The sequence below is a fragment of the Desmodus rotundus genome, chromosome 8 (genome assembly GCF_022682495.2).
Source record: "Desmodus rotundus isolate HL8 chromosome 8, HLdesRot8A.1, whole genome shotgun sequence".
NCBI lineage: Eukaryota > Metazoa > Chordata > Mammalia > Chiroptera > Phyllostomidae > Desmodus > Desmodus rotundus.
The window spans coordinates 115195883-116349315 of NC_071394.1; the positions used below are offsets into that span (position 1 = coordinate 115195883).

General features: G+C 40.0%; 4 protein-coding genes, 1 long non-coding RNA gene and 2 pseudogenes across 16 annotated transcripts; 3 read left to right on the top strand and 4 right to left on the bottom strand.

The window, feature by feature from the left end:
* Positions 1–18033: 18033 nt before the first annotated feature.
* Positions 18034–668226, top strand: RARB (retinoic acid receptor beta). Of its 4 annotated transcripts, XM_053930256.1 has the most exons (11): positions 18034–18096; positions 47224–47302; positions 211972–212025; positions 316793–317238; positions 538193–538341; positions 577048–577189; positions 638706–638866; positions 653101–653277; positions 664042–664246; positions 665064–665222; positions 666743–668226. In XM_053930256.1, exons 4-11 carry the CDS (start codon positions 317061–317063, stop codon positions 666937–666939), a joined length of 1368 nt encoding a protein of 455 aa, XP_053786231.1. In that variant the 5' UTR covers positions 18034–18096; positions 47224–47302; positions 211972–212025; positions 316793–317060; the 3' UTR covers positions 666940–668226. The 4 variants fall into 4 exon arrangements, with proteins under 4 accessions (XP_053786231.1, XP_024421993.1, XP_053786232.1 ...); XM_024566225.3 differs by lacking the exons at positions 18034–18096; positions 47224–47302; positions 211972–212025 and adding an exon at positions 233867–233886; XM_053930257.1 differs by lacking the exons at positions 18034–18096; positions 47224–47302; positions 211972–212025; positions 316793–317238 and adding an exon at positions 509097–509874.
* A 51-nt stretch (positions 668227–668277) lies between these two features.
* On the bottom strand, positions 668278–734244 carry TOP2B (DNA topoisomerase II beta). Of its 2 annotated transcripts, none has more exons than XM_053930254.2 (36): positions 733561–734244; positions 719919–720074; positions 718950–719040; positions 714428–714491; positions 708977–709122; positions 708448–708545; positions 706972–707184; positions 703825–703998; positions 702331–702432; positions 702111–702248; positions 700075–700213; positions 699592–699749; positions 699313–699438; positions 698204–698314; positions 698018–698123; positions 696634–696743; positions 696206–696298; positions 696000–696114; positions 694499–694620; positions 694153–694301; positions 693071–693302; positions 691349–691483; positions 690510–690710; positions 689310–689505; positions 689074–689165; positions 686054–686209; positions 685824–685907; positions 683008–683202; positions 680095–680239; positions 679714–679881; positions 677500–677704; positions 676524–676603; positions 675308–675418; positions 671892–672014; positions 670267–670361; positions 668278–668769 (listed from the first exon to the last, which is right to left on the bottom strand). In XM_053930254.2, exons 1-36 carry the CDS (start codon positions 733621–733623, stop codon positions 668602–668604), a joined length of 4860 nt encoding a protein of 1619 aa, XP_053786229.1. In that variant the 5' UTR covers positions 733624–734244; the 3' UTR covers positions 668278–668601. The 2 variants fall into 2 exon arrangements, with proteins under 2 accessions (XP_053786229.1, XP_053786228.1); XM_053930253.2 differs by having other exon boundaries at positions 719919–720089.
* A 42215-nt stretch (positions 734245–776459) lies between these two features.
* NGLY1 (N-glycanase 1) lies at positions 776460–822282 on the bottom strand. Of its 2 annotated transcripts, XM_053929644.1 has the most exons (12): positions 821995–822282; positions 813960–814074; positions 808931–809182; positions 801973–802138; positions 796480–796702; positions 793992–794113; positions 792883–793028; positions 790822–790932; positions 789419–789583; positions 784842–785027; positions 777526–777703; positions 776460–777159 (listed from the first exon to the last, which is right to left on the bottom strand). In XM_053929644.1, the coding sequence occupies exons 1-12, from the start codon at positions 822123–822125 to the stop codon at positions 776984–776986; spliced, it is 1971 nt and encodes a 656-aa protein (XP_053785619.1). In that variant the 5' UTR covers positions 822126–822282; the 3' UTR covers positions 776460–776983. The 2 variants fall into 2 exon arrangements, with proteins under 2 accessions (XP_053785619.1, XP_053785620.1); XM_053929645.1 differs by lacking the exon at positions 777526–777703 and having other exon boundaries at positions 821995–822278.
* OXSM (3-oxoacyl-ACP synthase, mitochondrial) lies at positions 821590–831500 on the top strand. 7 transcript variants are annotated; one of them, XM_053929650.2, is made up of 5 exons: positions 821590–822015; positions 822780–822874; positions 828215–828776; positions 829158–829324; positions 831059–831500. In XM_053929650.2, the coding sequence occupies exons 3-5, from the start codon at positions 828345–828347 to the stop codon at positions 831459–831461; spliced, it is 1002 nt and encodes a 333-aa protein (XP_053785625.1). In that variant the 5' UTR covers positions 821590–822015; positions 822780–822874; positions 828215–828344; the 3' UTR covers positions 831462–831500. The 7 variants fall into 7 exon arrangements, with proteins under 7 accessions (XP_053785625.1, XP_053785623.1, XP_053785622.1 ...); XM_053929648.2 differs by adding an exon at positions 827188–827438 and having other exon boundaries at positions 821591–822015; positions 828679–829324; XM_053929647.2 differs by adding an exon at positions 827188–827438 and having other exon boundaries at positions 821592–822015; positions 828215–829324.
* A 29985-nt stretch (positions 831501–861485) lies between these two features.
* LOC128781500 (uncharacterized) lies at positions 861486–865680 on the top strand. The gene is made up of 3 exons (XR_008427482.2): positions 861486–861670; positions 863332–863440; positions 865586–865680. It is a non-coding gene; the product is annotated as an uncharacterized lncRNA (long non-coding RNA).
* Positions 865681–886450: 20770 nt separating this feature from the next.
* LOC112309911 (glyceraldehyde-3-phosphate dehydrogenase-like) lies at positions 886451–887453 on the bottom strand (annotated as a pseudogene).
* A 252384-nt stretch (positions 887454–1139837) lies between these two features.
* LOC112309494 (transcription initiation factor TFIID subunit 12 pseudogene) lies at positions 1139838–1140405 on the bottom strand (annotated as a pseudogene).
* Between the last annotated feature and the right edge of the window lie 13028 nt (positions 1140406–1153433).

The following is a 1153433-nucleotide window of genomic DNA, read 5'->3' on the forward strand; positions in this document are numbered from 1 at the left end:
CACAGGGTGATGGTTGTATCTTTTGGGAACCTGTGATGGGGGAATGCCTGAGTTTCTCAGAGCAGAGTTTGCCATAGAGGTCAAGTCTAGAGCTGGTTGCTTTCCTTCACTTATTGTACTCTAACAGTCAGTGGTCTGTTCAGTTTTTTTTGTTTTTGTTTTTGCCATTGCCTTCGATGAGTGGTCTTCAAATTTGTTTTCAGCTGTGAAGTCCTTTCTTTCAATGGCATTTTGCTTGTAAATTCTGAATGTGAAAGATACTGGGTTGGCCCTAAAGTCCGTATGGTTTCTTCTGTAAAATAAGACACACTTTTCACTTTCACCAATAACCTTATTGATTTGGATATTTTGAGTATGTTGGCTATCTCCTGCTACTGGCTTCTAGGGGTGCTGCTAAACATCTTCCAGTGCATAAGACAGCCCCACAGCAAAGATTTATTTGGCCAAAATGTCAATAGTACCAAGGAACTTTGCAAACCACTTTTGACACGTGTGATCAGTCACAGCACCTTCTCCATATACCACAGAAATCTTTTAAATTTTTTTTGCATTTCAGTTGCATCTGTACCTTTCTTGAAATAATAATGCTTAATATGCCTAAAATGTTATGTAGTTTTCTCTCACCTTCATTATTAAAATGACTGCATAAAAATTCACCAATTTTGATGTTTTTTTAATGCATGCAGATATGACAGTTGTCACAATACAATCTAACAAAAGTGTTTCAGTTGAAGTTATAGACAACTAAGCACTGCTAGAGCCATCGTACAAAAACAAAAATCAAAAACCAAATGAACTTTTTGACCAACCCAAAACAATTGGGGTTGTTCTTTGGGGAGTAGGACAAGATGGGGCTGAAGGACCCAGACACAACTCCTTTGCCCATTCTTGAAGAACTCTGAAGAAGGTAGGGACTCCAAGGGGAATGGTTAGAAGAGCACTGTCTTAGGAGAATAAAAAATACACTATGATCATCTGAGTCCAGTACAGAAGTACCTACAACATTACTTAAGTCCTTGGGTTATCTCTAAGTGACATGTTATCTTTTGGGGTTCGACTCTATCCTCTCAGAATAGATGAGATGTAACCTTAAGCTTGAATTTTTTTTTCTTAAGCTTGAGTTTGTTTTTTCCTACTAAAACAATGAGCCACACTGATATTGAAAAAAATATATATTCAAGTAGTATCCACTCTGCTCTGTTGATAGAATAATTGTTTCCTAGACTCAGAGGAAAAATAGTGTCTTTTCCACCCCTCTCAGATTACTTGCCTCAGAACTTCATTTCTGTCTTTTAAGAGGTAGTTGTTATTGTTATTATTTTTATTTATAAGTACACTTGGAATTTTCAAACCATGTGATGTCACATTAGTGCCTTCCTCAACCCTGTTTCCTTACAAATCTCAATCTATCCCTCTTTGAAAATACATTAGTAGATATCCTACTTCATTTGGCCATGCGTGAGTAGCGGATATCCCATCTCTCTTTTCTTACACTTCAACTCCTACCTCCAATTTTAGGAAATCATATGGGATTACAAGATGAAATATTGACTATAACACTTAACCTTAATATTGATTCTTCAAAAATCACTTGTTCAAAGAGATGGAAAGTTATTTCTTTTATTTTCATTGTTTTTGTTACTGAGAGATTCTTGAAGGGGTGAATCGATTGCTGCTTTTATTTATTTATTTGTTTATCATTTTTATTGTTGTTCAAATACAGTTGTCTCCATTTGCCCACCACGACTTTTCCCCTGCCCCGCCCAGCCCCATCTTCCCCTAATCCTACCCCAATTTGGCTTTGTCCATGGGTCCTTGGTACATGTTCCTTGATGAATTTTATTTTTATTGTTGAATTATTGGTGAAGTATCTGCTACATGCTTTCTATTGCCAAATCGTTCACTTTACTCCAGCGAGCTGCACCGAATCCTTTATGTGGGACTCTTCTAGATTAGCTGAGTGTCCTCACATCACGCTAGTGAACTCTTCCTAGAAAGAGAGGAGAGGAGAAGGGAGAAGAAGAGAGGAGGGGAAAGAGAATGAGCTGGAAATCAGTTCCAAGTTTCACATACACCAAGGGAAGCCAATATTATAAAAATTTCTTCTACCCTGTAGAGTTAACAGTGTCAGTTCAGAAAGATTTTTAAGATTTTATTAATCTCTACAGTAAGAATTGTTTTATTGGTAGTAAATCCATTTCAAGAGTTTGTATCAGAAAAATGTTACCACTAATTGAAATACAGTTGGAAGAAGAAGCAATTTAATGAGCAGTTACACAGTATGCTCAGAGAAAGTATTGAAGAATGAAAAGTCATAGTTCTGTAAGATGGAAAACCTAATAGTGCTTGAAGTATTGGATTGAAAAGCAGGACAGGAGGCCTTAAGTTGTGTGAGCCCTATTATTAGTACTGTGCTAACCACAGAATATGCAACATGATGTGGAACTATATTTGACATGTAAATATTTGACACATTTAACTTTCATTTTATATTGTGGACTTGCACTGTTTGTGTGATGCCTAATATCCAAATACCTTGTAGTTCACAAATAAAAATAATAAACCCCTTAATTCACTTTAGGAAATTATCAAATTCTATTATGTGCAGTTATAGTTGAAACGAAAGCCAAGGGTCTTACCACTCTCTCACTGAAGAGTGGATCCATGAATGAAATAGGACAATATGACTTTCTCTTCACTATTTATTTTCACCAGAGTGACATAAAACCAGAATAAAACACTTGGACCTGATTCATTTCAGTGGCAGCCCGGACGTGACTTCAGTGGTGCTTTCAATATATGTCTTGGAGTCCTTTGACATTCCTCCCTTCAAAAGGCGGGACCTCATTCCTTTCTCCTTGGATGTGGACTGACTCAGGGCTTCCCTTCTAATGAATACAGTGTGTAGGCGGATGTGTAATGTAACTCTGAAAGCTAGGTCATAGAAAGGTTAAAGTTTTCACTTGGTCACGTTCCCAGTGTGTATGTGTGTCTCTGTGTGTTTCTTTCTACCTTTCTTCTTCCCTCCCTCCCTCCCTTCCTACCTTCATTTCTCTTTCCTTTTACAAGGGGGAATCAGCCACCATGGTGTGCAGACATTCAAACAGACCTGGAAGAATACCACATGAAGAATAACTGAAAATCCTGCTAAAAGCTTTCATAGACTTGATGGTCGTAGTGGACCACCTTGGAAGTGAATCCTCCAGCCCAGTTAACTTCAGATGTCTATAGCTGTAACCAGCATGTTGAAGGCAACCTCATGAGAAACCCTGAGCCAGAAATACTCAGCTAAGGTGCTTCCCAATTATTAACCGCTGACACTGTAACAGAACCATGACAATGTTTGTTATCATTTTAAGCTATGACATTTGGGGGTAATCTGTTAAATGGTAATAAATAACTAATAAAGTTGGACTAACCCATGCTACCAATTCTTTCTAAAGTTTCTTTGCTTCTTTTCACTTTTTCAGTCTTCTTCAGTCTTCTCTATAATTCTATAAGTCTCTCCCAACTTCATTCTGATAAACTCAGTTTCAATTGCTTGTTATTAAAGAAGACAACTTTAAAACAGTAGAAGTTATGAACTTAAACCAAAGTAAGAAAAATAATTTTTTAATTTGAGATACTTTAGTTCAACACATTAGTGTATTGTAGATTTTATATTTTAAAACCAGAGTTTTATGTACCTATGAATTTTACAGGTACTCAGCTGGAAGTTTGTACTTTGTCTACTTGGCATTGTGCAAGTCAAGTGTGACTCACCATTGATATATATATATGTCTCTTCATGGATATTCTAAGGTTATGTGGCAGTTCTTTATCATGTATGTTTTTATAATGAATTAGGTGACCTTCAGCTATAAAGAATGTAAGTGTAAGCTTATAAAATGAAATTAAGTGCTTTTTAACCAAAATATATTCATTATAGATTTAATTATCAAATAATTATGTTATTTGATAATGTAATTTATCCACACAAGTGGTTATTTCAGACAAACTTTGAATATCCTGAACTTTAGCATTTACCCTATGATTCTGTGATAATCTTTTTTATTCTTCATCTATTTCTACAAACTGATGGACAATTCAAGGACAAAAAGGAATCAACATAAAATGAAAATGCATACCCATTATTTTAAAGTCAAACAATTTTGTTTAGTATGTTTAAAACAGCAATGTGAGCTGTGCTTTTATACCAAACTCAAGGAAACTTTGATCATTATTTTTTTGTGGTCATTATTTTGTAAACATTGTTTATTGCATTATTCTCTTGCCTTCCTCCTTCTGTGCCTCTTCCTCCTCCTCCTCCTCCTCCTCTCCTCTCTGTCTAAGAAATCATTCCACAGGTCCCACACTGCTCATTTTTTTTTGTATTATTCCCTCTCGATTCTTTAAATGGCATGTATTGAATATTGGTCTCTCTTTGAGCTCAGTAACTTTTTTCTGTTGTTTATCTTCGCTTAAAGCTATCAAGTAAATTTTTAAGAACTTTCAGTTCTACAATTCCCATTTGCTTCATTTCTATTCTGAGATACTCATCTTCTCACTAATCATGACTATATTGTCCTTTAAAATACGACCATATGATCTCACCTATAAGTAGAACCTAATCAGCCAAACAAACAAATGAGCAAAACAGAACCAGAAACTTAGAAATAAAAAGCAACTTGAGAGTGACTAGAGGGGGGAGGAGGGGCTAACAGGGGAAAGAAGAGGAAGAGGCAAAGGAACACCAACAGAGGACTCATGGGCATGGATGAAGGGGGGGATTGACTGTGGGAGTTGGGGTGACGGGGCAGGGGAGAGCAATGGGGAAAAAGGTGGGAATACGTAACTGAACAACAATAAATAAATAAATAAATAAATATTTTTAAAAGCTGCTTTAAAGTCTCTGTCAGCTATATCTAGCATCTGGATATTTGGTATTGATTTTCACAGACTGCTTTTTCTCTCAAATATGGTTCACATTTTTCCATTTTCTTGCTTTTAGTAACTTTTGCTAAGTGCTTGACATTATGGATCATAAATTATAGGAAATCTGAATTACATTGTCTTCCTTAAACAATGCTGATTTTTTTGTGGCTGACAGATAAATTATTGGTGGATATTTTTGTTCTTCTTGGGCTTATATTTATGCTTTTTAAAAAACCTCATTTAGATAAATTCAAATGCCATAAAAGTCACCCTTAAAGTGCACACTGTTGTGGTTGTTAATGTTCACAGAGCTTTGCAACTATCACCATAATTTAATTCAAGAATATTAGAGCTTTATTTAGACTTACTTTAAATTTATGCTAAGACATGTCCTTCACTAAAGCATGGTTCTTATGCTTAGGATATTTCCCTAAAGTCTCAGCTGAGTGATGGATGAAGTCTCTTACTTCGGCTGGGCCTCCGATTAATTCCAGAACTGTATGCCCTCTAGTCTTACCATTTAGCTCTCAGCCCTGGAAAAGCAGTCTTCGCTACTCCTTGTGAAGTCTCACTCTGCACATATGTGGCCCAGCCCTTGGCCAACAGTTCATCCCACATGGGCTTCTGGGACCCCCATCAACAGAGCTTCCTTTCTAAGGCAACATGTCATGTAAATTCCAGATTCCTCAGCAGCTTGGATCCCCAATCTCTTTCTCTTCAGATCAGTGAGACCACCAACCCTGTTAGCTCCTCTTCCTGCCATTAGGGAAGCTGAGGTGAATTGCTGGCTACGAGGCTCATCTCTAATATATATGTATTCTTTCAAGAATGACCCTCTTGTCCAGTCTATTGTTTATTTTATGAAAACAATGACTTCATATATTTTCCAACTTTATAGTTCTTTTTCTGGTGAGAGGGCATGTCTGGTACCAGTTACTTCGCCATGGTTAATAGTTAAAGTTGCTTTCAAATGGATATTTTAAACCAGTTTGCTATAAAATTTCTGGACTTTCTTTTTATTTTTTTGTTCCCAATAAACATTTATTAAATAAAATTAGGCTTATTCCAGATCATGACATTAGAGTGTTAAAAGAAGAATTAAAGCCCTGGACAAGTAGCTCAGTTGATTAGAGCATTATCTCCATATGCCAGCGTTGCAGGTTCAATACCTGGTCAGTGCACATACAAGAATCAACCAATGAATGCAGAAATAAATGGAACAACAAATCTCTCTCTCTCTCTCTCTCTCTCAAAATAAATAGCTAAATAAGCATTAAAGCTCATATAGTTCAATCCTCCATCTGATCATAAGGCTTCCCACTAAATACCAGCATGTACATGTTAATAGGAAAATACAGATAGCTTGTTAGGATGCTTCAAGTAACCCTCCAAAGAAACACACAGAAAACCTAATAACCCCTAGTACATATACACCTGCCATATATACATGATTAAAATAGAGAACTTGAAAATTTTTAATAAAATGGATTGAATCTACCTAAAAAATTGATTAACCTGTAAGTTGTTTCACAATTTAATTAATGTCAATATTTTGTGTTTATAGACATACAAAGATATAGTTATGTCATGAAAACCCTATATATTTATATTTGTATGCTATAGTAAGTATTATATTTTAAAATATTATCTTTCTATAGAGAAAAAAACTCAATTAATTTGATAGTTCAAAAATTACCTCCACGAATTATGGAGTCTACAAATTATGCCTAATTCAGGTAGAGATCTTTGTTCCTAAGGACAGAGTTCAACTTACCAAACCTATTTCCACCAGGACCTTTACTCTCAGTGGAAGAAAGCTCAATAAATGATTTTACCATTAATCTTTCTGTATTTCTAAAATATAGTACAATATACTAAAAATTTAAACCTATACTAAAAGACAGAATGTTGTATCTCGGATATTTTAACGATAAAATTTAAGTCAGAAACAGGTTTCAAAAGTATTTACGATCTGTTTTACAAATTGTAGCTAAGAGCTTTGCACAATTCATCTTCCAGATGTAGACACACTAATGAATTTAAGTGTATTAATTTTCCTGTAGCGTCTACAATTAATTATTGCCTTGGTTTGGCAGTGAAATGTTAAAAGGGGTTCAAAGTCCAAGTGAAATGATTTTTAAGTGCATTGGGAACGATGAGTTATATCCATTTTAACAATGCCAAGTTCTTTTAAAAGCTCCGAGCTGTCAATGTTAAAGTTTTTAAATCAGAATTTTCTTTGATAAATGCCTCCCTGAAACACAGAGAAGTCTAGGATAGGCATTTAACAAACAAGGAAATACATTAGGATAATAAACTTATGAAAAGTGTGATGTTTTAGCATCCTCATTTATAACCAGGGAAATGAAAAATAAAATTAAAATGAAGTATCATTTTCTGTCCAAGAAATTTGTTAAATTTTTTAAAGTTTGATGATACCAATATTGGCAAACACATGAAGCAACGGAAGACTCTCATGCACTTAATCTGGAGCATAAATTGGTATGGTCACTTTGGAAAATGATTGGGCATTTTTTTTTTGTAAATTTGACTAAATACATACCCTACAACCTTGTAAATCCACTTAAAGTTCATACTCTCGGGAAAGTGGTGGATATTAACATCGGGATACATAATGCAGTAACAGATACAACAACATTATTTATGAGAGGCAAAATGTAGGTACTATTCCTTTTCCATCCATGGCATATGCATAAAGAAATTGTGTTATATTACTATATTGGAATATTGTACTACAAAACAACAGAAATAATCAACTGTACTCAAAATGGCATAGGAAAGGCTCACAAATATAATAATGCACGAAAGAAATCAGACTTAAAATAATATATATTGTATATTTACAATCATATAAAATACAAATGAATTCAATTAAACTACATTGTTTAAGGATGCAGGCACAACTGGAACAACTATAGATAAATTTTTTAAAAATGAGTATTGCAGAAGTTAGGAGAGTGATTAACGCCAAGGGGAAGGGCAACGACTGCCATTGGAGAATGGAATGCTGAGGCTTCTGGGTTGCTGGCTGTGTATTATTTCTTGACCAAAATGATATTTACAGTAGTGTTTGCTTTATAATGATTCATTATACTCTATATTTATGTTTTGTGTCATATTCTTAAAATAGGCTATATTTTATAATAAAAATGTCTTTAAATATGTCCAGAAGATTCTATACAAATGACTAGGAACAGGAAAAAAGAAAGGAATAGATAAAAGAGCATTGAAATGTATTATAATTCTTTGTCTGTAAGTAGAATAAAACAATTCAAAATGATTGAAATGATAATTGGTATTATCTTTTAAAAAAAGGATGGCTCCAGGTTAGATTAATATAAGGGCCAAACACTATCATCACGGTTTCTTTCATCTTTTCACTGCATTTTTCATATTATACTATGTGGTTGTTATAGGATGGTGGTCACAAAGGCAGAACAAACACTGCATCACATTTTTTTATTAGTTAGGGGAGCCTTTTTCCACGTGTCTCTTTCATCCCCCTTCACACACATACAGATATTTCCTCTTGACTCATTGACTGAAATTGCATCCTAGCCTCAGGTCTCTCATTCAGGAACTAGGCCACCATCGTTGACTTAAACCAGTTACATTTTTCCCTCTCACCTCCTCTGAAATGAAGTTGCGGGAGAGAATGTGGATAACTGAAATTGAGGTTCTGTTAAATAGAAGGAAGAAGTTGAAATGTTGTCTGCTACAAATTTAAGAATATGGAAAATTTCCCTGAGAATCATAAGACTTGAGATTACTCTGAAGGGTGCTAATCAACATTACTGAAAAGAGCCCATATTCAAGGTTTTTCTGATGTACTTTTGAAAACTTAAATTACCAGCAGGTAAATATCATACTACCCAAAGAGAAAACACAATCAGGTTATATAAGAATCCAAATATTACAAAAGAAGGAGGGACCACTACAGAATTTCTAGGGGAAATATTGCTTATTTCTAATCCTATCCCTGGTTATGCTATTGTTTACAAAGAGGGACAAGAAAAAGAAAAAGACTGTGAGACAAGCATAGACTAATAAATGTAACCACCCCACGAACCTTGGTGAAACAAAATGCCTGAAGAAGATGTTCCTGGTTTTCTAGTCAAGAAAGGGCAACTTAAGTTGAAAAATTCAAAAACTGGGAAAGAGTTGTATTCAAAATAGCACTGAGTAGTGAAATATAAAATTTAGACTCTGTACTATATGGTAAAAGAAGTGGCTCCATAAATATTAATTATTTTAATAATTGTCTTTAATATTGCTTTTAAAATAAATTTTATTTTTAAGAAAGTTTTAGTGTTACAAAAAATTATAATGATAGTACAGAGAGTCCCCATAGACACAGCACCCATTACTCCCTATTGTTAAAATCTTAGTTTAGTATGGTATGTTTGTTACAATTAGTGATCCAATATTGATGCATTATCATGAACTGGAGTCCATGATTCATTCAGATTTCCTTAGTTTTTAACCTAATGTCCTTTTGCTGTTCCAGGATGCCATCCAAGACATCACAATGCATTTAGTTGGTATTTTCTTCGGTCCCTCTTGGCTGTGACAGTTATTCATACTTCCCTTGTTTTTGATAGCTTTGACAGTTTTAAGGAGTGCTGCTTAGGTATTTTGTAGAATGCTGCTCAGCTGGAATGTGATATTTGATTAGACTGGGGCTATGAGCTTTGGGGAGGAAAACCACAGGGGTAAAGTGCCGCTCTAATCACTTCATATCAAGGGTATGTACTATTGTTGGGGGAGGTGATCTAGGACGAGATGTCCAGGTTGATCCATCAGAGGCTCCTCACCACATCCCCTGTCCTGGGAATGTGTGCCTATAGCAGGAACCGTTTCAAGGATGTAGCCTTGATGGGTAAGGTGCTATTGAGTCTATCTGGACTGTATACATGAGTAACCCAGGTAAGGCCTGTATATAAACTCTAAGATTCTGGTGGGTCAATGCAGGGTTCTACTCACCTTGTAGCCACCCCAGACAAGCCTTATCTACAAATTCCCTTGCTTATTAAAACTGCCATCAATCAATCTCAGTGGTCTGTCTCTTCCTCCTGCCTTTTCTTGCCCTCTGGGTATGGGGGCCAGTTTGCAAACCAACAACTATCAATGTGACTTATGACTGTGGATGTTCACTTTGATGACTTTGCTGGGGTTCTCCACAGTACAGTTACTGTTTTTTTTAACCCCTTTCCATACTGCACTCTTTGAAAGTCACTACGAATAGCCTACCCTTTAGAGCGGGTACTTATGCTCCTCCTTCTTGAGGACAGAGTATCTACAGAAGTTATTTAGAAATCTTCTACATGGGATATTTGTCTCTTCTTTCACTGATTTATTAATCTAATCATTTATTTATATTCATATGGTTATATTGTTTTGCATATTTATTTTTATTGTAACCCAATAATTATTTATTTATTGTTCCAATTGCTCTAGCTTTGACCACTGGGAGCTCTTTTCGCTGGTTTCTGTGTCCCTCTGACATAACCTAATGTTATCACACTTCCTTCCTTTCGGGCATGAGAGGATACTCCAGGTTCATCTTTTATATTTTCTGCCCCAGTTTTTTAGCACTTAGTACCAGGAAATATACGTAGCTTTTAAAAAGTCTGTGCTTCTTTTAGAGAATGGAAAAGTTCCCCTCTTTGCCTTGTCAGAAAGTTCCACACTAACATTGTGACTTAATAACCAGAACAATATTAGCTTTCTTTGCTTTTTCATAGTTTTGATAATATACTTTTATTTGAACAGTAATTATTTATGCATTTATCTCTATGCATTCTGTTGTAAGAGATCTCCAATACAGATCGAAACAGATAAACATGTGATATATATAAAACAAATAATAAAATCTCCAAAATTCTACATATCCTCATTGTTCTTTAAGTTAAAAAAATACTGAATTTCAAGGATTATTTTACATTTTAAGGCTTTTTGTTAAACATCAGGATTTGAAATTAGTGTTACCCTTTACAGTCACTTAAAAATGAATATATACAAAAATGATCAGGCTTCATTTAATAAATGGACTTTATTATTTATCAATTACTGGATGAAAAAAGTATTCCCAAATCTAGAAATTTAAAACAAACCAAAAGATTTATCATTCCCCATCATTTCTGAGGGCCAAAACCCCAGGGTAGCCAGGCAGTTCTGGCTCAGGTGGCAGCCAAAGCCGTGGTCATCTTGAGAAGTCCAGGGCTGGAGACTCTACTTCGAAGTTTACTCAGGTGGTTGTAGGCAGGCTTCCGTGCCTAGCTGTCTATTGACCAGAGGCCTCAGTTGCTCACCACATGGGTCTCTCCAGAGGGCAGCTGGTGCCAAACCAGCTTACTTCTACCACAAAGAGAAAGAAAGAGAGCCCAAGACAGAAACCGCAGTGTTTTATAACCTAGTCATGGAAGTGACATATGGCATGCCAACCACCCCACTATCTAATTTTAGACCATTTTCATCACCCAAAATAAGCAACTATAAAAGTTTTTGCTCAGTGAAAGGAACTGTAAAAGAATGAAAATACAAACCGTAGCCTGGAAGAAAATATTTGCAAAAGATATCTGATATTAAAATATACAAAGAACTCTTAAAACTGAATAACAAGAAAACAAACAACTTAATTTAAAAATGGTGGAAAGATCTGAACAGCATCTCATCTAAAGAGATTACAGATGGCAAATAAGCATGTGTCATAGTGATGCTCAACATCACATGTAATCAGGGAACTGCATATTAAAACAACAATAAGATAACCCCCCCCCCATCAGAATGGCCAAAATCAGGTGCACTGACAACATCAATTGCTGGTGAAGATACAGAGCAACAGGAACTCTCATTCATTGCTAGTGTGAATGCAAAATGACACAGCCACTTCAGAAGACAGTTTGGTGGTTTCTTACAAAACTAAACATACTCATCATATGATCCAGCAATTGTACTTCTTGGAATTTACCCAAAGAAGTTATAAACTTATGTCCATGCAAAAACCTGCACACAGATGTTTATAGCAGCCTTCATAATGCCAAAAATTGGAAGTAACCAAATGTCCTTCAGTAGGTGAATGGAGAAATAAACTGTAGTTCATCCAGACAATGGAATTATTCAGTGCTACAAGGAAATGAACTTTCAAACCATGAAAACACATGGAGGAAAAGTAAATGCATCTTCCTACATTAAAGAAGCCAATCTGAAAGGCTACAGACTATGTGATTCCAAGCATATGATATCTTGGAAAAGGCAAAACTGTGGAGATAATGAAAGATCAGAGGTTTCTCAAGGTTAAAAGGGGTGGGAAGGACCACAAAAGATTTTTAGGGTTTTAAAATTATCCTGTGTGATACCAGTATGGTGGATACAGATCATTATACATTTGCCCAGTACTATAAATTGTACAACACTAAGAGTGAACCCCACTGTAACATATGGGCTTTGCATGACAATGATGTGCCAATGTAGGTTTGTCAATTTTAACTAATGTACGACTCTGGTGAGGGCCTTCAATAGTAGGAGAGGCTTTGCGTATGTGGGGAAAGAGTCTATGGGAAGTCTCCATAACTTTTGCTGAATTTTTCTATGAACCAAAAACTACCCTAAAAAGTAAAGTCTAAGTAAAAGAAAAACCAAAAAAAAAGGAAAAAAAACCCACATACCTATTAGCAATCATTCATCATTCATTCATCCACCAGCCCCCCAAAAACCACAAATTTATTTTCTGTCTCCATGGATTTGCCTCTTCTGGGCCTGTCTTATCAACTGAACCATGTAGTATGAGCCCTTTGTGTCTTCTTGATTTAACTCACAATGTTTTGAAAGTTCATCCACATTGCTGCATGTATTAGTACATTGTTCCTTTTCAGGGCTGAATCCCCGCCAGCAGTGTATGAGAGTTCCAATTTTTCTACATCCTCACCAACACTTACTATTGTCCATCATTTTTGTGCTTTGTTGACATTTTTCATATCTTCTTCAGGAAAAAGTCTACTCAAAACCTTTGACAATTTTTAAATTTGTTTTTTATCTTTTTTTCTTGTTGAGTTGTGTTACTTGTATCTTTGGGATGCAAAACCTTATCAGATATATGACTTGCCAGTATTTTCTCCCATTCTATGGGTTGTCTTTTCAATTTTTGGTAGAGTCCTTTGATTCTCAAAGGTATTAGTTTTGATCAAGTCTAATTTACTGATTTTTCTTTTGTACATATGCCTTTAGTGCCATATTTAGAAAACCATTAACTAATTCAAAGTAAAAAATATGTACTTCTGTGTGTTCTTCAAACCGTTTTAGAGTTTTAGTTCTTACATTAAAATCTGTTATCCATTTTGGGTTAATTGTATATGGTATACGGTAGGATCTGACTTCATTCTTTTGCAAATGAATATCCAGTTGTCCCAGTACCATTTGTTGAAAAACTTGTTCTTCATGGAATGTCTTGGCACTCTTGCCAAAAATAAATTGACCATAAATGTACTGATTTATTTCTGGACTCTGTCTTCTGAACCATGAACTTATATGTCTATCCTTATGCCAGTACGACCTGGACTTGATAATTATAGCTTTGTAGTAAGTTTTGAAATAGAAAAGTGGAAGCTCCCTTAACTTGTTCTTCTTCTTGAAGATTGTGTTGACTATTCTGGGTCCCTTGCCTTTCCATGTTAATTTTAGGATTAGCATGTCCATGTGGGCAAAGAAAAAGCAGATGAGGCCATCTGCACACTAAAAAACTAAACGATATTGAAAATTATTTAGTACCATAGGAAAATGCCTACAATTTGACTGTGGTCCATGAGCACACAATTGTATTGCACTCTCATGTGCACAGGTGTGGATTAAAGGTTAAGTAAGCAATTGTTATTAAGAAGATGGGATTATGCATTGTCTTCCTTTTCCTTCCATAATTTTTAATGTCACTTTATAATAAGGAAAATATGCTTGAAATTTTTGAGAAAATAATTTATTTCTGAACTCCCTAAAGCACCTGGCATATTGCATTGCACATAGTAGGCACTTGGTAAATACTTGGAATGAAAAAATTGAGTTAATTTATGTGGCAGGTAGCTCAAAGTTGCTCTTTCAAAACAACTATTTAATCCAGCTAAATTCAACAAGTAAATTTGTGCATGCCATTTCCATGAGTCAATTGTATTAGAAATATAGTACATCCTTCATAATACTTATTTTTCTCTATCAAATAATACTTATTTGTCTCCATAGACTCACATTTTCCCCATCATTGTTACTAATCCCTGGACAACTGAGACTTTAAGAAATAATTTGAAATATCAGGAAAGAAATTTTTTCAAGTGGGCAGGGTGAACTAGAGCTTATGATTTTTTTCAAAAAATTCTATTCTTTGGGAGATTAGTAACTCAGCTCCTCCTGAGATATCAAAATCTAAGATTGTGATCAGTGATCAAACCTTGACAACCTATTACAGTATTCTTGGAAAGCTTTCCTTGGAAAATAATATGACACTAATTGACGTCCTAAAGAATTGTATCAACAGGGGGACACAGTAATTGTGAGATACTTGCAGGTAGTGAGTTGATTTTACCAACGTTAATGAAAGCCAGTGAGGGTTAGTGGGGGACTGAGAGGCAAGTGGAAAACAGCCTATTTGTATGGAATTCTAGTAATACCACAACCCACTCCACTTTTACTTCCATGATTGATGATGCCACTGAAAGCACTCCATGGGATGACTGCACTTTCTTGAATCTGAAACTGTAGACTATTCATTATGCTATATATCTTGTACCATGACCTGATGTTGATGTACACTGTGTTAAATGAATCATGTTTATCACACTCTGTTTTCGCACAGGATGTAGTGTGTATCTTATCTTACGGTCATGGTCCAAGTGGGAAATGGAGCCAGTGAGGTCCAGGAATAGACTTGGATTAGAAGGCAGATTAGGGATCTTTGGGGAGGAAACTTGAGCTGGAATCTCTAGCTGGAACAATGCAGAGCATTCCACATACTGATGAAAACCAACAGCAGGCTCCTGCCATCTGCATGGTGGCAAAATGACAACATCTGCACAACCAGATCCTCCCAGCTTCAGATTATCATCAGAAGAAGGTTCTGATGAATGGCCACACCATTTCCCCAAGTGTTGAACCCGTGGGTATATAATCATAGCCACACATTCTAACCAAAGTAAAAGTAAAGTATATATACAGATATTTGAAATGAAATTACAGATGAAAACTAAGGAGAGGAAACCATCCTATGCATATTTCTAAACTAGTGCTTTACTTTAAAAGAAAGCAAAAATGATTAGACTTATGCGTGGGGTTTAACCACATACAATTATATCATAGCTTTCGCTTTCTGCCTTGCCTTGCTAATATTTCCAACATTTCAGGGCATATGACAATCAGCCAGGATGTGTCCTTGGACAGTGGCGGAGCCTTGCCAGACCACTGCCATCCCGGTGAACAGTGGTATGGAGCCTCACCTAAGGGAGAGGAAGTTACCTGCAGACACAGCACAGGAGGCAGCCAGGAGAAGGAAACAATTCCAATGATTACTGATGTGTTGTACAAAATAAAGTGGATACATGAAACTACTATATCTTTTTTCAAGCCATTGGTTCCAAATGTGTATGTGAAATCTCTCTTCCTTACCAGGGAGAAGACCACTTAACAGATTTCATAACTTCTGGGTCACTTTCAGTTATTCACTTACATGTATTAAAAGTCCACCAAGTTTAAATTTCCAGTTTTATTTCCACTTGAGAGCTCTCTCCCTGATGACAGGCCAGTCTTAAGTATAAGGAGCTATAAAGGGTAGATGGCATGCCTGGCCTGTGCTTGTTTCTCTTACCAAAGCAGCACCTAGGATTCTAGGAGAACTAATGTTTGGTTTTGGGGATATCGTTTCTCCTTCTTTTCCCAAGGCAGAAATCCCTTTTCCTTTGGTCTTAGGGGCTGGGAGGGGCAGAAAGGGGAGGAAGAAATGCTCAGTATTTAGCTGCCCTGTGTGGGTTGTCACAACTCCTCTGGCTAAGATGGGCTGATCATTTATACATTTTCATTCCAGGCAAGCAAAATGCTGGCTCTCACAGGCAACAATGTTACAAGGACACTGTCAGGTTGGCCTATAGCTTACCTCCCCATCATGACTTCAGCTTGTCCCAGCCTCCTCAATGCCCTCACCACCTGACCCATAGGGCATCCTGTAGTCACTTGCTGCTGAGCCTCCCTTTCCCAGTGTTAACCCCTCTTGGGTGGGATTTCAGACACTAGTTCATGCCAGTGGTTCCAAATGGGAAACTCACATATCGAAAGACGAAGTCAGTGCTCAACTCAGATACTCTCAAAGCCCTTTTACTACTTTTGTGTGACACCTCACCTCCTCCAAATTTCTGATTCCATTGCTTTAGAGAGCTAGCTAGCAACCTTGACTTTCCTTTGAGGGACTGCCTTCAAGCCACTGGAGCCTACTGAGGTACCAAGAAGTTTATTTCCCATGGGAGGTTGTTAACTGTCCAGAAAATACACTGTCCAGAAAAGGAAAATGAATGCCTAGCTTTCTTAACTCAGTCCGAGACCATTTAGAGGCTTCACTTAAACTCCCAAGCTCCCCTGCAGAGTCAGGCCAAGCCCTACTTGCCGTGGGACTTCTGGACCCTTGTGTGGCTTTCTCCTTTCCCCTATCCTGCTCTCCAATTCCCTTAGTGGTGTCCCCCAGGAGTGCTTTCATAATCAATCACTTGCAGGATTTCTTAACAAGTCCTCACGTAGGCCCCGTTCCTTATAACCTGATCTAAGAAACCTACACTTGACATGGAGTTGGGTAAGAACAGAGCTGTGCCACCATTGGCCCTGTGATTCCCAATCTACCAGAAAATAGGTGTTCAAAGCCAGAATCGATCCCTGGAGATAGCAGTGGAAGCCAAAGAGCCCTCTCATGTTTTCTACCTGGCAAACAATAATCAGTCCCTCCAGCATTTAATAAGACCTGAAGCTCTGGAAAGTAGAGTAGAAAATTGGGTGGTGTAAGGGGACTGAATGGCTAACATTCGTTTGTTTTTTTAGTTTAAGCCAAGTTGTGTCTTAGGATGTTGAAACAAGAAGCCTGGACAACCGTTGGATAATTACAATGGCCTACATTGGCAGGAGGCAGGATACAGGAGACAGTTCCCCTTGTCTCTGATACATAGCATTTATGAATGAAAGTGCTCAGCATCTCAGTGGCTCTCCTTTCGAACTGGCTCATCCATTACTGGGGTAATGATTTTCCGTCTGGGCAACAGCAAAGCCAAAGGCCTATTACACAGGCAACATAAAGTTAAAAAGACATTATGAATAAAACGTTGGCTCGTGCGGCTTTTGCCAACTCCAGAGAAGATTGCCTGGTGCCGACACGTGTTTATTACACTTAATAATGTTTACATAATTCTTCCTTGAGCTCATTAGAGCTGTCAGATCAGAAGTAAATGTGTTCCCCCCTCTGTTTATCTCTAAAGACTTCGCAGTCAATAAAGCAAGATGAATGGCATCCAGGGTGCAGACACCGTACTCCCCCGGCTTTGCAAACACTGCCAAGTTAAACCCTGGGCCCTGGCGGGCTCCTGGGTTTTAGGATTGCATCTGATCAGCCCCTCAGTTCTTCACCAAAAGAACAGTGCTTCTCCAACTTTAATGTACCCCAGGAGCTTGATAAAATACTCAGTACCCCCGTAGAATCTGATTCAGTTGATCTGGGATGGGGCTCAGAAATCTGCATTAAGAGCAAGCACCTGGCTGATGCTGATGCTGCAGGTGCATGGTCCATACTGGTCCTGTTCTAGAGGGCATTTCCAACCATCTCTTGAGGGGGGTACCCCTTAACAATTCGGGGCATCTTGGCCTATGGGATGCTTCAGAAGCCGCGGCCACGACAGCAGTGGCAGCACCAGGAGCAACTGCAGCTGCCTCATCGCTGCAGCGCGCGCGAAAACCCCACCGGGCCAGCGTGGCTCCGCGCGGTAGTCAGCCAGCGTGGAGGGGCGGGGCCTGGCGCCCGGGGGCGTGGCATGGCGCCCGGAGGCGGGGTTCAGAGAGCCCGGCTCCTGCTGTCTGCTCTCAGCGACGGAGCCGGGGGCTGAGGGCACAGCCAGCGGGCGGCGCGCCGCGGACTCCCAGGCAGCCCGCGGAAAGGTAAAGGCAGGAGAGCGCGCCGGCGGGTCTTCCCGCCCGGCAGCTGCTGTCCAAGTTCCGGAACGTCCCTGGAGCCCTAAACTGTGTCTGGGCGTCCAGGGTATTTGTCTAGCATCCAGGGAACGGCTGCCGAGCCAGGGTTTTGCGTCTATCGCGGCGGGGCCAGGGGCCGGGGGTGTTTGGGGTCTGCAGCCGGAGCCTGCTGCCATCCCAGGACATCCGGAGTCGGAGACAACTTTGAGTAGCCGCCCTCCTCCAAGTTCCCTTTATTGCTATTGTCTTAGCGCCTCCAGTCTGACAGTCTCCCCGGACTCCAGCTTTGTTCTCATCAGGCCAAACCCGCGGTCCCCTAGGGCGTGAACCCGGGAGGCGCTGGCAAGTTGCACCTGCCAGCTGGATCCGCCCAAGCTCCTTTCGAATCCCTGCCAGGTCCAGGGCAATCCTGCGTACATTGGGGCAGTGCACCTCGAGACCGGGTGCCCACGGGGGCAGCGGTCCTCGCCCCATTTCCCTGTGTGGTCTGGGATCCAGACTAGGGCGTCACACCTCTGGGATGCGCGTGATTTGGGGCCGGAGAAAGGAAGAGAAAAAGTTTGGAAGCCTGGGCTGGTGTGAGGGAGCCGGCCGCGCCGGGCTGCACATGGTAACAGTTGAAGACAGTGCTAGGGGCTTGGCGCGGGGCAGAAGGACTGGGACAGAGCCTGCATCTCGGAGGCTGAGGCTCCAAGACGGGATGACCACGGAGATGGGGTGCTCGTTGTGTGCACGTGTTGGCACGAAAAGGCTGTGTGTAATTGCAGAGAAAGATGGGTGAAAAAGGGAACGGAAGGGGAGAGGTGCTAGGGAGATATGTAATCTCAGTACCCGGTGTGCTTTCCCCCCATAGATATTTTGGAAAAGCTATGCAGGAGATGCCTTCTTGTATCTGAACTCCGGAGATGGGGGTGGACGTGGGGGAGGAATAAGTTTTACCCAGCTAGAGCTGGCTTTGGAAGTGAACAGGTGACAGAATACTTCTGTGTGTGTGTGTGTGTGTGTGTATGCACCCGCGTGTGCGCGCGCGCAGCGACGAGGGATGCTGGACCGCCTGCCCAGCGAACCTATTCACCCTGCCCCCTTCCAGTTGGCGACAGCGGTGTGAGTTTTTCTGCCACTCCCTGCCTGAGGCTGGCAGGCGAGAGGCTAAGTGATGGTCTCGGAGTGGAGCAGACAAAAGGGTGCACTTGGACGCCCCTCCGAATGCCAGGCGGCTGGGCTGTGTGTGTGTGTGTGTCTGTCTGGAAGGGATCCCTTTTCTGCCAGCTAGGGAGAAAACACTGGTGGCACAGGGTTGAGTAGTAGAAGCAGGAGAAAGACAGGTGAAGCGGAGCCCAGGAGAAGTAGCCGGGCAGATGGAAGAAGAGAGCAGAGATTTAAAAGCATCTTGCCTGATAAGTGAATTTTAAAGAGGTGTTGCTGGGGGTGGGTGGGGGGTGACTCTGAAGCTAAGACTTGAGAGGACGGGGACGCAGTCAGTTTGATGGATAAAGGTATTTTCGTGAACGATGTTCAAGTGAGTCTGAAACCTTTGCTGAAGTTTATTGCTGGTTTTAGATAATCTCCTTAGACACATCTTTCCAGGATCTACGCCAGAAGTACCTTGTGACTGTCAGAAAGAAGTAAAAGGCTTATATACACAAATAAAATGCAGCTAAAATGAAGTTTAAATGAAGCTTTGAGCAGGATTAAATGGCTTGTGTAACTGCTGAATGTTGCTGAAGTACTGTCAGGGCTATAAAATAGCCAGGCAAAAAATAAAGGGAAAAAAATAATTGTAACAAGAAAATGAAGGCTTTACAAGAATTTCAGTAATGAACACATAACAATTGATGGTATGATGCAGTAATTATTTTCGTATTTACGCCATTAACGATTGTAATTTAACGTTAATGTCCTGGTATTTTATTCCTTCTCATTTGCAGACAAAAGCACATCTGAGACACCATCAGGGAGTAATTTGGTAATATAAAGTCATGAATAGAAAACACTAAACCATGCTCAGAACTCTGACAACATAAAGCGTGAAACAAAATAACCTCATTTGCTGTTTATTATCTGTCTTTATAATTCTGTTTACTATCATTTGCATAAATGAATAGCTAAATTGTATAGTATATCTCCTTTAGGAAAAAAATACTTGATGCTTATAGATATACTGAGGGGAAATTAGCAGGCAGGTAATCCTTACATTAAGCACAAAAAAAGATTTTTAAAAAACTTTGTAGCATTGGAAGCCGTCTGGAAATAATCAGAATACAAATTCAGTCTACCTAGGCATCCTTATTTTACTTAACTTGGTTCAAGTAGTTCTTAACAATATATATGTAAATTAGTCAACAGTCAGACCCTAAACTTCTTTTCTACCTAATCTTAACCAAATCAAACTAAACCACTCCAATATACTCTATTTTGTTTACCTGAAAAACTCTTTTTTTTTCCTAGTCAGACTTTCAAAGGGTAAATTTTCTGAAATTGGGAAGGAAGATGTTTATTGGAGGAATCTCAAAACAAAATTCTTTGAGCAGATACTTAAGTTATTAACATTTAAGACAAGCATCAGAGTTCACACATTTTAAAAGTATTGTGCATGATTTTAACCTTAGGAACTTTTTTAAAGGTGCCTTCCTGATATGATTAATGGGACAATTAATACCTGTATTAAAAGAACTCTGAAGTAATATGCCAGCAAAACATCAGAGCAGAATGTATAGTGGTTGGGAAGAATCAGTCAATCACATGAATGCTTAAAAAAATCCATTTATCTTGCCAGGCACACAAAATATCCCAATGATTGAATGCACCTTTTCCCTTCCATACAAATGCACTGGTCTCATGTGGAACAGCACAATGAAATCAGTATTACCTGAGGATGGATGGATTCCATGTGGGAATAAGGACCTTGTACGTATTTTAAGTGCAGGGCTAAAAATGAGTGACAAGCGAGTTGCTCATTATTGTGGAGACTGGTGATTGTGTGAGATTCGGGCAAGTTCTTTCTTACTGTTTTGCTGTTTTACAAACTTGGGAAATGCAATGGTGTGAGCAAAGTACGTTTTGAATATAGGTTGAAGTATTCCACTCAGCCTTAACAAAAGTCACTATTTCTCGGCATTCTCACAATATTACAAATATTTCAAAAGCTGTCTTTTTCTGTAGTTCTGTTGTTCTTCATACCATTGTTCTATAGAGAAATTCTGTATTTTTTCTTCGTTTTAAAGGCTAAAATCTGACTTTTGGTTAATTAATTTATTTATTCATTTCTGCAACATACTTATTAAGACCCATTATTAACTACCAGATATTGCATTAGGTGCTGGGGATTCAAGGATGAGTTAGACCCATTCCCTGTACTTATAAAGTGAAGGAGACATCATGTGGATAAATAAATGCACTAAAATGTAATAAGTGGCTGTCTATCTTAGGGCCCTGGAATGAGATCAGTTGGGTTCCAGTTTTAGCTCTGCCCTGCCTAGCTGCCAATTTTTAACCTTTCTGAGCCTCAGTTTTCTAATCTGATAAATGGGGAAAAGCAACATCCCTGGATCATAGAGGTGTGAAGGTTGCATCTTCACACACTTTAATATCTTCCACACCCAAACCACACTCTGGATCCCATGCTTCTCAGCATCCCCTATTCATTTCTCTTCTCCACGTCATTAGCAGTTTTCTGGTGAGTCTTGTCTTTATATACGTTATCTCCACTTCCTCTCTCCCTCTCTATCCGGCTTACGCCAACGTGGCTTCTGGCTTCAGTACGTATGGAAACAACTTCAGCAGTAACTATTAATTGGTGAGGTCAGGTGAGCCACAGTCTTACTCAACTTCTTGGAGCGTTCGAAAGAGTTCCTTTTTCTTTATAAGTAGTCTCCTTTTGGCATCAGTAACTTTGGTGGCTTCTGTGACACTGTGCATCCCCAGTTTCCTCGTTTTTCATTATTATTTCTTACTCAGCTCCTCCTTCATTACTCCATCTCTAAATAAACTTTGGATCTTTCCAACCTTGGGGCTTCATCCTGGGCCCTCTCCTTATATCTCCTCCCCATATCCCTCTCTTTAGTATTTCTCATTCTCGTGGTTTTAAATCTTTATATGCTGACTCAATTTATGTCTCCTGTTCATACCTGTCCTCTAAACTCCAGAAACATTTATCCAACTGTCTACTTCTTCATTTGAATATTTCACAAGCATCTACAGCTTCTTACATCAGAAATTAAAATCTATATTGCCACTGTCACCAGCACACTAAATTTATTCTTTCTTCGGTCTTTCTTATTTTGGGAAGTGATACCACCATATACCCAATCATGCAATCCAGAAACTTCACCCTTTACCACCAACATATTTCTTAATTCTTCATCATGTCCCATGTGTCTGGGTAGGTATCTTCCTGATACACATAGGTAGGCCTACCAGTGTTGGTGGTTTATATCTTCATCTGTTCTGATTGGCCAGTGACTTGACCATTCGAGCTGACAAATATGTTTTACTGTTACCCCTGTTTGTATTTATCTGCTTCTGTCCATTTCCATTGTAACTCCCAAAGTCCTAGCCAATATCATCTCTCACCTGGTATTTTTGTCCACACGTGATGGATTTGTGTGTAAATTATTAGTATCTCTACTTAAAGCTAAACTGACTTGCTGAAGTTTACATATTATGTGACATACATTTCATATAATTTAGTACTAAGAAGTTGGACATCAATAAACAGCATCTACCTTTTAAGGATCCCAGTAATTTAATATTAAGAGGTTGAATACTTTTAAAATAAGAATTTGTTTATGGGAGAGGAAATATGCTTGGTTTGCTTCCCCACCAAAACAACAGATTATGGAATTTCAGGCTGTCGACTTTTTGCCAAATTTGGAATACTATGCTTGCATTTAATTTTAGGGAAATGAAGTCAGATAAAGTTCTACCATTAAAGAAAGTTTAATCATAACCTCGAATGGTCTATTTTTTCCTCTTGTATAACAGAATACATTCAATCAAAAAGCTAATCTAGAAATATAATTAAGAGATGGTATCAAGAATATTAAATGTCGGTGTACAGACCTTTTTGACAAATAGTAGCAAATAAAAGCAAAATGATTAGGGTAACATGTATCACCAGCATCAACTCCAGAATGGTTTGTTATTCCAGTCTTCCCCTATTTTGCTAGGAGGCCGATGTTCTTAGCAGAGACATTCTTGAGTACAGTTTACTTGTAGACAATTCATTTGTAAGTTACAAGGTTTTACCTCAACAGGGTAGCAATGACGTACATGTAACCATGAAAACAAGACTCAAGTAGTTTGTCAGTGATGTCATCACCATTTAAAGATAAAGTCAAAACTTCAGTTTTCTAAAGATATAGGCATTTTCATTCACAAAAGAGGTACAGGAATATAAGAAAAAAAATGGTTCAATTGTGAAAGTACTTATATTCCCTGTTAGTCTTATGATGCTGATCCTGGATTTCACCTTCGGATCACATCAAGCTATAGAGGCAGACTATTTGTAACCTTCCGTTCTCCTTTTCCTGAGCTCTCTTCCTTCTTCCTTCTCTCCCACAGTTTGTTTTCTTCTTTCCTCTTCTTTAATTCTTCCTCTTTACTTCTTAACCTTTTGTTATTCCTCCCCTTCTCTCACCCCTGTTCCTCTTCACTGTCTTTCTTCATCATTCTTATGCGAGTAAAAACAAACAACATATAAAGCTCTACCCGAGCTATTGCCCTTGGTGTTACCACTATTCGAGGATTTAATCTACCACCTTGGCCCTGCCTTCACTTCGAACTTATCTCGAGGACCTTAAAATTCTTGCCTCAGTTTTTCCTCTATATCAGCAACTAAACATATAACAGGTGGAAGAAAGGAATTGGCAGAATTACTCTGTGGATTGAATGACCCTTTTCCAATAAGTAGTCTTTGTCACCAGACAATATAAAGGTAGCATGCCTAGTTCCTGAGCTCAGGCACCAGTTTGGAAGATGCATCTCCATCTTCACGGTGATAAGTACAGCAATGGTTTAACCAACGACAATATGCACTGAGCGTTCCCTGTGTGCTAGGCTCTGTGCCAAGTGTGTGATACATGTTATTTTATTTATTCCTCACTCCTGGTAGCCTCATGTTATATATAGACAGGCTATGCTATAAACAGACTAAACAAAGTTAAATTACTTAAGCAAAGGTTGCAGAACTGAAAGTGTGGGAGTGGACACTCAAATTTTCTTTCTTTTTTAAAAGATTATTTATTTATTTATTTATTTATTTATTTATTTATTTATTTTTAGAGAGAGGGGAAGGGAGGGAAAAAGAGAAGAACAGAAACACCAATGTGTGGTTGCCTCTCGCATGCCCTCAACTGGGGTGAGTGGACCTGGACTGCAACCCAGGCATTTGTCCTGACTGGGAATGGAACCAGCGACCCTTTGGTTCGCAGACCTGTGCTTAATCCACTGAGCTCCACCAGCCAGAGCTAGAAACTCAAATTTTTTTAGCTGCTGTACTCTGTACTATAGTAGAGGTATTTCCAGTATCAGCCAGGTTGGATAACTATGACTACATTCATATTTATAGTGAGCTACAACTATACTGAAGCCATACTATTTGCTTTAATAGGACACGTCTCAAAGAAATGATGGGTGTGGAGAGTGGCATGTATTGGCCCTATGGGCTCAAGTTGTATAGGTTATCAGTTGGGTAGATCTTAAGGTTTGAGCCTCCTCAGGAAAGCGTGGTAAAGCCAGCTTAGCACAGTCGCTCTCTCCAATGTGGTCACCAAGGAAGCCTGAAAGTGAGTGGGATAGTCAGTGTGGAATGACCCAGCATCATAGGCTTTGGAAGCGATGGAAGTGGCTCTGGGCACATGTTCTTCTTTCTCTTTCAAGACAATGAGGTTTTAAATTTGGGGGAAAACATGCTATAGATTGTTTTGTATGACAGTGAATGGAATAGACACTGTATTTGAACAGAGGAGAACTAAGATAACATGGTAGGTGAAATGAGCCTTGACCGAGGAAAGAGCAAAACTGGACTCCCTACCCCATAAACTGAGGAAGTTGCAATCCGGTGGGCTCTCTGGGGTTTTTTGCAGTGTCCACTTCATATGATTTTATGCATGGGGAGGGACTGAGGATAAAAGAGAGGACAGTTTACGATGGGTGTTGAGTGTTTTACCAGGGCTTCTAAAAGTAATCCTGTATGCCAACAAAATTCATTTCCAGTTTGAGTTAAATGAGAGCCTGGGCAGTCTAAAAACATGAGTATTCCCACAGCTTCCTGGCTGTGGTCTATGAGGCTCTTCACAGTTTGGTGCCCTGTTAGTCTTCTGGCCCCATTCACTGGCCTCCTGCATTGAATGAATGAATAAGTGAAAGAATGGATTACTCTTGAGTGAATGAGGGACTCTCCAAGGTGCTCAATGGTCTTTGTTGAATAAATGAAGAAGGGGAAGACATTGTTTTAAAGAAGACAGTGGAGAAATTGAGGTTAGACACAAAGGCATAGGAACAATTTGGTGAGTAGATCAACGCAGTTAAAAGCTGTATATCAGAACTGCTGGATGCTGACCTTGAGTTTTTATCATTTCTTTATTTCACAAGTATTTATTGAGATTCTGCTACACACCAGCCACAAATCTAAAGCTGGATGTCTATCAGTGAACAAGAAGTGAATGTCACTGTTCTCTTGTGGCTGATGTCCTGTTAGGAGACATATATTGCAATAAAGTAGACGAAATTATAATTTCAGGTAACAATACGCCCTATGAAGAAAACTTTAGCGAAGAGTTGGGAGAAGGATAATTTTAATGGAAGATTCCACAGCTTCCTGGTATTAAATACTGAATTATGTGGTCATCTGTCCCCATCTCTTCTGTGCTGATCTCAAAGATGAGTATAGCTTAAACAGTCTTGTGTTGAGTGAATGTAATGTTGTCTTTCTTAAGATTTTTGCATTAGTAAAATAAGGCTTCCTTTTAAAATATTATCTGAAAACCAGACTTTGACAAAAGAGAGAAAAGGTCCCGAATTGATGGCTTCTGTGAATGTGCTCTGCATTTAATGTTACACTGTAGCAAGTGTTTCACTGATACAATGGCAATTGTAGTATTCTTTTGATTAATAATTTAATAAAGACATCAAAATTAGTGTAGGAAGCTTTTTTTCTCTTCCCTCACACACCAATACATTCAACATTATAGTTACTTGAGATAATTGTGAAAATTTTAAACTGAAGAGGTTCCGTTTCCATGGGATTTTTACATTACTTACTTAATTTTCTCAGTACCAATTTGGCCTCTTTATTTTCTGGTTTGTGTTAATTCGTGATGGCAGTGATAGAAAATGAATACAGGCTCAAAAATCAATATGATTGGCTTAGAAACATAAGTGATTAATGACGAGTCACACCAACAAAGAAATAATGATTTCTGTGGATGAAGTGTTCAGAGTCTTTCTGATACTACCCTGTGGGTGGGGTCCCTAGTGACCATGGTGCCTGTATTACTATTCCATTACTGCCTTAACAAGTTAACACAAACCTAGTGGCCTAAAACTTCACAAATGTATTATTTAGTAGTTTCTATGGGTAAGAATTCCAGGCAGGCTTGGTTAGGTACTCTGCTTAGAGTCTCACAGAGCTATACAAATCAAGGTCTCGGCCAGCTTGAGCTTTTATCTAGAGAGTCTGGGAAATAACTTGCTTTCTGTCTCATTTAAGTTGTTGGTACTTTTCAGTTCCATGTGGTTATAGGATTGAGCTCCCCATTTCTTTGGTGATTGGCAGCTGAGGGTTGTTCTCAACTTCTAGAGGCATTTCTTGGCTTATGGACCTTTCCACCTTTAAAAACAGCAACAGTAAGTTTAGTCCCTTCATGGTTCAAATATCTCTTCCACCTCCACATCTCTTCTACCTCCAGCCAGAGAAAGTTCTTTGTTTTTTTAAGAGCTTGTGTGATTGGGTTGCACCCAGCCTGATAATTCAGGATAATCTCCTTATTTTAAGGTCAACAGATTAATAATCTTAATTATATCTGCAAAGTCCCTTTCTGCCAAATAAGGAAGCATATTCACAGGCGTGATTACTGAGGGGCCAAAATTTTGCCTGTGCTAGAGCCTGTGAGATCTACTTCCAGGAATATGCTTGTCAACGGACACAGACTGGATGGCAACTAGATTTATTTAGAAACTATAAGGTTTTGAGGAAGTGAAAAGTGGTGTTGTTCTAGTACATTCTGTAACAGAGCCGCCGCAAAGTAAAGACACCTACAATATTAAAACAAAACTCAAATATTGAATTTTGTAAGACATGGCCTCCAAAAGGCAACCTTAAATCCACAAGGAGACTTTCAATCCTGGGGTGCACCATGCAAATGCCTTCAGGCGCGCAGAGTCAAGAAGAGAGGCAGCCTACTTTTATACAGCCAGAGTGCTGGGGACTACGAACGTTAAAGAAGGCAGCCCTGCCTCAGTTCCAGGTGCTTGTTTTGCTCTGCAGCAATTTCAATCCAAAATGACAAATGTCTGACTTGAAATGAAGGTTTAGAAATCTGGATTTTTGCATGAATCTGGGAAATCTGTGTGAAATCTCCAGGTTTTCTTTTTAGGGCCAACTAAATCAAAATTGAACATAATAAGAGTCCCCAAATGTATTTGAGGACTAAATTGAGTATATGGGTTGCCAGTTAGCAATTTATGGTTTTACTCATACTGAGTAAAGTGCATGTTTGAGTAAAAAAAGTATTCAATGTGGTTGAAAATACTGAATTTAGGAGCTGGCATTGACAAAGACATCGAAGTACTCGAATAGAGTAAGACTAGGAAGTTTTTGGCTCTAGCTTCCAGAAGTAACAGTGCCTTCAGTGGCCTACTGTTGTTAACCTGTATTTAAAAACATAAATGAAGAAGATGATTAATGTTATTATGCTGTTTCCCAAGTCTTGAACCTTACACAAGGATCTAAAATATCACTTTTTCTTGGTTTAGACCCTTCAGATTTAAACAAGTAAAAGGGATCAGGATAGAGTGTGATGAACTGAATTAGAAAGAGTGTGGAGGGATAGTTTGGATAATTCAAGCCCAGATCCTGATTGGCACATCACATTTGTCTTTAGAGATAAGGAGAATGCCCCTTAAAAACATACACTGGTTTAAAAGAAGAACTTACTTTACATGATATGAAATGACAGGAAGAGACTGAAAACATGTATTGTACAGATGGAGTCTGAGGTCCATAAAGGTTTTGAAAATGTCTCCAGCTGGGTGGGCACAGGGCATTGGATGGCATAATGGCCTAGAGCACAGCTCTGTGAGTCAAACTAATTGGACCTTGAACTAGGGCTCTACCACTCACCGGACGTGTGACCTTTGGCAAAGTTATTTCACTTCCCTAAGACTCAGTTTTCTCACCTGCAAAATGGAATCATGAACATGTAACCCAGAGGTGGTTGTGAAGATTAAATGGACTGATGCATTTAAAGCACATGGGTTCTCATTGCATGATTCTGGATCTGGGTACCCAGCATTTCATTAACTGCCATCAATTCTCACGCTGTGGATTTAAAAATGACAGGATGTGTGGCTGTCCCTTTTTAAATGAAGCAGTGAAGGCATAAAGGAACAGTGTAGGTTTAGTCAGAACCTGAATCCTGAGTTGATATTTTATCTCTGTGTAGCCTGTTGCTGCCTCAGTTGAAGTGGGTGGAGGGTTCCCCTTTCCCAGAAATTTCTTGCATGCTGTGGTCCCACAGAAAAACTTTTGGATTTTGTGCCTAAGGACCTGGGTACAACTATTACTTTTACAATGTTCCAGCTGAGCCCTGTGAGTGTGGGACATACACCTAAATTCTCTGAGCTCAACATTCCATTTGTATGAAAGAGAAAACCAAGTGGTCTAACTCAAAATGAGCTTGAGAGGATTGTTTGAGGAAATGTATATAAATGTTTTTCATAGATTTGGAATCTAAATTGTCTACTTCCTCTAGCGGGCCATATTCTTCGGTCTGGCATGAGTAAGAGCAAAGAAAAATGTGAAGACGACGCTCGGCAAGCCACTACTGAATCATTTAATAAATGTTTACTGAGCATCTATAACCTCTTTCAGCTCTGCTAGGTTCAGGGGTTAAAAACTAAATAACACACACCAATGACACAGTCCCTAACCCCTCGGAACTCATGTTCGAGCCGGGAAAGATAAACACTGTAATATATGTCGATGCACACCTTGATTCAATTTCTTGCAAAGTATTCTGGAGAGCAATGGGGCAGTAGTGATTTTCTTTGGGGAGACAATCCAGGAAGACATCCTAAATGAGTGATCATTAAAATATTCTTTAGCTTGAGGTCAGCATGCAGGACGTTCTGAAAGACATAAACAATCAACCACACGAACCAAATGTTTCCCTATTTGCTTTCTGGAACTTCAGTTATTATATACTCGATTGAACAATTCCATGGACCTTTTCCCAATTTTTTACCTTAGACCACATTCCTAAAAGTACTATGTAAGATTTCAAAATACAGTTGGATAAAGAAGACTTCACCTGCCACATCCCCAGTGATAACACCAACGTAGATCGGACATAAAAATGCATATACAGACCCTGTTCTTCAGTCACAGCACGTGGCATGTGCTGGTAATGGCTCAGAACTGCTGGCTAGATGAGGGTCACTGTAATCTTCTCAATCTGCTGTAATAAATCAGAAAGTCCCTATTTAATTTAGGATACTCCTGAAGGTGTGTTGCAGTTTTGGTAACTGTAAAATATCATATAATATTTTGATAAGTTCTCTAAGAACTAGATTTCAAAGAAAAAAATTAAAGCAAATGTATTACAACCCCTTACATCAAAACTGAGTATTATGATGTCCATCTCAATCTTTTAGTTGAGTAGAAAAATTAGACCAACAAAAGGCAAGTAAATGACATGATTCTAATCTCAATATCTTTCTTAAGAAATATCTCTAAAATAACAAGTAACAACTAATGAAATGACTCACTATTAATGAAAATATTAGCAAACACATGTCATCATCATAAGCTGGAGTTTTATATATTAATGATAATAGATGTGCAACAGTTTTAGAAAGGATAAAATATGCACATTTTAGAAATTATTATTTAAAATGTATGTATCAATGAGTATATTTTGTGGATTTTACCTCCGTTGTATTTTATATTATTGCATGGAGCTAATAATAAAATTTGTACATGAAAAAACCTATTGAAAGATTACCCCTTTTTATAGTTTTAATATGAAAACACAGAAAATATATTTCTGGATCCTTGTTTTTAATTGATGCAGTCTATTTGGGGGCTCCAAAGGCCTAATGATGCATTAAGAATTCTTCATTTTTGTTGCTTCGATTTTCTATTGAGCAACATTTGTGAGAGTAATAGAGTAAAGTAGTGAGGGAGAAGATTGAGAACTGCCCAAGAATGACTCCAGTTATGTAAATAAGCAAATGATGGGAAATAATTCAGGTTATTTTCATTTTTCGTTCTTATCAGAGATTCATTGTATTTATATATAAAACATGGAAACTATCCCATTATAGATTCAGAGCTATAGTTAGATTAGCATATTAAAAACTACTTTAAAATGAAGTTATTTTTATCATTTTGAGTTCTTTATTTTCCTTATAGAAAAATAAATGCCAGTTGGGCTGCAAATTATAGAGGATTATCTTCTCTCCTTATAAGAGTTAGAAATATGAATTTTTTTTTGAGGAATTTGATTTGGGGGTTGAGGGAGTGATCTTATTAGCACCAGGCTTCCTTGGCCGGTAATCTCACGACTATGGGATATATATTAAATCCTTTTCTATTTATATTCTTTGGCAGGCCATTATTCATTGTTATTGTGGAGATTTTGTTAAGTAATAGTTCTCTTGAGAAATCATGGGTGCTTTTTCGAGGTCACGATTTCCTCCCGTCAGTTAAGAGGGGGCCATACATCCTCTCTTCAGTTAAGAACCCGCTCTATACCCATTTTCTTTAACACATACTTTATTTGTAAGGTTTCTGACACTCCTTTCTTCCGAGAACTTAAGAGTGATATATCACTCTTTATTTTGTGAAGTAAAATTGATTAAAGGAAACAATAAACATAATTCTTTAAGCATGAAACCCAATATATTTTGAATACTTGGCTGAGCTGCCTTGGTGATCGTCATTCATTTGTTCTCCAGGGACTGCTGGGCTGTGCCAAAGGCCTCCCGGTAAACAGTCCTCACAGTATTATTGTTTTGATCCAACGTGGCAAAAATCCATCCCCTTCCACACATGGATACCTGTTCTTTGCTGCCCAGTATTTGCCAGAAGGGGAAAATCAGCTAATTTGGTGGTAGTTTTTTTTTTCTTTCACCCACCTAGAGGTTTTAATGATAGCTTATGTTTTTAAAAATTGGATTAATTCAGCAAGGCTTCTGAGCAGAGAATCACATATTAGATTTTACTGGGTTTGAAGGCCCATGTGACAGTAACTCCCATTACTAAATCTATGGCACTTCAAACAATCTATTTCCAGAGAGATGTTAACCTGAATGGATAAGAGGACAGCATAGGGGAGTGGCTAAAACATGGATCTGAAAAGATAGACAATTTCAAATCTTTGCCTTTACTGCTTATTAGCTGTGGGACCCCAGACAAGTTACTTCATTGCTCTGAATTTTTTCCCTCACCTATAAAAGAGATATAACAGCACCTACCTGTGAGAATTTGTTGAATTTAAATGGACAAAGTACCTGGCATGTAACAGGCTCACTAGAAAGTGAGTTCCATAGACTCATATTCTTCATGGGTACATACAGATTTCCATCAAATATCTACCTCCTACCTGCCCACACAACAGCAAAGCAACACATCAGAGCAGCATGAAAATTAGATAAGCCTATGGCTGCTCTAAATGTGGTCCTAGGGCCAGCAGCATCAGCATCACCTAGGAGCTTGCTAGAAATGCAGACTCTTGGGTCCAACCCCAGACCTGCTGAATCACATCCTGCTTTTTAACAAGGTCTCCAGGTGATCGTGTGCACAGCAAAGTTTGAGGAGCATTGAGATGGGCCACACCATTTTTCTTTTTCTGACAAAGTCGATCTGCTGTACTATTGGTTATTCATTCCTTTTACCCACTCACCTGTTGTTTTGGTGACGTCTGGGGAGAAAGACACGCTCAAGGTATTCTCTCAGTATCTGTATCTCGAGGCAGGTCAATGCACGTGCACTTCCACACACAGCAACGGAACATCCCTCAGCATAGGGCCTGGCACAAGTAGAGCCTCAATAAATGTTTATTGAGTGAAATAAAACAGCCAACAGTCAGACAAGCAGACTCTCCCATCTGTTCTGCAGATGCATAGCAGCCCTAGAAGGGCCTGGAGAGAGATGAATGTGCTTGAGGTCTTTGCCAGGAGGCATTACCCATGCCCAATGGGGAGGAGGGCTTTGCTCGTTGCTGTTCTTGCCAGGAGATCTGCTAAGGTTCTGAAAGCCTGTCAAATGTGTGCAGCCAGAACAAAGGACAGGGGGCTGCCTTTCTTCTCTCTTTGCCCTGCCTGGCAAGGCTGGTGCCACAATGCTTTGGGAGCAGTGATGTTTTGGAGATAGTCTTTCTTGCTTATAAGGGACAAAGGAGTAGGTCCAAGGTTAGGGACATTATGGTCACATTTTCCCACCTCTGTGACAAACTGGGCTAGGTCTTAAAAGTTCTCTTTTGATTTCAGGACTTCAAATTTCTAAGTTGCTGATTCACAGACTGTTAGAGGGTGTGGTTGCAGTGAGGGGAACCTGGGAGCTGATATTGCCCAGAGAAAGATCAGATGGAGAGAGAGAGAGCTCACTGGCTTGAGCACTGAGAGAAACAGGAAACTGTAGGTTCTCAAATGCTTGGGAAATGAATTGTGCTGCATGTCCTTAATCAAATATGGGACTTCCCTGGTCTGTAAAGTTGTGATAAATACATTTATGTGAACTTTGTCCACCTACAGGCAGAGTGTATTTCAGTGAACTTCATGCCAAGGTCCCGAGATGGTTGATATCTGGAGCCTGCCTCCCCAGTGAGTTAGCTGTCTAACCACTCTTCTTTCTCCCTCCTCCCATGACCAGTGTTGACAGAATTGTCATTGGGAGACTTCTTTTGTAGCCACCCCACCTTGTTCTATGACTGCTTTAGCCTTGGAAGTCAGATGAACTTGGAATATCCACTGTCTTTGTTTTTCTCTTCTGCAAACTCCTCCTCCATCTTTGCTGCAATTTTTTTTTTTCCTGTCCATGTATCCAGAGAACAAAACTCTTATTTACCCAGCGTGGCTGATCCCAGATGAGAGTTAAGAGGAAAGCAATCAGATTAACACACATATAAGAGTAAAATGCTACTTAATCCTCGATGGAATCTTTATTCATGAGAATTTGCAACAATCTGAATAACATTTAACTTATCATACAACAGATTAGGGGGGAGAGGGGGTGTTGATCAGTATAGTAGTTTGGCTAATACCAGCTGTGGTAACAGACAAATCTCCACATCTCAGTGGCTCGATGAAGTTAAAGTTTCTGTAATATGTAAGTGACAGTGTCGTTGTGACATGCCTGGACTGAGGAGAAGCAATAGGTCCATGCAGTCATTCAGGGACCCAGGCTAACAAAGGCTCTGCCATCTTTCATGTGTGGTTTCCTGGTTACCCTGGGTATTGGCATCCAGCTGGCAGATGTGGCAAGAGAGAGAGGGTCATGCATGGGAGGTATTTGAGGGGTAGAACTAGAGGAGGAATGCATGACCTCATATTTTGTTAGAAGTGGAATTAGGTAGCCATGCTTAACTGCAAAGGAGGCTGGGAAATGCTGCCTAGTTGGGTGCCCAGGTTGTTGATTATCATGGCTGCTGTACAGGTAGAAACTGCCCTGTTCCTTTTGAGTCTTTCTCCTGCGTCTCCCTAGAGAGGTTACACATTCTCTCTCCTGCGTGAGAGTCAAATTTCTGTGGCAGAAAGCCCCCCCTCCCCCGCCACCTACCTGAAGAACAAGCGTAGAGCCTTGGCATACCACATTTTGACAATTGCCAACAATTAATCCAAACTCAATTTCCTGTATTTCACAAGGATGTTGTGAGAATTAATGGATTATTTGGGGTGATTATCATCCCTTTGATCATTGTCTTCATCCTGTGCTTTTACACTTTACATGTCCAGGCACAGACTTCCACAAAACCTCGGGGAGAGGCAGAGAGCTCTTCATCTCCTGCTGACCACAGGAGGAAGCTGGGATGCACCCCAGTTCAAAGACACATTCTACCTGTGCGGCAGGATCCTTCCTGCATGCAGCACCCTTTCCATTAATACAGTTTTTTTCAAAAAGCTACAATTTCATGGAGAGAAAAGATAAGACAAGAATGATGGTTTAAAGTCTTTCTTATTTCTGTGCTGGCTCTGGAATCGGCCTGCTGGGTGACTTTGGGCGAGTTAATGAGCCACTCTGTCACAATTCCCTAATCTGTGAAACAGGGACTCATCATAGCAGCTACCTACTAGGTTGTTGTGTGCAGTAAATGAGGTAATGGATGTTGTGTTGAAGACACTATCCGGAATGTGACTTGTGCTTCATAGATATTAGTTGTCACTTTTTTTTTTTATTTGCAGGAGACTTGGTATCTAGTTCAAGGAGTACATAGCAAAAATCACAGGTCTTATGTTACTGGCAAAACTAAAGTGGAGGTAGAGAATGTGGCAGTAGCATTGCCTATTTGCAAAAGGGAATACACTGCTGTTTAGTGAGCTACACGGGTGGGAATGAAACCTTCCCAGGAGCCTTGACCAACAGGAACTCTTGCTCAGGCAGGGATTTTGAGGTCCGGCTCCAGGCACTGGCTGTGTCCAGGTGTCCTAACGGGTCTGGGGTGGCTTCCCCTGAGTGGCTGCTTCCCCGGAGAGAGCAGACCTATGTTGCTCGAGCCAGTGTGAATGCTCTTCCCTGTCAGAGACAGAGCTTTCTGTTCTTGCTGTTGAAGGGAAGTTGTTTTATTCATTTGGCCAATAAATCTGCAGAGGTGTGAGTAAATGAACTTCCTTCATTTTTTGTGGTTAAAATTAAAATATGTAAATAAAAGGAAGAGCAGAGCCTTGGTTACAGGCTCAGGTGAGTTAAGCAGTTGTATTTGTGCACAAGATGTAGGTTTAACAGCCCTTAACAATCTCCACATGAAGTGCTTCTAAAACTTTGCTGTGCAAGCAAGTCACTGGCGGCTTCAGGTAAAATACGGAGCCTCATTCAGCAGATCTGCAGTGAGGCCTGAGATTCTGCATTTCTAACAAGCTCCCATGTGATTTGGATGCTGCTCGTCTGGAACCACCCTCTGGGTAGCAAACTAGTACGTTGTTTCATTGTTGGGATTTGGTTCATTGGAGAAAAGGTATGGAATAAAGGGAGGCATTTCTTCCAGAATGGAGAAGCTGGGGGCCTTTAAACAGTAAGTAGTTCTCTAAGTGTGATCCCAGCGAGTCAGTATCAGCATCTTGGGGGAACATATTAGGAATGCAAAATGTGAGCCTACCCCCTCCCCCAGCCCCAAACCTCCTCAATCAGCTAGTCCAAGGGTGGGACCCAGCAGTTTTTGTTAACAAGCCCTGCAGGTGATTCTGACATAGCTGAAGTTTGAGAACCATCGCCCCAGAGGAGCTGACCCTGGCTTCAAAAGGTCTGGTGATGATGAAACTAATTCTCTAGAATGCTTCTGGGCTCCTGGAGTGTGGTGTCTCCTGGTCTCTCTCTGCTCAGTTTCAAGATTCCTTAGGCAGTTATGTCCTGGAGCAGAAGGATTGGGTGTAGAGGAAGATTATTCTTCAGAATTGTAGCTTGTCGTATGGATCTTCCACCCTTGTCTCACTTTCCTTATGTGGGGACCACACAAGACCAAATGTGTCACCAATATAAAGCTTGAGAGATTGTTTCAGGGTGCAGTGATCCCTAAGGGGCTGTGAGTCTCAAGTCTTCCTGTTGGGAACTTCCTTTGGTTGTGGTATTGGCTAAAGAGGGTTAGTAACTGCAGATTTGCCTGAGCCTGAGAGGCTACCCACAGCATGCACTTCTGGTGTTGACACCAGGCTCCAGACAGTGGGTCACCCTAAGTGCAGCCCAGTGCTATTACAGCTTCAATGTGTGAATCACCTGGACGCCTTGTTAAAACACAGGCTCTGACTCAGTACTTCTAGTTTGGAGCTGCATTTCCAACAAACCCCCAGGTGACATCCTGCTGCTGGTCTGTGGACTGCACTTTGACTAGGGGCAAGGCAGCATGTCAGCCTTGGGATACAAAATTGGCCTATGTGCAAACACTCTGGGTTCCCCATAGCCACTTACACTGCAGACGGGCTCCTCTGTCCTGACAAATTCAGAGCAAATTTTAGGACCATCTCCAAGGCATTAGGGTTGTCGTTTTGCCTTTAAATATATAGAATTAATAAATCTCTGCCCTTCTGGGCTGTAGGTTTTTAACCCATCAAACTCAAAAGCTCTTTTAAAAAAAAATTATTCTTTACAAGGAGAGGTGAGTGCTGTTGACCCATGACTAGAACATTCTCAAACCCACTGATTTCTCTGTGTGTGTTTGAGAACTAACTACTGAATGCTTTTTCTTGTTTGGGCTGAGCAGCTGCAGATGACCCGGGATGGTGCTTCTGTCACTTTTGGTCTTGTCTCTGCCTCACCAGTGGTACATTTGTCCTTCGGTTTACAGCTGTGGTTGACCTCAGGGTTTGCTGCTGTTTGCAGTGTTTCTGCTTTTCAGCATAATGAGTTTTGCTTCATCCATATCCGCCTTCACTAATTGCAACACAGCAGCACATTCTATATCCCATCTGTTTCCATGATTGATTGTCTTCTACTTCAGAGTGTCCTAGAGCGTTACTTAAAAAAAAAAAAAAAAGAATCAGGCTTCATTGTGACCTTTAAGATGATCACAACTTGTGTTTGTACCTAGGTATACCAGTCTATGCCTTATGACCACCCAAAGCATAAGAAATCATTTATTTGACGTTGATGATGTGATTTTTCCTTACTCTCCACTCTGGTCAGGCACACCCTAGGCTTTGTTGCCTTGTGACATCTACTTCATTCTGCTAATATACCCCCCAGATCAGCCTTTCTGGCTACATGCCTTATCTGCTCATAGATGAAGTAAGGGTGGAGAGCTCAGGAGTGGCTCTCAAGAAGATGCTGGTCACAGGGCTTTCTGATAATGTGTAAAGTTGTTTGGATGCATAGTTAATTCTTATTATTCATGGTAGTTATGGCCTATAAAGACACCTTGAACCTTAAATTAGTGAATACTGAACACAGTTGCCCTTAGGAGACACATAGGGTTAGGTTTTTGGTCTTTTGGTCACAACATTTTCATCAACTGATCAATACATAACCTTGTTTTATGAATGCTTCTGTACAAAGATGCCTTATCTAATATATATTGTTGAATCATGACATTGAACTCAAGGCCAAAGGCACTGTAACTCATGCCCGAATGAAGCTCATCTAACACACATATTTTTTTCTGTAAGGAACATCACAACGTCTTGCCCTTAAGACCAACAGACAGGTTTTTAGCACTGTGCTTGGGAGCCATTTTAAACAGTGAAATCAGCAAAAAGCACAAACATGTGAAAATTGTGGCACTGAAAAGACCATAAAAGGGACGTTTGTTTATGGTAGGGGAGCTGAAAGGAGAAGGCAGAGTGCCGCCATGTTTGACCTCGGCCGATGTGTGCATCAGGAGACTCCGGTTTTTCACAGCTTTGCGAATATTCACAAGTGATCTTCAGAGCACTGCAAGTATGGATTTGGGGGTTACAGATAAATTTCAGTGAGTAAGCAAGTTCTCAATTAGGGACTCCATGAGTAAAGAAGACTGACTGTATATTGTTACATAACCTGACTTTTAAAAATTTAAGTATAATTGGTATACATATTATATTAGTTTCAGGGGTAGCATACAGTGATTCTACATGTATATGCCCTACAATGTGGTCACCACACTAAGTCTAGTATTGCCATACTCTTGAGAGCTGGCTTTGTTTAGGTTGTGAAAGGACAAAAATTTATTGACTCTACAGTCACTTAGTGGGATGAAACAACTCAGGTATGGAGCAGCTGCTGGAAGCATGTTGGTAGAGGTCTGCCTTTTATATAAACAAAGGTACATCCCCAGGGCCACACCTTCTCCTATACCAGTATCCGAGCTCTCATTTTATGAACAACATGGCAGCAAGCTTTCGTTGGGTATGATGTATATGTCACTGAGTGAATGGATCCCTGTGTTTCAAGTACTTACAATTTCCATGTACAAGGAGGTTCAAATACAACATAGTAAACATTATGTGTCTGATAGATGATATTTGTTTGAAAATTTCAAAATCACCAAGGATTGACTATTTCTTATCTTCTCTTAGACTGCAAGTTCGGCATCTGTCTTTTTACCAAGGTGTCCCAGTACCTAATGTACAGTAGTGACTCAAAAAGTATTTATTGAATGAACATGATAATATTTGAGCTGGTGTCTCAAGGCCTTACTTAGATCAGTTTTTCCAACTCTGTTAAATAACAGAGTATTTACGGGATGTTTACCAAGTGAAATTACACTTCACAAACCAATTGATTGTGTCTCAGGCATATAGACTTCAGCTTTGGTATACTTTACCGTCTCCCCAACATTTTATCATGAAACATTTCAAACATATAGAGAGGTTAGAAGAATTTTATAGTGAATATTCACATAATAGCCACTATCCATATCCTACAATTAACGTGTTATGATCCTTGCTTCATTATATACCTATCCACCCATCCATTTACCCATTCATCAATCCATATTATTTTTTATGCATTTCAAAGTAAATGGATATGTGTACAAATGGATATGGATACAGGGTATGTGTAACATTGATTAGACTTATGTTTTTGATGTGACTTTTAATTTGTTTGGGTAACAATTTCTTTATCTGTAAAATTACAGGGTTGAAAAATATCTATCATCCCTTCAGCTGAAATTTCTGTGGTTTTGTGTGTTGTTAATCCATGGTTTAGTTTAGAGGAAATTAGCGTGTGGGTCAAGTTAAGAATAACCTGTAAATTTTGAACCTTGGATCAGGAAAGTTTTGCTGAAACACACGCATACCCACTCATTTACGAAGTTCCTAAGAGTACTTTCAAGCTACCGCGGTGGAGCTGAGTAGTTGTGACAACCATATGGCCTGCAAAGCCCAATATGTTTACTCTCCGGACATTTACAGAATAAATGTGCTGATCCCTGCTGTAAAGAAATAAAAAATTAGAATGTAGACTGGGAGGAATCTGGAATTAGAAGAATAATTTAAACAACATTGGTGGAGCTGGCAGAGGAGATAGAGACATTCCACCAGAGATTTCACACGTAAGTGTAACTCTAAGTAAGATTCCTTCCTCTAGGTATGCCTTTTCCTGTGTGGGTTTTTGTTTTTTTGTGGGGTTTTTTTTTGCTTTAATTGAAAAAGGGGCATATAGTAGTGATTCAAGGTATATTAGTCAGCTTTTGCTAAAGTAGGCTGTAACAAATTGACCTCAAGTCTCTGTGGCTTTCAACAGCAAATTTACTTTGCCTCCCTAGGTCCCCTTAGGTTCTGCTCTGTGTTGTCTTCTCTGTGGACTCGAGTTGACAGAGCCTCCCCCACCTGGGTCATTGCCAGTCTGGTGATATGGTGGTGGGGGGAGAGAGAGAGAGAGAGACAGAGAGACAGAGAGAGGCTCAGGGCATTAACTGACTCTTAAAACTTCTACTTAAAAGTGACACCTACCACCTTTGGTCACATTTCATTAGACAAAGCAAGTCATATAAGCAAATATGGGTTTAACAGGATGGGTCTGTTTAACACTCCTACTGGGAGAGGAAGCAGATAAAAGTGAACAATAGTACACTCTTCCTCACAGGGGTAACAAGGTCAAGAGATTTTTGTTGTTTAAAAGACTGGCTTCAGTGTGTTTAGAGGCAGAGAGAAGAAACATGCAGAGAGAAGGAAGTGCTTTCTGAATGATAAATGTTCCTTGCTGTTTTTCCTGGAAAGGACAGATTTTCAGCTGGGTAATGTTGAGGTTCTGGGTCTGGGAGTTAGATCTTGGAGTCCATGCTAGCTAAAGTTAAGAATCATCTGGGGAGATAGTTAAAATGCAGATTCTGATCAGTAGGTCGGGGGGGGGGGTGTGTGAAATTCTGCATTTCTAATGAGTTCCCAGGGGATGCTGATACTGCTTGTCTGTGGACCATCCTTTAAGTAGCAACAATCTACATCACCAGATAGTCGAAAATAAAACAGGGAAGTAAGTGTTCATTAGCAAACCATCTGGGTCAACCAGGTAAATATTGAATCCAAAGGGAATAAATGCACCTGTTCTGAAATGCTGAGCATTTCTAGTCAGTGTTTAGAGCATCTCCAAGACAGAAAAGAACAAGACTTTGAGAGAGCAGGGTGCTCTTTTGAATGACAATGAACAGATCAGATGGCATTGGAGTCCTGGGTGGTGGCAGGACAGTGATGGAACAAGAGGTATGGCTAGAGAAGAGTGAGGTACAGATTTTGAGCTGGAGCAGTTCCATCCACTGACATCGGCCATCACCATTCCACCAACAGCCTCTTTGTAATGGAATATGAGCCAGATGAAACATCAATATTCTTCAATCACAGACGGGATGCCAGAAACTGGCAATAAATGTTTTTTGAGCACTCAAACATGAACAGCAGTTGTCAGAATTCACATCTTTAGATAGTAGCAAATGATTCAGTACAGTTAATAAAAACCATTCAGCAAGTTTAAGACTATGAAGTATGTTTCCTTTGAGTTTTGATTGTCATAAATATCTTGCTAGTTAAATCTTCAATAAAAACTACAACTCTGGGACTTGCCATCTGAAGAGAAAATTTCAAGGTGAAATTATTCTCTAGAACTTCAGTACAGTTTCTTCAAAGAAAAATCTGCAGTTTTTTGAAACAGTTGAATTTACTGTTTGTTGATTCCTTTTTTGATGACACTAACAGAAGAGTCTTGGCCATGATTAATAAGGTGAAGCCATGCTTATATTTCAAATATGTCTTCACTTGTGCATGAATAACTCTTATATTTATAAGTTTTGTATCACACACATCTGGCATAGAATTCAGATCCTGCCACCTGCTTGCTAGGATCCCGAGGGCAAATATTTAACCTTTCTGAGCCTTATTTCTTTTTCGTAAACTGGGTGATATCTCATTGTGTTCATGATGGGTTAACAGAAACACAGTTGGCATTGCACAGAGCTGGCCCTCCACAAATGAGTTGTATTTTTATATTTGTGGTACAAATTTGGAATCACTGTTATTTCAACATTTAGAGTGACCCATGTATGGCTGCGTAAAAAAGATGGGCAGTTACAAGTGTTGGAGAAGAAGTAGAGAAATTCGAACTCTCACGTACTGCTGGTGGAATTGTAATAGCCAACAGCCACTTTGGAAAATCAGTTTGGCATTTTCTTACATTGCTACACATAGATTTACCATATGACCCAGAAATTCTACATCTAGGAATCTACCCAAGAGAAATGAAAATATGTCCACATAAAGGCTTGTACACAAATGTTCATAGCAGTATTGTTCATAATATCAAAACAAAACAAATGCTCACGAACTGGTGAATGGCTAAACAAATGATAATAAACCTATACAATGAGTACTGTTTTGCAGTATAAAAGGATGAAGTACTGATACATACTATAGTGTGGATGAACCACAAAACAGTATGCTAAGTGGGAGAAGTCAGGCCCAAAGACCACATATTGTATCATTACATTTATGTAGAATGTCTGTAAAAGGCAAAGCTATAGAGCTAGAGAGTAGAATAGTGTTGACTGGGGCTGCTAGTTGGACACTATCAATGAGCTTGGAGTTTCTCTTTGGGATAATTAAATGTTCTAGATAGTAGCGATAATTGAACAACTCTGTAAGTTTACCAAAAATCATTATACTGTACACTTAACTAGGTGAATGTCATGTAAATTATAAATTTATATTTACATGTGTAAATTATAACTCAATAATGCTGTTTTTTGTAAAGAGTGAATTGTGTACATTTTTTAAAGTTTTGATCATTTCTCTGTCGACTTTTATTGTTGTGAAATGAAGACAATTGGTGAAATGCTTTTGCCCTTTCAGAAATGTGTTGAATTCTCTAAGTTGTCTTGAATGCTTAGGGAAGGCTTGCGTTTTTTCAGGACAGCCCTGAAAAAACTAATCGCCTGCAGGCATGGGCTGGGGATACAACATCTGAAAACAATAGAAAGTCCAGTCAGTAAATGCAAATCAATAACCCTGGCTGATGATTCCACATGAGTAAAAAGAGATTTGTAAGATGGAGTGTCTTCACTTTAGCCATTAAACTTCTCATTCACCAGTTCTTCATTAAGTGCCTGTCTTAAACCGGGCAATTGAATCTGAGATATCAGACATGTCTGAATTATGGAGATCAACTGCTTCATTGTTGGCCTTGGGCACAGGATAAAAGGAACCGAATTTAATATTCCCCCAGAAAATGATGTAAGGCGAGGTCGTCGGCAGCACCTGAAAGATACTATCACAGAACTGCCATAGATGTGGTTGTGGAAGCACACGCACCTTCAAGAAGACACACCGGGTCCCACTGTGTTAAAATGCTAGGGACCTTGCTCAAGCATCAGATTTAAGAACTAAGTGTATGTGTGTGTGTGTGTGAATTCTCCACCTTTACTTTTTGAAAATGGGAAATGCTTGGGAGCTGGTTGTAGTACCATGTAGTTCCATCACAAATACATTAAAAAATGCAGGCACTTGCATTTGACAGCCTGTTTCTTCTGAAGGGCTCTTACTGTGGAGATGCAATCTGAGCCTGCCCACCCCCACCCCCTAGGGCAGACAGGCATGTCTGGGCTAACACAGGAACTTTCATCAGACTTTTTTGGTTGGCAGTAAATGTACTTAGAAGTCAGCAAGAATGGAAGGGGTCTCAAAGTTGCTGCCAAAACAATAAACAAAAACAATTCTTTTTTTTCTCAGTGTATCCTACATGGATCATTGGTGTCAGAATAACTTTTAGGGAGAGGGATCCATTATTAAAAAGTTAGAAACTTGAGGGACTATACTATATCACACTCTGTTGCTAGGGAAGTAGTGAGTAGAGACAAAGTTCCCTGCTTAATGGGGCATTTGTTCTAGTTAATTGTTCTCCTAGTGGGAGCCGTGGACCAACAGCATCTCCTTTACTTGGCTACTTAATTAAAATGTAAATTTTCAGGCCTAACAAAGCAGAAACCTTGGGGGTGCAGTCTGACAGTACACATTTAATAAGTCCTCTAGGTATGGATGCATGCTAGTGTCTGCGAAGCATTCTTCTAGGGCAGAGTTTTTCCGTCTCCGCACTGATGACATTTGGAGCTGGATGATTCTTTGTTGGGGGGAGCTGTCCTGTGCAATGTAGGATTTTTAGCAGCATCCTGGCCTGTACTCATGGAGATGCCAAGTTGCTTCCTAACCCCAGTTGCAACAATAAAAAATGTCTTCAGATGTTGTGAATTGCAGGGTGGAGGGGAGGGCATGGTAATCAACCCACATGAGAATGCGTGCCCTAGGACAAGGCTTTTCAAAATGGTCTACTGACCAATGCTATTAGCATTACTTTAATCAAACTTCTGGGGGTGGGGCTGAGGAATCTGTGTTTTAACAAGTTCTGGTGATTCCGAAAGTGCTAAGGTCTAAGAAGCACCATCCTAGCAATAGGGACAGCCAAGAAACGATGAAATGTATGTGTATATATATACACATAAATCACTCAGAGTGACTGGTGTGCTGAACATAAGATTTGTGGGATGCAGTGTCTTCACTTTGTCCATTAAACTTCACTCTTTGGAAGAATAGGGGAGACAGGGAAGGAGGGCAGTGTGTTCTGGAGAGGGGAGAGTTGCAAGTTTTTAACAATATGGCCATAGAAGGTCTCCCTGAGAAGGTGAGACTCAATCAAAGACTGAAGAAGTGAGTCAAGAGATAACAGGGAGGGATGTTCCAGACATAGAGAAGAGAAAAAGCAAAGGCCCTTGGGCAGTTATATATGTAGCAGATTCAGAGGACATTATGTAGTCCAAGGTGACAGAGTGGAGGGGTCTAGGAAGAAAGTAGTTAGAAAAGAGGTGAGAGCAACAAGGAATGAATGAGTGAACTTACCTGTTTTTGAACTTGACTTCTATTTGTACTGGCTACCTGTCTTTGACTATATTCTGTGGTCTTTTTGGACCTCACTTCCTCTTCTTTAAAGCAGATTAATGCCTGATCCCTATAGGTCTTTTCTGAAAAATAAAATACTTGAATGATGGTAAACTTTCTAGAGGAGATAGTATAATTCATATTTCTGAACTTTTAATGTGTAGCATATTACATTGCTCATAGAACAATGATCAATAAATATTATATGCATTGGAAACAAAACAAAACAAAATCCAGAAAAAGTTAGACCTACCTTATCAGAAGCTCTGTGATAGAGATTGGTAATCTGCATTTATAACAAGTTTCCCCAAGTAATTCTTGAATATGAATACTATTTTGAGAATCTTCATTCTTCTCATATATTTGTATCCTGGTCCCCATTTAATTTTTTGAAGTGTCATAGCAATAGAATTTTCCAGGTATGAATATTAACACACGAGGCTTCCAAGGCCTCAAGGAGAAGCCAAGCTGTAGACCTATCATGGTCTGCTCAGAGGGTTATACTGGGGGGCTTTTAACTTTGGGGTAAGGCTTTCTGGATTGAACATTCAGGAGACTACTCAGAGGAAGTAACTCCTTTTTGGTTTGCTCAAGCCAATCACTAATATTAAGAAATAGAAACACTCCACTCCGATCCTCTGTGTAATGAAAGTAACTCTGAGGTAGATAAGGTATTACGTGCGCCATGATGTCCTTGAAGGTGGTTAAAGTCATCAAAGGAAAAGATTCCTGGTCCCCAATTATTTAAGTTCTTTTTGGTTGTTTGTTTTTGCATTCCCTCAATTCATGTCTCCCTGATGAGTTACTTCTCTGTGTCATTGTGCTTTGCTAACTTAATATGATAACCTCAAAATTTAGTAGCTTCTTTCCTCCTAAGTGCTTGGTGTTTGGGCCATTTTCAACCTTTAAAAATAAACTTATCTTCAACATGTTACTCTTTGGTTATTTTGCTCAACCTGAATTTGCTGTCAGGAACCTCAGGGATTAAGTTTTACCAGGTCTTAAAGGTACAACGATTTGAACTGCTGGGTTTTTCTGCCTAAATTCCCCCCCTGTGAGTTCAAGAGGTCAGACATGGTCTAAGGCAACACTTAAGCAGTCTGTATCCTGAGAAAGCAATTGGATTAGTCGGTTCAATCCCTTTCTTTGTTTTCTTCCACATTGAAATGATGGGGTAGGAGAGTGTCAAGATGAGCTTTAAACTGATTTATTTGGTAGAGAAAATTCACCAAAGCTGTAGAGAAAATGCCTTATCATTATTTAGCGGCGAGCTGTACCTGGTAATTCATGATGATGGCCTAGAGTGAATTAGAAAGCACACAAATAGTTTTGTTCAGTTATACATTATAGGTATTATAAATTAGTTACACTGATCAGTAAGGTACATACACAAGCAATTTAAGGAACTTGAAAATCTAGGACGTTGTCTTTTATTTTGTATTATAACTGGACTACCATTACTTTTAATTACCTCTTATTACAGGCCCATACAACGTAGCACACCTCACATTTCACAGACTGCAGAGGCTTCAGGGTGTTTTGGTTTGTTTTAAACTTTTTAAGAACCATTTCCCAGGATTAGGCAGTACATTGCCACCAAACTTTTCCTCCTCTACTTACCCACCAAGAGGCATTTTGAATTAAAGTTGCTTTTAGGGTTGTCAGAAAATAATATAGGATGCGCAGATAAATGTGAATTTTAGATAATCGACAAATACATTTTTATATATAATATATGTTATATATGTACATATATAATATATGTGTGTATATTATGGAATAGATGTATATACATAATACATATGGGATATTCCATGCACTATTTGGGACATACTTCTATTTGGGACATAATTATGCTAACAGCATATTTGTTGTTTATCTGAAATTCAAATGCAACAGGGTATTCTGTATTTTTATTTGTCAAATCCGGGAACACGAGTTGCATCCCTTTGGTCTAATGCAGGGGTGTCAAACTCATTTTCACTGGGGGCCACATCAGCCTCACCATTGCCTTCAAAGGGCCGAATGTAATTTTAGGACTGTATAAATGTAACTGCTTCTTAACTGTTAAGTGAGAGCTCGGTGCTGCCATCGGGTAGCAACAAGGTGCCAGGCCAGATAAAACAAGGTGGAGGGCTGGATTCGTCCTGAGGGCCTTGGGTTTGTCACCTGTGGTCTAATGCAATCAGATTCAGGAATATCCAGTTGTGATCATTTAACTTCTCTGAGTAAAAGACAGTTTAGAAGGTAAGAATTTAATTTTGGAAGGGAAGCTGGGATGAAAGCCCTTGTCATATTTCCTTAAGACAGCTGAGGCAATATAATTAGCGGTATTTCTCAGTACACCCTAGAGCATGTAAAAAGTTAATAAGCCAAGAAGATCATATCTTTTTTTTTTAAATCTTCATGGGTGTGGATTTTAGCAGAATTTCTATCAAATCTGCTTTCAATTTGCTGTTGAGTCAAAGATCCATGCCAGTGCCATTATAATTTATGTCACCACCTGTGTGAGCTCTTTTGCCTACTAAAGTACCAAAGTTTACACCTGAGCCCAGTTCATACCAAGCTTAGCACAAAGCAGCCTCCCTTCTTCATGTAGTTTTCTCCCTGTGGCGGGTCACAGCTTCAGTGGAGATGTTCCAGTTTGGTTCAAGATTTAGCGAAGGAGCTTGGTGGTTCCTTCTCACTGTGAGAAGAATTAACATGTCACATCATGGAAAGGAGCTATTGTGAGGAAGCAGGCAAAGACTCTAATTAATCACATTTCTTTTAAATTTGTTTTTCTGAGTCGTGCCGTTTAAAACTGCTAAATGAAGGAAATTTCTGTTGCAGGGTTCTGAATGTCACCATAAAGAGACTGTTACCCAACCTTCTCATCTAGAGACCTGTCCTTGGGACCTACGGACAGGAGGTAAGTGTCAGATTTACTCCGTGTAAGCTCCCAATACTCTTATTGGTAATTATGTCGAGCAATTCCCTTTGTAATTGGCCTGATCTGGGTTTTGGAATATTGGTTCCACTTGGTTTGAACCATGAGAATAGTTGCTTGCCAGGAAGAGCTCAGAGGAAAGAACTGATGAGGCTTCCTGTTTTATGCTGAAGTATCTTCTGAAACAAGTAGATCTGGGGTTGGGCAGTTTGTCTCTTTTGGGGGATGGAACCTGAGCTGCTCCTGATAAAGGAAGAATATGGGATCATGGAATTTTGTCTTAGAGCCTCATGGTGTAAGAAAAACTCAGTCCCTTTTTCAACTGTAACACGGTTTTAATAAATACGCATTAGGATGATCTCAGGCGTGCTGCTTTTGTCCTCACCTGGAAGTTAAACAGAATGTTCTAAAGCAGCTCTATCACTTGAGAGGATTTTGGTCTCACACCATCATATTCTGGTAATTCTAAATGGAATTTAGAATTCTAAGTCTTTCTGGGTTAGCCTGTCTTACAAAATCCTATATTCAGCTGATATCATTATGCTTTGCTAAATCATTAAGGTTTCCCAGGGTGAAATATGCAAATACATTAAAACCTAAAACATGTGCTTTATATGCTCTCTGTTGGGAGTAGGGGATTTAGGAGTTTAGAGCAGATATTTGCAAACTTTTCTGTATAGTACCAGATGGTTTCTGTCACAATTACTCAATTCTGCCATTGTGGAAGCAAAGCAGCCCTTGACAATATGTAATGGAACGAGTACGGTGTGTTTCACTAGTACTTTACTCGTGGACATTGAAATCTGAAGTGTACGTTTTCAGGTGTCATGAAGTTTTTCCCCCAGTTAAAAGCTGGGAATAAAAAAAGAGTGCTGGATTTGTTCCACAGGGTGTAGTTTGCCAGCCTCTGTATTAGATCCATAAAACCAGGCAAGTCGTCCTGTGAACCTCTGCTTAGCTTGTACGAGTTGACATTGCAGAGACCTGCTATCGCCCTCATGTTATAGTAATGGTTTCCAGAGAACTGGGCCCAAGTCAGGACTGTTGGTGCCTCCAAGGCTCGGAGAACATATTTCCAGCTGTGCATTATGGGAGAAGGAAGGAGTGTCAAATACAGAACACACTGGGAGCATTTGAATATTGATGTTGTGGGGTCTAGGAACACTCCTCCTGCATCTTGACCATTCCACCGTCCCGGCCTGTGGCCTTTCACCTGCTTCCACCCTCTGGTGGCCTTCTTTTAGCTCTTTAATGAGATAGCAGGACTTGAGGGAGTTGGGAGCTTGGCAGCTTCGTTGCAACAGGTTATATGGCAAAAGGCTTCTTTATATTTTATTTATTGCTTTTCTGTGATTAAAGGGTTTTATTTCAAATACTTGGTAAGGATTCAGGATGTTCCTGTGGATGAACATTCCATAGTATGTTCATAGGATGAACATCAATGTAGGCAAGTCCATGTATAGCAGGGGTGTCAAACTCATTTTCACCAGGGGCCACATCAGCCTCGTGGTTGCCTTCAAAGGGCCGAATGTAATTTTAGGACTGTGGAAATCTAACTACTCCTTGACAGTTAAGCAAGAGCTCGGTGCTGCTGCTGGGTAGAAACAAGGTAGAAGGCTGGATTCGGCCTGCAGGCCTTGTGTTTGCTGCCTGTGACTTCTAGGAAGCTAACAAACCCATGCACTCCCCCTCCTCCCACACCCTTATTCTCTACACACACTTAAATACACAAGTAAATCGGGGCATGATCACAGAAAAAGAGTCTTTACAAAAGAAATAAGTGCAAGCAGTCCTTAAACAATGTTTCCTTAAAATCATCACAAGCTCTCTCTAAATAACACACTCCTAAATATGCTGAAAATAAGCTTATGTTTAAAAATTAAAACATAGTTCCTTCTGTTAGCCAGCAATGTGTTGTGTGACCTCAGATAAGTTATTTCTCCTCTATGTACCTGAGTTTAGTAAAATGAGGAACTGGAACTAAGTGTACAAAGGGCTTCCTATGTACACTTGACTTAGAAAGATGATAGTATAGTACAGAGCCGAGTGAGGTAGATAAGCCTATAGGAATCAGTAGTGGAAGAGCATAATGATGTTATGGAGTAAATTGTGTTCCTCCAAAATTCATTTGTTGAAGTCCCACTCCCCCTCCCACCTCAAAATGTAACCATATTTGGGGTCAGGGCTTTTAAAGAGCCAATAAAAGTTAAACGAGGTCATATGGGTGGGCCCTAATACGATAGGACTGGTGTCCTTACAGGAAGGAGATAACAGGGAGGCTCCAACACAGAAGATGCCATGTGAGGAAAGAGTGAGGAGAAAGCAACAGCTCGGTCGTCCAGCCTCTAGAACTGTGAATAAAATCTCTTTAAGTCATCCAGCCTGTGGTATTTTGTCATGGCAGCCTTAGCAAACTAACACACATATTATAAAGGGATGTGTAAAGGGCACCCTCCCTGAACTGACCTCATGGAGCAGAGGTCCTGGTGTGAACACTGTTCCCTCCCTGCTGCTTGCTCCACCTAACTCGTGGTCAGGAGCGTCTAGTGAGGCTGGACTGGAAAGCTGAGGGGATAGGATGGTGTGGCCCTCCTTGGGAGGAAATGCCCAGTGTTCGGGATGGCAAACTGTGCGGTGATTGTGGAGGGGAGGAGGGGGTTGGAAGTGGGAGAGGGTATAAGGGGGATAAATGATGATGGAAAAAATACACTAAACAATCAGTAAGAAAAAACTTATGAGTGTATTTTTTACATGGGGTAGAGAGAATTCCTAGACTTTAACTTATTTCTTACATATGGAAAATATTTATCACATACCCTTATTGATACAGAGAAGCAGTTCACAAATGTTAATCCAAGGACTCTTTCACACTCTTAAAAGTCAGTGAGGACCTCAAAGACATTTGTATGCTGGTTATAACCATTAATGGTTATCTTGTTAGAAATTAAAACCAAGGAATTTGCTTGTTGATTTATTTAAAATAAGCCTATTACATGTTAACATAAATAACATCATTTATGAAAAATCACTTTCCCAAAGCAAAGAGATTAATGAGAAGCATAGCATTTCCCCACATTTTTTGGAAGTCTCTTTTAGTGTCTGGCTTAATGGAACGTAACTGGATTTGTGTACCGGCCTCTGCGTTCAAGCTGTCCTCAATCCCATTTCGTGACGAGCTCTGGAAAACTGCAGTGTACACATATGCGAGCAGGAGAGTGAAAAAGACAAGCAGTTTTGTGTTGTTAGGAGGTTAGCTTTGAGTTCATGGATGTCCTGCTAGGACGTGCTAGATCCCAGTGTGAGGACCTCTGATGCAGCAGTACCCTAAGGGGTTTATTCCTTCAGTACAATTTGGCCACCTGTCCTATTGTCCAGGCACAAACTTCTCACTGGGATGGCCCTTTTGAAGTCGTGGCCTAAAGACGGTTGTCAAATGAACACTTAAAAATAAGGGGATATGTCAAAATTAGCATTACTTCACAACTTTAAAAAACATGGCTGAATATAAAAGAAGGGAAGAGAAGAACTGTTTCTGGTGGCTTGCATTGCCTGTAGAGTTGGAATGTTTTGTGTGCATGTTTTTTGGGCATTTTTTTGCACTCTGGTTATGGATTTCTGTTTATCTACTAATAGGACTCTATCAGTCGCCAAGTGTTTATTGAATGACACCAGAGGCTGAAGTGATTAAAAAGTAAGGCAGAGAATTACAGGTGTACGGCTTTTCATCTTTCACATGACAGAATGAAGGTCCAAAGGGATCAGATGCGTTGCCCAAGATTACTCAGCTAGGACGTACGGTATTTGAAATAGAAAACAGACCTCCTTTTTGCATTATAGTGTGCTCTACCTGCTTAAGGCTCAAACCAAATATAACTGTGCACTAAATCACAGAACATTGATTCCAAGGGGGGTCATTCAGCTCCATAGACACTCATGAAGACTGGGGTTACTAGAAAGATGTGGGACTTCAGTGAAACTGAGGCAAACTTTGAAGTGCAGAGAGACCAAGTGGGAACAGAAGAATCACAGTGGAAGGATGGACTTGGGGAAAGGCACAGAAAGAGGGTAGTTGGAAAGGAGAGGGCCTGGTGATCATGGAGGGGCCAGGCTGAGGAATAAGGAGAGAGGAGGCTGACTGATGTGGTGTTGGCAGCCACACGCTCTCTGAATCAGGGCCTTCTTTTGGGAGACGTCTCATGTAACGCACGGGCTGCAAATAAATGGCTTATAAAGAGAGCCTTCCTAACAGAGCTTTACAAGGGTTCCACCCACAATTTTGGTCATTTAACTTCATGGATGAACCAACCAAGGGAGCTAACCAGCCACAGATGTTTTGTTTATAGCCAGAGGAGTTCATGTGAGCTTGGTGATGACATTTCCCTGTCTATAAAATGCTGATAGTTAAACAGTGATACTGTGTGAAGCACTTGGAAATCTCTATCTTGAGAGGCAGTTCTTAAGTGTAATGGTTTAATGGTCATTTAGCATGATGGGCCTTCAGAGGGTAATATCATTTGCCTGCCAGTTAAAATGAACACTTCTCCATGGGAAGTCAAAGATCATGTCAGCGTAACGTGGGTTAGGTGAAGGAGAGCGTCAAGAAGTGAGTGCCAAAATAGAGAATAGGGAATAAAATCTCTTCTATGTCTAGCCTGTTCATAAATCCAGTGTAATTAGAGAACACCACCAATTCCCATTAATTGAGGGCAGGTGGGGATATACTCAACTGGTGAAAAGTTTGACTTATCTTTTTTTTTTTTTAAAGAACTGCTGTTTTATTATTTTCTCTCCTTTTCTCCTATCCCCAACATAAAACCTTTCTCATCTTATTTGACAGCCTTACCTCTTACTTTGTTGATAAAAATTGAAGGTACCCAAAGGAAAGTGCCCGAACTCCTTGCCCGCCTGAAACTCCTTGACCTCCTGAAACTTCTGTGTCTCCCCTTTTCCTCCTGTGGTACGTGGGGAAGGGACATGCCTCCTCGTGCTTAAGGCCAGCCCCACACCCTATCCCCCTCGGCTCTTGGTGCCACTCTTTCCCAATTCCTTAGGGACCTCAACACTTCAAGTTCCTCCTCTTTCTCCTATTCTCTTCAATCTGTCTCTACTCCTGGGTTTTTTGGGTTTTTTTGTTTTTGTTTTTGTTTTTTTTGCTCTCACTTAGACAGGTAGGACCATTTTATCAACTTCTGCAGGGCCTGGGACTGACCATAGCCACATCCTCTCCTTCTCTGTTGAGCCCACTGTCCCTCTTGGTCTTTCCTTTTCCTTTGTTATCAATATTGCTGTCCTCTGCATTTCATCCTCAGCCATCTTCCTTGCTCATGCTCGTCATGGGTAGTGTTGTTTGCACCCACCTTTTAAATTAGCATCTTATCCCATCTTTTAATCTGCACCTTCAACCCTGCTGTTTTCTTCAAGCTCCAGAACCTGATAATTAAACTGAAAGTTGGCCATTTATATCCCCAGCTCACCATCTCAACCTCAAGCTTAGTTGTCCCGTCTTTATTGCCAGTCTCTGCGGCTGGCATCAGCATCCTGGGGCAGGGGTCCCAATCCAGCCTGCATGTGGTTTTGTTAATGTTGATTCATTGAACACAATGATGTCCACCTGTTAAGTGTGTTTTAAAGGGGACTATATGGTCTGCAAAGTCTAAAATATACTATCTGGCCCTTTACAGAAGGAGTGTACCAATTGTTGTACCAGAACATCAGGACCATTTGAAGGGCTTGTGAAATCACATTGCTGGCTGCAAGGTTTTGATTTAGAGATTTGAGGTTTTGCATTTCCTAAAAGATGCTGGTTCAGGAACTACCCATTGAACAGACTCTAAGAACAATGTTCTCAGTTACATCGTCATTCACTTCTATCTTCTAAATACATTTAAATCTCTTCTCTCCATCAAATCTATTCACTGAAAAGATTTTTTAGTTATATGTGTCTGTCTATACAACCTGACAAGTTCTCAGCAGCTGCCCTGTACCTACAGGTGTGCTTCATCAATTTGAACAAGTTATGGATCCCAGGTAAAGGAAAAAAGATGAGACCACAGTAGGATGAGCATGCTATTTTTATTTTGTGCCAAGCACTTTGCAGCTTAAGCTCATTGAATTCTCACAATGGCCCAGTGTGGTAGGGACTTTAATCATCCCCATTTTCCAGCTAAGCAAACTGAGATTTGAAGACAGTGTCATGCAGCAGAATAATTATAGAATCAGAATTGGAACCCAAGCAGTCTGGCACCAGAGCCCATACTATACTTAGTCCCTCACAGGCCTTCCCCCAACCCCTGCCTTGTGCTGATATGTTTTTTTGTTATAGTATTACCTTAATATTTACAATTGAAAGCTTAGATAGGCTCTCCTGGACTAACAGTTCCTGTACTACCATGACACCAAACCAAACTGAACACACAGACACAACTCCAAGGACGTTTAAGTTAACATTAAATTGATATGACACACGGTGCTGGTTATTTTACTGAATATTTAATTTGTCTTTTGCAACATGAATTGGTGTCCGTTTGCTGCAGTGAAGTTCTTGTGAATTTGACCTCATTGTGCACCCTGAGGCATCTCATAGCTCTTAATACATTTTCTTTTTCAAACTTTTGTGAAACCTCCACTTTCACACTAAACATGGTCTTTCATCTGAATGTGCTGTAAAAATATCAGGTTGACTTCTTTTTCTCTTACTAAACTGTTTCTATTGTTTATTATTAAATGTATTGGAATAACGTTGGTTAATAACAGTGTATAAGTTTCAGGTGTACAACTGTGTGATACACATCTGTATTCTGTATTGTGTGCTCACCCCCCACCCGAAGCCTATTCCCCCTCCATCACCACGTGTTTGACCCCATTTGCCCTCTTCATGCTCCCCCACAACCCTCCCTCTGTGGCAACCACCATTCTTTTGTCTGTACCTATGAGGTGTTTGTTTGTTTCTTTTTGTTTTATATCTCACATAAGAGTGACAACTATTTCTGGGTAGTATAATTTCTCACCCACACAATCAAAAGGAAAACATTGGCCTTGACTCCCTGAGGGATTCTCGGTGGGTTTTCAGGTGGTGAGCTGCAGACCCCAATCAGAAGGACACTGGCCCCCATGATGAAGTCTAACTCCTAGGTTGATTTCCAAGGCCCTTCACACCCGACCATACCCATCCTTCCTTATTTCACCTCCTGCTACTTTCTTATACTTTGCATTTCATCAATAATAAACTGCTTGCAAGTCTAGGCACTCAATAAACTGTTTCATTCCCTTGGGCCTTTGTACAAACTTTTCCTCTGAATGACTCATTGTTCCAATCTTCAAGTTCATTCTATTCTACTCATCTTTAAAAATCCGCTTTAGCAAAGACTCCTCGTAAACCAATAAACCGACAAACTAGTGACTTGCTGCAGTGCCAGGCAAGGCCCTTGTGAGCCGCCTTCTCTCGCACATCATGGTCTGTGGTAAACTCTATATTGTCACACGACTTGGCTGAGGAATAGGCATCGCGTGGACAGGGAAAACTTACAAAGCCAGGACCAGAGGTGAGACACGAGACTCCCAGCCTCTCCTTAACTGCCGCCTAGACATGCTGCTGGTCACTGTTATCTGCTGGCCTCACAGTGTGGGTTTACGTCCCAAATGAGGAATATTCTTTCCCTGTCACTCTTCCTTTTTCAGGGAAAGCTTGAGGGAGACACCTTCTCAGAGGAGAATAATCAGACGACCTCGCACCAGGCAGATTGAATTTTGGAAGAGCAGTAATGCATAGAGTTCTCTTGGAAAACCAGTTGCCCAGCCCCTGCATACTTTGAAACCGGTGGGAAGTTGCTCTCCCACCTGTGGGGGAAGGGAACATGAGCATGAGGAAGTTGGCCCTTGGTCTTCTACCTGGTAAAGGAGGAGCAGGCTCAATGTCCCTGCATCTCAGTGAGACCTCAGGGACATTTTCAGCTGTGCTCGATCACCCCTCTGCCCTCCTAGTGTTCAGGTCCTGCCAGGTTTGTAGTCGTCCATTAAGTTGAAACATCAACTTTGGAAATTATCTTAGGAAAAATCTACAAAAATAACAAAAGGGAATGGGTAGAGGTTTGGGTAATTTTCATTGATTGCTATTGAAGTCAAGTTGATTACCAGGCACATTTCCAAGTCAAGTGTCAAATAAGGATTCCCCGTTGAGGTGAACTTTGGTGTCTCTTGAAGTGATCCGTATTCTCGACAGTCCTTCCCTACCGAGGAAATTGCAAGTTCATGTCTCTGGATGGGTTGCAGAGAAAATAGGCCTTGATTTTGTGTGGCAGGAACAACCAAATGACAGTAACTGTGCTCAGCCATGTTAGTACTCAAAGTGCAGTCTTTTCACTGCTGATTCAATAAAACAGAATATAATGCTTGTGTTACACGTAGGTGTTAACCTGTTGTCAGGATGTGGAAAATCTAGGTTTTGAGATTGAAATAATTCACTTAATATACAACAAGGGTAAGGCTTTAGAAACATATCTATAACAAATGATGCCAACTTACTTAGATTTTAATTCACCTAGTAGTCTGTTAAGACTTTTAAAAAGTGAATCATTGTCAAAATACTTCATATGTTAACTTCCTATTTTTTGTGAAAAAAATTTGTGGCTACTTTCTCTTTTTGTGAAACAAGAAGTCAACTTTTCATGTTATATCTATCTTTTGTCCAAGGAAATCTGAATAATTCCTAATAAGGTATAGTGTCTAATTCATTTCTGTAGCTATTGTTTTACATGTCTTACATTAAATATGTAATTGAAACCACTAGTTGTAAATAAGCTTGCATAGGTAAGTTTTTTCATAATACTGTTTCTTAAGTTGTTGATATATAAATCCAGTCAACTTGGTCATTTCTGCTCAATATTTTGATATATTGGAAAAAAATTGGCACAGAGTACATGGTTAAAGTTTAGAAGATATGGCTCTTGCACAAACACAAAATTTACTTTAACCAACTAAAACCATGCTTCATAGCCTAAGAAAATTGAGTTTAATGCTTATTTTCTTTTGATTAAATAATTATGCTCAGTGTTTGGAAAATAAAGAAAAAGTATAAAGATGAATCACTCAAAACATTTCAACATATATATATATATAAATGTATTCCCTCTCTCTCCTAAATTAAAATCGTACTATAAGTTGAAAATTTTCTAAGCAAGAACATGTTTCTGTTCATTAAATATTCTTTGAAATTGCGATTAAAAAAACATATCTGCATATAGTCCATTATATAGATAGATGTATGGTAGCATATATTAACCATTTCTTTTCATAGACATTAAAATATTTCTAATTGTTATGTTTCATAAATAAACAACACATGATCACATTCATGTTTATACTGGTTATTACTTTAGGATGTCTTCCTAGAAATTGGAATCACTAGATCACTAAATCAAAAAGGGAGCTTCATTCATATGGATCAGATACTTTTCAGAGGAAGTAGACAAATTTACACTGCTATCAGACTATATGAAAGGAGTTCATTTTACTGCTAAAATACCAGCATGAAATGTTATAATTTTTTAAAAACCTCATTTGGTAAACCATTTATTTTTTGCCTCTGTTTTTTCTATTTGATTCCACAGACGCATCTGCTGACTCAGTAATTACTAAAATTTTATAATGAACTTTAGTTGTTAAGTCAGTCCCTCTCATTACTCTGTGTTTCCAGCACTCTCCTGGCTGCTGACACCCACCTATTTTTTTTTCTCATTTGAAAATTGGAATCACATTTGAATTACAATTATAGTTCAGGGAGAACTGTCATCATTGTGGTGTTGAATTTCCAACCTGGAATAGATTTGTCTTTTTATTCAGCTCTGTGTTTGCCCACCTTTTTTTTTTCTTCCCCCTTTGAACCTGGGGTCTTTACCAAGGTATGCTCTACTGGTTTAGACGTCAGTAATCTTTTTCTCCATTTTAACATCTTAACTTCATTTTGCTCAGTTTCTCTCAGCCTGTTTTTCAAGTAGCTGACCATTTCTTACCATGCTTGTCTGGTTGATGTAGTGTGATTTTATTTCTGTAATAGTTTTGTTTTTCACTGCCATTCTTTTCTGAGCTAGGCTAGCGAAATTTTCCTCTCTTTCTGTGACCTTTAAACTCGTGCATCTCCTCTTTCTAATCTTGTTTCATAGAGGTCCTTTGTTCATTAATTGCTCTGGAATAATTAAGAGTTTTATCTAAGATTTTTATTGTGCTTTGTAAATTAAATTTTCGTAGTTTACATTTTCAGGGCAGTTATAGTTGTGAAAGAATGTACATAGAAGATATGCATATAAAAGATAAAATCATGAATAAAATACTTAAATAATAGACAAAAATAACAAATGTATTTAATGAAAATATAAAATCAGCAATAAAATCATAAATAGTAAAATACATTAACAGAGCCAAACATCCCTTTTCAATACCCATTTTGAGAAAGAGAATGTTGTCATTGCCTTTGAGACCCCTGTGCACCTTTCACTTTCTGTTTCTTTCCCCAGTGGAACCTTAGCACTCGCCGGAGTTTAGTTAACTATCGCCCTGTTTGTGATTCTGTAATTTGTATGTGTGTTGGAATAATGTACTGTGTGTGAGTGTTCTTGTGGCCTTCCATATTCACCATCACTTTGTACCACTGAACTTCTTTATTTTTCCACACTTGCTTGGTGTAATACAGTATCTCGTGATTTCAGTTGGCATTTACCTAATTTACCGATGAGGTTGTGCTTCTTTTCATGTGCAGTGAACATGTGTTTTATCTTTTATGAAACATCTGTGATATTTTTCTGTTTATTTCTAGAAGCCCTTAAATATTCTGCACTCTAATTCCTTATTAATGATATATTTTGCAAATATCTGCTCAGTTTGAAGCGTATTTTATTTTTGTGGAATAAACACAACTTATTTTAATGAATTCTAATTTTATTTTATAATCTATCTTAAGGAACTAAAAATACCCTTATTTTCTTATAAACGTCTTAGTTTTTCCTTTCCTATCATTCACTTGGGCTTGATTTGTCTAACTGGTGTGAAGTAGGATCTTTTTTATTTTTCTGGATATAGAAACCACTTGCTTCAACACTGATTGATTGATCGTCTATCATTATCTCAATGATAAATATCTTTTCTGTCATAAATTTCATTTCTGTGTGTGTGTCTTTCTGGGCTCTTAGTCTCTCCTGTTTTTAAGTTTGTACCAATACTGTTTTGTTTCATCCTTATTTCTTTACACAAAGTCTTGATTTCTGATAGGTTAAGGCTTCTACCTTATACTTCTTTGAGAATGTTTTGGTTTCTTTTTTGCTCTGCTTTTCCTAATAATTTCAGAAGCAGCTTGTCAAGTTCCACGAAAAACTCTGCAGGGATTTTTATTGAAATAGCTTTGGCCGTGCGGATCACTCTAGGCGCAGATACAATTCATGAATATGGTATTACTCTCATTTATTTGACTCCTTAGCATATTACGGAACGCTAATATTCTTCTCCATTGAAGTGACGTAAATTATGCTTGGCTTATAATAGATACATTATTTGTATTTTTTTAATGACTGCTTTGGAGAAATCACATTTTATGCTTGTTTATAGTATATAAATATAATTGACTTTTATAACCAGAAAATTTTAGAAACTCATATTATTTTGAAAATTTGTTTGTCACTTCTTTGAGACCATATTATCTGTGGTTCTCACTCTCTTTTTTCAGTCATTTTGCCCTGTGAGTGTGTGGTGGAGCAGGTGACGGCGGGTGGATGAGGGCATCTCACTGCACTGGCTAAGGTCTCTAGTACAATTTTTAAGAGAGCTTGTGATGGTGGCCGACCCTGTCTTGTTCCAGATTTTTAAGGGACTGATTTAGAAATCAGGGAGTTTGAAATTTTGTGGGTAGTAACCTCATGTTCGGCTAAGGAAATTTACATATACTCTTCATTTTCTATGAATTTTTGTTATGGTACTGATGTTTGCTTTGTCTTTCATTTTGCATTCATCCAGAAAATAATATGGTTTCCTCTTTAAGTCTCTTGCAGAACTGACTGGTGAATTTTTACCCTTTGTCTTTTACCTACCAGGCTCTAAATGGCTCATTCCTTCTTTCTTGACACACTTTTCTCATTTGGCTCTTAAGGATTTTCCTTCACTACCACCTCTCTCCTGGGTTTCCTCTTTGCATTTCAGTTCCTTCGTCTCTCTCTATTCACTGGTTATTCTTTCCTCTGGTCTCTATCCACAGTTCTTGTACTTTTCTCCTTTACCACCCTTTTCATTTCTTGGTGATTTCTAGCTTTTTATGCCCACATCTCCAAGTTTATATCTCCTGCCCAGTCCTCTCTCCCAAACACCAGATTAGGATATCCAGCTGTGCTTAGTGTCACTGCTTGGATGCCTCCCAGATACTCCAGTTAAACAAGTCTAAACTGAACTCTTGATCTCTCTGCCCCATGCCCACCCCTGTTCTATGCATGGTTTCTTGGTGTTTGCTGTTGGTAAATTTATTGAAACAACCAGACCAAAATATTAGACTAACTCTATACTTCTTTCTTTATCCTACACCTCACTTCTAATAAGTTAAGAAATACTAGTAGCTTTTCCTACAAAATATATGTGGAATTTCCCACTCCTCACCATCTCTACTGCTATCACCCTGGTCTCATCCACTGTCATGTTTTGCCTCCTAGCAGGCCTCTGCTTTGTACCCTTGCCCATCTGCAACCTTCAATATGATCATGAGTGTTCCTTTTGGAGAGTAAAGTAGGCCATGATCCTTATCTTAAGTCCTAGAGTGGTTCCCATATAAGTTAGGTAAAAGCCAGAGTCCTCACAGAGGATTGCAAGGAACTGTATGGACCTTCTGCTCCACCCGGCCTCACCACAACCAACATACATGTTACCTCTCTGACCTTCTCTGCTACCGCGGTTATCTGCCTTGCACTCTGTCCCAGCCTCACGGACTTCTTGCCGTGCCTTGAACAGAGTGGTGCCTCCTGCCTTGCAGCCTTTTCTCTAGCTCTTCCTTCTACCTGGAAAGCTCTTCCTTCTACCTGGAAAGCTCTTCCAACCAGTTAGGTATTCACTTAGCTAATGTCTCCTTTAAGTCCTGGCTCAAATCTCACCTTTTCTCTAAAGACTACCCTAACTACCTTACTTAATATTATAAACTATGCATGCATGGACACCCCTTACCCATTCCTATATTGTAGTTCATGCACCATGCTTTACCTTTTTTTCTATAGCACTTTTTTTCCTATCATTCTGTACCAGCCATCAGCAAATTTTCTCTAAGGTCCAGATGTACAAATTTTTTGCTATGTGGACAGTATAATTTCTATTATAGCTACTCAACTCTGCCATTCTGGCATAAAGCTGTCATAGCGTAGATAACATGTAAAAAAAAAAAGTAGTGTAGCTGTGTTCCAATAAAACTTTATTTGCGAAAACAGACCAGAAGCCAAATTTAACCCATGGGCCATTGATTGAATCTTGTTCTACATTTAATTTGTCATATTTATCCTTTTCTAAGGTTTGTATTACCTCTTGCATGAATGATTAGCTTATAAAACCATGTAGGCTTGGCATTTTCTTTGTAGAAATACTTTTTATTCAAGTTCATTAATGGTTTTAGAACCATATAGATAGTCAATTTTTTCTTAAGTAAGTTTTATTAATTTAAAGTGTTCAGAGTTCTTTTTGATCCTCTTACCTCTAGTCATGTCTCCTTTTATTCTAAATATTATTGTTCTTTATTTTCTCGATTAATCATGTCACAGAGATTTTACTTTTTTTTGTCTTTTCAAAGGACCAAAGGGATTTTGTTGGTGCTGTCTATGGTGTAGTTTTATTATTTATCATTTTCTGCTGTTTCTATTTAGTATGTTGTTTATTCATTGGGCTTATGTACTTTTCTGGATAATTAGCTCATAATTATTAGCCTTTTTTTCTACCTAGAATTTACAGCTATGCATTTTTCTTGAATAAGTGATTTTACTTCATCCCACATAATTTGGTATGTGGTATTATCACTTTTGTTTAGCCTCAAATATTTTCTTAATTCTATCACAGTTTTTAAAATATTCATGTTTAAGGATCCACAATATAGTAATTGCTAAAAAATTTTTAACATTGGGAAACAAAAAATACTCACTATATTAACATTATACCAAAACACATTATACTTGGGAAAACAGGATTTTGTCATTTACAGAAACATGATACCAATTAGAAAAGTGGAATTTAGACAGCACCATTTTATCTGTCAAGTATTTATTACTATGAATTGGTGTGAAAATTACAATATATAATCGCATTCCGAGGCATAAACATATTCAGAAGCAACATTTACATAAATTATAAAATCGTAAGTAGCAGGAGGAATATTATTTTATTAACCTTGGGGCTATCTTGGAATATTAATAAGAATATTTAGGACTGAGAGTTAATACTACAAATTGGAATGATGATATATGTCTCTAATAAATACAAATGCATTTGTTCTATCATGTATATTTTTCTGTCACTTTTATTGGCAGTGCCCTGAGTGGGAAAAGTGCTTAATGGGTTGGTATACCTTGTAAAACCTATATAATTTTTAAAAAATTATTTGTTTCAATGTAACTAGAAGTACTTCTTAGTTATGCAGTGTTTCTTAGCCCCTCTCCTTAACCACTTAAATGTAGTACCCCCAAAGGACAAAACATTAAACTCTGAAAAGTTTTGATGCATTTTCTTAAAAATTTGATATTGATCATAATATATTTTATATGATTTGGTGATTATTTTAAAAAATAACTTTACATTTTTTAACATATAAATTTATATAATCTTTCTAAACCTTGATAAAGTCTTAGGGATAGAAAGTTCCGGCCCTGGCTGGTGTAGCTCAGTGGATTGAGTATGGGCTGAAAACCCAAGGGTTGCCGGTTTGATTCCCAGTCAGGGCACATGCCTGGGTTGTGGGCCAGGTCCCTAGTGGCTGCCACGTGAGAGACAACCACACATTGATGTTTCTCTCCTTCTCTTTCTACTTCCCTTCCCCTCTCTCTAAAAATAAAAACTTAAAAAAAAAAAAAAAAGAAAGTTCCAGGTACATTGAACTGTGCTCAGGGTGCTCAGGTGGCTGAAAATAGGATTTATTGAAAGTGTATTAAAAAAAAACAATTATGACTTCAGCCTCCTCTACAAAATCCCTAAGGTTCACTTGTGAGATATTCATCCAGTAAGACTACAAGACCATGGCCAAGATGCCAAGTATAGCCAGGGTTAAATTACCACCCTAAAGGGAGAGCATTTCAGTGAAAATGTACATGGAGAAGAGGAGACTTCTAGGTCTTTTCATGCACCAGTCTCTAAGAACACTGGCACAATGACTTACACCTCTCAGAGGGGAAATAGAAGGTCTCTTAGGAGAAAAATAAAATAAAAGTACAGTGATAATTGAGGTCCTATTAATGAAATGGGCTATCTACCTGTCTACAGGCCTTCAACATGCATGTGTGCTTCTATGAGCCTTTAAATAATGTTATCAGATTTTCCTTTTAAATCATTTTCACAATATGTCATTTACTAGGTATTTTTACAACACAGGCATACACTCAGAACGAGAGGAAAAGAATAACCATTTCTCCATCCAGTGACATAAAGGAAAAATAAAAGTAGTATATGTGCAAGCTTCCAAAATGAGAGCAGTAAAGAGACAAAAAAATGAGTGTTTAGAGGCTATGTTGTTAGCTGCATAAGTGTTTACAATTGTTTTGTACTGGAGAATGAAGTATTTTATCATTACATAATAAATAACCCTCCTCCAACTCAAACTTTTGTCCTAAATTCTCCCTCTTCTGTGTTAACTTTGCCAGCTCAATTTACTTTTTTGTTGGTAGTCTCTTGGTAAGTCTTTTCTCACCATTTTAACTGTTCTGTGGTTTATGTGTGTCCCTCACAAGTAGCACCCAACTAGATTTTGTTTTCAAAATTATCTTCCTGCTTGGCATATTTCCTTCATGCTGCTTTTTTGTTGCTGTTCTCTTTGCTTTCTTCTATCTCCCATTTTAAATGCTTTCCTCGGATATCTGGTAAAAGCCTTGGTTGACTGCTTATGATTGAGAGTGGGAAACAAGCTGACTGGAGGCTCTAAAAGGGTGGCTGGGGCATATCAACGATGATAAGTGCTTTAAGTAGGAATTTGCAATGCCAGCACTATTGACAAATAATTCTTTGTTGTCAGGGGCTGTCCTATATATGGTAGGATGTTGAACCACATCTTAGGCCTCTATGCATTGAATGCCATTAGTATTGCCCAATCGTGATGAGCAAGAATATCTCCAGACATTGCCAAATGTTCCCTGGAGTGGGGTGTTGAGTGTGAAATCCACCTGGTTTAGAGCCACTGCTATTAGTGATCGGCATGTACCATTTGTTGGGGAGCCCCTGGTATCAGGAGTTTTGTGATTCCTCTTGGACTAATGATATTTCCCAGGAACAAACTCTACTATCTCCTGCTGGTAAGTTGAAGACATGCTTGAAAATATTTGTCTGATTCTCCATGTCTTCTCTTTGGTAGAATACCCTTTTTGTTAAGAAACCCCACCTTCCTCTCCCTGGACATGTGCTTAACCAACCCTTGCAATAACATTCTCCAGACCAATGATTGGTTGACAAGTACACATGTGACAGAATTCTGACCAATTAGACCTAAGGGAAAGTCTTCACTGGTGGTGGTGGTAGTAGTAGAGTGTCCAGAAAAGGTTTCCTTGTTACAAAAACACACGGAATACATAGTTTTCTCATCTGATAACTAGTGTTGTGGTTGGTTGTGAATTCTGGAACTTCACACAGCATGGAGGGGAACCCAAAGTTGAGGATATGGCAATTGTGCAACCACTAAATTAACCCACTGTGAAAACAAACTTCAGGTATTTTTTTAACTTAGATTTTATAAATCTCCTTTTTTGAGCCATAAACTGAATCTGGATCTTTAAAAATTGCAACTGAAATCATTTTAATTGATGTTTTCTAAGAATAAGTTGCATTTTAAAGTTATTCACCTCTAATAATTGCATCCTTGTATTTATATCAGCTCTTTGATGCTCAGGTACAAAATGCACATTTACTTGGACGTATGTGAGACCAGACTTTCAATAGCTCTAAGTTGGTATTTTTTTTAGGCCACTAAAGAAATACTTTTAAACTCCAAGGAATAGTGGTCTGGTCTATTAAACACACTTTAAAATACTGTGAAGTGAAAGAATCAAGAAAGAGGGCAAAGCAGGGAAACAATTGTTTTGACATTCTAATTATAAATACATTAGACTCGGTGCAAAAAAAATCATCAAACCATCAGTCTTGACGATGGTTAAGTTAATTCACTTTTTGAAGTTCAATAATTCATCTGCGAAGTGTCAGCAGCTAGGTCTTGTTAATGGTAAGCCTTTCATTCCTGTTAAATCAATTGTAAATAATACAGCCCCTCGGAGAAAAATGATGAAATAAGCATTGATTTCCAAATTGGGTGTTAGATATAGAGCATTAATAAAACACATCGCAAGCAAACAAGTACCTAATATACTCTGATCACTGAAATAATAATCAGAGGGGAAAAATCAATTATTTTTTTGTGTAAGTTGCTAGTATTTTTACCATTCATTTGTATCTATGTATCATTGTATCAAATTTCACATTTTAGACCCTCTGTGGTTAATTTTCATTATTCTCACCAGCAAAACCAATGACTTCTGTGTCGTGTTAGATTTGTTTCTCCTTTCTTCTAAATAGGTAACAAGCATCTGGTCACATAGTGTTTTACTTGCCTGACCCCAATGATTTTGTTTTGTTTAATGCAATACAATCATCATTTACAGCAAGTCACATAAAACATTGCAGAAAAAATGTAACAGCTCTAATAAAACTTTCAAAGGAAAATAAAGCTCTCTAGCAGGTGTCCATAAAAGTGCTTTATGCCCACAAACTCTATTAAATGTTAATGCCAGTGTCCTGTGACTACCACAGATGGAGCCTGGCTGAAAGGAAAATGTGCTTGTGAAACTGTGATTTTCCAGCAAAAGGGGTTGGAAGGGCAATACCGTGTTATCTGTTAGACTGAATTATGAAAGCCATTAGGGGCCCTATTGATTGTGCATTTTATGAAGGACTAGTTTGAGGAAAAGTACACGGATTTTGTAAAGCCATACATGGGACAAGAGAGGAAATAATGAGGGCACAACTTTCCAAAGAGCATCACTAAACTTCTCAAAGGTATATAGCACAAGTTTCATCCAAGGATGTTCTCTAAAGATGAAGTAGCGGTGACACAGTGATGGTAGAAATGGCCTTGGTTTTTCTGTTTTAGTGTTGTTTCCTCACATTTCATTACTAATTGTATTCTCTTAGTCTACTGTGATTTGCTTTTTATTTCTAGATTTTTTGTTTTGCTTTAAAAAATTTTTAAATATATTGGGGCGACATTGGTTTTTAAGATTATATAGGTTTTGAGTGCACAGTTCTATGATACAGCATCTGTATATTGCTTAGTGAGGCCATCAACCAAAGTTAAATTTGCAGATTTCTTTACAGGACCCTTTTGTGAAGTTATTCAAATAATGTTTTAATGTTATCAAGTGGTTAAATACCCTTGAGTGGGATGCAATGTCTTTGACCTCAATAACAGGCTCATTAACTCTTTGTGGGAATCTAATTTTGAAGAATAGATCCAAATGGTCCCTGCATAGTAGTCAAAAATAGAAGATGTTACTCCCAAGAAAGAAAATATAAGCTGAATACACAATGTGAAGTGATTGGCTGTCAAATACAGGGTCTGGCAGAATTCACACCTGCTTGTGCGTGGTTGGTACGGTAATACTATGGGTGTAATAATTTATAGTTTTAATTTGAACATTTCACCTAAAATGTCACATGGTGTGCTTGAGTGTGATATTGTTACATTACAGAATTACATGCTTATGATTTTGTAATACAAAAAGGGTGTTATTTGTGCCAGAACCTGCATAAAAGAACATATTTACAGAATATAAGGAAATAAAATCTGATATCTTTTTCCCAAACTTACATAGAGACCAACTACTGTGTATTCAAAAGTAGAAACCATGATGATTACAGAACTTACATTATACTAGGTGAAGACTTTTTGAAAGATATGGGAAATTTTAGCTGTGAGTAAAGAAGACTCAGACTCAGGTAGTCTACTAGCTGGTCAAGATTCATTGTATTAGGATGGCCATGTAGTTACTTTTCCAAAGGGGGCAGCTTCACCTTCGAGAATAGCAGGGAGATTGTACTAATGATATAAGGCTGGTTCAACAATCGTGTACAAGGACTGCACTGAGCAGACAAATTGTGTGATCATTCTAATTTTTAAAAAGGAGAGTTTGATGGCAGACCTCAAAGTGTTTAAGTAGGTTGAGTATGGGGGGGCAGTGGGGAGAGAGGGAGAGAGGGATTGACATTGGATTCTATATAAGGAAGGAAGGTGTAAGGAACTCTTAGGTGGCTGAAATGGGATGCCTGCCTGCCTTCCCGCCTTTGGGAATTTCCAGTTAGTCAACCGAGTTGCTCAAATAAGATTGGGAGGCCATTTAACATGGAAGTTTTAATGGGAATTTGAGCATCAGAATTATGGCTGGACCAAATGAACTTTAATGTGTTTGCAAACCTTGAGAATCTGTGGGTCTAAATGTTAAATGAAGAGGTCCATGGAGAGCTGTACATTCTATATCACATTGTTTTGAGATCCTTTCATGGAATATATTCCAGAAGGAGTGCAGTCTAGCACGGCCGCACTGGAGCTCTCAATCACTGACAGCAGAACGAACCTCAGCGTTGGTCAGGAACGAGCTGGGCAGAGATCTCAGGATCCTAATGCTGTGTAACAGGACCTGGTGTTAGGATGACTAAACCACAATTGGGTAAGACACAAAACTAAGGTATAGATTGTGGAGACCTTGGACTTGAAAAAACATTCCTTTTGAAGCAGGGTCTGTGACTCCTAGAATGTTCTACTGGACTTTTCGGAAGACAGAATGTTTCAAATAGCCCATCGAACATTCTTGACAGTGAAGATGTATCATACGTGCTTGTAATTGAAGCAATTTGAGCTGTGCAGACACTTTATTAAGTAATGTTATAAAACCGTCCTCTGTATTTGTATGCATTGTATACCACCTACTACTTTACATGTTATACTGTCCTTTCTAGAGTGATTTAGGGGATTTTTGAGGGTGGATCTTGACTTTGTGATTGTAGCCTCATTTGCTGTCATAGATCAAAATCCCTATGCTAGGATACTCGTGACTTTATCCAACAATTCCTTTTGTCCAGCTCAAGTCCCATATTCTCTGCCAACCCTTCCCTGGTAGCTATGGCTAAGGCTGAGCAATCCTGTCTTAACATCTGGTGGCACTTCTTCTCTGCAAGGCAAATTTTAGCATTGAAATATACCTGGTTTTATTTCCCTCTGTTTGTGGCTTGGGTACATGTGGCCCCTCCAACTTGACTGCTCAGCTCTTGCTGGAGGGACTGAGTCACTCTTCGAAGTCCTCCAGGGTGTGGTGCTGGGCTCACTTGATCCTTAATTGAAAAGAGGGGGCTTATAGGAGCCTTGTGATATGCACCTTCCCAGGTAGATGTATCTGTGGATGAAACTTGCTACTCTTAGGGCAGCCTGAACCATAGGGAAAGGCTAGTCTGAAAAGGCAGTGATTGTAAAGGAGATATTCTGTTTATGTTAGTTTTAGGCTGCTTTCCTATATTCAACCTCAGTGTCTGTGATATAAACACCATGTTCTCACAGAAGGTTTCTAATTCTTTTTTAAATGTTTTTTCATCCTTTGGGAGTTTTGAACACAAACAGGCTGACTTTGTAGTTATAGATTCACATTTGAGATTCACATTTTACAAACAATACAGTATTAATAGTTTGAAAAATATTCCCTCCAGAAGAACCATAGATTTCTACTTCTCCGATACCTGCTATTTTGAATTACTGCCATGGAGGCAGGAAAACTGGTGTATTCTGATCACCTGCGGATTTGGGTTTCATAAGTAAGGCTCATCAATTACAAAATGATCTGTGCATAAAGGGGTTGCAAAAGGGCTTAAAGTCACATATCTTCTGTTTACTGGTGTGCATGAGAAAAAATAACTCACGGTGAAAACTTTCTAGGGGCTAGAAAGAAGAGACAAAAGGGTACTTCTAAACAAAGGAAAATACTTTTTCAAGCTACTGTCACAGTGTAAGATTGATATCTATAATATATTAGAAGATATTAGATTGATATCTCCAATATATATATTTGGCTGAGGCCCATTTATTGTAGCATGTTGTTACAGTGTATTAATTCTGGGCAGTGCTTCACGAAAGTGCACGTGGAAACTCACTTCATTAAGTTCCCTTGCTCCCTAATGCTAGGATTAGTAATTACACCTTCTTTGAAGCCTAGAACTGTTTATGAGAGAATAATTATGGTTATGCTTATGGGTAGTATTTATTAAAGGGCTTGTAAATACTTAACTAAGAGACATAGCAGCAACTGAGCAAGATGGTCACTTATAGTGAGGAAGGAAGATAATGTGCAGACCAGCTTCTGGAATAATCTCACACCTCACACAGCTCATCTAGAAATGATGCTCAGTATTATGGTTGCCTGTAGGTTAAGACCTCTTAAAGTTTATGTGATATTTTTCTTTCTCTGAATTTTTTCTTCGTGACCTACTCCTGCTCCTGGCCACTTGGGAGCAGGACATCATTGACTTGCAGCCACTCTGGCCAGCGTTAGTTTTGCCATTGGTGGTATGACAGCCTCGGTGGGGAGGGCAGTGCAGTGGAGACTGAGGCAGTGTACCCCCAAAAGGTTTTATCTGGATCTTGGCCCATATGTGCCATGAGATTGGCTGATCCATCAGCATGATTTGAGTGCCCGTGGCATACATGGTGACTGTTGTTAAGATTACATGACACTCAGGGCTAAATGAACATGGGTCTAAAGTATCAGAGAAACCCACCTTTGTCACATGGAAACACTGGGAGAGCCAGATATGAGCTGTTTCACACGTGATGGGTTGAACGATGGGCTGAATGATGGGCTGTTCTACATAGATATGGAATTGTATTTGTAAAAGCATGATGACAGCCTTGGCCGATGTGGCCCAGTGGACTGAGCACTGGACTGCAAACCAAAGCATCGCCAGTTCAGTTCCCAGTCAGGGCATGTGCGTGGGTTGTGGGCCAGATCCCCAGTAGGGGGCGTTCAAGTGGCAACCACACACTGATGTTTCTCTCCCTCTCTCCCTCCCTCCCCCTCTTTAAAAATAAATAAATAAAATCTGAAAAAAATAAAAGCATGATAACAATAACAAGGAAACAGGTAATAGTAAATTTCTTGAGTACTAGCAAATAACCTCATGTATACCGATTTGTTTAACACCAGAACCCCGTGAAAACTGGGGCTAAAACCGCACAGTAACTTACATGGGTAATAATGGTGATGCTGGGTTTTGAACCCAGGTAATCACAGCTATTTGTTAACAACCATGCATAGTGGCTAAAAGCTAAGTCCCTGTAATCAGCCAAAGCTGGGCTGAAGTGCTGAAAATCTGATACTTAACCCTCAAGCTTTCCCCCCTCCCCCTATCAATCTGTAAACTGAGCATAGTAATAGAATCTAACTCTAACAGTGCTTTCAGAGTTTTGATAACTCTGGCATATAGTAAGTGCTCAGTCAATATTAGCTTAGTATCATTTTAAAATAGTGGAAATGGTGGGACTGTTGATGGGTATAAAACAGCCTGGTGTGTATGTATGAGCACATGTGAGGGGGTGGTTGAAAAAGGGGGGTATGATAGAGTGGGGGATGGTATGTCTGGTTTTGGAATATGTGGTTTAATCCACCCCACGGAGTTACTGTAGCAGGAGTGCGTAGAGAAATTTGCCTCAGGCCTGTGCATCAACTTCCTTCATTTTTCGCAAATTCGCCTCACTTTACATCTGAGAGTCCTGAATCATATTTAACTGGAAAACAGCAACTGTCAATCCAATTTCCTCTTGGTAATATTGTGAATTTCCTTCTCTAATTGGATAATAGAATTACTGAGAATTTTTAAAATAGAAAACGGGACAATCTGCCGAGGACAGGAAGTGATAGCAATGTGCTGAACTACATAAGTGCTCACGGCAAGCAATCTAAGCCACAAAACGTGTGGATTCATCAAGATTCACAGAATGGTGGTCTGTCTTCCTTTGTTTTTACTTCCCGATCTGAGTGCTATTATCACAAACCATCATTATCACCTCTTTTACTGGTTTTGCTTTCCTTGACTAATTCATCCCAGGGCCATTGAATTTCACTGATGAGACAGCTTCACTCATTCAAATATGGGCTTTTCATTGGTGATCCAAAGCAGCAGAGAAAATCTTGACTTTTGCAAAAACCATGTTTTTGCAACCTCCAGTTACGGTGGTGTTTTACATTATTTATTACCTAATATTTGTCAAAGGCATGAAAATCAGCTCAGCAAATAACAGGAGCAAATTGCAATTTTAGTATTTCTAAAGATATTTTTACGTTAATGAAATTATACATACAAGTTGTTGGCAACTTTTTTCTCCTGAAATCTCTGTTCATAAATATTTGCTTAGACTACTTTAAAACTTTCAAACTGTCTCCCTTCTTTCTTTCCCTCTCCAAATGTAGATATTTTTATCCTCATATAGTACACACACACACTCACATTTTTAAAGGTATCTGCAATATGTATACAAATTCTACTTTTTAGAGGCTTTTAGTTTTTTAATATGAGGTCCAAGATATGAAAGGGTTCTGGAAATAAGAAAAGTGTTCCTGTTATTAAAAGAGTTGTTGAGAATTTTTTGGCAGACCATTTTAAAGAAATTACCTTCAGGCTGAAAGTAAGAATATGAAAAAATATTTTAAGTCAAAAGAGTTTCTATGAAAAAAAGCTTAATAATGTCTGAGTAGCACATTCATTATTATAATGTGATCAGTAGCATACACAGTAATTGCATATATAACAACTCTGCATTACCAAGTGAAAATAGTGAAGAATTAGGCCAACTAGATGGGACTGTGGCTTACTGCCATATGTTCTTTTCATTCTTTTTCCAGAGGTTATAACTTTTCTACCATCTAAAAGCTCTAGTCTTTGCCATTGGCCTGCTGGTGCTGTTGATAGCGGCTCAGTGAGAATTGTGGCTCGGAGCCTCAAGCTGTGTGATCTTCTAACTCGTCCAGTTCCCAACCACGCCTGGTGCTGAAGGTCCTTAGACTGGTCTCTCTCGATTACTGATGGGGGATTTCAGGAAACTAAGGACCCACTTGCATGTTGACCAGGCTTTCTGAAACTTGGACTTGTGTTTCTTGGGCAGCACCATGGAGAGATGAGACTTTGTCGTGTGTCTAACTGATGGTAGCTTTGAAATGTGGGCTCCCGTATGATGTAGGCCCTACATCGCAGGGGTGTCAAACTCATTTTCACCGGGGGCCACATCAGCCTTGCAGTTGCCTTCGAAGGGCCAAATGTAATTTTGGGACTGTATAAATGTAACTACTCCTAACAGTTAAGCAAGAGCTCAGCGCTGCTGCCGGGTAGAAACAAGGTGCCAGGACAGATAAAACAAGGATGAAGGCTGGATTTGGACAGCGGGCCTTGTGTTTGCCACCTGTGATGTAGGGGAACCTGGCTGAACAGAGAAATGGGAAGATCTAAGGAATAGTTGGTCTTACACAAATTCACAGACCACACTTTCGGAACCAGTGCGACAGACTGGAGAAGGCTTACTTATCTAAGTGTTAATGTTTAAAATGCACTCATGGATTACTGTAAGATTTGCACATTTTTTCTCTTTTCATATAGTAATTATCTCTGTTCCACCTGCTTTCTACAAGTGGGCTTTTTAAAGGAAGCCAGGAACACTTTAGGGTGGCTGTTGTAAAATACACAGAACGTAACAAGTATTGACAAGGATGAAGAGAAATTAGAATGCTTGTACAATGTAAAAGGGTGCATTTTCATCAGAAGACAGCACGGTAGTTCATCAAAAAAATTAGATGTAGAATTAATATGTGATCCAGCCACTCAACTCCTAGCTATATACACTCCCAATTAAAAGCAGGGACTCAAACAGATGTTTGTGCACGCATGTGCAAAGGAGTATTATTCACAATAGCTGGAAGGTGTAAACAAATGTTTATGGATGAATGGATGGAGAAAGAAAATGTGGTATATTCATAATGGACTATTATTCAGCCTTAAGTAGAAATGCAATTCTACTGTATGCTACAACAGAGATGAATCTTGAGGACACCATACTAAGTCAAATAAGCCAGACAGTAAAACACAAATATTGCATGTTTCCAGTTATATGAGTTGCTTAGGATAGTCAAATTCATAAAAAAGATATAAAGGCCCCATGGATATGGACAACATGGGGGGGATTGACTGTGGGAGTTGGGGGGGATGGGGGGCAAGGGAGAGCAATGAGGGAAAGTTGGGAAAACTGCAACAACACAATAAACAAAATTCATAAAGAGAAACTAAAATAGCGTTACCGGGGTCAGGGGACAGGGGAGAATGGGGAGTTATTACTTAATGTGTACAGTTTATTTAGGATAAAGTTCTGGAAACGGTAGTGGTGATGGTCGTACAGCAGTGTGACCGTGCTTAGTGTCACGAACTGCACACTTGTTAAAATCGTAGGTGTTGTTATGCTTATCTTACCTTCACTGAAAGGGACAGCGAAGAGTGTTGCCCAGACCCTTCCGCTTGTTTATCGCGGTATTTCTGTGCAGCCTACTAGAACGGTCTAGACAGTCCTGCTTGGATGACTGATAAACTTAAAATGTGGCTGTACTTACCGCGACGGTGGAAAAATAAACCTCTACTTTACATACGTCTTATCCCAAAATGTGAGCAGCTATGAAAACGGACCTAGAAAAATACCCTACACGTTGAACTTGCCCCGAAGTTAACCCTTCACTTCCAACCACTGGCGGGGCTTCCGGGAAAACAGCATGTCTGAATTTGTCTGAACGGGAAGCCGTTTTCCATAAGTTTAGTGCGCAGAAAATGGCTGGAAGTCAGAGGCTGTCTGATTTGGCATCGCGGATGTCTGTCTCTGACACTTATGTCTAAATTAGACTGCTGCTAATTAAATAAACGTGTAACGCCAGCATCATGCCCCGTCTCTCGTCCTTCATAAAGCAAGGCCTTGCCAGGTTGGCTAGTTGTCCATATCTATCATTTCATAATTTCTAACCTTAGGCAGAGCTATTTAACTCAGTTAAATGTGACCAAAGTGAACTTTGCTGAACAACCTAATAGTAAAATAAATACAGGGAGTAAAACGCTCAGGGGTGATTTCTGCAACTCGAGTGAGGGCTATTAATTTGGGGCAGCATTGAGGTTTCTTCTCTTTGAAGTATGCTTTGGTGAAGGGGAAGACCGATCCTGACTTTAACCCCGCCGTTCTGTTTGCATAAAACTTTACTACACTGAAGTGGCCTGGTTCATTAATCCTTGCCAATGCTGTAACTATATGCTATAAAAGTATATTACAAGTATAAAACTGTATTTTAAAACTACCAATGATAACATTGTTTATGTAGGTCAAATATTGGGTACAAGATTAATAATTGACAGCTTGATGTGGTGGTCATTCTTTTTCTGGGTCTTCCATTTCCCTTACGGTCGTTCCCCTCTTATTGGAAGGGGACATATTCCAAGACCCCCAGTGGATGCCTAGAACCACATGTATCACCGAACCCTGTATATGTTGTGTTTTTCCTGTACATGCGTATCTTGTTACTAAAAGGAAGCAGTTTATGGCTTCTCTTTGGCCTATCCGAGTGGCTGCCATCACTACTCTTGTGCTTCGGGGCCATTACTAAGTATAAAGGGTTACTTGGACACAAGCACTGTGATGCGGTGACAGTTGATCTGATAACCAAGGCAGCTACTAAGTGACTAGAGAGCAGGGGTGTATACAGTGTGGAGACACTGGGCAAAGGGCTGATTCCCATGCTAGGTGGTATGAGATTTCACCACCCTACTCAGACTAGCATGCAGTTTCAAACTCATGAATTGCTTATTTCTGTAACTTTCTATTTAATATTTCTGGTTGCGGTTGACTGTGGGTAACTGAAACTGCAAAAAAGCAAATTTGTGGATAAGGGGGGACTATTGTATATATTCAATAAAGTCTTAAAATCAGAAGGGACTTTTACCTCCAAAGAACACAAAGTTCTGAGAGGTGTTGTCGAGTTTTTTCTTTGAAGTAGGTGTTGTTTGGTCAAATAACTTTGACGAATGTTGGTTTAAACAAAACTTAAAAAAATTACAGGACTTTTAAGAACCTTTACTTCTAATTTGCATTGTGGATTGACAAGAAGAAATTTGTAGAATATAGTGTTCTAAAACTTACTTCTAAGAGAACAGTTTTATTTTCCCAGAGGCATCTCCTAGAAGTAGGGGATAATAAAAAGGACTTTGAGAATGTTGGTTCAACTTCCTGTATTGGGAAAATAGAGGAAGTAAAAACTTTAGACCTTATAGTTTATTTGAGGTCGTTTGACCTTGAAAATTGATTATATACCACTTTGGAGTGCGGAGGCTTGGGGTTAGGAGTCGAGACCAGAGTTTGAATCCCCACTCTGTTACTGAGCTAGCCGGGCACCCTCAGACATTTCTGTAATTCTGATGATTCATCCCTGGATTGGGGCATTGCTCCCTCCCATACCCAACTGATAGGGTTGTTGCCAGCAGGTGAGGTAATGCTTGTGAAATAGCCATGCAAACCGTGAAGCACAATTACACAGCATTGTTATCATAAGAACGATAAGTACAATGAGACACAAGTTTTGATATTTACTATTTTTGTGATTATATCTAGATACAATATTTTGTATGTCATATGGTTACATAGTGTTATCATGGCAATGTCTAAAAATAACCCTACATATAGAATAAACAATATTGGAAGGCACAGTACCTAAATGTTAACGGTATTTTGTTTTGGTAAGGGTTTTGAGTGAGTACTTTTCAATTTTATATAATAACTGTAGCACACAGCTTTATTTCTCTGGTCAGCTCTACTTATTAGGAATTTCTCCTTCCCCTATGGTAGAAACCCAGATTGGGGCACCTGTGTATAGCTTTCTGCTCCAACATATCAATATTTTATGGTTGTCCTCATTGTTGCAAGATGGCTGCTGTACCACCAGCCACCACAACTGCTTTCTAGGCAGATGGGCAGAGGAAGGGTTGTGCCAACAAAGGAAGGGAGGCCCTTCTCAGTAAAATTCTATTTACAATTTATTTGCTAAAAGTGTTTCATGACCCGCCCCCCCCTTTTGCTTGAGGTGGCTTGGAAATCAAGTATTTAGCATTCTGATCTCTGGCACATATTTCTCAAAGTGTGGTCCTCACATTGGCAGCATCAGTAGCACCTAGGATCTTGTTAGAAATGTAAATTCTCTTTCTCTGCCCTTGATCTTCTGTCAGGACTAGCTACTTAATCTGTACAGTTCACAAAATGTCAAGCCCTTGTTCAATATTAAAAATTTCAAGACAGCAGCGGAGCAACAGCAAAGGTCCCAGGTCCATTAAGTGATCCTAACTTCTGCAACAAATTCTCCATGTGATTCTGAGGCATTCTCAACTTTGAGAACCCCTGAAAGAGATGATTTGGCAGTCTAGAATAGGCGATGATTCTCCGGAGTTTCTAGCTTCTTGAGAAACCTGCTAGGTTCTTTGTAGAAAGATTCAGTCACCACCAATCCATCATGTGAGATGCAGAAGGTTGTATGATTTTTTTTTCCATTGGTGAAAAGCATCTCTTGACATCTGTCTCTCCCTCTCCTTAGGGAGAAAAGCCCAGTGGGAACTGAATGGGACCCAGGGGATCTGCAGCCGGCCAACAGCTGTGGCCAAGGATGAATTCCAGACTAATAAGCTGGGTAGTGTTGCTTTCCTGATAAATGGTCATTTCAAGGGTGTAAAAAAAAAATTTGCAGATGAGCCTTCAATGAAAGTGAAATTAAAGTCATTTATCCCAGATCATTTGGAAATATCAACTCCCTTCTTAAAGAAGGAAAATATAATCAAGCTCCCTCATAAAGATATAAAATATTTAATATGTGACTTCTGCTTTATACCAGCATCACCTCTTAATGGTCCCATTATTTTGTTATGTTTAACTTCAATGAAAAATTTAGGAGGAAGGTTGGGAAAATGCTTAACCCAAATCAGGATTTTTTTTTTCCTTTTGCCTGAAATCTGTGATTACATCATTGGCACATTTATATTGCAAGACACTTTTACGATATAAGCATTTTTTCATTTGGACAGCAACCATAATAAATTGAAATAAAATTCAGTCTTGATTGATGTTGTAAGTGTCATGTACAGGGCAAGTCCCATCTATTAAGTGTGGTTTGCCAGGGCAGCAATAATGGTAGCATTTGAATGTTTTTCTTATTAAGGAGAAAAATGGTCAGGAGCATTGGCATGGTGGACTCCAAGCACTGTGGTAAATGAGAAACGCTTGCAGCATGTGTGACTCCTTCCCTGGCTTTAGGATGGAGGTGGTCAGCAGGCTGCAAGAATTGTTTTTCTTTTTTTCAAAATTAGGGTAAACTATTACAGTTTGCGGAATGAAAGAGAGAGGCTGATTACAACATAATGGAGTGTACCATATTCATCTCTTTGAAATATGACCTCAGCCGGCCTTTTCCATTTTACAATCGATTCTCTCATTCCCTTAATGAACCTTTGCATTCATGAGTCTTCCTTGGAAGTATGCACATGAAGTATTGCTGGAGCAAAGAATAATTGTCTGCCAAGTAAGTAAGAACAAAGTGCCTCTCTTGTCGTTCAGTTCAATAACATTAAAATCTGTTAATGCATCATGTTGGGCACCGTATTGTTTTGCTTAATAATTATCTAATTTGCCAAAGCCTGCTTTAAAAAAATGTTTTTTTGAAAACTGGCACAATAGAGTTGTTTGCCAGGTTCTCTAAAGATGGGATGAGAGGGCTGATGTCACTGCATTTAACGACAGTCTCAGTTCTTAAAACTGTTGCTAAGAGTGTCCAATGTAAGCCAACTGACACAGTCGTTTAGGCAGCAATACTGTGAAAATGATGGTCTAATATGATTATAGGGAAAAGCTGAATGCTTGTAACAAAAAGGAATATATGAAACAATAAATAACGCCTGGGTTTTTGAATAATAACCCATTAATGTAATTGGGGGTGCATGCATACAATATAAATATTGCATCCAGTATTTAAATATTATATAATAGGTTTCACAAAACCCAAGACTTAAATATAATACATTCAAGTTTCATCTTTTGATTTCTTCCCTCTACCAGTAGGAATTAAACTATACTCTGCTAAATACTCTAGGTAGGTGTGTGACTTTGTGTAAACTGGATAAAAATCTTAGTGTAAACTCATGGCAAATAGCGTGTAGAAGGAAAGAAGGGGATTGAACTATGACTGGACTTACCAGCCACAGAGCAATTTCAAAGGCTCTCTCCCTTCTGGGAAGCCAAGGACTGCAAGTGATATAGTGTGTGATGGGCTGTTTAAATTGAGCCAAGGAGTATTAAGGGTGGACACAGATAAAATAAAGTTCTTCCAACAAAGGGGGTGCCTGGTTGGGCAGCTCACTTGGTTATAGTGTCATCCCAATACACCAAGATTGTGGGTTCAATCCCCGGTCAGGGCATAAGTGAGTGGAGCAACAAGTCAATGTCTGTCTGTCTGTCTCTGTCCCCCTTCCTTCTCCCTCTCTAAAAATCAATGAATAAAATTTTTTAAAAAGTAAGCACAATGGCATCAAACACTGTGATGACCAATTCTTAAAAACATATATAAAATATAAACTATATTCGTATCTTATGATAGTGCATAGGTTCCAAATACAAGCAACTTAGTTTCCAGCATATCTGTTAGCTCCTCTCTCTCTCTGTCTCTCTCTCTCTCTCTCTCTCTTTCTCTCTCTAACTCTTCTTGTAATGCCCAGTTCAGCTCCCTTCAGGGAATCTTTTCTGATTGGCAGGAGGAGGGAACAATTGCTCCCTGAGTTCTCACTTCTTGGGAAACTCTCTTAAATTATGCAATCCGTGGGCCTTTATGTATGCTGATATTTTATTGAGCACTTACCAGGTGCTAAGGGTTTACACATATATCTTCATGAACCCCCTAAGCATCCAATGAGATTGGTGTTATTATTATCTGTTTCCCTGAGATAAGTGGCTTGTCCAAGTTCCTGCAGCTGGGAAGTAGCAGATCGAGAATTTTACCACAGACTTCTCTGTCCCCAGAAACTAAAAGCATTGCATCCAAAACACATCTCCTTATTTGTGTTAGGTTTTAGCGTACACCTAACCTGTAAAGCCTTCAGGAGAAGGTAAATCACTAGTATAGAAAGCACACGAATTCCTAAAGAATCACTTTCTGAGCCTCACATCCACCTTCACTTGAAACCATTTCTTCCCTCATTTTACGAAAGAAACACCACTCACCCTCCCGAATCTTGCTCAGGCTCATTGGTAGGACTTTGAGACTTAGATACATTCTGTCGAAGACAATCTGAGATGCTGGAAATGGGTACTTTGGCCTGTGTTGAGAATTTTCTGTTTAAATATATTGTAGAGCATCAACTGGGCATGATGGGAGTATTCAGTAACCTCCCCTTCTTACCTTTGGCATCTCAGAGATGCTCAACTGTCTCTCTGTTTCTGTAAAATAGAGAATGACATGGTGGCCGTAGGAATGTTTGTTGACATGTGTACTTGGATAAAAACTGAAGTCCTATCGTTTCCGGTAAATGTAAGCCTACTTTGATAACAAGAACTGACTTTGCTAATATGGCTATATAGTAGATACTTCACATGAATTACATACACTGTATTATAGGTTTAAAGGTTTTAGTAAAGTTACAGAGCACATAAGATCAAAGTATTCTTTCTATGGGTAAAGTAGTTTTTAAGTTAAAAACATTTAAATTTTTCTAGATCTTTCAAAGTATACTGAGATAAACAAGGTACCTCTAAGCGAAAGAGCCAGAAGCATAGTTAATAGTCATTTGATAATTCTTAGAGAAACCATTTGAGGTGCTTTCAAAGTTTCATGATAAACCAAAGCTTCATATCACTAAAATAAGTTTCTAAAATAATTTTCCTTATGTTTAATAGCTATATGAATTTTTAATCGCCTGTAAGTTCGATAACTGATAATAATTCAATCCAAAAGACATTTTATTTTTCACAGTAGGACAGCCTTTTGACCATAGGAAATAAAATTAAAATGATACATTGGGTGGAGAAGTAGGATGAGACCATAAACATAAAACTATATTACATTAACACAAAATGTTATGTGAAGTAGGTCGCGGGAGCACAGTAACCCTGGTCTGGTAACCGAGTGCTTCTCTGAAACACTCAGTGTGTTGTGTAAATGACACTCATCTCTGGGAGCATTAAATGGTTTGACATACGTGCTTTGTCTTCGTTCACAGTCCTTGGGACCCCCTGGCTGGTTACGCTATCTGCTTTTTCCAGAAGAGGCCAGTAAGGCCAGCGGTGTGCTGGTCGACCTGCCCTGTGACTGAGCCCAAGACGAGGCAGAAGGGAAGGCGCCCAACTCTCCCAATTCTTTTCCAAGCCACATAAGTTTGCTTTAAAAACAAAGAATATAGGGCTAGAAAGTGGACCTAATGTGATTTTTTTAAAGTGGCATAGATTAAGAAACCATGAAAACTACCAATAATGTCAAACTTGAAAAACTGTCAATATATTAAAATGTTAACTGTGCAGCTCTTAAGCTCGGAGAATCCTGTATTAAATCTCTAGGACCTTGAACCTCAAGTAGAATGTATCATGTTTCTGATAAATTTTCAGGTCAGGGCTAGTAAAGGGAGCATGTTTTAAGAAACATCAATACTTTGTATGCGGTAACCTAGAGGAACTTAAATATATTCACCATACGTTTTAAAAGGAGCTTTGAACTCAACTGGAAAAAAAATATTTTACTGCTATAATATGGAATAATTTTAACAAGTCATGTTCTGACATCTCTCTAGGTGTCAAAATCACAAGTCCTAAAAGTTAGAAACATATTTTGGAAGGAATGTTACCACTCTGTGTTTTCCCCAGTCATACTCATAGTCTGCTTAAAAGGCTGGCCTCGGTTTCTACATGTGTCTAATGGAATCAGTCTTTTTCCTTAAAATGGAGGAAAATCAAAATGTTATTTCCCAAAACCAATAGGTGAACTCTTTCCTCTAGCCCTTACTAATGATACAGGGCCTATTGTTGAATAAGGTTTCTGAACTTGACTCCTCTCTAAAGTGGAAAAGATAGCATTGACCTCCTAGGACTGTTTTGAGGATTCAATGATGTGCCAAGTGTGTTCGTCTAAGCCCTCTGAGAAGCAGATAGGATGGGACTGAATGGGCTAGGGTGTTATTAGGGGGGATGCCTGTGAAAGACAAGGGGGAAAGAGCCAGGGAGACGAGGAGGGCCAGAGACTGCAAGCATGCAAGTCTGACCCCAAGGCAAAGGTGGACGGGGGAAGGCTGGGAAAGCTCTAGACCTCAGTGTCGTCTAAGGAAAGCTCAGCACAGCAGCCAGGCCCTGGGACAGTAGCGGTCCCTGTCATTGGAGGTCTGCAGGCAGCGTTCTCCTGGCTGCCGCAATATGTGCAGGTGTCTGCCGTGCTACAGGTACCCTGGTCCGGGTGCGTTGCTTTTCACACTGTTATGGTCATGGCTCATTCTTCCATGGCTTCAGTTTAGTTCTTTTCTTAAGCTATATATACTTCTGTTTACTCCATTAAAAAAAAAAATCCAAGCCTCTGAGGTGCTAACAGAGAACGATCAATCTGCGATGTGTGCATTTCACGGATGGTAGAATGAACAGCCATGTCTTTCCCACACTGGGCCCTAGGTGTTCCTGATTTGGTAGTCTCAGATGTGACTACAATGGTAATAAAAATGAATTTTTTTAAAGACGAAGTCAACTATCTCTCTTGTTTTCTTCATTATCTTAAGGCGAAATCCAGCCTTTTAGCACCACATGAAAATCTCTCTGCTTACTTCATGCATCTGACGACATCTGTTCTCACCCCGTTCATCTTTCTGCTCCATCGATAGTGTTGATGGTGCTCAGCACTGATGGGCTGACTCACACCTATCCTCAGCCCATCCCTTCTGCAACCGCTCTCTGGGGATGGTCAGGTGACATAGTTCTGGTCAGCATGACATCAGGGGAGACTACTGGGGTAAAACTTTTCTCTTTTCTAATTAAAAAAAATAGAGCAGGCGAGCATTTTGTCCTTTGCACCTCCATTCTTTTTCCCACTTGAAACCTGGAGAAGCAGCCATTGTCCTGAGTGAGGCAGCATGGATGAGGAACAATCCACCCCACAGGATGGTAATCACAGGCACTTGGAGAGCTCGCATCCTTGAAAGCATTTACTGCACAGTTGCACCAGCCCAGGGTGCCTCTTTTGAGACTTCTCACATTAATTTGATTAATATCTATTTATACTGTCAGGTTTTCTGTAACAAATGCAGTTTGACTATTTCCCCATAGTCATATTTCACCTCAAAGCACTTAAGGCTTGGTGTTTGAATTGCTGGTTTTCCTGTCTAGACTAGACAAGACAGTGAATTCTCTGGTGACTTTTTTCCTTCAGTTTAGTATGCTCAGAGCATTGAGCTCAGTCCTGGCATATGGAAGGTAAAACCCCAGCGCCCCTCAGAAAATGAATACAACTCAACAAAACCATTAGGCTGAATTATTGAGCTAGTCTATAGGATGAGGATGTAATCTAGGCAGAGAAGATAGACTAGATACCTGAGTATAAAAATAGCCAGGTGCCGAGTATGAGCACAGTCCTGGAAGCCAGAAGGAGCATTGCCATGCCCAAAGAAGTGGAAGAAATTTAGTGGGTAGAGTTGGAAGAAAACAGTGGCAAGTGATGAAGAAGAACAGGAAAGGGTGGGGGGGACCTTGAAGCTTCTGAGAAAAGAAAGTTTGGACCTTATTTAATGGGAAGTGGTAAAACAGCCATTAAACACTCCTTGGAAATGTTCTCTCTGCAATTCTAAACCTGATCGTGGTTTATGTGGGTCACTGGGGAGGAAGGTCTGATACATTTATCACCCTCCCAGAAAAGCCTGGGGATTGGGTGGGATTTCCTTTCCAAATCTAGGACTATACATAAGTCATAAGTACCAAGCATCCTACCTATGCAGTATTACAACGTATTATAAGTCTTTGGGTGATGGACAACTTGGCGAAAAAGAACTGATTCTTGTCTAGGTATTTGGTCTCCTGCAGATATACTTGGTTTTTTATCATGAAAATGGTTTTAAGGCATTTGCTCCCTTAAATTCTTTCTTTAAAAGTTCTCTGCAACAACTTCTTAATCTCTTCATCTTTTTCACCCATTCTGAGGATGTAAAGTACAGCACAGGGAATATAGCCAATAATATTTGCAAAAACTATGTATGGTCTCATATGGCTACGAGAGTTATCGGGATGATAACTTAGTAAGTTATATAATGTCTAATCACTGGGGTGTACACCTGAAACTAATATAATGTATGTCAGCTGTAACTGAAAAATAAAGAAATAACAAAATTGTCTGAAGTTAAAGGTAACCTTTATATAATGTACAGTAGCTAATATACTTCAGTGTTACTTCTTTTGCAAACACCTCTTTTCTTTAAAATATGTAGCAGTATAGTCTACACTAGGAGAGATTGTAGTCGCCATGTGCTCTGTGTATTGAAAGCTAATATATACACAGCTTCAGTCAAGGCAAATCAATGAAGCAAGAAGCTTAGTAATTTGGATCTTCTCGTTGATAAGACTAATTCTAGTATGCAGCTTAATTCAACATAATGAACACAGCTCAGCTGCTTTGGTTTGGAAATGCTTTCCTGAAGAACAGAAATGAGGTCAAATCAAGGACCTCAGTGGGAGGAAGGTAAATTGACTAGATAAACATGAAGGCTTCCGAGCCCTAAAATTCTATAATTCCTGAGAAGTAACCAGTTCTGTAGTGTTTTGGCTAACATGAAAGTTAATTCACTTTGTTTGGAAAATCGAAGGGGAAAAATGAAACAGAAAATACATTGACTGGTACTGGCCTTAATAGACTAACACCATCTTAATTTCTAGTCCTATAAACTCTCACCACTAACATGTCTAGTCAACTCACTATCATTTTAGTAAAACATGAATTTATTTTTCCCAGCTTCTGTGTCTTAACACACATTCTCTACCTTCCCAGGTCCTTCAACAGTCCACGTGCAATCTCCTATCGTGATCTAGCTAAATCCTAATTTTTCCATGAAGTGTTTATTTGCTGGGGACTTCAGCGGAAAAGCACGGTATTAATAATACTAGTATTTGTACTCTTCGTGATAACCCTGGGAAGCAACTTATCATGATGGCCTATTTGTGGAGGAAGAAACTAAGTCTCCAAGAAGTTAAATGCCAATAAGTTGTAGACTTGAACCCAAGTCAGGATTTATGCTACAAATTTTATATTTCATCCCCTGTTACTTGTCTGCCTGTCCCCACAGAAGTGTACTAAGGCCCTAATTTATCCATTCAACAAGTATTTCTGAGCCTCTACTAAATTCTGCTATGATGTGTGTTTCTGTAATAGGAATTAGCACATATACAACTGTTAAATAGAAGAGTGATGTCAATAACATGGCAGTCATTTGGTTTAACGTGAATGTTCACGAACACAGCTAATGCAACAAGCTGTGAAGGAACGTGGTCCCGAGCCCAGTGCCCATTGTCTGCATTCCTTTTTCTCACTCACTGTGGCTATGTGTTTCATCTTGGAAGGATGTATTGTGTTCATCTTCAACTTTTTGCATTTTTGCCTTGCCTCCAAGACTCAGATTTAACTTTTCCTGAAACCTACTTCCGTTAAGATACCCACACCTTTCCTTTTTGTTTGTGAGTTCAAGTCCTTGTGTATATTACAATTTTATTTACCCAGGGATTTATGGAGTCTTTTAATTGTGCCAGTATTTTTATTAAGATTGTTATTTTTGCTTGTGTTCCAATAACAAGGTAAACAAATTCTGAATGGTCTGACCTGACCTGTTTTTGTTCTGATTTTTAATTGTAGTTTTTCAGGGTATAAGGATTTTAATAATGCATGTACCACATCTTCACGCAAATGCCTGTTTTGCTGAGTAACTAATGAATATGCATGAGTGTATGTATGCTCCAAATAAAATGTCTAACTGCCATATATCTTTACCTAAAATATTTATGTCACAAAAATAAAAAAAGAAATGTTGGCTTTCAGTTGTTCTGGCTAGAAATGGAAAAGCTACTATGTGCTAGGTACTTTATCATTGTACCTGATATCATAGCGAAGGTAAATCTGGGTCTTTCTAATCCCCATTTTGCACAAAAGATTTTTTTTATTCCTCCACATTGTTTCCATTTGTTAAAAAGCTAAATGTAGAATTTCACATTTTAAAAATTGTCTACCTATACCTGGAAACTAGGGCAGGGGGAATGCTGGCAAAACTGTTTAATTATTTGCCTTCCTATCAGACTCTCAAGTATGTTTTATAGTTTTTTGCTCAGACGCAGTACCCCCAGCACTAACTCCTTTTACCCCAAACCTCTAATATTCAAAGATAAAAATTTCAAAAATAACCAAATTACTTGTAAAGTATGAGGTACAGAGCGAACATAACAAGCTTTGCATTCTCTCAGGACCCATGGGCATCTGCATTTATGTTTATAAAGGGAAGCTGTGTCACTTAAAATGATGTTAGCTGCTATGACAGATACACCTCTGACCCCCTGAAATCTCAGAGGCTTACTGTAAGAAATGTTTATTTGTCCCTCACATGACAGCCCAACACTGTGCTCTTGGTCTGGCAGCTTTCTCCAAGCTTGATTTCAAAGCCCCCACCTCCTTCTATTTGGTAACCCTACAATTTGCAGTGTGTGTGGATATCAGGCTATCTTGTGAGTCATTTTTAATACAGCCAACCAGAAGTAAAAAAGGCCCTGGAGAGTTGAGAGGGAACACTTTATATGGATACCCCCAAATGGCATACATGCCTGCTACTTCACGATACTGGCTAGACCTCCGTCACGTGGCTACTTCCAACCACAAGGAAGTAGTTTGTGTGCCCAGAAGGGGCAGGGACTACATTTTGTGAGCCCCTAGCCAGTTTCTGCCACAGGGTGGACGTAAGTTCTTTAACAACTCAAGCTTTCCATGTAAAACTATTGCTTCTAGCAGAATACATTTCTCTACGGCAAGCTGTGACAAATGTTATGACTGTAGATTTTATTTTATAGCACCTCTGCTCCATTCCTTCTAAATTGCCTTACTGCGTTTCATTATGGGCACTAATGACGAATTAAGCTGGACTGCTTAATAATTAAAAGTATCGCTAGGATAAAACTATATTTCCTCTTGGAGCAAATCTATGTGGCTTTGTTCACAGCTGCAACATTCCGTGGAAGAGAATTAGAATTCTTTAGAAATGAACAGACCTCTCAGTAAGTGACATGGACAGGCTTGCTTGGTTTGATTGTAAAGGAAAAGAATTTGTGCAAAATACGAAGGGGAGCTTCTTACCAAGATAAACTAAAAATGAGTGGTAAGAACTTTTAAGAACGATTTTGGGAATGCTAGCCCTTGAATGAGCTGACGTGTCTGAAAGAAAACTCTAGGATGCGTATTTGGAGAAAGATGGAGGAAAAATAGTCCCATGAATTGGAATCAAGCATAAGTGTCACCTACTGTCAAAGGGTCACCTAGGTTTTATTTCTTATTTGTTTTTGCCTTACAGTAGTATCATCTTAACACTGTAAAAATTTGAGGAACCTTCCATCCTAGGGTTCCTTCATGGACAGCATCAGAGGATCAATGAATGTATCCAATTAAGGATTAGAATGTATGTCTTTGGAGAATATTTTCTTGAGAAAATAGTCCCTAGCTTTCATTAGATTGTCAAAGCATCCTGATAGTCACCTCAAAGGCTTATACCCTGCTGATGTAAGAAGACTTGATGCTTAAGATTGGTAGAAACAGAGCATGTGGTGACTTTAAAACAATTCAAGTCTCCAGGCGTAGAAAATGACATTACAGAAAGCCAAAATGCAAGAATGTGGCACCTCACAACCATTCTGAGTAACATTTACTCATGTGCATATTCATTAAGTATTATTTGAATGCCTTTTTTATGCTGCATACTGTGCGTAAGCATCCTAATGGGTGAAGGGAGATGAGACGGAGAGGAGATGTAGCTCTGTAGTCTTGTCTAAGAGGTCAAGTGCCGGCATAGACACCCAGGGTTCAAAGCCCACTTCTTCAGTGTATTGTCTGGTGTCTTGGGTGAGTTAGGGAACCTCTCCCTACCTCCATGAGTTCTTCTATAACAGAAAAATTAATGTACCTATTTCTTTGTATTGCGATAAAGGGTAAATCATACACATAATATTTAATAGGTTACCCAATACACAGTAAAATCTCAATAAGTGGTAGGTAATATTTAGTGTCTTTACAGATTGTATCTGTCAAGTGTAAGATGAATTAGTCTCACCATGGGCAGCCCTGTGGGGAGAATGGAAACAGTTATAGTTCAGCTTAACAGAGAATCTTCTAATAATTGTGGAAATGGATGAAAACAGAACCAGGGCACAGGGCAATGAGCTCTACCACTGGGAGTACTTAAGTAGAAGAAGCCACTAATGTCTCAACTCCAGCAAGAGATTTGGAAGATAGTCAAGAAAATTATTTAATTCTGGTATGATATCTTTTAAGAAAGCTTGGTCCATGAATATCTGCAGTGACAATACATGCATAAGGTGGTTATTCTTTAATTAACGGAGGGTTTTCCCACTGGTATTTACTCAATGGACAGATAACTCTGTAGGGAGACAGCAAATATATGAAGTGATGTTTTCTTAATTTTTTTTGGTCAGTGATCATCTGGAGTAGTGAATCCAGAAAAACAATTAATACACACCTATTAACTCAAGGCTAGAGAGAAAAATACAGTTCTGGTAAGAATTTATGCAGTTCTTTCTAGAACAGCAAGGTTGAAATGAAATGAAGTACTATATTAGAAAGTATTATTTACAAAAAGTGGCTTAGTTTTTGTGCCTATCACAGTGGACAGCATTATGTCTGGAATTTCTTTTGTCGAAATAATCATATTTTAAAGTAAAATGATGCACAATCTGAGTCCTGTGAACAGTCAATATAAAACCAAGCCTGTCATTCACATCGGTCCTTATGTTGTCGTATTTTTAACTGTTTTGGAGGAAGAAGTATCAGGATCAATCTTAATGATTGGCTCAGTAATTATAAATTCATAAATAAGCCTAGAAACAACATAAGAGAATAATGGATGTCTAGTCTAAAATAATACTCCACTGACCCACTGACCTTCTGGGGTTACTCACTGTGTCTTAGAAACAGAATAATTGATTGTGGAAATTAGGTCAGCTTTTTAAAGCTCTTTATAATGCTAGTTTGTCTGTTTTGTGCAATGGAAGACATGCACAAGTCAACCAGATATAGAAGGTAGCTACAGCCACAGGGGGATAGATGGGCCCACTAAGGACAGCGCCAACCACACAGGTGATCATGAACTTCATGACGATCATTACACAACGTTACAAAGAGAGGGGATCTGAGATACCATCACCCCACATCCTATATCTCCCCATCCTCTGTATGCCCCAATGTGTTAAAGCTAAGGCATCTGAGGCATAGAATGCTTAAATGATCTACATACCTTAGTGGCAAAGGAAAGACCCTTTCAGGCTCAAATATCTTCACCAGTACCATTTTCCAGAGCCTTCTTGTGGTATCTCTGTGATGAGAAGGGGCTTGGACTACGGGAATATTGCCACTCACCGAAGCTTTAAAGCTTTTGAAGGTTGGGAGATGATGCTACTGAATTATTGGAGGCGTGGTGGGATTGATACCATGCCTTCTCAGATGGACCTCACCCTGCTCATGGGAGGAAGCAAGTAAACTTTCTGGATTTGCCACATAGGGCATCTTATGCCAATTATCTTTAAAATATAATTGGACAGAATGATGTGGTAATCTCAGCACTAACTGCGATGCATTTGTAACATGCATGTTACAAATATGCTTGATTGCTATCAGTTTCTATGACACTTTAGATTTGTTGTCTTGTTTATTAAAGTGGATCTAATACCTTGGCTTTGCATGGAAGACCTAGCTACCATATTGCTTGGCTTTAAAAAGCTGGTTTGAAAGATAGAAGTGGCCATTTAAAACTCTGCACTTAGTAATGCAAAAAAAAAAAAAAAATCTTCCCATAAAAGGCATTTCTGAAGCTCTCATTCATGTTGGCTTTGGATGAGAGATGCTAAAGTTGAAATAAACAAGGACAAACCATTTTGAAAGAAAGTCTCCAAACTGACAATAACCAGAGGGGAGGTGAGAGGGGGTAATGGGGGGAAAAGGAGGAACGGTTTTCAGGAACATGTATAAAGGACACATGGACAAAACCAAAGGGGGGTAGGATCAAGGGAGGGAAATGTGGATGGCTGGGGTGTGGGGGGGAGCAGAGCAGGAAAAATGGAGACAATTGTCCTTGAACAACAATAAAAAATGTGAAAAAAAATTTATAAAATTTAAAAAAGGTCCTAGACCATCCTACCCAATAGAAATGTGATATAAGTCAAATATGTGATTTTTAAATTTTCTAATAGCACCATTAAGAGTAAAGACACTGGTGAAATTTATTTAAAAAATTTTAGTTAACTTAGGATATCCAAAAATATATTGACATGTAATCAATGTTAAAAATTGATTGGTGCATTTTACCTTTTTGGTGCTGTCTTTAAAATGCAAAAACAAAAGCAAACTAAGGAAACAACTAGAACAGGAACAGAACCACAGAAATGGAGGTCACATGGAGGGTTATCAACAGGGGAGTGGGAGGGGGAAGGCAGGGGAAAAGGTACAGAGAATACGTAGCATAAACGGTAGGTAGAAAATAGACAGGGGGAGGGTAAGAATAGTATAGGAAATGTAGAAGCCAAAGAACTTATAAGTATGACCCATGGACATGAACTATAGGGGGGGAATGTGGGAGGGAGGGGGTGGACAGGATGGAGTGGAGTGAAGGGGGGAAATGGGACAACTGTAATAGCATAATCAATAAATATATTTTAAAAAATGCAGTGTGCGTTTTACATTGACAACACATCTTAGTTCTGCGGAGGCACGTTCCCACTGCTCCATAGCCAGTGTGGCTGGCGGCTGTCATAAAGGTTAGGACAGCTCTAGACTAAAGGGCATCATTCCTCAGTTGCTGGGAAATCATGCCTGATCTGTTGGAGCCATTTCAGGCTGAGGAGTCAATGTCCAAATTTTGTTTCAGGAGGGAGCTTCTTAAGCCTCTCAGAATGGGAAAAACATTGTCAGGTGTGAGGTATGTATTTGCCATGCAGCATTGTGTGATATGTGACTTTGGACCTGCTCCAACAGACACGTGAGATCAGATGACTTTCTCAGCCACGGCAAGCTCACCACACAGTATTTCTCTGGAAATGTAGTCAGTTGACCTGGGTCTGTACCAATGCAGGTGACGAAGAAAAGCATTAAGCTGAATGATCAATCTGTAGAGACATCATCCAATAGAAGAAATAGGATTTTGAAGCCAAGAAATGAAGCGTTGATTGCGAAGCTGGCAAGGGAAGCCCTAGTGCCTCAAGGGGGAGGCTGAACAAAAGCAGGCTCAAGGAGCAGCCGGGGAGAAGAGGGTGCAGGCGAGGCTGGAGCAGGGTTACAGCAGTTTCAGAAACAGAAAGCACTCAGAAGCTTTAAGGAGGTTTGTTGATTCTAGTGGACGTGGAGAATTAATTAAAAAAACAGCCTGTCAATATCAGTTTACTTCTGTGTAACGAGAACACAAGCAGAGATGCCTGTTTTTATGTCTGAGCTAGAGAAAAGTTTCCTAGAAAGCAGTGGACACAGTGAACAGGAGAGCCCTCTTTATGATTTGGAGGGTCGTATAGCTTTTACGTCCACTCCAGTTATGGGTGCAGAGAAGAGAAAAGGGAAAGTTGGAAAGAATCATAAGGATCATCAACCTATTCCTCTTCCACCCCTAATGTATCCAAGGCCTCGTAGAAAGGCAGTAGGAGAGTAGGACAGATCTAATCTTGTGTCTCTTGATCCGCGATGTTTTACTCCAGGATCAGGCTGAATCTTGGCGTCCCTTTCAACCCCGGAGGAGCAGATCCTGGTCTCCTGTTTGCAAAGTGTATGCCTGGATCAGTTAAATTACCCACTCTCTCTAGACATATTGTAGAATAATTCTTTTACCTTCTGGGACACCCATGATGTCTGACGTGAGGAATACACATTCCAGGAGAGGGGTGTTTCCCAGAAAGTAACCGATGGCGATGTGGAACAGCTGGAAATTTCCCGTGTTGCTGATGGGGGTGTAAAATGGTACAGTGACTCAGGAAAAAAGTCTTGTGCTTTCTCATAAAATTAAATATACATCTATTTTATGACCCACCAGTGTCATTCCTGTTTACTGTCCAAAACAACTTTACAAGAAGGCAGATAGCAGGGTTTTTTTACTACTCCAAAATGAGAAACAGCCCCCATGTCTATCAACAGGCGAAAACACAAAGTACACCCGTCCAGTGACGTACTGTGCGGCAGCAGCAGCAGCATAAATGTCAGTAATACTCGGAGTGAGGGAAGCACTACACGAGAGTGCATATGAAGAGTACATACTATATAATTCCCTTTGCATGAAGTTAAAGAAGAGGCAGAACTAATTTGGTTAAATAAAACCAGAAGCATGGGTGGTGGAGTTGGGAATTGACTGGAAAAGGTCATGAGGAAAATTGGGGGATGATAAATCTTTTGTGTCTTGATAGAATTTGAGCCAAAGCAGTACGTGAATTTGTTAAAACGTGAGAATGAGTATGTGAATTTTTCAAATGTGTAGCTAAAATTTGTGCATTTCACAGTATGTAAATGTTACCTTAAAAATAAAATAGAATTGAAAACCATTTTGAACTCCAACAAGATACACTTACATTTACTTTGAAATGCACCAGAAAGGTGGACTGATAGATGGCTGCATGGGTGCATAAGTGTGTGATAAAGTGAGTGCAATGTGAAAGTGTTAACAATCACAGAATCCCCATGATCGGTCAATGGGTGTTCACTTACAGTTTTATCAGCTTTTCCGTATTTTGAAAAAGGTCATAAAGTCTTGTGAGAAGAAGAAAATGAAGTTATTTGTAAACTCTGATACATTAATGGAAACAAATTTCTTTAGACTCTTTACCCCACCCCATACACAAAAATTAATTCAAGATGGATCACAACCATAGCTATAAGAACTAACACTATAAACCTTGTGGAAAGGTAACATTTAATGACCTTCAGTTAGCCAGAAGTTTAAATATGATACCAAAAGTATTCACAGAAAAAAAAGGCTGTTAAATGGATTAATTGTTGAAATAATAAATTCAATAATATTTAAAACTTTTATGCTTCAAAAAATTAAGTGAAGAGAACAGATTAGAAGAAAGTGTTACTTGCAACTCAATAATGAGACATCCCAATTTTATATGGGCAAAGGATTTGAATAATCTCTTTGCTGAAGATGTCCACAAAATCACGTTGAATGTCATTTGTCTTCAGGGAAAACCAAAACCCTACTTCACACCTACCAGAACTGTTACAACGAAAAAGACAGCAAGCAGTGATGAGGATGTGAACAATCTGGAACTCTCATTCGCTGCTGATGGAAAAACTAAAGGTTGCAGCTACTTTGGAAGAGTTTGGCATTTTTCCAAGACACTAAATTTAAATTGACCTTGCAGTCCAACAAAGCTACACATGGGATGTTATGCAAGAGAAATGAAATCATAGGTCCATCTAAGGACTTTGAAAGGGAATGCTCTGAGTAGCACTATTTTTTTAAAGATTTTGTTTATGTTTTTGAGATGGGAAGGGAGAGATAAAGAGAGGGAGAGAAACATCAACACGTGGTTGCCTCTTGCATGCCCCCCAACTGGGGACCGAGCCTGTAACCCAGGCATGTGACCTAGACTAGAATCGAACCAGCGACCCTTTGATTCTCAGGCCAGCACTCAACCACTGAGCCACACAAGCCAGGGCAGTAGCATTGTTAATAGGAGCAAAAACTAGAAACAATTCTAATATCCCAAAGGTGAAAGGCTAAACAAATGTGAATATGATTCACCAATGAAAAGAAATAAACTAATACATGCTATGACCTTGTTGAGCCTCAAAAACATTTTCTAAGTGAAGGAGGCCCCAAGACCTCACATTGTAAGTTATAATTTATATGAAATACCTAGAAAAGGCAAATTTATAGAGACAGAAAATAGATAAATGGCTGCCTAGGAAGGAGCAGGGATTGCTGCAAATGACCCAGAGGAGTCTTTAGGGAGTGATGAAAGTGTCCTCAAGCTGAACTGTGGCTATGGTCGTACACTTCTTTAATTTCACTAACAATCACTGAATTGCACACTTGGAACTGGTGAATAAGCGGTTAACAATAGCATGTGAAACTTAAAGATGGATAGAATTTACCAGGGTCTCTCTCAAAGCTTTGATAGTAGAGTTTTGCGGCTATGAGAATGGAATCTCTGCATGATTTTCTTCATCTTTCCTTTGTGAATTCTACAAGTTAACCTCTTTATGATTTACTTTACTCGTCCATAAAACAAGAATAACAATAGCATCTACCTCGTATTAATGCTACAAAAACCAAATTGAATGCACAGTACTTCAGCCCAGCATTTAGCACATTGATAGCTTAATAAATGTCAGCTCTTACTGCTATCGTAATGATGATTGAGGGGAATTGGCCATAAATTCACTGTTTCTCTTTTGGCTCAAAAATCTTAATCACAAAGAAATGTATTTGCCCCAAGGTTTGGTTTTGGGTTTTGTAGATCTTCCCGAAAGAGCCTGAGATGGTATACTTTTCTAGTTTGTTATCTTCTAATCTTATTCTACCTCCCTCTTGGCCATGGTGCCTTTAATTTCTTCTCAGACTTTTTAGTGCCCTCTCTAGCAGCTTCCAATTCCTCCTCATTTGCAGCTTCCTGTGGCACTGCTTAACTCTGTGATCAGCTTCCATACAACTGTGTATAAAAGTCCAAAATAGCTAAATGAGGATCTGAGGTCTTCCTTTACAAAGCAAAAGGCTTGAGGTTCTAACAGGCTTTTGTGATGACTTTGTTAGATGCTCATATGCTTATCTTTTGTAATGTAATTTTTGGTTGACATCAGTGGAGAGAGCATTCTCAGCTGAGAAAAATAACAGGGTACTATTAAACTTTGTTGGGGGCCTGTGGGTCTGGCGAGAGGGTAAGAGTTAAATTTCTGTTCACAGAAATTGGGAGAATGCCAATCATACAAACTGAAGAGACTGAATTTAAGATTATTTGAAAATAAAAAGCAATTTTATTACTCTTCAAGAACGCTAACACTGTGAACTAGCTGTTAACCAAGTGTTTTCATGAAGAGGTCCTGCTGGGACTTCTTTTAATTTGGCAATTAGCAGCACCATTTACATACAAATACAGAATATGCTGAAGCCTTTAAACAGTCCATTCACACCCCAAATTAAGGTTAATATCTGAGCGAAATCTTATTAATCCCATTAATTTGTGAATCTATAATACAACAATAGACTTACAACCAGCTCAAGAAGGATAATCACAGACTTAAAATTGGAAAACGTGGGATCAGCACATGGAAACATTGTATCAAAATGGTGATCTTTCCCGTACCCATTGTCACGTCTAACTTCCTAGGTGCCTCTTAAACATTTCAGCTTCAGCTGTTAGTTTCTATGACCTTATCAATTAATATATTTCAATTTCCTCATTTTTTCTAGATAAAGAACTAAGGAGAAGGTGGTACAACCTTGGGCAAGGTCACAACACGAGAGGCCCCTGCCCTGGACAGGAACTAACTCTTCTTTCCCGACTCCGAATTCCCTTTTCATCCCAATACATTGTGTGGAGTTCTATATCTGGTTATGCCACAGCCCGTTTCCATTCTGTGTTTAGCTGAGAAGGTCATAAACTCCTCCAGGGAGCCAAGTTTCACCCATGGCTCAGCTTTTATCAGTCACCATTAGTCTTGCTCACCTTTGGCAATCGTGGTTTAACGGGGTGCTGCATTTATAGGACATCCCCAAGAGGCAGAGTGAGACAGTCAGTCCTGCTTAGGTGAAACGGTTTGAGTGGCAAGTCAAAAGTCCCCTTCACTCCAAATTATTAGCTCTCTTAAGCCTTCTTGAACATTACTGCCCCTCCTGTGGTCTCTAATTCCCACTATTACAGCCCTGCCTGTAGGTCAGGTGCCTACAGAACCCCAGCAGGTGAAAATGGGTCAAGATGCCCCCTGCCTGTGCTCTAGGGAGCCATTACTACTCAGCTCTAGCTAAGTGCTGTTAGTGTGGCCTGATGGCCAGATTGCTCTATTTTTGAAAAGAAATGGTAAACCCAGATTTCCATATAAAGTCTCCCAATTACTAAATGCTGGAAGAGAATTCTAAAATATTGAAAAACTGAGTATTCCTAGCAATTTTTCAACAGAACCAAAGCCACTATAGCTCACTGAGGCTGTTTGTGACTTCTACGTTACATTCATTATTTCATTCCATACATATATCCTATTGTATATCTGGCGCTGTGTTACATATTTTTACTCTAGAGCTAATAAAAAAAAATGCTGACTTCCCTGGTGTAATGAACTTCTCTGCATCCCTCTGCTCCCTGAAGCTGGGAGTCACTGGAAGTCTGTACCAGCCTTCTCTCTTTTCTTTCCACTTCACACACATTCACCCCTGCGCCAGACTCTGCAGCACAGGCTGTCTTTGGATGGATGAGAATGAAGCATTCCTGTGACCTTGCATCAGCACAGCCACCTCTGGTCTGACTGACCAAGGGCCCATGTTTACCAGAGAGTTTCCTACTTACCTCTTCAGCTCACCCTTTCTTCCTCTGTCTTCCTCATCCTGGCACTCCATCAATGAGGAGGCCCCTGCAGCTCTCGCTTTCAAATCCCTGGGGCCCCTCATCCCCTCTTCCCCCCCCCTCACATAGTCCAATGCAGATTGTATCATTCCTCCCCGGAGAGCTACACCAGCTCTCTTGTCTTCAGTGGTGCCATTCGCCATCTCCCAATTTATCCTCACATTCTACCAATCTGATCTAAGACACACTACCATAGATTTTTTATTTTTTAATTTAGGAGTGGGTTGTTAAAGTTTGAGGTTTGCATTAACTAACTTTGGCTTTTCCTGAGGCTGTTGACTTACAGAAATACTTCTGAACCTAGATCAAGAAGTAAATACAACAGGATCAGAATTTGTGTAGAATAACTCTGCTATTAGTGACCCAGTGCAGCAATTCTTAGGTGATGCCACAGTTCTGAGAAATGGTACATCTCAGATGCCCTGATTCTGGTTTTGATTCGTGCATTGGCTGATTTGGAGATGTCAAATTCAACACAGCCCTCTGTTCCCCGTACAACGTTACTTCTTTCCTCTTAGATCTCAGCCGACAGCCCTGTCCTGTGGTATGTATCCCTGGATTCAGGAGTAGCAGTTGAATCTCTAGTTCTGCAAGCTATGATGCTAGAAGCTAAGTCAAGTTAATTTTGCTAAGGTGCCATTTCCTCATGTATAATGAGAATACTGCTACCTTCTTTGTTACAGGAAAGTATTTTATGAAAGAACTTCTGTGTCATATATTATATATTAAGAACATAGGCTCTAACATTCAACAACCTTGGTTCAAATCCTGGTTCTGCCATTGCTCTCCCTGTAAGCCTGTGAAATGAAGATGCATATGGTTCAATGAAATAGTTTGCTAAGTGCTTAGCACAATGGACTCTACATTAGGGGAGATGATGTTGATGATGTTGGCAATTTTTGGATTTTCTGCTAATTGCATCCTTTATCTGCAGAGAATGGATTATAATGAAAGCTAACTTCTATTAATCACTTATAGTTTTCTAGGTACTGTGTCGGCATTATTAAATCATTCAGTCCTCACATCAAGCCTATGCTGTAGGTGTTTGTAGGAAGTGTCCACTATTCCCATTTTGCAGATGAGAAAACTGAGTTTTATACAAGTCAAATATTTTGTTCAGTCACAAACAGTGTGGAAGAGACTGTGTATACAAATAGTGAGTCTGCCTCTGAATCTACTGCATGAGGCTGCCTGATGGATGTACAAAGAGAAAATGTATAGGAAGTAGATCACATTTGGGTCTGAAATATAGAGACTTGCATTCAAAATGGAAGGACTAACTGCTCATTGCTACAGCTGGCTACTTACAGCTCTGCTGCGAATCTCCTCCTGAAAGGACATGGGAGGGGGGGTGTCTCAGGGTATAAACCCTTAGGGATTCCATGGTCACGATGCCCAGGGATAATGAAACCCTGAGACAACATGAGAAGAATAAATGTATCAGCAAAATAATTGAGTAATTATAAATAAAAAAGGTAACCAACAAAGACTATATTTTTCTTTGTTCTTGGATTTTTTATTTATATCCTGCCAACTTCCAGAATGACTTGTGGCAGGTTACAACAAAAGACACACAAACAATAGAAATGTTCAGACAAGGGTAAAAGGTCAAGAGACTGGGTATTGGAGCTATTCATTTAGCACGTTATTTTCCCAGATGGGAAATCCACTGCAAAACTGAACTAAGATCAGAAGGGTGCTTCATAAATATATAGGTTAATTCTAGCAATATATTTGAAGTGCTAAGATAGCAAACCTCTCCTTATTTCACTATAATGGCCCAGCTTAATTTGTCACCTTTTTTCCCTCCTTTTAAAGCATCGCTGAGACTTTAAGATACTCATTGTGAATTAATTTGGGATTTGGCATAATAACACTAATCATGCTAAAAGAATTCATTTGACAGTAATGCAGTATAATTAGTGATGTACTAAATCCATTGAGATCTACCAATAATTATAGAATCGTTACTTTAAAACCTTATATAGGCATTCCTTTTTTCTTTCTTCTTTTTTTTTTCTATTTTGAATCTGCAGCAACGTGGAGGCAAAGTCTCAGCTCCAACAATTTGCTTTTTGAAATATTGGGTAAAGGCATCAAGATTAAATCCTAGTAGATTGAGCACTAATTTTAGAGGTCCTTTGCTGAGGGCAAGGCATATGAATTGGCTTAAAGAAGACTACTTAAGTCTGAAGATAGGTGGCGAAATTATGTGGAATTATTGGGGTGACTTCAGAAAATAATATGGGACTAAACAGACCTCAAGTTTCATAGCTTATGAAGCTTAAAGACTGGCAGAGGGTGAGGGAATACCTAGAAATTCCTATTTCTAGATTGTGGTAAATGTTTAATCTTTCTTAAAAGTACTAACAGTCAACTTGGAGTGGGAATAGGTAAGTAGGCTGGTGTCTGTGGTTACATATATTAAAATTTTTCAACAGAATGAGATCTTAAAAATCCACAGGTCAAATCACATATTTTACATAGTAGATGAGGACCACTGAGGTTGTATGGCTGGTTCAAGTGCATAGTCTGGTGACTCAGCCACGCAGTACTCCAGCTATCTGTATCCCAGCAACCATAGTCTTCTGGTCTTAGGTGTTTGATAGCTGTAGGAGTTTAGAATCAGCCTTTCTCAGGTACTAGAGAAGTCCCAATATCCTAAAGCACCCTTTGCATCTAGAATAGTAGTAATCATGCACTGTCCTTCAGGAAATTGTAAAAATAGTCATTCACATGATTCTCTGCATTCAATTGAGAAACTGTGGTTGAGGAAGCCTTAGATTCCAGAGCCATCTAATAGAACTTTCTGTGATAATGGGAATGTTCTTTATCTACACTGTCCAATACAGTAGCCACTGGCCACATATGGCTACTAAACATTAGAAATGTGGCTAGCATGACTCAGGAAGTGAATTTTGAATTTAAATTAATTTTAAGTAGAAATACATGTGACTGGTTCCTACCATACCGGGCAGCAAAGCTCTGAATATTTTTTTTCAATCAGTATATAAAACCACATAATGACCATGTGTTGCTAAGGATGATGTACTATTGCATTTGACTATATCAATGTTTTAGTCCCTATTTTGTGTTTTGGGAGGAGCAGAGCAGTGTGCTTTATAGGATATGATTTATAGGAACTGGGTTCAAAATCTAACTCTAGCATTTGGGTCCGATTTAGGTCAGTGTCTTAACTTCTTGCGGAATGATATCCTGACCCTACAGGAATTAGATGAAAAGAAAAGGAGTTAATAGACTACTTAGGACAGTGTCTGGCACATGCAAAATGCTGATGATGGTGAATGTTACTCTTTGATTTCTGCAACTCAGATATGGCTTTTCAAGCCTTAAAAAAATCATGACATTTACTGGCACAGACAATTGAAGCACCGAGGGGAGGGCAGAGTGATGGCATTTGGCCCCAGCAGCAAGGAGTATTTTATCTCTGAAATTGTGCAAACTTGCCAAAGCACAGAGATCATAAAATGCAGACAGACTTTATTTCAGTATTTTCAAAAATTATTCACATTATCTACAGACAATGCCACCCCTTCTCACCAGTTCCTGGACTGAACACTACCACGGTCCCCTGTTCCCTTGACCCAATGTCCTCTTGGCACAGATGGGTCTGTAATAAAAAAGGTCTAATCCTGTGAGGCCCACCTGTCTTTCCCCAGCCCTCTGATATGTACTAATTAGTGAAACAGAAAGTATAACCCTATGACCTTACACTCTACCTCGCATACCCAAAGCACTCAAATACTTAACTGAATACAGAAATTGTGACAGGTTCCACTAACCTATAAATGGTGATGGACTGCTAATATATCGCCATATTTGTTTTAGACAGCTCTTTTTAAAAGAAATCTCATGATGGTATATTGGGAATGCAGCCAGTTATCAATAAAGAGATCTATCTTGACATCTTCATGTGCTGGGGGATCCCTATAATGTGGTCTTTGAATGAAGAGAGTGAGGCAAAAGCAGGAGACATTAGTTTATTAGAAATTAAGTGGAGGGAGAAGGGTAGTAGTAACAATGAGGCAGATTACAGTGAAGGGTGCATGGGTGCATGGAATTGAAGGCAAGTTTTGGAGTATGGTTTATCCTCAGTGGTGGAAACCAAACCTTTTTGTCACAGCAACTAATTGATTCTCTATGACTTGCTATGTTCTGTGGTGCCTTGAATGCAAATGCCAAAGTCCTTGCCTTCAAGTACATGTATGCTAGAGAGACAATACTGACCCACAAATTCATCTGAATTGAGAAATGGAGCAATTATGTGTGGATGGTGTTAAAATATCACTGGAACTGTGAGTAAGTCACCAGGACTTGGTGACTTATGATACAGCTGTTAAACAAGAAGGATGAGTTAGTGGTGAGGGCTTCAAAAGTGTTTGAGTCTGATTGAGAATATGGGGTTGCCAAGGAAGGAGAGGAAGATTAAGAGCTATCTTTGTGGTAAGAATGAGGAATTTGGTTTTAAATATAGCAGGATGGATAAGACAACAGGGCAAACATAGTAAATATGTAGCGCGCTCTTGAAAATCAAAGCCACTGTGTGCTTTTTCTAGGCTGCTCTAAGGACAAATTATACTGTTCAAATAGTTGTATCTTTAGATCAGAATAAATTACCCAAATGAGGCTTAATATGATACTCCCATCACTATCCTATTCTCAAATCAAATGTTTGGCTTAAGAAATTAAGTGAAAAGGCCAGTCTTAATGTTTTCTTGCCATAATTCAGCTGGACTTCTAAACAAGAGCCATTGGAGGTTGATTTCATTAACGTACAGAGTGCACACAAGACTCTTAAAGATGAGATGAATGGACTCCAGTCATGTTTTTATTACGACCGTAACAGGGTGGATTGATCCAGTGATGTTGTTACTCTACCCTCATCCTCAAATCACACTTTTCTTGCAGGATCCTTTGGTTCTTATAACAGCAAATCAAATACTTCATCTGATACCTATGCTATTTTATTAGACTCTTGGATCTGTATCATCTGATACCTATGCTATTTTATTAGACTCTTGGATCTGTACAGAAAAAATTGAAACCTGTAAATGTCTGTGAAGAAACTTATTTATCATTAAATTTATTTATATATAAATCACTTGTTCTTCATTCTCTAATTGAGTCCCAGAGTATGTACAAAGTGAGACAAAAGTAGACTTACAGTTGTTCATATGGAAAATAATACAATAATAGATAAATAATAAGATGAGAATAAACTCTGTGTTTTGTGTACTCATAGTTGTAAACCTACTTTTGCCCCACCCTGTATATACTCCATTGATACTAAATAATAATTTTTAAAAATGCGAATAGGCAATCCTGCAGCCTACTTGGCTTCTACATGGCCATGGGATGCAGTAACCATGACCTTTGGGTTTGGTTAGGGATGTAATAGGTTGAAGGTTCTATGTAACATCTGCTGATTCATTAAGTCTTAAACACTTGAGTGTTTGCAGTAGTTCTGGTAAGAGCTGAAGATGTATGTCCAGAAGCAGGCAAAGGAACCTATAGCTTTGAAAGTATCTGTAACCCAAACCATTTCCTTCCGGAACACAAGGAAATACTGTTACCCATGATTGATCTGTGTATCGTCATATAGACTCATCAATCTCCTTTTCCCCCCTCAGCATATTCTAATCTTGTTAAAGTTTATTTTTTAAGATATTAAGGCTGGTTTTGGTATGCACTCGAATGAGTATGAGTAGGTACTAGAAATTTTGCGTCTTTTTAATACACACTAATGCCAACCTGCAGAGAATAAGATAAAATGTACTCTGCTCTGCAGCAGAAGTGACAAACACACCTGAATGGTCATTTTGTTTTCTGTAATGTAGGTGTATTCCAAAACCAGATCTTCGCCACCTTTGTACAAAATTATTGTGTTATTGTTGGGTCAAATAGGAAAAGTCAAGATCCAGGGCATTACAAATGTTTTTGAACAGAGCACGTTAAGTCAAAGTTCATCCTTATTGACAGTAGAAAAGCAATTTGCGAAGGCAAAACTCACCTTGTGGTAGAATTTTGAAGTTCAAGTGTGTCTGTGCTATTGAAAGTCAGTGGATAAGGAAGAGTCTGTGTCAACTGTCAGTATTTCCATTGGGTATACCATGCCATAAACGAAGGGGTTCATTTCCTCCTTGTCTTATTGCTGGTCTTGGTGGACAGGAATTGGAAGATCAAATGCTTTCTGTATCAGAAGTATGATCCACTTATTACATGCCAGAAATATAGTCCATAATTGTACTAAAGCATAACCCATCTGTTAAGTAACTACACCTTAACTTTCAATGCACCATTAAACACAGTGATAAAAAGGCCTGAGGGCTACAGATAGTTCTTTAACTCTTGAAATGTGGTTTTTTTTTTACTTAAAATAATCTTTTTTCAATTTTAAAGAATTTTTCTTTTAATTATATGATTATTTCCTTTTTTTTCTATAGGCTTAACCATTTTTAATTTAGATTCACTCTTTGAAAATTCTTGTGTTTCTGGTTTTTTCAGAGCTAAGATTCTTCCTCAGCAAAAACAGTTATCTCACTATCTGTTGATGCTTTTCAAGGTCCTTTTCAAAGCCTAGTGAAGTCTACCTGTCTCTCCACCAATAGATAGGTGTGGTTAATTCAGATTCTTACCCCCACGTTCTTGCTCAGGTTTCTTCCAATTATAGGAACGCTTTTTCTTCTTTAGAAATTATCTCTTTGATTTTTTAGAGCCCATGTAGTGATTCTAAATAATCTGATAAACCATGATTTTGTATTAGTCATTCCTAGAAATTGAGTTGGTTTTAGAAATCAGCTATGTACTCAGATTACAACAAAACTTGAAACAGAAAAAATACTCTTACCACCCAGAAATGATCACTATTCATACACTGATCATATTCTCTCCTGGCCTTTAAATGAATACATTGAAATGCTTTATTTTGTTTAGAAAAAGGGCTTTGGAATGACATGATATAATAGCAACGTAAATATTTTTCAACTACTACCTTGCCAAATTTATAATATTCTTTGAAAATAAGATTTAATTTAATTAGAGAACACTAATGTAAATAGAAAGTATTTTCAAATATTTCAAGGGAAAATGGAGTGAGAACAACAGGTCACCAATGGGACCCTCTGAGAGATGAACCCGGTACTGGCCTTACTTAATATTTCAATAAATGATTTGGAAGGTAAGTGCATAGTGAAATCCCTGTGTTTGCACATTACATGAGCTATTCTGATGGATACGGTATAGGAAGATCTCACCATGCTCTGAGAGTAAGCAGAAAGATGACTGATCTTCAATAAAAATGCATTTTAGGGGGAAAACATCATGACTCATAGTTTATAATATGATGGTTTCAAGCTAACACGTATGAAAGAGCATGGAAGAGCAATTTTATGCCGCTGTTGAATATAGGGCCTTAGGCATAAAAGCCAACAAAATGCTGGTCATCATTTATTCATTAAACAAGTAATCTTTAATCTCCTTACATAATTATATACATCATGATAGATTCTGAAAATGTAGGATTAAAAAAACACAGTAATTTAATTTAGCTACATAGCTAAACTCCTATTCTCTCATCTCTCCTTTTTATGCCATTTCTAAGATCTGGTTGTGAGCACTTCTGGAGGAAAAGGAACTTCCAAGCTCTATGTGATACCAACACCTATGTCGTCAGTGTGGCCCAGCTGTCATACCTGGCCAGCGCTGCCACATGCGCCAGTACTACTTCTTTAGATTGACTTCTTAAGAAACATTTTCCTAATTCATGATGAAAATGGTCATTGTGAAGATGTAACTATGAGAATGCTTCCTAATTATGAAAATAATGTGTAGCTATTATAGTATGCTGTTCTTAAGTCTTTCAGTTCCCATTGTTAATAATGATCTGGAACAATATGTTAGTTCAAACAATTAAACTCTAGATATTTTTAGAGAGGGCTATTGACAGCGTTCTGAAATCCATCTTGATATTGAATATTTTAACTTGGATGGGAAATAACAATGATGAGGGTTTTTTTCTTTTTTATAGGTCATAACATCAAAGAACATTCTAACACTCTGAAACCAGAAACCGGTCTATTAAAATAGAATTAATGGCAAGAGGAAGCATGAAGTAAAATTATAACACACAGCTGTCTGAATTTAGGCGGAGTGCAGAGATCTCTCCTTGGAGAGCCATGTGCTAGGGGGTCTTCCCCTTTTATGGTTCTGAATGAAAGGGAAATGGGTAAGAGGTGGGATGCATCTAGGGTGGGAGCTTTGCCATCATTAACTTTGTATCTGTGAGTCCTGCTGGAATTGAAAAATATGGTTGTACTTACAGTCTTAAAATTCTCAGCAAAATTCCCCAAACCAAAGTAGTTTAATTTACAATCATTAAAGAAAGCCAAAAGCCATTCAATAGGTCCTGGAATGTTGCTTTGATATAAAATCCATCAGAGCAGGTGGTTCCTTGTCTTTTTTATTCTTACATTGCCAATGCCTGGTACTTTACAGGAGTTCAGTTAATGCTTGTTTATCTACCACACACTTACATAGTCCCTGCTGTATGCCAGACCCTGTTCAAAATGTTTTTCAGATGTTAACTACTTAATCCTCATAGCAACCCTTACAGCAACCATAAGGGTGAGGAAGGTTAGACACCAAAAATGTTAATATGTTCAAGATCACACGACTTGTAAGTAGTAGAGCTGGGATTCAAACCCAGGCAGCCTGGCTTCACAGCCCATGCTTTAAACTACTTGGCTGTGCCTCAGTGGATTAAAAGCGATTTGGAGAGAGCCAAACTGATTCATATGATTAATGCCTGCCTTCTCCATTCATGTATTTTTAAGCATATACTCAATTATTTTTCTCTCCTGCTAGAAAATCCCTCCACCTTCCAAGCACATAAACTTACACTTCTTAGCATGTCACTTAAGACTTTTCTTAATTTGACCTTATTTTCCACCTTATTTCTCTACTGTTACCACATAGCTTGAGTAAAAGAATCATAAAATATCCCAATGGACTTGAATAGGCTGTTTAATTTTGTACCTCAATTATCTTGACTTCCTTTTGCCCAACCCCAGTTCTGCAGAACAATCAAGACAGCTTAAATGTCACCAGTTCTATGAAGTTTGCAGGGAGTTGTCTAATTTGTCAATATGACCTAGAGTCTAGCATTGTGTCTGGTATAAAGAGACTGATGGGTACCCACAAATGTGCACTTAACAGCTTCTGTAGACTTCAGACATGTCCTTGCACCTGCACCTTGACATGCGTCTGCCTCTGGCATCCCCATAGTCTGTGACATGGATGGTGCCTCCTGGACTTGGGCAGTGCAGACTGCCACAACAGCACAGGGCAACCCTGCTGGTAAGTAGGAGGGTCTCGATAAGGTTTCATAGAATAAGCTGGTCGCTTACCTACTACCACAAGGCCAAGGAGTGTCCAGGCTGACTCTGTCTTTCTATTAGTTATTTGCAGAGTATTGTCCATGTGGTCAGTTTCTAAATTTGTTGCTAAATAGATACAAATTTATGTTTCTAACTTTGTATCTATTTCCACAAAAGTTTATTTAGTAGAACAACTGAGGTGATTCCTAAGTGAATGCCAAGCTGTATCCTTAGATATCTTTGATTTCCACAATAAACAAATTCCTAAATTTTGGAGCCTGCTTGAAAGAAAAAATTTGATCTTTTCACCTAGTCCAAGTACCATACGCCCTGATGAGAAAGAAGTGATGGGCCTTCAACCCAGGATGTCTGAAGTCACTTCCTTGGTTGGCATACAGAGAAAAAAGGAAGGAAGGCAGAAAGTCCCAGCAGTGTCTCAAAGTCATAATTCTAGAATTGGGCTGGGCCTCTCTCCCACTTTTAAAGCCCCAGGATGAGGGGCATAGAAAGATCTAGCAGTGATAGATGCAGTAGCTCTCCTTCGGGTAGTGCCTGATAGAATCTTTAAAGTTGCTAATATCTGTGTTATCTTTTACCACTTTAATCGACATTAAATTCATATTCCATAGTAACTCTAAAGAGCTCATTAAATGTATACTTTAATGTGTTCAAAGTACGTACATAGACGTACATTTACAGATGCACATATGTATCAATTTATGGAATATTTATGTTGTAACTTTTTAGTGACCTCAATGTCTTGTATATATTTATCATGGGCTAACTTTATCAGGTTTATATAACTTGTTGTTTTTAGTAATTGAAAAAATGAGGACAAATAGTATTGTATTTAAGGTATCCAGATATCCAGAGAGACTTTTAATAGAAGTTTGTTATGTGGCTGGAAAAATACTATTTACTAATTAAGCAAGAAACATCCAGTAGAATTAAATCATAATTAATTGGTGCTTCATGTAGGACAACTGCCAGTGACTGACAGAATTCACGAAGGTGCTAATTTCCTAGGAAGCAGGGAGATGCATAATTGAGTTTAAGTTTATTTCCCTATATATGAAGCTATTTAAAAAAAAAGAAAAGCAATGGTAAAATAAAAAGAAAACACTGCAAAACATTTCTTTCATATAATTCTCTGCATCGTTTCAGTCTCTTAAAGGAGAATTGTTGACTTTTGAAGAGAAAGACCAATAACAACAGTATTTCAATATAAATTTTCTTTATAAATCTTCATTAAGATAATGTTTAAAACATTATTAGGAAAGAATATTTTACATCTTTTGCAGTATTTTTCAATTAAATATAATTTCTGAACACTGATAAAGAATTTTTCAAGAAGCCAGTTCAAATAAAACTGGGTTTTCAAATATAGTGTTGCTGGGCTCCTTAAGGACTCCCTCCTTTCACAGTTCTGACACCGAGCAGGGTTCCATCTGCTCAAAGTGTGACCACTTCCAGCCAGGAGAGGCAGTGTGGGCTGATGGTTAGTGTGAGCCGGGACTGCACAGCATGGGCAGCCACAGCTGAGCACATCAACAGCAAACATGAGGAGAACATGCAAGAAACAAATGCTCTAGAAGGCCAGAAACCTTGTCCTTTATAAAATGGCCACTGTAACAATTTTAAAACAATTTATGTAAGAAATAAAACAATATAAGTAAATAGGTTTTTATGATCAATTTTACCACAGTCCCTTTACCGTCTGTTGTTGTATGTGATAAGATGTAATGTAGTGAGAAGGTATCAGACAAATACTAAGGAATAAAATACATTGACATTATAAACTCAAGTAGATATAAAAATGTGTACACTTATATAACTTTGTATTTTCCAATAAAGTAATAAACTGCATATATTCTAATAAGAGAATAGGAACTTTTCTTAGTAACCATGGAACCTTTCGAGAACGTTTTTGTTTTGTTTTGTTTTGTTTTGTTAACCAGACTTCCCAGCTTCTCAATGAAGTTCCCTTTGAAGAGCGTAATGATAAATAATGGAGTGATTTCAATTGTTATTTTGCCAAAAGGTCTTGTCTGAGTTTTTGTGTTCATCGTGACTTGTGAAATTCAGCTGTGTCCTCGGTCCTAGCTGGCCAAAGGAAGAAAGCAAAGCCATTGTGGCTCTCTCTGGAGTGAAAAAATCAAATGCCATGCTTTAATGGTCGTTAGTCTCAAACTGCTTGCCTACCATTCTGGCTCAGAGGTGGAAAAGTTAGTGGCACATCTCAGCCTGAATCAATGTAACCCAGAGATAATCTGGCGGATCTTTCTGGTAAGAGTAGCTGTTTTTAATATATTGTTTGGATGACTTTGAAGATTTAAATTGCCTTTGTCTTTCTCACATCTGCTAGAGGATCATACCATACACTATGAATATCTTATTTTTATTAACTTGTATTTGGTCTTGGTCTATAAATTGTACGTAAATAAGCCTGAAGTCTCTGTTGGTAGAAACTTCTGTCCTTTTGTAATCTAATGCATGAAACTAATAATTTCACACCTCTCCTGCTACAGCTATACTTAGTTTTAGTAAGTGGTCTGGCTGCTTTCATGATCAAAATATGAATAATTTTTCCTGTCATAAATATATCAATTTTAACCTCAAAGAAGATAATGCCTGGTTGTATTTCTATGTTGTTAGGACCAAATACCATTTTATTTCCAAGTTTTTTATTGATGAATTTGCTGCACTGGAAAAAGTTTTTGAGTGCGCTATCATAAAACATAAATGAATTTAGAGCCTATGAATGACGAATAAGATTTATCAAGCAGCAAAAAGCAAACTGGTACATTTAAAAGTTAATGGTATTTTGGAGTACCAAATTACAGTGGGGAGATGACAGAAATATTTTGCAATTTCGAAAAGCACCCTAAAGACTTGAAGTGTTTAACGAACCATATCATGTGGTATTATAATATTGGTTTACATTCCTTTTGGACTATGATTGCATTAGCTTATGTTTTCCAGAGGTGGGTAGTTTTGAAAGGCAGCTGTTTATTAATGTTTTGTCATTTTCTTCATAAAGCTGAGTAATGGGCTGTGGCTGGCTAATTTAATCCATAAGGCACTTTCATACTCTGTTGCAGGTTTTAAACAGAAGTCAAATTGCTTTGGTACATTTAGGTATAGAACAAAGGCATTATGCCATTCTCTATGTATACATCCCACTGAGCTCCAATAGACAAAAAAGAAAAGTAAAATAAAATAGTGCTTAATTCCTTTCTGTCTCTGGTGAGCCAACAAGCCAACAAGCAGAAATAGTCATGCCCCCCCCCCAAAAAAAAAATCCAGCCCTAACTGGTGTGACTCCGTGGGTTGGGTATTGTCCCATACACCAAAGGATAATGATAAAAGTAAAACAAAAAATCAAAAGCCATGGGAAAACATAAAACCCTGGTAACTCATTCTATTCAAACTATTACTTTCTCTCAGGCTTCCTTTTCTTTTAAAGATTTTATTTATTTATTTTTAGAGACAGGGGAAGGGAGGGAGAAAGAGAGGGAGAGAAACATCAATGTGTGGTTGCCTCTTGCACATCCCCAACCTGGAACCTAGCCTACAGTGCAGACATGTGCCCTGACTGGGAATTGAACCAGCAACATTTTGGTTCTCAGGCCAGTGCTCAATCCACTGATCCATACCAGCTGGGACTTTTATTATTTTTAAACCATTTCAACTCTTGATTGTATTGTAGTCTGTTCTGATTTCACAGAAGTGAAATTAATTTTTAAAAATCTGTTAATGTTCTGAAACATTCACACCCCTAATTTTCTAGGCAAATATTTGAAAATTAGGTTTATGCTGATTTCTACAATCCTCAGGATGTGGGAGGTACTGCCATATGTTAGGGTAAGATGACTTACGGTGGGAAATTGGTGGAGTGTTTGCAAGCAGGCCTGGCAGGATGAGGAAATCTTGTTTAGATTCAAAGATTGGATTGTTTGTTTTTACTTTCTTCCATGATTACTCTAATATGGCATAATCATAACTGAATTTCAACAACATAGCAGTCTGTTAGCATATTTTTCTTGCAGGCCTTTTAGAAGAGAGGCCTCTCTGTCTGATTGTTCATTGTTTTTACTCATTTTTTAATCCTTCCTTGATTTCACCACCAACGCATTGGCACAGAGTAGGTGATTTTGCTTTCATAGTTTTCTTGGAGAATTTATAAATTGGAAAATTAATTTGAAGGAACCGGGATGTTTTTTGAAACTTAACTGTTTGGAATCTGCAGTTGCTGAAGAGCCAAAATCTACCTTAAAAATATCCTCTGTGGTCTCAAAATTATATTTTAGAGCCAGTCCTCTAAATTAGTTTCCATAATGTATCATCCCACTGTCTGTTTGTATAGAATATGGTAGAGGTGCAAATATTTGCAGATAGCACCAGAATTTGGAGGTATGTGCTGGTGGTTGGGGTACAGAATCTTTCCCGAGACTCTATTTGTTCTACAAATTAAAACATTGAATAAAGAAGTTTTCTGAATTTTAGGTGTAGAGACCTCGAGCCATACAATAAAAGTATCCCAAGACTATAATCTGTAACATGATTTCATATAGTCTCAGGATACCAACTTCAGGTAATCCTGGTTAAAAAGGCATAGAGCCATGTAGAGGATTAAAATCTCGAACGGCATTTTTCACACCAGCTTACCCCAGAGTCTTAACCAAGGCTGCTAACAATCAGCCCAAATGACTAATTTGATTTTCTACTTCTCTTCCTTTCCCTAATCAGACTTCTGATAGAGGGATTAATTAGCAATAAAGCAACATGAGGAAGAAGGAAAGAAAATGAGGGCATAGATAATCCACAAACTATATATAATCGTGCCTGCATAATCAAAAGTTAACTGTCATTAACATGACATTTGCTTTTAAAGCCAGGCAGAAAATTATGATTTTTTGGCACTAACCTAATCTTTAATTATAGCACAGTACCATTTTTTTTCCTTGTGTTAGTTCAGATAGCTATAAATTATATTAGTCTAGGGCTTTTGTGTCATTTCCTTTCCTTTTCTATGATTTATGTAGTCAGAATACTGACCTATAATTAAGTGTACTTGAGAATGCTCTCCAGTTAATTAAATGCTGTGGAGTGTGCAGGGTGTACTTTGCCAAAATTCCAAAGGGAAAGGCCATCCCTGGGTTAAATATCTGTGAGGAGCCTGGATAAGTCTTCAGTGCTAGTCTGCTTGTTGAAGCTGTCATGAGAAGTAAAAATGAATCTGTTTTGACTATTGTCTATAAAAGAATGTAAGATTCATCTTTTTGTATAACTTAAGGATCTCCCTTCAAAAAGTAATTGTTTCATTTTAGGCATGCCCTGGCTCTTGTTTTGTCACAGAAGATATTAATTAGGTCAGGAAAAAGGCAAATTCTTCCTAGGTATTCTAATCAAAAAGAGTTTCACCAGAGTCGAATTTTGATCAACACTATTGTTGCTCTTTTTCAAGCCCAGATGCAGTACTTTTTGGTATCAGATGAACTCTTCTGATACTGATTTGTAAAATTTAAATTCCTCTATGAAAACCAGCACAGTTGATGAACCTGTTCTCTGCAAAATTAAAAAAGTTAACTCCTCTGAGCCCCCATTTATTTAATACTGGACATTAATTTGTTAGCACATTACAACACATACTATACAAATGCCTTCATGTAACCATACATGAACAAGTATGTTTTGAGTATGATGCTAACACATGTGCATACACACTGAGGAATAATTTATACAGTACAATCCATACACACAAATAGTAGTTTCTGCCATGCTTTTTCCTTATAAGCAAATGTACCCATTTTAAATAAATTTTGATTCTCATCAAAACACGTCTCACATAAGTACATTTTAATTTTGGTATGTAAAGGAGCCCTGGGTATGGCTGTGTAGCGTGAAAGTGAGCACGGAAACTGTTCCCTGTTGACTTCAGTAGAAATGAAATGTCACTGTTGGCGGTAATCTCTACATGTCCCCTTTAAATGGTGGTGGTGGTCTGTGTCTGCTGACGAAGGTGTGGTGCATCGTTTCATCTTTCCATAGTACAAAAGGAGTTTCATTTGACAGTTTCATAGCAAAGAGTCCTTTCTATTCAGCCATGGAAATAATGGGAGCAGCTTTGTGGGTGGGGATTTCTTCATTGGCTCAAAGTCTCAGGACTAAGATACAGATCTGTGATGTTGACAGTGTGGAGAAAGAGATTCAATCTGGAAAAGGAGGAGCTATGCCTTTTGTTTTAAGATCTAAATTAATTCCATTTCCTCTTACTTGTTACCATAGGATAAGGGGATAGAAAGGATTTTATACCATTTTAGTTTTCAAAAGATTATTCAAGTGAAATACCTGGCTAGGCAACAACTTAGATTTCCTCTCTATCTAATTTCTTTACTATGTTTTTTTCCCTCATCTTGCATCTCTACGGCAATATCTCAGAGGGTCCTCTTCTTCAGTTGGACCAAGCTGAGTTCCTGTCCATGCGTATTGTCAGCATAACCAGCCACTCTAACTCACTACATTCTGGGGGAAAGGCATGGGCCATAGGATCTTATTCGGCCATGGGACAGTGATGGGATGTGGGGAAAGCATGGACTCAGGAGTTATAAGGCTCTGGATTTGGAGTCTGATTCTGCTCCTTACTGACATTGTCAACTTGAATAAGTCATTTACCAGTATCTTCTTGGAGTATTGTGCCCTCATCCAATATGTTCTATGTAAGAAATACTGTATAGAAATTCAGGGAGAAAATCAGTATTGGGACCCAGGGAGAGAAGAAGTTTAGTGAGGAATTATCCAAAGTGGAGTTGCCCAAGGTACTTTTAAGAGCAAATCCAGGCAGCATTAAAGTTTAAGTTGGTTATAATCCTATGCTGAAATGGAACCCCCTTCCATTACTATTATCATAGTTTACAGGGGAAAAAAAGGTACTGGCAGTACTTTAGAATGAGAATGAGTTAAAGGGGCTCCAGTCTGTATTAACAGCACCTACAAAGAGAGAACAGGCATAGGTGAAGAATATGGGGTATATGGGGAACATCGTCAGAAGCAGAAAACTAAAGTAACTGATTATTAGGGGAAAGGGAATTTTCCTGAGCATCTGTGGAGATAATTGGACTAACTTTAGATTGCCAATTTTTTCTTATATCAAAGGAAGACACACGGTCAAAGCCAAAGGCGGGGGGGTAGGATGGAGGTGTGAGGTGGGGGGAAAATGGAGACAACTGTACTTGAGCAATGATTAAAAATATAACCAGAGACATTGAAATTAAGAACATTGTAACAATAGCCACAGGGGACTGGGGAGGGGATAGTGGGGAGAGGGGTCTATAGGAGCTACTATAAAGGACACAAGGACAAAATCAAGGGGGAGGGTAGAGGTGGGGGAGGGAGGTGGGACTGGCTGGGGTGGGGTGGAGGGAAGGGGAGAAAATGCAGACAATTGTAACTGAATAAAAATAAATAAATAAATTTTAAAAAATTTAAAAAAAGAGAGAAAGAAATCATTCTTTCTTAAAAGAAAAATATTGTAATGCAAAAATAGGAGTAAACAATCATAGAATAAGTGAATAAAAATAGCTTTATGAAATTCACTATATTGTCCTTAAATTTACTGCACTTTCCTTTCAACTGTTGGACTCTTCATTCCTGGGCCGGGATTTGAGAATCTTAAATCCAGATTGCAATGCCTTCTTTTAAAGCAAGGGATCGATATTTACAGAAAGTGTCTTGCCCAATTCACATGGTTGGGAGGGCCAAAAACTAGGGATAATTCCAAGTTTTAGATTTGTGGTTCTTTCTGTTTCATCAAACTTCTCCATGAGAGAAAAGTGTGACTAATTGAGAACCCAAACTGAAGGATTTCATTTTTTTTTTCCCCAAAGAGAAGATAAACGTTCCATAGCACAGGAATGATTTGGACATATTGATATGGAAATTTTCTTAGGTTGCTTTTTGGTCAGTGCTCCTCTTTTTATAGATATTTTAATTTTAGTCCAGAAAAGTTAAGTGATGTGCTTAATGTCTTACAGCCATTTTGTGGTTTTGAGAAAAAAAGAGATTGAGAATGTACTCAGGTTCCATAACTCCCGATTCATCTAGACATTCATCTATTTTAACACCTCCTAGGTGCAATGGCTGCACTGAGTGCTGAGTAATACAAATAAAACAAACTGCCCAGGCCGGGTGGCTCAGTTGGTTGGAGCATCATATCCTATAGCAAAAGGTTGCAGGTTGGAACCCAATCATAGCACATACCTAGGTTGTGGGTTCAATCCCTGCTTGGGGCATATACGGAAGGCAGCCAATCAATGTTTCTCACTCACATTAATATTTCTCTCCCACACCCACATGGATGTTCCTCTCTCTCTGTCTCTCCCCACCCCTTTCTCTCTGAAATCAATAGACATATCCTCAGGTGAGGATTGAAATAACTAACTAAATAAAAATAAAACAATTTTTTCTTGAACTATGTTTATAATTGTTGGGACTGAGAAGGTACATCCAGAAAGCAATAATTATAGAGGTACTAAACCTTAAATTTAAAATGACCCTTAGGATTTATTTCTTCTAACTCCTATTTGAGATACTTAGATCCTAATCCAATGCACTAATTTGGGATGAACAGACAGATTTGAGGAGTTTTGATGTTAAGAGCCAACAGGACTTGATGGTGAATTAACCATGGGGGCTGAAAGATAGCGAAGTCAAAGATACTCACATGGAGAATTAAGAACTTGGGAGCAGGAGGGCATAGCAGTTGAAAGCATAGACTTTGGAGTTCTCTGTCATTACTACTGAGCGACCTAAGACCGTCGGACCTCAGTTTACTCATTTGTGAAATCCACATAGTCTCAGCATTAGAGGTTTTGTAAAAATCAAGTGCTATTATATTTGTTAAATCTGCGTTACACTGCCTGGCACATAGTACACATTAAGTATTATTACCAAGAGCATTAGTGGTAGTGAATAGTGAGAAAAAAATGAGCTGTATTGGTTTAGGGGATTTCTTTCTCCATTAACTTAGGGATTCAATTTTTGATTTGTGAAAGCTCTGGAACTTGGCTTTATCAGTTAGCATTTTTATTTATGGTATCCTTTATCTATATAAGAGTTTTTTAATTAGAAAGGTTTAAGGAAACAAGGCTTAGATTTGGGCTACCAACTTTTAGAAAGGCCAACAAACATACGGAACAAGGATTCAATAAAAGATGAATTAGAAAGCATCTAATGCAATCCAGGCAAAGAGTGGTCACTGTGGTTTCTACAGTGTTGACTGTGAACTTAGTGAACGATGTCAAGAGGATTTCGGGACTTTATACCTAAATCAGACCACACAAGGGAGAATTCTGTTGGGGTAATCTTAGTGGTTAGCATTAGTTTATAAAATACTTCTGAGTTTACCGGGAGAAATAGTAACCAAAAGCCTCACATAAAACAAACTTCTATTTCCTTTTATTGCACTTGGTGAAGGTTATTAAGAATGTAATTCTTTCTGCTTGCTATGTGATTAGCAGCCAAACCTTTTGGGGGTAAATTTCCATTGCTACGCTCTTGTTATCGCAAATGGAATTTGCATGCCTAATTCTCTTCCCTCCATATTGAATCCATACCCCTTTAGGTCTAACGGCTTGCTAAAAATGATTCCAAATCTCCAGTGTTGATTGTGGGCCATATGTTAGCACTAATTATATAAATGAGACTTGGTAGAAATGTGACATGCTAAGCATTCAGAGCTTAAGGAATTATCTAAATGAATTCTAGCTTGAGTTAGTGCTAGCAGAGGCAAGGAAATGAGGGTGCAGGTTTCGAGCAGATGTTAACAGGTCTGCATAGCTCTTCATTGTCTTTATTTTTCTAACTATAAGGACTGCTGATGGAACATTGTGTCAGAATATTTTAAGGTGCCATTTTCCTCAAAATTGCATTTTGCACTTACAGATGGATCCATTTTCTGAATAAGCAGAGTGGAATGACGGAGTATCAAAGCCTAAAATCTGAAGTCTGGCTGTGAGTTTGAAAACTTCACATCCAGTGGAGTCGCTTGGCATGGTCATTATGGCATTGAGGCCAGGGACTTTTAGAAGGATATTTTATTTCAATATCAAACATTCTTGAATTTTAATTTTCAAAGTGAAAATGAGTGGAGAAAAGAAAAATGGTTCTGATTCAAAACATAAGAGAATAACAATATTGGGAATATCTAAAGCACAGGTGGCAAACACGAGGCCTGCCGGCTGAATCCGGCCCTCCACCTTGTTTAATCTGACCCAGCACCTTGTTTCTACCTGGCAGCAGCGCCAAGCTCCATTCCCCTAGTTAAGGAGTAATTACATTTACACAGTCCTAAAATTACATTCGGCCCTTTGGAGGTAACTGCAAGGCTGATGTGGCCTCTGGTGAAAATGAGTTTGACACCCTGATCTAACATTTCTCTGTGTATATCAGTTAAGGAAGATAGGGCCATGGCATGTACATTAAATGACGCAGTCAGGGGAGCTTTGGGTCCTTATATTGTGTCAAAATAGAACTCCAGATTGCCCACCTTCCCTGGACATGAAGTCTTGGGCCTGTCAATGATTGCCTGTTTCAGAGTCCATTATAAACCTAACTTACATCCTTGTTTCCCTCATTCAGAGACTTCTTGAGATTGGATTGTACTGGTTTAAAAGTGGGGAAAAACCCACAACTGATTGGTAACCAGTCCGCAGTCAGTAAGCATATGTTAAGCATCTCCTCTATCCTGACACATATACCCCACTGTCCTGTCTTCTCACGTGTTTTCCACGGACAAATCCCCTGGAGGATGTAAAAGCTGCCTTTTCTTTCTGGGTCCCCAGCACCAAGGTCAGTGCTTGACACAGAACAAATGTTTACTGAATGAACATTGCTGAAATCGTAGAAATAGCTGACATTTACTGAGAACACACTATGGTTTACGTATTTGACCATTATAGTTTCATTGAATCCATATCGATGTGTTCATAGATGGGTGCTGTGCTTTGTCATTTTGCAAATGTGGAAACTGAGGCTATGGGACATTTAAAAACTTGCCTAAAGGTACACAAGTGAAAGTGATAGAGATGGAATTTGAACCTAGGAATGTGTGACCCTGTTGCTCAGACTTGTAGGGTGTGGGTTCTGAGCATATTCTTAAGGGTTGGTGAGTTTCTTTGAGCGAGTTGTTCTGTATTCTGTATGTTTTATTGAATTGGTAATCCAAGTAAAATGGATCTGACTGTATTTGGGGGCATCTAGATAACTATATCGCGATGGTGTTTACTGTCACGTGAGTGCCAACTAGTGAGTATTACTTTAACTATAAACCATTATTCCTGGAGGAACAGAGGCAGACTGAATATGGTGATAATAATGCATTCGTGCCAATGAAGTCACGGTAACAGTAAGGGGTTTGGAGTGGCTTAAACACAGGGCTGACGTGATAAAACTTAATTTCCACAGAGCACACAGCAATCATGTTGTGACAATACCATAGGAATCGGGCCATCCAAGTTAGGCCACATTCACATGGGGAACAGCAGCACACTCTCGCTAATCTCATATTTTCTATTATGTTGAAGACGTGTGGTTAATTTCATCTCTTTCGTAATCTTTGGTGTTTGGCTTTCCTTTCCTTCTTTTGGTTTTAAGGCTGTAGAGCACTTCAGACACAAGGAACTAACCATTTCATGTTTGTGTATATTTATGTAATAAGTGGGAAGAATGGGGAGGGAGCCCTCGTTTTCTGTTTTTCTTTTCTTTTCCTTTCAAAGGGATCTGTGTACTCTTTGAGGTGAGAGAGAGTATGTCAGCCTTTGGGCATCGTGTGTCACCCAGGGACTGACCTGAAACTAGATCAGGATAACAGGTGTGTGCATGCACGCACACGTGTACTCCTGATGATATTTGTGGACCACAAGTGGTGCAGTGGAAGTTTGAGGGGAATGCTTGACTAGCATTTCCTGGGGCCCAGCTATTTTAGGTTTTAATACAAGCAACAATTAATGAAGCATCTTTCCTCTGCCAGATGATTCTTTCTCTGAGTGTCTTGTTTATTCAATTTCTATTGTTCCTAAGAAAAATAGCTTCTTTGAACCAGTACATTTCCAGAATCTTCCTCTTAGTGACCCTCCTTTGCCAAGAATTCAATGGGAACTCCCTTAGTGTACATTGCAATATCTTTGTATGCTGGCCTCCAGCCACCAGACCAGAAATTTGAACAAAGACCTATTTCTTGTTCTCCTTGACACCTTATGCAATTCCCTGCAGCATTACTTCTCTCCGAAGTCAGTGCTGCATCCACGGGACTTAGGGCTTGTGAGCAATGAGACCAGTTCACAGTAGTTAATATTCTGCTTTCAAACTGACACTAATTTATCCTCGGAAGTTTATCTGCCACTGTTCTCTTTGGAATTCACAGACTCTAGTGCCTCAAGCCATCCTAAAAACATCCCATAATATATTACTTAAGCATAGTTGTAATTCAAGTAGTGGCGTAGTTAGTGGACAATATTTTTTCCAGAGTTGAATGTTATTTTTACTAAAACTCAGCCAGTTCTCCATTATAATTACATAACCAAATCTATTGCTTTTATAAAATAAGGAAGGGGGGCAGTTGGGAATAGTCAGCACATGGTGAAGGGTACTATGCTTTCTTTGCAGAATGTTGTTGCAAATAAGGTTACCCTGCTAACTCTAATGCAGATGTTTTTGCTATAATACAATATATGCAATCTTGGGAAAACTTGGAGTTCTGAAAAAATGACACATTATTAATGGTAAGGCTCATGGGGAAATAGTGTTAGAATGGACCACTCCAAAGGGATGCAGCTTTGTATTCTCAGCATGAATAACCCTAACTAAAAATGACTGGTGCCATAGGAATGCTTAATTTCTTATAAAGAAGTGCCATATATATATATGGAAATTTACCTGTAAAAAAGTGAAAGTGATTTGATGGCAGGGCTAAGGCTGCTGAGTTATTGAGCTCAGATTAGAGGGAGAGAACCACATGATTAGTTTTTCCAGGACAAGGCATGTGGCCAAATTGAGCCAAGAGGAGGAACCCAAGCAAACTATAGTACATTCTTCCACAGCTTCCTGTACTAGAATGCCTTTTGTTCAACTGCTATTATTGACTAAAAATGTTAATGTACTGGAAAAAGTCATATATGAACCTATAAAACTTCTTCCTTAAGCTGATATCATTTTTCTATTTACCAATTCCATAGTGCTAATTTGGGATACAGATGTACCTTTTGTAGCAAAACAGAGTTTATTGGAGTAGTAGAAGGATAACTCACCTGATTGAATCTCGGGCATTTTATGTTTGAAGAAGAGCGTTGCTTCATTTTGAGAAATAGGGCGTGTGTAAATCATGAAGTTGGACTAAAGGGAGCCTTGGGCTATAAGCTGACATCTCCTCTTACACATGGGAACATCTACATCTTTATTTATGATATTTTTATAGCAGCAAGGAAAACTCACATACACAGATAACCTTGAGTGACAGTGGCTTGTGGCAAAGATTCTCCATGTAGTCTAGTAGGGTTTGAGTAGCAGGGTTGGTTTCATTACCCTAATAAATCATTGTCCTTAACAAAGCAATAAGGTTATATGTTATTTTTTCAAAAATGGCTATATAAGAAACACATGTAAGGCACCTTAGCACTACTCTTTGCCCCCTCTAGAATGACATGTATCCAGTTGATGATGCCTTTACCGTAGTCTCAATGAATCCCATGAGCCTCTTCCAGGTGATGACTCCAGGCACCTCTCTCAGGCCAGCGGGAATGAGGGATTATGCCACATTACGGAAGATGCTTGAAAGGGTCTTTGAGGAGGAAACACTGGCATCCCATAGGACTTAGTCTCAATGTGCCCATTGGAGTAGCACTGGTTACAAAAGCTGACTCTTCCGCCCATAGTGATGGAAAGTCCAGGCAGAGGGGATACAGATGTGACCAACATTCTGGGTTCAAATGCTAGCTCCCCCTTTTCCAGCTGGGTGACACTGCTTTCTTCATTTGTAATATATGGAACTTGATCACACATGGTATGGATGAATACAAGCAGAAAAGATGTTTATTTATGTCCATGCTTTCCACTTAGTACCTTTATTTTAGGCCAGGAAATCTCTAGGGCTTCCCCCCACCCCATATTTGCTTCTCTGAGGCTGAAAGAATATTTAAGAGGAAAAAAATACTCTCATGCAGTGATTCAGTGTTACTTAGTCTCTCATCCCGCACTTCTCTCTCCTATCTGCTCCTAGTGCAAAAACGTCTTAGTTGTCACCTCTTCATAGAGCAAGGTCAAGAAACAGACCCAGATTGGGGCCTTCCTACCCCTGGTTACCTCTTGACCCACTTCATCAGCACCTACCATCTTAGGAGACCTCACTGCGCATCCTCCTTGTCTCTTAGAACCATAGTTTTCCAATGTTAAAGCAACAGAACAAGTCACACTCTGGAGGGGGAGTGGAGCTATTCCCTGCTGGTGACCTCAGATGGCAGATGGTGAGCTAGCTGATTGGGGACAGCCATGATTCTCCCAAAGCTCTGTTACAGATGGTGCCAGGGAAGAAAAAAGTATCACCTAATACACACTTTGGTCACAGCTGATGTGGTCACTCCAAACACCTCCCCTAGGGATATGTAAAAATATTTCTCCTTCTCCTCCAGAGAAGATTGTGCAAATAGGTAAAACCCCAATTCACCTCGATGGAAAAAGGTGAATGATAAAGTTGGGGGTCAAATTGGATGAAAGGCAAATTGTCAAAATAACAAACATTATGGCAATTTAAAACAGTAAAGTTTCACATATTTTTGCTCTCTGTAAAGACACGTTACATTAAATATTAAAAACAAAAACACTATCAAATTTGGAAATGAGAATACACACTTCTTGAGTCTATGGTTTGATCTAAAATTTATTTCATTCTTTGATTGTAAGCATTCTTGGCATTTACCCCTGTAGGACATTATTCTAGAGCCCCTGAGATAGAATCCAAGTCCTTTTCAATTTCAACACCAGTTTTTAAATTGGGTGTTTTCTGAATGGGCACAGGATGCGTTTGATTTGTTCCTTTAATTTTTTCCTCCAATATCCAGCAACTGGGTAGAAAATCCTAGCCTCGGTTGGCACAGGTGTGGGAAACTGATTCAAGATTCACCAGCCAGCCATATTTTCTTACCTTTGGAATGCTCCCAAGATCCGAGGGAAGAGGGAAGGGGCAGATTGCAGCGATTGCAACAGTGTGTAACAAAAATATTGTGCCATTGAGATGCTAATGCGGGTGAGCATCACGTTGTAAAATTCACATTGTTAGAAGGCAAGCCTAACCATTTGAATCACATAGACTGATTTTTATGGGAGACCTCTTATTTTATTCTTTGGGTATTTCATTTTCATCCTGTGTTTTCTTTGGAATTAATAGAGCCTCTTAAAAACTGCTGTCTATAAATTTCCTCTCCTACATATGTCTCGAAACAGTTTCATTTCTTCATTTAAAACATTACAGTCATTTCAAAATGCCCTATTTTGTATTTAATTTCACCATCTCATATAAAATACATGTTCTTCACATAATTATGTAAAAATGGGTTTGCAAATGCCCTAGAGATCCATATGATGGGCACATTATAGGATTCTAAGTAATAATAATCTCCTGTTTACATGAGACCTGATTTTCATGCCAGTTTTTACACTTTAATATATCCAGAACACAGCTTTGCTCAAATATGCTAGTTTATTCTGGTCCATGAAATGCACTTGAAATATCACCGATTAGCTTGCCTGGCAGAATGCGCAGCTCCATCTGATGTCTGAGAGGTGAACAGAATGGAGCCAGAGATGGGAATCACTGCTGTCCTGTTTGCTACGAGCAGAGCTAAACAAAGCCCAGCAGGGCAACTGGAAGACCTAAGGCATTGGCAGGAGAGAGGAAGAAGCAGAAAAAAGGGGAAAAAATGGAAAAAAGTAGGGGATTAAGCAAAAGGAAAGGGTTTATATTACTACGTAAATAAGAGCTTGAGCATACCATAGGCAATTAGTACACAGAAAGCACAGTGCACAGAAGTGGTTTTCAAGTGTGTTCCCAGGGCTGTAGCAGCATCACCATCACCTGGAAACTTGTTAGAAATGCAAATGGTCCAGGCTCCTACCCCCATCCCCATACTGAATCAGAAAGGATGGGGACAGAGCCCAAGAATCTGTCTTCACAAGCCCTCCAGATGATTCTGATGTGAACCCATTTGAAAACTCCCCTCTGCTGGAGGGTCCCAACCACATTGGTGCAGCGCGCTGAGAGTTTGAGGTGCTACTCATGTGTGTGGGACAGCAAGCCTGGCGGCAGAAGAGAGAGAGTCAGAGACCTAAAGGACATGTGGGGGAATGGCAGGGCACAGCTAGTAGCGGTACGTGGGAGCAGTTATTCCCCTTGGAGGAAGTGCTTTGAGAGCACCGTGTTTTCAGTGACTCCTAGGGTAACAGATGTCATGACAGCATTAGGACAGTTAAAGGACCATGTGAAAAGCATGGGGGGAGTCTTGTCCAAGGCTGGGGTTAGGTGCTCACTCTCATCGCTCTCCCACTGTGTCATTGCCCAGGCCCAAGTTCATAGTGTCGGCCAAATCCCTAGAAGGTGCAGCAGAGAAGAGGATCCAGGCAGAACACCAGCCCATCCAAAGCGGGGCACAGCACCCTGGGGGACAGAGCGGGGGTCAATGTATGCGAAGCATTAAAGGGTGAAGGGGCCGTGGCCAGCGACAAAGTTGGGTGTCCTAAGTTTAGGACTCATTGGACACCCCAAGGAAGAAAATGTTGTGATTTGGGTCTCGTGAGAATTGAATAAGTGAAGTAAGATGATTGCGGAAGTTTTGGGAGGTAGTATTCCCAGTGACATTTTGGGCCCTATGGGAAATGGGTCGATAACTTCTTGCAGTCCCTATCACAGTGCTGTGGGGCCCATCTTGAGTGCACACGCTCTGGAACAACTGGCTCTGTCCAGTCCAAGACCTGGTCCACCAGCTCGTCAGCAGAAGACCAATAACAACAGCTCCCCAAAAGAAGTAGAAGGTGCAGGAGGAGAGAGGCTTCTCCTTAGGGTGTTCAGTCCTCTTTTGCACATTTATGCATATATTCAGGTTAAACAATTTGTCAATTAAAATTATAGGTAAAGAGGGACTTGACTCATATTTGCTTTCTTGTGAGGAATGCATAATTTCTGCAAATTCAGGAATGGAAAATGTGGTAATACACTTTGGCTGCATGCAATGCATTGCCATTAACTCTGTATTTGGGGGTGGTTATCAAAATATTTTACTGTTTTGCTAGACAGAAACAACCCATTCAGCCTTGTCCATACCTTTCCTTTTGAAAAAGTAACATTTACTTGTCTCAGTGGTTTAAATTTAAATAATGATTAAGGAAATGTTCTGTAAATAATACTTCTTTTATATATCCACAGAAGGAGTTCTCCCCCAAGTTTACAGAATCAAGGCACACACATTTCTTGAGTTTTTTAAAACTTGTTTGATCCTCTCTAGAATTCCTTTCTAGGTTTTCCTTTTCATTTTTAAATATTTTATTTATTTTTTTTAGATAGTGGAAGGGAGGGAGAAAGAGGGAGAGAAACATCAATGTGTAGTTGCCTCTCACACACCCACTAGTGGGGACCTGGCCCGCAACCCAGGCATGTGCTGTAGACTGGTAATCGAACCGGCAACCCTTTGGTTCGCAGGCTGGGACTCAGTTCACTGAGCCACACCAGCCAGGGCTAGGTTTTCCTTTTCTAAAATGGATTCTATTCTCTACTATGACCCAGTCCTAACCACTGCTTCACCCTTTGTTAAGTTCAAATGGCCTCTAGCTCCTGTAAAGGCAAGACTACATGGACTTGGCCCAACCTCAGCCTCCCAGCCTCTAGCACAGTGCCTGCCACAGTAGGTGCTCAATAAACATTCACTAAACCAATGAATTGCTACCAAAGACTGCTCTGTGTACCTGCTTTTTAAAAAATTGTTTTTCAAGTACAGTTTTCTGCCTTTTTCCCCAACCCCAGACCAACACCCCAGCTCTCCCCACCTCCTTCCCATTTCCAACCAACCAACCAAACAAACAAAATATAACCAAAGACACTGAAATTGAGAATAGGCTGACAGTGACCAGAGGGGAGATGGGAGGGAATTTCAAGCGAAAAGGGTGAAGGTTTTGTGTACCTGCTTTTTGAAGTAGTTCTTTCTTCTACTACCTCCTCTTTCCCTCTTCTCCACCCTGTACTGATGGATTCATTACAAAGACATTAAACCCAGTCCTCAATTTCTCCAAATTGTTTATGCAACTCACAGAATTATGTTAAAAGGTAACAAAGCTTCAGGGTGAAACTTTTTCTTTTTCTTTTTTACAGAAGCTGTGTAATTTAGGGATATAATGTAGCTCACAATGCACATTAATTATGAAAGGATATATAGTATATCTGATTGAAACTACTCATTGTGGGGGGTGACCTCCTTTTTGATTATTTAGTGTCAAATGAACTCCATTTAGTTATAGCCCCTTCCAAGGAGAGGCTAATAGGGTGAGCTGGGGTTTGGGGGCATGTAGATGCGTGAAGAAAAGAGTTCATGGGCAAGGTTTCATGAAATTTGAATGTGAAGTGGTATTATGCGTCTCTTTCATTTAAATAACCTAAAATGAGTAATTCACTCCCTAGAACATTTGATAAAAATCCTTGGAAGTTTGCCAGCAGGCACGGTGGGGAAAAGAAATGCATATTCAAAAGTAGAGAAGAAAAAAAACCCAGAAAAATTAGGAAGCAAAAACCTGAAAAAGCAATCTATACCTGAATTATTTTCTAAAATAAATGGAAGCATCTTGGTTAAAATTGTTTTAAAAGGCCAGGGCCTCACTTTACACTGCTAAGCAATGCAGTCTTCAGGGAATACCACCTTTGAAACACCAGTGCACTTAAGAAAGGACCCACGAACACTTTCTTTGCATTGTGTTCACCTCAGGTGACAGATCCCATGAACTGGAAGCTTGGTTCTGGAGTGTCAAAACACCTACATGCAATGGGATGGTTGCCATAGAGATAACTGGATGATAGATAGCTAGATGATAGATAGGCACTGAATAGATAGTAGATAAATGATTTCATGTGTCAGAAGAGGCCTTTGTACCTAGGAAATTACAGATTTTTTTTTCGAAAACAATTCTTCTGTCAAAATCAAAAATAGAACTCTCTTTGCTCTACTCCCACTCTATATGCATTCCCCTACTCTTCCAAAGCTTTTTTCTTATTATCACATTTATGAAGGGTTACGCCCATTCAATTCCTACTTGACTTCTTGTCTAGGAGATTAACTCACTTTAGAGGGTTGAATGTACTACTTGTGCTAGGGGGCAAGAGGGTAGCCAGCTGACCACTAAGGTTTCTTTATTTTACAGTAAATAAGGGCTTCGTTTGTTCTTACTTTGTCCTTTTTTTTTTTTTTTTTGTACTCAGACCAGTTTTTTCCCTTTTTCTAGATCCTTGCTTTTTACTTGTTTCTTTTCCTTTCTTTATCCTTACTTTTGGATTCCTTCCTCACTCTCTTGTTCCCACCTCCCCATTCCCCTGACTTTTCCTGCCTTACTCCATTCGACCTTACTCTTTTTATGGGTACCTCTGTGTATTTTTCTAATTCCAGATGTTCTAACACATTGTGAGTCCACTTGATTCTTAAAATGACAATGGTCAGTTTCAGCAGAGAGAGCTATACATTTAATGAAATTATAGTGAGGTATAGTATCTTGCAAAGCTATTTTAAAATTTGTCATATGCCCACTGGTCCGAATACCCGAAAGGACTTTGTAGAATAAATAGGTAAGAATGTGAGCTCAGTCTATTATTTTCTCTGCACTGTAACCTCTGACAGCCTGAAAAAGCAGACCCCATTTTATGGGCCATTAAATACCAACTGAGTCCTGAATTGTGTTAGGAGCAATCAGGAAGAAATCAGAAGCCCAGGTGCGCTCCTGGGGGAGGCTTTAGAAAAACATGGAACAGACCCAACTCCTTCATTCTGCAGATAAAGAAAAACTGGGGTGCAGAGAGCTTGTATGTGTTCAAAGTTTTGTAACTAATAATTTCAAGAATCTAGAACCTGGGGATTCTGACATGTGATCAAGTGACTGTTGAGTGCACTGTCTTGCAGAAAGAGAGGTGTGTGAGCGATTAGAGAAGAGGGAATCATTACTGCTAATGTAGTGGGATTTGGGGGACCTTCTCCAAGTTAGGGAAAGTGGAGAAAGGAAAGGTTTTTAAGAAAAGAGAGGCACTCCTGTTTATTCCAAGGAGGATGAAAGAAGAAGGGAGACAATGAAGACAATAGAAAAATTTCTGTATCCCAGTCTTAGCATTTGTCAAATGCAGATAACAGTGTTTTCAGTGTAAGTAGTTGCAATCAAATGAAAAAATTTTAAAGGATTTAAATGTAGATGGCTCTCAACTAATAGTAACTATATTTTTGGATTTGTGGACGACTTTCTTTTTAACCAGCCTCATGTGAAGAAGAGTGAACACTCACATCTTAATGGTCTGGAGATGCTGAGGCTGTTTTTCAATATGTTGAAGCTTGTCGAAGGGCAAACTAAGTCTACCAAGCTCTGAAACCTGGTCCCAAGCTGTTTGCTTTCTGTTGTAATCCCAGTAACCATTGGTGGCCTGCCGCTGGACCCAAGGAAGGTAGCATAAAGGTAGGGTGCTATTTGTCAAAAATGATTAACTAATGTTACATGCGTGGAAATATCTGTAACTTGGTCTCAATTCTGATAAAGACCAATATATTGGTTTTCTTAACATTGCAGTGGCTGGTTATGGTCATAAGTCACATAAGAGTTTAAGAAGTGGATGTAGTCAGCTTCCCCAGGAACCAACAGACAGTCAACTAGAATTTGGCACCCAGGAGGTCATTGGAAGATTCCCTGTGGATCTATACCTGTGAGAGAAGGAAGAAAACTGGATCAGAGGGAAGGAGAAATTCGGTACCGTTGCCACAGTTCATAAGGTTCTCAGCAAATCCCTTGATAAGTTATGGAGTTGGGATGGTCTTTTTGAATTATCCAGAACTGAGGTAAAGGTGCTGAATCCTTGTACTCCACCTCAACCCACCCTTAGATGATGGTTGACATTGAACAAGGTGTCTCTCTTTTGCTGAGAGACATTCCAGAAAGGACAGCAGCCACCATTGCAGGCAGCAGGATACTGAGTGCTTCCCTGCGGAAGTGGGATCCGGACAGAACACTACAACCCAACACTAAAGACCAGGCTACTTTCTAGATAGGTTGGAGTGGCTTAACGAGTGTTGGCTTGCTGTTCTCAGGGAACCGAGGGTTATCAGAAAGGGACTAAGGGCCCTGGACACCCAAAGAAAAAATATTATTTCTTCTTCCTTAAGAAGTCTAAAACAAGATCTCTTTCAAGTTTTAACAAAAATTATTTTATATCATTGTAGAGGCTAATTGGAGCATTTGGCTAATAATAGACCCATCAGAGCTGTTAATCTGTGGCATTGGAGAGAACACACTAAATGTTCTCCCAGTTTGCTTCAGCATTCCATTGGGACCGTGACCAATGGCAAAGAAAAAGGTCCTGTGTACACAACCAGAATTGTGAAGAAGGAGAAAAAGACTGGTCTGAGTAGAGCTATGATTACTCACGGAATCTGAGAAAACAAAATTGTTATGCAGATATCATGAGATTTAGAGCTAATCTCTCAGCTTGATTATTTGGAGGTTTCAAACAAAGTTGTTCACTAAATGTGAGAATTTTCCAGACATTTCATTTAAATTTGACCTCATTATATATATATAGATTTAAGACCATAGCTTCAGTATTCCAGCTATAAACTAAGCTGTATTCTTCTCACATATTCATCAAGAGTTTATATCCTCCTAAGAGTTTTTTGTGTTTACTCTCTATTTGTGGGTGTGTGTGAATAGCAATCTGCACATCAGTGCTTTTGGAGTTAGCCCAACTCATTCATCCATTGCATGAACAAAATGAAATCAATGTAAAGCCTTTTGTATGGATGAGTGAAAGTGTGTATAACTATGTGTTGATCTCCAAAGACAATTTGAATAATTCAGCCTCAGCCTTGCTATTCAGACCAACTATTTTTACCAGAAATATTATTAACAATCAACATTTTTTTCGTATGTGATTGATTTGCCTAGTAGCCACTCTTTTAGAAAACTAAAGTGAATGTGGCTGAAACAGCTAAACTCCTCTCCCTCCTCCTGCCTGTACCTAGCAGTAAATACTTGTTGAAACCATTAATACATTCCAATTCTCAGAAAATAGAACCATCTTTGACTCAGTCACCAAAGACAGAAATGTGGGAATTACACTAAAGTTATTCTTCTCTTCTACCTTATATGTGTAATATGTCACCATATACTTCCTGTTCTGTCTTCCAAATACCTCATGTGTGTCGTCTTCATAATTTCTACTTCCTGTGACTTAGTCTGGATCCAATGGTCTCTTACCCACTTACAATGATAGAGAAACTCCTATATCAATGATTGCCCATGTCACCAGCATGAGAATGATCTCACACAAATCCTTCATTGTTTCCCTTCTAACATGCCAAGATCCCTGTGGATCCCTGTGAATGTCAGGGAAGGCTCTTCATGATCTGACCCCTATCTGCCTCACTAGAGTCCCCCACTCTCACGGATACCTGCTCCATGCACCCCAAACACTTTTCCCTATTATCCCATGACACTTCCCCCAGCTAGGCATGCCCTTCATTCCCAGGCCGACAGCTAGTCTTTGTCCAAGGCTCAGCTTCAACATCACCTCCTTTATGACCTGTTTCTCTGACGTCCCCCAGCCCACGTCCCATCCCTGCCAGACTGCTTGCCCCTCTGTGCTTTCATATAGCTGTCAAGACATTGAAATTGTTTAAGAAATATGGTGGTCTCTATACACATCTTTATCTCCAATTAGAAGGCAAATAACAGGCAGAATTATCTGTTCCTCTCTATTTACAGTGTCTAGAATGGGGTTGGCCGCTTCGTCCATGTCCAGAAAGTGTTATCAGTTTAGCTTTTTAGTGAATAAGAATGTTATACATAGTGTTCTTACCTCCTGATTGACAGAAATTTGACTTTTAATTATAAAACACTACAAATCCCTTAGTCACATGAAACATAAGATAAAATTATTTTCTGATCAGGTTAATTAAGTGCTTGGAGTTCTCAGAGCTGTGGATGCAAGTTATTTTTTCTTCCACGCCCTGCAGGAAGAGTAATCTATCAAAAGAAGTCCCTAGTTGGTTCATTGTAGAATTTAATATATAATTTTAAAAAGTACTCTCTGGATGATTTTTCTATGTCTGTTTTTCTGCCAAAATTTTTGTCATCAGTGCTTCAGTTTGTATCTGGCTGTATAAAAAGGAAAGGTACTCAAGGTATCTCAAAGAGCATTTAAGCATGGAGTAGAGGTGGGGAAGTGGGGGGAGACAGGGTCCTAGAATAAGAGCCACTGTGCATTGCTGGCTCAGGGGACGGGAGGACAGTTCTGGACTCAAGGCAGCTCTGGGAATCTCTCATGCTGTATCATTAGTATGACTCAGGCAGTGGATTGGCTGCTCATGGGTAGGTGCCTGTCTGTGGGACGGTCCAGTCACAGATGGACAAAGTGTGGCTGCCTCTGTAACCCATGGTGTGAGCAGAGTAGATACCCTTAGAAAAGAGTGGGTAGGTGGGTAAAAAGGATTTGTGCCTCCAGGGTAGTCACAGGAGCACTTAATCCATAAATGTTCACACCATACATATAGAGTAGATGTAAATAAACCCAAGAAAATAGCGCAATGTAACAAAAAAAGTAGCAAATGAGTTTTCAAAAACTATTATCTTTGTTAATATAATTTGATTGTAGGTTTATATAATATAATTTTTTATTGGTGCTTGTGTTGAACACTTACAACCTGAGGACCAAAACCCCTGAAACTTAACATTCAACTACCATGAGCCAGGACAAGCCAGCTTCAGGACACCACCCACCAGACTCCAGGAGCTCCAACTCGATAGCTTTAGATAGTCAGATTTCTTCACTCTAGCATTCACAGTGAAGGGCGTGAGGTGTTGGACATGTTAAAAACAGCACAGAATGTGAGGAGTATGTGTGCCTTCCCCAGCCAATGTAGAATGTTTCTGCAGCCATCAGGAAGCACGCAGTCAATTTGAGAATTAATAGTTTACTCAAAACTCATTCTCCTTATATGCCCTCTAATAAAGGCAAAGAGAAAACTGCTCTTTCTGTTCTTAATTAGTCATTTGGTTCCTAGACGTCTGCCAAAGCGACCATAAAGGCAATTTAATTAAACAGAAAACAAAGAGCCATTAAAATTCTCTCATACCCTGATTTTTAGAAATGCGTGCTGCTCTCTTTGGGTTTTTTTTCTTTCTTCCTTTTTCTTTTTCATGGCTTGGAGGTTTCTCTGTGGTTTCTTCTAGAACAACAACAGGCAGGGCTAGTTGCATTACACCGTGAGGGGTAAACTTTACTGGGACTGCCACTGTGTGGGCAGCAAAGACGCCAAGCATGTGCTAATTTAAGGGACTTTATAGACTCCTGGAGTTCATAAAATTGAGAATTGCTAGTATGATGTTTCTTGATGCCTGGAGGGATAAAGTCTGCTGACCACGAATGCTTTGGCCATGGATGACCATAAAGTCACTTTCTTGGGCTTGCATTACAATTTGCACCTGGGATTTTTCTAGGCGTATTTTCATTCCAAAAGGGAGTTGGGATTAAAAAACAAGAAAACTAGAGAATAATTTGACAGTGAATTATTTTGTTTATTGTCCTTTAAAAAGGGGGGAATTAGGGTCAAGAAACCAGGGGAATGAGGCAGAGAGGAGAATGCATCGACTCTGTTCCACGCCCTTTATTTACTTGTATATTCATCTTACTTCTCCCCTACCAGAACTCTATAAAATCAGCATTATTGTCTTCACTTCCATAGTCGAAAAAATAGGTACCGAGAGAACCATTAAGCTATGTCTTCCAGACCTGGCACTTGACAGTTCGATTTAGGGATTTGGGTCTCAGTCTATCCATAGACCCCAAGACAGTGGCTAGTCCTCAGAAAAAAAAAAAAGGTACAAACAGTGAATGGTCAATAAATCACAAGAAGAGAAAAGATGGTGCTGAGCATGTTGACACCATTTTCTCTAATTTATCATTCACTGTTTTCCTTTCAGGTGCTTCTAAACCAGAACACTTCCTGATAGTTAGAACGGCATCATAGCCTCCTGTTTTGAAGGGGGGAAACTCATCTATTACTGATCTGGAGTTTTTGGTGCACTGATTTTGAACATTAGAAGATAGAATTTAAAATGTTTTAGATGCTTCTCACGTGCATCACAATGGCTTTTATAAATGTTGAGATGTGTTCCCAGGGAAAACAGTTTTACTCCACCTCCTCCCACCCCACACGAAAGTTTCTTACTGAAAAGATTTTCTCCCAATCTCTGGCGAGTTCCATTCTTTCTTTTCAGTTAACCAGGCATCCTGTCAATTTGTGTGTGTGTGTGTGTGTGTGTGTGTGTGAACCCACGTGTTTTTATATCCACTCTTGGGCTCCAGGGCAGAGCAAGTCAAGTGGGGAAGACAGGGTGTTGGCAGGAGACAACAGGAAACGGGAAGTTGTGGCAGCCTTCCGGATATGCTAAATTTGAATATGCAACCTATTGCTCCTGTTTAAAACGCACTCCAAATAAAATGCGGTGGATGAAATAATCTAATTTCTAACAAAGTAGCTACAATCATAGATTCTTTTAAAAAATACAAAATTGCAAGTTCTGGTTGAGAATTGGGCCTTTTGATTTTTTTTCCATTGAGAGTGTCATGTATTTCTACTCCTCATTTCTACATATTTGGGGGCTTAATACTATACAATTCTTATTAATTTGACCCTCTCTTCCTCTTCTTAAATAAAACTTGGAATAAAATATGTAATTACAAGCACAGTATCCCTTGTCAGGAACATAAAATATGTGTGGTGGGATTGGGGACAATGCAAGATGGGAAAGAGCTAGTTACAGAAAATGACAGTGACAAGTGGTGGAGCCTCGGGGAAGGGGGAAAGGGAGGCAGGGTTTAACTTGTCTTAGGTCTGTTTCCTTATTTGTCCAATTCAGTTAATGCAATGTGTCCTGCAAAAACTATTAAATAAGAGGAGAAATGAGAAAGCATTTTGAAAACTGCAAAGCACTATCTGTGTAAACTACTTTACTATTGTAAATATTAGTGATAAATAGGACCCTAGGGTCTGCGGTGCAATAAATAAATATTTATTGAGCATCTACTGTGCAAGGCACCCTGCTAGGGTAGTTATACAAGAGCTCTAATTTCCCTCTTTTTTTTTTCCCAGACCAGAAACAAATATTGTGTAATGAATAACTGGAAATAACATATTCACATTCTCATTGAAATCTTAACAGAGTAATGGCTTCATCACTCAGGCTGTGGGTATTAACTGATGATGAAATTGATAAATCACATTACAATTGGCCATTTGCTATATCTGAAAGAGTTTGTAAAAGTGGAATTAATTACTCTAGATCAAGCAGTCTACTACTAATAAAGGTAATAACTCATGATTTCTGTGGGACGAGTCATCTGAGACACTACAGGTCATTTGGAAAGATGGATTGAATGAGGCTTACCACGCTGCGAGAAGAAGCGTGGGGCAAGGAGTTCTCGCAATGATAAGGGTATCTGAGGGGGCTGGAAATGAAGCACCAACTCAAAATAGGGGATGACTTGGAGAGTCGGGAAACTGGGACTGCAAGAGGCCAGGTGAGCACCCATAAAGCATCTGACTACATTGGGTTGCATTATCGAGGGTTGAGAGCACCAGGTACTTAATGACAACAAAAGCAAAGCATTTGGTTTCTAAAAGTGTGCATGTTATGAGAAGGATTGAGAGACCTATAACAGACTCTGTTTTATTTAGAGCAGGGGTGTCAAACTCATTTTCACTGGGGGCCACCTCAGCCTCGCAGTTGCCTTGAAAGGGCGAATGTAATTTTCGGACTGTATAAATGTAACTTCTCCTTAACAGTTAAACGAGAGCTCGGGGCTGCTGCTGGGTAGAAACAAGGTGGAGGGCTGGATTCGGCCCACCGGCCTTGTGTTTGCCACCTGTGGTTTACAGTGTCTTTTAAAGGTTATTCTGAGATTAGGGTTTCCTAACTTGGGCACTGTTGGCAATTTGGGCAAAATATTATTTATTGTTGGGGCTATCCTGTGCATTTTTAGAATATTTAGCAACATTCCTGGTCTCTACCCACTAGATGCCATAACAATCAGAAAATATCTGTAAACATTGCTGAATAGCGCCTGGGGACAGGAGGGTATGCTACATGATTACTATCTTGTGTCAGGCACTCCTTTAAGCTCTTTATATCTGTTAAGTCATTAAATATTATAGCTACCATATAAAGTCGATTCTATTATCATTCCCATTTACAGATGAGGAACTAATACACAGAAAGGTTAAGTAACTTGCAGAGGTCACCCAATTATAATTTAAGCCCTTTAGTCTGGCTATAGCGCTCTACAATCTTAGCCATTTATTCATTTTTTTTCTACATAAGTGACTTGCGCCTCCTGGTGAACCATGCATTTTAACACTCTATGAACAACTTCCAGATACTGTAACATTTGTTGTTCGTGTTGCTTCTATTGTTTCAAACAAAGGGAAGTTGTCTTGTTCCATAGAATGGTGGATCTTTCCTTGGCCCCTTGGCTGTCTGAAATGGGGTAAGCTCTGGACAAGTTCCTTTGCAATGTCAAGCAAAGGAATATGTTTATATAAAAGCCAGTGAATTGATGAAAGAGGCTCTCACAGGGGCAAACCACTGGTAACGCATCTATTTCTGTCCTTGTTCAGCTGTGCCGCATCTGAAGCCTTAGCGCCCAACTGGCTTCCCCTCCTTGTTGTCTCGCTCATGGCTTCTTGATCTAGTTTGCCTTCTTGTACTTGCATTGGCCTTACTTTAGCCTCCTCTGAGAATGAGATTATTTTCCATTACATTATGACTATTATTTGCTTAATGAACCAAATTCAAGAAGCAGAATAACTTTTAGAACTAAACCCTCCAAATCCTGAAAAACGTAGCAGCCTTGGAAAATTCACAGCCTTGAAACAAGCTCACCAGTCACACTGACAAGAACCATTCGCTAAGCAGTAAGAGAAGAGGAACGTGTAAGCATGGGCAATGGGACTCCTCCAAAGTCCCACGCACGATTCATGCTCTCAGTCCGTAGAAGTGCCCCCCGGCAGAAAATGCCTAACAAAATTAGGAAACTAGAATAAATGACTCTCTTCTCTTTGGAAAACAATTTATTTAGGCTCAATCAATATTTAATTAATCTTTAAAAAGTTTTCGGGGACAAGTCTAACTGCACTTTTGGAGGAAAAAAAATCACTACTTTCTTTTCAAAACCCTTTTTCTAGTGAATTGTCTTTTATACAGTCTTGACCAGCAGAGGGCTTCCATACCTGACAAATGATCACTGAACAGAACAAAAGGGACTGCGAAAATTTCTTAATATTTTAACATCGTTTTTCTTTTTCATGTGTTTATTTTCCTCCTGTTTTTATCACTAGTCATTTAAAGTTGAGAGTTTGCTAATTACAAAACATTTAATTTTTTTTTGCATATATTGTATAGGGTACAGTAGGGCTTCCTTTGTATGAGGTAAGGTTGGAATAGTAGGAATGTTTTTTTCACTTATTTGATTAGATAAAGGCTGTGCCTAGAGTGATTGATATTTTACAGGCATTTATAAATCAAAGAGTACCTGTTCATTGAGTACCTATCCCTCATTAAGAGATATATCCCCCCTTTTTGTTCCTGCATACATCACATGAAGCATTAGCTTTGGAATACTGTTAGTATTTGCCTCTGGCAACTGTTCTTCGATCTCCCTTTCCGTACCTGGCTGCCAGAGAGGCCTTTATCCGACCACAGCTTTCTGCTTCCCAATTTATATTTTAATCATTTATAACATTCAGAAAACTTCAGATTCTGAAAACACACTAACGATTGTTCAGGGCTGGAGCACAATTATTCTGAACATGCAAAGGGAGTAAGTTCAGGTGGGGTGCAAGCATGTTGACGTTCACAGATGCCCTTCCCATGAGTTGGTGCCCACAACCTGGTAGAGTTGGAAGTGACTGTCAGCCAGTCGGATGAATTCTTCAGTGCAAATGCAGAGATGTGTAGAGGGGACAGCCCAGCAAACTTCTCTCCCCCAGGCCTCCGGCACACCACCCTTGAAGTCCTCCTACAGTAATACCATCCCTGGGTGTTCTCCTTTAAGGCACATCTCTAATAGCAGGTACTTTGTACAGGTTCCTTAGTTATTATCACAGATGTGGGTGCTCATTTTTACTGGTCTCACTTATGAGCTGTTCATAGTGACAGGGAATGCTGACAACTAAAGGTAAAGTGAAGGTGAATCGCTTTGATTCTAAAGACAGAACTGAAATTAAATTCTGGATTTACAGAAACTATGTCTTATGCAATGAATTATCTTTGTTTTTTTATGTTGGTTCACAGACACTCATAACCGTACTCATCTCCAGGCAGGTTATAGGATCTCATGACATCAACATGTATGTTCTCATTTTTTCCACTTTTCTTCGTGTTGAATGTATTTTTGTCAGGTACTTTGTTGGTATCTTTTGAATGCCCAGGAGAGTACAAAAATAAATCCCGAAATTCCAAATCCTGGAGTGGAATGGTCATGCCAAAGGATGAAAAAAAAAAATTAAAACATTTGAATCCAGAAATACTTTCTTTGGAGTCATTTGGGGAAGACTGATGACATATCCATGGAAAAAGTAGTCAACTTTGTCTTTCAGATTTAAGAGTAAAATACGTGGAGCAGAATTTTAAAAATAGTAGATTTGGAATCAGGAATCCGGAGTTTTCTTTAGAGAGAGGCCTATTTTTTGGCCATGAAGAGCACGGGCTCTGGGCCCGTTGGTTGGTTGAAATTTCGGCGTCATCCCAAAGGTCACTGGATGGCCTTGATGGAGTTCCTGTACTCCTCTGTACTTTGGTTTTGTCACATGTGAAATACTGGAAAATTCAGTACCTGCCTCATTGGGTTGTAAGGGTTAATTGAAATAACACGTGTGAAAGGCTTAGAAGGGTTCCTGCTATACAGTAAATCTTCAATAGATCCTTTTTGTTCCCATGATAGTTATCTGCTTCTGTCACTTTTATTGGAGATGTTACCACAGCTGAGTCCCAGTTTCCTCATTCCCCTCTCCCAAATAATAACACCACCTTCTAATCTTATTGGGAAGATTACAGAAGATAATTATGAAAGAATTTGCAGCTGCAGAGCACTGAAGAAAAGTAATGTGGTATTAATGTAGCATTTTTTGTACATGTCTGTGTTTTATATTTGAATAGATACGCTGCATAATATTGGAAGACACTTAGGCCTGGCTAGCTTCACTGCAGGAGATGAGCTGGGAAACTTACTCAGAGAGGTTAAAAATACAGCGGAAGTAACACCTTACTTTGTTATTTTAGATTGTCATTAAAATATTTTTCTTTAGCATTGACCTTTGGCATTTTTGATACTTAATTGCAGAGGCATCCCACTGCAGAAAGTGGGCCGGTATCTGTGATTGAATTTGGGGAAGTCAGAAGGCGAGAGAGGGAGAGTCGGACTGTGTTAGGTCGGCCAGGAGTAATTGAAATTGACTGAGGTGGGGAGTGGGGGAGAGTAGTACCTAATCGCTCAGGAGAAACAGTTTTAGAAAATGAAAGAGGGAGGTGCGTGTCGGTTTAAGACTCGGGGATTTCTCTTCGTATTTGTCTCTATCGCTTGTGCAATATCAGCAGGTGGCTTGCATTTCTGACCAACTCACTCTCTCATTTCCTTAGTGATATTTTATGGTTTCCACACCTCAGTGTGTGTTTTTCTTAGCACACTCCTTGGTCTGATTAAGTACAGGAATGTCAAGGGTCACTTTAGCATTATCTGTGTCTGACCTTGGTTTACACTCGCCTCTCGTCTCTCTGAAGTCACTAACAAAAAGCAGAGCGGTGAAGATGTTGGACAGATGTTTAACAGACCAGGGATGGCTGAAGTCATGGCTAACTCACTTTAAAGAACAACAAAAACAAAATTCAGACTTGGCTATCACCTTTTTTATTATAAATGCTTAAAATATTTCATAGATAACCTTAGTGTAGTTTGGATAATCATTGCATACATTAATTAATAACACCCTACACTCTCCAGCTATGTTGGCCTACACTGTTCCCTGAATTCACTATACATTTTCATTCCTCCATAATTTGCTCATCCCAGGATGCTTTCTATCATGAAAGTCACAAACCAGCTGTCTAGACTCAAAAGGAAACCCATTGATGTGATTCTTTTGCTTTGTGTAGGTTTTTTTTTTTAGTAGAGTTGCACATACTTCAGAAGCAAATGATTTCACATACAGTTATAGATTTCCATCTTATCTTTAAAAATCAGAATATCTGGCAGCTGGCTTGTGATCATCCATAGCAGTGGCCAGAGCTATGTGGTGGCTGTCACCTTTGAGAGGGTACAAAGTCGTTGGTCACAGTTGCCATCACTCCCATTTGCTTTTCTTTCTCTTGGCCAGATTCAATCCTGTAAAGTATCCCTCTCATTCCTGTATGGTTTGGGTTTATGACCTTGAAGTAGAATCCAGATCATCTCTCAATACTTTCTAGGTTTGCTCAAACCTCTGTGTTGCCCTTTGCAAGTGGTTAGAGTAGCATTTGATTTCTTTGATTTGTAAGGAGTTAACTTGGTAAATTGGTCTCATCAATTCACATGGGCATCTTTTCAGGACAGAATCCAACCTCTTCCCATTTCATCTCCAATAGAACCAGTTTCTCCCACATACATGTGTCTTTCAGCATATTTTCCTGGATACAGAATGAAATGGTTGAATGTTAGTAGAGCCTATGAATGAGTTATTACCCTATCACTGGCCTTTATGAGCTCCTCTGCAGTCATGTAATTAAGAAGGCATTCAGTTTGCTTTATAGCACTATCAAAGTTTCCAAAATGAATAAAATAGCTTCATCATTAATAATTTGGATTCGTCATCTTTGACCCTAAGGCATCCTACACTAGAGACTGCAAATATTATTTTAAGCAGTTTAATGGATTACCGGGAGAATAACTAATGGATTAACAGGTCAAATAAATTAATGGGTAAATTGATGTGAACATGTGGTTGAACGACTTTCCAATTGTAATTGTAACTGTAAAAGGCAGACACCCTGAGGGGGGATTAAGCAGTAGCAACAAATGCTGTTATCATTAGAGTTTCCCCCGGAAGTGAGCATAACAGACAGGATGTTTTCTAATGAAACTGTAAAACAATTAGAATAGCCCTTTGGAGATTTGGTGGCTTTTTGTTTATTTGTTTGTTTGTTTATTTGGTTGGTTGGGTTATTTTTTTCCCCTAGTGTACCCAAAAGAAAAAGCTGTGTTTAGAGTGCTAGCCAGTTAAAGTATCACAATTATTATAATTAACCATCTATTCAAGGGGCATAAGATGGACAGAGAAATAGGCAATTAAACATGTGCTCCATAAATATGCATAAATCCAATACCATCTGCCACCTTGTCCAATTTGACTAGTTGTCTTTATATACCTACCACATAAATCAGTTTAAAAGGGTTCCCCTGTAGCAGTGTTTCTATAATGCCCGGGTAAAAGATTTTCATTCTTTGGCTAAGACTATATTTCCCATGTCTCCCATGACAAAAATAAATATCCTTTCCTTTTGGGGCTAGAGAATCCGTTAACTTTGCCGTGTAATAAACCACCTTAGAACTTAATGGCTTACAATAACAACCATTTATTTGGCTCCTGATTCTGCTGTACAGTTCTTCTGGGCTGGGTTAGGCTTGGTTGGTTTTAGCTGGGCTGCCTCCTGGATCTATGGTCCACTGACAGGTCAGCTGGGAGCTGGCTCGTCCCCTAAGGCCTTGCCCATATATCTACTGATTGGTTGGCTATTGGCTGAGTGATGTATCTTTCATTCTCCTGTGGGCTAGCCTGGGTTTGTTCATAAGCAGCAAGAGAGGGCAAGCCTGTTTTAAGTTGTGCCTCACGGTTGCTATTGAAACATTGGCCAAAGCGAGTCACATGGCTAAGCCCAGAGTCAGCATGGAAGCGGACTGACTACCCAGTGTCACGGATACAGGGCAGCAGGAACAAACGAAGGTGATTACACTGATGATTCACGTTCATGTCAATTCTCTCTTATTGCGTGTGAGTCACCTTATATGTGCTAAGCAAGTTTCTGGGTAATTTAAAATATATTTGGATATCATTTTTTTTCTTTACTTTTTTAGAAAGAGAGGAAGGAGAGAGAGTGAGAGAGCAAGCGAGAGAGGGAAATATCGATGTGAGAAAGAAACAGCGAATGGGCTCCCTGACTGGGAATCGAACCTGCCACCTTTGGGTGCACAGGATGACACTCCAGCCAAATGAGCTATACTGATCAGAGCTGCTTTTTTTTTCCCCCCCTAAATAAGGCTTTCTATAATCAATGCATTACCTGTTTAGGCATAGGAAGGGAAAAACTGATTCCTAATTCTGATACAATATCCATTCTGAATAATTTACAAAAAAGTACAAATAAGTCTCTTGAAGTTGTATAAATCTACATATATAAATATTATGTAAATATGAAAAGATCCATAGCATTTTTATGCATGTTTAGTTCCCTCACATTCTCAATTCTGTGGTAAAAAGAATACCACAAAGGTGCCTTCCCCGTGGAGCTGTTGTGAAGACTAAATTAACAGCTTACCATAATGCCCCCCACATAGGAAGCACTCTCTAAATGTTATCAGTGAGGGGCAATATGGAACAGCAGTGATGCCTGGTTCTGCTGTTGTTACTACCGTTAAATTGTGGTAATAATGTCAGTTATAGCATCTTTCCGAGAAGTGAGATTTTGATCATACAAAAGCCACAAATCTATCTATTTAGACCAGCCATTGTCTGTCTGTAATGTGCCTGTCTTTCAGACACGAGACTCAATCTTGGCATAATTGTGCGTAAGTTCTCCCTGGCTCTCATTTATTTACGTGCCATTTCATTTCACCATACCAGAGCATAGATACTCATTATGTCTGTCTCAATACATCAAATTTCCAACTAATTTTGTTTTAAGAAGAGAGAGAGAAAAAGTGGGTTGAATTTCAATTACCATTTCCTCTCTAAGCCCTCTGCGCAATTCCCAATGACTGTGATGAGGCACGAAGTTCTGCTTCAGAGCTTTGGATAATAGGAGATGTGGAGAAGATGTTTCCTCCGAGAATGGCGTGTCCATTTAGAGCATTACAGTTTCATTGTTAAATATAGTCTTAGCTATGCATTTCCTTCCCAGCCAAACCTTCTATGTAGCCGAAGAGCTCGGTCTGTCTACCACACAATGTTCAAAGCTTTCAGTAAAGGTTTTATTGGACCGGACGTTATCCACCATGACTTCACTAAAAAGGAAAAAATAAAACTATTACCCACAACAGGAGTCAGCAAACTTTTTCTGCAAAGGGCCAGATAGTAAATATTCTAGGTTTTGTGGGCTGTCAGGCCTCTGTTGCAAGTCTGCTTCTGTAGCAAAAGCAGCCACAGACAATGGGTAAATGGGTGTAGCTACGTTCCAATAAAACTTTATCAAAACAACCGTGAACCAGATTTGACCCGTGGCCAAGGCTAGCCCACCGGTGACTAAGAAGGAGTGCTAAATCTCTTAAGCAGTCAACAGAGAGAAAAGAGCAGCTATTTTCTCAGAAATTTTTAGTTGTAATTGTTTTTAGTGATAAGGACTAAAACTACCACCAACATCCCTGCTTTCTTCCTGCGTGTGGTGTCCTTCATGAACATTTAAAATAACCCAACAAGAAGACGATTCAGTTTTCTTTATGATTATTCCATTTGGGGATGTCACATTTTGTGTGTGTTTTGGTTATTGTTTTTTGCATTTGGAGATGAGTATTGATTGTGGTGTATTTAACTGAATTTCACAGACCTGCATATTTAAATTTTAAAAAGTGTTGTACCAACATAGTTTTTGATTAAAATAAATTGTCATTAAGTTATTTAAACACACACATGCACAGCACCTTTGCCAGCATCTGACACCTATAAGAAGACAGACATCATTTTAGTTCTCAAAGTAGAGAAGACTTCAAAGATAGTCCTTTGAGTTGGAAAAATAGAGCCTTGTGTATAATGCTGTCTATATTTTCCTTTTGCCATGGAGCAATTCTGGTGCATAAACTTGTATTTCAGGCTGTTCAATCAAGACTGCTATTTCACCTACTCTATCTCCAAGCCAGAATGGGAGACTTCTCAGGAACGGTGGGACTTTCATGTCAACAGAGTAACTTTCCACTGAATGCCTTGCTTACAGACGTGCATGAGAATTGTCTTTATGACTAACTGCTGGTTGCTCTCTTGAGGATTCTGACTAGATCTTCTTAACAATCCCATGAGCTAAGCGTTCAGTAAACAAACTGATACATGAGGAAACTGAGGCTCGGAGCATCTGAGCAACTTGCCTAATTTCATGAAACTCTTCCGTCTAACCTGGGACTTGAACCCACACCTCTCACACCAAGTGGATTTCTTTGGCTACTGCTGTTTCTGTTGCACAGCTGTGATGTGACCCTCCGTACAGGGATTCAGCGCCGAGCTGCACACTCTGTTGCTCACCAGTTTCTCACCGTGGGCGCTACCAGTATCACTGCGCTAATGCTCTGCTATACTCTGCTACTTGGTAGTATGCAGCCCAGGAGACCTGGATACCATTTAAAAAATGGCAACAACGCTCAGAACCTAACAGATGTCACATAAACGGCATCACTGCTGACATCTGTTGAAGGCTGGTGAGGCACTGGCTACCTGGCCAGGTGTCCTCATGCATGAGGTCGTTTATTTTTCACAACAAATCTCTGAGGAAGATATAATTACTATTCGTACTCAGTAGATGAGGAAACTGAAGTTAGTAGTTAGTCCTTTAATCTTTAACTATTTATTTTTCCCTTTGGCTTAGTGTTTGGACTTTAGCTTGCCATTATTTGAAAATTAATGTGAGAAGCCAAATCTTGGACCTATTTTGGATGATAATCATCCTTAGTGTTTGAACTACATTTATAACTCTAATAATAGATGTAGAATAACATTAGTGTTTTAAATCATAAATATACCAATTCTAGTAATTTCTTATGCATCTCGTATTGTAGAATATTTCTTGTAACTCATAGTTCTAGATAATTACAGCCTACTCTTTCGGTGCCAAAATTTAAATTAAACAAAAATAAAGTTCTATTCTAGAAAGCACTCTTACTAAGCGAGGGAGCGCACATCAATTCTTCTACGGAAGTATGATGAAGGAGGTGAACATTAGATCCAAGCAGTGGCTTTAACATGTGGACAAGTAAGGATATTAATCTGACTTTTAATGAACTTTAAAAAATAGCCTAACTCGGGCTTGGTATGATTTGGTCATTTAGTGTATAAGATACATAATTTTACCCTATAAACCTTCTCTATCCAGAGGATCAAAAAATTAGGCAATTTCATGTCAAACATTGAAGTGTTTTCAATATCATGAACAAGGAAATGTAGAAGGCCTGCCTTTGAAACGACGCCCACATGGAGGGGAAGAGTTCAGCAGTAGCTATTTCATTCACTGGCTTTCACTTCTCCTCTTCGGTCCCTGCTTTACGGCCATCACAATATATACACTGGAATGACCTGACCCGACTCAGCGTAGGCCTCCGAAGGAGTGGTGGAGAGACTCTCCTGCTTTTATTCATCATCACTTCTATCACCCCTGGGAAATAATGGGGTTCCCTTCCAGTGAGGCTGTTCATGGAGTCATTGGGCTCCTGATAGAGGCAAGTTAATCAATATATGCATAAACAAATGTATGAGATCCCTCAGTCTTAATTTGGAAACATGTAAGAGATGGCAAATGGGTATCAGCAAATGTTAAGAGTAGAGCTTTTTCTCAGCCACTGTTCCACTAAAAGGAACACTCTCTCTCAACCATCAATATGTTGAAGAGGAGGAAAGCTTTGGAGAGGCTTTCGAGAGAGCTAAAAGCTGTGTGTGCACTCCGCTCTGCACTAACAGAATTTTTTGCAGTGATGGAAATGTTCCATAATGTTTGTTTAGCTTCTAGGGCTGAACTACCCCATAAGGGAGCCGTAAGTCATATAAGGCTAGTGAATGGCCACTTAACATGTGGCTTGTGTGACAGAGGAAGTGACTTTTAAATTTTACTTAATTTTAATTAATCAATTGAATTTACATGAATTCCTGAAATGAATCAAGGATGCTTTTGCACTTCAGTCATAGTGAATAACATAAGGATTTTGGGTTAAAATCTGATGAATATCTGTTGAGTTATTAAAGTTAAAACTTGGCTTTTGTAGTGAGAGGTAACATAGGTTGATAATTCCAGTTCTGTAAACATAATGTTTCTCAGTTAATTCTAGTTGTTATTATTATAATTATTAGTGTTGTTATTACTATAATTAATATTTATTCAAGAAAAGTCTTCTGAGTACCTACTACATGCCAGGCACTGTTCTTGGTGTTGGCGGTGCAACAGAGAAGAAATCAGATAAAATCCCTGACTTCATGTAGCTTACATTCTGGTGAATTATTATTGAATTAAATTCTAATGAGTGGATTTAATGACATGGAAATTTGCTCAAGCTACACTGAGATGTGCCAAAAGAATGTGTGTTTAATTTTTCTATCATTTGACCTTGTGTCCCTCCCCTCCCCCCATCCTATAGGATGAGAGAGAGGAAAGATTTAAAGGCTTAATTTGGTTCTACCCAGCAATTTTGTGTGAGACCAATGCAATAATTTAAAGTTTTGAGGGGTTTTGGGGTGGGGGGGTAACTTAAACTGAGCTTCTTTAGGTAAAAATGCTGAGAGTCTCATCTGTCTGTCTTTTGCTCCTACATTCTTTCACATGGATAAGTAGTAGCTGGGCTACTTCTGGACAGTGGGGAGAGGTGGGGGATCTTGGCTGCACCTGCAGCACTCCTGTGCTGTTCTCTGGGCCCTGGCAGACCTCTGCTGCAGTGGTATCGCCCCTCTGCCTAGTCACTCTGTGCCCTGCTGGCATGGGTGGTCAGATGATACCTGCAGCTGGTAGACTTGTGGCCTGGGCCCTCCCTTAGCATGGTCAGAGCCCAGGTGCTCTTTTTGCTGACTTGGCTCCACCTCTGCTTACCCTGGTTCCACAACGTCCGTAAGATCAGCTGTGACTTTGACCCGGGTAGACCACCTTGCAGCTCTCTGCATAGGGCCACTTTATCCTCCTTATTGTCCCTCCTTCCCGGCTGACCCTTATTCCAAATCTTGGCTGATTTCTACCTCTCTTCTCAGAGTGTGTGAAGGTTTCAGGCTCCCTTCCAAACCACCGAGGGTCTGGTTTAGGAAAGCTAAACTCAGAGTCTCTTTCTGCCTGCACTCCCTGAGCTCCGCAGTTAGCTTGGGTGCAGTCATTCTCCAGGTGGGATTGGGTTCGGGGTAGTCTGGGACCGTCTCTTTCAGAGTCCTGGGTCTGCTGGTTCCCTCCATCCTTGGCTTTGTTTTCTATTTATGTAATGCTTTCTCCTCTGGGCAGAAAAGAATGTAAGAGATGTCAGAGTAAAAATGTTTGAACCTCCTCCCTCTTATCCTCTTGCCTCGATTCTCTAGAGTTGTTAGTGTTTTTGGCCAGCTCCAACTTCCCCTCTGTCAGAGGCTCTTAAGAATAGTTACACCATCCCTGGGGGGGGGCGGTTAGATAGGTGTCAGGGTGTTTTGTGGTTGGAGTACCATCATGACTGGGGGACTCTATGGACATTTGAGGAACATCCTTCAAAGCATTAGAATCCCATCGAGCAACCTATACATCCTGTGTCTACATGACCTTCAAATGTCCTTTGAGGGGTTGGTATAGACAGGAAACCTACTTAAAATTATCTGAGCCTACATTATAATTCCTTCTTACACATCTACACACATATGTTAAATACATACATTGAGTGTTCCAAGAATGTAACAACTGAATCATTGGAAATAGCATCTTACTTTCTTTAGTTTGTAAATTTGCACGCATCGCCATCCATGGCACTCCCAGTCTTTCAGTTGCCAGTTAAACACACGTGTGCTAGTTGGCGTATGTAGCCATCACATCTCTGATGCTATTACACATGGGTGTACACATCTGCCACCCTCCTTATGTCTTCTATTGGAATTGCACCTGAACACTTCTGTACAGAAATATGTATTGCATCATTATCATTATTTTTGTTTATCCTTTATCCTATCGTTAGCAGCTATGGATTTTTTAAACCATGTTTGTAGATGGGTTGTATTTTCCATGAATTATATTTCAGGATATTTTACAAAAGGGGGAACTTTGGTTCTGTCCTACCTCTCTTCCATGACCTCAGCCATGGCTAAATCATACCACGTGGAAGGAAGTGATTAGCTTATAAAATACGAGGGAGGGGGCAGCTCTTCACTTAAGTCTTAACATAAGATACTAAAGAACATGAAATATTCAAAACAATTACAAAAGAAGACACGTAGAAATAGGCAAGGCAATAAAAATAAGCCAAGTAAAAAGCATATGTAATTTCCAATTAATTTCTATTTAGTTTTCATTTTTCATGATTCTCACTAATTCCTCTTTAGGCTGTGATGGAGCCGTTATGTCATTACTCTGTTAGTATCATTATAGATTAATAAAATCATTTGGGAAAGCAATTTGGCTATATAATCCAGAGTCATTACAATGTGCATTACTATTGATTTGGTAATTCTTTCTGAAAATTTAAGCTAAGTCGAGCAAAAGGGAAGAAATAAACCATACAAATGAAGGTGTTCACTGCTGTGTAAAAGTAACCTAAATAGCAAATAACAGGAGGAAGTGTTAATAAATATAAAAGTAATAACAACATAGAAGCAAAACATAAAACAATTAGTATATAAGGTATAGAAATATGTCAGTGACCATTTACTCATTTGTTCTTTTATTCATTTCACTAATATTTATTTATTGCATACTGGTGAGATTCTGGGATTATTAGAAGGGAAAGGAAAAAATATATGTGTGGCAAGGGGCATGTTTTAAAATTCACATAACATCTTTAGCTCAGTAAAATGTAAATTCAGAAAGCAATAGCCTGTAACCTGCTCCTGATGTGAACTCGACTGCTAAGCTCTGAGTGTTCCTGAACAAGTCACTTCTCCCTTCTGAAGCTCAGTTTTCTGACCTGTGAAGTGGAGGGTTTGACTTACAGAATTCAGAGGGTCATCTCATTCACTGACTCTCCAAAAGTCTTACATAAATACTGCTTCTTTCTCCATCGTATCGTAAACTGTCACATCCCGTTAATCACCAATACCGCCAGTGTGGAAGGGGTAAGCATTCTTTTCAAAATAGTATCAGTTAATATTTCTCAATTCATAGTCTTTTACTTGTTTATATTCTAACTTAATACTTAACTGCACATTGTGTGTTGGAATAGATCATAAGAAGTTCCCTTCCTCACCATGAAATTTAATGGGGCATTTAGATTGCATGTGAGCGTCTCAAAACCTGAGAAACAACAACTGGACTTGCGTCATTTGCATCGCTGCTGTGACATTTTGCTTGTGGTTATTTTTTGATGAGAATATTTCCCAACCGAACAATATTATATTTGGGTTAAAATAAGGAGACACTTCATGTGACTTCTCGGCTAAATCGGAAGGGGATAAGCAAACAAACAACAGAAACACCAAGGCTGCAACAGCTCAGTTAATGGGTAATTTTACACAAAGCAATTTTACCTGACAAGTTTTCCTCACACGAAAAAATATATACAAGGATCATCATTCAAGAAATATACGTCAAGGGCTCTTTGGCCTGAATGTCTAGATGAGCGAAAGGTAAAGCATGAATGTTTGGCTGTTGGAAAAAGGGGAGAGGTGGGTCTTTTGTTTCCAGAAATTTTGTTCATTTTTTCCCGTTTTACGAGCCCTGCCTGTTCCAGAGCAGTTCCACATTTTTGTACTTCACACAGTAGCTACAACAGCTGTGTTAATTAAATAGATATGTCACAGCACTGAAGCCAGTGCCTGCTGCCGCGCTGGCAGCCAGGAGCCTCCATGCATGGCAGGCAGAACCCGGCTGCAGTCACACAGTCAGGAAGGACAGGGCAGGCTGCGAGGAGAAAAATGGTCAACGGAGAACAGACTTCGCGCTCATCTGTGTCCATATTAAATATACCATAAAATATTTATGGGATTAAATATGAGCACGCTTTTCTCCCCCGCCTTGGGATATTTGAATATAATTCTAAGAACCATGGGTAAGATCACCTAGAGTGGAGACAAGCTGGCTTTAAGTGCTAAACTATAAATTGTTTGATTATGAACACTATGCGGTGTTGTTCATTGACTCAGGAAATATTTACTGAATGTCTGTGTGTTCCTGCCTTGTGTTGAGCCTGAAAACACAGAGGTGAATGGGGTAGAGCTTAAAAATGATACAGAACATGTTTAATTCTAATCAATATTTCCAGTGTGGTAGAAATGCTAAATATATTATGTGTGTATAATCAATCATTCAATATTACTAACCACATGCCTGATTTTTATCTCATCTACTTACTTCATGAGAAAATCTTTATCATGCGGATTAAGATCCAAGATCAGGAATATGAAAATTATTTTAGAATTATAAAATTAATCCCCACTGTGCAGTTAATTCCTGCCAGGGTTTTACTTTTCCAAAATTAGTGTTGGCTGTTGATTACTTCGGGATGAATGTCCAAATGGGTTTTGTGGTTTTAGTTAAAGAAATATTAATAGTAGTTAATGTTGTGTTGCTGAAATTTAATTTGTCTTCTCTGGATTCTGCTTGCATAATGCTATTTTTTGTTCTAATTGATTCATAAAGATCATTAAACAAGAGAATAAAAACAATTTGTAGTTAATTTCTGGGAGATTGCAGCATGTGTGTTTTATGGTTCAAATAACAGATGTTATTTCGGAGAAGCTAAGCAGTACTGTAACTTCACTGGAAACCAGCCCGGTGATTCACAGGGCAGCCTCCCCAGTCAGCTCCTGAGTGCTCTGCAGTGAACTCCTGCCCTGCGCCTGGCCAGCGGGAAAGCCAGCCTCGCCAGCTTCACCCCTCTGCGGGCCCTTGCGCTTCAGCTCGGCTGAAGAACCCAGAAGGAGCCTATTGAAACCGTGTGGCTTAAGAACATTCACAGTATTCAATTTTGGTCATCCTTCCACTTTCAGAAATCTGATACTCATTTAGGAAAATACAGGTTGGAAAACGCAATGCCTCTCTCCCAAGAAAATTCTGATTTAACAGCCCAGCTTGTAGCACTGTAACTGTTACTAGCCTTCAGGAAGTTGCTTGACTAAATCTTTGGGCTGCGAGTGGAACTACATATTCACAGCACAAAATGCAGAAGAATTTACTAGGGCCGTGCTTTTCAACCTTTTTCATCTGATAACACACGTAAACTAATTACTAAAATTCTGCAGCATAGCAAAGAATATATATATTTGCCGTTCCGACAAAAAATAGGTAAAATGTTGATTCATTCACACTGGCTAGCTATTGTTGTGTTGGCTGTTGTTATTTTTTTAATTTGATGATCGAAGGTCAGTGCCCCTGACTAAATAGTCAGGTATTGCATGTTTTAAAAATTCTTGCAGCACAGTGGTTGAACAGAGCTGCACTGAGGAAAAGAAACCTTTAGCAATCAGCTATGTCCTGTGTGCCCCAATGTGTATCTCAAAATCATCATCCATTCCATTGGTCCCCCTCCACCATTTTTTTTTTTGGAAACATTTCAAGGTAAAGTCTCATACCAACTAAAGCACACAGAAGGGTCAACGGGATGGAAGTCTAACTGGAAAACCCTTTGGCAGCCATGAAAAGGAGACAGCGAAGAAGGCCTTCAGAAGGAAAAATGATGCAGTGTGAAAAATGATGACCCCAGAGGGGCAGATGGGATCTTTATCTTAAATACATACTGCAAGGGGGTGAGAGAAAGGAGGAGAGGCTTCCTCTGATGCGAAACTGTTATGCTATTAACTTGCCTTGGGGCGACATAAGAAATACATTCCATTTTTTAAGGCAAGAGACATATCCCTCCTGAGGGAATGTACTGCACAGCGAAAGGCCAGGTTTTGAGAGAAAAATATATGTAGAGATTATTTAGGTGTAAATCCTGATGGAAAATGGAAAAGAATTTCCAAGTTCAACTCCACGTATTTTTAAATGGGCGAGTTGAAAATAAGGTAATAGATTTGAGTTTTGTCCACACGGCTGACATAAGGCCCCCTCCCTATCTGTGCCCTCCTGCCCCTCACATACACAAACATCCCCAACACAAACATGTGTGTGCATGCACATGCACACACACACATGTTCATAAACACATGGGCTCAAAACCCAAACAAAATATAACAACAACAAAAAATATAGGCCCCGACTCCTCACCTGTTAACATTCATTTTTTAAGAACTTCTGCTCCATTATTTTAGTAAATATTAGAGAACTTGAGAAATTGTCTTTACTTTGGAAGGAACTTGGTTGAGATAGTAGATGTAGTTGTTGCATATGAAATTCTTAACTAAGGTGTTTTAAATGCGATGCTCTTCTCTGGAGTATCCCCCATGGCTACCATGGATCATTGGCATGTTGCTGTTTTAACATCATGATTAATACAACTCTGCTTGTTTACCATACGGGGCAATTGAATTTTTTTAATTTAATTTAATTTTGTTATTATTTTTTTAATTGTTCAAGTACAGTTGTCTCCATTTCCCCCCCAACACTCCTCCCTGCCCAACCATTCCCGCCTCCCACCCTCCATCATACCCCCTTTGGCTTTGTCCATGTGTCCTTTATATATGTTCCTTGATGACCCTTCTCCTATTTTTCCCCATTATTCCTCTCTCCCCTCCCCTGTGGTTACTGTCAGTTTGTTCTTTATTTCAATGTCTCTGGTTATATTTTACTTGCTTGTTTGTTTTGTTGGTTAGGTTCCACTTATAGGTGAGATCATATGGTATTTGTCTTTCACTGCCTGGCTTATTTCACTTAGCATAATACTCTCTAGATCCATCCATGATGCTGCAAAGGGTAGGAGCTCAATGCCATTCTTTGAGGTAAGGAGGTGTGAGTAGGTGTGGACATAGAGGTCCTGAAATGGATAGCTCTCTTCCAATCAAGGTAGAATATGCTTGTGTACTATGTTTTCTAAATTATAAAATATTTCAAATACATGAAAAAATCAAGAAATTTAATATCACCCTCCTTTCTATCAGACTTAATAATCTTTAATTAAAAACACTAAAATTAAAAATTCTACATGTAGTTGAAGATTTGTCCATTCCTGTTTCTTCCTTTTGCTCTGTGACAGAGATGTCCAACCTGCAGCCCATGGGCCGCAGGTGTCCCAGGATGGCTGTGAATGCAGCCCAACACAAAACTGTAAATTTACTTAAAAAACATTGAGCTTTTTTTGTGTGTGATTATGTGTCTGAATGTATTGAATGTGTGTCCCAAAACAACTCTTCTTTTTCCAGTGTGGTCCAGAGACACCAAAAGGTTGGACACCTCTGCCGTGTAGGGAGGTCATCAGCCCTGAAGTTGGAGAGTATCATTTTAGCCCACGCATTCCTGTGTTTGTGCTTTTGTAACACACGCTTCTTTCCTTCAACACTTGGAGTTTGGGTTCTTCCCTTTGGACATTGTACCTTAATACTATTACTTTATACTTTTCTTTTATGGTTTTATTTTTAAAAATTAGGAATTGTGTATTTAATATCTACTTATTGATAGATAGAGATTTAACTCATAGTTTATCTGCTATACAATAGTGACCTATTACAAGATTGAACTGCGATTTTCCTGTTCTCCTGTGGATGGCCACTTACATTGAGTGCTCTCTTATTGTGACATAATTTTGCAGTGCATTTTCTTGTACCTATCTCTTGGACACATGTTACTGCAGTGATAGTCAAACTACTTAAAAATCTGTGCAGCCAAACAACGGGAGTGGATGCCAGCCATAAAAATTGTCACAACTGTAATTAGGTGTGCCAGCTGAACAGCCCTGTGTCCTGGAATAATTCTCAGGGAAACGGTTAGAAGCAGGAATTGTTGTGTCGTAGGGAAGCACTCGACTACTCCATTAAGCTGCTTTTCATCCTTGTGGTACCATTTACTCTTGCCACGACTATGTTAGAGTCCCCACTTTTCTACATCCTCAATTATTGCTCCTGCAAGACATTTCAGTGCTTATATGCTGATCACTTTGACATGTAATCTCTCCTTGATGTTTAATACATATTTTTCTGATTATCAGTGAAGGCGAACATCACTTCATGTTGTTACTAACCGTGCAGATTGCCCCATCTATGAATTACTGATTCATATATATTGCCCTTTTTCTATTTAGGCATGTGTTATTTTGTTCTGTTGAATATTAATTCTTAATGAATCATATGCAAAGCAGATATAGTTGCCCAGTCCACATTTTGATTTCCAATTTTATGTCACTTATTGTCAGATATGTTTGCCACTTTACTATAGTTTAATTTTTAATGTTTTTTTAAAATCTTAACCCAACATCATAAATGTACTTATACATCTAAAATACAAATTTTTGTTTTTATATTTTTTAACCCATCTGGAATTCTTATGTTAGAAAGGGATCTGATTTGCTATATTTTTTACATTTCTCTTATATGCCAAGTTTAAATACATACATAGGTCTTTTCTACTTTCTGTATTCAGTTCTACTTCATCTATTTGTCTAGCTTTGTATCAGTACCACACTGTATTATTATTGCTCTGATATTACACCTTGTTCTTTGGTCAGTTTAGTCGGACCTCATTATTACAGTTCTTCAAAGTTTTCTTACTGTTTCTTGATCCTTTACTCTCCTCTATGAATTTCAATTAATTTGACAGGTACTCAAGAAATCTCTGATAAGATTTTGGTTTGGAACAGCATTGAATTATAGACTAATTTAACATAAGTGTACATCTTTAAACATTGAATCCTTTTATCGGTATTCATCAATGATATAGCATACCTTTCCATTTATTTGAGATTGTTTTCTTTTGTTGATGCAGTAGTGTTTTAAAGTTTGTGATATAAAGGTCTTGGGCATTTTTGTTAGGATTGCTAAATACTTCATGGCTCGTATTGCTGTTGTATATAAGGTTATTTAAAACTCTTGTTCTAATTGGCAGTTTCTACAGTATAGGAATATAATATTCTGTATGTTGGTCTTGTAACCAGCAGCCTTGCTGAATTATCTTTTCTCCAATAGTCTATTGGAAAATTTTCTTGAGTTTCTAAATTGACAGTTATATTGTTATGGACTAAGTGTTTGCAGTCTCTCCAAATTCATGTGTGAAAACACTAACCCCCAATGTGATTACATGAGGAGGTAAGTAAGACTTTTCAAAGGCCATGAGAGTGAGCGTGGGGTCCTCATGAATGGCAAATAGTATCCCCCAGAGAGCTCTCTTGGTCAATTTCTAATTTGATGATTATTTTTCTATTTTATTTATTTTCACTTGTTTTATTTCCTTTGAGTTTATCATAGCATTTCCCCCCGAATTTCTGAGTTGAAAAACAATCTTACTGACTTTTTAGTGTTTCCTATTTCTATTTCTATTACACACACGTAAAGCTGTAAATTTGCCTCTGAATAGCCTGTGAATTATTATCTGTAGTATTTTCATTTTCACTCATATGAAATTTCTAGGATGATGCATTGTTTGATTTATAAAATTTAACTGCATCTTAAGATGTTTCAACATAAGGATATTTTTTGTTCTCTTTTTTGTTATTTATTACCGGTGACATTGTATGTCTAATTTAATTGAAATGACTAATAAATTTATTAGACTATATAACCTTGATATATAGGTATTTGTGGGAACTTTGCAGCCAATTCAGCATACATTTTTAGAACATTTTATGTACTCATCTGAAATGTAGACTTTCTAAGTATTGAATGGTATTCTATATGTATGCATTACATCTTACTTTTTAACTGAGGTTTTAGAATTCTCCTATTCTCATGTTATGTTAATAAAATGCAAACAAGTTCTAAATTATTTTTATTTTGGTCAGCTGTTAATTTTATCACTGCATAGTGGTTTTTATCATTAATATTTTTAACTTCATGGTAGATTTTGTCCAACATCAGTGTAGTTTCCTAAACATTCCTTTGGTTTTCATGCACCTTTTAATTCTAGAGGTTTTACTTTTCAAACTCGCATATTCTTATCTTTTTTCCCTTTTATTGAATTTGTTGGGGTGACACTGGTTAATAAGTTAACTTGTTCTTTGAGAATATTTTTCAATCTTCATTTTTAGCCTTTCAAGAATCATCAACATATGGTACTTACAGATGCTCATAGATGATTTTAGCTCATTGGGTCTAATTCTCTCTCTCTAACTGTTCTCTATCAACTTTCTCTCACAGGGATTCATTTCCTTTTGATTTGTGAGTTTTGTTTTTTCTTTGTTGCCCTGTGCACTCTGGGGCCCTAGGAATTCGACATAAAAAAGTTCTTAAATGCATTTTGTTAGCGTGGGATTTTATGCCTCTAAGTGTAAGCCCCATGCACATGGAGCATAATTATGGCATTTGTATTTTTCACAGATTTTTTCATTTGTCACCACTGAACCCCCTGACTGAAAGTACCTTTCCCTTGCTGCATTTAAAAATGGAGTTTTCTTTGGGAGCTGGGGTTGGATGGGGTAGGAGAGAGCAATGGAGGGACAACTGTAACTCAACAATAAATTTTCTTTTTAAATATAAACTCCAAAGTTCAAAATTAATGGAGTTTTCATAGTATTCCTTTTGTGTTCTGGTGAGCCATGGGAGGGCCTGGGCTTGAATGGACCTTAGGCCACATGTCTGCTTCTTGCTTTTATTATAAGAAGTTATATCTATTTCATCTCCCCTATGTTTCTGGAGGGGACCACTCTAGCTCTACCTTTCTTCTTTAGTTCTGTCTTCTATGGCATTTTATTTATACTTCTTAGAAACTCAGCTTGTTTACACATGTCTGCTTAAACAGACCCATTTTTTTTCTGCCAAACAGCCACATTAATCCAAGGTTCTAATGCTCTTTCAAAAAATCCATTTTTTTCAGATATTGTCATGATATTTCTAAAAACATGAAATGTCCTATTCTTGAAAAATAATATTAATACACACCTACTACATGCTGGTTAACCTGCTAGGAACTTCCACATATATGATTTTATTATATTGTAGGGATCACCTGTGAAGTATTATTCTTATCCTGCAAGTGGGAAAACTTGGACTTAAAGAGATCAAGCACCTTCTTTGTAACACCAGAGCTCTAACTGCCCCAGGAAAAGTGGAATCTTTATCAGTCGAGTTCAAACGTACAATGCACTTTTCTGCGTGGCCTTCAGCTCCTTTAGATTTTCCTTTGCTGTTATTGATAAATAAACAGACTTTATTACTATTCAGAATTATAGAATATATTAGAGATATAAGTTTTTATGTATTTGTTCAATGTTTGTCCCTTAATGTAAAATTAGAGATGTTGTCTTGCATGACTGGGTAACCTGTGGTATTCTGTCAGCCATATTATAAAAACTTACCCTATATCATATGCATAAATGTCTCCAAAAGCCTTTTCTGCCCTATACATTTGTATAAAATTGATTTATTTATTCCCATGAGGCATTAGATTCTCCTAGTGTGCCTGCCAAGTGTTGGGAGAATGCCTCGCCTGACCTTCGTGACAGCATTGAAGGCAACTTCTCCTTGCTCGTAGCCCACATGCAGTGGACGTTGGGCTATGAGGCAGATCCTATTAAGGAATCAAAGCCTACAGATGGGTACTTCTGTACCTGTCTGCTTAAAGTCAGTAGTTCAGGGCATCAAATTGTCAGACACAGGCAGACAAGAAACATGGGTGTTTCTTGGACTGTAGTGTGCAAACTAAGGACCAACAAGAAGATGGCAAAATGAGGATGCTAATAACCGAGGACACTTCTGGTTCTATTGATTAACAACACAACTTAGAGTTGCTTAAGCACAGAGGACTCTATCGGCTCCTGTAGTTAATCTCTCTGAAAGATAGATGGGACTTCAGTCATGGCAGTTTGCCTCTCTCTCACTCCATCTCTTACCTCTTGTGTGAATTTTAGTTTCAGGAACATTCTCTCCATGTGTAGCAAAGATGCCCCTACACAGTTCCAGAATTACTTCTTTTCTTTTTCATTGAATTTATTGGGGTGACATTGGTTCACAAAATCATACAGGTTTCAAGTGTACAACTCAGCAAAAACATCATCATCACACTGCATCATTCTTTGTAGCCTTTGATGCAAGAAAAAGAGAGGGGAGAGACAGGGAGTCAGACCCGTTTTTTTTCTGCCAAACAGCCACATTAATCCAAGAAAATATTTTGACTAGCTCTGCTTGAATCTTGAACTCACTCCTGAGATCTGTAACTAGGGAGAAGGGGTCACACAACCAGTTCAGTGGCAATGGAGATCAGACTTCAAACACTGGAATGACAGACAGACAATTTACACAAGGGGGAAAAAAAAGGTGTTATATTTCCAGAAGAGAGACAGGATGCTGAGAAGTCAAAACAACAGATGTCAACTACAGAATTTCCACTTTCACATGAGTGCGATGATTTAGGGATTCTGGTAGTTTCAAAAATTTAAGGTATTGGTGCTTTACTTATTTCTGGAATATAAATTTTAGACCAGCCCCATGTAATCTCAATGCAAAGTAATACAAGTGTTTCAGGGGGAGAAAAGAAAGAGCAGGTGCAGTAATACCACGGGCACTCTCCAGACACCTCTATGTACTCAATTAGCTATGGGCCAACCCTAGTTTGGTTCATTTCTCTTACAGAAAGAAATCCTCTTCTTTTTGTGGTTTCTTTTATCTGTTTTCAGGGTTATTTCCCCATGGAAATCTTCAGTACTCCCTTGACCTGCAAGTCGGATTTTTAAAAATCAAATCGCCCCTAGCTTTAAAAAAAATTCTGTGTTTTTGACTTTAAACTGGTGAATGTAATTTATTCTATTCACCTGGATTTCATTAAAATTAAAAATGTCTGCTCCATGAAAGGCAGTGTCGGAGACTGAGAAGGCAAGCATCATACTGGGAGAAAATATTTGCAAAAGTCATATCTGGTAAAGGACTGACATTCAAAATATATAAAGAACACTTCAAATTCAATAATAAGAGAATAAACAACTCAATTAAAAAATGGCTAAACATTTTAGCAGGCATCTTACCAAAGAAGATATATATGGCAGCAAATAAGCATATTAAAAAATGCTGTACATTCTATGTCATCAGGAAATGCAAATAAAAACAGTAGTGAGATGCTGCTATACAGAACGGCCGGATCCAGAACACTGACTACACCGAGTCCTGGCAAGAATGTGGAGCAACAGGATTCTCATTTATTGCTGGTACAGCCACTTTGAAAGAGTTGGCAGTTTTTGACAAAACTAACTATATTCTTACCCCATGATCCAGCAACTGTACTCCTTGTTATCTACCCAAAGGAGGTGAAAACTTAGGTCCATTTGGAAACCTGCATGTTTATGTTTATAGCAGCTTTATTCATAATTGCCCAAACTTGGAGACACCGGAAATGCCTTTCAGAAGGTGAATGAGTACATTGTGGCGCATTCAGACAATGGAACAGTATTCAGCACTTAAAAAAGCGAACAATCAAGTGTAAGACAGGAAGAAACCTTAAATGCATACCACTAAGAAGCCAGTCTGAAAGTGCTGCTTGCATACAAAATATATGTCGTTTCTGAACTATGGAGACAGTAAAAATATCAGTGGTTGTTGGGTGGTGGGGGTGGGTCAGGGATGAATAGGAGAAGCACTGAGGATTTTTAGGGGAGTGAAAATACTCTATGTGATTTTATAATCATGAATACATGTAATTATATATTTATCCAAGTGCATAGAATGCACAACACTAAGGGTGAACCCTAAGGTAAACTGTAGACTTCGAGTGATGACGAAGTCTCAATGTTGGGTAGTCAGTTGTAACCCCTGTACTGCTTTGTTGGGCAATGCTGAAGACGGGGAAGGCTATGCAAGTGTGGGGCAGAAGGTATATGGGACATTGCTACATGTTTTTCTCAATTTTTCTTTTAATCTAAAACTTCTCCAAAAAGTCTTTTTAAAAAATCATGGGACAGAAATAATGATAAAGAAGGATTCATTACTTCTGGTTTAATGAAGGCTTGTTCGAAAGGCCTTATATTGGGTCAGCCAAAAAGTTTGGTTAGTTTTTTCCATACAATGACTCTAGAGTGCTTAGTTGTCTTTAACTTCATTGAAACAATTTTGTTAGATTATATTGTGACAGCTGTCATGTCAGCAGGCATTAAAAAACTTACAAAATTGGTGCATCCATTTTAATATTGAAAAAGGGTGAGGAATGTACATTTTCTGCATAGTATGCTTTATTCAAGAAAGGTAAAATTGCAACTGAAATGCAAAAGAAGATTTGGGTGGTGTATGGAGAAGATTCTGTGACTGATCGAATGTGTCGAAAGTGGTTTGCGAAGTTTCTTGGTACTGTTGACATTTTGGCCAACTAATTCTTTGCCGTGGGGCTGTCTTATGCACTGGAAGGTGTTTAGCAGCACCCCTGGCCTCTACCCACTAGAAGCCAATATCAGGAGATAGCCAACATACTCAAAATATCCAAATCAATAAAGTTATTGGTGAAAATGAAAAATGTGTCTTTTATTTTACGGGAAAAATGAAACAGACTTTTTTGGCCAACCCAATGCATTAATCTCAGGCAATGAGATAAAAAAAATAATGGGTTTTGAACATGAATTTTTATTCCTGTCTGTTCATCTCATTGAGACCATTCTTACTCCAGAGGCAGGCATTACAGCATTACACCTTGCAGTTTTGAGTTTTGCTGTTTGAAGCACTTGTTTGATTTATAAATTCACTAAATAGTGAGAATGTTTTTTCCAACAAGGACACACAGTTTTGCGTACTAGAACTCCTCAGGTGGAAGGGGAAGGTCAGTGGTTTAATGTCCTCCATGTAACACCTAGTCATAATCCATAGTGTTTGCACACTCTTACTTTTCAAGTCTTCTGAATAAGAATCATATGACTATTGCAAGGAATCCTGAAAGGAACAGTGGCTTTCAAATCCAGAATTTGATTTATTCTTGAAACTTTAGTGTCTGCCAAGCTCAAAAGATATACCATAAATGCAATGATGCTTAAGAAGGTAGCAATAACACGAAAGGGCTGGGACCTGAATCTCCTCCTGGCTCCAAGGAGGAAGGCAAAGGAGACTGTAGCGTTTGCCCCTGATCTTACCCAAGTTGGTGGGAGCCACTGAGGGTCAACGAATGAATAAAGGATGCACTTCTACATGCGGGACTCAGTGCTAGTTACTGACACCTCACTGGTATTTTTCTGAAAGCAGTTCAGGCATATGGTAGAAAACAAAAATTGGGGGGAAAAAAACTTCAAAAAGTTTCCACGAGTGCTGGTTGTAAGCCTCAAGTGCCCACTGCACAAAAAAAATATTCTGAAAAGTCACATTTTCTCTTGGTTGGTTTAGGGCTGAAAAATGCCTGATCTTTTTTCTGGTTTTAACCCATGAAGCTGTGAGATGTCTGTAATCTGTGTTGTGTCATTGTGGGCGAGAGTGGTCTGGACTTGGGTTCAGATGATCATATGTGAGTCCACACCCTGCCTCACAGCCGGGGGTTGCTTCGGGCTCATCATAGAACCTGAGCCATCGTACCATGCTGACCGTTCTATGCGTAACTCGCCAGGTTTTCATGAATTTGTTAAAATAAGAAAATATGCATATGACCTTCACACAGCTTTAGGTATCTAAAGTGCTCTCTATTCTCATTTTAGTTGAATCTTGAAACCTCATACATAGAAACTTGTATTTGTAGCCCTTACAATAGTAAATTATACACTGATACCTCACCCCACAGGCTGAAACATGGCTCATAAAAGTGTTTTGTTTGACTAATACAGAGGTGTTTTTGAAAAGATTTTATTAATTTATTTCTATTTGGGGGGGAGAAAGAGAGGGAGAGAAACATCGATGTGTGGTTGCCTCTCACATGTCGCCCACTGGGAATGCAGCCTGCAATCCAGGCATGTGCCCTGAGTGAGAATCGAACTGGTGATCCTTTGGTTTGCAGCCCCGTGCTCAATGCACTGAGCCACACCAGCCAGGGCCAGGGTTTTTGTAAGAAGTGTGAATTTGAATGCTTTTGGTTGGGCCATGCACACCTTAGCCATTTTGTTACTTTTGTGTAGAAGCCCACCTTGTGTCCCTCTGACCCTACCCATTCCTCCTACCGGCAGACCCTCTCACTCTGCTGGCAGCACTATCAGTTCGTTTTGCCTACTTTGCTTCAGGAGCTCCACCTCTCAAGTCCTAGCTGTCTCAGCAGCTCTGAACTCTGGTTTGATCTTCTGAGAATGCTGAAAGCTCTCCTCAGTCTGTGTCTCTCCTTCTCTTCTTTTCAGCTCATCAGGGGCACTGTTTAATCTTTGAATATCTGGAATGGAAACTAGATATTGGATAATGGGCTTGCCTCAGTGAGGTTCCTTCTTGATCCCTCAAGTCCTGGCTGCCTTGGTATTTCTCTGATGCCTTGGAACAGAATGATGATGATGATCATCCTCATCCTGAATTTATCCAGCTTTTGGAGACTGTCTGCAAAACGTCTGGCTTGCTGTAGGTGCACCATTTCCAGAAGCCAACCTTTTTATCTCTTTAACCTTGTCTGACTAATACTTTGATTACCAGCCTGACCCTCTAAGCATGTGATACAGCTACTCTCAATGTAATGTAGCCAATGGTAAACAGTTAGGTCATGTGAATAATGCCCTTCCTCCTTTTTATGCTTTCCAATTGTTACTTATCAATTCCAGGTTTTCATGATATGGAACTTTCACTAGGAAATGATAGATCCTAATTGTAGCTAGTAGTATCCTCTTCATTGGTTTTCTCAGGATCTGGTGTTTCTAATAATCTTGAATTTGCTTCAGAGTTAAAAGCAATATGCGTAAAATGAAATCTACTCACCCTCACCCCCCAAACCATCTGACCTGTTAAGAAGTTCCTAATAACAAGGATCAGGAAATTGGATGTAGGGTTTGCCACAATCTGGTGTCCTTGGGCCACTAAATTACCTCCTGGTATATTTGGCTAACTATAAAATAATATCTCTAAAACTTTATAACTTAGGCATTCCACAGCGTGAGTCTCCGAGGGCTTGCCAGCCCCACCACCCCTGACTTTTCTTCAGCAGGTCTCTATTGCCCGTTTTCTGGGATTGTGAGTTGGGATAAGCCTAGTTCTAGAGGCTTAGAAGGGGGATGGGGAGTAGGCTCGTTTGCCTTGTTCTGTCTGGTAAAGGTCAGAGTGGAATGACTGTGGTGTCAGGGGTAGGGGAAGCTGTGGAAGGGAGACCAGCAGGAAGGAAGGGATAATTTAACTGAACCCAATGTGAACCTTGAAGCAGTTCAGTTCAAGGACAGCACTGACGTCAAAGCTGTTTCTTATTTTATGAAAGCCAGGCTGTCTGATGCTAGTAGCCCCTCGTACCTTCTGCCAGTCCAAAGTGCCAGGCCGTGACCCTTTGGCGGGTTGTTTTTTATAACCCTAATTCAGGTAAAGGTTTTCTTAGGCTTACTTACTCCTTTCTTTCTCTTGTAAGATAGGGTTCCCACACTGAGGGCCAAAGGACAGAGGCATAAAGAAAATGTTAAGGATCACATCTGATAAATTTTACTTCCTTACTGCATCAGACTCCACATCTTGAATGACAGACTCCCCTACAGTGATTCTATGCCTGCCCCAAACTGAACTGAAACATTCCTTTCTCTGCCTTGTTTAAACTAATGCAATAAGATTTTTTTAAGTTAATTAAATCAGATTTGAAAGCACTGCCATGACAGTCAATTTTATAGCTGTGCATGCACGAGATTAAAAAAAAGGCTTGAATAATTATAATACACAGTGAACCTGATATGCATGTCAGACTTAGGGAATATGCTCTTTTGCTTTGAATACTGCCTTTTAATTATGTAACATAATATTTCCACTGTTGTAAAGCCTGTGTCCACCACGATGTTTGATACTTTTGTTTTAGGAGCAACAAATTCGTACAGTGATTCAGCTTCGACTAACATTGGGGAATCTTCCCTCTGGTCGCACTGAGCTGGGTGTTTGCATTTAACCCTCAGGGTGCCTCTGTGAGGGAAGTTTATCACGTTGTGTTTTTCTAGAAGAGTGTAATGATGCTCAGGGAGGTTTTGGGATTTGCCCAGAGTCACGATTCTTCTAGGTCCTACTCCTATGACACCCCTCTCAAGCCTTCCCCAGTCTTTCTCTGGTCAGAATGGAATCACTCCTTCCCTTAAACACTTGCAAAATGCTGCCTGTGGCTGTGCTTGATATTTACGCAATTCCGCCTTGTATTATTGTCTTCCCAACCATATCTGTCTCTCCAGACTTCTCCTCTTCACGATGTGTGAGCATCAAGAGCAAGGCTTTGTACCCTTTTCATGTCCTCCCCAATGCTCAGCCTGAGTCACATCTGCTTAAAATGTGACTCTGTTCATGTCTCTTCAGTTGAATCAAGTTTAATCCATATCTATTCAATTACCTTTCATTGATTTCCTCATTCAACAATTACCTATTGAGTACTTACAATGTACCTCGCTAGGTACAAGGCACATAGAAGTAAATGAACCAGTCAGAAAGCCTTGCCTTCATAGAACTTACATTCTACTGAAGAGAAATAAGCAATAAGCAAAATAAACATGTAAATTATGTAGCATCAGATGGTGATAATGCTATAGAGAAAAAAATGGCAAGGGAAAAGTTGAAGGGAGGTTGCACTTTTGAAGAGAGTGGTCAGACCTCTGAGAAGGTAACACGTGAACAAAATCTGAAGAAGGTGAGGGAGTGAGCTGTGTGTACAAACCATTGACATTTATTTTTATTAGTATGAATTTAGAACATTTTAAAGAGTAAAGCCACGCATTGGGGGATCTCTCCTAATTTTACCTACATTTTGTTAATAGTAGACTAGAAAGGACCTTAGGAATTATCTTGGGCTTTCTCTAGCTTTCTCCACTTTGTCGGTAAGGAACCTGAGGCTCCAAGAGGTCAAGTGCACAATTTTTTTTTACTTGACCTTAGATTGACCAATAAAATGTTAGCAGCTCACTGAAAATCCAGTTTGAGCACTAAGAGACAGGCTATTTTTCCATCCATCCATTCCTCCACTTACTCAGATAGCTCTTATCCTGTACCTATTCTAGAAATTAGTGCCTCAAGTATGAAAACAATGTCGAAGAAATAGGTCTGTCCTTGCTAGAATTCATAGTCTATACAGAAGGCCAGCCTCATACCTGGGATTCAAGTCTCTCTAAGGCAAAATATGGGCCACAGTATGAATTCAAATCATGAAAATAATCACTAAGGCATGGAGTTGGTCAGAGCAATGATTCTTACTCCAGTACCTAGAGAGAAGGTCGGCCATGCCAAGGAAAGAGCACAGGAGGCTACCAGGCAAATAAGGCAGGGAAGACTGATGTCTGGACTGGGCAGCCCACACTGAGAAACAGTAACAAACAGTTCCAACATGGTATAAAAATATAGGGTCAGTGGGGAAAATAATAATTAAGCTTCGGTTAGTTTCCTACTTGGACAGAGTAAATGTCTGCACGTCTCTGTGTTCCTGGTTACATCGGTGGAGCTAAACTCCACGCAGGAGATTGAAGCCACTTCAAAAGTATCTTGATGCCTGTGTTCAATATTCCAAGCCGAAATTAATTCTCAACTATCATCTAAATGTAGGAAGTCCACTCTGAGTTTTTGAAGCAGTTTGTTTCTCACTGATAAGAAAGCGGTTCACACCTCTGACAAGCTGAATCACCTGGGAAGTATTTAAAAAGATTCCTTGGTCCCACACCCAGATGTTTTGATTCAGGAGGTCTTGGGTAGGGTAATAGAATGAGTATTTTTAACAAGCTCCACATGAATTCAGATAATTAGACTGGTTCAGAAACGCCCTGGAATGGAAGGCTTCTCCGTGCCCAGGACTGCTAACTGCTCACATCTACATATTAGAAAGTTGAATGATATACTGATTTCAATTTTAACTGTCTTCTTACACACAAAAAGCCTGAAAAGGAAAATGCCCTGTATCAGTGCTTCTGCGGGTTGGCATATTTTGACTTTCTAATGAGTGAGCCTTTAAATGTTGTTTGAGGTGATTTAGAGTTCTTTCTCTCTAGGTAGGAGGAAAAATGAGACCCTCTATCTTATTTCTAGAGAAAAAGTAATCTATGCAAATAGTGATGTGCAAAGTCTGTGGTCATAAAATGGAATAATTTGATTATGTTAGGCTTTATTGTACATAAACAATATGATAGGTACACCTGAAAAATGAGAATAATAAGGTTGAGTCCATAGATCAAATAAGAGATTGATTGTAAGGTGTTTAGTGCAGTTTCTGGTATAGTTAGGATTCATAAATAACAATAATGGCTGGTATTACTTGTTTAAGAATCTCTTTCGTGTCTTCCTCAGGTTGAGAGCTGATTGACCAGACATGTAAAATAATTGGTGTATATGAAGAAAGGATAGATGGGCGTGTGAGGGTCTCAGTCAACGCTTTCATCTAGCAGAGACTTTTACTAGTGCAAACCTGCTGAGCTCTGCTCAACTCCTTGTCCACTGGAATTGACATCATCTTAGGCAGCATATTTTAAACAGGATTTCCTTGAGGAAATAGCCAAGTGGTTACATTAGATTTGGAGTCAAGTTATAGTTTAAGAAAAACTTTGACAAGAAGACCAGAGTTTAATTTTGCTTAAGAATCTCAGAGCTATTTCAGATCCTTAGGTCAATGTTGGAATCACTTCAGTCTCCCTGAAATAGCCCATATAAAAGATGCATTTGATTCTACGTGTTTTCTTTAACCTGCTTGGCACATGCCTAGGCCGTGTGTGCTCTCATCATGTAGGTCTCCAGAACCTGCTCTTGGTTTCACTGAATTCCTGCTGAACCATTGTCCTAATGCCTTCTCTTTTCCCCATTTTTCCTGACCACCTCCTCTTCTGATGTTGTGATTAATGTTTCTGTTTTTATCATGGTCCCGCCACAAAGACCTTCATGCTTGGTCCTCCTCCATGGTCCTCTTTGATCAGAGGTTTGGGCTCCTAACCACAATTTGCCCTCAACTCATTAGTAATATCACAGTCAACCATTCTATGTAAAGAAATACTTATCCAGTTCAAGGCTGGGATAATCAAGCACAATGCAACCTACAGCGTAGAGAGAGCCTTGCTGAATGAAGAAGTGAGGGCTGGAGAAAAGAAAGGCCAAATGCTGTCAAACAGCTTTCTCTTACTCAGGACTTCAAGACTCAAGTGGGAAAAGTAACTGAACTAACTGAACTAGTTCCTTCTCTCTGCTGACAGAGCCTGTCTGTGTCATGCAGGATTGTTTCCATTATAGGTGACAAGAACACCACGAAAACTGGCTTGTGCATAAAAGGGAATGTTTTGACTCAACACTGAACAGTCTAGGATAGCAATAGATTCAGGAATAGTTGATTCAGGCACTTGAATGATATTAGCAGAACTCTGTCACACTTTGTCTCTCTCTCAGCCCTGGGTTGACTCCATTCTCAGGCAGGTTCTCTACTCCTGTGACAAGATGGCAGCCAGCAACTGCAGACTTATATTTTGGACCCCTATCAACTCATGCAGAAACAGAGCGCTTTTTCCTGACTCTTGTGTAGCTCAGGTCTTTGTATGGCATATTTTTCCCCCAAATGGCCTCTGATTCCACATACCCTTTTGCAATATAACATTGTCTCTTCTTCTACCAAGAGGTGGAGACTATTTTCCCACTCCTGGAGACAGGGCTGGTCTCTTTACTTGACTGGACCAGTAGATTGTGCCAGAATTGTGTTATGCCAGTTCTGGCATCATTCAAGGGTCTTAGAAGCTTTTCCTTTCATTCTTCTTCTCCCTTGAACCTCCATGTAAGGAAATTAAGGCTATCCATGTTAAAAGGGAGGCCACCTGGAGGGAGAGGACCTGGAAAATGAGAGAATGTGAACAGAATGGTGTCGGGGAAGAGAACTTAGTTTCCCCAGCTGACAGCCATCACTAAGGCCCCAGTTATGTGAGGGTGTCTATTTTTGACTTTCCAGTTGAGCCCAGATGCCAAGATGCAGCTAAATGAGTAAGTCCAGCCAATGTCACACAGAGTGGAGATGACCTAACCGCACTGAGTTCTACCCAAATTCCTGACCCACAGATTTGTGAGCAATAAAATAGTTACTATTATTAATCACTAAGTTGTGGGATAGTTTGTTATCTAGTAATAGAAGACTGGAATATTCTTTTTATTTTTTTAATATTAACTTATTTAATCCTTAGAACAACCATATTTTTTAAAGACTTTATTTATTTATTTTTAGAGAGAGGAAGGGAGGCAGAAAGAGAAGTAAAGAAACATCAATGTGTGGTTGCCTCTTACATGCCCTTTACTGGGGACCTGGCCTGCAACCCAGACATGTGCCCTGACTGGGAATCAAACTGGTGACCCTTTGGTTCACAGGCCCACACTCAATCCACTGAGCCGCACCAGCCAGGGCTCTTTTTATTTTTTTACTGAGTTATAATTAACATACAAAATTATTAGTTTCAGGGGTGTAACATAATGACTTGATGTTTGTATGTGGTAGAAAACAACCACCACAATAAGACTAGTGACCACCTATCACCATGCAGAGCTATATTATTTTTCTTGTGATGACTACTTTAAGATTTATTCTTTTAGCAAGTTTTAAATATGCAGTACAGTATTGTTGCCTATCGTCACCATGTGGTTTGTAGCATCCTCATAACTTTTTTAAAAATAATGTTTTATTTTTCAATTGCAGTTGGCTTATAATATTTTATTGGGTTCAGGTGTACACATGACTCATTTGTTTCATAGTCGGAATTTTGCCCCTGTAGACTCCCCTCGCCCATTCATCTCACTCCCCGCCTTTCTGTCCTCTAGCAGCCACCGATTTTCCTTCTGTGTCTGCGTTTGACTTTTTTTGTTGGTTTGTTTGGGTTGGACTTGTCTGCTTTCGTTTTTATTCCATATATAAATGAAAGCATATGTTATTTTTCTTTCTCTGTCTAACTTATTTCACTTAGCTTAATACCCTCAAGGTCCATTCCATGTTGTTGCAAATAAAAAGATTCTATTCTTTTTTATGGCTGAGTAATATAGCATGGTATAGGGATATACCTTTTCTTATCCATTCACTCGCAGATGGGCACTTGGGTTGTCTCCATATCATGGTTATACTGTAAATAATTCTGCAATGAGCATGGAGGTGCATATATATAAGTCGATGTTCTCGTTCATTGAGGATAAATATTGGGTTGGCCAAAAAGTTTGTTTAGTTTTTTTTGGTACGATGGCTCTAGTAGTGCATAATTGTCTTTAATTTCATTCAAAACAATTTTGTTAGCTTGTATTGTGACAGCTGTCATATCACTGTGTTAAATATTAAAATTGGTGCATTTTTGTACAGCCATTTTAATATTGAAGATGGAAGAAAACACACATTTTCAGCATATTATGCCTTATTATTTCAAGAAAGGTAAAAATGCAACTGAAATGCAAAAAAAAAAAAGATTTGTGCAATTTGTGGAGAAGATGCTGTGACTTACCAAATGTGTCAGAAATGCTTTGCAAAGTTTCTTGGTACTGTTGACATTGTGGCCAAATCATTCTTTGCTGTGGGGCTGTCTTATGCATTGGAAGGACTTTGTGGCCAACCCAACACCCAGATATGGAATTGCTGGATCATATAGTAGTTCTATTTATAAGTTTTTGAGGAATCTCCAGCTGTTTTACATAGTGACTACACCAAAATAGATTCACACTAGCAGTGTGCAAGGGTTCCCTTATCTCTCCATCCTCACCAACACTTATTTTCTTTTTATGATAGCTGTTCTAACAGGTGTGAGATGATATCTTGTGGTTATCACTTGCATTTCTCTGATGATTAGTGATGTTGAGCATCTTTTCACATGCCTGCCGGGCATCTATCTGTATGTCATCTTTGGAAAAATGCCCTTTTAGGTCCTATGCCATTTTAAAAATAGGTTTGGTTTTCCTTGCTATTGAGTTGTATGAGTTCTTTATATATTTTGGATATTAACCCTAATCACATATATATTTGTGAATATTTTCTTCTGTTCAGTAGGCTGCTTTTTCACTTTATTGATAATTTTCTTTGCTACGCAGATGCTTTTTAGTTTTAGATAGTCTGACTTATTTATTTTTGATTTTGTTACCAAAAAAAGGCCTTTGGAGTCAGATCCAAACAAGGAGCTTACACAGTGTGTTTTCTGCTAGGAATTTTATGGTTTCAGATCTGACATACAAGTCTTTAATAGATTTTGAGTATTCCATTACTCAAAAGTTGGGTATTATTAGAGTTCTTTTATTTTTTAAGTTGGATATTATCATAGGAGTAATTACTCAGACATAACCATCACCTCCCTACTTTTTGGGTTATATTTTCCTAACTTTGTCTATATTACTGTTTTATTAGTCTTTATGGAATTTCTAAAAGATAAAACCACCTTTACTTTTTTTTTTGCATTTTTCTACACACCCAGAGAAAGAAACTTGTTTATTTACAAACAAATTTGAAGTGTTTATAATCAGGACCTTTTCATACTCTGTGTTCTGTTGTCTTGAAAAATCTGACTTTGAGAGGGTGAACATAAGCAAATGGCTTCTATACATAGCATGCTAAAAAACAAAAAATCTGCAGCAAAAATCGGCAGCTATGGTGATATGACTTCACCTCAAAAATACTCCTTAATGCTGACCATGGTGACTTATATTAATTCAAAAAGCACAGAAGGGAATGAAACATGCTTATAGGTTGGCATCTCTTAAACACAAAGGATTTAACTTTTTTTTCATTTTTTTTAGCTCATTCTAAATTTCTTATCATTACAGTGTGTTTCATGGAAAGGTGTGAGAAATACTTTGTGGTGCCCATAATTCCATGTGGGACTCAGCCATTGGTCCATGTTGGTCAGTACTAAATCAATTCTCTCCCCTGTGCTGAAGTCTCTTTAAGATTTGGTTGCTCTTTGCTACCTCTGGGCTGTTCTTGGATATCTTGGATATAGGGAAGTCTCTCTGCTGCTCCTCCATCATCCTGAGAGGTGAGAAATTTCACTATCAATTGGAAAGATTGGAATAAAGGTGAATGTTATCCAAGATAATAACAATTAGGGGCCATGTTCATCTTACTAGAACTTTTTGGTTAAAGGTAGGCTAGTACCGTACTCTGATTTTTTTTTGTCAACATTGGGTTATGGGTTTTCACTTTGAAATAAGTTTTCATAGCAAATTTCTTCTGAAAGTTATTATCTCTACTTTCTCTTGACTAGTACCTAATTTAGTTATCCTTAAATCTGGTCTGTATAAATTCTTGTGCCCCAATCTTTTCCTCCTCCTCCCACTTCCCTCTACTCCCTCTTCCCTTTCTTTTCCCCTTCCTATTCTTCTCCCTTTTCTCCCATCCCTCTTCTTCCTCCTATTTCTTCTTTTTCACCCCATTTCCCCATTCTTCCCTCCATTTTGCCGTTGTCTGTAGCCTAAACTGCCTCTGTTAGAACTATCCTATTCCACCCCCAATCTTCTTGATGGCACTTACGAGTACTAAATATTGATAACAGCTAACCAATCACTAACATTTTATTTATGTCACCTAATTAGATGCCCTAACATCTCTGAGTTCTGAGAAAGAGCATCATTCTCAGAAGACCAAGGCGGAAGTTGCAAGGATTCTCTGACCTAGCCTTAGAAGCCACATAGCATTATTTCACTGCATTTTAGTGGTTACAAGTGAGTCGATAAAGCAAGCCGAGGTTCCAGAAGAAGACAGTTAGTCTCTAAGTCTTGCTGGGGAGTGGTAGGGTCCCATGACAGAAGAGCTCATGGGATGAGGGGGGTTGTTGCTGCCATCCTTGGAATATATAATTTGTCACATCTGTGTTTGGATGCTTAGCCCCATCATTTACCAGCTGACTGTTTTTGTTTTTGTTTTTTGCCCCCTTTCTGGGCCTATGCCCCCAAATGTCTAACATGATAGTTAAACTCAATTATAACTACTTTCTCTTCTGGTTACTAATAGAAAGTCTTTGCTTCCACATAGACCCCATATAACCCAGGTTATATCCTCCCAAAGTTTAAGTAATTCATCATGTAAAAAAAAGTTGGGGGTGAGGGAGAAAAATCTGCCATTTTCATAAATCTACCATCAACATTATTTCAAACATAAAATTTAAAAGGAAACTGAAGGTCACGGTTTCCCTAGAGCATTGGCTTATCTGGAGCATTTTTCCTATAATGTTCTAAGAAAAGCATGCACCTAATAACTATCTTGACTTCAGCTATTTGACTGATCAAATACCTTTGTGTTTAAAGGTGAATATCTATATGACAGGAGATAAGATAGAAACAGGAAGACAGAAAGTTAATATGGTGTCAACTCTAATTCTTTAACTTTTAAGGTAGATAAAAGGTACTTTTAATACGTACTACTAAACTTAGTGCCTTTGAATCAGAGCCAATCACTTCCCTTCTATATGGAAGGTCACCAAGAATCTTCGCAGCCCTTCATATGGAGATAGATCGGAAGTTTTAGAAGGCCTGTGTTTCAGTGTTTAACTGGATGGATGGCATAATTACACCCAGCACAGATGGCTGCAACAGAACAAACATATTGAGCACAGAGCACAGCAGATACAGCCACATCATATTTTCTGCATCTGTAGGCCATCCTAGGTAGGTAACTGCATTGCTATAAAAAATAAGAAGTTATAATACTTCTTCTCAATCTGGCCTCTCAATAACTGGAACCCAGTTGTTGGACTGGCTATCACAGGCTGGAATCAAATATGGCAGTAGATGGGAAGAAAGATAAGTCAGTTTAGAAAGACTATTTTTAAAAATTGTCAAGAATTTTAGTATCTTGACAGTATGTCTCAAAGTCTTAGCAATTGAAGGGTACCTCCTTTATGACAACTGTTTCTGTCTTTGAAGGCTGTCACTAATAATAGACAATTGTATCTTGAAACCTAGGACATAGGAGCAAGTCACATTCATTTAAAAGTTAAGGTGATGCTATTTCATGCAGTTAGAAAAGCCATTGTACGTGAAGTCAAAAAATTGGAAAAGTCTGGCTTTAAGTCTGTGACTCACCTACCTGCTGTCGGTAGTAAGCACCTATTCTGCCCAGGCTGAAGTTCGCTGATAGGTAAAACTCAGTAATTCCTTTCATCTCTTGAGTTCTATTCCCATTAATTGTCCTAAAATAGCAAGTGTTCTTTGTGATTGATGTTATAAGAGACGTACACCAGCACTAGCTTTGGGAGCACATATTTTAAAACTCGTCTCAGTCATTCAGTTATCCCCCTCCTTACCACCTTAGCTCAAGAGTTGATGCTACAGACCCATTTAACAAACCTAAAGACTTGAAGTTAAACATGTTCCCATTTATGATTGGCATAAAAATACAGCCTGTGTAAACCAAGAATAGAAGGAAAAACAGAACTTGCAGGGCTGAGCTAGTTTTCAAGTTAAATGGCTTCAGCTGAGAGAGGACTCATGGGAAATCACCTTTTCAAGGGAGCCATGGAGTTCCCATGTCATACCTCATTTGAACATTTCACTGTAGCAGCCACTGAGCTGTACTGGGCAGAGAGAATTTTATGCCTAGTATTGTTGAATGATTGTTATTTTTGAAAATGGCCTAAAAATGTTGAATCAAATTTAGAACTATATTTGAGTGTAATAGAAACTCAAGAAATAAAGATAAGGCAAAAAAGTCAGCATGATTTTTAGAGAAGCCCTAGGAAGAAAAAAGAAAATAGTATAATATAGTGTAGGAAGGTGAGCACAGAAGGAAATGAGCCATGAGCGTGTGGACGGGGCTGGGTAAGGGTGGGCATATGAAATCCGTTTTGTATATAACGAGGGAACCAGATTCCCTTACTTTTTCTTTGTAGGTTTATAACCATCTAAAAATAATTCTTTGTAGCTCGAGGTTCAGAAAGCTTAATTTGCATTAATATATAATATATGGTGAATGTGAATATCAGAGCTTTTTATCTGAGCCTCTGAGAGGGAAGCACAGACAATAACCAAACCTTGTCACTAGCTCACAAGACAGACAGGTGGGGCATTCATTTCCATTCCCTTTTGCTGCAGGGGGAGGGCGGAGGAGACTGAAGCACAGCTTGATTATTCCCTTGTTCCTTAGGAAGCAACCCAGCAAGGTACTCAAGGAGAAGGACGGTATTTTGGAATGCAGTGTTATACCTAGCTCAGGCTGATGCACACTGAATGGTTAGACTTTCAGCTGACTATAAATTGTGAAGGCTTCTGTGGTGAACCTGGCTTCATAGGCAGCAGGGCAGAACTCAGAATTAGGATTTGGACCGTAAAGAGGCTCCAGGTCACTGTAGACCCTGAGAAAGCTGCCCCAGAGAAGCTACCCACCCATCTCTTGGCACACCCTGGGGAATAGATTACATTTTAAAAAAATATTTTATTTATTTTCAGAGAGGGGGGAAGGGAAGGAGAAAGAGAGGGAGAAAAACATCAATGTGTGGTTGTCTTTTGCATGTCCCCCACTGGGGACGTGGCCCAGGACCCAGGCATATGCCCTGACTGGGAATTGAACCAATGACCCTTTGGTTCACAGCCTGTGCTCAATCCACCGAGCTACACCAGCCAGGGCCCTAGGTCATATTTTTATTTACTGATACCCTGGTGACTCTTTCCAGCCTCCATGCAGCATGGGACCTTTTGTACATGGTTCAATATAGAGGGCATTTTACCTAAAATAAGTCCTCAAAATAAATGGTACAGATTGATACACAAGTCTTTATAAAGCATCTCATGAATAGGATGGTCTCACAGTCACTTTATATTGAACATCCAAGAATCCTGTTTGGAGGAACCAGATTAGCCTTAATACATCCTCCATTAATCCTGGTTTTGAATACCTGTAGGGGCCATGTGAAAAGAATCACTCTTTTAAAAAGAGACAAATTTACATGGTGTTGGATTTCACTGGCTGAAAGGCCTTTGAAGATCGCTTTCAAAAGCCACAGAGCAAGTGCCCGTTTTGTGATCACAAACACTTACAGGATGAGTAAATAAGTAATGAATCCTAAGGTTTTACAAATGAGTGCTTAAGGTTTGACTTAAGTTTTCCAGTAGCATTGTCTTACATGGACTCAAAAAGTCAGATCTCAAATGGAAAGAAAAAAGACTCTGGAAATTCTTAGACCATGAACTTATGCTTCTTTGGGTGGTGGAGACATTTAAAAATGTCTTTGAAGTTTCGATAGTGTTGTTTGAAATGGTGAGGAGCATTATTGCTGAAAGTAGTATTTTACTAGTGTAATAGAATTTTACATCCTAAAGTAAGAAATATCCTAATCCTGTGTTTAAGCATTAAATTCCTAAATGATTCTATGTTCAAAACAGTCTAGAAATTGTTCCTAGTGTTGCCTGATTGGGAAAGTAGAAGACTAATTTATAGTCTTGTCATTTGGAAGTCAGTTTATTACCTATTCTTTCGATTAGACCAAAAGTGCCCTAAGGTGTCTCCTCATAAGTTATGAACCTAATGCATAAGCTGTAAACTCATCAGAACAACCAGATGCTAATGTGGTGAGCAGGAGATGTGGAGTCTGGTGGGGTTGTGGTCCTAAGACTTTAGGAATGGGCGCATATACTTAGACCTATATTTCTCCCAACCAAGAGGAGAGAAATAACATGGATTGTTTATCTGGGTGTTTTTGTTCTCTTGAGGGTATTGGTATCTGGAAAGATACTGAATCCAACTTAACTGCACTCAGTCTTCCACACATGGAACAGAAAGAAGCACAACAAATTGAGAGCCTGTCGTGTTCCAAACACTGTACCGAGTGCCAGAAAATAGTGGGCAGCCAGAGAGACACGAGCCACCTCTTCCCTCAGCCAAAGAGGCGCTCCTCTTACAGAATGAGTCGCAGGCACAGGTCTGTGGCTCCCCAGTTCCACATGTTGGATTAACAAAGCTGGGTTGTATGATCAAGTAACCAGAGAATTATTCCTGGATGTGAAAATGTGCATTCTCGCATTTAATCTTTTTAATTTATGAAATATTTGGTAAATAATGAGTTTGGTGCTGGAGAGTAACGATTATTAAAGGCTGAGATTCGTGACCTCACGGTGCTTCAGTGAGGTCTCTAAAGGGCAACAGAGTGTCGAGCAATGGCACAAACCAAGGTGAAAATCTGAGAGACAGGTGTGGCAAAGGGAAATTGTTTGTTATCTCCTGAACCTAAATAAAGGTTTTGAAAAGTTTTATCCCAGTACAATATATACATAGAAAGTAAACAAATCGTAGATGTCCAGCGTGATGAACTTCATAATGACACAGAACATGACGAGCATCTCAGAAGCCTCACTCTGTCCCCATTTGCCCCAAGGCTAACCAATATCCTGACTTCTAAAGCCACAGCATATTTCTTCTATTTCTTTTTGTTTTTTTCATCTGAATTTGCATTTTATTTAAATTTTTTTATTGTTGTTCAAGTACAGTTGTCTCCATTTTCATTCCCCAAGCCCCCCACCCCACCCTTATATATTAAAGATCACATCATTTGCATTTTTTGTACCAACTTTTTTTGCTCAACATTACCTTTTTGAGATTCATCTATATTATTATATATAAGTTGTGTAGTATTCCATTCTACGTGTATATTTCAACATATACCTCCTAGTATGAATGAGTGATGGTAGAAGTTTCACATTTTCATTGATTATAAATAGTGCTCCTTTGAACATTCTAGCCCACTTTTTTTAGGGAAAAAAGTAAATATTTTGGTGAGTATTTGGAATTGACAAGAATGGAATTACTGGATCAAGGTGTCTATATATTTGTCAGTAGCTGATATTGCCAAAGTGGTTTTCCAAAGCCGCTGTACCATTTCCATTTTCTAGTAGCAAGGTACAAGAGTTTCAGTTCTTCTACATCCTTCCTAGCCCTTGGTACTTTCAGTCAGCCTTCATTTTAACCACTCCATAGTGGTATCACATTGTAGTTTTAGTTGTATTTCCAAAGAGGAAGGGCAGGGAAGGCTCCACTGAATAACTGAAGATTGAGCTGAGGCTTGAAATGGTTAATGGGGAGAGAAGGGGAACAAAGCATTCCATGGAAAGGGAACAACAGCACTGTGCAAAGATCTGGTGGCAGGAGGCAGCAAGGTGAGGAAGAGCTGGTGAAGGGAGCAGACGGCTGGAGCAGAAGGAGAAGGAAGCAGAAGGAGGAGGCAATCAGATGAGATGAGGGTGGATGTGTAAGAAGCCTGATAGACCAGAACTATGGAGGTTCATTGTTTTACTCGAGGCAACAGAAAATCATCATAAGACTCTAGGCAGAGGAGAGAACCCATCAGATTTGCCCTGATTACTCTAGCTGCTTCAAGAAATGCAAATTAGAGGGGAAGGTGGGTGGAAAGGGAGGGAGATAGATCTGGAGAGGCAGCTACTACAGTAGCCCAGAAGGACAGCTCCAGATCTGGAGAAGAGAGGCTTCTTTCTCTGGTTGCATGGCTTGCATGGACCTAGAAGTCCATAATGAGCCTGATGTCACAACTTATATTCCTTTAGGAATATGTCACCTATTCCTCACAACTGTGGGGACCAATGCTTCATGGTAATGTGAGAAAAGTCTGGCCATAATCTTAGCATTGGTCTGGTTAAGGAACCTATAAGGAATCTATTATATAATTTCCAAACCCTTCAACAAGGGATTGATTAATTGACTAACACTGTTAAAATGATGGGTCCATTGTCATGTCTTCATTTACTCAAGTTGAGATGAAAGCTGGCTTTGCCTTCTTACCGATTAAATGATGAGACCAAGAGCTCAGTATGTGTTTATAAGCACTCACAGGGTATACTGATGCAGCCGAGGTTTGCACCAACATAAAGGAAATGTAGATGGCGTGGCTTTGTGACAAAGGGAGCGTGTCCTTCTTGTGGACCAATCAAAACTGGAGACTGAATTTGTAGGCTTTGGGCCACTATTATTAGGGACTTGAGACGAATTTTTGTCTCTGTGATTAGTCATGAGCATATGAGATATATAAATGGGGTGCATTGATGTTTATTTACAATGTAAAAATGAGAAGATAGGGTGGGAGCTCTTAATATGAACTTACCTCGTGTAACCACAGTAGATTGGAATAGCTATTTAAATAGCCCTTCACATGACAACATAATGATCTTGAGAAATTAATTTAGAGTAAATTAAAAAGTAATATTCAGAAATCTCTCTAGATGTGCATGTTTTAGAGATAGAGGATATCTGTGAGTGTGACTGTGTGGATATGTGTGTATGTGTGTGTGTGTGTATGCTATTATGTACTGAAGTTTACCATTACCTCCCTGTTGTTGAGCAGTTCATTGCCTCTCTCCAGACATTGGTTTCTATGCCTTGAAATAAAGGAATTGGCCTGAGATAATCCTTAAGGACTATCAAGCTCTAATGTCTGAACCTTCCGTTATTAATCAACCACGATAACATGCTCTCCAGTGAGCCCTCCGCAACAGCCTAATCCCTTACCCTCAAATTAGAAAATTAAGATGATTAAAACATGCAGGAAAAGTAAGATTTTTGTGGATTTTTCCCCCGCCAAAACAAAACAAAACAAAATAAAGCAAAACCAAGATAGAAATCTCTTGAGTTTCTGAAATGATTGTGTGATTAGTGGAGACAGCCAAAATGAAATGATTTGGTTGATATTATTTATTGACTGTTAGTCAATAAAACTATCAGAGGATACATTGGGAATATTTGGGTGTTTGTTGCCCTAACTTTGAGGCTGTGGAAATGGACTGTGTTGTACTTGTTAATCCATATAAGCTGACATGATAAAAAGTAAAAACATTTGAGAGTAATTAAAGAGACTGTCGTAAACATTTAATTAAGCAACAAATTGTGCCTTTGAGATCAGTTTCTATTTATCTTCTTTGCAGGCAAGAAAAAGGGCCTAAGAGAAGTTTATTATCAACAAAACAACCTAAAATAGTCCCTAAATATTAGAAGAAATAACCTAACAGGCTAGAAAGCCATTAGACAGTGATTTCAGCTGCAGCAAGATAAGAAATTAAATGAAATCCTCAAATTAAAAAAAAGTGGTTAGAGAAAATCATATCTGCCAATAAAAGTTCTAAGCAGTCATATGAGTCAAGACTTGATATTCCTCCTTTGATGTTGCCCTTCTGAAATACAGTAATTATGACATTTTTATCTACATAGTACTTCCAAGATGAACTTTAAGTGTCATTTAATTGTATTCGGATGATAGCAAATGCACATGGGAGTTAAGAGCAAATTATTTCATTACTGAGACCAGTTGGCTTTGGGTCTCAGGGCCTTTCTCCTTGCTACTTGTCTGCAAATTTTTATATCATGTTGAACTTAACCCTATAGGGTTGTGCTAAGTCCTTGATAACCTACCTTTCTGGGCTTGTACTCTTGACCCTGAGTGATTCATTATCTAATTTTGTATATACCCAACTGATTGATGAGATGCGAGGCAGCAAGGCAGCAGAAAGTTAAAGGAGGAACTACATATCTGTGTTGGTTCAGGGGAACCAACACAGATATGCCTAAGGCCAAGCAGAAATTACAAATGAGCAACATGACCTGCGTAAGGGACAGGGACAATCTGGAGAGGGATGAGCTCATCCCATTTTGAGGGATGAGCTGCCAAGGAGGGACATGAGCACAGTGCTGCCTAATCTTCCACGTGTCAAGGAAACCCAGAATCTCAAAGTCCTTAGGGCACTCCCTCAATTTCTAAAGGGTGGGGACTAAGGAAAATTGCAAATGAACATGTGGTGGAGCAAACGGTATTTGTGGCTTCCGTGATACTCATCCGCAATCTTCAGTTTGCTGAAGCCATTTTAAGAAAAATCTGAAGGAGGACCCAAACTACATAGTCAAATTCTATTAAGTTAAATCAGAAGACATTGCCTTTTTTTTTCCCCCAGCAAAAAAAGGAGTCAGATGTCAGCAATTTTTTAGGATTCAACCTAATAGTTATTAGGAATTTGCAATTCCAAAATGAGAATGATAATTCTTTCAGAAATGATGTGCAAGGTAGAGAAATAGAAGAATAAAGTGAGTATAAAGTTTTAACTTCTTAGGGGTAACTGCCTTCTCTGATAAATTTATTTAAAGCTTTGGACCTTCTTAGACACCCTGTGCTTTTGCATAAAGTTGTGAGATATGGGGGAAGGGAGCTCTAAAACACAGAAGTCAAGGATTTCAAGTTAAGTACCTATGTGTGAGCAGGTCCAAATACAAGGTCTGTCCAGAAAAAGTCCAGCCATTGTTAATATAACAAGAACAGTTTGCACAACACTCATGTAAGCTGGCAGCCAAGGAGAGCGGACTGGAATGTGCATGTGTGAACAAAGACAACTTCATTGCACTAGTCGGTGGGGGTGGTAGATGCTGTTGAGTGAGCATGTGTATTTTGTGGCCATCGCATTCAAAGTGACTGAGCCAGGAGAGCAATGGACCTGCATCAAATTTTACATTAAGCTTGAACATTCTTTCCTGGAAACTATTCAGATAATTCAGAAAAGGCCACAGCGATGGGTGACTGGTGATTGGCATCTTCCTCATGACAACACTCCCACTCAAGCAACACGTCTTGTGCAGAGTTTTTTTGATAAAACATCAAATCATCCAGGTGACTCAGCCCCGCTACAGCCCTGGTTTGGTGCCATGTATTTTCTGGCTTTTCCTAAAATTAGTATCACCTTCAAAAGAGAAGAGATTTCAAACCATCAGTGAGATTCAGGAAACTACGACCGGGCAACCGATGGCAACTGGGAGAACTGTGTGAGGTCCCAAGGTGCCTACTTTGAAGGGAACTGAGGCATCGTTGTCCTGTGTACAATGTTTCTTGGATCTTGTATCTCCTTCAGTAAATGTCCCTACTTTTCATAGTACATGACTGTATACCTTCTGGACAGGCCTTGTAAAGTGGTGTATCAGTTTGCTAGGACTTCCATAACAAAACACTATAGACTGGGTGGCTTAAGCAACAGAAAATTATTTTCTCCCGGTTTTGGAGGCTGCAAGTTCAAGATCGAGGTGTTGGTAAATTTGGATTCTTCTGAGGCCTCTCTCTTTAGCTGGCAGATGGCTTCCTTTTCGCTGTATCCTCACATAGCCCCTTTTTTTCTGTGTTTGCACACCCCTAGGGTCCTTTCATGTGTGCAAATTTCCTCCTTGTATAAAGGCCTCGGTCAGATTGCATGAAAGCCCACCAACATGACTTTTTACCATAATTACTTTTTTAAAGACTCTTATCTCAAAATATAGTCACACTCAGAGGTACTGGGAATTAGGGCTAGTGTAAGTTTGGAGAGTGAGGCACAGAGTGCAATTCAGCCCAAGACAAGTAGTGTGCTGGTAAATTGTAAACAAGCGGCTCTCTAGGGGGGAAATCTTTACCTGTAGCGTTTGCCAATTTCTGTGGTGTAAGTGCTCCCAGCATGGCTGATTTCAGATGACCGACGCGACATCACTGAACACAGACTTGGGACATTATATGCCCTAGTGCACTGCCTTGCAGCAATTACACCATCGCCATTCACTACACAAAATAACCTCAAGAGCACAGATGGAAGTAAAATATAGTAAAAGAATTAGGAGGTGAGATTTTTGGCCTTTTTCATCTTTATTATTACTATCATTTGTTTTCGTAAGTTGATATAATTTAATTTTTACTAATGGCTGTGTTGGTTTCACCATCAGCTAGCAAAATTCCTGAAAATTTAGCTAGCTCAATGGGTGCTCAAGAGCCAGGACAAACCAGCTCCAGCCCACCACTGAGTCATGTGAACAGAATTCTATCATTAGGAATGGAAAAGTAGGACAGCTTCCTGTGAAATTATCAAGAGAGAATCTATGGACATGTGGACAGACAAGATTTAGCCAAAAATCAACAGGAAGAATTAAAAATGAATGAATGAGGCCAGAAATGGAATTTGGCAGGGAGAGCTACTTTTAGATGGGCAGTGAATTAGTGGAGCATGATGGGATGAGTAAGCCCTGGGGTCAGGTGACCTGAATTCCTATCCCAAACTTAGCCAACAAGCTGGGTGATTTGGGCAAGAACAGCCTCTCTGAGCCTCAGTTTCCCACTCTCTAAAATGCATCCCCCTCTGTATGATTTCTTGGGGCCTCTCATCTCTAAAATTCACGGCCCTTATCACTTACTATGTAGTCACCAAGCCCTTTTTATTTCTATCTCTATGAGCTAGTTTCAGAAACAATCTAAAGGTCAGGTGTGTTTCTGTACCTTACGTATTTTACAGACACCTGAGAAGATACATTCAATGGAAAGAAAAAAAAAACCTCTATTTATTGTCTGTAATAGTTCTCGAGATTTTTATCAAAAATGATATTTCTTTTTGAAAACTCTTAGGTTTTTTTTTTTTTTCCTTATGGGCCTAGGAAGCAATTACAAGTAACCCATTTACACGTGCATCTGGTTTTGAGTAGGTAGGTGTGTGACCTGTGTCAGAAAAGCAGAGGACCCCGGAGGAAATTTCTGGTGCAGTTGAGTAGTTAAGCCCAAGTGTGTGTTTTATGTTGTGATGGCAACGCGGCAGGGAGCTTCGTGGCTGTGCTCTTGAAAAGATTCTTTTAAAAGAAAAATGAGGATTCCGTGTACTTGAGACCCTCTCTGAAAAAAACAGAGGTCTTCATTGCGTATGGATTTTTTTATTCTTCTGCAAACACACCTTTATAACCATTTTTATACTGCTTTGTAAGTAATTACATGTAGACTAGAAATGAGAATAGCTTACAATATGTTGATCACCCCACCTCCATTATTCTGGGACTTGATCCTAACCCCTGCGCTTTTCAAAATGTGTTCCCTTGTCCAGCCTCATCAGTATCTCCTGGCAGTTTGTTAGAAATACAAATTACCAGGCATCCCTCAGACATGAGAAGGGAGGATCTCTGAGAATGCAGCCCAGCATTTTTGTTTTTGTTTTTGTTTTATGCTTAATCCCTTCACCTTTTTCACCCACTCCCAAACCTCTTCCCCTCTATCAGTATGTTCTCTGTATCTGAGTCTGTTTCTATTTTGTTTGTTATCTTATTTTGTTCATTAGATTCCACAAGTAAGTGAAATCATACGGTATTTTTCCTTCTTTGGCTTGTTTCATTTAGCATACTGCTCTCCAGGTCCATCCATGCTGTCACAAAAAGTAAGATCTGCTTCTTTTTTATGGTTTAGTGTTCCATGTGTAAATGTGTACCACTCAACAACAACAAAAAAAACCCACCAATCTGATTTAAAAAATGGGCAAAGAACCTGAATAGACATTTCTCCATAGAGTATATACAGACGGCCAATAGGCATATGAAAAGATGCTCAATGTCACTAACCATCAGGGAAATGCAAATTAAAACACAATGAGATATCACCTCACACCTGTGAGAACAGCTATCATCAATACATCAACAAACAAATGTCTGCTAGGATGTGGAGAAAAGGGGGTCCTAGTGTAGCATTTGTGTTTTAATAAGGCTTCAGAGTGGCTCTGATGCAGGCTAATTGATAGGATGCTCTCTGGAAAGCCGCAGGGAGTCAGGCTTTCTCTCATTTGTTCATTGCCTTGTTCATCTTTTTAGGCTAGTGGTTCTTTTTTTTAATAATTATTTCATTACATTTGTCCCAATTTTTCTCCTTTGCCATCCTCTGCCAGCCCACAGCTCGCTACCACAGTCAATCCCCACACTGTTGTCCGTGTCCATGGGTCATTCATGTATGTTTTGACTAGTCCCTTCCCCTACTTTCTACCATTATTCCCCTCCCCCTTCCCATAGACTAGTGGTTCTTAAAGACAGGTCCCTGAACTAACAGTCTCAGCATCACTTGGGAACTTGCTAGGAATGGAGCAAATTCTGGGACATCACTCAGACTTAGTCCATTAAGGATTTGGGAGATTGTGGCGTTCAGCAAGAGAGAGAAAGTTATGGCCAAAGCGTAATGTAAAATAATGGACTTGGGTAGCTCCATTGAGACTAAGGAAGGGAAAATATTAGTCTGGCAAAAATACATCAGGTTTGGAGAAAAAGTAGATTGAGAAAGGAAGGAGGAGCAGTGAGAAATAATGATTCTGTGGGTCCAAATATGAGGAGGGACTCAAAAAACAGAATTTATTTATAAAAATAATGATATATTTTTTTCTACATGTTTAAATTTCAGTCACATTGAAGTACTCTCCATTTGGTGGAATACACCTATTGGGATGTTTTTGCACTGCTCAAGAGTTTTTGAACTCATTGATTTTTATGCCTTTTAGTGCTTCTGCTTTTTTTTGTTTCACCTGTTCTGCATTGACAAAACATTTCAGTTTGGGGACTTTTTTCATTTAGGGAAACAAAAAAAAGTTGCTCAGGGCAAGATAGGGTGAATAGGGAGGGTGGGGCATGGGACCACGCCATTTTTCATCAAAAGCTGCTAAACACAGTGCCAGTGCCATGTGAGCAGGTGTGCTCGTAAATCACCCACCATGAAAGGGGAAATGCATTGAAAGAGTCTTCAAAAAGAATTCACTGAAGCCAGACACAGCCTCTCACAACAATGCCCATTGGTATACTGATACAGATGGGCTCCTAGAGCACTCACCTAGTGGGGGAAGCCTGTAGTACAAGGAGCCTGCCCTCCAGAAGAAAATTCCGGTTTGGGGGGTCCCCCTCATATATTGGCATAAAGAGTAGCTGGGAGAGAGGAAACCTGGTCATGTACATGGGAGTCAGAAGTTTGGCTGTGCCACCTCTTCCTGACCATACCGTCCCCCACTGCACCCTGTCCTTACCCCTTTTCTCTTCCAGCTCTGGCCCACTGCGTGTCACCAGCAGAGAAGAGACCAATCATGTTCTTGACACCATCCCAGGGTCAGGGTCACTTCTTATCCTCCAAAGTAAAGCACAGTAGTGCAACATTTTCGGACTGGTCTCCTTACAAAATACTGTCACGCACAGTAGTCTAACTTTAACGTTAGGATGTTTTTTAACCAGATGAAGCTGGTTTGGGTGCTCACAGTTTTTCTACTCATAAAGAGGGCATTTTACAGAACAGGGAGGTATCCTGGGGAAGACCCACGCACAATCTGAAAGCTGTATCTAAAATGCACCACCTCTGGTGCCCAGGGCTTTTCCCCACCAGTATCCTTCCGATTCTCATAAAACTATAGGTCAGTGTTAAGGAACCAAGAGTCACATGACTGATATGTTTCCTCTTCTTAGAAAGAAGCAGCCCCTAGCAAATAAGTAAACAAAACACATAAAGAACTAAAACTCCCAGGATAAGAAATAAATACAATGAATTGGTCTTAAGTTTGGCCCAACTCTGATTTGCATAACTGCTTCAAAACTAGTGACCTGGGAATAAATTCCAAGTGGAAAGTATTTCCAAGTGCCGTTTATGGCCCATGGGAGCCTTTTCCTTGGTCTTCACTGATGAGTCGTCTTAGCTTTTTAAAATGTGTGGCCAGTGGGGAGTTTTCTTTTCTCCATGTGATTCTGACCCATTTCTCAACCACTTCCCTGACACCCTGAAGCACCACTTAGCACTCCAGGAGACCTTGCGTATTAAAGATAATCCTTTGAGAGACCGGGGTCCATAAACCCGTGAATAAGTCACGTGTGGCACAGCGGTGCTGCTTTTCATCTCAGGAATGCGCAATCAGGGTCATGCTACTATTTCATCCAAATGGGAAGAGGAAATTAACATGGGGCACAGCAGAAGGCAGAAATCCTTTAGTTGCATTTAGCTGCCATGGAACACTAGGTCCAAGAAACCGTACCAAAGTGAAAAGATGTGCTTGATGATGTATGAGGCAGGGTTACTGAATTTGGGGACTCGTGGAATATGGTGCCAGGCAAGACAAATCACATCCTTCACTTATAGTGTAGTTGGAAAGCCCTGTATTCCTTTGAGAGACAGATATCTCCTGCCATCAAATTGAGTTTTCAGTGCTAAGAATGGAGTCCTGCAGGGTGATCAAGTAGATTGTATTGCTGGTCAATACCTTTTCTATTATTATGTGACTGGAAAATAATTATTATCTTCGGCTCAAGCCTGTGTGAGATTGAGAAAGATTGCGGAGAGGAAAAATACTACGTTGTTCCCACTTGAATTTTGTATTCTCCCCCAATACATGTTGCAGCCAGCAATGCTAGCTGAAGATTACTTTGTATTATTTCTGAAATCATCACCCTAGAGTAATTTCTTCTGCCTTTTTTATATTATTATTTAGCTAGGTTGGGGATGTGATTTTGAAATTTATAATCAAAGAAAGAGTATTGAATGTATGAATAGGTAATTCCATATTCTTCCATAGGTTTGGTTTCAATTAAAAACTTGATATCTATGGCCTTTTAATCACAATAATGTCAAAGATGTTAAAAGAAATTTTGAGTGGGGAAAACACTCTTGAGGTTTAATTTAGTAAAAGTTTATAATTTGCATTATATTATCTTATTTTCCCTCCTTGTAACCATCAAAAAAAAAAAAAAGAAATTGGGTCCTAGGAAAATTCTGCTTTATTGCAGTAGGAGTACCCAAGGGAACATATGATGTTTCGTCACTTATTTTGAAGATATTCTGCAGCTTTCCAGGAATACTGTAAAGACCGTCAGGCCGTGCTGAAGAGCTGGTTTTTATTTGTCATGTTCTGGAGCTCTCTTGAATTCACTAAATGTGTCTGCCTGGTTCCTATAATCCTCACCTTTACTCACCAGGTGTCAGTAACAACCTCTGCCATTAAGTTGGGACAACCAGAATGTGCCCAGACATTGTCCATGTCCCCTAGGTGACCAGAATTGTTTCTCTTCTCACTCCCCCACCCCATATCCCCCTCTCCCCCACCATCTCACACCGAGAACCACTGGACTAGCACAGTGCTACTTAACACACACAGGTCCATTCTCAGGCTACAAAACCCTTAGGAAACAGACACACCTGAGGCATGCCCTGTTCGGGTTTCATTGTCCTCATCCTAGTCCAGCAAATTCCCAAGGAAAGAGTGCTGGTTGTTTTAATGGAAGGATATGTTATACGTTCCCCCTACCCCAGCCACCTAGAGAATAAAGACATTTTGCTGATATCTGGAGTAGGGAATTTGGGGAGGAGCATGAGTAGGGAGGGAGGATACTAGGGCACAGAGAATGAAGTAGAGACTAGATAGGTACATTGATGTTCCCCACTCTGTTGACCTGCTTTCTCTTACCTAACAGACACTCCCTGACCTGCACACACTATGTAGCAAGCACTCACCGTAGTGACTCAGAAGAGAACTGTCCCCGTAGATATGTGTTTTTATTAGTCATACCTAAAAATGCCAACCTTTTTGTCTTACCACTGTATGAAGTAAGAATAACTAAAAAGGGCAATTGTATTAAGTAATCCCATGCCTTTATATACTTGTTCCAAGCTCTTATTCCAGTTTCAGGGGATTAGTATCAATGCTAAAGAACTAAAAATAAACCAAGAAACCAAAGGCTAGCATGAATAGAATCCACATCGGGAAAACTAAAGTAAGAAAATTAATAAATTTGACTTTTCTAAATATTACATTGTTATAGTTAATAATTTATTATTCCTGGGAGATTTTTGTCCTGATTAAAGCCATTGGAAGGATTTCCTCCCTAAACATCCACACCCTTCTACTAATCTGGTAATCAAGGCAGAACATCAATGAAGCTAAAATTATTTTCTTTCCCTCAAAAACTATTAATGGGGCTACAATTCACAAAGTTGCTAATCGCTTTTCTCTGCTACTAACACTAGCCAATGTTGGCAACAAGAGCCGCCATGGAGATTGCATTGTAAAAGACATATCCGCAATCAGCGAACTGTCTTATTTATCTTGATTACCCCTAGTCTGCATAATGGAGCCTTCCTTTCCACACCTTCCACTACCTAATACAAAAACTGGTAAAACAAAGACAGTAAAAGCTAATGTCCCTATGGGCTATGATCATTAGCAGCAACACTTTTTTCCTCAGAGCCAGTTCCAGTCATTAGTTGAAGTGCTACATAAATGCTAAGTATCCCTTGTTGGTTTATAAAGTTAAGCCCATCCCAGGATGAGATCGGTTTATCGATTGGTCATGTGAATCTGAAGTGAAGCAGAGGTGAGAACGTCAGGCACTATTGAGTATTCAAAAGCAATGTTCACTTTAAACAACAATGACATACCATTACGCCCCTATCAGATCAGCAGGGGCAGAGAAGTTTGATTGTATATATAGCACTGGCCAGGATGTGTGGGAAATGGCCGTTTTATACAATGCTGGAGGAAGTATGGGTTGGTAGAGCACAGATCATGGGTGTTTCCATGGGGAGGGGGAGATACCAGGTGCAGGAATGACAAATGAACTCACCCTTTTTTCTAGCAATTCAGCTTCTGAGAACGTATCCTACAGATTTCACAGAATTTCACACTGGTAAAAGTGCAAGGTGATGTTGAGGTTGCATTGTTTACAATCATACAAAAGAAAACAACTCAACTGTCAAGCATCGAATTCATTACCTTGTGCCATGAAAACAGCATCTTGCAACCAGGTTCTCAAAGAAACCTGTTAAAGTTGAATTGAGAAGTCATGTAGCACACCTCAGCTTAAGTCATTCCTTCAACTCATTTACTCAAATAATTAGTAAATGTCCTATGGTTGCCAGGTATTCACCTAGGTTTTTGCTACTAATTAAATTTGGTTTTTGTTTTTAAAATAGAGAGATGATCTTATGGTGTAGATCATATTAATTGCATTTTTTATTTATTGAGTAAATACCATTAAGAGACTCTGGAGCCTTACCCAAGAGCAAAGGAGCCTTGGTCCCCAGGAACTTGCAAGCAGTGTGGTAGAGACAAAGTAGCAGCCCCTCACTATTGTAAAAGGGTTCAGTCAGGAAAGCAGAGCCCACGGAGAGTCTCTGAGTAAGGGATTCATCACAGGAATTAGATTTTAGCTGTGGGCGGAGCTGGGAAGTATAAGCCTGAAAGAGAGAGATGGTCACTCAGAGAGGATATCAACCAGTAAATCTAAGACACAAGCATCTCCAGTCCCCAAAATGGGGCCACAAAGAAAAGTGAGTAGGAGGACTAAGGGAATCTGTATCTATGCAGCTACCAACTTGTGGGTCCATTGCCAAGTGTCAGTAAGGACGTTGTTGGACAGCCAGGTCAATAGTCAAGTAGAAAAGCTAAGACACTGAGGAGACTAAGGTCAAGTCAGAACCACATCTAAACACCAAGACTTTGTGAAGTAATGGCTGCTGCTTCATTTTATGCCTTCCAGATCTCAGTCAAATTGTTCTTGACCAACTATAACTTGAACCCATACAGGGAGGGGCATTCTGGGAAACAAATTTTGGCTTAGCCAAGTTGGCTCAATACAAAATACCACAATGTGTATTTGTTTGCCTAAGCCTCCTATCTCGTTACTGAAAAACTTTTGTTCCACAAAAGTACATGGAGGTCTCTTCTAGACCTCACCTCATGAGTAAGTGAAGCGTAGACAATTTAAATGCTGCTAAATCTGTATCTCTAGACTACTGATTCTTACGAACTGCGGGTGATGCTGAGGCTATGGGATGCCACCACAGTTAGCAGAACTGAACTTGTGTTGCTCTGAGGTTGTGTTCGAGACCCTCCTCCCTTGCTCACCATGGGGCCCAAGGGTGATGGCTTGGATATAGCTTAGGTCTCTTAGGTGTGGAGTGGTGTGGTTTGAAGTGTGTTCTGCACCATAGCTTATCTTTCACCAAGTAGGTGCAAAATAAATGCTTGCATGGGTGTGGATGAATGAAAACGTGTACAGAGACTCATTTCTCTAGGCAGAGGAAGATGGGTACAAGTTTTTGTTCAATATCACAAAAATTGATGTGAAAAGAGAAAATCTTCGCCAAAATACTGGTAGATTTTTTTTTTTATGTCTGAGCAATGGTGTTGTAGGTCCCCACCAATATCTACCATCTTCTATGCCAGGTACAAAAGAGTCCTTCGTCTTTCCTCCTTCTATTATTTCTTTTACACAGCCAAACATCAAAAATAAAAAGAAGAATGAGACTACATGTATTGCTTTTGACTCATAGAGTGATTATGAACTTTTTAAATCAGTTCCCAGCATTCACAAATGGAATATTTTGCATAAGTATCCAAATGCTCGGTGTTGCTGGGAAATCCAGAAGACCTGGAAGCACTGGTCTGGTATTTCCAGGTGTCAGCTGTGGCTGGCGCTCAGTGGCAGCTGCCCCTTTAGACCAAGTGCCCTTATGATTGTCATGGCCCCCACCACTCTGAATTGTGGCTTGACACACAGGCTGCGTGACCTTTGCCATTTATAATTCCACATGTGACATCATATGTCTTATAAGTAAAGAAGTATTGATAGTTGGTAGCAATAATGCTGCTACAATTTATTTAGCCTTTACCTTGTGCAAGGCACTATGCTAAGTGGTTTAACACCTCATTTTTTAATCTAATTCTCTCAGCCTTACAAGGTAGCTACTATTTCCATTTTATGGATGAAAAACTGAGAATAAGGGAGTTAAAGACCTCTCCTGTGTTAAATCCAAGGAAATGAGGCAGCCTGTGGTTGGTACAGAAAAGTAGAATCTAATTCAAGAGCCTTGGTTCATAAACAGTCAGCAGACTTTTTCTCTAAAGGACCAAATAGTTAATAACTTAATTTCTGCTTTGGTGGCCCAACAGTTTCTGCGGCAGCGATTCAGCTCTGCCCTTGTAAAGTGAACGTAGCCACAGACAATACCTAAGGGAGTGGGTGTGACTGTGTTCCAATAAGGCTTTATTTAGGCCGGCTGTGGCTGGATTTGGCCTATTGGCCGTGGTTGGTGAACCACTGGTCTACACCCAGAGCCTGTGAGCCTCGGTGACTGCAACCACTGAGGGTGGTTATACACTCAGTAACCGAATGGTGAAGTGCCACAGGGGGCAGTGGATGTTGTAACATGGTCCTTCACGTGATTCTATGAAATTGCTGTTTGCAAATATTGGAAAATTCATCGAGTTCAACCTAAGTGCTGCACCAGTCAGTGGATGAAAATTGACTAGTGTTTACTTTTAAATTCTTTATTATTTCTGGTTCCAAATTGAGTTGTTTCTGGCTCCTTTTGTTTTTCAAACACTTGACATGCTAGCCATGGGGGCAAAAAGAAAGGAATGAACACCGAAAGCTACTATGAAACAAGAGCAGCATCATTGCCTGAGGCACATGATTAGATCCCTGGACTGGGGAGCGAACTGAGGTTAAGAAACATTATGAAACACACAGCAAGTCAGACCACTCACCAACCAGTCCACAAGGTAGAACTTGAAGCACGTGCCTATAGCCCCAAAGCACGAGCTGTCTCCACTTTACTGAATACATATCTGGAGTTTCTATTCTGAATTCACCTATCTCCCTGGAAAGAAATGACTAGACCCAGAGGTCATCTTTTCCTTTAAATGTGCACTTTCAAAATATTATTTACTAGGGGCCTAATGTGTGCCAGGCACTGGGAATGTGATGTTGAATATGGTAGAAACACAAATCTGGAGATTACCTTTCGGTGGAGAGAGACAGCAAACGTCTCTAAGTGGCAAAACATGCCAGCCAGCCTCCCGGACCTCAGGCTTCATGCTCACACTGGTACCTGAGTGCATCACCCACAACACGAACTGTCTTTGTGTGGAGGGCTACTTTGGAGAGCATGGGATTGCTGGGATGTCAAAAAGGCGTCGCAACAAGTCACGCAGCCAACGGATTCCCAAGTGTGCTTGTTTGTGTTCAGGGGGTCTGGCCAGATTCTTTGGGTTTCTTTGGCGTTCTGTCCAAGAGCTGCATTCTTCTGCCTTATAAAACTGCGTATTGTCTTCAAACCTGCGGTGCTTGCAAGGCCCTATATGCTGGGTGTCAGGTATGCTCCGTGAAAACGGGGATTTACAAAAGTCTATGTGTGTCATGGTTTTATTTCCCCCGCTCAGAATTACTGCTGGCTCTAAAAGAGTCAAGAACTCAAACTTGCATGAACTCTTCGACACCTCTCCAAATTCAACAAAACTGACATTTATAGCTTCGTTGAAGCGGAGACATGGCATTTGGCTTCAGATTGTTTGGACTGTAGAGTGTCAGTATAAATAGCTTTGATTGACTTTTGTATCGTGCACATCTGGAAGCAATTTATGGCATTCCAGCTAGATTAAAGTGCATTTTCAAGGAATTTCACCAGCTCTTTTTTTTTTTTTCCTGTTGGCCATGGTGAATAAAGTTTCAAAGAAGGTTTAGCTGCTGTTCTTAATGTAGACTGTGGTGAAGTCAAATTCAGGGCAAATGCAGGGTGGGGGGAGCAAGGAGGAGGGAGGTTTGTTTTGCCAAAAGAGCTAAACACAGAAGTGACTTTTCCTCAATTGTTTTGTTCACACTGAAACGTGAGAGAAAACATCGGATACAAGGAAGCTGCTATCACTACACAGAAACCATGAATTAAGTCATTTTTAAAGAGATGAGTGAATTGACTAGGAGAGGTTGAAAGAGCTAGGGATGTGTCACTTGGCTCAACAAACAGGCTGAGAAGAAACATGAGCACTGACTTTTATTTATCAAATACGTGTGTACCGTGGTGTTCACTTAGCCAGTACATATGGAGCACCTACTATGTGTGCCAGGTGCAGGAGAGAGCATGCGGGGATGAGCAGAGATGAAGATGGACTTGCTGCCTTTGTGGAGCTTATACTCTAGTGCAGCGGTCCCCAGGCTTTTTGGCACCAGGGACTGGTTTCATGGAAGACACTTTTTCCATGGATGGGGCAGGGAGATGGGGATGGGGATGGGGATGGTTTTATAGCCTGCCACCAGATGCAGCTTAATTGTCACTTGCCACTCACTGGTAGGGTTTTGATATGAGTCTGCAAGCAGTTGACTTATTATGGTCCCTGTACAGTCAGACCTCTGTGCTAATGATGATCTGTATATGCAGCCTCTCCCCAGCACTAGCATCACCACCTGAGCCCTACTTCAGATCATCAGCATTAGCTTCTCATACAGAGCATGCAACCTAGACCCCTTGTGTGCACAATTCACAGTAGGGTTCACGCTCCTATGAGAATCTAATGCCAGCGCTGATCTGACAGGAGGCAGAGCTCAGGTGGGAATGCAAGCGATGGCGAGCAGCTGTAAATACAGATGAAGCTTCACTCGCCTGGCGCCACTCACCTCCTGCTGTACAGCCTGGTTCCTAATGGGGGTTGGGGACCCCGCTCTAGTGAAGCAGAAAGACATTACATAGTAACCGTCCCCACACATGGTTTCATTACCTTCGTAATCAAACTGCAGTAGAGAAGTATGGGGTGTCCTGAGTGCCTGTGGAGCTAACTTAGCTGGAAGATCAGGAAAGCCTTCCTGGAAGGATGTAAAATTTGACCCAAGATAGAAAGAGTAGTACTTATTGGGGACAATAAGTCCAGAGAGAAGGAACAACATTCTGGGCAAGGGGGTAGCTTCTATTTTCATACCCCAAAAGATGAGAAGGAGGAACCCAGCATTTAGGCATGGGGGGGAAAAAGAAGTTCAAATTGGTTATAAACCTCTTCAGTTTCACTCAGCTATTAACTGTTCTCCCCACCTTAACGCATAATCTACCCTAATGCCATTTCATGCTTTAGCACTAAGGATCTGCATAGGTGAAGGCAAGTCACATGACTTCTCTGGGCCTCAGAATCTCCATTTTTTGATGAGGGAATTTGCCCCCTCCCTATGAGCTGCCATAATGCATAACAAATACAGTGGAAACCCTGCTGTTCCCAATGTTTGGAGATAAAAAATTTCTGATGGAAATTTTGATACTGGCAAGAGCAGTGAAATCCTTGGGGGAAGTGAGAATGTACCCCCAAATCTCCCTGACCTAGATAAGAAAATGAGGTATCCATTATGGAATCAGACGCATAGGCTTGGAGAGCCCGACCCCCCCACGTTGTTAGAGCGACAACAGTAGGTCATTGCGGCCCTCCTTCTTCTTTCTGTTGCTGAAGGAAAGTGATGAAGTGGTGCCAAGAAAGTGGCAAATTGCCCTAAAAATCACATAAAAGTGCAATTTAGCGCACACAGTTCTGCTGAAGAAAACCACCTTTGTTTCATTATTAGCTTCCCAGGGATTTCTTTCCTTGGCTGGCATTTAAGTGTGGAAACTTGTCCTTTTTTTCTTAACATAATGAGACAGTTCTTATGTTTTAAGAACAATAGAAAAAAGCATGAGGAGTGATCGATACATTACTGGAGATTTATTAACTACCCACTGGAGCCTTATTGCCCACCTCTGGGTATGATTTGGACAGACAAGGAGGCATAAACCTCTGTTGTTTTAAGTAAAAATAGAATGAAATCTAATCTCTGAGACCACGGGATGAAAAATGTTCTATTAGGGATTTGCTTTGCCTTTTCCCCCCGTAATTCAGGTTCAGGCTTTGACCTACAGACAAAAGAGGAGCTACTTTGCTTAAAAGGTTTAGAACTAATAGGAAGGTAAACTCTGAAGTTATTTGTTGACATAATTTCTGGCAGTATTTTCCCAGCTCCTGTTTAATTCTCTTTCCACTTGTCTGTACAGGCTTGACAAAAATACATCAAAATAGAGCTGTGCTAATGTGGTCACATCTCATATTTCATGCGCTGTGTGTTTGATATGAGACAAAGCAGGGCGAGGCGGGGGGGAAGTAAGGAGCTAAGAGTGTTGTAGTAGCAGGAAATGGTTGGAGTTGAGACCAAACCTCAATGGAAAATGGGCTACGAATTAAATAAGACAGTGGTGGGGCAGATCAATAAAGCCTTTTTTATTTTGTTGATGGAAAAAAGATGTTCTCTGTAAACCCAGTCAAAGGGAGTTTATAGTTCAAATGATGCCTTCCCCAGTTTATTAACTGTTTTAATTCAACAAATACTAATTAAGTGCCTCTAACGTGGCAAAAATTATGTCAGAGAATGAGCACACAGTAGTGAGGAGACAACCTGTGAGTTCGCATTCTATGTGGATATGGGCATTAACTAAACACACACTGGATACTATCGTTAGCATTGTTTTACACATTATTGAAAGTTATGGAAACCAAAGAAACCATTTGGGGGTGAAAGCTGAGGCCTCAAGGATAGAAATCTCTTTTCTTTGCTTCCTTCATCATGGTTAATTTACAGGTAGAATTTTGGATGTTGGAGATGATTTGGGCACCAAGTCTTGTCCCTGTTAGAAGCTCTCCAGTCTGAAGAAGTCTCAAATATGGACATAGGGATGTCTTTGGAGAGATGTAGGGAAAGTGGAGAATCATTGCCGACTTTTTTGCAAAAGTTAGATGTGGCCACTGGGTGAGTTAATTATACATCGTTTTTAGCTGGATGGAAGACAAAACAGTCTTGTAGCTTGGAGTCAAAATTGAAGACACAATTGCTCACCAGAGGGTTTTACTTGGCTCCTAACAGAGAAATAGAGGTTCGCTGAGAAAGTCAGCCTAATGATGACATTGTCCTCATGTCCTGAGGGTAAACCCTAAAGGCCAGGCCAGGGGCATTTATGGCAGTTTGGGTTGCATGTTCATTTTTATGTGCTGCTCGGAAATGTTGAGGAAGCAGTGAAAAAAATTCTCTCAACAGAGGCAAAATGAAATGGAAAAAAGTGGAGCTGTTTGGGGAGCAAATTAGTCAGTTTGGATGTGTCTGTGGTGCTGGAATCGAGACATGACATTCAGGTCTCTGCTTGGTCTTTTAAAAATCTAATCAGTGGAGACACCATACTTTCAACACACTTGCATCAAGTTGGGACAAGGTGAAGCCAGTGGAAATGTTTTGTGGTTCATAGGAAGATGGAATTCATTACTATGGTTTCTTTTTTTTTCTTTATTTTTTATTGTTGACATTGTTACAGATGTCCCCATTTTCCCTCCTCCTGTCCCCCTCCTCCCAAGCCCAGCTCCTCCTTCCCTCTGGCCATCACCACACTGTTGTCTGTGTCCATGGGTTATACACTTATGTTCTTTGGCCAATCCCTTCATCTTCTTTTATAAAGTCCCTGCTTCCTTATTCCCTTCTTACAGTTGTCAGTCTGTTCCATTTACCCATACCTCTACATCCTGATTGGCCAAATGTGCTGAATCGGTCATTGACATGTTAGACTTTGAAACAAAAATTTGCAGAACACTTTGATGTTACAAAGAACTTTTTCTAGGCCATTGTCTCACAAGATAGTTCCAGTAGTCCCATGAGGTAAATGGGCTGTGGGTCTGAAGTCTGCCTAGTGTCCTGAAAGCCTGGGTTGGGTTCAAAGACAGTTCATTGTTGGAAGGTGAGCTCTTCGAGGGCAGCAATGTTTGACTTTCAGTTCCTGCTGTATCACCAGCACCCACAACAGTGCCTGGCTGGCGTAGAGAAGGAACTCAATAGTCTATTGAATTTATTAAATAATTAAAATTTACTATGAATTTTGCTTGTTCCTCAGAAGTTAAAAATGGTGGGCAATGGAATTATCAGAGGATCTGTATTGTTATTTGATGTTTAAAAACAAAAAAAAAGCCTGGAGATGTTTAAATCTAAGATTGAGTTCTGTTATTAATTGTCTCCAAGGCCTGAGAAATGTCACTTACCCAGCTCTGAGTTCCCCACCTGTGAAATATAAAGTGTCTCTTCCAGCTCGAACATTCCATGCTGAATTAATTTTTCTGCTGATATATTTTCTCCTCAAGGGTTTTTTTCAAGATTGTCATTTAGCACGTAAATATTTAAACCATTTGACATTACCATCAAGAGCTTGCATTTGAAAAGTTCGCAGAGCAAAGTTTGTGAATTTGGACCTCAGGTATATATTCTGTTCTTGCCCCCTAGCCCAAACAACTTGCCTCTTGTACTTAAAGGGAGGAGAGAAAACACTGAGAAGAGGGAGGACATGACAAAATAAAAGGTCTGACCCTTTTCCTTCTGCAAAATATAGATCAGAATTTACGGTCTGACACATGGCTCTCCAGCTAAGTATTCTCCAACTCCCTGCTACTCTCCTCACCTCGAGATTTCTCTTCTAGATTATGGAGTTCTTGAGGACAGAGATTGTGCCCCCTTCATCTATTTGTCCACCCCAACCCAGAATTAGTATGAAACAATAGGTACTTATGGAATAAATAAATGTATAAGTAGTTAAAGGTGGAGATGGTACTGCAGCAGAAATGCACGATTAATGGTTAAAGGTGATCAGGAAAGCAGAGATAATGATAGAGCATCCCCGGGACAGAGGAAGGCAAAATACTGAAAAATACGACTGTCTGAACTAATGATGTAATGAAAGCCTGGCATTTACAAAGCGGCTGCCTCCAAAGGCAGGGCATATAACGTCAGTGAATGAAGGCCACCTCGCCCATCCCCACTTGTAATAACATCAGGAGTGGAAGAGATTATGGGAAAGTGGATGGGACACCCCATTTTAAAGGGAAGTTGAATGCCACTTTGTACCTGCTGATAGATGCTAATATGACAATATTGCCAGACCTTCCCTTTTAAAAAAAGTTAGGATATGTAGCTGTTTGTGTGAAATTTGATTTTTAAGCTTTGGTAGTAACTTATAATATTTTTAAAGCATTGCACGGCCAAAAGAAACCTTTCCAGCCCTATGGGTTTACCAACAGGTCTACTAATTAAAAAGACATGATGCTATGATATTTAGTGAAGGTATTGGGTATGTAGATTAAGTACTGAAGCTGTGTTCAGAACAAGATCCAGCTTCATAGTCCTTTGCTTTGCAGAATGCCATAGTGTCTGCTCTGGCTCTCCCCATAGCCGGTTGATCTGAGCCCTTCCTTACTACTCGAAGATGCCGCTTCATACTCAGCCTAGACAAATGACATCAAGTTAACATCCAGACTTCTGATTTGGTGAGACATCTTTAGATGGAAATGACACTTTGAAGAACTCTGGCTTGTGTCACTTGACAGACACCAAATAATACTTAAAGCAATTATAGCAACATAATCCACTATATAATTAGTTGTTAAATGCCCGTGCCTGCCTCCCATGTGAGCTCCAAGATCATATCTATCTTCTTCATTACCAGGTCCCCATCACCTGATACTTTTTGCTCAATTCTGATGTTGTGTTGCTTGTATAGGAACAGCTTCAGGTGTCCATCATCCAATACCTGTCTTTGCAGATGTAAATGTTGAAAATACAAGAACAGTTTTATGAATTGGATGTGTCTTCATAGTATAACCATGTGATGGTAGGAGAGTGGCCATCAGAGGCCATTGGAGTGAGAGGGTCTTGTAAGCTTAAGCTTCCACATTTTTCTTCCTATAGCCTGATCAATTTTTTGTCTTTTTTTTATGGCCCTAACTCACCAAAACCATGTTTTGACAAATACTTATCTAACATTACTCAAATACATTTCTTTCTTTAATGTTAAACTCACAAGCTGTACTTGTATGACACAATTATTTAGCAGTCACATAAAATGTGTATCTGGTCATTCTTAACAGGCTCATTTATACATGGGCCACATAAAATTTGCATTCTTACACCAGCGACTCATTTATTAATGGTAATAAATACACCCGGCAATGGCCCAAGTACCCTTCAGAGGCTTGTAACCTGAGAATGGTCACAGTAGATGTAAAAGGTAATGCATTTTTTAATAACATTTTTAAAAAATGCTTTCAACAGGACATGGAAGTGAATCAGAAATAAAAAGAGGGAGGGAAGAAGGGAGAGAAGGAGGGAAGGAGGGAAGAAGGAAGAAAATTTGGAGTGATGTATTAATAGATTCAAAAGAATGGCTTTCTCCAGAAAGAAAGCTTATTCCTACCATGGAGTTCAGGGAGGGGGAAGGAAAAGTAGGTGTTACAGATTTTTCCTTAAAACAAACAAACAAACAAGATGGTTTGATAATTTATAATTATCTCAAGATGGTTTCTATCTGAATAGCATATTAGGCTTTCTAACTGAAGGCAGCCTTGAATGTTTTTATGACCATTCCTCCTGGTCCCAAAGATGCAAAGAGGTTTGCCCATGGGTCAGAAAGTATAGGAAACCTCACGACCATGGTAAGAGGTTAGCCATATTAATAAAAGGCAATCAACTCAAGAATATTGGTGAGAATTAATCGCACTTTATTTTGTGGCTCACTGAGGAAACTTGTGGTTGATGCTGTTCAGAGGTGCTTCCCAATGGTTTAATAGAAACCATGTGCCTATGTCAGGCGCTGGGGCGCGAGCCATCCTGGCTGGGGAGCTGATGCTCTGCAGGCCTCTCAGGCTCTCCCTTTTCTTTATTTTTATTAGAATTTCAGTCCAACGAAATCCTCTAAAGTAAATGAAAATGAATCAACAGAAGATAAACGAGTTCAGGGAAGAATTTTAAACACCAAAACCCTTTCAGTCAATTCTTAATAGGCTCTTCTCTTTTCTCTGACCCAAATTCTTCTGTTTAATGCCTCACAGCCCACTCCACCTCATCTTCAAGGACTAATGACAGTTATGATCTCACTTACATGTAAAATCCAAAAAAGTCAAACTCATAGAACCAGAGAGTACAACAGTGGTTGCCAGGGCCTAGGGGTCAGGGCAATGGGGAGATACTGGCCAATGAGTCCGGACTTTTCCTAATGAGCAAGTTCTGGGGACCTAATGTATAGCATGGTAACTATAGTTAATAATACTCTATACTATGAGATTTGCTAAGAAAGTAGATCTTAAATGTTCTGACCACTAAAAAAAAAAGGTAAGTACGTGAAATAATGGAGCAACTTAGTTGTGATAATCATTTCACAGTGTATATATATATTAAATCATCAGTTTATGCACCTTTAAAAAATCACATTACATAATCTAAATATATGCATTTTTTTGGTCAGTCACACAGTAATAAGCTGGGGAAAAAGATATACCAAGGATAAATAACAATTGTAATCTTAGATGTTTGTGTGATTCCCATGTTAGTATCTTCGCCCCAAGTTGGGAAAAACATGAGAAATGGGGCTTGCGTCAACTTGTCTAAGGGTCCAACAGGAACCACACCCAGGTCTCCCCACTGTTGTATGCTCAGTGCCCACTGGTCCACCAAACGCACAGAGACCCCTTATTAACATATTTTAGAATAATGGGAAAAAAAAGGTTGTGTTTTAGATTCTAAGGCTCCAAATAATCCCCAAGGTCTCCCTTAAGAGGCCCTACTGTAGTAATCAGAGCCTAGAATTGGTAAGTCAAGGTTCCACGTGCTTGGGCCCATGATGTGTGGTCGGCACGTGCCTGGCTTGTACTTGAAATGCATGGGGAAGTGAATAAATTGTGTCTCTCTGATTCCCTGTAAATAGTGTCTGGAAAATAGTAGGTAACTACCTTTTTACAAAATGAATAAATAATAAAGTGTCTTTCTGATGGTACTAAAATATTTTCCAACTATGTAAAAGTTCTTTCTCATCACAATGGGATCTAGAGGAAGCAACAGTCTGCCAACTATCTAAGGCAGTCTGGGAATTACCCACACAGCAGTTCTCTCTTCACTCATCTCCGTTATCCTCAGTGAATTCTCTTTTTGCATCTGACCGTTTATAGCTTGAAGGGTTGCCATCAATCTGGTCATCAGAATTCTCTGAGTGTGTTTTTTCTATTTGGAGGCATGGGCTACAACCAATGACTTCCAAAAAACAAAGATCAAAAATCTATAAAGTATAGCTTGGTGCTACCAAGAGGTCTGAGAAGAAGAAGGACGGCAGGTTTGTTTCTAGGACATCACTGGTCTAAACGTTGAGGTAAGCCCTGGTAGAGTGCCTCCTCGCAAAAGCGACTTGCCCAGCTATTGGGTGGAGAAAAGACAGTCTTCTACTTCCAAGGTCAGAAGAGAGAGGGATGTGCTCTACATTTATAGATACATCAGTTAGCTTCCTGGATTTCTTCTCTTTTTCTTCTCTCCCATCATTAACAGAGCTGTGAAAAGATTGGGGTCTAAGATGGAGCAGGAAGATGTTGATCAGGAGGCCCTTCCAAGAGAGAAAGTGAAGTAACTGTTAGTATCTGAGAGGTTTAAGTTCATGGACAGCCTGTTGGCTCCCTTCCAGACATTCAAAGCCAGAGCTGCCTTCCCCCAGGGTCGTGTACTGTTTCTCTGTGTTCACTGTTTGGAGCCTCTGTTTGTGTCCAACTGTCCAAACGACTTCAGTCTTGCTGCATCTACTACAGTGTACAATTTGGTTTATGTACCAGAAGAATCAGACTTGACTGAACAATTTTTCAGATTAATTTTTATAACTGCTATGAAATTTTTAAAAAATGTGAGCTGTGATTCTCTGGAATATAAAATTTATTGCCATGGACTTGAATCAATAATTACTTCAGTAAATTACAAGCATGTTACTAGGTTCAGCTGCCCTAGCGAAGTTTTAGAAATTCCTTAGGTTCAGTATTTTTATTAGTTCTAAAATAAAATTTAATGTGGTCTTATTCTAAAAATGTTTTAATGAATATGAACTATAGAGGACAGTTCTAAAAACAGTTGAATTTATGAATGTGACTTAATATTCTATTATACATTGGAAAACAACTTGATCAGATATAACATCGATTAGACCCAGCTGTTCAATATAGCTTGGCTAACTAAATCTGCATTTCTTTTTCTTAGATATCCGTCATACCCAGGGCATAGGCCAACATTTTGACTTTGTAAATCATGTAGTCTGCCTAGCATGTTAGACTCTAGGCCAGAAAGAGACTTCATGAACTCACCATTCCTGGGGCTGGATGGGAAGTTATAGAAAGAAGAGTCTGGCAAGGCCTGGAGAGAAGACTGTTGTGTCTATTGGTTTCCGAGCATCCCCTAGAAAATATCCGGGGGTGGCCTGATGTGTTCATAGGCCTGTCTGATTTTCTTGCACGTCCCTTTAAAAAAGAAACAAAAGACTCAAAATAGGCAGCATCCCAATGTATTCCCTAACTGAATAGACACTGAGCAACTTTTAGAACATATTGGAGACTTTGACATTCTGGAAGGCAACATTGTCCAAAACAGAGGACTCTGGGCTTCTCCTGGGATATGGAAAAATATTATAATTTCTATTAGTATTTAAGCTTTATCGAAATATAATATGCATTGCTAATGGTTAATATCTTGGTCAACCATACCATATGCATATAGTTTATATTAGGATAAGGGAGAATTTGGAGAACACAGATATCAGGAATGCTTGCTAATTGTTTTTAACAGATGAGATGTGCACTCAGCCACTGCTGTTATGCCTCAAGAACACTTATGTCTTAAGACCCAGCAGGGAGAATATGCCTCATTAACTTATCTCATGCCCAGAGTCTTACAATTTTTTTCCAGATTTATTTGTGGTGTATCATTGTACCACCCATGTCACCAAGAACTCCAGTGTCTCATGTGGTGAAAGATAACATTATTCTAAGTCCTCCTCTATTTTCAAAGAAATCTGGAGGAATTTCAGCCTCGCGCTTTACAGATTACTTACTGAAAAGAGCCCGGGAGTTATTGCTATCCATTGGGTAATTAGGTAGTTCCAAGGAAAATAATAAAACTATTTTGTGCCTGGGAGATTAGAATGGCACACGGTGACTCATATTAGTCAGCTGAGTAATTATGTAATTACAAAAGAAGGGGAAGAAAACCCTTCAGATTGTTTTTCCTAAGAGGCCCTTTTGGAAGTGTTCCAGCCCATCAGGTACTTATGTAATTAGGTCGGGGGCGCAATACATAAAGGAAAGGCTGGCGGGTGGGGGGGAGGTTATTTTTAAAATGTTTATGTAAAAGAACCTGGTAGAAGAAGAAAAAAGGAGCTATTAAAAGATTCACCCAGTCTCCACACATATTATGTAAGGTGCCGTAGCAAACGTTAAGGAACATGGCGTTCCATAGTAACTTGAGGCTCTGTGTACATGGGTAAAATAGAGTGAAGAACTGTGGATATTTTGTGGATATTTTGGAGTAATCACCACTATTTATTAAGCCTATGCTAGGTGCTCTTTTCCAATAGCTGGGTACAATGGTTCTTGTTGTGTTTGTACTATTTCTGCAGAGAAGTAAACTGAGAGGCTCAAAAGATTTGAACCTACATTCTTGGGGTTTCAACACCTGCTCTTCCCACTGCACCATGGTGCCCACCAGCATTTCTGAACTGAATTATGTAGGTTGTTCTGCTTGTATACATTAGTGGTCTCATTATCCATTTCATCTCTTAGCTTCGTAAAAATATTGTCTACACAGTGCAAAATACAGTATTGAAAAATGGCCAACTCAGTGATTTGAACCACTTAAATTATCAGTCTGGATTTCCAGTATCGTTGATCTGAATAGCTATACCTTACAGAGTACTTTGAGCTAAGAAGCTCCACCTCCCCTCACCCATTATACGAGTAATATCCTACTTAAATGTGTTCTGCTTTCCCAGGTTAACACATGTCAGTAAAAGCAGAATGTTGATACTTAACAGAAATGTATTATTATTATATCAAAGGGCTTATTTCATTGTACACGTTTTGCTTATGCATATTCACTCAAGTTGTTTAAAAATGTTTATAACCCTGTCTACATTTCTGAGACATTCTGTATGTGTCGATTAATCTTTGTGGTGGCAGGAAACTGGCAGATTAACTAGCCAACGACACTTCCTCTCAGATTCCTTTACTCTTCATCTGATAGTTGTGTTTCATCCAGCCATGCTTTTTTTTCAGTTTCAGAGGATGAAAAGGATACATCTGCAGAGGAAGAAATTGAGGTCATTTCTTCTCTTCTTAGCTTAGATATACTGATAATTGTGTCTGGTATGGGAATACAACCAGACATAGTTTTCTGCTGACTTGGGAAAGTCTTGTGGGTGAAGCTGGGTTGAAGTAGTTCCACATGAGCAGTGGGACTCCTTAGGGGTGCCTTCCTTAGGGAAGAACTGAGATCCCAGAAACTGGGAGAAAGAGAATAGGTTTGGAAGATCAGGCAAAGGCTCATCGAGAAACGTCCTTCTGACAATTCCAGACAAATGTGTCTTCTTCTGCCACAAATTCTAGTATTTATGTGATTTGACTCAGAATTTTCAAAGGTGCACAAAATATTGATTTAGAGTTTCAAGAATCCCAGCATTGAATTAGGTGGAATATAGACAATTTGGACTGGCAGTTTGTCCTTGTTAATTTCCACCACTCTGACTCTTTTTTCCCCAATTGAGATGCTTGCCGTGAAAAAGCTGGGAGTCTTTCTGGGATAAGCTGAGAGATTCATAAAGGCAAGAGTGGATACTGTGCACATTTAGCTCTGTTGATGTATTTGTCTTTGTACCATGCCTCTTATGAAGTGTTCAGAATTGAAGCATATTATTTTAGCTCAGCATCTTTACATAGGTCAGACTTTTAGATACAAGCTGATGGTGGATTATGGGTAATTTCCTGTGAAATTAATGAACATTTCAGGTATTTGATAGGAGCTGCCTAATTGCTTGAGTCAATTTATTCATTTGACCTATATCTTTGACTCTGAATAGAAAATAAGTAAGATACTATTCCCTCTCTCCAAGACCATAACTGGTTGTGAGTGGTGTCACAAGTTCTATAATCAGGCACATAGAAAGAGAACATAGTTTACTATTTGGGGACAGAAAGCTTCATAGACGAAAGAGCATTTACCCCAGATTTTAAAGACTGAGTAAGAGTGTTCTAGGCAAGTGAAGAAAGGCATGTCCTGTAATCCCCTCTCCTCACTGATTATAGGAACTACTATAAAGGACACATGGACAAAATCAAGGGGGAAGGTGGAGGTGGGGGAGGGAGGGGTGTTCAGCTGGGGTGGGGTGGAGGGATGGGGAGAAAAGGCACACAACTGTAATTGAATAACAATAAAAATTAAAAAAAAAAAAGAAAGGCATGTCAAAGAGGTGGAAAGCATATGCCAAGCTAGTATGGCAAGTTTCTAGACTCACAGAGTTTTATGTGACAACACTTAGATGGTGTGTTGGCATGACTGGAAGAATCAAGCCTAGAAAGCTCTCTGCTCCCCCACCCCATTCCCAGACTGTGACCACGGGGGGGGGGGGGGGCAGGTAGCTTGTTCACCACCACAGGCTTAGCCTTTTCTGAGCACACAAGACATATTTCATGACCTTCACAACTGAAGTCATATTAAGTGACCAATATTTTATACAAGGTTCAGTCCTGAAGAAAGACCGTCACACAAAATACTTTTAAGATAATTATTTACTTCTCAGAAGGCTCATGACCTCAGAAATACTAAAATTATGTTCTGTCACACTTGAGTTAGATGGTTTTGTTTTAGAGGAAAAACGTTCAGTCTGAGAAGCGAAGTTGCTCTACACAACTTCCAATAAACCACAGCAATTCCACGCTCCCCGTGGTGGTCATTTTCCACTTATCAGCAGTTTCCTTCTATTCTATTCTAATATTTCTAATTTGCTTATTCATACCCTTTTAAATTGTTCAATTGTAGAAATCATTTACTGTCATTCAGTTATAGAAGACAAAGATTTAACTCTTTTATAATATATTCATTTGCTCAGTTCTTGACCCTCATTTTCCAATATAGTGAAATCACAATTTTAACTTAATGTTCACTATTACACATATGATTGTGCAAATATTACTTATAGTTGAATATGCCATGTACTAGGATTGCATTTCCTTCGGTCATATAATGTGGCTTGGTTCTTTCTGACCATCCACTTCTCTTTGACACAACTCACAGTTTTATGTGTTAATTCTCTCTGGTCTGCTAACTTTTCCATATGCTTTTCAGCTACTAAACTGTTGTTGCCATCTCTCATCTGCTGTTGTCTCCTCTCCCGTTCTCTTTAACCTTGTGGATTTATGCTTTTGGGAGAAGATAGAGATAAATGTGTATCTTTGATATGGTATGTTTCACAAAAGTAGAATAGGGTTTTGCATGTGAGGCTGCAGACAAGGAAGGAGTCGAATTTTAAGTGAAATGTTTCATCATCTCAGAGGAAAAGCAGGTGTTGAGGTGGAGCAGAGTTTAAACCACTTGTCAGAGATAGTAAGTAACACAGATAAAGTACATGGATGGGGGAGGAATAGGAAGGTTTAATTGTCATGGGGAACATTCTATTTGTAAATGTAAGAGAGGAGGAGTGTTTGCTGTAAAAAGACAGGTCTTGGCCTGAGGGTTATAAGGAAAGAAAAAAAGGAAGCTTGCAAATACTTTCAAAGAACTGTCTAAAGATGCTTCATGCCTAAGAACCAAAGCAGAGTCCAGCCTCTTTGAATCTTAAGTGCACAGAAATCTGAAAAGCAAGAGAGGAGGATAAAGGTATTTGCAAAAAATCAACTTGTAAATCTTTGCAGTAGAGCTACCCTTTGGGAAGAAAAACTAGGCAGCTCTAGGTAAAATATGTCTAGAAGAGGATGATAATAGAGATAGTGTGAGAAGGTGGGACGCTGTGATGGAAGGGTTAGAAATAAGAAGAAGGAAAATGTAAAGCAGCTTAGTGGGTATGGAAAGATTAGGCAAATGCGAGGAAAAAGAAAGAAAAGCACACTCTACAAATTGCCAGTTATAAAAACAGTCACAGAGATGTAAAGCACAGTGCAGGGAAGGAATATAGTCACTAACATTGTAATAACTATGTATGGTGTCAGATGGGTACAAGATTTATCAGGGTGATCACTTATTAAGTTATATAAATGTCTAATCACCATGTTGTACACCTGGAACTAATATAATATTGTGCGTTAACTGTAATTGGAGAACTTTAATAACACACACATATTCTAGAACAGTTGGAAGGTGAGCAGGAGGACTCAAAGGTCAGTCATTCAAATTTGGATAACTACATTAGTAATGGTTGCATTCACAGAAATGGAGAAGTTATTAGAAGCAGACACTGGAGAGGAAATGAGTTGTTTGTGAACATAATAAATGTGAGTTATCAAACCATAGGAAAATATCCAAGAGAATATTGGGAATGTGGATTTAATTTAAGAAAAACCACCAGGGTTAGAAAAGAGAGGGCCTGCAATGGAAATGAGGAGCATCAGTAAATTAGTAAGGCCGTGTTTAACTCAACTGGCCCCACCTCACCCCCAAATTAAAACTACATCAGTGAAAAAAGTGATGTGCTGATTTACACTGTGGTTCATTCTCCTTATCTCAACGTCATCTACCCCTTTTAGTATCTCTGAGACCATTACCAAACCTTTATAATGGAGACTATTAAGTAACTGAGGCAAGCTGGCTACCTTGTGCCTATCTCCTCATGGATAAAATGAGAATAATAACAGCACCCACCCCAAAGAGTTGTTATAAGAAATAGATGAGTTAACATTTGTATAGTGCTTAGAACTGCATCTGGCGTGTGGTGAGTTCAAAAGAGGTGTTACAGCTCTTGCGTGCTTTTGTTTCACTTTTGTCACTGGTGAGGTGATATAGCATCCTTATTTTTGTATTCCTTGCAGTATTATCAAATGTGGCAGTAAATGCTCACTATACCGAACCTTAAGTTGACAGAGAATCATCAATGCCATTTTATATTTGTTTACTAATGCTTGGATTTGTGGGCCACTTTGCCAGACATCACAAAGTGAGTAAGTAGAAAATTCAGATTTAAGTGTAGGCCTTGTAATTTGAAATTCAGTATCCTTCCCCACAAAAGCTAGGTTATTCTATAAATTTCGCTAATTTAGTCCCCCAGGATGTGTTTGTCATTCATGCTATCTGCCCTTTGTAAGACACAGCTTACTGTAGATACGCAGGCTTCAAACAAATAGAGGCTCCTCCTCAGTACGTGCCTCCGTGATCATTAAGGGAGGGAAGGGGGAAGGGGTTTTCGTAACGTTTCACTGGCCAAAGCTAACTGGCTACACCGAACAAACTAGACACAGGACATGACTCTGTGCCTTATATCCTGAGGAGAGAATGTTTGTAAGAAGACCTATTTCTCATCACAATTATGGAAATGAACACAGGAAGCAAACAATTTTATGCGTGATTCCAGAACCTCCACCCTTGGTCATCATATGAACTGCCTCCCAAATTATAGGTTCATGGAGGCTCAGCTTTGAGATACAAAGAAGTACCGTTGCCAGATTTAGCAAATAAAACACCAAGGTAAATTTGAATTTTAGACAAATACTTTTTGAGTATAAGAATATCCCATGCCATAGTTGAGACATGCTGATACCTAGTTACTTGTTATTTATCTGAATTCAAATTTAAGTGGATGTTTTTCCTCATCGTGTGGCAACCCTACAGATGGGCTTTACAGATCTAAAATCTGCAAGGGAATATCTAAGTTCTTTTGGATGGACAACCACACAATAATAGAGAGAAGTTGGTTAGATTATAATTCCAAGTATTCCTGAAGGTTAGCAGGAAGTTCCTTCAGGGAAAAATAACGAAGAGGATTTCGGAGTAACTATTTTACCTTTATCCTAAACCATCTTTTCCTCACACCAAAGGTAGTTCCATGCTCTCCTGTAGAAAAAAGTAGAAATCAGTGGTCTCTTGGGCATAACAAGAAAGAAGAAGCCAGGAGCAGACTAAGCAGAAGCAATGAGATTTCCCTTCCTCTAGGTTGTCTGCACTCGACTTTTATTAGTTATTTTACTGTTTATAGTTTGGGGCATTCCTACTTGATTAGACTGAGTTCAGAGCAGAACATCAAAAGTATTTAAAATTGGGAAGTATCTCTAATAACGAAAGGCAAAAAGAACTGAAGTAGGCTGAAAGTACATACAGTTTCTAACCAAATGAAGGCACATATAATATAGTAAACAGCAACACACCTGGGCCACGTGGGACTGTGGATTATGACAGGATTTGATGGTGATTAACGTAGTAGGTAGCCATTATAGACCCCCCTCCTACACACACACAATTAAGAACTTAAGGACCAGGTGAGATAACACACTTTTGGGCCTGGTTCCTGGACATTCCCTTGGTTATAGGAAAAGAGACCAGACACCTATCAAAACTCTTCCCAACTCTTTGAGTACATAATAAGTTTTGAAATTAATCTCAATCCCTTTACATTATCACATCCAACATCTTGTTCTTAAGAAAAACTGTTACAACTCCCCTTGTTTGAAATGTGGTTACTAACTTGTCTTTCCCTGGACAAGATGGCAAACTTTCTGGGGGTAAGGATGGGGCTTTATTTATATTTACCTTGTTCCTAATGCAAATGCTGCTGCCTTTGCTTAGCAGTTCCGCAGTAAGTGCTTCTGAATTGAGCTGAATCCTTGGCACCAGTCCCTAAAATCCAGATGCGGAGCATTTTGCTGCCATTCCAGCTGGGAGCCAGCTTCAGAAAAGTCAGATGTCCTTTCCTCTAGGAGCCTGTAATCTGTGTAGGGAAACGCTTACAACGGTCTTGAACATGACTTGCAAACAGATAAAAATAAATCCAGTGCCAATAAATACAGCCCGTGCGTTCCATAAATGTTGATAGAGTGCTGATAGGTGAGTTTGGAATCACTTTGCTTTTGGGCGCTAGGCAAAAACTTTCAAAGCTTCTGAAGAGTCCCTAAATCAAGTAGGACGCTGGAGCAAGGTTAGAGTTTGTGGGTGAGACTACTATCTCTCTCCCTCACTGACCTTGCAATGCGGTCTCTAACACAGTGGTCCATGAAGGACCCTCTCTGTAATCATCTTTTGAAATGTCAACTTTGGGATGGAAAACTGATGACATCACAGAGTGCCATGATCTTGTTCTCTCCGCAGAAAGGACTCCAGCTCCTGCTCTGGGCCCGGCACACACCCTTGTCATTATTGCTGAGGAGTTCTCGGCCTAGTCAGGGCAGGGTGGGTGTCCACGTGAACACAGTGCCAGTATCTGATCAGGGATAGAAGCTATGAACAGACACAGGCCGAGGGGAGTTGGTGAACTTGTGTTGGAGAAACTGAAGTAGTTTCATGTGAAAACAGACAAGCCTCTCTTAACCCTAACGCTCATTAATTAATTCATCCATTGGCTTATTTATTCACGCAGACTTTTTTTTTGACAGGGAACACAGCTAAGCACTACACGAAACCTATGGATGAATGGCTTGTCATTTGTAATCTTGAAAAACTGATCATCTAGTAGGGGAGAAAGTCACATGAATACTCTAAGTCAACATAAAGAGAAGAAGGAGCTTGGGAGAGATACAAAGGGGGCAGCTGTGTACTCTTGTATCTGAGGAGACTGCAGCGGCTCTGCCGAGATGACGATCTTTAATGTGAACCCCAAGCGCTGCTTGGTGTATTTGGATGTGTGAGCAGGCAGCTGCTTCAGGTAGAGGGCACAGGATGAGCACAGACAGGGAGGCTAGAAACCCCAGGTATGTGAATAACTTTCTCTTGTCACTTGCACCCAAGGGGAGCAGAAGGTAGTGGTGGTAGCAGCATGAGAAACCTGAGAAACAGGGCCACTGTGGATGCTGAAAGGCCATGGCAAAAGCAGTAGGAGCTGGAGTGCAAACTGTGCCTGCCTAGCCATTTTGCCAAAGGCCAGCTCTGCTTAGGAATCTGAAAAGAAAACTGAGATTATTTATGTACTACCACCAGCAATACATCTAAGGCCAAGAGGAGCTGAGAGTTATTGAGCTAGTTCAAAGCAATCTCGATTATTGAAAATGAATGAAATTGAATTCCACTTCCTACAGAGTCATTTATGGGGAGACAAAAGCAATTAATATTGAAAATAAAATAATTGTGAACTTCTGAACTAAATTACCATGCAGATATAATGTACTGTCTCATCAGTCTTTAAATACTTCATGTATTAAAAAAAAAATTGTAACACCAGTCTCTGAACCAGGGTCCTCTACATCATTAGCATTTATTTATTCTGCTTTTGCCAGAAGGGGATTTTCACGAGTAACAAATTAAAAAATCAGAGTTTCAGAAATATAATTTGAAATTTAACATTCATGACCATGTTGAGGTTTGGGATTTCAGTTTGTGAATTAGTCGTTCCGTTTGATAAAATTTTTTTAACAGCTGAACCTGTAATGTGCTCCATGGTTCATTGATAGCAACAGGAATTTTGCATTTTATTGAAAATTTGACGTTGTCATGGAGTACCTGTTGCCAGGTGCCATGCATGCATTCAATGAATAATGCTGTTGTCAACCTCGGGCATCCTTGTGCAACTGATTTATGTACTGAGGGCCCTTAAAAATCAAAAGTACAATGTATATACAGAGATGTCCATGTATTGTAACTCACACAAGTCCCAACCTGAGTAACTTTGTTTTATGGGAATACTACAAGGTCTCTAGAAGAGTCAGTCATCCATGATGCTTATTTCTTCCCACTTTGGGAAATGGCTTGTGGTGAGGATTAGGAGAACGTAGCTAGGCAGAGTTGGGAGGGTGAGACTAGAAAGAAAAGGAGACGGTATTCAGAAAAGTCTCCTGGAGAGTAACTTAGGTCCTCTCATGCTGGGGAGCTCTGAATTAGCATAGGACATCCTCCACAGTCATTGTAACCAGGGGCAAAGGAGCTGGTGCACGTATACCTCTGACATCTGATGATTCACCCACAAAGAATCACCAGCTTGGCTATTGGGAATGAAAGCCTGTGGGGAGCTGATCTGTGTGGGAAGATGGGAAAGGGGTCTGAGGGAATGTGGGCAGTACCCTGGCAGCATCTGCCACACCAGCCATGTCAAATATTCCGTGATTATCATTATATGTGGCAAGAGAGTTGCATCTTACCAGTCCATGGTGACAGTAAAGAATTCACTATGACTCTCCTGGGAAACATACCCAGTTCTTGGCAATCATCTCAATTCAGTGCTTGACATGCAGGGAAAGGTTTCAAAGGGGCCAAGAGATCAATTTCCTGCTGGGGACAGGCTGGTGGCAGAGGGCTGACACAGGCTAGACACTCTACTATGTTAAGAAAACAAACTGAGAGAGGCACGGTAGATAATGTCATTGTAGAAAGTTTCTGGACATGAAAGTAGCTGGACATGTGGCATCAGGGAAGAGGGGAGCGAGCCTCTGAAGACCAAAGGCATAGGTCCACCTGAAAGAGCTGAAATTCAGTCTTAAAGAGCACTGGCTCAAAAATGTATTTGAGGGCACCATTTGACCTATAGCCTACCAGTTTGCAACGTTGAATGTCTAAAATAAATGACCTTTGTAGGTTCGTAAATATGGTTTGGACACTTAATGAAAACTTTCCAGAATCTAGAAAGGGAGAAGAATGTGGAACCCACTAGATTCTTGCCATCTATTTAAAAGTTGGGACTCTGTCTCAGAAAAACAGCAGGTTCCATTGTAATGAAATCTTCAGTATATAGCCAACGCCTGTTGATTTAATACTTGCATGTATCTCAGGGAATATAAATTAAACTTTTATTTTGGCTGAGAGTTTTGCCATCAGCATTTTGGGAGAAAAGAATTCTTTTAACTATTCAACAAAATATAATGTTGTTCATCTTTAAAAATGAAATGAAATGCTGCCTCTCCTCAAAATTATTAGGGAAAAACATCTCTTTAATGACCAATATCTCACTAAATCCCATGTGCAAAATAATTAAAGGTAGCACTATTTCTTTTTTAAAAAACTTTTTTATTCATTGGTTTTATTTTTCAAGTATATTTTATTGATTATGCTATTATAGTTTTCCCAATTTTCCTCCTTTATCCCCCATCCACCCTGCACCCCCAACCCTCCCAACTCCCCCCTCCTTAGCACTATTTCATAAGCCCTGAAGTAAACCATACCGTTAGTGTATGAGCCTTCATTGTTAAATCTTCACAAAGTTGTATTTTGTAGGGGTGCTGTGTATTCATCCCATGTACCAGGACATCTTTGAGGTTTTCATAGTGATTCACCATCAGTGATCAGGCAGATCATTGAAATGTTAGCTTCTAATCTTTGGGTTGAGTCTTAATGGCCCCACTGCTATATTTAAGCATTATAAATGTTGCTGCTGGAAACTTCCATGGTGTGTCTTTTTTTCCATTCAACATGCAAACCAGGTCCTATTGGCATTTACAGACCAGTAGGGAATAGACATTTTAGGAATCTTTTGCAGTAAAAAATCTTGTATACTGATTGTGACTTAAGATGGATGTTCCATTGTTGAGGAACTTATGGTTATCTCCATAATTTTTCAAATTATATCAAGAATGGGAGTTGGGTTTTGATATCCTAGTTGTTTTTCTCCTCTTAAAGTTTAAAACAAAAATACTTACCTAGGGACTGAATGTTAAGTACTTAATCTCTTAGAAAAATCATAACCAAAAATAGGTACTAAAATAAACTTCAATTAATCTAAGTTGGCTTGCCTCGCTGACTGAATTGGCCAGATAATTGAGTAACTTTCCACTTTACTTTTTGCTTTGAAGACTTGGCATAGGAAGGGCTTACTCATTCTTAGGCCTTATGGGATGAGAACAGCTTCAAAGGAAAAATGAGGACTTCTTTTGTTTCAATTTCTTGACCTTGGAAGTATATTTGTGCTTGCTTTTATATTTTAAGAAGAAAATGACCTTTTGTTCATTCAGGCTCACTGGAGGAAGAGTAGTCCAGATCATGGAGAAAGCTAAGCTATCAATTATTTTAAAAGAAGTAGACTATTTTTACTATGAACAGCATTTTACCATGGACAGTATTTTTACTATGGAGCTTGACCATTAAACTCCTTTTAGTAGGGCTCTTAGAGAAATTGAATGCTTAGATAAGGATGATTGATAAAGAGTTGTTCAAAAAACATATTTCTTACACTATTAATTTGCTTTGGAAGCCTGTCTTTATAGGTGACACAAAGATACAGTTCTGAACACTTAGCATTTTCTATTTTTTTTCCCTGAGTTAAACTATTCCTCTTTGACACCATCCAAACCAATGTTTAATTATGCACTTCCACTTTGCTCAGGTTGTAAAAAATGTCTTTACAGCATGAACTTCCTGCCCATTAACATTCACCTAAATGACACTGGGGTGCTATTTGGTTAATTACATTTGGAGTTCAAAATTTTGATTATGGGTGATTTATCAGAGGTAATCTTTTAAAGGCATAAAATTAAACAATGGGCAATGCAGGTAAAGAAGATTAACTTTCCCTAAATAATCAAGAGAGGTTTTCTTGGTTTTCATAAGTATACTGGATGTCGATATAGCACCCTTTGTTTTCGTGTTTGTTAGAGGGTATGAACTCCATCCATGTCATTATGTTCAGGGACTATTTTGCCAGCCTTGGGTCATTATACGTTACAAGAACAAAATGACTGATCTAATTAATGACTTTTGATTTTAAGATGTTATAAAGCTTAAGTAATTTTTTCTTTTATCTAGTCCATTAAACTATTTAATGTGATATATGCTAAATGAAGCAAAAAGATAAAACTCTTGCCTTCATGGAGTTTGCAGTTGAGTGGTTGGGCAAATCTAACCAAGTAAAAAGTTAATGAATGCAATTCTTACAATTTGTAAAAAAAATGCTTGGAGATTAAAGACCTATTGTCCTGAGACAGAAATGAGAGGGGTATGAAGTGATAGATGGTCTTATGCTTATTTTCCTTATTACTCATTATCATTAATTTTAATTTTCTTTAATACAAATAAATACAGCAATTGATAGTACAACTATTTACTTAGATTCAGTTAAAATTATATACTTACTGAATCACTGAAATGATTGATTCCATAAAGGTCGAGTATATGGGTAGCACACTCTAGACATTGAAGTTGTTTTCACAACTAGAATTTACTGCTCATGAATAATTCTAATGGTAATATAATATGTGAAAATGCAGAAAACTTGAAAATTACCCAAAGACTTACCTATAATTTTTTCACCAAGGGGACTCTGTATTAACATTTTAGCAAGTATCCCCCACTTTCTGAGATGCGTATAAATATTTATACATATGCATTTTTACAAGAAATAGAATCTTACTCTACACATTATTATACAGTCTTTTTCTACTGTTTAGAATGAACATTTTCCCATGACATTTTACATTGTTTTACATTATAATTTTAATGGCTGCATATAATGCCATTGTTGCCTCTTAACCGAGCCGCTATTGTGTCCGTTTCAGTTGTTTCCAGTTTTTCACTTTTATAAATAGTGGGATGCTGACCCTTTTTCTTAATTTTAACTGTTTCCTTAGAGAACACTCCTAAAAGTGGAATTGCTTGGTTTAATTCCTGAGGCTTTGAGTATAGAGTTTCTACCCCTCAAACAAACCATACTGATGTATACACTTAGAGAAATTTAGAGGAACTGGAAACTTCTAGGATATGAGCCTTCTAAAGAGAAATCGAAGGCGATGCTCTTTACAAAAGCTAGTCAACAAGGTACAAATGAGAACATAAATAATAGTATGGGAACCAAACAAGTACTGTTTGGAGAAAACAAACTTGAAATCAGGGAAGAAAATCTTTGTTCCCAAGAATCAGTTTGCTATAATTTCTAATGAGCGATTTCTTTTTAGATTGAGTTACGAAACTATGGTGGTTTCCTGTGATTATTCCCTTGAGGGTATAGCGAACCAACAAGAAAAGTGGGTTGTCTATGAAGACCACGTTCCATTAAAAATGATAAATGGAAAAATTTAAATTGTAGGTTTCTTGAAAACATATTTCCCCATGACTGGTAGTTATTGAAATAAAATAATACTAAGAAAAGTGAGTGCCTATGTTAAATACAGTGACAGAATGTTAGAATTCAAAGGAATTTGATAGGTTGTCTAACCCAGCTCCTCATTTTACAGGTAAAACAGAGCACTGCAGAGATGAAGTGATTTGCCCAAGGACCACCATACCTGGTGAGTAAAGAGATTCGAACAATAAATGTAATGAATATCCTGGGTATAGACAGAAAAGAGCTGGGTTTGAGTTTCCATTATCAGCTGTGGGGAAAAATGCAGAATTTTTGTACTTGAGTAGATGAAGCACTTGAGCAAGGAAAAATTGACCAAATCTCTTGCTACCTTAATAAGACAAAGAATTATATCATGTAGTTGCCATTAAAAGTCCTGTTTTCATATTGTTTGTAAAAATTGGGTAGACATGACTATGCCAAAATGCTCCTGAGGTATCCTGAGGGAAGATGAACACCCTTGGCGTGGCACTTTTGCAATAAAGGGAACACTATAGTTTAATTCATAGTGATTTAAGAAGATGGGAGATTTTTTGAGATGGGAAATCTAATTATAGTGAAAATAAAATTTCATTTACCCATCATTTCCTCCATTATTCATTATACTTTTTTATTGGGAAGATAAGAATATACTAAGAATAGCAAATTACTTGTTAAAGTGTACTAGGAAAAAAATAAGGAAATAATATAATACATCTAAAGTATAAATTTCTCATATTATAATCATATCTTAATTTAATCATCAAGTGAACCTATTGGAGAAGTTCAATTGGTTATTTTAAAAACAGAATTCCTTTAGTAGTTCCAAATAACTTTATTGCTTTCTCTAATTCCTTTGTAATTTAATGTATTTTTTTTAATGACTTGATAACCTTATTTTCTTCCTACTTGGTGTAGTTATACATTCAACTGAATATTTTGAGATTTGAACACAGCTTCCTTCTGTTTTGTTCTGTTGTTGCTGCTTTTTCTTAATTAGGAGCTAGCTTTTCATCCAAATTTAAATGTAAATTGAAATCATTCCATTAATTTTTATTATAGTTTAATACCAATATATTGATTCATTTAGTTTATATTCCAGAAATCAAAGCATTTTATACTAAACTATGGCATACAATTTAGACAGGAAAATTGAGTCAAGTTGTTTTATTCATTTGTGATCATAAATATTGGGTTGGCCAAATAGTTCATTTATTTTTTCCTGTACAATGGCTCTAGTAGTGCTTAGTTGTCTTTAACATCATTCAAAACAATTTTGTTAAATTACATCATGACTGCTGTGATATCAATGTGCATTTCAAAAATTATCAAATTCACAACAGCACAATTTGCAATAGCCAAGTGCTGGAAGCACCCTAGGTGCCCACTGGCAAATGAGTGGATCAATAAACTATGGTACCTGTACACAATGGAATACTACACAGCAGAAAGAAAGAAGGAGCTCCTAACCTTCGCGACAACATGGGTGGAACTGGAGAGCATTATGCTAAGTGAAATAAGCCAGGCAGTGAAAAGCAACTACCATATGCTCTCACCTATAAGTGGAACCTAATTAACAAAACAAAATGACAAGTAAAATATAGCCAGAGACATTGAAATCAACAACAAACTGACAGTAAGCAGAGGGCTGGGGAGAGGAAAATAATGTGGGAAAGAAGGTCAAGGGACATAAATGAACATGAATGAGGGACCCATAGACGGAGCCAAGGGAGGGTGGGATTAAGGGTGGGAGGTGGGTGTTGATAGGGCGGGGGAAAGTGGTGGTGGGAAAACAGAGACAACTGTATTTGAACATCAATTTTAAAAAGTTTAAAAAAATCATCAAAATTGGTGAATTTGTGTGCATTTAATATTGAAGATGGAAGAAAATATGCAACATTTTTGGCATATTATGCTTAATTATTTTGGCATATTATACTTAAGAAAGGTGAAAATGTATGAAAACATACCTAAGAAAAGGTATGTTTGAGTTGAAAGGCAACTCAAACATACACACAAAAAACAAAACGCGATTTTCACAGTGTACAGAGAAGGTCCTGTGACTGACTGAACATTTCAAAAGTGGTTTGTGAAGTTTCTTGGTACTGTTGACATTTTGGCCAAGTAATGCTTTGCTGGAGGGCTCTCTTATGCACTGGATAATGTTCAGCTGCACCCCAGCCTCTACCCACTAGAAGCCAATAGCAGGAGATTACTCACAGACTTGAAATATCCAAATCAATAAAGCTATTGGTGAAAATGAGTATTTTATTTTACAGAAATGAACTTTTTGGCCAACCCAATATGTGAATGTAGTTGCGACATTGTTTGAAAATGAAAAACTTGTCCAATCTGATATGGCAGTGCATATTTTAATAAAACTTAAGTAATTAAAATGTTTTGCACTGCCTTAGAAATGAGGAGATCAGTGGAACAGAATAGGATCTAGAAAGAAATCTAAATACAGAGATTTAATACAGGATAAAAGCGGCATTTCAACTTCATAGGAAAATAATGGTATAGTCAAAAAGTAGTGAAGAAAAAAAAGACAACATAAAAATGCAAAATGTCTTTATGGTAAAAGACAAAGCTAAAGCATTTTTGTCAACGAATATGGACCATATACATGTAGAGGTATTCATAAGAAAAATGTAAATAATTTACTGTAGAAATAGATAAATAACATGTACTGGGTATTCTTCAAGAAATATCAAAACAAAATGGCAAGCAAAATGTAGCCAGAGAAATAGTCAAGAAATATCAAAGGCCGGTAAATAAAATTTAAATTTTTTTCAGTTTTTCAATTATTCAGTTATACTAATTCTACCAAGTACTATAATTGTTAAATTGTTCTAGCACTTAAGTGCATGTAAAAATGTATTTTGTGGTTTTAGAATTGATAATATTGAGCAACTGTGAGGCTATGGGGACATCTGCACTCTCTTTCCTTATGGGTGGGGATGTGAAGTGGAATAATTTTTCTTGGAGTGAGATTGTCAATATCTATTAAAATTCCAATCATAGGCATTGTATGACCCAATTGCCCAGTTTCTCAGAATATACTTATGAGATTATTCAAGTTCATGAGATACATGTTTAAGATGTCCATTGTGCTTTGTTTCTAACAGAAAACAAATAAAATAGAAAACTTGTTAAATAAATCTTGTTTTTGTTAAAAAAAACCAACACTACAGTTTTAAAAAATTCTTGTCTCTGGGTTTGGAATTTGAAGAGTGGGTAGGTTATGTATTTTGTCCTCAATCATTTTTAATATGTTCTGGTTATAGGTGCTTTTAACTTTTTCATTTCATTTTGGAATATATAATTAGCACACTAACATGCAAAACGACAGAAAAGTGAAAGTAGGACAGTAAAAATAGTAGACACAGGGTCCCTCTTATTCTTGTGCTACCAGACTGCAGCCTTAGGTTTTGATGTACAACCTGGAAATGAGGTGTTCGTTAAAAATGCCTGTCTTCAAGGAATTCCACTCCTAGGCATATACCCAAGAGAAATGAGAAGAGATATCTGCTCAGAATTTGTATACACATATTTATAGCAGCATTATCCATCATATCCAAAGTGTGGAAACAACCCAGATTTTTTGCCAATGATGAAGGATAAATAAAATGTGCTTTATCCTTATAATGAACTATTACTATAGTAAAAAGAAATGACATACTAATGCATAGTATAACCTGGCTAAAACATGACTTAAATGAAAGTAGCCAGTCCCAAAGAACATGTTATTCCATTTCTATAAAATGTTTAAGATATGTAAATATCAAAACAGAAAGTAGATTATGGGTTGCCTAGGACTGGGCCTGGGAAGGGGAAGATAAGGAGTTACTACTAATGGGTATGGGATTTCTTCCTGGGAAATAAAAATGTTCTAAAATTAGGTCATGTTGGTGGTTGCACATCTCTGTGAATATACTACAGCCATGGAATTGCACGCTTTAAATGGGTGAACTTTATTGAATATGAGTTATATCTCAAAGATTCTTAAAAACACACAATTTCAACACTAGAAATGAAGAGACTTAGGATATGCAACTCACAAACTTTCCTTTGGTTTTTTAGATAACAAGACAAGAGCCGTGTAAATTAGGATAATTTTCAAAATGGCTTCTTAGGGATAGTTTCTTAGGGATAGGGAATAATCAAGATTATCAGCACGTCAGTAGTCCGGAGTTGATTCTGAAAATGTAACACACCATCTTCATAGTTAGACACGTTTTCCCAGCAAATAAGATCCACAGCAGTGGTTGTAACAGTGATGATTTAAATCATATTAAATCCTACAGTAAGGAAATGATTTTATTCTACTTTCAATTGTCTTCCAAACTTTGGATTCTCCTGATAAGAGAGGTTGCTTCATGGTTTTCTATCTTGGATAGCTTTTTTTTTTTTCCCCCAAGAAAAGACCAGTTCTGAGATCAGTCCTGAGACACAGGGCCATCCTCAGGCCACCCCATCTAATCACACTGTTTTGTTTTCATCCTTTTTGTGTTTATAATTCATCATTTATTTGAGTTAAGTGAAGCTGATTTATCACTTTTAGAGCATTATAACTTGTCATTGTAAACACATTTATTCAAGTAAAATACACAAAAACACATGCTGATCTAAACAAAAGCAATAAGAATGAAAGTTGTTTGCCTTGTTAGGCAAAATTCATGCTGAAGTTCAAAGAACAACTTAAAGACTATAGCAGTCAAAAAACCTTGGCACTATGGGGATCTGCAGACCATTTGGTTCAAGATACTTGTTTGGCAAATGAGGAAACATAGACCGTGGAAGGGTGGGGCCTTGTACAGAGTCACATTGCAGACCCTACTTCAAGCTAAGAGAAGCACTGGTAACTCTTTTTACCTCACATCACTAAGAAGTCATCGCAGGGCATGTGGTTTAGGTCAGCTGAACCAGAATGAACAATTCCTCTGTGACTTAGGAAGACTCAGTTAGGGAAGACTGTGATTACCAAATGCTAAATTATAATCTCCCCTTTTCCGGTTGCAGTTGGGTATTCTTGAGCTTTTGTTGTTGTCAGGGGCAGACAGAGAGTAGAGAGATGGAAATGTGAAAAGGAAGGAGGAGGAGGAAGGGGAAACCGAGCTTGCCTTTTTGTAAAATGCCAAAGCTAATTTCAATGATTGCTTTAGCAATATAACGGTAACCAAGATTAAAGCAAGCAGGCACCCACTTTAGGATATGAGAGCTGGAATTTTAGATTTCATTATAAGATTGCCGTTTCAACAAAATAGTAATATAATGGCAATGGATTTTCATTTTTTCTCTATTTCTGTTGAAATATTCTCATAAATATATACTTAGATACAAAAGAGATCTCTCAATTTCATGAGAGCTCAAGAGCTCTATTTTATTCTTATGCTGACTTATCTCCAAAATATCTTTTTGATGTACAGCTTCAATATCCTTGCCAATGTCCATGTCATCAGCAATGGAAAACAGCATTATTTTTAGGGTTGGTTTTTGGGTTTTTTTTTTTACATTTAGTTGCAGGTTATCAAAAAAGGGGGACAGGGTTCTTCTGCTTAGTGCTCACTGAAACATCCTTGTAACATTACCCAGGGATGTTTATGGATCCTGCAGCTAATTGTTTCAAGAGGGGAGAAAATAGCATCTGTAAAAAAAGACAGCTTTGCCCACTGCTCTTCTTTTTTATCTTTATTGTATTTCTTTCCATTAACATTTAGTCCCCTTATACCCTCCGGCCCCCTGGCCACCACCACACTGTTGTCCCTGGGCGCGAGTCCTTTTTCCTTCCAGTTCAATCCCGCCACACCTAACTTCCCCCTCAATAGCTGCCATCCTGCTTTCCATCTGCTATTATTGAATGAACGTAAGACACAGAGGAGAAAACTAGCACCTTTATATATCATTATTTCTTGTACTACAAGAAAACGTTTTCCCAAATTATGTGTTCGAACACTGAGGTTCTGAGACCACACAGCTGGAAAGTGACAGAGCTCTGCCTCTCTCTAACCAACCACACTCCCAGGTCCACAAATTGGACTGCAGACCAGTTTCCTGCGGGTCAGCCTTCCCAGGCCTCAGAAATGAAATGCTTTACCCACTGAGGCTGTTAACTACAAAGGCACTGATCAAACATCATGATCACTGAGGTTCGTTTAGTTGGAGAATATAGGCGAGCATAAATCGGTTACTTGATTTTAAGTACTATTCTAGAACTTCTTTTTTCCTTTTCCCATTTCTGGAGTTTACGCCTGCATTGCTGTGAAATCTCTTTTATTATTTTATTTATTAAAACCCCTTGCTAAGAATCTGAGATTCACCTGGTTTGCATATAATTTCTTTCTACACCAAATAGTGCTTTAATGAAACTTTAATGCTGAAATATTGGCATTAAGAACTAGTTATTGGCTTAATAACCATGCTTTCCCTCTAGACAGCCCATTTAAAAAGAAATCTGAATATACTTTTATATCCAAGGAATGATGTTAAACTAATGTCATAAAATAAATGAAATCTCTGAAGCACACAAGCAACAGTAGCTATAAATAGTGTTGATAATGTTTTACTGACTCAAGCACCACAGAAGCATTTCCCTAGCTGTGCCACATATTCTAGTGAAGTTTTCTAGTGCTCTGCTCATGATCATGTAACAACCATGACCAAGACATAGACATGAGCAGGACCAGAGTTCATGGCTGCTTTCCTAACCACAGTGGGCAGAGACCAAAAGTTCCTTAAGTAAATGTGTGCTTATCAGAATGCATAGATGATGTTTAGTACCATATCTGAGAATCCAGGATGTGGACAGCTTACATACCCAGCCAAACATATAAAGAAAACCTCAGTGGGAAACCTCATGGATGGAAGGCCTTGGTGGCTATTGGCTCTGACCCTGGAGAAGGAGGATCTCATGGTTATTAGGCACACCTCATGATTTTAACACTTTGGCCCTTGAGATTGCACTATAGAATCACTGTCTTTTACCAACAAAGGAAGATTTTAGTACTGCTTTCCTCTGTGGTCCATTAACTAGTGTAGAAATGTGCTCTTCTCCTACCCCCAACAGAATACAAGCGATGAGCAATCAGACAGTGCCTGCATATAGAATAAGCAGGGTTTTGTCCTGAATGACCCGTGGTTTCCGTATTACTGTAGTGTCTAAACAAGCTGCTGCCTCTCACTTTAAGAGATGTAATATCCCTGTTGTCATTCATTGTGCGAGATGTAATATCCCTGTTGTTTTCCAAGGCTGTCAGATAACAGACAAATTGCCTTTGAATAAACATGTTTTTGATTTCTCTGATGTAATATTCAATTTTCATTTTCACAAGGGGTTGTTTATTTTAATGGTTTGGATTGGTTGACTAGAACATCAGTGTCTAGCACGCATCAGTAAAGATTATAGTCTGAGTTATAATTCAGAAGAGCATATATTGCTATCATATTTATTATCTCCAAATACTTTTCTTTGCTCATTCTTAAAAATCAGGAGAGACAGGCCATTTGAATAAATAATTTTTCTTTGCTTTATTCTTTCCTAAAAGTCACTTAGAAACAAAAGCAATTTGAACAGTACTATTTACTGACGAAAAGTATGTTCTAACTCCTAGAATTCCAACTCCTAGAACTCCTGTTAGTAATTCACGTTCCTCTTTCTCACGGCACTACCCTATATGTGCATGTGCCCTCTCTCTTGCCCTATCAATATATAAAGCAGACTTCAAAAAAAACCCCTTAATTTTTTAAAATCCCCAATTATAAAAGTAGTATGTATACAATGTAGAAAATTCTGATAGTATAGAAAAAGAGAAAAAAAATAAAATCACGTATGTTAAATCCCATATATACTTCTTTTTCGCCATCTTATTGAAACCTCTCAAAATTAAGAGATTACCATCTGAAAAGTAGTTCTATTAATGAACTATCCCAACTCACTTGTTTGGTCATATATCCTGTATTCAGCAGGCCAGGCAGAGTGACCAGCAGCCCCGTATGTGGAATGATGCTACCCACCTTCCCCACAAGCCCCGCCCCAATTCCAGGCAACAGCTGAGCAAATGGTGAACCCCTTCCCACGTGCTAGACACGATGTTAAACACTGAAGACACACTGGCAGGTTTAGACAGACACGTGCTCATTGACTAAGTGCCGCGGCAAGGGTGTGGTTAACCGTGAATGGGTATGATCTGGGAGAGGAAGGCACTTCACATGGGTTGCATAGGAAGAAGTCTGCCTGGACAAAATTAAATGTTCTTAGTTTATTAAAGATAGTGGAAGCCAGAGGTTGAATGGCATTGCCCAAGAGAGTATGGAGGAGAGAAGTAAGCACAGGAAAGAGTCTTGGAGAAATCACAATATGTAATGATTTTCAAGAGGAGATGAGCTTGCAAAAGAGATGGAAAAGAAATGACTGGAGAGGTTGTTGGAAGAACCAGAGTATGTGGTAGGTGGTAGGCACAAGAAGAGAATGTTTCAATTAGAAGAAGCTGTCCACTGGGTCAAATGCTATTTGTTAGGAATGAAGTCTGAAAGGTAGTAGGCTTAGCACCATCAATGTTATTGATGACACTGATGACAGCTATTTTAGGATGTGCTGTAGGTCAGAAAAGCAGACAGGAGTGAATGCAGAGGTACTGGCAAATCTCTAAATGCCTTGTATCACATTTTGACATTTAATATAATTATTTGATGTATGGCCCTGATGTTTCCATTATTTAAAATGTGGATTCCTCATGTGCATTGATTATGCCTTAATTCTGATAGCCCTAGTCATAGTACCATACCTGTTCTATAAAAAGTGTTCAATAAATATTTGAATGAAGAATAAATCTGTCATAAACCTACCTCCCCTATCCTTCCCCTGCCATTTCCTTCTGGTCTTTGATTCCTTCCCTCCCCTGACTTTCTGCATTTGATAGGCTGTCAGATGATAGCAATTCTTCTGCAACATCTATGTTACAATTTTTGGATGTGGACAAATTAACTCTCCTTTCTCCAGAAAATTAAAACTTTAGGTAAGAATTAACATTTAACATATGTAAAGTCCCTCCTCTTCCCTCTCTCTCCTTGTGAGTATGTGTCCCCTGCCTTCCCCGTCACCCCATCTTTCTCCCTTAACTGCACTTCCTTCTCTCCATCTCTCTCCCATCTCTGCCTCTTTCTAAGAATATAAGTGCCATTTTAAACCAGAACATGTAAGTTGGAGAAGTAGGAAAAAATCACTAATCACCACATTTGTCTGATGAAGAGATATTTGCAAGGTAGCTTGAGGAGGGAAAAAAAAATAGATTGACATGAAAACTAAGAACAAAGATTAAAGAGGTAAAATGTGAGAAATACTGAAGATGAAACACAAAGGCTCAGATTCCCGATTGATGAAGATTCTATGAGTCTGCCAACTTCTCTTTTGGTTAATGACAGGAAGAGTAAAATAACAGAAGTTGGGAAATGGGGAATTAGCTGTTGCTTTCTTTGTCTTGTCCACGAGGGTGTTTCAATCCTCAGATACCCATTAACTAAAAGGACCCGACTGAGTTCACATGCCCTGTGGTGCAGTCCCTCAGCACAGAGCACCGTCTGGGCTGCTGCGGGATGAATCTGATTGAGGCAAGAAACGCCATCCATAATGAAGGCCTCATCTATAATGGTGGTGTGCCTTTACCTCCCAGAATGCTCAGGGGAGGAGCGGCTTATCTTCAGGATGGCCAATTCTTTATGGTTAGTATCAGAAATGAGCCTATCCATCAGCCACATGAGACTTTTAAAGGGGCACCAGGGCCATAAACTTTATGAAAAAGGCCAGAGATTGCACTCAGCCCTCAAGCAGATACACAATTACCCTAAACTCAGTTCAGGGCAGGGAGACTAAATCTTCTTTAAAAAAAAAAAAGTGAAGACTTCCATACTCATCACGGCTTTCAGAAGCTAAGAGGTAGGAGATGGCAGTTGTCAGACAAATCTCTCCTCCTGTAGCTATGCAAAGAGAAGAAGAAGAAGAAGGGCAATGAAGAAGGAAAACAAATGGCAGAAAAAGAAAAGAAAAGAAGCAGCTGAGCAGGAATGGGGAGAGGGAAAAAAAGAAGACAGGAGAGAGGTATTTTTGGAGTCTGTAAATACTTGCCTGCTTATGAGATAAACTCATTGATATTGAGGGGTCTTGAAAAATCCCATTGATTTATTCACTGTAGACAGAAGTTAGAGAAAATCTCATTTTCATGTGCTTTCCTTCCTATCACTCAGTTCCCTGGTGACACAGAAAGTAAACCTTTTCTAAGGGCTTCCTCAGACAGTTTGACATTTTGTTGAATTAACTGGCATATATTGTACCAAATTTATCTGCTGCGTCTTTCCAACCAAGCAAGGAATGATTTTATATTGAATAGAGTTCTTAGGGCACCAAGAGGACTCTGGAAACTTCTGAAGTCTGCCTGTCTGCCGCAAATCCCCACGTGGCTCACGGCCTACCTGCCCGGATATAAAATGGCAAGGGCATTCTAAATCTAGTGGGATTTTTCTGTGACACCCTGGGTCAGTCCCCTGAGGCTCCCTGTGTATACACTTTTATAATAATGTATCTGCCAGATTTCGAGAACATCTGAAATATTTGGGAAAAGGTGTAAGAAAGGAAAGTTAGATGAATGATGCGGTATCATTTTGCTGGAACAGCTGAGTCCGTTTTAACCCTTTAAGGGAAAATATTGCCAACATAAATGTTGAATCACAAAATAAAGAGCACATCGTGATGTGGCCTCCATTTAGGGAGCCCATGTCACCCAACTAGATAGTGACTCAGTGAGGCAGAGTTGTGACCTCAGTGACCTAGGACCACTGGAACAGTTTTACAAAGGAGGTGGCTTAAAAGAAGAGAAATTTACCATGTCACAGTTCTGGAGGCTAGAAGTCTAAAACCACGGTGTTGGCAGGGCCGCGCTGAGAGCTGCAGAGGCAAATCCTTCCTTGTGCTCTTCCAGCTTCTGACTGCTGGTCATCTTCGGCTTGCAGCCCGCATAACTGCAATCTCTGCCTTAACCCATTACACGGTGTTCTTGTGTCAGTTTTCACACTATGTCTTCTTATAAAACACCGGGCGTATTAGGTTAGTGGCTCACCCTACTCCACCGTGGTCTCAACTAATGATCTGAAATAAACATAGTTTCAAATAAGGTCACATTTGGGGATTAGGACTTTGAGATTTTTTTTTAAAGGGTGGGGAAACAAACCTGTAACAATGACTGCAAGTCATGTTTGTCTGAAGTCTTAATTGAATAGTCTTAAAGAAACATTTCTAATTTACACTTAACTGGAAATCATTGGTTTCAAAGACTGTGCTAGATGCTGAGTTATGTGAAATGATCAGAAAAAGAACCCCCTCCCCACCAAACGTCCATGCACCGACATGTACCTGAATATAGCAGGATCCCATTATGAAAGATCTTTCAGATAAAGATATAATTATATAAACATCTTTTTTCTTCAAGAATTTATTTGTTTATATTGTTGTTCAGTTACAATTGTCCCCATTTCCCCCTTCTTACTCTCCCCTGCCCTACCCACCCCCATCTCCCCCCAATTCAATCCCCCCCACTGTTGTCTTAAACATCTTACTATAAATAATATACAGGACACAGAAGCTACAGTAGTGATTAATAATAACCGTAGCTAATATTTATATGGCACAAAAATATTTCCAAGTCCAGTTCTAAGTGCTTTACATTTATCTAACCCTCACGACAATTCTCTGTGGTAAGTACAAGGCAGGCTGAGCCCTTTTCTTGTAGAACTTGCATCCTCGAGGTTTGTCTTCAAGCCTCCGTGGGCCTGAGTCACTACACGTGTAGAATGAGATGAAATGAACTCCATGGTGGTTTCCTGCTCTCACTTGTCCAATGTACTAGGATTGTTGTTTCCATTGCCTTGTGGCTGTAGCTTTGGGAAGAGGCCAGCACTGGCGAGTTTTAGCATTTAAAACCTGGCTGGAACGGGTTTCACTGGAGATACTCCTGTGCCCTGGGCTGCTAAGTTGGCATTTACCAGACTGAGTCCACCATGTGTTTGTTCAAAATCTTGAGTGTCACTCACAGAAACGTATACCAAACAGTCACTCAAATATAAGAATTGTGACCATTCTAAAGGAAGCTCCACGCCAGCTAGAATTTTTATCTGTTCACTGCTGTTTCCGTGGCACCCAGAAGAGTAACTGGCCCATTAGGGGATAATATTTGTAGCGTGAATGGATGAGAGCAATCAGCAGGCAATTCCACCCCAAAGCTTGAATCACACCAGGAAGGACAGAGGGTGTTACTGGTTTTGGTAGTTACAAACACTTTATTTTGGCTATAAAATGGAAAATATATATCATGTTACTTCGGATATACTGATCTGAGGCTTTGCCGAAGCAGACCTACACTGGCAAATCAAGCAATGTGCCTTTTCCTCTGTACCCAAACCAACACGGAATAACCCAAGGGCCTTGCCTGACCTAAGTGACAGGCTCACATGTGGCATTTCAGCTTCAAGCTCCTTCATGCCAAAGGATGAAAATAGAAACAGGAAGCTACTGCTTTGCAACTTTAGTTATTTCACCTTCCTTTCAGACCATGAGGTTGCATCCTTTTTGGTGACAATATGACCAGTTGAGTTAGAGGAATAATAATAACCAATTAGGAAATGCTAATGCCTGACATGATTAAAAAACATAAAAGGTTCAGATTAGAAAATATTTCTAATATCAGAAGAAACTCTGATATTACAGTATAAGGAGAGGCAGTGCTGAAATTCACTTTTTAGCCTAAGGCAATAAAACATAAAGGAAACCGTGGGACATTTTGGTTAAGAAACAAAAATTTAAAAAGTTTTCCCAGCGATGCTTAGCTGCATCGTGACATGCAGCTAAGAGACATGATGTCTCAAATGCTCTTGGAATCTGCTATTTTCAAGGTGAATCATGCCGTGTATGAGGTACACTATCTGGAGAATACACGTGAAGCACAGACAGGACAAGCCGTCCTTCTGTTACCTTTGTCCTCTAGATGTTCTCTCAAAAAACTCCCATTTCTGTGTTGACCTTTCCTGGTAAAAGGCTATCTGATGGTTGTTTGCCAAATGCCCCTTGTGGTTTTCTGATCTTCCCCTGTGCCCCTGTTGCCTCAAAAGTTTGCAAGCTGAAATAAGTTTAATTATAGCACCTAGAAAAATAAGTTAGTTTTAGTAATGAAGACATTTTTAATCACACAACTGGCCAGTTTAGCATATCACTACGGAAGAATACGCATGATATTTTTGAAAAAGAGGAGGTAAGGACCCATCCTGGAGAGCCGAGGGCTTCCTTAGGAAGGCCTTGTGCTGTGAAGACCCAGTGCCATTTGTTGGTAAACGAGAGAGTTCACTCTGGAGCCCCGTAGACCAGCAGAACAGCCCGTCATTGGAGTGTGAGCCTAAAAAAAGTCTGAAGTGTGAAATAAAGGATGATCCCGTGCAGAAGTAAGGATCCATCCCTGCGGAGCTGACTTAAACACTTCATAGTTACGATGTTTTGTAACATTCCAAGTTTTCTGTGTTATTTTAAGAGGATTATGGATTTGCAAATGCAAAGAATGGGTCAAATATCATTTGGAGGCCAACATGCTGATATAGGCACTTTTTTTTTAGGAAGTTCAGCAGGTACAGAAATTACTCATAGGATTTAAAAAGGAAGTTTCATCTTTCTTTAATTCAATTTATTGGGGTGACATTGGTTAATAAGATTTATAGGTTTCAAGTATCAAATTCTATGATACATTATCTGTATATTGCATTGTGCCCCCCACCCAAAGTCAAATCTTCCGTCACCATATATCTGACCCCCTTCACGCTTTACTGCCCCCACCTCCCTTCTCTCTGGTAAGCACCATACTCTTGTCTATGTCTATGAGAAAGACAAGACCAACATTCTTATATGTTGGTCTTGTTTGTTCATTTGTTGCTTTCAGTTTATAACCCATATACGAGTGAAATCATATAGTCGTAATGTTTTCTGTTCAACTTATTTCACTTAGCATGATATTCTCAAGATTCATCCATGTTGTCACAAATGGCAATACTTCATCTTTTCTTACGGCTGAGTAGATTCCATTGTATTTACATTCCACATCTTCTTCATCTAATTATGTATCAAAGGATACTTTGGTTGTTTCCGTGTCTTGACCACCATAAATAATGCTGTAACATAGGGGTGCATATATCTTTAAGAATAAATGTCTTCAATTTTAAGGGGTACATATACAGAGGAGGGATTATGGTAACTCTATTATTAACTCTATTATTATATGGGTCATATGGTAACTATTATTAACTTTGTGAGGAATCTCCATACTGTTTTGCACTGTGGCTGTACCAGTTTACATTCCCACCAGCAGTAAATGAGGGTTTCTTTTTCTCCACAACCTCTCCAGCTCTTGTTATTACCGTATTTTTCAGACCATAAGATGCACCTAGGTTTTAGAGGAGGAAAATAGGGGAAAAAATTTTGAAGCAAAAAATGTGGTAAAATATTTAATAACATAAATAACACAATATTTCACCAATGTAAATGTAAGCTACATTTGGACTATAACACACTCACCCATTTTCCTCCCAAATTTGGTGGGGGCGAAAGTGTATCTTTTAGTCCAAAAAATATGGTACCTGTCTTGTACATAATAACCATTCTAACAGGTGTGAGGTGGTATCTCATTATAATCTTGATTTGCATTTCCCTAATAGATAGTAAAGTTGAGAATATTTTCATGTATCTGTTGGCCATTTGTATGTTTCCTTGACAGAAGTATCTGTTGAGGTCCTCTACCCATTTTTTAATTGGACTGTTTGTTTGTTCAGTGTTGAGTTGTGAGTTCTTTACATATTTTGGGTATTAATCCCTCGTCAGAGCTGTTTGCAAATACCTTCCCCCATCTGGTTACTTGCCTTAAAAAGGGAGTTTCACCCTGCACAGCAGTCTTCCCTTATCCATGGTTTTGCTTTCCATAGTTTGCTGACAACTGCAGTCCCAAAATATTAAATGGGAAATACCATAATTAAACAAATCATAAGTTTTAAATTGTGCACCGTTTTGAGTAGCATGATGAAATTTCACGTTGCTTTACTCCATTCCAGCCAGGACACAAATCATCCCTCTGTCAAGCATGTCGATGCTGTGTTCATGACCCCGGTTAGTTGCTTAGTAGCCATCTTGATTCTCAGATCAACTGTCATGATATCTCAGTGCTCGTGTTCTTGTTTTACTTACCAGTGCCCCCAAACGCTAGAATAGTGTTGCTGCCAATTCAGATACTCCAAGAAGCCATAAAGTGCTTCCTTTAAGTGAAAAGTTAAAACTTATCAACTTAATAAGGAAAGAAAAATCATTTTCTGAGGTTGTTAGATCTCTGGTAAGAACAAATCTTCTATCCATGAAATTGTGAAGAGGGAAAAAGAAATTCATGCCAGTTTTGATCCTCTTTTGACATGTCGTCAGAAGGACAAGAGTAGCCTAATGCCAGGTCACAATGCCTACGTCACTCACCTCCCTTCCTCTCATGGGATTGCATCATCTCACGTCATCACAAGAAGGGCGAGTGCCGTAAGATAATGTATTTTGAGAGAGAGAGTACATTTATATAACTTCTATCACAGTATATTTTTATAATTTCTCTAGTTTACTACCACTTATTGTGTCTACTCTCTTACTGTGCCTAATTTAGACATTAAACTTTATCATAAGTATGTATGTGTAGGAAAAAACATAGCATATATAAGGTTCAGTACTACCTGCAGTTTTAGGCATCCACTGGAGGACTCGTTACATATTCCCCAAAGATGTGAGGGTCTACTATGATGACCTTTTCCCTGTCTTTTGAATACTATTGTTCCTTTCTCCTAAAAGAGTGGTAGGAACTACTAAATAATTAAGAGACTCCAGGACAAGAATTCCAAAGTCACATACCTATAGGAACCAGGCAAATGATGGACATATCTCGAATGATCTAGGAGTGATAGAAAGGAAACGCCTGAGGTCTCTAATGAAGCAGAGAAAGTATGCACATTATAAAGGGGCATGAGGACTGATGCTAGGTGAGAATGCGGGACCAAAGGTGCCAAAAGGGGCTGACATTTTTTCCCCTCTTTCAGTGTGGGTGATCACTCAAGTTTAAAATACCACTCAGCTCATCAGATTTTTAATCTTTATCTCAGGAGGTTGTTCCAAGAATCCACCTGAGAACACATGTTCTGAAAGAGAGTGAAGGCCATTTGAAGTAGGTTCCATGGTCATACTAGTTTAAAAAACACTAGGTTAAACAAAGGTAATTGTGTTTCTTCACTGCAGGGCTTTTCAGAACCTTAGATGTGTTACTTGCAAAGTGGACTTCCAAGAGAAAGCTCAGGGTACGTAGCATTTTCCAAACTCATCTGACCCCTTTCTGTGAATATTTCTTCAAAGTACTTTGGAAGAGCAAGTAGTAATTCACTTTGCAGTAAATAATGTGAGTGTAGTTCCTGTAACTGAAAATCCAATGGGACAGTAGATGTTGAAAACAATCAAGTAGCCTGGCTAAAATAATGCCTGTAAGTGACCTTGACAAGTTAGAAACCAGGATTTCAATGTATGGAGCAGAAGTGGGAAACAATTGTGATTTATTTTCATCAGCAACCTTGTGATTAGACTTTCTTATCATTCATAGAGTATTTAGATTTTCAAGTTTTAAGTTGAGAGTGAAACAAGATTAACAAAGGAAATGTATTCTATACACTAATCTATTCCTCAGTATTTGACAAAATCTTGACTTCTGGTATTCATTCAGCAAATATTTCTCACTCACCCATTATGTGTCAGGCAATATGTCAGCTACTGAATCAAGCCTGGAATTAAATTACTGGTTTAGCTAATGCCAGGTTTAACTTATTACCAGGGATGAAATTAAAATGTTTTTAGTTCATAATTTATCAGAATGGAAACCTGCTAACAAAAAAAATGGTGTTTTCTTTTCATAAGTGTTTTTCTGACATTTTAAAAAAGAATACCTTGATCCACAACCATTTACCAAGTCCTAGTAAGACCTGACTTGACTTGCAGTTAGATAGGTAGCTACAAGCAGTGTTTGCTTCCTCATCAGATACTGAAAATCAGAACAATAGCCTGGACAAGTTTCACTTTAGCTGGGACAATAGCTACTGAGAATTAAGAATACCACTGCTATTCCCTGTTAATCCCTAGGAATTCTCCACTTCTCTGTCAATACTGTTCTTTGCCCTTCCTCGCTGTCATTCTGAACCTCCACATATTTATAAATATTAAAGCTCAAATCATATACATATCTTTATAAAGTCATCTTTGACCCTTCCAACCCAAATCCTTCATCCTTGGAAGCCTGCCACTCATATCTGTAATTTTCTTAGGGCTATAATTACTTCCTCCCTTCTTTAAAAAAATAATTCAATAATTTATTCAGTAAGTGTATATGAAGGGCCTATCGTGTTTACTGTACTACTGGCAATGGGAGAGGGAGTGGACGCCAAGGGAAATATGATGATCATCAACCCAACTCTCGTACCCTAGTATGTATTTGAACGTGTCTTTCCTTTCCCTAATTTACACTGTAGGGTCATTGAGTCCAGAATTCCATCTCATCTCATACATGGAGTGTAGTTGCTTGTACACATTTGCCAACCAGTTTACTAAATATGGGTTTGATTCACCCCTATTCCTCAATGTTAGTTTCAGTCCTATAGTCTGATAATGCTTCAGCAAACAAGGCTCATTTTCCTGAAAATAGTATGTCCATTCTGTTTTGAAACACTGTTGACTCCCTCTCTTTATTGCTATAATTTCAATTCCATTTATAGGTAAATACCTCCACCGTTTTTAACCACTAGGCACAAAAAAAGTATCATATCATCTCAGATGCAGATGTGGGGGTTTTTCCAAGGATTCAGCAAGTGCCTGCCATTCGACAAGCAAATTACAACTCAATTAGAGTGTGTTGCCTCCTGTTTTGTCCTACAGTTTGCTAAGCTTGTTTTCCCACGAAGATCCAGCTCTCCTCTCCTATACCCCATCTTTCTCCGTTAATGAAAATCGTCCTTCCATCTCTGTTTATTCTGTAGCCAACAAACTAGTTTCAGTGGCAGCATTATGGTTACAGCCCACAGAAACCTTTTCTGTGCAGTAATTTAGCTGTCAGTCTGGAGGTGGGAAAGCAGCAGAAAGATGGATGCTGAGCCTGGGGCAAGCCTGCACATCTACCCTGCTTGTACCTACTTGGATGTGCACTTATTAAAGTAGATGGGAAAAATGTTTGCCCCAATTTCTCTTGACCATTACTGCATTATAGGGAGGGGAAATATTTCACTGGAACTCTGCTAATTGCTAAGAACCCTCTGTATGGAGGATGGGAATAAAAGGTATAGATCATTTAGTGAGAGAATTGGCCTCAAACACAACTAGACAATCAAATCACTATGACATTTGTTGTAGAATCATCTGATACGGTATTATATCAACACACTGTTTAGGAATTACTTGGCAAGAGAGAAAGCATGAACTTGGGAGCTTCCTGTAGAAGAGCTGGCATGCAAAATTCTAATTCCAGGTCTAACCACTGACTGATGACTATGAGTAGTGAACGGATAAATTACTTCTTACTTTGGTGTGTAGACCAGCGAGTTGTTTATTTGATTGTGCCCTTAGACGTCTGAAAGAGGGTGCAGGAAAGCCCCCCCTCAGCATCAGGTCATCAAAGTTCATTTTTAAAAATTAATTCAGATATAGTTTATTGCTTTGTATTCTCAAAAAATTTATTAGGATAAATCAATACTCTAAGGATTTAAGCCCTCAGTGAAATTAACAAGCCCATAAATCAAACACTCAGTAGTATCTATAGCAGCAGTTAATTTTTAAAGTTGGGGGTATTGTATATGACGTATATGCCTAATTCCAATTACCAGAGTTCTATGTCTTTTTCGGACCCAAATGTGCCCACATGTACTTTTCTTCCCTTGAGGTCTCAAGTGCACACCAAGCTTTACTCTGCCCTAAAATGTCTCAAGCGTGTTTTCCACGAAACAACTCATTGCCGAGATTTGTAGTGAATAAAGGACTCTATGCTGAAGTAGGTTTGAAAAGTTTTCTTAGTATATTCCCATTTTTGGAGTCACCCTGAACATTTACATGTTAAAGTCTTTGTGAAGGTCTTGCAATGAATTAAATCTTTTAAGGTTGTTTTCTTTTTAATTAAAGGAGGTGTTCCCCAAACCTACTAAGCCACTAAAGTTTTTATTCAAGTCAAACCAGTTAGGATGTGGGAGAACAAGAGACCCTCAGTCCTCCTTGAGAAACAGGAAGTTATCTTATGCATGACAGCGTGACTCAGGAGGCAGAGGTTCTGAGGGCGGGATTTCCAGAACACATCTATAGGAGGGCAGCTGTAGATGGACATCATGGTAAGCAAGGACACCATATCTCATCTTTGCTTCTCTCAGTCTTTTAGATATTTGTGTGGAAAAAGAGCAATTTCTGTTGGTCATTGACTGTGTGTCCTCTATAAGGAGCCAACTGTACGTTAGGCCTAAGAAGAATTATATTGTTCTTCCCTATGTGCTCAGAGGAAATATTGATAATTACTGTATTTTTCGGACTATAAGATGCACTGGACCATAAGATGCACCTAGGTTTTAGAGGAGGAAAATAGGGGGAAAAAAACCGTCTCCACCGCTGCCCCCCCCACCCCTGACCACCCCCAGCAAGCCAGGTAAGCTACATTCGGACTATAAGACGCACCCCCATTTTCCTCCCAAATTGGGGGGGGGGCATGCATCTTATAGTCCGAAAAATACAGTAATATGCTTCTCAAATGGAATGTTTTTTTTCTACTTTGTGAAACTATTTCTTATAAACCAAATGTTTTGAAGCAACATTCTTTATACTTCTATCAATCATGGTACCATGTACACACAGTAAAAAACACAGATCTTACATATATAATTTGATGAGTTTTGACCCATGCATGCATATTCGTACATGTATACAAATAATATTCCTATCAAGACATGTTTTTACACTTCCAGAAAGTTCTCTCAATTTGGTAAATCTTGTTTCCTCCCCATTCCAAGGCAACAACTGTTCTTGTTTCTAATGTTATAGGTTAAATTTGTCTGTTCTAAAATTTTATATAAATGAATCTAGCACTTTGTATATATGTTGTAGATTTATCCATGGTGGCGTGTGTTCCAGTAGTTTGTTCTTTTTTACTGCTGAGGAGTATTTCATCATATGACCATATATGAATGGGTTTATTCTGGGAACTCTCTATTCTGTTCTATTGATCTATGTGTCTTTTTTTAATGTCAATACCACACTGCTTTAATTACTATAACTTTGTAATACAGTCTGAAATCAGAAACTGTGATGACTCCAGCTTTGTTCTTCTTTCTCATGATTGCCTTAGCTATTTAGGGTCTTTTGTGAGTCTATATAAATCTTTAGGATTGTTTGTTCTATTTTATGTAAAAAATGGTATTGGAATTTTAATGGAAATAGCATTTTAATGGAGATACATTGCTTAGGGTGGTAAGAATGGACACTTTAACAATGTTAATTCTTCTAATCCCTGAATAAGGAATATCTTTTCATTGATTTGTGTGTTCTTCAGTTTCTTTCATCAATATCTTATAGCTTTAAGTGTACAAGTCCTTTACCTCCTGGGAAAATCTTATTCCTAAATGTTTCATTCTTTTCAATGCAATTGTAAATGGGATAGTTTTTAAACTTCTCTTTTTAATGGTTTATTAGTGTCTAGAAATGCTACTGATATTGTATATTGATATGAATCCTGGCACTTTATTGAACTTGTTTGTTCTAAGTTTTTTGGTACCCTTTAGAGCTTTCTATATATAACATATCATCTGCAAATATACACAATTCTTCCTTTCTGATTTGGATGCTTTATATTTATTTAATTTCTTGCCCAATTTTTCCAGCTAGGATGCCCAGTATTATGTTGAATGAAAGTGTTGAGAGTGGGCATCCTTCCATTATTCCTGATCTTAGAGAAGAAGGTTTCAGGTTTTCTCTGTTAAGGATGATGTTGGCTGTAGGCTTGACCTGTATGTCCTCTATCATGTTGAGGTACATTCCTTCCAAACCCACTTTGCTGAGAGGGTTTTTTTTTAATCATAAATAGATGTTGCATTTTGTCAAATGTTTTTCCTGCATCTATTGAGATTATTGTATAATTTTATCCTTAATTTTGTTATGTGGTGAATCACGTTGATTGATTTGTACATGTTGAACCATTCTGGTATCCTTGGAGTAAATCTCACTTGATCATAGTGTATTATCCTTTTAGTGTTTTGTTGAGTTTGGCTTGCTAATATTTTGTTGAGGATTTCTATATCTATATTCATCAGGAATGTTAGCCTCTATTCTTTTTTTTGGCATTTTCGTCTGGTGAAGGTATCATTGTAAAGGTAGCTTATGAGTTTGGAGACATTTCCTTCTATTTTTTGGAAGAGTTTCAGAAGGATGTGTGTTAATTCTTTAAATATTTGGAAAAATTCCTCAGCAAAACAATCTGCTATATCTTTTGTTGGGAATTTTTCAATCTTCTTACCAGTAATTGGTCTATTCAGATTTTCTATTTCTTCATGATTCAGTCTTGGTAGGTTGCGTGGTTCTAGGCATTTATGTATGCGTTTCTTCTAGTTTGCCCAATTCGTTGACATATAATTCTCCCTAGAAGTCTCATGATTTTTATATTTCTATGGTTATCAGTTATAACATTCCCTCTTTTATTTCTGATTTGATTTATTTGAGTCCTCTCTTTTTTTCCTTGGTGAGTCTATGTAATGATGTGTCTGTTTTATCTTTTCACTAAGCCAGCTCTTAGTTTTACTGGTCTTTTCCATTGTCATGTTAGTCTCTATTATATTTATTTACACCTGATATTTGTTATTTCTTTGTTTATACCAACTTCTTTTTTTCTTAATGCAGGCATTTACTGATGTGAACTTCCCTCTTAGGACTGCTTTGATGGGTCCCGTAAGTTTTGGATGTTTCCTTTTCATTTTCATTTGTCTCAAGACATTTTTGTCTATTTTTCTTTTGATTTCTTTTTGACCCTTTAATTATTCAGTAGAATGTTGTTTAATCTATATGTATTTGTGGTTTCTCCTGTTTACTGCTTATAATTGATTTCTGGTTTCATACTGTTGTGGTCAGAAGAGCTGATTTAATCTTCTTGATTTTACTAAGATACAGGTGGCAAACACAAGGCCCGCAGGCTGAATCCAGCCCTCCACCTTGTTTTATCCGGCCAGCATCTTGTTTCTACCCAGCAGCAGCACTGAGCTCCTTGCCCCTAGTTAAGGAGTAGTTACATTTATACAGTCCTAAAATTACATTCAGCCCTTTGAAGGCAACCACGAGACTGATGTGGCCCCCCGTGAAAATGAGTTTGACACCCCTGTACTAAGACTTATCTTGTTGCCTAACATATAATCTGTCCTGGAGAGTGTTCTGTGTGTGCTGGAGAAGAATGTATGTTCTGAACTTTTGGATAAAATGTTCTGTAAATGTCTGTTAAGTTCATTTGAACTAACATGTCATTGAAGTCCAATATTGCAATATTGATTTTCTGACTGAATGTTGATAGTGGGGTATTGAAGTTCCCTACTACTATTCTATGACTATCTGTTTCACCTTTTAGCTCTGTTAATGTTTGCTTTATATGTTTATGCTCCTGTACTGGGTGCATAAATATTCACAAATGTTATATCCTCTGTTGGATTGGCCCCTTTATAATCGTAGATAGTGACCTTCTTTGTTTTGTATAATGGTCTTTTCTTAAAGTCTTATATTTTGTCTAATATAACTATAGCTACTTCAGCCTTCTTTTTGTTTCCATTTGCTTGAAATATCTTTTTCCATCACTTCATTTTCAATCTCTGAGTTCTTAAAGCTAAAGTGAATTTCCTGTCAGCAGTATATTGTTAGGTCTTGATTTTTATCCTTTCAGCCACACTGTCTTTTGGAGAATCTAGTCCATTTACATATAATCATGAATAGGTTTGGACTTATTGCCATTTTATTAATTGGGGGTTTTTTGGAGGGAGGTTTCTACCTTATAATTCCTTTGTTTCTTTCTTCTTCTCTTGCTCTCTTCCTTTGTAATTTGATGACTTTTTTAATGGTATGCTTCAATTCCTTTTTCTTTATCATTTATGTATATGAGACTTATATGACACATCTTATATTTTTAACAGTCTGTTTTAAGCAGATGACACCTTAAGTTCAAACACATTCTAAAGCTCTGCATTTTTATTGTATTTATCCAAGCTTTATGTTTTTAATATCGCAATTTATCTTTTATCTTGTGTATCCACTACAAAATTATTGTACTTATTTTTACTACTCTTGTCTTTAACCTTCATATTAGATTTATAAGTGATTAACCCACCACTATTAGAACATTAGATTATTCTGAATTCAACTAAACCTTTATGTTTACTTTCACAGTGAGATTTGTACTTTCATATGTTTTCATGTTGTAACATTTCCTCTTTCATTTCTGATTAAGAAGTCTCTTTAACACTTGTTTCAGCTTAAAGAAGTTCCTTTAACATTTCCTATAAGACTGGTCTAATAGTGGTGAATTTCTTCAACTTTTTCTTATTAAAAAAAGTCTTTATCTCTTCTTCAATTCTTAAGGACAACTTTGCTGAGTTGAGTAGTCTTGGTCGGCAGGATTTTTCCCCCATCATTCTGAGTGTATGGTGTCACTTATTTCTGGTCTGCACAGTTTATGCTAGAAAAAAAAATCTGCTTATAGCCTTATTGGGGTTTCCTTAAAAGTACAAGGTTTTTTGCTGCTTTTAAGGTCCTCTGCTTATTTTTAACTTATCACAATTATAATGTGTCTTGGCATGGGTCTCTGGGCTTCCTGGATCTGGATGTCTGTTTCCTTTCCCAGGTTAGGGAAGTTTCCATCCACATGTCTTTGTATAAGTTTTCTGGCCCTTTCTCTTTCTTTCTCCTCTGAGACCTTCTATAATGTGAATATTGGTCTTCTTTTTTAACAGGTTGGGTTTGTTTGTTTTTTTACAGATTTTATTTATTTTGTTTTTAGATAGAAGGGAAGGGAGGGAGAAAGAGAGGGAGAGAAAAAAATCAATGTGTGGTTGCTTCTCGCACATCTCCCACTGGAGACCTGACCCACAACCCAGGCATATGCCCTACTGAGAATTAAACTGGCAACCCTGTGGTTTACAGGCCAGCACTCAATCCACTGAGACACTTTAGCCAGGGCTGGATATTGGTCTTCTTGTTGTTGTCCCATAAGTCTCTTAAGCTATCTCAGCTCTTTTTCTTCCTTCCTTCCTTCCTTCTTTCCTTCCTTCCTTCCTTCCTTCCTTCCTTCCTTCCTTCCTTCCTTCCTTCCTTCCTTCCTTCCTTCCTTCCTTCCTTCTCTTTTTGCAACTCTTCAAGTTGGCTGATTCATTCTTTTGCTTCATCTAGTTAGTTATTGACCCCTCCCCTGAATATTTCAGTACAGTTATTTTATTGTTAAGCTCTGTAATTTCTACTTGGTATTTTCTTATATTTTCTACCTCTTTGTTGAAATTCTCACTTTCTTCAGGCATTGTTCTCCTGACCTCGATGAGTATCCGAGTGTTATTTTCAACTGTTTATCAGGAAAGTCACTCATTTCCATTTTACTAAAGTCTTTTTCTGAGGTTTTATCTTGTTCTTTTGTTTGGAACAGATTCCTCTGTTTCTTCATTTTCCTTGGTTCTCTGTATTGGTTTTCATGCAATAGATAAAACAGTCCAGTCTTGAAGGAGTGGTCTCATGGAGGAGGTGGACCTTACAGGTCAGCCCCAGTCTAACTCTTGGTTGTCTCTCAAACCTTTGTGATTGTCCAGACAGCCTTCTTTGTTCTTAGTGGCTCCCAGTAGTTGAGGGTGTGCTGAGACTTGCCAGTGTCCTTAAGAGGAGAATCTCAGTAAGCCTCTAGATGCAAGCTGATTGGAAGCTACACCCTCAGGCAACAGCTTTCAAGGTGAGCAGACATCTCTCCTTTATGGGAAGACTGAGAGATGCACATTTTTGTCTGCTTCCTGACACTGAACCCTGGTGGGGGGAGGGGGGTTGGATAGTCAGCTGAGAAGTTTCTCTGTGACATTTATTATAAGTATATCCCCAGGTGCCAAGTCTTGAAACTTTTGTTAATCTGAAGATGTCTTTCTGTCACCTTTGTTTTGAAGAATATTTTTATTGAATATAGAATTCCAGGTTGTAAACTGTTTTGTTTGTTTGTTTGTTTGTTTTAATATTTGTATTTTAAAGATGTTGTTCCATTGCCTTCTGGCTTGCATTATTTCTGATAATGAGAGCTGTTATTCTCATCATTATTCTTCTGTATGTAACATATCTTTTCCCCTGTGGCTGCTTTTCTTCCTCGGTATCTTTTGTTTTCAGCATTTAAGATGATGCTTAAGGGTTGGTTTTCCTTGTAATTATTCTTTGTTTTATTTATTTAGCTCCTGGAGTCTTGATAGTTAAAAAATATTTTGGAATAATATTATGGCATATGATTAATGATTTTGTTTTAATGTATTTCTCCAGCCCCAATCTGTCTCCTCTGTATTTGGAGACTTTAGTTACATGCCTGAAAAACCATTTTGTGTTGTCTCATTGAATGCTGAGGCTCTATTTTTTTTCTTTAATCTTCTCTGTACTTTACTTTTAGACATTTTCTATTTATCTTCTTCAAGTTCACTTTTTTTTATTTTGCAATTTTTAATCTGCTATTGATCTCATCCAGTGAGCTTTTCCCTTTAAGATACTGTTTTTCAATTATGGAATTTCCATTTGGTTCTTTTATAATTTGTATTTGCCTTTTGGGATTTGCCACTTGTTACCTCATTATGTCCATGTTTCATTTAAATTATGGAAATTCTTTATAACAACTTTTCAAATCCTTATTTGCTAATTGTAACATCTGTGTCTTGTCTGTATTTCTATATTTTGTTTTATTTTCTCATGGTAATTTATTTCCCTTTTTATTGTCTTTTAATTACTGAATGTATGCTAGGCATGATTAATGTTGTATTATTGGGTGTCTGGGTTATATTATCATCCGTTAAAGATGGCTGGGTTGTATTCTAGTAGGCAATTCAGTAGTGGGAGTTTTAGTTTGCTCTTAGGCTTTGTTGGGACAAATCTAAAGTAGCTCATGCATGTTATAGGTTAGAGTTGCCATTCTTCTAAGGCATGATCTTTGTAAAGTTTCACCTGGGTGATCTTGAGAATCAACAAAGTCTGTCCACTTTGAACAAAATTGAAAAGTTTTAAAGTGCTGTGTGATCTTTGAAATTGTTTATCTCCCCATACCAGTAGGAATTCTATGCCAGATCTCAGTGAGTTTCACCCTTTGGGTGAAAATAGTATTTGGCTAATGATTAAATAATTAATCTCTCTATACAGGACAAATTATTCTCAGATTTTTATGACTAGAAAATTATTCCAGCTTATGAAATACATTTAAAATGGGATACATAAGCTATTCTCTCAGGATTCCTCAGAAACTGAAAGAGAATATAGTTTCTATTATTTCTGACTTTAATTATATTGCTCTTATATTTTTCCTCTTTTTACATTCTATCTGGTTGGGGTTTTAAACATTTGTTTCTAATTCTTTAGATTTTATTTCTATTTTTAATATATACATTTAGTCTAAACTCAAATTGGATTTTGCATCTATTTTGAGTATTTTTTAAAAGTATTTGCCAGCTTTTATTTACCACCATAAATCAATTTAATTTCCTAAATATCAGCATTTTTGCTGCCATTTCACTGACTGCTACAATACATTTTTATATAAGAATCATGACAAATAAGAAATAATTTTTGTACTGTACTTTCATTATAAAAGTATAAGGCAGAGTTTGCAGCCCTTTCAGCTGAACCGACAAATTAAGAGGTTCCATTATTTTGAAGACAGAATAAAGCATGCATCACGTCAAAAGCAGAATACTAAGAGACAATGACTATAACTATGCTACCTGAAGTTCAAAAATACTGGATTGCTATATCAATTGGAATTTATTCTTTAGCAAACATCAGCATCATCAATTTGAAGTATGAAAATAAAGCAGAATTTCTTTTAGAAATGTGGCAGAAGCCAAAAAACAAAACAAAACAAAAACAAATACCAGAATGATTAGGCATCTTGTTAAGAAGTATAAAGTAGACATTCTGTTTAACTTGTTTTCAGGTTTTCTTCTTATTTAATAATGGATCTATTTTTTTTATCCACCATGTCATTGATGGGAAAAGTTTGAATAAATTATTTATGAAGGACTTTCTAGATTTTGGTAAGAACTATGCACAGTGGGATTATTGGTTTAATTCTGTTTAACCACTCTTATATTTCTCTTCTTCCCTTCTTTCCTATTTTCCTTGTTCTAGCCTCTGACATCGCCCCTGCGAAGTGTTTTTTATGCCCTTACTCATTTTATTTATTTTGTTTCTTATTTCCAAAGCACAAAACTAAAAAAAAAAACTTCCTATTTTAAATTTTTTGTTTCTTAGTCTTGACTACATCCTACTTTCTCTCAAATGATGAAATTTAAAAATCTTGGTTTCATTATTTTTTTCACATCTTCGCTTGCTCCTAATCCAGCCCCTCCACAGTTATTCACATTTGTCCCAAATTCAGATTCGTGATCTTCATTCTGACTAAAGAAATCATCTAGACTTAAACTAGAGCTGAAATTTATTTGCAATTGTTATTGCAGTAATCAGGGTAGGCTAAAAAGCTGTAACAGATAGACCAAAATATATAAAGCTTAAACCTGATAAAACTTTACTTCTTGTTTATAACCTACCATGGATTTTTGGGTTGGAGGCAGCTCTCCTCCATGTCATGTTTTAGGAACTTAGTCTCCTTCCATCTTGTGGCTTTTCCATGTCCTATATCCTTGATAAATCAGTATGGTCAATACAGGTTGACCCCTCCAAGTCTCTTGGTAGAAGAGAAAAGAACTCATACCTTTGTCATCAATTAATATTCAACAGAGGAAGCAAGCACATACAATGGGCTAAAGACAGTTTATTCAATATATGGTGTTGGGAAAATTGGACAGATATGTGCAGAAAAATGAAACTAAACCACCTTCTTACACCACAGACAAGAATGAATTAAAAATGGATTAAAGACTTAGATGTTAGACCCAAAACTATAAAAATCATAGAAGAAAACATAGGCAGCAAAATCTTGCACATAGCTCGCAGTACTATTTTATCAGATATAACTCCCCAGGCAAGGAAAACAAAATAAAAAAATAAATAAACAAATGGGACTACATCAAACTAAAAAGTTTTTGCACAGCAAAGGAAAATATCAGCAAAATAAAAAGAATGCAATGAATGGGAGGACATATTTGCCAATATATCTTATAGGGATAAATATATCTCAAAGTTTATAAATAATTTGTAAAATTCAACATCAACAAAAAAAAAAACCAATTAAAAATGGGCAAAGGACCTGAATAGACACTTCTCCAAAGAGGAAATACAGATGGCCAATAGACATATGAAAAGATGCTCAACATCACCAATCATCAGAGAAATACAAGTTAAAACCACAATGAGATACCATCTCACACCTGTCAGAATAGTTATCATCAATAAATCAATAAACAAGTGCTGGCGAGGATGTGGAGAAAAGGGAATCCTAGTGCACTGTTGGTGGGAATGCAGACTGGTGGAGCCACTGTGGAAAGCAGTTTGGAGATACCTCAAATAATTAAAAATGGATCTGCCTCTTGACTTAGTGATCCCACTTCTGGGAATATATCTGAAGGAACCCAAAACAATAATCTCAAAAGAACATAAGCATGCCTGTGTTCATTGCAGTATTACTTACAATCACCAAGATATGGGAGCAGCCCAAATGTCCATCAGTAGATGAGTGGACAGATAAACTATGAGGCATTTACACAATGGAATACTACTTGGTCATAAAAAAGAAGAATGTTTTACTCTTTATAATAGTATGGAAGAACCTAGAGAACATTATGCTAAGTGAAATAAGCCAGTCAGAGAAAGACAAATACCATATGATTTCACTCATATGTGGAATCTAATGGACAAACTGAACTAACAAGCAAAATAGAGAGAGACTCATAGAGAGCAGGATGGCAGCAAAGGAGAAGGGCAAGTAGGAAGCAGAGAGATTGATCAAAAGGACTCACGGACATGCGCAACAGGGTGGTGATTGCTGGGGAGATGGGGTATAAGGGAACTCAATGGTAATGGAAAAAATAAAATAAAATACATTTTTTTAAAGAAAAGTACAGAGGGTCACTCACCTCTTAATAGTCTGGACTTAGAAATGGCCCACATCTTGTCCATTCATATTACACTTTGAATTATAATTAGGCCTGATTTATGCACTTCACTTCTTCAGTTCCTACCAGAAGAATGTGGAATGGGCTATCCACATGAAAGAGCAGTTCTGTTACTAAGACAAAGGAAGCAATAATGGGCAAGATAACTGCAGACGTTCTATATATCTCAAAAGATTTTCCTTCCATATTCATATATCATTTGATTTCATTCCTGCTCAGTTAAGAACATGAGTGGGGCAAGTATGGATATCTTTTCTCAGGAAATGTATTTAAACTATGAAGATTTTGAATCAATTTTGAGTGACTTAAGGAAGATTTTAAAAATTTTTTATCCCAAATATGAGTTTAGTTTTAGTGCTTAAGATCATGCACTCAAATCGTACTTCCTATTTCAAAGCTAGGATCCACCATGCCTTACTTTTGTAACTTTTTAACCATGCAACTTCAGGTAAGTTAGTCTCTCTGCGAGTCAGCTGGTTCTACCATAAAATGGGCAGGAAAATAGTAAAAACTTCATAGGTTTGTTCTGATAAATAAGTAATACACATAAAATTCTCAATAAAAGTTATAACAGTAATGGTGATTGTTATTGGAATTATTTTTTATTCTCTCACTTAAGTGCATACCTGTTTTAAAGTTGTGAGCAATTTCTGGTTATAAAAGAGAAAGCTTTGAACAAATGTTGGATCTTCAGGATTAAAAAAAAAAAACCCTAGAAAACTACAGTGTTATTTATTTAATTTCATGCCTTTTGCACTTGCTTTGCTCCCTGATAGTATTTCTATGTGTTTTCAGAAAAGTCAATATTTTTCTGTTTCTCCTTTTAAAGCAGATTTTTATGTGGGGCATGTAAACAGTATCTGAAACAAGTGAAATTAAATTCTCCAAAGTGTAGGATCAAAATGAAAAGGAATGTATGAGCCTGAAACTCTGGTTCACAGGAAGGTTGCAATTTCACTAGCAACGAAACCAAAAGTAAGTAAAGAGGGAGAGACAGAATGTGTTTGATAGAGATTTCACAGTAGGGATTTAAAGCAAGAGGTCAAATGCATATGGATAAAAACTTTATTTGGCTAAACTTTTGGTGATCTAGGAAGAGCTTCATTGGGTTTTACATTAGGTTATTCACATTTCTCCTTGCTGTTTTCTCAATCAATCCTCCAGTGACTTGATACACCATGTCTAATTCCTCATAAATCAGCTCAACTTTAGAGTGATATTGACAGTGACTTTGCCAACTCCATTGTCTTCTGTCAAGAGTTTTATTCGGCTTCAAAACAATTTGCCGTGAACGCCCTTGTTTGCTTGCCACACTGGTCTTTGTTTCGGCTGAAAACTTTGATTTATAACTGTATGTAATTGATGGCTGTGGGGTAGGGGCACTATAGCTCACGCTCCTCCTCTTTTAATCTAGCTTTGCCTAGAAATCCATGTAGTGGAGCATTCTCAAGGGAACCGGGCTGGGAAATTTTCCATATACCCAATGGGAGGCCATTAATCATGGTGAGGAGCGTGTTTGTGAACGTAAAGAAAACAAAAGTCAGACCACCTCACGATGGCTTATCAAAAGAATAGATGTTAAAGGTAATGTATTCATTGTGAGGCATTTATTTCTTAAGAAAAAAAACAACTGATAAAAAAAAGAGCTGAGCTATTTTGTGAACCAGATGTATTTGCTACTCCAAAAGCAAAATTTGACATTAGTACTTCAAATTATTGATATTGAAAAGCTGCTCCAGAGTCCCTGACAAATTGCTTAGTTGTTGACTGGGAAGCAGTTGAAAGCTCTTTTTAAATAGTACATTTTTTTTCTAACAATGTAAAAAGAAAAAAATACAATTTTTTGTCTTTTGCTAGCTTCATCACAATGTAACTTGTGATACCTGTCCGTCCAGTATTTGCTGAATTTGGGGCCATGTTCTCTCCTCATCCTGCACCCTTTAGGCATCGCTAGTTCCAAAAGAGTCCACAAAATTTTCTCAGTTGCTCATTTCTTTAGGATGCAAACACTGATACTAAGGTTCTGAAAGTCATTAGAGATTCTTCTCAAGGGTTGGGAAGAATAGAGCAAGCCAATTATTTTTTCTTTAATATTCATGTATGAAGATATCAGACTTTGTAATTTATTTTTGGTTTATTTTGCTTTTCCTCCATAAAAATTACCCTGCCAACTAAAGACATTTCATGATATTTCAATAGCCTCCTCAGAAAAACATAAAATATATATATTTGCAAATAAATTATAATGCCAAATTAGAGTAATACATCACTGAATAGAGGAGATTTTAGATGGTTTATTTACACAAAGTATTTTAGTGATTGAGAATGATGATCCAGCAGAGATAAATAAAGGAAGTAACAAAGAAAATCAAAGGGAGCTGTAAGCACTGATGGGGATTGGATCATATCCCACAAAAATATCTCAAATTATGACAAGAGCTATGTTGAAATACTGCTTAATATCAGTTAACTCTATTTGCTAAGTAAACAGCTCTTACCATTGAAGTGGCATATAAAGGGGTCTGAGGCAAGCATGCTGTAGTTCTTTTCTTAATCCACATATTGATGTAAGCATTATTTGAAGTTATTTGTTTTATTTTGCATTGTTTTATCTCAGTGAGATTCAGTAATAGCAAGCCTCTCCTTGGAAGAGAAGCCAAGAACATTTTCAATTTATTTCCTCCTCTTTAAAGGAGTTTGAACTTATGATAAATAGTTCCCATGTGAATGAATGATGCTAAAGTCAGAATGGAAAGAGTACTTTTCATAAACTGTATTCCTTGTTAAATCAGAATCTTTTGAAATTAGGAGAACAGCAGTTCCCAGATGTTGGTACATTAGCACTTGGAGTGCCCACTTAATGACAAAGAATCAATGGACCTTGGAAAACGATCCCTTCTCATTGACCTAATGTGGGATGTTACTTCAATGCAGGTCTACTGATGTGACTTCTCAGAAAAGTATTCATTAACCAAATGACAGAAAGCAGTAATTAAAATCCATAGTTAATCTAAATGAAAGCACAAAATGACACAGACGTGGAACAACTTTGAAGAATTAAAAATCCATTTCCTTGAAAGGGGTGAGAGACAAACTGTGATGTAGCTTTTCAACAGAAAGAACTTGGCACCTTCACATGTCATCAGAAAGACTTTCTTTCAAAATAAACCTTATAGAGATGAGAAGCCTGCACTTCAGTCGTTTTTAGCTCTTTGTTGGGAAAAATAGGATTGGAAGAAAGATGCTAATATGTATAGGATATGTTTAAGCCTCTCCAACTTCCTGATATTTGTTCTGCTCTAACAGCTTTGCATTTCCAAACTAATATTTAACTTGTTTTGCACCAAAAGTTCTGATCTTAAAAGAACTATTTTACTACTTATGTTCAGTGCATAAATTCCCTCTCTTAAAATTAAAAAAAATCTCATCATTTTACTCACAATCTCCTGTACCCTAAAAAAGTTGAAGCTTCTGAAAAAATATCATTCAGGATGTTTCCCATTAAACCGCCTTCCTATTGTCTGATGTCGTCATATGAATGTGGACGTTTTTCCTTAGGGGACAAGATTTTTTATTGGACTTTTGGGATAGAGCCCTTCAATATAGAATCAATAAATCTCCTTTCACTTCCTGTATAAGCTGTTCATATTAGGCAAAAATAAAATATCCGTGGTACTTAGGAGACAAAAATACCCTCCCCCCCAATATAAAGTGGAACATTTTCATCGTAAGCAGAGAAAAATGTCAGAAACAGCCAATATGTACTGAAATGAATAATTGCCGTATGGTGTATCATAACAAGCATCTCTTGTTCAAGCTCACACTCCATTTTTCATGTGGGGGAAAGAGATGGCTTCCTTCAAGAAATGTTTAAAATAATCCATGATCTCCAAAGTACTACATACATATTATTAAAATAAAATATGAAGCCTATTGGCTGTGTTCCAGAAAAGCTGAACTAGGTTAAATGACATAATGAACCGTACTAGCTTTGCATGCAATTCTTTAATTGGGGAATAGATTTTTCTATCACTGTCCCTGGCAGTAGCAGCCATTTGATCCTGAGGCTTGGATTAAATGTTTCATCAGTAGTGCCTATTTAAGGATCTTTGCGGAACAACAAGTCGGTCCCCTGGGCAAGCCCATGTCAACTGCAATAAAGAGATCCGCACAAGTGAGTGAAGGGTATTTTTTTCATAAGATGTTCGGAGACTCGCCTGTGTGCACTGTGCCATCCGGACTGCTTTCTGAGCTTTGAGGGTGCGCTGTCTCCCGATGGCAAAGGTTGGAAGCTGAACTCGGCCTGTCCCTGGGATTTTGTGATTTCTTTAGGAAAATGAATTCTCAAGCTACTGGTCTCTTTCTAAGCACAGGTGAGTCCTTGGCGAAAAGGACAAGCGCACAGACCCTGTGACTTGCCTTTTTCTTCTAGGAAATAGCTGCTTCCTGACCAAATCTGAAACTGGACAGTTCATTGCTTTATGCCTTCGACAAAATCCACCATCTGTTTCACATGGGCTGGATGCAAATTTTATAGACTTCACAATTATCTTGTAGTTTGGTTAGGTTTTTTTTCTCACTTATTCTCCGAGTGGTTGTAGACATAAATGCACGCAGCTAAGAATGACTGGAATATTTGTGGAGTGGGCATTTGTCACATTAAAACAGTTGGATACATTTAAAACCATCCTGGAAATTGAAATCTGAACATCTGTATAAAAAAAAGGCAAACAATAAAATCTGTTGTTGCTGCTATCAATAGCCATGTAAACAGGTTTAATTTGGGCTTTATTTTTCCCTCTGTGATGCTGTGATCATATTGTTGTGGTCTGAATATTCTGCAAGTTATCTCAAAATTGATACAAATGCATCCTGCAATGTGGTTGAATCAGAAGATGTGTGGAGATTTATTCTCGGGATCTGGGGATGTGTTTGGGCATGCTGTTTCACTCAAATTAAGAAACCAATTGCAGCGCAATGTTCTTTTATAGACTTCTAGTATTTGAATAATTGAATGGCTATGCTCTGCCTCACTATAGCTTAAGAGGCATCTTTTCGAGATTGGGGAGACGTGGAAACAAGTGCGTTTACAACCAGGCTCCAGGAATCTGCTGACAGGGCACTTAGGAGAGAGAAGGCGGTCCTGTCGGTTGCCTTGAAAAGTTCACAGAATCTTCATCCCATCTGTTAAGTGAAGGGAAAAAGTATCCAGCCAAAAAGGCTGCAAACTATTGTGATGTTTGAGGTCTTTTGAGAGCAAGATGGCAAAGCAAATACACTGACTGCCTTTCTTCTCTTAGTCTCATTCAGGGCTCTGTTCATTTGTTTGCCTGAGATCTTAAAAATAAGTTTTTAAAAAGGACTCTGTTCTTGAATAAAGTGTCTCTATTCTGCTAATTTGTAGGCAAGGCCATTCCTCCAGAATTTAGAGAAAATGGAAGTAGAAGTGAGTTGTCTCTCACCTTTATGTTTGCTGTTGTTTCTAAGATCTCTTTCCCCCATTGTGAGAGGGAATGCAATAATCTGTCACCCCGAGCCCTATCCCCACGCCACCACCACATGTAGGCTGTTACCTGGAAGTTGTAATCTTGACTCAAATTACATGCTTGCTCTTTTATTTCCTGAAAAGAATGTAAGACAACCTTTACAATTGTGCAGAAGTTTCATAAATACCTTATTTGTAATAAAATATGTCTCTGAGAAGTATGTTGTCATGCTATATAATTGCTATTGGTTATGGGGACATTTTTCCACCGAATGGATTCCCAAACAACAATGTCACCTGAACCTGAATTCTCGGCCTCGAGGGAGGGTGTTTGAAGCAAAGGTCGTTTTTCCTTGTGCCCTTATTCAGCCTCTAATGTTAATTTAGGAGATGGGTAAGAGGGAGCTGTGCCTACAGCTCAGAACAACTACACCACAGTCTTTGCAGCACCACAAATGAGGGAGTAAAGGGATTTTAAATTACAATATTCCAACTGCCATATTCAATTAAATGGCATTCGGTCCTCACTTAGAGCACGTGTGGTTCACAGTGGTATTGACTCGGGATCAGTCTCGTGTCATGGTCACCCCTTGCTATAAACAGGTGGCAAATTAGAATTCCCTTGCTCATAGTGAACATGTTATTCTACATGATCTTTTTGCTCCCTTCTCCACTGGAAGACTAGGCTGTATTCGTTTCCGTTTTAGTTCTGTGATTTAGCACTGCTGAAAGCTCAGGTTTTTTCTCCTTTTATGCAAGTATCTGGACTGGGATAGATTTTTGTTTTGATTTTTTTATCAGTGAAAGGAAGGAGTGATATCTCTCAGGACCTCCTGCGAGCATAGAGATTGTACCACAGCATTATATGGACTAAAATATAGGGCTCTTCCTTGACCAGCATTGGCCTGGAGTTGCATTATCTTTGGAGAACCTTCCTCTTTCTTGCTAAGGCACAGTGAATCATTGATACTCTCATTAGTTTATCAAATGCCTACTCTGTGCTTCCGATGGGTGTATAGAAAGGTTCAGGACAGCTTTTTTCAAATTCTAATATGCATTTCACCTCACCTGGGGGTCTTGTTAAAGAGCAGCTTCTGGTGCAGGAAGTCTGGGGAGGAACCTGATGTTCTTCAGTCCTGAAAAGCACCCAAGTGATATCAGTGCCTCTGGTCTATGGGTAGCAAGGGTATAGGGCACCCTTTGTGAACTTACAGCATATCAGGTTGTATGTGAACTTGCACAAGTAACAGAGGACAAACTGTGAGGCATTATGCTAACATTTATCACTGTACATGTGAATCGCATGCTATGCTAAATGATTATGGGATGGTCTCTGGTCTTTATGATACTCTCCCGCTGGTGTGAGAAACAGGCATATACACCATTTTGCATTGGAGTGTGACAAAAAAAGCTCTGTCCCAAGATGGCAGTGGCACCAAGGGGAGGAAGCAGCTTTGCATGTGTGGATCAAGGAGCCATCACAGAAGTGAGTGACCTTGTCCATCTGGGTCTTAAAGGGCAAGACGGTTCCAAGCTGATGAGGTAGGAAAGTGGCTATTTGAAGGTAAAGGCTATTCGATGGTAGCGTAGAGTGTTTGAGGGAGCTGGCAATTCCTGGGCCAGGGGCTGCACATGAGACAATCAGAAAATACAACACGTGTGTATGTGTGTGTGTGTGTGTGTGTACACATGTATATATGAGTATATATGCCAGGGATGTCACATTTATTAGTTCTAAGTCTTACCACAAACCTGAAAGGAGGTAGTATTTTTCCCCATTTTGCAGATAAATAAACTGAGGCTCAGTGAGATTATGGACACTTTGGTAGTTTGTCAGAGGCTGGGCTGGATTTCAAGCCCAAATCTAGGTGACACCAAAGTCATGTCTTGCCTTCTGCCAAGCTTAGGGAAGTCAGCAGGAGCCAGATCAGGAGCAAACTTACAAACTGCTCTAAGGAAGTTAAAATGGACCCTATGCACCATATGAAACCTTGGAAGACTTTTAAATAGAAAGATGGTATTTGGATTTTTGAAAAATTATTATGGAAGCTGTGTGAAGTGTACATTAAAAGGGCATTGTAAAAAAAAAAGTAATGAGAGATTGATGACTATCAAGCACCCAGAATTGTCAGCCTGTGGGTGAGCTAAGAAAATGTGAACCTCATGAAATTCAAGGAGTTTTCTGGCTAGTCCAGGAGAAAACACAAAACAAAATATCAGATACAAAATCTGACGGTACCCCTGAGTTCAGACTAACCCACCAGTATATATGTACAGTGTCCAGGGAGCAAGCCAGCTTGTAAATGGGTATTGTCCAGACACAGGAGGCAAGCATGGTGGAACTCTGTCATTCTAAATGTAATTCTAAGGACCCTGCTGCCTTAAGACCCAGCCATTGAGTTACTTAGTTAAATCTTCATTCCCAGCAATCGCCTATTGTCTGCTAACGAAGGTCTGTTTGATGCTCTTGTCCCACCTTTCCACTGTTACTTTCGCTAACCTCTCTGAAATATTTCCCAAGGGCATATCAAGGACTGATGACATGTGTAGTACATACAGTCATCAAACATGCCCTAACAGTAATTTCCTGAGCGCCCACTATGTCTTGGGCAGATAGCAAAGTTCTGAACCTCATGTGGAAGACAAGACCACTCTCTTTTCACAGAGGAGGAAACTGCAGTGCAGTGCAGAGCAGTTGAATTCACCTGCTCAGGTCAGAGAGCTATCAGGGTGCCGCCCCAGGCCTTCCAATGTCAAAACCTTTGCATCTTACTCTTGGCAACACTGCTGCCCTGGGCGTGTGCTGTATCTCTAGGCTGCTTCCTAAATTTCAAAACCATTGTACTTGCTTTATATATTTTACTTGCTGTTGATTCTTGAGAGAAAAGTAAAGGGATAGTCATCTTGTTTGATGGATGCAAAAAGAGAGACTAGGGAAATAAAATGATTGTCCCAAGGTTGCGGTTAATAAAAGCTGTTCTTCCTTCTTCTGGCCTCTGGTCTAATGATCTTTCCCTTTGTCTTTAGGCCTCATCCCAAGGTTCAATGGTTCCCAAACACCACTGTGTATTTTAATAATGTGGAGATCTTTGAAATGTACTGATTCCTGGCTTTGAAAAAAAATTGCAGATGCCTGCATAGATATTCTGACTGACTTGGTCTAAAATGCATTGGAATGTACAGAGCTCTCCAGGTGATTCTGAGAGGAAGCAGAGTTTGGGAAACACTGTCGTAGCTTTTGAGACGGCAGGTTTGGGATGGGTTGAGAGCAGAGGTTCTGATAGTGTGGTCTCTGGACCGGCAGCATCAGTACCTGGGGGAACTTATTAGAAATGCAACTTTGTGGACTCTGCACCAGACCTACATATCAGAAACTCTGGGGGTGGAGTCCAGAAATCTGTGTTTTAACAAGCTTTCCAAGTAATTATGATGGAAGCCAACCCCCTTGGCCATACTTCCGCCCAACATGTTTATGATGTGGAACGTGGTGACCAGCTGTCTGCTATTTTTACTGAGGCCAGAGCTCAGGGGAAATATATTTAAACCCAAATGACAGTACAAGGCATTCAGATTTGTATTAAAGATGGATTTCCTGATAGTGTTGGTTGCCAACCGCAGGGATAAAACACTGAGGGAGGATTTTGGAATCTTTCTGGGGGTGGCCAGAGTATTGCACCATCAAAAAGAGAAAGAAATTAAAAAAAGGAAAAGGAAGAAATTGTCCCCTGGAGAAAAATATAAAAGCACTAGTACTGTCATCTGACTTTACTTTAGTCATTTATGGTCCTTCCTTCCTGTGCTTTGAAGTTACTGGCGATGTCTTCTTAACTGGCACCTTTTGTTTTCTCCTGAAACTCTCCATGCTGTTGAAATCTACATCTTCCAAATAGTTCCATGTTTATGGCAAGAAGCAGGGTTCACTGCCTGAGAAGTGAAGGCCTGGGTTATGGATGGCAAAGTGACTTCTCCCCTGCCTTCTTCCCATTACTAGGCTAATTGGCATCATTTCCCTGCAACTGTAATTATTTTTTTTCAAAATTATAATTTTAAGTAAATCAATATATCAGCCAATTTCCCTAATGCCCTTTGTTGCATGTTCATTCAATGTGGCTGGTTTTTGTCATAATTCCCAAGTATTCCCTGCTGAACTTTATTCACTAGATGCTCGGGTTAGGATTATTACCTCTTCAACAATGGTTTGTGAAAGAATTAAGACTCCAGCAGATGGGGTGGGAGAGGTGTTAATGCCATAATTGTTCAAAATGAGAACTTGTATGCAGAGTGGGGACAGGCAGGAAACTATTTTGTATGCAGAGTGGGGACAGGGAGGAAACTTTATGCAAAGGTGGATACCATTGGAAAGTTTGTGGGAAGAGTTGGAGGAAATTGTATCTAAATAGTTCAGAGTCAAAATATTCAGCAGTTTGACATTAATCATTATAAGTCACCAATTATAAGATGCTATATAATATATGCAAAATATTTCTGTATTATTTAGCAAATTATTTATTTTGGTTGTACCATTTTTCAACATGTGTTTTATACATTATACATATTCTGCAAATCACTTGTTTTACTTAGATATTTACCTTGGAGACCTTACCATATCATTACATAAGGGTCCAGCTCATTTCCATTTTTTTTAGACTGCATAGGATTATTTTGTGTAGTTATACCAAATTTTATTTAACCAGACTTATACTGATGAACTTTAACTTTTCTTTTATATTTTTATTATGTTCAATATGGATCACCTTGGCATACTCTTTTGACTCTTTCCACAAGGTACTTAGCAGAGGGATGGCTGGGTCAAAGTGCATACAATTGTAAATTCTCAAAAAAAAAAAAAAAAAAAAAGCCTCTCAACGAGTTTGCCCCAGTCTACAGTCCCACCAGCAGTGTGTGGAGGTCTCTACTTCCCCATATCCTCTTCCACCCTGCATACTTTCAGATCTTTATATTTTGGCTGCTTTATTTGGCAAAAGCCTGTGTCTCTTTGTTTTGATGTGCATTCCTTTAAAATAATTCAGCATAAAAGGTAAACACCAGACATAGAGTTTCAGAGCAAGGTCTGTTGAAAGCCTGACACAGGTCTGCATCTCTTTATTCAGGTCTCTTGGGGCCAGAGCTATTTCACAACTTTAAATTTTTCAGATTTTGAAAGATAATGTAAAGTGATGCCGTGGCTTAGTAGACAACCCAGTCTGGGCCAGTGCTCCCTAAGCAAGCACACCAATACTTCAGCAAAATGTATAGATGTCCCCAGAGAGTGGACTAAGCATCAATGATAAAGATTCTCACATCAGCTCAGGAAAGATTTTTGCAATGAAATAAGTTTGGATCAGATGAGGTCTTGCCTCTAAATCACTTATGAAAAGGAAATTTGGGGATTCAGTTACCTGCGTTTCAGAATTGCCACGAAGGTATGGCAAGCTTATGCAAAGGGGCTTGTTCAAAATTCCAGTTAAGATACCACGAGCTCGTGTGAAAGAAGGGAGTCTCTTCTAGGGTGAGGAGACAGCACAGAGGCAGAATCCTTCACTTGCCTGTGAGGACAGGCTGAGGGTATTGGAACCATGCACAGGTAGCTGAAAGGAGTTGCTAAGAGAGTCTGATTGTTTCCCCTTGTCTTTGTAGTTTTCTTTGGGCGGGAGTATCTTTCCCCCTTCGGGCAATGATTGGCCTGTTGGTCATGAAACAGTTTGAAGAGTTCTGCTAAGGAGAGGATGAGCCCATGAGTACATCACAAAACATCAGAAGTGATGTACAGCATTCTCAGTGTCAGGGAAAATCACCTGCTCCTTCTCGAAACTCCATCACTGAGTCCTCCTGCTGCCTTTTCCATGCTTATAGATGATCACTTAAGTGACCCAAAAGTAAGTATCTTGCTTTAAAGACAAAGATCAGGAAAGACCTTATTCTCTTGATGACTAATAGTCATTGCCTAATCTCCTGCCATCTTCAGTAGGCTTTTAAGAAGCATACTAATTGAGGAGCATCATGAAAGATTTGTCGCCGGGAATAAAAAGGCTGTCCTTGAGCAAGGGGAAGGAGAATAGAACTAAAAACACTACATTTTTAAAGTTAATCCTCACAATAACTCTTCCTAGAGATGAAAACACTTGTCAGTGTCACTCAGCTCAATGAATTTGAACATCACTACCATAAAGCAAGTCCCATGCACTTGATAAAGTCAAGGTCATAAACTAGGATCTTCTTTACTGCCAGGGTGGATGGCAGATCCAAAATTTAAACTCAGAGCAGTCTAGCCTTTTCCACTTTTCCTACCTTTCTGCTTTTGATAAGCTTCATCTGGTCAATGAGATTTCTCTTTTGAGTTTATTGTGTTTGCTTGGAAATGGCTAATAAATTGTATTGGGAAGGACTCTGATCCAGGTCCAGTGATCAATTAAAGGGACAGGAAGGGGTGGTGTGGGAGTCTCAAGGAGGCAAGTGTGCGATACACTTACTGCCCATGGAGTGTGTCATTTTGGAGATCCTTACTATCTCATGATCCGTAAAATGCACACTTGTTTGAAAATACAGGGTCCAGCAGAAGTAACACCTGCTTGAGTGTGGTTGGCAGGGTAATAATATGGGTGTAATAATTTATAGTTTTAATTTGAACATTTCACCTAAAATGTCACATGATGTACTTGAATGTGTTATTGTTATGTTACAGAATCACATACTTATGATTTTGTAATAAAATATTCTGTAATAAAAAAGGGGTGTTATTTGTGCTGGACCCTGTACATCAAAAAGTCTTATTCTGTTTAACATCATTAGTCAGCAGGGAAATTCAAATTAGAATCATAGTGTTATTATACCACATACCTCAGAGGCTAAAATGAAAAACCCAGATAACACTAGGTCACAGTGATGATGTGGGGCAACCAGAACTTCCATATACCGCTGCTGGGAGTGAAAACTGGTATAGCCACTTTGGAAAACTGTCGGTGTCAACTAAACCTGAACGTGCACATGCCCTGTGACCCACTAACTCTATGCCTAGATATAAAAAAACCCCAGAACACTAGCTTATGTTCACCAAAACACATGTATATACAGTTCATACAATACTATTCCTAATAGCTCAAAACTCGAAAATACCCCAAAGCCTGTCAGCATTAGACTGGATAAATAAATTGGAGTATATCCATCACAATGAGATAACTAACGCGTATCAGTGAGAAGGAACAAAGTACAAGCACATACAACAATACGGGTGACGCTCGCTTCCATACCAGTACATACTGCTTGATTCCGGTGTGGAGATAGCGTGTCCGCGAAAGCAGTCTCCAGTGTTGGAAGTGAGGGGAGTGGTTTCCCGGAAAGCGGGGCAGTAATGACTGCAAGCAGGACTTTATTTGTTGGTGGTGTTCTATTTCTTAATCTGAGAGGTGGTCACGTGAGTGGTCAAAATTCATTCAGCCGTACACTTAGAATCTGTGAACTTTTCCATGAGCATGTGTAATTTAATAAATAGCGAAATATGTTTAAAATTCTTCAGGATGAAGGAAAGCTTATTTGAATTCAAGCATTTTTACTCCAAAGGTAAAATATTGTCATAATTGTATGGTGCTCCGAGCTGCAGGATTTTTATTTGGCTCCCTGTAGTTTATTCCACATACAAATGCCCTGCGTCCCACAGAGAACCCGCGCACCGCTGGGCGTTATTCCTCTCCTACCTAATGAGCTTTAGGATGTGCACCGAGGCTTCTCTGAGACCTACTGTAAAAGGGGAAAAAAAGGAAAAAGAAAAAGATAGTAAAACAAGTGCTTTGATAGCACTTTTTAAAAATTCATAACAGGTATAAAAAGAAGTGACAGCTATTTAGTGTGTACATGTGCAAAAAACCAACAAAAACAACAAAATATTTGTGGTGCCATAAAGGGCATCAGTCACATATTTTGCCAAGTAAGACTGTACTGCTGCTTCTAAAATAATAGTCAGAGTCCTTTCCTTGGCATTTTTCTTGTGAATAATGGATTGTCTGTTTATAGACCTGAGTGCATTGGGAGGGAGGGATTGGAAGAATATGATCACCAAATTTGTCCTCTCCTGAAATCTCTCTAGTAAGTAGGGGGAAGCGGCTTCTCTTGCCTGCCTTGCAGTTGGGGTTGTTTCCCGTTCCCAATGTTTTTACTTGTCAGTCTCTTTTTTTCCCTGAGGCCGGCTGGTCTAAATCATAAAAGCACATTTGGTGATATGGCGTTGCTGTTATAAAGCAAATCATATCCACTTTATTGAGTCAGTATCATGAACAAATACCTTCTTTTCTATGCATATCAATTTTAACATAAGAGAAAAATTAAAGCACCCATTTCCCAGTATAGAAATCAAATGTAATCTAAATGCAACCCCCAGGTGGGTTACATAGTAATGTTTGGTAGTATGGCTATTACTAATCGCAGCAGGAAAGCAGCGCAGATGAATCACACGGTTTACAGTACATGCCCCAGAATGACAACAGTGGAAAGATAACTAACATCCAGAATGTGAGCCTACGCCACAACCAGTGAGGATGCGCTCTTGTGATTCACATCAGTAGAAGAGGTTGTTTGTTCCAGTAAATGGGAACATATTAAAAACTGGAGGCTATTTCTAATATTCTGCATTTTATCAAATCTAAACCCCATCAGAGTCTCCTCCAGGATTTATAGTTGTGATGTTTCAAAGGATGGTTTCTCAGATAAACAAATGCACGGTAATGTACCGTCATTTTGAAATTTGTCATTTCATGCAAGTACATTTTCCAGCTAACTAAAGCGTATCCTTTAGGCAGTAGACTTTTTTTTTTTAATGATGACCATGTCAGCTGGAAAGCATTCATAGGCATATTGTAACACTTTTCTGCTTTCTTAAACAGAACTTAGGGAACATGACTTAACTTTTTGATAACTTAGTCATCATTACAGACATCAGCTGTTGCAAGGAGTAATTATCCTGTAATTCCCTCAAAGGCTTTAAGGGTGGATGGAGCTACGGCCCTACACCCAATGGCCTTTGATTGCATTTTTTCTTATATGGTTTATGGGTTCCTTTGCCATCAAGCTATCAGCTGTCAGTTCTTGATGCTATCAGTGAACTTATTAACACATAAATCTTTCTCTTTGTTTCTAGTGTTCTTCCTCTAGTCTAATTTGAACTGTAAGTACATCTATTAGGCTCATTTATGCCACATGTGAAGTATAGAGAGGTTCTGGGTGGAGGCCTGGAGAGGTCTTTCGAAAATAGTTCTATGTGTTATGCTGAGACCAGTTTCTAACACTTTAGTAAGTGCATAAATATTAGCTGACATTATGATTTTTACTATTATTAATGTAATTACTGAAAGTCATGAGTATATTAGTTAAGGTATCAATTTTCAACCTTTTTCATCTCGTGGCACACAAAAACTAATTACTAAAATCCTGCCACACACTAAAAAATATATTTTTTGCCCATCTGTCAAAAAATAGGTATAATTTTTATTTATTCACACTGGACGGCTATTGTTGTGTTGGCTATTGTCATTTTTTTTTCTTATTTGACAATCTAAGGGAAAACCCTGGGTAATGTAGTCTAACTCAGTGCCCAGGAAGAGAGGGGGACGATGGATTTTGATGGATGGATATCAGTCTCTGCTACAGTATTTTTTTAATATAGAAATTTTTAATATAGGAACATGTCTTTGTGATTATTTTTATGGTAGCTGCTGCTGTTGTTACCTCAAATAAGGTAAAACTAACATGGCATTCTACAGTCTTCAGAGGCATGCGTGTCTTATCTTAGTTAATCCTTTCTTCACATCTCTGAGGAACTTGACACATGAAGAAACTCAACCTCTGAGATGCTTGAAATCAGTTAGTAAGTGGAAGAGCCAAGGGCTCAAATTCAGATATTTTAATCCAGCTTTCCTCTCTGTATAAAGCCACCTTTTAGAAATGTTTTAAAAGTACCAATTGCTTTATTTAGAGCAAACTTTGTTTTAAATATTAAGACTTATTACAATGAGAGAATGAAATGCCAGTTGACACGGTAAAGCAGAAAGCTAATCCAATAAATTAGCTTAGTTTAGTCATGGAGTTGCAGCCTCCGAAGGCTAAACTTTTGTGTTATTCTGGAAGAGAAATAGTTTTTGGCTTTTCCCATTTTTAAAGATATTAAATTTCAAAATCTCAGGAAGAAGGAATATTTTGATATTGTAACAGTTTAAGCTGATTAAGCGTTAGTAGTGAGAATCTGTTCTTAATTACCCAACTCAAATTGAATAATCTCAGCATTGCCCCAGGTATCAAAACACCCCATCCTTATTTCTCAGGGAAACAATGGGCTGCATTATTGGTAGGACACAGAGAGCTCCAAATTTAAGTTTACTTTGACATAAATACAGTGTATTTTTACAAATGTGTATGAATTATGTACATTTTTATGAGCTCGACAGAAAGGGAAACAGTGGGACTGGGGAGATATTTCTAACATCTTGGCTCTCCGTCCAGCCTCTGCAGCCTTTCCAAAACTTGGCCGGATTGTTTTCATACCAGTTAAACACTTGTATGGCCATGGCAGCAAGGAAGTCTAGAATTCACAACAAATCCATCTTGTTTTTTCAGATGCAAGCAATCAATCCTAATACTGTTTTGATTTCATTTCCTGAGAGACATAGTTTTATAAAGCTTTCGGAGGACAAGTTAGTAGCGTAATTTTAGGAAGTGCTTCAATTATATTTGAGAGTCAAACTATATTTAATTTTCCTTGTAAATTACCAGCAGCTATTAAGTTCTCTACCATCTTTCTAAGATAACAATTGTATATATTTAAGGTATAAGACATGGTGGCTTGATATACATATACGTAGTGAGATGATTACTACCATCAAGCTAATTAACATCATCTCTTCACAGAGTTGTGTGTGTTGGGAGCACCTGTGATTGACTCTTCTCAAATTTCCAATATTCAGTTAGTATTATTAACTGTAATCATCATGCTGTACCTCATACTCTAGACTTATTCATCCCATGTAACTATAGCTTGGTACCCTTTGACCGACATCTCTCCATTTCCCCCACTTCCCCGCCCGCAGTAACCACCACTCCAGTCTCTGCCTCCACGTATTCCAATTCTTTAGATTCCGCACATAAGTGAGACCATGCACGTTTTTTTTCTTTCTGTGTCTGCTTATTTCACTTTGCACCATGTTCTACTGATTCATCCATGTTGTTGCAAATGTAAGTTATTGTTTTTTAAGGCTGAATAATATTTCATTGTGTGTATATATATGTATTATGTGTAATATATATGTAATATATACCATATTACTTAGCCTCATCTGTCAACACACAAGCTGTTTCTGTACCTTAGCCGTTGTGAATAATGCCGATGAAGATGGAGCATGGATTCTGGCTCTAGGTACTGATTTCATTTCCTTTGACTACAAACCCTGAGGAAGGACTGTGGATCATATGGTAGTTCTATTTGTAGGTTCTTAAGGATCCTCCATATTGTTTGCCATAATGTCTATACCAATTTAATTTACATTCCCACCAACAGCCTACAAGGGTTCCCTTTTCACCACATCCTTGGTAATGCTTGTTATTATTTATTTATTTATCTTGTGGAAATAGCCATCCTAATAGGTGTGAGGTGACATCTCACTGTGGTTTCAATTTGTGCTTCCCCAAACACCGTTCATGTCTGTTTAACCACCAAGAATGCTGTTGACAACTGCAGCCATATTTCTGGTGCTATGGGACTGCTCTCTCCCCACAGCCTAACACACTGCTTTTTTTTTCCCCCCATCATTTCTGACATGTCATGCTCTCTTGTAGGAATTGTCCCCCAAAATAATAATAATAACTGATAGCTCTATAATGTATATAATTTAAGTTTCCTTAACTAAATCATTTCAATTTCCACCAAACTTTATCTTTATTTTTCTTTTATTATGAAAACAAACCTTTGGTTTAGCTGTGATTTGAAGACACGGATTTGCTTTGGTGTTGCTCCTCTCCTTTGGAAGGTCACATACAAACCAACACCCATGATTTTGTGTTAGGTCACAGACTTGTAGGGGGTAGGAATCTGCATGTTTACGTATAACCTAACCTGCCACCCTGTCCATATTGGGTAGCTGTTCAGTGTTTTGACTATGACAGTGCTTTTAAATAAAAGAGAGATCAGACTCTTACAGAAGTCAACAGTTATTTATTAGACATAGGTGATCTTAAGCCAAAATCCATAATTGAGAGTGCACATGATTCTGAGCTAGAAGTTCATCATCCTTTCCATCCACATATCACTGGTGAAAGACCCCACCAAGGCAAGAAGCCACATGGTCCACAGGACAGTAGCCTCAGCATCACCCACATGCTTGTTAAAATGCAGATTCCCGGGCCTCATTTTAGGCCTACTGAATCAGACTCTGCTTTACGTGATCTCTGGGTGATTTGTACGTACTACAGAACCTGAGAAGCACTGATGGAAGAGACATATTGGCCTAGAAGCATTTGAATATTTATGGTTTCCTGATATTGGCAAAAAGTAACCTGTCTATTTTAAAACATAAGCCACATTTTTTTTAAAAACCTAAAAAAAAAAAATTAAAACTAAAGCATAATCCACTTAAACTATTATGCTACAACACTAACAAACTGTGTCAAAATGTGTAACTTAGATCATTTAAAATTTGATATAAAAATTTTAAAAAGACATTTCTTTGCATTACATATTTTCCTAACTGTATTATGGACATTAAAAATAACATTTTTAAAATAAAAGCTCAGGTGTTTTTCCTGGTATATAGGAAATTGATTTTGAATATACTCCTTTTACATAGAGTCAGTCACATCAGGCTGATGGTATAGAATTTATAGGGACTATAAAGTCTTCCTTGTAATTTCTTAGATTCATCCTCAATTTTTTTCCTGAATATTAGGGTACTTTTCTTTTCATCTAGTAAATATCTGCTTCTGTGGTGCTCTTGGTAGGCATTCGGCATCACTGAGAGCCACTTTTTCATGAGCTTTTGTCCTGACTGGCCATTTATTTTCAAACAAATCACATTATAAGGTGATCTGTCACTTCGTTTATTTTTGTTCTGATCGCTTTCTTCTTGTTCTTCTTTCTCACTGAGAATTTCCTTGTGTTGGCCCCCTCATATTTGTATTATCTGAACTGACATGGTCTGATTCCAATTGTTGCAATGAGCAATTAGCTTAGGTCTGCATTCTCTTCAGGATGTCTTCCTGGACTTGGGCACATTCTGTTCCCAGTTTCCCTTGGAAGAGACGGATAAGGAAATTAAATTACTGCTGGGTATGTTTCAGCATCACTGTAAATTTCCTAAATGTCTAAATTTTCATATCTCATTTATTTTGACAACCTGAAAAACCCACTTAGCAATAAATGTACAGTGTAAATATTTTGGGCTTATTTGTTTTCTTATTCGAAGATAAATTCATCTTCCAAATACAAAGGCTAAGACAAAGATAATAGCTTTATTTAGTAGAAAGAGAATAACTTGCATTATTATTATGTTTTTGAACAACTTCCTGCTAATAATTGAGCTGCCCCTTAATTCCCCATGCATTTAGGATTATCAGACCCTGCTTATCTCCCCAGGTCCTTGGGACCTTCTCAGCTAGAGACTGACCCAGGGTTTTACAGTCTTGTCACCCAGTGGGTGACATATAGACAATGGACTTAAGAAGGAATCTTGAATTAAAGGGTGGTAAGTGGAACTCTGGCCACAAAGCTCCCCAGCAACTACCAATGGCCACTGAGGCAGGAAGGAAGGGCACTGAGTGGAGAACAGGAAAGTTTGGTTCTGCTGACAACACCCTTTCTCCCCAGGAAGGCAGAGGCCCAAAGTATGTGTATAAGGGACCTCTCTGGATAGAAAGGTCTGCCCTGTTCCCCTTGAGTTGATGGGTATCATTTCTAGATTTTATGTGTAAAAGAGCATATGAATCAACCCCAAAAGTTTGAGAGATTCAAAGATGGAGTATTAACAACATCTTGTCAACCTACACACCTACTTAGTTTGTTTCTTGGGTATTTCAAATGAATGCAACTTGCATAAACTTTCCTATTTGTGAGGAAGGGTAGGGGTGAGGCAGGGCAATGATGTGTTTAAGCCAGTTGTGATTCAACTCTATTGCAGTCCATCCACTCTATCTCTGTGTGGCTGGGAGAAGTGGAAAACATCACTCTTCATGAAACTTCTGCCTCCCCTAGATCAGAACAGCTTGTGGCGAAATTCCTTTTTACAAAAGAAGGTCCATGTGCCCAAACCAGTCAATTGGAATAGTTGCCATTTTGGGTTGATTATTCTACCACTAAGCGACTCTACTTGCAAGTAACTAAGAGATTTAACTAGTTTGGGAATGCTCTAAAAGTATCCTTGAGTAAAAATAGTTATTTTTACAGAAGTAAAAATGATCAAGCCCATCTTATAGGGATTTTACTTTGTCTGTCGTTGCTTCTAAGATACAAAAGTATAACAAGGAATATAAAGTAAATATTTAAAATCAGCTGTATAGGGTATGAGACGATGGTGGCCAACTAGGTGGAAGCTGAGTTCCCTTGCTCTTGCCCCCAACTCGGATTCTCAGCCGATCTTCCAACATATGACCTGAACATTCCAGTGCTGTCTCTAAAAGCAGGATACAGCTTGCAGTCTATGGCATCTCACAAGTGTTGTTGGCAGCAGCCGTGACATAATTGCCATTTTTGCATGCATGAACATGGTTGTTATTTCTAGTTGTGTGACTAGACAACCATACCTTCTTGACATTTAAGACAGCCATTTAAGGACCATGTGAGGAAGGAAGATTAAGTTATTGTCTAACCATGTTCTGTTGACACCTTCTGGTAAGATCAAGAAAGCTCCAGCATGAAATCTTGACAAAGGATGGTTGGCAGCTTAAATAATGGGGAGCAGCCTTTTCAGAAATGCATCATTATCACAGATTGAATTAAAGAGTGATTTGAAAGGGTTGGACTCTGAGTATAAAGATGTTTTACCAGTACCTTAACCAATATATTAATTCAGCTTTCATTTTTCATGCAAGAGAATGATAAGTGCTAAAAATTTGTCTACCTGAATCTAAAAGAGTCATTTCAGGACATATAAAATATAAAATAAATGGTAAGAAAGCCTTAGATCGCCATTTAATTGTCAGTATTTTTTTGTTGTTGTTCTTTTAGTATTACATTAAAAAAGTGTGATTTAGTGTTGGTGGCATTTTAAATCTATAAAATTCAGTGGCTAGAAAGGGGCAGGCAATACTTTGATGAGTGTGTATACGTCTGTGTACATAAAAGATGATTACTTAATTGAGCTGAACTTATACGCAGAAGAAGTCAGCATTTCTAATTATGCTTAGTATTCTTCAGTTTTTTCATTCTTTAAAATCATTTTTATTTCTATTTAAGGAGCACCCTGATTCTCTCTCACAGACATAATTCTAAGACATGATTCTCTTTCTCTGTGATTCCCCGTACCTCAGACCACCCATGTGTTTGATGTCTTACTGACTGAGTTTACCTGCTTTACTAGCACAGATTCTCTTGGTTCCAAGTCATGGAAGTCACTATAAAAGAGCGCAAGACATCTCACAGAACACAGAGCCTGAGGTGCAGCTGAGTCTGAGAAATCACGATCTATGGCAACCCAGGAGTCCCCTCTGCATTTGCATGTAACAGTTTCCACATGATGAGTGGAGAGATCTCTGAAGATTGACTTTGTCTTTTATAGCCACATCACCCAGGGTGATTGTGGCAGTTGAAGGAATCAACCTAGGAATCATATGCTTGTGTGAATTCTCCTCTATTTTAAGGTGAAAATTTTAGAAGATAGAAAAGGAGTAAGCAACTGTAATTAAGAATGTTAACATAAAAGTAAGAGCAACTTTGCAGGTTGTTTCACTAAATTTGTAAGTTCACTAAAGATATGTTGTACTTAGCCAGGAATCTTGAAATTTGCCTTTTCTAATTTCTGGTGTTTTAATGGTGATTTATGTTATTCTGTCAATCACTGAACCAATATTTATTATGTGCTCATAATGTTCCAGGCACTGGGGTGAGAGCAGAGAACAAAAATGTGTCCTTTTGCTAAGTGTAGCAGGGAAAACAGACTAGCCAATCAATAACTTCACATAAATACAATAATCTGTACTTCCCAAATAATAACTGCTCCTGGAGGCATGTAACAGGGATGTGTAACCAAATCTAAGATGCCAGGAAGCCTGCCAAAAAAAAAAGGGAACATTTAAATTGAGAAGTGAGTAAACATGCCACATGCCAGGAGTTTGGAATAGGGGTACTCCAGGCAAAGGGAACGGCACAAGCAAATGTTCAAAAGAGGGAGAGAGCATTGTACTTTGAAGAAGCAAAAGATATTCCATGGGCTAGATGTAAAGGTGCTCATTCCAGATTTTCCAGGGATTGCACAGGTCTTCTAAGGAATTTGGACCTTATCTTAAAACCAAAGGGAAGCCAGTGGAGGGTTTCCAGCAAGGCTGAATCTCAGAGAATAGTTTGGATCAGGAAACAGCTTAGACACAAGGAAGTAAGACCACTCAAGTTATGGCAGTGGCCCAGAAGGGAGACGCTGTTGTCCTAGACTGATGTAGTGGCAGTGGAGTTATAAGTGAGTGAATCTGCAGCAGAATGAACTGCGGGCATGAGGGAGAAGGAAGAGTCAAGCATGACTTTCATGGTCTCTGGGGTAGTAACTGGATCGTTAGTGGAACCAGTCACCGAGGAAACAAAGCACCAAAAAAAAAAAGAAATTACTTATTTCTACCTTTCTTTGTTCAGAAACTCTTACTAAAATGCATTACTAAAATCTGACCAGAACAACAAAATAAAATAAATAGAAGAAGGAAAGAGACGATGACTGAAGTTTGCGACAGAGTCAGGAATAGAACTAACACGTCACTGGAGTCTGACCTCCTTTGTAGGGAAGGGCCATGCGTTTGACAGTGTTTCAGCAGCCCGAGTGAGGAGGCAAACGTGATTCATAGTGTTCATAAGTGAAATGAAACCAGTTGTTTGCAGAAGCCCCATCCTGCCTGATATTGAGACCAAAGCGAAATTTCTCCAATAAGTCTTTCTAGAAAGACACTGTATAATGTCACAAATGACACCCTCATTGGAAACACAGTGGTAACCTGCATCATCTCTCTCCTACACACTCCCTCAGTATGGGCCAGTACATGCGCTATAACAAAATTAATTGAAAATCAATTCTGTGAAGAAAGACATGTTTCTATCAGGTTCCACCGTATGTGGTCCAGACTGTCACTTTCTGATGGTCTTCCCTTAATCCCCAGATGGAATGCAGAATATCTTTGTCTTACCTTGTGTCTATGGGTAAGTACATTCTTTGTATTTACCTGGATGTTAAAATAGGGAAGAATTTAATTTCTCCACTATTTCTGAGGAACAGATATACTTTTCGGGGAATCCTCCATAAGTGCATCTCTCTCCCAAATATTTAAAAGATGTTGTTGGATTAATAACAAGTTTAAGGCTATATTCTTGGAGAAATTTATGAAGGACAGCTGCCCTGTTTTGCCAGGAAGTGCAAAGGCATGTGCTTTTATGGCCAAGCTAGGGTCAGAATTGATACCCTCTGGTGGAAATCGAGGTGTTTAACTATGAGATATGCCTCAGTAGAAGTGATTTTGCTTAGGATCGGGCCCTAGGAGTAGTCCCAGGTAGCCTAAGGTCCTCCCCAGAAAGTCATTGTGAGTCCATTATAACATAGACATATGGGAAATGAAGGTCCCAAAGTACCCTGTTTTAAGGTACAACTTTAATCTTTATCTCAGAAAAAATTTAAAGCAGCTGTAACTAAATGCCCACTTTGGTCATTAAAAGAAAAAACTCAATAAATAGAGTATCCAGAGAACATCAAGCTTTTCCAGAGTAGGCTGAAAAAAATACATAGTGAAAATTTTAAGTTTCCATTAAAATTTTTTATCAATATTCCAGGTGCTTTAAGCCTAAGTATAGTAAATCTGTATTATCTTTTCCATTACTAAACAAGAATATGGGTAGTTCTGGTATGCAATACTACCAAAGTTAGATTTTAGTGTGAAAGCTGAAATAGGAGATTGCTAGCAGTCCCCTGGGTTTGTCTGTGTTTGGATAAGAGGCTTGCTTCTGCTGTATGGCTATCTGGTCATCTACTAAGAGTGAAGTAGGGCCAGTGCCAGTTAGCAGTCAAGAGAATATGCTTTGATATCACATTTCCTGAGTTCAAATCCATGTTTCTCCATTTGACCTGAGCAAATTACCTAACTTTTTGTATCACAGATATATAATATATGTAACAGCATACAGTCCATGAGTATCTTGTGAGAATCAAACAAGATATTACATGTTTAAAAATCTTGGGATCGTCTTGGGTGCAGACAATGCTCAGTAAACATTGGCTGCTATTGCTGGTCTCAGCTGAATTACATGCACTGACCCAGGCCACCCATCTCACAAACGCAGTCTGCAGGATACAAGGCAGGCAGGTGAATAGGACCAACTCAGCCCAACTCCGCCAGTGGGGCAGCCATCACAAGGACATAAGCCCAGCTACCAAAGGTAAGTTATCTTTAGATTTGAAGACCTGCTTGTTTACTCAGATATAGTAAGTGGCTACTGTAAACCTTCAGATGGACTTTATACTAGAGCTTGTGATGCTTATTAGCTGGTACTTATATCTTATCATTGAAAAGTAATTGAGTATTTACATTTTTTAAAAGAGGAATCTAAGTAGATAAGTTAAATGGGTCAACCTGTGAGACTGTAAACAACTGGAAGACAGAACCAGGGTGGAGGAGAGGAAAAGTGATGATTTGATTAGTATAGAAGAAATAGAGAATTTCAAGCTCCTCCTACCCAGCTTCAAGGAATGCGGTTACAAAGCTGATTCATCATAGAAACTGGTGTTTCTACCTTGATGTACAGGAAAGAAAGAAAACATGAATGGGTGCAAGGAAAGTGATCAGGGAGTTCTGAAATAACCAGAATTCTTAATACCTCCATTAGGGGTTCCAAACTCAAATGAGCCAGGAACCAGACAAGTAATGCACAAAAAACAAACAAACAAAAAAGAGGTTCGGCAGATGTAAGGTAAATGGCAACTGATGCTCAGACTACATGTTAGAGATACAATAGAGAGCAGTGGTGACTGTGGAAATTGGAGATTACATACTCCTTTCAAAAGGCGGCTACTATTCAGATCCAACTGACTGCCACCATAAGGGAGGGTGGGTGAACTATGGCTGTGACTTCCAAGTTGTCAGGAAAAATAGGAAATATAGTCTTTAAAAATTTTAAGATCTCTATTTAAAAGTACTGACCACCGATTGAAATGAAAGACACTCTATGGGTCAACATTAGAGGTCAAAGAAAACACAAAGCATGCCCAATTAAGTGTAGTTTCTGGAACATATAGTTTGTTCACTCCATATAAGATGTGGAGTAAAATGGAAATGCCCTTTGACCCAGCAATTCCGCTGCTGGGATTATACCCTAAGAACACTGAAACACCAATCCAAAAGAACCTGTGCACCCCAATGTTCATAGCAGCACAATTTACAATAGCCAAGAACTGGAAGCAACCTAAGTGCCCATCAGCAAATGAATGGATCAAAAACTATGGTATATTTACACAATGGAATTCTACGCAGCAGAGAGAAAGAAGGAGCTTATACCCTTTGCAACAGCATGGATGGAACTGGAGAGCATTATGCTAAGTGAAATAAGCCAGACGGTGAGGGACAAATACCATATGATCTCACCTTTAACTGGAACATAATCAACAGAAGAAAAAAGCAAACAAAATATAACCAGAGACATTGAAGTTAAGAACAATCTAACAATAGCCAGGGGGGAGTGGGGTGGGGACAGTGAGGAGAGGGGATTATAGGAACTACTATAAAGGACACATGGACAAAATCAAGGGGAAGGGTGGAGGCGGGGGAGGGAGGGGGATTCGGCTGGGGTGGGGTGGAGGGATGGGGTGAAAAGGCACACAACTGTAATTGAATAACAATAAAAATTTTTTTTAAAAAAGATGTGGAGTAAATACATATTAACTAAAGACCTTTTTCAAAAATTTTCAGTCAAAAATGAATCCTATTGTTCAGAAATCTCCAAAGAATTTTGGGAAGTAGCTAAAAAGTACCCAGCAAATTTTATGAAGATAAGTGACCTGACTAGTAAACTTCATAAGCAATATTGGGCTTACAGTGTTGAAAATTTGTATCAAAGATCATCAAACTATTGCCTTTGGCCAAATCTGGCCTACAGCCAAAGTTTTAGCAAAACTTGGCCACACCCATTTATTTACATATTGCCTCTGATTGCTTTCCCAAGGCACTGGCAGAATCTAGACGTCGCAATGCCCTATGGCCCACAAAGCCTAAAACATTTATGAGCAGACCGTGCACAGAAAAATTGACCAACCCTGATCCCAATAAATACATCAACCAAAACGGCGTATATACCTTGAAAAGTACTAAAACAAAAGCGCATGTGTGCACATTCATGTATGCGCATTCCTGTGCTGTGTACAAAGTGCTGGGAGAGCCGGGAGGGGGGAGGAATCGTCGTTTCTGGGAGGTGATGTTGAAGGCTGCTCTGACAAGGTCACATGTGACTAAGTCTTGCAGGACAGGGCAGAGTTCCCCACGTACAGAAAGGAGAACTTTCTGGAATGATCTGTTAGGATCACAGCTAGCAATTTGAGCTTGTGGAAGACTAGGCAAAAAAGTGGTTTTACTGCCAGGAGTAAGTCAGGGAAGCAAGAAAGAATTTTGCCCACCTCCCTTTCAGCTCTCAGAGTCTCTAGGTCCCTATTTAAGTTTATTGAAATAGCCCCTTTGACTTAACATTAATAGTTGAAGAATAATATGACACAACTAATTGACATGTGAACTGCCCAGTAAAGTTGGACAATACATACAGTTCCTAAGAAAAATGTCAAGCACACTAATATAACATTTTTTCTCAGGGATTGATGTTGAAAATAGTGGATATGTGTTTTTGGCTTAGCAAGATTTTTGAATGTAATCTGCAAAAGGAATGTGGATTTATTTTTCCCTAAAAACAGATTGCAAAGAATATGTGCCAAGTGTAATAATACTGTAAATTTTATATTTATTTCAATATCTAACAGCAATGTATACATAGTAAGTACTTAGTAAATATGTACTGAATCAATAAAAAACCTATTCAAAATGATTTATTTACTCAATTCCTACTCATTCTTCAAGATTTATCTATTGAACATTCCAGAATTATCATTTGATGAGACAAGGGACGATAGCACTAGAGGTATTTGGAAGCCATTTGGAAGTTCATCCTACTTTTTGGAGAGTTACATCCAAGACAGTGCTTGTCACATTCTTCCATGCTCTTTCTAGCACATTTTCACTCATCCCTGAAGAAGGTGATAGTGTGCCAGGTAAATCCGTGCCTCATCCTAACTCAGTGTGAGATTCATCTCGCTGTCTGCGGTTTTCTCTATGACTTTCCAAAAAGCCAATAACAAACATTTTCTCATATCTTATTGGCCACAGTATTTCACTCTTGAGACAATCAGAACCAAGGATAACTTTTGAATAATCAGACACAACCCTTTAGTAGAGGTAAGTTCTTCAAACTCTGTCATCAGCATTTAATCAGGGAGGAGTGGGGTGAATGTTAAGCACCCAAGTCCTTTACAGTGTCCTCCACAAAGGAGACATCGTAGAGCTGAGTCCGAGCTCAGTCAGTGTTATGGGCTAAACGGCCTTTCAGAGTCTTTCCCAGCCTCAGCCCACTGATGATTTAGCAAAGAAATTTGTGGAAAGCCAGAGAATACAAATAAATATAATTAAGCTTTCCTTTTTATCTTGAATGCATTCAGTGTCCCCCTTTTAAAGTAAATATACCAAACCCCTTCTGGTACGCTTGCCAGGCAAGTAAAGTACATTAAACTGATGAATACAAAAGAAACCTGATGTTGCTACTCAGGTTTACCATGATCAGTTTATCGGTGACCTCTGGTGACATCAGCAGTGGTGAGGGATGCCCTTTAGTTCTCTGCTTCCCAATGTGTCATTTATGATCTTTACTACTTTATAATAAAAAAGTACACTTAGCAAATTAATAGACATCTGATCCTGTCCTGGGAATTTTGTGGAATGTACATGAGAGTTCTCCTTTACAACTTTTATAGGAATTACAGATCTGGGGATTCAGATTAACTGTCGTAGAATTTTTTTTTCCCCTTTGAAGCAAAATTGACTATTTTAGAAATTTTTCTGAACATTTCTTCCAGTTTCCCTGGGCTGCTCCCTGAGAACCTGTTAAACACATCCAATGAAATGCAGCTTTGAAGTTTTGACCTGGAGACAAGTTTAGATTGAGGGATTTGCTTTCTCTTTCAATTTGATTGATGTTCCTTATTTGCAGACCATAGGTTTTATTAGCCTCCTGTTTGCTGTCAGACTAGCTGTGGCTGTCCCGTAGTCTATGCAGACCAGGACCCGTTCCACTGGGTCACCTCTAAGTTCCTCATGTATTTCCTAAATAGATCAGTCTTTTTTGATTTTTCCTTTGAATTACACTATTCTTGAGGCGACGTCAATAAAAGACAAATGATTTTCATGGGAATTTCGGTACTAATTACTTGCATGTTGGACTTAATCATCTAGCCTTTAGTCACTGATGAAAATCATGTAATTTTCTACTGATTTCCAGGTAGATTTAAATGAGAAAATTGTAAATTAAATAAAGCCATAAAAAGTTTCTAATATTTCATAATTGCTGAATGATTAGGAGAGCTGAGATTCAGGTTCACAGGCCTTAAAAAAATGTTTATTCTCTTCCAGACAAACCTACTTTACCTGGACACACAAGCATTGTCAAGTGAAGAAGTAGACAAATGAAGAAGTTAAAGAAATGAGTTTTAATCAGGACATCTGAAATGAGAAGGGAGGGACCAGTGGAGCCGAGAAGTGATTTGGACAGTTGAACACTTTTGTGTATTCATTCAACAAATATTTATTGTTTGCCTGGAAGGATGCCCCACTAGGCTGCTTGTATACATTGGAGAGCAAATCAGACCAGCCCCTGTTCTCATGAGAAGTAGTCTAAGGGGAAGAAATGGCAAAAGTAAACAAAGACACAAAATAAAATTAGAGCCTGTGTTAAGTACTGTGAAAGGAAGGAACTGGGTTACATGAGCAAACAGCAACAGCAAAAATTGGTGTTTGATTGGATGGACAGGAACGATCTCTCTGAGGAAGGGACATTTAAGCAGTATTGCTAGGTTCAGATATTTAACAACAAGGGGAAGAGAAGACACAATAAATTTAACACTCTATAAGTGGGATTAAATCTCCATAGTTGTGTGTGTGCTAAGTTTTAAGAAAAGTTCACTTCTTTTGTCTTTGAAATTGTCAATGTAAAAACTTCTCAATCAGCAATTTTCAGTAGCTCTGTATGCACGTAATTCAAAAAAAAAAAAAAAAAACCCTAAGTGTCATAGGTGTGCAATAAATACTTGTTGACGCGAATTGAACTTGGTTCTTTCCAAACTTTGATTAACAACCTCTGGGCAAGCAATACACAGGTATCAGCATCATGGCTCTGGAAAACATCTTGATTTAGTTTTTAAACAGATGGTTTTTGCATACAGTTTTCAGGGACTTCTCCAAGAAGGAACCCAGATTTTAAGGAAAGTGTGCTTCTCAGTGAAGTTCCCCTGAACTTCAGTGAGAAATGAGCTCTATATAAATGATCCGATCCTCAGTAGACTCACTGCCTGTTGAAAATGTAGTTGAGTACATAGATTTTTATTATAATTTTTTGCTGCTCTGGTGTGTGTGATATATTGAAGCGTTAGCTCCTTTGCCTTTTTTCATTAAAAACATCATAAAACATTGAGGGGGTCTGTGCAGAAATTGCTATGACCTCTATTTATAATTGAAGAAAGCAATGTTTCCTTTAAAATATGACCAGAGAGCAGTATTCCTGACCACAAGACCCTGAAGTCTGCTAACCAGACTTGTGCAGATTTCCATTCTCTCGTGTGCAATTACTGAAGTGACGGGGAAGTAAGACCAAGGGGAAGAAATCTGGTAAGGAGACTTGAAGCAAACTTATGGGACTTAGCTTTAATAATTTGTTTTCTTGTGTTGTCCCAGTGAAAGTAACATATATTTTTTGAGGTGGCTAAATAAGCATGGTGCCTCTGTATATTTTTTTAAGGATGAGGCCTCCAACCAGCTAGAAGCTTTCTTTGTCACCACATCCCCAACCTTAGTGTGCACAGGAATCCCCAGAGGATGTTGTTGCAAAGGCATTCCAATTCAGGGCCTCTGGAATGGGGACAGAGACTGCTTTCCCCACCAGGTGACTCAGTGCTGCTGTCCCACCACGTAATTTAGTACCCACGCTTTAAGTAACAGGGCCCTGTAACTATCATCTCCAGAAGGTAAGCTACATCCTCTGTCATTCAAACACTAGTTTACAATCTGATGAGCTTCCCCCATGTCCATGTCTTTTGGATGACATATCAGAATCGCTCTGTTGATTTATCAGCAGTTGCTTCTTTCATCTGAGGATTAGTCCCAAAAGCAAAGATAAGGCAAGCCAAACCTTCAGTCATCTTCTTGGTCATTCCTTCTCCTTCACACACCACATTCAATGCATCAGCAAGTCCTGTTGTCTGTCCCTTCATAATACGCGCCCCTGTCCATCCTGTTCTCTCCATCTCCACCATAACCGTTCCAGGCAGATCCACCCACGTCTCTCACCTGGGCTCTAAAAGAGTCCCCTAACTCCTCTGCCTGCTTCCCTTCTTGCCCTAGAGCAGCTAGATGATCTGTGAAGAATATAAATCAAACTATGTCACTCCCTGCTTAAAATCCTCCCACAGCTTCCCCTGTGCTCAGAATAAAACCCAAGCCCATGACCATGGCATAAAAGTGCTACCTGCTCTGACCCTGCAAAGCTCGCTCACCTTGTCCCAGGACCCTGTCCCCGCTGAACCTCACTCCATCTATTCATTGTACACAGCACACCAACTTCTTTCCTACCTTTGAGCTTTGTCCTGGCACTTCCTCCTGTCTCAAAAGCCTTTCCTGGTCCCTTCTGACTCTTCAGGTCACTTCCTCTGAGAGGCCTTCCTCAAGTCCCTTTTTCAATCACTGTGCCTTGTTTCTCTGTATTTCATCTGCCTGCTTTATTTCATTTTTAGCCCTTATTGTCCAAAAATATCTTTTTGTATATCTACTTGTTGATTTTCTGGCTCCCACCACCACACTAGAATATAAGCATCTTGAGGACATGGCATTTAGTAGGCGATGGGGGTGGTATTAAGAGGGATAGAGAGGAGGGAGGGAAGGAAAGGAGGGAGGGAGGGAGGGAGGGAATGGACAGGGAAGGAAAATAATCCTAACTCCTTGGATCAAAGCATTCCCCATTTTTTTCAGTTTGACACTGAGCACTATTAGAAATGACCCCTCTCTCTTATTCTAGGAGAGAGAGAAATTATATGCATAGTGTACAGCTTATAGTTTAAAATATTTTCTTATAAAGAATAGTTCATTTCTATGTTGAGTGTCAGTAACATCATTAACTTTTATTTCCACAAACTCAAATGGGTTGAAAAAAGACACCATTTGGGGAAATTTATGTAAGAATGACACTCGTAATAAAGGGTCCCCACTGTGGATAACGCATTTGTGCTGACAGAGCCCTGGACCTGCTGTGTGAGGACGCAGAGAAAACACTTGCTAAATGGTCACGACAGGCTAGCGTGGGCTGTGGTCATGGAGCAGAATGAGGCTCTCAGGCTCGCTCTTGTGTTTACTCCCTGCCCTTGGCCCCCTTGTGGGGTGTTCTAACCTGCTGACAACTCAAGACCCAGGGAGCAAGGAGCACCCACCTCAGAGTAATTAAGGTGCATCAGATGGTGCAAAGAATGTGCACTTTGGACTCTATCAGTCAGCATCCAAATCGTGGCTCATTACTTAGAAGTCACATAACTTTGAGAAAGTCCCTGAACTTTTCCGAGCCTCCGTACTCTCACCTCTGTCACATGAAAATAAGAAGCAGTTGCGGTGAGGTTTTGAAGTCACGTATGTAAAATAAGTAGGCTTATATTTCTGGGCACGCTGGGGACTATGCAATTCTAGGAGATGGCCTTTGTTTTGCAATTCATGTAAACAGAATCATCATTTCCATTTTATCTATGTAAATAGTTTCCAGGAGCACCGATTCAGAGAAGTAATTTTACATGGAATGTGATATAAAGGACAGCCCTGGCATTACACAGAGAAGCAGGCCCTGGTGAACCAGGCAACCAAACTCCTTTCATTGAAGGCAAATAACTATTCTGGGAGAGTTTTAAGTCAATCACCGAGCACAGAACAAGGGACCTGAGGAAATTTTGAGAGATTTAGGAAAAAAAAATCAAATTAAAAATTACAATAATTAACAATGAAAATGTAACAAATGGGGTAATCAGCAGATTAGAACCTGCTGAGAGTTAGTTAATGAGAAGCTAGAGCTGAAGAAATTATATAATTAGGCTGAGGAAGGCAAAATGATGGAATATAAAGCAGAAATTAAAAGACATGGAGGATAGTGGGAGAAGGTCCGATGTACGTTCTAATGAGAAAGAGGAGTATTTTTTAAAATAGTGCTTAAGCCGTCATATAAATCTAGTGAATTAGAATTTAGTGTTTTGGTAAATTTTTTTTTTCTCCCTTAAGTGTTGCACTAGAGGTATTTCATGCTGTTTTATTGGTTGTAGGGGTTAACTATTCAAGCAGCAGATACATTTAGTGAAAAAGGATTATACCAGTCCTTCCACATTTTTAATTAAATTTTTCCTGTGTATAAATAGTAGAACTCTTGATTTCTGTTTTTGAGTTTTCATACAAAGGGGAACTGGTCTTTTATCATCCTCAATATATATTTGAAAGTTTCAGCTGAGTGTGTCTTTTTGTGGAGAAACAGTTTCAGTTTTCCTGAGCTTCCATTTGTTTAAAACAAAGCCTGGAGTAGAAGTATATAACAGGCGCATTTAGAATTAGACTGTGTAGGTTCTATTTATAGTAAAATAACTAATCTCAGTACTAAGATGAAGTAGATGTAATAGTCCTGGTCTTTGTATTTAAACTTACTCTCACTTTAACCCTCTAATTTGTCTAGATAATAGGCTGGAAAATGTTTAATTATAAATAAAAGACCAGAGTTCTCACTAACTCTTGGCATATAGTTGGTACGTAATAAATGCTTGTTGAGTGACTGAATTCATGACTGCTATAAATTCATTTGAGATCTTAGGGAGATTTAAAAGAAAAAATTTAAATCAAAGCACGTTTTTACATCTGGTTGGATTTGCTGTCTTCCTAAATGTTATAGTGATTATTTTTGGTGTTGGTTACCTACTCTCTTGGCACAAAATGATAGAGGAAGAAAGTGATTCGAATTATTTAGCAATATTTCCTGTCTGTTAAAAATTGATTTTTACAGGATTTTATTTCAGAAGCTCTCCTTTTTATGGCCTTCCCTTCACTGAACTTTCCACAGTCCCCTTCAAGTTTTGATTTGGAAAACCCAGCTTGGAACATCTGCAGGAAGACCCTGTGAAAGGTCTTGTGGAGACTTCACTACCCCAATATGGGGAGCTGTAGGCAAAATGTTCCTGCCCGGGATGTAACCATGACATAGGACAACCGGACACATGCCAGGCCTTTGGGGTGTCTGGCCTATTTTTCTTTTTTTCCAAGTAGGAGAACAAAACATCTGTGTCTTTAGTAGCACCAGTCATTGCTGAGTGCTTTCACACTCTGGGGATGCACCCCCCACCAGTAAAATCTGACAAAACCCTACTAGTCGTTTAAGGCTCAGCTAAAGTGCCACCTACAACATGGAGCTGAACTCTCATTTACGAATGTGTTGTGGCAGGTGGATAACACCTTCTGCGACTAACTTTGACGATTAGAGGTTAAGGATTGTTCTAAGGTGCTGTGTTTCTGCACCACTTTCCCAGCCAGACTGAACATGTGTATTTTGTTTTTTATAAAAGTGTGCCAGATTAGTAATGTCCCGCCTTGTATTTATTCTTTTCTTTCCTGTCTCATGACATACTTTTTCTCTTTTGTTCTTGCTGCCCTGGTATTACATTGCCTATAAGTGTGTGTGTATTTGTTTGTTTGTTTGTTTGTTTTTGCATAAGAGAGAGAGAGAAAATATGGGCATTTGCTTTTTCTGCTACAATCAGCAATGAACATCGTCACCTTTTATAGTTACTGTTATAAATGTCTGGACTTTCTTGCAGTGATTCTAAGAGGCCAGAGTTCTGTCTCACTCATCTTATTTCCCACAGTCCCATCTTTGCATGTAGAAAATGCATGATCTGGAAAGTTTGAGTGAGCAAATTGTTCATCTCTGCTTTCATCTCATACAGCATGTCAGTGTGTCCCAATAGACTTGGAAATCTTTATCATGAATTCTTGTAAACTTCTTGATTTATTGCTGTGAAATCAACTTCTTTGTCTTCGTAAAAGCAAGCCTGAAAGTCAGTTGAGATCTGAGGACACAGACAGAATTAGTCCCAAAAGCTCTGCAAGGTGAGGCATATACAAACTAAGCTCAGTTGGGAGCTAAGTTCACAAGCTTAAAGCCAAGGACAAGAAAAGCCAGTTAAGGCCCATGCCTTCCCCCTGAGCTCGTAACAATTTTGTGTTTAGCCTGAGTTCTTCACTCTTAAACATCAAGTTATTTAGTGACTTGGCTCCTTCTGCAGATATTGCACTAAAAATAAAGGACTTTGGAAAATAATCTCAGCACAGCCTTGTTTCTTTTTAAACATTTTTGATCAGATGTAGGGTTTTATAGTCATATTGTTTGTGAAATGCCTTTTCTGTACATTTTTATCGTGGCAGTGTTTATGTTGCATGTCTAATTAGCTTCAACATACCAGATGAATTGTTTAAACCCGTCTGGCATGCTGTAATTTCTCAAAGTTCCTCATTTGCTAAGAAAAATATATTTGTAAAGGTTTTAGATTTCAGGAATCAAAAAGTCTATGATGGATCCTGTTCACCATAGGAAATATTTTCCGGGGGCCGGTGGGTAGAGGGTAGAATCATTTGCCAGCCTGACCAGTGGGAGAGAAAAGCACTTTTACAATTCTAATTTGAGAATGAGTGCCAAGAACAACATTTCTACCCCTTCCCACTCCCCACCCCTTTCCCAAATTAAGGGAAACAAAACACGGAGCTGAGAAGTTTCTCACTATTACCAGCCCTAGATATGCTTTGGACAGAGTAAGGCAGAGGAGGTTGTGGACTCACAAGAGAAAGGATAGAAAATGAGATTAAGAGTGCAAAATGTGGCGAGGTCAAAGAAGAGGAGAGTTTGAAGCAAAAGGAATAAAAAGCAGGAGTGTAAAGGCTGAGACTCCATCAAGAGTCAAGTGTTGCCTGCTGACACATTTCTCCATCTGGACACATTACACTATCTCAACACAATAAACCTTATTGATAGTCAGTTTTAAAAAATCTTATTGTACCAGTGAAGAGACTCTTAGAGATGGTCTAATCTTAGGTTCTCCTCTTCCACTCCTCAGAAAAGGTTTCAATCTCTTCCTTCTTTCAATCTGTGCTCAAACACAGGTAGTAAATCCCCTCGATACTGAGGGGCTCATAACCACAGGAGACAGGATATTTGTTCTTAATACCACTAATCACTACTATAATTATACACACTAATAGCATATTTGTTATAGCAGTTTACCATTTTGTGCTTTCATAAATATTATTATGCCTGAATATCACAACAGCCCTATGAGATTGCCCAAGGAATTTTAGACTCAACTTGACAAGAAAACTCAGCATCCAAGAATTTTGTGACTTGCCTGTGTGAACGTATGCAATAATAGCAGGAGCTAGCACGTATAGAGTCCTTATTATACGATAGGCATTGTGCTAAGGTGCTTCCCCTTCCTTATTCTATTTAATCCTTCCCAAAATACTAGGAGAGGTACTTTTATGTCCTCATTTAAAAGATGATGAAATTAAAAATCAGGAATGTAAACTCATTGATCGAAGGACTCAGAAGGAAGAAGAAGAAGAAAGAGGGAGAGGGAGAGAGAGAAGGAGGAGAAGGAGTAGGAGAAGCTCAAGGACTTATCCCAGGTACCACACTGATGTTCTGAGCCACTGTTATTACATCTAAGATGTTATTTCTATAAGACACGTTATTTTTTTATGTACCACTAGGAAAGAAAAAATGCTGGCATTAAACTGTGGCTATATGCTTTCTTATCCTTTGAATTTTCATTTTTAATTTATTAAAGTTCTTTTAGACAATGTAGACATAGATTCTTATCATCTATCAGTCTTAACCATATATAAAAGGAAAAGTACAAGTGAAACACGTTGGTCGAGATGTTCCTAAACTTCTGGACATTCAGGGACTGTTCTCGATTTTTTTTTTAATCCAGACTCACCAATTATATCTCTCTAAAGTTATCATACTTTGTTATCAACATTGGTGATACAGTATATCTTAAAAGAGTGCTTCACTATTTTTGTTAGAATTTTTGCCAAACCTCTGGCACCCACTTTGCAAGTTTTGAGATCCACTCGTAGTCAGTGGCAGCTACATCCCAGCAGCACCCTTAAGGGCAGGGCTTGTTGGCAAAAATATTATAAAAGCAACAGTTATGTGGTTTAGAATCAGTGGCATGTGGTTACTGCCTCTTTGGTTTAAAGCAGAGCTGAGAATAAATCCCAGGCATCTCTTAAGTTATCTAAAAGTCAGCCATTCTTTTTCAACTGATTCCCATTTTTTAAGATTATATTTTCTGCAACTACACATAATCCACATGCTTTTTATTTTTCCTACACAGCAGCCTCTTAAGGATTCAAAGAGAGGCAGCATGAAGATATGACAGAGTCGTTGGCAAAGAAGTACACACACACACACACACACATTTCCAAGTAGGAAAGTTGGTCAGCACTGATGAAAAAGAAAGTGGGTATGAACTGGGGTGAGGGACAGGGATGCATTGGTAGAAAGATCATTTCCACTGAAACATTTAAGCAAAGTGAGTATAAAATGTCATCAATGTGTTGACCCAGCTGTGAAGTTAATTAAATATTACAGTCCTGGTTGAACAAAAACAAAAACTGAGATTTCCTGGAGAGTACTGTTGGGGTTTTTTTTGAAGCCATTTTTTCCATGATTTAAAAAAAATCATATCTTTCTCTTTTTTTTCTTGCAACAATTCCTGTAAGTTTTGCTTTTTACTCTTTATATTTTCTGTCTACTTGCAAAGCTAAAGGAGTAAACCAGGTGCCTAACATATTCTTAACCAAACTTCTTTGGTCTCTAGTACTTCACAGATCATTAATTTGGTGAAACTCCTGCTTATAATGAAAGTCAGGAGATCTGGAATCATCTAAACTGTTTTCTGAGCGAACAGAGAAATATTAAATGATATTTAGTAGAATTTTGGAATTCTTTATTATGAAATCTTTTAACTAGTCAAAAACTCACGGGTTTATTAGTGCTACATAGGACATAGTCGATTGAAAGAGTGAGGACACGTGTTCTCAAGTTACCCTGCCTGAGCTTTAGTCCCAGCTTCTGCTGCTTAGCAGCTGTCACCTGGGTTACTTACTCATCTTTTCTGCATCTCTGTTCTCCAAGGCCATCCAGGTACCCCCCTAACAGGTTTGTCGTGAGAATTAAATGAGCTAATACATGTGAAGTGCTGGCACATAGTAGTCAAAGGTATTAGGTAGTATGATAATGTGATAATATGAGTGGATACTCACTGTCAACTAAACTGTTTCCCTGAAAACTTGGTTTTACTTCTACCCAAAAGCAAAATAGTCTACTTTAGGGGCCAAAAAATAATAATAATAACTATACGATCTACATTGGATTAGAATTGAGTGATTTTTAAGAACTGGATTTATGCTTATTTCCCGCCATCATGCCCATCATAGAAGAATCAGAGCGTCACTAGGGATGGATTTGGCCTTAACCATCACTGCCTCCCCCCGGGTCTGAATCACAAAGCCAGCATCACATCTGAGCTTTCTTGCTGTTACACAGACTTTTCCCCATAGCGGGTTTTTACTCTATGAACTTAAAGTTATTAATACTATATAAAGATCAAACTCCATGTTGCCTAAAAGTTAGGCAGGGAGAACTTAGGACAGTCATGATAAAGGCCCTTTGGAAGCCATCATTTCTTTCCTTTTGATAGTCTGCGCTTAATATGCCTAGAAACTTGTTTTCTATAACCCTAAGCATCTCTGTACAGCAACACTTTCTGTGACATTACAGATGTTTTTCACACCATCTGATATAGTAGCCACTGGCCACATGTGCCTATGGAGCACTGAAGATATAGCTGGAGCAATAGGGTTACTGATTTTCTAATTTTAATTACTTCTCATTTAAATAGATACTTATGGCTAGTGACTACCATATTGGACCTTCTACACATCCTTCTTCATATCATTTCTGTTTTCCTGAGAATCATAGAAACAATGCCTCTTACCCAGACACCTAAATTTTAGGAAATGTAAACATCCATTCACTAGCCGGAAAAAAAAATTGAGGTAAGTAGGAAAAGCCTAGAATGACAAATATTAGCCTGTGCTATAAATGATTCTGGGTGATGTCAAAGTGCTGTACTCAACGCTTTGAGGATAGGTTGAGCCACGCTGGGACTCTCACCTAAACAATTGGGCATAAAATAATACAGCCAGGAAGGCCAGAGAAACACATTGATTTCGGTGAGAAGATAAAGCTAAATGGAAGAAAGAAAGAGAGCAAAGACTTTTTTAAAAGCAACTACTGTATTAAGTCATTTTTTTTGAGACAGGCAGTGTATGAAGCACAAATAATATAGGAAATAAAATAGAAAAAGTAGACAGGGGAACCCTAAGAACACATCAGTCTGGGGCTGTTTACCAAGGGGAAAAACGCCATGTAGGGCAAACCTCAGAGGTGGTCCCAGGATCACGGACAATGATCATAATGTTAAAACTAATTCGTCGAGGAAAAGCTTCAGGTATCTCTGAAAAAATTCCTTTTGTGAAGGCAGCGAAGTATAAAACTGTAACTGTTTTATACAACAGTGTTAGAATTTGGGGTTTGGAAGGATAAGCAACATTTGTATGTGGAACTACCGTATTTTTTGGACTATGAGACGCACCGGACCCTAAGATGCACCTAGGTTTTAGAGGAGGAAAATAGGAAAAAAAATTTTTTGAAGCAAAAAAATGTGGTCCTGCTCCTGCCTCCTGTGTCCACCACCGCTGCCCCTCTGCCCAGCGAGCCAGGTAAGCTACATTCAGACTATAAGACGCACCCCCCTTTTCCTTCCAAATTTGGGGGTGGGGTGCATCTTATAGTCAGAAAAAACATGGTGCTCCTTTGTGATCTAACCTTCTTGGGGTCAGCAATCTTCGTTTCTGACCCCTCTTAGAATAGGAGGCATGTGCAGCCTAAAACTCCCGAATATGAAGCATTTCAGGCCCACTTGACCCTCACCGTGCCAGGGGAGTAGACCAGCCCTTGGCAGGCACGTGTCATGACAGAAAGTTTTATCCCAAGGGCTCACTGAAGGCTCCGTTGAAGGACGTAGGTGCTGGTTGAACTGCATGATTAATATTGAGCGACACCTAAGGCCAGCACACCTGTGAATAAGCTGGTTTTGTTATTTATGCTTTTATTTAAAAAATTCCCTTAGATTTAAAATAAAGAGATGACTGTATAAAAATTTATATGTGGTTCCTGTTTGAATGGCTTATTGTGAAAACTTCCCTTGGTTTTCAACCTTAACTAGAACATCTATTTTGTGTTTTGGTAAAATACAACCCACAGAGCATGTTGGATTAATTTATGTCATATATAGCTGAGTTTCTAGATTATTAGATTATTGCCTGAAAATATAATGCATGACTAACTAAATGGCCATAGAGGACCACAATAGAAGCAGCACACAAAGCTGAATAGAGAATGTGCCTCATGTCCCAAATTACCAGTAGCAGTGTGCTGAAATGGGAGAAGGGCATGATTTAATAAACGCGGTAGAACTGGATTTCAGTACTGAAGGATGGGGAGAATTTGGAGATGAAGAGTGAGGGCCCTAGAAGAACCATCACTGCATTAAAAGTTGGGTTCAGGGAATGTTGTGGGAAGGATTAGTGGTGTTCTTATTGGATAGTTCAATGGGGAAATAGAGTGACACATATTCAGCAAGCTGGGATGAGATTGTTAATGGCATTAAATATCGAGCAGATTGCCTGAGATCACAAAATAGCCAGCAATTTCATTGCACCTAAACTGTTGGGGGCGGAGGTGGGAGATGTTAAGCAAGGAGCAGCAGATAGCTTTCCAGACTGTAACCACAGAGGTGCTCAAACACCACTGGGGTGCTTGCAGATGAAGGTGCGGTAGTGTCAGGATTTTTAATGTAGGCTAAAAGCTCTATTATTTTCTTCAAACACCGAACATGTTTTTACCATTTGGAAAGACTTTTTACCATAACTGAGTATGTAAAAGAATGGGCTTATCCAGCCAAAGAAAACAAGCTTTAAGAACTTAAAATTCGAGGAATTTTGAATGCAACTGGAATGCTGATAATTTTGTATTTTTGCACACGCTATAACTTGATGTTGTAAGATAGGTTTTCTGTTTCATTATGAAATGAGTAAAGAATGTGATTTCAGTTTCCTTATCTGTATAAGGCTTGGTAATGTTGAAATTTAGGAATACTGGGTCATGTGTACAATGGGTTTTGGTTTTGTTTGTTTATTAATATTTTACTGTGATTTACAGAAAGCTCAGTGAAATCAGTTAGGTCAGATATGAAGAAAGCAAAACGTTTGATTTTCAGTAGAAAATATTATTTTCCATGTGGATGTTCAAGTTTGAAGAGCTTTATAAATTATAAACACGTTTGTGTTGAATTTGACTGTGAGCCTATATTCCCAGCAGAAATTAATGCCTTACAGGAAGATTTCCCAGACCTGTGAGCGTCTCTTAGCTGCAGCTTTGTTTATTGTCATTAAATGACTGTGGACTTTCATATAGTCATGTGCAGGTCCCACTGACATTTTAAAAATAATTTTGGCCAAAGAGTCCTTCCTTCCTTCTAATCCCAATATCCCTTGTCTTCTCAGCCCTCAGCCCTGACTCAGAGGCTAAACCATTTTGTAAGACTGAAAGGTTAGTTGAGTTTTAAAAAAGGTTTTGCTTTTGAAAGACTGGAGCCCCCTGAAATAGCCATTGTCCACACAGAGGTAAAGGTACTCAAAACATCCTCTTCACCTAAGATCAAACTGGAGATCTCATTCAGGGGAGGCATGGTCAGGCAACTGATGAGATAAAAGACTCTTGCAGAACAAGTCAAAAAGGCTTTGTTTTGACTTCAGATGATATACCTTCGGGTTATAGGGAATTCCAGTCTTCAGGGAGCTACAAGCCTGTCTTTCAAGCTATTCCCCAACATCTGGCATGGCCAAGAGTCAGGAGGTGATTGGAGACTGTTGGGGAATGCTCAGGTTACAGTGCGTAGATGAAAGCAAACATATCCACGAAGAAATTACTAAAAGTTAGCTGTTTATATATCGGGCCCAGGCTCTGATACGTCTTTTAAAAAGCAGTACAATAGTTGAGGGTTTTGGAGTTGTTGTTTTTTTTTTTTTAAGAAAATTCTTCCAGTTTCTTGGTTAAACATTGGTTCAGATAGGACCACTCATTCAGTTCCTGCTCTTGGTTTGTTACACCAAGGTGAACAGGATAACACAAAACAGATGATTACCTAACTTACACTATTTCCCACTATTTCTGTTTAAGCTTTCAGCCCAGTGTTCTAATTAACACTGTAAGTCATCATTCGATGGACTTGAACATAAGGGGATTTTAAAAACAATACTCGTTTCTAAGAAAAAATCAAGGTAGTTTTCAAGTTTATTTTATGTTATAAAATCAGTTATCTGAGGGAACTGTCAGCATAGATATGTTTCTACATTAGTCACTACAGCATTTTTAACTGAGGCCATGTATAAGCAAAAAACCCCCAAATCTATTAGCTACAACCTTGAAGAAATTAAGTATTAGAATTACTAATTAATAAGAGCCCTATATTAAAAAATTGTCTTTTTTATCATATGATTTTGTGTAAGATGGTTGTCTAAGAGAGGCTTCAAAAACACTGTGGACTGAAATCCACAGTATCAGGCAGAAAACTGACAAATGTTCTCAAGGATATTTGCCTTTCCCTGGATAACTGTTGACACGGACAAATAAATATACATTCTGCCAGTATCTGAATTTAACATACCATATATGTAAAGATGGTACAAGTAGAATCAAGTCTAGGGACCTTTGGCTTCTTTTTAGTCTTACTTCGATCTCTAGTAGTTTTTGTTTGGCCCCATTCATTTACTTGCCGGGTGGCCACTCATAGGTGGAACGATCTGCCAGTTTCCGATACTCTTATCCATTGAAATCTGCTTCCCATTGTCTGGGAGTAGCTAAAAGCCAGAGTTAGCCATTCAAATAGAGTCAAAGGGCTATCATTTCAATCTCGTGCTGTTTACTTCTTCCCTCCATATCCCAGTTTAGATGTTTACCAATTTAATCATGAATGGGTTCCCATACTTTTATATTCAAAGGAGAACTTCTAAAAATAAATCATTATTTTCTTAGTAGGGAAGCTTTCTACTCCTAGGAATCCTAAAGTCAGTTCTTTTCTAAGGAATATAAATCAGTTGGATAAATCCAGGTTTTGTAAAATAAAGTTACCCATACATTAAATAAAATGTGTCCCTCACTTAGTGATATGAAAGTCAAGTGAGTGGGGTAGACGTACGTGACAGATCTGGGGTTGTAAGATTGGCCATTGGAAATACTAATACTTCTGACGAGGTCCCCATATAGAGTTCCCTTGGCCTGGCCATCCCAAATGCAGTCTGAGGGCCAGCAGCATGGGCCTCACCTGAGAGCTTGTTTGAGATGCAGAATCTCTGGCTCCAGAACTCCTAGATCAGAGTCTACATTTTAACAAGATCCCCAAGTGGCTGGAATGCACACGCAAGTTGAGACATCCTGCCCTATCGCATTATAAACTAAACCCAACACCAGTTCATTCATCCCTCACAATAATACTATGAGGCAAAACTACAGTCTCTATGCCCTCCCCTCTCTTACTAGAATCCTCTTCCAACGCAAGAAATCAGTGCTAGTTTTCGTTTGTTTTTTAAATAGCCCATCAATAGTGTGTCCGAGTACATGGCCACTTGCCATCAGCATTAGCTTTAGAGAACAGTAACTTTGGGTTAACAGGCAGCTGGTGTTTCTTCCTTCTTCAGAGGGAATCCTGCCTCCGAGAGAGCCTAGAGGAACGAAGAGCAGAGCACAGCAGTCAGCAAACAGGCCGCCATTCATAGCTGGCTTGCTTGTACTTTATTTTATGGCCTGTGGTCAAGATGAGGGAGAAAATGGGGCCACTGAGGAACTGTAGCTGCTTGGTAAACAAATCCAGACTATGCCCATGTCTAGGCCTTTGCAACATGGATGGATCCAACCTCAGAGAATATAATACCTACATGAAATATACATGATTTATAAAAAATGTCATATCAGTGATATGAATCTTCTAGACTATTTTTGAAAGAGGAATTCAATGCTGGGGCAGGCAGAGCAATTGAGTTTTTAGCTGTGGGGCATTTATTCTGGAATATCCACAGATATTAGGTAAATTATCTCTTGCCAGTGAATTTTTTGCTCACTTTGCCATTCTGGAATCTGTACTCACGTGTTCGTTCCCAACTCGCCTAGCAGTCTGTTAGAGGTTACAATTTAGCTAGCAGCTGCTAACACATTGAAGCAAATTAGAAGAGGCAGCTACTAAGCTTCTCTGACAGTGAGGGATGATGAGAAAAGGGACATTGCTGAGCGCTTTAAAATTTGTATTCCTTATGTAAATCCCAACTGGGTTTACCGTTTGTATGCCCTTTTTTCCTCCAACATTTCTAAAACCCTCTAGTATACAACTTAACCAAGCTGTGTAATTATTTTGGCCTAGTATTTAAATTAAGGTCAATGCCACCAGTCCAGTCCACTAACACGGCCTAGATGGGGAGGCTCTGAAAATGTGTGTCACACCAGCTCAGGTTAGAGTTGTGTCACCTGGCCATCCTCATCAAGACACTGTGCTCCTTAACTTGCCTTCTTAACCCAGAGGTGCGCACAGAATGCCTTGTTAGCCTCTGTGGGTCTTTCCCTTTCCTCCATCATAACATTGAACCTGAGCAACCCAGAACTGTCCCACCTGCAGCACTAGGAAACTGTATGCCAGCAGTGTAATTTAGCGGGTGAGTATGCACACATTGGAATTAAACTGCCTGGTTTGAGGTGCTGCCCTGGCCATTGGAATTATATGACTTAAAGTCTTCTTTGAGTCCTCAGTTTCCTGATCAGTTAAATGGGCTGTCGTGAGAGTTCAAGGAAGGCGTATACAGTGCCTGGAACACAGCCTGGTTCTCAGTGGGGAAAGAAACAGGGCCTAAAGCCCAGCAGTCAATCTGGAAACGTTCACTTTCTTTTCCTCCAGTTCTAAATGGGAGAGCCCACATTAGCTCACATTCTACGAAAGATATTCATAACCTTGTAACAGCCAAGGTTCCCAGAAAAGAAGTTTTATTATAGAAACACATTTTCCTTCCTCTTTACCTATCTACCTAGGAAAAATCACCAGTCACTAACAACCTTCAGTTCATACATTCAGCAAAATTTGTTGAGTAGCTACTTGAGCAAGGTTTCTAGTCTCAAGGATTAGATTACTTGCAGAGATGATTTGATATAAATATCTGGGAAGCTAATACACAGTAGAATCTTGTAGGGAACTTAAAAATGGTTCAAACTCGATACAATATGGGTTCAGAGTCAGTAAAAGAGATTTCTGGAAGAAAGTGATATTTGAACTGGGAATTGATGGTGTATTAGAATTTCAACCAGCAGTGATCGGGCAGGGTGTGTCAGATGAACAAAAGGAGGCAAGCCAGCCTTAGCTGGCAGGAAGGAAAGGGAAGATGTTTGGAAAGCAACTAGTAGCCTAGCTTCAACTTCCCTATTTGACTGGGAAAGGGAGTCTGCTGAAGATAGAGCAAGATTTGCTTGTGTCCTTGGAAGAGACGGTATCCTTTACTTTGCTTCTTCACCTTTCTGGGACTTTGTGGCTCTGTGAGAAATGGCAACCCAAGCCTTGGAAGATCCGCTTCCCTTTCTCTCCAGCTTCCATCGTTGTCCAAATCTGGGTGTTCTAGATTGTAAGACCAGCACTAAGGTCTTAGGTCACTGGTTATTGTCTCCACTCATGACCTCACGTGGAGACCATTCAGATGAATGACATCTTCTCCCTTGGCGTATAGAGGAGAGGTTGCTATCCTCTGGGTGAACAGAGACCCACAGTCCTTTCCTGGAATCCCAAGGGAAAAAAGCATTGGGCAAGAGAGTTTTTAGAGTTGGGCTAGGGATGGGTACTATAAGAAAAACTGTTCCCCTCTGGCTGGTGTGGCTCAGTGGAATGAGTGCTGGCCTGTGAACCAAAGGGTCAGGGGTTCAATTACCAATCAGGGCACATACCTGGGTTGTAGGCCAGGTCCCCAGTAGGGGGTGCACAAGAGGCAAATACACATTGATGCTTCTCTCCCTCTCTTTCTCCCTCCCTTCCCCTCTGTCTAAAAATAAATAAATAAAATCTTTAAAAGAAAGAAAGAAAAGAAAAACTGTTCCCACAGTGTAAAGTGGGAAGGGGAAGAGAAGGTGGTCAGCAATGAGTCAGACACCACAGTTCTCTGGTTAAAGAATTTAGATTAAATCTGCAATACACATTTAAAAAAAAAGAAGGGGATGAGGAACGTAATGTAGCAAGACCAAAAATGGAAAAGTTTCATTGACTAAGTTGACTCTTGAAATATCTGAGTACGTGGCATGGTGCCAGATGCTAAGCAGGCTTATCTCAACTGATGTAAACATGAGGTAGACCTAGTGCAGCTCTCCCATTGCTAACTAACACCATTGTCAGCACTACCAACAGCCTGACCTTGTATTTTAAATACCTGGTATGCACTGGTGGCAAATAAAGCTAGAATGTGGTTCCTGCTCAGTACAAGCACGTGGTCAGGTGTATATCTCAAGGCTATATGGGCCAACGAACAATAAGTTAAACCAATGGAGGGGTTTGGGTGGGGTGGTGGGACTCAGGACTCTGCTCACCCTTCCTTTACCTTGTCCAATTAATACTTTGGCATATCATGTGCCTAATTTAGGGATACAAATTAATTAGACCTTTTGTGGGTTTTATCCTTGCATCTGAACTGATATGGGCTCTATTAGTGGCAGATGATCCCGAAACTACCCCAAGGCCCTTTTGCAGGCTGGATTATCTCAGCATATAATTTATATGTTTCAGTTGTTTTCCTGGCTCCCTGTAAAGCAAAATATTGACAATAAAATTGCTATTTTTGTCTTACCAGCCCCCACGAGCTCTTTGTTCCTCTGCATTTAATGGCTGCACGCTTGTCTCTTCCTACCGCTTTGCTGTTCCCCTGACAAACAGCCACAGCCAACAAGGATTCCAGAGTAATGTCTAATCTTTACCAGCAAACTGTCTATCCTGCTGACCCTGTGGAAAACTAGGAGCATATTTAATATATCACGGAACAAATTAAGGGTGTGAGGCTTAATGCCGCCAAGGAAGTGATCATAATGCCATTATGTCTGGGAGCCTTGAGTGATTCTTAGCGCTCCAGCTTACAGAGTTACTCATATTGAACATTGTAAATTTTAAAAAGGAAAAGAAATTGTACAGTTCAGCACTCACCATTTTTTCAGCTTGATAAAAGAGGGAATCCTTTTCAGTCTGACTGCTTCGGTGGACATTAAGCACGAAGGAAGGACATGCAGTGGCTTAGGTTATCCAGATGTCTGTCTGTCCTTTTGACTCACCATTGCTCTTCTTATACCTTGTCGTGGAAGTCACGCCTAAGAGACATCATAATTAAATTAAAAAGGGACATACTGCGGTCTGGAGTCAGACAGCCTGCGTTCAAGTTCTGATCTTGCATCTTGCTAGCTTTGTGACCCTAGATGAGTTTATCAACCTCCCATATCTTCAGTCTTCCTGTTAGTAAAAGGAGGATCAAAGAGTTAATAGATGCAGAGCCCTGAGAACCATGTCTTCTTTTTTTTTTTTTTTTTTTTTTTTAACTTAAACAATAGGAGTTTATTCCCTCAGTTTTGGAGGCTGGAAGTTTGAAATCAAGGTGTTAGCAGGGACACAGTCCCTCTAAAGACTCCAGGGGAGCATCCTAACTTGCCTTTTCTAGCTTCTGGTGGCAGAAAGAGACAGTCCAGGGGGGAGAAGCATGTCTTCTTAATAACCAGAACTTATTGTTATTATTGCAATTTGTGAACTACTCGTAGTCCAGGTGTTCAGTGAGTTCAGGTAAACTTTCTCTGTCAGGAGCCAGCTAGTAAACATCTTCGGCTCTGCGGGCCATGTACGACGTCTGTGGCAGCTGTTCAGCTCTAGGGTACAGCAGAAAGCAGCCACAGAAACCATGTAAAGAAATGGACATGGCTCTGCCCAGCACAGCTCAGTTGGTTGTGCGTCGTTCCGCGAAGTGAAAGGTCACCGGTTTGATTCCCAGTCAGAGCACATGCCTGGGTTGAGGGTTCAGTCAGGGCACATAGTTCAGGCAACCAATTAATATTTCTCTTTCACATTGATGTTTCTGTCCCTGTCTTTCTCTTCCCCTTCTCCTCTCTCTAGAAATAAATAAAATCTTTTAAAAATTAAAAAAGCTAAAGAAATGGGCATGGCTGTATTCCAATAAAACTTAGTTTATGAAATATGCAGAACACAGGGTTGGACATAGTTTGGGTCCCAAATTAATTCCTTTGGCTGTCTCAAGTCTTTCTCCAAGCTGTTGTACTTACATATGGCTTCCACGCTCAAGTCCTTGCCTGTGTCACAGCCACACAGTAGGACTGCCAAAAAAGTTTTTAAAACTACTAATGCTGAGCCGTGTGCTCTGATGTTTTGGGGAAGGGGAAGGCTCTAGTCAGTGTTGTTTCAAGTAGTGCTCCAGGTAATTCTAGTGAGCGGCCAGGGTTGAGAACCACTGATGATAATGTTTATTGGGGCGCTTGTTAAACAAAATAAAGAGATTTCCAGAACTCTGCCTGCAAATTCTGATTTAATTCTGGCTGTGGGCCCAGGAATCTGCATTTTTAACAAGTGCTCCAAGTGTTCATTCATATTATTAGGCAATTTTTGGGAAACTTGCCCTCCCTTCCTTACTCTCTCCATTAAAAATTACTTGTCCTGTAGACTTTCCCCAACACGTAGGCTAAGCGGTCCCTGCCAGGGCAGCATACTGTTCTAAGGAGCAATGGCCACATTTCTAGGAGAGTCACACACAAGCCAAAGGAGTTACTTCCAGAGTAGGAATGAATTTTGAGGTTTGTTCTAGTTTAGACAGTATGGCCATCATGTGATATGAATTTTCTTGGGTGTCTGGTTTCCAGCATGAGAGTCCCAGTGTTATATTTTGAAAAATGTTTACTGTAGCAAGTGGGAAATAGTTTGGAGCCAGAATGGCTTTCCCTTTTTTTAGAGGTGGTGCGGGGGATATGGAGGATAAATAGAAATACAAGAGCTGACATCGGTTTATAAGTGATAGTAGTGTAAACTTGTGTGCAGATGACTCGGGTACTCTATTAGTAACAAAGGAAGTCTGTGGAAATAACTGTTAGTGTGAGATCTGTTTATCTCTTGCCTCTCATCCAAAGTTTTAAAAAATAATAATAAAGGGAGTATAGGTGAGACTCATATCAGGCTTTGAAAATTCTTGTACAGTAGAAATAAAGGGAGTAGTGTGTGTGTTGGAATCTGATACTACAAAATAACGTTGTAATATCAACAGTTTGGGCCAAATTCTTCTTTTCTAGTCAGTACATCAGAGGCAGATGCTGCCCATGGCAACAGCCATGTCAGCCCTCTTCTCCCAAATTGGCTTCCACTAAAGAAGCTAGGAAATTACTTATTTCCCAGCTTCCCCTTCAGCATGGGCTGGTCATGTGCTATTGTTCTGGCCATTGAGACTTATGCAGAAGTCTGCAGAACCCTTTGGAGGAAGTTTTGGTTGTCCTGGTAAAAGCTCTACATACCCTTTTACAACCTCTCACACTTCGTCCTGAACTGACCCTAGTGACCACCTGTTACCATGAGGCAGAAAGGCAACTTGCTAAGAAGGAAGAAAGAAGATAAGGGGCCCTGGGGTCATCAATGATTTCTTTGAGCTACACTCCTTTTCTGATGTGCCTTGTCTCCAGACTGCTGTTTATGTGACATACTCCAACACTTCTACTGCTTAAACCACTCAGAGATTCTGTCACATGCAGCTAAAAGAATTCCTAACTGGGGTATGTAAGCTGCATCTTTGTTGCAGAGGGTGTAATGGTTAAGAGACACTTACACCCTGATATGCTGATGTAAGCCTTCTGAATGAGCCAGCCAGGAAGACCCTTTGCAGGCAGGTTTTAAAAGCAAAAACTGTTCTATCCACGGGCCAGAGGCAGGATTGCTTTCATGAATCGTGGGCAAAAATTTTTAAAGAAAATATAATTGTCAACGAGCAATGGCAACTATTTTACAAAAATAGTTTTTAAATGCTCTTATAGATGACAACCTTGATCTGTTAGAAAATCGTTGGGTCAGAAGGCCTCACTGACTCAGTGAGGTTGGATCAGTGAGAGATGGCGCTTCCAAAGGTCTTTATGGCTCTCTGTACTGGATCTTCTTTTAGTCTGACTTGCAGCAGCCATTCCTACAATATTTAATGAGATGATCACTGATTACTAAGTAATAGCTATGGCTGTTCTTAATTGGAAGCAGCTGATGCAATGGAAAATGCAAGTTCAGATCCTGCTTAAAAATTTTTTTACCTTTGTGAATTTGAGCATGTTATCTAATTTCTTTTTGTCTCAGTTTCTTCATGTGTAAAGTGTAGGTAGTAATTCATTAGCTCTTGGCATTACTGAAAGGTTTGAGCCAAATTACTACATGTAAAAATGCCAGCCACAGAGATTTTACCTTGTAAGTAGCTGCTCAATATTTCCTTTTCTTTTTTAAATCCACGGCTTAGGTGTCTACCCTTGAATAGTTTAGACTCTGAAAGTGAGGGGCTGTGAGCTGCTTCCTCTGCTTTCCTCGCCATTTAATTATCTTCATCATTTTACCATACTTCAGATATTCCTCTCTGTGGCTGGTCTGTCTTCAAAGCTACTGAGTAGTAGAAAGACACCAAATAGGAGTAAAGAATTCATTGTCTTTGGGAATGCTGTGGAGAGGGGCTGACAACCATCTAGTGACATGGCCATCTCATAATCTCTTTGAATTTCAACCAGAAATAACACTCTTGAGCAGAGAAGAAAAAAATTAATTACTACTTGTATGCATTTGGGAGAGCAGTGGGAAATGGGGGTGGGGCACTGAGCAGATGATTTAGTCTGTAGGAAATATATAGAGTGCATGATGATGAAACTTCCACAAGAACAAGTTATAAAACCCTTGAAAAATGTGTCTCTTGACAAATGAATGTTGTCAAAATTACCCTGGAATGTCAAATCACTCAAAGAGGACCATTCATGTGCAGTATGGCGTCTTCAATCCTTTGCAGTAAAGCATGTATATAAATCTATAATCTATAGAATAATACACAGTATAACATAAAGAACACGTATGACAACCACAGATTTAGCAGAAAATGGGACTGTGGACAAGTTACTTCTCTGAGCCACTTTCATTATCTGCTAAGTGGGTTGATGCTCATACACGCACCCCAAGAGCTGCCCGGGAAAACACTTGTATTCATGGTGTTTCATGCTGGGGCTGGAACACAAACTCAGAAAGAGGAAAGACAATCACCATCTAATATTTAAATGGATTATTTTTGTCTCCCACTTAACTGCCCACATTCATAGTCCGCAGTCCATTTATCGTAGTTTAACTGTGCTTGCATCAATGCATGTACACTTCTCTCTCTCTCAATCTCTCTCTCAATCTCTCCCTCATGAAGAAAGTCTCCCTTTGTATATCATTCTTTGCTAGCAATTGTCATACACCTCAAAAGAGTAGGTCAGCACAAGAATGCTGTTTATAAAGTTAATGAAATTTTAACAACCTTGACTGTATTCATAAGCATCAGAACATCATGAGCATCAGAATCTTAAACTTTAGAGCTAAAAAGGCAACTGCCCAACAAAGAGGCTGGTTCATGTGACAGGCAGAAGTGCCGGTCTGGGGCTGTTTTCAGGAGGAAGAGGGCGCCCTGGGGAAGATCGGTCTGGGTGTGCAGCAGCTGCCCTCTGGCCACGACTCTGAGAGCCCCAAGCTTGGAGCCAGCACCCCTCAGCCTGTTTTCCAAATGCTCGTGACTACAGAAATGGCTAGTTCTTGGGTTTCTCCTAGTTCAGATGCTTTAGGTAAGAAGGGGACCATGTACAGACTCCTAGATACTCAGAAAGACAGATGCAAAGAAATCATGACTATCCTGATGTGTGAAAAACTCCAGATAAATAAGAACTTTTCTCCTTGACCCTCCTAAGAAATCCAACCCAGTTTTCTCACAAAGTCATTTGAGAGAACAGTCACAGGTTACATATTAGTGCACTGGTTGTGCAATCAAAATGATTTTTTGGAACAGGATTACACGAGATCAGGAAAGAAATTCCCCGACTTTCAAGGGAATAGAACAGTGTATCACAAAAATAATCAGAAATGCTTAAAGAACGAAGTCTTCCAGTAGTTTAGGAGTAACTACCACAAGGGGCCGGACCTCAGGGAGACCTTCAAGAAAGATGCCCAGACAGCTGTTTACATGGGAACAAATAATGTACAAATCAAACGTCCACTACCCACAAGGAACTTCCTTTTTCCTTTCTTTAAGGCAGGTGTGTGGTATGCGTTGGGTGGGGGCTGAGGCTGACCTACATGATATCTTTTCCATTTGCAGACAGTGGGCAGTTGGCTCAGTGGCTCTCTGTCTATTCTCAGATCTCTTCTAACTGGATTGGCCTGGAAAACCCATTTTGTGTGTTGTCTTTAATGGAGATACAGCTGGTCCACCGCTCATTTCGCCCTACGGCTTCCAATTTGGCAGGCCCGCCATGCAGGTGCTGCGCCTCTGAACTGAAGCTCTGCATTTGGTCGGAGGGGGGAGGATGGCACCTCCTGAAAGTGTTTAGCGTTACCGTTTGGGGTAGGGTTTTTGTCCTGCACAATTACTTTGTTTATACTGACTTCCTTTATGTTTTCCTAAGGCAAATGACAAGGATACCTTTCATACGTAGCCAGCTTTGGGAAAAAAAAAATTCTGCCTTTTCTTGAATCCTTCACAATGGAGAAAGCCCCCCTTATGTCAGGCAGGAAAGGGAAAGACATTAAGTTTCACTTTACCAAAAGGAGATCCTCCAACATCTTGTAATACTTTTCCTTTAAGAGCCTCGTTTCTTCTTCTCCAGCTGCTTTCATCTCTTTGATACATAAGGGTACACTAAGTTGAATCTATAAACAGAACCCGGTAATTAAGAGTAATTGCTTCGGAGATTGGTCCAGACGATTCAACATTATATGCGTGTTCTTCTCAGATATCCATTAGCTGCTAATAAGATACTACAGATGTGCCTGTCTGTTTCCTGTTTCCGTCTATTGTACCTTTATTGCCATATATGGACCAATCGGATGGGCGGAACAATAAGTGGATGTCCTTTTGCTCCCTGAACATGTCTCAAAGGAATGTTTGTTATTAGATTGCTTTTTCTGTTTAGTTTCACATCAGTATGTTAATAAAGAAAACATAACACGGAGAAAGTTTTTGTTGCTTTTCTTCACTTCTGCCACCTAACTGGTTTATTGTTTAATTAAATCCCTTTGTATAAGTTATTTTTTTTAAGTATGTAATGCAAATATGCCTGGGCAATGGGAACAGGGGAAAATTACATCCTTCCTCCCGCTCTCTTGGAAAGAAAGTTTCCATCTAAATGTTTTAAGTACTTAGAAATTCAGCATGAATATCATGTTGCTATATTTGACTGATTTACATTTGACACTTGGTAAAAAGCCTATGAATTATTCATTCCCAAGTGATTCTATAAGCCAGAACACCAGAAATCACATCTCCCATTGGAGTTTATAAAGTAAAATAGTTTAAATACTCTCTAGACATGTGGATATCTATAGAGTTGGTTTTCCCTCTGATTTCAAATTGCTGTGCTTTCTACTTACTTGCCTTTTTATTTTAGGATAACTTAGCCAAAGATCTTACCCTTTTCTACAGTAAGCCTGGTTAATATATTTTTATGGGTATAAAATATTATGTTATAAAGTAGATTCATAATTGGCATTTTTTTTGTTCCTCTTCAGTCCAAAAGAACTTTGTTTTGGTATAAGAATAAAACAACTGAGGGGAAAATAATTATCGACTTCTTCTTTTGCTTATATGGAACTAGAAGTAAGAAGAAGTAAACTACAATTTATTAGATAGAATTAAACACTACACCTAGAGAGGAAAATAAATACATTATTCCATGAAAATGACATAGATATATGGTGCCTATATTCATACGCACACAGACACACACAGACACACTGATACCAACCGGCCTGGTACATTAAAACTGCTTGTAATAGTAAAAGATTCTACGTAGTCACTATATCCTGGAGTTCACAAATATGAGTCTTGGCAGCTAACTTCTCATGGAAATACATGAAAATCATTTAAAATGCTACTTACAGCAATAATGCTTTGACGTATGTGCTCATTAGAATTCATAAACTAAACAAGGTCAGGTGGGGCGCCTGGCTGGATGACACTTCCCAAGAACATTCAAAGCCTCTAAAAATATGTGGGCTGCAGCAGTAATAGGAGCTTTCCCTACACATTATTTTGAGTGGAACCATGACAAACACTTGAGAGCGGACGGGAACTAAATTCCCCCAGGGAAAAGTGCCGGAGCTTTGGATCTGTTGATGGGTGCCCCTCCCTACAACCTGCGTGCATTTTCAGGAGAGCAGAGGCCTCCCGAGTTACCCTTCACCAGGAAGTGTATGCAGCAACTCCACACACACAGGGAGCAGTGAAGGGTTTTGTTTTGAGCGCATCATTCTCAGACTCTTAATGAGAAATTTCCAAACTAGGTTAGTTATCAAAATACCACAAAGAAACTGTCTACCAAAATGTGGTTTAAAATGTTATTCCTCACTGAGAACAGGCAGAGATAATTTCTTCATTAAGTTATTGATACAAAGTATCCTGATTCACATTTTGTAAAATTTTAAAATTTGTTAAGTCTTTTTGTAAATTTTGTAAAATTTTTTGCTGTTAGCAACGAACAGATCGGAAAGTGACAATTCGGTGATGTTATGGTCGAGAAGTCATGCCTTGGATTTTGGGGGGCACTGGGCTGATATAAAACACTAATAATAAAGAGCTATAACTGAATACTGTCCGCGTCTTCTAACTTGTTCTTATAAATGGTTGCTACTGTAGCGGTTAAGAATCTTCTATGTTCAATATTCAGGCAAGTCAAGTGCTATTATGGTCTGGGCACAGGCCCCGGCACTAGCAGAGCATCTGCTAGAAAGAATTTCTGTCTCCAGGGAGTTTAGCATCTCGTGGAGTCAGCAAATTCCAACTTTCTTTGCTCAAAATATTTTGTTGAGTTCTGAAAGGTAGAGACCTGTTGGAGATCGAGAGAAAGAGTAGTCTTAATGGAACTCAAAATATATATTGTACTTCTGTTACATTGGAAATTACCCTCAGAAGAAGTGATGTGTAAAATCTGAACTAATTCATATATAATAAGGTCATCTTTCTCTTGGAAATTCACCATAGAGGATTTGCCCAAAAGGAAAGCTCTAATTGTAGCTATTGGTTAAACTGTTTTGAAGAGACAGCTCTGTTTATGAGAGGGATGAAGATACTAGAGTAATTTAGGAGGGAAAGATCTTTTTTGTGGGGGGGGCTTTGATAATCCCTGGTTGTTTGTCTGCCTTGTCTGAATTATGGATAACTTCTCCTGAGTCAGGATTGAGAGGAGGCATGTAGGGTGCTCACCTCAGGCATACCAAATATAGGGGCACCAAAATAACTCAGCAATCAAGCTGATATTTTAATTCAATTTTTTAAATAAAAATTAATGCAAAGAAATTCATGATACAAAACCACCAAAAACTGAATAACGACTGGTTCACTATTTTCACCCACTGTTTACCTTGACTTTGTCTTGTACCCACCTTGCCCTAAACTCCCAAAACACTTGGTTCATTCCCATCTCCAGGAAGCTTTCACTGTGTGTTATGTGTGTTTGCATTCTTGTCCTGCCAATCACGTGGAGAATAACATCTTACACTTAGGGACAAATCCAGGTCTGTCTTTGACATTTCTCCATTTACCCAGTAGTGGGTACCTAACAGCTACCCACTAAGTCCTTATTAAATCAAAGAGCTGAGCAAATTAGAGTTCAGATCCTGTTGCCATTTACTGAGTCTTCTGAAAACTATTCTCTCTAAAGAGATATGTAAAAGAATTCAGAGACTTTACACTACATGGAAACTTTTGGCATTTGACACCTAGTCTTCGTATGCTTTTCACTTTTATTACATTCACTATAAATTACTTTGTTCTGTAATCATGCTGATCTTTAAGGAGCCTGCTATGTTGTGGCGCATAACTAAATACCTTGTTTTTCCTTCTTCTATAAAACCTTGACTTAGTTTAATATCAGTTGGTGCTAATGAACATATCGGCAGTTATGCTCCCCAGGCGCTTCGAATTCACTCATCCAAAACTGCATTCATCCTGAAACCTGTTGCTCCTTCTCTGCTCTCTGGCTTGATGAAGGGTGCCATTCTTTGCTTGGTTTCTAAAATCACAATTCTGGAGTAAGCCTTGATTCTTTACTCTCCCTTAATGCCCTGCAACCAATCCATATTTGAGTCTGTCCCAATTAATATCCTTTGGATTCATCACAACCACGGCCCAAAGATTCGGGCCCTCTCTGCAGGACCAGTGCAGTAGCTCCTGTGTGGTTCTCCAGCCTCCAGGCTTTGCCACACAATTACAAAGTGGCCTTTGTAATAATGCAAGTCCGATAATATCAGTCTTCTACTTCAAACTCATTAATGACTCACTGGCTGTTACCTTCAGGAAAAGAGTCTGCTCTTCTTAACAATGCTGACTGGTCCTCCCCCGTCTAGTCCCTTCCTTTCCAGTCTCATCTCACACTATTCCCAGCCAGTAACCCTGCATTTTCTCTATTCTGTGTAGAAGCCCCTTTCCTCCAGTTCAGTTGTCTCACTTCCCCACCAGCCCTTGGTTTGCTTAGGTGTCCACCCTCTGTGCCCTCATGATACTGGGCACAACATTCCATTACAGTATGGAGCAACCCTAAAGGTTGTCTTTCCCCTCATGAGGCTGGGAGCTACTTGGGAAGGGGGGAGTGGCATGAGTATGTCTTTTGCTTTTTCACCCCAGCATCCAGTGTAGAACCTAAGCCAGCAATCATGTATTCATGAAACTTGCCCAATCCATTCCATCAATCAATTCATTATATTATTCTCACATCCATTCCCCTCCTTTCCATTCTGTTTGTCACTTCTAGTTTAGACGTGTACCACTTCATTCTCTATAGATATTTTATGTTCCATCTCAACTGGATTATTGCTAGTCCCAAAAATATAATGTCTGTAATCCCTCATCACAACTTGGTGAGTTCCTTTCTGTGTATTTCAGTATTCATCTTCAAGGCCCATTGCTCCATCAAGTCTTTGCTGCTTTCCTACACATGCACGTAATCCCTCGCTTCTTTGAACAGTTCTCTCTCCTCTTACCACACCCCCCAGCACACACGCACTTGATTTGCATCAGATTGCTATAATTCGTGAGCAGTCACCATTTCTTGTTCAACCGTGGACAGGGATTGCTCCTCCCTCTCGCTGTTCCCCTACGGGTCTCGCTCCGTGCTTTGGTCATAGAAGGGGCTCAGAATTGAATTGGAACTGAACTGAATTGAATAAGCTATCCATTTATGAAATAATTTGCTTTAGAGTTGCCAGAATTAAATGGCCGCTCCAGTGGTGATATTACTCTAACTCACTAATATCATTTGATCCACAGAGGAGCTAGTTAATTAAGTAGGTGGAATAAAAAATATAATCAGCTAGAGGAAGAATGTTCTGGCAGGCACCCATATATATTTTTTTTCTGAAAAGCATGATGATCTCTCAGCTATAATTCCTCTCGCTTTCCACCCAAAATAGCAATAGGACTCCTTGCACATGACTGTCGATGGCTGATGTAGGAATACGGGCCATACACCTGCATGCCAGATGTGAGCTAAAGCCCGTGCACTACCCTGGTCCATCTGCAAAGCATACCCCATGCTGGCTCGTTTCTATAGGGAAGGGGGCACTTGTCCCCAGGCTTTTTACATGATAGGTTCCCTGGTGCTTGCCTGTTTTTCTTAACTTAAAACCCCCTTCATTGAATTTCAATGTCTTGGATGACCTTTGCCAACACAGGAGGCCTTAGTCCATTTGCTTATCAGTGAGTGTGCTTTTTCTCTGCATGTTTGATTTTTGCCTGGTGCTGGGGTTTTTTTGTTTTTGTTTTTGACTTATATCACCACTTGAGAAAGGGCTGTTTGGTCTTCCGTAGCCAAACCAGCCACATCAGCATCAACGGTAGTTAATAGCTGACAAGTCCTCAGGATTTCTGTGTGGAGGAGCCTGAAGAGTGTCATCTGATAGTGAATGTAGCTTTAGCCAGAATGAATGGGATTCGATAACGAATGGGCCTGCATTGATGGGCACTGGGGACAGGATAGTCTTTGTGATCTTCTTTGTTGCTGTAAGAATGCCTCTGCAACTGAACCCGACCCATGTCTATGCCAATGTGCTCATAGTTGTGGAATCTCATTCATCTCAACAGAGGCCAGTTAGCCCTGGAATCCCATCTGTTTGAGTGGATGCAGTAAAATGTCATGGAAATGTGGCCATTTATTCACATCACCAGTGAGAGCTTTCTCGCTGTTAATTTCCCTGCATGTTAAGTGACTGCAATTGCACAGACTCTTGCACCAATTTTTTTAAAAAACATGGTGTTTAGAGTTTTTCACTTAATTTTTTATTTTGACTCTTAAGTGTCGACAAAGAGAGAATTAAATAGTTATAAAAACATGTACTGAATCTAAATGGGGATGCTCTCCTCCCTCTACAACAGATTCAAAAAATGCCTCGGCCAGGTTTTTTGAGTCTCTCTTAGCATAAGATGCCCAAGGCTGTGTTTTGGCCCAGAGGAAGTTTGGGGCTGATTTTTTTTTCCTCCTGAAAATAGAGTTTAAGCAATAGAGACACAGGATGAGTCTTAATGAGAACAGGGGTAAAAGAGGTGCTGTCTCTTACAGATTGCTAGAGTGATACAATAGTTAAGAGCCTGTCAGGCCTTCCAGTGAAACCCCTGGCTAGCTGGCCGGCAGAGAAGCTGGAGTCAGTCTGGCTGGAGAGTGCGCCAGGTGCTTCTAAAATCACATGCAGGAGGAAATAAGGACCATTTTCATACACTTGTCATTTCCTGAAGAAATTTCCTAAATTGTTTTTTAAGTCAAGAATTTTGACTCAAAAAAAAAAAAGCACGTATGTTGGATTTGTGTGAACTGAAGCATCTGATATAAGTGGATGGGTAAGTAATATAGGAGACAATAGATTATTTGCCAAAAATAAATGTGGGGAAAAGTGGTTTGTTTTATTTTCGAGTACCTGTGAATATGAACCGGCTTCATCAATCAATCAAACATGCTTAAGGTTATCAGGCAATTTCGTGGACTTGACAATAGCAAGAATAACTAACTAGTGTCTTCTAGGTGCCAGGCACAGTTCTGCGTACTTGGCGCATATTAACTCACTTGGTCCCTGTCACACACCAGTGAGTGAAGTACTGTTGTTATCCCCATTTTATAAATCAGGAAACTGAGGCTCAATAAAAATTAAGATTTTACCCTTTGCCTCTACATTAGCTTTATTAAAAGAACTTGTTTCCTAGAATAAGTGTACCTCCTTATTTGCAGGGTATGAATTCACAAAGCAATGTGCCTACTAGCTTAATTAAACATGCCGGAACGAATGCAGTAGGCTATTGTTTACCCAGATTGTGTCACGGGACACATTCTGAATTGATAACTTTTCCAAAGTGTGGATGTCTTGACTTTGAAAGGATGCAACAGTTGATAAATGGCAGTTTATCCCATAATATAACATTTGCACAATTGAAGTTAAATATTTCAAATATAAAATCCTACCTGAACACATAAACAAGTAAAATACATTACAGCTCATGCCTTAACCAGCCAAGCTGTCAAGATAATGCTACTATATTTTCTTACAAACTTCCTTTTTCATATTTCCAAACTGGAAACTGGGCTACCACAATTTTGCCTGGTGATCACATCATCACTGTACACCATATGTAAAGCCAAACCATGCCACAATATCAGTATGCTGTGATTATTAAGACAGTAATTATTTTAAAATATTATTTTATAAATGAGTGGCTTGCATTCTTACTATGTTACAATCCTTTATAAACTTTGTTATGTATTTAAATGAGTACTATTTGTTTCAAAGATGACCCTTGGAGAAGTTATATACCTGTTTCAGTGGTGGTACTCATGATCAAAGTTTCTTTGGAGCTCTTTTTAACTGTCTTTGTAGCAAGCATTAGTTCATTTAGGAAGGTAGCCACTCTTCATGCTTGGTATAGATTTGCTTTAATAATATAACTTCAGATGGAAGTCTAGTCAGTAGGGTCAGAGAGGATTTAGGAATGAAAAATGGAAGTACTAATACCATCATGAATTAATTATTTTTATATAATAGATGGCTTTATTAGTCAAGCTATAAAATACACTTTGAAATTTCATTTACTTAATTCAATACTAATTTATTTCTCACTGATGTCACAGTCCAATGCAGGTCAATAAGTCTGCTCCACACAGCCATTCAGGGGCCTAGGCTCCTTCTATGTTGTGGCTTTGCTATCGCCTAGGTCATCAGAGTCCTATATCATACCCTGCACATCCAGCCAGGAGCTGAGGAAAAGAGAGAATGTGAAGAATCCCACAGGATGCTTGGGAACCAGGCCCAGAGGTGGCACACAGCATATCCACCCACATTCCACCAGAAAGGGCTCAGTCATGCCCCCTAACTGCAGGGAAGTTGGGAAATATTGTCTAGCCGGGTGACTGGAAGGAAAAGGAAATGGGATTTGGCGAGAAAATAGCAATGTCTCTGCCACGTCAGCTCTAGTGATGTTCTCTTCCAAAAAGGTGTTCCAAAAATGTCCTTAGTAACAGCAGCATGATCTGCCTAAGTTGTTGAGCTGCCTTGAAGTAAGAGTCCTGCTCATATATTCTGGCAGATTTCTTATATTGGTTTTACATTTTATCCATGTTACATACATGTTTCCATTGAGATGAGGAAGACAACACCATTTCAAGATCTGTCAGCTTTGATCAGCACTCCTTTTAGGAGTCTCTCTGACAAACAGAGACAGCGAGCAGACCCCGTGATGGGACTGGGGGCCACCCCACAGAACAGCCAACTTTAGGTGGAAGAAGGTCCTGGGGTACCTTAAAAGGAAATGACCTGTTCCCTAACGTGAGAGACCAAACTTAGTGTTCAAGCGAGGTTAAGTGTTTCATTTTTCTTCTAGGTACTGTCTTTTTCTTATCTCCCAAACAGACTAAGAGAAGATATTTCACACAGGTCTTTATTCGTGGGAAAGAGGTTGCTACTTTTCATTCTTCCACCCCCAAGTCTATGGGAAACTGTAGATACAATAACTAAGACAGGGAAGGGAACCCTTCAGTGATGAAGAGTCAAACAACAAGCACAATGACCACGAAATTTGCTGGTTTTGTCCCAGACTCTCTTGACAAACATGCGCGTGCATGCATGAATCCTCTCTCCCTTTTCCCTCACTGCCTCCATCACACCCGTTTCAGGTTGAATAGCTCTACCCCATATGTCCGGACTCTGGCAAGATCCAGGGAAGTTCTGAGGCTGCAGATAAATAAATGCCTTTGTACAATTTTCCCACGACAGGGCAGAAAGGCAAAAATTGTCAAATAGACTTTTTCAATATTCATTCAGGAATGGTTGTACCTTCCCAGCAAAGATGCCACACTCTCATCTCTTCTCTTCACATCCCTCTGACCCCTGGCCTCTTTTTAAACCCACATCTCTGCAACTGACATCACTGGGCTTCATCTCTGCTTCAGTTTTGTAGGGTATTTCAACAGACAGTGGTGAGCATCTTCGGGTTTCTCTCCCTGACCAATACCACACACTGGGTTTTTCCCTCCGGGAAGAAAAGCTCTATTTTGACAAAACCGGCTCTTGGCTCCAGGATAAGTAATATGTCAAGTCTGTGGTTTATGTTCTTGACTAGATCCTTCAAGACTCAGAGTGGGCTTGTGTATTAGTTTCCTATTGCTGCTATAACAAATGACCACAATATTAGTTGTGTAAAACCACATAAATTTATCCTCTTACAGCCCTGGAGGTCAGAAGCCCAAAATCAGCTCACTGAGCTAAAGTCAAGGTGTCAGCAAAATTGGTTCCTTCTGGTTCTGAAGAGAGAATCTGTTTCCTTGTTTTTTTCAACTTTTAGCACTGACTGTATTCTTTGGCTGTTGGCCCCTTCCTCTACCTTTAAAGCATATTACTCCAAATTTTGTTCCCATCATCAGTTTGCCTTCTCTTCTGTAATCATATCCCCCTTTGCCTCCCCTTTATGAGGATCCTTGTTATTACATTGGGTTACCTGGATCTCCCTATTTCAAGACTCTTAACTCTAATCACATCTGCAAAGTCCCTTTTGCCATATAAGGCAATATCCTCAGGGTCCAGGAATTAGGAGATGGATACTTTGGGGACCACTATTCCATTTATGACAGCTGGTTTAGGGGAGCTTTTTCACAGAGATATCATTCCACATATGCTACAGTCTGATTGGTCGTGTTCCCCCTCCACCAAATGCATATTTTGACATCCTAACCCCCCAAGGTGATGATATTAGGAGATGAGGCCTGTAGTAGGTCATTAGGTCATGAGGGCAGAGCCCTCGTTATTGGGATTGATGCTGTTATAAAAGAGGCCCCAGAGGACTATCTCGTCCCTCCCACCATGAGAGGACACAGCAAGAAGGCACCAGCTGTGAACCAGGAAGAGGACCCCCATCAGAATATGGCCTTGCTGGACCTTGATCTTGGACTCTCCAGCGTCCAGAACTGTGAGAAATAAAGTCAGTTGTTTATACGCTGCCCAGTCTATGGTATTTTGTTATAGCAGCCCTAGCAGACTAGGGCAGTGTCCTGTTCACGTTAATGTAGGACTATCCGTCAGAAGCACCTCCTCCAGACTTCATTCATGGTCTCCACGGGCTCGAATGCGTGCATTTCTCATCATTCTCTTCTGTGCTTTTGCCTCCTCACTCTTCTTAGTACATATTCTTGTGCGTACATCTCTGCAGAACTAGTTTTGTCTGTGTCGGTATCTTGCTCAATTTGTTTTCAAATCATTTAATATTTTAAGTAACAGATGCAAGTTTACTGGCAAAATTCATTCCTGGGAAAATAAAAGTAGGTAAGAGTAGATAAGAACATTAAAAAATACTGAACTTAAGAATTTAAGAAAATATATAAGAGTCAAGAGGAGAGAAAGAGAAGGTTTTTTGAGGTGAGCAGAGGGCAAGAGTCCATGGGGCCTGTGAGTGGTGTGGACCTTGACCTCACCCTGACAATCCCCTTGGAGGTGAGAACCCTTCCGCAGGAAATGGCTCCATGGTGCCCTGGGGAGGATAGAACCGATACCCAGGGCACAGAGGCCAGGACAGGCAGACGTACAGGCCACCCTGGGCTCAGACCTTGGGTACCTATCAGCACAATCTGTGTGGGTTGAAGCCTGAAGAATCTATCCTGATGGTAGGTTGGTTGATTTGTGTACCTATTTCTTTTGTCTAATCATGAAGGTACAATTTTCATAATATAAAAGGTAATGCTTTTAAGATTTGCGATTCAGTGGTTCCTGTTATGGTAACAAAGTTATGCCACCACATCACTGTCTATTTCCAGAATATTTTCATCATGTTAAAAAGCAATTCCCTCCCTTCAGTCACTCCCAGCTCCTCTCTACCCCCAGCCCCTGGCAACCACTAACCTACTTTCTGTCTAGGGATTTGTCTCTTCTGAACACTTCATATAAACGGAATCATATAATTTGTAGCCTTTTATGTCTGGCTTCTTCTACTTAGTGTCATGCTTTCAAGGTTCATCCATGTTGAAGCATGTATCATTAGTATGTATTAGTTCCTATTTATGGCCATGTAATACTCCATTGTATCCATTGTTTATCCATTCATCAATTGATAAACACTTAGGTTGTTTACACTTTTGGGTATTTCGAAGAGTATTGCTATGAATAGTCATGTTTTCACATGGACACTTATTTAGAGTTCTCTTGTGGATATACCCAGGAGTGGAATTCCTGGGTCATATGGTAGCTCTCTCTCTAAGTTTTTAAAGATCTAAAATGTTTTTCAAAGGAGCAGCACCATTTTATATTTTTACCGGCAATGTTGAAGAGTTTTGATTTCTCCTCATCCTCTGCATGCTCGTTATAGTCTGGCCTTTTTTGTATAGCCCACCCCCAAGGTTTTGGTTGCATGAGACCCCACATCCTTTGCATAATCCTGGAAGAGGGAGAAAACCCTGGTAACAACAGACTAAATTCCGCACTGTCTATCAGGATAGGAATTTAGAGTTCAGTCAAACTAGTTTTCAAAAATTACACATTCTTCAACACCTGAAGAAAATGTATTTGTTTATTTGGTCTTGCCTTCCCTCTGTTATGTCATAATTCTAATGTGGTTGCTTCCCAACGTTTTTTCACATTATGCTACACACGTAGTAGTGATATTTGCATATGCCGGCGGTAAACAAAGGAGTCTGCTCAGGGGTGAGTGCGTGGGTGAAGGGTTCTGCCCTACCTCCTCCACCCTCAGGCCCTAACCAGCCACTGGAGGCTGGGGGGTCAAAGACACACGCATATTTCTAACCCATGTTTAGAAAACCAACTGCAAAGCTCTATTCTACTGAATATAGCTATGCCATTTCTTTTGACCTCAGAAGGTGAAGGTAGTGTGAATGAAAAGTATGTATGACTGGAGAGGACCAGAGCTATAGTAAGTAGTCTGGCCGTAGAGCTTGTTCTCAAGGATACAATACACAGAATGATACAGTATTATACACAGTGTGCAAAATAGACACTGATCCCTCTCTGAGAGGGCCCAGTATGAATGGAGTGTGAACCCAGCTGCAATGACTGCAGACAGAGGAGGTCATCAGAAGTATGTCTGGTGATAGTTCCAGATTGCTTATGTGTCCAGATTGACTTAAACAAAAAGCTAGCATCTGGAGGCAAGGGATAACATCCAGCCATTAAGAAGGAGGCAGCTGGCAAGAGCTAGGTAGAGTATCTTGTCTAGAAGGTGCCAGAAAATAAGGGAGGTTGGCCAAGTGACAGGCATCTTGTCCCAGCTGAGAAATTGATGTAAATGAGGGTATTCAAATACCACCCATAGTCCACTGGATATTGGGTAGCAAGAGTATTTAAAAGAAGCACCCTAAGGTGACCTTACCCTGGCACATATAAGCAGGGGAACCAAACATTAGTGCAAGCCCCTGAGTTGATCCGGAGTGGACAGGGTAAACGATGTGTATGATGCCCCGGTGTTCTGAGGCAGCTCTGACAGTTCTGACTCCTTATTAAGGTGAAAACCATGTGACAGCTTAATTTATTTGACCAAAATTCTTGCTCTTTTGTCTTGATTTTGTAAAGGCAAGTGTATAAATTTGTTAAAAATACATTTATAGCTAGACCTCACTTTTTGGAGCAGATTTATCTCCAAAAGTTATAAACATGTTATAATATTAAAATATCAATGAATATTAAATACTTATTGTTTCAATTCACTGCTTGGGGAACCCCATTATTTCTATTATGTAAATTTTCCTTTTGTAAAATGAATAAAGAAGTATGCTGTAAATTTTTTTAAGTAACAGCAGATATGCATACATACTGAGTTTGACTGCAGCAAGGTACGCTTTTTATGCTTTTATAATCTCTATACTAAATTAAAAATTGCAAGAGTCCCAGTTAATCTGGTTTTTTTAGCTCCTTTTCAGCACTGTGCCATTTATGAACGGATGCTTACACATCATACTCGATAACATTATAACAATCTTAAGCTCAGCATGCAAATTGACATTTTTTTTATTCAAGTAAATTTATTTCTTTTCAATATTGAATTTCTTCATTCATGGATATGATATACATCTATATGGGTTTACATTTATGACTTCCAATTCACAATCTTACATGATATTTTCCCTTAATGGTCGTATGCATCTTTATTTATTTATTTATTTATTTAAATAATTATTTTATTGTTGTTCAATAATGGTTGTCTGCATTTTCCCCCCGCCACTCCACCCCCACCCCACCCAAACCCACCTCCCTCCCTTGCTTCCACCCTCCCCCTTGGTTTTGTCCATGTGTCCTTTATAGTAGTTCCTGAAAACCCTTCCCCTCGTTATGCCCTCCCACCTCCCCTCTGTGTTAAATTGTTCTTAATTTCTATGTCTCTGGTTATATTTTGCTTGCTTTTTTTCTTCTGTTGATTATGTTCCAGTTAAAGGTGAGATCATGTGGTATTTGTCCCGCACTGCCTGGCTTATTTCACTTAGCATAATGCTCTACAGTTCCATCCATGCTGTCGCAAAGGGTAGGAGCTCCTTCTTTCTCTCTGCCACATAGTATTCCATTGTGTAAATGTACCATAGTTTTTGATCCATTCATTTACTGATGGGCACTTAGGTTGCTCCCAGCACTTGGCTATTGTAAATTGTGCTGCTATGAACACTGAGGTGCATGGATTCTTTTGGATTGGTGTTTCAGGGTTCTTGGGATATAATCCCAGCAGTGGAATTGCTGGGTCAAAAGGCAGTTCCATTTTTAGTTTTCTGAGGAAATTCCATACTGTTTTCCACAGTGGCTGTACCAGTCTGCATTCCCACCAACAGTCCACTACGGTTCCCTTTTCTCCACATGCTCTCCAGCACTTGTTTGCTGATTTGTTTATGTTGGCCATTCTGACTGGTGTGAAGTGGTATCTCATTGTGGTTTTAATTTGTATCTCTCTGATGGCTAGTGATGCTGAGCATCTTTTCAAATGTCAAATTGACATTTCATCAGAGATCTATTATCTCAGTGAACTTAAGACTGATCTCTTTATCCTTCCATAAAAGGGCATAAGGTTTTTCTGAGCTATGAGGCTTAGTGATACAATTTGGTAGTTTGTTATATATTAATAAAAGAGAAAAATAAGGAAAAATTCAAAACAATTAAACAGTTAAAGATTGAGGCCTCACAAAATTCACAGCACTGCTCTTGACACTAACGCCAACCTTAGAAGTGCAATTCTAGCTACTGTGACCTGTTTTATCTACTTTTCTAAATACCTTGGTTCTATTGTCCTATGTTTCTTGCTCATTTGCTATTCCTCTAGTCTCTTGTCTTCTGCCAACTTCTCTGTATCTTTCCACTTGTATTGCAGTACTCTCTCTGTGTCTTTCTTGGTGTGTTGGGCATTCACAACCAATTCATAGTAAGACTCTGAGAGGATAGATGGGTCACCATCCAATATGGAGATCCCATTGGGAAAACTAATTTTTCTAGACTACATCATGGACCACTCACCAGCCTGTAGATGGCTGATTGTCCCTCGAAAACCAAACTCTAGTCCAGTCATTTTGCTTGGCTTGGCAGGATTCCATGATACAAAGCCTGGAAGCCATTGTACAAGGGGTTGCCTGCTGCTCCTTTTTAAAAAACAAACAGGGGCACCATCAGGTATCTGCTCCAGCACATACTCCATGCATGATGTTTCAGAATCAGGAGGTGTGTGCCATGCAGACACAGCGACGTTGGACTGAATGTTAACTCCCCCCAAATCTGTATTTACATTACTACTCCCATAATTTTTTAAATTAAATCTAAGTTTTATACAGTCTAATGTATATATATTTCTGCTGGTTATTTTCTGAAAGTCATATTTTCACCTTATGTGTCTTTAGCAGATGGAATCTTATAAAAATGGCCTAAAAAGGGATACAGGGATATTTTGTATATGCTTTGAAAAATAGGTCTTTAATGTGCCAAATGACCTCCTCCTGATGCACAGGAGTGATTCCGATTTTACTCTCTGCTCATTCGGCGGTCTAAGGGACTCCTCGGACTGCATTATTCCCTCTAATGACTCTGTTCTGTCTCTTTCATTCCCAAATTAAATTGAAAAGAGGTAAGAAATATCTCTTTTTGGTCAAATTTAAGCTACTCATTGTGGTTTGCCTGGGTCTAAGTTGAACATAATTTCATCGATAATATTTATGTTGAAGAGGGCGCATATAAGAAAGGCTGCAAAACAACCAGGCATGCAAGACTGACTTCCACACAGTAACGTTTCTTTTCTATCAAGAACAGCAGTGAAAGCAACTGACAGGATGTGTGCTGAGTTTGGAATTTTTGCTGAAAACAGGTATTTGGCTGAATGCATTTGAGAAATTTTAAGTGGCGTTACCTGGAACCGGGGCCTTAAATAAGTAGAGAGGTGTGAGCTCAGATAAACTGGGGAAAGAGGACTATGCATGTAGTGCCCATCGAAGCAAAGATTTCCCTACAACAAATTCTAAATCAGCTGAAGAAATACAGGAGAGTTTTTTTCTGTGTTCCATCACAAGAAACTGGAAAATCTATCTTTTGTTCACTTCTGCCCATTTTTTATGTGAGCCACAAGAGTCGTGGTGCCATTAAATTTTAGTAGGAGGAAATGGATACAGCGTTTCGCCCCAGATCTTGTCTGTTTTGTTGCTTGGACCACCTTGGCAGCCAGCACAGTGAGATTAACATTCCTTGCTGTGCAGAAGTGCCTGGTTCCTGTGTCTCAGGGGAAACTCTAACAAGAGTCCTCTCTCCAACGTGCAGTCTTCGAGAAAGTACACTATCAAGTCATCAATGCATTAAATGGCATTTCCAATTATCCAATATGCCTGCAGGTGCATGGCTAAGGCAGGTCCAATGCCATCTTTATTTGTTTAGGAGTAGAAGGTGTTTGACAAAGCCCACGGTATATTCATGACGGCCAGTTGAACATACTTTGTTGTTGTTGTTGTTCAGTTTCAGACTGGAACCAGTACTGTCTTTCTTTTGCCACAAACAGATAACAATTTAGACATTGAATGAATGAGTCATATCTCAGCTGGGGTCTTGAGTGAACCCTTTCCTCTTAGATTAGTCTTTAACTCCCTTTTCTTAAAAGGAATTTAGAGCTGAACAGCATAAGGGATCACTCAGTCTAGGTTTCTCAAACTTACTTGATCACAGGTTACTTTCTTGAAATTTAGTGATTTTCTGTTATAGAAATATAATAGATTGGCACATGTACTTTTCCTTATTCCATCCCAAACATTTACTGAAATGATAGGAAGGAGATGAAAAAGAAGAAACCATTAAAGTTAACAAGAACATGAGAGAAGCTAATTGCAGACAAGCAATGGCAACATTTTTTGAAGATGGAAAGTGGATGGGCAGTGCTGAATACATTAGCAAAGTGCAGAAAGCAGATTGCTAAATGCCTGAAGAGGGAGACACAAGGAGATGCAAGCTGTAGGACTTGGGACAGTCCCAGAGAGTGGAGGCACAAGATACTGGGGGAGGTGGAAGTGATGATTGTGATAGAAAGATGGGTTAAGTTCTGAACAAAGAGCACATACAGCTGCTCCTCCACCTGTTACATTCTGGTGATTACTGCAACCCTGGTTAGGAAAGGTAAGTCTGTTCTTTGAAGATATGAAACTAGAGAGGTTACTGAGTTCTGGAAGCATCAGTGTACAGTGGAGACTGAAAACCGGAGGAAGAAGTGAAATCATTTTTAGATTTTAGTTTTAGAGAGAGGAAGGGAGGGAGAGGGAGAGAAGCATCAATGTGTGGTTGCCTCTCATGTGCCCTTTAGTGGGGACCTGGCCCACAACCCAGGCATGTGCCCTGACTGGGAATCAAACCAGTGACCTTTTGGTTTGCAAGCCCGCACTCAATCCATTGAGCTACACCAGCCAGGGCAAAGACTCCACATTTAATAGTAAGCCCACTGGCAGCCCCAGGCTTATTCCTCCATTCAAATACCAGAAGTCTTTGCAGTAAGCCCTTTTATTTCCTCACCATCCTGGGCAAAATGTTAGAGGATTTCTCAATGAAGTTACCAAAGAACCTGGGGGAGGGAAAATAACTCCCTCTCTACCATTCTATGTTCTAGACCAAAACACCTATAATTAAAGACAGATGAACCAGAGAAAAAAAGTTTATTAAAATGTACATTTGGGTTTATGTTGAAGTTAACCAGAGATAAATGAGTAATTCTAGCAGTGGGTTAGAATTCAGGATTAAATAAATACTTTCTTAATAGGGAAGAGGGTGGGGCCATGGAGCCTCTTAGCAGGGAGTAAATGATTTCTGGGGAAGATGAATGGGCCTTTACCAGAACAGATGGAAGGAATAATCATTTGTGACAAAGTTTCTCTGGGTATAATGTTGACTAGATTCTCCTCTGTGGTCCTGAGTCAGCCTTTGCTGGTTGATGACACTCCCAAGGGAGGAGATTTATGGTAACCGAGTTCCTTTGGGAGGGTCTGTCCTTGGGCAGATTAGTTCAGAGAAAGCCCCTCCCTGCCCTTTGCTGTCGTTGTTTTTTCAAGTACCTCCTCCTCAAAATAATCAATATACTGAAGCAGCATATTTTGGGGTGACATAGTCTGTCTTTCAACCTCAAAATAAAAAGCTTAAAACTAACATTTGGGGAATCCTACAAAGGAGTATCCAAAGTTAGGTCACTTTTTCAAGAAACTCATCCATTTGACAAGGTTTGCTTATGAAAACAAAGCTTGCCACAAGTTTTCCCTTTTCAATATAAATGAACAGGATTATAATTGGGGAAATAATACAGTTGAGAAATGCACATAATGTTAAAGCAAATAAAATGACAGAAAGAAATGAAGAGAAACAGAGTCAGTGCAGAGAGCAGAATGAGACATTAAAATAAAAACTGTTCTTAATATCCTACAAGATATTCAGAGAAGATGATATTCATGGAAAAAGGCAGGATTATAAATAGAGAGGGGGGAAATAATAAAAGCTGGTGGATGTTAAAGATATGATAGCATACATATAAAATTCAGTAGACTAATTGGACGTTAAAGGTGAGGATATCTTGCAGAAAGGAGGACAAAATGGATAAAGAAGTAGGATATAAGAAAATAGAGAATAAAATTAGAGAATCTCTTCAGAAGGTCCACTATCTAATAAGATTTCCAAAAAGAGGGAACAATATATATATTAAAGGTATTGGCAAAAAAAAGCATAAAGTAAAGTTTTCCTGAACAGAAGGACAGGAGTTACCAAATTGAAGACTTCTACCACAATGCAGGAAAAGATCCCTAAGGGACACAGCCCAGATTATGAAAGCTTCCAGAAAAAGGAAAGTGTCACACATGGAGGGAAGGAAATCACAACAGTGTTAGCAATTCCCAGAGTGATGCAGAAAGCTTGAAAAGTGCTGCAACATAGTTTAAAATTTTAATTTAAAAAGTTATTACCAATCCACAACTTTAACCTAACCCAACTATCAAAGAGGTAGGAGGTGTAGCATAAAAATATTTTAATACATACAAAGTCTCAAAAATATTTTCTCCCATGCACCATTTCTGAGAAAGCTTCTAGGGAAAAAAGCCACCAAGAGGAAGACATACACCAAGAAAGTGGAAGACGTGAGACCTAGAAAAGAGAGTTCCCAAAACACAGAAAAGCAGTCACCGAATGTCCTACCAAATTTGACATCTGTGCAGGAGACTAGGAAAGCAGCCAGTCAGCCCTGGGGTGGGAGCAATGTCCCCATTGCAGAACTCATTTATCATATGACATGCCTGGCAAAATTATCATAGAGTCGGGAAAGAATTATTCATAGATACAAGAAAAATCAAATTATATAAACAAAGCAATTATTAACTCCAGGAAAAACCAAAAGTTTTATAAGAAAAGAACTGTAAATAGAGTGTATCATGGCTCAGCTGTAACAATATTTACCTAGTCACAATTATGTAAGTGTAATAATATAAATGATTGAATGATTTTCATTTTTTAAATTGTGATGAAATTATATTGGGAGTAAGAGAGGAGGGAGAATTGTGTATATGTGGGCAAGGGCCTAAGAGAGCTAAATCATATTTACGGTAAAAATCAAGAGGTAGTAAGGAAAATTTCACAAAATTATGAAAAAAAATTCTTTAAGTATGTCACATATAAATGTGTGTAAGTAACAGAAAAGAGCCCAGCTAAAATATTTTCAAATAGTTGCTTATAGGAAGGAGAGCTTAAGGAGGGGGAAGGTAGATTGCTGTTTTTCTTTTAAGAATCTAAGGCAGAATTCAGGAAGCCATGGTCCAAGGGCCAAATTTGGCAGGCTGCTGGTTCTTAAATAATATTTTATTGGACTACAGCCATGCCTACTCATTTATGGATTGGCTGTGGTTGCTTTTGTGCCCTAAGAAGTTGGTAAAGAAAAAAAGCAGAGTTGAGTGGCTGTGACAGAGACTGGACCGCCTGCAATGTAAAACAGTTGCCTGTTTGCAGAAGAAATGTGCCAATCTCAGGTCTAGGGGCAGCGGTACTCAACTTCCAGCTGAACCAGAATCACCTGGGGGCTGGTTAGACCACAGATCTCCGGGCTCACCTAGAATTTCTGATTCTTTAGGTCTACGGTGGGGCCCGAGGAATCTGCGTTTCCAGTAAGTTTTCAGGTGACACTGACGCTGAGGTTCAGGGACTCTGCTTTCAGAGCCACTGGGCTAAAGCAACTATGTGGCTTTTTCTTAACAATCATATGTGTCACGTTTACAAAATAAACTTAAATGTTGAGAAGTAGAAATTTACATGAAAACTTAAGCTGAAATGAATACAAAATCCATCTCCAGTGCCTTAAAGGTGACGTGAAGAGATTAACATGCAATTTTTTAAACCTGACATGGGAACAAAACCATTAACAAATTTAACTGGAGAAAATCGACTGTGTTTTACTGATAATACGACCTCAAAGACGCAAGCATAGATGTTAACAATTTCTGGGACCTCGGCCACTGCGCTGGCAAGCGTCATCGCAGTGACTGGTGAGCAGACCTATCCCTCCGCCTCGCGTCGTTGCCCTGGTTAACAAAGGCTGATGACTGTACAACAACATCAACGGTGCAAACAGTTATTTAAAAATCTTTGCTGTTTTCTGCCCTAAAATATTACTTCCAGCATTTTTTCATTTCATGTCTTCCTGTTAAACGCTTGTTTTCTGAGCAACACGGTTTAAGAAACTAAATTTAAAACCTACTCCTCTTCTGTTGACCCCTTTCACAGATGAAGAAACTGGTACCCAGGACCTGGTGGGATGTCGATCGATGCAAGACCTCCTGACCCTCGTCCCCACTTCCCTCCCCTCGTGTACCCCAGCTCCTGTTTGCTTTGCCATAGGTGAAGGAAAGAACCCTGAGTGAGCCCAAGCTCAAATCAGGCATGAAGGAAAAAAAGCACTGCTAATACCAGGGATCATCGTTTTTGTTTTTTTTTCTAAAAGCCTGAAACAAAGAAAATTCTCTGCTTCCAGGAACAGCCTTAATCAGTCACATATGTGAACGCAGACCCAGCGACTGTTCGGTTTTCCACCAACATAACAGGATTTTCCTGACACATTGATTTCGTTTTTCTTTTGCCTATTATCAATATCCGTAATTATTTTTTAAGATCTTCGGCATGATACCAGACCTTTCAACCAGGCAGGCAGAATGCCAAAAATCCGCAGTGTTTGAAAGCAAAGAGAAATAAAGGATATTGAGGGTAGAAATAGTCCCTGGTTGGTAAAAACAAACAAACAGCTTTAAAAATCTAAGAATTGTGCCCTGCGGGGGTGGGTTTGCTGAACTGTCAGCTCCACCAGTTAATGAGGTCGTTTGTCTAATGGGGATAGAAAAGACCATTTATAACAATGCTGGGCTGTGTGTGTGTGGTTTAAAAATCAAATTGAGTGGAAATGCAGCAAACACTAAATGGTATTGTTTATTTTCTAATTAATTTGCTACAAACTACAAATTTCAAGTGCTAAATATGTTAGATGGTGTGTGATTTTCTTTTTTAGGAGAGAAACAACTGGAAACATTCACCTCTCATAGTCCATTTACTTTCTTTTCATTAGAGAAACAAGCTGTGGTTTGAAAGTTTTTAAAGGACATGGATATTTGGGGTGGGACATCACTTTTGCGTGTTACATAAGCCAACCCGGAATGTGGTCTCCTTTGTAAGGTTCTAGAGTTCCAGGGAGCCTGGGACCATATGGTCAGCTGATGATGTTCATTTCTAATATTAATAGGCCAGGGATTCAAGGCCCTGCAGAGAACGTCATCGAAGGGGAGACAGCCGCTCACACCACGACTGCTCATGGGCTGTTTCCTCTGTGGGGTACGACCAGGACAATGCAGGCACTCAGTATAAGCCCAGCACATCACGGGGGAAAGAGCAGAGATGGGGTACAAGCAGCCAGCTCTGGGTGCAAATTCTGGCTTAGCCACTTTGTGACATTGGGGGCAATCATTTTAAAGTCACTGAGACTTACCATATTTTGCCATGTATAATGCAGACCCACATTTTTGGCCCAAAATTTCAGGAAAAAAATCTCTCATTTTAATTTTTAATTCACTTTTTATTTACTTATATTTAGATACTTCTTTTGTATCATAAAGGAATTTTAAGCACTTATTTTTGAACATATGGTATAAGAACTTTTTATGTAGCAAATAATTCGAGAGTTATACTTTTAACACATAAGTAAGCATAAATGAAAGAATTAAAAACATTTATACAGATATGGAATTAGTACTACCCATGTATAATGCACATCCTTAGTTTTTCCTCAAAAATTTGGGCAAAAAAGTACACATTCTATACAACAAAATACTGGCATTTTTTTTCTCTGAAAAATGAGGATACTAAGAACTGCCTTATGGGCCTGTTCTTAGAGCTAGGCAGCTTAGAGCTCATTAGTGAAGTGCCCGACACGTGGTAAACAAATGAAGTTGTTATGTGTTAGGACATTTTAGGGTTTCTAATAACCAAACTGGCTAACTTCACAAACTGAGGAATCAGTAAGCTTTCATGTGTCTTTGTTCTTACATTTACTACATTCTACCCCTTCTTCTGACCGATGTTTTAGTCCTAATACTCTTTTCCTAGGACTACTGTGATATCTTCTCTTCCCTACCCTGGCCCCAGAGCCTCTTGTCCAATCTAGCAAGCTTGTTCTTGGGAGCACATCATTTGATGGGACAACACAAGTATGTAACAGTGATCTTTTGTTGCCTAGTGTTTCCTATTTACCTAGCCTTTACTTTGTACCAGGTACCATTCTCCTATTACCTCATTTAATGCTCACAACCCCCTCTGAAGTAAATGCTATTATTATCCCAGTTGCTTAGTAAAAACTGACCTATGGAGAGGTGAGGTAATTGTCCAAGGGGCAAAGCCATCATTTGAACATAGGCGGTCTGGCTCTGCAGAATGAAGCTCTGCAACTGGCCTTTATGCTGGTGTTGAGATACTGTTCCTGCTTCGTGCCATGTAGATTTACATCCAGGGCTTGCCATCCAGTGAGCCCCAGAATTTGGAACTAACTTTTACTGCATATTGGTCATCAAGGTCAAGGTAAATCTCTGAAGTTCATAGCCAGCCTACCCTAGAATCTATTTCAGTCTTCTTCCATTGCTCTTCTCAAGGAATTTTAAGTGCCGAGCATCCCTTTGTAGGGGTCAGGGAAGTTTCATCCTCCTGAACAACATGATCTCAATCAGTTTCCAATTAAAACTGGAAACTCCATGAGAGCAGAAAGCACATTGGCATCGTTCCACTCTGCATATCTCTGGTGATTGAATGGATGGACAAATGGACGATGGATGTGTGGATAAATTGATGGAGAGATGGATGGATGGATGGTGTTCTTAAAAGGAAATGTCTACTGTGGACAATAAGGAGTTGATATAAAATATTTCTCTGATCTTTGATGACTGTACGTCTTACTTAGCTTTCATTAGATTATAGTTTTCTCCCAGAATTATATTTATCTTATTGGGTGTGTCATTCCCAATGGCTGCACTAAAATCCAAAGTTCTACATGTGAAATACATAAAATCTTAGAAGCACAGAGGTTAGGACAATATTAATCAATTTTTCTAGAAGAAGCAAGAAAATCATTAATTCATTTATTTATTCAACAAATATTTATTCAGCATCTGTTGCCTGTCTGGTACTCTAATAGGAGCTTAAAACATAGCCTTTAACAAAACAGAAAACCTTTTCCCTCCTGGTGAGTGCATTCTAATAGGGGAAGCAGACAAAAACAAACACTTCCCCTGTGTAATGGATCGAGTTAAGTGCCATGGAGAAAAGTTAAGCTGGGCGAGGATTTTAGGAATAATGGTGAGTCACGATTGCTATTTAATATCAGATAGAGTTATTTTGAAACTGCGTGTAAACTTCATTCCATATTAGAATGTGAATGTTTAAGAAAATTAAAATAGTATAGGGGAACAACAGGAAATTAGGAGACATTAATATTAGAGATTTTTCACATAACTTGATTAAGAGGAAAATATTTTTGATGTGTAAAATATATATACATATTTTCTTTCTTTCAGGATTAGGAGCTCTGGACTTTTAAAGTGATAGCATTTTCCAGCCTGGAAAAAAAAAAAAAGGAAGAGAGGCAACTATAATATAGCGAAATGAGAGGTGGATAAACTGTGTTGGGAAGAAGCGAGGTCATCAGTTGAACTGTCTTGCCTTTGGTCCAGAACACTGCTCAGACTCAAATCTTGCCCTGAATTTGCCACTCCAACGTTGGTTCAAGGCCTGGAGTGATGTGTTCACACCTCAGGGCACCTTTCATTCTGTGAGGCCTGAAACATGACCACCAGCAGCCACGCATGTCCTGTCCCGGCAGTGAGTGGACACATGACTCACTATCCAGCCGCACCCTACCCACTACTCTTCCCACCCGTCATCGGAGGACTTTCCCTGCCTCCTCTCCATGGCCTTCATGGGCACCCTCCTCCAAGTGGATGCAGCACCCCGTCGCCTGCAAGTAAGTACCCCTGGAATGTGCTCTCTTTTCTCTTGGTTGATTGGTTTAATGGACCTGAGAAAGCAAGATGGCTCATCTCCAGGGTGAGTTTTCATTCCTTTGGATGTTGGTTTCTCTTGGACTGGAATTATACCTTTAGTGCTATTGGAAGAAATGTAAAACCAGATAAATGGTGAATTTTAGAATTTGGGCCATTCAAAATTATGCTGACATTTTGCTCAATTTTATAAAATGTAAACACAAAAAGTAACCAGCATATGTGACCAATATACCTGATGAAACTGGCCACTTGATAATGTGAACAGTGAATTAGTAGTTGGTACCGTAAAAATCACTAGTGAGAATCCTGAGTTGAACATCAATTTTGGTTATAAAGTTCCCTTTGATATTCTTATTCATTTCCCAGGTAAATGAATAATTGGTAATAATACCAATTGTTCTCAACTTCCCAGGTACCTTTACTGCCAATCCATATCACATGAGCTTTTTAAATGTCCTTTACCACTTTTGACTCTACTAAGCTGTTTCTTACTTCTGATTCTCTCTAAAAAATGTTGGGTATAAAGTGCAATAGAATAAAAGTAGAGTTAGAATTCTTCAAGACTGTTATGACTTACTCATGGAAAGTATCCTATCATGTGAGTTAAAAGAAAATTTGTATACAGGCAAACTTTGGAGCCAAGCTTTCCCACCTTTTAGAAATAGGTTGCCTGGTTTGGCATCCGGAGATAAAAAGATTGTCTCCACTGTGTGCATCAGGCATCCATGGCAAACATTCCAGAATCTTCCTGGTTCATGGCTCAACAGGAGCACTTCAGAGTTCTTCCTGGTGATTATTTTGCATTTTGCTACTTTAAAAGGAATTCCTCCAAATATTTGCTTGGTACTTAGAAGTTTTTCTTTTGAAATACTGCCTTATTTTTTTTTTCTGAATTGTGATCTTTCTATCCTTTCTGCTACTACATTTTCAGCTCACTGAGAGAAGAGGGTCATCCCACCTAACTAGGATCCCTCAGCTCCTGGTACAATAGTGGGGGAAGGATGTTTGAATGTGTTGGTTGCATGGATGGACAGATGAGCAGATGGATGGACAGACTTTCACTACAGAGATGTTGATGGTCATCACAGTGTTATCATGCCTGATATACATAGACTTGTTTTCCTTCTTGGAATGACCTGACTATACATCTTCCCTTCTGTATTTTAGATTTCTGACCAGAGCATGTGACTTGTAAGTTCTTTTAAAATGCTGAATAACATTCTCCCATGCTTCTCAAGTTCAAATTGAGAGTAGACATAGCCAAAGTAGCTTCTTTGTTATCAGGAGAGATGGAAGGAGTCCCTATAATGAAAATATCATTCACCTAATGCAAATGATATGACGAAGTTACTTTCAGCTAACGCATTAAAGGGGGTTGGTCAATTATTTAATTGACTAAATAATTGTTAAAGCTTTTAAAATTTCACCCAAGAGCATCTGTATCTAATTCCATAGCTCAGCCAGCCTGATGGACACCATGTCTTAAAGCATTTCTTTTCTAAGATTAGAAGTATATTTTGCAAATGTAGCCAAGAAGCTAAGAAAGACATGAGTATTATTCCCATACTGGGTGATCTAACATTACAGATGGCAAAGTCTTAGGTACCTGTAGCCCCTGGATACTCACAAGCAAATCCCAACAACTTTAGGCTCCTTTGGTTACTGACTTTAAGAAAAAAATGCAGAGCACAGTTAGTAGAAGGGCGGGTGAGATCTCTATGCTGGGCTGGCACTCCTGAACACTTCAACAGGTTCTCAATATACAAATGCATCACCCACCTCTTTGCAGGTATTTGAAGGTCAAAGAATTCTGTAGAATAGTACTTGGCAAACTACACAACCTGTAGGCCAAATGCAGCCCACCATCTGTTTCTGTAAATGAAATTTTATTGGAACACGGCCACAGTCATTTGTTTGCATGTTGTCTATGGCTGCTTTGGTGCTACAATGTTAGAGGCCATATAGCCCATAAATCCCCAAACCTTTACTATGTTGTTTTTTTCAAAAAGAACTTTGCTGACCCCAGTTATGAAGGTAAGAGCGCTGAGATAGGAGTCAAATCATCTAGAATCTAATCAGGCTCTGTCTCTAACTGGTGATGTTAGCTTTCTAATTTCTTCCCCCAGTCAGAGCCCCAGAGGCTCAGCCTGTACCCTGAATGAGCTGGCCTATGTCATATCTAGGGCTCCTTTCACCTCTCAGTGTGAGGCTGCTCTTTTAATTTCATAGTTACTAATAAGGCACAGGGTGCTATCACTAGTAGATTAAACTATAAGGCAATTTAATTGCCATTTTTCTAGATCAAAATTGGTCAGACCTTGGAAATGTCATATGATTCACCCTTTGGAAGGAGAGGGTTTGCAGTTCAATAAAAAGGGGGTATACAATTAATGACAGTTTGCTCTGAGGGCCTTAGGGAGAGGGTGCTGAGTAACTGCACTCGAAGGTAGCTGGAGAAGGGGTAGAGAGATGACAAAGTACAGACATTTGAAGCTGGAAACTTTAATATTGGCTTCCTTCAAACACTGGCTAATACACTTTTATTATTTTTAGCTACAGACAAAGCACATGAAAGCCACTCAAATGAAAATTACTGAAAGGAGCCACTGTTACTATTCAGTCTGTAAGTTGGCCCATGAATAGGGAGTTGTCTTTGTTACAGCTTGTGGTTTAGAAAAACCCAGGAACAAGGGTAAGGTCTTAAAAGTTACACACAGACTTTCTCTTGGCTAAAAATAAACTTAAAGTTTTATCCATGTCCTGGGGTTAATTAAGGAGGTAGCCAAATTCTATAAAGTCTCAAAAACTAGCAAAACACATGCTTGGGTGAAAAAGCCAACTAATCTGGAATGCAAAGGGAGCAAACACGTTGGGGAATGATTCATTCCATAATGAGGATCGTGGTGCTGGTGTTACTTTCGTAATCTGTACACATCTAGGTTCTCTTGCCCTGTAACAAGGTTCTTCTAGCATCACATATTATAAAGCCTCAAGAACCTTCTACCTCAAAAGGGAGTGAGAGCAATTTTCATAGTGGCTACTTATGTTACACCCACTTCTTACTCTTCTGTCCATTCACTTCTGATTCTCTGCTCACCTGTCCTCCTCTGAACTCTGTATATTTAACCACTTTTCCTCTATAGTACATATGTCCCCATTCCCACATACAAAGATGTCCTTGACCCCACATATTGGTTATTTAACATCTTTGAATTTCTCTCCCATCAACTGTAAATGTTTTTATTTAAAGAATAGTCTTCTTTAATTATCATAGTCAAGTGTTTTAAGGATGAGGGAGGGTATGCATTAGAAAGCAAAGCTATGCTAGAGAGGGATGGAACCGTATCCTTTCCAAGGACTCTTCAACTCCAGCTGGAGATGGATAGCTCAGATTTTCTCCTCATCCCCCGAGCCATTTGCAGACAAGCAGCCCATGTTTCCTCGGTTGGTGCCAGCGGTGGACCCTGGTGTTCTTCAGCATGAGACTCTTGGCTCGTGGCTTGGCCGTTTGTCACCATTCCCAATTCAGAGGGAAAGACGTGGCCACTTTTCAGAAACTCTGTTCTAAAGGAGGAAAAAGTGATTTTCAGAGGAGAGGTGAACATAAAGCATCTCTTTCGTGCACACATTCTTGTTTGCATTCTGCCTTAATTCATGTATCGTGGAGTCTATAAGCATAGACATCAGGAAACACATAAGAAAAGAGGAAGTTAAAATAAGTAATAAAAAACTTCAATGTATCAAACACCTCCTGGATAATCCACTGAGCATATAATGTATGTCATTCTTAATTGTTTGTAATAACCTCCTAATACTGCTCCCAGGCCGTGAGCAGTAACCCCATTTTACAGATGAAGTCCAGGAGGCTTAGGGAACGCAAAGAGCTTAAATAGCTAGTTACTGTAGGAACCAAATTCCAAGCCCAAATCACAAAGTGCGTGGCTTTCCCTGTGTGTTGAACACTGAGGCCAACTTAACCCCTCAGATTAATTGCACAGGTGCACTATGGGCATCTCCTTTCCATGATGCTTCAGGAAGTCCTTGGAGATGAAGGACATTGAAGGACTTCTCAACCTCTTCAGTTTCACTAACGACTGTAGAAGTAGCTATCATTTTTCATCAAAATGGGGAGAGGAGGGTGGACCCCACTTCAGATGCCTCTGCTTAGCTCTGTCTGGTGAACAGAAAGCTTTTCCCCTCCAGACCAGCGGGACTTCCAGTGAGAGGGAAGCCTGACATGCTATGCCAGGGGACACTCAAAATCTCACGTTCCTGAGCTCTGTGAAAGTTGGACAGCTGTCCGTCTGTCTCTCTTAATGTTCCTTTCATGGCTGCTTGTTCTGTTTTATTGCCGCACGTGTGTTTTTTTATAGGTTGTCGTGAGCTGGAAAATATTGTTGAGTTTTGGCTTCAGAGCCGCTCTCAAAATGATCTCAGTTTAACTTCAGCACCTTAAAATGAGAGTTCTTTAATGATCAGAAAGTGCCCTCCTGTCAAAATAACAAAATGGGCTTTAAAAAGGTCTAAACCTTCTAGAGAGACAAGACCGTGAGTCTTAGAATTATCAACAACAGGACATGAAGTGAGTCTTATTTCTATATCTTATTTTAAGCTAAGAGGAGCCTTGTTACCCAACTTGTTTAAAGTAGCGTGTGCAGCCAGACTGGACATTTTACTCCATGTTAAGAACAATTGGCTCAGAGGTGTTGATCCTATTTTAAATACATGCAGACCATTGTAACTAAAACCAACTCATTAATTCCTGTTATCCATCACCCTTTGCTCTGTGGTCTGGTCTACTTTCTACTGCGAGTTACATTTGTCCTTAAACATACACAGTAACCCCACTGAACAGGGATCACATCTAATTTTAAGATGTCTGAGCTTAGTATATTGTTGGTATTTAATGAATACCAAGTGCGTGTGTGTATGTACATGTCATATGTTATATCCTTCCCATTTTTAAGCCAAATAAAAATAAGGTAAAATAAAATAAAAGAAACTTGTTAGGAATATGAGTAAACTCAAACATAACAATTTAGCTCATTTCATCTGCCTTTGATCATTGGGTACTTTGAAGTTCTGAGGCTTAGGGAAGTAAGTGCTTTTACCTGAATGATTTAGAAATAGAGTTTGCATTTTTGAGGTGATTGAACAGCTCTGGTCGTCTTGCACAGGCCTGGAGCCATGTGTGCATTATATAAGAGTTCATTTCTCAAAGGGTGATATGTATTGATTATTTGTGTACAGTGCCTCTTCCCCCAAAATAAAAGAATCTTTGTGTCTTCTTCGTAATATCGCTACAATTTCCCCAGACTCTCTGGCTGAGCATAGTGGGTAATTCTCTGAATAGTTCCAAAGAGGAACTGGGTTCGTTCTGTTTGTTGAACTTTACCGCAAAGGGATCAAGACTATGTGAACATGAGTTAGAAACAAAAAGATTATTGTTCAATTTTATCAAATTAACTACAATGCCCAAAGGAGAATCTCAGCTCTGGAAGTGTCTTCTTAAATACAAATAGGCTTTCAGTCCACAGAGGATATCATAAAAACAGTAATGGATTTATCTCTAAGTCATCCTGCTAATGATTATTCCTGGGGAGAGCATGTTTGGAAAAATATACAAAGAAGAAGGAGGAGAATGAAGAAAAAAGGGATGGTTTAGAGCTCATATTAATCTTGATATTCTACTAATTAGATAAATTAAACAGAGACATAAAAAATATTTTTACCTTATGAAAATTGAACCTGTGAAAACTGGAATTACCCCAACAGTTGGCTGTGATATGAGAACCTTGATGTGTTCCAAATTTCTCTTGATGAATTCATCCACCTACAGCTCCTGCATATTTCATATGTCCTGTTTTTCCCCTACTGAAGAAAAACCCATTTGGATGAACTTGAGTGATGGGAGATTGACCTCTGCACAGGTGTATGGACATAACAGGTAGAATTGTCACCAGTCGGCCACCCTCTGGGCCGTCTTCAGGATGTATGTCGACTTGTATTCGAGTCACCAATACCACACGTTTTTATCAATCGCATTTGCAGCCCAAACAGTCCTACAATTCTGCATATAGGAGCAAGCATCTCACACTTCCCGATGCCTGAGCATTTACACATTGAAGTAACTATTATTTTATCGTGAATTACTTTGCTTGAATTTATCCTTGATGTTGCAGTCAAGGAATCATATTAACTTCTTTAAAAATATATGTGTAGGTGAACTATATTATCTATAACATTCATTTTGAAATAGGAAAGCAGGTGTCCTAAAATATGTTACTCAAAGAAGCGTGGTCTCCAAAATGTTGAAGATTGCTAGAATGAATGAATAGATGGATGAATACATGAATGAATCAGTGAAAAATAACTGTGTCAAGTAAACTGCTTAGAAAGTAAATGATCTGGTTGTTGAGAGGAGAGGAGGGAAGTTTATAAGTGAAATGCACAGGGAGAGGTTTGCAAAATCAAATCCAATAACTACGGCAGGCATGGCATGGTAGGCATGGCACTGGAATAAGCCGTATGGAGAAGACCCATGGAAGGTAGGAAAGTATTTTAAGTTTCCTATCTTGGATGGCATGTAGGGTTGGCATGGAACTTTCCAGTTTTTGCCTCCATTTCTGGATGTGTAACCCATGTCCCCCAAGGTCATGGACATCAAATGTATTGTTATTCATGAATTTACTCTTCCAACATTTATGTACACTGTGTGTTAGGCATCACACTGGGCACCTTGGGGTCTGTCTGACTTGCTGGGTAAATCCATCGGCGTGATCGTTTTTCACTTGAGCATCATGTTATATTCTGACTCTAAGGAGATGTCATTTTAGGATTTACCAGGAAAACTCATGGGACTATTATGGGTGGGATTGTGTCTCCTCAATAGGTATTGATGTCCTAACCCCCAGTATCTATGAATGTAACTTAGGAATAAGGTCTCCTCAGATGATGAAGTTCAGATGAGGTCAAAAGGGGAAATCTGGACACGGACATAGAAATACAGGAAGAATGCCAATCTAAAGATCGGAGTTACTCAGCTGCCAGACCAAGAATGCCAAAGATTGCTGGCAAACCACCTGAAGCTGGGGGAGAGACGTGGGGCAGATTCTCCCTTACAGCCCTCAAAAGGAGCCCACCCTGCCGGCCCCTTGATTTTTAACTTCTAGCCTCCCAAACGGTTTGCACTACTTCAGTACAGCAGCCCTAAGAAACTAATCAGAATTATAACTGGGGAGTAAACCTTCCTATCCCTGAAGAAGGAAAAACTATACTTTTGATCTCTTGCCCCAATAAAAGCATCTGGTTCTCCACCAACTTTCCCATCATTTTACCCCCACGGTGACTTTCTTTTCCTGTCATATGTGGTCCCTTGGTGTGAACTAGTGAAAAATGTTTTAGGAAAGCTTATTTTCCTTCATAGTCAAGCTCACTTGATTCTGGTGGCTACAAATCCATAGTCATGAATCACAATGTCCATAGTTTTTTAAAATGAGTATTTTCCATTCCTCTAGCTCTCTTTTGGTACTGTCCTCGGGTGTTAAACTCTTCTCCCTTTCTTGACCTCTACATGCATTCTTTAAAATCCATTTTGCTCTTAGTTGTAAAGCCTTTGCCTCAAAAGGCAGCAGGGTTTCCCATCACTGTCATATTGGAGCCTGTGAGATCCTCCAGAAGAATCATTCATATTACACGTTCATATTTCAAGTTCCAGTCACTGAGACATTATTGGTGGCAGTGATCTTATCATTATAATTACTGGTTGGCTCTTATCTTGAATATCACCTTATTGGCTTATGTGGCAGCCCTGGCACCCTTCCTTTAATACTGTGCTCCTTGTCCTTTATACTGAGAACTGTTTTTTCCACACACTTAGTCCCATACTCCATACGTATCCCAGTCTTTACATCCACCCCCTTCAGTGCTCCACATCTGGGAGGTTTTATCAGTGAAGTGAGTCCCTAAGCCACTGTCTTCTTATGTAATAAGATGAATCAAATTTAATAATGTGAAAATCTGCATATATGGAGTTACTTTTTTTCCCCAATTTGTAACTAAAATCTCAAAAAGCTGTTGTACTGATGGAAATGACCGCTTTCCAATGAGGATGTATATTGTTAATTTAGTGATGAGCTATTTCACCTAATGTCTGTAAGCTTTGCAAATGTTTAAACAAAATAAAAATTTGGGCATTTGGGGCAAGGACAGGTTATCTGTGGCCCTGTGAGCACTGATGACAGCAATAAATTATTTAGCCATTATTGCTTGATGAATCCTGAAATGGGGTGCTGTAGGAAGTACTCGACAGGGACTGCCCCTCACTCGGGGAGCTCATAGTGGAAGTCAGATGTGCTAATTAGGAAAGGTTCATCCGGTGGAACCAAAACTGGTGTTAATGCAGATCATTTGGTGGGATGGTGCAGGAGGCTAGGAGATTAGAAATGGGGCAAAACAGACTACTATTTCCAGACCCCAATTTCTGTCCTTGAATAATTTTTTTTACCTCTATGTACTTCAGCTTCCTCCCCTATAAGATAAGGGCAACAATGGTACCTTGAATGGGCTGTGAGGAAATTATCATCAGTTGTTATATGTGAACTACTTACAACAATGTTGTAACTGTAAGAACTCAGCCGTCATTATCATTCTTACCCATGCTTTGTAGTCAGAACCTGTCCACTCAAAAACCTTAGTTGTCACAGGACTGTCATTCTGTCAACTGTTCATTGTAACAATTGCTTCCAAAATGTTCAGGTTGTTCTACATTCACTTTTTCCTATGTCTTAAATGCCTCTATTGGGCACGTGGGAGTTCTCACTTCACAGAGTTTCTGTTCTGCCAAGACTTCAAAATTCCCCAGGAGGTGGTTTTGAATTGGGGTATCGGAAAGGACTCTTGTTCATGAGTATCCTTGCCTGCTGAACGGTTTTGTATTTACCAGAAAGAGTTCACATCCAATGCACGTGTGGTTGCGGTTATCTTTGGCAGGTGAGCTCCCTTCAGAGCCAGGGAACTGAGGCAAAGACTGAACCATCCCCGCTCCTCCTAGGACCTGCAGACTCTGCGGGTCACTTAGTCTCTATAAGCCATCCCTAATAATACTTGATTTAATTTCAGTGATGTTTATAGTAAGGTACATTTCTCAAACCTTATGGTTTTCCTTCTATTAATACAAAGCTACTCTAATGTTTATTCCTTAATGGTTATGAAGTTGACCACTCCACGAAAGGACGCCTGAAGAAAAAAATTAATGATGACATTTCACACAAGTACATAGCACTTTGATGAGGGCCACGTGGTTAAAAGGAAAGCTACCCTTCAGCATATTTAGTGAACCTTCTTTTTATCAGAATGGGTTGATGGAATATTTGACAAAACAGGGATCTCCTTGAGTTCTGATGGCAATCTCTGAGATCTGAAATGAGCTTTACACCATCCTCGAGCCCTGCCCTGATTTCCTGTGGGGAATTTCAGAATTTCTTTTTTCCTCTGTAAGAAATCTTATTCCAGAACCAAAGCCAGAATAACAAATCAAAGGGTGCATATACCACTATCAATACTATTGTTTGGTTCAATTGCGAATCACCTAATAGGTTTCAGTATATACACATCGCTGCAAAGGTTAACATCATCTTTAGTACTTGCCACAATTTTTTAATCCCCTCTTTGAGAACAGAAATAAGGCATGAGTCCCATATTGGGAAGCGCCTTGGAGTCATGGAAAAAGACAAGGCTTGACTCCAGAAATGCAGCAGTCGCATTGCAAACACAACGAACGAAGACAGAATATGTAAGAAGACATAAAGAATGTGTGAAGAACTTTTACAAATCAGAAGAAAAAGACAACCAATCCAAACCAAAATTAGACAGTAGACTTCATTTTGCTAAAAAAGAATTCAAGTGTCCCATATCAACCTCACATTAACAATTAAGGAAATGCAAATCGAGACCATGCAATGCCATGTCATGTCAAATTTGCAAAAATTACGAAGTGTGGTGACAATACCAAGTATTAAAGAGAATGCCACTCAACAGATACTAGGAAATGTATTGTCCCAGAGAGTGTAAATTATTGTAATCACCCTGAACATGGCCTTAGCACTAGTCAGATTTCCTGTGCCCAAGCAATTGGTCTTATAGTACTATCCTAGAGGAATGTTTCAATATGAATACCAGGATCCAGGCTTAAGAATGTTTATGGGGCACTGTTTTAAAGCTGAGAAAAAGTAGATGTCATCCAAATATCTATGAGCAGACAAACACAAAATTACTATGCTATGGTAAATCATAGTGTAGTCACTAAATTCAATAGTATTCATCATTGAAAATTAAATTATAGGCAATGTTATGGATAGATGACGGAAATATAATGTTGAAACTGTAAGACTACATATAGGATGCTAACATTTTTATAAATCTAAAAGAAACATTGTTTAGAAAATATACATTAAAAAGTCAAGAGAATACGAGGATCAAATTCAAGATAATAGATATCTCCTTGGGGTTAAAGGAAATGAGCAAGCAGGTGAGATAGGAAAGGAGCATGTGGGAAATACAGCAGGAGTGTTAGAGAGCCAATTCTTAGATACTCCTTTTACTAATGAACCTAATACCATACATGTATATGTATGTATATGTTACATTTATTTTTGTAGTTATTAAGTGTACATAAAAAGATAAGAAAAACTATGACTACATATATCCTTCATGTGTTAGAAATACACAGGAAATAGAAGAGGAAAAAAATGACAATAGCTTGGAACAGAAAATTCACATATTTAAAAAAAAAGACAAATGGCCAATAAAAAATTTTAGCCTTAACAGTAATTGTACAAATGCAAATTTAAAATGAAGTGCAAATTAAGATTTTATTTCTTCCTCATGAGATGACAAAGATTTAATAGAAAGATCTCACTGTTTTTCAGGCTATGGAGAAAAATACTCATAAACAGCCTTGATGGTGAAAATGAAAATTGATATATATTTTGTGTGGAATAATTTTGGCCTTAAAATATTCATAATGATGACTTTGAATTTTTGCTCTGATAAATTTATTCCTAAGAAGTAAACATTTTAGAATGCTTGGGAGAACACAGACATTAGCCCAGACTTATTTATAATTTTTAAAAATTAAAAAAAAGACTCTAGACAACCTTCCTGGCTAATGAAAAGGGATTGAATAAAATATAAACGGTATGAAAACAATAAGCAGTCCTTTAAAATTTTGTTGGAGAAGTCAATATATTGATATGAAAATGTCCAGTGGGAAAAACAAGTTATAGAATTAGTAGAATTTAGGTTTAGTATTAAAAATACGTAATATTATTCTTTTTTAACTGATATATATTGTATATGTTCAGGGATGTTTATTTGGGTTTGGGGAAAAGTCTGGGTAGCACATTAATAATATTTATGTCTAGGTCATAGCATTATCCACAATGTTTTCTTTATCTCTATTGCTCACTGCGGTATCCTCACAACTTAGTGCTTGGCACATAGTAGGTGCTCACTCAATGTTTGTTGTGTGAATGATACATGAAATAACTTGTGGAATTAGTTAAAATAAAAGAAAGGCTTTTTATTGAGTTAATTCAATTGTATTAAACGGAAATACATATCTTACCTAAATCGGCATTCCTGCCTTCCAAAGGCAAAGTATCTCATTGAAGGTATTCATGTCTGATATCATTTCCAAGGAATTAATCCTTCAGAGGGACATTTGCACTTTGAAATAGTAGCTTTTAAGCTAAGGTCCTGACTGCAGTGGCAGAATTTCCAAGGGGATAATTTTGGAGTGAGAAAGTTATTCTGTCAGCTTCTTCAAAGGTTGTATCACGTGGTGCCCGTGTATGCCAGCACCTCTTCTGCTTAAAGTGACTCCAGATAGGTTCCAATTGTATTAACAGTACTGTCTATAAAAATCATAATTACCACCTATATCAGAAACTGTATCCATTATCTCATTTTTTTGTACAATAAATAGATAAGGTTATTTTTTAAATGAACTTATATATGCTATTTTATTTGGGAATAAAGATCTTATGGCAACTTACAAACTTATATGTACAGCTTTTTGAAATCGTAAAGACATACATTTGGGGATAGAGAAAATAAGTATGGGGAAAATTGATTGGAACCAATTTGAGGACGGTGCATTAAAATGCAGCCTATGAGGTAGATAATAAACGTTGCTCAGATGACCTTTAAAAAAAGCCTATCCCAAGAAGAGAATCAACGTGGTTATATAGTCGATAGGGTTCATAAAATGAAGTCACTCAGCCACCCAGACAAGCATAGATGGCTGTATTGTAAAGCGAATCCTAATGATGTTGTAAATCCAACTCTCTTTATGTACGTTCGTGTTTCTAATAACATCTGCCAATGTAGGCCAGATTAATCATTCCAAAGCTCAGTCCCTGAAAGCAGGTCCCTGCGAGGGTCCCAAACAATGTCTCTGGGTACACAGCTCTCTCACAATCTCAACCTAATCCAAAAATAAATATTAGAGTGTCAAGATAAATAAATGGTCTTCATAGCCTTCAGGCACTTGTCCATAAAAGCTATTTTCCTCAGCCAAGGATTTTTGTAAGCGTTGAGAAGCCATGAATTTGAAGTTATACTCCCTTAACAAGGGCCTGAGGAGCTGAAGGCCTATTTCACCCCTCGAAACAGGGATTTCCCTTACAAAACAATTTTGAATCAGCTCCAACAGACACCAGGCCATGAAAAATGGAGAGCAGCCTGTTATTTATTTTTTCTTTTTTAAAGTGTTTATTGAATTTATTGGGGTGACATAGGTTAATGACCTTATATACATTTCAAGTGCACAGTTCTACAATATATCATCTGTATATTGTATTGTATATTCACCACCCCAAGTCAAGTCTCCTTCCATCACCGTTTATCCCCCCTTTACCCTCTCCTTCCTTCCCCCACCCCTCTTTTCCCCTGGTAATCACCATACTGTTGTCTGTGTCTATGAGACTTTGGGGTTTTTTGCTTAATCCTTTCACCTTTTCCACCTACCCCCTCCAACTCCCCTCCTCTCCAACAGCTGTCAGTGTGTTCTCTATCTTTATAAGTCTGTTTCTATTTTGTTTGTTTAGATTCCACATAGAAGTGAAATCATATAGTATTGTCTTTCTCTGACTGGCTTATTCCACTTAGCATAATAATCTCCAGGGCCATCCATGCTGTGGCAAAGGGTAAGATTTCCTTCTTTTATGGCCAAGTAGTATTTTATTGTGTAAATGTACCATAGTTTTTCTATCCATGCCTCTCCTGATGGGCACTTGGGCTTCTTCAAATTGTGGCTGTTGTAAATAATGCTGCTATGAACATGAGGGTGCATATGTTTTTTTGAATTAGTGTCCCAGTTTTCTTCACATATATTCCCAGACATGGAATTCCTGGGTTGTAAGGCAGTTTCATTTTTAATTCTTTAAGGAAACTCCATATTGTTTTCCACAGTGGCTGCACCAGTCTGCGTTCCCACCAACAGTGCACGAGGATTCCCTTTTCTCCACATCCTTGGTAGCATTTGTGGTTTGTTGATCTATTGATGAGAGCCATTCTGACCAGTGTGAAGTGACATCTCATTGTGGTTTTAATTTTCATTTCTCTGATGATTAGTGACTCTGAGCATCTTTTTAGGTGTCTGTTGGCCTTCTCTGTGTCCTTTGGGGAAGTGGCTATTCATGTCTTTTGCCCATTTTTAATTGGATTTTTTGCTTTTTTGTTGTTGAGTTGTATAAGTTCTTTAAAAATTGTGGCTATTAATGCCTTATCAGATGTGTCATTGGTGAATATGTTCTCCCATTCAGTGCATTTTCTTTTCATTTTGTTGGTGGTTTCATTTACTGTATAAAACTTTTTAGATTGATATAGTCCCATTTGTTCACTTTTTGTTTCCCTTACCTAAGGGGCTATATCAGAAAAAATGTGGCTATGAGAAATATCCAAGATTTTACTGCCTATGTTTTCTTCAAGAATTGTTATGGTCTCTACTCTTACATTTAAGTCTATGATACATTTTTAGTTTGTTCTTGTTTATGGTGTAAGAAGGCAGTCTAGTTTCATTTTTTTGCATGTATCTGTCCAGTTTTCCAAACACCATTTATTGAATAGACTGCCTTTACCCATTATATGCTCTTGCCTCCTTTTTCAAATATAAATTGACCATAAAGACATGGGTTTATTTCTGGTCTCTCTATTCTGTTCCACTGATCCACAGAGGTGGGCAAAAGTAGGTGTACAGTTGTGCATACACAAAGCACAGATTTATTCTTGTGTTATTATTTATTAATTATTATTTATATTACCACTGTAAATCTACTTTGTCCAACCCCTGTGTATATCATTTTTATGGTTAATAGGATCATATAAATTGTAAGTGTAGATTTCTATGATACATGATCACATGTATATTACATTGTGTGCCCACCACCCAAAGTCAAACTGTCTTTGGGCACCATATATTGGGTCCCCTTTACCCGTTATACTCCCCTACTGTTGTTCCTCTGGTAACCACCATACTGCTGTCTTTGTCTATGAGATTGGTTCTGTATCCCACATATTAGCAAAATCATATGGTTCTTAGTGTTTCCGGCTGACTTATTTAACTTAACATAATATTCTCAAGGTCCATGCTGTTTTGATTACTATGGCCTTGCAATATAATTTGGTATCAGGTAGCATGATTCCTTCAACTTTGCTTTTCTTTCTCAAGATTGCTGTGGCTATTTGAGGTCTTTTGTGGTTCCATATGAATTTTTGAAATATTTGTTCTAGTTCTGTGAAATACGTTATTGGAATCTTGATAGGAATTGTGTTGAATCTATAGGTTGCTTTGGGCAGTATGAGCATTTTAATAATGTTAATTCTTCCTATCCAGGAACACAATATATACTTCCATTTGTCTGTATCTTCTTCATTTTCTTTCTTCAGTGTCATAATTTTCCAAGTACAGGTCTTTTACATCCTTGGTTTAACTTATTCCTGGGTTGTTTGGGGGTTTTTTGGGGGAGTGCAATTATAAATGATATTATTTTCTTAATTTCCCTTTCTGATAGTTCATTATAGGTATATAAAAATGCAACTGATTTCTAGATATTTATTTTGTATCCTGCTACTTTACTGAATTCATTTTTCTGTAATTCCCTAAAGGCAACTGGTTTTAGTAGGGGTTATTTTTTGGTGGAATCTTTTAAAAGCATAGACTTGGGGGTCAGAAACACCTCCACTGTGACCCAGCCCTTTGGCCATTGGACAGATTACCTCTCACTGTCCTCTCGGCACTGCTATGCTCAAATTTTATCTTCCTGAAGTAGGGCCAGCATGAGGTCTGAATGAATGGATACTGGGGAGGGACTTTGAATAGAGCCTCACTTAGGCCCAATTTTTCCCTTTGAATGGGCCAGTTTATGAACAAGGAGGCAAAGAGTTGGGGGAAAAGAGGAATATACAGAACTTGAAGATAAAGTAGAAAAAGAAAATAATATCTAGAATTAAGACTCTTTCTCATGGAAGGAAAATGACCTCAACAGAAGCAAATGAATTCAAGGGTGCATTTTCCTCAATCAGATTATTTCTTTGGAAACTGGAGCAATGGTCAGTGAATGTACTCCCAGGCCCCCTTGGCTCTCTCAGCCCCATCTCCCAGACACACACATTCAACAAAAGCACTAACGGGAGGAGTTGGTTTATGTTTCCAAATGATGATGCCAATGATGCTGTCTTGTGTGTGGTCATTAGGGTAGAGATGTGTTGTTTTTATTTGGGAGGAAATATGAAGTATTTCCTAATCTTATGGATCTTGCATTACAGAGCACAGCAGGAGAAGTTTAACTGGCAAGTTCTCTCTGAGATCAGAATGAGCCACATTTTTTTGTGAAATGCTTCAACTGTTCAACTAAAGAATGCATCCTTTAATAGGCAAATGAAAAAGAGACTATTGGGTGATTCCTGGAGGTATGCTTAATTAATTCCAACCTATTAATGATGGCAATTTTCTAGTTTCAAGTGATAAATAATGGTCTTTTCTAAAAGGCATCTCAAAGAGAAAGGATCTTCTTCCCACCCAGATATTTTTTTATCTTTGTCCTTGGCTACTTCTGTCCATTGCTGCTCAGAATGAGCTCACATCAGTAATAGTCATAAATGATTTACAAAAGTAATTCCTGTCTAATCACTTGGGACTGGGAGTTTTTATGTTGTTACCAGATGTGCCATCAAAAAATATCATCTGGTTCAGAAACTTGTGATAAATTGAGTCAGTCAATTAATTCCCTAAAGGCAACTAGTTGGTTTTCATGGATCTGTGCTGGGGTCTACCCATCTTATTTCTATTCTCTATCCACATGAAGAAGACCAATAGAATTCTGTAAATACAAAGTTACTAGAAAGTTGTCTGCATGTATTAAGGACCCTAGCACAACGGCTGTTTTTCTCATGCATTAAAAGGACATTTTAGTCCAATGAAAGGGGTAGGAGGGGACAGTTTGAAAAGACCCAGGCAATCGTATTTCTCATATAGACTCTGTCACTCACAATGCCGGCTCCAGCATTGCACAAATAACTCAGACATTGCCTGTGGGATACTACTCTCCCCTTTTGGATAAAAGCCCCCCTCAGAATTAATGTTGACTTCCTCTGGACCCTCACCACATGAGTTCTATATCAGTAATAAATAATTTGGGGTATTTCACCTTGCAATGTGCTCAGTGGTTTAAACCCATGAAATGGTCATCTAGCTAAGGGAAATCCCACATTATGTCCAACTTCACTTAGGATGATGCCTTTCACCAGGGAGATTCTCACTAATTTTGTTGAATGAAGAAAGAATCCAAAAATGAATCACTATGAATTTTCATTTCAAAGCATATGGGGGAATAAGTGGAAAGATCCTACTGAGCTTTTAAACCAGTTTGCTAGATTGTGTTACAGTCACTAAGCTGAGCAGTAATGAAGTAACTTGCATTGGGGGAAGACTTTAACTTGGTTTATACCATCTGTGCAAGGACTTGAAATGGTACCTCCCAAACCAGGAATTCTATGTTCCTAAATTACAGTCTCTCAGTGGAGATTAAATTATCCAGAATCCAGTGTAACAAGGCACAGTAGTGTGCTTTGATGACAAATTAAATCGTTGGGAAGAAAATTTCCCATGTTGTCTCTGATTACATAGTCAAGGAATCCTGTGAATTTGCTGATGTGTAGGCTTTCCTTTAATGTAAGCAGGCAAGGGAGGGGGGTGGGGGCATGGAGAAAAGAAGGGATGGGGGCAGGAATGTGGAGTCTCTTAGGGGAAGGGACTGAGTGTTGACATAATACAGGGTCACAGCAGTTATTCTGGAAGGGCTTATTTAAACAGCTTTGCAGAAGGGCAACAATGACTGAGATCTTTAAATGTTCAAAAATATAATATTCACTTAATTCTTCATCTTTGGATTTTATAGGATGTAAAGATAGTATTATTGCCCCCAAATGTTGTAAGTATCAGGACAGGAATCAGAAACCTTTTTTGATGCTTTTAAGTCCAATTAAATAATGTCTCATAGCTAAATAATTTATAGATAAAACAGACTGAAAACACTGTAGCCTCTTGGGGTTCCTCATAAGCTAATTATTCTCCAGATTTCTTGCTACCTTTATAAAAGACTTAGATTGGTAGAAATCAGTGTAGCTGTTTCAAAACAATTGGTCAGTCATTTTGTGGAGTTAACTATGTTTTTGGGAATGATACAATAAAGATAGATATTAACCACTACAACTTAGATTATTTTCTCATGTTTATTATTAGATACTATAGCCTGCAGTTTATTTCAACGCATGCATTTACTGAGTAGAAATAGCTCATAAACGTCCCACTATCGAATCATTAGAATGTAATTTATCTGAAATATAACCCTAGAAAATTAAACTATATCTTCCTTACTTTCATTTTGGTCTTGGTCCATAGGCATACATAATTTTGTATCATTGTAGTCGGGAAGCAAAGACCATTTTTACTTATAATTTCTGCTTCTCTTTCTGTTGCAAGTGCACGCTGTTGCTTGGTGCTCTGCTGGATGTTGCTGAAGATATAGCTTGCCATATATTCCACAGTTCCCTTTATGAGCCATTATAGGGGAAAGATCTTTTCTGATTCTATAGCACAAATCATCATGTTTCTAGTGAGAAAAAAGGATTTTATCTCATGACCATGGAGACTCACTCATCTGAAGACCACTTCTCTCTTTCTGCACTGCTTCCAAGAAGGCTTTGCATCACCTTTGTAGTCGGCTTTAAATTCAGGGTTTGTGAGCGATATTTTCCAGGCTTACCTCCCTTCTCACATCACGTCTTCTTTCCTTCAACCAATTTGACTTTTTTAACCAATTTTTTGTTTTTTATTTTGTTTTGTGTATGTTTCTATAATGCACGTATATAATCTTTTATGCAAGAAACTATTTCTTTTATTACTATAATATATGCTTCAGAATTATTTTAATTTCTGTATGATATTTTATGGAGCAGAGGTAAACCACTATATACATCTTTAGCACTTCTGTGGCTTCTATTTTTTCTACTGGTCCTGGAAATTATAACTTTCACATCCAAGGGCTTTCCCCATTTGAAAAACTTTACTGTGGATAAATCTTGAAGAATGAAATGACTTGTTCAAAAGTTTAATGCTGACAACTAATTTCAATTTTGGCCCTGTTTTGAAGGTAGAGAGGAGGATTAATCCATAGTAAATCCGTATTTATAGGTAGAACAAAGTATATAATTATTACTGAAAGTTTACTTGTCACAGGGAGTAATTGGACCCTTACATTCCCGTCTGCTGGGTGACTATGTCATTTTTACATGGAGTTAGGCCAGGATGAGTCTGGGCTTCACAAGTCTGAACACAATGTTAATATTATCCTTGATGAATGAAAGAAAACTTATTGAGTTTAAGGCACATCTACTCAATAATATAATAGGCACTAAAAAGTGAATTTTTAATGTGTGTATAATAAGAATTAAAGCTTTTTAATAAAGAACCTATTATGCTCTGTAGTAACTTAGTATTTAGCAATTCTCTTTATCCATCTGTTTTCCATCAGCGGTTCTCAACTGGGGGGTGGAACTGTCCCCCCAGAAAGCATTTGAAAATATGTAGGAATTTTTTGGTTTGTCGTTTACAGCTCAGGGTTGCCACTGACAACAATGGATGCCAGCCAAGGACGTTCAGCATCTGTATCGGACCAGACAATCTTGTGCCACAAAAGAAAAAAGAAAAAGAAACTGTTCTGCTCAAAATGTCAGTCATCCGCATTGAGTAACAAGTGTCTTTGGGAGCAGGAAATTGACTTGGAGCCTGGTCTATTGTTGACAGACGCTGGGCACCTACTGTGTGCCCAGCACTCTGCTAGGCACTTTGAATATATGTACATCTGGGAATGAAACAACGAGTCAGTCCCTCCTGAAACTTACATTCAAGAAAGAGGCTCTTAATCGATGTTACTTCAGGCCATCTAAAAGGAAAAAGAAATATATAAAACTTTATTTGCCATATCACCGAATAAATAAGCAAAAGGAAACTGAGTTGCAGGGCTGGGGGCCTTGAGTAGCAGCTAACATTCCGAGCAATGGAAAAGCACTACATCAGCCATTCCATCAGCCACCCCTCAGTTTCATTTTGACCATTTGCGCTGAGTTGGGTGTCTCCTTTCTCCACCAATCCCAGCTTCTCCCAAACCCTTGCTTTTATATTCTGCCTAATCCTAGGAAGATTAATTTCCTATAGAATAGAGTCCAGCCCCCCTTTGGTGTTAGATACCGCAAAGGTTGTTCTAGTGTAGAAAGGAGTCTTTCAAAAATTAACTTTCAAGCAAAAAACAAATCCGTTTGCACGGGAGTAAAAATGTAAGAACATTAAAGCATTAAGACCCTAAAAAGTTCAGGAATCACTTCTCTGTTCCATCAAACTGCTATCTGATTGTGCTTTTTATTGTTTTATATGTTTCAATTAACTCAATTGTAATTGCTTGTCAGCATTTTATTCTAAGCAATAAATTTGTCATAAAAAAGAGTAGAAATAATCAAATTTCATTGTTCATCATTTTAGTGTTTATTTCCCTTATCTGTTCATGCAACTTTGGAATATATTCTCTTGCTAGCAGCTGTTGTGTTATGTTTTGCAGGGAGACATTTTAACAATTTCCCTTCTAATTTGTTTTCAGTTTTATATGTAGATTATTGCTTTTGAGAGTAAGAAAGAAAATGATCAGATGGGAAAGGGAAAAGGGAAGTGGAGGAAACTATATAAACCTGTGCACTGTGAACATTTTATATGTTTATATGACTTTTCATACCATATACTTAAACTCAGACTTGAAATATATATCAAAAGTATTTCAAATTATTTATATGATTAACCAGTTAGTAAAATTATTATTTAGCTGTTAATTAAGATGGCTACATTTGTGTATTAAGATAAGACTGTAGGGTGTTGTTGATATCTGTGAACCACAGTGTAAAATTATTATGATAGTTGCTCTGGTCTGAACCTCTGTGAACATGCAGCGGTTCTCCCCAGTTCTCCTGACTTCTCTGTACGGCATGCTCAACGGAGTGTGGTGGGAAATGATACAAATTTATACTAAAGGGCAAATGACTAATACACCACCCACAGATATTTGATTTTACTTTTTTAAGATTTTATTTATTTATTTTAGAGAGGGGAAGTGGGGGAGAAAGAAAGGGAGAGAAACATCAATGTGCGGTTGCCTCTCATGTGCCCCTTGTTGGGGAACCTGGCCTACAACCCAGGCAAGTGCCCTGACTGGGAATCAAGCTGGCGATCTTTTGGTTTGCAATCCAGTGCTCCATACACTGAGCCGCACCAGCCAGGGTGAATATTTTATTTTAATAGAAACATAAGGTTTAACCAAAAAATATTAGAATGTAACTAAAAGTGCATGTTTGGCATGACTCAGCATTTGAAAGCAAGAGAGGTACAAAAAGTCTTTATGACACTACTAAAATCAAATCACACAACTGTGTCCTGTTCACCCTTTAGGTCTTGATAGGAGAATTTCTTTTTCAAATAGTTTCACCGGCAAATACTTGTTTCTTGAGAGCCTACTAATTCCTTGTCAGTCCAGGCCTTATTCTTGAAATCAGATCACTTAAAAATATGCAGTGTCTTATAAACTCAGTTTCTGACACTGATAAAAAGCTTTGTTAGAGTTATTCACGGCTAAGAAAATAGACCTTTAACATTGTTGGATTTGGTTGGTAGGCTTTAGTAATCACATGCTAAAGTAGTATTTTTTAATATGATTCAGACAGTGAAAAAAGCACTTGTGGCATTGATTCAGTTATTTGTAATATCATATTCAGTTCCTGAATTTATTCCAGATAAATTTATCAAATTTCATTCCTGTTATTCCTCTTTCCATCTTTATTTAACTCTCAAGCATTTTCTTTGTACCTTATAAAGTTCAGTGAGTTTAAAATACTTTTAATGAAACAAAGACACATTAAAAATGAACTTGATAGTGAATTTTAGTTCAATGGATTGTATTTCACCATTGACTTATTGTGAAATTATAGCTTCATTCCCAGGATGAAAAAAAAAATGGGACATTAAGTCTAATTAAAATTACATGTAGAAATTTTATGAATCTAATCACATATTTAAAGGAAAAACCATGTTCTGATAAAACATTTGCAGTGCTATATCAAAGTGTAAACAACTTCCATAAAACACCCAAAATGATAGACAACTGAAGTTTATGGAATTGTTAATTTTCAAGATTCAGTGTTTGTGACTATTTAAATCAATTAGTTGGTCAGTGAACTAAAGCCAACAAGGTTGTTGAGGGTTATAGCATTATATTTGCTTCGTTCTGTTTTCTTCAAGTCATTAAAAAATTCTTTATCATGGTCAGCATCTACCTGCAAAGTAGGTTCACAGGTGTACCAGTAATAGAACTTTAAATTTTCATAATCCCTTAAGTATGTAGATGAAATTTTCTCCATGGTGCCTGACTTTCAAGCGGGACATTCTTATGCCTTACTATTATTATATCTCTCAAGGGAGCTATTACAGGCCAGAAAAACTAAAGCATACTTGATGCATCTGTCAGTTTCTCAGTTTGGGTTCCCTTAGAAACAGACTATGAAACAGAGATATGAGTGCAAGTAGTTACATTAGGAGGTCCAGGGAAATTAGGGGCGTTGGGGAATTAAAACAGGTAAAAGAAGGAAGCCAGTGAAGTGTGCACTATTATGCAAATTGCCACGTGGGCAACTGGTGCTGGCTCCCATAGGAAGACTGTGTGCAGAACCTGCATCTTTGAGGTACCCCACCCTAGGGGTAAGCAACTTGGTTCTTTGCTCACTTTCCCACTGACTGAGATTCTCAGGGAAAGATGCTCATTGCCCACTACCTCCTGCTATCACACTCAGAGTGGAAGTGGGCTCAGGTAGCAGAGAGAGCCCTCCCAACAAAGAGATGCAGGTACTGGCAGTTGGGATGCTCTGAAAGGATCAGTGTCGATACGGTGGGCCTGTCTCCCTCAGTGACAGCATCTGCTACATCAGTTAGTGACTCATGGCCACCTAGCCTTTTGATTATCTGAGAAATTTCCTACTGTGTCATTTCCCTGTAAAATGAACAATCAACCCACCACAGATAATTTTAAAACAGAATAGATGCCACCTACCTTCAAGTGCCTTTTCCAATATATCTAATTGCCCGAATGTCTACATACTATGGATGCTAAGATAGCTAAATGTTAGCCCAGCTCCAACTTCCCAGCTCTGACCACAGTCTGTCTCGGATGATCCCTGTCCTTGGTTCCATTGGCCCATGCAGTGTAAGATGCCCCTCTATAATTTAGATTACCCATATCCTTTCTTTATTAAGTTGATATTTTAAGGCTTGTCCAAGTGAAATTTCTACTTCTAAAGGGGAAATCTCTATTGCTCATTCAAGTTTTTACTCCTAAATCATTCCAGTCACATTTTAACTCTCAGGTAAAATGTATAAATCGTTGATGCTTTACAGTGGAGACTTTGCTGGTTGTCACGGAATAATGGGGTCATTCGCCTGGGGATATAGTGCCAGCGCAGGTCTCCTGAGTACGTTTTTATTTTGAGCCTTAACTGAAGAAATCCCTCGGGGTCATCCCCCCCACCATGCCCACCTTCCCCACTCCAGACAGCTTTTCTTCCTAGCTTCACATGTGGCTGAGGAACCATTGAAAGAGAAGCAGATGACCAAATTCTTAGCGTTTGGATGCAGCATAGTAGCACAATGAGACATACAAAAATTATGTTGGGATTCATTTTGTAGATTGAAGGTATCCTAGAACTCTCTCCGTTCTTCCTGAAAAAAATAGGTTAGGGTGAGCATCTCCACAGTGGTAGAGAGCTCTGGAGCCTCGATCACACCTGATAACTTCCAAGAGATGCCGCAAACCCTGGCTCTACCTTTCCTCACCCACATTTCCAACTCACCTAGACTGACAGCTACCCTGAGTGTTGGAATGAATTTTTAGCAACTTTGCAGTAGTCCATCCCAGGCATGGGGCCTGGGACTGTTCTTGCGCTCTTAGCCACTCAAGCATGAGAAAGTGGGTCACTATGAATTTCATAATAGGAAGGGATTTTTGCCCCCGATACCTTTCTTTATCGTGGTTGTTTCCTTCTCCCTGACTAAAGTAGTGTTACATTTTTAGAATCATGAGGTTAAGAAGAGAAGGAGCCTGCAGAATAAATTATGAAGCTCAGTGCCTTTATCCTAATGATGAAGAACATGAGATTGAAAGAGGTCAGTGGTTTGTCCAAGGGTCCTCAGCCGATCTGGGGCACGTACTCACATTTCCTCTTCCCTCTTTTCCAGTTCAGTGTTCTTACCTATTCTGCATAATACTAAGCAAAGCACATATCAAACACATAGAAAAAGCAATTGCTCATTTTTGACAAGTAGTAAATAACTAGTAAATAACTAGTAAAATTACAAAACAAAAGTAAATTAAACGGCCAACATTCCTCTTTCCTCCTACTTCATTTTTTTCTGTACTGCTTAAACCTGTCTGTGTACCAACTCATCTACTTACTTTGTCTTTCTTTTTCTAATAAAATGAACCCTCTAAAAGAATAAGGATATTTGCCTGTTTAATTTGCTGAGGTACTTCAAGCATTTAGAAGAGTACTAAGGTGCTCAGTAAATATTTGTTTGAGTGAATGAATGCAATCCGGACTCTTCATTGGGACAGCGTATTTTACTGTTTTGAATTAAACCCTAAGGAGCCAGAGATCCCTGTTTCTATCAGAGGGAGCGAGTTTTAAAATAGCAGGAAGCTCCTGTTCTAATGTTCTGAAAATCTGAATTAGACTATCAGGATAAATGGTATTTGAAGATCATGGTTCATCGAAAGGCTTGTCCATGTATTGACAGCTAAATACTGATTGATTGCTCAGTTTCAGCTTTATCCCAATTATTTAGTAGAATTTCTACCGCTGACTTTTCAGCCAAGTCACAGGCTGTCATTTTACATTTTTTTATACTTAAAAATTATACAAATAAGGCCCACGTTAGAAGGCCTCAACAAACCTAGGGTGTTATCTCATCCTAAAGAGCAGCACCATTTGGTTTCTTTTAAAAGAACAGTTACTCTGTCGTCCATTACATCCCCAGGAATTATATTATAACTGACGTTAATACCTTTGACTGTCTTCGCGCATTGCCCACTCCTGCCTCTGGCAACCACCAGCTGTTTCTTTCTATGAGTTCAGGTGTGTGTGTGTGTGTTAGATTCTACATTTAAGAGAGGTCATACAATATCTGTCTTTACTTTATTTCATTTAGCATGATGCCCTCAAGCTCCATTCATGAGTTGTCACAAATGGCAGAATTTCCTTCATTCCTGTGGCTGAATAACATTTCATGATGTACATATATTATTACATAGATACATATGGATATACCTATATACCAAATTTTCTTTATCTAACCATCCGTTGATAGATACTTGGGTTGTTTCCATGCCTTAGCTATTTAATGCTTCAGTGAACAGCAGGGTTCAGGTATCTCTTTGTGACTTTGTTTCACTTGGATAAATATCCAGAAGTGGAATTGCTAGATCTAATGGTTTGTTGTTTTTATTTTTAATTTTTAGGCACCTCCATACTGTTTCCCTAAATGGCAGTACCAATTTATACTCCCACCAACAACGCATAAGGGTTCCCTTTTCTTTCCATCAGTGCCAGCACTTGTTGTCCCTTGTCCTTTTGATAATAGCTATTCTAATAGTTGTGGGATGACATCTCTGAGGTTTGGATCTGCATTTCCCTGATGGTTAGCGATGCTGAGCATCTTTACACAAGCCCGTCGGCCCTCTGTGGGCCCTCCTTGGAGAAATGTCTATTCAGACCCTTTCCCCATTTTTAATCAATGTTTTAAACTGTAGGAGCTCTTTTTATTTTTGGAGATTAACCCCTTATCACATACATTATTTGCAAATATTATTCCCACTCCTTAGGTTGTCTTTCCATTTTGTTGATGTTTCCTTTGCTGTCGGGACAGTACCATTCTGTCTTCAAATGTAACACTACTCCCTACCATTTTAAAATTTGTTTTGCTCTTTTTTCTTAGAAAAGAGGCAAAATATCCCATTGCACAATGCATTGGATCCAGCCTTCTAACAGGACATTTTTATCTTCTTTTCCTCATTTGTTTTACAGAAGAAAAGCATTTCCTTTCTTAAACAATGCAGCGGGGTCACACTGAGCCCCTCAGTTCTGGCTGCCCATTCCCAAGCTGCTGAACTTGTACCTTCCCTTTCTTAGCCATTAAGAGAAGGTGACCTGAACACAGGGCCAGTCATCCCCCTAGGAAGTTGCCAACTATTTCATTATCCTTGGAGTTCACAGGAAGGTCTTTCCTCTTATCAAGGAACTCTTTACTTAATAAAGTGGCCCGCACAGAATACGTGAGCAGTGAAGTACCCTGGCTTCAGCCTAACGTTTGAAAACAAACATGCACCACGGCTCCCTGTGTTGGTACGAGGGCTCTAATGCATGTGAGTCCACAGGCCAGCTTAGTTTATACTTGAGTGGCATCTCCCTGTGTCTCCGCCTCTGGACCCCTTCGTCTGTCAGCAGGAGCCCCAGCTGCAAGTAACAGAGTCAGGTTGGTTATGCAGAGATCGCTGGAGACCAGAGACAGCCATTGACTCCTCCCTTTGCTGTTGCTGGCTTACTGCTCCTTCATTTAACTACTCTGTGGGGAAGCGTGAGTGCTTTCTCTGTGCACAGTCACTCCCAGGGTGGGTGTTGAGGGCGCTTTGAAGTTGATTCCCAACAGACACGTTTACAGGTGCAATGAGGACCTGTGATCCTGTGGGGCAGGATGGAATGGTGCTTCTTCTCCACGCAGCCATGATTAACTGAAAGGTTTGCCAAGGTTGCTTTTTTACAGGATTGTGGGTAAATCACGCAGGGGTGTCCATCCTTTTGGCATCTCTGGGCCACACTGGAAGGGGAAGAGTTGTCTTGGACCACACATTAAATACGCAAACACTAATGAAAACTGATGAGCAAAAAAAAGTTTTAAGTAAATTTACAATTTTGTGTTGGGCTGTGTTCTTAGCCATCTCAATCCGCGGGCCACAGGTTGGACACCCCTGCATAGGGTATCTTTGTGAATAGTTCAGACAGGGAACATTCTGGAGGGAGGCTGACCCCACAGATACATGGCTGCAAGAGTGCACTTCAGCCCTTCCGCATCCCTTTAGCTGGATCCCCCCTTTCTGTTGGGAGCCACATTCACAATTGTACTGAGCAGACATATGTTTTTACTTCTCTACTTCTAGCTCTCCTGTTCCCCATCACATCACTTTAAATATTAAAAACAACTTGGTTCTGTGACTTTCAATATGATCCTATTTTAAAATAAAGAGTACTGAGAGCATCTCCCTCCCTTATGTTGGAAGGTCGGTCTCTCTTCAGCATACCTAGCGGACCTTGTACACCTATCCGCCCTGTGGTATAACTGAAAATACTGTGGGGAAGCCTTCACCTGCCATCTTCCTACAGTCAGCTTCGACTTTGAAATTTAGAAAACAGACTCTGTAGCCCTGGGCGGACAGGGCACATGTCTAGGTTGTGGATTTGTTCCCCAGTTGGAGAGCCAATGAGAGGCAACCAATTGATGCTTCTTTCTCATATAACATTTCTCTATCTATCTCTCTCTCTCTCTCTCCCTACCCCTGACCCCTTTCCTTTCTCTCTAAAAGCAACTAAAAAACGTCCTCAGGGGAGGGTTAAAAAAAAACCTCTGTAATAAAAAATAAATTTGATAATCCCATTTATGACATATTATTGTAGACAGCATTCCACTGAAATTAACCCACAGGCGCGCTCAGGTATCTTTTTCCAACATTTGCTCAAGGGCTGCTTCTGCTTTCTAGAGATGAGGTTTCAAAATAGGCTCCATAACTCTCAAGTTATCAGCTTCGCCCAGATAATAATAGAATTAAATACCAGCTAGCAGGTAAGATTTGTGAAGTAAGAAGGCTGAGGGTGGATTTTCAGGTACAGTCTATACTGTTAGTTGATTCTAGAGAGAATATTCCTCACACCTTTCCTCATTCCCACCCAACACACCCAGCACAGTGCTAGGCACAAAGAGTAATCAAATCTGTAGGTTAGTAGGATTATCTCCACCAAGAGTTGGCACCTGGTCGGCAGCCTGCTTTTGTAAACAAGGTTTTGTTGGAGCACATCCATCCCATTGCCTTACGTGTTGTCTGTGAGTGCTTTCTCACTACGGGGTCAGAGGCTGCGAAGAGACCTCAACTGACTCGCAAAGCCTAAAATGTTTTCTCTCTGACCCTTAATAGAAGAAAATTTTCAGACTCCTGTTCTAGGTCTACCACTCAATTAATATTACTTTCTCAATATCAATATGAATTTAGTCTCTGGCCCAGACCATGGTTAACTGTATAACTTTGGCAAATTACCTTTCTACCCTTAGTTTCATCATCTTGTCACCTTGCTAACTCTGAAGAGTGCTAGTTCTTGTGATATGTATTTCAGCCACACACAGGGAGACTATCTCTGAGGTAATGGAGTTCAGTAGCTTTTTTTTTTGCATTTAAAATATATAAATAGATATAAATTTAAATATAAAGATATAACATAAGTATTTGTGTATAATCCTCATGTATTTCTAAGTGTGAAAAATACATAAGACTTACACACAAATACTTGTAGATATCATATATCATAGATCATTTTCACACTGAAAAACACGTAAGTGACTGCAGAAGAAATTTCTCTACTGTAAGCATCCTGAGCCAAATTTTGGCAGGTGTCCTAAAATGCCCCTGCAAGGACATCAGAGATTGAGTGGGCCTGGCACAAGGCACACACTTCCCAAGGGAATTCTAAGACTCAAAGTTCCCATGTTCTGTGCTCTGATGATGAGCCAGTTTCTCTCCGAATATCATTTTCATCTGCGCAGTAACCCTGAAAGGGGAACATTACTGTTCCCGTGTTATACATGTAAAAGCAGAGGCTAAGAGAAGTGAAGCCCCTTTCCCAAGGTCGTGTAGTTAGCCAGGAACAGAGCTGTGACCTTCACCGATTCCCTTTCCATTATCACTCTCTTAACTCCGGGAACATTTGCAGAGGCTCTTTTTGAGGTGCATGTAAACCACACACAACTACAATAGGAATGGAGAGGGAAAGAGACATTGGTGGTTGGCACATAGGTACAATGAATGTGAAATGGGAAATATGCAAAGAAATAAATACCTATCAAATGCAGCTGATTGATTTTGCCCAAGCTTGTCAAGATCCCAGCCAGTCAATCGCAGCTGCTCACAGAGTCATCCGGGGCCCAGACTCCAGGACCCGAGGTTCTGTTTCATTTGGTTTAGGACAAAACCCAGGCAGCAGTGGGTTTGAAATGCTTCCCAGGTGACTCTGCAGCCAGAATCGAGAACCACAGATTGAGATGAAATGCCTTTGTAGACTGAGCAATTAAATCTGAATCATGAATGTAATTTTTTAAAGAAAGCATGAAAATGAAATGAAAGCATCTATGTGAAAGGGCTTGACAAACTGCAAACTGTTCTTCACATGGCACTTTAATGAAGAGACAAATGTAGAACATAATTTATGGAAGTAATTGGACACCTGGTCCACCAGGAGGGGGAGAGGCAGGGCATGGTGAAGGCTACTAAGGAGAGTTGTGTTTATGTGAGGGTTTGAAGCCAGCCTCTCCTGTGACTGGCCCATCACAGCCCCTCTGGCCTTCAGGCTTTGGAAAGGAAACTTGGAAGGAAGAGAGGCCAGTGGTACACATAGGTGGACAAATAAGGCTGCTGGGTCTCAGAGTCAGCGGCATCAGTGTGATTCCCTGGACAGTTCTGCAAACGGAGTCGCTCTGTGCTTTAAGAAAGTAATTCCTTATGTATTTTGATTTGCGTCTCTAGTGTTCGTTAAACCAAACTGGAACTGACAATTTATAAAGACAACAGAACCTTAGAATTTTCATTTTAAATAAGCTGGATTTTAAAAGGATTCTCCCAGAAGTGCATTTTATTCTCTAGGACATGACCTAACTCTTTTAGAGCTCTGAGCCCTAAACTTCCACTTGAAAATATGTGCTTGAAGCAAGTCAGAGAGGAGCAATCACATGCACGCTCATGCAATATATTGAGATATATATATATTTAAACTATTATTGCCCTGACCAGTGTGGCTCAGTTCCTTGGTCATCATCCTGCAAAGCGAAGGGTCACAAGTTCAATTCCCAGTCAGAGCACATGCCTGGGTGGCAGTCCCTGGTCAGGGCATATAGGAGAGTCAACTGATTAGCATTTCTCCCTTTTTCTCCCTCTCTTCCCCTGCTTTAAGAATAAATAGATAAATCTTTTTAAAAAGCTATTACATTTCAAGTAACACAGATGAGTAGCTTAGTTATTAAAGATGAACATCTTTATAATCACCTCCCTGGAAGAACCTAGACTTTGCTCAGTACCCGAGGGGCCCTCCAGCTGCCTCTCCCCAAACACAACCCTCCCACCACACCAGAGAAGAACCACTTTTCTGACTTTATGGTAATCAACTTTTTACTTTTTTTATACTTTTGTCATCCAAGTAATACAAATGCACATCCCCAAACACTAGAGTTAGCATGGCCCTTTTTCAACTTTTAGTATCATTTACTCTATAGTTTTGCCACATAATCCCTTTGTTCCCTCATTGAAATTTATCTGTGGAGGAAACCAGGTCATCTCTTCTGTAGAGTTTGCATATCATCCTTGATGTTGCTGATCGCATTCCCACCGTGTGGTTTAACATCTTTCTTTGGCCTCTGCATTTCTCATAAGTTGACAGTTGAATCTAGAGGCTTAATCACACTCAGAGTTGATAGTTCAGGGGAAGACGTCTTCTTAGGGGATGTGTTCTTCATCAAGAAGTGCACATTGTCTAATTCTCTCTTTGTCTTGGAATAGTTAGTGACTCTCAGGGCTGATATCCCTCACTCGTTATGGGATAAGGGGTGATATTCCAAGTCTCTCATCCTTTCTTCATTTATTTATCCCAATATTTCTACACAGAAAATGTCCCCTCACCTGTTTGATTATCTGGTCATGCAGTGTGTAGAAGAAAAGCAGGATAAATGTTCGAGTGTTGCACTTTATTTAACAACGTTTTCACATAAAGAGATCCCGAGCATCCTCCTAAAAAAGTGGCACATGGATTTTTTTGTATCCTTAGGAAGTCATGAGGAAAACACTTATTTGTTTCACTCTATCATAGTTGTAGTTTATAATCCCTATTAGAGGAACGTTTTCATGGCTACACAGTGGCGCAAACGCTGCTCGTACAGCCCTTCCCCCAGGAGTAATGAAGAGAAGACAAAAGGCGTCTAAAGGTTTCCGTCCCTCTTTCCCCGATCCATGAAAGCCCTATAACCAATGGATACAAGGTGACAGAATGCAGTGAGTCCAGGTTTCAAAGTTACTACTGGGAGACTTGGGCTTACATCTTGGCTCTGTCACTTCCTGGCCGTGTGACCTTGTGTCTGTCCCTAAACCTCTCGGAGACTCCCTTTTCTTTATTTGTAAAGTGGAAGTAATAACATGTGTCACAACTCTGTATATTAATTGAGAATGCACACAGCACTCAGTCCAGTGTCCAGTGCACAGTAGGGGTTTTATCAAGTTCTTTCCCTTGCCTGACCCACCCCGCAAAGCTCTGGGCTTCTGAGTGTAAGAAGCCACCGGTTCCAGGCCCAGCTGGGAGCAAGCCCAGGAGACATGGAAGCACTTGGAGAATGTCATCATCAGTTTGGAAACATGTGCAAAGATTTAAGCCCATCATGCATGTAGTTCTTTTTCTTTCTTTCTTCTTTTTTTTTTTTTACCCTTTCCTCTTTTTTGTTTTCATCTAAAGGAAGCTTTTGTTATTGCCATTCAATAACATTTGTTTTCATTCCCTTTGTTTTCTGAGGAAAGTTAATTGGTTATTGGTAGAAGCCTTTGATTGTAACACAAACCAGCTTCTCCAACCTCACTACAGCACCATGGTCTTCCCAAAGAATGGGACCCCCACTTTCATGTAGTTGGAAGGACCCCAGCTTCTAAGGAGGGCATTTTCTTCTGACTCCATTTCAGAAGGTCTGTGACAATTGTCAGCCTTGAATCCCCCACCCCCTCAAACCTACTCACACACCCTACCTCTCACGTGGCTTTTTACCCCTTTCAAGGCTCATTTAAGCATCTGGTATGCTGTTCTACAGTTCCCCAAGTTGTTCCTTTACACTTGTGAGAGTGTATCATCATAAAATATAAACATGCATAGAAAATGCTATTTATTTTCAAAGAAAAAAATTCTTCTCTCCGGGAAAGCCAAAACCAAATGTACGTAGGCGCGCCCCAACCAGTGCTTCACCCAGCCTCGGTCTCTAGCTGTCCACTGGGAAGGGATGATTCCAGGGCACTCTGCCCTTGTGACGTAAAACTTGATCAACCCTTAGACCTCTTTTTTTTTTTTTTGTATGAGAGAAGCAGGAAGTCATTTGCTAAGGCCTTCCATTGCTGTAGGGTTTGCGTATATCTGTGCAGAGATATTCAAGTTCACTTTCGTCCATGATCCTTGCAATAGTCTTCAGGAAAGCTAAAGAAACACTTCACTTCATATGTTATAAATAGAACATGAGTCTCAGAGAGGGGCTAGGGGTCACAGAGGTGCTAGAGCCAGGACTAACACTCCACCGCCCTTACGTCCCATACGGTGGTCTTTGTGCCACCCCAGCCTGGGTCTCCACTTATCTCAGCACATTACAGGTTCCTACCTTCAAAAGGGCTTGCTCCCCCCATCCAGTGAGATGGCTCCTGGACCCTGCACTTGAACTTCCAGCCGATGCAGACACTTGAATCGTATCACTTCTCTTTTAGTCAACCCATCATGCAAGGGTTCATTTATTCACCTATAAGTATTTATTTAGCACCAGCTATGTGTCAAGCACTATGTCCCTAGTAATAGGAAATCAAGCACCCTCAAGGTGCTTACAGTCAATTAGAAGAGTGATTATATATATATATAATGATTTCTAAAGATCCCTATTAAAATCAGCTTTTAATGATCTTCTCTCTTAAAAGGAAATTGATCAAAGAATTGCCTCTAGGTTTAAAAAGTCCATGTGTATCCATACATTATCCTGTAGTAAAGAGTAAGGAAGTCTGAAGGCATCTTCTTCCTTCTTCTCATTTTCTGACTGCTTTGGGGGAGGGGGGAAAGGAGCGAGTATACACAAAGTTGGGGGATCAGCATTTAACAGCTTTGAGTTATTCTTGGGCCTGAGCCATTTTGTCTTCACTAGTTGAAGTAACACTAATGTGTTGTCTGCGATCCACAATCAACAATTTGGTTTAAAGAGCCTAATGTTGTTCTTGGTGCCAAGACAAGGTCTACAGGGGGCCTGTCCCTTTGCTGTTATATCACACTTGCCAAGGGGCTGTATGGCGCCTTCCTCCACTCCCCACTCCCACACCCCTTTTTATCAGGCTCTTTGGATGAAACACGTTGTGTTGGCTCATGAACCACACACTAAAGGCTTCGGGAAACCCCACTACCTTCGTCAAAGGACTGTCTTCTGGTGTGGTTTTAGAACACGAACATCTGCGCGTTCGCTCTGCCAGCCTCAGGAAGGTTTGTAGGTTCCTACAAAGAGATTCCAGTGTGTTCCTTGAAATGGAAAAGGATAAGCTGGGATCAAAAATAGAAGTAAATCCCTGGCTGGTGTGGCTCAGTTGGTTGGAGCCTTGTCCCGTAGACTGAAAGGTCATGGGTTTGATTCCTGGTCAGGGCATATACCCAAGTTGAGAGTTCGATTCCCAGTCAGGGAGCATATGAGAAGGCAACCAATTGATGTTTCTCTGTCACATCTCTCTCTTTCTGTCTCTCTCTCTATTTCCCCCACCCTTCCTCTCTCTCTAAAAAGAATGGAAAAAAATGTCTTTGGGTGAGGATAACATAATATTTTAAAAATAAAACTGAATCTATATAACGTGGCACACATACCTTGTTTTAAAACTATTATTACTATGCTCAGAGTAAGGCATTTGAGAAAAATGTGTTGATTTGAATTCGTTTTTTTCTATAGACAAGTACTGAATAAGAGTATAGGATTATCTTAAAGAATGCCTCTGTCTCATCTTACATAAAAAATCCACTATTTAACATGTTTCATAAAACCCTCATATGCAGCCATTGATTAAATATTGTAATTGAACTGCCTTTGGACTCTGTTGCCATAACTCGAGTTCAACCAGTCACTTTGACAGCTGTATTTCCCTAACTGCATGGTTCGGCAGACACCAACCAATAGACTATTTTCTTCTGTTTAGAAAAACAGAACAACAATATTTCTGTATGTGAGAATTCATCTTGCAGTCGCTTAGCGCTTATATTTCTAATCAATATTTAACAGTTATCAAAAATCTTTTGATTAGTCTTGTGATTCTTTTGGAAAAAGCAGTATATAAGGGAAAGAGAACTAACAGATCTTGAGGTTACAAGACCCACGTTCAAAAGCTAACACAGCCACTTTTCCCTTATGTGACATTTGACAGTCATGTATTAAACAGGGATGGTCATTCATGGTCTTGGCTATCTAATGGGGTCACTGATACAGGTCAAGTGAGATGAATAAATAGCACTTGCAAAAGCGTAAAGTGATGAATAATGTCAGACATTTTTTAGGTTTTGTTTTCACACTTCACATACACACAGACACATAAGCACTCAACAGCTTTGCAGATCTGCTTTTTTTCGGTTATAATTTATGCTCCACTTCCAAAAAAACTTCTCTGAAGTGTCTTATGAAATGAGATACAGATATAATAGATTCAATCAAACAAGGATGTATGAATAGCAACAAGATAATGAAGGCAAGAGAAATTAGAAAAAACCTACTAACATTGGACATAAAATTTCCTAAGCTTCCTTGCAGTTGAGACAACAGGGAAAGCACACATTTTGCGTGGTCTCTCCAGTGTGATTGAGAGAACCCTTTTATCCTTCCAACGCATCTTCCTTAAAATAGGACCTTTGTTCTTATGGTGCTTCACTTGGTAGAGTGCTGTTGCTGCACATATAACTGATACATTTTTTGTGAATCAGTCTTGCTCAAACCTATTTTAGAATATTGTTAAATAAAAGCCACCTTTCTACTGATATGCCTTCATTTTGAATGAATGGAAAATATCAGTAGAAAAATTTAAGTCATGTGTTTTCATAACATCTTTGTATCACGTGAGGAGCACGCATATGCCTGACATGTCTGCATTTGTATATTCCAGAAATGACCTGAGCTGTGGGTTAGATTCTTATCAAATTCAAATATACCCTTGGGTTCAAGTGGGAGAGGAAAGTTCACCTTATAGATCCATGAAGTCTTACCGGCTGCATCCTTCATTGGACAGAGTCTGGTTTACAGCCATGTGGACGGGAGTTCATTTCCAAGCTTTGGCATTTACTGGGTGGCCTCAAGAAGGTCACTTTGTGTATCTGATGCTTATTTTCTCCATCTGTGCAGTGGGGCCACCAAATCCTACTTGTTGGGTTGCTCTGTTAGAGGTTCAGTATCTGCCATAGACAGCAATGGACACATAACAGTTAATATAGTCCCATTGTCCCTTCTCTACAAATTTTCAGAATCCAGGAATATTTTTCATAACTTATGACAAAAATCTGACCTAACATGAACTGATATGAGGCTACTTATTGTTTTTTTTCTTTTACTATTAAGCAGAACTTTAAAACAAAAGCAGAAATATTTTAAATTAGATTCATTGGGGTAACATTGGTTATCATTGTGTGACTTTCAGACATACAACTTTGCGATACATCTGTATCCTCCATTGTGTGCTCTCCACCCAAAGTCCAGTCTCCCCCCATCATCATATGTTCGGCCCCTTCATCCTCTTGGTCCTCTGCTCACCCTCTGTCCCTGTGGTAACCACCCTTCTGTGATCTGCTTCTGTGAGTTTGCTTGCTTTGTTTTTTTTTATTTGTTGCTTTTTGTTTTATATCCCATGCATGAGTGAAATCATACACTTCTTGTCCTTTTCTGTCTGGCCTATTTCACTTCACATGATACTCTCAAGATCCATCCGTGTTGTTGCAAATGACAATATTTCATCATTTTTAATAGCTGATCAGTATTCCACTGTATATATGTAACCACATCTTCTTTATCCATTCATCCATCGACAGACACTTAGATTGTTCTTCTCTTGGCTATTGCAAATAATGCTGCAATAGACATAGGGCACATATACCTTTATGAATAAGCATTTTCAAATTTTGAGAGTAGATACCCAGGAAAGGGGTTGCTGAGTCATAGGTTAGCTTTATTCTTAGTTTTTTGAGGACCCTCCATATTATTTTCCATAGTGGCTGCTTAAAAGCAGAAATGTGTATGCCTTTGGTTACAGAGTGCTGCCCCACATCCTGTTGGGGATCACGCATAACAAATGGCATATACACTAAATTACCTTCAAAACTCGGAAAAATTCTGAATTCCCAAACACATCTGGCCCCAATGGTTTCAGATAAGGGAGTGGTGACCTATTTTATCACTAGGGGCGTAAATTTCCTCAGTATGTAGCTTGTCAGAATATTTACTGAAAATGAAAATTCTTTCGACTGCATCTCTGACTCACAGTATCTTCCCCAGGCCCCGCCCTGTTCATCCTGAGCTCTTTTGATTTGGTGGGAAGTTGATGCTTTGATAACAGCCCAGTTCCTCCATATGATAGTTGCTCTGAACTGAAATCTGCCTCCCTGTATGTTCTTCTACTTGTCCTGGTTCTGTGAAGCTGAGAAAACAAAAGATAAGCCAGCTCCCTCTTCCAGGTGACTGCCCCCCAAATATTCAAAAAAAGTTATACTCTTATGTAAATCTTCTTTTATACAAACAATCTCACTTCTATAGCCATTTATCTAACCCATTTCCAGCCCTTTTCTAACTATTCTTTATTTGGGGAATTTTCCACTTAACACTTGTTATCTACAATGAACAATATTATGATCTGTGTTTTGAAAACTCTACTTCCAAATATTGATCATCAACATCATCTTAATCTTGCCCCAAACCAGTATCTTCATAGGGCTGAAGTTTTAGGGGCTACATAGGGGCTACAGTGGATGATTCAGACCCAGTTGGGATGCTGATTAAACCCCAGGCAAGTTATATAAACTCTCAGAGCCTCTGTCTCCTTATCTGTACAATGGCGATAATAATGTGAGCTCATTGGTGTAGCTGTAAGGACTAAAAAGGCCGGACAAAAGCTAGCAAGTAATAAATGGTAATTCTTATTATTAAAAGTTTAATAAAGAATCCTCCCCTTCCCCATTATCATTATGTTTTTACTACTTCCTTAGGCCAATACCGGTACTATCAAAATTCCCAACAAGCCTAAGACATTGGTTGGTTTATTTTAGTGTTGAATCCATATGAAGGTAATCTGTCATTGTGAAGATACCATTTGTGTAATAAGCAGTTTCTGACAGTCTTAAGGGGAAGTCACTGTATTTCTCCTCCTTCTTTCCCCTTCTCTTTTCAACTAAATGCAGCTTCCCAGACAATTTGATTGACACAAACACTCAAATCTGTACCTTTCAGGCACCTATTTAGAGATCGGCAGTAGAAATCTGTTTGTTTTTCCAGCGTAAAAACCAAGTAGATTCCAGAGTATCTTGTTTCTCATCTTGAGACTGTGCGTCCTACGTGACTGTTTTCAAGTGTACAGAGTAGAGCCATAAATTGTATTTTTATCAGTGCCAAAAACTTGGTGCCAAAGAACATCTTGACATTACTATTAGCGTATGTTGTATCCTGTAATTAGGCAGAATCGGCTTGTAGATGAGTTCTTCTGAAGACAGAAGAACTCCTTTCATGGGAGTGTAATCGGCATGAGCTATTGCTCTCATTAAGTTTCTTGGCAATACATCACCAGAGTGACCTGTCATTCTAATGATGCATTAGTGTAATTCATCAACAGGGTGAATCCCACTAATAAGGTGTTATTCCAGAGGCAGGGCAATCCAGCACAGAAAGCCTCCAGTGGCAGATGCAGGATGAAACAGCCCAAGGCCCAAGAACCTCTGTGTAATGGATTTCTCCCACCCTTCTTCTTACCCTATGAAGTTTAGCTATTTTTTTTAGCTGTTCAGATCAATGCCCATCTGTCTTCAGACCCTTCCAATTTTTCTATTCAGACTAATTCCAGGATTTTTTACTAGTCTAGAGATAACCAACTTTTATTTCTTTGGGTGCGGGATCGAGCCACTTGGCCCTTTCCTGAACAGTTACACTTTCAGAATATTTAGTTTCATAGCTGATGGCATTAAAGCACTTCTGGAATGCTCTCTGATTCCTACCCTATCTGATTCTAAAGTGGATAAGGAATTTAAAAAAAAAAGACTCATACAATGATGCCACTGCAATAGAAAGAAGGTAGACAATAAAATACAAAAATCAAGGCTTTGCCACTACTAAGTCCTGGAGATTTAATAGGTAGTACAGGGATTATAGACAGTAAAGCTGTATTATAAACATTAAACTTACTAAGAGACTATATCTTAATTGTTCCCACTACTAGAAGAAATGGTCATTATGTGACACAATAGAGATATTGGCTAGCTCTACAATGGCAATCATATTGCAATATAAATCTATCAAATCGATATGCTGTGCACCTTATACTTACACAATGTAATATGTCAATTATATCTCCAAAAATAGTCAAAGACTCTCTACTAAAAAGAGAAATCAAAGCTAATGTAGTTGGTATTATATTTACCTTGGAACTTCCTGGCAGCAAAATCAAAAAGAGATAATGGGTTGAAGGAATGAAAGCCATTTTGTTTGAAAACTTACTTTCTAATTCTAAGAATGTTTTATTTGGATCCATATCTAAGGAAGTGTAAATAATTTAGTGAGCTTTTCCTTCAATAACAATTTCACTAAAAGTGCAGTAGTAGCTTCATAATGCTGTGTTACTCTCATTCTTTGACAAAGTCAAAGATATATTTTATTAGCATATATTCACTTAAGGCATTTATCTAAAAAGGAAGACTAATATGGTTCAACTATGTAATGTATCTTTGAAGTAGAATTAGCAAGCCCATAGGAGTGAATGGAACCATTTCTTTCTCCCATATTTTTCTAATAGAACTTCTCTCCTAAACTGTTTTTAGGAGGTGGATAACAATTCATGATTTTTTAGCTTGATTGAGGTATAATTTACAACAAATAAAATTTACCCTTTGTAAGCATACATCTTGATGAATTTTGGTAATTGTATGTAGTTTTGCAATCACCACCACAATCAAGATATTGAACAACTCCATCACGCTACAAAGTTCCCTCGTGCGTCTTTGTTGTGGACCCCAGCCCCTAAATACCCAGCCCTAGGCAGCCACCGATCTCCCTTCTGTCACTACAATGCGGCCTTTCCTAGAATTCCATGTAAGTGGAATGCACAGGTAGTCTTTTATGTTTGACTTCTTTTTTGTTGCCTCTATGTGGTTGTATATATCCACGTTTATTTCACTTTTATTGCGGAGTGGTATTTCATTAAGATTTATGCTTATAAAAAAGTATAAAAGATATTTAAAATAGTAGCTAGAAGGAATATCCATATGAATGTAATAACAAGCACAGCAGTGGCGATACATATTTTCATTCGGAAAACTAATGCCTTCTATTCCAATACAGTTAATACTTTACAATGGCGAGCTTGAACTCTAGGTGATGGTAAGAACCGTGTTCTCTAGCCGCCATTGTATCTGCAGCATCTAGCCCAGTGCTGGCTTTTACTAGGTGCTTAATAAATCAGCATTAAATGGGTGACTGAAGACATTAATGGATGTTCATCATCCATGCACAACAGTCACGTGAAGAGAGCCGTCCCTCAAGATAAGGAAATAGTAAAATATAAAAATGACAGTCGTTACCACTTATTGAGCACTTATCATAAAAGTGCTTGCAAAGTACGTTGGTACTCTGCACAGATTTCAGGGTCTTTACTGGCGTATTTTTAGCTCGATCACCTGTGCATTTTGAAAACCTTTTTGTTCCAGTATATTTTATCCTGAACTGCCAGTTTTAGGATAATCATCTCAGCCTGTTTATTATGCCCTGTTCTTTTATTTGCCTTAGAACTATTTCTAAATATTTAGTAATTTTCTGAATCATGCACTGACTTAACTTGCAAGAGTTTTTCTAAACATATAAAAGTATAACCAAGGAATGGTATACTTGGAAACGGAAGACCATTCTATGTTAACATAGAATGTTAACACTTAAAGATGATTTAGTCTAATGTCCTCATTTTAACAAAAGAGGAAGCTGAACTCTCAAAAATGACCTACGCTCCCTGCCTGGTGTGGCTCAGTGGATTGAGTGCTGGCCTGTGAACTAAAGGGTCACAGGTTCGATTCCCAGACAGGGCATGTGCTTGGCTTACAGGCCAGGTCTCCAATAGAGGGCATGCAAGAGACAACTACCCATTGATGTTTCTCTCCCTCTTTCCCTTCCCCTCTCTCTAAAAACAAATAAATAAAATATTTTAAAAATTTTTATTAAATGAGCTACCCCCTTTCGCACAATATTCGGTGGTGAGTTTTGTGCAAAGATAAATTTTTAATAGCCTGTGAATCCTAATAAGCAAGCATTTTGTTTGCAAAATTGAACTGAAAACAAAAAGAAGTTCTCTTAGTTTGCCTACTTGTTCATGTTAAAACTTTACTCAGGAGAATTGAGAGTGTACAGTCTGCTATATTGATTGGTATTTTCGAGCAATTTGAGAAAAAAATAGCTTTTACAAGAAGCAGCTACATACCTTGAATAAAAATCCATGCCAAGGCAAGTAAAACAGATTAAAAAAGGCCAAATTCTATACTGAAACAGACTAAACCTCAACTCAACTGGATGTCTCAGCAGGTGACAAAATGTAATGATTGTATGTCTTAACCTAAAACTCTGCCTGACCTTTAAGATGTATTCCCTCTGCCAAATCACTAAATATTCCAGAAATTAGGTTTTCAAGTGGAATGCATTTCAACTGAAATCAGCTCCTGTCATACACCCTATTTATGCAACCTAACGTTCACAAGGATTTAAATTCAGCTGGTAAAACTTTTTTAGATATAGGCCTGTGCAATACCCTGGATTTCATAGATGTAGTGAATCATTAAGATACAACTGGACTTAACAAAGTGTTGGTTTAACAAATCCAGTAAGGTGATACCCCCATCAGTGCTTTAGTTAAAACTAGATAAAACTTACCACTAGATAAAACTCTGGCTTGCTCCACCCATCCATCAGTTCAAAAATTATTTATTAAATACTAAGAGCTGGAGCGCTATAACCCAGGAAGAAGTAATGTTTTCTGATAGCACAAAGGGGAAAACAAAGGGTTTCAATGTGGGAAGGGAATCAGGGAAGACTTCAGGAGAAGGCAGCTTGCGAGCTGGGCCTCATATGAGAAAAAGCATTTTAGTGGGTGAACATCATACAGGTGATTTCTGACAGTGCGAAAGAACCCGATGCGAAAGGCAGTAAGTAGAGGGCCTCCCCCGTGACTTCACTGTGGAAATGGACAAATGCTTTCAAAGGGAGATAGATATACATCACATTTGGTCATGTTGTAATACCAAGCAGATGGAATCCAGCATCATTTAAGATCCTCTACTTTCTGGAACCTTTAAATTTCCGATAATTAATACACCATAACAGAAATGTTGATGCCTCTTAAAATGGGCTGTTAATAGGACAAAATGCTGTGATTTGGCTTTTTTTTTTAAAGCATTACCTGGAACTTTATAATATAATATTCAATTAAAAATAACAAATAATTTTACACGCAGTGTGACAACTAGATCATAGGTGATACACACACACATACACACATACACACACTTTGATAAAGATAACCACCCCACTATTGACAATAGTCATTTCTGATCAATAGGTGATTTTAATTTGCTTCAATAGTATGATATTTTTGGACTTTCAAAAAAGAAAAGTTAGATTTGGACAACCTAATTCCCATTACAAATTCATATGTTGCAAAGTTCTTCAGTCACCTTTCAATTAAGAATGCATTTATTATCCTGAAAACTAGAAATCAGATAAAGTAGTTTTCTCTATATAACAAAGTAATTTTTAAGCCCCTGGTGTTTAAATGTCCATGGATGACTGTAATTGATCAAGGCAGCTGTCGCCTTAGTAGGCAAACTGCCCGCAAGAGCATTCAATTTTATGTGATGCGTGAGGGAAGGAAGAGGTCCATTTTTCTAAATTATTTGCATTCAGATATTTAAAATGTTGTGTTTTCCTTGTTCATTTAGATGACCCACAGAGTTACAAGTATCCTCAATTAAACCTCATGGTTACTCTCTAGAATTGGGCACTTCTATTATGTTATCGGAGTTTATTTTAGTACGTAGTACAAGAAGAGCCCTTACTAAACAAGCAATGGAGCTAGATTACAATTACTTTAAAATAGCAGTGAACTTGCTCTGACTTCAGGATAATTTAGTTTTGGCCCCCAAAAGCTCCATGGTGATGTCTCTTAGGAAACAAAAAGTATTGTGACCCATCTCTTTTGAAAGGGAACTTAAAATAGGCTTTATGATGAATTTCCCCAGCATGTTATAGAGGGCTCTGTACAAGTTTTCTTGTTTTCTCAGAATAAAACCTGCAAACCTGCCAATTCTTATTTTTTCATATCTTTACTGCATGTATGACAGGTGAACAAGTACGACATCTGCCGTGGGACGTGAATTTGATTTTACATTCAACTTGTCTTCGAGCACGTTGGCTGCTGTATGAATTTCTAGTGGGTGCTCAATCAAAAATGATGCCTCTCTTCACTTTTCTGGCAGATTCTCCCAACTTCCATGTCCCTCCTTATCAGACTGCTCTCTAAATCAAACAAAAGGAGACACACTGGAAACTGATCAGCATGGGACAGGTTCAGAAAAGCTGAATGTGGGGACTTTGGAAGGACTTACAGTTATCCATAATGGCACCCCAAGAAGACTTAACTCCATGATCTTTCTCGTGCTTTAGAACATGTCACTGTCAAGACCAATTATGCGATAGCCTGCAACATTTAAACTTACTGTAATTGTTGATTGGCCTGATGAGGTGGTTTGCTTTCATTGACGAGCCCAATTAGTTTCAAACTTTAGTTAATTTTATTCCAGAAACTGACAGTTGGACACTCAACAGATTTTGCCTAAAGAGATTCCCAGTACTGGGAGTGCATTTGCGCAGTTTAAAGGTGGCCGTTTGATAGGTTTATGAGCTCCATGATCAGGTGAATAGTTCTGCTAAAACTACATTTAGAAAACAAAGAAACTTGAGAAAAAATATAAGTCTGAGTATTTTACCCTGAGTTAAAACAGAAGAAATGTTTTCAGCATTATAACTTGTGCAATAAAATCACTCAAATCATCAGCTTGACATTTTGCCTCAGTATGGAAGATACAATATGTACCTATTCAAAAGGGGGATTTATTTTGATATTAATCATAAAAGCACTACAGAAATTTCATACTGTTCATAAGTTTTAATTAAAAGGTGTTTTCTTGTCAATCCTACCCCTTAAAGTTCACAATTAGAATCATATTACACATACACTGCTGCGACAATTTTTTCACTTCTCATAATACAAATATACTCCATGCTGATGTACAGAGGTACTTTTAGAAAGTAACCTTTGGCATCTGACTATAGAAGATAAAGAAAGTAGCTCAATTGTATCTTCTTCCATTTAAAAGTGACTGAAATCTGCATAGAGCATATTAGTTTGTTTTTCTTTTAATAACCAGTAGACATTGCTTCTGTGTCTTCTGGGGGTGAGTGTGGCTATGGGGAAGACTGGGCCGGCCTGATTTTTATGCCTTGTAGCTGATTCATACTTTTTGTCTCAAAACCCTCAGATTTCTTTCTCTATCCTTGCAATTCAAAAACCTCTTCAAAATATATTATGTTACTAATTATCCTGTAACTATGTTTTATGTAAAACTGCAGTGCCCTTGAATCTACAGAAATAGAACTTCCTTTTCATAGGAAATTTTTCTCCTATTATGCCTTGGAGAGTTTTGGGCTTTTGTTTGTTTGGTTGTTTGGTGGGTGGTAGCGAACTTTAAGGGTACTTCATTCTATGCCTGCCATACATGATATAAATAAATTTAATGATTTTTGGTTTCCCCGCACATTTATGCTATTTCCGTATGCTGTCCTTCATGTCATTGCCTCTATTTTTAGCAGAACCCATTCTCCTTCCAGCTGTTCTGATGTGGTTTTCTCTTCTTTAATAATAGTTTTATTGCTTTCTTTCATTCCTTCCCTATCATAGCCAGATTCCTTTTCATCTTTTTAATTATCTCATCTCTTCTTTCATCTCCTATGTTGATTCTTTGACATTCTTCCCGCCTATCAAAGATTTCATGTTTCTTTTTATTTTTTTAAAGTATAGAGGAATATCTGTAGTTTTCTCTACTTCCACTATGCTAAAATGTACTGACTGCTTGTTAGGTACCTTCTTACCTCTTTTTTGGTGGGGCACAGGGAAGCGTGATGGTAACCACGTGCAGGTGTCGTGCTGGACCCTGGTGGGGTGCCAGTCCCCTGTGTGTGACTTTCTGTTTGGTCACCACTAGTAGAAGCAAAAGCATGCACATGGGGGGTAGGCTGAGACTAACGAGGACGCTCTCTCACTCGTGACTCTTCTGCTCTCGAAGAGTATTTTTCTTCTGGAAGAACAAGTCGCTGGGGTGGAGATTAGGCTGACCTATAGTGAAGTTTCCGTACCAAGTTCCAGTTTGTTTCTCATTTATCCTCCTGTCTGCTCTGCTCATCTCATCTCTAGTAAGCTATCTTAACATCACAAGGAGCCAGAAGTCTGCAAGGACCTTTTTTAATGTCCTGCATGTGCTGTCTACTAACTGAGTCCCCTCTCTCCCATGGGAGGGACTACTACCTGGGTCTCTCAGGACCCACTAAGTCACCTTCAGGACAATTTGTAGCCTGCTAGAGAGCTTGGCAAGGATTTATTGGCATTTTTTAAAATCCCAATTTGGAACAAATGTCACTGCCTTGGGCAAAGTATCTTCATAGTCCACTATGACTTGTGCTTATTTGCTAATTTAATGATGAATTCTATTTTTAATTCCTTTTGTTCATTTCCATGAATTTTAGAAAAAAAGGATATGCATACCTTTACTTTATCACCCCTGCGTGAGTTTACTGTGACTTCTCGAAAGTGTACAAATATAAAGATTCCTACACTGAAGTTGATAAATGTAAAAAAGTTTTAAAGTCCTCTCTCAAATCACTACCAGGCAATCATGATTTTCCATGAATTACCATCATTTGCAATGATCTCTACAAATTGGTATCTTTTACTGATACTTGTTCACCTTAATATGTAAGTAAGCACTCTGACCCAGTAATGAGTAGCTGTGTTGTGTAATGGTAAGGAGACATGTGGACCTTTTGCTACTATTTCCCTATTAAAGATAAAGTGATAGACATAGGTCAGTAAAATTTAGTTTTGTGTTGTAAATAGGTGCTTTTTTTATAAAACGCAACTGAATACCTCTCTCCCCCCGTGCACGCATGCGTGCGAATGCACACACCCACGATCCCCAGCAGTCATTGCTAGAAAGCATTAAATTGAGCATTTAAGATTAATTCCCTGGAAGGTCAAAAGGAGAACAGCATGTAGCCAATCCTACCTTCGTGTTCCTTCTTAATGGCTCCGGCACAGTGTGAAAAAGTAAACAGTTGTGACAAGAGATGTAATGGATGAGCTGGGTGTAACAGGTCACCCCAACTGAAGCTCATCCTCTCTTTAAGTGTACTCGGTAATGAAGTGTACTATAGTTTTTCAGACCATCAAAGACTTGTATTGAAAACCATATTTCTGTGTGAGGAAGGAACTTCAGTAAATATATTATGAATGATGGTGCCTAGTGACAGCAAAGGACTAAAAACAAGTAATAAATAGTTTGCTTATCCTGAAGTTCTAGCCTAAGAATCCACAGTACTAAGATCCCCCTTCTCTTTCTACATTCCTACCACTGTTCTCTATTACATGAAAATACATTCTATTCCAAATGGTTTCTTAATAATAATCTGGAGGAATGATCTTATAATTACTGCTCACAGTGAACTTATAGCTCTTTTTTTAATCCAACATACATCATGCCTTTTCATACACTGGGAACATAGAGATACACAGAAAATGAAGTGAGATAGTGGTCCAGCTGTCCCTCCTCCCTTCATGGAATTATAAATAAAAACAGACATTTCCCCCTCCTCCCACTAATTCCCAAATCTCGGGAAGATAGACTGACAGGAATAAGTCAAACTAATGTCCTATTCATCAACATAAATTATTACTCAAACTTGGAGTAGATTATTTCAAAGAAGAGTTCAATTCCTCATTTGAATTGTATTTGCCCAGTAGTCAATTTCTAACAATAATTATCATTCTAGTTCATATTTATTTAGCACTTATTTTGTGTCAGGCACACCAACAGGCATTGTACACATATCACTTAGTTTAATCTTCCCAGACAGGAAGCATTCTTTCCTCCATTGACAGAAAGCTGAGGTCAGCCCAAAATTATAGGACCGAGAGCACAGCCTTTGTCTCTATACTGTGCTATTGCAGCACTGTCCGGCACGGTAGCCACTGGCCACGGGTAACGATGGAGTGCTTGAAATGTGGCTACAGTGAGGAGGGCTGAATTATTTATTTTATTTAAAAGTGAGTAGCCACCGTAGGACTACCATATCAGACAACACAGATCTAAGTGGCCTTCTGTGAGATTAACTTTTTTGTTTTCTGTTATAAAATACTAGATAATCAATGTACTGACCAATAGCTATAATCTCTCAACTCCTGTATTGAAAATCTTATGAAAATAAGAAAATCTTACCAAATTATAGAAGTTGCCTTATAAGTTTGTTTTATTGTTCTCAACTCCTGGGAATATCCCTCTCATATTTAACACCAGTAACCAAAAATAAACTTACATTTTGCTGTTACATTTAAGGGTTATTGCAAAAAGACATTTCAAAGTAAGAACTCAGTACAGCATACATGTGGAAAGATTAACTAGAAGACTGTTTATCGGTAAACGGGGCAGCAAGAAAAAACTCTTGTATAAGAACACAAGAGTTGTAGCTTCTTACCTGACTCATTACTGCACTGGTTCTTCTTTCGAAGCCGCGAAGGCAAGGTCCCTTTGATTACTGGGTCTGTCCCAGCTCATCTGAAGTCAAACCCAGAATTTCTTGTCATCCATATGTCTTCTTTAAATGATTCCCGCTGGGGCCCTGTAGATCGCATTGACAAAAGTCAGGACAACAAGAGAAAATCATGCAAATTTAATTAATATAAGCTTTACATATCATGGGAGCCTTCCCTGAAGGAATGGTTACACCTGAGCCTTTTTAGACTAGGTTTGATGAAGAGTGGAAAGTCCTAGGAAAATGTGATAGATGAAAAGAGGATGTGCTAAGGAGAGTGAACGGGGGTTGGAAACTCAACAAGCCTGTTCACTTGGCTTCCTCTCTGCACCTCTCCATCACTGGAGATGAGGATGCTTTCGAGGGAGGGCACTGCTCACAGCGGGATGTTGAGACTTGCTTCAGGGAAGAAGGGAGAGGTCAGAGAGTTCTTCCTGCATCTGCCATTCCTCAAATTCCTGCAGCTTAAAATATTCATCACACCGAGGCACTATGTTTTGGGGTAGCATATTCAGAATCCTGTCATTTGCATGTGTTCCAGGCGTGCACGTCCTAAGGGTGACCCTAAGTTTATAATGTAGAACTAGTACTGGAAATAACCTATTCCAGCTTTTCGTGACAATTTATGTTGGTAAATAGGGCATTATTTTGATTTATTCTGGTCAGTCTCTCTTCCTGAGATATGAGGACTAATGGGAAAGGGGGGAAATGTCCCGTTTTGTTCAAATCCCATGAAGTAGAGAAGAACAGCTGGACCACTGTCTCATTTCATCTTCTCTGTTATCTTTGTGTTCCTAGTCCCTTCTTCCCTGGGATAGTTCCATACTCTTTGGTCCAGGGAGATGGGTTTCTCCCCCTAAACTCTTGCACATTTCTGAATGACTAATCCCCTATTGGGGTGAAGCAAAAAGAGAAAGAAATGAGGAAATAAATGACAGAATCCCCCCCACACTCCAGACCTCGGGGACCACTTTTGCGGGTTCCTCTGACCGGAGCGTCAGGTGTTTCTCGTGGAGTTCTCTATACCCAAGCCACTGTCCCCATCACCATCAATACAGCTTCAAGACCCAGACTGTCCTCAGAGCGGTGCTGGGTGGCAGGAGGGTAGTGTACCTCCTGTAACCTGTAGCTCACAGAAGCCCTTTTTCTGGTCCTCAGTCATTGCTGCCTGAGCCCATTGCCCAGCTCTGTCGCTCAGGCCACTGGGTTACCCTCAGTAAACCAGAAAATTCAATGTTACAGGTCATTCTCCAAGTTTTGACTTTCCTCCCCTAACTGCCTACATTTGAATATTTACTTCCCAGAGTCCTCAGGGTTGCCTTTTGCATTCTGTCTGGACTCTTTGCTTGTAATATGTAGAAAGAACATCTCTCGCAAATTCACTCCATCTTGGCAAGGACTACAAGTTTTTGCCATCAAATATTACATATAAGCAAAATTTGACTCAGAAGACCAGAAAGAATTCCTCTGGAAGCTGGGCTGAGAATGACAATAGATTCAAAGGTTTAGAGACACTTGGGGTGAATTAGCATATTTCTTCTCACCAAAAAGAGATCGGGTTTATTTTCAGTGTGACCAAAGGTAGAGGATGTTCACTCTTCATTTTAGTTGAAGTTCAGCTCCCTTTTTGCTCTGTGTCTGTAATAGTCATCGTGCTTTTTACTCACTTAAGTTGCAGACAAACATTCCGTAGATGTAATAAGCAAATTGGCTGTTTCGTGTGGTTAACCACTTTTCTATTACTTATTACAGCGCTTGAGTGAGGTTATAAGGTTATAGGGCAGAAAGAAGAAACACACATGCAAATATACACAGGGGGTGGAAATGTTTTGTTATAAAAGTCCTCTGACTATTGTTCACTTTTTCATTTGTGTGTTAAACTAGAAATAGAAAGCCAAGATATTTCTCATGGTACTTGTATCTATGAGTAACAATGCCAAAAAGTACTCCAATACTTATTCAGATACAAGACTTTCCTCACCTCTGTTTTTTCCATTAAATTCAACTCTGGGGTCATATAAATCAAAGATCTCTAGATACCCTATAATATCATCAACCCCAAGTCTACATAGCCTGAGAAAAAAGAACGTGTGAATTATTTCAGGGGAACTTAGTTTTAACTTTACCTTCTCTGGCCTTTCTAGATATCCTTTTTGTGTATTTCCCAGACATATTCAAAGTTCTGATGTATTCATGATGTGGTTATCTCATCATGTAAATGGATGACCTTATAAATATACCTCTGTGGTCTGCTACATTCATTCAACAAATATTAATGGTGCCAAAAACAACATTGATTGTTAGAATTAAACAGTAAGTTAAAACAGTAGATGTGATGGATAGGTGGGCATCCCACCTAATCTTACTTATCGATAGCATTTAAGCTCTAGATAATTTCAAAGACAATGATAGCCTGTTTATTCTCACCTTAAAACAACAGGTGCGTAATTTCTTGCTTTCCATTCCTATGGCCAAATAGTCATCCTACTGACTTTCTAAGAAAAAGTCCTCTTCTAGAAAGTATTTCTTTATATATGGACATTATGTTACTTATAAAGAGAACAGAAGGAAGAGATGGAATGTAAGATCTAAGGAAGGGAGAGAGGGATGGGGGAGGTAGAGAGAGGTAGAGGAGAAGGACAGAGAAGAAGGAAGAGGAAAGGAAGGAGTATTCTTGTTTTCCCTCACTATGTACTTTAAGAAATATGAAAGAGCTGGTGCTTCAAACTTTAATGTTAATACATACATGTGTCATAGAGGAAAATAAATACTAAAGGTTACATCAGTACTCTTCTTCTGATTTGTCAGTGACCCAGCATTTTACATTGCATTTAGTGTTTGGTAGAGGGTATTAGAAAAACAGAACAGAACTCTTCCTCATATAACATTTTTATAAGACTACTATGACTGTTTTTGAAGTTAGATGTTATTTATCTGGAAGATCTCACATCAAAGCTTACAGTTAATATACTTTTTAAATGGAATTTTCATTTAAAACCTCAGAGATTATGAAAATAACATTATTATGCTATTTGTCTGTGCTATTATTCTATGTCTTTACCTAACTGTAAACACAGGTTAATAGGTTTTCAGTTCTGAACTAATCTGACTGTGACCTTTCTACAACTGATACTTTTTCTGTACTTTTGGTCTTGCTTAAAAGAGAATATCTTATGCTATTATCATAATTACCATCTTTCCATTTACTAAAATTCTCTTTTTATCTGAAAAGATTTCCTTTAACAGTTAAAAGCTTTCTTGCATTAATACTTCACAACAGAGGAATTCTATATAGAACAATATCCAGTATTTAGGCCGTCCATTTAGAGAATTTGGTTACTAAAGAACTAAAATGATCTCATAATAAGTCGGTGCCATTTATTAGACAATCTCTGAGGATGGCTTCCCAAAACAACATTATTAAATTCTCTTAAAGTGACCAGAATAGTATTTTAGTAAATATTCTGTTCCTTTTGCCTTTTGTCATTTATTTTCCTCGTTCCACTTATGGCATTTTACTGTATCTTACAGAGGAGAAGAATGTATGCTCTAAATGGTTCTTTGTTTTACATAGGCTGGTAATCTTTGTTTACAAAGGAAACTCCAAAAATAGAATAATGTATAAGCTTTTCCTCAGTAACTAATATATACTCTTAAAAAAAAACAGCTTTATTGAGTTAAAATTCACATAGCATAAAGTTCACAAATTTCAAGTAAACAATAGAATGGATTTTAGTACAACAGAGTCACAAAATTGTGTAACCATCACCACTGTCTAATTCTATACCCACCAGCAGTCACTCTTCACTCCACCTGCCCCTAGCTCCTGGCAATTGATATGCTAATTTCTATCTCTATGGATTTGCCTATTCTGGACTTTTAATACAAAAGGGCTCATAGAATACCTGGTCTTTGTGACCAACCTCTTTTACTTACAATAAACGTATTCAGTGTTTACCCATGTTGTAGCATGTATCAGTATTTCATACCTTTTCGTGACCAAATGCTATCCATTATATAGATACAATGTTTTCTTCATCCATTCTTTAGTTGATGGATATTCGGGTTGGTTCTACTTCTTTACAGTTGTGAACAATGCTGCTATAAATGTTAACATACAAGTTTTTGTGTGAACATATATTTTCAGTTCTCTTGGGTGTATACCTAGGAGCAGAATTGTTGGGCCATATGGTAGCTCTGTGTTTCACTGTTTGAGGAACAAACCTTTTCAAAGCAGCTGCACAATTTCGCATTCCCACTAGCTGTGTATGAGGGTTCCGCTTTCTCCACATTCCCATGAGCACCTCGGCTTGCCTGTCTTTGTGAGTGTAGCCATCCTAGGAGGCATCTCATAGTGGTTTTGATTGGCTTTTCCCTCATGAGTAATCATTCTGGGCATATGTTCCTGTGCTTCTTTGGCTATTTGCATATCTTTTTTGGAAAAGTGCCTATTAAAATAGTTTGGCCATTTTTAATTGGGTTATTTGTCTTTTTGCTGTTGATTTGTAAAAGGTCTTCATATATCCTGAACAAAAATCACTTATCAGATATATGATTTTCACAAATACTTCCTCCCTTTCTTTGGGTTTCTTTTCACCTTTTTGATGGTGTCATTTGAAGCACCAAAGTTTTTAATTTTAATGAAGTCCAATTTGTCTTTTTTTTTCCTTTCTTTGCTTATGATTTTGGTGTCATATCTTAGAAATCATCGCTTTCTTAGAAATCATCCAAGGTCACAAAAATTTATACTTTTGCTTCCTTCTAACAGTTTTCTAGTTTTAGCTCTTACATTATGTCTCTGATCCATTTTCAATTAATTTTTGTATATGGTGTGAGGTAGTGGTCCAAACTCATTCTTTTGAATGTGGATGTCCAGCTGTCTCATCATCCATTTCATAATGGATGAACTTAACCAATCTAGACCAAACAACCTAAGTGTTAAAAACATGTTGCCAAAATAATGTATTCTAAGGAAGATATGGTGAAATGATCTGAAATAAAATGTCAACTTGTTAGTTGGTTGACATGACATCGTGAGACATGTAATGACTCACAGAAAAAGAGGAATATGATGTCCATGTCTCATGAGCATAAATTATGTAAAGGAAAAAGATGTATGTAGCTGATACAGGTCAGCAAAGATATGCATTTATGGTGGAATGGAGATAGTTCATCAGGCCTTTCTACAGCTTAGATCACAGGTGGCAAACACAAGGCTGTGGGCGGAATCCAGCCCTACACCTTGTTTTGTCCGGCCCGGCACCTTGTTTCTACCTGGCAGCAGCGCCAAACTCTCTCTTGCTTAACAGTTAAGGAGTAGTAACATTTATGCAGTCCTAAAATTACATTCGGCCCTTGGAAGGCAACCGTGAGGCTGATGTGGCCCCCGGTGAAAATGAATTTGACATCCCTGGCCTAGATGATAGGCTTCAGGAATATTTCCTCTCTTTGATTTCTCTAGTAGCCTTTACCGAACAGCAGTTCTGCGAAAAAGAAGATTTACATCTCTGGACATAGGCAGCTTCTTAACTTAGTAAATGAGTATCTGAGTTAGTCTTTAGTTTTTTTTTACAAGTTTGGTGATCATTAGTTAATGACCTATGGCCTGCCTGATCACCTCTGAATGAACTAAAGAGTTCCCACTCCTGCTTTTGCAAAGCTAAGAAACTGATGGATGTAACACCAAGACAATGCCATTATTGAAGGCTTCCCTTAGCAGCCAGCTGGTGTTTTCTTCTCTGACAGCTTTCTTTAAAATGCATGACCTAAAAGGGGTCAGTGAAAACATGCTTAAAATATTTAATATCAAGTCATGGTCTTGGGGGTATATGAGTAAGAGGCAGGGAGGGTGCTGGATAATTTGGGTGGTGGGGAGCCGCCTCCTAGGAGTACTTAGAACTAAATCTGGGTAAAAGGAAAGAGCATACAAAAATGAGGTAGGATGCAGCCAAAGACCGTGTGATGGTATTCAGAGATAGTCTAGGCTCTGCCACTAACTGACTTTGTAGCCTGGACGACTTACATGTTTCTAGGATGTTTGGTGGTCTCATCTATAAATTGGGTATATGAATTATTACTTAATTAATTGACATGGAACTTTTAAGGGCCAGCCGGCACCATGCCTGATACCTGGTACAGTCTCAACAAATGTTGGCGTCTTTCTAGTTCTCTCTGTCTCACCTTGGGGTTGCCCTCAGTGTTGGTTGAGAGGTTAACTTTGCTGACTGGTTTAAATTTAGATTTAGTTTTGGGTTAACACCTACCCATTTCTGTCACCAAGAATGAGAATAAAGTGAGTGCCTGGTGAGCTCTCTGAAAAAAAACCTCATTCCCACCTTCACAGACAAATGGGAGTTTTTGCTGGGGATCAGGACTTTGACATTTAATTCCTTGTTGGAACACAAGGTGGGCCCTTGAATCTACAGTTATCTAGCTAGCGGTAGTGATCAGAGATCATTCTTTGTGAAAAAACAATTTCTTTCCCTCACACGTTTAACATCATTATAAATTCTTCATAGGACTCTTTAATTATCTACTTTGTGTCGCTTCTGTGAATTCCCTCCTCTGCCTTTCCCATCCCTCAGCAAGGGTGCAATTACAAATTCACAAAACAATTGAACTTAGAGTTGGAGCAGCATTTCACCCTTGGCAACAGGAATTCTTAATCATTATGCACCTTGTAAGTGAAAAAATGAAAGCTAATATTTTATCTTGAGTAAGTGCCATATAGGTCTCTTATAAAGCTGATAATATGGATACAAAAAGTAATTTTAGATTCTGATTCTAGAGAGATTTTACATTATATTAGAGTGGTTTATGCAGCACAGTTCTGTTTATTAGTTGAGCTAATAAAGTCTAAAGACAACCAGAATCTGGTCTTTTCAATGTACAAGTTTTAAAAAACTAAAAGTGACTCCTTTGTAACTTTGGGCTTAGCAAGTAAAGGCCTCTGTGGATATAGCTCTGTGTGTGTGTGTGTGTGTGCGTGTGTGTGCGTGTGAATTTATAACATTTATTTCCTATAGATTTACTGACTTTTCATTGAGATTTCTTTTTTTGAATTGAGGTCTACTTGAGTTAGGTATACAATGTAGAAATTTATTAAAGGTAAATTTTTCCTTCTAAACTTTTGATTTATTTGTGACTCTCTCTTAACCTATTGTCTAGCTGTCTCTGTGTTTATAAATATTTATATGAAGGATAGTGTTACATGTTGGACTTAGCTCCAAGTCCCTAAATTGCTTCAACCACTAGATAAAAGTATGTGTGCATCTCCACATTAAACCATGTTGTTGTCGTTGTGGTGCGTTACTCAAAAACATTCACCCAACCCTGTTGTGTGCTGACCACTCCACCATGATTGAAGCAAAAGAACCAAAATTCTATAGGAAAGATGTGGACTCCTCCTGCCATCGAGAAAATGCCAGTCTACTTAAAAGTTATGAGCTAATTATACATACATGAAGAACCCACAGAATATGCTATTATCTTTACTTAGCTGTTTTTTCTCCTATTGTCCTTTCAGCTTAGAAAATCCATTTCCCTGTGCTGTACCACTCTTTTTGACGTAATCTCCTAGAATGGAAGAGCCACAATGAGGGAAACTTGTTTAATCATTAAGGAGAAATTAAAGGAATTAAAAAGAAATTAATTAAAGAGGTAGATTCCTCCAAGGATGCCCATGTATTTTTGAAATTTATACCAGAAAAAGTTACTATCTTGGGAAGTGGTTTATAATCAGACTTATAACCATGATTTCAGGATTTTTAAGTAGTTGAGCAAACTTCAGTAGAAATTTATGAACAATGATTCAAAAGACAGCCTTCACAAGAAGGACAGGAGGGTGTCAGAAATGAAATTCTGACTGCAGAGTCAGTGGAGCAGAAAAAATAAAGGAAACTCAGGAAACTAATTTGGCTGCTTAAGGAGTTCTCTGATCAACCCAGATATGAAAATGAAAGATGTGAAAATGTGGGGATATGTAAGAATATCCAAGGATGAAGATAAAAGTGACACAAACAGCCTATTTTTGAGAGGTATTGGGTGGCAGTTTATGGAGTTCTGTCTTAGCCTTGTCTTGTTATCAAGAACTTAGAAGAGGACATTGGCTTTATATTTATCATGTTTGTCCAAGACATCATAAAACCCGAAGTACTATTCCAAACGCTCTTAACAGCCTGGAAAAATAGACCAAATCTTTTAGCAAGGGAAATGTAAATTGATCAATATAAAGTTACACGCTCACATTCGAAAACCATCTGCCCCTCGATGGAATAGGGAATGAATTTACCAGCAGCACTGAAGATGACTGACAGGAAGTTCAGCATGACTAGCAATGTGGTATGTCTGCTTGGTGACTTCATTTGATGCTCGAATGCAGATCAAAGATTGGCTGGTGAGCCACACTTGGAATAGTGTGTTCCATCTGGGTACCACGTTTTCAGGGAAATGTTGCCCGACTGGAATATGTCCAGCACAGAGGACTGTGATAAGAAAGAATAGGGGATTAAAAACATCCTCACAGAAAAACACACGAAGAGGGCATTTAGCCTGGATAAGAGCAGATACTCATGGAGACGTAACAACTAACTGTCTTCGGATTCTTGAAGGGCCGATCTGTGGGAAAGTAATTATGCTCCATCTGCATTTCTAAGAAAGGAGAATCAGGGCAAGAGGGTAAGAACTAAGGTGAGGCAGATTTTGTGGCTGAATGTTGAGAAGAACTTTACAACATCTAAAATTGTCCAGATATAAAGTTAGTGTGATCGGGAGGTCTGTAATATTAGAGATGTTTAAACTGAAGGCCCTGTTTCTAAGTCCCTTCAAGTTCAGCAGTGAGTGCTGCCTCCACTCTCTCTGGGGCGCTGTATGCCCCTCGTTTCAGTTCTCCCAGCCCTTCCTTTCCATCCAACCTCCAATTATCCATCTTGTTCCATGTCTACCTTTTCCAGGTCCCTTATTCTTTCATTTTAGACCCCCTCTGTCCCCTAGGCCCTTATAATACATGTAGTCCTTTAAGTCCATGCCTATGATACCCCTCCTACCACCTAGCTTTTCAATCGGGAAAATTCAACATTTTTCATCAAACCACAAATCAAGGTCTACTCTTGAGGCTAATTTAGTCCATCCCTTATTTGTATTCCACAGCAGTCCCTTCCTGCCTCAGCTATGGCATTTACACACTTATACTGTAAAGATTAATCTACATGGCAGTCTTCCTTATTACATTATGAAGTCAGTAACTGGTATTCATCACTCCATTGTCCTCAGCTCCAGGGCAGTGCCTCGGGACAGACGCTGTTGAATAAATAAAGGTGGAAGAACTGCTGGCAGAGGTCTAATAGGCAGGACTGAGCATTAGATAGAACATTGGACTGAGGAACCTCTGAGGTTCCCTCAAGTACAATGACTACACGTTTCTATGTCGCACTGTCTCTGAAGAAAATTCCAAAGGGAGAGTTTCAAAAACACTTTTAAAAATGGTAACCTCAGTTTTGTGATCCACTCCTTTACTGATGGGCACGTAGGCTATTGTAAATTGCACTGCTATGAAGGGAGATAATGGGGGAAAGAAAGGGAAGAGTCATCAAGGAACATGTATAACAGACCCGTGGACAAAGACAATGGGGGAGGAAGATTGAATGTGGGAGGTGGGGGTGGGTAAGATGGGGGAGAGTAATGGGGGGGAAATGGGGACAAGTTTAACTGAACAACAATTTTAAAAAAAGAAAGAATTTTTTTAAAAAATGGTAACATCATTGCACTAAGTAGCTAGTCACCCTAAGGTGACTGTTTTGGATGCAGAGTTCTTTTGTGATGTTTGCAGTAGAGTCCGGCACGTTGTTTGATGGTCACTTTGGGAATGTTAACGCAGGCAGAATATGTGGCTTCCTAGGGGAATGTTAGTCAGGTTGGAAGCCACTGGGAGGTTTGCTTTGTGAGATGATTCTGACAACCTGATCCAGCAACAGTGAAGAATTAGCCAATACCTCGAAATTGTGACTGTATGTGTTTTTCAGCCATGGCAGTGCCAACCCTGAAGAAGATATTTGGAAACGTATGGCATTTGGGGTTGTCATGGTGTCTAGGGGTGCTCTGGCTTTAGTGGGCCGGGATCAGGGATGCGACCCTACTACTGTATGAGAAACAGCCCGGCAACTGAAGAACTGTCTCACCCCAAATGTCAATAGCCCTCCTCTCAAGAAATAATAATTAAACAGAGGAAATGTATTAATTTGATAATGTGACTTCCTTTCTTCCTCTATTTCTTTTTCAAACCAGTATGAGAAACAGATGTGGTAAAGCACAGTAAATCCATTGAGGAAGAGACATCTTGCTTTCACCAATAATTAGTGTTCTTTTTCCACAATATGGAATTTTTGCTGGAAAGCCGTTGCCCTACCAGAGGCCACATCTCACAACACTCTTTGTATTTAGCTGTGACCATGTGACCAATTCCAATGTGGCTCGTGATATGTAGGCAAAAGTATTGTGTATCACTGTTGGCCTGGTGAATAAAAATCTCCCGTCCAACCCTTACTCTCTTCCTCCCTTTTTCTGCCAATGTCCTGGGCAACCTAAGAAGTAATGTTATGCATGACAGAACTACCTGTAGCCTAGGTGGTTGAGTGACTGCCTGGAGCAGAGCAGTGCACTACCTGTTCCCTTCCAATAGGTGGACTTCACATGAGCAAAAAAATAATCTTCCATTGTGTTAAGCCACTGAGGTTTCAGGTTTATCTGTTACAGCAGCTATTGTTATCTTAATTACTCCATACATTTCCAAACAAATGCTTCAATTAGGATGACTTCTACATATAAAAATATAGACATTAAAGCATTTCTGATTTTTAAAAAATAAAACCTATTTTATTTTATACAGGAACCAAAGCCATCTCCTTTCCCCATAGAGTCAGAGCTCTTGGTCTTTCCCAATAATCAAGAAATTGCAGCCCTTTTCCTGGACAAGTCTAGGGAAGCTTTTCTCGGTCTTTTTCTCTCACACATTCATGTGGGGGCCGGTCAGTGTGGAGCCAGCCTCTCAGCCTTTCTTTTTCTCTCCTCATTTTGTTTTTAGAACTTTTTTCCCTTCTCCTTCCCCCATGGTGTGAGTTCGTGTGTGGCTGGTTTTCTTGGGCACAAGGCCCAGCTGAGTATCAGCTTTGTTTGTTGTTTGTACTGACTCTGTTCTGAGATCAGCCTCTGATACCCAGTGCTCAGAGTTCCTTGGAATAGGGGACCCCATTTGCATTCTTTAAGTCTGGTTGGAAGAAGCAAATGCAAGAACACTAGGACTTTGCAAGGCTTTGTTCACAGTGAAAGCTGAAGTATTTTGTGTAGGATGAGAAATACATAGATACAAGTTTTTGGAGGCTTCATGTTCTGATTTAAGCCAATAAAGAATTCCTAATCTAAAGGAGAAATGTCCCAGATATTTGCCAACCATTTATACATGAACCAAATAACCAAAAAGTTCACTTAATTGGGATTTGTTCACATTCCTTTATATGAGAAAAAATTTAACAAACCTCTGAAGGGAAAAATAGAATCTCCCATAATCCCATGGTAGACAGAGACCCACCAGGCTCTCAATCAGGAGCCAGAGCAGCCATACCCAAGGGAAAATAACAAACTAGAATTGAACCAAGTCTTTCAAACTGACACCTATCTGAACCCAGCTCAGTCCTTGAGTGGACTGGATCAGATCCTCACCTTATCTGCTAGATAAGAGGAAAGAGACCCTGCGTCTTAAACAGAGGGAAGGGGGGCCTGCGTCTTGTGAGAGGTAGCATCTGGAGCTTCCTCCTTCCAATTTTACTAGTATTGATTAGTTTCAATATGTAGGCTGGTTCATTCAGCCTGATCTCACCTGTCTCAGCCTGATCTCACCTGTCTCAGCCTGATCTCAGTCTTGCTGGAGCTGGATGACCTTGGACAAGTTGATTAACTTTGCTAATCCTTGGTCACATTATCTGTTTCATTAGGATGGTGGAATCTACTCATTGGCTTATATATGGCAAAATAAATGAGATATGACATGCTTGGCAGAGCTTGAGGTTAAGAAAGTGGCCTCTGGAGAGTCTTGATTCTATTCTTATTAACTGAGCAAGTCATTTAACCCCTCATGTTTTTATTTTTTTTATCTGTAAAATGGGGCTAGTAATAGTATCTACCTCGTAGGCTCATTATGAGAATTAATGAATTACTTTATGGCAAACAGCCACGGTTTCCCAAATCAGAACTGCCTTTCTCTTCTGACTCTGCCTGATCTCAGACTCCACTACCTCTCACTTGGACCTCTTTCATGGCCTCCTTTCACCTAGCCTGCCCTCTTCAAGCCCATCCTCCATCGTGCTACCCTAGTAATGTTTCCAGAAAACAAAGATGATCTTCTTATTCCCTGTATGGATGAAAACTCACTGAGATCCCCTTTTTTAATAGGTTAAAGACTAGACTTATGGGAAGCTCCCAATAACTGGACCACTGCCAATTTATCAAACCTCATTTTCAAACATTCTACCTCTCAGACTTTGTTCAATGAGTCAATGAAACTGTCACATCTTAGTCTTTTTTAATTCTTGTTTATTCTATCACAGTTGTCCTAATTTTCCCCCTTTTCCCTCTTCCATCCAGCCCACCCACCCCCCAGCTCCCACACTCCATCCCCACACCATTGTTCATGTCCATGTGTCCTTCATATGTGTTTTTGACTAATCCATTCCCCTTCTTTCTACCATTCCTCCCACCCCTTTCCTCTGGAAGCTGTCAGTCTATTCCCTGTTTCTATGTCTCTGGTTCTGTTTTGCTCGTTAGTTTATTTTGTTCGTTAGATCCCTCTTATAAGTGAGATCACGTGGTATTTGTCTTTCACTGAGTGGCTTATTTCACTCAGCATAATTGTCTCCAGTTCCATCCATGTTGTCGCAAAGGGTAGCAGTTCCTTCTTCTTTCTGCTGTGTAGTATTCCACTGTGTAAATGTACCACAGTTTTTCAATCCATTCATCTACTCATGGACACTTGGGCTGTCTCCAACACTTGGTTATTATATACAGTGCTGCCTTGAACATAGAGGTGCATCAGTTCTTTTGAATTTTGAATTCTTAGGGAATCCCAGTGAAATCACTGGATCAAAAGGCAATTCCATTTTTAAAGTTTGGAGGAAATTCCATGCTCCTTTCTTCAGTGGCTGCACCAGTCTGCATTCCCACCAATAGTGTACTAGGGTACGCCTTTCTTCACATCCTCACCAAAGCAACAAAGCAAACTTGTGGTTTGCTGCTTTATTAATGATAGTTATTCTGACAGGTATGAGGTGATATCTCATTGTGGTTTTAATTTGCATCTCTCTGATGGCTAGTGATGTTTAGCATTTTTTTCATATGTTTATAGGCCCTCTGTATGTCCTCCTTGGAGAAGTGTCTGTTCAGGTCCTTTGCCCATTTTTTAATTGGATTGTTTGTCTTCCTGGTGTTCAATCATATGAGTTCTTTATATATTTTGGAGATTAAACCTTTGTCTGATGTGCCATTGGGAAATATGTTCTCCCACACAGTCAGTTCCCTTTCCATTTTGATGCTGGTTTCTTTAGCCGTGCAGAAGCTGTTCGATTTGATGTAGTCCCACATGTTTATTTTTTCCTTTATTTCTAATGGAAGCATGTACCCTGTTCATGGACTGGAAGAATTAACATCATTAAAATGTCCATACTACCCCAAGCAATTTGTAGATTCACGTCTTAGTCTTTATCCAAACTGGATCTTCTGCCCTCACTCTCCACAATTTCTGGTCATCCTCTAATGCTCAGCCATGACCCCTCCCAGAAACTTTTCTTATCCCCATCACTTCTCTCCTTTCCACTCCCAAGTCAGACTCTACATCTTCATTAGTTTTCTGTGTCTTTTGTAACAAGTTACCACACATGTAGTGTTTTAAAACAATGCAAATTTGTTAGCTTACAGTTTTGTGGTCTAAAGTCTTTGTAGGTCTCACTAGACTAAAATCAAGAGTTTCCGCAGAACTTGTCCATTTCCTTAGGCTTTGACTAGGCTCTGTTTCCTTGAATTTTTCAAGTTCTACCAGCCACCAACCTTCCTGGGCTCGTGGTCCCTGTCCTCTAGCTTCAAATCCAGCGATGGATGCTTCAGTCCTTCTCACACAGTATCACTTTCACACACTCTTCCGCTTCCCTCCCCCAGTTTTAAGGATCCTCTGTTTACATTGTACCCACCCAGAAAATCTGAGATAATTTCCCTATTTCAAAGTCAACTGTTTAGCCACTTAATTCCTCTTTGGCATGTATGTAACACAGTCAAAGTTTCTGGTGGCTAGGGCTTCGACGTCTTTAGACAGGCTTTTATTTTGCCTACCATGATGTCTTTCCCATGTTCCTATAAAACTCTATACTTATCTCTAGCATTCCTTATTCATTTTTCCTTATTTTTTGAACAAAAAAATTCCTACATTAAGAACAAATAGTAGACCCTCAGTAAATATTTTTGAAACAATGTAGATAATACAAATACCTAGACGTAACCTAAAATCTCTTTAAGGACCAGCACAGAAGAAGGATTGACCTGTGCTCAGCAAGTACAGGTATTCACATTAATAATTCCATTTCTATGAAAATTGGTCAACCAATTTTGATATTAATAATATAAGTTGCATTACTCTTATTATCATGGCTAAGATTTATGAATCAGACATTGTCCTGGTGTTTTTCCTGTGTTCATTCATTTAGTCTTTATAACATATTCTGGTATAGATGCAGTTACTCTTCCCATTTTGTGAGCGTGGAAACTGAGGCACAAAAGATTGAATAACTTGCCTGTGGTCAGCCAGCACAGTGCACAGTAACTCTGAGTTAACCGCTTTCTTCTGCCAACCCAAACGATCCTTTCTGTGACCAGTCTACACAAATGGGAGGTCACTGTAGTTAATTTGAAATTCTGTTTATTTCTCATGAAACTCAATAGCCTTTAGCCTCACGGATTTAAGGAAAGAACTGAGTGAATTAGCTGGCTCCATTTGGCATTTTTCAGCCAGCCGACTTCTAAGACACATAGGCAATGGGCCTCAAGTGTAAAAATGAGCTGCGTATTATCTTTCAAAGCCACCTTGGTCTTTGGGAAAATCCTTGGGCCTAACCATGAGTCCACACATGATCATTTTGTCAGTTTAATGAGAGTCAGTCCCAGGGGAAGGTTAGCGTGCTGGGGAGGAAAGGCGGAGGGGAGAGGCGCATTAAATCTGCGGTTGCTTACAGCATCTGCCTTTGATGCTGTCTCTGGGGGACACACTGATCACCTCCCCTCGGTCAACAAATTCTATGTCTTCTCAGCAGTTCTGAAGGGGGAGAGGCCTTTAAGGCATTTTGTACTGACAAGCTTATTTCTCTCAGAGCTCTAGAATGTAATAGAAGCCATCAAAGGCAAGGGATATTAGGAGGTGGTTTTGTGCGACGCAACAGAATTCATAAGTTTTCAGGCACCTTTCATACTTTTTCAGCAGTTCAGTTAGTGGCAGGGTAAACTAATAAGATGTATTTGTGAGTTTGGGTACTATTTTTTTTTTTTTAGAGGTTGATTCTGGTTTTTTGCAAACAACTTTGTTTATAAAGCTGACAGTATTTTTCACTGAATTTAAAGTTCTTGCTAAATTGTACTCTGGTTGATCTGTAATCTGAGGAAATGGGGAAGAAAGCGTGGAGTACTCTGAGGTATACTTTGGAGAACCCTGAGGTGAAGGGGGACAGTTTTTGTTCACTCTGTGGATAGGGTGGGCAAGAGCCACTATTTTGTTCTCCACTCTGAGAGAGAGCCTAAGACATCTTGCCAAAAACTTGAATAATGTCATGTGAATTCAGCCTTTCTCCTGGTTTTTTGTTGCTGTCGTCTTCCAAAAGTCCGAGAGAACTCATCGAACAGCTTATTAACAATTAACTTACTCTTAATTACTTTGGAGACAAAACTACATATTGCTTTATTTTATTTTAGTGCAAGCCAATGGAAATGTCTTTTGTGAAATAGAAAATAACATGTTTATGAATTTTTATAAAGTTGAAACATTACGAAAAACATATAATCACGGTAGAAGCTGGGATTCTCCTAGGCTCCGACCTCAAGACGGAGAACAGGTTTGACTATGACTCAGGACTGATTAAGCACCTGTGTTTTCCTCAGACTTTATTTATCGATCATATAATAGAAATTTTGAGCCACTATAATATAATAGGCATTGTGTGGGCATGCTGGTGGCACCGCCATTTGCAATTGTTCACGCGGGGAAGGCCTCTCTTTGGAGACTGAATTGCAGCCTTCAGTCCCTGATGACCTTCAGCAAGTCTCGTCCCCACCTCACACTGCTGCAGCCAATTCTCTTTCCAGAGGATTTCGTTGTCTTTATTTTTAGCCTCTCTCTCTCTCCACGTTCAAACGGTTTTCCTAAGTCTTCCACCTACTTCTTTGACCTGTCTTTATTTGTCACCTCTCGTTCAGTATCCTCTTGTTGCTAAGAATAAAATTCCATGCTTGACAGCAGTGACTGGAAACCAGAAATCCTACAGAACCCTTCCTTTCCTGCACATGACTGCGGGTGTTTTTACCCGATAGCAAACGTACCAGGCTCTTTTTGCAAAGAGATTTTTAATGTTTGGGTATTATTTTTGAAATACAGTCATTTAAATTGTTCAAATGTGGAAGTTATCTGGGTGGGGGTTCATTTTATATGAACTGAAGGGCTATAATTTGTGGTTACTCCAGTATTTGGTTAAATATATAGTAAAAATCAGGCCATTATTTGTAATAATTGCATAGAATTAAGCACTCTTATTTTCCAGTGTTTATGGGTTGAGATATTTATAATTAACAATAGAAATCCACAATGGAAATTTGGCAAATGTATACAAAGTACTGAAACTAATATATTTTCTTAATTTTGATAATTTGTCAAAGTTTTTGTCTTTGGAAGAGGTATGTAAAAATTTTTAATTATCTGTGAGAACATATAATTGAATGGTAAAACTTTTTAAACAAAATTTTACAATACAAAAATCTGTACTTGAACTCACAAACCCTCGTACATGAACCCTGTTTTTCATCTTTTAACAAATCTCAATTATAGATTTCTTTTTTCCTTCTGCATTAGAGAGGATTCGGTGACTATCATTGGTTTTTTGAAAGAGCAAATGTGTCCTGCATTGGAGGGCTCATCATTTGGTGTAGAAGAAATAAATCTTAGGCTCTATCTGGGTTGTACATATGCAGGTAAGCACATATACTATCTCTAATCTAGAGTCAGAAGTGCCTCCCCCCCTGGATAATTCTTTCAGTTCATAACACTTCTGATGCGTGATCGCCCAGAAAACAGAAAAATAATCCAGGTTCTATGTGCTCTACGAAAGCAAATTTATGTTTTCCATGTTATTTCCCCATATACTAGATATAGTATATTACAATACTGGACCCCACCCAAGTCAGTGATTTTTAATAAAGTTCATTGTTAGGTTAGACGATTCAAGGAACAGCAGGGTTAATATATTTCAGTGCCCCCTTTCACTCGGTTCCACTCTCTCTGGCTCCCTTGCTGTTACACAAACCTTCCAGGGAGCCTCTTGCCTCAGGGCCTATGCACTCGCTGTTTACTTTGTCTGAGACGCTCTTTACCTATTGTTCATTTTCTCATTTTGTTCTGGTCTCTTCAAACACCAGCCCCTCCCTGCACCTTAGAAACTCTCTCTCTCTCTCCTCTCTCTCCTCTTTACTCTTCTTCCTACTCCTCACTATTACTTGATACTGAAATTGTTATGCAACCGCACGTTCAATGCCTGTCCCCCCACCACCACTCATTAGAGCGGGGCTTTTGGTCAGTGTGTATACCTGGAACCCAGAATAGTACCTAGCACAGGATAGCCACTCAGTAGATTTTGGAATAAGTGGATGAGGTTAAATATTCTATTCCAGTGCATAAGAATGCTCAATGCCAAGAGTAAGTATGACTCACATTTTTCCCTCTAGTAAACTGTCAAGCCAGGAGAATATGGTGTTTAGGAATATGTTCTTTGGGTATGTTCCAAAATATATCTCATCTTTGGGCTATTCAATAATAGCAAATGATAGCCATATTGCTGAATCACTTCAGAAGAACATAGAATAGTCATAGAGATGAGTCCATGAATCTCTTTAAGTATTCTGAAATGAGAGATCATGAGCAATAACCTATTATTTATTGTCCCTTTAACATGCATGTCCCATAAGGTTCGTCAGTGGATCACTGAGCTGCATCCATCATTGAGAATAGTAATATGTGGTGGTTGAGAACAAGGATTCTGGAGTCTGACTGCCTGAGTTCAAGTCCCACTTCTTCCACTTAATAACTTCATGGGCCTTGGACAAGTTACGTAGCTTTTCCTTAAAAGCTACATAAAGTTAATAAAAGCCTGTTTTCTTAACTATATAATAGGAATATTAACAAAACTTCCTTTGAAGAGCAGGTGTGAAGATCCAACAAGTTGAAACATGTGCACAACTTAGTACAGTGCATAGAACATGGCTAGGGTACAATCATTTTAGGTAAAACAGTAATAATAATTATAAGTGATTAACATGACAATAATAATAATAATAACTACTCATTTAACAGTTATTTTTAAGGACACTATCAGTTTGCTGCTAGGTCCTGGAAAACAGTTTTTTTTAACAAAATGTGTATACTCTGCTTGGCATGAAGAGTGTCATTTTTAAATAGTCAAAGGGCTTCAATGAGATTTTTCCCAAAGAAGATATACAAAGAGCAACAAGCATGTACAAAAATGTTCAACATCGCTAATAGTTAAGGAAATGCAAACCAAAAGCAAAATGAGATACCACCTCATGCCCATTAAGATAATTATTTTTAAAAAAACAACAAAATAAGTGTGTGTGAAGATGTAGAGAAACTGGGATCTTTGTGTGTTGCTGGGAGGAATATAAAACAGTACAGCTACCGTCGAAAACTGTGACAGTTACTCAAAACATTAAAAATAGAATTACCAAATGATCCAGTAATTCCATCTCTGAGTATAAACCCAAAGCACTGAAAACAGAGACTCAAATGGATATTCGTTACACACATGTTCACAGTCACATGAGTCACAATAGCCAAAAGGTAGAAACAACCCAAAGTGTCCATGGACAGATGAATGGGTGAACAAAATATGGTATGTCCATACAATTCAATATTACCTGACACTAAAAAAGAGTGAAATTCTGATACATGCTGCAACATGGATGGAAGTGGAAGACATGACAGTTGACCCTTAAACAATGAAGTCGGGGCACCAACCCCCCATCTGAAAATATGCATATAACTTTTGACTGCCCCAACACTTAAGTCTACTGTTGACCAGAAGACTTACTGAGAACAGTTGATTAACACATATTTTGTATGTTATATGTATTATACGCTATATTCCTTTCCTTATGATATAGTAAGCTAGAGAAAATCATAAGGAAGAAAATTACATTTATAGTACTTTATATATTTATGGGGAAAAATCCATGTATAGGTGGACCCATCAGCAATGCCATGTTGTCAAGGGTCACCTGTACACTAAGTGAAATAAGCCAGACACAAAGTGACAAATATTATGTGATTCCACTTACAGTGAGTACTAGAAGAGTCAAATTCACAGAGACAAAACGTGGAGTGGCGGCTGCCAGAGGCTAGAGGAGGGGAAGGTGGGTGGGAATGAGGGATTTTGTTTAGGGGTGCAGAGTCTCAATCGGGAAGGTGAAGGAGTTCTAGAGAAGGGTGTGGGGACAGCTGCCCCGCAAGGTGGATGCACTTAATGCCGTTGCACCGTACGGGCCCTTTTAAAAGTTAAATACAAAAATACACGTTATGTATATTTTATCACAAAACATTTCTTTAACAAAATGGAATGTGTACATATTGGCTCAAGTTCACCATAAACCTGTAACAAAGAAGGGTTATATGCTGGACTTGACGTTCTGGGAGAGGAATTGGCCATGTTATCCTATACTGTAAATTCACACCTGAATAAAACTTTAGCTTACAAAACATGAAAACATACATCATCCTGTGTTCTCACAGCCCCTTGAGGTAATATTGTTCCTGTACCTGTTGTGTAGATAAGGGAAATGGATCTCAGAAAAACCAAGTTCCCAAGGTTACATTGCTGGTAAGTTTGGTGTCAGGACTTCAACCCCAGCCTTGAGGCACGCGCAGCTGTGCTCTGTCTTCTAAATCAAACCATCCCCTGACCAGATCTTCTTTCACTGCAGAAATGAATCACCTGTTCCACCTTTCAGGGAAATACAAATAAGGCTCATAACAGTGCTGGCAAAGAACCAGGGTTCTCTCATAACATCTGATTCTGCAATAATAAAGTGAGGTTGGTCTGTTATTACAACCACCAAGTATGATGGAATATGGCTTAACTGTACGATTCCTCAATTTTTATTAGTGTAAATCAAGAAACACTGACAAATATTTAAGAATAAGATAAAATACCAAGATAGAGGTGGCAGCAGGTTTGCATTTCCATCAACATGATATGGTTTTTCATATGAAAAATAAAGTGCTAACCAAAAATAACTAACTGGTGGAAAGTCACATAGGACAAGCATACCAACGTCCCAAGAACCTCATTGTAAATGCAGAGCCTTAAAGGGTGTCTGTTTCTTGGACTGAAAGAAGTGATCAGAAAAGTTTAGTGATGTTCTTTGGCCAAGGGCCTTGGCATTAGGAGAGTTTGGTGCTTTCTGTGCTTTTGGGAGAATAAGTTGATGTTGGCACTCAAATAACGTGCCTTTGGAAGAGTTTCCACAGAAAGGTTGTCATTAGCTCCATCGTTCCTGCAACACGACCCTCAAGCTTCTAAGAGCAAGGCGGTTGCTATGAGATCCTTGCTATTCCTAAAACTCATTCTCATCATAGACTTTAATATTCCAAATCAGAAATTTTCTCACTCAACTGAGTAATCTTGTTCACAAAGGGAAACCAAATGCACAAATGCACTTCTAAAAATTAATATTTCCTGTGCCTTCATTGTCACAGACCACTATCCGCTAATGGTATGTTTTTAATGTCCAGTCCTGCTGAGCAAGTTAATGACATGTAGAGAATGAATAGGCAACCACACTGTTTAAAATTAAAATACTTATTCTTGTCATCTGCAAATTCTGTATTGCATACCTGCTTGAAACAATTCTAAGACCTTCTTTTCATTGTCCAATCCAGTGGTCACTAGCCATGTGTGGCTATTTAAATTTGAATATAAAATAATTAAAATAAAGTGAGTTAAAATTCAACTTCTTAATTTTACTTGCAACATTACTCAGTAGCCATGTGACTGGTGGCAACTGTATTAGTGCACATATAGAACATTTTCATCATTGTGGAAAGTTCTATGGACAATTCTATGCTTGCTTTAAAAACTTGTTTAACTTGGGCTGGGTATCATCCTGGTGACATGTTTGGGGTGGGAAAATCCACTGTCGTACGAGCTAAGAACACAGCTGGCATCCACTGGTCGGGGCTGGTATATGGACCAAGATCTCCTATGTGCACCGGTAAGCTGACTTTGCAACTCACCGGTATCTGTCTGACTAACAAACACATTTTGAGGTCAAGATAATATTGCTGGTGTGAGCTCTGCCTTCTCTGTAGCAGAGACCTCAGGTAGGTGATGCCCTGCCTTTGGAAGCTGGGTCTTCTCCAAGATCACTCAGGGACCCCCTTAGGCAGTAATTCTCAGTACAGATTAGAACCACCTGGAGAGCTTTTTAAAAAAGAAAGATGCCTAGGGTACGTCCCCAGAGAGTCTGAATTAATTGCTCTAGTTCATAACCAGGATTTTTAAAATTCCTGCGGATATTTTGGCATGTAATCAGAGCGGAGAACCAATATCCTAAATCCTGTTCCTAGCCCCTCAAGTAGTTTTGTTCTAGACACCTCAGCCCCTGGGTCAACCACAGGTGGCAGGTTAAATAAGAGCACTGGAGAGAGACACAGGAGACTCAGGCTTGACTTCCAGCCCCCCTGTTGACTGGGCGCGGACCGTGGGTGCGTCACTATCCCTCCTGGGCCTCTGTGTGTTCCCCTGTTCAATGAGACCGTTGATCTTCACGCATACCCAAATTCTGTACATCTATGGAATACCATTTCCCACTTAATCTGATCAAACAGAACTCTTCATGTTAACTCATGGGAAGACATATTTTATCTTTTGACATCCCAACTAGTTCATATACATTTTATATACACTGTATGATGATGCTACGCAAGCTTCAAATAGTGTCCTGTGTTTACCCAAACACAGTGTACGGTGGAGAACGGGGTGACCGATACTAAGTAGTTTCAGCCACTGCATTTAGAATCTAGCTGAACATTTAGTGTCTTCTGGGTGGATCCACATGTTGCATTGAGCGTAGAATCATCACTGATGTTTGCATATCTAACAAAGGGCTCTAACTGGCCTCAGTTACTATGCATGAGAAGCTGATGTTTCTTTTTATGCCCAAGTCTTTCCAGCTGCTCACTTATGCAATCATTTCATTTCTTTCTCCAGAAGTTTTTACAACTGTCCTTTAAAATCATCACCTAATGGGCACTGAGGTGTAAATTATATTTACATGACTTTCTAATCTGGTTATGCCTCGAGTTTCTTTCCTCTTGCCTCTTACCGTAGTAGACTGACTGTCTTAGAAGCGGCCTAATACTTCTTGGAATGGGCCCATATCTCATGGTGCAGTTAGAAGTGACATTTCCCTGCTCGGCCCGTCAGAGGCAGTGATGGGATAACACCTTTCAAGGTGACAGTGTGTGTGACAGCAGGCAGAGGGGAAAGTGTGCTCACTGGCAAAGATAAGGAATGTGATATCATTTGGTCTATATGTTTCATCACTGTAACTGCTTATGGTTTCAAATTGCCCATGAATCAACCTGTAAGTGCCTTAGAATAGGAAAGTAGTTACTAGCCGGCACTTGCCTCCACTATTGCAAATATTTCACTTCCTCAGGATCATCCAGTCTCCTCTTATAGTCCGCCACAGAGTGCCTGTGTGACGAGGTGGCATCCTGCTTTTAGAAGGATCCTTTTCTAGCACCTCCAGGATACGGCTGCCATCTTAAGCACAGAGATCAGGCCTCAGCAGCCCGCCCACCGTACTACTCCTGGCCTGCCACGCCCTGCACTGCTTGTCCTGTGTGCCCCACCACGCTGCGAGCGGTAACCCACCCCCCACCCTGGGACACTTCCTACTCTGGGCTTTGCTCGTGTTGTCTGTCTGGGAAAGCCCTGTAGACCGGAGCTGCCCACTAGATACATACTCTGAGCCACCCCTGTATTTTAAACTTTCCCATTACTACATTTTTTTAAAAAGCAGGTGAAATTAATTTCCACAGTATAGTTCCTTTAACCTGGCATATCCAAACACTACTTCAACACGTAGCCAATATAAAAATTAATGAAATACTTTACGTTGCCTTTTCCATACTAAGTCTTCAACATCCAGTGTGTATCTTACACTTACAGCACAACTCTGGACTAGACACATTTCAAGTGCTCACATGTGGCTGGTGGCTACCGGCTGCCCCACTGGATAATGCAGTTCTAGCCCCGCTCCACCCCCTTCTCCAGGTTTATCATCTCATCTTGTGAGTCTCAGATCAGGCCTTGCCTTTGGGAAAACATCTCTGACCTCAGAGGCCTTCAACACACCCATCGTTCAATGCTTCTCAGCCTTTGCTGCACAGGAGAATCACCCAGGACGTTCTTTTTAAAGCCCGAAGACCAGGTCTCCCTACAGATCAGTTAGATCAGAATATTACCGGGAGCCAGGCTGTAGTTTGGGAAGGGGGTGGCTCTTTAACTCCACCAAGTGATTCCAGCCTGCAGCCCCAGCTGGGAACCACCCTAGACTGAGTCACTCAATTACACAACAAAGTACGTATTAGCTGAGCACATTCTGGGTGGGGTGGGGTGTGGAGAAGAAGACAGGAAGTAAGTAAATGCATCATGTGTAAAATGGTTTCCTATAGTTTAAGGAAAAATAAAGCAGGAAAACAACCAAAGCATGAGTGGGATGGCGGGGTGGAGAGGGACGGCTGCTTTACGCAGGGTGGTGAGGGAACAGCAGGGCTGCTGAGATGGCGATAACATGAGCACAGATGGAGCCTGGCTGTCTGGAAGCGGGACCTGAGGCACATCCTGTGTGTATCTGCTGTAATACGGCCGTGAAACAAACAACCCCCAAATCTCAGGGGTTTATAACAGAGGCATTTTTTGTCTGTGGGGCAGCTGGGCTTTGTAGGGCCTTGCAGGGCGTTTCAGGTCTTGGTGAGAGTGAGTGCTGAGCCCGGCTTTGCTCCTCCTGTCTCCTGGTTCTGGGACCAGCAGCTGCCTGTTTACATATCCTTCCCACAGTAATGGCAGAAGTATGAGGAGGGGTGACAGGAAACACTTAAGGCATCTGAAGCCCGAGGCTTGGGACTGGCCCACTGTCACTGCTTACACACATTCCATTGGCCAAGGCAGGTCAATGACCAAGACTGACAGAATGGGGTGGGGAAGGCCCTGGACCCACAGAGACCGCAGCAGGGCAAGGAGGGAAGGAAGAGGTGTGGGTCTGTTCTCAACCCCGCGTACCAAAGGATACTAGCTGGTCAGCTCTGCTTAGAAGCTTAGAAATGTTATTTAAAAACAAAACAAAAAAAGTTCTAAGTGTCTGTCGGCCCCGTACTCTCAAGTCCCCTCCATGGTGCTCTCAGCAACCCTGCATGCTTCCCAGTCACAGCAGTTACCACATTGTACTCGCAGGCCCTCCACGCAGCTCCCTTAAGAACTCAGAGTCCTAAGTCATTCAGTTCAGACTTTTCAGCACCTGGCTCATTGCCTGAACCACCCTGAAGCTGCCCCTCACCCTGTCAGCCACAGGAGGACTCCGTGCTCTGCCCTCTGTGATAATGTGCGCCACCCTCAGAATCATACACGTTCGATATTTCTATGCCCTCTAGCCTAGCTGCCCCACGAGGACAGTAACTAGGCCAACTTTGTTCATGGCTGAATCTCCAATGCCAAGTTCAGTAGCTACAACATCATGGGCTCCTAATTAGTGTTTGTTCAACTGAATGAGATTATCCTAAAGTGAGCAGCAAAGTTAGAGGCCTATAGAGGGTCTCATATGAAACCAGGACACCCCTAGGTTAGTCACTTCCCTCTTCTGTAAAATGAGGTTTGTAATATGAAATTTACGTCATGGGGATGATGTGAGGATTAAATGAGGTAATTCATGTAAAAACCTTAAAATACACTTGTATTGCGAACATTCAAAAAATGGATAGGTAGTCAGTGGAGTGGGAATATAGAAAACAAAATGAAGTGAACTATAATAGCAGGGATCTCATTAGACTCATTCCACATCTCATTTTTCTCCTCTTAATAACTAGAGAGCAAGTTTTAGTAATCCCAGACTGCTTATTAGCTCCTTACAAAGTTTGGGGAACAAAGAGAAAGTGGCAAAAGGTGTGCCCCTCTCATGTCGAAGAGTGGTCAGAGAACTAACTGATAGGGGGGCAACACTTAACCTGGGAAAGGCTAAGGAAAAGCAAAGCCAGCATTTCCTGTTCTACTCTGTGTTGGAAATGCCCCTCTGGATGATTTGCCCAAACTTCAGTACAATTACATTACACACCCTGTGTCAGTGGTACATTAAACAATAAAGGAAGAGGGGTTAGGCCAGTCTTTGGGTCGAAGAGGGAAGATAAGAAGGTCAAGTATCCCAGGAGGCAAGACAGGGAGTGGAGGTTGAGAGATGGGTCAAGATCAAGAATGCTGAGTGGAAATAACCTGGACATAAGCCGTCTGAGACAGACTTCCAAATGTTGGAAAGGTCACTAGACTTACTGCAGACTGTGAGAGACTGGGGGTCAGATCATCTTCGTTGGATATTGGAGGAAAACAGCGATCCCAGAAAACTGGAAAGCCAGAAGACATAGGGGCTATATCAATATTTACTGAGTTATTCCAATTATGATGCAGGTACCTCAATCTTTGAAAAGTTTACAGAGTTTTCTTTTGTATGTTTCCTACCTTTCATTTGATTCTTGCTCTTACCCGTTGTCTTACCCTACTGAAAAATGACACACTTTAACATTCTTTGCTCACTTGCTTGCTCGCCTGCTTATGTGACAAACCAAGGACACGTGCAGAGCCAGAATCCTAGTGCTGTGGCATCTCTCTGCACTCTCCCACCACCCTGGGTCTCGGAATCAGACGTGTTTAAGGGAGAGGAAAAGCAGGGTCGCAGAGAGAAGGAAGATCACTTATCGGCTTAAGGACAAACTTGTTTACTCTTAAACATTTTTTTTTTCCAGAGTCAGCAGAAGCTAGAGTCATCATGCCTACGAAACTGCATTAGCATTTATAGTATAAATAAGAAAAATGAATTTTAGCTGGAGCATGTCCTTACAGAGAGTATAAATCTACTCTCTGGACTGGCGTGCTGGGCAGGAGTTTGATTGGTATATGAGGATGCGTGCTGCACTTGAAAGGTAAGGGAAGCAAGAAATTTGGGAAAGGAGCCAGTGGGGAAATATTACCATGGGAACAATTTAGTCAGAGAGCCATCCCCGCTATTGAAAACTGCTGATACCTGGCTGATGCTGTAGACATTTATTCTGCAATGAAGTTTGGCTTATGGTGGGTTAATAATTAGATACTCTTTGTGTATAGTTCAAGTGAAGGCCACTAGCTATGACTTCACTTTGGCTGGGGTTTCCCTGTAATCCATTTAACAAATTAAAGAGATTACTTTGATTGGTGCCATTATCTCCTATTCTCTTGCGGGTGAACCACTTAACCTGTGCTTAATTGAAAGAGATAGAGAGGGTACAGTAACAAATACAATCAAAAGAAAGGAGCAATAGGATCTGTAGGCCAAACAAATGATCAGCACTGGGCTAACAATAGCAGATTAGAGGTGAGATCAATTAATTAGAAGCTATTGTAGGCGTTGGGTGGTTGCCAAGGTTTCTAATAGCCTAAGCCATCATGCCAGCTCTGTTTAGGAGGATTTTAATGACTGGGAGTTGATGTGGTTATTTCAGTAATTACTTACTTTTATAATTACTTCATTAGAATACTAAATGTATTACTTCAGCAAGGAAGATCTTTATCTCCCCACATATCCAGCCATATTGGAGGCTACATCTTCCCATAGAGAAGTCTCCTGTTTGGAAGAGGCAGTGGTTTGGATAGAGCTATGCTTGCATTGTGTTAATAATTACATATCACGTCCCTGCCCTGTAAGGCCTGGGCCTGGTGTTCAGAGTATAGAGATAAATGAGGCGCTGTGTTCGGGGTGAGTGCAAAGACAAAAGCATCATTTCAATGAAACTTCATAAAGGCTAGGATAAAATTGTGCAAAGGGTAGGTGTGGATCACAGTTTAGTAGAGCAGAGATCATCCTAAATGTTTCGAGCAGAAAGGGATTTAATAGAAGCAATTAGGTACCAGATCCAGACTTCCAGTACCTGACTGGCCTCCTCTCCTCTCCTCTCCTGCCTGGCCCCGCTGCAGCCGCACTGGACTCCTCACTGTTCTTTAAATTCCCCAGTCACATTCCCACTGCCTTTGCCTTTGTTTGGAATGTTCTTCCCTCAGATAGCATGGCCAACTCCCCCTTCCTTCAAATCTTTCCTCAAATGTCAACTTTCAGAGAGTCTTACCCGCACTGCCCTCTTTAAAATTGCTACTCACTTTCACTTTCAGTACTTCGGGTTCCTCTTAAACCGTTTTATTTATTTTTTGTTTGTTTTTCACAGCACTTAATTTTTAAAATACAAAAAATTTACTTCATATGCTTATTCCCACATGCATAGTAGAATGTAATGTCTATAGACGGCATTCTGTGTCTCTTGCTCACGGATGAGCTCCAAGGACCCAAATCCCTGCCTGGAGTGTAGATGGTGTTAGATAAATATTTGCAGGGTGAGTTAGTCGCTTATAGGATCACTGGAAGAGCTGGGGGAGAGGAAGCCAGGACGCTGCCACTAGACTAATGGGTTTAAGGTCATAGCATCATAGGTGTGATTGACAGTTCAGGAAACTAGGCTGCTGTCCTGCCAGTGTGCCGCTGGGACAGCTTACCACTGCAGCCACTCAAGTCTTGGGAGCTTTCTCATCACCCTTCATGGCCAGAGGACTATGGCTTCTGCTTCACTTCCCCCTTCCAAACCTCAAGGAAGATAGTCCAACAAATGTAGAATTTGTTTTCAACTTCTCTAAATAGAAGGAGGTATAATGAAGTCTGGGGACGCCAATCCCACCATCTGCCACAGGACTTTATGGGCGTGTGAAGGAGGGCCACTGTCCACTCTTTCAGATGGGCAGGCGGAGTCTCAGGGTTGCCCAATGTGCTCAAAAGCAAGGTCTCCCAACAAGTCAGTCGCTAAGTCAGGCTAACCCCTAGGCCTCCTCATTCAAAGCCCTTGTTTCACTCCACATCATCTCTTTTGGCTTCTCACAGCAGTGTATGTCTCCCAGGAGGCTTTGCCTTTGCTGGAATTACGGCAGTGACCTGTAGCTTTTGCCAGTGTGGACCAGATCAGAAAGCAAAGTTGGGCTTTTGGAAACTAATCAGAGCCCTGAGTATAGCATCTGAGTATAGAGACTTTTCCGTGGCAGGTTCTCTGCTATTACACCCAGACTACTTAGGTCGAAAAACATTAAATGACCTCCTTCTCTATTTTGGGCCTGACCCCACATGGAAATTCTTCAGTTCCTCTGTTTTTCTGCAGTGGTGTCACATCAGTGTGACAGGAGGCCACATAATTGCTGAAATTAAAGCGTAATACCTGACACCTCAGAGGTGCCTCCCCAGAGTCTGTGAATATTTATGTAATGGAAATGGAGTAAGTATGACCTGACTGGGTCAAACTGACTGTTTCTCTCCCTGACACACCTTGGGAAGAAACAAAGAAATTTGAAGCCGTGAATCGATAAGGTCATCTGCTGTGGGGCTGCTGCACCAAGCAGGATTATGCCATTATCAAGAAAATTCACAAGAAGTATTTCTATGGGGCCAATTTGTGAATGACACCAGGCTAGGGCCCAGTCAAACAGGATTCGAAAATACGGCCTCTAAGTAATTCTCCCATGAGCTTGTCTGAGTGGGCAGGCAGCCTTCTGAAATGACTCCCAGGGATCCCCGCCTCCTGCCATTCACTCCCTGGATAATCCCTTCCCTTTGTGTGTGCAGAGTGGACCTGGTGACTTTCTAATAAATAGCATATGGCAAAAGTGATGGGAAGTCATTTCCAAAATTAGGATGTGAAAGACTGACTTCTGTCCTGTGATGCCCCTCTCTGTCCCTTCTCTCTCTCTCTCTCTCTCTCTCTCTCCCTCTCCCTCTCCCTCTCCCTCTATCATCTCTATCTCTATCTCTATCTCTATCTCTGTCTATCTCTATCATCTCATCACTATGCTTGTTGTGATGAACCTAGCTGCCGTGTTGGAGAGGTCTACATGGCAATCAGCCAATATCCATTGAGGAACTAAGGCCCTCAGTCTCACAGCTCATGAGGCACTAAATCCTGCAAACATACACATGAACTTGAAAGTTGATCCTTCTCCCTTGTGTCCTTAAGATGACTGTAGCCCAATCGACACCTTGATTGCAGCCAGTAAGAAAACCTGAATAGAAAACCTAGCTAAGCCATGCCCAGATTCCTGACCAAAAGAAGCTAAGAGATTACAAATGTTGTTGCTTTAAGCCACTAAGCTGTGAGTAATTTTTTTATACAGTAGTAGTAAATATATTGAGGGAGGCAGCATTCTAATATGTGGGTAGTCAGTGCTCTTTAATTCCTATAAGATGAAAGGTAGAAGAGGGCCTCATGATTCTTAGTAAAACCATTTGGATGTGCATTCAGGAATATTCAGAATTATAAATCAAAATCTTGACTTATGTTTGAATAGTAGTTACATTTACCAAGTGTCCTTAGAGCAGCACTGTGAGATAAGTGGCCCAGTATTCTTTCATGCCTGTGTTTATTCATGTAGTCACTCACTGATTTACCTGTGCATGTCCAGGTAATGTGGAGCCATAATGGAGCTTCCAGTTGTACAGGTGAGAGCAGCATTGCCTCAGTGATCACAATAATGAATGTATGATTAAAACCTGAGGTGAGTTTTCTAATCCTAACACCAACCCATAGAGAGGTGTGATCAGAGAATTCTTCACTGAGGAGGTGATGTGGTGAATAATGAGGAATGAGTTAATGTTAAACAGAATGAATTAACTAGGTGAATTGGGAAAGGAGAAGCATTTTAGCCAAAGGGATTTGTATAAACAAAAGCCAAGTGTTGGGAAGACCCACTGTTTGTTTGATGGGCATGTGGTAGTGATATGATCAGAATAATATTTTGGAAAGATCATTCCAGCTACACTGTGGAAAGCCAATTGGAGGGAAACTTGAGTTGACCTGGGGAGATCAATTAAGATGCTCTCGCAGTAACCCAGGTGAAAGAGGGTGGTGCATGACACTTGGGTGGTGGCTGAGGGCTGGAGGGAGATGAACATCTTGAGTGGACTTTTCACTCAAGGCTTGAGTTCACTCAAGGCTGAGTATGAACTAGGGGTGATGAAGAGGAGGTATTATGACTATCTCCATCTTACAGATGAGGCACTGAGTGTTAGAGAGGGTTGCAAGATGGTAAGTTCCGTTTTAGACAATTGCATATAAGACTAGTCTTTCTCTCTTTTTTGTCTCCATGTGTATATAATCACCAATGCATACATACAAATAAGTACGTCTACACATGCTCAATAATGTGGGTGTACACATGTACACACACACACACATGAACTCAAAATTATTGTTAAAACCCACTTTTCCTGCCCTCACTATTTTTGTGTCCTTTAACTTCTCTATCTCAGCCAAGGGCCATTCTCTAGCTATCTAACCCCATTCAATTAATTGCAAACTTCTGATTCTACTGTTATAATGCCTTCAATATATTCTCTTCTTCCATTTCTACTGCCACCCCTCCAGCACTATTGCAGTAGCCTTTTCATTTTCTCCTCCTCTCCAGCCTCTTTCTTCTCCAATGTGTCTCATGCAACATTACTGGATTGATTTTCTTCAACTACCTCTTTCATCATAACACACTGTTCAAAGACTTCAGTCTCTCCCCACTACGTAAATTTAAAGTCCCACATTCTTACTCTGCCCCTCGGTCCTTCTAGAATCCCTAATTATTTTTCCTTTTGGGGGGGTTGAAGAAAAGTTCCTTATTGTGTATAGGTTTTTGGAGGAATTTTTTAGGTTTAAACACTTTTTTTTCAATTATAGTTGACATTCAATATTATGTTAGTTTCAGGTGTACAATCCACTGTAGTTAGACATTATACAACTAAGAGATCATCCCAATAAATCTTGCACCCAGCTAACCCCATACATAGTTATTATATTATCAACTATATTTCCTGTGCTGTACTTACATCCCTGTGACTATTCTGTAACAATCAATTTGTACTTCTTAATTCCTTCAACTATTTCACCCATCCTCCCAACCTCCCTCCCATTGTCAACTGTCAAAATGTTCTCTCTAACTATGAGTGTGTTTCTGCTCTGCTTATTCATTTATTTTGTTATTTTAGATTCAATTATTGATAGATATGTATTTATTTCTATTTTGTTATTCATATATTTTATCTTTTTTTATTCTTGTCAGAGTAGACCCATTGCCATTTCTTGTAATAGTGTTTTGGTGGAGATAAACTCCTTCAGCTTTTTCTTGTCTGGGAAGCTCTTTCTATGATTCTTAATTTGATTCTAAATAATAGCCTTGCTGGGCAGAGTCATCTTGGTTGTAAGTCCTGACTTTTCATCACTTTAAATATTTCTTGCCAATCCCTTCAGGCCTGCAAAGTTTCTGTTGAGATATCACCTGATGGTCTTATGGGAGTACCCTTGCTTTTCTCTTGTTGCTATTAAGATTCTCTCTTTATCTTTAACCTTTTGCATTTTAATTATGATGTATCTTGGTGTGGGCTTCTTTTGGTTTATCTTGTTTGGGACTCTCTGTACTTCCTGGATTTGTGTGTGTATTTTCTTCACCGGGTTAGGGGAGTTTTCTGTCATTATTTTTTATATAGGTTTCCAATTCTTTGCTCTTTCTCTTCTCCTTCTAGCCCCCCAATAATGTGAATGTTGGCACTCAGGTAGTTGTCCCAGAGGCTCCTTATACTACCCTCATATTTTTGGATTCTTTTTTCTTTTTGCTGTTCTGATTGGGTATTTTCTGCTTCCTTTTCTTCCAAATCTCTGACTTGATTCTCTGGTTCATCTACTCCACTGTTGATTCCCTGAAATGTATTCTTCATTTCATTTCAGTTAATGTATTCTTCATTTCTGACTGGTTCTCTTTTGCTTTCTAATTCCATTTTTATATTTCCTATCTGTTTGTTGAAGTTCTCACTAAGTTCCTCTACTGTTCCCCTAAGTTCATTGAGCATCCTCATAACCACTGTTTTGAACTCTGTAACTAATAGATTGCTTGTCTCCATTTTGTTTAGTTGTTTTTTCTGGACTTTTGTTCTGTTCTTTCATTTGGGACATGCTTCTTTGTTTCCTCATTTTGGCACTCTTCCTGTGTTTGTTTCTATGTGTTAGGTACAGTTGCTATGTCTCCCAGGCTTGGTAGAATGGCCTTATGTAGTAGGTGTCCTGTAGGTCCAGTGACACAGCCTCCCACCTGAACTGGGCACTCCAGGTACACCCTCCTGTTGTAGTTGAACCTTGATTGCTATTGACACATCAGTGCAGGGATTTACCATCAGGCCAATCAGCTACAAGGACTGGCTGCAACCACCATGGAGGATCAGCTGTGCAGGGGCCCACACCATGAAGCATGACTTACTTCAGCAGGGCTCTGGTGCCCAGTGAGTCCACCCCTTGACTGTTTTGCTTGTGGAGGTGGTTGGGTTGTGCTTCAATGTGGTCTGAAGCTGTCCACCAGGTGCACTGGCTCTGGGCCTCCTGGGGGGTGCAGGCCAAGGTCAGCCATCACCTGTGTTCTGCTTGAAGTTACCTGGCATGAGCTACAAAGCTAGCTGCAGATGGCTGCTACTTGTGCTGGTCTTGGAGGTGCCCAGGGGAGGCCAAGCTGTGAACCAAGGCCAGCTGCTGCCAGTGCCAGGTCTGAGGTCACTTAGTGAGAGGTATGGGGCATGCCAAGGGCATGTGCTACTTGTTTGAGAAATTTTAGGAAAGCCTGAAGCATGATCTAAAACAGGCCATTTGTATAGAAAAGCCACTGGAAACAGCTTCAGTGGGCCTGCAATTGGGTGGGGTGGGGCTGCAGGGAGTCGTCAGTGAACAGTGATAGCCAGGTTGATGGAGATTCAGATATGGCACCTGCCTGCCAGTTCTGTGGAAGGAGGGCTCAGAAAAGGAACAGTGGCCTCTGCCATTACTTCTGTCTGGAAGAAAGCTGCCTCTCCAGTTCTCTCTCTCTAATGCCATATAATTCAGTTCCTCCCTGTATGTCTTTGGTGACTTTTGAGCTGTTACCCCAATGTAGGAACTCAAAGTGATTGAGTCCAACTAAGTCCATGTATAAGCCCATTAAGAGGAACATTTGGGACTCCAGACATCTTCTGTCTGGCTCTTTCATAATCCCTCTGGTTTTTACAGCCCGAAGTTATGGAACTTTTCTTCTTGGAACTCTGGGCTGGGGAGCCTAGTGTGGGACTGGGACTCCTCACTCCTCATGGGGGACTTGTGCAGCCACAATATCCCTTCCAATTTTTATCTGCCACACATGGGTGTGGGACCTGCCCATTTGGGGTCTCCGCCCCTTCTACCATTCTTGATGTGGCTTATTTTTCATATCCTTAGTTGTAGGACTTCTGTTCAGCTAGATTTCAGGCAGTTCTGAATGAGGGTTGTCCTGTAGTTTAGTGGTAATTTTGCTGTGGTTGTGAGAGGATATGAGTACCACATTTATCTACAGCACCGTATAGAAAAGAAGCTCCTAATTATTTTTCTCTCTGATTCTTTGCCCCCTCCCCCAATTGGCTTAATCTTTACCAACATCTAGCTGGCCATTTGAACATTTTAATAGTACCTAATAACTGACAGATTGTTTTATTGTATCCACAATAGCCTTACAAGGTTGGTATTTTCACACTTTACAGAAGAGTAAATCAAGGCTCAAAGAGGATAGTCCCCCACAGTGAGTGGCACCTACATTAATTTTCTTTCAATACTTCTCTTTAAATATACCTATGTTTTGACTTAAATATATTTATTTTACAAGAAAATTTATATATCATGGTCACAAATGAAAATATCTCTATCACTTATGATTGTCTCTCTCTGTTAAGGGGAGACTGGAGAGGTGGTAAAGACACATTGCAACTATGAAGATGTTCTCCAGACTATAATTAAATGCAATGAAAGAAGCAATTTGTTTCTCACTCGGTTACTCGGTTTTGTCATTTGCGGTTTTGTACCATGTAAATTAATTCAAATCCTACCAGTGATGCAGATTGTGTGTCTTGTAGAAGAATGCATCATTGAAATGCACATCGTCCTGAGCAAAGTTAACCAACACTGGTGCCATTCCATAGATTCTGGTGTTCTCCTTTCTACAGACAGCAAATGCATCCTTCTTTCTCCACCTGAAATCATTTCTGACATGGTGTTATTTTTCCCATGTACTCTTTATTCCAAGACCCATTTTTTCCCTATGTTTCTATTTATAAGAAAGAGAACGAAGCTAAAATTTTGGAATAAGCAATTTCTCTACAGAGAGTCCCAAGGCTGCACTCATATCAAAGCTAAATAACCTCTCATTCTAAGGGATGTTGGTCCCGCCGGCCAGAACTGAGGTCATTAGCAGGGCAGAAGGAGGAAGTGTGGATGGTAAATGCTTCCATCCATCCTGGTCCACACATAGATAAACATCCTCAGCCTCCTTAGTGTTGGGCCAGCAGCCTTCCCCGGCATCAGGAATCACCTCGCAAATTCCAACTCCTCTGTATGAGTTGAAAATTTTTCAAGGAACTTCCCCTTTGTCAACTGATGAAATGCATGAAAAAACCTTTTGTAAACTACAAAATGTTCTACATAAATGTAATATCTTGTGTATTTCATATTTTTCATTATTTAGTTTCTTTTGAAAATTAAATCCAGGAAGGATGCAAATAGATATCTTGAGAAATAATTGTAGCTTGTGACAGAAACATTCCTCTTACATTTGTTGTTAGCATATTCACTTAGAGCTTGATAAAAGCAGATGTGCCTGTAGGGTTACAAGCTTAGACATTCAATATGCATTAAAAAGTGGGGAGGGGAAAGGAATTTTTTACCATTATATTTTCCATGAAGCTGGTGAACTTTTTAAAGCTAAAATTTATACTTAATAAACACAAAATATTTAGTGCATTCATACAGTGAAAAATATTATGTTTAGTATTAAAAGCAAATGGCCAATATAGCAAAACATTGTCAAAGAAATTCAAGCTGCAAATACTATGAAGCAGTTACAGGAAATTGTCCACTGTGGTTTACAGGCAGTACTGTGTTTAGCAGTCAATTCTGTTTGTGCTGTAGTCCAGGCTTGGGGAGAAAGGAGGGAAATGGCTAAGATGCCCTGGAATATGAAAAATAAATAAACCCGTAGCCACAAAAGAAGTGATGTAGAGAGACTTCGGAACTGAGTTCAAAAGCACACTATAAAGCAATTGATCAATTCTTCCCCTGCTAATCATGCCAGGCTGGAGGTGGGAATTACTGCAAGACTTGGAGCTGATTGAGGCAGAAAGGACACACAATGTGCATTTTCTTTGGTCCAAATCTTCGGTGCAGAATAGTCTCAGAATTTTTACTGCCCCCTGAAATCAAATACCAGCTGTGTGTTCATTCAAATAGCCCATGAGCCCAGGACATGACTCAGGCCAATTTGCATGTATGAGGAACTCTACCCCAGGTGGTATCCATTTGGTGAATGATTACCTGGCCACAGACTGTCTTTCTCCACTGGAAATGCTTCCATTCCTGATCACCACCAGAACTTCCTACAGACAGAAACAGTGAAAGAGGAGAGCCAAGCAAAATCAGCCCAGAGCTGCCATCTTTCAAGAGAATGTGCCATCCTTTGGGGCTGTCCTCCTCTCTTCCTTTTCTCCTCTTTTCTTATGATTGAAATTTCTGCTTTTAACTGGCCCTGCAGAAACTGGAGATACCGATCTTTCCCCACCTGTTCCCTTCTATGCAAGTTCCCATCCATTGGCCATTTTCCAATAGTCCGAGAATCAGAACCCTCCATTATTCCTTGCCCCTCACACCTCACCTGTATTTGGAGGCCTAAAGTTTTGGACTAATAATCCCATGAGCCAAAGGTGATGTTAACTCAGCTTTTGTGTTGCACCATTGCAGCAACACTCTGTGATGTCAAAGTGCACACAGTGGCCTGGAGCAGCAAAGAGGCCTTGTGAGATGTGCCATGTGGCAGGTTGAGCCTAGGTCTAGAGCCAAAGGAAGTTAAATTCAAATACCAGCTCTCTCCCCCTTGGGTTCCCTAGTGTGTCTGACCCTGTTTCCTCACTTGCCAAAGCTGTAAGATACTTCTCACAGGGATGCTGTGAGGCTGACGGGAGAGACGTGTGTAAAGCACTGAGCATGGTAGTGGACTCTTAGCCAATGCTCAGTGAAAATCACTTTATGAACTGCAGGCTATCAAAGAGACAGAGTACCCATATTCCCCATTACTACCAACCATCTCTCAAGCACAGACTTGCCTTTCCAAAAGGCCAGGCTTGTCCACAGATGTCTTTATTGTGTGTTCATGTATGAATTCATGTATGAAAACAAAAACTGAACTACAGGGAGGTTTAGATCAACAGAATGGCATATAATCATTTATTCAACTTTGGCAAAAAAAAAAAAAAAGATTCTGCTCTCCCTAACTCCCAACCACTTGAGATAATTTCACTTGACTTCATTAAGCTTGAAGAATTGCACTTTCCCTTCACCCCTTTCTTCCTCATACTTACTTAGCCTTTACAACTTAAAAGATAATTGCTCTATTAACAAATGTTTATAGCATAATAAAAGAGTGGGAGGGAGGAAAAGGATTTTTTTTTTTTCTGTCTGGGCCATTCCCTTCAGTTTCTTGGAAGTACTGGAGAGCAGTGAAATAAGCCATAAATTATGTTTGGAATTAAACCAAAAGGATCTATTTTTCAGCCACTGGTAAATAGTTCTTAGCCAACAGACTTCAAGACCTTGTGGGGAATGAGGCTACCAGGAATTCCTAGTGGCCGAAAGGACTTCACCGCAACTCTGAGCTGTGAAAAAATCCTGGCTTTACTGGAAATCAGGAAGAGACGCCGGCAGGTACCAGCCAAGGCTGTGGAAATCCCCCTTTGGGTCTTGGAGCTGGGGATTGAGGAGAGCCTTCTGGAGAATTTTCCCTTCTTTGGACTGCTTGATGAATTATTGGGCTATTCAAATAGAATATAACTAACTATGTGTTATGGCCTGAATTGTAGCTCCCTAAAACTCATCTGTTGAATTCCCATCCCCTAGTACCTAAGAATGTGACTGTATTTGGAGATAAAGCCTTTAAAGAGATAATTAAGGTTAAATAAAGTGACGAGGATGGCCCTCAATCCAGTCTAACTGGTGTCCTTATGAGGAGAGATCAGGACATAGACAAGCAGAGGGAACAGACCATGTGGAGACACCCAAAGAAGACAGCCATCCAGAAGCCTTAGAACATGGTTGCCGGATGGAAGGGTGTGTGGGGGGGAATGCGTGGAGAGCTGAAGGGATTAGGAAGTACAAATAGGTAGTTACAGAATAGCCAGGGGGAGGTAAAGTACAATGTGGGAAATGGAGTAGCCAGAGAACTTATATGCATGACCCATGGAGATGAATAATGGTGGGGGGATTGCCTGAGGGAGTGGGGAGTGCTGAGTGGAGGTGGACAAAGAGGAAAAAATTGGGACAACTGTAATAGCATAATCAATGAAATATAATTTAAAAAAGAAAAAAGGAAAAACCCTACCATTACTTGATCTCTGACTTCTAGCTCCCGGAGTGTTGTTTAAGCCTCCCAGTCCTTGGTATTTGGTTATGGTAGCCCTAGCAAATTAATACACTGTGTGTTAAGGGACATGTGCAACATACCCTCCTGACTGGGGAAGAAGAATTCTTTATGGTCTCCCCCCAAACATTCAGAAGGCTTTGTGAGGAGTATCCCTGACACTGGGAAGCTCCACCTGGGTGCATGGTAACCAGGTTCAGGAGTCAGAAGTGACCCTACTCATGCTGTTCACTTCCTTGGAGAGACTGGGCTTTATTGGTTGATAACCATTCTGACTGTCTTGACCTCTAAGACGTTGTTCCCTTTCTAAGGACCTTTGACAGTGAAGAATGCACTTCGCTTTCTGCTCACTCCTCTGCTTCTTTCCTTCTCCTTCCGCCATTCCATCTCCCCCAGAACATCCACTACGGTTTGTCTTTGGCCCAGTGGTAACATTTTCCTTGAGAATTAGATGTGAAATTACCCCAACATCAATGTTTAAGCCCTCGCCTCACCTCTGACCCTAGACTTTCCCATGGCTTGCTCAGGAGGTGAGGGAATGAGGCAAGAGTATTGTTATAAAGAGGCAGTTTCCCTGTACCACAGATCACCTGTGTCACCCTGGGCACGTTCCCCGCTTTCTGTAATACCTCAGTTTTAACTTCTGAGAAATAGAAGGTGGGGGCAAAATTATCTTTAAGACCCTCCCTCCCTCCTCCCCAGCATTAACATGCAATGAATCCAATCCATCTGCTCCACAGAAATATAGACACGTACATCTCTCCCTCAGGTCACGAAGGCACAGCCCACTGTGGAAGATCGCTTCGAATTCAAACATTGAATGCTGCGCAGTCTGTAAAATTACTTAAGCCATAAGCTGCACTTGCAGAAACCAGTCATTAATGGTCCCAAATAGAACAATTAACTCTTCTGCTCGTGTCGGCAAGGGCTGTAAAAAATGCTCGCCCCAAGTCTTGCGTGGGATAATAAGTCATAACTTAAGAGAGATGTGTGAAAATGCTTGGGCCAGATGTTTAATTTTTTTTTCTCTTTTTAAAACACACACAGCTTGTTTGCACACTGCCTTTTACCCAGGGCTGCAGTTTGGCCTCTGAGGATAACTAGGAAAAACCTCTGAGATTGTTAGAGGGGAGCTTCACCTGCCAGTCTGGGCTGCAGCATCTCTATAGCAACCAAACATAAATCAAGGAAATGGCCCCTTTTGTAAGTTGGTTAATAGGCACAACATGCTTCTTTAGAAAATCCAACCATTCTTTCAATAGACTTTGATTGAAAGTCAGCCTTTTCTTCAGACACATTCACATTCACATCTAGTAGCAGCTTGTATGGCTGTCCACGGGCTAATTTATTACCCTTTAAAGATCTGGCAAAGAAAAAATGGCTCTCAGAACAATGTTTACATTCAGAGGCATAAGCACAGAGCCACAAAAGAGCATCCTTTTGTTCTGAACTTGGAATATTAATCTTTAACCTAGGACTTTAACTTTCCTCCCTCCCCACCCCTTATGAGATTCAACAGAACCTCTCCTCTCATTAAAATTTTACCAATTTAATAGGACTTTGTTTTTAATACGTGGGAAGGGGGAGTAAGCCTTCCTTCCATTGTTTTGCCAAACCCTGATAGAGATGAATTGTTTCTCAGACTCCCCGCCCTTGGCTCGGAGAATACTCTGTTTCAGGGACTGCTGCTGGGGAAGTTGGCTCTCTTGGCCCCGATAGGAGAATTGGGCTAATTAACAAAAAGGCAAGGGATGCTCTTCATTCTTCTTCATGAAGCAAGGGAAGGGCCATCAGATGGTAAGTTGGCCCCTCAGACCCCCATCCCACCAACACGTAATTTGGAAATGAATCCAAGAAATGCCTGTCGGGAGCCAGTCCTCCCCAACGTCACAGATATAAAGACAAAGTGGGACACACACTGAGGCCTCCTTTATGTGAGCAGGGTCACATCGCTAAGTAAATGGTGCGCTTTCTCTCAAGGGTGGGGAGGGGCCAAACGCTGGGCCCTGCCTGCCTTTGAGGTAGGGAGAGAGGATGGGGAAAAGCCTACAGAAACAAACCTTTGTAGTTTTTTATTTAAGTAAATCATGAGATAAAAAAAGTCCTTCTAAAACAAGATGGAGCTTGCGTTGCTCTGTGTAACTTCATATCACAGATGGAGTTAGGCAAGAAAAGATTTATATTAATGCCTCCCTCTTTAGCTCTCTTAAATCCTCAGAAACCAGTCTTCAGAAATCAGCCTTTTTGGGAGTTCCCTTCCCTTTGATATGGTCAGCTGTCCCCACTGGCAAGAGGGGGACAGAGGCCTGGTTGCAAAATGTGCATGTGTGAACGTGCCCTTTATTTTAGTAGCACTGTGTTGTGAGGCAAAGTTGTCTCATACCATTCAGGGCTGGCCACTCAGAAACAGCTTTCGCCTTAGCACTAGCCTGAAGATACTTCTGGAATCTGAGAAACTGAAGAGGCCCTGAAAATGCAAACACAGTAAGTAGTGTGTTAGAGATCCCCTCAAGAGTAGAAACAGATCCTAAACATCAGTTGAGTAGTTTTCTTCTCTGCGGCCCGGGGGAAGGAGGGAGGCATGAGTCCCGAAGGTTAGCTATGCTAGTTGTTTATAGCCTGGGTGTGTGGGCATACTACCAGATCAGATCCTCCGTGCATTATTTTCCATCACATGCCTATATCCATGTTTCTGACACACCTTGGAGAGGCTGTACAGTGCATTAGTCAAAACTGTGAGTGAAGGCACTGAATTGTCAGTGTTCAAATCCCAGCTCTGCCCCTTAGCATTTTGGCCACTTCTGAAAGCGACTTCACCTCCCTGCACTCAGTTTCCTCATTTGTAAGATAAAGTCATAATAGCATCTACCTTGTCGAGCTGTTAAGAGGAATTTATCATGTTACAATTAACCACTTAGCCTGGCCAATCATAAGCCCTCAAATGTTAGTTCCTATTACCACTTTCACTGTTTTTGTTACTGTTGATGCTGTTCGTTGTCTTGTTGATATTGTTCACTACAAGAAGAAGGCACATTACATCACCCAACATACAACACAACGTTTTCTAAGTTCAGGTGACATTTTGCAGAACATGGAACAAAAAGAAAGTAATTTCCCAAGACTGAAGCTACTCATTAAGAAAACCCAGAGATAGGAATCAGCTTGCGTCTATGACAATAACTCATCCAATTTGCCTAAAACCATCAAGACCCGGTGTCCTCATCGCTTCCAAAACACCTCAGGCTCAGGAGTTCTGGCTCTGTGTGTGTGTGTGTCTCCTATTTCCTGTCTCCTGTCTGTTCCCTGCACCCAGATGAAGAACTGGTTCTCCCCACCTGTCCTTGCCAGCCTCCCAGGGGCACAGCCTAGTTGCGTTTTTACAATTTAAGCAGAGAACACTGGAGCCCACTTTCACCTCCCAGCCAGGAGGAGCAACTCAGGACTCATTCTCCCTTACCCTGCTCATTTGTTTGGAATCCCTTTGTTCCTTTCAATAAGCCTCTTCAGCTGCAGCCCAAGTATCAAGGAGACAATAACTTCAGAGGAGGTAAGAAGGGACGCTCACCAAAGGATTCATCAAGGAAAATGCAGCCTGTTTCCCAGCAAAGAGCCCCACATCTGTAAAAAAATTTGTGAACAAATCACAACTTGCCCAAAAGATCAAAGGAATTAACAAACTGAAGAGGACTGAGTTGTTTTTTATTTTAAACATGTTTTTGTTATTTTGTCATTATTTAAGAATTACATTTTACACAGGGGTTACTCCCTGAGGAGCACCACGGTCTCATTGGAAAGGGTTAGGTTTCGAAAGAAGCCATGTGAACCACAAGAACTTCAGTGCTTACTGTGTGGCCTTAGTCAAGTCCTTATCTTGAGTTCATCCCAGCTGTCCATCAGTCAGCATTTAGTAAGGAAAAATAAACATCATTTCAAGTATTTCTAACGGGAGGAATTTACCATAACAAATTGTTTGATGGTAGAGCTGAAAGGAGAACTTTGGAAGTTAGGACAACCCGGAGGTTAGCTTCAGCAGGAAGCGGCTTCCACCCCTGAGGCTGAAAGGACAGTAAGAAGAGACGATGCCGTCAGAACCTGAGAACTGGGCAGGTGGGGGGAGCCAGAACCCCAGAGGAGATTCCATCACATCAGGGAAGCCACCTAAGGCGGAGGGAGAGAGGGACTGATGTTCTGGCTTCTCCCCTCTTCTCCCCTCCCCCCATGGTGGGAACTTCCTGGAAGCCAGTTAGCAATATATTATGCTTTCCCAGTCTTTTCCCTCCTGCTCCTGTAAAAATGAAAGGAAAACTCACAAACTGCACTGCTTTGCGCTCATATCCATTCCCTGTCGTGCCCCTGCTCTGCTTGTTACCGGAAGTACCGTGATAATAGTGTTCCAGTGAACCTTCCCTCTGCGATCAGTCCCGTACCCTAACCTCATGGATACCAGAAAGAGTTTCCATGTGGTTTTCTTTAAAGACAGTCTTAATCTGTTAATTTTTCCAAAAAGGACCATATGTAACCTTAAATGGTACACTTATATGTTACCATGTACCATGAAACTCTCTTACACTAGAGAGGCAATACAGGGTAGTGGTTAAGAACAAGATTGCTTAAGTGTTTTGGTTCAAATCCTGGCTGTGTCTGCTGTGTGATGTTGGGTGATTTAACTTCTCTGTTCCTCAGTTTCCTCGTCTATAAAGTGGGATTAAGAATAATCCCAACCCCATAGCATTTTGTTTTAAATCTGCCTAATGTTGAGGACTGTGTTGTAAGTATCAGCTGAAAATTTTCTCAGGCCCTGCCTAAAGTTCTGACATGTCAGTGACCTGCTTTAATTGCCGTGATAAGATGATGAAATGGGATTTTTTTTTTTCTGCCTCAGTTGTGACGAAGGTACCAAAATGCTAGCTATTAGGTACCAACCTAAGGGTGAGGCATACCATCAAAAGCAGGAAGGAACATGCCGAGGACAAGCTCCATGCATCTTCAATCCCATCACCACCAGCAGCCACAGGAGAACTAAGAAGCATCAGGAGGGACAGCAAGAATATGTGGAGGATTCAGGGAAAGGGCAGCTTCAGTTCACATACTAACGGTGTTTCTCAGAAAGCTGTCTTGTTCACCAACTCAGTAAGTATCCATAGATTTCTATAGCAGGGACTTAGGGTCCAGTGGAGTTGATTGTACAAGAAAAGCACATACAAGGATGCATAATCCAACATAACATAATAAACTCCAGGGACAGTCAGACACCAAGAGAAGCCAAACTTGAAACGAGCCTTGAAAGGAGAAATTTAGAAAAGGATCAGAAGACAAACATGTCATGAAATGTTTCAGAAACAACAACAACCACAAAAACATATTCTCACCCACAGTAGAAAATCGGAAGAGCAAGGTAGTGTAGAGAATTCTAAAAAAAGAAGCTGGGAATTGGCTAGTGCTTAAATTGAAATAGCCACATCATTGGAAAAGGGGGTGGAAAGTAAGTTTCCCTTTTTTTAGCTTGTGGACTTCAGGCAAATTTTCATCACCTATTTCATCACCTATAAAACGTTGATTGTAGCTGTTCCTACCTGTCGACTCTCATGTGAAGTTACAATGAGTTTGTACAGGAAAATGCTAGCAAGGCACCTGGCAGGTAGTAAACATCCAAGATTCTTGGTGCAGGTCTTTTAATTATTTGGTGGTATAGATCTAGGGAATTATTCGAGGAAGAGTAAGGTGGGAATGATCCGAATCACTGGGGAATGAAAGCACTCGTTCCACCTGGGACGTTCGACTTACTCCCTGTTCAAATTGTTTTACCCTTTAGTTCAGTGATTCTCAGGGACCCGTGAACCAGACTATGTCAGCATCACTGGCTGTCATTTGGAAGTCCTGTTACACTTGCCTTCTTGCCTGAATCCATAATATGTTTAAGTGAAGAAAACATCTCATTATTATATCATCCCCAGTCCTTCTGGAGAAGATATTTTACAGGAGCAAGGAGATATATCTTCCAATATCATGGGGGGTCCCTGAGGCCCATGGACCAAGCCAGTTCCTGGAGACTCTGAGTTTCACGTAGGGCTCGCATTCCCTGTATTTATGTGGTCAGGATCTGGAGCTTTCAGAGCCAGGCTCTTTATCTGACCTCTGTGACCTTGTAAGAGTTCTACATATATAGATCTTAGGATATTCACACGCCTCTGTGATAGGATACAAAATAATACGTGTCTAAGTAAGTGTATAGCTTTCTGAAGAGAGAGTTCATTACTTTCTCAAATGGTTAAAAACTGGCCTAAGACAGTGAAGGGGAATTAAGGACTAGAATTCCCACTTGTAGAAGAATCAGACTAATAACTAAAACATAGACTATGAGAGAAAGAAAGGAGCTTGTCATCAACTCATCTAAACCTCCAGCCTGCCCCTGCCTACCTCTGACATTATAGTTGAAAAAAACTGAAGCTTCAGAAGCCACTTTTATTTTTCCCAACTACAGTTTACTTTTCATTTTATGTTGGATTTGGACTGGCCAAAGGCTGTCCTGCCTTCTCTACAGAGACATAATATAGTAGGAACTCATCAGAATCGTGGTTGGTCTGTTTTCTTGTAATCTGAGACAGCTCTTATCAAAAACCTGATTTATGAGGAGAAGATAATCATGCAGGAAAAGCAGATCTTTGTGGGGTTTTCCTTTCCTTTAAGATACCAGAACTGCAAAGTATTATATTTTTTCCTTTTGTTCTCTCCCCTATTAAAAGCAAGAGTTGATCCATTTTTTTTCCCCTCATCCTTCTGTCTAGTCTCACGCATGGGATTAATTAGACAAGATGAATCACTGAGAGAACATTTATCTTTATCCAGGAGATTGTTTTCGTCATTTTTTGATGTTGTCCTCGCATTTCCACTTTTTTAGTGGCTTTTTGTAATGACGGATGGCTCCCCTGCTTTGTTACTGCCTGGTGAGGCACGCATTCTCTTACATGCGTGTGTGTACATCTGAGAAACATTAATTTTTAATTTACTCTGTTTACCTTGAGAAACTGCCAGTGGATGATTCAAATATTCCACAGAAAGGGGCTTTTCTTTTTTATTATAGGACAAAGGACAGCTAAGCATATGTTCTTTCTTCAAAGCCGAGGTTTCGGCAGGGGTGGGCAATAGTCTTTATTTGTGCAGCTTACAAAAGGACCATTTTGGCTATGTAAACACTCATATAATTTTATTAAGAGCTGCTACCAGATCTTTTCATCTAGTATAGGCTTAAAAATTAGGCTTAGAGGCAGTAATAAAGAACCAGCATGCACTGTTCCCATGTTCCTTTAATTCAACCGTTCATCGTGTCTCTGTGTCTCAGAATCAAGTCTCAGGACAGGGATTGGTGTAGTGGTAAGTTTAGGCTGGTCTCTGATTCACAGTCCCAGGTGGGACACCAACATTAGGAGTGTGGGCAGTTTTCATCACCTACCTTGGTTTGGGTGCCGCAGGAGGCTGGATGCATGGGGTCTGCTGATTCTAAGGAGGAGCAAAACTTCCCGGCTTCCCAAAGGCTTTCCAATAACTGCTGTACACAACCTGATTCCAGGAGGTGGAGGCTTCTTCAACTTGCCCCAAGTTGTCCAAGAACTACCAGGGGTTTACTCAGACAAAAGGAGTCAGTCCTGATTCCACAGGCCGGGAGAGCACTGGAGAATCGGAGCATGGCCCTGCGGCTGGTGCGGGGCCTTGTATCCAGGCAGCCATGTCTGACGGTGTTAATGTTCACAGCGCATCTAGGGGGACACCCTTCCCATCATAGATATCATGGGCTTGAGCAGCTATCCAAACAGTGTTCTGGCCTGTGGCACTAGGGTGACTTGTTCTACAGAAAAAATCAGTGTATTAGCTCAGTTTTAGGTAATATGAAAGCAGTCGTTATTCGTGCAGCGTTTCCTGGAGAATGGTAGCTAATTGCTTTTGACCTTTCCCTTCAAGACAGGCTTCTTAACATAAATTTGGATGATCGGTCAGCTTTGACAGGGAAAAAAAATATATCTTTATTATCAGTCACTCCTAACTGAAATTTAGGATTATGAATGAAAGCAACCAAATGCAGTACTATTAGCAGCATCTATGATTTTTTTATATCACTTCTAAATTGTTACAATATCTCATAATATTATTCATGCTTATCACTATTCCAAAGTTGTGCTAATTGTTAAAAGCTACCACTAATATATTATTTAATGAGGTAACAAAGAGGAACATATCCCCCATTTTTAAAAATAGTTTAACTCTCTTTTAATAAACTGATTTCCTTCTATATATTTTATATCATGAAACATGATTCTGAAAAGGGGGTTCACAGTCCTAATCGGCCTACTAAGTGTCTGTGGCACCAAAAAAAAATAATTAAAAGATTTTGATAAAGGAAGTTAAAGACTAGGAAATACTAATTCTTTTGTCTCTCCCTTTTAAGACTCATTTGCCCTCTCCCCACAGCTGACTGTGGAAAAGTATCATAATTGTATGAATCCACCTGAATAGTTTGCCTTTCAGTCTAATTGCCATTAAGTATAATTACAGCTACGTGTGGCATTAAATATATATCAAATTGATTTTTACTTCATTTGATGTGATATCAACACCAACCTGTTCATTTCAGCAGTCTTTATAGTTACATAGTTTATGCCTTAGTAAGATATCACATGAAATCACTTGAGAATCACTGCTCAAAATTTAACCTGTGCTTCCATTATCGCTGCTGCATTGTTTCTCGTAGACACTCTCTTATATGACAAAAGATGACACTGTTTTCTACAAAGTATCCTTGCATTATAATTTGTTCAGCACAAACACACGCTTCTCGACGTGGAAAAATGATTAAGATGCTGCAAAATGTGGCACAACTTCTGGATTATGCTCTGTCGAACATGTCCCGGAGATACTCTGATTTTCCACAGAACGTAAAATGCTCTCTGGTGCAAAACACAATCTCTTAATGGCTCCTCATCCCACGTGATCTCCTGGACAGACCATTCACAGAGACCGTCTGGTCTCAGAATCATTCATTTCCTATTCTAGAAGAGAGAATATGACTGTCCAGCTCTGACGTGCTCCTGGGTCCACTCAGGAGGCCAAAGGGACAAGGTCCCACAGTAGCAGCAATCCTGCAGGGACCCCTGTTGCTGGGGTGTCCTCTGAGAAGAATGGAGGGAGCCGACGCTTTCTGTCATGGGGTCATAAAGGCTTAGAAAGGAGAAACTAATGGTTATTCAGGGAAGACAGGACTGACTAGAATGATGCCCGCCTATGAGGGTTGACAGTGCATCCCCTTGGTGGCCCTGATCGATACGGACACCTGAGCAGGAAGACCAAGCTAGTTCTTTCCTCCTTCAGATACATATTCAGGGAACATAAGAGAGCCTTTCACATGCGTGTGTCTGTGTTAGGTAATTTTTATGTACATTGTCTCATTTAATCCTCGGATTTCCCCAGGCTACACCTGCCAATATTTATCTGATGGAATTTCTGATGGAATTTCTTTATAGGATTCTAGTCCTCCCCTTTAATGCTGACTATTTCCGGGAGTCCCCTCCCCACCCACAAAGTAATTTCCTGGCATCTCCTGCAGGTATCTAATATATGCCTGCCAGCTTCCCCCACGTGGGCCATTTTCCTTCTCTTCTGCTTGGTTTCTTAAATGATGGCAGTAGCTGACGTCTCTCCTGTTTCTGAGGCTGCTGTGGGGTGTTTCTCCACCACCACGACCCCAGTGCTGACAAGGGTGTTCTGGAATTGGAGAGTGGAATGGTCGCACAACTTTGTGAGTGTACTTACAAGCACTGAACTGTACGCTTTAAAGAGGTGACTTTTATGTTATGCGAATTCTATCTCCTCTAAACTATTAGAAGAAAAAAGGGAGTTCTCACCAAAGCTGGGCTGCACCTCGCGGAGATCATACTCGGTCCTGTGAGAATCATTCCTCTCATCCTGCACTTCTGTGTTTCGGGTGTTAGCCCACTGCTCTCCACGTCACAGAATTCTTGTGTATGTCAGAGAGAGAGGTTGTGGGGCCGGGGCACTTTTTCAGAATTTGTCTTTACATCCTCATTTCTCAAGTGTGAAGCGGGCTGGTCTAGAAGATAATCTGAATGGCAGGCGCTGTGCTCTCCTTAGAATGACTCTGAGCCTCCACGGTCATGGGAGTCTGTGCATGTTCCCTTCAATTCTTTCCCAGGAGCCGTGCACAGCGACATCGCGTGCACAGCAGTTCCAGCCCCGAAGCCTAGCATACTCACTCAGAAGAACTTCAGTAGATGTCGTCTCCATTTGCAGATGAGAAATCCTGAACTGGGAGAGACTGTGGCCTCAGAAGCAGAGACATTTGACACTGATTCTGTCCTCACAAGTTTGCCACACCTCTTCAACCTGGGGCGAGTGCTTTTAACAATGAACCCCTGTTGACCAACTTTGTCGTAGGACTTTCTGTTCGGTAACAACTATAATAGAGCTAGAGCGTATTTGACAAGCATAGCAAGGCTGAGCTTCAATTACTATTTTTGAGCTAGCTCAAAGAGTGGGTAAAGCAAAAGGCCATGACTGAATACACGCCAAAATGAAGACCCCATCCTGTCTGTATTTAGCTTTTCTCCCCAATCCCCCATGATCTTTAGCAGGGCAGACATTGGCTGGCACGTACCCCACGGTTGAAAACTCATCAAGTAAAAATGACTTCTGCATGGCGGTTGGTGCTCATGGTCTCTCTTCCCTCCATAAACGGGTTCTTTAGATGCTCAGGTTTCCTTCTCTGTGAAACCCTGATACAATAACAACTTACCGCAATCACTGGCAGAATTTCAGCAGAGCTATTTTGAACCCCACAGAGCCCCCGCCAGCCTGGCAGAATGTTTGCATTTTATTTTATTTTGTTTGGTCTTGGATTTTTTCCTTAATTGCAGATTGCAGAGCTCAGGGTTCAAGGATGCAGTGTGACTGTGGGTGGCCCACTGGTTTAACAAGGCCAGGTCCTAGCCAGTACAATCCTGAGGCTGAGTGGTACCTGGAATGAAAAAGAACACAGAACAGCCCCAAAGTTCCAGAAAAACAAGGCATGGCATTTCCCCCTACGTCCATCTCACCTCTGCCACAGGCACTTGGAGACGTGAGGGAAGGCACGTTTAACCCCCTTGACCTCAGGAACATGGGTACATGCACACAACTCCCTTGCTAACCTTAAAGATAAAATAGCCTTAAAATAGGCAAAAGGAACTTGAGTGGTTCTTAAACTTAGCTGCACATTAGACCCACACCGGGAGATTCTGACAATCTTGACACCCAGTCCTCATCCCAGATCAGTTAAATCGGACCATGTGGGGGCACTTGTTTTTAAAACTCCCCAGGTGATTCCAAGACCATGAACTAGGGCTTGGAGCAACTTTACATCTTAGGCAAGATCTACATTCTGATACCCAAGGCAAAAATTGAGAAGAGAAAAAAATTACTCCTGAAAAATCCTTTAAATTGCACGTGAACTAGAGTACAAGTGGCTTTGCATCTATGGCCCCGACCAGTTAATTTAAGTGTAGGTGCTTAACACACTCACAAATGCGCTGCTTATAGTAAATGGCACATATGCAAAATATAAATTTGCCTCATTAATTACATAACCAAAAGCACACATTGTGTTGAATTTAGGTTATTAAAATGCACAGAAAATGTGTTCCACTGTCTAAATGTGGAGTCGAATTGTGTTCCTATAAATGATTAATCTTTAAATTTTGGATGATCCAATACCAATTATAAGATCTGAGAGTTCTCATAACATATCTCTGGTGGTACATTTACAACCATCCAGGGGTTTACAGAATAAAGTGGCCTCTTCTGTGATACACAGATCATGGCTGAACCTAGAAGCCAAGTGTCCAGATGCCCAGCCTATTACTGGGCAGGAGTAAGCCAAGGCCTTTCAAAACCCAGCTGCAAATGACCCATTGAGCCTTATTTTTATTGCTTCTTAGCAAAGCTTCTTGATTCGGTTATGCTAGTCTCCTCTTTACTTGACATGAAATGTTCATTTCATTCCCACACCTTTGTTCAAGCTTTTCCTTCTGGTTTGAATGTCCTTTAAATCCTCTCCACTTGCCCATCTTCTTGAACCTACCCACCTCTCTTCTCCATCCATGAGAATCTACAGTGCTTTATTATTATCTCTTTAGACCACCTAAAATGGTCTGTTTCTTCATTATTCAGCTTGCCTCTCATCTTTGCCATTCTGGACTTCTTCACTGACCTTGATCAATTCCATTTGGAATAATCTTTAGCTCTGTCCTTCTGTCACGCCCAATATCTAACCCTGCCACAAGTCTATGGCCTCCATCTTGAAAGTCATCTGGAATCTAACCAGTGCTTTTCCCACCTCCTCAAGTCCAAGGCTCCATTTCATCCCACCTGGGTCATTGTAATAATCCCCCAGTCATTCTCCCTGCTTCCACTATTGCCCTTCCAGACTGGCTTCCGCATATCACCAGAGCAACCCTTTAGATGTAATCCCAGTCACGTCGCTCCCCTACTCAGAGCTCTCTGATGGCTCTCATCACCCCTCAAATGAAATCCCAAATCCATCAAGTTCTGCCAAGACACACATAACATGTCAAACTTTTTCCGTAGCGTTTTACTACTCACATTCATAATAATAGCTAACATTTAATGAGTGTTTACTCTGTATGAGGCACTGTTCTAAGTCTTTTACGTGTTTTACATGATTGGAAACTGAGGCACAAAGGGGTTACGAGACTTTCACAAAGTACACAGCCAGCAAGTGGTGAGCTGAGATTTAAACCTAGTCCGTGCCCTTGACCGCTGCCCCACCCTGCCTCTAGACAGAGAATACACTAAATTGTGCTGCGGCCACACTGCCAGACCTTCATTTCAATTTCAAATGTTTCAGTGAGGAGCCCAGCACTCTATTTGTTGTTTTATGTTTGCAAGTGTATCCGTATATGACTTTAACTGTTCAAGAAAAGGTTTTAAGGAAGGAAAAAAAAAAATGAAAGGAAAAGAAAAGGCTGGAGCCAGCATTAATTAGGGAAGCCCAAGTTGCTCAGACAGCAACATCCCAGAGCCAAGCTGGAAGCCAAGAAATTTGTTTGAAAAATATGATCCCTCCCAAGCTGAAGATTACGTCAAATATATGGTGATATACCACCCAAAAGGCAAAACCACAGTTTGCTTGTTTAAAGGTTGGCTTGGCTGTGCTCACAGCTGCCCCACAAGCAGCGAGCTGCAGTTCCTGGTCAAGGGTGGAAAAGTTGTCTAGAAAAAGGGAACTGTGGTCCTTTCAGCCCAGAACTTCTGCCTTTAGAAGGATCATCCTTGGTTTGCAAACATCAGGTGGGCCGGCCAGGCTGCTGGCTTTGGTTGTTGCCACACCTGAGTGACAGGGTCCACCACACTCCCCACCTTGTGAGGAGGGAGAAGTCCTGTTTGTTGAGTGGTAGAAGAGCCTGGGCTTCAAGTAGAATTCCCTGAGAAAGAGCATGATATCACCCGTTGGTATGCAATAAAAAACAACAGAGAAGGGTCTTCGGATATCCTGGTAGTGGTGTAACTCAAGTGTGAGAAGCAAAAAGCAATTAGGTGATTGGTTGTTGGAAATACTCAATCAGTCAAGTGATTCAGCCTTTCCAGTACCCACTCTGTTCTGAGTGTCTTTCACTCAGAACAGCTCTTTCTGTTGATTCTGTACTTAAGTGACACTCAGGTGGCCCATCCAGAGCCTTGTAAGTATTTGGGAGAAAGAGTTTCAAAGGCTTAGCCTGGCCCCTCCTCGACTGTATTATAAACAGTTGTTATCTGATTCAATTGAGAACATGGGAAGAAAAGGCCAATTACACATCAGGAAGTATAGCACCCCATTTTTGGTGAAGGGGAGTGAGAAAGCATTGAGTTTCATTGATTGGGTCTCCGTGGCAGGCCGGCCGCCCCCCAGGAAGGCCTGGTATTCCTGTCCTCTCCGTGAACCTGCCTGAAAGGGATACAGGAGTTATTGGGTAATCAGGACTTGTCAGCACCTCGGTTATGCAGGATGGTTCAATCCGATAATGTGAATGGAACCTGTAATAGTGCTGATGAAAAGCACTCCAGTTTCAAAAGGGCCTTGAATGATTTTTTGTTCATTTTCTGTTTACATGTAATGTGTTATTGATGTCATTACCTTATAATACAGCAGCTTGTTTCATAGAAAAACCAGGAATTATTCATTCTTTAAGAAAAAAAAAAAAGACTAAGAAGGGAAAGAAAGAAGGAAAGAAAGAAACCCTGTTACATGAGGAAAATTGCATTCGAATGCGGCAACTGAAACATATTGATTTTCCAGCACCAGACTTTTTAGATTAAAAATGCCAATACTAAATCCTTTCATGACCTATAGTTCATATGAAGTTCGCATGTCATTTACTATTATTCTGAGGGAAGAAAAAAGCTGAATCTTTAATGAAAACATAGTTGGAAAGAATGTCTGCCATCTCTGCAATTTGCATACCATTATAATAATACCTGATTATGAGCTAAACATGCTGATAGCGGGGGGTGGGGGGGTTGAACATTATTCTTAGTTAATCAAAAGCCATTTATTGGTTTTAACTGTCTGCTTGTCTTGGCTTCATCCTTGGTGACGGGCATAGATGTACACACTTTGATTGTCCAGGCCTGTTGAGGTGGCGTGCTAAGCTAACTAGGCTAAGACACATTCCTTCACATGCTACTAGGGTTGGAGACCTACGTCTGGTCTTACTGTGTCCAGGAATCGTTGACAGCGCCTATTAGTTGTTCTTCTTCCAGGTTAGTTAATAACCATAATATGGCCACATAAGTTTCTGGCACAGTCTTGATTTTGTTACATAGTTACTGCCAATCTCAAAAGTCCCTCGGCCAACATGTGAATGTCTCAATGGCATCTCCGGTTGTAGTTTTTCTTTTCTTACAATGTACCATGAGCCAGGTTTGAAAATCAAGCAAAAATATCTTTCCTGAAAACCCACTTTCTTTTACTTTATTCTCCTGTGTTTTCAAGCCATTATCAGAAATATTTGTACTTTCTTCAGAGCTCTCTCTACCCCTCGCTAAGCCAGGGGCTATTGAGTTTCCTTGTCCTTGGACGGGGAGGAGTAGATCTTCTCACACTTTGGCTTCAGTGTCTTCATTACAAGAAGGAGGAGGAGGCACTCATAGGGTGTAGATTTCTTGGATAAGAAGCTTCTCTAGTTAGAATCCTTCTCTGCATCACAGACAGGTGGGCAAACTATGATTCATGAATCAAATCCGACCTGACACCTGCTTTTGTAAATAAAGTTTTATTGGAACACGACTCCCTTCATCTGTTTACATACTGTCTATGGTTGTTTTTGCACTACAATGGCAGAGTGGAGAAGTTGCAATAGAGACTATGGCCAACGACACCTAAAATATTTACTGTCTGGCCCTTGGCAAAAATGTTTGCCAATCTATGCCCTTGGGTATTGTGCTCCTTTGGAATCTCCTCCTGAGTTACGGTGGCCCAGAGTAGGTGCTGCTGCTTCAGAGCTGTGTCCTGGGCAGTAAGCATAAGAGAGGGTGAAATCATGAATTTCAAACCATGGATTTCAGAATGAGGTGAAATCCTAGAGATCACTCAGTCCTATTTCCCAACTGACTGATGTTTGACTACCCTCAATAACACTTCCTGTATTGAGAAAACTATCAAATCCCCAAACATGCCATTCTGAATTTTGATAGTTCTGTTAGGAATTTTTCTTTGTGTAAAATAAAAATCTACCTTCTTAAAGATTCTTTTCATTGGTTATATTCCTCTGCTGTGCAGACATAGAGACATGAAGGAGTCCTCTTCAACACAATAATCATCCAAGTATTGAAAACTATTATTATTTTCTCCCTGAGCATTTCCTTCTTCAACAGGTACTCCAGTTTACTTCCTTTGTTCCTTTTAGGGTAGAGTAGTGAGTCCTTTGCCAATCCAGTTGCATTCCTCTGGACGTATTATTTATCACCATGTGCTAATGCAATATTCCAGCTATGGTTCTACCAATGTGGAGTTAGGTAGAATCATTACCTCCATCATTCTCGCAACTCTATTTCTGTTACTATAAACTAAAATTTAGTTTGCCTTTGGGGAGACCACATCTCACTGTTGATTCAGACTAGGCATGAAATCAAACTGTCTTTGTTGACTCAGGCTGGGTGGCTTAAACAACAGACATGTTTTTCTCATAGTTCTGAAGGTTGGGAAGTCCAAGATCAAGGTGCTGGCAGATTTGATTTCTGATGAGAGCCCACTTCCTGGTTGATAGGCAGCTGCCTTTTTGCTGTGTCCTTGCACGGCCTTTTCATGGTGCATATACATGAAGAGAGAGAGAGACCTCTCTGTCTTCCTCTTCTTACAACGGCACTAATCCCATCACGAGGAGCCCACCCTCATGACCTGATCTAAATCTAATTACCCCAAAGCCCCACCTCCAGTTACCATCACATTGGAAGTTAGGGCTTCACCATATTAATTGGGGGGAGGGGGCATGGGGGGGGGCAAAAGAGACACAAACATTCAGTCCCTAACATCAATTGATATCTTACAAATTATCTTGCTATTTTTCCTACTTTTGTTATTTTTCTACCCCAGTCCTACCTGCCTGAACTGTGACCTTGTTTTTACAATGGAATCTGATTTCTTAACATGTGAGAATTGCTTCTAAACTGGGAAAGACTAAAACAAATGTCTCTAATGCTTTCTCTCTTCATCTATCCATGTGAAGGGTGGCTCCTTTTAGACAATGACTCGTCTCTAACCTTGTTTACTTCAAATGGGAGGGAAGAAACTAAAAGCAAAGATACTTAATGGGAGTCACAAATACTGTTCTACACTCATTTGGGCAATGTAGTAAAATTACCCTTATGGCTGCTTATGTTTGGGGGTGGGACATATGATAAACTCTATCCAGTGAATTGTGAATGTGGAAGTGAGGCATGTCATTTCCAGGCCAAGCATTTACCATATTTTGCCATGTATAATTAGCACTTTTTGCCCAAATTTTTGAGGGAAAAATAAGGATGAGCATTATATACATGGGTAACACTAATTCCATATTTATATAAATGTTTTTAATTCTTTTATTTATGTTTATGTGTTAAAAGTATAACTCTAGAAAGCAATAATGATGTCTGTATACAGAACAATACCCTCAAATACGATAATTGCTTTTGTTTCTAAATACAAATAAATAATTGAATTAAAACAAAAGATTCTTTTCTTGAAAGTCTGGACCATAAACATGGGTGCATGTTGTCCACTGGAGCTCATTATACATGGCAAAATACGGTAAATGCCAGTTCAGAACCCTCTCTGGCATGGTGACCAGCAGCACTGAAGATGGTGGCTGTTTTATCAGTCTGCATCTCAGAGTAAGGTGGCATGGAACAGTCTCCTCCTAAGTCAGGATGGACATAGAACCTGAGTAAGAAATAATCCTTCCATTTTATAGGTGGCTGAGATTTGGGGACTGTTTTTACAACATAGCCTAGCCTGTCTGACTGCGAACCACATTTTCCAAGCAGTCATTCATTCAACATTGGGCAACTCTTGTTTAGTACCTAGTTTGTAAAAAGCACCTGGGCTATCACAGTACCAAAACAACAGTCTGTACCCCTGTAGAAATAGAGGGTTTGATCATTTCATGTAAATGCCACATTAGACCTGGGCTCCTCCAAATACAACGTGGCAGACGGAATGCAGCACATTCAGCCTGCGTGTCTTCAGGTGTGTGATTGTCAGGGAGGACATTAGAGAGGATCCTCAGTCTAAGTAAGGGGTAGTTTCGCCATTTACCTGCTGTATGATTTCGGGCTGACCACTTTGCCTCTCTGGGCCACAGTTTCCTTTACCCACTTCCAATTGTGTTTAAATCCACTCTATACCATTTGTACCAATAGAGTCCAGCATCTACTTGAATGCTTTCAGAAACAGGATGCTCACTGCTTCCCGAGGAAGTGTTACATCCATGAGCACCTGTGTCTGTTTGAATGCTTTTCCTCTGATGCTCTCCAGCCCTGGCAGCCCAGAGATGCAAGCAGTTACACTTGTGGTGAAACTCACAAGGTCAGAATTTGCATGTAAATCAATTTTTTTACTGAGCTACTGTGCCAACCTCTGTGCCAGCCTCTGCCTTGGACTAGCCAGTCTAGAAATGAGAGGAGAAATATACACAATGGCCCTAAACTGAAAGTTTAATGAGACAGGTGAGACTGGCAGTTAGGTACCAGGACACAACATAAGGTGTGACATGCTGGGTCAGAGTGAGGGAAAGGGAGGTGTAATGGGGATGAGGGTGACCAAGGAAGGCTTCACGGAGGGCGTTGGACCTGTGCCCAGCTTGGGAGCCGTGCAGACTGTAGGTAGGTGGAGGATGTGTCACACAGGAGTACAATGTAAGGGAAGGCAAAGAGAGGAGGAATGTGGTGTATTGTGAAAACAGAATGGTGCCTCACCTGGCAAGATCAGACAGTGGGAGTGGGAACCTGATTCTGACCAGCCCTGTGTGGACAATAATTGGAAGAGTCCACTGATATAAATTTTTAAAGGTAAAGTACCAGGCACGCATACTGTCCAGGTCTGTAGTGAAGGATATCTTCATTTCCTTTTCAATCACAAAGGTCTCCCATAACTGGAAAAATAAAAAAAAGAGCTTTGCTGATCTGGGCCTTCTCCACTTACCGCAGATTCTCTCTTTGTTTACAGTTTTTATTTAATTAACAATAGCTACAGTATCAAATTATAGATGTACCTCCCTGGACATTCCTTGTGTTGGTGGCAGATATTGCCACATCAGTATAAATGGGTCAATTGAGGGCTTCCCCCGGGAAGCGGGGGGTGAGGCTTAAGCCTGTCATTGAGCTTCAAGGAAACATTTGGAGAAGGGCAATACGGAAAGGAATACCATTGCCAAATGGGTTCTGTTCTTCATATAAGTGATGGGTTGATTTTGGCTGTCAATGAGAATGGCTTTCCCCAGGGCACATATGCTACATAGACAGATCAGGCTCATGACACAAACTCTCAAAAAACGTCAGGAATGACGGTGGGGGATATGGATACACACACTCAAGCTGCCCTCACCCTGGCTCGCCGTTGACCTCCTCGCTAATTCCGTCTCCTCGTGCAAGCCAGAGAGTTTCCAGTCTCCGAAGACAAATTCAAGTGAAAACAAAAATCGTTACGGTTGTACACGATTAAAAGAAGAAGAAGAAGAAAGAAAGAAAAACAAATTAGGGAGATATGTGAAAAAAATCAATGCTGTGTTTAAATGTAAGTTCAGAGTTGTTTCCTGTGGCGTAAGGGGAAGTGGTTAATGAACTTAGTGAATTCAAGGCAATCATTTTTGAAATGCCAAGGAGGAGGGGGATAGAATCAGAGACAGAAGAAAAATTACTGCGTTATTTTCTGTAAATGAAAAGGAGAAATTTTGGCTAATTAGCTTTTGGAACATTAAGGTCATCATTAAAATAATATACCAACTTTTCTGTAAACCTTGATAGTTTTCAAAACATATTCAAATCTGTTGTTTTTTTTGATTTCCATCACAACCCTGGGAGGTAGGCAGAGCGGGTGTTTTTTTTTAAATCTTCACTTTACAGATGAGAAACTAATATTATGAGAAGTTAAAGGACTCACTCAAGATTATGCAGCTAAAAAGTAATGAAGTCAGAAGTAAAAACAGTTCTTCTAACTCTGGTCTGGCCAAGTATTAAAGAAAAGCAAAGCCTGGGAGTTAATTGTGGGTTTATAAAATGCTATCCACTTAAGAAAGGAGATGGGGCCATGTAATTCAGTGGGCAAGGGCTCACTCTGGAGAAAAATTTCAAGTAGAAGCCTGAGGTCATAATCTAGTAGCAGATGAGCTTGCACAATCTTGGCCCAAACCATATTTATAAAGTTTTTGAATGTTTTAACAACATTGAAAAATCAGGACATTTCACAATAAAATCAAAGTTTTGGTTCTCCTTTTGAAAATCTGCATATCTGTCTCACTGGCTGGTGTTCCCACATAGTCATAATCAGCAAGAGCTTAGGAACCTCTGTCCTTTTCTACAGACATGCCTGCTCCAGTTTACCTCAGTCCCCACCACTCTCTGTTATCCGCAGCCTTGGAGTCCAAAGATATTAGTTGAAATTTCTCAACACACCTGTGCTATTATTTTTCTCCTGCTCAACCACATCACTCATGGGATTCTGCAGGCATTTGAATTTGTGTCCCCAGGTCTGGAGGCAGCCTCCCAGCTGTATCTATGTGAATGTGGGCAGGTTGCTTTCGCTCTTCAAGCTTTCATTTTATTTCATTTTATCATTGATATTTGGGATCTTTTTTTTCTTTCGCCATTAGGTCTTTCTTTGTTGAGTTTCCATCTCACCAGGATAAGGAAACCCACGTGTTTTCCAAGCCTCCCTAGCATCTACGGCACAAGTGAGTGACCCTGTCTCCTCCAATGAAATGGAGATGAACCAGACTTAGATTTCACAGCTAGTGGCTCAGAGGAAAACGTGTGTATGGTTCATTGTGCAAGAGCTACATTGCACCTCTGGGAACAGCTATATCAGATGTGTTAGTGGTACCACGCAAAACCCAGCATCAGCACTTTGGGACTGTGAGCTGGGATGCATGTACTCAGTGTAGGAAGCAGCTGGGCTTCCTGCATTTCCTGGTATGATGTCAGCCATTATCTCTGGTTGTGTAACTTCCACGTCTGGTTTTCTGCCTTCACAAAGAAACTGTGTGCTCCTTAAGTGCTCGCCTTCTGCCCATTGGCTCTCAGATTTATTCCCATCCTTCCACTGTTCTACTCTGTGTCACACAAGGTAACTGCTGTGAAATACATTCCCCCAGCTCCTGTGTCAGCTGGTTTGTAGGGCCTGAGGTTTATGCAATTTGGGAACCCTCTTACATAAAAATAATTCAAAATTATAAACACAGGGTTATATACAAAAGGGAATGTTTTAATTAGGAAAAAATCACAGCACATTAGAAATTTTAAAAATTCACTTAGAATGAGAAAAAACGGAACAAATAAAAAATAAAAAGCTGGAAAAAATAAGATCATATTTTATTAGTTAACTATTGAGGTATGTCTCTCATAATATTTCCCTAGAATCTTTAATTTATACTCTGTTTTTTCTCCCTATGTCAATAATTTTTACAGAAAAAAACAAATATAATTCAGTATGCTGATTGGAATAACTTTATTATTAATTTAGCAAAGTTTTATTCTCAATTTCTTATTAATGTGGTTGTATACATTTCTAGGATCATTGTCAATTGTGGGCAAGCCTCTGTTGAGTTGCTTTCAAGGAAAAGCAGTAAGATTTTAGTGCAGCTTAAGTTTTTTTACAATGTCACCAACCGGTTTCAGTAGTGTCCTCGAGGTAAGGCCTCTGACGTGAAACCAGGTGAAATGGCACAGTGAGCAGGTGTGTTTTACTGCAGGCCACGCTGACACCATGAAAACCCTTTGTCACCTATCTGAGTGTCTGATGGGACATTTAAAGTCATGCAAGATGTAGGAGAATTCTTAGGAGTGTGGGACAGTCTGATGTCTGTGTGCTGTCTAGCACCTCCAGCCTCTGTGTATGAGGGGGGACTCCCCAAAAAACGGAATTATCTTCTGGAGGATGGGCCCCCGTAGTGCAGGCTTCTCCCACTAGGTAAGGAACCCATCTGTATCAGTGGACCAGCTGGCATTACTGTGAGAAGCTGCATTCAGCTTCAGTGAATATTTTTTGAAGACTCTTTCAATGCTTTTGCCCATTTCATGACGGGGGATTTATGAGCACACCTGCCCACACTACACTGTGTTCAGCATATTTTGACCAAAAATGGCATGAGCTCCACGCCCCATCCTCCACATCCACCCAATCTTGCCCCGAGCAGCTTTTTTTTTTCCCCAGATGAAAAAAAAACCCTCAAAGGGAAACATTTTACTGATGTGGAAGAGGTGAAACGAAAACAGCAGAAGCACTGAAAGGCATCAAAATTGACAAGTTCAAAAACTGATTTAAGCAGTGGAAAACTGTCTTACTAGGTGTATGGCATCACACGGGGAGTACTTTGAAGGTGACTGAAGTTTAAACATGTAAAAATAAATGCACAATTTTTTATAAATTCCATTTTGGGGGAGTGGCCCCTCATACTTACTGGTATTAGCACCCTTAACACTTATGGCAAACACAACCAGACTTCACTCTACACAGAAATCAGTGTGAACCACATACATAGATCCCACCAGACACCAACTAAAATCAACTACTCTAACCAGCCCCTAAGTGTGCCCAGGCCACTGTAATGCCACCTAACTTGAGAGAAAGTGTGATGGCAGGGGTGTCAGAATACAAAAGACAGCAGCCATAACCATGAGTTAAAATAACATGGTCTCCAAACTGTGCTCATATGACATGGACACAAATTGCTAGGGCCCTGTCTACACAGTGAGCATCCCTTGAGCTTGGGCCTCACTAACTTCCCTCTCAGTCTCCTGCTTCCAGCTCCCTTTGGCCTAACTGAGCCACTGACAATGGATGGGAAGGCCTTTGTTAACACCATCTCTTCCCTTTATCCCTCCAGCCTTAGGCAGGTAGTGGCTTCCTGCCTGTGTTCATCTCTATCACCATCCCATTCAGTTTTTAGCTCTTACAAAACATTTGTGACTAGTTGCGGTATTAAATTCATTGCACTGGCTCAACTAAAATGAGCTTGTTTTCCTAACTGGTCCCCGATCCATACTCTACTTCTGCATAAAAGAGTAGGCTCAGAAATTTTTGTGTATTTCCAAATTTGGCCTAAAGATTTTGTATAGAGAGATGCCTAATGGCTTCAGTAAACATTTTACATGTGGCCCTTAGTTGAGCCTGCAGGTTAATCTGAGGGCCCCTATATCATATGTCCTTTATATATATTTATATAACTCATATTCTGTCTGTTCATTGAGAGATAGGAAGTGTCATTTCTCTCCACAATTGACAAACATACAAATGGTGACATACTGTATTAGAAGGAAGTCTTAATTATGGGTGAGCATAATTCAGAACCCCAAAAGCACCAGGTAGAATACATGTAATAGGGCCAAATTATTAAAAATGATGCAAAGTGGTATTTATAAATATTTTAAGCCAAGGGATCTAGTGGGATTAGAAGTAGAAGAGAAAATGAAATTTTATTTCATTTGGAAAAGCGTGCCCTGGGGAGAATAATGTATAATGCAGATGTATCAGTGGAAGAGAAAGCCCAGGGTGGTGCTGATGCTGAAGGAAGATTAAAACAGCACAACAAATCTAGGGTCAGCGTTGTCACCAGATGCTGGCAATTCTTAGGAGCATAGCCTAGACTGCGAGGGGATGAGAGACCAGCAAAGTTGGTGTTAGTAGTAAGTGGTGAAAAAGAAAAGACAAAACAGTATACATTGCATTGCAGAGGACTGACAAATGTGACAGTGATGAAATTTTGTGCTTTTTTTTTGTAGTTGAGATATTTTCATTAAAGGGACAACAAAAATTATTCAATCCTAGAGTTAAAAAAGGGATCCTAAGTGCTACCTGGTTAACCCCCTATTGGACAGATAAAGAAATGGGGGCTAGAGAGAATAAATAATTCACGTCAGGTCAGTTAGTCAAAAAAGGTTCTCTTGTTACCCTCAAAATTATACATATGTGTGAACTTACAATTCTATAAATTTTGACTGAGGGAAAACACATAACTAACCATGGCATAACCATTTTTACAAATGGTGTCAAAAAACCACATTTGCATAGATGAAATATTATAATCATTGAAGGTACAGCAGGTCCTCAACGTCATTTCATTTTAACATTGATGACGTGCTGTAGGAACCTAACTCTTGTTTATGCCAATTAACCTGAGTTAAAATTGGTTTTGTTATATGTCATTTTGCTTACAGTCTCAGAACCCATCTACAATGTTACGTGAGGTTAAATGAGCTTGCACAATTAGGGCTGCTTACTGTATCTTGTTACAAAGATAGCTGCTCTTTCTTGTTCTTCATCGTCTCCTTGGTGCCTAGTTTGTGTCTGGCACAGAGAAGGCATTAAAGAGATGTTGGATATTTATTAGTGGAATACTGGTTGATTATTAGATGGCTAGAATGAAAGGAAGGAAGAGAGGGAGGGAGGGAGGGGGAAGGAGGAAAATGTGGGAGGGTAGGTAGAAGGGTAGATGAGTGACCTTCAAGTGGGAAATTTAATCTGGTCTCTAACTTCCTGAGGAAGAACTGACCTTGGCAATTCTGGGCCATGCTATCTCAGATTAAATACAGCAATGAATGTACTTTTTAATAATCTGAAGCAGCAATTACTTCATAGCAGGAGATATAATGAATCTAGTCTCATTTTTAGGATCACTAGACTTGAGATTGCCAAGAGAGAGGCCCAAGAGTGTCAATAGCATGGATAGTAATCATTTGCCTAAATTACAATCAAGACCTCACTATCTGTGACTAAGTGGAGAAATAGCAAATTAGTGGATAATGGGAAGTGTAGAACATAATTGTATTGCTTCTAGATAACCACAGGAAACTGGAGTAGACCAATAAAATATTATCTAGAAGAGATCATTGGGAAACCTCTTTTCATCAGTTGATAAGACTGTAATTATAATCTCAGTTATAAGAGAAAAAATGCCTCCTACGAACTTAAGGATGCTTTTAGACAGTTCTCTAGTATAAAACCCTTCTCCCGGTACTTTATTTACACTACTAATTAGATGTACAATCACTTTTCTTTACGCCACCTGGCCTGTGTATGAATTTTCACAAATTTGGGGTTCATGGAATTAGTCTAATTTCATAAAGTTTCCAGGACACCACTATTGTGGGAAATAAGACACCCTGTTGAATGGTTAACTAGAGATCTGGAACACATGTCACTCAGGAAAAGTTTCATTTGAGCCTGCCTTCCCCCAGTGACGTTTGTCCGTCTCACTAACTAATTGTGTAATTTAAATTGTACATGTCTTTGAAAAAAAACACTAACGAACAGAAAATTAGAGGAAAGTGCCATTTCCTTCTCTCTCTCTGCACAGCCAAGTTCAATCACCGTTGGCACTCAATTCCATTCAGAGTTCACAGCCATCACAATAGCTAGTGCAGTTTTAGGTTAAGCATATTTTATCCATAAATTGCTATATTTGGTTCTTGAGTTATTATTGCAGTTCCTTGGGGTCCATTTAAATCCACCTTATTGTAATAGATTATGGAATATAGTGGCTAATGTGTCTAATGTAAAATAAATAACTATAATGATTTATGATGCGACACTTCAATTTTATTGAACATAAGGATCATTGTACTAAAATGGATGGCGTATTGCTGGTTTAGCATAAAATACTGAATAACATATTCAAGAAAATGAATGGCTCGGCCAGTTCATAATATTCTGCCCCTTCAGCTGAGAGGTCTTTAATAAGCGAGAGTGTCATTACACTTGAAAATGTATGTATAGGTAATCTATTATCTAGAACAATGACAGGGATCTGCTCAAGTCCTTATTAAAGAGGAGACTCTTGAGGGAAAAAATGCAGAGTTCTTTGATCTTCCTGAAAGGATTTCCTCCCAACCACGTGGCAACTGTACCAGTTCTTGGCAAAATTGTGAGTGGTGTCCATGATTGAAAATTATCATTTTGAGACTCTCTCATGACCTACAAGACAGAGGGACTTTTAGGAAGGTTTTGATTATTTTCAATGTTGTCCTTAGGTGATATTCCTAATGTCCTTTTCTCTCTGGGACCATTTACCCACCTTTTGTCCTAACTCTCGCAGTGCCCAGTGTTTATAGGAACTCACACTACGCCTTTACCCCAAACTCCTTCGTGTTTGTGTTTGATACTGAATAACAACGTAGATTTAAGAAGACCTGATTTAGCTATTCATTCTTATTAGCTACAATATTAATGATGGTTTTTAATGATATATTGGGCCAATATATTTGTGTTCTCAGGCCTGGGAGATGACAGGTTTAAATAAATAGTGCAGTTTTACCTTCCAAAAATGGGGGCATATGAGGAATAATAAAATTTACATAAGTGTTTTCATACCCTCTTATCCATGTGATCCTATGTTCCTGCCATCATAGCCCGTGATCCTCCTGGGATATAGTTTGATGACATAGGCAATTCCTACCTAATTACTAAATCTTCATGGAATTATCTTATAGTTTTCATTGCATTCATGGGAAGGAATACTAGCTTTCCTCCTGTGGAGTGACCATGCTGTTCTCACGGGTGAGAGAACTTGAGTATTTGGACCCCAACTGCTGCATTATGGGTAGGACTCTCATAAACACATTATCCATACTCCTCCTCAGCACTTTCTGAGCTGAAGTGCATTCTCCATCCCTCAGCCCAGACAAGCCCCTCTGACCAACCATGACTGAGGAGTGGTCAAGCTAATGATTGAAGGTGTTTCCCTCGCCCCGCCCAGGCCTAAAATCTCAGCTCAACATGATACCATGCGTACATGTCAGTGTTGAGTTCTTTCTCTTCGACAGCAGAGTTCCCCACTGCCTAGAAAGGCCCAGGTCACAATGAGAATGTTATCTGAGGACAAAGCAAACACTGTGTGGAGCTAAGGAGTTTTACATTCCAGAACAGAAAAACAATGTTTACAATAGATTCTGCACTGTGTGGATTTCAGACATTTATTTATTCAGGATACACTCTCAGGCCATTTTTTTTTATTGTTATTGTTTTAAAAAGATGACACGGCCTAGAACTATTCACTGCGGAAAGTAACTAGAGATATCTTGATACCCTAACTTAATTTGGGAGGTCAAAAGCTTTTTGTGTATCAGTCTATTTCTGAAATAGTGTGGATATTTTCTCTGTAATCAGCAACTAAAAGTGATAAGGACCATCTTTTTTGTTAATGGGTATGTTGCTTTTGACCTCTTGATACACCAATCTAGAAAAGACCAAGGCAAGGGGTTCTGAGATACCTCTGATACCAAGAAGTCCCCCAATCTCTAGAACCTGCTAACCTCCAGTTTCTAAACTTTTAGGATTCCTTTACACACATACACAGACACACCTATGCAGTCATCAGAGATTGCCAAGAATTTTTCATAAAGAATATTAGGGCGTTTTCTTTTTTTCCTCACACCTTCACTATGTTTTCTCAAAATACTGTAGTAAATTAAAATGGTTCATAAGATCTTGCCACTGCCCTATAACACCCTGTTTTTTCTGCATTATTCCCTCATACCGCTTCAGTTTGAATTTCTGTCTGATCATCTTTGGGAACTGATCCCACCCTATTAGGACTACAAAAAGGAAGCTCACCGGGGCCAAAACACACAATCTGAAGACTGGCCAGTGAGGGGCCTTTTTGCTCTGACTTCATGATCAATTGACCAACCTTCCTCCCAGTGTTTCCTACATCTCTTCCCTTCTGCCACTGCGTGGTACTGTGCCACCTCCATATTGTTGGGTTTTAAATTGTGCATCATGTCAAATATCTACTTTATTGCTTCTGAATTCTTACGTCTTACTTCTGGTGCCAAAGTAATGTTTAGAATTCAGGTTTTCATTTATGGGTAGAATGAGTGATGTTATAAAAGCACTAAAAGGCCTTTTTCTGAAATCCAGGATTTACAAACATATTTGCACCATTATTATCTGGCTTCTTTCCCGGTACATTCATCCAACTATTTCTTTTTAGTCTTGAAGCGTACAGTGAGATCCTAGTTAAAGCCTCAGTGTTCATCACCTAATCCCTTCAGAACACTTTGATTTACCCAACAGAGAGGATTGTGCCTGGGAAATTTTGAGGTATCCACACAGCATTGATATTAAAAGTGTTCCTTTTTCTGTATATTCTCCTTTTAATTGTGAGCTCTATAAACTCATCAAAGGAACTTTGGGTTTCTTTTTAGGAGCTCTGGTTTTCTAATAGTGTCTGCCTCAATTTAACAGCCAGACCTTTTAGTACTGAGCACCGTAAAAGCCCAGGACAAGTTTGCAAACCATCAAGGCTGTCAAATGCAATTGTCTCTGAGCTAAACAGGACAGATCATCCATTAAAAGTTATGTGTGACACATTTAGGCTTTGGGGACTTTACTAAAATGCTTTGAAACATATAAGGGAAAGCCTTGGGCATTTACTAGGTTGAAGAAGTAATGTATTTGCTTCTTCCAAGTCAAAAGTAACTGAATATTTGTGTTGTGAACTGTATTTTTTTAACCAAAAAAGTTAAAATATCCAGAGATTAAAACTTAACAGAGAGCAAATGAAAAAAATTTAAATGTGTCATCAGTCATTGTGATTCTTGGATAAATGCAAGAAGGATGGTGTTCTTGGGAAGGAGGGCTCAGTGCTACACAGTTGTGACTTCTCCCCAGAGTTCTGCATTCAGTGTGATGCCTTCCAAACCAAACAAGATGTTTGGGGAATTTGTGGACACAGACAGTTGGAAGATGGGTGCGCAGTTGATGTAATGATTCTTAGGTTCATCTGGTGAAATTAAAAATATGCTACTAGTTAAAGAAAAAGAGTTGTAAAAAGAGATGAAGAGGGGACCTCCTTTCCGTGTAATAAAATGCATGATAAGCAATAGCCATCAAAATGGTGAGTTCCTGCTACAGGAGCAGCATGCTGAGTCCAGCAGCACTGGGTCCCGAGGAAGCTCCAGGACACACAGAGTCAGTACAGTGGGTGGCCATTCAAATGAGCGGTGAAAAGATGTACTACTTAAGAACTGTTGCGAGAGAAAACAAAGCAAGCTTCCTACTTCGTTCCTTCAAAAAAAAGAAAAAAGTTCAGATAAACCATAGAGGGCTAAATAATTGTTATGGAGAAAAAAGTTAATACCACAAAATTCTAAAAGAAATCATGGATATAATTTATGCTAAAGATAATTTATACTAAAGAACATCAGGACCTTTCTAAAAGTGACATGAACTGCAGGAACTATAAAGCAGAATATTGGTATATTTGGCCACAAAACAGAAGTGGGCTCTCATCAAAAGTCAGAAAAATAAACTAGTTCGACACATTTTGCAACACATAGGTCAAAAGTCTGGTTTTCTTACCGAGCAAAGTAATTCATTTACATATGAATATACATATACACAGAGAGACACACATATAGGTGCACATATACTATTTTAATTCCTCCCAATATATTCTTAATATTTATGTACCTGGGAAGATACACACCATGGCCTGGAGACAATTTTTTATTTCATTTTGTAGTCTCATTTTTATAATAATACAAGCATGTATTATCTTTATAAACACAAACTAAACCCTGTGATGATACTATGTTTAACTTTTACCCATAAACCCATGACTTGTGGCCTTTTTGGAGACAAGACTCCTTTAAGAATTAGATGAAAGCTGGGGACTGCATCCCGTGAAAAGTACACATAAGTACAGACACCCACAGTACTGCGCGAGTCACGAATTCCTGCTCTGAACAGTTCTTCCGAAGTGAGTTAGTCACAGTTACCACTGCTGCACAGCCACCCCCAAACTTAGTGTCTTCAAACCTGAACCATTTTATTGCTCATGGTTCCGTGGGTCAGAAATTTGGGCAGGACTCAGCAGGAACAGCTTGTCTCTGTTTCAGGTGAGGCTGTCTAAACATTACCGTGGTTGGAGGAGCCATGGAGACCTTACTTATATGTTGGGGCCAAGGTCCAATCTGTGGGCTGGGGCACCTCATGCTCTTCCATGTGGCCTCTCTCTTAGCTACGTGGAGGCTTAGGGCAAAAACAGAAGCCACACAATCTCTGAAGACCTGTCCTGGGCAGTTACAGTATCGTTTTTATCATATTCTATGGGTCAAAGCAGGTCAAAGGGCCAGCCCAGGCTCAAGGTGAGGTGAAATAGACACACAGAGGAAGGAATGGCATAGTCACACTGCAAAAGGTCACATAGGATAGGGTGGGAACTGCTGTGGCCAAGTTTTGAAACAATCTACCACAGTCTGACTCCAAAAATGTGCCAATTTTTCCCCAGAGACAAATTCATCCATTTGTGCCGTAGCATTCATCCTCAACAAAAGTAGTCCTTGAGTGACTGTAATCTTAACAATAACCTACTCAATTTAAATACCCAACGTTTATTCAAAAACCCCAAAATAAGAACGATGACAGTATGCACTGAATAGGAAAGTAGATGCCATAATTTTGGTTGATATATTGTATTTCATCCATTTGATACAAAATATTTTGCCCACAACTTGGCAAACTCTGGTTTGGGAACTCTTCAGAAATCCCAGGCTGCCCTGGATAATCAAGGGTCACACATTTTTATGCTGGATCTCTTATGCCCACACCAAGAGGAAGAACTGGAAGGAAAAAAACACAACCCATGGCCTTAAAATGGATTAATGCGGTGATAAGATTTCAAAATTAAAGTGACTTTATGATCCCAAAGCCTAAGAGGCCTTCCAATTAAATGTGATCAATTCAACCACAAGTTTATCTTCCTTCCAAAATACCACTCAGACTCTCTAGTACCTCACTCTTAAATGACAAGAGACCATCAAGAATCACCAAGCACTTAAGGAAAGCTTCCAATGTAAAATAACAGCAAAAGTAAACAAACAAAAGAGAAACCTAAAAGAAACAGAGATAATAAGGGAAATGGAAGAAAATAATGAAAATTACTAATTTCTAGTCTCAGATAATTTTGAAGATATTGTATGTTCATAAAAGAGCAAGAAACTGAAAAGAAAGAAGAAAGAACAATTGAAAATAAAATTGCTAAAATGAAAAAAGACATTGGATGCAATTTTCTTGTAGTCTCAGCTTTAGCTAAATCCAAGATCAACAGCTTCCAGATCACCTATTTAGTCCACACGAGAGAATGTGAGAGTTTTGCATCCCTCATCATCACCCACCGTAAGCATATGAGAGAGAATGTGAGGAGACTTATGGACAAAGACCAGTAGTGAGCATTTCTTTAGAGTGAGTTACCACTGTGTTCTTCATTCCTCATTTCCTTCTAGGGAAAGGAAATTAACTTACAGAGAAACATTCTAAGGTGTTGCCACATGTCTCCCTAAAATTTGGGGTGGGGGAGGATGGCAGAGTCATTGGTACCTGACTGCCCCGACAGTAGACCAAGGAGAAAGGCCACAGTGAGAGTACACTTCAACCCACGGGGTGCTGACAAAGCTTTGTGCTTCCCACAGGTCACATGTGGAAACTATGGAAAGGAGCAGGAACCGAGTCATCCTGAAAAGGACCCCTAGACAGGTTCAATGTCCCCAATTGTCTATTGAGACAATTGTCTAATTGAGACTATTTTTAATACCTGGAAATGGCCCAAATGTCTTTCAAAGGCAGGAAGAAAAAATGAAAAATAATGTGGTTGACAGACTATGGCATTTAAAAAATAAATAATTTCCTGATTTCAGTCTTTCAAGTTCACCTTTTTTTTCCCCCAATAAACAAATTACATTGTGGTTTCATCATCCTTTAGCATCTCCCGAACAGACCTGTAACTAACTCCTGCTCACTCCCTAGAGTCTCTGTTGAAACTTGGAGACAAGCTGGAAGGTCACAATTAACAGTATGGTGATTGCAGGGGATGGAGGAGGTGGAAGGGATATGGGGGGGATAAATGGTGGTGGAGACTTGACTTGGGGTGGTGAACACACAATACAATGTACAGATGGTGTGTTATGGAATTGCACACCTGAAACCTGCATAATTTTGTTAACAATTTTGTCACCCCAGTAAGTTCAATTAAGAGGGGAAAATGTTAAAGTAAAGGCATTATTAGGCACAGATATTGCAGTGAGAATGATTTTATTAGAAAAAAACATCATTTTATAGAAATTAAAATATTTAATAGGTAGGCTAAATGAGAATATCATTAAACTCTCAAATAAAAAGAGGTAGAGTAATGGAACAAAATTGTAAAATGAGAGGGGGAAAAAAGATTTAGATCAACTCAGAAAGTTTAGCATTTGACTGTTAATAATTCCAGAAAGAGAGAAGAAAAAAATAAATTAGAAGAATTTTTTTATAAGGGGAAAGTTTCCAAGATCTGAAGGACACAAAGTTCCAGACTAAAAGGTCACAATAAATGCTGAGGTAAAGCAATTTAAAAATCAATAAATAAAAAGATACACACCAAGGAATACTACTGGGACATTTCAAAATAACAAATACAAGAGAACTCAAAGTATTCAAAAAAAGGAAAAGAGTCATACTCAAAGTAATTGGAATCAGGACATCAAACTTTCTATTAGCCACATTAAAAAACAGAAAAACATGAAAGCATTATCTTTATAATTCTGAGAGGAAAGGATTTTCAGTCTAGAATTCCACACCTGCCTAAACTTTTAATCCAGTGTAAACGTGGAATAAGAGACATCTTCTGATATGCAAGGTTTCTGAATATTTCTCTTCCTTGCATGCTCTCCTAACCTGATCCTGTAGCTAAATGAGAACAGATAACTAAATACAAAGGATCAATGAAATCGAGTATCCAACACAGGAAGCCAAAAAAGGTAAACAACAGTCAGATGCTGGGAAAGGTTATGTCCCAGGTGACAAACTGAACCATGAGTCTAGAAAGGAGCTCATATTAGATCAAGAGAATGAAACACTCTAAGGAGGAATTCTTTGAAGAGGGGAAAGCAGGAAATTGATATATTATCTGGTCTATTTGACTAATAGAAAGTAATACTAATAATAGGTCATTGGAAAGAAAATTAAAGATACATAGAAAACAAGGCAAAGTTTAAGACAAGCAATTATCAACACATTTGTATTTCGAAATGGAAAGTAATCACAGTATACTGCTTGGCTCTGCAGGAAATGGTACACAGTTCTTAAGATACTGTTTTAACAAAAATTTTATTTGGAATTATAAATATCTTGAATTTATTATTAGAAATATATATTTTAAAATATGGTGAGGAGAATGGTATAAAAGCTAGATCCTCATGTCTCATAAAGGGTATAAATATACAATGTATAAAACTGACATACTAAGAGATATTAATAAAAGCTGTTTGGCAATCTGGAGACCAGAATAAATCACCAAGAGAGATTTAAGGGAAGAAGGTGGGAGTTTAGGGGTATGGGGAGGGAGGTGAAGTTTAATTGTTGTATTCCTTTTGTCACTATTTTTTTTTTAATTCTCACCTGGGGATATATGCATTGATTTTTAGAAAAAGAGGGAGAGAGAGACATTGATCGGCTGTCTCCTGCACGTGACCCGACCAGGGATCAAGCCCGCATCCTAGGTATATGCCTTGACCTGGGATTGAACCCAAAACCTTTTGGTGTTGGGACGATGCTCCAACCAACTGAGCCACCCAGCCAGGGCTGTCACTAGTTTTTTAACTATGTGCATATATTACTTTGACAAAGAAATTAAAAGGACACAAAAGGAAGGATATCCCATATGACTTGATTCCATTCAAGTCCACATTATTTCTTGGTCACCTCCCTTTTTCAAATCAGTGTGAGTTGTGAAGGATGTGATGATAAGAGACAACCGTGTTCCTTTGGGGGTTACTTGGGGAGGGAGAAAAATTGGAATAGTGAAGAGCCTGGGCTCTGGCTAACTGGCCAGCCAACCTCCCCAGGCCTCACTTTCCTCATCTGTAAAATGGGGATAGTAATAGAACAAGCACATTGCATAGGTTTGTTGGGAGGATTTAGTGAGTGGATGTGTATCCAGGGAGTGCTTCAGTTCCTAACACGTACTAACGGCTCAATGAGCGGTCGTTATCAGTATATATATGCAATGCTAGAAAGCCATCCCCAGTGCTTAGGAAGCACAACCCATGGATATTTTCTAAAAAGATAATTCACCGATAAAAATAATCATTAGTTACAGGGCCCTGATCATGAACTGAAAAGCTTTGCAAAAGCAACCCACTGTTCAACAGACTTCCTGAGCCCAGAGTGTTAGTGTGTATTCGCTTGGCTTCTGTCCCCTGCATTTTGCGTGTCAGGCCAGGTTTGTCACTTCATTACCTTCTCTTGGCTCCACTGGTTCCCTCAGTGCTGCCGCCCCTTAAGGTTTCTGCCCAGCGCCACTGCTAACAGCAGTCACCCCATCTTTGGACTGTCGACTGAAAGGCCTCCAAGAGTTGACTTCCTGAGAGGAGCCCTGCTGGAGAACAGATAACCCGGCCAAAGAGCCAGAATCCCACATGTTTACTGTTTGCAAGGGCAGACAAGCAAGTACTGAGCTTCTGCCTCTGAAGACCTTGTCTTTATGTTCTTTGCCGAATTCCTTTCTTGGTATTTTCTCACTTACGTGGCCAGGGAACAGACCAAAGGAAAGCAGAGGAGACAGTGTAAAGCACCCAAACCCAGAAAATTTTGCTGGAGTATGTAGTAATATAGCTATATATAAACTTTCAAAGTCTAATTAATAAACTATTTATTTTAATATTATTTAGCCAATAAACAGAAATTTAAAAAACATGCAAAACATGCTATAATCTTAAGAGGAAAATAGGAAATAAAATTATGTATTCCATCTGATCTTATCTACGTGAGAAGAAAAAAAACCACACTGGAAGGAAATAAGCCAAAATGTTAAGAGAGGTCATTCTGGGTTCAAAGATTATGAATAGTTTTTATTTCCTTCCTTACTCCTTTTTTTCCTTTGTGTTTTTATTTAGAAAGACTATTATTTCATCATGATAAAAATATACATGATTAAAAAATAAGTAGTAATAACCTCTAGATAAATAACACAATTACATTTAATTCCATGAATACTTAAGTACTTATTTTCTGAGATCACATTAGACACATTTAGAATTCAATGCACTTTGTTATTGAAATTCATTTTATTCATTCAGCACTTAGTCTAATAGCATCTTATTATTTCCTCAGTAGATTTTAAACCTCTTGCAGGCAAGAACCAAGTGTTGACTTCTTTGTAACACAAATGCCTGCTCTGTTCTTTTTTTTGTTTTTGTTTTATTATTGTTACTTTTTGGATGTTAAGTGTTTATAAATACTCCAGCTTTGGAGAAGGAGGGCGTAGAATGTTTCTCTCTGCCCACCACTTACGATACTTAGAACAAATTTTCAACAATGACAGGAACTGTTTCGACCAAAGTGGCCAAGTCTCTCTCATTACTCGAAAACTCCACTGAACTGTCCCTAAGTTCAGTGCCAATTACCTAAAGGTTAACATGGCTGAGCAGGACCAGGAGGACTGGAGTTTTTCCAAGAAATGGTCTGTAGCACAACACGTTCGGGACGAGAGGGTGTGATTGGCACCATGGGCCTGCTCGCTTGCAAGGCCCAGAGTGTCCCGTGGCGTACCTCTCAGAGCAGCGTCCTGCTCCGTGGGGCTGAAGGGAGGAAATGGAAATGGCAGGGAAGTAGATGAAGCGGGACAGAGTGCGTACACGCATTCAAACACTGTTTTCAAATCGCCATGGCTACACTGATAAACAGCCCTGCCCTCGCGGAAATCACATTCTGGTGGAGAAACTTCCTTAGATCCCAGTCTGTGGGAATGGGATATCATGGGCAAGGGAGAATGTGTGGAAAGGCGGGGTTGGGAGCTACGAACTAAATCAGAAGAGGCAGGAATTAGACACGCACATTCTGCCCTGTTTTGTATTGAGTTTTAAGTCTTGTTATGTGAACCACCATCACCACTATCCTCACCTCTCCTCCCTCACAGGAAAAAAAAAAGAAAAAATTAGAACATGTTCACTATAGAATCATATGGGAAATCATTCTATGTACCAACAGTAATAAAGAACTTTTTTTTAGGAACACGATTCTCTACTTCAGTACCCTAACCCCCACCACTGTAGTGTAGGAAGCATTTCGTTCTTCAGAGAGAACTTAACAGCATTTATTTGAAAAGCTGCCTCAATCTGACAGAAGGCGAGAACTTTGAGGGGCTATGGCAATAGTAACATTTAACCTCATGTCCCACTCTTGCACCTTCTTCAGTCCCCTCCAGACACTGGATTTCCTGATGTGACTTGAATACACCAGGATCGTTGCCCACCTCCAGGCTTTTGCTTTTCCTGTCTTCCATACCCAGCATGGTTTTCCACCAAATAGTTACCGGTCTCCCTCCCTCCAATTGTTCACTTCCTTGCTCAGGGGTCATCTCCTTAAGGTCCCCCCTGACACCACCCCAGCTAAGATATCTCCACCCACCCCTTACCTGGCTTAACATTTCTTTAGTGTACTTATTATTACCTGAAATTATAAAATAAATATTTCTTTGCTTATTATTTATATGGGTTTTTTCCTAGAATGTAACTTCCATGAGTATAGATTTATTGTTGGCCCTCTTCCTTTCCGCATCCCTAGGGCCTAAAAGAGTAGATAATGCAGTAGATACCCAGTAAATATTTATTGAATGAATAAATGAATGAATTTAATTGAATTGAGTTTAACTACAGAGAATAGTTGAAAGCACCAGAAAATTAGATCAAGAAATTGTAAAAGTGACCTCTACAAATAATTAACACTATGTCTTTCATTGCATCATAGAATTCAGAGTGCAATCATTATTATTGAGCACACACACCCCTCAACAAAGTGCCAAAACAAAGACATTTTCTTGGACCCATGTGCTACATTTTGGTCACATGGATGATATAACCCATCACTTCCAAACCCACCCAACTGCAGCAGGCATGCCCTGGGAGAGCTGGAGATAGCATCTGGAGGCTTTGTTTACCAAGGGGATGCTCTGGTCTGAAGGCTCCTGGCTATTGTTAGACTATTTGTTTTTTTGTGGTTGGAATGTGTGATAGGATTTCAGGGTGGGCTAGTGACTAAATTGAATGGGTGAAGAGAAACAGAGGGATATTCTCCTTGCCACCTTTGTAGAAAGGTGGCTGGGGAAAATACATATTGAATTACCCACTGTCAATTATTGATCCCCTTAGCTGGAATATTTAATCTCTCTAGTTACTTTGACCTAGGGCCAAAAGGCAGCCGCTAGCCTGTTCGGTTCTCCACAAACACTTATCCATAGGGAAGTTCCTAGGAAAAGCCTCGACAAACTGAACTGACCCTTAGAAGTTTTTATGGTTTTCTGAAGGTCCTGGACAACCTAATTATTCTTAATAGGAAAAATCATTCATCTATTCATTCATTTCATTTCATCCAGGAAAGTAAGGCTGATGTTCAGCAGTTTGCGCCAATATAGCTGTACTTGTGATTAAAACATGAAAGTACTTGGGTGCCACTCGGTAAATATTTAACCACCTGAGTCCCCTCCCACAGGGCCACCTGCGTTTCCCCTACAAGAACCCCTCACCCGACCGCCCCCAAAATCTCCAGTAGAAGGTTGTTGCCCGGCACAGCAAGGAGACTTCAGGAACAGGTCTGTGAGAGAATAGCTGTGCTCCATTCTAAGTAGCAGGGCCCATTACCTTCCATATCATAAATATTTGACTATCGCCTTGCCTGAAACTGGAATGACAAGGAAACTTTCATTTGAAAGCTTTATGTCCCTTACTTCATAACAAATCCAGAGAGGAAACTCATCTAATCTGAAAATATTGAACTGGTTTTGAAACACCCTAAAAGAAAAAGTCCTCCAGGACCTAAGTCCATGGCCTTGCCCTACCAAAATAAACTCACACCCTTTGCCAAATTAGAGAGCATTTCTAAGGAAAGGACAGTCTGGTTTTTTAACACGTATACCCACGAGTGCAGCAGGATCTCCTTCTCCGTCCCTCAGTTGCCTCTGGGGCTGGGATGTGGGTCAAATCTATTACATTCCCAGGTGCCATGGCATTGTACTTCCAGAGGACTGGGTCTGAGCACTGGGTCCAACTAGTAATACATATTGCAGTGCTTGGCAGCCTGTTCCTTTTCTGGAAAAGAACTTTGTCCTCGGCACTTTCCACCCAGCACTGCTTGAATCTCGCATAACTCCTGCCACAGCGTCTGCACTGTAATTTAGACAATTTCTCAGAAATAAATTAAGGACAGCCCCACTGTGGAGGTGTCCAGGAGCATCAGACATGCAGGAAATCTTGAAGAGGTTTAAAGACCCCTGCATGCATGTTGGAATAAAAAGAGCTCCAGCCTACTAACCATTGGGAAGGAACGTGTGAAGCAAGGGGGGAACACCTGGGGCAAATGTTGACGTTCAAGTGCAGAGACATGCTGATATTTTTCTTCCTCCAAGAAAGAGTGAGGCGTGTTAGTGCCAGTCTCACTCGTCATGCTGGGCTGACTCCAAAAGATTCTGAATGGCCAATGGCAGGAGAGGAAACGTATTGTAGCACTGGGTTTACCTCACTGCACCATTTCAGTGGTCGTCTTTCCTGTAGGGAGCTTCCCGGGTGAGTTGCTTTCCTCCATCCAATCAATGCTCAACCTCCCAGTTACTCTGAGTTCCAGATGCAGCTCTCTCTCTGTTCTAAGCCCTGTTTTCTTTACATTTGCAAGTTTATTCCTTAGCACATACATGATGAGCCCCCACCATTAAGCTCCCTTGTGTAGACAAAGGAACTAGAACTGCATGTTCTTATCAGTCTTCATGCCTCTGGTTTTATTTTATGAACAGCCTGGACGTGTGAATTCATGTGTGGTTCTGATTAAAAAAGAAAAAGAAAACATTAATTAGAAAGCAAAAGAGTACTTTTTAAAATTGTTCGCTTAAAATGTCTGGCTCCACAAAGCAGGAAAAAATGTATTTTGCCTTCCTTTCAGTTTCCCTGTCCTTGGCAGTTGACTTGGGTAGGCAGGAGATGAACAAGACAGCTTTAGGGGGAAGGTCTGTCTCAGGGAAAAAGGGACAAAAAGGAAGGAGATCAAAAGCCTAGCAAGGAATTTTAGGAGAGATCCCACTTAGGGGAAGATACACACAGAGCTCGAAACCAATGAAAACCAAGCCTCAAGTGATTCAGCAAATAAATATGAAGAATCAAGTCCGGTGGAATTGCCACTTCAGTTGCGGAATCACTGCCATTAGTCATTTGCTGTCAGACTTATCATCAATCATATCTTCTGCTGATATCCTCTTTTTTCATTTTTTATTTTATTGTTGTTCAAGTACAGTAGTCTCCACCTCCTCCCTATAATGCTGTAGGAGCTGAACTGTGAGCTAAATAGGCATTGCCCTTGCCTCTCAATCTGTTTTCATTTGAAAGGACAGGTGGACCACAGGAAAAACCTGATCAAACACTTAAGGTTTGTCTCTACAGCTCAATCAGTATTGCAGTGGAATGAAACAAGAGGATAAATTCAGGGAGACCACGGGTCTTTTCTTATTCGTATTTATACTGTCGCAGCTAGAGCCCAGCCTGTTGCAAAACAGGCCCTCGATGCCTGTGTGTGGACTGGTCAAAAGAAAAAGAAGTACACAGTCTGGGAACATAGATGAATAATCATAATGTGACCCAGGACATCTTCTATCTGTGAAAAAGTAAAATCCCATTATGTGTCCAGACTTCGTGCACACCCTTGTAGTTTGTGAAATAGTGAAGAGAAAGAAAGGTCATCGGATTTACTATTTATTCAGGGTGTGAATCACCGAGAATTTAGCACCTCTTTCGCAGTTACTCCACACTGTAAGAAGAGGAGATTTTAAAAGCTCTTTGAATAAAGCAAGAGGGTTTTAAAAAATTTACCAAAGGAAGAGGTTTGGGTGAAAGATGAACTCTGAATTGTTGAACTCTCCCTCGTGGAGTAACAATCTCCCATTCATCTCCCGAGTCTCTTTTTAAATCAGAGATTCTGAACTGGGGACAGTTTTGCCCCCAGGGAATATTTGTCAGTGTCTAGAGCTATTTGGAGTTGTTGCAACTGGGAGGCAAGAGCTCTTGGAATCTAGTGGGTAGAGGCCAGCGATGCTGCTGAACGCCCTACAGTGCGCAGGGCAGCCCACCGCAACAAGGAATTCTGCAACCCAAAACGTAAGTGGTGCTGGGACTCAGAACCCCTGGTTTCAGTGTACCTTATAGAAGGGTTCCCTGATACACCCCAAACTATGCTAACTTTCTATAAATTCTCATCTCACTTTATACTTTCCCCTCGTAGTATTTATCACAATTATAATTAAATATAATATATTTGTTTCTTCCATTAAAAATGAAGCCTCATAGAAAAAGAAATTACATCTTTTTCACACCTGTACCCTAGCACCTATCACAATGCCTGGCACCTAGTAAAGCCTCAATAAATATTTATTGAATGAATCAACAAATGACTGAGAGTATAACATAAGCAAAATGGATAACTCAAGTTGTTAAGTAGAGCTGTAGTTTCCACAGCCATCTGAAGTGTGTCAGATGGTCTTGGATCGCTCCTGGATTTCAGTTAGAGAAAGTGATGACTCTTTCATCCACGGTGTGAAGGGAAAGTAAAACTAATATTCAAAGTCCTCTGTGTATACACTTTTAATTTATAGACTTACTGCAGTATTTCAGCATTTTAGCTGTCTACCAGTAAAAGAACATGGATATCTACCATGACAAAAAAATCTTTGGAGGTTAAATCAGGATTGATCTTGTGGCAAAAACTTACTGGCTCCCACGATAGCTCTTCAGGTTCATTTTCTTATCCTCTGTTTCCTACAGCCCTGGGACAGGCTCTGGTCAATGGGATAAAAACAAGATCTGGTAAGACAAGGGTTCTGGAAAAGCCTTTGCTTTCCTCATGAAAGGGAGAGGCAAACAGACACCAACCTTATTTCTCCTGGAACCAACAGCAAATTGCCTTCACCTGGGCTGATGGTTCAATGAAAAAGGAACCCATTTTGTTTAAGCCTCTATGGTTAGGTCTTCTCTTACCTGCAGCTGAACACAGTCCAACCTGACAATGCATTCTTCTGTCTTGACAGCTAATCTTTCTCCATGGTCTTTTTAAGGATGCAAGGGCAGAAACAGAGACAGTAGCTAGCACGGCTTGGCCTGGGCTTCAATCTCATCTAAGGCACAAAGTACATAAAGGAATCTGTGGTAGGAGAGATTCCTTTATTTCAATGTGGCATTGAAATGGGGAGTCCAGTCCACATTGTGGTGAGTACAACAAAGAGAGATGCCAGAGTTCACAGTGTTAAGTGGGAAAAAGTCAAATATTCAGGATACAAAGTGTACCTGGCTAACTTCCCATTTACGTTTTGCAGGCCCCCTTTTTTTGGTAGTGAGTGGGTGTTAGAAAATGAGAATTTCAGATGCCAATTTAAAGGGTCTGCATGGGTTGGAAGACCTTCGCATAAAGCATCTGCTCTATAATTGTTGTGAATGAGAGCTTCAGAAGACTTGTCCCTCCTTCTACGGCTCTCTCATTTTCTCCACTAGACTGTGAAAATCCGGGAGGTGAGGGCATGTCTCCTTTTTTTCCATTGATTTTTTTTTTTTTTTTTTGAGAGAGAGAGACATCGATTTGTCATTTTACTTATTTATCCATTCATTGGTTGCTTCTTTTTTGTGCCTTGACCTGGGATCGAACCCACAACCTTGGAGTATCGAGATGACACTATCCAACTGAACTACCCAGCCAGGGCAGAGGGCCATGTGCTCTTGTTGTCAGCGTCTCTGCTCCCAGCAGAGTGCTGTGTCTATAGAACATTCTCAGTCAATATTTCCCCAGTTGAACATTTTATGGCTCTCTGCCTTTCGTCTTTTAAGTGAGTAATCATGAAGAGACCTAGTTAAAGTCTGGAGGAGGAGATGAATTTCATTTCTCCCCCACATCTCTGTTTTATCGCAAGCCGTGTGCCGTGTCTTTCTAAGAGGTGTATGGGGTGCTGCTCTTCAAAACCCATTTTAACTGTGTAACCCGATAGTGACTACCAAATCATTTGCTCACTTGTGGCTTGTGATGAGGGAACAAAGGGGTGTACAGGAAGAAGGGCTCAAGGACAGAAGAGGGGAATTGATAAAATGGAAAATTCAAGCAGACAGAAACACACAGAACTTACGAGAGAAAAGTTTCAGCTTTGTGCCTGCTATGATGGTCTCTAAACGTGTGGCTTTGCGTGGAGCCCAAAGAAAGGGTTTGGGCAAAAGTTTTAAGCTAAGAATGAAGAGTCTGGCGGTGTATTCCAGACACTTCGTCTAATGACTTAGTCACTTTTCCATATCGGTTGCCTCAGGGGTGATGGGCTAATTAATCCCCTCACACCTTCTTGCCTGTGCTCATATTTGAAATGGTTTAGAGGCTCATGTTGCTGGAGAGCTTTTGAGTTATGTTAAGAGGAGCCAAATAACATATGTCTTAAGAAATGGCACTTTTGCGAAAGAGGGTTGTGTTTGTTCATTTTAGTCTGAGGTCCTGAGAATCTTGGGCAAGTTTTCTCATTAACAAATCCAGAACAATTAGTTTCTGAGTAATGTTTATGTCAGAGGGACTTGCTTGCCAGTGGTCGGGTCGATTAACAAAGAAATAAAATAACTTATCAAAATGCATCTGCCGCACACTTGTGCGGAATGTGGGGTGATCGCTGTGTCCAAGTGGTAAACTGAGTCAGGACTGGGCCTACAATGTGGATTTCAAAAGTATTGCGTTTGATATCTGCTGACAAATTTTAAAGTTCAAATAAACAAACACGTGATTTTCCCTTTTGACTGAATTTGAAAGCTCTCCAACGAGAACCCTAAAGCCATAAACACTTACACAGCTTGGCAAGTTCCTAATTATGTAAATACTTCATGAAAATAACTTCAGCCCACAAAGTATTAATGCTATTTGATAAAAATCAGGTTTTGTTTGGTATGTCTTTTGAAGCTAGTGTAACTCCTGGTCATTCTATATGACTATAAAAGCTTTTTGGAATCAAATCCTAATCCCAACATGTTTTTCTTGTTCATTTAAACCTTTTATATACATGTGGGAGCCGGAGACAGTAGAAAGCTTTTAGGGCTTAAGCTTAACTTGTTTGTCCTTCTCATGCATGCCTTCCGAAAAGTACTTGGCATGTTTGTGTTTGTAAGTTAAAATATCCATTTGTGTTCTTAAGTAGTTTCCTTCTTTTACCTTTCAGGCTTGTTTGTTTGGCTTACAAGTATAGACCATCTTCGCATGGGAGAACAGCAAATGCTGAAGATTGGGTTGCTTGACTTACCACCTTATAAAAAAAAGATGTGCGTGTTGATTTGCTACATTAGCCCCTGACTCAGGCTTCCAAAAAGAAAAAGTGTTCCCAGTTCAAACTCAGTAGTATTAATACTCCCAGGAGCATAAAAACCTAAACAAACAGACCTCACCAAAGAGCTTGTCCAGTGCTGCAGGAGTCAAAATTTAACCTCTGGAGTATTTTTAGTTTTGTTTCGAAATGAAGCAACTGAGACTACTGAGCAGAAATTCATAGTATTTTATTTTCCCCCTATGGATAGTTTGTCTAATGTCAATATATTATGTCCATAGCAAAATAGGATTAAGCTACATGGAATTCTTGAAAGGACTAAATTTAAATGGACTTGGGAAAAGCTCAAAAAAATTTTTTTCATGTGTTGAAGCTGCTGTTGAGGCAAGTAAGTATTTGTTTCTCAAAAGGTGATTTTGTGAGATTAACTATATTAGTTAGCTTTTGCTGTATACGAAACACCTCTAAAACTTGTAGCTTAAATCAACCGCTATGTAATAAGCTCATGGTTCTACAAGTCTGCAGTTTCGGGTGGGATCAGATGATTGGTTCTTCTGAGCTGGACTGGGGTTGACTGATCTCAGTTGAGTTTGCACAAGAATTCCACAGTCAGCTTCTGGGTTAGTTGTGGACTCTCTGGTCTAGCATGGCCAAAGCAAGGATAGCTGAGGCCCCTCTCCCTGTGTCCTCTAAGCTGGTTTTGATTCAGATAAAACTTCCACAACTTTTCCATTTATTTTTAATCTGCCCATGTCTCTAAATTCCTTCTGTAATTTCTTTAATCTGTGTCATATTAGAACATCCTCAAGGGTAACATCCTTGGACCTGGTTGCCTGGATTTTCTTGAGACAGGGAATAGAGAGAGAGCCAACATTTCTTTGGACTTATTTTAATAACTTTTAGGGTTATTATATTTGTGTCTTTTATGGCCATCAGCCCCAAATGCTTTCAGGAAGGAAACACAGTCCAAACAAAACTAATTGACTGATTAATCAAATGGTCAAATGATTAAAAATTGATGGTGAAATGAATTAGCATCTTTATTGAATTCAGTGCTTTTTATTTCTCCTTTCCATTTCCTGTATGTCTCGGAGAAGCTCACCAGTCCCTGGCAATTTTGCCCTTAGAAACTTTATTCCATGCCTAACCTGGGGCATCACTTATAAACTGTGCAGCCACTGCAGAATGCGTCCTAGCTGCCCCTCCCCAATTAATCAGGAAACTTGGAGTGACTGATTGCAGCCTCCATCAACACAGGATGTTTTGACACAGCTGTTCAGACAAGAATGTTTGAGGCCCCCTACAAGGCTTGCTGGCATTTTGGGAGAGGGACTCGGCCCAAAGGTCAAGGTTTGAAATCAGCCACTCCTCCCTCATCAAACAGTAACTATTCAAATGTGTTTGGAGCCTCTACCCTGATTTAGACCTCAAGGAGGAGACTATGGGGGCAGGGGCGGGGGAGCAAAATTGATGCCCTACTGGAAGCAAGGTGGTGAGAGCATTGTTCTTTAGTAATCTTCCAAATAGGTCAGTATAACCCGTAATATGTGCTGCAAAGACAGCATTGGAAACACAGGTTTGAGGACCAGGGAAAAGGTTCAATACTGTGGTTGTTGAGAATGAAGGAGCAGTTTAACCAGAAAAACATACCGGATTACCAGATGGTAAAACTGATGTCATGAAGCTCGCATGAATTTCCTTGCATGGGCTCTACTGCCCAAAGGCAGAGCCTCAGAAATTGGCTGATTGGGTATATCCAGGGCCAGGTTCATGCGAGTTGGATGTAGGAAACTGCCAGGGTCTAAGCTAGTTAGTTTAAAGCACGGGCAAGAGAGTTCTGAAATGATGAAATGTAAAATGCAAGCTCACTGATGTCACTGAAAACTGGATGAGGCTTCCCACCCCGGATGGTGCACTTGACCAGTGATCTGGAGCCCATGAAGAGGTACAGAGTTAGCCACCCTGATCAATGGGGTATCCCTTCGAAAGGGGACCATTGCCAGTCAGCTGAAAATGACACTTGGTAATGCTATAAAAAGTTATCAATAGTAAGTAACAGAGAATATTGTCTTTAGGGACACTTAGATTTTTTAATGATGTTACATTTTCTCTATCTCATATATTATTATTTTTTCATAAAGTTCACTTTGTTCAAATTTATTTCTCCAACAGAGTGGCAAGGGAGTCTAAGTTAGCAGTGCAGATGCAGTGGGGAATTATGGGAGTAACAGACCCCTCAGGCGTGTAGATTGCCAGGCCCCGCCCCCAGAGTTTCCTATTCAGTCAGGTTTGGGTAGGGCCCACGAATTTGCATTTCTGACAAGTTCCCGGGTGATGCTGAGTCTGCTGGACAGATCATCTTGAAGACCCCCTGGCTTGTGACCTCTCCCAGAACTTGGGTACATATGACACGGATGTAGTTAAGACTGATTCCATCAAGAAGTGACCTTCCCACTATATTCTTGTTTACATTCTCCATTTATGTCCTAAATTTCCCTACCACCCACTCCATCATCCACCGCCCTGCCCCCACGATGAGGCAGAAAGGGCCCAGAGGACAAGGGAAGGATGGCGCATCCTCTCTGTGAATACAGCTGACAGTTTGCACTACCTGGTGAATTCATAACCTCAGCATGTTTCCCCAGGGTGAATTAATTGCTTTGCTTTTCCTTTTCCTTTGCATAGAGCCAGGCTGATTTGTCCCCTGTTTAGACAAGACTTTCTTGCCAGCACTTTCCGAGGATGGCCAGAGAGTTGCTGCTGTATGAGGTTGATAGTGTTGTCAGGAATTCCAGGGCGGGGTATTGTCACTTCAGTTGGGAAATGTTAACTGAGGTCAATTGCAGTTCAGCTTCCTACCTACAGAGTTATGGCAGGATAAACGCTTGGCCTGCGTGAGAGGAACAGGTCAGCAGAAACGTATTCTTGTCTCCCTAACTGCGTACGTCCCGACTTCTAAGCCTTAAGTCAGAACATATTTTTCCCCATATTTGAGGTCCAGCAATTCACGTCTTCAAATGAAATATTTTAAAATCAAACACACAGATAACAAAACAAAACAAAAAAATCAAAACCAGAAAAAAAAATTTTCCAAGTGAAAATTGTACATAAAAAGTTATTATGTTTACTATCTGAAATTAAAAATCATTGTTTTCGTTCACTAAGAACAAAACTCCCCCCAAATGTAGTGGCTTGGAGCAACTACCATTTTGTTCCTTTGCTCGTGACTCTGCAGTGTGTGCGGTGCTGGGTGGAACAGCTTGTCTCTGCTCCAGGTGGGGTCAGCTGGGGCTCTCGACTGGGGCAAGAGGCTGACTTCCAAGATCGCTTCACTCAGTTCCGTTGACTAGTTGGCGCTGGGGCTGTTGGCTGGCGCCTGGGTTTTCCTCTTTGTGGTCTCACCACGTGGCTAGGTTGGGCTTCTCGCAGCAGGTCGGTCCCAGGGTAGTAGAAGCCCTTATGAAGCACAGCATGCCAAAGCAGAAACTACCAGGCCTTCCTAAGACTGGAGCCTGGACCTGGCACAGGACTCCTTCCATCACATCCTTTTGTTTAAAAGAAGTTATGGGGCCACCCCAAACTGGAGAGGACAGGGCATGAACACCGGGAAGGGGGGTAGGGGTCACCAGGACCATCAAAGTGACTGGATCTTCTACTCCTGCTGCTTGAGAGATCTTCGAGTGCCAAACCACTGTCAGGCACTTCAGCCTAAACAGGGCCAGAGTGTCAATCTCGGGGACGGACACCCGTGCCTCCGAAAGAGGGAAAAGTGGCTTTGACTTTATCTGAGAATTTTCGGAGGGCAAGGACACGTATCTGCTGAACAGGCCTCTCTGTTTAACTTCCCACTGAAACATTCCTCTGGTAACTCTCTTGGCTGCTTTTTTTCCCCCCTCCATAGCACTCACCACTGCCTAACAGCTTACTAAGTAGTTGTTTACTTGGTTATTGTCTGCCTCCCCTCAGTGTAAATGCTGATCAAATGCAAAACTCCCAGGGGAAGACACTCAGTCTCTTTTGCTCTCTGCTGGATGCCCAGCCCTGACAACAGAGCCTGGCACGCAGCAGTCCCTGAAAAAACACCCATTGAATAAATGAATATAGAAATGTCATGTTTGAGAATATGCCTACAAGGCAGACAGGACAACTCCAAAGTAAGTTGTGCTGGTGCAGGGCTATGGCTGGAGCTTGTGTCGCCGCCGTCCGGCTCGGGCTGCGCTCCCCCTTGTTGTGTATGGTGTGTACCTTCTGCTGGTTCCCATAGTGTCATTGTTCAGAGTGTCCGAGGGCATCAATCTTGGGTTTAGAGGGCTTTCTGTGCAGCCTCCGGCTCCTTTATTTGGCCAATTAGGCCTTGTGCTCCTGTTTCCAAATACAGAGGTGAGAGAAACATGAACCTGGCTTTATCTAACTCCTTAGTTTGGAGGAGCAGCCTCTGGTGCAATGCTGTATTATTTCCAATTAAACCTTGGATATCCGCATTCTTGCTAAAACTGGTTAGTGAGCATTAGCTATTCATTCCTAAAAAGAGGCTTAACCAGATAGTTTTTCATTATGTCCTGCCTTTCACTGACATATAGAGAGGGGGGTTGCTTTCTTTCTTCTTTTCTTTCTTTCTCTCCTTTTTGCTGCCTACCATTTTTTTTTTTTTCTGTCTTTGCTTCTTTTCTATAACATCCCCTTGAAATCGGGTGTTTGGGGTTAGAATCCTAGCTTGTGCTCAGTCCTCCTGTCCATTTGTTCTTTTGATTGTTTATCGATCACAGAAAAAGAGATCAGATTTCCTTAATGAATTTTATGTGCTTGCATCTGATTTGGTTATAGGTCACCTGTATCTGTCATTTGTGAAACCTCTTGTTTGAATGGCCAGTCTATTTATTATCTTTTAAGGGGTTTCTTTATCTGAAACCCATTCATTCTGGCGCTCTGCAAAGTGGTCCTCTGAGCTGCGGTTTTCAACCACTTTACCAGCCCAGAAGGCATTTGTGTGTTTTCAAACAAGGCTAAGTAATTGCTTTGAAAAAAGCATTTTAAATGTTTCTGTTGGATTGTGTCCTGGTTATTTCCCTCCACATCTTTTTGTTTTCCCATGTTGCACCCCCCCCACCTCACCCCCATTCCGGGATCTGCTTGTATTCCTCGAGTATGACCACCCTATCCATGGGAGCCTCAGTCTGGCATGGCTGCAAAAGCAGGGCATCTGGCTAAGAGCGTTCTTCCAAAGCACTAACGTGAGTGTTGTTTCTGATTATGATGCCTTTACCCAAATCTGCTATAGCTGTGCATCAGAGTTTTCTGCGGCATTTCAGACCCTGGGCCAGAACACCATGTGTTTTAAATCCAAATAAGAGACCCTTAACGTGCTGTGGAGTTTGCACCCTGTATGCAAACGCCACTCTGCTCTACTAAACCCAGGAACAGCTTCGGGTCTGTGAATCTGGAATTCTGCATGGAGACAGTTCACTTGAGCTCCTGAAAGCAAACCAAGGCCAGGCCATGGCGGGACCTCAACAAGAGACAGAATGTGAACTTCAGGCCCCTTTGGAGTCACCCCAGATTCCTTCTCTCTCTCCCTCCATCTGAATCCCAGTCTTCTGATGTGAATATGTCCCTTGGCTCTTCAAAACTAGAACAAGAAAACAATCCCAGATTCTCTTGGGTTTGGCAACAGTCTTGAAGTCTCTGATAACAAGAGTGTCTCAGAAGCTATATTAAAACTACTTGTTCTTTGTCTTCTCGCATCAGCTTTGGCAAGCAAGTCTGTCTTTCACATCGCTCCTGCCTTAGTTTTGCAGGTTTAACCTGTCCCGATTTTTAAGGAACTCAATGTTTTTCTTTATTGTCTTTTTCTTTCTCTCCTTCTGTCTGGTTCCGATTCACTCACTAATTAGTTTATTGCTCATTTCTGTCAAAACTGACCCATTTAATTATCAGCAGCATAAAATTACCAGGCAGCTCTGAACAGGATCAAGTCCAACTTTACAACTCTCATCCTCCATGATTTACCACATCCACTCCGCAGGTGTACAAAAATCACTTATCACTTCCCACCTTCCTGTTGGCCTGTGTGTATTGTGGGAATAACATTGAACTAGGAGCTGAAAAGTCTTGAACTCTTGACATGAGTGTGTAATGTGTGATGACACCTTTGGGCATTCGCTTACATTCTTTAAGGCTGAGTTTTTCTCATCTGTATGATAGGATCGTGATTAGCCAGCTATTATGGAGTTACTGAATGCTAATTGTGCACTTATTATGTACAAAGTAATAGGAGGCACTTAGAATACAGAAATAAAGGGAAGGTCCTTCCTGCCCTTTAGAGGTGTCACCATCATCACCAGCACGCAGCTAGCTGCCTTTACTTTAACGTTCAGACCCATGAGAACAAGGAGCCCCCAGGTCAACTTGTGGTCTCATTTACCTTTCCCACAGACCAGTGATGCTGCAGTTGGCATCAGCGGTCAGGAAACCTGGCTCTGAATTCCCACGGCGCTTTACTGTCACCCCTGCACAAGCTCTGTTGAACCAGTTGAGTATCACCACACCATCGAATCTGCCGCACAGTGGAGTCTCCATGGAAAGTTGCTTAGATTAATTCATGAATCAATCATGAATGAGTGACTTGAATGAGGAAATTTTACCCTGGACGATTTCAATTGCAAACTGTTTTCACTGGAAACTGATTTTCTCTTAACTTGTGAGACTTAACTGTAAGATTGATATTCTTTGGGGGAAACTACTGCTGAGATTATTTTGTCTTACCCCAAACAGATTCAGTAACATTTGTGAAAAATACTAATTGAAACCAAAACTCACATTATTCCTTGCCTCTCTGATATTGACATTGGAGGTGGCTGAGCATAGGTGGGTATTTTCATACTGCATACCCATAGATAGTACTCCTTTGTCCAGAGGGACATGGGGGACCAGAAAGTTGCTCAAATTAGGCACAGTGGTCTTTGACCAAGTGCAGCAGTAAGCCTAGCCTTCAAATAGTTCTATACCATCATCTCAAACCATCTATGGAATTCCATTAGGCCCTAAATATATCACATGGTTTCTACAGACAGGGAGTTAAGAGGTTTGCGGACCCCATGAAACAGAATGAATAGAATGCAGTACAGCATTTGTCTAGGGGGTACGTTCATGCTCCCCAGCTTTCCTCAGATTCTCAAAGGGATCCACGACCTTCCCTACTCCCACCACCAAAAAGAAAATGTGAAGAATGATTGATTGAGGGATTCTGGTCCACATGGAGAATGTGAGTTCTTAAGACTAACAGACTTTCCCTTTCCCAGAACTGCTATGTAGCAGTAATAAAAATGTAACCCTCAAAACTGCCTGGTGGTAGACTTCAAATCAGACAAGTCTATCGTGTGACTCATGGAAATTTCTCATGCTTTTACATTCAATAATCAGGAAAATCCCATGTAACTTTTTCATGCTTCTGAAGACAGTAATCAGGAAAATCCTTGAGGAGACTGTGGTTTTAAAGGATGCTAAATCAGGTTAAGATCATGTGTACCCTGGCGATATGTTTTTCCACTCTGAAATTTCCTCTTGGGGGTGGTCTGTTCTTATTTCCAAAACTTGTATCAACATCCTCTTAGACCCAGAAGTGTAAGCTACTAATTTATTTTATTTTATGTTATTTTGTACGATGGACAAAAGGAGCTCTCAGGAGCCATGGAAAACCTTCCCATGGTCTAAACAAGCCAGACCATCAGTCCTCATCCTGTGCGTAGGCCTGGAAGCAGAACTCTCTGGTCTCCCCTCAATGCCTGCCTTTCAGCCTCTCAGTGTAAACTGGGCATCCCAGTTGCCTCTTCTGTATGAAATGCCCCAGTCATTCTGGGTTTGCCTTTGTTGCATTTGATGTATTGATAACAGAGTTTTACACACTTAGGAAACTGGAGGTGCTAATACTTGAAAAACAACCTGTGCTTTGCTGCTACTCAACTGTTAAAAGACAAAGGACACACACTAGGCATTTCATGAAGTGGGAGAAGTCGAAGTTTGGACTCAGGTAAATTCACTTGCATTGTTCTTTATCCAGTTCCTCCAGCATAGGCTAACTCATGACCATGAGCACCCACTCTGGATTCAGAACGTCTGGGTTTGAGTCCCAGCTCTATTACCCATAGGTTGTGCAACTTGGGGCAAGTTATAGGGCCTCTCTGTGTATGTAGTCCTCACCTAGAGAATAGAGATACTAATATGCTTACCTGTTAGGGTTTAGAGGAAAATTAAGTATTTTGCAAAGCTCTTCGTATACTGTTTAACACATACAAAGTGCTTCCCACGTATTTTTTAGATAAATTAGATTGTAAAGGGTGATATTGGCATTTGTATCCATCAGGATCAAGCCTGAGAAGACTATTACCACCATTGGACCAGTGGTGGTAATGGTGGGTTTGGTTTCAGGTGTTTTTGTTTGGTTGGTTGGTTTTCTGTATTTTGTTCTTTTGTTTTGTTTTGAATCTTTTCCATCCATCTTTACTGAGGGCAAGGTTCTCCTTGGCTGGCCTCCCCACACTCCAAGGGCTTTCAGATCTGAGATAATCTGATGGAATCCCTGTGTTTTAACCCCTTTGCCACACAATGAGGCACTTCAATCAAAGCCACTTAGCCTCTTCTTGACAGGAGTTTCTTTAGCTGCAGGGGGTTTTTTGTTTGTTTTTTTGGCCTCCCCTCCCCGCCAGTGGTTGACTTCTACTCCTAACCACTGAGCCTGATCCGACCTTTCATTTTAATTATCATTAGTCTGCAGTCAGACTGTCCAAATTAGTTTTGAGAAGAGCCACTTGAAAGTCACCATGGTGTTCGCGACTAAGTATAACCCTCTGTTCGCAGACTTGAACAAAAAAGAAAGCAAGACATTGTGAACACAATACTGTTCAAAACTTCATAATTAGCTAAAGTAGTTTGAATGTAAGAATCACAAGATTCGGTTTAGTCATGCAAATTGTAGCCTAGTGTCTCATGAAATACACTTATGCCAGAACACAGAGAATAATTTTGTTGGCCTTGTAATTGCCTCTTATTTTTTTATGAGATGAATCTATGATAGACTTGGTGATTATTAATTTTTTAAAAACATTAAACAGAAACTCAGAAAATGACTCTTCTTCATTCTTCCAAGTAAAATGTTCAGTGTCATTCTTGGAAAACTCCCTCTTATTGAAAAGAATGTTTTTTATTTGCAAGTTAGTAGCAAAGAGCTCCAGCGAAGAGTACTGGTGGCAACATCTATTTCTTACTGCTGTTTATTCTGGTCACGTGTCATTTTCAGCAGAATAAACGGTGCATTCCAACAATTTTAGTAATTTAGCAGAGCCATTCTGAATCTTTCAAAAGAAGTATTTTTAAAATTTTAGGCTCTTGTAGCCCAGTTTCTTTATCTTTTGGATGAGAAACTTGAGACCCACGTGAGACCCACAGCGCTCACTAATTGAGTGCAGAGTACAAATGCTCATTTTCAGGGAAAGTATAAGAGGGGAACTTTTTAAGTTTACTTTTTGCCTTTTGACATTGTTTTTTATTTACAATAAGTATTCTGAGCATCTTAAAAGTAGTGTGTTTTAAAGAGAACACTGGCTTGATAGTGGTTCACATTAAAGAGAAAATGAAAACCGGGTCTGGATTTTCTGGCAAAATAGATGAGTAAGAAGAAAAGAACTCAAAATTATTACTTCCAATCAATCTACAAGTCTTGGCAATTGAAATATCAAAGTAAATGGAAAGGAGCTTAAACCAGTATTTTTTTAGGGCAAAACAAGAGACACAGAGTTGAATAGGACAGAATCTCAGGACTTTATTGCCCAATAAAGAGAATGAGAAAAGTATTTAGAAAACTATAGTACAAAGAAAACTGAAAGAAAAAATTCATTAGGTGAAAAATGTTTTAGAGGATCAGAGAAGGGATGTAAGCTGTTGGAGGTGGCTCTCCTTAATATCTATAATTGGTGAATAAATCCCACTTGATCATGGTGGATGATCTTTTTGACACATTGGCATATTCGGTTTGCTAATATTTTAGATGAATCCCAAATGTTTATCTCCAGCCGAAACTTCCCCTGGAACACCTGACTCATCGAGCTGCCAACTAGACATCTCCACTTGGATATCTAACTCAGCATATCCAAAGCTGAATTCCTAACCTTACCCCCCACCCCGGAACCTATTCCCTTATAGTTTTCCTCCTCTTGATTGATGGCAAACATCCTTCTAATTGTTCAGGCCACAAACCTTGATGTCATCCTTGTCTCCTTTCTCTCTCAGGCCACATCTGATCTATGAGGAGACCCTATTGATTCTATTTTTAGCATACTATATCCAGACTCTGACAACTTCTCCACTGCTGTCATCCTGGGCCAACCCACCTGCTGTCTCACCTAGATTATTATTAAAGTCACCTACTAGCTACTTTTTCTTGGCACTACCCTTTCCATCCCTTAGAGCTTTTTCTCAACACAACACAAATCAGATCCCATCATTTACTTTTTCTGAATTCTCCTATACTCTCCATTTCTTATAAAACCCTACATAATCAGCAACGCCTCTTAGCTTCATCTCCCATTGCTCTCTCCTTCCCTGGCTTCGCTTCAGCCTTATTGGCCTCTTTGCTGTTCCTCTTACATACTGCGCAGAGTCTCAACCCAGGACCTTTGCGCTGGCATTCCCCTCAATCTGAAATGCTCTTCTCCCAGATGTCCATATGGATCACTCCCTTGCCATCTTCAATGCTTGCTCAAAGGTCATCTTCCTAATAGGGCCTATCGTAACCATTCTATTTAAAATTGAATTTCTTCTCCCACTCCTCCCAACTTCTGATTCTACTTAAAGGCTCATTTTTTTTTCTGTAGAACTTATCTTTTAGCTTACTATATAATTTATATATTTTTTGTTGTTTATTGAGTTATTATCTTCATCTTTCTGCCAGAATATCAGTTCCAAAAGGGTAGGCTCCTCATTTGTTTTGTTCACTGCTGTATCCCATGTGGCTGGAACAGTGCCTGGCACATAGCGGGCTCTCAATAATCATTTGCCAATAAAGGAATAGGTTGACTCCTGGAAGACTTAGGGTGATTTTGAAAAAGGAAGATAGTGAGTACTTTTTAAACAACCTTGGATGACAGACGCCTTGTAAGTCTGGTGCATCCTATGTACCTCCTTCCCAGAGTGATGAACATGTGCAAATGTATACGAAATTTGATATGCACTTCCAGGAGGCTCACATACACCCTGAGACTCATCTGTGAATCCAAGATTAAGGACCTGAGTCCTAGGCAGAAAGAACAGCATAGACAAAGGCTCGGTGGTGGGATTGTGGAGCATGTGTTAGAAGCTCATCAGGAACCATTTGGCTTGAATGTGTAATAAAGGAGAGTAATAGAAGCCAAGTTTGGGCAGCTTGTACAGGGCATGCAATGCCAGGGTAAGGGTTTTTCTGTTTAACATGGAAGGTGATAGGGAGCCACAAGGAGCTGGTAATTTTGCCCTATGTTCGCCTCTAATTCAGTATGAAACTTTGCACAATTTACTTGTGTCTTCAATTTCAGAAATTAATAGAATTTCCCAAAGATTTGCACAATTTACTTGTGTCTTCAATTTCAGAAATTAATAGAATTTCCCAAAGACAATCTCCCTCTTCATAGAAAAGGTATGGCTAGGGACTTCATCACTAGGACAATTAAAATGTACCCATGTCCCTATTAAAACTATTCTAGTTTATAAACTTACTTCCATTACGCTTCTGAGGGCATATCTCGGTTGTATCATTCTACTAGTATCTGATTATTATTGCTGTCATTTGATTCAATGAGAACCAAGTTTTCAATTCGATATTGTCCATCTTATGCTGTGTTTCGATTGTTATTTGGGGGATATCTAGAAGAATCATTGCATCACTAAGAGGCCCTAAAAACCTCTCTGAATGTGGGAATACATAAAGAGACCATCTGGGCTCACAGCTCCTCTCCCAGAATGTCTTCTGTACCTTAAAGAGGGTAAATAAACCATCTGTGTTTTCTGTCCCCCAAATTGAAAATATGTTCTATGTTCCAGTGACAATTGCTGTGTAACAAACCACTTCAAAACCTAGTGGCATAAAGCAACCATTTTATCCTGCTCACAGATTTCGAGTGAAGAATTGGGACAGGGTGCAGCAGGGATGGCTTATCTCTGCTCTACATTATCTAGTCTTGGCTGGAAATACCTGAGGAGCAGGAGTGACGTGAAGGCTGGAGACTGAGATCACATGGAGGCTCACTTAGTCACATGTGTGGCCTGGGCCAGAGGGCTCAAAGGCTGGGATTGTGGGCTGAAGTGTCTAACTTCCCATGTGATTTATGCTTTCTCACAGCATGGAGGCCTCGGGGTAATCAAATTTATGTGGTGGCTACATTGCAACTGTTCTAATAAACAAGGTAGAAACACCATAGCTTTTTATGACCTAACCTTGGAAATCACGTGGCAACACTTCTGCACCTCTGAAATAGCCACACTGGGCCTCCATTCAAGGGGAGGAACAGAGACCAGCCTCTCTATGGGAAGAGAGTCAAAGAGCAGTATGGCTGTTTGTTTGTTTGTTTGTTTGTTTGACACCACACTCTTACAAATATAAGCATCTTTATGGAGCATGTAGAACAGATTCCTTACTACAGACTTTCTCTCTACAGGTGTGAGACTCAACTAGGCTCACCATTTATTCAGTGCATGCACAAAAATGCAATTAAGTCCTACCTGTGTGAAACAAATTGTCAGATTAACAGAAACAACCTCTATCTGGAGGGGCTGTAGCATCTACGTGCTTGCATACCACTAAGATTCCTAGAAGACAGAAGTAACCAGACCCCTGAATATTGAGGTGGGTGCAGGGACATGAGTTGGACAATTAAAAATAAGTAATTTACAGTCACAGTCAAATCACTTATAGCTCACGGACCCTAAACACCTGTCAACTACTCTTGTCAAATGTTTGCCTTGGGGAAGGGCGCTTGTTCTCATGAACCTGTGTTAAGAGTTGTTATATCGTCTACAAGTGCTGGGTGTCTGTGAGTGCGAATGACCTCTCTATGCGGCAGAGAAAATTGGTCTCCAGTGTGAGCATGTCCTAAGCATTATCCTCACCTTTGGAGTGGTGCCTGGGCCTCCCTTTACCTGATGAGGTAATCGGATCGCTCCCAGAGCGGCGAACGTACAGAGAGGCCCATATCGAGCTATTTTTGCCATTTCTGCAGCAGATCCTCAGGATTACAGCAACAGACAGATTTCCTAAGGAAATCTGGATTGAGAGAGGGGAGGGAGAGGATGTCTCTTAAGCAGGCTGCCTGTCTCGTACCCCCTTTATACCAGACAAGGGTTCACACACCATCATTTCCCTCTTGTCAATCTAAACATGTAAAATGAGAGTTCTAAACAGGTTGGACTAATCACCAGGAACAGCAGAAGGTGAACATGCTTATTAACGTTTGCTTGAAAACTGGGTTTTTAACATTGGCATAAAGCATCTTTTTTTTCCCCCCCTGCCATACAGCAGAGAGTTCCAAGCTATGGTAGCATTTGAGCAGTCTCCTTTGACACCCAGTATAATGGCATTAGTCACACTTTGTCATAAGAATTTTCCTTCTGTGTTCTGGTTTTTGCTTGGAACTCCTCCCCCTGAAATAGCAAAAATGAGCACAAGAATGAACGCAGCTTAGCTTACAAGTCAGCATTTCTGCTTCTGCAGCCTTTGGCAAAGCCCCTACCTCAGGGCGGAGCACGTAGTAGGGCCTCTGTAAATGCTGGTGGAATTGCACCAACCCCTTAGCCTAACTAAACCGTGGCCACATTGGGTTTCCTGGGAGAATTTCAGAGGGATCAGGGAGTACTGAAGCAGCCAGGCTGGAGAGGTGGTTTCTCAGCATTGGTCCTTGCGCGGGGCCTTGTGGGAGGTCAGGCTTTCAGGGCTCCTCTGTGAAACGAGAAAATAGGAAGAGATCCGTGCGTTAACCTCAATTTTTTATAACCTTAAATTTCTTCAAACTAAAAGACTTCCCTTTATTCTCAGAATGTTCTTCTGACCTTATTGAGAGGGGGAGTGCATAAAAATCTCTCCATTTATGAAACGGCGATGGCAGGAAATGGTAGTTGTTTCTGCTCTTGAATGTCTTTCTTTGGCAAAATGAAACGTTGGCCACTCTAGCAGACCCCACATTTGTCTGTCGGTTTGCTCTTTTAATCATCCCATGAAATGTAAAGACTTGGCAATTTGTAGATGAGGCAATTGAGGATTTTTACCATGCATTTTTAGAGACACTAAAGAATTCTTTAAATAGTACTGTTGGCAACAAAGTTGATCAATAGCTATACCACCTTATTTGGGAAAAAATAGTATTTATCATTCATATATGCTATAATCTGGATGTTCACAGCACTTATACACAAGCAGACAAGTTCTAAGATGTTTATTGCCGTACATTATTTAAATATGCACACGCTCTCTTTCATAGAGCTAAAGACCAAAAATATATCTGCATACAAATGAAGATAAGGGGGCAATCTGCTTATAAGGGCTTGTTATGTGTTTTCATTGAAAACCTACATCACCCCAAGGCCTTCCTGGTCCTGCAGTCTCAGATGCTGACATATAGACCTGGCCTTGACAGATGAGTTCATTATTTCTTTCTAATTGCAAGCAGATTTCCAGGTGTGTTCATTACATTTTAAATGAAATCTGCCTAATTTTATGTGGAACTAGCCCAGGGATCAGCCCGTGGGATCCATTGCTCCTTTTCTATCCCTGGCTTCTATCTCTTACCTGTAAATCCTAACCAAGGACCTAGATGGACCCCTTTGAGTAATTCCCCCTGTGCAATCCCCTGTCCGTGTGCACCCCTGCAGGAATACAGGCGAGGAAGTTGAGCCACATCATAGGGATATACTCTTGAAAAAGCCCTACTCATGTATTTTAACTACATATTTCATATACTCGTGGCATTTTATGAGTGGATTCTGAAATCTCCCATTATATAATTGTTTTCAGTTGCACAGAGCCTCGCGGAGGGGGGCAGCTAAGTCAACAACATAGTTTCCACTTTTTAACTATGCAGCAGTTTCTTTTGCTTATTCTGATTTTGATGAGCACCTAGATGGTATCTCAGAGAACTGAAAAACAGGGTACAGAGTAATAGTACTGAGAATGTCTCAATGATAAATTGGAAATGGCTAAATGTTGATTTTTAGTAAGGGAACTGAGAGAAAAGGCACCAAGCAAAACAAAACACACACATACACGCATGCATACATGCATGTCTGCATGCTCATGCCATATGTTTAAAAATACACATGAAAAAATACTGCACACTTTCTAATATTTACATACACAGGTAAAAGAGATGTGGAAAAATGGAAGCCATAGCTCTAAGGAGAATAACAGGTTTTGGAGAGAGGTGGTTAAAGGGATACTTTTGCTTTTTCTGTAATCCTCTTTTTAAAAAAGGAGATTGAATTCTGAAATACTTTGTCATTGAAATTAATTAGGAAATATTAAGTTTCAAAGTAGAGTAGCACCAAAAATTAAGCACTATAGTGAAGGTGGGGACTCCAAGCATGGAGATTCCATAGAGGAGTAATTGGTGCAATAAGGGTAGTAAGGTGCTTCAGAAAAAAGTGAGGAACCAGAAAAATGTACATGGGGCCTTGAAATGTGAGCAAGAGTTTTCTGGCTTAACTGGAGTGGGAGAGGTGGAGGAGCAGGCAGGCAAGAGGACCAGCTTAAGCACAAAAGGAGAGTGAACATGAATAATGGCATCTGACTGCGGCCTGGCTTGTGTGCCTGGGAAAACGGGCAGCGTGTGGGAAGCAGTGATGGAACCTGGAGGGGAGACTGGAAAAACCGGTGGGGGCTGCGGCCCAGAGAGCCTTGAGTGACAAGCTGAAGAACTAGATGTGTACTGTGTAGGGACTTCTGCTAGTTACCTGCGGCTACAGAGGAAATTACCAGAAATTGGGTGGCTTAAAACAATAGAAATTTCTTCTCACACAGGTCTGAAGACCAGAAATGTGAAATCCAGCAGGGCCTTGTTTTCTCCGGAGACCCTAGGGGAGAATCCTTCCTTGCTTCTAGCTTTCGATGGCCCCAGGCATTTCTGGGCTAGTAGCGCCCAAATTCCAGTCTCCGCCTCCACCTTCCCATGAACTCTTCCCTCCTGTGTCTCTCTGCACTGTGTCTCATACAAATGCTAGTCATTGAATGTAGGGCCCACCTGCATAATCCAGGAGGATTTCATCTAGAGATCATTAACTGAGTTAAATCTGTAAAGAGCTTTTCTCCAAATAAGGTCATATTCACAGTGCCTTGGAGTTCGGATGTGGACAAGTCCTACTGGAGTAGAGGGAGGGAGCAGGCAGGGGGGACACTCACTCTCCAACCCAATACAGTACTGATGGGGCAAATCATTAAGCAGAGAAGTAATATTATCAGATTTGATTTCTTGGAGGGGTGTACAGGCAAGTCAAGGTGGCATGTTTCTCAAGGAGTGAAAAAGTTTTTGGTCATTGTTAAGAGCAAAGCAGCTTCCATGATTTCTAACATGCTGATTTTTGAAATAACAAACAAATGAAGGAATCTGCAAGCAGACCAGTAAAGGAAAGATTGTGAACATTTTGGGATGAGAAGAGCACTTGTGGGAGGTGCTCATTAAGTCTTTTTGAACAAAGGTCGGTCCTGGAGCAAAAATTATTCTTGCATGTAAGTGCTCCTTATTAAGCCACTCAAAAACACACAAAGCCAGTGAAGCCTTACTGTACAAACATAAAGTTAATTCGTTCAACAAATATTTATAGAGCATTTACTGTGGCTTTGTAGATAAAGGGTGAGAATATTCCCAGCTCTCATGAGCTAACAATCAATACATAAACAGTATACAAACCAGAAAAAATAGCAGAGCAATACATGCAAATGAAAAATAAAATATGGTAGTGTGAGATTGGGTGGTCAGGGACGGCCTTGCTAGAAGGTGGCATTTGACATGGAACCATGGGAAAATCTGGATGATGGACATTTCAGGCTCATAGCAACTATCAGTAACTTGAGGGACAAGCCTAGCCTGTCTGAGGGACGTGGAGAATGGAAAAAAAGGGTATATGATGAGGGACCACATTATTTAATGTCTTGGAGCTCATAGTAAAAAGTATGGATTTTAAATACAAGCTGAAGCCATTGGGTGATTTTAAAGAAGAGCAGGACATGATCTTATTTCCATTTAAATATGGTTTCTCAACCTTGGCATTATTCACATTTAGGACCAGACAATTTTTTGTTTGGGCGCTTTCTTAAAGTAAGAGATTGAGCAGCATCCCTGGCTTCTACCCACTGGATGCCAGTAAAACCCACTTTCCCCAGCTATGCCAACCAAAAGTATCTCCAGACATTGCCAAACGTCCCCTGGGAGACAAAATCACCTCCCGATGAGAACCATTGATTTAAATAAACCACTCTCTGGCTACCATGAGGAGAAATGTTTGTAGGGGAGGTAAGAGTGGAAGCCAACAGGCCAATTAGGAGGCTATATTATGCTCCAGCAAGAGAAGACAGTGGTTTCTAATTGCAGAGAGAGAGAGAAATAAGTAAATTTCAAATCTGTTGGAGGTAGAGCCACAGGATTTACTGGTGGGTTAGAAGTGTGGATGTAAGAGAAAGAGAAGGATCAACGAAGGTTTGTGGCCTGAACAATGGGGTGAATAGTGGTATCTTTTACTGTCATGAGCAAGAATGGTAGAGGACCAAGGCTGGCTGGAGGGCATAGTGTGGGAAGGAAAGTCAGTGTTCTGATTTCTAAAAGTCATGTGGGTTTTTTGCAATATCTATTGGATATCCCAGGGAGAAAAGGAGTCAGGTAGGCTCGTAGATACACAAGTCTAGAGTTCAGGAGAGAGGTCTAGCTAGTGGTACAATTTTTGGAATCTTTCACATTTGGATGGTTTTTAAAGCAATGGTCAAGATGAGATTACAGGGAGGGAGGGAGAGGGGAAGACAAAGGAGGAAGAAAACAGAGAGAGAGGAGAGAGTATAGGAGTAGGGTAGAGAAAAGGGGGTTTCCAGGACTGAGCTTGGGGTCCACCACACTTTGAAGTTCTGTTACAGGAGAAGCCAAAATAAGAAATCAAGAAAGAGGGCCCAGTGAATAAGGATGGTTCAGAAAAACAACGGACACTCTAAGGCACATGAAAAACCTTACACTTTTTAGATGTTGCTTTTGTTGAGCTAGAAAGACAAGGAATGATAAGCAAGTCCCAAAAGTCAGAATGAAAAATCTTAGTAGTGTTGAGAGATCCTAAATATTTCTTCCCTCTAATCATTTTAGCTATGAAGTCTAATGTGTAGACGAGATGTCCAATGTCCTAAAGCATGAAAGAACTAATTGTTTCATATTCTTAGGATCTATTTTTTCATGTATTCTTCTTTTCTAGTAATTGAAAGGGATTTATAGATTCCCTTCTACTCCTATGGCAGGGGATAGACCACATAACCTTTCACAGTTCCTTCTAAATTGAGCTAAATACCCATTAGTGACTCAAACTGTATCCAAATAAAGAAGCCATTTTTCTTGGTTTGATGTCACACCCCAGGTGATAGGAAACAAATAGGCAGGAAAGTAATGAACCAGAAATCAGACTAGCTCACAGAGTAATACCTGTCTGGCTAGAGTACATGGTGAGGGAATCATTGTATATTAATATTTTTTAAAAAGAAAGTGAGGGAGGCTTATGATTACATTAAGTCCTCAGTTATGTTTAATATTTCAAGTCACTAGCAAACAAATTCAAGTTCAAATTGGAATCATACTGAGCCTTGAAAGGCCCAAACAGAGGCACGAATGCAGTGAACGGTCAGAGTAGGAAGTGAGTGGGCACAGCAGGATGTAGAAGTCAGGGACTGGGGTCAGCATCTAGACAACATAGTTGGACACAAAGGTACATGAACACACTATGCTCACACTGTGCGCAAAGGGATAGGGGGAAACAGGAAAGGGGTCCAAGGACTGGGAACAAAAAATCCAGTCTCAGGACCAGTTGTCCCGGGACAGCACTTTGCATCGGGTAAGTTTCCAGCAGGAAACAGGTTGGCTAGTTTAGGAGAATCTAAAGGTGTGAGTAGGGTTCAGAGAGCTCTATGGAGATGAAGAAGGATCCTGGTACTAGCAGTAACAAGGTTTCATTATTATGCCCAGATCCGAAGGGTCCAGAGAGGAAACAGTCACCCGATTTTGCAGAGGGCAGGAGAAGGCCACCCCACTGGAGCTGGGGCCTTCTTAATAGAATGCAGCCAACCTGCTGCCCCCATCTGGGAGGGAGCTAGGAAGTACGCATCTCAGCTTCAGAATCCTGACACCTGCCAATCAATCCTAATACCTGCCAATCAACCAGAAGGCAGAGTAGATGTTAGTTCCTTGGGACAAGAAGAAGAGTGGAGAGTAGATCTAGAGGGGGCCATGGAAGACCTCCCCACAGGCTCCCTCTGGTATGAATGGGTTCAGCCTCACATGTATGTTCTGCTCTTCAGCGGGAACAAGGTTCTCTCTTCAGACGTTAATGATTTTAGCAGAAATTTAGCTAAACTAAGCAATTGTAACCTGGACTTTGCCTAGGAAAGGACTACAGAACCACATCCAGGAAAACTCCACAAAGAAGACTCTAAGATTATTTTGTTTCTCCTTTTTTCCTGAATACCTTTTCCGAAACCCATACCTTTTATTTAGTGCAGGAAGCACTGATTATCTTCCAGGCTGAGAATAGCCTTTGCTGAAAACTTAAAGCAGACGGGAAAAAATCGGGTTGTCAAAAAACTATGAAAAATTACTACTCCAAGGTAGTAGGCACCAAAACTGTTAAGGGATATCTGCCAGGGAGAAAATAAAGCCTGGAAAATGATCCTCCATCAGCATATCTCACTTCTGAAAAATCCTTATCTTCAAACAAGGCCGTAAAATAGGACCCCACACCTAGTAGGCGAGTCAACGCTTTCTCAATGATAATGGTGTATTTCTACCATTGTGTCATTGGAGCTGAATTATCTTGTAATGATGATATATTTTGTGTCTAGAGAACCATGGGTGTTGCAGTCAACATCACAGCCATCAGTTCTCAACTGTTAAGGTTCCTGTACTAAGTGCTATTGTTGTTTTAATACCAGTGGTTACCACCTTCCTGAGGAGCTCTGCAATAATGTGGTGACAGTTGAGTCAGGGAAGGTGATGAGTTTCGGGGGGAGTGGGGGTCCTTTGGCTTCTGACTAATTGTTAGGATTGAATAAGTACCATTTTACACTTCTGATGGCTAAAGGAACTAAATGGGGCCATTATATGTAAGTTAAATAATGAATGCATTTCTTTCCAGCAGGCTTGGATCCTTTTACAATCCATCAGTTCATCAGTGGATTCCACCTAGTAGATGAGAGAATCTGTACAATCCCTTCAAACCATTCACACGTACATAAATGTACGCTGGGGCACATGGACCGTGATCAAAATGTGGTCCTATTTGGGATAAGCTACAAGCATTTAGCCACACCATTTTTTGTTGTTGTTGCTGAGTGAGAATGACGAAAAGCATGGATTCAAAGCCAGACTTCCACCGACCATTTACTAGCTATGTGTCCTTGCGGGGCATTACTGAGCCTCCCTGTGGTTCAATTTCCTCATCTATGAGATGTGGATAAAATTACACCTACGTCTTCGGGATTAATGAGGAGTAAATGAGTTAATCCATGTGAAGCTCTTAAAACCATGGCTGACCCATGGGGAGTACCCTGTAAATGTTAGCTCTTAGAGTATTATTTTATTGCAGGTCTAATGTATTGCACTGTTTATTAAGAAAACCTCAAAGACAAGCTATTATTATTGTGTAGAATCTATTACGTAACATGGTATTTTCCTCACTCCACTTTGGATACCTTACCATTTCTCTACCCACCGCAATACTACCTCCCTGTGAGCCCATTATCAATCACGCCAGAAAAGTGCCTGATGTGTAACACGTAGTAAGGACTCCATTCATTTTTGTGGGATGCGTGTAGTCCAATAAGACAAAAGGCCAAGCAGTCTCAATACGTTATGTTTTATTAGTGTAGAGAACACTGAAAGAAGTTTTTGCCCCTGTAAGTAATTAGAGTCTTATAGCCCCAGATAAAACCGTGTCTTTATATCACCCTATAATCTATGCTTTGCTCTGTAACAGAAGTCCTCCTGGGAGGGTCAACAATACACATGCTGTTCCTGAGTAGTAGATTTTTAAATTTGGAAACAGGCTTCTGCTGACAGATGTATAAAAATGCAAACTACATGTGTAATTCCCTCTCACCCTGACAGCTGTGGGTAGCAGGAAAATACACTGTTTCTTTCCACGTGGCATTAATGGACACTTGAATCTTTCTCCCCAAGTCTACCTGTTGCTGGTGGTATCAGGCTCTCCCAAGCATGGTTCAGCTCAATGCACTTATTTGGGTTTCCCACACCACTAGTGGAAGCAATTCCAACACAAATATTGAAGACGTGCAAATATGAACTTCTGTTTCCTTCTGGAGGAAATGAGAGCTCTCTCAGGGTGTCCTTAGTTAGGCACTGATCCCATTTCCAACCCTGTATGGCCCCCAGAGCCTACCCAGTACACCATGTATAAAACGTGGACTTGGTAGGACCTGGGTGGGCTCAGTTTGCAATAATGAAAAATCCCTTGTTTTTTTTCTGTGTAATCTTCTTTCAATCCATTATGTTGGTTCAATTTTTTTTTTCATTGTTGCTTGGGAAATACTAAGTGATTAATAACCTGTCTTGGTTTTTCTCTTGCTCTCACTGGCTTGTAGAGAAATAATGTGACCTACAAATGTTTGGACAAATAGTACATTGTGTTAATGACAGATTCCGCTCAGACATGCCCCACGCAATTGAGCTTATCAGCACTGAAAGAACAGGTATTCCTGGACTTCGTCTAATCGTCCTTTCTTTGCTTTTCTTGTTAGACCAAATACCAACCATATTGAAAAGGGGGCTGAACAAAACAGGGTTCACAGCTGTGTATTGTTCTGTCTTCCACAGGGCGGACAGAGGGAAAACTGAGCAGATAGGCCTATGTGGGGGTCATATGAACAGTCCTGGCAGAATAGGAACGTTCTTAGGTGCCAGACATGGCATTGTGTGGGTCAGATATTTCTTTAAGTAAAAATTTAAAAACACAATTTCTATAAAGCATGGTAGTAGGAAACAGGGCTTCACAAGCAGATAAAAATTACCAGGCAGAGTTAATTAAGTCATCTTTTATAGTATGTAGTTCCATTTAACAGCGGTGATTAATAATAACTGAAACTCTCTGTGCTGGTTTATACATAAGGTGCGGTTGGGATTTTAGAGTAAAGGAAAAGGGAGGAGACGTAATTTCCAAATTGAGTCATGTTCCCTCGATAAGAAAATTCAAACAACTTAGAGTTCCCCAGGAGAAGCATATGGTTGAAATTTAGAACCCAGCTCTTCCTGTAAGCAGCCTGAGGTGACCTCTGAAAATGGTTCGCTATTCACTTGACCCGGAAAACCCTACAAAATCAAGCAAATCAGAGGTTCAAATTCTTCATGTTCACTTTAAGTACACTCATGAAACTGCCCTGGCCATCAAGGGTACGCATATTTGAAAAGCCGTCTGAAGGATGTCACGTTACAGAAACAACATGTGCCGTTCCGTCGTTACAGTGGTGGAGTCGGTAGCTGTGCCCCGGCCAAACAGTGGGGCCAGACACTGGTTCGGTGGCCCAAAAAGAGTGCTGAGTGTTTGCTGCACATGCTTACAAATGCAGAGAGTGATGCTGAACTTAGGGTTTAGATGTGGATTCTCTGGTCACTGAGCACATCCTGGTGAACAAAGTTCCCAAGGCGCGGCGTCAAACTGACAGAGCCCGTGGGCGGGTTAACCCAGACACGAGCTCTCCCTGCCACGCGGAGATGATCCCACTGAAACAGAGCAGACTGTTCCCAAGCCAGGGAGGAGGTCGCGCGGAAGAAAGAACATCCCAGAAAAAAAAATGAAGCGACAAAAACTTATGGCCCTGGAGTAAATTCAGCATAAAATACATGCTAGTAAACGTTTTTTTAAAAAATGAGAATCCAAATCTTAGAGCTAGCAGAAATCTTTGAGTCACTTCATCCAACCTGCCCATTTTGACAAATGGGGAAAATGAGGCACAAGAGAGTTCCGTCACACTGCCAAGGTCATATGGCTCATCAGAAGCCTAGCAATAACCAGAGCCCCCCTCCCTTTTTTTTTTTTTTAATCTGAGAAGTGTATTTTTCCCACATTGCTGCCCACCACCTCTTCCTACTCACAATTTTTTTTTAATTCCAAAAATATTTGTTAAGCCCATAGTAGACATTTGCTAAGGCACTGAAGTGTGGCAATTTAGATGAGAAAATAGAACGTGAGAGTTCATCACGTTAGCCATCAAAGTTATGTTTTTCATCTGCAAAACAGAGACAGCTGCAAAGCATTTGATCTTAACAATGGCAATTAAAATGAACGTTATTTGAAGTTGCAAAATCACCACATTGCATGAGCACAAGACTCTGGCATGTGTGCACAAGGGCACTCTGCAGATGTCTTCCAGAGACTTAGTTTATGTAGGCACTTTAGGAAACATATGGAACCTGTGGCGTTCCGTGGCGAATGTGGATTTATAGCGCTGCCGTCACACGCCAGAGCAGCTCCTTCTACCCACGGGAGCAGCTCGGGTGGTGAGATGCCTCTGGTCTGTGGATCAGTGTCACACAAGTCCCTTAAGGAAATTTTGTCCACAGTGGTACCTTTGGCTTCATCCTGTCCCCCTGCAATGCATCCTTACTGGGCATTTGATGTCATTTAAACAACCACCTTGTTTAAACTTGACGAAGGATAACTACCACCCAGAAGGCTGCGTGGTTAAGAGAGGAGCCTATATTAGTCTAAATGATCTCTGCTTTTATCACAAACCCAACACAAATATTTTTTCTTTATTTTTCTCCAATGTTTGTATTTAGTATGGATGCTGCTACCCGCTTCCCCTGATTTCTCTCTCCCCCAACTATTTTAAGCACTTGAGTTTAGAGAATGATAGGATGTATGCCGAGTTTCATGAGGACTCTGCTACTAAGTAACTTCAGGCTCTTTAATCTGTAAAATACTGGTAAACGTGTGTTCCTGCTTCCTTACAAAGTAGCATCAGCATCTCATAAAGAAGCTATCAGAAGAGACAGCCAGTGTGAAGGAAAAAAAAGACACACAATACCCCCCTCAAAAAGATCAGGGAGATGCATGCTGAAGCTATGATCATGAATGTAAAATATTCTCTGTATGATGGTGTCTTTCCTAATTATTTAAGATCGCTTGTAGCATTGATTTTATGTAAACACAAAAACACTCAGGAACAGCCAGCTCCTTGCAGGCAACATAAGTTCTAGGGAATTTATTGACCTGTCGTCCGCATGTGTTACTTTACTACCACTTAATGGTCTGTTTAGATAGTCTTGGTGTGTACAAACTCCCCGCTATCAGCTCCAAGCACTGCACATTGACAGGTAGCTGCCACAGAGATAAAATAAGGGACCCCAGGCCAGAGCACATGGGGCATGAAGCCTTCTTTTATTCCAACCAAATGCAGGGTTTTTCTCTGCAGCTGGAATGGGAGATGAGGATTCTCTCTTCCATTTTCTTCTGTTTCTTAAACACCAAAAGCATAGAACAAAGCTAGACTCAAACCTAGCTTTAGATTTTTGTTTCAACTCTTACTGGTGATGAGTCCATGAAAAGAGCAGATCACATCTTTGAGCCTTAGGCTGATCAGCTGTAAGACAGGAAAAATTCAGTACCTGCTTGGCTCCGAAATGTCTTGGAAAATTTTAAGGACAAAATGGGAATAACATGCTATACGAATGCAGGATCAAACAACGCCACATACAAACGCTGTCTCTCTCTCTCTCTCAATTCAAAGTTGTTAGCAAAATAGCTTGGGAAATACAAACAGCTGTTTTCTGCTTTGGGCGAGGCTTAGAGACAAGAGACTAAGGCTCTGTCACTACTTGCAAAGGTTTCCAGTCTAACAGAGGAGGTGCTACGTTCCTCTATGTTTATTGAACATTGTAACATCTCTGAAGTTGAGATCTATCTGAAAACCGGTGGTGTATCATGGTTGAATAAGCAGGCTTTTTGTTTTCTTGGTGGCACATGACATAATGATGCCTCTTTTCTTATACTCAGCAGTGTCTTAGATTCCATGACATTTAGTGATATGGCCTCACAGATAACTCTTCTCTTGGACTGAGGGAGCTGGAGAAAGAGCCCTGGAAGGAAGATGCTAAAAGACTTTGCAGGAAAAGAAACTTCTTTATAAGCTACATGGCTGGAACGTTAACATTGGGTTGGATAGGAAATGGGGGAAAAGATGACAAATTTTGTAAGCATTCCATTTTAAAGTTCAACAATTTCCTATTACATCACAAGAGAAAAGTAAAGAAAAGGATCAGATGAGTAATGGGAAGGAGGTAGCATGAAAGGTAAATGCTGCTCTCCCTCCCACCCCCCACCCTTCGCCCCACCCAATGGAACAGTTCATTTCTAGAGAGGTGCCAGAGTGGTCAGACGCTCCCGTGCAAAACGCAGGCCCTCCAACTAGAGCTGACATCATCCACACTCTTCCCCACACTGTACCCCTTGGGTGAACCCAGCTCTTAATCTAAAACAGAACGTTTGGAGTCTCAGGCTCTGTGACTGGCCTCGGAGGCGACCCCAATTCGATCCCAGGGCAGAGCAAACAGCCTTACTGCAGGTTCAGTTTTTTGCAGGCCTTTGCTTTCAGGAATGCAGTTATGTGGCCATTTCCCTGACCTGCCCCCTGTCATAATGAATCCTTCCTTCCCCTTGAATTATTTCCCCCTTTCCTCTAAAAGATTTATCCTGCATGCCAACCTTTAGTGAAACTTCTTTTGCTCAAGAAAAAATAAACAAGCGACCAGGACTTGAGTGGCCAGAGTTACGACAAAATGAAGTGGCGTTTCCTGTATTTTAAAATATTGCAAAATATTCTAACGATGAAGAAGAATGTTGATATAGCTTAAATGCCCAATTATTATAACTGGAGTTCAAAATCCAATGAACGGCATCACTTGTCTCCCTCCCTCTCTGATTTTCTCCTCCTGCTGTTTCCTGTATTCTCTCCTCTTGACTCGTTTTACTCGGCAACTTTATATTTTTATTTTCTCAGTGTGACATCGACCCCGAGTTTAACTTTTCTGTCATGCATGCTTAGTTTTTTGGATTTTTTTTTCTCCTATAGAATCCTTATTTCCCATGTTTTATTTATCTCGACCTTTCCATCTGGTTATTTTTACCCTTCTTCCTATTGCTTTATTATTTTCTCTTTCCTGTTTATTATTTCTCTTCCTTCATTCAGGTTTCCGTTTTTCTATTTGTCAAGTCATTCCACATCCCTTGTAAAATAATTACTGAATCAAGATACCCCCAAAATGTCAGGGTGTAGGCAAAGGAGAAGCTGTGCTCTGTTATCATTACTAGGTAGTAAAAATAAACTTGACCAAGACTACCATCCGATAATCTTGAGGCCGTTAGCATCACATTTAGGGGAGACTCCCAAGGAGTCCTGTCTTAAAGGAATATTGTCATTTGCCCAGGATAGAAAATGGGGGTGGAAGGGAGAGGCAGGGTCATATATGGTGGCTGTAGCCTCCAGTGCTGGACTTCCTGTGTTCAAACCCCAACCTTTCACGTTACCTGTGTAACCTTAGGAAAATTACTTGTCCAAGCCACATCTGTCAAACAGTGATGATAATATAATACCCCTCTTAAATGAGTCAATACATTTAAGTGGTAGAACCATGCCTGTAACACTGTCATTCTGTAGAAGAATTAATGATTATTTGTCTAAGTTGTTCAAGTTGGTATGGAACATAAGAAAATCCACATTTCGGGAAATACATTTTCTCTTGCCGATGTCCGTCCAGATCAAGTTTGAGAAGGCTTGCAAGTAGTGATTCTCAAAGTTTAGTCCTTGGACCAGCAGCAGCAGCATCTAGGAACCTGTTAGAAATGTACACTCTCAAGCCCTACTACCCTGACCTGCACCCCAGCCGTTGGAATCAGAAACTTCAAGGAGAAAGTCAGAGGATTCAAGGTTTAACAAGCTCTTCAAGTGATTCTGATGGTGCTGAGGTTTGAGAACCATGGCCTGAAGGTAGATACCCTCTCTACTCTAAAGGTGTGTCCAGAAATGGAATAGAGCCATACCCACCTCTGCCCGTCCACCACCAGCAACATGATGAGCCTTTGTGTGGTTCATGGTCATGCTCTTTGGAGCAACTTGAGTAGTGAAGAAGCTATGGGTGTGAGGTAACAATGTGCACACTGGGGAATATTAGCATCATTTCTTTCCACAGTGGTGAGTTACCTATTTCTTTGGATCCAAAGAATAGGACTCCAAAAGTGCATGGTAGATAAAGACAGATCAAAAAAAGAGATGACCCTCATTCTCAAAATAAATCACACTAGACATTCCAGACATACACTTAAATATTAGTGCCTTTCACCTCTTAAAATAATCAGGTCTCCTGGCAATGAATGTATAATGACCTCTGTTGTATGTTTCTAAGTTGTCCATCTTGGGGTATGTTTGGAACCTTTTGAAGTTGACACTATGTAGGTAAAACCACTATGTTCTCCTTAGGGTGCTCCTCGGTGGTTGGAGAACTGCCGCTTTCATGGACATGAACTAGGTAGCCCACCCACAGGTGCATGTGGCATTGCCTATGTCCTGACAAGTAGCAGGTGACTCACTAGCACCTGTGAAACTGTGTGTTGGATTCGGAGGAGGGTCACAGACACCTCTCTTGTTAATTGCAATAAGGAGATACAGCTGACACCTGCTGCTAGAGAAGTCCCCAAATAGACATTAACTCAGAGGCCAGAAGCTTCACCCGTAGGCAGACCTCCCAGAAGTCCTCAGAGAAGAAACAAAGTGAGAACGTCTAGGCTCAAAGGCTCAATGTCCACACTACGATCTTAGACCAACGATTCCTGAATGCATGCTACCAATGCGGTCACTTTGCAAATGCCAATTCCTGTGTTTGGCTAGGATATTACACCTTTATATTTACTTAACCAGCCAGATTGGTTTGGTTATCTCCATCTTATCCATGCAGAAACTGAAATTCAGTGAGGTTATAAGAACAAAAGACACACAACCAGTCATAGAACTGAGGTGAGAGCCCATGACCACTGAATCTCAACCCAGAGTGTGTTCCCCACCCCGACACCATGACCACCCGGCTCCTCTCTGCCAGCCCACAGCATGGCATGGCCTGGAGGTCTTCGGCATGAAAAGACATGGCAGCAGCTCAAGAGGGAGGCCCCTTTTATACTCTAAGAAATGCAAAGTTAATTTCCTTACTAGATTTGGCAGCCCCCATATTGATAGCATCTGCTACCCAATAATTTTCCCAGACTGCATCTTGGTAGAAAGAGGGGCCTGGCAATGTTAGAGAGGATGGCCACCGTTAGTATGTAGCCATGCTATCTAATAGAACTTTTGTTGCTATGGAAACGTTCTGTATCTGTGCAAGCTACTATGGTAGCCACTAGATGAGCAGTTAAATTTTCAATTTTATTTAATATTAATATAGACAACTCAGGACTATTATGTCATTTTGTAGTTGGCTGTCAGGATGGGTTCTACTTGAAAGAAGAAAAAAACAAAAACATAATTTAACCGCTGTCTCCTCAACCTCTCAAAATAAACAAACAAACACACAAAATCCACTTTCTCCCAAATATCCAATATGTCTATTTAGAATGTCCTGGGTACTGTGTGTCCCCAGCAGAGTCCCCATTACTGCATGGCACTTGATAAATTGTCTGGTTGTTACCTGAACAGCCAGTGAAGTGGCTCTCGTGTTCCATCTCTCTCTCTCTCTCTCTCTCTCTCTCTCTCTCTCCTTCTCTCTCTCCTCCCTCCCTCTCTTCCCCCACCATCCTCTCTCTCAAAGTAAGCTTATTTATTATTGTTCCTTCCTATTAACCAACAGGGTGAGATGAGTGTCAGTGAAAAGACAACAAGGAAAGACTTGTCCTCTCTGTTGGGCAGAGGCTCTGTGTTAAGAATTACAACCTGGACTCTTGCTTTTAAAAGTGAAAAGGCGCTCTGGCTGGATGGGCCAGTTAGTTGGAGTGTCACCCCATACACCAAAAAGTCATGGGTTCAATTCCCAGTCAGGGCACACACCTAGATTGCAGGTTCATTGCCCAATTGGGGAACATAGGAGAGGCAACCAATCGATGTTTCTCTATCACATTGATGTTGCTCTCCCTCTGTCTCTCCATTCCTCTCTCTCTAAAATCAGTGAACATGTCTTTGGATGAGGAGTGAGAAAAAAGTGAAAAGGCATAGATGATGATGGTCATGCGCAGTTGTTGGATGACAACATGGTAGAGATTGGGGCAAGGACCAGTTCCTCAGCTTTGTCTTCTCTAAGGCATCAGAGCCCTGGCTCTGTAGTCACACCCCCACACAGGACTGGCTCCCCTTTCTCTGGAATCTTCGCCTGTTCTTTTCTCTGCTAGGAGCTTGCAATGGAAGGAGGCGGGCTGATGTGTAATATATTCTACAGCAGTGAGCTGTGGTTTATTTCATAATACACCGTCCAAACAAGAGCGATTTCAGACAGTCCAGTTTTCTGTATGCTTTTAAAGGTAGAAGACCAGTCAGCCAATTCTTTCCATTCAGAAAGCTTAAGAGGGGGAAAGAAGTAAATTGTTTTCCTAATAAAGTGCACTTCTTTCTTGCATCAGCATACTGATAGTAACAAATCGTGAGGTGCCCGTTACTGGTTCCGCATTACTACCTGCTACAACACCGCAGCTGCAATCTGTTTTGTCTTCATGCATCATAAACGTTTCCCTTTGGGGTCATACACTGAGTAGTACCACGGCCCCAATACATACTTGCAGGCAGAATAAAGTGTGTGCCCTTCCCTCCAGGCTGGTCCCCTGTTTCGTTTCTAGCCTTGTGCTTTGCCATGCCCTCCGTATACATGAGACTGTAGTTACACACATGTACTGGGCATTCCGGAGATGTGCCCTCTCCTCCCACACCAGATGCAGACTCTTTGTCTTGAGTGCCTTTTCCTGATTTCTCCACTTGCCAGAATTTTGAAGAAAGAGAAGCAGGCACCGTACATTTACTTGCTCATTTATAATTCTCATATATGTACTGTCCATCACTGAACAAGACACAGACAATGAGAAGGTGACAGACTAGTTACCTGTGTCCAAATCAGAGCCCCCTGTCACCTGCTAGCTGGGTGACTTTGGGTACTCAACTTAATAAACGTCCTGTGGGAATTCCTGACAGGGCTGCCTCTCGCTGCGATGGGCAGTAGGGGAGGAGGTGACAGCCCTCAGCTGGGCGGAATGGCCAGCACGAAGTACATCCCCAAGTTACTTCCTTCCCCTTTAAAGCTCTGCTTAAATCCCATGTATTCCAAGGACGCCTCCTAAGTCTCCCTGGTTGGAATTCATCTCCCCCTCCCCATCACACCTGTAGCATGTTGCCTGGACTAAAGGAGCACATATTTCTTTCTCTTTTTTACCAGTTATTTGCATAAAATTCAGTCTACTCAACTTGATTTCGAGTTTTTAGAGGAAATGATTTGAGTGTCTATCCTCTCTGTGATGCCTGAATCACTTACATTAGATTCAACATATAACTTTTTGACTGTGCCTTTGAAACAATAGTCAGTCATATGCTGACTTCACCCTTGCCCTGTCCTCCTCCCTGCCCTTCCCTCTACCCAAGAGCTTGAAATGTGGTCCAAATGGGATTACCATCTTCTTAAATCCTCCCTGAATCAGAGCCACGGTTTTTGGTCCAGGGCAAGTATGTGACCCAAAAGGGAACAATCAGAAGTCTTCCCAAAGACCTTCCATATTAGAACCAAGAGAAATGTGAGCTTAGGCCCCCCCTGGTAGACATGAGTCCATCCTTCTGATGAGAGCAAACATGCTGTTGACAGAGGAGAGGGGTGACAGACAGACAGACAGAGGCAGGGAATGGAAACAGACTGACACAGCAAGATCAGTCTTTAAGGCCCTGATGCGGAACCTGGGATTTGGGGAGGGACCCTAGTTTCTGCTTTCCTCAAGATTGTTCGGCATTTCCTTCAGTATTATGAGCTAACCCAGTCCAATAAATGTCCTATTTAGCTTAAGCTGATTCGAGTTGAGTTTTTGTCTCTTGCAACCTTGAAAAGTTCAGAGACTAAAAAAATGAATATGCTATACAGTCTGATAGAGCTGTGCTGGGGGCACAAAAGGGGCGGGGGGTGGGGGGCACAGGACAAGGGCCCCTGACCCAGCTTGGGGAGTCAGATTTGGAGGAAATGTGCAATTAAGCTGACACCTGAAGATGAGTAGGAGTTGGCCAGAGAGGGGAGAAAGAGGGAACAATCTCGGAATGCCTGGAGGCTCATGGTGAGAAATGAGTTTGGGAAGGTTAGCAAGGGACCAGGGGAGGAGGGCCTTGTAAGTCAAGCTAAGAAAGTGGGGTGTCTCCTGATGGCAGGTGGGGCCCTTAAAGGACTTGACACAGAGACATAATAGTTGTTGAGAAGGCTGCTTTTCTGGCTGCACAGTGGAGATTGAAGTCAGGATACCCACTGGGAAGCTGTTAAAAGCATCCAGGCATGAGATGAAGACCTTCTGGATTCTCGTGAGCCTTAGGCATTCAAGCAGGGCTTTCTCTGAGTACATGTGTATGTGGTTTTTTCAGTAGGATTGAAAATTGGGGAGTCAAAGCCACTTTCTCAAAGCTCTCTTTGAGGGGAGCTGTGCCTTCCACTTAAGACTATGAGGAATCTTTGACAAAGGGGCGATTGGCCACTTGCTCCATAGTTCTCCTCCTACGGACTCTACTGAACATGTACAACCTGGGTGTCACCACCCTGGGGCCATCAACTCCTTCCCCACTGCTCAAGATGTGCGGTGTTGCATCTACCCAGAATAGAATGCTTCTCATTTACTTACCTTGCAGCTGTCAAAGCCTGAAATTCCATTCTGTAGGCGTAAGCAGTTTCCCCCCTCCTTCAGCGTGGCTTCATCTCGAGTTTGTTATCTGCCTGCAACAGTGAACAGTGGTGCTACAGTCTCCCTGCCTCTCTCTTACAAGCAACAATTACAGGCCAATCCTGCCCGAGTACAAATGCATCTGTTAGCGGTTGTCACTCTGGAGCCATGTGCTTGGGAACTTTAATAGTTTTTCTGAGAGACCTTCAGTTGAAGAAATGGCTTGGTGATACGCTACGGAAACCCAAAAAGAGAAGACAGTGGTTTAACTCCTTTTGGAGCTGGCAGGGAAGGAGAATTCTGTTTCCTGGGCAGACAAGGGGACACTGGCTTTGGGAAACCTCAGGATTCAATTCCTTATTGAGGAAGATGAATTCAAAAGGAAGATGTAAGGGAAAGTGCTTAGATAAGCTACATTGCATTTCACCCTGGTTGGCCTTATCCCTCTGGCACCTGTGGAGGCAAAACACATTGGCTGGATTGTATCCAGAGGACCGAAGTGGGGAGGACATGAAACAAGAAGGAAAAAACAATTGGTTTCTGGATTGTGCAGACAATCATTCTGGTTTTTGTAGAACTCGTGGTATCTCTTTTGCATTTCCCTACAGTCCCGAGTGTAAACAGGAACGAGATAGGGCCCAGGGCACCTCCCGGCCAGTCCACTGGACAGAGGAGGGCCTTCGCTTTGACATCTGCACGCAGCAGGCCTCTGGGGTGTAAAGTGGCTCACCATCGGGTCCTCTTCCCCATCTCTTTGGGGCTTTTGGCCACACACATAATGAGGTCGCACGTCAGCCATGCCTTTGTTTGACCCCAAATGATGTTCCCACCCTCCTGACAAAGCAGCTTTTGTGGCTTATGTCGAAATAATCACTTGCCCAAAATGATGGCTAGACTCAGAAATATCTCTGCTTTATCCCTAGGGAATGGGGGGGGGGGGGAGTGTTAAATGTTTAACCTGGATTGATGAAGTTTGCTGAAACTATTGGATAAAATAAAAACTTTCCTACAAGCATAAATCACTGGGGAGAATTTTTTCCCCCCTCGCATTGATTTTTGGATTTAGTTAATGATTCCAGCACTGAGAAGGTAAGGCTGGGTGGAAGTTAGAGAAATGGAAAGGCCGCATTAACCTCTAAATTTTACCTATATGTTGATTTTTGACAGTGAAATACTATAATTAACCCAGACTATTTTCCCAAGATTTAATTTTTGCTGATGTTCAAAAGTATTGCAGAAAAGCTGATTCCTAATTATTACATACCGCATTGCATAAATTTCTTCCTAATTAAAAAGCCTCTAAATTCTAAATAATCAATTTATGAAGACTTGGTTTTGAAAAATTAGGCATTTAATTTCTAAAGATTTATTAGTAATTTGAGCTTTAGCTAGTTAATTATGGTTGTAATACTGTTGCAGTCATAGTGGAGATTGATGTAATGATATGATTGCAAATTTATTTTGATATGTCTTCTTTAATATGAGAGAATTACAATATCCTTAGTTTCCAGTCCCTTCTTAATTATGCTTGAAAGCATTAGTTTAATGAAAGATAAGAGGGCTTGATAAGTGTACCATCAGAGTTTATTTGAAAAACTATTTTCAACATGGAACAAACAAATTGATTTTTGCCCTGGCAAAATGAAATTTGCAGTTGGTAATAAATTAGCAGACAGAAATGCCTTAAAATTAAATAGTATTTGATACAGAATGTCCCATTAACCATTGTGACAATTCACAGAGAGCTTAGCATGAGAGAGTAGTTAAAGTGTACAAAGGAAGCCTGCCGACAGAAATGAATAGGACTCAACATAAACAATGATGGCGTTGAAAATATTCACAAATGCACGGGAGAGGTGGGCAGGACTTTTTCCTACTTCCTTCGCCATGTGACTTTCTAGGCATTAGGAAAAAAAGAATCTAGACACTATTTTGGATATCGCCAGCTTTTTCTTTGAAGTTGTCAGGGAAGAGAGATTTTTTGATTTAGTGGTGGAAAAGGCCTCCACGTTGTTTCATTGAACAGAAACACATGAGCCCTCTGGATAAACTGGGCGACAGAAGCGTATTGCTGGTTGCAAGAAGAAAGGACCGGGAAGAGAGTAAAAGCAGTTTCACAGAATGTGTGGAACCAGCTGTGCTCAGAGTGCAACGTGCCAAATTCAAGTTCGCTGAAGGATACGTGTCCGCATGGAAGGAATCTGGAGGGAATTCCTGGGGGAAGCAGCAAAAATTCTTAAGCTGGAGATCTTTCTGATCAAACTCCAGGTATTAGGGTTGACTGGGCGACCTATCAGTGCCTGCCCTTCTTGTTTTACATGGCAACAAGCTTGGCTTTTGTTGCTGTTGTTGTTCTGCTGCTTCTTTAGGGAGAGCCTTGATTTGGATGGCTTTTGTTACCGCTGTGGCTTTTACCGGGCAAGGTCCGTTTGTTTCACTGTTCTAGTTTTTCCACACCACACCGTTCCACACGGCTGTGTAACTTTGACAGAGTTACTAAACATCTCTTAAGCTTGTTTCCTCTTCAATAAAAAAAGGTACCAGTAAGAGAATCAGGTCCATTGTGTTTCAGGGATGATAAAATGTGGTGAACCCTGCTATCCGGCACTAGGCAGCACTAGGAAGCTCGCTAACAGTCTGCAGAGGACCAGACAGAGAACTGAGTGTGTGGTCCATGGGAGGGCTTGGCAGTCTTTATTCACTCATCTTACAAACATTCATTATCCATCCCCTCTGTTTTTGGTATGGCTTATATGCTGTGGACACAGAAGTAAATAGAATGTGTGGATATCTGCCCTCTCAGAATTCACAATTCGATGGATAAGATAATTGTGTATAGAAATCACAGTGGTTGGGTTTGGGTTGCGTGGGACACAGAGAGAAGAGCCTCAGACAGCTTGAAAAGGCCTGAAAGAGAAGATAGTAAACACATGAGTCTGGAATGAAGGCAAACTGGGCGGGGAAGAGTACTGAAGCAGGTAGTACAGCAAGACTAAAGGTGCCTGGACACTAAGAAGGAGCCGTAAGAAATTTGAGTTGGTTGTGGCCAAAGAGGTCAAGCGAGGCCGTTAAGAGTTGAGTCTGAAGGTTGGCGGGGCCCGAGGTTATTTATTGTGTGAAAGACAACCTGTGGGGTGTGAAGTGCCAGACATACCTGTGTATATATGAGTAGACACATTCATTTTTCCTCTTCAAAAAATCGCACAGGCTTTAAAATATGGAGTGGAAGGCTACTTTGTATAGAATAACCAAATGTATATTCTTCCATATTTATCAAGTTTGAGCTTCACAATACTGTATTTTTTGGACCATAAGATGCACCTAGGTTTTAGAGGAGAAAAATAGGAAAAAGAAATTTTGCTGCACTTCCACCTCCCACCCCCCAAGTGAGCCAGGTACACTACATTTGGACTATAAGATGCACCCCCATGTTCCTCCCAAATTGGGGGAGTGCGTCTTATAGTCCAAAAGTACGGTAATTAACATCATCATCAAAGGAAAAAGTAATATAGCTTTAAAAATTACTCTTTGGGCATATTTTATCACATGTACAGTAAACTTATAACCCTCTTCCTTCAGTCAACAAACAATCATTCAGCTCTTAGTCTGTGCCGGGCACTCTGCTAAGCCCCATATGGCTACTATATACTATATTCGTTTGACTTTTCCTAGTCAGTAAAACAGTAATAATTTTGGTAACAATTTTACATTAGATTAGCTCTGTCCTTTAAATTTAAAAAGCCTGATATTGAACTTATTTTAAAAAGTACTTATTGAGTATCCATTCTGTCCCAAATAGGCACAAATACATTTGTTCAGGGGTCAAGTTCTACATCATTATGATGTTTTCTATATTCACGGTCAGGGATTAGAACTAACCACATGGCCTTGCATAATTCATTCAACCACAGTAGGCCTCTCAATTTCCTGATCTAGAAAGGGAGTCCATTTCACAGTTCTTTACCATCTCAAAAACTGTGATTTTTGAAAATGGGTGAGCTCTTTAGGAAAAAAATACACTTCCTTGCATAAGTCTCAAGAGCTGATACATACAAACTTTACCTGGAAGTTTTAACTTTTCATATACTCTTTCACTAGAATTCAGGCTGGTGCCAAGGTAAATCTTTTGGGTGAAAGTTCCCCTAATTTTGAATTTCTGATAGCATACAATTGTACATGAAATTTATTACCATTCCATGTGACTTCATTCACGTGTCCACGCACTAGCTTCTGCTAAAATAAAAAGGCAGAAAAGCTCCGGGTTTGGAGACTGGCTGGAAGGGAGATAGCCAGGCATCTTGCATTCCCCTTTGAGGGGTTAAATAATTGAGACAGGCTCCGCAACTTCGGGTCATGGTTGCGAGGCTGGTCCATCACCATTAACTACAGGAGCCACATAACCACCCTAGATGCTCCCACATCACTCGCATTATTATCGATAAAAGTTACACTACTGTACCAAGGGGACAGAAAGGCCACAATAAGGCTTTTAAAAAGCTATTTAATATATCAGCTTTCACAAAGATAGACGACATCACTAAGACAAAATGAGAAAAGATGTGCCAACTTTACAAAGTATTGGCACTGTTAATCATATTTTGAAATATTGCTGGCATATATCTTGGAAAATACAGCACAGTTGCTGTATTTCCAATGGGAGAGATGACAGTTTTAACGTTAAGATACACTGATAATTTCAAGCCCTTTTTTCTCCCTTATATGGGATAATCTAAAGAAGTAAATTAGGCAACGAGGTAGGTTCCAGGATCTTAAGTGTTAAAATTGAACATTGTATATTCTATCACATTCCATTACAAAGATATCACAAAAATTTTATTCAACAAAAAATGACATACATATGTGTGTGCTATAATGGTATAAAATTATCTACATTAATATATATTTTTACAATAATTTTTAAATAATTTATTTTAATGTTAATTAAAATTTTAATTAATTTATTTTAAAATTAATTAAAATTATTTTAAATTTAAAAATAATTTATAGTTTTTTAAAATAATTAGCTGGGTTCCATTTATACTTCTTCATTTTTGATTTTTAAATATGTCATAAGAAATAAATAAGATGCAAGTGTCAGTAGATTTCAAAGCTTTCCATGTTCATTATTTTGATCTTCCCAATTTTGTGAAGTGGGTAGGGCGCATGCATTTATGATATCATACAATTTTACATAAAATTTATCATTATTCCGTCTGACTTCACTCATGTGTCCACATACTAGTTTCTGCCAAAATAAAAAGGCAGAAAAGCTCCAGGTTTGGGGACTGGATGGAAGGGAGATGGCCGGGCATTTACTGATAAGGAAAATCATGTGAAGTTAGCATCTCGCCCAAGGTCCCCAGATTATGTGTGGCAAAAGCAGGATGTGATCCCTGTTCTGCTGCTGCTCAATTCAGGGCTCTTCTCACTACACCATCCTGGCTTTCTGACAGGAGATCACTTACAGATGGATGGATACACACATAGACACGAACGAGGCGGGTGTGAACTTCATATTCCAGCTCCACGTGTCACTGTGATTCTCACTGAGAAATGGGCTCTACTGAGCCTGCTTGTTTCTGATGAACTTGTCTGTCTCATTTCAGTTAAGACTTTAGGAACAATGGCAGATAGTTTGGGATGCTATTGTCCTTTCTTTCAGATTAAAAGAATCTTGATTTTCTTCAGTGTAGAATCTACCCATTTAAAATATTCCATCGTTTGGCTCCTTTGTTGCAAGGTGTAGCCATGTCTGACATAGTCCGGGCCAACTAAATGGAAAGAAAGTCCCTTAATGAAGCTTCAGAGAAAACTATTTAAATGGGAACAGAATTGTTGGCTTTACTTTTTATCTTATCCCCCTTTATCCTTTTTTCTTTCTACCTGAAACGCAGACAGAATGCTGAAGGGGTAGCAACCAGTTTGCAAGCATGATGATGAAAGCTACATATTTAACTAACAGAGTAGAAAGGTGGAAAAAGCTTGGATCCCCTGGGGCATTGGGGAGCCATTTGTCCCGAGATCTGACTGACTACCTCCAGAATTCTCCTTCTGTGAAAAACATAGGCCCCTGGCTTATTAAGCCATTGTAGCTGCTGTGACTGAACTCAGTCCTGACTGACAGAGTAAAACAAACTAAACATGAAAGAAAAAATTGTTGAATGGAAGCAGAAGAAAATTCAAGGTTTGTCTCTCAGGCAGGGAATATATATAATCAGCAAGTCCCCCGTCAACTATCCATCCCCCACAGGCCATCACCAGGAGGAATGCCTGTGTTAGGGTCTCAGCTGCTGTTTCCGGAGAAGCAAACCTTAGGGTTGCACTTTGTAATTTGCCACTTTATGTCTCTGTTTCATTATTTGCAAAATGGGGATGTTAATAAAACCTACCTTGTAGGATTGTTCTAAAGATCTAGTACATAATGTGCTTAAAATACTGCCAGCCACCCTGGAAGCACACAATAAATACTACCCATTAGTACTATGATCTGAAAAAAGGGGCCAATGATTAACAAATTCTGCGTAGGCAAGAAGAACTGACTGCTAGAGACAAAGACCCTGCTATTCTCCCCTTTCCACAGACAGGACCCCCATAAAGAACATCACTTCCTTCACCCCATCTTTTCCCGCACAAAATATACTAAAAGTATGGAAGTTTGCCTTAGGAATGATCCTGATAGAAAAAAGAAAAAAGTCAAGGAGCCTATAGTGGGTGATTTGAAGGTCCCAGCATAAGTATCAAACATAGTTCTTGTCTCCCGGAGACCCCCACAGTCTGGTGGGTGAGGGAGAAGGGAGCAGCGTGGTCAACAGCGCATGCACTGTGACAGGTCATTCTGCGAGGTGCTCATAAGAAGTAGCACAAGGTTGCAGAGAAACAAGATCTCAATATTTGCCTGAATCTCTCACCAAAGGTTTATTGGTGGTCTTGGACTAAATATTAAAAAGGGTCAAAAAGACAGAATCAGAATGGAACTGAATCAAATGCACCTTAGAAGAGGTCTGCTAGGATGTCAATGCCTCCAGGGTAAAGGTATTACCTCGTTCACTTTAAAACACCAGTACCAATACACACGGCATAAATTTTCCCAGTTGGGTTTCTGATAGTTCTCTGCCTCTGGGATTTTGCTTTGGCAAAACCCACAATTATTCAACAATGCTACTTCTGGCTCTGATGAAGTAGCTGGTAGCAGACCAATGTTCCTAAGAAGAACAAGTCAAAAGGCCAGAGAGTATTAAAACAAAAACCTGTCTGAAGGCATCAGATCTGCCAAGGAATCCAGGACTTGAGGGACCAAGCTCTCTGAGAAAGACCCCAGACTCTTTGACTCTCAGTGATTTTCTCATTCTTAGTTGCCTAAGGCAAGGGGTTAAAAAGCCAAACAAAAGAAAAGCTGCTAAAAAGCAGAGAGGGTTTTTAGAATCTTGTGGTGCTGGAAAGACAAAAATTCAAATTCAGGAGGATAGGCTCTTCTAACATCCTAGGCTCCTCCTGGGACCCCTAAAATACAACACCTTAGGAGCAGGTGAACCCAAAGGAGACAGGACCTAAGAAAGGTAATACTTTCTCTCTGGTCAAATGGACCTTTAATTAGATTAAATATACTTCCCCTACTCTAGATATCTAGATTTACCTTTTACCTGCAGAAAGAGTAAATCCTCTCCAAAGGAAGAAGACATCATCCAGATCCCCTAAGATTTCTTTATACTCAATATTCCTCATTCTATCAAAACTTGTCAAACATGATATGAAACAGGACCACGAAGAAATAGATAATAGAAACAGACCCATAGGTGATCCAGATATCATACATATCTTGAAATAAATGTGATTAGTATATTTAAGAAATACATGGTAGAATGGAGAATTTCACCAGCAAACTAGACTTTATTTAAAAAGAATCAAGTGGAAATTTTGTAATAAAAAAATATATTAACTAACATGAAGCTCTCAGTAGATGAGTTTAATTGCTGATTGGACATAGAAGAATGGAGGGTAAGAGACCTGTAAGAGAGGCTGGGAAGAAATATTCAGAGTAAAGCATAGAGCAGAGCTAAATGGATGAAAAATACAGAGAAGTGACACAGACATATGAAAAATATACATATTTAGATAGGTATATAGATATATAGATATATAGATATAGACAGATACAGATATAGATTTGGATTCCCAGATAGAAAGAAGAGAGATAATGGGACAGAAGCAGTTTTAAGGAGAAAAAGGCCGTGAATTTTCCAAAATTGATGGAAGACATCACTACAGGTTAAAGAATATAATTTGTAGCCCCAAGCTAGATAAAACCCAATTACTCAAAGCCAGTTTCATCCAACACTATTGATTTGTTCATGGTGTAGAAGGAAAACCATGTGCAGCTTCATTGAGTTCCTGTGATTTCGACTGGAGAATGAGATACTAGTGTTAAATTTGACCTCAGCTTTGCCTTTAAACCTGAGTAAACCTAGGAAGATCAGGTTCAAATCAAGTTACCCTGGCTTAACTTTAGAATCAGAACAAAAATTAAAATTTCACCTCTGTGATTTTATTTTTTTTTAATGTGCAATGATGTAAGAGGAAGCTGTGTCCCAAACTATACTGCCATCCTCATAACTTTTTCAGCTTTTTTTGATCAGTTCTGATATTTTCCCGGAAAAATCTTGTCTTCTCTGACATTTGAGTACTGGTATTTAGCACTTTTATTTCAATTCCTTTTTCTGTTAAGAAATCAGCTATCATCTTTATTTTTTTTTTAAGATGCCAAGTTTCACAAGCTGTGAATTCCTTTTTATAAAAAAAAAAATTTTTAACCTTAATTTTTTTCCTGAGAACTTTATAGTTGAAGGGCAAAACTTCCCTAATATGCCCTGGCTGGTGTGGCTCAGTGGTTGAGTGCCAGCCTGTGAACCGGGGGGTCGCCGGTTCAGTTCCCAGTCAGGGCACATGCCTGTGTTGTGGGCCAAGTACCCAGTTGAAGGCATGCAAGATGCAAATGATGAATGTATCTCTCACATGTCAATGTTTCTCTCCCTCTCCTTCTTCCTCCCTTCCCCTTTGTCTAAAAATAAATAAATAAAATCTTTAAAAAAAAAACTTCCCTAATAAATTTTTAGTGAACATTTGAAGATTTTTTTCCTGGACAGGATCCACCTGGAGCCTTTCAAAGGCTGCAGATAAGGCAAAGAAGAGCCCTGTCCTGGAGTATGAAAACTCTTATCTAAAATCGCTCAGGCTTTCACTGCTTGATCTAATTTGACGAAAGCAGGGAGGAGTGATATTTGTCAAAATGTCAATGGATTCTCAGATTGTTTTACATTTTCTCCAGCAATCTTTGCTGCTTCATTCTTTCCAGAGGTCTCTTCTCACCGATGAATAGCCTTGGCAGAGCCCCGATGATTTCCTTCCATATTCATAAGGTGTTGGCTGCTCTCCGTCCCACACACCAGCAGGGTTGGCGTAGCTGGAGCACTGTGTAGCCAACAGTAACATGCTCCTTGGTGGAAAGCTGACTTGCTAACGCTTGTCCCCCTTTCACTCCCTGGAGCCACTGGTTGTTGTTTTTTTGTTCCCCCCCCCAAGAGTTACTGCTCACTAGAGCAAAAGGAGACAAGATGGCTGACTCACTATCCTTTTTTTAAATAAAGAATATGCTTCTAGGGAATGGAGAATTGACTGGGTGTAGAGAACGTACGCAGAAATCTTTATCAACATTCCCTCCTTTTCATTCTCTAGCAGACATTTCGAGCACCTATTATTGGCAAGGTCCCATGCTGGGGGTAAAGATGGGATGGCGGGAGAAGATGACAATGAATTAGGCATGGCCTCTGTAGTTCAACGATTGCCCACAAAGAGAAAGACCTTCATTAATGATACACTAATGTTAGTTACAATGACGTAAAACAAGTGAAGTCTTTCAAAGTTTCTGTCCTGGAAGATCACCCCTCAATCCTCTTCCACACCCATCCTCCAGTTGTTGACTGCTTCTCAAAGACCATAATTTGTTTTCTACATTTTGTCAAGGACCTTAATAGGCCTCACGCTCAGTTGGCACTTGTATTAATTTTTTTCAATCCATGGACAATAAAATCGATTCTATAGGACTAGAGAAAAAAATACAAGGAGTATAATCCTAAATCCCCTAAGGCAAAATCCGAGTCTGGCTAAATGCCATTTGCAGATCAGAGAGGTGGGCTTAGCTTCATTTCTCTGCTTATTCTATGAGACCTGAACCCTTAGAGGCCAAGACTGTAATGTAACCATCCCTTGCTCCCCAGAGAGTAGAACAGAGACCTGGCATCTAGCGGAATGCATAGAAGTCATTGGAAGCATTTCTTTTGTGCCACAAGGCTGACAAGTGGTCTATAGCAATGATCCAAGACAAACCGGCAACCATCACATGCTCACAGAAGTGCTACAAGCATTGCAATGCACCAGGTGCTGAGTTTGGTGCCGTGAAAATACAAACGTACTTAAGATGGAATTTCTTCTCTCACCTGGCTTACAGTGTGGCTGGAGAACGGAGACATGTGCAGAAATGGCCATCATCCAAGGCAGTATGGGAAGAGAAAAAGAAATGGCAGAGTAGACACTCTAGATCTGAATTGCCAAACATATTAGCCACTAGCAATGTGTGGCTATTTCAATTAAATAAAATGAGATAAAATTTAAAATCCTCTTTCTCAGCCACATTTGCTAAATTTCAAATCCCCAATACACACGTGTGGCCAATGGCTTCGGCATCATAGAGCACACATGTATTTCCATCATTGCAGAGAGTTCTGTTGAACATGCTGCTCTAGAAATCCAGAGAGATGAGAAAGTTCTTCTGTTTGGTTGGTCACGGGAGGTTTCACGGCAGGCGTGGGGGAGGAGCCAGCCCTCGGTGGAATGGCGGGACATTCATGAGGAAGGGTAAGACCTTCCAGAGGGAGGCATTGCTTTGCTCGGGCTGCTGTAGCAGAAGATCACAGACTGAGTGGCAACGGGAACTTGTCTCACAGTTCTGAGAGAAGTTCTCACAGTTCTGGAAGTCCAACGTGCAGTTGGACACGCTGCTATTGCCTCTTCACATGGTCATCCCTCTGCGTCTAGGCGCCCCTGGTGTCTCTTTGTCTTATAGGGACATTGGTCATACTGAATTAGGACTCCCCTTAGCAACTTCATTTTAACTCTACACCTTTTTAAAGACCTTCTCTCCAAATATGGTTACATCCTGAGGGGTGTTGAGACTTCAGCATATGAAACAAGATGGGATCATCTACCCTGCAGCCAGATTCGCCACAACAATGAGCAGGGTGACAGAAGCCACAGCCACCACTGTCACACCAGACCCTCATGCTCAAATATTTGCAACTCAGAGTGATAAATAATGAGCTCCTCATTCATGCCAAGGCTTCCTGATGGCTGCCAATCCTCCCCACCAACCCTTTGTTTTGGTGCCTCTAAGTTATCTTCACTTCCCTCTCTCTGCATTTAATGCAGAGTGATTTTTTCAGTCCTGCAAATTTTTCTAGAGTAGACACCATCTTTCGGAAACATCTTTTGTTCTATTTGTATCCCCACACTTTTTGACGGTCACCTAAATGGCTATTTCCACCATGATCTTTTCAGGATATTTCCTACCAGCCACATCCTGTGCTCTTTAAGATGCCTTCAGTGATCCCCTACTGCCTGTGGTCCAGCAGTTGAGGTGTTCCTTACCAGAATCTAATTTTTCAATATCTGCCACAGGTCTCATCACAGATGCACAAGGGGACTGACCAGGCAGTGTGGTAGTCCAAAGGACAGTCTTTTGACTAAAACAGACACAAAATCAAATTCAGAATTCAAATCTCATCTGAGACATGTTAACTGAAACTCAGTTTCCTTGTGTAGAATACTTACCTTGAATGTTGCTGGAGAGATTGCTTAATACATACAAGGTACCTGCTTGAATATGGTATGTGCTCAGTAAAACAGGTGATCATCATCATCCCTGACTCTGCTTTGCATCTTGGAGAACACCGTCTCACCTGCTGGCTGGTACCTCTCCTCTTTGTATGCCTATCTCAGCTCCCCTTATTCAAGCACCTGCCATGAGAATATTCTTGGCTCTCAAGCAGCCCAAGCTGGAAGTCACAGAAAATTAAGCAGCCCTCAACAAAGACAGATGGGAAGTTGATGGTTAAATCTCTGAGCCTTCTTGCCCATCTGGGAGGATAACTCTCAAGTGTATTCTACCCTCTCCCCCAAGACCCCCAGCAGGACTGAACTCCAACTGCCCACAAAGGCAACTTCTCAGTAACACACATGTCCCATCACCATCTCACTTCCCCACTTCCCCACCACTGCTTCCAGGAATTCCCCACCTTAGCTTCATACACTCAAAACCTTCTCTTGATATCTGTTTCTGGGGGAACCCAACTAAGACACAACACGAATGTGTGCCATCTTTCATCACTACACAGAACAGACTCAGTCTCTCACTTCTTCACTCCACAGTAACACCCAACTTAATGGGCTGCAAACAACTGGTGTTCACTCCAGGCAATTGCCACAAGGAATTTGGGAGCTATGGTTCATGTAGCATTTCCAGTGCTACCAGAGGTCTTTTCCCATTACGGAATTGAAGGAAGACTTGCCTGGCTCCACGCAGCAGGCAAAGCAAGCAATGACATGGTAAATGCCACCATGCTTATAAAACAGAACAAGAAAAACTGTGATGCTCAAGAATGAGTGCGCCAGTGAGGCAGGTTCTTTGTGATTACATCTGATGACCTAGGCCCCTGTGGCCACAGTGGCCTGACCCCACTGCTATGAGCTTTCTCCATTCCTGTTACCAGAGAAAAATGTGTAGCTCATGAATATCTTCTACTGACACAACAAAAAAATTTTTTACATTTATTTTCCTGTTGTTTTCCCTAGAGACCATACAACTGACTTTGCTTTTGTCATTGAGCATCTGCTAGTGAAGGCTCTGTGAACCTTCTCCGCCCTCATCCGGTCACACACCATATGCCCTTATCCGCTGGGCTTGCACATCCCCCTGGTTGACAGTCACTGTAAACCTCGGCATGTCTGGAGCATATTTATCATCAGCTCAAGGCCTTACTCAAAATTGTGTTACCTCTGTCGTGCCATGGGGTATAAGAACCTTCTGGAATCAACTTGAATATTTGAGATTCAGAGAGAATGCAAAGTCCCAGAAAATTATTGGCCATTAGACTCTCTAAAGTGGAACTAGGCTTGACGTTTCTCAAGATTAAAAGCACTAAAGAGGTGCGCAGAGTGTAAACTGTACAAAGTTTTGCTTCCTTTATCACAAAGGACTTGGTGGTAGGGCCCCATTCAATCATATGCAGAATTTAAAGTGACCAATCAACCGTGGGCTTCATGTCCAAGCCAGTTGAGCGGTTCCCCCGCATTCACTCTCCAGAAATGTTACTGTTCAAGTCCCCGTGGGTACAGACAGAAAGCTATGTTATTACTCTTAGGCAATGGGGGCTTACTTTCACATTTCAGGAATTCTTTAGCAGGGAGTTGCAGACAAAATAGAAATATTTCTAATTTTGATCCTGGACAGATTCTAAATCAGACACGTGTTTACATCAGAGTTTCTCATTGCTATAGGTCTTGTCCGCCTTTCATGTCTGAGTTCCATTTACAACAATCCAGTTCTTGTTTTCACCCGCTCTCTTGGCGGGTGGTCCATCCATCATTCTCCCGTGGTGAGATTTTATACTCTGGCCAAAACACACCGGGCTGATCCCTCCGTTCTAAAAGTGACTGGTAACGAAACGACTGAGCATGGGCCACCCTGTCGCTCACAGTGGGTTGCTCTTCCTTTGATTTGGCAAACATTTACAAGCTAAGATACAACCGGGTATGCCTGGTCTGCCACTCATGAACTCTCGTTACCTAGCTAATTACTAAATGCTGCTTTTCCAGGTGCCGTCCTCAAACGGTTTCACAAATCTGTCTCCGGTGTTTTCTCTCAAAGTGGCAGCAGAATAAATGCTGAGAGCATATTGCCACATCCTCTAGTTCTCATCTGAACAACACAAGGCAGTTCTTTTTATCCTGGACTTTCAACAGATACCAGCTGACTTGACAAAGAATTATTTAATTCATGCTTGCTTGTCTCTATTTCCTTTGAATCTGGGATCAGTGAACTATCGGAGCCTAGGGGCATGTGTTACCCATATATGGTTGTGACTTGGTTTGTTTCACTCATTTATTCTTTGCTTAATTTGTTTCATGGTCCATTTTAGAATAAACTGAACTTATTCTGAAGTCCTATTGGAAAAAATTGGAGGGGTGTCTAGGCAGCAGTTTGGTAACTAGTGGGTCCTCAGGTTCCCTTACCTATGTTAGTTCACAGGAACCAATGCTTGGTGCATTTACCCAACTCTACGTCTGGCGATGTCGTGTTAGAAGATTCTTCAAACTGGCCACGATCAAAGCATGGACACCATGGACATCAGCAGACACTGCAAATCCGAGCTTCTCCCCCATGGAGAGCCACTTGTTAAATATTTACCAGCACACCATTGGGCAAAGGTCAGCCAGTATTTGGCATAAAAAGTCAAGATCATACAAAAGCCTTTGAAATGTTTCAGAGGCATTGGAGCTGTTTTTCTAAATCAGTGGATCCCAGCCTTTCGCTACCCACTATTTCCTTTATATACTAAATATTTTATAAAACATTGCATGTTATTCTGAAATGAAATTTATTGATAATATAATCTACTTGCTACAAAACATTTTTTAGAAGCCAGCATAATATCCTAATGATAATATAAAGAAAAATGAAAAGCGAGTTACAGTAAATTAAGTTATATTTTAAAATGTAAATGGTTGGGCGTGACTACACTGGAAGACAACATAAGGTAGCCAAATGGTCATGTTTTAGAGCCAGTACAGAAGCACCAGCTACAATGCAGACTGACGGATGGGATACATTTTGACAATTTTGGGTGAATCAATATGGATGCCTGGAATGATAAACAACTCTTGATAAAATTCTGCACAGTACAAAAAAACACACTCTTCCCTCCATCCACAAGGAAATTGCACCTTGAAAGAACAAAGACGTACTAAAACCATGCAAAAAGTGTCTGTGTATATGTATACAAGAAGGAATTTGTCCCTAGGCTCAGGTTAGTATTAACTACATTCTAAAGTCATGTGGGACATTGGTAGCTGTTCTTCATTGTACAGAACAACTGGCATCTCTAGCACCACCCACTAAATGCCAGTAGTTCCCCAGTCAAAGAGGCAACCAAAAATATCTCCCAAAGCAGCCTAAGAATAGTACTGCCCTGGGTGAGAACCGACACATTTTAAATCAAGGCCAAAGAATTGCCCTTGAGGGCCTAGCTTTGTACCTGCTTTGTCTTGATGGGTTGGTATCACAAAGGAGAATTTCTTGGTTGAAAGGACAGTGACACCTGGGCATCCTCACTTGAGAGGAGGTCTCAAGCTACCCAAACTCTCAGCAAATCCAAAAGAGGCAGAGATCATGGGGTGAAACAGCAGGGAGCTCTAGGAAAGGGGCCGTGCTCCTTTCCAGCAGGGTGGTGCGGCAGGAGCCTGGGAACTTGGTGGCTGGGTGAGGAAGGAGGCAGAAGCAGCCAACAGTCGGGAAACGGCAAACTTGAAGTGCAATCACCAATCCTGCTTACGAAATCGTCCGTCATCCAGGAATTGTAGGTGGCATGAGGAACAGTCATGCTGGGGCATTACAGAGCCAGGGACTCCCTGGAAATGACTCTGTAAATGATCTATTCACCCTTGGCTTCTTTAATACGTTGTGGTTAAGGTGCTTCTTGGTGGGGAATTGAGAGCAGACAATTATCTAGAGAAAAATGCATATTTTATATTTCTAGTTTGTCTTCTGCCCCTCATTTCCTTCTTTCTCCTGAATTTAATGTCTTAGATGTTTATCTAAAAGTAAAAAGTATGCCCTGAAATATTGAGACTCTGGTGTTTCTTCATTAGACGTTGCTATTAACCAAGGAAGCTGGTTATATAGATGTTGACATGAGGTTTCACCAAAATGCTCTTTGTACTTTAGAGTTAAATATTCAAAGCTCGTTCTGTAGTGACTTCTAAACTCCCAGCTCCCCTTCCCCCAAGTATTTGAAGTGCTTATGGTCGGAGCGCCTCACCCTCTCAGGATTGTTGACAGAGTGGTTGCTCTCAAGCTTTTTCAATCCAAGGACCAATGGAGAGGGTTTAAAAAACAAAAGACCACAACAACAGAAACAGCTGTGAGTCATCTGTCTCCTTCACTCTTTATTTTTTAAGTAAAGATTTTTGTTGAAATATGAAGTATACAAATCCTAAGCCCACATTTTGAAACTTTTTTATTTTTACAACTGAGTGTGCACATTCAACCACCCCAGATCCAGAAACAAAACCCCAGAGCCCCTGTGTTCCTTGTTCTAGTCACCAGTCCTGACCCAGGGATAACAGGTATTCTGACTTCCAACCGCAGGAGTTAATTAGACCTGTGCTTAAACTCGATATAGAAAGAATCGTAGAGTGATGCTTGTTGTGTGTGTTTCTGGTTTCTTTCACTCAGCACTACGTTTGTGGCATTTATCCATGCTATTGCTTATAGTTGAAGTTCATCTGTTCTCGTTGATGGATAGTATTTTATTGGGTGAATATATCACTTCGTTCATTCTATGACTAATGGATATTTGGGTAATTTTCTCCCTTGAGCTACTATGATTAGTGCTGCTATGATCAGTTTTTTGTACATGAACATACGTGTGCGTTTCCATTGAGTACATATACAGGAATGAAATTACCACGTCCTGGATTTTGAGTATGTCAGATTTCAATAGATATCGCCAAAGGGTTTTCCAAGGAGTTGTGCAAATTTCAGTTCCACCTGGAAGTGTATGAAAACTGAGATTTCTCCACATCTTGGCGTACCCTTGGTATCACTGCTTGTTTTTGTTTGTTTTCACTTTAGCGTTGCTGGTGGGTATGCAGTGGTATTGCATTGTGAGCTTAAGTTTTGTTTCCCAGAAAACCAATGAAATGGAGCACTCTTGCAAACAAGACTAGTTAGCAGTTAGCTGCGATACACTGGTGTGGCCTGCATTTTTATCCTTAGGGTTAGTGTCTCTACTATACAGGTTGTTAAATAGTTCGTTAAATAGTTTTCCGTGGCAGGTTTATTGAGGTATGATCAACATACATTAAACTGTAATACTTAAAGTGTAAAATTTGATAAGTTTTGATGGATGTATACACCCATGAAACCCTCACCATAAGCAAAATAATGAACATATATAACAAAGGAAACCATAAAATGAAAGGGAAACCTGCAAATAGAACAAAATATTTGCAAATCATATATCTGATATGAGGTTAGTATCCAAAATGTATAAAGAACACATGCAACTCAATAGCAAAAAAAATTAACAATCCAATGAAACTATGGGCAGAAGATCTGAACACATATTTTTTTTTTTCAAAGAAGGCATACAGAAGGCCAACAAGTACATGAAAAGCTGCTCAACATCACCACTCATCAGAGAAATAAAAATCAAAACCATACATCTGATAGAATGACTGATATTAAGAGGTAAGAATTAACCAGTATTAGTGAAGATGCGAAGAAAAGGGAACCCTTGTGCCCTTCGGGTGGGAATGGGACTCAGTGCAGCCATTCTGGTCCCTCAAAAATTTACAAATAGAGCTACCACATGATCCAGCAATTCCACTTCTGGGTATTTATCCAAAGGAAAGAAAAAATACTAACTTGAAAAGATATCCACCCCCTCACGTTTACTGCACCCTTATTTACGATAGTCAAGACCTAGGAACAGTCTAAGTGTCCATCGGTGGGTGGATGAAGAGGACGCAGTATATACACCCACAATGAAACATTATGCGACCATAAGAAAAAAGGAATCTTGCCATTTGCAATAACACATATAGAACTTGTAAGCATTATACTAAGTTAAGCAGTCAGACAGAAGAAGACAAATATTGTGTGATCTCATTTATAGGTAAAATCTAAATACACACACACATATATACACACACAAGCTCATAGCTACAGAGAACAGACTGATTGATGGTTACGGGAGGCAGGGGTGGAGGGGATGGAGGTTGAACAAAATGGGTGAGGGTCATCAAAAGGTACAAAAAGTACAGCATAGTGACTGTTGTTGGCGATACTGTATTACATTTGAATGTTGTGAAGGGAGTAAATCTTAAAAGTTTTAATCACAAGAAAAACTGGTAACTAGGTGTGATGCTGTGTATCAACCAGACATTTTAGTGATCATGTCACAATACATACCTAAATCGAATCATGATGTTATACACCTGAAACTAATATAACCTCATATCTCAATTGTACCTCAATTAAAAATAGTAATAATGAACATAGCCACCCCTACCCCAGGAATTTCTGCATGTGCTTTTGTGATCTTGTCCTCCTGTCCATCCCTATTCCCCCAAACCCTGTCTTTAGGCCACCACTGATCTGCTCTCTGCTACTGTGTATTAAATTTCCTAATGTAAGTGAAACCATACATCAAATGCTGTTTTGTGTCTGTCTTCTTTCACTCAGCATAATTATTATGAGATTCATCTACGTCGTAGCACATACCAGTTCATTCCTTTTTATTGCCAAGAGTTTTCCATTGCATGTTTATCAATTCACCTGTTGAGGGACAGTTGGGTTGTTTCCAGAACTTAGCTAGTACAAATAAAGTTGCTAAAGTTGTTATTTGCTAAAAATATGCTTTAACGTTTCGTAAGGAAATATTGAGAAGTGGAATGGCTAGATTATTTAGTAGATGCATGTTTAACTTTTTAAGAAATTTCCAAACCCTTCTGAAAGTGTTTGTGTGACTGTAGACCTCTAGTCGTGGTGTATGAGAGCTTCCATTTCTCTACACGCACACCACTAGGTGTGCTGGTCTTTTTAACCATAGCGATGCTAGCAGAGGTGTGGTAGTATCTCACTGTGGTCTTACTTTGCATTCCCCTGTAACTCACGATATTAAGCACCTTTTCATGAGTTTGTTTGCCATTGTGGTTTGTCTTTGGTGGCATTTCTGTTCGAATCATTTACCCACTGAGGGTGATGCTTGAATTATTATTAAATTTTGAAATGTCTTTATGTACTGTGGGTACAAATTTGTTTTCTAATACATGCTTTTCCTTTCATCTGTTGTTTGCGTTCTCATTCTTTTAGCAGAGTTTGTCAAAGGAAAGACATTTTTAATTGTGATAAAATCCAAATCATCAATTTGCTTTTTATGTGTCATACTTTGGCGTCATATCTATGTAACCTGTGCCCAACCCAAGGTCACAATATTTTCTCCTATTTTTTGTCCAAAAATTGATAGCTTTATGTTTTAATTTTAAGCCCACGGTCCATGCTGGCTGAGTTTTTGCATCTGGTGCGAGCTACGCATCATTGTGTTTATTTGTTTGCCTGTTGCAATGGATATCGAATTGGTCCAGCGCTCTTTTATGAAATGCCTGTCCTTTCTCCTGCTCTGCATATACGTTGACTTCCTTATCAATGAATGAAAAGGATAAGTCTTGTGCCCTGGATTTTATTTTTTAAATGATGTCTTTTAATAATTACTCTCAATTTTATGTTACTTACAGTGAGGCCATTCTAATCTCCTTGAAACAGTAGATTGTTTTTTCTGACAATTTTAAATTTCTATCAAGTTATACATGGCTCTGTTTAATCACTGTCTTCCAAGAAGGGCTATTTGTTTATTCATTCATTTATTTATTCAACAAATATTTATTGAAGGATTACTATGTATAATGTACTATTTATTATCAGGGTAATCACAGTGAACTGGAGTTGCTGCCCTCAAGGAGATAACTTTCTGCTATCAGAGACATACAATAAAGAATTAATGTAGGCCAGGTAGTAAGAATGACTGTGCATTTGAAAACGCAGGGCCAAGGAACAGACAGCGGGGAACAGGACCTAGAGTCCTATTTTAAATGGAGTCATTTGTGTCTCCCTTAAAGCAGCCTAATCATAAAGAAACAGAAGGCAGGGATTGAATAACTCGTGTTGGTATCTAAGCAAGGAGTATTCCAGGCAGAGCAAAAGGAAGCTCAGAAAAGCTGAACGAGTATATTCAGCACGTCTACAAAGTAGCTGCAGAGGGTTTAGGGGGCATTGGAATTGAGAATTTTAGATCTTGAAGAAACTTTCTATTTTATCCAGTCCAAGAGTTGCTGGTCCATTTCATTTCAATGCCAGTTCAGATGGATTTGTTGTGAATGCCTACAGAGTAGGAGTCAGCATTTTATATGTATATAAAGGTCCAAATCATAAATATTTTCAGCTTTGTGGGCCATACCGTCCCTGTGGCAATCCCTCAGTTCTGTTGTTGGTTGAAAGCAGTCATGGGAAATATGTAAACAAATAAATGCACATCTGCTCTTCTCCAATAAAACGGTAACAACAACAGGTGGTGGGCTGGGCTTGGCCTTGTAATCTGCCAACCTCTGGGCTAGTCTGGTGTTGGGCAGCCTTACCCAGATCTTTCAGAGGTATGTGCTAATAATTCTGTCATGGGCTCATAAGAGACACCTCAGTCATGTATTTGCCACCATGAGTCACAACAGCTTCCTCATGTTACTGATCAGACCAGGCAAGTTCTTACACGTTGTTAGTGTTAAGATAGATCTCTGGCCTCCTTACCCCTCCAGATTGGCTACAACTTATGCAGATGACCATAACAGAGCTTTGAGAGCTGCTCCCCTCTTCAAGTTCAGCCTACATGGCTAGAACTGGCCCAAGCCTAGATGGGAGCCTGTCCTAGGAAGCTCCTGGTAATGTTCAGAGTTGGGAGTGAGGCCTTCTTCACAGTTTTGACATACTCTGTCTGTGCCACACAGAAAAACTCCGTTATTTTTCTTTGAATCTGGAACTTGGGTGGGAGTGGATATTAGCCGTATTCTCTGCTACTAACCAGTCCTCCCAGCAAAAAAGGAAAGAAGACCTTGGCCCAACTAGGGAAGAAGAGCAGGTCTCTAACCTTTAGACTTCACAGGGGTTAGGCAATTGCATGAGAAATATTAATATCATCTTCTTTCTTATTTTAAATTAACATATCAAAGGAAATTTGATTAATTAGACTATAGAGACCCCTAAGCTATGATGGCATAAATAAGGTAGAAGTTTATTTTTCTCAATGTAATTGTCTAGAGATAAATAGTCTAGGCTGGCAGGGTAGCGATGCTCCACAAGGACATTCAGGGACTCAGGTTCCTTCCATCTTACTGCTTTGCCTGCTGGGTCCCACAGCATTCCAGCTCGCAGGGAAGGGAAAGGATAGCAAGTAAAATGTGGGAAATCACTTTTTTAAGAAAATGATATATAATGTGCACACAGCACTTCTGATCACATTTTGTTGGTAAAAACACGGTCACACAGGCACTACCTAGCTGCAAAGGGGTCTGGAAAATGTGGTCTCTATCTGGGTAGCCATGTTGCTCAGCTAAAAATCTACTGTGGATTTTTAAAGGGGATTATGAATTCGGAGGAAGGCTAGAGTTGGCAGTTTGCCACAGAATTTATAAAAAGAGGTGAAAGTATTTTCTGTCAGTTGTTACCTAAAGCGTGAATAGTAATGTCTAACATTATATAATACTTTAGAGATATATAAGTTTTTCTCCTACAGTATTTGATTTAATTCTTCCATATTATCTTCCTTTGAAGTAGATAGACATTATCATTTGAAGCAGACATTATCTTCACTCATGAGACGACTAAGTAAGGCTCAGGATTGTGAGGGTACCTAAAGCCACACAGCCACTGAGCGCAAAGCCGGGACTTTACTCCAGGCTCAGAGCTCTGCCATTTCCACCCCCAGCAATTCATTTTTCTTAACACCGGTTCCTCTAAAGGCCTATTTCTTGTCATTCACCGAGTGGAGTATCCCATCAGAGTGGAGGATCTGACACTTTAGTGTGCAGAGTTAAATACCTGAGGACCATGATTAAAATGCAGATTGCTCTGCCCCAAAGCTGGCAATCTTCATTATGTGGCCCCGGGTGGGAAGCCCTAGAATTGGGGTGCTCTGAGAATCATTACAGCAACCTTATATTTTATCATTGCACTTTACTTAAACAGAGAGGGCAATAGTTTCATAGTTCTATTATTTCACTTTGTTGCCCCCCTCATGCTTACACGTTACTTTCAATTTTGAAACTGCTGCCTTCTGAAAAATCTTTCCTACTCTTTTGAAGCATCTCTGATTCAAAACAAAAAAGCAGACAATGACAAAATGTCAAAAACTAATTTTGGAAGCCACCGTGGTACCCTCTCACACGGAGGCTGTCAAAGCCCTTGGTTGAGGTAGAGGTCAAAAAGGTGGATATATATATATATATCCTGCTGTTTGAAAGGAAAGAGAGAATGATTTTCTTCAACAAAAATATTTCTGTTGTATTCATAGTGTGTGTGTGTGATATATGTATAGACAAATCATTGTTTCCCCAACAGAAATTTCAGAGATTTCTATCTGGCCCAATTCCTGCTCAGTCACATTGGCCTTTTTTATTTGTTTTTTTCTCTGTCAGCCCCAGGATGAATTTAAACTCCATTCCCTCTCTGATGGCCTCTGATGTATTTGTGACTCTTTACATCCCTTTTGCTAATAGAAACTAATGGAAATTCCTTGGGGGCCTTCAGCTTTCCCTCAGAGTCACCAACTTTTGTGTTGCTAATAGAACTCAGCTTCATTAGCATTTCAAATCCTGGATGCTCTTAGAAATCAGTGTTAGATCCGAAGGGCACCCGGCCACAACCCGATTATCAAACCTGTTTAATTGAAATTTCCAGTGGTCAGTGACTTTGACTCCACTTCTGCCAGTACAACTCACCAGGAATTCCTTTTCAAGGATTCTACAGAAAGACGCACGCATAATCTAAGAAGCGTTACTTCTGTCCCTCTCCCTACTCTACATCTTGCCTGCCAAAAAGCCATACTCTGTCACCATTTGTGGTTAGATGATGGGTCAGAGCATGAAGAGACAGGTAAATGGATGAGTAAAGGCGTAGATGGACAAGTGAGTAGGTGGATAACTAGAAGTGTGGATGGATAGGTAGATGGGTAAATAGATGGGAGGGTGGATGGGTGGATATCAGGTAGATAAAGGAGTAGGTGGATGGGATTGATGGAATGGGTGGATGGATGGAAGGAAAGATGGATAAGATAGGATAGGATAGATAAAACAAGTCTTCCATCTTGTACAATACCTTTGACATTTTATTAGTCATAATTGTTCTTACCTTCCTGAGGCTAAATACCACCGCTGCAGAAAACAGCAAGTCGTGACATATATTTTCTGCCTCCCACAGGAGCTGCAGGGTGGGGCTTGTCAAATAGCCTGTTGCCATTCTGACTGTCTGCTTTGGAAAGTAAAAGAAACCGTCCTCCCTTATACTGCACACACTCACACACACATGCTTCAGTGCAGTGGTACGTAACCAGGCACACACAGCAAAAGCTCTCGAAGAACTTGCCCTAATTGCAAGTGTCTGGATCCCGCAGCCTGAAAGGTGCATTGACTGCCCTGATGAGGATTCTCTGTACCTGGTAGCAGTAGTGCTTAAGTAGTATTTGAGCTATATGTTCCCAGCTTAATTTTCTCCTCGCAGATGTCCTGCTAATATTTTTAAAGCACTTATATCTCAGGCAATGTGCTAAGTATTTTTCACTTATATCACTTCATTTCACCTTTTCTACAGACCTCTAACATACATATCATTAGTACATCCATTTTTCTGGTGAGGGAATGAAGGCACGTAGAGGTTAAATTACTTGCCGAGGGTCACATGAGTAGAGGGGAGGCTGGGATTCAAGTACAGTCAGTTGACATCCAGACTCATGGTCCTGCGCATGATGTTATACTGCCTCTCTGGCCACTGAGCTGACATTTGAAAGCACCGTGGTCCAATAGAACTTTCTGCTATAATGAAAATATTCTATATTTGTGCTGTCACATGTGACTTTTGAGCCCTTGAAATGCAGCTAGTGTGACTGAGGAACTAAGTTTTTAATTGTATTGGATTTTAATTAATTTAAACAGCAGTTTAAGAGCCCACTAATAGTCTCTGTTGATACGTATGATCTTCCGAAAATGAAGTGTCGAACTAGGAATTAAGTTAGGCGTCTCAGTTATAGACATTATCCATCATTAATAATATTAACACGAGATAATTGCAAATCACTCTGAGAATCCTTTGTGCTTTTTTCCATCCTTGAAAGAGTCTTACTGTTCTTCTAAGTGCTCTGCCAACTGGGTGGCACATCTAATCCTAGCTCATTGGAAAATGCATTGAGATGAGACATTAAAACAGTTCAAGCAGGATAATGCAGGGACGTCATGGGCATGTTGTAGCATGGTGGTGCCATTGGCATCTGTTCTCAAAATCATTGCTAAATTTCCCAGCTCTCAAATACTGACCTTATATATTGGGGTGACTGGGGCACTGATGGAAATAATGGACTTTAAAGCAAGGCTTGGTGGTGGAGAAAAGGAAGCACAGGGGCATTGGGTTCATTGGAGGGACAGAAGGAAGTGGAGAGAGTGAAGTAGGAAGTGGGAAATTATGAGAAAAGAGAGAAGGAGAAGTGATTCTGGATGAAGGAATATAATAAAAGAGCCATGTTACTCATGTGGTACACCAGTTGATACTGGGTGAAGCTTTTAAAGGAGAAGGAAAATTAAAGTGGTAACAAAACTCAAATGTATATAGGTAGGTTTTCTAGGGAAGGAGGCCTGGCAATGTAGAATTTGGTGACATGTTGGTTTAGAACAGAAGTGGACAAACTACAGCCCATGGGTTAACCCCAGTCCACTGATAATTCTTATGAAGTTTTGTTGAATACATCTATGCCCATTCATATATATATATATATATATATATATATGTACATGCATATATATGCATGTATGTATATACATATATACGTGCCCATTCATATATTGTGGGGGAGCTCCACCTGCAGGGTTCCCCTGTCCGCCATGAATGAGAATAAGTCTACCAAGACATGATCTGCTTGGGGAAAAAAGGTGGCTGATCTCTCAAAGGAGAAGGGCCAGGAGTGTTCCTCGACGGGCTTTTATTAGGTTTAATTTTCATAGGAATACAGGGCGTATACATAAAGCTCATCAATCATTCTCAGGCAATAAGGATCAAACAACAGATAACATTCAGAGAACTCTGAAGGCGTATTTTGAGTCAGGGTCAGATAGCTAAAGGGCCATAAAACTTTGGGGAAACAAACTCATTTCCTGTTTGGACCCTTATCATTTAAATTGAGGGTATTAGTAAAATAGGTTTCATAGGATTTTATGCATTCTTTCTTAGGCCTGATTGCCCCAGGGAACCCGCCCTTTCTAGCACAGGGTCACACCTACCTCCAGCATTGTTTCAGGCTTAAGTCAGGCAGGGGAAGTAAGGCAGCCAAGAGATTAAGAGACTTCTTGCAGACAGAATGAGGACTCAGGCTTTGTCAAAGCTGAGGGCGAGGGTCCATCACCCCTTTTTTCTGTAGCCCCGCCCAAGTCCTTCCCTGAGGGTCCCTTTGCAACGGTGCCTGTCTTAGGTCGCCCCTCCTTTGAGGAATCTTACCTGTCATTGGCTAACCGGTCATCCACCCGGGGCCACGCAGGGTGAAGTGAAAGGGGGCAGAGGCAGCACCCCTGCCAGGGAAAATAAGCTTTGTCTCCTAAGTGGCTTATGGTCTGAAGGTCTTTTTACTCAGCCTTAACCATGGGGGATTACAGCTTCTGAAACCAGGCAGGGTGGTTCCCAACAATATATATGTATATATGTATATATAATGTGTGTGTGTGTGTGTATAAAATGTATACATCTGTGGCCTATGGCTCCTTTATACTACAGTAGCAGAGCTGAGCAATTGTAGAAGAAACCATATAACCTGCAAAGCCTAGCATATTTCCTGTGGCCCTATATAGACAAAGTTTATTGCCCCGTGCTTTAGAACAAAAATAGAATACATTTTAGCACAACCACCAGCAGTACTATATTGTATAACCATCAAACTTTAAAATGTACATCATCTTTGACCTGACAATACTGCTCCTAGAATTTTACCTAGCAGATGTGTTGGTATGCATATCCACAGGGCTTCTTAGAGTACTGAAAAACTGGAAACAACCTAAATGTATCGTCACTGGACACTGGTTAAATGAATTACAGCACATTAATGTAAAGAAACACTATTTACCTTAAAAAAATAAATCTCTATGTACTCACTTATTAAGTGAGAAACTTCTGTTTATTATGAAAAGATGACCAAGAAATATTGTTAAATAAAAAACATTGCCGTACAATATGTATTGTTTGATTATATCTGTGTAAAAGCCACAGTCTCCCCAGTGATAAACAGGTATATGCCCAGCACCTAACACAATGATACGCATAATAGGTACTCAGCATTTGATGAGTGAACACATAGAGGAGCTAACTACACATTTGCCCAGAAAGTACCCAGCAATGTACTATGAAAAATAAAGACATTTATTGAAAAAGATACAAGAAACATTGTACATAGGACAATGATGCCTGAATCCCCTTCAGAGTAGGCACCTTGGGACCTCACACAGTTTTCCCAATGACCTCAGCTGCCCCATCAAATTTTCCCGAGTCTCGTTGACAGTCTGCAATCTCTTCCCTTTCAAAGGTGATTTTAGTTCTGAGAAAAGCCAGAAGTCGCAGGGTGCCAAATCTGGGCCGTAGGGGGCCTGAGTCACCTGGGTGATTTGATGTTGTGCCAAAAAAACTCTGCACAAGATGTGATGCATAAGCGATCGTGTTATCGTGATGAAGCTGCCATTTACTAGTGCCCATAGTGAATCGTCTGAACAGTTTCCGACAGCACCCATGCTCACTCAGTGGGGGGCATCTATCACCCTCACTGACTAGTACAGTGAAGTCATCATTGTTCAGTCATGCTCATTCCAGTCCACTCTCCTTGGCTGCCAGGTTACATCAATGCCACACAAACTGTTCTCATTATATTGACAACGGCTGGACTTTTTCTGGACAGACTATATTTTATATATACATATATATGCACACACATACATATATATATACTTTTCACTTTATATCTTCTAGACTAGACTTTCTGAGTTTTTATGAATATGTATTCCTTAAAAAAAATCTAACGTAAAAAAGGGGGGAAGTAAATCAGAGGAAATAACCCAAGGTAAGTCTCCCCCAAGCTGATCGCGGAGATGATGTCCGCAGCAGCGGCTGTCAGCTGAGAAACAGCTGGGAGCTTATTGCTCAGTACTGAGGCCTTCGGGAGGGGATGTATTGAAGTGTCAAGTTGGGACCACCAGAAACCGTTGAGCTTTAAGAAGTTTCTTTATGAGTCATGCTCAGCAAAAGCTGAGAAGTGCTAAAGAAAACAACTCAGAAGTGTGGAAAGAGAGAAGTGTGCCCTTTGTCCTAGAGTGAATGATGTTTTTAGGTAATCAGGTGGGAAGACTTACTTGGAGAAACTGGAAAAAAAACCAGGAAGCTGGGGAGAAAGGAGCCAAATGAAGGAAGGACACAGTGGCCAACACTCAAGGTGAAGTGTTTGAGGGAAAACAAATGCTTCTTGGGGTTCTGAGAGGACCCAGTCTGCAGTGACGCATAGAGCTACCTCGCAAGTTCGTGTTTGGAAAGTGCCTGGGTGTCCTGTGGTATAAGATGCCTGGACGTCAACAGTCCTGGTACAGTAGCAGGCGTTCAGATGGAAGGCCCGGAGCAGTTCCTGTGTGTTGATGAGCGTTAGAACTTCTCCCATCTACTGACACAGAAGCAGCTCTTCCTGGTGGTGTGGCAGCCCTGGGAACAGCCTCCGCACTTGGCTCGTGGCGGCCACACATCTGTGCCTTGGCGTCCCTGCCGAAACAGATATTACTCAGTGCTAACCATTTGTTCTTCTGGCAGAATGGTGGCAAGAGGGATTTATAGATTTATGGTAAAAATAAATAAATATATTTAAAAAAGAAAACATGAAAGAGACAGGTGTGTCTTTTTAAAACAATCAGTATCTGCCTCCCTCCACATGCCCCTCCTGTGCGTGCCTGCACTTTGCATGACTTGTGCCTGGGGTGGATGTGTCTGCGCCTGTAAGAACCACTTTATTTAGACATCACACAAAGCACTTGACCAGTTTTGAACACCGCCGGCTGCAATACTGTTACACAGAGATGCCTGCTCTTTCTTCACAAAACTCTCCAGTTCAAACATGTTTCCAAAGCATGATTCATGGCGCTTCTCTCTGGATTGTCCAGTGGGTAATTGCTGTACACAAACCAGAGAAACAGATGTAGACCCTGAACCCCAGCTATAAATTTTTGTTTTATGATTATGGCTTTCAAATGTGCTGTGTCACACTGACAAATACACAGTTACTCTGAAACAAAATGGCTTTTGGTCTAAAACTTTAGCTTTTTTGTTTGTGGTTGGAAATCCATGTATTTGAGTTTCTTTTATCATGGATCAAACACAGAAAGTACAGGTCTTTTCATTCAATGTCATTTAGGTGATGAAATAAATGTCTTAGGAACTTAACTCTTGTTTATATCAATTAGCCTATGGTAAAATTGGTTTTGTTTTACATCGTTTTGCTTATGGTGGAAATTTTTGACAACATTAAGTGAGGAGATGACATATATCCAAATCTTATTTTATGCTGTAGCAAGAGGATATTTGGGAAAGATTTTTTTCCAACTGTTTGATTAATCTTTAAAAGAGAGGCCAATGATTTCAACTTCATTATCAAGAATTTAGCTAGGCCACTTTTCACCTTCTTCCTAGTCATTAATCTTTATAGTACATGGATATGTATTTAAAGAACTGGTTTGTTTGTGTGTCTTTCCTTAACCTTACTTAAGATGAAAATTTGGAGTAAGAACCAAGTTTTCAAGAAGTATAAGAATTAGAGTTCCTGAAAAAGAAATGAGAAGAAACATGTAGCTACATTGTTGCTTTCTAAATTAATACTTGGATTAAATAATAGTTCTAATAATTGCTTTCAGCATAATTAATTCATGATGAGAAATGATGAATTGACTGAATACTGTTGCATTATAAGAAACCCGTAGTATTCTGCTCACAAAGATTTAAACACTGATTGTTCATCTCAGGGCCCAAGTTTATTTCTCTACAGTTAAGAGGGCCCTAAGGTGATTATAAATTTTAAATTTTCTTAGGCAAAGGAGAAAACACCACATCTCCCAACCCCTACGAAGCACACACTTCATTATTGTCTTTGTATTATGACATTATTTGAGGGAAGAAGTTTGGAAACAGTTGTGTCTCTTTTGAAATGAGGCTGATTCTCTAGCTTAAGAAATAACAGTGAACAGAATTCTGGGGACCCTAACCCCATCCTCATTTCCCTGCAACCAAGGCACCCTACCCTTTGGGACGGTATGGAGTAAGGAAGTGCTATGGCCTGTCCTGGTAGCAGATACCTGTCCACTCACACCTGGCAGAGCTGCCTTGTCTCTCACCTCTTAGCTCCTCCTGCTGTACTTGAAATACAGATGCTTCCTCCTCTCTCCCCAAACAACTGGTCACCCATTTCCAGTATCAGGTACAAAATAAGCCCAGTTTCCAAGGAACTCTGAGGACCTTAAATAAACATTTGGAGCTATAAGTCTCATGGACCACATAGAAATTACCACATAATATGGTGCTTTGTGTATCTTTACAACTATCTTAACGACAGTGTGTTAAATGTTTTGTAAATTTTGCCATGCTCCTTGCTAAACATGTGTGTTTTCTTTGTGTTAAAGGGTTTCCTGTAACACAGCTCTGTTACAAGATGAGGGCCATATAAAAAAGAGAGAGAGAGAGAAAATAACAAATACGTAGATTCAGCAAAATCTCACCCCTTTATCACCCTGAACTTTTCAATAGCAAGAACTGAGCTTGCTGGGCTGAAAATTGTGTTAATGTACCTTCATAAAAGGACCTTCGACTTGGTAAGTGTGCGATGCATACTTTTCCTGTTGCTCCAGGAGTGCCACTTAGCAACTCTGCTAGACAGAGCAGCGGTTCAGTGAGGGGTGGGGTGCCCCCCGACAAGCTTTTTCAAAGCGCGGATGCCAATGCACATTCCAGCACTGTCCACAAAAGGGAGACTGGAGCAGCGTCCTCCCCTGCAAGTGGCCAGGAGGCTGTCCACTTGCCCACCCTGTTTTGTGGGATAATTATGAGTACATATGGGAGAGGTGGTGGAAGGGGAGGGTGTTTTAATTCCTCCCCAGAGTCTCCTCTCTTTGAGGTGCAGTAAGCAAGTTATGCAAAACGGCTGCAGGGTGGATGGGCTCTCTCCTCTTAAAGCTCTCCGTGTGCCTGAGTTTATTTGCAAACATGGCATCTGTCCTTCTCAATGTTTTAAGATTTGGTGAAAAAGCTTCTGCTTCCTCTAGGTAGGGTCAGTGTAGGAAATGCAAAAATATATATATATATATATATTTTTTTTTTTTCCCCCCCTTAAAACTCTTCTAAATAAGTGCCAGACTGGGCAGGGGCTAGTACTGCTGAAAATTGGCCCTCACACTTAACCAGTTTTCAAAATATGTGTTTCATTTGGCGGTGGTGGTGACTGTGTGATCAGAGAGGCCGCCATCATGTTATCGGGGTGCCAGGCTATGGAACCAGGAAAGTAATTTCTGCATTAGACTGGGATTCCAGGGACCTGGGTTCTAGTTAAGATTCTGAGCTGTGTGATCTTGGGCAGGTCTCGGGCTCCCTGGGCTTTTATTTCGCTGGTTGAAAAATAAGCTAATGTTTTTTCAGGATATGTCCTGAATGCCATGGAAGCATGATTTCTTTTTTGTCCTCACCGCAACCCACTGAAGTGGGTAGTAAGTAGTATATCCCCATTTTACAGATGAAAAAGCTGAGGTACATTCATGTCCAGATCACACAAACGAAACTGGGAATCTGGTTCAGCTTGACTCCCACATCCATGCTCCTGAGCACTGTAGGATGCTGGGTCAGCTCAGGACCTGGAATCCTAGATCTCAACTGACTGTGTGTGTTTGGAGCAAGAGTAACTAATCTTGACTACTCCCTATGCTATAGACTTCTATAGACTTGGGAGTTTTTAAAAAGTAACTGAATCCAGAAAGCTGGCTTTTTACTCCAGAGCAAATGCAATGCCTTCAGCCAGGGCTTGCAAGAAGGATAAGGGGGAAAACACTATGAAATGGAAAGTTTCTCATCCCAAGGCTTCCCTGAGGGGTAGCTGTTCTCTATTCTACAGTTTAGGGCTTGCCTGTGCTTTTTCGAGAGTGGAAAAATACATAAGTTACAAGGAATTTAACAGACAGAGAGGCGCACAGAGGAATTTAAAGGGTGGGCTGGGGGCTAGGGGGTGGGCGGGAGGCAAAGGGGGGGCCGCCAGGGGGAACACTCGCTTGCAAACTAAGCGGCTGCAAATAAAAAGGTGAAAAGGGAGAGAAGTTGGCGCCCAGCGTGAGCCAGGAGCGGTGTCCTGGCTCCTCCCCTGCTCGTTTTAAAAGCACTTCTTGCATTGTTTTTAAGGTGAGAAATGGGAAAGAAAGAGCCGGCTTGCACGCTCGCTCGCTGCCTGTCTCTCTGGCTGTCTGCGTTTGCAGGGCTGCTGGGAGTTTCTAAGCTCTGTGAGAATCCTGGGAGTTGGTGATGTCAGACTCGTTGGGTCATTTGAAGGTTAGCAGCCCGGGAAGGGTTCACCGAAAGTTCACTCGCATATATTAGGCAATTCAATCTTTCATTCTGTGTGACAGAAGTAGTAGGAAGTGAGCTGTTCAGAGGCAGGAGGGTCTATTCTTTGCCAAAGGGGGGACCAGAATTCCCCCATGCGAGCTGTTTGAGGACTGGGATGCCGAGGACGCGAGCGAGCCGGGCAGGGCTTGTCTGGGCACCGTCGGGGTAGGATCCGGACTGCAATCGGAAGGCTTTTTGCAGGCATTGGCTTGGAAGGAGAACTTGGGATCTTTCTGGGAACCCCCGCCCCGGCTGGATTGGCCGAGCAAGCCTGGAAAATGGTAAATGATCATTTGGATCAATTACAGGCTTTTAGCTGGCTTGTCTGTCATAATTCATGATTCGGGGCTGGGAAAAAGACCAACAGCCTACGTGCCAAAAAAGGGGCAGAGTTTGATGGAGTTGGGTGGACTTTTCTATGCCATTTGCCTCCACACCTAGAGGATAAGCACTTTCGCAGACATTCGGTGCAGGGGAGATCATGTTTGACTGTATGGATGTTCTGTCAGTGAGTCCTGGGCAAATCCTGGATTTCTACACTGCGAGCCCGTCTTCCTGCATGCTCCAGGAGAAAGCTCTCAAAGCATGCTTCAGTGGATTGACCCAAACCGAATGGCAACATCGGCACACTGCTCAATGTAGGTTTATTTTTTCCCTTCTTCTACCAAGAAAAAAATTAATTGTCTCTCTTGCATGCAATAAAGACATTGGCAACAAACTGCACTGGTAGCAAGACAAAGGATTTAATGATTTAATGCTGAAAGGGTGTAATATGCTGGCGTGTGCATATTGATCCCCTCTGCTGAAAATTTCCTGTGAGATGTTTTCTTCCCAAACAAGCCCTTCCGACCCCCGCTCCTCTCCTCACCAACCTTAGCGTCTCTTGAAAACAGTTTTAAAAATATGTGTGGAGGGGGGGAAAAAGTAGAGGGTGACCCCAGGACTTTGAAACACTCTTCAAGTAAGGCAATTGGGCGCATTGTGCAGTTTTTACTAAGATGTATGCAGAGGGAATTTAACTTTGCTGTTCTTTGGATTAGCTACCGGTTGTGTGTATCAGCCCCTCCCTGTGTGTTTCAGCAGTCCAAAGTAATTAAAATATGACATCTTCCTTGCAAGAAATTTTGCCCGATTGAGATGGCTTGCAGCTCCTGAAGTTCATAAACCACCAGTTAAAGCTGCAGCCTCCAATGTTTTCCTTGCTAAGGAAAAGCAATATTTCTTAGCGTTGACCCTGCTGCCACCTTTCCGAGTCACTTTGTTGCTCTAAGAAGTTGCTGTTTTGCTAGAAAACTACTGGCAATGAACACCCCTTGCGCTGAGCCATCCATTATTTTCCATATCTTGCAATTCAGCCAGGAGCCTGAACGTTGGTTATAGGAAAGGAAATATAAGTGGGGTAGCCCAGTTGTTTTTTTTTTTTTAATTGACTATTTGGTTATCTGCTGCTGACACCATGCCGAGGCACGCATCTGGTCAACAGTAGCCTGGCTACAGGATTGAGAAATGACCAGAAGTCCCAGAAAATCCCACCTTCGGTGGCTGTAGTGGGAGCCTGCAGGATGCATCTTAGCCCTGACAGTGATTTAGATAAATGGTTGGGCTATCTATCAAAATGTTTTTAGTACTTTATTTGACAATTCATTGGAGCATTAGCCTGAAAATGACATTTTAAATCTTTGTTTTCAGAAAGGTCAAAGTTTAACTGGGCGAAATTCAGTTTTCCTAATAACATGGTGGCTTACTTATCTAAGGAGAGAAGAAAACGGAGAGGGGACAATGACAAGATTTAAATTGCCCTCTCTGAAACTTTTCTTAAGGATAACGGCTTGCTTCTTGGGCCAGGAAATCAACAGGTTTGGAGCTGAAAAATCAATAACCATTTGATGCCAACAGTCTGGCTGTCTGACTCAGTATTTCGTAGAGTCATAACCAGGGCAAAAAGAATATCATTTTCAGAAGGCGTCTTAATCCTCAGCTGCTCCCCAAATGCCTTTTCTTTCCTGCTGCTTTTTTTTCTTTCCAGAGAACTCAAAAAAACTTAAGCGTTACAAAGTAATTTTCCAACCCTCTACCAGATCTTTTAGACCTATCCTCTCTAGCAATGAAATATGTGAACAACTTCTCTTGGGATGGCAGGGAACTGGGGTTCTCTCACATTTTTTCTTGTAGGAGAAAGTCCTAATGAAACATTTTTTAAAGAAGGGGAAAAAATATGCTGGAGACTCTGGCATAGAGCTGGTAGACCTAATAGAGCTTTTACAAGCAGACATTCTCCCTTTTGTAATTAACCCTCCAAACATGCCCATTAAGTTGTAGGAGTCCGGGGAAAGGCTTTGTTTGTTCTTGAACAAGTTAAACAAGGGATTTGCCTTATCTAGGAAGAGGAGTGGTAAATGTGTCATTCGCCTAGGGCCAGCCGATAAGCAAGAAGTGTTGATAACAGCAAAGTTCAGCTAATCAAAGAAACTTGCATTAGGAAAAGTAAATAAAGACATTGGACAAAGGGATTTCAGAAATTCCAGTGTCTTATTTTTGTAAGTAGGGCAATTAGTGCGTATTGTGGTCAATTTCACAAGGGTTTGAATCCCAGGCCCCAACTTTGGTTTAAATGAATAAAGTGTAAATATTGCTTATGCCCCATACAGAGCTGCTTTCTCCTCCATAAACCAGTTTATGACTGGTCAGTTTAGGTGTTGAAACGAGTAAGTTTTTAAGCGTAAATAAATATTCCAACAAATGTCTGCCATGCTATGCTTGGTTCAGGGTGACACAGCTACTTAGGAGTTTTTGAATAAAAGGAATCATATTAGGGCTACCATTCTGTAAATAAGAACATAAAAGCCACAACCTTTTCCATTTTCCTTAATGAGTGTTTTGACGAGAAACAGACCTGTTTGTCTCTTAACACAGAGGAAACGGTGGGCAAGGAGGAAAAAAAACATAGTACTAAATTCCAACCAAAACTATTTTTTGTTTTGAGATCCTACTCATTTTTTTTGTGGGGTGTGTGTGTTTAGTAATTAGAGTAAATCTTTTGAACCTAAAACACCAGAAGCTTTTTTTGAGAGGTGTTAGAATGTTCTTTTTATTATCATTTAAAAAAAAATTTTGAAGACAGAAAACTGATATGCCAACCAGCTGCTGCTGGAGTAGGGCCCATGAATTGCTGGTTATAAAAATGCGAAGTCAGGATTAGTGGGCTACTGAGGGAATGTGGTATAAATAATACGATTTAAGACTGCCCCTAGAAGGTATGGAGTCTCCGAGTTTATGTTCAGATGCCTCCTGGATTATCCTGGTTTTAGGCTGCTCCAGATGTTTTCAGCATTAATTGCTCAGTGGGCATAGGATAGGTCCTAATATTTGTGGTTTAAATATAGTTGCTTTCAGTGAAATCATGAGCACTACAACTTCTTGGCCCTTTTCCCTGTCTTCTCCCTACTCAGCACATCAAAAGAGAAAAGAAAAAAAATCTTTTTGAAATAGTATTTTCCCCATTAATGAGAAATAATCGTAAAAAAAACCCAACAAACTGTGGCTATGTGTGAGTAAGAAATGAAGTCAGTCCCCTTCCCAGAGCCCTGGGACCTGAATTTTAAGTATTAAACACTATCTAAATCCTCTCCTAGTGAGATATAAATTGGGGTCAAAGTGGCAAAATCAAAGATACCCTCTGAAAGAGAGACTAAATAAAGACTGACAGCCACCGTATGAATTGAATGGGGTTTTGAATAAATATTTCAGTGAAAAGGCTCAATTGTTTTTCTAAAGTAGGACATAATTTTCTGCTTCTCGGCCACATGACGGTGGTAACTAATACCATCAGAAAGAAGAGAAGAAAAGGGACTTTTTCTTAAATCTCAGAGTGCAGGACAGGGTCGGTTGAAAACAAGTGGGAGATTCACAAAGTTTTCTTCCCTGTAGAAACACGAGATTTACCAAAGTAAGTATTGTCAACATCCAGATAACTTGGTGCTTTGGGTAGGGAGGTGTGGACGGGCAACTTAGAAGAAAAAGTGCGTGAGTTTAAATTTTATCACCAGAAAAGCGTAGATTCCCAAAGTAAAACAAAACAGTAGGAGCAGTAGACATCTGTCCGCTTCAGCTTCGCTTATGGAATTGATTTGGAAACTCTCGTTAGCATTTGATTCTCCAGCCCAAATGCAAAGCTGTTGCGTTGAAACAGGCTTTCTCTCTCTCTCTTTTTCTTAGTAGATAAATGACCAGCATGGCAACTTCTGATGGGTTAGCTGACCTGAATCGGGAGTTTTCTTCTCATTTCTGGAAGCCTGTCTTTGACGATATAACACCCAGTCAGCGTTGTTGTGAACTTTTCTTTACAGCATAAAAGTAAAATAAAGACCTTCTGTACATCAGATATTTATAATTTACTTTCAACATGTTAGGCCCCTGATTTGGCTTGAGAGGGAAAGAAAACCTTACTGTTTTCTCCGTTATCCATTCCACAGGCATCAATAAGGGATTTCAGAAGGGAAATGCGTGATAAATGGTAAAGATGAGAAATTTTGCTCTCAAGGAATTTATAATCTTTAAACCCCCCCCCCAAATTTTTTTTAAAGGCTTGAAATTTTTAGGTAGAAAGTGACTCTCGAGGCAGATGGAGATGTGAAACCAAGATGCAAAATATCAAACTTCAAGTTGCCCAGGACTTATTAAATAATATGTGCCATGTTCATTTTAGAACATCTTAAAAGAATCTTCTGTAGAGTTTGAGTTACATGTAAGTGCCAATAAATTAATCCTTAAATGACATTTTTATACTTTAAATGTTCTAATATAAATTCAGTTAACTATCAATTAAATAGACTGTTTCGGAAATGGGAGTTTTGATGAAGGTTAATCAGAAAACTCTCGGCTAAAAACCTCTCCAAAAGATATTAATATGGAATCTTGCCTTTCAAATTATAGGGTACTTAAGGCAGTCATATATCTCTGATTTTCTAGAATAACCCGCTTTCAAATATACTGCCACAGTTCCCACATAAATCATTGAAATATGCCAGATATTTCAATATTACGACATCTCCTAGGCTGCCCCTTGAACTCAGGAGTGGCACAGTCTGTCTTTGTTTGGATTCTATGGTCAATATAACTAGAGTGCTCACAGCTTCATTTTCCCATTCGTACTGAAGATCTCCTTGTGAATGTGAATTCTGAACGTGAATTCCTTTCGTGGCAAACTGTAGACCTGTAAATAGAAGACATCCCTTGCAAAATGGATTTAAGTATTATGATGATGGTTCTGACTCCAGCGCTTGTGCATGTGTTAGGAGTCAAGAAGGGGAGAGAATTATTGAATTGAATTACTATGAGCGAATCTACAGGGTCCGGCAGAAGGAAGGCTTGCTTGAGTGTGGTTGCTAGGGTAATAATGTGGGTGTAATAATTTATAGTTTTAATTTGAACATTTCACCTAAAATGTCATATGGTGTGCTTGAGTGTGATATATTTTTTTTATGTTACAGAACTACATGCTTAGGATTTTGTAATAAAACAGGGGCGTTATTTGTGCCAGACCCTGTGTATCAGTTCTTCACCAACCTCGTCTTAAAAAGTTGGAATTGGGGTTGAGGGAGAGAGGAGAGCAGAGTTAACTCAGGTTTCAGATTTATCGGTCTTCTGTCTGTAAGTGGCTTGGCCCGAGTACCTCTTGTTAAATAGCAGATGAGATAACCTGTCCCATCTGTAAGATCTAATAACACAACCTTATCAGTCAATATGTTGTCCCGAATTCTTCTCTTCCTTCCCAGCTTCCTTACTGCAACATCAAGAAGCCTGATTCCTGTCCCATCCCATCCCCCGAGACCCCTTTAAATGAATTTTTTAAGAAGTTGCTAAAGTGCTCTCTACCAAGAAAGCAGTAGAGGGTGAGTCTGCAGGTATTATGTTATTTATCCTGAGCTTTCAGAGCTTCTTAGATAGGACTTCAAACAGGCAATGGAACTGCTGACTTGATTTTTCTCCTGCCTCGCAGGGTGGGGAGCTGAAGGGGGGCCAGTTAGATAAGACCCTTGGTCGGCAGCATGATAAGGTGAGGATAACAGGAACTGACATCAGCGGGGCGACCCAGCCTGGCCCAGCGTTTCCTCTCGTCACGGCACTGGGACCCCAGGAGCCTCAGGCTCCCACCCGTAGCAGCTGCTGAGGTGGCCAGCTCAGAGTGGGAGAAGAAAGCTCATGTTAACAGGGGTGATCGTGAGTGACAGTGCCCCGCATTCCCAAAAGGAGATTGCTTTAAACAGAACAAAGAATAACTTGGTGGTGGGGGGCGGGGTGGGAAGTGATTTTAATAAAAACAGATCTAAGATTGTAAGGGCAGTTTAACGTTGTCGTGTCTTAAGTATTTGTTTCCTAGCTGTCAGCGGTTTCCCTCTGATATCTCATGAGAGTCTACCCAGCAGTCACCAAATATTACCACCTATGATTCGTGCCAAGTCTCCATATAGAACAAAATGGGAGGGAAGTCACATTATCAGCGTTAATCCCTCGGACTCCTATTTACTTCTCTAAGCCCCAAGCAGCCGCCCCTATCCGCATCATATGGCAGCATTGTTAAAGCCTTTCCATTTGCCACCAGCCCCACAGATTCTCCTCCCCTCTTTCCGTCTTCCTTTTCTCTTAAACTCAGGTTTTGGTTTTTTTTTTTTTGCAAATATATCTGATTTGAGGTTTGGAGAAGGAGAAATTCAAATGAAAATGTCCTATTTTCGTTTTTCAAGTTCATAGGTTCTCTTCAGTCTACTTTCAAGATTGCTCTTTTTTTAAGTTTTAGTGTTGAAGAGGAGTTAATCTCCTAATTTGATTCAGATTTAGTGAAATGTTGGTTGTTGTTGTCGATCAATTACTGTAATTACTGTTCACCACTGAGGATGAACATTTTACCAAGTCAGGGAAAAAAAAACCCCATAGCTGAATTCAAGATACTGTGATAGAAGGAATGCAGATAAGACCAGATAAGAACTGTACATCAATTAACTGGGAAGAGATATGGGTCACATTTATCATAATTTTTCTCTAATTTGTAAAGCAAATGAAGACCTCCTCCAATAAATCCCTGTTCTCACGAATATTAAAGCTTTCAGGGCGCCAGTACCTTTGTCTTGTCATCAAAGTCCATAATTATAAAAAGGCTGATGATATGAAGGTCATTTTCGCTTCAAAAGATTTTTTAGGATCTGGTCTATTGGAAAGCTTGGGGGTATAATTAACTAAAATGGAAATGGAGGCAAGCGAGATTTAGTTCCTGATGTTTTAATTGAGCTTAGCACTGTCACGTGTTATTGAAGAGAATTCTTAAAGGCAAACATAATTATTTCGTTATGGGCCTCAGAATGCTTTGATTGGCTTTAATGACAAGAAGCCGTATAAAAAGGCATATATTTTAATTAGTCCTCCTTATATTTACATCAGATAAATAACAAATAATTGATGAAAAACAAGACTTTGGAATGGATGATTTCACATAGTGCTCTGGTTACAGTTTAATGATGAAACACTTCTCTGCTTTGCATTTTAATTATCCCAATATTACAGTGGTGGGGCTGCGGAGCTAAAATACTGTTGTTGCCATTTTATTACTCCCCCCCCAAAAAAATCATGATTGATGCCTATGAATTGGAAGCTGAAAAAGGTAGCTAGAACCGCATCTCCGAGGAAGTATATTGCCCGTCCCATTAATTTCACTACATTTTTTTAAATCACTTTTATCTCTCATGCTTCATCTTTTAGGATTAAGATTGTCAAGGGTTTCACATGGGCATTTCTATGGCCACATCTTCTAAATACCTTTCTTTCTCTCTTGCTGCCCGTTTTGAAGACTTGCCTGAAAGTACTTTGCCAAATGTGTCGTGGAAACGCAGAGAGCCATTCTCCATGGTACAAGCCCAGTGTACCTTTGATTTTATATGAAAACCCATTTCACATGATTCATCCCTTTTGGTGTACAGAACACTAATTGTTATTATTGATTTTAAATTCCGTGACCATTACAAGTAACCCAGATGAGTGGCAGATAAAGGGTAATAATCCATGGAGTTCTGGAACTGTTTCATGTTTGTCTGGAGTACTTTATGTGATCAATATTAACTGCCCCATTGAAACTAACTGCTGTATCAAATAACAGTCAATCAAATGAATGTGCTTAGAGATTATTTATTGAAAGCTTTAATTGTTCACTGGGGCCCTGCTTATCAGAGGAAACAAAAGGAACTAGAGATGGGACGAGCAGATTTGGCTTTGCTGGGAAAGTTGGAAGACACCGAGGAATAGGCATCTCTCCGGGAACTGGGCAGGAGTTTCAGAAACCCACGTTGGTCTTCTAGCAGGCAGAAGCTGCATGCACCCTTATAGAGGTTATCCTACCGCCTGTACTCCGGCAGCTCTCTAGAGAAGACGGAATGGTTTTCTTGCCCTGTGAAAAGTTGTCACTCTCAGAGTTGAACTGCTTCTTCTCTGCATGCCCACTCACATCACTACCCTCCCATGTATCACCCCACCTGCAGCCCTTCCCTGCCTGACGGTCTGAGATCATGGAAATAGCCTGACTTGACACGGGATCGATTTCTACACCTGTGAAATGGGAATAGTAATGTCTACATTGCAGGATATGTAGAAAGAGTAGAGATAACCTAATGAGGGTTCTATTCTTGTCCTGCAAACAGACATGGAGACGTCACTGAGTAGACCTTCCGCTCTGTTCCCTGACACCTGTGGCTTATGTGCCTTGGCTAATGGTGAAGTCTTTTTTAGCTGGTATCTCTTTTCCCCAGTGAAATAGTTCCTCTCTGTGTGGCTCATGACTTAGATGACAGTCCTTCCCATTTGTCACAAGTTGGATAGCACTGTGGTCCTGATTCAGTGGCATCCATTTAACCAAACCCCCAGATTTAGTACAAAAGGATTGACTTTTACAAGGGAGCGTTGTCACACTTGAAGTTGTTACAATACGCATCGCCCAAGGATGCTGTCCGGGCGCAGTACATTTTTATTACTCACTGATGGATTAGATCTTGTAGCGTTCCATTCAACACAGGGCTCTTGGGTGCCTGCCATGTTCCAGGCTCCCTGATACGTTCTGGGCGGAGGGTGGGGGGGGTGGCGGGAGGCAGCAGGATGAATCTGGTGCTGTCCCTGCTCTCTCTGGACTCACAATGTACGGGACAAACTTGTGCACACAAGTCCTTGTGATACAGCCCCCTTATGACAAAAAAAAAAAAAACAACACAGAATCTCCTTGGAACTGTGGACTTGAGTTTCATTTTGATAAAAATTAAAACCACTAAGAACCATGGCTGATGCATAAGGTGAGGGATCAAGAGGGTGACACATTTTTGTCACAAGGAGCAGGCTTGAAGCTTTCCTGTGTGTAAGCCTCATAGGTTAATTTCTGAATGTAGTTTACAGAGCAGAGTTCTACACTTATCTTGAGCAATAGAATAAGTGCATACCTTCCAAAAGGGCTTCTTGAAGGCTCTCGTCTGAATGTTTCTGGAGTGTTTGTTAAATAATGTTCTTTGGGGGGGTTGGTCTGATTAGCTTAGGTTTTTCAAACTCACTGATTTCTTTATAATTGTTTCTGAGACGTTTTGTTTGCTATGCAATGAACTTCCCCAAAGCCAAAGGGCCTAACATTGCATTGTCTCATGCTTCTGTGGCTGGACTGGGCTCAGCGGGACAGATCTTCTGTTCCGCCGGATGTCATCTGAGGCTGTGTCATCCAGGGCTAAACTGGGCTGGAGATCCCAGAAGGCTCGCTCCCATGGCAGCCAGTCCGTGTCGTTGGTGGAGAGCTCAGTTGGGGCTGATCACTGGATTCGCTGTGCGTGGCGTGTGCTTCTCACGTGGCCCCCATATTCCGAGAGGGAGCATTCCAGAGGGAGGAAGCGGGTGCTCCCTGTGAAAGGCTGGGTCCAGAGCTGGCATAGAGTCACGTCACCGTATTCTGTTGCAAAGCCACCACGGGGCTAGGCCAGATTCCATGGGTCTACCTCCCAATGGGGGAGGGAGGAAAAATGCGTAGCCATATGTAGTCCACAGTAACAATCATCACAGACGAGCACCTGCCCTATGACAACAACAAATTACTGTCTTCTGACAATGGAAGCCACATTGAAGAACTATTGTGGGATTTTAGTTAGTTTGGTTTCTTTTCTGGCGGGTTGAATACTTAACACAATTCCACTCTAATGACTGGACATCCATTATTATCTGTTAATCTTCACAAACAGTTCTGTGAGGGAAGTATGATTGTCCTCATTTTTCAAAAGAGGAACTTGAGGCTCAGAGAAGGTGAGTAACGTGACCAACGTCACCCAGAGCTGGAGCCCCACCCTCCACTCGCAGTAACTCCCTGAGGGGTCACCTGCTTCCACAGTTTGCTCTGTCATCTCTGTCAGCTGAGCAAAGAATTCCTGAAAAACTTTTTGCATCTGCTAATACCAAGAATGACCATAGAGTGCTTTGGTTTGGGGGCAGTGTGGAAAAGGGAGAGCTGTAAATCCCTTGAGTCCTTCCGATCACATTATTTCTCTAATAGAAGCCACTGCCTTTTAAATTGTACAGGAAAGTATTGAAGCTATTTTACTCTTTTGTTTTGTTCTTTCTGTTTTTTGTTTTGTTTTTTTTTTTCATCCTGTTTGTCGTTGAAGTCTGCACTGGCCTGGCCCTCTATAGCTCACAGGAGTTGGGGTCAGGATTAATTTTGCACCTATTGAGGAATCACAGGAAAGTGAGAAATGAGAAATAAAGTGTTTCCCGTTAATCTGGTTCGCTTGTAACCCTCATGTAGAAATGGGCCCTCATGGTCCCAACTAGCTGGCATCTCTTAGCTAAGCAGCGCAGTTGTGTCTCCTGTTACTTAAAATAGGGGGGGAGGACTTTCTAAGAGATGATGAAGTTGAATCATTATTTTTGTATTTGCCTCCTATTTTAAGTATCTGTTTTGTTTGGAGAGCCCTACACCTCAGAAAACTATTATTATTTAATGAAGTTTACATTAATAATAATGATGTTATGCATAACCCATGGGCACAGACAACGATATGGGGATCGAATTGGGGGGGCGGGCTGGGTGAAGGCAGGCGAAGGGAGGAAGAGCGGGGACAGCTGTAATAGCATGAACAATTAAAAAAAATGATGATGACGATTAGCCTTCTGCACAATGCTCTTATTTTTGTGATTTCAAATATAGTTTAAAGGCAGTATATTGTTTTGGATTTTTATATGCCATATTCTACCTGTTCCTTTTGTTGGAAAGCTAGTTGTTGGATTAGACAGTTCTAAGAAATAGAGACAGATGGGCAGACTGAAGTGAGTTATGAAAGGTCATGTAATGGGTTCTAGGGGAAGTAGATCTACAAGGGGCGGCCACGCGCTACCGTGCGTGCGGACAGCGTGGTACCGCGCGCTGGGGCGCAGCGCGGTGGGGTATGAGCAGCGGGGCACTCCCGGTCCGCTGTGACTGCTGCGGGAGCCAGAGCTCCACGTTGCCACAGTGTTTTCATCTGTAAAGTGGATGCGTCCTGCTCACCCTGCAAGCGTATCGTAGACTTAAATAAGAGAGAGTATTTAAAGTACCCGATGTGTAAAATTCAGTAAGAGATTTTCACCCCCATTGCTTTATTATGAAAAACTTTTTAAATGCAGAAAAGTTGAAAGAATCCTTTAGGGCACACCTGGATACTCTCACCATATCTACCATTCAAGTCAACAGGTTTGTTTTGTGTTGCTACCCGTTTCTCCTCTTTGTGTGTGTTTTATTTGTGTGGGGGGTTTTTGGTTGGGTTCCCTCATTAACCTGGGAGGTCTCTGAGGTCAGATGGTGTATCCTCTACTTCTGCTTTGCCAAGGCTAGTCTAGTAGTACTTGGTGCCCGGTCAGTGCGCAGTTCGCTGTGGCTGAGTCATGGACACGTTCAGGCATACCACCACTTGCTGCGCTGGATATCAACACGGTCCAAACTTTCCACAGTGATGAAAATGACCCGTAATTCTGTGGTGTCCAGGATGGTGGTTGTTAGCTGTGTGTGGTTACTGAGCACTTGAAATGTGGCTAATATATCTGGGGGACTAAATTTTTAATTTTATTTAATATATATTTAAATATATTTAAATAAATATATTTCTATATATTTAGCTGGCCACTGTATGGAAGAATACAGCTCTATATACATCAGCTATTAATATTTTTTAAATATTTGTTCATTCTCTTTATTTCCCTTTTCCTTTAGCCTTTATTCTTCTTTCCTATTACTATTATGGAGCTCTAATTATATCTTTATGTAGCTGGTAAATAGACTGTAGGGGAATGTAAACAGAAAACTGTAGGGTGGTGATTTCAGTCATTGTTTAACTTGCTTTCCTTCTGGGTGGAACTGTTTTTCCTGGGGCCTGGCAAATACTTGGTACTTATTTTGCTAACACTTATTTGGCCAGCTAAAGCAAGATTTTCACCGAATTCCAGTGGGCCAGACTTAATTACATTCTTTGTAGCAATCATATCATGGTTGCATGCAATTTCTAGTTCTGCGCTCCACTCCTGATTGGTTTTCAAATGGACACAGAGTATCTTCCAACATTTTTCAGCTACTCTCAACTTGCCTAAATATCTTAAGCTTCAGGGAGGCAGAGAGGAACAAGCCACACTCTGTGGAAGCCTCTGTATGTGTTCTGGAAAATTCCATGCGCTGCTTCTCCTGCTCATATACATGTGCTCTGTTTTGTAACCCAGTGCCTGGCACACAGTAGGTATTCAAGAAAGACGCTGAAAGTAGTTCAGTGACAACAAACTTGAAATTCAGAACATCACAAGAGGTGTCTGTCTGCTTTTATTTATTTGTATATTTGTGGCTTACTCAAAACACCTGAAGCAAATTTGAGGGGTCTGTCAAAACTTGAAAGGTTCGAGTTAGCTGTTATGACGAGCTATTACAAATGTGTTCGCTGGAAAACTGGCCTAGAACTATAAGAATGGGATATTTCCCTGATCTCTGGCACTTATTTTGATATCCTAGGAATAGGATTTCTAATGCTACTTCTGGCTAAAACGTTGTTGTTCCTCCTGTGCTTTTCTCTGTCTATCCCTAGAAATGGTGTGAAGAAAGTAAATAGAAATAGGACCAAATCAAGATGAACTTTCGATTTTGTCTTTTACCCCCGAATGATTGCAAGTTGTGATTGACTTTTAAAGATGAAATAATCACCATCATCATCATCATTAATATTAAATGCATATTATCTGCTAAGTACGCAAAATGGCTTATGTCATCCAAACTTCACAGCAGCCCAGAGAGGAAGCACTGGTTTCCCTCCACTTAATGGATGAGCGTTCCCAGGCACTGAGGCGGTCAGGTACCCACTTCAGATCTCTTGAGGAGGAGGAAGTGAGTTGGGAGTTCCCCACTCAGCTCTGCATAATGTGGGTTTCCTTCCCCCTGCCAACTTTACAAAGTACACTCCTGTTTTCCTTGTGGGGAGGGGGCAAGAGGAAGGTTGGAAGCCTCAGAACCCACAGAACAATAAAAGGGTTTCCAAGTGAAAGCTGGAAACAATACATTTTTTAAACAAAATGGGCAGTTACTCTAATTGCTGTGCCCCTACTGTTCAATTCCTTTTTATGTTCTAATTCATTAAATTATGTGCACACACAGGCTTATTATTTACAGATGTATGCACTTTTAACTGGCTCGTATGAAACAGATGTTTCAGGAAAGGTAACTGACAGCAAGTGATCTAAACCCTCCTTAGTGGGCATCAAGTGAGTGTTATGGCCCATTATCTGCAGGTCTTTTGCTATTATTTTGAATTGCAGTGTCCAGAGTGGGGAGATGAATTTAATCTCTACCCCGGAGGAACAAATTAAAACACAATGACCCTATAAGGAGACAGCTGCACCTCAAAATATAAGAGGGTGTGTGCAGGTGATAGACAGGTGGTGTTCACATGTGGCCTCAGGTGGGTATGAGTGAGTTTTATAAGCAGTTTGAGGGGGGGGAAAAAGACCCACTGTATTACAGTGCATAGTTTTATTTTTAAAAAGACTTATTCCATCATGTTTTAATCATCACAGTCTTTGAATTCATAGCCAAGCAATTAACATACTCTTTTTTTTTTTTTAAATCCAGAATTTCTTAATTCTTGATTTTTAGGTGGAATGATTCCACTGCTCTTGTAACTCGCAGGAATGCATATAAAGCTTGGACCGTGCGTATGATGTCAAACTGCTACTATCTACCAGATTCTGGAAGAGCTGAGGTGAGCCCTGACCACAGGTTTTTCAGGGCTCCACAATAAATAATCTTGAATTAAGAATAACTATAGAATCGATTGCGGTATCTATTGCCACATAACAGACCGCCCCTGTACTTAGTGGCTTAAAACTTTCCAGGTTCTGTCTCACTTGGGGTCTTTCATGCAGCTGCAGTCAGATGGTGCTGGGGCTGGACGCATCTGCGGATTTGACTAGGCTGGATGTTCAAGATGTCTTCTCCATTAACATGCCTGGTTCCTCAGCTGAGACCGGTGGAACAGCTGGAGGCTGCCTGAGTATCTGTCTCCATATGGTCTCCTCTTGTGATGTGGGCTTCCTCCCAGCATGGTGGTTCCTGGGCTCTTTACACGGCGTGCCCCAAATAAGCATTAAGGGAAACCCAGATGGGAGCCATAAGGCTCCTTAGCATCCAGCCCCATGTGTAAACACAGCGTTACGCTCGCCACCTTCCGTTGAGCAAAAGCAAATCACAGTGGCAGCTTAGGTTCCAGGTAAAGGCCTGCCCAGTGGTGTGGCTCACCGAGCAGGCCGTCCTTGGAGACCGGCTCCCACGCTAACTGGCTGCAGAAACAAGATGCCGTGGCCTGATAAAAATGAACGCGACCAGTTCCAACTGCCAAGTGGGTGGCACTTGTCCGTGGACAGTTATTTCAGGACCTCTTCAGAATATTGGGGAGCAACAATAATCACCCCTCAAAATCACAGTGAGATTGATTGTTTATGAATTCTCAGGACTTGTCCAAACAAACTACAAGGAAGTGGAGCAGAAGGATGGCTGGGACCGGGTCGTTTTGCACGTTGAAAGCTGGAAACCATCACGACTGAAATATAAAATGGGACGTGAAATATTAAGTGGCATATCAGGTTTATTGCATGTATGGCCATGAGAGCGCATTTTATTTTGTCTTACGGAGCTCTCAGAACCCATGTAATGCATTAAAGGTATTAAAGCCCCCATATTCTGCCTGGCTCGAGGCCAGCGACCAAGGCGAGATAAATAATCCCAATAGACAGAATATGGAGGGAGGAATTTTAAAATGTACTTATGATAGACATATTGACCTCCCTAACTAATAAAAATGTATACATGAGGTTAGTTTTGAAGGAAAGGTGCAGACCTTGCACATTTATGGTGTATATAAATATTATATACACTATAGTGATAGCATCCTTAAAATATTTCCCTCGTCTCTGTGACATATGGCTGTCATACTCTGTCTTTACCCTGGAAGCAAAGAAAAGCATGGATTTTATATTAACATGTGCAGTTACTATATGAAGAAATAGTTTTAATATCCTTCGTCATAAAGCAGGGGTCAGAAAACTGAGCCAAATCTAGCCGATAGCCTGTTTTTGTAAATAAAATTTTATTGGAACATGCCACACCTGTTCACTTACATCTTGTCTGTAATTGCTCTTCCCCGACAATGGCAGACCCAAGTGGCTGTGACAGAGACCAACTATATACTTCCCAAAGCCTAAAGTACAGGTCTGTCCAGAAGGTATCCAGCCATGTAACATGAAAAATAGAGACATTTATTGAAGAAGATATAAGAAACATTGTACATAGGACAACGATGCCTCAGTCCCCTTCAAAGTAGGCGCCTTGGGACCTCACACAGTTCTTCCCAATCACCATCAGCTGCTGTGTTGTATTTTCCTGAATCTCATCAACAGTGTGAAATCTCTTCCCTTTCAAAGGTGATTTTAGTTTTGGGAAAAGCCAGAAGTCACAGGGCACCAAATCTGGGCTGTAGCAGGGCTGAGTCACCTGGGTGATTTGATATTTTGCTAAAAAATTCTGCATGAGACATGATGCATGAGTGGGCATGTTGTGATGAAGCTGCCAATCACTAGCTGCCCATAGCTGCAGACTTCTGAATCATCTGAATAGTTTCTGTGGAGGAATGTTCAAGGTTAACCCAAAATTTAATGTAGATTCATTGCTCTGTTCACTCAGTCATTTTGAACACATCGACCACACAGTACACATGCTCACTCAACGTGTATCCCACCCCCAGTTAGTACAGTGAAGTCGTCGTTGTTCACACATGCGCATTCCAGTCCACTCTCCTTGGCTGTCAGGTTACATCGATGTTGTGCAAACAGTTCTTGTTATGTTAACAATGGCTGGACTTTTTCTGGACAGACCTCATACTATCTATCCTTTTATACAAAAAGTTTGCCAAACTTGTCTTAAAACATGAAAAAATTAATAGGATGGCTTAGAATATAAATGAGTGCTTTCTTTCTTGTTTATAATCACCTGTGTGTGGATCCAGGATGTCTATACAGATTTCGTTCTTTTCACTCATGAATTTTTTTCAACCAACATTTATTGCACTCACACTGTGTACCGAGCACTTTTTTAGGCACTGGGTCTTTAAAGGCAAGGCTGCTGAGGCCTCTGTGTATGCAAGTAGTGTGCCAGGTCATGGCAGCCTCGGGCACCCATCCGGTCTTTCTTCCATGTTGGGGCCATTTTTACCATGTGGTATTTTTAGTTGTCCATGTGCGTGGGCCAAGAACAGTGTCTTCTAACCTCCCTGTAACCGAGCATTTAGCACGGTGTCCGGACCTGCCAGGTGCTCAATAAATATTTGTCAACAGCTGGATGTTGGTTGGTAGTCCCTGCCCTGTGCTGCCAGCCTCCCCCCTATTTGGTCCCTCCCAAGGTTTGCCACTCGGGGTTTACAGCAGCTATGGCAAGCTGTCCAATGACAAATCCATGTTGTAAGGAGTTGTTTAAAGAAGCTGTTTCTGAGGCTTCTAGGCATGTGGGTGGGGGGTGGGCCAGGAAAACCATGAGGAGATGGTTGTTGCAGTATTTTAGATCAATGCCCGAGAGGCTGGGAAGGGAGAGTTAAGAGGCAGTGCAATGAGGCAAAGATTACTCAACTTATTTTATTCATATTAGCTTGTACAGAATCTCTTAGGTACATCAGGAGGGCCAACTATTTTGATAGGGAAATGAAAGTGAAGTTCAGGAAATCAAGATATGAGGCTGATGGGTAGGAGAAAGATGAGAAGGTAACACTGAAATTCATCAACACAAGCCTGACCCTCAATACAGGAATGATGATTACTCTGTGTAACAGGCATATGTCAAGTGCTTTACAGTGCTTTATTATTTAATGCTTACAGTCATCTAAAGAGGGATATGCTGTCATTTTATAGAAGGAAAGTTAAGGCTCAGAGAGGTTAAGTAACTTGCCCGAAGTCACACAGCTAGTAAGTAAAAGAGTTAGGATTGAACCCAGGCAGGATGGCTCCAGAGTCCACACTTTGAACCTTTTATCCAAACTTGTTACAAAGATGAAAAGTTCTCTGAAGGAAGGAATACCCCTGAAGACTTGGGCCTTGGGTCCTTCTTATAGTTGGGAGATGGGTAAACATTTCTTTGAATGATTTTTTTTTTCAGTTTTCCTTAGCAATTTTTTTAAGAGCTAAAAATAAAGCACTTTGAGATTCTCATCTTTTTCACATCAGGAAATACTGAGGAATCACTGTTACAAGAGAAAAAAATCAATGTTGTAGTGTTTCTGTAATCTGAACAACTCTATATAGAAACTTAATAATCTTTTAAAATAAAATATCCCCAAGTGTATACTTTTGAACGGATGTGTTCTGCCCAACTGCAGCACTAACAAAATCTTCCTATTAGTCAACTAGAGGGTTTGGTAAGAGTGTTCACTATCTTTCTGCTTCTACTCACTCCTCCCACACACCCTGGACCTCAGGGAAGAGAGTGATTCAGCTCCTCATTTGGGGCATTCCAAACCTGCAGACAGGGACCATTCTCCGCGTTGGTTTCCTTCTTGTGCCAAATGAGCTTTGGTCGAAGGAGTGCATGTGGCCCACTGGGAGAGAGGGAGAACCAGGTTAGCGGTGGGGGAAGTGGCCAGAGTCCCCCACACCCCAGCAGAGCCCAACGCTGGCAGTACTGCTGACCACATTTGGCCCAAGTTGCTGCTCCTCACAGTGTGTAGTCACACGCCCTTGGACCACCGCCAAGGGCCTTCAGAACCTTGGTGTTAGCTGCTGCCATTCTGCCTGCCGGGGGCTGGTTTCTTGGCAGGGAAGATGCAGGAGAGGTTGGAGGGTGTGTGTGTGTGTGTGTGTGTGTGTGTGTGTGTGTGTGTGTGTGTGTGTGTGTGTGTCTTCTAATTCCTGTGTTTGCCTCTGGGGGACTTTCCTACTTTACTGCTCTGACTGGAAAGAAAAAAAGGGCTTTAGTTCTGTCCCCTTAGTTCCTTTTTCAGTTTTCCAGTTTACTTTCGGTCACTATCTTTGAGTAACCATGTGTCTGTTGGACTTCGACACAGTCTATATATTCTCAAACTTGCAGCCAGGGATTTCACCAACCTTTTGCCAAAGAAATGCTGTGTAGTCACAAGAGAGAATGTCATTGTCTTCTCTCCACACCTGGGTCATACCCATTCTCTTGAACCCAAGACCATTTGCCTTCAAATTCCTGCTCAGAAATTCTGTCTGTATGGCCTTCAGCAAGCCACCTAGCCCACTGATGTAGGCTAGCCCATAGTATTGAATGCATACATGTTCCATAACTGGTAGTTATTACTATTGTAAGTTATTATTCAACTAGGCTCTGGCGGTGTTTCTGTCTTCTTCTGAGGTAATATTAGTCAGATTAAGATATGGCTTACCCACCTTTCCAAACACTCTAGTAATGAAGTGTTAGGTATTATTATCGTGTTTTCATAGTTTTGTAGTTCACAGAGTATAAATCCTGCGGTGTGGTAAGCACACTTGTCATCTCCGCTCGCGAGATTAGGAAGCTGAGGCTCCGGAAGGTGAAGGGACTGCTTGGAGGCAGATTAGGAGCTGAGTGAATGCCTTCTGTCTTCTAGGCCTGCGAGGTTGCCACCTCTCCAGCGCTGCAGGAAATTATTTTGTTTGCTGTCCCACTGCTTTGTCCTAAAGTCTCCACACAAGGAGCATCCTTTCCTCCAGATCAGGGCTTTTCAAACTCAGCACTATGTACAATTGGAGACCAGTAATTCTTTCTCGTTGTGTGATGGTGTTGTTTGGAGAGGGGAGTGCGCTCTGATGCATTGTGGTATGTATAGTGACATCCCCCTGGCGTCTACCCCCCTGACAGGCAGTGGAGGCCCCCATTATGACGGCCAAAATGCGCTCAGACACTGCAGAATGTCTCTCGTGGGGGCAAAATCTGTGTTGGTTAGGAACCGCTGCCCTAGATTAAAGAAGTACAAGGGAAATGTGCGTGCGGGGAGGAGTGGAGTCCGGGTTGGCTATCACTTATTAAGCACTTCCCATGTGCCCAGCAAGCTGCAAATATTGCCTACCTTTCGCCAGCTCGCCAACAGGAATTTTAGGAGTGTCTGAAGTGTCCGGAAAAAGACACTAGGGCTCAGAGAAGTAAAGAAAAGCAGCAGAAGAGGGATTCAAGTTCACATCCATGTGGCAGCAAAACCTGTGCCCTCCCATCACTTCCTACACACAATTTTCTGCAGGTTCATGGTGTTTTAGTTCTTTTCTGGAACCAAGAAAACCCACACAGTGAGGATTAAATTGGTTTCAAAGTTATTTTGAGACCACTAATATGCATGTGTACCTGTAAAAAAGCAAATGAAACAAAAAAGGTTCTTTGCAGCAAATGTGACAGGGTAAGCAGAGCCTTATTTGGTTAACAAGGGGTTTGGCTAAATTCTGGTGTAATTGTATTTGAATTTCTTAGACCTCATGTGACAAAGCATATGAGGTGCCAGCCTTATAGAAAAAGTAATGGGGGAGACAAGCATTCCAAAAACTATCTCCCCCATTACTTTTCTATAAGGCTGGCACCAACATGGTTTAAAAATATATTTACAGTACAGAAGCCAAGAATTGTGTATCTGAGACAATATACATTTTAATACTCTTATTTTAATCTACTCTGTGTGCAGGAAATTTGAACAGATAATAGAATGTCATTTATTAGTGCAATAATTGCTTTTTAGAAGTGATGGGAACCCTGATTGGAAGTGGAATATGGAGCTGAATCGTTTGGTGTCGAGATAAACTCTTCAGGGGAACCTTAATGTTGCGATGCAATTAGCTCCATGCACGTGTGATTCCCGAGGCCCCTTCCAGCATTTGTTCAGTTAATACAGTTCCATTTCTGATGCCTCTCAGTTCAGATCATTAATAAGTACTTAGACGGGTCTGCCTGTTAAGTGATTTTAAGGGAGAATTTATTTGAACCTTGTCATAAGCTATCTTAGTATGCCCTAGAAAACAGTGATATAAAGCGTCGTCTGTTAAAACGTCACCCAAAACAACCTATGAGATAATTTTCGACTATATTCCTTGAAGCAAGAAAGCACATTATAAAAATGAAATGTAGGTGTTGAACGTGTCACGGTCCCTTATGAAAATATGACAGCACTTCCCATGGTAAAAGTCAGTCCCAGATATAATTCCTGCTGCTGGCGGGGAGCCCGGGCTGGTGTAGCTACACTACAGTGATTAGTGGATGCTGAGCCTCACTCGCTCGCTCTTTTAAAGGGCCAAACTATCTTGTTTAATTTAACCATGTCTGGGATCATATTGGTGTTTGGAAAATTACAACTGTGAATTAAAAGAAAGGGAGGGACACAATTCTGCCGTTCTCAAATTTGAGTAAATAAGACCATACTCAGTGATGTCTCTAGCAAAGGAAATAAATGAGAGAGATGGAAAAAGAGCAGTTAGAGCTGTGGGTTTTCATGAAATAATGTAGTATATCGCAAGCCATTTAAATCTCTCCTGTGAAGGCAGAGAGGGGTGCTGTCTTTTTAAATGTCCTAATTCTAAGGTGCAGAGTTCCTGGTACCTCCCCTGCCAGTGATTTTGGGAGGGTTAAATGAGTTAATGCATATTAAGCAGTAAGTACAGCCCCAGGCACACAGTAAAGGCTCAGTAAATAGTAGATACTATTAGCTCAGGCTCTTCCGGTACAACTTTGAACCCACTGCCAACTGAAATCTACTGCCAAAATTCCGTGGGAGAGAACGAAGGCTTCTGGTTTCTGGTGAGCATAAACACACACCCAGCTTGCAGATCTTAATATATTAAGTACTTAACAAGGTGGGGCATTTAGTGAGGACCTGTGCAAAAGGGAAGCTCACTGAGTTCCCATGCCAAATTGACTCAGCACAATGTTTGGGATTCTGGGGAGGCGAGGACAGTAACAAGCCATTTTTAAGTCAGAGTGTCTCAACTGTTGTTCATGTGCAGAGGAATTGACGGGATTTTCTTAAAATGCCTATTTCAGCCCTGGCTGGTGTGGCTCAGTGGATTGAGTAACTGCCTGCAAACCAAAGGGTTGCCAGTTCAATTCCCAGTCTAAGGCACATGCCTGGGTTGTGGGCCAGGTCCCCAGTAGGGGGCGCGCAAGAGGCAAGCACACGTTTCTCTCCCTCCCTTCCCCTCTCTAAAAAGAAATTTTTAAATAAATAAATAAATAAATAATCTTTAAAAACATGCCTATTTTGATTGGCAGGCATTTCTGGGTGGAGCTGAGGGCCCGATTTTAAAGAGTTGCCAGGTGATGGTGCTGCTGCCCACCCTGGGCCACCTTTTGCAAAGCAAGCCTTTCTTTAAGGAGTCAAAAAATCAAAGTCTCCCCACTGACCCCGCTTTTGTCCCCTGCCTGTGTTCCGCACCTGTTGCATGTGTGGTCAGAATAGCAGGGATTCTCATAACCCAGCTCCAGCCCTCCGCCAGGATCCCGGTGACCCGGGCAAACACACACTCCTTCAGGGTCACGGGCAGGTTACAGAGTCAGGACTGCCAAAGCCCCACAATGATGTTTTCCTTCTCCCAACACCCCCCACCCCCGCCCCTTCCCTTGCCTGCCCCAAACCTTGGGCTAATCTTGGAGCTGCTTAATAATAGCAAAGCCAGCAGCAGTGTGCGGCAAAGTCCATTTTAAAGCAGAGTTTTTCTTGTTTGGCAATTACCTAATATCAGAATGTGATTCACAGATTTGCAGAACCCACGTGTGTGGAGACAAACCGCTTCTCCAGAAAGTTGATTAAAAGCAGACCCGCTCACAAAGAGGCGACAGGAAAATTAAATGAGCGACAGTATGGAGTTCTTTTGCCCCCACTCTAACGTTTGGAGGCATGTAAATTATGTTTTAATAAAAGGTCTAGAAGTGCGCTCACACACGCATGCGCACACGCACGCAGAGGCGAATCTGGTTCTAATTACTTGTACTTTAGTTGAACTTTGGCGTTTCCTTTGACTTTCTCCCTAATGTATGTGAGCTGTGGGCCTTGCAGTCCTGCAGTGAATCCACAGAAAAAGGGGGAAAAAATCCAGACCAGCTCTCTTTGGTGCCAACAAAAATGAAGCCCAACTGAATGTTTTGACCAAATGCAACACTTTGCTATTCTCCCTTAATTAGCTGAAATTACTCCCTCCCACCGGGTCTGGAGCTCTGGGCTCAAAATTCCCTGGGGGACATGCAGGAAATGCCTTTTGCTTTACAACTCCTTTTTTTCTTTTAAGGCTCAGCTGCCCAGAGAGTGCATTAAAATATTGTCTTAATCATGGAAGGTTCTAGTAAAAAGGCAGGGCTTTCATAATGCAAGATGCCTGCCTCTAATCAGGCCCAACATAAGATCCTGAAATCTGTCAACATGGTTTAGCCAGCAGTAAATTAGTTCTCACAAAGAAAAAAAAATTGTATACTGAGCTCTCTTAAAAATGGTATCTGCTACTTAATCTAACCTTCAGAAAAATGCCAAGCATGTTAGGAATTGTGAAGGGAGCTATTGTTGGAGACTTTCTGTGTGTTTAAATGACACTCAGGTGTGTTGTAACCACAAGGACATTTATCCTGTGTTTTCTCAGGTGAGTGAAGTGTGTAAGTGCCAAGTCCTCTTAACAGGCAACAACGTGAAATTGTTTTTTCTTTTGCATTTTGGGAATGCATTAACCCCCAGAATTGTGGCCGTGGGTAAGAAAGCCGTGGCCCTGGGTGTGCTGCTATTCTATCTTGCAGCATCTCGGGTGGATGGAGATTTTGTTTAGTTTTTTGTTTTGCCTGCAAAGAACCTCTGATTTTGAAGTCCTTCGGAGCAGTGCTTCTCACAATGCCATCTGTGGACCAGAGCCTGTCCCGAAACTGCTGGAGGCCAGTCTGCGAGTGCAGAAATCGAGAGCAAGTGTTTAAAAACTTTTGCAGCAATTGCACAGAGGAAGCTTATGTCTCCTAACACTTTTTCTAAGTTAGAGCTTATGTTTTAGACACATTTTTCTTAATCTTTTTTTTCTAGAGATCTGTTTTACTTATAAATACTTTTCTAGGGATTTGTCTTTATTGAATTTTATCAACTCATGATAGATTTGTAGTGGGATGCTACGAAATGGTCCTTTACCCTAGATAGAACGAAAATTACTAATTTAAAGGAAATGCCTGCCACCCTACCCGCAGGAATTCTGCTGTTGGTTGATGGTCTGGACCACACTTTGAGGAGCATCAATTTAGATGCAAACAAGACCGTAATGAATTTTTATACAAGAAACTGATTCTAGCTTTGCTTTCCTTCGTGGCAGGCATCTCTAGGTTGCAGGGATGAAGGGGTTTAAAATACAGGCTGGAAGCTGGTGTCTGTTTATGCAGGGTTGTGCAGCTTACTGTCTCCTTTTGCCTGTGTGCAGCCCAGAGAAGCCCCCTCAGCACCTCTGGTGCTGACTCTGCTCTGGGCAGGGACCCGTGGAGCCAAGCATCCATCTTACCCCACTAGCAGAAGTTTCTCTGTCTTGGCCATTCCCTGACGAAGCAAAGCAGCCCATCTGGTGAGCAGTTTAGATGCCACATTGGAGGCTGCTGCTTGTCAGCGGTGCAATCACCAAAGAGCACTGAATAAGACAATAAGTAAGCAAGGAAATAAATAAAAGCAGGAGGCAAGAAGCAGATCCTAATTATTCCTCAAAGGCTGCTTCCCCAAACTGAAATCACATCAGGATGGCTGGAGTACAGTGGTTTGATTGAATGACACAAGCCTCTTTCCCCCCTGGGAAGTCTAAAAACTGCTTTTTGGGCCTGCCTGAGATCGCTGAATGAGCTAATACAGGACGCATTGTCTGCTGAGCCGGCAGAGTTTTCCAGCAAAAATTTTATCATTCCATAGACTTATTGTACTTGCTTGGAATAAGGAACAAAATGTTTGAGGCCTCTCAGGGGCATTTGATGAATCTAACTCTAATTTAAAGGGACTAATAGATTATTGATTTAAGCAGGATGACAGTGAACAGATCAATGGCCAAGCACTCTGTAGCTACCTTAAATACCGAAGTGACTGGTGAAAAGGGAGCCAGCAGGCTGCTTGCCTCCCTTGTTTCCCACTGTCTTTACTGGTGGTGGTTGGGATGGGCGGGTGGGCTGGGGAATGAAAGGGGAAGAGGAGCACTAATCAACTTTGCCAAAGTATTTTGCTACATTATCATAAAGGCCAGAGGTTGCATTAAGTAAGGATCTGCTTTTATACTGATGCCATATCCTGGCTTTGATTCCAGAACTGGTTGTGGCATGTTTGTTGAAGACTAGCTTGGGCAGTCTGACTAGATCACGGAGACTTTTTCTTTTCTTTTTGCTTTGCATTATTCTCAGTGTTGCAGGCCACACAGAGGAAATAGAGCCACATATTGCCAACTTTGAGGGTGATATTTGAATACAGATGTAAATCAAATATTTAATGCTTTACTACCCATGGGAAATTTTTTTGAAGATGATTATTTCTTGTCACATGGAAGACTTTTCTGTTTAGATTTGGGTGGGATTCACTTATGGAATTTATAGGATTCAAATTTAACCCACGGTAGAAAGAATCAATTTATCCTTTAAAACACAGACTGGTCATCTCCTCTGGGAAGCCTCCCTTGGTTTCTCTTGGGATGCATAAAGCTTGGAACCTTCTTTGTTATCATAATACCAGTGGTTCCCAAACTGCTGCAATTTGGATTCACCTGGGAATTTTTTTTCCCCCCCAAAACATGATCATGCCTGGCTTTCACTCCCAGACATTCTGGCATAATAGGTCTGGGATATAACCTGTGCATTAGGACATTGAAAACTCCCCAGGTGGTCCTAATAATAGCTAAGTTTGGGAACTACTGTCGCATTCTAATCACTGGTTTACTCTTTATTAGGCCAAACTTGTCAGGGCTAAGGGATTACACCATGCTCTGTCCATGGCATATAACACAGTGCTTGGCATGTTATAGTCACTCAGCAAAAATAAATGATTGAAGATGTGAACACCCATTGCACAGATATGGGAAAGTTCCTAGTTTCACAGGTGAAATCACCCCAGCCTTAATAAAAGTCCAGAGCCCTCACAATTGATGGCTTACAGTAGAACATTTGAATTGATGGCAGCTATTCGGGAAAAGCCTTCTAGATTCATTCATTTGCTATAAATGATTCTCAGCCATAGAAAAAGCCTTTTTCCAACCTCTGTAAAATGTTTTGGGATTTTCGAGGCCTCTCCCTTTTTGTGTACTTTGCCCCGAGTTGCTTGGGTACTAAATCGCCCGCAGTTATGCTTCCTCTCTTTGGGAGGGTGAGATGCTTGAGTACATGTATTTGAAGTGGCATATTTATGGAAATTACCACCCACTTTTGAAATTCAGGGCATAGCTGTGACAGCTGAATCCAGCCCTAACAATTCTATTTACAACTTCCCCAGTCAAGCCAGATTAGCTGTTCTACATGAGCGAGTAGGGCGTTAAAACTCACCCCTCCCCACCACATTGCTTCTGTAGAGAATACAGTGCGGGACGGAGGGATCGAGGTGGGGGGGCAGGGCTCTGTCAGAGTTGTGGGAGCTCTCGGGCGGACATCGAGGCTCACCAGTAGAACCAATCCAAAACTTTTCAGAGGCATTTAGGGGAGGACTCATCTATTGATTTTAGGAGTGTTAATCGACACAGCCTTCTTAGAAGTCAGTTTGTCAACCTGAATTAAAAACTAACAACACACTTTTAAATAACCATACCTTTTGAACAAATAATTCCACTTCTGAGACTGTATCCTAAGAAAATAGAGAGATTAGCTGTAAAGATCTTCATATCACAATGGAATGTTTTGTAGGGAAGTCCTTTTTGACAAGGAAATAAACTCCTGATAGAAAAAGGTGAACAGACTAATCCCAAATAGGATCTACAGTATAATTCAATTTTAGTAATCCTACAAACCAAAAACGTTTATACGCATAGGAAAATGTCTGGACGTTGTGCACGCCAAGGTGACAGCCGTGGTTTTCTCAGGGTGAAAGGGTTGTGGGTGGTCCTGTGTGTGTTTGTTGTCCTAGGTTTTAACAAAGAGCGATCTATTATTTTGTACTTTTAACAAGTACTGTTTTCTTCTTGGTGTCATTGTTACTCATTTGCTTTCAGTGAAGTTGATTGGTGTGAGGAATGCTTTGCATTTACAGCCTGATGTGTGATCTGATAAGCCTTGAGACACCTCAGAGGCCAGCCCATCTGTAGGACACTTGACGGAATTGTGCCAGGCTATCCCGAGCAGGGGCTTTCTCGTCCCAGATCCCTGGGTTCTAACCAGTGAAGACTTGAATAGGTTTATCTACTAGACCTGCGCTACTGTAATGAATTCATTCCAAGATTCTTCTGAATTATAAAAGTACTATAATTATAGTTCATTCTATTCCAAAGGGATCATTAATTACTTTTTAAAGTAAGCAAGTGAGTATATGAAAGCTATTTGATTTCCGATTTTATAATTTATGGACTTAGAGAAGCACTTAGTGTTTGTAACAAAAGAAGAAAAAGTTTATGTATTAATTTAACAAATATTTATTGATTACTTAGCTACTATGTGCCAGGACCTCTTCTGGGCCTGGAACACATTGTAAAGAAGGTAGATAAGTTCTTTGGCCTCATTAAACCCATACTTGAGGGTATGGCAGAGGTATGAAATAAAATTCTACGCAAACTTTCTAAATGTAGAATTAGAGAGTTTTATAGAAAATACAATAAAATAATGGGCTATAGTGTCCAGGAGTGAGGAATGGCATAGGGCATTTTACTTGCAGAAGTCACCTTGGCGAAGGTAACATCTGCTCTAAGATCAAAGAGATGAAAAGGAAGCAGAGAGCTGGAGACCCCAGAATGTCCGGGTAGGAGAAGTGGTTAGTGTTCAATTGCCTTAAGCTGGTGTGAGAGTGTGGCCTATCCAACAGGTAGAATATAGAAGGCAGGTCCTGGGAATCTACCAGTTAGGACAATCACTGCTGTTGCCCTTGGGCCGTATCGTGGAGAGCTGCATAGAACAGAGTAAGGAGCTGAGCTTTGATCTTATTAGTGACTATTGGACAGCTTTAACCAGGTAAGTGAGAGGGATTGCTGTTAATTTTTGGAACAGCTACTTTACTGCTTGTTTGAAGGATGGACTCCAGCGTAGAGGAGTAGGGACAGTGAAGAGGCCACTGCCGTAGCTGAGGTGGATTCCTAGCCTGGTGCGGCAGCAGGTCTGCCAGATGAGGACTGATACAGTGCGTCTGGTGGGTGACTTGGCTGCACCAGCTGGAAGTTTGGCTATAGGACACTTCGGTCCGCAGAATGCCTTAATCTGGGAGACTGTGGGCAGTGGAACAGCTGGAAATTTTATACTCTGGGGAACCTTCTGTATGTTGTCAAGTGATTTGGAGATTGGAAGATTGTGGAACATTATTTGATCACTTTTCGTCACTTCTTTCCGCATAGCCATCATACTTTATAAGCATCTTTGCCTGTGGTAGGAACAGGGCTGGGTCTTGCTTTGACTTTGTACGTAGAGTAAGAAGTGGAGAATACTCGAACATTAAGTCTTATGAATTCCTATTTCCTGTGGAATTTGGGTGGTTAAACAATGAAAGAGAGGAATTTTGTATTTCTAAATCTAGAATAAAGAGCAAGCAACATGTCTCTGGGCCATGATTAGCACAAAGCAGTGCTCCTGAAACATTAATTGTACATTTGGTCTCCTGGGGGGTTTGTTAAAATGTAGATTCTGATTCTATTGAGCTGGGGCCTGGTAACTATGTTTTCAAATAAGTTCTGAAGGGACGCTGATGCTGCGGGTCCAGAGAGCAATCTTTGAGTAGCAGGGGTCTTGCCCCTAGTAGTATTAATGAAGATCGGTTAGGATGCACACCAGAGGCCCTCCCCTAATGCTTGCTGAGGGGCAACTTTGGGCATTTTCTTCAGTTGTCCTCAGGAAATTTGCTTTTGGCTAACTGAGCAACAGGGTCAAACAGGTTATTCCCGAGGCTCTCACTGAATCAGAAGCCAGCAGAAACAGGAGGTAGCGGGAGCCTGGGGTTTGCAGTGTGAGGATCTGAATCTGTGGCTTGGCTGTACCCCTGCCCTATTGGTCTCGGACAAGTCACTGCACGCCTCTGACCTTGTCACTCTCAGGGGTAAAATGGTGGTCAGGTCACCTGCCTCACGATGAAAGAGACATGTGGGATTGCTTTGTAAACTGCCGAGCACCCCTTCTGCATCTGTGTCCCCTCTGCTGTGCCTGCAACGGCGACTGGTTTTGTGGGCCTAACTCTGCTAGTGCTGTCGCTGAATGGGGGGCAGAGGCCTAGGAATTCACTGGTAAACAGAAACAAACTGAAGTCCACTTTCTCTCTTTCTCCATTGTAGCGATTGAAACACAGAGCACCAGCTCTGAGGAACTCGTCCCGAGCCCTCCGTCTCCACTTCCTCCCCCCCGCGTGTACAAACCCTGCTTCGTCTGCCAGGACAAGTCCTCGGGGTACCACTATGGGGTCAGCGCCTGCGAGGGCTGTAAGGTGAGTACCCACGGCTCTGCGCCTGGTGTGCTGTCCTTCTCCCCATGCTCTGTGAAGGCGACCTCCCCAGCCCCAGAAATGGGCTGCTTTGACACCTGTCCCGTCACCTTCAGTCAGTGCGGTGGCCTCGCTTGCATTTAATGGTTGGATTTCTTTCTTATATCTCATTCCTTAAAAACTCAGAAACTTCTGCAAATGATTGATGGGGGCCAAATGCTGTAGGGCCCTTAAAATAACACATAGCAGTCCTTTTCAGGTAGCAAGAGCCTTTTGAAAGAGTTCTGAGAAGCATCATCCTGTTTCTCCTTAAAACATGCCGTCTGGTGTCTCTAGTTTTATTTTATTTTTAAATATGACTGACAAGCCATTGAATCAACTTGCAGAGAATCCAAGGTTGAAATTGGGATTTATCTTCTGGCTGTTTCCTCGGCCCCGTGGCCTTTGAATTACAGTTTGATTTTCAGCCTGTAGGGACTTGCTACTGTGTGCATGTCATAAATTCAGGGGGACTGGGTTTAAAATTCCAGCCTACGGAGTACTGGGGGCTGAACATGTGTCAGAGAGGATATGGCTGCTTTGAATCAAGCTAGACAATTGTTATCGAGTCCAACAGGCTTAATTGAGTGAAAGAGCTTTTTTTTTTTTTTTTTTAAGAGAGAAAAGAAACAAAGAATGACTTCACAGGCAAATCCAACTCATCCATAGATAGTTTTTCAAAGGAACTGTGGCTGTCTTGAGCCAGCCTTTCCCTAGATACACAGCTTCTTTATGTTCTCTCCGATGGGTGTTCAGGTCTGTTGTATTTGGTTTATCGGAGTTAGCACTTGCTGTTTCCGTGTGTGTTGGTTAGGCGCTGTTGTGTACAAACCATCCTAACACCAAGTGGTGAAGAACAGTAACTTTTTATTGGGTTGGCTGAGAAGTCCATTACGTTTTTTTCTGTAAAATAAAAGACACATTTTTCATTTTCACCCATAACTTCATCGATTTGGATATTTTCAGTATGTTGGCTGTGTACCGCTATTGGCTTCTAGTGCGCAGAAGCCGGGGGTGCTGCTAAACATCTTCCAGTGCATAAAACACAAAGAATTATTTGGCCAAAATATCAATAGAACCAAGAAACTTCGCAAGCCACTGTAGACACGTTCGATCGGTCACAGCACCTTCACCATACACTCACAAATCTTTTTTTTTGCATTTCAGTTGCGTTTTTACCTTTCTTGAAATAGAAAGCACAATATGCTAAAAATTTTGCATATTTTCTTCCATCTTCAATACTAAAATGGCTGCACAAAAATTCACCAATTTTGATAAGTTTTTTAAAATGCATGCTGTTATCACAGCTGCCACAATACAGTCTAACTAAATTGTATTGAATGAAGGTAAAGACAACTAAGCACTATAAGCACTATGAGAGCCATCATATGGAAAAGACGCAGCGGACTTTTTGGCCGACCCAATATTTAGCCCACATTTCTCTGGGTCAGCACTTGAGGCCAGGCTCCTTTTGCTGCTTCATCTGGTCTCAGTTGTGCTCCATCACTTATCGCTGGTCAGCTGCAGATTCGTTGGTTGGCTCATCCTCTGGGGGTACTGCCTGTTGGCTGGGGCCCCTCAGCTCAGCTCTCCTCCACGTGTTCTCTCATTCCCATTGGGTGGCCTTGGCTATTTGCGTAGGCAGAAGAGAAAATTGCCAGGAGAGAAAATTGGGGCACACAAGGTCTCTGAAGGCCTAGGCTCAGAAGTGGCACCCTGTCGCTTCTGACACATCATGGTGGCCAAAGCAAGTCATAAGGCCAGTCCATACTCAGGAGGTAGGAACCTAAACTCACCTTTTTAATTCAAGGAGTTGCAAAGTCACATAAGAGGCAGGAATACAGAGGGAGGACATTGAGGATGTTTTTGACATTCCCTCTGTCACACTGCATGTCTAAGTGCCTATGAACACAGAGTGGAGAGGCCTCTAGTTCTGTTGCCCAGCATCTCACACGCAGTCTGTCATACAGCCAGCACTTTAAGGTGGAGGTTGAACAAACACGTGAATGTCACTCAGCCCCTCAACGAAACTACCTTTCCCTTCCTTCGAGTCATTAGAATAAGCATGTATTATTTTACAAGGCAAGACCAGTTTGGGGAAATTCCTGAAAGACTTAGGCACATTTCTCGGCCTCTGGAATTGTGTTGGGTGTTTTAAAGGCATTTGCTTTCCTTCAGTAGTTTCAGACAGAGTGGTCGGGAAAGTTCACACGGCAACCAGTTGGCAGCTGGATGAAAAGCAAAACATTTGTGCGTCTAATTGCTGCTTTATTATTGGTAACCTCTAGATGAATCTAAATTTACCCTGAGGTTTAAGAAGGCTTCAGAATACCGGTTCACTTTGTCCAATATATGAATAGTTTGTTGTATGATATACAAATAATTTTCTAATACTTATTCAAAAGTTAAATGAAAAGACACTCCTTTATTTCTAAACCTTTTAACTCAACTTGTGTCCAGAAATCTCAATGAGGTTTATTACAACTCAGCTTCCCTGCTCCCACCATGTCCTGGGAAAGAAATTACCAAGCGTGTCTCTTATGCGGGTCCCAGGCCCTACATGTGAAGCTGTTTCACAATCTGCTTGGTACATACTGTTTTAATCAGCCCTTTGCTAATTCTCCAAATCTCTTGTTTTAATTTAGGGTTCTGATTCTTTTTAGGAAAAACCCCAACAAAAACAAAACCCACATCAGCACAGGCAACTTTGATGAACTTGGTTAAGCTGTTCCAAGTCATGTTATGATAAATCTTTTTAACAGAGCGATAAGCCCAGTTTAAGGTCAGATGAGCTGGCTGGCTAGTTAGTTGTCAGATTTGAGGAGTTTTGTCTTGTGGGTGGGTCTCTGAAAATGCGAACTGCCTTTTCCCTTTGGTAGAGACTGGTCTGCATTTTTGCTTGCTGGAAAAATACAGCGACAAAATTCACAGAACCAAAAATCGTGAGAATGCCCCCTGAAACAAAATAACTTATTATAATTTCTTAAAATTTCCAACACAATGCTGAATTTATTGTATTAAAAAGTACAAAAAATTAAAACAACCATAGTTCTTCCCTGGAAGAAAACACCCCTACTAACCCTATTTTTCTATGTGTATATGATGTTGCTATTTGTTATTTTTATTTTTTTTTTGTTTTTTACCAAAATAGAATTTTACCTTGCACACTGGTTTTAATTTATTTAATTCATCACCTATTATATAATGAGTGTGTTTCCAGTGTTTCTCTCTCATAGGTAATGCTTTAATGTATAGACTTTAAGTATGTATCTGATTATTTCCTTGGGATAAATTAGTTACAAATAGATACAAATAGAATTTCTAGGTCATTGGCTTTATACAATATTACAGCTTTTGATACAAATTGCCATAATGCCCTCTAGAAAAGGTATATAAATTTAAGCCCTATTATTCTGTAAAAGCTAATCTTACTGGAAACTATCGACTAGGAATTTCTTCCTTGTGGAAATAAGATGAGTCAAGAGACAATTTCTCTTCTGGAATCCTGCCTATATTTAATTTGGTTATACATAATGGGTCCCATGCTTGATACCACTTTGGGCTGCCTAGGCCCCTAGTTGACCTAGAAGAGGTGGCCCATCTTTTGGCTGGAGATCAGAAATCACTCCTCTGAGCTGAGAGTCTCTGCTCTACAGTTGGAACCCAAACAGCACCCAGGTGATAATTTTAAGAAGTAATGGCCTTCTTAAAGAGGTGGCTTCTGCCTCTTATTACCGGGATGAGCTTATTGATTATTGTTTGGGAGAGAGAATCTCTGTCTTTTTAGGAACCAGGTGGCAGTCTCAGGTTCAGAGTTTAATGAACAGGTTGTGGTTCCCCTTTGGGAATGGCCAGTGGCTGCTCTGTTGACACAGCATCACCCTGGAGACCACCCCAGCAACATAACCACTGGACGTGCTAGAGGGGAGTCCTGTTTAGGGGATTTCCAGCTGAGCCATGACAATATTTTGCAGAGGACAAAGAGTATGTAAAATGAACATGTGGTGCGGTTAGCCAGCAAGGTTTAACAATATATAGTAATAAAGCTGATTTTCATGTAAGAAACAGTCTCATTGCTTGTAGCTAGAATTTATACCCCATTTGGGCCTTCATCATACCTTTCCATTTTTGTACCTTTCAAAAAGTACAGAGCCTGGAGTGAATCTTAGCTAGGCACTTGCTAGCATTGTGACGTTGGGAAGGCATTTTTAATTCTATGTCCCCTTCTCTCACTTGGAAAAATGGAGATAATAATACTCACCATTGTCCTGAGGATAAAGTGAATTACTATAAGGCATGGAGAATAATACCTGGCACATACTAAGTGGTGTATGTGCTTGGTTATTGTCTGTATTAGCATTAAATTGCAATGACTTTTGTATACCGTGATGTAACATGAGTTATAATCTTAGTATTCTTTCTTGTAATGTTCTATCAGCAACTCCCTATTCCTTTATATCAAAACGAACACTGTCTCTTTCCTTCAAGACTCAGCTGAAGACCCAACCACTCCATGGAAGCTCCCCTGGTCACTCTAGTAAAAAGGTTGGCAAATTGTTCCTGTAAAGAGCCAGATAGTAAATATTTTAGGCTCTGAAGTCTGTATGGTATGTGTTGCAACTACTCTCAACTCAGTCACTGCAGCGTGAAAGGAGCCATAGACAATATGTCAAAGAATGGGCATGGCTATGTTCCAATAAAACTTTATGTACAAAACCAAGCAGTGGCTCGCTTTTGGCCCTTGGGCCTAGTACTATGACTTCCGCTAAAGCATACAATGGTGCGTTATTTCTTATAATTTCTAAAATTTAGAACTGACAGTCCAGAACTCATGCCAAAGATGGCAGGCCAGCTGGTTCTGGGGGACTGCAGGCTTAGGACTGCAGCTTCCCCTCCCTACCTCTTAGAAGAGTTGTCTAACAAGAGTTGATGTCCATTTGCTCAGGGCTCCATGGTGGGAGTTTCAAGACCACTCTCCCTGTCTGGTATTCGTCCACCTCTTTGTTCTTACTCAGCTCCCACTTCCTTATCTTGCAAAGTCAGAGAAATTAGTTATTTTGTCATAATAACTTCCAAAAGCACCTGACAGCTTATTTTGGACTGGTTTTGGGAATGTATTCTATGAGCTGCTATATTAATTAGCTTTTTCTGCTTAACAAATAACCCAAATGCTTGCTGGCTTAAGACAGTAGACATTCACTATTTGTTATAATTCTGTGTAGGTCTTTTTATCTGGGCGGGCTTGGCTCGGGCCAGGCGGGCTGGGATGGCCTCACTCACGTGGCTGGGACTTTGGCGGGATGACTGTATCCTCTTCCCGTGTTGTTTGTTGTGTGTGCGTTAGCCTAGCCTGGACTTGTCCACATGCTGGCGGATGGGCTCCCATCAGTAAGAGAAGCCATCATCAGTGTGCGAAGCTCTGGTCGCATCGTGTTTATTAATGTCCCATTGGCCAAAGCAGTTACATTGTCAAGTCTACATTCAGTGGGTGGAGGAATGGGCTGCATTCCTTAGGAGGAAAAGTGGCAAGGTCACCCTGACGAAGGGTGAGTGTACCAGAGCTGGCCTTTGATTATATGCTGTCTTCTATTATTCCCGGTTTCATGGGCAAGTCTCTTGGAACATCTGGATTCACCATTCCATCATCTTTCTGCATACATTTATTGAGCACCTACTAAGTATCAAGGCCTGTGCCAGATGCTGGAGACACAACGGTGAACACGATAGATGAGTTCTACTTAGAACTTACCGCCTTATACCGGAGGGCAGATGGTAAACAATTCAAAGTTGGAAGGAAATGAATAGGATGGTCAGGCAAAGAATAATTGCAGGGCACCTGATGTGACAGTGGGTCATTGAGATCTCAGGGCTGAGACGGAACCAGCTGTGTGAATAGGAAGGGGAAGCATTTTAGATCAGAAACTGAACACTGGATTCCGGGGCCATTTCTTCCACTCTGGGCGGTGTCCATGAACTTGCTGGGCCTCTGCAAGTCTGTAAAACAAAAACAAATCCACACGTTTGAACTAAGTGCTGTGCCAAACATGGGAACACCAAAACAGTGAACCCGACAATTGAGCTGGTTTCTTGTTAGGGCTGGCTCACGTGGCATGGGAATCCCCAGTGTTTGCAAGTCTGGGGAGAAGGAAAACACTAACCCAGGCATGTAGGCATTTTGTACCCATACTTTACTTAATTCTCACAGCAGCACAGCAGGGAGTAGGCTTTATAAACCCCATTTTACAGAGGAGGAAACAGGTTCAGAGAAGTTGGGAAACTTGACCGAGGTCACACAGCCTGCCTTGGCTAGGGCTGGCATTGAAATCCCATGCCTGTTGGAAAACACCCCATTGCTTCAGCCACTCTGAAACAGAAGGTGGGAAGCAGTGGTGTGTTATGGTCTAGATTGGGGGTTTCGTTGGGCAGCAAATTAAAAACAAAAGCAGGTAGGAGCCTATGTAAAACAACCCTATTGTTTTGATCATTTCATAAAAGAAATGACATTTTTACAATAAAATGTAAAAAAAAAAAAGCTCACAAGTCAGTCTCTTCCTAAGAAGGGACAGTTAGCAGACAGGACCCACCCATGGGCACGCTCCCAGCCCAACCGGTGCTTTGTCCTTGTTCTCTCTGCTTCACCACTGTTGGGTGGAAACTTCCCATCCATAAGCCAGCATTTGGGAGCCACAGTCCAGCCCACATGGAGGGCCCCTGGGGTGAGGCCGGGTGCCTGCACGATGGCGTGCCTTCTCCGCTGGGGCGCAGAGGAAATGCTTGCTCAAGGTCACGTTGGTAGCCTTCTATTTAAAGCAGCCTTTAGGAGTTTAAACTCCACTAGCCCCCTTGGTCCCTCAGGGCTAATTTTGTCCATTTTCTCATCTGCCTTTGTTTTTCTTGCCTCTGAAGGAGGGAGCCCTCATCTCCATGACAGTGTTCAGCTACTGGTCTGTATTTTTTTGTTTTTTTTTTTTTGTTTTTTTTTTTTCCTGGCACACAACAAGTAGTGTGGTCAGGCAGAAAAAGTTTTGCAATCAGGAAGATGGATGTCTGTACTTAATTTTAGAACTCCTATTAAATACTGTAAATGTGCCTAGTGATTTTATTTGACCAAGGCCATTTCAAATGACATTGTTTTTTGTTTTTAATGGGCGTGGGTAAACATGAACATTATGCTCTGCTTGGAGAACATTCGTGGCTTTGCCCACCCTGAGAGTTGCTTCTGCTTAGGGGCTCGCTGTAGTATCAGGCCCCGAGAACAATATACCATAAGTAAAGGCAATAACGAAAACAAGACATCTGCATGCTGCAGTAGCTGAAACTGAACTACGAAACCTGCCATCAAGTTCATTGTTATAGTCCTCGAACCACAGTTGTAGGTCCCCTTATAGACCCAAAGAGCTATTCTCCTTACTGAAATCAACCAACAATGGAGAATTTATTTATTCTCTCATTCATCAGATATCTATTAAGTACTTTCTATAAGACAGGCTCTAGGTATAGGGCCTAGAAAAGTCTTTTCTTTTTTTTGAAGACAGGCTATTTTATTGCTTAAGTTTTAAATTTCTGAATTGAAAGGAAAAACTTCCCGAGGTCTCATCAGAGTAGACTGTGCTTCGGCTTGTCCTCACGGCCAAGGCTCGTCGCCTCCCGCTCACATTCAGGGAGCATCTTCTTGTGACGTAGTACCGAGGTCGGCTTTTGGGTTGCATTTTAATTTGTGGCTCCATTAACTTGTACAAGAAATGGGGGGCGGGGGAAGAACCTTAGATCACATTGTGTTCAGCTCATGTAACATATTTAAAGGCCTGTAACTGACGTATTCCTTAAGTCTTTACAGTATCACTCTGAGGAGATCTGTTGTTTAATCCCCATTCTACAAAGACAATATCAAAGTTAAAACAAAATTAAATCATATACACAAGATAAAAGGTTTTTATGTTTTTTGTTCCCAACATTGTGTCCCAATGTTTAGAAAGTACATAGAACAGTGCCTGTTAAATAAGAGGTACATAGTAACTATTTAACTTACATATAGATGAATGAATGGGCACGACTATAAACAGTGCACAGGCTTTCTTCTGGTATTCTCATGGTTAGAGTGCTTGATGAGCTCAGAGAATGGGCCTCACCCTCTCTGCCCCATTCCGGGAAAGGCTGTATAACAGAGACAATTTTATAGATAGATGTGTGAGTGTTTTTCAGATGAGGAAGTGGGGAACAGTGTTCCAGGCAAAGGTTGCAGATGAATATGAAAACAAGGGCACTTGAAATATCCTACAACAATTTTGTGGGCAAATGGGAACTCACCCACTCTGTTAACGTGAGTTTTGCATAGCCCTGTGCGGACAATGGGGGATGAGCCAGGCATGAAAGATGCTGGGCCGGGACCATTACCTATCATTTGCTCAGGGAAGCCTTCTCTACACCCCCCAGGCCAGGTCTCTGTTTTTAAATTTTCTACTCTCCTTTGTAGCATTTAACACAACTGTAATTAACTTATTCTTTATGGACTCATTTGTTTGATATCAGCCTTTTTTGTCAGACTATAAACTTCAGGAGGGCTGATGCAGGTCCTTCACCACAGTGTTATTACCTGTGTGTAGCACATACAATGCTCTGCGCATAGTAGGGCCTCAATGCATTAGCGCTTTTATCAGAAATTAGATAAATATATAGTAATTAGCAGAAATACATGACACATAACAAAGCAGATTTAATTACATGGTAATAAATAGCACATAGTAGTATAAGTTGATGTATTCTAATTGTATAGTGAATTACATTTTATTATATAGGATTTGTGATGATATGTTTGTGGAAACTTTTGTGAAATTTTCTAAACAGGCCTTTGGTGGCCGAAGTCCAGCTCATTTTCTTAGTAATTTCTGCTTTCCACCTCAGAGTTAACCCTTTACTGCAAAAGATCTATACTCTTTGAGGTTTTCTATAAGCTAACTGGTAAGGACTAGCAACTGGAATACACGCTAAGAATGCTGTGAGATCTTAGTGATTTAAAGAAAGTAAAAATCTCAACATCTAGAATTTACCTCCAGATTTAGCCACTCGAAACAGCTGAGGTGGCAGTCTGGCTTTTCCTAAGTTAACAGTTCCTACAGGAGAAGAAAATCTCTTTTTTTTTCTTCTGGATAAATGCTGTTCTAAATTAAGAAATCATTTTGGGTTGACAAGACAGGAAAATCTGTCTGTTTGTTTCTTCTGGTGCACAAATAAACAGGAAGTGGAGAGTGAATTCTGAGTTAGCCCGCAGCCCTCTATTTCTGCGTGTATGTGTGGGCCGGATGATAATAGTTTGTTTAAGTTGGTGGTTTTAAGTAGTTTATAAATCTTTTAATAGTTAAAAGTTCATAAATGCTTATTCAGATGCTTACGTTGTTGTTTTAAAATATCAAGACCACTTTCATTAGCTGTTTTTGTTTATTAAACAAGCTGAAAGCCTGTAATTTTTGGTAAAGATTTTACCTTTGATGTACAGTAGAGAAATAATTTTCAGTATTCATAGTTAACCAGTTGATTGGAAAATGGCTCACTTCCCAATGAGGTCTCAAGCCTCTTTCATGAAGTTTTGGTCAATTTTTTTTTAAATCACCAAAATCAACACTTTTCTGATTTAAAGCAAATGAAGAGCAAAATAAGTTACTTTTACAAAATTCCTAGGGACCGACCATCATCTAAAAAAGAATTGTGCCAATGTATTACAATTACACCAAACAAAATAAAAGATGTATTTTCATCAAAGAAATAGAAGTATACTACTTTTGGGGTTTCCTGAGCGTGATATAAATTATGACTAAAAATCATTTCTGTTTAAATAAAATTTACACCATCATAAGTGATGATTTAGTTACTTTTGGGAGGTGAGTGTTTTAGCCATCTCTCTTTCTAAACCTTTTAGTAGAGAAGTTAAATAGAAAGCTTTCAATTCTACTTCTTTTTCCTGGGAGAACTCTTAGAAAGAAGTAATAAGAAGTGGAATGGCCTGAGAAGATCCTCCTGTTTTATCGGCCCCTGTACTTCTCTCCACAAGGACATGGCTGTGGGTCCCTCTTCGTCCCACTGTGTAAGGTGGCCTCTCTCCCCACCTGCGTTAACTGCATAAAACCATAGAAACAAAAATATCTTACATTCCTATTGCCTCTTAGTGTTTCTTAAGTACTTCTCAGATATGGAATTAATTAAATTAGACTCAGCTTTGCCACAGTACAAAAAAGAAAACTCCAAAATGTGCAACGTTTCATACATTGTGAGAATTTATTTCCATCTCACACAACAGTCAAGGCGTGTATTCCTGGCTGGTATTTCACGCGGTGACTGGGAAGTCAGGCTCCTTCCAGTGTTTCAGCTTGGCTCCCACTAGGTCCTTAGCATCTTCTGGAGGAGGAAAGGGATGTGGAGGAGGTAGCATACCTGCTTCTTCAAGCCCGGGGCCTGGAGGGCAGACGTCTTTGGCAATGGCTGCTCACAGGACCAATACCAGTGGCGAAAGATGTCATCTGGCCACGTGCCCAGGTACAGACCTATTATGATAGAAAGAAATAAGGAATTGGGTGAAGCCCTAGCAGTTTCTGCCTTAGGTTCCGTATGGGATCCTCATAACAGTTAGAGAAGTAGGTGGAATCAGTTTTTCCCCTTTATTTCCCAGATGCGGAAGCTAAGAGTTTACAGGACTAAAATCTCCCCTGCATGACCTTGATTTTCCAATCTGATTCTGTTACTGAAATACTTATTGTGGAGACTAACCTGGATGTATTCCTGCACTTATTTTTCCTGAATCGCATGAAACCAAAGTCTGTGATTCTAAACATCTTCATCTTCCTCATAAGTTTTGTTTGCCATCTTGAGAGACCGGGAAGGCCATCCCCAGTGGAGTGAGACCTTTCTCGGGGGTGAGGTTCCGGTGACAGCTCACAGGCAGACATCACTTGTAGCCAGAATGACCCCAGAAAATCCCGTTGGCAAGCAAACAGTTGGAGACTGACATATGTCTCTTATTAAGAGCCACAAAGCCAGTTCCTGCTGCAGCTTTGGAAACACATTGGTGTCCCTTCTGTGGAGCACCAGATGAAACAGTTGTCTTCTATTTTCATGTTGTACCAAAAATACGTGTCCTTATGCCCAAGAATCATACTAGCCCAACATAGCACTCGTGCCATGAAAACCACACATCTTTCTAGACATTTCCTCGTTGCTGAGCTTCTCTTACCATAATAGTTTCTTTGGGATTGGAATTTCTCATGTTCCGTTTATGAGCTGTGTCTTTTTGTTGTTGTTCAGTATTTTTCCACTTCAGAAAGGAGGCTGGATGTGTCATTTGGGTAAGCAGTGCCAGAAATGGGACAATTTTGTTCTGTGGACCCTAGAACTCATCCCTGAAAAAGAGACTAGAGAGAAGAGTTGAAATCTGCGTGCATCCCCGGCCTGCACAATGCTAGCATTGTCTGGGGTGAAGGGGAAAAGCTGGGGTTCTGGCAGCCCTGCCCCATTAGAGCCTTGTTCCTTGTTCCATATTGAAAAGATGACATTCCTTTGCTAGCAACGTCCTGCCCGGATTTCTGGCACCAGTTCTGTGGCCTGCACTGTCGCCTGGGGCATTTTTGTTTGGGTTGGTTTTGTTTTATTTCAAAGCGGCAAAGCGCAGGCTGCCTAAGTGTACAAGGTAGAACTGTTTTTGTGAAGTTTGTCATGCAACTTGTCAGCGCAGTCAGGTGGCCCGTCTGCCAGGGCGTCTGCTTCCCATACACTGGTGTCACAATGTGAGAAGCATACACAATAAATTTAACTCAATAACTTGATCTCAAGTGTTCCAGAGGCAGCTCTTGGGGGTTCACATGGCACCCACCTCCCTCTCAGGATTTCATGTAATGCTTCATTTATAAGAGAGTTTGGTGGATTTGCAAAGTAAATATTCCAATGAGGAAAAGCAAAATCTTCAGTGACTTTCTTAGCTGCTTCTATGGAGGCTTTTTCTGCGCCTGGAAAAAAAAAAATCCTCTGTATTCGTTGCAGCTCTGAACTGGAGAATGTAAAATGCTCTTCCCAGGGTCTTGCGAACCTTAGCGTAAAGAGCGGTAGAAAACTGTAAGGGAAGTGCAGTGAGGGGGAGAAGACTTTGGTTGTATGATGGATTTTCATGGTTAAACAAATTTGATCATTAGAATGATCAAGCAATGTTAGTTCTCCTCTGTGCTTTTGAATCTGAAAATAGCAGCATGCTAAGTATACAACACCACCATTCACACGGGCCTGGAAAGTCCCCCAAATCAGGAAAATTATCCTTATTAGTCAAACCCAGCAGGGATCATCTGACTGCTCCTCGGAGAACTGAAAATTTTAGTTTGGATCTTACTTCTGTATGTCGTACTGAAATTGTAGACGAGCTATGCTATATCTGGAGACTTTGGGCATGTGGCCACACTCTTAGCCAAGAAATACTTTTGAAAGCTGATGATATAATTTATATTACTCCTCATTAACATAAATAACTAGTTATAGGATAATAAAATTGGAGGGCATTTTTTTATATTTATCAGTTTCCGTAGTCCTGTCCTGTTGTGTAAGATGCTTCTTCAACACTGGTACCCTAAATTAACAAACTTATAGTCCCAGTAATTCATAATATCTTTTGATGGCATCTTTTCCATTCAAGTGTATGATATACCAGGTTTGTAATTTCATCAAAAGCACCATGCTAAAATGCTTGAGTAGCTTTCAGTATATTTGTTGTGTTAAATTCTCATAAAGGAAGCCTGAAAAGTACCAGTCCAACATCAGAAATTACGGCACAAGGCATTAGAGATTGAGTCCACTAATTCTGCTTATTCCTCCCAAATGGAATTAAATGTAAATCTCCTCATCTAATACTGTGTTTTGGTCTTAAATGACTATTTCCTGCCTTAGAGTTATGTGGGAAATAATGTTCTATTTAAATGATTATTTGGTGCTAACCCTTGTCTGTTGACCAAAAATTTGAGTCTCAGGCTCATATTGTAATACATATAATGAATTTATTTATGTAAATATTTGTGGTGGGTAGCATCTGCACAAGATTATGAATTACATAACAAAGCTTAAGTGAGTCTAATTGCCACCACCTGATATATTGGGTTTTAAATCCGAACTCCTAATGGAGCCATTTCTTTTGCTGTGCGGACGATGGGATGGTGTCTGTGAGAGCATTCACAGGGCTGTGTCCTGGGCCTGGAAGTATAAGAAACCTCAAAGAGCACTTTGAACTCATGAGTCTGGATGAGATATTCCTTTATTATTTGATTGTGTTTCATCCGTCTTATCTCGTATGAGTTCTGGGCCTCAGAAATAGTATTCCTGTTCTCGACTATGCACACTACCTGCAGGGAGATCACCGAATGAGAGACTGTGACAGTGACCTCCAAGAACTAGGCTTTGCCTGTGTGAGGTCAGGGCTGGTGGGCAGTTGTCACTCTCTGCAGGCTCACTGTGGAAACCGAAGCTATGTTTAAGTTTATGTTTAATGTTTAAGTATCTTAGCATTTAGTATTTCAATAACTTCCTTTCAAATAAAAAAAAAATGCTGAAATTCCTACAAGGACATATAAAACAGTTTAAATTGGGTAGAGAAAATGGCTTATTAGATAGCTTTCAAAGTTTGGTATCTTTATAATACTTGCTGCGTTCCTTCAAGCCTCCAGAGTGCCGTCCGAATGGAGCGGGTAGGTCTTTGGTTCCGAAGCCTCGCTGGGACACAAGCCGCCTCCCTAATCCTGTCCCGAAGCCCCTCTCTGTGTTGGAGCCTCTGTCACTTCCACACCTGATTCACTGATTAAAACAATTTTTATACTGAATACAGAAACGCAGTCATACCATGGGTCTAGAAAGAGAATGGTCAATATTGGTAAACATTGCTAATGTTTTACCCCTTCTGCTCCCAGAATCACCATAAATTGCCCCCCCGACACCCACCCGTACTCATGTGATTATCGATGCAGTTGTCTCACACATGCGGCTGCATCCGTATGCTGTGGAAGGAGAATTCCCTCCCTATCAGTGTCAAACCCTATTGGTTTATGTAAAACCCCTTGGGTAAAAACACTCTTAATTGTCTGTGCCTTCTATTTGATATACCATTCTTTTCTATGCCAAAATTTTTTTTACGAGTTCATAGGATAGATTCAAGAAATAATATGTTCCACCCAAAATTTCCTCTGTGAATGGAATTTGATCATAACATATCTGTAATTTTATTACGTAACGCCCCAAGGAGGTAAAGGACGGCTTCTAACCCTGTGTTTATGTGAGAGACCCATCCTAGGCCTACAGGCTGCCCTTCTCTATATAATCACCATTCTCTCATGTGGCCTATGGAGTCTTTATTGGAACAAAAGGACTGGCAGCCACACCGATGGGCCAGGGTTCCCGTGGTGGAACTTCCATTGGCGTACTTACTACTGTTTGAAATTATTTTATTAATTGTTTATGTATTCACTGGCTTTTGTCTCCCTCTCTCTAGTATATAGTAAGTACCGTGAGAATAGGGGCCATGTAGTCTTGTTCTGTTCTGTGTTTCCAGTACCTACAACAAAGCTCAGCATGATAGGGACATTTAATAAATGTTTGGGGAAGGAATCTATACTAGGTAATATGTGGAAGAGATATGGAAAAACCAAACAGGATTAGAGCATATTTGAGCCCAAGGATTGTGTTAGGTCCAAGTTACCCCAGGGCAGAAGTGAAGGGACAGATAGAGAAGAACATGATTAAGACAGTGTTCGCTGAAAATGTCCTAGGAAAGGAAGAATGACCATGTCAGTAGGCATCGTTATTCATTCTACTTTTATTTTTAGGAGGTGAGTTCTCCTCTGAGCACTCCGAAGTCTGCAGGGGTGTCGACCCCACCTGTGTCGTTGTCCCTTCCCTGCTACTGTTTGCCACACTGCTCGTGGGTGTGGAAGAGGCGATACGAAAACGACATTTGGGCTCAGTTCGCTGCCTGATGAGAGGGCTTGCTGGTGTGTGCCAGGGGTGACTTTTCTTATCAATTATTAAGGTCACTTCTTAGCCTCAAGTTGAACTGGTTTTGAATTTCAAATATTGGTCTTTCCCCGCTTGTCATATTTCACATCAGTGAAATAACAGATGGCTTCTTTTCATTATGAAATGGTAAATCCTATAATTACTAACAAGGACAAGGTATACTGCAGTTTACTGAGAGTTCATGAATACAGTATCTTCTTGCTTTTTTACAGTACCTCTATTATGTAGGTAGGACAGAGGAAGGGGAATCCCTTCTTCCTTATGGTTTAATTTCTAATGTAAGTATCTGAGATAAAAAATATGTAGAGTTAAAATGACCTTTGATCATCCAAACAGTGTGTTCCAGTTACCGTTGCTGCGTAACAAACCATTGTAAATCTTAGAGACACAAAATGCTTTTCATTTTTGCTCACAGGTTCTGTGGGTCGAGAATTTAGATGGGGCACAGTGGGGATGGCTTGCCTCTGCTCTGTGCTGTCTGGGGTCTCACTGAGGAGACTCAACACCGGGCAGTGTCTCAATGTCTAAGAGGTGGAATCATTGGGAAGTGTCTTAAGTTGTGCACCTGGTAGTTGATTCTGCCTATGGATCAGAGTACCTACGTGTAGCTTCTCGATGTAGCTCGGGCTTCCTCACAAAATGGCAGTCTCGGAATCATCCTACTTACCACATGGTGGTTCAGTGGTCCAAAAGCTAAAGTTGTAGAAGACAAGGTGGAAGCCGCATGGCCTTTTATTTCCTTGGAAGACTCAGAGTGTGATTTCTGTCAAATTCGATTGATTAAAGAAGTCACAAAGCCATGTAGGTTCGAGGGGAAGGGACATAGACCCTTTTCTCATTGGGACAGAGGCATGATCACTTTAGAAGAGCCTCTACCAGTGGGAGATACCGTGGTGGCTATCTTTGGAGAATCCCGTCTGCTTCAAACTGGGTTTTGTTTTGCACCAGAGGCTCTTTTAGTTGGCCCCTGGATGAAGTAAGTGGCTTGTCTGTAGGAAACAATATGCACCTGTATGCAGCAGGAAGGCTCATGGCTCGCTTTGCCATACAGGGGGAGCCAAGAGGGACCGAGGGAACCGGGGCTTCCCACCACCAGCCTTGCCCTGCTTTAGGGCGTGCACTCACTGAGTTAAAGGGTGGGGGAGCATTAGGCTACTGCCCACTTTTGAGCTGCTGTGAGTGGGTTCTTGCTTCACAGGTAACTTAAAAAAAAAATGGAATACACGTAGTGTATAGATCATGTCTCTGCCAACAGAGAAGGAAAAAGTAAACCAGAAGGCCCAGTGAGACCCAGTTCTGCCAGCTTCACGGAACCAGACTCCCGGCTGATCTCCCAGGGAGCTAGCCTCAAGTTCAGGCCCCCTACCTTCCTCTGGCTTGTATCAGAGCATGTGATTATGATACTGTTGATTCTAGGCAACCCAGGGAATTTTTACTTTTATGAAATGTGGGTTCTAATCTGAGATGCTCTCTTCCTTTTTCTTCCCCGAGCTCCCTGCCAAGATAGTTATTTATTCCTTTTGGGGCAAGCTATTCCTGTGCATGGGCAGGGTGCTGAACTCCCGAAACTCTCTTTGGCCTCAGTTTGGAAGTTGTCTATGGGCCCTTAATTACACCCTCTGGCAAAAAGAGAAAGAGCACTTGAAACATGCATAAATTCTGTACATAGTTTTGAGGCTGGGCTGCTTAAAAAAATGCTGTCTATCTTCTTGTTTTTTTTTTCTTTGAAGTTGGACTTGAATTTTTATTAAGTACAGCATGTCAAGGGAAGGGCAGTGAGAAAATATGCAGGGGTATTTACTGAAAAATTAGTGAGTCCATCATGGTATGTTCCTCAGTTTTACTGTGGTCAACTGCATTGTGAAATGAGAGGTGTTCTATTGCATTTTAGATGGCTACCTTTAAAAATCTCAGCCTTGCCGTACAATCCATGCCCTTCCCTCCTCTGACCATATATTTTTATTTTCATGTTCTTATGTTTCAGATTAGATTGACCCCACAAGCTATTTATTAATGTGTTCCTATTTAAAATTTAAATAAACAAACAAAAAGACAAGTAAAATGTGCTGAATTTTGTTCAAGTCCTTATAAATAAATACTTGCAGCCATGACTTTTATAGTATTGAATTTTGTGGAATTTAAGGAGAGCCATAGAATGATGGAAGTGTTGCGGGGTGGCCTTTAATTGTTACTGGGTTAGGCAGAGTTGTAAGAGCTCAAAGTCTTCGGGTCTCTTACGGATCCCGAACGTTTCATTGGATTACCACCTACCTAGCCTCTACTATCTATTACAAAGAAAGCTGGATTGTCACCCATCCCAGAATCCACAGGTCATGTTAATCCCACTGGATGTTTCAACCCCTCCCCTACTGGATATTCTGAATGAACAGCCACATGGAGTGGAATAGACTGATTTGGCTTCCTCTTCCTTCTCCTGTTCATGAATTGCTTGCAGTGTGGTGACCAGGAAGCTGGGAAAGAACTTGAACAACCCACAAACTGAACATTATCCCAGAATAACAGGAGTGGTTGCATTTCCTTGGAAAAGAGAGATTGGTGTACGTCACAGGGCTCGGTCTTAATGGGATGGAATATTAGTGGTTCATCCCCTCCGCCTGAGCTGGACTGGGAACTGAGGGGAGGGCTGGCTCCCCTGATTTCTTGAAGAAGCCACTGACACCTAGTTTTGCCTCTTGTAGAATGAGGATAACAACTCATCTGAGCACTAGAATTATTTTGAGGAGGAAACATGGTAGTATATACCCAGTATTTCTTTAGTGAGAAAAGCACTGACCTAGAACTTATTATGTGTCAGACACATATTTTAATTCAGTTAATCTGCACTGCAGCTCTATGCAGAAGGTACTGTAACTGCTACTTTTTCCAAGAGAGGTATAGGACCTGGGCCAAGTCGGTGGGCTCCAGTTTACTTTGCTTTCTCTTTTCCTTTACGAACATGATTCTCCACCTGAGAGGTAAGCCAGGTTAGTTTCAAATAATTGCTAAGGTTACTTTCATCTTTACCATCCTCTGATTCATTACTTCTTGAAAGTATGACCAGGATGCACTCCTGTTTCATATAATTCTAATGGTATAAATCACTCCATATTTTATTCCATTAAATTCAGTTCAGGATAAAAGCATACCAGGTCAGTTTCTGGAAAAAAAAATACCCCCATTGAGAAGCAACCTTTACTTTTTCTGTTTTTGGAGTTGAGAATTTGGGTTCTTTATCAAGATGGCCAGGAGGTAAGTGAATGATGCAGGTAATTGGGCACAGTAGAGAGTGGGGGGGGGGGGTGACAAGGACAGCTGCTATCTTCTCCTCAATTGCCACCCTGTGTCCGTGGCATTCAAGCTTTCGCAGAGCTCAGACTCAACAGGATGGCTTGTTAAACTACAGATGGCTGTGCCCCACCCTCAGGTGGGGCCTAGGGAAAAGCCTGAGAATGTGCATTTCTAGTAAGCTCCCAGATAATGCAAGGTGCCCAGTCCGGGGACCACATTTTGAGTGCTACTGCCCTGTGGGGTGGTGGGACTAGCATTGCCAGTTTTCCAACACTTGAAGTGATTCTCTAGGACTTGAGGACTATGGCTTTTTCAAGGTCTTTTCTGGTTCTCCAGACATTTCACTACTGGAAAACGTTCAGACCATACAATGATTAATCAAGAAAATATTAGGAAGAAACATTAAGCCAATCTCTTTTGTCATTGAAATCTCCTCTACTTTTTAAACGTTGGCAACAAATTTAAGAGTTTTTAAAAGACTGTGAGGGCCACCACAGTAGGAGCCAACATAAACATGTCTTTTGGCTCCCTTCAGCTTGCAGATTAGCAGTTTGCAACTTCTGTTTCAGATGCTAAGAAGATATCATGGATGAGAATGAGAGAGTCAAGTTTTTTTGAATTTCTTCCCTGAGATTAAAAATACTGTGAAAAACTGTCGCTGAAGAAAAGAAAAGCTCATCCAGAAACCCACAGCATAGACTGTCCTTTTAACCTGAAATGCAAACGCATGAACTACTAAAATTAGCAGATCCTTCCCTTGGTTAGGCCTGCGCAGCCTGTGAGTTGTAGTCAGTAGCGAGTGACAGGCACAACTCGACTCCCATGAAAGAGCCTAGAGGGGCAATGTTCCTTTTCATCCTCCCCTTCCTGTACCCGTGGTACCTCCCAGACTATTTTTTTTTGTCTTTTCTCCTCCTACACCTGGCTTGCTTTCCTGATCCCATCTTACTTTCTGTTGCAGCTTCACATGCACCTTTCGCTACTTCCATTTGCGTTGTGAAAGCTACTGTCTGTCTTTATAGGCAGACAAAAATAATTATAGCTAATATCTTTGAGTATTTATGTTTTTAGGCTCTTCATGTGTTAGCTCCTTTAATTGTCATAACAACCTCATGAGATAGAAAATATTCCAGTTCCCATTTTAAAGGCAAGGAAACAAGTCACAGAGAGGTCGAGTGACCTGTGCAGGACCATGCAGTTAATGACAGGCAGAGGTAAGATTTGAACCCGGGCTATCTAGTAGCTGGAGCCAAGCCCACAGCCACTGGAATGCCTCTACAGTAAGGTTTTTGACCCTTGAAAATAGGACCTGGACAGATGAGGAGGCTGAGCACACTGCAGCCCATGGAATCATATCTACTTTCCCTGTATCTCCAAGTAAACATCTGGTTCATTGAACCTTTATCGTAATAAAAATACGGTTGGGCAGAGCTTGCAGGCTAAAACCAGGCTCACTGCTCTTTGACATGCCTGGAGTTGCCTGGTGGGACTCGTAAAGGGTTTATTTGATCAAAAGCTTTACTTGATTTGGCCTTTTTAGTGATAATCATTTGGGTCAAAAACAGAGCATATAGACAACAAAAAACATTTCAGGCGTCACTGCATATGGGACCCACTAGACTAGCGCCGTCCAGTACAAATATAGTGTTAGCTACAAACGTGATTTGGATGGGCAACTTAAAATTTTCTAGTAACCATGTTTTTAAAAAATTAAAAGGAAACAAGTATATTCCAATAATGTATGCATATGTCATCTAATTCAATATCCAAAATATTTCAATAATTAATTGACATCAAACTACTAAGAGATTTACATTATTTTTCATACTTAGTCTTCATAATTTGAAGTTACTTTTACACTTACAACACATCTCAGTTTGAACCAAAGAGATATGGGCATTGCACACAGAGCCAGGCAACCCAATGAGAAAACCCTGAAATGTGAAGAGCAAATGGGGGGAGGAGCACAAGGCAGCGAAGAATCAACAAAGCATCTGGATACAATTGTTTTAAAGAAGTGGTTTTGGAGGAAGATAATGGGAAATTTGGGGGAAATTTTGCTAACCGGTGCAAAGTCTAGTTGAAAAATATATATGTGTTTACTCTTGACTGATTTATTTAGTCAAGTTAATTTTTGTTTGGAGCTAGGAAAAAATTACCCAAACCACAGATGAGGATGTCAGATCATAATGAGAGAGAACTTGGGAGGGAATTGTTTGAGGACCAGAGTTATTCCATTCGAGTGACTTCAGCTTCTTGACCTCTAGAACCTTCTCAGTTTTTCATATCCAAGGAGCATAATACATTTTTAAATCATATTTCTTTTTTTTTTCCCTACCGTTGAAAGAATGTATTATCTTTAGCTCTTACAGAACTTCAGGTTCAGATGGTGCAAATAAAGTATTGGCTTCCTGGACTTTTTTTTTTTTTTTTTTTTTGGTAGCATGGGAAAACAAAAACCAGAGATAAGAGCCAGGGAGACTGGAGAATGTGATTAGGAGTAAAACTTCTCTGGGTGCATCGTGTCAGCAGCACACCCTGTTTTCATTCTCCGTGTTAGTTAATGGCCAGTGCAGAGATGGTGCTGCCGTTTGCTGATAGAGTGCAGTTTAAAATATTTTATCATTAATGTGACAGGGAGTTGGATAAAGAAAATGAAGCGTGATTATAAAATGCTAATTATCGTTCTCAAGTGCATATTGGGCACTCGTGAATATTTGCAGCGTAATTTGCTTTATTTATTATTTCAGTTCAGTTATAAATGTTAATTCAATTGCAGATGGTATGTTGGCAATTTACAGAGCTATAAAGTTATTTGGAAATCCTAATATTTTCTACCAAAATGTTCTGTGAGTGATGGATGAACTAAATTAAAAAGCCCCTGCTTTTTAGAGTTAAATACATTAATTGGCAAGTAGGCTGCAGGGATTTCCTGATCCGTTCTGGCTACATTAACTCCTTAAAGGAAGAGAGGACATGATTTCTAATTTAGAGTGGGAATTTTCTTCATGAGTAAGGGCGAGAGGAAGGAGGTCTCTTTCTTCCACCACCTTCATAATGTTTCTTCGGCTGAGGTTTTCTTCATGTTCTAGTTCATAGCACTGAAGAGACACACTTGAAGTCACATTTTTTTTCTGTACTACATCAACAGTGTCAGAGACAGACCATGGTGTTGGTACTTAGGGTGTATTCGTGTGTGTGCGCGTGTGAGAGAGAGAGAGCAAGAGGGAGAGAAGGAGGGAGGGAGGGAGGGAGGGAGGGAGAGATCATGTCTTCTCCAACTTCACTGAGTACTTAAAAATACACGCGTTTCAGACCAGAGGTTGCCAAACTGCAGCCCACAGGCAAAATCTGGTCTGCCACCTGTTTTTGTACAGCCGAAAGCTAAGAATATTTTTTACACTTTAAAAGCTTGGAAAAAAAATCTTAAATCGACTATTTTATGACACATGAAAATGGGGTAAAATCAAATTCCATGTTCATGAGGAAAGTTTTCGCAGAACACGGCCATGCCCATTCATTTGTGAGTTGTCTGTGGCTGCGTTGCACCCTCCTGGGGCCGAGCTGAGTGTTGGCCACAGAGGCTGAAAGGGTTACCTCTGGCCCTTTACAGAAGGAGGCGGCCAAGCCCTGGAATAGGTGACCTAAGGCAGAGTTTACAAATGGAAGCTTTAGTCTTTAAAAAGCAAAACTTTATTACCAAATGTATCGAATCGTAAGAACTTTGGGGGAACAAATAGGTTCAAAACACAACTCTTCATTTTTGAAAGCCGAGAAGGAGATTGTAAATAAGCCCTAGCTTCCTTCTTTTGTGGCGCTGTGGATAATTAAAAGAAATGATATATATTAGTAATGTAAGTAACTTTGTGCTTCTTGTACGCACAATATCCTCAAAATATTCTCTTTGCCCCCCCAAATAAGGATAAAAGTCAAGATTTTCTTTTATTGTCAAATTAAAAACATAAACTAAGCCACATTCCTGGACTGCTCTATTGGTGTTAACAATTAAGGATTGTCTGCAGAAGTGCAGTAATATCAGGAAATATGGCTACCTTATATAACTCGTTTGGAAAAAATGTCATTCTTTACTAAGAAATACTGTGCTTAATTAATTCTTGCTCCTAGGAGGTCAACTTGGGGCACTCATTATGGCCTTAATTGGTGGTATAAATCCTGAGACCCGAGAGGAAAACACATTGCGTGGTTAGTGGTCTCTGGCCCTTTGGGTGAGCGTGCCCCAGAGCCAGCCCCGTTTTGGAGAGTGACAGCTTCTGGTTCTGATGGCTTCGAGTCTGGCCACACTGATATTGGGATTAAAGGCCAATGTGCAATAAGAAGAGAAATGCAATGACTCGTCCCAGTGTTTTGCATTAAACAGTGTGAGACAACCGACTACCTTCTGACTTGGAAAAATGTGTTTCTTTGAACTCCACTTTTTCATATTAAATTATATTCATTATACAGCCCATCTGGAATCTCCTGCCAGGCCAGAAATCATCTTACAGACATTAGCAAAAGGAAGTTAAATGTAATTTTTAAAAATTGTGTACTTTTCATTTCCATTTATTTCTTTCCCTTTTATTGGAGAAACCAGATGGAAAGGAAGGCAGGAGCCTCTCCCTCACTCTGGTTCCCTTCGGGACCAGAGGCAGAACATTCCTGGCTGCTGCTCCTCTTGAGCACTGACTGGAGGTGATGATGGGGCTGTCTAGATTCCGGGGATAATTGCTGAAAAGGTCAGGAGTTCAGTGTGAAGCTCACACTGGATTGGGGTGCTGAGGTTTGGAGGGCAAGAACAGCGTGGTGACTAGCTTTTGGCTTTCACTGAAGTGGTTTGCCACAAATTAAATTTGACAGTGTGGAAATGAAACTCACACATGTCACATACGATGCAGTTCATTTTTTGTGTTCCAGTATTGCCTTGGTTACTTTGCTGGGTGTTGTCTGTTTGCTGGATTGTAACTCGGGGCAGAAAGGACCCATATTTGCGGAGATGTTGGGCTGTCTTCAACTCTCTTACTGAACCAGACACATCCACAAAAGTTACAGACCTGAGGCTCCTAATGGGGACATGCGAATGTGTGTTTCCTGGTTCAGACGCAGGGAAATCTCAAACGTCAGCACTAGAAGGCGTGTAGAGATAATCTCAAATGTGTGAAATGGAATTGCAAGAGGAGTTCAACAGTCTGCCTGGGGTCCCAAAGCCAACTAACTAGAGGCAGAGAGTAAAAGCAGCCCGCGGTCTTTTGGACTTCCACGTGGGTGCCTTTTTTCTTCCGCCATCCCACCACCCTGGCAGAGGAAGTTTGGCAAACTGAATCATTCCCCCCATGTAGCCCTCCACCCATTCACAGGAGCAAATATTTACTGAAAGCCAGATAAGGGACAGGATTTGGTGCTGAGGATGCAAAAGAGTTAGGACAAGTCTTCCACTTAATGACCTAATCAGAAAAATCTACAGTCACTCTCTGCCTGTACTTTACCATTTATCTGTCAGTTAACTGAAATGAATTCCTGAGTTGCTGTGTTTGGAAGGGGCATTTTAAATTCAGATAATGGGTAGCTACTTCTGGCAACATACTGACATATCCTGTATCTATGGGCATTTCTTGATGATGGTCTTAGGGAGTTAAAAGGGAGGGGAGCGATTAGGGCTCATTTTAAATTTCTAGTACGGAATCTTTGTACCCTATGTATAATTTTATTATAATCAGAGGTGAGTATTTTTCTCATCTAAATATGTTTTCATTGTTCTCAATATTTTCTCTAGATTAGGGCAGGGTCTTCAAGTGCACCCAGAGAGAATCTCATCCGATTGATGTTTTTATGCCTTACAACACACCCGAGATTTGGAGAGCAGACGGAGGAGGATGATCCTCCTTCTCGCTCACACACAATGGCTGCCTTTGTGCCTGGATGGTGACATGAAGTGTCTGCTGTCACCCGTTCCCTCAGCTAAAAGCTTCTTTAAGGAAAGTGGCTCCGTCTCATCGTCACTCATGTTTGACACAGTAATAGACACATCACAAACGTAAAGAGCAACGCCCGGTCTTCCCTTCCTTAGCAGTGTGTTAATGGTATGTCCATAAAATGGGTTACTTTGGCTTTAAATAATAGACCCCATAGCTTCTCTGTTCCTCGGCGTGAGAGGTGGTTTCACATACCACTCTCTACTTTCAACAAAGCAGATAAGGTATCAACACAATTAAAAGTGAAAAATAATCTGTCTGCTGTGCCGGTAGTGAATGCTTACAGAACACACACTGATACAATAGATTTTAAATAATTGATGTCCGGCACTTTATTTTTTTCAATCTGTAAATGAGGACACCTAACGCGGAATGGCCGGCATGATACTCTATCCTTTCCCCCATTAAGATAACAAGATGGGGGCAATGATTCAGAGTGGTATATTTTTGGAGCACAGTGTGTGGATAAAAATTAAAAATTAAAGGAGATGATGCGCTGAAATACTTTGGGTAAGCAAGCTCATAAAAGCCATTTGGAAACCTGAAATTACAAATTAATTCAGACTCTCCTTCTGAGGGGCTCCTAAAAGCCCTTTCCGTTTTCTTGGCAGGATTAAACCGTTACTTTTGTGTCGCTGCCTGGGGTTTTCACAAGGTCTGTTCTAATGCTCGTAAGGTGTGATGCTCAGTCCTAATGTGTCTCTTGCAGACGTCTCTGCCCTGAACCAAGTACACTTCAGATGATCTTAAAAACAAATAGAAATTAATATGTGATTCATTTTATCTTCCCCCTATAGACACGTTAAATCTCACATTCCCGGGATGATGTGATTCACAACTTATTTTCCAGTCCTGAGCCCGTGGGTGATCCATTCCTGAAGGACTGGTCCAGCTGCCGTAGCTCCCCTTGGCAGTAAAAAGCACCACCCCCACAAATCCCCAAAGTCTAGGCACAGGGCTGTTCTGCAGCAACAAAACTGCCAAGCTATTTACGAAAAGCCGTTCAGTCCTTTGGTGGTTAAATGTAGCTTCATGAGGATTTATGGGGGCCCGACTCTTCACACCTGCCTGTGAACGTCTTTTAATTACTCATTGGAGAAAACCCTGGGTAAAAATATCAGTCCTGAAAATGTGTGTGTTCCAAGGAAGAAGGCCAAACACATCCAAGGAAATTTCCAGTCCTGTTTGATCTAAGGAAAAGAATTCCCCAGTTCCACACACAGGCAGATGCTGAAGAGAGACTGAAGTGCTTTTAGATGAGTTCAAAATAAACACACCCACCTAACTGATCTCCTTTGTCCTTCTGGAGAAAATTAGAAGGGTAAATGAAGTGCCTGTGCGATGACCATCTGAAAAGAGCCAAAATAGGATAAAACACCTTCAAAACTCCCAGATGAGGCTTCCTGTCCCCAGGGGCTGGCTCTAATACCCCTTCTTCTGGAGCGGAGTATGACATCAGGCATGGCCATCCGTTAACCAGCCCGACTGGGGCAGCAAAAAGCTCTGGGAAGTAGCCGCCAAGGAGAAAAATGTAATTTTGATACAGGAAATACAAGAAGAACGAACAGCTTTTCACTCAAGATATATGTTTCTTCTGTCTAAAGCCAGCACTTTTGGAAAATGAAGCTAAGAGTTTAAAAATAAGGACTCTGTCAGGAAAAATAAAACAGGTCCCCCTACATCCATTAGGCCGCCTTTAATTGAAAACTGGAGTACAATCTAACTAATTGGCAGGTACCTCTTTTATTACCTCGACCATTTCCACTCCCCGTTCTCTCCAGTGGAATCAAGAGGCTGCCATTGTTTTTAGCATCAGGTATGAAAAGGAAAACAGAGAAGTAATACCTAAAACACTATGTGTATTCTGCCAGATTTTCTCTTATAAAATAGGTATAGAAAGTAGAAAAGTGAAGGTCCTCAAAACAGCAGTAGCTGCCGGAGTATGTTTTTATACAGCAGAGCGTGGTACTTTGGTCGAAGCTGTAATGTGCTAATTGCAGGCAAGTTCACGTTGTTTAAAAGAGCTGTACCTTTTGCTTTGGGGACCTATTTAATTTCAAGTCTTGGCACCGTGCTGACATAATATAGCAACTTAAATTTTAAAGATCAAGAAAGAGGAGCTGTGGGTGAAATTTGAGCTTATTTCTTGCTAATTTGGAATCAGAGAGAAGGAAGGTTGGGATAAATCATGAAGTTAGTATTTCTGTCTGAATTTATGATATTGGAGTTTCACTATTGAAAATATAATTTCCTTTTTCCCTTTCCTTATATTTAAGGAATTTTGCTGGTGGTTATACTTATTGAATTTAGGTTTCTATGTGGACCTTTCATTTCCTCCCTTCCCTTCTACACAGAATCTCCGTATGATTCTTAAAAGGCAAAATAACTTGCAACATGTTATTTTAATTATAAAAACTGCTCATGTTTCATCACAAAGATGATTAAGATACAGCCCTGCCTGCAAAGGACTCTGAGGAAGAATGAGACACAAAGATCAACCGTTGCGATGTTGGAGAATAAATGTAGAATTTACAACAGGGTGTGCTAGAATGGCAGGTCGGGATTCCCAGGTGCCTGCCCCATCTTGGGGGCTACACCTTAGAGCATGAGCCGGCATGAACCAAAGGATAAGGCAGGGAAAGGACTTTTGAGTTATAGGGAACAGAATGTATAAAGGCACAGAGGAGGGAGAGAATTGTCTAGGTTGGGGGGTGCTGTGGAACTTTGAGGGGCAGGTGGGCTCTAAACCATTCTGTGGACTTGGGATAACACATTGTATCAGGTCTTAGCCTGGAGACACCATGGCTTTTCCATACAAGGACAGAATCCATTTTGAAAGCCAGAGCTTAAGCAATATTTTCTCGATAAACTGCTAGCGAGATTTTTGTGCTGTCAGAGCAGAGAAGCAGAAGGCCACATCCAGTAAATGCCCGTGATTTTCCTCGCCTGACTCTTGAAGACTTAACTGTGATTGCCTGACTGGCTTCCCTTCCCCTACCATACTTCCTCTCTGATTTCTTCCTTTTCACTTGAGATTCAGGACGTAACCATGTTTTAAACAAGTGAGAAAAACTCTTGTGAGAAGATTCCAGAATGGCACTGAAAATTAAATTAACTTGGAAGAAGTACAGCAAATTGTGGACAACCATATTTTTCTTTTCTACTTTAAGCCATTTTTAACATCATAAAACAATGCCAAGTACATCATAATTGTTGGTGTCTACGAAGGCCTTTGAATAATGTGATACGCAGTTGCTATGGTGATGTACGTTGTCATCAACCAGCAGTTATGACAGAGCTAAGTCCTGGCTTTGTTCACGGTGAAATGTTGCATACCAAACTTTTAAAAGAGGTTTAAAAATTCATGCTCTTCTGCAGAGTTTAAGTATATATTTGAGCACGTTTTGGCTCCATTTCCTTCTGCTTTCTGCTTACCTTTTTATCCCCTCTTCAATACAGATGAGGATCTTTAATTTGGGTCCAGATGAGATTTAGTAATTAATGTGCAAAGCAGCTGGGGTCTGCTAACTTCTGGGTCGTGGCTTAGGAGCTATTTTGGTGCATTTTCTAAGTAAAATAATTGAGAATTAAAAACACTTAAATGCATTGGCTTCTTGCCCCGTTATATTTAGAGTACTCGTGATAATAAATCGGTAACTATGGGCTTCACCATGGAAGGGCACAAAATAACTGACCCAAGTAATCTAGAAAACAGATGTCTTCAGTTGGTTTAAAGTAAATTCTCAAGACCAGATTTCAAGAAAGCTATGCGGAGTCCAGTGAAATCCATTTTAGTGTTTTTCTGTCTTAAGTTTTTCTTTCTGCCATATCTCAACTCAACTTCTTAAGAAGCGGGGAAGTGGGCCCAAGATACTCTATTTGTAATATTTAACCTGCTGTACAGAATTCTTTTTGGATAACAGATTAACTTCTCAATCTCCCAGTCTTCACTGGATTTCTAATTCACCCTTTTTTAGATGGCTCCCAAGTGGGGATCCGAGGCAGCAGAGAGGTCTGTGAATGAACTTCTGGGCACCCTCCTGAAATTGCACCTCAATATATACGCTATTATGGAGGAAATTTTATGCAATTCTGAAAAAGTTCTTTGTATTCTCCCTGTTCCTCCCAGTCCCCTCCAAAGTCCCTTATACACCTGGGAAATAAAGTCCAGTAGTAGAACATAAATGCCTCCTGAACAGTTTTCTTTTCTGGCCCTTGTTGGGGTCATGGAATTGCTCAGAAGCTTCCAGGGGGTTCCTACGGGGATGGTATGGTTGTGACAGACTTGCTTAATTCTGTCTGTTCACAGTCTTAAAAGTAGCTTCGAGGTCACCAGAGGCAAAGAGAGACTATCCAAGACTTCCACATCCTCACAAAGGAAAAAGGTTGGAAACCTTTGCTATATATACGTGGTATTCTGGAGCCAGGACTGACTTCTTACTTTGAGAACCAGTGCAAAATGAAAATGTTTGCCTCTTGTTCCAACGCTTCAGAATTTCAAGACAGTGGCAGCAGAGCAATAAACCGCGCACAAGGTCCTCCTAAGTACAGGGACCTGAGTGGCGCTGCCTGCTCCTGAAGCTGGCCCTGCCCATAACTGGTCCCTCTACTTTTTTAAAGCAGCCGTTTAACTAATTGTGTTTACTTGCCTTAAGAAACTCTCTAATCCCGAATTTCGTTTTTAGATTATGGGCCACAAAACCTGATGGATTAGCCACCTACCAGTGAAGGGTTATAATAATCAGACCTACATGATAGCTGGTCACTTTAATATATTATTATTTTAAACAAGGTCATGTTTTAGTAAAAAAAAAAAAAAAGAATTTTTTTACCTACATTAGAAGATATTTTATTGAACCAATTAATTGCTCTTACTATCGGTTTTCAGTTTCTATTACCTGGACAGTTGTCCTCTAACGAACACCGTGGCCTGAATGAATTGGCTCCCTGCCCTTCCTGGGATGTCTAAACTTTGGAAGTCTAGACCTCCATCTCTGATGTTGTGAGTTCAGGTTCTCAGTTAAGAACATGGATGGCCTTTTTACTGGTATTCCCAGGGAGTTTTAATTAATTGGGGATTAAAAGGGCTGAGAGCATTGGCCTCTGGGTCTAACAAAGGTTGGGCTCTCAGGGGTTCACCTGACAAAGTCCAGGAAAATGCCGTGACCACACTCTTCCGGAAAGATTAGTTCCCACGGAGATGATGTTTTTGCTAAATCTGTAGTCCTTGCTTTCTTTTGAACCATGTTTCTAGGCATCTCCCAAAATAAAGGCTCGCTTTTTTTTTTTTTTTTTTTTTACGTAGGCAAGAGTGAATGTGCTAAAGAAACTTCTGGTCCAAGAAAGCTGAAAATCCCAAGCCTAAAATATAGGGCCAGATTCAAAGTGAAAGGAGAGAAGAGACAGTCTCCCAGTTAGCAAGCAAGAGGCGCTATAGAATCATGGACCTTATTGAAGCCACGGCTGTTGAATGCCAAAGCACTCCATCTTTACTATTGTCATTCCTGCATCTTTACTGATTCTTAACAGTGGGACCTTGTCCTGGTGAGGACTTTTTTTTTTTTAACAAGAGTAAACAGCTTTAAGCCTCTATCCCTTGGGAAAACTCAACTTCTCAACTTTCTTGTTTGGAGTAGGAATCTCACCTCGTTTTCTTTTTTGTGGCTCCAAGTGTGTCCCCCTCCCTAGCTGGACTCGTTTTGTGCTCTTTGCGGTACATTCGTGCCTACCCTCCCAGGTTAGGCGGAAACTCTCAGTTTGTCATCAGAATAGTAGGCTGTTTTTCTACTTTCTCCCTCCCTCTCACCCATTGTCTTCCAGTGGGGTGAAAAGGTCTTTACTTTTCTCTTTCTCCCTCCCAAATCTTGCTATTAATAACTTTTCAGACATTGTCACGCATAGACTTCCACTCACTCCGGAGGCTGCTTCTTGTTTGTTTAAGGCAACGTGTTTCCTGGTCTGAAAACTGTGTTTCCCAAAGTAGCTGTGATGGGATTATTCCATACTCCTCTCCTACTGGCAGCATCCTTGCTTCTGGTTGGCGATGGGAATCGCAGCTCCGTGCAGACCTGGGGTCGGGCCTCACTGCGCTCCAGCCTTGTGGCCAGGGTGAAGGACTTACTCTACTCGGAAAGCCACCTGGTTATTTTGTGATTGAGATGGGACTGAAATCTTTTCCTTTTAATGACCAAGACAAAGCAACCAAGAGGTTCCTTACTTTCTTTCTCTTCTTTCACTGTGGAAGGAGAAATTACCCTTTTGAACTTTGTATGGGATAGAAATTAACTCTGCAAAAGCCCAGTGCAAACAGATGTGCTTCCCACACTACTTTCTGGGTGATTTTTCTCCTGATCCAATGCTTTTTGTGACTAATATAGTGCCAAGTTGCTTTTTTTCTAACAACAACAAAAAAAAGAAAATAGTTTTTACTTAGTGCCTTTCTTCAAACGATCGTGACACATTCTGCACATGTGAAACCTGGTGTGTTTCTAATGCTAAAAAGCAACTTCCATTCAAAACACTGCATTATGAATTCTCTCAAGCAACCTTATCATTCAATAGGAGTCAACAGGTTGAAACGTCATTTCAGAAATCAAATCTTGGGTGCAGACCACAGTGTGGTAACTGTGGAGGGAGGGAAGGGGAGTAGGTAAGGTGGAAGAGGGTATAGGGGGCATAAATGGTGATGGAAAAAATTTTAAAAAAAGAAATCAAGGATTCTTAGGCTACATTTCTTCCCAGATCTGAGGGCAGGCTAGGGTTTTTAGGTGTTTGTATTGATATCCAGAACTCACTATCTACTTTATTATGTATAAAATAATAGCACGATGAAATCAGAGATCCACAGCTTCCTGGACAATCTTGGCAGAATGTAATTCTGACCCTGTCTCCTGCACGAAAGAGTAAATGCCTCTCCAGTAAATGCCTTGTGTGGCCTTCATGATCTTCCCCAATCTGAACATCGGCCTGAACATCAGCCACAGACATCTGCCCTTCCAGCTGTGTGTGTGTTTGTCTCTCCCTCACACACACACAGACTCTCACAGTCCATCCCCATGGTTCACATCTCTGCCAGCATGGACCACTGGCACTTCCCTGTGCTTTCCCATGACCTCCACTGCTCACCGATAAGGGTAAAAGCCTGCCATTCAAATCTCATCCCTTCTTTAGAGCTGGGATCAAGTGCCAATTCCCTGCTAAGACCTTCGGATTCCTATTGCCTGTACTCAGTAAATATGTTATTTGTGCCAACTATGTGCCAGACACTATCCTGGGTACTTTTAAACTTTCTGCTTTTATTAAAGTTCTTAATACACTGCTTGGTGACATCTGCCACAGAGTGCTCACTTGAGTTATTCTTGGTAGATTGAGAAAGAGCAGAAATCGTTCCTTAAACAGTTGATCCTTGAAGAATATGGGGGTTAGGGGCATCAACCCACCCATGCGGTGGGAAATCTGAGTATAACTTTTGACTCCCCTAAAACTTTTAATAGTCACTGTTGACCAGAAGCCTAGCTGATAACATAAACAGTTGATTGACACATATTTCTTATATCATATGTACTACATGCGGTATTCTTATCATAAAGTAAGCTAGTGAAAAGAAAATGTCATTAAGAAAAGTATAAAGAAGAGAAGATATATCTACAGTACTGTACATATTTATTTTAAAAAATCTGTGTATAAGTGGACCCATGCGGTTCAAACCCACGCTATACAAGGGTCAACTGTACATCTTAGTATGCCCGAGAAAGCCCACCACCTCCACTCCAGTTAATTGGCATTGAAGGAATGAATCAGTATGTGAATGAGTAAATACAGACAGAGATGGCCATCAGAATCATGAGGCTGTCTGCCTGCTCACAATAGTCTGTATCGTTCAGCATTTCAGAACAGTGTTCCATTCTATTTGGGAATCTTTATTTTGAACACATAAAGTATATTGAAAATCATTCCAAAGAAAGCTTTAAGAAAGAGGCTTTGTCAGTAATCGTAGGCACCTTTCATGGGGCACTTGGTACGGTGTTGGACTAGGTGCTGACACTTCCTATGCATTCCCTAGTTGGGTACACTCAGTAATCCCACAGGTAGGTATTTTTATTGTCCCCATTTTACTGATGAGAAAAACTGGGGCCTTAGTGTAACCCACTCAACATCACACAGATAGTAAGTGACAGAGTCAGAGTTCAAGTCCACATGTGCCCAAACTAAAGCCTAATTCTTAATCAGTAAGCCAGTGTCTAAAGTGAGGAAAATCACCCTCTGTGGGAGAGGGTGGAGAATATGATGTGTGATAACATCTGAAAACTGGAAGGTGAAACAGGCTCCATGAATGGAGAAACCGATTACAAGAATTAGAACAATGATTTGAGAGTATTAGCAGAGAGAGTATTGTCCAGCTTAATCTCTTATCAAACTACAAAGGGAGTGACATTAGCCACTTTTATTTTCTCCATGGTCTCTGTAGGTTTGGGATTTGAGACTAGCCCATTAAGAGACTTATGAACTTCAGATTTTCAGGTATAGGAGGGAATATTTAGTCTTACAAGAGACTATGGTTCTTTCTGACTTAGGATGGTTTCTATACTGTAGACAATAGAGGGTTCGTTGGAAGAGTGGTGCTTCCTCCTCTCAAGGGGACACAGAAGTCGTCCGAGGGAGTTTCGGGCACTCCGTGATTAGTGCTAAGGAACGAGCCCTGAACCAGATGGCTCTGATGCATACGTGGCCTTCTCTACCGTGTGAGTGTTTTTTTGTCCCTTTTTAGTTAGACCCTCGTTCTTTGATAGTGAGAGCAGAAGGTCATGAGGTGAGAAAGGGTGGAAAAAATCCACGGTTAGAAAACACTTGACTCGGTTGGTGATGAAGACCCATCTTCTTTTTCTAGGTAATTACAGTGTTAATTGTGCTACTGGCTTTGACTACACAACCAACAGATGGCACGATTAATCGATAGAAGCCATGATTAGACAACCAAAGTCATAGTTAACCAACACAAAAGTCATGGCTAATTCATAGGAGTCATGATTAACCAACAGAAGTTATGATTAACAGCAGAAATCGTAGTTAATCAATACAAACCATGGTTAACCAACAGAAGTCCTGACTGACTAAACTTCATTACAGCGCAAATCAATGGGTCTTTTATTAACCTCAGAGAAATCTGGGTGCTTATTTCCTTTTTTATTTCCTACGTGCCATTTATTCAGTTTTTCCAAAGGCAGTATTTGCATATGCGTAGTACAGTACTACTGCTTGCTTATATTCTTAAGTACAGATAATATTATCCTCAACAAATACATAACTATTGAAGAATTTTTATTAAGGTATAATACATCCAGGACTATCCATCTAGCTTTGGTATAGCTGAGTAGTTTGTGTATTCATTCATTCATTCATTCATTCCATCACCATTTATTTATTGACTATCTACTGTATGTCAGGGTCTGTCCCGGTCCTGGGGATATGTACCGATACAATTTTATTAGGTGTTGAAATATTGAAGTACTTTCCTACCAGTTGTTTAGTAGACATTGCCTTGAGCCTTTCCCTCCCTTTATCCAAGCCCACTGTCTTGAGTCCAGAGAAACCATATTATATATTGCCCCAAGACTCTGTTGGAGCCCACCAATCCACCCAATTTAGTTCTGGGGAGCTGGCCCCCATTTCCGTTCTTTCCCCCTGTCAGGGAGGCCTGAATCCCAGCAAGGAAGATGTCACACTTGGTGGTGGTACCTTGATGTGGAAACACAGGATGCCTATTTAGCTCCCTGGGGCTGTGACCCCTGGCCACGGTCTGGCATTCCCCTATGTTGCCCATGGAACCTCCGAAGTAGGTAGTAGCATTGTTTAATGTTTTCAGTATCATACTTAAATAGTTGTAAGGGGAAGGGAAAACAAAATGCCACTGTGGCCTAGAGGAGGACGCATTCGTGTGTGCTTGTCTGTTGGAGAGGGCTTCCTGGATGAGATGACATACATCTTGAAGACCTGACAGGCGTTTTCTGGATTTACTCAGAAAACGATGTTCCAGGAAAGTGAAACAGTAAAATTGCAGTTTCGGCAACCCAAGACTTGGTGTCAGAAAACCAGAACTGAAAACTTTCTGGAAACTTAACAGCCATGAGCTTACGGGCCAGTCAGCCAGTGTTCCACCTTCAGTCCAGCCACCTGTATTTGCCTGGAGTCCCTCACAGAGGGGGTGTGACGACACAGTTCCAAGATTATATGAAAGCCCTCATACGGTGTCTGTTACGCCCCAGGCTAGTCCCAAGAAATTGCCATTTTGCCCACACAGGTGCAGGATGTCTCTCCTTCCGTAGTCTTTCAGCACCACCTCCTCCATGGCCATTTTCTTTGCCCACAGAAATGCCCTCATTCTCATCTCTGAAGCCATCCCAACTCATCACTCCCTGGTGTGATCACTCATTGGAATCCCAGAAATTTATAGCTGGAGAGGATCTTAGAAATAAGCCACCCAGTCCCCTAGGGCTGTGACTTGCCCAAAGCCACACAGTAGTAATGAAGAGGATGGCAACCCAGCACCTTGACTTCCTCTGTCTTCCTCCCTCCTCTGTCCCCTTGGGCTGCTCTTCTAAATGGGACCAAATCCTTCTTCATTATACAAATCCTGTCCAAAAAGTATCGAGTCATGTACTATGAAAAATAGAGACATTTATTGAAGAAGATACAAGAAACATTGTACATAGAAGAGTGACGCCTCAGTCCCATCATATTTTCCTGAATCTCATCAATGGTCTGAAATCTCCTCCCTTTCAAAGGTGATTTTAGTTTTGGGAAAAGCCAGAAGTCGCAAGGCACCAAATCTGGGCTGTAGGGGGACTGAGTCACCTGGGTGATTTGATGTTTTACCAGAAATCTCTGCACGAGACGTGATACATGAGCGAGCACATTGTCATGATGAAGCTGACAATCACCAGTTGCCCATAGCTGCAGCCTTCTGGATCATCTGCTAGTTTCCTTGGAGGAATGTTCGAGCTTAACACAAAATCTGATGCAGATTCATTGCTCTGCTCGTTCAGTCATTTTGAATGCAATGGCCACACAGCACACATGCTTACTTGACTGCATCTACTGCCCCCACTGACTAGTGCAGTGAAGTCGTCATTGTTCACGCATGCACATTCCAGTCCACTCTCCTTGGCTGGCAGCTTGCGTCGATGCCACACAAACCATTCCCGTTATATTAATAACAATGCCTGCACCTTTTCCGGACAGACCTCATATACTTAGCTTTTCAATCTTTCCTCCTCCAGATGTGTCTGTACCCATCTACTACCATCAAAAACTATCACGCTTGAACACAGTCTGTATAAAGACCATTTTTTAAAATTTTGGGTTGCAGTTTTGTTTCCCAAAGTATGAGGCTCCCAGTTTTAAGTGGGGTGGATTAATGGCTTTAAATCACACTGAATTACATAGTAAGAAACTTGTTCATTTGTCCCTGAATTCTCCCAAGAGAAAGTCTCGGATCAGTACTAATCTGTCCCTAAGGCTTGCTCAGTCCCCTTTTCAGCAAGGAGGCCAGAGGCCGGGGCTCCGAGCCCTCAGCGGATCCAGTGTCCGATGAGAGTGAAGCAACACCTGATTCTGGTTGGGTTTGACTTCCGTTTTATTTTATGAATGCCTTCTCGTATTAACAGTTGGGGCTGGTTTTCCAATTAAGATAGAGTTTAAGCGTTTCCATTTAAATGGTGTTAGATATAAAAAGAGCCAACCTAAACAAACATATTACATGATGAATACTTAGGTGGCATCAGGCTCTGCCCCTACCTCCCCCACACACACTAGGCCTTCAAAGCAGTGGCCCGAGAGAAAGTCTGTTCCATAGTTTTGTGTGACGCTTCACACCTACGAGGGAGAAGGAGAGTTCATACAATGTAAACCTCTTTTTGGCCTCAGAGAGCATTTCTGTTTACCCAACCATGTATAAAAGTACCTCACAGCATCTAGTTTAGTCAGCAAGTATCCTACCTTGGTGGAAATGATTTACTGAAACTTAGACCTTCTCTTGAAATCCAGCCAAAAGTCTGATTTGGAAAACCAAGATGTCCTATTTGGTTTCTCGCCGTCATTGTTACCGAGCCACCCTGCCTGGATGATTAGTGACACATAAAGTTCTCTAATTCTGTCTTCTGTCACCCGCACATCATGAGGGTGTTTTTGCTCCCCTCCACGATCACACACCAAGAATTTGCTGTGTTGGATATTCAGTTCTTAATACACGGAGGTCACCTTTGCCCATAGCTCACTGGCTTCACGTACGCTGAAAAGACCGAGTCTCCCATCGGGTCAGTGTTTTTTTGGCAGGAGCATGGTGGAGTTTCGGTGCAGTGTGTGTGTGCATCCGGCAGCCAAGAGGGTGCTGCAGGGACTTTTTTTGCAGGAAAGGATTGTGTTTTGAGGTGACCACTCTGCACAGATTCTTTGAGGGTTTCGAAGTATTTGTAACCTGTTATTTTAGATTCTGAGCATATTTGTAGCTCCAGCGGTACAAAAATAAACTGTGTTTTCTTGGAAAATGTGTGTGTCTGGGATGTGACAGCCGCGGCAACCTTCAACAAGATCTCCATGCGTTTACAGTTGAAGCATGCCAGTAAAAGTGTGTTTATTTCGACAGTAAAATCCTAGGGTGCCCACGTAAATATCCTAAACAATGAGTGTTACAGGAGCTTTCTTCGCTAATGTGCCTTAGCTTTGAATGTTTTTCGTTCTGGCTCCTGGAGTGTTAATGTACTACCGGGAAAGTTGAACTCAGATGGTGAGTCTTATTTGCTGTTCAACACATGTTAGTGGGATGTTTCTTACATTCAGAAGAATGGTCTCTGATGTAGGTAAATGTTACATCTCAGTTGAGAATGTGAAATTCTTTGCTTTTAACACTCCTAGCAACACTGGGGTTTTTGTTGGGCAGTAGAAGAGAGAAAAGGCAGCAGATATACCCTGCACTCCCTATTCATTCATTCACCTGTGCGTTTAACAAGCCTCACGAGATTATCTGTTGTGTGCAAAGCTGTGTGATAGAAATAGAGAGGACAAAGAGAGGGTCAGGAAACTGTGCTTATGGAGCCAAAAGCCTGCTTTACGTCCTTAGCATTTCACAAAAATCAGGACAAATTGCCTCTTTTGTCAACATATAATTTTCAAAGAGTTAAAAAACAGTAACTCATCCCAATATTCCACAAACACACACTGAAGGCTTACTTAACTCAATAATGAGGGAATCAGTAGGGTAATAAAGCTGGTGCAAAGGAGGATGCCAGGAAAATATCTGAGTAGGTGGACAGGTAGGACCGACGGATGGAATGAAAGGAGAAAAGAATGCTGGAATAAGATTGCAAAGTTAGATACAAAACTGGTTAACGTTGTCCTATATGGCAATACAATAGTAATTTGGGGGATTATATGCCTACCAAGCAGAAATCCTCTGCACCTCTACTAGACAAATATCATTTTGTTATTTTCTAGTCACCTGCAATCCTTAGAGAGTCCGGGCCCAATCAGTGCTAGATAGTAAGGCACAGAAGTTACATTTGTCAAGAGCGTTAGATGACTCAGGCGAATTTGTCACTAGGTGCTGCAGTACAGTGCTGCCCACTAGAACCTTCTGCAGTTATGAAAATATTGTGCACACGTGCTTTGCAATGTGGTGGCCGCCGGCTGTATGTGGCTAGTGCACATGTGAAATGTAGCTAGTGAAAATGAGGAATTGAAATGTTCATTTTATTTAATTTTCATTACCTTTGACTTAAATAGTCTTGTGCAATTAGTGGTTATTATATTGGAAAGACAGCTCTAATATGCCATTAAATGGGTAGTCATTCTTCTGTTTTGTTTTCTGGATAACTTTTTCTTAAACACTTTATAAATTAAATCATATTTTAAGTATTCTAACAGGAGTTAAATATGTAAAAGAACTCAGAGAAGACTCCTTTGAAAAGACCTAATTCTGTCACTAATCAAATAACTGCTTTTGCAAATAGGGTGCCTGTTATATTGAGTTTCTTGAGGGTGGACTCGTTGAAAACCATTCTGGCCAGCAAGGCAACCGCTTATGAAGTTAGCTTATTTGGAGGGAGCCCAACTCTGCATTACGTTTTCCAACTGAATCAGCGTGGTATTAATTTCCTTTAGCAAGATAGTAACAGTCATGTCTACTTTTGATTAAAAGGGGCTCTCTGGTTTGCAAAAAAGGGAGAACTATTAATATTTTACTAGGATTTTAAGGCTTAAATAAGTCACCGTTTCTGCTGCCATCACTTCATTACTCAGGATGAGCAATCAATGCATTGATAAGGCTGGCTGTGATTTCTCTTGAAGCTCAGTCATTTCACTCGGTTTTCTCATCTCGCTTGCTTGCTTACAGGGGTTTTTCCGCAGAAGTATTCAGAAGAACATGATTTACACTTGTCACCGAGATAAGAACTGTGTTATTAATAAAGTCACCAGGAACCGATGCCAGTACTGTCGACTCCAGAAGTGCTTTGAAGTGGGAATGTCCAAAGAATGTAAGTGGAGTCTTAAAATTTTTTTCCTGTTTGCCTTATCTATAAATATGATTTGCTCAGCTTCCAAAATCAAGTCGCGGGGGACGTCAGCATGTGGAATTCAGACATGACACTAATGATATATTGCCAAGAGCAGGTGTAAACAGAGATGACATGAAAATAGAATAACTGTGGGGATTTTTCAGATAAAACTTGAGTGGCAGTTGGTGAAAAGACAGGAGTTGGGTGTCATGGATGGCAGATTTGTATTCCAGAGCAGTTACTAACTCTGTGTATTTCAGAGCCACTAGTAACTCGAACGTGCCACGAAGCCACTCGGAGACTCCACTTCCCATCTTGACAATGGAAATAAAGAGTTTTGCCTGTATTGGTGAGAATAAAATGAGACGAGAGGCATGAATATTGACAGTATGATAGTTTGCCCTTTTTAGTGGGGAGGAAACATAAACTTTTTGTTGTGGAAGAAACATGGAGAAATTTGGCACATTGGCATTTTTCCAAAGTTGACGTAGATTTTTTTCCTCCCTGCCCACCCCCTCTTCCAAACAATTATATGCTTTATTAATGCAAAAAGGAAGATTTTAGTAGATTAAAAATGAGTGGACCATAAACATATGATCATAGGGAATTGAAACAGGCATGCTTTATAGGCAGAGGACAAAAAACTGCATTCTTACATTCTCTCTTCGGTGCTTTCAAATGTAGGCAGTGAGAAATTGACAGGCAGATGGCTTGGTGTGGGCAGGCCTAAGGAAGATGCTGGGGTGTGTGCTGGTGAAGCACTTAATGGGATTGCTGTTGCTCCATTCAGCCTATCACTTGGGGATTTGGTGAAGGCAGACCGTGAGTGGGGCCCTACACTAGCTGCTGTGAGGGGACTCTGGAGATGCCTGAGACATGACCACTGCCTTCTCAGAGTGTGGGACAAAAAGCCAGGCATCTTAGCCACAATCCTGCAGTGGGGTTTAGAGACTTATCTTACAGGTTAAGGGCACTTGGGTTTTGGAACTGGGAAAACGTGGCCATGGAGGAGGAGCCTGCCTGAGGAGGGAAAGCCCAAAGCCCACGCAGCATCACCCTGCAGGGGCTCAGGAAGCAGACGGGCTCTCTGCCGGGAGCTACGACTTGGGGATGTTTCTTGGTGTTCTAACTGTACCCAGAGTTTAACTCACTTTTCTGCCTCCTGGATTTCTACACTTCAGGGGAAATGTCAGGGAAAACATCCTGGGACCAACTCAGTTGACACAAGCCAATTGGCATTTTCTGTGTCGCAGCCACAGTCATGGGTTCATGGTCTGAACGTGTAATGAAGTCCAGTCCAATGAGAATGAATTCAAGACTCAGCCTTATGATCCATGAAAGACAAAAATGGTACATCAGACTTTGTCAAAATTAAAAATGTCTGCTTTCCAGAAGGTACTGTGAAATTAATGAAGAGACAAGCCACAAACTAGGGGAACATATTTGTAAACATCTGATAAAGGACTTGTATCTAGAGTATATAAACCCTCTAAAAATTCAATAATAAGAAAGCAAATAGCCCAATTATAAAAAATAGCCAGTCCCCTTCAAAAAATGCCAAGATTCTGCAAGTAAAGATAGACTGAGGAACTGCTCCAGATTAAAGGAGACATGGCAGCTAAGCGCAATGCATAATCCATATGGAATCCTAGATCAGAGGTAAAATAGCTCCCGAAGGACATTGTTATGACAGTTAGTGAAATTTGAATATGGACTGTAGATTAGAATGTAGCATTGTATCAACTTTAAATTTCCTGACTCTGGTCAGTGGGCTATTATGTAAGAGAATGTCCTTGTTCTCGATGTCTGCAACTGACTCGCCATGGTTCGAGAGGGGTTTGTGTGTGGCAAGACAGAGAAAGAGATAGAGAAAGAAAATGTGGCATAATATTAAGAATTGTGAACATGGAAGAAACATGGAAGAAAGGCATACAGGAATTCTTTGTACTATTCTTGCAACTTTTCAGCAAATGTGAAATTTAATCAAAATAAAATCACCAAACCAAAACAAAAAGACTCATGCTTAGAATATTGGGACAGAAGTGCCCCCTCCCTTCCAATGTACCAGAATAGGAAGCATGTAGCCGTCCTGTATCCCCGAGGGAAGTCCACTGTAGGAAAGAGCAGGCACTGTGGACGAAAGGTTAGACAGACAGACAGAAATCATGCCCTGGATGGCATCACTGAATTGCTAAACCAACCAACCCTGAAACCTCTGCCTCCAGATCTTTTTGTTATATTTGCCAAGAAGTAGCCATTAAGGAAGGCAGCTGGGATTGAAGTCTTGTTCACATTTAGGGTCCTGATGAACAAGAATGGACTGGCTCGTCAGACAAGAAAGCATCCTGCATGTTTCATCTCTTTTGGGAGGGTCTTTTCCCTCTGGATAGTTCCGTCTCTAGATGATGGATCAGTTGATCACGTTTCAGCTATTGAATTCCTTAAAATCAGGAATGTAAAGATAGGAAGCTAATGTTCACTTAGCTCAGGCCCCTCATCCCCCCATTGATGAGAAAGGCATGATATTGACCTGAAACAGCCAGATTATTCATAGGTTCACAGGGGTAAGTGGGACTCACAGGATGATCACCCAATGCTCCACTTTTTGGTCTGCCATTCTGTGGATGGGGATGTCACCCTGTAGTTCTGTGGGAGAATTTCAGCTCAGGCTGAAATTATAAATGAGTAAGCCAGATGTGGACTCAAGGAAAATCAGTACTTTTGCATTTATTTTGTGTGGGCTGGAGACCCATTTCCTGCTTACATTGCTTAAAACCCATATCCTGCTGCTCTGTAAAAACTGGCAGCTTGGTTAGCAATTAAAAAAAATAATGTTTACACCCACAGGAAAACTCTGGTTTCAACCCTCAAGGAACGTATCACCTTAATCAGATTTAAAAATATAGAAACGGGAAGAAAATGGGATCATTATGCCCAAGTACACAAAAATAAATATATTTTCCGTAGAAGGAAATTGAAGGGGGATAAATAAACACTTGGAGTATAGGGACTGAGGCTCTAATAGAATACTTTAAAAGTTGAAAGAGAAGGAAACAGGAAAATATGAGAATCGGTAACCATTTACATCACAATATACGCAACTGAAAAGAACCCAAGAATAATAGACTCGTGGAATGTTAGAACTGAAAAGGGATCTCAGAGATTGATTTTCACTCACCTCTCTCACTTGACACACAAGTACGCTAGGGCCCAGAAAGATGAAACGGGTTTCCCAGCAATCCCCAACTGGCTAAAGATGGACCAAGATTACAGGGCATGCCTGCCACCTCTCCTTTTCATGTTTTGTTTGCAATACCAAGATTAGCAAGATTTGCGTTCAATGCTTGCCATAGGTTGGGACAATTTGTTAGTATGTGTCAGAACTCCTTAGATGCAAGTAACAGAAAACCTGGCTCAAAGTGGCATAAGGTAAAAAAAAATAGAATTAAAAATCAGCACAAGTAACAGTTCAGAGTAACACAGCTGGAACCAAGAGCTCCTGTTCCTTTTCAGGACACGGTTCCTGTTCATCTGTCACAGCTGTTTTTGCTATGTTGGTTTCATTTCCGGGAAGATTTTCCCCAGCTCGAATAAAGAGGACTACCAAGAGCTCCAGGTCGATAGTCTACCCAGCAACGAGAGGGAGACTCCACCAGTGCCTAGGAACCAGTCGTGATTGGCCTCACCTTGGTCACATGCCCCTCTAGGAACACATTGCTTTGGGGGGAGGAGGAGGACATGGGTAGAATACAGTGATGGACTCTGTCTAGATCATGTGCCAGTCCCTGGAAGACAGGACTGAGTTTGACCTCACCCCAGACACATGCGCCGGTAGTGTGGGAGGAAGTGTTCCTCAGTGGGAAATCAGAAAGATGGGAGTAAAAACTACCACGTGTCCCCCAGGGTGGTCATGCAGTGCTCTTCCCCGTAGATTCTCATTCTTTATGGGGCTAGGGTGGGATAGAAAGAAGGAGAGGGAGGGGGTGCGGGGAAAGGAAGAGAAAGAAAGAAACCTAAGAATCATAGTAATAACTAACAGAAGGTGTTTCCTGTGTGCCAGGCACTGAGTTAACCTCTTTAAATGCTTTATCCCATTTGACCCTTACACCAACCCCATGAGGTGGGTTAGTTAAAATCCTTCACCCTGCCCCCCTTTTGGGCAAAAGCAGAAGCTGAGGCACAGATAAGTTGATTAACTTACTCAAGGTAACACAGTAAGGGACTTTGGGCCCAGGTAGTAATATACACTGCATATTGTAAAAAAGAGCTTTTAAAACTCTGAGTTACCTTCTCGACTCTACTTCATTGCCAATGGTTAATAAAACCATAATCTCACTTCTTGCTCTACATTAGAGAGATAAGCCCTGGAAAATCATGTGCAAATTTAATTTTTATAGATCGAATATGGTTTTAAATGTATAGGGAGGGTTACTAATAAAAGAAATCTTGTAGTGTGGCCCATCAGAAAAGCATGAGTATTTCTTCATTCTTCTGTTCTGTAAACGCTGGTTGGTATACCTTCTGCTTTCCAAGGGGGTTTGTAAGGCTAGTGGAGCTCTTTTACAGAAGAATAGCTATTTGTCAGAGCATGGAATTTGAAAGCAGTAACAGCAAGTGAAAAAAATCGATTTTCAGCAGCATTAAAAAGTGGTACAAAAATTTATGAAGAACTTGGGGAGGAGGCAGAGGAAGCAGAATGACTCCAAGTTGAGTGATGAGCTTCTGCTGGTGGGGTGGAAGGAGAGTAACGATGTCAGCACAGGCAAGCATGTGCCCAAGCCCTAAAATAAAAACAAGAACTAAACAAGAGAAACAATAAATGAAAACAAATAAATGGGATTGTGAAAGCAGTGCCTGGACGAGCTTATGATGCAGATGAACAGCTAATGGTCCACGATAAGGAAGGAGAAGGTGTGAGATGGAGTATGGAAAGGCCAACAAAGGCCTTTGAGTCAGTTACAGAAACTCAAGGGAACAGTTCAGGCTGTTAAGCCAAGGATCACCAAATTCTTTTAAGGGCCTAATAGAAAATATTTTTGGCTTTGTGGGCCCTATCATCTCTTTGAACCGCTCAACTCTGATGTAGCCCAGAAGCAGCCATAGGAAATATGTGAAAACGGGTGTGGTTGTATTCCAATAAAACTTTATTTACAAAAGCAGGTAAAGGGCTGGGTTTATCCCAAAGGCCCTAGTTTGTCTACTTCTGCTATAAAGAGGCTCATCCAATGGCCAGGTATGCCAGTTATGGCTGCTCTGTGATCTCATCTCCGGCTTCCACTCTCATTCACTCGTTTCCTACCAATAGACACCCCTGCTTCCAGCTACCCTGGACCACATTTGCCCACGAGCCTCATACTCCCATGATTTTGCAGAGGCTGTTCCCTGGCACATTGGGCTTTCACCTCTTCCTCCTCCTTCAGTGGAGCCCCAGGAGCCTGCTGCAATGTCACCTCCTCTTTGACGCCTCCATTGGACCCCACCCCACAGTCTGGGCAGAGTTATTGACTCTTCCCCGTGTCCCTGTTGTGCTTTGAACACCCCCCCCCCCATGAAGCGCAGGCTTTATTACAGTGTGATTCTACACACACTGCCTCGACTGTGAGCTCCTAAAGGGCAAGCATCCAGCCTTCCTCACTCTGTAGTCCCAGTTAGCTCGATGCTTTGCTCAGTGACATTACGTCAGTCAAGTGGTTAAATGTGGCCGTTTGGAAAGACAACTGAATCCAGCATCTCCCTGGCTTTACTTTCTGAAAAGCTGTCAGACCCAGAACAATTCTGGGTGTGCGTCTATTCAGCTCTCAGTCATGTGCTTCCTTGATCCGGGCCCAGAACAAGTAATTCAACTTCTCTGGGTTTGTGTTTTCTACCAGGATACAAGGAACATCAGGGTTGACAAAGAGCCCAGGCATGATGTGAGAATCGATGCCTTTAATCCTGTTTAGACAACAGAGTCTCTACAGTCTGCTTCCTCTTGCCAGTTCCCTCCCCTGGAAGACATTAGATCCTCTAGTGCATTTGCTATTGAAAACGGTTGAACTGAGCAGGCGTCTTGTGTAACTGCGCGTGGCAAATGCACAGTTACGGTGGACAGGCGAAATGGACAAGTGGTGGCTTTTGGGGGCTCACTCACTTTTGCGAAACAAAGCTTGGCTATCAAGTTGCTCCTGGACAAAAGGAGAGGGTCCAGGGTAGGGTAGACATTGGGGTTGGGAGGCCAACAGGACAAATGGGAGATAAGAATTAGGCCAGAATTAAGACTTGTGTGCCGTGATGAAGGGAAAGTAGTGGGCCCTGGATGCTTCTAACATTTGGCCAGTTCCCATGGTCCTCTGCCCTTCAAGATGGGGTGTCCCCCACCCTGTGTCTGTAACAGAGATACTATGCAAGGTATTGTGGCTGCCTCCCCCACTCTATTTCTTTTCTTTCTGAAAAACCACTGGCCGTTAATTCACAAAGCAACCTCTTCAGATTGCTCTTTGAGCTTATGTGTATGTGACCCGTGCCTTCGCGTGGTGGGCCAAGCATGTCTCGGATTTTGTTTGAGAACACTGTTTAGCGTTTATTTCGCAGCATTTTTTCCTATGACAGTTTCATAAGTGTATTTGTAGAACAGAGCAATTGAATAATCTCTGAATTTAAGAGTCCCTAAGCACTCATTGACACCTTCTCATTTGGGGCATATTGAGCTTAAAAATAGCTTTTTATAAACTCTCTAAATTCCGATTTATACTTTAGACATGAACGTCCCCATGGGTCGATTGGATGGAATGAATGTGCTTTGTACGGATGCTTAGATACTTTCCTGAGAGGTTTCTGTGTTGCTCTGTGTTTCTCTCATTTCCCCTTTAGTGTTCAACTTACATTAAAACAAACCTTTTGGATTAAAGGCACTTAACCTCAGTTAAAATCACTTTTGTTGGTGCACAAATTATATTGATGTGCACATTGCTTCTATGGCCAGATTTTACTGGCTTAATAATGAGGAAATTCATATTGTAGGTTGCCCTGTGTACTTGGGAAATTACATAAAAATCATCATCAGAGCACTTAATGTCTTTCTAATTTTAGTTTATTTCTTCATTTGTTCCCCAGTTGCATTCTAGCCTGATACTACATTTCCGAGGTTCGCTGTGATCATTTTGTTCTGCTCAGCAGAGATGCAGCATTAACCCCCCACATTCCCCTTTTCCCCCAAGAGCCCCCCAAAAGTAAATGAAAGGCTGGAGACTTTACATTTTTATATCTAAAAGTGTCATCAGAGCTTGAAACTGAAAATCTGCTGCCCCTTTCCACTTGCCAAATGTTAATGTTTTCCTGCATCTGTCCGGGAGATTAAAAAAAAAATTCCGTAGGGGCACTGACAGCCCAGTGATGTCACTGCCACTGTGGGACTTGAAGCCCATTAACACTCTGACTGCAAAGGAAGTATTAAAATTCCTTCAGCTTTACTAACACATTTCTCCCTGCAGCCTGTCTCAGGGAAAGGGGGTGCTCAGCACATTCTTACCGTAGGAAAAGGAGGAGTTTCCATCACCCAAAGGCACAGAGCAGAGGAGGGAGCAAAGGGCTTTGGGGTTAGCCTGAGCTGAGTTCCAATCTGACCTGCTCTCTCGTTGCCTTATCTTGGGCAAGATGGTAATTTTGCTCCAAGTGGAAGGAGCTAACCTACAACCTGGGGCTTACCGTGGAAACCTGGCGGGATTGTGTTGTGCACTGGACCGCATGAGGATAAAGCACTTAGCACCGTGCTCGGCACACGGTAGGTGCTAAATAAATGAAAGCTATTCTCTCGGGTTCTTCCTCTAGTGGCGACACAGGCTCTGTCTCTGCTCGTGTTGCTGCTGCCACAGCTGTTTTTTGTTTTTTGTTTTTATTTTAATAATGTCAACCTCCGTCCCCTTTCAGGAGAAAAGTGACGTGCGGAGGATCTATTTGTTCTAAATGGTTTATAACGCCACAGTGTAGGTGGACAGCCCCAATATTAAGTCACAGCATTAAAAATAAAGCTTGAAGGCATCGTTTTCAAAATAAATATCCACCTGCCTCGGCCACTGAAACTGAGAGGCAGATGGTTCATTTGCCCAGAGATGCTGGAACACGTGTAATCAGAGAATGGGACGGGATCCTGGTATCGTGGAACCCAACGCCGGAGGGAAAGCCGAACTGGGGTGTTAGAAAGGACGCCTGGCCCCCTTCCTGCATCAGTTAGCTCAGGGGGAGGCCAGCAGGGTCTCCCTGGCAGTGCCAAACCCACACCAAATTGCCAGGAAGGCAAAGTCTCCCTCCTCACAACATCCTCCTTTGTCCCCCATTTGAGAGGAAGGCTAGGGGGGACATTGGTGATAATGGGACAGTTGGTGGTCACAAAGTGTTTCACCAGCAGCACAGCCTCCCAAGACTTCAGGTCATCCGATGTGGCAGGTAGGACCGGTATCATGTTAGGATGTATTATGATCCTCAGTGTCCTGAGATTCAGAGAGGCCGAGCGACCTGCCTGAAGTCACACTGGCTTAAACCTCAGTCCTAGTGATTCCAGTTCCCAGTATTTACAAATAGAGCTCCCGTGTGCCTTTAGTGCTAAAAACTTTTCAGCATCCTCGCCTGCCTTTGCTCCCAAATCACATATTCTGTCATTTACATACATGATTGGACTTGATACATATACTAGTTTAATACAGTATTTCCCCAAGTGCAAACTGCACATAGCGATGTGCAACATAATTTTAGGGAGGATTGAATTTAACATGGAATAATATCAAATCACGCAGTAATGAAGTTATTCCCTTTTCAGTGTTCAGTCTTTTTATTACCAATGAGAAAAAACCTCAGTTTGATGCCAGAACAGCCTTAATTAATGTCTCTCGAACCTTTGCTAATCCCTCTTTTTTACAGAGAGAGGACAGGCAACTATACCTAGACAACACTAAATTGTATTTATTTCAGAGATGTGCAAACTGTTTTGTTCCGTGGCCGGATGGTCCATATTTCAGGCTTTGCAGGCCGTTTGGTGTTTGTTGCAACTACCTGACTGTGTCTGCTATTGCTTCATGAAAGCTTCATGAATGAATATGGCTTCGTTCCAGTAAGACTTTATTTAAAAAAAAAAAAAAAAAAAACCAACAGGCAATCTACCTGAAAACCCTGTTTATTTTTTGTACCCTTTTCTTTATGGAAAGTAATATGATTTTTTATAGTAGTAATATAAAATTCTCTAAATTTTATTTGAGCAAAAGAAAAATCAATTTAGACAGAAACTGTAAGAGCATGGTTGTCTGAGAGTATGTGAAAAATGGTGAAGGTAGTACAGGAAGAACTGAAGTCCAACCAAATCTGCTTTTCATATGTTAGCTGGCCAAGTATTCTTGTATCTTAACAGAACTAGGGCCGAGTCTGGGGGAGTCTCAGCCCCCAGAGTCTCCCATAGTGCCTCAGTTGCTGCCAGTTTCCCACTGACCTGCCCCTCGTTCCTTCTCCCCTCCTGAGCTCTAAATGACTCGAGGATGGGCAGCTGGGCCTTGCTTTTCTGGGATCTTCAGGGCTTAGTCCTGTCCCGGTACAATGAGGGATTGATGAATGGGCGGAACTGTCAGGATGAGAGTTAAGCATTTAGGTGAGGTGGCAGGAATAGGAGGACCCAAAGAGACCTCAAGTTATACTGGTTATTCCGCCTTCTGAAGCCCGGAGTGGTAGTGTTGTGGCTTGAAGCACAGACTCGAGCGGCAGCCAGGGTTCAATTGCAGCCCACCCTTTGCTGTGTGTGATCTTGGGCAGGTTATTCAGTAACTCTGTGCCTCTGGTTCCTTCTCTAATAATAGGACCCACCACATACAGCTGCTGGGGGGAATAAATGGGTGAATCTATAGTAGAAACTAAAGATATTTCTTAGCTAAGTGTGAGCTCTCGTCACTCTTCCTCCTGCTCTGATAATGCCCCATTCTGTTCTCCTAACAATGGCCTGTTGGATCGTCGATATGGTCCTTAGTGACTCTACAGGACAGCTAATACTCCTTCCGACCCAGTGGTCCATTTACTCAAAAGAAGAGGTACTGTCAAATTTCACATTTGTCCTTGGGGGCTCAGATGCAACGCCCACAGAGCAAAGTGTCAGCTCTGAGCCAAAGGATCCCCTGTTGGGATTCCTGGCCCTTCACCACGTGCAGAATTGCCTCCCAGTGTGTCAGCATGGACAGAGCCCTGCACAGCTGGCTCAGCCTGCCCCAGCCTACCCAGGACCCGGTCCTGCTCCCCAAACGCCCCACGAACCAGCCGCGCTCAGCACGCCCATCGTGTGATGCAGCCTCAGGGTGCGCGTGCTGTTCCCTCTGCACTGCCTCCCTGCTCATCCTGCAAACCATCCGTCTGTCTCCTAAACGCTCCAACACGTTCCTCTGAATTCCTCTCACCTCTCTACACTGTGACATGCTAGTGGCACCTCTACTGGGTGACTTTGAAAGTCAAACTTGTTTTTGAGTCCAAGAGGTAGGTAGGTAGCAGTGTGTGTGTATGTGAGGGGGGCAGAGGGGGGAGAGGGAGAACATATAAGTGTTCTCTGCACTGACTGTGAGCATCTCAAGGGTAGGTACAATCTCATTCTATTCTTATTTGGTTCCTCAACTATAAGGCCAACGCCTTCTACTTAATAGAAATTTCTGGAATGGATTTGGAAAACAGAGTACTTGAGGAGTAGAGATTATAAATCAGGAACTTTCATCGGACCTTCCCAAGAGTAAGGGATTTGAATTATGTCTCAATAATATAAGGAGCCTATTTTTGCCTTTTCTGTTTTGCTGCCTTCCCTAATTTGCACCGTATGAATTCTAGCATGTTACTCCTTTTATGACATGAAGTCTTGACCTTGCTTGTTCCATGGTGGACGTATCCAGAGTGAGCTTGTAGGTAAGTCCTAACAGAGAGGATGCACTTTCTCTAAAACCTGTACACACCTACACATCGTATTTCATCAAATCTATAACTTGTTAAGGCACACCATCATTTCATGTACCACTGAAAAGCAAGAGGCAGCAATTAAACTGAGACACAGTGAAGATTGTCAGGCAAGGTGGCACTTTCATAGAGGGAGAAACCAAATATCAGCCCTGTAACAAGAGGGAGCATCTCACATTCTAGGCTGCACATATTCTATGTTTTCATCTTGGGCTATTTTTTTTTCCATTCTGCTTGAAATAGACATTGATGAAACCTCAGTGCCCAAAGACAATCCCCAGCACAGAGAGTTGGCTGAATAAATATGCAAGTGCTTCTAAAATAGCTGGCAGAGAGCCTTTTGTTTGGAAACAAATGTCTCCTTGAAAATAGCAACCCGAAATTCTCTCGCAGTCCCTGTGTGCTGGGGCGATGAATGTGGCCCTTTAAGTACCTTCTCCAGTGACAGCCATTCTCTGGAAATTGCTCCATAAATCCATGCATAGAGTGCAGTCTGGAATTCGCTCTTCTCGGAGTGGTTTTGAGCACTTAAACCCATCTCCTTTCCCTTTGCCCTCACAAAATACTAACTAGCACAGTTATTTCTTTCATCCTTCTCCCTTTAAAAACTGGAAAACAAAGATTCGCTCAATTATCTGATGAGCTAGATTAATGGAGACAAGCATCCTTTTAGTACTTGGGCCAACTGGAGTGAACACCCTACTTCCTCGGGAGAAGGAATGTTTTTGCCTCAAAGACACCCTTAATTGTGCCAACATTTCACTGCACCAACGGAAAATACCCCCATGATTTAAAAAAAATTATGATTGCTTTATTTCCAAAATGGCTTTAGGACAGGAAGGTGGTTTCGATGTTGGAGAATGCACACCCCCCTGTTTTTTGTGTGTCTGGGTGCCATTTTATAACATCACTGGATCAGACCTATATATTGTATTTTGATTCAGCAACATTGTTTAGACATTAAAATAGAGCTAAAGGATTTCACTGGTGTTTCAAAATGCACCCACTTAGAAGCCAGTCATGATAAGGCCCTTCCACAGGGAAAGATGAAAGTGGCTTCTAGTCAACTCTGTCGACTCAGGGGATTTAATGAGGACAGGAGGGGAATCAAGTGCAAACCGTAATGAGTGAAGGATTCCCATTTTGTGTGCGGAAAGTGTCTGGACAAAATGCTTGAGCAGTTTTGACCTTAAAGGAAACTTGCCTGTGGTGCTCTTGGACTTTGAGCTCTCAGCAATGTGAAGATATTCAGGCTCAGAATTTGCTTTCCACCCCTCACAAATGGATGAAGCCCCGTGAATTATTTGAGGAAGAGAGACCTCGGGACTTCCTTGCACTGGCTCCTGGGGCCGAGCAAGCACTGGGAGGTGGCTTTCCCCACGATCCCCAGGAGGGTGGTGGTATCCAGCTCTCAGAATGCAAGCCCCCATTTTGTTTTCCCAGAGGGCCTTGTGCATGGCTCTGTGTTCCTGAATAATAACCCTGTCCACCAAATTGAAGTGTGGTGCTTTACTCCACCAGAAAGGCGGACATTAAAAGGACCGACAATCCCAAGTGTTGGCAGGATGTGAAGCAACTGGAACTCTTGTACGTGGCTGGTAGAAGTATCAGTGGAGCCAGAGTTTGGAAAACTGGGCAGCAACACTTTCTAAAGCTAAATATATCAATGTGACTCTAATTCCCCTCCTGGGAACATCCTCAAGAGAAGCGAGCACATAGGCCCACCAAAAGATGTATGGAAGAATGTTCACAGCATCTGTATTTCCTAATAGCCCAAAGCTTGAGACAACCCATATGTCATCAGCAGCAAAATGTAGATAAATTGAGACAAATTCAAATAATGGAATATGCATAGCACTAAAAACAAAGGAACCAACTCCTGGTGAATGTGACAGTGTGGCTGAATCTCATACTCATAATGCTGAATGAAAGGACTCAGAATCAAACAGAGCATTCTATATTTTTCCAATTATATAAAGATTAAAAATGAGAAACACTGATCCACATGGTAGAGGTGAGCGTGGTGGTTGACCTCAGGACTTGAAAGGGGCACGTGGGAGCCTTGTGGAGTGCTGGGTTAATGAAGTATGTCCATAACTGTGTACGCTATGCATGTTTTATCTCACTCTAAAAGAAAACAACCAGATTGGATGTGGAAGTGGTGTTGGAGGGGGCCAGGCATGGACATGCCCTCCCGTGCTTGGGGAAGCCTTATCACAGATGAGAAGTATAACATCCTCTCTTTAGAAGGATCCTCTCCCTTTTAACACATTCACATTTCTACGGGAGGTGTTTTTGACCTCTCTGCCTTTTGCCTTTTCATCTGATTTGGACCTTTATCACGTGCATCTTCGAATGCGCCAGGAGCAGCAGCAGCAGCAGCAGCAATGGGATGTTATCCCGGATTCACTCTGAGTTCTCTGAGGATGGTTATGTAATACCTGTAATTGCATCAACCTGCCTAACGAGCTTTCCCTCTGGTGCCATGCCCTGCAAATTAATAGCCCATGGATCCATTTACAGCATGTTGTGTTTTGGAAAACTATTTCAAGCCATCAAATAATAAACAGCTTTAAAAAAAGATAACACAAGATTTGTTATTTTTAAATGATTAATTATCAGTAGTGTCAGTAAATTCCTCTCGAAGATGTCTTGTGGTCAAAATGGGATTTATGAACCTGTGTAGAATCTAGTGTATTAACTAGTTGACTTTCCTTTTTTCTGTAAGTAAAAGGACATCACAGCCTCATGCTGCTTCTTTCCTTAAAGCCAGCAGGACTTCAGACTAGTAAGTCCTCAGACTAAGACTGGTTTAGACACATTGAGCAAAAACTTCGGTAGAACAGAAGACCTGCATTTTTTTACAGCCTCCAGGGGAATTTCTCTGAGGCTGTTCGCACTTAAAGAAAAGGTTCTGCATTTACAGAAAGCTCATCTTAATTTTTAAAAACAATCCAAAGGATTAACAAAACACATTCGGCTAATCGACCTAAGAGTCTGATGAGTGTGCTGAGTGTGCACCCGCCAGGCAAGGGCTTCCCTTTGGTTCTGGCATTCCTGGGAGAACGAAGTCCCGGAGGACTCTGGGTGTCCACAGCTTGGAAACAGCCGCATGGTTCAGGAGAAGCACGGGTTTTTCCAGATTCTGGTGCTGAGGACGAACGGCTCCCAGGGGTCCTTATAAAGTGAGAACTGGGAGATGTCATTTAGGATGTCCTTGACATTTTTCGTTGCTCTTCCTTAGGACATCCTCCCATGTAGTTAAAGCTCATCTGTTTTCCAAACTGGAATAAAAGGGGCATAGAAAATCATAGTGATCTTTATGATCTAGACCTCAAAAGAAGTAACTGTGGATAGGACATTGAAGAGAGCACAATAACGGCGTCATCTCAAAATAAGGGTTGGCTTACCCCGTCATTCCATTTCAAACATTATTATTTAACAGCTTGCTCCTTCAAATATTGTCTCTCCAGGTATCTTCTCAGTTTCTATTTGATTTTCCCTTTTAAGGCAGAAACCAACTATATTTTAGAACATTTGTCTCTTTAGTAAGGTATAATTTACACATCTTAGTGGCACAGACCTTAAATGTACTGTTCTATAAATTTTGATAAATACCTACATTCTTCTAACTACGTTTCCATTCAAGATATTAGAAGGAGATTGTGGAAAAAAAAAAAAAAGAAGGAGATTGTGGGAACCTTCTGTGTTGGAATACTTCCCCATCTTGATTTGGGTGGGGGTTGCAGTTAAGGCAAATCGTTCTGATGTCTATCAGCAGAGATTAGTTTTGCCTTTGAACTTCATATGCTTGGAATCCCGCAATCCACACTCTTGTATCTGGTGTCTTTCACTCATCATTAGGTTTGTAGGATTTTTCCATATTGGTACGTGTGTCGGTTGGTGGTTTGCTCCTGATTTTGCTTACTGGCATTTCATTTACCGAAAGGCAGTTCTCACCTTAGTGGACGTATGGGTCGTTTCCATTCTGGAGCTATGATGAATAACACGGCCATGAACGCAGGCTTCGTAGGTGACGCAGACACTTACTTACCTTAGGTGTGCACTCAAGAGTAGAAATATGGGGTTATAAGGACATGTGTTAAATTTTATTTAAAAAAAAACAAACGGCCAAATGTTTTCCAAAGGGGATATAGACACTTATTTCTCTTGGATATATACTCAGACTTGGAATTACTGGGTCAGAAGGACACATGTGCTTAAGTTTATTAAAACTGGCCTGTTTTCCAAAGCGGTTTACCTACCATTTCACACTCCATCAACAGTGTTTGAAAGTTTCGGTTGCTCCACATCTTTGTCAAGCCTTGGTATTTCGGTCTTTTTAATTTTAGATGTTCTACTCGGTATGAAGTGCTATTTCATTGTGGTTTTCTGTGGTACCTCCATTTCTGTGCAGTTCATATGCGCTACTCAGTGGTTAGGGGCCTTGCAGTCTCAGGTCTAGATACTTCAATAGGGACCCCATCTGATTTCAGCTTTGGACTGAACCTCTTCCTGATGACTAATAATACTGCACCTTTTAAAACTTAACCAAAACTACATCTATTTTTAAATCAGGAAATATGAACAAAACTATGCACAGTTTGATCTCATATTTATAAGAATACAAAGTTTGGAAGTTGCAGCTCAAAATGTCTTGTTATATTCTTTTTTTGAGCTTATCTGTATTTTTATTTTATTATTTTACTTCAGTGCACACTTGTTGCATGGTAAAGAAAAGAAGAAAAGCTATTTTTTAAAAAAGAGGTTCCCCTTAGATTGATTGCGATAGAACTTTTATTTCTCTATTTATCTAACACTCTAGGCTAAGGAACGTTGGGTATTGGCAATGCTTTAAATAGAAATGGTCGAGAAAATAGATTCCACTACTGGTTTGCATTTGTCTGTTTCCCCAGGGAGAAACAAGTCCGTTCCTATACATTCTGACATCTTGATGTGGGAGGATAACATCCGTATTTACCTCAGTTTAATAGACCATAAACCAGGGGTCAGCAAACTTTAGTCTGTGAGCCAAACCTGGCCTGCCGCCTGTTTTTATCAATAAAATTTTATTGGAACATGGCCACATACATTCATTTACATATTATCTATGGCTGCTTCCCTGCTAGAACAACAGAGTTGAGTGCTTGTGACAGAGACCGTATAGCCCGCAAAGCCTGAAATACTTGTTATCTGGCCCTTTACAGAAGGAGTTTGCCAACCCCTGCCATAACCCATTCACTCTCTTTAAATTTTCTCTTTTAATTTAAACACTGGTTACGAGAGTTTAGTTCAATGCCAAACATATGTGCAGTTTGTAACCGTACCTTCATTTCTGTCCAGTTCATATGCGCTACTCAATGGTTATGGGCCTTACAGTCTCAGGTCTTGATAATTCAATAGGGACCCATCTGATTGCAACTTTGGATTGAAAATGCACAAATAAATCCTCTCCTAGCACCACCCCCAAAATCCTTTCATATAAGGTGTGAAAACAATGAAAGGACTTTCTTCTGGGTCGAAATGCAGCTGACTATAAAGCCATGTAACTTTTTTAAACACACACAGATGAGAACTTAAACATCCAATAGATGGCTTTTTCTTCTTTTTTTTAGGTAAGATAAGTAGAGACTGAATAAATGAGCTTGATTTTCTTGTCTAGAAATTGGCTGTGAGAGCTATTTTAGAGGAAGAGAGAAATGCTGTGAGCAGTGGCACCAGAGTTGGAACGGGGGGCATTCAGCGTGACTTCCTTTTGTCTAAATGGTCAGGTTACATTAAATCCCATATGTTATGTATAGTGAAGTGCTTTAACATTTGCATCAACTCACAACCAATTAATCTTCACTTATGCCTTTTACAAACTACCAAAGAGGAAATTAAAGCAAATAATACTTCAATGGACTAGCGTGGTGTCCTGGCCCATTTTAAAGATGGATTCCAGCCCTGGCTGGTGTGGCCCAGCAGGTTGAACACTGGCCTGCAAACGGAAGGGTTGCCGGTTCGATACCTGGTTGGGATACATGCCTGGGTTGTGGACTAGGTTGGGGGTGTATGAGGGGCAATCGATCTGTGTTTCTCCCACACATCGATGTTTCTCTCCTTCTCTTTCTTTCTCCCTCCACTTCTCTCTAAAAATAAGCAAATAAAACCTTTAAAAAAATGAAGATGGACTCCAAGGCAGAAGAAGGGAACCTGCCTTCGTTTTGTAACTTGTAATATGAAGATGTACATTCCTACCCTTCCCACATCTAAGGGAGTTTGTGAGAACAGAAGTATGAAAAAAAAATGAAAGTCCTTTGACAGATCACAGGGCTTGAGAAACAGAAGACAGGACTGAAGCTAATATTACTGGCCAAGGCTGCAGAAGAACCTTTGTCTGGGACTCCCCCACCAGGGCACTACTCTCCTCCTGAAATCCACATCACTCGGGACTTCCCGCATTCACAATGCAGAGCCCCTCTGTGCATACTCTTCTCCCAGTAGAACTCCCCTGACCTGCTTAGCTTTCAGACTTTGCCCATCCTAAAGATGCAGCCGTCTTTCCTAGAATCTAATTATATGGAACCGGGGGTGCTCCAAATACCGCCTCACATCCGATCTCACCATGGAGGTACCTGCTTCAAGGGTGAATCAACATGTGTACTTTGCTGCTACAGGAGCTGACAGTGTCTTCTAAGTTATTTCTGGTGCCTCTTACAGTTTTTAGGGTGTTTGGAAACAAAAAATGAGATCCACTACTGCTTTGGTGCTGCTGGGCTGTTATGCATTGATAAATGGAGAAGAGATTCGTGCAATAGGCGTGAATATAGCCTCTGTAGTTTAACATCATAGCAGCCTGTTAAAAAGCACTGCACTGAGAATCCCTAAGGTGAGACCTGGAGGCTAGCCACGCCCCTAGCCAGCTGAGTGACCCTGTGCAAGTCATTTAACCTCTCTGGGTGCTACTCATCTGTAAAACAAAAGCACTGAGGCGGTGATTGGTAGGATCCCTTCCAGACATCACACAGTCTGAAACAATAGTGTAGCATCCCTTTAATTGGAGTCGGTAAGACCTCTTCACTGAGAATTGTGTTTGCTTCCAGGACACAGTTGCAATGCAGTCTACCATAGTTCAGCCTGCGCTCTGCCGCTCGTAAAGTTTTGGAACATATGATGTACCAGGATTTACTTTTCTCGCTGCCTTTTCTTCATGGGTCGCTTTCTTATGTGGAGAATCTTGGAACGTCCTCCTGTTATAAAAGAGGATCAGCCTTTCAGAGATGAAATATCCAAGACACAAAGAGGTTAATTACCTGGCCCAAGAAAAGATATAAAACACTTCAAGCGGAGCGGTCAGGAGGAGGAGCTATATGCTTGGATGAATGATAAAGAGAAGCAAAGTTGTAAATTTATATTCTACAGTTTCTAGGGACCTAGCATGAATGTATAGATTTAGAAATCGTGAGGAGGCTTGTACTTCCTGTGTCCCTAGACTGTCCTCAGACTGTACTAGGGAAGGGAGGAACCAAGAGACTGGGTGTAAACAACTGCGCAGGAGGCACAGGGACAGGGCATATCTAAGAGTAGATGACAATATATACACCCACCCCCACACCCCCAGACCCAAGCAAAGTGCACTCATTGCTGACTTAAAGTGTTCTTCACTTAGCAGGAAGGTTCTCTTTATAATCCTGTGAAAATGGAAGTTCTCCTGGGAAAGGGAGCAGGTTAAATTACTTTTAGGTTTCATTAGAGGAAAAAGTGTTGGCTGCACTTTGTCAGTACTGTGGAGGAGGAGGAAAGAAGAAAAGCCTGAGGGCACTTTGGGAGGGTCTGTAGCAGCAATGATGGAGGAATACAGGGAAGGGCTGGCCTGGGATCAAGTTCAGCATGGAGGCCCAGCCCTGAGGAAGTGAGAGGTCTGAGGGTCTTCTCAGAGCCCCCCACCCCGGCATCTTTAGTCCTGAGGTGTCCCTGTCCACCCTCCTCGTCCACGTCTGTAACAGACTTAGCTGGGTTTGGGTGTCATGGGTTATGACCCAAGATTCTTGGCTCAGGGTTCTGTACATAGAGCAGGAGACTCAGGCTGGTTGGTCTCCAAGTTCCTGTCCAGGGCCTGGCCCCCGTGGGCACTGGATAAGGCACAGATAAATGCACAATCGGAATCCAGTTTCTGGTCTGCACGTTTATGGTGCTGTCTAGAGAGTTCTCTTGGTCACCAGAAGTCATAGTTAACACATAGAAATAAATGTTGCAATGGGTGACAACTTTGCTCAAAAACCTAGTGCTCAACACATAGTGGTATCATAATAAACAGATGCCCGAAAGCCTGAGAGTATCACTGGTTTCCACTAAGTTGTGCCAACGTGTCAAAAACTTTCTCTCTTTACGTGTGAGATGCTGAGAGACGTCTGCCAGAGGGATGGCTCTCTGCCCTTGTTCCTACTTGATTTCTGGCCTCTTGCAGGATAAATCAAGTCCCTAGAAATAGGAAACCTTTTTTTTTTAGATATAGGATGGGGTGGGGCAATCACTGTTTAAAGGAGGTGTGGGGTAAGTTTTTTTAAAGTGAGTGATCCTTTTATAACCTGAGCGGTCACCTTCAGATAGTTGGATGTTGGCAAGTATCAGGTGAAGCAAGCAAGGGAGATACTAATTTCAAACCCTATTTAAAGACCTAGGAATATAAGATTTGTAGAACTAAAATGAGTTGGCTAATGTCGGTGGCTAGGTGGTTGTGCCAGAAGTATCAGTAGAACCTGGGTGTTCTGATTCTGAGGGGAGTGCATTTATTACCGTATCATCTTGCTCTTGGGAATGCATTTTCATCAGCTGAGCTGAATAAACTACAAATTAGAAGCCTCGAGAAGTCAGGGACCATGTTTGCCCCCATGTACTTAGGCAGTTCCCTCAAAAAAAATCTGCTTAGTAAATGCTTTTTGAACATCATGGGGAAGTAGCTTACCTATCACTTCCCTATTTGAATAAAGAATCAGTCCTTACTCACACTTGCAGAATTGAAACGGGGAAAAAAATAACCATAAAACTTCTGCAGTGATTCTTACAAAGGCTTTTTCTCTTGCACAGGACCTATTAGTAGCATGGCATAATTTTTTAAATGGGCCATTTTTAGTAATAGAAGAAGGAAAAAAAAATCTCTCATTCCCATTCCCATATAAAGTACAATGTGAAAACTGCTTCTTAAAAAGGTACAGCATTACATCCTATGGGCAATGCCTAAGGCTCATGCATTTAATTTTCTGAGGGGTTTCAGTGTTCTGCCCTCAATACAGTATAGGTGGCTCCTTGCAGCTAGGGGGGAATTTGTTTAAAAAGTGAAGGGAATTCTTAATGTTACCTGAGAAGCATTTTGAAGGCAGAGCTAAATGGGGCGCTCCCCTTCCCTCTCCACCATGTGCAGTTGATGCGAACTGCGGCTTTCTGAGGAGTCGGGGCCTGGGCACACACTCACCTGCCAGTTCTAATGGAGTCAGAAAGACACGCAACCAAATCAGAGTGACCTACTTCTGTTACCGGGCACCCGCATAAATGTTCATTTTAAACTAACTCCTTGGAAAATCAGATCGAACAATAACAGCAGAAAGGTCAAGTGAATCAGTACTTTTAAGGTCTCTTTAGTCAAAGTGTTGGCCAGGAAAAAAGATCCAAGGATGATTTAATCAGAACTCTTTTTTTTTCCAGTAAAAATGAGCGTTAGATTTGAAAAGTTATCAGCAGCCTCACTGTTGCCACCATCTTTCCCATCTGGATTGGAATAAAGATGAAGCTTCGAAGTAATTTAGTACAAGTCTTTTTCTTCTAATAAATGTAAGAATTAAAACCACAGATGAACGAACACCTTCAAAAGATGTCCTTGTTCCCTCCCTCCATTTTGATAAGTTTCGCTTTTATGGCTCTGGGAATTCAATCAGAAATTATACTTTATGTGGCACTTTGTAAATTCGCACCCTCAGAAAGTGGACTGACAGCTCTTCAAAAAGTCCACATACTTGTGGTGTTAAACAGGTGGGAAAAACCTCTCAAAAATCTTTCCATCATGGAGGTAAAATTCCAAGGATGCTGGCTTGTCCTATCTATTTGGGGGTAAAACACGCCATGTTTACTTAAAGGCAAAACCAAAATAAACAATATTAAAAGCTTGTGTGATTCTCCCATAAGAGGCGGTGGACAGAAGGGGCAGAGGGAGCCTAGTGTTGAAGTAGTGGACTGGGGATGGGTGCAGACAAGAGGACTAAAGGTGGACATTTGTGTGACACCAAATGGCCTCTTCTCCTGTCCTCAATAGCTAGCTCCTTGAAGTCAGACAATTTGCCTATATTGTCTTTACAGACCCCTCAGAAAACACTTTCTGACTCATGCCTTCACCAGTTCACTCGATTATTCACGTATTTCCTTAGTATTTGCCATTTCTTCTTTCAATGAAAAATATTTGTGGTATGCCTGTTATATGCCAGATGCTGTTTTAGGTGTAGGGAGTCAACATTGAATGTCTCTGATGTCACGGAGCTTCTGTTTAGGGCGGGGGAGAGGGTAGACGGATGTAAGTAATAAACAACTCGACATAATAGATCAGGTGGTCATCACAGCTTAGAACTGTGTTGTAAAATATGGTAGCCAATACTTAATGGCTACTGAGCACTTGAAATAAAAAGAAAAATGTAAGGCAGAGCATTATGGGGCTGATGGGGGTTACTTGGTAAAGGATGGTCAGGGAACATCTATCTGGCAAGGTAACATTTGGGCAAGGACTTAAAGGAAGCAAGGGAGTGAGCCAGGCAAATATGAGGGAAAGAGGGTTCCAGGCAGAGGAATAGCAGGTACAAAGCTCTGTGCCCTTTGCTGAGGGTTGAGTGGTGATGGAAACAAACGCAATCATGGTCCATGCTCTTGGGCCTTTCATTTTACAGCTCAGGTTGGCATTGAACTAGGAAAGCGCACACCAAGCTGTGATAGAAAATAAGTAGGAGGAAGGATTTAGGATTGGCTGATGAGAGAAGACCTCAGTGAGGAGGTATGAAGTCTGAGAAGGAAGTGACTATGCCATAGGGTGGAGAGACCATTAGAGGCAGTGGGGATGGCATAAGGGAAGGTCTTGAGGCAGGAGAAAGTCTGGTTTCTTCTGGGAACCGAAACGGAAGAAGATCAGCGGGGCTGGGTGTAGTGAGAAAGGGGAAGGAGTGGTCTGCTTGGCGAGGAGGCCAGAGGGCGGGTTGGCAGGCTCTGGCAGCCCACTGAAGGAGCTCGACGTTATTCTCAGTATAATGTGGCACCACTGATAAATGATGAACTCTGAGCAGTTTTAAAACATTGACTGCTCAGCGTGGGGGGTGGTTTGGAGAAGGAGCTGGCTGTGGAAGTGGAGGGACCAGTTAAGAAGTCCAGGCAAGCGATGAAGATGGCATGGACTGAGATGGTGGCAGTGAAAAAATAGCATTTGAAAATAAAGAGAAGTGGGTGGATTTTGATGACTAAGTTGGAGATAGAACCAATGTTACATAGCACATAAAACACACATGGAGAATGTTGGAATGGACGGATGAATGGATGGATAGATAGGTAAGGTGGATGGGTGGATGGATGGATGAATTGATGGGTGGCTACTGGTTTTCTGGTCTTCAATACAATTCTGGCAGGCCAATCTCAACCTTTAAAGAGAGTTGGGTGACATACCTTTGAATAGGGCGCTAGTACCTAGAGATGTTCCCCTTCCTTGGGTGGGTCCCTAGATTCCCATGATTCATGACTCATGCTTTTAGTGATGGAGTTTTGCTGGCGAAGGTATATTACTCACCAGTGACCTTGCCAGAAAACCTTATTTGTGGTTAAGTATGCAACTGGTTGTATGTGTGTGCGTGTGTTTACCTGAGAGCAGGGTGTGTGGAGAGCCAGCTTTTGTGGACGCTTGCCGGGGCCAGGCATGTGGTGACTCGTTTGTAGGTGACTTTGTTTAATCCTTAGGACTGTCCCATGAGGCTGACACCACCCAGCCCCTTGTATAGATGAGGAACCTGAAGCTTAGAGAAGCTTGAGGTCACAGCAAGTCAGGGGCAGGAATGATTCTCTCCCTGACCCAAATCGGAACCTTCCTAGTCCACTCTAACTAGCCTGCCCTCCAAATTCTGGCCGTCCATGTAATTCAGTGACTGAAATGTTGCACCTCAGCCCTAAACATTCACTGTTACAGCATCGTTCCTCAGTGAGGCAAAGCCTCCAAGGATTCCTTGCGATCTGCCTGCTGATGTCTACGCAGTGGTGGGCCCTTTGTGACTCGGTTTCCTCTGTAGGGAGACCTGGCTGGGAGACCTCCGATTGAGAGGCACTGAAAACGGTAGTGAAGAGTCATTGCGTGTTTCAAGGATACCAATTCCCTTCAGCACAGCGGTGAAGAAGACTGGGCTTTGAGGTCGCTTAGCTGTGGGTTCAATTCCAAGCCAACCCCACGCTGTCTGTGACCTGGAGTTCCCTTAAGTGCAGAATGGGGCTAAGCCAACCTCAGTAGTCTGTTGTGAGAGGATTTGCTTGTACATGAAGCATTTAGTCCAGATCCTTCCAAGCACGGGGTGAGTGGAACAAAGGACAATTATTATACCCGTATGCCTCACGGCAAGGAGGGGTTTTTTGAGGGTAACTAGATGTTCTTGGCATTCCTCCAGCAAACCTACATGTGATTATTTCTCCTTGAGTGAATAAAAATTAACTGTAGGTAATTATCTTTGCCTCTACAGAACTTGAGAGAAAAAGAAAACAAACAATGCGCTCTGTGAGCCTTAGAAAAAAAGGCCTTTTCCCCCAGTTTTCCTCGCCGTTTGTTTCTGTACCTCAGTCTCTCCTATTCAAAGCATAATGAGTCTGTGTTTGCTCCTGTGACAAGGCCCCCTGGCAAGGCCGGGCGGGAGGCCCGCAGAGCAGATGAGGTGCTCCAGGAGCCGAGCCAGGGCCTTCGGAAAATGCTTGCCAAACACTGATGTTTGACTAATTGGTAATGTCTGGGGACTTGGCACCAGGAGAAAGGAAAGAGGCTGGTGGATTTTGAGGAAGGAAGAACAGACTTGAAGCCAAGTGTCGAGATCCTGGAGAAAGATCCTGGCCCGCATGGAGTCCAAGCAAGTTTGCCACACAGTTTTGAAATGGCCAATTAAACCCCTGAAGGACTGTGCGCCCAGGTTTCCAGCGTTAGCAGTAGGGGCATTGGACTGTGGGAGGGGTGAGGCAGGAATGGGAGCCCGGTCTCAGGTGTGCCCTCTTGAGGCCAGACGACTCCACGCAGCATTGGCCTGCGACCCTGTTCACAGCATTTTAGTGGCACTGAACTAGGGTGGTGGGTCAGGAGGAATCCTGGAACCAGCCCTCCTCTGATGTTGAGCTGTAGTAACTCACCCATTCAGGTGTTTCCCTCTTTCAAGCTCAGTTTCACCTGGAGAAGGAATGGGGAAAGTCTTGCTTTCTACCATGTGATTCAATTCTGGCCCCCTCCGTCCATCAGATAAGATCCTATAAGGTGGAAACTCAAAGCCATCTCTTTCCCTTGCGTCCTCCTGTGAGCTCTAGGCGGACGTGCTCGTCTCACGTCTAGGACCTTCCATATTTCAGCTAGGGAAGCTGGACACGGGCAGCCTGACAGAGGAGATCGGTTCCGACACCTGTAGTTGCCTATCTCCAGCTGGCCACTCGATGTGGAATAGCCTAACGTGTCCACTCCTGAAAGTGGGCCATCAGCTTTTAACAGGCAGGCTTTCTTCTTAGAGTAGAAACACAAAAACTCACTTTATGGAGCATCCTTCTATGAATCTGATGTAACCTTCTCAAACTAGAATTCCCTACCATTCACACCCATCGGCCTTGTCATTCTTGTTTTCTCTTGGTCATAGAGCGGTCTTTCTGAAGCAAAAAAAAAAAAATCCATCCTGACGAAAATTGTTCAATGGGACAATGAAATGAAGAATAATTGGAATATTATTCATAGCTGGTTGGAGGGCGAAGGCTGTAACAGATTTGAAAAACGATGTAGGACTATTTGGTAAAGTGGGAGATGTGTATACATGGTAACCTAGTGTCTTTGTTTCTGCCTTTCTCTCTCTCTCTCTCTCTCTCTCTCTCTCTCTCTCTGTTTGGATGTGTACATATTTCTTTCTCCTAGAAAAATGTGTACAAGAATGTTCCTAGCAACACTATTCAAAATAGCAAAATGCTGGAAACAATTCAAATTTCAACAGCAGTAGAATGCTTAAATAATGTAAATTCAAACAATGAAAAAACTATACAACAATGAAATTGTATAATAGAAAGTATAGATGAATCTTAGGTTTTATTCTAACAGGATTAAGTCACAGAAAAGTATGAATGTTTTCATTTATATGAATTTCAAAACATGCCAAACAAAACAACCTTTTTTTATGGATAGAAATATGGTAAAATCCAAAAGCAAACCAAGGAGATGATAAACACAAAATTTAGAATAGGGTTACTTCTGAAGAATGAGACAGCAGGAAGGGAGAGGGGAGGGCACCCAGGAGATGGAGAAGAAAAACAAGGTGTACTTTCTCTTAAAAGTATGTGATGGAATTTTGGTTGGTGACAGAACTCCTGTATATCTTGATCGTGGTGGTATTTACATGACTATGTATTTTTCAAAAATTCATAGAAATATACACTGTACATGGTGGATTGTATTCTCTGTAAATGATAGCTCAATTGGAAAAAAAAAAACTTGTTAAAGAAAAGTGTATGGTAGGCACACAGGTATTTATTGTATTGTGATTTTTCATACCTTATATGTAATTTTTATTTTCTATAGCTATTCATTCTACTCAAAAAAAGCAATTTTTAAAACCCCTTAATGGCTCACCATTTTCCTCAGGTTAGTGTCAAACTGTCCACGTGGTTGGTAGTCCCTTCATTTTCTCAGCCCCTGCTGGCCTCGCCTGCCTTTTTCCACCCCTGGCTACCCCGTGGACCCCTGCTAACCCATGCACCCCAGCTGCCTTTCCTTTTGCTGTCACTGTGACGACTTTGCTCAACCGTAATCGTCTGTGGGCTGCTCTGTCTCCCACTAGATGAGAGCTGCTTAAGGGTTATATACCCCGTGAACCCCCAGTCTAGCACACGGTCTGATCCCTAACAGGAGTTCAGCAGAGATCTGTGCCGTGTGTTGAGGTGCAGGCACCCCCTTCGATTCTGTAGGAGGAGAAGTACTGGGGAGAAATGGGTTGGGGATAAGAAGTGTAGGTGGTGCTGTTCACTTCAGACTTCCCAGTTCTGCTGTTCATGTACGTGTTCATTCCCCATTGCCGTGACAACATATTACCACGAATTTAGAGATTTGGGACCTTGGCGTTCTGGAAGTCTGAAGTCTGACATGGGTCTCACTGGGCTAAAAGAAAGGTGTCAGCCGGTGTGTGTTCCTTCTGGGGGCTCCAGGGGAGACGGTTACTTGCCTTGTCCAGCTCCTAGAGGCAGCCCACATCCCTTGACTTGTGGTCCTTTTCCATCTTCAAAGCCAGCGTTCTCTGGTTGTGTCTTTCTCACATAGTGTCTCTCTCTGATTCTAACTCTTCTGCCCCCTCTTCCCCATTCAGAGGACTCTTATGATTACCTTGGCCCACCTGGCTTCTCCAGGATAATATCTTTATTTGAAGGTCAGCTGATTAGCAACCTTAATTCCATCTTCAACCTTAATGCCCCTTGCCACATACATATTCACACGGTCTGGGGATTAGGATGTAGACATCGTTGGGGGGTGCATTATTCTGCCTGCCATGTGTAGTAAAGAACTAATGACGTCATCCGCTGCAGTTGAAGAGAGTGACAGCACGTAGCAGATGCCCCCTTCTGGTTTCAGGCTCTCTTTGGACTTATGCTTAGTCTGTGTAACCTAGAAGCGAACCCTGAGACAAGATTTACGTGCAGAGAGTGTCTGGTTTTCTTTTTCTAAATGATCCCTGGAAACACTGGTGGGAAGTGGAGGGAGATAGGGAAGAGCCAACAGCAAAAAAGAGGGTGTTATCAGGGCAGTTGCCCTGGGTGCAAGTGGAGCTTCATCTGGGCACCAAGCATGAGCCTCAGGGTTATTTTCCAAGAGGCATTAATTTTGGTTGAGGTGCATCTCTTGGGGGAATTTACTTCCCAGTCTCTGTGGACTGCTTGCACTCCAGAGGCCAAGAAAACCCCCAGCAAAGAGATGCAAGTGTTGGCAGTTGGAAGTCAGGCCAGAATACACTGAGAAAGTCAAGGCCAAGGGGTACATATATGGGTGGGGCACCAACAATGTCTGTTATACTCGCATTGGAATTTGGAAATCTGAAGATAGTAGGATCCTGGAGCTGAGTAACTAAGTGGGGTCATTTAATGACAGTTCGGGAAACTTCCAACTTCTTTTCAGAAGGCTTCTGGCAGAGACGTCCCCAGGTTCCTTGCAGGAAAGTCCCCAGCCTGTCCCTCCTTCAGCCGAAGGCACTCAGTTTTCTCTTTCCTACATTGATAGATTTTACTTGAGAATAAGAAAAGATACAGACACTTCAAGGAAAAAGGAAAAGGAAGACAACCACTTCCTTGGTCTACAAATTATAAAAATTGTGTGTCAGGAATCTATCCTGCCAGGTAGGAATTTGAGGGAGGCAAAGAAGAGCTTGGTTTAATTTCCCTCGGGGTCTTTGCGGAAGGGACAAGAACAGAAATCTGGATTCAGTTTTGTTGGTAAAAATAATCTTTCCAACCCCCAAAAATGTGAAAAAGCGACATCGTTCAGAATCTTTGGACTTCTTCAGTTCAACACAGGCTGGGAGGGAGGAGTGGGGAAGGGAGATTTTGAGCTGTTTATTTTTAATGAAATGTTTAAGGCTGAAATAATGGTTCTCTATAGCTCTGACATAATTTATTCTACTTTGTGTCAGTTTTCCTGAAGAGTGCAATGCTGTGAGGTGTGAGAGCTGCAAAGGGCTCTCACTGAGTCATGGATTATAATTTACACGGAGAAAGTCTACATATTCCATAATTATGGTGTGCTATGAATTAGTAGAGTAATACTGACTATCTCCAAACCCCTTATTATGGCTTCTCACTTGAAATATGTGTTCAATATACATTTATTCAGCAGTGCTTAAACATGGCAAGTCATAAACACATGCTTTTTGAATCATGTGACTGCATTTTCTTCCTCCTTAAATGTAACATCAGATGTTATTAACAGTAGAAGGGGGAAACAAGAGAGGAGCTGTTAGAAAACAAGTAATATTTTTTATTTTAGAAGAAATTTCTCCTATTTATGATACCGTTTTCCCAAAGCGAAAGAGAGAACAGTACTTAGAGGCTTTTGGTAGTTTCTCTGGAGACAATTTATTTTATTTCTGAAGACCTTTGCCTCTCAAGAGCAATATTATGTTTGAAACCTGCCGTATATTACACGAATATGCTTGACCAACTGATTTGGTTAGCAAATGCTTTCTGGCAAAGATCCAGGAAGAAGATCCAGCTCTCAGATAATTAAGAACATGGCCCCAATGGCTGGAACCTTGAAGAGGCTTCCTTTAACTGCCTCTAAAGTGCGAATTTAACTTCATTCTTTGTGGAGAGTAGCCCAGGCACTGAGCCACAAGATGAGGGGATTCTTCCCAGGGAGTGAATTAAATAGTTTGGAAAGAGACGCATTGCTCCCCGGGATATTTAAAGTTCATTTTAGAGCCGAGCCTCTCCATGTCCAGCACTCCTGGCCCTGCGCCCTATGCATGCAATTTCAGCCTGCTGACACCAGGTGGCAGGCAGTACTGAGGTCGAGCCAGTTGTCCTGTTATGCAGAACCAGGGTTCCCTTCCGTGCAGCTAATGAGTTGAAAGGAATCACAAGAGAAATCTTCATGAAAGGATAACACTTCCTAAAAATACTAGAGAGGCCCCCTCCACTTTTAGATCCAATGGATTCATTGTAAAGGCCATGTCAACGTATGCTAAAAAATATTGAAAAGAATTATTATGTGGTTTTATAGGGTGAACATTATTGTATTTTTGGAAACATCATATGCTTTATATATACCACAAGATGTAACAAGTTCTGGATATATGGTAGTGTTTTACTAATCTTGAATAAGAAATCCCAGATATAAAATAAATGTATTGGAATCAGGAAATAGTAGAATATAGAAAGATTATAATGGTAGTAAAATAAATAAATCTAAAACATCACTGAAACAAACACAAGTCATTAAGATAATGGGCCAAACTTAATGTCCAAAGAGCTGCCTGGCTCATGGTTTGTCATTTCACGAGAGGGTAGAATTGTTTATAATTTTACATCTCGGGCTTCTGGATTCCATGGGTAGTACAAGCGCCCGGAGTGCAGGATACTGTTGGGACATGGCCTGGGGGTAGGAAAGGAGAGGGTAGGTGGCATTTTATATGCCAGCAAATAAAGGAAGTACTCAGCAAAGGATATACCTGAGCTTCTACTTTGTTGCTTTGATCTGCTCGATTATTAGAAGAAACCATAAAACGATCTGATAGAAGGAGCAGAAAGTAACTCATAGGACTCTAGGCCATGCTAAATGAATGAAGACAACCAGTTACAAGGTTTAAGGTAAAGCAGGGACTGTCTGTAATAAAAAAGTTATTAAATTATATAATTGAGAGCATGGTTTAAAGAAAAACGAACTCCTGGGCAAAATCAAGTGTCTTACCTGCTAACACGAACACTTCTGAGTTCATCTTAAATCAAACCCTGGTTTTCTCTCTCTCGGGTGATGACATTGCCTCCCGCTGAATCTCCCGGTGTCTTTGGGGGCTTCTCAGAGGTCCTCCTGAGGGGACCCTCTCAGGTTCCCTCCTCAGGTTTGCCACGTATCCCAACTGAAGAAATGTTTCTGCCATGTGCCCCTTGGAGAAACCCCCAGATTATGTTTCAATCAACTCAGCTCTGACTTCCTCCAGTGTTAAGGGTTTGGTTTATTCTTTCATCACCAATACTTGGAAAGCCTGAGTAGTATTTCGTTGGGGTCAATCCATTGAGTTGGAAACCTATCCTCACCATTTCCTGGCCATAAAACCCTGAGCAAATAACCCACAGCATGTGTAAAATTAGAGTAATAATGGTACCTGCCTCAAAGGTAGGAAAGGTTGGATGGGAGCCTGGAACCTATGTACAGTGCTTGGGTTCTGTGTACCTGGTACACAGTAAGAACTCAATTCAATAAATGGTGGTTATTTTTATTACTATTACTATTATATGTTATTTTTATTACTACTACTACTAATACTACTACTAGCATTATTACTGGGTCTCCCAGCAATACTGGGAATCTGAGGAATGACCAGGGTTCTTAAACTTATTTTTATACTGTAAGTACAGGCAGAGAATGGTCCCTGCTTCGTCAATCCTATAGGAATATCACCTGTGTGTTTCCCACTTTTCCCTTTCCATTAAGGTCTCTGGGTGTGAGCACACACCCAGTGTCCTGGGCCCCTCTGGCACAGTGTTGGCTGAACACACCTGTTTGCATGCAGCCCTTTTTTTGTCAGAGGCCGTGTTTCTTTTCAGAGAAAACGTCATAAATACAGTGTCACGTGTCGCTTAATAATGGGAATGCATTCTGAGAAGCGCATCGCTAGGCGATTTCATTGTTGCGTGAACGTCACCGAGTGCACTGGCACGAATCTGGATGGCATAGCCTTCAACACGCCTAGGCTATGTGGTGTGGTCTGTTGCTCCCACACTACTAGCCTGCATAGCGTGTTCCTGTACCAAACAACACGAGATTAAGTCAAGCACAAGAGAGAACGATGCAATCAAGAGACACGATAAGCATGAGATGGATGAGGCTGCTGTTGATGTAACACGGGCTACTGTTTTTTGTTTTTACAGCACACTGGTTTATGGCCAACATGTTTTTAAGTGGAAAGAGTGCACTCAAAAATAACGTTGAAAATTATAGTATCGTAAATTCATAAACCAGTAACATACTCATTTTTATTATTGTCAAGTGTTATATACCGTACATAATCGTGTGTGCTGCACCGTATACAACTGGCATCCAGTGTGGTTACACCAGCATCCCCACAACCACGTGACTAATGCGGTGGCTTGGGACAGCTGTAGTGTCACTAGGAATTTGTCGGCTCCATTACAGTCCTGTGGGATCACCACTCTATAGGCAGGTCATCGTTGGCCAAGACGTCCTTATGTGGCACATGACTGAATACATCGAACCATGTTTCAAATTTCCATTTTGATTTATGTAAAGTGTCCTTTTGGGATCAGCGCTGAAGAGCTGGTCATCTTTAACTGAGAAAACAGGAAAGTGCAGCCCGGCCAGTGCCCCGAAAACTTGAACGGTCCACATCTGTTGCTGGGGCGGGGATGGGGGTGCCCACTCAGGCCCTCCTCGGGAGGGCCCAGCCATGTCTCTGAAGCCTAAACCATGTTCTCTGTGCCTGCCAATAGGGCGAGTGGAAAGGTCAGAACATCGGCGGGTCTGTGGGAGAAACCACCTAAGCACAGGGCAGATTTATTGTACTAACAGTACGGAGTAGGGGAACGTGAAAGTCGTCATGGGGTCTGAGTTTCCCTGTGGAAGAGAAAAAGCAAGGACGCAGGTTTGGGCTTAATTCAGCCACTGGCCGGGCCAGCTGAGTGTTCTGTTGGCTACTTCACTTCTCAGGGCTTTAGGGTCAATAGCTATAGAACAAGTTGCTCTTTTGGGTTGTTTCTTTACCCATGAGTGTTGATGAGCTCTGAGTTGGAAAGCTCTTGGTCAGGGTCAGTGGTCACTTGCTTGGAGTGATGTTGGAAAGGACTGTATTACCTGGTAGTTAGGCGCATGTCCTAGCTTTTAGCTCCCGGCTCCACTGTGTACTGGCTCTGGACCTCGTATAGAGAACCCCTCCGAGCCCCTATCCCTGACATGCAGGAGGAGGAGAATCCCCACCTCATCGGGTGAAATGACATGAGCTAATATAGAGAAGCGCTAAGAGGAGTACTGGACACAGAAGAAGCCATTCATAAATGTTCGCCAAGGTGAGGAGGCTACTAAAGATGATGGCAGTGATGCCCAGTCCCCTACCCACCCTCACCCCCCACTGCTCAGAACTGTCCTTTTCCAACCTGCTGCTGCACCCTGGTAGAGCTAATGGGGCCACCAAGGAAAGAAACGCATCTCATCTCACTTTAAGGACAAGACGCTAAAGCCAAGAGCAGTTAAGTGTCTTTTCTAAAGTCACACAGCTGCTTAGGGACAAGGCAGGCCACTGTTGTCTGCAGAATTCCAATCTACTGCTAATAACATCTGTCATGCCAAATTCCCACCAGAATAAGGAAGTTTATTTTATTTTTTATTAAGGTAACATTGGTCTATAACAGCAATTTTCAACCAGTGTGCTACAAGAATTTTTAAAACATGCAATGCCTGACTATTTAGCCAGGGGCACTGACCTCTTTTTCCCTTAGATTGTCCAAAAAAAAAAAATTTGACAACAGCCAACACGACAATAACCGTCTGGTGTGAATGAATCAAAATTATACATTTTTTTGGTCATCTCAGCAAAAAATATATTTGTGTGTGTACCACAGAGTTTTAGTAAGTATTTTGTGTGTGCCATGAGCTGAAGAAGGTTGGCAGTCGCTGGTTTATAACGTTATGTAAGATTCAAGTGTACAACATTATAATTCAACATCTGCACGCACTACGTCATGTTCACCACCGAAAGTCTAGTGTCCATCCGTCAGCGTGCCTCTGACCCCCTCCACTCACTCTGCCCTCCCCACGCTCCCCTTCCACCCTGGTAACCACCAACTGTTGGCTGCAGTTCGTTTGTCTTTGTTTTGTTTTGTTTGCTCACTCATTTCTTTCTGTAATATATCCCACACACGAGGGACTAGGAATTTTAAAGTGTAAATGCCCAAGGAGACTTAGCAGGTTTGGTTTCTTCAGGCTTAAGTGGAAGTCAGACTACACCACTTCATTTTACCCACACAGCCAGCTTGTAGCAACACCCGTGGTGTGGGGTGGACGAGATGGCACGGAGGCATTTAGAGGATGGAAAATGTTCCAAGTCAAACCGTTTCTCCCCGAAGTCGAGTGCAAAACAAGATAACATTTGTAGTTTCAAAAACAAATGTGTATATATTTATTGCTGGGCTCCGGTGAGTATGGGAAATTTAGTACATCTAAAAAAAGTTAAACTGCAGTGAAAAATAAAATGCAGACGTGTAGGTGTCCTGAGCATATGCAGCGAGGTGCTTCTGGAAGAAATGTCATCTCAGAATTCCTTGGGTGGATGGAGGCCTAGGGGTGAGGGTGGGGAGGTAAGCGGTGCGGAGTTTCTGGGAGGACGGGGGCGTTGTCATAAGACAAGAACTTTAGAAGCCCTAGAAACAGAAAGTTGGGGAGTTTTCCAGTAAAGTTTTGGATTGAGAAAGAAAAGAAACCTACATTTTGCTAAACAAGATGGCAGATCCAGTTCAGAGAAATTGAGTAAGAGACTGAATTCTAAGAATCAAGAGAAAAACGCATCCAAGACTTCCCTGGGAAGCACCCAGATCAGAACACTGACTCGGGGATAGCTCTGCAGGTTGCCGAGGAAGGGCCTGCTGAGGTTGGAGGCCGGAGCGGGTGTCTTGGAACTGATTCAGGAAAAGACCCCAAACCCACAGGGACAGAGGGAGTTGAAAGTGCGGTCTGGCCTGGTGGGAAAGAAGGGAGGTTGGTCAGGAGAGGCCCACTCACAGAAAAGTGGCTGAAAACAAGAAGCATCTGGAAAGGGCTGTTTAATGCTTTAAACTCATGCCAAGCTAATTGAGTAATGTGAGAGTGTGTTCTTGTACATTATTTCTACTGCGTGTTGTGCCTTCCCCAAGGTTGCCTTTCTCTGCACATCAAGATTGGTTGTAGCTCTGTGTGTGCGCGTGTGTACATGCGCACACGTGGTTTGTGGATGATAGTCTTTATTCCCAGTGCTGTGCACTGACTGATTGGATTTTCACAATTCACTATGTAACATGGCAGAAACCATAATTCCCATCTTGGCGATGTAAGGGCTGTTTGACTGTGGCACTTAATTCCTAACCCCACATTGCTGGATCATGAAGATGCTTCTGAAATGAGAGGAATGCGTGTGCCAGTGTGTATTTCTGAACTGGTGTGTCAGGAGGATCTATCTCTTCTATTCGTCTGGCCTTGAATGGTAATGTCCTTTGACTTAGGAACCCCTTGAAAGCCTGGGATAGACCCCTGCAGGTCCCTAAACCGAGGATGGAAGTTTTACCTGGAATCAAAATGAAGAATCTTGCTGATTTTAACTCCAGACTTTGCCCCAACCCTGATCTCCTACCTTTGCTCTCCTCACAGAGAGCTCACAAGATCTCCATCCGCCTATTTTGTTTCTGCATGGAAGTCAGGAAATCTAGGTCAGCTTATCCACGTAGAAAGTGTTATTTTATTGTGTTAACTCTGTCCAAACCGCTGCCTTGATGTTTTATAGAAACAAAGTCCCTTGTGTCCAGGGCCTTTTCTTTGGAAGTTTTCAGAGGCCTCCAAGTAATCACTTAGATTTAAAATCAACAATTGAAAACCCTTCTTTTTTTAGAAATACTGTTTCCCGGTAACAAGTGTCTGTCTTTTTAACTGTTCTGTCAGACACTAAATCAATTCAGCCGTTTCGATTGTGAAAGGACTTTAAGTGAAATCGCCAGCGCCAGTACATCAGTGTCCAGAAAGATCGCCACATGTCTGACAGAGAGGGAGGCTGCAACCCATTTCATAATTACGGAGTGTCCTTCTTATTCCTGTCATTTGACCCAGTGAACACCATTAAGCCCACACTGGTTATCAAACGAGAAAGGGGTCCTTTTGGTGGCTGAACATCATTTTCAGTTGCATTATCTTCTCATTGGGGCTTTAGATGTCTTACAATTGTGATTTTTTAAAAAATGCCTTCACATTACAGCAATGCTGTTTTTTAATAACACTTTTCAACATTTCAGAGTCCAGCAACTCAGGTAGGGTCTGTGCACCAGAGCCGGGCCCTAAACTGTACCAGACCCAATGACGTAGGTACAGAAATTGAGAGTCGACATTTAGAGACTTTCAGCAATCTGATATTGCTCCAACATCCAAGCAGCATTTCATTTTCTCTGGCAATTCATCTTTATTGTATTTTATAAAAGTATTTGTTTGTTATGGATTAGAAATAGACAAAAAAGAAATTTAAATCCTGGTCCTTTCCCCCAGAAAATTGAGAAAAACTGTTGTTACAGCATCCCTTATCTCATTCGATGCTGCTGACAGCTTCATGAGGGAGAAAGGGATTCAACGTTCAGCCCATTTTACAGATAAATAAACCTGGGCTGAGAGAGGTAAAAAAAAAAACCCTAGCCTGTCACATGTGTGGTTTCACGATCCAGTTCTACTCTGCTAATCGCAGACCATAAGGCAAGCTCATCAGCAAATATTCTTAACCTGTGTACAATTGACCTTGAGTGATCTATGAACAGATACCATTTGAGTTCTCCTCATTCATAAAACCGCTAAGACCCCAAGAGACGGGACAATTTCCTGTGTTTCCAAAAGCAGTTGAAAGATTGTAGCTGCATAGATGCTCAAGGTTTGGAAGAGACCCTGGAGATCCATGCAGCCCCTGGTGTTGATCTGTACAACATACAGCCCGTGTTCCATGGGAGCAATGTGCCACGGTAGACAGCGTTCTATTTGGAGACCGTTAAAGTTCTTTCTGGTCTTGTACCCATCCCGACCTCTCTATCCCACCTGTTGGCCCTAGATCTACCTCCTCAAGGTACTGAGAATAAGTCCCAATACTTGGTCATAGCACATGCCCCTCCTGAATCTTCTTCCTCCAATCCAAGCCTTTAGTCTTTTAATGGGTCCTTGTGTGGTATGGCTGCAATATCCCATCCTCAGTCTCACCGTCCTAACCACACTCTACCTTCTCTTTCATTAATGTCCATCCTGAAATGAGTGCGTCCCTCAAAACTGAACCTAGCATTCCCTCAATCCACACACTATATTCCTTATAATGCAACCTAAGGCTGCATTACCTATTTTGCTGCCACATTGCATTGCTGTCTTATAATAAGATAAAAATGCTCTCTTTTTCCTATGAACATCTTCATTTGACAAGTTATTCTATTTATTGACCCACTCATTTATTAATTGATTAGTTCCTTCTTTCACCCACCATCCAGCCAGGCTTCCATTCATTCAACCAGTGGAATTCTGTAATATCTGCTTCGGAATCTTAATCCTAAAATTTCTTTTAAGAAGAAATCATGGCCAGTGGAAAAGGAAAGCAGTTTAGTCCTTTTAATCTTCCCAGTTAATTTGATCTGGAGCCTCAGTGTCTGGGTGGGCACCAGCACTTTGGTCCACACCCCAGGGTAGGGTGAACCAATTAATGAGATCCCAGCTCGCTGCTGAACTATGGAATATGAGTTATCAGCAAACCCCCAAGGTGGATGCTCCATTGGCTTTAGCGACCTCCCTCATCCTCCTTCCCTTTAAGAATTGCTGATCAGGGAGGTCTCTTTGCTGCGACCTCTGTGACATCTGTTTCCATAACATGCAGATGGTGCATCTGATTATCCCCAGCATGCCAGCCTCTGATGGAATGGTCACTGTGTCCCAGGACCACACCACACAGTTTATGTGGTTTGCCTCAGGGGGCCAGGGATGGAAGAGGAGTGGGAAGGAGACCGTTAACATTGTTTCACATGTTATGGTAAACATGTAGGACTCTTGTTATTAAGAAAAGTAATAATAGAAATGATTAAAGGGAAAGGAAAGAACTTGCCTCTCCTCGCTTGTGGGCTAGGGGTCAGTGAAGAGTGGAGCCCTCCTCCTCAGTGGCTGCCTGGCTGAGTCGTGACTCACTCCTTCCTAACTCCTGCATCTGACCTTTACCCCGGCCATGCTACAGGGGAAAAAAAGCTTTTCCCCAAGTCTACAAATGACCTAATTCAGAGGTCAACAAACCTACAGCCCATGGGCCAAATCGAGCAGATCACCTGTTTTTGTACATGAAGTTTGGTGGGACCACAGCCATCCCATTTGTTTATCCCGATTGCCTGGGGCTGCTTTCCCAACACAACCACAGAACTGAGATGGGGTGGCCCAGAGAGCCTGAAATATTTACTCCCTGGTCCAGCTACGGCAGCCTCCTTCCACCCCTGAATACGCCAGAGCCTGCGGACTTGGTAGTTTCTGTGCCTGGAAAGCTCTTCCCGTCGCTCTCTATGTGGCTCACTGCCTCACCTGCAGGTCTTTTCTCAACTCTGCTCCATCTGCTCGATTTGGCCCATGGGCTGTGAGTTTGGTGACCTCAGAATGAGGTCATGAGTAGCCTTGGGAAAAAGCTTTACAAAGATCAGTTTGCCAACCACTGTCCTACGTTGATGAATCTGTTGATTGAGCCTCCGCAGTGGTCTCACTCCCCCCAGCCTCTTGGCTGCCTTTGGTTCTCATGACTGCGCCCTTCTTGACGAAGTCTTTCTTACCCTGTGGCAGCCGTCCCTCATCATTCCCCCCTTGTCTCTCTGACCGCTCTCTTCCTGTCTTCCATTCTGATGCTTACCTCGACTGTAAACATATACAAGGGCACAGATTTTTGTCTGCTTGTCCACTTCTGTCTCCCAGTGCCCAGAACAGTGCCCGACACATTTGTGTGGTGAATGGACGAATGAGTCTAGCTCTGTCACCTCACAGACAAGTCCTGTTAGACCTCACAGGCGAACAGGTAGGTCCCAGTGACAGTGCACAGAGGAGAGTTTATCCTGGAGTTACAAACTTTTTCCCTTCCACAGCCAAGACCCTGGGCTTCAGGGGGTGCCTTCCGTTTCACTGCCCCCGCACCTGAGCCCTTGTCCCGACTTTATGGCTATGTGTATGGTGAATGAGGCTGTGTTCGTGCTGCTGTAACTCTCCCGCTGCCCACCTCCTCATTCGGCCCGGGCTCCTAGAACCCACACAGGAGAGCGGCTGACATTAGTGAGGGTCCCAGGAAGAAGAAGTAGAACAAATGAGGACTTTATAAAATGGCTCTCTGGCCCCTTTCTCCCCAGCTTCCTGGACCCCTCCGCGACCACCGCCAAGGTAGTAGATGAGGTCTCTGCCATTCACTTTCAAGGAGGTGGCTATTTTTTTCCCTCCAGTTTCTACATAGCTGACTTAGATCATGTTTGTCAAATAAATTGTCATCCAAAGAAGGAAGGAAGGAGGGAGGGAAGGAAAGCAAGGTATAACTTAAGCCTTTCATTGTTAAGGTCAGGGTTGGCAACGAGGGCTCATTGTCTACGCTAGTCCTGATCAGTCAGAAGCGGTTGCCGGGATCTGCGTGGATCACTGTGTTGAGAAGGAGTCTGAGGCTATTTTCTGGTTCAGCTCAGGGGAAAAGAGCTGTAACCAATTAGTGACGTCTGCTGTGGGTGTGAAAGAAGGGGAGTTTGGCTTACAGGCCGCGTTTGTCCATCTCACTTATAGACTTTTACAACAATGTCTGCAAAACCTTCCGAAGAGTTAGTACGTGAGTGGGATGTGAGGCTGCCTGCCTTTGCTGCCAGGGTTTCCTTTTGGATGCATTTTTGGGACCTCTGCCTGTGTCCACGTTAAAAAGAAAAGCATTTTTCACAGGAACTAAGGATATTTGTAATGACCAAAGATGTGCAATATGTGGTCTTTGACTATTTAGAGGTAATCTTTAGTAATTAAGCGACGTTCATTGACTAGGTGTGAAATGCCAGAACAAGGCGTTTCATGCCGGGGTCATTGAAACAGAAGGTGGTTCTCTAGAGAGTGTTGGTGGTGCCCACCAAAACCTCATGTTCCCACGCAGACACTCGCTTGGGACATGGGCTGGACCCAAAGGTGCAGCTGTGAAGTCAAAATGGGGCTTTCCCAGTGGTACCTTTTGCCTCTCTGCAAGGTAACATAAAAGGAAAACTTGAATCTAGACTCAGACAGACCCATTCATTTGTTCATTCATTCATTCATTCATTCATTGCATGAGTACTAAGTGCCAGACAGCGTTCTAGGCCCTGGGCATACAGACAGAAATCCCTACATCATAAAGATGGTATTCTAGTGGGCGGAGACAGACAACAATAGATGGGTAAATAAAGTATCTACTAAGTTAATTCATGATGGGTACTCACGAGAAAAATAAAAGAGGCAAGGGGAAAAACAAGCACAGTGCAGGTACTGCCAGGGCCATGTCTGTTGTTTCAGGGAGGGTAGCTAGGAAGGGCCTCAGCGGGAAGGCACTATTTGAGGAAGGACCTGGAGGTGAGGCAGTGAGCCATGCAGATAGCTCAGGGAAGAGCTTTCCAGGCACAAGAAACTGCAAGTCCACAGGCCCTGGTACATTCAGGGAACAGCAAGCAGGCCACTATAGCTGGACCAGAGTGAGTCACAGGGAGGGTGGGAGGAGACAAAGTCGAAGAGCTAACAGGAGGACGACTGGACAGAAAGATGCAGTTGACATCATTATAATTCCGCTGCACCCCCCAAAAAAGATACATAACCTTGGAAATTTTGACCACACGTCCTCTATTTGGAAGATTAATCTTTAAAGAAACAGCACACGTCATCATCCATCGACAGAGCAGGGACAGCTGTGTTCTGGGGAAGCCAAATGCCTGTCGGTGCCTCCAGGTGTGGAGTTCGAGAATGGTAATAACAGCAATAACAAGGGTTTTCTTTATCATACGATTCCTCTCCTGTGTTTTTTTTGCATTCAAACCACCTGAGAGTGGGTTCTATTTTTCTGCAGAAAGCATTTCCACATATCTTTCACCTTAACTGTTTCTGTATGGTTCTTTTTCCCACCAGAATTTTCTGTGGATATGTATTAGTCAGGGCTGTCAGCCATGAAAAATAGAAACCAACGTGGCCACCTGAAGCAAGGAGGAAACCTATTGGGGTTCGCCCAGGCAGGGGTGTCCAAGCTTTGGGCATCTCTGGGCCACACTGGAAGAAGAGTTGTCTAGGGCCACACATTAAATACACAAACACTAGTGAAAACTGATGAGCAAAAAACAGGTTTTAAGTACGTTTATGATTTTGTGTTGCACCACATTCATAGCCATCCTGGGCCATGTTCGGCCTGCGGGCAAGTGGGTTAGAGACCTCTGGTAGAGGCTACAGACCCAGGTTTTGGAAAGATCTGGAATCCAGTGGCTCAGGGAGGTTGGGAAGGAGGCCTCCTGTGGACAGCATGGCCAGAATGCCACCATTAGAAAGACTGAATCCTGGTCACTTTTCATCTTTCAAATTCTCAGTTGAAAATTGGGTCACCCAGGAAAGAATGACCCATTGTCAGAGATTGGGACCTGTAGCCTTGACTGGACAGAGGAGAGGGTGGAATGATGGCACCTCCTCATCTTCTGTACTAAATAAATGGGACAGGTACCTGGATTTTCCATCCTATCAGAATTACACCCTGTGGGGTAGAGGTACTTCCCCAAAGGAAATTAGGGTGATGGTAAGGAGAAGGAAGAGGTACTACGAACTGCCCCAGTCCCAAACTGCCTCGAATCACTCCAGGGTGCAATCAAGAGTCTCCTATTTCTACTGTAGGATTAAGAAACGCCATTCAGTTCAATTGGGTCTTGATTCATCTAAGAATGGCTCAAGAGTGGTCGAATTTGGTCAAATGACAAAATTGGATGTAATGAAACTTTGCAGCTGTGTGTGCAGACACCTCTGAAAAAGTCATCATCCCTTTGCCTCACCTGTGCCTGCAGCCAACAGGCATTTCCCTGAGTGTGTCTGCAAATAAGCCACATGGTAATAGCTGCACCTGCCATGTCTGCTGTGCTTCCTAAGGGTGCCACCAAGTACTCGCCATCTATTTTCCTACATAATCCTTAGACCTCTGTGAGTTATGTTATTGCCCCTGCTTGCAGCTAAGTCTCAGAAGCTGGACAAGCTCAGTGTTTGCTCCCATAGTCAGTGCTGTGATAGGTCTCGTTCCTAAGCTGTGCTCTTACTCATTAACTCAAGATGGTAACGTTTACATCCACCACTGTATCCCAGCTAGAAGTGTTTTTGTCCCCTGGACGCGTTGGAAAGATCTGGAGGCATTTTTATTACAGCTGAGGTGGCTTCTGGTGGGAGAGGCCAGGAATGCTGCTCAATATCCTGTTGTGCACCGGATGCGGGGACGGGCCCATGACAAAGAATTTCCCAGCCCAAAGTGCCTGTCACGCCCAGGTGGAGAAACCCTGATGTATGTACACACAGATGCACGGTTTGTGACCTCATAACGTGCCCATAGTGTTTGGGGGTCTGATCATGCACAGGAATTAGCTCTTAGCAGATGAAAGTCGCTGTGAGTAGGAATCAGCTGTTAATATTTTCTTAACTGAGTTGCCAGAAAGAAATCTTGTTCCATGTCCCCCCAGTTTCTACTTTCTCTTAACACACATCTTTCAAAAAGGACAAAGGTCACTGTGTCTGCTCAGGCTGAGAAACTGATTAAAACCCTCTGCTTTAGGATGGGCCCTCCCTGAGCATCTCAATAGCTCTACATGGAGAGGCAGCCTGGCAAGTCCACTCCCTCCGGGCGGTAGCTGTTCGCCACGTAAAGCTGAGGTTGGCCAAAGGGGTCACAGCTGTCCTGTAATCAGATTATGTTGCTATATCCGACCACTGGCCATCTGTGGCCCAGTGGGGAACTATTAAGCCAGCAGCACTGACCTAAGTGAGATGGACGACAGCAATGTTCCTTGGGATGGCGGACTGACTGGAAAGATTGTGTAATAGCCCAGCCACCCTGGGTTAGCTGATGGGCTGTTCTGGCAGGAGTGGAACTTGTCTGCTCCCCACACAGATAAGCGAGATTGGAAATGCAAAAGTAACCTCCATCCAGAGAATGTATCCAGTGATCTGCAGAGAACAGCGAGAACCAAGCCTGTGGCCGATGGACCCATGCTTGACACGAGACACTGCCTGTGATTTGGCCATGTATTTCCAAAGCTTTTATGATCCCCTTCCTGAAAGCTATTTTAACAAAATAACAACAATGTATGCAATATAGTATACAAAGATGTTCATTGCAGTATTATATGTGTTAGCAAAAATATGGGTAATGCCATAAAGGAGTATCAAGAAAAGAATGGCTAATAAATTCATTCACCCTTAGAAAGGAATATTGTGCCGCCATTGAGAGCCATTTTTTTCATGGCATGGGGAAATATCCACAATGTTACATTTATATGAAAAAGGTCAGAAATTTGGCTATTCTGTGATGTATAATGGAAAAATATATAAACATGTAAAAAGGAACAGAAAAAATAGAACATTAACAGGGCTTACTTCTGGGACATGGATTAATGATGATTTATATTCTCTCCTTTACAAATGTTACTGTTTTCCGAACTGTCGGCCGTGAGCCTCTTGCTATTTTCAAAAAAGAAAACAGGGGAAATTAGTTGCTGACTCGTTGGGCACAATCATTCCCAAGCGCTGTTCCAATAAATTCACGTTTCAGGCAGTATCTCCATGGGGTCGCTGCCTTCCCCAACCACCACCCACTGCCTTTCTTTGTGGCCTAACTCACTCTGGAATATTTAGATTTTTTATCCCAGCAAAAGCCTATAGCAACTCTGTGGTTGTCATAGTTGCATTAAGTTCACCTGAGCTGTTGGTTTCAAGAAATAGGATATAGGAGCTTTGGGAATTTTGTTCTATTCTCTACATTTTCCAGCTGGCATCCCTTTGCACTCTCCTCTTCAAATAAGATGGTAGTGATGGGTTCTCCTAAAACACATGAGGAAGCTTTCTTTTGTCTGCTTTGTAACCTGTCGCCTAATAAAGGTGCCCTGAGTGGCTCTGGAGTCTGCCTGCAGAGGGTCTTTCAGCCTGCTGTGGTTTGCTTTTATGCCCTCCTCTCCCAAAGCAGAAGCCAGCAAGAACCGGGATTAAGATGGTTTGACATAACTTAGCATGGACCATTCCCCGCATACACACCCCTGTGCACACAGTTGACTAGATGGGCAGCTGCAGCATCAGGGTTTCAGGACCAGACAGGATGTTGCTCTGCCACCTGCTGGTCATCCGCAGCTCCTGCATGGGTAGCTGTGAGGCCACAGATGCGGAGCTGTGCCTGGCATCCCTGCCCAGCACCCAGCCTCCCCTTCCAGAGCCTTCATCAACAGCAAAGATTTATCAGGGGCCCACAATACACAGGACACTGTTCTGGGTGCTAGTGATAGCAGGTGAGGAAGTCCTAAAATTCCTGCCCTCTTACATTCTAGTGGGGGAGAAAGAGAATAAAAAATACAAATAGGGAGACAAAGCTGGAAAAGGGAATAGGATTATTGGAGGTAGGAGGTGCAATTTCTGATGAAGGAGTCAAGGAAAGCCTCATGAGAAGATGACGTCTGAGTAAAGACATGAGAGAGGTGAGGGAAAGAGCCGTGGGGGCATCTGGGAGGAGAGTGCTCTGGGCAGAGGGTGCAGCCAAAGCAAAGGTCCTGGGGTGGGGTCATTCCCCAGTGTGTTTGAAGACCATGAAGGATGCCAGTGTGTGAAGAGGTGAGTAAGTGGCCATAAGACCAGAGATGGAATCAGAGAGGCCACAGGGGCTTGGTACAGACTTGAGCTCTTTCTCCAGGTTGGATGGGGATAAGGGGGTCAGGTCAGGGCAGAAGGGTGACGTGTCTGGGGTTTTAATAGAATCGAGCTGACTATTTATGTTGAGACCAGACTGTAGGCGAAGTAAGCACAGAGGCAGAGAGAACTGTTGGGAGGCTGTGGGAGTTACCCAGCGGAGACGTGGGTGCACTGACCAGATGCGAGTGGTATGGTGGCTGCGGCGGTGGTGGTGGTGGCAGTGGCTTGGTGGCAGTAATCACTGGCCCCCCGTTTTGTCATGAGTCCAGACCCCATTGAGAAGTAGCTGTATGAGCCAGAGGGAGACCAAAATGTCAGCAACTGGTTTCTGAAAGTCACCTTATATTCTGAGCACCTTATCAGTGCTACAGAAAAGCTTGCTTTTGAAAGGAAAAAACCAAAAACCTGCATTTTAAAAAAATAACTGAAGCAATATAGGCTTACTGAAGATAGTTTGAAAAGTACTGAAATTTGTAAAGAAGAAAATACAGGGTCCAGAAGAAGAAAGGCCTGCTTGAGTGTGGTTGGTAGGGTGATAATATGGGTGTAATAATTTATAGTTTTAATTTGAACATCTCACCTAAAATGGCATATGGTGTGCTTGAGTGTGATATTGTTATGTTACAGAATAACATGCTTAGGATTTTGTAATAAAAGATTTTGTAATAAAAAAGGGGCGTTATTTGAACTGGACCCTGTATCAATCACAATTACTCTCTTGTTCCAGTTATAAGTCCTATTAATATTTTGATTTATTTTATTCTCTTTTTTTCCACACGTATTCAAATGCATGTTCAAGTGTTTCTCACCTCCTTGTTTAGTTAAATTTAACATTGTGGATATTTTTCAATGTCATTTAATAGTCTTCAAAAGATTATTTCTAATGGCAAGCATAACACTCATTCCCATAGGTAGGAATTAATTTATATGGCCAGGAGCCTATTGGAAGATGCAGCTTACGTGTGCCGCCCCAAGGGCCTTCCTAACCTTCACCCTTGAATCATTGATGCTTACCCTCCCTGTCACAAGCTGTGTTGCTATCGGGAAGCCTCCTCCTCCCACAGAGCCTGCTTCCGGGAGCTTCTGCATCATGGAGAGAAGGCCCGTGGGCCCTCTCCTGCAGGCGGGCTGGTGTAGAGAAGGCCTGGGAGGGCTTGAACCCAGAACACTAAGTGCCTTCTCTCAGACTCACCAAGACAAGTCCCCCCTTCTCTGTGGAGAAATGAGAAAGTGAGGTGGGGAGGAAGGGCAAGAGCAACCCTCTGCTAAAGCACCAGCACACAGAAGCCCAAGGCCAAAGACACAGAGTTGTCCTTCTACCATTGAGGATGTAACAAGTAATGAATGTCAAGTTCTTGGTCATGGGAACTGTTCAATAAATGTCATCTTCCCCTTTCCTTTACCATTGCCGGAAAAATAGCAAAATTCCATAAAGGAAATATTCACATGTGCCAATCGGAGGGAGCAAGCTGAGTTAGTGGACAGTCGTTCCTGTTTGTGCCAAGCTAGTGAGCCTTCTACATATAGGATGAGTTCAGTAAGTTTTTCTTGGATGTAATTTCGTTAGCCATCCTTGTGACTTGTGTGCATTTGAACACACTCAAGAGAAAAAAGAACCCTAAATTGGCCAGTCTCTTGACCTCAATTGGAGTTCAATAATAGTTTACTGATAAATGAAGGGAGGGATAAATGGAAGAAAGGAAGAGAAGGAAGGAAGTTAGGAAGTAGATGGATTGTAGAAAGGATAAATTAACAATGTGTACTATTTTTCTCTTTCTCTATAAAGATGTGAGGGGAATAATGTTTTTACATAAGCCAATGTCTTTTCTGCTTTTTTTTTCTCATGGAAACTAAAAAGCCCATATGAAAATTCCTTATTTCTGTTGCAAGAAAGTCAGGAGCCACATTATGATCTAAGTAGCATATTTTATCTGTTTGATTTGGGTAGGAAGAGGAAGATGAGTGATTTCCTGGCTTGAATGATGTAAATCTGTCCCCCCCCCAATAAAATATATTGTTATTGCTGTGATTCATTTGACTTTCTTTTTTTCAAGTGGACTATGGTTTGTGTGCAGTGGATAAAGTAATTGGATTGAGTGCTTCTCCCTAGAGACAGAATCAATCACCGTTGTAGAAGATGGTGACATTTTAGAAAGAAACTCTGAGGAAAATGTCATGCTTAAAAAATTAGATTTAAACCCACCAGCTCCAGATTGATTTTTATTACACTCAAATGGATACCCTGATTGATTATCAGTCTTACAGATGTTTAGCACATTTCTCACTTCTCTAATAATCAGAATAATCTAATTTTCAATGTCATTTAATGTACTCTATTCAAGGTTATAATAGATCATATTTCTAATAAAACACAGCAATTATATAATGAATAATACAGGAGGGCCGACATTAAGATTCCCTTGATTTTAAGGCATTGCCAAGGGAAAGCCTTAGATAAGCCCATTCCTTGAAATATGAGGTACATTCTAAGCCTTTGAGTGCATTATAGAGGGCGTTTTTTTCCCTGCTGGTGATCTGAATGGAACTTTGCCAGACTTGACCAAAAAAAAAAAAAAAAAAAATTTCTTGGGAGGAAACAGCATGATTTGAATCCTTTAATATATGTTATTGGTGCACCTGGAGAAAAGTGATAGGTTGCCAGGTTATTTATTGAGTTTCTCCAGTAATTGCTGCTTTCTCCCCATTTTTGATATACATCCCCTGGAGAAATACCATATTTTAGTTCTAAATATTTTTCCAATACCCACTGTAGCAGCAGCTGACGTTACGGATGTTTCAGGGTAAACCACGGGGTATCTAATTTTGAGGAGGTTTGACTATATTTAGAGCTTAATACTAACATGATTAGGCTTACTTGGTGTTTTTTTGTTTGTTTGGTTGGGGTTTTTTTTAAGAGAGGACCTGACTCACCTGGGGAGGTAACTTGTGCTTTTTATATGTGTGGCTTCTGACCAATTCCTGTCCTGTTGAAATCTGGGTTAGTAATTATGAATCCCTCTGTTATGGCTTGCAGCTGAGCGGGGTGATCTGGCATGTGTGAAATGATGTCAAAACCTGGTCCCCCCACAAGCAGTGGCACATCAGGAGCTGTCCCTTTGATGTTGTGCACTTTCGTGGGGGCACCAAGGGGCAGCAGGCAGAACCAAAAGATGAGCTTTCCAGCCTCAGGACATTGAGAGACTAACAAGGCCTCTCCTAAAGTTGGAACCTGGCAGAATGGGAAGTTCAGAAGATCCGAAGCTTCCAGAAGGTCTCAACAAAAGCAAATGATGGGCCAGTACAAGCAGGATGCCACTGAACAGAGATGACTATTGAGTCCTGATTTAGAGTCAGCCAACCCGGTAGTGGAAGGGCAGTCTGGAAAAGACCAGGGCTAAGGATCTAATGGCCACAGGCTTGCTCTGAGCCAGCTCGGGGTAGCAATGTGTCTTTCCTCTTAAGATCCTTGTTAATCAGATCGTGAAAAACCACCATAATGCTCCGTATTTGTGGTCGGTCAGAGCACATTTTGGAACATTATTGTTTCTTGTTCCTGGGACCTCATTTTAAAAGGGAAGTTGTCTAGAACCAAACCTGATCCAAAGCAGATTGACTAGGATGGCGTGAAATCTACAAGCTGTCTGCTCCAAGATAGAATCGAACACACTGGAAATTCACAGGGTGGAGATAATTGATGTAGGGAGAAGATAATTGCTCTAAACTACTTGAGGGGCTATGAGCAACAGAGGGAAGTTTGCTAGCATTTACTGAGTGCCGGATCTTTTTAACACCTCTCCTAGATTATTACCATTCCTTCAGGGGCATGGCAACTAACACGGAGAGAGGCCAGGTGAGCTGCTCAAAGTTACTCATCTCCTGAGCCATTGAGTCGAGATTTAAACCCAGCTCTCGCTCATCCAGCTCTGGTGATCTGTGCCATGCCCAAGACTCCCCACAGACTGATTCTGCATGATCACTAAGGCCCTTTCCAACTGTGAAATGCAGTAGGTCTTCATTCAGGATACATGTTCCAAGTACTCAGGTAAGATGTTAGAGTGGGAATACTTGCTGCTTAAAGTAAGTGTAGGTTGAGAGAGAGAGAGGACCAACCCCTTTGCACTTAAGGTACTTGGCAGCAAAAGCTGCCTACGCTGTTGAAAATGACAGTTCTTGAGGCTGGCTCACCATCCTGCAATTTCCTGGAGCCTGAAGGAAAGGGAGTGTGCGTGTGTGTATCTGTGTGTCTTAAAGGGTTAAGAAGGAGATGGATTCTAATATTAAATAGAAAAATTATCATTGAGAATGTTAGGGACAGGGTGTTAGCAGGGGTAGTACTTAGCGTGAGAGATTCACAGGAATTTTTTTGGTTTTGGTGCCCAGCGAAAGACAATGTGTGAGGACGTTTGTGTGACCAGACAGCCTGTTTTAGCTCTAACAGCACTACTTTTACTTTTTATTGTATTACATGGCACTTTGCTACCTTTTCAGATGAGCTGGTGTCTCGTCTGCAAAGCGTCATTCCAAGAGGGAATGGACTTGAGCAGCAGTCGGTAGACTGAGTGGACCTTGGTGGGTTACATAAGACAAGGAAGAGAGAGGGTGGGTCTGCCACTCTCATGGGACACGAGCTCTGGATGGGCTGTGGTTCCAGATGCCGAGATGACAGCACCAAGGAGGGGCAGTCCTGTAAGGACAGCGAAAGGCCCTGTTAGGAGAGGGTGGGCACAAGGGGCTGAGAGATGTCTAGTGGGCAGTTGGATACACACCTCTGATGCTTAGGAGAAAGGTCTGGGCTGGAGCTGCGGACTCGAGCCTTCTGTGTACATGTGCTTGGTAGTGGGGTTCTCTATACATATCTCAAGAAAATTATTTAATGAGTGAACAAGTAAAGTAACAAACTGCTACTCTAGCTTATCTTTAATTGACAAGCAGCTCTTTTGCCCCAATCTGTGCGACACTTTCTGCCCCCGGATATCTGCAGTACTTGCTCCTCCCCCCCCATCTCTCTCCTCAAACGTCTCCACAGAGGCCTTCTCTGCCTGTACTCCATAACACAACCTCCCCATCCATCTCTCTCCCCTGCATGATTTTTCTTCTTAACACTTACATTATCTGACATCATATTGTATATGTATTTGTTTGCTGTCTGCCTTCCGCAAGAAGAAAGGAAACTCCTTGACGCCGGGACCGTTTACATCCCCAGCACCTGGAACAGTGCCTGGAACATAATGGGTGCTCAGTAAATATTTATAAATTGATTATCACATTTAGAATTGATTGCCTGCAGCTCAGGACTTCATTGTAGGACCTCGCGTTGTTTCTTGGGTGTGAGCTGCCTTCCCACTAGATCTCAAACCCTATCTGATCTTACACCTCCCAAGGTAGGATTGGTAATGAATAGGAGGCCGCAGGGAGGCTGGAATTCTCCACCGTGTTTCGTTCTAGGCATTGCCTTCCTCCCAGCTGGAGCCCTGAGGCTGAGAAGGCATTAGCAGATGTCTTTCTGATGAACAGGAGAGGAAAGCACGTTCGGGGCGTGGGTGTGGATGTCAGAGGGAGGGAAAAGGAAGGGCAGAGGGAAGTGTACTGTGCAGGTCTGGCAGGAACGCCGTGTGTTGCTTCTTGAACTTCTTGTGTTTTTTTTGACTCCTGAGCCGAAGCATTCCCTGGAATAGACGCTCACTCTCTGCTCGTGTCAAACATCCAAGTATGTGGCTGTGCGCTATGCAGAGAATGGTGAAGACGGCTTGCTTGCTTTCCCGAATGACTCTCCCGAGAAATAAATACCTGAGAATTAAAGTTCTGTAGGCCAGAAAGAGTATTTTTTGTGAACTAAATGGGATTTTAGCAATCCTTCACAGACGAGGGCAATTTGGGATGATCTATTTATATTGAGAAACTGATAAGTTCACTCCGGGGAAAGCGAAGTTGGCTACAATTCTGGCCAACACTTCACATGCTGAGACTGACTGGGAGGCTGTGGCTTATTTCTGCTGTTTCATTTTTAACATTTTCTTTCAGTTGCACGTGTGGCCTGAGAGTGACCTCTCCATGGCGTTTGGGGTAGCCAAGGCCAAGTAGAAAAATCCTTTAGTCACAGTCCTCGTTACAGTCTTGTTATAAACACTAATCTTTTTAAAAAGCAAACTGCTATAAAAGTTATTTTATGAACAGTTTATCGTTTGCAGTTAGAACTGGGTTTGCATTCTGGCCCTTCCAGTGACTGGCTATGTGACGTTTAAGGTCCCTTAGCCTCGGTTTTCTCAGGTGCAGATCAGGGAGTGAGAGTACCACCTTGCACTTGCGTTGCCCTGAGAATTAAGTGAGGCGACGTGTGGTGAACACTTAGTACAGCCCTGAAAAGAAGCCCTCCCTCCCCTGAAGGGATGGGTCGGCCATGGTGGCGTGTCCATATTTGCTGTTACCGCCACACCGTAGGTGTGGCTCAGGGAGAAATCACAGAAGTCCTGGTCACACACTGAGCCCTGGTCTGTGGCAGTGTGGGACTCTGAGCTCACCATCTATGTTGACTTCTGATAGTTTTATGGTTTCAGGTCTTAAATTCAAGTCCTCAGTCTGTTTCGAGTTGATTTTTGTGTACGTGTAAGGTAGTGGTCCAGTTTGCTTCTTTTGTACGTGGCTGTCCAGTTGTTTTGTTGTTGTTGTTGTTGTTTAAATGGCATTTACTGAAGAGACTGTCCTTTCCCCATGTAGCGTCTTGGCTCTTTTGTTGTAAATTAATTGACCATGTATGCGTGGGTTTATTTCTGGGCTCTTGGTCCTGTTCCATTGATCTGTGTGTCTGTTTTATGTCAGTACCATGCTGTTCTGATTACTATACTTTGTGCCATAGTTTGAAGTCAGGGAGTGTGATGCCGTCAGCTTTGTTCTTCTCTCTCAATGTTGCTTTGGCCATTGGGAGTCTTGTGGTTTCATAGAAACTTGAGGATTACTTGTTCTATTTATGTGAAAATGCCATTGGAATTTTGATGGGGATTGCATTAAATCTGTAATGTCTTTGGGTGGTATGCACATTTTAACGATATTATTTCCTCTGATCTGTGAGTACAGAATATGAAGTTTGAATTTCCGTAATGGGTCAGAGTTTCTCTGGTCTTTGCATTTCAAAGCCAAGGGCAAAGAGTAGTTAATATTTTCTCATAGGTGATTTGTGATATCCAGGGTGGGCCAGTCATGACATGGATTTATCCTGTGAATTTGAATAATGTGTTTCTTATTTGGTGGTTTGTAGACCGCACTTGAAAAAAGGTTCCCTTCTGTGTGCTTTGCTTCCACGTGGTGTTGCACGCTCACCCACGCTGCACGTGTGCACGCACACACGTCGTGCTATTTCCATGAAAGCAGGGACTTTTAATTTGGCTTCCTGCTGCATCCCAGTGGCTACATCAGTGCCTGACACACAGAGCTCATGACTACAGCTCAGTAATTGCTGGTAGAATGAATAAAATGTTGAGGTCCACCCTGCTGAGTCTACTTCTCATTAAGTCAAAATCGAGAAGACAAGAGCTGGAAAAAACAACACCCAGAGGGACTACGGGTTTGCCATTACTTTGCATGGCTACCATCCCCAACATAAGTGGATCTTCCCTGAGACTGTCTCCAGTCTCTTGTCCTGAGCCTGAGTCCCAGATAGCCAATTGCATACCACACACCCTGGACACCACCTCTTACATGGCACGTGGGCACTGGAATTCCATACAACCTGCTCCTCCTCCTATGTGCCCTCTCCATTCTCCAAGCCAGAAAACAGCTTGTCACCCTTGACCCTCCCCACTGCCTGGCACCCCTGTCCCTTCCTCACAGTCCCACCATAGCTCGGACATCCCTCTTTCCATACTTGAGACTCCCTGCAACCACCTCAGTGATCCCTCCATTCCCTGCCCCCTGCCCCCAATCATTTCTTCACCATGAACAGAGTGACCCTCCTGAAAGGCAACTCTGACAATATCACTGTCACTCCTTCCCCATATGAACTGGAACCCTAGTCTCCTTGGCCAGGTTCACAAGGTGGCGTGAGCTGTGGTCCAGCCTAAACTCTAAATTGTGAGCCCTGGTCCTCTTTTTTGCAGAGGTGCAGAGCTGCCCTGTTGCTTTCGTGCATGCCGTCAGTCTCGCTCTGTCTTCTGCTGGGAAAGCCCTCCCAGCCCTTGGTTAGCCAAAGCCTCCTCTTGCACAGGCAGTTCCTAAGTGAGTGCGTCTTCCAAGATCTCACTGCTCTGCGCTGACCTTCCAGTGAGCCTTCACAAATGAACAATGCCAGATTCCCTGGGAAATGCAGGCAGCCTTTTTGTGTTTGTAAACACGGGTGGTGTCACTGACCTCTCTTACAGGTTTGATTACAGAAAAACACATTTTCAAGGGCCTGGACTCAAGTTTGTTTCCTAGGTTGACTTTTGAAGGGCCTCCTCTTAACCTCCACGCCACCGCCCCGCCCCCAGCCTGGCTTTGCTATTAATGTTCTCATAAAGACACCACTTTCTCTTTGGCCAAAACCAGTGAATTTTGCTCCTTCTTCATTCCTTCTGACGGTCGGCTACATGGGACTCTTGCCCAGGCTGCTCCTGCTTTTTCAAATTCTCTTTATTTCCATTGGTTTCTATGAGTTTTATTATACCAGCATTCCTGTTTACCATTCATCTGCTTCCATCACTGTATTCTCTTCCCTTTTCCACCAACTGCTGGCAACTCCCAAGGATCAGTTTCTGATCTTCTTTTTCCTTCTTTCCTCTCTTTCCTTAGATTGTTCACTCCCTCTCATGATGTCAACAGTCATCTCTAAGGTTTTGACTCTTAAATAATCTAACCCCAGACCTACGTTCTCACCAGATCCTAAGTGCCCTCTCCCTAACAACCTCTGCAATTGCTGTCTGGATTTCTGACTCTTGTCCCCTTGAGACAAGCTCATTTTTCTTCCCCAAACAGGATTCCCTGTTTCCCACCAGCTTCCCCAATTTTCTTCTCTGTCGTGAAACCATCCGTCCCAGTTCCAGTGTTAATATCTTACTGTCCCCCCGAGTCTTTTCCATTCCCCATGTTCAGGGTCAAGTCCAGCAGATTTTTCACTGCAGTGCCTCCCTAATATCTCTTCCTCCTTCGCTCCTCATATACCAATCTAATCATTTCTCCCCGTCGATCCTTAGTCTTCATTTTTTTTTCTAGTCATACCAACAACCTCACTGCCCTGCAAAGGTGGTGCAGTCATTCCTGAAAGCATTTCCTCATATCCCCCACATCCAGAATGTCCTTTCCATCTCTTTCCACCTTCCCAATGACAGATCCTTTAAAGGTCATTCAAAAGCTAACTTTCCTCATGTAGCTATTTTGTTTCCAACCTTTAGGCCTTTGCACACATTGTTCTCTTCATCCAATGTGTTTTCCAGACCTCTAAGCCCCATTCGGTTCAGATATATTTGTTGAGCATCCCTTATGGAAAAGACACTGTGCTATGCACTAAGGATACCTGAGTGAATGAGACCTGGCACACTCCTGGAGGGCATTCAGCTCAAGATTCCTCTCCACTGAGATGGTTTTCATGACTCCCACAGATTGAACTCTCAGCTCCCTCATCTGTGGGTCAGAGTACTATCTCATAACCTACTCCTTAGATTTTTGTATTCCTATTGCTTAAATTAGAGAATGAATATCTCCTTTCTGGTATCATATTCACTGCATGGTAGTTCTTTGTTTAGGTGAGTGCATCTTTTCCTGGAATTCGAGTCTTTTGAACAATAAACTCCTGTTCTTATCTCTGTAACATTCATCACAGTCTCGGGTACAGTGTAAGTACTCAATAACTATTTGAACAGATAGGGAAATAAATAAATGAAGGGACCGGGGGATGGATGGACAGAAAAAAATGATGTGAGAATACAGAGATGGAGAAATGGATGGATAGGTGGATAGACCAATCAGTGGAAGGAAAAATGAGATGGATGGATGGATGGATGGATGGATGGATGGATGGATGGGCAGATGAGCAGATGGGTAGTTGGATGAAGGGACAGAGAGCTGAATGGATGAACAAATGGATAAATGAAAGAATAGACAGATGGACAGGTAAATGAACAGCTGAACAGATGGATGGAATAAATAAACAAATAAATGAATGGATAGATATATGAATAGATGAATGGATAGACAGATGGATGATTAAAAAAAAAAGAAACCCTTGCCATTAAGAGAGACTTTACTGATTATCCCCCCACCCATTGTAGGAAGTAACCTTGAGAGTTAAGCCAGCCTTCAAAAACAGTAAATTTAAATTTATCTATAATTATTAGGAAAGTAGGTTATGGTTAATTGACTAACCATATGCAAGAGCAGGCTAGTATATATCTCATGCATGGATTGCCAATTCTCTAAAAATTAAAATTAATAGAATGCATTTTGAACAAAAGCTATACCGAACAATGTACTTACTTGGCGACTCTGAAAGCCTTAGGAGCGTTAGTGTTTCAAGGTCCCAGTGAGAATCACTGAAGGGTATACAGGCTGACAATACCCATTTAAATGCCTTAAAGTAAGAATTTTTCACTTAAATGAAGTATGTGGTATTAAACACCCACACATTCCCATGCAGACCATTTCTACATGTGATGATTCGGATTTCTAAAATTTATTTGACAATACGCAGAAGGTGCTCTATATTCATATCCTAAACAGGGTATCAGGCCAACACTGGGCCACCGTACAGAAAATCTGTCTGTCTCTCAGATATCTCACTGACAAGTGAATGGCTCAGGCAGAGATTCATCCAGTGTGGCAAACAATACCTGAGAAAGTGGGATCATAACGAGGTGGACATGATCACATCTGTAAAGCCAAGTTCACACGCAATGTCCTGCCATAAGAGATGAACCCACTGAAAGTTGGAAAACTGTCCGGTTTTAATCTTAATCTCTAGTTATATGGCACCAGACTGGATCACTGGTCTTGCCTTGCCTTAGATAAAAATTCTTTCTTCTCTCCCTCATTTTTTTCCCTTTACTTTCTCCTTTCCCTTCATTTCTCTGTTTCCTTTATCCCTTCTTTACTTCATTTCTTTCCACTTTCTTTTCTCTACTGCTGCTTTAGAATTTCACACTTCAAAGCATTTAATGTATATTAAAAACTTATAGATTATATTATATATCATATGTTCTATTTATTTATTTACTTACTTACTTATTTTAATCCTCACTTGAGGCTATGTTTATTGATTTTAAAGAGAGAGGAAGGGGGAGAGAGAGAGCAACATCAACGTGAGAGTGAAACATGAATCTTTGCCTCTGGTGCACACCCTGACCAGGGATCGAACCCTCAGTCTAGCTCTGTGACCTGACTGGGGTTTGAACCCAGCCAGGGTTTTGTGTTTTATTTATTGGGGGGGAAACCATGCTTTATTTGACTCAATGACTTTAGGAGCTGTAGGATTCGATACATGTTTGGTAAATAAACGATTTGGTGTAGGACTTCCATTGTCGTAGTACTATTACACTATGTGCAATGATTTGTTTCTCTAAATGTATATAGGAATCTTGTGTAGGATGGAAAAAAATAATGGCAGCATTTTTCAGATAAAGACACTGAGGTTCGGGGACGTTAGGAGCCTGTCCTGAGTTTCCATAGCAGTAAATGACGGACTAAAATACAGACCCTTGGGAGTTAGTTCCCCCAGTGCCCTTCCCATGTGTGAAAACACATCATTTTTATGTAAACCCACTCCTTACACAGCTTCTACCAGTTAGCCATTGCTAGATGGTAAGCCACCCCAACATTCAGTGGCTTGAAACAATAAGCATTTTTTAAAAGATTTTATTTATTTATTTTTAGAGGGAAAGGAGGGAGAAAGAGAGGGAGAAAAACATCAGTGTTACCTTTCGTGCACACCACACTGGGGACCTGGCTCACAACCCAGGCATGAGCCCTGACTGGGAATCGAACTGGTGAACCTTTGGTTTACAGGCTGGCACTCTATCCACTGGGCCACACCAGCCAGGACAGCATTTTTTATTGTTCAGGAAACCAGGGACCAGCTGGGTTCACTGGGCTGTCTTCATGAGTCTATGGTTCGCTGCAGATTGGGTAGGCAAATCTGCTGATCTTGCCGAATAATCTCCTGGGGTCAGTGACAGCTGGCTCTCAGTTGATCTAGAATGGTCTTGGCTGGGCTCACTGGGCTGTCCTCCGCACGGGCTGTCATGCTGCAGCGGGCTAGCTCAGGCGTGTTCACACACAGTGGTAAGGTTCTCAGGGGCATCAGCAGAAGAGCGCAAAATCTCTGGAGTTCCAGACTTGGAAATGGCACATTACTACCACTGCATTGTAGCTGGGAAAGTCAGTCACAGGCCTTCCAGGTACAAGGGGTGCAGAAGAGTCTCCACCTATTGATGGGAGGATCTGTAAAGTCACAATGCACAGAGCTGCATAGAGGAAGACCAGGAGGATTAGGGCCAGCGCTGCATCTGAGCCGCCACGCAAGCACAGTCCCCATTTCCTGGCACTCCCCTCCTATCCCTCCAGTTCCACAGGGTTTGCCAAGGGTTGTACTCCCCACGGGGAATCACAGAGGCTGCTTAGCAGAAAATTTTCCAAGCTTAGAGAAGTACCTCATTTCTATTTTAAATAGCATGTTCAGAGGGAAAAAATATATAAGAATGTCAAGGAGAACTGCGGTTCATTTTCTAAACATTAATTGGGTTTAGACGAAAGGAGGCATGGAAAACTTCAGCCATTAGAATCATCGTGATCGAGATGGTTGTCAAATATTTGAAAGCCCGTAACTTGCTGTGAAGAATATATGTTACACAGCACAGGGTACAGGGTTCTCTGGCACAGTCCGCTGCTGCGAAGTTTGTTTTGTCATCCCCCCCTCCATCAGATACAGATTTTGAAAGGCTACGATGCCTAATTCATGAAAGAAATATAAAGAGATGTGCCTGTATCTCTGTTCAATCATTTTACCCCAGATATATGGGTCCTTATTTTAAGACTGTTGATTCCTGAATATGAGACTGCCTGTACTCTTATGAAGAAGTTAAAAAGACCCCACGAAACAGTCTTCCTGATACACAAGGGCAGTTTGAACTTTGGCAGAGAGAACTCCAGCTTGACATAACAAAGAATTTCCTGCCCTTGAACATGTTATAGATGTTTGTCACTGAACTCTTCTTTTCTAAACTGGAGGCTTTTAAACACCAGGCAAGTTGATCAGGTGGAAGGCGTGCGAGGCTGCTCCTGATTGAAGTAGAGGGCCAGCCCCTGTGTCTTTCATTTCCAATTTTGGCATTCCATTTTGGGCCATCAGTAAAGACCTTCATCGCAGCTCTGCTCCTGTCAGATAGCTCTACCACAAACACAAAGCCAAGGGTGTACACAGGCACCCCGTTGTGGACGGGATTGAAGGAAAGCCATCATTGAGATGGCTCATTGCTGCCGGGGGCTGTGTAAAGAAATCCTGCCGATTAGGAGGGAAGGCATCCCCGAGGTGGTGTGCAGTCCCTCAGCCACTCCTTGCCACGCTCCTGCTTTGATACATCGTGCAGGAATGTTTAATTTTCCCTCGTGTCTGGAGTTGAACTTATGCTATTTCCTATAATTCATACAAGACTCCTGTCCAAAGACAAGGATTTGTCTCTTGTATCAGCCTCTGAACTCCAAATCTCTCATCTTGCAAGGATGACCACACTGGACCTGCCCCAAAACAAACAGGGCCACGGCAGGGCTGCCCGCACTAGCCAGACAACGGAAGGAAAAAGTATCGGAAATTGTAGGACCGAGGGGACCCTGTCCACTCGAGAGGAGGTGAAACCTCCACATCTAAAAGCAACCAGTGAGAGGAAAGTACGTTGAGAAATGTTTTGAAAGTCGTATTGGTATAATACACCACTTCAGGTAGAAAGACGTATTTGGTGTTTGTATATTCTGGTGTCTCAGCCGTTTTCTCTAAGTGCTTTGAATAACTTTAGAAGCTGAGCTAGGCTGGTAGATCCTTGTTAAACTCCCCAGATGCCACGTCCAGACTATTTGCCCCAAGACTTGCATATTTAATATGCAGTAAAAATTCTAACTATGCTCCACACTCGGTCACTGGCACTGTGAATGCCAGGCCCTCCCTTCCACTTGGCACTTGTGTGGGCCATCACATCGTTTCAAAGTCCTTGCACGTGTGTGACCACACTGCAGGCATGGAGCAGTCCTCCGGGGATGCTATTTTAACAGACACTCGTGGGGCCCCTGCCCTCGGCCTGTTCCCAAAGGCATGTGACTTGTTAGTGACAGGGAAAACTCAGCTGGAACCCCGTTTACTAACCTCCTTTCTCTGTGTGTTTCTTCACACACTTACTAGCATTTACGTGGCAAGTACTGTATTAGGAGAGACCCAGTCTCCACCTTCAAAGAGATGCTGATCCTGTCGTATTAACTCCCCCCAGCCTCACCCAACTTTACAGTGGGAACTACTGTGTCGAATGCTCAAGCGCCAACTCCCAAATCCTGAAATTATGGGAACAGGATGCCTCTCTCCATCGTGGGTCCACCTGGCTTCAAATCCTCCAGTAGTTCATGTGCATAATTAATTCAGACAATGATTTTGAAACTCAGATGGAAATATTTTTGTGTTTTTCTTTTAAGCGTACCTGCCTGTCAGTGATAGGCGCTCTCCCATGCATGGCAGCTAGATAGCCCTGATCCCCAACTCTGGCCCATGATTCTTGCAGTTAGCGAGGAGGTTAAGAATCAAGATGAGCAAATTCCAGACCTTGATATTCAGGCAAGAATAAATAGACCATTATGCTTTCTTTGCTGAGCCGAATATAGACAATTTTATGGACAAAAGCACTGTTGATTGTATTTTCCTATCTTTCTTTCTTTGGCCGTGAAGTTTTTAGTAGTGTTGTTTTCATCTCTTCCTGAATCCAAGTGAAATCCCTACCTTTTGCGTGTTTCCCGCATTGCATTTTTATTGTGTGCATAGAAATCAATATTCCAGATACATGCACAAGTGCACACATTAAAATGAACGTGACTTCATTTATTTCCATGATTAGACATTCAAATAAAAGTGCTGGGGTGTCTGTTTTCATATTCATAGGTCGAGATCCGTACATCAGAGGTATTTGTATAAGTGACACTTTTATTACATTCATTTCATTTGCAATATGATAGTGGATCATAAATACGTTACTTTTATGCCACCAAATCTGATTTGTAGCACTTAGCCCTCACGAGGAGAATACTTGATGTTTTATGGAGCACCTTTCATCCGAGAAGCGCTTTGCCTGCATCGGCCGGCTTCTCCCAGGTGTGTAAATCACGCTCACGACCCTTTGGATGCCCCACCTGCTTTATCCACCTCCTGGCTCCTCCTTTAGGTTGGAGAATGGGGCAGGAGTCCCCTGCAGGCCCAGTGATGAGACCTTCAGTGACTGGAAGACAGAGGCTCAGGTGAGCTCTGCGTTGCCGCGCAGAGGCCCTGACAGCTGACAAAATCCCGCGTTTAGTCACCTGCTCATCTTGTTGTTCACAAAACTGTGTCTGAGCCCCCGTCATGTGTCAGATGCTGTATTAACCCTGGGGACACAGAGACTAGTAAAATACGGCCCTTGCTTTCCAGATATCCACCTGTGAGGAGGGGAGGGCCCTGAGGAACAGTAATTGCCTGCCCACCTCATGATGGTAACAGTACGTGCCCCTTCCCTGCCTCCGATGCGATGCCAAACTCCTTTCCTCAGGGCTCTGTTCTGGAAGGACCGTCGTTACTCTGACGTGACTTTTGGGTTAGCTGAAGAAGAGGGTCATTGGCAGGACCCAGGAAAGGAGGGGGTCCGAGGACCTGCACTGACAGCCCCCTGCGCTTACTCACAAGCCTTCAGGCCGTCGCCTCCCCTCGCACACCCGGACTCCACTTGCATAGAGGGACACAGGGGCGTCTGTACGCCACCCGCTACCCCCTGCCTCCCTCCCTGTCTCCCCTTTGTGCCCTCCCTGCTGTAAACCACGCCACCCTCCCCCTGTATTCCAGACCTGCTGGGAGTGGTCCAGGCATGCAGAGCAGACTGCTTCTACAGTGGGGCTACCTCACACTGTCCATACCCACGCCTTCTAGACCAGGAAATGTTCTGAGCCAAAGAACAGGGTCATTTCAGAGTCCCGGGGAAGACGGTCATCTGGGAGGTTTTGTTTTCTTCTCAAACATTCACTTCCTTCCGAATGAGTCCAAGTGAGGAAAGAACTTGTCAGCTTTGTAAACTTGGGCACGTTAGCCTCTCTGAGGTTCAGTTTCTTCATCTGTAAAGTGGGTTTTAAATTGCCTACCTGGTAAGAGGGTTAAGTGAGATACTGCAGACAGTTCCTATGCATGCTGAAGACGCTCAAGAAATGTGGATTTTTTTTTCCCGGCTGCCCTGCCACCTGGTCAGGTGTGAGCAGCTTATGCAGACACTGCGATTTTTAAGTACCATTCATTTTCCCCCTTTTTTTCTCTTTCCCTCCCGCCCTCCCTCCCTCTCCATTACTGTCTCTTTCCTTTCCCATTTTCTCCTCTCCCATGCCTGCCTTCAATTCCTCCTTCAGCTCTAGCTCCAAGCAGGGCCCTGGATCCTCTCAGTGTAGACCCAGGGGACTGCCAGTTCTCACTCAGGTCACCGGTACTCCCAGGAGGCAGCCCAGGCCCAACCCTCTTAGGGCGGACCGGATTACGCCCCGGGTCATTTTGCAGCACAGATTCCCGGCTCCTGGTGGCACACACAGCCGAGCAGCTCCCGGAGCAGAGCACATGGGCTAGTCTTACCTGTTGGCCTCCCTGGATTTCAGTTTCCTTCCCCAGGAGATCCAGGCCAGAGGCCAGAGCTTTGAGTTACACTCAGATTTGAAGTGATCTGAGAGGCCTGTGCTGTGAAAGGAAGCATGGGCTTCCGCAGCCCCAGGGTCCAGCCCCTGGCTCTGCCTCTCGCTGAGCTCGGTGGGGCCTGCTGAGCCCAAGACACTCATCTGCCGAGGGTCCAAGGGGCCAGACAAGATGTGGAGCCAAGTGGCTGTGGATGAATAAGTGAATGAATGAATGAATGGTTTTCCAGGCCAAGGGTTCAAAATGCATAATTATTATTTTTAAATAACTTTCCAAATAATAAGACATATGATTAATATGAAAATTTAGGAAGCAGAAAAGCAAAGAGATACAAAAACAATAATCCCATTTCTTTAAAAGTGCCAGTCAATGAATTCAGAAAACTAAAAAGCAAAATATCACAACAGAAAGTTTAGCCTGGCCAGCATGGCCCGGATGGTTGGAGCATCGTCCATAACCGGATTCGGTTCCTGGTCAGAGCACATACGTAGGTTGCAGGTTCAGTCCTGGGACCGAGCGCCTTCCATACCTGGTCCGGCCGCGTGCGTGAGGCAACCAGTTGACATTTCTCTCTCACACTGATATTTTTCTCCCTTCCTCTCTCCCTTCCTCTTTCTCTCCAAAAAACAATGAAAAAATGCCCTCAGGTGAGAAAAAAATACCAAAAACAAAATCAAAAAGCTTAGTCTGGAATTACCAATTAAGGTGCCACCAGGGCTTGATTTGGGGACGTTTCCCAGGCCATAATGGTTCCTTGGTAATGCCTTGCAGGCCATCTGCCCTGGAGCCTAGGGGACCATGCTTGGGAAAATTCTCTCTTAAGGACCTGTCCACAGAGAAAGTTCCTCCGAAACGAATAGAGACTGTCAGCCTGCAGGGGCAGCACAAGCGTTCTGTCAGAATTTTGTGGCATGTGCTTACACAGAAAGCCAAATGTCACTCTCTTCCCAGACCTCCTGGCCGCCAAACCTCTTTTCCTAGATGTGTTTACAGCACCTTTTCCTGCTGTTCCTGTTCCCAGTATCAAATGAATGCAAAGCATCAGAAAGCGCAGGCCCAGCCGTCAATGACCCCTGATTTGCCTTCTCTCTCGTTTCCAGCTGTCAGGAATGACAGAAACAAGAAAAAGAAGGAGCCTTCGAAGCAGGAATGCACAGAAAGCTATGAAATGACAGCTGAGCTGGATGATCTCACAGAGAAGATCCGAAAAGCGCACCAGGAAACCTTCCCCTCGCTCTGCCAGCTGGGTAAATACACCACGGTAAGGGACACTCCCCCGCCCCCACCCTGGGCAGCTGGGAGGGTGGGCACCGGTCCTTGTGCCCACGTGCAAACACTTGCACACTCTGTCCTGGGCCAGGAGGGGACGTCCGCCCAAACTCAGCTCGGGGCGTGCACATCAGCTCAGGCGCTGTGCAGTGGCCACCCTCCTCCTCCAGGTAGTAGCCTTTGCACTCTCTGAGTAGACTGGTGTTTCCTCCGATTCAGTCAGGTGTGTGTGCACTCCCCCAAGAAACATGAACTGAGCACGTACTATATGCCAGGCTGTGTGGGAGGCGCTGGCGACATGAATGATTGAGATAAGGTTGCTGCCTGCAGGGACTTAGGGTCTGGTGAAGGAGACAGGTGAAGCCAGTGAGATGTGACTTGGGTCATGTCAGACACCTGTACAAAGCCCACTGGGGCCCCAGAGGGGAAAGGGGTCTATTTTTTAAAAACACTGATCCAACTGTAAGATGCACCCAAGATTATGGGGGATCTCCCCTGGGCCACAGTCTGGCTTTGGGGAGGGTTTGTTTATATCCCCAAAGCCAAGGCCTGGAAAAGCACAAAACAGGTGTGGCCCTCCCCCAGGTAGGTAGGTAGGTGGGTGGGTGGGCCTGCTTTGCTGCCAGTATTCTGCTGTGAATGGCTTTCATTGAAGTTAGAAATAAAGAGTAGAGGGAGGGAGAGGAAGTGGGATCGAAGTAGGAGGCGTGTGTTTCCTGGTCTGGGACAAAACGGTAGAGACATCAGGAGGTACATTAATTTTTTTAAGTGTTTTTTGCATATGTTATGTTCTTTGATGTATATTTCTGATGTGTGGCGCTGAGTAAATATTTGCTGAGTGAGTGAATGAATGAATATAACTAGGAAGTTCTTCTAATCTCTTTAAGTGGCTTATGTTACTTGCCTACATGCTAGTAAACATACTTTTTAAAAAATGCAAATATCGCAGCATTTGCTGGTTTGGTGGCTGGTGCCCTAGAAAGAGAACAGTGTGAAAGGTCACCAACATAAAAAGATGAAATAGTGTTGCCAGACAGAAAAAAGAACGGGGAGAGCCACAGTTGTGAAGTGAGTCTTGGGACACACGCGGTCATGCATTTGGGGGTGGGTGCCCCAGTTCTATCTGTAGAACAGGAATGGGGGCCAGCAGCAGGCCTAGAGGCTTGGCTGTGGAAATTGTTGCCAGAACATGCCAGGGCAGCTTCTCAGGTGAGCAGGAGGCTGCACAGTTGGTGGCAGAAGCTCCTGAAGGGCTGGCGCTGGACTTAGGCCTGCTCGCCAAAGCAAAGACTGTCTCAGGAAACAGAGGAAGAACCTAGAGCAGGGCTTCCCAAACCTCAATGTGCTTACGAAGCACCTGGCATTCCTATGCAATGCAGGTTCTGATTCAGCAGGTCTGAGTGGTGCATTTCTGACAAGCTCCCAGGTGGTGCTGGTGCTGCTGGTACACAGACCGCAGTGTGCATAGCAAAGGCCATGAACCCACTTAGAGGAGTGACCCAGAATGACCTTGGGGGACCCACCCAGACCCTTGGTGTCGGGGAGAAGGGGAGACTCTGGTGTGCCCTACTCTTTAATTGGTGAAGCTGTTGACCAACCTGCCAGGCCGAGGGACTCAGTGGACAAACCCTCATGGAGCCTGGAGAGCAGTGTCCTAGCCCAAAGCAGACACAGAGCAGGACAAGGCTGGATGCCATATGGGAGCTTTCATTTCAATTCAGGACATAAAGCAGGCCTGTGAACCAAGAGGTGGTGGAGAGCAATGCCATATGTCGAGAGCAAGGGCGCTGGAATCCGATGAATGGGGTTTAAACCTGCTCAGTCACCAATCAGCCATGTGACTGCGCCCCAGCGACTTACCTTCCCTCATCCTCATTCTTCCATCTATAAAGTGATAATAGCAAATGGTTAGGAAGATGAAATGAGACAATTCATGCCAAGCTTCTGTGATGGGGCCTGGGCATAGCTACACAGCAGTGTTGTGAGCACACACCCACTTGCTGTGTGTGAACTGGTCACATGCCAGGTGCATCTCGACACTGCAGAGAAGTGAAGTGATCAATAACCAGTGGAGGGAGCATCTCTTTTATTCCCTTTAGAGGTATTTATTGATTGCATACTGTGTTCCAGGCACTGTACTAGGCTAAGTATCAAGGTGAGTGCGTCCTGACCTAAGAACTAGGGAAACTGACTGAGGCGGGGCCACAGGAATGGCCGCAAGGAGAAGAGCAGAGAGAACAGCTGCTTGGGATGGTGGGGTCATGTTAAGGTGAGAGTGAGTGGGAAATGAGAATGGAAAAGCTTTGCAGAGTCTGGAATGCTGACTGAAGAATTTGCATTTTAGTCTGTAAATAATGGAGAGAAATGGACAGTTTGTAATCAGGAGTCTTCATTATTCTTATCACCATTATTATTACAGCTAGTATTTATTGAGCCTTTACTACATGCCAGGGACCATGCTAAGTAGTCTAAATATAGTAATTCTCTTCTCCTTACTCCTTGTGAGGTCTCTGTGGGATGTGCCCTCTTGCCCTTGCAGGACGGAGGAGTAAGCTGAGGCTGAATATTACTTTTCCCAGATTAGGGATGAGGACACTGCGGTGTCAAAGGGCTAAATAACTCTCCCCGTGTCTGCGGTCCACACATGGGACTTGTACAGTCTGACTGCGGAGACAGCCCCCTTAACAGCCACATTGCTCCCAGAATGCCTCAGGAAGGCGCGGTAACAAGGTGGCATGGGAGTCGTTGGGCATCTAGGCAGGAGGGGTGGCTGCTATCCAGGAATAAATCCAACCGTTAGCTCAGAGGAGACGGAGTGAAACAGGTCAGAGTAAGGAGGGCTTCCCGGAAATGCAAACTTTGGAGTCAGGTCACAAGGTAAGAGACATTATATGACAGCCCCGGGGATCATTGGCTACTGTGTCAGGTGCCCCGGTGGGGTATTTCAGTGTGGCCTACTCAGTCACCCAGGCTCTGACTCACCTGGTAACCAGGTGAAATGGTGCCCACTCTAGACTGGAGGAGGGCAGGGAGCCACAAAGCACAGCATTTTCCCCTCCTAGGACACACGTCCCGCTATGGCCTCCGCTTCCCACAGATGGAGCACTCCTTCCCCACAGTCCTCTGCTAGTCAGCACAGCTGCCTCCCACCCCAAAAGCCTCATGGGGGCCTCTACCCCCTTCCCTGCCCCAGCCTCCCTCTGAAATCCTAAAATCGGTAGCCTCTCCATGGAGATGCTCATTAGGCATAGGTGTGATTCCACCTGCTTCCAGGTGGCCTCAGGGGCCGCCTGCCCCGCCTTCTGGGAGGGTGCTGCAGGGTCTGTCCCGGCCCTTGCTAGCTCTCACTGCCATCCCAGTGAACCTGCCTGAAGGCTCACTGTGCGGCAAGGATGCTCCTGGGAGAGGCCCCACTCAATGACCAAGAGAAGCTGGTGCGGGAAGCAGCCCCCTTTTCCCTGGAGCAGGATACCTCTCAGGTATTCTCTAAATCATCTCTAGAGTTCCCCAATAGGGTGGAGCCCAGGTGCCCTCAGGCAGGATCTTCACTGGCCGCCTTCCCTTAGCAGCCCCTGCCCACTCCTCCTCCATGCTTCCTGGTGTCTCTTGCCAAATGGGCTCTTTGCATTCAACTCGTAGTCTCAGGCTCTGCTTCTACCCAAGGCAAGTGGATTCCCCGAGGGCTGCCAGGGCCCCTTCCCGTTCACCCCTCTTTGGGGACAAGACACCATCTATCCCCAGTGAGTGGTGCCCATCATTCTGAGCACTTTGCAGGACTTTCTACACCTCCTGATCTGGGAGGAAAATGGAAATAACTAACAAATGTAACCTCCATCTCATCTCTCAGCACAGGCAGCCCGGCCCCCTTTAGGGGCCCAGAGCCCGTTTGCGGGAGTGACGCTGCTCCCATACAGTCTCTCCTCCGATTTCTCTCGATTTCCACTCTCTGTACACAGACCTGGCTCTGTTTTTATTGTAAGCAACTTCAGATCCTTTTGGGAAGTAGGTGGGGGTATAAATAAGTAACAGCAGCCATAACACATTCTCTGCAAGCTCCTAGTTCCAAGTGGAGCATTTTTATAGAGAGCTTTTTTTAGGTAGGTGATTGCTTCCTCTCCCAGGAAACCTCCTGCCGCCCTCACCAGATTGGCCCTCCTGTCTGATGCCTTGGGCGGAGCAGGCAGAGAGGAATTAGAAAGCCAGCTAGCCGCCCACCTACTGCATTGTGCTTCCCCAGCATGGGTAGACTGGGGATCAATGGTCAGGCCCAGGAGGCGGCAGAATAGGTAAAGGGGGGACAAAAACACATGCCTACCCCCTTCTACACCCAGGCTGGGGCAGGACACTTCAGAGCCAGTCTCCTTGGGAAGATTTCTAACCAGTGACGCCTCCAAAAACAAGGGGTGCGAAGGGCATTTCATGTAGAAAGGTGGGCAGCAGGGGAGCAGATGTTTATACTGAGCTCACTGAAATGGAATGAGGGTGTGAACCAGAGGAAACATCCTGGCTCTGAGGGTGTTTACTCTGCTTCCTTAGGACAAACCCTAGGGACTATGTCGTTTAGGCTTTGGGGCCTCTTACACCCAGGTTCAAATCCTGCCCGTGCTACTTAGGAGTTACGTGACCTTGGAGTCATCCTTGGAGCCTCAGTTCCCTCATCTGTATAATGGGGTTCAAATAGTACCTACATCATGGAGTGGCTGGGATGGTTTAATGAGAAAAGTATCTGGGGCGCCTTGTACAGAAATGTGCAAAATGAGCAGGCCTCCTCCGCCTGTGTGAACGCCTTGTCATTTTTCAGAGCCACGTGCCCAGGTTCTGGAAAAGTAAAGCAGTGGGTGGGAAGGCGAGGGTTCCCCGTGGCACAGCCAGGCTGGGTGGCTGCTTGGGGCTACGTCTGCTCCCGCATCCCGCTGCTCTGCCGTATGCGGCTCTTCATCACCTTGCGGAGCTTGATGGGACATAAGCTGCCCTCTGAGGGGCTCGTGAAGTTGAGCTATGGAGATTTAAAGAGCCCTTAATCTACTCAGAAAAAATGACCACCAACAGAATCCTTCAACCCCTGAAAGACTTTTCAGCAGATGAGCCCTTTAAAAAAGGAAGGATATTGTGAGCGGTTCCAGCCACGTGTGGGCTTGGCTTTCATTTTAGCAGCTAACACTGATCAGCCAGAGAATCAGAATTGGAAACTCGTGTGGTGGGCCTCCCAGGAAAGATGCTCCTGGTGAGGTGGAAGACTGGGGCAGTCACGAGGCCAAGTTCTGACCCCCACCCTGCCACTTCCTTTTCTGACCTTGAACCAGCCCTCACCTCTGTGAATCGGTTTTTTTCCAGTAAACACACCTGCCCTGTCTGTATGCCTTAGACCGTTTTTTCCCTCTCCGACACACATTTACACACGCCGACTACGTCAGTTTCCTGGGAGTGCCACAAACCGGGTGGCTGACGACAACAAAATTTATCATCTCAGAGTTCTGGAAGCTAGAAGTCCAAAAGCAAGTCGTCAGCAGGGCCGTGCTCCCTCTGACGTCTCTAGGAGAGACTCCTTTCTTGTCTCGTAGCTTGTGATGTCACAAACAACTTTTGGCCTTCCTTGGCTTATAGGTGCAGGGCCCACTCCCTCGTCTCCACGTGGCCACCTTCTGCCTGTGCGTCTTCATATGGCCTTCCCTGCGCGCATGTCTGTCTCTGTCCAAATTTTCCCTTTTTATAAAGGGCAGCGTCATACTGGGTTGGGACTCATTCTAATGACTTCATTTTACATCGATTACCTTTGAAAGGACCCTACTTCCAAATAAGGTCACCTTCTGAAGTACTGGGGACTCAACCCATCACACTGACTGAGTGCAGTATGGGGGTGCACAAGGCCATGCCTGCAGCTCTTTTGTGAAGTCTGACTGAAAAATCCAATTTTGTCACTTGTTCTGTGAGCTCCTAGAAACCTCTGGCAGCACACATCCTAAGGCGTCACCCCGTAAAGCCAAAGCCCTCTAGGCACTGGGCTAGGTACCTAGCATCTCACTGAGTGGTGGAAAAAAGGAGAAGACATTCCCAGCCAAGGGAATAGTGTGAGCCTGGCCAGGGGTGTTGCGGGGAGGAGATTGGAGGGGAGGCGGGTGCGAAGTGTGAGGAGACAGGTCAGGGCTAGCTGATGGGCCCTGGTGGGCTGGGGTAAGTGTGTGGATGTCAGCCGGAGAGAGCCGAAGGAGGTTTCTTGTCAGGAGAAGCATGTCAGGAGTGTGGCCCTGGCCGCCTTGTGCCTGGCCAGAAGGCTTTGGCAGGTAGGCAGGGCAGAGCTTTTGTTCTTCCTCAAATGTGCCCCCCAGAGTTCCAGAAGCCATCAGTGCCCCCTCATAGCCGCTGAGACCACCCCCAAATCTAGTGTCACTGACCTCTACCCTCCATCCTACAGCTGGGCCATTCCGAAGGCCATACCCCCGCACTCTATAATATCTCTGAATCTCTGAGATACCAGGAATGCAGGGGCTGCATCTGTCCAGAGGGGCCCCTCCAGGCTCATGTCCCAGCCCAGGAATCATAAACAGAGGGGTCCAGGAGTGCCCTAAAACATTACCTTCAGGGAAGTCCTACAGCATCACCCTGGCTTTTAGCCAGGCTTCTAGGAAACATTTGGAGATCCTTCAAGATCCTCGCTACCGCCCCCTTCCCGTTGCCCAGCACCCTCTCCACCCACAGGCTGCGCCATGCCTTTAAGACATTGCCTGTCTTTCCACTCAGCAGGGTGGCTGCCAAGCTGCCTTTCTCCCCATCTGTTGGAAGCATCCGGTTCTGAGGCCATGTCGTCATAGTGCCTGGAATCTGTTGGTTGACCACAAAGAGATGCTGGCCTGGCACATGACATTCTCTACCTAGCGAAGCTGGGTATCTTTCCGCCACCTCCAGGAAGCATCCAGAACTTCCAGCCAAGAGGGAGATCACAAAGGCTACAACAGGTCTTAGGAGAACGGAAGTTCAGGCCAGGAAGGAGAACACGGGATGACTCAAGCTCGAGAGGGGTGGGGTGCGGTGGGGAGGTGGATGCTGGAGCCTGGCCACCCCCCGTGGATCCTGTGCCCTCCACTGAACCGCTGGGGCATCTTGTACCAGTTACTGAACCTCTCTGGGCTTCAGCCCCCAGTCAGCCAGATGGGATGGCAGCAGTCCCTAGCTCATGAGGGCGTTGCAAGAATGAAAGGGAGTTCATTGGGAAGCACTCAAAACAGTGCCCGGCTGAGGTAAACCCAAGGAAGGGGTTGTTTCATGGGAAACACACACAGTGGAGAAGTGGAATGTGACGGGAACCTTCTGCAGATAGAATCTGAAAGGGCATCAGCCTCTCAGGCTGTTCGAAGGGCGGAAACTTCAGGCCGAGGGAAGAAGGAGGCCACCCCAGTGGATGTGCCCATTTTCCCAGGGAACCTTAACTCTTTCTTCCTTTTAAGAAATGCACGTTCCTCTTTAGTTAAAAAAGAACAAGAAGCAGCCCTGATGAAACCCCTGTAGTGCCCAGCAGCAGCCGCAGGTGGGATTTTGTAGACACTGGTGATGCCACCTGCATTTCTGGGTCTCGTTCTGAGGGTAAGGCCGGTCAGAAAAGCAGCATGTGATGGCAGAGAACCATGTCTGCACAAGAAAGGGATTCCATGGCATGAAAAAATGGCCATTTAATTGGACTCCATAGTGGAGTTGGGCTTTTCAGCTGCTGAAGATGGCCCCAAGGTGGGGAGGGTGGGCCTCAGGGTATGCCCTCCACCAGGGCCCCTGCTGCACAGCATTCTGAGAAGGCAGCTGGGGCTTCTGCCTGGAGCGGGGCTTCCCTCCAGGCTGAATGCAGGATGGCAAGTTTGGGGAAGGCCTGCCTCTCTGCTTTGCCTCTCTGCTTTGCCTCTGCTTCTCCTTAGCTGCCAAAAAGGGCCTTTGCTCAGCACCCCATGTCTTCCTCTCCTCGCCTTCCTCTCCCCCAGTTTCAGAAAGGCTGCAGAAAACCCACACTTTCTCCACGCTCCCTATAACCGCCTTCATTACCAACCAAACCAAGCCATGCTCTAGATCTGCCACAGCTGGAAGATAATATATAAGCCATTTTAAACCTCATGCCTATGAATCCAGCACCTGGCCTAATAAAACACCAGGTTATTTTGTGTTTTATTAACTGCCTCTTCCCTTCAGTTTGCATAATAGTGAGTGAGATTTACATGCTGTTAAGACGGCTGTGCATTATTTTTAATAGAAGGTGCGGCAGGCTTCTCCCTCTTGCCCCGTGTGTGATGAAGTAACCTCATATGATGCTGATGAAGATTTTGTTCACACTTGCTGGGTTGGGGCAATGTCTTTTCTCCCAGATGGATCTTGCATTTTAAAATGATCTCCCGCGGTAGGCTCGCCTCTCTGTCCCTCTCCATCACATCTTCCTCTGAACCGGATAAACTGCCTATTAAATTTAATTACAGCCCGAATGGCACACATCTTGATCTTACGTTCCCCTGAGTGCACGGTATTCCACCAGGTCCTTGAGGAAGGAACGCAATAAATCAGGAAGGTGTCCGCCTGCTCTCCTCAGAGAATGTTGCAGAAGGCAATGTTGGCCACCAGCTTTTTTAGGGCCTCTGTGGCATCCTTTAGGCAAATGTTTCTTTCCATCTTTCCTTGCCAACATTAAAAACAATAGCTAGCTTTACTGACTCCATGAACTGATTTCCACTGAGGTGAGGAACTAAAAATATCCTTTGGCATATATAGTACCCTTAACCAAACTACTCACAGAGGGACCCCCCAAAATTGGAATTTATTTATTAAAAAACTGTGTACTTATTCTTACATGTTTGAACTTCAGTCACCTCCAAAGTACCCTCCATTTGATGCAGTACACCTATCGAGATGTTTTTTCCACTGCTCAAAACAGTTATTGAACTCAATTTTGATGCTTTTTAGTGCCTCTGCAATTTTTTGTTTCACCTCTTCCATATTGTCAAAACATTTCCTTTTGAGGACTTTTCTCCTTTGGTAAAACAAACAAACAAAAAGGTTGCTCAGGGTGAGATCAGGTGAATAGGGAGGGTGGGGCTTGGAGTGCATGCCAATTTTGGTCAAAAACTGCTGAGCACACAGGGCAGTGTGAGTGGGTGCACTCGTAAATCACCCATCATGAAATGGGCAAATGCTTTGAAAAAGTCTTCAAAAAAAAATTCACTGAAGCCAAATCCAGCCTCTCATAACAACACCAGCCGGTACACTGATACAGATGGATTCCTAGAACACTCATCTAGCGGGGGAAGTCTGTACTACAAGGGACCCACCCTCCAGAAGATAATTCCAGATTTTTTTCGAGTCCCCCTCGTGCTTTTGTCAGAGGCCCAGCCTGGGAGCCTTGCCTTTTCTTGGATGCTTTGGTTCTGCCTATGGAGGCAGCAGGGATCCACAGCCCAGGGGAGCCTCACGCTCAACATGTTAGTTGTTCTGCGTCATTTTCAACAAGTAAGGACTGATGAACTTCATTCTCTCATCGATTCACTCAGCAAATGTTTTTTTGAAGCCCTACTGTGTGCTAGGCACTGCTGTGGACGCTGACAATCCAGCAGTGAAAAGTGAGACAAGAAGCCCCTGTGTAGTAAGTGAATGGCGGGGTGTGCAGGGCCATCAGTTCTGGGAACACCAAACAGGAGGGGGCGGCACCGCAGTGCGTGGGTGGAGGGGTCTGCAGTTTTCTTTTGGGGGGAGGTGTGGGGGGCTGAAAGTAAATTCTGTTTAATTACATATTCTTTATCAGTAGTCTTTTACTTTTTCCAATTCTTGAAATGGTTTCTTTTCTTCCTTAAATTCAATACAGGGAATGCCAGTATCTATTGAAAAGTAGAAATTATTATATAACACTAAGGAAAATATACTGTATTTTGCCGTGTATAATGTGCACTGTTTTGCCCAAATTTTTGAGGGAGAAATAAGGATGCGCATTACTCATGGGTATAATGACTACATACCATGGGTATAATACTCTGTGTATCATGCGCACAAAAACGTGGGTGTGCGTGATACACGGCAAACCCTGTGCACAGGCATCATGAGAGCAGAACGACGGATACTGAAAATACAGAAACTAGGCCGCGTATGGTATAATTGAGGATATAAGGCAGTATTACTTTCTTCTCCTGAAAAATGGTATAAATAATTTCTAATGTGTAAAGAGACGTTTTTCAGAAGTCCAAATTACAAATACTGAGAGATGCCCATTCCTTTTTTAAAAAATATAATCTATCCGTTCCTAATTTATGAAGTATCAACCTCAAAATAAATTCAAGTGAACAATATTTTTTAAAAATTCTGCCTGATATACCCAATTTTCATTACTTTAGTGGGCTGTGATAAAAAACATATTTTTGGAAGGAAAATCTATTTTTTTATACCATGTTTATCTTAAACTTCAACAGCTCACTTAATTCTTACATGGTACAGGCAGTAAACCTTAAATGGATGTAGGAAAGTGAGGATGAACAGGAAATGAAGAGAGAGAACACAGAGATTTACATGTACAAAGGACGTTAACTGAGTACTAGGGTTTTTGAAAATTCACATTTATGTTTTCTGTTCTAGTCACTATGAGGGTTCTGTAGTTTTCAGTAGAGTAGCTGGGAGGGAGGCCTTGGAGAAAGTGACATTGAGCAAAGATGTGAAGGAATGAGGGAGGACATTGTACAGGTCCCTGAGGAAGAGCAATCCCAATGGAGGGAACAGCCAGTGCAAAGGCTTGGAGGCAGGCACATTCCCCACCTGTTCAGAGAGAGCCAGGAGACCTGTGTAGCTGGGGTGGGTAAGCCTGGGGAAGAGTGGGAGGAGACAAGTTCCAAGAGCAGGAACCAGATCTGGGAGGGCCTTGCAGGCCATTGAAATGACTTTGACTTTTAGGCTGAGTGACAAGTCATAGGAGATTTTAAGCAACACAGTGACTTGGTCTGACTTGTGTTTTAAAAGGTTTCCTTTAGTCCTTTGGTAAGAATAGTCTGTGAGGAGGCCAGGGTGGGGTGAGGAGGCTGTTACAATGATGCAGGCAGGGGATGATGGTGGCTCAGACTAGGGTGGTGGCAGTGGGGACCTCTTCTGTAAGTCTTGACACATTCTGGGGTGGGGTGGGAGGTGTCATGAAACTCTCAGACCTAAACCATCTTAAGCAATAACTGCACATTAGAATTCTTCCTGTTGCTGGTGATAGAAACCACACTCAGATCAACTTCAATTTAAAAGAAAAACAAAAACAAAAAACCTCCTTGTATGAATCAGGTATGGCTGGATCCAGCAGCTCAGTATATTTAGGACAGGGCCTCTGTTTTTCTCTTCATGGTTCTTCTCGGCTTTCCTCTGAATCAGCTTTGTTGTTAGGAAGGCCTTCTCTACCTGGTGGCCCCTGCAAGCCCCTGGTAAACCCTCACTAACAAAGAACTTTGCTTCCCCAATTGTACCAACAAAAGTCTCAGAACTAAGCCTCATTGGCCAACTCTGGGTTACCTGCTCTCTTCTGATCCAATCACTGCAGCCAGGAGGAGGGACCACTCTGATTAGCCAGACCAGAGTCAAGTGCCCTCCCTGCACTTGAGAGGGCTCTATTGCCCCACCCCAAACCCCAAGGGCTGAGAGGGAAGGAGGAGCAGTCCTCCAAGTGGCTTTGGAGGCAGAACAGAGAGGATGGCAGGAAGACAGAGATGCAAGATGGCCATTGCACTCCGCCCACACCAGCGATCCTGCTGGAGATTTCAGAAAGAAAAGGAAACAAAAACAGTCAAAGCCACTTTCTTGGGTATGTTGGAGTGTGGTTCTAACCAAAAGCTGAGACCTTCAGTAATTTCTGGCAAGTTCTTAGTGGTGGTGTAATTCCTGTGTGTGCTGTGAACGTCCTCTTTACTGATTACATGAAGAAAGATAGGTTGAGGCCTATATTGGGCAGTAGGGTGGGGCCAGTATGGGGACGTTGCTGGCCATGTTACCTCTGCAGGACAGCGGAGAAGACAGTCGTTGCTGTGGAGTGAGCCCCGCCGGCTGTGCTGTGGGCAGGAGGGGTGATGAGGAAAGGGGTCCAACATTGTTCAAACCCCAAGAACATACCAGGCACCATTTGCTTCCTTCCCTCTGGGATCCTACTTATTCTTCCCAGCAGCCTTTGTGGGCAGGTGACATGCATCCCTCTTTACAGATGGGGAGACCGAGGTGTGAAGAGAGGGTATCACATACGGAAGGTCACGTCTGTCAGACAAGTAGGGAAAAAGGCCAGGGGTGGGGATCAGGTAGACCCAGGATCCACTTCCAGCCCTTCCTTGGCAAGTCATCTCGCCTGTCTGAGATGAACGTGCCACATCTTATAGTGACACTAACGGCCTCTTCTTCCTCCTGTGGTTGTGGGGTTCAGGGGTGAGGAGTGAAGACTGGCAGCGGTGGGCGGCCCTGGTAAGGCTCTGAAAGCAACAGGCGCTTCCCCCTAAGCCCACTAAGGGTGAAGGCTGTCTGGTGTGTTCAGCCCTGATACCCCAGGCCCTGGCTGTAAGGAGGTGGGTCAGGAAACATTCAAGGAACAGAGAGAGGTGGAGGAAGGGAGGAAGATGAGTAGGTGAACAAAAGAAGGAGTGTTTGAATGGACGGAGGAACCCAACCGGTAGGTGCAGAGGTTTGGACTGAAATCCACTGGCCTTCTGTTGGAATGAGAGGAAGGGTTCCCCTTGAGTATTCTGTGGCCGTCAGAGACGAGGGACCCTGCAGGCACCTGGTCCCTGGGTCCTGAGTGGAAGCTGCTGAGGGATGAGGAGGCCGGTCCTCCCTAGGAAGCACAGGGAGGGGCAGCTACGGTGCCCAGGAGGGGCCGCTCACGGGCCCCTCTGCACCGTGTACCATTGTGCTGCCCGCACCATGCTGCCTGCACCTGCCTGCAGGGCCTGGCCCTGCCTCTCCGCAGAGGCCTGGGATGGTTGTGGGACAGGGAGCGCCTCATGAGGCGTGCATGTGGCCGTCATAACACTGAGGACCTCTGAGAGCCTAAACTCTGTTGTTGTAGTAGTTTGCTTTTTCTTTAACATTATCAGGTTTTTACCCTTTATTTTATTACATAAAATCGCAAACTTCATGTGAAAGCAGAGAGAATAGAATAACAAACGCCCATGATCCCTGCACAGCCAATCTTGTTTCCCTCACCTCTCCACCCTCGTGCACACTCTACCCATTACGTATTATTTGAAAGAAAATGACAGACACCTTATTTGGTCTGTAAGTATTTTAATGTGCCCTAAATGACAGACACTTCTGCAAACAAATGACATGCTGTCTTACCCCTTCTGATACAAAAATCACACCTCAATATCTCAAATTTCCTCATATACATGTCACAATTTTCCTCACCTGTGTCATTTCCTCACCTATGTCACAAGATGCAGGCCATTTCCATCACTGCACCAAGTCCCGTTGGACAGCGTCGTGCTCAGCTGTCCCCCACCTGGACACCACGGGTCTGCTCTCCGTCACTATAGTTGTGCGGTTTCCGGAATGTCACATGAATGCAGTCACTGTGTGCAGGTTTCTGCACCGGCTTTCTGTCACTGAGCGCGATGCGTCTGTGGTTCGTCCGTGTCACGCGTCTTCATTTGTCGTCACTGCCCCACCACCTGGTTGTATCCCATCAATGAGCGTCTGGGTGGAGTCACTTTTAATCTGTAGGTGTCTCTTTCCATTTCTTTACTCCCCTTGCAATGCAGTTGTTGAAGAAACCAATTCTTTGGTTTTATGGGCTGTCTCGCTTCCTGGGTGTTGACAGTCGTGTCCCCAGCAGTGTAGCTTAGCATGTTCCTCCGTCTCCTGGGTTTCCTGTAGTTGGAGCTAGAGGCTCTCTGTGATTCTGGTTGGGCTGTTTCATAGGTGGGGGTATGTGTTTCCATCAGGACACCCAGATGGCAGGCTGCCTCTTTTTAAGACAAGAGCAACCACTGATGGTCAATGCCTAGAGCCATTAACTCATCCGAGTTATAACATGGTGACTCCTTATTCCTTTCTTTCCTCATGGATTTGCTGGAATAATTGCACAGAGAAATTCCCCTTATCTGTCACTTAAATATCCAGTGGTCCAGGGCAACACTCCGCCATCCCACCAGGAAGCTCCCTGGTCAAGAATGAAGTGCCAGCACATCCACAGGAAATGTGTTCAGTGTCCCGCCTCCCACTGGGCTTCCCCGAAACTGTGGTGTTTTCTCTCCCTCTTAGAATTCCAGTGCTGACCATCGAGTCCGACTGGACCTGGGCCTCTGGGACAAATTCAGTGAACTGGCCACCAAGTGCATTATTAAGATCGTGGAGTTTGCTAAACGTCTGCCAGGCTTCACCAGCTTGACCATCGCGGACCAAATCACCCTGCTGAAGGCCGCCTGCCTGGACATCCTGGTAGGTGCCCTTCGGAACCCAGTTAGGGGTTTGGGGTGGGAGAAGTGGGGACTGAGATGCTTTGAAGATCTCCAGAGGCTTCACTTTCCCCAACCTTTCTTCCTGCCACCTCCTTGGCACACGCGCTCCATCCTCCCCGCCTGCCTCTCAGTTCAGTTGCTCACAGACCAAAGGCTCGGAGACGCCCTGGAGTTGGACAGAACCTTCCAACCCTGCCTACCCAGTGCATGACCTTGGAAAAAAGGTCCAGCCACTCTTGGTCACCAGCCTTCAGTGACAGCTTGCTCACCCATAGCCCCTCCCCACCCCAGATAGCCCTGTGGGTCTTTAAGAGGCCTCCAGGCTAAACGGACTGGAGGTGGCACACAGCAGCCTCGTTCCACCACCCGGCATGAGATCAGGTGGGCTTGCAAAAATCTTTTCCTTCCGTGGGCCTCTGTTTCCCCAGCTGTACAAAGTGGATTCCTGATACCCCTCCACTTCCTGCTGTCCTCCCACTCTGGCTCCTAGGGCTTTGGGATGGGTGAGGACGCTGTCACAACTTGTCCCCTGTGGGTCTCTGCTGGCTGGATGCCCACTGTCCCCCTGGTGGGGGCTCAGGGGTGGTGCAGTCAGTTCTGTCTGGGGCGGTTTTCCTGGGGGAATGGATGCCGACAGGCCTCTGGGGGACAGGGGTGGGAGGCTGGCCCCCAGGGAGACATCAGAAAATAGGGTCGGGAAAATGAGCTCTTGAGGTACTTTAAAAGCATAGGTTTTTCTTTTTATTACGTATTTCATAGCTTTGGGTGTAAACAGTTCTGCAAAGCAAACACAGTTAGTTACACTGTAATTAAACACATACAGCGCCCTGCTCAGGAGGAGGAGGGCCCTGGACAGGGTGGTCATGCAGGAAGCTTGAATGTTTGTGTCTTTCTGCTTGCCAGTGGGATTCGAGGAGGAGTGGTAATGATGACCTGTGGGAGCCAAGAATCTGAGAGTATAAGATGGTATTTTTTCTTCTCATAAAATCAGAGGCTTTGGAATGAACCTGGGAACGTTCAGAAAAAAAACAAAACATAAGAGCAACATCAGTTTGTCCCATTCCCACACCCTGTAGTGTTTGGGAACCTCAGCTCATCTGCACCTCACACAACTCGGTGGGGTTTGCTGGGGTCAGAGATTCAGCCCACTTTACAGAGAAGGAGCTAGAGGCCGGGCGAGTCACCCAACTCAGGTGAGTGCTGGAGCCTAAACTCAAGACTCAAATCTTTGGATTCCAAAACCACGAGAAGTGCAGACAGGAGAGGATAAGATGCAGGGTTTGGTGTGGGAAGTGTGGGCCGCAGGGAGAGAGCCAGCCAGACCACCAGAGATTGTTGTTAAACATGATCTAGTAGATAATCAACTTTTTAATGCTCTACTCACAATGCTTCAAATGTAGCACTCAGTAGACTTTCCCCTAAGCCTCAGAACACCCCCAAGATATTAGTAGAGATGGGAGTAATTACCACATGATTAGAGAGAGGTACCCCAGAGGCCAAGAGTGGCTGAGTGATGGGTGAGGTCACACACAGCTCGTCAATGTCTGCACCAGGGAAGGCTGTGGAATCCTGAGTCCCCTGCAGCCACCCAGCAGGGCCCGGAGCCTTCCAGATGCTCAGGTCCCGACTTTGGCCCTCTGCTCACTTCTCAGTTCTCCTTGGGTCCAGCTGCCAGGTGGTGACAGTGGGTGAGGCCCTTGACTCCAGCCTTTGGGAAAGGTGGAATGAGCGGGACGCTTTGAGATCCTCCAGGGAAGTGTCCTGTTTCCACAACGCTACCTGCTTCATGATCAGGGGACTCAGATCCCCTCTTAAAATCCCCTCCAACTTGCAGCAGCCACCTTCGCACACCTCACATTTACACTGAAGCTGGCGGCACTCCCAGGTTTGCTCATGGAGCCCAGACTCAGCCCTCAGCCCCTTAGTGGAGACAGGGAGACAGGAACTACTACTGTGACCTTTGCCAAGTTACTTAACCTCTCCAAGCCTCGGTTTACCTGTGTATAAAATAGGAATACAAATGAATAAGGCATTAACTATGGCAGTTCCTCAAATGGGCTTAAATACGGTCGTGGATACAAAGGGACATGCAGTAGGTCCCCAGTCAGAGATTCTGAAAGCAGGAACAAAACCAGCAGAAGCCCAGAGAGGGGCAGAGACCTTTTGTAGTCAGTCATATGACACTAAGAAGAAAGAATACTTATTTGTCCCAGACAAGAGCTTGTCTCCACGAATTTGTAGCAAAAGGAATGAATCACAAGATCTTGAAAATACACAACTTCAAAGAGCATCTTTTGGATGAGAATGTCAACTGGCTGAGTGTTCAGAAGAATCTTCTCATCTAAGCCATTGACATATGGGTAGAGTGAGACAGGGAGACCAGAAGAACCAACAGACAGACCCAGGCAGAGGTGATTCTCAGCCCCTAGATGGGAAAGTCGAGGTTGTGCCACACGTTACTAGCTGTGACCCAGTGCCACCCATTCCCAGCCACCAGTACGTTGTGCTGTGTGTGGCCTGTCCTGATGCTCGCCCGTCCGCAGGGCTGGCGCCGTGCTGGGGACACGCACACGCTACCGGAGCAGGTCATTCTGCCAAGGCCCAGGAGGGGGGGCTGGTCTGTAATCACGAGCTGGGAGTCCCTCAGGAAATGTGTCCAAGGGGAAGGGAAGCCTGTAGCCTGTCCTGCCCCTACTCCCTGCCACACTGTCCTCTGAAGGGATTTCCGTCACAGCCTTTGCTGGGTGGGAACCCTCTGCCATGGAGCCCACAGCCAGGCTTCCCTCTCGAGACGGGGGGAAGGGAAGCTGAGGCCCGGCTGTGAATTTCATGATTTCCAACAGGGACCAAGTAGGCAGGAGGTCTCTGCTAAAGTGGGCCCACTTTTCCAAACCATCGCAGGTGGAATTTTACATTCCGTTCCTCACGCAAGGGTTGGGCATCCTCGATTTGTGTTCTGGACAAGAAAGGGGCCCTCAAGGGCGGTCCCTTCACCTGCGTTCTGTCCTGAAGCTTTCCGGCCCACTCCTCTCTTCTCCATCAGTTTCTCCTGCCCTCCTCTCAGTCGCCTCTTCTCTACAGGTAATCAGGGTCAGGTCCCTCTCAACATAAAATCATAGGAAACAACCCTTGAAGCTGTCTGACCCTCTGGTTTCTCTCTTCTCCCTCCCATCTTCTCCCTTCCCTCTACAAACATTCACTAAAGACCTGCTGTGTGTCAGGCACTGCTCTAGGCTCTGATGACAGAGAAGTGAACAAGACAGACCCAACATCCCTGCCCTTGTGGGGTGACCTTCTCCTGTGGGGAGAGGGAAATTAGGCAATGCCTTTTTTAAAATTGATTTCTACAGAGAGGAAGGGGAGGGAGGGAGAGAGGGGTGGAAAGAAAGAGAGAGAAAGAAACGTCAATTCGTTGTTCCACTTATTATTTATGCATTCATTGGTTGCTCTTTGTATATACCCTGACCAGGGATTGAACCTGCAACCTTGGCACATCAGGACAATGCTCCAAGCAACTGAGCTACCCTGCCCAGGGCTAGGCAGTGTCTTAAGTGCTACAAAGAAAAACAGAAGCAGGATCAAGGGGCAGAGCATGACCAAGCTGGGCAGAGTGGTTTCTGTAGCTCAGCTAGGGAAGCCAGTGACCTTTTAAGACACCTGAATGAAGGGACAGAAAGAGCGGGACCCAGTGAAAGGCATGGGTCTGAGAGGTGGGCAAGTAGAAGGGGGTCCTGCAGAGAGTGGAGTTCAAAGGCCCAGGGGTGGGGTGCTGAAGTGGGGGCTCAGGCATTGAGGAACAGTGAGGAGGTGGGTGTGCCGGGAGGGGAACGAGTGAGGGGAGCAGCGGGGCCTTCATCTGAGGGAGAGTGGCACCTCAGTGTCATAAGGAGTCACTGGGTTTTGACCGGAGGTGAGCCGTGGTCTTGCTTTTGTTTCAAGAGTTCTTCGTGCCTTGTCATACGACATGAATTAAGTGTAGGCTGAAGGAAGAAAGCCCCCACACATTTAATGAGCACTTACTATGTGCCGGACCCTAGAGATGCCACAGTGGAAAGGAGAGATGAATCCTTGCCTTCCTGGAATTTGCAGCCCAGCCCTTGAGCCACCCTAGACCTGCTCCTACTTTCACCTTAAACTTGTCTCCTCCCCCTCCCTTCCCCAGCCCAGCTGCCTATCTATCCACCCCGCCTTCGCTCGCCCCAGCTGCTGATCATGGGCCTGAGTGTGGGCTCTGAAGTCAGCTCACCTGGGTTCAGAATCCGGCTCTGGTGCTTCCTAGCTGTGCGGCCTTGGGAAAATGACTTCTCTCTGTGCTTCGATCCCCTCTGCTGAAAACGCAGGAGATAATAGATGCTTCCTTTCAGGGTCTGGGGAGCATGAAGTGAGCAGTGCACAGGGGCTTGAACGGCGTTCAGAGTGTGGTAGACCTCAGCTCCCTTGCACACTATTGTTCCGCCTCGCCACAGCCTCCAGGCTCCAGTTCTGCCCTGCCTGACTTCAAAACGTAGTTTGTGGCTCCTGTAGTCCTGGGGCCCTTGTGACTCTCCAGCCACAAAGGACCATCCCCCCAGCCCCACCTTGCCTTCCCAAAGACTCAGTGGAGACAGGCCCCTGCCTGGAGAGGAGCAAGCTCTGGACTTGGAGCACACAGCACGAGCTCAGGCTTTGGCATTGCCTGTGGCCGGTTGTGCCACCACGAGGACGGCCTGTGTCCCTCTGAGCCTTGGCTTTCTCAGCTGTGGGTGTGGCAGCTACCCCGGCAGTCACTGGAGGTCACTGTGAGGCCATCTGTGTAGTGGTTAAGAGGTGGGGCTCTGGAGCCAGAGTCCCCGGATTCAAATCCCAGCTCTGCCACTTAGAAGCTGTATGAATTTAGGGAAGCTATGTGACTCCTCTAAGCCTCAGTTATGTCTTCGGTGAAATGGGTATAATAGTAACTCCTTCATGAGGCTGTTGGGAGAATTGACTGGGTTAATGTGTGTGGAGCACTTGGTTCCTGGCACATAGAAGGTGCTCCTATAGCTCTGACTGGTGTGGCTCAGTGGATTGAGTGCCAACCTGTGAACCAAAGGGTCGCTGGTTCGGTTCCCAGTGAGGGCACATACTTGGGTTGTGGGCCAGGTCCCCAGTAGGGGCCACGCAAGAGGCAATCACACATTGATGTTTCTCTCCCTCTCTTTTTCCTCCCCTTCCCCTCTCTCTAAAAATAAATCAATTAAATCTTTAAAAGAAAAAAAAAGAAAGTGCTCCCTTAAAGAGCTACATAGATGTCGATACTGGGCGAGCCCAGGTTGTCCTTGGGAGCCGCCCTGAGCTGCGACACACACCTAATCTGGACCTGTGCTCTCCAGTCCCGTGGCCGTGAGCCGCCTCTGGCTGCTGAGCCTCTGACGTGCCCTAAATGCTGTAATTGTAAAAACACACACTTGATTTCCAAGACTGAGTATTTAAAAATGTAAAACATCTCTTTAATGATTTTTATATTGGTTACATGTTGAAACCAAAATATTTTGGATCTAGGCAGTTAAATAAAATAGACTTTTGAGTTTGATTCCACATACTTCTTGTAGCATTTTACGAGAACAGCTCCTGGAGGGCGGGCCTAGGGAGCGGTCCTCCTGCTCCCAGCATGTTTCCTCCTCAGGAAAGGCAGGCTGGTGGCCCGGCCCACTGGGGAGCACACTTTGTTCCCGTGAGCTCATACAATAGGTCCTGTGCGTTGCCCGGGAAGACGGCCGTGCATAGCTCTGGGTGGTGTTGTTGTTGTGATCACGACTTGGACGTTCCCACAAGCACTGGAGGATAAACAGTCCGAGCAGATCAGGATCTGCCCACCAGGTGCCAAACACAATCAGTGCAGAGACTGAAATGGATGAGCAATTTGAGCTTTCTCCTTTGCCTGAAAACTTAGAAGTCCCTGGATGCCCCGCTCAGGGGGTTACCAGGTGGGAGAGATTCTGATGAGGGAACCCAGTTCATTTATTCTGCACAGTTTCATTGGCCACCTGCTGTGTGGATGATGCTGCCCTGTTTGGGAAACAAACAGCAGGGGACAAAGTGACAAAGAGCAGTCTTCTTCTAAGAGCTCATCTTCTCGAGGGTGATGGGTCAATGAGTGCAGAGAGGGCCAGTGCTGTGGAGAAAAGAGAGCAGGATGGGTGGGTGATGGGTCAGGCTGGGGAGTGCTACACAGCAATGAAAAAGAACCGCTGCCACGGGCACTAGCCTGGAAAATCCCACGGATGTGATACAGAGTAGAAGCCAGACTCAAGAGGGAGTGTACTGTGTGATTCCATTCATCTGAAATTCAAGAACAGGCAGGACTCATCTGCAGGAATGGAGGTCAAAGTCCTGGTTACTCTGGGGGAGGAGGTTGGATCCAGAGGAGCTCAGGGAGCCTGTTGGTGCTAGAACCATTCGCATTTTGATCTGGGTGGTGGTGACCCAGGTGTATACTTAGGAGAAGTGCATTCAGCTTCCTGTGAGATGTGTGTTCAAGGCACGTATGTTGTGGTAGTTATTTATTCTGGCATAACCAGTTGCCACCGAATTTAGTAGCCTAAAACCATCATTGTTACTATCTCACACAGTGCCTGGAGGTCAGGAACAGACTTAGCTGGGAGGTTCTGGCTCAGTGGCTCTCACAGGCTGCAGCCACGTCATGGGCAGGGGCTGGTGGGGCTGCTTCCAAGGTAGCGTGTTATGTTTGGCCAGCGAGTGAGTACCGGTTAGCAACACGAGGGCTCAATTCCTTGCCACGTGGCCCTCTGCATGGGGCCGATTGGGTGTCCTCATGATATGTCAGCCAGCTGCCCCTGACACTAGAGATTTAAGAGAGCAAGCAAGAAGGAAGTGGTGACCTTGTCTCCGAAGTCACCACCACTTCCCCCGCATTCTTTCATTAGCATCAAGTCACTGGGTGCAGCCCACGCTCCAGGGGAGGGGAATGAGGCGTCACTCTTTAAAGAGATGAGCAGCAATGAATTTGGGGGCGTATTTTATGATAGACGGGCCTGGGTTTTAGGAAGTGCTGTTCACTGTGCTTTCTGAGCTCTGAGTAGGAAGAGTCAGCTGCGTGAATGTCAGGAGCGCACAGCCGGTGCAGATGCTTCGCAGCAACAGTGAGTTGTTGGAGATTCAGAAAGAGGACCACCACGACCAGAAGTTAATAAGCTGGGGGTGGGGGGAAGTGGAGGGAGGAGGCCAGTGCTGAGGTAGGCAGGGGAGGCCGTAGAAGCCACAGGAAGAAGTCTGGGTTTGGTGGATGTAAAGATGACTATAAGCCATCGGAGGGATTTTAGCAGGGAAGGAGAAGTCTTCTCGGATGAACACTGCGAACAGCATGCTGTGGCTGCAGGAGTGGAAATGGCAGACAGGCTAAGAGGCCCTCACGGAAAGAGAAGCAGTGGTGGATTGGATTAGGTGGTCACAGGGACAGGGAGAGAAGTGGACGAGACCCTGGCTGTGCTGCTGGGACGTCAGGTGCTCAGACCCACCCTCCCAGAGCTGCAGCCTCAGGCAGAGTGCTCCCAGGAAGCGCCCAGAAAGCAGTGGAAAAATACTCAGCTGTCTTTGCACAGGGCAGGAAGTGAGGGCTCTTCTTGCCCGGAGGAGAACCAGCTCTGCCCATCAGCGGGGCTCTGTGTCACCCAGCCTTGCCCGTGCTATTTTTCACCCATCTCGTGGAGTCTGCGTGTTCTTTTCTCCAGATGAAATACCCAGCTTTCAAACAAGGGGCATATTAATCCTGGGGAAGCACTTGCTGCCAGAGCTGTGTGTGAGGAGGGTGCTGCCCGTGGGCTCAGCTGGAGCAGCGCTGGGGCAGAGGTGCCCTGATAAAAGAAGACATTGGCCAGTCTTCCATCTCAGGCCATGCTCCTTCCTCTCTAGAGAGCCCGTTTGTACTTGGTTTTGGTTTTGGAATTTCTACGGAGAGACACAGCTGGTCAAAGTTTAAATGTTTCATCAGAATCCAAATGTCTTTCACCTTTTCAAGAGGAAAACCCTTCTGAGAGAATACGCTGGAGGGGTTTGTGAGCTGCAGTTTGCACTGGGATTTCTAAGTGAGCCATTGCCAGCTCACAGATGTCTTACTCCGGCTTCCTGTTCCTTTCCAAGAAAGGCCCGGTTTTGTTCCTTCTTTCAGGGACAAAGCTCATGCATTCACATATCCACAGTGTGCTGAAGCTGCGGGCTTACTTAGTGCCTATTTGATTCCAAACTGGACGTGTGTCCGGGGGTTTTGTGCCCATAGATAGGGACCATACTGACTTGGCCATCACGAGGTCACTCCGTGTGTAGGCAGCACTTCTTCGTGGTTCTCCCGGTGGTCGAAGGCCTGGCATTAGAGTCCTGCGTTCTGCCCGGCACCATTATTGTGTGGTTTTGAGTACCGCACTTCACCTCCCAGGACTTTCAGGGGGCGGTGAAGCTTATACCCATGACCTCAGGGCTCCTCTGCTGCTCTAATATTGGGAATGGCTTCATACCTTATCCACTACCGAAACGAAGTGCAGCAGGTCAGCCAGGCAGAGGCTCAGAGGAAGTGGCTGGGCTGGCTCAGAGAGCCCTGGGCAAATATCTGAGAGCCAAAAATGACACCCCCCCCCACCAGCCAGCCAATAAAGAGGAGTCTTTGAGATGTTTTGATAATGATTCGCACTCATGATAGGTTGCTTTCTAGTTCACTGTGCCACGTGATCAAGCAATAGGATCATGAAGAGGTTTGAGAACATGCCTTGATTTAGATACGAAGTACCATATTTTGCCATTATGATGTGCACTTTTTTTGCCCAAATTTTTGAGGGAAAAATAAGGATGCACATTAAACATGGGTATAATATCCCTGTGTATAGTGCGCACAGAAATGTGGGTGTGCACGATACATGGCAAAGTATGATACAGTTTGCAGCGTTGTGTTTCCCGGGCACAGGCCATATGCTCCCAGAGCCAGGTACGCCACCGCGAACACCTGTGCAGACTGTGCACTGCACAAAGGCACCCAGCCCAGGGGACAAACGGGCTGATCTCCAAATCAGTGCTGGTCACCTCACTGCAGAGGTTAAGAGCACAGGCACAGACAAAAAAGCACTGGCACTAGTGACAGATAGCAAATCACACCACCAAGGCGTTATGTGACCTAGGGCAAGCTTTTGGGTTTGTTACCCCATCTGTAAAATGGGGTGGTAATAGCCCCTACCTCACAGGTTGATGAGAGAATTAATAATATATAAAAACATGCAGCAGGCTGGCTGGCATGTACTCGGTGATCAGTAAAACATTAGCTTCATTCTCTGCTGGAGGCAGAGAGTGCTACTCATTCATCCTTGTCCTCTCAGGAGATGGCTGTCTTCTACCCAAGAAGACACTGGGGTCAGGGGTTTTTTTATTACCTGAACACCAGCATCTGGAAAACACTGAGCTCCCCAAACCTGCTGGGTCTGTCACTTCTGTCCAGGTGGGATTGATTTCTCCCCGTGCTTCCAGCAGCACCGAGTCTTTTGCAGAGAGAGCAGTCAAGTGCTCCCCGGTTGGCAGGTTCACAGTGGCTGGTGCGGATGTACTTCTGGGTGGGCGAGTGCTCTGGAACGCATGGAGCTCTGTAGCTGGTTGGGCTCCGAAGGGCAGTGGAATGCGAGCGGGGCTGTCTGTATACAGAGAGGCCCTTTGGGATTACCGTGCTCTGAGCGAGCCCCGGAGGCACAGTGCAGTGAGCAGGTGTCTCCTTGGTAGCAGAGGTCCTAGGGTGGCCAGCAGGGCCATATATACAGGGCATGGCAGGTAGGATTGGGAGACTGTGGCAGGGTGACCCAGCTTCTTGCCTGTAGAAATTCTACCCATACATCTTGGCTTTCTTGAAATGCTGCCTCTTCTGCATCAATCTCATCTTGATTCCTCCTGGCTGTATCTGAGCTTTCCTCCTTCTGAACTCCCCAGCTCCCTGCTAGGTCCACCCCTGCTCCTTGTATTATAGTTGTCTGTGGCACTGTGTGACAATATTCACTTTACCAAGTCGTTTGAAAATTGAATGTAGGGCATGTGTAACATTTGACATACACTAGGCATTTAATAAATGGTAGATATTGTCCTTCCCCATCCCCACCCCCCATTTTTGGTAGTCTGTAAGCTCTTAAACAATTAGGAATAGAATTTTACTCATTTTTTTAATCCTCATCCAAGGACATGCTTTTTGATTTTAGAGAGGGGGGAAGGGAGGGAGAAAGAGAGGTACAGAGACATCGATGTGAGAGAGAAACACCTATCTCCATTGCCTCCTCACGTGCCCTGAATGGGGACCAAACCTAGACATGTGCCCTGAGCGGGAATCAAACCTGTGACCTTTCAGTTTATGGGACACTACAGCCAATTGAGCCACACCAGCCAGGGCTTACTCATTATTTTTTATCCCCGGCACCTGGCATAGTGCCTCGGCCATAAGTAGGTACTCGGTAAATGTTTATTTGACTCAGCTAGGTTACTTTTAATCAAACAGGTGTTTCTTGTGTCCCATTTATTATTCCCTAAAATGACCTGAGCCAGCGTTTTGACTTCTGCACTGTTAATGAAAGTTAACAGTGAACTGGAGGAGACATTCAACATCCGAAGGGAGGGCAGAGTGCCCGCTGCGATGCCAGGGCACCTTGGGCATCCTCAGGTTACCTCTGCCCGGACCTGATTGCTGCCGTCAGGACAGGCTGGCTTTGATCATCCAGCAAATCTGGGTTTTGGTTTTGTTTTCTTCTAGATTCTTAGAATTTGCACCAGGTACACCCCAGAACAAGACACCATGACTTTCTCAGATGGCCTTACCCTAAATCGGACTCAGATGCACAATGCTGGATTTGGTCCTCTGACTGACCTTGTGTTCACCTTTGCCAACCAGCTCCTGCCTTTGGAAATGGACGACACAGAAACAGGCCTTCTCAGTGCCATCTGCTTAATCTGTGGAGGTACCAACTACCCAGAACACCCTTGAACTTAACACTTGTCACTTATGGGGAAAACTTCATCTCCATTTTGGAGTTATTGTACTTGGACAAAGATATGTAAATAAAGCCAGACATGCATGCTTGGGGTTTGTTGCATTGTTCCATATTGTTATAAATTAAGTAAATGTATTTGGGATCCTTCTGCTCTGAAATATCAAAATGCTATTGCTCCAATTGCTACCGTTTTTTTTTTTTTTAAAGGTAGGATCCGACTGTTGTAAAATAAACTGCCTAAGGACATTTTAATGGTGGTCTGAGGGACTCACACGTGTTGTTTGCTAACTTAATGGCTGGGAATACAAGTCAGTGGGTTGGCCCCCTACCAGCCTGTAGAGGACTGCGATAAAATAAGACTTTCTTCTTTGTAGTGACCCCTGCCAACTAGCAGGAGGCTGAATCATAAGTGATTAAAAAGTAATGGCTTTAATTAGGGGGCCGATTTACCTGGCTTTCATAAGTGTCCAGCTCAAGGTTTGTTTTAATTCAGTTCAGTAGTGACACCTCCTGGTCATCAGAAGCAACTCTCCCTGGGACAAAAGCAACCAGCCGTCTAAAGGTGCCTTTCCACCAACAAAGGGGACAATCATTTTCAAGTATTACTGCCTAAAGCAGTTGCATGTATCTTCAAATTTGTATATGTGATTGAATCATCAAATGAATGAAGTCATGATATCGTAGGAACAGGGAAGAGGGGAAATGGCAGAAACTCTCTAGCCTGGCAGAAAGAACTCTTTCTGTCCTGATACTAATTGTTTAATACTTTATTTCTGGTATCTAGACCGCCAGGACCTTGAAGAACCAACAAAAGTAGATAAGCTACAAGAACCATTGCTGGAAGCACTAAAAATTTATATCAGAAAGAGACGACCCAGCAAGCCTCACATGTTTCCAAAGATCTTAATGAAAATCACAGATCTCCGCAGCATCAGCGCTAAAGGTATGTCTTCTGAGTCTGTACTGGATTTATGAACTGAAGCTTGCGGTCCCGACCTGGTTGTATTGCTTTTTTTCAACCCTATGTTTTAATTCAGGATGTCTGACATTAGCTGCCATTTTTTGTTGTGTTTTAGAATTTATTTCTCATTGAAATCAAAAGGAATTAAAGTAGTACCTACCCTTAAAGAAAGAAAATCTCAAACTTTTCCCTACTCAATCTTAGTTTATGAGCTTTAAAATTCAGATGACTAAGGATTAGAAAGTCTGTTTTCAAGAGAATGTACTCTGTGACAGGCTTTTTAATTTGCTAGTTTTATACATTTCATTCCAGCTTTCCACACATACTCTGGTTTATGTGAACTTGACTCCAGGTTTTCCTGAACATGCAAACATCAAGAAAGAAATGAATAGTACTTAGGGTAATTGTTATTGGTGAAGTTTCTCTCTCAATCAGTGAGCCACTGCTCTCTGTATATAGGCAGATTTACTTCTGCGGACTTCTAAGCAAAGGAATCCTTGCCTTCCTGAGAGGTATATTCTTTGCCTAGTGATTTTCAGTTTGTGTCAATTTGAGCAATTACAGAAGTGCCTAGAGCCCTACCGCAGTTGAGTGTTAACACAGGGTTTTTTTAGGTAGAGAAAACTCAGTAGCCATCCCTAGTACCAAATGTTGTCATTCACTTTCCCTTCCCCATTAGCATACTCCATTCCTTGATGAGCCAAGGGACCAACTCCACATTTCCAAGTGCTTAGAAGCACAGTAAACTTGCTTGGCATGAATCTCAATCCTTGATCTCCTCAGAGGCTTCCTCAATGAGATGTTGAGCTCATCCCTAGCTCGGATTATAAGTAGTGGCAAAGAGTAGATACCAATGCTTGACTATTGTAATTATGATGCCTTTAATTGTGAAACAGTGAGGCTGTTTAACTTAATATGGTCATTTCCTGTATGTAACTAGACCAGTGCTAATAGAATTTACTGTGGTTATGGAAATATTCTGTGATCTGCATTGTCCAACACAGTAGCCACAAACCACATGTGGCTCTTGAGCACTTGAAATGTGGCTAATGCAATTGAGGCACCATTCTCTTAATTGTATTTAACAAATTTAAATTTAAATAGCACATTGGACGGTGTAGTTTTGCATCAAGTTGATAATTGCCACATTTTTATCACTCAAATCACTTCCTCGGTTTGTTGGGTACTGGTATCTTTCAACTGTCTCATTTTCAAAATATACATTCTTTCTGGTCTTATCAGGAACTTCTTTGTAAAGTAGGTTAAATAAATACATACTGAAACAGAGACATGGAATTATCAAATTTAAACATGTCACCATATCCCTGCGCTTTTCTATAGATAAAGTAAAAATATTTTAATGTTGTAAAATCAGGATAGGTTCTGGGAGGCATTGGTAGCAAGCACAGTTTTTGCCCTTGTTACAGTAGATGAAAGTTGATCCCTAGTTATTCCGTTTAACTCCTTATCTCTACCAGATTTCTATTATCTCTTTTTAAAAGGTGCAGAACGTGTAATTACCTTGAAAATGGAAATTCCTGGATCAATGCCACCTCTCATTCAGGAAATGCTGGAGAATTCTGAAGGACACGAACCCTTGACCCCAAGTTCAAGTGGGAACACAGCTGAGCACAGTCCCAGCATCTCACCCAGCTCAGTGGAAAACAGCGGTGTCAGTCAGTCCCCACTGGTGCAATAAGACACTTCCCAGCCACTTCCAACATTCCCCAGTACCTTCAGTTCCGGGATTTAAAATGCAAGAGAAAAACATTTTTACTGCTGCTTAGTTTTTGGACTGAAAATATATTAAAACTCAAGAAGGACCAAGAAGTTTTCGTATGTATCAATATATACTATACTCCTCATCTGTCTAACTTACCTAGAAATACAAACTTTTTAAATTCTAAAAATCAGCCATTTCATGCAACCAGAAACTACTTAAAAGCTTCTATTTTCCTCTCTGAACACTCAAGATTGCATGGCAAAGACCCAGTCAGAATAATTTACCCCTGGTTAAGTTTCTAAAGACTTTGTACATACAGAAATATGGCTCTGTTCTTTCTATACTGGATGTTTGGTGCTTTCCTTTTGTCTTGCATACTCAAAATAGCCAAGACACCGAGGTTATGACACAGACTACTGTACAGGCCCAGCTACGAAATAACTGTCTTGCCTTCACAGAATAACCAAGACATCAAGGTAAGGAAATGGGACTATTGTACAGAATGACAAGATAAGGCTAAAGATATTCTAATTTAGTTAGTATGGAAGCTTGTCCTTGCTCTTTCTGATGCTCTCAAACTGCATCTTTCATTTCATGTTGCCCAGTAAAAGTATACAAATTCACTGTACTAGCAGAAGAGATTCTGTATCAGTGTAACTGCCAGTTCAGTTAATCAAATGTCATTGTTCAGTTGTTAATGTCACTTTAAATTAAAAGTGGTTTATTACTTGTTTAATGACATAACTACACGATTTTTTAAAAAGATACATTTTTACAGTAATGATAGCCTCCAAGGCAGAAACACTTTTCAGTGTTAAGTTTTTGTTTACCTATTCACAAGCCATTAGGGAAATTTCTTGGTATAATTAACAGGCTGGTCTACCACCTGTACCATGTAACTCTAGTGTCCTTCCTGACTCATGCCTGATATTGGGGTGTTTTCCAGCCTTCTTGATGCCCAGGGGCTAAGAGTAACCCTCAATGGCATGGGCAGAGAATATGCATCCTTCGACCTTGTTCAATCACTATGAAGCAGAGTGAAAGCTGTGGTAGAGTGGTTAACAGACACAAGTGTCAGTTTCTTAGTTATCATTTAAGCACTAGTGGATTTTTTTTTTTTTTGATATATTAGCAAGTCTGTGATGTACTTTCACTGGCTCTGTTTGTACATTGAGATTGTTTAACAATGCTTTCTATGTTCATATACTGTTTACCTTTTTCCATGGAGTCTCCTGGCAAAGAATAAAATATATTTATTTTAAAGATGTGTGGGAGCTTTCACTACACTTTCATTTTCAGTAAAGAGACAGAGAAAACAGTTCCATTTTTAATGTTTAAAGTTCATTTCAAAAAGCAGGTCTGTAGTCTGCAATCATGACAATTAAAATCTGTGCTAACGCACGGCAGTCTATAACAATACTACAGCCAATCAGACAGTACATGACATTTCAATGAGTAAAAAAGAGCATAAAACTGTATGTGTAAGAACAAAATGTTAAAAGGCCTACCACATTAATAAAAATCCATCAATTACATTATCACATTAAAATAAGTCAGATGTACAAAAGTCTGAGACAGAAAAGACAAAAAGACAACACAAGTTATCTGTTGAAAAATGTTTCTGTGCTCTTTGGGCACTTAATTAAACATTGCAAAATCGACATCTTCTTCATCATCAGACTCTGCAAAATATTTTACTTCTTTCCTAGCTCGACCGGTCCGTGGCAGAGAAGGTGGTTCAGAAGTGAAGTCTGATGGGAAGATGTCCACATCTGAATCCTGATCAAAAGATGTTTTCTTCGGTTTCTAGAACATTTTTTTAAACAGTAGATTTAAAACCCCAAAGTTAAGACCAAAGTTAAGAAAAGGGAAAAAAAAAAAGACTACTGTTAAAAAGAGTTTTCATTTCTTATACTTCATTTACATTTGGGAATTATAAATAAATAATGATTCTTTTAAAATTAGAACTATAATGCTAACTTAAGGGTAAGACCAGTTACCTAATCATTTTTATGAAAGGAAAAAGGATTAAGTATAATAATTTGCCACCTTAGTGACCTTGTAATACTTCTTTCTTTCAGAATTTATATATCACTCAGCAAATATGCAGATTAGTAAAACTTCACACTGTAATTTGTAAGTGCCCAAGAGTTTATGAGAGGAAAACAAGATTTAGGCACTGTGGACTGCACACTGTGTTTATAAAATTGCAGAGAAGAGTCACCAAGATGGATCAGAGGTATAGAAAAAGGATGGATGGAAGAGGTCAGTGTGAAAAGCAGCACAAGACTAAAACCACCTGTGTTTGTATTTTTTTAAGTTTTAATGGACTAGACAGAGAAAAAAGGGAGGGACATTTGATATTTTTCATTTGCCTAAAAGATACTGTACTTCTGGAGAAGTGTCAGACTAATTGGGAAAATTAGCTACAGTCAAGTGAATTCAAGTTAAAAAAAAATTAGCCCTGATCAAATAAAGAAATACCCTTTATTTGATATGAAAAAGAAAATATTTCAGACAGGTAGTATAAAATTTCTACCATTCATTAGATGGAATACTCTTAAGTAGGCTAATTTTTACCACCCTTTCATCCAAGAAATAGTCCTGAGTATGTAAATCTAGACTTGGATAATTCCTTAAAATTAGGATCTTTATCCTTATGGGGCCTGTATACGATTAAAGCTATTATAATACACTATATTGGGTTGGCCAAAATGTCCACTTAGGTTTTTTCCCCATAAAATAGAAGACACTTTTTATTTTCACCAATAACTTTATTGATTTGGATATTTTGAGGATGTTGGCTATCTCTTGCTATTGGCTTCTACTGGGTACAGGCCAGGGCTGTTACTTAACACCTTACAATGCATAAGACAGCCACACAACAAAAAGTATTTGACCAAAATGTCAGTAGTACCAAGAAACTGCAAACCACCCTTGACAGATTTGATCAGCCTCAGCACCTTCTCCTTACAGTGTTCAAATCTTTTTTTGCGTTTCAGTTGCATTTTTACCTTTCTTGTAATAAAGCATAATATGCTGAAAATGTCGCTTATTTTCTTTCATCTTCAATATTAATTTTGACAAGTTTTTTTTTTTTTAAATGCACACTTATATGACAGCTGTCACAATACAGTCTAACAAAATGTTTTGAATGAGGTTAAAGACAACAAGCACTACTAGAGACAGCCTATGGGAAAAAAATGAATGAACTTTTTGGCCAACCTAGTAGTAACAAGCAAACTAAACCAGTTACAGATCATCTTAAGCAAATCTGTGCATCACAAAGATGCTCCTGCTTACCTTGCTTGCTGGTTTGGACGTTTTCCTGCCTGGGTTATAATCGCCTTCATTTTCGGAGCCAGATGCTTTCCTTTTCCTTGCCCCTCGACCTTTACCTTAAAATGATACAAAAGAGAGTTTTTTCTCTCCCAAGGTTAAGTGCAATATAAAAAGATAAAAACATTACTTCTTTGGCACGCCCTGATCTCCTAGGTATAGAAACAATTTGGCAGCATCATGTCAGTTCTGGTGTTGACATGACTAAAGCGTATTTCACAAATGTAAACTAACTGGAAGGTCCTCATGAAAAATCTTAATGACCAAACCCCTACCGACCACAGAAAAGAAGAAAACATTTGCATTTTGCACATGTTGTCCTTGGCCCTCAAAAAAAAAAAAAATCTCTTAGAAGAGTGCTTTTTAAATTTTATGTAATGAAAACAAATTTAGTTTCTAATTTGTCATAGACCAATAATTTAAAAAATATAAATTACTAGAAAATATATACATTCTTAACACAAATTATAAAGGTTTAAATCCTTACTCTAAATTTTACTTCTCTCATCACACTCTAGTAACAACCAACTGCAGACCCCACTGGAAGTAGCAGTATCTTAGAATAAAGCCCCCAGTGTTAAACAGGAAATAACTGTCAAACCTATATTCCTTCTCAGACTCAGAATTACCATATGCAGCCTATTTTTCATCTACCTAACTTCTTATTCTCATCACTGGAGGAGGAAGGGGGAAAGGTAATATTTAAATGTTCTCCATTGTACAGTGATTCTAGTGAGTGAAGGGAAATGGAACTAAATTGCAAATCTAAATTTTTTAAAATTCCTTAAGAGCTATGACCAACTAGATTATACTAGTAAGAAAAGACATCCCAGATGACCTTGGGATATCATATTTGATCAAATAAATCAACAAAATGGCACTTCTGTACTTAAAAAGATTTCAAACCATGCACACCGTAAGTACTGACCTCCCCAATCACTAGGATTCTTTCTGCCCTGCTATTCTCCCTTGTTTCCGGGCAGGTCTGTATCTCCTTATCCTAGCCTCCACTTTAAGAAATAAAATAATGCAATGACAATATCTGTCAGCTGAATAAAAGGTTGAACAGCTACCCTTAGAGAAAGTCATGTCTTACATAATTTTTAAAGCGTCTGTAAGTACCTTCTAGACTCCTAAGGCAAGAAGGGGATACCAGAGAGAAGAATAGGTGCTGGTGCCCCAGTGGGGCCCTGAGCACAGCCATTACATTTCCAAGGTCAGCAAAAAGCTCTGACTGAGGATCCTCGGAGCCTCAGCCTACTCCAGTGGGTGTCACACACTCACCTACCTCTTCAATAACTACTTCCAGTGAGGCCTGACCCCTGCATGGGGGTCCTTGAACCATTCCTATTTATGCAAATTACTTACTTAACCTCTTTCTCAATTTCTTGATTTGTAAAACAAAGTGACTAGATTAAATTGCTATACTTCCCTTTGAATTAATTCAGTACTGATTCTTAGATACATGGTTTACTGAGTAGTAAAGCAATTTAAAATAGAATAGGTACCCAGTCTCTCTAAATTCAGTGAGTAAGAGACTAAGTATTTCCCACATGGCATGTTTGGGGTTATACAAAAATAATCCTCACCTTTTGGTGTTGTAGTCTTCTTTGGAATGCCAAATTCTGAATCCGAGTCAGAGTTGATAGTCTCTACTTTCTTCTGTTTGGGGGTTCTCTTGGGCTTAGGGGTTGTATCTGAAGATGGTTTTCCTATTAAGCAAATTTTCATTGCTTAGATCAATGTAATATACTTACCAACAAACCAAGCTGAAGTGAATCCTAATGGAATTTCCTACAGCTGATATGAAACTGAGTAGCATTAAGTAGTAACATAATTTCTCTCCACTTAGTGCTAATGTAAAGGCAAACAATTTCTCACAGATGATAAAATACTTTTTATTTAATTATGCATAATTTGCCTATTGACAATTCAAGTGAGATGTTTTGAATAAGGGACATTAAAATGAATTAAGCAATAACTTTTAAAAAGCGAAAAAAATAAATAAAAAGCGTAAAAATGTAGTATAGTCAAGACAAAAAACATATTTGACATATTAATTATAACCCAAATATAACCACACATTAAGTTCTAACTTTTAAAATATTTTAGAGGAATAACACCATTTTTATGGGACCCTCAAATACAAAGACTAGATATCAATTCACTTTCATTAAGTTGATATTCAGACTTGACACTTTTAGGTGGAAAGAAATACAAAAATTCTAAAAAGAGCAATAGACCCAAAGACCTTTGTTTTGATTAATTTGGTTTTAAAAATAGGCCTTGTTTTTTAGGTTCATTTGCAGTCTATGTGAAAACTGATTATCAATAATCATTTGTGTGATTAGTAAAACCTAACTTAAAAAAATTATTGAATTAACCACAGGCTTTTCTGTTTTAAAAAAAAGACCCACACTAAATCTATGGGAAACATACTCCCAGTCCCAGTGAGATGCTAGAGCTAAATAAGGCCCCTCATTAAAGTGAGAGGAGGAGCCCACGGCTCTTATGGCAGTGGCAGCCACAGATATTGTGGCTTCTCCCCAAGTCTTCATGCTGAAATCGACCACAACAGCCTCAGCCAGTGCAGCTCCTAGCAGAAGTACGGGCTTGCCATAGCAGGGTGTTCTAGGGACTACCTTTTTTCTTTGGAAGAGTTTCCAGGCTTGCAGTGTTAGGTGGCACTTTCAACTCCTTGCACACCATTAAGTGCTGACCTCCCCAATCACTAGGATTCTTTCTGCCCTGCTATTCTCCCTTGTTTCCTGGTAGGTCTGTATCTCCTTATCCTAACCTCCACTTTAAGAAATAAAATAAACACAATGACAATATCTGTCAGCTGCATAAACAAAAGACTTACCCTCAATAAGTTATGTCTTACATATTTTTTATAGCGTCTGTAAGTACTTTCTAGACTCTGAAGGCAAGGAGGGGACACTTAATGCTGGGCAAACATTAAGTCAGATATCTGAGTACTATGAGCGCTCTTTTTGCTGTAAACTTATTGGAGCTACAGAATTTAACTTGCATAATAATTCATGTAATTTGGAGTTAACATACATGATCCCTCAGAAGGACATGATGCATCCTCTCCTTGAAATGGTGTTTTGTGGGAACTGTATTTCTGGAGGAAGGGTGAGGGCTTGCTGGGGTCCCTGAAATAACACCACAGAGGTGTCACCCAGTCAACTGACACAAGGCTAGTTCAGCAACTGGTAAAAACAACCAAATAGGACAGTGGGACAAGCTATCCTTTCTTTTTCATTCTTACCCAAGGATATATTTATTGATTTTAGAGAGAGAGGAAAGGAGAGGGGGAGAGAGAGAAACACTGATTGGTTGCCTCCTGTATGTGCCCAAACTGAGAATCAAACCTGCAACCTAGGTATGTGCCCTCATCGGGGATTGAAACCCACAACCTGGATCAAACCCGCAACCTTTTGGTGTATGGGACGACGCTCCAACCAACTGAGACACCCAGCCAGGGCTATACTCTCCTTTTAGTTAATGCAAAACTGACTCTTTAAGTTAAATAGGAGTGAATAGCTTGACGAAGGAAACAAGTTGATACGTTGAAAGAACTAATAAGGCTGTCAAGTTATCGGGGTTGTTATAAGATGCTAATAAGATCAAAAAAAAGATGGTGAAAGGGAAATTATAGGGCCTGTTTTGATTTGAGTTCCCCAGAAGTAGACCCAGCCTGATCCTACAACAAAGACTCAAGGATTTACTTGGGAAGTAAAGGAAATACAAAAACGAGACAAAGAAAGGGCAGCCAGTAATGGGTAAGTTATATCAAGCCTGTCATCAATGCGGGAGCTTAATCCCATGAGGAGTCTCTTGGAGCCAATATGAAAAACATATCCTAGAGTGGCAAGAGCTCTAAAATATTTGTAGACCAGCTTTCCTCAATCACTGGTAGAAGGTGGCTGAGGGGTGGAAGAATGTTAATATTCCAGCAGAGCAACAAAGAGAAAGTTCTGGGGCAAAGAAATACAGACATTGGCCCATGTACACTGAAGTGGTAAAGGCAAGAGGATGCAGGCAGGGCACCCAATGTGTTGGCTAGAGAGGCTCCTGGAGCCAACCACTATCTCACCACGATCTTAGTACATTCAGAGTAAGTGGGAATGTTTATTGTTGTGTGTCTACAATGGTATTGTCTAGTGTGCATTTTTAAGATCCTGAAGGGACAGTCCATACTATTTGTTTACTTGCTGTGTTAATAGCAATTATCTTTGGAACACAAAGCACTATTACTTACCTCCTTCAAATACACCAAGGTATGTGTATACCTTGGTACTAGTAACAGATCCATGAAGTAACTGAGTGTTTTATAGATAATCTGAGGCTATGGAAAAGAAAGATGCTATCTACATGACTCAAAAAGAAAAAGAGGCCCTGGCTGGTGTGGCTCAGTGGAATGAGCACTGGCCTGAAGACCGAAAGGTTGCCAGTTCAATTCCCAGTCAGGGCACATGCCTGGGTTGTGGGCCAGACCCCCAGTTGGGGGCATGCAAGAGGCAATCAATCAATGTTTCTCTCACACATCGATGCTTTCTCTCCCTCCTTTCCCCTGTCTCAATAAATAGATAAAATCTTTTTCAAAAAAAGAAAAAGAGGAGTCCCAGAAGAACTGACCAATCATTCCACATGAGGAGTTAAGGCATGACCTACATAGGTAATACAATCAGGCTACTAGTAAGATAAAAAATTTGAATCTACTTTACAACCTAACAACTATAGGAGAGCTTTACTGTCTTTAGTATCAATGCATGGACTATTTTATAATTACAGCTTTAAAATGAGGTCTTAAAATCATTTTAATAATCACCTCACATAGTTAGAAAACAAGAGGGATCTCTTATACACATTTATACTTTATAACTATTTTCTAGTGAAGTCCTAGTGCAACTAGTTTCAATTATATAAATTTCCTTGAATGTTAACTATCACTATATGGTTTATGCAATGCTTACAAAAATCAAATATAAGTACATACCCTTTTTAGCAGCTACTGTTTTACTTGGAACTTTATCTGTTTGTTTCAGACCAAATGATGGTGAAAAAACAGAAGCAGAATCTTCTTCATTACTGTCAAATTTAGCTGAATCTAAAATTACAAAGCTTTTTTTCAGTAAAGAGACTGTAAGGACCACTTAATAGTCAATAGTTAAACTTTGATTCTTTTTACTGATGACTTCTCTTTAGCTAGATAATTGATCTTACAAGTTTCTATTTTGTGATCTTACAATCCACAATATACAAACAGCTGAAAATAAAAAATATAACGTTATATTTCAAAAAAATAAACTGTTGTAAAACAGTATAGAAATGCATAGAGTAATGAATTTTTAAGTCTCAAGTGCTAATCATTTAAAAGTTAACTGACCAATTCAAAAATAAATACTGATGATTTATTTTAAATAGATATGAAAAAGCTCTCAATGTGATTACTTTAGTATCAGTATTCATCTTTGTAAGTCAATGTTAAATCATTGAAGATTTATTTAAAAGGCATGTAGGCTTACTTTCACATTCAAATTAATTAAATTAATCAATTCCTCCTTCCATCCCTCCCTCTCTGACACCAAAATAGGGACTCTTAAAATAGCCATGTAACTGTTTTGACATGCTGTCAATATGCATATCTATCTATATACAGAGAGAATGTACCAGATCCATGTATATCTATATGTATGTGTGTGTTAAAAAATTCAAGACAGTCAATTCAATCTAACCAGATTGTTTTGACCTTAAAAATTCCACACACAGAAATATAGGGAATAAAAATATACACCCTGATTACATTTGCTTCTATGAAAGCTTTAGTCTGTCAGCCACTAGGATTTAGTAGAACAAATCTGCATATTGCTACCCTTCTAACTGAAAAAAGAAAAGTCATACATATATTCGCGTTGCCATGAAAATTAGATTTCAACCATCCAAAATTTCTTTCTATATATTTTTTCACTCATTAAAGCACTACCCCACACCCACACTCCCTACACACATACAGAACAGTTAGCATGTGCCTGTCCACCTAAATGCTTCCATAATGCCTATATGACCAAGCAGTTGGGAATCACCTCAGGAAAAGTAAATAAACCTTATTACATTGAGGAAAACGTAAAAAGGCAAGGTATCTACTCATAAAAACATCCTGAAGTTAGCATAGCAATAATATAATAACCAATCAAAAGACTCAATGAGCATACCGTCTTCTGACTTCTGAGAGTATGAAGGAAATGAGAAGAGATTCCCAAAATCCTGACTTTTTTTGTCATGTGAAGATTTTCTATTAGAAAGAAAAATTAAACACCACAATATAATTTAAATATCTGTTTCAACCTTGATAACTTATATATAATATATACTGCAAGATTATAAGCACAGAACAAAATCTTATTCTTTCATTTGTTTCTGTTATGGTAGCCAAAACTTTTTCCTCTCTAATATGCATGAATGTGTGCACATTCACACAGACACCAGACAAACCAATGACTTAATGTAAGAGAATGGGAACTGAGTGAAGGTTCGGTTATTCAAAATATCACTAAATTAAGTTTTATGGGTGATAGAACCATTCCAGAATTTAACATTGGTAAATTATTGGTAAAAATCCAAGGAGAAAGACAAAATCTCCATTAGAGTAGGCAATAATCCTATTTTTGATCCTAGACTGCAAGTGGTAAAATACTTTATAATAGGTGGCAAAATATTTTCTTAAAAAATCTTAAATAGTTCACACATTTCACATCCTACAAGTTAGTGTCCACACTCATCAGAGGCAAGAAAAGTCAATCGAAGCCAAAGCTAAGAAAGAAAACTAAACTTCCCATTTCTAAAGAGTTACTAATTTTTCTCTGAATCAAGGGTTGTCAAACTATGTCTCACAGGCCTCCTGCTTATTTTTGTACATGAAGTTTTACTGGAACACAACTACATTAGTTCTTTTACAATTGTTTATGGCTTTCTCATGGCCTGCAAAACCTAAAATATTTATTATTGAGCCCTTTATGGAAAAAATTTTGCCAACTCATGTTCTAAAGTATAGCAACAGTTACGTAAACACCTGCAACATCAACCAAATTTATTGCTTCATATGGAGGACCTTACCTTGAGTAACAATTTCTTAGAGCCTAATCAACTAACTGCACCATATAACTGAATAGCAGTTGCTTCATTACTTACTCTGGAGTAGCTTTTGATTTGCCTGGTGAAAATGTATATTCATCTTTATCTAGGCCATCTGAAGGAACGTATTCATCATCCCCATCATTTGTTATGGGAGATGCTTTGACTTTCAATTCCTCTAAATCATTATTGTCATCATCATCATCATCAGCATCATCATCCTCTTCTTCTGAGAAATCAAATGTGTATTTAGGCCTCTCAGCTAGGAGAAAAGTGGAAGGATGTTAAAATCCAGCTTTATCCACATGGAATATTATGAGGATAAATATTATTATAATGCATTTGAAAAATATTCCAGCTATCTCTGAAAACACTCAAGAGAAAAAAAAGACAAGCATTTAGAGAATGAAAGCCAACAACTTTAGCCTCAGTTATTCTGATGGTGTTAACACCTATCTTGTACTTCTCAGGAGGCTATGGGGGAATGCTGCATACGTTAGGAAAGTGTAAACTGATGACATTAGTAGCATGTTGCCTGTCAAACCTAAATATTACTCAGGAAAGTAGCCTTATCACCATTGTAAAAGTGAATGAATACAAGGTTTCCCATATCTGCAATCACAAAAGACAGATTTTACGGGTCTTTAGAAAGTGCTAATCTTTCTCTTAACCTTTTGCATAAAAATTATCTTTTATTCATATTAGTTTTACTATAAAATAACAGAGTAATTTTTCAGATGGATGAGAAAATTAGAGGTAAGTCCTCAATATATTAGCAAGACAGTAATTTAATATAATATATAAAAAAGGTACCAACTATGGGGGGAAGGCACACTGGTATAATACAAATAAGTTTTACTATAATTTCTAGCATGTGCTATAAAATAAAATTTTAAGATCATTTGGATGCACCCTGGCTGGTGTAGCTCAGTGGATTGAGCGTGGGCTGCGAAGCAAAGGGTTGCAGGTTCAATTCCCAGTCAGGGCAATTCCCATGCCTGGGTTGCGAGCCAGGTCCTCAGTGGGGGCCATGTGAGAGGCAACTACACATTAATGTTTCTCTCCCTCTCTTTCTCTCTCCCTTCCCCACTCTCTAAAAATAAGTAAAATCTTAAAAAAAAAGATCATTTGGATGCTATTTAAGTTTTTACTTCCAGACACATGGAACAGTTTTGAAGCATTTAATTTTTATGTAAATTAAGTTAGATACCATATTTTTTGGACCATAAGGTTTTAGAAGAGGAAAATAGGGAAAAAAATTTTGAAGCAAAAAATGTGGTAAAATATTTAATAACATCCTTTAAAGGAGAAATCCTGTAGCAAGCCAGGTAAGCTACATTCGGACTATAAGATGCACCCCCATTTTCCTCCAAAATTTAGGGGGGAACGTGTGTCTTATAGTCCAAAAGATATGGTATGTTAAAGATTCACATATATTGTACTACCGATGCACATTATAAAAAGAAATTCAATCACTCTGTGATAGAGAACCAAAGAACTTAAGGCCTGACACATAATTTGAAAAGTATCTCCCAGAGGTAAAACAAACATAATGACATATCATTCATAGTAAGTAAATCAGGACTTAACATTGAGAAGCCTATAAAATAGGACACTGAACAGTTTTTAATTATTTGAAGACTTCAAGTTAATGAAAATTCAGACAGGATCAAATTGCATGATCAATAGTAATATACAATAACAAAATGGGAGGCTACCTCTACGACTGTAGTTATCTAAATAATGCTATGTGCATGGAATCACACCTCTAAAGTAGGGGGATTTCAGATATAAGGGGTAGAAAACTAGACAAAAAACTATGAAGTACTTCTATTGACCTGTCACTCTTGGTATACTACCAAAATACATATTTTGCCCAAAATCTTCAAACTATGGAGGAAATATAAACCAACCTTTGTAATAAACATCAATAAGAAAATGATTTGACTTTGAATAGTGAGCACACAACACAATATAGAGATCAAATATCATAGATATGTACACTTGAAACCTATATAATCTTGTTAATTAATGTCACCCCAATAAATTTAATAAAAATTTTTAAAAAACATTATTCATTTTAGGGAAATTTGTTTTATGACCAACTTTGTTAGAAAAGATCATTCTGTAAAGCAATTTTTTTCTTTGTGAATTGTAACTTCTGGTTTTGTACTTTAGTAACACTGGTAATACTAATAATACTAACTTATATAAGTACTACTAACTTAGTCAAACTATAATATAAAATAAATATAAAATGTATCGCAATACCAGCCGCTCTCCTCAGTAAAGAATCTCTTGGAATAACCACAGGCTCTGTCTCTTCCAAGTCACTTTCTGACTTGGACTCATCATCTGACCAAGGATTCCGTTTCTTCATTTTCTTTGCACCAGGTTTGCCAGATGATGTAGGTGTTTTTCTTTTTCTCACCCTGGTACCTAAAACCAAAAGAACAACAATGAAATATGTACTAATACTTATACAAATGCCATTAGCAAAAACAAAACTGTTATAAAGTTCATTATACAATAACAAATGTTCATGAACGTTGGAGATATTAAACTATTCGAAAAAAACACAGTCAAAAGAATCTAGTAATACCCTGAATATATAGATTTTCACATGAAAAAACCTTTCAAATAAATCCTCACCAGGCTCCTTTTTCTCTCTTTTGGGCTTGGGACCTTTACTGATAGGCACTGACTGGATCAGTGCTTCCTCTCCTGTACCTTCTACTGGTGTTCCACTGAATTCCTCATCAAATTCCACTTTTACTGCTGTGGTATCAAGATCACCCTACACATTAAAAAGAAAATCAAGCCATGAATAATAATAAAAGTTAAATTAACACCGTGTATTTTAGAGCTAGCTTTTCAGCCAATAGATTGCTTCTTCATGCTAGATGAGTAAAAAATAATAAAATGTACTTCTATTGAGGTCTTAACAGATGACTTTGATCCAACCATATTTTATTGTATTTGTAGCAAATGGTATTGCTTACCACTGTAATCTGGTACACACCAGGAGATGACAGCTACTTAAAAGCAACTATAAAAAATAAGAAGGCCACTTCTGATTATCAGACCAGAAGGCCACTTCTGATAGTCAGACCAATAGCTAACTACACCAAAAGGTAGCTGCAAACTAATTTGGTATAGCTCTGGTCTCTATATATTAGAAAAAAATCTTCAGATTATTAACTGAAAATAAGCAACACAGGTCATGTACTGTAGGCATTACAAAACAAAGCCAAGAGAGAAAGAGAGGAGAGAAAGAGAGAACAAGTCATTATAATACAAATAACAAATATAGAGCGAGGTCTAACAGTGACCCATAGGGAGAAGTGAGCAACTCTGCCTAGGGCGGGGTCAGGGAAGACTTCATGAAGGGACCTTTCTGATTGGGTCTTAAAGTAATTACATTTGACAGGTGAGGAGGACAGAAGAACGAGCATCCAAGGCAAAAGACACAGTGGCATGAATCGCCACATTGTTTAGCGAAGTGCAGATAGTCTGCTAGGACTCAAAGCAAGGTGAGAGGAAAGATTAGTCATACAGAAACACAGGAAGGCATGCAGGAGCGAAATCAGTGTACACAGAAATCGATGTGTAATCAGTGGGGAGCCACTAAAGGCTTTTAAGCATTTGTATAATAGGCACACTTATTGGAAATATTGCTCTGCTAGTAAGAGACAAGACTGAGAGGAATAAAGTGAAGAACAGCAGAAGTCATGATTAGATGACCACTTTAAATTATCTCAGAGAAAACAGAATCCCCTAAGACAGTGTCAGTGGGAACCAAAATAAGGAGGTGGATTTTGGAATTGCTTCATAGGCAGCCAACATGATTTAGTTACTGATTAAACTGGAAATTCCCAGGTTTTTGGCCAATGTTACTGATGGGTCTTAGTGCCATTAACTGAGGTAAGGCACAGAGGTGGAAGGAGTAGCTTTTAAATCAGGCTGATAAGTCCAGTTTCAGAAATGCTGAGTTTGAGAGGATTTGGGCACTCAAATAGTATAGTAGCCTGGCACCACTTCCAGTGCAGGCCTATCAGAGTAAAATGTTATTTTCAGTGGTTTAATAGAGGGAGAAAAACTAAATGGGACCAAAGTTTATGTTCCTTCTTCAGTAATGACTTTGTGGTAATCATCTTACTTTTTGTAACATGAAGCATGTGTTTCAGAGAACAGGGATATTTGTCTGGTCCAATGACCTTGGTGATAATAGCCATAACTGAGAGCTCCTTATGGTAAACTTAATTCAACACTGTAAACAGATTTTTGTTACAGATTTTTGTTCTTGTGCTATTTTCAGTTCCTGAATCTATGTAGTAGTTGTAATACAAATATTTGAATAGCTATTTTTGATGTCATACTCTGGCCTCCCCGACCCCCAATGCTGTTACCCATATATTTTAAAAATTAAATAAAAGATTCCTTTCCTCTCCACCAAACTCTGCCTCCAGAGCTTTTACCTGATGGTGGCAAGTGGTAGGAACCCTACTGCTAGGGTTCAGTAATAGCCTGGCACTCCTGAAAACCTTAGGGACATAGATTTAAGAGTCACTGTGTGAGTGGAAAAGGTCTGGGCACGGATGACATTGCTCAAGGGAACTATTGACTATGTAAGGTGTAGAGAACAGTGCTGAGAACTGAACCTGACAAACACCAACTAAGGAGGAGAGAAAACATTTTCCTAAGGAGAAAGCAAGTGCACGTTTAAGTGAACCTGTGTGTGGTAGGGAGCAAGGTAAGATGGAAGTAGTGAGGCCTCAGTTTATCAGAACAGTAGAAGAGAATGATCTCTCTGATATCACAATGCTCCTGTAACTTCTGACTATTAGCTCTGTGCAGAGAACTCTCCAAGCTCTCACTCCAGCTCTTTAGGCTCACTCCCCAAGCTGTAATCAGACTGTCAGACATATCTAACCTGTATATCCCTTGCATTCTAAAATCAACATGCCCAGAAAAATTAGTCTTAGAACATCATGTTTCCTGTTTCCTCAGCTCTGAACAGCATTTTCAATGTTTCCTCCTTCTGGCTAACTCTTGCTCACACCTGCTGGAGGGCAGATGAGTCTCATTCTTTTAAATCCTCAATAGCATGATCAATGTCAATGACAAAGGAATGCTTGATGATTTTTTAAATAACAGTAAAAATAAACAGTAAAATATGATAGCGTATTTTAACAGCCTGACAGACCCTTTCTGCTATAAGACTTTCTTGATTGGTCATACATAGTACTAAAGTTTATATTTTAAAGTTGATGAACATTTTTTTGTTGTTGTTCCTGATTTTAATTTAAAATGCTACTGAGTAGAGTATTTCTCTCTGTCATTTCAAAAATGGAATCAAGTAGGTAGCTCTACATGTGGGTCCTTGGCTAACGTTTTCCTTCTATGGATCAACTGCTCTCATAGTACAAATGACTTCCTATCACAAATGACTGTATTAGAAACAAAATGTAGCATTATTTAAGCACACAGTAAAATTAAAATACATACACACATCATTATGAAGGCAGAGTCTGCCAATGAGCTAAAGCAAGAAATATATCATACCTTTTTCTTCTTCAGCAACTTTTTGCTGGCATCTGCCTTCATGGCAGTAATTTCCGGAACTATTCTCCTCCCATAAGGTGAGGGCATTGTCTCTTCCAATTGAAGTTTCTTCACCTTAGGTTTGCCAACTTTACCTTTTATTGCTTTTCCAGCCATTCCAGCCATTATATCTTCTCGTTCTTGCGCTTCCACTTTCTGAAATATAATTATACAAGGGAGGTGGGGAAAGAACAGGTACACAAACAGTTCATTAGAAAAGACAATCCCTATTTATAAGAAATTAAAACTAATTTTATTCACTTAGTAAGGAATAAAGCTTTCCTTTCAAGTAATCAAAAATAATTGGACAAATAATAATTCTAAATAGAAGACTTGCACTGTAGTCCCAATGCTGTCTAACTAGCTTCTCATTTGTAATACAAGAGCAAAGTAATTGAATGACTTAAATGGCCTCTTCCTATTCTAGTCCTATGCATGCGTTATAGAATCAAGATTTCTGATGATGTGGTATCATCAGAATCCTAATAAATCACACAAAAAGGTACTTCTGTCAAGTATGAAGTTATTCTTTACTACTGCTTTAGCCATATCAGAAAACACGAAAAAAAACTGTTCACAAACAAAGTCAGAAAGCATGAAAATTAAAAGGGCCAATATAGTTAACCAGAGACATTGAAGTTAAGAACAATCTAACAATAGCCAGAGGGGAGTGGGGAGGGGACAGTGGGGAGAGGGGTTTACAGGAACTACTATAAAGGACACATGGACAAAATCAAGGGGGAGGGTGGAGGTGGGGGAGGGAGGTGGGTTCAGCTGGGGTAGGGTGGAGGGATAGGGAGAAAATGCAGACAACTGTAATTGAATAACAATAAAAATTTTAAAAATAATAAATAAAAAAATAAATAAAAGGGCCAATATAGACTGAATAAGGTTATATGTAATAATATTTAAAAATGAGGAAATAATTATAATTGATGTTTAAAATTCTTTATTTACAAAATTATTCCTTCAAATAATTAGCAAGCTTTGAAAGGTATTAAACATGCCATCTTAATCTCCTGAAAAGGTTTTAAGAACTCCTTATAGCATGACATTTTAACAGAAATAACATAAGCTTTGAAATCAGACATCCAGATTTCAATCTTAGCACTACCACTTATTAGTTATAAATCCTCACAAAACAACATCTATAATTCATAAAGAACCTACTATGCCCTAGGCATTAAAAATCACGTGATCCTCATTTTATGGATGAAGAAACTGGGTAAGTAATTGCTCTTAAGCATGATACACTTTTTCTCTAAGCCAGTTACTTAACCTCTCTAAGCTTCAGGACCTTCATGTATTTAACAGGCTAATATTAAATAACCTCTCTCATTTGTGGGGAGGGTAGGAGTCACTCTCAGGATAATAAAGAATGCAGTGCCAACATACAATAAAGATTCAGTTAATTGTATCATTAGACTTTACATGGCATAGTTTAATGAAATTTAAATCTAAATCTTTCTAATGTAAAAAATATACATATCCAGAATAAATAAGCTGTTTGAATCTACTAATTATCAAATAATAAAATAAGGTGGCAAATTAAAAGCGAAACAGTAGATTATTCACTGGTATTGTTTCCAATCATACCTTCTTTTCAATAATAAGGACATTTATTGGCATAACCACAAAAAGTTTTCTATGTCTCATGTTAATGGTCAGTGATCAAATTTAAAGAAATATTAGATTATCATTAATATTAATCAGGAACAATACTTTCCCTTTGAATATGTGATTGGTTAAAACTTAATATAAGTTTTAAATGTATAAGTCAGCAGAATAAAAAGGTCTCAAATTTTAAAAATCTAATTAATTTTCAATAAAAGCAAAGCATAAATCAAGGCATACTTATATTTCTGACAATTGAAAGATCATTAAGAAAACCCAATAAAATATGCCAGAAGTCTGTCTATGGCCATACCACCCTGAATGCACCCAATCTCGTCTAAAATGTGCCAGAAATTTTTCTAAGGCAACTAATATACCACACTCATTTATAATATTTCTCACTCTGACTTAAGTTATGATAATAAAACTAGACCATGTGGACAATAAATTAATGAAACAAATAAAAAGAGCACACACAAAAATAATTATCATATGAGTAACAATAAATAGTAATTACCTTGTGCTAATCAAAATCAGATGCTCATAGTGCTAACATTAATTTAATTCTAAAATTATGAGTTAACTGCACAAAGAACAAATACCCATTTTAGAAAATGTTTACATTTTATATCTTTCTCTACATTTTTTTAAATTAGAATTATACCTGGAGAAAAATAAGCTATATCAAAAAATATTAAAATTTTCTGTTATAAGCCTAAAGAGACTATTCTACTTTCTGAAAAATCAAAGTATCTACATTGTATCATATATATATATATGTATATATATATACACACACACATATATATATACACACATCTCTCTCGTGTATGTGTGTATATATATATGTATATATATATAGCTTTTGGGGGGGAACATTAAATTGAATCATCATTAAGCTAATTTGAAGTCAAGAAATTTTTACTTATGGAAAGTATTAGTATTTAATTTAATCTAATTTTCAACTCCATAGCTTTATACATTCATCTATACCATACACAACCTTCTTTTTAACTTCACAGAAGCTCAGTCATCATGCAGCTCATACACACATTAACCTCACAGAGTTAAAGGAGACTGAGATCATTTAATTGAAAAGAATTTTCATTCTTGTTTCATGAACATTACTTTTCTAAATATGTCTTAACAGCGACTTAACCTACATCCAGTTCTTCAACAAATGCTGCTAAATCTTCTTTCCAAAGATCTGAAGGAGATTTTCTTTTAAGATCATTGACCTCTCGCCCCTATGATAAAAAAGTAGCATGATTTAAATATCTGATAATTTAAAAATGTATAAGTGGTAAATCAAAATACTTATTTTTGAAAAAAGAAAAAAGATATGGACAACACTAAAATAGTGTCAAATTATTTAACCCACAAAAATTCATACTTTTGAATCTCTCTGTTTAATCAGTTCTTCAACTTTTTCCTTAGTAAGAGACCATAAAGACATATTTAAAATATAATTAAAGTCAGGGCCTGAAGGAGTTCCTGAATCAGAGGAACTATCATCATGCTGGTTTTGTGATTCTTCCTCTTCTGCTGCCTGTAAAAAATAATAAACTTTATATTAAAGTCATATATAGCATCAAATCATTGTTGAATTTTATTGAATACTGATATAAAAATTCCACTAATGCTATACTATACTCTTAATGTTACATTTTCACTTGGTGGCATTATTTTAGATTATCTGCAAAATTACCTAAAAGTACATATTTCCTATAAAAAGTTTAAATTTTCTAAAAATGTATAATTAAAGTCTTCAAAAGGAGTGGTATATTCAGTCCCTATTTATCTAGGAATGTGATAAAAAATTAACTGCTCTGCCCAAGCACTGTAAGTCACAAAATGAGAAGATACCACATATTAAAATTAATACAGTGAAACTAATGTCTTATCACTGCATTTTATCAGATTTTTATATTAGTGAATGAACAATTTGAAACCCAAAATAAATATCACTTATGAAAAATTTTTTACAGTTATACTAAATATGCTAAGATATAGCCACTCTGTAAGGATGAATTCTTAATAAAAATTCTCTAAAGCAAGACTAGTCATGTAAGGACTAAGAAACTTCACTTAAGAATTTAAGAGCTGGTGAGTAAGAGTATGAATTATAAGGGCTACTCTAAAATTTGATTTATAAGGTCTTTCTCATAGAAAGAATTGCAATGAGAAATCCTCATGCTAATATATAATTTCAAAATCCAATGAATTAGCAGAAATTGGAGGTGACATCACCTTGAAATTTTTTAAATAACAACAGCCATTACATCTTAATTTAATTGCATCTAAATTGTTTAAGGCACTCAGATAATTTTAAATGACTGAGTTAACCATGACACTCCATAAAACAAAAAGTTCACTTTTGGTAACCAAAAAAGAAAAACTCTACAATTTAATTTAAAATGTTCAGTAAAATAATGTATACATATAAAGTCCAGTTTAAGTAAGTATACTTTAGAAGCAAAAGGATAAAGATAAAAATTGCAAAGCAAAATGCCTCATTACATAAACAAACCTATAAATTCAATTAAGCAACAGTAGCCAAATAAGGAATGCTATAGTTCAGCTGATAGATGATTAATATGTATCTAGATAACCTGTGGTAATTTATAAAATTTTTTAGAATTTAAAAAATTTTACAGTTTTTTAAAAATTCATCATGGAAGAGTGTGTTGCTATGGAATGTTTAGGCTGTTATGGTACTATTAAAATATTATTCGAGTGTCATAAAATTTTAGACCCATACTTTAGAAAGCTATTTGTCCTAGGTTTTGATGATACCCAGAGTATTGTTTGTTAGTGAGCACTTTAAAAATATGTGTAGTTATCATTATTAATATGAAGGTCACTAAGGATACTTTCAGAAATAAAAACTTTTCAAGTTCCAATGGCCAAATTCTACTATGTTTTTGAAAAAACTATAATATACTAATTATATATAACTATCTCTTCTCCAACTCTGCACAATAGGATATGCTTGTAAGGGTAGCTCCTTTTGTTACCTGAACCCCCCAAAAGAGCCCATGAACAATATGCGGAAGACATTTTGATGGTGACGATGAAATTATTAAAACCAAGCACTAGGTTTTACCCATCAAGTCTGTTTTCACCAGAAGGGCATTCTCAAACTCTAAACACATATATTTTAAAACTAAGCACTAGATTTATTCCCTAACTAATTTTTTTTAAGATACAGTTTAAAGCAACAGTGATACAGAAGGGCAAGTAGTTTATAAACTATAATTTTGGGTTTAAGAATGCAATAAAACACATTAAAAGGAAAGCAAAGTGCTTGGATCATCTCAATTCTAAATGCTCCCAACCTCATCCTACGCCTTTCTCCTCAAATAAGAAATAAGTCTATTATCTTAATATACAATTGCAAAATATATAGTTCATTCTAACTTTACTCACTCTAATATATAGCATTCTACTGTCTGTTAAAAATAGAAAAAAGTTATAGTAGTATAAATGAAAGTATTTCAATGTAGTTTGATGAAAAATCTGAAAAACATTATGGTTGAGAACTCATAAATGTAGGGAAGTTTAAAGATTCAGCTCAAGGTATGTCACATAATCATAGTTGTATTTCAAAGATGCTAACATTATCAGTATCATATGTATACAATATTCTAATTAAGAATAAAAAGTTAATCATTTTCAATTTTCTTCCTTTTATACATTTGTGTTCTCAATCACAATGCTGTACTGTCTTTTAAAAATTTTCTCTTAATTATTAATGACAGCAAGAAACTAATTCTTGAGGGGAATCTCAAAGTTTCAATTCACAGAATTAATATTAGTACTTTATGATCTGAAATGGACAATTTAATTAAAACATCAGACTTTTAATCTGAAGTTCCAGGATTTAAATCTCCAGCCAAAGATCTAAGCACAGGACAGAACATAAATGGTGCTCAATAAGTACGATAATGTTGAACATTTTGTCTCTACTCCTCCCAGAATAAACTGAAACTAGATCAAGTGAATGGTGACTGGATACCATGTTGTGCCCATTGACCAGTGTGAAATGATTTATGTGCTACCAGTGTAGTTCCCAGATATATACATGCACCTCACAAAAACCACCACCATAACTGACACCCTTTAATGGCAGGCTCAGAAAAAAGGCCAAGGAGACTGAGCTACCTTCTCACACCTGGAGTCATTTCTCCAGGCCCTGGTTGAGTCACACTGGCACAGTGCTTTGTGGTGGGTGTGCACTGCAAATTCCTGTACTGTATCTGTTCTGTGGATAAACAGAAGACTTCAGTCTCCAAACAGACAACTCAGCACCTTAAGCAGTATTAAATTTAAATTTTAGGGGTTGGGTTTTTGGTTTGTTTTGGAAGTTGCTTTTAAAAGCTTCTCTGAATGTCTTGTTCTGCAAATGATTACCTTTTCTTGTGCTTCTTTCCACGCTTTCACTGGGTCAGATTCATAACCTCTCTGGACTAACATTTGAATCAAATCTTTCTTTGACCTATTCTCTATGTGAGGGAAAAATAAAGTTAGGATCAAGAAAAGAGATTCAATTTGTATTTGTTTATATTCTACTGATAAAAATGTCTTCTATTTAATAAAGACTTTTTCCATTTTAACTAATGTTCAAATTTTTAAAAGTTGCATCTTACCTATAGCAATTTTCCCTTGTATCTTCTCTAAAATGAAACGAGCTTGATTGTTAAGCTTTGTAGATTCTGCTCCCAACATCCCTACAAGCCACTCCTTACGTAAACCATAATAGCTTAACCGTAAATCAAAGAATTCCTTCAAAATGTCTTGCACAGTTTCATACTTCTTCAGACATCCCATATGATCAAAGAGTACCTAGCAAAACAAAGTTTTTGAAGATTATATAAGTCTGTACTTATATTTTTCACTTAAGTGACAGCTACAGTATTTAAATTAATAATACAAGTATATAAACACACACCATTCCTAAAAGCCATTAAACAAAACCAAAACTATTAAGCACATTAATATAAATATTCCTTTGGTGACTTCAGAAAACTGATAAATTCAGCTCTCAAAACCATGAAAATATTTAAAATAGAAATAATTTGGAAAGGTAAAAATAGGTCCTTAAAAAGGGCTCTTATTTAATGTGGCTAGAAAACCACCTAAAATTTTTTTTTCAAACTAAAATTGAACAGTCTATCTTTAAGTTTAAAATCATTAAATTTAAAGTTCTCTCTCCCATATACTCATTTGCCTTTCTTTTTGTTTTTATAACTGTGCTATATTTCACCTAAACTTCCTCAATTTTTTTGGAAGTTTTACTTTCCATCTTTTTTCTCCTTTTTCCAACAGCTTTTCTCGACATATTATGGCACTTTTTTTTACAGATGCTCTACTATTGCTGGATTTTTTCTTTTACTCTTCTTTAAATCTAAAAGCTAACTGGGAATGGAACAAGGGTAATCGTACATATTAACTTTCCACCATCCTCCCCTAATTATAAATAAACACAAATATACAAATTTAATTCAGCAGATTAGAGTTATGAGGGGATAAGTACTCCATAGTTAAAATGCTAATAGAGACAGGCATAAAGCCCATGAAAACTCTGCAACAATCACCTCCATAACTTTTGGTCAGTGCATGTATCCTTTGTGTTCAAGCCCAGATGCACAAGTGCAGAGTTGGGGTTAAGAGTAATGGGTAATGGTAAAGGAAAAGAAATGAAAGTACCTCTAGATTCTACAGCAAATGGACGGGGGCGGAGGGTGCATTCAGACTTACTATAGCCACTCCCATCATGAAACCAATTACAAAAATCCAACTTATGACATGCAAGAAAGGATAAATTAATAGTAAATCTAAACAGTTACCATGGAATTACAAGTAAGAGTAGTTTGAAGTTTAAAAACTTTATGCAATCCAGCAGCTTCTGCTTGTGCTAATTTCTCTTCGGTCATTTTTACCACAAATTTCACAGTTGTATCAGTATGATATTCTTTATAATCAGAAATTAATGCTGGTGTTTTATCTGTTCCATTTAGCATAGGTTCTAAAACCTGTTCTTTGTATACCTATAAAAGATTTAAAAATAAGTAAAGCTTTTCATGACACACACTCATATTCTCATACCCAAGTCATACGACTTTTTAAAAATTCTCGGTTCCTGCGGAGGGTAAAAAAAGGAAATCTCCATCACTGTCATCTCCTGCCCAGTCACTAGAGAAGACAACAGATGGGGATCTCAATAGAGAAAGAACACATACAAAATAATGGTTCTGATCTGCTCATACTCCAAAGGGCAAGGGAAAGGCTGAACATATAAAGACGATAACATCAACTAGAACTGACAAGAGATGACCTGCATACCCCTTTAGATTTGTAATAGCTGATACTGACACGAATTTATTGGCCATATTTACAAGGGCTAAAAACTATTTCTTACACATTACTCTACTCATTCCAAGATAAACAAAGATAGTAATAACTTTAAAAGCTAGCTTAAGTTTATCCTACATTTAGGTAAGTTAAAAAACTTTTAAATTACTAATTGAATATTCAAAGCACAAATTCAACGGAATGGGTCAAAAATGGGAGTTTTTAAACACTATACATACAGACTTAGGGAAAACAAAGATGGAATCATATTCTAATCAGAAAGAACTGTTTAATGCAATCCCTCTTCACAGATGACTCACATACTTATACTAACCTGTGTCCAAGTCCTAACTGGAAGTTCTGTAATCTCTACTGTGTTTCTATCCACCACAAATATTTCACCACTGACTGCATATTGGTTCTGACCAAGTTCTTGGATTGTTCCTTTAAAGTTTTTGTAGTTTGGAAGCTGCAGATAAAAATAAAAATAACTTAAGGCTCTGCTACTGATAGATGAACATGACTGAAACTCATTTCCTTACCCTCAATAGTCCCTCTCCAAATAATCACTCAATTCTGAATTCACAGCTTCTGTTAATGTAATCTAAATAGCCCCCTATCTCAAAACCTTAGCATCATTTTTTCTAGTCTCCCTAGAATATTACTTTTTTTCCCCAGCCTATTGCCTCCATACCTCCTTCTCTCCTAGATTAGTAATGCTTTCAATTCAAACTGATTGGATGATAATTTGAAAGCCTTCCAATCTTTACCCAACCTAACATTCTACCTGTTTTGCCTACCAGGCCACTACCCTTCTTCCACATTTTGCTTGAATATTTTGAATATTCTCACTTTCACTCACTCCATCCATCAGCCCTGACACATATTCAGCTACCCACACCCCATTCATTGATATAAATCTTACTCATTTTTCTTGGCCTAATTACAAGTGCTCTCTCCCTCTTCTAAATTTCTTACTTATTATATCAAAAGAAGTTAAGCATACAACATAGGACATTTCTTCTGGCACACTGAGTGACTATCATTTGTCCCTGTAAACTTCAATTCCAATGTCTTATCTTAATAAGACATTATCTTATTGAAGACAGAGATCACAGTTTTTTACCTCACCACTTAGCACAGTGTCTCAAAGACAGATAGAGCGATAGATAGATTGATCGATCGATCGATCAGGCACACAAGAAGCATGCATTGATCAAATACATGGACTTAAATACTTTTAAATATATCTGAAAGAATTAAAATAAACACTATAATTACAAAGTAGTTTGATGCTTCTGTCACAAATATTTTAAGGTAAAGTATTTAAGAGGAAAACAGATTTTAAATCATATATATAATTTTTGTTTTCTTTTAAAATACAGAAATGAAAATAACTTGGAGAGAAATACATTAAAATATTAAATTTGTCTCTACATGGTGGATTTAAGAAGCATATTTTCCTCTTTGCTTATTTATATCTTCTACAATGAACATGACCATTTCTGTAATAAAAGTAGACCTTTATTTAAGTTTATCATGATAAAAAGAATATTTCCAGATGATTTTGAATCATGTGGAAGAGGAATGGACACTTTTTTGAGAGGTTTTTCTTGGAGAGAGTTTGGGAGAAGAACCCAAAACACAGTTAATGATGTAAGGGCAAAAATAAAAAATATGGGGATACATTAAAATATATACAATGGGTTTTTAAGCATCCTTACAATGCTAATATAATTCAGTAGTTTCAGATCAAATCCTAAAGTTAAATAATTTTGTCATAAAAATATTATTCTCTATATACTTTATGTATATGAAAGCCTGAAATATGAAGTACTTTTAAATTTCAGTATTATCTACCCATTAACCTTATCTTCAGGCTTTTTCCAAAGTTTATATCTTTTATTAAAAGTACATATCAAATTACAGACTAATAAAGTGGTTACTGTCTATAATACAAATGTTTCCATTACTTTTCTAAAATGACTGGACTTTGTAGTTTATACATTATTATTTCTTAAATAAACTATATAAGCAATAAATTATAAATAATTACCATGGGATGAGGATCCAAGCCATCCAGCATTCGTCTGACATTGTTCACAATTTCCCTAGCATCATAGTTGGGTAGTTTACAAGCCCATCCAGTACCAATGCCCTCAGCACCATTTATTAAAACCATGGGAATTATGGGAATATACCACTCAGGCTCCACCCGTTGATTATCATCATAAAGGAATTTAAGCAGGTTGTCATCCACAGCAGGAAAAAGCCGTCTTGCTAAAGGGCTAATGAAAAGGAAAAGAAAGATATGGAGATATGTCATGGTTTTCAGAAATAAAATTTTATACATACTTAAAAACTATATTTCAAAAAGTCTTTTTAAAAGGATGGACCTGGAGAACATTATGCTAGGTGAAATAGCCAGCCAGAGAAAAACAAATACCATATGAACTCACTCACAGATGTAATCTAATGAACTGACAAACAAAATAAAGCCAGAGGCATAAATACATGGAACAGATTGACAGATCTCAGAGGGAAGGGGGGTGAGGGGAACTGGAAGAGATTAGCCCAAGAACCTATATGCATACATGCACAGCCCATGGACACAGACAATGCGGTGAAGGTGGAGGGCCAGGGGCAGAACTGGGTGGAGGGGACAAAGGAGAGGGAAATGGGGAACATCTTGCCTATCCTTACTACCAAATATAGTTTTCTCAGGCACAAAGCCAGAATAAAATAACCCAATTTTACTTCCATACTTATCTACCTAAATTCTTAGTATTGATAAATAACTTTTTAAGAATTTCCTCTTACTCTGACTAAATCACAAAACACATCTTCAGCCTAAAAAGTAAAACTGGGTTATAAAAAATCCTTACATTCATTAGGACTGGTTTCACCAATAATTTATAAAAATGTAGATCAACAAAGTTTGTTCTATTTACTATCAAATAATTCACAACATAAAAATGTAGATCAACAAAGTTTGTTCTATTTACTATCAAATAATTTACAACATTCACCCTCGACAGAATCCACAATACTTCTCCCTAATTACAATTCTATTAAACATTTCATTAGTGCCAATAAACTCCAAATAGAACTTTATATTATTAAATCAGCAACTGTCACCTTAACATGGTGAAAATGTAGCGAGGGCTTGCAGCATCTTTGCCACCATGAAGCCGAGTTCCAAACTGACCAATAGGCTGAAGCAAGTTAATGTTGTTACTTCCCACAAAGTTCTGAGCCAAATTCACAATAGTCATCATTAATGCTTGCTATATAAGAGAAACAGAATATAACATTAATATTCTAATTTTTAACTTTCTATATGTATGCCCTAATTTTCATTAAAATCCAAACCCTCAGTTCTTTTATATTTTCAAAGACCTTATAAAAATACTTTATTATGCTTAATTATCATTCCTCATGCTTGTAAGTATAGTTCTCAACTGATTCCAAACTTAATGCTTACCTCTCCATGATGATAAGCAGACATCTCAGCAACAGATCCAGCCAACTGGGCAACTTTTACCTCACGTTTATCATTCCGTTTGAAACAGGTAAATAAAACTTTTCGTTGGCCGGGTTTAAAGCCTATTTTTAAAAAGAACAATCTTCTTTTAAAAATATTACTTAAAAATAGTTGTAATGTTTCTTATTGACAAAAATGTTCTATATACTCAAGGAAGAAAAGGAAAGATGTATTTAGTTTTTGAAAAATAACTGATTAAAAATAATTGAGATTCTGTAACAAAGTGAGTACAAACTAACATGTTTTCATATCATTTCACTCTACTCCAAAAGTGAAGTACCAATCGCAAGACCACCTTCTGGTCTTAAAGTTAAGTGTTCAGTGGCAGCAAACTCTTGTCATAGGAGATTCCAAACATTCACATGTCCAAAGTGACAGTTATGACTAAAGTAGCAGCAAACCATCAATGAGTCTGAAACTATTATCAGAGCATCACAAATCAGGGATAACCCTTATAAATAAAGATGTATTGTGGTAGTTAAGAATGCAGCATTTAGAATCTGACTAATCTGGATACTGTTCTCAACTAGGCCATTTAACATGTGCCTTTGCACAAATCACTAACCCAGTAAGTCTCAGTGTCCTTATTATTCTAAGAAATAATTACCTTCCTAACAGGGTGATCATAAGGATAACATGAGATAATTCAAGCAAAGCATTCTGCGTCCTTATCATTCTTCTTGCTCTAGACCAATGAACATGGTAATGAACTTTTCAGTGTATGCTAGCTATCGTCATCATCATCGTGGGCCCATATAGCATAGCAGAAACAAGAGGATGATAAACAAGGCCCCTTTCCTTGAGAACTTTATAATCTAATCGAGGAGGCAAAATTAACACAAATAAAATAACAAGCACACAATTATTGGCATAGTAGTTTAGACATCTGAGACCAATTTAGAATGAAACTGAAAAGGGATGTAACTTAAAGCTAGAACTTGATGGACAAGTAGAATCATCTGCTATTAGCTGAAAAACCAAGGAACACAAAGATCAACTAGCTGGAAGTTTTAAAATGAAAATTAAGTTAAGAAGTGCTAGATAGAAAACAAATATCTGCTCTAATTACTAGCTAGCAGACTCTAAAATTTTTTTTCAAGTAAAATAAGTTAAATATAAAGTTGTTTTTAAAATTTAGTCTTTGATAAATAGTTTAGAACTTATCAAAATCCCATTTTACTATTTACTTTAGGAAGTCTGCAATCAACTTGGGGCAAATGCTTTTAAAATCTGCATTAAAGTTAATTTTCCTGAAAAACTCAAAAAGGGTTTTAAAAGATTCCAATTTAGAAATATAAAAGATTTCAGCCCTACCAAAGTATCTCTAAAGCAACTTCAGGATTTTTTAATCTATTACAGGGATCACTTAAAGTACATGAGTTTAAAATATACTTAATAATATACAAAAATGAGAAAGATTTTTAAAATGACAGCTACTTACCATCAACAAGAGAAGGTATAGATCTTTCATTATCTGAGTTTGAGAAGAGAATCAGTTCCTTGTTGATGAAATCATTGTATGTCAAATGCTTTGTTGCTGTACCATATAAAAATTGCTAAGAGAAAAGTTACATAGCAATATTATCATTATCAGTGTATTAGTTTTAGTCTCTTTCTTCCCCCAGATCACCACTCTCTATGACTAACCTCTGGTAATCCATGTAACCTACGCTGTCTCCGATCTTCCATAAAATTTGTTAACCATTCTTTTCTGTCATCAATCTTCTTTTTACTGAATGCCTGAAAGAGTCCAGGAAATGATTTTATATATTAAAAATAAAATAAATTTTACTATAAAATTAAAATTTACAGAGGCAAATAACTAATTAATTTCTGGGAAATTTGTTTCTTCCAATATGTTTTTATTAAAAATACATTTAAACAGAGGTCTTTAAATTAAAGGACTATGAAAACAGGGCATACTCAGGAGGTTGTTGAAGAGGGAACTACTGAAATTAACTAGTTTGGACATTAAAATTCAAGAGCTTTACTACAGAAAAGCCAGACTGGAAAGAAAGGTATAAAAGATAGGGGGATGAATATTAGGACAGATTTTTAAAAATCAGCTTTATTACCAACGTAATGGCAGCATCATCTTCAGGACCAGCATATCTAAACAAGATGCGGTGCCTTTCCATGTCAGCAAAATATTCCTTCGCTTCTTTAGCTGTGCTGGTACCCAACCCTGAACAAATTAAAAAATAAACCAGATACAGAAAGATAAATTCTGTATGATCTCACTTCTAGGTGGGGACTAAAACAGAACTCATGAGTAGAATGGTGGTTGCTAGGTGCTGGGGGGAAGGGGGAACAGGGAAATGTCAGTTATAAGATGTTAAGCTCTAGAGATCTAATAAAAAGCGTGGTACCTATTGTTAATAGTACTATATCGTACACTTGAAAACTGCTGATAGTAGATATTAAATGTTCTCCCCACAAAAAAAGGGGAATTACTATGTGAGGTGATAGATATGTTAGCTAACTTGATAGTGATAATCATTTTACATTGTAAACATATTATCATTATTTTGTACACCTTAAATATATACAATTATTTGTCAGTTATATCTTAACAAAGCTGAAAACATTTTCAAATGAATCATGAACATGAATGGTTGTTTGAAACCATTAGGTGAAAAGCTCATGGATCAAGCTGACAACACCTGTACCTGATCCATATTAGTAAACAAAGAAAGACAAACCATATATTAATGGTTCCTGACATACAACACCACCTATTACTCGTTTTTGCCACATCAATGTAATCCACATCTAATCAAGCCTCCAAAGTATAATACCAGTTAGCAGAGAATAAAGGGCCAGAGGAACACGATACATATTTAATGAAATTATAGGGATACTCAGCAAATTCCAGAATGTGAGAAATTATATGGGACACAAACAATCCAACATTTTGAACAAATAAATTTTAAGAAAAAACATGAAAATAAAAACAATATACTAAGATTAAGAAACTTATCAACCAAATGCAATGTGTGGACCTTGTATGGATCCTGACTCAAAATAAAATGAAGTAAAATAAAATACTATAACATGTTTAATACAAGCAAGAGAGTTTTAACACTGACTGAATGTTTTAGGTTATTAGAGAAAGATATAATAATGGTATTATGGACTTTTTAAATAAATTCTTTAAGTGATACATATTAAAGTATTATAGAAATAATACAATATCTATAAATTATTCCAAACTAATAGAGTGGCAATGAGAAGAGTTTAGATGGAACAAGACTGGCCATGAAATGGTGGTGATTGTTGAAGTACATGGGAAGCCCATTATACTACTCTCCATAAAATTTTCCATTACAAGTATTTAAAAATCAGCAATAGCTATTTTAAAGTCTAAAAGAGACTTCCAAATATTTTATAAATGCTCTAATAGAAATATATTCATGTCAGTAGTAGCTTCACAAAATTTAAACATTTTAAAACACAAACCTTTGTAATATTTTATTTTCCAGGCTTTCTGGTTTTCTATATGTTTTTTCCACTCATCAAATTCAGGAATACTGTAGAAGGAAAGTTCCTGCTTGTTTTTGCTTGCCTTAAATTAATTAAAAAAAAATTAGTTTTTCTGCTACCCTTTAAGACAACAGTATAAAAACATATTAATATAAATAGTACCTTTACAATTGGAGTAATGAACTCTTCAAGAAAACCATGCTTCAAAAGTGATGGCCAATTGTGGTGTATAAAATTAATAAGCAGGCCTTTTATGTGAGATCCATCTTGATCCTAAACAAATGTTATTAAAGAGAGCTATAATAATTTTATGAAATATAATTACTTATATTTCATAAATATAAGTAATTATAACCAAATTTTTAAATGTATGAATGCAGCAATGAGGCAAAATTCCATTCAAATTTTATGACTGCATTTTACAAAACAGTAGATGTTATTCTTTAGATGATCACAATAAAGAATTTTTCTTAAAATCCAAACAAAGAATATAGCTAATGATAGATTGAATCTTCCTATCATTAGATAATATACTATCATTACATCTGTTTTATAGTTTACCCAGATTTCACTAAAAGAATGACTTAAGGATGGAAATACATAAATCATGGTTATAATGTGATTTCCCTGGGCAATGAAAGACAAAAATCTATGGACAGCAGGCATTCACAAGTCTTCTGTTGATACAAAAACTGCAAAATTTTTGCTTAACACTATACAGCATGTTTTTCAGTTGAAAATTTTCTCTACAAAATTTCTCTACAAATTTTCTCTTTAATCAGACTACACAAGAGAAAAGCAGTTGGATGCATATGAAATTTTTCCTTCTTAATTTCCTAGTTCTTTCCTAGTTACTGCCATTTTACTACTCGAGTCCTCCTAGTATTTTGTGCATCCAAAATTATGCCATGATACAGATACAGTAACCATTATCCTATTTATTAATCTTTTATACTTGTAAATTTCATCATTTCCTTCCTACTTATAGGTAGGCTTCAAGCCCATAGTATTACAGTGTGTTCTCCTCTTGTCATATTTATTATATTTTAGAACGTTTTTAAAATAACTAACCAAAAAGATGGTTACCCAATAAATTAGATAACGTAAAATGTATTTCACACAAGCAGTGCCACTAAACAATGTTTTCTTCCCCACTGATGTACAATCACTTTGACTTGTACATCTTGGAGCAAGTCTCATAAAATAAATATCAAAAAGAACAATCTGAAAAAAGATACGAGTTTTAAATATGTGGCCACTTTTAAACCAACCTGATCAGTCATAATCATAATCTTTCCATAGCGTAAAGTTTTCAGAGATTCTGCATCATCATAACTTTTCTTGTACTGTAGACCAACTATTTTAATAATATTGTTTATTTCTGCATTTTCCATGATCTGTACATAAAGGAAGAATTAAAAGTATTTTAAAATGTTGAAATCTACAAAAAGTGAGTCACAATTCATATTTAAAAATTCAACCATTTTAGTAAAGTATGAAAATGTCTTATATATATATGGGAGTATATATATGTATATATGAATACATACTTGTTTATGAGAAGCTTCTCGTACATTAAGAATTTTTCCCCTGAGTGGAAAGACTCCATATCTGTCTCGTCCAATCACACCTAATCCAGACACTGCCAGCGATTTGGCAGAGTCTCCCTCTGTTAGTATCAGTGTACACTCCAGGGAATGTTTGCCACCTGAGAGAAATTTAGAAAAACATATACTCCACATTTCTCGATTTTACCAATAAAAAAAATAAAGCCAGAAAACTTAATAATCACAATGACAGTGAAAAACTGTAAGAATCATCTTACATTATGCTCAGTATAGTTTAAATATTATGTATTTTATTGCATTCTTATTCCCTGAAAATTAGTAATATGTGGTGCAAGTAGCAATTTTAATAAAGTGAAATCCTACTTTGAACATAAAATCCTATAGCCTAACTGTATGTGGAAAATGAGAATTTTCTGTAACTAGATAAATAAAAACTTAAATCTTTTTTCAAAATCTAAATCTTACCAGCATCATTTGCATCATCCAATTTGGGAATACCTTTGATTTTACTGTATTTTACTGATGAACACTTCTTGTTCAGCTGAGTCTGAGCCTTAAATTTCACCCAGTTCAGGATACTTTCTACAATGCCACAGTTAGAAGCCTAAAAATCAAAGAATAATGATATACAAACAATCCAGAAGATCATACACTCAGCTAAAATGAATGTAATACTTGTAATCTGTGCAGTTATAGGGCAAAACAATAATGATGATAATAGTGATACATGCTAGTAAATTTTATCCTAACTACACAGTAAAACTAACTCAGGCAGTTAACTATACTGAAATATGAACACATGAAAAAAGGGTTATTACATATGAAAAATTCTATTATAATAAACCCCATAAAAATATACATAGTTTTTCTTACAAGTTAATTTTGCTCAAATTAACACAGTAAAAGCTGATCCACCCTTGAATTCACCAGTTGGTAAATTCTAGATACTGACATTTCTGATATCTGTCAATACAAAAATGTGAATCCTGAATTTGCTGTGATAAATAAAAAATATTAACATGAAGCAAACATTAGGATAAAGTCAAGAACTTACCAATAGTCCTTATCCTTTAAAAAATTTGGTAATTCAACATTATAAATTGTGTGTCAGTCCCAGTTAATGAACATGTAATAACATGTTTACCCCAAAATAAAAAATTGAAACACCTCCAAGTTAGTTAGTTATTTACTTTTCATCATCCTGGGTAGTTAGATTTTAGGTGTATGGAAGTTTTCTGGAATGTTTAAGATATAAAAAGAGGTGAAGTATATTGCCAAATTCAAACTTAATCTGCCAAAAATGAAAAAGTATAAAATCTAAAATCAAATCAGTTCATGAGACTTTTATGAGGGCAGAAATTTGGGAAAGCATTAACATAGGGTCATTTGTAGTATGAATTGGTAATGATCAGATCCAGAAGGACTATTTCTATAGGCCTTAAGCTACAATTTAAAAACAACATTTGTGCCCTGGCCAGGTGGCTCAATTGGTTGGAGTATTGTCCCATACACCAAAAGGTCTCGGGTTTGATTCCTGGTCAGCACACATACACCTAGGTTGTGGGTTTGATCACCAGTCAAGGTGCATACAGGAGGCAACCGATCAATGTTTCTCACTCACATTGATATTTCTCTTTCTCACTCTCTCTCCCTTTCCTTTCTCTCTAAAATCAGGGTGAGGATTAAAAAAATTGAATTAAAAAAATTGCTTTTGTTTGTGAGAACCTACCTTTGAAATTCTGATAATGGCATTTGGTAAGTATGTTATCACTATCGTAATTATTCCTCCACCAAACTATAAATTTCCAAAGTGGAGGGGCTGTGATTTATTCATCTTTATATTTTCAGTGCAAACATATTTAGAGGAACTTTATATATATTTATTTAATATGTTTGTTGATGGCACTGCTGAATAAGGGAACAGAGGCAAATATTGCTTATTATATACAATAGATTATAAGAAGCTATTAGCAGTAGGCAAGGCTTGATTATAAATCTAAGATTTATTATTTATTTGTATTCTCACCTTGTTTCAGGGAGGTTAAAGAAGACTAAATAAATATGTGCAAAGTAAAATAAAATTTTAAAATATGTAGAATATGAGAATTTTGTTATGTATAGATTACAATTTTTTTAAAAAACTATATAATGGTAAAAATCAGTAGATTAAGTTGAAATGAATAGTAAAGTTGAAATCAGAAGTCCTAAAAGGACTTGAACATATGTTGGGTGGGCAGATATCTGGCTTTATAATGACCAATGCAAAGCCAAAACACAGCTAGTTACATGATTACCTATTTTAATTCTTGGCAAAATAATCAATTGTTTTACAAAACAAAGTTTACCCTTTATTTAACCTTTGAAGTTTGCCGAATTAAGTGTACTCATTTGTACTAAAAATACGCCTAGAGCCACTGTTAATATAAGAAACTAATCACATATGAAATAAATAAAACTACTATACTCTCAACACACTGAAAAATAATACTAATTTTACTCACTGCTTTGAAAAATTTTTCTGATAGCTGGCATTTGGATCCAAAACTTTTGGGCTGCAGAGTCATGTTTTCCTTAGTCTGAGAATCAAAAGTTGGGTTTTCGATAAGGCAATTAATAAAAACCCATATATGGTTTTTTACCTGTTGAAAACATACCAAAAAAAGTCAATACCAAAACTGACATTGCCTAATACTTCAACAGAATATATAAAGTGTCACTTACTTGAAATGGTTTCACTGATACACCAGCTTTGTTCTTTTTCTTGACCACTTCAATCAGTTTACCAACAACTTGATCTACTACATAATCCACATGACGTCCACCCTAAATATAAAAAAAATTAAAAATCTTCTAGAGTTATGGTAGCAAAATACTTATTCATTTTTTCTACAATGATTTTTTAATATTTATAACAACTTTGTGAAATCAGTATTATTAGACCCATTTTCTAGAGTAAGTAGTATTAGTGTCAAAAATAGCAGAGTTGGTATTTAAAAATAAAGTCTCTTTGGCCATAAAGCCAATAGCAAATGTCTTACAAAGTAAAACAATTGGGGAAAAAAAGACATGGGAGTGAGAATGAATACTGACATGGTGGTGGTAATGACACTCACAATATTTAAATTTAGGGACTGTAGCAGCCATTGTCAGTTGTCCATCCAATATCCATTCTCCCCTTTATTGACAACCCCAAATTTCTGTTTTTAACTGGCAATATGCCCAATTACAAAGATTCACCAATCTGGCCTCCTTTGTAGCTAAGAGGTACCCATATGAACCAGTTCTAGCCAAAGATGTTAGTAGAGGTCTACTGGATGGGGCTTCCAAAAAAACTATTGTGTCCCTGATAAAAAGGGAAAGATTTAGTTGGCATATGCATTTGCCCAAACCAATTTTTTCTCCCTGAATCTTAGAAATAGGTCATACAGATGCAGCAGGCAACTAAAAGGCATGAGAATAAAAGCCAGATGCTAAAGATGGAAGAAAGCCAGAGCATAGGTCCCTAATGATGCTGTGGAGTCACAGTGCTAAATTAAGACTGCCTCCCCCCTGAGTCCCTAGACAGAAGAGGAAAAATAAAATCTTTACATGTTTATATCACTGAACATTAGCTTCTATTACATATAATAAAATGCAATCATAATGAGTGGTTTCTGTTGACTAGAGAAAGAGATGCTAGATTATAAAAAAATTGAATATTAAAAATAAAAATGTTAAAACTTGAAAAAGAGTGACAAAATGATAAATCAGTGCTTTAGATTATTCTAGGAATGTAATACTTTATTATGGTGATTGGATAAATTCTTTCAAATGAGGAGAATTTCATTTGATTTTTAAATCCAAAAACAAGAGGATTTAAGCTCCTTAGAGTGGCAGATAATATGTTCCACAATCTGAACCCCAAACATACTCATTTCCTATTAGTCTTTCTTCTACATTCTACACTCAGAACACAGAATAGGATATTTATTCTAAATTTCACAAAATATGAATGTATTAAACTATAAACACTAATACTATAAATTTACTTCTCAATGGATGTAAAATTGTAAGACAGCTATTTCACAGACAATAAGCTTTCATTTTCATAAATTAATTTTGATTTCACCAAAGCAGATTAGGTTTTATTTTTGTTTTTGTTATTGTTGTTTATCTTTTTGCTTTTAATGAAGCATTGTTCTGTCACTGACTTAGAAACAGAATTAGTATACTCACTTTTGTTGTTGCAATACTATTTACAAAGCTGATTTGCTGGAATCCTTTTTCACTCAATGTAAGACAAACATCCCATCTTTCATTTGCAAGTTCATGAATAACTTTCAGGGCCACTCCAGTTTCATCCAATTTGTCTTTCACATAAAGATCTACATAACTGCGGAATCCGTTTACCTATTCATTTAAAAAACAAAAACAATAAACAATCTTATATTGTGAAGTATTATTTAACCCATTTTCCGGGGGTGAATGCCATCAGGTACTCTCATACTTTCATTTCCCCTCATTCACAACAGCTTATTCCGCGGGTTCAAACCTTCATGACTTTCTCTATTCTACTCCTTGATCCCTACCCTTTAAAAAGCAATTCACTTCTTGAGTACTAGATAAATAAAGGTTATGAACGGAAAGTTGGACAGGTAGATTGTAAAATCTTTCAAAAGTTTAAGTTTTTTAAATAACAAAGTAGACTTTCACTTTTAAGTTTAAACACGGGGAGGGTAGGAGGACGGGGAAGGTCCTGCCCTTATAAGAAAAGAGCTGGTCAGACAAACTGATATTTTTTGAACCATCATAAACTGAGATCACAGGACATCTGGCCATCCTGAGTTTGAAGAGAGTCAGGAGTCTGTAGGAGACATAGAACCTAAGCATTTGCTTAACTGGGGCAGACTCTGCCTCATGTCATACAAGGCAGTAGGAATATTAAACCAGAAACTCTGACAAATTGCTATAGGACAAACGTGTTTTAGGATGAGTGTGTGAAGCCCCTGAGGACTTTTCAGTAACCCCAGCAAGTTCTCACAGGAAAGATAGAACCTAATAAGGTTCTCCTGATGGTCTGACTGAGGGAGGGGAACAGCAACCACTGGGAATTCCACCCAGATCCATCTCCCTTACCAAAAACAACAACAACAAAACCCTTACTTTGACGGGGGAAGGATATTGCTGGAGAGTATTGGCAAAATATCACTGTAGCTGGAATAAATTCATTCTGCCCAGCCTTACCCCAGCCCACCCCAAATCATTTAAGTTAATAAAAAAGATTTATTCTGCAGTGCAGGGAGCCTCAAGAATACAGAGTAAGAATTCTGGGGAATAACCTGCTGCAATGAGGGAAAAGAATAAAGGACAAAGGGAAAATCTCTACCTCTAGAGAAGAAACAGAAATACTTGTAAAGGTCAAACCCTTCAGACATAGGCCCACTCTGCACTCCAAAATCTGAGACTTGATCAGACCTAAGAATTTCCCCACAGCCTACCACCATGCTAACAGGCCTCCAATAATAACAGTGGGTTTAAGCTAGAAGAACTGCAAGAGAGATACCCTTTCTGAAGGGCAGCTCAAAAGGAAGGCCCAAACAAAAGAAACAATAACAAAGAAGAATTTAAAGTCTCTGGTGACCATGGCAACAACAAACCTCGACACCAGTAACTACAGCAACAACAAACTGCAAACACATCCCATTCCCTGTATAAACATAAATCCTCATACTAAGGGCTATTTAGTCCATACCTACTAACCTATACATCATAGCTGTTTTTCTACAAAAACTTACAATGCATGCCGTAAGGCAAGAAAAAACACAGTATGAAAAGACAATGCAATCATCAGAATCAAACTCAAATATGTCACAAGTATTTTAACTATCAGGGCATTCAAAATAACTGTGATTCATATGTTAAAGGCTCTAATGAAGAAGTTAGGCAACATGCAACTTCAGGAGAGAGATGGATGCTTTAAAAAAATTCAATGGAAAAGCCAGGAACCAAAAACAGAAGATAGGTTTTCATAAAGAATGTCTTCAGTAGGCTTATCATAAACTTGACACAATAAAGGAAAAATCATTAAAATTAAAAATAGGGCATAAAAAACAGTAATTAAAATACCATTTCAACAACAACAAAAAATAGGGTAACAGAATTTAACCTGTAACACAAAAAGAAAGAATGAATAAAGCAGAGCAAAACATCCAAGAGCTTGGGACAATACCAAATCATATAACATGTGCATAAATGAAATACCTGAAGAACAAGAACAGCACAAAAGAAATACTGAAAGAGATAATAGCCTACATTTTCCAAAATCAGTGACAGACAACAAACACCAAACAGAATAAATGCAAACACACACACACAAAATCCACATACACACCTAAGCATATTATACTCAAAGAAAACAAAGACAAAGAGAAAATCTTCAAGGCAGCCAGAGGAAAATGAAACACCTTACCAACAGAGGAAGAAGGATATGAACTACAGCAGACTTCTCATCAGAAACTATGCAAGCAAGAAAACAACAGAGTGACATCTTTAAGTGTTGAAAGAAAAAATATGTCAACCCATAATTCTGCATCCAGTGAAATTTCTATAGTCTTAGAAAGTGAAGGAAAACAAAGACTCTCTCAGACAAACATAAACTGACTGAATTTACTGACAGCAAAAATACCCTACAAAAATGTTAAAAGAAGATCTCCAAGCAGAAGGAATATAATTAAAATCAGAAACTTAAGTCTACATCAAGAAACTAAGAGCATTGGAAATGGAGTAAATGAAGGTATTATGTTTTTAATTTCTCTAAAAGATAACTGAATGCTAAAATATTAACAACAATGTCACACACTGTGAAAAAATTTCTGCCACCATTTTTTCAAATGTTTATTCTGCCTTATTCTTTCTTCTTCTTCTGGTGTTTATAGCATATGTAAAAGTGAAATGCACAATGGTAATGACACAAGAAAAGGGAGGAAGATACTGAAGATACAACTGTTATAAAGTCCTTTTACTACATATGAAGTGATCAAATTATTTGAAGGTAGACTCAAAGTATTTACAAATGATATTGTAAACCCTAGGACAACTGCTTAAAAAGTTTTAAAAAGAGATTGTAACTAAACAGAGGTGATAAAATGGAATCATTAAAAAATGATCAGTTAAAACCAGAGAAGGCAGAATAAAAACAAAGAATAAATACAATGAATAGAAAACAGGTAGCAAGATATTTTAGTACAAATTCATCAATAATCACTTTAAATTGAGTCACCTAAACATATCAGTTAAAGAGGTTATGGTATTAGATTTTAAAAGATCTAACTGTAAGCCATTCTACAAAACAACAAAGTGGTAACTATTTTAGAAGACACTTACAGGCAATTTCTTTCCATTAAACATGACCTTGACCCCTTTGCATGAACCAGCCAAATCATAAGCTCTTCTGGTCATGAGGGCCACGATGTCCTTATCAAGTTTCTCCATCTTAAATTTGGACAGATCTGGTTGGAATGTTATACAAGTATAATCTTCACCATCAAAATGTTTAATTTTGGCTTCAGAAGTCTTCATCATATTATTCATCCATGTCTTTAAAAGAGAAAATATTCAAATATTTCTATAATGCTTCTAATTTTTATAACAAAAACTCAGCTCATGAAATGCATTTACCACAACTATACACATTTTTCAGCTTCACAACAAACCAAACGAATCTTTGAACCTGATATTAAAGATAAAAAAATTAAATACTATTATAGCAACCTCATATTGAAAATAAGCAAAAGAAACTGCACAACTGTATACACTGTAAATAAAATATCTTAAGTTCTTCAACAAGATTATATAGAATTTTATAAAAGTAAATAGGTATGATGCTTTTCTGAGAAAATTATTTTAGCTTATGTAAAATTTCAAACTATTTTCAAAGGCCTACAAGAGTAAAATAAAATTTTAAAATATGAATTTCACCATTGCTGACATGGCTCAGTGGATTGAGCACCACCTAAGAACTGAAATGTCATTGGTTCAACTCCCAGTCAGGTCACATGCCTGGGTTACAAGCCAGGTCCCCAGTTGGGGGCATGTGAGAGGCAACTGACTGATGTATCTTTCTCCCTCTCTTTCTCCTCCCCTCCCCCTCTCTCTAATAATAAATAAATAACTTTTTTAAAAAAGTATGAATTTCATGAATCAATGAGGAATTTTTCAAACATCCAAAGTGGATACATTTCAATTATCTTTGAGATTCAGGGCACATTCACTGAAGCTTAACTAGGTTAAAAGAAAAGTTTGTTAAATAAAGTGCATTTTGTTTTAAAGAAATAGGAGAAAGGCTTATATAAAATCTCCCAGTTGTTCTAAAGATTTTTTAAAAATATATAATGGCATGCTTAACACTTAAAAATACAAGTATATGTGCATGTATCACTGCAATTTACCTAAGGTTCTATTATCTTAGCAAAGCAACAAAACATTTATTATTTTTATACCACGGAGCTGTGGTCCAGGAAAGGATCCCCTCTCTGCAAGGTGACAAGGAAATGGAAAATCTTTGCCATTACTGACACTTCTGCCCATGAATTCTAGTGGGCATTGTAATGCCTCTGTGTTTGCACAAGCTCTTGGTACAACAATAGCTCCTCTATCAGACAAAAAGCAGCAAACATTACAATAAATCTGCACTAAATGTCCTTGATAGGTTATGCAACTTAAAGCAAAACAACATATAAGGAAATCAGTTTTACCATAGGCTAATTTGACATAAACAAGAGTTAAGTACCTACAGGCATCTCACTAAAAAAACCCAACATGATTATTTTTAAAAAGTAGTTAGACACATTTCTATCATACCTGTTTAAAACTATGTTTGTATTCTTTGCAAGCAGTTTCTACTGTAAACTTTGTACTGAAAATATTACAAAGTTTTGCACCATAACCATTACGACCACCTGTAAGAACAATTAAATGTGAAAGGTTTAATGAAAATGATTTACAGAAAACAGTATAAAAGTAACACAATCAATACCAAAAGACATGGTGTTTATGGGATAACAAACTCACATATACAGGAATCGCACCTTTTACTTTCATCAGCAGTTCCAAACTCAATCTGTCAGCTAGATTAGAGTTCTAGAAGTTCTAACATAAATCAATGTACTATCCGAGTTAAGATTTTAAAGTGTCTGTCAGACTATTATCTATACCACACTTATATATGATAGCTTTCCATAGATATTAGTTATGAAAAGGATTTTTCTCACAACAAAACTTCACAGGTTTCCTCTTCTGTAATATTTTATATAGGAATAATAAGAGTCTTTACATTGAGAACAATTATTTTTTAACAAAAATTTTAATCAGCCATTTAGATTTTCTTTACCTGTTACTTTTTTCTCATCATCATCATAGTTACTGGATGTTAAAAGCTGTCCAAAAATTAATGCAGGAACATAAACTTTCTCTACTTTATGTTCTACTACTGGAATGCCTTTCCCATTATTCCAAATGCTTATAATGTTAGATTCGCTGTAAATAAACAAGCAGAGTTTAGAGCTTAAATAGTTTAAAGACATTGATTTTCATAAAAAGTAAACCAGAATCAACCTGGATAATTATAAGCAAAACACCAGTCATTACTAATTGGAATACAGTTATTCATCTTTTCAGAAAATACTTCGTTGAGGACACACACTTCGATCCCTAGGTTGTAACTTAAATTAGGATCACTAAGATATCTGCAAGTAATAATGCAATATTTCTCAGAAAAAGAAACTCTTCTCAACCTCCCATAAAATAGTAAAAGTAGTGAAGATTTGACAGTAACAAGTCAGCTAGAGAGTCTGTTTTCTTTTCTATCCATTATCCATGATCTTCATGCTTCATTCTACCAGTACACCACCTGTGAACCACAAGCTCTGAAGAGACAGTGGCCACTGTCATTTTCATTTCCCACCTAACTGCTGTAGCAATACAAATGGAAAAAGGATAGACTGCCTGAACTGTATTCCATCTTCAGGTTAAATGTTAGAGGGTTGTTTGTAATGTAGCACTCATTGTCAAAAACTAATTTTAATGGTTTTATAATATGCAGATATTACCAATTTTAGGTCTTTTTAGGTTTTTCTATCATAAAACTTAATACATTTTAGCCCTGAATGATATGGAGCAGAGGATCCTACAGCTAATAGAAACTTGATGTAGGCAGTAGTCTTGAAGGAAAATTTTGTCTACCCTCTGGTTTTAAGTAGTATATACTATGATATCTTTACCCATTTAAGATCCAAAATTTGCAAAGAAACACAGCTTCATAACCAACACAGAACTGGCTTAAAAAGCTACCATTTACCACTCTGATTCAGAATCTCTTAGACACTGTTTCACGCAAACATACACACTTTAATATCTTAATAGTTATTAGAAGTAGTTACTATAACTTAAAAATATTGTTCTAAAAGTCAAAATGAAAATCAAAGATTCAAGAGGAAAATAAATAAATCAAAGTTATTTAAAAACTGACTTTTAATACATTATATTCTTTCCCCAGATCAGCAACCAACTTTTCTTTCCGTCACTTTCCATATAGGTTCAACTCACCTAATCTCGTAAACTCAAATTTTGATATCATTCTTATTTGTATCTCCTGGTCATTCTCTAGAGTCATCAGTCATCAAGACTTATTAGTTCGTCCTACTAGATTCATTTCATATCAGTATCATTTTTCTTCATTCCAAATGCCAGTATATGAATCTAGACAGACTAATTATCACCTAAAATATTAATTATTGCAATAGTCTTCTTGCTAGCCACTCCCTTTAAATATATTCTGCATAATGATGATGGACTTACTATAGCTTTTATAACACTATTTTGCTCCAGAATACATAAGTAGTTCCACCTTTTCTATAAAATCAAGTTTAAAAGTCCATGTTCAAGGCCCATTATCCACATCTCCACTTATATTCAACTATAAGTATTCTGCAACATGCACTATGTTTCCGTCAGGTCAGTTTTATTACGTGACCACATTCACTCCCAATTCTTCCATTTATTTATTGGTCTTTACCTTGACTATAATGTCTTTTTTCCTTTCTTCGTCTAGGCAAATTTTGCCCTAACTTCAAGTTAGTTTATGACTTCAGTTCTCCATTAAGCCTTTTACCCAGCCTTTAACAATGCTTTCCAACCCACCTTATATTGAGATTGGCAAAAAATCTAAATTATTCACTGGGGAACTCAGGATAAAATTAAGTTATCCCACTTGTGGGTAAACACTCTCTATAGAATACACAGCTAAATATTTAGATATCTAACAGTTTCAAATCGTCGGTGGTACTTTCACTGTCTGTCCTTATTTCCAGAGGTAAAAATGGTGGGCATCAGAAATAAGGGCTATACATTGAACTGCTGTTTTAAGACTTCTAAACAGTTCCTATGTTGAGATTAAAACCGATAATTTATGAAGTACCTATTTTCTTCAAAAAACTTCATGAGGCTTAAAACTCATGAAGAATTCGAAGGAAATAAAGAAAAGCAATGAATGAAAAATTATAAATCTAAACATCTCAGAATGACATGAAAGTCAATATACTCATGAAAAAAACATTTAAAACTTTTTTCACTCTATTAGTACATATGCTACTATAATTAAGGTAATCTCTATCACAATTTCAAAAAAGTAGGGTGTAATACCTTCTACATTTAGTATGTCTATATGAGTATGAAATTGGAACATTCTATCAAAGTCATCTCCCTATTACAAAATTTCAATCTATACCACTTTCCAAATCTGGTATTTATTTCTGTAACCTCTAAACAATAATTCAGAAATCTGTAACTGTATTCTTTGCTCCATCAATAATCTTCACAAATATATTAGGAAAAATACTGCATTTAAATGAGCTACAAGTAAAGTTTCAAAATAATTAAAGCTGAAAAGCAACCTGAAAAACAATCTAAATATCCAACATTCATCAACCAGAAAGAGGTTAAATTACAAAATATCAACATAACAGTCATATAAAAAGAATTAAGTAGATCTGTAAGTTAATAAGAAAGGCTGTCCATAATATGTGAAATAAAATAGAAAGATATAAAATAGTATATATAATTCAATTTTTTAAAAAATGTAAATGTTAGTATGAGTGTAATTTTTTTGAAAGTTACAGTTTTAAGAGTTTTAACTCTAAATAAAGAAGATTACTTAAATTAGAGGAAGAGTTAGAACTCTGGTTAATGTGCTTTCCACATTTGCTTGTTTTTAATCAAATAGATTCCAGCAAATAAGTTATTTCAAAACTAACCGTTATGTTATATTATTTAGTAAGTTTTAAGTTTTCCTGTAAAAAGTTGCTTCAAATTCTCCAACTTTCTAAAAAACCTATCCAAATTCTGCATGACATCCTGTGCTAATCTATTTCTATGGCTTCACTTAAATTGTATATGCAACTCAGAGCACTGTGGAAAAAGAGTAAGAGCTCACCTGTGCTGTATATTCTCTACACTTAACTATCAAAATTCAACCTGTCCTTTACACAAAAAGTTCATGTACATACATGCACGAAGAAACATAAAAATCTTTTATACAAACATGTTAAAAAGAATGAAACTGAAAGGATATCAAAACTGTACAGCAGAGAAAACTGGGTCAATGGAATAAATAGCATAACAGTACTTATTCCCATTTCAATACTGTTTTAAAATGACTTCTTAAATTAGAAATCAAACAAGCAAAAATTACATCTCTGACATAAGATTAATTTTAATAAGAATAAGCTTTATTCTGTAATATATGTAGTAAAGGAAAAAATAAGGAATGCCTTTATAGGATGAAAATCACAAAAATGATTAAAATTCAAAAATAAGATAAAAAGAAATAATAAAATATAAGGATCATCAACGTCTCCCAAAATGTTTGCCTAACCATTAAATATATGTGTATTATATACTTCAATTAAAAGCAGAAGAAAGAATCGATAGTTTCTAATCTATAATTTGTAAACAAAAAAAGTAAAGTACAAAAGAAGTGGTAAAAAATATACTACCTTCATTTTTCTTCCTTGGGAGTAGCTGACTATGATTTTTATTTTATATTGAAATAGAAGACCTTTCTAGCAGAAGTAGTTAAAATGGCATAGAGATGAACAAGAAAAAAACTGGTATCTAATTATCATTAAGAATCAAGTAAATTTAGTTATAATTCCATGTCACTCTTATGCCCATATAAAAATGTTTGTTGATTGAAAAGGGAGTTAGAAAGAGAGCAATAAAGGCGCAGAATTATTCTTTGTCCAGAACTTGTAATAAACTTAAGGTAAAGCGTGCAACCAAGAACCATTATTTGGTCCATGGGTGTCCAACCTGCAGCCTCTAGGCCACATGCAGCACAGGATGGCTGTGAATGCAGCCCAACAAAAAATCATAAATTTACTTGAAGCATTATGAGATTTTTTGTGATTACGTGTCACCATGTATTTAATGTGTGGCCCAGGACAACTCTTCTTCTTCTAGTGTGCTGCAGAGACACCAAACAGTTAGACACCCCCGGCACAGTTGTTTTATAGCTTGTTTATTCATCACTTTGTTATAATAGGGTTCTTTGTAAGCTTTTTAAGTCTGTGTTGCTAAAGTGGCCAAAACAATTAAGATAAAAGAACCAAATAATTGCAACCATATTCATCAAGAATGTATGTAAGGAAAATCCTTTCTTCCTTATTTTAAAATCAGAATCTTTCAAATCTGAATTTTAAAAAACACTCGACCTACAAAATATTTAACATTTATTACTCCTTACTAGGCCTCCTAAAACATAATCAATGATATAGTTTTTAACTGATAATTTCTTAAATATGAAATAAAAGTAATCTTGACAGTTAAAATTTTCTTAAAACTATCCTACATTTGTGCTTAGGTTGTAACTTGTAAGTATCCAATATCCCTTGCCATATAAATTCTCAAAAATGTATTCACTATAAAGGATTTAAATATTTAAAAATAAATAAAGAAAAAGAAAAATCAAGAACTTTAACAGCATAGTTATGTGGTGATACTTTCATATAAGAGTTAACTTCATAATATAACCAAATATAAACTGTACTTTTCTTATATCATCAATACTAACCATGCCATCTAAAATCAGATTATTGACAGAAGGCTATGCCTGAATTATTAAATTTTCATCTTACAGAAAAATCTTAAAATCATGCTAAATTACTAATAAAATTATAAAGGATAAAATAAGTATTTTACAAAGGCATGCTAATGAAAGCAGAATAAATGTAACGACTATATTTTTAACCTAAAAATTCGTTATTTTCACTCTCCCTCAGCCCTCAAAAAAATATCACCATAGTAAGATCTAATTAGCTGAACACCTAGTGTATATATATTTTATAATACAAGCAGTTCCTAACTTATAAATGATGTTATAAATAATGACAAAGTTCAAATACAGACCTTGAAAAGTAAATTCAACCTATAATGTAACTGGAATAAAACTGGCCATTGCCCATAGCCTTGATTTCCAAAGCAAAATTAAGAAAGAAAAGATAGAGTAATTACTTCAGTAGCTGAAACAGCATCCACAGCATCAAAGACAAAGAAAAGTGGTCTCCAAGAACTCACATAAGAAAATATTTTGGGGAAAAAGATCATGAATGAGAAAAGAAGTTATAAGAGTATAATGTTCTAGCTAAAAGAAGCAAAAATAACAAGGTCTTAAGCAAAAGGGACACAAAAATGTACTGAATGTATACATAATTCACTTGAGAAGTATTCATAAGTTGGGCACTATGAATAAAACTTAGTATAAAAATTAAACTTGGAATATACTTACGGATCAATAGAAACTTTAATACAGGTCATGTTCTTATCCCTCTGTTTATTGTCAGCTGCATTAACTATAAAATTAAATACATCAATGAGTAATCAAATATAAAGTTATATAAAGAAATGCATGGATGCAAGTGCATGTGCATTACAACTTAATATAAACAGTTACATATGGTAATAGTTAATAAAAGTAATTACTGGTAACTTCTAATACAAAACCTTATTTTCCAAATAATTCCTTAAATTTTATATCATACCAAATAACTGTCATGTCTTCTACCACAAAACAAGAAAGGGGGGCAATTTTGTGACATATGTAAAAACAAATTAAGTAAGAGCAAACATCTGCAGTTTGCAACCCCCTACTCCAGATCCAAATACAAAAAACTGGAAATCATATTTGTATTTTTCAATTACAGCTGACATAAATTATAATATTAGTTTCAGGTGTACAACCCAGTGATTAGACATTACAAAATGTATTAACAGATTGTCCCAATAAATCTCACACCCATCTGACACCATACATCATTATTAGAATAGTACTGACTATATTCCCTATGCTGTACTTTATATCCCCATGACTATTTTGTAACAACTAATTTGTATTCAATACTTCTTAATCCTTTCACCTTTTTCACATTCCCCAAACCCTCTCCTATCTGGCAACCATCAAAATGTTCTCTGTATCTACGAGTCTGCTTCTCTGCTGCTTGTTCGTTTGCTTTTTAGATTCAATTGTTGATATATATTTATTGTCATTTCATTGCTCATATTTTTATCTTTTTTTCTTCTTAAAGATGACCTGATAACATTTTTATAACACTGGTTTGGTGGTGATGAACTCCTTTAGCTTTTTCTTGTCTGGGAAGCTCTTTATCTGTCCTTCAATTCTAAATGATATCTTTGCTGAGTAGAGTAATCTTGATGGTAGGTTCTTGCTTTCCATCACTCTGAATATTCCTTGCCAATCCCAATCCCTTCTGGCCTGTAAAGTTCCTGTTGAGAAATCAGATCAGCTGGCAGTCTTATGGGAACTCCTTATAGGTAACTAACTGCTTTTCTCTTGTTGCTTTTAAGATTCTCTCTTTGATTTTTAACCTTTGGCATTTTAATTATAATGTATCTTGATGTTAGCCTCTTCGGATTCATCTTTTGGACTCGGCACTTCCCAGACTTGTATGTCTGTTTCCTTCACCAGAGTATAGTATTCTGTCATTATGTCTTCAAATAGGGTCTCAATTTCTTGCTGTCTCTCTTCTCCTTCCAGACCCCCATGATGTTAATGTCAGTAACATTAACTTGAAGTTGTCCCAGAGGCTCCTTATACTATCCTCATTTTGGGGGGATTCTTTTTTTTCTTTTTGTTTTGTTTTTACTGTTCTGATTAGGGGGTTTTTTTTGGGGGGGTTGCTTATATTCCAAATCACTGATATGATTCTCATCTTCATCTACTCTACTGTTGATTCCCTATAAATTATTCTTCATTTCAGTTAATGTAGCCTTCATTTCTGACTGGTCCTTTTTTATGCTGTTGAGGTTCTCACTAAGTTCATTGAGCATCCTTATAACCAGTAACTTGAACTCTATATATAGTAGATTGCTTGTCTCCATTTCTTTTCTGGCATTTTGTTCTATTCTTTCATTTGGGACATGTTTCTTTGCTTCATTTTGGTAGCCTCCCTGTGTTTGTTTCTATGTATTAGGTAAAGTTGCTACATCTCTTAAGCTCAGTAAAGTGGCCTTATGTAGTAGGTGTTCTGGAGGACCCAGTGGCACAGCCTTCCCAATTACCCAAGTTAAGCTCTTGAGGTGCACCCCAGTGTGGGCTGTGTACACCCTCTACTTGTAGGAAAGCCTTGATTGTTGTTGGCATGTCAATGAGAGGGATTTATCATCAGGCCAGTCAGCTGCAAGAACTGGCTGTGACCACTGACCACCGTGGAGGATCAGCTGTGCAGGGGCCCACCCCACAAAGCAGGATTTACTTCAGTGGGGCTCTGGTGCCCACTGAGTCCACCCCTTGAGTGTGTCACTTGTGGAGGTGGCTCAGTGTGGTCTGAAGCTGTTTACTGGGTGCACTGGCTGAGAGGCCTCCTGAGAGGTACAGGTCAAGGTCAATCACTACTTGTGTTCTGCCCAGGGCCACCTGGCATAAGCTACAAAACTATCTGCAGATGGCTGCTACTTGTGCTAGGCTTAGAGATGCCCAGGTGAGGCCAGGCTATGAACCAAGGCAGGCTGCTGCTAGTGCCAGGGCTGGGGTCATTAAGCAAGAGGTACAGGACCCACTGAGGCCAGATGCTGCTTGTTTGAGAGATTTTAGGAAAATCTGAAGCAGGGGCCAAGACAGGCCATTTTTATGGAAAAACCACTGGAAACCACATGGATGGGTCCAAAAGTTTTGTGGGGTGGGATCTTATGGAATCACTAGGGCAGGGCAAGCAGTGTGAGCCAGGGGGATGGAGTCTCAGACATGGAGCCTGCCTGCTGGCTCTGTCCGAGGAGAGTTCATCTAAGGAATAATGGCCTTTGCTAGCACTTGTCTCAGAGAAAGCTGCCCCTCAGCTCTTGCCCTGGTGGCGGACAATTCAGTTCCTCTCATTATGTCTCTGGTGCCTTTTGAGCTACGGCCTCAGCATCAGAACTCAAGTGAGTCCAAGTAAGTCCATACATAGGCTCTTTAAGAGGAAATAACTGGGACTCCAGAAGTCTGTCTCACTCAGCCTTAATACCTGTTGGTTTTTACAGCTACAAGTTATGGGAACTTCTCTTCCTGGCACTAAATCCCTGTGCTGAGGGGCCCGGTATGAGGCTGGGACCCCTTGCTCCTCAGGGAGGACCTCAGCAGCCAATATATCCCTCCCTATTTTTTATCCACCACAAGTGGATATGGGACCAATCCATTCTGTGTCTCTGTCCCTCCTACCAGTCTTGAAGTGGCTTCTTCTTTAATTCCCTAGTTGTAGGACTTCTATACAGCCATATTTCAGGTGGTTCTGAATGATGGTTGTTCTGTAGTTTAGCCGTAATTTTGATATCTTAATTATATTTCATCTTGGTAACAAATAACTACTTTCTCTTGATCCCCTTCAATAGTCTAGTGACTTTATAAACAGATTAAACTAAAATCAATGAGTTATGTTTTAATTACAAAGGCAAAGTCTTTAGCATCCTTAGAAATCTTTAAATCCTATACAGTATAATTGATAATATACTTGATATATTAACCACTGCTTCAGTAAATTCGAACACAAGTTAGCTGTCAAACTGCAATTGTAGAACAAATATGATCCTATTAAACACCTAAAAGTAAAATTGAGTAGAAGACAGTTGAGAGACAATAGTAAAAGAAATAAAACATGAGTAATCAGTTTTACTCTCCTCTCCTTGTCACAAAGACCCACTGGAAGAAGCTCAAACCTACACAATTCTGCTGTCTAGGAAACCTCAAGTGGCACTGATGAGGAGGCAGAGCACGGTCTCTAGAATGTCCTTGGCTAAAAACATCTCCAAAGTGCAAGCGTCCCATAGGAGTCAATTAGACTACTGACTTCATTGACATTCAATTAATGATGTGATTTGGAGAGCAAACAGATCATTCAGAACAAAGAATGGGTGTTTTAAAAGATTTTATGTATTTATTTTTAGAAAGGGGAAGGGAGGGAGAAGAGAGGAAGAGAAACATCAATGTGTGGTTGCCTCTTGCCCACCCCCTTCTGGGGACCCGGACTACAACCCAGGCATGTGCCCTGACTGGGAATCGAACCAGCAGCCCTTTGGTTCCCAGGCCGGCAACACTCAATCCACTGAACGACACCAGCCAGGGCATAATAAAGATTGTTAAACTAGACTGCCCAACAAAAATACTGCATTTGTTGGTAAAAACACAATTTTACATATTTCACCTCAAACTCACTGAATCTGCAAGGCTCAGGCTCTGTAATCTCTCTCTTTTTTTTTTAAATCCTCACCTGAGGACATGCTTATTGATTTTAGAGAGAGGGAAAGGAAGGAAGAGGGATAGGGAGAGAAACATCAATGCGAGAGAGGCAAGATCATTGGATTAACTCTTGTATGCACCCCAACCAGGGATGGAACCTACAACCTAGGCATGTGCCCTGACTGGTAACTGAGCCAACAACCTTTTGGTTTACAGGACGAAGCTCCCACCAACTGTGCCACACTGGCCAGGGCTTTAATCTCTATTTTTAAGATGTCTCCCAGGTGACTGGGAAGCAAGCAACTCCCAGATTATTGCATATACACGACTACAGAGCAACTTTGGGATTACTAATCAAATATATCACATTCGTTTTTCAAACGAACAATTAAAACACAAAGATATAATAAGCAGATATGAAAATATTATAGTAAGTTATGCAAATTTTCTGAAGAACATTTATATTCAGCATAAAACAGATATATACCTTTTAAAATTTATATTGTAAGCCTGGCCTTATATATAGGGACATTATAATGATATCAACAGAAATAGATACATCAAATCTTAAGCCAGTACTCACCCAAGATTTCATCAAAGATCTTGTATAAACCTGGCACAAAGGTAACCTCTCTGCAATTCATTCCTACATCTTCATCATACACCCACATTAGCTGCATTGAGAGAAAAATTGTAAAAAACTTATTAAGTAAAAAAGTGTTTAGAATCAATTTTACACAGTATAAATACACATCTGTCCTTTATGATGTAAATACTTAGACTTTCAAAGTAAAAAAATATACTATTTCAGTTACGATCAATATCACTGTATTCACAATCAATTTAAATAACCTCAAAACTGAGAAACTGTTCATTTTGTATTATCTGTATTTTATCCATAAATTTAGCTTTAATATAAGGCACCAATAATTATAAGAAACAGTACTTAAGTAAAATAGAGAAAATAAACTTATAGTACACTTGCACTATAAGCTATATATTTTTCTATTTTATAAGGAGCCCAGATTAAAATAATATGAACACAACATGATTTGGGATTCAAAGAGACCCAGCTTTGAATCCCAGCTCTTCCTATTTGACAGATCTGAGCAAGTTACTTTATGTAAACTCCAATTTCCTCATCTATACAATGGAGATAACAGTATCGACTTCCCAAAATTGTTAAAATTAAACAAGATAATGTATGTAGGCTGAGTCCATAGTAAGTATAAAATAAATCATTAGTATGTATGTATAAATTCTAGAATTTAAAGTAAACCACAGCATGCATGAACTTAATTAAGCACTTTTCTAAAAGTTCATATAGTACCATTTTACCATATACTTCTTACCTTTGATAGTTTTTATCTCCTAGTTTTTTAGGCCCTAGCAAGAAATGAAGATATTTCCACCTCTCTTATATCCTCTATTTTCCTTATGATGACAGAGACATGAAATTATGTACTTATAAAGCATATAATCACAAAAATTGTATTAAAAAGTAGATATAAATATACATCTCCTAATGCCAATGAAGTTTAAAAACAACTACCTGTGTCAATGGCTCCACTGACCCAATGTATGTGTCAGGACGAAGGAGAATGTGTTCAAGTTGTGTCTTTTTCTGATATACTCTCTCAACAGACAACTTCTTTGAAGAATCATTTCTGTTTGCAGTTTCTGACTCTTCTTTTTTTACAGCATTGTTCTGATCAAAAAGAGTCTAAAATTAACCAAAAAATCAAATTTAAATAACCTACCAAGGGGTAAACTAAAATGTTTATGGATACATGTCATAGGTTTTCTTCTTAACAAAATTATCTTTCAGGTTCACTGACTTTCAAGTCCTAAGAGAACAATCTATTTCCTGACAGTCTAGTTCTTTTTATAATACAGTGTGAACCTGCAGTTTCACACTACTATAATGCACAGTCACCAGAACAGCTAGAAGAGCCTATATCTATTCAATCTAGAAATATAAGTATCTCCCATTTCTGTAAGATAATCAAGTTAATTTTTGTAGTCCTCAAAACTACCTAAGGAGTATTAGTTCTGATCAGGTTACTGGTTCACAATGATTGAACCTGACTGGCTGCAAAGGTCCCCAAAACTTGTAGATTAAGTCCCCTGTCATTAACCTACTGAAGATTATAGTAAAGAGTGGGCAAAAGTAACTTACATAGAATAATAACCTATGTAGTTAGTAAACACTGATATAATGGAGAACACTAAACATGGTTTATGAAATCGCAAATTTCACACTTTTGCAGGTCATGCCATAATTGCTTACATATCAGTGATATGTGCCCCTTTATTGAGGCACCCTATGATTTCAGTTTCTCTGCCAGTTCCAAGGAGGCAGAGACAGGTAATCCTGATTCTAACCATTACAGCAGATAAGGCTCCCAAACTCAAATTCCTATAGTCTGGAAATTTCCCCATCTTCTTAATACCATCAGAGAACACCTCTCTCCTTCTGGAATTCCCTAATACTGACAAAGAAGACATCCAACTAAAAGAAAGGTATTATGAGGTCTGAGTTTTTGGAGTCAATAAATAAACAAACTGAACTAACAAGCAAAATAGAGACAGATTCACAGATAGACAGCAGACTGACAGCTCTGGGGAGAGAGGTTAGGGGGTGGAGGGATTGGGCAAAAAGGACTCATGAACATGGACAACAGTGTGGTGATTGCAGGGTGGGGGGAGGTGGGTATAAGGAGGATAAATGGTAATGGAAAAATACAAGAAAAATAAATTTAAAAAATAAAATAAATAAAGTGTTTAAAAACTCGAATATAAGACACAATGAGAAAAATAAAATAACTTCACAGGTCTTTGAACTTTAGTAAAAGTGAAACAATCAGAAGAGAAACAAAGGAAGGGAGAGAGAGAGATTTTGTGCATTTGAACAAGCAGTGTATCACTTCAATTCAGGTTAAAGATAATAGCCATACCATCATCTTTAAAGTTATTATTAAAAAGAATATCATTACATAGCCTTTACATGTATGTTTAAAAATCAAACTATAGAACCTGTTCATAGTCTAAACCAAAACAAGAATTATAACATACAAACCCTATGGAAATTCAAATGTTAATTAAAATCTTCCAATACCATAACTTAAAATTAAAGATGTTTAATATTTCACAATATTAAACAGCATTATAACTCATTTTCTAAATTTTAAATATTTTTATATTCTCTCACTTATAAGTCTACCCATTAACTCTGCTCAGAGTTCATTAAAAATACCATGATTTCACTCATATGTGGAATCTCATGAACAAACTGAACTAACAAGGAAAATAGAGACAGACTCATAACAGAACGACAGATAAGGGGTCAGGGGAGGCTTGGGGGTAGAGGAATTGAGTAAAAAGAAAAAAGGACTCATGGACATGGACAACAGTGTGGTGATTGTGGGGTGGAGGGAGATATAAGGGGACAAAATGAGAATGGAAAAAATATAATAAAACAAATTTTTTTAAAGAGTGAGTATGGTGAGAAGCCTGTGGATTTCCTGGGAAAACTTTTATATTACTTTAAATGTAGTTCATGAACAAACAGCTTCGAGACAAAAAAAAAAAAAGGTTCCCAGAAACACATAATAATAGGTGAAAAATGATGTAGATAATTAAAGAGTCTTGATTGAAACAAACAAAAAAAGGATACCTTTGGACAAAAGAAAATAATTCTGTTTCATAAAGTCTTCATATTGTGTTTCTATCAAAAGTTAGATTATGAACGAGCTGGCCAGAAATATGAACCATATTTTTAAAATACCAGACACTCTCAATATTTCTAATTACGTTCCTTGCTTTTCATGATGAGATGATTAATTTAGAGAAAAAATCTAATGGTGAAAACAAAATAGTTAGAACAAAGATCATAATGACTTTGACCTTAATGATTTTTTTTAAAAAGTGCTTAATGATGATAAATGCAATGGAATCAAAGATGAGTTAACTTCTTACCATAGACTTAGAACTCTGCAATTATTGGCATGAAGATCAGAACTTATAAAACCATCCAAATAAGGGCTTTTTTTCCTATTCAAGGCTACCTCAAAACAAATCCTATCACAAACAAAGCATTTTGAAGATTAGACACAACCAGAGACTCATGTCTCCCTAATTTGGGCTTCCGAATTTGACCCTGATGAGTTACACTGAACTCAAGTAGCATACAGGTATGGAAAAGAGGGGTGAAGGACTCCTAACTCCTTTTTTAAGAATCACAATGTTCTCCACAACCCCTTACTACCAACTGCCACCACTACCTCCAGATGGATACATAAAAATAAGGAATGTCTGCCTTGCACCTACCACCTTCCTATCATGTTCAAAAGTTGTCATTCTTGCTAGGATGTCTCAAAAATCACAGAACATGTGAAATGTAGTTGGCTTTGTCAGATTACTATTTGTAATTTTCTCTAGGAATAATATGGGGTGGGCAAAAGTAGATTTACAGTGATTCACATGGAAAGTAACACAATAATTAATAAATAACAATACAAGAATAAACTCTTGTGTTTCATGCACTCACAGCTGTAAACCTACTTTTGCCAACACCTGTATATAAATAATTAGAAAATAAATGTGACAATATATTTAAAACATTTGATGACAAAATACATTTCCCTAAATATCACATGACAGGTGTTGAAGAAAAAGATGTATCATTCTATTTAAAGTAATGAAAACCATTAAAGAATACATATTATTTACAGAATTTATAATAAACTAGATGTTTTGAGGTCTTCTGTAGATATTTCAAATAAATTCTTAATTATGATATTAAATAATTTCCAAAACTTCACATAAACCTTTAACCTGGATATTTCACTGAGTATTTTTAGTTACTCATAGCAAAAAAAATTTTGTGTTAATTATAAACTCCTATTGCTGTATTTTTTATAAAAACTATATCAAGTATTTTTAAATTATAGTTTATTAAAACTACCCTGTATATTGAACAAAGTTATTAAAAGCTGTATTAAAATGAACCCATTTTCATCAGAAAATAAGTTATATTATATATATGCATAAGAAAATATAAAATATACCCACAGAATGTCAATAAATTAATCTGTGAGAAATAGAAATATTGGTCATTTTCTGATATACACTTTTTAATTTTGTACAATGAACATATATTTTAAAGATTATTAACCTATTTATGTGAAAATGTAATTAAGCTAGGATAAACCTGACGCTTTCTTTTTTCTAGAGGCACTGTTTATACTTTCTTACTACTTCTGCTGTCCCAACTGTCTAACTAGAATCTAGGCAAACAGGAAGTGAAACCCAAATAAACAAGAAAGACTGGCAGCCTTGACAAAGTAGAAAGTAGAAATTAATACTGCCATCAGATTTATCTTACTCTCCCGTTGTCAGCAAATGATAGTTTGCAATGCTCATTAGCTCATGAGCAACAAAGAAAGAAGATTCTCTCGTAAGAGTTCAATAAGCTTTTCTGAAAGAAACCTAGACTAATTGTCTCTTTCAGCTCCTGTTTATTAGCAAGTTGTCCCTGATTAATGGCCAGGCCACTAAAAATGAAAATCTGAGGGTAAAGCAAGGGAGGGCAACTTCCCTTCCCCTTCCTACTCAATGAGATGGTCCCATATCTAGAACAGGTTTGAATACAAACAACCCCATTCTAAGAACAGAGAAATTAAATGAGAAAAACCTTTGATCACATTATTACCACTATCTTTACCTTAAAAAGGGGAGGAGAAGGGGTCAGTCACCCTGAGTATCTTCAGTTTTAACACTGTTACTAATAATATTCAGAAAAAAGATCAAGAAATTAGCCTTAACAAAAACAGACCAGCAAACTCATATGTACAGGTTTATAAAAAGCACACTCGATTGCACAGATGATAAAGGAGACTGATATATATTTGATACCTGCAGAGAATTATGCTCATTTTAAATACTGATAAGAAGGGGTCTTTTGATTCAAAATGATTCAACCTTTTCTTTTTCTTATATGTTCACAATGATATCTTGTACTACAATAATTATACTAGGTATTCCATATTGACTAAATATTAACAATATGTCATTAAAAATAATCAGTTATCAAGAGAATTCCAAGTAAACTTTTATCAAACTAAAGTTAAAAACATATGATTTAAGTTTATTTGTAATTTGTTTACTTGTTGGTCAAATTACCAAACTGTTTATAATTCCGGCACCCAATTACACTGGAATCTAAGAAATCAGGGCAACATTCTCATTGCCAGGTAAATTAAAGGCAATAAAAATGTAAAATAATCCCATATTAAGATACATATTCTCCACATATGTAAAAAAGTTGTTTTAATTCTATTCTTTCTAATTTACACATACGATGATGCCATAACTGACTTTTTCTACAGTTCAAAAGCTGGCTGTCAAGTTAAGCAATACATTATGGGACAGTTAAATTATAACAAAAGCATCAAAATAATATATAAATCTATTTTTAAATATTAATCTACTTTATAGCACTTTTGTAATTCTAACTCCTGGTAGTAAAAGAATATAGATTTCATACTTATCCAAGACTCAACCTTTATCAAGAATACTTCTCAACCCCCAGAAAAGAAAAACATTCCAATAAAACAAACTCCTTATTTTAGAATGAGTATAAACCAAGATTATTTTGTAAAAAGAAAGATTTTTCTTACACAGAGTTGTCACTTAAAATATAGGAATTTGGGGCAATCATCCACAGTTCTTGTTTTTCTATAGAAAAATGAATTGCTGCCAAAGAGGGGAAAGGAGATGGTCTGCCAGTTGGTGCTAAAAATGAACTAAGCCACACACACATTCATATAATCAGCACAACATCTCATCATCCCCAAGCAAACAAGAGTGGGATTAGCAAAAGCTTTAGGAACAAGTCTCCTCTCTTATCTTCTATAGCATCCCTTCACTTTGCATTATCCTCTTGTATCATCTCTTCCCTTTTTCTCCCTAAAGGCTGCCATGCTTGATGTCTATTTTAGCCACATTTCACCTATATAACAACAGAAAGAGTCATTTTATCTACCCACCATTATGGAAACAAAAACTATCCATCTGCCTTCCAAATATGCTCCTCCAGAAATGTCCTCCCTAAGACAGGGACAAGAAGAAGTGTGGATGATGAGGGATACTTAAGATCATAAGAAATGCTAAAATGTCCATTGTGAAAATAAAAAAAATAGACTTTCTATAAAAGGCAGCCAGATCTGAAAAGAAGTAAAGCTATCACTATTTGCAGATGACACGTTATATGTAGAAAATCCTAAAGACTCAACCAAAAAACTATTAGAACTAATCAATGAATTCAGTAAAACTGCAGAATATAATAAGCAATATACAAAAATGTTGTTTCTGTACTTTAACAAACTGTTTGAAAGAAATTAAGAAAACAATCCAATATACAACTGCATCAAAAAGAGTAAAATACCTAGGAATACATTTAACCAAGAAGGTGAATACCTCTGCACTGAAAATTATGAGACACTGATGAAATAAACTGAAGAAGTCATAAATACATGGAAAGGTATTCTATGCTCATGAACTGGAAGAATTAATATTGTTAAAATGTCCATACTACCCAAAGCAATCTACAGATTCAATGCAATCCCTATCAAAATTCCAATGGCATTTTTTCACAGAAATCAAACAAAAATCAACTCAAAATGGATCACAGACTTGAATGTAAGACTTGAAACCACAAAACTCTTAGAAAACATAGATGGTAAGCTCCCTGACATCAGTGTTGGTGGTGATTTTTAGGATCTGACACCAAAAGCAAAGGCAACAATAGCAAAAATAAACAAGTGAGACTACATCAAACAAAAAGCTTATCTCTAAACAGCAGAAGAAACCATCAACAAAATGAAAGGTAAACTATCAAATGGGAGAAAAGATTTGCCAATCATGTATCTGATACATAGCACCAATAAAAACCAATATGATTTAAAAAATGAGCAGAGAATCTGAATATTTTCCAAAAAACATACCGATAGACAACAGGTACATGAAAAGGTTCTGAGCATCACTAAGCACCATGAAAATGCAAATCAAAACCATAATGATAATCACCTCACACCTGTTAGAAGGCTATTATCAACCATGAGGAGGCTCAGCTGGGCATCATACAACAGAGCAAAAGGTCACCAGTTCAAATTTGGTCAGGTTCAAATCCACTTAGGGCATGTACCTGGGTTGTGTGCCTGGTCCCCAGCTGAGGTGTGTGCAAGAGGCAACCAATCTGTGTTTCTTTCTCACATCAGTGTTTCCCTCCTCTCTTTCTCCCTACCTTCCCCTCTCTCTAAATAAATAAATATATATTTATGTGTGTATAAATATATATATATTTTTTAAATACAAGAAATAACAAGTTTGGTGAGGATGTAGAGAAAAGGAAGTACTTGTGCACCATTGGTGGGAATGTAAGTTGGTGCAGCCACTATGAAAACAGTATGAAGACTCTTCTAAAAATTAAAAACAGAACTACCATATGACCCAGTAATCTCACTTCTCAGTATTTATCTGAAGAAAATGAAAACAATAACTCAGAAAGATACACTGTATTTTTCGGACTATAAGACATACTCCCCCCCCCCAAATTTGGGAGGAAAATGGGAGGTGTGTCTTATAGTCCAAATGTAGCTTACCTGGCTCATTGGGGTGGGGGTGGGGGTGGGGGTGGAGCAGGGTCACAGGAGGCAGGAGCAGGACCACATTTTTTGCTTCAAAAATTTTTTTTTCCTATTTTCCTCCTATAAAACCTAGGTATGGTGTGTGTCATATAGTCCAAAAAATACGGCATACACCCCCATGCTCACTGCAGCATTATTTACAATAATCAAGACATGGAAGCAACCTGAACTGTTCATCCATGGATGAATGTATAAAGAAAATGTCACACCCACCCACCCACCCACACACACACACACATACACAAAGTAATATAATTCAGCCATAAAAAAGGAAATCTTGCCATTTGGATGGACCTTGAAGTCATTATGCTAAATAAGTCTGAGAAAAGCAGATACTATATGATTTCACTTACAAAGAATCTAAAATAAACCAAAACAAACACAAAAAAGCAAACTCATATATACAAAGAAGAGACTGAGGGTTGCCAAAGACAGGGGCAGAGGGAAGGGGAAAGGCCGTCAAAATAAGTAAGTCCTGGAGGTATAATGTATAGCATGGTGACTGTAGTTAATAACACTGTATTGTATATGTGAAAGTTGCTGAGAGTGGGTCTTTAAGGTTCTCAATGTGTGGTGATAAATGTTAAACTACAGTTATTATAGTGATTATTGCTCAGTATAAAAGTACACTTTCTCTGAGACAAAAGAAATGAAATAGGTTATCACTGGATTAAAAAAAGGAAAATGGCCCTGGCTAGTATGGCTCAGTGGTCGAGTGCTGGCCTGCGATCCAAATGGTTGCAGATTCGATTGCCGGTCTAGGGCACATGCCAGGGTTACAGGCCAGGTCCCCGGCAGGGGTGTGCGAGAGGCAACCACACATTAATGTTTCTCTTCCTCTTTCTCCCTTCCCTTCTATAAATAAGTAAATAAATAGTCAGAAAATCTTCCTATAAAAAAAAAGAAAAATGTGTGTGTGTATGTACATGTACCCATCTGACAGCTTACTATGTGCCAAGCACTATGGGAATTACATAAATAATCTCAATCCTAGTAAGAGCTCCATAAAGTTGAAACCATTACTATGATTCTCTTGGATGAGGAAACTAAGGTCTGGAGAAGTTAGGTGTTTCCCTAAAGCTAACAAAGCTAGTACTTAAAGAGGCTGAATTATAAAACCAGATGATGTGATTTCATAGCCCATACTTTTAAAGAGCATTATGCTATACAAAATTTATATACCCTGAAAAGGAAATGTACTTCCTAGCTTTTTCACACAGAATGAACTAGGTTAGTAGAAGAGAGATAGGTATGTCCCAAAATGCTTTGTTTATCCTGTCACATTAGGTATAAAAGATGAGTTTAATTTTTAATATTTTCAAATGGGGGAGGGGAAAAGAATAAATGATGGTTAAGAACATAAGCCTGGTTTAAAACCTACCTTTGCCTTAGCCATGCCCTAACAGTTTGTTACCTAATCTCTAGGACCCTATTTCCTTCTCTGCAAATGGAAACAATTAAACGTTTTCTTTAAAATGGGGTCATACTTGTATTAAGATTTAATTTTTTTTTAAAAAAGAGGCTTATTTTTTAAAAAAATATACTTAGTAAAATGTAACTGCTGCTACCATCTAAGTATCAAACAGATCTGAAACGATGAAGGTAAACACACTTCTACTCAGAAAACCTAGCACAATTTATAAAAACTGTTTCTAGGGGGAAGTGGGATAATGGTGGAAAGAAGGGGTAGGGACTAGTCAAAGAATGACCCATGGACAATGGACAACGGTGTGGGGATTGACTCTTTTTGGGGGGGGGTAGGCAGAGGAGGGCAAAGGGGGAAAATTGGGACAACTGTAATAGAATAACAAAAAATTAAAAAATATTTAAAAAAAATAAAATATATGGAATAAAAACTGTTTCTAAAAACTGCTATTATGTTATTTAAGAATGTATCTAAAGAATATTGCTACTTGACCACTTGTCCTGATAATGAAAAAAGAGTTTTCAGGAAGTTAAGTACATACTAACTACCCAATTTGTTAACAATAACAGGTCGGATTATGTATCCAGCTCTTTGCTAGACATCATGAAGCTGCAGTCTCGAAACTTTCTGGCACTGCGGGCCAGCAGGTGGAGCTCAGGCGAGCTTTGCCTGAGGCCTGGTTCCTAACAGGTGGCAGACACACCAGTCCATGGCCCAAGGGTTGGGGACCCCTGCTAAAAAGGATACAAACAAGTAAAATGTATGCTCTCTAACTTCAGGAGTTTATAACCTGTTAAGACAAAAGTATCACACATAAAAATAACATTAAAAAGAAAGACATTTATGTTTTATGATCCATAAGAGTAACAGAAAAAAATGAGTATGAACTGGAGGATAAAAGGTTGGTGAGACTCTCAAGTAGCCTTTGATGAGTAATTAAGATTTAGACTGGTAAAGAGGGGCGAAAGAGGCATTTGTGATGAAAGGTAAGCATGCTAAGGCAAAATGACCAACATAAACATGACGTGCAGGAGACTGTGAACAAATAAATCTAACTATGAGAACTATCCAAAATGTATTTCATTTGGGAGAGCATATAATTTATGAAAAAATTGCCTTTGAAAATCTGTTTGAGCAGTTTAGACTTGCAAAAATGAGCCACTGAAACAATGTTCTTAAAACAAACCTTTAACCCTGGCTGCTGTGGCTCAGTGGATTGAGTGCTGGCCTGGAAACCAAAAGGTCTCTGGTTTGATTCCCAGTCAGGGCACATGCCTGGGTTGTGGGCCAGGTCCTTGGCTGGGGCCATGCTAAAGGCAACCAACCAATGTTTCTCTCCCTCTTTCTCCCTCCCTTCCCTTCTCTCTAAGAATAAATAAATAAAATTTAAATAAAAATAAAAACAAGTCTTTAAACAGTATTTTCATATACAGCCATGTTTCCAGTCAAAAAAAATTTGTTTTATATGTCATAAAATTTTACTTTATAAATACTACAGTTAATTGTGGCTTAATTTTTTTAAAGAGGCATATGTTTTAGATTTAAATATTGAAATATTTACAGATAAAATGATATAATTATAGGATTTGCTTTACTTCAAAATAATGAGAAGGAGAAAGGTGGGTGACCTTGAACTGATGATTGCTGAAGGCTGATGATACAAAGAAAGTCCTTATACTTTTCTGGCCACCACTTTTTTATATGCTGAATATTTTCTATTACAATATTTTTAATCTACTAAATTAGGGTGTTACTGGGAAAAATCAATATTAACATAGTGATTAACTATATTCTTGTATCTTCACAAATTTATTTTTTACAACCATTTAAAGATGATAAATGACTGGAGTAAAATATCCAATAAACTACTAAGGTCTAATAATCAAAGCTTTACAAACTATAAGCTAATTCAAGAAACTCTGCTTTCTTCAGAGAAGCCTTCATAGCTAGCTATTTTAACTCAAAACAGTTTTACTGGATTTATATTTTTCACCTTTTTAAATTTTAGATTCTGCAAATCCAACACAAACCAAATACACTATTAAGAAGTTAATGTTACTCTTAAACCACTTTGCTTTGTGGTTTCAGATATTATAGTGTAAACTTTCGTGCAATGACACTGTTAACACCAAATGTTGGCATCCAACTAAACAGAAGTCAATACGAGCAACACATGGCATTCCCAAAATAATGATATCATACACCAATTCCATTTTTACTTCTTCCTGTTACCCACAAGCAGGTGGCAACATAACACCGATTTCAACACAGCAGACAAAGTTATCCTCCTCAGACACAGATGACCACTACTGCAGCAAACCCCTGAACTCTGTGCAAAGGAATAATTTGCTTTCACCCTGCCTTAAAGATATTTTACATTGTGCATTTTGTGCATTTCTTGAACTTCACCAATATAAACAAACATTTATTAAGACCAGTGCTGTGCCAAATATGTCGTCTCAATTTTCAAAGCAACCTTATTTTACAGATGAGAAAACAAGCTTAAAAACATTAAGTTCCTTGTGCACTCCTGCTGGAGACAGGATCTGAATCTATTGGGTTGGCCAAAAAACCCATTACGTTTTCCCTTAAAATAAAAGACACATTTTTTGTTTTTACCAATAACTTTATTGATTTGGATATTTTGAGTATGTCAGCTATGTCCCACTATTGGCTTCTAGTGGGTAGAGACCAAGGCTGTTGCTAAATATCTTCCAATGCATAAGACAGCCCCACAGCAAAGAATTATTTGGCCAAAATGTCAATAGTACCAAGAAACTTTGCAAACCACTTTTGACACGTTGGACCAGTCTTAGCACCTTCTCCACACACTGCACAAATATTTTTTTGCCTTTCAGTTGCATTTTTACCTTTCTTGAAAAAATAAAGCATAATACACTGATAACACTGCATATTTTCTTCCATCTTCAATATTAAACTGGCTGCAAAAAAATTCACCAATTTTGATAGGTTTTTTTAAAATGCACACTGATATGACAGCTGTCATGATACAATGTAACAAAACTGTTTCAAAAGAACTTAAAGACAACTAAGTACTACTAGAGTCATCATACAGAAAAAACTAAATGAACTTTTTAGCCAACCCAATACATCAATCTGACCTCAAAGTCGATGTTCATAATCATCTCACTTTATCATCTGCCACAAAGTTAAACAAGTCTATGATCAATGATGTATATTATGGACATAATGATGTTTACATAATCTGACTTAAATTTAAAGCATGCATCAAACCTTACAGTAAACCTATGGGGTAATTATCTTTTTAATAAACTAATTCACCAAGAGGATATAATCTATAAATAAAAGATTTTTTCTACTTATTTTACTATATTTCCTATATTAGTAGATTTATAATGGAAAAATCTTTAATCAGTAAATCAATTTCTTTCAAATGAATTTTTCCAATATTGAATGAGACCCTCTAAATTTCACAAAATTTCTTATATAAATGAAAGTTTCTTATTGAGCTTGAAAGAAAAAATGGTCATTTAATTATCGACAAAGTAAAATAGCAGTAAATTAAATACTGCTATCAAATATTGAAGCCAACCAATTCAATCTTGGAGCAACGTTTACCATTATAGAATCAGAGGTCCTCAGAGAAAACACTGATCAGGCCTCCACACTTCCCAATAGTGAATGAGAACCACCTGGCAAACTAATTCCATTTTCAGAAGTCGTTTGATTTTAGTAACAGGGGTAAGGGCCATCAATTTAAAAAATCATTCTTTTTGTGTTTATTCATTCCCCCCTCCCCTAAATGTCCACATGGACCATTAGCTTATGTCAGATGACGTTTCCGTCTCTGGCCTCTCGTCTGTTCATATTACATTATTGGAGTAACATACAAATTTTGGAGATTCAACAGTAAGAACCTGACAAGTAATTTTGCAAAGCACCTTGCCGTACAAACATGAGCGGTCCCAACGTTCCCCTGCTATCAGCAGCAAGCTTTGCACAGGGAGTGCTTGCCAGTACAGCAGAAGGGCTACTCAACTCACGCAAACCTCGGCCAAGCCGAGAGAAAATGAAGAATTAAGTAATCAAAACGCCCGTATGACAGCTTCCTTGTGTGTTCCGAAAAAGGGACGGTCTATCAAAAGTCCCTGGAAAATGAAATGCTTTCTTCTTTTCCTCCTGGGTACCTCGCCGGTCGGCTGAGCTGGGCCTTTCTGTGCAGGAAATGACCCCGAGCTGAACTCCGCGCTGAGCGAGTGAATTATCGATCCGCCGTGGGAACGGGATCTCTCCCGGGCTTCCCTCCACTGCCGCTTCCCAGCAGGAACCGCGCGCCGGGCCCTTTTAACGCCGGGACGAGTCACTTCGGGCGCCCTCCGCGGGGCTCTCCCGTCGGCCCCCGCCCCGGCTCACCTGCGCGGCCGGCGCCGGCGGGCGCTCCCTCCAACAACCCCGCCCCGGCCGACGGCCCTCGGACGCGCAGTCACCGCTGCGAAGCCGCCCCCCGCCCCCGAGCGCGCCCCCCAGTGAAGGAGACTCCCGGAATCTACGTGCGAACTGCTGCAGACACACTCCCCGCCAAACCCATTCTTTGAGAGATCAGAGCGTCAGAAACGGTTGCGTTTTCCACACACACACACGCACACACACACACACACACCTTGCCCGGGGATTTCCTCAAGCCACACTTGCAGAAAGTGCTGCCCCACACAGACACGCGCGCCTACTGCCAGACCCACGCTCTCGTCCCCCGCTGCCCCGGGAGAGTGTGGGGCCGAGGGGGCAGGAGAAAGCAGGGGCCCGGGCCGCGTTCCGGGTCTGCCCCCCAAAGTTCCAAGTGCGCGCGGTGCTCCCGCAGCCCGAGCCTTCCAGGAGGCAAAGAGAAGAAAGGAAAGGGGCGGGCGCGGGGGGATTTCGCCGGGAGAAGCCCCGACCCCGCGCGCGTTCCGAGGACCGGGTTTCCCTCTCCGCCCCGCTCCCACCCCACCCCCTTCCCCCCCCCCGCGGAATGCCTGCCCCGCCGCGGGCCGGGAACAATGCGGCGGCCCGGACCCCCACCCCCGGCGCCCGCCACTCACCACCCAGGTCAGTGCCCCGTTGCCGCTGGCTCCCGCGCCGCCGACGCCGCCCGCCTTGGCCATGACGGGTGCCTCCGCTCACAGGCCCCGAGGCCCCGGCCGCCGCTCCCGCCTCCTCGCGGGCCGTCCGGCCCCGCCGCTCCGCGCCGACCGCTCCACTCGCCGTGCTCTCAGCGGCGCCGCCCCCCGCGCCCCATCGCCGAGACCCGGGGACGACGCGCCACCGACACCACCGAGGAGGCCGCGCCGCCCGCCGCCCTCAAACTCGAGGCGCGGCGTTCGCGTCGCCCGGGCCTAGCGCCGTCGCTGAGGGAAAGGCGGAGGAGGAAGCGGGAGGACGCCGGCAGCAGCCGAGCAGCAGCGGTTCCTCCTCCTCGCCCTCCTGCGGGCGCCTCCGCCAGCGGGGCCGAGGTCCGGAGGTGCAAGCGGCGAGCTCGGCCCGGAAGCCCGAGGACGCAGAGGCGCCTTGTCCTTCCTCACGCTCCGTGAAGGCCGGCTGCTCGCGGCCCCGGAGTTGCCGCCTGCCGCTGCTGCCTCGAAGGCGGCCTTCGTAGGCCGTGCTGCAGCCCTGACTTCCTCAGACCGACAGGGACAATAAACAGAGCCTCCGCCGCCGCGGTCGCCTCCCTCTTGTCCGGCATAACACCGCACACACACACTCGCACACCGGGGAGGGAGGGCGCGGCGGACGCCCCCGCTGTCAGTCAGCGCCCCGTCGCCCAATCGGGGCCTTGTCGCCCAGGCTCTTGGCCAATCCCAAAATTCCAGGCCCCCTGAGGGGCGGGACCCGAGGGGGAAACGTCATTTCGGGTAGCAACCGAAGGGAAGATTTAGGGTTTTTTGTTTGTGTGTGTGTGTGTGTGTGTGTGCGCGCGCCTGTGGATTTTCCATTTGAAGGGAGATCGGGGGCTGCTGTCAAGGGTCATTTGAGGGCGGCGAAGGGAAAGGGTCGAATTCGCGTCGGGTCGATTGTAATCCTCCAAGCGTGCTGTTTACTCTAAGACCTGCCCACGTAGCCGAGGCTTGTCTTTGCCCGGGGCCGCTGGGGGTGGGGTGACAGGAAGAAGCTCGGGGCCGTCCCAAAGGGAAAGTATTTTTAAAGAGCAGTTGTAAACCACAAACAAGACGTTGTAGATCACTGATGCCAGGAGAGCCGTGTGACCCCGGCCTCCCCAAGGCCCCGAGTGGACGCTGCTGCCGAAAGAATGCTTTGCTCAGACCTTCCCCTCCTCCGTCCCCTTCCTCCCTCTTCCTCCCTTCATGCTCAAAAGGGACACGGTCAGTTTCAAGAAAACTGCATTTAAAGAACTTAAATGATGAGAGGCACACCGAGAACGTTCCAGAGAAAGAATGCAGGTTGGGTTGAGGGGTCTGTTTCTGCTCTTTGTTGACCTTTCTCTCTGCTCTGAGCAATGCGGAAATGTCAGTGTCAGTTTTTCTTCTCATCGGTCCAGCACTGTGCCTGGCTCGGTCTGAGGGGGTATGTCTGATATTTTAAATTGCTTTCGGTGGAATTTTAAATGCCCACTAAGGAATAATGTGAATATATTCGCATTAAAGCTTTCTAAGAACAAAAATTACCCACACAGTCACACCAAAGTCTTTGGCAGATGGAAGATGGCTTTACTTCATCCTGCTTTTCAATGTAATTTCATTCAACAAGTATTTATCGGGCGCACACTCTGTGTCCCTGTGCCAGGCTCTGCGATGGGTTCAAAAAAAAAAAAACAAGGCCTCTGATTTCAAATCATTTTTAATCTGGTCTGCTGGGCAGACTAAAAAGAGAGTTAACTGTCAACGGAATGAGTACTTGAGGACGGGAAGTGCCATCGACTGGTTGTGACAAGAGAGCTTTTAAAAAAAAAAAAAAACAAATGAAAAACCTACTGCTGCTTTGTGAAAAGGTGTTTTTGTGAACTTCTCTTCTAACTGTGCATTTCCTCTCCGGGGAAAACAAAAATGTCTACGGTCACATCTTTCAACTGCCTTCTGAGTCCAGAGAGATGGGGAACTCTAAAACATGGAAATAATTTAAACATAGTTTTTCTTAATTAGCTCTCTAGTGGCCATGTAATTTGGGCGTATTTGGAGCTTTGGTTCAGAACAGTGAGGTCTTTCTTCACCTTGAACTTGAGGTGTAAGCTTGTAAAATCAAGACACACCAGGGGCTAATCTGCACTCTGAACCCGACTAACTAAGTATCTGTGCCTGTTATTTAACTTCTCTGAGCCTCTGTTTGTGCCTTGTTAAAGTGGGGATTTTTGCTATTGTACCTACTGTGACTTTACATCTTCAAAGTACACATATTTTATAAGTTTGAAAAGGAGTAAATAATTTTAAAGGCTGTGAGGTTTTTTTTATAAAGATATATGCTTTAAATAAAAGCCAAGCCATAAAATGTATAACTGTCTCATTTTTAACTTTATTTTTCAAAGATCTTCTGCCTCAGATTTTGAAGTGATAAAGTATATGCAGAGTCAAATAAGTTAATTAATGAAAATCATGGTTATTTTTTCACTTGTCTCATAGGTGAGGCACTGAATCTGTTAGCTTTCTGAATAGAAGACAGGCTAGTAGTAATTGTAGCTGGTTTTATTCTTGTGAAAATACTTACCTAACAGAAAGACACATAAAAGTTGTTGAATATGTGGATGTGCAGATCAGCAGTTTAAAGCAGAGATTTGTGATGAAGAGAAGAAGGTATCTAGATCAAAAGCATCTCTTACGGTGGAATGTGCCAGGTTTCTCTACCTAAGCTATCATTATTTTTCTTTTGTAACTCATACAGAGGTGAGTGAGGTTTACAGTTGCAAGTATGTGAAACACAGTTTATTCTTGTATTATTTATTAATTATTGTATTATTAGTATTATAACTGTGAACCTACTTTTGCCTACCCCTGTAAGTAATATATTCCTACCAAAAAAAAAATAAAAATCTCAGCTCCTGAAAAAACTGTTGATCTTTTGAACTATGTGCAGCAGACTGAATATATCTGTGGTAAAATTGGTCGTACTCATCTTAAGCACAGTTTTCCCTTCTGGGGTTTTGTCAAATAATTATCATTTACACAGTAATTATAGCAATCATTGCCACATTAAAAAAGCTTCCATATCAGGTTTGTCTTGTTTGGAATACTATTTTATTCATATGTGTATATATTATATTTAAAGATAGTTATTACCCCATAGCAACACCAGCCAAAATGAAAAATTATAAAAATCAAAGTTAATCCTATGAATTGTAAAAATAAATTCCTTTATTTAATCAAGTTTTCTGAGTAGCTTCCATGAAAGCTTATCCTAACAACTTTAGAATTTTTATTTTTAAATCTTATGTTTCCCTATTGTTGCAATCAAAAAAGTATTTATTGTGCCTAGTATGTGTTAGGTACTCAGGAACTAGGAATTTTTAAAAGTGTTGAAATTAGGTCTCTGCCTTGACTTTACAACTTGACTTACATATTTTTGAGCTAATCTTTTTAAGCCAAAAGCAGGTTCATATTTATTCATTTGCTATTTAATAACTGTTTTACCTGATGAGTCACACCTGTCATTATAATTTATACACAGTAGGTAATTTAATCAATAAAAATTGTCTAAACTATAATGGCAAAGTTTCAATAAAGTTTTCAATCAAATCATATATTATTCCATCATTGAGATTCACTTGAGGCCTGGGGACCAAACTTTAGTGAGCATTTAAATAAGATAACATTTGAATTCAGAGTTCAATGTCTGCACTTTTACCTCTCACTCTCACTGTGTTAGTTGTTATGGATCCTTAATGTACGTGGTGTACAAAGTTGCTAGGCTGAGAAGTAGAAAAACTAGTCTATTAGCTCAATAAATGATTGTCCAGGTAATGATTATTAAATGTTTTCCATGTAATGTAGTTGGTTATATTTCTTTTTTCTTTAAGAACTTATTTTTATTTATTTTTAGAGAAGGGGGAAGGGAAGGACAAAGAGAGGGAGCGAAACATCAATAGGTTGCCTCTTGCTTGCACCCCAACCAGGGACTAGCCTGAGACCCAGGCATGTGCCCTGACCGGAATCAACCAGCAACCTTTCACTTTGCAAGACGATGCCCAAACAACTAAACCACACAGGTCAGGGCTGGAAATATGTCTTTAGATGTGTCTGAAGGGAGGAAAGAAAACTAGTGTCAAGTTTGGGGTGTAAGTATTTATATAGTAAATACTGTAATGGATTATTAACTCTGATTTTTGTGACTATTTAATCGTTCTAAATATTTTGTGAGTATATTTTTACTTATATAATAAAGGCATCTAAGCACCAAAGGTAACGTGCGTGTTATGGATGAGTGAAGGCATCGATAAACACCACATTTCTGCATATTAGCACCACTGGGAAGACATAAAGGCCGAAGGTCTTCAGTTTCTACCTATAATAAGTATGGATGTTTGTTTTGTTTGACTTTTTTTGGTCTAGAGAAGTTTGTTTTGATTGGTTTTGGCCAAGTAAGCTATGGTGATTCTCTGATACTGTTTCTAACGACTTCCACAGATAGATGGAATATTTCACTTATTTTAGATGATATAGATCAGCAGTAAGTCAGGATAAGTCAGCCGTCCCCCTCCCCCTTGTTGAAAATAAGCAACGAAAACTTATTTCTCGCAGTCCTGGAGGCTGCCATCAGGGTGCCGGCCTGGCCAAGTTCTGGCGAGGGCCCTCTTTCAGGTTGCAGACTGCCTACTTCTCATCGTATCCTCACGTGGCAGAAAGAGGCTGGAATGCTCCCTAGGAGAGCTCTTAACTGTACTGAATTATATGTCCTGGAGAATATAATTAGCATATGCCTTAGTTTAAAAGGCTGTTTTTGACCTCTGAAAGGGTCTAATATTAGGTTTGGGCTTTGGAAGAAGCGTTTTGTTGTAGGAAAACCCAGCTTTGAAGGACATTAGATGCCATCATTCACTTAACCTTCACCAATAGATTCTAGCATGTGGGTTACTAAATTGTATTTGAAGTTTCTGGTTGCCCAGAGTCATCTGATTGTTTCTCAGTAGGTTTATAAGACTCAGATCTAAAGGATCTAAAGAAATAAGATAGCAGCGACTTTTCTAACTAAACCGTTTCCATTTCAGAAGAGCTGGGAACTCTAAAGCTTGAGTTGCCAAGTTATTTTCATTCTGTACTATATTTAAAAATTTAATGGGGAAAGGGAAGCCCAGGAAGTGTGAGAAATATTTACAAAAGAAGAATCTAAGATGTGAAGCCTTCAAGTTAGAGGGGTTTCTGAAACAGAACCGAAAAGGTATCTGCAAGTTATCTAAGGTGATAATTAAAAATCTGAACTTTGAAAAGCTGCATCTCTGTACCAATGAAAAACAAAAATGCACTTGTTCCTATTTCCATAACAGTTAAGCACAGATTAGCCCAGATATCTCACATAACACTAGCTGAGATGTCTTATGTACTATCTTTGTCTATAAGCTTTCTTCCTTACTTTGAGAGGCCTGTTTGATTATGGAAAGTTCCAGAAGAAGGCCCAAGAATGCTGATTCTTCAAGGAATATATCTTTAGTTTAAATGGCGTTTGAGAAAGTAAAAGGCCAGCCTGTTCATGTAAATGGTATATTACATAGCACTAGCTAATCCCAGAAAGAACCTGGAACATAGGAGTTCAATAAATAATGGCTCATAGAATGAATTGCAAACATATCGAGATGTTCCTTGCAGTGAAACATCTCACCCACCACCCGTGATGGTGCTGAAACGTGGCCAGGATCCTTGTCTTTTGTTTTTTCAAGTGTTCTTGGTTGATCTTTATCGGTTAACAGATTATCAAGAATGGGTGGAAGCATTCTACCAATTTAGGAATATAAATCAAGATGATATGAGGAAGGAAAAAAGAAGACAGGTTATGGTATGAAGAGAAAGAATGGGAGGAGAGGGGGCAGACAGGGAGCTAACGAAAGCATTTAATCCCGTGAAACGGAGTGGAGAAAGTAAATGCATTCTGCTGTGGAAGTAGTCAGCTGCAGCCTTCCCCATGCTTACTATCCATTTCATGAAGAAGGAAAAACCCACTTACTAAGAACCTCGCTATCTGTTTGTTACAGTACCAGGCAGGTGCTTTCATACTTATTAGCTTAATTACCCCTAAGAGAGGAATTATCATTCTTATTCCATGGGAATAAAATTCATATTCCAAGGAAGTGAAAACTCAGAAAGTCACAGCTGACTGCTTGGTGGACCTGAAATCCAAACCCAAGTTTCTCTTACTCCAAACCACACCCATTTGTCGCACTGACAAGTTGGCTAACATACTTGGCAATACAGCATATTTGGCAACGTGTTAGAAACTTGGCAACAGCGGTGAATAATTCCGGCCATCAGTAAAACTCTTCGGTGGTTAATTTTATTGTTGAACTATGATGACATGCATCTACAATTTGTATGACTAACTAGAAGTTCTCTTTGAAACCAGCCTGAATCTGCTTTTCTCACGTCATTAAAAAAATAAGTTGCTTTTTGGAGACAAAGTATCATTTAAAAAAAAAAACTGCAGATCCTGGGTCATCTCTCTAGCTATATGCATTATACTCTAAATCCAGTGTTATGATAGAAGACTCTCAAAGAGCTAACTTTTAACTGTAAGAGGAAAACCACAGAAGTGCCATGGGATTGGATTCTTGGATTCACATTTTGAGTACCTAAAAATTCACAGTAGAAGATACTTAAAGCAGCATTAAAAATTCTCAAAGTTTTCAGTCCTATAGGGAGAACTTGTTTGTAGACATTTTTTTTGGCTGTTTGTAATCTATTTTTATGGATTATATTTTGGCACCTCCCATTCCAGCATTTTGCAAATTATGTCTCAATATACTAATTCCTTGAGATATAAATGTTTATTTTGGAAATTATTACACCCAGACACCATGCATGCTGTTTATTGTAGACTGCCCATGCATAAAGGGTTCATAAAACACATTAACATTTTAAGTCTTTGAGCACTCCTGCAAAAAAACAAATCAAACTTGTTTAGCTTTGAAACTCTATTTTCAGGGACATCTCTTAACATCCTTGGAACTTATATTTTAATGAAAACACTTTGATGGACACTGCCACTTTTTATATTGTTTCTATTATTATAACATGTTTACTTTATAAGTTTAGAGAGTATACATAATCCATTATGATGTAAAACTCACTATATGGTTCAAATGTAACAGTGCAGACTTGAATATGGAGGCATGCATAACCTTCCTCTTAGAAATCCAGAGGAGCTGTAATTTCAAAATTTTGTGCAATTACATTAAATCATAATAATACAAAAAAAAGAAAGTATACATAAATATAAAGCAAAGAACAAAATGACCCACAATTCCACCACTCAGATAATTGCTATTAACAGTTTGGTGAATATCTTTCTATTCCTTTTGTAAATATACAAAAACACATACTTTTTAAAAAGGAAGCAATAGCTCTAGTAAGTGATTTAAAATTTTAAAATGAGCCGATCCCAGCAGAATGGCTAAAATTAAAATCCCAACTGTTGATGAGGATGTAGAGCAACAGAAATTCTCATTTTTGCTGGTACTGTGTAGCCTAGTAATGTCATTTTGGAAAACTGTTCCATAGTATCTACTAAAGTGAAACACCCACAATAAAATATGAACCAAAAATCCCATTCCTAGGCACATACAAATAGAAATGCAAGCTTATATGTACCAAAGACATACACAAGAATGTACATAGCAACACTATTGCCATAGTCCCAGACATCCAAACGCCCATCAATGATAGAATGAATATATTGTATGTACATATAGTGGAATATTGTTCAGCAGAGAAAGTGATCTGTTACACCTAACATGTATAAATTTCACAATATTATGTTAAGCTAAAGGAGTCAAATAGAAAAGAATATACACTGTATGATTCCCTTTACATAAAATTTAGAAACAGGCAAAACTAATCTATGATGTTAGAAGTCAGGATGTGGTTACCTGCAGGAGGAAGATTCTGGGTGCTGATAACTTCTAGTTTTTGAACTAGGTGGTTCAAATGTATGATATGATTATAATATATGATATTATATAATATATAATATGATTATATTTGTTTTGAAAATTCATCCAGCTGTATACTTTTCAATTTTACATTTTTCTGTATGGATATAATGCTTCAATTCAAAAGTTTACTTTTTAAAAAATGCTGTATTACCAACACCTGACAGAAATAAGGATGAGAAAAGACAGGTTCCTTGGTGCCGCTGAGTTGATCAGCAGAGAAAGTGATCTGTTACACCTAAGATGTATGAATTTCACAATATTATGTTAAGCTAAAGGAGTCAAATAGAAAAGAATATAGCTGTATCTGTATAGAAAAGAATATACACTGTACGTAATTTAGAAGATTTATACTCTGAATGTGAAGTGGTAGGAACACCGTTACCAGTTTATTTCACGTATGTTTTCTTTTTTAGGCGCGCACAAAATGGTAAGATTGAAGAGTCCTCTCAGTAAGCACCAAATGAAACTCCAGTGATAAAAAAAGACTGCTGCCACACTGAAGCTCTGCGAAATCATTAATGAAACCTTTTAATTATTACATTTACCTGTATACCTTCACTTCCTGAACTAAATTCCTCAATTTTCAAGAAGAAAAAGTATATAATTTTCCTAACAAAAAACAGTAATTATAACTATTATTTATTGGCACTTACTACATGTTGACACTGTGCTAACACTTGCATTATTTACTATGATACAAGAACTGTGTGAGTTAAGAATTTATTTGCAAAAGTTTTTCAAATTATAAATGTAATACCTTCTGGTTGTAAAAACCCAATAAAAAATGTGTCCAGAAAGAAATGCAAGCATTCTTTAACATGTTTTTTTCCCTATAAATGTCACTGATCAAAAGGTTGGTATGTATTCTTCCAGACCTTTTATACAGTATTTTTGTGGAAATACACACAAGCACACAGATGAGAAGTCAGCAATTAAGGAGATCAGATGAACACATCTGAGTTCCTTTACTTTAACTCTATTTCCTAGAAATCTTTCTATGTCTGTGCATAAATCTATTTCAGTATTTTAATGACTGCAGTGATGATTTAACCATTTCACTATAAATAGGCACCCAACTGTGAACACTACTGATTTTGGGACTGGATAATTCTTTAAAGAGCTGTCCTATGCACTGTGGGATGCTTGCAGCATTCCTGGCCTCTACCCACTAGAATCCAGTAGCATACCACCTCTCCCCACCCACCTGCCTACCCACCTCCATTGTGTCCAGATATTTTGTCCCCTGAAAAACAAAATATTTACCTCCCACCACCATCAGCGTGTACTCTAATGAACAAAATAAACAAAAAAGCAACAATGTAGAAACAGACTCATAGATACAGAGAACATGTCAGCTGTCAGAGGGGGAAGGACTAGGAGGGCAGGCTAAAAAAGGTGAAGGGATTCAGCAGAAACAAAGCGAAACAAATCAAAAAACTCATAAACAGACAATAGTATGGCAATTACCAGAGGGGTTGGAAGGTGGGGGAGGTAGGAGGGGATGAAAGGGGAGTAAATGGTGATGGAAGGGAACTTATTGGGGTGGCGAACACAATATACTGATGTATTACAGAATTGTACCCCTGAAACCTAGATAATTTTATTAACCAACATCACCCCCCAAATTCAATTAAGATAAAGAACCACTGGTATAGAAGGATGTTTATGTTAATTTCGACAATGTAAAAGGGACTCACTGAACATCTTGGTATTGATTATAAATTGCATTTTAGAGATGAAAAAACCGAGGTCAGAAAAGTTGGTCTGCTCAAGGCCCCATTGCTATCAGTAGTAAAAGTGAGGCATGAATTTAGTTCTTTTCCTCCAGAGTTTGTAATTTTATCTCCTTTCTAATTCTTTAATTTTACTGCCCAGCAGGTTGTTTTAGAGACCACTCCAAGGAAGACGGTCAGAACAGTGAACATCACCACCTGTTGAGTGTAACATGAATAACTATTAAAGATATCTTAACTCAGACAAAGATCCTTCAGCTTCTTCTGATAGAGCCAGGAGTGAAAACTTCTCAGCTTTCTAAAGATGTCGGTAGCAGAACAAGCCATTTATAAGAAACATTTAAACTGAACAAAATTTTGTGAATTTTTTTTAATCCTCACCCAAGGATACATTTTTTTTATTGATTTTAGGGAGAGGAAGCAGGGAATGGGAGAGAGAGGGGAGAGAGAGAGAAATCCATCGTTTGCCTTCCTTACATGTCCAGACTGGGAACCAAACCTGCAGCCCAGCTATGCGCCTTGACCAGGTATCAAATCTGCAACATTTTGGTGCATGGGACTTCACTCCAAACAACTGAGCCACACTTGCTAGGGCCAAAATTATATAAATTTTTTATCAGGTAGCTAATGTATTATCAGCACAGTTAATGTATTAAACTATGATGTAGTATACTAACAACTAACCCAGTTTATATTAGTAATAGGTCCAAGGTCAGGGTTTTAGCTCTTCATGGGCCAAGTAGTTTTGCTATCATCATCATTAAAGGTTTCAGGTATGTATCCAGCTCCTACGGCACACAGTATAGCACCTTACCAGTCTTTTATCCTCCAGATTCCATCCTCAATGCTGAGCAGACATCTTATAACCCAAAACAATTAATAACAAAGCCAATCAAACAACCCAGGGAGGGTGAAACAAATTCAAAATTAATATAGCTGTTAATAATGATTACTTACTATGTACCAAGGATTTGAATCAGCTGTTATTTGATTCACTAATATTTGAACATCTATTATGTGCCAGATGTTGCTACAGATATAGGAGTAAACTAGAGGCACAGCACATGCCTCTATGAAAGTATATGAAAGACATTAAGTAACTAGTTGTTTAAATAACTGTGATGAGTGGGAGGGAAGCATAACAAGGTAGAGACATAGGGGAAGGCTTTCCTATGAAGATACGTTGAGCTCTGAGATGGAGTGTAAATATTAACCTTCAAGAGTAGCAACAGCACGAAGCTCCCAGGCAGGACGGGTCATGGTATATAGCTGAGGACGTGAGAGAAGACAACTGTGGCTAAGGTCAGATCAAGCAGGGCATATTGGGTCACGTTAAGGACTTTTATCTTTAGTCCTAAAAAGTCCATGGAACAGCAGTGAAGGATTTTTAAGCAGTGAAGGGTCGTGATTACACTCAAGAGTTTCCTATTCTATTTGCTCTGATATTACTATTATCTCGTTCTCACAGAACTGGAAATCAGAGACCAAGTCTTAGAAGTGAAACTAACGTGCCCGCTACATAAATTATCTCACTACGAGAACAATGAAGTAAAGAGGGTCAGGGTTATTGCTGTCTCCCTCTTACTAAGTAATGGCTCCTTTACGGTATTATCCTTAAATTTATTGGGGATTATGGAACCTCTGGTTAAACAGTGTGAACCAAGGCCTTGAAAACTTAGCAGAGGATATGGTACTATTGATTCTCTGCTTCTATTTTGTTCTTTAATTCTCCTACCTGTAAAATGAGAAGATTCCTTCTGATGGCTATTCTGGTGAGGAGTAATATGATGAATGGAAGAGTGATTGCTAACAGAGTTATCAGAACAAAAATTTCCCAGTGATTCTAATACTGAGTCCAGGCAACCACCATTTATTGGCTGTCAGTTTAAAAATCAGTCTCCCTGAATACATCATCCATACATTCGCTGCTTTCGTAGATGACTGGTGGTGAAGTGGTCTCCATAATAGCGGGGCCACCCCACCCCACAGGGTCTCTTGACGACCACATAGGATCGCCTCATCTGATATGGACGTTTCCGATAATACAGAGTCGTAAAATCCTGAAGTGTTTTGCCATTACCCTGGTCATGAATTTCTCTCAGGAAATTTAGCATACGGCACAATGCCTTCCTTTTAATTAAGCTCCAGCCCACCTTCACTCTTTCACAATCTATTTCTTGTTTATTCAACTGCCTGCAGGAACTAACTTCAAATGATGTTTTCCACAGCTGTTTTTTACTGCCTGGCCTCACTTTTACAGGTTTTCTTTGTTAAACCATTCGTTTCAAAGTACAATTTCTCTGGGTCTCTAGTTACTTCATCTTAAAATGTAAGGAATTTGGATTCAATACTCCCTCCTAGCCAAATAGTTCTATTAATTTTTTTTTTACTATCCCATTATTCAAATGCAAGAGGAGTAATTTGAGAACATGACCACTGAGTTGCATTCTCCCCTTCACAGCTTTAGAGAACCTTCTTTTCTGTAACTTGAGACCAAACATTTCATATTTGGCCCACACCGTTGGCTTTTAAAAGAATGAATACAGCCAGGCTTCTTTCAACAGCATCGAAGGAGAGAGAGCCCCATTGTTTACTGGGAGGACTGAAAATTCACATATTCTAGTTCAAAATTAAGGGAGAGAGGCATGTGACCAGATCCAGTTTGTGTTGGGCATTGGTAATGTCCAACATGACTTCTGCTGGTAAAAAATGATTTTGGTATCTTGCTCTGGACAGTGTCCTCATCCAAGGTCATGGTGGGGAAAAGTCATGCTTCTGGGAAACTGGAGTTTCACCTAATTTCATCATCCAACTTCTCTGTTCACTCGAGAGAGCTGAGACTTGAGTCCAAACAAAAGAAATACCTCAGTGTTTAGAGCTGTTCGGGCCCCGAGTGAGCTAATCACTCATTTCTCGTCTGAGGAAGAGCCATCTAGATTGTCCTTATTCCTTAAAGGCCTCCACATGGGCTGGATCACTTTTATTGAACAGATTTGTTTTCATTTCTGAAACTCCCTGTTTTACCCCTTGACCGATTTTTATGTTAAATTTTAATCATAAGCTTAAAACAAGTCACAAAATCATTTGCTAATAAACTTAAATTGTAGGAAAATCAAGAATAAAAAAAAAATCAATGCCATAGCCTCCAGTAACTTGCTATAATTCTATTTTCCTGTCAACAGATATGTTTGGAGAGTTGTTATCTTTAGTACAAAAACCTTTTGGAGATTGTAATAACAAAGACTAACAGCCACATTATTGTGCTTTATTGTTAGGCCTAAAATCTGCTGACATTTTCCATCTGTCTATTCACTCTCCTTGTAACTAGCTTTTCTCTTCCCTCCTTCCCACCCCAACTTTCTAGCACCAAACCTAAAGCCAAAAACGCATCAAAAATCGAAGGTTGATGCTTTCCTCTCCCAGAAAGGTGATGATTTAGAACCAAGTCGACTGGGTGTAACGGAATTATTGGTCACCGGGCAAACATAATAAAACCAGAAGCATTAAGAAAGGACCAACTATTCAAAATACCTTCTCAGTACTCTCCATGACAAGGTTCCAAAATTTATTTAACTGGAAATACTACTTTGCAATTCGTATTTAGAAAGGACAGAAAAATTGCAATGTCACTGCTATAAGTAACTTGGCTCAATTTTACTTTACATTATGCTGTGGTTTGAATGTTGCTGTCCCCCCACTCCCCACCCCCAAAATCACTTTGAAATCTCAAAGTGATGATAGTGTTTGGAGATGGAGTCTTTGGGAAGTGTTTAAATCCTGAGGTGGAACCCGCATGAATGAGATTAATGACCTGATAAGAGAAGCTTAACGAAAACAGAGTAAGATAAGGCCTTGCCCTGGAGGAAATCACAAACTAGGGAGAACAATCTGTAAAACTAATTACAATCTTAATGTATGCTTATTAATAAAAAGGAAGGCTATATAAATTCCCAAGAAGCTGGCATTCTGCAATCCAGAAGAGGGACTTCACTGGACACCGAATTGGTTGGCATCGTAATCCTAGACTTAGCAGATTCCAGAACAGTAGGATATAAATGTTTGTTGTTTTTTTCTAAAGATTTTATTTATTTATTTTTAGAGAGAGGGGAAGGGAAAGTGAACAAGAGGGAGAGAAACATCAATGTGTGGTTGCGTCTCGCACACCCACTACAGGAGACCTGGCCTGCAATCCAGGCATGTGCCCTGACTGGAAATCGAACCAGCAACCTTTTGGTTCACAGGCCCACGCTCAGTCCACTAAGCTACACCAGCCAAGACTGTTTGTTGTTTATAAGTCACCCAGCCTCTGGCATTTTGTTACAACAGCTCCAACAGAGTCAGACCTGTTACTTTTTTAGAGATTTGATTTTGTCAGGACAGACTGGTATTTTAGATTGAAGGAGCGAATGAGTTACAGAAAAAGAGCATGAAAAAAGAGTTGGGGAAACACTGGAGATAAATTGTCTGAATACAAATTTTGCCAAGGGCCAGCTTTGAGTTCAAATAGGTAGAATGCTTGAATCCACTCTCTTTAACCCAGGCCCTAAACCGGTTCCAAAATTCACCCTCCAGCGTTCCTTCCCATCAGACACAAATCAGAAGGATACAGCTGAAGCATATGCAAAATGGAATAATAAATACTACATCCCTACGTTAGGGAACAAAGCCATTTTACATTTGAGTTATGTATGTACTGTGCCATGAATTCTACAAAATGATATAACTATGAAGACCATTTTAATGTAATGAAATGAGATTTGGGGAGGGGATTAGATTTATCCACTCTCACTCAAGTAACTCACATGGAGCTGAGTCAATGTGAGTATGGTCAACTCAGACCATGTTCCTTTTTGTACCTTACCTTCCTACACTCAAAATAACTGTCGGCTCATTCATCTAATAGTTCTCCAAGGCCCCGTATCTCCACTCTTAAATACCCTACTCTGAACATTATACAGTACTGATATGAACATTCAGTTAGGAAAACTCTATTTACAATACTTGGCCCAAGGAAAAAATTCTACAAAAGGCAGTATTTTACTGGCTGAATTTGAATGTCACTTTTAAAAAGGACTGGCACTAACAGTGCATTTTACAAATATCATGACCAATTATTAATGTCTATTCCAGGCAAAATTATGAAATAGCTTAACTTTGTCTTTCAAGATCTCAGCCACATAAATTCTGTATCTTAATACATCTTAAGAAGGATGTAAAGATCATCCTTATTCGGGATTAAGTACTTCCAAATAGACAAAGGGCTTTGCTTTTTATAGAACGTAAAGCTTCAGTGTGCTGCCCAACTTCTCAGACCTGTCTATATGTTTGCAGGTATTAGGGAGCTTTAAATTATTTGACACAGAACACTATTTTTCTCCACATAAAATCTCAGGGAATGTATTTTGGAAAATACTGGCTCGTGGGAGGCCAACAAAGTTTTCCGTGCAAATACAACAGTTGAATTTTCTTCTATGTGTTCTTAATAAGTAAAAACAATGAATGAATGGTCCAAAAATAAAATTAAGAAAACAATTCTATTTTCAATACCATCAAAAATGTTGAATACTTTAGAATACATTTAACACAGGAAGTGCAAACTTATACTCTAAAAAACTACAAAACATTACGGGAAGAACTTAAATAAGATCTAAATAAATGGAAAGACATCTCAAGTTCATGCATGGGAAGAATTAATATGGCTAAGATGTTTGGAATAATCCCCAAACTGATCTACAGATTCAGTGAAATTCTTAGCAATATACTAGTTGGCTTCTTTGTAGAAATTGACAAGCTGATCCTAAAATTTGTATGAAACACGAAGGACCCAGAACAGCTAAAATGATCTTGAAACAAACAAGCAAACATAAACCAAAGTTGGAAGACCCCCAAATCCCAATTTCAAAACTTAATACAAAGCAATAGTAATCACCACGATGTGGAACTGGCATAAGAATAAACATACTGATCAATGAAATAGAGTTCAGAGTCCAGAAATAAATCCTTGTAATAGGACTGATTTTCAGCAAGAGTACCAAAATCATTCAACGGGGAAAGAGTAGTCTTGTAGACAAATGGTGCTTGAACAACTGGATAGCCACACGCAAATGACTAAAGTTGGGCCCTTCCTTCACACCATACACAAAGATTAACTTTAAAAAAAAAGATCAAAGACCTAAATGGAAGTGTCAAAACTATAAAACTCAGAGAAACCTGTAGAGGAAAATCTTCATGACCTTGGACTTGGAATGAATTCTTAAATATAACACCGAAAGCATAAGCATCAACAAAAATATAGGCAAATTGCACTTCATCAAAATTAGCCATGTTTGGGCTGCAAAAGATACTCTCAAGACAGCAAAAAGACAAGCCACAGAATAGGAGAAAATATTTGCAAAGCATCTATCTAACAAGGGATTTGTCTTCAGAACATATGGAGAATTCTAATTCCTGATAATAAAAAGACTATAACCCAATTTTTAAAAGGGCAAAAGATCTGAATCGACATTTGTATGAAGATAAATGTGTGGCCAATAAGCACATGAAAGAAATGCTCAACATCATTAGTCATCGGGGAAACGCAAATCAAAGTCACAGTGAGACACCACTCGTGCATAGTGGAATGGCTACAATAAGGCAGTCGTATAACAACAAGTGCAAACAGAATATGGAGAAAACAGAATCTTCATACTCTGCCTGTGGGAACATAAAATGGTGCAGCCACTTTGGAAAACAGCCTACAGTTCTTCCACATGTAAATGTAGAATTACCATTTGATGGAGAGATGCCACCCCTACGTATATACCACAGAGAACTGAAAACATGTGCCCACACAAAAGCTGGCACAGGAATGTTCATAGCAGGATTGCTCACAATATCCAAAAGGTGGAAACTACCCGTGTATCCATCAACTGACGAATGGACAAACAAAACATGTGCCTACAATGGAATATTATTTGACCATAAAAGGAATAAAGTACTAACACATGGTACAACATGCATAACTTTTAAAATGTTATGCTACGTGAAAGAAGTCATAAGAAGGCCACATATGATATGATTTTACTTATATGAAATATCTGGAATAGGATAATATACAGTAACAGGAATTAGCTTAGTGATCAGCTGAGGGAAGGAGGGATAGGAGGAATGGTGGGTGATAGGTAAAGAATATTAATTTTTTTCCTGAGGTGATAAGAATGTTCTGGAATTGATTATGGTGAAGGTTGCACAACTCTGTGACTATCTTTTTTGTGTACTTAAATAAATTAATTGTATGGTATGTGATATAACATATGTGTGTGTGTGTGTGTGTGTATATATATATATATATATATGTGTATATATATATATATATATATAAAGCTTTTGCAAAAAAACACCTGTAGCATAGATTCTGAACGTGTGGCTAGTGGCATCATGCCATCCATGAACTGTTTGGTTTTTTGGTTCACAAAGAGTTAAGGAGCTTGCCTCTGAATGTAATATTGTAGGAAGACTTTCTAAAAAACAGGAAGTATTGTGTTGATTATCCAAGCACAAGCTTCTTACCCCACAGACGTGATCCCTGAGGAACACTGACTTACAGCACTTCTCACTTCAAAGAGAATGATTTCCATTGTCTTTGGTAACTGTCGTTCCTGAGACTGAAGTGAGGAGGGCAAGTGATTTTGTGAGAGGGACTCCCCAAAGTTTTTATACTGGCTGATGGATCTGGGCACTGTGAAGGAGAGAAAAGACCTCTTAGGGAAGTGCTGCAGTTGGGAGCAGGGATAGATATGGAAGGTATCATTGGAATAGGAAAAATAGGAACAGAAATATAAAGATAATGTAAGAGGGAAAGTTGAACAAGAGTACCAGAGCCAAGACAAAGCAGTAACAATTTATTCACACTTAGCTTCTTTAAGAAGCATCTGGGATACAAGTAGCAGCCATCTGCAGAGAGTAGCTCATGCCGAATGGCCCCAGGCAGGGCACACAATGAGCAGCCTACCTTGGCCTGCAAGTCCTGGGAGGCTCCAGAGCCAGCACACCCAGTGGCCAGCTTCAGACCACGTCAGATAACCACCCAACCACCCCCAAGAGCAACACACTCACTGGGTGGACTTGGTGGGCACCAGAGCCCAGCTGAAGCAAGTCCTGCTCTGTGGGGTGGGCCCCTGCACAGCTGACCCTCCACTGTAGTCACAGCCTGACATTGCCACCAATTGGCCTGGGGGCATTTCCTCCCACTGACAGGCCAACCAACAGCAATCAAGGCTCCACAGGGGGCGCACACCTGGAGCACCTCACTGGAGTCAGAAGCATCTGGACAGCCAAGCTGCCACCTCCACTTCCCTGGGTCAGATAGAGAAGGACCTGAAGTGAGAGTGAGGAATCTATGCAACAAGCACCCCAGGCAATTCCAATGCAAGTGTTTCTTTAACTCCACATGGAAACAGTGAACTAGAGGAAGAAGCATAAAATAGATGCACACAACAGTGTAAAAATAATTTCTGGGATTTTGTGGAATCTCTGGTAGTCACCGAAGGACTTAAAATTGAAGCTGAGTCTGTTTTATACAGGAAAAATCTATGCTTCGCCATTTTGCAATGTCAGCTTTTGACCGATTCTTACTTTAATTAGAAATCAGGCTTTAAACAAGCCTCTATTTTTAACTCATTCATGAAAAGTAGAATGAGTAATAAAGAATGTTAGGATGGACACTCATACCTTGGAGACATTGTGGGTTTGGTCCCAGACCACTGCCCTACAGTGAGTTGTAATCCCTTTGTCGGTGAAGGTTTGTGCCTTCAATTTGTAAAAAACAGAACATCTGTGAAGTGCAATAAAATAAGGTATACCTGTAATAAAATTAAGTAAAACCTATAGGTTAAATGATTTTCAACTTTTCTCAATTTAGTGTTGTAGAGGTGTGTTTCAGCAATGTGTTACAATTAAAATAATTTCAGTTAGGTTAAGTATTGGGTTTGAGTAGAGACCTATGGCTTAGGTTTAAAGTTTAAAAATAGCTAACAGCATAGGGAGAGTAGGCCTTAAATAATCAACAACCTACAAGCATTATTTATTGAACACCAACCACATAACCATCATTATATAGGCATCAGGGAGAGGAAGACAAATTTAAAACAGTGTCCTTGGTTCCAAGGATACTATAAATATGGAGAAACAAGGCATTTAATAATAAATGAGAATCATTTATTCATTCAACAAACATTTACTGAGTACCTACTGGGCTAACGACTGATGAGTAGGAAAGAATAGTTATTTTGTATTTGTTTTTAATATTCTTTATGCCTTTTTGTATGTCTGAGTAACTTATGATAAATGATTTTAAAGCAGTAATTAAATTGTTCAGTTTTAATGTTGGTTGGTAACTAACAACTGCTAATATTATTGATTTTGGATTTTGATTAAAAAAACTATAGCATTAAAGGCCAAGTTAGGATTAATGCTAATTGGAAATTGTTCCTTCAAATTGATCCTACGTCCAAAAAATCTAATAACTACTTTTTGTTTTGAATTACCTGTATTCACTTTTCCTTTCAAGGTGCCTTACTTAGTACAAACTCTATTTCATTCATTCCAGTACTTAAGGACCATACTGTCTGGTGGTGTTTGTACAACTTTTATGCACATGTATCTTGGTCACTGAATTGAGCCAAGTGGAGGGGCCCTACCTTATGTCTTTTTGTACTCCCTTCATGCAATTTAGCACCATCTCCTACCAATTGTTAATAATGATTTATTCAAATAGAAAAGATCCTTATTATGAAAAGCAGTGTAATTGGACATAGACCAATTACCACATTATTTCAGTCTTTTATTGAACAGAGTTGTGTTCCTAAGCATGTGGGTGGTGCCCTATTGAAAAGAAAAATAAGGTTTGAAATAATGGAATTACCCTGTTTTACCAAGAAAGATCATGGTCACAGCTTTTCCTGATCAAGAACGATTAGATTCATGGACCACTTAAATCCATGTACTTCCCCAGAAGAAAAGTACCTGAATATGTTAGTCAGCCGAGCTCCCTGTGCAATGTAGGACTGTATTAATGCTAATCCCAAAGCAAAATATCTGCCCAGTAGAAATTTAAAATCTAGAACAAAGATAACAAGAAAAAAAGTGACGTTCAATCAAAAAGAGTGAGGATAAGAATTTTATTGCACTCGGTTAACTTCTGTGTATTTAGGAAGTACAATAAACTGGTAGTGGACAGTATTTTTCCTTCAATGTTCTATGTATAAGTGTAGCTGCATTTCTCTCTTGGCTTCTAGAAAGTGAATCATTGCTTTTTGATCTGTCTTGACAACCGCATCCGATAACTTGTTCCTGCCTTCTTGCCTTTCATCCCAACAGATGACTACTTCTACTGTCAAGTCTTTCTCCATCCTCCTCAGACCAATAGTTCCTTGCTTCAGTGTCTCCTTTTAACCTCCTCAACTTTCCTTTCCTCCTTTTCCTTTTATTGAACCCACCTTGCAAAACTCAACTCTTGGCTCTCACTTTTCCCTGGCTTCCCACTTGCCACCAGTTCCACTTGACCCCAGGGCTGCTGAGTGCAGAAACTACCTTCTACTCAAAGAGCCTCAGCATAAGCATCATGTGGGAGCTTGTGGAAACTGCAGAATCTCAGCCCTGGTCCAGGTCCACTGAATCAAAATGTGCACTTTAACAAGCTTCCTGGGTGACTCCTATGCATGTTAAAACTGGCAGGCAGCCTCTGAAAACACGGGTGTGGCTACAAGAATCGTGGTCTCCAGTCACAATTGGCTTTGGCCATCTCTGGACAGTCCAGACAGATTTTCCGAGGCAGCATGTCACTCCAGGACCCAGGGCTGTGATTTCAAACTTGTTATAGTAATTTCCCATTATCCACAGGGAATATATTCCAAGACCCCCACTAGATGCCTGAAACCACAGATAGTACTAAACCCTATCCAGGGGTGTCCAACCTGCAGCCCTGGATGGCTTATGAATAGGGCCCAATACAAAATCATAAATTTATTTAAAACCTGTTGTTTGCTCATCAGTTTTTGTTAGTGTTTGTGTATTTAATGTGTGGCCGGAGACCACTCTGTTTCCAGTGTGGCCCAGAGACCCAAAAGATTGGATACCCCTGCTACACTATGGTTTTTTTCCTATACATACCAACCTATAATAAAGTTTAATTTGTAAATTAGGCTCAGTAAGAGATGAACAACAGTAACTGTAATAAAATTAATTATAACAATATGCTGTAATAAAAGTTATAGGAATGTGGTCTCTCTCTTGCCAAATATCTTATTGTGCTAGACTCACCTTTTCACTTAAACTTTACAGTTTCTCTTTGGCACATCTGAATTGCCAGCATCACTACCCTTCTCGTTGGGGCCATTATTAATTAAAATAAGGGTTACTTGAACACAAGCACGCGATACCTCGGCAGTCGATCTGATACAGAGCTGGCTCCTAAGAGACTAACGGGCAGGGAGTGTGCATGCAGTGTAGTGATGCTGGACGAAAGGATGATTTACCTCTCGTGAGGGCTGGCATGCGAGATTTCATCATGCTACTCAGGCCTGTGCTAAACTTTTGAATGACTTGTTTCTGGAATTTTCCATTTAATATTTTCAGACTGCGCTTGACTGCAGGTAACTGAAACCATGGAAAGTGAAACCATGGATAAGGGGGAACTCTGTACTCTCTTTGGAAATCCACCCATTACATTTTCCCTCTTGTCAGCAAATAGCATTACCTCTTCCTTTACTGCAAATAAATAAATAAATAAATAAAACAAAATAAAAAGCCTCAGGCAGGAGGTCCTCCATTGCTGCCTCCACAGCCTGAATGCCATCACGATTTTGCTTACCTCTGTGCCCACTCATTCCCCCTCTCCTCAACAACAGGAGAGATGGCTTTCCCAGGGACTGTGGTCAGATCATCTGTACCCTCAAATCCGTCTTTTCCTTCCACTTTCGGGGTTTCACTCCATCAACAGACAAATCTGCCATCTAACTGGCATCTAATTAATCTACCATCTTCACTTAAACATTTTGTTACTGACCCAACTAACTCGGTTCTTTCATCACTAGCCTCTCCCTTCACCATCTCATCTCTGATTCTGTCTTCAGCTCACTGCAGCCTGGTTTCTCCCCTCACCATTCCAGGGCCCCTGCTCTAAGGCCCCAGTCTCACTCTGCAGCATTTGCCACTGTTTGTCATTCTCTCATCGGGACCCCCTCTGTAGTTTGCCTCTGATACCCCTCCCCATGGTTTGTGTTTCAATTCCTCACTACTTCTTCTTAGTGTCCTTCAAAAATCCATTTTGCTTTACTTCTACTCAAGACTGGTATATCTCAGGACATAGCCTTGGCTTTTCCCTGTTTTCACTCCTCACTGCCTGATCTCATCCACTCTCATGCCCTACCTGTGCTGCTGATTCTCAATTGATAGCCCAGACTTCTCTAATGAACCTGTATTACTCAATTGCTTTTTTGACTCCACTTAGATGTAACCAAGATAACTCTAATTCAGCATGTCCTGACTTCCTTTGTTCATTCAGTAACTGCTTATTGAGCATCTACTGTGAGCCAATTCTAGGTGCTGGAGAGAGAGGAATAATTAAGCATATCCTCTCCCCGGCAACTGAAGTTTACATAAAAGGAGCATATAGCCCTGGCTGGTGTGTCTCAGTGGATTGAGCACTGGCCTGAGAACCAAAACACTGCTGGTTTGATTCCCAGTCAGGACACATGCCTGGGTTGCAGGCCAGGTCCCTGGTTGGGGGTATGCTGGGGGCTTGCGAGAGGCAATCAATCTCATTGATGTTTTCTCTTCCTCTCTTTCTGCCTCTCTTCACCTCTCTCTAAAAATAAAAGAGGAGTATATAGACCATAAACACATAGACATTGGGTCCTGGTAAGACTATGAGAAACATAAAGGCAGGAAAATAAAGGCTGGTAAGGAAAAGAAAGCATGCTGGAGGCAAGACAGTGGGAGAAGTGTGTGGTGGTCAGGACAGGCCCCTCTGATGAGCTGGCATTTGAGTACAAACCTGCAGGAAGTGGGGCAATGAGCCATGGTGGCCGAGGTTGGGGGTGGTGGTCGTAAAAATTCCAGGATGAGGGAGTCAGTGCAAAAGCCCAAAGGCAGACTGGTGTTGGTTTTTCTTAGGAATGACCAGGCTGGAAAAACAGGACAAAAGGGAGGGAGGTGAGAGGTGAGTCTGGAGAAACAGCAGTGACCAGGTGGCAGCAGGGTCCAGGAGGCTGTGGAAAGGACTTCACTCTGTACTTAGGTGAAGTAGGAGCCACTGAGTTTTGAGCAGAAGAGTGGCATGTTCTAAGTTGATTCATATCCACCCAGACTCCACCCACGGCAGCCTCCTCTTCCCTATTTTTTCCATCTCAGTGAAAGGCCCTTCCATCATCTTGACTCTTACAGTTCCCATTCTCTTTCTTATTCATAGACCAGCCTCCCAATAAAATACTCCAGTTTAAAATATACCATTAGTCTCTACAAGGGGTCCTGCTGACTAATAGCTCACGGTCTATAATGCTGTAACCAGAGTTTTAAAATTAATTTTCCAAGTCCAACAAGTACTCCAAATCTAATGATTGTTGTTGTTGTTTTTTTAAAGCAAATACAGGTATTATCTTAGAATCAAAATAACAGAGGTCTTAAAGTAAGAGAGCTGGTCTTCCTGTATTGGAAAAACATATTTATCACATAGCAATGAATTCCTGAGTGTTCTGTTTGAGCCTGAGAGGGTTGTGCTATAAAGTATTACAATCATCTTCTAACAGAAGAGGAAACCGAGGCAGGAAAAGTGGAGTGACCCTGGCTCAGCTCACACAGCTCCTAGGAACATAAACTGGCCCCTGGCTCCTTGCTTTTTCCACTTTAATATATCCCTGCAAAAAAGCCGAACCTCAACAGGTGCACCTTATATTCCTGACAATCTGTCCTGAAGAAGTAAAGTCCAAGTCACCATGGTGTTCCTTTTTAGAAGCAATGGCAAGATGTCTGAATGGCAGGGACGAGGTTGAGGTATTCTAGAAGGTGCTCGGAGCTGTGCTCAGAGGAGTGTGCAAGTCTGTGCAATCGTGGTAGTCAAGTCACAACATAGAACCTGCCCCACAACTCGAAACCTCACAGAGCTCAGCCCTCCAGGCAAAGCTTAACCACAGCTGATCTTACCGTTCTTTCCTGGGTAAAGCATATGATTTTTCTCCATTCAATATGATATTTATTTTATATGAACCCCAAAGAAAATCAATGGTCTTCTTTGTGGTCCCTTTTTCAAAAGGTATACATTCAGTGCTTTAAATACAAATTATTCCCATGGTAGAAGGGCAGGGGTGGGAAGTGTACAGATGTTTAGAAGGAGTGTGCATATCCCAGGAGACTGGTTATTCAAGAAATGTTTAACATACTCCAGTGCATATAAAGAAACAAGCACACCCAAGCACTATTTATCTAAGTAACTCTCCTCACCCCAGGCCCATATCTGGCATCATTAATAAATGGATGAACATGTCCCATCCTGAAATCTTGAACTTCTGTGCGCAGTGACTTAGATCATAGTGTTACTGTTGAAGGCATGAGACAATGTCAGCCTCACTTTCAACTCACTAGGCTCTAATTAGCTTTGGATGAGAGGAGGAGGCAAAGAATTCCAAGTTCTTGGCTCTCCATTTCTTGGCTTTTTTCCCCTGCAAGGATCATAGAGCCTTGACAATAAAGGGAGACGTGGATTTGAGAGAGGTAGATGAATTCTGTCTGGACGTCTAAGCGAGTATCTTCACAAAATGGGAGGAGGTGGGTTCCGGGACAGAAGCTGAGCCGCAGATAAAAGTCTGCAATATGCCAGCACAGGTTTACTAGGTGAAGCAGTGAAGGTGGGTACACTGGCCCAGGCAGAACAAATGAGGTGGGAAGAGGCTGTAAGGCAAAGAGTCTCACCAGCAGTCTAATGAATCCCAGGTACACAGGGAAAAAGGAGACCAGATGAGAGATGGGAGTTGGTAGAGTAAGTAAGGCAGAAGCTGAAATAATTCAGAGTCTAGGCTGAGTGGGGAAGGAAGCAAAGCGACAGGCAGGTTGAGAGGCTCGGAGAAAAGGAAGAAGTCAAAGATTACTTGTAGCTACGACACTTACTAGCTGTGTAACCTTGAAACTGTCACTTAACATCCCTCTCCAAATCTGCCCATTCCATGCTCAACGGTGCCAAGCTTCTAGCCTCTGCCATTTCGGATGACAAATCAGCTATCTGATCTACATGTTAAGAGGACTCCTCAGAGCACAGTGCCTTACCCCAAGTGGGTAACTCTAAGAAGAGAAAGGCATTGAAAAAGAATGAGAGGGAGGGAAGAGGGGAAAATATCCCAGAATGTGGATAATCTTTCTGTCTCCCCATTGACTAAGGTACACACATGTCCAACCTCAGCCGGCTCATTTATACCCATCAGTGTGAATGGTTCTTTTTATCGTGCCTTGCACAAAACCTAAGAGTTGCAAGATACACATTTCTGGCAGCAGCAACAAGCAGAGAGGCCCCCTACTCCTATAAACTCCACATTCTTCTTCCAGCTGCCTGCCAGACCAACAATAACCAAACTATACTACTCCCTCAGGACAAGCAGGAATGTGAAAATAGAACAGAACTGAAATCTATTAAGATTCATATCCATAGGAGTTTTTATGAGGCTAACAAAGGACGTTAGAAGAAACTAAGACCAAATGTACCACCATCCCCCTTCTTTAAATTGCTTCGAGGTTGAATCAAAGTGCTTGAGTTAATTAGAATTTCCTTTTTGGGGAGGAGAACCCAGTTCAACAAAACGATTACTGTTTGGATATTGGGAAAGAAACCCAGTAATATATTATGCTTTGGAGAAAAGTAATAAAACAAACTCATGGTCTGAATCCAGAAAACCTCAAAACCCCAATTTATTGAGTCATGGACTCTGTTATTAAAATGCTGTGAACACTGCAGAAGGAGAAAAAAAGTAAAGCTATACCTCCTGCTCTTAAAAACTGGAATATCTACCCTGGACATTTGTCTGCATGTCATTTCAGTCTTGTGCTAGAGCTCTGCAGAACCAGAATGCAAAGTTTTCCATGTGTTTTAAGAAACTTTGAAAAACACTGCAAAAGGCCTTTTTAAAGGGAATGATAATCATAGAATGTTGCTGAATTTTAGAAAATAGGATGCATTAACTCCTGGTACTTCGAGAGGTACTGAACAATAGTGAGTCAGTGGTCAGCTATCATGAAGTTAATAATCAAAATACACAAATCCAAGTGATGCAGACTCTCTGGAATTTCCAACACCACTCTGCCTTGGTGTAACAAGAAATCTCTCTGGTTCTGAGAACTTCCAGAAGATGCGTGCACTGGCCGGGGGGTGCTGTGGTCTGAATGTTTGCATCCCCCCGCCCCAAATTCATAGGGATCCTACTGCCTGATGTGATAGTTTTAGGAGGTGGGGCCTTTGGGAGGTGCTTAATCATGAGGGTGGAGCCCTCAGGGTAGGGATTAGTGCACTTACAAATGGAAACTTTTTTTCATGTTCACCTTGGTTGGAAATTAAATGGGGTTTCCAGACTGCTCCACAAAAACTCATTTTCACGATTAGTGGAGTAACCTATACTTCTGGTGTAAATTCTGAGTTCTGACAACAACTGTAGGTACATCTTCTACTGCTTATTTATTACTGTTATTAATTAAAGACTTACTATGTCCCCAGCACTATGTTTTGCATTTTATATATATTCTCTTTAAGATAATCTAACAACTCAGTAGGGAAGATATTATTCCTTCTCCCTGTGTATGAAAATAAGCCCTGAAATGTTAAGGGACCTCATCCAGTTAAGAAACAATAGAACCAAGATTTGACCAGGTCAGGCTTACTTAATAGCCATTGGTCTTTCCACTATGTCAATTAACTGACTTCAGAACAGACTTATGGAACACAACTGTTGGTAAACTAGAGCCTGTGTGTATGAATAGCAGAACCATTCATTCATTTTTTAAAAAGCAAAAAGCCCTTATATGTATAATGGTTCCAAAAATCTCTGTGAAACGTGTCTCAGATGATTGCCTTAATGCTCCTGGTTGTGCAGGACAAACAGCATCAAATCAATATATATATTCTTTTGATAATTTCTAATTCAAATTACAAAACAGCTTTGATAATACTTAAGTAAACTAGAAGAAGGCGATGCTCCCCATGTAACAACAATCTTTAGAAGGTATTAAGAAGAATTCCCACGCTGAGGCACACAAGGGAAGTCCCTGCACCGTTCATGCTTTACATCACATATACCTGCTGATTTCCACTTCAGCAGGGAATGACTTGTTCGGGTGTTTTCAAATTCTGCTACAGGTGTCATGCGCTTAAGAAGGAATAACTTGTGTATTTATCGTACTGGCTGGAGGCAAGTTTGTCAGGAAACACACAGTAGAACTTGGCTTGAAATCCTCTGAACATATAATTACTCTTTAAAGTTCCAATCTACACAATAGCAATTTCAAGTAGTGACATCATGTCACCACACTGAGAGAAAAGTTAAACTTAGTTCGTTGGCAAGCAGACTCTACCACAGCTTAAAAGAGCTATATGCATTTTATCTTTTTGATTACTTTATTTATTTACTTATTTTTTGAAGTATATTTTATTGCCCTATCTGGCATGGCTCAGTGGATTGAACACCGGGCTGTGAAGCAAAGGGTGGCTGGTTCGATTCCCAGTCAGGGCACATGCCGCGGTTGCAGGCCAGGTCCCCAATAGGGGGTGCACAAGAGGCAGCCACACATTGATGTTTCTCTCTTTCTCTCTCCCTCCCTTTCCCTCTCTCTAAAAATAAATAAATACAATCTTTTAAAAAATATATTTTTTGATTATGCTATTACAGTTGTCCCACTTTTTTTTCTCCCCTTTATCCCCCTCCACCCTGAACCCCTCCACCCTCCAGGGTTACCCTCTGCCTTAGTTCATGTTCGTGGGTTGTACATATAAGTTCTTTGGCTATATGCATATTAAATAACGTTGAAACATAAGCTCACTTTCCACATTTCTTCCCAGTCTGCTTGGCACATGAGCGACTTGACACCAGCCTACAGTTACAAAGTGTGGAGCGTGCAGTCAGGAGAACTAAAAGAGCTTCTGACTATGAACCAAAAAAAAAAACCAAAACAACACATACTACAATCAATTAATGATTCAGGACTTAATGATCCAGAATCATCCCACATTAGCCAGAATAGATCTGGCTAATCTACTTTATTTCCCTCATTTGCAGTCACTAATCGGCAGGTTGTACATTTTTCAGGAGTGTTTATAGAAATTAAGCTAAGGGAAAAAGAAACCTTTCCTATCAGTTCATATTTAGGGTTCTAAAACCTAGCTCTGGTAAGGACTAGCAGTGGTTACCAGCAGGGATCATGGAGGGGCAACAATGCATCAGAATCACTATGCATCAGAATCGCCCTAGGAACTGTTTCAACCAACCCACAGGTTTTGTTCATTGAGTGCATTAGATAATATGTGTCATTTGAGCTGTGCTACACAATTAATCTGAAGTTATTATTAAACCTAGCTTAAAGTTAAATTATCACAAGTTTGGAAATCCTAAGTGGGCAAATGCAAGCATTTTACATTTCATGTACCATTTAACTCCAATGCAAACATTTAAAGTTTCATGTAAAACTTCTCTTCAATATATAATGATTAAACTCCATAAGCTCAATGTATTCAACTGATTTACAAACATTTATGCGGTAGCCAAAAACCCTAACATTACAATCCTTTTTAGAGATGGTCTTGCTTATGAGCAACTCACAGACAGATGATTGACAGGTTGGTTGTGTCTAAAAATAAAAGAATGGGAAGAAGGGCTGAGCATTCACAGGGAGGTAGAAAATAATGAGGCTGATTTGCAAGTGAGGATTATGGAAATCAGTTTCTTCACCTTAAAGACACACATTGTGAATGATTCAGGATTTAATAAAGCTCAAATTAGATTGTGATTCCAAATTATTTCACAAGAGGAAAGTGTATTTAAAGATTTAATCTCTTAGTGTATTTCACTGCCAACAATCATTTTCCAATGCCACCATGCTTCTAATAGTCATACATGAAAATAACCTGAAAGAAAAATAATAGCACAGCCACAAGTTCAAGCTTAGTGGATCATGATTTTAAGCTGAAACAAAAGCAAATCCTCACATTTCGGAAACCAATCCATGAATTAGTTCATCGAGCATTTAACATTTCTTTAAAACCTGCGACGTGCCAAGAATTAAACTCGTGGGGAAAAGGGCAAGTGAGAACTGGGGATTGATCTGACGAAATGAATGTTTTAGAAAGATCACATATCATATCAACAATGATTTATGGGATATTTTAGAAAAGGGAGACACGAGAGGCACAGAAACCAGCTAGGGAGGGTGAAGGCTGGGATTAGAAAGGAATGGGTGGAAGATAGAAATATTTTAAAGGAATAATCAAGAAGAAGAACTTGATAAAGTTTCATGAGATAAGGTGGCATTGCAGATAGAAATAGAAAAGATAGGAAAGGGAGTCAGTCACTCAAAGATGAGGAATTAGATTTTAGGTTGGTGTGGAACACCTCTAATTCAAGATGATGGGGTCTCATTTAATGGTTCCTGGCTCAATTAATTAAGTATCAGAATCCAAAGTATGTGTGATTTCTTCCCAATGGTGCCATAATTTATGCAGCGATTAGTTTTAAAAGAAGCAGTGGATTATAATTATATTTTTACACATTTAACTTCTATTAATTAATAACAGTCAGGTAGAACATCTCTTGCAGAAAGCTGAGATTTAACAGTATCTTCGAAGCTTTACTTTCTCATAGAATAAACACCGTCTACATCTTACCAGTCACCAGGTTCAACCGGCGCCCGTGCTGGCAACTTGTCAGGAGATTGGGAGCTTTACATAACACTGAGTTAATTACAGCCTGCCATTATTTTTAAAACAGCCCACAGAGGCCAATGTATTCAAGGTAACGTGGATCTCTGAATTCTAAAAACCGGAGCCTCCACATGTCTGCTTTCTCGTAAACAGGCTGCATGCAGCTCCAGGACCATCAGGCCTATGCTTAGCCGCTAGGCTCTATTTTAATCTCACTTCCTCTTCAAAATTACTGTCATTCTGCAATGCCAAACACGTTTGCCACAGATTACAGAAGTCCTTTCCAATTCTTATGATATTCACTTAATCATTAAGGCACATGGGAATAAGCAATAAGATTGTGTTTTGTTTTTTAAGCTCGTGGTAAGTAGGAAACAAAGGAGTAGAAAATGATATGTGTGATGTTCTGCATGTTGAGACTAGTTCGTACATTTGAAATTCAAATTTAAAGACTATCTGTACTCTACCACAAAATCTGTCTGATTTTATTTATATTAGACTAAAGCAAAAATGTCTTTCTAAAATCTTTCTTTCAAAATTTACTCCCCCCAAAATATTAGTCCTATACTGAAGAGTTAAGTAACTCTTTCAAGGCTGGCCTGGTTCCTTAGTCCCCATGGTAAGACTTGGCATCTCAGAGGATCCAGCAAGGGCAGAAGGAGGAAGGGAGGAATCAGGGTCCTCGGCAATGGTCACTGTGAATTGGTGACATTACAAAAATGTTTTTAAACAAATATTGAAAATTAGACTGAATCTGTATCTTTTCAGGACATGTTAGGGTATTTTTAGTTTTAAAAAAATATTTGCTAAGAGCTGCTTTTTCTTGTCACTCACCCTTAAAAATCCTGACAAAAACCAAAACAAAGCAACAAACTAATCAAAACACTAAAAATCCAACAAGATATTGGTTTGCTTTAAATTACAATGTGTTTGTATAGATGGTGACTATACGATCATAAAAAACAATGAAAAGCACATTACAATTCACAACATATTTAAATGATAAACATTATGCACAGCGCAATTCTATTTTTGAAAAAAAGAGACACATAAACTTTAAAATACATATCTTCCTATAAAGACAATTACCAGAATTTAAAAAGTGGTTATCTTTGAGCAATGGGACTAATGGTAACTTTTAATTTTTGCTTATACATATATTTTTTTCCGGAGTTGATATAATAAAAAGTTATAAGAAAAAATTTAAGAAATTAATTGCTTTTAAGTTAAAAATATCACAGCATGCTATTAAATTTCTTTGATATTTTTGATTTCCTTTTTTGCTACATTTTTGAAAACAAACACTGAAGTTTACAGAAAACATGCTAAAGGTGAAGCAAAACTGAGAATGATAGAAAGATATCTAAAGAGGAGTGGCCAAGGACTAACTTCTGGAAGAACTTGCAGTTCGGCCCGTCTGGCCCCCTGGGGAGAGGGAGGAAGCTCAGTCACAGTGGCCACTAGTGACTGAAGTAATAGGACTCAGTGGCCGTGCTAATGCTTTACATGAAATCTCTCTAATTCTCACTACATTCTTGAAACATTCTTATCTCCACATATCATACAATACACAGACTCAGATGGAATTTATTTGAAGCTATAAAACTATTTAATAAAATGGCTACACTAGAGCTGACAAGATTAGTGAGACCTAATCTGCAAGGAAGCAAATTCGGACACTAAGCACTGAACTTTTCTGCAGTGTTGCTGCTCATCAGTGCTGGGTTTAACACCCCTAGGCCAATGGCTGGTCCTTCAACAGGTGGGGCCACAATTGACATGAGTAACACGAGATGGGACAGTCAAGTATTTTGTTATGAAGGAAGGGTGCATTGGGTTCATCCTGAGGACAGTAGATATGTGGGCAACCACTGTGACACAAAGGGGGATGCTTGCAGGCTCCTCAGGGAATTGTGCAAAATCCACAGTCCAGGCCCTGGCTGGTATAGCTCAGTGGATTGAGCACAGGCCTGCCAACCAGGGGGTTGCCGGTTTGATTCCTAGTCAGGGCACATGTCTGGGTTGCAGGCCAGGTCCCCAATTGGGGGTACACAAGAGGCAACCACACATTGACGTTTATCTCCCTCTCTTTCCCCTTCCCTTCCCACCTCTTTCAAGATAAATAAATAAAATCTTAAAAAGAAAATCCACAGCCGGTGTAAGTTATTCAATGCCTTCAGCGAGATGTGGTAATGCATGGTACTGTGTCCTTGGAACCATCATCTGTCAGGTAGAGGTGAATGTAGACAATAAAGCCACACCAAATTGCCAGTCATTTCACTCAGAGGCTGGCCAGTCAGCTAGGTTCATTAGCTTCGATATTTCTGATTTCTTTTTTGAAGCAAGACACTGCAGGTTCATCAGCCTAATTTTGTATGTTGACAAAATAATAATCCAGTATCTTTTTGTTTGGAATTTATCGCTATCTAAATATGTGTGTGTATTTTGCTTAAAATCCATCTCCCTCTGTACAATATAAATTCCACGAGGCCAGGGAGTGCTATTGTATTTGTTGCTGTATTCCCCATATAGAAAACAATTCCGAACACAGGTCAGCTGTCAGTAATATTTATGGAATGACTGAATCAACTGTCGTGGACATCAAGATGGCTCAGACAGAGCTGTTAGCAAGAAGGTTGCCATCCAGGAGACTGGGCTGTGTTTGCGAAAGGCAATGGGATGTCTGCATGGAGACTGACCTTGTGTGGATGTAAACACCAACTCAGGCACGTCTGAAACGTCAGTACTAGGTCCAGCTGCGGGAGCCATCTGTGCCTGGGTTGATCAGTGAAACTACGAGGCAGGTTCAGTCGTATCAAAGAAAAAGTGAAATTAGAAAGAAAATTCAAAATGGAGCTTTGGTAAAGGATCTCTTTGGTACAGGAGACCTGACAGATGAATTGATGATGACAATTCTTATTGAATTGAAGAAAGATATGGTATGTACCACTTGCTACCCAAGTGTCCCAGTGATTATTTCAACCATAGGTTTTAATTGAGATAATATTAATAGAACTTTAAAAATATATGAGCACTTATTTAACTGATTAAGGTAATGGAAAGACACTTTGGCTGGTGTGGCTTAGTTGTTTGTTGTCCCACAAAGCAAAAGGTCACTTGTTGAATTCCTGGTCAGGGCACATGCCTGGGTTGCGAGTTTGGTCCCAGGTTGGGGCACGTATGAGAGGCAACCAATTGATGTTTCTCTCTCGCATCAATGTTTCTCTCTCTCCCTTCCCCTCTCTCTCTCTAAAAAAAACAATAGAAAAAAAAGTAAAGGAAAGCCAATTTGGGTTATGCTGATAGATCCGATCAGAAAAGGAACCAGAATGTGGACTGAGAGAGCCAATCCTGGTGACTAAGGAAGAATGAAAAGATATCCATTTATCTGAGACTACTACCTAAAGGAAAGTTACAGCAGAGTTGAGAAGCAGATCTTCCATGACATTTCACAAGTTTATACAAGAATCCACAGCATAGTGGGTGCAAATTTTTTAGACTGTGTCCTGGGGCAAAACTACTAAATATACACCAAAAATGTAGCAATGCCCCGAAAGAGGCAGCGAACTCACTATGGGTTCCTTTTATTCTGCAGTTTGTCGGCGTATTCTTTGCTGCTTCTTCCTATATTCCTTCTGGGTGCTGTGCTAGGTATAAGCGGGGACGACAGAAAGAATGGGACACAGTCCCCACCCAGCTTTAATGGGCTTGTCATCTTGTGTTTTCAACACAGAAGAGAGGGGGAAAAAAATAAACCAACCAACCAACCAACAAACAAGTAAAAAGAGCAGTGGGTTCAACGTGAAATAAGATGCAGAGATGGGCCCAGTTAATCTAAAACACCATTTTTCTTTCTTTCCCTCTCCTTTCTCACCCTCTTCCTCTGGAGGTAACCTTGGTCTGCTCTAAGAGTTGAGAGGAGAGAATCAGAAAAATAATTTTTATTCCCTTTGCATTAAATTAAAGAAAAAGCAGCTAGAACATTATGCTGCAAGGGAAAGAAGCAAACAACCCCACTTCATCAAATCTTGGTACAAAGGAGAATGAGCTAAGGTAACAATAATGGAGGCTTCCAAACGTTAGGCACTGGGCAAGGAGTGGCTAACTTGTGTGCATTTGGGCTGATGTCTTCACTGCCTTGACCTTAAATGTCCTCATCATAAAAATGAGAGCATTAAGTTAAAGCACTAGTCCTCAAATTCTTGTCCATTTAAGAATCGGGGAAGTTAGCCAAATTCCCCAGCCTCAATCTAAGAATTTTGACTTAAAGTTTCCTGCAAGAGGCCCAAGAATCTGCATTTTGACAGAACTCCTAAGATGGTATAATTCAGTTTTCTGGGGAACACTGCCTGAAAGATTCTATGCACTGAGGCATCACCATTACAAAAGAGAAATAGCAGAAATATTAAATGCGCAGCTTGTCATTTCTTTTCTTCCTGTTTCTATTTATGTAATCCCAATGTACGTAATACATTTGCAAATAATTTAAAGTGGGAATTATTTCATAAAGAGAAGCATAATTTCATCTGCATGCAATTCCTTCTGCAGTGAATGAAATCAAGATTATACTCTTATCAGGAAATGAGGCTTACACACAACACTACATTCAAACTAAGAAAAATAACTAACACAAAGCAAAATGACAACTTTCCAAAAAATATCAGGATTCGTGACGTGAGGAGTAGAGTCTGAGAAACCACATGTGGGATATTTCCATTATTCCCACTGCAAATATGTTTTTGGAGAAGTGATTATTTAATATGCATGCATATTTATTAGCAGGCATATAGGCAGCTCCCGTGTGAATCCAGGGACTGGCGCGAAGGATTCTGCAGAGGTGTGGAGGGAGAGCAGGAGGTGAAGCGCCAAGCCCTTGGCAGGCAGTTCACGTAGAACAGCAACTTTGTGACTCCTCAGTGCGGACGCACATTTCCATACACATGGATAAGGAAAAACTGGTACTTAGGGTTTGCGCTCTGTCTTTTGGACAACTCCTCTGCCACCTGGCATTTTCAGTCTAGTAGTATTTTATTAATAAAAATATCATATTTTTCCTTAGTGGCAAAGACTCATGACTTGATTGCAGGACCATTCAGTGCTAACACCCCCTGTGAGACAATCTGCATCCCACTGAAATCACAGCACTCATTTTTTTGAAATTCAACTACTTCCGGGATTCATTTTGCAAAGTTCGCCCGCCATCATTTACCCTAAGCATTTGATCTGTTTCAAATTTAAGTTTACAAGAAGTACTAGGGCTTTGATGGTTCCATATTTATTAAGTGAAGATCAAAGGCTCTCTTTGCTTTTTTTTAGTCTTTTACATCTGCAAGGGATGACATAACATTTCAGATGACAGTATTTCTTTCCACCAAAGAATTCAGCATGAGAATGCCTTCATTTTCAAGCACTTTTAAGCTGAACCATCTCCAAATTATAAGCATGCTGCCATACACATGGAATTTCATTCAGTCTTATATTTCAAGAACACCAGGAAGTTAACACACCATTCTTTATTGTCACCAGATAGTGCTTTGTCCTTTTTCTTCACACAAAGCCCTTTTGCTGTTAAGACTGTCTTCAGGGCTTCTAAGTCAAAGGTTATCTTCTTAAACAAATCTTGCAGGGGAGATGGCTTTTTGTTGGGTTGTGTTGAGTTGTTTCTGTCTGACAAAGAATCATCAGCATATTAAAAGATGGAGCACATATGCAGAGAAGGATATAGTAGGCAAGTAATCAGTGTCCCAAATACATGAAAATCTAAAAATCAGTGGGAAAGGACAAAGAATGCAGTAGAAAATGGGGCAAAGTATTGGAAACGTAGTCACAGGATAGGGAACTCAATGGTCCATAAATGTGAAAGGGTGTTCAAACTCATCAGGAATCAGGAAATTACAAAGTGAAGCAACAAAATTCTATTTAACTCGGATCATAGTGGTGAAAATTATAAAGCCTAATGATACTTCATGTAGGCCAGGATGTAGAGGAGCAGAAATTTGAGTAAACTGCCAAATAACACTGTAAGTTGGCGCTGCACATCTTGGAGAACAATTGGCAATACATAGCCTGTGACTCAGTAATTCCATTTCTAGGAAATATATCCTAGAGAAACTGCATTTATCCATAAGGAAATGCAGATACTACTGGTTGTAATCGTAATACCTGCTTGTAATAAACACTGAGAATGAGCAAGTAGCCATCAGGTTGGTAAGGGGAAATGCGTTATGGTACCGTTAAGTGATGACATCTGTGCAGCAGTTAAGATAGGTAAGATCTATATCGACATGGATATAAAAAAAGACTGAATAAGCAAACTGGAGAACATTATGTACTAGTTATAATGCCATGTAGGTATATTTAAACTATACAAGTCAACATTATATATATATATTTTAATTTTTTAAAAGATTTTATTTATTTTTAGACAGAGGGGGAGGGAGAAAGAGAGGGAGAGAAACATCAAGGTGTGGTTGCCTCTTGCACACCCCCTACTGGGGACTTGGCCCACGACCCAGGTATGTGCCCTGACTGGGAATTGAACCTGTAACCCTTAGGTTCACAGGTCAGCACTCAATCCACTGAGCCACACCAGCCAGGGCAACATTATATATTATTAAATGTATCTACATAGTAAAAATTAAAAAGAAAACATGAAACAATCTCTGAATTACCGACTACAGTTGCCTCTGCGGAAGAAAAACAGGGGAAATGGGACTGAAAGAGGGTCCATATGGGCTTCAACTTAAGTGCTGTTTTGATTTTCATTGGAAGATTAAGCAAATGAAACAAAATGTTAACATATTTTACTTTTGGGTGGAGAGAGTACACTGGTTTACTCTCATTCTTTGTATTTCTCTGTATTAAAAAAATTGAAATAAAATATTAACAAGAAATAGCAGGGGAGATGTGAAAAAAAACTACAGGTGTGAGTGAGTCCTTTGAAACAGAGTGCCATGGTGGGGCGGCCAGAACGCGATGGCGCTGCTTGCAGAGCACTCTGAGATGCATTCGTTACAAGGATCCAAAGATGACTGTAAGGAAGAGCTGAGTGTATGTGCCCCACAGAACTGAAAGAAGTTGGGAAAGGCACAAGTTATAGAAATAAAGATTTAAAAATAAAGTCTCCTGCATTTGTATTTGACAATGGAAATAATTCCTTTAATCTTAAGTTACTGATGGATTCTAAGTTCCTGAAAATTCAAAGACAACGTCCTCCCCCAAAGCTATTCAGTATGTCAAGTTATCTTGCTTTAAGCAACTTGTAATATAAAGCAATTACTTTAAACTTGACTGAAATATGCACAAATAAAATAGTACATTCCTTTAGGGTAGTTGCAAACTCCAACATGTACAGGCAGATAACTTATATGAATAAAGTGACTGTAGGTAAAAGTAAATTAATGAATAAATAAAATCATGCCACCCATTTATCTTTGATTTTACAATTTTGGTAGACATGAGAACAGAGAAATATATCTCAAAGTGAAACCAGAAAAGCTGGTGTTCATGCTGCCTGTTACCTACAAGACCCAATAGGCAGAGACAGGGATTGGGTCTTTATGGGCACTTTGTTCAGATGACCTGCGATCTGAGAAGACAGTGGCTTATGTACCCTAACAGACCGTCTTCCATTTTCTTTCAAGACAGCCTTTTTATGAGGGGGAAAAAGTGTAGGTAAGGGATTTGGAATTCAGGAAAGAGGTTAATCAGATAAAAGCTGCAGCCTGGCATTTTCCCTAACATTCTTTCATCAGCTGACTGGTCATTTTCTTTATCTGTGTCTTGTGTCCAAGGCGATTTTCTTTATCTGAGTTCCGGGACTCAGATAACGGGACTGTCTCTCCTTGGAACACGATGGCTCCGATACCACCTTGATTGCATAGGGTCTCTTCTGGAGCACAAAGGTCAATTGCTTGTGGTCTCCTGGAGTCAGGGGGAGCAGTACCTGTAGTTCCTGAAACAACAGCTTTTTATGTGCATTAACTACTAGGCTTATTAACTATTACCTAAAACCAAAATTTTCCAACTCTTGAGTCCCTCATCAAAAGAACAAATAGTGATAGCATTACAGTAAATGACGACTGACACTGGGCTTCAGCACTGGAACTGGGGACACGGGGCACGGGGTCTATGGTCCCCATAATCCCCACAGTGGGGAACACAGGTCCCTTCATAAAGGAAGCGGCCACTAGTCTGGCCCAGCCAAGTGCTGCCATTACGAACACAGTGTTGTCTCTTCACCCAAGTTTTCAACGTACACTGAAATCCAGATTTTGTTACATCTGCTAATATAATTTTAAATTGTTGTTTGAAAAAGACTGGAGATAGCCCCAGATACGAACTATCACGCACTCAATGAGGAAGCTCTTAAAATACTGATACAGGGTGAGCTCCATGATACGTTAAGTAAAAAAAAGGCAAGAGGTAAAACAGTATAGTTTCTATCACGATGCAAAGGGGGAGAAAAGTTTTGCTCACTTTTTCAAAAAGAAAAGAATGAACCCAAACCAACCAGACAAATGTGGTTGGCCATGACGGAGGGGTGGACGGGAGAGCAGGGAAGTGAGAGAGAGAACAGGGATGGAGGTAAGACTCTAGTGCTTTCACATTAACTTTGGCTTCGAAATTTTGTAAATGTTTTATCAAAGAAAAAAATAAAATTAAATCATAAAGGAAAAAAAAAGAAAATCTCTGAAACAAATGAACCTAAACGAACACTGAGCAGGGAGGGATGGGGTGTGAAAGTCTACAGCATGCCTGCCTGCTTGATGCCCAGGTACCCTGTGGGGGACTCACTGTTGGCCTGCCTCGCCCAGCACTTGCTTTGTTCTGCAGTCAGTCTTCCCAACCGAGGGAGGGAGGGAGCGGGTGAAGAAATCCCCTGCACAATGAGTGAGAAAACCCAGGCCAGCTACCTGTTATCAACAGCTTAGTCCTTAGTCATAAATACAGTTGATCAGAGGAAAGCTAGTAACATGACAGGGAAACCAAGATGAACAATGTGATAATGATCCCCCTCCCCCCAAAATAGAGATAATTCTTTAACATGAGACTTCTAGAAAAGTTCTAATTACTCATCTTATAGAGAGGACATTACAAACATTAAGCAAGTACAGCTGATGTAAAGGAAAGCAGTCAATGAAAAATAAAAATATTAAAAATAATGATCAAAACAAACACACCCAATAGGGGAAATACATGTAGAAAACTTCTAGAAACAAACATGCCTAATGAATGTATGAAAAAATATTAATCTTACAAGTAATCAAGACAATGTAACTCAAAACTGGATAGAGTTCACCTATCAGATTGGCAAAAATAGCATTGCTGTTTCAGCGATCGTCTTACCGAGGGTTACGATAACAAATTACATAGACTGGGGGGCGCGGTGCTAAAACAATTTATTCCTCACAGCTAAGGAAGCTGGAAGTCTGAGATGGGGTTAGGTTTTTTCTGAAGGCGCTCCCCCTTTTCCTGGCTTATAGATGGCCCTCTTCTCATATTCATACACGGTGGGAAGCAGAAAAAGCAAGCTTTCCTGTAGCTCTTCTTCTAAGGGCACAAAGCCATTCATGAGGGCTCCACCTTCATGTTCTAATTATCTCCCAAAGGCTTCACCTCCTCATACCATCATCATATTGGGGGTTAGGACTGCAACATCAAATATGGGGGTACACAGACATCTAGCCCGTAACAGTAATCTAATGTTGTATAAACAAATCACTCCAAAAGTGTTTAAAAAAATCATTTATTATGTCTCATGGTTTCTGTGCATCAAGAAGTCAGTAGTGGTTTGGCTGTGCAATTCCAAGTTGCTGTTCTTCTCCTGAAGCTGAGTCATTGAAGGCTTGACTGGGGCTGGAGGACCGGTTTCTATAGCGGGCAAAGTGGTGATGGGGGCTGGAGGGAGCCCTTGATTCCTTCTCCAGACTCGCCTCAGAAGCCTCGTGGCATGGAGACTGACATCCCCCAGAGCAAGCAGTCAAAGGAAGCAAGGCTTTTATGGCCAAGCCTCAGAAATTCTACACAGTCACTTTCACCATATGCCACTGGACACACAGGCCACCTCTAACTTAGTGCGGAAGGGACAACACAAGGACATGAAAGCCAGGCAGTGAGGATCTTCGGAGACTGGCTACCACAACTGCAATGTTTAGTTTTGGCAAGAATGAGAGAGTGCCCTGATACACTACTGCTGGCACCTAAACTGGTACACCTCACTCAGGTAATCGGTAAGTAAGAATTAAAATGCACACATCTTTGCATATATTCTGGGAAATACGAATATGGATGTTCTCTACAGAAGTGATTGTAATAAAAAAAAGGGGGGGACCTAAGCATCTGTAAATAAGGGAATGGGTAAGGGAATACTATGAACAGTTAAAAAGAATGTGGCAGACCTATGACCAAAAAACGATTTTTAAGAAAGACACACAAAGAAAACATGAACATACACGTCCATTTACATAGAAAAAACAAATCCCAGGAAAACTGATTTCATGTGTGTCTGTATGCACGAATATGAAATCTACAGTAAAGCTCCGGAAAGACACATAACAATTTTGGCGGTTGGTTCTGAAAACGGCAGAGTGTGGGGAATGGTGGCAGCACTTCTACTTTATAGTATTTCATTGTTTGAATTTTTAACAAAAATGGCTTTAATAATTTAAACATTTAAAGTCAGTGAATAACAAACTCTGACAGCCCAAAATGCCTTCTTCCGGGAAGGAATATGGGCCTTACTGTTTCAACTTTGTATTTCAGCTCTTCGGAAACCATTCCCGCCACAGTTTCATTGATCTCAGAGCAAGTCTTTAGAAAATTAAGGGAAGTAAGGTGTCAGCTTGAGTTTTTCACCTGTGGTGGTGTAATGAATGAATCGAGAATGGCTGTCAGACCTACAGGCAGCAAAACACTGGCTCTCACTGAGCCTGTTTCCTCATCTACAAAATGGGTTAGTAACCCCGTTAGGGTCAAATGAGATGCTGAAGTCATGGGCCCTTATCAGACACTCAACAGGTGGACATTATTTTAGGTCCTTTCTAAATCTCTCATCAGAAACAGAGCAGTGTTTTTGGTCAATGTAAAGATGTGATGGAATACATGCTAAGTGGGATGAAACAAATCCTGACTTCTGTTGCTTTACTCTACTTCTTCTCCCAAGAGTGTTTAAGAAATACCACCTGGGTCAGAGCTATTTGCTTCTAAGAGGCTATTCATTCTGACTATAAAATCAAAAAACAATTCATCGTGTTGTAGAGGAATAAAAAACCTGTAAATATGAAAGCACCCATATCTAATCTATAATCAAGTTACTATATATTTTCCAAAAAAGTTTAACATAGTGGGAAAAATAATTGGGTCTAGTATCAATTTCAATACCTCTCCAAATAGAATGTTCCTATTGAAATAGCTATATTTATGGGACAGCCACTAAAACGGCAACAGACACAACAGGACTGTAATTTTGTAACCCTGTGACTTGGTAGGAGACTGAGATATATAAGTGAATCTCGCCTACGTCACTAATCCATTGCATTGTTGGACGGGTCACACAACTTCTCCAGGATTGAGTTTCCTCAGTGAAACTGAAATGAGGAGTGTGGGTGAAATTATCTCTAACAGCCTCGAAAGTCCATGATAAATGTTCTCTAGCCCTCCCTTAATCCGAGGCACTTTTTCTCCTTGTACACTGATCAAAGAAAGCATCAGATGTTATCTCTCGTTCATTTTGAGAATGTGATTTTCAGCAAAGGACTTACTAAAACAAAACAAAAACCAACACACTGCAACAAAAAGTGGACTCTATAAAATTTGTCCTGACAGGATCTGACCTGAGACCAAGGCAGAAATTCCTTTTAAATGAGGAGCAATGGCAGTGAGAGGCTAATCAATCACAGCATGTTTCCGGAACGTGGTGCGGTGTGGTGATTTCTTCAGGGCTTTCCATTCACTCTGTAGTCACAACGGACTAAATGATTGCGATAAAAGGTGACCCCTGGTATCAGTGCCAGTTTATTGAGTACATCGCACCATTGACCTTTCTTCACTAAGTTACTTTTGCTTTATCAGTTTACTCTACCTTTACACGTTATTGAGAACTGTTTTATCCCAGACCTTCTGTAGTTTTTCCAACCTTTTCTGGATAATAAAATATTTATTAACATGTGTTGGGGTTGAAACTCTCATGGAATACATGGAAGAAAAGTGTGCAACTACCTTTCCTCTTCCACAGTTCAACTCCATGATACAGGACATGTGAACTCTAACCATTTTTCTGCTTAAAGCCACAGTAAGATACCCTTTTCATAGATAAAGTACATTTAGTTGAGTTCCCACATTTTTGTTACGAGCTTTATAAAACTACTTGCAGATCTTCCAGTTTTTCTCATGAGGATTACGAGGGCTGGTTCACTTGATCATTAAAATACTCACGTGCCAATACCAGACACCTCAAAACAGGTTATGATTTCAAGTCTCCAATTTTATGTGTTTTGCCACTATGCGATATTATGATTAATTCAAGAGTCCGAGGATTCCGGACTCGGAATTTAACCCCATATTAAAACATATTAATAACTTTAGATGAACAAAGTAATTTTTTGACATGAAACTTTTTAGCAAGAAAGTGATACTCAACTGAGTCTGACTACAGTTACAAAGCAATATAAAACCTCTGTTCCCAGATCTTAGTATACGTTTTGCAACGCATATACATGTCTTATTGAGTTGCACAGGGTGAGAATCCCTGCGAATGTACTTTTCTTGTAGGAAGAGTTGAGAACTTTGCAGAACATCATGAAGGCATGTGGAGAACAGGGGCTGTGTCTTTTTACCACCGCCACCCTCAGAGTACTATCACCATGCTTTTTCACATAAACACAATAAATGTTCACTCAATTCAACTGGAGAGGTTATATGGAACACACACAAACAACTCTTGACATAGCATATAAATACTGTATAATACAGTAACACAGTTTCAAAGTCAAGATTGATAGTTTATTCAATGAGGTAGATAAAAATACTCAAAAATAAAATCAGAAGTATTTTCTGAATGTCTACATATTATGGATTTATAATGTATTTTTGAATTTATACAATGTTAAATGTTTTCACAATTCTTTTCTATTCAAGCAGTTTTCAATGTTTAGCATACTTATTAAAGATTTTTATTTAGGCAAAGTAACCACTAAAAAGATATAAAGCAAAATAACTGATTTTATTTCTTAAATGCCTATGTATTTACAATCATAAAAATTTTCATGCATTATAACTTATGAGATACTACTCTTCACAGTTATTAAAAATCTTAGGAAACCCAACTGAATTTAACTTATGAAGAACTTAATGGCTAAGCAGAAAATATCGTTACTATTTTTAGCTTAAGATTTTATCATAATCATGAAGAGCATTTAATCATGAATAATGTCATTTTACTTTTAAAACTATACTTACACTTTTTAGATTAAAACCTCACATTGGGGCAGTAAGACTTTACTCCGAGTTACAGTCACATATGGAAGGGAGTTTTTAACTCAAGGTTTCATTATGGTCCATAGTACAAAGAATATTTTTTCATGAGGGTTACATGATGGATGGCCAGCAAAAGAAATATGCTAGCAGAGGGTAGTAAATTGCCCACTAAGCATGCACCGAACCAACAGACTAATTTAAAACATGGTAAATCCTTGATTATTGCCAGCTTTTCTATAATGTTCAGGTTCTCAAAGGTCACTGAATTTTATAATTATCTCCAAACAATTTTCTTCATGGTCATTTAAGCTTTGTCTAAACAGCTGAGTATGTTGCCAAGCAACAACACCATCTCCTCTGCTCAATTCTGCTTCCAAAATAACTTCAGTGGCTCCAGAAAAATCATGATAGGAGCGAAGAATTTTATCTGTGGGAGGAAAAGAAAAAATAACACTTTGCTTTCAGAAACTTAAAGAACACAAAGAGATAGCTCTGGGATGCATTTTATATACCTTACTTGTAGGTAAAATTCAACACTTAAAAAATAAACATAAATACAAATTATTCTTTATGGAGGAAATGTGTCCTTTGAAACAAAAATGATTTTTCTTCTTCCATAAGCCTTTCTATTACAATGAGGTTATAGAGATCTTAACTAATTTTTTTTTTCTGCATTAGGATGAATATTTAATTGTTGGGTAAGAAAAACTCAAAACTACATCTCAAATAAGCACAACTACTCTTCAGATGGTAAACACACACGCCGTGACTAACTCTCTGGTCATATGCTTACCGCCTGACAGCTCCACCTGTGCCACGTCGGATCGCAGTTTCCACTGCACCGCGCCAGTCTCAAAGGTCTGGCTGCTGGCTCTCACGGAGATGCTATCTACTTTCAGGCCAACTGTCCCACACTCGAACTTCCAGGAAATACAAGCAGAAGACGATCCTTCCTTTCGGGCTAAATATACCTACAAAGTAAGAGGGGAAAAAGGAATCGTCGGAAATAATGAAATAGTGTAGAAAACACATACAGTCAAAGTCTTATTGTCACAAGGTACTATGTACAAATGTTTATTAAAAACTTAATTTTTTCCCCACTGAAAAAAATTTTTACATTAAAAAATTCTTATTAGCAGTTTTTCCTATACTATCTTTTGTGTGGAAGATATTATTTTAACACAGCCCAACAAGTACAGCCCCAAAGAGCTGCATGCTAACTAAATTTGGCAAATCATATTCTTTTTTAAATTATTAAGTCCAGCTATTTAAACTTTATGATGAATCCTGCTGAAAATGAAGAATCCTTTTAAACGCAGTTATTTCTTAATTTGTCCTCTTTTCAAAGTCTGGATTTCCAGATAAGCTTTCTTAGGTCAGAGGTGCCAAGTCCTCTAAATAAAAAAAGAAAAGAAAAGAACCCCCCACCACCACCACAACAAAGCACAGAGCCTCAGTCACTGCTAAGTAATGGTTTAATAAAAGGTAATATTCATGATTGCCTCCTAAAGAGCATCAACGCCCCTTATCACTTTAAATCTATACTATTAGGTATCCAAGTTTATCAACTGCTTCCAGCTTATCTCCTCTGTTTCATCCACACTCTTCAAAACGATGATGTGAAAACTATCATCCCCAGCCAGGTCTTTCACAGGTGAACTGCATTCACTCAGGCTCAAACCCCCAAGGATCTGACTCTTTAGTTATTAATCCCTCATGTCCAAACTTCCCACAATAATCTGTGCATTTGTTTGAAACAAACCTTGGGGGGAAAGCCCTTTCTTCACTTACACTGTACTTGTCACTACGGTCAGTTTATGCTCATCTTTCTGCAGCTACCTAATTAATGTTCTTAAAATCCCACTTTCTTCATATCATTTGACTGGTCTACAATGTACAGCAAGCACCTGGCTCTTGTATTAAATCTAAACTCTTAGCTTTCATGGTCCTCCAGGATTTTAGCACACCCTGAAGTGCCAATACTCCCTTATTCAACTGTAACTATTTTATTTTCGGTGTACTTGCATAATCTTAACCAAATCATAGCTCTCTGGAGGCACAAGATCTAAATTCATAGGTAGATTTAATAAATAGCATTTAAGTATTAAAAACGTGTACATACATACATATTCTTTTAGAAATGTCAAATCTACTTCTCCGGGGCAAATAGTTGGAAGTACCATGTAAAACCCATCTGTGTTGTCCTACTCCGTGTCTTTAGGCATCAAGTGAAAAAAAAATCACTGCTAGCTTTCTATTGATATTCCGTCCTATTTGGCAATTTATGGGTATTTTTCTTCCAGGTTAAATATGTCAGCTTTAATTTATATATATATATTAAATATATAAATTATTATATATTAATAATTTGAAAGTTTTTAGAAATCAGCGAGCTGGAGATTATAAAACAACTAAACAATCCCCCTCCAAGGATACTGATTTGAATTCATTAGACTAGATACATATAATCAACAGCTGTCATTCTGGATGACAAACCTAAATGTATGGAACTATCAACTGCCCCACTAAGGTTCAGGTCAACCTCACTGTAACGTCCTCTAATGCTCGCGCGTTCCCACTGCACGCTCCTCTGACAGCTGTTTGTAAGGAGCACCTGCTGCTCAGGACTGCACCAATGCTCCCTGGGAGTCCTTTGTTTAACCGACCCCAAACGACTGGCTATCCATAGCTGAATTATGCCATCAAAGAAGTGGCTAGTAAGGACATTACCTTGAAGAGATGAGCCAAACAGCAGGATTAAAGGGGGGTGGGCTGGAAGGAACTAAAAGACGAGGGGAAAGTAGTCTTAAGACAAATACATTCAAATTCATATCTCAGTATATACTTCTATGTAATGGCTTTTCAGGGCTCAGTAGTTTCAAATGTCCCCCCAAAATGTGGGTATAAAATATGATAGGCTGAAGTCAGGTTAGTTTCAAATTCCTAGCTTACTCCTCAAACTGTCTGAGTTACACCAGGTGGCTCTGGGCCAGAACTGTGGTTTTAACTGTCAGCGTCTGTGAGAGTTGCTGAGCATGTCTTAGAGAATCGCTTGTTCTAACACTTACAGTTTTTCAATCCTAGAGGTATCAGCTTTTAAGACTGAATAATTAAAGGATAAGATGGTTCATCATTGAATTCTTAAATCTTAAACTGTCAAACATATTGTGAGCAAATGAAAGGTCTCAGGCTAAAGAAAGGGTATATGGAGGAGGGGTGGGGGGGAAAGGCAGAAAACTGTACTTAAACAACAATAAAAAAATGCTAAAAAAAAAAAAGAGAAATGGTATATGGAGGTAAAACAGACCCTATTCATATTGAAAATTCATATCATCTTTTGCACATAATATATCCTGTCTGGAGCATTTTAACCAATTTATTTTGAATCAGCATTTTTAGAGGTGATAGTAAGTTACCAAGAATATGCATACTTAGTTTGGTAATTTGAAATGCACCAAAACAATAGTATTTACATACACTTCCAAATGTGGTCCTATGTGTAATGCCAATAGAATGAGGAATTTTAATCTACTTCAGAGAATAATATACTTTAAGCCCTCAAATATTCAATTTTTGGGTTAAGACCCAAAAAAAGCATTTTTGTAACTGTTGGGTGTTCCTAAGGTCATGAAGTTACACAACTTTTGCCTGTTGGCTTTTTAAATTCATCACCATTGTGTAGAGCTCTACATGCACGCCTTTGCAATTTATGGGACTACTAAGAGGTGAGTGTGCTACCCCTGTGTTAGCAGCAGTGATATTAGAGAAGTCATGGAGTTTTTTCACCTACGGACTGAAATCTCTACAGTGCCCCCCAGTGACCCACCCTTGCCCCTCTCTGGCATCTGTAAGGCCACGTAGACACATCACAACCTGTGGGTGGGAACAGGAGCGTGTGTCTGTGGCCTAAGGTTTAAGTTATAACACTCACAAGGTACACAAATGACACTTGCCCTTTGGGTTGTGTCTGTAACCACTACTTTCAAGACAGAACAATCTGCATGTTGGCTTTTTCACGTTCACATTCTACAGAAGATCTCCACTTAGAAATTTTCTGATTACTGCAGGCCAGGCTGGTTTGCCTGCTGCTATGGAGCCCCAGAGGTTTGGTTTGTACTGCAAATTATTCTTCCGTTTAGGCTGCTGGGATTACCTCTAATTACGTTCACTGTACAGCAGATACTCTGTAGTCAGTCATTCCTACAGATACCAGCAGAGCAGCTGTATTCGAGAGATTTTAATATAATGCTGGTAAACCGGTGGTGTTCACGTATCTTATTTTTGGTTATTCCATTTTATAACTGAAATCAAACATGAACCACTATCAGTCCCCACTGTCATCTTTCTACACTATGCTTCTGACTTTTTCCATTTGCAGCCTCTGGGCCACTAGTGTGATCACCTCCTTTCCTTGCCTGACCTTTCATGGTTTCCTATTAGATAACTGCCAGGTTATCCAAGTCCCTGGGACCTGGCAACTGTTTACCTCTCCACTCTCATTTCCCACTATTCTGCCCCGTATTTCCTACTACTTACTCTTCCTGGGACAGAGCAGTTGTTTCTCTCCTCAGTGATTTTGCACATGCTATTTCTCATGCTCCCAAACACCCTCCTCTTCCACATCTTGTCCTTTTACAGCGAGAAACTCTCCCTCTGCCTGCTCCTACAAAAGGAGTGGAGTAATATCTGCTCCACTTACTTTAGACATTACTTCTTCTGCAAGGCTTTCCCTCAAGAAGGGACAACAGCTCTTCCTTCTGTCTTCTCTCCCTTAGTATATGCTGCCAGCACTTACCTACTAATCTAAATAGCTGGCCCATGTGTTTTTCCCCTGCACTAGCCATGCTCACCTTGAGGCTTGCTTTTTAATTCAACTTGCATCCTAAATGCCAAGTGCAATGTCTGACAATGTGCATGCTTGCTGAATGACTAAATGAATGAATTCTTGACATAATCCCATACATCAAAAAGTGCTAAAATGACTCTTGTGACAAAAAGATTGATAAAATTGCTCAAAAATGCAAACTATGTAAGAACGTCCAAGGGACACAGTCTGTATGAACAGGGTTACTATGGTGGTCTGGGTAGCCATAGGGTGGTGCAGATTTCAGCCATACACACTCAATCATTCTTATGTTCAGCAAACTTTACTAAACACTTTTATATATCAGATACTATGACAGGTATATGGATACTGAGGGTAACACAAAAGTGGGTAGAAAAAGACAAGGTCTCTGTCCAGGGAATATTTACAATCTAGTAGGCAAGAGACAAATCATCTCTTCCCAGGCATATTTGTTGAATAAATGTCATGAAGGAGGGACATGGTATAAGTCAATAAAGGGGAAAATGAATTCAGTAAGCTGGGAGTAGAGGGAATAAGGCTTAAGCCAAGTTCTAAGAATACGTTAATCTAACAAAGTAACAAAGTAGAGGAGGTTTTGTGGAGAGGGTAGAAGGGCAGGGAACCACAATGCAAGGTGGGGTGAGGACATCATGGTACAAGGCAAGGCCAGAGAAGGTGGCAAGGGCTAGACTGGAAGGGACCAGGACATATGCAGGGAGACTAGTTGGGAAGCTATTAACATCACCTTTACCAAGGTGTTATCATTTGTCTGTTAAAGAGTAAATTAGTCGTGTTGCTTTTTATATTCCTTTCAAATCCACACATCACTGAAGAAAGTATTTGCTAAATAGTACAATGCAGTGAGTCCCTGTGCTCCTGGGATGCTACCTCTCAGAGTAAGAATCTGTTCTAAATACCCAAGAGCAGGCTGCATATGATCTGCCTTGATACCAGGCTGGAGATTACGGAGGAAAGGTGTGGTAATAATCAAAGTGAAAGTATTAGGTACAAATCGGCAGTTACAAAATAGTAACAGGGATATAAAAGTACAGCATAGGGAATAGTCAGTAATATTGTTTTAACTATGTATGGTGCCAAGTGGGTACTGAACTTACTAGGGGGAATGACTTCCTAAGTTATACAAATCTTTAACCACTATGCTGTACACGTGAAACCAATATAAAATAATACAAAATGTCAACTGTAATTGGTAAATAAAAACAAAATTAAAAATAAAAAGAAATAGGCTGCTTCTATTTAGTGGAGGCAGACAATCCCTAACTTGAAACATGATAGGACAGAACTAAAAATACTAATTTAGGGGGAAAACTCAAGTTTTAATGCTAATATATTACTTCTGAGTTATTAGTCTCTACAATACAGTTAAGATTCTAATATGTTTCTTCATTTGGCACTAAATATTGTAACTGAAAATTGATCCATTCAACTTCAAAAAAGATGCCCTCTGTAAAAGCCCATAAATGCATAAACTTGACTTGTGTAGGGGCCTGTTTTTCATTTAATTGCCTTTGCATCTCATTTACATTATTTAAATCTTTCTCATACAATACACCTCCTCAGGCCACAATGCTCTATTTAGAAATCTCAAAACATGCCATGTACTCCATGCTTTCCCCTTGCTGTTCCCTTGCCTTATGAACACCTACTCACCCTTCAGCGTCCAGCTCGAATGCTGCCTGCTCTGTGGAGCTATGCCCAACTCCCACAGCCAGAGCTAATTACTCCCTCCTTGATGTTTCCATAGCAATGTGTTGATATCCTTATTATAACACTCTTCATCATGGTTAAGTTGGCTGTTTATGCTTGGGTTTCCCATTAAGACTGTGAGAGCAGGAACTGTACCTTCCTCTTTTCACCCATGTAGCTGACAACAGTGCCTAGCACAAGAGGCACTCAGTAAACGTTTGCTGATGGACCAGTGAGGACAGGGAGGACACAGGCCACACAGCAGACCTGTTTCTCAGCGCACTGTGCCTTCCTCAACACAGCAGTGTTTCTTCTGCCTTTACTTCCTCCCATTCACACTGCTCCGTTAGGAAGAATGGCATGCAGGACTACATTAGTACTTGGATAAAAAAACGTATCCGTTCTATACTGCTTTCTGTTCAGAAACATTTTTTGGCTAAGAAGAGTCTTCCAGAAGTTGTTCAGTGCCTCTCATCAACTATAAATCAATTACAGGTACAGATATAGATTCAAATCTTGAAAATTTAAATCTTATCTAGTTTTATTTTTTTATGTCCTTCTTTAACTAAAGAAGAAAATTCCTAAATCTACAATTTTAATAATGCTATATAAGCTGTTCTTGGTTTAATACAAAAAGACCACCAGGATAAGTTTTACAACAAAAACTTCTGATTGGGAAAACACCAGGGAACTCACGTCTCTGTCTTCTGCACTGATTGGTGCCTACTACAGGGATAAGCACAGAGTAGTAGGTGCTCGTAACACTAGCAGCTAGTTCACCTGTGACTCACTCTTTATCCAACGTCTTACAAGTGAACAACTCCCTTCCCACTTGAACATTTGGCAAGTTAACTTTAAAAGCTCTCAATAAGTTCATTTGCTCCTATGAAAATCTATCAATAACAGTATGGTTAGATCTGTTAAGGTCATTTGAATAGCTCTGAGTTTATTTTTGGTGCATATCTGACGGGTCGGGCAGGTTAAAAGCAAAGCCTCTTATTTGTTACAGATAACACGACACAACAATATGAAGGTTGGCATGTGGGAACTACGACAGGCCCAGCAATCCAATTCTCTAATCTTTAAGATAGAGTATTAATAACCAATATCACTGCTCCATCATCCACATTATGATGAAATGAAAGTGTATTAAATGGTTAGCTCCTGGGACTTTGAACTAAATGCTATATTCCCTAACAGCCTGTCTTTAGTAGGGAATCAATACATATGTGTGAAGAAATTAAATAACAATATACTTCATGCATTTAAGCAAAAACTAGTTCCATGGATTGGTCATATGCCTGATTATTTTTCCCTAGGAAAGTATTAAATTCAGCCTTTTTGGTGAAAACAGATACTTCCTTCTTATAAATGCAAAAATTTCTTATGGTCTCTTGATTAAATGTTGGGAACAGAATTTCTTTTACATGGTTGAGGAATACGAAAAGTAATTTTGACATATCAGTTTTCACATTATGCACAACTGAAAAATGAAGCCAATCTATACCTGTTTAAACAATGACAAAGGTTATAAACAGTTTCATGCATTAAGTTACCATGTTCCAGTCTTTTTCAACTTTTCTGAATATGGATTCCATTTTCCATACACCATTTTCCCATCCAGAAATGGTTTGATTATTATTAGAAACTTGAATATAATGATCTTTCACAATATTGTAACAAAGGTGAAGCTGTTTAGAAATCTTCTCATTTTCAGAGGGGATGAACACAGTTTCTTTTTTCTTAAAAAGAAAACAGAATTAGTGTTTCAAGGTAATGAAAGATATATATATATATATTTATCTATAAACATGGGGGAAGGGAGTTGGAGGGAGGGAGGGAGACAAGGGGGAACAGAGGGACGGGGAGAGAGAGGGAGGGAGAAAGGGAGAAAGAGAGAGAATTCTATGTAAAATAGTAAGAGATTTCTTCAAGTTGAAATGAAAAATTGGGCCCTGGCCAGATAGCTCAGCTGTTTAGAACATTATCCCAATAGTCAAGGTTGTGGGTTAGATTTCTGGTCAGGGAACATACATGAAACAACCAATGAATTCATAAATAAGGGGAACAACAAACTGATGTTTCTCTCTCACCCACTTCCTCTCTCACTAGAAAGGAAATGAAAAATTGGTGCCACTGAAAAATTTGGAAAGTATTTGATAGGTTAAAAATGATCAGTATGATGTTGATATAGCACCAACTGTTACAAAACAGAAAAATTATAAATAATAGCTCTGACTTCACCTAAATTCATTTATTTTTCTTCATTTCCATCATTATCATATCCTAATTGGACTACTACAATTGTCTCCTAAAGTTGACTGCCAGCTTTCAAGTTTTATCTTTTCTGCCCATGTGCCACATAGTAACTAAAGTAAGTTTTAAAAAAATGTAAATTGCCCTGGCTGGTGTGGCTCAGTGGATCGAGGCACATGCCTGGATTCCAGGCCAGGTCCCCAGTACGGGCTACGTGAGAGGCAACCAACCACATATTGATGTTTCTCTCCCTCTCTTTCTCCCTCCCTTCCCTACTCTCTAAAAATAAAATCTTGGGAAAAAAAAAAGTAAATTGCAGTATGTCATTTCCTTGCCTAACTTACTCCACTGACTTCCACTGTACTTCCACTCTGTACCTTTACCAAGGCTTAGGGGGCGCTGCATGATCTGTCCCCTGCCTGCTTCTCCAACCAGATCTCATGTTACTCTTCCCTTCTGTCACTACACTCCCACCTTGTTACTTCTCCTTTAGTTCCCCCAAAAGGCCCTGCTAGTTTCTGCCTCATGGCCTTGAAACATGCTGTTCCTCCCGTCTGGAATGCTGTTCTATTTTCCACATATTTGATTCTTTTTCATCCTTCAATCCTCAACCTAAAGCCATTTCAGAGTGTTGACACCGAAGGTAAGAGAGTGTCTGGGAGCTTGAAACAACTGTATGCATGTGTACAAAAGCTCATGTTTTACTTTAAAATTATTCTACCCCCAAATAAATCCATGTTTGCTTTAATGTGAAACAGTCCCCAGAAATCCTAAAATCACTGAGCGTATCTCAAGTTTGAGTATGATGATTTTATCCGATCTCTATGTGCCACTGATACAATGGTCCGTCTCGCTTAGATTGGCATAGCAGCATTTTGGGTTAGATAATTCTTTGTTCTAGGGGGCTGCCCTGTGCATTGAAAGTCATTTAGCAGCATCCCAGACCTCGGCTCATTTGATGCCACCTCCCAGGTGCGACAACAACCAAAATACCTCCAGACATTGCCAAATGTCTCTTGGAAGGCAAAATCATGCACCTTTGCAGAACCACTGCTCTAGTCTGTGTTAATGTCTTGCTATAGTATTTATTAATCAATCAGGATTGTAGTCAACACTTTTTTTTGTTACACATTGGGTACTAGGTATTAAACCATACAAAAAATTCAAATGCACAAAAATCAATTAAGAATATATCTTAGAGACAGAAAGAAAAAATAATCCCTGTCTGAGTTACAAAGTAGTAACATTAAGTGCAGAAATAAGAAGATCATGCCCTAGTAGAACCTGTGAAGATTACTGCCATATAGCTAAAAGAAAAGTAGTTCATTATTTTTAGAAATTGGTACTGTAAGTCAGTATATTATACTGCAAAACAAGCATGTAACAGCAAAGATATTTCAGAGTGGACATAGCCAAGTGGAAATAAAATTTAAACAGCATTATCTACTATTTTACAAAGGATAACTAATTGCAAAAGGGAAAAGAAAAATAAATGTTACTGAACATACCATACATGCAACTGAACAATCTGGAGTAAGAATGACATTACTATTTCATAAAATCTTTTAAATCTAAGATAAAGCTATTCTTTGTGGAAATGGAATCACCAATGTGTTCTTCTTTTTCCAACTCATTTCAAGGCATAGTTCCATAATTTTTTTAGGACTGACATTTTTCAATTTACTTCTAAAATAAACATCTATTTCTAAAGAGGAAAATGACATTTTAAATCCATGGCCCTAATACAGTCTCCTGTAATTGAGAAATTTAGAAAAGAATTTCAAAAGGGGAAACAATCTGAGCCTATGACCCAATTCATATTTTTAAAGTTTAAACTTACATGCTACACAAGAGGAAGCACACCCACCCCCAAAAAGAAAAAGAAATGAAGACCTAAATAATGTCAATGTTTTAAATTGAACACAGCTGTGAATTAAATTAGCTCTTTTAAACTGGCTTCATTTCAATTTACACTTGTAACTTGCACTGCATCAGCAGTGATATGAATTATTTGTTGAATTTAGATCTTGTAATTCTATGGCTGAACCAACACTTCCAACTGCCTGCTAAAGATGCTGGGATAAATTTAAAAGCAAACAAAGTTACTGGGAATAGTTCACTCCTTTTGGACATATTTCTTTACTGGAGAAATGAACTGCAACAGTGGCAAATTTAGAAAAAGTAGATAAAAAACTTTGTTTAGAACTGTCGATATGGATACTACGATGGATTATTTTTCCTCTCACGCATTTTTCATGATGCATAATCTTAGACCTTCATATAAAATACTTTCTAGTGAGTCAACTGTAGACTCCCGAAGGATAAGGGACAGTCTGTTGTACTTTTTTAATGTCTATTACAGAGCTTTTCACCTAGCCTCTAATTATAGACATTTTATTTACATTGTTCATTATTCAATTTTGGGAGATTAGTCAAGAGATATCTTAAAATAAGTTTGACAATAGTAATCACAGCAGCAGCAATAATTTCTAGCCAATACCAGATGTATGCAAGTATGCAACAAGACATAAACACGGTATCAACTGAATTACCCCAACTCTATTATTTTCCCACTGTGAAATTTTCATGTGGGGAAAAAATGGTGAAACAGAACTCTTTTAAATGCATTAAAATCTTATTTTGAAAAACTTAAACAAGCACTTCCCAAAAGATATCCAAAAATCTAAAGAACAGAACTTCCTTAGTCATCACCAAAACGCAAATTAAAATCATAACATATTAATACTATATACTGCCAGAACTGCTAAAACGAAAAAGAGAGTATACCAACTACATGTAAAGATGTGGAAAAATCTCATATACTGCTGGTCGGAGTGTAAACTGGCACCACCACGTTGGAAAACTCTGGGCAGTATCTACTAAAGCTGAACACACTCTTACTCTGTTACCTTGCAATTCCAACTACGTACCTAATACATACCAAACTGAAATGTATAAATACACTTACTGAAAACATGTATATGAATGGTCACAGCACAATTTTTAAGAGCCAATAGCTGGAAACAACCCAAGTACCCATCAAGTTGCATGGATACATTATATAGAAATTCATACAATGGAGTATTTATTACACAGCAATGAGAATAAGCACTCCATAAACACACAGCAAGTATGATTCACTAATGTTGAGATAGAGAAACCATTCACAAAAAGGTACACACATATGCTTATTGTTGTAAGGCACAGTAACAGGCAAAACTAATCAGAAACCGTAATAATGGTTACTCTGGGGGTAGAAGGCAGTGACTAAAACGAAGCTCATAGCTGTTTCTGAGCTTCTGATGGTCTATTTTATTCCAGTTGGTAGTTATACGGGTACTCAATTTGTGAAAATTTGTTCAGCTGTACACTTGTAATTTGGGCATTTTTCTGTATATACTTCAGTAATAGTTGTACTATACTCAAAATTTACACAGGTAATTAGAAAAACCCTGTTTTAAAATGTTTTGCTAACGCTGTATTTGATTAGACTAACTCTTTAAAAAAAAATCCTTACCCGAGCATATGTTTATTGATTTTAGAGGGAGGAGGTGGGGGGAGAGAGAGAAGTGGCGGGGGAGAGACAGAGAGAGAGAAATATTCATCAGTTAGGTTGCCTCCCATAAGAGCTCTGATTGGGATCAAACCCACAACCTAAGTGTGTGCCCTGACCTGGAACAGAGTCCAAAACCTGTTGGTGTATAGGTCGAAGCTGCAAACAACAGACCGACCTGGCCAGTCTAAATATTTACATTTTTTAGTAATTATACTGAAAAGTTAATTGAAAGGTGATGGCCAATACATTTGGCAGTATTAAAGAGTGCAGTATAAGAAGCAGGAAAGTGAGGAGGTTATCAGGCTATAACAAATTAAATACCTTTAGACCCATTTCACCTCGGGCTACTCTCCAGGCCACTGACCCAGATATTCTTCCTCCAAGTTCTCCAGGTTTAGGGGTTTTGGGAGATATAAATTCAACAAGTTCCACAATTATTCTCTGGAGAAGTTCTTTTCTTCTGTTTTCTGACAAAGACATTTGCCTCTGCAATTCATGTTTTAAAAAGAAGTCATTAAGATTAGGAAAATGTACAGGTCCATCTCTAAGTAAGAATATACTTAAAACATTTGTATTTAAGAGGATCTTGAAGTAACAAACTTTATTTTCACATGTATAATTGTTTGGAAAATAAAATGGACACTAGGAAATTCAAAATAATTTTAGAAAACTTATTCTCATACCCATATCCAAATCTCCATGACCTTTACTATCCTGGATTTAAAATAAAGGTGGGAGACTGGTTTTGGCCACGATAAACTAGCTCATGTCAGACGCCTGTCCTGCTGAGAAAAGCTGGAAAGGCGGGAAAACATATACACAGATACACACGTACAAACACCTGTTCGAATGCAACAGGAAACTACCTATGCAGCCAGAACTGAAGAAGCTAAGATCCCAAGAAACAGACTGAGGTGACCCAATACTGCACCTCTTCTCCCTCCCAGGCAGTTGCTAAGTATTAACTGAAACGAGGAGAGGCTCAGAAGGCAAGAATGGAATGGACGCTCAAGTGCTGAAAACCAAAGCAGAATTTTTAGCAGAAACAAAGTGCTGGCAAGTAAATAATTGGGGTCCAGAGCCTTCCGAGGGGAGGGGCTCCCGTAAATTCTCTAGGTTTTTGGCTTAGGATCTCTGATGGGTTACACGTGAGAAATAGGGTGAGATTCCAAATAGACCAAACCTCAATCTCTGCCTACATTAAGGTGATCCGCCCATACTCTAATTGCCTTCCAGCAGCAAAATTGTTTTTTAAATTATTTAAAAAATAACAAACATACAAGTATATATAGTAAAAAGTTTCAATGCTACCAAAGGTGTAGAAATAAAAACTGAATCTTCCCTCATTGGATTCCTGGGTCTTCTTGGAAGGAGTCATTGTTAACAATTTCCTGTGCCTTGTTTCAGAAATTTCCATACTTGAATAAGTGTGTGTGTATGTAATTACATTCAAGGTACAATTACTTACATAAATAAAACAACATACTTTTTATCAAGTATTATATACACTGAAATTTTATTTCACTGAACTTTAAGAGACATGACAATGTAATGTAAAAAAGTACAGTAATTGAATAACAATAAAAAATAAATTAAAAAAAAGTACAGTATTTAAAATCGGTCATCTTACAACCTTTAAAATTTCAATGGGTTAAAAGCTGACTCTTGATTATATAAGAAAATTCCAAATGTCCTCTCAAAAATGACAAATGCCCACCACCTACCTGCTTATTAAGCTCATTAATAGTTTCTCGAAGTAATTCTTCTTTAATCTGAGTTCTTCTGGAGATTACCTCTTCATGTTTACAAGAATATCGCCATGTGACATCAACCACCTCAAATTACAGAACACAAATATTTAAGAAGAGTACAGCCATCAACCTTAAATACCTAGAATGTAATCCCTAAATATAAAATTTTAAGTGCTATTCTTTGTTTAAAGTTTAAAAACCTGTGGAAAAACACTGGACAATCTGCTACATTTTTTATTCATTTTCTAATTGGCACACTTCCAAGAAAGGGACTGTGAAAAATGAAGTTTTCACAATATTTAGGCTTTTTTAAACTTATCTATAAAGTTCACAAAATTCAACAAATAAAAACTTTTTCTACTTTTTAGTGTCTAAAATTTATATTATAGAACTGATTTTTGACAAAGAAACAAAAGCAATTCGAATGAGAAGAGATAATCTTTTCAACAAGTGTTAAAACAATTCATTATCTGCACGCAAAACAATGGATTTCAATCCATAATTTGGGATATATACAAAATAAAAGTGCAAAATTAAAAATATAAAACATAAAACAAAACAAAGGAGAAAATCATTGTCTTGGGCAAAAAATTCTTAGATACAACATCAAAGAGCATGATCCATAAAAGAACAAATTAATAAACTGAACTTCATCAATTTCTTCTCTTCACAAGTCATGAGAGAATGAAAAGATAAGCTGCAGCTAAGGAAAAACATTTTTGCAAAGCATGTATCTATGAAATGAAGGACTTGCATTCAGAATGTGTAAGGAACTTTCAGAACTCAATAATTAAAAAAACCCATTAAAAAAATGGGCAAAGAGGACACAAGGATGACAGATAAGCATGTACAACACAGATGCTCAGTATTGTTGACAAATGCAAATGAAAACCGTAATAAGATACCACTACACAGCTAGTAAAAAGGCTAAAATAAAAGAATGAGACCACAAAAAATGTTAGTTAGCAAAGACATGGAGAAACTGGGAACTCTCACATACTGCTGGTGAGAATGTAAAGTGGCACAATCACTTTGGAAAATAGTAGAGCAGTTGCTTAAAAAGCTAAACATGCACCTACCATATGGTCTAGCCATTCCCCTTCTAGGAACGTACCAAAGGGAAAAAAGCATATGCCCATATAAACACTTGTGTTGAATGTATGTAACAGCTCTATTTGAAATAATAAAAAATGGGAAAGTACCAAGTATGTCCATCAACAGGTAAATAGATGAACAAATTATGGTACATCCATATAATGAGATACTACTCAGCAATAAAAAGAATAAACCACTGATACATGAAAACACATGAAAGAATTGCAAAATTAGTGAGTAAAAGAAACCAGACTCTCCCATCCTCATCTCACCAAGAAGAGGATATAGATGCTCCTTAACTTGTGATGGGGTTATATTCCAATAAATCTCTAATAAGTTGGAAGTATCATAAGCTGAAAATATACTTAATACTAGTACACTGTAGAGTATCAGTTATTTACCCTGTGACCGAATAGTGTACTGGGAGCTGCAGGTCACTGCCGCTGCCGCTGCCCAGCACCCTGAGAGTATGGTACCACGTATCACTAGTGCGGAAAAAGATCAAAATTCAAAATCTAAAGTACAGTTTCTACTGAATGTGCATGGCTTTTTCCCCATCATAAAGTTGAAAAATTTTAAGTCCAACCATTGTCAACTTGATGGTCATAAGTAGGACCATCTATATATTATATGATCCTGTTTACATAAAACTCTAGAAACGCAGATTAAGCTACAAAGACAGAAAGCAGATCTGTGGTTGCTTGGACAGGGACAAGAAACAGGGATAACAAAGGGACACATGGAAACTTCCAAGGATAGTGGGTATGTTCACTATCTTGATTTTGTAAATGTAATTTCATACGTATATGTAAGTGACACAATTTAATATATAGTATACTTTAAAAATATGCCACTTTTTCTCATGTCAATTATACTTTCAAAAGCTGTCAAAAAATTGTATTTTATTCTTAGAAAAAATTTTTTTCTCTTATGTCCTACCTCATCTTTAGAAAATGCTAGGACATAAGAAAGCTCCTTGCCCCATCCTATTTCATAGAGGAGTGGCTTGTCACAGACATCTTCACATGCGTCACAGTGCAGCCACCGCTGCTGAGAAGGAGAGTAGACTTCTGTCCAGACGTGGTCTACCCAAGTGAGAGACAAGAAAGCAACAGGGAGAAAGGGAAAAAAAATTTAAGTTTATAAAACCAGAATCACTTCCAAAGACCATATACAAACTCCTAAGAATACATAGTAAAGTTATTTGTAATATTCTAAATTTGACTTAATAAGACTGAACATTTTGTGGAATACCATACGCTAGAACATTTGCTTTCTCTGTCCCTTTGCAATCTTTGAAAATGATTCTGGAGTCAGTTTCAGGCTTAATTAAAAATAATGTGAGCCATGACTTTAAAAAAGGTGAACACAGTGAACAACAGCATAAAAAACATAGGGATCAGTTCGTAATACAAGGAAGTCAATGCCACTTTTGAAAATGGCAGTCTTTCTCGACCTTTAAGACCCAGGACCAGAAGGTGGTCTAACAGAGGATCTCTGGTTATTGATGTTCTATATTTGATTGTAAGAGAACAATAACTATTAAATGAAGATTTCCTTTTATTATTAAAATAAGAGAAACACAAGTAAAACACTAAGAACAAAGAAGACAACTTTTTCACATGTAGGTGACAGTGAATCATTTCTAAATAAGGACAACATAAATCTCACATGGCTTTTATTACTTTTTTGTATATTAAGATTTAAGATTACTAAATCTTTTATGCTAATCCCTACAAAAGTGAAGATTTCTATAGCACATTATCACACATGTTCTTGTCTACATAGAAACATCATCACTAAAAATGTCATGGAAAGAATGGTTATAGTGCAAAGCACTAAGCAAAATGCTAGGTGTGCTGCAAAAATCTTGTGATCCCCACAAATAAACAATTAGTCTGGTATTACTGTTATTTTACCGAAGGCAAATGGAAGCTCGGCCTGTCAAGGCCAGAAAGTAACAGACAGAAAATAACAAGCCCAGACTGTAAATCCCAGTCCTTGAATCTGCAAAGCCCTACTACTCTCTGCCCATACCAGTTCTGTACCTGTGTAATCCCAAATATAGCGAGCTTCAAACCCTAAGGCTCGGCAGCACAGTGTAAAACAATTGGCCCACTCGCCACACCGTCCACATCTCGTTTCCAAAAGTTTCTCAGGGTTATTATACCTGGTTTTAAACAACGACAACAAAAAGTTTTGATTCACTATCCAAAATAAGAATTTTAATGAATTTATATTACCTCTGTGCTAAACAGTGATATTTCTAATTTCATATTGGTAATAATTAAAGAGTCTAGAAGAACACAGGAGGCAGTGCGCTAGAATCCTTGGTAAAAATGATTCCTCAGTGGTGCAACCCTCAAGGAGTTTACAGTCCTGAGAGGGATAAGGAATGAGCACAACTTGCATACACAGCAGAACGTGACCCAGACGTACAGCAGGTCAGATGAGCGACACGGGAGAGTGGCTGGGGAAGAGGGCTTCTGTTTGAGCTGGCCCTGAAGGACAGACAGGACTTGCCCAGGCAGAGATTCTCCAGGAAATCTGCTTTGAGCATTAGTATTTCCTTAACAAGTAGTATAAATACCTCATTGTATTTAAAAGGTAAATAACTTGAGCAGACTACTCAATAAAGCTCTTAAAGCTTAGTTGAACTCAGTTTTACTTAAAATACTATTTTTGTGTCTAATAATCATTTTGATTGAAATTTAATTTTTCTGAACTACTTAATGTGGTGCTTGGCAATTTGGAGGTTGTTTTTTGAAAGATGTTTGCTATATCTCCAATTATATAATTATCACAAAACTGTAGAACAGCAAATTTTGCATTCACGTTGAGAAGGATTTTGACCTGATAAAGCGAAGCAGGACAAGTGCCTTAGCGGAGCAGAAATGCTGGCCTTGAGCCTGGGAGGAAAGGGCACGATTACATCAATGAACTGGCTCTGCAATGACAAGTTTGTCTTAAGCAGGTGCTCCTGTTTAAAATAAGTTAAATGATTTATAATTTAGGTAATTAAGTCACTGAAAAAAGTTATAAATTTACATTAAGAAGTAAAACAGCAGAATTAGAACATCCTATATCGCCATCTTCTGTGTACCACTTGTGCCAAGTTGAATGACCAGCTCAGCCCCTAATTAATAGTGCTCATCACCCCAACCCTATGCAGAGAGCAGCTAACAGGAAATCAAGCAGCTGTTCAGAATGAAAAAAATAGCACTGTATAAACATCTTTGTTGGCCCGTGTCCCTTTACACTGCATTATCAGTTTATATTCAATTGTCTAGAAAGAGTTTTTGAGAGGAATTTGATTATATATCTTTTATCTTCAAATCTTTGCGAAGTATGCTGTGCAAATGTATGCTGAATGAAGAAACAACTTGTAATGATTTTAGTTAACTATTGGATATTGGATTCTGTTTATCCTATATTTTTTATATCATAGGGATGGTTCCCAGTTAGGACAGAATTGAGTCCCTAAACACACAAAATTAACTATTTTAAACACATGGTATGTTTTCTTGCCTGATGATACATCCAAGCTTTACAAATATTGCCAATTAAGAAAATCTGATAACAGGCTTATAAATTAATACAAAAAATTAATTGAATATTTCAAATTTCCCTAGTTTAAAATGTAGAGATATGAGAGTAGGTTAGGTTGGGCAAAGGAGGCATCTAATTAAAACAAACTTCTGTAGTTAAAAATACACACACACACACACACACACATGCACGATGCTACTATACTTTTACCTTCCACATTACCATCTGATGATTGTTTTAAGTACAGCATTGTATTTACTATCACAATTATCAGTATTGCATTAGCATATTTTATATTATTAGCACAATAACATAATTATTATGTAAAATATTAGCATATTTTGTTATTAGCATATTTTTATATTTTATCAAGTATTATTATTAAAGTTATCAGAACATTAAAATTTATGTATTAAAAGAACAATACAAGGTTAACAGTATTAAATATGCGAGGACTACACTCAATTTCTCTTTAAGAGCAAAATTCAAAAAACTTTTCCTATAAAAAGACAGACAGTAATTATTTTAGACTTTACAGGACATATGATCTGTTTTCAGTATTCAACCCTGCCACTATAATGTAAAAATAGTTACAGGGGTGTCCAACCTTTTGGTGTCTCTGGGCCACACTGGAAGAAGAGTTGTCTTGGGCCACACATTAAATACATTGTGACATGTAATCACAAAAAAATCTTATAATGTTTTAAGTACATTTCCGATTTTGTGTTGGGCCACATTCACAGCGATAGCGATCCTGGGATGCATGCCGACCGTGGGCTGCAGGTTGGACATAGACAAATCAGCATGGATGTGTTGCAATAAAATTTTATTTACAAAAATAGGATGTGGGCCGAATTTAGCCTGCCAGTCATAGTTTGTTGATCCCTGTCCTACAATCTGAAAACTGAAAAGATCATTTAATAAAAATTCTCTCCTACCCATTCCATTCAGTGATTACTCTGACTTTACTGTCCAGGGGATACCCACCTTGGGAACCGACTGCTGAGCTGGCATGCATCACAGTAATGATCTTCTACTCTGTTTGCACCCCACTTTAGCTCATCATCATTGGGAAATAATGCTTCACCTCTAGACTTAGTCTTTCCACCACATTTGCTGCACGAAATGTCATCCACCCATTGAAAAAATTCTTCCTTAAACCAGTGTAAAAGCTCCAGCAAAAGAAAATCCTCATCACTTAAGTTAGTACCTGAGAAATCAAAACAGAACCAAGTAAGAGCTAAAGCTGACAAACATGAAAAGCATCCACATATTTTATTCTCAAATATGGGCTAAAATATATGAAAATATAAGAAGAAAAGTATCTACATTATTTTATTTTCAAATACGAGCTAAAATATATGAAAATAAAAGATGTTGAAAAAGTTTGTACAAAATATTGATGCAAGAAATAAATGTCAGTACATTGTGAACTAGGCTGAAATACAGTAACAGTATACTGAACATTTCCAACAGTAGGAAGTTTGCAACTTTGTACCCTTGAAATGACTTTATGCTTTAACCTAAGCTGAACACAAGAATCTCTCAGGGAACTACGGTCAGTTTGGAATTGATCCCAAAACACACAGAAAGAAAAAAAATATCTGATTTAGAAAAACACTTTAAAATTACTACATTAAATTTGGTATTGGGTATACATGTACGTAACTATGAAACAATCACAAAACCCCACTTTAAAAATCACCCTATTAGTTTTTCTTTTTTAAAAAATATATTTTATTGATTATGCTATTACAGTTGTCCCATTTTCCCCCCTTCACTCCCCTCCGCCCTGCACACCTCCTCCCACCCACATTCCCCCTCTTTAGTTAATGTGTCCATGGGTCATACATATAAGTTCTTTGGCTTCTATATTTCCTATACTATTCTTACCCTCTCCCTGTCTATTTTCTACCTACCATTTATGCTACTTTCTCTGTACCTTTCTCCCTTTTCTCCCCTTCCCACTCCCCTGTTGATACCTGTCCATGTGATCTCCATTTCTGTGGTTCTGTTCCTGTTCTAGTTGTTTAGTTTGCGTTTTAGGTGTGGTTGTTAATAACTGTGAGTTTGCCATCATTTTTACTGTTCATATTTTTAATCTTCTTTTTCTTAGATAAATCTCTTTAACATTTCATATAATAAGGGCTTGGTGATGATGAACTCCTTTAACTTGGCCTTATCTGGGAAGCACTTTATCTGTCCTTCCATTCTAAATGAAAGTTTTGCTACATAGAGTAATCTTGGATATAGGTCCTTGCCTTTCATGACTTGGAATACTTCTTTCCAGCCCCTTTTTGCCTGTAAGGTCTCTTTTGAGAAATCACCTGACAGTCTTATGGGAACTCCTTTGTAGGTAACTGTCTCCTTTTCTCTTGCTGCTTCTAAGATTCTCTCCTTATTTTTCATTTTGGGTAATGGAATTATGATGTGCCTTGTTGTGTTCCTCCTTGGGTCCAACAAACTTCTTTGGGACTCTCTGAGCTTCCTGGAACTCTATTTCCTTCCCCAGATTGGGGAAGTTCTCCTTCATTATTTGTTCAAATAAGTTTTCAATTTTTTACTCTTCCTCTTCTCCTTCTGGTACCCCTATAATTCAGATGTTGGAATGTTTAAAGATGTCCTGGAAGTTCCCTAAGCCTTTCCTCATTTTTTTGAATTCTTGTTTCTTCATTCTTTTCTGGTTGGATGTTTCTTTCTTCCTTCTGGTCCACACCTTTGATGTGAATTCCAGCTTCCTTCCCATCACTATTGGTTCCCTGTACATTTTCCTTTATTTCACTTAGCATAGCCCTCATTTTTTCATCTAATTTGTGGCCAAATTCAACCAATTCTGTGAGCATCCTGATTACCAGTGTTTTGAACTGTGCATCTGATAGGTTGGCTATCTCTTCATTGCTTAGTTGTATTTTTTTCTGGAGCTTTGATCTGTTCTTTCATTTGGGCCATTTATTTTTTGGCTTGGAGTGCCTGTTACATAAAGGGGCGGGGCCTTAGGTGTTCACCATGGTGGGGTAACACTTATCACTATGTTGTGATGCTGTATGTGGAGGAGGGGCCGAGAGGGAGCTATGGCACTTGCTCTGCTCTATGCCGGTTTTCAGTCACTCCCCCAGCTACCCACAATCAAATTGGGCCCTTCTGGTACTGATTCCAGGGGTGGGTGGGCATGTGTACTTTCTAGGACCCTGGGGGTCTCTCCAACGAACTCTCCTGTGAGGCTGGGAGTTTCTCCCACTGCTGACTCAACCCCCACGGGTGTTTTCAATCGGTGGTTTGAGGCTTTATTCCTCCATGCTGGAACTCTGGGTTGCGTGGTCTGTCACTGGGTCTGCCGGCTGCTGCCTTGCCCGTCTGGCTCCACAATCTGCCACCTCACTGGGTTGCCAGCTTCAGTCTTAGCTGCCCCGGGTCCTCAAGCTACCGCCTTGCCACCAGTCCTCTCCACCTGGCTGCCTGTCTCCGCCTCTCCTATCCATCTGGATGAATGTGTCTTCTCTAATTCCTTGGTAGTTGGACTTCCATACAGTTCAATTTTCTGTCAGTTCTGGTTGTTTTTTGTTTTTAAATTGTTGTCCTTCTTTTGGTTGTGCGAGGAGGCACAGTGTGTCTACCTATGCCTCCATCTTGGCCGGAAGTCCACCCTATTAGCTTTTCTATCAGTGCTTCAACCTACAACATAATCCATCCATGGATACTCTCCACAAAACACACAGACACATGACAATGTCTGCACTGTATATAAGGACCCTAGCATGTAAGCATGACAAATAATATCATATCTACTTCATCAAATAAAAAGGTTTTTCTTGACCATATTCAAGGCTATGGTATCTCTGAAATGAAGGAAAGGAGAAAGAGAAAAAAATCTAGGAGACCTATCCAGGGAGTACTCATCTTTACATTTAATTTTCTTTAAGAATTGATATATGAAGGCAATGTATGGCATAATGTTAAGATCTAGTAATGTCTGATGCTGGTCATGGGTATCTGATACATTATGCTCTATTCTTGTATTTACGTTTGATATATATCAAAATAAAAAACTATAGGAAAAACTATAGACACAATAAAAAGGCCAGAAACATTATTTTCCTGGATGAGAAAACTCAATGTTCTCAAGTTGTTAATTCTCCATAAATTAATCAAATTTAATGCAATCCCAATTAAAATTATAAAATAGTAGTGCAAAATTCATGTAGAAAGCAAAAATGCACAAAATAGTCAATATAACTTTGAATAGGAACCATGAGACAAGCTTGCCTACTATGCACCAAAACACATTACAAAATTCTAATGATTAAAATATTGTGGTATTGATGAAGAACAGACAACAGATCAATAAGACAAAAGAGAGTTCTGAAAGACAGATTTCTAAGTGATAAACCATATTTCATAAAGCTAGCCTTTCAAAGTAGTTCTAAGAGGACGGACTGTTCCATAAATGACATTGGGACAGGTAGCTATCAAGATAACAGATCCCTATTATAATTCGTTCATCCTAATTATTTTATATTATATGTATTATTATATATTATGTATATTACTTTAATGTATATAAAATATTATATAGAGAACAAATACTATAAAAGAATAGGAAGTAATAGAAATTGCAAAAGAATACATTTATGACTTTTGTTTATGAATATGTTTGTGGCCTTAACCAAGACAAAAATTGTAAAATAAAAAATATTTCTTGTAAAATTCATAGCTCTGTATATCAAAATATACACCAAGTGAAACTGAACAGAGAACACTGTGGGGAAAAAAGTAACATGTCTAACAAAAAAAAGTATCCAGAATATATAAAGAACTTCTACAAATCAGTAAGAATACTAACAAAACCACCAGAAAAATTCAGGAAGTCCTTAAAAGAAGTTCAATAATTTTATTAAGTGGAAACCAATACCCTCAGACACTTCTGGTATGAACTGAAAGTCAGCTTGTTCGCTGCGATCCATTGTAACAAATATATCACACCCTCGTGACACTTTTATATCTGTCTAAGGGAAACATCTGTGTATGTATGCCAGGAGGCGCACTTTACAAGAATCTTCACTGCAGCAGCACTCACTAGAGAGAAATGGTAAACATTTCCATGTCCTCCAACAGGGAACTGTACAAATAACAGCATACGTATACCATAAAACATCTCCGAGAGTCAAAAAGATCTCTAAGACATAACAGTAAACGAAAAACACCAAGGAGCTGAAGATGCATGGAATGATATTATGTAAACCCACACAACTTAAAATACTTCTCTCTCTCTCTCTTTTTTTTTACTGTTTTTCAAGTACAGTTGTCTCCATTTTCCTCCCACCACTCCCCCCATCCCAGCCATCCCCACCTTCCACCTTTGATCTCACCTCCCTCCCTTGATCCCACCTCCCTTTGGCTTTGCCCATGTGTCCTGTATACATGTTCCTTGATGACCCTTCCCCCCTTCCCCCATTATCTCCTCCCACCTCCCATCTGGTTACTGTCAGTTTGTTCTTTATTCCAATGTCTCTCGTTATATTTTGCTTGCTTGTTTGTTTTATTAGGTTCCACTTATATGATATTTGATCATATGGTATTTGAACTATTTTTACAGATAACGGTAAATGAATATAAATACACAGAAAAAGATGAAAAGGAACACATCACAAGATAACATCTGTTATCTATGGAAGAGAAGGACTGATTGGCAGGAAGTATTTAGCTTTTCCTGCATAACATGAAAGTTTTCCAACAAAAAGATAGTCATGAACGTTAGATTAAATATGAACTAGATACAGCAGTGCCATCACCTTTCTCCTGAGGCCCCACAACACCCAGAAAAGAAACGACTGCATAGAAACTCAAAGTAAAACGCTGAAGTTGGAATAATTTAATAACTAAAATCCTACGACTGTTAATGATAACAATAACTTAATTATTGGTAGATAGATGTGGAAGGCATGGTTCAGAGCCATTTACATGTGGTATCTCGTTTATTTCATAAAATTGTCATTCCTATTTTCAAATGAAGAAATTGAGGCACAGAGTCAGTTACTTGCTCAGTGATGCACAGTAATGGCAAAACTGAATTTATACCCAGGCATCTGGCCTCAAAAATCTACATTCTTAACTAGTAAATGATGTCTCTGTATTAACTGAGGTGAACCAATGGTCTAATCATATGAATTAATTGTGAATATGGTTTCTGTCAGATTCACATTAAAATTCACCGATAATGCCATCGTGTATTCCATGGACTCAAGTTCTACTATACCTAAAAAAATTCACTTACCAATAATAATGATTAAACTGTGAAATACATATTCATGTAAAAAGATTTTTTAAAAAATGTTAACGTGTCCCTTAGCTATATGCAATAAAGTTATGCTGTTACTGTATTCCTTAAAAATTCCGTGTGTATAGCAAATGGCATCACTTCATGTTTCTGTTTATTTAGCAATGCTGCATTTTTAGCAATGAATGGTTACGTGAAGCCACTACCTTTATCCAATTTTCTAGCTCGAGATAACTTCTCTTGCGATCTCTTTTTTAGCTCTTGGACGGGAATGCAAGCTAATGCTTTCTCCTGGAGAGCAGGATTCTCATAGACCAGCACATGCTGAAGGTTGGCCTGAAGCACTTTTAGAATGATTGGACCAGCAGTAACCTAACAGGAAAAAAACACTGAAATTAGTTTTTCTCTGTATGCCAGAAAAATAATATATAATATGAAACAGTGGTTCTATGATTTCATAAAGAGGAACGTATGGATTTACTGAGATAATTACGCTCAAAACCTTTACAAAATCAGTATTAGGAGACAGCTGTATCTGTGTCACAGTCTGATGTATACCTGCTTTTTTCCCTCCAAGTGTATGACTGAGAATATATTTAAACAGGGCTATGATAAGTTCTTGTCCACAAGCTTGGGTCAAGACGGTGCTCTGTGCAATGCATGTGACAGACTTTTCACTTCAAATTCCTGTAAATAATATAATTTTTAAAAACTCTATTTGGCATTAGCAAAGGAGAGTACTACTCTTAAAGAGGAAAGGCAAATACAAATGGAGTAAAGGAAGAAATCATAGCAATATGCCCTCCAGAGGTTATAAAAACTTTTAAAAAGCTCTCAAAATAATCCCTAAGGCAAAGGAGCCACAGAATCTCCAGAGCAAGAAGCAGCCTTGGAGTAAGCATGAGGGAGACTGGACTGGGCCTGCAGCAGGAACACCTAGACATTTCATACCCCCTCACCCCGTCACTCCTTGTCAACAAAGGATGTGCCTCTGAACAGTGCTGGAGGATGCTAGATTCCTAAAAGGAAAGAGGAGTGTCCGAGCTAAGAATAGTTACTTCTGGCACAGTCCACTTAAACAAAACAAAAATAGAAAAAATAAAAATAAAGAAAAAGAAGCCAAGAAAGCAAGAACATAGAAAATACAAAATGTCAGAAATAAGTTCAAACATGTTAGTTATTACAGTAAGTATGAATGAGTTAAATGTGTGTATTAAAAGGTATAGATAGATTAATGAAAAAAATAAAAGCCATTGCCAAATACTTCAACGTCAGGCACTGTACTGAGCACTAGGGATGGGCACACAAGACAGAGACAGACATGCTTGCTCTATAGTCTGGGGGAGGGCGGGGGCACTGAACAGGAATGACAGAACTACCACATTAAGTTAAAAATGACGGAGACCAAGAGAGACAAGGACATTATCCTCACGAAGTAGTCTGTGAATACAGAAACAAACACTGATACAAGGATGTTTATTTATTCAAATATTTAATGACCTTTTATTATTTGCAAGGTACTGGGGATATAATGGTATGGACAATTTATTCATAGGCTTGATAAGAATTACAAAGCAAATAATGAGGATAGTCAGACTTTTCAACAGGGTTCTGACCCTAGAATTCCATGACTATATATTTGTGGTAAAATATAAGGGATGAGAAGCAGCTGGTATGTAGGGGAAGAAAAAAACCAGAACAGCGTGTAGGTAGAGAGGGAGCATGTGCGTAGGGGATATGCTTAGTACGATGTGAAGCATCAGAGAGAAGATTGGAGCATAGAGAACTAAGGGGAAAATGGTAGAAAGAGAAGGCTGAGAATGGAGTTGGGCTGGTAAGAAGCTAGATTTTTCTCACCTCGATTTCCATTGTAATGGGAAACTATGAAAGAGACTTAAGCAAGGGAGTAAAACAATCAAATCAGCGTTTTCAGAATATCAATCTAGCTGTAGTGTGGAGAAGCAGTTAGAAGAAGACCCAACGCAGAGGTCTGCAGAACTCTTGACAGAGCTGATGGCTTAAATGAGGGAGGCAGAAAAGTGAATGGATACAGAAAAGAACTTAGGAAACAGAATCAACAAGTCTTGGTGACTGACCTGTGGGGCCAGGGGGCAGTTAGAAAAGTAGAAAAGCACATAGAAATGATCCACAGATTTTTGATGTGAGCAAGGGGGCCAACAGTTGAACTACCTGAACTACTTATAGTAGGAGAAAAACCAGAAAATGATCAACTGAGGTAAAAACTATGTATGCACAGATAAAAAATGAGCTGAAGAAAAATCCATTCAATTTCGCAGCACGAAGCTTGCTGACGGTCTTAGTGAGAGGTTTTGTGAGTGTCAATAAGGAAAGCAAGTGTAAGAGACGGAGTTGTCTGAGTGGTGCCCCAAAGTGGGCAACGTGCACCCAAAGGAGCTGCACAAAGTGGTCCACTGGAATGTGAACAGAAACTATTAGAACTTGTACTTACATTGTTTTCTGTACAAAAGGTAAAGCACCGTTATAGCAACATTTAATATTTCAATTAATAGGGCTGCCTCTCATGCTGGAGAAGCTATCCCGAGGATGGAAAGGGCCGGTAGAGCGGTGAACATTGGCAGGTTCATCCCTGCTTCTACTCTCACAGTGTTACAAAGTTCTGCAGTTTAAATACGCTCGGTTAAGAGGATTTACAGATCATATTATGAAGGTTGAACTAAATTAGCCTTCAACTTGGCCTAAAAATAGATTACAAAGACCTCTAGGCACTGAGGCTAATACTAATAACACAAGTACATGCAAACAAGAAAACAGGGCTAACACATCCTTTGCTGTTTTAGTATGAGCCCTTCCACAGCTATATTTTAAGGCAAAAAAAAAAAAATCACAATCCAGTGAGATCTGATAAAGATAGCCCCCAAATTCAAAATTATCAAGAGTATTTAAAGTATAGATTCATGCCCACATTTGTTAAATGATAGTCAATAATTAAAAAAAATTATGAACACTTTTCACTTTTAACCTCCTCTTTACATTGTTTATAATATACACAGTATATTGGCATAAAAGTGTATGTATATAAGTTATAAACAAATATAGATTGAGATGATATGCTCAAAAACATTTCACTAATAGCACACATAATAGGAAGACCTGCTAGGCAGTATATGAGATGCAGTGATGATTACAGTAGGTTCAGTTCCTAAAATTCACTGTGAAGAGGAAATGAGAAATACTGGACATGCAGAATCCAGCGATATTTGTGAGCTGGCTTGTTTCTGAGAGAAGAGAGCTTACAGAAAAGGTTCTTAAACATTACTCTGCTTGTGAAAAATGCAGAGTCCCAAGTTCTCCCTCTCCCCTTCTGGTTCAGCTGCTCTGGGTTATGTCCAGGAATCTGCATGTCCAAGTTATTCTGATGCCAATGGCCCATTGGTCTTAAACTGGTCTTAAAAAACGAGGTTTAAATGCCACTTTTGAGAAGAATCCTCAAGAAAACAGGAGGTTCAAGATGGGGCACAGTCCAGTGAGATCCCAGAGGGAACGGAAGAGAAGGGATAAAAGCACAGAAAAGGGCCTGGCCTTTATTAAGAGCAGATGCATTTCCTGCATTAACAGAAGGGATGATGAATGCAACAGATGACTAAAGAAACCTGACTGATTTGGTGATAAGAAATCCAGGGTATTCACAACAGGGAGAAATATGCTCCTTTACCAGAATTGTTACAGAAACATTAAAAAAAAAAGTCTCCATTTTTATTTGAAAGAATTCTTGTAAAAATGAGGCATTTACTGTGGCATCTTTTTTTCTTCTTAAGTGCAGATTTTCACTTACAGAGAGGGTAAGAACGCATCCAGGGAATTTTTATTTTCAATTTAATACTTTCAGTCTGAAAATTACCTCATACATTGTGGTTTTTAAAGGCAGTCAAACGATCTTGAACAATAACGTTTATTTTCTTGCCTTATTTCTTTACATATTAATTGGCACAACTCCAGAAAAAAGTTAAGTCATAAAAATAGAAGTTTGCTGATTGCATGGCAATTACAGCAGCTGCGCAGCCATGTACACCAGGCAGCAGTTAATGGCTTGAGAGTTAAAGTTATGTGGAATAAAAATGGAAGTTTAAAATGTGAAATCTGTATTTTTTAAATCAAAAAGATTGTTTTCTTCACTAATCATACTTGATTCCAATTATTTTGGATTCTAATGTGAGATATATTTAAGATTCTTTTTTTTTTAATCACTAAAGATCCCTTCACATTTTATTTGCATGTCATGTATATTCATCTAGACTTTTGCACATATTCACATCTCTTTAATATAAGAATAGAATTATACATGCCATTTTGTAAATTGCTTTTTTCCATTAAAAATATACCTGAACATATTTAGAACTAAATGCTCATTTTTGATGGTTATGTAGGAGTCCATTATGTAGATGTGCTGCGAAAGATTCAACTAATTATGTTTTAATAGTTATTTTTCTGATTTTTCAGGATTTCAATAATTAACATCTTTGTATATTTATCACATAAATCTTTGTCCAATTCTTTTCCTTTTTTTAAAAAATTATTATTTTATTTTATTATTTTTTAATTTTTATTCAGTTACAATTGTCTGCATTTTCAGGATTCTTTATAAGAAAAAGTACAATGTGCATATTTTGTCAAATTATACAACCAGCGGAAGCTGGATTAGCAAATTCGCTTCTTTAGTAAAGAACCAATGCTTCTACATTCTACTAGCCCTCTTTCTACCTTTATGCAACCCTTTGCAATTTTGTGGCTTTTAAATTTAGAACTTGTTTTTACACACAAAAGTTCTGTATTTTAAAGATAGTTTTAATCAATTTGTGACTTCAATGAACGTATTTCTTTTTAAGATTTCATTTATTTATTTTTAGACAGAGGGGAAGGGAGAGAGAAAGAGAGGGAGAAAAACACCAATGCACAAGAGACAGATTGATCCCTTGCCTTCCACATGCCCCCAACCAGGACCTTGGCCCAAACCTAGCCCATAACCCAGGCATATGCCCTGACCAGGAATCAAACTGGTGACCCTTCTGTTAGCAGGCTAGCACTCAATCCAAGTTTATTGAGCCACACCAGCCAGGGCTCAATAAACGTATTTCTTACAAAAACCCCTTTTTCTATTTATAAAAGTAACAAATGTGGTAAAAACTATTTCAGAAAATACTGAATGGTATAAAAAATATGAAATCACCTATAATTTCAACTCTCAGAGGAAATTATGTCTAAGATGTCTGTGTATAGCTTTCCAGACCAGCTAAAAGCAAACATTTATTTTTGTACATTTTTCCTATGAAAAACTGAATTATACACATACACACAACATGTGAGTTTAACTTTCTAATTCTGAGTTTACCTTTTTTCCCACCTAATAATTCTGTGTCAAAATAGACCCCATCATCGTTTACAATGGATGCAAAAAATGATGATTTAAGGATGTGTCTTGTATTTTAAGTAATCTTCTACTGAACGATATGTAAGTGTATTTTACCTTCAAAAATAGTAGGTTTACACACAAGAAATTGGACATTGAAATCTTCTGTCCAGAGATTTCTTCTCTTATAAAGATCATATACAGATCCAGACTAAGAGGATGTCCTATAAGATTAGTTTAAAAATTAACTCATTTTATTTATCATGATCTAATAAAGCTATTATTTTTATAACTGCAATGAAATATTCTCAAAAAAATATTTTAATTTCTCCTCTTTTGTCTCTGATATTATTTATTTGGGTCCCCTCTCTTTTTTTCTTGATAAGTCTGGTTAATGGTTTGTCAATTTTGTTTATCTTTTCAATTGAGGTGCAAAGAAAAATTCTTATAAGGGTTAATCCTCCATGAAAAAAAGTTTAGAAACCACTCAACAAGAATTATAAAAGAGAACAGTAACTGTCTCTTCTTCTACCAGCTCCTACCACTATTTTTATTTCAAAAAAAAAGTGTGTATGTGTGTGTGTGCATATATATATATATTTTCCAGCAAGAGAGAGAGGAAGGGGGAGAAAAAGAAGTATCAGTGTAAGAGAAACAACTGTTTGCCCCCTGCATGTGTCCAAATTGGGGACTGAATCTGCAACCCAGGCATGTGCCCTGACCAGGGATCGAACCCACAACCTTTTGGTGTATGGGACGACACTCCAACCAATTGAGCCACACTGCTGGGCTTTTCTTTTTTTTTTTTAAAGACAAGCTTCTGGCCTTCCCAGCTCTACAGCTCTACAGAAAGGAATGACTGCCAATCATTTGCTTACCAAGGAGGTGAGGTTTAAGTCTGTGGAATTACTCAGCTGGAGAAAATTAAGAGTAGATTTGATAACTGACTCTATATAATAAAGTTCTGCTACATGGAGAATAATGACAAGGGTTTTACAAAGTTGAAGGAAGAATATGAGTTTAAGTTGGCTACTGATAAATTATGAAAAATCATGAACATTTTTCTGACAGTAAACACTGAGAGAAGAATACTTAAGGACCTACATCTAAGGGATTTTTGTACAGAGGACAATTTCCTGTTAAAGGAGATCACTCAGGTGTATCAAGAATGCCTGCAAGACAAGAGCAGTTTGATTTCAGTTTTGCAGAAGTACACATCTGTATATGCTAATGACTAAACCTCATTAACTGCCAGCACTGCTCTCATAGATTAATACTTAATTTACTTTAAACCTAAAGAAGCCGAATTTTTCATTAAATTGAGGCGATGAGAACGGTTAGGTTGCTAGCATTTATGACTCCCATGGTGAACGGTTGCAGGTAAAATTCAGGTCAGAAGTATCAATGCAGTAAAGGAAATCTATTTGACGGCTCTACCACTGGCCAGCAAGTTCATCACTTTGTTTTAGGTCCTATGCTAATTTGTATAACTGATTTAAGTACCAAGGCATTTAAGTGCAGGTACATTTATACATAATAAACAAAGCTTAGCCTCAGAAGCAATAAACCACAAGTTAAGATTTAAAAGTATAAATAAAATATAGCCATTTCCCCCACTTTTGTTAAAAATTTGATAGTTTTTTAGAGTTGGGAAAATGTGGACATATTAGAATTATGAATAGCTGGGGTAAAAATTCAGGAATAAGTCATAATGTATTTCAAAATGTTCACTGTTCTGACACTTTAGAAAAACAGTTAAGGTTTAACTGTGACATTACCATTGACGCCGACGGTGGATTTGACGGCTGGCCCTCACTGTTCCCCACATGCTGGGCTAACCCGCTAGGGTCTGACGACTGTGCTGTCGGAAGCTGGGTACTGGAACTGGCTGCCGGTTGCTGAGATAATTCTACTTTGTGGCTCTTATTTGATCCATCCAATCTGCTATTTCTCTCTATGGCAATGAGGTCACGAATTTTTTGCAGCTGCTCCACTGAAGCTTTTTTAGGAAAGATAAGATGTGTTTCTCCCTGGAATTTATAAAATTAGAAAAAAATTTAATCTTTGCTTTATACTAACAGTCATTCTTAGATACAGGGTCTGGCACAAATAACACCCCTTTCTTATTACAAAAATCTTTTATCACAAAAACATAAGCATATAATTCTGTAAATAACAATATCACACCTAAGCACACCATATGACATTTTAGGTGACATGTTCAAACTAAAACTATAAATTATTACACCCATATTATTGCTCTACAAACCACACTCAAGCAGGTGTTACTTCTGCTGGACCCTGAATATATGTGTGTGTGTCTATGTGTGTATAAATAAATGAAACCAATACTATAGAACACATATTGTATAAAAATCATTGTTTTCTCATCATATGGCACTTCTAAAATATAATTAAAGGTAATGCCTAACATAAACTAGAAAATTAAGAAAATGTGTTTTCTTGTTAGCATATAATGCTAAGTCTTTTATGAGTTCAAAGAACCTTTAGAAAAATATTTATATTTTAGGAATAATAAGTCAGAAAGCCTTATATAAGTTGGAAATACGTAACTCTTCTCTGCAATAATATATGATAACACTATTTTCTATGAAATTCCCCATAAAATAATGATAAAAGAGATACAGCCATACAAAATGATCACTGGTCACATAAAACCAACAAGAAGTTACATAACGACTTTTTAATCTTTCAAACCCAAGTCTTTAGAGAACAGCTACATGATTAGAAGTCTGTATATAGGTGTCACTAATTCTAGCAAGATAACAAAAAGTACATCCTGATGGTTAACAATAATACTTGTCCCGAGGACTAGAGAAATAAGAGTTGATATACATTAGTCTAACAAGAACATATGTCTTTGTTCCAAACAAAATATCAAACAATAAAAGTCCAATTCCTTATGGAGTGATTCATCTAATAAATACCCATAATGTAATCAGAGTGCTTTCAGATACAATAAACATTCTAACAAAGCTCACAATGTAAAATAGTAAATTACAAAACAATAAAGAAGGTTAAATGAAAAATATATTCAATCAGTTTTCAAGGTGGTGAGAAGCAGCAATATTACAACAGTAATTCTACCAACTACAAATTAGATAAAATCTTTGTTACAAATCCCAGTTGACAGACTTGTAGATTGTAAGCATTTAAACTAAACTCCACAACTGAGAATAATCTTATTTTCCTCATGATGGCAGACCTAGGAGAATCAACTGACCAAGATATTACTCAATAATGATGTGAAAATCAATTCCACAAGAATACTTTTTAAAAAGCTGAAAGAGGCCAGCAGGCTCTATACAACACTCATAATAGCTGCAAAAAAGACTATTTCCATTTACTGTGTTTATGTGTTCTAGCCGTGAGCTAAGCACTTTACATACATTATTTCAAGCAATTCTCACAACCAGCCTGAAAGACAGGCATTAGGTTAATTTCCACTTTCTATACAAAAATACAAAGGCTCGGAGAAGTTAAATAACCTGCAGGATGCTACAGAATTGTTAGAATAAGGATTCAAACTCCATGATCTCAATCATTAGGCTGTAACTCACTCCAGCTTAGACTAAACAGAGACCAAAAACCACACATGTGTACAGCTGGAAGGGCTGAGTAAAAGAGACAATTTCTACAGTTGTGATGACTGCCTGCAATGATAACTGGCACAAATTGGAACACAGTGACTTTCCCAACATTAGAAGGAACCACCTCACGTCTATGATGAGTGTGGGAAGAGAAACCGGACATCTGGTTTAAAGCCAAATATAGAGGCTTCTGATCTCGTACTGTTATTAGTGGAGGAACACTGAGAAAGAGAGCTAACGCCATGGACAGTGATGGAGAATAGCATGGCAAGTATTATGTCTCAGACCCCATCAGACAAGCCAGCCCCCCGATAAGACAGAGATGTTGCTCTTGCCTTGGCTCCCCTCCCTTCGTTCTTTTCAGGACCAGTTCTAATAGAACATGATTATGGCCAAAGAGTCTGTAGCAAAACAAGTTTTATCAACAGCACTATATTTTCATTAAAGGAAAAAATTACAGGCTTAATATACTCCATCCAGTAACGTTTTAAGATATCAATGAGAATGCTAGTATTTAACGAACCTATGTTTCTCAAAGCTTTTTTGCTGAGATAATTCTCTGTGTCAGATGTTAAGCAAACCTGGCCCTGTCTGCCTGCTAAATGCTGTAATTAATATCTTTCAGTAACCAAGACAACCCACCTGCCCTTCTCCAGTGCTTCACCCTACTGAGATGAGGATGGGGGCACAGGTGGAGGGTGGGTATAGTTCCTGGTGAGAACCACTCCACTAAGCTATCCCGATGGGTCACGTATCCATTTGGATCTCAGTGTTTCTCAATCTCCTCAGAATTTTCATAAAAAAAAAGAATACAGCCTCAGAGACAAGTGGTCCCCGAAGTGCCCAGAATTTTAATACACAATTGAAAATTTCAGGGTAGGTCTTCTATTCCTACTTCATCTCAAAGTCCACCAAGTTTCTTTCAGTGGTAGAGTTCAGTTTCAGCTCCACTGGTTCCTCCTGCAAGTTGGCCACACTGAAACATTTACTTCGACAGGTTCCGAGGTGTAAAGTCCAAAGCCAGCCAGAAACTGTAAGTTTGATTTAGTCTTACCATAACATGGCAATCTTCTCTGAAATTGTGACTCCATTTGTGTCAAATACTATTACAAGTTTCAAGCTGGCTTGTTACCTGGCACTGGCGTGATCAACCTTGTTTGCCTGAGACTGAGGGGTTTTCTCAAAAGTGGGACATTTGGTGTTGAAACCAGAACAGTCACAGACAAACTCACAGACTCTGATGGTTGGTCACCCCACCTGGCACTCAAATTAGTTGCTGAATGAAAGCAAATCCAATTCCACTAAATCTTTGACACTTCAACAATGAGAAATCAGTACAGTCTCCAGTTCTCATTCAATTTTTCTGTCATTTGACTCAAAAATCTGCATTTCCTTGAACAAATTCAGCAATGGTCTCAATTTTCCTCTTCTATAGTTTTAAAATCTCTATGTTTAGTTGACACCAATAATTTATACCTTCAGCCTAACCTCTCCTTTTCAGTTACAGATTCTTATATCCAACTACCTACTTGGAATCTCTACTTGAATATTTAGTAGCATATCAGTGATAATTATGCAAAATAGGCAGTGATTTATCCCCTGCTATCTGTTACTCTCCAAGATTTCTCATTCTCAATTAATTGTATTTCCATTCACTTAGTTTCTCAAACCAAAACCTAGAAGTCATCTTGATTTCTTCTTTTCCCTTAAACCCCATATCCAATTCATCAGCAAGTCCTGCAGATTCTGTTTCAAAAAGAAGTCCGGATCCTTCCACTCCTCCCTAATCTCCCCTGCTACCAGGCTCTAATCCAACAAATGTCTACTGAGTGCCTGAACGCACCAGCACTGTTCCAGGAGCTAGCAACACAGGCAACAAAATGGACAGAAGGCCCTGCCGTCCTGGAACTCACACCAACCACTACCACTTCTCACGCAGACTAATACAGCAAACTTTATCCCTTGCCTCCATCCCAGAACATCCAGAATATTATCTTTACAACAGCTAACATGATCTTTAAAAACATTCTTTGCTTAAATCCTTCTGACGGATTCCGATGCATCTCTCTTAGAATAAAGTCCACAGTTCTTAACACCCCCTGCCCTGGCCTCCTCTGTATAACGATTTTCTGTGTGAAAACTACTCCTGCTAGAAGTCCTTTGCACACATGAATCCTCCTGCCTGAAATACTCTTACCGGAGAGTTTTGGGTACATGACCTGCTTCTGGTCATACAGGTCCCAGTTCAAGTGTTATCTCCTCAGAGGCCTTCCCTGACCCACGCATTCTATGTAGCTGCCCGCCAATCCCGTTGCTTTTTATTGTATCACCACATCTTATTTTGTTCTTTGCATCCATCTATGTTTTCAAGTCTACTGTCTGTCAAACCTTCTAGAACGCAAGCCTCATGTTAGAGAATTATCTGTATCTACCTAGTTCACAGCTGTATCCCTGGGGCCTGGACTAGAATCTGGGGAGGCAAGCAGACAGGCAGGAAGAGTGTATCCTATAGCAACTCAGCATGTCTCTAGCAATTTCTACAGCCTTGTCAATTCTCACTGCTACTGACTACTGAGTCTCCATAACCTGGTTCAACTTCTTTCAGTATTCCATAAACTATAAATGGTTAAGCATATACAAATAAAGGAAATTCACAATCTTGGTAATTACTTTCACAGTGTCACAAGATTAAACTATGCCACAAGATATCCAAGAATATGGAAACACCACACTTTTGACCTAAAAACAAAACAACACAGTAAGATTCTTTTTTCCTGTCACAAAACTTATGCGCGGTGACTAAACTCAGCTTTTCTGTGTTTATGCTTTTCATTTTTTACTGAGATAGGTGGTTGTACCCTATTAGTACTCACGTGTGCTCACAAATCGGGTTTTTGCTAAAAGTCTGAAGTGAGCCATAATTTGGTCCTTGGGTTGCACATCTGACCTCCAATTAAAAAGGATTAAGACCTATAAGAATTTTCCCTATGGGAGAGTTGTTATATTTTACTGTGATTTTAAAGTACATTTATTGTGACTTTTAAATGTCTAATAGGTGAAGAAATAACTAGTTCCAGTTATTTCCAAAATGATCACTTAATTTTAAAATATTATCTTATTTAGGTAATTATCCATCAACACAATAATGAACGCATTATACGTGAAGTGGGGAGAAAAGACTCTTGAACAGACTTACCTCTTCAAAGCCCATTTCAAATAAACATTCAACAGCTCCTCTGACGGGCAAGAGTCTAGTAGAAAATGCTGCGTTTCCAATCCGGATAGATCTGTATTTTTCATCATTAGGGTTTCTGATTAAAAAAAAAAAAAAGTTTGATTATATGTTATATGTAACAGCTAATATTTTTCACATTTTTGCACTCATTTTGAATTTTATACTAGCTATACTCCTACAAGGTAGGATAAACCCCAAGTTTAAAGAAAAGGGGAGTACAGTTTGTAAAAGTCCCTGATTTTGTGATTCTTTCCTCTCTATACAATTACTACAAGAACCTCACTGTTTAATTTCACAGTTGAAAATATTAATGCTGCCATAAGAAAATCCATGTGACATTTTAATCCTGTGCTAGTCAAGCTAGATACCTTTATGAGTTTTTAGGTTGCTAAGAAAAAAATCCAGGTCAGATCCAGACTGGGGGGAGAAAGTTTTACTTATTTTGTTTTGATGGACCTCAACCATCAAGAATGGTGCATGACATGCAGATGGTGGCTAATAAACATTTGTGAAATCAATGAATAAAAGAAACTAAGAGGCTATGAAATGGACCACAGTTCCTTAAAGACTTCATTTCTGACAAACATGAACCCAGATATACCTTTAAAGTCACTTGATTTTCTTTCTTGCGTAGACCAATGATTGTATTTAAGTTCTGCTTTAGCTCAACATATATTTTTATCATGGCAAATATGGTAATAAAATAAAATGAATATATAAATTTCTTTCACTATAATTAAGATTTTGAATAGTATACATGTGATGAGACCAGAACATGACATGCTTTGATTTGAGATATTTAATAACCTTGATAAATCAGAAAGGCTATTTAAAAAAAACAAAAACAAAAAAGAAATACAAAGTTAAGATAATCACAGCATTATATTCACAAGATCTTCAGAACATAGTTTAGGGTAAGTAGTTGTCATATCTGACACCAAATCTTTAAAATGGTGGTGGCTTCTATTAGCATTTTATTAAGAAGGGTGCTGAGGCTGTGGCAGGGGTCCAAAGGAAGGCGTACTGAGGCCATCTGGCTAGGGTATGAGACTGGTGGTGGGGGGGCGGGGCAGGGAGAATGCTAGCAACTGATTAACCATCCTTGCCCCAACTATACATGTTCTCTAGATATTATGATATAAAAACAAACAAAGAAAAAGATTTTTAATTGTGAAAGTCTCAGCATATTTCACGTTTCTTTTCCATCAAGCAATTCCCTACTGCCCAATTGTCATAAATACGTGATCTTTTTAAAACCGTTTTCTTAATTTCAAAAATTACACAAGTTTGCCCTAACCGGTGTGGCTCAGTTGGTTGGGCGTTGTTCTGCAAACTGAAAGGTTGCCAGTTCCACCCCAGCCACGCCGCAACACCCCCCCCCCACCCCACCAGTTGTGGTATGTGCCTGGGTTGCAGGTTTGGTCCCTGGTTGGGGCTCATACAAGAAGCAACAGATCAATGTTTCTCTTTTACATCAGTGTTTCTTTCCCACTCTTTCTCCTTCCCTTCCTCTCTCTCTAAAAATACATAAATAAGATCTTTTAAAAAATTATACAAGTTTATTACAGAATATTCAGAGACAAAAGGTTAAAAATTCTCAAACATCCACACAGATTGGTATTTATATACACTTTGCTACCCATTCATGAGAAGTAAAGAAATTGAGAGTACTTGGTAATTTTTATAACAATTTGAGGTTGCCATGAAATTTTCATCATGTTCTACAGAAGTTATTGGTCCATAAAGGTTGGAAATTAAAAACAAAAACATGGTTATTCACCCCAGTTCATCTGAGAATAACAGATAGTTGAGAAACAAACACAAAGAAAAATATAACAGTCTACTGTTTCATTCTGTGTATTAGAGCAGGGTTCCTCAACCTTGGCATTACTGACTTCTGGGGCCTTTGTTTTGGGGGGCTGCCTTGGGCACAGCCAATGTTTAACATCATTGGCTTCTATGCCACAGAGTGTCACAAGTGTGCCTTCCTTTCTTACCATGTAACCAAGAAACATTAAAACAATCCTGCATTTATCAAAGCAAGTTACTGATAAACGAGGCATTCAACACATTCCACAGAACAATAAATGTACCAGTAGCAACCAGATGATAAATTCTACTGGTGCAAAATTACTTCAGCTATTTTAATCTACTTTTTCCAAAGTGCTTCAGATTTCTACATAAGCAAATTCTTTCACTGGGCTTCATTTTCTAGTGTTTCTTCCCTCTTGTACCACTGTTCTGCTATAGCTTATTGTTTTTACACGTTTCAAAATAACTGTTGATATAAAGCTTTTCCACAACAGGCTTTGTATAGTTTACATTTCCCTCTTTAGTTTCTAATGAGCAATTTTCTTTTTACAACATGGATGGACCTCATTTATCTGTTTTTCTCAATAAAAGCAAGTTGCAAACAAAAATTACAGTAATGCCCAGTTACCCAAATCTTATCCCCCTCTTTTTTTTTTGGCTGCAAAAAGCTTTGTTTTGTTTCCATTTGGTCCAATGCATGGGAGAGGGCTCTGGAGTGGTTATAAAGATGTCTAGTGGTTGCAGGGAGAGGCTCAGGCAAAGCCAGATACCAGGGAAATGCAGAGGGGCCCCTTAAAGGCCTCTAGGTTCCAAAGGCTCCTACTTGTACTTGAGGGTGAGTCTTTCAGATACTTGTCCAGCCCAGCCTGCGGAGGTTAGTCAGGTGGTCACCTGTCTTCCTGATGAGTTTCACCTCCTCATCCAGGAAATGGTTCTCCAAGGAGTCACAGAGATGAGCATCTGTGTGGGTAGAACCCAGGGCCTGCAGATCCAAAAGGGCCTTGTTCAGGTTCTTCTCCAAGGCCATGGCTGCTTCCATGGCATCCTGAGTTTTACCAACTCATCTTGGGAAGGCTTCAGCATGTCCTGGGAGAGAATGCAGCCACTGCGCTGGTTTTGCAGCTTTAAGAGATGTTTGGCTACCTTGTGCTTCTTCTCCACCAACTCAAGGAAGAAGTGGCCCACGCCCTGCAGAGCCACACTGTCAGGGACAAAACAGAAAGCCTAGAGAGAGGTATGTGTAGGAGGCCTGCAGATGCAGGTTGGCTAGCTCATTGTCGGCAGCCTCCACCTCAGTGGAGTAATTCTGATGAATGTGGGAGCTCCTGGTCGTTTGGCAACGAGGAGTTAAGGTCAAAAACAGTGTTGGCTGGTCTCGGAGGCTGAGAATTGCTGAGGTGGTTCCAAAGGCAGTGACTGGAAAAGAGGTTGGAGGCTGGTCGGAGGCTGGAAGAAGGGGTGTCCCTGGGTCTGTTCTGTCCAACCCTGTTGAAGTAAGAGACAGATCCCAGGGACCGCCGAGAGTACTGACCAGTTTCACGGAGACCAACGTAAGGCCTGAAGTCCACGCTCAAAGGCATACAGAACTTGGCTACAGGGCCATCATCAGACCTCAACCCCTCAGTTTCCGTTTCCTCTCTTGGAAAAGTGTCAAGCAAACACTCTCAGGACCTCTAGCTTTACAGCATCGTCCCAGAGCGTCCACTATTCTTGAGCTCATTAACACTATCCGGAATCTGTAGTGTCTAAAGTATCCCTAAAAATCACCTTTATTTTTGCTTGATCTTATTCCATTAACGTTCTCTGCAGACTTTTTTCAGATGTTGTTTGCTCTTCAAGGTGTCCTTTTCCCTTTCTATCTTTGTTGATCATTAACTATTTCTGCAAGTTGTAATATTTACCTTACTTGTTAGCCAACTATTTTTGCATCTTTACGTGAGTTTTTTTGGGAGGGGGTTAGGTGGGTGTTGTTGGATGATGATGTTGAATGAATGGGGTCCTGAAAGGGCAGCAAAATTTCCTCTACCTCACTCATCCATAACTTTGAACATATTTTGGTGTCTTCAAAAAAGTTGTTTTTACAATTGCAATGGTAGGGAAAAGCCATGCTTTTCTCCTTGTAAAAGTCATAATCTATGTTTTAGGATTTTAAGATATGTTAACAATAGTCCTCACACTGAGGTGATAGCATTTCAGAAAAAAGAAAAACTGAAATGTGTCTATTTCAGAAACACTGAGAAGTAAATATTCTGATAATTTACTAGCTCTCTTCCTCTTTGGAACGCAAAAATCCCAGAAAGGGTACACATAAATGGAAACTTAGTATATGAGTACATCCTATAATCTTGTATTTTTATAACTAATCACAAAAGTTGCTTTGTAGGTCATTTTTAAAATTCTTGTCCTCCTGAAAAATCTGTTATTCTGAGACACACACAAATTTTCAAAAACACCTATCTGCCTTAGAACCATCTGGGAACCATCTCTGGCTCTAACTCTTACCATTCTCTGAGAGGACAACAAGGGAAACATTCATGTAATCTAGCTAGTTTAACATGAAAAATGAAACAATAACAACAATAGACAACATATGTGCCAGGTCCTTTATTTCTAACTTTGGCAACAATCCTATAGTGTAGGTCTTTTTCCTTCCTTTTAAAAATGAGGAAACTGAAGCCCCAAGAGTTTACATAAATTGCCTGTAATCACACATTTAGGAAATGGTTGACTGGGATTTAAACCAACTGGCCTGATTACAAAGCTTACATATTCTCCACTGTGCAAGATGCCAACAAACTCCCCAACCCTTGTTTAATGTCTCCAGGTGTCAGTAATAACCTAGATTAGAAATCTTAAGTTATTTCGGTTGTCCTCTTCCATTACCAGCTCTGCTTGCATTCAGTCATCAAGAATGGCCAATCCCTGCCTATAATACTTCTCTCTCCAGTCTATCCTCACTTATGCTTATGATTACTTGAATAGCTTCACAAATGAAATCCACTCCTTGTGTCTTTTTACATCCTTATTCTACACGAAACTCCTTTATTTGCTTCTCTTTCGGTCTAGAAACTATAATCATTTTGTCTTGCCTATCATGTCAAATATATGTTCTCTGCTACTCCATCAACTGGACCCATCTCATCAAACCTCTGTTCTCAAAACACTTCCACGTTAGGCCCTGGTGGCTGTGGCTCAGTTGGTTGGAGCATCATCCCCTAAACAGAAAGGTGGCAGGTTCAATTCCCAGTCAGGGCACCTGTCTAGGTTGCCAGTTCAGTCCACAGTTGGGAAGGGGGTGGGAAGGGTACATGCAATGGGCAACTGATTGATCTTTTTCCAACGATGTTTCTCTCCCTCTCTTGCTCCCTTTCCCCCTCTCTAAAATCAATGAGAATATCCCTGGGTGAGGATAATTAAAACAAACAAGGAAACATAACAAAAAACTGTTCCATGTTAGGTCCCTGTGCTATCTCCCCACAAAAACATGTTACGTGATTAAACATTATCTTGGAATTGTTCTTTAGATTTTACACTGTTGCTATTTTCCATTCCTGTATCTTTCTCCCAGACATATTTCTTTTCTTTTTTAAAAAAAGTATTTTATTTTATTTTTTATTTTAGACAGAGGGTAAGGGAGGGAGAAAGAAAGGGAGAGAAAATCAATTGGTTGTCTTCTGTAAGTGCTTCAGTTGGGGACGGAAGCCACAACCCAAGCCAGGAATTGAACCTGTGACCTTTCGATACGCACATGACACCTAACCACTGAGCCACACCAACCAGGGCCACATTTATTTTCTTTGAAGGCAAAAACCACCTTCCGTTCTTGGGCCTTCCCAATCATATATAGCTCTGTTCATAAACTGCATGAAATGTACAAAAGAAATGAGTGGAAAAATCAAAATTTTTGAAAAGAACAAACAACATTTTTTATCTAGAAGTCAGTGAACTGAAAAAAAGGTAAAAGTTTCAACTCCATTGCCTATTGTGCATGCAAATTAGCATATATTTTATTCTGCAGTCTCATTAACTTTATGAATCTTAGTTGGGGAATAGGATAAATATCATACAAAACAGAAATTTAAAACAACCTCAAGTATTACTTTCACTTGTGTATAGTGACAAGTATCATTATTTAAAAAAAAAAAAAAAAACCCAGCCAATGGAAAGTCTTATTTCAGCTCTCATTCTATGAAATACTTTGTCATACCCTGAGAGAGAAGCAAGAGATTATCAAGACACTATTAGCATTAGAGATATCTCCAACATTAAAAAGATTTCCCCAAACAGCAAAAGGAACAGAAAACCTAGTGTTCTCAATTCTCAAGTAAGTTAGATTAGCAGATCTATAATGTAGTGTGGCTAGAAGAAATGTGAAGCTTTTCTGTTAAGAGGTTAGCAAGTCACTGGACTTGAATGAGGAAAGCGAAGATGGTTGCCCCCCAACCCCCAAAGGAGTTTAAATTCTAAGAACATGAGGGCAGGGACTAACACTGTTCCTTAAGACAAACTACAAAAGGTAGTTTTTCCACCATCTCCAGTTATATGAGTTCCAAACTCCTAATTCCCTTTTTAGATAAAACACTTTTTAAGATCAGAAACACAAGCCAGCTAGCTAAAGCTGGCAGCATGACAAGTTTCTTTTATGAGTTTGGTAAATATTCATAATGATGATTATGATGCCAAGATGTAACTTGCATGCAAAGGATTTCCTTCCTCAAACACACTCTGATCTTAGAATTTTTTGGTTTCACTGCACCAAAAGCAGAAGTAAATCGTCATAACAAAGCCACCTCCCTTTTCTGAACAGTGGGGTTTAAATAGCTTGGAGGCTTTCCAAGTGGGCGGTCCCAGCTGATGGGGCTCCGGAGAGCTCAGCCTGCGCGTTCATTCATGACAGCGTCCACCGGCATCCTCAGCGCTCGGAAGAGCTGGCGGTTACACCGCTTAGGGTGAAGAGGAGTTGAGAAGGGGTCACAGAGGAGGAAGCGGTCCCCGCGTAGGTCACCACTGCTGCACGTCTTGGAACATCTGGCACATAAGGGCTCACTATGTTCTTTTTACTTTTAAATCATGAATGTTACCTATATGAACACTGTTAGGGCTGCCATGGTTAAAACCCTGCACTTGTAACTAATATCTCTAAAATTGGGGCACATGAAATCTGTAACCGGAAACTCAGAGGGATTTCATTTCGGCCTTCACGCCAACATACCCACCACTCAGAAGATCAAGTGCACCAGGGGCTGAGGGAGTGCAGAGAATCTAGGTAAATCCTGCTGAGATGGTAACTGAGGCGACACGCTGAAGCACCTGGCGCTCCTTTAACCTCAGTTTCATTTCCCTCCCGACACATCACGTCCCCTCCCGAAGACACCACATCATTTGATCTAAGAGCTGGGGTGGTGATGATTCAAAATGAATAATCAAACTCGCCTCCCAATTCTCCGTATCTGTCAGGTCCCTTAGAGTTCTAGAGCTGTACTTTTGCTCACAGGACAAGGAAACAAATTACTCCTACCCAAGAAGATTATTTTCACAGATTCCTATTGAAAGAGTCATTCGGAAAGTGAGATCCAGTAACATGAAAATTGTAACTTTAAAGTAATATGGTTAATAAGGTTCCAGTAAGTAAAAATGCCATAAAAAGGTAAAAAAAAAAACCCAAAACCAACCAAACCACCATTTCAGTATTATGCTTAATATTAGGATATTCACAGAATGGTAAGAAGAAAACATTCTGGCAGTGACTAACTTCTGATAAGCCCATGGAAATAAATGCACGGCTCCCAGTTCGGGGATGGGAACGAAGGCAGTGGGAATGAAAGGCTGTTTGCCGTTTACGTCCTGTCGCGCAAAGCTGTTGAACCCGCGGATCGGAGGCAGGTGTTTGGGGGCACGCCTTTCCACCTCCCTCGCCCGTCCGGAGCCGTCCCGCCGGCCTCAGCACCCCGACCTCAGTCAGGGGCCAAGTCACAAGTGCAGAGAAACTTCCTTTCTTGGGCAGGGGTGGGGCCTGGCCGGATCTCTGGCCCCCGACCCGCAGGCTGCCGCGCTGAGTCACAGCCAGGCCCTTAGCCCCCCTGGTGTCTCCGCCCTCCCGGGCCCCGGCCGGGCGCCCCCGAACCCAGGCCGAGCAGGCGCTGCGCCACGCCCCGCAGCCCCGCGGACCCCCGCAGCCCGGCACCTGAGGATGTTGTCCGCGTAGGTGAGCAACAGCTTGGAGGCTTCCAGAAACGTCTCCGGCGTGTTCTGGCACAGCTCGGCCACCGCCGGGGACGCGGAGTCCGGAGAGCTGCCCAGCGCCGCCGCCGCCATGCTTGAGCGCCTGCGGCCGTCGCCGCCCCTCGTGTGCCGCGTCCCGCACTGAGCAGGCGCCTCAGCGCGCGGCCGCCCCTGCGGCGAGCCGGGAGGGGCGAGGGGGCTGCTCGCGAGGGGCGGGGGACGCAGTCCGGAGAGGGTGGTGTGGGCCTGAGGGGAGGGGCGGGTCTTGGTCGGGAAGGGCAGAGGTCGTGCCTGGCGTGGGGGGAGGGGCGAGGATCTGTTCAAAAGGGACAGGGGGCTGTGCCAGGAGGGGCGGGTCTGGGGGCTTGGCCGCGTGGAGGGTGGTTGCGTGGGGCTGTGGGCGCGTAGGGAGGGGCGGGGCTTGGGCGGAGGACTCGGGGTACCTGCTCTCGAGGGCGGAGTCCTCGGCTGGGCGGGCTGGGGCGTTGTTGGGGGGCAGATCGGGATTTTTGACTAGGATGGGCAGGGGTCTGGTGGTCAGGGCCCGCGGCTTCGACTGGAAAGGGTGGGGTTCTCGTTGGTCAGTGTATTGGATTAGGGGTTTACTTCGGAGGACTGACGGGGTGCCTGGTGGTCAGGGCCGGGGGCGGGGTTCTTCCCCCCGCAGAGGTGAGGAAACCTCCAATGCCCCCACCCTTTTCCCCCCCGAATGAAACAATCTTACAATTCGTTCTCCAAAATTGTCAGGCCTTCCTGGATAGAAGTGGCGAGAGACTCCAGAAGGAAGGAGCAACAAACGTTCAAAAACAACTGAGTGGCAGTGAAACGCTGCTGGGTTTCTGGTATGTGAATTATTTCAAGAATTAGACGGATGTTTGAAAATCTCGCGTAAGTCCCAGCTCAAATAGCGGGATGGCTCGTTAAAGAAGTTTTTCAAACTGCAGGTTGCAATATGGTGTTTTGTGGACTCAATTTACCTAGTAGCGTGACCAGCATTAAACGCATACACAATAAGAACAAAATAGAGTAGAATGGGGGGAGACTCATTTTGTTACTTGGTTTTGCAGGTAGATCATGTGATCAGTGTCATTCCTTCTAGAGGGTCAATCGCAACCTCTATAATCCATTCTCCACCTTTTCCTGCCCTTGAAAATGTACTCTACCAATGAAATTCCTAACCTCATCAAATATTTGTCTTGATCTTATGATTTTAAGAGAAGTTACTTACGTAACTTCTTTAACTGAGCTTATTAGTTACCTTTTGTTTGCTTTGAAATTTTCTTCCAGTATCTAGGAGCAAGGCCCTCAGCTAGGCCATCGACTTCAGTTACACTGATGGTGTGTATGCCATCACCTTCGCCCTCCCCTTGGCAGTGCTAACGGGGAACATGCAACCACAGTGTGAAAACCAATGTCATAGACCTAATGCCGTGATAATAACATACAGTTCATAAACTCATAGAGATCATCATTTCAAGGGTTCTTCAGTACTTTATTGTTTATTTTAAACCACCTGAAATTTAAATTCATCCAAATGACTCTTTACCAATACTCTGTTAAGGTCCTTGAGTGATTACGGTCTCTCTTGGACACCACCATTTAGGAAGCTAGTAAGGTAATTTATTATAAAGGACTTTGACTCATTCTTTCCTGCATCTGCTTGTTCCACTTAAGTCAGGCTGAAAATATTTTGATTTTTTAGTTGCTTTTCGAACAAAAATTGAAAATATTAAGCTCCCCTTAATCTCTTTATACCCACCATTGTTCAAACAACTGAAGGATGTTCTATATTAAATCAACTTTGAACTTCCATTCCATTCTTTCACTTGATATTTTTTGGTCCAAAATAATATTGCTGTTTTTTCAGGATTCTAGCTTTATAGCACACCATCTTTAGAATGGAACAGAAAAAAGAAACCATTACATTTTCCCCACATTTGGTTTTGTCAAAAAGAAGAAAATACTGAATTCAATAAAGATCATCAGCAAGAGATGGGTTGAAGCCTTACAGGAATTGTTATGGTTATTCACCATTGTGTGATTGTATTAAGTGAATCACCAACAATTATTTGTTGAGCACCTGTTTTGTGCAAAGTAGTCCTAGACAGATTACATGAGACTTTTAATCTAGTAGGAAAGACAAAAATAGTAATTCCTTACATACAGATAGCCCTTTAGTTGATGAAACAAAAAAGTTATTTTGATAAGCAAAACAAAGTTATGTAGTAAGAAATGCACAGAGCAGTGTCTGTATACAAGCCACCATAAGGGCATCTGTTCATTCATTCATTCCTTCATTCACCAAATTTTTATATAGTAGCTACTAAGTGGCAAGCACTGTGGTAGGCAATGGGGCAGTGAAGGAGATAAGCCAGGCCCTGCTTCCCGGAAGTCGTAAGTTTACAGCAGTTTTTAGACCAGCAACACCAGCAGCACAAGGAAACTTGTCAGAAAGATTCTCAAGCCCCATCTTTAAAGGTGAGGCCCCGCAATCTGTATAGCAACAAGCCCTTCCAGTGATTTTGATGCACAATAGAGTTGGAGAAGAGGCTGAAAGGAAGGGGAAATTCATTGTGGACAAGTTTCATGGAAGGGGAAGAATTTGAATAGTGTATCCCTTACATTTGGATGTTAAGGAGATGAGGAAGGAGAGGATTTCCTAGCTGTGGGAGAACCTCCAACACTTAATCGGGACAACACCCCAGCAGTGTTTTCTCCTCAACATCTCCTATATCTCTCTTCTGTGCCATTTTCTTACTTCAGTCCTTTCCACCTGTTGTCCAGTCTTAAGTCGATTCCCGTGTCCATCCCCACATCCCTCAGATCTGCCTTGCACACTGCTGAGAAAGTGACCTTTCTAACGCACACATTTGGTCGTGTTATCCTTCTGTTAAAATGTTACCTATGGCACCCTAAGGTCAAATGGTGTCAGGAACCAGACGAAGTGGCTTTGTTCAAGACAAAAAGGAGTAGAAGAGACTGGTGAAGGGAATAGTTTACCACATCTTTCCTAGAGGAATTTAGATTCAATAGAAGACTGCAGTCCAAATTACACCAGGACTGCCAGTCTGTCATTTGCGACCTACAAGCTCTAATCCAAAATCTTCAACACGACACCCAAGATTTTTTGTGATTGTCCCTGCTTTACTCTCATACTTTGACTGTTGCTTTGTCCCATAACTCAAATCTCCCATTGGCCATATTGAACTACTAGTAGTTTGTGGCAGATAACCATGTCTCCAGGCCTTCGTTCTACTCCACTGTCAGAATGCTCTTTCCCACCCAATTTACTAGGTATACATTTACTCATCAAGATGCAGCTCAAGGATCACTTTTTTTGAAGGCTTTTCTGTATTTGAAAGATAGCATTGATCTACTCGTCCTCTGTGTTAGTATAATTCTATTATATTCTTCTATGCTAGCACCTGTTTCAGTAGGAGGCCCATATGCTTCCATGGCTGTCTCCCTCTATTAGACTCTAAAGTCGAAAGCAATAACATGTCCTACTCATTTTTGTATGCCAGCTTCTAGCACAGAGTGGGAGGAAAATGAATGTTGAAGAAAAAATACAAAGGTACAAAGATGAAAACTGAAAAAGCTAAAGTCAATCCAAAGATAGTAAGAAGATCAGTTTTGTGGGGTAGAATTCTATTTAACAGAGAATGGGAGCTATAGCTGAAAAGATAGTTTGAAATAAGATTACAAATAGTCTGAGCAGGAGGCTATAGTAAGTGTAGCACTTTTGAAGATTTTTTGGAGGAAAACAATGGTGTTATATAGCAAGGAATATGGTGCTAAATCATATACAGCTATTAAAATATAAAATTTCCCTCCACTTTCCAAATGAAAGATCAGAGGTAGAATTAAAGATGAAATGACTATTTGGGTGGTTTGACTTTTTGACAAATTGTAATTGATTTTTCACTTATCCAAAATAATTTTGTAATATTACAAAAGAAAAATAAAACAGCATATTAAAACTACATTTCATATGACTTTATCTTTAAAGAAAATATTGTAGTCTTTTCACACTATGATTTTAAAATATATTACAAGGAAAAGAGAGAGCAAGTTTGAGTACTTACCAAGTTTAAGTTATTTTATAACTACATGCATTTATCTTAAAGTAACTACTGTCATTGAATGAAGGTCATGCTGAGAAGTGATTGAATGGGTCTTGGATCAAGAGTGACTTAAGGTCATACTGGGGTTCACTGAACTATTTTAGATGAAATATATTTTGAAACTCATTTAAATCCAGTACGAACCAGGAAAAGCTAAACTTGACCCATATTCTTCTCTGAAGCTGGGAAAGAAGGCTGAGCACTCTAATTGGAAGCAATCACTTCAAGAGACATTGCCCAGACATTCCAAAGCAAAAATGGTTGGAACATTCACATGATTATATAATCAATTGTTTAAAGAAGAACAAAGGATACAAAGCTCACACCTGTGAGGGCATGTGAGCAATCCAGATGGTTATCCAAATACCACCTTGCTGATTCTTGCCTCTTAAAGTATTTTCATATTATGTTTTCCAGTCACAGATTCATAGCCAACTCTGGGCAAATAAAGATCATTAAATTTTTTCAAACCCCTACAAATAAACTTCTACATTCTTCTGTTGTCTCTATTTTTGTCAGACATTGGGTGTGGTATTTTGAGCACTGCTCCAGATCCAGCAACAATTTTTAAAAAGTAAAAATAACTATTATTGCAAAAGCATTATGCATCGTAGAAAATATAGTGACTAGTGCTAAACAAAGAATAGAGGAGGAGAATATCACAGTCATTGTACATCCTTGCAGACCTTTAAAAAAAAATCTTAAAAAATACACTTTCTTTGGGTAACTTGTTTCTTCTAATATAGTTTCAACATCTTTGCACATTAGTATTCATTTACAAAATTATTTTAAACAGCTTCACAGCATTTAGATGTACCCACAGAATACACAATCATTTTCTTGGTGTTAGGCATTTTGGTTAATTCTCATTCACTATTATAATTCTGGGAGGTACATTAATAACTTTAAGGCTTAAATTCCTAGGGTTCCAGTAGATTGTGATGGTGTTCCTTCTCCCACAACAACGGGATATGTAGGCATTATTATATCACAAACCAAATTCCCCTTGTGATGCCATCTTATCCCGGTAGGTGTGAGTTCCTAACTTCGAATCCGAAGGTTGCGCCATAGGTGAATCCGCCAGCTCACCCGGACGCCGGCTCCTCCCACTGCCCAATCTGCGCCAAGGTGACGCGGGGCAAGGACAGCGGGGAGCCGGCTGAAGCTGTCTCGGTCGTAACGCGTTTGTGCACGCGCATGTGCGGGCGTGCGAGCGCGCTTGCGCACTCGAGCATTGTCGCCGAGGAGGGCGGCTGCGCGATTGGTCAGAAGGCTAGTGAAGGTATTTGGACTGCTGGCTAGTCTTATTCCTCCCTTCTACCGCCAAATCAGGTCGGGATTAGATCGGGAGAGGGGACCCTAATGACCCGGGGTCTGGCTGCTTTCTCTGTCGCCTGCTGTTTTTGGGTGTGTGATCGTACTTGAGAGGCGGTGCGGGGGTTTGGCCACACCCCTTTACTACCGACCAGGTCTTGGAGGTCCCGGAAACCCTAGTTATCTCCACGTTTTGAATATCAATGAAGTCTGCTTACTCCCACCTCAAAGAATAGGCCCTGCAATGTGTGTAGTACCACTGACACTAGAAATGCCATTTAGAATAAGGCTTTGGTAAACCTGAAAAAGGATGCTTCCTGCAGCCCATATCAGGCTTGTGGTGCCTTTATATTTTTCATGGTATGATTCCTCTTTGGTGAGTTGATGGAATCCTCTTCACCTCTGTCTTGGAATGTTTGAGGGTACTTACAGTCTAAAAGAGAGTTATAAGTTCAAACAGGTGGTCTGATGATACATATAAATTAAAATGATGCAACACAGGGGTGTCAAACTCATTTTTACTGGGGGCCACATCAGCCTCGAGATTGCCTTCAAAGGGCCGAATGTAATTTTAGGACTGTATAAATGTAACTACTCCTTAACAGCTGAGTGAGAGCTTGGCATTGCCACTGGGCAGAAATAAGGTGCCTGGTGGATAAAACAAGGTGGAGGGCCAGATTTGGCCTGTGGGCCTTGTGTTTGCCACCTGTGATGTAACATTATTTTCCCTGTGCTCATTAACAGCTCACACCAAGCACCTGAAAGAACACTTCGGATATTATTTGTTACACCTGTAAGCTATTTAAACACTACTACTTCCTGGGCGTTGTTGGTCTGTTACTGGAGTGTGTTTCTGATCATCTGAATCTCAACCATGTTTTCGAGCTGCTTGCAGAATGTGCTAAAAATTACAAACCCTCATCTTCTATATTCAGGATTATGCCACCAATTAATAAGAAATAAAAAGTTTTTCAGATCTGTGCCAGCATCCAGATTGTGCAGGCGGGTTGTTATCACAGGCATTGGCTTAGTGACTCCTCTTGGTGTTGGAACTCAACTGGTATGGGATCGACTGATCCGAGGAGAGAGTGGAATTGTTTCACTGGTTGGCGAAGAATATAAGAGTATCCCTTGCAGTGTTGCTGCTTATGTGCCAAGAGGTTGTGATGAAGGTCAGTTCAATGAACAAAACTTTGTGTCCAAATCAGATATCAAGTCCATGTCTTCGCCCACCATTATGGCCATTGGGGCTGCAGAGTTGGCCATGAAGGATTCTGGCTGGCATCCTCAGTCAGAAGCTGACCAAGTGAGTACTGGTGTTGCAATTGGCATGGGAATGATTCCTCTGGAAGTTGTTTCTGAAACTGCTTTGATGTTTCAGACAAAAGGTTACAATAAAGTCAGCCCATTCTTTGTCCCCAGGATTCTGGTCAACATGGCAGCAGGCCAGGTCAGCATTCGATATAAACTCAGGGGCCCCAATCATGCAGTATCTACAGCCTGTACCACAGGAGCTCATGCTGTGGGAGACTCTTTTAGATTTATAGCCCATGGCGATGCTGATGTGATGGTGGCTGGAGGCACGGATTCTTGCATTAGCCCTTTATCTCTCGCTGGGTTTTCCAGAGCCCGTGCTCTGAGCACAAACTCTGATCCTAAGGTGGCTTGTCGACCATTTCACCCAAAGAGAGACGGTTTTGTAATGGGAGAAGGTGCAGCTGTGCTGGTGCTGGAAGAGCACGATCATGCTGTTCAACGAGGAGCCCGGATCTACGCAGAAGTTTTGGGCTACGGACTGTCAGGTGACGCTGGTCACATAACCGCCCCTGACCCTGAAGGAGAAGGAGCCTTAAGGTAAAGTCTGTTTTTTCTTTTCATTCAGAATGTTTATTCAAATAAGACATTTTATTGGAGTGTCAAATCAGGGGAACTTGTACTATCCTCTGGTCTTGGTGTAGAGTACCTCTGTTGTTCCATTTTAGGCTAAACAAAGTGTTCTTGAGTTCTTTGCATTAACATGTTTCAAGTATTGGAAAGCATTTGAAAATCCTTACAAAAGCTAGATTTTAGCTAAGGCCAAAAGTTATGAAGAAGGTCACGTGTGCCTTTGCGAACTTTTCATACCTCCAATTGTGCTTAACTATCCTATGTGGCAGGTGCTCCTTCCCACCCCTCTCCACTCTGGCCCTTCATCAGGCTTGGACAGCAACGTCAGCCCTTCCTTCTGGATGTGTCTGGTCTGTGCTGCATTTCAACAGGGTTCTGCTGTTTTTACGTTGGCACTTCCCAGCCTCTAAGCACCCAGGGATGATATTAAAATGCAAAGTCTGATTCTGTGGGTCTAGAGTGGTGCTTGAGCTTCTGTTTTTCTGACAAGCTCCCAGGTGATGCCAATGCTGCTGGTCTGAGGACCACACTTTGAAAAGGAATTTGCTAGTTGCTATTGTAGAAGAGATAGTGAGTTAAGTTTAAAAAAAAAAAAAAATCCCTGCTAATGTGTTAGCTGATGGGTTAGCCTGATTAGATCCTATTATATTGTAACCAGTTAAATTAGCCAGGGGTTGGCAAACCTTTCTGTAAAAGGACAAATAGTAAATATTTTTGGCTTTTGGGCCATAAGATATCTGTCACAACTACCCAACTCTGCCTTCTAGTGTGAAATCATCCATAGATAGTACATAAGTGAATGGGTATTTTCCAGTAAAACAATTTTTTCAACAAAACTGGCATCTGACCAGGGCCATAGTTTACCGATCCCTGAGTTATACTTTTGAGTTTTAGTGAGTAGTTGCTAGTGCTAGAGATGTGAAGCAGCCAGCTAGTTGAATAGTTATGTTCAGATGAAACTTGTCAGCGCACTTTGTATTATATTCTAAGCTGCCTCTTAAGGAAATAGTGCGGCCCAGAGATTGGAACTAAAAAAGAAGGTGTTGACATACGTGAGGTTTTCAATGGTTTTTCCAGTGAAATGTTTTATTTTTGGATTTGTTTGTTTGTTTTTGACTTGGCTTTGACCTTTATTTCAAATTCTTACAGCCTAAATAGAGAGGATTTTGAAAGGTTATTTGAAGCACTGAAGTAATGGCGCAGACATTTTTAGATTATTGGGCCATATGCCAAGTTTTACATTTAAATGTGAGAGAAAAAATTAAAACACAGTTATAAAATTTTCCTCCACATTTTAAATCTACACACACACACACATCCATGCATGCTCACAGGCACACATCCCACTGATAAAAATTCCTGGAAGAAAAGTTCTTCTAGACTTGAATCAATGTGTGTTTTTCTCCCAAGGGAAAAGTCATTTCAGATAAATCGAAATATATTTTGTTGGAGATTATAAAATCTGTAGGCTTCTATGTTTATCTCTTGGTGATGAATTTGTCCAAGGTGCTGGGGTGAGTCATTATGCCCAAGCAGATGGCATTCTACCTCACATGGTAATCCAAGATGGGGTTCTGTTATTAGACAGGATTATTTTCATCCAGCGTACTTGGCCATTTCTTTCACATCGGCCATACAGATAATGAATCCCATGTTAAAATTAAACTTAGTTCTGATAAATGTCTTTGGTTATTTTATTAGATGTATGACAGCTGCTGTAAAGGATGCAAATGTACAGCCCGAAGAGATATCCTATGTCAACGCGCATGCTACCTCCACACCGTTAGGAGATGCTGCTGAAAACAAAGCCATCAAACACCTTTTCAAAGACCATGCCCATGCCCTTGCCATTTCCTCAACTAAGGGAGCCACGGGACATCTGCTGGGAGCAGCAGGGGCGGTTGAGGCAGCGTTTACTGCCCTGGCTTGTTATTATGGAAAACTACCACCTACTTTAAACCTGGACTGTACAGAACCGGAATTTGATCTCAATTATGTTCCACTAAAGGCACAGGAATGGAAAACTGAGAAAAGACGTATTGGACTCACCAATTCCTTTGGTTTTGGTGGTACTAATGCAACGCTGTGTATTGCTGGCATGTAGGACAAATCATTTGTAATTAAGCATTGATTTTTAATGTTATATACAAACTATATGAAGTAGAGAAATACTATGTTTATGTAAATGCATCTACTTACATGTCAGCACCCAGATACCCTTTATCTGTGCCAGGGTTTCTTAGTCTTGGCACCGCTGATATTTTGGGTTGGGATAATTCTTTATTGGGGAAAGGAGAGTTGACCTTTACATTGTAGGATACTCTCTATGCACTGGATTGCAACAGCAACCCCTTCCTCGTTGTGACAACCAAAAATGTCTCCAGACATTGCCAAATGTTTTCTGGGGTGCAAAATAGCCCCCCTGTGAAAAGCACTGATTTGTGTTTTTCTGACATTGTAGATCAAACAACTCTTTATGACATTTCACCTGCTCTTGTCTCCTAAACATTTGGTGAGTAGCCGCTTTGTGCTAGGTATGGTGGCTGCATGGTACAACTCCAGGGATACCATTCCACACAATACATAGGAAAGGAATACAAATATAACGAAGTTTGTATCATTGGTCCACATTCTTTGAGTAAAGCAGTCAGCCAGCAATGATCTATTTACCCCTTACTTATCTAGCTCTTTTTTCTTATTATCTATGCTAAGATTCAGTAAATTAATGGAATTTTCCTAAACTCCCAAGCCATCAGTTCTCTGAAAGAAGGAAGTGAAATTAGTTTGGCATTTTTTATTCTTTCTGTACTGATGGCAGTACCTAGTAATTAATGGAGATAAAGGTCATTAGGAAGTGGGTCAGAAGTTGGTGATCCAAGCCACACACATCACCTTGGCCCACCGCTAACTTTACTGCAGCTATGATAATTAGTTCTTGTGTTTGCCTGCAACATTGCACCACAAGTGCTGGTAGTGCTTCTGCTTTTCCACCTTGAGGCTTTTTCCAAAGCCAATGCATCCCATTCATCTTCATTGGCTGGAAGTGTTGGGATGGGAAAGGACACAAGTTCCCTAGAAGCAACTTCTGAGGGATGGGAGTTGGTGAGTAAGTGTCTCAGCTTCCTTCTGAGGGGTATCTAAGGTTCTATGCAATTTCTCAAAGGGTTTTCAGTGAAATAAAACTTTACTATTCACAGTATTAACAGCTCAGCAATACTCACCTTCCTGGCTTTATTTCCTTTCCTGTCCCCACTCCCTGATTTTTAATCCTGCTTCCAGGATTCACATTTCAATCCAATCACCTTGTCTTAGGGTCTGCTCTCTGGAGAACACAGACTAAGGAAGTTTGTGTTGCAATGGGTGTTCATGTATCAAAGGGATAGGGTGAATAAGTAGTTAAATGGAATGTGTATTTCTGCAGAAGTGAATAGAGTTCCCCACGTTTTAATAGGCTGAATATATTGCCTGTCCACTGACCTTGACTATAGCACTTTGTTCTTTTACATCTAAGACTTCAGCCATGTTCATTCAACAATCAGGGTTAATTCTCATTTGGCACATGTCGATTGTTCAACTGAAATTTGTTGGGTACTAACCCCGAATCTGGTTTTGTACTGGCCACCAATGATAAAGTGATTAAAGGGGAAGAAAGTCAAGGAAGGAAGATTATTCTGGCCAGGAGGAATGTAGTGTGGAAAGGTTAGAAAAGTTAGAACATTTATACTAACCATAAATGCATATAGCCTGACATGGGGGCAGTAGGAGATAAAGCCAGAAAATGTGGTGGAAGTCAGGTCACAAAGAGCCTTATGTGATTTCTTAAGGCAGTAAGAGCAATGGGAAGGTTTGGAGTGTTATGATGGTTTTATAATGTGTCATCTTGACCGAGCTGAACTACATTTCCCAGAATTCTTTTTCTTTCTTTCTCTCTCTTTCTCTCTTTCTTTTTTTTTCTCTCTCTCTTTTCTTTTTTCTCTCTTTCCCCTTCCTTCCTTCCTTCCTTCCTCCCTTCCTTCCTTCCTTCCTTCCTTCCTTCCTTCCTTCCTTCCTTCCTTCCTTCCTTCCTTCCTTCCTTCTCTCTCTTTTTTCTTTTTTTCCCTTTCTTTCTTTCTTTTTTTGGTTAGGCCTGGCCATAAGAGAGTCTTGTGAGAGATTTTGAAAGTGGAAGTGAAGCTCCAGCCATTTTGTAGTTCACACAGGTTGTGTCTTTGCTGGCACACCTTCAAGTGAGTCAGTGGCTGAACCTGCATCTGCTTCACCTTCCCCTGATCCTCAGTTTTCATGACTCCTGGGTCAGGTATGTGTTTAGCTCCGTGATAATGAAGGGCCTTAGCTTCTCCCTTAATACTGCCAAGATCAGAAGCAGCAAGAACTGACAGGTTTCAGTTTGTCAGTGGAACTTCACATCCATCTTTCTAACCTCCTGCCCTGTGGACTTCAGACTAACTGCAGCATCAGAAAATAATGGGTTTCAGTAATTGCCCAGTTTACTAAATGTTCACTTACTAGGCAAATGCAATCTTTTGAAACCCCTGGGTATGCTGAGTATCTTGTTGATTTTCCTCTATGGTTTCAAATTTAGTTCATTAAAAATACTGAAAATATCAGTGAAAAAAAAAAAGAAAACAATGGGTTGATATAACAGCCTTACAGAGACTGTTTAACAAATTCTTATTATTGTGTGAGGTCAAATTCCTATAATAACTATTTCTTTATATTTATATCTACCTTAGTGGTTCTGTTTCTTTAATTAAACCCTGACTGATACATGTAAAGAAGAATGAGAGTTACTGGGAGTAATGATCACATTTTGTGTTAGAACCGTCATCATTCCAGCTGCAGAGTGAAGAATAGATTGGAGGGAAGCTTGGTTCCTATAACGGAATCTAGTCAGAAGGGTATTGGAAAATCCAGGTAAGAAAAGATGGTAGCCTGAATAATGCAGGATATTTAGACCCAAGATTCTTCTGAAGTTGAAAATAATGCAATTTTTAAAATCAACTTTACTCCAGCATAATTTATATTCAACAAAATGCACCCATTTTAAGTGTAGAGTTAAATGAGTTTTGAGAAAGGTGTATACACACTGGTGTATACAACCTCTATATAGACCATTTTCATCACTGCAGAAATTTCCTGTGTCCTCTGTTGTCAGTGTCCCCAGTGCCAGACAGTCACTGAAGAGCTTTCTTTCATCCTAGATAAGGTTTGCCTTTTCTGGGATTTTATATAAATGGAGTCACAGAATATACTTGTTGATCTCTGGCTTTTTTCACTCAATGTGTTTGAGACTTACCCATATCATTGAGTGTGTCAGTAATTCATTTCTTTTTTATTGCTGATTTTAAAAGATTCTTTTATCAGTATAGATATTCTGATTTTTACTTTTCCCTAATCTATACTGTTTATTTTATAATATTTTACTTTCACTATTATTTTTAAATATGCATTACCTTTGAACAGAAGACAAAAATTTAAAAAATTTATTTGGACTGTGATAGCTTCTAAAGCAAAAGGAATCCTCTAAAAAAAAATCACAAATACACAAGGATACAATTACACATACACACACAGGGTGGGGCAAAAGGTTTACTGTTTATATGGAAAATACTATAATAAATAATACAAGAATAAACTTTTGTGTACTCACAACTGTAAACCAACTTTTGCCCCCCACTATCTATCTATATACCGGTATATGGTGTATATATATGGACATGTACGTGTGTATGTGTTTGTATATGTATATATCCATATATCCACATGTTATTGAGGATACTAAAAGAACTGTTAGAAATATGAGAATGATTTCCTAGGGACTAGAGCTAAGAATATATGGTATTTTGGACCCAACTATCCCCCTTGGATGGGGTTGTAACAGAGTGATCAGGCCAGATTGCTGGAGGGTAGGGAAGGGGATCTCCGAGTTAATGGAAGAACCTGCACTTCCCCAGAGGGACCCCTGAGGGGGTGAGCCAGGAATTTCTGAGGGCTACGGATTAAAGCTGCAACCTGCCAGAATCTGTGCTTTCCCAGAGAGGGGAGGGGCTGTGGGCAGAGGCTCCTGTCCAAGGCAACAGTAAACAGTCAGTATTTGGCCCTGGCAGTCAAACAACTCTTGATCCAGCGGGAGGAAGTTTGTTTTGAGGCTGGCTGGGACCAAAAAGGTCAAAACAGACATGTATGGTGGCGGTTAGCAGGCCGCAGAACGGCGCGACACCCCGCCCTGGGGTGAGACACAGTGCTCCTATGTGACTGGAGACCTTGCCTCCTTGTGGAGCATGGCAGCCAGAAAGAGGGGCAAAGACAGACAAGGCTGACATTGGCCCACATTGATTAAAGGGCCCGACACTTCCGCCGTGCAGGGAGTTTTGGATGGTGGCTTTAAAAATGGAATGCACACAGAAGCTTACCTTCTTGTTCTTTTGGGTTTCTCCTCCTCACCCCACTTGGAGTAGGGCAAGGGAGCACTCGGGGCTTCGTCCTCGCACACTCAGGAGCCAGTCCACAGAAGTGGAGTCCCACGCTGGGATGCATGCTTTGCTGGGCACCAGCTCTCAGGGCACTGTGACCCCGTGCAGCACAGTGCATGAGTCCTGGACTGCTTCCACTCTGTCACCCTGAGAGCAGCACACAGAGACACTGGCCAGGAACACCACCAGCCGTGGGGACCACAGCAGCCTGGTGCCCCAGGACCCAGCAGACCGAGCTCCTGCGCAACTAGCTGCAGTGATCTGGCAGCGCATCCCAGACCCCGGGAGGGAGAGAGAGCTGCTGTGAGGTAGCACTACGACCCATATGTGCACACCCCAGAAAGGGAGGCCTGAAAGCTGGAGGGATGGAGACCTGTTTGTGTAGAAATCTCCGACTCCAAAAGGACAGATAAGGAATGATGAACTTCTGGGCGTGGGTTTGGATTGGATTTCAGTCTTTCTGGGAACAAGGGAATTGCTGTGCTTTGCAGAAGTGGAGGACTTGGAGCAGGGATGCTCCCAGCCCCCTCAAATTGGAGCCCTGTTAATAAAACCCTCTTTTCTTCTCCACAGATCATGTTATGCTTATACACTGTGTCAGGCAGCAGGACCTCAGGCTGCCCAGTTACAGGGTTAGTTAAGGAAAAAAAGATAAAAGTTAATAAAAGTAATGAGTTAGCTTTTACATGAATTCAGGTCCATCCAGGAAGTATTTTTGGTGCAAGAAATTTATTGGTGGAAAGTCCTGTAGAGGATAAAGAGTGGGAGAAGGCAGAGGGTGCCTTCAGACTATAATAAGAATCTGATACTTGTAAGGAGGGGCAACAGGAAAGAGACAGGGTTGGGTAGAAGGGTCTCAGGTTGAAGTGCCATTTTAAGAGAGTTTTTGCCAGGCTCATGGGGAGTTCTTGATTTAAAATCTCTCATTAAAGGAATTCCACAGCTCTCAGGAATGGGCCTCATTGGTACCCCTACTGTGGTTGGTCACTGGCTGGGAGCTGCCTGGGCACTGCAGGAGATCTGAGCATTTTTTTCATGTTCATCTTTATCAAACCACTTGACACAAATGAAAGCCCTGAGTGATGTGACCCCAGACTAGAGGACTTAATAGATCACTGGATTCTATCATGGGGCTTTTGGTGGAGAAGATTGTTGCTTATTTTGGGAATCATTATCTTAGTACCTGAGTTTTCTCTTGCAAGCATCTGTATTGTTGTGATATCTGCCCCTAGTGCATCCAGATAGCCACCAAACAAGTCATGTACCCGTTAATGAAACCCCTTCTTGACCTCTTAGGGTACATTGGGAAAAAGGAGGCTTGTAACATTGTAAGAGCCCAAGGATATTAACCGTCAATTGACCAGAGAGCTCCACCCGGGTAATTGGTGGCTCCTCACCCCCTCCCCTCTCCTTGGAATGTAGGCTCTGCCCACTGTTCCCACAGTGGGAGCCATTTTCAAAGATGCAGACTCGAGAGAGTACTGTGTTGCTGAGACCATCTGGACTGAATCCAAGCCTGAACTCTGTTGAGGCCTCTGTATAAACTTTTAAGATTCTGGAGAGCAAGTGTGGAGATCTATTCATCTTGCGGCCAGTGGAGACAAGTCTCATATGTAAGTTCCCTTGCTTGTTAAAACTGCTACGTACCAATCTAGAGTGGTCTACCTCTTTCTCAGGTCCCTCCTTGCCCTCCGTGTACTGGAGCCAGTTTCAGATGTCACCCTGGTGCCTTCTGAGTTTTAGAGTCAATACCCAGTGCTCCGTTGTAAAGGATTCCATGCCTGTGGATTAGGTGTTCCGTAAACCTGCAGAGAGTGGCTCTGTGAGCAGGAAAGGCAAACCCACACTTGATACAGGTATCTATACCTATGAGGATGTGCCACCGGCACTTCTTTTTGAGCTAAATTGGACTGGATTCAGAGGCAATAGTAGCTAGATTATGCTAAGTACATGGAGGCAGCCGTAGCTAGATCCACATTGGTAAATGGGAGCCCACATCCTTGGGCCCATAGGTAGTCTCCGTTTTTGCCACTGTGACTATGTCATTTATGCAGTTCTGGGGGGGCCCAGTGACAAAGGCTGAATAATGTTAGTTGGCAGAGTCATTTTGTTGGTCGGTTGTTCAGTCTCTCTGCCACAGTAGATGTTTTCCGGTCGGTGTAAATGTGTAATACAAAGACTTTACTCTTCTTGAAATGTCTGTGTGTCCATCCACATGTCTTTACTCCAGATGTTTTTACCTCTGGCCTTCCAGTCTCTTTTTCCAGACCCCTGAGTAAAGGCCAGCCCTTTGACCACTGTCCAGGAATCTTTATGTATTCTCACTTCTTGGGCTCCCTCTTCTGTACGAAGTGGATGACCAGATGCATTGTTTGCAGCTCTGCCCATTGGAAAGATTTTCCCTCACCAATGTCTTTAAAGTGTACTCCTTGTTAAAAGATAAGCTGAGGCATATTAAGAATTTTAAGAGTTTCTTTGAGCATTTATTGTTTTGAATTGGCCAGCCCCAAACCACAGGTGGTAAGGAGCACTCCACCAACAGCAGCTTGGGAAGAGACTTTTGTGGAGGAAGGTGGAAGCAAAGGAAGAAAATTATTGGTTGGCTGTCACTTACAGCCTACTGACTGTTTGTGACTGATTGTCCTTAGGTTTGTATTGAATAACCTTGATGCATTTTTAGGCTTAGATTTTGGTTTGTTTATATAGGAGCCACCTATTAGAGGCACCTCAGTTTAATAGCCTCCTTGTTTAACCCATTTAACACCCTGATTGTGGCCTAAATGCATCTGCCATCCATTTCAATTTGAATGAGTACAGGTAAGATTTAGGAGACAGAATCAGAATCTGGTAATCGATTCCTTCTATCTTCCTTCCCAAATCTTTGCTTCTCCCTTAATCTTCTGTATTCTCTGTCCACTCCTAGAATATAAATTCCATTAAAGTAGGGATTTTTGCTGGTTACTTCACTGCTGTGGTTCCTGGTACCTAAAACAGTACTTGGCACAAAATAGGGCCTTAATAAATATTTGTTGAATGAACACATGGGTGGATCTCAGAAAATTGCTCTACCAACTACCTGCTTGCTCAGACTGCAAGACTAGTTAGAGTCACCCTGATTCCTCCTTTTCTCTTCCCCACATCCAATCCTTCAACAATTCCAGCTGATGATATCTCCAAATATGCCCTGAGTAGTCACGGTTCCTCACCTCCACTGTTGTCATCTCTCCCTCAAACAGGAGCCAACCTTTTTGTCTTCCTGCTTCCACTCTCCAATACTTCCCAAACACCATTCACTCTTGTTCTAGTTGCCAAATTGATTTTTTTTAATGATATAAAACAGAACACATTCTCCTGCTGAAAAACTTCCAATGGCTTTTTCATTGGACATAGGATGAAATTCATATACCTTAGCAAGGCCTGTGTGTTGCTTTGGGATCTGATCCAGGCCTCCCTGTCCAATCTCACCTCAGCCTGCTGGCGTTCAAGACACATCAGTGCTCTTTGTCTTCCTGTATACACCAAGCTCATTTCTGCCTGTATCCTGGCTCTTGTTCTGGAATGCTGTTTTTTTTTATTTATGTGCGAAATGGTTTCCTCTTGTTACTCAGGTTTCAGCAGAAAAGCCTCGTCGTGGGAAAGGCCTTCCCTAGCCACTCAGTCTAAAGCAGCCGCCTCTCTTTCTCCTAATCTCTCTTCAGCCAGGAACTGTGTTTTGTTTCTTCGTATCTCCTATCACTACCAGACACTACGTCCTTTTAAAAGTCTTTTTTTCTGGGCCTTTTTATCCCTTACTTAGAATGTAAGTTTCACGGGAAGAGGAATCTTACCGATCTTGGGAATAAAAATTGTACTCTCGGAACCTAGCAAAATGTGTGGCACACATACATGTAAAGACACAAACACAGACAAAGAGACACAGAAAACCTTTAGTCCCGACAATGACGGAAAATATCTCTGTTTCAGGAAGACAGCTAGGAAGAGCAGTTCATCCAGTCTTAGAAAACCAGGAGTTATTATTACTGTCAAGAGCAAGTACAGGGGATTGACCTCACAGCCGTAATTAGTGGAGGCTGCAATGTTTTTTCTGTCTTGTTACTCAAGACTCAGCTTTGATCTTTGGAACAAGGACTAAGGGTCATGGTTATCTTGGTAGTTTCTTTAGAATTGCTTACAAGCAATGTATCTTTACTTATGTTGTCTTGAACAAAAAATGCCTTTAACTCAGGGTTCAGCCAATTTTTTCTGTAAAGGCCTTGATAGCAAATATTTTTTACTTTGTGGGCCATAAGGTCTCAGCTGCAACTTCTCAGCTCTGCCCTTGGAGTGAAAAGGCAGCCATAGACCACAGACTGTGCACAAACCAATGGATATGGCAGGATTTTGCCTGTAGGGAGGGGAGGAGCAGATTCACTCCAGGGGCTGTAGTTTGAAAATTCCTCTAACTCTTCAGGGAAGCACATTCTCTGAAAGGTTTAGCTAACATTCTGCGTCAGTGGAATATCCAGAAATGTTGCTGTATAACATTGGAAAACTGGATTTTGGTGCTGGAATAATAACAATAATTAAAATAACAACTATGTAATTTAGGTAATATTGTTGTCCCATTTTGTGGATAAGGAATTTGAAGTTTAAAGGCTGGTCCAAAGTTACACAGTGGCAAAGTGGGGACTCAAGAGTGTCCTCTGATTCCAAAGAGTAGGTATTAACCTTGTAAATATACCAGCTACCCAAAGATCAAGGATGGAGGTTCCTTCCCTACCGAGGAAGATCCTCTAGGGAGGAGCTGAGCTAACTCCTTTCTGAGTTGGGAGGAGGGATGATGCAAATTTTGTTAACTGTCTCTTTCTGTTTGAAAAAGAATAAAGGTGTGACTTGTTTTGTGTATACAGGTACTGACATATTTTATTAGACTGTATAAGGACTGACAACCAAATCCCAACTTGAAAGTCAAAATGATCTTTCTCTAAGTAAGAATAATGTAGTCTTTCCAGGTTGACTATATCCCCAGTATGTACATTTTTACTTACTATTAAAAAATTCATCATAGCATCTTATAGAAAAGAACTGTTTACAAGTAAAAACACTGATGGTATATTTTTCATTTACCATCAGATGGAATGTGACACATACTCATTTCAAACAATTAAGGCAGGGCGGAAGAAAATAAGTCAGCCTATTCTCCACTCCCCTCAGACTGGCTAATAACATTTTATAACCACAAAGAAACTGAAATGTGTGTGGCCAGTTTGGTCTGGCCTAACTTTAGCGAACAGCATTTGAGAATTTCCTTTATTGTTTCACTGGTTCATTCCACCCAATCAAGCCTGTTCAAGATGGCCTGGGGGCGAATAACCCACCTGAATATCTCCTTGCTTTCCAGAGTGATATGGTGGAAAGAATGGGAGATTTGGACTGCATACACCTAGATTTAAGTCACACTCACTGGGCCTCAGTTTTCTTACCTGTAAATGGAGTCAACAGCACTGTGTATGCAAAAATGGTTTTCAGCCTCAAATAAGGTTGATCAATACACTAAGTGTAATCTCTGCACAGAGTGGCTATTATGTTAAGAGATGAGTGTGGTCTTTTCCATATTAATAAATTCTCTAGGGGCTTGGTTGGTAAGTTTGAAAAACTTGATCGGTTTAGGGTTTTATTGTTTTTATATCTCCATATCCATATTGATTTATTATTATTAATTATTTCATCCTTACAACCTGTTATTAAATGGCAAAAAACTTTGTTAAGATAAAAGGCATCATACTGAGACTTTAGGAATTTCCCCTAAAATAAGTGGTAAGTGGTGTGAAGCATAGAACTGTTAACAAAGAAGCTTGTGAAATTCAGCCCTGGCTGGTGTAGCTCAGTGCATTGAGCACCAGCCTGTGAACCAAAGGGTCACAGGTTTGATTCCCAGTCAGGGCAGATACCTGGGTTGTGGGCCAGGTCCCCAGTAGGGGGTGCTCAAGAGGCAACCACACATTGATATTTCTCTCTCTCTCTCCCTCCCCGTCTGTGTAAAAATAAATTTAAAAAATAGGGGGGAAAAATAAGTTTACAAAATCCTTTCTATCCTGCCCTTTTTGGCTGGCTCAGGCCCACCTCTTCCCAGCAGTAGGGGGAGGGAGGGATTAGATGACCTTCAAGGTTCCTTGTAGCCTGTGGCTTTGTTTTTTGATGTCTAAAAATTATGCTATGGTTTTGTTTTTTAATGTCTGTTTAAAAATTATGCTAATACTGCTGACGTGAAATCCTTTGTACACAATGATGGGTGAAGATAGGGGCTCCTGACCTGAATCTATGCCTGCCTGGTTACAATTATATACTTGAGATTAACAGGACTCAAATGCTCATGTTTTATACAAGCCATTATGTCTATTTTCTCCTCAACAGTTTTTTTCTTTTTTTTAGTGGAAAGCAAGAGGGAGAAGGTTGAATAAAGAATTTATTCAGATACAGAAGGATTTAGATGATTTTAATGACTAAGCTTAGTTATCATATTGCGGTTCAGAAAGATGAATGAATAATAATGTAGAATGCAAAGATCCAGGAGGTAATCCCCGAGACAAGCTATTACTGGTGCAGCATATTAACTAGAAGAGTCATTGTTAGCAGAGAATAGAGGATTCTCTAAATCTATAAGCATCTTGTACCTAAGAAGTAACTTGTGTGGTATTTTAGAAGAATGGTCACCAACGCCAGCCTGTCTGGGTTCACATACTGGTTCTGACCTCTTACGAGTTCTGTGATCTTCACAATTTATTTAACCTCTTATTATACCTTATGTTCCTCTTCTGTAAAATGGGGAAAATAATAGTACTTCTTAGGGTTGTTGAAGATTGAAGGAGTTAACATATGTAAAGTGATTAGCATAACGCCTGCAATATAATGTGTTTGATAATAGTGATTAATTCAAAATCTTAAGTATTATTGTATTGTGTTTTGTTTGCTTTTTGTTTTTGCTTCTTTACATTTATGATGAAAAACTGCAGATTCAAAAATAGAAAAAGTATAATAAACTCACACTGGCTGGTGTGGCTCAGTGGACTGAGCACCAGCCTGTGAACCAAGGGGTTGCTGGTTCAATGCCCAGTCAAGGCACATGCCTGGGTTTGGACCAGGTCCCCAGTAGCGGGTGCGTGAGAGGCGACCACACATTGATGTTTCTCCCTCTCTCTCCCTCCTTTCCTCTCTGTCTAAAAATAAATAAATAAAATCATTAAAAAAAAAGAAAGAAAAGGTATAATAAACTCCCATGTACTCATCAGCACTTATCCATTCATGGCCAACCTTGTGTTACCTAAATGCCAATAACTTCCCCTACTCTTACTTCATTATTTTGAAAGACATTCATTTTTAAATATTCTAGTACGTATCCCTAAAACAGAGGTAGCAAATTATGGATCAATGTCTGTTTTATAAATAAAGTTTCTTTGGCACACAGTGAGGGGGTCCAGACTATGCCACTGTGGCATAAAAATTACTTTGAACTAAAGGCGTTGGAGAACAGGCTTTTTTCCCCTGAACTCTCTTATCAGCCTAAGAGCAGAGCATCCCAAAAGAACTCAGTTGTCATACATCTTCTCCCCAGGAATTTCACAACCAGGGGATATTGACTCATAACAGAGATGAGACATTGTCACAAAACTATCATACTTAATCACCTGTTCCAAAGGACCCACTGAACTTTCTGAAATATCTGTCTTCGCATTAGTGCCCTTTCTCCCCTTCCTCTTCCTCTATTAAATGGTATGTAAGCCTCTAATTCTAACCACTTCCTTGAGTTGTGTTTTTCTGTGAACTCTCATGTATGGACATGAATGAAAAACTTTTTTCTTTCCTGATCAGTTTTTTTTATTAGTTTAATTCACAGGCCCTCAATAACTGAATCTAGGAGGGCAGAGGAAAGGTGTTTCTTCCTCAACAAGAGGTGCCCCTTCATTTCCTTAGTATGTATGGCTGCTTTGGTCCTACCATGACGGAGTTGCGTAGCTGTGACAGGCCATGTAGTCCACAAGCTTAACGTATTTACTAACGGCCCCTTTACAGAAAATGCTTGCCAGCTCTTACTGTAAAAGATAGGGAGACTGCCTTTGTCTTTAAAAAACAAAACCATGATCTATTCTCATGCCTAAAGAACATGACCAATAATGTGCTAATATCATCAACTATCTGTTTGGAGTGGAAATTTTCTCAAATGTCTCATAAATTTAAAAAATGGATATGATTTCACTTACATGTGGAATCTAATGAACAAAGTAAGCTAACAAACAAAACAGAAACAGGTTCATAGATCCAGAGAACAGCCTGACAGCTGTCAGAAGGTAAGGAGGTTGGGGGCACTGGATAAGAAAGGTGAAGGGATTAAGGAAAAAAAAAACAACAAAAAATCCCCCACCAAAAACAAACTCCTCAGAGACAGGCAAGAGTAAGGTGATTACCAGAGGGAAAGAGGGGGCAGGGGAGGAAGAAGAGGGTAAAAGGTGGATAAATGGTGATGGAAGGAGACTTGACTTTTGGCAATAAACATACAGTACAATATAATGATGATGCATTATAAGATTATACCCCTGAAACCTATGTAATTTTATTAACCAATGTCACCCCAATAAAAATAAATAAATAAAATGGATTTATTTAAAAAACAGGGTCAGAATGAGGTAAACACATTTGCCAGAGGTAGCTCTGAAGTTATTTTTAATCTAAAGCAATCAGTCCCCTCTCCTCTCTTTCCCCCTTGCAATTTCTGTTAAATAAGTCATTCGTCCTATAGAATTTTCCCCACCTGTATTTTGCTGGTTGGAAATTTGTGGTGCCATTTAACACTCTATCCTTTGTGTTACCTAGAAAGTGGTGGTTAAAACTGGAGGCTTGATTCAAATTCACACGAACATACACTCTTCAGGGGTGGTATGAACCTCCATGTGACAATATGTAACAGCTGTAGGTTTTGGTGTTAGCAAATAAGACGAGTTTTATAATTTGCTACTTCTGAATAAAAATCAGTGGTGGAGGAGATGCCTCTATGAAGAGGAGAAAGGTTTGTGTGGAAAAATATTGTGGAATTATTCAAATTTATCTTTATTGATTGGGCATCATGGCAACTATAACTAGGTGGTGATTAGCAGACCTTCACTGGGGGCAAACCCTGGACTTCTCACCGTTCTAATCACCTTAAAATACAGCTGGGATCTAGTCACTTAACCATCTTCCAGGCTCCTGCTACCTTGGTCCACATCGCTGTCATCTCCTGCCTACAGAACTGCACTACCCTCTGGACAGGTCTCTGTGCCTTTGCCCTTGCTTCCCTGCAACCTGCTCTCAACCGAGTAGCCAGAATAACCTTTTCAAAACCCCAGCTGTGTTACATGACTCTTCTGCTTAAAACACTTTTCTCGTCCCTGTACTACGCAGAATAAGTATGGAAGCCCTCACAATGCTCTACATAATCTGCACTCACTTCTGCTCACTTTACCGCAGTCCTAGTTATCTCTTTGCAGACCTTTGAATGTACCTGTCCTATTCCTCCAGAGGGCCTTTGCTCTGACTAATGTTCCCTTTGCCTCCAGTGCTCTCTCCCAAGATATCTACATGACCCTTCCCTCACCTCCTTGTAGTACTTGTTCAAATGTCACCGTTTAAAAACTGCTTAGCTTGATCATTCTAATTAAATACTGCATTCTGTCCCCCAACTCAGCTCCGCCCCAATCACTCTCACCCTGCTCTACTTGTTAATTTTCCAAGGCATTACTCATCCTCTAACATGCTTTGTAGTTTACTTATTATGTCTGTTGCTTATTTTCTCTTTGTTCCTGGTAGAAGGTAAGTTTTCTGGTGGTAGGGTTCTTTGTCTTGCTCATTGACACTCATCCCATTTGTCTAGATCAATTGGTCTGGCACATAGGAAGTGCCCGAAACCTATGTATTGAATGACTGACTGGATTGCTGTCACTTACACCTGGAAAGAGAACACAAATGCTTTCTATGAACCAAAAGTCCTCTGACTCATAAGACCACGCCCTCCCCAATACCTTTTGCCTTCTCCCTCCTAGGCAGTCCATCCATGTGCTAGGTACTGTGTTGTGTTTTCCATGTATTGTCTCATTTAATCCTTAAAGCAACCTTAAGAAAAGAGGTGCTACTATTATTTCCACTTTGAGATAATGAGAGTCAGGCCTAGGAATGTTTAGCTTCTACCCAAGCTCACAGAGATAGTAAGTTACAGAACCTGATGGCTTTCAAATCCGTCAGACCCCTGCTTTCAACCAATAGGTTGATCGCTTCCCCAGTGGGTGGAATGGCTCTCAGTTTGGTTATTTATGACAATTTCTCCATTCATTCAACAAATATTTATTGAGTGCTGACTCTATGCTCTAGGTCCTTAGGATATAGCGATGAACCAGATAAAAATCCTTGCCCTCAATGAAGTTTGATTACTTCTGTCTCTTTAAGAGCTGAGATTCAGGGCTGATGTAGGAGGAGGATCTGGCAGTCTCCCAGGGGGTGTTGTCTTTGGGTCAAAGGGAACACTCCCAGTATACAAAATCACTCTCCTTCACCCCAACCTGTCATGATATTCTATCTGAAGTTTCTGGATTAATGATACCTTCAGTGAGTTTTGAAAGGCCTGTGTTAAAGTACAATTTTTTTCTGCTTTGGTTCATCCTCACTTTATTGATGAAGAAACCAAAGCTTGCAATGATTTCGAAACATTCGTAAAGTCAGTTAGTAAATGGCAGAGCTGGAATTTCTGGCTCCAGATTTTAAGCTTATGGTACTATAGCAAACACGGGAGAGGCGTGTGGTGAGCTAAGGTGAGGGGGCCAGTGTGCTGGGCATCCAGGAAGATAAGAAGCTAATTACACAGGAAGATTAAGAGACTCTGGAAGCTCTGGTTTTCCCAGAGCTGAGTAACAGGGGCAACTTTGTAGAATGGAAGGAACAAGGGCAGGTCAGTACTGTTGCTGGGCATAGACCAACTAGAAGAACTTGGCAAGGGGTGAAGCTGAGAGCCCTACTGGGTGGGCTCTGCTTAGAAGCACCAGGATCCCTTGTTTCAAACTGATTTCTAGAGGGCACAACCTCCTGGGAATCAGGGAGGAGCATATATGGTCCATGACCGTCCACCTTACCTTGCACAGGATGGCTGGACCCAGCTGAACTCAGGTTGCAGCAGGTAACTTCACTACCCTGGTTTAGGCCACAAATGTTTCAAGAGCAAAGATTCTATTGGTTTACATTCTCTTCTTTGTGTCTACGCTGGAGAGGAGTGAGACACAACAGAAAGAGACTAGGCTTTGGATTCAGAAAAAGTTTCTTTAAATTCTGGCTTTGTCACTTACTACCCAAGTTATTTAAGTCTCTGTGTCCCATTTTCCTAATCTGTAAGGAGTTAACAATGCTTGTCTTATAGATGTTTACTCATTAAACATTTATTGGCAACTATTATGTATAAAGAACTGTACCTAATAGGTATTGGGGGTAAGATAATATGTATAAAGTACCTGGTGCACAGTAGTTGTTCAATAAGTCACAGCTATTATTATTGTGATTATTATCACTAGTGTGCCTAAGTAAATAGCAATAAGTCTTTGGAATGGCACTAGTATAAATATCCTGTCAGTTAGTCTTCCAATTAACTAACCAGAAGCCCCGGCCTAGTATTTTTGTGAAGCTTTATCTACCAGGGAAAAAGACTTTTTTTCCCTCTAACTGCAACAGCTATATGACTTCTGACAATATTGGTCAACTGTGTCTCGGAACAAAATTAAGCTCGTTGCCCTGAGTATCATTCTGTTTCACGATGGTTGATACAGATTTGCTAATAATTTTGATCTGGTAAAGAATCAGTCGGTAGAAAATTAGAAATTTTAACGAAGATTCTCATTAGCTGTTCTTCACAAATAACGGGGCTATAATCTGCCTCAAGATTCTTGGCAAAGCAATTCTCATTTCAATTATCACAAGTAATTATTATTTAGTGTTTATATCACTTTGTACTTCTTAAATACTTTCAATTATTTTTTCCATTATTCTTTGAAAAAAAGCCACAAACCCCAGAAAACAAAACCCTTTGAGGCATCTCCGAATGTTAATCTCCATTTCACAGATCGGGGATTATGGGACAGTTCTTGAGCAAACACCGATGTATCCTATTATATTTACAAGAATAATGCTAAGTTCTCTCCTAATGGTTGGCCACAACCAACGCCTACTATTAGACAAATGTATTTACACACACACACACGTGTGTGCAGTAGACAAGATGCCCTTGGAATAATGCTTGTAATGCTCAGTGAAGAAACAAATGCTCTGAATGATTTCTTTCCAGAAGAGTCATGTGTTGAAAAACCTAGATTAAAGATGGTGACTCCCTCACCTCTTTGCTGGTTTCCTGCCTTCAAAATTTCCATTCTTCTTGCCTTCTCCTTCTACTCTTTTATTTCAGTGTATCGATAATTCAGTCAATGTTCAGCATGTAACAGTCACACAATTTCAGTTGCATACAACTGTAAGCGTTTGTTTTTGGCCCATGAGCCTGTGGGTTGTCTGGGCTGCTTTGCTCCATGCTGGGGAGGCAGTGTCTACCTACCCAGGGTACGCTTTTCTTGTGACAAAGACCTCAGTGCAATAGCTTAAGCCTAATGCATAAGCACACTTAACATTTTTCAGGTGGCATGGCTCACTGGCTAAAGTGACAGCCATGAGCCACTTTGGCACACGGCTGTCCCAAAGCTGAGGGGCAGGGAAGCTTACTCTTTCCATCAGGAGGCCTTAGAAAGGGTTGGGTGTATTATTGCCACAGTTCGTGAGATTTTTGTGACTGAGGGATATACAAATCCCATGAATTTTCCACAATAAGCATTTATAGTGGGTAGCTATTTCTTTAGAAAGATTATAGAACACAAATTGATTTTGGAGAATGTGATTACTGAGATGATGAAAAGGAAAGCAAGGCACACAATGTTTTCTGTTCAAGCTGTCAGATGCATTCCAATTTCCGTAACAATGGTAAATAATTTTAGCAGGGTAGAAAATCCATTTTCTTTGAGGAATCAGTGAACTATAGATAAATTTGTCAGTATCAATTGTCTGGAATTTTAGTTTTCTGGAAGCACAATAATTTTACAATGACAGCTAATATACGAGAAAATCAACTAAGATAGAGAAAACTATTGGCACTATTGTATATTTCTGTGATAATGGGATTGAAATCAAATAAAAAGGTAAGACGCCTGATATCAAAGCTCTACTTTTTCCTTCCCTGCTTTGTTTGGGCTGGAGGTGTTCATTTGAGAGTCATTACTATATGGGTAGTGATAAAAACTCATGAGTAGATCAGATCACTCAGGGAAAATGGGTAGAATGAGAAAAGGCAAGTAGAAAGCAGCACTTCTTGAACTTGAATGCGCACATCAATTACCTGAGAATCTTGTTAAAATGCATATTCTGCTTCAGAAGTTCTGGGGTGAGGCCCAAGATTCTGAATATCCATCAAGCTCCCAGATGCTGCTGGTCCATGGACTGCACATGGAAAACCAAGGAGGTAGGTGGTTGAAACTTAAGAAACAACAGCATTTAAATAATAAGCAAAGGAAAAAAAGCTGCAAAGAGATTGTTAAAAGCAGACAAAATAGAAGAAATCAGTAGAGTTATTTGTGTCATGAAGTGAATGGTAGGAAGATTTTCCAGACAGACAGCATTTCAGCTCTTAAATGTTGCTGAGGAAAAAATAGCATAAAGATAGAACAGTGTGTTGTATTTTCCAAGAAGAGGTACCTGATGATCTTAGGGCAGTTTTAATGGAGTAAGGAGGGTAGATTGCTTAAATAGGATGCAGAGAAAGCCAGCAGTAGAAATAACTGGATGTATATGATTTTCTGTGAACAGAAATTTAAATATGTTTACATGCTGAAGCAGAGAAGAAAGGTTAAATATGCAAGGGATGATGAATTGATGGAGCAACTTCTGAAAAAGGTGGGAGGTGACTAGAACTAGACTTATGCAAGAGGCAGAAAAGGATGGATAAAGGTTGAAGTCTGAAGGAGGAAACCGATTTAGGAAAACAGTGCTTATGTGAGGCTTCCATTTCCCTATGAAGAAAGATTCGAGTTGTCCACGGCAAAATGACAGAGGAAGGTGGCATGCACAGGTAGCAAACTTAAGGAAAATGGTGAAGTTGTAAAATAGCTGTGGAGGACAATGGAAAAGGGAATTAATCAGGATTTGGGGGTAGTATGAGTTTCCAGTTGAGGATTGAAGCCTTGAATTTGTGATGGTTCCAATGTTCTGAGTTCTGTGATTTTTCTCCAAGAGGGACCTCAACAGCCTGGGTGCAAGTGCAGAACAGACGATTCACGGTTGTGTTTTCAGTGAGGAGGTGTAATAGTCCACAAATGGAGCTTCGGATTCTTGGCACACCTGCTTGGGTGCACCCACACCCACAGGTAATCTTGGAATTTGACATTAAAATACTCAGGATAGAATTGTATTTATTGTACTAGTAAATGAGGCTTTGGATTTAGGGGGATCACGCCAATTCCCAGCTCAAAGAGATATTGGAGAGCTACCAGCAAAAATTAAAAGCCAAGAAATTTTATTCTTTAGATCTTCACGAGCCACTATCATAGCCACTAGCCACACATGGCCACTGGAAATATGGCTAGTCTAAATTGAGATGAGCTATCAGTCTAAAGTTTACATAGGATTTCAAGACCCACTACTAAAAAGTAAAGTAAAATATCTCACAAATAATTTAAAAATGTTGACTACTTGTTGAAATGACCAGATGTGGGCAATATCAGGTTTAAAAAGCATGTTATTAAAATTACCTTTTATTTTACTTTCTGAAATGTAGCTGCTTGTGAATTTAAATTTATACCTGTGGCTCACGTGATATTTCTGTTGAATAGTGTTGCTCCAGATGCTTCTCTTCTTTGGATCAATTAATCTTTACTCTCAATTACTCTGTATTGGTGCTGGTTATGCTCATCAGTGTTCCAATGATATGGCTAATCCAGGTCTTTTCTAAGTTCTACCTGAATCCAGCTGGCAGCTGACTTTACCACCCACTTTTTTGCTTGCTGCCATTTGGAGGAGCAATTGAGTCACATCCTTGGATTAACCGTAAATCATTTGGATTGGCAACCTGCCAGTTATGCAGGAGCTAAAAGCCTGACCCAAACAATGAAACTAGTTCTTTCTCTGTGTTGAGCTGATTCTCTCTTATTGGAGATAGACTTTTAAAAACATTCCTGCAGTAAGCTGAGAGAAGGATTCTGATTGGCCCTACTCGTGTCCATTACATGCACATTCCTGAACCAATTTGCTCCCGGGGTCAGGGGGATGTTACACTTGACTGATTCCATTTGGGTCACACGCCCCAGCCTACGACTAGTGGAGAGAGTTTTTTACCAAAAAAAAAAAAGGAGAGAGGAAAGTGTATATGATAAGCAGACATGAATAGCTAACTAGAGTCTACCTTCAGCAGTAAGAAGTCAGGCCTAAGCCTCTTACTTGAAGGGCAAGTTGAGGTCTGCCTCTGTTTGTTTGAATTTATTTTTTTTTAAGATTTTATTTATTTATTTGTGGAGAGAGGAGAAGGGAGAGAGAAAGACAGGGAGAGAAGATTTGATCGGTTGCCTCTTGCATGCCCCCAACTGGGGACCTGGCCTGCAACCCAAGGATGTGCCCTGACTGGAAATTGAAACCGTGACCTTTTGGTTTGCAGGATGACGTCCAATCCACTGAGCCACACCAGTTGGGGTGCTTGTTTGAACTTAAATAGGCTAGAGTTCACTCGCACAAACGTGTGCAACTTTGAAGACCAAATCATCCTAAGTTGTAGGTTAGGCAACCTGAAAGTAAACCATTGATGCTTTCCTAACATCATTTGCTCTGCTTTAAGTCTTGTATAGTATTTGTGTGGTTTCATTTGGCAAAGGCATAGAAAGTACTTAGCTGTAAATTCTGAGTAATTATATGCTATTGTAAGTGACTGAGCCATTACGCACAGTAAGTTAGTTTACAACCTGTCATAGAAAAGAGCCTTTGGATTTATCCTGTAATTAGTCTAGATTTGCTACAACTATGTTCCAGAAAAATGTCTCTTGGACAATTTTCAAAAGATTTAAGAATTAAATTTATATTATTTGAAATCATGTTGTAGCATTGCATGAGAAAAGTAATTTTTGGAATTGGTCAAATGAGGGTGTGGGAGTTCTCGTTGAAAGGAAAATAATTTAGAGATATGAGATATTTAATTGCTTCTGTTCATCAGAAGGTTTTAAATTTGTATTGTATGCTTTTTTTTTTTACCTGTTGATTTTGGGATATGAGAACAATAATTGAAAAATGTGAGGCTATCTCTAGCTTCAACTTATAATTAAATTAATTTTCATAGCCATTACTATCCTCAATGTTTCTCCGTTCATTTCACCATCCCCATGAGGAAGGTCATGATGGAGAAATGGAGAATCAGAGATATTAAGAAGTTTTTCTAAGGTCATACAGAGAGTAAGCGGCAGATCTGGGACTTAAACCTAAGTCTTCTATGTGAAATAAGGTGCTTTTTGGCTATGCATGGCAGGGCACCTGGCTAATAGTGGCTTAAACAAAAAAAGATATCTCATAATCTTACATAAAAAGAAGACTAGAAGCAAGTGGTTCTAGGTTAGTTCAAGGAGCTAGACTCCTTTCTCTTTGATTGTCTTTCCCTCCAGACCACAGGATGACTGCAGCAGCTCCAAACATCACATCTTCTCCCACGGAATCAATAAAAAGCAGGAAGAGATGCCATCTCTTTCTTGTCTCCTCCCTTCCTCTCCCATTTTTTCTCTCCCTTTTTCTTTTCCCTTTCCCTTTTCCTATCCCTGCCTGTCTCTCTCCTCTGCTTCTCTCTTTCCCCTCCCACTTCTTCTCCCTTTCTTTCTCTCTCTCTCTCCATCTCTCCCCACACTCTCTTTTACATTCTTCCTTTCTCCTCTCTCTTTAATTAGGAGGTACATCTTTCAAAGAGAGAATCCTCCGAAGATTTCTCCATGTATCTCCTTTTCCAGAACTTGGTTAATTCTCTAGTTGTAAGGAAGGCACAAGAGTAAATATTGGGTATTTTTAGTTTCTCATTGAAGCCAGGTTTCTCTGTGAAAGATGCCAGTATTGGGAAGGGAATGTGGGGTTGGTATCCTATAGTGTCTACTACATTTCTGTCAATTCGGTGTTCTTTTAATGTTATCTTATCAGATTTCTTTTTTCATTGCTCAGAAATAGAATTTATTCATTAATTTGGAAACCATTTATTGAGAGCCCACTCTTTACCAGATAGTACAGTAGGTATTAAAGTTGAAGCTTTAATAATTAATAGATGCTGTTCTTTCCTTTAAGGAATATATAATCTATGAAGGAAGGCAAGACCTGAGAGAAAATACTTTAAATTGTAAATCAACATATAAGGGCAATTGTATTGAAAAAATGAACTACAGGAGTTTAGAGTAAAGAAACAAGTATTTGCTACTCAAGAACTAAAATGAATGTATCACCAATGCAGCAATCTATAGAAAGCCTGGATGCAATAAGTCGCTTGATAATGTTACCAAGCGGTTGCAGTGCATGTTAACATGCAGATAGCTGGAATCACCGCTTTCTAGAAAGTGGGGGACAATGAGTGAAAAAATGGGGCAGCTAAATTTGTGTGCATAGTCATACTGAGCCAAGACCAAGGTATATACATTAGATTCTTTCGACAACAAACCCTTTTCATGAACTTTTAAGTAGTCTTAAGGAATAGTCACCGTGGTACACTGGCCAATTTTGTGTCAAGTATTAAGCAAGCCTAATTATCACTGCTTTTTTTTTCATTAACATATATTCTTTTTGGTACTTTGTGGCTATGATTCTTTTTTGGGGGGCATAGTCAAAGATGACTATGGACTGTCTACAGCTTTGGGAGCAAGGTTTCAAGCCACTAGAAGCATGGGCCCAGGGCAACTAGGTGCTTGTTTCCCACCATTGATGTTTGAGTCCGATAGATGAGATGGATCTCCTCCATGAAATGTGGTTTTGACATTGAGATAGCTTTAGAGGCAGAAATTCTTCATATCACTTTGCACTTAGAGGATATTCTTCAAAATATGAACCTTTTGGCTCTTTGAGGATAGACTCTTTGTCATGTACGTTAAAAAATATCCAAAAATCCTCCTGTAGTCCTTGATATAGCACATTGTTTATGGTAAGAACTCAATAAATGATTGTTTTAGTAAATGAATGATTATTTCTTAGAGACTTCCAGAAAATGATTAAAAATAATCTCAAATTCAAACATCTTCCTTATTGGTCATTGAGAGACTCAGAACTAATAAAAAGTTGCTTTTGTAATACAAATACATGGTGTTGTAAAACAAGTTTGGCTTAAAAAATTTCAAAAATATTTATTGTGAAATAAGACAAACAAAAAAGTATAGAGCATAACATAGCGAGCACTATCCAGTTTAATAAAAAAATAAATTCATTTTTAAAGAAATATTTACTGCGTTTGCTGTGGATAAAAAGTAGCCCTTCCAGTCTAAATCTTGTCAATGAATCAAGAATTAAGGTAAGAGGAAAGGCCTATTTTCCCTATATTTAATCCTATATATAATCCTAAAGGTAAGTTATTTACTTATTACTTGAAAAAAGTAATAGGTACTTTAGCAAGTAATAGGTAAATAACTGTATTTGCTTCTTTAGCAAATTGCTTTATTGCTTCTATAAAAGTAACATTTGTACATTATAAAAAATTCAAGTAACAGAGAAAAAAAACAAGTATCCAAAACTCTACATTTCAAACAAAAAGACAGATTACATTGTTTCAGATATTTTTTTTATTGCTACCATCTCATTTATTGTTGTCCAAGTACAGTTGTCTCCATTTCCCCGCCACCACTTTGCCCCGCTCCACCCACCCTCACCTTCCACCTCAATCCTACCCAGCTTTGGCTTTGTCCACGGGTCTTTTGTACTTGTTCCTTGACCTTTCACCTTCTTTCCCCTGTTATCCCCTCCCCCTCCCCTCTGGTCGTTGTCAGTTTGTTCTTTATTTCAATGACTCTGGTTATATTTTGCTTGCTTGTTTGTTTTGTTGATTAGGATCCACTGATTAGGATAGGTGAGATCATATGGTATTTGTCTTTTACTGCCTGGCTTATTTCACTTAGCATAATGCTCTCCATTACATCCATGCTGTCATGAAGGATAGGAGCTCCTTCTTTCTTTCTGCTGCATAGTATACCATTGTGTAAATGTAGCACAGTTTTTTTATCCATTCATTTATTGCTAGACACTTAGGTTGCTTCCAGCACTTGGCTATTGTAAATTGTGCTGGTATGAACATTTTATGTGTACATATATATTTTACACAAATGGGTTCATATAACTTATTTTATTCTGTAAGTTGCTTTTTTTCCTCCCCATTGTATAATATGTAATTGATATCTTTTAATTCTAGAAGAAAGGGATTGACATCAATTTTAGTAGCTACATAAGTTTTCATTTTTTTATATCACGATGTGCTTAAAAAGTCCCTATTCATAGATATTTACGTGTCCTAATTTTTTAATACTATAATCAGTATGTTGAACTTTTTGTTTTTTATCATGTTAAAATATTTCCTTGGGTAAATTGTTAGTATTGGGTATAGCGGAATGCACCAATGGCCTCATCACTTACTGTTCTGTGCCCTTTGCCGTATAATTTTTCAGCACTCTCTCACTGTGAGCAGGATGTCATGTCCCCCCCCCCCTTAGTTCAGATGATTTGTTTTGGCCAATGGGATGTTAGAAATGTAATACGAGCAGAGTCTTAAAAAGTGTTTCTGCAGTTGAGCTTTTGCCACTGCCCTGAGAAGGATATTCCTAGCTAGTCTGCTGGTTCTGGAAGGAGAGTGAAAGCAGAAGTCCCCAGGTACTGACTCAATAAAGCTCTGACAAATCAGATCCACCCACCCACTCAACCCACATATGCTTGAGTGAGCCCAGCAAGATCAGCAGAACCCCAAAGCCAACCCATGGATATGTAAACACTAAATACTTGTTTTTATATGCCAATGAGAATTTGCAGTGGTTTGCTACACAGCATTAATATAGTAATAGAAAACTGATATATTGTGATTTACCTATTTATTTTTTTATTGGTACATATATTTATTTGCAGTGTTTTAAGCCTTGACATATTTTTCTGGATTTTTTCAAGATAATAAGCTTCAAGCCGAAGTGATAATGTACATCCACTATAATTAAATAAATGTAAAAGAACAAAACAAACAAGCAAAACCCTCCTTATTAGTTTCTACATCTCATTCTTATCTTGGCCTTTTGTATTTACCTTGGCTATTTATTTTTCATATAGATGAAAATATTTTCAATGGTAAAAAGGAAGATGAATAATTACCTCTGCAATTACAGAAATAAAATGGATAAGTTAAATTACTAAGGACAGGGAAAATGACCAAACTGATAAATTAAATTTACTTTTAAAGTTGACTTAAGAGATTATTTATTTTACTTATATTTTTAATCAGTCTCATCAACCCTTTAGTTTCCGGCCCCAGTAAGCATTATTCTACACAAATTTAGGGACATAACTCTGACTTCATTTTTCTAGCCTTGCACCATGGACCCACATTAATATTTATGCTGAACTAATAGAAAGATTCTGTCTGTTCTCACTTTAGACTTTGAAATGAGATAATTAGTTTCCATAAATTAAGCAGGATTGAATTTCAATGCCTATTTGGTCCCATTATCCTTGAAATCCACAGATAATCCCCAAACCTTACTTGAGTGATTAAATACCAAGTATTACCAAGACTTAATGCCATGGATTAAATACCAAGCCTTCCACTCAGAATTGTAATAAAGGAGTAAGATGGACATTTTAAAGTTTCATCTCCTTGCCCCTTCTCCAACCCATCACTTTTCGACTGTCTTGATTCTTTCAGATCATCAGTTCTGCCTTCTGGCTTCTTTGCCTTCTCTATTCAATCTGAGTCCCATAATCCATCCCTTCACCCACATTCCTCACCTCAAGTTCTCTCATCTGTTAATCCCTCCGCTACACCGACTGCGCCAGCCCTCAACTCAGGGCAACCCAACCCTCCCCAGGTGGACCTCATAGAGGGGCAAATCTACCATTCCCACCGGCCCTGGCTCTACCCTTATACCCAGCACTATTGGCAGATGGCCAGTTTTGAAGAGGAAATGGAAATCATCAGAGTGAATATTTCTTAACTTTCATTGTTCTTAATCTTCATGGCTCCAGGCTTTCTACCTCCTGTCTACCCTCTACATTGCCATTCATTATTTTTCTAAAATGTGGTCACGTTGCTCCCCTGATTAAAAACATCCTGTGAATCTCTTGTGCCTATAAATTCTGCTCATGACATCCAAGTCTTTTATAATCTGTTGGCCACCAATTTTCCAGGTTCACTTTCTGCCTCTAGCTATAGGGAACTGAGGAGGCTAGGAGGGAGTGGAAGGTAACTGGGAACTAGAAGGAGTTGACAGGCAGCCGGGGTAGAACTGGCTGTCAATCAAGGCCAGATGAGTGTGGTAATTTGTGCAATTCCATGCAGGCACCACGTTCTAGCAGGCTCTGCTCGGAAGGAATAAAGTCACAATTTGAAAGGGAAGGGAGGTGTTTTAGGCTGGATTTCCCCCAGAGCAGAACTTGAGATCCAAGTTTGTGTGAAGTCAGTTTATTTGGAAATATGATCCCAGGGAGCAGGGGTGCGGAATGGAGGAATAAAACAAAAGAAACAAAGAAAGTCAATACAAGGGTGCGTTAGAGGCATCTCATGTTGCATCTAGAGAAACTTTGAGAGGAGCCTTATGGAATGCATCTAAGAACTGTTTTCTTGGGGCGGGGGGAGGCAAGATGGGAGCATTTACTCATTGACTTCTGAACCCCATGGTCAAGGATGTCCTCGCTGATGTAAACTCCCCTGTGGTTGGGATCAAGACAGCATGGATTCCAAGCGATTGGGAAGACCACACAGGTTAGCCTCAAAGGAATCCCCAGGCAGAAAGCACGAGGTATGCAGTGCAGCCTAAGGCAAGTTATGATTCATTTGCCCCCGCAGGAAGGAGGTCAAAGCCTGCACAGAACTAGCATTGCAGCAGTGGTTAATGTAAGAGATAGGGTTAAGAAGATTCCAAAATGTGCACAAGAAGCATCCAATTCAGGAGGTGATGTGCTGAGCCAGAGTCACTGAGAGAAACCCACCTGAGACAATAAGAAAGCAAGTGGGACACAGTCAAGGCCTCAACTCAGAACCTTGCCATGGCTCCTCATTGCCCTCATTGTGAGAATCAAAGTCCTTACAAATGCCCCAAAAGACAGCAGGTCATCTGTTCTCCCTTTTACCTTTCTGATCTCATTTCCGTCTTCTCTCCTTTGCACTTCACTGGTCTGCTTGCTGTGGTTCCCTGCCTTAGGACATTTGCCTCGGCTCTGCCCAAAGGAGTTTTCCTTGCGTGGGATTCTTAGAGGCCCAACTTTCTTCCTTCATCTCTTTGTTCACATGCCACTCTTCCAAAGGGGCTCAGCCTGATCACCTGTTTAAAATGTCACCCTCTTACAATCTTCCTGCTCCTTACCTGTCCTATTTTCCATAGCATTTCATCACCTTCTCACATATAAAATTGACTTCTTTAGTAGACTTATTATTTATTTTTATCTCTACCATTGCAGAAGGCAAGCTCCACAAGGGCTGGCATCTTTGACAGGTTAGCTGGTGAATGTAACCCAAGTACCTGAAATAGTGATGAGCACACAGTTGGTGCTCAGAAAAATTTAATTTTTGAGTAAGAAAATGAAACAGCAACACTCTCTGAAGAGAATTCTGCCTTTAAGAAAGGGGCTCCCAGTTGTGCTCTTTGGGGCCCACGTAGTTTGCAACCCATGCAGCAGGAACACCAGCTGCCTGGTCCTAACTGGAGCAAGGACAGAGATGGGCTGGAATTTTAACTATGACCTTCCTTAGCTTGAAATTCCAGCAGAGCAGTGGTGAAAATCAAGCAATTTGTTGGCCTAACATATTTACAAATGACAAACTACAGCTGAGAAGCTTTGAAAGGAAGGCAAAAATCTGTCCCAGAAAGGAAAATAATCACGATTATGATACATTTGATCATGACATATTTAGACGATGCTTTAACTTACTACATATCATGTCAATATAATAACAATCATTTACTTTCGGTAGGGGTTAAGATCCCCACCATAGAAAGAAATGCTTATTGATATATTTGTACTTTAAAAAAATGGGTAAAAATTATGTGATATATTCTTAACCATTTAAAGTATACAGTTCAGTGGCATTTAATATATTCACAAATGTTGCACAACTATGTCCTCTGTTTAGTTCCAAACATTTGATCATCCCTTAAAGAAACCTCATTCTCATTACACGGTCAGTCTCCATTACTCTCTCCCCACAGTCCCTGGCGACTACTAATCTGCTTTCTGTCACTATGGGTTTACTTAGTCTCCATATTTCATATAAATGGAATCATAAAAGATGTGAACTTTTGTGTCTGGCTTTCTTTACTTCTCATAATGTTTTCAAGGTTCATTAGGTTGTAGCATGTATTAGTTATTTCATTCCTAGTAACAAATGACTACTATTCCAATGTATGATAAACCACATTTTGTTTATCTTTTCACAATTTCCTGGACATTTGGGTTCTTTCCACCTTTTGGCTCTCGTGAATAGTGCTGCTATGAACATTTGTGTACAAGTTTGTGTTTGAACACCTGGTTTCAATTCTTCTGGGCATATACGTAAGGGTGGAATGTATGCTATTTTTACCCACTTATTTTTCATTCTGCAATATATTTCCTGTAAGGCAAAAACTTTTATTGAGGTGGCATTAAATATGTTAGCTAAATTGGATATTAGATAACATTAAGAAAATTAGACTGTTGAGATGAGAAAGCAAAACTTTCAAATGAAATAGGTAAACCACAAGTTTCACATGTTGCTACAATTAACTTGAGAATTTGACTCCTAGGCATCTGGCAGGTGTCAAAGACTTTTTTCTAAGTTAGAAATGAAACCCTGATGTAAAATGCTTATACAAGCCATAAAACCTAAAAGACAGGTTGATTACATAAAAATGAAGAAATTCTGTAAACAAAGGAGTTAAAGATAATCAGGAAACTGAAGGGAACTATTGGTGACCTCAGTAACAAAAGGTCAATCAATGTCTTGAATATGAAAACAGAACTGACAAATCATACAACCCAATATATGAAAGGGTAAGAGGCATTTTATAAAAAAGGAAGCTCTTTAGTGGGGTGAGTATAGTAGGTTGAAAACAATTTAAAAGACTGATAACATTGCGCTGATGTGGAGGGAAGGTCAGTGTAAAACAGTGCTGGTCAGGGAGTGTATATCTTGGTAAACCTTCCTTGCAGGGCAAACTGGCAACATGTTATTAGCCAAAGAATAAGCACATCGATGTATGTGGAGTAATGAACAGAAACGAACTCGGATACACATCCTCACAGATCTTTGACAATGCAGCAAAGCCAGTTCAGTAGAGAAAGGATAGTCTTTTCGATGAATGGTGCTGGAACAATTAGAAGTACAACAGACCTCACACATTGTAGTAAAACCCCAGAACACTAGGGATATAAAGAAAGTCCTATAGACTACCAGTGATATAAAAAACCCAGAAGGATTACCTACAAAGAAAATCAGAATGATATCAGACTTTTTATCAGTAGTAATATTTGATGTGTAAAACCAATGTGTAGTATATTCAGAATCAATGGGAGACTTCTGTGGACAGAAAGCAACGGACACCAGTGCAACTTGCATACGCACCCTTTGGCTGTGTTGCAGCCTGCAGCTTACAAGGCTAGACCTAAACCGAGACAGAGAACTGGAGCTCGGCCTAAGCCTGGGGATCGGAGTACAATAATTTTCAAGAAAGAGAAGTGAAATCAGGGCATGTTAAGGGTGAAATGATTAGTGTGTTCAGTCTTGGTTAAGGTGATTAAATAATGTGAGTCTGGATAGCTATAATTTTCCTCAACTGTGTATTTATTGTCTTTCTTCCAATTGTGGCAGAGCAGTTTTCCAAGGTACTCATTTAACCACTGTGCCATACTGTACTTACCATAGAGCCTCTGGCAGCTGACAGGGTTTACTTTCAAGGAAGCCTTCTGGTCAGTGTGATCGCTCTCAGAGAATGACAGCTCCTTCTGCCATAAGACACCATTTCAACAGAGAGGCCTTTTCTCAAAAACAAAGTAATTTAGTCTGGTCGGTTAATCAAAAAGTATAATGCTAGGAGATGCAAGTTCGTCATGTGGAAAACTTCTGACGCATTATCTCATCTACTTACCAAATGGGTCAGGCGATGAAAATTACCCTGTCTACCACCAGATGGAATTTTATGCAAGCGCACTTGGAAATGTGCTAGGATAGTAAGAGAAGTTTCAAAGCACAGCTGGCGTGTCTGCCTAACCCAGGACCAGAAGAACCAAGTTTATGAGTGCTTGCCAGACAGCTGACCTCTCAGTTTAGCCAATTATGTAAATCGAGCCTGAAGAATGATTTGTAAGAGGCTCAGTTTCTTGTGGACACCCTGCTGTTGAAAAGCCCCGTCCCGGGTCTAGACTGTCCGAAAAAGTTTCTTGCTTCCTTTCCAGTTTGGATTTGATTTGATTTTCCTGACTTGTGCTTTCTCTCCTCAAGCAACTGGGGACATACCTTCGATAAGTTGATAACGTTCATTAAAGACACAAGATTGACAGAAACGGTGGAATTTTAACCATTGTGATACATGTTTAAGGACAGGTAGGAGTTCTTAAGAATTGATGAAATAACTTTTAAAGTGACGAATCACCACGCGTAGTTTGTTGTTGTTGTTTTGCTTTCTGGTTCCTTGAAGCCTAATGGGACTGTGAGCAAATGCCCTAGATGTGTGTGTGAAAGTTGTCTCGGGGGGTACCCCCATGCATCGAACAAGATTACTTTGAGTGGTGGAAGAGAACATACATTTCAGAGAGTCGTATGGGGCTGAGGAAGAAAATCCTTTTGAGCACGATCTCGGGAAGGAAAAGGGAGGAAGGGCAGGAAGCCCTGGGGCTTGTCGTTCTGAGAAAGCCTCTCACGGATCTGGAGGAGGTTTTGTCTGGAGGAGGTTTTCTCTTTTACCCGGGATGCTGCAGCTCCTGCCGCCAGCCCCTGCCACGCAGCCTCAAGCAGACGAACTCAGTGTTACATTTTGTGCTTCTGCCCAAAGTTTCATTTGGACAAAGTTACTTGCCTTAAAAAAATGTGTCAACACCACTTCCTTGACTCAGAATGATTTTAGCAACTTCGGTTCAGGGACAACATAGTTACTTACTTGATTTTGTAAAACTGTTTTATTTCCAAATATCTGTAATTTGTGGTTCCCTACTGTCTTTTCCCAGACATTTAACAGTAAAATTCCCCTGAACTTTATTTATATTTAACAGCTACTCTTGGAGTGTGGAGAAGGAAAAGTAAGAAATAGATGGGTAGGTATAGCTACCAAACTACTAAAAAAGATAAGGTGTGTACTTATGAATTAATATACAAAACCCACCCTATTTCTTATATAAAAATATTGTTTTATATAAACGATTAGAAATTCATATAGAAAATATAATGAAAGAGTTCATATATTATATTATATATTCATATTTGCATCAAAACCCATAAAATATCAATAAATAAAAACCCATTTGGAAGAATGCTGTAAAGCTCCATTGTGGGGCTAAAAGAAGAATCTTGAATAAACAAATTAAATACTTCGTTTTGAGGTAAGACTCAATATTTACCGTGCTTTGTTATTTAAGTACACCTCATGGAGGCTCATCTAAGACAAGAGATGAGTTAGGACGGTGCTTTCCTCAGTTTCATAGAACCTTGTCGAATGTGCCCCCTCTCCCTATCAGTTCCTCATGGTGGATATTAGCCTGTTTCCAATGTTTCTGTGTTGGGAAGATTTTATAAGAACTTGCTCATAGTTATTTTTATATACCCACCAAGGACATCCCTAGAGTGCAATTTCTGGCTCAAAAAGCCTACATATTTAAAATTTTGGCAAATAATATCAGACTGCCCTCCATAATGCCTTTTTCTTCATATCCCTATTAACACTGAATGTTACCTGTCTCTTAACATTTTGTTTCTCAGTCTACCAGACTTTCTCCAGTATATGTATTTCCTCCAAAGGGGCTGCTTACACTTCAATGTATTGGGTTGTCTTACAGATGACTAGTGGGTGCTGCTCACGTTTAATTATGGGCACTGGCCTCTTGTTACCTATCCTGCAAATAATTCCCTCCGACTTCCTAGTTGTCATTTAACTTTATTTCCCTTTTGCTGTACAGAGGTCCTTCATTTTTATGTAGTCATATGTAGTTATGTCTTTTAGATTTCAAAGCTTGTGTACATGTTTTACTTCTGGGTTTCATTTCTTACTTAAGACAAGCCTTCGACACCTGCCAGGGGCTTGGGAGCCAAAATCTCAATCTAATCGTAGCAACCATGTGCAACCCGTGGCTACCAGTGTTTGACTCGTGGCTTCTGCTCCAGGTAAGCAGACCGTGGCTTTGACTCCGCACACACCTGCCTCTCTCGAGTTCAGGGTGCCATTTGCCTTGCTGTATCAGTTTTCTGATGGGTCTGAGAAAAGTCATGGATTTTCCGTTTGTTCAGGTTTTTCTTGTTGTAAGATGGAAGGGACAACTTCCAATCATTTTACATGTTGAAGTTGAAATTGGAAGTCTTTTACTGCAAATTCCTTTTATTTAAGTGCTGAATGTGTTTATATGGCTGTAATTTAGGAAGACAAGGCCTCCTAGGAAGAGGTTTTAGGGGTGCCATATCAGGAATCCGTTTTAAATATGCAACGTCTGAAGGAGCTTTTAGACAACCAAGGGAAGATCGTGAGTGGTTGGATATACTGGTTTGAGTCAGGGAAAGAGTTGGGGCTGGAGATAAAAATTTCTGTATCAGCATCAGTGTAGTATTTAAAGTCTCTGGGAGTTTCCTGTCTCCCTCAGCTAATGTCCAGGATGCTGTAAGAATCTCAGTGATGTGGCTCTGGTCATTTCCCTGGCCTCTACTTCTCCCTTCTGCCCTATTCACTGAGCTTAAGCCACATGGACCTCTTTACTATTGCTCAAGACAACAAGGGCTGCTCCTGCCGCAGCCCTTGCCCTTGCTATTGCTATTTCCTCTGCCTTTAATGATTTTCCTCCGGGTGTCTTCCCTCACTTTCTCCAGGACTCAAAAGTCACCTCCTCAATGATGCCTTGTCTAAAATTATGTCCCTAAAATTCAGCCCCCTGGTGCCTCAGATCCCCCTTCTCCTTAGAATGTGTCACTATCTTACATTTGATGTATGTTTCTCTCATACATTTTCCCCAAGAGATTGTAAGCTCCATAGAGAAAGGAACTTTTCCTGTTTGCTTTATTATATTTCCAGGTTCTAGGTTCACATTATAAAAGTGAAAAGTAACAGGTGAAAAAAAGTTTAATAATATACTATTTTAACTCATTATACTCAAAGCATTATCATTTCAACATGTAATGGCTATAAAATTATTAATGAGATAATTGACATTCTTTGATATGTTTTAAGTCTTCAAAGTCTAGGGTGTTTATTAATTGTTCATATATTTTTAAATATATTTATTGATTATGCTATTACAGTTGTCCCATTCCCCCCCCGTCACTCCACTCCATCCTGCCCGCCCCCTCCCTCTCACATTCCCCCCCTATAGTTCATGTCCATGGGTCATACTTATAAGTTCTTTGCCTTCTACATTTCCTACACTATTCTTACCCTCCCCCTGTCTATTTTCCACCTATCATCTATGCTACTTATTCTCTGTACCTTTCCCCCACTCTCCCCCTCACACTCCCCTATTGACAACCCTCCATGTGATCTCCATCTCTATGGTTCTGTTCCTGTTCTAGTTGTTTGCCAAGTTTGCTCTTGTTTTTGTTTTAGGTGTGGTCGTTAGTAACTGTGAGTTTGCTGTCATTTTTACTGTTCATATTTTTTATCTTCTTTTTCTTAGGTAACTCCCTTTAACATTTCATATAATAAGGGCTTGGTGATGATGAACTTCTTTAACTTGACCTTATCTGAGAAGCACTTTATCTTCCCTTCCATTCTAAATGATACCTTTGCTGGATACAGTTAGGGTGTTTTTTATACTAACAGCACATTTCATTTGTACAAGCCACATTCCAAGTCCTCAATAATCCCCCTGTGACCGGAGGGTCTTGTACCAGACAGTACTATGCGACTTGCTATGTTAGCATTGGGATATTTTTTAAGGGGAGGTGGGACGTTACTGAAGGGTTTTAGATGGAGTTTAGAGATGGCACAATCAGTTTTGTATTAACACAAATTACCGCGGCAGCAGAGTGGAGAATGAATTGAGGGAACTGAGGATGTATGCAGGGAAACTGCTTCAGGACCCTCGGAGACAGATCAGCTGCGAGTCAGACATAAGTGGCTGGACAAGGGTGTTGCAGTGGGGACAGAAAATTTAAAGGGACAGTTAGCCAGTAAATTCTGTAGGGCTTGACAATAACTGGATTCAAATAGGCAGGTTAACTTTATAAGTCAGATAATAATTTGGTTATAATTGTTTTTTGTTCTCTATCAGACAGAAAACAGGTTTGACTAAAACACTGTTTTGAGTGTTTCCCCTTTATTTTCAGATACCGGTTTTGACTTTTGTGGAGTTGCAGGAGTACTCGGGCTATGCAGAACTTACTTCAGTTTCTAATGGATGAATCTAAATGGCCACACGATGGTGCCAAAAGCTTGGTAGTTACCATGGCTTTTCAGAACTGCTTGCAAATCCCTTTGTCTACAGAAACGTTGCCACTTTGCCTAAGTTATTTTTATTTTAATAAACAAACAAATTCTTTAAGCATAAATGAATTTTTTTGTGTGTTTTCAAAGTAATGTTTTATTTCTAATCATGTTTTTAAGTCAACAGGTAGACCTGACTTAGTTCTCTTTATCTTATGCTTGTAAAATTAGACTTTTCTAAATCCAGTGTAGCACAGTCTCAGAGTGGTGCAGGAGAGAAATACAACCCTATATTTATTTATTTAAGAATGAGACCGGTAAGGTCTGTATATAACAGCATTCCCACTCCTTTGGAATTTCTCTGCAGTATTTTGGAAGTTATACCAGACTTCCATTAGAGGTATTGAGTAGAGGTTAGAAGTATTCCCTAAAGCTGGTGAACCCAGATGCCTTGGTACAGTATTTGACATGATTAGTTAGAAGGAGTTCTGTACTCTCTACATAGTAGATTCTAAGTGAATATTTGCCAACATAGTGACTGCAAGTACGAATCAATGAAAACCCAAACAACCTGCTGGCCAAAGTCTGTCATTTTTTCTAAATTATGTAGCTAGTTTTTGTTGAGTACAAAGCATGGAGTGTAAAAAATTGTAAATATTAGAGATATAATTTTTAGCACATTCAGAGCAAAATTATACAGTATTGACAAAGACGATAGATTTCATCAAAATTACCATGATTGCTATTGACTCTATAATTTTGACCTTATTTAAGGGTATTGATTTTGTAAAAGAAGAAATAAAGAGAAGGAAGTCATAAATTTTTCAGATATGAATTGTTCTTGGATATTAATTCTCAGTTTCAGGAGTACTGATTTCATTAACCTTGAAGTATCAGAGTGTGGATAAAAGATTATGAATAGAAATTAACTCATGTCGATACCTACTTTAAATAGCAATCTAAATACCGTCAGAAGGGAAAGGGACTATTGTGACAAGTTTGGAGACTAGGCTGATGGGGGGCTTGAAGAAACAGTTGTGATGCCATCTAACGATCATCTGTTACTCGTTTAATTTAAAAAAGTATAAGGGAAAAAAGTGTCACCTCTGGATTTGTGTAGTAAGCTAGAGGCGGGCCCATGTTGTCCTCAGATCCAGGAGGAACACATTGGCAGATAGCTGGGGCGTCAAAGTCAGTCTGCACATGATCATACCCCTGGGAGTGAGTGGCAAATCAAAACTATTTGCATGTTCAAAGCTCCAGCAGATCCTTGGGGGCCTTCAAAGAGAAACAACAAAAAGCATGAATTAGCGTCTAGAGCGTTATTTCCCAATTACGTGGCGTCGCGTGAGACCTCTGTTCTTTGTAAAGTAACTGAAGCTCATTGTACCATCCTCACCTTCATCATCACCATCCCATCATTACTGTCATCCTTTTCATCATCATCGTTGTTATCCTGGCATCTTCGCTAGTGTTGGGAATTGCTTAATATGGTCACCTTTACATAGATTATCCCTTTTACTCTTCGGAGAAAGCATAGATTATTTTCCTTTTCTGACAGGTAGGGAAATTGAAACAAAGTAGAAGTGACTTCCCCAAGTTCACACAGGAGTCAGTGACAGAGCTGGGTTGCTTGGTGGCCTGTTCTTCCAACTCTGTGCTAATTACAACTCTCCTTTGGTATATCCGTGCATTCCTGGTGGTTTTGGTGTGAAGCATATTAATGATCAAATAGTATTATTACTCTTTTATTTGGTAATTTCCCTTTTGGGAATTTCATAAGGAACTACTCCTATAAAAGTAAAGTGAATAAGGGCAGTCATTGCAGCATTATTTATCATGGTATGTAGTTGGAAACTCCCTAAATGTCCAACAAATGAGAAAAGATTAGGTAAATAATGATGCATTACACAATCTTAAAGATTCATCAGGAGGCCTGTTTGGTAAAATAGGGTAATGCAGAGATTCATTATGTGAAAAACTGGATATACCTTTTAATTCACATTATATCAATTTAGTAAAACTTTGGATACATATGAAAAAAAGGGCAGAGGAATATAAAGCATATGTCAAATATTCTTTTCCTGTGGTGGATATTTTGGGTGAATTTTTTTTCTGTTATTGTTATTGTAATCTGTACAGAGATGAATAATGCATTTCAAATTTGTTCATCTTTTGATACAGATTATAAAAAATGCCTTGTAGGATCACTGTGAAGGCAAAACAAGAGAACACAAGTAAATGGTAGAAACTTAATAAACTGTAATGCAACCCAGATACTGCTATTAAAAAGTCAGGCTGGTCTGGCTGGAAGAAGAGCTCTTATATTCGAACTGAATGAAGTCCTGGGACACCAGGACAAGCAGGCTTGGCTGCTCGTGTTATCCACCCTGGTGATCTAGGCCAGCTTTGTTAGGCAAACTGCGGCCCACAGGCCAGATCCTGCCTGTCTATCTGTCTTTCCACGGCCTGTGAGCTAAGAGTGCTTTGCATATTTTTAAGAGGTTCAGAAGAAATTCAAAGAAGAATATTATTTCATGACATAAAAATTATATGAAATACAACTGTTGGTGTCCACAAATAAAGTTTTATCGGAGCACTGTAACATCTATTTATTTATATGTTGTCTGTGGCTGCTTTTCTCCTGCAACAGCAGAGTTGAATCATTGCCATAGAGACCATATGGCCCACAAAACTTAAAATATTTACTCCCTGGCCTTTTACCAGAAGAATTTTCTCATCCCTGATCTATGCCAGCTTTAGTCCTCCAGATCCTGTCCTTGCCTCGTGAGAATTTTATTCCATGGATTTTTCTTAATTGCCCTTATATAGTTAGAAATGCTACTTTTTCTTAATATTTAGGTTGAAAAAATATTTTCACAATATTAGGGAGGGGGGCCATTGAGTAGCCATGCGTCCGATCAGGCTTCATGGCGATGTTTGCTAACCTGCAAATAACCTCTCCTGGTCGCCACTCAGTGGGAGGTATAAGACCCATGTTAGGCGTCAGAAGACCCAGTCTTTGTCCTGTTCAGTGTTCGATTCACCTGTAGAACACTGATTCCGGTCCCTCATCTGTAGTAATGAAGCCAAATGAATCATTTCTGCGGTCTCTTCGAGCTCTACATTTCTATAATGACTTGTGTCATTTTAATAGTTGGTGGTTCGTCATGGCCACTATTTCTGCTTCTTGTATGATCTTTCTGACTTTGGGACAAGTAGTCACTCAAGTTTAAGGCCAGGAATCAAAATGTAAATGTCTACATGGCCCAGACAGCTGAAATAAGTGAGGGAAGCCACCTGAGGGAATAAAGAAGCCACGCTAAGCATGATGGCAAGGTGCAGAGTGCCTACGCCATCTGAAGGGCTCAGCTGTAACAGACTCTAGCTGACTGCTGTGTGTTACTAGGTCTTTCGTATTTTCAAGAGTTAATAGGCAATATGGATTTTCATATGAAATTGAATGTTTGAGTATAGACAACAAATTTAAAATAATAAAAATACAGTATAGCTCCTGCACCCCCCAGCCCCTGAATACAGGATGGCATCTTGGTTGCCATTTTAAAAACTCTTGCATCTGAGTGCAGGAAATTCTTCATACCTCCCCACTGAGGATGGACAGTAGAGTTCCTCCAGGAACTCTCGTCTATCTGGAACCCCCCTCTCCAGAGTGTGGCACCAAGCTGGGATGGCTGAACACGTATATCCAAATGGGCATGGGCCTCGCAATCACTTAGAACTCGTAGGATTTAAAAGGCGTTTGGTATCATGGCTCCGATTTTTGACAATACTCTTTCCAAAACGTTTCATAGAAGTAACACCTTCTCCCCTTGGTACGCCCTTTAAAACTGGTCTTTTTTTTTTTTTTTTTTTCCTGGTTTCATGTTGTTAGCTAGAACAAAGTATTTAGCTCAGTTAGGGCACACCATTGAGCTCAAGAGCCTGGGCCTGTCATGTAAACAACCTCTGAATCCACTGTTCTTTTTTTTCTGAGCCACGGTGATATGCAATGGATTTATTTATTCAACAAATATTTATCGAGGAGCTGCTGCAGCTGTTGGGGATGCAGCGGCGAACTAAGTAAAATGCTGCTGCCACAAGCCATGCATTCTGGAGAGGAGATTACAACGGATAAAGACATAAAGTGCTAGTGACAAGTGCTGAGGAGAAAAATGAAGTCGAGTAGGGGAGTAGGAGTATTATTTTTGATGGCACGGTTGTGGTCAGGGAGGGCTTCCTCTCCGAGGAGGTGACATTTGACCAGAGACCCAAATGAAATGACTAAGCCATTGGAATATTTCTAGGCAGAAAGAACAGCAAGAGGAATATTTCTTGGTGCGTTTGAAGAATGTCAAGAATGTCAGTGTAGATGGAGAACAGTTAGCCAGGGGAACCCTAATCGGAAATGTGCTTTAGTAGTTAGCTAGATCACATCACGTAGACATCGTGGTTTAAAAATGAAGGAAATGCAATCACTGGAGGGGTAACAGCATCTGATTTACCTTTTATGAGGCTGTCTCTGGCTGCTGTAGGAGCAAGAGTTTGCAGCAGAGATACCTGTTGGAGGCTATTGCCAATAATGCAGGTAGATGGGTGATGGACTAGGTCGGTAGAGGTGGTTGTGCCGAGAGCTGTTGGATCTGAATGTATTCACAGTGGGTAGAGGTAACTCCTGTTCATTGGTTAAGGTAACTCAGAAGCTATTTGCTCTGAGAAATATTTCTTGCGCTCTTCTTCCATGCTGAGTTGGGTTTCCCTTTTCTGTGATTCCCCCAAGCAGCCCCTGTTCAATTCTAATCAGAATGTATTTTATTGAAATGCTTTATTGTATGTCTCTGTCTGTCTGTGAAGTCTTCTGTGGAGATCCAGGGCCCTGCCTCATTTCTGTCTCGTGCCTGGAACTATGCCTGCATGTAATTCTGTTTAATGAATGTCGGTTGAGTGAATATATAAATCAATAAATTGATAGGAAATGTTGGAAGGAAAGAAATTGATAGGAAGATAAGCTGAATCAAGTATCATAACATCTGTGGCTTGTAATTTTGCCAGAGAGTTTTTGTGACCCTCCAAGAGCCTGGATTTGCTTAGTGGTCAGGCTTTTCTTGGTGGTCTTCTTCTGTCCCAATAAAACAGATTAACTGAAAACTTCATTCATACGAATAGAATCTCAGGACCCCCTGTGCATCTAGGACTCCATGATACAGCAAATTACTGAGTATGCAACTTCTGAAATTTAATAAAAATACTTTTTGATTTTTCTCTGCCGTTGAGAACAGACAGCAATTTGAAGCTTATTGATGGTGGAGGGATAATTATAGACATGCCATTTATTTCTCAGCTTCTCTGAAACCGAAGCATTTAAATAATATGCCATATATTTATACAGCCCCACATTCCACGTCTCAAATTTTTCTTCCCTTTGGATATGAGATTTAGAGGAAAAAAGTGTCAAAATGATCTTACTGGAGAAAGAACTTACCGGAGAAACTACTTGCTGTTCAATTTCACGTGTTAATACCACAAAAGGATAATGTGAACATGCTCTTGAAATGAAAAAGGAAGAACAAGATGCACAGATTTGAGCCAAGGGGTAGGCAGCCAGGGACTTTGCCCATGGAGATGCCCCATCAGTCCTGAGGCGTTCTCCTTGGACAGAAGTCTCTTTACTTGGGTAGAGGGGCCCATAGAAGTGAGTTCTATTTAAAAACTGAATTGACTGGAGGAGCGTGGTTTATAAATGGTGTTTCTAATGCAAGCTCCACACTGTTCCAGCTCTGAGTCTGGAATCTCAGCTTGGAGAGCGTAAAGAGAGCCCCACCTTGTGGTTAAAAGAGGAGGCCGCATGCTTCCTTGATTTTAAAGGTACCTCACTCCACCCCCACTCTGCTCCCCTGGAATTTGATGATTAAATTCACCATGTGTATATGGGTACCTAGCAGTGCTTCCTTTTTAATCCTTTCATTCTCCTTTTGCTTCCCATATGTCTTCCAATATGTCTTTGGCTCACAGTCCCCTCACCTGGTAGGTTCTTGTTGGTCATTTCTTACTCTCAGAGGACTGCAGCTAAGCAAGGACTGAACTGAATTTAGCCCCGGGAGTGTTTGCTTTTAAATAACAAAAGTCTCTCTATCAGGCAAATGCCTTCAAGCGCTCAGGGTGTATTTTGGCCACTTTAGCAGGCAGTGGGAGAAATATTTGGGAAGGAGAGAAAAGCAGGAAGAGAGGGCCAGAACGGGTTTAAACCTAACTCAGCTTATAAAATGATCGTAGGAAATTAGAAAAATACTTTTATTAATTATAAGCATGTAGCCTATTTTATTTCCTTTGATTATTGCAAATAATACAGTTTCTTTCTCACCAATCACACTGTTCTTAGCAACCGTATGGGCATCCCGGAGATACCCAAACACGCCCCCCATGACAGAGGGAAAGAACTCTGTTCTGGCATCAGCATTCCCAAAACAAAACTATTATTAAAGAAAGTGAACGCCTTTAGTGAGAACCTAGAGAATTTCAACAGCAATCCCTTGCGTTTGATGAGATGACCTTGTTTTGATTTTCTATTTTATCCTTTTTCTTTTATGTGTTTTGCTGTTATTTTTGTGTGTGGTTTTGCTTTTGAAGATTTTAATAATGTCTCAATTATTTTGGTAGAAACTCATCATCAAAAGCACATTGCTCTTATTAGAAATGTGCCGTGGTGTTTTGCCTTGGGAAGGAATATTTAAAAAGTTTGTAAATTTGTAAAGAAGACAGTTCACTTACAGCCACTCACGATGTCACCACCCGGGTGACCTCGACCTCCTGTGACGTGATTAACACCTGTTTGAATCATCGCTCACACAGCCAAGATGGACAGAGAGAATGCCTCCCTCACTGAAGAAGTTGCATTTGAATTTTTAAAACAACTGTTTTCTCATTATAAAAATGCACCATAATTTATCATGGAAATTGAAAGACAGAGAACAACATGTGTATACAAAATAAACATCTCCCATAACTCTACTCCCCAGAAAAAGCCACTGTTAATATTCTTCATGGATATCTGATGAGTATTTAAAAACTGTGTATATTTATAATTTATAGATGTTATATGTGATGTGTTACCTGTAATATATATTTGTGTACGTCAAATTATATAAATAACTATAGGCAATCTAATAATTTGCCTTTGTCACGTAATTACTCAGAACATTACCATTTTGTTATTGTGTCTCATGTATTGTCATCTCTTTACTCTCTCCTTGCATGGAGGGCAAGCTTGAGTTTAAATTTCTTTCAGACTTTCTTTTTTCCCCACCCAGAAGATAAGTTTCCTTGACACTTCACCTTGTATGGAAAGAGTCTTTCTAGTTTCTAATACACGGACTAGATGCCTGGGACTTGTTTCCTGTGCTCTGCAGGGGTCCTCATTTTATATCACTCCTCCCGTTCTGAACCCTATTCAGGTTTGTCATCCCCTAGGGCCTACATTTGGGTCTGAATCGCTGCAGGCTGCTGGAGTTTCAGGTAGCGCTAACTATTCTCACCCACGCTTGGAACTTTTGTAGTTTGTAATGGAAGGTGAATGCTTATCAGCTCAATCTACCTTGTCTCTCGCTAGACATGTCCTTCATAATTTTCTTCAATGAATATTATTTTCTACATGGATTTTTCCCAATTTTTCAAACACGTTACTATTTTCATATTCATTTTATTGCCATAGGGCATAATTTGCTATCTTTACTGCTTTTTTAAATTCGTCTGCGGGTTGTCATACAATTCTAGCTGATTAGTTATCAGTTGAAGATAGATTTAATTTTTTTTAATCTAAGTTTCATTTAGATTAAAAGAGGTTAGGTCTAACATTATGTTCCTCTACCTCACAATTTAGAAATTCTATTTGCTCGAGATTCTGTTTTGATTGTGGCCGTTATCTTTTTCTTCCTCTGCTGCTTGCCTGTGCTGAGATTGATATTACCTGGGTAAAATGTATTCCTCAAGGATGGCAGCTGAAGTTAATTTGTGCAATGTCATTACTTAATCTTCAGCGTAGTCTGTGTGCTCTCTGATTTACAACACTCTGCATTCTGTTGTTGCATCTTAAGTGATGCCTGCAACTGCTTTTATGATTTCATTATCCAAGAGACTGTGGACTAATTTTTTATTTAGTGTTCCCATAAGATTGTCATACTGTAGAATGAAACTCAATTCTTTGTTTAATTCCAGCTGCCAGTCGGCAGCCAGGCCAACAACACGCTACGGAAAGAGAATTAGAACCATCTGCCTGGAGTTGAGTTCCCTTGGTTAATGGGTAACTCGTCACCACAAAGATTTTTAATAGGTTGAAATTACAAGTGGCAGTGCAGACAATTTATGTTTCCATCCTGTGTTGCATGTAAAATATGAAGCAAATTGGCAGATTGCTGTGTATCTGATACATTGAAGGCCTATATTTGGCAAAAGGCTGTACTATGGCTTGCATGCAGTCCCCTAAGAGTCAGTACCGTTATTCTCCGACTGCTTTCCCCCTTTATGCAGAGGGTGAACGTGTTTTCCAAGCAAAACTCTCCAGGGCATTCTGACAGGTAGAATGGTAGCTTTGAGAACAAGGAGAAAACATTATTAAAAAATTCTAGATTATGTGGTCACTGTACCTTTTAAAATGATTTGTGTTCTTTCCACTTCCCACTCTGTTTTAGTTCATGTTGCTGCTACTATTTGCGTTACATGGTTGCCTGTTTTACCTCTCAGTTATGGGTTTAGCAGATAGGTGAAGTTGTGAGTTAAAGAAAGTACAAGCCAGGTCATTTAAGAAAAATATAACTTCTCAGAAATCTAAATTATAAGGAAAGTGCTTTACATAAGAACAGAGATGAACTCTGTGTAAAAAAACCAATTGTAGTAGAAACATATCATGATGAAAACAGAGGATTAATTCCATTTGATTCTAGGAACTGTAGTCTTAATTTTAATGTTAAACAGCAAAATAGGGAAAGGGAGCAAACTTAAGTTGACCTCTGAGCCTCAATTCTTTTTTCCTGTAAAATAAAGATAAGAAGATCTCATAGACTTTCTGCAGGAATTAAATTAGATAATGTGTATCAAGCAATGTATACACAAAGGACAATCTATAAATGTTTCCTTTCTTCCTGTCATCACTTAGCACAAACTTTCAGGACAGGTGATTCTGATACAATATTTAGATCTCAAAGAACTTAGTTGTGATGTTAGCAAAATTATAATTAAACAGATTGAATTTCCAGATCTGCTCAAATGTCAGTGAAGCCAATATTTAAGCAGAGCTCTATTGGATTGAACTGTAATTCCATAAGCCTTGGATAATTGAGAACTGACTGTAAACTGAGAATTACTTTGTTCTGCACGATGTCCTTGCATTCATAGGAACTGAACAATGGAAGGATTGGAAGTGAGTGGAACAGCTTGGCACCTGTAATACTTCAGGAGGAAATGTCACAGTATAACAAGCAGTGTGGCCGCTGGTATTAATTATTTGAGAAAGGTCTGATTTATTTCTCTGGAAAATTTCCCCTCGCAAGTGCCAATTATCACCAGAGTGTGGATTCTCTAAGGTGTTCAGCAATTGCTCAGTTATCCCCAGTGCTCACTCTCCATCCTGGCCTTTGAATGTAGACTTATTCACGTTTTTAATTCTTTCAAGTTCCAGCCAAATCTCAGTTCCAAGCAATAGGCATTATGGGGACACTGCAAACCAGCCCCCTAGATAACCCCCTGTCTCATTTTAAGTTTGAAGTTCTTCTTCCACCAAACTTTTTATTGAATATCCAAAAAACTGTGGTGCAGGGACCTGAATGAATTTCTGAGTCTGCTAGAGGTGGTGATTGTAAATGACACAGCCCCCTCATTACTAGCTATAGAGAGAAATAATTTTCAAAATCATCCCTGGACCTTCAGGTACTGATTATTTATTGCTACATAGCAAGCTACACCAAAACCTATGGCTTAAAACAACAATTTATTGTTATTTTTCATAGTTTTGTGGGTATACTGGGCTCAGCTTGAGGTCTCTCATGCAACTGGAGTCAAACAGAGGCTGAGGTTGCATTTATCTGAAGGTTCAGTTGAGTTGGAATGTCACACAGCTGCAGTAGACGCTGACTGCTGAGAGCTTTGCTGGGCTGCCCTCCTGCGCACCTGCTCCTGGCCTTTCCACCGGACTTAGAGTCCTCAGCATAGCAGCAGTTTGCAGAGGGAGCAACCCAGGTGTGACCTTCTCAGAGGTCGAGGGAGAAGCTGCAAGACTTATGATCCTGTCTCAAAAGTCCCAGAGTGTCACTGCTCTGCCACCTTCTATAAGTCAAGCAAGCCACTTAGGCCAAGTCCAGGTAGGATAATGAGACTTCACTTCTTGATGGACAGATGGCAAGGTCATATTGAACAACAGCATATTTGATGGAAGATGCCGTGTTGACCATCTTTGGAAAATACAATCTGCCAAACCCAGTTCATCTACTCCTCTTCCTGTTGCCAACAGAACTCACCTGTATCTGGAATGGTCCTAGGCTCCTGCTAGTTTAATTAACTTTCTTCATCTACCTGTGAACTCAGAATTTCACAATAAGTAAAATGCATAGAGAAAGTTGGAGAGTATCAGTTTCAGATGTATGTCCTATTTACTTCACAAATCAGACCTTTGCATTCTTATTCTTGGTGCCAGTATCCTGACCAATAGGACATTTGGTATTTTATGTTTGTATCTACATTGGCCATTGAAATCCTGTTATGTTTCTTACCCGTGCTTTGACCTTTTGGTGTTTCAAATGCTTGACTTGCTCCTGACCGCTGATACCTAAGACTCTCCTCACCTCTGTCTTCAGTTTGGCTTCCAGACCTCTGGATTATGCCTGACAACTGTGATCTTTCGTCTGTAGCTTCTGCCTTTACCTCTTGGCTTACAGATAATTGCCTCTAATGCGGTGGCAACCTTAATGTTCGGCTTCCCTATCTCAGTCCCACTCCTACCAAGTCCTCTTCAGACTTTGATTTTATTAACCTGGTCCCATTGATGTCTACTTCCACCAGGCTGGAGATATATTTATGCCGACAACCTAAATGTTCTCCTTCAGTTGAAAAGAAAGATTCCTTGCCATAAACCTTTAATGTCTAGGCCTTCAGGCTTCTCAGTGTCTCAATGTCTCCAGTCTTCCAAGCTTTCTACATCATTAGGGTATTATTCTCTCTAGATGTTTGATCTTCCTGTACTTCAGTGACCCAGGAGATGTATTTGCTGTAGTCTCAGTCACTTAGCGTGTTTTGACAAGGATCCAACAAAAGCTTCTGTTACTCATTTAACATACTGAAGGGAATACTTTAGGAGTGGAAGTAGGGGAAACCCCAAAGGTTTGAATGAGTATTTTAATGGACCGAAAATAGCTCTTGGCGATAGATAAATGGGTCAGAATCTGTAACCTGTACTGACTCCTCCTGGGTCTCCAACCTTGGGACGGGACGGCAGTTAAAATCCATTGGTAACTGGAGACTGGGTGTTTTTCCCTTGTGAACTTTCCCTTTGGTGGTATCTTGTTAAATTTCCTCCCAGTTAATATCACTTAAACTCTCTGTTTAGTATAGCTAGAAATTATTGTGTAAAATATAAAATATTTTGTATGGAATATGTCTTTTCCAATTTGGGAAAACCAGAAACATTCAAATTTACTAGGTAACAGTTTTATTGACCTTGTTTCAACTCCTAAATTAAATTTGAAATGTTTTTGTTGATCATCTGTCATAATTTAGGCCAGTGTAGGTATCTATAAATATGTGGGTAGGTGAGATCATTAAGATAACATTAGGATCCTCCTTGCCCTCAATGATTTTTAGTTTGATGGAAGACATAACTAGCCCACCCCAATAGCCAGGATACAAGCACAGGGTGGCATTTGTTACTGAGAAGTATAATTTTTGTTAGGTGTGTCGTGAGAATCAGGCTGTAATTTATGAGGATAAATGGGGAATAAAAAAAGGCTTCTAAGTGGAAAGAGCAGCTTGAATACAGGTATAGAGGCAGGTCCACACAGGCCTTTTAGATAAATGGTAACTTGACAAATTTTGATAGGATTAGTTATATTTAGGAAAATAGTGGGCTGTAAGACTAGAGAGGTAGATTTGAGCCACTGGGAATGGGTCTGAATGCCTTGAAAGTGTCTATATCATTCTGTAGGCAATAATGGCTACTGAAAATTTTTGTGCCATTTTAGGCCTTTTGTGTAACTCAAATCGAGAAGTGTGTTCACAGTACATTTGTGGTAGAGAGCCTCAGGAATTCCAACTAGAGACAAAGAATAGAGATAAGGAATAGGACACTGGATCCTTGCAGGGTTATAACATGTGTGGTTTGACCTTGAAGGATGCTGGGAGCTTGGCCTAGTGGGTCAGGGTAGAAAGTGGGAAAAGGAGAAAGCCTAGGTCTAGGTGAACTAGTGTGGAAATTGAGTTGGTCTCTAGAGAAGGAGCCAACAGCCTGACTTTTAGTGGCCAAAAGAGGTGGCCAGTGCATATCTGGTTTGCATTTCCTGGTCCTGGAAAGTTTAGTTGCAGAAAAACCAGGTCCATTGGGAAGCATCACCTTGTTTGGGAAGGTTTATCTAATTTGAAATAGGACCCCAACCAAAAGCCGAAGATACAGATCCATCTCCAACTAGGGGTGGAGGATTCTCGCAAGGGTGAGTTCATTTGAAGTGTCTTAAGTAAAGGATAAGGTTCATGGACATATGGCATGGTGGCTAAATGATGGGATTTTGTTGTCTGGTGGTGAATTAGGTTCAGATTTTAATCGAACCATTTGTTTTTTTAGCTGTGTAACCTTTTGCATATTTCTTCACCTTTCTGCATTTTGTTTCTTCTTTTTTTAATGGAGACGGTGCCCATGTCATGATTTATTATGAGGATTAGATGATATAATTTAGCACAGTGCCTGGTACATTTCAGGCATTCAGTAAATGGTTAGTGTTCTGGCTTGTCTGCTGTCAAATCTGCACCTGTACTACTCCGTGGCAAGGCCTCTGCATGCTGGAGAAGATGGGGACTGACTTCCCAGCCTCACCTTTTCTGTCTAGATCCAGGTTCCAGTGTTTTGAAGAGAAACACTTGGGTGAGATTTGGAAACTCAGAGAAGGTCATGTTCTTTGGAGACAGTTGCAACCGGTAACGCAGACAGACATCCCCAGAGCTTCCAGTGAGCCCTAAAGAATCAACCACATCGGTGCTTCAGGCCAAACAAAAAGGAAACTTTTTGTCTCTTCTTCCCAGCCCTCTCTCCCTTGGCTCTTCCAACAGGTGTGTAAATCTCTAAATCCCTGTATTAAAATATTTCTACCTGAAATAGCTTCTGTTTTCCAGAATCAACCTCAACAGATTTAAGCAGCAATTGTTATTAATTTTGCAAAGTAGGGCTTCTACTCCAGAAAGGGAAACTGGAGAGCAAAGGAGGAAGCCAGAATAAAGCTTAATCACAAGTTTGAGGCTAGGGCGATGGGCCTAATTTGTGGTGAACAGGGAAGTCCTCAATTCTCCTCTCTCCCCAGGTACTACCCTATGAACTGTACCCACAGCTTGAAGCACCCACCGAGAGGCTATAGCATGGGAAGTATTAGAGTTGGGGTATCCAAAGGGTGGGAGGCAAGCAAGGAAAGTTTACTTAGGACAATGGGAAGTATTTGGAACAGAGGACCAGGCTAAGGCAAAAACGAGTATACTGGAATTCAGGGGAGAATGACCCATCCTGGAGGAGTCTCAATATAGTGTCAATTTTGGGGTAGAGAATCGGAAACATCACCTTGAAATAAGAAGGCTCAGAGCCTTTGTGATTGGGAGAGTAGGGCTAGAAAAATAGCCAACCACGCAGCACGGCAGCCCATGGGGCAGGTAGGGCTGAAATGTGTATATGGAACAGTTGAGTGTTTGGGAGCAAGTGTGGAGTGAATTGGAAAGCCAGACTAGGCAGTAAGATGAAATTTAGAGCCTACTCTAAAGGTAGAGTAATGGTTTCTTGGACTGTTAATCCTCAGGGAACCTTGGCTGCAGCTGACTCAGGGCTCAGGGCTTGAGGACCCCTGCACCTGGATGGGACAGGGTGAGGCAAAGTCTGGCACATGGCAGATCCGGGCTCTCGCTGTGTGATGGCCAGTGAGGTGTTCTTTCTGTGGCTCTGCAGATGTTGGAACACACTTTAAAAAACAAAGAATTATTTTTATTGAAGGACTGTAAAATAAAACTTTGAAATTATATGGTGACATGTGAGGTTTTATAGCTGGCTGAACACATTTAATTACATTTCTAAGAAAATAGTATGTGACTTTGTGCCTCACCTCAGCGTTTTCTAGAGTCATTTTTCACTGAGCACAGACTCTATTAATTTATCATAAAATGCTGTTTATTTTTATTTAAAAATAACACCTGCCCCAAAAGTTCTAACAATTTTTATTGCTACTATTTGTGCACCCAGAAGTGCTATTCTCTTTTAACCAACTGGCTTTTAGTTAATTAGCTTTGCTTTGGAGTTTTCTGATAAAAAATATTGAAAAAAAATTATTAGAAAATATTCAAATGCATTCACAGGTACACAAAGAGATTGTGTATCAACAACTCAGGACTAATAAATAGTTCCCACATTAATTTTAGTTCTTTTCTTGTAAGAAATAGGTGTTATACCTTGTCTTAATCCCATCCCTCTCTCCCCCTCCCCCAGACACATACACTATGCTTCAGTTGACCATTAGCTTTTGTGCAACTTTAACTATAAATACATCTATTCATGCAAAATACTACTATTTCATCGGCTTTTAAACATATTAAATGAAACAGTATGTGTAATTCTGCAGCTAGATTTCTTTCTCTCACCTTTATTTTCCAGATTTACATATTACAGACTTAGTTCTTGTTCATTCATTTAAATTGCTCTTGCTCTATAGTGTTCTGTATTATTATTGAACAATGACAATTTGTCCCTTTTCCAATATTCAATATTTAGATAGTTTCTGTTTTAATTTTTTTTGATATTATAAGGCATTTTGCAATGAACGTCCATGTTTATGTGTACGGAACAGCTGAACTTTAGGGACCAAGTGTGGAGTGGGTTGAAAAGCATGTGTACATATGTGCACGCACATGTACACACTTTCTATCTCTTCTTGTGCACATGTACAAGAAATGTCAATGCATCTATCTAGGGATGCTTGATAAGGTAATCATATCTTTAGTTTTATTAGGTGTTGCCAAGTTTTCTTCTCAGTCACTGCGCTATTTTTCCTTCTACCAGCAGTGTGTATGAGAATTTGTACATTTCCTCTTGTTCTCCGACATCTGGTATTATCAGATTTGTTACTTTCTGCTATGCACTGGCCTTAGTTGATATTTTAATTTTTATGGCCTTCACTATTAGTGAGCCTGAGCATCCTTTCAAATATGTGGTTCTCTACCAATTGTTCATGTCCTTTGCCACTGGGTGGCTTTTCTCTTTCTTATTGGTTAAAAGACTTCCTTTGATAGTCTAGATATTTACCTTTTATTGACTACATGTTATCTTCTTCTACTCTGTGTCGTGTTTTACCTTTTTTTAATGATGCTGTTTGAGACACAGTTTAAGTTTTAACTTAGTAGATTTTTAAATAAATTGGATCCCTAATTTGTACTCTATTCAACATCATGAAAATGTTATCCTGTATTAATTTTTAAACGTTTTAAATTTAAAGGTATTGTTCCATGGTGATATATAATGCACCTGAAATGTATTTTGGGTATGGCATGAAATAGGAGATTTGTTTTTCGCATATGGAGAACTAGGGTTTTTTTTTAATGCTTATTATCTTAGAACACTTATTAATTAGTCCACCATTTCTCTACTGATTTATTGGGACATCTCTGTCATATACCAAGTTTCAAAATGCAGACATATCTATTTTTGAGCTTTCTTTTCTGTTCCATTGGTACTCTTTTCTATTCCTGCATGAATACCATACTATCTTAATTACCGAAGCATAATAATGTCTTTATAATAACTTAACGTGTGTAAGGGAAGTGATCTGTTCCTTGATGATGGGGTAAATGTGCCTGTAAAATTGTGGAGGATTAGGGTCATCTTTTGGTAAAGACTTAAAAAAATAATTCAATTTTTTCAATGGTTGTTTATTTAGGAATTCCATTTTTTGTGCCAATTTTGATATTTGTATGCTGTTCTAGAAAATTATTCATTTTATCTAACTGTTAAAATTTATTGGCATATTCTTGTTTATATTATTATCAATTTGGGAAAATCTGAACAGTTATCTTTGAAAATCTTACTTCCCACCCTGTCTTTTATTCTATTCTTATGGTGCTCCTATCAGATATTTGACTCTCTCTCTCTGTTTCACCCTCCTTTTTTAAACCCGTATAGATATAGATATCTTTAAAATACCTTTGTCTCTCTTTGCTACATTCTGAGGAAATTCTTTCCTTTCCCTTTTTTCTTTCTTTTTTTTTAGAGGAAGGTAGGGAGAAAGAGAGGGAGAGAAACATCAAGGTGTGGTTGCCTCTTGAGCGCCCCTACTGGGGTCCTGACTGGCAAACCAGGAATGTGCCCTGACTGGGAGTCGAACCAGCGACCCTTTGCTTCACAACCTGGAGTACAATCCTCTGAGCCATGCCAGCCTGGGCTGAGGAAGTTCTTTATACTGCCTTTCAATTTATTAATTCATTTTTCTCTTTGTGTCCAACTGGGGCTTTATCTTGTCTGCTAATCGTGTTTTAATTTTAGTACATATAAGTTTAATTTTATTATTTCTCATCAATTGTTCTTATTTTATTATTAACTGCTTTGCATTTAGGGTTTCTTTCTTATTTTTATGAGCATTATTCTTTTATTTACTTCTTTGAGCATACCAATTTGTCTGGCATAAATCATGTTCTGATTTATGGAATCTTTTAGCTGTATTTTCACTTTTGTATCTTGGTCTTAAGTGTTTGCAGGGTCATTGCATATTGAAGGTTATATCTTTCTCTATATTCCTTTTTCCCTGCTGAGCAATTTGGAGACTGCATTCACCTGCCTCCCACCTGGCCAGCCCCGGGTTCTGATCCAGAACCATGTCTCACATTGGTGGTTTCAGCTCTTGTTCCTCAGTAATTACTGATGAGGCTATTGCAACATCAGTCATCAAGGCAGGGGGTGGCTTGACTTATAATCTTGTTGTATTGTGGTGTGAGTGTTTACCTGCCTCTTGAGGCATGAGACTTACATAAGTAGCAGCCACAGGCAATGGTTGGTATCTATTCTTTCTCCTTTCCTGAAGTATAGGGATCCAAAGCCATCCTGTTCCTCAAAAGAAGCAAACGTCTCAGAATCCTTTGCTTACTTACGTATGCAGATAACCACTGACCCTTCTGATGTTTTGCTCATTATTGGACGTTTCTGCTTGCTCCTTGGACTTACTTAATTATTAATGTGTCATATTTTAAATATTCTTTTAAATATTTTAATTATCATTTTTATGTTTGAGGCACACAGTCCTCAAAAACATAAACATAAAGAGAGCAAACCAATTTAAGAACTAAAATCCTTCTAAAAATAGTTTAATTCACACTTATGTTGAATAGCAGATTTTCAGCCTTTCTTGTCTTTCTGTGGTCATGGTTGATTGGTCTTATACCTACTATTCTCTTTTAACTTTGTGTTCAGACTTTGCTTACCTATATAATGTAATGTATTTGAATGGTTCAAACGTAATTTAGGCTCAAGAATCATTTAAACATTACAGTTCTTGTCTAAATAAAATCGTTGCTTTTTTTAAGGAAAAATTGTGAGACAATTTCTTTTGTAAATTCAAGGTGGTTCTCAGCTCACTCTGAGAGTCATCACCATTTGCATTATGCTTTGTTTTAGACCGTATGAAGGGAAAGTTGAACATGCAGCTTACAGCACATAAAACAACGTGTTAATGAGGATTCAGTGAAGATATATATGTTAAAACAGTTTGTAAATTTTAATGCCCTATGCAAGTGTGAGTTAATTATTATCAGTTCCATGCACGTTATTCTGTTTTGATTTATACATGCATAAAAACTGTGTTAATGGATTTTGGTCTGTGGTTAATTTATGCCTGAAGTTTGTTTTAATAGATTCTGTTCTCAAGAACAAAAGTTCTATTTCCAAGTCATAGAAAAGTATATGAATTATCCTGGTCTGCATTTTAATACTATCATTAAAGCTTAATTGACAATTGTTAATATCTTATTAAGCAGTGAAGTAGGCAATCATCATAAACTCACAACTGTGGGTATTCATAGTTCTCAAATTAATAGTCTTTAGATTGGAAGAGCTGGCTCTTGTAGCAATTTTTGCAATAATAGAATTAAAATATGCCAGAACTGTTGGAGAACTTGGAGGTTGAGCATTGATCACCTAAATCAGTTTTGCTTTTTCAGGCCAATCCAATCATTGATTATTCCCATCAAAATTTAACCTACTGAACTAAATGGTGACCCAAACAACCCAAAGAAAAAGTGACCTTGGTCTCAGCACCATGCTTTTTTTAACCCAGAGTAACTCAGGTGGAGCTTTTCAGTACCTTACTAGAACACCACTGCTCCTGAAGTCCACCCAGGGGCTCCACCTTGAACCTGACAGGTGTGCACTTCTTCTGGCCCATCTTTAGCTAAAGCTTTTTTGAAGGGGTCTGCGGTAGACTAAGTGAGAATATCTGCTCCTTAGAATTCCCATTGTGGGAAAATTGTGGAGCATGACTAAGGTTTACCTTTTTTTTTTTTTTTTCTGTTGGACTAGAAGAGGGACACGGTTTCTACAAGATGCTGTTGTGTTTATGGTGTGTTGCATGATCTCAGCCATATAGTAGTTTGTGCTGAGATTTAAAGTAGTCTTCAAATTCCTATGTGTCTCTTGGGGTGAAATTTGTAGACTTTCTATAAATCGTTCAATAACGCCCTTTCTTACTTCCTAGGCTTGTGGGATTTTAGACATCTTTCACCATCCAAAGGACTAATGCAGTTTTCCATGACTTGTCTTGTTATTTAAACTCTGTTATCACACACTGTAATGCCTGTGACAATAAAATGTAATGATTGTTATGACAATTTTGTATATGGCTTCACAACTCAGAACACCTATTTAATTGTATGTGTCCAATATCTCTCAGACATTAGCACTAACTGGGAGTGTGTGGGAAGCAGAGATCTAGAGAATCCAAACATCAATTAGTTTTTTCATTGTGGTAAAATACACTCAACACAAAATTTACCATTTTAACCATTCTTATTTCATCACTTTAGTGGCATTAAATACGTTCATATTGTTGTGCAACCATCACCACTATTTATTTCTGGAACTTTTTTATTATCCCCCATAGAAACTCATCAAACAGGAACTTCCTATTCCCCTCTATTCCCAGCCCCTGGTAACCTCTGTTCTACTTTACATCTTGATGAATTTGACTACACTAGATACCACATTGCTAGGGACTGAATGTTTTTATCTTCTCCAAATTCATTTGCTGACGTCCTAATCCCTGATGTGATGGTGTTTGCAGGTGGGGCCTTTGGTAGGTAATTAGGCCATGAGGGTGGAATCTTCTTGAATGGGATGAGTGTCCTCATAAGAAGAGACCTGAGAGAGATGATTTCTCTCTTTCCATCAAGTGAGAACAAAGCAAGAAGCAGGAAGTCAGCAGTCTGCAAACCAGGAAGAGGGTTCTCACCAGAATCCAATCATGCTGGCACCCTCATCTCAGATTTCTCAACTTTCAGAACTATAGGAAACAAATTTGTTGTTTAGGCCACCCAGTGTATGGGCTGACTAAGACACAAATATAAGTGGAATCACACAGTATGTGTTCTTTCGTGTCAGCTTACTTCACTTAGCAGAATGTTTTCAAAGTTCGTCCATATTGTAGCATTTATCAGAATTTCAGTCCTTTTTAAGGCTGAGAAGTACCCTGTTGTATGTATGTACCATATTTTGTTTGTTCATGTGTCAATGGACACTGGGTTTTCTCTACCTTTGGCTGGTGTGAATAATGCTGCAATGAACATCGTCGTACATACCTGAATCTGCTTTCAATTCTTTTGTGTATGCACCTGGAAGTGGCATGGCAAGATCGTATGGTAATTCTATGTTTAACTTTCTGAAGAACTGCCAAACTGTTTTCCACAGCACCTGTACTGTTTTACATTCCTACTAGGAATGCACAAATGTTCCATTTATCTACACTTGCTATTTTTGTTGCCCATACTTTTAATTTTCCTAAAGGATGTGAAGTGGTATCTCATTGCTCAAGGGCTAATGAGGTTGAGCATCTTTTCCTGTGCTTATTGGCTGTTTTTATGTCTTCTTTGGAGAAATACCTATTCAAATGCAAAATGGGCAATTAATTTTTAATAAATTATTAACTTGATTTGGACTGTAAGTTGAGATTCCTTTATCTATAGAATTATCTTGCTGGCAAAATGATGTAATATATATAGAAATAATGATATGATGATATTGAATTAAATAAATAAGTTAAATTTTTTAACTAAAATTTGAAAAAAATACTTATTTATATTTTAGTTCTTTTTTGGGGGGGGGCTGGGTGCAGTGAACTTTATTGATGGTGTATGACAAGGCAGGGCTCCTAAGCCCCTCCCCTCTTCAGGGGTTCTAGGATGGAAACTGGAGGTCAGGAGATTCTCAGTGTGTTGGAGGATCGATTTGGGGTGAGGACTCCCCAGCAGCTGAGGGTCTCTCTTCCTGTGGCTGGGGCTGGTGGTCCATGGGGCTATTACTTCTTGGAGGCCATGTGGACCATAAGGTCCACCACCCTGTTGCTGTAGCCAAATTCATTGTCGTACCAGAAAATGAGCTTGACAAAGTGGCCATGGAGAGCAATGCCAGCCCTGGCATCGAAGGTGGAGGAATGGGTGTCACTGTTAAAGTCACAGGCGATAACCTGGTCCTTGGTATAGCCCAGGATGCCCTTGAGGGGGCCCTCTGATTCCTGCTTCACTACCTTCTTGATGTCATAGTATTTGGAGACTTTCTCCAGGCGGTAGTTCCACAATTGACACATTGGGGGTGGGGACACAGGAGGCCATGCCAGTGAGCTTCCTGTTCAGCTCAGGGATGGTCTTGCCCACAGCCTTGACAGTGCCAGTAGAAGCAGGGATGATGTTCTGGGCAGCCCCTCGGCCATCACGCTACAGCTTGCCAGAGGGCCCATCCACAGTCTTCTGGGTGGCAGTGATGGCATGGACTGTGGTCATGAGTCCCTCCACGATGCCAAAGTTGTCATGGATGACCTTGGCCAGGGGAGCCAACCAGTTGGTGGTGCAGGAGGCATTGCTGACAATCTTCATGGAGTTGTCATACTTGTCATGGTTCACACCCATTTCCATCACAAATGTGGGGGCATCTGCAGAAGGGGCAGAGATGATGACCCTCTTGGCTCCACCCTTCAAGTGAGCCCCAGCCGTCTCCATGGTGGTGATGACACCAGTGGTCTCCACAGCATATTCAGCACCAGCATCACCCCATTTGATGGTGGCAGGATCTCGCTCCTGGAAGTTGGAGATGGACTTTCCATTGATGACAAGCTTCCCATTCTCAGCCTTGACTGTGCCTTTGAACTTACTGTGAGTAGAATCATACTGGAACATGTAGACCATGTAGTTGAGGTCAATGAAAGGGTCATTGATGGCGACAGCATCCACTTTGCCACAATAAAAGGCAGCCCAGGTGACCATGAGCCCAATACAGTCAAATCTGTCCACTCCGATCTTCACCATCGTGTCTCAGGGTCAAGGCTGGCACTGCGCAGGAAGACGGCTGTCTGTCCAACAGGAGGAGCAGAGAGCCTACATTTTAGTTCTGATAGAAGGCTTGATTATCAGATATGGTTCTATTTTATTGGTAATAGTTTTGAGACATCAGTGTAAATTAGACAGCATTGCTGCTTGGTACAATTGATATGTACACAAATAATTGCATACTTTTCTTACTAAAATCATATCCTAAATATGGCAGAGAAAGTTGCCATCCAATGAAGTCTCTATAGGCATAAAATTACCTACTAATTTATCTGTTGTAAATCTGGAATTATATGCATTAATTTTGCTCTAAATGGGACATTGTTATAGTAAGATTGCCATCTCTGATACAATAACAACAAATATCAAGAGTCTTTAATAATGGAATCACTATTCCAGGCACTAATTAGAGCTTCATACAAGTATAAGATTTGGTTTCAGGTCTCATAAAATACTGGTTTGTGGTAGATGCTGTGATCAGAGACTATGAAAGAACTTCAGAAAATGATGACAGTGACAAGGAGATTGGAAGCCTGTGTCTTGAACCTAAAGGACATATTGGTCCCTTATGACCTCTCTTTGGTATCTGAAAAACATGCATCACTGAGGTTATTGGTGAATACGGAGCCGGGTCTGAGAATAAAAACAGGATTGCTTGACTCTAAAGCAGACAGAACACCGTGGCTCAATTTGTTGAGCATCATCCCACAAAGTGAAATGTCACTGGTTTGATTTCCAGTTAGGGCACATGCCTGGGATGCGGGCCTGTTCCCTGATTGGTGCATGTGTGAGAGGCAACTCTGTCTCATCAGTGCTTCTTTCCCTCTTTCTCCCTCCCTTCCCCCTTCTCTTTAAATAAATAAATAAATAAATAAATAAGTTAAATCCTTTTATAAAAGCAGGCAGAACACTGTTTGGTGTGCTGGCAGGATACCATCTCTTAATATCTTTGGCATATATACTTGAAAGAAAATCTGAGTTGCCTCCAGTCAACAATACTGTGTTATGCACTTAAAATTTTGTTAAGATGGTAGATCTCATTTTAAGTGTTATTCCCATAAAACAAAAAACAAAACACAAAGGGACACAAGAAAACTTTGGGAAGTGACAGTGTTGTCTATTACCTTGAGTGTGGTGTTGGGTGGGTTCTAGCTTGGCATCCTGGGACACGCTGTTTCCTGTGAAGTAGCTGGATATTTTGCATTTACCTCTCCAGATGCCTTTGTTCCCCTTCTCTGCTCTGGGATGCTGACCTGTGTGGATTACATCATGCCCTCTTGTTTCTGATTGGATTTGCCAATGGGACAAACCAACAGGATACTGAAGAATAAAGCTATGTATCTTCCTTCTTGCAGCTTTCTTCCTGTGGGGTTGTTGCAAGTTGGTGGTATCCTTTAGCCCCAGATTACAGCTCTTGTCAAGCATCCTCTCCCAGAGTTTTGTCTCTGGTTTCCTATATCCTTTCCCTTCCCCAGCCCTTTAGGCCTATGGATGGTAAAAGCTCTCCACTGTAAATAGCCCTAGAGTATCACGCTACTCCTTAGATTTATCTCCAACATGCCTATCCTTTTGAAGATAGTCCCTTTTAAACAATAATTATCTGTTTAAAAATATCTGTTGCACTTGAAGAATGGGGTAAGTTTAAAGGTGCAAAACCAGAAGCACAGGCTAATTTTGGCAAGAAGGAAGCATGACTGATTGCAATGCTGACCAGAGTAGGGTGGGAGCGTGTGGAGGAAAGGTGCCATCTTCCCTCGCATCTAGAAGATCCAGTGAGATCTGGAAGGGATCCCAACTAATGACACTGGCAGTGACTACGACACAAGGTGAAGACTTTCTTTGGGTGTCCCAGGGGTCATATTCAACAACATGTTTTACAGTTTTACAATATCTGTTTCTAAAGCAACTTGTTTCTGATAGCAGGTGTCCTACGCTCTGGTATCAAGATAGCATACCTGGAGGTCCGGTGCCTCCAAAAAGGTGGTAGAGCATCTGTATTAACCCTTTAGTTATGAATACGTATTCTAGAGAGTTTTAAGGATCATGATAGGAGGTGTGTCCTTGGAGTGAGAAGAGGCCATTTTCTTATAAACAGGTGAGATGAGGGCTTGAAATATTTTACTGATATTGTCCGTAATGAACTTTAACTATAATGCTTCAGTCTGGGTTTTGATTTGTGTGTACATGGAGATTAAGTTTAATTTATACCCTAAAGGAGGTTAATTTATATTTGAAGACAACCTAATTAGAAATCCAAACTTCAGAAATGGCAATGGCTTTTGTAGACTGCACAACAGGGTTCACTATTTAGCCTAAGAGATGTTAGAAATACTTTCTCATTGATTAAGTAAATGATTTTTAAGATATGTAGTTGGCAAAAACGATTGTATAGGTACCTTGTCATTGCATGAATGAGTCAAAACCTGGTGAAAGTAGCCAATTAACTTAAGAATAGTTCCCTAAATATAACATTTAGCTTGTCCCCACTTCTAGCCTTCCCTCAATTGAATATGGAAGATTAAATCTTCTATAACTTTAAAAGATTAGTCAATCTTATTGTAATAATATTATTGCATGTATTTCAGAGTGCAACATTCATTTAAAATATTTGTGGGAATGAAAAAAGAACAATAAGTGGGGACTTCACTGAGTTTACAATGATGACTCTATATCAGTCAGGATAGCTAGGTTATGCTGCAGTAACAAATAACCCATAACCCAAATAACCCAAATAAACTTAAAACAACAAAAGTTTATTTTTTTATTCATTATATATGTCCACTGAGGGTCTGCCCTTTATTGTTAACACTCTGAGACTCTGTCTGACAGAGCAGCCACTAACTGGAACATTATTCATTGTCTTAGAATTAGGAAAAAGGGAGCTGAGCAGCTCATATTGGCAAATACAGCGCTGCCTTGTGACCAGAGGCAGTTAAAAATGTTTGGGTGACTTTAATATGACTAACAAAAGTTGCATGAATTTGTTTGTTGGTGGTGGTGTTCTTACTTATTAACCAGTGTTTGTACAAGTGGCAGAACCTGCCCTCAGACTCACTTTCATTGAAACCTACCACTTGGCAGAGAGGATGGGAGAAAGGAGACAAAGAGTCTTCACCTGTCTTTAAGAAGTGGAATCTACTGGTATTTACATGCAAAGTTTTGAACCACTGTTGAACAGATAAACTGGCTTAGGTCAGTTTAAAAGAATACATGACTTCTAAGGGAGGAAGAGGGACATACTGGTTACAGTACTTCAGCTCTTGTCATCTCTAGCTTAAGTGCTTGTCAGTGATGATGGGGCACTCAAGCACAATGATAACACTATGAAGACAGCCCAGTAGATTCCTCAGACTATTCTAGGCTGGCCTGCCTGCCTTCCTTCCTTCTTTCCTTCCTTCCTTCCTTTCTTCCTTCCTTCCTTCCTTCCTTCCTTCCTTCCTTCCTTCCTTCCTTCCTTCCTTCCTTCCTTCCTTCCTTCCTTCCTTCCCTCCTCCCTCCCTCCCTTCCTTCCTTCCAGCATACTGTTTATGTTTAGCAAATATTTTAACCTCTTGATTATTCTTGGGACCCTGTGGCACCAAAGATAAACAGTGAAATTCTGGCTTTCACTGGATTATACAAGCAGGTGGGCTCTTTTAAATAATCCCTTTGACTGTTAAGGATTCCAGAAGGCCTATTTGGAAGTTCCTTTCATCTCCGAAGTCATGAAGTATTCAGAGAAACACCTAAAACAGAGTTAATTTCCAGCAAATAATATTCCTGCGTTCACTGCCAATTAACTCTAGCCTAGAGCTAAGCAATATGATCTGGGGATGAAAATTTTTTTGCAACGCAGCACACCAAAAGCAATTATAGGTTTTTTCTTAAAACCAGTTAAAAGGTAGAGGAAACAGAACTGCTAGTAATTATCACACTCTGCCCAACTTCCTCCATAATTTAATAGGCATAGGGTTTTTTAAACCCCAAATCATTAAACAATTTAGCTAATTTTTAATCTAGATAAATCACCTTCTATTTTGCTAGGTAAACCAACTATTTAAAAGGGTAGAGTTAAAATATACTACATCTGGAGAGAGCTTTTCTCAGAAATGTTTTAATTCCATATTGAGTTTTCTGAATATAAAATAATCATATTTAGAATTTAAAACATCCAGGCTTACCTAGATCAGGACTAAGTATAAGATCTTGTTAAATTATAGCAGTCATTGGCCAAAAATATAGATACCTGTGTGTTTACCTCAGTCTGAATTAAAAAAAAAACTGCTTGAGAATGAAAATGGTATAATTTCTACAGTTTTCAAGTTAACAGCTTGAAATTGTTTCTTCTTAAATCTCAAAAGTAAACGTTGGCTGATTTAAAAATCAGGTGACATCCAAAATACTGCTGATAAAATTGCAATATTTTTCCATTGTGTTTTCACGAGCTAAAGGAACAACTTCCTAATCATACCATGAAAGCAACTTATAAACTTACATTTATGATTCAGTTGCCTCTATTAAAAATGCATACAATTTTTTGAGCTTAAAATAAATATAAATCTTGAGAGAGATATGAGCACAGGAAGGGAGTTGTCATGAGAGTGTACAGGAAGTGGCGATTGTAGGGTGAATAGTCAGGTCTCCCTGGGGACCCTGTTAGCTTTATCAATCAGCAAATCCCCCAGTAGAGCCTCCCACAGCTACGGAGTCCTATACATTTTTGGTCAAGTTTGTTTTTAGCTTCCCTTCAACACTTCCTTTGGGTTTCTTAGGAGCTTTGTGCTCCTTGTATTGTTATATACCCCTGTCATTCTTCTCTTTAGTAAAACACATCTATGCCTTATCATTCTACAATCCACAAGATGGCAATAATTTGAAGAGATTTTGTGTAAACTTTTAGAAAACTGATGTGTTACCTTTTATGATGGCATAATGCTTCAAAACAGAAATATGCTAAACCCTTCAAAGGCCTCTACAAATCAGATTCACTGACACTTTTATGAAACTCTCAATGTGAAACTCTCTAGCACTGGTCCTGACATGTTGGGGAACATCAGGTACTGTTAATTTAAAAAACTATTTAAAAGGAAATGTACCTGGCAAGATGAATCCTTCTGTTCATATAATACAGAGGTGGCTATCAAGACATAGAAAACAAGTCATTTTATTTCCACCTGTAGATAGAAAATGCTTCTAGATAATACTCATGACTGGGGCATTAGAAGAACATTGGGAAACATCTTATTTACCAAAGATGCTTATTTGGAATGCAGATTCCAGGATTCTCTCAAACCCATTGAACAAGAGTCTCAGTCTGCATGGCCCATGAATCCTCATTGAATCATGATTCTTATGAATTCTAAAATTTCAGACCTTCTGCTGCTCAGCGACATGAGGCCTTTGCACCAATGGTTAAACTTGGGTTGGTTAATTATGTTACCTTTAATCAGGAATATAATCAAATGAACAAAATGTGGGGGATATGACATTTTTCAGGGATTACAGTATGATTTATAGTCTCTTTTTAACCCCATTTTTTTCAGAATTGTATTCTAGTAATTATAGTTTAAATTCCTTTTAAAATACCTTCTGTTTTCAGACAGTTCTATGAGGAAGATGGCAATGGCTATGAAGAACAGGTCAAGGATAGTAAGGATTTGCACCTTTCTGTGTCTTTCCTCTATTCCCTTGTGCCTTTAATACATCATTCAATCCTCAAATATGTCAATAAATGAGTATTTGTCTTAATGGATACATACATATATGTGTAGGTATTTTATAAACCATTTTAGTTTAGGTCTTAACCACACTGTAAAGTGAATGTGTAGACTTAGGCAGGTTATCATTCAACATGGGGACTAACCTTGATCTCTATTGTGAAACCACAGTCCCTTGAGTGAATGTCCTCAATGACTGCCAAACATGTGATGGAAAAATGTCACCCCAGAATATGGCACTTTGGAATATTGAGCATTTTACACCGAAGGAGTTTGAGAACAAGGCAGAAGCAGGAAGGTTGCTCTGACCTTCTCCCGCCACCTCCTTCCTTCCTCTGAAACAGCTTATAAAACTCTCCTGTGAGGGGTGCCCTCCCCATGCCCAGTGGAAAGGAGCATCCTTGTCTTGGAAGACAAAGTGATGCGAGAAGGGTCTTAACAAACAGGCTCGGTTCCCCTGGTTTGCTACACTTACCTCAGAGACTTTGACCTGTTGTATTTCTACTTGACTGTCTTCATCACACCTAACAAAAATACTCTGGTTTAATTATTTTTTTAGAGTCCCAATTTTCCTTTGGAACCTTCTATGTCAAGGAAAACTTATATTAAGTAAATTTGTATCTTTTCTCTTCTTAGTCTGTCTTTGTCAGTTTAAATTTCAGATGCAGCCAGGGGCCCTAAGAAGGTCCGGGACTGCTCCCCCATCACTAAGTTGAACACCAAGTACTCGGGGTCCAAGTCTCCCTCCCACTCTTCCTTTAACCAAAGCCAGTTCACTTTTATGCTTGCTATGTTGGGGGTCCACAAAATGTACATTTGGTACAAAAAAACCCCACCCATTGTACTATGTGAACTCCAGGTGTCAGATTCCAGGCTGGGTTCAAGTTTGAAGTAAATCTAGACTTTCCTAAGACTCCTTAAAAGAATTAAGGAGTTTGCCCCAAGCTAACCCCAGGGAGATTTCTTTTTATTTCTTTTGCTTCAAGGTTGTAGAATTCCCATTGGAGTGAAGGGTGGGATTTCACTCTGTGTAACCAAGTTAGAAGGGAAAGAGGATTCTTATTCCATGAGTTACTCTGATGAGGGCATTTATCCACTGAGAAAGCCACACTTACCCACTGAGACAGCCATTTAAATTACTTGCTTTCTCTCTATATGTGTATTGGTCATCAGTTCTTCATCCTCTGCCCCATATTGATAATTTAAAAAGCAAGTGTATTAATATGTGCCCTTATAATTCGTGCTGTGGGTTTTGTAATAGTAGCAGATCACAGTAACCTGACAATCTTTCATGCCTGACAGATAGCCATGGTTAGCACAAAGGTGATAATTATGACTAGATTGTGATAATAATGAAGTACCAAAATAACTGTCTTTCAACAACAAATTTAGAAAACTTAGCAAAATGTTCATGTGACTTGAGTTCGATGTCAATCTCTAAAGGCAAAGTGACCTAAATCCAGGTCCAGTTTATGGGATTCACTGTGACCTTGATCTCTTCAACTACTGTTATCTTGTCCAGCGTCTCATCTCAGCTACCCAGTGTCATGGCCATACCTTAGATGTTGACAACTATAACTGCAACATTGTGTAATCTCAATTTCAAGCAATGCATACTCACAGCAGTTCTTCAGCTCTGTCAGGGTTGTTCGACTTCCTCCATCAGAATGTAAATTTCAGTAAGCAGGAATTTATTATTATTATTATTATTTACCTATATAGTTCCAGCATTTTGAACAGTGCCTGGCATACCATAGGCATTCAATAAATATATACTAAACAAATGACTTCTTTTGGAGACCAACTTGTATATCCAGAGCTACATTTGATACCTCCTGGGTTCCTTGTGAGATAAGCTGAACACTAATTGTAAATGTTTGGCCATAAATTAGCTCCTTTAGGGCGGCTGCCCAAACCCTGCCCATCCCCTTGGATTTCCTCACCTCACTCTGGTCAAGATTCAGGGTAGCAGTAAAGGAACAGAAGTGAGAGACAGATACTCTGGCTCACAGCCACTCAATTGGAATCCCTTTGGAATCTCCATGCTCTCCTAGAGCCTTTTCAGAATAGAAAAGAGGATGCATACAAATTGAGAATAGATTACTTAAGTAGACCTGGTGCTTCTGGTTTCATATTTATTTTGTATTCTTTGGCAACAATACTCAGAACATTCTTCTCATTGTGTGGGAATCTACCCTGCTGTCACTCTTGTTGAATGCAGGGTGCTACCTCACAGCACGGAAGCCAAGGAGTTCCAATACTCTCTCCACCTGTGGTGGAGGCTGAAGGGTACCCATGTGACTCAGGCTTGGGCCATCTAATGTTTCCCTGTGACTTACATCTCTGTTGAATGGCACAAAGATAATGGCACCAACATTCAATAATTCAATATTCACGGTCTGTAGTGACGGTGTCCAGTGGTGGGGGCAGCCACGTCTAGGGGTGGGCAGTTGCACCGTCTTGCAACGGCTGCCGTCTGCTGGTGGTCTCACCTCTGCAGCCACATTGGTTTCCTTCCATTTTGTGGGCCTCGTCTTTCAAGTTTTTGTCATTTTTCATGTGCTTTCAATAAATTATCTTTTAATAAAGACCAGCTGAGTCAGTTTCTGTTGCTTGCATTCAAGGACTCCAATTTGATATAAGGGCTAAAAACAAAACTTTGCATGGAAACATAATTTTTACATTAACTTTCTATCTATGAAAATTAATGTAAAATACGAATGGGATTATTTCGATATAGTATCTTTTATATCTCTGTAGTAGTGACGGTTAATTTTGTGTGTCAACGTGGCTAGGCCACTGTACCCTGATTTGGTCAAACCTATATTCTAGATGTTTCTGTGAAGTATTTTTAAAGATAACATTACTATTTACATCAGTCGACTTTGACTAAAGCAGATTACCTTCCACACTGTGACTGGGTCTCATCCAAATCAGTTGTGTGCCTTAAGAAAAAAAGTGACCTCCCCCAATGAAGAAGAAATTCTGCCAGCAGACTTCCTTTGAACTCAAATTGCCATTCTCCCTTGGGCCTCCAGCTTAACAGCCTACCATGTAGATTTTAGACTTGCCAGCCTCCACAGTCACATGAGTTAATTCCTTAAAAATTGCTCTTTTTCTCTCTCCAATATGCTGTTGGTTCCATTTCTCCGAGAACCCTGACTAATGTAGTAGTCGAACATACTACGCTGTGATAGGCACAGATCTCTGTTCTGTGTGCTCTGGTCATACTTACTCTTCGGTGTAATTCTGCACCCCCCTTGTTGGGTTTAGACAAACACTCTTTTGGGAGATTGACGTCCTAATAAAACAAAGAACAGACCCATTTCCTTTCTAATACCTCTTCCCAGGGCACCTGAAGGGGGTCCATTTATTAATTTGTCTATTTATTTCCATTATGGTTTCAGGTGTACAGTATAGTGGTTAGACAGTCATATGCTTTACAAGGTGTTCCCCCTGATAAATCTAGTGCCCATCTGACACCCACCACAGTTATCACAATTGTATTGAGTATATTCCCTATGCTGTACTTTACGTCCTTGTGACGATTTTGTAACGGCCAGTTCCTAGTTCGCAATTCCTTTACCTCTTTCACCCAGCACCCTGTCTCCCACCCTCTGGCAACCACCAATTAAAGGAGGTCTATTTAGTATCCTCTCAGGGAATGTCAACAAGCCACCAGTGATGTCTCCTGGACCAGCCCTTTCAAAGCTGCAAGGTGGGAACTATACTTGGGGACAACAACCTCACAAGCAGAGGATGTCCATCTGGGGACACTCTTGCCTGGTGGTAAGAGGTTCATAGTGGTTCCTTGTTAGAAGAGCTATAACCAGTCCAAGCAATTGCTGTAGATTAAACATTCCTCGCTAGTATTAGAGACCATGGAGGAGACATAAAAGAAAGAACTTAAGGCAGGAAAAATGGGGTTGGATACTTCCCTGCTTTAAAACTGTTTGATGCTATAGAAATTGGAAGTTTACAGTAGAAAAAAAGACAAAGGAAAGCAAGAGGAGAGCGATAGTCAACAAGGGAGTGGTGCCTGGTGGAGGAAGTGAGAGGAGGGTTTGTTTCCGAAGACACATGAGGCTGCTCTTAGGGGTCGTGAGTGTATGCAGACTGGACAGTGCTCTTGGCCCCACATCATGCAGTCTGGCTTGTTTCTGTTACAATCTAGTTATGCAGATTGGCTGTGAGGATCAAACAAATGCGATGATGTATGTAATGATGCCAGATGAACCATAGAAGATGAAGCAAGTACAATTTAATAAGAGGTTTGTGGGTGTGCAAGAGAAAAACATTGAAAGCAAAGTTGGCACATCATGTCTCCATTCCACCAGCATGCTCCTCTGCCCAGTTTTCTCTGATCTCAAGCACTAAAAAGTAAAGCTATGGAGAAGGAAAGAAGGAATAGCAAAACTTATCAGCTCTCACCTACACTATTGCAACAGTCCCTCCCTCTGGAGTAATCTTTATAAAGCAAATCTGTTCATCACTTTCCACCCATAGTAGATTTGGAGATATGCCACCCAGATCCTTCTTCAAGGAAGAACTCAATTCACTATAGTATGGTCAGCTCTTAGCAACTTAGTATTTTCCTCAGCTGTTGAGAGTTATACCACCCCCACCTCTTTCCATTCACCACCCTTCCCCCGGAGGCCTACCCCAAGCTGAGTGAAGTGGAGAACGCCTGACAATTTCTGCTTGAAGCAGGACTACTCTGAAGGGCTATTCTTGCCCTGGAGTTCCATACCCAGTTGGCCTAGGCTTTGTTAGCCTTGTATCTTAGCTTAACTTCTCCCTCTACCTATTTGTGCTTTCCCTTTCTTCCTTCCCTTCACAGGCATTAAGCCTCCATAAACATTTTACACCCCAAACTCTGTCCCCAGTACCTGCTTCTAGAAAATTCAACCTCTAACACCATTTTTAATCCTTGAAATGGTCCATCTGCTCCATAGAGCTTCTCAGTAGGGACATTTTGACTCTACCAGTGGGGCTCTATGTGTTTTTTCTTGCCAGGAATTTTGATTTCTTAGAAATATTAGAAATATGATTGTATAAAGTATAATTTCTGGCTGGATAGTTGGTTTCAAGAAGAATATCTTATGATCACATGAAGAATACAGAATGGTGAACCCATTGCTCTACATTTAGGAGGGCAATTTCAATCCTTATTTTTGTAATGAATGGGAAATGACTTTTGTCTCATATTTTGTTGTGAAAAATAATTGATTCTTAACAATGGTATCGGAAACTTTGTTATCCCAGCAACATTTGAGGTAGACCAGAAGATCCAAATCTGCCTTTTTTTTTTTTAAGTGGCGTTTGAAGTTTTCATGCATGTTGTGGGAAAATGGCTGTTTCTCATTAGCTTGGTATAAAATAAAAACCAGTTAGTCCTTTGAACATTTTAATGAGTTTTTTCTTGGTTGCTTGGTGAAACATTTCTCTGAAATTGAGCAAATATATTAGAGGCAAGTACAAATCTGTCAGACTTGGTGTGTTGACTTAGAACTTGGTTATGAATAATTTTTTAATAAGTGGCCCTTTAATCCTCCTGGTTTTGTAAACTGAACCTTTCTGATATCAAAGGATGAAGAGACTATAAACCCTTCTATAAACACTGAGAGGAAGTTGGTAGGAGGCTCTTTGGCCCTGATGTGGTTTGCAAAATACATCAAAGGGAAGCAATAGGAAGTACTCAAGTGCAAGAAATTGAAAATTGTGGCATGCACATATTCCTTTTTTGTGGAAGTCTTAGGCTATCACACCATTTGATAGGAATGGAATGGAATGGTAACAAATAGATTTTGTTGTTAAGAAGAACCAGGAATAATTGTATTCTAATTTTATGACAAGTGGGCAGGCCTAGAGACTGTTATGTGTTCTTTTTCACCCCAGCAGTTTTATTGAAAATTTACTGTTATTTGCAATGAATTCACATTCTATAGGTTAATTAACATAGCTCCTCTCTTTGCAATGACTGTATGTGTCAAGGGTCATAGAATGACACTAGGAGCACGTGTGTCCATTTGCCAATAGGCAAAGCAAGTGAAGTTTTGGTTGTTTGTATCACCAAAGTACAAAATTGGCTGCGTCAACCTTGGCGACAGATAGGGTGAAGAATAACAATAAATATTTGAAATCTTTTTAAACGCACAGTGACATTTTATGAAAGATATAGTTAGCAGACTACATTTTGAAAAAGCAAAGATCAGAAGAGTGAAATGTGGGAGTGATTCTATTAATGCTCTTGCTAGAGCTTATTCTTAACATCTCAGATTTTTTTCAGATTCATACACGAATAATTGTATGAAGAGGGCAGAGAAAACAGCAATTTATTGTGATGATGGGATTAAATACTCTGGCATGAAACAGAGAAAAACAAGCATCTCCACAGATGGGAATGTGGCCACATAATGTTTTCAGCAACAGATTTCTATGGAGGATTTTTGGCATGAGTGATAAACATTCATATTGCTGGAATTGCCATATGAGTTATACTGGGGGCTATTTTAAGATAGGTTGGAACTTGTTAATTATTTCTTGGACTCTATAGTTCTGGTTTATGTATTGGATGATATGAAAAACATAAATTATCAGACCTGGCATTTGAACTTCTGAAATACTTTGAAAATTAAAAAATCTTGTTTAGCACTTCAAAGTCAGAAGGTGTAGGGTGTATTCAAATGAAGATATTTTGATCAAGTCAATTCTAACTGAAAGAAGCAGACTAGACAGATGGAATAGTCTTACCCTTGTCAACTTCTCTTATCTGAACTTATCACAACCATGTCAAAAATTACAACTAAACTACACACAACCAGTATTCAGAACTGCTTGAAATCTGCCTAAATGGAAGTCTTACAACTAGGGAATTAAAGAAGATGCCACCCTGAGACTGGTAGGAGGGGCAGAGACACAGAACAGGGCTGCTCCCACACCCACATGTGTTGAATAAAAATTGGGCAGGATATCTTGGTGGTAGAGGTTCCTCATGAGGAGTGAGGGATCCCAGCCCCATACCAGGCCCCCATCCCAGGGTTCCAGCACCAGGAAGAGAAGTACCCATAACTTCTGGCTCTAAATACCAGCAGGGATTGAAGCTGAGGGAGACAGAGGCTTCCAAAGTCCCAGGCAGTTCCTCTTAAAAGGCCTGTGTACACACTTACTCAGACTCACTCCCTCTGAACTCCAATATGGGGACAGCAGCTTGAAAGGCACCAGGAGGAATTGAATTGTCTGGTATCAGGGCAAGAGCTGGGGAGGGGTCGCAGCTTTCTTCCAGAGAGAAATGCTGGCAGAAACTATTATCCCTCAGATGAGCCCTCCCTTCACAGAGCCAGCAGGTGTGCATTATATCTGAGACTCCATCTACCTGACTCATATTGTTTTCCCCACTGTGGTGATTTCATGAGGCTCTGCCCCACTCAACTTTTGGATCCACCGAAGCTTTTTCCCGGAGCTTTTCCCTATGAAAGGCCTGTCTTGGCTCGTGCTTCGGATTTTCCTAAAATTTCTCAAACAAGCAGCATCTGGCCTCAGCGTGCTCCACACTACTGGCTAAGTGGTCCCTGGTCTGGCACTAGCAGTATCTAGCCTTGGTTCACAGCTTGGCCTCCCCTGGGCACCTCCAAACCCAGCACAAGTAGCAGCCATCTGCAGATCACCTTGCAGCTCATGCTGGGTGGCCCTTTGTGGAACATAGGAGGTGGCTGACCTTGACCTGCATCTCCAAGGAGGCCCCAAAGTCAGCAGAACCAGTGGAGAGCTTCAGACCACATCAAAGCATCATCACCAAATCACCTCCAAAAGCAGCACACTCAAGGGGCGTATTCAGTTGACACCAGAGCCCTGCTGAAGTTAAGTCTTGCAATGGGGATAGGTCCCTGCACAGCTGATCCTCTGCAGTGGTTGGAAGTTGGTGGTCCATCATCATAGCCAGTCCTTGCAGCTGATTGGCCTGGGGGTAAATCCCTTCCATTGACTTGCCAACAATGATCAAGGCTCAACTACCAGAGGAGGATGTACTCAGCTCATAAGAGGGGAGGGTGATAAGGGAGGCTATGCCACAAGACCCTTTAGGACACCTACTACATTAGTCCGCTCCCCCAAGTCTGGGAGACGTAGCAGCTCTACCTAATACATAGAAACAAACACAAAGGAGTTGACAAAATGAGGAGACAAAAAAAATATCCCAAATGAAAGGACAGAACAAAACTCCAGAAAAATAACTAAACAAAATGGAGATAAGTAATCTTCTAGATGCAGAATTTAAAGCACGGGTTATAAGGATGCTCAATGAACTTAGTGAGAACCTCAATAGCATAAAAAAGGACCAGGCAGAAATGAAGGATACTCTAACTGAAATGAAGCATAATTTACAAGGAATCCACAATAGAGTGGATAAAACTGAGAATCAAATCAGCAATTTGAAATATAAGGAAACAAAATCACCCAATCAGAACAGCAAAAATAAACAAATGAAAGAGTAGCCAAACATATGAGGATAGTGTAAAGAGCCTCTGGGACACGTTAAGTGTTCCAACATTTGCATTATGGGAGTACCAGAAGGCGAAGAAAGCGAGCAAGAAATTGAAAACCTTTTTGAAAAAATAATGATGGAAAACTTTCCTAACTTAGAAGAAAATAGACATACAAGTCCAGGAAGCACAGAGAATCCCAAACAAGAGGAACCTAAAGAGGCCCATGCCAAGACACATCATAATTAAAATGCCAAAGCTTAAAATCAAAGAGTGAATCTTAAAAGCAGCAAGAGAAAAGCGGTTAACTACCTATAAAGGAGCACTTACCTATATAAGACTGTCAGCTGATTTGTCAAAACAAATTGCAGGCCAGAAGGGATTGGCAAGAAATTTCCAAAGTGATTGAAAGCAAGGACCCACAACCAAAATTACTCTACCCAGCAAATCTATCATTTAGAATTAAAGGGCAGATAAAGAGTTTCCTAGACAAGAAAAAGCTAAAGGAGTTATCACTAAGCATTATTATATGAAATGTTAAAAAGACTTAGTTAAGAAAAAGAAGATCAAAATTCTGAACAATAAAATGGCAATAAATACGTGTCTATCAACAATTGAATCTAAAAAAGCAAAGTAAATGAACAAGTAGAACAGAAAGAGATTCATAGATACAGACAACATTTTGATGGTAGCCAGATGGGAGGGGGGCTGGAGTGCTGGGTGAAAAAGGTGAAGGAATTAAGAAGTGCAAATTGGTTGTTACAGAATAGTCATGGGGATGTAAAGTACAGCATAGGGAACATAGTCAATACTATTCTAATAACTATAATGGTGTCAAATGGGTGTGAGATTTATTGGGATGACCTCTTAGTAAGCTATGTAATGTCTAATCACTAGGGTGTACACCTGAAACCATTATAATAATGTATGTCAACTATAATTGAAAAATGACAATGATTTGAAAATAAAGGGAAAAAAGAACCTCAGGAGGACATTGTAATAATAACAGCACTATTTCATAGTATGGCTGCTATGAGAACTAAATAAAATTATGTATGTGAAGGGCACTTTGTAAACTACAAGGTGCCAAAGAGTATCTATAACCATCTATCTTTCAAATCAGTAACATTACTTCTAGTCCTGTTAGCCAAGCTGAAGTTGACAGTTCCACTGAGTTACCAGCATCCCTCATGAAGTGTAGGAAGTGGCATCTCTCTGCTGCTTTAGAGGACCTTTTCTGAATTGCAGAAAGCTGATCAGCCACACACAGACATGACCTGGAAGTGTGGGGATGTTAATAGCCTATGGGAGCAGTCCTGCCTTCAAGGCTGATGGGAGTCAGTGCATTCATGTCCAAGGTGTCTCGTCCCCTGGTGAGACCAGTGTGGTCCACATGGTTCTGCAGAGGCTCCTCAGCAGCCGTGAGCTCAGTTGACTGCAGAGGTAACCAGCACACTAGTATGCAGTTTTATTGTCTTTTCTCACTCTCCTGTCTTGCTTTCTCCATTCTCTCACTTCTGCATTTTGGGACGATCTGGGACCACCTACCTCCCACAAAAACATCTATACCTCAGCCCTGGTCTCAAGCTCTGCTTTTGGAGATATTACCCTAGTCTAACTTCCCACAGTCATTTTAGCATAGTGCTAAAGAAAAACAGACATCAAGCTACTACTGCAAAAGGAGGTATCTTGGTAAACACCCTCTGGAGGAAGTTCCTGGCAGTGAGTTTTACTGCTATACCGGAGGGATTAGGTGATTGCAGTGATGATAACCAATGGACTCAGGGTTTTTCTAAAGCTCCAGAGCTGTTGTCTTCAGTGTTTTTCAATACTTTAATTATAGAAGAAAGTCCCAAAAGGGGGGAGCAGGAGCTCATTCGGTTCTTTTTGGGTCATTGAACAATACTGGAAAAAGTCCAGAGGTTATAAACCTCTGTGAAAGGGGTGACCAGAATAAGATAGAGCAAAACATCAACAAAATGAGAGAGAAGGAAAAAGACTAATACGGGTGATTGAACCCCAACTTTGCTTTGCCTTATGTTTCAGGCTTCCTCCCAACCCAGTGTTTATCTTGTGACTGCTGGTTGGTAAGTTCCACCAGGGCTAGGAACTCTGTATATTATTCATGCTGTGCTCCCTGTATACAACCTGGAAGCATAGCAGCTACTCAATAAGTAACAGGGAAATGAATACATATATTAACTAAATAAAGTTCTCCCTTTAGGACTGTGATATGAGGGAGAGACCCAGACCAAAGGGTGGCAGAACTGTTTCGAGCCTAGGATCTGTTATTAATCCAGGACATGAGTTCGTTTTGGCAACTCAACTGATCACACTGGCCAAGGTGCCCATCACTCAAAGACGTTTGCTTGGTCACAGAGTTCTCAGGAACCATGACAAAGGACTGGCCTTTGAAGTCAGACAGAAGTGGATGTGAATTTAGTACATCTAAGACGTGAGACCTTGTGAAATTTAGTTTTCTGTTCTAATCCTAATGTTTTGAATTTGTCAAAGGAATACAATGATACCTTTCTCTCTGGGTTGTTAGGAAGCTAACATTTAATATTTATAAAGTTTCTGTTGCATAGTAGTCCATAATTTTCATTATCTTCTATCATTTTCCATTAGTACATTTTTTGTAAATCTCCATTTACCAGAAAAAGTATCCTAGGCTAAAAGAAACAGAAAGAGAAAAAAACAAGAGGACTAGATAATCCACAGCTTGGAAACAAACCCTTTAAAGGTCAAAGGTCTATTTATCGTTGTGGTTGTATATCCAGATATTATAGACATGCCATCAGGGGAATTGGCATCATGTCAGTGATTCATTTTCTAGATAGACTATTATTTTTGAACTTTGTTAAAACTCAAGGCATTTTATTTTTGGTTTTTCAGATTTCTGTTGCCTCTTAGGTTCCCTCCTTCCCTCCCCCCACCGTTTTTCTGTCTTTGGTTTATAGCGGAATTCTGCTTCCTTCTGTCAGGAGCTTTCCCTCTCCTCCTCCTTTGGCCCCGAGGGCTTTAAGCTTCTAGGGACTTGATAGTACCTTCGTGAGCCCTCTGTGGTAGGGGTGGTACCTTGGAAATAGTCTTTGGTGCCTCTGTTCCTGTACTGACCTTTTCTGCCAGTTCCTCTGCCCTCCAGCCCCCTCCATTGGAAGGAGCCAAGCATTCATTTGTCCATCAAGCGTTTTATTTTTGTAGCTCCTGAATCTTCCAGTTCAGTGGGTACATTCCAGACCGGAGGCTGTTGAAATTACTTTTCAACAAACACTGTCCTCCAAACTCTCCTTCCTGGGTACGCACTGAAAGATTGTTTGATCGGAATGAAGGTGTCTGGCATTCGAACTCAGAGGGAAAAACTAGTGATTTAGGTAAACTGAAAGCCTAGCGTTATGTGGTTAACGTGCTTAGATTTGTGAAGACCCTTTGATATTGGAAAGAATTCTCCTTCTCATTCCAAATTAAACTCCACACAGAGAGATATTTTTGCTTAGAAGAATTACCTATGTCTGTGGCAGACTGCGAAAATAGTTACCATTCGTCCCCTCTCCCTATTTGCCTTCCCTTTGCAATGGGAGACTTTGCAGCTTCAGCCATAAAGAGGCAAAGTCTGTTTCTCCAAATTGAACCTGGGCTGGGCTTTGTGACTTTCCTTGGCAACCAGAAAACAGCAAAGTGACTGTGTATGAGTTAAGAGTCTAGCTTTGAGAGACCTAATGTGCTTTCACGCTTTCTCACGGAACACTGCCAGCCACCATCGGAGCAGGCCGGGACAGCCAGATGTAGGATGACATCCTATGTGGCCCAGAGTGGAGTCATTCCAGTTTCCGAGGCAAAGCCTGAGATACGTGAAAGAGCTTACTTAGCCACGACCAGTCCAGCCTGGCCCTGATCAGTCGAGCCATCTAGACGACTGCAGACTACTGAGTCACAATAAACGATTGTTTTATACCACTAACTTTTGGGGTGGTTTGCTATGCAGCAAAATCTAATGGATTTTAGGTTTTTATAAAACCACCAGTACATTATGTTGAAACAATTTAGATTCTGGGGAGACAATTACAAGCATGGATACTAATAATTAGCAGAGCAGACACAAGAATAGAGAGCAAAATTTTAAGAAGGATTTTTTTCAGCGTTGTCTCTACTTAAACCCATTGGCAGGTAAGTCTGAGGATTCACATTTTTGGGAGGCTTTCATAGTGAAAAGCTCATAGAATGTCATCAACTGCTATTCCAGCGGAGGATACCTCAAACTCTAGGCTTCCCCTCTCCCTTTCTTAGGACTTCTGTGTGTTCTGAGTTATTGCGAAAGGTGGGCACCCAGGACAAATAGGATGAGGACTGAGCTTGTCTGAAGGCCCTGCTGTTGGGTCGCCAAGGTCTATGAGAAATTCATTGCAAACATTCTATATTACATCTGACATATCATATTACATCTTTTACATATTACATATTACATAATATTACATATTACATATTACATAATATTACATATTACAACTTTTGAAAACAAAAGTTTTCAAAAAAACTTTTCCTTTTTGCTTCCAAACAGCTGAAAGACATAAGTAAAAGATGAAAAAGGCATAGTTTAGCTCTGGGTCACTCCACATTTTATCTTGTGCTCCTTGACACCAAAAGGTCTTTAACATTTAGTGTAAAGACAACTCACACAAATCTGATGGAATAATTTCTTTCCTGAAATTTCGTTTCTCAGCAAAAATCCACTGGAAGTGAATGCTATGACTAAGGCACCTTCCTATTTAAAAAGTTTGACCGAAGCTATTTCCTTCATTGGGTACCAACACCCAGATTTTATTGGCTTTATCTGAAAGAGGCAATTTCTCATCGCTAGACTAACTCCAAATACTCACAGAAAAACTTGGTAAACTCAAGCAGAAGTGGTGTCCAGGAATTTGAAGATGTTTCTGAATTTACTTGTTTTTCCTTCAGGAAAATTTAGGACTAACGTAAATTAACATATATTTCTTATCTTAGGTGACCAGCTTCCCCATTTTTTAAAATAGGACTGCAAAATATTCCTTACTTTGAAAAGATATTTGAGATTCAAGAGAGATAAAAACTAGATAAAGATAAACACTGTTGTGAATCATATGCTTTCTAAAAGGAAAATGCTCAAATTATCACCAAGTTGCATACTGTTTGGCTGGTCAGTTGTGCCAAGATGAGTTTGGAACTTTGCCCATCAGATTCCTTGGCTACAATGAGCACAGTCTTACTTGCACCAATGCTGGAATAAAATTCTTGCTATTTATTTAAGACATAAATCAACATAGAAGTACACATTTTAGGCCTAGAGAATCAGAGAAAAACCTAGGCATGATAAATTGGTAATATTAAAACTTTATTTCAAGTCTATGTTAAAGACTCCTTCCAGACAGAGGTTTATTGAGACATTGCCCAGTGATTATTATATGTCAAGAGTCTGGTGCCCAGATTGGGTAAAACCAAGAGCCCCACTGCCCCACCTTCTTGCTAAATGTCACCTCATGTTGGATTATTTCTGCCTGGTTGTGCTCTGTATAAGGTTATACTTATAACCCAGGTGGAGAAGGTCAAGTAACGTAAGGTTTGCCTTTGGAGGCTGTATTTGTATCCAAAGACAGATAACTCGTCCTCAGGAAAGATCTGTTGCTTCCAGATCCTGAGCTAGCAGCACTTGCATGGAGCCCATCTCAAATGGCCGAAGGGCCCCTTCTCTACAGGGGATGGTTATCCTCCATTTCCAAGCCAGTCATTTCTGATTCTGCTGTCAGTCCCCAGTCACAGATTTTAGGTCTGACTTTAATAAATCTCCTTCTAAATCAGCCTTGAAGTCATTGATTCTTAATTTGGACATCCAAGAAATGATTTGAGGGATCTGTAAGATCCTTGAAAGTACACTCAGAATTCAGGATGATGAGGCATGTAAGTGCATTTTTCTAAGGAAAAATTCCAAGTCTCTCATTAGATTCTCATAGGGATGCACCTTTTCCCCTCAAAGTTAGAGAACCATCATTTAAACTGGACATTATAATTAAAGATTCTTCACTCATTGTGACTCATGGCTCCTTTCCAAAGGAATTGGCATAAAGGAACTCACTGTCCAATATCTTATAATTACCACCCATAACATAATTACCAAACGAGTTCTAAGCAGATGGCACCGACCTTCAGTATAATAGAAGGGTGGACACGAAGAGTCACGTAGTTTGTGGCAGACCTTTTCGGAGGATGTCAGACTTCGAATCTTTAATAAAAATCTTGCTTAATAGCTGAGATATTCTCGATTGTTGTTAAGCTAATAGATTCCAAACAAATTCTGAACTGTGTTTAACTAAAAATTTAAAAATATCAGTTAGGAATATATTTTTGGCTGTACTTACTGACTATCTACTTAATAGTGGCATAAATAATAAATGTACCTTGTTACCTCCTATAACATAAAGAGTGGAGGTGGATGTTTCCAGAGTTTTATCAGAGGTCCAGGAGTGTCAGAACTTGTTATGGATTGAATGTTTGTGTCTCCCCAGATTCATATGATGAAGCCCTAACTCCCAACATGATGGTATTTGGTGATGAGACCTTTGGGAGTAACTAGGTTAGATGAAGTCACGAGGTTGGGGCCCTTTTAATGGATTAGTGCCCTTATAAGCTGAGGCATTATTCTCTCTCTCTCTCTCTCTCGCATGTGCCCAAAGGAAAGGTCATATGAACACACAGCAAGATGATGGTCATCTTCAAGACAAGAGAAGAAGCCTCAGAATGAAACTTACCTTTCTGGAGCCTTGATCTTGGACTTTCCAGCCTCCAGAATGGTGAGAAACAAATTTCTTTTGAGCTACCCAGTCTATAATATTATGTTATGGGAGTCTGAGCAGACTAATACAGAGCTCTAGGCTGGCATCTCCATGATTCTCTTTTGACCTTCTCCTCATGGTTGTAAAATGGCTGCTACACCTCTTCACATCACATCACGTAAGTGACCATAACTAAGGGCAAAAAGCTGAGTGATAGCCAGAATAGTAAATATGATTTCTCTTCATATTCTTCTTTTATCAGAATAGGAAAAAGTCTTTCCAGAAAAATTTTCTTTACATCTCAAAAATCCAGCACCAGGTCACATGACCATTTCTAGAAGCAGAGAGTCTGGGAGAGTGAGTACCTTGCTTTTTCAGCCTTTGCAAGTGGAAATGGGAGGTGGTTAAGTGTGTCTGGAGTGGCTATTGGGCAGCAACAATAGGGTCTCTGATGTGGTTGTCAAAATAAAAAATGTCGAGAGATTTTACATAAACCTCTGAATTGTATCATTCTTGGAAAAATGAGAAAATCTGGAAATGCTGGATATGCTTGCACAGAAATGATAAGCCAGCTCTCTGCAGCAGCTGTTCTGTTAGGATGGAGCAGGAGAATTGATTTTGCCAGAGGCCTCATGGTTTTCCATTTTTCTCCATCATGGGGACCCTGTAATTTGCCATTTTTCAGTGTGTTTGCATTATTGATTTTACAATATGAAGGATCTTTCATTTGTTTGTGGCACCTGGTTTATTTTTGTAGACATCTCGGTTGAATTGTCTTAAATGGTAGTGCTAAGGAGAAAACGGCATCCCAGAGGGAATTGTTTATTTGGACCCCAGGCTATGTGAAAAGTTTTGCTTGTGAAGAAGAAAAGTCTAACTTGTGAACAGGTCATTTAGACTCTTTACTGTTATCAATCACGGGAAACTAGGGGGGATGTCTGGATATGGCAGCGCATCATGTCCAGCAGGAGACGTTAAAGAGGACAGGAGAACCAATTTGCATCTACCTGGAAGATGATGAGATTTTGAGTAAGAGTCACACAGCTTTTGAAACAAAATCAACCCAATGAAATTTCCTTTAAAACAAAGATTTGGTAGACTTATTCAGATGAGAACAGTAAAGGGAAAATATGATACGTGGTAATTTCAGGAGAACTGTAATGGATTTCCACATGAAAATCTCATTAAAGAACTTAGAAAACAGCATCATAGAGCCAGGGAGATTCTACTGATGTCATTCTTAAGATGTCTCCAGTGGATTTTTACGTACCTATTGACGTCAGGAGCCCAAAGTGTCAGAGCTGTACCATCCAATACAGAATGACGTGGCAGCACCGACGACTCCTCACTCTTGCAAGCAAATGATATGCACAGGTTCATACAGCTCCAATTGATATACATTAATTTTTTATACTGTTGCATCAGGTTTTATTTAATTCATTTGATTTTAAAGTGCTTTTCAAAACATAATATGTCAGGGAACATCTGAACAATATATTTCAAAAACAACAACATGGAATGAAAAAGCAAAGATTCCAATGAACTATGAAATTATAAATCTTAGGGTGCCAACTAATTGGATAAGGTCATTGAAGATTTCAGGCTTTGGATGGGTGATTTTAGGTGTACAGGGGATAAACTAATCAATGTGATATCTGAGATAAATTTCAATAATGTAGGATTCTGAACTTCTTCAGCATTTCCTTAGAGGAAATGGTAAAAATATTTCCCAAAGTTGTTTAAAGTATCTATTAACAAAACACATAACCTGCCTTTACTATGGGAAAAAAAAAAAGAATAGTGTGGACTATTTGTGTCTCCCAGTAACTGAACAACAGCAATTCCTGATGCTCTGCCATCCGAGAATGCGCTGCATTCACTCAATATCAACGTTTTACATCGAAGTTTATCCCAGTTTGGAATTTCAGAGTTCTCCCCGGAGGTATGTTGTTGCATGGAATGTTTCACTTACAAATTTGCATGCACTAAATCTGATCTCCCCTGTCCGACAGACAAGGTTTGACTCCAGCTAGCCACGCGCACGTGCTCCGTCATTATTGTCTATTGATTCCTTTCACCGCAGAAAGATTAATGTCTTTACCTTTTCAGGCATACGCTGGCTATATTTTTCCTGTTCTATCTCCCTCTATTTCTTTCCTTCATCTGGGAAGCCAGTTATTTCATATTCAACTCCTATCCAAATCAAAACAAATTTTCAAGATCTACCCGAAGACTTCTCCCCGAGGAAGCTTACCTCATCTTTGGCATCATTAGTACCTTTTTCATTGATTTGCAACACTCTCTATAGCCTTGCAGAGGATGTTATTGCTCTGTGGATGGATGGGGATGATACACTCATCAAGGACAAGGATAGAACATATTACTTATTTCATAGGCTTCACTTTGCCCATCATAGCACTGAGTACAGACTGGGAACTCATTAAGTCCTGGTGAATAATACTTCCTTGACATTGTCAAGCAGAACTCAGTGCTCCTTTTTTTTTTTCTTGTCTTACAAAGACTTGTTTGGAGCTCTATTAGAACAGTTTGCTATAAATACATGTTTATAACCTGTCTCCCATCCTAGACAGTGAGTCCTTGGTGTTCGGCAAATGTATTCTCTCTTATCCTCAAATCTCTAATCTCCTTCACATAGTAGGCTCTTGATAAATATTGGTTGACTAAATGTGTGCACTGCATTTTTTCAGGTTAGAGTAACTGGGATTGTAGAAGACAATTCTGTTAATAAAATAACATCTACAGTGCTCGATGCTTGGGATGTAGAAATGTATGAGACTGGCAGTTCTGATCAAAAGAAATTTGCTGCATTAAAAGAGAATGTTGGACTCTGGGACTTTTTTGACATTTTCAGGAAAGCCTTGAAATTCCATGGATCATGTTCTAGGAACTGAATATCATATTACCTAAATCTTAAGGGACCAGGAGTCCTCAGCAGATAAGGGCATTGAATTTATAACCCCTTGTCGGTATTATACATCATTCTCACTCCTATGGATATCCCTAGCAACTAGCCCAGAATGAAGCAAATAGTAGGAGTATATTTATTGAGTAGTTATTATTACCTTTGACTTTTTAGTTGTGTTCTTAGTACTCTTAAGCTATGTTCCAGAAAACTGGAGGATCCCAGAAGTTGCTCCATACTGTTTTTTGAAGCACACTGATGACTCCCAAATCCATACCTTCATCCTGGATCCAGCTGCCTAGTGGATATCACCAATGGGATGTCCCAGAGTCCCTCAAATCTATCCCACACAGAAGCTTGGGGTTCATGTGGCCACTTTGCAAATAGCAAGAGGGAAGAAGGATTCTCTTGTTCCTGGAAGTTGTAATAACCTTGAAAGAGGAAAGAGTCCCAAACTGTCCTGGAATCAATTCTGCATCTAGGAAGGTGAAATAATCTAATGGGCTCACTTTAGTCATGTGAACTTCCCTGGGGGGAGGCAAGGCAAATCTCCTCGCTTGGCAGCTCCATTAGAGGCTGATAAGGATTAGGGGAGATGCAGTTCCCCAAGGGAAGTATTTAAAGTGGGGCAGATAAATGACAGAGGGTACCAGTGGTAGGAACTCAGTAAATGCTGGTTGAATCGAGTCATGGGAGAATCTTCATAGCCAAAACTTGTTCTGAACTTTACAAAGATAATTTTTGACCTAGCTTTTAATATGAACTTATTTTTTTGTTGAGCCAGCTTGTTCATTCTTGAGAAAATTTTTGGTCTGGAAACTGTCATGCCGAGCTTTAGCTCAGGCTGTCCCTAGGCAGATTTACAACCTCCCGAGATGCTAGCATTATAATGAAAATGCTGACAGCCCTGGAGTTTTGCTCACAGGAGCGGCACGGCTGTGACAAAACTAGAAGATGAATAGAAATACAGTACCTCTTTCTTGTGGACTTGTCTGAGTTCAGGTTACAGAGAAACAAGTCCTTAGTGAGTCCAGGACGGGAGGAAAGGCCTCCAACATGTGAGTCCCAAGTTGGTTAGAATTAGATTGTCTGGATATTTTGCCAGATCATTTAAAACAAGCCCCAAAGAGTTCAGAGATACTTATTTATTATGTAACATAAAATATATTATACATGATTATCATATTTTATTATCATTATTTTATAAAAATCATTTTACTTTTGGATTTATCATTTAAATCAGGGCTCAGCAAACTAGAACTTGTGGGTCAAATGTGGGCCACCACACATGTTTGTAAATAAAGTTTTATTAGAACATAGCTATGCCCATTTATTTACATATGTTTATGGCTGCTTTTTTGCACTATGGCCAAGTTAAGGATTTGCAACAGGTGATATGGGTAGCAAAGCCTAAAAAAATTTACTCTTTGGTCTTTTACAGAAAAGTTTGCCAAGTCCTAACTTAAATGACTGATTTGCAAGATATTTCACTCTTTATTTAGTTTCATGGTATTGTATATTACCTTCCAATCTTATACAGACATCTTTCTAATGATGCTTAGAATGGGTAATTATGTATTAAAAAATAAAGTGCAGTAGACTTGCTTAGAGAATTTCTTTATAGTCTTTGAGATAATTGGGCACACCTGGGGTTTCCAACATTGAGATGGGAACTGAAGCTCACTAGTTGGATAACTTTCAGAAAAGGTAGAAGAATAAAAAAAAAAGTAGTTCTTCAGAGCTATTACTTTCTAAGACACATAAGACCAGAAAAAAAGTTGAAAGAATTGCAATCAGAGAGAGAGGTTCTTTCTTACAGATTTATTTTTCTTTATTCATTTCATATGGGAGTAAAATGACCCATGGAAATTCTACCCATGTTTATGGAACCCCTATTGTATGCCGGGCACCATGGTGGGCATTTTTGCTTAACTGTGTGCCATTTAATTCTAGCTCCTATAACTGTTAGAATTAAATGTGTATGGTTAAAGGAAGAGAGGCTCAGAGGGAGGAAATAATCTCCCAAGGCTATCTCACTAGCATGTGGTTGTGTTCAAATTCAAATCCAGATTTTCTGATTCTGTGCATTTCTAAAAATATGGACTTATTTTTGCAGAGTGAAACCTACATTGTGGGTGTGACAAACAGCGTGTGGCATCTTCCTGATCACTACATGTTGACTTTCTCCTCACTAACAGTGAGGCAGCCCAGTCAGTATACGACAGTGGATCCTCTCCCAGGCTATGTCAGATGAAAACTGTGTTCATGGTAACACCCGGACATTATCTGACTTTTAATTCTAATGCTTTCACATGCACACAGCGGACACAGCGGGATTTTCTGGAAGCTGCATGATGTGCGATGACATCGTAATTTTGAGGTCTAATGAAATGTGTGGTTGTGTGCACTGAGACTAAAATTTTTCTGCTTTCATTTTAAAATTGTAAATGTTGATAAATACACATAGACAAAAACTCTACAGTCTTCAGTGATTTTTAAGAGTGTTAAGAGGTTCTAACTAAAGCACTTCAGAACCATTGATGAAGTCATTAAAATATCCACTGCTCAACATCCGAAGCCAGACTTTCTGGATTTAAAACCCCAATCTGCCACTCATCGCCTTTAGCAAGTTATTTTACCTAGCCAGTCCTTGGTTTCTCATCTCTGACCTAAGGACAGCCCTCGCACCTACTTTGCAGGGTTGTGTAAATACATTGATATTTAATATTGACAAAACTTGGTTAAATAAAATAATTAGGACTTCAGTTTTAGAAGCTTTGAGACAGTTTTAATTTACCAAGAGAAGTTATCACCTCTCCCTGACCTCTGAACTGTAAATGAATTAGCTTGTCATAATTCACAGTTAGGAAATAGATTTTTCCTAACCTTCAGTTTAATTTTTGAAAAAAAACCTATTTATTTCAGAATAGTATGTGTAGAATAAGATACATTAATCATTAGTGTATTGATTATTTATTACAAAACAAGTCCAATTAACACAACTACCCTTCTACCAAGAAATTGAACATTTCCATACCTCAGAAATCCCTCTGACTCTCTTGGGGTCACATTTCCACCCTATTACCCCAGGCAAGCACTATCCTGACTTGTAACATTGTAGACTAGTTTTGCCTGTTTTTGAACTTCATATAACTGAAATCATACAGTATGGCTTCCTTCACTCATTATTCTGTTTGTAGATTTACCTATGTTATGACATGAAGTTCGTAAATAGTTCTTTATTGTTGTAATAGTATTCCATTATAGGAATATACACAATACATTCACCTATCCTACTCTTGATGGATATTTGGGTCATTTCCAGATTTTTGCTATTATGACTAGTGTGGTCATGGCCATTCCTGTTCATGTCTGGACAGAATTTTCTGTTGGAGAAATTCTTAGGAGTGAAATTGTTGGGTTAGAGGGATTACGTATTACTGTGTCACAGGGGTGCCTATCGCTGGATAATAGAGGGAATGTATGTTTAGTTTTCTAACAGTTCTGCAAAGTGGTTGTATCAGTTTGCACCCCCACTAGCAGTGCATGAGAGTAAGTTACCACATTTGATATTGTTTGTATATTTATTTTAATCATTCTTGTTGATATGTATAGGTACCTCACTGTGTTTTGAGTTCTCATTTCCTTGTAGGCCAGTGAAGTTGAATATCTATTAATACATTATTTGGAAGGATGTGTTTCAATCACTTGCACATTTTGTTTCTATTGAGTTTTCTCTTTTTTTCTTTTTGATTTAAAGAAGTATTTATATATCCTGCATATATATTCTTTGATAGTTTTAGGACATTTTAAGGGTTCATTAGAGAGTCCTTCTAGCATTCTTAGCATTCCAATTAATTACAATTTAAAATAGCAAAAGAGCTTTATTCGTACAGTATCAAATTTCCATTCATCATCATAAGCTTTGCTATTATTGTAGACATGCAAGTGTTAAGTTTTGAGAAGAGGGAAACAAAGTGAATTTTGTTTCTGTAAATTAGCATTTGCATTTCAGCTGTTCTGTTTACACACCATTAAATGCACACTCCAGCATGTGGTAGAACAAGATAGACCATCATGCTGTACTTATAACTTGTCCCGAAGCCACGCTCCACGACGCTTTACAAACGACCAGCAATCAGTTCCGAGCTGGTGAACTCAGAGAGTAAGCAGAGACTACCCTGATTTATAGATACGAACCCACCATCCAATGCCTGAGGAATGGCCTGTGGAGATGTGTTCCAACCAACTTCCTAATCCAACATTATAATCTTTATTGTGGAAGACGATGGTACAGTTCATTCCCAAAGGAGCTTCCCATTCACTTAAACATAGAGAAGAATAAACAAATAGTTCTCGACTTCAGATTCGAATGGTTTTTCCCAAATTTCTCATCACTACTTCTAAACCGGGGCTTCACATTAAAATCACCTGAAAATCTTCTAAACAATATTGGTGTTGAATTGTGGTCCTGGAAATCTGGTGGGTTTTTTTTTTTGTATGTTTGCTTTTAAAACTCCCTAGATAGTTCTAATAGCTGCTAGAGTTGAGAACCAATACCCTACAGTATTCAATGTTGTAGATGGTGTGTTTGGGGAAGGTATTCTGCAAAAGAGTCTATAACCTATTTGCTTCATCCATGGCTCCTCTTAAAGGTGGACGTAGGGTCTGAGTTTCTCCTTTCAGGGCACATTGTTGTTCACATTTTCCAAGTCAACTAAGATTTTTGTCACTTCTGGTCCTCTTTAGGTTCTTCTTCTTTTCTCCCAGCCCCTTGGGTTTTAATAATATCTTTGCTTCCCTTTCCTCTTCCTCACTTCTCTCTCTCCTAACCAGGAAACTACTTTTTATTTCTTTTTTTCCTAGTGTTATTTCCTTTTTTCTTTATTCAATTTTATTTTATTATGGTAAGGACACTTAATGAAGATACACCCTTTTCACAAAATACTAAGTGTTCAGTACCTTATTGTTCGCTGAAGGGACTCTGCTGTACAGCAGATCTCTGCAGCTTGTTCATCTTGCTTACCTGAGATGTTATGCCCATTGATTAGGAACTCCTCATTTCCCTTTCTCCCAGTTTCTGGCAAGCACCATTCCACTCTGCCTCTAGGAATTTGACTTTCTAGGTGATTCTGATGCAACTAAAATTTCAGAGTCATTGTTCTGCTGCCTGGGTGCTGATTTCTGAGGCAGCAGATCCTTCTTTTCCCCTCCTCTTCCCTTATCAACTTTATATGAAAGGTCAGGAAGAGCCAGCCACTCCCAGAAACTAATGGCAAAGAAGTTCAGGGTATCTGGTAGTGGCCAATGGCATGCTGGGAGCTATGGGCTCCAGCAAGAAAGTACTAAAGATGGCAGAAGAGTGAAAGGACTTGGCAATGCATTCTGTAAACCATTAACTTCATTGATTTAGAGAACCAGAGAACCAGGAAGATGTAATAGGGAATATTACCTTGGTAGAACTGAGAGTGCTCCTCCAGGTGAGTCCAGTGGCAAGAAAGTGAGTCCAGTTGCAATTGGACTCAAATTTGATAACCACTTTTTCAGTCAAAAGGCCAAGGGCAACCAATATTTCCTCATCAACTATGAAGAGTGAGAATCAAACCCCAAACCAACACAGAGTTATTAGAAAAAGGGCATAGACTTGTGAAGTCTTTGAGGAAAACCTTACCTCTAAAGACAACTTATTGTGAGATTTAGAATCAACTATGCCTCCCTGCATAGTTTCTATGGAATAGCAACCAAAAATTTAAAGGGGAAAAGGCACTGATGAAAAGACAAAAGGTGAAGTGACAAGGGAGAGAGCTTATATTTAAAAGGATTGCAAGCACATTAAAAATTAAATAGTAGGATTAAAATTGACATTGGAGGAAAAAAGTGATGATTTAGCATTATAGAAAAATCCAATCAATGCAGATACACTCTCCCAGAATGTTGAAATAAAAATTAAATTTGATAAAAATGATGAGAAAGAAAATAATAAAATAGAAGACAGAGAATAAAGATTCAACAAATGGATAACTTATGTGCATGAGAAGAATACTGGAAAAAAAGAAATATAATGGTTTTAGATGAACTAAAAAGAAGTTTAGGCGTATTGAAAGATTCCATTATGATCCTGGAAAAATAATTAAAAAGAAATCCTTATTCAAACTTATCCAGACACAAAACTCTGAACCAAATGTCAAGGAAAAACAATCTCATAAACATTTGGCCAGGGATGAAAGAAATCTACAAGGGCATAAAAATCAGATGGCCCTGGAACTAGAGTTGCTACATGACTGCTCAAAGATGAAGCCTAGAGCTCAAGTGGAGGATAATATGTAAAAGATGACTGTTGTGTAGCTGGAACTGGCTTAATGAGACACATATAAATAATTGTTGTAAATCTTCTATATAACGAAATACACGTGCTAAATTAGTTTTTTGAAAGATGTCTAGTGCAAAAACAATAATTTATTTTAATAAACTTAATATTTTGTATAACCATTATTAACAAGTAATGCATTTAACCACAAATTAATAAATACTAGTGAATAACAATATAGATTAGAGTGCATTATTAGATGACTGTAATAAAGATGGAGAACCAGGTGTTGAGACAGCAGGAGGTTGAAGGGGGTAAAAGAGTGTCCCCGTAAAAGAGGACATTAAAAAGATACTCTTTTACTCTGTATTCTGAAAAGCTAAAGAATGTTGGTCCAAGGAAAATTTTGGGAAAAAATTTAAGGCAACTATTAACAAAATTTTAAAAAAGAATATGTCTTTTGTGTACTAGAGTATCAAAGAGCAAAGAAAACAAAAATAAGAAAGCTTTAAAAATTAAGCAAATAATAAACTAAATTATCCTTTGAACAGACAAAGTATTAAAATCTCTGTAAAATGTTAAAAATACAGGTGTTGAGTCATTATCCTGAGGTTCTGTTCTGTTTCTGTCACTTGCTAGCTTCAGTTTCTCAGTATCATTAATTCACTCCACTAAGTTTTGGCTTTCTAATCTGCTAAAAGAGGATAATAAGACCTATCTCTCAGAGTTGTTCAGAAGATTAAGTGAGACTTTATATAAACAAGCTAATAAATATCCACTGTGTGGCATACTGAGGAAAAAGGTCAGTCTCCAGGTTCAGAGCCTGGATTCTGATGTCTGGTAGGTGCTAATGGGCTCTGTTACTTACCAATCCTATATAGCAAACTTGAGGCAAACTCCTGAGCTCTCCAAGCCTTCATTCACTTGTCTGTAAAATGGGGAGGAAGTAGTACCTACCTCACAGGTTTGTCATGAGGATTAAATAAAATAGTACATGTGAAATGCTTGGGACAATGCCTGGTACAGATATCTCTGTTAAATTCACTATATTATAATAAACTAGCAGCTTTAAATGTGAAATTTTAAAGTGTACATTAATGAAACTAGCATTATTAGTAAAAGGGAAATAGTAACACTTTAAAATATCAGACTAGATTCTAAAAACCCAAAGCATGTAACAATAGTAAGGGACTGAATAAATACATTTGGTAGTTTCCTATTTTCAAGTACCACACAGCCATTACATGATGTAAAACAATTCATATAGAAACATTTTATAATTTATATCTGAAATATTTATATTAAACTATTAAGAGGAATTAACCCTTTGGAATATAAAGTGTTGTTCTTTATGTTTTTTTCTGATAGTTTTCAAACATCTGTAATAAGCATATATTACTTTAAAATCAACAAAAACATGTATTTTAATAGGTATGTTTCTGAAAGAGTTTGATTATATTGAGAAAAATTCTTAAATTAATATCAAGAGAAAACAGATGCAAAATTTTATATTTAAAATTTAATAAACCATGTAAAATGTACTTGGAAAAAATTAACAATACTGTTAGCATTGTTATTTCTAGGTGGTAGGGATATTATTTAGTTTATCTCTTCATACTTTGTCTATATTTCCGACTTCTCTTCAGGACTAAAAAAACGTTACTATAACTGGAAAGAGAAAGGTAAAGTAATAAAAATAAAATAAATACGCTGTTAGCTCGGATGTTGGCAAGTGGAGTTCCATGAAGCTGAAGGGTAGTCTGGAGACAATGTTCCCAGTGCCCTCCTTTCACTGATGAGGAAGTGAGGCCAAGAAACATTTAGTGCTTTGCGGAAACCACAGGAGTGAGTGAGTGAAAGAGGTGGAAGATCCCTGCGTGTAATGTTTCTACTCAATCACGTGCCCCCTCAATGACTGCAAACTGTATGCAAAATTCACATAGTTTAATGTAAACACCAAGTTTCAAACAGGGCATAGGAGATTCCTAATTTGTCCCCAGCTTGAGGAATTGTTTAATTACAACATAGAAAAGTCTTTCATCCCAGTAACAACTGATAGAGAACTATGGCAAACAGTAGTAGGTGCTCTTGAAAGTTGACACAAATACCCATTCCTGTTCATTTAAAGTTATGTTCCCCTCCTCCACACAGACTTACATTTTCCCCATACTCTCCTGGTCATCTTGATCCAGGTGGGTGCCTAGAAGCCAACAAAGCCGAGCCTGATACTTTTAGGTTTCCAGTGGCAGATCGAACGGACTCCTAGGCGGAAGGACTCTGTTGCTGTGGTAGCATTAACAGGCTTGCTGGTTTTCTGCACTGACCCCCAAGTGCAAGTCTTCATAAGTTCAGTGCTGAGCTGATGTGTTTACCATCTGATTAAAATTTCCCCATGGGAGGCAATGCCATAAAAGTAATGATGTATAATGGTGAAATATTTATAAAACTAAGTGTATTCATTCTTTTATGGCTAAAATGATGGTGGCAGGTCTGTGTGTGTGTGTGTGTGTGTGTGTGTGTTTAAGGTCCTTACTTAGAAAAATGAAAAGCTGACAATCTTATGTTGATTTCCAAAATATTTTTGAAATTTTATTAGTCTGTGGGATTTCAAAATCTGGGACCTACTGACTTAGTATTACACATGAGTTTGGGATTATAAGAGTCAGACTCAAATCCTGTTGCTGCCACATAGTTTGAGAAATTTCTTAATTTTTCTGAGTCTTCCTTTCTTCTGCCGTAAACTGGGGAAGGAAATATTTATCTCAGGAAGATTAAATATTCTCATAAAGCCTCCAGAAAAGTGGATGGCACATTTTCCTCCAGATATACTTACTACAAACGAATATGCCTATGAAGTAAGCATAATAATAGAAGATAGTAACGATTTGGAGAGCTTACAAGTCAATAAATGTTGGTTCCATTTCCCTTTGTTATTACTTAGCACCATCAAGTCATTAGAAATTCTATTAGATAGAGCTGTCTGGAGCAAAATGACGCTTTTATCATTGAAAAAAATTTTTCCCCACCAGAATCATATATCTTTTTACAATTTGTTCTAAAAGCTTTCAGTGTAGGTTTTGAGTTGCATTTTTCTAATAACTTCTCATATTCTGAAAACTGTAGGGTTACTTCAGAAAGATTGTTGTCTTAAGTCATGGTCATATTCTACTCTATTATGGCTGGATTTTGTGGCAAATGTTTTGAGAGAAAACAAGGGAAATGCATGTCCTAGTAGAAGAGCATAGAGCAGAAGCTGGCAGCAGTGTGTCCACATAGTTGTGGAGTGAGAGAATATTAGAGGCCACCTCACCTAACTTTCCCATTTTGTAGACATTGCTCGGGATGCTCCAGCTCCCTTCTGTCTGATTTTGCCTCTGTTCTCTCTGTCTACTCACAGCTCCATCGAGCGTATTACTTTTTTCAATGGCTTAGCTTGGTCACCTGCCCTGGTCTTATCCTCTAGGCCTTTCAAGTACCATTTTAAGTTTTTGCCAAACTTTTACTTCTAACCAAGAAACTCTAAAACGTCTTATTCAAGAAGTTATCCCTGACACACTGAATGTCAGGTTAGAAGTCTTCTTTTCTATGATAAGATATTCATACCCAAACCCTTCAGCTAGGAGTAAATACTTACTTATTTTACTATATTTCAGAAATATGTTTTGGGAAGTTGTTGTTGATATTGGGGACATTATTTTCAATATGATTTTATCCCTTATTTTTCCTTATTTATTTTTCTCCTTGAAAAGAATTTGTGTGGGCATCACCATGTACCTGTTTGATATGTAAATATAACACAAAGAAACACTTAATTACGAGCTTCCTTCTTTCATATTGGAGGGGGTTGTCTCTTTAATAAAGCCAGGATTTGTTTAACAAGTGTTTATAAGCATCTACCTATGTAGGACACTACGGTAGAAAGAGTTGAATTGAGCAGCTTGTAATGTCAACTGATGAGTAAGATGATAAAAGGTTGGTATTGTCTTCAAAAAACCATAGTTAAAAGTGAAGGTGGGTTTTTATTTGTTAGGACACAAATCTCACAGCAGAGAGTGCTGACCAATGAGAGACAGGTGTCTTTGGGAGAATATTTGAGGGCAGACGTAGAAAACAATGCAAGAAAAGGTTGAGGAATCAACCAGTTTATTAAGGCCCAGCTATATATGTGGCATTCTGCTGCATCTTGGGTATGTAAGATGAATAAAACAGACTCTATCTCTTCGACAGGTTGGTGTTTAGAGGAAGAAAGAGATCTGAAAACAAATAGTGGAAGAACTATGAGAACATCTATATTAGATGTTTTTACTCATAATGCAGTCTTGTGTAAAAGCTGGATGCCATTTCCTTGGAAGGTGTGGTTGAAAAAAAATCTTTTCTGACATCTTTTTTCTTTCATTTGGTTAGGGCTTTTGGATCCCTCAAACCTGGTACTTTCGCTTATTTTTGGTTTTATTGTTTGTTTTTTTACAAGCCTGATAAATCATGTCTTTTTCCACTGACACGAGCCTGAAACTATGTCCCTAGGCACAGCATAAAATGTGGCAGTTCCTGGGGCCCAATGGCATGCTCTGGTGGAGCCAGTGGACCAAACCCAGAATGCCAGCAGGTATCTCATAACATTTCATTCTCCGCCAGGTGGTTTAGTGCTTGCACACGGTAGGTGTCACTAATTCCAGATGCCCAAATGGAAGGAGCAGGACTGTATTCTTTGGTTCAAAGTGGGTGGGCAATTTGTTCAATCCCAGGGGCCTTTGGACTTTGAGATGTAGGCTGAGAGAGCCAGTTATTTAAAATCAAGGTGGCTGGCACAGACAGGCTGAGGGCCCAGCAGGACGGAGAGAGAAGGAGCAGAAAGCCTTCCAAGAAGCTGAAAATTGACCTAGTTATTTTGATGGCATGCTCTGTTGCATTTTCCCTTCAGGCCAAGTTCAGACTCCCTGACATGAAATTGAAGCACTCCCTGCTAAGGACTTAAAGTTTGGAGATTTTTTTTTCAACTTCCTTCCTTCCTTCCTTCCTTCCTACCTTCCTTCCTTCCTTCCTTCCTTCCCTCCCTCCTTCCCTCCTTTATTCCTTTATTCCCTCCTTTCTTTCTTTATTCCCTCTCTCCCTCCCACCCTCTCTCCCTCCCGCCCTCCTTCTCCCTCTTCTTTCCTTCCTCCTTTCCTTCCTTCCTTCCTCCCATCCATCCATCCTTCCTTCCTTCCTTCCTTCCTTCCTTCCTTCCTTCCTTCCTTCCTTTGCTCCCTCCCTCTTTCCCTCCCTCCCTTGCTCTGTGCTGAGAATGCCCTATTAATTAAAGACTATTTGTCCTCAAGCTGAAAATAGCAATGGTAATTAGGGTTATTTGCATTGAGTCAAAGAATTCAGAGAGGAGTGGACAAAGCAGAGGGTGAGAGGCAGGGCCATCTGGCTTCTGTGCACCTCTCCCTTCAGGATCTGGAGCGCCCATGGGGACATATGGGAAAGAGCGTGGGTAGAGTGTGGGGGTTGAAGAAACGGAAGCAGGTGCAGTCTTGCCCTTTTATTCTCTTGGGCTCTCTGCCAATAGCACACTCCCGCTCCACTTTAGTGATAAGATCTGTTTTGTTCTTTCTTAACTCTGAATCTCCATATTTTCTTTGGCCCACTTCTTGGGCTTGTAGGTCAAACTGTTATGTAAGATTTTTCAGTGATGGCACTATTGACATTTTGGGCCAGGCAGTTCTTTATTGGGGTGTGGTGATGGTGGTGGGGCTGTCCTGTGAATTTTGTGATTTTCATCATCATCTCTGGCCTCTACCCTCTAGGTGAGTCCACTCTGCTCCTCTCTCCACCCTCGTTTGTGACAAACAAAAATGTCTCCAGACATTAACACATGCCTTAGAGGGGGAAAATTACCCTCTTTTGAGGACCACTGCTAAGGAGGCAGTCCTTCCTTCTTAAAACTCTGAACGTGGACCTTCACCTTACTTAATCTGGAGAAGAAAAGCCTGCACATTCTTTCTTCAGACTCTATGTGTCACGTACATGCATGAGTGCTAAAAATACATAAAAGATCTAAAGGCTCTTTATTATTTAGTATTTGTTACTAAGGTCTCAATAAGAAATACAGCTGATCCTGATCCTTGAACAATGCTAGGGTAAGGGGCCCCACCTCTATGCAGTCAATCCATGTGTAACTTTTGAATCTCCAAAGATTTAACTACAGTCATCCTTTGTGACTGTGGAGGGTTGGTTTCAGGACCCTTGTGAATTCCAAAATCTGTGGATACTTAAGTTCTTTATATAAAATGGCATAGAACAGGCTTAGCTGGTGTGGCTAAGAGGATTGAGTGCCGGCCTATGAAATGAAGAGTTGTTGGTCCAATTCCCAGTCTAGGGCACATGCCTGGGTTGTGGGACAGGTCCCCAGTAGGGGGCATGCAAGAGGCAACCACACAATGATGTTTCTCTCTTTCTCTTTCTCCCTCCCTTCCCCTCTCTAAAAATAAATAAATAAAATAAAAAATAAAATGGCATAGAACAATGCACACAGTTGACCCTGCACACCCTCAAATTCCCAACTACGGATTAAAAATATGTGAGTTTTTAGATCCATGGTTAGTTGAATTTGAAGACGAAAAACTTGTGGAGGGAATAGCTGTATGCACACTTGAAAGTGACATCTTAACAGCCTATTAATTCTGAGTTATTTACCAGGTTATTTAATTTGACTCATCTAGTCTCTAGTCTGTTAATAGGATTCTAATGGTGATTGGTGTGACTCCAGTTTAGTGGGTGCGACCCTGGCCAGAATTTCTCTTTATTCAGATATAGTACTAATGAATTCTTCTTGATTACTTTTTAAGCCGCACATCTACATACTTATTTTTCCTGAACTATATTTCCAGGGTTTGTTACTGTGTTTTAACTATTTTTTTATGGCTTAAGATTTTGGGGTCTGGGAAATGGAAAGAACCATCTACAGAAGAACTAGGCTTTGGTCTCCTGATTATTTTGTTGAACATCCATACTGCCCTTGGGGATGCACATTCAGATTAGTCTTCAAGAGCATCTTGCAGCTAGCACCACCTTTGAATGTTGTGTGCTTAAATGGTGACCCTTTCTTTTTGTGATTTCTGCTAGTGAATTTTTTTTGGGGGGGATGCTGGTTTCTATTGTTTGTTGTTCAGTCTGTTGGTATATTAGATGAGTGTGCCTCTGCAATTTAGCTTTGTTTCATCTTTACTGAGAAGTTCAAAGCCGTATTGTATGAGTTTCTTGTATATGTTGGGTATTAACTCCTTGTTGGATATGTGGTTTGCAAATATCTTCTCCCATTCCACAAATTGCCTTTCCTTTTGCTATGTTTCCCTAGCTTTTTAGTTTGATGTAGTCCTACTTGTTTAGTTTTTGCTTTTGTTGCCTTTGCTTGGGGTGTCAAATCCAAAACATAAATTATTGCCAAGTCCAATGTCAATAAGCTTTATTTCTATGTTTTCTCTAGGAGCTTCACTGTTTCAAGTCTTATGTTCAAGTCCTGAATCCGTTTCTAGTTGATTTTTGTGTATGGAGTAAGATAGAAGGCCCAATTTCATTCTTCTGCATTGGATATCCAGTGTTCCCAACGAGCAGTTCCCTCCTCCCACCCCCTTCTGGCTCTCAGAGGTTCTGGTTTCACTGGAGTGGGCCCCGTCATATACATTTTGAATTCTCCCTATGTAAGTTTCATTTGCAGCAAAGTTTTAGAACCATTAATATGAAATACCATTTCAGACATTCCCCATTTCATAATGGTTCAACTTACAACTTTTTGACTTCATGGTGTTTTGAGAGTGTTACTCATTCAGTAGAAACATACTTCAAATGATGAATTTTTATCTTTATCTGGGCTAGTGATATGCAGTGCCATTCTCACGTGAGGCTGGGCAGAGGCAGCAACCTGCAGCTCCAGGTCAGCCACATGGTCACAAGGGTAAAAACTGATATTCTTGCAGGGGTGTCTGTCCAACCTTTTGGCTTGTCTTGGGCCACACATTAAATACACAAACACTAATGAACACTGATGAGCAAAAACAAGGTTTTAAGTAAATTTACGATTTTGTGTTTGTCCGCATTCACAGCCATCCTGGGCTGCGTGTGGCCCACAGGCTGTGTGTTGGACACCCCTGCCAGTGTACTGTGTTGCCAGCTTTTTTTTTTTTGTATATTGTGTCTTGTGTTTTTGCACAAATCCATCATGTCTACAAAACACCCATCTCCGTTTCCTGGTTATGGTGAGAAGAGGAAGGCAATGACTTGAGATGTAATTCAAGATAATTGCCCTACTGTAAGCTAATGTAAGTATTCTGAGCATGTTTGAGGTAGACCAGGCTAAACTATGAGATTTCGTAGGTTAGGTGTATTGAATGCATTTTTGACTGCTGATATTTGCAGCCTATGATAGGTTTATTGGGATGTAATTCCATCATAAGTTGAGGAGTATTTGTACTGTCCATGGAAGCTTATAGGCTACCCGAGGAGCCAGAAAGGTAGTAAAGTTCCAGGCAACACCTGTTGTGTGAGATGAACAATCCTAAATGCGAACCAGATATTGAAGAGCAAATGGTAGCTCCTAAGAAATTGATATGAGCAACAATTAGCCATATCTTAGGATGGAAGAAACCATAATATACCTTATTTTTTCATTTGTTGCTAGTGTGTAAGATGCATTGCTCTCATCTTCTTTATTAGAATAGAAGGTCATTGAGGACAAAGGTCAAGTGCTTTGCCACATTTATATCTCCCGCCTCCCCAATATCTAACACAACACTAATACTTAGGACAGGCTCAATAAATAGTTGCATAAATTGGGACACCCTTTTGTACTTTTTATTACCCAACATTTGGAGAATCATGAAGCTGGGAAAGATCTATAAATCACTTGCAAAAATCCAAAGAGAGAAGAATTGTAGATATCTCCACCTTATCACTTTTAACTTATTTTGGTGTTTAATACCTCATAACCGGTGTGTAATTACATTAAAACCATGTAGATTTTCATCACAAGATATTTCTTGTGTTCTGTTGTTTTGCAGAGGGGAGCAGAAAGTCTCTAGATTCCCCTTTTGCATATAACTACAATATATATTCTTGGATCATATAAATGCCAGTGCACAGCAATGTTGGCCTAAAGGATTAGGATTTTTATAAATCCTCTTTATTTAGCATTAGCTTTGTAGCTAGAGCCCACTAAATCAAGGGCTGCTCTTTCCCTAAACACATTTCTTATGAGTACTGCTGCACAAAATTATGATAACAAATTTAATCAGAAAAGCTCTCAATATTCAACATTTCGATCAGTGGCTGCTACACGAAGATGACAAATCCCCCTCCATCCTGCATACCACCAGGCGGCTGCTTTCTGATTATATTTCTTTTACTTAGGATGGCTGAAAAAAAGTGGGACATTCTCTTACTGAGTCTTTCTGACCTGCTTTAACATTTATGCTGTATTGGCCTCACTTCCTTGGATTCTACAGGACATTTCTAACTTGACTGTTGATTTAGACTCAGAGAGCTAGGCTTGCTGTATAGAACTAGCAGACCTCATGTCAAGCTCCCTTGAGGCATCCTGGGAGTGGGGTGGGGGTCTTCTTTTCTCTTCACGTTGCCACATTCTTTTCTTTCTCTTCTTTTTTTTTTTTTTTTTTTTTTTTTTTACTAGCCAGAGGTCATTTCTAGTTGTAGTCCCATCTTCCTCCTCTTTTCCCAGTCACTCTTCAGAGTTCAGTTACATAAATACACGACTCATAGTTTACTCTTTTTGCTACCAGTGGTTTGTGACCCAAAGTGCATATTAAGATTATCTATGCATCTTAAAAATACAGGTTACTTAGTTTCTACCCCAGGAGAATCTAAATCTGGATATTTGGCTCAGGCATCTGTGTTTTTAAAACAAATGTCACAGATGATCCTCATATACAAGCCCCTTTGAAGGTCATTGTCGGAGACACCTTGCAAATGTATCCTTGGATTAAGATTTTTGTGCCTTGTCCTTGGTAGGAATTTGACTTAAAGGTCAATGCTATTTATTCCTTTGCTATATATTTAAATTTTTAAATGTTAGCCTTTCCTCAAGCTTTTACTTTCTAACACATTAATTTTATTTAGTATTTTAGTATTTCCCTCTAACTTCCCAAATTATCTGCTTTTTTTTTGTCTGAACCAAGAGCGGTTCATTTTCCGGTGAGAGTTTCATCAGATCTGTGTATAACCAGGTGATTAATGCCTGCAAATACAAAGATCCTAGGATGAAAGTAATACCTTTCTTCGTAAATGACAGACTACATGGAGAGGCCATTTCTTGAGATCCTCGTTGTCACCCTCTGCCATTTCCCTCCTCAGCATGTTCACACGCATGCTCTTTCCCTTGCATGTCCTTGGAAACTCTGTTCTTGGCTACCAACTCCCAGTATATAATCCTCCAATAGTACTGTGTACTCTTTAAGGGTTTTGAAATGCCACCTCTCACGAAGTCTTTACGAACTGGCAGTGTCAGCCCTGCTCCTATCCCCCTGGCACTTGCCTCTTCAGTTCCTGATGAGGGCATCCTCCTGCAAGCGCCTGCAGCCCTCTGCCCAAGGGCTTCTTCTCACCTCTGTACTAGGTAGGTTGTAAATGTGTATGTGTGTGTATTGGGGAGAATTAACACCTTCCACTCCCTTAGCCAAAGATGGTTGGGCACTGAGTGAGCTCATATTTGTTTGGTGTTTGATGTCTCCCAGAATTCGCAAGCAGGAAAGAGCAAGTCAGTTGCCCACAATGGTAAGCTTTGATAAAGCCTTTCAGTTCTTCTTACTTCCTTATTTACGTGGTGTGCTCCTTAGGATTACTGCCCAAATAAACCAATTGCACTCAAAGCTTTGTTTCCAGTTATACTCTTCAAGAAAACATTTAAGACACTGACCAATTTTCCTTCTGCCATTCAATTGAATAGCTTGATTTTCCAGTTTTCTATATGTGCATCTTGTTTTTCCAATCAGATCATGATGACTTTTAGAGCTGGGGCTGGCCCTCATGATCCATTAGAGTCAATCCATAGGGATTGCTGAGCCCACAGACTTAGCTCTGAGTGTGCCGTGTGTGGGACACAGGGGCAGATGCACAGAATGGGCACATATCCTTACTCAACTTTTCTAAGTCCTTAAAAGAAAAGTAGAATAGAACATAAAATTCTTTGGGGGTTGTTATAAAAAGTGAAGTAAAGACTTTGAGGAGAAAGACTAGCCTGGCAGGTCTTACCTCATTTCATAGGTACAAGGCATGGTATGAAGAAAGCATGAGGAGGGCATAGGGAGAGAGGAGGAAGGCATCCTTCATCATGCTTTTCGAAGTAACTAGTCCACTTCTTGAAGAAAGAGCTCATCTGGGTTGATCAGAAAGGAGATGTTCTTGTTATTCTGAAGCAGGAATATGTGAGGATTTGCTCTGGGGTCTCAAAGGAAAGGAAATATCCATTTGTCCTAGTCTTTAGGGCAAGCCCCCCAATTACTTGGAAAACTGGTTAATTTTCATCAAGTTACTATATAAGGTATATGAAGGCGATAACAACTAATGTGACCTTTTCAGTAGGTGAAATTCAGGAAAGCACAAAGCTTTCCTAATTTGCCTTGTTCTATTGGTAAGAAGGGTAATAGACAATGTTTAGAATAGGCTAAATGTTATCATACCTGGTCCTTCCAAGGACCTTATGGTAAAAATAGGCAACCTAGCTTACATCCCAATGTCAGCATATTGAACGGAGTTTTATCAGCAGGTTGCCTAATTGAAATTGCCAATCATGTCTTCATTATATTGAAGATATGTTCCTGGTTATTTAAATTAGCATTGATCAAGGGAATATTGAGGCACCCTAGAGAATCCCCTGGGTTTTAAACATAGTCCTATTTGCCCCCATTACGTAGTGGTGCCCCAATTTCACCTTAGTAATTAGAACCAGTCATTTCAGCCTCTAGAGTGGCCCCTTTTCTGCAGGTTGGTTCAGAACTATACAGCTTTTCAGCGCTGATGATACTAACACAATGACTGCTCAAAACATGGAGAGGTGGTAATGCACCACTCATGGCTTTCTGGACAGTTTCCATTAGTGAAGGGGTCCACAGGAGAAGGATATAAGGAGATGAGTGGCAAGCCTTTGTGAGATGCCTTCTGGAAACCACCAGCCACTCTTACAGGGAGTTCTTCACGGACATCCAATACTGCATTGTACAGATGGGAGAAAGACCCCGTGTGATTAATGTTGTTATCATTGTGACTGCATTTCCACCCACAGTATGGTGAGATCTTGGCAATCTCGGGGTAGGTAATCATTCCTTCATATCGGCTAACTTACAAATTAATGGAGAATTAAGTAAGAGTGGCAATGAATTTATAAGCATGTTGTTGGAAATTATTAATGGAATCAATGTTATACAAAGTCAAGCATTCAATTAGGAATGAACTACCAACTTATTACCCTAAAGACCCACCTAGGAGAGGTATTGAAAAGGAAACTCTGATTGATTCCTTTGCCTTCAGATTTGATTCTCCTTGATCCAACTCATTATGACATGGAACTGCAGGTGTAAAATCAGGGTGTACCATACCATCACAATGTTAGCCAAGGACACGGCTTTTAAAAATGCATTAACCTATGTCATTGCTTGGGAGATGTTTGAATAAATCAGTAGTAGTTTGCAGCTCTTCCTACTTTATCATTGGTGGGTTGACAGCATGTATTACATTATGTACAGGCCTATCTTTTTATTTTTATTTTTAAAGACAGATTAAAGCTCTGGTCTTGGTTACTATATATCTTCAGCTCCATGGGGCAAAATCTGAGCAGGGATACATCTCAATTAGTAACTGCCCAGTCCTCTTCATGTAGCTTGAATGCTGCTAATGGCAGCTAAATTCGGTGCATCTCTCCAGCTTTTTTTTTTTTTTTTGACTTAGCAGGCAGATTTTCCTATGGCTGAGTACTCACTGCCTGCTAGTTAGTAGGTGTATTGGACTGTGATTATGGTGATCGCCATCCATTTAAATGATGTTACTTGAATGTAGCCGACGAAGCCTTGAATAATTTTAACAAGGTCTGATGTCAGACCTCGCTAGGAATTATCTAAAATAGTTCAGTGTTTCTTACAGCAAAACACAGATTCCTTGTTTCCTCTTTGATCTGTGTATCGTTGGTCATGCTGCTGCCGCCATACTGTCATCTGAATTCATTGTGAAGAATTTCAGCACTTGAATGAGGTTGAAGTAATTGTAGATTAATGTTCCTGAAATAATATATAATTTCCTTCTTATACATTATTCATATCAGCACCTATTTATGTAGCACAGACTGGTGCTGTATGAAATATTACATGGTGTGTATGTAAATGTCTATCATATTTTATTTCAGTGTACTATTTCGAAATTATATGGCAAAAATAAAATCTCATCCTGAAACAAAAAAATCTTTTTACTTTCGTATGTAGATTTTTCACTCTCCAAAAAATATTAGTCATTTGAACAATAGCACATCTATTTTTCATGCTTCTCTCATACTTTTACCATTTTAAGTCATTATTAAATGTGTTAAAACAAAATTTATTTTCTTCTCACCTACTTTTTCCTCGATGAATTATTGAAAGGTTATTACTGCTGTTTCCAATGGAGGTTCTGCATGTATTATTAAAATCTTCATGAATACTATGTTAGATACACAGGGCAGCATAATCCAGAGGACTGTGCTAACTTTACTTAATTGTAAGAAAACCATCAAGATTGCGTACTATTTCCTCCATATTACTTTAGAACACTTGGAGTATAAAGGGAATAACAGGACTCTTGAGTCACAAAGATGGGGGTTTGAATCCAGGATCTGCCCTTTACTAGCTTTGTATTCTGAGGTCCCAGTAGTCTCTTTCTCTTTTAACCTAACACCAAATGTCAGTATTTACAGCTCCTTTAGGACAAAAAGCCATAATGGCCAATAGCAGACGAAATGAAATCAGACAGGCAGTTGGCAAGAGAGAGCACATCTACTTCCAGTGCCTCATGCTGTTAACCAGACCACGGGCTCCACAAATTCTCAGTCCCAGACCCTAGCATAACCACGTCCAAGGCAGCCTTGGCGTGCTGGCCGCTTCAGCTGTGTGGGTGCAAGACCATGAAGAGAGAGAAGAAAGAGGAGAGATCATAATCCCATGTAGTATCTGGATCCCTATTTGAGCCCTTTAAAAAATATAACAATGCTTCAGTATCCACTCGATTAAGGCTGATACTCCTCTTTGGCGGGGCATCATTTCTTGACTTGATTTTGACTTTTGAGGGAGAAGCAGGTAGGAAGTGGTGTTGGAGTGATAGTGAGAAGCTTTGAACCTCTGGAAGCCAGCTGTGACATTCTGGTTAATATTAGTTTCATTATTAGGGCACTAAAAGTTCTATTTTTGTTACCAGAAAGCAGAACTTCTTTCTTGGAAACAGAGCAGCTAATTTCTAAATAACTGCAATGTTCCTGTGGGAAGAGAAATTAAGACTATTTAAACTACCTAGGCGTCTCCTCCTTTTTATATACCAGCTAATTAAGTCCCAGAACACTCAAGTGGTTTCTTCAAAGTCACATAGCTACTCAGTGAGTCTGACATTTGTATGTCAAACGAATGTTGTAACCTTTTCTATTATGACACTATTTAGCAAACTTAATATTCAAATATATATAAGAATGTATGATAATGTTTAGTTATACCACACATGTTAAATGAAAACGTGCATGAATGAGGAAAAATATTTCTGCTTAAACACTTATTGTTTTGGGGGGGATTTTGATATCTTTTCAACTCTTGTGTCACAGGGAAGTAATGGTGTGTATGGCACATAATAGAACATGCTTCTACAACTACCACGTTGCCTTTGGAGTAAGACATGTATTGATATGACATCATTGGGAAATGAATGAGTAGAGAACGGGAGTGAAAAATGAAATGTGTTTTCAATGTGAGTGAAGGCAATAGCAAGGTATTAACAGAGCTTGAAAGTGAATCTCCTGGTAACCTGTTGAATTTTCTTTTGTTATACATTTTTATTTTTATCAGAGTTATACATATACATAAATTAAAGAATCTGTTGTCTATCTAATATTTGTTAAGACAAATAGTTTTTCTTAAGCCCACTTCCCCCACTTCCATTTTCCCAGACACAACCATTTTCATCTCTTTTAAGGTATGTAAAATTGGTCTATGTGCCTGTTTTTATGCCAGTAGCAGGCTGTTTTGAGCAGACAACTGTAACTGAATAACAATAAAATTAAAAAAAAAAGAAAAGATATGTAAAATTGCCCTGGCCAGTGTGGCTCAGTTGGTTTGAGCATTGTCTCGTAAAGTAAAGGATTTGGGGTTTGATTGTTAGTTAGGGCACATGCCTGAGTTGCAGGCTGGGTCCCTGGTCTCCTGGTTGGTCCCTGGTCAGGGCAAGTGTGAAACACAACTGATTGGTGTTTCTCTCTCACATCGATATTTCTTTCCTTCTCTCCCTTCCTCCCTTCCCCTTTCTCTAAAATCAATGAGCATGTCCTCAGGTGAGGATAAAAAAAAGTTATGTAAAATTATGTGTGTTATTTATTTCCACAGAAACAAATACTTTGATTTTATGACTTCTACTTTATTTTATTAATTTGGGCAATGTCCGTAGCCTTATTTCAGAAGATGAGGATTTAGTTATTTTCTTCTTCTTCTATCTCACCAGACACACATAAATTTTTGTGTCAAATTAATTTAATCACTTATGAAAGTGGTTAAAATTGGGTGCTTTAAACATAAGATTTAATCCATCTAGTTGGGGGCACACACCTCCTCTGGGGCTATCGTGAATTCATGTGATTTCCTGGTAGGTCAGAAATTATTATTGGAAGGGGAATATGAGGATTAAAATTCCCAAGTCAGTGGCAGGAATTGGTAAACTATTAGAAATGCTAGGGGTATTTAGCAAGCACCTATTATGTGTCGAAAACTGGGCTGCAAGATTTTAGTGGTAAATGCAGTGCAGCCGGTAGTGGGCCTCATTTAGTATGAGAGTGAACTCAAACCAGCTTACGTAACAGGGAATTCAAAGGGAATTTTCTGAGATGGAGTGCAGTTCAGCCATGACAGTTCAGGGGTTCGAACATGGTGCCAGGGCTCTGGTGCTCGATCTCAAAGCGCTGCCTCTGTTTATCGCCTTGGTTTCGTTGCAGTTGGGCTCTCTTTGCAAACCTGCCCGGATGGCTTTTTCAGACTTTCCGCCGTTTTACCAAAACAGTGGATGTGGAATGCTTTCTTCCAGAGTTGTTGTTATTTTAACCTTAGGAAAAATTCCGGTTGGCTCCGCTTGTGTCAACCTGCCTACCCCTGTTACCGGGAAGTGACCTGCCGTTATGGTAGACAGTTACTCCACAGACAAATAGAATGGAGGATTTATTCAGAGAAAGAAATACTTCAAAGACAAAGAATATGCACCTACTACCAACTTCGTGAGGCAAATATTATCATTTCTTTTCTCCACACAGTGCCATAGGTGAGAGAGGATTAACCACTTGTCCTAGATCACATACTCAACACAACTAGGTTTAATATGTTACTACTCACATTTGTGCTCTATGTAAACTGTGCACTAAAAAATTTTACAGAAATTCGCTTTACTGCTGTCTTTATCATGACCTTGGTGAGATTTTACTACTGCGATATAATGTCTGGAATACTGTGTGCTTGCCTATGCAAATATATTTTCAAAATGGCTTTGCTATCTGAGGTTGTATGATGCAAACAAATAGAAAAATAGTATTAACTCTATGAAAATTATAATTTTATACAACTATAGCCCTCTTCATGGGAAACTGTTTATTTTTTTGAAGTGAGAGGCACACCAAGACCTGGAAGAGATGCCGCTGATGCCCTGCCTGCATCCCCTGAGCCCCTGGCATTCGTGTGACTGCTGACCCATGGTTTCCAACTGAAAACCCCTGGTACTCTTTGCCCAAGGGCTTTCTCTGGCTGCCACAGAAGTGTCATATGAACAGCCCCCTGATAGGCAGGAGCTGGTGGATAAATACCCCAGCTCCCTCAAGTCTGGGAGGTGCGTATTCCACATAACTTGGCAGAGTTCCCCAGTAGGATTGAGCTGCCTTTGCCCACAGCAGTCACCTGCTCAAAAACGTGCTGTATCAGCTTCCTTCCTTTTTCAGACCCAGTTCCTATTTATCCCCCAGTGGTTCTTGGGATCACTTTTCAAACAGACTACATGCTCTCACATTATTGTCTCAGCATCTTTGGGGGGAACCCATTCCAAGATAAGAGGCACTTGAACATAAGAAGTATGGGTAACTCTGGTTACTTCAGTCTGCTCACCTTCCAAATATCATTCTTTCAATATGTTCATTAGCCATAGTGGTGAAATACCACAAACTAGCTGCTGTTGTCCATTTTCAGATAAAAACTACATTGAGTCAAAATTAATAAAAATTTCCCATTGTTATGGTAACTATTTTGCCTTAATGTGGCCCCTGGAGTTAGACAGGCTGGACTTGAATCCTTTTTGGTTGTGCCCTTTGGGCAACCTTCTTAGCTTCACGGTGCCTCAGTTTCCTACCTGAGGTAAATGGTGCCTATGTTAATGTTTGCAAAGAGCATTATTAAATAAGTCAAAATTTGTAATGTGCTCTAAAGTGTTTCTGGCATAATAGTTAAGTACCATGTAAATGTTGGTTAAACACTTGAATAAAAAAATTAGGTTGATCATGGTTAAAGTTAAAGCTATACTTTCCCAAGTAGGCCACGGACTAACCATAGCATTAACAAATTATTTTATTTTAATAATAGATTCCCTTTTATATTAATTATACACTTAAAATCGGAACACAATTATGTTTTAACTTCATGGGCTGTTCATCTTTAATGAGTACTGTACTGAGTTAATTAGCAAGACCTGTCTTGGGCACTGCATCTGTTCTGCAACATTCAGTTCAGTATTCATTGTCTGAAGGCAGCAGTTCTCTTTACAAAAATATTTAGAGAAGGACATGAATAATGACTCTGCCTCGCTACATCACTAAGTTCCAAAGTACCCAAAATGCATCTGAAGCATGGGTATACCTGAGAAGTGACTCCATTTTATTTTAGTGTGCATGAGAAATACTTTCTTGCTTACTGAGTTGGTATAGTTCGTTATTTTTTTCTGCTAAAAACTATTTTTAGTCTCTTTTCAGAATGCTTATTGGTGCCTTCCTTTTGTTCCTGAATGTCAGTCTCATTCTGCTCTTGTGAAGCTGTAAATCATCTAGATTTTTTTCCACTCTCAGAGGTGCCAATCCTCAGAATACAAATCAGGTCATCATTGCTTTAAAGAATTAAAACCCCTCCAGCAACGATCCCTCATCTTCTTTCCGGTTACGTATTTTAGCTGTCAACAGCAGTGATTGCAGATCATGGTTCAGGGATGGGCTGTGTGAGAGCCACCTAAGAAATCCACGTCTATACACGCACATTTACACATGTACCACACGAACATCCAGGGACATCTACACAAAATACACACAGAACAACACTGCGCCACTCCTCGAGATTCTGATACAGTAGTTGTGGGCTGAAACTTAGGAGTCAGTAATTTTTGGAAGTTCCTCAGGCAGGCCTGTCTTACAAAAAGTCAGGTTGGGGACTCCCTGGACAATGGCTCGTTCATGGGTCCTCTGTTATTTCAAAGTGATCCTTCAACTTTGCAAAGGTTTTCTCTCTCATTTCTGGTAATTAAAATTCTTCTGTAACTTTAGGCTTGAAGTTTTAGAATTATATTTGGTTCCACCTGCTGCTTCATTTCCACTAGCAGTCATTCTACCACGCAGTAGCCTCCTTCTTTCTTCTCACCTCGTCTTCCTTTCCAACTCCTCAGGTTAGACATTATATTAGAGTTACTTAAGCACATGTTTTATTTGCTATTTTTGGTCATGAACACCTGGAGACAGGAACCTATCTTATTCATATTTAAATATGCCTCCGTCTTGGCACCCAGCACAGTATCTTGCATGGAGTAGGCATTTAATAACTGTTTGATGAATATCATTTCACAGTCAGTGTCCCTGTATCCAAGATTATCTTTCATTGCTTCCAACATGGCCCTGTTTCCCAAACAGGCCTATCGCAGCCTGCAGCTTCTGCCTTAGTCTCCTCTCTCACTCACTGTTCATCCCATCTGGAACAGATTGTCTTTTTCTTAAGAAACATTGTATACTTTCTTCAAGAAATAGTTTTCCAAGCTTATTATGGAGTAATGTATTAAATATCGAGCTATGCAGAAGCAAGGTAAGACTCTCTACTGGCTGATATTTTACAAGGGCTTAACACGACCAGAGAGTACATGAGTGTTGAAAAATGGCCCTACATGCTACTCTGTCCTAGACATACAGGTCTTTCATTTTAGTCATACAATGAATTTAGATCATGAAATTATTGTAACTTATTTTGATACTTATTCAACCATTTATTCAACCAATATGTATTGAGTGACTATTGTGTACTACATAATCTTTCAAGCACTGGGAATATAGCAATAAGGAAACACAGAGCTCTTTACTCTCATAGAATTTAAGGGGTGATAGTAAATAAATATGTGCATATAGATGATGTCAGAGGGGGATAAAGGCTATTTGCAAAAATACAGCTGAGTAACGGGAATAGAGAAATTGCTCTATTATAGCAATTTTGCCAGGGGAGGTCTCAGATGAGCAGGAGGACCAGTTAGGAGGCTGTAAAATAGTAATCAGGCATGGGTGGGAATGATGGAGATGGCGAGGAGTGGTAGGGTTTCGGGTATATTTTGAAGGTGTAGCTAATGGGATTTGCTGATGGGTAAGGTATAGGATGTGAAAAAGAAAGGAGTCAAAGAAGGTTCTGATGCCTGAACAGCTGGAAGGATGGAGTTTCCATTTACTGAGATGGGGAGTTTTAGGAGAAATAGGTGGAGAGATGGGTGGAGAGGATCCAGTGATTTGATTTTGGACATGCTAAGTTTGAGGAGACTAGTATATCTTCAAGTTTGTTGGCTACCCAGGTATATTAGGCACCTTGTAATTTTCAGGGGAGATTGGACTGGAGAAAAAAATAAAATTTAAAGGCATGAGGTGGGATAGACACATGTAGCGATCTGAGAACTGAGTCTTGGGGCATTGCCACAGCAGATAACAGGCCACTGGCAAAGCCTCTTGGAAAGGAGGGACCTGTGAAAACGTGTAGTCCTGGAGCCAAGGGAAAAAGTACTTTAAGAAGGAGGGTGTGATCACACGTGTCAAATGCTGCAGATGGGTCATGTCAAGTGATGACGGAGGTGGCCATTGAATTTACTAATGGGGAGGTCACTGGTAATCTCGATGATGGCTGTTTCGGCTAAGTGTTAGAGAAGAAAGCTTGATTGGAGTGACATCTGGAGAGAATGTTAGGAAATGTTAGGAAAGACATGAGAGACAACAGAGTTTGGAGGGATTTGCTTTGAGGGGGAGCAGAGAAATGGGGCAGCTGCTGGAGTGAGATGTGAAGAAGTGGGGAAATTTTTGATGGGAGCTCTTTTGGACTGTTTTCAAGCTGATAGGTATGATCCAGTAGAGAGAAAAAATGATGAATCATGTGTGAGAGTGATTAATTGTTAGAGTGATATTCTTTAGGTGCAAGGGTTTGGGGACAAGTGCAGGATTCTAGAAAAGAGCCAGACTGGTGATCCTTGTAAGGGGAGGGCTGGCAGAGAGGTAAGGGCATGCACGGAGATGGATGGGGATAAGTCAGGAGGACTCTGACAGGAAACTGATAACGTATTAGAATGGAGTAAGTGAACAAACGTCAATCAAGTCATTGCTTACAAAGGAGTGGGCAAGTTTTGGAAACTAACAAGAGCTGGTGAATCACCTCATGTGAGCAATAGCTGGGAGCTGTTACCAGCCTAGGCTTGAAAAGTAAGAGTAAAGTAAGGTGGAAAGGCTGTTATTGGAACCCAGTGGAGCTCCAGCAGTGCTCTAAGTATAGGAGAGGGCCACATGACAGGAGCTGGGGACCACAGTAAAAGACATGCAGTAACTGACAGTCCATAGACAAGAAAGGAGCAAGCTAAGGGGATAAAGTCCTGGATCTCACACTCCTCCCACCCTCAACTCTGCAGTCTTCTCATTGGCTAAATCAACCATTACCCAGGGGGCAACAAAGCTGAGTCTGTGGAGGTCAGCCTCCCAGGCACAGAGCAGGGTAGAAAGAGTGGAGGGCTGGATCCGAAGAGGAAAATGAAAGTTGTCCCGCACAGTGGTGATGGAAACGTTACCTTCTGATCACTTCTATTTTTTTGAAATAGGGAGTGTCATTCCAGCTGAGAATAAGGATTATGGAGGAGGTATTGCAAGTCAGAAGAGAGAGAAGATGTAAAATAACTATTGAATAGAGTAGGAGGGTTAAAGCACTAAGGAAAGTGAGAGAGTAGGTTTACTAAACTCGAATGAGCTTGCTTAAATTAGGGATTAGGAATACGAAGTGAGATAAATCAGCCTGATTTTGAATTTTTTTCCAGCCCTATTCAGCTGTGTGGATGAAAGCACAGAGTTGTCAAAGAGTTAGATTTAACCAGGGTTGGGTTTTGCCAGCTAAGTATCACGAAGGGTAAATAGCATGAGGGAGATGAGGGCGTATGAGAGGCAGGGACTGTAATGGCAGGCCATGCTGTACATTGACAATGGGCAGGGAAGTCTGGATATGAGGGAAATGCATGAATGGGACATCGAATCAATGCACCCAAAGAATTTGGAAAGCAAATAATTGTTGGAGTCAGGAGAAAAGGGGGTAAGCTGAAAGAAAGGAAATGGTGGTCAGACAATGAAATTAAGGGAAGGGGACAAATAATTTATTGGCAATGGGAAGGTCTACGTAGGACATAACTAAGGGAGTGAGTTGTTGAGTTAAAGTTAAGGAGAAAATCACTGGAAGTGAAGTGGGGAGGAAAGTAAAAAGCTGGGGAATTGAAAGGATCATCCCCACGGACAGTGAAATCACCAAAAAGTAAGACAACACTTGGTCTAGAATAACCATGATGCAGGAGTTGAAATCCTTAAGGAATGAGAGAGTGATCTGGTGTTCTGTAAATGAGTACTACAGGGAGGGGTGATGGGAAGCATAGCCTGAGGCATGAACTTCCAAGCTGGAGAGGGTAGTTGGGAGGAGGGAAGAATAAGGGTCTGAAAGGGGAAGAGAGGAACAAGAAAGACTTCCATTCATTCTTCAGTTACACTAGCATGAGGTATGTGGGGGAGAAGCTCGGTAGAGGTTTAGAGAAGGCAGAGTCCCTGGGAGAGCCAGGGCTTATTGGGAGTATGAAGGCGAAGGTAGGAAAAAAAAAAAAAGTACTAACTTTGTGCTAGGAACTGTTCTATGACATTATATACTAATTAATTAAATCACTACAACAAGATCTCCGAGGAAGACAGTGTTTTTAGCCTTATTTTCTAAATGGGGAAATTAGAGTACAGATAGGTCAAGTATCAGGAGAATTAAGTGGCGAGAGCTGGGCCTTGAACTCAGGTGATGCACCTCAGAACCTTGGTGTACAGAACTACGGGGCTGTACCACCTAGCCGCAAGCATTTGGAGAAGGGATTTTTACTGGTGTGGCATCAAGAACTCCAAAGAGTGCAGTGGAAGGATGTGGGGCTTGACAAGGGGTGAATGGGCCAGGTTAAGCATTGAGCAGAACCACGTGGGAATGAGGGATTAGCTGGGAGTTGGGCCTCTTTGATCTGGAGGCGTATGGAATTAGTGCTGATGGTGTCCAAGGCAGGGAGGGGTGGTGTAGCTGTGAGTGTTGGGTGATGGTGCTGGGGGCAGGATAGAGGACTTGCCTAGAGCCCAAGCCCAGGGTCCCCCCTCACTCATGCTGATGGAAGGCGGAGGCAGGGTAGAGGCAGTATTTCCTGGAGCTTAAGGAGATTTGGGGATCGCCTCTTCACTTAGACCACCACCATTTGCTGTCTTTTATTTTTAAAGAAATAATTACTATGGAAATCCAGGGCATTTCTAGAAATGAACAATATTAAAGTCATCCTCATTTTCCATTTGTGAATTTCTTTGAAATATGAATTCGTTCATTAATTTATTATTGTAAAAGGATCCTATCTATCACCTTTATAAGATGGCAACCCGTGCTAATCTTATCACATCTACTTTTGCTTTATAGTTTACAGACATTTTTACATGCATGATTTCACTTCTCCACCCTACCAAGTACCAGTGTTCAGCCATTTATGGCATAATTTTGGCACTAATAATTTACTTATCTGGAGGATGGACAAATAAAATATTAAGTTGGGTGTAAGGGCAGGGAGTGAACATGTGAGATATCTGGAAATACTTATGCTTAACTTTCATTAATCATTTTTTCTTGAGTTTTTAAAAATGAAAATATTCTTATGTGTTTTTCAGAAAATAGAGCAGAGAGGAAATAACATGAAAGTTTTGCTGGCAGCTTTTCATTTAGCACTTATTACACTGATCTACTGTATTTTAAGTGGTGTGGCTTTGATACTCAGCTCTGCACTTGAAAACACATGGTAATAATAGACAGCATTTTAAATGTCCAATCTGGTCAAGTTGCATTTTCACTCTAATTGATGAATTAGCAGAAAAATCAGTTTATACATCAAAGATATGTATTAAATTTTGAAGTATTTATGCAATGGGTTTTTGCTGTTAATAGAAACCATCAGGAAGCTGGAGGTGATTGGAAGAGTGATTTTTCTTTTGTTGTTAAAGAGAACAGCAGGGCAAGAAGAAACCGGCTAGAGTAAGAGGTAATGGCTCTCCCGTGTGTCGATAAATCTCTGCTTTCTGACTCAGGCATGATGGTTCCCTCCATGTGGAAGAAATTCTACTGATGCGGCACTTCTGACCCCTCTCTGCTTTTTTGTTGTTGTCATTCACAAGTGATTGGCTTGTTTGGTAAAATTGGAAATAATTACTGGGCTTGCCGAGCTCAGCTCTGCCCTTTCTTAACCTGATCCAGCACTACCTGTTCTGGGTGCATTAGTGTGTTTAATTCAGGTCTTTTTGGCTTTCATGCTAAGTTATGTCCTCTAATTAAGCCTTATCAAGAAAGAGATGATATTTTGGCCTCCTCTGCCACTTTATTGCTTTATGCCTTAAATTACACAAAAGCTGGGGCATTATGGTGCTGTTTGTTGGGACCAAGTTTTGTAATGCATGAGAAGGCTTTTCAGACCTTCTGCACTGGGTTAGATATTGCTCCTATGTGCTTGCATAGCTCCGTGTGCTTCCTCCTTGCTAGCTCTTAACACACTATTGGTTTAATGCCTGCTTCTTTGTTAGAATATGGATTCCATGGTAGCGACCAAGCCTGTCTTGTTTCTCTTACTATTGCTTGTACCTATCTTGGTGCCTGACAAATGGTAGCACTCAATTTGTTGAATGAATGAATAAATGGCTATTGCTTGAAAACAGATTAAGTTCCTAGTTTATGTACTCAATGAGAAAAGTGGACTACAAATTTGAAATTCTTCAATCAAAAATGAAAATAGATTGTTGACACTGTTCTTCCAATACCTTAGTTTTGAACAAGTCTACCTATTAATACTATTAATACTAACTACTAATACTATTAAAATGTGTTCTTTGATAAGTCATGGCTGAACTGAGCTTGGAAACTGTGGTCAAACCTCAAAAACGTCATTTTCCTAATAAGGATCAACATTTCACTGATGTTCAACCCTCATCCCAGTGTATTATCACCTCAGCCTTCTTGACAATGTTTATTTTATCCTCTACAACTTTGCATATGGAAATAGGGAAACTTTATCATTTAGAAAGTGTTTGATGTGACCCATTGCTCATTAATACTAATATTTAAGCATATTTTAACAATACTTTCAAGGTATAATAGGTAGATATAAGTTCTGGGAAGATTTAGCTATTTCTGCATAAAAATTAGGGGATATTCAAAAAGTAAATTATTGTGATTATTTCAAAAGAAAGTAAGAGAATTGAATTCTAACCAGAAAGCATGGGATTGAGATCCTGAAATAAATCTTGTAGAACTGGAACCCCCATTCTAGCTCCATTTCTACATGAAACATAAAACAGGTGTAGAAAGAAAGCCTATTGTAGTTTGCAAGTAACTACTACCATTTAGGTTATCTAGTGTGTGATAATAAATTCTCAAAGATCTGGAGGTTGAAGGATTCAGATGGGTGATTCTTGCTCAGGATCCCTCATACACTTGCAGTCAGATGGTGGCTGAAGCTGGAGTCATTTGAAGGCTTCTCCTTCACTAATCTGGTACCTGGGCTGGGATGGCTGGAATAGCTGAAGGCTGGTTGGCTATGTATCTGTCTCTCTCTCCTTGTGGACCATCCATATAGCTCTCCTGAGCCTCTTTACTGCATGGTGGCCTCCAGAAAGCTGAGCCTCTTAGATGGAAGTTGGGTTCTGTTGGAGGAAGTCATCCAGAGAATGTGACCTCCGATTGAGCTGAGAGCTCCATCTGGCCACCTGGAGGCTCCTCACTCCTCTCCCTTCCTTACAAGGTACCTTCTGGCCACTGTTCCCACAGTGGGAGCCATTTTCAAGGATGCAGCCTTAAGAGAGTGAGGTGCATCTGAGATTATCTGGAGTGGATACACGACTGAACCCAGGTAAGGCCTCTATGTAAATGTTTAATATTCTGGCAAGTGGGCGAGGAGCTTTACTCATCTTACGGCCTCTGGAGACAAGCCTTGTATGTAAGTTCTCTTGTTTGTTATAACTACCACCTACCAGTCCTGAGTGGTCTGCCTCTTTCTCTGGTCTATTCTTGCTTTTCACATTCAGGGGTCAGTTTCACATTGTACCCAGGAAGCTTCCAGGTTTTCAAACAGTCAGCTTTTCCCAGAGTGTTACAAGAGAAAGGAAGTGGAAGCTGCCAATCTCTTATGTCCTGGGCTCAAAATATTATGCCACATTCTCTATGTGAAATTGTCATGGAGCCCACCTATTTTTGAAGGGAGGGGGCATAGGCTCCACCTCTTAATGGGAAGAACCTCAAAGAATGTGTGGCTTCCTTTTTCCTGCACTAGATGTTAGTGCCTCCTCAGCTCAAAGTTGTTCTCACTAACATCATTGGGTCATAATAGAATAAATGAAGGTGTTAGCCTAAAATTAGTTCTTAGAAATCACGTACTCATGAAATCAAGAAATACGAAATTTAAAACACTTGTCTACATTACATGTATACTGTTTATTGATTCTGTAGCCCATTTAAAATTCTAACTTCTAGAGGTAGGAAAAAAAAATCAAAGGTAGAAAAAATGAGATCTAATTTTCTTTCTATCAATTTAGAAAATTAATATATATCTTAAGGCCATCATGGCTGGTGAACTGATTGCATGTAATACCCCTGAAGATTTATTTTCCCCTTTTAGGTCTTTATATTACGCAAAAGCAAATGATTTCGGTGCCTTCAATTTTTTTTTTTGTCTCTAGAGGAAATAAACTTACATATGTGGTTCATTCCTTTCTCAACTAGAGATGTTTAGACAATTAAAGGAGGGATTTGCAAAGCCCAAAGCGAAATTAATTTTGACTTGGGGGAAAAATTGTTGAAATGAACTTGTGCTTTTTTTGTCTTCCCATTTTAAATCTATGAAACCAATATTCGGTGTACGTTTTCCCCTGTAGGCATAACCTGGATTCTGTAGCTCTACCACATCCCAATTCTTCTAAGTGACGTGATTCATTGTCAGTGCTCTGGCTCATTCTGTAGATCTTGTTAACAATAATAATAATTAAATAGTAAGTAATACTTGTTGAGCGCAAATTATGTACCATGCCAGGTACTATGTTAGGTGCTTGTTTTTCTTTATTTTAATTAATCATCTCCATAGCTCTGTGAGGTAAGTAGTCATATTAGCCTCATTTTCCAGATGAGGAAATGGAGATGCTGACAAGGTACATCACCTGCCCAATTTCACCTACCTAGTAGTTGGTGATCTGGGAATTCTTTAATAAGCGTGCATAGTGCTAGAGACTGAGTTCTTAATCACCTGAGCATACACAACTCAAACATATTCAGTGACCCCAAGTTAAGTGGTCCTCATATATTTTTGACTGTGGTTTACATAGACTGGAGGGAAACTATCGTGCCCCAACCACTAGACTCACATTTCTGCTGAAAAAGTCTTCATAATAAAAATTAGAGAGAAACAAAAAATTGAAAATTAATGATTTACTTGCTATTACAGGAACACGTTTAATTTATGAGAAGAATTTAAACCTATGCATATAATTTCTAATTATATATAACCACCCTGTAAACTGAAATACAACTTAGTAATTTTTACCACATTTACCTTGATAATGTGTTACTTAAATAACCTAAATTCACAGGCTATGTTTCACTAATAAAATAGCTCTCACCTCGAAAGCAAAATTGTGGGGACTTTGTGTATATCTGCTTTAGTTACAGGTGAGTTAATTCATATGTGCATCTCAATGCAAAGCCCTCAGAACGTATTTATTGGGAGATTTTGGATTGTGGATCAAAAATATTATTGCTAAATATATGTTTTTTTGCAAGATCTGTAAGGTTAATCAAAACAAGTTAAACCACAATGATGTAGCTAAACCAACTCCTACCGATAACTAAAAAAGCAAGAGGAGCAATAATTAAAAACCATGACCAATTCAAGCAACACATATTTTAATAAAGAGGACTTTATGAACATTGGAAGATTCATTAATTAAGTAAAAAATATGTATTGAGGGCCTAATATGTGCCAGTTTTTCTATAAAAAGTTCTTGGAATATATCTATGAATAAAAAAGAAAAAAGATCCTTGCCTTTTTAGTGCTTATATTCTAGTGGGAGATTCAGATACTAAAGAATAAATTATATTACACACTAGTAAGTGACAATTGCTGTGTAAGGAGCAAAATGGAGAGCCAAATAAAGAGGACTGGAGTACTGGGTAGCGGGGGTTAGTTACAATTTTAAATATAGGGAGATAAGAAAAGAAGAGCAGGACTCATCAAGAAGGAGACATTTAAGAATAGACTTCAAGTGAGGCAGTTTGCCAAGTGAATTTTTTTTTCCTTTCTCTCTCTCTTTCCCTTTCTTTCTCTGTATCTCCCTTCCCTTCCCTTCCCTTCCCTTCCCTTCCCTTCCCTTCCCTTCCCTTCCCTTCCCTTCCCTTCCCTTCCCTTCCCTTCCCTTCCCTTCCCTTCCCTTCCCTTCCCTTTCTCCCCCCCGCCCCCCTCTCTCTTTCTTAGGAGTGTTATTTGTGCCAAACCCTGTATTTTGAAGTAAAGCCTCAGGGATTTCCTCCTGGGCTTTCTATAGCATGTGCAAGCATGAGAATAACCAGGAGTGATTCCATGGTTTGGGCCTGCACACATAAAAGTATGGAGTTGCTGTCATTTGAAGGTGGAGAAGGCTGTGTGAGAAGCAGGTTTGAGGGAAAGACCAGAAGTTCTGTTCGGATCATATTAAGTTTCAGGTGTCTGTTAGATATCTAAGTGGAGACATTAAAGTAGGTGGTTGGTATAAGACTTTGGATTTCAGGAGAGAGAAACCTGGGCTAGTTATAAATTTGGGAGTTGTTGGCATGTAAATCGATGATGGTATTTAAAGTTGTAAGAATGAATTATCTAACTAAGAAACTGTGTGATTATAGGTAAGAAAGAGTGCAGGGCTGTGCTCTGGTGCCTTCTGATATTATTAGGTCTATAAAAGGGGAGCTGGCAATGGAAACCAAGGAAACCAAGAAGCAATGACCTGTGGTATTCCTTTCAAGAGAGACTGGTATTCTGGCAGCCACGAAGAGAAAGTGTACTGAAGAGGAGGGCGTCTGTGCCAAATGCTACTGATAGATCAGGTACAGTGCGGACTGAGATTTGACCATTAGATTTACCCACTTCTCTAAGCCTTCTTGAATTTTAGTTACTGACATCACCCTCCTTGATATCACTTTTATTCTACAGGATTGGCCAAAAAATCTGTACTTTTTTTTCATAAAATAAAAGACACATTTTTTCAAGTTATTTTCACCAATAACTTTATTGATTTGTATATTTTGAGTGAGTCGGCTATCTCCTGTGTGATATAACATCGTTTGTTCTCAATTAATGTCTCCATTTGATCACTATCAACTTCAACTGGTGTGCCCGACCAGGGAGCATCGTCCAGTGAGAAATCTCCAGTATGAAACTTCGCCAATCACTTTTGACATGTTCCATCAGTCACAGCTCCTTCATCAGACACTTCAAAAATCCTTTTTTTGTGTTTCAGTTGCATTTTTACCTTTCTTGAAATAATAAAGCATAATATGCCTAAAACGTTGCATATTTTCTTCCACCTTCAATATTAAAATGGCCACACAAAAATTCACCAATTTTGATAAGTTTTTTAAATGCATGCTGACATGACAGTTGTCAGAATACAATGTAAAAAAAATTGTTTTGAATCAAGTTGAAGACAACTAAGCACTGGTAGAGCCATCTTATGCAAAAAACCAAATGAACTTTTTGGCCAACCCAATACTGTGTAACCGTTCCAGGCTGGCAAAGTGTGGGGGAACTCAGGGATTTTGCTTGCTCTCAAGGGACCTGCCAAGAATTTGAACACAGGTTCTTTCTGGCCTTAGACCCCTAGACATATATCAGGGTTAACAATATTTCTCCATACTGTGACTTGTGTGACTTGACCTTCAAAGATCCTCCTTTCAAAGAGTCACAGAGTGGCTCATCTTGTGCTTTACTTCCCCTGTCCCTGTGTCTCTGTCCCTTCTTGCCTTCTCATAAACCCTTACCCACCTGAGCTGCAGCTATAGACCATTCCTGGCCCTCTGACAGTTTCCCACCTCAAGTGCCTGCACCTGTCTCTGCTTGAGGGATTTATCTGATATCATGGGAGCTTGCTTGGCTTTGCAGGTACATCCCAGAATCACAGTGTTTTCATCTCTATGGGCAGCTGTTGGCCAGCAGATGATAGGATTTGGTGGATAAATGTCCCTCCTTTTTGTCCTTCAAAGGGAAGATCCTGAGGGGGGCTTCACACTAGTTTTCTCAGGGTCCCCAATAAGTGTTAGCCTAGTTGCCCACGGTGGTAACCACTCACTAACACTCCACAGACTGACTTTCCTCCCTTCTCTGCTTCACTTCCCACTGTGCTTTCTGGAATTACTTCATAAATAACCTACCTGCACCCACGTCATTCCCTGAGAACAATAACAGCCTCTTCAATAGCTGGGAAAATTCTTGTTGCATGTACTCCTTGAAGCTTCCCTCTGAGAGATGGAACATGGCTTTAGAACTTAAAAGCCGAGGATTTTCCATCTTTCTTCTCTGTTCTTTCTTGACAACTGGCCAAGGGCCACAGGTTAAAAAGAGTAAGGAAGAGCAAAAACAAACATTCCCCATACTACATATATCTGTCAACTGGGATAAGCTTTGCAGATAAAGAAAAGTTGTTCTTGGTTAAAAGTGTGCATGTAGTCCTCCGCCACCTGGATCTGCCACTCCTGGCATAGCAAGCAAAAACTCTGAGGTCTTCAGCCCATCTGTCATCCTGTGCCACGAGAGGCTGGTCTCTGGTTATATCTGACTATGCAAATGGTCCAACCGCAGTTGCTCTGAGGTGTATGGAGACCAGTTCCCTGGACGGCTGCTGCTGAATACAGATGTGCGGACTCGAGCAGCCAACGAGCTGCTATAGGCAGGTACCAGGCATAACCATTCAGGGAAGATTGATTTTATTGGCTGCTTGGTTTATGATTGAGGAATAGGCTTCATGGACCTGCTTTTGATGAAGTCAAAGAGCAGTGATAAGGATGTTCTCTTGTTGAATGGGTGGGTCTCTCTGATAAACCATAAACACTGTGCTGGAGGAATCAGCACTTTCTGTAACAGTCCGTACCTTATAGGCATTAGCATGTGCCAAGGTCATTCATTACTACTTCAAGTAACTGGTTCAATGGGGAAAAATAGTGTAAATTGCAAAAAAAGGGACATAATTTAGCCCAGAGATATAGGTCATTCCTTTAAAAAATGTCTATTTTTATCCTGTAGAGAAAAGTAGTGAAGAAGCTTTGAGGGGATGTTTTTGGTTGAATTTTCCCCAAAGCAGCCCTGAGATAAGTATTTGAATGCACCAAGTTTATTTAGGAAGCACAGGTAGGGAGGGGAGAAGTGATATTAAGAAGGGAAAGAATCCAATAAAGGATGTGGTATAAAGCAGGTTATCACTTTGGGCAACTGGGGCTACATTCAACTGGGGAATTCTGGGAGGCAGTGCAGAATACACTTTAGAGTTATCTTGCCACCAGCTCCAACCCCAAGAGATGAGAAAGCTGGGCCTTTATTCTCCAGCCCTCATCAGTCATTGGCTGGGGGCTGCTTTCTGAGGCATGGTAGGGGCCATCACGAGGTGCCACCCAGTCAGTCTTCTTTAATGAAGCACTTGTTCCCCAGTCCCTAGGGGTGCTGTCAGTAGACATCCACTATCAACCCATTGAGTATTTGCTTCAGCTGCAGAGAGCCACCATACTGTGGCTCCATAGCAGCCCACATCCAATGATTGATTGAAGTGGAGTAATAAAGGCCAAGCCAGTTATGTTCAACTTGAGGCAATTTTAATTTGACTCTAGAGCTCCCCATTGGGTTGAAAAAGGCTATCTTGGGGCATACATCACAGCCTGACATGTCCCTCTGTCCATGGGTGTCAATCCCAAGGGAACTCCTTAACAAACATCCTGCACATCAAACTCCTTCTCAAGGTCTGCTTCCTGGAGAACCAAATGCATTCATCCCTGGCCTTTCGGGACTGCTGCTCAGGCAGAGTCACAGGTGACTTCAGTAGGAGGCCATGGGATTGTGCCAAGATGGTGAGTGCCAAGGGCAGGGCCCACAGTGGCTGTCAGAGGAGTGGTAGGATGACAGGGATGACAGGCATTTCTTTGCTTCCATTGATCAGGGGAGGTGAGGTCACATGAACACAGGGGGAACTGAGCGGTGATATAAATCGCTGGAGAACTAGGAAGGGAAATTACATGTGTAATTTAGTGTCCAATATGATGGTGGTAGAGTCAGAGCACCATGAGTGGGATAGCAGGTGGTCCAGCAGAGAGAGAGAGCTGGGGGTGAAGAGGAAAGGTAGAGGAAGAAATGAAGGTAGTCCAGCATGGTGTAAAGCAGACAATAGAAATTGTAGGCCCTCTGTGTGTTAGCTATAATACTATTGTTATTACTACTGCTATGGGCTGAACTGTGTGCCCTCAAAATTGATATGTTGAAATTCCAACCTCCAGAGCCCCAGAAGGAGCCTGTATTTGGAGATGGGGCCTTTAAAGCAGCAATTAAGGTAAAATGAGGCTGTTAGGGTGGGTCCTAATCTAATCTGATTGGTGTCTTTATTTTAAAAAGAGAGAGATTAGGGCACAGACAGACATTAGGAGTGTAAGTGCACAGAGGGGAGGCCATATGAGGACACAGGGAGAAGGTGGCCATTTGCAAGGAGGAAGGCTTAAGAAGAAACCAAACCTGCCAACACATTTATCTTGGACTTCCAGCCTCCAGAACTATGAGAACAATTCCTGTTGTTTAAGTCACTCAGTATTTTGTTATCACAGCCCTAGCAAACTAAAACAATTACTATTACAGGTATTATTTTTATTTTTTCTTTCACTATTAAATCACATAGTAAATCCTGCTAATTCTGTCTCCTAAGTGTCTTGAAACCCATCTAGTTCTCTTTCTCCTTGTGGCTGTCTCTCTAATTTAAGCTTTCTTTTTTCTTCTAAAGAGATAGTTTCATGCTGGGCTTATGCCTCCCACATTTTCTCTCTGCAAGTCAAACAAAATGACCATCTCACTTAAGTGTGTACTTGATTGTGATAGTTCTGCTTGCTCATGAAGTCTCTGATGGCTCCTCATTGTTCCTGGAATAAGGTCCAAACTTTTCAACACGGCTCCCAAGGCTGTGCTGAGCCTGGCCCCAGTCTGCCCATCTGCATCACTGTCCTCATCCTCAGCCAACCTGTGCTGGCTTCAGCTCCACTCTTTCTCCACCCTCCACACCTTTGCACAAAATACTCCCTTCAAAATACTTTTTGTGCCCATTTCTCATGGCTCATATATATATCCCCGTCTGCAGCCCTCAGCAGGGCACCACCGCCTTATACATACCTGGAATAACTGCTCTTCTTCATGCTGAGTCCAGTCACTTTTTAAAAATTGAGATATAATTGACATATAACATTATATTAGTTTTAGGTGTGAAATAAATGATTCTATATTTGTACATATTACAAAATCATTTCTTTCTTAAACATAGCAAGGTTACTCCTCTGCTCAGAAGTCACTGTGGCTCCCTATTGTTTCTCACATCAAGGCTAGACTATGACTGGCTTCCAGGATCCCCACAGTCTTCTGTGGTCCTTCCCATTCATTTCCTGGCAGACATCATCTATAGAATACAGATAAGCTATTTCTACATCCTAGCAGGCATCATCTATAGAAAGCAGACAAGCCATTTCTACATCTGTACTTTACTTCATTGAAGCTGAGATGCAACCATTTGAAAAATGAATTGTCATTTTAATTTATTACAGTCTACATGTCTACCTCTTAATAAGAAAACGATGCCAATGAAGCTAAAATACACCATTGATTAAAAGGGCATCCAATTTCAGAGATGTTAAAATGTGAAACTATATAAATCACAGAATCAAGGCATTATAATATATTTTAAAACTGTGCTTGGCTCTAATGCTACCTTCTATGTGTAGCTCTTCTTGGCTCATCTTGGATAGATTTCCTGAATTCCTGCAGAACTTACCAACCTTTTACCCATTTCCTAACTTTGTTGATTTTTTTTTCTTTTCCTTCCTCCATTTCATAGGTGATGATGGCATGCCTTCTGTATGCCTAGCACTGGGCACACAGTGATAAAGAGCTTCTAGTTCCTTCATGGTTGTACGGAAGTAAGGGAATACATAAGTATTTACCCACCAGAAAGTGCGTGAAGGGAACAATGCCGAAGGCAGAGAATAAACAAAGGGTGGTGGAGAGGAATCTACTCTCTAGGTAGAATTTCTTCCACCTCCACCTCACCCTCCTTCCACATGTCCACCTCTTTTTGAAAACCCGGTTCAAAAGCTTCCTCTTCCCTCAAATACTAAATTTATTTTCTCCCACATACTATTCTGCTTCCTGGCCTTAAGGAGTCACTACCTCCTCTAGCCTTGAATTTGTGCTTTTCTTTTGAGAGTGACAGCTTGGCATGGTGCTGACAGCATGGATTCTTTGAGCCAGTCTCCCTGCATTCAAATTCTGGCATTGTCTTTTATTGACCAAATGGCTTTTGGTTAAAAAAAAGAAATCTCTCCATGCCTCAGTTTCCCTATCCCTAACACGGAGATGATGCTAGTAGCTGCATCGCCACCTTGCTGCGGGGATCAAATGAACTCAAACATGTAAAGTGTTTAGAACAATGTCGAGCATGCAGAAAGTGTTTTAAGGATCATTACATGTGCCCTGATTATTCTTGCTTTCATTCATGTTTTATCTCCCCTTTGGGACTCTAAGCTGGGCATGGTTAAGAGCAAGGGATATGGGGTCGGACTAGAAGGAAATCAAATTGTGGTTGAACAACTTTCCCAGATGCGTGAGCTTAGATACAGCACTTGACCTTTCTGAACCTCATTTTCTCTATCATTTAAATGCTGATAGCAATGCCTACATTTTTATTTAGAAGAACAAATAGAATATGCAAAATGCCTGCAACATTGACAGCTCTCCATGGAGACTGCTCTCATTCTTACCTCATTTCAGGAAGGGTAGAGACCATCTTATTTATCCTTTGCATCCACGTATCACTCAGCAGAATGCACCATCTGTGACATCAGTGACGTTAGTTAAATATTTGAGCACAGCTCATTTTATGAAAGAGTGAGTGAGCAAGCAGCAATGTCTACTAGAGACCTTCTCTTGGGGATTGGCGTAATTCACAGCCCACTTCTGCTACTTTACTTTCTGGGGACAAATGATGCAGTGTGTGGGGTTTCTCTGGAGAGGAAATCTTGCCTTTCTGCATTCTCTCCACTTCCTCCCAAATACCTAGAACAGCACATCCTCACCATGTGCAGATTCGCCAGGTCACACTGTCATTTCTTACCGACCTGTTCTTGACACTAAGGGGGCTTTGGTTAGGGGCATAGGAAACTGGCATTTTTTTCTTATAGGCTTAAAATTGAAATTTCCACTGGAGAAGGCAATTTTCAAGATCCAGCAAAATATCTTCTGGTTTTGGTTTTCAAACCGGACCGTATACATTTGAAAGCTCTATGACCTCGATGGAGTACCATATTCCATGATTACGAGCCTCAGAAATTTTTATTCCCAATACAGCAGGTGTGTGCTGCCCTGACAATGCACAGCATCTGTATCCGCAAATGCCACATTTGATTCACGGGTCCCTTCAGCTCTCTTGTGTCGCTGCAGCCATGCTGCTTTGTGACTACCCATTAAACCCAGCATCTTGCTTTCTGGCTTTTGTTAACTACTAATTTATTTTGGACAGTTTTCAGGGCTGATCAACCAAAGGCCATATCCTTATGGCTCTGGGAAAACATTTTTCTTCTCACTCCGCCCACCACATAACAGTTAGAATAAAATGCTTCGTTAACAGTATCTCAGTGATAGACACGTGTCACAAGTTACTCCATCCTTCAACACTCCCAAGAGATCAATGTAAAAGTCAAACTAATGCTAAAATAAGAATGAGTCAGTTTTAACATAAGTAAAATTCAAACGTATGTCACACTGTTCCTTATATGATGTTATTTTCTCCCTCTAGTCACTCTCTTTGATAAGAAAAAACATCTGAGGATTTACGGCTCTACGGAAGAGCTGAAGGAGGAAATAGTACCCTGAGCACTTGGCTGCCCCTGGACCCTCTCTTTGTCCTCCTCCCCCTATGATTTAATCCTTAAGTCATCTTCACTGTCTCCTAGATGTCTGAGGTTGGTCTGTTTCTCTCCATCCTCACAGGCTGCGCTTCAGTTCAGTGTACTGTTTTCTCCACTGGTTCCTAAAATAGGAGTCTCACCAGTATTTGTACTGTAGGTCGGCTCATTCCCTTATCCTGCCTTCCTAGTCTGACAGTAGTGTGTGTGTTAGATTGACTGCTTCCATGGCTCCAATTCTTCATCCCTTGCTATATACACATATTTGCCATGTGACTACAATTCTTCTCACTGAAGAGGGAAATCAATGTATTTTTCCATTTCTTAAATCTGGGTTGGTTTTATGACTTGCGTTGGACAATTGAATGTGGCAAAAGTGGGAGAATGTTAACTTTGCGGCTCAAGCCTGAAGAGGCCTGTGGTTTACCTTGCTGTCCTGCACCACTGCTATCAGCATGAGAGCACAGCTGGGCTAGCCAGCTGGAGGATGGGTGACACCTGAAACCAGACCAGATCAACCAGCAGCCAGCCCAGCCCTGGGCAGGAGAACCAGCCCAGGTTAGCAGAGCCACCAGCCAAAGCTAAGCTGACTCTAAACACACGACAATAAACATTTATTGTGTATGCCACAGGGGTTTGCTGGTTTTTGTTGTGAACCATTATTGTAGCAATAAAAAACCAATAGACTTTCTAAAGTAGAATCTGATCACCTTGGTTAAAAAAAATGACATAGCTAATTGCCTTCCAAATAATCATTCTGCCCCTCCCCCCATTTTTTGATAACTGAGCCTAATTTTGTTGGCAAATTTTGTTAGTGTCAAACTCCCTTACCACTGAAGTTAGTCATGTGACATGGTTCTGGCCAATGACATATAGACAGAAATCACTTGAGAACAACTTCACTCTTAATTTAAAAGACACAATTTCACTTGGAAGATCCATGAACAAAAGTGATAAATTTGACTTTAATAGAATTTTAAAATTTTGTATTTCAAAAGACATCATTAAAAAATGAAAAGCCACAGGCTGAGGGAAAATGCTTTTGAATCACATGTTTAAGGAATTATAAGTAAAATAATTTACTTCCAAAATAAGTAAAGAAGTTTTAGAACCCAATAATAAAACAAATAACACAATTGACCAAAGGACAAAAGACCTGAGCAGACACTTCCCCAAAGAAGATATACAAATAGCCCATTACCATGTGAAAGATGCTCTGCCTTAGTAGTTGTTACAAAGATGCAAATTAAAACCACAAAGAGGTATCACTTCATACCTACTAGAATGAGTGTCATTGAAAGACAATAAATGTGTTGGCAAGGAAGTAGAGATATTGGAACTCCCATGTATCACAGGTGGAATGTGAAAAGGTGTATAGCCACTAGAAAAGCTGGCAATTTTTTTTAAAAGATTTGTTTTTTTCAAGCTTTTTTGAGATAATTGACATGTAACATTATGTAACTTTAAGGTGTACACATGATAATTTGATACATGCATTGTGAAATGTTTACCAAAATAGCATTAGTCAGCACCTCTGTCACCTCACATAATTACCTTTGTGTGTGTGTGTGATGAGAACACTTAAGATCCACTTAATGTTCAAGTACCATATTTTTGCCTTGTGTAATGCCCTTCCATGTTTTTGGCTCAAATTTTCAGGAAAAAAATCTTTCATTTTAATTTTTTAATTCAATTAATTATTTATTTATATTCAGAAACAAAACCGATTATTATATTCCAGAGCATTATTTTGCATAGGGATATTGTTATTGCTTTCTAGAGTTACATTTTTAATTCATAAGTATAAGTAAAAGAATTAAACACATTTATATAGATACAGAATTACTACTACCCATGTACAATGCACATCCTTATATTTCCCTGAAAAATTTGGGCAAAAAGTGCTCATTATGCATGGTAAAATATGGTAAATAATGCAGTATTGTTAGCTACAGTCACCATGATGTACATTAGATACTCAGAACTCATTTATCTTATAATTGGAAATCTGTACCTTTTGACAATACCTCCCTATTTCCCTTCAGCCCCCAACCCCTGGAAATCACCATTCTACTCTCTATTTTTTTAGATTCTTCATATAAGTGAGGTCATACAGTCTTTGTTTTCCTCTGTCAAACTTATTTCACGTAGTATAATGTCCTCAGGGTTCATTCATGTTGTTTCAAATAACAGGATTTTCATCTTTTTATGGGCGAATAATACTCCATGGTATACTTACCGCATTTTTTACCCATTCATTCATAGACACTTAGGTAGTTTTTATGTATTGGCTGTTGTGGATAATGCTGCATTGAACATCTGAGTGCAGATATCTCTTCCAGATCCTGATTTAATTTTCTTTGGGTACAAACCCTGAGGTGGAATTGCTCAGTCATATGGTAGTCCTATGGTTCATTTCTTCAGGAACCTCCATCCTGTTTTCCATAGTGGCTATACCAATTTATTTTCTCACCAGAAGTGCACAGGGTTCCCTTTTCTCCACACCCGTGCTAACACTGGGTTTTTGATGACAGCCATGCTGACAGGTTCGAGGTGATATGTCACTGTGGTTTTGATTTGCATTTTCCTGATGCTTAGTGATGCTGAGCATCCTTTCTTGTACCTGTTGGCCACTTGTATGTCTTCTCTGGAAAAATGTCTATTCATGTTCTCTGCCAATTTTTTAATTAGATTTTTTGCTATTGAGTTATATGAATTCCTGATATATTTTGGGTATTATCCTTTTATGAGACAGATGATTTGCAAATATTTTCTCCCATTATGTATGTGGCTTTTAGCCTGATATAGTTCCATTATTGATTTTCTTTTGTTACTTTTACTTTTGGTGTTATGTGAAAAAAATCATTGTTGAGACGTTTTTAGGGTTTCAGGTCTTATGTTTAGTTCTTTAATCCACTAACTTTTGTGAGTAGTATAACATAGGGGTTCAATTTCATTCTTTTGCATGATTATCCATTTTCCCCAGCGCCATTTATTGAAGAGACTATCCTTTTCACAGTGAGTGTTCTTGGCTCCCTTGTCAAATATTAGCAAAAAGTATATGTTAAGATTTATTTCTGGGTTCTTGATTTTGTTGTATTGGTCTGTGTATTTTTGTTCCAGTACCAAATTCTTTTGATTACCATAGCTTTGTAGTAAATTTTGAAATCAGGAAGTGTGATATACCGAATCTTGTTCTTTCTCAGGATGTTTTGATTATTTAAGGTCTTTTATGGTTTTATATAAATTGTAGGACTTTCCTCCACCTCCTATTGCTGTGAAGAAAATACCATTGGAATTTTTATAGTATTTGCATTCAATCTGTAGATGGCTCTGCATAATATGGGCATTTTTACAATTTTAATTGTTTCAATTCATGAACATGGAATATCTTTCTGTTTATTGATGTCTTCACTTTCTTTCACCAGAGTTTTATAGTTTTCCATGTACCAACCTTTTTGTCCTCCTTGGTTAAATTTATACCAATTATTTTATTGTTTTTGATGCTATTGCAAAAGGGATTATTTTATTTCTCTTTTGGATATTTCATTGTTAGTATATAAAAATGGAACTGATTTCTGTATGTAATAAGTAAAGACTTACCAATGACATCATATTAATTGTTTTCTGGCAGTTTTGTGGTTCTCATGGTTGTTTTTCTAATACTATCTTTCTTTGTAAATTGATCATTTTCCCATAGTGGTATGTTTTAATTCCTTTCTCTTTACCCTTACAGTGTTCCTACTGTAGGTTTTGCTTTGTAGTTACCACGAGGCTTACATAGTATATCGTATAGATATAAAGATCTATTTGTTGCTGATAACAACTCAACTTCGATTACATAAAAACTACCTTTTTTCTTCTACCACCTCTATGACTTGGGGAGAGTGGCTGTGGCTCACAGACGGGCCAACAAATGAACTTTCTCCTCTTTTTTTTTTACAGTTCACAGCACATGTAGTTGGGGACAAAAATCCATGTTGTGTGATTATGTATCTATGACATTCATTTTGGTCTAGCACTGGCTTTAAATGTTTAAGACAAAACATTGGTGCGTTGCTATCTGGCCTAATTTGAGAACTTATTTCTGGGGAATACAAAGGGGATGGTAAGATCAGTCATAAAGGGAGTAAAGAATATGAGACACATGAGCTAATCTTTTATAATGTCATCCTGTAACACCTAGAGTCTGACTCATACTTTTGCTTTTCTACATCCTGTTTTAATGGAGCTCTTGGAAAGATCCGACCTGGCAACTGGCATTGATGAGATCTCTACTCTGAACTCCCAAGGGCATATTCCATTCCTACTTTTCCTCAGTGATGCATCTGCTTTGATTTTTTTTTATATCTCTGTTCAAATTTAGACTTTTGGGATCATCTCCTTTTTGAAGCTGCATTTCTGTTTATTCCAGAAATGAGCTCCTCAGTTTGTCCCTCCTCTTAGTCCCATCATGCCATGCAGCTGGTACAGCTGGGAAATCTATGCCATCCCCCTGCTGAGGAAAAATTACAGCAATTAAAACTTAGACTAGTATTTTAAGGGAGTAGAATGTGTATATCATTGCTAAAGCTAGTTCAATTTGACATGCGGTTTGAGTGGTAAACACTTTTCAATATTCTGAATTTTAAAACATTCTACTATCAGTGCTAAGAGATCTGAATGATTTATAGCTTATGATAATGTATATAGCCAGGATACAAACAACCATAAAGGCTCTGATTTACTGTGTAAAATGTTATAAGGACACGTCAACTCTTGGGAAGGAGATTTGGCAATTTGACCAGAGCAATAAGAAATGCTCTTTTATCAGAAAGTCAGTTAAAAAAAAAAAGCCAAATAATCATAATCATTAAAATTGGAAAGAAAAATGGTGACATTCAAACTTTAGTAATTTCTTTCAAATAAAGGCAATCAAGCTTGAATAGGAGTCCTTGGTTCCCATCTGATTCAGTCTACCAAAAGAGGATATTTCTTAGACTACATGTTTTCGAATCATTCATAGACTAGATTTTCCTTCAACAGATCCTTTTCTCCTCCTTATGTTCACAAATTTAAAAAAAGTAAAACAAAAACACACACACACAAAAACAAACAAAAACACTTAGCTAACACAATGAGAGGCGCTCCCAAAGAGCTAATCAGTTCCTCAAAAGCATCAAATTTATGAAGCATGATAATGGAAAAGGGAGAACTAATGAAGTGTTTCTTCTGTTGATTTTGTACTAACCAGCCCAACAGAAACCCTAGTGAAGGTGATTTTACTTTACAGAAAATTTTCTTTTAAAGAGCTTCATTTATTTCTAAAACTCATTAAGGTAAGTGCTAAACTGGAATACACTTTCTGTCTCATAACTTGTTGAGAGTGTCAGCAAGTCACCAATAACAGGATCTAGATATTTCAGAGTTTAGAAAAATTAGACAAATTACTTCATATTACCAGAAAACTTAGCTATTTCCTTTTTCTTTATTTGAGATATTGTTTAGACTTAGGGTTTACTTAATCAGACCAGTTCTTCAGCAGGAAGTTTCCCATCCCACTTTTTTGAACACATCATGTATCAATCAACTATGGACACAAATAATGTAACCACAAAAAAATCGCAAAATCTTAGTGGCGCAGTGGCTAAGCATCCATTAAGCTCATGATTTGATGGGGAGTCTGGGAACCAGCTGATTGGGACTCTACTGGACTGTGTGGCTCAGCCCCACTAGTCTCTCATCTTCCTTTTGAAATACGGAGCTAGTTTAGCTCATTCTTCTCATGGTAGTGGCAGAAGTGCAAGAAAATTTGAGTGAAACCATTCAAGGCCTCTTGAGCTTAGACTTGTAATTGACAAGGTGGCTGTCATATCGTGGCTTATTGGGAAGAATCTACCCCCCAGCTTGCTCACGTGATCGTTGGTAGGATTTAATTCTTGTGGTGTTTTAAACTGAGGCTTCGGTGCCTCAGGAGTTGTTGACTGGAGGTTTTGCTCACTTCCTCACCATGTGGGACTCTCCATAGAACAAGTTATAATATGGTGGCAAACAAGCAAGAGGACAAAAGTGAATTCCGGCAAGAGGGAGAAAAAAGTAAGATGGAAGTCACAGTCTTTTGTAACCTAATCACAGAAGTGACATCCTATGCTGTATTCTGTCTGTTCAGAGGAAGTCACTGGGTTCAGCCCATGCTGAAGGGGAGGGAATTACACAGAGGGCGTGAAGACCAAGAGGGCAGGGCTCACTGGGAACTGTTTCAGAAGCTGCCTAATTCTCTCAATCACTCTTCAATTTATGGAGCCTCCACTATGTACAAAGCCTTGGGCTGGAAATGAGTGTATGTAGAGATGAAGAAACTGCAAACCCAGACATTAAATGGTCTAGTAGATTCAGGGACACAATTTTAAAAATATCCATTCAAGCTCTAATAACTTCATGCTGGAATTACTATTTTATTGTAACATCTTCCAATTTTTATTGTATTTAGAATTCTTTACTGTCACTTTAACATCCAGGATAAGATCCAATTTCTTTAGATTAGGCCCTTTTTGATCCAGCACCTTCATATATATTTTGTCCCAGATTTTTTCCGTCTCCTTCCCCTGGACTACTGATTCTATGAGCGTTAACAAGATTTCATATTGAGTTTGGTAAATGCTAGTCAAGAAAGGTCAAACTGCTTTGCACACCATAGAGTTTCTTGGAACTTTCAGTATGCTAAAATGTGAATACATCAGCCTTATTTCCCAACTGTATTAACCCACTGAATCCTTTTGTCTTGGAGCATTTCAGGGGACTCACAATTTTGATGTATACCATTTGGGAAAGATTATTCTTACATCAACGTTTGTGATTTTGTCTCTTCTATCCTTTGATAGCTTGTCTCTGAAATCTCTATGCTGTTAGTACATCCCAAGTGTCCACACTTTCTGATTTTTCTGCCTAAAATGTTTGACTTTCTATCATTTGCTTAAGAACTCAGCTCAAAAATCTGATCCTCCAAAAATCTTCCAGTGATTTTCCCTTTTCTGTGCTTTAATCAAAACTTCTGTACTCTGGTTAGAGGTGAAGACTATGAGAAGATGGAGGCAGAGATAAGCCAGGTGGTGACAGACGAATACCATATGATCTCACCTATAAATGGAGCCTTATCAATAAAACAAACAAGTGAGCAAAATATAACCAGAAACATTAAAATATAGAACAAACTAACCGTAACCAGCAGGGAGAGGGGAGAGGAATAATGGGAGAAAATAAGGGAAGGTCCATCAAGGAGGGTGTATAAAGGACATGTGGACAAAGCCAAAGGGGGTAGGTTCAAGAGTGGGAGGTGGGGATGGGTGGGGTAGGGGGCCATGGTGGGGTAAAAATGGAGACAGCTGTACCTGAACAACAGTAAAAAAAAAAAAAAAAAAAGAAAGAAAGAAAAAGAAACTTCTGCACTCTGTTTATTACGTGATGTCATTGTCTGATTTGTTTCTCACCTCTCCCCATTTCCCTGACTTGTAATCTCCTTAAAAAGTGTGTATATAGCTCAAGTTTATAGCTCTGGTGCATATAGTATCAGACCTATATCAGCTATTAAGGAAAATAATACTTTTTGAATGCTGGGAGGAAAAATTAAACATGTTTTTTTCTTTCACCTGTTGGTGCAGAGACAGTGGCTGCTCCTCCTGCATTTCCCAGCCTCCATAGCAATTAGGTTGAGGACATGTGGCTTGTTTTGGCCAAAGGGCTGTGTGTGTGTGTTGGGGCGGAGGGTGTCATACATTGAGACCACAGAACCTCATAGGTGAGCATCCTGGACCCCAATGTCATTGCATGGAGAAAAGCTGCCTTACATCAAATATTAGATGAATGAAATATAAATGAAATAAGCGTTTGCTGTGTTAAGTCCTGAAAATTTTGGAATTTTGTCTGTCTTGACTAAGATATTACATTAAGGCTAGCAGAAGTTTGATGCAGGTAGGAGTGTGAAGCATAAAGCCTTTTCAAAAATACCATCCAGGAGACCCAGACAGGTGCCAAAAGGTTGCTTTGGAGTGTCTGAATTCTTCCTAATGTTGGTCACTAAGAAGGGGCTAGATGCCCGTCTCCTCAGTAAGGATGCCTGGGGAAACCTTACAGACAGGCTAGCAATTGCTGCTTGATTCTAAATAGAGATGCCTAATTTGACTTATTTTATTCAGGAAAAATGAAGTATATGGAAAGGATGACAGCATAAACAAAGAGATATTCAATGGTTTTAAGAAGAAGAAGCAGTTGATGCAGTGAATGAGCCCTTGGCTGCCTGCACTGGGCAGATGCAGTGGAGAAGGAATGCCCAACTGAGCCCTTGTCTGCCAGGTGCCCTAAACGTGAAACTCCAAGAAATTCCTCTTCGATGGATGGAACCACAGCTTAGATGCCAGGCTTATAATTCTAAGAAGCACAAAACTTCCTTCTTTACTCCTTCCTCCTCCAAGTTAGGATTTTTTCCCCTCAGCTATATTGTGATATGATTGATTTGAGATAACATTGTGTAAAAGTGATTACCATGATAAGGTTAGTTAACACATGTATCACTTTAGAAAGTCATATATATATAAAACCTTTCCCCATTTCTTCCTCTCCACAATCCTCCGCCCCCCTGGAAAGCACCAATGTGTTCTCCGTTTCTGTGGGTTTGGTTTCTAATGCTCCGAATATGAGTAAGATCATACAGTATTTGGCTTTCTCTGTCTAACACATCATGTAGCTTAATGCCCTCAAGTCTCATTCATGTTGTTGCAAATGGCAGGGCTTTGAGAAGTTGGGAATGTAGGGCTTTATTTCATAAGGACTTTGTTTTTTTAACCTAGGTTTTAGTTGCAAGTAGCAGAAACTGACTCTGAGCTGAAAAGGAACTTATTGGAAGGAAATTGTGTGGCCCACAGAATCTGGGAGATCCAGGCTCCAAAATGCTTGGGACTCTGCAGAAACAATTAGTAAGGACATCGTGTTACTGCATGCTGCCGCAGATCCAAATCCAGAAATAATAATTATTTCAGTAAGGCAAAGTCAATATCCTTACCCCTATACAAGGGCCTAATGTAATGAACCTGTTACAAGATAGTTAGCTGGTTGCTAGGAGCTTTGAGTTGGCTGCTACTCCCGGCAATTGGAGTACGCATCTGTGGTAGTGACCGGTTACTTTCATGGGGAAATCTCTCTGTTCCTGTTGTCATAGCCACTTAGTTTATGAGTTCACTGGTTGACTGATATCCAGTAGATGGATCATGTGATTATTAAGAGTTTCCCTCATAGGGGGACTCTGGGGAAGATTCACATGGGACATTAATATCATTTTGAGTCTCCTCTGAGAAGTCTATATGCATACTTCTCCCTCAAACTTCTTCATTCTTGATCCAGCTAAACTATCAGCCACTGCCTGTGAGTTGGTCTTGAACTGTACCTTGAGTAGTCTTTCCAGTAAAAGTTGAACAATAATCTGTACTGCTTATAATCTGTATGTGGTAGGTTGTACCATTTTTTCTAACTATCTACCCCCTTCCCATTAAAGGATTGTATAGTGTACCTATTGCCATGTGGTTAACAGTTCCTTCTGTAAAGACAATTTATTAGGCTTTGCCATGTGGCCTGTTTTGACCAATGGAAAGTGATAAGACACAACATCTGACATGACCAGGTAAAACACTAGGGTTGCATTATGACCTTTGACATTGTCTTTTCCCCCCGTCTGACACAAGAATGCAATGCCATAGGTAAGGGCAGCTCCTTCATTCTGTATACAAGACCTAAGCTGGAATCATGCTTCAGGAGGCCTGGCAGGGGTACGTATTTGAATGGGAAAGGCTGTGGTTGGCTTTCTAAAGTTTGAAAGGAAGCTAGAAATTATTCACTCTCTTGACAATTAAGGCTGCTCATTTCTCTCAATAGTATTACTTTTAATCACTGTCAGCATTTTGCTCATGGGTCCTTCGTTCCTTCCCTGGATTTGATTATCGTAACTCTTCATCATGTGTGCACTCTTTGGGAGCCAATCACATTAGGTAAAATTGTCAAATTGAACCAGATGCTTTTAATTTAGAATCTGACAGAAAAAACAATTTTAGTTCTGTTATGGAAAAATACAATATTTATTTCCCTTTAGCCGGTTAATATTGAGCACAGAAAAGTCATGTGATTTCTGAAAGGCATGCTGGTGGAACAATAGCAATGCTGCCCACAAACATTTTGAGAAAACTTTGTACTTTTTAAAATTGGGTTGGAATTTCTCCTAAAGTGACATATGGGATAATGTTTTACTTCTTTTGCCAGTAATCAAATATAAAATTCCTGGAAAATAGCAATATTTTAACATGTCATTTATTCGTGAAGATAGGCTTGCAATTCAAACAATTTAATTTCATTAAATGTTTACTAAGAGCTTACTATGGGGCTTATGGTTCAAGTAAGTCCATTGGAATCTTGAAAGGCAAAACTGACTTTTAAAAAAGCACAAGAAAGTCAGGGCCACATAAGCAGCAAACTGAAATGCATCAGTGTTTAAGCCGTAGCGGCAGTGAGGGAGGGAGAAGTAGTCACTGAAAACTCATTTGACCTTGTCATTTGGAACATTGCTCTTTTAGTGGCACAGTGATAATTACACTGCAGTCTTAGGGAAGGGAATTTTACCATAGTCTACAACTTAGCTATGCTGCGAGCAATAGGGTAATAATAATGGAAATATTGTCTGTTAATATTCAACATTTAGAGTTAACTAAATAGTAACAAACTACAAAAAATATAAATGTTTCAGAGTGTAAACATAATCAATATAATATACCTAATTGAAGTTGAGAAAAAGATAGAGGGAGGAAATGTGAAGGGAAGATAAGGTTGCTAAGACCCTTATCTTACGTAGGTGGAGATTAAGGAGATTCCATCTCTAGTTGGTGGGAGAAGAACTATATTGCATTAATGACTTAAACTTACAAAAGTAATCAATGGAAAAAAGCTAAAAATAATGCCATAAGCATCAATATCTTTTTAGATTTGGAGACAAATAAAATAAATCCTCATCTATCATTGCAGTAAGGAAATAATGATGTCTGGTTTTGATACATGAAGAATAAGTAATATAAACATGTCATTTATAATGTGGAGATAATCCTTTAAATACCGTATTTTTTAGACCATAGGATGCACCTAGGTTTTAGAGGACAAAAATAGGAAAAAAAATTTTGAAGCAAAAAATGTGGTCAAATATTTAATAACATCCTTTAAAGCAGAAGTTCTGTAGCGATCCAGGTAAGCTACATTCAGACTATAAGATGCACCCCCATTGTCCTCCCAAATTTGTGGGGAAAAAGTGCATCTTATAGTCCAAAAAATACGGTAAGTCAAAAACATAAATTACTGAAAATGGTTCACTCTGAGAACCGGGGCAGTATACTATTGCTTTTTTTTTTTTTTTTGTCTTTAACGTTTGGGGTGTATTTACTTTTGTGAATGCTTTTATTTGATAAAAAATTAGAATTAAAAAAAAAAAAGGAACCAGGCAATGAGGAGATAGAAATGGATAAACCAGGTCTCTTGGCCTGGAAGAAGTCACTTGCTCTGTGTGTTCACTGACTGTGTGACTTGATAGTGAAACGTGACAAACTGTCACGTTCTGTACAGTGGACAGTGGTGATAAGATGGGTTATTTTATTGATCTATATGAAGGCTTTTATCCTTTTCAGTTTGATTTTCATAGACTTTTAGTTGTTATAGGACAAGAGAGGGTGTATAGTAAGATACATATGAAGGCAGATAGTAAACCCACCAAAAACAAGCTATTTTAAAATAATGGGAGGAAGTGACATCAGCAGGAATGGTGAAATAAGGACCTTCAGACCATTCTGTCTGCTATAAAAGCAATGCAAACAGTGAAAAAAATGGTAAAAATTAACTTTTTCAGTACTCTAAAAACAAAATAACCAAATGATTATGACAACCCAGAGGGTGTTTATCCATGAAAATTTGAATCTTGAATAAAATAGCAAACTTTGTTGTTTTTTAGTCCTATTTTTTGTCAGCTCAGTGATAGCTTTGGGTGCTAATAGCCTCACACTTAATGGTGAATACCAGTAGCCTAGCAGTCTCTACAAAGCGGAGTGAAGAGGGAGCTCCTCTAAGCTCCAATTCCATATAACTGTCATTATTTGACCTATCAGTCCCTGTACTGAACAAAAATGAGATTCAGCTGTCCATCACCACCAGTTGGCAATTTCTGGAGGCTGAAGTTGCTGAAAAAGGAAAGAGATCTTTATTCAAATGCTTCATGATTTGGGAGGATTGGGGATTCCCCACCTCTAGGCCCATCTCTTTCCCACAACGCAAACAAAACCCAGCCATTCCCAGAAAGACTGATACCAAGGTACCTGCAAAGCACCACGAATCACCGCCTGTGATTCGCAAGGTGGGTAGAAAAAAGACACTTTTCTTCCTTTCCTTATATAAGCTACCTGCGTGGGTCCTGCCAGGTGCTCAAATTTTCATGTGCTTTGGGAGGGTTCAGCTCTCCAACCAATCTCCACTTTTCCCCCAGCTAGATTGACAGGTCTTCTCCAGCGCAGCACCTGCCCCTGCTACCATTTTGACCTCTAAGGTCACAGGTGGCTGCGTCCTCTGGTCCCCCCCCACCCAACCCAGGGATCAAAGGAAGTAGGAGGGCTTTTCCCTTAGCCAATCATTTCACTAGCTTTGTGCAGCCCAGCCGCAATGACTTCCTCCTGCCGAGTCTTGCCATTGGGTGGGGGAGATCTGTTGTCTGGCACTAGCTAGGTTACCCCGGCAACATGGCTCACAGTCCCCTCAGCAGCCCCCTGGTCTGGCAGGCGGGCTGGCCAGGTCTGGTCAGGCCAATCTGTATCGCCGTGGAAAATCCCATTCGCAAGGCTTGTCTTTATTAGACCTGACTTCTAGATGGCCCAGGGCATACAGTCTGTTCCCCAGGAACGCTGGTTTAAAACAATCGACAGCAGGTACTCAAAGTCATAGTTGCCTGAGGTGGTTGGGACGAACAATAAACTGAAGAAAAAACTAAAAAATAAGAATTGGAGAATGAGATAGACATTGAGGGCTCTGAAAAGGCTGTGACATATTTCTAGGAATACAGAAAATCACACGCATATGCAGAGCTGTGCATACATACGCCCAGGAAAGATGGGAGAAGGTTTCAAGCTGTCATCTCCAGCTGATCCTAAGGCTCTGTGCAAGGGGGAAGTGCAGGCTGAGATGGAGTGTAAACTGCCTGCCTGAGCGTTGCAGGTGAGCCTGAGAATGCACACTGAGGCCCTCAGCAGAGCCTGGAGACTTTGGGTTCCAGGTATCTACGGAAACCTTTGTCCAGTTGTGAGATGACCATTAACCACTGGCCACATGCAATAATACAATTAGAATTGGAATTAGAATTCATATTTGTTGACAGAATTACCTCAAGAAAGTCACTAAATAAACACATTTCAGTAACAACAACAAAAAGCAACAACAACAAATGCTGAGGACGGGTGATCTGATTTCCAGAGTTGCCACTTTATATTATTTAAAATGTCTGGTTTTCATAAAAAATTTAAGAGACATACAAAGAAAAAATAAAGTATGATGCATATATAGGGAAAAAAATCAACCAAGAGGAAAAAAAAATCAACTGTTCTTGACAAAGTACGGGCTTTGTACTTGTTAGATGAAGGGTTTATTTGTATTTTTAAAAGTACATTCTAAACTTAAAAAAAAAAGCTGTTGACAGCAAATGGTATAATACCCTTGAATCTCTACAGCAGTATTTAAAATAAAGTTTTTGAAATGTATTTTTATTTTTTAATTTTTTCCCCCATCCTTGTACCTCTTCTCCTTTGGCAACTAGTCAACTTGTTCTCTGTGTCTATGTGCCTGTTTCTGTTTTGTTTTACTTGTTCATTTAAAAAGATATTCTGCATATAAGTGAAATCATATGGTATTTGTTTTTCTCTGTTTGACTTATTTCACTTATCATAATACCTTCTAGGTCCATCCATGTTGTCACAATTGGCAATAGTTTATTCACTTTATTAAGTAGTATTTCTTTTTTTTTAAGATTTTATTTATATATTTTTAGAGAGGGAAAGGGAGGGAGAAACAGAGGGAGAGAAACATTAGTGTGTGGTTGCCTCTCGAGCACCCCCTACTGGGGACCTAGCCCTCAACCCAGGCATGTGCCCTGACTGGGAATTGAACTGGCAACCCTTTGGTTCACAGGCTGGTGCTCAATCCACTGAGCCACACCAGCCAGGGCTTGTTAAGTAATATTTTACTGTGTGTGTATAAAAGTAACATTTTCTTTATCTTTTTATTTATCAGTGGACATCTAGGTTGCTTCCATATGTTGGCTATTGTAAATAATGGTGCAATGAACGTAGGAGTCCATATATCTTTCCAAATTATTGTTTTTGTTCTCTTAGATAAATACCCATAAGTGGTATTGCTGGGTTGTATGGAGCCCTATTTTTAATTTTTGGAGGAAACTCCATATTGTTTGTCATAGTGGCTTTATCAATTTACAATTCTACCAACTGTGTACAAGGATTCCTTTTTTTCCCATATCCTGGCTAGCATTTGTTATTTGTTGATTTTTTGATGAAAGCTATTCTACAGGTATAAGGTAGTAGTATTTCTTTGTGGTTTTCATTTGCATTTCCTTGATAATTTAGACATATTGAACATTTCATCATATGCCTGCTGGCCACCTGTAGATCCTCTTTGGAGAAATGTCTATTAAGATCTCCTACCTATTTTTCAATGGGATTTTTTGGTTTTTTGGTGTTAAGCTGGATGAGTTCCTTACATATTTTGTATATTAATCCCTTATCCAATGTACATCTTTTCCTATTTGAAGGTTGTTTTTTATTTTGTTGATGGTTTCCTTTACTGTGCAGAAATTTTTCAATTTGATGAAGTCCCATTTGTTTATTTTTTGCTTTTGTTGCCCTTGTCCAAGGACACATATTCAAAAAGATTTTGCTAAGATTGATATCAAAGAGTTTTTGCATATGTTTTCTTCTAGAAGCTTTATGGTTTCAGGTCTTACACTTAAGTCTCTAATCCATTTTGAATTTATTTTTGTACATAGTGTAAGAAAGTGCAAAAAATGCAAAAAATGAAAGTAGACCATTCTTGCATGTCCATTTTCCCCAACACTGGAAACTTATTGAATAGACTGTGTTTATACCATTGTATATTCTCACCTCCTTTGTTGCAGATTAATTGACCATATAAGTGAGGATTTATTTCTGTGCTCTCTATTCTATTCCATTGATCTATATTTCTGTTTTTATGCCAGCACCATACTGTTTTGATTATTGTAACATTGTAATATAGTTTGAAATCTGAGAGGAGTATACCTCCCACTTTGTTTATTTCTCAAGGTTTCTTTGGCTATGTGGGATTGTTTGTGATTCCATATAAATTTTAGGATTAGTTGTTCTAGTTCTGAGAAGAAAGCCATTGACATTTTAATAGGGATTACATTGAATCTTCTGTATATTGCTTTAAGTGGTACAGTATTATTTCTTCCAATCCATGAGCATGGTATTGTATATCCTTCCATTTATTAGTATTCTTTTTAATTTCTTTCTTTAGTGTCTTACAGTTTTAATTATACAGGTTTTTTAACCCTTTAGTTAAATTTATTCCTAGGTATTTTATGTTTTTTTGATGCAATTGTAAAAAGTTGTTTTCTTAATTTCTCCTTCTGATGATTCATCATTGGTGTATAGAAATGCAATAAATTTGTGTTTATTGATTTTGTATGCTGCAAGTTTACTGAATTTATTAGTTCTAATAGTTTTTCTGATGGATTCTACAAAGGAATTAAGACCATGTACTAGAAAACATATATTAACTCTAGATAAGGCAATAATGGGAAAATAGAGGGAAAAAAACATAATACATATATAGAGAACAAATGTCAACATGAGATATAAATCTACAATATTAGAAATTATGAAAAACATAAATGAATTAAACACTCCAATCAAAAGGCAGAGTTTGACAGATTTAAAAAATGATCCATATTATAGAATTGTACAATTGAGACCTATATAATTTTATTAACCAATGTCACCATAATAAATTCAATGAACATTTTTAAAGATTCAATGAATGATCCAACTATATTCTGTTTACAAGAGACAGTTTGGATTAATAAACACAGATAGATTAAAAGTAAAAGGATGGATGAAACCATGAGACCAGTAACCTAAATAGAGATAGGATGGCTATACCATTATTAGGAAAATAGACTGTAGGAAAACATTTTTACTGTAGATAATGATGGGTATTTTACAAAGATAAAAGGTCAACCCATCAACAACATATAGTCATTCTACAAAGCCCCAACATATATTAAGCAAAACTGATAGAATTGTAGGAAGAAATGCACAATTTAACAATATAGTTGGAGACTCCAAAATTCTATTTTCAATAATAGATAGAATAACTAGGCATATGACTGACAAAGAAGTAGGAGACTTGAACAATACAGTAAACCAATTAGTCTTAAAAACATGTATATGATACTTCACTTATCAATTACAGTAAATATATTCTTCTGAATTGCGCACAGAACATTCTCTAGGATAGATCATATGTTGGGTCATAAACAATGACTCAATAAATGTAAAAAGATTAAAATCATGCTAAGTATGTTCTCTGATCAGAATGGAATAAAATTAAATACCAATACCATAAGAAAATTGGGGAAATTCACAAATATGTATAAGTCAAACACATACCACTAAACAACCAGTGGATCAAAAAGAAATCAGGCAAATTAGAAAATACTTTGAGATGAACAAAAATGAAAACACAATATGCCAAAACTTTGTGAATGGAACTAAGCAATGGTGCATAGAGAGAAATTTATAGCTGTGAATGCTATATTAAAAAAAGAAAAAAATCTCAATTTAATGTCTCATCTTAAGAAACTAGAAAAAGAAAAGCAAACTAAATCTAAAGCAAGCAGAAGACAGGAAATAATAGAGATCAGAGCAAAAATAAGTGATTCAGGTAATAAAAAAGACAATAGAGAAAATTAACAAACCAGAGGTTGACTCTTTGAAAGTATCAACACAATTGTCAAAACTTCAGCTAGACTGATGAATGAAATAAAGAAAGGAGATTCAAATTAATAATGTCAGGAGTAGAAGAGGCAATATCACTATTGATCTTCATATATAAAAAGACCTATAACTGAATACTGTGAACAATTGTATGCCAAATAATTAGATAACCTAGATAAAATGGATAAATTCCAAGAAAGTCAACATATCAAAACTAACTGAAGATGACAAAAAATCCATATAGACCTAAATCAAGTAAAGAAATTGAATTAGTAATCAAAAAACTTCCCAGAAAGAAAAGGCCTGGACCAGATGGTAGATTCATTAGTGAATTCTGCCAAATGTTTAGAGAAGAATTAACACCTATTTTCACAAACTCTTCCAAAAAAAAAGGAGAGAACATTTCCCAATTCATTTCTGTGAGATCAGTAAAACCCATACCAAAACAGACAAAGATATCACACACAAAAAAATCCCACACAAAAACAAAAAAACTACATACCAATATTTATTATGAATGCAGAAGCAAAAATCCTCAGCATGGTACCAGCAAACTGAATCCAGGAATGAAGACTATTTCAAGATATGGAAATCATATCCTTGTCCATAACAAACCATATTAATAGACTGCATAATCAAACTCACATGATCCTCTCTACTGATACAGAGAAATTATGTAACAAAATCAAACACACTTTCATAATGAAAGCATTCAACCAAATAATAATAGAAGGGAATATCCTCAGTCTGATGACGATGACAATTAAAAATACACAGCTAACATTATACTTAATGATGGAAGATTGTAAGCTTTCCTTGTAATATTAGGAACAAGGCAAGGATGTCTGTTCTCACCACTTCTATTTAACATTGCACTGGAGGCTCTGGGTAGGGCAGTTGGGCAAGGAAAAGAAAAAGAAACACATCCAGATCAGAAAGGAAAAATTGAAACTACCTCTATTCACAGGCGATACAATCTTGCATATACAGAAAATCCTTATGAATCTGCACACATACAAAAATCATAGCTAATGAACATCAAAACTGTAGAATCAATATACAAAAATAAGTTGCATTTCTACACAATGAAAAATGTGTGAAAACCCCAAAAATTAAATTATGAAAGTAATCAGGTAAAATAGCATCAAAAAAGAATAAGATAGCTGTAAGTAAATTTAACAAAATTAGTGTGTCACACATCAAAAATTATTAAAAAAAAACCTTTTAAAGAAATTTTAAAAGACCTAAATAAATAGAAATACATCTTTTTGGGGGGGGTAGAAATCTTAATATTGTTAAGGTAGAAATATTCCCCATACTGGTCTCTGAATTCAGTGCAATACCTTTCAAATCTCAGCTGCCTTTTTTTTTTTCCCAGAAATTGGCAAACTGACCTTAAAATTCATATGGAAACACATGGGACTAAGAATAGACATAACAATTAAAAAAAAAACAAAGATGGGGAACTTATAATTCCCACTTTCAAAACCTACCACAAAGCTACAATATAAATACTGTGTAGTACTGGCATAAAGGTAGACATACTTATCACTGGAATAGAATTGAGAGTCCATAAATAAACCAACTGGTACCAATTAATTTTTGGCCAATTGATTTTTGGCAATGATGATAAGACAATGTAGTGGGGAGATAGGCTCTTCAATAAATGGTGCTGTGACAACTGAATATCCACATGTAAAATAATGTTGTTGGACCTTACTTAACATTATATACAAAAATTAGCTAAAAATGAATCAAAGACTTAAGTGTAAAAGGTAAAACTATAAACATTATGGAAGAATATATAGGAATAAATCTTTACATTCTTGAATTAGGCAATGGTTTCTGAGATATGATATCAAGAGCAGATGCAACTAAAGAAAAATATGTAAATTTGACTTCATCATTATTAAAACCTTTTGTGCTTTAATGGACACAATTAAGAAAATGGAAAAACAACCCACAGAATGGGAGAAAATACCTGTAAATTGTATGTCTAGAAGGTACTAACATTCAGAATACATAAATAACTCTTACAACTCAACAATTGAGAGACAAAGTATCCAATTAAAATTTGGGGAAAAGATTTAAGTAGACATTTATCTAAAAAGATATACAAGTGGCCATTAAGCATATGAAGAGATGTTCAGCATCATTTATGATTAGAGAAATACAAATTAAAAAAATTAGATGCTGTTCACATTCACTAGGATGGCTATAATAAAAAAGATGGACAATAGCAAGTGTTGTCAAAGATGTGGAACAGCCATATATGCCAAAGGTAGTTGACTGATTGGAATTCCTTTTTTTTTTTAACTTACTGTTTTTAAAAATTTTTTAATTATTATTTATTGTTGTTCATTTACAGTTGTCCCTATTTTTCCTCCCCATTGCTCTACCCTGTCCCATCCAACCCCCACTCCCAATGATATTCCCCACCCCATTGTGCTTGTCCATGGTCCTTTGTACATACTCCTTGTCTTGACCCTTCCCCTTCTTTCCCCTGTTATCCCCATTCCTCCTCTCCTCTTGTCCTGTCAGTTTGTTCTTTATTTCCATGTGCCTAGTTCTTTTTTGCTCATTTGTTTGATTAGGTTCCACTTATAAGTGAGATCATATGTTATTTGACTATTTCTTTTCCTGTTCGTGGCATTGTAAGGGGGACCAATCTTCTTTGGGTACTAAGACAATTCAGGATACTGATGGGGGCCCTAAGATGGGGATCTACATTTCCTGATAACAAGGCAGGTGAGGGTTTGACTGATTATTAGAAGAAACAAATGATGTTTTCCTAATTTATTTCAAGTTGGTGAATCAGGTCAAAGTGATTGCAGGGACGAGAGTTGAAAGATTGAGAGTAGGTGGTGGAATATTAATAAATCTTCTACTCAAAAAACTTTAGCTTACCAAATGGTACATAACATAAAAGCAAATGGCATGATACTAAGTTTCACATAATGCAGGTTTCTTGTCATGATGTTTTATTCAAACCAATTGAGGTGGTGGTACAGAATTTTTTTTACAGAATCTGGTGAGGGAGCCACTTGTGGTCTAACTCCCATGTTCCCTGGCTGGCATTCTGTTGCCAGACTGTTCCCTTTATTTCTTACATTGCTAGAGAGCTGGTTATACCAGTTGAGTGAAAGTGTAGCATGCATAGAAACCATTTTTGCTGATACCGCATTATGGTTTTAATTTGCATCTCTCTGATGGCTAGGGCCCATAGACATTGAGCATTTTCTCATATTTCTATGGGCAATCTCTGTGGCTTCCATGGAGAAGTGGATGTTCGGGTCCTTTGCCCACTTTTTAATTGGATTATTTCTCTTCCTGGTGTTGAGTCACATGAGTTGTTTATATATTTTGGAGATTAAACCCTCGTCCAATGTATCATTGGCAAATATGTTCTCCCATACAACTGGTTCCTTTTTCATTTTGATGATGGTTTCTTTCTCCGTGCAGAAACTTTTCCCATTTGTTTATTTTTTCCTTTATTTCCCTTGCCCTAGGTCACAGGTGTCAAACACAAGGCCAATGGGCCGAATCTGGCCCTCTACCTTGTTTTATCCTGCTTGGCACCTTGTTTCTACCCAGTGGCAGTGCCAAGCTCCTTGCCTCTAGTTAAGGAGTAGTTACATTTACATAGCCCTAAAATTACATTCGGCCCTTTGAAGGCAACCATGAGGCTGATGTGGCCCCCGGTGAAAATGAGTTTGACACCCCTGCGAGGTGATACGGTGACAAGAATATTGCTGTGTAAGAAATCTGAAATTTTACTGCTTATACTTTCCTCTAAAATTTTTATGGTATCATGTATATTTAAGTCTTTTATACATTTTGAATTTATTCTGGTGTATGGTGTTAGTTGGTGGTCTAGTTTCATTTTTTTTGCAGGTACCTGTCCAGTTCTCCCAACGCCATTTGTTGAAGAGGCTATTTTTACTCCATTGTATGCTCATACCCCCTTTGTCAAATATTAATTGACCATAAAGACATGGGTTTATTTTTGGACTCTCTATTCTGTTCCATGGATCTATGTGTCTATTCTTATGCCAGTGCCAGACTGTTTTGATTACAGTGGCCTTGTAGTATAGTTTGACATTGTGATCCCTCCAACTTTATTTTCTTTCTCAAGATTGCTGAGGCCATCCAGGTTATTTTTGTTTTGTTTTGTTTTGGTTTTTTTGGTTCCATATAAGTTTTTGGAAGATTTTTTCTAGATCTGTGAAGTATGACATTGGTATAGATTCAATGATTTAATTCCTATTAAGAAAGGAATTACATTGAATCTATAGACTGGTTTGGGTAGTATGGGCATTTTAATGATGTTAATTCTTCCAATTCATGAAGAGGGTATATGCTTCCACTTATTTCTATCTTTCTCAGTTTCTTTCTTCAGTGTCCTATAGTTTTCCAAGTATAGGTCTTTTACCTCCTTGGTTAAATTTATGTCATTAATAAATCAACAAACAGCCACAGCTGGTGAGGATGTGGAGAAAAGAGAACCCTAGTTCACTGTTGGTGGGGATGTAGACTGATGTAGCCACTGTGGAAAACAGTATGGAATTTACTAAAAAAACCCCCTAAAAATAGAATTGCTTTTTGGCCCAGTGATTCCACTGCTGGGAATATACCTGAAAAATCCCAAAACACCAATTCAAAAGGATTTTTTTAATGCACCTACATGTTTGTAGTAGCACTTCTTATAATAGCCGAGATGTGGAAACAGCCTAAGTGCCCATCAGTAGATGAGTGGATAAAAAACAAAACAAAACAAAACTGTGGTACATCTGCACAATAGAATATTACAGAGAAGAAAGAAAGAAGGAATTCCTACCTTTTGTGACAGCATGGATGGAAATGGAGACTATTATGCTAAGTGAAATAAGCCAGTTAGTGAAAGACAAACACCATGTAATCTCACTTATAAGATGAATCTAATGAACAAAAATAAACTAATGTGCAAAATAGAACCAGAGGCATAGAATCATGGAACAGACTGTCAGCAAAAGTGTGGGGGGAATGACTGAAGGCAGGTGAAGGGATTAGTCAAAGAGCATCTATGAAGGACCCATGGACACAGACAATGGATGGCAATAGGTCTGATTATGGAAGTGGGGAATGGGCTGGGTTGAGGGGGCGAAGGGGAAAAAAATGGGACAACTGTAATAGCATAAACAATAAAATACTTTAAAAGTAAAATAAAATTCATTTAAAAAATAAACAAAAAAGAAAGCACTTTGGCTAAGGCATAATGAATTAGATCGATATTTGGGTGAGTATTCTTTTCCTTTTCTACCTATGTCTTTCCTTTTGAGGAGCTGAAGACATTTGTCACACAAGCTGCAGCCTCTGCCCCTTTCCCCTTCTGCTGGCTGACAACACAGGAGCCCTGGGGCGGGGAGGCATCTTCTTTTGTGGTGCTAATCGTGATTACAACAAACTCATCAAATGCAGAAGAAAATGCTTGACCTTGAGCAGAGAACCTCTGATTGTGTGATGAAAAACAATGCTGCAATTTTATCTTTTCTAAAGGCCAGGGATAAGGTCATCTGTTCTTTTGTTGTTGCTAGAGGTTTTTCTGGGAGGGGAATTTATGGCAAATGCTACCCTGGGATTCTAGGACATTTTAAGGACATAGTAATTTCACATAGGCCTGTAAGTGGGAAATTTGTTCACGAAGTTTTTAAAGTACTTACAACTATTTTTAAAGTCTATTATTCGATGCTGACTTACTCTGGCTCTTTTCCAACTTTAGAGTGGGATCAGAAGGAATATGGATTTACGGCAAAGTTTTTACATAATTAAACATCGGGGGAGCTCGAAACAGATTGATTCAAGTGGATTGATCAGCATGTTTACCTTTCTAACCACTATTCAACTGAATTTAATATCCAGAGTCTACGAAAACACTGTGTTGTGTGTTTTCCTTTGTGGAAAGCCAGTCGCTGAACTCTCCCAGATCATGTACTATGGTAGGAAACCACAGCAGGATGTGCCCTGTATCGGGATGGTTGCTGCGAGCCTATGGTAAAATATGTCAGTTTAAAATAGTTCTACTTAAGGGCTGTCTAAAAAAACATACATAAAAAGGACAAATACCCTGGGGGACTGAAGTGCTCCACTCAAAGGAATAGTAAGGGCTATTTTGCCTCTCCCTTTCTTTTGTTCACTGTCAGTCTTCGAAACTGTATTTATTTTTAGAATCTTGTTCTATAAATTGATGCCTTGCTACTGCCTTTATCCCCCTTCATGTCACTTGTTAAAAAGTCAAACAGTAGATTTCTGGGCCAAGGATTAGCCAACGTATTTATTATAGATGTTTTTGTAGTTTTTCCTTCAGGTAGCACAATATCGATAATTTATACCAGAAAAATGCAGATTCAAAGCTTTATCTTCAAGCTGAGACATCTTTGAAAGTGTTCCTTAGTTTCTCTTGACAAGGATGCTTATCTGTGTGGCTGTCAGATAGCAACTGGATCTTCCCCCTCCTTCAGATCCAGGAAAGATTGGTTCAGACCTTAAATATCTTATCCTGTGCTCATCTACAAGACTCCCGAACATGTCCGGAGGGTCTTTCACTGTGTAGGAATCCTAGCTCTGAAAGTCTCTGACCCCATCTTTGTGGACCAGGGCACAGTCCCACAGGTTCCCCCTTTGTTCTTGCCCATGTGGACATAGACACGAATCTCTGCCCCTTCCTTGGCTTCCCCAAAAGCTTCTGTTCACAAGGCAATTTCTATACCCAGTAGACTTAAGTGAAGATTTGGGAGTGGGAATGACCTCTGGGATTCAGAATTGAGGTTTATAGTTCAGCAACATGACTTCAAATCGAACATTACACATTTAGAGCAAGATGAGTTCTGGATTCTGAAAGAAGAACATTTCTCCTTCTCCCCACTCCCACCTCACCCTTCCTGTCTTAGTCCTTTCCCTCATTTCCTTTCTTTTCTGCCCATCCTTGCAGAAGCAAGAAGTTTCTCCTTGTCTCGTACATAGTAGTTCAGCTTCTGTGCCCTGTGAACATTTATGCCTTTAGGTTTTGCCTACTTCTTCAAGTGGCACATTGCAAATAAAGACATTTTCCTCCTTAAAAGAAGTCGTTGCATCCACTCTAAAGATAATACATTATTTTCTACCCCTGTTTTCTAGACAGCGGAACAGCCAGGCACCCTTGTGGGTCGATGGTGAGGACACAGCACTCTGAGCAGGGACTGTGGAACTTCTGGTAAACATCAGATCCCTTGGGGAGATTGTCAAGTATGCAGATGTCAAACCCTGGTAAAACCAGCATCATTTCTGAATAGGAGCTGCAGTGTAATTTTATTTAAGGCTAAGTGCCAATGAATCTGTTATGATGTCCTTCTGTTTGCTTTTGTTTCTTCCTCCAAATGAGTAATTTGGTTGATCAATTGACTGTGATATTTTTCCCTTGTGAAACATATTCTGTCTAAAATCTGACCTCACACAGGGATTTGCATTTTTGTCTTTGAACTCAACAGATTAAAGTCCTACTTTTTCCTACAACCAGCTAAAGGGATTTCTAAGAAGATATCAAAATAGAAATTCATTTATTAATAGGCAGTTTGAAATAATACCAGAGTTACTCTTTCTTCTTGGTTTTGAAGATATATATATGCACACACACCCACATACTTTTGTGATTAGGCGTTTGGAGATATATTTATTTATTAGCTGCTTTGGCAAAGACATCTCTATTGAAATAGTACCAGGTGTGTTAAACCAACACTGGGACCTCTCCTGGGCTTAGTCCCAGAAGATTTAAAGGAGAAACTGATATTCATCAGTAACCAGGTTCTTTCAGAGGACCCAGAACTCATCTTGTTCTAAATCAGGTCTAACTGTGTCTACAACCCCAAGACCTTCTTCAGATCCTGCCCATACTTATTTGTCCTGAGATTCCCAAATTATACTGCCTGTTGAAATTCTGCTGCTTCTTCAAGGACTTGTTTAAATGCCACACTTTTACTGAACATGCCACACGTTTATTCTGGTAGTTTGAGATGAATCTCCTGTTTTCCCATATTTCTATAATCAATTTTTTTACCTTATTGTAATGCATATCAATTTTGCTTGGCAAATGTTGTGTTACGTGTCTTATTCATCTCTACGTCCTTTCCAGTACCTGGCACAGCTCACGTAGATAGTCGGTGATTGTTTCCTAAACACCGCTGTCAACGATTCTCTTAGTGTAGTGTCTGATGGGTAAAGAGTCTCAACATTCGTGTATTGACTTACTGTGTTCATGAACTGGGCGTGTAAGGCCCTTTGATCAAAAGATCCTTTGAAATACTAATTCTCTCTAGGCCCAGAGGATCCAATTGACCTTGACAGGAACTTGGGAGTCATCCCTAATCCCTCCTTTTCCCTCAGCTCTTTATCCAATCAGTCTTTAGTTCTAGTTTCTAATTGTCTCTCCAATCTATCCATTTCTCTCCATTTACAGCATCTCGTTCAGGCCACCCTGAACATAATATCACCCTGAATTATTACAAGAGATACTACTCTCTGCTTCCAACCTAGTCTTTCTTCAGTCCCTTGTTTCCGTGTTTCCAGGTGGATTTTTCTATGACCCAGATCTGGCCATGTCACTGTCATGTTTAACGGCATTTGGTGCACCTGAATCCCCAGGGTCATTTTGACAGTTGCCTTCCAGCTGTGCAGACTCCATACAAGACCTGTTATTTCCAGATTTCCTGCTTCATTTTGGAGACAGGGTGAAGTGTTTTGATTTGGGGTTTTCTTGTGTGTGTGCATGTGCACGCACGTGTGTGTATGACATAGAAGGCGAATCATGGAGATAGAGAAGTAGATGAAGAGAGACAAGGGGGAAAGGGAGAGAGGAAGAAGGAGACTGTCGCTAACACTGTTTGTGTCTGCCCTGCAGAATCTATGTTCTTTCTGGCAAGGTAATTAGCATGCAGATCAGCTGCATGGGGTCCTGCATGCATTAGTAATTGAATACCAGCTTTCCAAGCCCTTCTCTGCTTCTTCACAAATTCACACACCTTCTGGCTGATCTGACACAGCCCTGGTGCAGAATCCATTAACTGGAGATTTAGTCCATGAACAAAAATAATTGTGCATGCTCATGATTAATGAGAAGGCTATTTCAAAAGTACAAGGCACCATACTGGCTAACTAATATTAATTATTTTTTTTCATCATTATACTGAGACACCATTTCATCACACCAGAAACAATTGTTCTGATCAGCTTTCTTCAGTAGAAAGTGCATTATGTACCATTTAGAAAAGCAAGTATTTTTTGATGTCTTTGATCTATGAGGATAGTCATAATAATTATAGCCAACTATGTGTGCTTATAGTATCCCATTGCAGTAAGTTACTTTTATGTCTTGATATATTTAATCCTTATAACCCTTTATAAAATGGATATGATTACTTTATTTCACAGATGAGAAAAAACCGAGGCTCAGTGTATAGGCAGTAAATGGGAAAGCCTGGATTAAAACAAGTAAGCTCATACCAGAGCACACACTGAACTCTTATCCTATAGTGTGTTAGGAGAGGAAACTACTTGTTGAAATAGCTTTTTGTTGTCATAATCAACAGTACCCTGGGCCAAACTGTATGCTGAGAGCTTCTTGTGGGACAGATGGGGTGACTATTTGGTGTGCTGTGCACAGTGGCAAAACACATAACAGAAGAACAATATATTTGGTCTTCATCCCCATGTAGGATGAAATCAGCAGCTAATCCTCTAATCAAGGAAGTTTAGTGGAATCTAGTTGAATCTGGAACTTTCCAAGGGTCTAATTTGAGGGAAGGAGAAAGGGAGCATGGTTGTGGATAATTAGGTAACTAACAAACAAAGGTTCTTAAACTTGAGGCCAGGGTGAGAGGTAGGGTACCACAGGCAGTGTCTGCGAAGAACTTGGCTGTGGCAGATAGCATGGTGGGTCAGTGTATTGGGTTTGGGAGTTACACAGAACAGAGATTTGACTTCTAACTTTGCCATTTATGCTGTGAAATTGAACAAGTTCCATAATAACGTCAAACTTTAGTTTCCTCATCTGTAAAAAGAGGTTAAATCTCCCTACCTGAAAGGGAGTAGATTAAATAAAGACGAAGTTTATAAAGAACCCAGCACAGACCAAAATAAAAAGTAGCACTTTCTAAATGGAAGGACCTTTTAACAACTATGATGACAATGATGATGATGAAGATGATAAAATGTGGTCTGGGTTTCAAGCCTGATCCCAATCCCAAAGGAGAAGCATGTAAGTGCTGTGCATAAGAGGTATGCTAGAAGGCCAGGCAGGCACCCCTCTCACACCTAGAGGGCCTGAGTAAGGGAGGCTGCACCCTAACTTTCTTAGGTTCTTTACTGTCCCAATCTGCATCCCCATCACCAAAGGCAAGGTCAGAGGCCCTCTGCAAGTACCAGTTACCACTGGTGGAGTATTGCCTATGGTGTTGTCAAGCACTGGTTGGTTGGCTCTTGTGCTGGATTATGTTTTTAACTCTGCATAATCACCACTCCCTTCTATGACTGGGGTCCACGTTTTCCAGAATCCCTCTCCCTGTATAGTTCTGGGTTAGAGTTTAGCACTGGGAGGAACCTAAAGCGATTCAGAAAGGAAAAGTAAAGGAGAAGGCATTGTTCTCAGGAGATAGCAACTGTCAGACATGGTGGCTTTGCAGACCTTTCCACCAGCTCCCTCTTGGAGGTGGTGAAGCCGGATGTAGTGGTTCCTTGGAGATCCCTATGAGCTCTGCTGTCTCCACCCTCTGTAGTGCTTCAAGCTGAAGTAAATGCTAGCAGTCTCCTTAATCCTCTGTACCCTCCAGATCTTTGCTCTTCCAGCTCCTTCCCCATTCTTCTCAGCCTTGATTTCTATATCAAGCCCTCTGTTATCATAATATTTATTATAGTAGCTCTGTTTTGCTGACCTAAGTCAGAATGATGCAGCATATTGCTCATTTATTGCCTGGGTGGTGCTGGGTTATCTAGAGAAACTTCTTAAATAAAGACAATAAATATTTTAGCTTTCATAGGCCTTTTGATCTCGGTTGCAACTACTCAGCTCCGCTGTTGTAGCCCGAAAGCTGCCATTGACAATAATAATGAGTGAGTGTGCCTATGGTCCGATAAAACTTTATGGACACTGAAATTTGAACTTCATATAATTTTATGTGTCATGAGAAACCATTCATTTTTTAATCAACCATTTTAAAATACAAAATCTATTCTTATCTCATGGGCTGTACAAAAAGCAAGTGGTGAGCTGGTTTGAGCTGTAGTTTGCCAACCCCTGATCTAGAGGAGGGCTGATTGAGTCAGCCAGCTCTGCACACAAACCTTTGCTTGCCACTTATGATATAATGTTGGGAAGTGTATTTAATCTCTCTGAGCCTCACTTCTCAAATGGGGACATTTGCACTGGCATGATAGAGTAGGTGGTATGGAGATGAAATAACAGATGTAAATTCTTTAATTGGCACAGAGTTCATGCTCACCATTTGTCACCGTTGCTGTGGTTTGCGGGTCTGCTGTGTGGTGCTTGCAGCTCCCTCACACAGTGAAAAGGGAACTGAGGAGGCTTTGGAGCCATCAAGGCTTGAACTGATGTTTCCATTGGCAAGGTGAAATGATGTCCAGGCAAACAAACGATGAGAGAATTCCTAAGGCTTTGCAAATTATCCAGCACATTTGAATTAAATAGCAGAATGCTAATAGAGAGCGCTGGTCAGTAATTCAGTCATCAATCACATTTTACTAGCGATTATTTCTGGTGCAGCAGTCGGGACTAGCAACAGCGTCATAGAGATGGGAAGGTGGAAGAAGCAGAAAATGGCAGACCTTTAACTTGATATGTCATTGTGTTCAAGTGGAGGAATTATGGGCAATATTTAATATCTTGGTTGTTTTTATTTCTCTTTCAATGAAATGTTAAAATTATGCTGGAAAAGAGTATTTAAAAATAGAAATGCTTTTATAACACATTGAATAAGTAACATGTTATAAAATATACAAGCTCATTATTCTTAAGAAGCATAAAAAGATTCTAGAATGTTCAGAGTAGTTTGGCTACTACTTATCTTTCAGTTTCATCTCAGATGTCATCTCTTATAAGAAGATTTTCTTTCATTTTTTTCCTTAAACGCTTTTTTATTTTTATTCTCTTTAATTGTTGACCCTATTGCAGATGTCCCCCATTTTATCCTCCTTTTCCCCCGCTCTACCAAACCCCTTGACTCCCAGCTTTCACCACATTGTTGAAGATTTTCTTTATCTAAATATCTCAAGTAGCCACCCACCTCCCTTCCTCACTTACTGTCTCATGTCTCCATTTACTTTTCTTCATAGCATAGCATTTATTTCTGTCAGACACAATTTATTTGTTTACCTGCTTGTGGTCCTTCTTTCTATTAGAATGTGAGTTTCCTGACATGGACCCTCTCTGTCTCCTTGTGACTCAGAATGACATTCTTTTGACTGACAGGCTGGCCCCCTCCTTCCCTGAACAAGGAAGAAAGTCGAGCATCTGTGTTCTCAAAGGTCAGTCTGCTGCCGCAGCTGTGCTTGGCCGGCAGTCTTCTTGGTGACAGGTTGTATTCATTTCCTCCCCCCTGCTCACTTTTAAGGAGGAGGAAGCACCTGGAAAATTGTCCTGGCTACAGAAAAGAAAAAAGCACTTACACTCAAGGCAGATGGTACCATTAAGTAACAACATCTGGAGCTGAAAATCCAGCTGACAACAGAAGTAATTGTCAAAATATTTAAAGGCTGCCCAAGTTGTTTATTTCACATTATATCTTCATTCCTGACAAATTTATGATCTAGTCGTTAGATATTGATTACCTTTCCCCTGTGTGCACAGAGAGGCCATGGACGCCTTTCGTTCACTGAACATGGGATTTGGCCTCATCAGTGCTCGGACTTGTCTAGCACTTGTGCTAGGTCCAGAACAGGAGTGTTTGCCTGAGAAGTCTTTTCAAGATCATCACAGGTTAGGAAGGAAAATGCTTTTAAGATATTCGGTTTCAGTGACTGTCTCCAACAATGCACTTGCGGGAAGCCCTAATCTGCTTTTCTTCCAAACGGATGCGTCTTGTTATCTTTAAAATCATCTTGGAATATTTTGTTAATATTCTTGAAATGAGTTTTTGTCCTGCTGACTAATGCATTTGCTGAATTAGAGGAAGGAAAGCTGTCTCCAAATTAGGCTCTTAATAGATTAGCTCATAGGTATTAGATGAATCCTAGCTGATTTTCAACAGCAGACTTACTACTTATTACATTTTGGCCTTCTCATGTTCCTGGGCTGTTGACGTTTCTTTCGTGCCTATTAGCTGATTAGTGTTTTTGCCATTTCTTCCAAATAATAATGATCTTCTGAAACCTCAAAGCTCTTCTTGTCCTATGAGAGAGCTGGGCCTTATATCAAGACAAAAGTATTTGGGAAGTTGAAGTTTTAAGACTCCTAATGAGAAATAGTTTAGACTTTTTTTTTAACTCTATGACTAGTTTGAGGGAGGTAATAAGGAAGCTGGCCAATGTCTGGATGAGTGAGAAAATAGAAGATGAAGTCTTTTCTTCTTCTGGATGTGGGATCTCTTCTCTGTGTGGTGTAGGAACTCCTAGCTGAAAAATTTACTTATAAAATAATCAGACACTGGGAAAACCCTTGGAAAATAGTAGACATAAATAGAAAACTGACATAAGAAAAATCCTCGGGGCAGTTCATGTGGGAACCCCTTGGAAAACAATTTCAGGCTTGGAAATTAAAAGTTATGAGAATTGGCAAATTAGACAAATTACAAAACTCACACCTCAAAAACTGTAAAATATAGAACAATAAGGAAGAAATCCTAAAAAAATGAATATTATGAACAAAATTGGGAAAGAACAAATAGAAAATGTTAGAACTGGAAAATACACACTTTGAAATAACTTCCCTGGATATTTACACAGAGGACTACGTAGAACAGAAAATGGAGTTAGAAAACATGTCTTGGAGATCACACAGAAGGTAGCACTGAGGAGAAAGAAATGGAAAATATGAAGGAGAAGCTTTCAGTTACTGAAGAGAACATGAGACAGCCCAGGATGATAATAACACAAAGACAGAATAGAAAGGATGTTAGGCAATATTTAAAGTCAAACGGTAGAGAACTTCTCAGAATTGAGCAAAATTCAATTAGTCTCGATATCAAAGTAGCATAACAGTTCTTGAATAGGAAAACCAATCATTTTCACACCCCGATATATCATAATGATAATGTAACACTCCAAAGACAGAAAAAACTTTAAGAACTCACACAAAGACAAATCGCCTATAAAATCTCAATAATCATACTGAAAATAAACTGCTCATCATTAAAAATGTACTCTGTAAGACCAGCAAAATAACTCCGTTACCAGCAAAATAACTTCTGAGTTATAAAGGGGAATAATATACATCTACAACTCTATACCAAGTTAGATTATCATTTACCAGTGAGGTTAAATGATATTTTTCAAACTACAAAAATTGTCAAGATTACTACTTAAAGAGCATTCCTGAATCAAAACACAATTGAAGAAATAAAATAATAAAAATGAGCAATGGATATATTGTGCTAAGTAAGAAATTGAATCCAGAAGAAGGTATATAATGCAAAAAGGAAGGATGATGAAGACTTTGGTAAACATGCTTGCAATAGTAAATAAAAATTAGCCCTAACAATAATAATGTTGATTCAGGAGAAACATTTGAACTTAAGGGAGACTCATACTCATAGGCAACAACGTGGATGGCAAAAGGCAGGAATTCAGTCACAGCTTTCTAATTTTCTCATTTTGTTTAGTAAGAGAATGAAATCACTGAATAATTTACAACTTATGTAGATGTGCATATTTAAAAATTAAAAGTAACCACCGAAAGGGCAGAAATACAACACATAAACTCAACTATTAGATGAAATAAAAGGGAAATAAGATCATAAGACAGAAACAATATAATTTACAGTGGGCAAGCAGACATATGCCTCTGGAAGTGAAGTACACAGGCGTAAATTTCTATGAAGTTGTTCAGTAATGCTCATTTATGAGGTGATATAGCCCAAGAGTGCTGACTTTGAGTGCAATTATGCCTTAGAAATAACTTCCAATTTGTAAGAAATGATTAGAGAGAGAAACTAGATAATTGTCAGAAAAGGGTAGCAAACACAATACCAGATGTTCTATGGGAATACTGACCTTAGGTCTTGGGGAAAGGTGGGTTGAAAAACAAGAGAGAGAAATTACTCTATTGAAAAGGGACAACAAGAAAATGGAACATGTGAATCTTGTTTAGATCCTTGTTTGAACAAACCAGTTGTAAAAAAGGCATTTTAAAGTTAATAGCAAATTTGAATATATAAGGGAATCAGAAAGTGCCAAGAAATTAGTGTTAATTTTATCAGAAGTGCAAATATAATGGTAGGTGTATAAGAAAATATTTCTATTTTTGTAGATGCCTTGAAAGTAAGCCAGGGTGAAGTGAGATGAGCTGTGGAATTTGTTATAAAATACTTTAGCAAAAAGGAAGAAATGAAGCAAGGACAGGCAAAATCTTGTTAATCATTGAATATGGGTGAGGCGTTAATGGGATTGTATATCCCAGGCTCTGTACTTGTGTGTATAAAATGGCCAATTTTATCATAATATTTTTAAAACCACTTTAATTCAGAAAGTTAGAAAATAAAAGGGTTGCAAGTTATATACTGGGCTAATACTGGTTTTATAAAAGCCTGTTTTTACAGTTTTTATATTATATAAAATACAATTTAACACAAAAAAATGCTAATAATGATAGATATATACCCAAAAAACAAGCAGTTGACTAAAGAAGCTATAAGCATCATGAATTTGAATGCACTGAACAACACAGGCTTCAAATATACAAAGTAGCTGTAAATATAATTACAAGGAGAAATGAAAAAATCTATCACACAGAGGAAGGTTGTAACACAATCATTTCTAAAACTTACAATTCCCAGTGGCAAAAAATTATGATGAATATTTGATTGTAATAACAGATTTAACAAGCTGCTAGGAAAAATATATAAGATATATGATTTCTATCTCCAACATGTGTATGCTTTTTAAACACACGGGGTGCATTTCTAGAGACTGGCCACAATGGAAGTCTCAGTGACACTCTAAGAATCTGTGTCAGACACAATGTTCTCTGAACACAAAGGAAAAAGATTAGAAATGAATAACAGAAAGACAATAGAAACCCATGTTTTTGAGTACTAACCTTCATTTGTAAATAATCATGTGTTTAGAACATTACCGTGGAAATTTGAAATATTTGAAGTAAAACAAAGATAAAGAATTACATTAAAACTTGTGGAAATGTAGCTGAAGAAATGATTGAGATAATTACAAAACATAGAATATCTGGAACACTCATGCAATTGATAGAAAGAAGTAAAGCATAAATAAACAACTTTAGAAATAAAAAAGAGCATAGCTACAGACAAATTATATATATGTGTACACATGTATACAGGTACAGGTACATATATAATGTGTGTGTGTGTATAAACTAGGTACAAATTAATCATTTTCTTACAACATTTCTAACAACTTTGAGTCAACAGATAAATTTTTAGAAAAACAGGTTGCCGGGTGGAGGGGAAAGGCAGAGACCTGTAGTGGAACAACAACAACAACAACAACAACAAGAAAAAGAAGAACAGGCTGCCAATATTGACTCACAGGGAAACAAGGTTGGATTAATTAATTACCATTAAAGACACTGAATTGGAGTCTACATCCCTTCTCCTTCTGCCATTGCCTAAAGGTACCAACCCCAGAGGGTTTTATTTTATCAAACTTTCAAGAATAGTCTTTCAATACCAGTTGTTCCAGAGGAAGAATGTTTCAACTAATTTTAAGCTCATATATACTTGTTAACAACATTGAACAGACTAGACTGTGTACAAAAAAGAAAAACTATTTCTCAGAGATAAAAAAATTTAAATAAGAAAGCAATAAAAGAGTTTATTCCCCCAAATGGAGGATAGCTTAACTGTGGAAAATTCACTAATGCTACACACTTCAATAATACACCGAGAGTGTTATTAATGTCTGTCTGGAAAGTATCCAACATGTGCTATGAAAAATGGGACATTTATTGAAGATGATACAAGATACAAGAAACATTGTATATAGGACACACCTCAGGTCCCCTTCAAAGTAGGGACCTTGGGGCCTCACACAATTCTCCCAGTGTCTCTTCCACCATTCAAAACACTGAAAAATCCTTTGTTGGCATTGGCATCAGCTGCCCTGTTGTATTTCCCTGAATTTCATCAACGGTCTGAAATCTCTTCCCTTTCAAAGGTGATTTTAGTTTTGGGAGAAGCCAGAAGTCACAGGGCACCAAATCTGGGCTGTAGGGGGGCTGAGTCACCTGCGTGATTTGATGTTTCGTCAAAAAATTTTGCACAAGACATGAGGCATGAGCAGGTGCATTGCTGTGACAAAGCTGCCAATCACCAGTTGCCCATAGCTGTGGCTGTTTTTGTTGTATTGCATCTCTCAACCCATGAAGAACATTGAGGTAGTACTCCTCATGGTTTGGCCTAGAGAGGCATACTCATGATGGCCAACACCTTCCCAACCAAAAAACACAGTTAACGTGGCGTTTATCTTGCTGAGATTTTGCCGTGTCTTCTTCGGGTGTGGAGAACCAGGTGACTTCCATTGGGATGACTGAGCCTTTGTTTCCAGATCATAGCCCCGCAAACCCACAATTCACTGCTGTTTATGACCTTCTTGAGGAAATCTGGTTCATTGGTAGCAGTTTGAATCAAGTCATTAACAACTGCAGCATGTTGTTCCTTCTGCTCTAGTAGCAGAAGCCACAGGACAAATTTTGCCATATTTATTATTTCCACATTTTGCTGGAGAAACAGAAGCTTTGTAAAATTAAGATTATTTAAGTTACGCTAAGTTACACTCTTCCATGTTAGAATATCTAGGCCTATCTCATTTTTTTTTTACCAGCTACCTACTATTCTTTAGGTATTTCATTATGAATTTTGCCAGTCCCATGGATGGCCACTTAAATTGTTTTCTATTTGGAACTGAGAATGGGATTCAAACCCAGGAATCTCTGACATTTAAGAATCTGCTCCAAACCAACATGCTATAGCTTTCTGGTTCTTTTGGGGAAAGTTGCAATTTTATTTCCTTTATTCTGACAGCTTCGTTTTATGCCACTCTTTATTCTTTACTATTTTAGCACAGGGCTTAAAAAGCTTACATTTCTCTTACATTTTATTTGTACTCTGGAAAAACCCTTTGAGGAGTGCCCAAGAAGGCATGTAAAAAGATGCTCATTGAAGAGTTTTTATAAAAGCAAATAATTAAAAACCTATCTATCCATGGAGAATGGCAAAACACAAAGTAAAATTTCAGACGAATACCATGCAGCATGTCAAAACGATTGAGGCAGGTTGGTTTGTACTAGCACGGGAAGCTCTGGGCCAGTGAACACCTACAGAAAAGCATTCAGAAAGGTGTGTACAATAGCACTGTGTTCATGAAACACAAACATCACACATTATATGTGTTCTAGGGTAGATATTCGAGAGACAAGGGACTAGAAAACCCACGGCAGACTAGTAGGGGGTGGGAGGAGCCACAATGGAGGCTAACGGTCAAAGAGAACTTGGGGCATTTATACAATGTTTTAATTTTTTAGCGAAGATAATGTATTCACATGTTACTGTTACTTATTTAAAATATGTAGAATTACAAGCTTTGTCAGTTTTGTTAATGGTCAAATGTGTTACTGGGCTTAGAAGGGAGACAGTAGGACTTACATTAGCAGGAATTATGTAAGACAGGTACTGCTTCTGCCACAGCTCCCCTTCCGAATCAGGCTAACACTTGGAAAGCTCTCCAGATCTTGCTTTCTTAGGTTGAAATAGCCGATCAAAGGAAGTAAAAGAAAAGGCAGTTTTCTTCTCCAAACAATATATATTGGTCATTTGTAAGCTCATGTTTCTCTCCTTGGAGACTTTGTGTTGTTCTCTCAGCCTCTATCTTACTTTGAGATACATTTAGACAGCCCTGGCTGGTGTAGCTCCATTGACTGGAGCATTGTCCCATAATACAATAGGCTGTGGATTTGATTCCTGGTCAGGACACATATTTAGGTTGCAGGGCAGGTTTGAGGGGCAACTGATACAGGTGTCTCTCCCTCTCTCTCTATCTCCCTTGCCCTCTCTCTAAAATCAATAAGCATATCCTTGGGTGAGGATTAAAAAAAAAGACATTTGGACAGACTCATGCTAGAGAGAGTTTTTATTTTTATTCTTTAATAAAAAAGGAAATATGTTGTTTAAAGAATATTTTTCTTTTACTTAGTTTAATTTACTCTTTATCCACCGGCTTTGCTCTTTGACTGGGATCTGTAATCATCTCTAGTACTTCTGGGAATTTTTCTCTAATATTTTCATCTGTTCCAATTTACATTTCCCAAAGCTTATTTCTCTAATTGATTTTTGGTGTGATATTTGCACCTCTCTGATTTTTGCATTAGTTTTTCCTAGTGTGCCTGTTAGGAATATGGGCAAAAATTCCTCACAAAGAATTGAATAAAAAACATACAAGCACATTTATTGACTTACTACAGCCTTTTTTTAAAACTTTCAACTCAATTGCCAAACAGTCCTACTTGGCATTTTAAAGACATGTGATGATTCAAAGCCTCTTTGAAGGAAGCTGGAATCATTAAAATGAGTATAAAAATCTCTTGGTATCTTTCACAGAAGTTTTCTTAACCAGATTGTACAATTCCCATCCTCAACTCTAGATGCAAAACCAAACTTTACCTTTGTTTGGGAAGACGGAGAATGCTGGGAGACCTCCAAATAGCCTAGGCAGTCCCGTCTCCTGCTGTGAGTTTTTGCAAGTGATTCACATTTCCTATTTTCCAGCAGTATCCTTCATTTCATGTTGGCTCCACTGTGTGAAAACCAAAGCAGGCAAACACCCCAGGATTCTAATAAGTTTCTCAGTTTTGCCAGTGGTGTGACTTTTCTTACTGTGGAACAAGATAGCAAAATGAAGCTAAGTAACAAACACATTTCCACCAACAAAATCTGTAAAACTGTGCAATGTAAACTCGGCTCCAGAAGCCTTCCTTTAGCCTTCTTGAGAAACTCATCTTCTGCTTTTTTGTTTTGGAGAAGGCAAATTTATTTCTTTGTGGCTTAGTCTCTCTTACTCTCCAAGGAGGCTATTGGGTTTCAGTTAGAGAAACTTTTGATAGCATGAGACTCATGTAAGATTGACTTAATTTGTGTGCATGTTGTGAAAAGATGGGCTTTTACGGTAACCGAGCAAACCTGGGCCCATCCATTTGTCACCTTGATACACAAGACAACCATCAGTGGTGAAGGAAACAGGTTTTTATTTACAGGGTTCCAATCTCGGTGGCGAGGAGCTGGGAGCACGCCTGCTCAGAGCCCTGCTCTCCCACAAGGCCCAGCACTTCCCCTGCTCTCCACCAGGCTCTAAGCTAAAAACATGCTCCACAGTTCCCCATATGCTCATCTGTTCTTAAGCCAGCTATACAGACAGTTCTCCATCCCCTCTGGAAGGTGCCTTTGTGGGTTTCAGAGTCCCCATCCTCCTGCAGCAGCTCTCTGCTTCAGGATCTGGGGTGCACTGGTCTCAGTCTCCCTGTCGTGGTCCTGGAAACATGTACCATGTTACACTGGGTCATGGTGGAGTCCAGGGAGGCACACACCCCAAGAGAGTGGCTTCTCTGTACGTCCTTCAGAGAATCAGAAGTCTACATTCCTGGTCACAGTTCAGATCCAAAGCATCTCCCACAAACCTGTGCTCGGCTAGGCAGGTTCCCGCACAGCTCCATCAGCTCTCTCCTTACACCCTTCCCTCAGCCCACAGGCTGCCTTCCTCAAGACCCAGGCCAGATGGCAGAATCCTGACTCACAGCCAGCATGGTTTCTACCCTACACACCAGACCTCATGGCAGACCGCTACAAACTGCATGGCTGTTTGCTACTTCCTCTCTCAGACCTCATGGCTGAATCCCCCTACGTCATGGCTCCTTCCTCATAGCTGCCTCTCCTCTCTTCAGCCCACATGACTGCTACCTCCTCTCTCTCAGCCCACCCTTATTTTTAAATGCTGACCCAGAACTTCCTACCTGTCCTCCTATCTGGCCCCTCTTACAATGTGCTGCTTTTGCTAGTTACCTGGTATCTTTACCTTCTTTCAGCTGCAATCTTTAGTCAGGACAAGAGTTCTCAGAGACTCAGGGGTATCTGGCTCCTGCCTCTTGCGCATGTGTTGTATAAGCTCCCCAACCCTGCTAAGTCATGAGTCCCTGAATGCTCCCAAAGTCACATACTCCTTTTGCCTGGGCTGGCAGCACAGCTGTTAACTTACCATTGTAATGCAAAGTACCTTAAAAACCATAATATCCCCTCTCGATCCCCCAATCAATGTTTGTGGGGAATATTTTCAGGGACCCCTGTTCTGCACCCTATTACATTGCCACAAACATTATAATCTGAGAAACCGAAGGTAAATATCATTCACAGAATGACTTTGGCCACTTTTTTTCTTCTTAGAATTTACATGGTTTATGGGGTTAAGCAGAAGAATGAACAAAATGAATGAAGAAGAAAATGTATTTCAAAAGGATATATGGGGCAGCCAACAGTAGGTTTATAGCTGTGATTATAAAAAAGTCAGAGTTTATTCTTATACTATTATTTATTGATAATTGCATTATTTATTTGTATAACAGTAAACTTACTTTTGCTCACCTTGTATATATTCTTGGAAAGATTTGCTCCCAAATATGTCTCATACAACTATTACTTTTATAAAAGAGGTAGAGTAAATGACTACTGAATTAATTGACATTCAAAGAAGTGCTATTACATTTAGTCAACGAAAAGCGATGCAAATATATCTTAATGGAGCCAGATGTGGTTTGGATTTCATACAGAGTATATAAAGTATTTAAAAATGTACAGATAAGAGTATTACCATTTGTAAGAACAATGCACTCTCTCACATAAAGCAACCTCAGCTGGTTCTGAGATGAAAATGAGAGAAATATCTTTAAGAACATCTGCAAAATGTCGACTTTTGTGAGAAGTATTTTCCACCTCTCTACAGTCACACCATCTTCTGAGTACTTTTGGCATTTTGTGCTTTTCCCCTGAATACCTGTATTAGTCAGCTCAGGCTGCTTTCACAAAATGCCATAGACAGGAAGGTCTAAATAACACATTTAATTGTCAAAGTTCTGAGGTCTAAGGTCAAAGTGTGAGTTGATTCAGTCCCTGGTAATGACTTTCTTCTTGGCTTGCAATAGGCTGTCATGCTGTTGTGTCTTCCATGGCAAGGAGCAAGCCAGGTCTCTGCCTTCCTGTTCTTATAAAGCCACTAATCGCACCGTGACCTCATTTACTAACCACCTCCCGAAGGGTTCATCTCCAAATGTCATGACATTGAGGGTTAGAGCAGAAGGCACAATTCAGTCTGTAGCAATACCAATTACATTAATTATTATAATTTTCAGGATGCTGTTTTTGTTTATCCACCTGCTTCTTATACTACATAGTGAGCTACTCCAGAACTAAGATTCTACCATACCCTCTTTTGCTGATCAGGATACCTGACAGAGCTGAGTGCTCACATGTTTGGTGAACGAATACATAAACAGTGGCCTGGCTTGTTGCAAAGTGCTGGATTCCAGTGTTGAGGCCTCTGTTGCTAACCATGGAAGACATCATCTCACATGGCCTTGTTTTCCTTTATCTGTGAAATGAGAAGAGTTGATGACCTATAGTTTCTAAAATTTTAAACTCTTTAGTCATTTCTTCATATGTGTTATATAGGTAAAAGAACTACTTCAGTCAAACTGGCAGCTGAGTGGGAATAAACTGGCTTAGCTTGGTGGAATCCCAAGGACTTTAGGCAGGACGATTTGACAACCTTGGAGCTCTACGGATCCTGTAGAGCCAGGTAGTGACTCATTGATATAAGGATATAATGTGTGTAAACCATTGACATAAAAACACTGCCTTTCTATAATGTTACTAATAAATAAAAATCTTATTTTGGTATTTGAACTGAATGCTAAAGTGAATTCAGTCTGAAAAAAAAGGATGGGTGGTATTCTACAACTCTCTATAAATAGTAATGGAGAGAGACCTTTTGGTTCCCTCACCTTAGAAATTAGTTTTAATTGTCACATGTTTATATGACTCTTGTTTGACCAGCAGAAAGAGAAGCAGAAAGCTGAAAATCATTTTGTGAAAAGATGTCAACAACCAGTAAGTCTAACTCCAGGCTTTAAGATTTCCTTTTTGCCTGGAATCTGGCATGTCTCCCTACACAACTGATTGCCTGGTAAGAGCATCAATTATAATGGCTGAAGTACTCTTCTAATTATTTTCTACTAGGAGAATTTCAATAGATTCACAAGCAATAAAAACACACCTATGGGCTTGGGGTTTGAATTTGATTGAGGCCAGTAGCAAAACAGTCACTTATGCTACTTTAGGGAGGCATTTTCTTTCTTCTTTTTGTCCTACTGCTTTTATATAAATATCTCTGCTAACTTCATCAGTCTTGTCTCATACAACCTTTCTCCTCACACAATCTGCTCCAGACTCCCTGGTCTCCTCACTCCTTGAATACTCAAAACAGATTTGCCCCATGGCCTTTCCACTTACTGTTCCCTCTCTCAGGGTGCTGTTAACTTGAGTATGACTTGCTCCCTCACTTTTCTCAAGTTTCCATTCAAAGGTCACCCCTAAGGTCCTACCTGACCACTCTGTCTCTTTATTTCCCCATGTTCTCTAGCTCCTTTCCTAATTTATTTTCTCCACGGCAATAATTGCCATATGATAATTATTTCTTATTTATACATAGATTGTCTGTTTTCCCCATTACAATGTCAGCTACATGAGGGCAAGGTTCTTGTTCTATTTACCACAGTATTCTTAGAACCTAGCCAAGTACCTGGCACTATTGTATGAAAGAAAAAGGAAGGAAGGAAGGAAGAAAGAAAGGAAGAAGGAAGGAAAGGAGAGAAATAAAAAAAGAAAAGGAAGGAATGGTGAGGGAAAAGGAAGGAAAGGAGTGAAGAAAAGGGAGGGAGGGAGGAAAAGAGAGAGAGAGAGAGTGAGCAAATTTCTAGTCTAGAATAACAGGTGATCTGATCTGAAAAATAGCATCTGGTTGAAATTATGGTAATTTTAGTGATGAAGAAAGAAGGAAGTAGTCTATGTTAAGAGACTTTTTCTCTTTAAAAATATGCTTATTGATTTGGGAGAGAAAGAGAGAAACATTGATATGAAAGAGAAACATCCATCAGTTGCTTCACATATGTGCCCTGACTGGGGATTGAAACTGCAACCTAGGTATGTGCCCTGCCTGGGAATCGAACCACCAGACTTCTGGAGTGCAAAATGATGCTCCAACCAACTGAGCTACACTAGCCAGGGCAAAAGACTTTTCCTTGGATTTTGTAAAAGACTCAGAAATCGTTTTTCCTCAAATGGAGTTTCTCGCTACATGGAAACTAGCACAAATGTAGTTGGCAAAGTATTATGGAGGAAATTACATATTTACTTTAACTAATACAGGAAAACTCTTTGAATCTTTTGTCTCTCTATTGCTTGTATATTACCAAGTATCTCTGCATAACCATCTTTGTTCAGTGGTATTTATTAGATGGACTCAGTGGCAGGCACGATGTTAATGCTATAGAGGATATGAAGACATCCAAGGAGAGTTCATATCCTCAAGAAGTTTATGATGTGGCTCAGGCAACCAGATTTCCCAAGACAGTGCATGTGGGATCAAGAACTAAGATGAGTACCGCAGTATGAAAGTACTGTAGAGATTCAGAGGATGAAAGTGATGCATTTAGGCCAGAAAGGTAAGAAAGCCTTGCAAAGCAGGTAGGATTTGCACCATGCCCTGAACGAATAATAAGATTCCGCTGACACAGAAAATTAGGGAGGATGGACAGAGTGACTCAATGTGCAAGGGTGGGAACACCTGATGTGTTTGAGGAATGAGGAGGGCAAGCTGCTCCGTCCTTGGCTGTGGCATTGGAGTAGAAGCAATTGCTTCTCTTTCCACTTTGGAAATACTCATCGCATGGTGGACTTTGCCACCTGATTTCTTTTTTACCTTTTGTGCTTACATTGGAGCTGTTTTAGTCTGAGACATTATTTGTCCTTGAGAATTATCTATCTGTCTGTCTATCTATCTATCTGTCTACCTACCTACCTGCCTACCTATTCATCCATGACAGGACCTTTCCTTTTCTAGGTGTGAATGGAGCACTTTCTCTTCTCAAGTGTGCGGTATTGATCATCATCATCCGTACTTACTTTGGAATTTTACTGCCATTGGTGGGAATGTAGGAGATAGCTTTCTTAATCCCTATCTCTAGAGAGATGATGTGGGAACTAGCTCAGCTAGTGAGATCACCTACTGTGGGACAGGTGAGGGAATATCTCAAAATCAAAGAGATTTTGTTTGGAGCACTGAAATTAAGGGAACCTAAGAAGCTCCTGCCATTCAGTGATTCAGGGCCTCAAAGAGCCAGCTGGATCAAGCTCTGTTGTCCCATGCCTCTTCTGACATGGAGATTTAAAGCATTTCTTAGCCAGACACTGCATTTTCCCTGACGAGGTTTTGGGTGACAGATGTTCCCTGAATTAAACAAGAGTATGTCATGCCTATTCACTGATTCATCTTTTCAGTGAAGCAGGAAGACCAATTATTTATTTATTTTTTAAAGCAAAACCACTAACCCTGCACATTGTCATCTGGGATACATGCTGGGTGATTTAGGTGTAATTTTGACTTCAGCGATGATGTTGGAATCATAAACTGGAACCGATTCTAGATTTATGGGTTTGAGAGGGTGGTTCACATACTCTGATCACTTTCTATCTCTGTACCCAAGGAAGCTTTTCTGCTTACTGCAGCATCTTGGTACTATAACTGCTTGCTTCTCAGCTTCCCGGGGAGAGGTGAGGGATGCACATGCAAATGTGGTTCCTCTGGGCAGTTCCCCGTGCCACCAGAAAGGCAACAGATAGGATACTGACGGATCATTTAGAACACACTGTCTTATCTGTATCTGCTCACATCAGGGCCAAGTTGGTGGTTAAAGACTTTTTTTTTTTTTTCCTATTCACAATAATGTGAATTTGTCCTGTGGCAAAGGGGAAGGCAACAAAGATCTAGGAATAGATGGAATTCTTTTTACTAGGCACTGTAGAAAGCTACTGCAGATATTATCACTTCAGGGAGAAAGGTATTTTAAATTAAGGAGTCTTTGAGAAGGGACAGTATTTCAGACCAACATTTCATATTGAGGATTATTTTCACTTTCTTGAACATTTTTCCTCCCATGTTTTTCATGACACTATCATCTCAGCTCATTGCCTATTTCTCTATCTGCTTCTCAGCCTCGTTTTTCTTTTCCCATCACCTGTCAGCAGTTCTCCTTAAGCGCCCCCCTTGCTCCTCGCGATGGGGATGCCTCATTCGCCTTCTACCCTCTCCCCTCGGTTCTCCCTTTCTTCCATAGCAGCACACACATGGGTCCCTGAACTTCACAATCCTCCATCCCGCGGTTCTGTCATGTACCCAGTAACTCACGTCTCTCTCTCTCCCGAGCTTCACACGTGTGTGTACTCTGAGCTGATGGACGTCTCCATCAGGATGACCTGTAGTCATGCCTTTTCACTTCTGTTTCCCAGTTTTAAGGCTGGTGGCAGGCAGCTGGCCAATTCTGTTGCATTGACATGTTGTGTTTTTTTTTGGAAGGGCACATTTTGTTTAATTTCCTAAATGGATTTTTAACATGCATTTCCCAGTTCATCAAAGTCTCCACTAATCCTTCACATTTTATACATGCTACTTAGCATGTTTCTGTTGCATGTCTCTACCTGGAGATACTTGAGCTTGGGACTCTAGCCATAGAGGTGTTTTCAATTTTTCTTTCTCTCTACCCACCCACTTCCCCATCACCACATCTCAGCAGTTCCCAAGCCCAGTTTAAATCATTTCCTCAGTGTCCACCAAGTCCAGGCCATTCTTTCCATTCCTCTGTCATTGAATTATCTGAACTTCTGCAGTAGAATGTAGTTCTGTTCTGGTGATCTGCTTTTAATCTTTCTGAAAGCTTCCTCAGATAGTTCCCATTCCCTAATCTAACATTCTTTCTTAACTGACTTTATATTTTAACCAGATGAAGTCAATCTGCAGTAGAGAGTCCATGGAATCCACCATCACTTCTCCTGGCCATCACTTACCTACTTTAAAATTGATCTCATTCTTGAGCCCAAGTATATCATTCACAGTTCCCTGGGCATAACCTACATTGCTCTGCCTCCACACCTTTGCTCTGGTCTTTCCTCTCCAGCTCTGTGTGTTGACATTTTATCTGTCTTGTAAGACAGACCCACGTACACATAGGAGCAGGGCAGACAAGAAAGCAATGAAGCCAGCCAGGTGTTGGGCCAATAGGGAGTGCTGGGGACTGTAGCAGACTGGAGAGCCTGTGTTGGTTTAAAGGGACAGCCACTCTTCCACTCTAGGTACTTGTTACCAGGCTGGAACGTGGACCCAGAATTTTCAAACCTGATTTTGCAAGAGAAGACAGAGTTCTAGATATTTACAAATAGTCCAAACCTTCCATGTTGGCAACAAATTTCCAGAACGTATTTTAAAAAGTATCACGAGAGCTGAACAAAACCCATGCAAGGGCCCCATTTAGCCAGCAGGTTTCCATCGGCAGCTCAGAATTCAGCCATAAGTGAATCTGTCTCTGATTTTCTTATCATGTGTCCATTCTTCTGCCTTTGACACCACAAAGCCCTTTTTCTGTCTTGCTCTGTGGTACTTACCATACTTTGCCATTTATAACGTGCACCCATGTTTTTGTGGACATTATACACAGGATTATTATACCCATTAATATACCCATGGCATGTAATCATTGTACCCATGTATAATGTGCATCCTTATTTTCCCCTCAAAAATGTGGGCAAAAAAGTGTGCATTGCACATGGCAAGATACAGTAACTGCTTTGTATGTGAGTGACAGCTGTACTGATTTTACCTTACCATGCAACCTACTTGAAATCTGAGACTGGATCTTGCTCAGTTCTGCAAATCTCAAAGTCAGTCAAATACTGGAAAATTGCTTTGTATATATCAGGCACGTTTTTGTTAGTTACATTTTTAAATATACCCACAGTGGTAACCTTGCATTATATATTCCTAAGAATTAGGATCCACTAATAGGGAAGGCCAGACATATTAGATGATGAAAATGTACATAAACTCCCCAATTCTAGCCCGTCCACCAACATTTTGTATTTGTTTTTGATGTACTCTTAGACCAGGAATGCCCCTGCCCTGTAGGTAGGAAGTCTACTACTTAGAGAAATATTTCACACTCATTTTTTCCAAGTGTATAAAATTTTTCTGGTTCACTTAGATTCTGGATCTCTATAATAAGAAAACTATGTTTGAAATTTCTATATTTCATCTTTACCGTAAAAAGAGGGCTTGCTCTTCCTATCATAGTATACCTTCTGGTGGGGAAGGAAAGGGCTTAAGGACAAAGTGTTATAAAACAGTCTTAAAATGTGTTTCTTATTATGGGTTTAGATTTGGGATTTTTTTCCTCCTGTTACCTTTGATACCTAATGCATTTTAAGATTCTGAAACTCAGAACTGAAAGTATTTTGAGGTGAACCTCATAAGAATTCATTTTCTGTTTCTTTTGCTTTGTTTTTTATGAAATGAAAAATGAGAATAATAAGGTCAAACTTCAGTGCTTTGTATTAACATTAAAATTCAATAAAATCTTGTGTCTTATAAAGTACAGAAAAATAAAAGGGAAGCTTTTGGTAGCAAAGGGAAAAAAGCAACAGATGAAGGATGCTGTTCCGGCGGGGTGAACGGCTGAATGCAACCAGTGTACCCCGTTTTCCATAGCCTGCCAAGACTGGGAAATGGAAATGCCACCCAGGCCAACGTGTTTGCTAGGGCTGTGAAATTCCTCACTGTTACCCCAATGCCAAGGGTAACAGCTGAGACAAACCCAAAAATAATGAAATGTGATTGATTACACTTGAGAAACACAACAAGACTTGTTGAAACTAGTGTGAAAATAACATAATGTGTAACAGCCCCAGAAATAATCACTGTGTTGAGCCCAGGTCACGTGGTGTGAAATAACTCAGGTATTCCTGATTAATTTGGTGTCTTGGCTGCCTTTGCTAGGGAGTCTTGCTCTGTGTGTGTGCATGTGTGTGTTGTGTATGTGTGTGTACACTGCATACCGATTAGGGATTTAGTTACTTTGGTTGGAAAGCAGGAAGTTAAAGCCTGTAACTGATTTATAGAGTGTTTCTTTTTCTTAGCTGACCAGCCATGGTTCCAATCCCATTTTGTGAATGTAGAGGCTTTTGCATAAATTTCAAGCAACAAGAATCTTTTGATTAAGGTCAGACCTCATACCTTTTACATTCTATCATCCCACCCTCGTCTCCCAGGGTGCTTTACAAAGGTTGAGTTTTTAACATCCAGTTCTTTTTTCTTTTTCTTCCCAAAGCTGCCTCTTTCTGAACCAAGCTATTTTGCTTAAGGAGGATTAGATGTAGATTTCTTTCAATAGACAGACTTGTATAAGCAACTATACTTTGGTTGTCAGCAATAGGCATGGTTAACTTGAGCCAAAAGGGAATTTATTGAAAGGATACAGAATACTGTATAGATTTAAAGGAAAGGCAGAATCACCAAGTGCCAGAAAGAAGCCAGAGGTTTTCTGGGAATCTAGAAACAAACACCCTTTTTAGGTTACCACTGATAGGGTAAGTCAACTCTGACAGTCTTCTGTCATTAGGTTACATCCATCCAAGGAAACTGTGAGTGATGATAGAGGTACAAGGTAAGTGGACACGCACTGCTTCTCAAAACACAACCTCAGACCAGCACGCTGCCAATTTCACTCACATTCATATGCCAGAGCAAATCACAGCGCCAAGCCCAACACAGGAGGAACAGCAAAGTGCCATGACAAAGGGCATGGGTGCAGGGAAGGGGAGATAGTTGTGGCCACCCATTCAGTCTACCACGAGGTCATTCCCTAAAGAGAATATGGAGCCATGATACCAAGACGAGGAATGGAAGCAAGGCAAGTAAACAAAGGACTTCACTGGGATAACGGCACCGTTTATAATTTGTCTTGCATACTGGGAGTGCTTGCAGAGGTCTCCTGATGCATAAATTGTGGGTGTGGAAAGAAGTTCTGGGTGACTTTTGGAGAGCAGAGTTTCCAGCCCAGGATCTGTGAAGAACTATTTCTCAGGTTGGATAGTGGGAAGGGGTCCTGGAGTCACTCCTGTCATCTTTGGGAAAGGGAGGGAAGAGGCTGCGCTTCTGGCCATTGCATCTGGTGTTGCAGAAACTGGAGGCTCAGCATCAGGTGTTCAACCAGCTCTTAGAAATGTGATCATGACATCTGGACGCTCATTTGACGCAGCTCTCACCCCCGAGGTTTGCTCTTGGTATTCATTTTAACACTTATTTCCAAAAAGATGTTAGAATTCTAAGAAGGATTGCAGCCTGGGCACACATGTCCTTTGTGGATGCTCTGGTTATCTATTATTGTGTAAGCAATTACCCCAAATCTTACTGGAATAGAGCCACCATTTATTATGCCCAGGGAGTCTGTGGGTGGGGAATTCAGTCAGGAAACAGCAGGGATGGTTTGCTTCCACTCCATGATATCTGGGGCTTCAGATGGAAGACGCAGGAACTGGAGTGATTGACAACGGGGGCCTGAAGTCATCTAAAGGTTCTGTTTGCCACTCACATGCTTGGTGGTTGATGCTGGCTTTTGTCTGAGATCTTAATCCCTGGGCTGTGGGCTGGGACATGTGCATAGTCCCTCTGCGTGCAGTCTAGGCATTTGCTCCTACAGTGGCTGGGTTCCCAGGGAGCGCACCCCGAGACAGAGAGCCGGGTAGATCTGTGTTGCCTTTTCTAACCTACCCTCTGAAGTTGACTGTGCGGTGTCATTTCCACAGCATCCTATTCATTGAGGCAGTGACAAAGGTCTGCTGAGTTTCAAGGGGAGGAGAATAAATTTTGCCTCTCAATCGCAAGGTAATGGAAGAACAGTTGGAGTCCAAAACATTGATGCAGCTAGCCATTTTTAGAAAATACAATTTGCCACAGTCTGTCGTCTGGCCACAGTACGCATCCTTTCCACATACTCACCCTTTCCCTCAAAATTCCTAAAGTTTCATCTGATTATGGCCCAGGACTCTGTCATCTAACTCAAACGTAGGCTTGGGAAGGGCATGACGCAGGAGCAGCAGTCCTGTGCCCTGCTTAGCTTTGTATCCATGTTTAAGGACCACCCCCAGCCCCCACCACACCGAGGTTCCTGCATGAATCAGTCAGCAGCTGGGGAGATACATCAAACCTGCTCCAAACCAAGGGTGGCGATCTGTCAGAATTCAGCACAGGTTTCAGGTGAGCCAGAGGTCCAGGCTCCTCTATCAGAGACCTGGAGGGAAAATGTGGTAGAGGGCAGAGATCCAGCTGGCGGCAGGGCACATGGATTAAGGGACAGTCAGGGATGCGTAGGTCATATGCTTTCATGGTTGCCTCAGTTACTTGGAGACCTGCTGGGCCTGTCAGATACAGAAGCAGTGGAGACACATGTACTCTATGAAGCCAGGGCAGAGATGGACTGGGGATGTTCAAGGCCAGCTACTTACAGGAAAGAGGGCAAAGGCTGAGAAAATGGGCTGATGCTTTGCTTAGATTAGTGTCCATGGTAATTTTATTCTGCTTTGTGTTTTAAGTGGGCCTGCTGGGTGAGTCATCACTCAAGCTTTGTAACAGAATTTACTAGGTCAAAAAAACCCAGCATGGAGATACCTTTGAAGGTATTTAAGTATTTTACTGACTCAGGCACAACAATAAAGGTGTTACTTCTCCTCCAAACAGGACACTGCTGTCACCACTTTTCTCGATTCTGACGATCTTTCTAACTTATTGATAACCAAACCACTTAAACTAGAATCGCTAGAATTCTCAAAACCACTTAACTAGAATTAAAGATGTACAGCGGAGGCAGGGACTTTAATGATCACTGAGTTCAAACAAGAGGTTGATCATTAACTTTACAAAGTTCCCCCCAAAAGCGTTAAGGGTTTACATGTCTGTGCCCATATAGGAGATTTCACATGCTTTCAAAGATAGACATAAAATTTATTGTATTTATTTATGGAGGAGAACTGGCTGCCCCCTCATCCCTTTCAGTAGGTTCCCTCTGAAGTTCGATGTCTTGGGAGTAAAATGAGGGAAAGCACTTCAGCCCTGGTGAGGGCTGTATGCAAAATCACACGATAGTCCTAGTTTTCCTTTGGGCTCTAAGATGCCCAGTTCTATTCTAGTTCCATTCTGTGTTTACCTGTTTCAGGGACCCTAAACACCAAGCCTCTTATTTCATGGAGATTCAACCCTCTTGTCTCAGTGGTGTTGTTCCTCAATGGTATTTACAATGTAAAGAAGTGCACAAGGCCCTGGCTAGCTAGCTAAGTTGGTTAGAGTGTCGTTCTGATATGCCAAGGATGCAGGTTCAATCTCCAGGCAGGGCACATACAAGAAGCAGCCAATGAACGCATAAATAAGTAGAACAACAAATCAATGTTTCTTCCTCTCTTCCTCCTTTCTCCTTTTCTCTCTCTAAAAATTTTTTTAAAAAAGAAGTCCACAAATTGGGGGTAGTACTTAAGAATATGGCTCATTTATTAATAATGCAATTTGAGGCAAAAATGGAACAGTTTGTGGTATCTTTCTGGTCTGCTTTTCCTCAAATCACAATCTGTAGGCAACTGCTATTAGGTTGGCTTGGATTGTAGTGTTTGCCTTTATATTTTTTCCTCTTTTTCTCTCCATGCCCTTTTTTTTGACCAAGTATATTGGGGAAAAAAAACAAAGATATTAAAACTTTCTGGTATTACTTTTCTCATCAACTCTCATGAGGCTTGGAAAATATTCACATTCAAAAAGATTATAGTTGTAAAACTATGACTCTCAGTCTGTAAATTCAAATAGGCAAAAAATATTTCCTTCCTTTCAAGCAGGAAATTTAGACTGTGAGTACCATATCCCAGGCTGGCAGGAAATTCAGCTTCTCTTCCTCCCCTTGGGGTCATGCTAAGGTTCCGAGGTCTTCGGGGGGTGCCAACCCTTTGGGGAGGTTTCATTCTGCCATATGCTTTGTTCCATTTGGTCCCCTAAGTTTGGTGGCTCTGCTACCATTCCATTTGGGGGCAAAAGAATTTTTGACCGTGGCATGAACCTCAGAGTTCAGGGAATGGTCTTCCTAGGGACACCACAGTGAGGTACCTCTGAGGCTTTGCCATCTGCCTGGGACCTTTCAAGAAGCAGAGCATCAGTTCCCACTGCCCAGGAGACCCTCTCCGGTGTCCATCTCACTCTTTGTGATTTCACCTCCCTTGTTGCACTTCCTTAACCAACTTAGACATTTGAAACCAAAAGTGAAGGCAGGAAGTATGTTGTACAATCTCTACTTTCCAACTGGCTGCATTCTTCTGCCTGTTTGACTTGGGAAAGGGAGAGGGAGCAATGCAAGGGAAGACACAAATATTAATGTTTCAAAATAACCAATCCTTCTGAAGAGGAATCGGAGAATTGCTCTGTCAGGGGCAGTCTTCCCACCACCAACCCATAAACAATGGCTGGCTTGTCAGTAATACCAGGAACATTTTATCTTTGACCCACCATAGCCATGTCCTCTGGAAGCCAAAGGAAACATATGTAAGTATAGATTCACATCTGCAGAGCATTTCATGCTCGCCTCTGTCAAAGAAGGGAGGTGGGATGGAGGTGGTTTGGCATTTTTAATTGCCTGGGTTGACCTGGAGTTCCTAAGGCTGGTGATTTAGCAGCTATGGCTGAGGGGGTAATTCTATGTGATTTTATTTAAGTTCTCACTGCTAGTCAGATTCAAATTATACTCCTTTCGGTTTGACTCCCTGTGTCCACTCTGATATAGCGGTGAAAATTAGAATTACATTTTGCTTCAATGGCAATAAGATGTATAGCATAACTCTCCTCTGTGTGCATACACACACACACACACACACACATATACATACACACACATATACTTCCATGATGTAATTTTTATAATTATAATTAATATATAACTATTTCTATACATCTATATGATGAAGCACTAAAATTATATGTATACATTTTTAGCCTCATAACATTTTTTTGGATAAGAGTTTCTCAACATGGTATCTGAAAACCTGGATTCTAGCTGTCTATTCCATTTTGTTACAAAGAGAAGCTGTGTGGTAGTGTTCCGAGCTCGTGTACCCAGGTTCTAATCCTCACTTTCCCACTTCCTAGCTCTATGCTTTTGAACAATTTAATTGGGGTCTGTGCTTCTGTTTCCTCCTCTGTGAAATGGGAACAAGGATAACAGAACTGACCTCACTGGGAAGTGGTGATAATGGAGTGAGTTAATGCATCCGTCACTCTTAGAACTGTGCCTGGCACGTATGGGAGATGATAACTGCTATCCTTGAAACATCTCGATTATTTGATTTATATTTAAAAATATATATATAAATGCCATAGAATGTTGAGGAAACACGTAAGTGATGGTCTCATCCTTCTGCTCAAACCAAACAAATAAGCAAAATAAACAAACCTCAAAGTCTCTCCTTTTCCCTAGCACATGAAGTTCCAAGTCACGATTAGGACATTCGAAGCCCTCCACAGCCTGGCCTCACCTCACTCTCGGGCTCGGCTCCGCCTCCTCATCTCAACATTGTCTAGATTTCATTCACACCAGATCTCTCTTCCCGCTTGTCCTTCCCCAAACACAGTACTATGCTGATGTCTTTCTGCTTTTCCTGATGCAGCCCCTCTGTAGGAGAGCGCCTCTCACCCTTCTCTGCCTGTTAAAATCTTTTCGTTTTTAAAAAAATGTATATAACACTTCCTTTGTGAAGTCTTCTGTTTCCCCCAAGTTAGAAGTAGTTACTATACTCTTTAGCCCTGATAATGCTTAAGTAAACAAACAAAAAAACCAAAGTTAAACTTTGGCTTGTATTTCCTCTATCTTGTTTTATAATTAGTTGTGTATTTGTACTGCTCCTTCTATTGGATGCTCTGTAACCGAGCAGAACCTGTTCATGTGATGCCTGGGTGCATGACCCAACAGTCACTGTTGGAAGGACCAGATCTTCGTTTACAGTATTCCAACCTTGGGGGAGCTCAGAGCACTTACGCTCGGAGCCCGCTTTCTCGCAAGGCCCAGCACCTCCTTTGCTCCCCAAAGAGCTCCCCATAAGCCAAAAGTAAACCCAATAGTTCCCATATTCTTCTCTTAGGCCTGCTGCACAAGCAGTTCTCCAGTCTCTCTGGAAGGTGCCAAAGTCGCCATCCTCACTCAGCGGCTCTCTCCTTCAGGATCTGGGGTATGTTGTCATCAGCGTCCATGTTATAGTCCAGGGATACACGTGCCGTGGTGCACTGGATCATGGTGAAGCCCAGGAAAGACACCAGTCTCAAGAGGCCAGATAAAGTCTGGGTTTGCAAAGCAGGTCAGTGACTTGCAAAGGAGAGTCTTCAGAGTCAGCTGGAGAGGCACGATCAGAGCAGCATGTCTCCTTCCTTACTACACCAGTCCATGTGGCCTGGCCTTGACTACAAACTGCACAGTTGCTTGCTTACCTCTCCCTCTCACATGGCTGCTACATCATTCCTCCCTCTTGGCTCTTCTACTCCCTTCCAAGCCACAGGGCCGAATCCCTCGTGGCTGCCCACCCTTCATTTAAATCCTTACCTAGAGCCTCCTGCTTGACCTCATCTCTGACTCCTCCTGCAATGAGTGACATTTGCAAGTTTTCCCGTACAGTTTAGATTCATTCAACTTCCATCCCCAATCAGGGCAGGAGTAACTCAGTGATCCAGGGGGAACCTGACTCCCCCTAGCTACATTAGGAGTCAGGATAAGACAAGTCACGCCCACGTTGCTCCAGGAAGTAGCACAGCTATTAACACAGCTATTAAACTAGCTACCAAGTTGCCATAGATATGCACAGTGTCCTAATCCTGTCATCCACTCTCCTTTATCTCTCAACCAAATTTTGTGTGGGCTTGTCCTATATTCCCAGGCACCCTTCGCCCTATACCCCGTTACACCACAACAATATTTTTGAATTGCACTATTTCCAGTTCTAGTGTGAGAATATTCAAACATGCAGAGAAGCTGAAGGAATAGAACAAGAAATGCAATCTGCAAACCCACCACTTTTATTCAACATTTGTTGTCATGTTGTCACATTTACTTTATGTGATATGTGTTTCATTTCCAGAGTCATTTAAATGTGTCAGACATCATGTCACTTTATCACTATTTCAGCACAGTTCTCAAAATAAGGGCAACCTATCTTACAACCATCATTCAATGATAACACCTGAAAAAATCGATAGTGATTCACTAATATTACCTACCATATAACGAGAGAAGACCATGTCTTCACTCCTATTTATAGCATCGTAGAGCATATCGCTTCCTGTTGAATTAAAGAGTATGAGTGCTGAGAATGTCATTGGGAGCCTTTCTGACAGAAAGTAGCATTTTCCATTCCTTCTCCCTCTCCTTCTCCCTCCATGTCTCCCCCTCCCTGCACCCCTAAATACTCTAATGTTACAGAATGAGACTAAGTGGTTTCATCTAGAGATGGGAATTTTAGGAAGATTGAATGCATTTTCTTCCTACTGGCACACCAATCCTGTTCACTTTTCTGGGAGTTCTTTTTGAAAAGTAATAGTCCTGGAGGCTGTGACAATGTAATCAGCTCTAATCTGGGATTGTTTATTCAGCCAGGGGATTATGCAGAGGTTAGAAAAAAAATTATTTATTTATTTTTTTAGAGAGGGGAAGGGAGGGAGAAAGAGAGGGAGAGAAACATCAATGTGTGTTTGCTTCTTGCAAGTCCCCTACTGGGGACCTGGCCCACAATCCAGGTATGTGCCCTGACTGGGAATCGAAACAGCAACCCTTTGATTCACAGACCGGCACTCAATCCACTGAGCCACACCAGCCACGGCTATGCAGATGTTTTGCTTCTCTCCTTTTCTTCTGTCTGCCTCCCTCCAGGCCATTTTAGTGACAAGTATTTTGGCAAAGGTAAAAATCAGAGGAAAGGAAACTGAATAGTGTTCCCTTATTTTGTTTTTTTTTAAGATTTATTTTTATTAATTTTTAAGTATATTTTATTGATTATACTATTACAGTTGTCTCATTTTTTCTCCCTTTTATCCCCCTCTGTCCTGCACCCTACCCTCCCTCCAGCATTCCCCCCACTTAGTTCATGTCCATGGACTGTACATATAAGTTCTTTGGCTTCTCCATTTCCTATACTATTCTTAACCTCTCCCAGTCTACTTTTTTTTAAGATTTTATTTTTTTTATTTTTTAGAGAGAAGGGAAGGGAGGGAGAAAGGGAGGGAGAGAAACATCAATATGTGGTTGCCTCTGACGCACCCCCTACTGGGGACCTGATCTGCAACCCAGGCGTGTGCCCTGACTGGGAATATAACAGGCGACCCCTTGGTTTGCAGGCCTGTGCTCAATCCACTACAAACTGCACAGTTTGTAGCAGTTTGCATACCTTGCATAGCTACACCAGCCAGAGCCCCCTTTTCTATTTTGTACCTACCAATTATGCTTTTTATTCCCTGTACCTTTTCCCACATTCTCCCCCTGCCCCCTCCCTGCTGATAACCCTCCATCTGATCTCTATTTTTGTGATTCTGTTCCTGTTCTAGTTGTTTGTTTAGTTTGTTTTTGTTATTTAATTTTTTTAGTTTCAGTTGTTCGTAGTTGTGTTCGTTGTCATTGTACTGTTCATAGTTTTGATCTTCTTTTTCTTAGATAAGTCCCTTTAACATTTCATGTAATAAGGGCTTGGTGATGATGAACTCCTTTAACTTGACCTTATCTGGGAAGCACTTCATCTGTCCTTCCATTCTAAATGACAGCTTTGTTGGGTAGAATAATCTTGGATATAGGTCCTAGCTTTTCATGACTTTGAATACTATTTTCCAGTCCCTTCTTGCCTGTAAGGTTTCTTTTGATATGATAAATCAGCTGATATTCTAATGGGAACTCCTTTGTAAGTAACTCCTTTTTTCTTGCTGCTTTAAAGATTCTCTCCTTATCTTTAATCTTGGGTAATTTAATTATGATGTATCTTGGTGTGTTCCTCCTTAGATCCAACTTCTTCAGGACCTTCTGAGCTTCCTGGACTTGCAAGTCTATTTCCTTCACCAGATTGGGGAAGTTCTCCATTATTTTTTAAAATAAAATTTCAATTTCTCGCTCTTCCTCTTCTTCTGGCACCCCTATGATTCAGATGTTGGAACATTTAAAGTTGTCCCAGAGGTTCCTAAGCTTCTCTTCATTTTTTTGAATTCTTGTTTCTTCATTCTGTTCCAGTTGAACGTTTCTTTCTTTCTTTTGTTCCAATCACTGATTTGAGTCCCAGTTTCCTTCCCTTCACTGTTGGTCCCCTGTATATTTTTCTTTATTTCACTTTGCATAGCCTTTACTTCTTCCTCTATTCTGTGGCTGTACTCAATCATTGCTGTGAGCATCCTGATTACCAGTGTTTTGACCTCTGCACCTGATAGGTGGCTATCTCCTCGTCACTTAGTTTTTTTTCTGGAGTTTTGATCTGTTCTTTTATTTGGGCCATATTTCTTTGTCTTGGCACACCTGTTGTGTTGTAAGGGGTGGAGCCTTAGCTATTTGCCAGGGCAGGGCAACCCACTTTGCCTGTTGTTGTACTCTATGTGGGAGAGGCGTCAGAGGGAACAATGCTGCTTACTTGGCTCTTGCTCCACTTTCAGTCACTTTCCCCACTACCCACAAGCAAACTGTGCCCTTCTGGTGCTGATTCCCAGCTGGGTGGGTTTTGTACATTCTAGGGTCTCATGGGCCCCTCCAACGGACACTTCTGTGAGACTGGGAGTTTCTCCTGCTGCCTCAACCCCCATAGGTTTTCATAGCTAAAGGATTTGAGATTTTCTTTTCCCATGCTGGAACCCTGGGTTGTGCAGTCTGTCTTGCTCCCCAGTCTGTCTTGTTCCTCCTGGTTTATCCGCATGTGAATGTGGGACCACCCAGTCCCCCAGAGGCTGCCTCATCCACCTGGTCTCCCAGCCACCACCTTGCATGCATTCCTTCTGCCCTGGCTTCCTGTCTCTGCCCCTCCTACCAGTCTGGATGAATGTTTCTTTTTTAACTCCTTATTGTTCGGACTTCCATACAGTTCAATTTTCTGGCAGTTCTGGTTGCTTTTTTGTTTTTAAATTGTTTGTTATCCTTCTTTTGGTTGTGCAAGGAAGTGAAACATATGCACCTATGCATTCCCTTATTTTGTTGGCAGCCCTGGTCAGAGTTGACAATGACTGAATCTCCAGCAAAATGTAGGTTTGTGGCTTACACCTGATTTTTTCTTTTCTAGACTGTCCTTGTTCCCATGAGTGAGTTGAGTTTAAATAAATAAAGCACAATAGGAATTTAAGGAGTTAATATCAGTTCAAAGCATGGTTTTTATAAGAACTGTCAGTCAAGAATTGATGCTGCCACTAAGAGAAAGAACTGGAGAGTCTGTCACGACTCAGAGTCACCCTTCCCATTGCACGTGCCCAAATTGAAATCCAATTCTTTAGTTAGGGTTCAATTTATTTCTCAGCCACTACTTTGCTTTTTCATTTTCATGGCTTTGTGACTTTGTATAGTGTGCTTTAAACACTATATCCATAATTTATTACAATCATTAAAAACATATTTTCTTGGCTACACTAGTAAAAATAGATGATTCTGTTGTATTATTTGTGAAAGCAAAGCTTGCAATTAAGCTTCTGCACCACTGAATCATTGACTCTAAAAGTATTAGTTTGCTAAGGCATGAGTTGTGGAATAAGAAGTACTAAACTACTTTGAGATTAATTTAGACTTATACAGTCCATCCCAGAAGAAATACAGTCATTGTTGATGTTTATTCAGGTCAGAAAAACAAAATGAATGGCTCAAATGACAATAAAGGGAAATGATAGTAGAAAAAAGCATGAAAAATGAAACCAAGGTTTATTTTATTGAAGTACATATGCTAAGTACTCAAATGCTTTATCATGTTAATCTGTTTTCTTTAGTGCTCTTTTCAAGACATAAAAAGTAGTGTTATTTGGTTGGTAACATGCCCATTATCTGTCTTCCCTCCAGAATGGAAGCCCATGAAGGCAGAGACTGTGCTTTATTGCTGTACACTCAGTGGCTGGTAGGAGAGGACCTCGCTCCTGCTCATAGCACAAGCTTACCAAGTGTGTGCTAAATAAATGGATGACTGAATGTTGTGTAGTGGTGTAGTTTTCTAGTTAGTTAAGATAGTTCTTAAATATGGCTTGGTTTTTTTTTTCATTGTTGTTCAAAAGTTAGTTTATGTTCCCTGTTTCAAAGAGAATTTAGTAAGAAGTTACTGCTTTCCAAACTCCCTGAGTTAGCTATAAACTAATCAGCAGGGATTTAAGAACTCAGCTTTCTTTCAAACGAGAACTACTCATTGCCATTGCTGTCTTTTCAAACAAGCAAACAGACAGTTGATAGTAAGCTCAGGAGAGAGAATATTTCTGCCCAAACCTGTGCTTCCAATTACTCCATGTTGAGACACGGTCCATTTTTACCACGTAGTGCAAGGGGTATGAGGTTGAGCATTTCAAAAACTATGGGACACTGAGAAGTTCTCCAGTTTTCCCTAATTGGACTTTCCTAGTGGAGCTTAATCATTATGTCTATAACATACCCCTTGTGCTGTGATCTTAGTTTAAGTACATTACTGGAAAAATAATAACGATCTTTGGCTTACCCAAGTTATAGCGTCTCCCTACCTATAGTTCTCATTATTAAAAAAGAACAGTAGAACTTATGATATCTCTGAGGTTGAAGGATGCTCCATGTCAAGATTATAGAGCATTATCACCTTTTCTCCTTTCTGTGAGCAGACATAACATGCTTTTTAATTCATAAGAAAGAGGAAGTCTAGTTTGTTTCTCCCAAGCCCTGTGCTAGGGACAAAAAAACCAAGTATATCAAGCTCTGAATCATAGTTCCACTTTGCATGTCTTACAAGAACATGTTTGGTCTTTAGAAAAATTTTATTCTCTCCTGGAGAGACATTCAGCTTTCTTTGATGGGCTGCCGTTTGCTGGCGACACCCTCATCTTTGTTCTTCTTAGCAGCTTCCTTATTCATTCAGCAATGAACTATTTTGAGCTATTGCTGTTGGAGCTTGACCTTGCAAATGACAACAATGAACTTAGTGGTTTTCTGAGCCTCTTAATCTCACAGCTGAAGTCTCATTTTGAACCTAAATGAACATCAAATTGCTCCTACGCCAATGATGTATGACCCTGTGAATGCCATTGGTCACAGAATCAATGGGGGGCAACAGAAAAGGTATGGTGCCCCCAGTGTTTATTTTTTACAGTAGGCACAAGTAGTGCTTTGAAGATAAAAAGTCCCCTCTTAGATCTCCAGAGCCAAGGAAGCTCCTACAGAGAAATCTGATATGAGAATGGCCCTCTCCTTCTGACTCCCAATTATATCATCCATCCTCTCTGTTTCACCAAAACAGGATGTCCCTTTGTACTGATTCTTACAGTAGGCTCTGAGATTCTGAATAGGGAAGAGAGAGTAAGATACCAGGTTCATAGCACTTTTTTACAAGAATCATCCAGGTTGCTTCTGAAAGTAGGGTGGCAGTATGTGAGCACTGTGGTTTGCCTCCTCCCTCCTCTCCACCCAAAGAGGATGGTGTGTCTGCCTAGATCCAGGTAGACTGGATTATCTGCTGTTGTTCAGTTCCATGAGGGCTGTGCTGGTGATGTCTGGTTTCATAAAGAAAAGAAAGAAAAGAGCCCAGGTTTTTAATTCTACTCAGACCCTCAAGCAATGTGTGGTTCAGACAGATAAGCTTTAAGGATGACAAACAGGTGCCTATGCTCCCCATGGTTGGAGGTAGGGAGAATGGGATTCAGAATGGCAGCTTTCCTGGCTTTCTTCTGCATCTTTTTGATTTACTCATGCAGAACAAATTTATCAAGCTCTTCCTGTGCCCAGCACTGGGCTCTGTTTCTCATCAGCTTAGTTAAAGATGTTGAGCACCTAGAAATTCTTATCAGCTCTCTAAACCTACATCTCACTCCTCAGCCAACATCCAGAAAAGCACTTTAGCTTTGCTGTCAGAAGGACCTGGGTTTTAATTCAGTTTCTGCCATTTTCGGAACATCAGAGAAATAGATTGTATTCATCCCCCACCTTCCCTCTGACCCAAATACAGTTTCCCTTGAAAGGACCATATTTCCCCTTGTGGCCTCTCTTGATGGGAATACAAATCTAGGTGCATTTCCCTTTCCTAGCTAAGCTGGGACCATGACTGTCCTAGGACTTGAGTCCTGAGTTAGGAGTAGGTCTGACCAAAATGGTAGAGCCCATTTATCCCAACAGAAACATTGGACAAGATGTTTGAGGAATGCCTGCTGCTGGGAGTTGCCACGTTTTTGTCTCGTTTTCTGGGTCTCTCTGACTGCAGGGAGCTACCAACCTCCTGTCAACAGAATTCCCTTTCTGCTTCTTTTAGCCAGAGTAGGTTTCTGTAACCTGCAATCAAAGAAACCCAGGCTGATACATCTTTGGGCCACCTCCTTAAATCTCTCTTATTCTTAGTTTTTGCATTTCTCAGATGGAAGAAATAATGCCTCCCTGACAGAGTGGGGTGTGGAAGAAATGAGATGGCACGATAATGAGTTTGGCACAGTGCCCCACTCAGGGGAGACCCAATTAAGGGTAGTTATGATCATGATGAACGTTTTCTACTCAAGCTCTGCCTTGGGGTGATTCCACTCCGAGCCCCTCCGAATTCACATTCCTCCTTCAGAGGTGACCTGGCAGCCTGGATTCATTAAGAAGACAGGCTCAGAAATAGAAAAAGTGGAATAGAGTCGGAACCTCAAGAGCAGTGAGGAAACTGGCAGAGAGGAGAGCTGTGAGGAAGCTGGAAGTGTCTTCTGGGAATGAACAGGGAGCCGAGAATGGCTGGTGGAGGTTCAGAGGCAGTTTAGAATCTACCCTAATTGGAAGTGAGTCTTCTGTTATTTCAGCTATACTCTCTGATTCTGCTAGTGGAAAGCTGGCTGCATTTTATTTCTGCCTGCCTTAGGTCTGCGGATGTGGATATTTTCACTTCTCTTGTTTTTGTTTTTTAATCAATGGAAATAATATCTTTTTAATTTCACTCAGTAAAAAAAAAACAAAACAGACAAAAAACAAAAAACCCCTACCATTGTTCTCATCTCAATTGTAATTTCACCAGTCTCTCTAGGCATAATTAATGCTAGAACTGCTTTTTGCCTAGAGGCATCCCCCGAAGGGGCACAGCATGGGGGTTCATTGAGTGCAGGAACTAGTCTACTTCAATTCAAATCATGGCTTTTCCACCAACTAGCTGTGTGACTTTAGGAAAGAAGCATAATCTCTCTCAGCCTCAGTTTTCCCATCTGTAAAATATAGGCTGATAATAATAGTACCAAGTTGTGGAGATGAGGAGAGAAAAGCACTTGGTCCAATGTGAGGCTTATAATAAATGTTCAGTGAATATATTTGTTAGGATCACATTTTTTTGCTCAAATGTACAATAACTTAAGAAAAAAGGAGAATTGGATTAGAAAGATGCTTTGGACAGTCACAGAATTTAAGACAGAGCTGGGAACTCAAGAGGGAGCACAGGGCAGAGCTGGACCCTCGGCAGCAGGAGTTGCTGGATGATTCCGCTGGAGGCCTGCCTTGGTAGGGCTGCTCAGGTTAGTCTGCTGGGCTTACTGCCTCTCCTTTCCGATGCACAGCAGCCTCAGTATTGATCAATGGGAAGAGGCAATGAGACTGCAGATCACATCATATGGGGAAAACACTTCAGGCCCAGATGCTGATTTTGCCTTTCAAAAAAAAAAAAAAAAAAAAGCATGGGTTTTGCATCCTTTCTCCTGCTTATGAAAAATGAAATTGGTGTTAGTAAAGGGCAAAAATCAGGTTGAGCCTGGAGGGACAGGAGCCCTGCAAAGTCCCAGTTCCTTTTAAATCCTCACTTAAGGCAGAATCCCCACAGAGAAAAGTGCTTTTATTAGCCCTGGGATTTTGGTAGGAAAATTCAGAAAGCTGAAGATCATCTTTGATCCTGAAAGCCTTGACCAAACAAAAAGTTTTCATATTTTCTCTATGATGCCGCTAAGCAATAGTGTCAATTGTTGAAATATCTTTTTTTTTCTTTTGTTTTGTGTTGTTCTAACAACAGTCTGTACTCCGAGCGTTCAAAATTTGGATGGAGGGGACAGATTTGTAAAAAATTTTCTGAATTGCTTTGGAATTTATAAACAATCAAGTAGATCCTTTCAGTGGGTAATCTGCAACTATAATTTAGATTCTTTTGGGGGGAAACTTTAAAATTTTTTAATTGAACTTATTCAGGTGACAATGGTTAATAAAACCACACAGGTTTCAAGTGTACAACTCAATAAAACATGACCTGCACACTGCATTTGAAACTTTTGAAAACAAAGATGCAATGAAGCAATACTTTATTAAATACCGCAGTAGTATTCGACTGACTTAAAAACAACATCCAAAAATGTAAAAGTTCTGCTTGGGGAGGATGATGATGATGATGATAACCCACACCGACTAGCACACTTGCTCTGTGCCACAGGTGCATTACATGGGTTAATACATTGACATCTAACAGCAACCCTGGGAAGTAGGTCCTGTTATTACCTCCATTTTACAGGACAGGGAACTGAGGCACTGAGAGGTGAATTAACTCATTCGAAACCACACAACAAGTAAGTAGCAGAGAGGGACATAAAGTCAGGTCGTCTAAGGCCAGATCCCAGGCCGTCGGACACAACATTCCACAGTAATTCTGTAGGCCGGGAACATCAGGTTCTAGACTGAAGAAGGAAAGAGACTCAGAAATGAAATAAGTATTTGCAGTACGTACCACGTGCCAATGTATACCATGTATACATTGTCTTGTTTGTTTCTCCCAGCAAGCTTTGAAGAATGTGGTATGGTACCTATTTCGTGGAGGGTGTTAAAATGTAAAATGAGGCATATTAAAACTTTCAAGAGTTTATTTGAGCAAAAATTGATTTGAATTGGCAGCAATCAATTTTGCATATAGAAAGGTTCTGCAGGGAACTGTACAAAATAAAAGGCTATTTTAGGCAGGAGACACAGGAAGTTACACCAAGTAAATAATCGGGTTGGTTATTGCTTATTTGTTACTTTCCTTTAGGGAATGGCAGGGGCAAGATTGCCTGACTAATGTGGATCAGGTGATTCCTGATTGACTGGTTTAAGATTTCATTTCTTGGATAGCTGTAATAAAGTTAAGTCTCAGTTTGGTGATGTGGGGCTTAGCGTTAGTGACTCTCTTTTGGGCCTATCTTGTTTTTAACAAGGGGTAAATGAAAGCTGCTAATGTTATGCAGTCAGTCGATACAGGAAGTGGGGGACTAGTGTTCAAACCCAGGCATCCTAGACATGCCACAGCTTGTACTTAAAAAAAAACAAACACCAAAACATATTACACAGTCTTCTGAATAAATCTGCTTGAAGTGTTTTTCTCTTCACCTTATTGAAATGTGCTCCATATTATATCCTGATGTGGTTGTTATGCACAATATATTGGTAAAATAAAATAAGAAGACTCCGAGAAGGGGAATCACAGAGTTCTGATCTAGACGCCGATTCATAAGCAGAGGATCTGAAATATTAGCTTCTCAGAACGGTTTCAGCCTGAATTTTGGAGAACCCTACGTCATAGATCACACGGGATCACACATGGGAACTAATCTGTCCACCAAGACTTTAGCCCCAACCTCCGAACACATGAACAAAAGCACTTGCCATTTCAATAACAGGAATGAAATTGTATCGTGACAAATATCGTTGTTATTCTCTAAGTAACATAACATTGTCAATTTTTTTCAAAAATTAAAACATGAATAAAGGAACCATGGACAAAGGCAAAGGGGGTAAGGGTTGAGGGTGGGAGGTGGAGGGTGGGCAAGGGGACGTGATGGCGGGAAAATGGAGACAACTGTAGTTGGACAACAATTAAAAAATCAAAACAAACAAAACACTAATGCCTTTGAGATTAGAAAGTTCAGCTTTACACATATGTGCAGATGGCTCAGGATATGAGGCCTGCAGGCTCTCAGAGGATGTGACCTGGAGTCGCTTTCTAAATTCTCCCATCTGAAGAATGGAACCCTAACCCAGCTCACTTTACATGACAAAGATGAAAGGATGGGATGCAATATTTCTCTATTACAAAAATTAAATGTAAGTCACTTCAGAATAGATTATATACTTCTAAAAATAGTCAAAGGAAACTTTAAAAATGACCAAAATCAGTCATAGAAACAGACTTCTTTTGGAACCAGAATTGTCATTTTTATGACCAAGCGTATGATAAAACACAGGGACTACCTCACTGCGAGAGGTTTGCATCCATCATTATGAAAAGGCTGCTAATGCTCAAAGGTCCTTTCTAGACACCAAGTAACATTATAAAGAGGTGAGATCGGGGCTGGTCTAGCTTCAGGATTTTCTTGAGAGTGTTTGCATCACTGTGAGCAAGGCTTGGAAATGCCCGTTTGTGCCATTAGTGCCTGCAAACATCCTCTTGGATCTCACTTGATAATGTTTCTGTGTGTGTATATGTGTGTGTACGTGTGAACTAAGAACCATACTCAAATTACTCAACTAAGGGAACATTAAATGTGCAAGAGAGAGATTCAGTTTCCAATATGCCTCCTCCAGGTTCAGTCAACAAACAGACATTGAAGAAAATTTTAGAAAAAGAAAGACCGAGGCAAGGTAGCATTTCTAGCTAACAGAAACAGAAAAGTCAAATAGGTTTGAGCTCATTCATTCTTTCTTTTATGTAGTCATTCCATTCATTTTACAACACACCTTATTGAATATCTATCTTATCACATGCTAAAAACATCACACACTCTCTAATTCAAGAGGCAAGGCAACATAGGAGGCCCACCTCAGACTTAAGAAAACAGAGGCTTAGAGCAAAGGAGAATTCCAATCCAGAGCACTTTGTTTCGAAGCCCACACCGATTCTGCCAGGCCAGGCACAGACTGCCCAACGTTAGAATTCTCTGGGGACACTCTTAAGTGCAGATCCTAGGGCTCACCTCCAGATATTTTGATTCATTTGGTCTGGAGAGGGGGGCCTGTGATCTCCATGATTCTGATGCCTTTCATCAGTGAATTGCACTTTGATACACGTGACCCTGTTTTATGTTATCACTCAAGAGACAGTAGTTTCTTTGAGAACAACTCTGAGATCACCGTCATGGTCAGCTTTAGTATCTTCACCAAAAACAAAACTAATAAAACCTCCCTCGATCTCTGTTGGGAAGATGAAAAAACATGCTGTGTGGAAAGCAGTGTGTCTGACGTGCAGAAAGTGCTTTGTAAATGGTACCTCCCTTTCCCAGCAAAGCAGAAAGGATCAGGGTATTCAACATCAGGAACTTTACAGAGTGGCCATTTACAAGGTGAGTTATTCACATGACCTAAATCAGCGACAGAGAAGAGATACAGCATGGAGTATGCCTATCAGGGGTGTCAACCTCATTTTCACCGGGGGCCACATCAGCCTCCCGGTTGCCTTCAAAGGGCCTAATGTAATTTTAGGACTGTATAAATGTAACTACTCTACCCTCCCCCTTGATTTTGTCCTTGTGTCCTTTATAGTAGCTCCTATAGAGGTGGAAGAGGGAGATGGGACTGGCTGGGGTGGGGTGGAGGGATGGGGAGAAAATGCAGACAATTGTAACTGAATTAAAAAAAAAATGTAACTACTCCTTAACAGTTAAGTGAGATTTCAGTGCTGCCCCTGGGGAGAAACAAGATGCTTGGCTCAGCTGGATAAAACAAGGTGGAGGCGGAATTTGGCCCGAGGGCCTTGTGTTTGCCACCTGTGTATCAAACACCAGTTGTTTTCCAGTGAAACAGATGACTGTTCACACTAAGTGGTAAAAGTAGCCTCATGTCAGTTCGTGGCAGCTTTTGCCACTGAATGCTTTACAGAAAGCTTTTAGTTTTTATAGATTTTTGGTCTTAGGCTTGCGGATAAGGGATTGTGGATCTGCATTTCCAGTAATATTATTCTCCCCAGATGCTACTTCCCAAATCCATAAAGTGGGCACAACGTCAGTAGCAAGTGTAATGTTCCATCTAATTCAATGCATTTTTATAAAATTGGAATTTTATAGATAATTAACTAATGGGATGAATTGGAGGATTAATGGCACTATTTCTTTTTTCTTATTTTGCAAATTTTAAAAAGTGAAGTAAAAGCAGAGAAAGTTTAGAAATAAGAGGGAAATTTTTCCTCCATTGTACAAGTACCCTAAAACATAGCTATTATTTTTTGCACACTCATGTTTTTATACAAAATTTTTTCTAATATGAATATATTGGACATGTAGTTTTCTTTTTTGCTTTTTAAAAAATTCCATCTTCCTGCAATGCCTTCAGAGGGGTTACTTTAAAGTGCGTACTATTACATATCACCACAGTTACTAACAACTCCCTATTGGTGGAGGTTTTCACAGTTACTAAAATGCTCCTATGAAGCACATTTGCTCTTAACCAAGTTTATTTCCTAGGGTTCATGTTAGCAAGCATGATGTTGCAAAATTTGGGTATAAAATATGTAAATATCTTGGACCAAAACTAGGGTACGGGGTAGGGGCAGATAGAGTCAAGAGCCACAAACCATGTGAAATGCTGGAGATCTTTAAGTTCAGAAAAGGGAATCTGGGAGATTCTCTCAATGTTAGGTGAGAGAAGTTCATTCAAAGCTGAATGGTTAAGAGCTGAACTCAAAGAGGTAAGGGCCATAGAGAGCAGCAGTCCACGCAACCAGTGGGCTACCTGGCTTCATTTACAGTCACAGAGGCGAACTGACCTGCCTGGAATGTTCCTTTGTTTTAGTATTGCCGTCATTTCTGTTAAGTGATTGCTCAGAGCTGGCATTAGTTTTACATGACTTTTAGTCCAAATTACTGTCTGCTCTCACCTGGACTCCTGCAAGACCTTCAAAACCCTTTTCCAACATTCACCTGGAGGGTCTCTAGTCTATTTCCCCCACAGCAGCCAAAGGGTCTTTTTGAATTTACTCATTGTCCCCTGATTAAAACTCTTCCCTGTCTTCCTGGTGTTCCTAAGACAAAGATAAAAATACTTAATGTGGACCAGCTCAGACTCTTTGGTTATATGTAATAAACATCCTAATCAATTTGACTTCCAATAAAAAGGAAATATAACTGAATAATTCTATTCAATAATTAATGCTCAGGATTTTAATAAAGATCTGCTTCCTCTCTCCACCAGCTTTACGTCCTCTATGTTGACTTTGCAGATGAGATCTCTCTCCCTGTGGTCAGAAGACATCTACTGGCAACTCAATTCACGTGCTGTGGGAATAAACCTTTACCTCATCTGTCCTCAACCAAACCCCTGGGATTCACTCTGATTGCACTGGCTTGGGTCATTGGTTCACTCCCAAACCAATTGCTAGGGCCATGGGAATAGGCTGTGTTGATTGACCAAGAGCTGGCTCACATGCTTCCTGCAGATTTTGCCTCACACAAACTATATGGGCTGAGAGTGGGGAGAGCGCAGATACCTGTAGGAAAACTGGAAGTCTTGCTTTAAGAAGAGTAGATATGTACTGGGGGGAGGAAGAGATGCAATTGTTCACTACTATGTTTATATATCAGGATTCACATTGTGTGTTTCCTCCTATTTCTCTATTACAACATTTCCTTTTGCTTTCTGTAATCCAGCCACATGAGTCCCTCTATCACATAGCTACAACTGCCTGACAAACTACCCCTGAACTCGGTGCCTGAGAGTAATAACTATTTAGCATTCCTTTTTAGTGCATGGATCAGCTTGGTGGGTCTATTGATCTGAGCTGGGCTTGGCTGTTCCTGCCCTTGCTTACTGAGCATGTGTGGTCAGGCCAGCAGAGGGCTCGCTGGTCTGGAATAGTCTTGGCTGGGATGACACAGGTCTGCTCCACGTAGCCTGCCTCTCCTAGTCTAGCAGGTTAGCACAGGTTTGTTTTTATGGCGTGGTCACAGTCCAAGAGAGTAAGCAGCTATGGTCAAGGTGTCTTGAGTCCAGTGCTTGGAACTGGTACTTCCACTATAAGCGAGTCATGTGGCCTAGTTCAAGATCAGTGTGGAAGGGTATTAACAAAGGGCATGGACAGAGGAAGGTGTGAAAATTGGGGCCATTACTGCAATGAACCTATGAATCCTCTTTTAGTTTTTCTAATGACTATATTTTGCTTTTTCTCACAACGCCGTTTTTGCACTTGCTTTTCCTTTCACCTAGGACACCCTTCCTATCCTTTCCCCCACCATTTGATGTCCACAGTTAATTTCTACCAACCCTTCAGACCTCTCTAACTGGGCAAAAGTGCTATTCAACATTACCACATAACTTTCTCTCAAAGCGATGATCAAAGTAGAATTTTATATTCATATGTGTGATTACTTGATTAATGCCTATATGCCCATAGTGAGTTATAAACTCTACAGGAACAAGGACTCATTTTTATTCTTGTTTTTCTTTTAATTTTCACTCTCTTTTTTTCCTTTAACATAATTTTTTCTTACCATTTTAGACTTGGCACATAACCACAATATTTGGCAAATATTAGAATGTCAAAAAACTTGTTAACTGAATGTATAATTGGATGAATATTGTAAGTTATATTGTACCCTCAAGAGTATTCTGAAAACATGGCTGCCTGTCTTGACACACTAGTCTTTTTATTGTTTTTCATTTAATTTTTTAAAAGATTTTCTTTTTTCTTTCATATTAGTCTTGTTAGCTGCACCTCTGGTTCGTGGATGTGTGCCTTGCCATACTAGAATAGATTGACAATTTAACTTCTTGATGGGGAGCACAGCTAAACACTTATTTTTCTATTGAGCCAAATAAAATGACACATCTGTTTCAACATCATTAAACTATACATTTCTCCTGGTTGCTGCTGTTGCGGTAGAAATAATTTTGTTTGCAAACTTCATGCCCAACATCGTCTTTCCTCTAGGTGCACTACTGGTTGGGAAGTAATGGATGTGCAGGCCTATGCTAACTCATTCACTTACTTATTCAACAAATATTTATTAAACCATCCAGATTATATCCAGAACTTATGATTGTAATCATGAATCTACATGAAAAGGAGTGAAATCAGAAAAAAATGCTGAGAAAAACTGAGCATATGAACTCACTAGTTGGGATACTGTTAATGTCTGGGGTTTTTTTCCTATAAAAAACAAAGAGAATCTGTTACTGAGATTTCTAAAACATAATTTCTTTAGATATAAGCTATTGAAGAGGAGGTTGAATCACAGTGTCAAAATGAAAAATGAAACCTTCTGCTGAAATATGAAGAATATTGGAACTGGAGGACAGAGAAATACGATTCAATGTAAATGAGCCCATCTGCTGTAGTAAAACATTTTATGTGTTTCTCCATTCTCCAAATACTTCCATATTTCTAAAATGATGACCCTTTCACTTTGAGTAGGCTCCAGCCTTATGTGAAAGCCAGCCACAGAGTTACAAGAACGTTCGAAATTTATTGGGGGACTGCAGGAAGATCACTTACGGGTTGAAGAAGGGAGGCAATAAACTTCAGCTATTCAATGACTGTGGTCCCGATGCTAGCTGAGAAAAGGAAACCACGCACCGCCGTTACCCTAAGGTAGCAAAGTAAATTGCAATGAGGGCTCTAGTTCTTCATACTTCCCTTTGCCCATGTCCTTTGTCATGTTGTTTTGGGGTTCCCTCCCAATGTTGGCACATTCATAGCTGGGGTCAGCCATGAAACTTGCTTTGGCCAGTGTGATATTAGCACTAGTGCAGGCAGAAGAGGCTTGACTTGGGCCTGCACGCTGAAGCTTACCTTGTCTCTTGAACTTCTGCTATCACCATGAAAACAGGTCCAGGCCAGCTTGCTTGTCTCAGGGGAAGGATGGAGGACATGTGGAGCAGTGGTGGGCTGAGTCACTGGAGTCTTGGCTCGATCAGTCAAGAACCACCAAAACCCATGTGAATGATCCTATCCACAGACAGCACATCTGCATAGATATCTCCCAGGTGACTCCAGATGAACGAGCCATAAATGCCTATTGTATGCCACGGAGGTTATGGTTGCTATACAACCACAGCTAACTCAGACCAGAAATGTCGACCTTGTAGGCCTTCATGTGGCTGCTTGATTGAATCTGGAAATGCACTATAAGGTTTGGTGGAATACTCAGGAACTTAACCTTCTTTAAGTACGAAGATCAGTGTTCTCATTGACTTCAAGGTTTCAATGGTATAATTTCAAGAGAAATGGTCTGGGATCTAGAAAACCTTAACTCAAGTACTGATTTTAAATATTACCTGTATGTTGCACTTTGGGTAAGTCCCTTAACATCTCTAAGTTCAGCCGCCCCATTTCTAAAAGGGGGTAACAGCACTCGCTGCAGGCATTTTATGATAATTAACTAGCATCGCACAGGGAAGATGATCTTCTAAAGCAAAACATACATGTAGGTCAAATTGTATTCTCAAAATACTAGTTGAAGTCCTAACTCCAAGTACCTTTGAATGTGACCTTATTTTGAAATAGAGTTATTGCAGATGTTAACCCGTTACGATTACAGAGGCCCTAATTCAATGACTGGTGTCCTAGTAAGTAGAGGGGAGATTTGGAGACATATACTAGGAAGAAGGCCTGGTGACGAGGGCAGAAATTGGAGTGATGCAACTATAGACCAATGGGTGCTAAGGATGGGTGCCACTAACAACTGCTGGCACCCACCAGAAGCTAGGAAGAGGCAAGGAACTATTCTTGCCTACAGCCATCAGAGGGAACATGGCCCTGCTGACAATTTGATTGCAGACTCCCAGCTTCCCAAACTGTGAGGGGATACATTTCTTGTTTTAAGCCACTCAATTTGCTGTACTTGCTTATAGCAGCCCTGGGGAACTAATACAGTGTAGATGTCAGGTATTGTGCCGAATTATGAATTTTACAAAGAAGAAGGAGTCCGTTTGTCTATGAGTATATGTAAGTCACCTTTGGGGCCTGCAGAAATATCAGAGTAGGATCCTTTTTCAGGTTTGGAGTTCCCACAGGTAAAGTAACCATGCTTGTAGAATTTGAGTATTAATATTTATGTGAGGTCAATTGTATCCACAGAAGAGAAAAGCTCAGAGTATTTCATGTTATTTAGATAATTATATACAATAATACTGATATTTAATAATCACTAATATTTATCAAGTTCCAAGTACTGTTCTCAGTGTCTTTATATATTAACTCATTTAAATATCCCAATTAACAAACACTCTTTGGTACAGGATCACTCAGAGTTTGTCCAGGTTTGACCAGGAAAACCCTATCTTGAATATTTAAAACTGAGGAATAGATGGGTAACGTCATTCCTCTGGAGCTGGGATTCGAACCCAGGCAGTCTGTGCTCTTCACCACTGGATTTGGGAGGAGAGTGGAGGCAGGGAGCCCAGTGTGAAGATTATTATGATCATCCATGGATCAGGAATTAAGGGCCTAGAGTCGATTGGTATCTATGAAATTTAATAAAATAGATTTCTTTGAGAGATATTACAAAGAAAAATAGTTTTTTGTTTAGAAAAATGAGAAGAGAAATAGCTTTTTGTTCATATAGAAATATTTGAAAAGAGAATGAGAATTTTTTTAACGGCAAGAGTATTCAATTTCAAGGCAGAAAATAAGTGAGGCAGCGTGATAAGATAAAAAAATTCCATATTCACTGTAACAAATTTCACCTTCACAAAATAATTTGAGGTGTCTCTGAAAGTCTGTATTTTCTTTTTCTGCAACTCCCAAAGTAGCTTCTCTTTTATGGTTTATTTTTATCATCTGTCTTGAGATACAAGCTGGTTATGCCACTCTGAATAAATAGGAGTACTCTAAAATATTTTTTTTCCTTGCAACTTGGAACCATAAACCTAAGATGACAGTAGTAATATTAGAAGTGTTGTTTTATGCACAATTAACTTTTTGTCTGAGGGTATAGCATAAAATAAGGAAGAGTTAATTAGACGGACTAGTAAAAACTGTCGCATTTTTCTCTTTAAAATTAGTTGTTAGCTAAGTTTAATTAAGAAAATCAACAAGTCGGCAAAAACTGATAATTACTTGAATAATGGGTGCTACAAATCCTCTCTAAAAATGTAAGTTGCAAAAAAGAAAAAAAACAGCTGCTAAAGGCAGCATAAAAGTTCTTTCTAATAACTGATGTGTCATATAGGAGAGAGACTGCTTATGAAGATTAAACAGAGCAGTTACTTCAGTCCAACTAAAATAAATGCCAGTCTGGATGACCGAGGCAACCCTGAATTCCCTTTTACTTCAGTGTGAGTGCATGAGGGTGTCAGTAACTATAAGACAATACGAGGCCAATTGATCTGTTATTGTGACCCTGTAAAGACTAAAAAGAATCTACAGCAAATAAACTCCAAAACTCCAAATAGAAGTGGGTAATTGAGGCAAAGTGTCTATGTAAAGTGGTTTATATAAACCCCGTAAGTAAAGATAAACAGAATAGTTAGATGTATTGTACTTAAATGTTGCAAGGTACTTTGTTACACCTAATCTGAGACATTGTATTAGTCAGAGTCTATATAGGCATAGCAGAAACATACCAGCTATTTCTAGTGGAGGCAATTAATACAGGAACTGGCTTTGCAGGAGCAGATGGCTAAAGTGTAAAAAGTGGAGGCTGAAGTTACCTAGATATGGAAGTTGCAGTAAGTGGCTACCACGGTAGGGAAGATAGAAAGGTAGGTTCACCACCCAGCCCCCCAACCAGGAGCTGGGCCTGTGCAGCTTGAACCTCTGAGGGGCTTCGATGTGGCTGACGTGGGCATGGCTGGCCAGCGCTCTAAGGGCCTGCTCTATGGTTGGTACTGGAGCTGCCGAAAGAGTCAGAAGGCTGAAGCTACACCTATCCTCTGTATTGGAGCAATGTTGACAGCAACTGGAAAAATAATGTCTTCTTTCCTTTCCTCCCAGCTCCCAGTCTCCCTGTCAGGTTGTCCATTTGCAGAGTCTATCAGGAAGCCACGAGTCAGGGGAATGTGGGATCTGTGGTCCCCACACCCTACCTACCTCGGGCATCACAGAGTACCTAAGAGTGGGTTTGACGCTGAGTGGAACAGGGAAATAATCTGCACAGATGCCAGTGATTGCAACATAGCTCATTTCATCTCTCCCAAGGAAGAAAAACTGACAACTACAGCATAGAGCTTTAACACCTTAGAGTTTTCCCACAAATTCTAATTGTTGCCCTCTGTTCCACCGAAGTGTTGTAAAACAGCATTTTTTAGAGTGCTTTGCTATCGTCTCTTGGATTTTTCCCTCCATTACAGACACACATTCTGTAAGAACTGATACCAACGCTTTCATAGTCTTCCCACCAGGTGTCTACTGAAGGTTTTCAGACAATAACCAGTGTTATGGGCAGAATTGTATGCCCGTCACCCCCAACCTCATATGTTAAACACTTACCCCAGTACCTCATAATGTGACTGTATTTGGAGATAAGCTCTTTAAAGAGGTGATTAACATACAATGAGGCCATTGGGGTGTGCCATAATCCAATATAGCTTTATAACCACAGGAAATCGGGACACTAAGAGAGACACTTGGGCACTTTGGTGCTGGTGCAGAGAGGAGAGACCATGTGAGGACCTAGAGAGAATATGACCATTTGCGAGCCATTGAGAGAAGTCTCAGAAGAAACCAACCATGCTGACACCTTGATCTTGGACTTCGAGTCTCCAAAACTGGAAGAAAATAAATTCCACCCAACATTTAAAGGGCCAACAATTCACATAACCTGGTGAAGTACCAATGATGTGAACATCTACGATGAAGTTCACACCTGGGCAGGCAAAAAGAACTACCTCATAACAGTAGCCTGGTCGATCATAAGATGCAGCTCAATTTCTGAGATCTACAACCTTTGACTTAATGATATGTAGTTATTCCTTCAGGGTTTTGTGTGTGTTTTTAAATTTTTAAAAAAAATTTCATGTACCACAATTCCTTCTGAGGTCTATTCTCTCTAAGAATCTGGTTTTCGTATTTCCTAAACACTTAAATATCCAGTAAATTCTGAATATGTGTGTTTGTGTGAATTTAAGAGTTATATTTTTTATGTGGTCATTGACTCAGGAATCCAAGTAAGAAAAAATGAGTAATTTAGTATGGCATTGCAAATTAAAAGCAACCTGAGAAGGAGTAATTTTAATACACAAATCAAAAGTCCTCTTACCATAGAACAATTTAATCTGTACAAGCAAATGGGATACTAACAGTGTTTCCTGAGGGAGAGCTATGGCTGAGAGAGGAAAAGAGGGCAAAGATTGACCTAACTTCAACCTGGGAAGAAAGAAGGTTGAAGTGGAGAGCTTTGTTAGTAGCATAAAGAGCCATTTGTGTTGTATTATTTTATCTAGAAGTTAAGGCTTTAACATTCAAAATAACTGTAGTAATTATAAGATTCTGCCATATCCAAAAATGTGTATGAAAATATACACTAAGTTTCTTGCATTAAACTGCCAACTCTCCATCTTGTTGTCCTTATTCATTTCCTCTAAGGCTTCTAGAAAAAAAAAACCACTGCTTTTTAAAAGAGCAAGTTAACAGAACATTATGGAGCTATCACAGGGAATAATAATCCTTAGACAAGGAATTTGAGCTTTTACCAATTTGAGAACAATGAGCAATTTTCTTTCCAGTCCCATTGGGGGGAAATGTTCCCCTGTATAAGTGCTATCCCCAAACTGTAATTAAGTAATTATCTCCTAGTGTCCAGCACTGAATTTTTTCTTTGTATTCTGGACTCTGTTTAAATTGGATTATTTTCAGATGCATTCAATCCTCTGTCCCAGTGCCCAAAACTCCATCACCCTTTGGCTTCTTCATGCATTCAGCCCATTCGGAACTGTGTCAGTTAGAAGCTTTGGTTGCAAGTGGAAGAAAATGGGAGTCAAACTGGCTCCAATAATAGAAGGGATTTATTGGCTCATATTACTAAAAAGTCCAGAAATGAGGCAGGTCTCAGGCATGATTTATTCAGGGCTCTACTTTCTTTCTTTGTGATTCTCTACACTTTGCTTTCCTCCGCTAATTTTCTGATCCGTTGTGGTCACAAGATCGCAGCCACGAGAGTGTATTTTTCCACAATTACTGAGCAAAATTGCTGCGTATTGTATAGCCTGGACTGCTCCAAAGCAAATCTTTTGTTTAAGATAAACAAATACCTAGTAGGCAGTAGCCAAGATAGCAAAATAACCTAAGTGCCCATCCATGGATGAAGAAGATGTGTTGTAGATAAGAGTATATACTTCTATCTACACTTCTATTCACATGGTGGAATATTATTCAGCCGTGAGAAGGAAGAAAATCCTTCCATTTGTAACAGAATTAATGAAATTTGAGGACCTTATGCTAAGTGAAATAAGCCAGACAAAGAAAGATATATACTTCATGGTATCACTTACATGTGTAATCTAAAAGAAAAGAAATCAAACTCATAGAAACAGTAGAAAAGTGTTTTCCAGGGGCTGGGAAATGGGGGAAATAGAGAGAGGTTGGTAAAGGGTACAAATTGTCAGCTGTAACATACATAAGGTTGAGGACCTAATGTAAAACATAATGACTACAGTTGACTACACTGAATTGTGTAATTGAAATTTGCTAAGAGAATAGAGCATAAATATTCTCAACAACAATAACAACAAAAAGATAAATATGTGAGACGATAAATGTATCTAATTAACAACATATACATGTATCAAATCACTACTTTGAAAGTCTTACAATTTTATTTGTCAATTATACCTCACTGTTCTAAGTGTTATATTTGCATTAACATAATTAATTTTTATAATCTTATGCAGCACGTATGGCTGTGGCCTCCATCTTAAAGACAGGAAAACTGATTTTTAAATGACTGGTCCAAAGCATCAGCCAATGAAATGGTAGAGCCTGACTCGAATCTGGAGCTCTCAGTAATGCACACCACAGGGAATGTGTTACTGTGTAACAGCGACCTGGCAGCTATTGATGGGGGCTCCTATGTGGGGTGCTGAGCTTCAAGCAGCACATTCAAACCCACGTACGTATGAACGCTCTTTCACACATCTTTTGGTGAACATATGCCCACATTTCTGGGGGTATACCTGGCAGTGAAATTGGTAGGTCATATAGTAAGGATATGACCTAAAGTTTACTAAAGTTCAACTTTAGTAAATACCGCCCCCAAAAAATAAATTAAAAAAAGTATTTTAGTAAAAACTGATTTTCCTAAAGTACCAGTTCATACTCCTCCCAGCAGCAGGATTTGAATTCCAGTTGGTCCCCATTCATTCCAACCACTTTGGTGAATCGTCAGTGTAATCCCATCGGAGTTCCAACTTGCATTTCCCTGATGTCTGATGAGGTTGAGCACATTTTCCTGTCTGTTGACCACTTGACTACCTGCTTTTGTGAAGTGTTTGTTCTAACTTTTTGCCCATTTTTCTATTTGATTGTCTGGATGATAATATCTCATTGCCTAGATTATAATTTGGAGCCCGTAGTTTAAGAGCATGGAAGAATCTCCCTCATGTAGGGCCAGACATTTGGCCTGTATAGAGTTGTTGCAGCTTATTGAGTGTAACTGAATAGTTCTACCAGTTGCCTAGGGGAAAAGATGCCTCTTCACTTTCCTCAGAGATTTAAAGCTGTCATAAATAATATATATTTTTTGGCAATGGGCATTGGACACCTGGCATGTTAGTGGGCATTTTCTTCTCCCCCAATGGCCATATGCTCCCAGGTGACAACTCTGAGAGTGCTTACCTCTCAGACGAATGCCGACCTGTCACCACTTGGCATATGGTGAGCCGTAGGCGGACCCCCGCTTCCCTCTAGGGCATCTGCTCCCCACTGCTTTCCTGGAGGAGTCAGAATGCTCTTGGGCATATGTCTGTCCGAGCCCGGTAGCAGCGATACTCCCCTTTCCGAAGGGAAAGAAACTGAGCTCATGTCAGTGGTTTTACCAGAGTTTCTTTCGTGGCACAAATTGGGAGATGATGTTACAAAAGCAAAGGTTTGAGTGTCATTTTGAGTTTGAGCAGAAATAACAGGGATGTTAGTGGTAATGTATATGGATTGCTCAACCTCTGTGAAGCTCAGGTTTCTTGTCTATAAAATGGGGAGAATTATACAGGACTCACTTTTCAAGGTTGTCCTGAGGTTAGAGATAATGTGTACAACATATATAATCTGGGGAAATGTTTCATTTTTAAACAAAGGAGAGGAATGGCCTGCTTAAATGATCTATAGTCCATTAAAAACCATACCCAAATTTAGTGTCCTTAATAGGCCTCAGGAAGCCAAACCAAGGGGTTGGCTCCCTGGCATTTAGCTGTAGGCTTGGGGGAGGAGTCCATTTCTAAGCTCATTCAGACTGTTGGCAGAATCTGTTTCCTTGTTGGAGGAAGGAAAGTCAGGAGCCACTCACTGCTCCTAGAGGCAGTTGCCCCCTCAGTCTTCAAACCAGCACAAGTACACTGAGTCCTCCTGTCATTTTCTGCCACCGGCCTCAATAGTTGGGCTTTATCTTATAGGCAATGAGGGGGTGGAACCCTGTCCATATACCTAGCGAGGGTGTCCAAACTTTCAATGTCTCTGAGTTACACTGAAGAAGAGTTCTCTTGGGCCACACATTAAATACATTGCAATACATCATCACAAAAAAATCTCATAATGTTTTAAGTAAGTTTATGATTTTGTGTTGGGCCACATTCATAGCCATCCTAAGCCACATGAGGCCCGCGGGCCACAAGCTGGACACCCCTGGGACCATTTCAGTATGCTCAGTGGATTTTCAACCTCCAATATCTATTTCTTTATGCCTGGAGACTTTTCTGGAATTTTGAAAGGTTGCTCTCCCTATGCATGAAAGTCAAGAAATAGTGTGGATTTAACTCCCAGTTGCCACTGGTTGAGTAAATAGTAGTATTTTGATACCCCAGATCCTTCCAATGACACATACTAGTATTATAAGGAACCCAGATCCTTCACTTAGTGTATTAGCTTCCTAGGACTCCCATAGCAAAGTAAGGCAAACTGGGGGTCTTAAAACTGTAGAATTTTATTCTTTTACAGTTCTGATGACTAGAAGTTCAAAATCAAGTTGTTAACAGCGTTGTGCTCCTTCTGCGACTTTGAGTAGCATCCTTCCTCTTCTAGATTCTGCTGGTTTCCGTCACTCCTTGGTATTCCTTGGCTCCAGTGGTATAACTCCAATCTGTCTCCATCTCCTCATGCGTTCTTTCTTCATAGTTTCACCTTGTATTCTTATAATGACACCAGACATATTGAATTGAGAGCCCACACTATTCCATGATGACCATGTCTTTACCTAACTAACTACATTTGCAATGACCTTATTTTTAAATAAGGTCACAATCTGAGGTACTGAGGATTGGGGCTTCAGTGCATCTTTTTAAGGGACATAATTCAACCCACAACACTTAGTGGGGGAACATCCTTTGGTATGAATTTCACGTTGCCTATTGCCCTGCTGATGCTTCCTTCATGTCTCAAACAGGAATAAACTTTCTCCACTCCTGTCCTTGTCTTAGGACCCAAACAAACAACAATTTGTTTCTGGGGGAACTCAGACAAGATTATTGAGTCACAAAGATTTTTGCTGGTAGAAGGACAGGTCCAGAACTTACCTTTTGCACATTAGCTGACAGTGTAACAATGCTTGGGGTGGGTGGGTGGCACATAGCCTACTGGAGTTGAATAGAAATAGAGTGAATAGTAGCTGAACAGAGTGATGTAACATTTATTTCCATTCTGGATTAGATGTAAAAGAGACTCACCTTGTTAGTACTTGTTTCTTAATTTCTGGTCAGAACCAGAAACTTGCATGCCTCCATCAAGCACACTGACTAACAGCTTTGAGCCCTTATTTGTAATTATCTGAGATTTATACTCCTTAAAAAAACAGTCCTGACAGAGGCTCAGCTGTGGTCAGTTTAAGGGTCGTGGCTTTACGTGGGCCAGCCTCAGCGTTTCTTACATTCTGAGTTTACCTGAGGATTTCTACAAATGGAATTTCCAAAAAAAAATACCCCACACAAACGTTTCCTATCTTAATCTCTCCACTAATTAAATTTAGAGCTTATTAAATACACGGCAGAGAGTTGTTATTTCAAAGTAAGAAAGAACAAAAAACCCAAATTCTTATTCCTTCAGACAAGCAACAATGATAATAATAAGCATGGACATTACTGTGTCAAAGACGGTCGTGGTATGAAATTGAAGAGTAGGAAGGGAGTGGCTGGTAAGGGCAAAGCCAGGTCATTTTCACGACTCAGTCTCTGTCTCTGTGCCTCTCAGAGAACCACCCAGCAACCCTCGTGAATGCAGTCGTCATAAATCCCTTTCACAGGTGAGGAATGATTTGCAACAGCCTTGCAACTAAGATCTAGATGAGCAAAGGAATATGTAATCAACCCTTTGACCCTTGTGTGATGGTCCTTTCTGATTCATTTCCCAGCTGAATCCCTGAGAACGTGCACCCCCATATTATGAGCTAGTTCCCTGGTCACAAGTTTAGCCCTATGCCTGTGAGGTCACGCCTGTCTAGCATGCATCTGAGATTACACCTCTCCCACCCTGCATTTATCTAGCTGTGGCCACATTAGCATCAGAGCAGAGATGAAGGCCTCACAAAGTGTACTTTCTGATTAGATGTGGTGGTTTTATGATTCATGGCTTATAGCTCATGCATTCACTATATCCTCCATTGTACTGTGCTGTGTTCTAGCAACGAATTGTTTATACATATATCCTCAACTCTTGGCATAAAGTCTTAATGATAGGAAGTGCTCAATGTGTTTGTTAAATCAATGAGTTGCTTACAAATCTCATCATAAGATGAGGTTTAGAACAGAAGATAAAATCGTGAGGGGTGAGCTTAAACGTGAATGTACACATGAAAGGGGACGTTGACCACAGAAAAACAAGCCCCATATCAGATGCTAAAAGTTTGGGTAATCATAAAGGAAATATGAAAATAGCCCATAAGGAATCATGGCCTTGTCTAGGTCGCTTTTACTGGAGAGGTGTTTGTGCGCTTCGGTGGACAAATGATGGCATTCTCTTAAAAAGTGATCTGGGGAGTAATGAAGAGGGACGAAAAAGGAAATGGGGTGAAGAGGTCTTGGCAAATATATTTTGCTTAGTGGTGCGGAATGCTTTGTATCAAACAGAGCTCAATTCCTAGAGAACATTGCACTTACTTGAAAAAGCATCTGAGATAATGTATGTGTGTGTAACTGATTGTGAACATCACATTAAGCAATTATAATGCCACCCCAGGCATGGAATGATTGTCTCTAGCATGCTCTTGTGGGCTGCTTAGTGGTGTTACTCAGGGACCAACACAAAGTTGCCCAAAGTCAGAAGTCACCCTGGGCCTGAGCAAGCGCTCTGCTGGAAGTGGGTGCAGAACAAGCAGAGATACTCCTGGGTTAGCCAATAAAGCAGGTGATCAGCATTTTGTCTAGAGTGTTGGAGAGACAAAGCTGTAAAGATAACAGAGAAAGAGCATGATATGTGGTTGTAGATGCAGAAACCAAGGATTATTTTCAAACAGTAAACGAAGACCCTGACACAACACAATAGCCATCATGGGTAGCGCTTCCACTCAGTGTCAAACATTGCATGTGCCTCATCGGTAAACCCCGACACAATGCTATGAAATAGGTGCACCCACATTTCCACTCATCAGAAAATAGATACAGAATGAGCTCCATGTTGCAAACTTGACAGAGGCAGATCAAATGACTCCATAGATCTGAAAATGACTCCATAGATCTGAAAGCTTTGCAGTGTGTGCTCCCATGCAGCGATTTTGCGCAGAGCAGAGCAGAACAAGGCTTCATTTGATTCTCTGAGGGGGGCCAGCAGGCTCAGGAAACAGAAGAGGAACCACGTTAGAAAACGATCACAACAGAAGGACAGAGTTGTCATCAGGTCCCTAATAAGGGAACAACCTGGACTGGCATGTGAATTGACTGAACATTCTTATGCATGTAAATTAATAACTTTATTTTTATCATTGAAGAATGTGTACATTGAAAAAAACCTTCCAGGTCTTATCAGAGGTATTGAACCTACCGGACACTGGGGATCCAAGATTCTGGTCTCCCGGGCAGACCCGAATCCAGATGGTTGTCAGCACAGGCTTGTCCCTCTCCGCACAGCAGTTGCCTTAGACAAACCAAAGGAACTGGCCTCAAGGAACGTCACCTCTATGAAAAACAGCCCAAAACTGATGCATCCCCACATCCTGCAGGTTGTCACACAGTGAGATTAAAAGGCTGCGAGTTTTCAAGGGGCATGTGACTGGTCTTCTCATATCCCATATACATGTCTTTTAAGACCCATGTTATAAGACAGAGTCTGTAGACAAATGTTCAGTAAGATTGATTAAAGGGATTAGAATTTAAACAAGTGAAAATAGCACGTGTGGTTTTATCAGGGAGACCACAATTTATAAACACTATTAGGGGCCATTATTCTGCATCTGGGCATAAAGTGCCCACTTGCTAAGTCAGGAAGAAACCTCCTCCTCCCACTCCCAGGGAAAGGTATTTAAAATTTCCCTTCTGTTTCCCCATCCTGGCCTTGGCAGTTGGCAGATCCTGCTCCGTGACCCATAGGTTGGTGTCTAAGAGCAACAGAAAAGAGAAAGCATCTGTAATCAAGCTGGGAGGAGCTGATCCAAGTCTGAATTTACCCAGGGGGATCTTCAGAAAGGGCAGAACGAAAGCAAAGGTATGCAAATAGAGCCAGGCAACGGGAAAGATTAAATGTTGCTATTTGAATGCATAAACCTCTTCATGTTTAATAAGTACTTGCAGATCTGGGGAAGAAAGTTTCAGAGAAAATAGCCATGAATCGTAGCCCATCTGAGCAGCTTGTACCCTGAGGCCAGCACTGGGTTTCCATGCTGGCATAGAAGCCCTTGCTTTGGTTTTTGGGTCAGTGTCTTAATTTGTCCAGGTTTGGACTGCTAACTTATACTGTTCTAAGAGTGATTACTACCACCCTTTTATGGTATGACATCTTGAGTTTCTTTAGGTAACTATTCTATCCCCTCCCCCCTCAATAACAATTCAGACATTTTGCATGAAACAGACCTAGTCCTTGCTCCTGGTTCCAGGAGTGGGCATGTGACTCATACCCGACCACTTGGTGTGTTCTACAACTGATTAGTTTCTTAACTCTGATTAGTCAGAGATGGACACATGACCCAAGATGGTCTAAAGAGACTGAAAGTGTGAGAATGCTTTTTTTTCTAGAATGATTGGGAAGGAGACACTCTCTTCCTATCAGGGTTGGTTTCTGAGCTGGTAGGATGTAGACCTGGAGTGGAAACTTTGCTGCCACATGGAGGAGCCTTCATGCAGGAAAGCAGACAGCTCCTAGATCCTGCCTTACCTGAAGCTAGAAAAACTCTGAAATTTTTAGGTACTATTCTAATAGATTATCTTTCATTGCTTAAGCCCCTTTGGGTTAAGTTACTGGCAACCTAGAGGTTCCTGATGGATATACTTATCAAGTCTTTCCTAGAGACTGGAAAGTGTCCCTAAGCCTCAGCCACCCTGCCTGTAATCTTGCTACCAGGCCTCTTCGGTTCTTAGGATCTCCCTAAATTTTCCACTCTGTTCCTTTAAATCAGCGGTTCTCAACTAAAGCTGATTTTGCCCCCTAACGGATATGTGGCAATATCTGGAGACATTTTTGCTTGTCACGAATGGGGCCAGGTGGGTACAGGCATGGAATGCTGCTAAATATCCTGCCGGACACATAGGAAAGCCCCCTACTAGAAGGAATTACTCAGGCAAAATGTCAATAGTGCTTGTGATCTTGTGACTTATAATAACAAATATATATGTGATCTTTCAGTTCCTGGAATAGAGCTCTTGGAATTTGCTAAATCAGGGTGTCTTTTGTTATGTTAATGATGTGACTTTTGGAAAGCCCCTAGGTAACCCAAGGATGGGGTCTGGTTACCAGTGGAGCCAAGTGATTAGAGGGTTGAAGCTTTCAGCCCCAGCCCTGACCTCTAGGGAAGGGAGAGGGGCTGGAGACTAAGTTCAATCTCTAATGGCCAATGATTTAATGAACATGCCTATGTAATGAAGTCTCCATAAAAACCCAGTAGGACAGCGTTCAGAGAGCTTCCCTTGGTGAACATTTGGAGGTGCTGAGAGAGTGTCCCTCAGACAACATGGAAACTCCACACCCCTTCCCACATACTTCGCCCTATGCATCTCTTCCATTGGATGGTTCCTAGTTATTTCCATTCATAATAAGCAGGCAATGTAGTAAGTGAATTGTTTTCCTGAGTGCTGCAAGCTGCTCTAGCAAAGTAATGGAACCGGAGGAGAGGGTGGAGGGAGCCACTGACTTATAGTCAGCTGGCTAGAGGCACAGGTGACTTGAGATTGACATCTATTAAATTGGAGGAGAGAGGAGTATTGTAGGACTAGACCTTAATCTGTGAGATCTTGTGCTCTCTCCAGGTAGACAGTGCCAGAACTGAGTTCCATTGCAGAATTGGTTGACATGCAGGAAAAAAATCCCACCAATCTGTTGTCAGAAGTGTTGTAGTATCCAGCGAGGATTGTGTCTAATGTAACAGAAAATAAAAATGTGTTTTTTCTTCACAGTGCCACTGTTGCGAAACTCTTTCTTTAGATGTTGTAATTCACTCATTTCCCAGGCACTGGTCCTTGCCGCCATTCATTAATTCTTCATTCAACAGGTGTACAGTAGGGACCCTCAGGTGAGCATGGTACTAATGTCAGGGACATGGCAAGGCCAGAGCACAAGCCTTGCTCTCTGGGACCTTACAGAGTATTAGACCCCACCGGCCTTGGCCTCTAACTGCCAGCCTCAGTTAACCTCCCTGAGCCTCAAGATCCATCCTGGGGTCCCCATCTAGTGTCAGGTGTTGGACATCCTGAACACGGTCCATTCTGTTGCCTCTTGAGTCAGATCATGAGTAGTAACATCCATCATCCCAAGTAGATATTTTTAGCCCAGCGATGTGTCACTTGTAATGGCAGCGGAGAATTTGCTCAGATTTTGTATGGTTTAAAAGAATTTGAGCTTTTTCAATTGATTTTTTTTCTTTCATGGGAGCCTTTCTCTGGAGAAGCAGGAGACTGTAATTATGCCTTTTCAGCTCCATGATGTGGTGAGTAATAGACGCTGGTTGAAAGGAGACCATTTCCAAACGTAGGGGAAGTGAATGCAAATTCAGTGTTCTGTCTAGAGTATCCGTGGTATATAATTTTGGAAAATGGCTTGCTAATGTCTGGCAGATAACCTCTCAAGGTGTCCCTTTAACATTATTATGCTGGCAGTGTATTTCAGAGCTCAGAAATTTGATTCAGAGAATTTGATTTCTGTGTGCGAACAAGAGGCGAGAGAATGACAGGAGGGTATGTTTTGTTCCTAGGTGATTCAGACGGACAAAATAGGTTGCTGGGGAATGCTTTGTGACAGGGTGTTTGAAAACCTGGTCATGTATTTTTAGCCTGCAAAACCTCTGTTCTGACGCGTTTCCTCATGGGGACCCACTGCGGCTGCTGGGCGAGGGAAGCCCCAGCGTCACTTTCTTGTCGGGTAACAGCAGGCCACACAGGCAGGTGAGGGAGGCCCTTTTGAATTGTAGCCATGATAATTCTAGAGTGTACAGGGCCACAGACTTCAGCTCGGCCAAGTTGTTTTATAACGTAAAACAAAGGTGCCGTAGGGTCAGGCTGGCTGCTGAGAAGGGCCAAGCAGTGGAGGCTGAGGTGGTAAAGGAATGAATCCTGTGACCTAAGAAAGGCAAGTCAGGGGCGCTGCTGATGTGCAGTCGGAGGGGCCCAGAGGAATGGCCCCATTTGGTTTCTTCATTTGCCATCATTGAAGAGCCCCTACCCCCCAATGCAACCAGACACGAACTTCAGCCTTCCCTGTTTTCTACAGAGCTGGGGGGAGGTAGGAATAGAAGTCTTTTCAGGCCTTTTAGCTGCATCATGTGTTATGGGGTGAATTCAGATGTGTCTTACTGCTTTGATCATTTATGAACTAAAAGCTGCCAGATTAAAATATCTTCCTCTTTTTTGTTTTATTTTATACTGATGTAAGAGGGCAATGAAAAGGAAACACTGGTGAAGACGTTTAAGGTATAGAAAGCACAAATAATAACTAAAATATATTTCACACTTACTACTCCCCCCCCCCGCATGGTGTTGTATATGCTACATTCATTATCTAATTTAATCTCACTGGAGGAGATGCAATTGTTTTAATTTTATTGGTGCAAATGCCATTAAGAGTTGTCTTTTGGTCTTATTCACCATTACATTTATTCTAGAATAGTACCTGTAATGAAGAGGATGTCCAATTAATATTTGTTGAATAATTTATAAAATAAATGATGATATAACTCTAGGTAAGAGAGATGAAGCAAATTTCTCTCTACCACCCCCCACTTCTTGTGATGGTAGAATACCTTATTATAGATACATTACAACTGGATAAAATACTGGCAAAATACTGGTTGGAAGTTAAAAGAAAAAAGAGAGAGATAGCAACTGAGTTATCCCTTTCTCGGGGAACTAGTAAAGAGACAACCCTGAACTGAAAGGAGGTGCAGGGACATGTGCCCCACATTGGTACCTCCCTTACCCCTTGAGACAAATACCATGTACAGCAGTGGAGGAGAGCCAGAGAAGCTAAGAGCTTTTAAAAATTCTGCGGGGTTGAGGTACAAGTACTGGAGCTCACTACCCACCATGATGCAGATGTCTATAAACACCCTGAGGATACGCAGGTCCTGCAGACCTGGTTCAAATCCCAGCTCCACCACTTTCTAGCTGGGCACGTTAGTCCACACTGTTGTTAAAGTTTTATTGAAACCTCAGCAGTGTACGCCTTAATGCATTGGCACAAAGTGAAAACACCCGCTTAATCACTCACTATTCAGGTCAAGAATTAGACCTCCAGAAACCTTCCTTACACCCCATTTTCCTAAATAACCGTTATCCTGACCATAAATTAATTTTACCGGTTTCTTTTTTAACTATATCTAAATATCTGGCTTTTTTATCAGCTTTATGTTTGAGGGATTCATCTATCTTGCCGCGTGTGGCCTTTGTCACTTATTTTCCGTCCCTGTGGATGATACCGTTTTATAGCCCATTGTAGGATTTTCTACCTTTACTTTCCATAGTCACCAGTGTAGACTCACCCCCTGGGGCATCAATGCAGCTTAAAGCCACTTTAAATGGTACCTTTGTAGAATCGCAGTAACCCTACTATTTCAGCGTCATTCTCCTTGCTTGAGCTGGGAAGGGGCCTTCCCTGAGTACAGCAATGGTCCAAGGGACTTCAGAAGAGCCTGTGAGCAATTTGGGCACGAAGAATTCCCACTCTTGTATGTAAGTGGGGGAACTTCTCATCCCTGATCCCGCCCTTTCTCACCAAAATGCTTCATGCCTTGAACGTGGCTGCCAATTTCTGTTCAGTAAGTTCATGACCATCTATGTTTCTCTTCGTCAGCACCCGGCGAACTTGAGGGCTATGTAGAAGCTCCTGTGTAACTGGGAACAGAGCATGTTCGCATAGAGCTCACAGGCACGGTAGTCACCTGCGAGCTCCCCTTTGTCTTACCTGCAGTAGGACTGGGCTCCACACCTGTTCTGCCTTCGAAGCGAATCTCCTTTGAGAGCTCTGGCCTTTGTTGAGCAACTCTCACACATTTCTGTTCACTCCCAGGAAGACTTCCTTTACCTGACCTCTGCCCGGAATCCAGTTTTCCAGATATCCCCAAGGGTCATCTCTTGTTCCAAAATTTACTTTACTTTAACCCCTCCAGAGAGAGACCTTTCTGAAATACTCTGTTTCTGTCCTCTGTTAAAAAACACAACTGAAAACAGTGAATTTTTTTATGACTTAAAATTATCATCGTGATCATCAGTGTTTGCAGTCACTCTGATAGTTCAATGCTCTCGTTGCTATGGAAGTGTTCGATGTTATTTGTTGCCTCTGGTCTATTACATTTTTATAGGGGTAGCTCTGCATCCTGGTTTTGCAGCTAAGTCCTAACAATGGTAAAGAATCTCTGACTTCCAGATTGACACCTTGTTAAACCCAACAGAGCTATGGTTATATTTCCTTCTGAGTCATGCATGGGCTTTGTGATTGCTGTGGCCACGGCATCTTTCTAGATGATCGTACTTGCTGAGAGGTTGAAACCTATCAGTAAATTTGGGAATAAACAGTAAGGGAGGTAGCAGGTGACCTTCCAAAAGAAAGGATACATTTCATGAGGCTGTCTGTGCCTGTCTATGCCTTGCAGCAAATTCTTTCTCCTTAATCATTCCTCTACCATTTCTCTTCCAGAGTTTCAAGATTGTCCCTAACTTTTGCTTCACTCTCGGTCTATTTGATATTCAGAGCCCCCAAATTGTAGGTCTCTTGGTCTAAGCTGTGTATCAAGAACTTTAAAAACCCGTAAGTGAAATTCACCTGCCCTCCTTGCTCTATCTAACCCCCACATGCAGTAAAAGAAGTAATCCATTGCAGTGACTGAAATAATTGTTCCTTCAATGGAGGAGGTATTTGACTTTCCAGAGTTTAATGTAGTTGATCCACAGAATCCACAACCTAATTTCCCTTTGGCATGAGGGTGTTCTCTGGCCCCAAGAACAAAAAGGACCTTGGGGCAGCGCTGCTGAGATAATGAGTAAAGCACTACGTCAGCCAGAGTGGCAAGTTCCAAGAAGCCAAAATACATTCCTCAGTGGTCGGTCCTCTTGGGGGATGGGCAGCTCTCATTAAATGGCTGACCAGCAGAGCAAGGTAACGACTTGGTCCCCTTTCCCGAACTTAGAACAACTCTTGAGGATCCTCCTAGTTACAGCGTTCTGAACGGAGTTGACTCAGCCTCTTCACTGGGACTACATCACAGCCCAGCTTCTCCCTCTGTCCAGTCCTGCTTCCTTCCTTTCGCTTTCACAGGTGTTCATCCCAGCAGCCTTCCATAATGCACACCCGATGTCCCACTCTTTCTCTCAAAGGCTGCTCTCCAGGGAGCCCAGCCAGAGGCAATCCCCTAGAACCCCCTTTTATGTTTGAAGTTTGCCTGTATGAGCAGTTTGAGGTGAGGTGTGAGGTGAGCAAACCAGGTTCAAGATTAAAGAGCAAAGTGGAAACTCCAGGTGGAAGGGCCTTTAATGTCCTTGTATGGCCCACAGTGCTGAGCAAGTACAAAAGCATGGTCTACATGGGAAAACTCAAGTGTGTGTGGCCTTAGGCACCGGCAGACAAAGGCCCTAACATTTCCTAGGTTAGATCACCCCTGACTGGAGCTCAGACAGGCAGCCAGCTGGATGTTCAGGCTCAGGGGATGAACAGAAACTGGTTCAGAAAGTGAACTGAGGTCTATAGTAAGAAATCCATTAGGAAGAGGAAAGCAGTCATAGACAAATGAGTGGTGTACGGATGACCATCAAAGGCTGGAGTCCACCGGGGCAAGAAATGATACTTAAATGAGTCAATGGGAGAAAAATTCCATGTGTTCTCTGAAACCTGGGAATGCAGGAAAGATACCAAGAAAATAGAATGAAGTCACTAGCACCTAGGACTTCTGTAGAATGATGAATTTCACCCAAAGCTTACTGCTGAAGATTAAACAATTACTTCTGGCTTCCTGACCACCCTCAAAGAACCCTGTCAGGTCAGGACAGAGGCAGGGTCCTCAGTCACTCTCCCTGCCCTGCATGTCTCTGAAGCGGGCTCTCCAACTAGGAGGGCACACAGGTGGGGCCTGCCAGGTTATTTCAGCCCATAGCTCTTGAGAGCATTTGCAACAGGGCTTTATGAGATATATGCAGTGGGGTGAACATGGTATACTTCTTTTCTTGGTTCTTTCAGAGCAGAATAAAGAGCTCTGGACCTTGAACTCAAGGCATTACAGTTGTAAATTACTCCTGTGTACTGTGCGGTCAGGTCCTGCTATTGTGCCCATAACACAGTTTCCCTTTTTCCTTTAAATTCAGCGTCTTTCCATGGATACTTACAGATATATTTATAATTAATTTAGGATAGGTCAGATGCCCAAAACTGGTAGCGTTAAGGGCTAGGATGATAGTTTTTAACAGTAGACTCAACCTTTTTGGTACATGACAAATACCAAATATTAGGATGTTTCATGAGCACCGAATTCAAAACGGCAATAGCCAAGACAGAAAGTGCTGTAGTACAATCACATCCATGGTGCAGCATCAACCTGCAGCATCTGTAAAAACATCCGCACTGTTCCTGTTGCCCTCCTTTCACACCAGGATGTCGTTAAATAAAAGTGCTTGCGGCCCTGATGTCGGACTCATATACGTGGAAGACAGGGTCTCCCCATTCCTGGGGCAGTCTTCAGCTTGACAGTCCCGTGCCTCTGCCCCGTGCCCCAACAGCACGGCAATGGTGCATGTCTCCAGAAGAAATAAAAACGCAGTTTTAGGTGTCGAACAAAAGAACAGTATACTGGCGAAGAATTCTAACTGCAGTATTATACAGGGTAGGGCAAAAGTAGGTTTTGTTAACCGTATTTAATATCTGTGGGAAATCTATAATTGAGTATGCATTCTTATTCTTAACTGCTCTCTCTCTCTTCCTTCCACTGTCCTTGTTCATTTTCACAGATGAAAGAGAGGGAATGAGGAAAGGGAATCGGTTCTTGAGCTGTGCATTTTAAACACCGATAACCATTATGCACGTAATAGATCATAACCTAGTAATGTGTTTATAACACTTAAAAAGCCCCCCCAAAAGGCAGTGCACACAGGATCGGCCCCTTGGTTTTTTTCTTTTTCTTTTAACTGCATAGTATCCTGGAGTGAGATCCATATTTATAGATGGAGCTCTACTTGATTTTAAAAGACAAATTTATATTATTACATTTTACAGAGCTATTATGATTTATTAAGTCAGACCCAAAATGGTAAACATTTAAGTTGTTTTCACACATTTGCCACTGCAAACAATACTACAAGGAATGTTTGCATGTTAACTTACAGTCTGCAAGCTACATATAAATATAACAACTGAATTCCCCTGAGTCCTTTAAAATTCTGGCTCTATAACAACTTCATAGGTAAGTGACGAGACAGTAGGGTGGCAGACCTAGTGGGGGGCTAAACCCCCGACTCCCATCCCTGCCATTGTGTCTTCCTCCCGTCATGTTAATTTTTTTATCGATGTATCACTGCTTTGGCATTTTCCTTGACACGTCAGGCTGGTTCCCAGCTCCCTGCTTGCTGCCGGGAATGCTTTTCTGCTTCGAGCACCTAACACATCTCTACTGGTCTTTAAAAACCTAGCCACTCCTCACTGCTCCAATGCAAGCACCTCCCCCTCCTTCCAGAATTAATCACCTCCAAATTGCCAGTGCCCTTCACCTGGTGCACACTCTATTAACGCCCCAATAGCACTTAATCATAATTATGTATGCACGTGTTTGTCTTGCCTGTGGACTCTGAATTCCTGGTGGGTTGGGGCTCAGACTTATTTGTATTCCCATCTTTAATGCCAGGCAGACTATCTCTGACACATAGACCCTTGACTAATGTTTGCTAAATGACAAAGGGAAAAACTCTAAGTAAACTTGACTGTCTTTAAAAGAGAAAACCATTTTGGGCTGGGAGTCAGTGGTCAGTCTTAGATCTTTAGGAGACGGTGGGGAGCTTCGGCGGTAGAAAAGGCCATTTGGAGAGATGGTGATACCAGCTTTTCTTCCTGTCTGCTGTGAGTTTTTGACATTTTATTTTCTGACATTCTTCAGAACATGCAACTTTGGATTCTTTGTTAAGTTACTCAGAAATTTTCAAGTGCTGAGGAGTCATAATGAAGTTGATAGAAGGGTTAGTACTGACACCAAAGTAAAAAAAATTTGGCAGGAAACAAAGGGCAACCAAAAAAAGCTTAAGAGACCTAAAAATACTTATGTGGAATGAGGTTTGAAAGGGAACGCGTGCCTCTATGAGATTATCCAGGGAGAAATTCTTGCTCCAAGTACGTTAAATTACCATTAATTCTGTTGGAACAGGAATAATTCCTACTCTTGAAGTTCGTGTCAAAGACTCATTTTATTATAATTATTCCCTAAAATTCTAGCACTCTCAAATAATATTCTGAATTGATTGATTTTTTTTGAGAGCATGGGTGATAGGAAAATAAACCCTCACCTTAAAAAAAACAAGTGTTTATAATGCCATGCTTAATTTTTGAAAATAATTCCTACTATGCAAAGAATCAACTTCCAAATAAATAGCTTTTGGGGTAATTAAATAGAAATTTTTCCAAAAATAAAAGTATTTTAAAGTCAAATTTGTAGCTATTACTATACTAACAAGCAAGAACTTTTAAACTAATATATTAATGAATGTCTTAATACATTAAATTTATAATTAGAATTTATTCCAGTTAACATGGGCCTAGTACCTTGTTTCTCTTCATCTCACCTTGAACTTACTCAGAACCACCCTTTGAAGAAAATTCACAATGGCATCATTGTTTTAAAATTTTTGCACATAATACAAAATTTAAAAAGTACGAAGGAATCGGCAGTGAAAATCACGTTTCCCTCTTTGTTTTTTTCAGGAACACATATCTGTTTCCTGAAGGCAAGTATAAAACGTATCTGACATGCTCTCACCATCTAGGACCGTGTTAACTTGTACTTCACAAGTGGTAACATGTAATACACTGTCTTGCTTTTACTTTCTAGCACTAGCTTTACAGATCTTTTCCGAATAGTTCAAACAGAGCTGTATATTTTTACAAATGCATTTCATTCTACTCGTTGGTCGTGTCATAATCTATCCTAGTCTTCTGAGGATGGACTTTTGGATTGTTTGCAATCTTTTGCATGTGGGGAATATAACATAAATTCATCACTTGGCCCGGGGGGGGAAAGAATGTAATTACTGAGCCAAAGAGGATGTAATTTTAAATTTTGAAAGATAAAGCAAAATTGCTCCTCATAGAGGATGTTCCAAATCAATACTTCTCCTAGCCATAAATAAAGTTGCCTATTGTCCATATCTTTAGCAATTGGGAATATTACAAACTTTTTCACCTTAGTCAGTCTGAGTGGCAAAATCTGTATCTCATTATACTTTTAATTTGCATTTGCTCTTTATAAAGAAATTAGGCATTTTCATCCAGACAGCTATTATTTTTTCCATGTGATTTATTAGTCATTCAAAAAACCACAGCTTTATTGAAGCATAATTTACATACCATAAAATTCTCCCCAGGGTGAGTATGTAGTTCAGGGCAATGTTACTTAGTAAGTTTATAGTTCTGTGAACACCACCGCAGCCCAGTTTTAGAACATCTCTGGTACCCTGAAATGGCTCCTGCCTGTTTGCAGGTGATCTATCCCACGACTGCCCTAGGAAACCACGGACCTGCTTTCTGTCTCCACGAATTTACTTTTTCTGGATATTTTATATGAATGGAGTTCTATAATGTGTAGCCTTTTGGGTCAGACCTCTTTCACTGACCATGATGTTTTTGAGGTTTGTCCATGTGTAGCTTGTATCAGTACCTTTCTTTCTGTTCCTTTCTGAGTAGTTTCCATCGTACGGATGTACCACTTTTATTTATTCACTCACTACTTGGACATTAGGATGGTTTCCAGTCTTGGGCTATTAAGAATAATTCTGCTATGAACATGCACTTACAAATATTATGTGGACACAGTATAATTTGTTTCTCTTTGGTGGGTACCAGAAAATAATTATTGGGTTATATGGTAAATTTATGTTTAACTTCATAAGAAGCTGCAAAAGCTGTTTTGCAAAGTGGCTGATCCTGTTACCGAGCCCCCCTCCCCAGCAATAAAGTAGGGCTGCAGTGTCTCCAAGCTTCACCTGCACTTTGGACTAGTGTTGTGTTATCACAGCCATTCCAGTGGGTGTGCAGTGGGACCTCACTGTGGTTTTAATTTGTGTTTTCCTAATGACTAATACAGCTGGACATGTTTTCATAGGTATATTGGCCAGTGCTTATACTTTGTGTAATCTCTATTCAAGTATTTTGTCCATTGTTTCTCTAAAACTGTCCATTTCATATCATTTGTCTTATTTTTTTGGAATTGTTTTTCTTATAAATTCTCTCACAATCTTTTAAATTTTTATAACATTGTAGTAATGTCACTTTTTTCACTCCTGAATTTAGTAACTTGTGGTTTCTCTCTTTTTTCCCTTGGGTAGTCCAGTTAAAGGTCTGTCCATTGGTTGATTTTTTGAAAGAACCAACTTTTGGTTTCATTGCTTTTTTCCTACTTCCCTCCCCCTTCGCTATTTTATTGAGTTGTTCTCTAATCTGTATTATTTCCTATCTTCTGCTGGCTTTGGATTCTGTTTGTTCTTCTTTTACTACCCTCTTAAAATAAAGCACAGATTATTGATTTGGAGACCTTCTCATGTTCTAATATGTGCCTTTAAAGCTATAAATATCTCTAAGCACTGCATTCGCTACATGCTGTAACTTTTGATTTGTTGTATTTTTGTTTTCTTTTATGACTTGAATTTGCTAGCTTGTGTTCTCCTTTTTTATTGGTTAGTCCAGTTAAGATTTATTAATTTTGTTGATCTTTTTAAAGAACTTTTATTTTTTTTTTAAATTTAGAGATATGTTGTTTAATTTCCACATGCTTGAGGATTTCCCAGATTTTATTTGTTGTTGATTTCTGAGTTGATTCTATTTGGTTGAAAATAAAAATCATACTTTGTATGATTTCAGTCTTTTAAAATTAATTGAGCCCTGGCTGGTGTGGTTCAGTGGATTGAGTGCTGGCCTGTGAACCGAAGAGTCACCAGTTCCATTCCCAGTCGGGGCACATGCCTGGGCTGCAGGACGGGTCCCCCGTAGGGGTTGCACCAGAGGCAACCACACATTGTTTCTCTCCCTCTCTTTCTCCCTTCCTTCCCCTCTCTAAAAAAATTAATAGATAAAATCTTTTAAAAATACTTAAAAAAATAAAATTAACTGAGATTTGTTTTATGGCCCACCATATGGTCTCGTTTTGGAAAATATTCCCTGTGCACTTGAAAAGACCCTGAATTCTACATTCACTGGGTGAAATATTCTACATAAGTCAATTCATTTGAGTCTATTGATGGTGTTGTTTAAGTCTTCTTGCTGATTTTTAAAAAATAAAGTAGCCCTATCAGTTATTGAATCTTAGGTATAGAAATCTCTAATATCAAATAATAGAAATTTAATAATATTTAATAGAAATCAAATAATCACTGTTGAATGCCTATTTCTTTATTTCTCTATTCTTTTACTGCCTTCTTTTTTGTTGAGAAAATATTTTTAGTGAATCATTTAAAATCTGTTGATTTTTAAACTATTTTTCTAGTTATTCTCTTGATAGTTTCTCTAGAAATTATAAAAGGCATCTTAATTTATCAGTTTCCTAGAGATTATAAGTAACTTAATATTCATAAAATATAGAAACTTCCTTCCAGGGTAGCTCTTTTCTTTTCTCCTGTGTGCTATTATTATTAGATATGTGTTATCAATCTAACAAGACAGTGTCATAATTATTGCTTTACATAATCTTATGTCTTTTAAAGGCATTAAAGGAAGAAATGAAAAAAATAAGCATTTAGACTGTTTTATATTTACCCATATATCGTTTCATATCTGGTTCTTCATTTCTTTAGTGGATTCGAGTTACCGTCTTGTGTCATGATATCCTAGGATCTGTAGGATATCTTTTAACCTTTTAAAAATTCTTTTCCTTTCTTCCCCAAAACTCCAGACAGATGAGTCAGCTCATCAAGATGCTCTCACTAAGAATAAGGAGACTTGGCCAAGAAGGTAGGCCAGCTCTTAGCCTGGAAATCAGGGTCTCTCCCCATGTTTAAGGGGAGCTTGATTATGACCAGATGGTTTTGCAATACTTAATCCAATGTGAATCTTGTCACATGCAAAATGGGGATATTCTTGCTTGCATAACTTATTTTCGGAAAACAAAGAGTTCTCTGTGATAGATGTTGATTCTGCCCCCTTAGGTGAATATGGGTGGACAGCCATGGTTTTCTGGCTCCATTGGTACTGCAGGTCAGAATTTTAAACCCATGATTAAATTTCCCAAGGATATTGTCGAAGTACTTAATTCAGACATCCAAGGAATGAGAATATGTATTTGGAAAAGCATCCTTTGAAAATTATGTCTATATGAAGGTTTGAACTCAATGATGTATTAACTAGGAAGAGACAACAAATTCAACAAAGAAAAGCAAAAACAAAATTTAATAGTGTGCTCCTTCATTTTTGAATTGTTTACAATAAGTGAAGCTAAGATTAAAAAGAAGACAGAATAATTGGCTTGAGAAGACATGAAATTTATTACCCTATAAAGCTTTATTCTTAAAAAGAAGTATTCTACCCCAGATGGAGTTGTGTCTCCACTATTATGTGACACCACCTGTGAGTGCCTTACTTAGTAGTCACAGTTTTTGAGTATCGGCTTTATTATTAATAATTCTGAATATTGTCATTACTGTTACCAAGGCTAAAAAGGGTTTGTATTTAAGTTTAAGAATTCTATTTAAATCTTTTTGCCCTAGATTTTCTTTGATGACACTTTCTTACTTCTTTGACATTTATATACTTCTTTTTTGTATTTTGAGAAATGTCACGAAGTATTTTATTCCTGCTACCTTTTCCATAATGTTGAAAAGCTGCAAAGATTTATGAAGCTGAAATGAATTCCTTCTTAATCATTCTAGACATTTCTGTGATAATGAGTATGTGTAATTTCTCAGCTCTCTTGATTCATTATACGTTAGAGATACTCCTTTAAGGTTCGTGGATGTATTTTGTGGTAGAGGAAGGGGATAGAGGAGTTTGACAGTTATTTTAAGACAATGAGAAAATTTTGTATGTGTCTGGGAGGGGTGAGCTTAATGAAGGTTTTTCATGCAGGAGGCAGGTCTACCAAAAATAGTAGATTGTGGGATGATAATTTTTACTACTTGTGGAAGAGGCTTCAGGAGGCACAGGATTGAACAGATTGTTCAGGGAAGAATATCCTGGTCTAAGCATTCTGTTAGCACTAAGGGTTCCCCATAGTCCATATAGTGCCCAGAGAATTGGCATATGAACTGGTTCTCCTCTCCCCTTTCGGTGTTACGTTCTGTCTCATGGTTGACATGATTACAGAAGCTTACTACCTACAGAATAGCTAATTCTATCAGTGTTCCACTTGAAATAGGCTATTAGAATCCTGACCCCATGACCTCACCAAGTTCACATCATTAAACAACAGATACATTTAGAAAGAACTTGGATCCACATGGTATATGACTTCACAGGACTTAACGGGTATTCATCTGTAGCCTGTCATTTTTTGCCTATAGCTAGAATGGCATTGCTTGACTTCCTATCTGGGAAAATGCCAGACTATTGATGACTTTTCAAAAAATTGAAAGAAATGTATTCATTCAACAGTATTTTTTTTTAAAAAATTATTTTTATTTTTTAAATATTTTTTATTGTTGGTCAAGTACAGTTGTCTCCATCCCTGCCCTCCACCCCAATGAGCTTCTATTAAGTGTGTCTGGTGCCATGTGAGATGCTGCATCTACAATAATAGACCAAACAGACAAGATCTATTTTCTCATAAAACATTCAAATTTGTGGGGGAGATAGATAATAAAATAATTGAACAAATAATGTTGATATATAAAGTCAGGTAAAGATATAAAACCAGGACCACTTGTCTGGAGACTAAGGGGAGATTTCACCAACACCAAAGAGGGGTTTGTGGTGGAAGCAAGTAATTCAGGAAGAGGGAGGATGTGTGTGCATAGGCCTCACAGCAAAGGCAAGCATTGCTGGTCTCAGGAATCTCCCCCATCTGCCACACACACACACCTTAAATAGCTAAAATGGCAAAGCAGAAAATACAAGGGGTACAAATATAAAATATAAGACTAGAAAGGTAAGCAGAGGCCAGATAATGAACAATACTAAAATGTATAAAGGAAGGTGGTCTTTAGAAACCTCAACCTTATAATTCAGGAAAATAGATTCAATGTTAAGTCAGCAGTTAAGTAGATAAATTCTTAGCTCAAGAGTTTTTCAATAATTGAGACTCTTTTTCTTGAAGGAATAATAAAATTTGTGATTTGTGCATTGTTGTATATGATGAAAGAAATACCTCTAATATCCATAGCAGGAAAAAAACAACTCATTTTGACTTTTAGTGTGGTGCTATATTATCCATTTTCAGATGCAAAACTAAATGTGTATTTGTCAAATTAAAGCATATTATTAACACTTGGAAATAATTGATCACTTTGGTTTGCAGAGATGTGGTGTAACACAGGAGAATACAATTTTTCATATTCAAAAGGCTTGTGATGAAGGTAGTTGTGCAGGTTTAGACGTTATCTTTAGAAATAAAAATATAACAAGAGCAAATAAATAATTTGTCTTCTTTTCTGCTGTAGCTGTTAGCTAGCTTTAATGTTAGAAACATCTGAACACATATATTCTAGTAGGCATGGCTTGATGATATTATCTTTGTCTGCATAAGAAGAGAAAAATATATAAATGAATCACTTGTTTGTAAAGGGGCAAGAGCTGAGACAACTTCTACAGGAGTCCTTTTATCCTTCTGTTGCCTAGACAAGGGAGCTAAGTTAAGAGTTATTTTTATTTTCTTCTGTTTTCTTATGGTTTAATTGACGTACCAAGGAAATTAAAATGTGACTCATAATATTGCATCATTCCACAGCAATTTGCCCTGATAGTCTTTGATAAGTTTGTTTTATCTTTAATATTAAGGCAAAATTTATCCTTCCTCTGTCCCAGTAAGGAAGTCCAGGAGAAATTGCTTCTCCTCCATATTCACCCACAATGCCCCACTTGGAAGAATAACTTCATGGGTGGGAGTATGTGAAAAGTGGCCTCTTATACCCTTTTCAGAAAGCCATTGCTGGTTGGAAGACCCTGTGTTTAACGTGGATGGGAGGACAAAGCAAGTGTTGTATGAGCATCTGTCTTTGAAAACCTGTGACTGGGCAGAACTTTCCTTGTGGTAGCCTGTGTCCCAGATGGCTTGGTTCTGACCCTTTGATCAGACTTGTGCATGTTGTGGGTGGTATTTTCTTCAGGCGACACTTGGGGCATTGGTTGAATGGTGATATCTGAGGCCCATGATGTATCTGGTTGAGCTCATGTGAGGTCAGCCTTTACCTTTGTACTCACCCTCCTGCCCAAACCCCTACCCTTCTAATCCCAACACGTGCTTTTTCTTAGTATTTGGTGACTGAGAAGCCTCATTTTCTGTTTTTAAAGCCTACATACTGTGCTCATGTATTTGTCACAACCCATAAAATGTGCTGTGAACCCACTCCATAATAAAAAATTACTGAGCACATATCTATGTCATGTACTCTGACAAGATTTTACAAGCATTCTCATTGAGTGCTCTCAGTAACCCCACAAGCCAACATTATTATCCCTGTGTTTCATATAATGAAACTGAGACAAAAGAGATGAAATAACTTGCCAGTTACTAGGAAAGAGGAGGACCCAGATTTGAACCTGGGCAGACTAAGTTCAGAGCCTAAACCCTTAACCACTTGACAATTTTGACATACTGAGCAAACTCTATCATATTAACAATTCATACTTATTTAGCATCTTGGCTTCTGCTTAATAAAAAAGTAGATCTCATATCACATAAAATCTCTCAGGAAGTCATATCTGAACTTCCTCTGGTAGGACCATGGAAAAGGAAAGCTGAGTCAGTAAGGGGGAGCCCCTGCTTCTAGTTCATTTTTTATGAGGTAAGAAAAGCATAAAGAAGGACAGAAGTGTTATAAAAAGGCTACTGAAAGCAATTTTGAGATGCAACACCACAGATGGCTTTATATTTTTTCTTCCTCCAATGCTGAGATATAGTAATTAAGCAAACTGTGTTGCAAAAGATGGCTCTGGATTTCAGGGTAAATACATCTAACGTGGAGTGATTAGGATGGAGAACCCCGTGGAATGAGAGGGAAGAGAAGCCCTTGGATCTGGCCTCTGTTCCCATACTCACCAGTAAGCCTCGAGCAATTCAAGACTACCTCTGCTGGCATGCTGTTAGCTGAGAATAAGTAAGACAACTACGCAGCACGGAGGTCGTATCTGTACCAGCCTCACTCCTGAGGCCCTTCTCAACCTGTGGGATTATTACATTTAAAAGCAGAAAGGGACAGCTGTTTTAGCTCACTTATAGGTCGATGAGGGACTAAAGAACAAACTTGGTGAACAAAAGGTAAAGGGAACAGAAGTGTCTCTGTTGTCTCATATTTCATCCTTCCTCTTCCATATGCATGTATGATTCACACGGACATAGTTTAAAAAGAGCATTAATTATTTTGGAAGAATTTGGGCACGGAAACTTTGCCCGAAGGGAAGTGTTGCTGGGGGCTAGTTCTAGCTCATGAGGAAAGCCCAACGACTGTCCCTGTTGATATGCCTCCTTGCTCGATCTGAGTATTACTCCTGTTATCTCCCGAAAGCACTCAGCTGTGATTTCAAATATCATTAAGATTTCCATGGTAAATTAGCTTCCCATTATTCTTGGTCTGTCTGAGGCCACAGCACGTCTGCTTAAACAGGACTGCCGACACCCTTTAAAGGGATGAGATGCAAACAAGCCATGGAAACAAGTGTGGTTATCTTTGCTTTTCTTAGAAGCAAAGCACAGAGATGGCAGAGACTGTAGCTGTTTACATGGCTGTTCACGGTATGTGCCACAGAGGGCACTGCTAAGTAATGTTCTTGATGGCCTTGAACATGTCTGGGCATGAGACCCCCCAGGGGTGAAGTCAGTTTTTGATCTGATGGCTATTTAGAGCCCGTGCTGTTTTGTGAAGAAGATGATTCAAGATATCTACAGTCACTTCCCTAGTCAGTTTTCTCTGTGTTCTTTTTCCCCCCAGAGGAACTGAATGTAGCTTCGTGCCTCCAGCAAAAAGAGTCATCAATAAATTTAAGCTTGTTTAATGGGTGACAGCAAGAAAACATCACAACACTCTCCTAGGACAGTTGTATCGATCAGCATCATTTCACTTAGGTTTCCCACGATGCTACAGAACATTTAAAGAGCCACATCAGGGGAGACCTACTTCCACCACGGCTTCTTGCTGTATTTATTCAAATAAAAGAAAAACCGGTGTGGGGTTACCCCATGTGGGGCTGGCCCAGATTTTGTACTTCATCACAATTTCATGTGTTCCAGAGAATGAGTGAATAAAAATACATCATTGACAATGAAGCATATTGACACGACCATGAAGGGTGAAAAAAGGAAAGATAACGAGGAAGGATGATAGGAAGGGAGGGAAAGGGATAAAATAAATACTTTGTCAATATGCAATGGACATAAGTGAGCATGGTGCTATTATTATAAAGGATTTATAAACCCACCTGAACAAGTCTACTGTCCATGCTTTTTAAGGCCCGGATTTGAAATTTTACACGAAACTCATACCATAAATTTATAATTACATTCAACATTAAAACTGCTGTGGAACAACCATTGTTATGTATGCTTTTGGAATACGCATCCATATATTTAGAGTTTGTGGTGAGTTAGATAAAGACTGGTCTGAAATTTTGCTCTGTCAGTGTATAAACAGATTCCTCATTCTGTATATAAGCTCTTGAATATTGCTTTTTCCAATGATCCAAGAGTACTGACGAGACTGAGGAAGTGGATGTGTTTGTGTGGGCTGATTTGTAGTGAATGGTCCATCTGTCAGCGTCCCAGGTGATAAAAAAGATGTGGAGCAAACAAGGTGAGATTAAAAAAAGAGAAGGAAGGACATGAGTCAACCACTAGGAAGCAGTAGAAATAAGAAAGCAGTGGAGATTTCTGCTTCGTGAGGGTCATTTAGGGCTGTGGCTTGTAGTATCAGGTTCTTCAGAGGGGCGAGAGAAACACATATTTGAGTATTTACTACAGGTAGACTGCTTTGTATTTATCTTCTTATTTTAGTTTTCTCTTGTGACCATGACAGGTAGCATTTTTTAATACCATTTCACAAGACATGAAAAAATAACAGAAATCTCAGTTATGTAACTTGCCACGAATTGTTTGCACAATTAACAAAGGAAAGACATGGATGGGATTTGAAGTCATATATCTGATTTGAACTCTTTGCTACTGTGGCAGAAGGCATTTTGCAAAGAAAGCCATGACATCAGCTCCCATCCAAGCTCTTCTACAATGTTATCTGTCCATTCCCCATCAAGAGGTGGCATTTAATTCCCCTCCCCTAGAACCTGGGCTGGCCTATGAGTCACTTGTAACCAAAGGAATATGGAGGAAATGACACTGCATGAGCTTCAAGGCTTGATCAGGAAAGGCCCAAAGTCCATGCAAGCTTGTTGGGACACGTGTGCTGTGGGAAGCTAGTTCCTATGGTAAAAGACTACCCCGATCCTGCCATCTTAGACCACGTTAGAAGCTCTTGTCAACAGTGCTAGCTGGCCCAGCCTTCCGGCCATTCCTGCTGATGCACACAGTCGTGTATGTGAAGCCATCTTGCGTTCTACAAAGCAGCATAGTCACCCCCAAATACCACTGAGTGAGCCCAGTCAAATCCATTTAAAGCAGATTAGTCTAGCCAGGCCCTGCCCACATTCTTGACCCACCGAACCATAAGCTATAATAAATTTGGGGAAGTTTGTTACAGAGCAGTAGGAAATGAACACCTTTTAACCATAGGGTTGCCCTTTGCCCTAGCAAGGGTGTCCAGCCTTTTGGCATCTCTGGACCACACTGGAACAAGTAGAGTTGTCTTGGGCGCACATTAAATACACAAATGCTAATGAAAACTGATGAGCAAAAAAAAAAAAAGTTTTGAGTAAATTTCTGATTTTGTGTTGGGCCACGTTCAAAACCACCCTGTGCCACGTGCAGTCCAAGGGCCTCAGGTTGGACACCCCTGCACCTAACACAAGACAAATAGACAAAGGGGGAACGATACATACTTTAGTGACTGGGAGAACTTTAACAGTCTCACCTGGGACTAATTAGAAACTGATCAAACCTGATAAAAAGAGTTTGCAGGAGGCTAGATAGGGAAAAAGAAGGATTGGGGCCAAGTAGAAGCTGGTGGGAAAATTTCATCTAAAAAGCAACTATAAATAAGATGTTACATTTTTGCAATGGCTCCATGTATTGTTTCCATTCCCATCTCCCCTCTGATAATCTTTCCCAGTTCTAACCTTACACAATTATCTGAACTCAGTCAATTCCTCCATGACCTCACAACACTCCGCTCACTCATCCACGTCTCCAGAATACAGTCTACCTTTCTCACATTGTCAGATCAGAGAGTAAAGACCAAGAGTAAAGGGTTGGGAGTCAGAAAGACTTGAGGGTGGCTGGATTTCTCACCAGAAAACCTTGTGGTCTGTTGGTATTTTTGTGTTGTCTGTTTTTGGATACGCAGCATTTACTATGATCATGTTTTCTGGAATAATGTGGTTATTCTTTGAAAGGCAACCATTTATAAGCAAGTAGCTCACACTGATACTTTATACATTTTCTTGAATTTCTCAGTAAGTTTCACTCTCAGTCACCCTTTCCACAAATAATTTAAGGCCTATCTTAGATTCCAGACAGTTATTTATAGCATTTGCTCAATCAAAAAAGGCACCAGGGAAGTGTCTATACATTAAAGTTGCTTGAAAAATGCCCTAGATGATTCAAGAGTATATTTCTCTTCCAAGTTCATGGAGAAGTGCCTTATCGAAAGTACGTGGAAATGTCCTCAGGCCTGCAAATGCAGTGACATAGTTAAGGGTGAGGAATCATCTCCCCAGCCAAAAAGAATTATTATCATAGACTAATGATTGGTGCAGATCTTAAAGGCAGTCATAGAGTCTGTCAGGGGACACTCTCATCTTTCGTAACAGAAGAGTCCATTTGCACCCCACTGTCTTTAGTAAATGACTCTGTTGGGGGGCAAGTGGGGGCTACTTCAGTACTGACCGTACTTGGTGATTACGCCCAGTGGCAATGTCATAACGTGAAATGTTAGTGGTAAGAAATTGTGGATTTATCAGATGCCAGGGTGGGAACATGCAGCCTTAGAGATTATTTGAAGAACATGCGCAGGGTTAGCACCTTAGATCTTCTGACGGGACCTTATGGGAGCATGTTTTCCCATCAAATCTGTCTGGACTCTCAGTGTGCTATTCACCTCACTCCTTCCCTAAACCCCATCATCTATGACTTTGGATTAGCTATTAGTATCTAATTTATTATTCTCAACCACACTTGAATTTGGAATCTTCTTTTAATTGACTTAGAAATGATTTGGCCAGCATTCCACCTTCCCTCACCATGTGCCAGGTTCTAGGAGGCCAGCCTATCATGGCATTATCTGTGGGTTAGACTACTTGGACTTGATCTCAGCTTTGGCTGGGGCAAATTATTCAACCTTTTCTGAGCATCATTTTGTATTATTCAAAAAGTGATTTTAATAAGTGTACTTGCTCAAGAGATTGTTATGTAATTAAAAAAGATAGATACCTTATCCACAATGCTAAAAAACAGCCTTTATTACTATTGATGTTGTTGTTAAGTTCTTTTAAGTGTATAATATTGAACCATACTGTATTGTCCACTTTGCTATTCTAATTCTTCCTTACCAACTTCAAGGGCTCCCAGTCTGTTTGCCTGCTAATTACCCCAATGGGATAGGTTTAATAATAATACATTAATGCCAATGTGCTGTTCAGTATTTACCAGACTCTTGTAAGGATCTACAGAACAACTCTCTCATAAAAGAAAAGGGTGGTAGAAAGTAGAAACCCCAGGAGAACTAAAGTAGTTTTTAAAAACATTCAAAGTGGTCGTATCACATGCTGAAGGTGGATTGCATGAATTACTATCCTGTACGTTTCCTGGAGTCCAGGATCGTGTCTGCCTTGTTCACTGCAGTACACACCCTCAGGACCTCGTACGGTCTCCTGAACATGGGATGCCCTCAGTGAACATTCACTGAGTGAGGCACAAACGTACCATCTCCGGGGAGGACTGTCCCAATGGCAGCTGTGTTGTCTAAGAAAACGACTCTGGAAGATACACTTCATTTTTTTCTTCCTTCTTTCCTCCCTCCTTTCATCTCTTTCTCTTTCTTCTTTCTGAGATAGCTGAAAAGAGTTTGGGATGTTTAAAGCCTGTCCTTCGTTTCACTTTGTGTTGCTGCCACACTTGGGATATTATTGAAATACAGTATTAGTCTTGGGATTCTCTTTTTAAAAAAACCATGAACAATTGCAGCACTTCAGGGACAATAGAACTTTTCAACTGAAGAGTCAAGGCTTCGGGCATGTGATACAACGTAAGTTTTCAAACAGCAGTGAAGAGTCTTGGTCAAAGTTCAGGTTTGCAAACATATTTCCCTCGGCGTGAAGAACAATGTGGTGATGGACTGGAGATGCTAAAAACAGGTGGAGGGCAACAAAACATAGTCCCTTAGAATTATGACAATAGGCAAAAGATCCTGTAGGAAACTAAGGCAGAAAAGTCTTTTGCTGATTAATTTTATACCAAAAGGAGAGACTCCTTCTGTCGTACACAGCAGGTACTCTTATGAACTCTATTGCAAATATCCCAGAACCCGGGGCATTTTGTGGGGGACACTCCTTCACCATCACAAGAATACTCAAGATCATGTTGTGCTTTATAAGGGAAGCGCTACGGTTCCTTAATCATGACTTTTTAAAATCAATATAGTTTCTTAGATGACACTGCTTCTTGTATAACCTCAGTCTACCTCCTGGCATGGAGACCACGGATGTTAGCCTTCCAACCTGAGCACAACTGTGGATACGGTGAGATGTGCCTTTTTCATGCCTATTGACTAGTGCTGTCTATTTTGTGTCATGGTATTTGTCGCTCATAGGTCATACTGTCAGCCTAAGTGTCCCTGAGAACTCTGTCTTTACTAGCACATGTTAGGGGACATAATCATCCTTCTAAAAGTCTTCTCTTGGGCCATCACACCTGTCAGTACCATTAAAGGCCTCTGCCAGCAACTGGACATGTTAGGTTTCCAGAGTGTATTATGCACTAAACCCCAGACTTGGTGTGCTGAGTGGGCTGATACAGCTTTGCGGTAGAAACAGCAAAGGTGTTGATTATATTTAGTTAACTTGTGTCTGATTACTGCTGGTGAGAAGTGTATGTTCAGAGATCTTAATGGCTTATCAAATGTCTCAGTCTAAATGGGACCGAGTCTGAACATTTTCCCTTTGTTACTTCCCATTCCCTTTGGAATAGTTGGTTCAATGGGCCTGGATGCCTGAATAGGTGAAAACTGGGGATGCTGGGGGCAGAAGCACAAGAGAATCAGGAAACCTGTGGGATAGCTGAAACCCAGAGGCTGAAAGGGAATCACAGTTTGGCTGAAGTTCAAAAGCAGGTCTGGGGCTGGACTACTTGGGTTTGAATCCTGCCTCTGTCCTTAGTTGTGTCACTGTGGTCATATTATTAATCACTCTACCTCAGATTCCACACTCGTGGAAGAAAAGGACAGCAAATTAAATGATATGTATGTATAGCATGTATGTGTTAACTGTTACTGTTATTATTATTGTTATCAATATTACTGCACCCGGGGTAAAACCAGGGACTTGAGACAAGTTCTAGCTCCTTTACTAGTCAAGTGTGGTCTGTCAACAGCAGCCTCACCTGGAAGTGTGGTAGAAATGCAGAATCTCAGGCCCCACCCCATCCTTCTGTTTCAGAATCTGCATTTTCACAAGGCCTTTTGCTTGACTCGTGTGCACATTGAAGTTTGGAAAGCCCTGATCTAAATCAAACAACAGAGAGAGAAGGGAATGCATATGGAGTGAAGGCTGAAGGGTTTACATCAGCGTGCTGAACAAGATGTACCACTGGGTTGTTTTTGTGGGCTGACAACCCAGTGGTAGCCCTGGTTTCCCTGCATGGAGAGGAACCCTGGAGAAGATGACGGATCTTAGAGCAAATGCTAGAGCCTACAGAGTAGCTTTGTGTTTAAAACTCTCATTCATGTTTACTCAACAATGAAATGAAAGGCTCTCATAATTGGAATTCCCTTCAGTCCTCCCACAGCATCCAGTTTGAGACAAGCTGATCGGGTGCCAGGATGAAGATCATCAATGATTATGTATCAGGCATTCTTGAGAAAAAAACTTTACTTTGTCTTAAATGTTCTACCTTTTTACTCTGAGCTTCACTAAAGGATCCATGACTAGGGAAGACATAAAGCTGTATTTTTACTGCTGCAAAATACACCCTTGCCAAAACCAACTAATGCTACAGCACCTAAATAACATAGAATGTCACCATAATATTCACACTGAACAATGGCCTCTCCTCTCCCTTTTTGTGTAAGGATCTCACCAGAGGAGAGATGACATCAGGGACAGATAGTCTTAATCTTTCTTTTCCTCTGGTTCTCTAAAGAAAGACATTTTTCAGCAAATTAAACAGGTAAACAAGATTTTAAGGAGACTGCTTAAACTGCTTAATAGCACAAATTGTTTTTTAACACCCGTAAGCAGCTGTTGGAATCATCAATTTACATACAAATAATGGATATGCTAATTGCAAATCTTTCTCTCCCAGTCATTAAAAATATGAGTCTCCTTTGGGACTTCTAGAAGACAGTGTATTGCTCTTGTAGCTACTACACATACTTGGGCTCACCCATTTAAATATCTTTGTTGTATATGTTTTTGCAGTTTAGGTAGTTCTTCTGCACACATGTAGTTGAGTTTGTGAGATTCTACTATATGTAAACATGAACAAATTTGCAAAAAAAATTGAAAACTCATTATGGTGCAAAATAATTTAACCAGTGTATGATTTTTTTCCACTTGGCTTTCTAGTTTACCTACTATATCCTAGTTATGGTGTATCTTGTGGAAGTGAATATTAAGAGCCAGGGAATTATAGTATTATTGCCCTGGGTCATAATTTGAATTATTACCGATATCCTATACTTTCAGAGTATAATTTTCTTAGGTATAACCAATTTTTTCTTGGATATTGAACCTGTGGAACTTATTGATATACATCACTAACATGCATTAATGTGAATGGGAATACTGATTATTTCTGAATTATTGTCACTATCTGAATACACTTGCTTCCTTAAAAACAGCATATATACTATTTATTTGATTTATTTTGTACATGAGGTAGTTTATGTACTTAAATATAGTAATTAAAAATAAGCCCAAGAAAACTCAAGGAAACAGAGAAATAAATGTTAAGAGGCACCTATGGTAAGATGGTTACTTCACTTAGGCACTGAGTTTGACTATAAATTCAAAGTGGCTAAAGAACTAAAAAGTCTTGAAATGCATGGTCAAGTCATCATCCATTTTTAATCCCTAATTTAGATCTCTGAGTAACCCCTCTTGACAAGCACGAATAATTTATATTTTAAGAAAGTTAATGTGGTCTGATCATTAAAATTTAACTAAAAATGCTTCCAAGTGACCATGGCGACAGGATTCTGAGCTCTGATTGCAGCATAGGCGCTTGAATAATTTAGGTGAAATAAATTTTTGGCAATAATGCAAAACAATGATTAAGATACTGTTCAGTTATGCACAAAATCTGATCGCATATGTATCATTTCAAAATCTAGCTTTATATAAGAATTAATAAATAATAAACCGATTTTAAAATATGACCATGCAAAACATAAAGCAACCTAAAATTGTTTCTTACTTCATTTATATGACATTTTTCTCCAAAACAGACTCATTCCCTCAAGTCCCTCACACATCTGTTGATGGACTCTCTGTCCATCACTCCACCCCCTGCTTTTTTATTATCAGAATTAGGGAAGTTTCCACTAAGTTTCATTTTTTCCCCTTATACAATTCAGTATCTCTTATATAGAATGGGCTAAACATACTTTCTTTGGATCTTCATCAATTTGTAGAGTGAAGATTGTATTTTTTTTGCAAACATTTTTGTCACTTTCTTACAGTACTCTCTAAATTCTCAATTTTTTCTCCCTTTGTTCCTTATTTAGAAAATAAACTAGCTTTCAGAGCTGCCATGAGTTTCAAGCGATCAGAGATATTTTAGTAACAAGCCGTGCAGTCCTAATTCGTCCTTAAAAGCCCCGTTCTCTTGTTTTCTCTTTCCTTTTTATTGTTTCCTCTTTCTTTTCTTTCTTTTGTGAGCTTATTGGTACACATGTTTCACAATCACATACATGTTTATTGAAGTGAATATGAAAACAAACACTTCATAACCTGAAATGTTGCATAATATTCATCTGTAAACTTTGAAACTAAGCATAAATATGGATTTATCATAAAGCTAAAGGATATTCAGTGATAAGTGAAAAACATCTTGACTTATAAATTTGTAAATGATCTGTAAATATTGTTCAAACAACTGGTCGTTCTAGCGATGTTATAAGAACATAAGTTATACCATGAAATGTTGCCTCAGTAAAAATATTTTAGATACGGCTGATGGCCTAACTTAATAAAGGGATGACACTTCAAAAGTTCATGGAAACCTAGAAAATAAAGTATATATCTTAAGCAAGCATTCAACAAATTGAGTGAAATTATAATTAAAATTTTTAATATGTGTCTATAGAGCCATAATCAGAACATTCCGTAAATGTTAAGATCTCTTCTGAACTTATTAACAGGAAAGAATGATATGTTGCTACTAACATAGAGTCAGGGCATTCACTTCTATGCATACACACATGTATATGCAGTATGAATATACATGTATGTAAACCTCAATGTGGTATTTAAATGTATGCTCCTATAAGGATTGATATGTTAAACAGTATGTTTTCTTGCCACAAAAAATGAGGGCAAAATGAAGAGAGGAAAAATAAAATTCTGTCTGTCAAGCTGAGATTAATAATGGACATTAAGGAAAACAGAAAAAATTTTTTTAGAAAGCAGCATGAAGTCTACCTAACCTAGAATTTGATTGCTGATGACCTGTCCTGTGTAATCTTCTGTCCTCCACCTCTACCTGTCAAACAGAGTCTCACAACCACTTTCATCTGAGTGGTGTTCAAGTCAGCCAGAAAACTCCATGGCTCCTTTTGACCCAAGAGATTTTTTCTCTGTTTTATCTCTAAAAGGGTCGCCAATATGGCAAACAACTATGCATTTTCAGGGGAAAGCAGAATACCCATGCAGAGCTGAGCACTTTACCCCATGGGGTTATTGATTTGTGCAGTGACTTTTGTCCCTGGCAGATCTCAGTTTTCAGTGGTGCGCAATTTTGTAAACATAAGCCAAACTCTTGGGGCCTTTCATCAATTAATGAAGCTACCTAATTAATTATTGGGAAACTTATCTATCTCCAGAGGACTTCACGTTAGATAAAATGATATTTGGGAAAAACTCCCCACTAAAATGATGGGCTAATGTTAAGGTCAAACCAACTTTAGATTAGCCTCACCATTAGTTTTTATTAAAATTGGAAACCATATTTTTATTATGAATTGTCACATAATACTTTCAAACAGTTTCTCAGTCTTGTTATTACTGCCATTTTGAGTGGGGTAATCATCTCCCCCTGGGGAGCTGGCCTACGCATCACAGGACGTTCAGCAGCATCGCCGAGACTATACCCCCTGGAGGCCAATAGCACCCCAGCCACCAGTTGTGACAACCAAAAATATCTTCAGAGAGTGCCAAATATCCCTTGGGGGGCAAAATCACCACATGATTGAGAAACTGCTCTAAAATATTTTGTTTCCTCTCTTGCAAGTCACCCAGAAAATTTTGGTTTATTACAGCTGGAAATCCTCTTCATCTGACCCAGGATCCCTCATTGGGTAAGTGTTTTTAAACTGAGCCTCAGCTTCCTCCTCTGTGAGATGTCTAAGTAATCCTCAGTTCTTCTGACCCAGTATGCCTGCACTTATTTCTTCTGATGCTCAAGTCCAGTAGGTTGACACGATAGTTCCCTCAGGACAACTGCTGTGTGTCTCTCACCAGCAATGCTACACAGTTTTCCAGTCTTCATTGACCTTTTTTCCAGTCATTCTTCCACCTCCATCAGCTCAAATCTGACTCTTCCTCCTCTTTTCTTTCTAAATCTGCCGATTCTCCCAGTCAGTGAACATGGATCACCAGTGGCGCAGTATATTTGTTAAAGTGATGCTAGCTGCTGTAATAAATACAATGATAAATCTCAATGACTTATTAAAAAGTAGAAGTTTATTTTTCATGCATATCATTGTCCATCCACATGTATAATTTTTATTTTGATTAGACAACTTCCACGTGGTCCATGTGACCCAGATTCCTTTCATTTTGTGGTCTCATTCTTCTCCAAGTCCTTGAAGTACTTGCTTTTAAAATGATGAACAGAAAAAGAGACCATGGGGGAGGTACACTCACTTTAAACATCTTAACTTAAAAGTGGCCTATAAAAGAACTTCTCATTCCATTTTCCATAACTCAGTCACTGACCACACCTAACTGTGTCAGGTTGGAAAATGCAGTCTAGCTGTGTAGCCATTTGAAAAAGAAAAATGGTTTTGGTAATAGTCTCTGCCAGACCCAGCCCTTCAGTGCATCTGGTCATCTAGCCATTAGCTTTCTTCTGGCTCTACCTTCCTCTTGGCTACACCTGAGGACCAATCTGGTGGGCTCTGTCAGAGCTCTTGTTCCTTGATAACACAGTTCCCTTGCTCCAAGGATTATTTGTTGTACTTGCTCATCAGTCTTGGTGGTGTAAGCTTGAGTCATCTGCAGGGGCTCCTGTTTCCCATTGTCCCCCCACTGCAGAATAAAGTAACAGCTGATGAAGTGGTGGCCTTTGATTTATTTCCTGCTCCCCGGTGTTAGCCAGGCTCCGAGTGCTGCCTGATAATCTTGTGTCATTGTGTTTTGAGGTTGGAAATCCTTCTGTTTCTCTTTCATCACTTTGGCAATAATTTTTCCCAATGTTTTTTACTGTCCTTAAGTTAGAATCCTCTTTGCCGTGCAACTCTTGATAGATGATTGATCTCTCATTCAACCTTTTAAATCAAAGGTTATTTGAAAGGAAAAATTTCACCTACTCTTTTCTTTACCTAAAAGCCTATAGTGACTCTCTTATCTTGCCTTCCTTTTTTTTCTTTGTTGGAGAAAGAGGTGCTGCTCTCTTACGAGACAATGCCATATAAAATTGATACCATTGCTCAACACTTGCTAGAACCACCTCCTTCATTTGTCCCTACTCTCTCAGGGCTTCTAATGGTTCTTCCACTTATGTTTGTGAATTAAATGGGGAGGGGGGAAGAGGAAAGGTTTCCAGGAACAACGATAAAGGTCACATGGACAAAACCGAGAGGGGTGGAATCAGGGGAGGAAGTGGGGATGGCCATGGTGGGGGGGAATCCTGGGGGGGAAATGCAGACAGCTGTACTTAAACAACAAAATAATTTTTAAAAATGAACAGAAGAATGGCAAACTTCTAGAGTAAAAATTCTACTCTGTTTCATTGTCTTTTTATAACCATTAACTTGTTGAAACTCCTGAAATTATGATCTTCATCGAGCTTCATAAATATTACACTCTTGAAGATCCTCAGCCCTTATATAAGACTGATAACTTTTTAAATTCAGAGACTTTTCCTCAGTTCACATACATCTTACAGTATTGGTGCTATTATCTACCTGTTAGTTCTTGAAATTCTTGTATCTCTCAGGACCTCTCCTGCCATCCAATTCAAGAATAAGATGCTTTTCCTTTAGGCATTCAATTTCCTTTTCTTTTTTATAGCTTTGGACATCTTTAGTTCTCCATTTCTTTTCTTTTTTTCTTTTTTGCTTATAAATCTATTTCTCTTAAATAGTTTTTTTTTAGTAGCACAAGAAAATGTATCTATGCAAATGTCACTCACATTTGGACTTCAGCTTCCTACCAAGGGCCAGCACCATTTTCCCCTGGCTGATTACTGCCCAACTTCATGGAAAACAAGTAAATACATAATAAATTACAGGGCATCTGCCTTTCATTTTAACTTCTACTCACCTACTTCCCAACTTTAGAAGTGTATACAATGATTATTTGTAAAAATAATTAATTTTAATTAAAATTTATTAATGTAGAAATGTCAGAAAATAAACATTAGAAGAAAAAGAGACTGTTCATCTCTAATCCTATCAGCTAGATAGAGCCAATGAAAATGTTTTATTGCTCAGAGTGGGCATTATGAATATTTATTTATTTATTAAAAATTATTTTATTGTTGTTCAATTACAGTTGTCTGCATTTCCCCCCTGCAAATCCCCCCGACCCCAGCCAAACCCACTTCCCTCTCTTGCTTCCACCCTCCCCCTTGGTTTTGTCTATGTTTCCTTTATAGTAGTTCCTTAAAACCCTTCTCTCCACTGCCCCCTCCCCTCTCCCCTCTGGTTACTGTCAAATTGTCCTTAATTTCAATGTCTCTGGTTATATTTTGCTTGCTTTTTTTCTTTTGTTGATTATGTATATCATTTGTAAATCTTTTTTACTTCATATATTACAAATACTTTTCCTTTACAATATTTACATTTATATTATTTTTAGCAGTTGTATTATTTTTCATAATTTAATTAACCATCATCTAAAGAAAAGTGCAGTTTGCAGACTGGTAGACAAATCCCTGCTCACATCTTTATTTTTTTCCACAGGATACATTTATAGAAGTGGAAGTACTGATTCAAAGGCCATAAGGATGTTTAATGCGTCTGGCCAATCAACATTGCTCAGAGAGCAACTCTTTGGCTTCCTGCATGAACTGAGTAAGTATGGAAGAGGTTCTTATGATACTCTCAGCCCTGTACTCTTGCCTCTGCAGCCTCTCTGCTCCCCAACCCATTTTTCATTCTAATAGGTTAATCTTGCTTAAACCTTGTTTGCATCTGTCATTTCCCTGCTAGGAAACCTCACAAATACACTCAGGCCTTATGGTTAAAGCAGAGCCCAACTCTCTAGATTTCCACTGAAGCCTTAGCCCCTTCCACACAAATGCATGTGCATGTTCACCCCCGCCCCCCCCCAGTGTGACTCCTCTATATGTCTCCAGGCTGATGCCCTGTCTTTGTGGCACACCATACTCATTCCTGATTCTGAAGTTTTGTATTTCCACTCACCACTCTTTCAAAGATTCAGAAAGGCATTGTAAGTATCCTCCTCCTCCAAAAACACACTCTATCCCAGTGGCATGTTTTCTTCTTAACCCTTGATTAATTCTGCCTTTGACACTGATTTCTCACCTAATTAACCACCACTTAGTGTTATCCTGGGGTTCAAGTATACTAAGCTCCTGGTAGGTGGGATTGAAGTAATTTTCACTTTTCAGTCTCTTGAATGAAATGCCATACACTCTATTTCATAGCCCATAAATGTGTTCAGCATTTATTGAGTATCTACTGTGTGCTAGTCCCTATATTTGGTTCTGGGGATGCAGTAACTAAATTTAGCAATGGTCTCTTTCTAAAAGTTTGCTAAGTTTTTGCTTTCCAGACCTACTTGTTTAACCCTGACCTTAATATCCATATGCCCCCCATAGGCTCAATCATGGGCTGCTGTTACTGTACCCCTTTCTCAACACTGTTTTCTGATGAACTACTTTCACAAAAAAAGTGAGAACTTGAAGATTTAATGCATATGTGCAGTTCAGTCCATTATTTATGAAATTTAATTCTGTTTTATCTGGACTATCTAGTGTAATAATTGAAAGTATTCAAAATATCATAAGAGTTATGGAGCCCAATTTCAAGGACAGCTTCTCAGAATCAGTATTACGGCTATCCTCAAAAAGGCTTATTGCATTTTAAAGAAAAATACATACAATATCTTTTTTCATTCAAATTTTCTAGTGTTAAATAAGATTTACTAAATCAAAATAAACACAAACTATGGATTCAGTTTGGATGGTGTCTTGGCTCTGAAAAGTCCTTTGGTTAAGAAAACTGAAAATCCCCAGCCTTTGATCAGTATTATTAGAGTCTATTCTCTCTGTGAAATACAGAATTTCATTATGATCTTAAAGTTTAAGAAAATAAATGCCTTTGTATTTAAGAACTATCTTAATGAAGGGTAAATACTGAAGTCTCTGGGTTGTATTTTCTCTAGTTATCAAAATCTCCAAGAAAATGAGCTAGAAATGTTTGGGGTAACTAAGGAGATTTTATACTTTCATTTGTAACAAAAAATTCACAGGGAAAGGAAGGGGATTGTCTCATGAGTAAAAGGCAAAAATCCAACTACAGATATAAATGACCAATATTTTACTTTGGCTAATCTAATAGTAAACTCAGGTCCAAGAAATTAGGAAATATGAAGCATGATGTTAATAAAAGAAGAAAGAAAAGAAGCAATGGGGATGATTTATTTACAAGTACCTAGAGACTTCATGAGAAATTTTCTTGGGCATAATGACATGATGTTTATTATGTTTATTACTCACACTTTCTATTTAAGATAATCTTTAAAAAGATGAGAATCAAGGCAATTAATGAATGTTGTTCAGTTTCAACATTTTATATCTGAAAATTTGAATGACAATTTAAACTAGGGAAGACACATTTTTAAAGGTAGGATTGCTGTTTCTTCTTGGTTTAATTCACTGCGAAATTAGAAAAGTTGCTTATTTAGAGAATAGTTTCTGAGAGAAGAGGTAACATTTAATAATACATATAATAATATGTATATATATACAAAAAGTAGATGGGTCTACCTTAGGCATAGGGAAAACTTTTGGGCTGATATAATTTACTGCACTTCTAAGTTTGTTCTCTCCTTGCCTCACAAAGCCTAGAATATTCCATGGTGTTCCGAAGTTTTCAGAAGTTTTTGTACACCTCTTATTGTTTTTGTACCCCTTGAGCGTAATTTTCGCTTTATCTTCACAGTTCATGTGTTTCCAGGACACAAGATAATCCTGTCTCCCTGACATCAATCACGCCTGGCTGTCACTGAATGGCCACCAGCAAACCGTGAGTCCAAAATGGTTCACACATCTATTTACATAGTCGATTTCTTCTTTAAGCTGAGGTACAACATTTTGCTAAATAATACATTTTATTTTCAACCTAAAATAATGTTCTCTTGGCAACAAGGCTTTTAGAAATAGTACTTCAGCCCTCAAAACTCCTATCAATGAGCTAAATTGCAAAGAATTGAAATGTGGAGGAACTTTCTAGGGGGAACTTGTGGGTCACAGCTCTGGTCCCTGCGGGTCACTGCAGTTGAAGATAGTCAGGAAGAGGCTGTGTCACTGAGTGAAAGCCGTGTTTAAAGATGTTTTGCCATGAGGATGTTGGAAATAGAGTAGTAGTTTATTTTATCTTTATTATTGTTCTTTGGACCTCAGGTTCAGGGCTTATATTCCTTAAGTCACAGAATTGGGTCATTATCATCTATTCAAAAGTCCATTTATTTATTTTTCCAATTTTATTATATTTCATTTGGCCTTTCATTTCTTCCCCAATCCTCGCCTCCCTCTCATTCTCCTAAAGTAGTACTCACTCAAGGGTACCAAAATTATCCTTAAATTTGCATGTGTTCTTATCAAATGTGTAGACTTTATGAATACATGTGTTTTAAATGTGCAAAAATGGTGTTATTTACCGATCTCATTTAGTTTCTTGCTTTGGGCCTTTGATGCTACCTATTTACGCCCGATACATATTGTATCTAGTTCATAATCAGTGGTTTTAAAACTTTTGCTTTTGGCTGTAGAATTCTTTGTTGGAATAAAAGTATATAGCCCACCAGGCATGACAGACAGAGATGAAAGTAGGGCTGCTTTTCTGGTTGGAGAGGGTGTGTGGGGGTCCAAAGCCTCACTCAATCTGCTTTCTCTTCATTTCTTTCCCTGAAGTGGTTCCTGAAGCACTTATGAATGGAGGGTACTTTGGGACACAATATGCAAACTCTTCTATTAGAAGCTTTCCAAACTTCACCTTCCCACTCCTTTTCTAGGATCTAGTCATCTGTAAACGCAGGACATATATATGCCCGCACCATGAGTTTATATATATATATGAAACAGTGGTGCTGTAAGATTACAAAGAAACTGAAGAGTTCCTATTATTTAGTGACATAGTAACCATCTTAACGTTGTAGCATAATGCGTTATTCACATTTTCCTGGTGATGCTGGTATAAACAACCTACTATGCTGTCATTTGTATGAAAATATAGCACATACTATTATATATAGTACATAATACTTCACAGTGATAATAAACAACTGTTACTAGTTTATGTCATCCTTATACGAGAGGGTGCTCTTTCTACTTATGAAAAACGCATTGCAACAGGGCTGTGTTACACTGAGCAGTAGCCTTACATTTACCCTCTCTCCCCATCACATTGTTTTCTCTTGTGCTTGATTCAGTCTCGTGTTGCTTTATCAGTTTAGTGTGGCCTAAGCGTGCAGTGCTCATAAAGTCTACAGTAATGGACAGTAATGTCCTGGGCCTTCACCCTCACTCACCAGGTACGCGTGGCTCACCCAGAGCAACTTCAGTTCTTGTAAGCTCTATTCAGTTGCCTATACAGGTGTACTATTTTTTAAACCTTTTATACCACATTTTATTTGTACCTTTTCCTTGTTTCTATACACAAATACTTACTGTTGTGTTATAATTGATTACAGTTTTCAGTACAGTAACATGCTGTACAGGTTTATACCTAGGAACAACAGGCTGTACCACACAGCCTGGTGTGTTGAAGGCCATACCATCTAGGTTTGTGCAAGCGCACTCTGTGATGTTCACACGATGATGAAATTGCCTAGTGATGCGTTTCTAAGACTGTATCCCCATAGTTAAGCAGCATCATTACATCTGCTTGAGTTTATCTGAGAGTTTTGTTATGCCCATTAACCTTTGTTTAGCAAGGTCTGGTTTTGAAGTCTTCAGTGGATCCACTCAGGCCTCTGAACACATATTAAAGGAGTGAGCGGGCAAGGAAGGTCCTTATTCCAGCTGACAAAGACAGACATTGGGATATATAGATAACTAATTTATACAGCAGGGTAACAGAGTGCTGAGAAACTCTCTTTAGGTGAAAAGTTTCTTCATTTTTTTTTTCAAATAAATGAGATATGGAAACTCAGCACCTCATGAGATGTCACATGGAGTAGAACCTTAATAAAAATTTCTGAAAACCTAACGACCAAGCATATATATGGAATGTTGAACTGAAAGTCCTTTGGCAATGTGTTCCACAAGTTTCTGCCTTCATACACAATATAGAGTAAAGAGAAATATGAACAAACTTTTCTCCCTGCTGTGAGAACTCTGGGGCTGCGTGCCCCTGCCCTGTGTGGCCCCAACATGCAGGGATTTAGAAATGGTATCTGTCTTCCTCCATGTTTTCTGTTTCTTTCTTGTACTTCCTGCTAATGTCAATTTGTCCTTCATGAGCAGCCAGTCTTTTCTACCTCCTTTAATTGCCATTTCTAATGTTATTAATTGAGAAGCCACATAAGCAGCTTTCACACACTGTCTCCAAGTGACATAATTCTGCTCAAAGGCCTTGATTGCCCCTGAATAAATGGCACAATACTTAATAGTTTGATTTTGTGGCAGCTCTTTTGGATGCTCAGAGTTTTTTCACTTACTTTCTGGTTCTTACCTCCCTCTTGGGCAGTGGAGGTTGCTACCTTAATTCCCCAGGGGACCAGGGCAGCTTTCACCATGGTTGTCTGTGAGGAATACATACTTGGGGACATTGCAGTGCCCATTATCTTTCTGCTTCCTTTTGACTGGGATTCATTTGTCTTGCAGACCTAGATACTTTTTTACAGAGTCACTAAATTATTTTCGGATTTACTGAAGTCTTCAAATGGGTCTCAAATTTACTCAGAGAAGCTTCTTAGATAATTGGTGGTTATAATTTATTGTTTCTGTCATGATACCTAAAACATTCCAAAGACTCTCAGCCCAAATCCATGGGGCTATTTCCTTGTTTTGTTGTTAATACCAGCTATGCTAAGTAAATGTCTTTCAGAGGGTAAAGGTAATCTTTGATGAGTTTCTAATGCTGAGAGGTAGATTCACCTATTATTAGCATTTTTAATAATGTGATATCACTGAATCCTAATAGATGTCTTACTGCCAGGTCTTCTACCAACAAGGATTTGCCTGTATTCAGTTCCCATTTTGTAGGAAACAATTCAATACACAGTGTATCTCAATGCTAGAGAATTTATAATAATTCGTGTGCTTTAATGGGGTTCCACCACATTCATTTAAATAACAACACTGCCATAGCCTTAGAGAAAAGATGTTCCTATCAGTGTCCTCAAGCTCCAGCTGAAAACATGCTGATGTTAACATGAAATTGTCAGTGTGTAGTGTCATTCATTCTTTTCTCTCCCTGATCTGAATCAAGAACCACAGGACTTACACAGAGACCATGCTTCCCCATTGTTTTGCCATTGTTTATTGTTTTCATTTGCAAACTGTTTGCTGTTCTACCTTGCTTTGCAGCCTGTACTGATTCTATTTTGGGGTGAGACATTGGAATGAAAAGGTAGAGCCCACTTTTCTCAAGTAATTCTTCATAATTGCCATTAAAAAGAAGTGAGACGGTGGAACCCCAGGCAGTTGTTAAGAAAGGACAAACAAGGTGGAAATATTTGTACCCATGGCAAGAGTCCATGGCACATGATTCAACGGACAATGGTGGCTGAAAAATAGTACTTTGATCCCATGTTGATGCAACAACGACACACAGAAATAACAATGCAATAATGCATAGGTATATATCTGAAAGAAAAATTACCCTATCAAAAGAAAAATTACCCTACCCTGCTATAATTGGGGAAGGGGTAACCAAGAGGGAAATACTTGAGAAATACATAATTCTTCATTGTATGACTTTATGAAACAAACAGGAAGTACATTTGTTGTAAAATAAAGCCATTTAAGGGCTCTTTTATAGAAAAGACTGTAGACACTAAGTGATAGTGTTCTCTGGGGGCATAGACAAGAGTGGCATGGGCCAGTGCCACTGTTAGATGCACACTTTGTCCATGCTGGGAGCACCATCTCCTATGGGCTTGCCACTGGACTTTCTGGCTGATAGCAGTTAAGTGATAGGATTGAAGGATAGTTTGGAGGATAGACTTTCTGTCATCCTCCAAACTACTGACCATAAGTGGTCTGACCCTCCAATCGGCCGAGAAGAAACTCACAGAGGTACATCGACCCAATTCTCTATAGTCACTTTCTGACAGTGGTTGTGTTGCTTGTGTTTAGTTGGATTGGAGGGGTGAAAGGAGTGGAGTTATATATTTAAACCCACGTTGACCTTGAGATCAGCTCCCTCCTGGCATGTGTGGACCTGGGGTCATTCTCAGACTGACCAGTAGGAAGTGATCTAGAGTCATTTTTCAAACTGCTCTTCAATATCATGGTCTGTAAACCTGGGTTCCCAGATAACCCAACCTTACAATCACCACAAGCTGTTTGTACAGTTTTGAGTATAAAAAAGCTCTCTTCACGTATTTAGTAAAGGAAGGAGAGTCTATCTGACCCTGTCTTTCTATGTGTCAAACATAAGAGAATAGAAAAACCTCCTCTATACAAATATAAATTATAAAAGTTTATTTTTTTTGGTTTTAGAATCATCACAAAATATGGAGTTAGGAAAAATGCCCTTTAAATTTTCTTAGTATAAAAAAAGTAGGTTTTAGGTACTCAAGAAATTTCACGCACTGGTGGTAGGGGAGTGGTGAATGGCGTGGCCATCTTGGAGCTCAGTTGGACAGCACTGACTGAGAATGAAACTTAGCACAGCTCTTGTCTCAGATATTTATAGCTACATTTAAAAAAACTCAAAATTTAGTGGTTAAAAATTTAATGTCATTTCTTATGGCTCCAGGGGTTGACTGGACAGATCTGGATAGGTATGGTCGGAGACTTTCATGTAGTTGCAGGCAGATGCCACTAGGGCTGTAGTCATCCAAAAACTCAACTGGGCTGGACATGCAAGAAAGATCCTGTTTTCCCTTTTCCTACACTCCCAATTCACTCACAGCATGTGTGGTGACAGCTTAAATATCCGGAACAGAGGCAGGTTGGCTGTTCTCTCTGTCTGTCCACCTGACGTTTCCAAACGGTAAACTTGGGCTTCGTTACAGCATGGATGTCTCAGGGTAGTCACACTTCCCTCATAGTCACAGGCTCTCCCCAGGCGGGAACCGCAAGGCTTCTTGTGACCTGGCATCAGAAGTTCAAGAACCTCTATTTGTCCATGAACTAAGTAAAGCCCCAGCTAATTTTCAAGGTGAATTGTATTACAATCTACCTATTGAAGTGAGGAGCAGTGTGAGTTTATAGGGAGGTGAGGAATTGGCGGTTGCCATCTTCAGAGATTATTTACCACTCCTCTGAATGAGAAATTCCACGCTGATATAATTGCTCCATAAAGATGAATGCACTTGAAAATAAATGAATGCACTTTTACTCAACAAGACATGTAGACAAATATTTATTGCAGCATTGTTTATGTTCATTCCCCCAAATTGACATAAATATCCATCAATAGGTGGATACACAAGTAAACTTCAGTTGGTGGTAAATGCATGTGAGTACTGAAAGGAATGTATTAAATCTTCATAAAGTATCATCAGTATATTTACAATATACATTATTGAGGGGAAAAAAGAAGTTTTAGAACAATATGGACAGTATAACATCATTTATGTAATACTACCTAATTTCCATGCAGTCTCTCTTTGTAAATATATAGTTATATATCCCAAAACATGGACACATGGACTGGAAGAAAGTATGCTACAAAATGGAAAGTTTGATGATAGAAGAAAGATTATAGTTACCCGGGGGTGGGGGTGGGGGTGGAATTTTAGCCTTATATGTTATGACTCAATAGTTTTTTGGCAGGAAAATAAGTTTTTACTCCACTAGGTAAAAAATAAGAATACATGCCCTGGCTGGTGTGCCTCAGTGGATTGGGGGCTGGCCTGTGAATGAAAGGGTCACTGATTAAATTCCTGGTCAGGGTACATGCCTGGTCCCCCACGGGGCGGGGGTACACAAAAGGCAACCACACATTGATGTTTCTCTCCCTCTCTTTCTCCCTCCCTTCCCCTCTCTCTAAAAATAAATAAATAAATAATCTTTAAAAAATTAACTAAGAATACAGGGTCCGGCAGAAGTAAGGCTTGCTTGAGTGTGGTTGGTAGGGTAATAGTATGAGTGTAATAATTTACAATTTTAATTTGAACTTTTCACCTAAAATGTCATGTGATGTGCTTGAGTGTGATATTGTTATGTTACAGAATTACATGCTTATGCTTTTATAAGATGAAAGTGGCATTATTTGTGCCAGACCCTGTATATAAAATACATTTAAACAATTTATGTGCTAAAGCCCATTTACTTTCAATGGCAGGTGCTGGGTAAAACAAAATTAATATCTTTCTTTGGTAAGGAATTAGAAAAAAAATTAGACAGGTAGATAAATATGCAGAGATAGAAATGAGTAATGCCCTCTTCAAACACATACAAGTGGATTTTCTATAGAGTGATGTGCATTGCTTTGTGAACAGCCAGGTCAATATCCAGCTGAGGATAAATTAAGACAGAGTGCTTTAAAATGTTTCCCTAGCTAAGATCTAGGTACATCTTTTTCAAGCAGTAGAAAAGAAAAATAAAAGGTACTACAGCTGCCACAGGGAGAGAGGTTGGCTTCTCATTTTTCCCTCAAGTCACATCTTCTCAGCATCTCTCTCTCAAATCCAAATTTCTATTAATGTTTAGAGACCTAATAATTGGGCTGAAATGTGAAGACCTGGTAGTCAAGCAAGTGTGGGTAAAAGTGAAAAGGTTTTTGATTCTGCCTTCCCTTGCCCTCATACTCACCATTAGACCTTGCCAGAATTTGCACAATAAAACAAACTTTCCAGAAAATTAACCACCTCTGATCCAGTATCTTTCTTCTCACAATAGCTATACTTTGGAGCTGGGATATGCACTTCCAGATCTGTTATCCACACTTCTTACCCCTTCTCTGTCCAATAGGCTGATATGTATGGATTATGATTGGGTATGATCAGTGGGGAGATTCAGCCCAAGGTCAGAGAAAAGGAAGAGGCCCAGGTATTACATTCTTTCATAAAATATTGCATTGGGATGGCTGTGTCCATTAGTTGGGCTGATTGTCCCTAATTTCCTTCTTTCTGTCCTAAGAGTAGTAATAACTTGGCTGTTATAATCCCAGTTACTATATTATCCCTTGGTGTTACCTTAACCCTTACAGATTTGTCATAGTCTCTTATAAACCTTCCACAAATTTTATTTTATCTCCAGTTCTTTTTTTTTAATGTTTTTAAAAAGATTTTATTTACTTATGTTTACAGAGAGGAGAAAGGAGAGAGAAAGAGAGGGAGAGAAACACCAATGTGTGGTTGCCTCTAGCGCTCCCCCCAGCAGGGACCTGGCCTGCATGTGCCTTGACTGGGAATCGAACCGGTGACCTTTTGGTTCACAGACTGGCACTCAATCCACTGAGAAACACTAGCCACAACAGGGCTATCTCCAGTTCTAAAGGTGCCTTTTGTTTTCTCTTAGGATCTGACTGATCTATGGGGCATGTAATTGGTGGGGGCCACTATTCCCGTCTCACCCAAAGCCTTCCATTTTTGTTATCCATCATGATAAAAACATCCCATATGTACAACAATAACATATATCTGTATCTACATATCTATATTTATATCTATATCTATCTGTAGCACTTTGGAGTGTTATAGAAAGAGGAGATGCCAATAAATCAGAAGAATATGAGAATTTGAAGACAGTCTCCCCAAGGGCAGATATCAACCCACCCCAACCGCCTTTATTGCTAATCTACAAACTGTTTACCATGAGTTATAAGTTAATGAGAAGTAGGGTAGGTGGGGGGGGGCAAAGCTCAGTTGAGAAGAGCATGAAGAGTTTGTTGACTGAGTTGACACAGAGTCAACTTCTCTGAGTTGGGCTTGACACAGGGTATAACCTGCTTCTGTTTTCTACCATGTCCCATAAAATTAATTATATATTGAAAGACTTTACAAGCCAGACTGATCTTTGTACAATGTTTTGGTGGGTTTTAGAGGAATAGTAAGAAAATGAGTGGGGACTGTAGGTAGCTGGTGTCTTTCTTACCTATTTTCTATATATACAAAAAGTATTGGCTTATGGAATTCCTATTTTATAATCAATACCAGGAAAATATGGGATAATTTTTAATAAGAGCCTGTATCCTATGATAGCAGAGATTGGCCAGATAACATTAATACTGGCAGAAACAATCAATAAGAATAGAAATACCTAGCATTTGTTAAGCATTCTATTATTTGGGATTTTTTGCATTTCAAGTAACAGTAGTCAATTAAAGTGGCTTAACAATGAGGTATTTAATTTTCTCACACTCTAAAATGTCTACAGAAAGGTGGTAGCAGGGTTTGTTAATAGAGCAACTCAAAGATATCAGATTTCTTTACCTGGTTTCTTTACTCTCTTAGCTTTCCCCTCAGGCAAGCAAGGTGGGAATGTGGAGACCTCCTAAAGCACAGTTCATGAAACAATGTCCATGGAAGACAAAAGGGGACGGTCTTTTTCCTCCTGAGTCTGCCTTTTTTTTTCTTTCAATTTTTAAATTATTTTATTGTTATTCAATTACAGTTATCTGCATTTTCTCCCCATCCCTCTACCCCACCCCAGTCAATCCCTCCTCCCTCCCCTGCTTCCACCCTCCCCCGTTGTTTTGTCCACATGTCCTTTATAGTAGTTCCTGAAAACCCTTCCCCCCTCCCCTCTAGCTATTGTTAGATTGTTCTTAACTTCAATGTCTCTGGTTATATTTTGTTTGCTTTTTTCCTCTGTTGATTATGTTCCAGTTAAAGGTGAGATCATATGGTATTCGTCCCTCACTGCCTGGCTTATTTCACTTAGCATAATGCTCTCCAGTTCCATCCATGCTGTTGCAAAGGGTATAAGCTCCTTCTTTCTCTCTGCTGCGTAGAATTCCATTGCGTAAATGTACCATAGTTTTTGGATCCACTCCTTTGCTGATGGGCGCTTAGGTTGCTTCCAGTACTTGGCTATTGTAAATTGTGCTGCAATTCCACTGCTGAGATTATACCTAAGAGCCCTGAAACACCAATCTGAAAGAACCTAGGCACCCCAATGTTCATAGCAGCACAATTTACTATAGCTGAGGCTGTCTCTTATCAAAGGAAATCTAAGAAGCCCCAGTAGAGTTCCTTCAAGTTTTCATTAACTGGGACTGAGTCTTAAGCCTACCCTTAAACCTGTCATTGTAAAAGAATTTATTATCTGACTGCGAAGTATGGGTTCGCCTTCTCTAAACACATGGCTGCCCTACACCAGAGTAACGTCTAGCATTTATTAGAAAGAGGAATGGTTTGGAGCAGGTAATCAGTCTTGTCTGCCACACACTTCTATGGGCCAAGTGTGCTGATAAGCATTTTATTTTATTTTATTTTTATGTTTTTAAATTTTTTTTTATTCTCACCCTAGGACAAGCTTATGTGCTAGAGAGAGAGAGAGACAGAGAGAGAGAGAGAGAGTGAGAGAGAGAGAAACATCGATGTGAGTGAGAGACATCCATCAGTTGTCTCCTGCAAGTGCCCCATTTGGGGATCTAACCCATAACCCAGGCAAGTGCCCTGACTGGGAACTGAACCTGCAAATTTTTGGTTTATGGGAAGATGCTCCAACTAATTGAGCCACACTGGACAGGACTATTTATTTTTTATTTATTTTTTTGATAAACATTTTAATCCTGTCCACAATCCAATGGGGTTTATATTAGCCACATGTAAGGCAACTGAGGCATAGGGAGACTATAAAACTCATCCAAGATCACATAGCTAGTAAGTAATGGACTAGGGAATCTTTCATTCATTAGACATTCATTAAACACCTGCTGTCTGCTGTAAGAATATGAAGAGAAGTAAAGGATGGTCCCTGTTCTCACCGTGTTCATAATGTAGTGGGGGAGTTTTGATGAGCAAAGATATAATGGCATTGCAGATGGTAAAGGTAGCTCATGCAGGTGTGAATCAAGTCGACCAAAGGCCCAGAAGAGAGGGCAATTCCCTCTGCATATGCTGGTCTGGGAATGTGTCTCAGGAAGCCTGACCTGTACAGAGTCAACCAACTAAAGTCACGCCGAAAGATAGACCAGGACAGAGAGAGTACTTCAGGTCAAAGAACAGTATTGGGAAAGTTTAGCTCACCATGAAAAAGAATATTCCTTTTCTAAGAAAGAATGTTCCTTCTCCATTTGTCTAGCTTTTCAGTGTTAATGGGAAATTGTGCCTCTCAGGGAATGAGAGCAGCTATAAGATGCATTGATCCTAAACCAATCTAGAAATGTGCTCCTGCACCTTTGCTGAAGTGACGGCTTCCACACTGCTTTAAATGTAGCCTTTCTCATGATCATTTAAAAAGAAATTCAAAGAAAGGGAAAATCCCTTTCTTAGACTCTTTAGACAGCGCCAATCTGTTTTCAGACAACACAATAATTAGTCGTAAACTCCAAATGGCACAATATTTTCTCATTTCTCTCAGAGAGTAAATGTCCTCAAGGAGGAAATTACTGACTTTTTCCAGTTGATTCAAGAGGGTTTGTATAGAACTGTGGTTAGGGAGTAGGAGAAAAGATAAGAGATAGGTGAGAATTAACTAAAGAAAAAACTAAGAACATTTTTCTCAGTGAAATAAGTCAGTCAGAGAAAGACAAATACCATATGACTTCACTTATATGTGGAATCTAATAAACAAACTGAACTAATGAGCAAAAACAGAGACAGACTTATAGATAGAGAGCAGGATGACAGCTCCTGGGGGTGAGGAGATTAGGGATTGGAGGGATTGAGCAAAAAGGAAAAAGGACTCATGGACATGGACAACAGTGTGGTGATTGCTGGGGAGGGGAAGGGATATAAGAGGGTTAAGTGGTAATGAAAAAATACAATAAAATAGTTTTAAAAAGAAAAACTAAGAAGACATTTTCAGCCAAGATAATTTCAAGAGCATTAAATAAACCTGTAGCAGGACTTAAAGGGCCATTGTACTTCTTTCATGTGAAGTAATATACTTTGGTGATGAAAATCATTTAGTGAAACACCACAAATTACTGCAAGCAACAATAGCGTTTCCCCTCTTACCTTTTGTTCTGCAACATGTTCTGTGTGATAACCTTTGCTTCTCTATACTAGAGTTAATGACTTCTAAATGACTGCCCTGCCATATCGCTCTGTCCCCCTTGCCAGCCCTTCCTACCATTTTCTTGTCCCAACCCATCCTGTGGATGGGGCCAAAAGCATCTAGTGTATATTGGTTGGCAGCCTTCACTTGGAGAGTTTGATCTTTAAGTAAAAACAACTGCAAGAGTCCCAGCAGCACTTTTCAGAGAAAGAAGCATGTGGTGGTTGGGTGAAGGGATCGGGGATTAGAATTCTGGCGGGCATTTTATATTATAATAAACAAAATGTAATCTAGTTGTTAATTTATTGATAAATCAGCTGTTTGCTTACTTTGCATTGCCATATTTTGTTTGTTAGGGGGATAACAAATTTAGGACTGGCTAATGAGAATCAACCCCCTTCATCTTTCTTGAGTACTCTGCCCTTACTGAGATGCCCACCAGTGAAGGAGGCCTGAAGCCATCACCAAATGAGTACATAACTGATTTCCTATAACAAGTCACCTCTCACACTATGTAGATCCCAGAGAAACTGACATGCTTTACATCCAATTGGAAAATAGGCAGTCATGAAGGAGAGCTTTGAGGTAGCAAAGGGGTCAGGGAAGAATGTGTGAACTGTAGTTACAGTACATCCCAACCTCATAAAGTTACAAATTATTTAGGATAACATTCATAATTTAATAATAGTTAGGGATCCTGAAAAAATAAATTCTGTTTCCTTCATTGCAACTGACAATGACATGTGTTCAGGCTTTTTAACAAAAAATTATTATCCATCTCAGAACCCTTTCATGGAAATATGGTAACTGTGAGATGACGCGGATCCCGGACAAATACACACGGACTACAGAAATCCTGTGGAGAGAAAGGGACGGCATGGCCACTCTCTAAGTGAGAGAGGGCGAGAGGGCCAGAGAGAGCCCAAGAGAGAGCCCACCCCTGCCTGGACAGGCTTTTATTGCTTTTCTGGGCACATTACATCGAGGATGGTCCTCATTTACTATGCACAGGTTCACTGTAGGTGATTACCTTTTACAGACAACAAAGGACAGAATGCTGCTAATTACTTCAAAGAGAAGGATCTTACAGCTCAAGGGGGAAAGTGGTTGAACTGTTTACACTCCATACATGGGAGGTTTAGCACAGACTTTAGAGGGTTAAAGATACTCAGTAAACATTTGCTGCCTCAGTTCAGGGTGAGGGAGTTTTAGCAAAAGCAAGTCTCAGCAGTCTAGGTACAATGCAGGCCTGATTCCCCACGGGAGAACCTGTCTGTGGGCGTGGGTCCTGCCTGCCAGACCTCGCTCCCACTGGCTTTTCCGAGTGGGAGCTGGGCTACACTTCCCACACGTGGAACAGTTCCCTATAGTGAGATATGGCCAGGTTTGTCCGAGTTTATCCTATTGTATGGAATGAATAATGGTGATAGATCCTACTGTAAAAATTCAGTTAATAATCATGCCTTTTGATATTGAGTGTTATAATCTTTCTTTAATAAATGTGAGAACTATCATGACTGATCATTTTAGAACAAACAGTCCCACCTCAGGGGTTCTCTGGCACAGTTGGCCTTGGCCACATATATTCAAGGAGTAAGCTGTGGAAATGGCTGTGGCTCTCCGTTGCTTGTACCATACTCCCCTGCAGAATTTAACTCACCCTAAATTAACTACAGTTTGGTGTTCATGATGTGGTGATAATGGGTAGTTACTGGAAAGACTGTTCTGTAATTCCCGTCCTGGTCCCTTCCGTTCCCCTTTGCTACAATCCATAGGCAATCAGGTAGTGTCTGAGACAGGGCAGCATCCTCACTTGCCTTTAGACACTACAAGCGTCCAGATACTCAAGAGCTCCATCGTCTCATGGAGCTCTGATCCCACCATGAAAATAAGATCTAAGGTCAGAAACATGTAGAGACCTAAGTAGCACATAACGAAGTGCTAAATGCAGACTGCCTAGAATGCTTAGAATTCAGAGAAAGGAGAAATTCCTGTAGGCTGAAGCAGCTTTTTGAAGAAGGGAGTATTGAATTATACTTTTAAAAGTGACGAGATATTGGACAGGAGAGACAGTGAAAACTTGGTGAAGGAGAAAGATGGAAGTGACAAGAAATGGGGCATGAGTGTCAGATCTTGCTGGAGACTGAGCTACGTCTCTGACCCCCCGCACTGAAGTCTTCGAGGCCCCACAACAATACCCCAGTGTCCTATTTTATAGGTTGAGTCACTCTAAGCTACATTTGGTATTCTACCTCCCCGAACTTGTGGCCATTTCTCTTCTCTCTGTTACACAAGATAAAGATCCCTGATCCTCTCAAAGGACAGCTTCTCTGTTGTGCTCCAGGTTCCATCCATCTCACATTCTGTTCTGAGTTTTTATAAGAAATAATTGACACATATCACTGTATAAGTTTAAGATGTACAGTGTGATGGTTTGATTTATACATATATAAATAAATCATTTCACTATATATTTATATTGTGAAACAATATAACATTTATATATATATATATATATAGTGAAATGATTACCACAATAGGTTCAGCTCACATCCATCTTCTCATACAAATACATTAAAAAGGAAAGAAAGAAAAAATGTAAAAGAAAATTTTCTTATGACAAAATCTCTTAGGATTTACTTTCTTAACAGCTTTCTCACATATCATACAGCAGTGTTAACTATAGTCACCATGTTGTACATTATCTCCATAGTGCTTACTTATCTTCTAATTCAAAGTTTGTACCTTCTGACCACCTTCCTCCAATTTCCCTTCCCCTACACTCTGCCTCTGATAACCACACGTCTTGTTTCTTTTTCTATGATGTATATTTTTGCTTTATTTTGTTTTATATTCCACATATAAGAAAGATCATACAGTATTTGTCTTTCTCTCTGACTTATTTCACTTGGCATAATGACTTCAACATTCATCCATGTCATTGCAAATGGTAGGGGTTCCTTCTTTTTAGGTCAGAAAAACAATCCATTTTTGTGTGTGTATATATATAATCTCATAACTTCTTTATCTATTCATTCATCAATGAACAGTTAGGTTGTTTCCATGTCTTGGCTGGTGTAAATAATGCTGCAATGAACATGGGCCTATAGATATCATGATAAAGAAAGAAAATTATCTTAAAAAATTTTCCACAGCTCCCACTCTATTAACAGCCACCATTCTATCATCTCAGTTACAGCAACAGTCTCCTGACTGGTTTCCCTGGAACTGTTCTTGCCTTCCCACAATCAATTTCCTATGCAGCAGCGATCTTTAAAATGTAAAATAGATCATGTCACTCTCCCATTAAGGTATTCCAAATGAGTCACCAATAGGTCTCAGGATAAGAGCTGAGCTGCTGACCTGATTTTTTTTTGTTGTTTATTTTTTTGTTTTTCTCCTGATGAAGAAGCATAGGGTGGAGGAGACATCAAGCAAATTATTACTCAAGTATGATACTGAAAGCACTTTCTTATACACACAAAACACACTGGCCATGGTTGTAAAATTGCTATCAAATAAGCAGGAACTATAAATTCAAAAGCAGGCAGAAGAAAATCTTGGATACAAGGTTATCTTTTTTATTTTTTTTCTCCCTCCAATGAATCAAGACAGAATAGATGTATTTTTCTTCCACCTATGACAGCTCGGGAGTTGGGCATGTAAAATCAGCCTCCTGAAAACCATCTTCCTCACTTCATTTTCAGAATCTGTTTTATTCTCCCACTTGCATTTTTCAGTTATACTAATTCATGAGGAAGTATAAGTGTGTTTTTCCTACAAAGCTTGGAAGATAATCCCTGGGACCAAGAGTGTGATGGGTCTGAGATAAAGTTCTGCATAATTTTTAAGCTGTTTTCCCTTTTGATCAATAAAGATTTAAGGTTAAGAGTCCAAGGCAAAAGAAACATATTTCTAAAATGTTATGGAAGAGACATAGTTTATCAGCTACTTGCCCTGAATGTTTCTTGTAGCACAATATATCCCAGGACTCAGCTAACAGGTTTTCGCTATGGTGGCAGTGGTTTTCAAAAATCAATCATCACAACACAATTGTAGTGTTTTTTTTCAATTTGATGCATGAAAGATAACCCGCGCTTTTATATCAGTTAGTGTCAGCAGCAATCCCTTAAGACTGATGATTTGATTACTGCCGGAACCTCAGCTAAGAGCTGACTGCTGTCTGTCTCCTGAAAACAATAAAAAACAATCCCTGGCTTTAAACATAATCACACCAGACACTTTAGCAGAAATGAATGCTGCTGCTCCATCCTTCAGAAGAGAGGAGAGAAAACACAGGGCAGAAAGAAGGCCGCCACTGCAGCCTTGTTTGAAACAACTGCCATTGTTCTTGAACGAAACCTAAGTTTATCTCAACATTTGAAATAAGATTTTGTTAAACATTTTCACAGACATTGAACAGAACAAGATTGCATGTTAAAGGAAGGAAGTATGGCCACCAAAATCTTATTAAAAATTAATAACAGGTGCATTTTCTGATATAAAGTTATTCATTATAGGATTAAATTAAAAGGGTGAAAGCCTAACAAAAACATAAGTTTTCATCAATAAGTAAATGGTTCAGTAAACTACAGAATATCCACTCAAAAGTTTCTATAATTATTATATTCTGTTCACAAGAATATAAGAAAATGGAAAAAATACTGTTTAATATAAAAAAGAAAACAGTATAGAAAACTATGTACTATATGAATATACCTTTATAATACCCTCAATCACAGAACTTAAAAATATAAGAACTATGAATGGAAAACACAAACTGTGAGAAAATACATGGATTGATTCAATAAATGCTCATATAGAGCTTATGTATTAGGGTAGAGCAGGCAGTAACAAGAAATAGGCCCCAAATGACAAAGCAGCCTAAATATCACCACTCAGTGCAGATGCTTGTGACCGGAAGAAGGCATTACTCCATACAGTGATGTAGGTTAGCCTGGGGCCTTTCACTTCACACCGTCATTGATTAACAGGTCTGACAGCTCCATGTAGGTGCAAGAGAGTCTGGGAAATACAATATGATTCCTAGATGGGCAGCTGTTCCCTTTGTACTAAGAGAAAGCACTGAATTTTGCTGGTAAGTTAGCTATTTCTGTTAAACATTATGAGAAGAATAAAATGAAATTGGAGTCCAGGTCTCTCTGACTCCGAAATCAAGGCTTTCAACTACCATACTGTTTTGAGGTTAAAAGCTAGAACTTTCCCTACAATTTACAAATGGTTAATGGTTTGCAACAAAACACCTCTAAGTCATTAGCTTTAATGCCTTAGGAGATTGTGTTTTCCATTAGAAACTCGGGGTTGGTACCAGTGCCTTCTGACGGACCCACCTCCCCTAGCCACTGAGCAGTTTGCAGTGCCAGCGAATGCTTAGAAGTCCTGCCAAGAGGCCTTCAGCGGGTAGAACAGTGGAGGAAGATTACCCTGTGAGTGAAATCGTCACAGCTAGAAGGATTCCAGATCTCCTGTCAAGGAATAAGGTCCCACTCTTGAGGGCTGGAGTTTATTAAGCTGATGATTGAATCGGGTCTATAAGACATTGTCCAGTCTCGTTAGTAGTGCCTCAGTTTTTCCCTGAGGGCCAACACACAGAAGTTACTTCACATGGGTAGGGAAATACCCAGGAGGCAGTTGATACCTGATACCCAACCACAGGGAGTTTTCTCCTTTTGGGCCCAATGTTGGGAATAAGGCTCTTAGAGGGTTCCTGGCTGTTATTTTTTTTCCCAGAGCATTCTCCAGGATGTTGCTATTGAAGTCATGAGTTTTAAAAGAGCAATCTTATAATTAGAGAAGAGGTTATTTCTCCTGTCTCTTCTGAGAATACTGAGACCCATGCTGCTGCTAGGGCTGATGGTCCACAGCTACTTTATCATGGTTTCTAGAGTAAAATTTTTTCTACACATCATTTTATTTATCTTTGGAAGAAGGCTACAAAGAAGATGTTATTTCCATCATTATAATGATTATAATTTTACAAGAAAATGGAATTTGAAGAGAGGAAGTAATTTGTTCAAGGTCATACACCTAATAAGTGGAGTCTAACTTCAAAGCCCACTTTTCTTTACTAGATCATTTGTCACTGTAATTTGCCTAGAATCCCTCCCCTATTTCTCTTACTATTCCAGTTCCTTTGGGAGTTTACCTGTGTTTCATCTTCTTGGAGGGAGGCTGCTCATTTCCCAGTGTGAAAATGAAAGAAGCCAATCTTCCCATTTCTTCCCGACCTCTGTGTACCCCAGTGGGAGAATGTGCTGAAAGCCTGGCCAACAAGATATTGAATCTTGAGTAAAGGACACAAGAATGAGGAGTGAGTCATTTAATTGACATAGTAACACTGGTGACATTCATGACTTTCTGAACCATGGCTCTCTATAAGTCTCCTGGTTCTGTAGTCTCCAAGATCAATGTCTCAAAATCTAATCAGTCCTGTGATTCCTCAGGGACCCAGTGTATCTCCTTTTGGTTCACTCATCCAGAGTTGGATTCTTTTGCTTTTATTTAATATTGTAGCAAATATATAACTGTATTATGTACTTACCTAATATTGACGACAACATGAATCCTATACTTAAACTGACTTAGACAACAAAGACAATTTATTATCTCCCATGAAGGAAGGCAAAGAAATTTCAGGGCTTCCTCCAATCCCGGTAGACTGTCCCGACTCACTATTGCCCAAATACCAACTATGGAATTCTTCTCCTTGGCATCCTTACTTTCGTGTATTAAAACTCATAGGAATGATGAGTCAGAGCTGGAGTCAATGTTGATAATTAGAAGTTGTAATGTGAACACATATTTCAGTGAGTTGACCTATATTGTCCTTTCTAGTGACGAAAGGCCTCGTAAAACCTGCATTACCCATTTTTACAGTCTTACTTCACAGGGCAGAATGGCATCAGCGTTTAGAGTTGGAGATGTTTAAAAGAAGTTTTATACCATTGCTTTTTCTAAAACAGTGAATTATAGAAATTCAGTACAAGAACATATATTCATAATTCAGAAAAAGAATAGTCCTGTAGAGTCAGTAAAATACAATACTGTTTAATTAGCCAAATATGTGCAAGTGACCCTCATCTTCCAGATTCTCCCAGCGAAGGGCACAAGGATCTGTAATGACCGCCAGATCTTTCTCTCCCTCAGGCACTCAATGCAGCTGATTCTGGAGAGCCCTTCAGTGGAGAGAGGAGATTTCCTTCTTCTTTTTATTAAGGGCCTATGGGAAAGAAATACTTCAAAGTCATGTAAGCAAAAGTAATGACTTTTTTTTAAAAGAGAAATATAAATCAATCTTCACTCTGCAAGCTAAGAGCTAGAAACATGAATACAAAGTAGGAAATGCAATGTTCTCATTTGAAAGTTTGCTTACTTATAGAAAGGAGTTGTAGAGGACTAGGGCAGGGAAAGTGACACCAAGAGGAAATGACAGCAGAGAAGAGTACAGGAGGGCCTCTTTCATTGACCTCTTCTTACCCAAGGAAACGCGTGCCAGGGATGCCAAAGAAGGCATGCTGCAGGGTAGATACACCTGTGGAGAGGAACAACCATGGTGACTCACATGGACAGACAAAAAAAAAAACCACATTCTTTGGAGTAACATTACTATCTTGATCATTTTCAGGCTCTTGCTAGTATCCACTTGGGAAATCGTGTTGTGGTTTTGCAATGCTGCATAAGCACGGGGACAGAGATGATGAAGTCCATGCTATCCCTTTTGCAGATGTCCATGTATAGCTGGGAGGAACTCATTCCAAAAATAATGCCCCTTCTCCATCGGCTTCTTATATCAGAATTCGTCAGTGAAAGAGCCAACCATGCCTCCTGTTTGTGATGTGTAAGTTGACAGAAGTATTTATAAACAATTGAGGCTAAAATAGCTTCCAAAGTTCTGCAAAACAAAATTGAAGTTTTGTTCTTTTGAAGACCAGGAATTCTGGGTGAAGCCATGAAGGAATACATTATTGCCATTTAATAGCGATCCAGGCCTCTGGGGAAGGAAAATAGAACACAGTTTAATATTGGGACTAAATAATTGCTTATATTTAATTTGCAAGAGAAAGCAATTTTACTTTCTTCAGTGTGTTTTCTTAAGATATGAGTAAAATCTGTTAGAAAGGAGACATGGTCCTGAAAGGTAGTCAGTATCCCAGGAAAATAACACTGCTTTAAAATACTTGTCAAAGAAAGAAAAGTGGTTAACTTATCCAACAATAATTGAAAACTGTGGACTTCTCCTATGTTGCTCTTTCCTTTTTTTATTTCTCTATTATTTATGCCAACTAAGATAATTTCTGGCTGCGACAGACGTTGAATGCCTTTTTTTTTTCATTGTAAAGGAAGTGTAAAGTGAGCTGTTTCTTAAGCAACAGAATTCTCATTATATAACAAATAGACAGCTCTCTTAGCACCAGAAAATGTCCATCTGCTACCTCAGGTTTGCCTTGCACACAGCAGACTTTGAGAAAACAGCATTATGTCATTAATTTAGACATGTTGTGGATGTGAATGCTTATAAGCAATTGATTCTAGTCTGATCGACACAATGGAAAAAAATCTTAATTAATGGAAAAGGCTTAAAGGAGTGACCCAGGCACTTAAGGCCACAGCAATCACATGACAAATTGTAATGTGAGATGTTTTAACGGAAATTTTTAGTAGGCGCTGACATTTTCCCCAATTATCAGCAGTCCCTCTTTCCATATTCAGCTGTGCTTTCACTTTTATTCCACATTGACCTCTCCCATCCACTTAACCCAATCAAAGCAAAAGAATTTTGAAATTCTGACTTCACAATGACATTTCCAATATGAACAAAATCATTTTAAGAATTTACAATATATAGTCTGGAAGGCATATGTAATTATTGTGCCTTATCAACTAAATGAATAAGGTTGAACAGGATGTATGGTGTCACTGTTTTTTTGAAATGCATTAGAGGGTCTTAGGAGGGGAAGGTTAAGGAATTAGATTCACTGGGAGAGGAGAGTGCAAAGGAGAAGGCTTGGTAAGCTCTCACTACCAGTGTATACTGAGAGAGTAAAATAGACCTTGCAGATGGGTCTGTTGTTATTTCAGAAAATGTTTGAAATAGGTAATTCCCCAAATAGCTGCCTATTGGCCCAAAATTTGTTCAGCTGTCTATCCTTTCAGATTTTGAAGATTTGTTTTCATTTTTTCAGGTGTATCTTATCATAGCAGACATTCTTCATCAGATCAGCTTTCTACTAATAATATTTCTCATATACAATATTTCTTATTTTAGAATTACTCTCATAACTTATTTCTACCACAACCCTGTCATTTAGGATTATTATTATCACCTTGTAGTTGAGAAGACTGAGACTCGGAGTAGCTGGTAGTTGCTTACAGGCCTAAGCTTGATAGAAGAACCCAGGGCTTCTGGCTCCTGGTCCAGGCTTCTTTACCTCCACAATTCATGGTCAAAGCGTGCTCTGGAATTTGGGTGTGACCATGTAGCTTGCTTTGGCCACTAAAGCAGAAGCAGGAATGATACCTGTCACTCTCATTTTGAAGCTTTAAGTGCTGCTGTGTCTTTCATCACACTTTCTTTTTGCCATGATGACCTGCAGCTTTCCACGTAGAGACTATACCATCATCCTATGTCCTTGAGTGAGAATGAGGGGATGACACAGAACAGTTTCCAGCTAACTAGTTAAATTATGCAGTTTAGGGGGGAGGGAATGAGGAAACCCCCCCAAAATGTTTTGTGTTGAGCAACTAAGATGTGAGAGGCCTTGTTTGTTATTGCAGCATAACTTAGCCTATCTTATTACTCTCACCTTATGAGTCTTTGTGGGAGACACAGATTGTTCACGTTCACATAATAGAAGTACAAAAGGCTAGATTGTTGCCTTTGTTACCTCTCTTGTAGGCACTTCATCTAAAGATGATCCACCTAAGTATGTAAATTAGGAGCTAGAATGCAAAGAAGTAGAAACTGGATAATTCATTGCCATTTATTCTGGTGGCAGCAGCAATAGAAGAAATACACATTTCTGGGAAAGTGAGGGGCAGTGGGTACAGTAGTAACACCTGGAATCTGAGGCCAGTGGTGGAAGTTTTTGTAGACTTTTGGGCCTGGTTTCGAGGATATATCAGGAACAGTCTTCAATGGATAATCTTGTGGTATAACTCTGGCCATGGCTAGGGTGTAGACTAGTATCCTTTGTTCCTGACCAATTTCCAACCTTCCTAGCAACTCAACTCTGCAACAGCTGATATAATTTTAATTCATTTATTTTCTGATTAAATAAGCCGGAGTGTAATGCTTGTAAATGACATTCCTGAGTAACACAATATTCGAATTAATTTTTGGAATATTCTTTGTTAACGCACAGTTATTTTAGTAGATTAAATTAGTTGCTCTGAATGCCATTGCTTTTCCATACCAATGGTACATTTATTTTAAAAGGCCCACACTTTACTTCAGCAATTTCTTTTTAAGGTATTAGGTTCGTGGTTTTAAAAAGAGATTCTTAATGAGTTAAAGTACACTTTTACTTAGGGTTCAAATTATATTAAACATCTAATAGATCACTTCTTTTACTCCTTCCCTCTGAAAAATATAAGTAAATGATTTTTCTGTGCTAGTATACTGAAATAAGCATTTCATTACTAAAAAAGACTAAGGAATCTTTATTTTTTTTTTAGTAGTGATCACACTGTTCTCTTCATTTTGAACTTGATTCAGTCTAGTCATGAAGATGACCCAGAACACCTCTGAAGTCTATTTCCAGCTCTCTGATTCCTAAGGCCATGATTTAGCTACAAGAGTCAAAATTCCCTCTGAGGGAGATTCATTTAGTTATTTGGATAAGATCATTATTCTTCACAGGGTTATTAATCCTGACATGACTTAGCAACTAAAATGAACTGGAACCTGTGTACTGGGGGACTGGGAAGAGAGTGATTCATTACAAGTACCCAGCAGAGATATAATGTAACAGATTGTGGGTTTACTCTTTGAATCTGTCAGGAAAAATTAGGAAGGGCAAATTTGTTCCTAGTGGGTACACCAGCACTGTAATTTCCTTGCTGAAGTTCACGCCCAAGAGTAATTCTAATTTACCTTTTTGATGCTCATTTCATTCTGTATCTCACCAAGTCTACACAGAAAATTAAAACAACAAATATCAGCAATGCAAGAAGCTAGAGAGAGCTAGTTGACATGATCTGTGTAGAGAAGGGGTTAATAATTATTTCCTCTGTTCTGAACTCTTTCTTTCTGGAAAGGTGGAGAAGAAAACAGAGAGGGTGGAAAATGAGTTTTTCCAGGAGTCACGGGGTCTTTTCTATTGAAGGACCAAGCAAGAAAAATTGAAACCTTGTAAAATTGTGAGACTTGGAACGATAATATAAGCAGGCTAGAGGTGACTGTTGCACATTAAAACAAAGGCTTTTAATTTCTAGAATAATCAGTCAAATATGCTTTACAATATTCTAACTTGTGGGAAGTAAAGCAAATGGAACAAAAACAAAAAGAACCCCACTAACAAATATGTGGCATGTGAATGTAGAATCATACACTTCAGAGAAAACTTAAGGAGAACAGAAGCTCTAGTTATCAGCTTCTAAGACCTGTCACTTGTCGAACTTTACTATGGAGTTTGTTGTACAAGGGGCTGGCTTGCAAATCAACAGATTTCCCTGAAGATTTGAGTGATGTGAGAACGATCATGGATAATGTTCTTTAGGGAAAGAATATTTCCTTAATTTACAGATAGACTAAGGCTCAGAGATATCAAGTGAATTTCCCAAGGTCACACAGCTGGTTCAGAATAGAATCTGGACTAGTGGTACTCAGGCTCAGATGATGAACACTGAGACCCTGGTATCATTGGGTCTATATTGGTTTTATTCTCCTTGGTCCCCTGTTGCATATAAGGGATACTTTTCAAATAACTATCTGTAAGGATTCAATGGCAGGATCCACTCCTCTGCTTGAAGGAATATGCAACAATTATAGTCCCATTAAGAAATGACTAAACTCTTTAACAGGCTTCCTAAAACTGATTTTTTATTCCAAACTAACAATTAAAAAAGTAAATACTGGAGGACTTAAGCACCTATCTCTCTGGACCCAGCTATTCCTGGATTTAGGTTCCAACTCTCACTTACTTTCTGTGTCATCTTGGAAACATTAATTAATGTCCCTAAACTTCAGTTTCCTTACTGCAAAGTAGGGGTAATAGTGGTAGCTACCTTATATGGTTGTTTTGAAGATTTTATTTATGCAAGTAAGGAATGGTGCAAAGTATGGAATTAGTTATTTTTAAAATACTTATTTATTAATATTTTAGAGAAAAGGGAAGGGAGGGAGAAAAAGAGGGAGAGAAACTTCTGTGTGAGAGAGAAACATGGATCAGTTGCCTCTCATTAGTGCCCAACTGGGACCAAACTCACAATCTAGGCCTGTGCCCTGACCGGGAATTGAATCAGTGACCTTTTGCTTTGTGGGACGAACCAACCAATGGAGCCACACCAGTCAGGGCATGAAATAAAAGTTTAATAAGCAGTATTAGAAAACAGAGCCAGGTATGAAAAAAAATTAAGTATATAATACATATTAAAAGAAAGGAGAGAGACTATTTCTCTTAATATTTATTAAACTCCATTTTTGTCTTAATGTTTATTAAACTCTATTTTTTTTCCTTCCTCATTGCTTAAATGCATTTTTCTCAAATATGCTTACCCTGGTAACTTTCCTTGTAGGCACCAACTGCACACCAGTTCAAAAGTAGGGACTCCGAAAATATATTTTTAATCCTTAGAAGTTCGCCCTTGGAAAAGTCAACAGGGAAAATGTACCCAGAAATTAGAAAGTGGTGATTAAACCCACAGGGACTTAGCACAGCTCAGAGAGGAAAGGGACAGACTGTAGTGAGAGAGACTTACAGAGTTTTAGAGCTGGAACTGGCCCTGGAGCTCATCTGGTTGACTCACCTATTTTAAAGAAAAAGAAAAAGAATTCCAGAGAGGTTACTGCTGTACCTGAGGTCTCCCGGCACTTCCACTTGGAGGACATCACTCTGGACTCTCTCTATCTCTCTTTTTTTATTTCAGTTTATTTTACATGGTCTTGAGTGCCTCCCATGCTGGATTCATAGGGGCTTACTGGAGCTTCTACATACATTGGTTCCTACCCTTTAGATTAGCTGTGGTTCTTGTGGGACCCTGCCAGGGTGATTACAAGCCCAGGTGTTCTGGATGATGGACTTCTTGCTGGTGGCTGCTGCTTCACTCCTGTCTCCAAAGTTGGCAAAGATTCTCCACTAGCCTGTGCCTATGACTATGCATTTCCCCCTGTTATGTCCTTTATTTCCTTGATCCCATCTCCTGACAACTTCTGAGAAGCCAGTTAACAAGCAAGGGCAGAAGCTAGAACTAGTTGAAGAAGCCCTCTCTTCTAAACAGGAAACATGTTATCTTTGGAGGACTTTTCCAGAGAGTGTGACAAAATATTTACAGGAGGGGCAAACCCCAGCAAGCAGCTGCACAGATGAGGAGAAGACTGGGACCACCATGTCCCTTATCCACACATGAGGCAGTGTGGATAGGTGGGAACTTTGGCTTTTTCTTTAGGACCTTAAAGCTACAGTAAAAGAACACCTGTAATGGCTTTGTAAGTCTAAACCATTATCCCCCGAGCACCCAGTATTTAGGGAACAGCCATAGTGCTCGCTTGGTGGTGGCAGGGTTTCTATGGGTTATGCCTTACAACAATTACTTACAAACATCAGCATTTCAGAACTGCCTGGAGGACTTGCTGAAGTTCAGGTTGCTGTGCCCACACCCTAAGAGGTCTGGGGTGGGACTGACGCTGCTGGTCCAGTGTCCACATTTGAGGAACCACTGCTATAGGAGAAAGAGTTCTGTCTTGCCTACCTTTCCATTTAATTCCCTGCCTCAACCACACTTTCTTTTTATCTTCAGCTGCTCAGGCTTTCTTTCCAGTGCAAATTTGCTGGCGAATTCTCTTTGCACACTCATACACAAATGATCACTGCAGCTTAAACTTTTAATTCTCTCCAGACATTTATTCTGTAATGGGGCCTATTGCATGCTAACTTTTGTCTTAGACACTGCCGGTATAGATCACAGCTCCAGCACGTTCCCTAGCGCCTCTTTGTGTACACCGATGTGAACGGGGACTTCTGGTTTGTGCAACTGAAGGTGGTGGATGTGGGTGAAATTTATTGTAGGTTGATTTCTCAAAGGGAAGTGGATATCCCATGAAGAATGGTATTTTCCCTTTGCTTCAGCTGGATCCTTGGACTGAATTTGACCCCCTACACACCAGTCCTTGCTTAGAAGAAGGCTGAGAGACCGGTTTAATGATATCTTTCTCAAATTCTAGGCACAAACAGAATTGTGTGGGGGCCTGGGCAAAGGGGGTGGGTCTTTTCTACGCTGACACCTATCAGTCATTGGTTAAGGGGTCCTAAAGAGGGGGTATGAATTTTCAGATGCCTCAGGCTCTCCCTTCCAGTAGCTTGAGACAGTTTTGAAAAAACTTGCTGGCTGTTGGAATGTAAAGCACACCAAAAAGATAAGGGGCATGCGCACACACACAATCAAAAGATATCTCAGGGAATCTGGGTGGAGCCCTGGCGTTACCTAATGCAATGGGAAGACTTTAAGCAAGTACATAAAGTCAGTTGGCTATCGGTAGGGGGTGGGGGACAGTGCATGAGACTCCTGGAAGCCATCTATTTATTTGCCTTTGATGGCATTTTATCCAACTTGCCCTAGGAAATTATCCATGAATCTCTGAAGTGTAGGAGGCTGTCCCCCTAAGAAGCTCTTTTTCTGTGGCTCTTTAGTGGCAGGGGGTGAAGCTCTTCTTCTGTGGCTCTTTAGTGGCAGGGGGTGCCTGCTTGTTTGGTAAGCCCAAAAATCCTAGTGAGTACTGCCAATACGAGGCTCCTTCAGGCTGAGGTTAGCAACTAAGCATTTAAATCATATTGCTATGTTGCCTGATTCTTTCAGGCAAGGCGCCCAAGGGTGGTCTGTTTTCTAGGACAGCCTGCCAGCTGCCTCTCATGCTTACTTTTCTTTAGCCAGGTAGCCAGGTGCCCTCCCCATCCAACCACTCACCAAAGCAGCAGACTGGGAATTCAGACGCATCCACAGACATGAATTTTGCAGCATCATTTGCACATTTAACCTTCCTCTGCTTCTCTTATTCTCAGGCAGATGCAGGCAAAAGCATTTCTGTAGAAATTTCCATGCTGTTGGACAAGGCTGGCATTTTGATGAAATAAATAATTGTAAGGACTCTTTCAGTCTTACCTCCCTAGGTCTCTTTTAAGAAGGGCATTTTGAGCAACTGTGTTATAAAGACATTTCATCAGTGAAAATCTTGGATTTTTGTTTCACCCATGACTCAAGGACCATATTATGGTTCATCTTCCACATTCATACAAAAGCATTGAATTGTGTTTTTTTCACTGAAAACAAGACTGAGCTTGAAATCAAAAGACCTGGCCTCCCACGTACAAATGAGGCGACTTCCTCTGTGATGTGGGCTAAGAACGTGTTTTGCTTACTTAGGATGGACATTGTGAGGGTCAAGAGAAAACAAGCCTACTTTAGGGGGACTGTTTGGAGCAATGGAAAATAAAGAATTTATAGCATAAAAGAAACCACATAATTATTGCTCACACCGGGCCAGTGTAATCAACATCAGCACACCTGTCTGAAAGGGATCACCCTTTGCTCTCTGGGTGATTTTTGTATCTAGATAGACCTGGGGCTCAAATCCAGGCTATTTCCCTTACAAGCTATTTAAGCCTAAGAAAGGGATTGCAGCTCTCTGAGTATTAATTTTCATATATTTTCCTTTTAGGAGGTGGTGAGGTTTGTAGCCAACATAGTGTCTATAAATGCCTGGGAGGGTTCCTGCAACCCAATCAATAATATTTCATTATCATTTTGTCTTTTTACTTTTGCCAACTATAAAGGAACTCTTTTGTACTACATGGAACAAACTCTTGTCTGGCAGTGAGTACTGTCACTGAGACATAAGATTCAATTATGGAACCTCTGTCATTGGCTCAAGCACAATGAGTTGAATAAGAAGGTGCTACGTTTTCCTGAAGAAAAAGTACCTCAGCATCAAACCATCACTGACTGTCAAATATTGACATCTCTGGGTGTTTTGGTCAATAAGACCCTAGTTGGATATCACCTGTTTTTTTGCCCAGCTATGCTTGCCTGTTCCTGATCTTCCTGCAGAGCCACCTGCTCCTACCCCAGTGCCACAGATAAGACAATGTTTGCAACTTTCGCTGCAATGAACAGATACAATGCCTTCTTCCTTATGAACAATTCCCTTGCCAGCCAGCATGCTTTGGGCTCCTTTATCCATAACTTAGTTTGCAATTAGTACCTGTAACTCAAGCAATTATTGCCTGTCACTCAAGTAGCACCTTCTTGTGTTTTTCTTGTATAGACCACACAGTGTTGTACTGTAAGTATATACACACACCTTGAGTTTTCTGACTTTTGTGTGCTGACCTCTCCAGATACATTCTGAGTGCTTTGTGGATGTGGGCCATGCCTCTTCTACCCCGTAGTACTAATGCAGAGCTGACAGTGCGGTGGGGGGCACACAGTAGGCATTCGATGTGAATTTATTATCTGATGGATAGCCATGGTTTCTATGGTGAATGTCTGCCACTTTCATGCTAGTGGTCGCTGCTAAAAGGTAGAGAGTGTTCTCAGAAGGTAAATCAATTGCTTATCTCTACCGGATTTTTAAGACTAACGTGTTTAATGCCAGTATCTCAGGAGAACAGAGGGAACCAAATGGGCATTCACATATTAAAAGAACTTGTTTTGAAAGATACTCCACACACACAAAAAAAACTACATACAACATTGTGTCATTTAATAAGGGCCCCAAATAGGCACAACCACGCCCTTGCCCCTGCTCTGGGAGGTGCAGTGACAGGATGCTCCCCGGAGGAGGCTTCTGATACTGTGATACTTGTGTCTTGACCTGGAGGACATTTGGAGAAGCGTGTTCAACCTTGTGAAAGTCCCTCCAGCTGCATACTTATACTCCATATACTTTTATTTTACTCATTCATAAAATAAAAGATTTCTTATTTGTGTTCTTTTACTTATTTTTTCAGAATAAGAGTAAAAGCAATGCCAACTTAGGTTCAAATAGACAGGGCAACCCGACCTCCCCTTTGCCTTCTGCCCCACCTCCCTTGGAAAGGAGGAATTCTGCTTGTGTGGGGCTGTCTTTTGAACTTTCAAAAACAAGGTTTATAGAGAAATGAAAGTCAGCTGTTAAACAACCTAAAACTTGTCTAGACAACACAGACGCCTAAGCAGAAGTGGCAGGTGATTCTTCTCTATCATCTACTGTGAAAATAGCCATCAGTGGGTCAGCTCCTGGCTGAGGTCTGCAAGGGCCCTGCTGTCTCGCCAGGCTCGCAGATGGAGAGAGCATTTGTGGGGAATGTTGGCAAGGTGTTTGCATGTATATTCAGATATTGAAATCTCATGGTTTATTAAGAGAGACAAAATATGTATTTGTGGCCTATTGTTTGGGGAAAAAATTTAATATATACAGAAACTAAAGCTTAATAATCTAACAACATATTCTTGCTGAACACATATTTTTGGTGAGCAAAAATTCATTTTACACATTTCTTCTCTTTTTGGAAGGGTTTGCATATGAGCTTCCCATGCAAAAATAAAATCGGAATCTCCAGGTCCTGTCCTTGGGGAGAGAGGTACTGAATACCATGATAATACAAATTCTGTGCCCATGTGACCAGGCCCCAGTATCAGACTTTACTGAGCTTTACCCCGGGACACCTGGGATGATGTTTCTAAACCATGCATCAGTTACCTGTGTTTCTTATTGGAAAAAATATGAATACCTGGGCCCCAACCCACACATCATAAATCTCTGGGGGGCGGGCCCCAGAGTACTACATTGGAATAAAGTCTCCTGATGATTCTCAATCACATTAAAGTTTGAAAACCATTGGCTTGGTGGCTTCTGGCAGATGTCAACACATTCTAGGAAGGGGAGCCAGGATGGAGGGAGTGGGGATCCAGGAAGTTTCCCAAGAATCTCTGGGTGTTAGTGTTGGGAACTTTTACAAAGTTTGCACTTCTGTCCTTCTCTGTTGGCAGAAATTCTGACTTTAGCATTCCCTTAGAATCACAAAATTGCCCCTTTTAGCGTCTTTCTTTTTGTCACAGCAGGACATTTCTAAAAGATCAGTGTCGCCATCTTTTTGTGGATTGTTTTTTTCTTTCTAAAAGATATTTGAAAGAATTCTCCCTCTCTGGGTTTTGCTCAGTTGACTTTATGACAAGGACATGCCACTGAAAGTACATCTAGTGGATGTGCTAGTTAAAGGGGGGAAAAACTGTAGTAAAATTAGCTAGCAATAAACCGTGAGGGGAAAAAGATTACCTGTGGTATAAATCAGCGTGTTTCAGGAAGTGTGTGCAAGGAAGAGCCCAAAGCAAACTGGTGTTTTCTTCCATTCCCAGAATCATCCTGGATGTTGGAATTAGAGGCATTGAGAACTTCGGAGCATTGTTTCATGATTTCACTGTTTTTACCTTAAACTTATCATCTGGCAAGCCCTGGGACAAGAGGGTGTTCAACTTTTTCTTTGGTAGCTTAAAAAAATGGCAGGCTTGCAAATGAAACAGGCAAGATGTCAGATTTGATAGATAATTTTTAAGAATTATAGACTTGGGAGTCAGTCTCTCAAGGTAGGCTCCTGGTATGGCTAGCAAAGCATTTTATAGTGTCAGACCTGTATCTGGTTGTGTGAATCTATGTCCACTTGGGTGGAGGTTTCTAGTGCGGTTCACAGACTTCAACCCTTGCTTCTGATTTTTTTAAAACCAGTGGCTGAATGAGATGATGCAAAACAAGGAAGGATCATGCATATATTGGTCACAAGAACAATTCCGTTTATTACATCAACAAATGAGAATGATGATTCCAAAGGCTCCAAAAGAAAATTTAAGAGTGGTGAATATATGCTTCTTAGTTTGCTTTGAGAAGTTAAGCATGGATATAAAAATAAGGAAGACTTGGTTTGGTAGCAGTTTCTCAAGAACATCCATGGCTGTAATGAACCACAACCTGAACAACACTAACTGTCAAAAGATAGAAACTAACTAACAAAACATTAGACTGCTGGATAGGAGATTATGGAAATGATTATTTGTGCTCATCAGGCCACACAGAGAATTCTATTATGTTCTAGTATGATCTTTTAAGGAGGGTAATAATTGATCGAGTGTTAAGATGAGGAGGAAGATGATGGTGAGTTGGTTTAGAAACCATGTCCTAAAAGCAATACTTGAAGGAACTTGAGAAGAAAAAAGAAGTATAGTAGGTTTGGTGAATAGCCTCCTTAAGATTTTGGAAAAGTTATTACATAAAAAGGGTTGTTCCATACTGAGGTAAAATGGGGGTATAGGCGTTATAAGATTTGGGGACCTCCTAGAAAAACACTAACCACTGACATGGCATGACAGAAAATCTTATCTACTCGAGAGTATTTGCATGCGCTGAAGAGGCTGGATCAGGATATTGAAGAAGAGACTTATTCGATGAAGGGTGGATTAAAACAGAAGGTCCCATACCTGGTTGCTACCAGAATAACCTGGAAGCTAAGTTTTAAACATACTGTCAGGAAACAAACATAATGTCAGGAATCCATCTCAGAAATTCTAATTGAGTAGATATGGAGAAGGGTTCAAGAATCTAGAGTTTTAAAACAGAAATTTCCTCAGATAACTCGAATGTGCAGTCAGATTTGGGAACCACAGGGCCTCTACACTTCCTCTTCAGTTTCACGATTCTACGTGAAGGTAAGGCCCGTGTGGGGCCGTCTGGACAGCGGCTCAGTGGGCTTGCTCTTACTCCCTAGCTCCTCACATTTTGTCCAAATTCTTTCAAAGTTGGGCACCTTGGGGGGCAGTTTACATAGATTATCTCACTTAATTCTCATGACAGACAAGTGAGGAAGACGTTATCTTTAGAATCATGTTATACTTGTGGAAACAGAGCTTTGGAGAAGTTAGACAACAACTTAAGTGGCAGGATTGGGATTCAAGTCTGGACAGTATGATGGCAAGTAGGTTCTCTCCACTGCTTTGCTCTTTTGGCTTCCACTTTGCTGTTCAGAAAACAAAGGGTGTCAAGGCCTAACATACACATAGAGATGTTTCCTGAAAGAAATAGGAAAATGATAAATGTGACACTTGCTTCTTGATTTTCCTTTCTTATCACCCCCCTCCTCACAGCTGTGTCTACAGGTTCTTTATCTTCCCTCTGACACATTAGTGAAGCATGTTTCTTTCATCTTAAGACAGGATTTCTTTGCTACTTAAATTGTCAAAACTGTCCTGGATTTTTCTTTTTTTTAAATCAACACTGACAATATTTTTGTGGTCTACTGAGAGCTTTATTTGTTGGTGCAGAACTTACCTAAATGGATTGGAAGGCACAATGCTGTTTTCAAGAAATAGTCCCAGTAGGCATGACCAGCATGCCTTGGTCCTCACAAGCATTGTGTTGTAGATGACAATGCACAGTAGGTTGTATGTGACATGAATGCAGTTAGAAATACACAGAAAACACTCCCGCAGACAACCATCACCATAACCGGAACGTTCTTAGTGAAAATTCCCCTGCGACTGAAGCACAGTGTGCCTGGCTGTGCATCCTTCCTCTGAACTTTAGAGTAACACATGGTATGCAACATCAAGGAATTGCTCAGAGAGTCACGTTTTCAGCTATAACAATATTATTATCTACCTATCTGCCTATCTATCTTTATCTACACTCTACCTAATTTCTGTGGACTTGAACTGGTTAATTAAAACACTTGAGTTGGGATTCTAATTCCCCCAAGCCCCGCGACTACAGGAGCAGAGATTCCGGAGGTATTTATAATCAATATGCTTTTGAATAAGGCTTTGTGAGCACGGAGGAAAAACTGCTCCTGTAGTTGTCAGCTCTCAACACCTCTCATCCCAGTCCCTGGTGACCTTTGAAACACAGATCACACAAATCAAACAGCTCCTTCATTCCAAGCACAGGTGCGATGCTTTTTTTTTTTTTTTAAGCCTCTTTAAAAATACAGTAAATTTAAATAAAATCTCCAGGCAGGTTGTTCAGTCATGTCTGACCTTTTTGTAAATCTGATAAATCAAGTTCCAGGGTAAACATTGCCCCCTGGTAGAAAGTTCCGCCCTGTGGAATGGTGGGTCTCCAGGCAGAGGCAGATCGGTTTTACTGAGCTGTTCCTATTGGAAGCCAAAGGTGCCGGCCAGCTGTCAGTCCGGTCCGCCTTGCCAGGGCTTTTTAATAAATCATTATTAGGCTGTGGGATTCTTTTTAGGCTTCCCACTTAGTTCTCACTTAACTGATCACACTCCCTCTTCACAGCTACTTCTCACATAACATCCTTGAGCACTTGGTGGTGATAGAGTGAGGTTTGAATTTCATCCAAGCATTGGATTTCCATTACATTAAAGAAAGAGCAAAATGCAGAAGCGGATGGGAACATCTGATGGAGATTGGACACACTGTCTGCTTTCCATCTTTTCTGAGAAACCTTACTCCTTTCCAGTCACCTAACAAACATCTGGTGAGCTGTGACTTGGAGGAGGGCAGGGCACAGTCCAGAGGCTGCAGAATGGGGGGTGGGGGGACATTCCTAATGCTTGCTGCTGGGAAATGGGAGGGCCAGGCCCTTCGTGTCTAGGCCTTGGTTCCCTTCTCTTTATAATCAGGATGTTCAACAGGAAAATTGTCTGGCTGCTTTTGGGCTGGATGATTCTAGTATAGACATTGGTAGACTTTCTTTATAAGGGGTGAGAGACAGTAAACATTTTTATCTTTGTACACCAAGAAGCAAAATTGAGGATTTTATGTAGGTATTTATATAATGAGAGAGAAAATAAATGTTCATAAATTTTTATTGAGTTCATTCAAAATACATTAATAATAATTGAGTAGAAATTTTTGTAGTGCAGGTCTAACAAGGAGAATGGAATTTTTTGATGTTGTCACTTGTTTTGTTGGGGAGATAACATCTGGCTTAACTGGGATTCCAAGTCCGTGTTCCTTATCACCATATTGCTTGCAAAGGTTCATCTGTAGAAACCACTCTGTATGGTTACAAAGCATGTAAAACCTGGGAGTGGGGCAGATTTGGCCCATGGGCTGTAGTGTGGCAACCCCTGTCTAGTGGTGCAGAGAGGTCCTTGAAGAAAGTAACACAGGAACTGAGTTAGAAGTAGTCATCAGACAACCAGAAAAGGAAAGGTGTTCCAGGCAGGTGGGCAGGAGTGAACAAAGGCATGGCAGCGATCCAGGTAGCCCAGGTCACCGGGTGGGGGCAAATCAGGAAGGTCAGGGCAGTCGTTCCAGGTGACCAAGACCTCAGGCACATGTCACAGAAGAAACAAACCACATTCTTTCCAAACCAACCAAACAAAAATTATTTTCACCTGATCTGATTCATCTGTTCCACCCATGTTGCATTCTTCGTTGCAAACATGTCTGGCCATGTTTGTGATTGTTTTAGTCACTATTCAAGTCCAATTTTCTTTTATAGTTGATGTCTGTAGCTCCTAATATGCTGTTTAACCTGCTATCAAAATTTAGTCACTGAGTTTTGATGGATGCTATAAACAAGTAACTCTAGGGGTTTGAGGTGCTTCTTCTGAATCTTCATTGGATGAAGAACCATGTCCTGAGATGTGTTTAAATGTATTTAAATATGCATTCAGAAAGATTTAGATGTTGCCTCTGCAGCAAAGTCATGTTATATACTTTATAGATTTCACATTTTATAAAATACTCTTACATTTTATAAGTAAATATTTATGTCCACTTTAATGAATTATGCTGCTTATGTGTCCCCAAACAAAATTAAATATTTCTTCTCCAATTGCCTGTCAATATGTAGCCATTTCTATGTTAGAGTTTGTGCCAGCTTCACTGGCGGGACTGAAGTAATAATGTCCCGTGTTTCATTTTAGGCAGACCAAACGATTGGTGGTCCTGAGGGGCTGGTGCCCCATGACTCTCTGTGAGGACCGTCGTGGCCTGAGCTCTAGAAAGCACAGCCTGGGGCTGGGGTTGAAGTGCGGAGGCTTAGTTTGGGAGGGTAGTCTAGGGCAGGAGAGTGAAGGGAAGAGAGATGTGAAGCGGTGTGAAATGCTGCATCACCTCGCTGGCTATTGCTTTACAATGAGCTACAAAGAGACACTCTCGAATGCTCAGCTAGCACATCTAATGAGCTGGAAGGACATCTCCAGACAGTTTGTCTGGAGAAACTCTGGCTCGGGGATGTCCATGAGAAGTATAAAGGGAGGGAAATTTATCTCCCCAGATCCTTCCCACCTCCTGTTTCTCATTGGTCCAAATTCAAAGTATGGGAAGTTAACTCCTCCACACTTTTGGAACAGTTACAATGCCAGATTTCATTGCCTGCAGTGTGCTGTTTCATTTAAATCCAGAAGAAGCAGGGGAGTCAGAAACTCCAGGGAGATTGTTAACATTTCCAGAGCAAGCGATCGGTCAGCTCCTGGTGGTAACAGCACAGTCCAAGAGGTGGGCAGCCAGTGGAGTTTGTATCAGACACGTGGTCTCCGGTCACGTAAGACCTCACGTAAGTTAGCCTTACAGGATAGTTGTCTTTCAGAAGAGACCACCATAGGCTACAAGTGGGAGTGAACTGGACCTGAAATTCAGAATATTAGAGAAGCGGTCATTTCTCATATAACAAATAACAACAACAGGGTAAAAGATGAAAATTTGGGAGGCACATGCTTGGGAAAATCAGTGGGATCACCCGGCTGGAGTGATGTTGGACTTGTTCCCTCCTTTGTTGTGTGCCTAGCACTGTTGGTTGCCTACCCACCTTTCCTGTGGACCTCATCTCTATCATTTATGAAACACCCACAATTTGGCAAGTCTCATGCCTCCTCCGCATACCTCAGGGAAGGCTGCCCCAACCCTAGTGCCTGAGACTGAATCGTGAATCGTCCCAGTCCTCAAGGATCTCTCATATCTCTTGCTGCTGACTGGTTGAGAGATGAACATGTAACCCCGTTGTGCTCAATGAGAGGTATGCTTATGGCTTCTGAGAGAGTTCCCTTGTTCCTTAGAAAGAACTCTGGGGCTAAATGTTGTCGAGCCTGAGTGTGGAGGCTTGGATCGGCTGTTCCTATCCTGAGACTATGAGGAAAGCCAGACCGAGGACAAAGAAGAGACAACAGAGATGGCAACTGGGAAAGAATGAAAGAACTTAGGGGAGATTTGGTCCATTATGTTAATGAAACCAGAGCCTGCCTTACCTCTGGACTTCATGTAACATAAGATAATACATTTTTTTTCTTATCGTTTAAGAAAGTTTGAGTCAGGTCTTGGTTACTTGAAACCAAAAAACCTTCTGAAGAAGAATTAAATACCCCAAAAGTGATAAGTCATCTTCAGAGGCAACTGAACGGTTCTTTATCCAGAAGGTTGTGACAGAATAAATACAGGTGAGTCCTTATTTCTCACCTGTTAAGAAGCATAGAGGGACTGCTCTGTGTTAGCTGGATGCAGCAGAAGCAGAGTCAAATAGCAGGGCACACTTTTTAAACCCCCATGCTCTACTTTTTGTTGCTGCCAATTTTTCTTTTCCCTCTATAGGCAGAGATAATGGAAAACACCTTAGCGGTCTGTTGTAAAGATGCAATGAGGTGTTGTATATAAAACCCCTAGAGGAGTGCAATCAACAAATGTCTCCTTTTTCCTACAGCGTGCTTGTTGACATTCCTTCAATCAACAAAAAATGTACTTTTTCCTACATGGCAGAGGTTTTAACTTTCTCTAACTGACCATATATGAGGATAGTGTAGGAAAAATGTTAACTTTACCTAGTTATGACCATACTCAGTAAGCCATAAAGCATTTTCCAATCATGCAATTCTATAATTTTGTGATCATTCAAATTTAGCTGTAATAAAAACATGTATTCAACTGTCTGAGATCTTTTCATATTTATAGATAGAATTTTTGCCACAGATGAAGATTAATATTCAGAGTATGAATATGGGGTATGTCTGCTCATATAATCTGGCTCATTTCTAAAAGCAGAGAGCTTTTATGAATGCTAATGTCCTAAAGTTAACAATTAGTTATCTTCATCCATCAACATTTAAAGACTTGCACCAGGCTATGTCGACATGGCACAAATAATTTACATGAAATACACTTGGAACTTACAAGCCTGAGCAGTTTAGATGTTTGGGGTGCCCTTGGCTCAGTCAGCATGGCTAGACTTACTCCATATTAGATATGACTTCATGGTAAGGATCCATAAACTGATTCTTCAACCTACATTCCATCCAGCTCTTTTCTTTTGTTAAAGTTCCCGAGAATCCCCCATTATGATTGTCTCATATTCCCTGTTCCAATGGAAGAGCCCCATTTGGCAAGCTTACTCACAGGTCCCACCATTGGGCCTGGCTCTATGTAGCCAGAATCCTGCTCTTCACAGATGGAGGGCATGATATGCCTCTGAAGAGGGTGGTTGTGGATGACACAAGCCACCATAATGTGCATTTGAAAATAGCTTTTATTCCAAAAGCAGTACATTGTCATTGTTGGCCTCTTAAAAAAAAAGGAATAAAAATGCATCTGCTTGGAGACAATCATTTGAAGCTTTTGGTTTTGTAACTGTTAAAACCTAGTCTTCTTTCTCTATCATCTCTCTCCCAATTTCTCTGTCTGTCTATCTCTCTCTCTAACTCTCTATCTCTCCATCTCTCTCTCTCTCCCTCTCAGAATGCACCATAACTTATCTCTGACATCAGAATGCACCATAACTTATTTCATCCATTTATTATTTTCCTATTGATGAAGATCCATATTATTTTTCCTTTTCTCCACTCTAAGCACTATTGACACGAAACTACTGGTCCCCGTATTGCACATTGTCCGCTGATCATCTCTTCGGCAAGCCTAGGAGAATCAATTGAAAAACCATTAGGAAAAATAAAAGCACAGAGCAGGGTGGTCAGTTACAAAATGAATATATCAAAATCAATAGCTTTCCTAACATATCAGCAGGTATGTTTGGAAATTTTAATGAAAAAGAAGAGCCCATTCACAACAGCAACAAAAGCATAAACTACCTAGGAATAAATAACAAAAGGTGTCTAAGATCTATGTGAACAGAATTATTATATTCTATAGAGAAAATATATGAAAAAAGACGTTTGTTCATGTATTGGAAAAATCAGTATTGTAAGGACGTAAATTCTGATTAATTTATTCTGCTCACCTAATCCCCATGGAATCCCAACTGCATTTTTATGGAGAAGGGTGCAAGGCAGGACTGAACCCAGTGTTCCCACAATGCACTTGTAGCGACTGGATCACAAGAGTGAGTTGAGCACACACACCTGCCGCCTCTTCCCACTCCAAACTCCTACATGTGACACAAAACACACTATTTAAAACAAATCTATAACAATTCTGGAAAACCAGAAGAAATCCTCTAGACGTATGTTATAAGAAATCCCTGAAATAGTTTAGATTGGATGGAAATGGGAAACCTGCCGCCTACGACATGAGCAGAGTGTTTTCTCTTCACAAAATAGGAACAGTTGCAGGACAGGTTCAAAGTCGAGAGGCAGATAGAGTAAGAGGCCACGACGTAGGCCTCAGGATACCTGAAAGTGGAGCCACACTAGGAGAAGCCAGGAGGCTCAGTAAGATTCCCTGCCCCAGACCTTGCCGAGCAGTACACAGCAGAAATATCTGTCTGCACCCCTGGCAGGAACAATGAGTGGCCATCACTTGGGCCTGAGAGAAAGGGCAGTGATCCAGGTAGCTGCAGATGTCACATGGAGGGGAGAGTCCACAGTTAATCAGACAAGCTACGGGCCAGCCTTGCCAGGTAGCACATTCTCCTCTCTCCGCAATGAAGGATGACAAGCCCAGGTATCGCAGGCAGGCCAATGGAGAATCTCAGTGTAAATGCACACACTACCGAGAGTTAGTGAACAGTTTGGAAAAAGTAACATTATGAAAGAAAGCCACCAGAATCAACAATTAGAAGGAGGAATACAATCAGAATTAATAGAGCAAACAGAAAAATACAGCAAATATGTTTTAGAGTCTGCTTGTGAGTCAGTTAAACTGTACCTTATTCTTTTTAACATGTGCGTAGTATTTCAGGGTGTGCCACACCTTATCTAACCACTACCTTGGGGAAGGACTTCTAAGTCCTTCCAGTTTTACATTATTATATGCTATGTCAAAAGACCTATAAACAACCCCTTTAAATGTGTATGAGTGTAATTAGTATCTTCAGAGACGTGATAAGTAGTGCGACCAACAACAAAAAAAACTACTAGCAAAATATATTTCTTAAAGAGGAGCCATGGCAACCATTCTCCAATAGATATTTGGGGATGACATTCCTTACATTTTAATTATGCATTACATTCTAGTCCCATGCAGCAGTGACCCAGTGAAGTAACTTTAGGAAGCATTTGCAAATACAATTTCTCTTGGCAGAACTAATGTTATTTTAAGTTAGGCCTTCTTAATTTATTTCGATAAAGGCCGTCTTAGTTTGATAAAGGCAAGTGTCCTGCTATGTGTGCCTCAGGATTTTTAAAGCTGTGAGTACTGCCACATAAAGTCTTGCCACGTTTCACAAAGTAATTCAACGTGGATCAGAATCTGGGGCCTTAGTCACTTAGTAACCTGGGACAGAATTGAACCAGACCTGTTTTCTGAGGAAAAGCTTGACTGGCGTTGACTGTGGGCTGATGGGAAAAAGGAAACACTGTAAGTTACACAATTCTTCCTGAGCAGTTGATTCGTTTCCCTTCTTACGGGCATTGTGAATTGTGTAGCTGGCCTGGTTTCCCTTTTTCCATTGGCTGCCAGCCACGGCGTGGGTCACAAGTTCACACTGTGGCCAACGTGCACATTAAACCCCATTCCTGTTCTTTGCTTATATCTCTGATGTGTTTTCCTTTTGAAATCTTTCACTTCAACTTTAAATTTTTACTATTTCTTGTATTTTTATGTCTCCTTATAAACCCTTTAATATTCTTTTTGAAACAAAGTATAATAGAGATGAGGAAATAATAGGAACACTGGCTAAGTAAAAAATAATAAACAAACATATAACATACAAGCCACAATTTATACTTCCTAAATATCGACACTTTTAAAATGTTTATCTATAAACTTGTTCCAATTCATGTTGTCACCGATAATAACATCTTTGAGACTTCTCCTTTAAGAATTTCCTTCTAAGCTTTTGGCATAATGTATAAACAGTTTCCATGGTTGTGAGACTGTGGGTCATTTGGTTTTTGGAAAAATCCCGAAGTGTTTGATGGTGAAGCCTGCTAACCCTAGATGGCTCATTAAGCTGGGCAATCAAGCTTTGTTTTTGTTTCCTTTCAAATATAAGGTACAATATAAAGCGATAAGAGTATTTTTAATGTAGTTAATAAATTGGCATTGAAAGTGTATCCCACAGAATAGCCTCAGAGGAGCTTGCTTTGTTAGGAGATGGGCATGCATGTGTTTGTTCTGATGTGTTTCTTTAAAAGTATCTCACCTCCGCCCACCCCTGCAATCTGAAGGAGAAATTTTAGTAGAGTGTTCCTCATGGTGATGAACGCATTACAAGGAAAGTGCTTATGGGCACCCATGGACTTGGGGGTAATGGAGAAAACTGCTTGGGACCCTGGGCATTTCCCAACATTCTCTGACTTACCTGGGTGCCACTGGAGAGATGGGAGTTTTGCCCTACATGCTGGGGCCCAGGGCTTCATGCCTGTCTTTCGACTGCTGTATGCAGTGTCATGTAGTTACTTATGGGTGGAAAATCTAGAACCATTTGGCCCATAACGAAAAGCCAGTTTTGAAGTTCTGCTGTTGTTGGAGCATAACTGCTGCTCACGCACAGCAAGGCTCTTTTGCTGTGTGCTATGTTTAGGAGCATTGCTATAGCATCCGTGACATTAGAGGATGTTGTAGCTGAAAGGGGCCATGGAGCTTATCCAGCCTGCTGGGCTACAAGTAGGGACACGTATTGTGTCCAGTGAGGTGTATCATTGGGAGGTCTTCTGCTTTGTATTGAATTGTACGCTTGTGTTGAAATTGCTTCAAAAATGGTGAAACAAATGCTTTGTCGAGTCCACGATTGTCTACTGACTATCCTGTACACCTGAAACTAATACAAAATACTTAGTGTAAACTGTAATTGAAAAACATAAGAATAAATGTATAGAAAAGAACTGTGAAACAAACTCACAATAAACAGTAGTGGAAAAAATTAAGGGGGATGGATCCCAATTTCATCCTAGACAAACTTGGGCAGCAGGCAGAGGACGAGAGGACAGGGGCTGACAGGACCAGGAACTGTGACCCAAGTGGCAAGATCATGATGTGTGCCGAAGATGATTTCCAGGTCTAGTGTGAAGGATCAGAGATAGCCAGTTAAACATGGAGGATTCAAATGTGACCCCAGGTCTTGTGAAGAATGGGGTAAAGCATCGAAGCAGGGAATGGCCAGCTGTGGAGTGGGGCCCACTGGTATAAAACCTCTGCCTCACAGAGAGGTGCTGAGTGGCATGTAGAACTTCTAACCAGGTTGGATTGGCATTGCCAAGAGAAGCGCCTAGTGTCTATCTGATTAGACTAAGTAGGGTTGAGGTGTTCTTTGGCACCAACACCACTGTCTCAGCCCTGAACTGTAGGTTATACCAGGGAGAAGTGGTCCAGTGGGCAACATAACACACACTTTTAGAGGTGAAGAATAATGAATAATGAAGAAATAAATGAATAATGAAAATGGATCAAATCGTTGAGGTAGAGGTGGGTCCCTTAGCCAATCTCCCTCCACTCCCATTTCTTCTCAGGACTTCCTGTCCAAGTGGGAAAATTCTCTTTGGAAGCTGTTCTGATGTTGAAAGCATCCTGTCCTTGGGCTCGTTGATGTTGATGAGCACTGCTAGACTCTGCTTTGTTGAGATTTCCTCCTTACACTCTGAAACACTTAGGATCCTCAACTGTTCCTAACTTCTGTAAAAGAAGAAGGCCTGTCATAATGCTGCTTCCCCAGGCATTATATTTCAGAGCAATTATCTCTTCTACATTTTTCCCTCTTGCTTCACAAACATCAGCGGAAATGGGGGATAATTGGATAGGAATGACTACTGATAAACCCTCACCTACCCTTTCCCTGTGCTCAGGTTTTCAGTTAATTGGTTGTCTCTACTTATTAGCAACTGACTTTGGAAAAACGTCTCAGGGACTTTTCTTTTATTCCTCAAACATGGATATACATAGGGAGATATCACAACTGAAGAAAAGAAGATCCATATTTACCTCTACTGTTTCTTTTTGGGATCTTGATTTTGAGTTCTGTAAATTCTTTTGTAGCCTTTATTTGTGGATAAGAGCATCAACTTTAATACTGAAAAGATATGTTTTGAAATCCCAACTAGAGGGCTATGGGCAAGTCACTTAACTTCTCTAATGCTTTTTTCTTTTTCTATAAGACAGTGATAAAAATAATGCCTATATCATAGAATCATTTTGAGTATTGTATGAGATAAATGAAAAATGCTTAAATCAGTGTGTGGGATTTAGTAGATAGAAAGTTTTAGCTATTATTATTATCTTGTGTCCTGAACGAGGGAACTTGCTGCCCATTTTGAAAATGTGCTTGGAATATGAAAGTTGGGGACAAAGAAAGAGAGAGCATATATAAATATTCCATCAGAGCAATTGGAATATAGAAGATCATACTGAATGCACTGGAAGATGTTGCATTTAGCTATAAAAGATTCATCAGGCTTCATTTGAGGGAGGTGGGAAGCTCACGTTTTGCTTCCCTGTTATAATCTGCATGAAATTGACACAAATTGGGGTCCATCAGCCTGAATGACACCTACTGATCATGTCTGTGCTGTGCCCTCCTCCTTTTGGTTTTTTTTAATCCTCACCCAAGGACATCTATTCATTGTTTTGAAAGAGAGAGACAGGGGCAAAGACAGAGAGAGAGAGAGAGAGAGAGAGAGAGAGAGAGAGAGAGAAACATCAACTGTTTTCTTCCCATATGCACCCTGACTGGTGATAGAACCCACAACCTAGATATGTGCCCTGACCGGGGATCAAACCTGCAACACTTTGGTGTACGGGACAATGCTTCAACCAACTGAGCCCCCTGCCCAGGGCACCCCTCCTGCTCTTAGTGAATTTCCTCCCCTTCAACACTAGTCATGTGCTCTAAATTGGTCATATTTTTAAATGCCCCCATCTTTCTGACCACCAGGATTGTATACAAGGGTAGATGCTTGAACCAAACTGGGCTAGCCATAGTTCCCTCCAAAGCAGTGGTTCTCAGCAGGTGGAGGTTTCGCCATACCATAGGTGACACTTAACAATATCTGGAGACATTTATGATTGCCATGATTGGGGAACACTATTGGCAGCTAGTGCACAGAGGTTAATGATGATGCTAATCATTCCATAATGCTCAGCACAGACCCTCATAACAAACAAATATCCAATTCAAAAGGTCAGTAGTGTTGCTTTTGAGAAAGCCTCCCCTCAGGAATTCTTCACCAGCAGCTGATAGATGGGGGTGGTTGTATCCCAAAACTGTAATAGTGGAGTTATGCTCCTGGGACCATGCGCTTTACCATCTGGAGAAGTCAGTACAGAGAGAAGGAGATAGAGAACCTTGACTTTGTTCATGGACATGATTCTAGTCCCTGTGCAAGTCAGTCCCAACTCTTCCCTCTTAGTTTATGGGGGTAAATGAATTCTTCTTTTTTGTTTAAACTTGTTCAGATGTTGCTTCTGTCACTTGTAACCTAATAGCTCTAATACTTTGGATAATGTGTACTGAGTACAACTCAGCATCCAATTAAGTGAGGGTAATACAGTCCAGTTGGAGTCACTTCTGGCATAGGAGGTTATTTCATCACTGCAATCCATTAGATCTCCCCCTGCACTCTTCTATCTCTTCAATCTTCAGTTTCCTTAATGAAAGTGGGTATAGCAATACCAAGTATAACAGATATTGAGACCTTTTATCTAAAGTTCTGAGCATGGTGCGTGGAATACAATAGGTGCCCATTACATACAAATTCTCCTTCTTTGCATTATTTATATAGTAAGGAATACTTTGAAGCATCAGAGGGATATGCTTTGGTATAGCGCCAATGACCTAACCAAGTTTACTATAATATGTGAGGCCATAAATACTTGAAATTTCCATAAATAATTCTTTTATGATGAGTTTAAATGTTTGATGCAGCCAGGTTGGCTGGGTGTATTTACATTAAGCAGTGCAGCAACATGGTTCAAAATTTGAGGTTTCTAATGAAAAAAATATTCTATGCATTCTGAACGTGGAAGTAAATTCTATCCAAACAGTTCATGTCTGGTAGGTATTCTTTCCTGGAGATCCGTTCACTTTGAATAACATTAAAATTATAGCTCAGGGACCTAAAACGTGCATTTGTAGCAACGGGTAGCTTGACACAGTACAGTAACAGGAGTCTTTTTCCTTTTAATGTTACTGAAGACTTGTATTTTAAAAGATTTTTTTACTAAATTGCAATCACTAAGTGATAATTAATTAGTTCCTTCTGGGTTTTACTGATTTTACTTAAACATGAATCCAAATTTAAGCCAATAATTCAAGTTTATCCTGAGATTATGGAAATGCATGGCTTCATTTATTGTGCCACTGCGTAATGGAGTTAAGTAAGTATACAGGCAATGAAAACCATTCCTTGTTGTGGGCAACCTTATTTTGGCTGTCTCTGCAATTCGGTCTGAGTGGACAGGTTTTCTATTGGGATAGGGGTGTCTTCTCGACTTCCATCAGAGTCGGATCCAGCAGTTGTGCCCCAGAAAACCCTATGATGAAGTACCTTGTTAGAATGCGGTCATCTCTGGAATCTTCTTCAGAATCTTTTTTGAGCATCTTTTGTTTTCAGCATGAGAGTTACCATGTTACTGTACTGAGTGTGTATAATTCTGGGTAAAACAAAGAATATAGGTTTTTAAATTTCTCTCCAATAACCTTGATTATAAGCAAATTCCCATTAGACCTTGAAAAATACTGAGATTAATTTATAAGCCTGAGCTTTTCCTCATTCACTAACTTGGAACACCTGGCTGAAAAATCACTGGTTTAGCAGGAAAAAAGAAAGAAAGAAAAAGAAACCCATTGAAAACTGTGGTTTCCATGCCGGTATAGTTATGAATAAATCAGGTGATCTACGATGCCACTTCCTGCCTCTGAGAAAGTTTAGTTCCATTAGGACATTGAACAGATAACATCACAGGGTCAGGCCTAACAGGGAGGAAGTTTGTTTCTCTTCCTACCAGGTTGCTTCCTAGGGCTATAAATCCATCACAAAAGCTTCTATTTTTAAACATTTCTCCAGAAGAATCTTTTGTAGGTATTTTGCTGTCTCTAGATTATCCTCATTTATTTCACTGTATTGTGGAAAATTACACAGAAAAATGGCATGACTCAAATTCCATAAAGAGCTGGGTATAGAATGGGAAATTTTGTCTGTTACTAATAGCATATCCTGAACTAATCCATTTTCATTTACAATGTTGTCCTTAATCTCTTTAGGAATATTTCAATTAGGATCCATTGTGGTTAAAAGTATTTTTCTGCTATTTAAATATAGGATACCATGGTTTATACTCTTTCTGTATTTCTCAAAATGTAGACTATCTACCTTAGAATAACCCAGAGAAGTTTTAAAAATGCAGATACCCCCAAGTAACTCAATCAGATGTTTGGGAATCTTTATTTTCCATGTTCTGTACTCAGGGGCAACCAAATGAATAGTACATTCACTTGTGTACATTGAAAATATTGGGTACCTTCTTATAAAGTCATTATTTACTATTTAAAGTGTTGGTACATATTGGTGCAGCCCCTTGGAATGTCTTGCAGAATGGAAGAGGAATGATAATTCACCAATTTGTCAACAAACATTTGTTGTCTGGCCTGTATGGTGAAAATTTACAATATAATAGCTCATAAAATGAATGTAGCTACTACTTATGAACTTTTGTTATTTGCCAAGCATTGTCAACTGCTCAACATTCATTACGTCCATTTGGTGGGCTTAGTCATACTAAAGAATAGGAATTATTAAGTTCTCCATTTACAGATGAGAAAACTGAGGCTAATGTAGGTTAACCCAACTGATTTTCAGAATTCCTCACAGCTACTGAAATAGTAGGGGCTAGGGCTTATTTCTATAGCAGAATTCAGGCTCCAACCCGGTTCTATTTTACTATATAATCTGCAAACTATTCTATTTGTCCAAGGAGAAAAGACTAAAAAATGATCATTGTTTCCTTCTCTATAGACCCTTGGTGGGGGTTTCTATTGATCACTGGGCAACAGGTTCCACTTTCAGAGTCTCCTGCTGTGGTGGTGGTCAGGGTCAGCTCAGGGGTGCCCCCCTGCTGCTGACCTGTCTGTTGCTCCTGCAGCTCCCACACTCTCTGATGTAGCTTCCTGTATGTCACATGACCTTAACATACATCCCTGCCACCCCTGCTTTCTTTTACCTCACTCTGTTTTCCCTTATCAAAATTGTTTGGGGGCTGGTTATTTGTTCTTTAACTAATCCTCTCACAAACCCTTTACATCCTAAATACTGATACTACCGAGAGTGTCAGAGATTCATGGCATTTTGAAAATGTGGGCAAAATAAGTACAATTTTATTTCTGGCCCAAAGTAAAGTCAGTGGTGTCGAAAAAAAATCTGGAAATTCCCTTGCAATATGACTGAACATTAGAGAGAAGGATGCTCTGTTTGCCCTTAGAACAGCCTTCCGTTTTATAGACAACACGTTTGTACTCAAATCTCCATCTTTCAAATTAGAGTCTGGATGGAGCTTCATTGGCATAGTAATATCTCGGCTAATTTGCCTGGATGAAAGAGCTGTGATTTAATATTTAATGAGAAATTTGGAGCATTAATTCTCATCTCGAGCTAAATAAATGAACTTGATTCAGACGAGGCATTCACTTTGTGCTCATTACCCAGAGCTTTGTGAGACTGCAACACCCTGGTGCCTTCCCTTTATAAGAAACCTCATTTGCGTTTTGTTGATTTTAATTTAGAAAGTATATTTTTTACTTAATGCTCCTCAGTCTGTTCACATTTATAGTAGATTGAATTCTTTGCCCTAATTTTTTGCCCTTTGCCAGTAATTTTGCCATTTCTTTCCTTTGACTTTGGATTTAACTATGTGACTTGACTTGGCCATTGGGGAGTTAGCACATGCAACACAAGGAAAGGCTTTAAATATGCCTGTGTAGTTAAGGTGACCTTTTTTGCTTCCCTGACATTTCCATGAAAACATTCTCTTGTGAGCCTATAATCCAAGGAAAATGAGAGTCAAGTGAAGCAAACCCGCAGATCTGCTGCTTGAGGCAGAGGCAGCCCAGCTAACCCACAGATTTATGAGAATAAATAATTACTTTAAGACACTGAATTTTGGGGTCATTTGTTACTCAGCTATTGCTGACTGATATAATACTTTTCTAATCAATTTTCATGGTGTAGTCAGGAGAGCACTGGATAAAGAAACCAGAGTTTTGACTTTTATCATTGTTCTGCCCCTGCCATGGTGGTTTTGTGCAAGTTGCTGGGCTTTTTGAATTTCAGTGTATCCTCATCAGTGAAACAGTTTCACTGAGGCAGGGGCAGAAAACATTGCTCTGTTAAGTTTAGAATACCTCTGATGTGGGAATATCACCGACGTGGCATTGGTGTAAAAAATTTAAAATAATGAGCTACCAGACATAAATTAAAAGGACCTACCTTTTTGATAATAAGAAATTTGTATTTTCTTTCAGCAGGAAAACAGGTGTTTAAAAGAGTTTACTGACATAAAAGAGAGGTGTGTGAAAGATTTAACGGATGTATACCTACCATTTTATCTTTTACACTCTGGCGAGTCAGAATCATTGGATGATGTGACAAAGAAATCACCAGAGTCATGGGTGATATTCTCTGTCTGCCTTGTCCCTTTGTTTATTTATGACATTAAATTTTAGAAGAACCTAAATAAAAATGATCATCAATTCCCCCGTCATGGATAGAAAAGCCCTCATCATGGCCATTTATTTCCTCGGTTCAGCCGGTTCCACACGTCCACTGCCAAAATCTGAATGGGAATGCTTTCATTTCAAACTCATTAACAAATTAGGTCTGTGGTTCATTAACTTAAAATTCCAGAGGTGGAGCAGCCTTTGGGCATTGTTAGACTGAGGCGCCTGAGGCCCTGAGTCTGTTTCTCTGCAATTCTCTTTGCTTTTCCCTCCCAAGTGTTGGGTTCATCCTGGAGCTGGCTTCCTTCTGGTCACAAGATGCCCACAAGAAAGACCTCAGAATAGGTACTTCCCTGTTTACATCAGACATGGGAAGAGCATAATCTCCCACAACCATTTAAACAAAAGTCTATCCTCCCTCTTCACCTTTCCTAGTGCAGTTTCTGTGACAAGCAGTATGGGTTTTTCTTAATTGCCTTAGACCAACTGGGATACATTCTGAAGCTTGGGGTGGGTCAGTCTTATCCAAAGTCACATTGTTGCTACACAATGGGGCAGCATGGAAAGAATGTTGGGGAGTTAACCACCTGTCCTCTACAAAGCAAAATATGTATGTTTAATTTATTTTAATGTGTGAGACAACTAAACATATGTGTTGTAAACATTCACTGAAAGGGTTAAGTGAGCTAAGCCTTCAGACAAGAACATTTTGGAATCTAAGAGCTGTGAGAGTCCAAACTTGCTGGATTTCCTAGGACTTCAGAAGGTTGAAACTTGTCACTGATATGACACATTGGACTTGAAAATGCAGGAAGTCATGAAAATCATTGCTAACTTGTTCCACAAAGTGCAGAACAGAGGCTGTCCTCATTTTCCTCTGGCAAATTGTTCTCAGGGCAAATAAATCATAGAATTTTGAAGAGTTGAATAACAGTTTGTTGGAAAGGCAGTCATAATTTCCAAAGAGATTTATTTATTTAACAAACACTTGTAAGCATTTATTATTTGTCATACTTCTAAGCACTTTACAAATATTAACTCACAGATTTATGCTTTTGTGGCTGCTTCATGGTGGGTCTAATTATTAAACCTGTAAATTTAAGAGGACCTAAGCTAAAGAATGCTATGCCCACAGAGTAAATATGGTATCACTGGAACTGTAGAAGTGAGATATTTGAATCTCAGAATTCACATAATTGTGTTTTTCCTAAGTGGGAAAATTTCTAGCAATGTTTGAGCCCACCTGACCCTGTGGAAGTACACTTCCTGTCATAACATCACTGAGATGAATAAAAAGAGCAAATATCAATGACACGACCATTGAATTAGAGCAGAGATGTGCCAGGAGACTACATTTCAAGTTTCTTGAGAATAGTTTTATTTGCTAAATACTGATGTTCTCTATAAATATATGCCATTTGACTTATGCCTTACATATACTATATTCTTTAAAAATATATTGAATTAGGTTGAGCTGACCTTGTTCATTTTCATTCTAATTGTAATATTCTGGATCTGAAACACTGGTCAAATTAAAATGCTTAATTGATTACCCACTATTAACATTAAAATACATACAGCATTATTTATTTATGTATTTATGTAATAATATAATAACTGTCTACAAGACAGATACTGAACGCAAAACTAGTTCATTAACAACTTAATCTTCCTCTGTTTTCTTTCTCCATAGCATCTCCCTACTTCCTCCTAGAGATAACCACTGTTTCGTTTTTGTGTTTATCATTTCTACTCTTTGCAAAAAATATGGTTCTGATGCACATATATTTCCTTATATATTTAAACATTGTTTTTAAATTTAAAAACAAAAGGAATTTCACTATATGTGGTATTCTAGGACTAAATAATATCGCTCTGGAATTAAAACTATTTAAACTTTACTTATGTGGGTAAACTTGAATTACATAAAAGTCTGACTAAATGTGTTTGTGTAAAAGGTAACCCAAAAGGAAGACAGGCATGTATTGCCAACGTAAATGTTTGCCTAGTCCACAGGCTGTCCTGGGCTGCCGACACTTGTTGGATTTTGTGATAACTATCAGCATCACGATCAGCAGCATCATTGAAGCTCATTTTTATGATTACCAACTCAATTCCAATCTCTGTGTTACGATGACTTACTTACATTTTTATTTGATTCTTCCACCTTATCAGGAAAGAATTATACTTATTACTGTTTTACAGGTAGAAAAAATATGGCTTGATGGCCATAAAGAAGTTTCTCAAAGCCATACAGGTAGCAAATTGAGGATCCAGAATTCAAACCTAGGCAGTCTGAACAGGAGCTGGTTTTCAAGGGTAGATAAACACGCAGCAGACTACAGAACCCACTTTGAAGAAGCGCCCCTCGGTTCTTACCCATGAATGAGGTCAACTTGCTCTAGAAACTACCCAAGTACATGCCCATCTGTCAGTTGAATCAGAAGAGGCATCAGAGCAAAGAAAGCTCTAGACTGAGAGTCCCAAATCACCAGTTAGCCTGAAGATTTGACCTTTGAAACACAGTTCCCTTGTTCCTAAAGTAGCTTTGAAGATATCTGTACTTCCCATGTTTAGTGGGCAGTTATTGGAATAAATTTATGTAATGTCTGTGAAGGCTTGTTATGAAAAATAATGCTCTCTACAGATGTTAGATGTAAAGAGGATTGGGACATAAATTACATTGAGAGAACTGAGCTCTTTCTTTAAGATAAAAGAAGATATTTTGTGACTTTCTCATATACCTTCTTTTCTATTCTTTCTACTTTTCAATCACTTGCCTTATAATTTCTTGCCTTTTATTCTTACCAACCAATACATAAGTTTTTGGTTTTTGTTCATTTGTTTTTGTGCAGGAGGGTGGTGTTCTGAGAATATTAACGAAGGGAAGAATGCAGGCCTTCGTGAGATCATTGATTCAGATCACAAGGTCAGCTGAATGTGTACAAAGTCATGCCCCAGTCAGCATCTTTGGTGATTTTAGCAAAAAGTAGACACCTGAAATTCAGCGTGCATTTTTAGACCCTCAAATGCCTACAGAGGTTTCCAGCTGTCATCAAATCATATCATGTGGCGGCTGGAATTTCAAGTGCTTTTCTGGAACCTCCTACCTTGAAGACCCTGAGCAGCCTTCTCTTGGCAGCGCATCAGTGTGATTTGTATATGCTGTTCTCCTGGTACCCGGGGAGTGAAGGATGAAATATTCATGCTGGTGACCATTCATTTTCTCTTCACTAAGAGCCTGTGCTATCATCCTCCTGAAGAGGATTCGTGAAATTTGCCTGCTGCTAAATATGCCTGCGTTTTTGTGGGGGAAAAAATGAAGAGTTTATAAAATCAGTTTTCCAGTGTGAATCAGGTCCTTTGAGTGGACCCTGGGTAAAGTTATGAGAGCCTCTCCTGTGACCCTCCTTTGTTGTTTCTGCCCCCCCCCCCCAGCTGAGCACGTGGTTGACTTTCTGCTCTAGAGCTTCACTGTGGTTGGAGATGTCTTTTGTCTATCAGGTTAATGTTTGCCAACTCAAGTGCAATGCAGATGTTTTATAGCTCACTTTGTAACTTCCTAACGTATACCAGAGCTCCGCAAGACTGGCACCATTTTGGCTGTCATTGAGGGATAGCCGTTTAGAGCTTATGGATTAGCCTGAAGGTGGCTCTCATTTAAAATGACAAGACCAAGGTCACAAAAATCAACAGTCAGTTTTAAGTAAGTGAATTTGTCACTCCAATTGAAAACAACCTCTTTTGTCTTCAGGGCTGTTAATCCACGTTCAGCTGGATTAATCCCTCTTCTGCTGTCTGCAAGTTCATTGTGGCTGAAGGCCATTGCTCTTGAAATTTCATCTGCCACCTCAGACAAGCATTCAAGGAAAGCATAGCTAGACCTGTGCTTTGTGTTGGCTGTGGAGGCCTCTTATCAGTTTGGGTTTCTGAGATAAGGATCCAGATGCACGTGGTTTATTTGGGAGATGATCCCAGACAACGAGGTTGAGTGCAGGATGAGAGAAAGATAAACAAGCCACAGCAACCATAATAAATAACAGGTGTGCTACTGACACCTGGTTATCACTGTGGGGCTTGGGCTCTTAACCCTACAGCAGACCCTCGGCAGAAGCTACCTCCAAAGAACAAGTTGCTGGGTCAAGCATCCACTGAATCCTCTCCCCCACTGTTTAATGGTGGCTCCCAAGTGTGTAAACCTCCTGACCCTTCTGGCTTCCCCTGCATATGGGCTGATGTGGTTTCTGGACTTTTGAGGAAGCTCTGAGACAGAAAAATAGAGAGAAGCTGAAGAACATAGTTAATGTGGGTCTCAGTCATGTACATGGAACCTTCTAGTACAGCTGCTCAGAAATAAGAGGTGAGCTGAGTAGATGTGATGGTGGGCCCCAAAGTATCTGCCATAGTCCCAGAGATTTATCAATTGCCCAAACAGAGAAGGACAGTGAGGGCAGAGGGGGAAATAAGTAGTAAAAGAAGAAGTAGATCCTCTCCAGGAAGGTAGAAGCAGGAGGACCAGTGACAGAGTGGCATCTGCTGGAGAAGCAAGGCTCAGTCCCGATCATTTGTAATATCATGCATACCTACTCCTTACACATCTCCTTTCCCTCCTCTGTGCCTTTGCCAGGTTGTTCTCTTAGCTTGGAAACTCCTCCTGCCAATCATTCTTTTAGACACACCCTATCTGACCTTTAAAACAATGTCCTAGGTCCTTTCTTGATGTTTCTTCAAATGGCACACTATGTAACTAGAATGAATTTCCCCACTTTCACATTCTCACACACTGTATTCATTCTATATTTTTATCCATTATTTTATTCACCCACTCAACAACTATTTATTGAAGACCTATTACATACTATGCACAATGCATAAACTTTCTTGTGTCTTATACTAAACCTTTTGACCCAAGCCGTCTATGACAGTAGTTCCCAAACTGTGGTTCCTAGATGAGCAGCATTGGCAATCACTGGAAGTTTGTTAAAAATGCCACTTCTGGGTCTTATCCCAGACCAACCAATGAGAAACTCTGGAGATAGAGCCCAGCATTCTGTGTTTTAACAAACCTTTCTTGTGATTTTGAGCCACACAATACTTTAAGAATCCAAATATCCCTAGTGCCTGACCATAGTAATCAATCAATATGTTTTTGGTGAATTGGATTAGAGTTTATATATTGGTAGAGGAGTCCTGGTCTAAACACTATGAATCTTAAGAGTAATAAATTATTTTAAGTGTAAAAGCTCAAATGAAAAAGGACTCTTATGTGTCCCCAAAGAATGTGACATTCCCTCATGGACAGTTGGCAACTTCAGCTTTTCTCAGTTATTAAGCTGCAGTAGCATATAAACAGAGCACAGCAGTGCTGGTCCAAACAAGATTAAACTGATTCTCCACCCCTCCCCCCACCCAGAGGTCTGTATATAACGTGAATGACAAGGACTCCATGGGTCAGTGCTGTCATTGAGCTCTTTGGACCCTGCCAGTCATTAGGAGGGAATATCCATTTCATACAGGGACAAGAGCAGGCACTCTGGAGGGGGAGAAGCCCTAGGGGTGCTACTTAAATATCAAGCCTAAGTCATTCTCTGGTTGGGGGTCCAGCCCTCTGGGTAACTGTATCAGAACAAGTGGGTGATGATGCCAAGGCTTGTCAAAGTGCCTGGTAAAGCCCAGGTCTGTACATGGGCTCCTTAAAACTAAGGGTTGGCCCGATGGGATTGCTTTTGTTTGTGCCTCTTCTTGCCCCTCTGGCTTCACTATCCCCTTGTGTCTAAGACTGAGAAAACACACATCCTTTCACACCCTTATAGTGTTTCATAGATGCCATAAGCATTTTGCAAAGTGTTTCATTGATGCTTTAAAAAGGACTCACTGGAGATATTTCAAGTAACCTTTGTAGCTTAATGGGGCAAAGTTCGGGGAAGAAAGGTAGATACAGCCAGGGAGGTATTTTTGCTGCAATAGACTCTGTCTCAGGTTCTGCATTTGCAGCTACACTGGAGACATAATGATGCATTTTGGAAAATACACGCTAGCACAGCAGGTGGAATGTCCTGTGGCTAAGAATGTCACTTTAGGTCATGATTCTTGGCATCTGCCCTCAGAATGGAATCACAGCAATCTGTAATCATTGGCAGAGACCATTTTCCATCCTCTGACTTCTAAGTGGGTTTTCCATCAAGTGGCAGAAGCAGTTTCCCAATATATGCAGGTGGTTCAACCTCCCATTTTCAAAGAAATGGCTGGTGGAGGCAGGGGAGCGAATAGATAAAATCATTAAGAGGTGAGACAAATTTTGCCTGCCATGCTACATAAAAACACTTAAGCATCTTCCTTAAATACGAACCTCTGGACTTCCTTGCCTGGTCAATTTAATGGGTTTGTGTTCTGTGTATTCAGATTTGTGATTTTCATGATAAGATAAATTAATCTTTACTAATAGACATACGCAGAGCACTTTCAAGTCAGTTTGAAAAGAATCAAGTCCTGCTAAGCCAATGGTTTTCAATCTTTGGTGTGCAAAAGAAAGATTAACTTCAGTGTGCAGAGGAAATTTTAACATGTGAAAGCATATTAAAACAAGTGACCAGACTCTATTTCAGTCTAGTGGAATTGAATTTCGATAGGAGGTGGTGGTGGACCTGGATTGGAGAGACGCATAAAGGCCTGGCAGCCTCCACTTTAATCCACATGATCCTCGTGCAATCTGTGTATCAGATTATGGGAAACACTCAATTAAGCAGTCATCATTTCAATAGTGGTCTTCTGTGTCCAAGAGGAAGACTACTCCTTAGCCTATGCAAGCACTGTGCCAGACAGTAGAAGCATATAATGAGGTCCAGTCACACTTTTATCTGAAAATATTTAGTTATGTAGACAAAATGGAAAATTACCTGGTTATTACTCTTGCTCTGACATTTACTTGTTGGGTATCCTTGGACAACTTGCTTAATCATTTTGAGACTCAATTTCTGCATCTGGAGGTACAGAAATTCAAGTGGGATGAGATAATTCAAGCAAAATTATGCTGCATTTTTTTGCTTGGGAGCTATTATTTTTGAATAAATGTAGACTAGAGATGAGTGAGAGTGTTTAAGAGTCATACAGGTGTGTGTGGCTGATAAAGAATCACCTCTTAGGGTTAACAGAAGGCAACTGACCGATTGAAGTGAGTTGCAAAGCTCCACAAACAGACTGAGTTTAGTTCCTGCAGTGGAATCTTAACAGAAATAAAGTAAGACTTTACTCATTCACTTGTCTGACCCACTGAAGCTTGGCAGGGGTTAGCTGGGGGGTTTTGTTCACGTTGTTTAAGTATTAAAACCAGCCATATGCTGAGAGAAAATAAAAGAAAAAATCATTCTGCCTGGACACCAAGGTTTATCATGTAAACCATCTCCTTTCCACCACTTTAAAGATTTTTGTCTCTCTCTTTATGTAGCATCAGTCTGGCAAAACCTGACCCCAAGAGGAATCTTTCAGTATTTTGTCTGAACCTGCCCCTGAGCAACCAAGTGCTGCTGGAAGAAGCCACAGAACAAGGCAGACTGGTGTCACTGACAATTAAGAATCATCCACATCAGATGTGCTCTCTGCACTGCCTGGCATTTTTCTAACCAACTCAGTCCACGTGTTTCAATAAATTCAACCTGTTCTCAGATGTTCACCTCTACCTACCATTCTGTAGGAAGTTAAGTGAAATTTGAAGCCATTTTACAGGTTCACTTGCCTTCTGGATTTCACAGCTGCAAGCCTGCCTACATCTGTGCTCGTTCTGTCCTAATTCTCACCTGCTACCTTACAGAAGGGAGGCCTAGTCCTGTCTATATCCAACCTCTCTACATGGGCTTTGCATGACTTCCTCTTTCCTTTCCCAGGAGCCAGATACCACTGATGATTCTTTTTGTCTTTTGTATTGTATATCACTTGTCAGGTCTAGTCATCTTCCAGAATTCTTTGGCTGAATACATCAGAAAACCTTTTGATATCTTCCTCTCCCTCTCTGACCTTTCTTACCCAACACAACCAATCTTCCTCCATGCACTGCAGATGTTTATGTCCAGAGTCTCATATACATCAATGTCTCTTCATGTCCATGACCACTATCCTAGAGAGAGCTACCACCACCTCTCTCTTAGGTTGCAGCAATGGTCTACAATCCAGGCTTCTTGCATTAACTCTGGGCTCTCTCTTTCAAAGCTTTACTATTCCTCAAAGCCTTCCCATTTTCACCATTAGTCTGAAAATAAAGACAGAAATCTTTAGCATGACCTATGAACCCTTGCATGCTTTCTACCACATAACCTTTGTATAGTCAGACGTGTCGTTGTCTTGCCTGGATAACTCCTACTCATCCAATGGAGGTCTGCTCACGTCACTTTTTCAGGGAGGTGCTTCCTGCTCCTCTTTTGATCTTGATCAGACCCCTTTATTACACACTCTGATGGACCTGCATTCCATTGGTTTCCTTGCATTTTTCTTAGTTTATATATCCTTTAATATGATTGCTTAAATAATATCAGTCTTCCCTATTAAGCAGTAATCCCCATGAAAACAGGGACTGTGTCTATTTATTTTTGCCATTGTTTCTCCAGTGCCAGGCACATATAGTGGATGAATGTTTGCCTGAAGCCCACTTGCACATTAGGGCACAGCCCTATCTCATTTTGAATTCTGGTCTCTGTGTCACTGATAGTCCTGTGGCTAAGAATACAGTGGACGGACATATCTCCTGACTCACTGTCATTTCTCTGTTGCATGGAAATTTCGGGGGATTTATTAAGAAAATTACGTGGCAAAATGAATGGCATTACTTAAAGAGGAAAAAAAAGAAAGAATGGTAAAAATAGTCACTCTTTAAAAATTCAGAGTGTCCAGTCCCTGACATTGGGGAGGACTATTCAGAGAAAAGTATGCTTTGGTGTAATCAGTAGAGACCCAAATGTGGTTTCACATTCCACAAGACACGCAATGGGCAGTAACCTGTGTTTTTAATTTCGCTTTGCTTTTTGTTTTGAAGGAACCTAGCATTCTAACTAGAGTAGATTTTTACACTTTTTTTTTTTTTGACCCTGTGGCAGGGAATATAAAATTAGTTCATATTCACTGAGCACCTACTATTTTTAAGACACTGTGCTGGCTAAGTTCTTTTGATGAAAAATAGCCCCTGGTTATGCTTTAGAGAGCTATTTTGGCAAGCGCAAAGGTCACCCCCCCCAACACCACACACACATTTACGTAAGTGAGAGAACTGAAGCTCCGAGGGCTTAAATAACTTCCCCCAAGATCATCTAGTCAGTAAAGTGGACCTGGGTTTATGCCCAGGTTTATGCTTTTCTTCTTCTAAGGGATTTGGGACATTTTAAATGCTGAAAATTTAGGAGGTTTCTTAGAAAGAGGGCAGAAAACCAATATATCATAAGGATTTGATAAACACAAGCATTGACATACACACACATTCACGTACACATTTACTCAGAGCTTGGGAGGTGGACTATTATTCTTTTTACATAGAGAGCCTATGTAACTATGTGAACTCTGCTTGTATTAAATAGCTGCTTTGAAATATGTCCGTTTCTAGAGCCCACGCTCGGCTCATCGTACCCTTTGGTTCTTCCTCATAGTCCAAGAAAATGGAGAAGAGGATGAGTGCTCATTCAATTATACTTGGAGAAAAATATGCGATTAAACTTCAGCACCTGCCCTCCTGTGTATCACTGCCATGTTGCCAGGAGGCAGGCAATGAGATATTAGTATAAAGAAAAGCTCACTGCCACATCAAAGTTTGACCTCGGCAGCCAATGCTATAGACTCCTTCAAAAAGACTGCAAAGATAGTGACTTATCAAGGATGACCCCTTGTTTCTAGAATCAAGTAATTTGTTCTGGACCTAGTCTTTTCAAGCTGCGAAGTTTAGGAAATAGAAGCAACACTGAAATGATAAGCTTGAGAAGCTCTTTGTAAATTGTGCAGCCTGATTTAAATTTAAAACATTTATTTATCATGATTGCTCACCAGGCTGCCACTTTGTCTGAGTTCCATTACTTAGGATGCTACTGATTGGTCTCTTAACAGGATCAGTACTAAAATGTAAATTATTCGAGCTTAAAGGGAGTTTTAAATGTTGTCATAGAAAATCAGGCTGGAAGGGATGATGGCAATTATAGAGTTCAGAGGCTTAATTTTATGAAAGCTGAAAATTAAAGCCCAGCAAAATGCAGTTTCTTTCCAGAGTTTATTCCCTGATATAAATTATCTTCTCTTTCTAGCTGAGAGGGGATTCCACTGTGAGGCTTGTCAGTGGTATTCTCTGTCAAACAAATGGGCGAAAATCAAATAGATCACACCAGACATGTCCGTCTGTATTCTTGGACCTTGCCTTTTGGAATTTGACATTTAGCCACAAATACACCTAGGTCTAGCTTAATTGCCTTTGTTTCCAGCTTCATATCATCTCTAGAGACTTGAGACTCGTAATAGCATACCACGAAGCTGAAATCTGGTTGAATTATTTACTTTCTACAAAATGGTTGTTTCTAGTTTCCAGTAGAAATAGGCTTATTCCTTTATTTGAGATCATTTGGAAGCCAAGTGTTGGAAACTCTGTATTATGTGATATGATACCTTTGTATAAAAATGAGGTATGAAAAATTACCTAAATATCAAAAGTGATGAAAATGGGCCCTTGGTTTAAAGGTAGCTTATTTCAGTAACCGTGTGTCCGCACATTTAGTCGAAGCTAAGATGGCGGAACCTCATTTTGGACCCTAATTACTTACTTTTGCCTAGGCTTATTTTGCTATAATTTATGAGAGACAAAGTGACATAAACTTTTCCTATAACATTGAATTGTGTCAACGAAAGTGCCTCTTTCCCCAGATTAATTAGCCAAGCTCTTTAGGAAAATAAGAAATAGTTCTGTACAATTTAGTTCAAAATACTCAGTGAAAATGAAATGACTAGTTTAATACTTCAAGTACTAATGAGAATTTTCTGCAGGCTTTGGTAATGTCTTTAAGTGATTTTTCCCACTAGTCATACACAGAGTAAAACAATGCAGATTTAAGTGAGAAAAAGAAACTTCTTGAAAGTTTGTAAGTTAAGTGTAAATGCCTTTAGAAAACCCATCAAAGGGCCCTGACTGGGTGGCTCAGTTGGTTGGAGCATCAGTCCCTACACCAAAATGTTGTGGGTGCAATTCCTGGGTAGGGCACATACTTAGGATGTGGGTTCAGTCCCCATCTGGGGCATGTAGGAAAGGAAACCCATAGATGTTTCTCACACACAGATGTCTCTCTTTCTCTCTCTGTCTTCCTTCCTCTCTCTCTAAAATAAATAAATACATCCTTGGGTGAGGATTTCAGAAAAAAAAAAGAAAGGAGAAAGTCAGAAGGAGAAAGGTTCTTCCTTTCCATCTGGCCACAGCCATCAGGTAAGCCAAGACAGGTAACTTACAAGGACATCCAGGAGCTGCGGAGGAAGAAGCGTTTCCTTCTCAGGGTGCACTGCTGGCAGTGCCACCAGCTCTCTGGGTTCCACAGGGCCCCCCACCCCATCGGGCCTGATAAAGCATGCAGGCTGGGATACAAGACCAAGGAAGTCAAGGTTATATTACATGATTAGTGTGCACAGTGGTGGTGGCCACAAATGCCCTGTTCCTAAGGGCGTGACCTATGACAAGCCTGCCCATTAGGGTGTTAATCAGCTAAAGCCTTCAGTCTGTTGCCCAGGAGTGAGCTTGATGCCCTGTGGGACTCAGAGAGTCCTAAATTCTTACTGGGTTGGTGAAGATTCCACATACAAATTCTTTGAGGTTATCCTCATTGATCCATTCCATAACGCTATCAGAAGGAATCCTCAAACCGGTCCACAAGCACAGGGAGATACCAGGGCTCACATTTGCAGCCTGCAAGAGCCACGGCCTTGGGAAGGGCCACAAGTTCCACCACACCATTGGTGGTTCTCATAGTGCAGCTTGTAGAAGGCTCAATGGCTATTGCTAATATAAGTAATATTTGTAAAATTCTTACCTAATAAACAATATAAGACATAAAAAATAAACCCATTGGGGAGATAAGAGGTGAGAGGTTAAATAATAACTTTGAAAAAAATTGAGACATTTTTCAAAAAAAGAAAAAGAAGAAGAAGAAGAAAAGAAAGAATTACTACTAGATATTTTGGCATCTTCAATAGGCAAGCAGTGTTCTTTAAGTTTCTCAAAAGCACTCTTCCTATGCTTCTGGAAGGACATAGTTTTACATATAAAATCCAACAACAGCTGATATATTTATCAGGGAATTTCAGATTTAAAAAAAATTCCCTTCTCCCCAAAACCCTAACAAGATAAGCAGAAATGAACAAAAATTGAAATCCCGCAAAATTGTATTTTAGGGCTATTGATATTTACTGGTACTTTCCTTCTGTTGTCATGGGAGACAAATAACTTTCTCATTTACAGAATCTTAGGGAATTGTGTTGACTTCCTAATGCTTCCACAACACCAGGTCTATAAATGATGCCAAGCCTCAAGCTCCTTTTTAAGAAGCAAGCTTCCTCTAAGTTTTATAGCTCTCATCTTATTATATATTCCTCTATCTCTTTCAGATTCCACAACCCCGTTACCATACACCCCACAATCCTTAAAAACAAAAGCAACAGTGAAGACTTTAATTTTGTTTTGTTTTGTTTTTTGAGGGGAATATGATTCTTAACTTGAATATTCTGAGGTCATGATTTCTCAGCATCCAGACTACTGAGTATTCTAAAACATAATACTTTAAAGATCCCTAATTAACTAAATTTAATATAACAAGTAATGGAATCACATAATCCAATGAGGGGATTATAAGAAAGGGTGTGAAGTGAATAATGACACAGAAATATTCCAAGACAATTTCCTAAGGACAATAGAGATTCACCATATAAATTCCAGACCATTTAGCAAGGCAGGTTTCTGCTTGAGATCTAGAGAATGAGGTAGAGGAATAAATTTGAAAATATTTGCTTTTTAGTCCCATTATCTGCTTCTATATAGTTTACACTAAATCTAAGATATTAATATCTAATTGTTATGAAAAATGTTGATTACATTACTTTAGGCATTACTTTTATTCTAGACTAACATATCCTAGGGTGTCTCTCTCTCTCCCTCATTCTCTCTTTGTGAGGAATTAGAAAGATTGGGGGATGACAATATTTCAGCCTTTTTCATTATCCTAAGCATTGCTTGCTTTTGTAAGTGGCTCCATGTTTAAAGCCACATAAAGAGTTTCAATGACTTATCCTATGATCAGACTCCAAGTACACATCTTGTTCAAGTTCCCAGAGTTGCCTGGATTTCGACTTCTCTGTCTCAGAGGCTTGGCCACGGGAGGCCATGACCAATGGGTATGAGATCAGTTACTGCATTTCTATAAATGATTCTCAGCCTACTCTGTACCCAGCACAGGTCCCAAATATAAGAAAAAAAGAAAATTACAATGATTAAGGAATGTTTGGAAGCTGATTTGCTAGTCACTGATGTACACAAAAATGAATCGAGTGCCACATAACCCAAAAGCTACTTCCAAAGCGCAGGAAAGATGAGAAAAGCTATGGGATCCACACCTATTCTATGAGCAGAATAATTATTTCATCATCCTTCAGCTGCATTTCTCTTGAGATCATCAACTAAAGCCTTAATGAGAGAATGAAAAATTATGTTCGGAGCACATGATAACATGGCTTTCAGCAAACACACATATACATAAAACAAGATTCTCATTCTGATCATGTGGTGATAGAAGCGTGTGATTTGTCTGCTTGAGTTTATAATACACAGATTCATTTGGATCCCTTGATTCCTCTATCCATGTAGTCAGTGTTTATTGGAGCCTATTATAAACTCAACACAAAGCTAAGCATGGGGGAAAATTATGAGTAAAGACCCCACCTTCAAAATGTTTTTTTAAATAAATATTACACTAGAAAAGTAATTACAATTGTAGTTAATTAATTACCTCTCCTTTTCAAGGCACTGTGTTTATGGCTTTGCATGTGACCTTGTTTAATTCTCACTGCAACTTTTATGTGCCTATTATATTATCCCCACTTTTGTATAAGAAACGGAGATTCAGAAGGTTAAACAACTTGCCCCAAACCAGTTTTTGTGCTTCAGATTTCTTTGGTCCCAAATCTTAGGCTCTTTACACTATTTCAAGCTCTTTCTCTCAATTTATTCTATAGTAGAGGAGATGAGATGAGACATATGACCTCATGTAAGCAGGCTTTGCAAGCCAATGAGTACAGATGTGGTTCTACTAACATTAACATCTACATCTTGATGGTTCTAAGCCCCATGTGTTTGGCTACAAGTCTTTTACATTTGTAGGAATCACCAGGGACAATACTTTTATTTGTTGACAAACCAGCTCTCCTTTTTGGGACTAGCTGAAAAGAGTCTAGTGCTCCATGCCCCTATAGTTCCTCTGCTCAGAAAGCAGAATCCTTTTTCAACAGTCTTAGCCATTAATCCCCTGTAGGTGCTGGGGAACTGGAAGTCTCTCTCATTTCATATTGTTAAAATTACAATGCTGGACCTTTGATTAATGATGTGCACACACAGGTATTGGGGGAATGTACTCACATCCCCAACTTACTCTGAAATATGTCAAAAGTAAGATGTATTAATGCATGGATAGATGAATCAATACGGATAAAATCAAGTATAGTAAAATATTAATTGCATACTCAAAGAAGTTGGTATATGGTGTTAAATACAAAATTCCTTCAGCTTTTATTTATATTTGAAAATTTTAAAAATAAAATATGGGAGAGAATGCAATATTTTCACTGCATTTCAAAGCTTGATAGTCAAGTGGATAGTCAAATTGTGTGATGAAAAGGACAACATTACTTTTCAATTTGTGGCATATTCACTTTAGGATAAAGAGGTGCTTCACTGCAAATTTCCTTTTCCCAGATGCAGCTATTCTCACTCAGAAAATGCACTTGCCACCATGACTGGGGTGAGGTTAGAGAACAGGTATCTCTCTACCATGAGTTTACATTCCTCTCGGATTCTGGGTGTCTGTTCATGAGTCTTTCTCATTGTACGAGATATTTCAGAACAATTCTTGTCATAGAGTTTCATTGTCCCTTTCTATAATCTGCCTTCCATTGTGACCACCTCAGGCTAGCAGATGTTTGAATGTGTCTGAAACCTATCAGTGAGCAAAGTTCAAGTCTTCTTATAGTTGGCTCAGACACCTTGTAAGTCAGTGAAGGCAGATGATTAATTAGGGAAGGCATGTTGCTAATGAGCACTTTTTGGAAAATCTGAGTTCCAGGTCTTTCCCAGACAAAATAACCTGTTATGACAACAGAAAAATTGGCACCCTGACTGGTGTGGCTCAGTTGGTTGGAATGTCATCCCATAATGGAAAGTTTGCAGATTTGATTCCTACTCACAGTACATACCTGGGTTGTGGGCCTGATCCCCAGTCCAAGTCCATACCGGAGGCAATCAATCGATGCTTCTCTTACATCAATGTTTTTCTCTCTCCCTTCCTCTCTCTCTAAAAAACCAATGAAAAAAATGTCCTTGGGTGAGGAGATAGAAAGAAAGAGAGAGAGAGAGAGAGAGAGAGAGAGAGAGAAAGAAAGAAGAGAAAAAGTGGGCAAATGACTTGAACAGGCAATTAGCAAAAGGTGATATTCAAATGGCCAGTAGACCTACAAAATGTGCTCCATTTCATTAGTCACTGGAGACATGAAAATTAAAACCACATGTAATGCCACTAGAAAGTCACAATAACATTTAAAAATTTGAAAAGTGAAAAGTCTTGGCAAGGATGTAGAACAAGTGAAACTCTCATAAACTGGTGGTGCGAATGTAAATTGGCACATCTAATTTGTTTGGGATGTTTGGTATCCAAACCTGGCATGGGGCAAGTTATGAAACCTGCTGGGTCTCTGTGTCTTATTTAGAAACAGAGACAATAATAGGTCCATGATAGACTTGCAGTAAGATAGCAGGTGGACAAAGCAAGAGGGAAGGTAGATCGCGAGGACCTAGGTATAGGTAGGACGTAGACGCTGTCATGGCAGCTATGAGTAGAAGCATATTTAACAAGATATTATTGTATGGCAACTTATGCCAATGTTATATTTTCTGGAAAATGTTAAAATTTCTGAGAAAAGTTAGCCTTAGTCATTTTTCAAAGTGTCTTAATAGTTTCTTTTTGGAAGGAAATAACCAATAACTGATTGTAAGGCACTTAGTAAATGCCAAGGGTTTTATGGTGAAATATTTTTCAAAATGTTTCATTTTATGTTTAAAGATGTTAAAGCATTTTCCAGTTAGAAAACCCAGAAAACATCCCATAATATGATGATAACTTTGCAGACTCTATTCTTCGCATTGAGTATAAAGGTCAGTTCCAGGGAGAATATTTTCTACAGAAGTTTCCGTGACAAATCCAATGTCACCCATTAGGTTTATATAATTATTCCTCCTTCAGGATATTCTACTTTATTTACTGTTTTGCTAACAAAATCAAGTAATAATGCACACATGATTAAAATTTTTCTATACTATTGATTTTATCTGCTGGTCCAGCTTCCTCTCCAGAGATAACAACTATGAAAAGTTTTGTATATATTCTTCTGGTCATTCACTTGTGTGCTTCCTCAATCATTTGTAAAAGGTAAATAATTGTACCTATAAAAACATAGTTTTTTGTATATGTGTTTTCTTAAAGAAAAGTAAATAGTATCATATCTTATCTATTATATGTATTATTCTTCAACTTAATTTGTTAACTTCACATGTCTTGGAAATCTTCCTATGTGAATCTATACAGAACTAGTCAATCTTTTTTAAACAGTGTTTTTAGTATTCCAGAGTATAGAAACACCATATTTTGTTTTAACCATGCTTCTCTCGGACATCACTTAGGTTGTTCCCATACGTTTTTGTTGCTGACATTGCTGTGGTAGTCTCATGCAATAGACCTTATGTAACTCTTTTTGGAGACTTGTGCAAGGGTTTCTCTGGTTAGATATTGAGGCAAACAGTGGCTTGGTTATAGAGGTTGCACCGTGTTAACCTAATAGCTAATGCTATACAGGCTCTTAAATAAAGAACAAAATGACAGTAACGAGTGGGGAGCGGAGAGGGAATAACAGAGGAAAGAAGGGTAAGGGTCATCATGTGTAAAGGACCCCTGGACAAAGCCAAAGGGGGGTAGGATTGAATGTGGGAAGTGAGGGTGGGTGGGACAGGGGAAGTGGTAGTGAGAAAATAGAGACAACTGTACTTGAACAATAAAAAAAAGAATGTTCTTTACTCTAACCAAACAACATCAATGAAAGTTCCAGTTTCCCCACGTGTTACCAATATTTAATGCCCTTCTTTTAAATTTTGTCATTTAAATGGTGAGACATAATATTCCAATGTTGTTCAAGTTTATAAGTCTGTAAATACTGCTGAGGCTGAGTATTTTGGCATATATCGTCTGATTTCTTATCTACCTTTGACCACATTATTGCTTTTGACTCTTCTCTCCCTTTGAGTGGACTCTTGAAGGTAGGCTAAGCCTAGGAGAACTTCCGAGCCAGCAATTCCAATCCTACGAACACCCCTTCACACCAGGAGACTAAGCTCTACTTTCTTCTGGTCCTGGCTGTCTTTGCCTCGATGTCAAAGGTAATACCTTGTCAATGTTATTTAGACTCCACCAAAAGTTTTAAAAAGTATAAATATAAAGATACTAGATTTGCATCTTTGTAAAGCTAAAATCACTTTTAAATATGAACGCAAATTGGCTGCTCGATGCTGAAAAATATCAGAATGTAAGTGTTCTTATAAAGAGCTGAAATTAAGATCAGTGGGGAAAATGTGTTCAAGTATTGCTGCTACAGTGACACATTGTTATGATTCTTTTATGTCAGAGCACCACTAGCATTGAACAATGGTGTTAACTTGAATACACTTTTTGGCTTGAATTTGCCAAATAATTGTCTCAATTATCTGCTTCACATTGGCCACGGGGTCTTGGGTAGGCCATTTGTTCCTATTTTCTGCCAGATCACGGCTTAGTGACCTCCACTGAAACCTCATCAATGGCGAAGCGTTGCTAAGACTCTCATAATAACCTCTCATTGTCATCATGGCCGGAGACATCGTTTTTTTTTGTTCGAAATAGTCTAACTATATTGTTAGGTAGAGAGAGTGCTACTTTAGAGCTGTTGTAATTACATGTTGCCACGGTGAAAATGGGCAGACAGAGGGAGTTTCTTCAGGGCCTTCACGCTTTCCAGGAAAATTCCTGGCAGATCTGACAATTGTCGATGACTGGCATCTTCCCCAGGGCCGAAAGAGAACCTATCACATTAGCAGTTAATGTGTTCTGATTGGAAGAGAGCTCAGTCCATTTTATTTGCAGTGTAAATCTCAGTAACACATCAGAAAATCTAACTACAGGCAGCAAAGTTAGTCATCCAGTGTGTGTGGGGCGTGGGGTGAAATTCTACCATAATATCTGGGAGAGAGAGATGGAAATTTTAGGACCTCCAAATCCCCTCATTTGATTTCCAGATTTGAAAAGTATTTGTGGAAAACCTACTCTTACATATGTTTTACTTAAGTTTCAACCGTTTGAGAACTACTCACGCATGCACCCACATGCGTGAATCTCAGAATCATTTCAGAATCATTATGTTGCATAAAGGAAGCCGCCAGAGCCAAAGGGCGCAAATGGAGTGATCCGTCTGTGTGAAGTTTGACAACAGGCAAAAATAATTATGGTGATGAAAGTCATATGTAAAGAAAGAAAGAATACCCTTCCAGTTATTTCTCAATTTACAGAAAGGAGAACTACGTGGGATAATATCGTAGAGTGCATTTTCAGCTCTGCCACTCACCAGCTGGAGAACTTAGGTAAATTTCAGTTCTTTCATCTCTAAAATGAAATCCCCACTCCAGCTCTGATTTCTGAATGTTATCTACAAAACTCTCCATCCATTCTAGCTAAGGGGTAGAACTGAGAGACCAGGGGCCAAGGTCACTTTGTGGGTGATGGACATTTTCTATCTATTAATTGGTGTGATGTGTACACGGATGTGTTTGCTAAAAGTCATCATGCTGTGCATTTAAAATCTGTACATTTACTGACTGTAAATATGAACAAATATAAAAGGAAAAACTTTATGAGTTACTGTGACGACCCATATTTACTCATGAGACAATGGGTACTCCAGAAATAAAGTGATGGTTTGCTTATGTTCACTGTAGGAGCTGGGAAACCTGTGTTATTCAATGGAAACTGCAAATTGTGTCATTTGAAAAGTGGGAAGGAAGATCCCCACAAGACTATTCATTATGAACCGAATGCCTTTGTACTTATATTAGAAGAAAGGAAAACAAAGATGTAAAACGTTTCCCATAATCTGCTCTGTTAATGTGAAATGTTTCCATTTCACAGAGCTACCTAGCAATGAGTTATGCTCTTCCCTGGGAAAAACAGAGAGAGGCTGTCCAGCAGGGGAGATCATAATGATGTAAGTGAATCAACAGTGTTCTGAGACAGCTGCTGTATAGAGAATGCTGAGAGATGTTTTTCTTCAGAGAGGTGAAAAATTCAGCATAGCAGCTTTCACCGTCCATGAAGTAGTTTCTCGGTAAACACTCCCAATACAACTCACCTAGCCTGCTATTAAAAACACAGATTCTGATTTAGTGGGTCTGAAGGAAGTCCATCAATTTGCAATTGTAATAAATTCCCAGGTGATGATGCTATTGTTGGTCCTTGGACCACACTTTGAGTGGCAAAGATGAGGTTATTAAAGCTTGAGTGGAATGTGCAATTTACCTAAAGTCGCAGACTCAGATAGCAAGCTGAAACCAGAACCCATGATTCTGAATTCCTATTTCCCACCTCCCACTGCCACATAAGAAACAAAATGAGAGGGTATATAAATAAATATAAATATGTGAGATCAGGGTAATAATTTGTTGTAGCTTTTACTTAAATTCAATGTTTAGAATTATCTGAATATGAGCAGTTCATTCCATTTTTATTGCTGTATTTCTACGTACGAAGCTTTAGGTTAATATTTTCCTAAATTCCAATCTAGAAGTTACTCTTCTAATCAAGGGTACATTTGTAATATAGGATGTTGTAGGATGAAATAGTGACCCACAGAAGTGTTTTATGACCACAACATGCAGGCGCGGGAGCGCACACACACACACACACACACACACACAAGTTGGTTGTTGATGTTGTACCCATCTTCCAAGATGGCCTTCAATAATCCTTGCCTCCTAATATTCCTGCTATTCTGTAATCCTTTTCCATACTAACTGGGACTTACCACATGAAGCCAAGGGTATGATAGGATGTGACTTACTGAAACAGATCATAGAAGACATTCTGGCATTTGCCTCGTTTTCTCTTGGATTGTTCACTCTGGCAGAAGCCAGCCACCATCTTGCGAGGATCCTCACACAGCCCGTGTACAGCCCCACTTGGGAAGAACTGTGGCCTCCTGCCAACAACCATGGGAGGGAGTGAATCATCTTGGAAGTGAATGATCTGGCTCTAGGATTTTGAAGCACTGGGTAACTAATGCAATGTTTGAAAACAGTGAGAAACTGTATTTGGCAGATAGAAGGCTTTTGATTTAGGAAGGTAGATTCTGTAGTATGTCCAAAAATATTATCTAAATATAATCACATCCTATTTGAAGTAACCCTGAGAGTTTTTTGATTTCATGATTACCAGGTCTCAATCCCAAAGAAATGGATTTTTCCGTGGAGAAAACAAGACAAAAAATACAAAATCATACATTGGTGCATTTCCATGGCTTTAAAGAATAAAACCAGTAAGTTATGTGACCTATTCTTAGTTATGTTCTATGCTCAGGTATGTCTTGATGAAGCATTAGGGATAGTGGCATAGGAAACAGACAGAGAAGGATAAAGATTAATTATTGTTAATAATTGATATGACCTCATAATAAAATGCTTTGGTATATAAAGGAAAAGAAAGCATAGAAGACACCTTTAAGAATTCATGCCTTTAGGCTTAAGAATAATGACACATGCCATTGAATGAAATAGGTCATTTGGGAAGATAAGGCAAGATTTAGAGATGGGGAAGAGGACAGACGGTTCTATTTTGAGATGTATTGAGTTTCCCTTAGCAAGAAGCTCTGGCAGAAAATACTGTCTTCTTGATTTTTAACTGTCCCTTTGTACTACATAACAGCAATATTTTTCTTATTCTCAAACCCCATCCCCGAAAAATAGCTATCACTAATGTATTTATTTTACTTTTGAAAAAACTCACCAAGCAACAGTTTTAGCAATATGTACAGTATTATAGAATTAGGGATTGTCTAAAGTCCTGCTTTCCCCCAGTTGGAGCTCTGGTTCTTCCAGCTGGAGCATATTTGATCGTTGAATAGTTTTCTTCTCCATCTTGGCTGTTGACCTAGTCCTCTGATGTCTAGAATAAGTCATTGTTTTGAAATTGCAAAGTGCTTGGCTACATGTTTCTGATAAGGTTTTAATAGAGTGTCTGTCACTTGGTTGGTACCTGGTAGGGTTTAGCTTTTAGCTGTGAATAGTTAGAAATCCAAAGCTTTAAATTTACCAAAGAGTTACAAGACCGAGAAGTGTCCATAGAGTCAAACTCATAGGAGATTTATTGGTGAAACTGAATACCAAAGTGTTAGTTGACCAATGGGTATAGAAAATTCTAATAACCGGAACATTCAAGTATCTTTTGCTATGTTCCACCTCTGGAAGTGAGTTTAGCAGTTAGAAGGTTGGCCTTGGTGAGTATAAAATTGGAAGATACTTTAGCTCTATAGAACAAATCGTATAGGTTGCAGTGGTGTTGGCAGGGTATTTCTGCTCTACTACAGAACATCATGTTTAGCAACTGGAATATTGATGCCTTTAATATGCATTGTGTTCCCTTGTATAGGCTACTCCAAACAGTAATTATACAACAAATATTTATTAAGATCACTTAGTGAATAAGAGGCATGTTTCTACTCTCAGGGAACTTACATTTTAGTGGACAACTGAAATCTTGTTAGTTTCTAGATCTCCTTTTATAGTTACCAACCTCTCCTGTTTTTGTATCACTTCCTTGAATGATTTTCAATATCACAGTTTGCCTTTCATGAACTGCATTTTTAGAGTGTTGTCCTGATGAAATTTTAGGAAGGAAATTAACATCATAGATGACATGTTTACAAGTAACACTTTTAGGCTATTTCTTAGGTAAAGATGACTTTTTTTTTGGCTTTTCTTCCCCTATTTTGTAATAATAGCTTTTAATTTTTTCTTTTTAATGTATAAACTGTTATTCAATTTCAACCAGAAAGGAATGTAAGTGGAAAAAATATGGCTAACCAAATAGCTAAATTACAATTACTCAGTAGAATTAGGTGTAAACAAACTATAGTAGTTACTTAACAAATCAACAGAATTTTTTTTATTGTAGTTCAAGTACATTTGTCTCCATTTTCACCCCACCATGCCCCCCCGCCCCACCCATTCCGGCCTCCCACGCTTGAACCCACCCCCTTTGGCTTTGTCCATGTGTTCTTCATACATGTTTCTTGATACCCCCCATTATCCCCTATTATCCCTCTCCCCCAACCCCTCTGGTTACTGTCAGATTGTTCTTTATTTCAATGTCTCTGGTTGTATTTTGCTTGCTTATTTGTTTTGTTGATTAGGTTCCACTTACAGGTGAGATCATATGGTACTCACCTGTAAGTAGAACCTAATCAACAAAACAAACAAATCAACAGAATTTTAGTTTGACAATAAACTTCAAATAATTTACTTCTAAGACATTTGAGGATAATAGGCTGACTTATTGATTTGTTGCCTTTAACAGACAATTATGCCAATCTAATTATGCAGAGGGTTAAAATGCCAATAACTTCAAACCTGAGGTTGTCTATATGGAACAGAATGATTAATGGTCTAAGAGAAGCAACCACCCATGCACCTTTAGTCAGAGAGCTGAAATACCATGTTGATAACGTGGAATCTTGAAATGCTCCTACCATTTTTTTTCTATATGAAAGTCATGTTAAAGTTGTGAAATGGTATTGTAGTTGGATCCAGGATATAGCAAACACTTGTGAGCCGGTCCTGTTTGCTTATAGTCTTCTGGATTACTAATCTTTTAGAAACAAGATTTCTGTTATGCAATATACTCGTCAGTGAAGTACTATGCCACAACTTTCTCCAAAAACTACAGTAATTTCTACAAGTTGGTATGAGGGTCATGAAGGGAAACATTGGAAATATATCAGAATCCTGGGAAGTCAAGACGAATCATCAGATATCCATATAAGCCCTTTCCCCCACCCTGCCAATGCAGGAATTACAAATGGAATATGGGAGCTTAGAGTTGGGACACTAGAAGTTGGTATTAAGACTTTTATGTACAAGTCTTGAGATAGGGAAGTCTGTATCGCCTGGGTACTATTTTCAAACATGAAACTGAAGCAAGTGGGTGAAGATGGTCAGTGTTACCATTCCTTACAATATTTTCTGGTTTAGTTCCAACCCTAAATGGCTGCCACACTCAGAATCAGACTTCTTTGCCCTGGAATGAAAGAACTGCCCTATATGGGTTGAGCTGGGGAAGGTCTTGGGTGGTATTGGAGCCTAGGGTTAGGAGAGCTTATCAGTAGCATCAGGCATTCTATTAACAATATTGAGGCTAGGCTGGCATCATCAGCTCTTAGTAACCATGGGTGTCACTGGTAGCAGAGGACCAGAGACTTGAGAAGGAGGCAGAGAGCAGCTTGATTAACTCCTGGGAATCAAGGGTGGGAGTAAATAAAGTTTTCTGGAGGAAGGTAGTACTATTTTTATTATTGTCTTTCTTTTTTGTTTTATGGGGATGGGGGGTAGGTAGGAGGATCTATTCTTCTGGAAGATCCTCTCAGTCATAGATATTACTGCACTGTTAATAAAAAATATATATGCTTTTCTGTAAAGCATTAAAAAAAATCCAAGGATGAGATGGCTGAGGTCTCAGCTCAAGTATCTCCAAATACATTGTTGTCCATTCCCTGACCTGTGCACATGTTACTTCCTGGTTGTTTTTGGGATCAATGCCATTCTCTGTCTGTGAGCTTCTGCGGTGCAAGCTTTTTTGTAGGGCCAGATTTCTTCAGAGCTAAATCCTGGGATCCACATGTTCCACTGCGCTCTAGGTGCAGCTGGACATCCTGCATCTCCAGGGTACTGGACTTGCGATGCCGAGCAAGCTGGCAGGCTGCTGTCACCACACTCTCAATGATGAAGACCTCAGCTATCTGCAGCAGCATCTCTTCCACTTCTTCATCCCACTGCTCATTAGGATCCACTTCTCTTACTAAGTCTTGTAATTTCTTCTTGGTAAATATACCTGACTGTTTATAGGGCTCAGATGCCCTCATGGCCCAGGAGTGCTTGGTATCTCTATCACTGTAGTGCTATTGGCTATGGAGCCTTGTGGAGGGGTACTGGCTGGGTCTGGTTTTATGGATAAGAAATTGGAGAGGTTGATTAGGGCTGAGTGGCCAAACGGGTTCATAATCTGCTGAGCTTTGGATGTCACCTCACACAGCTTATTGAGATCTTGTTTCTTTTTGGAGGTATGAAGATCAAGGCCAATCAAAGGTCTATCTGCCCCAGTATATGTGGAGAATGCCTCTGTTATGTTTCTATTAAGAGAAAAATAAAAATCACCTTCAATTGCATCGCTGCTGTTACATTTTTTAAATTAAAGCTATATCATGAACTTCTTTTCAGATCATTCTTCTTCCATAAATAATGTTTAGTGGCTGCTTAACATTTAGTTGAGGGTTTTCACTATAATTGATCATTAAAGTCATTGCTGAAATACTCTTTATTGGAAACTAGATCCTTGTTTTATTTTCTCGTGGATGAAAATTATGCCCCAAATACCTTCAACCACTGGCTTTAGCTGCCTTTACTTTCTTTCTCACTGTTCATTGCATAGGTCAGGAGTGACCTTGGGGTCTTCTTTTTTTTTTTTTTTATCCCTAGCCTCCTCCAGGTTTATTCTCTCAGTTTAGAGAATTAGTTTCAGTGCTTTAACCAGAAGACTAATACTAGAGGCAGATTCTGTGTTTATGGGAACTGGAAGGAGATGGAGGTAGGGGGATGCAAATGGTCTGTTTCTGTTTAGTTTCTTGTTTTCCTGCGGGGGAGTAATAGACCAGTAACATGGGCATTCCCTGGAAGCTAGTGAGAAATGCAGAACCTCAGGCGCCACCCCAGACCTGCTGAATCAGAATGTGCATTTAGGTTGATACTCTAATTCACATGCAGGTGGAAGTCTGAGAAGCAGTGCTTCAGCTGATTGCCATTAATTTCACTGTGATTACTCTTACACCAGTGGTTTCCAAACTTGTCTTTACACTGGAATCCCTAGGGGAGGTCCCCCAAATGCTAATGTCCTAGAGATTGCAGTTTAATTGGTCTGGGGTGTGGCTTGGGCACTAGAAGCTTTAAAAGATACTTAGACTTGAATGTGCAGACAAGTTTAGGAAAACCTGCACTATACCTCCTATTTTGGTTCTGTCCTGTTTGGGGTTATAGTTTTTTCTACCTATCAATTCTATTGCATATGCTTCTTTTTTTGTAGAAATTCCTATAAAATTCTGTAATAATATGTGTTCCCTTTATTTTCCAACACTGTTACATATTTAAATTTCATTCTTTAAATCTTTCCAAAGGGAACTATAACCCTGGTAAGATAGTTTTATGTTGGTTATTGGTCGGCATATCTGTTACTCTATTTTTCTCTTCCACTGTCCTTCCTTCTTCCTGCCGTAGCCAAAATCTTCAAAATCCAACATGGCCACACCATTGTTCAACCCCTTGTTTTCAGCTCTTGGTCTCTCCTTTTGATTCGTCATTATACCTATTGGCATTCCTGAGGACTACAGTGACACAGTTTTTCAACAACGGCACTATTGGCATTTTGAGACAGAGATATTTTATGTGTGTGATGGTTAGATGTTTAGCAGCATCCCTGGCCTTTACTCACTAGATCCCAGCAGCTCTCCCCCACTCTCCCCTAGCCCCTCCCAGTTTGTGACATATGTTTCTGCGATGGCTGAATGTTCTATAGGGACAGAATTCCCTGTGGGCCATGGGACACTGAGCTATGACATTGCCAAGCATTCCCAATGGCTAATGCACACCCCCAGTAAGTACGTTCACAAAATATTACTTCACAAGTGATGTTACTACCAACCGTTACTATCATCATGACAGGCCCATGTATTTTTTTCACCAATTTTGTTCAGGGATTGTCCTGAGTTCATGAAATTTTATTCTGTACTATTAAATGGTTCAGCTCATACAGAAGAAAATGTGACTTGTTAAGAGTGTAAGATTTTTCATATGAAGAAATTCAGAGGGAGAGAGAGAGAGAAATGAAGATGATAGCCCATGGGTCTCACTATTAGAACAAGGAAAAGTGACTATTCCACTAATGGTCACTGTATGGACTGAACTGTGGTTAAAATGACACTCTCTTGGGAAACAAGAACACAAACAACATGCTGATCCCTCACTTCCATTCCCAAGGTTAAGTATGTGATGATGTATGTTTTGCATGTATGTTTTGCATATTACATTACCCGATGCCTCATGTAGTAGCATGGGCTTTTATAATACCTGTTTTGGAGTAAATAGATGCCTACTTCCCATTAGAGAAAGACACAACTGATTTATAATAGTCTTGATAATAATAATTGGTCTAGTTATCACCATTGGTCCAACACTTTCTATATTCTGGAACAAGTGCTTTCCTACATATTACCACATTTTTACCCTCACAAGAACTCTGTATTATAAGGCCAGGTCAAAGCCAGCTTCTGCCTACTACCTTTTCAAACCCAACTCTTAAAACCCTGACAAGTAGTGTGGCTCTTCTGACATTCTTAAAGGAGAGAGAAATGAGCTTTGTGGCCCCTTTGCACCAGCCAGCTTCATGCAAATTCTCCCTTGTTGTCTGTCCCTCTCTCTAACTTTTCTCCCACAGCTGGAAACTGAGAGCTCCCCACTGCACCCACAAACCCCTCTGCTCTCACTGGGCCCCTCATGATTATGCCATTTCTCTTGCTGATTTCCCTGGTCCTTAGTGCCATTTTCATTCTTACTTCAACTGCCTGTCACCACCTGGCATGTAAAGTTTGCCTTAGGTTAGCATTCTTCTTTCAACCCAGAACTCTGGTGAAAAAAATCTGCGCTTTGTTTTACGGATGTGAAGAAATGGGAGCAATTTGCACCAGGGTTTGCCTCACTCTGAAGACTGTGCTCTTTCCTTCCCATCAGTTTGCTCTGTGACTGTCATCGGCAGGTGATCCTGTTCATCTCCGCGATTTTCAACCTTTTTCAGCTCATGGCACACATATAAACTCATTGCTAAAATTCTGTGGCACACCAAAATATATATTATACTTTTTGCTGTTCTGACCAAAAAAATAGGTGTAATTTTGATTCATTCACACCAGACAGCTATGTGTTGGCTGTTATCATTTTTTATTTGACAATCTGAGGGAAAAGAGGTCAGTGCCCCTGACTAAATAGTCAGGTATTGCATGGTTTGAAAATTCTTGCAGCACAGCGGTTGAAAATCACTGGCTTATGTCACGGCTTAATGTCAGATTTTATAAATTTCTGATCGACATTATTTAAGCAGAGTGGTTACATGGAATCCCAGGGGAGAAGTCCAAGTGAGCCCAGAGGGGTTTAAAATGGGTAACACAAACTTGTTAGCTGGGTTGTTTATTTAAGAAGGAAACAAAAATCCCTCAGGTTATAAAGTTGGAGGGAGCATAATTAAAGAGGCATCTTAAGGTGCATTCTTTAAAAAGACTTTCTAGACTAAAAGATCTCTCCTTCATCCAACCATACTACTGTTATTAGTCTCACTGATCCGCCTTTAGGGAAATCAATGCCTTGCTGGACATCTCAACATCTGCAGATGTCACTGGCCCCAAGGCCCTAACTATTGTTTTGCCCCCTATCGAGTGAGAGTGACTTGAGTGACAAAGCCACAGCAAATCAATGAGATTTTACTGTTGTTAATGTCATGAAAACACTACTTGGCAGATTCCTGCAGGTCTACTGCCCAGGCTGACACATGGCCTGATGGGGATTCTGCACCTTGTCGTGTTTCCTTAGCTCGTTCCTTCCAGAAACAAAGCTCAGGCCCCACCTCTCACCCCAGTAGTCGATGGTTCTCCAATTGGGCTGTATATTGGTACCACTAAGGGAAATTTTAAAGAGCACTGATGCCTAGATCCCATGGCTAATCAATTATATCAGAATCCTAGGGACTGAGGAGGAATTTATTGTGCAACCCTGGATTAGATAATGATTATGTTAAACTAAGTCACTAAGTTCCCGCGATATGATTACAGGGCAGGTTGGCAAGGGGGATAGAGAGTACAAGGCTAATTCATCAAGACCTAAAACAGCACCTTTCAGGAACCCAACGGCCTTCTTTCTCTTAAAGATACTTTATCTATTTTATTTCAGAAAATGGGTTAACCAAACACAGAATAGCCTGCTCTCTATTAGAGTCCAAAAGGTCACTCTGGAAAATTGAGTGACTGCTGATAACAGGAAAAGGGAAGAAGTAAACTTGTGAGAATATACCCACAATACCTCATGAATCATAGTCATTTGGTTCTATAAAAGCAGCTCTAATCTCCTTTTCTCGTCATTTCAGGATACTTAGCAGGACAGCACCCGCTCAGAGACATCTTCCTTTACACAATAAACTGCTCTCCTAAGCACCATGTGTTGATTCTTACTCCCATGCTAGAAAAAAAAAATCTATCATTTTATGGATTTCTCTAACCTTTTTGCTCCTTGTTTCTTTTTTTTTTTTTTTGCTTTTGTTAGAAACACGTACTGTACTTTTTTTTCAGACTGTTTTTTTTTAAATCAAGTCCAGTCTTTTTTTTTTTTTTCTCACTATTCCCTTTTCACTTTCAAATTTGGTGCATCAAATTCATGACTTAAATTTCTTCCTTCAGTTAATCCACAAGTTACACACAGAGGGAGGGGAGGAGGGGGAGAGAGAGAAAGAAACAGACTGTCCAACTCCATCTGCAGCCCTCATAGAGAAATCCTGGTATTTGTATTTTCTGGGAAGTACTTTTACATGAGGCAATGATAATGCCCAATAAAAGAGAAGAACATTCACAAATACATTTCTTTGGCTGGATCTGGCTGCTTCCAGAAGAGAGTTATGTTTATGTTACCAAAATAAGCTCTTATTTTCTCTTTTTATTGTTAGGGATGTATCCTGCCCCCAAGTCACCTCATATAAATAAATGCATTTCTAATGACTACTGATTGGGAAGTCCCAGCCTTTCATTTGGCTGCCAGCTCCCTCTGGTAAATTAGAAATAATCAATACCAAAGTGGGAGGCATTTGTTACAACAGAGTGTGTCTCCAATGAACTGAGGTGGTGGTGAAGGTGGACCAAAAAAGATGAGACCGACATGTGAACCAGACCTGAACCGTGTCCTCACCTGCAGTAAATCACAGCTTACCTGAAGCTTCATGCAGAACAGCCCAGCAGAGTGCAGCTTGGATTGGCCAAACCCCACTCACCTGCAGACTTGTGAGCAAGAAATAAATGCTTCTTGATATAAGCCACTGAGTTTTGGGATAGTATGTCACTCAACATCATTGTAAAAAAATCTGATTGATGTACTCTCTGTTTTAAGCCAGAGCATCATAAGCGATTTCTAAATTCCTTGCTGAAAGTGCAAAATGCACCCTCTGCGGAGTGCAGCCTCTGGAACGAAACTGAGGCACAGTGAGTTAAAGTAACCTGCCTGAGATCCCAGTCGCTGAGAGTTCAGCCCAGGGTATCTGATCCTCTAAAGCTTGGGTGCAGCCATTAACCCTTACTGCCTCCCCATTCAGACTGACACGCCATTTCAAATTCTAGTCCTTTCCCCAGGAGCCCCTTCTGCCGTGTGACAGAAGACTGCCCATGGACACCGCTCCAATGGCACATTTCTAGAATTATTTTGAGATGCTGCTCTGTCTCCTTTGGATAGACCTTCTCTCTGAGACTGCTTCCCAAGTTTATGGAAAGCAGAATGTGTTTCAAAAGCTGCCGTAAATCAGGACTCTTTCCCCAAATCCAAGTGACCAGCCTCAGTTCACTGAGGACACACTCTGTTGTTGCAACTGCCTCCCACTGTGCTATCGATTATTTCTAACTTGCCAGAGGGAGCTGGCAGCTAAAATGAAAGGCTGGGACCTCCCAATCGATAGCCATTAGAACTGTGTTTATTACATGAAGTGACTTTGGGGGCCAGGGTACACCCTTAACAATAAAAAAAGAAAGTAAGAGCTTGTTTTGGTAGCATAAACAGCTCTCTTCAGGGAACAGCCAGATTCAGCCAAAGAAATGCATTTGCAAATGTCCTTTTATTTTTCCACCTCGGGCATCACCATGGCCTCACATGTAAGTACTTCCCAGGAAACATAAATACCAGAATTTGGCTATGAGGGCTGTGGATGGAGTCAGACAGTCTCTCTCTCTCTCTTAATTTCTTTGCTTTTTGAAATGAAGGAAGAAATTTGAGTCAGCAATTTCACTCACCAAATTGAATGTGAGAAGGGAATAGGGAGAAATAAAAGAGCTGACTTTGTTTTAAAAATCTGAAAAAAATGCAGTCTATCTTTTTAATGAAAGTGAATGGAGCGAAAAAGTTAGAGACAGCCAGAAGAGATTTTTTTTCCCAGAATGGTAGTAAGAATCAACACATAGTGCTTGATTCTTTCCTGTGAAAAGGAAGATGTCCCCGAGCAGGTACAGCCTGCTAAATATCCCGAACTGATGAGAACAGAACACATTTTTATCAAACAAAATGACTGTGGTTCATGAGGTGGTTGTGGTTGTGTTCTAACAAATTTCCTTTTTCTTTTTTCGTATTATTAGCGGTCATTCAAGTCTCTGAATTCCCCTTATCCTCTCCACACCTTCCCCATGGACTCCACTCTCTCATGCACACTCACAGGACCTAATGTGTATTGAGCATTTACATGAGCCAAGAACTTCCCCGGGCACTTCTATTTAGTCTTCAAATCCTCCCAGCAGTTGTGTGTCAGATGTCTGTCTCCTGTGGCTAGAACCCCACAGAAACAGAGTGATTTGTTTCTGCTCTATTTTACCACCTAGACTCTCACCTGGGCATGAGATAAAGCCTGCCTGATTTACTTTTTAAAAAAAAATTAAGTAGGAAAATTAGCATTGAGGCTAAAGATTTTAATGGTTAGAGATCTCTCCACATTTAAATACACATGCAATTGACCAATTTATTCTATCAGTAAGACATAGAACTCATTAGGAATGCCTTTAACCATTGTGGCAGTAGAAATTATCTATGTTTGAAAACTCAACCAATATCAGTGTTTTTATGCGGAGTGAATACTAAGTTCCCTGCACAGTTCAGACCAGATGGCAGACTCAGAAATGAGCCCATTACGGATAGCCTCTCACTGGAAAATCCCCCATCTACAGTTATGTAAAGAAGAGTAAAACCTCACTTATGTGGAACTTAATTCCCTAGCAATGGGACTCATCTGAAGCTTTGCTGAGATTAATGAGATGAAACCAGTGTATTGGTTAGAATTAGGATCAACTGCATATAAAATAAAACACAACATAATCATGGCTTAAACACACAAAGTTTCATTTTCATGTCATGTAAAATGAGTCTGGAGGTGAGCAGTTTCTGGTTGGTAGTGGACGTCAATGGTCATCAGCATCTCAGGCTCCACCTAACTTTCTGCTTTACTATCTTTAGCTCATGGTCATTTAAAGGACCAATGAGGCTGTTGGTGCTCCAGCCATCATATCCCAATACTAGGAAAACTAAGTAGCTGCGGAAGTGCAAAAGGGCACCTGCTAGCTACCTATTTGCTTTCTGAGAGCTGTTCCAGAAAGACTCCTCCAAACTTCCATCTTATTGGCCAAAATATAGTCACATGCCTTACCTAACTACAAGAAAGACCAGGAAATGTGGAATTTTAGCCAGGCACAGTGTTGCCTTAAATAAGACCTGGAAGCTATTTCTTTGGAAGAAGAAGAGAAAGGGTAGTAGGTAGTGAGTGGGCAGTCTTTGCCACCCTAGAAATGCCGTAATCAATGTGACACAGCCTGGGCTCTCTACTGATTAAAGCATGGTCAGGGGTGTCCAACCATGGCTCAGGGGTCAACAGAGATGACCGCTTCAGGCATCTCTGGGCCACACTGGTAGAAGAAGAGTTGCCTTGGGCTACACATTAAATATATTACTACATGTAATCACAAACAAAGATCTCGTAATGTTTTAAGTAAATTTATGATTTTGTGTTGGGCCACATTCACAGCCACCCTGCAGCCCGTGAGCCATAGGTTGGACGGTCCCCCAGACTAAGGTGCAGAAATGACTTTCTTCGCCTTTTATTGAGCTTTAACCATCTTGTACATATGATTAAGGTACCAATTTTGTTACTATGGTGAAACTTATACAGGTTTTCTTTTTCTTTTTCATTTTAAATGAATGAAAAGGGACTCAAAAGATGAAAGAAAAACCAAACCAAACCCTGATGCTCTCCCCCAGCCCTCCCAAGGTCCAGGGAAGAAGAAAGGGGGTAGAGCTTAGGCCAAAGGGGCACACAGAGCTTGATAGACTAAGTTACAAAGAAGGGAAGTGGCCTGCAGGCTTCCCAGAAAACTGGGTCTCACCTCAGTCAGTGGCAAGAGCAAAGCCACCTATGAATGGCAGTAGGGACAATGTCAAGGGCAGGGACAATCTGGGTGGCCCTGTGTTCAGGCCTCCCTGCAGGAAAAGGGACAACCTGACATGATCCTAGATTTTATCCAGCACTGCCTACCAAGAAGGCTAGCAAGCTTCTGAAAAGCTACGGCTAAAGAGCTGACACACTCTTGCACTTCAGTCACATATTTGTGTCTAATTCAAACAGCACCACTAGACTGAGGTGCACACATGTTTTATATTTCAGGTTTATAGACATTAACAAACTTGGGACATGCTATGGTCACCAAAGGAGAACATTTTGTAAAAAATGGGCACTTGTTTAGAGGGGGCAGAGGCACCCCAAGGTGTGTCTCAGGTTCCTTTACTATTACATGTAGTTGTTACAAAATCTCATTGCAGTAGATTAGACTGGAAGACTAAGAGAAGGGCTGCTAAAGGTAACTAAAGGTGAGTACATCCAAAAAGCTGATGTGAACACTCATAACTTGGTCCCACAGGATAAGTGAGAGACGAAGGCTTATAAAAATGACAGATGTCAATGCCTGAAAAATTTTATAATGAACTATTGGAAAAACTGGACAAATTAAACAAAAATTAATTTAAGTTTGAAATCATTTAATTTGGGACAAATTGTCAGTAGATTTTCAATCACCATAAAAAAGACTAAAATTGATGTTCAGAAAAATCACTTCTATTGATCAATAAAAGGCTAAATTGCATTCAATAACTGCTATTTGAAAAGGCAGAGAATTATTTGAAATATTAGAAAAGTGTCACCTGAAGTTGTTAAAACATATTTTAAATTATTGTTTAAAAGAGTGATAAATTCAACCATGACTGATTTGCTAATAACTGGTAAAATTCTACTACAGCATTATAGTTATTTTCGAGGAGCTTAAAGAAATTTAGAGAGATGAGTCAGTTTACATTGCAAACTTTTGACGAATTATGCTATCAGATAGTATTATACTTATTTGCTTGATGAAAGCTATTGACCACATTTTTTACACAATTTCATTAAAATCATACAATACCATGAGGGTAGAACCAGAAGGGACATCCTTTGAATGACCCCTGGGTATGTCCTGAATTTTCTGACCAGTGTGCATCTGAATAGATATACATGTATCTATAAAAGTAGCGACAGAAACTTGAATGAAACCAAAGTCACTGTTTCTCCACTACACGTTTTCTTTTCTGCCCAAGGTAAAACCTGTGAATCACCCACAATTTATAATGTATTTCCCCCCTTACACCCACAGGGCCACTCACCTCCTATCAGAAGTATGCTGCCCAAACAGCTTCTGAACCCTCTCCCGCCTGGTGTATTTCTTCAGCCCTTGGATTCTCGTCTGCCTGTGGCTCTAACACTTAACTCCACTTCAGGCTTTCCTCTCCTCCCATGCCATTTCATTCTTTTTTTTTTTTTTCAAGTTACAGTTTACATTCAATATTATTTTGGTTTAGTTTCAGATGTACAGCATGGTGGTTAGACAATCATATAATTTACAAAGTGATCCCATGATGATGCGGCCACCGGTCTGCAGTGTCCATGACGTTGTGGCTAAGACAGGCAAATTCGCACGGACTACAGAAATCTCGTGGAGAAAAAGGGACGGCACAGCCACTCTCTCAAGAGAAGAGCACCCTGACCCTTGGCTTGACAGGCTTTTATTTCTTCTCTGGGCACATTACATTGAGGATGGTCCTCATTTACTATGCACAGGTTCGCTTTAGGTGGTTACCTTTTACAGAAAACAAAGGAGAGGATGTTGCTAATTACATCAAAAAAGAAAGATATTTGCAAATGTAAAGGGAAAAGTGGTTAAACTGTTTACACTCATCCTTGGAAGGTTTAGCATAGATTTTAGGAAGTTACTTTAAAGATATGCAGTAAACATTTGCTGCCTCAATTCAGGGTGAGGGAGTTTAGTAAAAAGTAAGTCTCAAAGTGGCCTGGGTACACTGCAGGCCTGATTCCCCACGGGAGAACCTATCCATGGGCGTGGGTCCTGTATGGGCATGGGTCCTGTGCACCGGACCTCACTCTCCACTGGCCTTTCTGAGTGGGAGCTGGGTCCACGCCACACAGACTGGTCTCCTATATTTCCCCCCCTGTTTTTAGTTAGGACCACTATAGATCCCACACAGCTTGCTACTTGCTGGTCTCTCACATGACCCTGGGAAAATAATTTGCAAATACATCAAAGTACACAGAGCATTATTATAATCAGTAAGCAACCAGAGGCTCCAAAGACCCACATTCTCAGATTAAGCCCATCAATCATTGTCAGGCAGTAATGATCAAACAATAGATAACATTCAGAGAACTATGAGGTCTTGTTTAGAGTCAGGGTCAGATGGCTAAAAGGCCATAAAACTTTGCGGAAACAAGCTCATTTCAGGCTTGGACTCTTATCATTTAAACTGAGGGTATTAGCAAAGTAGGTTTCACAGGATTTTATGCATTCTTTCTTAGGCCTGATCGCCCCAGGGAACCTGCCCTTTCCAGCACAAGGCCACACCCACCTCCAGCATTGTTTCAGGTTTAAGTCAGGCAGGGGAAGTAAGGCAGCCAAGAGATTAGGAGACTTCTTGCAGACAGAATGAGGACTCAGGCTGTGTCAAAGCCAAGGGGCAAGGGCCCATCACCCCCTTTCTCTATAGTGCCCCAAGTCCTTCCCTGAGGGCCCTCTCATGATCGTGCCTGTCTTAGGTCATCCCTCCCTTGAGGAATCTTACCCATCATTGGCTAACTGATCATGCACTGGGGGCCAGGCAAGGTGAAGTAAAGGGGGCAGAGGTGTTGCTCCTGCCAGGGAGATAAGCTTCTTCTCCTTAGTGGCTTAGGGTCCCAAGGTCTCTCACTCAGCCTTAGCCATGGGGGGTATGTCTTCTGAAACCAGGCAGGGCGGTTCCTAACACCATGATATTTCAAATACCCACCTGACACCTTCCATAGTTACTGCAATGGTACTGACTATATTCCCCACGCTGTACTTTATATATATCCTCTTGACTGTTTTGTAACTTCTAATTTGTACTTCTCTATCCCTTCCCCCTTTTCACCGCAAACCCCTCATCTCTGGCAACAATCAATCTGTTTTCTGTATCTATGAATCTGTTTCTATTTTTTATTAATTATTTTACTCTTTAGATTCCACATATTAGTGAAATCATATGGTATATGTCTTTCTCTGCCTGACTGATTTCACTTAGCAAAATACCATTTCATTTTTCATTTTTATCTCTAACCCTGTTTTCTCTAAGACTCAAACATGATCACTTTACTCCCTCACTTAAAAGCCTCCAGGATACCCCTTATTGTCTGTAACATCAGTTTTCGACATTTTTTGTCTCATGGCACATAAACTAATTACTAAAATCCTGAGGCACACCAAAAAATATATTTTTTACTGATCTGACAAGAAAGTAGGTATAGTTTTGATTCGTTCACACTGGAAGGCTATTGTTGTAATGGCAGTTATTTTTTTTTTCATTTGACAATCTAAGGGGAAAAAACTCAGTGGCTCTGAATAAGTAGTCAGGTATTGCACGTTCTAAAATTTCTCGTGGCACACCAGTGGAAACCCCGGTCTATAATGAAAAGTCCGAATCTCCTACTACGGTTAAGGAAGCCTTTCACTACATCAGCCCAGCCTGCCTCTCTGAGTTTGTCTCCCACTGTCTTTCCACGTGCACAGCCAGCACTTCCTTTCCTTTCATCCTTCCTGATTTTTTATTTGCTGTTCTGTTTCCTTGGGGTGTCTGCTCATGTCTCCCTTTCCTACTTGGTATATTTCCATCAATCTTTTACTCTGCTGAACTTTCACCCACCCTATTCAAGTATATATTTATTTGTAGAGGTTTCCCTGAATCCCCCAGGCAAAATTAGGTATTCCGGGCTCCTTACTTTCCTAGCAGTCTCTATCTATCTATCTATCTATCTATCTATCTATCTATCTATCTATCATCTGTCTATCACCTATTCATTTATCTAACTATAGCATATACTACCTTTATGATTCTATGTATAAATCTCCCTCTCGACTTACACTTTCATTCATCTCAATATCTCTAGCACACTACCACGGGAACCTTTCCTTGGTAGATTTTTACTAAAATGTCTTTTGAATGAACTTATTATTTTTCAGTTCTTTTGAATAGTGAAAAAAAATGCTTTCTTCTTCAGAATGCTTATCCCTGTCTTATAGAGAGCTTTATTTTATTTTGAATCTTATGTTACAATTAAAGGTAAAAAGGATTCGTGGTTTTCATTGTCAACTTTCTATTATCAAGCTGATGGAAGTGAGCTGATATTGCTGCTCTGTTACTAGCATCTGCCAGAATCGGTCAGAAATTCACATTTTATTAACATAAGTTGCTATACCTTTGTCAGTAGCATGAATTATAAGTTCAGTACACATGGCCCATATGATCAGAAAAATGAAATTGGTGTGCCTAGAAAAGTCAGGCTGTAATCTCAAAGTAGGTTGGAATAGAGTCAGAATGAATGAGGAGTATTAAAATATGTAACATATTAGAGTTCATTTCCTAAAAGGAATTATAAGACCTGAAATCTCATCAAGTTGTTCTAAATATAGCACCTAAATAATGTTACCTCTAGTTTTTTAAGCTTCAGGGCAAAATTAGGAACTGCAAATGTTGGATGGTAACACATTTTCTTTTTAGGTACTCATCCTGAACAAACTAATTAGATTTACTCCGGGAAATTTCTGGCCTGGTTAGTGGCATATGAAAGAGAACAAAGAGAAATGGGGCATATTTACTAGATAGACAAATGATAGCAAATACAAGTTTGTTAGATAAGAGTATTCCATGGTATTACTTTTTAAAATTTTC

Coding starts and splice junctions, on each gene's coding strand:
- RARB (XM_053930256.1), top strand. CDS start 317,061: ATGACCACCAGCAGCCACGCATGTCCTGTCCCGGCAGTGAGTGGACAC. Junction 577,190..638,705: donor AGTGGGAATGTCCAAAGAAT/GTAAGTGGAGTC, acceptor TCTCGTTTCCAG/CTGTCAGGAATGACAGAAAC. Junction 664,247..665,063: donor CATCTGCTTAATCTGTGGAG/GTACCAACTACC, acceptor TCTGGTATCTAG/ACCGCCAGGACCTTGAAGAA.
- TOP2B (XM_053930253.2), bottom strand. CDS start 733,623: ATGGCCAAGGCGGGCGGCGTCGGCGGCGCGGGAGCCAGCGGCAACGGG. Junction 694,621..695,999: donor TATACCTTCTCTTGTTGATG/GTAAGTAGCTGT, acceptor TTTTAAAAATAG/GCTTTAAACCCGGCCAACGA. Junction 691,484..693,070: donor GCTTGGATCCTCATCCCATG/GTAATTATTTAT, acceptor TTTTATCTGCAG/CTTCCAAACTACAAAAACTT.
- NGLY1 (XM_053929644.1), bottom strand. CDS start 822,125: ATGGCGGCGGCGGCGCTGGGCAGCTCTCCGGACTCCGCGTCCCCGGCG. Junction 796,703..801,972: donor AGCTAGAAAATTGGATAAAG/GTAGTGGCTTCA, acceptor TTGATTTCTCAG/GTACTAACTTAAGTGATGAG. Junction 790,933..792,882: donor TAGCATTTTCTAAAGATGAG/GTAGGACATAAG, acceptor CTGTAATTTGAG/GTGGTTGATGTCACATGGCG.
- OXSM (XM_053929647.2), top strand. CDS start 828,345: ATGTTTTCGAGCTGCTTGCAGAATGTGCTAAAAATTACAAACCCTCAT. Junction 829,325..831,058: donor GAAGGAGAAGGAGCCTTAAG/GTAAAGTCTGTT, acceptor TTATTTTATTAG/ATGTATGACAGCTGCTGTAA.